This window comes from Pongo abelii, chromosome 3 (genome assembly GCF_028885655.2).
Source record: "Pongo abelii isolate AG06213 chromosome 3, NHGRI_mPonAbe1-v2.0_pri, whole genome shotgun sequence".
Classification (NCBI taxonomy): domain Eukaryota; kingdom Metazoa; phylum Chordata; class Mammalia; order Primates; family Hominidae; genus Pongo; species Pongo abelii.
In genome coordinates this window covers 118813390-119948120 of record NC_071988.2, presented here as the reverse complement: position 1 = coordinate 119948120, position 1134731 = coordinate 118813390, and the positions used below count along the sequence as shown (strand labels likewise).

General features: G+C 36.2%; 2 protein-coding genes, 1 long non-coding RNA gene and 2 pseudogenes across 24 annotated transcripts; 1 reads left to right on the top strand and 4 right to left on the bottom strand.

Moving 5' to 3' along the window:
* Nucleotides 1-25178: 25178 nt before the first annotated feature.
* Nucleotides 25179-207651, bottom strand: RAP1GDS1 (Rap1 GTPase-GDP dissociation stimulator 1). 14 transcript variants are annotated; one of them, XM_024245972.3, is made up of 15 exons: nt 207340-207568; nt 175422-175529; nt 129600-129722; nt 120217-120342; nt 87616-87762; nt 74789-74917; nt 62217-62342; nt 51811-51954; nt 51202-51333; nt 49912-50046; nt 48587-48712; nt 47332-47471; nt 34669-34795; nt 32002-32130; nt 25179-27032 (listed from the first exon to the last, which is right to left on the bottom strand). In XM_024245972.3, the coding sequence occupies exons 1-15, from the start codon at nt 207341-207343 to the stop codon at nt 26905-26907; spliced, it is 1824 nt and encodes a 607-aa protein (XP_024101740.1). In that variant the 5' UTR covers nt 207344-207568; the 3' UTR covers nt 25179-26904. The 14 variants fall into 14 exon arrangements, with proteins under 14 accessions (XP_024101740.1, XP_024101739.1, XP_054410188.1 ...); XM_024245971.3 differs by having other exon boundaries at nt 175422-175532; nt 207340-207561; XM_054554213.2 differs by having other exon boundaries at nt 47332-47468; nt 207340-207533.
* Nucleotides 117468-117620, bottom strand: LOC112133330 (U2 spliceosomal RNA; annotated as a pseudogene).
* Nucleotides 207652-324892: 117241 nt separating the features above from the next.
* STPG2 (sperm tail PG-rich repeat containing 2) lies at nt 324893-1031179 on the top strand. 9 transcript variants are annotated; one of them, XM_054554201.2, is made up of 14 exons: nt 324894-325354; nt 333950-334062; nt 335810-335968; nt 339802-339966; nt 359005-359117; nt 362272-362383; nt 488606-488713; nt 494296-494455; nt 503170-503330; nt 531598-531708; nt 637298-637457; nt 747804-747919; nt 1012730-1012878; nt 1020068-1031177. In XM_054554201.2, the coding sequence occupies exons 1-13, from the start codon at nt 325246-325248 to the stop codon at nt 1012865-1012867; spliced, it is 1725 nt and encodes a 574-aa protein (XP_054410176.1). In that variant the 5' UTR covers nt 324894-325245; the 3' UTR covers nt 1012868-1012878; nt 1020068-1031177. The 9 variants fall into 9 exon arrangements, with proteins under 9 accessions (XP_054410180.1, XP_063579610.1, XP_054410182.1 ...); XM_054554204.2 differs by lacking the exon at nt 335810-335968; XM_054554203.2 differs by lacking the exon at nt 488606-488713.
* Nucleotides 448431-449243, bottom strand: LOC103890468 (large ribosomal subunit protein uL18-like; annotated as a pseudogene).
* A 38438-nt stretch (nt 1031180-1069617) lies between the features above and the next one.
* Nucleotides 1069618-1091004, bottom strand: LOC129059035 (uncharacterized). Its single transcript, XR_008524648.2, has 4 exons — nt 1090894-1091004; nt 1079352-1079556; nt 1078613-1078795; nt 1069618-1070877 (listed from the first exon to the last, which is right to left on the bottom strand). It is a non-coding gene; the product is annotated as an uncharacterized LOC129059035 (long non-coding RNA).
* Between the last annotated feature and the right edge of the window lie 43727 nt (nt 1091005-1134731).

Genomic DNA, 1134731 nt, shown 5'->3' with positions numbered 1-1134731 from the left:
TCCTGTTTAGACCTCCAATGAAGAACTGGGAAGCCCTCCATAAACGCTGGCCAGCAGGGTTTCATGGCCAGAGTTCTCTCCAGTGAGGCCATGGGGCTGCTTCTAGGTGCTGCCCAATTCTGGAGTGAGAAGCCTAGTCTTTGAGTGAGGAGGAAAATGCAGCATTTGCCTGAGAAATACATTAACATTGGCTTTATCATGATGACACAATAAAATCCATAGAAAATCTACACATGATAACAGACAAGGCAGTCAGATGGGGGTGGGGGGGTGGGTGGGGGCAGGGAGCAGGGCAGAGAAGCCAAACTCTGAACTTGGAGCAAAGCCATCCTTAGACTCACCCGAGCCTTTTTGTTTGGAGGGGTTTGCCACAAAGAGTTTATAAAATTACAGTTTTAGGCCAGACAAGGTGGCTCACACCTGTAATCCCAGCACTTTGGGAGGCCAAAGCAGGAGGATTGCTTGAGGACAGGAGTTCAAGATTAGCCTGGGCAACATAGCAAGACCCTGTGTATTAAAAAAATGAAAAAAAAATTTTTTTTTAATTAGCTGGACCTGGCATCATGCACCTGTACTCCCAGCGACTCTGGAGGCTGGGGCAGGAGGACAGCTTGAGCCCAGGAGTGAAGTATGATCGCACCACTGCACTCCATCCTGGTTGGCAGAGGAAGACCCTGTCTGTAACTTAATAAAATTACAGTCTTTAGGACTTCTGGAGGGATTAAGTACAGCTTGCTTTGGCATTTTCATGCTGAGTGGTTCTCTTGTAAACTTGCCACTAGCGAAAGGAGGCTGATTTAGTCCCTTCCTGTTATCCATTAGCCGGGGCTAAACTCTGGGGACCCGCACTGGCCATTGTGATTTATTTTTCCACTTCTAGGAATTCCCAAGTAAAGTAAATCTAAGGGAAGAGCAGGCGAGTTCACGGGCTTTCATTGTAAATATGCCCCGAAAGGAAAGCAGTATCAGGCTTCCCACGCTCTTGCCCCATACCGAACGCACGCTTGCATTCTCCGTGGGGGAAAGCTACTTTTCAGATATGGAGCGGACCTTCAGGTGCGGTGTCAGCTCTTGCATTTGCAGAGCAACTCGTTTGAACGGGAACGTTTTAATGGCCTGCCCTCTAGTGTCGACCGCGTAAAACCACTCCGGACTGGAGTTGTAATAGTTCAGGGATAAAAACACTGTTATGTTCAGAGGCGCTTGTGCATTGGAGAAACTTGAAGGTACAAAGCTTATGTTGCCTGCTTAGGGCGGGTAGGTGTTTTATTTCCTTTACACGCTCCTGAAAATGGCAAGGCTTGTTTTGGAAAGATAAGAGAACAGGATGTTTTGCTCCCATCACCATCTATCCTGCTTGGGATCTTGCTGCTGGGGGTTTATCACGGCAGGATGGAGCTCGGCCCTGTCCTCCCACCAGTTTTCAAATGCGGTTTCTAGACGACGATGGTGACTGCCTAAAGCTGCTCATCTTCCAGGCAGAGGCACTGTCCTAAAGTTGTCCTCAATGGGGCTGGGAGGACAATGCTCTGCACCCTCCCTCCCAGGGAACACCACCCTCCATTGGAACTTCAGAGGTTTTTGTGACAAAAGGCCCCAGGACCCTGGTTTGCACTTCAATTCCTCTTCAAAATGAGCAACTCTCCAGAAACAAGGAATAGAACATCTTTGTATTTCTTCTAAAACCACCAGTGTGTTACTTCTACACACTATACTTAGAAATACCCACATATATGCATACATACCACCAGTGTGAATCACCTGGATTTTGCTTTGGTCTTGTCAGAAGCGTTTGAACAAGAACAACTCCATTGTGAATAGGACCTGCGTAAAATGAGGCTGAAACCTACAGGGCTATATTCCCAGATGGCTAGGCATTCTAAGTCACAGGATGAGATAGAAGGTTGGCACAAGACACAGGTCATAGACACCTTGCTGATAAAACAGGTTGCAGTAAAGAAGTCCACAAAAACCAAGATGGCGATTAGAGTGACCTCTGGTCGTCCTCACTGCTACACTCCCACCAACACCATGACAGTTTACAAATGCCATGGCAATGTCAGGAAGTCACCCTACACAGTCTAAAAAGGGGAGACATGACTAATCCACCCCTCATTTAGCACATCATCAAAAAATGACCATAAAAATGGGCAATTAGCAACCCTCAGGACTCCTCTGTCTATGGAGTAGCCATTCTTTTATTCCTTTATTTTGTTAATAAATTTGCTTTCACTTTATAGACTCACCCTGAGGATGGTTTGAGCCCAGGAGTTTGAGACCAGCCTGGGCAACATAGTGAGACCGTCTCCCTACAAAAAAAATTTTCTAAGTGGTGGACATGGTGACACGAGCCTGTAATTCCAGCTATGTTGGAGGCTGAGGTGGGAGGATTGCTTGAGCCTAGGAGATGGAGGCTGCAGTGAGCCATGATTGCACTGCTGCATTCCAGCCTGAGCAACAGAGCAAGAACCTGACTCAAACAAAAAAAATATATAAAAAAGAAAACAATCAGCTGGGCGTGGTGGCTCATGCCTGTAATCCCAGCACTTCGGGAGGCCTAGGCGGGAAGATCATGAGGTCAGGAGATCGAGATCATCCTGGCTAATACAGTGAAACCCCGTCTCTACTAAAAATACAGAAAATCAGCCGGATGTGGTGGCGGGCACCTGTAGTTCCAGCTACTCGGGAGTCTGAGGCAGGAGAATGGCGTAAACCTGGGAGGCGGAGCTTGCGGTGAGCCAAGATCACACCACTGCACTCCAGCCTGGGCGACAGAGTGAGACTCCATCTCAAAAAAACAAAAACAAAATAAGAACAATCGACGTTTTGTGGGACATTTTAAACATAAAGAATGCTTTATTATGATTAAGTCATGGTCTGCATTCTGTATTTATTTGAAGTAATTATCTTAAATTCAACTTGTTAGAGTGATTCAAGTTTTATAAAGAAACTAGCCATATTTCCACACTTGTGCTGTCTTTAGTCTTGTTATTTTGCGACTGAATTGGCTCACTAGTTCTCTGGCTCCCTGTTGCAGGCTGGGTACTAGGGGTGAATATATCATCTATCCCTTGAAATAACAGGTCACATTTATTGACTAGAAGTTTACTGTGTTCCAGGCAGTGTGTTATAAGCACACTGCATAAGTTCCTGAGGAAATGTAAACTGATGAAGGGGAAAACCCCACATGTGGAAAATTTCCACTTCATCAAGAGCTAAACTGACATCTCTCAAAATGGTGCCTGGTTGAGATACGGGAAGAACATGGGGGTTAATGGAAGATGGTCTCAAGAAGGAAGAGAGGTTTGGTCTGGGCTCCTGGGGAGTGTGCAAGGGGCCATAATAAAGCCTATGCTGCTGGGGAGGTTGGGAAGACCCCAGAATCTCCAGACAAAAGAGGGGGGAAAAGCTCAGATAAGCAGCAAGGTCCAGTATAGAGAGTCTTGGAATTGTGGCCCAGTCCTTGGCATACACCAGGCACTCGAAAGTTTGCTGAATGACAGCAGTGGTAATTGAGGTGATCAGTAACTACCTCATCCACAATGAGGGTGTGTTAGTCTGTTCGCACGCTGCTAATAAAGACATACCCAAGACTGGGTAATTTATAAAGGAAAGAGGTTTAATGGACTCACAATTCCACATGGCTAAGGAGAACTCGCAATCGTGGCAGAAGGTGAATGAAGAACAAAGTCACATCTTACATAGCAGCAGGCAAAAGAACTTGTGCAGGGGAACTCCCATTTATAAAACCATCAGATCTCATGAGACTTATTCATTACCAGGAGAACAGTGTGGGAGAGACCACCCCCATGATTCAATTATCTCTAGCTGGCCCTGCCCTTGACATATGGGGATTATTACCATTCACGGTGAGATTTCGACGGCGACACAGCCAAACCATATCAGAAGGTGACGTGAAAAGTAGAATTTTTTTGTAAAATTGGACAATGTAGGTACAAGCTCTGCTGTTAGGGTTGAAACCTAATCCTCACCATGATAGTATTAACAGGTGGGGCCTTTAATGATTGCAGAGCCCTCATTAACGGAGTTAGTGCCCTTATAAAAGAGGCTTGTGGGCGCTCGTTTACCCTCTTCCACCATGTGAGGACACAGTGAGAAGGAGACAGTCTGCAACCCAGAAAACAGTTGTCACTGGAATCCAGTTATGCTGATACCCTGATCTTAGACTTCCTAGCCTCCGGAACTGTGAGCATATTTCTATTGTTTATAAATTACCCAGTTTACGGTATTTTGTTATAGTAGCCTGAACAAACTATATTCCCAGCTGTTTTCTCCATCTAGTTCCGCTGTTCCTGTGAAATTCTAGGACCCGGGAACTGGCAGGGAGGTCACTACATGTTGCAGTGGGAGGACATTGTATTAAAGTAGGTAGAGATTGGGGTAACAATCTTGTTCTTTTTTTAGATTCAAGCCAGGCCCCTGCATTAGAGCAGCAGTTTCTCAGCCCTAGGTGCACATTAGAATCACCTGAGAGCATTAGAAAAGACAAAAAATGGCCAGGTATGGTGGCTCACACCTATAATCCCAGCACTTTAGGAGGCCAAGGTGGGTGGATCACTTGAGGTCAGGAGCTGGAGACCAGCCTGGCCAACATGGTGAAACCCCGTCTCTATTAAAAATAGAAACAAAAAATTAGCCGGGCGTGGTGGCACAGGCCTCTGGTCCGAGCTACTAGAGAGGCTGAGGCAGGAGAATCACTTGAACCTGGGAGGCAGTGTTTGAAGTGAGCTGAGATTGTGCCACTGCACTCCAGCCTGGGTGACAGAGCGAGACCCTATTTCCAAAAAAAAAAAGAAAAGACAAAAAACATGTGCTCTCTTTCACACTGTTTCTAAAATTCCCAGGTCATTCTAACGTGCCCCCATGGTTTCTCAAATTCTATTGTGCACACAGATCATCTGGGTCTTAATGTAGGTCCTGATTCTGTAGGTCTCGAGTGAGGCTGAAGAATCAATGGTTCTAGCATGCTCCCAGGTGATACTGATGCTGTGGTCTGCAGACCACACTTTAAGAGGCAAGGACAATCTACAAGTAGGCCTCATTTAGAGCTGTGCAAAACTAATAACTTGTATTGATATTTTTTAGTGATACCTTTCCTAAAGCTACTAAGCTGAAATTTTCAGGTCTGGGAAGGAAAATACAGGTGAGTGTAAACAGACATTAAGTATATGTTTGTTAAATGCGTTTTATTCTGATTACAAAAGAAAAATCTCGGCCAGGCACAGTGGCTCACACCTGTAATCCCAGTACTTTGGGAGGCTGAGGTGAGAGGATCACTTGAGCCCAGGAGTTGGATACCAGCTGTATTAGGGTTCCCTAGAGGGACAGAACTAAGAGGATATAGATATATATGGGGAGTCTATTAAGTATTAACTCATATGATCGCAAGGTCCCACAATAGGCCGTCTGTAGCTGAGGAGCAAGGAGAGCCAGTCCGAGTTCCAAAACTGAAGAACTTGGAGTCTGATGTTCAAGGGCAGGAAGCATCCAGCAGGGCAGAAAGATGTAGGCTGGAAGGTTAGGGCAATCTCTCTTTTCACATTTTTCTGCCTGCTTATATTGTAGCCATGCTGGCAGCTGATCAGATGGTGCCTACCCAGATTGAGGGTGGGTCTGCCTTCCCAGCCCACTGACTCAAATGTTAATCTACTTTGGCAACAGCCTCACAGATACACCCAGGATCAATATTTTGTATCCGTCAATCCAATCAAGTTGACACACAGTATTAACCATCACATTAGCCTAATCGACAAAGCAAGACTCTGTCTCAAAAAAATAAAAATAAAGAAAAATCTCAATGCAGAAAAAAATAACTAGTATTTTCACCATCTGGAGGTATATACTTGTAAAATATTACAGTGTGTCTTTCCATTGCTTTTTAAATTTGTTTTAAATTGTATAATCCTGTTCATACTGTTCAGTGGTCTGCTTTTTTAAAAATCGGGATTTTTCAGTGTCAGTGAATGCTTGATACAACATTTTTTTTGGTGGCATCTTATTCTATTTTATAGATCAAGGGTTTCCCTAAGATGCCAAGAGTTCACAAGGTCAAAACTATTTCTTAATACTAAGACATTATTTCCCATTTTGTTCTTAATTTTGGGTTTGCTGATGTGGTGATGTCATCACTCTGATACCTACATGATGTGATGTCATCACTCTGACAACTAATGGAATGTGTGCTTGTGTATTTCTGTGTCTTAAACTTTTCTCCCTTTTCATTTCTAATATGATAAATATTCACATAGATAACCCACATAAACCAAAGCTCTTCAGGGGGCTCAAACATTCTTAAAAGTGTAATGGAGTCTTGAGACTACAAAGTTTGAGAGCTGCAGGTATAGATAAACCACAATTTTACTAGCCAATTCATCACTGAAATGGTTTGGCTCTGTGTCCCTACCCAAATCTCATCTCGAATTGTAATCCCCACATGTTAGGGGAGGGACCTAACCTAACCCCTAATCACCTAACACCGTGGTTGGATCATGGGGGTGGTTTCCCCATGCTGTTCTCGTGATAGTGAGTTCTCACAAGATCTGATGGCTTAAAACTGTGGCACTTCCCCCCTCACTTGCTCTCTCTCCTGCTGCCTTGTGAAGAAGTTGTTGCTTCTCCTTTGTCTTCTGCCACAATTGTAAGTTTCCTGAGGCCTCCCCAGCCATGTGGAACTGTGAGTCAATTAAACCTCTTTTCTTTATAAATTACCCAGTCTCAGGTAGTTCTTTATAGCAGTGTGAGAATGGACTAATACAATCACTGTTAGAAATTTGGGCTGTCTTGAATCAAATACAGTTGCAATGACCTTTTTTTTTTTTTAATTTAAGTTCTGGAGTACATGTGCAGAACGTGCAGGTTTGTTACATAGTTATACACATGCCATGGTGGTTTGCTGCACCCATTAACCAGTCATTTACATTAGGTATTACTCCTAATGCTACTCCTCCCTAACCCTCGACAGGTCATGGTGTGTGATGTTCCCCTTACTGTGACCATGTGTTCTCGTTGTTCAACTCCCACTTCTGAGTGAGAACATGCAGTGTTTGGTTTTCTGTTCTTTTGTTAGTTTGCTGAGAAGTATGGTTTCCAGCTTCATCCATGTCCCTGCAAAGGACATGAACTCATCCTTTTTTATGGCTGCATAGTATTCCATGGTGTATATGTGCCACATTTTCTTAATCCATTCTATCATTGATGGACATTTGGGTTGGTTCCAAGACTGCTGTTGTGAACAGTGCCTCAAACATATGTGTGCATGTGTCTTTATAGTAGAATGATTTATAATCCTCTGGGTATATACCTGATAATGGGATGGCTGGGTCAAATGGTATTTCTAGTTCTAGATCCTTGAGGAATTGCCACACTGTCTTCCACAGTGATTGAACTAATTTACACTCCCACCAACAGCGTAAAAGTGTTCCTATTTCTCTACATCCTCTCCAGCATCTGTTGTTTCCTGACTTTTAATGATAGCCGTTCTAACTGGCATGAGATGGTATCTCATCATGGTTTTGATTTGCATTTCTCTAATGACTAGTGAGGATGAGCTTTTTTTTCCTGTGTTTCTTGGCCACATAAATGTCTTCATTTGAGAAGTGTCTGTTCATGTCCTTTGCCCACTTTTTGATGGGGTTGTTTGTTTTTTTCTTGTAAATTTAAGTTCTTTGTAGATTCTGGATATTAGCCCTTTGTCAGATAGATAGACTGCAAAAATTTTCTCCCATTCTGTAGTTTGCCTGTTCACTCTGATGCTAGTTTCTTTTGCTGTGCAGAAGCTCTTTAGTTTAATTAGATCCCATTTGTCAATTTTGGCTTTCGTTGCCATTGCTTTTGATGTTTTAGTCATGAAGTCTTTGCCCTTGCCTATGTCCTGAATGGTATTGCCTAGGTTTTCTTCTAGGGTTTTTATGGTTTTAGGTCTTACGTTTAAGTCTTTAGTCCATCTTGAGTTAATTTTTGTATAAGGTGTAAGGAAGGGATCCAGTTTCAGCTTTCTGCATATGGCTAGTCAGTTTTCCCAACACCATTTATTAAATAGGAAATCCTTGCAATGACTTTTCTTATGCATTTCCTATACTTTGCACATAACTCTAGTTATTTCCTTAAGATAGATTGTTAATAATGGAATAACTGGATCAAAGGATTAAAAACATTTAATTTGTGACACCTAGAGTTAAGCCTTATTTAAAGCTGTGCAAAATTAATACTTTATCATTGATACTTAGGTTTTAAGTTGAAAATTGTTAATTTTGAGTCAAGATTTGGTCCTAGATTTAAAAAGGAAAAAACATCATTAATGTCTTTTATCTGTTCCAGATTACCATTTCTGCTAACTTAATAAGACATTAAAATGCCAGTTAAAGACACCAAAACTGTAGTGATGGAGGTATTTAATCACCACTGAGACATTTAGAGCAAGGAAGTACCTCCACCCCAAACCTCCCCCAAAATAACTTGATTAGAGGGAATGAAATAAGAAAATGACTCTTAGCTGGGCGCGGTGGCTCACGCCGGTAATCCCAGCACTTTGGGAGGCTGAGGCAGGTGGATCACAAGGTCAGGAGTTCAAGACCAGCCTGGCCAACATGGTGAATCCCCGTCTGTACTAAAGATACAAAAAATTAGCCAGGTGTGGTGGCATGTACCTGTAGTCCCAGCTACTCAGGAGGCTGAGTCAGGAGAATCGCTTGAACCTGGGAGGCAGAGGCTGCAGTGAGCTGAGATCGCGCCATTGTACTCCAGCCTGGGCAACAGAGCAAGACTCCATCTCAAAAAAAAAAAAAAAAAGAAAAGAAAAGAAAATGACTCTAAAGGGTATGTCAGGGCTTTTTAGGAAAGATCATCTCAAGACTCTGGCTGCAGTTTCTAATTTAATTTCTACTGATGTTTTCATTATTCTGCTTTTTTGAACAATTGCTAGCACTGACTCTCAACACAGGGGTCTCTTGAGCCTCATGTATATCAAACATTCTACTAAGTTCTAGGGTGGGAAAGGGAGGTATTAAATAAGAAGAGACAGAGACCACTCATTTATCTGCAGTGCAGAGGGTGCTTTGACAAGGTGTTGATTCCATTATTGACTCTGTCATGAAAGGAATTAAAGTCAACAGACTGTACATTTGAACATATGCCTTACTTAGTATCTATGAAGGCTCTGGGAGGTTGTTCACTCACTAAGCCTGAAGAATATTGTACAGACTTTACACAGGGAAAAAGCTCCTTTGGTAGCTTTAAGAAAAAAGGAAACCCATTTGTGGTATATGAGGTGAGTATCCCTAATCCAAAACCCCAAATGCTCGAAAATCCAAAGCTTTTTGAATGCTGATAATGATGCTCAAAGGAAATGCTCATTAGAGATGTCAGATTTTGGATTTTCAGATTATGAATGCTCAACGAAATGGTAAGCATAATGCAAATGTTTTTGACCCTTGAATAATGCAGAAGGTAAAGATGCCAACCTCCTTTTTAGCCAAAATTTAGACTCCTCCAAAACGTAACTGCTGTTGACCAGAAGCCTTACCTATAACAGTCAATTAACACACATTTCATGTGATACATATATTTATATATTTATAACATACTACATCTTACAAGGCAGGGCACCAAGGATGGGAAAGATAAAGTAACTTGTCTAAGGCCATGAAGTAAGCAGCAGCCATGCTCTAAGTGTCACTCAGGTCTGACTGGCACACAGATTAGTCTGAGACTTTCTCAGGACCAGAACTATTTTGGATTGTTTTGAATTTTGGAATACAGCTGACCCTTGAACAACATGGGTTTGAAGTGAATGAGTCCATGTGTACATAGATTTTCTTTCTTCTCTGCCATCCCTGAAACAGCAAGATCAATTCTTCCTCTTTCTCCCCTTTCTCAGCTTCCTCTACATGAAAATGAGGAGGATGAAGACCTTTATGATGATCCATCCATTTTTACCTAATGAATCCAGTGTATACTTAAAGTAAGCTAGAGAGAAGAAAATGTTAAGAAAATCATAAGGAACAGGAAAATGCGTTATTCATTAGGTGGAAATGGATCATCATAAACGTCTTCATCCTCCTCATTTTCATGTAGAAGAGGCTGAGGAGGGGGAGAAAGAGGAAGAATTGATCTTGCTGTTTCAGGGATGGCAGAGAAGAAAGAAAATCCATGTACACATGGACTCATTCACTTCAAACCCATTTTGTTCAAGGGTCAGCTGTATTCCAAAATTCAAAATAATCCAAAATAGTTCTGGTCCTAAGAAAGTCTCAGACTAGTCTGTGTGCCAGTTAGACCTGAGTGACACTTAGAGCTTATCCACTGCTTACTTCATGGCCTTAGACAAGTTACCTTTCCCATCCTTGATATCCTCCCTTATAAGATGTAGTGTGTTATAAGGTAGAGATAGTAATATCTATATCATAGGGGTGTTGCTAAGATTAAAAGGGTTGAAATGCTTTTCTCTAAATCTCATTTATTCCTCAGATCTCACCTGAAATGACTTTGAGGGAGGTCCTCTCAGAACTTGGCCCCTCTCCACCCCACTAAGATGTGCTCCTGCAACTTTCTCTTTAGAAGAACTCATCACACCTAAACTAACTTGAATGGCATCTTTTCTGTTAAAATGCAAGCTCCATGGAATTGGCCTGTATTGTTAACCTCTATGTCTCTAGCACCCAGATGTTTGGCAGCACTATGGACTGAATGTTTGTGTCCTCCCTAAAATCATACGTTGAAGCCCCAGTCCCTAATGTGTTGGTATTTGGAGGTGGGACCTTTGGGATGTAATTAGGATTAGATGAAGTCATGAGAGTAGAGCCCTCATGATAGGAGCTCTCTCTCTCTCCTCTGTCTCCTCTCCCTCCTCTCTCTCTCCTCTCTCTCTTCTCTCTCTCTTCTCTCTGTCTTCTCTCTCTCCTCTTGATGTACCCACCAAGGAGGCCATTGAGGTCATAACCAGGAAGAGGGGCCTCATGAAAAACCCAACAATGCTGGCTCCCTAATCTTGGACTTCCCAGCCTCCAGAACCATGAAAAATGTTTCTTGTTTAACCCACCCAGTCTACGGTAATTTGTTATAGCAGCCTGAACTAAGACAGCTAGGCTGTTTCTCTGAGCATGTTACAAGATATTGAGAATAACTTTGTTTTAGATAGTGAGCATATGCCCACCTAAAAGACAGACTTCTATTTTGTAAAATATAACTATTTCTGGCCAAGCATGGTGGCTCACGCCTGCAATCCCAGCAGTTTGGGAGGCCGAGGCAGGCGGATCACGAGGTCAGGAGATCGAGACAATCCTGGCCAACATGGTGAAACCCTATCTCTGTAAAACATACAAAAATTAGCTGGGCGTGGTGGCACATGACTGTAGTCCCAGCTACTCAGGGAGCTGAGGCAGGAGAATTGCTTGAGCCCAGGAGGCAGAGGTTGTAGTGAGCCGAGATTGCACCACTGCACTCCAGCCTGGTGACAGAGTGAGACTGCCTCAAAAAAAAAAAGTAACTATTTCTACCTGCCTGTAAGATGTTTTAGATGTGTGTGTATGTGTGTGTGTGTGTTTTTCTTTTTGTTGTTGTTGTTGTTTTGTTTTTTTGAGATGGAATCTTGCCCTATCACCCAGGCTGGAATGCAGTGGCATGATTTCAGCTCACTGCAACCTCTGCCTCCCAGGTTCAAGCAATTCTCATGCCTCAGCCTCCTGAGTAGCTGGGATTACAAGCGTGTGCCACCACGCCCAGCTAATTTTTGTTGGCCAGGCTGGTCTCAAACTCCTCGGCCTCCCAAAGTGCTGGGATTACAGGGGTGAGCCACTGTGCCTGGCCGCCAAGATGTATTTTTTAAAGCTGAACTGAGCCTGGCATCTGTCAGTCAACACTGGATGAGCTCAGGCCTACATCCTGAGTACAGCAAATGTTTAACCCTCTTATCTGGTTTGGATTTGTGTCCCTACCCAAACCTCATGTCGAATTGGAGGAGGGGACTGGCGGGGGCTGATTTGATCATGGGGGCAGATTTCCCCCTTGCTGTTCCCATGATAGTTCTCATGATGGTTTAAAAGTGTGTGGCACTTGCCCCTTACCTCTCTCTCTCTCTCCTGCCACCATGTGAAGAAGGTGCTCACATCCCCTTCACCTTCTGTCATGATTGTAAGTTTCCGGAGGCCTCCCAGTCATTCTTCCTGTGCAGCCTGTAGAACTGCAAGTCAGTTAAACCTCATTTCTTCATAAATCACCCAGTCTCAGGTAGTTATTTAAAGCAGTGTGAAGACAGACTAATACACCCTCCTAGGGCATCTCCACCTTCCTCCACTCCCTAATTATGTTTAAGCATTAAACAGAAAAAACAAATGTGTGTAGAGATTCAACCTTTGAATAAACTATTTTGCTAATAAATTCTGAGTTTCTCCCAGGCTTGAAGGATTCCTTAAATGACCATATTTTGGAATAGCTATGTTACTAGAAGGGGGATCAAGGTTAAGCTGAGAAAACTCTTATGATATTGCCAATAGAGATTCTTATGAATCTCATTAGTTTAGGTTCAAATTGTAGTAAGAATATGTGTGCTGAACTACATGGCTACCCATCAGGGGCCCTGCAAGGGAAAGGGAGAACAACCTTTTCTTTTTAAAACGTTTATTTTAGGTTTTGGGGTACATGTGAAGGTTTCTTATACAGGTAAACTTGTGTCATGGGGGTTTGTTGTATAGATTATTTTGTCACCCAGGTATTAAACATAGTACGCAATAATTATTTTTCTGCTTCTTTCCCTCCTCCCACCCTCTACTCTCAAGTAGACCCCAGTGTCTATTGTTCCCTTCTGTATTCATGAGTTCTCATCATTTACCTCCCACTTATAAGTAAGAACATGTGGTATTTGGTTTTTTCAGAGAACAACATTTTGTTCATTTTTAAAAATTTCAGTAGGTTTTTAAGGAAGAGGTGGTGTTTGGTTACATGAATAAGTTATATAGTGGTGATTTCTGAGATTTTGGTGCGCCCATCACCCGAGCAGTGTACACTGTACCCAATGTATAGTCTTATCTCTCACCCTGTCCCACCTTTTCCCTCCGAGTCCCCAAAGTCCATTGTATTATTCTTATGCCTTTGCATCCTCATAGCTCAGCTTCCACTTATGAATGAGAATATACAATATTTGGTTTTCCATTCCTGAGTTACTTCACTTAGAATAATGGCCTCCAATTTTATCCAGTTTGCTGCAAATGCCATCATTTCATTCCTTTTTATGGCTGAGTAGTATTTCATGGTGTGTTTGTATACATATGTGTGTATGTGTGTGTGTGTGTGTGTATACACCACATTATCTACTAATTGATGCACATTTGAGCTGGTTCCATATTTTTGCAATTGTGAATTGTGCTGCTATAAACATGCATATGTAAGTATCTTTTTCATATAATGACTTGTTTTCTTCTGGGTAGATACCCAGGAATGGGATGGCTAGATCAAACAGTAGATCTACTTTTAGTTCTTTAAGGAATTTCCATAGTGTTTTCCATAGTGGCACTAGTTTACATTCCCACCAACAGTGTAAAAGTGTTCCCTTTTCACCATATCCATGCCAACATCTATTATTTTTTGATTATGGCCATTCTTGCAGGACTAACATGGTATTGCATTGTGGTTTTGATTTGCGTTTCCCTGATCACAAGTGATGAGCATTTTTTCATATGCTTGTTGGCTATTTATATATCATCTTTTGAGAATTGTCTATTCATGTCCTTAGCTCACTTTTTTATTGGTTTTTTTTTTCTTGCTGATTTGTTTGAGTTCCCTGTAGATTCTGGATATTAGTCCTTTGTCAGATGTATAAATTATAAAGATTTTCTTCCACTCTGTAGGTCATCTGTTTACTAATTATTTCTTTTACTGTGCAGAAGTTTTTTAGTTTAATTAAGTCCCATCTATTTGTCTCTGTTTTTGTTGCATTTGCTTTTGGGTTCTTGGTCATGAAGTCTTTGATACATAAGGACCCAAATAAACTTAAGGTAAAGTGGCAGAAAAAGATGTCCCATGCACACAGACACCAAAAATGAGAAGGAATACCTATCCTTATATCACACGAAACAAACTTTAAAGCAAAAGCAGTTAAAAAAGACAAAGAGGGACATTATATAATGACAAAAGGACTAGTCCCACAGGAAAATATCACAATCCTAGATATATATTCACCTAAAGCTGGAGCTCCCAGATTTAGAAAACAATTCCTATTAGACCTAAGAAATGAGATAGACAGCAGCACAATAATATTGGGGAGCTTCAATACCCCACTGACAGCACCGGACAGGTCATCAAGGCGGAAAGTCAACAAAGAAACAATGGACTTAAACTATACCCTAGAAGAAACAAACTTAACAGATATTTACAGAACATTCTACCCAACAGCTGGAGAATATACATTCTATTCATCAGCACATGGAACATTCTCTAAGATAGACCATATGACAGGCCACTAAACAAGTCTCAACAAATTTAAGAAAATCAGAATTATAACAAGTACTCTCAGGCCACAGTAGAATAAAATTGGAAATCAACTCCAAAAGGAACCCTCAAAACCATGCAAATACATGGGAATTAAATAACCTGCTCCTGAATGACCATGAATGACCAACAATGAAATCAAGATAGAAATCAAAAAATTCTTTGAACTCGGCTGGGTGCGTTGGCTCACGCCTGTAATCCCAGCACTTTGGGAGGCTGAGGTGGGCGGATCATGAGGTCAGGAGATCAAGATCATCCTGGCTAACATGGTGAAACCTTGTCTGTACCAAAAATATAAAATATTAGCCGGGTGTGGTGGTGGGTGCCTGTAGTCCCAGCTACTCGGGAGGCTGAGGCAGGAGAATGGTGTGAACCTGGGAGGCGGAGCTTGCAGTGAGCCAAGATCATGCCACTGCACTCCAGCCTGGGTGACAGAGCGAGACTCCGTCTCAAAAAAAAAAAAAAAATTCTTTGAACTCAATGATAATAGTGACACAACCTATCAAAATCTCTGGGATACAGCAAAGGCGGTGGGTGATAAGAGGAAAGTTCATAGCATTAAATGCCTATGTCAAAACATCTGATAGAGAACAAATAGAAAATCTAAGGTCACATGTCAAGGAGCTAGAGAAACAAGAACAAACCAAACCCCAACTCAGCAGAAGAAAGGAAATAACAAAGAGCGGAACTAAATGAAATTGAAACAAACAAACAAAAAAATACAAAAGGTAAATGAAACAAAAAGCTGATCTTTGAAAAGATGAATAAAGTTGATAGCCCATTAGTGAAATTAACCATGAAGAGAGAAGATCCAAATAAGCTCAATTAGAAATGAAACAGGAGATGTTATAATCCATACCACAGAAATACAAAAGATAATTCACGGCTACTAAGAACACCTTTATGCACATAAACTAGAAAACCTAGAGGAGATGGGTAAATTCCTGGAAATATACAACTCACCTAGATTAAACCAAGAAGAAATAAAAACTCTGAACAGACCAATAGCAAGCAGCAATAAATGGTAATAAAAAGTTACCAAGAAAAAAAAAAGTCCAGGACCATACAGGTTCATAGCTGAATTCTATTAGACATTCAAAGATTTGGTACCAATACTATTGACACTATTCCAAAAGACAGAGAAAGAGGGAATCCTCCCTAGGTCATTCTATGAAGCCAGTGTCACCCCAATACCAAAACCAGGAAAGGACATAACAAAAAAGGAAACTACAGACCAATATCCCTGATAAACGGAGATGTAAAAATCCTCAAGAAAATACTAGCTAACCAAATTCAACAGCATATCAGAAAGATAATCCAACATGATCAAGTGGTTTTCAAACCAGGGATGTATTCTGCATCCCTGCATACTTAACATATGCAAGTCAAAAAGTGTGATACACCACATAAACATAATTAAAAACAAAAATCACATGATCATCTCAATAGATGCAGAGAAAGCATTTGACAAAATCCAGCATCCTTTATGATTAAAACCCTCAGCAAAATTGGCATAGAAGGGAAATACCTTAAGGTAATAAAAGCCATCCATGACAAACCCACAGTCAACGTTATACTGAATGAGAAGAAGTTGAAAGCATTCCCCCTGAGAACTGGGACAAGACAAGGATGCCTACTTCCAGTACTTCTATTCAACATAGTGCTAGAAATCCTAGCCAGAGCAATTAGGCAAGAGAAAGAAATAAAGGGCATCCAAATTGGTAAAGAGGAAGCTACACTGTCGCTGTTTGCTGATGACATGATCATATGGAGAGAAAAGCCTTTTCAAGACAGGAGGAAGTCATGCCAGCACATGGAAGTCCTATGAGGTACACATGGACACTTGGAAAGATAAGGAGAAAGGCTATGAGCTAACCAAGCACACAACCATCCCCTCTGCCTTCTCTAAGAGCTCAAAGTCTCAGACTATCAGCAAAAGACTTTGGAAGTCTGAGAGAACATGGCTTTTCATAAGGATGATGGGGGTACGGGATGGTTGTGTGCAGGGCTATGCCCCATATACTGGGCATGAGGGTATCCTGATGATTAATCCAGAGGATGTGTCAGGCAGGATTCCAGAAAGTTTAGGGGAGCAGAAAAATCTCTGAATCTTTCTGGGATATAATGTCTCCTTTACAGCAACATCTGGGAGCTGAGTGGCTCAGGATATCTGATCTCTTTAAGTATGGTGCTTTACTTGGCAAGTGATGATTAGTCTCTGAGTCAGAACTCAGTGGATGACGTTGAACAAAAATCCTGAACAACGTCCAAAAAGGATGGACGTTGAACAAAAATCCTGGGGTATCAATTCAGGAAATGGCTACCTACTTGACCAAACAAGGTGAGGACTCTTGTTGGCCAGGCCACATTCTGAGGACTTTAAGCAAAGTATCATTTCATTGCCCTTGGTTCTAGCTGGCGTTTTTCTACTCTGGCTGCAGATCAGAATCACCTTTGGAGCTTTAAAAAAATTCAGATACCCAGGCCCCAGCTCCAGAGATTTGATTCCCTAAGTGTTGGGAAAAGCACACTTTTTTTTTTTTTTTTTTTTTTTTAAGACAGGGTCTTGCTCTGTCACCCAGTCCGGAGTACAGTGGCATAACCACGGCTCACTGCAACCTCTGCCTTTCAGGCTCAAACAATCCTCCCACCTCAACCTTTCACATAGCTGTGACTACAGGCACACACCACCATGTCTGACTAATATAAGCAAACTTTTTAAAAAAATGGATCTATTGTTGGTGTTTCCTGGGGACCCTGAGGCAACACAATGATGTGTGAGTTTAGGAAGTGCCAAAGGGAGCACTGAGGCCCGCGGGGCTCAGTTTGTTTATGGAGCATCCCCTGTACTCATGGCTCAGCTGGAATAAGAACGTGTCCACCTGCCTATCTCCTCCTCAAGATCCTCTAGGCATCTCCAACCAAATGTGTCAAAGCCAACTCATTTTACAGGAACCCGCTTTCCTTTCTGTGTTCCTCCTTTTAGTTAACATCACCACCATCTTCTACCCAGTCACCCAACTCAGATACTTCAGAATGATCTTCTTTTCCAATCTCTAGCTCCATAAAAGTATCCCAGACCCTTCCTCTCTAAAAATCCTAGTTTAGGCATCAAAAATTGTGAAGTGTTTCAGATTTTACCCTCCTTGCAAGCTAGCAAGTTAGCCTGCCACAGGTACATAGATGCTGAGAGAAGGCCTGAGACTCCTGGGTCAGACTGAAAGGACTTTATTATGCATGCACCCTTGGTAAAATGAATCTCATGTTTGCAGTAGTTTCTCTTGCTTCCCAAGTTCGACAGGGAACAGTGGCCCAGATGGATACTTCACACACAGTGGGTTTATGCCCCAGCGAAAGAACTGAGTTTAGGAAACCCCAGTCTCATAAAGGGGCCTGCAAGTGATCCTGACCAACCTTTGCCCCCGAGGGAGACCTTATCTTGATTTCTGTACAGTAAAAATAAATCTGCCTGTCCCAGGGAGACACTGTCTCTGTCTTACAAGGCTATTTGGTATATAAACATCCTTGAAAAGGTAGTTAAAAAGAAAAAGCTGAAGCTGTCTTTCACAGAGGTATAGAAATACAAGACACCCATCGAGAATTGTCTCTCAACATCAGGAATTCATCACAATTACCTATTAATTTCCTTTCTGCTAGCCTGCCCCACCCCCATTAGCAATAATTCTGATTCTAGAACAAAACATAAAGCAAATATACCCATCTTTTATGTAGAAACCTTGGTTTTTCCATTATATAATACACAGTTAAAATGGCTAATGTCTACTCCTTGCTCCCCCCATCTCTTCTGCTCTATTTTCCCAGCCTTTTCTTTTGCTCCCACCCTTCCTTCCTATGTACCCTCTGCCCCAAGATGCCCAGAGCACCCAGAGTCACCACTACAGAACCCCGTAACTCTGTTCATGCCTTGGTTAAAGCCCTTACTTGTTTGCTCCATAGTCAGGTTCATGTTTATCTTCTTCCAACACAGTGCCTGACATAGTAAGTGTTTAGTAAATCTTTGGGTAGTGAGGAATGCTGTTGAGTTAGAGAGTCAGGCTTTTTGGGGTATTTTTGAACTTTGAGGGTTAAAACTGGTAGCCCCAGTTGTTTAAATCCTTTGGATTCTGTTGTCATGAGTTCTGTGGCTATGGCCTTTAAGCAGAACAAATTGTCCTGGGGAGATTTTGATACATTAACGATTAGCTTCATGAATCAAGATTTCATTCCATTTGAAATAATGGAAAACCCTGCCTGAGGGATTTCAACGGCAGGTGTGTGTCTCCTGCCATCAGCATGAGGGTTCTCAGCATAGGGCCGCTACTCCAGCTCATTGATGCTCCTGTGGACCCAGGCTCTTTGTACCTTTCTGTTCCACTGTCCTTAAGGTACAGGCCTTCATCCTCAGGTTTCTACCTAATGGTTGCTAAAGGGCTGCATATTTGAGGCAAGAAGGAGGGGAAAAAAAGGAAAAGGTGAAGGGACAAAACAGCATTTGCCCAGCAGGTCTTTTCCTATTTACTAAAGGATGCCATATCCGGGGATTTCTATGGAACTGAAGCACTAGCTTGGAAAGCTGGAAAATTGGACTATTTGAAACTTGGCATACTAGTCTCTGAACAAAATCGGGGTTCTGTGAATAAGGAGAGCTGGATATTGAAGAAATAATTCATATTTGCCACAAATACATTTTTTAACACTTATTGATACTATATTCTTTTTTCAAATATGGTAGGGATGTAGGAGTTCTGGCATGTTTTTGGCTATGGGTTGGCCATCCAGAGCGAATGCAAGGTTTGGCAACTATTCCTCTGCCATTGCCATGCTCTAGCTCCCGGTCTATGTAACCCTTGTTAGCTTAAGGCAAGGAGAATTATCTGGTCTTTATTTGAGCCCACTGGGGCTTACTCACTCTGGGGTATATAGGGAACATACTGTTCTTTGGTACATGCTGTTGTTGAAATATTTAGGAACAGAATGTTTCTTTTCACTGGAATCTTGGCTGGAATGGAGCAGAACTTCTAATTATATGAGCCCTTTAAAATGAGGAGGCTCATTTCTGTGGGGTTGGCTATAAAGAGGAAACTGTGGTTGATCAGGTTAGCCTGGGAGGTTGGCAGGTAGAGTCTGTGTTAGGAATTCTCCAAAGGGAGGCCTCCAAGAGCAGAGTGCAATAAGCTTGGGTGAGCAGGGTTCCATATTGCATAAGATCCCCTGACTCATGGGATAAAGAAGATGGTGAAGATGCCTTTGGCCTCAGGAGAAGGGCTACATTCCTGATCCAGCTAAGGGACTTTCTAAATCCCTGCAGTCCCACAAGCTGCTGCCAGCCCTGTGAGAGGAGAGGGGACAGGAGGGCCAGCACCAGCTCCCTCCTATCAGCAGCATGTGGTGAGTGCAGGCTTGGGCATGGCTTGCAGCTGTTTTCATGTTCCTGCCACTTGTCAGACTGCAGCTGTCACTGACTCTCAGGATGGCAAGTCTTCTCTGGGGGACTAAAGGCAGTGCAAGTTTGCACAGGTCATACAAATGACCTTTGGTCAAATATTTGGATCTTCCTTAAACGTGGCCTTTCCCATAGTGCTGTTCTCTGTCCCTAAAAATCCATTTCCCTTTCTCCTGCTCTGGAAGCAGACAGCCTCCATCCACAGGGTCACAGATGTATAGGCTTCCAGGGGCTATGCAGTTTAGGTGAATGGCCAGGTAGGGATCTAATCCAGTAGAGAGACATATCCTGTCCAAAGGGGGCCCCAGCCACATGCTCTTCTCCTGAAATGTAGAGTCCCTGGTTACCAGATCTCATTTTAAAAGAAAAGCCAGAGAAATGGATTTTTATGCAAAATCACTTACGTTTTAAATGTTTAAAGCTATTCATTTTTTCTCCTTTTCTTCTTCCTTTTTTTTTTTTAAAAAAAATGCCAGGCCGGACGCAGTGACTCACGCCTGTAATCCCAGCACTTTGGGAGGCCAAGGCGGGCGGATCACAAGTTCAGGAGATTGAGACCATCCTGGCTAACACGGTGAAACCATGTCTCTACTAAAAATACAAAAAATTAGCTGGGCGTGGTGGCGGGCGCCTGAGCTACTCAGGAGGCTGAGGCAGGAGAATGGCGTGAACCCTGGAAGCGGAGCTTGCAGCGAGCCGAGATGGCACCATTGCACTCTAGCCTGGGTGACAGAACAAGACTCCATCTCAAAACAAAACAAAACAAACAAAAAACAACAACCATGTGGCCCAAATAACATGTGTGAGGGCCCCTAGTTTGCCGTCCCTAGTCTATAGAGGAAGAAACAGGTTGGCCAGGTGATAGAATCATGAAGAGCATGAAGAGTGTTTAATGATGACTCTTGTGGAAGAAGAGGCCCTCCACTCCTTCCCTCCCCTTTCCATGTGAGTGGTGCCTGGAGAGTGTTTATCAACTTGGAAGAAATCAGAGTGGTGGTTCACAGGTTTGTTTAGAGGTGCAAATATGTTGCTAGCAGTTGATGGCAGTGCTAAGAGGTGATTAGACTCCAATCAGCTAAACATCAGTTCCATAGGTACTTGTAGGTGTGCTCTATACCTCTTCTGATACACTCTGAACCCACTCTGAATACATTTGGTAACGGGGTGGTGGTAGATGTTGCGTGGGTGTAAGTGATGTAACGCTTGGATGCCCAGGAGGAGGTGCTGTTTTGGGTTCCCTCGGGAGAGTGGGGAGGGCTTGGTTGGAGTAGAGTGTTCAAGAGGTGATGAAAAGTAAGGGTACATCAGGAAGGGTTACACAGAGGCTGGGCAGGGCAGCTCTGCCTCACTGAGAAATTGATCACGATCCCTGAGGAAGAAAGGATTAGGGCTTCGATTTAAGAATTAGGGGCAGAAAATAGAGGGACTGGCAAGTCAGTTTTTAGTTGAGGAACTACCCTAGCACCTGAAAACACACACAACCTAGCATTTGGGGTTTGTTTTTTAAAACTCAGAATATATCTTGAATGTCTAGATGCAGGAAAAGGTTAAGTAAGTTTCTGGTACAGCCATATAGTTAAAGAACATGGGGGTATGGTGGCTCATGCCTATAATTCCAGCACTTTGGGAGGATCACTTGAGTCTGGGAATTCAAGGCTAGCCTGGGCAACAAAGCAAGACTTCATCTCTGCAACATTAAAAAAAAAAATAGCCAGGCATAGTAGTGATGCCTGTGGTCCCAGCTACTAGGGAGGCTGAGGTGTATCAGTTGAGCCCAGCAGGTTGTGGCTGTGGTGAGCCAAGATTGCACCACTGCACTCCAGCCTGTGCAAGACCCCATCTCAAAACCACAAAGAACACAACAAAGAACAAAAAATATGCAACCATTAAAAAAGAGGTTTATAAAAACTTGAGTTGTTAGTAATGTGAGAAATTCTTAAGTGGGGGAAAAAAGGATATAGCTACACATGGCACAATGCTTCAACCATGTAAAATACACCCTGGACAACTGCTGTGGGCAAGCATGCCTGAAGGTCATTCTGAAGCTTTGCATCAGACGTTAGGCACACGTATAACAAAGCATGCTTTCTATGAACTGTCAGATCATATTATAACACAAATGTGAGGCTGTTCTCTCATTAACAGGAAATAAATTTTTGTCAGATGGTTTTCTCAGGTCAGTGAACATCTTGTTCTCACTTGTTGTGGCTTAGGGGAAGTCACTGTGTTTCACAATTGTGATAGGGTAACAAGAGGACAAGAAATAGGCGAGTGGGAAGCAAAGGAATTAATAGTTATTACTTTGGGATATGATGAATCTACATGGACACTCTGCTGTGTTACTTCCTCTAACTTCTGCTGGGTACTAGGGGATGAAGCTGTGTGGGTGAAAAGAGCAGAATATGATTCATTAACACCTCTTCTACTTTTCTTACCTACACAAAAAAGGAAGTCATGGTAGGAGAAGCATGGTAGAGAGTGGGTTGCATTCTGGAAACTTGAGAAAAGGGAGGGTGGGGCAACGGAACTGTCTACCTACCGATAGTTGGCTTTAGCTGAAATTAGGAACTGTTTTGGGATCCTCCAAAGATGGGTCTGAAGTCAAAGCTCCTCTGGTTAATATTTCCTCATATCATCTTAGAATTGTATTCAATCATCCCTTCCTTCCTAAGTTCTAAGTGTTGTAGGTATCTGTCCGACATGCCTATGCTAGACATAAAGGACTAAGCACCAAGATGCTGAGCAGAACCTCCCTGAAGGGAGGTCAAGGTCAGAAGTGCTGACCTTCTCCGGTCCTCCTGCTGGTGGACCAGAGAAGACCACCAGACCAAGAGAGCAAAGGTCAGAAGAACTACAGGCAGCAGTACCTACCTGGCTTAAGTTTTGTTTGATAATTTGGTTCCAATATATAAAAATGAATTGTCATCATATTAAGTTCCTGTCTAGTGTTATAAATAGGAGACAGATGTGTATTGTCCATTTCCAAAGTGTTAGGGAGAATCTGTGTGGCTACAGCTAAAAAGCTCGATTTCATTAAAAATTTTATTTTTATTTTGGGACAGAGTCTCACTCTGTCGTCCAGGCTGGAGTGCAGTGGCACGATCTCGGCTCACTGCAACCTCCGCTTTCCAGGTTCAAGCGATTCTCCTGTCCCAGCCTCCCAAGTAGCTGGGATTATAGGCGTGCGCCCTGACGCCTGGTTAATTTTTGTATTTTTAGTGGAGACAGGGTTTCACCATGTTGACCAGGCTGGTCTTGAACTCCTGACCTCAAGTGAACTACACGCCTCAGCCTCCCAAAGTGTTGGGATTACAGGTGTGAGCCGTTTTGTTTCTACATTACAAACGATTAATAGGCATACTGTCTTCTGTTTGGGGGTTGTTTTTTGAATCCTTTTAGTTGGGAATCCTGCAGCAGTGAGAGAGGAGTATATAGGTTAGGCCCTAAGATATCACAATTCCATCTCACCTTGTCTTGAACGTCTAAAAGTTTCAATTGTCGTGAAAATCCTAAGGGAAGTAGGGATTATTAAACTTGTCATATTGAGAAATCAGGCCCAAAGAGTTTAAGTAACTTGGCTATGGTCACACAGCTAGTATGTAACAGACCCAGGATATGACTATAGATTAGACAGTATCCAAAGACCACACTCTTTGCACTATATCACCCTTTTAAAGTACGTAACACTTGAGTCAGACACACCTATAAAACATACGCCTGTAATCCCAACACTTTGGGAGGCCGAGGCGGGTGGATCACTTGAGGTCAGGAGTTCAAGACCAGCCTGGTCAACATGGTGAAACCCTGTCTCCACTAAAAATACAAAAATTAACCAGGTGTCAGAGCACACGCCTGTAATCCCAGCTACTTGGGAGGCTGGGACAGGAGAATAGCTTGAACCTGGAAAGCGGAGGTTGCAGTGAGCCAAGATCGTGCCACTGCACTCCAGCCTGGACGACAGAGCGAAGTTACATGGCATATTATTTATATGTATGTATGTATGTATGTATGTATGTAGGCAAAGTTAGAGATCACACCTGTGAAAAAAGACCTCAGTTTTCCTGGCTACAGCTATAAAGATTCATCCCAAATATTATTACATGCTTTTTAATAGACACTTGTGTAATACAAATGTTATAGTGTCCTAATGTTAAGTGGCTTTTAAGCTTACTGATTCCAGTCACAGCTGGATACAAAGGGTAATGCTCACCTAAATGTCTTAACGTCTAGATATCTTCACCCAGTATGTTCAAGAGAATTAGATAATAAGCCTCCTAATTATACCAAAGAGCATTTCTTTTAGAATTCTTCACATGTAGCATTTTTCAGAACACTTCAGACTAATGCTTGCATATGAGAACTGCATTCTATTCCATTTAAGAAATCATTTTAGATGAAAAAGTTTTCTTCTACGTCTCCATTCTTATCAGACAGTATGCTCAAAACATGTTTTTATTAAGGAAAACACTGGGTTATGGGCTAGTGTTTGCTTTGAGCACAATGAGGTTGCGGTCTAGGTGGGTGGGCTGGCATGACTCCAAGTTGCTAATGGGGTTGGGGGTAAAGGGGTATATTCTAGTGCATTGCACTCAGGCATCTTCTTTGCTTGAATTCCTGCCCTTTTCATCTATGTTCTATTACTGGCTCAAGATTGACAGTTAAAGCTTTGTTGTGCTGTTCTTCCCTCCTGTTGTCTCCCTTAGAATGTACTCTTAGTGGGTAGCAAACTAACTTAATAGAGGCCTCTAGGACTAAGATTTAGTAGCAGGAGATAAGGGAGAGTACAGTCTATAGACTCTCCCATCCACTGCAATGGCACATCAGTGTACCATCTAATTTGGTAGCCCCTGTGTTAAGGGCACAGCCTTCTGGTCTTTCTGTACAATGATGAGTACTTTGAATTGCACTTTATTTTGCTGGAGATGGGAGTTCCTAGCATATTAGCACATTGATGGCTGGCAGCTGGCCTAGATGGTAACTTCTCTCACATTTATGATTTTAGGATGCTTTTGTTAAAATTTTTTCCCTAAAGTCAGACAAACTATCAAATCTCAAACTCTCTATCAATCAGTCAGTCAGTCTATCTTTCTGGAATTAGTTCAGGCAGTCTGGAAACTTCATGGATGCAGCATTCATTCATTCAGTCAACAAATATTTGTTGAACATCAACAGCAAGCTCTATTCTAGGAGCTGGAAATATAGACAAAATATACAAACAAACCAAATGATGCCATTATAGCTTCATATACTATTTATTAAGTTATTAATATGAACAGTTATGCAACATTACAGATGTCTTTCAAAGCCTGTAATAAAATATAGTCCACTATCCAGCCCAGCAGAAAGACAACAAACAGTATCATTCTTATAGTAAGTATAGCATACGTACTCACAATAGTCCCTTATTTGGACATCAAAGAGAACAATCAGTCAAGATTCTTTACCTCCATTAGAATTTAACTTTCTTGGATTATAGCTGTTTTAGAGTCAAAAGTCCAACTTAGATTACCCACAGAGATGTGTAGCATCACATGTTGGAGAGGAAGAAGCTCCTGTCACCTCCATGGCAGCCCTTTCTACTGTCTTGCAGTCCTTCTATATCGAAGCCCATCTTGCCTTTTAGGCCAGTAGTGGTCAAATTTGGGTATGGGGAGAAGGTAGGTGGGTCACAGGGAGGTTTTGATTAATTTACAAAGATCGTGTTTCAAAGCTCTAAAAACCCATTTGGTGGTGGCAGTGGCAGTGAAGGGTACACTATATTTCGCCAAGGGGGTCTTCTCATCTCTTGAGTCTTGGCTTTCTCATATCCTTTAAAATTGCTGCAGTTCTCAGTGGGAAAGTGGAGGTGGCAAACTCTAACAGAGATTGGTATGGGGCCATCTGCAGAATGAACTGGACTGGCTACTATGGCTTTTATAACCTGCTTTCCTTTCTTTAGTCTAGACAAGCTTATTTCTTCATCTTTCCACCTATGTCCTGCTAGTTCTAACATAAGATTTAAAAGGATTATGGAAGATAAAACTTCTCACTTTCTAGCTGAATGATGAAAAACAGAAAAAAAAAAAAATTCATTCTTCAATGAACTGTACTCCATTTCCTCAGCTGAAAACAAACAAGCGCCAAATGACTTTTAAAGACTTGCTGGATAATGCTGATTAACTGGTAGAAGTAGTTCCTGAGTGAAACAGCATATGTATCAGAATCTAAAATATAGGCAAAACTCGAAATGCTCTGTAATAGGGATTGTAATAGCGATTCTTCAACCCCTTAGTTTCACACTGAAAACTACAAATGTTTTCCAATATCAGGCTATTGATAATAGTCAATTAAATATGGAATCAGAAATCTCAGAAAGTCTTGCCAAGTTTGTGGCAGTTTCAATAGTCTACAAAGGAAAAAGGAGAAACCATAGGTTAAAGAGTAAGAGCACTGGAATTTTATTTAACTCTAGGTACCACGGGTTTGACATTAGTAGGAAAGACTAATGAATAAGCAGCCATACAACTTTTTTGGTCACTGTGCTTCCCAAGCACCAAAAAATGGAGCTATTTTTCCAATGCAGTTTCATCTTTAATAAGCTAGACAGATCCTGCTGTATTCTTTGTTTCTAGTTTACCAGTACATCATTATGTAGTTTACTGCATGTGTGGAGCAAGTCATTATGTAGTACCAAGTTTACATCATCATAGGACTACAACATGCACATTCTACTTAATGTAGCTCAAGCAACAGGAATACAAGAGAACAGTTATGGGTGGAGACTTGCCTTTGACAAAGTCATGATCACACTAACTATGGGTTTAGAAATCTTATTAGGGAGGTACCTACAGCGGTTCTTCAATTGGTATTAGAACATCACATGCATGCACAAGTTGTATGGTAGAGAATGAAGCGGAAGAAGCCGCTGGATGGAGGACAGAGGGGAAATTAGAGATGGGATGATGCCGTGTATCGGGCAGTTCTCAGCTTTCCACAGTAAGTCTCTGCTCTGTGAGAGAGGCCTGCTGGGCAACACTTTTGTTCTCATGACTGCGAAGTTTGGATACGACATCTAGAAAAGCCAAATCCTGTACTTCCTTGTGTAGAGATTCTGGAAGACAAAAAAAAAAAATAACAGATATGATTCTGTTAGGTTGTTCTAGTATTATTATACAGTCTACCCAAAACATATACCAAAATGTTTATTTTGACAAGACTAAGCTATAAAACTAGAAACAATTCTGGAAAAAAACATAGCAGTAGCCTAGCAATGTCTTTCTTAGGAATGTATTATAATTTAAAAAAAATCATAAAAACTTCACTTTTTTTTAAATTAAAGGAAAAAATTTTAAAGATGGGGACTTGCTCTGTTGCCCAGGTTTGAGTATAGTGGCATGGTCACAGCTTACTGCAGCCTGAAACTCCTAGCCTCAAGGGATTCATCCTGCTCAGTCTCCCAAGTAGCTGGGATGACAGTCATGAGCCACTGCACAGCTACTTGCCCAATTTTTAAAAAGAAAAATGAGATGTCAAGTTCTACAATGTAAGATTAATTACAATAATGAGTTATAATTAAACACAGCTCACTGTATGATCTCAAGGTTTGGTTACATACAACACTATCACCAGTTCAAATACAAAGTCCAATGACTTACCAAAAAGCTTAGGATATGTTTCAAATTAATTTGGTGGCAAAAGAAAAGTTTATACTTCATATCCTTCAACAAATTTCTGTGACACTGGACTCCCTTTTAGATTTTTTATCCTCTTCTTTCTGACTTGCTTTCTCTATTTAACTTCAATTACAAGAAAATATAGGATTCCTGTTAGGACCAGGGAACTTTTATATGGGAAGAGTGAAGTCTAATAAGCTTAATGTAATCAGTACTACTGAAACTGATGTGTTTATTTTGATATGACTGACAAACCAATGAACCAGTGTTTTTAGTAGTAATAGAAAAATCCATCCTAAAATTCATATGGAATCTCAAGGGACCCTAAATCTCCAAAACAATCTTGAAAATGAACAAAGCTGGAGTTCTCATACCAACTGATTTCAAAACTTACTACAAAGCTACAGTAATCAAAATAGTGGGGTACTGGTACAAACTCCTACAACTTGGGCCAGGCGTGGTGGCTCACGCCTGTTATCCCAGCACTTTGGGAGGCCAAGGTGGGTGGATCACCTGAGGTCAGGAGTTTGAGACCAGCCTGACCAACATGGAGAAACCCCATCTCTACTAAAAATACAAAATTAGCTGGGCGTGGTGGTGCATGCCTGTAATCCCAGCTACTCAGGAGGCTGAGGCAGGAGAATCGCTTGAACCTGGGAGGTGGAGGTTACAGTGAGCCGACATCGCACCATTGCACTCCAGCCTGGGCAACAAGCGCAAAACTCCGTCTCAAAAAAACCAAAACTCTTTACAATTCAACAACGACAACAACAACAACAACAAAACCCTTCAATTCTAAAAAGGGGCAAAGACTTGAATAGACATTTCTCCAAAGAAGATATACAAATGGCCCACAAACACATAAAAAGATTCCCATAGGTAATCATTAGGGAAACGCAAATAAAAACCACAGTAAGATGCCACCTTATACTCATTAGTTTGGCCACTACTAAAACACAGCAAATATTGGTGAGGATGTTGAGAAATGATAATCCATGTGTACTGCTGGTAGAAATGTACAATGGTCCAGCCAGTGTGAAAAAGAGTATGACAGTATTTAATTAGTAAAAACAATATTTAATAAAAAAATTAAACATTGAATGACCATATGACCTAGTAATTCCACTTCTGAGTATATATCAAAAATAATTAAAAGCAGAGACTCAGAGATATTTGCATACCAATGTTCACAGCAGCATTATTCGCAAAAGCCAAAAGGTGGAAATGGCCCAAATGTCCATGGATTGATGAATGGATAAACAAAATGTAATATATACATTGATGGAAAATTATTCAGCTTTAAAAGGAAATGAAATTCTGATGTGCCTACAATGCAGATAAGCCTTAAAGATCTAAGTAAAATAAGCTAGACAAAAAAGGACAAGAGTTTCTTATTCCACATATATGTGGTGCCTAGAGTTGTCAAATGATGGAGACACAAAATAAATGGTGATTGCCAGAGGCTGTGGGGAGGGGTAAATGGGGAGTTATTGATTAATGAGTACAGAGTTTCAGTTTGAGAAAATTGAGGTGGTTCTGGAGATGGATGCTGGTGATGATTGCACAGCAATGTGAATGTCCTTAATGCCATTAAACTGTATACTTAAAAATGGTTAAAACAGTAAATTTTATGTTTTGTATGTTTTACCACAATTCTAAAAATGCCTAAACAAATGGAAGAGACTCAAAGTCTCTGCAAGGAAATAAAAGATATAAAGAAGAAGCAAATGGAAATTTTTAACTAAAATATATAACTGAAATAAAAATAGGTTCAACATCAGAATAGAGGGGAGAAGGGAAATAATCAGAGAACTTCCAAGATAAAACAATACAAATTACTCAGTCTGTACAACAGAAAGAAAATAATCTGTGGGTAAAAAAGAACAAAACCTCAGGGACCTACAAGACTATAATTAAAGATCTCATATTAGTGTCATCAGAGGTCTGGAAAGAGTGGATAGAATGGGGCTGAAAAGTATCTGAAGAAGTAACAGTCAAAACTTCTCAAATTTAGCAAAAGACATAAACCTATCAATTCAAGAAACTGAGCAAACTCAAACAGGATAAACCCAAAGAAATCCACACCAAGACACATCATAGTTAAACTTCTGAATACTAAAGGCAAAGAAAGTCTTGAGAGACAAAAATGACACCTTACCTACAGGGGAATAAAACACATAGGAACACAGTGGATTTCTCATCAGAAACCAGGGAGGCTAGAAAAAAGTGGCACAATAGTTTTCAAATAAAGAAAGAAAAGAACTGTGAATCCAGAATCCTATACCCATTTGCTCTCATTTGAGAATGTCATTTCCCTTTCATTATGAATGAAAAAAAATTTTTTTTTGCTAAAAATCTGTTGCTAGCAGTATGGCTAAAGGAAGTTCTCTAAACAGAAAGGGAATGATTATAACAAAAATAAGAAATCTAAAAATGTGGGTAAATACAATAGACTTCCCCTCTCTTTCAAAGAATTTTCTGAAATATGTTTGGTGGTTGAAAGGAAAGTTGTAACACTGTCTAATGTAATTCTAAATATATGTAGAAGAAATATTTAAGAATGATATACGTGAGAGGCTGGGCGTGGTGGCTCACACCTGTAATCCCAGCACTTTGGGAGGCCATGGCGGGTGGATCACCTGAGGTCAGGAGTTCAAGACCAGCCTGGGTAACATAGTGAAACCCTGCCTCTAATAAAAATACAAAAATTAGCCGGGTGTGATGTGGCAGGCATCTATAATCCCAGCTACTCGGGAGGCTGAGGCATGAGAATCACTTGAACCCTGGAGGCAGAAGTTGCAGTGTGCCAAAATCACGCCACTGCACTCCAGCCTGGGTGACAGGACAAGACTCTGTCTCAAAAAAAATTATATATATATATATATATATATATATATATATATATATGAGGAAGAATAAATGTAAATGACTAAAAAATGTTTAACCCATAGGAAGTCAGAAATAAAGAAGAAATGGGACAAACAGAAAACAAAAATAAGATTGCAGACTTAAGCCATATCAGTCATCCATTAAATGTAAATGGTCTAAATACACAAAAGGGACTGGTAGAGTAGATTAGAAAATGACACAACTTTGCTCTGTATACAGGAAACTCACTTCAAATACAGCAGATTGAAACTAAAAAGAGTGAGAAAAGATCATGTGAATGTTATTCAAAAGAAAGTAAGATGGCTTCTTGTAGTGGCACATGAAAGAAAATAAAATAGTAATAATAAAAAAAAAAGCAGAAGTAGCTATGTTAAAGTCAGATAAAGTTGACGAGAGCAAAGAAAAATACCAGAGAGAGGTACATTATATAATGATAAAAGGGTCAATCCTTCAAGAAAGCACAGCAATCCTAAAGGTGTAGGTACCTAACAACAGAGCTGAAAATTATGTTAAGCAAAAATTGACAGAACTGAAAGGAGAAATAGGTAAATCTACAGTTATAGTGGGAGACTTCAACACCCTTCCTCTCGACAATTGACAGAACAATTAACTGCAAAACCAGCAAGAATACAGGAAACTTGACACTAGTACCAACAGAATCAAATTCACATTTATACAACAGTACCCAGTAACTGCATAATACACACTCTTTTCAAGTATCCATAGAACATATACCAAGATATGCCAATGTCCATAGAAGATATACCAATGATTTGTTGAAAAAAAACCTTTTTTTTTTTGAGACAGAGTCTTGTTCTGTTGCCTAGGCTGGAAGTACAGTGGCACAATCTCTCGGCTACAACCTCTGCCTTCCAGGTTCAAGTGATTGTCTTGCCTCAGCCTTCTGAGTAGCTGGGACTACAGGCGTGTGCCACCACTCCTGGATAATTTTTGTGTTTTTAGTAGAGACAGGGTTTCACCATGTTCGCCAGGCTGGTCTCGAACTCCTGGCCTCAAGTGATCCACCACCTCAGCCTCCCAAAGTGCTGGGATTACAGGCATGAGCCACCGTGCCTGGCCTCCTAAACAAATTCCTTAGTTAATATTATGGCATACAAAATCAGAACCTGTGCCTGCTATAAAATAACATTTTAGGGTTCATGAGACTTACTGATTTTGCAATACTGAATGTTGTCTAGATTCGCTATATGATACTTTCTATTGTAGTGAGAATCTTTTGGGAATGTCTTCAGTGAAAAGTAATTCTATCTATTTTACAGTTGGATGGCTGTACCAACGTAGTGTATATTTCAAGACAGCTAAAAGAGAAGATTTTCAATGTTATCACCATGAAGAAATGGGTGCTTACAGTAACAGGGGAAAAAAGTTATCTTATAACCTCCAAAAAATAATTTCTAATGGCTTTAAAACTCAAAGCCATCATTTACTATTACTCTATATTTAATATTTAATGTGAACCATATGTTTATGGACATCAAATGATAGAAGAATACTTACCAGATCCCATAAGAGCACATATCAGGACCATGGAATTATATTTGATTTCAGGAGCACTTCTCTCATCTGCTAGCAGTCTATGTAAAATCTGTACAAGTTTAGCACTTTCTAGATCTTTCTCAGCAGTGCCTACAAAATAAAACAAAGTATAAGTTATATCTACTGTGTATGAACCCAGTACCCTCAGGATAAACACTGCTTCCTTTTGAAGAAATTGATCATACGAAACCTTCTAAATAGAACTGATAAATAATAATGACCTAGAAAAATAATATTAAATTCAGACCACATGAAAAGAGTAAATAGAATTAGATTTTAGTAGACACTTCAGGTGTTTAAGCTTACTATTTAATACTAACACATTTCTTTTAATGTGAGACAATTAAACTTTTTATTATGGAAAATGTTAAACACATGCAAAATCAGAAAATATGGTATAATAATATACCTTATGCACTTATCACCTTAAAGAATTATGGCCAATCTGTCTCATTCACCTACTCTCATCCATCTCAAATTATTTTGGAGCAAATCCTATAAATCACATAATTTCCTCCACAAATAAAAGATAACGACTCAATGGAATTTCAATCAAAATCCTAGCAAGATTTTCTGTAGAAAATAGACAAGCTTATACTAAAACTTATATGGAAAGCCACAGGCCCTAAAATAGCTAAAACCATCTTGATAAAGAAGAATAAAGTGTGAGGAATTCCTCTATCCAGTATTAAGGCTTACTCTATAGCTACAGTAATCAAGATAGCATGATATTATTGGTGGCAACACAGGCAATTATGTCAAAGGCACTGAATAGAAGACCCAGAAATAGACTCACACATATATGCTCAACTGACTTTTGACAATGGTACAAAATCAGTTCAGTGGAGGAAAGACAGCTTTTCAACAAAAGGTGCTAGTACAATTAGACATCCATGGGACAAAGAAAATGAACCCTAACCTAAACCTCGTACCTTATACCGATATTAACTCAAAATGGATTACAGACTTAAATGTAAAATATAGAACTACAAAATTTTTAGAATATATAAAGAACTCTCAAAACTCAACAGTCAAAAAAAAAATGGTTAAAAGACAAAAATCAGCATTTCACCAAAGAATATATAGTTGACCCTTGAACAATGTAAGTTTGAACTGTGTGGGTCCACTTATACCTGGATTTTCTTCTCTTCTGCCATCCCTGAGAGAGCAAGCCTAAGCCCCTTCTGTTCTTCCCCTTCCTCAGCCTACTCAATGTGAAGACAAGGATTCAAGACCTTCTTGATAATCCACTTCTACTTAATAAATAGTAAATATATTTTCTCTTTCCTACAATTTTCTTAACATTTTCTTTTCTCTGGCTTTATTATAAGAATATAGTATATAATTCATATACAAAATATATGTTCACTGACTGTTACTGGTAAGGCTTCCAGTCAACAACAGACCATTCAAGGAGACAGATATCCTATACACCTTGACTTGATCATTACACACTATGCACATTAAAAAATACTCACATGAGTGTTTCCTCTTCCTGGAATTGGGGCTGGAGGGTCCATTCGCCCCAGTGTGAGAATTATGGACATAAGTCGTCAGTGGGAATTAAGAGGCTATCAGTCCCTACTAAGTGTAAAGTCCTCCTTTGTGTAAAGCAGCCTTAGGCCTTAACCACAGGCCACGTCACTCTATTACACCATCCCTGGATGACTGTCTTGGGTTGGCTCCTAAGCCATCTAGTTTATGCTATTCATAAACTAGATGCCTATGGATTAGCTTCTCGTGATGAATTCTGCCCATTAGAAATGCTATATTAGGGCCGGGCATGGTGGATCACACCTGTAATCCCAGCACTTTGGGAGGGCTGAGGTGGGTGGATCACCTGAGGTCAGGAGTTCAAGACCAGCCTGGCCAACATGGTGAAACCCTGTCTCTACAAAACACAAAAATTAGTCAGGCACAGTGGCGTGCACCTGTAATCCCAGCTACTCAGGAGGCTGAGGCACGAGAATTGCTTGAACCCAGGACGTGGAGGTTGCAGTGAGCTGAGATTGCACCACTGTACTCCAGCCTCCTGGGTGACAAAGCAAGACTGTCTCAAAAAAAAAACAAAACTATGTTAAACTGAAACTAATGAAATTATCTGGCCTATTTAGCCTCTGCTTTGGGAGAGTTCTGAATGCAAAACACACAGAAGGGTAACACAGAAGACAAGACATTAGAGTAAGGCAATAGAAGTCACGGTGATGGAGAAGGAGAACAGCAAGAAAGAATCTGTAGTAGAGAGAACCAGCAGAGATGGAAGAGAAAGTCTGGGTCACTGGGAGAGTAGCAGACTTTTCATATGCTGTCATATTCTAAATATTGTTTGGTTTCTCTGTGAAGCCTGCTGAAAATGTTTTCTCTATTCTCTAAGTGGCTGTAACTTGAGACATTATTTAAAAGTTAAACTTACCTTAATGCATTGCCCTAAAAATGTTACCAAAAACACAGGCAAAGGGGACAGCTGTAACAATCTATATAGAATGATTTTCCATAGATTCAGAGAACGGTACAGACACTAGCAAAACGCTTCCAGTCAAGGTTCTGTCTGACTTCAACTCCACTTCTATACTTCCTTTCATCCAAGATAAAAATAGAAGAAAATAAGTTTGTCACTGGGGTACTTACCCAATTCTAAAGCTGCTATTAATGCCAAAGCAACAAGGGCTTCATTCTGCATTATTACATGTTCACTAGTTGCCATGGTAACTAGATGCTTGATGCCACCACTCTGCACAATGGTTTTAATTACATCCTACAATAAATAAATATCAGAGAATTATAAACTTTAATTTTAAACATAAGGAACATGCATTAAAATCAGTCAACTCATTGTTGAGTGGTTTTGTGACAGTGTCCTGTATGAATCATTTGATTTAATCATAGTTTTTTTCTCCACAGAAGAAAAGGAAAAAGCTTTTAGCTTTAAATACATTCATCAAAAGATGACAACTTAAATTGCCTAAGTAGAAAAGACCACTGCAGTTCATATTAAAAAACAGAAGGCTTAGAAGCTACCAAAGCCAAAGAAGTAAAAATGCCACTGCCTTAAATGTTGACCTACCTTAGGATCAACAAACAAGAATAAAACTTGGAATTTAAAAAAGTTCTCAGCTGGGCACGGTGGCTCAGGACGTAATCCCAGTGCTCTGACAGACCAAAACAGGAGGATCGCTTGAGACCAGCCTGGCAACATAGCGAGACCCCATCTCTACAAAAAATAAAAAAATTAGCCAGTCATGGTGGCACACATCTGCAGTCCCAGCTACTCAGGGTGCTGAGGTGGGAGACTGCTTGAGCCAGGGAGCTCAAGGCTGCAGTGAACTATGATCACGCCACTGCACTCCAGCCTGGGTGACAGAGTGAGAACCTGCCTCTTAAAAAAATAAAAAAAAAGTTACTTTAAAATTTTCATGATAGTGCCAGGTAGTTGTTCTGCAGATGTTCCAGGTAAAGCTTTTATAAAAAAATTTTAAGTACTTTTTATCCCTTGATTTAATCTTACAAATATGAAAACTGAATTACATGCGAAAAGACTGAGCAGAACTTAAAATTCTCCATCTGCCTCAATTTCTCATGGTGCTTAGAGCTCTGTCTTCTTTCCATGGCAGAGGAGACATCAAGCTCTGGATTCAATAAATCCCACTGACTAAGCAAATTATTGAACCTCTCTTACCTCAGTACTATCTCCATGTCACTGGAATGATGTAAGTATATATCTCATAGGTTTTTTTTATTACAAAGTTATTACACAGAAAACATATAAGACCATCTGGCAAAAGTTAGATGAAAAAAAAAATGTTCACCTTTATTTCTAGTACCCATTTTGGTCTTCATTCCACCAAGGGTTCCGTTGTCTTAGAACTCTTGAACCAAATCTGATTTAGTAGGAGGTCTCAATAATAAAATATTTTAAAAATAATTTTCTCTATTTTCACTATTTTTAATAATTTGAAGGTCTGGATATTTTAAAAAGCCTGAGTCAGCTTCAAATTAATGGTAGTTGGAAATATTTTCCAAATTTGCTAAAATATTTTTAAAGGGTTTGCTTTATGCTTCCATTTCATAAAAATTTTTTGAGGAAACTATTTTTAGACAGTATCTTTGGTTTGAGCCCAAACTTGTTTAGTGATCAAACATGCCAAATAGAGTCCAAGAACTAAGTTTTTATGGTAGCTGTGTTCTGGCCTCTAATACATTTTTCCCCATCAATCTGTTTTAGAAAGCTTTTTTCTAACCTCCCCAATTTACTGTTTACTCAGCAACAGTTTATTTGAAACAAATACAGTATTCTTAGTAAAAAATTTTATAAAAATCACAAAAGAGCTTGAGTAAAGAAGACCATAAGAGATGAACAGATACATATGCAATCATTTAGGGAAGATGCTTGAACTGTCATTTTGTCTTCTATGTTTCTAATCACACTTAAAAGACCAGTGTAGTAGAAGGAAGAGTAGGGAATGAACTAAGGAAATGTGCACATCAGAAATGAACAGTGTCCTGTCTTTGGCCAGGTATATCTTCTTTCATCTCACTTTTCCAGAACAGATACCTGAGTATTTCCTTTTTAAAATTTCTGCCCTCCGGGAAACATCACACGCTGGGGCCTGTCGTGGGGTGGGAGGAGCGGGGAGGGATAGCATTAGGAGAAATACCTAATGTAAATGACAAGTTAATGGGTGCAGCACACCAACACGGCACATGTATACCTATGTAACAAACCTGCACGTTGTGCACATGTACCCTAGAACTTAAAGTATAATTAAAAAAAAAATTCCTGCCCTCTCACCAATTACTTCAACAAATGTTTATTGAATAGCTCTATGAAATCATTTTGCCTTATAGAATATGGGATTAAAAAATAGATAAAACATTGTATTCGTCACATGTGACAGAGAATAATATTGACGGCAACCCTTTATGGAACAATAACTACAAGCTGGACATTGTACTGAGTAGCTTACAGATATTAGCAAATTTTTATCCTGCAGAAAATCTCATTAGCTAGATATCATCTCCTGTTCATATAGATGAAGGAACTGAAGCTCAGATTAAGTCATTTGCCCAAGTTCAAACAGTAAGTAAGTGGTAAAGCCAAGGCTAAAACCTAGGCAGTTTGGCTGATTAGTGGGTCTTTGTTCTTAAAAATTCTGGAGATGCTTTATGCAGTCTGAAACAATGTTTTATTTCATAGTTCTATTCTTATAGAAAGCTAAATTTTGGTATATATAAAACCAAGGCAAATTATCCATGCTAACAATTTCATCTATTTAGCATTTAGTCAATTTGCCCTTGATTAGTGAAATCAACCCAGGTTAAGACTGTTGAAAACTGTATCATGTTGATCACAACAGAATATTTTCAGATAGGCTTTGATTTGAGGTAATTTTATAAGATTGCAGGTTGGTATAGCCATTGAGTTGGTGAGCCACTTAAAAATTTTCTTTTTCAAGATTGTATCATCAAAGCCTTTTCAGTATGGATTTAAATAAATGTTTGTTGGATGAATGAGCAAATAACTAAATACATTTGTTTAAACAAGTTTTTAGCCTGGTAACTGATAAAGAATTCTCTACTCTTAAAGGGTAAAGAAAAGTGCTGGCTTTGATAGCAGGGAGTTTTTATATTCCTGGTATAAAGGCAACCTATATTTCTCTTTACATTTTTGATGTCTATAATTGGAAGATCCAGCTAGTTGGTCAGCAGTCCTAGACTAGGGCACACTTTCAAAGAAAGGTGTGACTTTACCTAAGAGCATCAGCACAGGAATACACTGCAAAGGGCTGAGATGACTAAGCAGCACGAAACCTTGTGAGTCAGCGCAAACTTCTGAAGGGCTGAACTCCAAGACAGAATTCAGGGTGGGGTATGATCTTCAAAGTTTAAGAACAACACAAGGAGAGAGCTATGATTCACACAGCTGGCTAAGGATTTACAGGAATGTAATACATTTGAACCTGGTGTTTAATTATTTTAAAAACTTATTCTAGAACAGCATTTTTCCAAAGTACATCCAGTATAATAACAGATGCCACCTGCAAAAAGGATCTATGGTCAAACAGTTTGGGAATCAGTGGATTCAAATAAAATTAAAGAGGTTTCTTTAGTATTAATGTGTGCTGTGAATCTCAAAGGCAAAGAAAAAAATAATTACTATTTCCATAACTAATCTACCTATGCAACTCTTTCTTTGTAGATTTCTTGGGATTATAATTTGATGAAACAAACTTGAACTGCTGCTCAAAAGTAGTCATGTCTACTTTAACGCTGGTTAGGTTCGAAAATAACAGCTCTGACGTGGAACTCATGCAATTAACACACTTTATAGCTCTGCACATTAAAGTGTGAGAATCAAGGCTCCTTGGCTGCTTAGCAGCAGTATACTCTCAATTGTAGGAAAGATATGTAAAGGTATTGAATTGTAATCCTAAAGTAATATGTAACTATAAAGTTACAATCCTATATAATTTCAAGTTGTTTTCTGCTACACACTCCCCCATCCACCTTTTCCTAAAAGGGTACCATGCCACAGTTCTCACCATTCAAAGAACCTGCGTGGTGATGGGTATTTGAACTCCTCTTTTCGGGGATGGGCGAGAAGTGGGAGGTTAGATGAGGGAAAGGGGGATCTATGATAAAATTCACAGAAAAGCCTCAAAATCTTTAAATTTATTAAATATTATAGCATTTAAGTAGTTCTGGCTCCTAAATTCAGATGTTTCTAAGAAGCTGGGATGCATCTTCCTGTGGATATATTTTTGTGTCCGTGAATGGTTTGGTTATGTAATTCTGTTAGTTGATACTGAAGATACTAGATTAATCAAGGTTTCCACGAGCCTTACTACTACATGTAACAGGAATTTATCTGAGAGTTCCAAATTCAGATGCCAGGATCATGTCTGTAAATTAGTTAATACAATTATGGTTTGCCAAAACTCTAAACCAAGCGTGTCCAACCTGTGGCCCAGGATGATTTTGAATGTGGCCCAACACAAATTCGTAGCTTTCTTAAAACATTATGAAATTTTTTTGTGATTTAAAAAAAATTATTTCCATAGGTTATTGGGGAACAGGTGATGTTTGGTTACATAAGTAAGTTCTTTAGTGGTGATTTGCGAGATTTTGGTGGACCCATCACCTGAGCAGTATACACTGCACCATATTTGTAGTCTTTTATCCCTCACCGCCTTCCCACCCTTTACCCCTGAGTCCCCAAAGTCCGTTGTGTCATTCTTATGTCTTTGCATCCTCATAGCTTAGCTCCTACTTAAAAGTAAGAACACATGATGGTTGGGTTTCCACCCCTGAGTTAGAATAATAGTCTCCAATCTCATCCAGGTTGCTGCGAATGCCATTAATTCATTCCTTTTTATGGCTGAGTAGCATTCCATCATATATATATATACACACACCATAGTTTCTTTCTTTTTTTTTTTTTTTTTGAGACAGAGTCTCGCACTGTTACCCAGGCTGGAGTGCAGTGGCGCCATCTCGGCTCACTGCAAGCTCCACCTCCCGGGTTCACGCCATTCTCCTGCCTTAGCCTCCAGCGTAGCTGGGACTACAGGCGCCCGCCACCACGCCTGGCTAATTTTTTGTATTTTTAGTGGAGACAAGGTTTCACCATGTTAGCCAGGATGGTCTTGATCTCCTGACTTCGTGATCTGCCCGCCTCGTTCTCCCAAAGTGTTGGGATTACAGGCGTGAGCCACCATGCCTGGCCCCATAGTTTCTTTATCCACTCGTTGACTGATGGGCATTGGGTTGGTTCCACATTTTTGCAATTGTGAACTGTGCTGCTATAAACATGTGTGCAAGTATATTTTTTGTATAATGGCTTATTTTCTACTGGGCAGATACCCAGTAGTGGGATTGCTGGATCAAATGGTAAATCTACTTTTAGTTCTTCAAGGAATCTCCACACTGTTTTCCATAGTGGTTGTATTAGTTTACATTCCCACCAGCAGTGTAGAAGTGTACTTTATTCACTGCATTCATGCCAACATCTATTATTTTTTTATTTGATTATGGACATTCTTGCAGGGGTAAGGTGTTATGGCATTGTGGTTTTGATTTGCATTTCCCTGATCATTAGTGATGCTGAGCATTTTTTCATACGTTGGCCATTTGTATATCTTCATTTGAGAACTGTCTATTCATGTGCTTAGCCTACTTTCTGATGGGATTATTAGTTTTTTTCTTGCTAATTTGTTTGAGTTTATTGTAGATTCTAGATATTAGTCCTCTGTCAGATGTATAGATTGTGAAGATTTTCTTCCACTCTGTGGGTTGTCTGTTTACTCTGCTGACTGTTCCTTTTGCCATGCAAAAGCTCTTTAGTTAAGTCCCAGCTATTTACCTTTGTTTTTATTGCATTTGCTTTGGGTTCTTGGTCATGAAATCCTTGCCTAAGCAAACATCTAGAAGGGGCTTTTTCTGATATTATCTTCTAGAATTTTTAGTTTCAGGTCTTACATTTAAGTCCTTGAGCCATCTCAAGTTGATTTTTTTTTTTTTTGTATAAGTCAGAAATGAGGCAACAGTTTTATTCTTCTATGCCAATAATCGCAGCACCATTTGTTGAATATGGTGCCCTTTCCCCATTTTGTTTTTGTTTGCTTTGTCAAAGATCAGTTGGCTGTAAGTATTTGGGTTTATTACTTGGTTCTGTATTCTGTTCAATTGGTCTATGTGCCTATTTTTATACCACTACCATGTTGTTTTGATGACTGTGGCCTTATAGTATAGTTTGAAATCAGGTAATGTGATGCCTCCAGATTTGTTTTGTTTAGTCTTGCCTTGGCTATGCAGGCTCTTTCTTGGTTCCATATGAATTTTAGAATTGTTTTTCCTAGATCTGTGAAGAATGATGGTGGTATTTTAATGGGAACTACATTGAATTTGTAGATTGCTTTTGGCAGTATGGTCATTTTCACAATATTGATTCTACCCATCGGTGAGCATTGGACGTGTTTTCATTTGTGTCGTCTATGATTTTCTTCAGCAGTGTTTTGTAGTTTTCCTTGTAAAACTATATCTCCATTGTTAGGAATATTCCTAAGTATTTTATTTTATTTTTTGCAGCTATTGTAAAAGGGCTGAGTTCTTGATTGGATTCTCAGCTTAGTTGCTCTTGGTGATAGGAGAGCTAATTTGTGTACATTAATTTTGTATCTGGAAACTGCTGAATTCTTTTGTCAGTTCTAGGAGCTTTTTGGAGGAGTCTTTAGGGTTTTCTAGGTATACAATCATATCATCAGCAAATAGCAACAGTTTAACTTCCTCTTTACTGATTTGGATGACCTTTATTTCTTTCTCTTGTCTGATTGCTCTGGCTAGGACTTCCAGTCCTGTTGAACAGAAGTGGTGAGAGTGGGCATCCTTATCTTGTTCCAGTTCTCAGAGGGAATGCTTTCAACTTTTTCCCATTCAGTATTATGTTGGCTATGAGTTTGTCATAGATGGCTTTTATTATATTGAGGTATGTCCCTGGTATGTTAATTTTGCTGAGTTTTAATTATAAAGAGATGCTGGACTTTGTGGAATGCTTTTTCTGCATCTATTGAGATGATCATGTGATTTTAGTTTTAATTCTGTTTATGTGGTGTATCACATTTATTGACTTGGGTATGTTAAACCATCCCTGCATCCCTGGCATGAAACCCACTTGATCATGGTGAGTTATCTTTTTGATATGTTGTTGGATTTGGTTAGCTAGTATTTTGTTAAGGATTTTTGTATCTATGTTCATCAGGGATATTGGTCTGTAGTTTTCTTTTTTTGTTATGTCCTTTCCTGGTTTTGGTGTTAGGGTGATATTGGCTTCACAGAATGATTTGGGGAGGATTCCCTCTTTCTCTATCTTTTGGAATCATGTCAATAGGATTGGTACCAATTATTCTTTGAATGTCTGGTGGAATTCAGCTGTGAATCTGTCTGGTCCTGGACTTTTTTTTGTTGGTAATTTTTAAATTACCATTTCAGTCTTGTTGCTTGCTATTGGTCTGTTCAGAGTATCTAATTCTTCCTGATTTAAGCTAGTAAGGTTGTATTTCTCCAGGAATTTATCCATCTCCTCTAGGTTTTCTAGTTTTTGCATGTAAAGGTGTTCATAGTAGCTGTGAATGACCTTTTGTATTTCTGTGGTGTCAGTTGTAATATTTCCCATTTCTTTTCTAATTGAGCTTATCTGAATTTTCTCTCTTCTTTTCTTGGTATGGTCTATCAATCTTACTCATCTTCTTAAAGAATCAGCTTTTTGTTTCATTTATCTTTTGTATTGTCTTTTTTGTTTCAATTTCATTTAATTCTGCTCTGATCTTGGTTATTTCCTTTCTTCTGCTGGGTATGGGTTTGGTTTGTTCTTGTTTCTCTAGTTCCTTGAAATGTGACCTTAGATTGTCTCTTTGTGCTCTTTCAGACTTTTTGATGTAGGCATTTCAGGCTATAAACTTTCCTCTTAGCAATGCCTTTGTTGTATCCCAGAGGTATTGATAGGTTGTATCATTTATTGTTGTTCAGTTCAAAGAATTTTTAAATTCCCATCTTGATTTCGTTGTTGACCCAATGATCATTCAGGAGCAGGTTATTTAATTTCCATGTATTTGCATGGTTTTGAAGGTTCCTTTTGGAGTTGATTTCCAGTTTTATTCCACTGTGGTTTCAGAGAGTACTTGCCATAATTTCAATTTTCTTAAAATTTATTGAGGCTTGTTTTGTGGCCTATTATATGGTCTATCTTGGAGAAAAGTTCCATTTGCTAAGGAATAGAATGTATATTTTGCAGTTTTGGGTAGAATGTTCTGTAAGTATCTGTTAAGTCCATTTGTTCTAGGGTATAGTTTAAATCCGTTGTTTCTTTGTTGACTTTCTGTCTTGATAACTTCTTTAATGCTGTCAGTGGAGTATTGAAGTCTCCCACTATTGTGTTACTGTCTATCTCGTTTCTTAGGTCTATTGGCAATTGGTTTATAAATTTGGAAGCTCCAGTGTTTGGTGCATATATATTTAGGATTGCGATATTTTCCTGTTGGACAAGGCCTTTTATCATTATATAATGTCCCTCTTTGTCTTTTTGAACTGCTGTTTCTTTAAAGTTTGTTTTGCCTGATACAAGAATAGCTATTCCTGCTGACTTTTGGTGTCCATTTGTATGGAATGTCTTTTTCCACCCCTCCACCTTAAGTGAGTCCTTATGTGTCGGGTAAGTCTCTTAAAGGCAGCAGATAGTTAGTGAATTCTTATCTATTCTGCAATTCTGTATCTTTTAGTGGAAGATTTAGGCCATTTACATTCAATCTCAGTATTGAGATGTGAGGTACTATTCCATTCATCATGCTATCTGTTGCCTGTATACCCCCCACTTTTTTTTTAATTGTATTTTTGTTTTGTAGGTCCTGTGAGATTTGTGCTTTAAAGAGGTTCTGTTTTGATGTGTTTCCAGGATTTAAGATTTAGGGCTCCTTTTAGCAGTTCTTATAGTGGTGAATTCTCTCAGTATTTGTTTGTCTGAAACACACTGTATCTTTCCTTCATTTATGAAGCTTAGTTTCACTGGATACAGAATTCTTGGCTGATAATTGCTTTCTTTAAGGAGACTGAAGATAGGGCCCCAATCCTTTCTAGCATGTAGGGATTCTGCTGAGAAATCTGCTGTTAAGTTGATAGGTTTTCCTTTGTAGGTTACCTCATGCTTTTGCCTCACAGCTCTGAAGATTCTTTCCTTTGTCTTAACTTTAGATAACCCGATGACAATATGCCTAGGCAATGATCTTTTTGCAATGAATTTCCCAGGTATTCTTTGAGCTTCTTGTATTTGGATGTCTAGGTCTCTAGCAAGACTGGAGAAGTTTTCCTTGATTATTCCCCCAAATATGTTTTCCAAAAGTTTTTTTTTGTTTTTTTTTTTTTTGAGACAGAGTCTTGGGAGTCTTGCTCTGTCACCCAGGCTGGAGTGCAATGGCACGATCTTGGCTCACTGCAACCTCCGCTTCCCGGGTTCAAGCAATTCTCCTGCCTCAGCCTCCCCAGGAGCTGGGATTACAGGCGCACGCCACCATGCCTGGCTAATTTTTGCATTTTTAGTAGAGATGGGGTTTCACCATGTTGGCCAGGCTGGTCTGGAACTCCTGACCACAATGATCCACCTGCCTTGGCCTCCCAAAGTACTGGGATTACAGGCATGAGCCACCGCACCCAGCTGGTTTTCTAAACTTTTAGATTTCTCTTCTTCTTCAAATGCCACAGGTGTTTGAGGTTTTTTTTTGTGATTTTTGTTTTTTTAAGCTCATCAGCTATTGTTAGTGTTAGTGCATTTTATGTGTGGCCCAAGACAATTCTTTTTCCAATATGGCCCAGGGAAATCCAAATGATTGTATGCCCCTGCAAACCAATGGTGGAGATTCTTTTGGAGTAGAGCAAAAAGATTAAGAGTAATGACTCCAAAGAGCATGGGCGAGTGGGCAAGTTTAGGGAGTGTTAGCTGCACCTCTTCCTATCGTGTTTTATTTTGTTGAATGGCATGATAACCCAATCTGGTGGTAAACCCCAAACTTGGAATTAGCTCTAAAACTACCTCCTCCTTTAATTCTACTGTTCAATCTGTCAATTCTACCACCCATATCTTTCTCAAGTCTGTCTCTTCTTTTCCATTCTCGCTGCTTCTAGTTGAATAACCCATATGAAATTTGTTTGTTTCAAAAATGGCTGAATATCAGCAATTTCAAATTGCTCAACTCAAAACCTTAATTCAGTCCTTTATCAACTCTCATATATATTTTTGCAATAACTGTTCTTTCTACCCCCATTAAACCCTAGAGACATCTTTCTAAATGAAAACTAAATGGCTGGGTGTGGTGGCTCACACCTGTAATCCCAGCACTTTGGGAGGCCAAGGTGGGTGGATCACCTGAGGTCGGGAGTTTGAGACCAGCCTGACCAAAATGGAGAAACCCCATCTCTATTAAAAATACAAAATTAGCCGGGCATGGTGGTGCATGCCTGTGATCCTAGCTACTCAGGAGGCTTAGGCAGGAGAATCACTTGATCCCGGGAGGCGGAGGTTACAATGAGTGGAGATCACGCCATTGCATTCCAGCCCAGGCAACAAGAGCGAAACTCTGTCTCAAAAAAACCCCGAAAAAGCAAAAAAACAAAAAATAAAGAAAACAAAAAAAACCCTCAAATAATGGCAACTTGCTGCTTAAAACCCTTTAAGTGCTCCCGAATTCTCTACAGAATCAAGTCCATATATCTTAACTTGGTATATAATTCACTTAATTCCCAGTTTTCAACCTCTCTGGCCACTGTCTCTTTCTACACTCTATGTTCTAGCAATACTGCTTTATTTGCAGTTTCTTTCAAAAATTATGCTGTTTTACATCTCTGTGCTTTTGTACATCCTGCTGTCTTTGCCTGAAAAGGCCCTTTCCTTCATTCTCTTTCCCTTTCCTCCTGAGATTCCTAGTTAACTCCTAAAATAGCACTCCTTCTACGGCACCATCCCAGATCACCCAGACAGTGTGTTAGTCTTTCTTTCCTCTGTTACACCCGAATAGCATATGTAGCTTTAATGCTGTACTTAAGCTAGCTGTTTTTATTTCTGTCCCCTCAATAGATAGTTAATTCCTTTATAGAAACACTATTTTTTAGTATTTACACTGCAAGAACTCAAATATTAACTGTTAACTGCTCTCTCACGCCCATTTGTTCATTTATGATGGAGAAGGGGTGAAAGGGGTACCAAGGAAGCCATTTTGCTATTCTCTCTTGATAACTTCCACCTTGCCAACACACTACTTGGTCCTGTGTCAGGGAAAATGTATGAGCTTTTAGGGTGGTCTGGGTGAGACAGGTAATAGGAAGGTCCTAGTTAACAGCCGCTTTTCCCCAGGGAAAGTTCTCAAGATTTAGCGTCTGATGGAGAAGAACACTCCTGAGGCTAACCAGCTGGGACAGCTATTATGGTGAAGCCAATTATTTATATGAAAGAGATTTATACAAGAACAGCTTTAGTTTTACGCTTTTTCTCTTGGCATCATCTTCTTATCTGTTCTAAAAATAAATGAAAACAGCTGGTGGATTTGAGTTCTAAACTTTCTCCTCATATATAATCACTACTGAAGTTGTACAAGAGAAATGACTGAAAGGGTCACCTTAGAAAACAGTATTAAAGGCTGGGCATGGTGGCTCATGCCTGTAATCCCAGCACTTTGGGAGGCCGAGGTGGGAGGATCATGAGGTCAGGAGTTCAAGGCCAGCCTGGCCAACATGGTGAAATCCCATCTCTACTAAAAATACAAAAATTAGCCGAGTGTGGTGGTGCCTGCCTGTAATCCCAGCTACTCTGGAGGCTGAGGCAGGAGAATTGCTTGAACCTGGGAGGTGGAGGTTGCAGTGAGCTGAGATTGCACCACTGTACTCCAGCCTGAGCGACAGAGCAAGACTCAGTCTCAAAAAAAGAAAAAGAAAACAGTATTTTTTTTTTTTCGAGACGGAGTCTTAGTCTTGCTCTGTCACCCAGGCTGGAGTGCAGTGGCGCAATCTGCTCACTGTAAGCTCTGCCTCCCGGGTTCACGCCATTCTCCTGCCTCAGCCTCCCGAGTAGCTGGGACTACAGGTGCCGGCCACCACGCCCGGCTAATTTTTTTTTGTATTTTTAGTAGACACGGGGTTTCACTATGTTAGCCAGGATGGTGTTGATCTCCTGACCTCATGATCTGCCCGCCTCAGTCTCCGAAAGTGCTGGGATTACAGGTGTCAGCCACCACGCCCGGCAAGAAAACAGTATTTAAAAAATTTAAAAATCATATAATCTAAATACTAAATCAGCTGCTGAACTGCTGGCCTGGGTACTCACTATTGTGACCTTTAAAATAGCTTATTTGTTCATTTATTGGTTATCTACCATGTGCCAGACAGCGGCACAGCCACAAGAATGGATTTTTTTCTAACTCTGTGAGCTCTGGACATCATATACTATCTAGATACCATTTAATTTCTAAATATCAGTAGCCTGCATGGTCAATGCCTGACACAAAGAAGTGTTTGACACTGATGCTGATAATGGTGGTCGTAAAAGTAATAACAACAATAGCAGCAGCAACAGCAACCCCCATTTACCGAGTGTTTCCTATGTCCCATGTACCAGCTAAGCACATTATATACATGATCTCACTGAATCTTCACAATACTTTCAGGTAAATATTATCCCAGTTGTTAGGACCTACAATGCTGGGTTTCTGAAAAAGACACTCTGAAGTTTTCCAGTGAACAGTTTCCTCTGGAACTTACTTTTGATTTACTGTGTCGTATAAGGGCAGACAGCAGTCTGTTTGACTCCCCCATCACACCAGCATGATCTTTGGCTTCACACCATTCCACCAAACGCTCCACTAACTTAACATTCTTTCCCAGTTGTTCAGCAGCTTCTGCTATAGGAAAGAAGGCAAACCAAGGAATGAATCACTAACAGACAATCAGTTGAAATAATTCGTACAGATTTGAGAGTGTGAAGGATGTCTAAAAAAACACAGCACAACAATTTCATTAAAGCTAGAACTGCAAATATTCCTTATGTGATGGGCTATTTGCCTTCTTCTATAACATTGTGAAATTTTATAGAAAATACAAAAACAAATGACTTCATACTCTTTTGGTTAAGCTTGCTAGTCTGTTAGTGCTCTGGTGGACTATAATGCAGGGTTCTTAGAAGGACTCTATAGTCAATATAGAAAACTCTATAGGAGGACTCTATAGTCAATATAGAAAAGGGTTTAGAATTTAGAAATAAGTAAATAAACATAATTCATTCCTAGGAGTGGTTCTGACTGCTGTTTCTGCAAACAGAAAAATGCTCTCCCTGTCTGCAAGACAAATTTTTAAAATTTTTGACTGTCACAATAATGGAATTCGATTTCAAAGCCAAGGTAAAAATGGGTATAGAATGCCAAAACACAACGCCCCCTGCCGAAACTGATTAATAAAGCAACCTAAAACCAGGACTATAAGTACTAATAAGGAGAGATATGGTATAATTTCTATTTAAAGTCAATTACAGGCTGGGCATGGTGGCTCACACCTGTAATCCCAGCACTTTGGGAGGCTGAAGTGGGTGGATTGCTTGAGGCCAGGAGTTCAAGAGCAGCCTGAGCAACAAGCCCCAGGTCTAGTGAAATTCCAAAAACAATTAGCCAGGAGTTGTGGATCACGCCTGTAATCCTAGCTACTCAGGAGGCTGAGGCAGGAAAACTGCTCGAACCCAGGAGGTGGAAGTTGCAGTGAGCTGAGGTCGCACCACTGCACTCCAGCCTGGGTGACAGAACAAGACTCTGTCTCAAAAATAAATAAATAAATAATATGTGTAAATAAATAATTATAACAAGCACAAAAATTAACAAATGGAGTTCCAAAACCAACTTTTAAATCTTTTATTTGCTATTTTTTATGATTACATAATCCCGAAAGCTAAAAACAAGTCCTTTTTCAACTAGAGGCACATTAAGACTATCATACGAAAAATGCAAGTTGGGGAAAACATTTCTTTTACCTTGTGCATCTATTAACATTCTTAATGTTCCCAGAAGTTTGAACTGAACAGGAGGCATTTCAGATTTAAGAAATTTCAAAACTGCCTCTGTGACCCCAGCTGATAACATCTTTGCTTTATTTATAACTGGAAAAAAAGAGAGACAATGGTTAAAATGGTATTAGCATTCCTGTTGATAAACATTCAATTCAATACAGGTTTATTGAGTATCTTTCAGATCCATGTTTTATTTTTCCATTTAGAAACAATCCTGTCACTTTTTTGTCAATTTTAAGAATGGAATTCAGTTGTTTATATGTGTGTCCGTATCCTATTTGTGTATAAGCGGATAACAGACAATATAATAATTTTTATGACAGTATCATGGCTTTTTAAACCCAATCCAAAACATTTACTTAGACAGTTTGTAAAGGAAATCTGAAAATGTTACCCTCTTACAACAAAAAGCACAATTCCGTTTTTGATCCAACTGTGTTAAATGTTATAGACATTAATAAATGTTACTATCCTATATAAACCAAATGAATTCAAATGGATTGGATCATCATGTAATTGTACTATTTCATCTAACCAGAAATTTATTTTTAGAAAGTAGAATAAAAGAATAGTTTTAACTATCTTTTGTTGTATTTTCCATAATACTGTGATTTCATGACTTCCAAAGGCACATTAAGGCTATTTTAAAAAAATTGTACATCTGCTTATAGAAAAACAACAACTGAAAGTCATTCTTGAGTGGAATCTGTTAATTGATGTCATTATTCCACCTCAACTAAAGATGCTTAGCCTGGTGCAGTAGCTCTCACCTGTAATCCCAGCACTTTAGGAGGCCAAGGTGGGTGGACTGCTTGAGTCCAGGAGTTCAAGACCAGCCTAGGCAACATAGTGAGATCCTGTTTCTACAAAAAGAAAATCAGCTGGGCATGGTGGCACATGCCTGTAGTCCTTGTTACTCAGGAGGCTGAGGTGGGAGGATAACTTGAGCTCAGAAGGTAGAGGCTGTGGTGAGCCAGGATTGCATCACTGCACTCTAGCCTGGCTGACAGAGTGAGACCCCTATCTCACTATACAAGATGAAAATCTAAGAGTTTGCAAAAGGTAACAGGATATCTGAATGAAGGCAAAGATTATTCTTGTACAGTCTCACAAAACTTATTTAACATATGATCTCCATTTATTAGCATGAAAAAATGTGAACAATGTGAAGACTTTTTTTTTTTTAATTTTCTTCATCAGAGCAGGTTCACAAATCACGTACAGTAAATAGCTTCCCCAAATGATGGATTTTATTTTGTACACAGCTGCCTTCTATTCTTAAGTCTTACCTGGAATGGCCAGGTTTCTGAGGGCACTTAGTGCTGCATGCTGTACTGTTACATTTCCATCTTCTACATGTCTGTCCAGTAAATCCATAAGTTTTTCTACAATCCCATTGTCTACCATATGAATACAATTTCCATCTGAAAAAAAAACACACATCTTTTTCTTCCTCTTTAAAATATCTATAAATACTTTATAATACTAATGTCTGGCTATTATCTACATTAGGGAAAATGGAGCTATAAAATAAAATGAATTCCAAATCTTTCTCCCATCAGATTTATAGGTTTTTCTGTTTACTGAGTGAGAAGCATTAAAAAAATTCTTAAACTAGATAAAAGTTTTAAAATCAGAAAATTACCAGAAAAAGCTTTAGTTTAGAGCCAGATAATATACCAGAAGTAGAAACACATGGTTAGAATGTCCAATATTTTTCATTTATTGTGATGTATGCTTGTGTTCTCCCTATGTTACAGTGATAGTACTCTACTTTTTGCTATCATGGCTGATACCTAAATTATTTTTCAAACATTTACAAAGCAGAGAGAATATTATAATGAACCACTATTTACCCCATATCTAGTTTCAATAATTATCCATATTATGCCACTCTTACCTCCATAGTTAGGGAGTCACTCCCAAAAAGGAGGAGTAAAAATGGAGCAAGTAAGCCATTACGATATAATATATACCAACAGTTCATACTGGAAGATGATTAAATTAGAAAGAAAAATAAACTGTATTTCCTAGACATAGTATATTTCATGAGGAACGTAAGAATGAGTTTCTAGACTGTATTTGAGTTTTTTAGTAGTGCCAGATTTCATAAACATAGAAGTCTGGTGCCCCCTGAAACATTATTAAACTAAATTAAACATTCTACACGAAGCCAGGGGATTATTCATACTTAAGTTTTATGGCATAAAAGTATATAAGTTGAGGCACAATAATCCTAGAATGAATACTCAGATAATTAGATCCAAAATAAAATCACTAGGCAAAAGAAAGCAGATGTATACTAAAATGGGATTCAAACTTACTAAGCTCTGAAGTGCCAAGTATTCAAAAGAAGCACTTCATGATCTTTAAACCATTAGAATTTAGTTGAATTGCATAAAATATGTAATTTGTTAGGAATGTCACTAAGTATTTCAGATTTCTGAAAAATTAAGTTAGCGGCATATACACATATTACACAACTTCTAAACTGTTCCAGTTTTAGTATTTGTGATGGCAAAGCAAAAATAAACAAATATAGAGTATTTGACTAACAAAGGAGGAACTAATATGCTTACCATTTCTGGCAAAATTTGCAATTGCCAATGCTCCAGCAAGCTGTAGCTGGTGGTTATTTGATGGAATCCAAGAGAGTACCCTTTGAAATACACTACCTTTTCCTCCTTCAAATAACTTCTGCATGGACTCATCTGGAGGTAAATGAAACAAATAGTTAAGCAAGAGAAAAATAACTAGGAGTAACAAATTCATATTCTTAGGTGAATATTCAACTGGGAAACTCATACCTCACAAACTGTTACATTCATAATGGGAAAAGTAATGATTCTTTTTATAATAAACTTTTAATAGATACTAGACAATAGTCTAGCATTTTTCTAGTCCAAGTCCCAGGGAGCCATCTAGCTTTTCTTTAGTCCCTTGGTGCCAAAGCTATCTCTTCTATGTGACAGCTCCTCAAATATTGGAAGATAGTGAAGACACTTCTTTTTCAGGTTCATTATGTCTGGTTCTATCAATGACATGTTTAAGATGTCAAAATCATCACCTCAACAGCAGGTGAGATAGGAATATGAGAAAATGCCTAGGGTAGTATTTACAGAAGAGACAATAAATTAAAAAAAAAATCTGACAACCACATTCTTTGGCTGGCATAAATTACAACTCACCTCCAAGAAGTAATAAAACCATGAGATCTGAACCAGTTTTGAGCTCAGTAATATCATCTTCTTTGTCACTATCCACTTTTTGCTGAACAATCTCTAGTAGACACTCTACCAGGCCTGCTTCAACCAGCTGTAGTTTAATAGCATCTAAAGAACAATGTGAACAAAATAATCAAACTTTGAGATAAAATAGGAGCTCTGGTATAAGCAATCCATTATAAAGAATTATAAGAAACTAAGAGGGCTGGGCGCGGTGGCTCACGCCTGTAATCCCAGCACTTTGGGAGGCTGAAATGGGCGGATCACAAGGTCAGGAGATTGAGACCATCCTGGCTAACACCGTGAAACCCTGTCTCTACTAAAAAATACAAAAAAAAAAATTAGCCGGGTGCAGTAGCGGGCGCCTGTAGTCCCAGCTACTCAGGAGGCTGAGGCAGGAGAATGGCGTGAACCCGGGAGGCAGAACTTGCAGTGAGCTGAGATTGCGCCACTGCACTCCAGCCTGGGCGATAGAGCAAGACTCCGTCTCAAAAAAATAAATAAATAAAAATAAACTAAGAAAATGCATTATTTAGGTAATACATTTTTGAAACTCAAATCTTCAAAGTAAACTATCTTGACAGTTCAGTTTAAATATACAAAAAACTTTATTTCATGTTTCCATTTGAAATTGTCACATTTTTCATGATGTCTTGCAGCATCTAAACAAACTGATACTCAGCTCTGAAAGCAACTAGTATCACTCCACTATTACTCTAGATCTCATGCTCATGTTTAAAGGGCAAGCTATAAAAAAATACTATAAAATAGGGCTGGGCATGGTGGCTCACACTTGTAATCCCAGTGCTTTGGGAGGCCAAGGAAGGAAGATTGCTTGAAGCCAGCAATTCAAGGTTACAGTAAGCTATAACTGTGCCACTGCACTCCAGTCTGGGCAACAGAGTGAGACCCTGTCTATAAAAATAAATTAAATAAATAAATAAAGTCATGTTTTTAAAAACGGCTTCACATTTTCATTGATTTAAAGCTTTCTTGGGCGATGGGTACATGGTGGTTTACTAAATGCTATTTCTGAATACATTTCAAAATGTTCATAATAAAAGTTAAAAAAAAACCTTGAGCCTTTCTGATGGCTAAACATAAGGTATTTTAGAGACAGAATTTACATCCCATTATATTTTTAAAACTGATCTTCATAAGGAAACTCCACCCCCACATCAACACTTTTTATTATACTTCTAATATCTTTAAGTATTCTTTCATTATAACACTTATTTCATTGAAGAGCTTATATTTGCCTCCACATCTGTCTCCATCTATCTCCTCAGCAGATATATGTTGTGGGAAGTCAGGGACCCCAAATGGAGGGACTAGCTGGAGCTGTGGCAGAAAAACATAAATTGTGAAGATTTCATGACATTTATCAGTTCCCAAATAATACTCATAATTTCTTATGCCTGTCTTTACTTTAATCTCTTAATCCTGTTATCTTTGTAAGCTGAGAAGGTACATCACCTCAGGATCACTATTGTACAAACTGATTGTAGAACATGTGTGCTTGAACAATATGAAATCTGATTGTAAAACATGGGTGTTTGAACAATATGAAATCAGTGCACCTTGAAAACAAACAGAATAACAGCAATTTTACAGAACAAGAGAAGACAACCAAAGGTCTGACTGCCTGCAGGGTCGGGCAGAATAGAGCCATATGTTTCTTCTTGCAGAGAGCCTATAAACGGATGTGCAAGTAGGAGAGATATCGCTGAATTCTTTTCTCAGCAAGGAATATTAATAATACCCTGGGGAAGGAACTGCATTCCTCGGGAGAGGTCTATAAATGGCTGCTCTGGGAGTATCTGTCTTATGCGGTAGAGATAAGGACTGAAATATGCCCTGGTCTCCTGCAGTACCCTCAGGCTTATTAGGGTGCAGAAAAGATCCCGCCCTGGTAAATTTGAGGTCAGACTGGTTCGCTGCTCTCGAACGCTGTTTTCTGTTGTTTAAGAGGTTTATCAAGACAATACGTGCACAGCCAAACACAGACCCTCATCAGTAATTCTAATTTTGCCCTTTGCCTTGTGATCTTTGCTTTGCCCTTGCCTTGTGATCTTTACTGCCCTGTAAAGCATGTGATCTTTGTGACCTACTCCCTGTACACTCCCTCCCCTTTTGAAATCCCTAATAAAAACTTGCTGGTTTTGTGGCTCAGGGGACATCACGGACCTACCGATATGTGATGTCACCCCCGGAGGCCCAGCTGTAAAATTCCTCTCTTTGTACTCTTTCTCTATTTCTCAGATGGGCCGACACTTAGGGAAAATAGAACGTATGTTGAAATACTGGGGGCTGGTTCCCCCAGTAGATATACCTTACTCATCTTTGCATCTTAACCTAAACTGGCCTATTTAAATGCTTTGAGCATACTTGATACTCCTTAAGATAAATGCTAGTCAACTGACCTGAAAAATACATTTGCAACACAGATTTTTTGTTTAAGAGACAGCGTCTCACTCTGTTGCCCAGGCTGGAGTGCAGTGGTATGATCATAGCTCACTGCATCCTTGAACTCTTGGGCTCAAGCAATCCTCCTACCTCAGCCTCCTGAGTAGCTGGGACTAAAAGTGCATGCCACCATGCCTGGCTAATTTTTAAACTTTTTTTGTAGAGACAGGGTCTCACTATGTTGCCTAGGCTGGTCTTGAACTCCTAGCCTCAAGCAATCTTCCTGCCTTGGCCTCCCAAAGTGCTAGGATTACAGGCATGAGCCACTGTACCTGGCCAGAAATTTTTAAATTTAAATTTTATTTTTTTAGTTGGATTTTATTTTAGTCATTGGTTTCCCTAAGCTGTATATGCATCCATATATGGCAATGGCAGCTTCAGCTTATCATTTAGGAAAAATAAAGACTTTTAAAAATAAATACTTAAGACTTTCAGGCAATTTTAATGTGTTAAAATTTGGCTTTTTTGAATCACTAGGATCACTGATCTTCTTTTGAATATTATCTCAGAATACACAGAGTATTCAACCTGGAATATTTCTTTAAAAGGTATACTTGCACTGTGCCATGCTAAAAGTAGGGCGTTTCCTTGGTTACAGAATGCTAGGGCTAGAGATGTGTGGTGGCTAGAATTAAAAACTATGATGAAAAAGCCTTAAAAATACTAAAATCCTTGAACTATACAAATCCCAGTTTCTAATGCTGAAATCACTCTCCTTCGTGTACTGAGAAAGTCAAGGATGATACATGCAAAGAATTAGTTCAAAAACAAGCCTTCAATGGTATCATTCTATCCATTGTGCAATTATAAAACAGATGTGAAGGCAGAGGGGAAAACAGTAATAAATATAAACACATTGTTATTTTGAAATACTGCAAGGAAAGTTATAGGTAATTTTATGGCATAAAATTGACTGGAGGTCATTATAAAGTTTTTACTTTGCCAAAACACCATGAGATAAAAAACAAATTTCTCCCTAAAAAATAGGACCTAAGACATTTAAGAAATTGTAAATATGTCAATATTGTAGTTTTAAAATTTTTAATTAATTATTTTTTTTGAGACAGGGTCTTGCTGTGTTGCCCAGGTTGGTCTTGAACTCCTGGCTCAAGCAATCCTCCTGCCTTGGCCTCTGAAAGTGCTGGAATTACAGGCGTAAGCCATCATGCCCAGCCTAAATGTCTCAATGTTAAAGTTTACAGATAATCTCTTCTCACAATTTGACTGAAATCAAATACCTGAAAGCAAATATATAGGAGGCTTAAACTACCTTAATTAGGATTAGCAAGACATTCTGCCAAAGCAGACAGCCCAGCACATTTACCAAAACCATTCTGTCCAAGGACATGTATCTTTATCACCACTGCTTACACACATATGTATGAATGTACACTTGTATGTATCATGTATGCATCATATATAGGTATTTTAAAACTTTTTTTAAAGAGTGAAAGAAAACCACAAATGCAGAGAAGTGCATAAAATATGCAAGTTAAGTTTAATATATTATTAGAAAGCAAATAACCATGTATCACCTAGATCATGAAATTCATTGCCAACAACTCAGGAAGCCTATCTCTGCATTTCTGTTTCTGATAACAAACCCCTTCCTTCATTCGCCTCAAATCATCCTGATTATTATGGTAATCACTTCTATACTTTCATCGTTTTACCAAGTAAATAATCATTCCTAAAAACTACAGTTTAGTTTTACTTTTTGTTTTTAACTTTATATAAATTGAATCATACAATATGTATTTTTCAGTGTTGGCTTTTTCCTTTCAACATTATGAGATTCATCCACAGTAATGGTTACAGCTATCTTCATTCCTTTTCATAACTCTATATTTTTCCATTATATTAATATCCTATGATTTATTCATTCTACTGTTAATGGATTTTAGTTATTTCCAATTTTTCATTATAAATAATGCTGCTTCGAACATTCCTGTAACAGCTCCTGGTGTACATGTGCACAAGCTTCTGGGTATACTTCTAAGAGCAGAATTGTTGGATCTATTGCTTCAACTTCAATACATACTACTTCCCAATTGTACCAATTTACACTCCCACTGTTCCACACCCTCATCAACAGTTGGTTTATGAGACTTTCCAGTGGGTGTATAGTGGTATTTTATTGTGGTTTTATTTTGTGTTACCTAAGAGTGAACATTTTCATATCTATATTAAGTCTGTTGGACTTAATATAAATTAAATCTTTTGTCAAGTGCTTATTCAAATGTTTTTCACATTTTTCTTAATGATTTTTAAGAGTTTTTATACACTGTATACACAAGCCCTCTGTCAGTTATATGTTATAATTATATTCTCTCATCCAGTCTTGCTTTTCACTCTTAATGGTGTCTTTAAAAAAAGAGTTTTAACTTTTATTTATTTGTTTTTGGTAGAGATGAGGCCTCACTATGTTGCTCAGGCTGGTCTCAAACTCCTGGTCTCAAGTGATCCTCTTGTCTTGTCCTCCCAAAACCATTAGGATTGCAGTCATGAGCCACCAGGCCAGCCAGAAGTTTTTACTTTTAAAGTAACCAATGTATCAATTTTTTCCTTTATGATTAGAGCTTTTTGTGATCTAAGAAAAATATTTCAAGGCCATGATGATATTCTCCTAGCTTACATTTTAAGATAAACTCTCTGAAGTTTTAACTTTCACATTTAGGTCAATCTATCTGGAATTAATTTTTTATATACTTTTTAATAGTCTAGAAGCCTTTTATCTTGAAAACACCTATTATGCTATGAATTCATAGGGAAGAGGTTCCAGCAGCTCAGGCCCCTTCTGTTTGTTCTCACAAAGTGCGCTTCTCTAGGTGGAACAGGCTGTTGCTTCAGTTGAACTCAGGTACTTTTCTCTTTGGCTTCCTTCTTTTTCTTTTCCTATCTTTCCTTCATGTGTTTCGGGGAGGTATCTTGGCTCTTGAGTGCTTAATATGCTCATTATACACATTAGTTATTTTGGCAACAATCTTGCCCTTAACTTGTTTGTTTACAACAATACCAATACCATGCCGGGTAACACCGCAGACTCTTGGTTTTCCATGGTAAAATTTGTGGGGCATTCCCTTTTTGAACAGGATGCATTCCTCTGATGTCTACAATATCACCTTTCCTGTAGATCTGAATGTATGTGGCTAAAGGAACAACTCCGTATTTTCTAAAAGGCCTAGAGAATACATATCAGATGCTTCTCTTTCCCTTTGTGTTCATTATTTTGTTAAATTACTGGAAGGTGGCAGTTCCAGCTAAAAGGGCTATCCAACATATTTTTCACATTTTATTTTCTGTTTTTTCTTTTTTGGTATATAGAAATTCTTGTTTGTTTTTTGGCAGTAACCTAACAAAATTCTGATTTAAAAAAATGATCTATGAAACTGATCTATAGATTGTTTTGAATTAAATATGCATAATCACATCATAAATGAATGAGAGTTTTATTGCTTTATCTTAATTTTTTTTCTTTTATTCTCTTTAATGCACTGGATACTTCTTACAATACAATATTAAATGGAAGTGCGGATGATCCTTCTTGTCCCAATCTCAAAGCAAATGCTTTTTTATTTCACCATTGAATGTGATGTTTTCTTCAGCCTACTCATAGATATCTTTTTCAGACTGAAGACCTTCCTAGTCCTGTTTTCCTAAGAGTTTTTAAAAATAATGAATGAACACTTAATTTTATGAAAAGCTTTTTTTAAAATCTGAGAAGATCATGGTTTCTCCCCTTAAATATTTTAAGGTGATGAATTATACTGGTTGCATTTCAAATATTAAATTGTGTTACACTTTCAGAATAAATGCAATTTGGTGTGATTAACTTTTTAATGTATTACTAGAGTAAATTTGCTAAAATTTTAGGAGGAATTTTGGATCTATGTTCATGGTGAGACTAGCTTTTAATTTTCATTCATGTATTATCTTTGTTGGAATTTGGTGTAAAGGTTTCATTAGCCTCATTAAAATAAATTGGTAAGTATATTTCCTTTTCCTATTCGCTGGAAGAATTTTTAAGGTAAGATTACTCAGCTTTTCTATTCTTGTATCAGTCATACTTTAAAATATATTGGCATCAGGCCAGGCACGGTGGCTCATGCCTGTAATCCCAGTACTTTGGGAGGCCAAGGCAGGTGGATCACCTGAGGTCAGGAGTTTGAGATCAGCCTGGGCAACATGGTGAAACCCCGTGTCTACTAAAAATAAAAATAAAAAAATTAGCCAGGCGTGGTGGGAGGCGCCTGTAATCCCACCTACTTGGGAAGCCGAGGCAAGAGAATTGCTTGAACCTCGGAGGTGGAGATTGCATCCCAGGTGGAGGCTGCAGTGAGCCGAGATGGTGCCACTGCACTCCAGCCTGGGTGACAGAGTGAGACTCCATCCTGGGGGGGAAAAAAACTATATATATATATATATCTGGGCATCAAATTGTTCATAATATCCTCTTAATAGCTGTAAGACCTGTGGTAAGGTCTCCTCCTCTTGCATTCTTAATTTTGGTTAATTATGCTTTCTCTCTCTTTTCATTATTAATCTCACTACGGGTTTACCAATTCCACTGTCTTTTCAGACTCAGCTGTAGCAGTTATATGTTTGTGTTGCACTGTATGTTTTCCATTTTATTTCAGCTCTTTACATTTCCTTCCTTCTGCTTATTATTATTTTTTTTAAATTTCAATAGCTTTAGTGGTACAAGTGGTTTTTGGTTACATGGATGAATTATATAGTGGCAAAGTCTAGAATTTTAGGGCATCTGTCATCTGAATAGTGTACACTGTACCTAATAAGTAGTTTTTTACCCCTCACCCCCTCATCTCACTCCCTCCCTCTGTCTCCAAAGTCCATTCTATCCACTCTCTGTGCCTTTGTGTACACATAGCGTAGCTCCCACTTGTGAGAATAGGTGGCATTTGGTTACTTCACTTAGAATTAATGCCCTCCAGTTCCATTTAAGTTGCTGCAAAAGACATTATTTCATTATTTTTTATAGCTGAGTAGTATTCCATGTTATGCGTGTGTGTGTGTGTGTGTGTGTGTATACACACTCCATTTTCTTTATCCACTCATCCACTGATGGACACTTAGGTTGATACCCTATCTTTTCTTCTGTTTTTTAAAAGAATATATATTACTCGTGGATTTTGTTAACATTGTTGTATTTTATTCCAGTTAACTACTTAAAAAATTTTTTTTTGTAGATTTAGGGAGTACAAGTGCAGATTAACAAAATTAATAGACCACTAGCTAGATTAACAACAAAAAAGAGAAGATTCAAATAAGTACAATCAGAAACAATAAAGGTGACATTATAGCTGCTACCACAGAAATATAAAAGATTATCAGAGACTACTATGAGCATATTCACACAAATTGGAAGGTGAGGGTTGAAAAATTACCTTTTGGTTTTTTGGGTTTATATTTTCTTTCCCCTAAATTCCTGAGATGAATACTGGGCTCATTGATTTTAGTTCTTTTCCTTTTCTAATATAAGCATTTAGAGCAAAAAATTTCCCTCTGAATAGGGCTTTACTTGTAACACGTAAGATTGGAGATACAGCATTTTCATTTTCACTACTAGGAAAATTTCTAATTTCCATTACAATTCTTTTTTGACCTCTGAGGTGTTGGAAGTATATTTCTTACCATGTAAACATACAATGATTTCCTGGTTTTCTTTTTATAATTGGTTACTAGACAACTCACTTAGGTCAAAGAAATACTTAGTATGATGGCAATCTTTTGAAATTTCTTTCTTTCATGACAAGTATACACGTTCTTAAATGTTTCATATGTACTTGAAAGAGCTCTGCAGTTGAAGTGTTCTAAAATAGGCCCATTAAATCAATTGTCTTAATCATTTTCAAATTTTCTATAACCTTATTCTTCTATCTTATTCTATAAATTATTGAAAGAGGTATTAAAATTTCTCACAATATTTGTGGATTTCTCTGTTTCTCTTCATAGTTCTGAATGTTTTTGCTCTGTATGTTTTGGGGTAATGTATAATGGTTATTTTTTTCCTAGGTAAATTGGACCTTTTATTACTAAAGTCACCCTCTTTATCTCTAGCAAGTCTTTTCATCTTAAAATCTATTTTACTTGATATTAATATAACTACCCCAGCCTTCCTTAGGTTTCACTGGTATATTTTTTCTACCCTGTTATTCTCAATCTTTTAAATCTCATATTTAATAAGTATTGCTTAAGTAGTATAGTTGTTTATTTTAAAACACAAGTGACAAATGGTCTTTTAATTAGAGCATTTAGGCCACATTTAACATAATTACTGAAATACTGTGTCTTAAAACTGTATTTTTATGCTTCATTTTTCCTCTATGATTCATGTTTCTTTTTCTTTCCTCTTTTTTCTTGTTTTGCATTACTAGGGTATTAAAAAATCTTTCCACAAGTCCCTTCCATTTGTTCGGTAGCTATACATGATTTTTAAAAATTACTTTAGTAGTCACCTTAAAAGTTAAAGTGACTAAATAACTAGAGTCTTCCAGATAACACAAGTGTCTTAGGACCCTAACTCCTTTTACCTTTCTTCTTATTTATATGCTCAGTTTGTGGTATATTTTAAATCATATAAATGTACATTGTAAACTTCACAATAAGTTTTTTTTTAATATATTCAATGTTCATAAGATTTACCTACATAACTACTGGTTTTTTTGGTCTTTATTCTCCCCTGCATCTATATCATTTTCCTTCTGACAAACCACATTTATAACATCTGGCTTTCCTTGTTGCTGTTGAGGAGGTAGCTGTCAGCCAAACTGTTGTTACTTTGAAGATAATGATTTTCGTTATTGGTTTTCTACGTTTTCAGTATTAGGCATCTAGATGTGGATTTTTGTTTATCATATTTTGGGTTCAAAGGGCTTCTTGGATCTTTCTTTGCATTTTTCATAATTTCTGATAAATTCTCTGCCAAAATTTCTTCAAATATTGCCTCTGCATACTCCCCTCCCCACCTTCTCTACTCTCCTTCTGGGACTCCAAAAAATGCATATGAGAATGTCTCACTATATCCTCTGACCTCTTATTCTCTTTTATATAAATGGGTTCTTCTTTCCTTTTAGTTCATATTGGATTTCTTTCCAACCCATTTTCCAGTTCACTGGTTCTTTAATTCAACAGTATCTATTAAATCTGCTATCAAACCACCCACTGGATTCTTAATTTTGGTTGTATTTTTCAATTCAGAAATTTCCATTTATTTCATTCTTAAATCTGCTATGTCACTTTTTTAAAATAGTTTTTAGTTTCCTTCTAAATTATTTAAGCTTGCTTTTACCTCTTTGAACACAATAAGCACACCTGTTTTGAATCAGTGTCTAATAATTCCAGTATCTGAAGATTTGCTCTTGCTTACAGTATGTTTTGTCTCATGTATTAATATGTGATCCTCTTTGAGTATGTGTTAGACATTATATTTGAAAAATTACTAATATGGAATGGTTTGTTTCTTCTGATTCATTCTTATTTCTATGATGCATCTCTTAAGATTTTTGTGTCCAAAGAAGAGAGTGATTAACCAGTATCTTCACTGTTGGCAGGCCTGAGACTCCAACTTTTATCCCCTTTGCCTTACAAGTGTATAGAAGTAGAGCTCAGCCTCTCAGCTGCCTTTTCCAGAATGGCACAAGAATGTGTTAGCTACAGAAGTATCTTTTCTAAGATTTTAAAATCAAAGGAACCTGGAAAGTTGCTTTGGCCAATGTAGATATAGCTATGGAGTAGATAACATAGCTAAAGTTAGAGATATGCAAAATAAAACATATCACTAATAAAAAATGGTTTGAGTCAAATGGCTGGCAATTAAATAATATTAGGAAAAAAATTTAAAGTATACATGATCAAAAATCCAAAGGTGCATTTAAGTTTCTCACCATTTTCTGCCAATGGAGCAAGAACTTCAAAAATCATTTCTCTCTTATCATGTTCTATTTGTTTCTTGAAGAGTTTTACTAGCTCTTCGGCAATGTTTGTACTGGCAAACTGTTCTTTACTTGACTCTGTAAAATAAAAAAGAAAAACTTAAACCAAATTAAGTCCAGAAACTGTTTTCTAATACTTTCAATACTTAGTTATTTTGTACCATTACTGATAAATATAAATACAAATACTCTTCAAATATGGGAACAATCAAATCCATTTTTAATGTCCCTGAAAAGGAAAAATATCTAAGGCTTTAGAGAAAATGTTCTGACCCAATTATATTTGGGCTATAAAAAAAGGTTCTCTAGCATAACATATAGGTAACCACAGCAACAATAAAATTACTAAGTCATAAATTCATAGTTTTAAGGATTTTAGTCAAAGAAAAATTTCTCATAACATATTCTATATGGATGAATTAAAGGTGACTTATCTTTAATATCATTAAAGTGGCATGTTTTCTACACTGGTCCTGACGTATCTACTATTGAAGACTAATTCTGCATGAGTAATTGGGGTTCCTGCCTCTTAGCATCTCCAACCTCTCCTAGAGCCTCACCATTGATCAGCATTTATATATACTTTGATATTTCTCACATAAAAAAAATTAAAAACAAACATCATCCCCCTAGTCCACCTCTATCAACTACCATTCAATCTCATTTTTGCTTTTACAAACAAGTTTCTGATAACATTGTTTACATATACTGCCTCTACTCTCTCACATGCATTACTAAATCTACTAGTGTTGGCCTACCTGCCTCTACACTTAGCAATCTCCTATAATTGTTCCTCCTTTTCCACAAGACCTGTATAAATTCTTGTTCCTTAGGATTCATCCTTTGCTTTACCTTCTCAGTCCTTATTCTCACCTGAGGCTATCTAATTCTCTTCCATAGCACCAAACAGCATCTCTGTGTTGATATTTATACAACATAAATATTCATAACCCTCTTCTGGACATCAGGCTATTTAACTGCCCATTTCACATCTCTACTTGAGTATCTCTCTAGCATTCTAAACTCAATACCAAAAAGGGGCTTTTGACATACTGTGAAATCTTCCTCCTCCAGGGTTCCTCAACTCAGTGTATGAACACTCCGTCTATCTGCACAGGCAGAAATCTAGCAGTCATTGCTCATTTATTATCACTCAACTTCCACATCTAATCCATCACCAAGGTCTGTCAATCTACCTCCAAAATCCAACCCAAATCCATTCCATTTCTCTCCAATTCTCCTCTTAATGTCTTTGGTTGCATTAAGTATCCTATTAATTTTTCTAGTAGTTTCTTTCAGTGAATTCTGACCTAATCTAATATATACTGGTCTCTCTGGTAGCACAGCTGGCCTCCTGGGTTCTCTTTATCATTATCTCTCCTTCCTGTACTAGATACCCTGTTATCTATGCCTTTTCTCTTTCATTTGTTTGTTTTGATGGCAGCATCCTCCAGCAGCGTCGTGAGAAAGCTACTGTATAATGTGTACGTAGGAGGTAGACATTTTGAAAATACCGATTGCCTGAAAACGCTCTTTCCCACCTAGAGTTGATGCTTCTAGTTTAAATTAGTCCCTTACCTTACTCTATTACTTTCTCATACTAGCAATTATCATAACTTGTAATTATATGTTAGTTTATTTGCAAACTATTTTAAAAATAAATGTCCATCTTACACACTAAACTCCTTGAGGGCAGGGACAGTACATACTGCTTCAACCACCAGAAACATAGTGCACAGAATAGTCCCTGGTATAAAGTAGGTGTCCAAAATGAAGTTATTTATGAGTAACTAAATGAACATGTAAATGAATTATCAGGGTTACATTCTGCTCGCTAGTCTCTGGTAAATCTCTTGTGTTACTATCAAGTAAGAAATATTGCAAATTTAACAGGAGAAACACATTAATATGGTTAAATACAGTTTTGATCAACATTTTATTACACTGCTTTGATGCACATTGTCAATGGATCTATTCCAAAATGATAAAAATCCACTCCAAGACTTTAAGTATGATTCTTCAATGCCACAAAAAACTATGGCTTTAGCTCTTACTTCACACACCAAGCGGGAAAAAAAGTAAGGGTAGAGTGTCTTTTCCAATAAGATACTGAAACCCTCAGAGACCACATTCAGCAAATGTTAGCACACTCCACCCAAAGAGGAGGTTTCATTTAGAGATGAGGCCGGGCATGGTGGCTCATCCCTGCAATCCCAACACTTTTGGAGTCTGGGGCGGGCAGATCCCTTGAGCCCAGGAGTTTGAGACCAGCCTGGCCAACATGGCAAAACTCCGTCTCTACTAAAAATACAAAAATTAGCTGGGTGTGGTGGCATACACCTATAGTCCCAGCTACTCAGGAGGCTGAGGCACAACAATCACTTAAACCTGAGAGGCAGAGGTGCAGTGAGCAGAGATCATGCCACTGCACTCCAGTCTGGGTGACACAGTGAGACTCTGTCCCAAAAAGAAAAAAAATAAATAAAAAATAAGTAGAGATGATTTATCCCTGGAACTTTGTTGGTTATCTCTCTGCTTCAGAGAATTGTCCCAGTGAAATGGATTTCAAAAACATAAAATCATAGGTAAAGTATATAGACATCATCATTCATCTAGTTACATGTTCTTACTCTTCTTTAAAATAATAGTGTTAGCACTCTATTCCTTCCAATGCACATTCTTTTCCTCCAAACACTTAATAAAAGGAAACCAAATAATTGTTGCTATGTAACTCAGGCTCTGTTTGCCAGCACAAGAAATTATGCACCATTATTAATACAGGAATTATAGAACAAAATCTGTACTTAACCTGCAGGTGAACAGAGTGAAAAGACAGCATGAAGTATAATTTGGACATTATATCTATCAATTAAGTGCCATGGATCCTCAACAGGCCTTTGGCAAGAAGCCTCATTTACTAAGGTTTTATTTTTATTTTTATTAAAACTATGAATTTAAAAAGTTAGCCTAATATTATTATTATCAGCAGACTCCAGTTTCCTCTCCTCCATTTCTTCTTCCTCACAAGTACATAAAGCTCTTTTAGCTAATTCATAGTTTACTTACATATCTAAATTACATATTTGTACTGCTACTTTATTTAATTGGCATTTCTGATCAAATTTCTACTATGAAAGATGAAGCACTAATTTTCTTTCTTTCCTGAGTTCATCATACTCTCCATCTTTCTAATTATATGTAATTTTGTTTATATCACTAGTTGTGTTTCAGTAATACACTAATTCATTTTTCCTGGAATGTTTTCCTCATTTGCTTAGCTATGTGCTTGTTATTAATGCAACTCCAAACACTCCATCAGTTGTCTAATCTTAATGCATTCACTTTAGATATTAATCAATTTCATTTCCTGTAAGAACTCTCATAAGCACCATCCCACCAATTTTTTTGACCTAATCCAACCTGTATTGGTTGCTCCTTAAAAGTATGCCACATGGGACGATAACATCACTGTAATACTTGGGATTCCTGTTGGATTTCGTTTTCAGTTCCTATGTAGTTTTTCTTCATTTAAATCCCTTGTTTTGGTGGAACCCAACTTCCAGTGGCTTCCAGAGATAAAGTATTTAAGAAATAAATTTTCTGAGATGTTCATGTGTGACAATATCCTCATTATAATCTCACACTTAACTGACAGTATGACAGAGTATAGGATTCTATGTTGGAAGTCATTTTCCCTCAAAAAATAAAAAAGTTTAATTATTTGACAAATAATAATTGTATATGGGGTACACTGTGATGTTACATATAATGAATAGTGAGCAGATCAGGGTAATTAGCTTATTCATTATCTCAAGTACTTTTCTTTGTGTTGGGAACATTCAATATCCTCTCCCTAGCTATCTGAAACTGTGTAATATATTATTGTTAACTACAGTTATCCTACAGTGGTACAGAACACTAAAGCTTACTCCTCCTATCTAGCTGTTATTTTGTATCTTCTGTATCTAATCCTTCCCTATTATCCCTCTTCCTGCTACCTTTCCCAACCTCTAGTATCCTTTTTTTTTTTTTTTTTACTTCTATAAAAATCAACTTTAAGCTTCCACATGTGTGAGAACATACAGTGTTTAACTTTCCATTCCTAGTTTATTTCACTTAACATAATGTCTTCCAGTTCCATCCATGTTGTTGCAAAACAGGATTTCATTCTTTTTGGTGGCTGAATAGTATTCCATTGGTGTGTGTGTGTGTGTGTGTGTATATATATATATATATATATATATATATATACACATCACATTTTACCTCTTCATGTATTTAGGCATCAAGGTTGATCCCATATCTATTGTGAACAGTGCTGCAGTAAACACGGGCGTGTAATGTTTCTTCAATATACTGACTTCCTTTCCTTTTGATAAATACCCAGTAAGGAAACAGCTGGATCATATAGTAGTTCTATTTGTGTTTTTTTTAAACTGAGATGGAGTCTTGCTCTGTCACCCAAGCTGGAGTGCAGTGGTGTGATCATGGCTCACTGCTACCTGACTCAACATCCTGTGCTGAAGCGATCCTCCCACCCCAGCTTCCCAAGTAGCTGGGACTATACGCCTGTGCCACCATGCCAGGATAATTTATAAATTTTTTGCAGAGATGGTTTCCCTATGTCACCCAGGCTGGTCTCAAACTCCTGGCATCAAGTGATCCTCCCGCCTCAGCCTCCCAAAGTGTTGAGATTACAGGTGTGAGCCACCACATCTGGCCTATTTATGGTTTTTGATGAACCTCCCTAGTGGCTGTACTAGTTGACACTCCCAGTGCTGAGTTCTTTTTTCTCCACATCCTCACCAGGATTTGTTAACTTTTGTCTTTTTAATAATAGCCATGCTAACTGGGGTGAGATAATACGTCATTGTGGTTTTGATTTGCATTTCCCTGAAGATTAGTGATACTGAACATTTTATCATACATTGGTTAGCCATTTTTGTATCTTCTTTTGACATTTATCTGTTCAGATAATTTGCCCATTTTAAAAATGGGACTGGGGCAGACACAGTGGTTCACGCCTATAGTCCCAGCACTTTGGGAGGCTAAGGCAGGTGGACTGCTTGAGCCCAGGAGTTCAAGACCAGCCTGGGAAGCATGGTAAAACCCTGTCTCTACAAAAAATACAAAAACAAATGGGGCATGATGGTGCATGCCTGTAGTCCCAGCTACTTGGGAGGCTAAGGTGGCCACTGCACTCTAGCCTGTGTGACAGAGTGAGACCCTGCTGTTGAGATGTTTGAGTTCCTTGGATATTCTGGAATAAGTCCCCAGTTGGATGAATAATTTGCAAATATTTTCTCCCATTCTGTAGCCTCTCTTTTCACTCTGTTGTTTTCTGTGCTTTGCAAAAGCTTTTTCATTTGATATGATCCTATTTATTTTTGCTTTCATTGCCTGTGCTCTGAAGTCTTAGTCATAAACATTTCTTAGACCAATGTCCTGAAGCATTTCTCTTTTGTTTTTGCCTACTAGTTTTATAGTTTGGGTTTTACATGTGGTTCCATGAAAACTTTAAGCTTTTTTTCTATCTCTATAAAAAAAAAAGTCATTGGTATTTTGACAGGGATTGCATTGAATCTGTAGATTGCTTTGAATAGTATGGCCATTTTAACAATATTAAGTCTTCCAATCCATAAGCATGGGATGTCCTTCTAGTTGCTGGTATTCTCTTCAGTTTTCCTCATCAGTGTTTTGTAGTTTTCCTTGTAGGTCTTTCACCTCCTTGGTTAAGTTTATTCCTATATGTTTTATAGCTATTGTAAATAGGATTGCCTTCTTGATCTCTTTTTCAGCTAGTTTATTGTTAGTGTGTAGAAATGTTACTGATTTTTCCATGTTGATTTTGTATCCTGCAACATTACTGAATTCATTTTTTGGTTCTAAGAGGTTTTTGGTGGAGTCTATAGGTTTTTCTTGATATAAGATCACGTTTGCAGGCACAATTTGACTTCTTCTTTTCCAACTTTGACACCCTTTATTTCTTCCTTGCCTAATTGATCTGGCTTCCCTGAAAATTTTGAAGGCAACATTCTGGCTGCCAATGTTGTTTTGAGACATATGTCCACGGACTCATGATCTTTTGTATTCAACTTTACTTCCCCCATCCTCTCTAGAAGCTTGTAAGATGTTCTTTGTCCTCAGCATTGTAAAATTTCACATTGATGCGCTATGGTCTGGGTGTATTTTCATTCCTTAGGACATTATTTGACAGATATTTGCAATGTAGGAAATTTTGTATTTCAGTTCTGTGATACTTATTTGGCAATCTCCTCCTCTCTGTTAACTTTTCTAATACTCTTGGTCTGATCCTCTTATATTTTCTCTTTTATTTTCTATCTCATTTTTTTTCTTTTGCTTTACTTGTACAACTATTTCTCCAATTTTTGTCTTTCATCTTAGCAACTGTTCTTAATGCTCAAGCTCTTTTCTATTCTCAAGAAAAGTGTACTGTTGCTTTTCTCTATTTATCTTCCATGTTAGAGATTGCCCTCACCTCTTGAGCTGTCTGCCATTGATGAAGTTAGGAACTAAAAATAATAATAATAATAAACTGATTAGGAGCTATAAGTACGAGTAGTCTTGTTGACTGCAAGATTCCCTATAGGGTAATCTGCTGGCCTTTTGTAGAGAACCCTCAATATAAATAACTTTAAGCCTGTGTTCTGGGAGACAAATGGGGCAATAAAACTGTGGTTCTCGGCATTCAGATTTCACTTAATCTGTTTATGGATTGGTACTGTGGTACCTTTTACTTCAATTTAGTGTGATATCCCCCATCAAGAAACCCTCTCTTTTTCATCTATCCTCACAAGAAGCATAGTATTCTCCTTGGATAGGCAAGGGGTAGTCATCACAAGGTGTGAAAGGGGAAAGAGGGTCTAGAAATCTTGATGCCACCAAATCCCAAGCCTTTTGAAGATTGTGAAATGCAAACTGGTTAGTTCTTGGTTTCTTATCCAGGATTTAGATGTCAAAGGTTTGCTATGTAAGTTATTGCCTTTCTTCCCAGGTCCCAAAATATCTCGTACAATCCTCTCTCCTGCTTTTCTTTTTTATTCCCTTCCCTTGAGGTTGTTCTTATTTATTTGCTTTTTGTTTTTAGAGAGTGGGTCGGGGGGAGGTCTCACTATGTTACGCAGGCTGGTCTTGAAATTCCTGCTGCAATCAATCTTCCTGCCTTGGGCTCCCAATCCTTGAGGTCTTAAGCCTTTAAGAAGAAATCTCTTTACCATAGGGTTTTAGTTAGTTTCCAACTAAAATTTTAAAAGAGACAAAGTCTCATTTTGTCTATTCCATGTTAAATAAGAATGCATACTTAAAAACCATATTCATGCTATGATTTTAAGTATGAAAAATTATGTAAACACATTCATTGGGACTCGAAGAGAACAAAAAAAAATTCCATGGTTATATTAAAGAGTGTTGGGTTAAAGGCCAATTTCTCTTTAATATTATGTGTGCATAAATAACAATCAGGAGGAAAACAATCTTTTTTTCATTATTATGGAAAAAAATGAAAACATCTTTAATCCTGTAAAATTTATGAAGCTTAATAAAGCAGAGCTGTATTTTCCTTTCTGTCCCAATTCTGAAATAGATTGCACTTGTTAAATTATTTCCATTTCATCTTTAAGCTATTACATTTCATCACTAACTAGTCAGCAAAAATACACAAATTTGTTATTTAATACTTTTATTAAAAACATTTTGACAAAAAGTAACTGTAGCATTTAGTAATATGTCATATTCAGAAGTATGTGACATGAATTTTAAACGCTTGATATTTCCATGAGTCAATAAAAGTACAGAACTTGTTAACAGGCAAGAAAGCTCACTCTGAAAGGAGAAACATTATTCTGGCGCATACATGTTCCACTCCCGTGTTGATGTATATAACCTAGCTATTACATGGGCATAACAGACTCATGATATAAACTCGAGAAGTCTTAGATAAACATATTTTTCTTTTATCCTTTCTTTTTCCAAATGGGATAGGGCAGTAACCACTGAAATTATAGTTTGAACCTGGGCTGAACTAAATTAGCTGCATATTTATCTTTTAACATAGACTGGGGGAGACTAGGCTGAATAGAGGTGGTCTACACAGCCTCTCAAACAAATCTGCTATCTTAGCACAGCAACTTGTATCAAAGTGTTTTCAATGGCTTATTTTCTCTGTATACCAGAGAAATCAGCAAGGTAGACAAGGTTGTCTTTGCAACTCTTTACTTACCTCTTTTCTCTCCTACTAGGCCAGGGCTCCCTCAGTATACAGTGCTCTGCTTTTGTCCTCAAATTATTTTTCCTTATTTGTCCAATGAAAACTCCCTGATGTGGTTTGGCTGTTTGTCCCTTCCAAATCTCATGTTGAAATGTAATTTCCAGTATTGGAGGTGAGGCCAGGTAGGAGGTAATTAGATCATGGGGGCAGGTCCCTGATGAATGGTTAGTACCATCCCCTTGGTGATAAGTGAGTTAGTTCATGTGAGATCTGGTTGTTTAAGAGTCTGTGACCTCCCCTTTCTCTCTCTGTCTCCCTGTCTCACCATGTGACACGCCTGCTCCCTCTTCACTTTCTGCCATGATTGTAAGCTTCCTGAGTCCCTCACCAGAAGCAGATGCAGGCACCACACTTCCTGTACACTCTGCAGAACCATGAGCCAATTAAACCTCTTTTCTTTATAAATTACCCAGTCTTGGGCATTCCTTTATGGTAGTGCAAACGGATTAATACACTCCCATTTCCCAAGTGTCACTGATATTACAGTATTGATCTGGTCATTCATATTATTATTCATTTAATAATATGTGGCAAGCACTATCCATTGAGATACTCAAAAGAAGCACAAGACTGGAAAGTATAGAGGTGGATGGCTGATAACTTCGGCTATCCTAAAGAGTATTTATGTTTAAAAAGGGTTGGTTAACAGAGTTGACCGACAAAGCTATAGGGCAAATACTTCTGCTTATTTCTGGGGTTTTAGCTTTTGAAAAACCTTTCACTTTTTTCCCAAATGATAAAATGACTGGATTAAATATTAAACCATTCCCTGCCTTTGACTCTTCCAACAATACTTTTGCAGGTATCTCTGAAGTTCACAGGGCTCAGTAAAAACACTGCTTAGTGAGAAAGCACAGGCTGGCATGGTATACATTATGGAAACTTTAAAACATCAGTTAGCAAGTATATATTTATTATGTAAGAAAAACTTTTATAAATACTCAGCAAAGCAAATATAATCACTGAGAATTTCTGACATATCCATTAAAATTTTTAATTGCCTAATGACTTTAAAAGTTGAATAAACCAAATGTTTTGATTAAACTTGAGACAAGCTATGCCTATTATATACATAGTAAAAATAACTATAGATACTAAAATCAGAAATTAAACTATTTGAACTATCACCTAAAGATGCTTTGTGTGAGAATTCAAGTTCTCTTTTAAAAAGAATGTACATCAAGAATTATTTTTCTCTAATACAAAAAACTGCTTTCCAAATTATTTATGAATAATAGAAATCCTATAATACTGTATTTTTCAAAAGCCAGACAGAGATCCACTAAGTCATGTGATCAGTTTAGGATCAGAGTACACTGAATATGTTAAGGACAATAAGTATTGTTTAGTTTCAGGTGTGTAATACAATAAGTGGTGATATGAAGATGTATTTCTTATTATGGGCCATAGTCAAAAAGTTTGAAAACTATTGCCCTAATGTGAACAATTTGGAATCTGGGTTTATGCAAGGCACTTTTGGAGAAATGTTAGTATATTTATATTATTATAATGTCTTAAACACACAGTAAGAGTTATACCAATATTTACATATTGAAGTATCTGGGTTCAAATATGTAAGTTATTTGTCTTAGAACTCTAAAATACTTCAATATTCATGTGTTCGTAACTTAGATAAATGAATTTTCCTCTCACAGAAGCTCTTGACTGTATGTATGATCCTAAATTAGTATTACTAAATAAATCACAGGGTTGGGTTAACTGTAAGTATTAGGCCCAGTTTACTTCATAGGGGTGCTGTAAAGGTGAGTAAGGTTTGATACAGATCCAGGATCTTCTTTTACTGTAAAATATAAGACTCCTTATATGGACATACTACATGGAATAAGTTTCTTAAAGTTTTTAAAAAAAGACTCCTGTAACTCCTATGACTAAACTCAAAGCCCACCCTCTTCCATTACCACAGTTCTTGTTACGCTCTTTTCACAAGAGGCGGTAATAATGACTAATACTTTTCCTTGACTCTCATTTGAGAAGTGGATGATGACTATTTATTGGGGTAACAAACAACAACTCTCTTCTCACGAGGTCAAGCAGGAGTTCTGCACAGTTCCTGATGTTGAAGCATTTACAAGATTTAGACACAAAACCATAAAAGGGATGAAATACTCCTCAGCAAACAACTACAATGATATAAGTTCTTATTCAGCACACCCTATCCAAAGATTACTGTAATTTCTTTACTTGGTACTGACTTTTCTTTAAAGTTAGGTGAGATAAATTTCATTAATCTTTGCTTTCTTCTATGTACTCTCCTAAAACTTCAAAAGGGAGGGCCTTAACAGGGTGGAGGATGATTCTGTTGCAGTTCATTTTCTAGAGCACCACTGTCCAACAGAAATATAATGAGAGCCAAAAATGGAACTATATATATAATTTTAGATTTTCTAGTAAGATGTGCTAAAAAAGTTAAAAAGTAAACATTTTAATATTTTATTCCACCCAATATATTCAAATGATCATGTCAACATGCAAACATATGAAATATTGGTGAGATATTTTATATTTTTCATACATAGTGTTTGAAATCGATTGTGTATTTTATACTGAACACATCTCAATTGAGACTTCATATTTCAATGCCCATTAAGCCACATGGCTGGTAGCTACTGTATTGGACAGTGCTGTTCTAGAAACTGCTCACATTAAAATATAACAGCAAAGGACCTGCACTCTTTGATTTTCATAAAACTGAAGGCAAGTGAAGAAAGATTTGAACCAATCATGTTTCTGTTACACTATCAGTATCGGATTATAACACAAACTCCTACATTCCATTTTAATCACGGAAAAGAATAACTTTGTCAAATACTAAATGAATGTACTTTTATTCTTGGTCTCACTTGAATGACAGAAAAAATGTGTTAATTAGGCTAGTATAAAAAAAAGCAGATGAAGAGAGAAGATGAGAAACATTCACAAATACTAGGATATGACCCACTGAGTAAGAATGACTTTTACTAAATAACTTTAATAATTTCTATTCCCTTTGCTTGGAAGACAAAATAAAAGTAAAATGTTAAAATCAAGAAGAGCTTTCAGTTAGAAAAACCAAGATTAGTGACTTTGTGCTTTTATTTATAAAATGTGCTATGTAACAGAATTGATATATTTATTTGTTGTAACTATGGTATTTAGCTATGACAAAACACCATTTCATTTCACTGTGCCCATAATAATTTATTATTAACATGATTGTGGGGTAGATTCAGACTTAGAGTTGTGAAGGAAGACAAGGGGGGGAGGTGGGGAAGAAGAAAGAAAGGGTAATCCATAACAAAGAGAAAAATGAAAAGAGGTGGAGGTACTGAGGCCATCCTCCTCCTGTGTTATGACTAGGATGTGTTTCCAGCATTGGTCTGGTTTTGTTTGGCTTCTGAATTTCAAGGATTCCACAGATTTTGTTTTCTAATACTATAACACATATATTCATAGAAAAAAGTCCTCTGTCATGTTTTGAGATTTTATGAAAAGAGGATGAAGAACCTTAGTCTAACGTTAGATTCCTCTTTACCCAAGAAGCATGCAATTTATATGAAATGTAATAAATTTTCTTTTCTTGAGACAGGGTCTGGCTCTGCCACCCAGGCTGGAGTGCAGTGGCATGATCTCGGATCACTGCAACCTCTGCCTCCTGGGCTCAAGTCATCCTCCTGCCTTGATCTCCTGAGTAGCTAGGACTACTCGCACAAGCCACCACACCCAGCTAATTTTTGGTAAGGATGGGCCCAGGCTGGTCTCAAATTCCTGAGCTCAAGCAATCCACCCACCTCGGCCTTCCAAAGTGCTGGAACTACAGGCACAAGCCACTGTGCAATACATTTCAATCTTACTTTTACCCGCGGACATACAATTGCCATCCCTCATGTAAAAAGATTAAAGTCAAGTGCAGACAATTGTAAATATTCAACTCTATTACATAATGTACAATGTGAGCTTTAAACATTAATACGTAAAATTATTAGAGAAATAAAATGCTGTCATTATAAACAATGCAATCATAAGATCTAATTGGATTTACTTTTTAAAATATTGATGGAAATATCTCAAATGCTTCAAAAAATTAATACAATCTAAATGGATTTCTAGCTTCTTAATATCTACAGAAAAATTTATTGTAAGCACATTAATAAGTTAATTACATTTGTGGTTCATGACTAAGACTTTTGTAAGCACATTAATAAGTTAATTACATTTGTGGTTCACGACTAAGACTTACCAAGTTCTGCTAAATTACCAAATGCAACAAGACACATTTCTGTAAGAGCTGCATTTTGGCAGTGGATGCCCAGTAATTTCACTAAGGTAGGAATAACACCCATATTGATAAGCTGAGCTTGAAGCGAATCTGTAAAAACAAAAAACAACAACAGAAAAGAAAGTGTTGACATGTCAAATGAACATTATAAGAAGAAAACACCTCTTATTTTCCCTATTGGAAACTCAAAGTTATTTAAATTACAGTAATAGAAAATAAAGTCCATTCATATGATTGTCTTGAACATTTTAAACATTAGTTCAGAAGAGTTTAGTTTTGAATCCTTTGAATAACCAAAAGGCATTTAGAAATAAAAATAGTTTGAAGACTATATCAAATCATTAGTTTTTTAAACGGGGTCTTATACCATTAAAAAGCAGGCTTTTAATAAGTATAAACAAACATTACCATTAGTTTTTGAGTGAAAAAGTTAGAGTAACATTTGCATTACAGGAAATCACAGAATATGAAAAGCATGAGAAAAGTAGCAAGTTTAATAAAGACCAAGAAAGAAAAAAATCTTAGAATCCTTTAAAAACACTTTTCATAATACAAAATTAAAAGTATTTAATAAATATACAAAAATGATTGGTTCTGAATATTTGCAACCAGAGCGTTCTTGATGACTGCTAGGAAGAGATGTACCAGAAAAAAAAAAGTTACCTAAAATATTTTTCTTTTTAAAGTTTTATTTAATTATAGTGGCAGATCATCTCAGTAAGAGAAAGGAAAGTTTGGCTTAGAGAGGTGAAGAGAATGAGATTAACATGGCCTTGTCATCATTACTTGCCTTCATTTTCTAAGAAACTAATTGATTTTGAAGTACTAAACATGCCTTGGATTTCCACAAGAGTTCTTCATGGACAATAATAATAGAATACCTGTAGCAAAGTTGAAGGTAAATGAACCAAAAATGAAAACCAAAAGTACTGCCTCTTAGAATAAGCTAAGAAAGACATACAAAAAATCATATGTTTATGCAAAACACTATAACTGGCCATAACTGGTTCATCCAAAGATACAGAAATGCTCTTCAAAAATTTTTTTCTCTTTAAAATGATATGCCATTTTCAAGCTAATAATTTTCCCCAAATTCTTTTAAGTTATTTCTCTTTGTAATCTAAAGACAAAACTCTTTCTTACAAAAACACATGTTCCTCATAGCTCCAATCCCTTGGCAGGGTTGGCCTGCTAATTTTTTTTATTACTCTTTATAGTCCTTAATCTATAGATAAGGAAGCAGGTGGGTGATTTTCAGAAAAGAACATACAGAGTTGAGCTATCTCACATGCCAGTTCATTATTGCCTGGTGGTCTTTGTTGTTAATTCTTCCTGCTTTTAGAGTGAAGTATGAGGAGATAGTCAACAGAGGCTTAGTGTCCCTGAAAACTGATGACTGGCTAATTACAGACAATTATCTGGTTTGGTTGTGGGAGCCCATCTATAATAGAAAGGGGCCTATTACCAAAATAAGAATAAAAAATAAACATGGAAAAAATGGAAGTTTATGTTTACAGTTCAAATACTCTAATAAAACAATTTCAAATTTTGTAATGAAGTTATGAAATCTAAAAGGAGATAAGAATTAAAATATACTCAACTAAGTAATCTGTATTTATACTTTTGATGTTACTTTTTTTCTGAATATGAAATTTAGCAATAATTCACAACACTTAAAGGTAAAATACTTGCACAATAGTGTTATATCTATATTATATTGGCAGAATAGTTGCATTATGGTTATAGTATTTGTAATAATCATGCACCAAGGAGCTTTCCAAGTTAGAAATTATTTAGGTTACTTACCAATAGATAGGGCTCTTTATTAGAGGGTCACCTCTGAAGATCTTTGTTCTTTAGCAGTATTTTTATTTATATATGTATTCATTTTGACTACTTTGTCAAATACTGCAGAGCTGATGAATCATTAAATTTCAGGTATGTAAGCGTGAGCACTAGCGCATGCATTGAATGTGAGTCAAACTCCACTATATGTCTGCATATATGTAAGCATCACACACCCCCTCAGTTCTGTTGGTACAAACTATAAAAAATCCAACAGTCCAGGGACATAAGAGGAATAACACATTTTATGGAGAAGATAACAGAAGAATACCACTTAGAAGATAATGCTCTTCATGTTCTGCTAACTTGGCATATCTATCACTTTTCTGGACTGCTTTTACAATGTTACAAATTTTGGTTCCAGGTAAAAGAGGGGTGAAAAGTAAAGCAATGTTATAGCGTTTAATACAATCTTTGGCATACAAATTGAAGCAGTAATATTTGAAATTGTGGCAGATTGGGAGAAAAAGTTAGCATAGCCAAATGGCACATTGTAGGTATTGCCATAATTCATGAAAATCATGTTGCTTCATGAAAATGTGTCTAACTACCCAGGAGCCAAATTCATTATATACTCACATACAACACACATACCACACAAAAGAGAAAAATATATAGCCATCCAGTTGGATGAACTCATTGTGGACCAACTGGGTGCTCTCTTTTATATCTACTTCTATGATGCTAACTAAAACAATAATCATACTCAAATAATTCTAAAATTTGTTCACACTGACTGCAGGCCTGCCATTCTACTTGTATAATGAAGGTCCAGGGGAGGAGAGATTAAAAAAAAAAACACTTTTACAGAAACAGGTTGATATAAATTTCCATTTTATGGACAAAGAGGCATCCTAGAATATGGTTCTCAAAGTGTCCCTGGAACCCTTTCAGAGAATCACAAAATCAAAGCTATTTTCATAAAAATGCCAAGATTTTATCTGCTCTTGCCACTGTGTTGCCATTTGTACCAATGGTAGGAAAGCAATGGTAGGTAAAACTGCTGGCACTTTAGCATGAACACCAGCAATGGCACCAAATTGTATTAGTAGCCATTGTTTTGTTCACCATCACAAATAGTAAAACAAACTGCTATTCTTTGCAGCAATTTTTCTGGGAAAATATTTTTCATAAAAATGTTATTTCTGTTAACATATAATAGGTTTGTTATTTTAAAATGAAATACTAAATAATTTAAAATATTTTCTCCATTTAAATTTCTAATTCACTAAATATTGACAGATATAACCCAAATACACAAAAAAAGTCTTCTAGGTCTTCTATAATTTTTAGACATCTAAAATCATAAGACCAAAATTTAAGAACCAGTGTCAAAGGACTACCTAATTAAAAAAAAAATTTTTTTGAGAATAAGTCTCACTCTGTTGCTCAGGCTGGAGTGCGGTGGTGCGATCTCAGCTCACTGCAACCTCTGCCTCCCAGGGTCAAGCACTTCTCTTGCCTCAGCCTCCCGAGTAGCTGGGATTATAGGCCCCTGCCACCACACCTAGCTAATTTTTGTGGTTTTAGTAGAGACAGGGTTTCACCATGTTGGACAGGTTGGTCTTGAACTCCTGACCTCAGATGATCCACCCGCCTCGGCCTCCCAAAGTGCTGGGATTACAGGTGTGAGCCACTGCGCCCGCCGGGCTACCTAATTTTTATAAGAGATTGGGAGGTGAGTGGGAAACATGGTAAATATTCTGAAGTTCAATGATGTGCTTAGCAGAAGTGATAACAGGAAAAAAATAAGATAAAAGCTTGGTAGGAATCCTAGATTTTGGCACTCTGATATTTTCAGAGAAATAACACTAAGAAAGCTCCTAACATCTCATCATGCTTATTTGAAAAGAAACTCTACTTAAGCCTAAGAGATTATTCCAGATTGAGTCTATCTATTTCAATTACTATGTAGATGTTACAATTCAGTAGGTGGCGGTGCTGTTTTTTGAAAAGATTAAGTAGGGGTCCTGTTTGTGTAGGATAAGTTGATATTCTTATTGACATAAACAAATGATTCATTTGATCATCTTTTTTGTTTATTGCCCAAAGAAAACTTGCAAATGTTTTTCAAAGGATAATAGCTGACATCCATGATATCACGAATGTTATCAGGAGTATGACTTTTAAGTGAAAGACAAACAGGAAGAAATTCTGAGAACCAGAAATAGTTCTTGTTCTCTAGATACATTAGGGAGATTAAGTGAAGCAACTCTAAGACTTCTGCCTCCCTCAGTGAATATCAGCAACTCCAGGAGAATGTTATCAGAGCTCAACAAACACAGCAATTCACAAAAATGTAACCCAGGCCCATACATAGCAAACACTTATGTGTGAAAGACAGTCTTTAGACAGCACAATGTCATAAATGTCCGAAGACTCTGTTTTAACTGCTCCTGACACACATCACAGACAAACACTGACCAAATACAGATTTACGAAATTACATAATATCAAAATGACACAGGCCCTACATGATCTATGGGAAGGAAGAGGAAGAAAGGCACTGAGGGGGTGCAATACAGATGCATATACAAAGAGATATAAGGCAATCAACGCATGCGCTGGTGTGAACACTTACCTACCTACATTTGAATTTCAATGGTTCCAAGTTCTTCAGGTCACACTCATGGAAACTCCAAAGAATGGAGATCTGGAGAGAAGATCTCAAGTTGAGGAACCTTTTCCCCCCTGAGTTTTAAGTTTAATGTTTAAAACATTGGTATAACTAGATTATAGGTCCAGAAAAGTATGCTGAGAATTCCAGTAACTCAACTGAAGTTACTAAAAATAAGTTTGTTAAGAAGATTATAACAGGTTTACCTTATTCCTAAGGCTCTTATAGACAATGTTATAAGATTATTAAGCTTTTTGGTAAACAGAATTTAAGAATGAAATTGTAAAAACAAGACAACACACAATTCAAAATACAGTCTCTACATTAGTACGTAGATATATTATTCACAGTATAATGATATGATATTGCCATTTACAGGCTTGCATTAAAAATCCCATCTACAGTCAAATGAGTTGAGCATAGTTGAAACAGTGAAAGCAGCAAATAAAACTCTTGATGAAAAGTTCTAATACAAATTGGCTAAAATCATTTGGGCATAATAAAGACTGAATAAAACTACCTTTGACTTAATGACATCTGTATTTCCAAAAAAGGATAGGAAAATTAAAAATTAGAAATGATACAACAGTGAGGTACAGCTTCAAGTTCCAGCAAGTTTTAGCTCTATTATAACACTGGAAAGTAAACTGACTTAAATATGGCTACCAAGAGGATGATTAGTGGTTAAAAACTTTATATACTCAAATGTTTATAAAGTGGAGAACTTTATTCTAAGCCTAGTGTTGAGGATATAAAACTAGATTGCTTGCATGTGTTTAAAATTCAATTATTTTAAAGCCTTCTTTACATCAAACCTGCATGTGTTTTGCACCCAGATTGTCGCTTTAAGCCCCATTATACATTTCAATGATACATAGAAATTTCAAAAAAAAAAAAGCCAAGATTCATTAATATTGACAATATTGGAGGTTTAAAGCAATACATTTATACATTTCTTCCTAGATGCTAACAAATAAAAAACTAGAAAAGATAATTCTAAAGTTCTGGGTTCTGAAAATAAAAATTGTCTCTACATGGCAAAATTTCCCTTTTGTAAAAGTTTTAAATATAAATGGCAAAATTATATGCGTGAGATTGATGTAAAACAGAAGCAACAACAAAAAAATGCCAAAGCAAAAATCATGAGATAGTAAAAATATTTTATTATTCTTAAGAAACTTTTCATTTACTGTTCTCAATACAATGACAACTAGAGTGATTATGCCTTAATCCAGTAGATAATTTTTTCCCATATTTACTCCAGGTTAATTATTTGTTACAGATCAACTTTTGTTACAATGAATACTGCTACAAAAAAATTCTATAGATATGTTTATTCTGATTAAAGAAAACTCTATGCTTTCATCTCAGAAAAAAACTGGTCTTTTAAGTTAAATGTGCTCTTTTTTTCTTTTTTAAAGAGGACTACTGCCAGCTGTTGCTTAAGTAGCATTTATTAACAGAAACCAATTTAGTCTCTGCTTTTATACAGCACTGCTGAGATAAAGACCACATCTACAGTAAGTATAAATTTAAGCCTGAATTTTTGTACAGCAAGTTAAGCTAATGCCAAATTAATTTATATCCCAACATGTGTATCTTACAAACATATGCTTAAAAACATAGAAATCTCTTCTTTTACAAAAGAATATATTAGCTTAAAAAAAAACTTTTCTAGTTACCATGGGGCATTATTATAATTTAGTTTTTACAGTTTAAAATTGCACAGAAGTTATTTGCAAGGCACAAATTCTGTTAACAAGATACATCTGCATATCCAAAAGCATTTCACTTTCCAGTTTTTCAAGTAGGACTTAAAAATTTTTTAGTAAATAAAACAATATAGGCAGTACAGTGTTAACTGGATTTTACTTATAGTTAAAAAAACAAGATTAATAATCTTTATAAAAGTTAATTTACACATGATACTTTTCTGGTTTCAGCACCTCTCTGAATGGACTTTCTAAGTAGCCTAAATTAGACATGCAAATACAGTTATCTGGCTAAAACCTATTATTTACCTCTGATTTTAGCCTCAGCTTTTGGAAGGCCAAACAGCTCAATGCTTACTTCAACATCATTTCTGGAACCTAAAAATTTGTTCATGATCAATGATTATGTGCCTCATATCATCATATTTCAACTAGTATAGGAACACTTACAGTAAAGACCTGGTCTTTCAGACTTGTTACTATCTGAATATTTATTTTTAAACATAGGTAAGCATTTCATGTAAAGAGAAAATTTGCCTATATGCTTTATATGTTGAAATTCTATCAGTTGAAATGTAAATGCATATTATCATATTAAAATGTACCAATAATTAATGGTGATATACATCTTGTAAGAATGAAATCAAAATCAGAAAACCAACTTTCCCACTTCAAATTTTCACAATGAGAAAAATCTTGAAAATAATATTTGATAATGGCTATGATTAATCCTCAATCCAGACATAAAGCAAATAAAAATGAGAAAACCATATTAGAGAATGACAACTCCAAACATATTTTGCCCCTTCACTGCCCTCAGCTAAGTGGGCATCTATGTGATACTATGATATTAAATGCATTATCATAATCGCAGTAGCAATCTAGAAGCTAACAATGCTGAGAAAGTATTATTCCTGTAATAATATAATGCCAAATATTAAGTATTAGACTACTAAAATTACTGACAAAAAGACTATAATAATTTTATTTTTCTGAGATAAAATTTCAGCTTCTTACATTCAGAGGTTCATTCTCTAATGGCCAAAGCTGAATATAAATGCCAATACTTGACCATGTGGAATTAGACCAAAATGTGCATTTGATACACCTCTACTAAAAATCAAGCTCTCAGCCTGTTCATTAAGTAACAGCATTATTATATTAATAGTCTAGGAAGATTATCACTAAAAGCTAACCTGGTCTAACTGGTCAAATTTAATAGGTTGAATTAGCAAGAGGCACTAGACTAACTAACTGCTCTATTCTTTAGTGAAACAATTTGTTTAAAATAACACTTGTGGTAGAACTTTATGAAAGCAACCTTCTTCAGCAAACTGACTAGAAAGCTGTTGGACAAACAGCAAAAATTCAGAAATTTTTAAAAAAGAGAACAACAGTAAATAAAGAACAACAGTTAGTATAATAAAGAAAGAATAAAAAAGCCTAAGTACTTTTCAGCGGCCCAATAAGTCTTCAACACACTTCACTTAACTCACTGGAGTAAAAAGTGACAAACTGGGCTTCAAAAGATGTGAACTTAAACATACATCTCCCATGTCTTCATAAATACAGGGAAAAATAAAACAGAAAATACATGTAAGGTAGTATGATGGAAAATTAGTTTCATTAAAAAAGACAGTATCAGAACAAGGATCTCTGAGAAAGAAGAAAAACTTTAAAAAAGATAATAAATTGCAAAGATACAATTTTACCTGTTACATTTTGTTTTGTTCTTTTTCCTTAGAGTAAGGCAAAAATAATTTACTATTTAGGAAATATATAAATTATTAATTAGCTTGTAACCACAGTAAGTAAATTTTAAAAACAGTTCTTCACTCATGTGAAGCAAATCATTTTTCTAAACATCTAACATCTAGGAAATGCTATTTTTCACCTGTAATAAAGTATTGTAATACTGAAACATAAGGATAAACATGCAGCTCAGGCCAACATGCTTTTTAGTTTTTAATTACGAACTAAGAAATTGTTGCTATTGACTGAAATGAAAGTAGCAGCCAAGATTAATTACACATTAAATAATCTTTAATATGGGGAGAAGAAGTATAGGCCTTTTTTAAACAAGTGAATTTAAATAATGAGCTTAATATTTAAAATCAGTTGTCATGCTTCAATAATATGCCACAGGTGTTACACTTCCTAAATTACATACATGGCCTCCCTTCAACCATAGCTTAATTATCATCAGCCCATGTGGCAAATAAATATAAGAATTATCACGTAGGTATCTCAGAGAGATTTCAGAAACTACAAAAAAAGAGAAATTAGTTTTTCAATAATGAGGAGTAATTAAAATATTAGAAAAATCGGCTCTATTTGTAGAAATCATATATACACATATCATACATGTATATATAAAATATAGGTCAGATGAAGAAGCCTAGACTGCGTATGTTAATAATTTTAGAAGATACTTTTTCCTTTCCTGATGGCATCTTTCAATTGCCTGTACTTTTCTCTCTTATGGCATAGCTTATGTAAAATAGTAACTTTAGTGTTTAATGCTTATCATTTACCACTTTCTTTAAGAGTTATAATAGAATTTTCCCTCTATTTGTGTCTCTAGCACAACAATACTAAGAGAAAATGTTAAACCCTCAATTACACTTTCCATGAGATATTTATTGATTAATTACATCTACTTACAACAATGGTGACTACCAATAGATTTGTCAACAAGGTGGTGTTCTGGTCTTTAGTGCTTTGCTTTAGATCGCTGGTTTGTTTCTATTCAAACGTGCAATTAATTCAAATGTACAAATGCAGACTCAAGAAGTTTGTGGATCACCTATGGGAAATTTTTAATTACAGATCTGGTACTTGTTACTACCAGTGTGTTTTCAATGCCCCTTTCTGCTGCCACCATGTACCGTATGTAGATAAGGAACATCAACTAACATAGTGGGAGTTTGTAATGCTTCTAACTTATTTAATGAAGCAAATGCATTCCAATAACATGTTTCTCTTCCAAGTATTGAATTTGCTAATGAAAATTTTAGACAATAATAAGTATCCAGAAAAGTCAATCAATGAATATTTTCCAAACTCCTATGTGCTAAAACAGTGTTATATTTCAAAACAGCTGGATGACTGAACAAAATTTTCAGTCATCACTGCAATGTTTTGGCAGTGGGTAACCAAAGCTAGGAAACAGATAACTTAACAAACTAATGAGATTAAAATACCTACAATTAAAGGTTTGAGTTCCTTGGATTATAGAATAACTAAAGTTGTAACAAAATGAAGAAAAAAATAGCAAGTTCAACACATTCCCTCAAACTGAATGTCAAAGTGTCAACAAGCTTTTCTACAGCCATAATTGTCAAATATTCAGGCTATTTTCATGAGCCACAGAATCAAAGAGTGCTTTTTAGCCATGTGAAAAACATGTATATTTTTTTCCAAATGGATAAATTTAAACTGATTTTTACTAAAGTTTTATTTGTGCTATTTAAATATTATTTTATTTATACATTATTGATACAACTTCTTTGGCTAAGCAATTATAACTTTTGCTATTCAGATTTTTCTACACTTACCTGAGTATTAAGTTTTAACTGCTTCACCAATAGGGAAACAAAAGTATATATCCAGCTCATAGCTTAGAAGTATAGAGTCTTGAGCTAGTTTAAAACTTTTGAAACTGATAAAATTATGAATTATATACAGCTTTAGCAAATGGTACAAAAATGACTTTACTGAATATTTTCATAACATATATGACTTGCACGTGTTTAGGAAACTTGTTTTATTCCTTATTTAATGGGTTTAAAAAGTGGATATGCTCTGAGTTTTACTGTATGAACAGGAAGCATCTGAATCAAGACATTCTAAGTTTCAATTTTAGGACTAATAAATAATTTGAAAATATTCTCTTCAGGGAAACTATGTTGGTGGATTTTTGTGACCACTCTCAGTACTTTTTTTTTTTTATAAGCATACTTTAAACATTTTATACATACAGCTAAAGAACAATAACTTCCTAACTACAGATAAGGCTTAAGTTATTGGGTCCAAGGGCAGTTAACTTTTCTGCTACAGCAGGAAAAAGCTATTTGTCACTCAATATTTTACTTATAAATTAGCAGAGTCTTGTATACTGATGTTCTACATAGTAAATACATATAAAAAGAAACTTCACTTATTAGTGCTAATAGAAAGTACCTCCTGAGTTTCAAAAAGCTGTTATTTTTTGTTTCAGGGACTTATCTAGGTACACATGATCAATACCAAACAATCTGAAGTCAGTAAAGATGATGTAATATTTAAGTCTTCAAACATAAATTTTAAGGAAAAGAGAAAGCAAATAATGGACAAAACAATAAAGACGCTTTAATAATTATGCCAAACACACATAAAAGGATATAATTTCAGTGAACCTTAGAAGAAAACGAATCACTTCACAAACTAAGACACTCATGACAAAATGTAAAAAGGAAGTAAAGACGATGATAGTTATAAGTTTCGCAGTTGTTTCTTAAAAATACTCAAGATTATGTCTTTTATTCGATAAGTTTTAAAAGCTGCAAACTGCAGCTTTTGAAATAAAGGAAGAAAAAGACCATTTGTCCAATAATATTCAGAGAAAAGTTAATACAGCTTTCTAAAGTCTCTAAGTTATTTCTTGGAAATACCTGAGCTCTAGAAAAAAGCCTACTCTTTAAAAAATATATATACTATACAGTTAGACTGTGCACTCCACATGCTGTTAATTATAACCTTCTTTCTCAGAACACTTCTCTACACACTGGGATACCCTATAATATTATGGGACTCAATCACTGCTTTGGATTGGAAATAGTGATGCTTTTGAAGACCAGCCATCTGATATATTAATACTTCTATACAGATTTTTTCAGCTTCCTCAAAGAACTAACGGCTAGTTTAGATGCATAACAAGACTAATTCTACTACTTCCAAAACTGGGATAACTTCTTAAAATTTCTTTCATTTATATTTCTAAAACCTTTTCCCATTTAGTGTTCTTCCTACTTTCTCAAATGTCCAAGCCCAAATGCAGTTAAAAGCAAAGAAAACAATATGAAAATCTCACCAATGATTTCTTAATGCAATTCAGATACCTATGTATTATGGTTAAATTTCAATTATTTAGGAAATCTGTATTTATTTTGTGGATTTCTCAGGCTCTGTCCTTTCTGTTTCTCATATTTATATTTAGGGCATTTGTTCTTCAAAATTGATTCCACCAGAAGGGAGGAAAAACAGATGTAACTTATCCTATGAAGACTACCATTTATTATTAGCTCAAGTTTAATAGGTAAGCCATTTGATCAATAAAAACTCTATTATCCTAATTCAAAGGCTTAAAACTGGCAGCCCTTGGACAGGATGAGGCCTGAAGATACTTTCTGTTTAGCTTCTATAGTATTAAAAATATGTAATCCAACATTTAAAACTCAGATGTCATATAACAAACTAGACATTTCAGCTTTCTCCCCCACCTCCCATCCCCAAAATATAAAGATTGGGCAGTATTTGGCCAAACCGTCATACAGAAACAACTGGCTAGAGAAGAGTAGTGGTTTTCCCCTTTCAATAGGACAAGGGCTCTTCAATTTACCACAGTCCCCACCATTCACTGTTGTCACTAACATCAAGGGCCAAATATCAGTAGCCATTTATTGTCAAGGTTTATCTTTTTTTTTTTTTTTTGAATTATTGAGAATATTTCTTTGGACCCACAACTATCAAATGTGGAAAAAAAAAAAAAAAAGTATGCCAAAAGGGCCATGTGTTTCTAGAACACATGAAAGTAAAGAATAATACTGAATGTCTAATATGCAAATAAAATATTTCTCTGCCAAAATATCACAACTTAAAATGCCATTATGAAACAAACCACAGAAAGACCTTATTCGTGTTACATACCAGAAACATACCAAAATTTGAATGTCTGATCCACACAGTGATTCACATAACATGATAAAGAAACAAATGGATATTTTGTGACACAAACGTATTGTGAAGCCTTAATATCACAGATTTATATGCATTTAATTAACCATATAGGCTATCTGAAAATTATTGATACATCACTTGTTTCTAGGGTCTAAAAATGTTTTACAGAGAAAAGAAACTGCTGTTTACAATAATTAAATTTCTAAAATGAGATCTCTGCAGTTGCTCTGAACTTGTTTCTAAAGCCAGATTTTATTAGAGTTTTAAAAAATTATTGAAAGTAAACCTAGCATCTAGATAAAGTAATTTTACTTCTGCAAACAGTGTTCATATTTTAAAGCTACTCCTGGTATATATATAATGAAGATAAAACTATTTTAATATTTTTTATTTTTAAAATGTTCATAGTAAGAATGCTTAAATCATACTATAGGGCTGTGGAGTTTTTGTTTTTGATACTGATCAAAACTGGCAGCCCTTCAAAAATTAGTCCCATTTAGTAAATTAACCATTTTACATTTTTGAAACATTGAAATTTAATGTTGGCTAATTATTAATTTTATATGCCACTTACAAATTCTTTGCTCATCATTTTTCAAATATTTTGTTTTGCACTATAGTAAAGATAATTTTTAATTTTTCCCCCAGAGATAAAGCAAGTTTTCAGTTTTGTTTACCATTCTCATTGCTATAGTTCATCAGCATGCCACAAAAGACAGTCAAGAGCTTCTCATTGGCGGGATCTGTTATACTGCACAGTGACCTTAAATGGTCAATTACAATCTGTGCACCACCTGCTTGGTCAACTGCACTTCTGCCCTCATCTGTAAAACAAAGAGTTAAATTAAAAATAAAAGAAAAAAGAAATGTACCTTACAATTTCAAATACAAAACATAACAGTGTTATTCTTTATTTTGTGAATAAATAGAAAATAAACGTAGGCAGGACATTAAATATGTCTTTTCAGAAAAAAAACAAAAGAAATAAACATGGAAATGGGGGTGGGATGGGGAAAAGAGACAATCACTTTTTAAGCAAATTAAGACTATTCTCATTGGCATCATATAGGAGCTTACAGAACTTCTCTGTGTCCTAGAAGTTTACAATATGACAACTTTCACTCCCTCTTTCACAAATGACAATGCTGTGTAAGAGAAAAAAATAGAAACTAAGTGATATTCTATTGGCATCAGTTTTTGTCCTTCAGGTTGAAAAAATCACTAAATATAACTTTTTATCATTGGTTTTCAAAATCAGCTATTATCGAAGAAAACCATATGGGAACGTTATTATGTCTTTGATAATAGCAATTATTAAAGAAAACCATATGGTGTAACTCTAAATCACAATATATAATTCCTGAATATTAGTACTATGGTCTTTGTTAATGGCATTTCCTATAGTCCAGAAGCATGTTCCCTTTTTTCATTCTTGATTTGTTTCTTTTTTCCTTATTCCCTCTCTTCTAGGGCACACCAATATAATTCAACATTACAAAAAGTGGTCAAGTGATGGTCAAACATAACTTCCAGTATGTGTCCATCTACGTTGCATAAAACAGATGTCACTTAACTGTCAGAACATACAAACAGCTTTAGACTACTTTCTAACTTTTGAACATAAGAATGAAAAGAAATTAAAAGAAGAATATGTGTCATTCTAAATCTGACACCTTAGATAAAATATAACCACCCTCTAGAAGAGGTCCAAGAGAAATGTGTGAGCCATAAATGTGAACCACATGTGTAATTTAAATTTACTAATAGACACATTAAAAAATAACAGCTGAAAATTAATTTTAGTAATATTCAATTCAATATATATCACTCTGATATGCAAATCAATAAATTAACAAAATATTTTGTATTATCATCTTCACAATATATCTTCAAACTCCAAGTGCTTTCTACCCTTACAGTTACATCTCAACTCAGACTAGCCACATTTAAATTGCTCAGTAGCTAAATTTGGCTAGTAGCTACCACACTGTACTATTCAGCTACAGAAGTATAGCACAAATATCAGCAAAAGAAATGACTCACAAAGGAATTACAGCTATGAAGTTAGTTACAATTTGAAAGATTTTCATTTTCCAAATATAAGAACTGAAATTAAGGTCATACCTTTATTACTGTTGCTGAATTGTATTAGATGATACAACTTAAAATATGTAATTTCTTATGGTATAAACACACACACACACACAATTATATAGCAAGACCTCAGAAATACTATGTTCATAATTTTGAAAATTTTTGAGGAAATCCACACTAAAATGAAACAAAACAGTTTTATCCACTTAGTTTTATTGTATTGTTATAAAGATGGAAAACAGGACCGTATGCTAATCAGCTCATCAGATCACAGAAAATTCTTATACTGCCAGAGTAACTAGCTAGATGAACCAGCCAAGAACATTGGTCAAATCTCATTTAGAAATCTAATTTCCAAATTTTTGTTTTCCATAACATAGATGTAAATTATCTAAATTACTGGGCAATTTCTATGTGGATGATGTCTCAGAAAACAGAACATTAGGATTACAAATCTAAATGTTCAGACCTTCAATAATATGAAGGTATAGTACATCCCATCCCTAAATTGCAAAGCTCGAATAGTATTTGATTCTAATTCCTGAGTAAACTGGGCTTTTGAAATATAAATCATGTATGCTTAGAACGTAGAAGAAGACGTCTTAGAGAATAGCTAAACTAAGCCTTGTATTCATATATTAGGAACTTCATATACTAGGAAACTAGGGCTTAGAAACTATGTGGCACCTATTTGCAATGAACTGTGAATGAAAGCTGGCTTCCTATCCACACTAAGCTAGTAAATGTTCAAAAATTCCATAATTCAATAAATTAAAATACAAACTTATTCAACAAATTTCATGCAATAAAAACACAATACAATTCAAAGCAAATTACCTATTTGTGTTTCAGAGCCACAGTGCTTTTCTTCTCCTCCTCTCCTTCCACCCCCCTCCTCTGAATAGTCTATAACACAGCTTTTTACTCATGTGTTATTGAGAATTGTTTGCAAGGCATAAACACAATCTCTATACTAGAAATTATGTTATTACCAAATATGAGAAGAAAAGCAAAGCATGTATTACAATAATAGTGACCTGGGTTCAAAAAATATTCACCACCACTATAGGAATGATTGATTATATAGCTTTTTTCTTTCTTTGGACAAATCAGCCTGAGAAACAAAGTAAAAGCATTTTATTAAAATATTTAATAGAATTTAAGGATTCAAAGGAATAAATGATAATAATGTGTTCCTTTACTCTAGCAAAACCAGTGACATAAGTCATCTTTAGAAGTATCTTACAACTGACTTATTTTTCCAGTAGTATTTAGATAACAGATCATTTTAGATACAACAGCTATCATTGCACAAGTCCATATAAATTGGTTTTCCATAGTTAACTCTATACCTTCATGTTACATTATCATAATGAGTATTATTGTTCACTTAAAAATAATTCTCAAAAGGTTCCCTATCCTAAACTTGTGTATCCCTAAGTGTAAGCTCATCTTTCACTCTTCTCATAAGTAACAGCTAACTTATGAAGCAACCTGAGCTGTCACTTCTAAAAATATAATTTACATCTCAATTTTCCTCATTTAATTATGAAGCATCCAACCACTGAAAAAAGTGCAGCCCACTCTTTAAAGTCCTATTAAATCCTTTAATGATGATCTTTCACACAAAGCAGTTTCTGGCACAAGTATGATCATTCCTCACATTAGCTAAGAGCAGGGCTTTAAATCTAAAGAGTTACTGCACTTCCATTACCCTTCTGTAATCAAAAGCAAGCAGCAATAAAATTTGTGTCATGGTTATCATGTCTCACAAATGAGAAAAAAAAATGTTACCAAGTTAAACACTATTATCAGGTACAAGTTATACACTAAGGGTGAGGAAAAGACATAAAATACAGCCACTGAATCTAACTATTGCAGCATGTCTTACAGTGCATCCTAACTTTGGATTTTACTACGTTTCCTCCTTGTGTATGGCAAATGCCTAGTATATAGTAGGTACTCAATAATTTTTTAATCAATGGGGCCTTTTGACAGATATTGATAAATTACTATTCACCTTGAGGATGGATGATTGTGAGAATGACACACACATACGTTGGAGTTTGTAAATTTCATATTAAAATGTGATTTTTAAAAATTATCACTTGCATCTTTAAATTTATCTGAATTGAAAAGGAATCAAGTATCAAAAATCTTTCTAATATGTTAGTGTATTCTTAGCCTGGCTTTTAATATTCTGTGGTTTAGTATCTTTTTCTATAGGAGATAATGTTACTGATATGAGAGTAATGTTTTTGAGACATAGATGTCATTTCTACTTATTATGGGTTAAATTGTGTGCCCTCCTTCAATCTGTGTTTAAGTTCTAATCCCTAGCACTTCAGAATGTGACCTTATTTGGACACAGGGTCATTGTAGATATAATTAGTTAAGGTGAGGTCCTACTGGAGTAGGGTAGATTTTTAATCCAATATGACTTGTATCCTTATAAGAGGAGGGGGATGCACAGAGGAGAATGCCACGTGAAGACAGAGGCAGGGATTAGAGTTATGCTACCATAAGCTAAAGAACACCTGGGACCACCAGAAGCTACGAAGAGGCAAAAATGTCCTCCTCCCCTATAGGTTTCAGAGAGAGGCATGCCCTGATGAGCACCTTGATTTCAGACTTAAAATCTCTGGAACTGTGTTCATTGTAGATTCTGGATATTAGCCCTTTGTCAGATGAGTACGTTGTGAAAATTTTCTCCCATTTTGTAGGTTGCCTGTTCACTCTGATGGTAGTTTCTTTTGCTGTGCAGAAGCTCTTTAGTTTAATTAGATCCCATTTGTCAATTTTGGCTTTTGTTGCCATTGCTTTTGGTGTTTTAGACATGAAGTCCTTGCCCATGCCTATGTCCTGAATGGTAATGCCTAGGTTTTCTTCTAGGGTTTTTATGGTTTTAGGTCAACGTTTAAGTCTTTAATCCATCTTGAATTAATTTTTGTATAAGGTGTAAGGACGGGATCCAGTTTCAGCTTTCTACATATGGCTAGCCAGTTTTCCCAGCACCATTTATTAAATAGGGAATCCTTTCCCCATTGCTTGTTTTTCTCAGGTTTGTCAAAGATCAGATATTTGTAGATATGTGGCATTATTTCTGAGGGCTCTGTTCTGTTCCATTGATCTATATCTCTGTTTTGGTACCAGTACCATGCTGTTTTGGTTACTGTAGCCTTGTAGTATAGTTTGAAGTCAGGTAGCATGATGCCTCCAGCTTTGCTCTTTTGGCTTAGGATTCACTTGGCGATGCGGGCTCTTTTTTGGTTCCATATGAACTTTAAAGTAGTTTTTTCCAATTCTGTGAAGAAAGTCATTGGTAGCTTGATGGGGATGACATTGAATCTATAAATTACCTTGGGCAGTATGGCCATTTTCACGATCTTGATTCTTCCTACCTATGAGCATGGGATGTTCTTCCATTTGTTTGTATCCTCTTTTATTTCATTGAGCAGTGGTTTGTAGTTCTCCTTGAAGAGGTCCTTCATGTCCCTTGTAAGTTGGATTCCTAAGTATTTTATTCTCTTTGAAGCAATTGTGAATGAGAGTTCACTCATGATTTGGCTCTCTGTTTGTCTGTCATTGGTGTATAAGAATGCAAACAAATTTACAAGAAAAAAACAACCCCATCAAAAAGTGGGCGAAGGATATGAACAGACACTTCTCAAAAGAAGACATTTATGCAGCCAAAAGACACAAGAAAAAATGCTCATCATCACTGGCCATCAGAGAAATGAAAATCAAAACCACAATGAGATACCATCTCACACCAGTTAGAATGGCAATCATTAAAAAGTCAGGAAACAGGTGCTGGAGAGGATGTGGAGAAATAGGAACACTTTTACACTGTTGGTGGGACTGTAAACTAGTTCAACCATTGTGGAAGTCAGTGTGGTGATTCCTCAGGGATCTAGAACTAGAAATACCATTTGACCCAGCCATCCCATTACTGGGTATATACCCAAAGGACTATAAATCATGCTGCTATAAAGACGCATGCACACGTATGTTTACTGCGGCACTATTCACAATAGCAAAGACTTGGAACCAACCTGAATGTCCAACAATGATAGACTGGATTAAAAAAATGTGGCACATATACACCATGGAATACTACACAGCCATAAAAAATGATGAGTTCATGTCCTTTGTAGGGACATGGATGAAATTGGAAATCATCATTCTCAGTAAACTATCGCAAGGACAAAAAACCAAACACCGCATGTTCTCACTCATAGGTGGGAATTGAACAATGAGAACACATGGACACAGGAAGGGGAACATCACACTCTGGGGACTGTTGTGGGGTGGGGGGAGGGAGGAGGGATAGCATTAGGAGATATACCTAATGCTAAATGGCGAGTTAATGGGTGCAGCACACCAGCATGGCACATGTATACATATGTAACTAACCTGCACACTGTGCACACGTACCCTAAAATTTAAAGTATAATAATAAAAAAAAAATCTCTGGAACTGTGAAACAATAAAATTCTCTTATTTTAAGCCACCTAGTTTGTGGTACTTTGTTACAGCAGCCCTAGGAAACTAATACACCACTCCATATAATAGAATATAATACAACACTGTGAAATATTTAAGTTTCTTTTTTTTTTGTGAGTATTGTTTAGAAATGGGATTTTGCTCTACAGGCTAACTGCAATAGTAATGTTCCTTGTTAACAACAATTTACCACTGGGAGAGGAGCAAGAGCACAGAAAAAGCCCACAGTTGTGCGGGAATGGGTCCAAGCCTGAAGGCAAAGCAAGAACACTAAGGAAAGTCCTCCAGCACCCATACTCTAAGCATAAAGTAAGAACAGCCAACTACTAAAGGAATTTGAAGAACATACTGCACTCAAGTAAGGTGAGCAACAACAAAATATGAACCTAGCTCAACTCCTGACTAGACTGGCTTGACCTCTACCCTATGCGAACACCCTAAAACAAAAGGAAGAGCGCTCAATTCCAGAGATTAAATACTGTTAATCTGTTTTCCTACAATAATATCCAGCTGCAATAAAAAGTTGAGATGCATTTTAAGAAAAAAATAACTCACTGTCAAAAAATGAAACCAACAAAACTCACAGGTGATCCAGATGTTAAAACTATCATACACAGACTTTAAAGTAACTATAATGACTATGTTACAGGATCTAGTGGAAAAAGTGAATAATATCCATGAATAGATGTGAAATTTTGGAGAAAATGGAGACTATAAGAAAGAGTTAAATGGAAATGCTAGAAAGGAGCAACATAAAGAATTATTTCAACAGGCTGAATAGCAGACTCAACAAACCAAGAAAAGACTCAACAAACTCATAGATCAATAGAAATTACACAAACTAAAACATGAACAAACTAAACAAGTGGGAGTGGGATAACCCAGAGCACCCAAGAGCTGAAGGAAAGAAAACAGCAAATGGTCTAACCTAAGTGTACAGTAGTCAGCAGTCCCCCTTCATCCATGGTTTGACTTCCTGCAGTTTGTTACCCATGGTCAATGGTAGCACGAAAATAATAAAAAAAATTCCAGAAATAACAAAATAAAGTTTTAAATAGCATGCTGTTCTGAGTAACATAAAATCTTACACCATCCCATTCAAATCATGAACTCCCCCTCTGCCTGGTGTATTCATGCTAGATACACTACCTGCCCATTAGTCACTTAAGTAACTGTCAGATCAGCTGTCATGGTATCGCAGTGCTTGTGTTCAAGTAACGCTTATTTTACTTAATGGCCTCAAAGTGTAAGAGCAGTGATGCTGACATACGGCTATAACTGTTCTATTAGTTATTGTATTAATCTCTTACCATGCCTAATTCATGATTTAACTTTATTACAGGTGTGAAAATATATTAAAAAAGACATGATATAAACAGGTTTGGTACTACCCTTGGTTTCAAGTGTCCACTGAGGGTCTCAGAATGTATCCCTTGTGGATAAGGGGGCACTACTGTACCTGGAATCTCAGAGAATGAAGTGCTAGAGAACAGGGTAGAAAAATATTTTAAGAGTTTATGACTGAAAAATTTTCCAAAAATGAAAGCCATCATGCTACAAATCTATTAAAGCTTAGAGAACCCCAAACAAAGCAAAACAATTAAACATACCTAGACCTATCATAGCCAAGCTGTTGAAAACAAACAAGAGGGAGGAAGGGAGAGAGAGAGAGGGAGGGAGGGAGAGAGAGGGAGGGAGGGAGAGAGAGGGAGGGAGGGAGAGAGAGGGAGGGAGGGAGAGAGAGGGAAAGAGAGAGAATCTCTTAAAGGCAGCCAGAAGGGGGAAAAAAAACAGAAAAAATAAGAAGTAAAGCAGACGTCTCATCAAAAACTATGCAAGCTAAAAGACAATGAAATAACATCTTTAAAGTCCAACCTAGAATTCTACACCCAGTGAAAATATCTTCCAGTAAGTAAGGTTAAGTAAAATTGTTTCAAGCAAATAAAAGAGATAATTCATTGCAATAAACCTGTTACACAAAAAATGTTAGTAAAAGTTTTTCAGTTAGAGGTATACTAGACAAAAATTTGGATCTACCCAAAGAATGTGGTGCACTGAAAATGATAGAAGTATGTTAAGACAGTTTTTCTCCTATTTTTAAAAGATCATTGACTGTCTAAAGTAAAGACAGGCCAGGTACTTTGGCTCATGCCTATAATCTCAGCACTTTGGGAGGCCAAGGCAGGAAGATCTCTTGAGGCCAGGAGGTTGAGATCAGCCCGGGCAACATAGTGAGAACCTGTCTCTACTCAAAAGGAAAAAAAGAAAAGGAAAAAAAGAAATTAGCCAGGCATTGTGGCATGCACTTGTACTCCTAGCTACTCAGGAGGCTGCAGTAAGAGAATCACTTGAGCCTAGAAGTTCAAGGTTACAGTGAGCCATGATTGCACTACTACACACCAGCCTGGGCAACACAGCAAGACCGTGTCTCAAATTTTTAAGTAAAAATAACATCAATATATTTGGGATTTCTAACATATGTAAAAATGAAATAGAAAACAAAAGCATAAAAGATTTAAGGGATGAAGTGGAACTATACAGTAAGGTGATTGATTGATTAAATTAATGTGACATAATGTTTGAAGATAAACTGTGATAAGCTAAGAATAAATATTGCAAGCCACAGGGCAACCACTAAAAACTTACAAAGTGGCATAAGAAGCCAATAATGGGCTGGGCACGAGGGCTCATGTCTGTAATCTCAGCACTTTGACAAGCTAAGGCAGGCGGATCACTTCAGGTCAGGAGTTCGAGGTCAGCCTGGCCAACATGGTGAAACCCCATCTCTATTTAAAAAACATACAAAAATTAGCTGGGCATGGTGGCGTGCACCTATAGTCCCAGCTATTCATGAGGCTGAGGCAGGAGAATTGACTGAACCTAGGAGGCGGAGGCTGCAGTGAGCTGAGATCGTGCTACAGCACGCTAGCCTGGGTAGCAGAGCAAGACTCCACCTCAAAAACAAACAATAAAAAAACACAAGCCAGTAATGGAGCTAAATGTGAAGAATCCAAAAAAAGGTGGTCAAAGAGGGAAAGAGGAACAAAGAACAGTTCAGACAATCAGAAAACAACTAGGTTCAGAAATAAACCCGCCTTTGTGGGAGAAAAAAAGAAACAACTAGGAAGATGGCAGATTTCAAGCCAACCACAGAAAGATCATATTAAATACATATAATCTAAATGTCACTTACTTAAAAGGGAGAGATGGTCAGATTGGGTAAAAAAGCAAGACCCAACCATGCTGTCTATAATTAACCCACTTTAAGAATATCAAATAATATTAAAAGGTTGGTAAAAGATACACCATGCAAACACTGATCAACGGAAAACTGGTGTGTCTACATTGTCAGACATAGTAGACATCACAACAAGCAGTATTGGCCGGGGGTGGAGGCTTGTACCTGTAATCCCAGCACTTTGGGAAGCCAAGGCGGGAGTTTGAGACCAGCCTGGCCAACACAGTGAAACCTCATCTCTACTAAAAATACAAAAATTAGCCAGGCATGGTGGCGTGTGTCTATAATCCCAGCTACTCGGGAGGCTGAGGCATGAGAACCACTTAAACCTGGGAGGTAGAGGTTGCAGTGAGCCAAGATCCCACCACTGCACTCCAGCCTGGGCAACAGAGCAAGACTCCATCTAAAAAAATAAAAAATAAAAAATAAGCAGTATTATCAGGGATAAAGGGGGACATTACATAACAACAAAAGGGTTAATTCAACAAGAAGATATAACAATCCTACACCTGTAATCCCAGGATTTGGGGAGGCTGAGGTGGATCATTTGAAGTCAGGAGTTCAAGACCAGCCTGGCCCGACATGGTGAAACCCCGCCTCTACTAAAAATACAAAAAAAAATTAGCTGGGGATGGTGGTACATGCCTGTAATCCTAGCTACTCAGGAGGCTGAGGCAGGAGAATCACTTGAACCGGGAGATGTAGCCTGCAGTGAGCCGAGATCCTGCTACTACACTCCAGCCTGTGTGACACAGAGAGACTCCATCTCAAAAAAAAAAAAAAAGATATAACAATCCTAAATGATGTATAAATGCCTACAAACAGATCTTCAGAATATATAAAACAAAAACTGATAAAACTAGGGATAAATCCACACATTCACAATCACAGAACAGATGCTTATTAAGTTTTAACTTAGGCTTTGTGTCAGGTACAGTAGATACAAACAGCAATACAAGACTTTGCTTTCAAAGAGTTTCTATTCCAGTGAGGAAGACAGAGTAGTAAACAGAATAAAAACCTCAATACAGCTGGGCGCGATGGCTCACACCTGTAATCCCAGCACTTTGGGAGGCTGGGGCAGGTGGATTACCTGAGGTCAGGAGTTCGAGACCAGCCTGGCCAACATGGCAAAACCCCACCTCTACTAAACATACAAAAATTAGCCAGGTGTGTTGGCACGCGCCTGTAGTCCCAGCTACTCGGGAGGCTGAGGCAGGAGAATCGCTTGAACCCAGGAGGTGGAGGTTGCAATGAGCTGGGAGCAGAGATCGCGCCACTGCACTCCAGCCAGGGTGACAGAGCGAGACTCCATTAAAAAAAAAAAAAAAAAAAAAAAAAAGCTTTAATGCAATTTTTTTACGGTGTGTTATAGAAGCACAGAGAAGAGAATATACCTCTTCTGGAGGAATGAATGGAGAAAAAAGGAGAAAGGGGGTTTATATAAAACTGCAAAGGAATAAAAAGTAATAAAATGTTCATAATAAACATGAATACATTCACCTAATATCTATAAATAATGAATCCACAATAGATAGATTTACATGGTAACATTAACATGTTTTCTCTAGTTCACTTGTAATCTAAGTTAAATCCTATTTAATAGGAGTAAAATTTCCTTATTTTAAATACTGATTAATGAAATGTATTACACAGTCAGTTTCACCAATATATCTCAAAATCTGCAACTAAATTAGCATTCTCTCCCTCCTTTATCACTTTTCTGAATGCTTACTATGTTTCATACATTGAACTAGGTCCTGAGAATAGAAAGACAGATAATTCAGTTTTACTTGGGTGAGGGGAAAAAGAGGGAAGTGTGAGGGAAAACATATAATTTAAGCAGCAAACAAAATTAAGTGTTCAGAGTAAAATGGAAGCACAATTAAGGAAATTACTTTTACCTGGAGGAGTCAGAAAGAGATTCATAGCCATGTTTTCCAGAATGTCTTTCAAGCCCTTACTGCAATTTAATATGTATATAAAAAGAAACAAAAATTGTTTACCTTTTTGTTTAGATTCTAATTGGATTCCCTTCCTTATTAGCTCTACTAAGGAAAAATGTAGGTAAAATAAACTACACAGATTTAAAGTGTGTTTAACTGATGAGTGCTGACAGCTCCACATACCTTAGGAACCATCACCACAATCAACATACTGAGCATTTTCATCACAACCAAAAGAATCCTCAAGTCCTTTCATAAGCCATCTTTCCCTCCACCTCTGGTCCCAGGTAACCACTGTTTTCTGTCAGTATAGATTAGTTTGCATTTTATAGAAATGGCTTCATGCAGTAAGTATTCTTTTATGTGTCTATTTTCACTCAATCTAATGATTTTGAGATTCATCCATGTCATCATGTATATAAGTATTTTTTCATTGCTAAATAGTATTCCATTGTTTGAGTATACCACTATATCTTTTATCCACTCAAATATACTGATTGACATTGGGTTGTTTCTAGTTTTAGGCTACTGTGAATAATGCTGCATTGAACATTCATGCATAAGTCTTTGGGCAAGTATCTAGGAATAAAACAGCTAGATCATATCATAGGTGTGTATTTGTGAGTATATGGTTATTAAGCATTAAAAGAATGATGAGCCACCGAGACATTATATTTAAGTTTTCATATACTGTATGATATGGTCTGGCTGTGTCCCCACCCAAATCTCATCTTGAATTATAGCTCCCACAATCCCCACGTGTCATGGGAGGGACTCAGTTGGAGGTGACTGAATCATGGGGGATTGTTTTTCCTGTGCTGTTCTTGTGACAGTGAGTAAGTCTCATGAGATCAGATGGTTTTATAAAGGGCAGTTCCCCTGCACAAGCTCTCTTGCCTGCCACCATGTAAGCCTTTACTCCTCCTTCACCTTTCACCATTATTGCGAGACCTTCCCAGTCATGTGAAACTGTGAGTCCATTAAACTTCTTTTTCTTTATAAATTACCCAGACTTGGGTATGTCTTGATTAGCATGTGAAACAGACTAATACACTGTAAAAATGAAAAATTCTTAAAAGAATGAGTGTATTCCTGAGTGTATAAGAGGACTTCAGTACATGCATATCAAACTGAAGTGGAACTTTAGCTGATTTATATAGGTACACATAGGGCTTCTCCTTCTCCGAAATCAACAGAGCTACAGAAAAGAATCAGCCCCATTCTGTGAAACAAATCTTAAATGTATAACTTTTCTAATTAATTTAACAATAACATAATCATACAAATCATAAAATGACGAAAAAAGTTCAAGGCTAAAGGAAATAAGGATTGTTAAATACAGATCTTCATGTAAAAATAATGCAATTGATCTCACTCATAAAAAATTAAATATTTTACCTGGAGGCTTGGTTGTTAGTCAATCAATTTTAACATAAAGTCACCTTTAAGAAAACTGCTCATCATCCTCATTTATTTATGACTTCCTGAAATATATACCAATTCAAAACAAATAATCTGGCATATCTCCATTCTTTTCTCTTTTTATTATAAAGCAGTGCATAATATGGATCTCAGTTAACCAAGATGAGGTGATACATACAGCATTAGTTTGTTTTCATGCTGCTGATAAAGACATACACAAGACTAGGCAATTTACAAAAGGAAGAGGTTTAATTGGTCTTATAGTTCCACATGGCAGGGGAAGCCTCACAATCATGGCAGAACACAAGGAGGAGCAAGTCACATCTTACATGGATGGCAGCAGGCAAAGAGAGCTTGTGCAGGAAAACTCCCCCTTACAGTAACTATCAGATCTCATGAGACTTACTATCATGAGAACAGCACAGGAAAGATCTGTCCCCATGATTCAATTACCTCCCACTGGGTCCCTCCCACAACACGTGGGAATTATAAATGAGATTTGGGTGGGGACACAGCCAAATCATATCATTCCACCCCAGCCCTTCCCAAATCTCATGTCCTCACGTTTCAAAACCAATCATGCCTTACCAACATTCCCCCAAATTCTTATTTCAGCATTAACTCAAAAGTCCACAGTCCAAAGTCTCATGTGAGACAAAGCAAATCCCTTCCGCCTATGAACCTGTAAAATCAAAAGCAAGTTAGTTACTTCCTAGATACAATGGGGCTATAGGCATTGGATAAACACAGCCATTCCAAATGGGAGACATTGGCCAAAACAAAGGAGCTATAGGCTGCATGCGAGTCTGAAATCCAGCAGGGCGGTCAAATCTTTAAGCTTCAAAATGATCTCTTTTGACTCCATGTCTCACATCCAAGTCACAGTGATGCAAGAGGTGAGTTCCCATGGTCTTGGGCAGCTCTGCCCTCTTGTTTGCAAGGTATAGCCCCCATCCCGGTTGCTTTCATGGGCTGGCTTTGAGTGTCTGCGGCTTTTCCAGGTGCATGGTGCAAGCTGTTGATGGATCTACCGTCCTGGGGTCTGGAGGATGGTGGCCCTCTTCTCACAGCTCCATTACGTGATGCCCCAGTAGGGACTCTGTGTGGGGGTCCAACCCCACATTTCCCTTCTGCACTGCCTTAGTAGAGGTTCTCCATGAGGGTCCCACCCCAGAAGCAAACTTTTGCCTGGCCAACCAGGTGGTTCCATACATTTCCTGCAACTCAATTCTTGACTAAACTCAATTCTTGACTTCTGTGCACTCGCAGGATCAACACCACATAGAAGCTGCCAAGGCTTGGGGCTTCCACCCTCTGAAGCCACAGCCTGAGCTGTACCTTGGCCCCTGCTCGCCATAGCTGGAGTGGCTGGAAGGCAGAGTACCAAGTCCCTAGGCTGCACAGAGCAAGCAGGCCCTAGGCCCAGCCCACATAACCATCTTTTCTTCCTAGGCCTCCAGGCCTGTGATGGGAAGGGCTGCTGTGAAGACCTCTGACATGCCCTGGAGATGTTTTCCCCACTGTCTTGGGGATTAACATTTGGTTCCTCCTTACTTACACAGATTTCTGCAGCTGGCTTGAAATTCTCCTCAGAAAAATGGAATTTTCTTTTCTGTCACATAGTCAGGCTGCATATTTCCAAACTTTTATGCTCTGTTTTCCTTTTAAAACTGAATGCTTTTAACAGCACCCAAGTCACCTCTTGAATGCTTTGCTGCTTAGAAATTTCTTCCACCAGATACCCTAAATCATCTCTCTCAAGTCCAAAGTTCCACAAATCTCTAGGGCAGGGGCAAAATGCTGCCAGTCTCTTTGCTAAAACATAACAAGGATCACCTTTGCTCCAGTTTCCAACAAGTTTTTCATTTCTATCTGAGACCACCTCAGCCTGCACTTTATTGTCCATATCACTATAAGCATTTTGGGCAAAGCCATTCAAGCCTGTAGGGGTCTAAACTTGCCTACATTTTCCTGTCTTCTTCTGAGCCCTCCAAACTGCTCCAACCTCTGCCTGTTACCCAGTTCCAAAGTCACTTCCACATTTTCGGGTATCTTTTCAACAGTGCCCCACTCCTGGCACCAATTTACTGTATTACTTTGTTTTCATGCTGCTGATAAAGACATACCCAAGACTGGGCAATTTACAAAAGAAAGAGGTGTAATTGGACTTACAGTTCCACGTGGTTGGGGAAGCCTCACAATCAAGGCTTCAAAGGCAAGGAGAAGCAAGTCATGTCTTACACGGATGGCAGCAGGCAAAGAGAGCTTGTGCACGAAAACTCCCCCTTATAATAACCATCAGATCTCATGAGACTTACTATCACGAGAACAGCATGGGAAAGACCTGCCCCCATGATTCAATTACCTCCCACTGGGTCCCTCCCACAATACATGGGAATTCAAGATGAGATTTGGGCGAGGATGTAGCCAAACCATATCACATATATATTAAATACTTATTAACTGACCCATATTGTGTTGAAAAGAGAGTGAGAGAAAGAGAACCACCACTTGTATTTACTTCAAATGACAAACATTCTGAGTAAAGAATATGTTCGTTTCTGTCCTATTACTTGCATCTAACTGTTTATGTTACAGTTTCTCTGGTCACTAAAGACTTCTTTTTTGCTGCTCATGGACATGATAATATGGTTTTGCCACTTTTATCCCTGTTTTATTTCACTTAAAGCACAGAATTAGAACATATTTTGTTAGAGAGCTACTAAACTGAAAAGCTTACTTTGCTGTGCCAATAAATTAGAGATATTTAAAAGGGTATATTAACAATCAGTAAAAATCGAACAAAAGTGATAAAAAGTGACATTTTAAAAAATGTTAGACGTGTATAAATTCCTTATATCACTATTGCAGGAAAAAGTGAATTTATTCAGAACAATTAGAAGGACAGTATTATTTTTTTGAGACAGGGTCTTGCTCTGTTGCCTAGGCTGGAATGCAGTGGCACAATCTCCACTCACTGCAGCCTCGACCTCCCAGGCTCAAGCGATCCTCCCACATCAGCCTCCCAAGTAGCAGGGTCTATAGGTGCATGCCACCACAGCAGGCCAATTATTGTACTTTTTTGCAGAGAGGGGATAGGGGGTCCCACTATGTTGCCCAGGCTGGTTTCAAACTCCTGAGCTCAAAGGATCTGCTCACCTCAGCCTCCCAAAGTGCTGGGATTACAGGTGTGAGCCATGATGCCTGGCCCAATTTTAATTTTTCTTTATACACCTTGTCTGTAAAGAAAACAATACAAAGCAATAGATATTTGTCTGCAAACTTGAAGAACATACCTGTATTTGTCTAGCTGGTTTACTGGGAAGAGTAAAACTCTAAAATTTTTAATTGGGTTTCCTTGGGTATTACTAAGAATCCAATCAAATCTGAACATCCTTTATTCCCAATGAGTTTAAAAGGGAAGTCAGTATTTCACACACTTCTCTACAGAGAAAATGTCAAGAATAAATCAAATATAATAAAGCATGTTTATTCACATACATACATTTTTTTTTTCTTTTTTTGAGACAGGGTCTTCTTGCTCTGTCACCCAGGCTGGAATGCAGTGGCCTGATCAGAGTTCACTGCAGCCTTGACTTTCTGGGCTCAAGTCTCAGCCTCTGGAGTAGCTGGGACTACAGGTGTGTGCCACCACGCCAGGCTAATTCTTTTACTTTTTTGTAGAGGTGGGATCTCCCTATGTTGCTCTGGTGGGTCTCGAACTCCTGGCCTCCAGTGATCCTCCAGCCTTAGCTTCCCCAAAATGCTGGGATTACAGGCGTGAGCCAACACACCCAGCCCTCACATCATAATTTTTTTTTGTTTAAATAAAGCTTTTATACTTGGAAAAACATAAAAGTTTTTCCTCCATCTCTTGGTTCTACTCTATGTTCTTTCAATTAGGTAAATTTTATTTTTGTGTTCTTTAAGTAAATTAAACAAAATGTTGGCTTAAGAACAGCTTTTAGTAAAATCCTTAAAACATATTCCGAAACCTGCATGCTCAGAATTATTCACACTGAAGCATAAATATATTTAATGACGGTGCATTTATGTATTTGACAGTGATAACTTCCTCAGATATATTTACAGAAACAATGAACCTGAGATCTGGTTTTTAGATCAACACTATCACCAATTTAGCTGTTGATTCTGATAAGTCACTTGAATTTTCAGGTCTCAGTTTTTTTATCTGTAAAATTTGGCAGGGGTGGCTGAGATGACTTTTAAATTCCCTCCTACGTAAAAAACTATGATTTCAAGGTAGCTTTATTCATTTAAGCTTTCTAATTTCTCTTGGTTCCCTTAATCTACATATTCCATCTATGAAACAGTTAATAACATTTTGCTAAATGCAGGAGATTATTTTAACTTTTTGAATATTTATTCCCCAAATGTAAAAGAATATAAAGATATAGAAATTGCCTATGTGCCATTTCTTCTTGTGTCTCTATGAAGAATCTCAGAGTTAATAATGCCCGCAGCAAAACAAAATAAAAAGAAGCAGCAATGACGGAAAAACCCAGAAACAAAAAACAACTTCTGTTCTTTCCTACGTCGGCAAATTGCCCCATCTTCTGTCCAGGTACTCAAGTCCTAGAAATCACTCTTGATTTCTCCCTTTCTCACATTCCCAATCCAATCCATCACTCCAAATACTTTCTAAGTTCCTCCTCCTTCCACACTATCATAACTTAATCCAAGTTACCATTATGTTGTGACTGGACAATCACAAAAGTCTTTCAATTAGTCTCAATACTTCCCTTCTTAACTCTTAATTGCCATGCTTCTCAATTCCTTTTCCATGTAGCTCCAAAAGTGATGTTTTTAAAATCCAAATCAGATCATGTAACTTCTTGCCTTCAACAACTTCTCACTACTTCAAGATGATTCATGAGGCTTTCTATCATCAACACTTTTATTTGTTTCTTGAACTTTATCACACAATACTCCCTGTTCACAGTATCTCACATACTCTGGTTTCCTTTCTGAATTTCTACCAAATCCCTTGCCCTCTCAGGGCTTTACAATTACTACACTTTTTTTTTTTTTGAGACAGGGTCTCACTGTTATCTAGGCTGGAGTGCAGTGGTGTGATGGCTCACTGCAGCCTAGAACTCTTGGGCTCAAGTGATCCTCTCACCTCAGCCTCCAGAGTAGCTGGGATTACAGACACGTGCCACCATAATGGCTCATTTTTTATTTTGTAGAGACAGAGTCTCGCTGTGTTGCCCAGGCTGGTCTCAAACTCCTGGCCTCAAGCAGCCCTTGAGCCTTGGCATCCCAAAGTTCTGGGATTACAGATGTGAGCCACCACACTTAGCTCAATTACTATACTTCTATAAGGAATATTCTTCCTCTTCTCTTAGCTGGCTCATTCTCATTTTCCAGACCTCAGCTTAAATAACATCCACAGAGAGAACTTTCTTCACCCTCAAATACACTCCATTATTATACATCACCTTCTTTATTCCCTTGATGTCAATCATCACAATCTATAAATATCTTTTCTGTAGTATTTACTTGTTTATTATCTACCTCTTCCTGTGAAAGCCTCACAAGGATAGAGACTTCTTGCTCATTCTTTCCCCTATAATCCCCATCACAGGCAGTGCCCCCTAAACATAGTTGGTTTAATCAATATTTGTGGATTTAATTGTAGTATGTATACACCAAAGAATACAAAGACACAGAGTGAGAATTTCCTGGCATTTACTCATTATTTCATATCTTCTCAGTACATACAATTTGTAAGTACAATCATTACCATAAAAATATGTGACCTATATCCTCAAAGGGAGAGAATAATTTGTGGTGTTAAAAAGGAAGTTTTCACACTCAAAGAGATTAGAAGTCAGGGATGTAAATCATGAGCAGCAACGTATTTTTCTAAGTCTGAAATACTGGCCATTCTGATCTGCATGATTATGAAGGCTTTTTTTTTCCATTCCTATTAAATATACTGCTTTTAATTTTGCCAAGTTCTATTTTAATTTCCTGGAGCAGGGAAATGGTAATAGACATACCTACATTGTGTTTGTTGTTGTCTGTTTTCAGACAAGGTCTTGCTCTGTCACCCAGGCTGGAGTGTGGTAGCACAATCATGTCTCCCTGCAGCCTTCAACTTCCAGGTTCGTGTCATCCTACCTCAGCCTCCTGAGTAGCAGGACTACAGAAGTGCTCCATCATGCACAGCTAAATTTATTTTTTGTAGAGATGTGATCTTGCTATGTTGCCCAGGCTAATCTTGCACTCCTGGGCTCAAGTGATCCTCTCACCTTAGCCTCTGAAAATGTTAGGATCACAGCTGTGAGCCACCACACGCAGACTCTACATTGTTTTTCAAGATAAAGTTAAAATGTGTTTATGAAGTCTACTAGGAAAGAAAATTAAATTCTAATGCTTACATTTCCCCCTATAATTTTGCCAACAGTGAATTTCTATTATGTACCTTAGACATAATCGAATGTTTTCAGCATTCAAATAAAAAAACTCATGAATATCGTTTCTAAAACTCAAAACGCAATTTATTCACCTTCCAGATTCAGGCAAAATCCCTGAAAGACTAGATATAAAAGGAAAAGCTATAACATATTACATAAGTAAAACTACAAAAATGAGTCATGAAGAAAAAGCCACCATGACTGTTACGTGCACACATATCAAAAGAGAAGCATGCAATTTGTAATTTTGTGACATTATATTCAGGTTTAAAAATCTGCATTTAGGTGGGAAAATTTCAAGGTGTATATACATTTACACTTATAATGACAGATTCACCAAAGTTGAAATGAAGGAAAAAATGTTAAGGGCAGCCAGACAGAAAGGTCGGGTTACCCACAAAGGGAAGCCCATCAGACTAACAGCAGATCTCTCAGCAGAAACTCTACAAGCCAGAAGAGAGTGGGGGCCAATATTCAACATTCTTAAAGAAAAGAATTTTCAACCCAGAATTGCATATCCAGCCAAACTAAGCCTCATAAGTGAAGGAGAAATAAAATACTTTACAGACAAGCAAATGCTGAGAGATTTTGTCACCACCAGGCCTGCCCTACAAGAGCTCCTGAAGGAAGCACTAAACGTGGAAAGGAATAACCGGTACCAGCCGCTACAAAATCACGTCAAAATGTAAAGACCATCGAGACCAGGAAGAAACTGCATCAACTAACGAGCAAAATAACCAGCTAACATCATAATGACAGGATCAAATTCACACATAACAATATTAACTTTAAATGTAAATGGACTAAATGCTCCAATTAAAAGACACAAACTGGCAAATTCGATAAAGAGTCAAGACCCATCAGTGTGCTGTATTCAGGAAACCCATCTCACGTGCAGAGACACACATAGGCTCAAAATGAAAGGATGGAGGAAGATCTATCAAGCAAATGGAAAACAAAAAAAGGCAGGGGTTGCAATCCTAATCTCTGATAAAACAGACTTTAAACCAAGAAAGATCAAAAGAGACAAAGAAGGCCATTACATAATGGTAAAGGGATCAATTCGACAAGAAGAGCTAACTATCCTAAATATATATGCACCCAATACAGGAGCACCCAGATTCATAAAGCAAGTCCTGAGTGACCTACAAAGAGACTTAGACTCCCACACAATAATAATGGGAGACTTTAACACCCCACTGTCAACATTAGACAGATCAACGAGGCAGAAAGTTAACAAGGATACCCAGGAATTGAACTCAGCTCTGCACCAAGTGGACCTAATAGACATCTGCAGAACTCTCCACCCCAAATCAACAGAATATACATTTTTTTCAGCACTACGCCACACCTTTTCCAAAATTGACCACATACTCGGAAGTAAAGCACTCCTCAACAAATGTAAAAGAACAGAAATTATAACAAACTACCTCTCAGACCACAGTGCAATCAAACTAGAACTCAGGATTAAGAAACTCAATCAAAACCGCTCAACTACATGGAAACTGAACAATCTGTTCCTGAATGACTACTGGGTACATAACGAAATGAAGGCAGAAATAAAGACGTTCTTTGAAACCAATGAGAACAAAGACACAACATACCAGAATCTCTGGGACACATTCAAAGCAGTGTGTAGAGGGAAATTTATAGCACTAAATGCCCACAAGAGAAAGCAGGAAAGATCCAAAATTGACACCCTAACATCACAATTAAAAGAACTAGAAAAGCAAGAGCAAACATATTCAAAAGCTAGCAGAAGGCAAGAAATAACTAAAATCAGAGCAGAACTGAAGGAAATAGAGACACAAAAAACCCTTCAAAAAATTAATGAATCCAGGAGCTGGTTTTTTGAAAGGATCAACAAAATTGATAGACCGCTAGCAAGACTAATAAAGAAAAAAAGAGAGAAGAATCAAATAGATGCAATAAAAAATGATAAAGGGGATATCACCACCAATCCCACAGAAATACAAACTACCATCAGAGAATACTACAAACACCTCTACGCAAATAAACTAGAAAATCTAGAAGAAATGGATAAATTCCTGGACACATACACCCTCCCAAGACTAAACCAGGAAGAAGTTGAATCTCTGAATAGACCAATAACAGGAGCTGAAATTGTGGCAATAATCAACAGCTTACCAACCAAAAAGAGTCCAGGACCAGATGGATTCACAGCCAAATTCTACCAGAGGTACAAGGGGGAACTGGTACCATTCCTTCTGAAACTATTCCAATCAATAGAAAAAGAGGGAATCCTCCCTCACTCATTTTATGAGGCCAGCAACATCCTGATACCAAAGCCAGGCAGAGACACAACCAAAAAAGAGAATTTTAGACCAATATCCTTGATGAACATTGATGCAAAAATCCTCAATAAAATACTGGCAAACCGAATCCAGCAGCACATCAAAAAGCTTATCCACCATGATCAAGTGGGCTTCATCCCTGGGATGCAAGGCTGGTTCAATATTCGCAAATCAATAAATGTAATCCAGCATATAAACAGAACCAAAGACAAAAACCACATGATTATCTCAATAGATGCAGAAAAGGCCTTTGACAAAATTCAACAACACTTCATGCTAAAAACTCTCAATAAATTAGGTATTGATGGGACGTATCTCAAAATAATAAGAGCTATCTATGACAAACCCACAGCCAATATCATACTGAATGGGCAAAAACTGGAAGCATTCCCCTTGAAAACTGGCACAAGACAGGGATGCCCTTTCTCACCACTCCTATTCAACATAGTGTTGGAAGTTCTGGCCAGGACAATTAGGCAGGAGAAGGAAATCAAGGGTATTCAATTAGGAAAAGAGGAAGTGAAATTGCCCCTGTTTGCAGACGACATGATTGTATATCTAGAAAACCCCATTGTCTCAGCCCAAAATCTCCTTAAGCTGATAAGCAACTTCAGCAAAGTCTCAGGATACAAAATCAATGTACAAAAATCACAAGCACTCTTATATACAAATAACGACAAACAGAGAGCCAAACATGAGTGAACTCCCATTCACAATTGCTTCAAAGAGAATAAAATACTTAGGAATCCAACTTACAAGGGACGTGAAGGGCCTCTTCAAGGAGAACTACAAACCACTGCTCAATGAAATAAAAGAAGATACAAACAAATGGAAGAACATTCCATGCTCATGGGTAGGAAGAATCAATATCGTGAAAATGGCCATACTGCCCAAGGTAATTTACAGATTCAATGCCATCCCCATCAAGCTACCAATGACTTTCTTCACAGATTTGGAAAAAACTACTTTAAAGTTCATATGGAACCAAAGAAGAGCCCCCATCGCCAAGTCAATCCTAAGCCAAAGGAACAAAGCTGGAGGCATCACACTACCTGACTTCAAACTATACTACAAGGCTACAGTAAACAAAACAGCATGGTACTGGTACCAAAACAGAGATATAGATCAATGGAACAGAACAGAGCCCTCAGAAATAATGCCGCACATCTACAACTATCTGATCTTTGACAAACCTGACAAAAACAAGAAATGGGGAAAGGATTCCCTATTTAATAAATGGTGCTGGGAAAACTGGCTAGCCATATGTACAAAGCTGAAACTGGATCCCTTCCTTGCACCTTATACAAAAATTCATTCAAGATGGATTAAAGACTTAAACGTTAGACCTAAAACCATAAAAACCCTAGAAGAAAACCTAGGCATTACCATTCAGGACATAGGCATGGGCAAGGATTTCATGTCTAAAACACCAAAAGCAATGGCAACAAAAGCCAAAATTGACAAATGGGATCTAATTAAACTAAAGAGCTTCTGCACTGCAAAAGAAACTACCATCAGACTGAACAGGCAACCTACAGAATGGGAGAAAATTTCTGCAATCTACTCATCTGACAAAGGGCTAATATCCAGAATCTACAAAGAACCCTAACAAATTTACAAGAAAAAAACAAACAACCCCATCAAAAACTGGGCAAAGGATATGAACAGACACTTCTCAAAAGAAAACATTTATGCAGCCAACAGACACATGAAAAGATGCTCATCATCACTGGCCATCAGATAAATGCAAATCAAAACCACAATAAGATACAATCTCACACCAGTTAGAATGGTGATCATTAAAAAGTCAGGAAACAACAGGTGCTGGAAAGGCTGTGGAGAAATAGGAACACTTTTACACTGTTGGTGGGACTGTAAACTGGTTCAACCATTGTGGAAGACAGTGTGGCGATTCCTCAAGGATCTGGAACTAGAGATACCATTTGACCCAGCCATCCCATTACCGGGTATTTACCCAAAGGATTATAAATCATGCTGCTATAAAGACACATGCACACGTATGTTTACTGTGGCACTATTCACAATAGCAAAGACTTGGAACCAACCCAAATGTCCAACAATGATAGACTGGATTAAGAAGATGTGGCACATATACACCATGGAATACTATGCAGCCATAAAAAATGATGAGTTCATGTCCTTTGTAGGGACATGGATGAAACTGGAAATCATCATTCTCAGTAAACTATCGCAAGAACAAAAAACCAAACACCGCATATTCTCACTCATAGGTGGGAATTGAACAATGAAAACACATGGACACAGGAAGGGGAACATCACACTCTGGGGACTGTTGTGGGGTGGGGGGAGGGGGAAGGGATAGCACTGGGAGATATACCTAATGCTAGATGACGAGTTAGTGGGTACGGCGCACCAGCATGGCACATGTATACATATGTAACTAACCTGCACATTGTGCACATGTGCCCTAAAACTTAAAGTATAATAATAATAATAATAATAAAGGAAAAGTAAATGAATTAAGTCTTTCATTTCCCAAAGCACTAGTACCAAGGACACAGCATAAAATGAGGTTATGGCCCAGCATTTGATGGACACAGTTTTTGGTGTGCCTGCTGATACTAGTATTAATTTCTGTAGTCCAACGGATTTCTCACATTAGTTAAAATTGTTCAATAATTCTACTTTTTCAAAAACCCTTTATCTAATAAAGGCTCCATAAATGGCAATACATTTCCTAAAGAAATTACTAAAGCTTTCTTTACTCCCTATATTTTTATATTTCTGTATCATTTTATTAGCAAAAGACTGAATATCTTTATAGTTTATAAATTATAAAGTCATTTAACCCAATTATTTCCATAAAAGTTACCTAAAGTGACTTTTACATAGCATTTAGATAATAATGTATGTAATTTATTGTTCCAATTTATTACTCCAATTGTTCAAGATCAAAAGGTTTTATAAATATTTTAAATATAAAAGGTGTTTTTGTACCAAACTATTTCATACTTAAATTATGCTAGAGTACATATATATATATATATATATACACACACACATATATGTGTGTGTGTGTGTGTGAGCAAATGTATATATAGTTATGATTTAGAATTTAATCTGAACTGATGACAGCATAGTTTCTCAAAGGGTAAAAACATTTTACTCAGCAGGAAAAATGTAAATTATTCACTCTTTTTTTTTTTGAGACAGTCTCACTCTGTCACGTAGGCTGGAGTACAGTGCTGTGATCTGAAATCACTGCCTCCTGGGTTCAAGCAATTCTCATGCCCAAGCCTCCCAAAGCTGGAATTATGGGTATATGCCACCATGCCTGGCTAGTTTTGTTTTGTTTTGTTTTCTTTTTAAAAAGTAGAGATGGGGTTTCACCATGTTGACCAGACTGCTCTGGAACTCCTGACCTCAAGTGATCCACCTGCCTCGGCCTCCCAAAATGATGGGATTACAAGCATGAGCCACTATGCCTGGCCCTGAATTATTCACTTTTACGTAGCATTTATTTTTCATATTTCCTCACCGCCAAGGAAAATGCACCCTACTTGTAGCAAGGAAAAGGCTGATTAAAAGTTGAGAAAGTTCTCAGTACTTCAACTTGGTTACAAATAAGAAAATTTTAAAAATGTAAACAAAACCCTATTAAAAAGAGCAGAGGATAATATGTTGATAGGGTTTCAATAAGCAGACTGGAAATCTTATGTTTCACATATCTAAACTTTGACTTTAACAGGTGAAATGAGAGTGGTAAAGGTAAGGGGAAAAAACAGATTTAGACAAAAAATGTTTTTAAACCCCCAACTAGGCCTCTATAATTAGACTTTTCCCACCCTACCTAAGTCCTGTTAACGAGGAAAGGAAAATTCTAAAGCCATTCAGACTTGTGACTCAGAGAATGGGGGTGGGGTGAGGGGGGAAGGCAACCATATATGACTTCTTACTGAACCCGAGAAAAATCATCTAATATTTTTGTCATGTGCAATACTGTCTCACAGGTTGCCTCTACTTTCGTATCTATAAAATTAAGAACAATTACTCGAAATTACTATTTCATGTCTTCCCTAAGACATTAGCTTTTTATAACACAGTATTTGGAAAGTAATCAAGCATGGGGAAAAAAGCAGTAATATGTGTTCTTTGTCCTACAATTTTAAGGTAAACTTTATAGAATCTTGGATTTCCAAACACCATTTAATAAAAGAGGGATTTAAATTTAATACCAAGTACAAAAATGGAAAGAACATAGTTTCTCAAATTGTAAACTATCTGAAGAGATAGAGTACTTTACATTGCTTAAATAAACCTGGCGCAGCGCTATGCAACAACCAGCCAAACTGATAATAAACTATTTGAGTACTGTCTCTCACTTCACATTATAATTTCATTCTCTCTGCCGCAGTCACTATTTACCACACCACACCTGGCCTCCTGTAATGGCTTCCTGATATCTCTGCCTCACATCTCTGTCCATTCCAATTAGACTATATGATGCTGCAAAACTGAAAACATCAATTTCTTCAAGTTACTTTCAGAGGCTCCTTCCTGTCCTCATATCAAAGTCAAAGTAATTCCTTAGCCTACAGACATTTTAAGTGCACACTATACATTAATGGATGCACAATCAAGATCTCTACCACAACATACCTATATTACTATTTGGCTATTTTTAAAAATCGTATCTTCATGATTTACATGTCCCACAGTCCCAATTCTGAACTTTCCCCCAAAACCACAAACTTCCTACCATCATTTTGGTGTTGACTTTTATTAACAGATGAGCTTTACATCTACCTTACTGGGAAGATAGAACTATACCCAGAAATACACTTTTGAGTGCCCTCTTTACTACTTAAAGGTTTTTTTATACTTCATTTATCTTCTGTCTTTTATTCTCTACGGCAGAAATATCCTTTCTCATTTTAATACCAACCTGTTTACTTGAGTTCATAATTTCACTTTTTTTTGGTCTATAATATTTCCCTATCAGTTATTCCCTTTCTAAGAAATTTACTCTGCTTTTGTCCCTAGGTCCTAACCCAAGAAATATGAATTCCCACTCCTTAAATCTTATTTTAGGGCTGTTAGGTTTTTGTTGATTCTTTTCCATAAAAGTCCAATTTGGAGGGACAAAAAATTACAGGCAATTTTGTCTTTTACATTAATTGCACAAACTCATTAAAATTACTGCTGTGAGCTATGCTTTAAAATTTTATGTGTATGCCTGCTGCCCCCACCTCCCACCTCAGGTACTGCTAAAACAACAAGGTCATTTCCCATAGGGAAGAGAATATATATGCTTTCTGGATAGGTGAGGTTTTAAAACTTTTTATTTAGAAGTAATTAGAGGCTCACAAGAAGTTACTTAAAAAAAAAAAAAAGCACAGAAAGGTCTCATGTACCCTTTATCCAGCTTCCTCTAACGGTATGGCATAACCAGGACACTGACATTGCTACAATGTCAGACCTTATTCATATTTCATCAGTTTTTACATGCACTGGTGTATGTGTATGGGCATGTATGGTTCTAAGCAATTCTAACATATGTACAGATTTGTGTACCACAACTAAAGTGGTATTTTAAAATACTCACTTTCATGCTAGTCAGGTTTCCATCAAACTGATAATGGGCTCAAAAATCAGAGATAAACATGGTTTTTGGTCTCAAGAAATAGAACTTGGATATATCACACAACATAGAGAAAAGGATAAAGTACAATGAAGGGAAACCAGAATTGTATTCTGGTTTTAAACTAAACTAGGAAATATATTCAAGTCAAAATTTCTTCAAATTTTTAAACTGAATCCTTTAAGCAAGTTTAACCACCAAAAAACAACACACTCAGGATATACTACCCAAATAAAACTACCTTCTGTAAAGTCTTCAGTATTATTTCCCGGATTCTGTTGAAGATTAGTACAAGAAACAATCACATGGAAAACATCTGGGCAACTTTTGTAGAACAGTCACTAGGTACACTATAATGCCAGTAAATATCCTTACACATTGTAACTAGGTATGTGCACAGAATCATCTAGGGAATTAATGACATCCTGGTAAGTCCCTCCTACTATTTTGTATCAAAAGTTTTTTGTTTGATTAAATAACTAAAATATTCCTTTTTATCATAAAATAAAAATTACAAGGCATATCAAGTTATTTTTTCACATAGGCTGCCAAGAAGCTCAAGTGAAATCAGTGCTGATACACAGTTAAGCATATTATCCCTGCTTCCCACCAGATTTATCTTTGCCTCTCTTTATATGGCTTCTGGCTTTTATATCTTTATGGAAATATCTTTTGTATGTTACTGTATGTATTACATTGAGTCACACACACTTTTTATACTTAATCCACCCAAGCTTACTTTACCAAGGAGGAAACTAAAATCAGAAAAATTAAATGACAACTTAGTGAATGGTAGAGCTGGAAATCACATTCATTTGCAATATCCACTTTCTAGCGGTTATATTAAAATTTTATATATTTATAATTATATTAATTTGTAAACAAATTCTTTTCTAAGCAATGCACTATTTGGTTCATTTCTTAAAAAACAGCTACAGTTAATATTCTTATTTATTTTCATTCTGATAAAAAAACATATTTAGTGTGTGCTCTGTAATTGTCCTCAAGTTGTGTTCCTTTGTTCATTTTATTTTCTCTACCATTTAAAAAGCTCTTTAATGGCATGTGCTTGTTTTTAGAGCTTATGATAGTGTTACAAAACAACACCTACTTCAATCTATATTAGAATGTCTTTATAGTGGAATGCTTTCATGTGATAATAGTCATAACTACTATCTCTAAAAGTAGCAGTAACATATTGTTTATTCTTATATACATGATGTACTTTAATAAACTCATAAAATACAACAGATTGAAAACTGAAGAATCTTATTTTTATGCTACTTATTGACTGATAATTCTATTTTATTCTAAAACTGAATAACACAGAAAATAGGGTAAATACAAAGACTTGCATGAGACTTTAATAACATACCTAATATAACTCATCAAATAACCTAATTGATATCACTGAAATAAACATTTATTTTAAATGTTGGATATAAATAGTTCCCTTTTGAATATAACTGTTGCAAATATACTTTGATTACTTTGGCAATTCAAAGTATGTCTGCATCATATTAATATATACTTTTCTGACCAACTTACATGATAAAATATTGTACAATTATTGGTAACTATTTTTCAGTATTTGCAGTAAGAACTATGATTCCTTCTACACTATTTTTATATAAAGAATTTTTATATAAAAATAAAGCCTTTATATTAAAATAGTGTAGCACAAGAATCGCCAATATACAAACGGATACATGCATATGTTTCAGCATTCTTCCCATTTATACTTGATGTCAATGAATAAACAATATTTCACTTCATAAACACTGGCTTTGGCAAGCCTGATTACTACCTCATTTTAATATTTACCCATCGGCAAGGAAGAATATAGCTTTTTATCTCATGTATGATAGCATATCATATAAGCTTAAGTGTACATATCTTTCCAATAATAGTACCAGTTATATAATAAGCATTCATTTTATTTCTATAAAGAGGTATATTTGTTTAATTTTAAAACATTTTTATTTGATTTGTACATTATTCTTCCTTGGTGTATAAAAAGGCACAAATATTTAATTTCACGTAATCATTTTCTTCCAGCCTCTACTAATATCTCTTAACCAGTAGATCAAGTAACAATTATTTCCTGACCTCAAGCAGTAATATCCACAAACAGAACACTAGTCTCAAATCACCAATTTATCCCCAGGAATTATAAATACAGGATGGGAATTTAACATAAAGCTTTTTAAAACTATAAGGCCATTTAAGTATATCAGCAATTTAAAATGTGTACAGTTATATAAACAAATCAATAAAATGAGGAATGCCACAAAGACAGCTATATAAGAACATAATCCTCTTTTTTATAACACCTTTGAAATGGAAGTGTAAATAGGCCAAAGGCATGCATTTCTGAAATATAATACTACTGCACTTTAAAACCACATTCCCTGGTGTATCCCATCAAATGCACAATTTTGATTATTTCCTTCCAAATTGAAATACAACTTTCCTTTCTTCTCTGATCTGAAAGATGTCAAACTTCTTCTCATAAAAAGAGTTATTTTGGCAAAGTTAAAGGGCAGAAGAATTTTAAAATATTGCTTATATCAGAAGTCTGTTTGGATACTTCGAAAGAGAAATCCATAAATGAAGTGACTTGCAGCTCTCTGGAAGAAAAAAGACCAAGCATTTTAAATGAAAAACGTTCCCAGCCAGTGAGTGATTCTTTCATCTCTATATGCAAGAAGGAGACTGGGATTCGAAAAGTTCATCAGCAACAAAGCTTTACTCCGTCCCATTTAGCGGTATGCCAGTCTGTTACCTCATGTTAGGACTATATAAGGCCGTTTTCTTCCATTAGGAAAAGTTCCTGAAATGGGCACTGTCAAGGCTGGTAAAACTGAAATCTGACCTAGTTTTTCTCCAAAGATTTCCACAGATTTTATGATAATTCTTTCTACAGTTGGAGCTCACCTCCTTTCAAATACACTATGCTAACTGAAATATGCTAGCGAATGCTTTACTTTTCATGTGTCAAAGTAAAAATCTATAGAACATGTATGAATTTCTCAAATTTTTATTTCCAATAGTGAATTCTACACTTGATCTTAGCCAAAAGGCCAAGAAGTCATCCAATAGTGAATTCTTTATACTACTTTCTATTTACATCAACTTTACTATCTACTGTAAGCCTACTGTCATCCTGAATAAACCTATGTTAAGAAAATTATTCATTTGGAGTACAATAATAAAATGGAAATCAACTGATTAGCCCCATAGGTAAGTTAGATAAAACACAAATATATGAACTCCTTAAAACATACTTTATTTGAAAGAAAAAGATCCTTTGTATTGATCACAAAGCTATCATGTAGTTTTCCATACTCCTTTTAAAAATGAAGCATTACATTCCCGAGAATGAAGAAGGTTGATGAATTAAAATAGAAGCCACTAAAAACTTGTTTAAAAAGGAAAAATTTCCAGTTGTCACAAAATAAAATGAGAAATGCATTTCAAGTAAATTCCCAAATCAACCACACAACATCACATTTACAAGGCTTTTACATTATTCTTGTAATTCAAGTATAAACACTGTAATTGTCCTGCAATCATTCTAGAAAAATCACAAAAGTTCACAGAATTTAATTTTGAATAAAAGGGTAAGAAAGCATATAGTCTATGGAAATTATATGCATATGAAAGCATGGCACAATAAATACATTTTCATCACATGATTTATAGTAAGTAATGAATCACTTCTTACATTTATTCACTTGTAAGACTTCAAACTTCATTTTCCTGAACTAAAGTTTAAAAGTATAAAAATATGGGCTGTATTTACTATGCTTTATTAATCATTTAGCTATGACGTCCATTGAACTAAATGAGGATAAATTGGTTATAAATATTCATAATAAAATGAAAAATTAACTTCATAACTTAAAGGATATCCATAGAACTTTATATTGTATATCCCATAAGATAAAGTAAATAGATATGATAAATACTACAATAATGGACTTCAGTTTCATCAAAAGAATAATCTTAACTAGACATTTATTACCCTAACTTCAAGGTTCTTTAGAATACACAGGAAATAAAATTACTCTATGCCCATAAAAACCAAAGCAATATGAGACAAAATATCACTGTGTATATTTCTATTTTATTAATAGGAAAAACTCCAGGACAAAAGTTCTCAAAACAGATAATATTCTCTATGTTCAAACAATGTATAATTCAAGAATAACTAAAATGAACAAGGTTTAAAGAATACTTTTGGTACCCTTAAATTCTAGTAACAAACACAGAAAAGTAAGAATAAAAACAGTAATAATCAGTACTCTCCAAGTACATGCCACAAATCTTTGACTATTACTCAGCTGAGGTCTAATATATATTGCTAAAATTAATCATATAAATATATAATAAACGATTCAGTCTTGAAAGTTGATATTATAAACTATGGTGCTTAATAAAAATCCTAAATATGAAAACACAATATTATAAACATAAAGCAACAGAATTTTGTAAATAAAGCTAATACCCTATGATAAAAACAACTGGATTGAAGGAGAAGATAAGCAGATTTACAGGCTATATTGGGGACTGAAAACTGAAGTTAAAATTCATATTAAGACATCTATGTCCTTAGATTCATTACTGATATTTCAATACTTATGGCTATTGTAGCTCCTGTTTCAGAAAAAGTAAGAAAAGGAGAATAAATGAGGCTAGCTTTACCACTACTGCTATATATGAGTTATAACTACAGTTTCCATCTTTTTTCCTACTTCTTTCTTATATCATAAATGAATATATTTATGTCCTTTCTTTCTGGCTTATATGCATAAATCACTTTTTGAAGGACTGCCTGTCATAAAAGGGCCATATCTTTTGTGTTATAACAAAATATAACTCATCTGAGTTAAACACTCAATGGGGAAAATAAGCATTAAAAGTTATCCTAGTTATAGAAATAAAACTAAATTCCTAGGAGGCATTACAGGTGAATGATAAAATACGTGTTTTGGCTCAGCAAATTAAATTCTAAGGAAAATCAGAATAAGCCTAGTTAAGCTAAATACACTTAAAATTTTTTTCTGTATTTTGTTTATATGTAGAAAGGGGAAGTAGAAATTGTTAACGCTGTTACAATATACCCATACCCCAGTTCTTGCTTTCTTTTTGCCTAGTAGAACAATATATTATAGAATGTGGTGAGGATGACAATGATATAATGACAAATAGGAATGGAGTCATGCAAATGCAATGGGCCAATCTAGCTTTTGAGAAGAGAATGGTTTTTATGACAGGTTTTACTGAACTGCAAGTAATTAAAAATGTATTTGGACAGACGCAGAAACTTTAAAAAACTGTGTCCATAAGCATTCCCATTCAGAGATAATATTTCAATGAAACCTAATTGAGAAGATGCACATATGTATTTTTTCTAAACTTAAAGCCCCAATTTCTTAGAAACTGACTTAATTTCCTCTGAAAATATCATTTGTGATAACAGAGGAAAACATTTCATTTCCTGTGATTTCTTAGATAAGAATACAATGCCCTGAATCTCCATAAATTCTGCTAAATAAGCAGTGCTAAATCATGCTGGCCCATTTTAGTGTTTTAGCCTAGAAAAGTCACTGCTAACACCAAAGCAGATTAGTCTGAATATCATAATTTTTAAAAATGTATGTGTATTATTGAGATGTCAACACTTACGGCTATCGTAACATATGTTTCCTAGAGCCCTGCCCGTTTGAAGCAGCACTTCCTGGTCTTTGCTATTTAGCAGCTGCACCAGTGGTGAAATCAATCCAGCATCCACACATGGAATTCGCATAAACTCTGAAAATAAGAGACATATTTAATTAAAAATCTAACGATTCACAATTTACATAAATCACCTCCCCTAATAAAATAAATACCTACTTTTAATATGTGGTATTTAAAAGCCACCTTGAAAAGGTGGCTGAATATTTGAAGAGTACATTTCTGTACAAAAGTACCCTGTTAACAGCCCTACTAAAAGTTTCAAAAAATACACAAAACTGAGTGGGGTCATATTTTTGTTTGCTGACAGTCTCTGCCCTAAACCAAAGAGATTTTAATTAACTTACATCACAACTAATTTATCACTATCTTCTCGTAATAACGATGTGCTTTGGAAGCAATATGTGTGATGATGGAAACAATGGCGATGTATTTCTATGAGCCTGATAATTAAAGTACTACAGTTACAAACTAAGCCATCATATTGCCTAATTTTTCACTATGTTTTCTAAAAAAGCCTATATATATATAAAAATATAAATATATATCTATAAATATAAATATATATATGTATAAAGGTTTCAGTGGACCATTAAAAAATAGTATGTCCTTTTTGATTGGTAAGAGGTGGTGGAATCATCCTCTTCTTATCTTCACTCCTGTCCTTTATTAAAATCCATTTTATGGCTCACTCATATCTGCTGCTATACCCATACATTTACAGGTCTAAAGAGTCAAATGTTAAGATTTCTTAAATTTCAAACCCATTTTTTCCTTATTTTTATGGTATGCCATTCCCTATGTATTAACTCCCCATGATACCACCACAGTCATGATTGGACATAAACTTTTTTTTTTTTTTCAGCGTCTCATGATGGACCACTACAAAACATAAGGAAGTATGTAAATGATGAAATTTCTCCAATAACCAATAACTGAATTACCTTTTTGGACATCACAACTCACCTTAAGGATGTTCTGGTCAATAAAGTTAATTAACAAAGAACTAATCTATCCATCTATAACCTGTCGTACTAAAAAAATCACTACCTTTTCACTCTATCAAGATGGTCTACCCCTTGGTTTGTTCCACAGGTACCCTCATAAGCAATCCTCCCTCTCTTTCCCCTCATTTTCAAATTCTTAGAGCATACCATATAGGTTATTCTGTCAGCTGTCACCTCTGAGACAACTTCTTTTCCTCCTAAGATAGCTGTAAATCACAGAGGTATTCCTGTCTCCCGAAATAAACGAATTAATTCCTATCATCTCTTTCTTACTTATTACTCTACCACTAAAAATCCCCTGTAATGTAAACTTCTAAGACTCAGATTATCTCCTATCTCAACAACTAACCTTTGAGATTATCATTGATGTTATCAAACTCAGTAGTACTAAGTATCCTACTACTCATGTTAAGAAAATGAATTATGCTGTACATGTTCATGAATTCAATGACCATCTATAGGAGATGACACATCAATCTGCTTATCTACCTCTTTAGTTAATGGTTACTTTAGACCCTTCATAGATTTCAAATCTTTTTCTTCTTGAGACAAGGTGTCACCCTATCACCCAGGCTGGAATGCAGTGGCATGATAATGGCTCACTGTAGCCTCGAACTTCTGAGCTTAAGGGATGCTCCCTGACCTCAGCCTCCTGAATAGCTGGAACTACAGGTGTGTACCACCAACCCTAGATAATTTTATTTATGTATTTATTTTTGAGACGGAGCCTTGCTTTGTCACCCAGGCTGGAGTGCAATGGCGCAGTCTCGGCTCACTGCAACCTCTGCCTCCCGGGTTCAAACGATTCTCCTGCCTCAGCCACCCGAGTAGTTGGGACTACAGGCAAGTGCCACCACACCCAGCTAATTTTTGTATTTTTAGTAGAGACGGGGATTCACTATGTTGTCCAGGCTGGTCTTGAACTCCTGACCTCGTGATCCACCCACCTCGGCCTCCCAAAGTGCTGTGAGCCACCACGCCCGGCCAATTCTTTATTTTTTTTATAGACAGAATTTCACTATGCTGCCCTGGCTGGTGTTGAACTTCTAGGCTCAAGTGATCCTCCCATTGTGGCCTCCCAAAATGCTAGGATTATAGGTGAGAACCACCAGCCCTGGTCTAGATTTCAAATCTTAAATTAACATGCTACCAACTCATATTAAAGACAGATGTTCATTATCCTTTTCACTGAACTATGCCTGGTTCCCAACAGTAAGATGATTTCATTGACTACTAAAACAAGAAATTTAGCAACGGTCTGATTTGCACTCATTCATAAATAAAACTTGTTTATCTTATTATTTTGCTTGTTTTGTTATTGCTATTCAGGCAATGGCAACATTGAAGAATTACTGTGTTTCTTTTATGTTTTGCCTATATGATACCAATCTTTCAAAATTTGGACTCTACAATCAATAGCTTCAAGTATTCTTGGAATAATAGAGAGTAAATAATTATAGAAAAATTGTGGAATCAAAACTCTTTGGAACCATTTTTTACTCAAAAACATATAAAGATAAAAGAAAGCTAATATATTCCTCAGCTTTCAGTCACTGTCAGTCTCTGGATAAAGTAAAAAAGAATTTCTTCTAAAACTCTTTTGCTTTTCAGCTAATTTACTTTTTTAACCAAAGAGTGGTAGTCCTCACTAGCTAATTTTAAAGACATAAAGTTATCATGCTTCAGGCAAATATATTAAAAAAAAAAACCAGGGATGTTTAAGAATATGTTTAAAATGTGCAAAAATCATAAGCATTCTTATACACCAATAACAGACAAACAGAGAGCCAAATCATGAGTGAACTCCCATTCACAATTGCTTCAAAGAGAATAAAATACCTAGGAATCCAACTTACAAGGGATGTGAAGGACCTCTTCAAGGAGAATTACAAACCACTGCTCAACGAAATAAAAGAGGATACAAACAAATGGAAGAACATTCTATGCTCATGGATAGGACAAATCAGTATCATGAAAATGGCCATACTGCCCAAAGTAATTTATAGATTCAATGTCATCCCCATCAAGCTACCAATGACTTTCTTCACAGAATTGGAAAAAACTACTTTAAAGTTCATATTGGAACCAAAAAAGAGCCCGCATTGCCAAGTCAATCCTAAGCCAAAAGAAAAAAGCTGGAGGCATCACACTACCTGACTTCAAACTATACTACAAGGCTACAGTAACCAAAACAGCATGGTACTGGTACCAAAACAGAGAGATAGACCAATGGAACAGAACAGAGGCCTCAGATATAATACCACACATCTACAACCATCTGATCTTTGACAAACCTGACAAAAACAAGAAATGGGGAAAGGATTCCCTATTTAATAAATGGTGCTGGGAAAACTGGCTAGCCAAATATAGAAAGCTGAAACTGGATCCCTTCCTTACACCTTATACAAAAATTCATTCAAGATGGATTAAAGACTTACATGTTAGACCTAAAACCATAAAAACCCTAGAAGAAAACCTAGGCATTACCATTCAGGACATAGGCATGGGCAAAGACTTCATGTCTAAAACACCAAAAGCAATGGTAACAAAAACCAAAATTGACAAATGGGATCTAATTAAACTAAAGAGCTTCTGCACTGCAAAAGAAACTACCATCAGACTGAACAGGCAACCTACAGAATGGGAGAAAATTTCTGCAATCTACTCATCTGACAAAGGGCTAATATCTAGAATCTACAAAGAACTCCAACAAATTTACAAGAAAAAAACAAACAACCCCATCAAAAACTGGGCAAAGGATATGAACAGACACTTCTCAAAAGAAAACATTTATGCAGCCAACAGACACATGAAAAAATGCTCATCATCACTGGCCATCAGATAAATGCAAATCAAAACCACAATAAGATACAATCTCACACCAGTTAGAACAGTGATCATTAAAAAGTCAGGAAACAACAGGTGCTGGAGAGGATGTGGAGAAATAGGAACACTTTTACACTGTTGGTGGGACTGTAAACTGGTTCAACCATTGTGGAAGACAGTGTGGCGATTCCTCAAGGATCTGGAACTAGAGATACCATTTGACCCAGCCATCCCATTACCGGGTATTTACCCAAAGGATTATAAATCATGCTGCTATAAAGACACATGCACACGTATGTTTACTGTGGCACTATTCACAATAGCAAAGACTTGGAACCAACCCAAATGCCCATCAATGACAGACTGGATTAAGAAAATGTGGCACATATACACCATGGACTATTATGCAGCCATGAAAAACGAATAAGTTCATGTCCTTTGTAGGGACATGGATGAAGGTGGAAACCATCATTCTCAGCAAACTATCGCAGGGACAAAAAACCAAACACTGCATGTTCTCACTCACAGGTGGGAATTGAATAATGAGAACACTTGGACATAGGAAGGGGAACATCACACACCAGGGCCTGTTGTGGGGTGGGGGGAGTGGGGAGGGATAGCATTAGGAGATATACCTAATGTAAACAACGAGTTAATGGGTGCAGCATACCAACATGGCACATGTATACATATGTAACAAACCTGCACGTTGTGCACATGTACCCTAGAACTTAAAGTATAATAATAATAATAAAGAATATGTTTAAAATGTTATATATATTATGTTGGAGAGGCTTCAGAATGGCTGACAGTCATCCTTCTTCAAAGGGGTTCCTACTACCTATACCTCTACATTCACACCTGCTATCTTTCACAGCTGCCTGGATTCTGACTCAATAGCCTAAAAGATGGTCTACTTTGAAAGATTTCCTAAAAAGAACAATGGCAATGAACTTAAAAAGAAACGGGCAAAAAATCAGATTCTCTCTCTAGGCAATTTGAACTAGGAGAACTGAAAATTTTGGTTCGGGGAAGGGGGCAGTACTGCAAGGGAAAGAGGCTGAAACCAAGATACATGCAGAATGACAGTGAATAGAAATCAACGTTAGTGGATGCCATGATGCTGTAGAAAGCAGGAGCCATTAAGTGTTTCTGTATATGTGTATTTGCCTACACAACAGAGAATTCACTTTTTTTTCTTTGCAAAACACGTATAGGTTAATGTAGAAATTCAATACAGAGGTTCTAAGGAATAGGTACTGCTCTATTTCAATATCAATAAAAATAAAAAGTTGATTTCCACCTAAGACTAATGTTTTTATGTTTTTCCCTTTGACCGTAGTAATATATTCATTAAATAATTGTTGATTATTTCTATTCTTTTGTAAATTTAGTGTTAACACTTAACTTTCTTGCTTTTACTTTCTCAAACCTACTTGAATTACACATTCATTCAGCAGCATCATAAAGTACAGGCTGTGATGAAAATTATTTTCTTTTTATATATACCAAGATTTATATCCCCCTCACATATCCTCAAATATTAAAAAACCTAATGTCTACTTTTTCCACTTTTACCTACCTGAAGAAACTATTTTATTAAAACTCTTTTAAACCAAAATTTTCAAGCCAAATAAAAACACTGAGTAGTAGAGTCCACCTCAGTGTTTATTAGACTAAATCATAACATATTCATGTTTGAATTTTCTCTAATAACTTCCCTGTATTAACTCTTGGCTTTTTATATTTTTCCTTTGAAAAACAAGGAAAACTATGAGGCATGAATAGAAAAGAATGAGTGACTTTTATATGTGGGTTGTCAAACTGACATTTATAGTTTTCACTCACACTTTGTACTGCCCTTGTTTTTAAAGAAAGTACTGGCCGGGCGCAGTGGTTCACGCCTGTAATCCCAGCACTTTGGGAGACCAAGGCAGGCAGATCACGAGGTCAGGAGTTCGAGACCAGCCTGGCTAACATGGTGAAACCCCGCCTCTACTAAAGATACAAAAAATTAGCCGGGTATGGTGGCGCATGCCTGTAATTCCACCTACTCAGGGGGCTGAGGCAGGAGAATTGCTTGAACCCGGAAGGTGGAGCTTGCAGTGAGCTGAGATCGCGCCATTGCACTCCAGCCTGGGTGACTCCATCTCAAAAAAAAGAAAAAGAAAAAAAAAAGAAAGTACTGATAATCACTCTTACAAAATGATGGAGGTTAAGCTTCCAACACTGAGGTCTCAAGGTATACTTTAAGGTACCTGACAATATAGTGCATTTTTCTGGAGTCTCAACTTTATTCAATGATTTTTCTAAGGCACACATGCATTTCATACTAAAATAAATATGTACTACATGTACCTGTTATGGAATAGAGGGCAAAATTAAAATAAATAAAACAGAACAGGAGACTTCTGTATTTGTGGTTAGTGCTCTCACCAGTTCCTCTTGGGTGTAAATTTTCACTCTTTTGTTGTTAAGAACACTCAGGCAGAAGTTTTGATAAACACTTTGCAATATGATAAAGTACACAGAAGAACAAAAAAGCATAATGTTAATCAAAAGTACTGATTCTGTACTGCTTTATACTGAAACGTGGTTCCCAAGCTTTATACTCATCAGCATTACCTAGAGTACTTGTTAAAACAGATGGTTGGGCCCACTCTTGAGTCCCTGATTCAGTAAGTCTGGGTGAGTGGATCCAAGAATTTGCATCTAACAAGTTCCCGGGTGAGTCTGTTGCTGCTACAGGTCAAAGGCAGGGAACTGCTTTAGAGGAACAGACATAAAGCAGTTCAACTTTTGCTGGTTTTTATACATTTTCACATCAGTTACCAGCCCAATCTTTCAGGTTACATGCTGCTACCCCTGTACTCAGACCACCTCTACACATTCCACTGCCATCATAAATTCTCATTTACTGAAAAGAAATGAAAGGAGAGAAACAAACCAGGGCATAAAATCCAACTATTATCACTTAAGTGTGATGACAGGCAAGATATTTAGCCTCTAGGTTTTCTCATCTGCATAAAATAACCCTATCTCATATGGGATTGAAATAATGTACACAACACTTACATTATGTGAGCACAAAATCATAGCTAGAATTAGGAAGTATTACTATTATTATTAAATACTTTGAGAGTCCAATTCTGAAATATTCAGATATGTCATATCTTGCTTATTTGTCCTTTGCCTCATATCAGTCTTAAGTCTATTATATAAGGGAATAATACATTTAAAAGGTCTAAAAAATCTTTTACTATAATTTATGGTCAAAGCTACCCTCCCACATTAAACTCGCCCACGGAACTTCTTACAAATCCTCTAAATTTTGAATGTCAGCACAAAGGTGTGTTAATTTTTAAATACTCTTTTTGTATGTACAAAAACCTATTTGGGGTTTATCTGAATGGAAGAAGTATATGCTAATATTTCTCCTCTGTGCACAGCAGAGTAAAGATGAACAAATTAACTTCCAACCTCATATTCTCTGGTTCATACAATGTTTTTCATCGTCAATTTCTAACAAGAAATACATGCCCAATCAGTATATACTATGTTGTGTCAGGTTGCATTTCTGAAGTTACGTATTTCTTTTGAAAAGAACACTCAAAGGCCAGAATCAGTGGCTTATGCCTGTAATCCCAGCCCTTTGTGAGGCTGAGGCGGGAGGATCCCTTAAATCCAGGAGTTCGAGACAAGCCTGGGCAACATAGGGGAGACCCTGTCTTTACAAAAAATAATAATAATTTAAAAATTAGCCAGGCATGGTGGCACATGCCTATGGTCCAGCTACTCAGGAGGCTGAGATAGGAGGATTGCTTGACCCTGGGAGGTCAAGGCTGCAGTGAACCGTGATCCTGCCACTACATTTCAGCCTGGGTGACACAGTAAGACCCTGTCTCAAAAACAAACAAACAAACAAAAAACACTCAACAAGACTCTGGTCCACTTTCTCAGCCAATCACTTAAAAATGTAATGTGGTCATGGGGTAATAAACATCATACCAATATATCCTATTTATTTTAACCAGTGGAGGTCAGTGATATGCCCTTTATCAGCCTCTGATTAAAAGTATAAACATTAAAAATTCTATTATGTCTTTAGAACATAGCTGTCATCTACTAGAGTATTACTGTAAGAAACTCTTCAAAGCAGAGTTGTCATGAAATTGTGACAGAGCATTATGAGGAATATTATTAAGTAAGAGAATATAGGAATGGCAATCCATTACACAAAAATCTGTTATCCAAAATTTCTGATTTTACACTACAAGAATGCTTAAGAAAAAGGATTTTAAGATAAAAATTGTGGAGTCTCTACCTTGATTTCTGGAAATCTATACTGTGACTCTAACAAAGTTAAAAATAAAAGACTTGTTCTTAAAAACCAAGATGCTTGGTATCTAAGAAAATTCAGAAAGGGGTTGGTCCAGGTTAACAAGCAATGTCTGGAAAGAATTCATTTTCAAACTAGATCTGCTTCTTAGATGTGACATATAAGAGTGATAAGTGGCCAATTTTCTAACAGCACCAAAAAATGATATACCAATATAGAATCTAACTGGAACTTGAAATGCATTTTGAGAACTTCTACACAAATGACACAGTTTCAAACAATTTTCTTTTTGGCAACGCACCTAAAAATACATTGTTTTACCAGCCCAAACCAACACATACTGGTACTTTACAAAGCCACCTGCCATGATGATTACGCAAATTCCTTCACTTTAAAGAATAATATATGAAACATACTACAATAAAAGGCTAAAAAATAAATGTAAAACTGACAAACTGAGGCAAACTAAAGGTATTATATATAGTATGGCCTTCTCTTATGCTTAAAAATTGCTTTAGGAATTCAGTGTTTTTCTCAAACTGACTGAATTAAAACCACATGCAAATATTTATACTATGATATAATTCATCAAAAGAATCTCTCAGTATATAAATAGTACACAATCTAAACTTTGTTGTCATTATTGTTTTTCCAGACTATTCTTACATGGAAACTTAAGAAATATACGTTTTCCACAAAGGTGAGTGTAGAAAATAGAACGTATATTCCAACTATACTGTTGAAGTGCCAATGTCAGAACAATAGGCAAAACTAAAAAAGAACAGTGAGTTTATGTGGGTATAACACAAACAAACATAAATATTTAAAAATATATTATCTCTTATGGCAATAAAGATGAATGACTCAGTGGCAAGTTCAAGAATCTTATACCCAAAGTAATAAATAACACAGGTATAGCTGAGGGCAGCAGAGCTTTCCCATAATTCTACTGAGAAGGAATGGGTTATCAAATGGGACAGGTATGAATGACTGTAACTATAGCCATTTAAAACAATTACATGAAGAGTCAAACAAAAGATAAATAGAAATTAAAAATGTCTAATCTACAAAATTAAAACATAAATTAATAAAGCATACTGACAAGTAAGATGTAAAACTGAAGATGTTCCCAGCAGAAAAGTTGTTGAGGTAAACCTCACCATTTTTGGCTACTTCTGCTATGATGTTAGCTACTTTGGCTTTGCAGGAAGACTGTGGAGTCAACAGACTTGCAAACAGCTGAAGTATTCCACTTGCTTGGATTTTTTCACTTGTTTCCGTATCTAAAAGAGATACATACAAAGAGCTTCAATGAAAATCTTTAATGCTAACACTGACAACTGTTATCTACAATAAATTCTTCAAGAATTTTTCCCACCCATAATAGAAATTAGTTTCGGTATACATTCAAATATATGTCTTTATACAAAATTACCTTCTGCTCCACAAGCTGCTTTTGAGTTTTAATCTACACAAAACACTTGGTAATATAATATTTTGTTTATTTACAGTCAGACTATAAAGTTCTTTCTGAATACATAATTTGCATACCAAACTTACTCTCAATGTTAGTTCTAACCCTGTCTATTCAGAATATAAATGCTTTTTTTCTACATCTCTCCTGAATTCTAAGAGCTATCACTTTATATAAACTCTATGGTTCCCTATAATGCCATAGCAACTTTAAAAAATGGCAATTAGATAGGCAAAAAACTCACCTCCTATCATTTTATACGGAATGAAAAGTGATAGTCAAGGGATTACATGGTTCCTATGACTCCTATGTTTTTCATACAACTCATTCACAACACCATTAATGAAGAAGGGAAATAGTACACTGCAAAAACCCTTAGTATTCTGAACTCTATTTGGTGATACAGAAATTCAAGAGGCCCCCACTTCTTTCCTTTCCTTCTTTGTTAAAATACAAATAATGGGCCTATAAAAACAAGCTACTTCATGTATGTTATGAAAGAATGACCTATTAAAATATAAGATAAAAATAAAGAAAAGCTCAAAGAAATAAAATTATTATTTGTGAACAACGAAGAGAAATGGCATGTGTTTAAAGCTAGAGGTTATAAGGCTCATCAAAACATTCAATTGAAATCTGTTTCTATTTGTAGCTCCTCTACATCCTTTAGATCCTTGGATATACATACCAATAATAGAGAACCCTAAAAATTTCTTGTTAACTAAATGGCAGCTGATGTGATCAGTAAAGAGGAGGAAAATCATTTTTTATAATTTGAGAAAGTCCACAAAAAAGTACGTAACATATTTCTTCATAATAAGTGCTGATTGTTTAATACAGTTTTTCAAACTGTGGGTCCCAATCCATTATAAGCGCTAAAATCTACTTGGGGAATGAATACTAGAAACTGGTTAAAACGAAAGAATTAACAACATCTACAACAAAAAAGAAGAGAAAAAAATTGCACATGGTAAGGTCAAACATTATGACTGAAATTTTGGTTTGAATTATGTATATGCATATGCATATGTGCCTGTGAGTACATATGTACTATATGTAAAATGTATTTCCAATCATGGGTTTGAGGAAAGTGAAAAACCACTGTTCCATGTACCCCTTGACTACCAGGATTTGGAGTTAAGGAATGATAACACTCCAGTTTATTTTACTGGACTAAAAAGTAAGTTTTTATGGAACCACTTGAAAATGTGACACCTAAGATCCTTTTTTTTTTTTTTTTAAGCAAAAAGCCATAAAGAACTAAACTTAATTTGCCATGTTAAAATCTTTCCTTTTCTGACCATTGCTACCAGAAGAAATATAACCTTAGAACACTGGGTCATACTGCCCCAGGGGTCTAGCCCCACCATCTGCTGGTACTGGGATGACAGCAAGAGTCTGGCATAAGGCATGAATCATGATTAGATATGAAGCCGAAGCATTTGTTATGTGTGGAGGCGAGCAGTTAACTGCAAATCACCCATGCATGTCTCATTTAACTGTAACTAAAAGGCTGGCTTAATATCAGAGTAGAATGTCAGGGGCAAGGGGAAAACAAAGCAAAACAATGCTAACTCTTGCACTCCAATGACACTTTCCACAGATTAAGTCCAGTGAACTGGGAGAATAGCTGTACTAAACAGGAATCCAGAATTTGAAACTAGTATTTTCACTGCTATTACCAAAGAAATAAAAGGGAAAAACATAACCTGGTTTTTCACATAAATCTGATTTACAATTTAGAAAAATCTAACAGGAATTATTTTTACCTGCTAGCATGTAGATTTCTACATAGGTTTAGAATGTAAATGTCTGGGAACTACCATTTTTCTGTGACATAAAAAAGTAAAGAACAAATTTGTACTTTATCACTCAAACACCATTGTACAATAAATAACTACAAAGTGTATTTTTTTATTGTTTAAACTTTTATTTTAGGTTTAGGGTACCTGGGTAGGTTTCTTATATAGGTAAATTGCATGTCATGGGGGTTTGGTGTAAAGATTATTTAGTCACTCAGGTAATAAGCATAGTACTCGATAGGTAGTTTTTCAATACTCATCTTCCTCCCACCCTCCCTCCTCAAGTAGGTCCCAGTGTCTGCTGTTCCCTTCGTTGTATCCATATGTACTTAATGTTTAGCTCCCACTTTTTACATATATATTTACATATATACAGATATATGTATATATATTTTTTTCTTTTTTGAGACGGAGTCTTGCTCTTTCAACTAGGCTGGAGTGAAGTGGTGCAATCTCAGCTCACTGCAACCTCTGCCTCTTGGGTTCAAGTGATTCTCATGCCTCAGCCTCCCAAGCAGCTGAGATTACAGGTGTGCACCCCAATGCCCAGCTAATTTTTGTATTTTTTAGTAGACATGGGGTTTTGCTATGTTGGCCAGGCTGGTCTTGAACTACTGGCCTCAAGTGATCTGCCTCAAGTGATCTACCTTAAGTGCTTCCCCAAGTGCTGGGATTACAAGTGTGAGCCACCATGCCTGGCAGCTCCCACTTAAGTGAGAATGTGTGGTCTTTGATTTTTGTTTCTGTGTTAGTTTGCTTAGGATAATGACCTACAGCTTCATCCATGTTGCTGCAAAGGACGTAATCTCATTTTTATGACTGTGTACCATTCCATGGTGTATATGTACCACATTTTCTTTATCCAGTATACCACTGATGGGCTTAAGTTGATTCCATGTTTTTGTTACTGTGAATAGTGCTGCAATGTGTGTGTGTCTTTATCATAGAATGATTTCTATTCCTTTGGGTACATGACCAATAATACAATTGTTGGGTAGAATGGTAGTTCTAAGTTCTTTGTAAAATGGCCAAGCTAATTTCCACAATGGCTGAACTATTTACATTCCCACCAGCAGTGTATAAGCATTCCCTTTTCTCTGCAAACTCACCACCATCTGTTATTTTTTGACTTTTTAATAACAGCTATTCCAACTTGTAGAATGATTTCTATTCTTTTGGGTACATGCCCAATAATACAACTGTTGGGTAGAATGGCAGTTCTATTTTAAGTTCTTTGTAAAATGGCCAAGCTAATTTCCACAATGGCTGAACTATTTACAGTCCCACCAGCACTGTATAAGCATTCCCTTTTCTCTGCAACCTCACCACCACCTGTTATTTTTTGACTTTTTAATAATAGCTATTCCAACTTGTATAAACTACAAAGTTTTAACTTCATTTCATATATACTTTTTGCACTGGCATTACACTGTATCTCAAAATGTATATTGACCTGTGAACTGAGGATGTTCTCAGATATCTGTGAAAACCCTTGAAACAATTTTAAAACGGCACTAAGGAGCAGTCAGAGGTTGATGTTCGCATGTCCAAATGAATGGCTACTTGTTAAAAAAAAAAAATCAAAAACCATGCACTGTGATCAGGAGTCTTGTTTAAAAAAAAAAGGTAGACTCTTCACTATCTGTAGCCAGACTACTATTGACATTTTAACTACACTTCTTTTTAATGTTTGCAGGAATCAATTCAACATCTTTCTCCTCCTTCACATTTAGATGCAGTCATAAAAATGTTTGAGAATGCCTACAAATTATAGGCAACTGGCAGTTTTTGAATTTTGAAGGACCCATATATGATGGGCAATTGCTACTTTAAAATAGTATCTGTGGGAACTGAGGCAGGAGTCATATCCACCACAATAGCCCTTGAAGTTCTTCCAGCACTCATTCTGGCCCTGAAGCCCTATGTCCTCACTCCATCTGACCTCCTGGTAGCAAGGAGGCAGCTTAGTTATGACACTGCCAGATACAGGAAAGAAAAGGAAAATTGGGCAATCAGGCCAGAGAAACTTGGAAGAAGAGTAAATCAAGAAGCCAGGCTATAATGTCATATGAGCAGAGTTTAAAGCACAACTCACACAAATACTCAAGGTCAATACAAAGTACTACAAAGGAGGGAGTAAGGAGAATGGGAGGGAACTCATAATTTAAGGTTATAGCTTGAGAAAGGCTCAAGTTCCAAACAAAGCTGCCAAGTAAATATATTAAAATAATTGGCTTTACAGTTAAATACCAAGAGGGAATTTCCAGGTATGCTACTACAATAAACTGAATTTATGATGTTATATTATCACATAGGTTTCATGAGGATAAACTAATGAAAAGCAATTGACCAATTTATAGTAAACTCCAAGTTAGAAAAATAAAAATAATGACTGCTATTACTAAGACTCTATTAGGTTAAAAGTGTGTTTGGATTAGATTGGTAATATAGCTTTAGAGTAATAAAAAACATTTTAAGTTTTACTTAGAGTTATGAGAACGATAAAGAAGTGGTAAAATAGTAGCCTAGGGATCCTTATGGCAGATTGTGAGAAGACAGGTTTTCACTGAAGGCTCAGACTTGGGATTAACTACAAGGACCAGAAATATTAATCAAAGGGGGGCCATGGATATCAAGGTTTCTGGGGAATTGTATATTTCTCAAGGGGTAGATTTTAAAAACAGGGTGTAACAAAGAGACTTAGCCCTATGCTGCTTTGGGTGATCTGATCTAAACCCAAGGCTTCATTTACCAAAGAGAAAAGTCCCCAATCCTCTCTCGTTTTATGCAACAGAAAACAAAGCATTTGCACTTGGGTATATGCTAAATACCTCAAATTTAACAAAATCAAAATCAAATTTACCCTCTTTCCTTTAAATTCATTTTGGTCTCTAACTCAGTGAATGGTAGGAAACCCATTCAAGCCAGAAGCCCTAGGAAAATTATAAAATTTTCTTTTAGTAAATAGCTTCCTACCACCCACATTTAATCAGAACATAGGTCCCACAGATTCCATTTCACTATTGTCTTTTGCATCTATCTTTTTCCTTTCTACATTCATGTTACTTCAAGTTCTCAGTTCAGACCCTTGTTAAATGCAATAGCCTCCTCAAGTCTCCCTAACTCCGGTTTGCCTCCCCTGCCCCGTCCGCATCTTTCATCTACAATAGTATAAGAATAAACTTCTGGAAATGCAAAGTTTATGTCATTCCTTTAAATTTTTAAGCAATCCTCCATATCTTTTCATTAAACATTCAAGCACATCCATATTTCCTAATCCCATCTCTTGATACTCTTCCATGGACATCCTACACTCTAGCCATACTAAATTACTTATAGTAATCCATATTAATCATCTTATTTCATAACTCCTTTCTGCACATGATGTTCCCTCTCTGAAATGCCACCCCCCTCACCCTACCATTTTAGCTAATTCCTACTCATTAGACTCACACTGTCCTCATTAAAAGGTACCTGATTGAAAGCTATTCAATCTTTTTAATGTTATCTGACTTCCATAAACACTCTGTGTCTTCATTTTTTATTAAGAGCATTTGTAAAAATTTCAAAGCATTTTCAAACATATTAATCTCTTCATTTAAAAAGTCATCTGAGATAGGGATGACAGGTCATGTTCTTCATATTAAAAATAAGGCCATATAATAAGATTACATTGGAAAAGGAATAAGAAACCAGATTTTGTGATTTCTTCTCCAAAGCTCTTCCTACTACAACTGTCATTTAGAAGCTATATGTTGATGACTATACTTTGACCTGATTTGCCAAATTGTTATGTGAAAAATACTGTTATTTAACACATTTTATAAAAGTAAGAACTAAAGTAAGACAATTGAGTGAGAAAGAGAAGTACAGTATTTTGGGATAGCTAAACTGAGGCAATGATTAAATGAGAGAAAAGCAACTGCATACACAAAGAATGAAGTAGGCTGAAACAGACTGAAGGACGGGTGCAGTGGCTCACACCTGTAATCCCAGCACTTTGGGAGGCCAAGGTGGGCGGATCAGTTGAGGCCAGGAGTTCAAGGCAAGCCTGGCCAACATGGTGAAACCTCATCTCTACTAAAAATACAAAAATTAGCTGGGCATGGTGGTGGATGCCTGTAATCCCAGCTACTCAGGAGGCTGAGGCAGAGAATCGCTTGAACCTAGGAGGCAGAGGTTGCAGTGAGCTGAGATTGTGCCACTGCACTCTAGCCTGGGCAACAAAGTGAGACTCTGCCTCAAGAAAAAACAAAAACAAAACAAAACAAAAAAAACCCAGAATGAAAACACAGAAGAGAAATATGCTGAGTTTAAGTAGCTTAAAGTTAAGGGCCAGACAAATGAGAAATTAATGTTTCTAAAAGAAAATGAAAGTGTTTGAAGTGGGGGTGGCAGAGATGGGAATAAAAAAAAATGGCTATTCTTTCACTGACGACAACTTTCTCCCCCAGTGAAGAAAACTGATTGAGGATCTTAAATAAACAAAAGGAACATGAAATGCAAGAGTTTAAAAAAAGGATATATGAAGTCATGAAAAGAAAGACAGCAGAACAAAAACCCATTTATACCATGATTCACCATCAGAAACAGATCTCACTAAAAAACTAAGTTGTGAGACTCATTTTATAAAATTACAGTAAATGATTTTGATAGTCTTGTACTCATTTCAATTCCAGGGATAATGTAGGATGTGGGAGTGGGAGAACTTATGTGTGTGGAAATCATCACTAGAATAAGCAGGGAGATCTGCTAGTTTGACTATTTTCTTTAAAATTACCACTAAGTAGGTCATAAAGCAGTTGCTAAAAAATTTAAGAGTTACATGATTAAAAAATAAGATATATTTATTGAGAATGTAAACACCATGAGGAAATGTGTTAATGACTGTGGTATAAGCAGAGTATATAACTAGACTGTTCACTAAGAAGTTGAATTACTGAAGATATGAATATTTACCTATAAGAAATACAGATTTCTTACTGCAGACTAAGAGAATGAGGATACAATAAAACATAGTGAAAAAATATTTTCAGCAAAAGATCTATCTCCATTCTATTGTCAGATACCCTGGGGGAAAATATGAAGTAAATAAAGAGATTTGGCATCTGCAAGATTTTTTGAAGTCTTCAATTTGCTAATGTTTACTGTGAGCCAATAGGATTATACACTGTTTATCAAGTAAGTCACTTCTTAATAGGGCATCTAAGAAAATGAGTAGTCCAATGAATCTATTTAAGGAAATACTACTTTATACAAATGTGATATAAAATTTACTCCACATTCCCAGGAAAACAAAACAACAGAAAGGTACATAGAAAAGTTAAAAAAAAAAAAAAAAAAAGGGTAAGAAGTCACTTAAAATCAACATTAATCTTGGCCAAAGGAAAGAGTGAAGTGGCTCACACTATCATCTTAAAAGACAACTACCACTACGGTCTAGCATTCTAAAAGAACATTATATAGTCATTAATAATATCATTTTAAAAGAATATTTAATATGATAAACACTCAAAGATAAGTTTTTTTAAAAAGAAGCTACATTTATGTGAAATAATTCAAATTTGTAAAATAAAAAAAAACTTTTTCATATTTTCCACATTCTATACAATTTGAAAGTTGTCCAAATCAAAATGGAGTCACTGTGTTTAAAAACAAACCAACAAACAACCCTAATAGAGCCAGAAAAGGTCATGAAGAGAGTGTTCTCATGCATAAATCCCTGATAACAAAAACTATCACAGAAGACTGCAAAAACCACAAAGACCATCACAAACTTACAACCTCAGTGAGGACATCTGCCCAGCAACTGCATGACCAACCTCAGACTGGCCTCACTCTTATTATTGATCCTTGTAGCCTGATGGACACAGAATGATTAATTAAAAGCCAGTAGGACAGTCACCAGCACCTAAAACAACAGTCCTGACATACCCTGACAGAATTTATGGGATTTTCTGTACTTTTGAGAGATTAATAAGAAAAGGAATGGAATTCTCAAACATTAAGGCATGTCAGGTTCTAGGGGACTTCAGCAGGCTACATCTTATGGCCTATTCTCATTTTTTAACTGATGGACCAAGTATATCCAGGAAAATCCAGAGCTCATATGGTCATTATTCAAATTCTCTTTTTAAAAAAACAAAAAACCTGCAAACATTAAGCTGACATGTAAAGCCTTCTACCTTCCCTATCTCTTTTTTTTTTTTTTTTTGCCTACTTTGATTCTGCTGATTTTCCTACTGGTGTTGATATAAAACTCACTGCTTATGGAATTCCAGCCAAGATTAAAAAAAAAAAGTCTTAAAGGACTTTCAAATTAATAGCTTTACAAAGTATAACAGCTCAATGACAACTAACAACTTAAGTATCTTTTGGAAATGTAAATTTAGGTTTGTCTGACTACCAATTGCTTAGGGTAAAGAAACAGTTAACTGAAGGATTCATAGTCTAAAAGCAAAAGATCTATACAGTGCTCACAAAAGTTAGAATCTCAGATCAAACACTTGAAAGTCTTGAGCTCAAAGAAACAATATAAAGTATCTCTGTCTAGCATAAAAATTCCTTTTTCTGCCATGCGGGGGCAAAAAACAAAAAACCAAAAATGCACTGAACGATTTCCCTGCTACAACTGACTAGTCAAGCAAATCAGACTGGCAAACAAAAGACAGACTTGTTACCGAAAATTCAATGCCACTTAGAAATTTTGTTTTTCTTATACAATTCAGCCAGCCCTAGCTAAAAATGTAAACATTGAAAATTTAACCCTAAACTCATGTGAAACTGAGTCAAAGGTGGGGGAAGGGTAAAAGAGGTTTTTTTTGTTTGTTTTTTTAAACTGCTATAAAAACTGTTTTACACCAAAATTTTTGTGTGTATGTATATATGCTTAGGAGTGTTTATGCATATGCACATATATTATGTTGTATGTTATGTCTACATAGTAAAATCTGATGTACTTGGCCAGAAATCCCTTAAGGAATTCTATTCAGATTGGCTTAAATAAATGAGCGCTTACATGAAATATATAGTAATTAAGCCAAATGTCTTTTAGTTCACGTGACTTAAAAAAACTTTGATAAATAAGCTGGTTTTAAAACTTAATAAAAATGTATTCAAAATTATCAGCATACATTTTTGCCTAAGTTTACTGGTCAGACAGGATTATACTTGTCTCTGCTAGATGTTTTAAGGCCATAACATTATAAACCCAACCTAAAACAGAATAATCTTTGTTGGTATAATTCTTTGGTAAGACTAATGTAACACTGTTTAGTTTAATAAAAACAGCTGTGTGTTCTGAGTTATTGGCAAAATATCAATATATTTTAGTTTCTTACTTACATGAATGCCTGATATTCAGTCTATATAAATGGTTAAAAGAAAAATAACTTGAAATGATGACTAGTTTTACCCAGTATCGCAACTTTCATAAATAATCTAGGTATAATTGTTAAAGATAAACCAGGTAAATGTAGGCAGGATAAATGTTTACCCATGAACTTTTCAGGCAATCTAAATTCCCAATGTTATGTTAAATTAAGTAACAGATATTCATTAAATGTCTGGGTCTTTCCAATTAAGATTCTTAAAAAACATTAGAACATACATTGCTGAACATAATTGTAAGTTTGCTCTTAAATTCTTAAATTTTATAAAAAGCCTAAATATATTTGGGTCTATTTTTAACATAAAAATTATAGGGAAACATTTTCTGAAATTACAAAATGATTCTTATCTATAAAAATACTGATATGAGACAAACAGTTCAAACTTTCTTGCTTCCTATGTTTTCACTAAAAATGTTACTAAGAATTAAAATTCTAATATATATAATTTTGTAAACAAAGTACACAAAAATGTGTTTTCGATGAAAGCATAAAAATGTATTCACTATTGAGATAATAATTTTGTCTAATTCAGAGGTTAAAGGTTGTTTCAAAATATGATTTAAGAAGGAAATAAGATAGAAAAGGAACCAATAAGTAAAATAAGTTGCAAAGAGAGATATTAAAAAAATTACGGGTATGAAATCGTATTTTTGGTAAGAAAGGTTAAAAAGAAAAAGAGAATAATTTTGTATGAGAAAGAATCTTGTGGTAAATTTTTGTCCTAAAGTAAGATGGTGTGTTATTTAAGAAAGAGGACATATAGGACAAAACAAAAAGTCTAAGCATGTTGTCAAAGGTCTATGCAGCTCATGAAAGGTTTGAGAAAGATGAATTTAGGAAAGAAATTGTGTGTGATCAAGTTGGCTATAATTAGAAGGGAATTATTTACAAGTCTTTCTAAAGATTGAGCTTTGATACTAAAAATACACTGATACAAAACTAAAAATTTGGTCCCCTGTGTTAGAACAAGGTTTTCTTGAAGTACTGAGATTTTGATTTTTAATTCCAAAATCTGTTAGCCATCTTCTAACAGATTCCATCTAATTTCCCTAGTTTCAAGTTGGAAATGCTGTCTTTTTCATTTAGAATGGTAATTTCATTTCTTGAGGTATAGTTTTCCTCTTAAAGCTTCTCATATTCATAGCTCAGAAGTTTAAATTCTGCTGTGTCTCACTGCGCATGATTTGCAGGTCATGCATCATTGCCTTCTGCTCTTTTCCTTTCTCCTCTTGAAAAATACATCTTTTTGTTCAGCTGGGACAATAACTGGGACTCCCTCTTTTTAACTTTTTCATCAGCTCCTTTTTTCTCCAGTTCTAACTCTGTTTTTGTGACCTGAAACTGACATGTTCTGTCTTGAAGGCCTAGAAAAGCAATGTTTCCTAGTAAAACTTGATTCTGCACTCTTGTCTTTTCTTGATGTATCTGAATTATTCCATATAACCAGGAAATTTCTCAGGCTGCTGCTAAGATCCACGTGTTCCCCTGCTCAAGGTACTAATTTTATTGTTCACATTCCTCTATAATATGGTGTAGAGTCATAACCTTAGACACACTTCTCCTTTGTCTGATTAACCTGAAGTACCTTTTTCATCAGGTTCAACTTCCAGGCTATCTAAATGGGTTTACCATAAGAAGAAGCAATTATACTGCAGAAAAATTCTCTTTATCTTTTTGATAACTGGCCAAAGAAACAAAGACTTTGCATTTTATCAAAATAACTTCATGTGGTCTTTATTAGATTTTTGATTGGTTGGGGAAACTGAGCTTTGTAAGGGTTAAGATTTTTAAAATCCATGTAACTTTCTGTATTGCTTTTGAAGTCTTCTGATTATTACTCTGGTTAAAATAAAATAATAATAATAATAAAAAAGACTGATTTCACAGTGACCTGTGCTACTGTTTTGTTCAAGTGTTTTGAAACTTTTGACATCTTTGGCAGGCTTTCTTTCCCAAGCTCAAAATTCTAAATTAAGATTTTTTGACCTAGAATTAACTTTGGGATTTCCCCATTGGGCTCCTAGAGAGCATCAAAGAATGTATCTCTCATCTTGTAGAGATATTAAGTGATTAGGGTTATTGGATAAATTGAATAAAAAACATTGTTAAATGGTAGGTGATACTAGATCTTTCAGTTACATGTATGTGTATGTTACAGATAATGAATGTTCCAAAATTATATAAAATGCAGAAATCTAATCAGTCAGAATTCTAGATAATATGTCATATGCCACAAATATAACTAAATTTTCTTGTCAATTGTTGATAATAAACTTCCATTGGATTTTTAACCATAGCCACTCTTAAGTCTCTGACATCCACAGTTACTGTTTTGAATTTTTCTATAAAAGTATTTATAATCAGATTAACAGAAAAGGCCCTAATGGGCACTTTTTTTTTTTTTTTTTTTTTTGAGATGGAGTCTCACACTGTCGCCTGCGCTGGAATGCAATGGCATGATCCTGGCTCACTGCAACCTCTGCCTCCTGGGTTCACGTGATTCTCCTGCCTCAGCCTCCTGAGTAGTTGGGATTACAGGCGTCTCCCACCATGCCCAGCTAATTTTTTGTATTTTTAGTAGAGATGAGGTTTCACTATGTTGGCCAGGCTGGTCTCAAACTTCTGACCTCGTGATCTGCCTGCCTCAGCCTCCCAAAGTGTTGGGATTACAGGCATGAGCCACCATGCCTTGCCCTAATGGGTACTTTTAAATGCAGGTTTCTAATAACTTTAAGATTAATGGACTAAATCTTTTTTTTCTAGAACTCTAATAAACTGATGGGTTCAAAAGACTGTTAAGATGAAGCAAAAATAAAACAGATGAGATTAAATAAATGATAAAGATAATGTTTCCATGACTTTTATTTGAAACACTATTAGTTCTTTACTTAAATGTTTTGTTTTCCAGATTTAAGGAAACTTTCTCTTTAGGCAATTTAATAAAGTATACTTTTACGAACAAAGGTAGAAGTAGTTGCATTTTCTCCTTATTTGACTGCCCCCCCCATTCAAAAATTATTTGTGAATATTCTTATGGCAATATGGTTAACTGAAAGGTTCAATAAAAATCTATTATCTTTCTATCAAGATACAATAAAATACACTGGTTGTGTTACCAAGGCTTTGACTGAAATATCATATTTGAAAATGTGCATACAATGCTTGCTTTCAAGGGTTCCCAGCCTCATGGTGAGTGAGTAAAAACTGTCACTTCCCACAAGCCCAGGAATCTTAAGAGTGTAGGTAAAATCTAAAATCTGCCTTGGTTTGGCTTTGTAGCCTTAAGAGTTTTTAAATCTGGGAATACCGTGTGATCAAATCACTTCTTACAGGCAATTTTTGATAAAACTTATTTTACAAACAAGTTTGTCTTACTCTGATTATCTTTGATAAAAATCAGGATGACTTGGAGAATCACTTGAACCCAGGAGGTGGAGGTTGCAGTGAGCTCAGATGGCACCACTGCACTCCAGCCTGGGCAACAGAGAGAGACTCTGTCTCAAAAAAATAAATAAATAAATCAGGATGACTATACAGAGAAAGTTATGTTTATTAAAAAAAACTATAAAACACATCCTTATTATTAGATTGTAGCTCTGTGCATTGTTTTAAAACAGTTCTTATCTACCTGTAGACTAGAACGAATCCTAAATTTTCCTAAAGCTTTATAAACTGAAACTAGATGGATCTGAAGGAAGAAGTCCTGGGCCTGATGTACGAGTCACACGGAAAGTTCACCAAACCACCTGATGCTCTAACTAGACACATTCAAACTGCAAACCAAGACAAGGAGTTGACATTTTTACACAGTAGACGGTTTTTCCCAAGGTGTTGGAACAAGACTTTATATAATAATAAGACTCCTACGTACCTCGATGCTACTTTTTTCACTTGATAAGAGAATGCCATAACTGAAATTTCACAATCAGTAGCTTCTGCTGGTAGTCTGAAAGAACGTAACCTAAGAGATCTTTTTGTATCAACTGGTTAAATAAGAAAATGCCTGTGCTATTGCTAATACCACATGCTGTAACTGGATAAATTCCTATGGGAAAGTTGAGACCCCATACACACAAAATAAGAAAACAGGCCACATGGCTACAACAGGTCTCACCAAATTCTCTATGGCCATTGGAATTATTTAATTAGTTGTCTTTACGCTAGGTTTCATGGCTCAAAACCATTAGGCAAACTGGGATTGCCATATTATTATGAATTTTACTTCGTATTTTCCTTTCTTAAACTTTGTATCTGTTACTTGTTAACTTTTTGCAGAAGTACAACTCCTAACAAAATAATACTAGCTCGGCACTTTGAGATGACAGCAAGCACCTACAAAACAGACAAAATTAAACTTAATAATGGTCTCCAGATAGGCTTAGACCAAGAACCACTCACTTTCAATCTCCCTTGTTGCTCAAACGTGGCTAGAAGAATTTTAACACTGATTCCTGGCCACCAATCACCCTCTCCAATGTGGGACCAAACCAGTCCATCCCAGCACCAAGGGACAATCAAAACCTAATTACAGGAAGACTGATCATCAATGCTTTCAGAGAAAGATCTTGATCAAAAGGGAGAAAATGAAAGCTCTTGAAATCAAGAGTCACTTGTGTTAAAAACAAAAACAAAAAAACCCTAACAAGCAGAGTCAGGAAAGGCCATGAAAATAGGGTTCTCATGCATAAATGCCTGACAAAAACTATCACAAAAATTCTTCAAAAACTACAACCTTACACAAAGGCTGTCACAACCTTACACAAAAAATTCTTCTGGAAAGACATCTGCCCAGCAACTGCCTGTCCAACCTCAGACCAGTGTGATCCTTGTAGCCAAGGATAATTATCTCAAAACAATTATGTAATCCTTCTCATTTTTTTCTGTTAAAAACCTGTTTTCCTCTACTTCCTTGAAACACACATAGTTTATCATGGCACATGTATTCCCATGGCAATGCCCTATTCCTAAATATCATTTCTGTTAAGAGAGTCTCTCTCTGTTATTTAGGCTGACCAACAATATGTTTACTGTACTTCAGATTTAAAAAAAAAGTTACAATTTGTATATACCAGTTAGGATATACTGGAAGTAACAGAAACTACTGTACTGTACTCCAGTAGAAGAATTTATCAGCTCAGAGATCACATCACTGTAAAGTCTAGAAGTAGAATGAGCTTCATAAACAGGTTAATAAAGGCTCCTGCTTCATTTCTCTGAGATCTCCTCAACTTTCTCCTCTTCTGCGTGTGGCACTGTCATCAGACTAGCTTGTATCAGAGTAGAAAAATGACCATACTAATTCTAGCTCTTACAGGCACACACCACACAATTCAGAGCAACACAAAAGTCTTTTCTTCCACCTACCCTCCAAAAAAGAAAAAGAGACCAAAATCACCATGGCTCACATGACTAAACTAATTTGTAGGATTAGTATGAATCCTGTAACCTAGTGAGTGGAGCTGAGGGTCATCTCACTCTAATCTTATAACTTCCCCAAAGGAGAACGGTTGTGAAGCGAGAAAAGGAAGGGAAATGGGTGTCGGAGCTGAAGAGGGAAAGAATTTAAGCATTAATAAAGAAAACATAAATAAATGTAGAAACACAGGGCATAAAAGAAACAGAAGTGATTAAGATCTATAGTGAAAAAGAAAGCAAATCCAAATAGAATCATGTTGGCTTAAGTAAAGTCAAAAAGTTTTTAAAGTTTAATGGGAATAAATCACAATTTCCTTTCAAGTATAATCCTAGAAAGAAAAGAAATTCAGCAGTTATCAAATGAGGTTCAAGAAAGGGGTTGAGAATGGGGAAGAAAAAAGGGAGATGTTACTGACCAAGTAGAAATTTGATATTAATTACCCAAAGGTTAAAAGATGGCCTAATGCTGAAATGACAATGAATAATTTTATGTAACTTTTGGTAGAGGTTTTTGATTTATTGGGGAGGATGGCTAAGATACTGGCTGCGTTCACTATGAAATACTTTGAGGAAATTCAATATTTAAAAAGTGTATGTTTGGAAGAGGGAAGAATTAAGTTCTATTCTGAGAAATGAATGAAAGAAATATCAAACCAAAGCACTTAAAAAAAAAGTAATACACAAGACTGTCGAGAAAACTGTGATTGTTACTGAACAGATGAGAAACTTTGAGAAAAGATAAACAATTACTCATTTTCGTTTAAGACATCAGGAGTACTAATAAAGAACCAACTGGCAAACTGCTTCTAATTCCATATAATATATCTAGCACTACAACTACACTGAATCATTCTGAAAAGAGAAAGAGAATCACATAACAGGGACATTTTCAAATAGCTCTTCTTCAGAACTCTGGCTACAAAAAACACAAAACCTATCAACACTAATCTAAAAAGAGAAACATACTTCAGGCCACCAAATCAACCAATAAAATGAGTAAGCATATGTGTTGGATTTAATTATTGCTGATAAAAGAGTAAATAAAGTCGAAAACCCGCATGCATCTTTTGACTCCCCCAAAACTTAACTAATACTCTATTGTTGACCAGAAGCCTTACCCATAACAATTAACACATATTCAGTATGTTATATGTATTACATACTATATTCTTGCAGTAAAGTAAGCTAGAGAAAAACAAATGTTATTAAGAAAATCATACAGAAGACGAAATAGTTTACTATTCATTAAGTGGAAGTGGATCATCATAAAAGTCTTCATCCTCACGGTCTTCGCACTGAGTAGGCTGAGGAGGAAGATGAAGAGGAGGGTTTGGTCTTGCCGCCTCAGAGGTAGCAGGGATGGAAGAGGTCGAGAAGACAAAAGGAGAGGCAGGCACACTTGGTGTAACTTTTATTGAAAAGAATCTGCTTATAAGTGGACGTGTAGTTCAAACCCCAATTTTTCTTTTCTTTCTTTTCTTTCTTTTTTTTTTTTTTTTTTTTTTTGAGACAGTCTCGCTCTGTTGCCCAGGCTGGAGTGCAGTGGCATGATTTCAGCTCACTGAAACCTTCGCCTACCGAGTTCAAGGGATTCTTGTGCCTCAATCTCCCGAGTAGCTGGGATTACAGGTGTGCACCACCATGTTGGGCTGATTTTTGTACTTTTAGTAGAGACAGGGTTTCACCACGTTGGCCAGGCTGGTCTTCAACTCCTGACCTCAAGTGATCTGCTCACCTCAGCCTCCCAAAGTGCTGGGATTACAGGTGTGAGCCACCGTGCCCACCCACAAAACCCAATTTTCCAACAGTCAACTATAATGGCTCTTAAAATACACATGAGACTGAAAAAATATCAGTAAACCAATACATATTACATCATAAAAAGTATGAGGAAACCTATACCATATATCCTGAGAAAATTCCTTGCTTTTTCAAAGAAATATATGCTAATGAGGGAGTATGATATTATCACCATTACACATACATTTTAGTTACACTATTAATTTTGAGAGGTTTGTTAGCCACTCAAAAGAAAGTTACTAGATTCATGCAATGACTCATCATTAAATACTTAAGTTAAGTGCCTAGAACGTGCTAAGCAAATGGCTAACAAGACACAGACTCTGCTCTGAGTTTATAGTTTAGTAAAGGAGACAGATATGTATACAAGCAGTTTTAATATTTTGACAAAAATTCCACAACATACTTAATGTACAGAGGCACCTAATCCATTCTAGGTTTCTATCAGTCTAACATTCATGATGATCAGCCATGGTTCCAGAACCTCATTTCCCCCAGAGAACTACAGCAGTTGCCCCTTTTCTGCAGTTTTACTTTCCATAATTTCATTTCCATGGTTTTGGAAATTTTCACAGTCAACTGTGGTCTGAGAATATTAAATGGAAAGTTCTGGAAATAAACAATTCGTAAGTTTTAAACTGCATGCTGTTCTGAGTCGCATAATGAAATCTCACACTTCCATCTGATTCAGAATGTGACTCATCCCTTTGTCCTTTATCCACACTGTATATGCTACCTGCCCATTAGTCGTTGACACAGACATCAACATTATCTGCTCCTGAACTCCAACCGTCAACATCATCATGGCTCAACAGTCTCAGATCACCTGAAGCAAATGATCTTCGTCCTGACATATCCCCAGAAGGTCAATAGCAGCCTACTGCTAACTCACAATGCTTACGTTATTCATCTCACTTCATCTCATTAAGAAGGTATTTTATCATCTCACATCACAAGACGGTTAAGTACAGTACCATAAGGTATTTTGAGATGGGGAGGAAAGCGAGTACACATTCATGTAACTTTTATTACAGTATATTGTTCTAATAATATTTTATCATTAGTTATTGTTGTTACTCTTTTAACTGTGCCTAATTTAATAATTAAACTTTATCACAAGTATGTATGTACAGGAAAAAACACTGTATACAGAGGGTTCAGAACCACCCACACAGTTTCAGGCATCTACTGTGGGTCTAGGAACGCATCCCCTGAGGATCTCTGTACTCTATCCTTTTGTAGGTCCCATGTTAAAATGAAAGGTATTAAGAGACTAAGCTAGACTAAGCAAGATATTTATCCAGAGTGGCTAGATTCAGTGTTCAAGAATATAGTCAAATATCGCTGGGCGTGGTGGCTCACGCCTGTAATCCTAGCACTTTAGGAAGCCAAGGCGGGCAAATCACTTGAGATCAGGAGTTCGAGATCAGCCTGACCAACATGGCGAAAACCCGTCTCTACTAAAAATACAAAAATTAGCCGAGCGTGGTGGTGTGCACTTGTAATTCCAGCTAGTGAGGAAGCTGAGGCATGAGAATCAGTTGAACCCAGGAGGCAGAGGGTTGCAGTAAGCCAAGATCGCACCACTGCACTCCGGCCTGGGCGACAGAGTAAGATTCTGTCTCAAAAAAGAAAAAAGAATATAGTCAAATATCAGGGCTGAGGTAACAGCACTGAGCATCGCGTCTGTTAACACCACTAGGATGCTCACCAAAAAACTATCTCCCTCTCCATACCCCACACTAAGGCACAACTCCTGTGGCTACTTAAGGTTCCATGATAGCTTAGGGAATAAAGACACTTAGTGTGGCTTGAAGAATCTTGCAGATGTCAAAAACTCTTCCCACGTGCAATATTTCACAATTATTTATCAGTTCAGTCTCATCTTCAAAAACTGCATTTAGTTCCCATGCTTCACTACACTCCCATACTTCCTCCTCCTCCAACCCTATCACCTTAACATGTGATTACCCCATGACAGCAGAAGCCAGACTGGCAATATGACCTTAGCCCCGAATTTGGAGATGTTTGTGTTCTAAAAACATATAATGTTCTTTGTAGACTGTGGGGATACAGTAATACATAGCAGCCTAACATGAGTGCTGAAAGGTTTTCAGATTGATTCTGGATTTACTAAATATCATGGCACTAGAGTAATTGCTTAGATCTCCCTAATACCTAAGACAAATGCTGAAATTATAAAAATCCTACAATTTGGCATGGGGAAAGGCCAAGGCAAGATGTTCTAAGATAAGAGGGAATGCATGGTATCACAAGCTGGCCTTATTTAAATGATAAGGGTAAAAAAGTGTGATGGAGGCCCCTTAACAATACCTAATTCAGGGGAACAAAGAGGGAAATAATATTAGTCAAACCAGAATTCACCCTCCCAAGCAGAGAGGAAAAGAAAAGATTATAATGACAAAATGGATCACAATCTCCCAAACCATACAGAGCAAAACAACTGGGAAAAGATTAACTGCACGACAGCCAATAAAAGACTTTCCCATCCCATAGTGGCATCCTTACACTGGAATTTCCCCCTCAGACCTAGTTTTGAACACTTTTTACTGTACCCTTTGAATCTCTTAAATCCAGACACTCACAAAACTCTAGCTCCTATCTTTCACTTTTAGCTAGATTAATTATTCTCAGGAGACTTCCCTTGAAGTACTCTCATGCAGAACTTCGCAACTCTCTTTTCTTCACTTTCTACCCCAAGACCCAGGCTTGGAGCTGAAGTTGTGTTTTCTTAGCTCAAAAATATCTGAGACATTTTGTCTTCTGGCTTCATTCAAAAACAGCTTCTCTCTTTTCAACCTCTACCATCTGGTAACATCGTATTTTCCCCATTCTCATCATTAGTACCACAACAACCCTCCAGTACACTGGAGCTTACTCCCAGTTTGTCTCTCCCCTTCAACTCCTGCCATCATCCTGAACAACTCTGAATCTACATACAGTGGTTAATAACTTGGCCTCACACTCCCTGACTTTAATAATTTCCATTGCTCTTTAACAATCCACCACAATGTCACACCCAAGGCCTATCATCATAGGTAGAACTACCCTGTGATTGGAAGCTTATATTTGGAAATCACTTTCTGATCAGTCTTCTCTTCTACCATGTCTTTTATACTTATTAAACATTCTTTAAACCTCATTGAAACGTCTATTCTTTCAACTCCTCCTTCTTTCCCTATCAGCCCTCTTTCCATAATTCATGTCATGCTTACCTACACTGGGAAAAAAAAAGACCAATGATTTCAACAACTCTAGTATTACTGCAGTACCCTAAACCCTATCTATTTATTTCACCTTGCTATTAAATCCTAGCACTGGATGAATCTAGCCATATACTTTGCCTGTTCCCTGATTTTAAAACAGTAAATTATGTTATTAAATATGTTAGCTGGTATCACTACAAATTCATAATTTATAATCTTAACTGGACCCTTCAACATTGTTCAGTTATCCTTTCACCCTTAGTCATTTCCCTTTCACATTTCCTAGGCCCTGGAACTCTAAAGATTTATTATTCTCTATGTATGCCATATTCCTATATTGTAACATTTATTACTCTCTCTATATGCCATATTCTCCATCACTGTCAACAGATCACCTTTCCTGGTAATTAGGTGTGCCAACATTTTGTTTCTTTCACACTGTCTCCACACTGATCTTTTTAAAACACCAATCTGATTTTTACTTGCTTTTCAAGTAAAAATCATGTTTAGCATGATATAAAAGTCCTTTCATAATATGATCCCTTATGCCCTTTCCACTTTTCACCTCTTGACCCTTCCTTGCATGTACCCTTTTTGCTAGCCATACCAAGCTTTTCAGTTTCTTAATGGATTAGATTCTTTACTCACCACTATGACTTTGTATATACTCTCCCTTTGCTTAGGATGTTCTTCCCATAATCCTCAGGCCCCCACATTTAGCTGGTTAAAATACATTGTTTTTTCAAAATTCAGCACTCCTTGGTTCTGCTTATCAAACTTACCCCTACTTCAATACTCACACACAGCATTGTAATTGTTTCCAAGTTGTTAGAGCATTTGGTAGTCAAAGACATGGAGTGGATGAGATCATACAAGGAAAGTGTATTTTTACTGAGTCGCTACTATCTTGGGAATATAAAATAAAGAGGACACAAATCATATCCTCAGAGAGCTAACTGTCCAGTAAGAGACAGAGAGAGGTTAATAAATTATCACAATTCAATGTGATTGATACCACTATGGAGGTTATATACAAGTTATAATGAGAAACAATCAAAGATGTATACATATCATGAAGTTTGCAAATAAGATAACATTTGAGCTGAGTTATTAAGGACAATAAAGCATATTCTAAGCCAAAAAGAAAAATACATTCTACAAGGAAGGAATATGTAAAAGCACTACCAGCTGAAACTACAGACACTACATTTCTAAAAGCAACATTCTCTACCACTGAGTAATTTTCTGACCAACAGCTGAAGACTACCAGTATTGAGAAGCTGTAAAAAGTAGATGACTGGTATTATCCAAGATTTGAAGAAAAGCTAGACAGAAGGGAAAAACAATGGTATACCTATAAAATGTCTATTTACCCATCAGGACCCAGATAAAATGTCATCCCCTCTGTGACACTTTGAAAGACACTTAAAAATGTGAGTTGAATCCACATCTCTGTTTCTACAACACTTTGTAATCAGCTCCATTATATAATATATTATACTGTATTAAAACTTACATATTACTTATCTATGTAGACCACTAAACTCTCCAGGGCAAGATTACCAACTAATGCATAGTGGTACACAATTAATGCTAGTTGAATAGAACTGCATCCCTCCTCTTACAGAGTTATAACAGAATAAATGAAAGAGGCTTATACAAACAATGAATACACACTAACGTAAGTTCAACTGGAGGGATGTATAAACTGCTATGGGAATACTAAAGATGAAGCAAGTTACATGTATTGATGTTGTAGTAGTTATAATTACTCCTAAGAGAAAAGAGGATTGAGTTTACAAAGAGATTGTCTTATATTTTAAGATTCTTTCATCAAGAATCTTGATAAGATTCTCTCACCAAGTAATCTTGATTTCTTTTGAAGTTAAGAATAGAAGTTTTTCACATAATTACCAGTCACTAGCTCATGCAGAGACTAAACTTTTCACTTTGCATTAAGCTAATCAGGTCTTGGATTATAGTTTTTTCATAAGCAAATGTATGCAAAAATGTTCTTTAAACTTTCAGAAATCATTGCAGAAAATTACCTTGCCTTTATATTATCCCTCCCACATGCACACATCAGAATGAAAATATGATTAATCCATAACTAAGTTATTACGAGCCAAATAAAAACATTCTGCTTGCTCCTTTAGTACAATGAAAAGATGTATAACACTTAACCATGGAAAAGAAAATTACAAGCATCTAAAATGGACTCACCTCACAGAACATTGTGTGCTAAAATCTAGACTATGAATCCTTATGTCTCTTAAGAAACAAAACAACAACCCAATTTCTCTGCCTTTTGGAGCCTCCTTGTGAGGTTTATTTCAATGAATATTAAAAAGTAGGACATGATCGTGATTCTTACTTTTTCTTGAGACAAAGTCTTGCTCTGTTGCTCAGGCTGGAGTGCAGTGGCATGATCATGGCTTACTACACCCTCGACCTCCTGGGCCCAACTGATCCTCTCACCTCAGCTTCCCAAGTAGATTGGATTACAGGCACCTGCCACCATGCCTGGCCAATGTTTTAAATTCTTTTGTAGCAATGAGGTCTCACTGTGTTGCCCAGGCTGATCTTGAACTCCTGGGCCCAAATGATCCTCCTGGCCTCAGCCTCCCAAAGTGCTGGGATTACAGCTGTGAGCTACCACACCAGGCCCAACTGTAGCTTCTTGTGTGTAAAGTTCTAATGCTAAGGTATTCCTCACTAGCAGTTATCCCAACATATAACTATTGTACAATACAATCCATCTTGATACCTAGAAATGTATATTCCACTTCTGATGGTTAATTTTCTATCAATTAGCTGGGCTACAGTGCCCAGGCATTTGGCCAAACATTATTTTGGATGTCTCTGTCTGTGAAGGTGTTTTTGGATAAGATGCACATTTAAATCAGTAGGTTTTCAGTAAAGCAGATTTGCCCTTTATGTCGGACATTGGGGCAGGCATTGCCCTATTAGTTGAAGAACTGAACAGAATAAACAACACACCTTGCCCAAATAAGAAGAACTTCTGCTAACAGACAGTCTCTAGACTTGAACTGCAGCATCAGCTCTTCCCTAGGTCTCCAACCTGACAACCCACATTGCAGATTTGGACTTGCAGCCCCCATAATTGCATGAGCCAATTTCTTTTTTTTTTTTTTTTTTGAGACAGAGTCTTGCTCTATCACCCAGGCTGGAGTGCAGTGGTGTGATCTCGGCTCACTGCAAGCTCCGCCTCCCAAGTTCACGCCATTCTCCTGCCTCAGTCTCCAGAGTAGCTGGGACTACAGGAGCCTGCCACCTCGCCCGGCTAATTTTTTGTATTTTTACTAAAGACGGGGTTTCCCCATGTTAGTCAGGATGGTCTCGATCTCCTGACCTCGTGATCTACCCGCCTCGGCCTCCCAAAGTGCTCGGATTACAGGCATGAGCCACAGCGCCCAGCCCTTAAATAAATCTCTCTCCCCCTACCCATACCTATCTCTCTCTATATATATATATCTATACGTCTATATATAGCTACACAAACATACACATACACACACGCACACACATATTCTATTGGTTCTATTTCTCTGAAGAACCCTGACTAATATACCACTGCTCCTAGAAAAGAGGATCATCTTAGCCCTCCCAACAAATATTTCCAAGTAAGAACACAAACATACCACACAAATATTAGAAAAAATAGTATCAACCTCTGCCCTACCATCTACTGTCTCCTTGTCATCATATGAGGGCCAACTCAGGAAATAAGGAATATGACAGTTATCACCAAATATAGAGGATTTATTAGGGAGAAAGCACATTGTATGTTTATCCAGGAGCTAGAAATAGGACCAATGAGCAGCAGCTGATGGAAAGATGATTAGGGATCAACATTAACAAGTGTCTTCCAGTCTTAGGGCTATGAAAAAATGAAACAGATCCCCTCATAAAGAATGATGAAAGATTCCCTCTTCATAAACGCTATTTGGTAAGGATGAGACAGAATTATTAGCTGGAGACTGGGTTACTAAGGTGTTCATGAATTGCAAAATTAGATGATACTATTATTAAAATGCTTCCCCTGGCCCTGAGAATAGTGAGCTAAACAGGTCTACAAGTATCATAGTAGAAGAAACCATAAGCCTTGTTCCCCAACTTTAGTAAAATCATCTATCTCCTCACTGCTTTCCATTATTTACCATCCTGTATCTTCTTCCTCCTGTCACTCTGATTTCTTGCTGCCTTATCTTACTCCTCATTCCAATTTCATTGTCCCCTGCCTAATTGTTTTTAAGAACATAAAAATGAAGCTAACTGCAGTGGCTCATGCCTGCTATCCCTACAGTTTGGGAGGCTGAAGCAGAAGGACTGCTTGAGGCCAGAAGTTTGAGACCAGCCTGGACAACATAGTGAGACCTCATGTATACAAAAAGTGAAAATAAATTAGCTGGACATGGTGAGGTATGCCTGCAATCCTAGCTATTCAGGAAGCTGAGGTGGGAGGACTGCTTGAGTGCGGGAGTTCAACGTTGCAGTGAGCATGGATCCCACTACTGCACCAGCCTGGGTGACAAAGCAAAACCCTGTCTCAATTAAAACACATACACACGTGTGCACACACACATAAATATACATATATATTTCTTATCATATGTATCTGTAACAAGAAAATAAGAAAAAGCAAATACCTTAAGTAAAAGATCTCTCTCTCTCCAATGTCACACATAATGGGACTTCATAGGTATGTAAGATTTTTCCTACAGTGTTCTCCCCCTCCTTTGTTTAGAATGTAAGTAAATTCTGTTGTCTTGGAAATGACAAACTAGGTCTTACTTTCCCATTTTACAGAGTTATTTTCTCTTTACAAGAAATAACAACAACAAACACATACTTATTTTAAAAAATACTTAGGGTCTTTGACAAAATTCCACATTTTTTCTTCAGAGGCCTAGCAAAATGCTTACATTTATATTCCTCTAGACAGTATGACAGTATCTTATTTACAGATTAGACCCGATAACAGATTGTGTGAAAACTGGTATTGCTTTTGATTCATCCTAGGCATTCTTTTCAACCCACTGAAAAGATACTGTCTACATTAAAACCTTATGGTTTAAAGTGGCATCCATAAATTAGCATATTGGCATCCTCTAGAAAATTATTAAAAATACAAATTCCTGAGCCCCACCCCAAAACTACTGAATCAGAATCTCTGGCGACAGGGCCTAAGTATTTACGATTTAACAATCTTTCCAAATAATTTTATGCAGCCTAAAATTTGAGAAGCATTTGTGTGAGCCATGGCTGTCCAGGGGAAATATAATGTGAGCCGCACATATAACTTTATATTTTCTAGCAGCAATATTTAAAAAGGTAAAAAGAAACAGATAAAATTAAGTTTTGATCAATATAAAAATTAAATCATTTTATTTTATTTTTTAGCAATAAGTCTTTGAGATTATAGTTTATCTCAATTTCAACTTGCTGCCGTCCAAGTGCTCAATAACCACCTGTGGCTTGCTGGCTACTAGATTGGATGGCATACATCTAGAACTTGTTATTCAAAGACTGGTACATGATCCAAAAACATCAGCATGCATATTATCAGAGTAATTCAGAGTATAATACAATATAAATTAGTTCATTCTGCTTTACATACAGTACTTCTGGTGTCTTCTAAAACAATTTTTTTAAGAATGAATTCAATAAAAAAAGATTTGAACTTTTAATAAGCTGAATTAAGTACTGGAATCAGATCATTTCCTTTTGCTCTTCATTATTTTATGATTATTCCCTTTTGATTTGACATTACAATTTTTACTTTAAGGTCAGTAAATATGTAGTCCCATTAGATACTGAACATACCTCATTGCTTCTCAGCCGTCTGGCTAAGATCTAGTGTAGACACTGAACATTCCCCTATGATAGCACTTATTACGATAAATTATAATTTAACATTTATCTATCAGTCTCTACCCCACAAAAGAAATAAGCTTCTGTCATTATTGTGAGATAGCACAATGTTTGGCACATACTAAATAAATACTAAGTGTAGAATAAATGAATGAATGAGACCTGAAGATGGAGGGGTGTGTAGTCTAAATCTTACCTCATCAAAGCATGATATAACTGTATAAAATGCTCCCAGTCTACGATTAAATGACGTATTTAACATTTATGTTATACGTTAAACTAAGTATTTAACAGCAGTATGACATAGCACAATAGTATGAGCTCAATTCTGTTTGAATACTCACCAAATATTCTAATGAGTCGACCTACATTTAGTAAGTGAACTTCTTTTTTAAAAAGTTAACTCAAATAAAGACTCTTAATTATATAACCCATTATATATATATGTATATACATATATTACCCTAGAAAATTATACCTGAACCCTACCTTACTAAAAACATGAAATATTCACATTTCTTCAATTATTAGAGATTTAAGAGAGAATAAAATGACCATGAACCACACAAAATTAAGAATATGGCATTTTCAAGATATTCTTGTATAGCAAATAGAAAACAATGTAGTATTTTATATTCAATTAAGAAGATATATCTCTGACAACTGTATTTCTTCAACTAGAATCTATATATTTTTAATGTGCTTCTAAAAATTCTTTTTAAATTTGGGATCATTTCCATTTCTTGGCTATCCTTCCCTTACCTTGACTACTTAAAGCCAAGAGCTAATCTTTTACTCTCTATTTTGTATTTAATATTTCCATTATTCTTCCTATTTCAACAGTTTTACATCTGGTCACGCATATTCACATATATTCATAATTCAAAAAGTGAAAATTACAGTACATAAATGAGTAAAAATAAAAAATAACAGATTTATAAATTTGGTACAAAACAAATTCCCATGGTGTAATATCTCTTCCAATTTAACATAATGGATAAATGACAGATTTGTGTGAAATAAGGTTCATACAAAATTCTTCCCAAAGGAGAAGAATTTACCTCAATTACCTCTTTTTCCAGTTAAATGTGTTTCTCTTTTCCTCTAGGGCCACAAAAACAGTCTTCAAGGCCAAGTATTTTAAAATTTTTTTTCTAATTTATTAAAAATTTCTATTCATATATTATTAAATCTTGAAACACCAAAATTCATTTGGCATCACGCACTTAATATGTGAATCTGTGTAAAACTACATTTTTTAAAGTAACTGAAATCATAAGCAATTAAGTTCACATTTTCAGGGCTCAATAATATAAACTAACAAACAAATTAATACTTATTAATTTAAAGGCATAGAGATATACTTTAAAGGCTGATATAATATGACCTTGTAAGTGAAAACAATTTTCTGGTGGCAAAAGCAATGCTTTATTGAATGTAGCTTTGAAAACTTTTGAAACTATACATTACTAGATTAAGAAATCTCCTATGTTTGTCAGATGTTTTAATAGCCATTTTTTCTAAGATATACACATTCATGTTATTAATTCCAACCATTCTTTACATACTAATTCTCATTAGATAAATATTTGTCCCTGAATGCAAAAAGGAGGAAATAAATTATACTGAACTTCACTAGTATACTACATGACCTTGATTCAAAGATTATAAAACTTTGTTGTATTTTCCTTATGAAAAAGTTCCATTATTAATGCTCTCAACAAATAATTTTATTATAAACAAGCTTTATAGCAATAAAATGGTAGAGACTTACTACTTTCAACACTTATTAATTCGGCAAAAAAATTTGTGGTTTAAAATCTTTTTGTTTTTAAAGAATTTTTCTTTAATTATTTTCCTTTCTTTCTGAGACAGGGTCTTGTTCTGTCACCTAGGCTAGAGTGCAGTGGCACAATCATGGCTCATTGCAGCCTCAAACTTCTATGCTTGAGCATCAGCCTTCCATGTAGCTGGGAATACAGCCACACACCACCATGCCTGGCATATATATATACACACACACACATATATATATATACACACACATACATATATATATATATATACGCACACACATACATATATATATGGTGTGTGCGTATATATATGTGTGTGGGTGTGTGTATATATGTATACACACGTGTGTGTATGTGTGTATATACATGCACACATATATGCACATGTATGTATATACCTATATACACACACACATACACATACATACACACACACACACATATATACACACATATATATATTCTTTGATAGAGATGCAGTCTTGCTTTACTACCCAGGCTAGTCTCAAACTCCTCACTTCAAGCAATCCTCCTGCGTGAGCCTCCCAAAATGCGGGGATTACAGACATGAGCCACTGTGCCCGGCCTTATTATTTTCTTAAAATGAAAAAGAACTTTTACATAAAAATCAAGAGATGTTATAGTTAATGGTGAAACATCAGAAGGGCCATACCATCAGTATCGGAAACTAAAATATGGTGCTAACCATATCGCTGTTATTTACTATTTTACTGGAAGCTTAACCCAATACAGTAAGTCAGCTTTAGTTATAAGGGCAAGAGGAAACAAAAGTATCACTTTGTAGATGTTCTGATTGCAAAACCTAAGAGAACTAGCTAAAAATTTATTTTAATGAAGAACAGAAGGTGGCTGAATACATACAAAAATATAAAAATGAAGACATCTTTCACAATAATCTCTAACAATAATCACTCAGAAGTTATATGAAAAAAATCCATATGCAACAACAAAAATGCAAAATACAAAGGAATATTTTTAAAAAGTAATGTATGGAAAGCATATGAACCAAACTACCTAATCTTACTGAGACATAAAAAGAAGACTAGAATAAGAGAAGATACAATCTATGCCCTTAGATTGGCAGACAAAATATTGAGAAGTTTTCAATTCTCCCCAAATTAATTTATGACTTATTACAACTCCAATAGGATTTTTCAGAAATATGACAAAGTATTTATAAAATTTCTGATATAACAAACCCAGAAAAACAATAACAATTTTTCAAAAATAGATTTATAATAGGAAACTTCCTCCATAAAGCTACCATAATTAAAATAGCATGGTAAGGTAACAGCACAATTAGACAAACAGATTAATGGGACAGAAAAAAACTCAGACACTGATGCAATTATATTAAACTAAATGGTTATTCCATGATAGAAATATCTATAAGGAACAGATTAAACAATATATTGTATTAGGAAAATTGATTATCTAAAAAAAATACAATTAGGTCTTCACATGTACCATATGTTAAAATAAATTTTTAAATATAGTACATATAAATTAATTATAATAACAAGAAGACATATATTTTACAAAGAAACTTCCATTATAAAAAAATGATTCACTAAATTTTATTATTTCCAAAAAATGTCTCATTATAGATTCCAATGTATATCTAATGATGAAACCTAATGATGAAATCTTAATCTTCTCTGTTTTACAATGCCAAATGGGTATTCAGAAAATCTGAAAAGTAAGAGGTAAAAATGAAAGCATTTAGACAATGTAAGAAAGCTTTCTAGAGCAAATACAATCCACTTGGACTTTCAAGTACTACTGAAATAAAAAGTAGCATGATACTACCCTTCCCTTTAATTTCAAATTCAAACATCTACAATCACAGTAAAGATAATGAAAACACATTTATCTAATCTATTTATTACTTAAAGCTATTTTCTTTTGTATCAAACTAGCTTTCTGTTGAGAATACATAATTCTTATTCAGATACTAATATTAATTCATTTCCAATTCATTGTATCAATTAAAATGCCAATTTACATGTCTTATATTCTTGAACACATTCAGGACATAGTGGGTGCTGTGGTTTAAATGCTGTGTCCCACCCAAAAGTCATGTATTAAAACTTAATCCCCCATATGACAGTAGCATGAGGTGAGGCCTTTATAATGGATTAATGCCATTATAAAAGAGGCTTCAGAGAGCTGCCTCGCTCTCTCGCTCTCCTTCCCTTCCACCTGGTCATGTGAGAATGCAGTAACAAGGTGCCATCAACAAGGTACCATCAATGAGGTATGGCATGTCACCAGACTCTGAACCTACCAGCACCTTGATCTTGGACTTCTCAGCCTCCATAACAGGGAGAAATAGAAATCTCTACTATTTGTAATTTAGCCGGTGTGTGGTATTCTGTTATAACAGCACAAATGGATGGACACATTGGGTTACTGTTTATACGATTAGAGAGGACAGTTAACTTCAATCAAGTATATGTCCACAGACTACTACCACAGCTGGCTATAGGTGCAGTGACATGGAACCCTGATGAAAAATAATGTTAGAAAGACACAGCAGAACAAATTCATCTCTTCTTCCCCAAGTATAATTTAAAGTATAATCCTTAGTGATAGTAAATCAGTACTGGTACTATAAATACTGAGACTGGCAAATCTTCTTCAGTATGTATTTGGCATACAGCATCATTTCAAATCACATTTCTCTCTTACACATTTTCTCTGTGTTAGGAACATAAAAAGTTTTTCAAATGTAGCAAACTTAAGAAGCAAAAATGGTAACATTCATTAGCTAATGTTAGCAAACCCAGATCTTCTGCCAAGGCTTCAATCACCAACTACAAATACCAATGGAGATTTATATCCTTCTGGCAACTGCACAACAAGAGAGTCCTTTTTTGCCTTTTATAAAGAAAGTATAGTGCTTCAGAGCATATCAGAAGGCAAACAGCACCCAGTATCACTGTTATATATCTTGTTTCTGTTACTAATCTCATGGCTTGTGAGAGATTGATTTTAAGATGGTCTTTCTCACTCTCCCAGATTCAAGCCTTTCCAGGCTCCCTTTTCTGTAAACTCCTAGGTAAGAATATATTTGGATACACACTGTTCTCTCCTTTTAGATTAATCTCTGCTTTTAGATTAAGCACATAGAACATATTTTAGACCCTATATACCGCCTTCTCCTTAGAATGTAACCCTAGAATAATGAACCTAAGGTTCCTTTAAAAATGTTCTCTACCAAATTACAAATGACTGCTCAAGGAAATCAGAGAGGACATAAATGGAAAAACATTGCATGCTCATGGATAGGAAGAATCAATTATCATGAAAATGGCCATACTGCCCAAAATAATTTATAAATTCAATGCTATTCCCATTAAACCACCATTTGACATTCTTCACAGAATTAGAAAAAAACTACTTTAAAATTCATATGGAACCAAAAAAGAGCCTGTATAGCCAAGACAATCCTAAGCAAAAAGAACAAAGCTAGAGGCATCATGCTACCCAACTTCAAACTATACTACAAGGCTACAGTAACCAAAACAGCATGGTACTGGTACAAAAACAGACACACAGACCAATAAGACAGAATAGAGATCTCAGAAATAAGACCACACATCTAGAACCATCTGCTCTTTGACAAGGATTCCCTATTTAATAAATCATGCTGGGAAAACTGGCTAACTATATGCAAAAAATTGAACCTGGACCCCTTCCTTACACCCTATACAAAAATTAACTCAAGACGGAATAAAGACTTAAAAATGTAAAACCCCAAACTATGAAAACCCTAGAAGAAAATCTAGGCAACATCATTCAGAACATAGACAAGCGGAAAGATTTCATAACAAAAACATCAAAAGCAATTGCAACAAAAGAAAAAATTGACAAATGGGATCTAATTAAACTAAAGAGCTTTTGCACAGAAAAAGAAACTACCATCGGAGTGAACCGACAACCTACAGAATCGGAAAACATTTTCACAATCTATCCATCTGACAAAGGTCTAATATCCAGAATTTACAAGGAACTACAAACGAATTTACAAGAAAGAAACAACCTCATTTAAAAGTGGGCAAAGGCCGGCTGCCCTGTCTGGGAAGTGAGGAGCGCCTCTGCCCGGCCGCCCCGTCTGGGAAGTGAGGAGCACCTCTGCCTGGCTGCCACCCCGTCTGGGAGGAAGTGAGGAGCACCTCTGCCCGGCCACCCCATCTGGGAAGTGAGGAGCATCTCTGCCCGGCCGCCCCGTCTGGGAAGTGAGGAGCACCTCTGCCCGGCCGCCCCGTCTGGGAAGTGAGGAGCGCCTCTGCCCGGCCGCCCCATCTGGGAAGTGAGGAGCGCCTCTGCCCAGCAGCCCCGTCTGGGAGGTGAGGAGCGCCTCTGCCTGGCTGCCACCCCGTCTGGGAGGAAGTGAGGAGCGCCTCTGCCCGGCCGCCCCATCTGGGAAGTGAGGAGCGCCTCTGCCCGGCCGCCCTGTCTGGGAGGTGAGGAGCGCCTCTGCCTGGCTGCCACCCCGTCTGGGAGGAAGTGAGGAGCGCCTCTGCCCAGCAGCCCCGTCTGGGAAGTGAGGAGCACCTCTGCCCGGCCGCCCCGTCTGGGAAGTGAGGAGCACCTCTGCCCGGCCGCCCCGTCTGGGAAGTTAGGAGCACCTCTGCCCGGCCGCCCCATCTGGGAGGTGAGGAGCGCCTCTGCCTGGCTGCCACCCCGTCTGGGAGGAAGTGAGGAGCGCCTCTGCCGGGCCACCCCGTCTGGGAAGTAAGGAGTGCCTCTGCCCGGCCGCCCCGTCTGGGAAGTGAGGAGCACCTCTGCCTGGCTGCCACCCCGTCTGGGAGGAAGTGAGGAGCGCCTCTGCCTGGCCGCCCCGTCTGGGAAGTGAGGAGCGTCTCTGCCCGGCCACCCCGTCCGGGAAGTGAGGAGCACCTCTGCCCGGCCGCCCATCTGGGAAGTGAGGAGCGCCTCGGCCCGGCCGCCCCGTCTGGGAGGTGAGGAGCGCCTCTACTCGGCCACCCATCGTCTGGGATGTGAGGAGTGCCTCTGCCCGGCCGCCCTGTCTGGGAGGTGAGGAGCGCCTCTGCCTGGCTGCCACCCCGTCTGGGAGGAAGTGAGGAGCGCCTCTGCCCAGCAGCCCCGTCTGGGAAGTGAGGAGCACCTCTGCCCGGCCGCCCCGTCTGGGAAGTGAGGAGCACCTCTGCCCGGCCGCCCCGTCTGGGAAGTTAGGAGCACCTCTGCCCGGCCGCCCCATCTGGGAGGTGAGGAGCGCCTCTGCCTGGCTGCCACCCCGTCTGGGAGGAAGTGAGGAGCGCCTCTGCCGGGCCACCCCGTCTGGGAAGTGAGGAGCGTCTCTGCCCGGCCACCCCGTCCGGGAAGTGAGGAGCACCTCTGCCCGGCCGCCCATCTGGGAAGTGAGGAGCGCCTCGGCCCGGCCGCCCCGTCTGGGAGGTGAGGAGCGCCTCTACTCGGCCACCCATCGTCTGGGATGTGAGGAGTGCCTCTGCCCGGCCGCCCTGTCTGGGATGTGAGGAGCGCCTCTACCCGGCCACCCATCGTCTGGGATGTGAGGAGCGCCTCTGCCCGGCCGCCCTGTCTGGGATGTGAGGAGTGCCTCTGCCCAGCCGCCCCGTCTGGGAAGTGAGGAGCACCTCTGCCCGGCCGCCCTGTCTGGGAGGTGAGGAGCGCCTCTGCCAGGCCGCCCCGTCTGGGAAGTGAGGAGCGCCTCTGCCAGGCCGCCCCGTCTGGGAAGTGAGGAGCGCCTCTGCCCGGCCTCCCCGTCTGGGAAGTGAGGAGCGCCTCTGCCCGGCCGCCCTGTCTGGGAGGTGAGGAGCGCCTCTGCCCAGCCGCCCTGTCTGGGAGGTGTACCCAACAGCTCCAAAGAGACAGCGACCATCGGGAGCGGGCCATGAGGACGATGGCGGTTTTGTTGAAGAGAAGGGGGGGAAGTGTGGGGAAAGGAAGGAGAGATCAGATTGTTGCTGTGTCTGTGTAGAAAGAGGTGGGCATAGGAGACTCCATTTTGTTCTGACTAGGAGAAATTCTTCTGCCTTGGGATGCTGTTGATCTATGGCCTTTCCCCCAGCCCCCTGCTCTCTGAAACATGTGCTGTGTCAACTCAGGGTTAAATGGATTAAGGGCGGTGCAAGATGTGCTTTGTTAAACAGATGCTTGAAGGCAGCATGCTCTTTAAGAGTCATCACCTCTCCCTAATCTCAAGTACCCAGGGACACAAACACTGCAGAAGGCCGCAGGGACCTCTGCCTAGGAAAACCAGAGACCTCTGTTCATGTGTTTATCTCCTGACCTTCTCTCCACCATTATCCTATGACCCTGCCATATCCCCCTCTCCAAGAAACACCCAAGAATGATCAATAAATACTTAATAAAAAAAATAAAATAAAAATAAAAAGAGTGTTCTGGCCAAGGAGGAATTCCGTTCAGATGGTTGGGGGGGCCTTAGAATTTTATTTTTGGTTTACAGCTCGATTGTCTAGAACAGTGCTTCTTACTCTTGAATGGCATATAAATTACCCAGGATTGTCATAAAAAGCAGATTCTCTCTCAGTAGGTCTGGACACAGTTGAGATTCCGCATTTCTTCCAAGCTCCCAGGCGATGTTTCTGCTGCTGGTTCACAAATACTGGTCCCAGGGACCCAGCACAGTCCGCGGAACTTCCGGTGATGAAGGAAATCTCTACCTGAGGCACTAATCATACGTGACTATGGACCAATTGAAATGTGGCTATTGAAAACTGAAGTTTTCATTGCATTAAAACGAAGTATCAATAACTATGTATGGCAAGTGGCTACCTTACTGGACAACACAGCTCTAGACTCATGCCCAGAAGGTCCAGGTCATGATCTGGATTCTTGTTAGAGTCACAGACCAAGCCATGTTCAGGACCACATATTACATCTTAGATAATAATAAGGACTCAGCAAAAAGGTGTGTACAGCTCTACCCAGACCATCTACATACCCAGAACGTACAGTCAACACATGTGCTCTGATGTCTGTAAATGTCAGTAAAATAACTTTCCTATTTGCAGATAAACTTCCTGGTAGAGCTGTCTGACTGAGTTCCTTCCCTCACCTCTGGACCTGGGGCTAGAACCACTATCATAGTCTGTGTGTTCGTAAAGAAAAAAATAAAAACGAGGTATTTAATTAACAATAAAAAAAAAAAAGTGGGCAAAGGATGTGAACATATACTTCTCAAAAGAAGACACTTATGCAGCCAACAAACAGGAAAAAAAAGCTCAACATCACTGATCATTAGAGAAATGCAAATCAAAACCACAATGAGATACCATTTCACGCCAGTCAGAATGGTGATTACTAAAAAGTCAAGGAACAACAGATGCTGGCAAGGCTGTGGAGAAATAGGAACACTTTTACACTGCTGGTGGGAATGTGAATTAGATCAACCATTGTGGAAGACAGGGTGCTGATTCCTCAAAGATCTGGAACCAGAAATACCATTTGACCCAGCAATCCCATTACTGGGTATATACCCAAAGGAATATAAGTCATTATATTATAAAGATACATGCACATGTATGTTCACTGCAGCACTATTCACAATAGCAAAGACATGGAACCAACCCAAATGCCCATCAATCATAGACTGGAAATGTGGTAGATATACACCATGGAATACTGTGCAGCCATAAAAAGGAATGAGATCATGTCCTTTGTAGGGACATGGATGGAGCTGGAAGCCATTATCCTCCACAAACTATCACAGGAACAGCAGCCCAAATACTGCATGTTCTCACTTATAAGTGGGAGCTGAACAAAGAAAACACATGGACACAGGGAGGGGAACACCACACAATAGGGTCTGTAGAGGGGGTTATGGGGAGGGAGAGCATCAGGATAAACAGCTAATGCATGTGGGGCTTAATACCTAGGTGAAGGGTTGATAGGTGCAGCAAACTACCATGGCACACATTTACCTATGTAACAAACCTGCATGCCCTGCACATGTATTCCAGAACTTAAAGTAATTTTTTTTAAAAGTTCTCTTCCTATACTGAATACCCCAATTATATTATATTATATTATATTATATTATATTATATATTAATTTACTTATTATTTTCTTCTAACCTGCATTTTCCATCATATCACACTGACTGACCCAAGTCTTATAAGCACTTTCATCAGCTATTACCCACAATCCAAGAAATGCTGGCCTATAAAGCTTCAGTAGAAACAAAGCATTTGTAAATATTTCACAAAATTTTTAAAATAAGATTTAATATGTAATCAATATTTCTAAAACTATTAATGACTATTTTACATTTTTTAATTTGTACTAAGTCTTTGAAATTTTGTATGTTTTTTGGATATACAACACATCTCAATTTAGACTAGCTTCATTTCAAATGCTCAACAGCCATGTTGAAGAGTGACTACTGTATTAAACAGTGCAAGTTTAAGAAGATTCTTCTGGAAGGCAAAGAGTACAGTATTCCCTGGATTCTTCTACCTTTAACAGGATTCTTCTACAGCTTTGATTTTTACTGGGCAGCTTGGTTCAATATAAAATTCTTATTCCTTCAGTTACCTGAAAATACTGCACCACTATTGAATTCTGTATTGCTATGTGGACATGTGATGCTAATCTGACTTTCTTTCCTTTTTTTTTTTATTTGAGACTGAGTCTTGCTCTACCGCCCAGGCTAGAGTGCAGTCACGCAATCTCTGCTCACTGCAACCTCCGTCTCCCGGGCTCAAGCAATTCTCATGCCTCAGCCTCCCAGGTAGCTAGGATTACAGGCATGCATGACCAGACTCGGCTAATTTTTGTATTTTTAGTAGAGATGAGGTTTTGCCATATTGGCCAGGCTGGTCTCGAACTCCTGACCTCAAGTGATCTGCCCACCTTGGCTTTCCAAAGTGCTGGGATTACAGGTGTGGGTCACCATGCCTGGCCTTTCTTTTCTTTGTAAATAATATTTTTGCATGGAGGCCTTGAGGATTTTTTCCTCTGTATTTGTTTTTATCTTTAAAGTCTAAAAGTTTTCCTACACTATGTCTTTCAGTTGACTGTTTCAGGTCAATTTTCACAAGTATATGGTGGGCCCTGTCAAAAAACAGATTCTGGTCTTCCTTTACTTTTAGAAACCTTATACTTTTAAATACTATCTCTGTTTCACCATTTTGTTTTCCTTCTTCTGAATTCCAATTGCGTGTATGTTGGATCTTTTTGACTATCTTCTGTACTATAATCTTTTCTCTGATCCTTTGTCTTCTCAGTTGCCTGTTTGCATCTCTTTCCTCAATGCCCCTTATTAAATTTTCAATCACCTCTATTCTTCCTTGGGCACCTTGAAATTTAGTCTTAGTTTTTAAAACAATTTTGTCATTTTCTTCAATTTCTTCTGGTCAACTCTAATTTCACATCTTCCTGGTGTTCACTTTAGTTCTAAGTTTCTGAATTTATAACTTGAAGGTTTCTTCTCTTCATATCTGCAAAGACTTATTTAAGAATATTTAATATAGATCACGGTGTTCTGTTAATGATAACTGCCGCACAGACGGCTTAGATGGAAAATTTTTAATAGCTAAAATGTTTTGATTCTTATTTTCTGCTTTCTTTTTTGTAGCACCTATGTACGTATCTGAAATTTCCTATTCAGTGTATAATTTTTTATTTTCCTTGACTAGTAATAAAAATTGAATGCAGTAGGGGCAACAATTTGGGATAAATATCCAGGATTTTTAGTTCAAATGCTCCTTCTTCTGAACTGAGGCCAAAGTGGGGTGATTCGTATGTCTTCTGATTTTGTGGTTTCCTTATTTCTACAGAACACTTCATTCTCCCTCTTGTTTCTTTCTTTTCATCACCAAGTATATAAAGGTGAACAACTCCATCCCCAAAGTGCTGCTTTCCTGACCTGTCACCTGTAGTCCCATGTACTTTTAAGTAGCCAATGTTAGAATCTAACGTAAGACCAGATCGCACTATTTTCCTACTAGGGTAGGAATTTTTTTCTTTCTAAAGGTAATTTACATTGTGTGCTATTACCCTTGGGCTCCTGGTTCCCCATTTCCCTCTCCTCTTGTCCATGCAGTCTCTGCAGTCTTAACTCTCCCTGCAGTGGTCTCTGAAGCTGAGTAGGCTAGATTTGGATATTTATTTATCTCTGTAATAATTTGAAGTCTGTCTCCTAGTTATGCTGGAGACAAAGAATATTGTTAGTTGGTTTTATTTCTTGTGGATCTGTGTGGACTTTTAAAGAACGCATGGAAAGATACAGATTTAGGAGGCCACCACCATCCTACAGCAATCCAGGAGTCTCAACCCATCAGGAATTGTCAATGTCTTTTTAGTTGACGCTTTAGTTTAGAATCTCCTATATTCTTCAAATGCTTTCTTTATTTGGTAAAAACTGAATCTTTACTAGTTCATAAGGAGCACCAGTGCTAAGCCCTCATGGACAATGAACACAATCACTAAAAGAGGCATACAATATGAAAAAAAGTAAAGGAGGTAAAAAATAATAATAATGAATTCAGCTCGCAAAAGAAATACATCACTTCTGTGGAACATTTGATAACTCTAGATAAAAAGGTAAAAATCTCTTCAAGATACTACTATGAAAGAATAAAATAATAATTTTTCATCTCTACTAAAACAACAGGAGTATGTTCAGAGATTGCAAATACTGAAAAAAAAAAAATTGATAATAAGAACTCTCTTACTTAGGAAGTAACTTTGCTACCTGAAGGTAAGTCTGTTCAAAAATAGTAAATGCATAAAGCTGACTAAAGCAAATGATAACGAAAGTTTTTACTGCTAGACAAGACTCTAGCAGTAATCTAGAATGGAGTAATCTAGATTCACACCTTGTGTCCATAAAGGCATACCTCAGAGATATTGTGGGTTTGGTTCCAAATCACTTCAATAAAGTGAATATCACTATAAAGCAAATCACACCAGTTTTTTGTTTGTTTGTTTTGTTTTTTGGTTTCCCAATAGATATAAATGTTATGTCTACAGGCTGGGCGTGGTGGCTCATGCCTGTAATCCTAGCACTTTGGGAGGTCAAGGCAGATGGATCACCTGAGGTCAGGAGTTTAAGACCAGCCTGGCCAACATGGGAAACCCCATCTCTACTAAAAATACAAAAAATTAGCTAGGTGTGGTGGTTGGCATCTGTAATCCCAGCTACTCAGGAGGCTGAGGCAGGAGAATCATTTGAATATGGGAGGAGGAGGTTGCAGTGAGCCAAGATCATGCCACTGCACTCCAGCCTGCGCGACAGAGCAAGACTCCGTCTCAAAAAATAAAAAAAAGTTCTGTCTATACTATACTGTAGTCTGAGTGTGCAAGAGCATTATGTCTAAAGAAACAATGTACATAGCTTGCTTTAAAAATATTTTATTGCTAAAAGATGCTAGCGATCATCTGAGCCTTCAGTAAGTCATATCTTTTTACTGCTGGAGGATCTTTCCTCAATGCTGAATGTTGCTGACTAACCACCACCTAATCAGGGTGCTGGTTGCTGAAGGTTAGGGTAGCTATGTCAATTTCTTAAAATAAGACAAAGTTTATCATCCTAATTGACTCTTCCTTTCACAAAAGATACCTGTAGCATGCAATGCTGTTCGATAGCATTTCACCTATAGAACTTCTTTAAAACCTGGAGTCAATTCTTTCAAACCCTGTCAATGTTTTATCAACTAAGTTTATGTAATATTCTAAATTCTTTGTGTCATTTCAATGTTCACAGCATCTTCACCAGGAGTAGATTCCATCTCAAAAAACCACTTTCGAGGCCAGGTGCAGTGGCTCATGTCTGTAATCTTAGCACTTTGGGAGGCAGGGGTGGGTGGATCACAAGGTCAGGAGTTCGAGACCAACCTGGCCAATATGGTACTAAAAACACAAAAATTAGCCAGGCGTGGTGGCGCATGCCTGTAGTCCCAGCTGCTCGGGACGCTGAAGCAGAAGAATCGCTTGAACCCGGGAGGTGGAGGTTGCACTGAGCTGAGATCGTGCCACTGCATTCCAGTCTGGGCGACAGAGTGAGACTCTGTCTCAAAAAAAAAAAAAAAAAATTAAAAAAAAACAAAACACTTTCTTTTCTCATCTATAAGAAGTGACTCCTCATCTGCCCAAGTTTTATCGTGAGATTATAGCAATTCGGTCACATCTTGAAGTGCCACTTCTAATTCTAGTTTTCCTGCTATTTCTACCACATCTACAGTTACTTCATCCACTGGTTTTGAACTACTCGAAGTCATCCATAAGAGAGGGAATTAACTTGTTCCAAACTCCTGTTAATGTTGATATTTTCATGCTACTATAAAGACACATGCACACGTATGTTTATTACAGCACTGTTCACAATAGCAAAGATTTGGAACCAACCTGAATGTCCATCAATGATAGACTGGATTAAGAAAATGTGGCACACATACACCATAGGATACTGTGCAGACATAAAAAAGGATGAGTTCATCTCCTTTGCAAGGATATGGATGAAGCTAGAAACCATCATTCTGAGCAAACTATCACAAGGACAGAAAACCAAACATCACATGTTCTCACTCATAGGTGGGAATTGAACAATGAGAACACTTGGACACAGGGCGGGGAACATCACACACCAGGGCCTGTCGTAGGGTAGGGGGCTGGGGGAGGGATAGCATTAGGAGAAATACCTAATGTAAATGACGAGTTAATGGGTGCAGCAAACCAACATGGCACATGTATACCTATGTAACAAACCTGCATGTTGTGCACATGTTCCCTAGAACTTAAAGTATAATAATAAAAAAAAAGTTGATATTTTGACCTTCTCCCATGAATCACGAATATTCTTAATGGCATCTGGAATGGTGAATCCTTTCCAGAAGGTTTCCAATTTAGTTTGCCCAAATCCACCAGAGAAATCACTATCTATGGCAGCTACAGCCTTATGAAATGTATAATAAGGCTTCGAAATTATTCCTTCATCCATGGATGTTGTGTTAACAGGCACAAAAATAACATTTATCTCCATGTACGTCTCTGTCAGAGCTCTTGGATGACCAGGTGCATTGTCAATGAGCAGTAATATTTTGAAAGGGATCTTTTTTTTCTGAGCAGTATGTCTCAACAGTGGGCTTAAAACACTCAGTAAACCATGCTGTAAATAGATGTGCTGTCATCCAGGCTTTGTTTACCATTTTCAGAGAACAGTCAGAGAAATTTAGCATCATTCTGAAGGGCCCCAAAATTTTTAGAATGGTAAATGAACGCTGGCTTCAACTTAAAGTCACCAGCTGCATTAGCCCCTAACAAGAGAGTCAGCCTGTCCTTTGAAGCCAGGCATTGACCTCTCCACCCTAGTTATAAAAGTCCTAGGTGGCATCTCTTCCAATATCAAGCTGTTTCATCTATACTGAAAATCTGTTGTTTAGCAAAGCCTCCTTCATCAATGATCTTAGCTAGATCTTGTGGGTAACTTGCTTCAGCTTCTCCATCAGCAGCTGCTGCTTCATCTTTCACTTTCAGTGTTGTGAAGATAACTTCTTTCTTTAAACCTCATGAACCAACCTCTGCTAGTGTCCAACTTTTCTCAATGCAATCTCCTCACCTCTCAGCCTTCTCAGAACTGAAGACAATCAGAGCCCTGCTCTGGATTAGGACATGGGAATGTTGTGGCTAGTATGATCCTCTAACCAGACCACTCAAAGTTTCTTCCTATCAGCAATAAGGCTGTTTTGATTTCTTACCATTCATGTGTTCAGTGGAGTAGAACTTTTAATTTCCTTCAAGAACTTTTCCTTCGCATTCACAACTTGGCTAACTGGCTCAAAAAGCCTAGCTTTTGGCCTATCTTTGCTTTCAACCTGCCTCTGCTTTCAACATGCTTTCCTCAATAAGCTTAATCATTTCTAGTTTATGATATAAAGTGAGAGAGATGTGACTCTTCCTTTCACTGGAACACTTACAGGCCACTGTAGGATTATTAATTGGTCTAAATTAAACATTGTGTCTCATGGAATAGGGAGGCCTGAGGAGAGGAACAGAGATGGGGAGTAGGGGGTACAGCATAGCTAGTTGGTGGGGCAGCCAGACAGATACAATATTTATCAGTTAAGTTTACCATCATACATGGGCATGGTTCACGGCACAATCACGATAGTAACATCAAAGATCACTGATCACAGATTACCAAAGTAGATATAATAATAATGTCTGAAATGTTGCAAGAATTACCATAATGTGACACAGATACACAAAGTAAGCACATGCTGTTGGAAAAACGGCACCGAAAGACTTGTTCAACTCAGGGTTGCCATAAACCTTCAATTTGTAAAAAACACAGTATTTGTGAAGCTCAATAAAGTAAAGCACAATAAAATGAAGTCTGCCTATAATTACGTATGCTTAGGATTGTAGCCTAGAAGGGAGCCAAAAATCAATACAACAAATGAAATAAAGAACAAGGGCTAGCAAATTACCTTAGGCTAGAAAATAAACCAAGAATTCAACATGTGAGTGAATATTATCATAGAAGGTTAGAGATGTGGAACTATACATTAAATGCTTTTTTTCTTTAAAGACAAGTAAACACGCAGTATCTCACAGAGTTGTTCTATAAAAAATAAACAATTATGTGACTCTCGTATGAAATGGGAATTGCCATCAAACAAGAAACTAAGTTATATACAAAAAAAAAAAGAGAACGAGGCAGGGGAAGACAGCTTACTTCTTCAGGGAGAGAGTTTAAAGCTGTATAGCATCACTTTATGGTCCCCCAGGCAACACAAAATGGTCTTCATCCTCAAAATGGAATAAAATGGATAGAATTTTTATTACAAATAGAATGTTAACTTTTCTTGCCTTTGGGACTTTAATTTAAACTAATAGTTTCTCTTGCAAGGTGATTTAGATGCCACATTCTCCAAAGACAATTCCTGTCTTAATGTTTAGGGATGAAAATAGGTGCCTATTGTTTTACATTTCCAAATAAGCATAAAATAGAGTAACCATACTACAATCAAATAAGCATTTACTGAGAATCTTCTAACTATAATCTGAATCAAAGGAGACCAAAATAAACAGAAGCTGATTTCTTGGCTGGTAGCCTTCACACATTTACTAAAAACATTTTAAAACTGAGATCTGATGTATTTATATGAGTGAATGAATGACTTTATATTAATTTAGATCAGAGATTTATACAAAATGCTTGCTTAAACAAAATGTTTTCATAAAATCTAGTAAGTATTCAAATCTTCTTGTCTCTTAAGATAGACACATATACTATAAACATTACAGACAGAAACACTGCCAATGGTAAAAAAAGAAAACCACTCTAAAGCCATACATCAAAGTAAAAATTCTAATTTCAGATTACAGTCATTTGTAATATGCAATTCAAATGCACTAAATCACACAGTGTAAAAATTTCAAAAGCATTATTTTGTTCCTTTCAGAGATAACCTTTCCAGTAACAGGGTAATAGACTGTAAAATAAAATTTTGTTTATATTTCCATTACATACATTACCATCTTACATTTGTACAGAATGGAGAAATCTTTCTTTCCTGATCAGGTGCAATCATGGTACAAACAGTGTTATTTTTAGTTAAAACACCTGATACTAAGGAAGAATTATGAAACTAGAAGCTCTCTGTGTTTTTGTTGTTGTTGTTGTTTAAAAAGCAAGTACAGACTCTTCTAAGTTAATTGTTTTATAATTTTACATTTAGGAGGACAGACGTAGCAATGGCTCAATCACCTCATTCAAGGAAGAACTGTAGAAAATTAACATCTCACTAATATATTTTACTTTTTCTTGTTAAAAAGGCATATGCTAACTTTATAAAGTGTATCAATAAACGCCTATAAAATACATATATCACTTTATAGTTCAAGAAAAACAGGCTTATCCACTTTAATAAAAATTTGGAACTATTTTTATTAAAGAAAAAACAAAAATTTAAAACACAATGTTAAAACCTAGCTTCTTGGAACGACTTCACATTATATGAACTCAGCAAAAAGCTTCACTTTATTCAGATTACAATTTTTTATTTTGTAAATCAAGAGTTCAAATCCAAACTCTGGCTTCTTCCAGAGCAAGGCAAACAAGTTTATTAATCTGTTACCTCATCCTTTAAATGGTGATAATAATACCTACCTCATGGGACTATAGGAAAGATTAGATAGTGGCTATAATCCCCAGCCCAGTGCTAAATATACAGTAAGTGATCCAATGACACGTGTCAAAGACTGAACATCTGCATGAACTCCTTCTTCCAAAGTCCCATTCTTTTTTGTCAGTAGTCTTAGGCACGAGGGCATTTATAAATTTTGTTTCAGATTGTTAACAAGACATTCCTTTTGTTCCCTTCCTGGGGCATCATTAGTTAAACTGGTGAGAGTTTATTGTTTTAATACCTTGTGGTTACGTGGCCTTAACATTTTGTGATACACAATTTCAAGACCATTTTCAACAAAAGGTACAGTGAATAAGTCCGCAATGGGCTTATTCTAATGTAACCTAATTTAATCTAATAATTATGAACTTCTCAGTGTTTCTAAAATCTGTTCTTTTAAAAGCTATACACTTTTTACTCCCTTTTTTCTTCATTTCCCTTCAACTTCATCTCTTTGTCTTCCAGTCTTTCTAGGAGACAAATGGGCAACCTCTACAGATGACCAAGAATATGATCCTTCATGTCCTTCAGTATCTAAAGCAAATGGTCTGTTTAAAAGTTTACTGTCTAACAGAGAAAAAAAGTGTTGTTGAAAACAGACGACGTTTATAATAAAACAACTGTTCAAAAAAATATACCTGAGATACTCAATTTACTTAGGTTAATTATGTTACTGTGTAAAGCTGCCTATACAGGCACATGTAAAAAAAAATCAGGTCATCGTGTGGTTCTTTCTAGTTTCTATACCAGTGCTATCCATAAGAATTTTCTGTGATCATGGGAATATTTTATATCTGTGATCCCCAAGAGAGTGGTCATCTGCCAAATATAGCTACTGAGAAGTGAGACTAAGGAACTTACTTTTACATTTTATTTACTTGTATTAAATTTAAATAGCCACATGTGCCTACTAAAATGGATAGCAGGCTTAGACGTTCTCCTTTCTTGTCCTTTTTCTTTACCATTTTGAGCCTTATCCGGATGCTCTTATTGAACTCCTTGTTTCAAATCTCTTCCTGTTATCTCTAAGATTAAACAGCTGACAGTTATAATCTCAAAACAATTACTGAAAAATAATTTTAAAAGCTAGCTCTAAAATGTGCTTTTTTGATGAAAAGTACTGCAATCAATTATTTTAGATTTTTCTAATCAAGATTTACTAAAAAATAAAAAACACATATATCAACAAGTGTTGAAACCTTACAATTAAAACCTTAACAATATATACGTTCCCCTCCATTCTTTGTCAGCTACATAATTAGTTTCAGGATAGGACAAGAGCAAATTAAAAACAAGTACAGAACAAACCACAGCACAACCAAGCAGAACTAAGATAATAAATGAAAATCACTCTATACTGATCTACTAATGGTGATAATACAGAAATTAGTGACTAGAAATAGGATAAATAAAATGCAATACAATAGTCAATGAAGAATTGTGCAGTTTCTATCTCTAGCATTATTTATCACATCAAAGATAAAATCCTACCCCAATTTCAAAAGATTTTTGATGACTTCTAATGGTTCCTTCCAAATTTATCTATGCATACATATTATTTTAAGGTATAATTATTTTAAAATATGATAAGATTCCAAAAAAATGTTAAGTGTTTTAAGCTCCCCCTCTGTTTCTCCTTTCTCTCCCTCCAGACTCTCCCCACATATAAAACAATCTATTTTTAAAGCACAGATGTAGGTGCTAAGAAAAACAACTATGATGCTTGACTGTTAGAAATGAAACAATGGCCTCTCTCTGGGACTGGTATTAATGTCATCACCACCCATCAATTCCTCCTTTCTTTGCCCATCAACTTGGCTTTGAGGATCTTGTGGGGGCGTAGAGGGTAAGTAGGAGGGTAGAACATGTAAAACAATCTCAGTATTCAGGGATATGATTCAAAAGAATTCAAGTTATATGAATACAAAGTTATGTGCTTAACTACATACCACTTTCTGAATGACTACTGATTTGATTTTCTTCTTTGGAATTTGAGTAAACATGATGAAACTTACTATTTTGAGCCAGGGCTTGAAGCAGACAATCCAAGCATCCTTCTAAACTATCCTCAGTCTTGTCAACAGCTGTTATCTTCAGCTTCTTCAAGGTATCACTGAGATTATCTGCTTAAGGAAAAAGAAAAATCAGAAACTCAATCTTATGACCACCATATGTTACATGACAAAAGGATAAAGAGTTACCACTAAACTGGAGAGCTTCCTATAATAGCAAATTAACCTCCACATACATTCCAAAATGGCATTAGGCTGTACTATTAAAAAAATTTTAAATGCACTTTGTTCACTTAACTCAGATATGAAATATTCATTCTGCTATGTGTAAGATACCAGGAATATTCCAAAGATTATCAAAGAACATCTTTTTTCCATATTCTTATAACTTATTGAGCTTGTTCAGGAAAGCATCCATGGCTTAGAAAAATTAAATGTTCACAAAAAAATTATATAGTTTTGCAAACATTTTATTTCATTGTTCACTTCCTCTGTAGTACATTAAAGACATAAAAAATGAAGGTTTAGAAAAATTTCAAAATAATATGATTCCAAATAATACAAAGTGTGATAACTACAAAACTTACACTGTCATTTCAAAAATACTTCACATCAAAGTACTGCTTTAAGCCCTAACATGCATATTTTGGATTATAAAGCTATGCTTTCTTCCTAAATTATATGTGAATTCCTCTAGATCACAGATTCTCAAAACCTCTTTACACTATTAAAAGTTATTGAGAATCCCAAAGAGCTTTTGTTTATATTATTGCTATAGACATTTAACACATTACAAAATCAAAACGGAGACTTTTTAAAATTTATTTCGTAATTTACTTAAATGTAACAATTATAAACCTACTGCATATTAACATAATTAGCATTTTAATGAAAAAAATTATTTCCTAACAAAAAAATTTAGCAAGAAGAATAGCATTTTTTTTTCTTTTATTATACTTTAAGTTCTGGCTTACATGTGCAGAACATGCAGTTTTGTTACATAGGTATATATGTGCCATGGTGGTTTGCTGCACCCATCAACCTGTCACTTACATAAGGCATTGTTTTACATTTTTAGAAATTTCATCCAGGCCCAGTGGCTCATGCCTGTAATTCCATCACTTTGGGAGGCCAAGGTGGAAGGATCACTTGAGGCCAGGAGTTCGATACCAGCCTGGGCAACAAAGTGAGTCCTCTTCTCTAAGAAAAATAAAAATAAAAAAATTAACTGCATATGGTGGCACGTGCCAGTATTCCCAGCTACTCAGGAGGCTGCAGTGGGAGGATCACTTAATCCTAAGGAGTTTGAGTCTACAGGGAGCTAGGATTGCTCCACTGCACTCTAACCTGGGTGGCAGAGCAAGACCCTATCTCTTAAAAAAAAAAAAAAAAAAGGAAAAAGAAAAAAAAGAAATCTCCATAACGTGGTTCAACAGAAGATAACTGGACTCTCATATCTACTTCTGTATTCAATCTTGGTTAATGTGCTGTTTTGGTTTGAATAGATGAAGAAAATTTAGTCTCAATATCTACGTAGTCGGAAAACACGTGAGTATTTTAACAGTCTTTTCAGATAATTGCGGATATTCATTGATATGCTAAAACTGGACACCTGGCAGTTCCTTAAAGGTTAGTTTCCCTGCTAAGCCGAAACAATATGAAAGCTTCCATTCTCCAGAAGAGGAAAGATTTATCTGATTTATCTGATTAAGGCTGAGAAGGGCTACTGGACATGTATGGCTCAACCCCTTCTGCATTCCTGTTCTTTTAGAAAGAACAAGAATTTTCTGTTCTACACCTGTGGCTGTCCAGGTGTACCAGTGACAAAATGAATAAATATGTATAATTCAGCAGTAAATTACTAGTAATCCCATTGTGACTCTACAAATAGAGGCCTTAACTCTAGACTTTATCAATTTTAAAGCAGATATTTTAAATTCTAGCAGACGACTCATATGCTTATATCTCCAGTGGTTCTAAACTTGGGTAAGAAACAGAGGATATTATTTTTGTACTCCTTCAAACCACGACAGTAAATTTCAGTAGTAAATCCTTAGCATCCAAATTACTTTTTGTGTAATTCCAGAGAGCTGTATTTTATATTTCCTTAAAAACACTGAAATTGTTCTAATGCAAATTTGTCAGCCTCTGGCTGGTTATGAGGCTGTAAGTAGAGATAGAAATGGAGAAGTATTAACAAATAAAATAAAATTTTTTCTTAAAACAATTTCTTTCCTATATATCAACATATGGTCTAGCTCGTCTTGTGAAATATGTGACATCTTCAAAGGGTTAAAGCAAAGTTGACTTGGTCATTAAAATTCTGAGTCTCCCACTTCTTACCCACTCAATCACTCCTTAAAACCTGATCTAACCGAATCCTCTAAAAGCCTATCAAAATTACTCTGTCAAAGGTTTTAAATGATATCTTGACAAAGCCAATGAATTTTTCTCAATGCTCTTACTTGGTATCTCTGTAGCAATAGACAGTTTTTCCATTTCTGAAACACCTCTTAACTTAGAAACATCAGTCTAAACACTTATTCTTGGTCTTCTTCAATAGATCTTTCTTCTCTATCTGCCCCTTTAATATTAGTGTGACCCCAGTTGTGCACAGAGCCTCTTCTCTTCCTGAATAATATATGCATGCCCTTCAGAATATTAGGATGGTATGCTCTTTCCTTCTGTCCTCCCTTCTTTTATTGAGCTGGACAGACCACTTGCTTTATCTCCCTATCAATATAAAGAATTACCACATTTTAGGCCTTATTATATTTGGATAAAACCTGATGCAACTTCTGGTAACCGTGAACAGCTAACTATCATTCCTCGCATTTCTCAAAAGTCTCTGTTAAAGACAAACAGCTATACTTTCCCACTAAAACCTTCAAACTTTGCCAAGCCTTTTTTTTCTTTTATCTTAGGCACCAGAGGCTCTTTATGCTCCAACCTCTCTTCTATAAACCAGAAACAAATTATTTACTGGTCTGTAAGTACTTGCTGCAATGGAAGAGTTTTCATAAGACCTAAATTTTTAGCTATCAGTTCCTTTCTTAACATCAATCTAAAGAAAAACTAATGAGGAAAGTGATGCTGTTTTAATATTTAAATAATTTGACCATAAAAGTACTTAAGATCATCACCATCATCAAAGAATATATATACTTGACTGTGAAGAAAGGACTGTCCCAAAGAACCAATCTCAAGACAGTGTCATGTTAAACTAGGAAGTCATGAAATTCTTTATGTTATTTGTGGTGGCATTTTTCAGTTTATCTTCCTCACAATATTATTCAGATATGGTAGCTTTATTTTCAAGGTTATTGGATCTAAAACATTATACTTTTAAATGTTAATCAATTCTATCACTTTACTATATGCCAGTAAGTAGATACATAGGTATATAGATACGTGTTTGTTATCTTTGGACAATTATACCATTGTTGATGATAAAACCAACAGGAGACAAGTACACAAGAACTGCTAACTAAGCTTGTAAAAGTTCAAGACATTTTTACCTCACTTCAAATGTCACTCAATTTTTTTCTGTATCTATAATTTTCACATAACTATCTAGTAACAAAGCTTTACTTTAAAAGCATCATTATCCACATCAAATCTAAAAAAAAAAAAATATTTCTGTGCTAATGTGGTTTTCAAGTACCTAGAATACAGCCAATGCATGAATGGAAGAATTTCAAGTTTATCTCAAAATGAATGGCATTAAGTCAATTTGGGGCACCTGGCTTAGCAGCTGGAAATAATAGCAATCTCTCTTGAATATTATGTTTTACTTATCTAAAGGGTTTAGTATCTGACAGAATGAAGCTATTTTTAAAAGCTTCTCTAATGAAGTAGGAATAATAGTTTCTGTTAGCATGTCAAGTGGAAAGGTCTGTGTTTAAAAATTATAATATTTTCAGTTTTACTATGTTGTATTTTCAGTTTCCTACTTTTCTTTTTTTGTTTACCAGAGCTGGTCCTAAACCAATCAGAAACTTTTACAACTCACATTATGCCCTCATCTCCCATTACTTTCTCACACAACATCATGTGTGTCAGTCCCACCACATTATTGGCTTTTTCCCAAGCACACCTTCATTTTTACAATTGTGAGAATTAAATTCTTTTCTAAAATTCCTTTCTGTGCATTTTCCACATCTAGCATGGCTACTTACTTGGCAAAGTCAACTAATATGCCAAGTCTTACATGAAGCTTTCTGTATTCCTGCAGTCAAAGGAAACTTCCTTTTCTAGGCTCCCATATTTTGTTTATACCTTGATAAACATGAAAGTTTCTATTTTTATATAGATTCTTTAATGTTAAATTTATTCCAACAGATTTTAGAATTTTGTCATTGCTGAGAATTAAATAAGTTGTCGCATTTTCATGGGTAGGTGACGTATCTACAGTAAAAAAAGCGCTACCTTGTATAATTATCACATATTCAGTCACCATTCAAATTATCTTACTTCTTAGCAAGCTAAAAAAGTTTAAGTATAAAAATCATGCCTCTTGATCTTGGAACATATCTTCTGTGGATAAAGGGGGACTACTGTACTGTAATCAAATTCTCCAGTTATTCCCCATTTCACTGACTTCTAACGATATGAAAAAAAAAATCATGCTTCTCTTCATTGCTGCTGCGGCTACAGATGCTTGCTGTTAAGATATAAACAGACACTTCTCAAAAGAAGACATTTATGCAGCCAACAGGCACATGAAAAAATGCTTATCATCACCGGCCATCAGAGAAATGCAAATCAAAACCACAATGAGATACCATCTCACACCAGTTAGAATGGCGATCATTAAAAAGTCAGGAAACAACAGGTGCTGGAGAGGATGTGAAGAAATAGGAACACTTTTACACTGTTGGTGGGACTGTAAACTAGTTCAACCACTGTGGAAGTCAGTGTGGCAATTCCTCAGGGATCTAGAACTAGAAATACCATTTGACCCAGCCATCCCATTACTGGGTATATACCCAAAGGATTATAAATCATGCTGCTATAAAGACACATGCACACGTATGTTTATTGCGGCACTATTTACAATAGCAAAGACTTGGAACCAACCCAAATGTCCAACAATGATAGACTGGATTAAGAAAATGTGGCACATATACACCATGGAATACTACGCAGCCATAAAAAAGGATGAGTTCATGTCCTTTGCAGGGACATGGATGAAGCTGGAAACCATCATTCTCAGCAAACTATTGCAAGGACAAAAAACCAAACACCGCATGTTCTCACTCATAGGTGGGAATTGAACACTGAGAACACATTGACACAGGAAGGGGAACATCACACACTGGGGCCTGTTGTGGGGTGGGGGTAGGGGGGAGGGATAGCATTAGGAGATATACCTATTGTTAAATGAGTTAATGGGTACAGCACACCAACATGGCACATGTATACATATGTAACAAACCTGCACGTTGTGCACATGTACCCTAAAACTTAAAAGTATAATTAAAAAAAAGAAAAAAAAATAAGAAAACTGAGAGCTTAGAAAAAGTATTTAAAGTTTAATCATTTATCACTACCTTCATAATTATTACTTGGTCCCAATAAAATTGAAAATTAAAAAGAATATGAAACTAATATGAATGTGCTACTTTGATAAATCAGTTTCCACGATGAAGTTCCACAGATGCAAGATCTAACAGGAATGTACCTAAATACTAAATATGTTTTGTGAACATACATTATGTACACATGATCTGAAAAAGAAATATCTGAGCAAAAAAGTAACTGTTCAGGTGCATGTGTGCAATATTTCAAAGGCAATTCACTCAGTACTTGGATAATTAGAAAAATTTCTAATATTTGAAGAGAAACAAAAGAGCTAAAACTATTCTATTTAATGAAAACTCCAAACTAAATTTCATAAATGTTACACACCTAACTTCTATCTTAATTCATGAATTTATTACTTTAACATGTAGTCATGCCTATTCATATACATGGTCTTTGCTCCCAGTATGACTCTCCAGGTTGCAATGACATTGTAACTCTGTGCCTATTCACCAGTTACGCACACATCTATCCACTAGATACACCTCTTTCATTCCAGGTTAATTACAATTCATTACAAGATTTCATAAAATATAAGGGCTTATATGAATGTAATCAACCTGTCCTATGTGTGAGTCAAGCAGTTTGAACTCTATACCAAGTGGTTAAATCCCAAAACTAAACTTCATCAATAAGTGTGTAATCTATTTATGAGTTTATTTTTGTAGAATTTTATACAGTTCTATTTTTTCTGTATTTTTCATTTTGTTAGTTTTATAGTTCTAGGTACATAAAACCCTGTCTGTATAGTTCTACTATTAGATTGAAAATTCCTCTAGGACAGGAAATTATGCTAGGATACTCATGCTACTCACTATAGTGAAAATTTAGTAAATCCTGAAAACCTACATTACTTTTGAGTTACTTGCACTGGCATGTTTCTTTAGAAATTATGACATAAACTGTCTTGATTAAGAAATATTTTTATTAAAATGGGCTATACTAAAAACAATGACTTTATTTCACTGTAAGTCATCTTCTCTAATTATTTTAGAAATGTGACAAAAATTTTCTAAGCAGTAATTTTTCATTCATTCTTTTTTTTTTTTTTTAAGACAGAGTTTCACTCTCGTTGCACAGGCTGGAGTGCAATGACGTCATCTTGGCTCACTGCAACCTCCATCTCCTGGTTTCAAGGGATTCTCCTGCCTCAGCTTCCCGAGTAGCTGGGATTACAGGCACCCGCCACCACAACCAGCTAATTTTTTGTATTTTTAGTAGAGACGGGGTTTCACCATGTTGACCAGGCTGGTCTTGAACTCCTGACCTCAGGTGATCTGCCCACCTAGGCCTCCCAAAGTGCTAGGATTATAGGCGTAAGCCACCGCACCCGACCTCACTCATTCTTAAATGGAATTAAAAATCTATTTTAGTCTGAAATAGAAACACTCTAGTCTTACTTGTCATGTTTGATTAGAGGGTGAAGAATCTGACAGATGATCTTCACAACTACAATATTAAACTATAATAAATAAGAGCAAAATACAATTTGTAAAATTTTATTTCACACAACGCCTAAAGACCTACTGTCATAAAGTTCAAGAATTATGTCTGTGTATATGTGATTAGGCTCTACACAGAGAGAGCCTAATCACATACATTGTGTCTGGATGCGACAGGCCTACAATACTTTGGCTCCTGGCACTCACGGCAATAATTTTTCTTTCTTTTTTTTTTTTTTTTTTGAGCCAGGGTCTCACTCTGTAACCCAGGCTGGAGTGCAGTGGCACGATAATGGCTCACTGCAACCTCAACTTCCTGGGCTTAAGCAATCCTCCCACCTCAGCAAGCTGACTATATGGGGCCACGGGTACTGACTACCACGCCCAGCTAATTTTATTTTTTTGGACAGAGTCTTTCTCGACCTTCTGAGCTCAAGCCATCCTCCTGCCTCAGCTTCCCAACATGCTAGGATTATAGGCATGAGCCCACCGTGCCCAGCCATGGCAATAATCTTAATAAAAAGTGCCCATTATTATAATTATTATATTATTTTAGGAAATCATAGTATGTACTACATAACAGAAATCCCTTGATAATTTTATGACAGTTATAATTTTACTCAGTGGTGAGCAACCTAGAAAATCCACTGTCTTCTAAGAAGTGACAGGAAACATATGACTCAAAACAACTGCCAAATATACTAGTGATGATGCTAATATTTTACATTAACATTAAAATTAGTATCAGGGATAACAATTTTCAGTTGGAGAGATCAGTACAATATTCCTTTGTTCCTACAAAGTTTTATTAGGCTCCTGTGTTAATAAAAATACTAAATTTTTGTGGAAACTATTCTTATTAAAAGTACTAATTGACATTTTTCATTAGCCAAACTGGTAAAATTTATCATAAAGCTATGTTAAAACCCACAGCACTCTTTAAGCATACATATTTCTTTCCTGGCTGCTAGAACAGTCAATTAATATCTCTTCAAGACATTTAATGTCAGAATAAAGAACAAGTAAAGAAACCAAATTTCTCTAGGCAAACTTCTTTTTAGGCTATCTTCATTTGAAATGAAAGAAAAACTCAGTTAACATTTATTCAGCAGGTAGTTCCTACTTTGAGCAATCTATTGCTCACTGAGAAAATGTATCTTTTAAGTTTTATAACTGTTTCAGTTACTGTTTTTATATAACAAACCACCCCAAATTTACTGGCATAAAACAAAAGCCATTTTATTATGCTCATAGAGTCTGTGAACCAGGAATCACAAAGGGCACATTCAAGATGGCTAGTCTCTACTTCACAAAATCTACAGCCTTGATGCAGAGTCTCAAAGGCTAGGGGTGACTGGGAGTGACTCAGTGGCTGACGCTGGCATGATCTAAATCATCTAACAGTTCATTCACTCACATGGCTGGTGACAGGCATGAAAGGACTGAAAGACTAGGATTTCTGACCTGAAATCTGATACCTGAGACTTGGGACCTTTCTACAAGGCTTAGCTTCCTGACATAGCAGCCTCCAGGTACTCGGATTTCTCAGGGCTCCAAGCAGGCTGGTATTCCAACAATCAGAGCGGAAGCAGCATTGCCTTTTATGACCTAAGCTAGGAAAGTCACATGGCATCCCTTCTGCTGCATTCTACTGGTTACACAAGTGTGCTCAGATTCAATAGGAGAATTAGACCCCAAATCTTAATGAGTGGTAGGAAGTTCTAAAAAAAAAATGTGGGGCAAGAGACATTGTTGTGATTATCTTCCAAAAATATAATCAGCTACCGTAACTTAATATTCACCACATGGTTTGGTTAAAATAGTACAATAAACAGCATTATAGTCTTTGATTAGTTTTAGCTCTGAATACAAGATAAAGTTTTCTAAAAACAATTATATTTTTAGCTTTGGAAATGGAAATTTAAAATTACATGGGGTTGAAAAACTACTGTGTACTATTTAATATGTTCAGTACCTGGGTGATGGGATCATTTGTACCCTAAACCTCAGCATCATGCAATTTATCCAGGTAACAAACTGCATTACGTGCTCCCTGAATCTAAAATAAAAGGGGAAAAAACCCTATAGATAACATTATTTTTAAAAATTATATGGATATCACTTTATGTACTATTTCCAACTCCCTTGTGAAATAGATATTATTATCTGACTGTAATAGATGAGAAAGCTGAATTCAGAAGCTGAATAACTTGCCCAGAATAAGTGCCAAAGTTGGAATAAATCCAGATATACGTGTGTCTGCAAGTACAGGCTCTTCCTTCTGTATAGGTAGTTGAACTTCGCTCAGTTAAATGAAAGTTACACAGATATTGTGCTAATCAGAACTGTGCAAAGGACTGTCTGTACCTTCCTTTACATAGATGTAAGCTCTTCCAAAATGAATTTATAATCCAAACACGTTAGCTAGTTGTACTAGGTAACAACCGTCTATGTATCTGAATTAGTGACTAAAAAAAAAAAAAAAAAAAAAAAAAATTACAATGAAATGTACCAGGAAGCAGTCTGCAACAGTATCTCAAGGGTAGTACAATGCGGAATACACACTTTAGCTTTCAATAAGTGTTTAACTGAATAAATAATAAATTCTAGAAAAAGTTCCAGATCATTTTAAGTAATGAACACTTACATATGTCCAAGAAGCTGTATTAGGGGCTGAAAAAGTAAATATAATCTGTCCTCTTAATTAAATTCTTAGGGGTCTGTGTTTTCTCTTGACAATCTAAATTATGTCCTTTTTTATCACTCATTTTCTATTATTCTTTATCTACTAGAGTTTAAGCATTTCGAAACTAGAAATATGACTACTTGCACTCCTTACTTTGTCACTGTTTATACTGCCTAATATAGTAGTTTTGTGTTGCTGATTTGACTGATGGTGCTTTGTATGCAACACATAAAAGCCAGAAATATAATACACTGGACAAGTTTTATTAGAGCTTACCACCACATCACCATCCCCAGAAATGCATTTCTGCAACTAAAGGAAAATCATTAGCTCATACTATTTTTTTTTGCTCTAACTGTATTTTTGAGACCAAATGTAGCTTATAATGTTAAAAACAAATCAACATTTTTATTTCTCTGAAACACAACTACACCAATGTAAGTTTTGCATTTTTGTAATGATCAGTTTCATCTTTCATGAAGTTACTTGAAGAATCTTCAAAAGGGAATAATTTTCAGAAGAGTTAAAAAATTGTTTTTAAAATCTGATGAATTTCTTGTCAAAAAAAGTCTTTCATGGTATGTGTTTCTCACAGTTTTGAAGGCAATTTTTTTAAAGTTCAATTCCTAGAACAAAAATCACAACAAACTGTCTCTCAGACCACAGTGCAATCAAATTAGAACTCAGGATTAAGAAACTCACTCAAAACCACACAACTACATGGAAACTGAACAACCTGCTCCTGAATGACTACTAGGTAAATAACAAAATGAAGGCAGAAATAAAGATGTTCTTTGAAATCAATGAGAACAAATACACAACATACCAGAATCTCTGGGACACATTTAAAGCAGTGTGTAGAGGGAAATGTACAGCACTAAATGCCCACAAGAGAAAGCAGGAAAGATCTAAAATAGACATTCTAACATCACAATTAAAAGAACTAGAGAAGCAAGAGCAAACAAATTCAAAAGCTAGCAGAAGGCAAGAAATAACTAAGATCAGAGCAGAACTGAAGGAGATAGAGACACAAAAAAATCATTCAAAAAAAAAATCAATGAATCCAGGAGCTGTTTTTTTGAAAAGATCAACAAAATTGATAGACCGCTAGCAAGACTAATAAAGAAGAAAAGAGAGAAGAATCAAATAGATGCAATAAAAAATGATAAAGGGGATATCACCACCGATCCCACAGAAATATAAACTACCATCAGAGAATACTATAAACACCTCTATGCAAATAAACTAGAAAATCTAGAGGAAATGGATAAATTCCTGGACACATACACCCTCCCAAGACTAAACCAGGAAGAAGCTGAATCTCTGAATAGACAAATAACAGGCTCTGAAATTGAGGCAATAATTAATAGCCTACCAACCAAAAAAAGTCCAGGACCAGATGGATTCACAGCCAAATTCCACCAGAGGTACAAAGAGGATCTGGTACCATTCCTTCTGAAACTATTCCAATCAATAGAAAAAGAGGGAATCCTCCCTAACTCATTTTATGAGGCCAGCATCATCCTGATACCAAAGCCTGACAGAGACACAATAAAAAAAGAGAATTTTAGACCAATATCCCTGATGAACATCAATGCAAACATTCTCAATAAAATACTGGCAAACCGAATCCAGCAGCACATCAAAAAGCTTATCCACCACGATCAAGTAGGCTTCATCCCTGGGATGCAAGGCTGGTTCAACATACACAAATCAATAAACGTAATCCATCACATAAACAGAACCAATGACAAAAACCACGATTATCTCAAAAGATGCAGAAAAGGCCTTGGACAAAATTTAACAGCCCTTCATGCTAAAACCTCTCGATAAACTAGGTATTGATGGAAAGTATCTCAAAATAATAAGAGCTATTTATGACAAACCCACAACCAATATCATACTGAATGGACAAAGACTCGAAGCATTCTCTTTCAAAAATGGCACAAGACAGGGATGCCCTCTCTCACCACTCCTATTCAGCATAGTGTTAGAAGCTCTCACCAGGGCAGTCAGGCAACAGAAAGAAATAAAGGGTATTCAATTAGGAAAAGAGGAAGTCAAATTGTCCCTGTTTGCAGATGACATGATTGTATATTTAGAAAACCCCATCGTCTCAGCCCAAAATCTCCTTAAGCTGATAAGCAACTTCAGCAAAGTCTCAGGACACAAAATCAATGTGTAAAAATCACAAGCATTCCTATACACCAATAACAGACAAACAGCCAAATCATGAGTGAACTCCCATTCACAATTGCTTCAAAGAGCAATCCAACTTACAAGGGATGTGAATGACCTCTTCAAGGAGAACTACAAACCGCTGCTCAACGAAATAAAAGAGGACACAAACAAATGGAAGAACATTCTATGCTCATGGATATGATAAATCAATATCGTGAAAATGGCCATACTGCCCAAGGTAATTTATAGATTCAATGCCATCCCCATCAAGCTACCAATGACTTTCTTCACAGAATTGGAAAAAACTACTTTAAAGTTCATATGAAACCAAAAAAGAGCCCACATTGCCAAGACAATCCTAAGCAAAAAGAACAAAGCTGAAGGCATCACGCTACCTGACTTCAAACTATACTACAAGGCTACAGTAACCAAAACAGCATGGTACTGGTACCAAAACAGAGAGCTAGACCAATGGAACAGAACAGAGGCCTCAGAAATAACACCACACGTCTACAACCATCTGATCTTTGACAAACCTGACAAAAACAATAAATGGGGAAAGGATTCTCTATTTAATAAATGGTGCTGGCAAAACTGGCTAGCCATATGTGGAAAGCTGGAACTGGATCCCTTCCTTACACCTTATACAAAAATTAATTCAAGATGGATTAAAGACTTAAATGTTAGACCTAAAACCATAAAAACTCTAGAAGAAAACCTAGAAAATACCATTCAGGACATAGGCACGGGCAAGGACTTCATGAATAAAATACCAAAAGCAATGGCAACAAAAGCCAAAATTGACAAAAGGGATCTAATTAAAGAGCTTCAGCACAGCAAAAGAAACTACCATCAGAGTGAACAGGCAACTTACACAATGGGAGAAAATTTTTGCAATCTACCCATCGGACAAAGGGCTAACATCCAGAATCTACAAAGAACTTAAATTTACAAGAAAAAAACAACCCCATCAAAAAGTGGGCAAAGGATATGAACAGCCACTTCTCAAAAGAAGACATTTATGCAGCCAACAGACACATGAAAAAATGCTCATCATCACTAGTCATCAGAGAAATGCAAATCAAAACCACAATGAGATACCATCTCACAACAGTTAGAATGGCGATCATTAAAAAGTCAGGAAATAACAGATGCTGGAGAGGATGTGGAGAAATAGGAACACTTTTACACTGTTGGTGGGACTGTAAACTAGTTCAACCACTGTGAAAGACAGTGTGGCGATTCCTCAAGGATCTAGAACTAGAAATACCATTTGACCCAGCCATCCCATTACTGGGTATATACCCAAAGGATTATAAATCATGCTACTATAAAGACACATGCACATGTATGTTTATTGCAGCACTATTCACAATAGCAAAGACTTGGAACCAACCCAAATGTCCACCAATGATAGACTAGATTAAGAAAATGTGGCACATATACACCATGGAATACTATGCAGCCATAAAAAAGGATGAGTTCATGCCCTTTGCAGGGATATGGATGAAGCTGGAAACCATCATTCTGAGCAAACTATCACAAGGACAGAAAACCAAACACCGCAAGTTCTCACTCACAGGTGGGAACTGAACAATGAGAACACTTGGACACAGGGCGGGGAACATCACAAACGGGGGCCTGTCATGGGGTGGGGGACAGGGGAAGGGATAGCTTTAGGAGAAATACCTAATGTAAATGATGAGTTGATGGGTGCAGCAAACCAACATGGCACATATATACCCATGTAACAAACCTGCACGTTGTGCACATGTACCCTAGGACTTACAGTACAGAACTTAAAGTTCAGAAAATATTTTATAATGTCAAAAATATAAATTATGCAATATACGTATACATGTAAGTATATATAAATAATTTACATCTCAAAAAAAATTATTCTGGGTCACAAAAAAAAAGTTCAATTCCTGTTTTTTTCCCTATGAAAAAAATTCCAACGATCATTTACTAGTTATCTGAAATTATTTTATATAATTCTTTTTTATATCATTTAAAAAATTTTTAAATGTAATTATTTAAAAATTTTAAAATTATATATCATTTATGTAATTCTTCTGCATATAGTTATTTTAAATAATGTTATAGAACTCTTATATATTATAAAATGCTAAGATATAATAATGTTCCTTAGAAAAAATATAGTGGCCCTATTATTATTATTTTTGTTTGTTTGTTTCTTTGTTTGTTTTTGAGACGGAGTCTTGCTCTGTCGCCCAGGCTGGAGTGCAGTGGTGCGATCTCGGCTCACTGCAAGCTCCGCCTCCCGGGTACACGCCATTCTCCTGCCTCAGCCTCCCCAGTAGCTGGGACTACAGGCACCCACCACCACGCCCAGCTAATTTTTTTTGTATTTTTAGTAGAGACGGGGTTTCACTATGTTAGCCAGGATGGTCTCGATCTCCTGACCTCATGATCCACCCGCCTTGGCCTCCCAAAGTGCTGGGATTACAGGCGTGAGCCACCGTGACCAGCCTAGTGGCCCTATTATTATACTATGATGACTTTTTAAAATGGAATGCCATCATTTTTCCTACAAAATTTATTTAATGCTGCAAGGCCAAAAACAAGGAAAGAAAAAATCCAACAGATCTTGGTTTAGGCTAGTGAAGTCCTTATAAGGTAACTGAGCTTGAAAGTTTCCATATTAAAATTTGTATTATTTCCTTATAAAATAGGCCCCCATTTCCTTCATTTGGAATCTATTCTGTGGTTCTTAATCAATGACAATGATAATATCTTAAGGGTATATATAAAATGAGGATATAAAAGAGCTTAAGCAACTTGCCAAAGGCTATACACAGTTAATGGGAGAGCAGAGAATCTATTCCGTATCTCTATGATTTCTTATGTCATTCTGATCAATTAAAAATTCAGTTTAACCATGATTAGTGACTATACAGATCATAAGTAGTTGTGCTCTTGACTACTTGTATGATTAAATTTTCACAATTAACTTAATTTTAAAATATTAATTTTCAAAAATATAAATTCAACTTTACAATAATTTTGAACATAATTAAATCTTTAGCAATTCAGATCCCTCCAGGAACTAGATAAACAGGAGTTTTAATGAGTGAAATTTGAAGGATATAAGATAATAAGAAGTAATGAAAACTAGGGGGACCTCATACCCTGCCTAAAAGACAACTATAGATGACTGTTTAATGGGAATGCAGCCTAGGGTACTGTACATTTTTTATTTTTTTGAGACGGAGCCTTGCTCTGTCGCCCAGGTTGGAATGCAGTGGCTCTATCTTGGCTCACTACAATCTCCACCTCCCGGGTTCACATGATTCTGGTGCCTCAGCCTCCTGAGTAGCTTGGTTGGACTAAAGGCTAATTTTTGTACTTTTAGTAGCCATGTTGGCCACTCTGGTCTTGAACTCCTGGCCTCAAGTGACACGTCCGCCTTGGCCTCCCAAAGTGCTGAGATTACAGGCGTGAGCCACCACTTGGCTAGAAAGCGTATTTTCATCAGAAATTTGTTGATATTTAAGTGTTAACAGTTAATTCCAATTTCTAAAATTTCCTTAACAAAATCCATCTACATGGTATATTTGGCCCACAGGCTGCTGCCTGACAAACTCTATTACAAAAATTCCTATTATCACTATAGGATACTGTTGTTAAGAGCAGTAGCATGACCTAAATCTGTAGTGACTTTGTAACATCCACAAACAAGTATTTACTGAATGCCAAAAAGAAATATGAAACACTGAGTGAATAGAACTACATCACTGAATGAGATTTGAAATCTAAGTAGTAGTAGGTACCACAGAAATGAGAGGTCAGTGAACTCAGAAGCCATCTTAATGAGTTAGACTATGAAAAATGATTAAGAAGACAAGAAAACAGGCTATTCTAGAAGAAGTAATATAATAACAGGATCAAAGATGTACTGGTGTTATGACGAAGAATACAGGGGAAAGTGAAAGGAAGATGTGTTGCAGAGAGTAATGAGAAATAAGAGGTAGCAAATTTTTGTGGGTCTTGAAAGCTCAGCAGGGTTTAGACTTGATATGATAGGCAATTGAAGCAATATCAGATTCCTGTATAAGAAAGTAATACAATTGATCTAGTGTCTTTTTAAAAATGTTAATCTGGTCATAGTATATAGAAAGCACTGGGGAGAAAGTCTAGTATCTCAGTACTACAGGAATGAGGTGATTAGTGTCTGGATTCTGTTAATGGAAATGTCCAAAAGGGTCAACAGTTTTCCATTAACTCACTTAATTGGATGAATCCTTAGTATTAGCTTGTTCATGTTTGTGTGTGTGTATGTATGTGTGCGCTTGCTTTTTTTCAGTAACAAATTGGAGCTAGTCTGGTATAATAAAAAGAACACTACTATAGGAGCTGAGAGATCAACATTCTAGGCCTGACACTGCCCCTAACTAAAGGCATGAACTCGGACCTGTCTCTTGACAGGTCTTACTGATCCTCAGTCCCTAATCTAGCCAAATAGAGAGAGAACCATAATATCATCATTTGAGTTTCCAGATCTCACAATATTTTTCCATTTCCAAAACCAGCCATCTGAAGATTTCAGACTTAAAAATCTGGTTTCTGACTTCTTTTGAAAAGTCAAAAATGTGACTTCCTTGGGCCCACATTCTTAGGGCAAAACTCGTTGAGGTTGCACAGGGAATCCTCTTCCAGGTTGGGCAAATGCTCTAGTTGCCATAGTCCCAGCATTTCCTTCTGTATCCTTAGAATGATGTCCAGTGTTAGATGCCATTCATCATGTTTTTGCTGCTGTCTTTGTTATAGTAGAGAAATGTATTTCTAAGCTGTTCTTTTTTATTCAAAGTAACAAAATGAAAGACAAAAAGAAAGACATACTTTAAGAAAAATAAGAGTAAGCCATCTTCACGGAAATAAAAAATTTTCTCTTTTACTCAATATGCAAAAAAAAAAGGGGGTATGTCAAAAAGAATCACCATTTAATTACCTTTAATCAGTTACATTTGAGTTTGGGAACCCTGCTCTAGGTAATGGAAAACCATTACAAAATATGTCTAAGGAGTAAAACAATCAGATTTATATTTTAGAAAGAGTACTTGTTATAGATGGAATGTTTGTGTCCCCTAAAAATTCGTATGTTGAAATCCTACTCCCAGTGTGGATGGTATTAGGTGGTAGGGCCTTTGAGAGGTGATTAGGTCATTAGAGTGGAGCCCTTGTGAATGGAATTAGTTCCCTTATAAACTCGACCTCCAGAGAGCTTACTCACTCCTTCTACCATGTGAGGTTACATAGAAAAGATGACCTATAAACCAGGAGGCAGGCCTTGACCAGACACTGAATCTGCCAGCACCTTGATCTTGAACTTCCCAGTCACCAGAACTGTGGGAAAAAAAAAAATCTGTTGTTTATATGCCACCCAATATATAGTATTCTGTTACAGCAGCCCAAATGAACTCAGACAGTACTCTAGCAGCAAGTAAAAATTGGTCAAGAAGAGGGATGCCAGGGGAAAGAACATCTGTTAAAAGAGTAGTGTAGTCTCAAGAAGAGGTAGTAAGGGCCTAAACTTACATGTTTACAGTAAAGAGGCGGGAGGATTAATTCAAAGTACTAGAATTGCTAAAACTTAGGGAACCCAATGATGTTCAAAAAATGACTCCAGATTTTAGGAACGGTTGCACAGATGAATGGTGGTATCATTCACTTAGATAGGGAATTCATAGAGAGAAAAAGTCTTGTGGAAAGGTGAAGTAGCGCAGCATTACTCTATGGCAAGAATTGGCAAACTACAGCCCATTGCCCATGTAAAATTTTTGTACAGTCCACAACCCATACATACTTTTATGTAATGGTGAAAGTAAAAGTAAAGCAAAAATAATGGCTTTTACTTCTATAAATGGTTGAATAAAATTAAGGGAAAAACATATTTCATGAAATGCAAATTATATAAAATTTAAATTTCAGTGTCCATAAAATTTTATTGGAACACAACTCATTCCTTTGTGCACTGCCTATAGCTGTGTTTGCATTATGATAGCAGAACTGAGGGGTTGTAACAGAATGATTCACTTTACACTGTTGCTGGATGCACTACAAATTGCAGTGACAGTTATGACTTGTCAAGTGCTTCAAAAACCATAGTATACTGTTATACCATATTTGATCTTCCTGTCAAAATAAGAGAAGCATGTCACACTTTTAAAGCATTTAAAGTAGTATGTGAATTGTTTTGTTATCGAGTTAGATGGCAAACCATTGTACCATACAATATACATCGATACTACCAGACTAAGCACTCATCACATTCCCAAGACAAAGGAAAGTTATCATCAGAGAAATCAGGAAAATATAAAACAAAGTATCTCATCACAGCAGAATTTCCACACACACAGACACAGACACACACACAGACACACACACACACACACACACAGCTGCAAAGAAATTAAGCTTCCGGGTATCTCATTTATTATCCAAGCAAGAAAATCCAGTTACCCATAGGGAGTTAATTAAGCTTCCATGTATCTCATTTATTATCCAAGCAAGAAAATCCAGTTACCCATAGGGAGTTAATTAAACTGTATTTGGCTGCAGCAACCAATGTTTCCAGAGAAAATAAACTTGTTTAAGAATAACCTTTCAGTGAGAATAACCACTGCAGATGAGGACACTGGGAGCAATACCAACATTCAACTAAAAAACAAGGCAAAAGATTTGTTTTCTTTGGCTTGATAGATAGAGGTTTTCTTTGGCTCTTGATGAGCTGGCAGATATTAATGATACTGCTTAGTTTTTTCTCAAGAAGTCAATTCCAAGCTTGAAATCACAGAAGAGTTAGACTCTATGAAGAGTCTCCATAAAATAATAATAAGCAAGAATATTTCCCAAGTTGAGAAAGCACCAATTCAGTATAACCTGAAGTGGAATCTGTTAAGATGTGATGCAACTGATGGTGACAAAAATAAATGAAGACCAGAAAAAGGTTTAGTTGAACAAATTTACAAAGTTTGTGAAAGCATAGGTATTTAAAGCTATGGTACTTCATTCTATTATTCATCAATAGGGAAAACAATTTATCACGTATCATTGAACCAGTAGGGAAAACATTAATTTACCATGTATCACTGAACCAGTAATGTCACCAGTGAACTTCATTTATTCTCACAGATTTAACCATCATAAGTTCTGTAAATTTTGATCAGAAATGGAAACAAAATCCAGACTTGCCTTATGACACAGAAGTCTAATGGCTTAGTGGTTACAGAGTTTTATTGTGTTTTTTTGAGCTCAAGGACACAAACGAAATTTTCTGAACAAAAAGAAAGGCCTTTAACCACTACTATGGCTTTGGAAATTAAAATTTGCTGCAAATTTGATAGTTTCCTAATGAATCTGACTTAAAAGTCAAGGCAAAGCAGTGCTTACACGAGAAAATACTGCAATAAAGTCATTTTGACAACACTGTTCCAATTACAAGTAATAATGGCTTTATATACTTCCTGTGTTGTCAAATGTTAAAATAAAAAGATCTCCCTCCATACACAAATTTGCAATAGATATGTTTTGCAAGCTCAAACTATAGTTCCTGCAGTGCTTTTCAGACCTCACTGCAAGTGCAAAGGAAATTTCTATATTTCAAAATCCATTTAACCATGCAATTGAGGAGCTCCCACCTAACCTTAAATTGGAAGTGGTTAATCTGCAATGTAATTGTATACTAAATGGCAAATATCAAGAAAAGTCTTGGGAAAAAAAAAACCAAAAACAATGTTTTTTGCCAACAATTACAGCTGTACTGAAAGAATTCTATTAGTGCCTTCCATACAACGAATATGCTCATTAAGATCATATACAATTGGCAGTACTTATTTGTGTGGGGAAAAAAATGCCTCGAAGATGAAATTTGTAAAACTGCATTTACAGGTCTGCATTAACAGATAAACATCTACAATAAATTCTGATAAGAGGATAACTTTGAATCTTAATAAGTGAAATGTTATCCCAAAAGAACTTTAAAACAAAAAATATAAATTAAAAAAAAAGAACTCCAGTCTTTTCATTTTTTATCACAATAAATTGTGTTCAATTAATGTTATCATATTTCAAATGTAGTAAAAAAAATGATGGACATTTATGTTCTCTCATATATATTTTTCCCTTTTCTTTTAGGCTGGTGCAAACATAACTGCAGTTTTTGCATTGTTGAAATTTGCTGTTAGATGCTCGAATACATTCTTAAATAAATGTGGTTATGTTATACATCATTTTAATGCACAGTTCTCTTTAAGAGCGATTTTCTTATTTCTGAGTTCAAAATGGGTTGTAAAGCAGCGGAGACAACTAGCAACTTCAACAATGCACTTGGCCCAGGAACTGCTAACGAACGTACAGTGCAGTGGTGGCTCAAGAAGTTTTGCAAAGGAGACGAGAGCCTAGAAGATGAGGAGTGTAGTGGAAGATGAGAAGTCGACAATGACCAATTGAGAGCAATCATCAAAGCTGATCCTCTTACAACTACACGAGAAGTTGCCGAAGAACTCAATGTCGACCATTCTATGGTAGTTCAGCATTTGCAGCAAATTGGAAAGGTGAAAAAGCTCGATAAGTGGGTGCCTTATGAGCTGAGCGAAAATCAGAAAAAAAATCGTTGTTTTAAAGTGTTGTCTTCTCTCATCCTATGCAACAACAATGAACAATTTCTCGATCAGATTGTGACGTGCAACAAAAAGTGGATTTTATATGGCAACTGAAAAGTGGATTTTATACAACTGGAGATGACCAGTTCAGTGGTTGGACCAAGAAGCTCCAAAGTACTTCCCAAAGCCAAACTTGCACCAAAAAAAGGTCATGATCACTGTCTGGTGGTCTGCTGCTGATCCACTACAGCTTTCTGAATCCCAGTGAAACCATTACATCTGAGAAGTATGCTCAGCAAATTCATGAGATGCACTGAAAACCGTACTGTCTGCAGCCGGCACTGGTCAACAGAAAGGGCCCAATTCTTCTCCATGACAACATCCAACCACAGATCGCACAACCAACGCTTCAAAAGTTGAACGAACTGAGCTATGAAGTTTTGCCTCATCTGCCATATTCACTTGACCTCTCACCAACTGACTACTACTTCTTCAAGCATCTCGGCGACTTTTAGGAGGGAAAATGCTTCCACAACCAACAGGATGCAGAAAATGCTTTCCAAGTGTTCGTCAAATCCCGAAGCATGGATTTTTACGCTACAGGAATAAACTTATTTCCCATTGGCAAAAATGTGTTGATTTTAATGTTCCTATTTTGATTAATAAAGATGTGTTTGCACCTAGTAGTAATTATTTAAAATGCACAGTCTGAAACCACAATTACTTATGCACCAACCTAATATGTAGTACCTTTGATTCCGCCTCATGGCCTACAAAGCCTAAAATATTTATCATCTGATCCTTTATGGAAAAAGCTTGTCAGCCTATGCTTGATGGTGGTGCTGTTCCCAGTGTGGCATCACCTGGGAAGGTCTTGACAATGCAAATTCTCAGCCCACCCCACATCTATTGAATCAGAACTTCTGAAAGTGGGCCCAGTATTTTTTAAAAACAAGCTCTTCAAGTGATTCTATGCAAGCTAAAGTTTGAGAACCATTGCTCTAAATCAGGATGTTGGAGTGTTAGTTGTCCCCTTGGATAAATTATTTAATTCTTTGATTTAGTAAAATGGAGACAGTGTCACCTACTTCATAGAATTGTTGAAAGGATTAAAATTCAGTTTTAAAAATACATAAAGTGTAGCATAACTGACATCAATAATTCTTAATAAATGGTAATTATGAACTCAATGGTATACAGCCCCCTGTACTACTCCATGAGATATAATTATTAAATTTTCAGGATTTTTATGAGGCAGTTATTAAAACAGCCATTATTGAAATTATATAAACATATATGAGTTATACTAAAACAGAAAAATTAACGCTCAAAACCATCACTACTTACTTTACATTTTACTATTATATGTGCTAATGAGATTACGTCTATATGGTGGATGTGGTATATAACAATGTGCTACCTCTTGTCTCTTCTCAACTCTGCATTCAGTGACACTATTTTAGCAGCTTGAAATGAGCCATGGGGGAGTATTTACACCACAGGAAATTGACAGCCATCACAAATCAGGGCTATTTTGGAAAAAGGCGTTTAGTTAAACATTTACCAGCACCCCTCTAATTATCATTATTAAAAATTATAAAATGAGTTTTATTTTGAACTCAATGAGTTTTAATTAACTATGCATGTAGAGATGTCTACTAATCCGCTAAATACAATACAAAGATGTAGCCCAGATATTAATAAATATATTTCAGTACCAATAAGTACCTAAAATCATTTTGTGAACAAAAAGGACTTTGGAATTTACGAGTACTGTTGACCCTTGAACAATGCAGGCACTAGGGGTACCAATCCCCCTCTCCCTCAGTCAAAAATCCACACATAACTTTAACTCCCTAAAACCTTAACTAATAGCCTAATGCTGACCAGAAGCCTTACCAATAACATAAACAGTCAATTAACACATATTTTGTATGTTATATGCATCATATACCATATGCATCAAATACCATATTGTTACAATAAGGTAAGCTAGAGAAAAGAAAATGGAAGGAAGAGAAAATGTATTTACTGTTCATTACATGGGAAGTGGGTCATCATAAAGGTCTTCATCCTTATTATAGTCACACTGAGTAGGCTGAGAAGAGGAGGGGTTCATCTAGCTGTCTCAGGTGTGGCAGAGGTGGAGGAGATGAAAGGGGAGGCAGGAGAGGCGACTCACTTGGTATAGCTTTTATTGAAAAAAAAAAATCCACATGGAAGTGGAACTGCGCCGTTCAAATCCATGTTATTCAAGGGTCAACTGTACGACCAATCGTAGCTAGGAGCTCAATTTAACCACTTCCATTTATCACTAACCTAATCCTTGGTTTTAACTCCTGAAGTGCTTCTAGTTACAAAAGTTGTATAACTAGAAGCACTGAGAGAATTATTTCACCTGCAATTTGAATCCAGCATCCGTATCTTAGCCAGCATGAGAAATGGTTTTTTAGGTCATTTATTTAGACAAAGCTAAAGTTGGTTCGAACCCTTAAGTTGCTATCTCAAGTATACATTACCATTTGAACACTAAAGAAAAACAAGTTATATAGAGATTATATTTAAGATACCAATGATATGGAGTATATTTCAAACTTCAGTTTCAAGGAATCACAGGCTTTTATAACTGAAATAGTCTTTATAACTAGTATGGTTTGAATGTTTCTGTCCCCTCCAAAACTCATGTTGAAACTTAATCCCCAATACAACAGTATTGGAAGGTGGGGCTTAATGGGAGGTGTTCAGGTCATGAGGGCTCTGCCCTCATAAATAGATTAATGGCATTATACGAAGAGCTTACCAGAGTGGATTTTCTCTTTTGCTTTTCTGTTGTGTGAGGGCACAAGGTTTCTCCTCTTTGGAGGACACAGCAACTAGGCCTCATCTTGAAACCAAAGACCAAACCTGCAGGCACTTTGATCTTGTAGTTACCAGACTCCAGAACTCTGAGAGAATAAATTTCTGTTCTTTATAAATTACCCAGTCTGCAGTATTCTGTTATAGCAACACAAAATGGACTGAGACAATAACCTATTCTAATATATTCATTTATTATTTACATCTAGGTAAATACAGGTTGTGTCCCTTATGCAAAATGCTTTAGACCAGAAGTGTTTCAGATTTTGAAATTATTCAGATTTTGGAATACGTGCATGATACTAACTGGTTTAACATCCCTAATCCAAAAATCTGAAACCAAAAATCCAAATGCTGCAATGTGCATTTCCTTTGAGTGTCATGTCAGCATTCAAAAAGTTTCAGATTTTGGAGCATTTCAGATTTTGGATTAGGGATCCTCAACTTGAATTTTTATTTTATTTTAGCTATTGAGTTGTATGAGTTCCTGATTATTTTTACATGTTAACCCCTAATCGGATATATGGTTTGCAAATATTTCCCCTCATTATGTAAGCTGCTTTTTCATTTTGTTGTTTCCTTTGCTATAGAGAAACTTATTAATTTGATGAAGTCCCACTTGTTTATTTTTGCTTTTGTTGCCTGTGCTTTTGATGCCATAAACAAAAAATCATTGCCAACACCAATGTTATGGAGCTTTTCTCCAGTATTTTCTTGTGCACATCTTATGCTTTTCAAATTCAAATCTTTTGTTTAAATCTCTGACCCATTTTGAGCCGATTTTTATATATGGGATGAATAAGGATCCAATGTCATTCTTCAGCATGTGGATATCTAGTTTGGACAACAGTGTTTATTGATGAGATTGTCCTGTCCCCACTGTGTTTCCTTGGCTTTTTTTTTTTTTTTTTTTTTAAAGATCAATTGACTGTAAATTCTTGGGTTTATTTCTGGCCTCTCTATTCTGTTCCATTGATCTATGTGTCTGCTTTTATGCCAGTACCATACTGTTTTGATCACTACAGCTTTGTAACATGACTTGAATCATGTAGTGTGATGCCCCTGGCCTTGTTCTTCTTGCTCAAGATTATTTTGGCTATTCAGATCTTTTGTGGTTCCATACAAATTTTAGAATTGTTTTGCTATTTCTGTGAAAAGTTTCACTGGAATTTTGATAGGGATTACATTGAATCTGTAGATCACTTTCAGTACTATGAACATTGTAACAATATTAATTCTTCCAATTTATGAATATGGGATATCTGTTTATTTAATTTTTCAAATTCTTTCATCAATGTCTTACAGTTTTCAGCATAGAGATCTTTCACCTTCTTGGTTAAATTTATTCCTAAATATTTTATATTTTTGCAGCTACTGTAAATAGGATGGTTTTCTTGATTACATCCTCAGAAAGTTTGCTGTTAGTGTATAGAAATGCTTCTGATTTTTCTATGCTGATTTTGTATCCTGAAACTTTACTGAATTCATTTATTAGGTCTAATAGTTTTTGTCTTTTTTTTCAAGGAGTCTTTAAGGCTTTCTATGTATAAGACCATGCTATCTTTAAACAGATTATTTTACTCTCCAATTTGAATGCTTTTTTATTTCTTTTTCTTGTCTATTTGCTCTGCTAGGACTTCTAGTACTATCTTAAATAGCAGCGGCAAGAGTGGGCATCCTTGTTTTTTTCTCAATCTGAGATAAACCTTTCAGATTTTCACCATTAAGTATGATGTTAGCTATGGGCTTGTCACATAGGACCTTTACTATGTTTAGGCATATTCATTCTACATCAAATTTGTTGAGAGTTTTAAAAATGAAAGTATGTTGAATTTTGTCAAATGCTTTTTCTGCATCAACTGAGATGATCATATGATTTTTGTTCTTCATTCTGTTAATGTGGTGTATCACATTTATTGATTTGTGTATGTTCAACCATTCTTGCATCCCAGGGATAAATCCCACTTGATCATGATGTATGATCCTCTTAATGTGATGAGACTGCAAATCGAACCACAATGAGACACCATTTCACACCAGTCAGAATGGCTATTATTAAAAAGTAAAAACAAACAAACAAACAAAAAAACAGATGCTGTAAGGCTGTGGAGAAAAGAGAATGTTTTTACACCGTTAGTGAAAATATAAATTAGTTCAGACACTGTGGAACGCAATTTGAAGACTTCTCGACGAACTTAAAACAGAACTACCATTTGACCCAGCCATCCCATTACTGGGTATATTTCCAGAGAAAAATAAATCATGCTACCAAAAAGGCACATGCTTTTAGATCTTCATTGCAGCACTATTCACAAAACAAAAACATGAAATCAACCCAGGTTCCTATCAATAGTGGATTGGATAAAGAAAATGTGGCACATATATACCATGGAATACTATGCACCCACAAAAAAGAATGAAATCATGTCCTTTGCAGCAACATGGATGGAGCTGGAGGCCACTATCCTAAGCAAATTAACATAGAAACAAGAAATCCAAATACCACATGTTCTCATTTATAAGTGGAAGCTAAGCACTGGGTGTACATATGGACATAAAGATGGGAACAACAGATACTGGGGACTACTAGAGGGGGACAAATGGAGGGAGGCAAGAGCTGAAAAAGTACCCACTGGGTACTATGCACACTACCTGGGTGATGGGATTATTCATACTCCAAACCCCTGGGTGATGGGATTATTCATACTCCAAAGTGTCACATAATATGCCCATGTAAAAAAACCTGCACATGTACCCTCTGAACCTAAACTAAAAGTTGAAATTATTTTAAAAAAAGAACTAATACCAATCCTCCTCAAACTCTTTCCAAACAATGAAGAAAGGGAAATACTTCCAAACTCATTTAATGAGGCCAGCATTACCCTGATACCAAAGCCAGACAATGATACTACAAGAAAAGAAACTACAAGCTAATATCCTTAATAAACATAAATAGAAAAATCCTCGACAAAATACTGGCAAACTGAACTCAACATCAACATGTATTTTAAATTAAACTTTTTCCTTATCAGTTATCCGAACATTTGGCTATCTAAAATTACATCGGGTTCCCAAAGGACTGAATCTTCCTCCTTCACTCCTCCTGATGTTCATGACTGGATATTAAAATTTAGGTAATTCTGATGGCTGTTGTTAGTGCCACCAATAACTCCAGAATTGCTATGTTCAATCTCAGGTTAAATCAGGAATTTCTGGAGAGCATCCACACTATTTCCCCAAAGTCACCCAGAAATTCCAAGATTCCACTATGAAAGCAAAATCATTTTGGTTCTTAAAAAGAATTAAGGCTATTATAATTTTTCAAATAGTAGTAGTACAGACTTCAGAATATGACTACCAAGAATAGTGAATTCAACCCTTCTCCCATATGAAAAAAAAAAACATATACAAAACAGATATAATGCCAACATAAGAAAAATTTTTAAATTTACCAATCTAGCATCTATGCTTTTTTGAAATCATAAATTTTAGTAATTACCAGCTTTCAAAAATATCTTATCACCCTGCCTAGACTTGCAAAGATCAGGCAAAATTAGTATTTATTATTTAGCTATGAAAACCATTCCTGGACTTGGAAATATAGGCAAAATAAAATGACTATAAGTTTGATACCTATCTACAGAGAAAACTACAACTCCAGGAATTAAAAATATAATTAGAAGCATACCTATAATCTAAAGAAGTCTCAAATTCACAAAGTCTAAGAGTAAAAGTGATAAAACCATTCATCAGTAAAGAGTATTATTTAGGCAAAATGCCATGCAAAATTATAAAATCATTCTAGACTCACTCTGCATGACAGACATTATAAAAATAAAAATTGTACTATACTAAGTCACAAAGACATTAAAAATGAAATGTCAAAGAAATGTGAGGCACTATGGTGAAATTAAAAATTATTCTTAGACAAGAAAACAGCACATGTCCTTCCATGTAAAACGCAACATTAAAATAATTTTTTTAATTTGTAAATTAAAATACATTTAAAATTTTAAAATATTTTCTAAAATGTAATATCTGTCATGCAGAGTGAGTTAAAAATATTTTTAAAAATCTATCTTTTCTCGCAGATCTTTAAACAAGGTGAGAAATACAGCATGACTATACCTAGTGAACTGTTTCCACTTATTATTCACTTAGCCTTTACAACTGACCTCCATATCTACTAAACCTCTTAAAGTGGCTTTTTAGAAAAATATACTGGGTAATATCCTAACCAAAGCACATAGAGCCTGTTCTCAGTCCTTATCACCCTCCTGACTGTTCTGAAAAAACAGACCTTATTGACTATTCACTCTTTCTTAAAACCAACCATATACCAATTCTAGTCTTTCACTCTTCTGTGTTTTTCAGTGTGAAATCATACCATTCCTTTTTCCCTAACTACGGAAAACTTAAGGAACCCCATTCCTCAAGATTCTTACCATGAACAATTTTCCTCTTTTTCTTTGTTGACTCTTGTCCTCTGATCTAACTTCAAATATCACCTCAGGATATTTGTGGATAACTTCCAGATCTCTAATTCAAATTGTACTCTCAAAAGTTAAAATAAATGTTTGTTAACTATTTTTTATCTAGTTTCAGTCAGTCAACACAATTTTTCTACGTAGCTACTATGTGGCAGACACTAGTGTTAGAAATGTATTCAAATCCTAACATGACAACGTCCTTGTTATCAAGGAGCAGAGACTAAAGGACAGACCCAAAAGTCTAATGCAATAGGTCCAAAATTGAGTATTTGTTTCCTCTTCCTGTTAACTGAACATGTATCAGGAGATTCTCATATCCTCATTATCACCCAGGCTAAAACCTGTGACTCTCAATTCCATACTCAATGGGTTGCCAAGTAAATCCTATTCTTTATTTGCAATATTCTATTCCCATTGCCATAACCTGATTCAAGCCATTAAACATTTTCGTCCAAACTCCAACAACAATCTTCTGAAGTGTTCTGTAGTTTCTCATCTAATCCACCCTGCACTCAACTGACAAATTTTCCTATACCACAGATGTGATCCATCACTTAACTGCATAAAAATGTTTAGTGGTCTCTCAATAGGTAAGTCAGGTTAAAATTCTTCAGCTTGGCATTTTAGATCCTGCATTATCTGGTCATTAGCTATTACTGTACTACTTTTTCATGTCTGTTACCCACTATTTCCTTACCTTTTGCTCTAGCCAAACAATGCTGTTTAATCATATCCTGGAAACTCATAAAATGTTTCCTATCTCTCTATCTTTATTTATGTCATTTCTCTTCCAACCCCAGACCAACTCCATTCTGATTAACAGTCTCATTTCTACCTTTAAGAAGTTTAACCGACCTTTGGTTCAAATAACACCATTTCTCTAAAACGTTCTCTCCATTCTCTGAATCTATAATATATGTAAAGGTCTTTTATATAACTTATACCTTTACTTCTATTATAATTTGTGTATGTGTCATATTGTTCCTGCTAAGATTATAAACATGAAACATGAATATCTTTTTATCTTTGTCCTCCCAGTACACTGTAGTACAGTACACTGCACACTGTTGATATCCAACAAACACTAAATGTATGTTGAATCTGAAATATGACATATACATAAAATAGTAGCTATGGCCATAAAGTTATATAGGAATTTTCTTTCACTCTCTTGTGTAGGAAATTATTGCCATGAGAATATCTTTTTTTTTTTTTTTTTTGAGACAGAGTTTCGCTCTTGTTGCCCAGGCTGGAGTGCAGTGGCATGATCTCGGCTCACTGCAACCTCCGCCTCCTGGGTTCAAGTGATTCTCCTGCCTCAGCCTCCCACACAGCTGGGACTACAGGCGTCCGCCACCACGCCCGGCTAATTTTTTTTTTGTATTTTTAGTAGAGACAGAGTTTTACCATGTTAGTCAGGCTGGTCTCCAACTCCTGACCTCAGGTGATCCGCTCACCTCGGCTTCCCGGCTGAGACTACCTTTAAAAATAAACCTTATTTATTTCTTGAGACAAATTAAAAAGCACTTCTCCCTCCCCTCATCATTAACCAGTATACCTTCTACCTTCTTATGTGTACATGAATCGTTATACTAACTTCCTTGGCTCAGATATAAAACTGTTATCCAAAGTTTCAATTTAAAATTATCGTATGTACCTACTGATCATACATGAAACTGCCTTACCATTGAAGAGAGTTTAGAAGGAAATAGATTGCCTGAGGTTGACTCAAAACCTACCTACAGTGTACTGGGAGGCACGGTACAATTATACCTTTCTGTTTTTGCTTATCCCCCAACTAGATAATATGTACCAATCCAAATGTTTGTTCAGATGAAGACTATATCTTCAGGTTCAAAAGTTGAAAATAATAGGTGGCTTTAAGTTCAACAATTTGCCAAAGGTTTACTGAATTTCTATTTGAAAAGCACTGTGGGGAACACAAAAAATAATAAGACACTTTTCATCTGGGACTCATGATTAAATGCACAGCACACACACATAAACAACTCTATTATATGGTAGATTACGTAAGTGCTAAAAAGCTTCTAACAAGGTACAAACAGTGCTTACGAAGAGAGAGATTAACCAAAGAGTATCAGAGATGGCTTCAAAATGAGAGATAGGTTTCTATTTGGCCCTTTTTAAAAATCAAGCAATAGCATTCAAGATTTTGAAGATTATTTTTAAGTAGATAATTTCATTTCTTTTAGGTATTTTTATTCACCAGTGTTGGAATTGGATTTTTTCCACTGAAAAAGTATGGATTTAACATGTAAGTTAAAATGTTAAATGGATTGTTTGAGGCTCACCTGGAAACATGGGAAAATATATTTTGCAAGCCAAACTTGAACTTACAGTCCAATATCAGATAGGGTTATTGGACATACTGTATATTTCCTTTGAACATACACACATTTATCTGTGTATGTATGTTCAAAGGAATTTTATTTCAAAGTGTATTTTATCTGTGTATGTTCAAAGGGAACATACATAAACGTGTGTATGTTCGACGGAAATATACAGCTTGTCCAATAATCTGATACAATACCTATTTAAAAATCTACTTTAAGAGAAAGGGTAGACACGCATAAATGGGCCACCCAATTTTTACAGAAATTTGTTCAGCATATCGAGTACTCACGTTAAAAAGAAAAAACAACTTAACTGAAAATAAAATTCAGAGCCCTAGACCTTTTTGATTCATACCACCTCCTCCGTCAACCCTGGCCTCTTCCAGATATATGGCCAAAGGTCGGGATCAAAGCCTGAAGCATTTGCTGTTCCAGAAGACTCTATGGACACCATTCCCAGGTTTAGATACTTCTTGAAGATTCTGAGTTGCACCACCTAACTCTGAACGTGTTGAGCACTGTATTAACAGATGAAAGGACCACATTCATCTCAAGCTTTAAATAACTCTCACAGAAGGGGTGGGAAAAGTCCCAGCTGACAGATGCCAAGGGAGCAAATTTTAAAAAGAGGAAATTATGACAGACAGCAGTGGAAGCAAACTGGGGAACTTAGTACAAGTCGCTACTATTAAAAGAAACTTTGAGCTCTTAATTACATGACAGCATTCATCAGACGTTTCTGTGATTACTGAATGTAACAGTTAAGCAATAGATGATATAAAAAAATTAGGTTAAATTTATATATCGTTTTATAAAACATATTTGCTCTTAAATATCTCATCCAAGCCAATCTCTTCAGATTAACTATAAATACAAAGGAACTAAAATCAGATTATGCAGATTAGACAGGGGGAAGCTGGGAAAGAATAACTACCATGTAAGTTCGGTAACAACGTTACGGGGCGCAGTTTCCTGCTACAGAAGACGGACGAAGGAATCCAGAAAATAGGCTGGGCACAGGAATATTGCACACTGTAGTCACCCAGCACTAATTTAACAGCTAGCGGCTCTATCCTGCCTCACGTTCCTCGTGGCCTCTGACAAGTCATCCTTTCAACCTATGAGGCTGTACGCTCTCCCCCTTGGAAAATAATTTCCATGCAGGTTGTAAGATCTCCCTCACAAACTTGCTTTCACTTCCCCGCCCGGGATGAGGAGTCTCCACGACGGGGAAAGGTCGCACTGACAGAGAAGGAAGTTACACGAAGTGGTCGTGGTCGGACCCGAGCCTGGAGCTCCGTAGACGCGGGGGAAAAGGAAGCGGGCGGCCTCTGGAGAAACGGGGATGGAGCTGCAGATGCGAGCCCGCGAGGCAGGCTCCGTGGTGCCCGGGCACCGGCAGGAGGAATGGAGGAGGGGAGGCGAGGCTGCGAGGTGCCGGGGAGGCGAGGCTGCGAGGTGCCGGGGAGCCGGGCGGCGGTCCGGCCCGCGGCCGACCCCACCCCAGCCCGCGCTCGGGACCCTCCCAGCCCCGGCACCTGGCGTGCGTTCCGCGTGCGCCGACTCCCCCCGGAGGAACAGCCACCGTCTCACACCCGGGGACTGGAGATACCCGGCAACTTTGCGCGAGAAATGCTTCCCACCCTGCAGCACGCCGAGAAAGAAAAAAATGTCAGGCGATGACGGCGGAGGAAGGATGACTTACCCATGTTGCTCCCCGAGGGTGAGGAACCGGCGGGGCGAGGCGAAGGTCTCCGGTGCGGGCGGCGCGGCTCTGTGTCCTCCCTCTACCTCCGTCTCTCCCGCAGCCAGGGAGGGACCCGCGGGGGGCGGCCGCCGGGGAGGAGCAGCTGGTGCTGCTGCAGGCGGCGCGGCCGCGGCGGGGACGAGCGGTGGGGGGCGGGGCGGGGAGGGGCGGGGCGGGGCTGGCGGGCGCAGCCTGCGGCGGGCGCGGCTCCGAGCGGGCGGGCGGCGGAGGCGCGGGAGCCGGCCTGAAGAGCGCCGGCCCCGACTCGCTGCCCGCGAGCGCCCCGCCCTCCCCACCGAGCATGCTCAGTGCCTCTTCCAACCCTCCCTCTGTGGCGAGCGAGGCTAAGCGTGCGGGTGGGCGTGTGTTTGCAGACCGGCTACAGCTGCGGCGGAGGATCTTCATGGCGGCCGTCTGAGGGGCGGAGGGCGGGCCCGGAGAAAGCAGGGAATGGGGATATTGAGCTCGATCTGCTAGCAGAGGACTCACCGCTGCCTTGCTTTCCCACCCTGACCCACCAACCCTCCGTCCGGGACCCGGGCCTGCCTTCTTTACGGGACGACCGGGCTGCACAGGCCGGAATTAACCGGAGAAGAGGCTGGGCCGCCGCAGAGCCGGGAGGGGTGGTGGGAAGCCAAAGCTGACGCCCCGACACGAAGCTGGAAAGGACGTGTAGGCGACTAGGCCTGCGCCTCTTGGGGACACCTGAGGACGCCGGCTGGGCAGCTGGCTGAGGAGCGGCCGCCGGGAGGGCGCTCGATAGCAGGCGTGTCATTGGGACACTTAAGGCTGCTCTAGCTGTGGCCAGCTTAGAAACAAAGGTCCCGGCAGCGAGGAGAGCGCCCGCCCCAGGATTTCCTCGAAGAGTGTGTCGTTCACCCTCCCGGAGGAGCGCGGCCTTCCGTTCCCCGGAGGGCGCTGGAAAGGCCCTTTAACCGGGGTGCCGTCGGGCTCCATCCTGCTCTCTGTGAAAGCGGAAGGAACTACGTTCCCCAGGCTTGAAAATAAGCGTCCTGCTGGGTTGGCTGCGGCACTGCCAAGCTAACCCAGCAGAGGTCCTGTGATCCCGGGGCCGCCGCCCGCTCCCACCACCACCTCGGCCGCGGGGAGAACCTGAGCAGGGCGCTCCCACTGAGGGCGTCCTCTCGACCGGGCATGCGCGTGAGGCCGGTGCTGTCTTCGGTCCTCTGCCCTGGGGTGGGAGGCTGGAGGAAACCTATTTCTCTGCACCCTAATGTTGCCCTGGCTCTTCCTGAGTGGGGTGAGGAATCTGGTCGCTCTCCGAGGCTGCAGCGACCACAGTCCTTCGGGGGAGAGGGTGCAGTCAGCAGTACAACCTGTGGGAGAAAGATAGCTGAATCGAGGTGTCTTTCCCCTGTCAACTTTCACTCCAATGTTGAGAAAGGGCTTTTTTTGTTTGTTTTTTAATTAGTCGCCTATTCTCACAGTCATCAGTTTCTGCTTGGTGACTAGTATTTCGAGCACACAAATCAGAAGGGACCCTGTAATTTGTTAAGCAAAGAGCAGATTTTATGTGATTTTTCTACAGCAAGAAACGATAATTAAAAAGGTTTGGTAAAACAGGAAAATACAATTTAACTGCTGAAGTCAAATATATGGAACTTTTCTGATGCACGAGACTATCAGGCACCTCACTCTCTTAGGATGCTCTTCTTGTTTGCTTCTCAAAATAATCGCACTGCATTAGTTCCCTAGGGCTGCCGTAACATACCACAAATTGGGTGACTTAAAACAACAAATTATTATCTCACAATTCTGGAGGCCAGAAGTTTGAAATCAAGGTGTAGGCAGGGCTGTACTCCCTCTGAGGGCACTGGGGAAGGATCTCGTCCATGCCTCTCCTAGCTTCTGGTAGTTTCTTGGCATATGGTAGCGTAACTCCAATCTGAACGTGGCTGTTCTCCCAGTGTGCTTGTGCGTTCAAATTTCCCTATTTAATAAGAACAGCAGTCGTAACGGATTAGGGGCGAACCATCCTCCAGTATGACCTCATGAAAATTAATTATATCTGCAATGACCCTATTTCCAAATCAGGTCACATTCTAAGGTACTAGGGGTTAGGACTTCTACATATGAATCAGGCCAGCCTGGCCAACATGACGAAACCCCATCTCTAACTAAAAATACAAAAAATTAGCCAGGGCCAGGCACAGTGGCTCACGCCTATAATCCTAACATTTTGGGAGGCTGAGGAGGGGAGATCACTTAAGTCAGGAGTTGGAGATCAGCCTGGCCAACATGGGAAAACCCCATTTCTACTAAAAAATAAATAAATTAAATAAATAAATTAGCTGGGCATGGTGGCACGTGCCTGTAATCCCAGCTACTTGGGAGGTTGAAGCAGGAGAATCGCATGAACCCGGGAGGTGGAGGTTGCAGTGAGCTGAGATCGCACCACTGCACTCCAGCCGCAGAGCAAGACCCTGTCTCAAAAAAAAAAAAAAAAAAAAAAAGAATCAGGGAGGGGTACACAATTCAACCCATAATACACCAACGCAGACCCCACCCTCAGGGCCCCTCACTGCCCCTACATCTGCCATGTTACACATTCATTTTATTACTCCTCCAGAAGACCAACCTGGGCCTTTGCATTGCTGCTCATCATTTTTTGTTCATCTCTCCTTAACCTTCATTAATCTCTTCCAGATTCTCAAGTTAATTTGCTTTATTTTTCCTACTTCCTTATCTAATTACATATTACAATAATTTCATAGAGTATCTTCTGTCATTTATATGGATGTAAGCGTTGAAATTAGCAAAAGCAGCTGAAGTGGCTTTCTCCCCTCCCATCTGACACTAGTTAAAGTGCCTTTTTTGTTCTACTTCAATCTACAAGCCATCTCCTTAGCCTTCCTGCCAATTAAAACCAAAGAGTTGTTCAGGCTTAGTGCATATACTGAGTCCTAATGCACCGGTGTTGTAACCATAGTGAGAACCAATACTGATTGTTACATGCAGAAGTGAATTACTTCCAGACTGGTATATTGCCTACTCCTTGCATACACAATACCACCTCCCTTCCCCTCTCCTTTCTTGTTCTATTATAAGAATATAATGTTTCTTTCTCATATCTTTACTTTTTTCCTTTAGGTCTTTATTCAAAAGTCACCTTCATGATGTCTTCCCTAGTTATCTAAAATTTCAACACTCCTTCCCATTTCATATCCCCACTTCTATACTTTATTTTTTTCCTTAGTGGTTATCAATAAGATAATATATATTTTGCTTTTGCACTGTCTCCCACATTTAAATGTAAGTTCTCCTAGGGAAATAATTTTTGTCTGCTGTATTTACCATTATAACCCCTGCGCCTAAATAGTGCTAGCACATAGCAAGTGCTTAATAAAAATTTGCTAGGTATGGTGGCTCACGCCTATAATTCCAGCACTTAGGGAGGCTGAGGAGGGAGGATCACTCGAGGTCAGGATTCTGAGAGCAGCCAGTACAAGATAGCAACACCTTATCTCTACATCTCTTGACATCCCTGATGTCAAGAGACTCTTCCAAAATCGATCTACTAATACCCATACTGTAGGTTAGGCAATGGTCAGGATTTTATTAGGCCTGCTACAAAACAAAGGAAGTTCTGGCCCAGTGCAAAGGTTTTCAGCTTCAATCTAGGAAATGTCATATTTATAAAGTATCACAGATTTATTTGAATAACAATTTCTGTTGAAAATTGGTTTATGATTACTAAATAGCTGTTATGGGGGAGTATCAAGGAAAATGTCTTCTAGAAAAGATCAGAAGCAGTACATTTTGGCAAGACTTATAACTTACCTCATTGATGCATGTAAGCTTAAAGAGATTAGAAGGTGATTTAAATTCTTTAGAGGAAATCTATTGGGAGGGGCAACACAACAAGAAGTGGAAAGAGAGGAGAGAATGTTCTTTAAAAGTATAATAGGGAACTGATTGCCTCCTCTTCACCAAGATGTTCTGAAGATCATTTAAGGGAACTTCACTGGAGTAGTTAATTGAACTTTGCGGTGATAGAAAATGATTTGGCAGTGAACAGCCTTCTGCCTAAACTGTTTATTTTTCAGAGACTTCATTGGTGAGATCAAGTTAGTCCAGGTTGAACAACTGAAATGTCTTAACCTCAATGTAACCTCTTTCTCCCCCGCTCTCCATTTATTTAATATTTTAGCCATTTTCTAAATGTTGTAAAATCTAAATTGTTTTCATAGGCTGTCACCTCAAACTAATGTCTACATATTTCAAGCAACTACAGACCTAGATTACATACAGTTTTTAGATGGGACATACCACTTTAAAATCAGTGATGTAGTTATTGAACATTTCTTCTGAGCTCAGCACTGTGCTAGATGCTATAAAAAAAAGCTATAAGGGCCAGGTGCGGTGGCTCATGCCTGTAATCCCAGCACTTTGGGAGGCCGAAGCGGGCAGATCACGAGGTCAGGAGATCGAGACCATCCTGGCTAACATGGTGAAACCCCGTCTCTACTAAAAATACAAAAAGTAAGCCAGGCGTGGTAGCGGGTGCCTGTAGTCCCAGCTACTAGGGAGGCTGAGGCAGCAGAATGGCGTGAACCCGGGAGGCAGAGCTTGCAGTGAGCCGAGATCATACCAGTGCACTCCAGCCTAGGTGACAGAGCGAGACTCCGTCTCAAAAAAAAAAAAAAAAAAGAAAAAGAAATAGCTATAAGTACATATCAAGTCTATAAGTACATATCAAGCTATAAGTACATATCAAGCTATAAGTCCATATCAAGTCAGTGTGGCGATTCCTCAAGGATCTAGAACTAGAAATTCCATTCGACCCAGCCATCCCATTACTGGGTATATACCCAAAGGACTATAAATCATGCTGCTATAAAGACACATGCACACGTATGTTTATTGCGGCATTATTCACAATAGCAAAGACTTGGAACCAACCCAAATGTCCAACAATGATAGACTGGATTAAGAAAATGTGGCACATATACACCATGGAATACTATGCAGCCATAAAAAATGATGAGTTCACGTCCTTTGTAGGGACATGGATGAAATTGGAAATCATCATTCTCAGTAAACTATCGCAAGAACAAAAAACCAAACACCGCATATTCTCACTCATAGGTGGGAACTGAACAATGAGAACACATGGACACAGGAAGGGGAACATCACACTCTGGGGACTGTTGTGGGGTGGGGGGAGGGGGGGAGGGATAGCATTGGGAGATATACCTAATGCTAGATGACGAGTTGGTGGGTGCAGCGCACCAGCATGGCACATGTATACATATGTAACTTACCTGCACATTGCGCACATGTACCATAAAACCTAAAGTATAATAATAATAATAATAATAATAATAAAAAAAAAAGAAAAAAAAAAAGTACATATCATGCAAAACGAGAGTAAGAACAATCTCTCTTAGAAGTCTCTTCCTACTAGTCAAAGATAGCTGTATAAGGAGAACATACCGGAAGAATGGATAGAATTTTTCTGAGAAAGGATGGGAAGAAAAGAATTTACTCCAAGACAGGGAAACAGCACGAGGTAAGACACCTATATGCCATATTCATAAGACCATTAAAAAGGGTACATATTGGCCGGGTGCGGTTGCTCACACCTGTAATCCCAGCACTTTGGGAGGCTGAGGCAGGCGGATCACTTGAAGTCAGGAGTTCAAGACCAGCCTGGCCAACATAGTGAAACCTCATCTCTACTAAAAATACAAAAATTAGCTAGGCCTGGTGGTGCATGCCTGTGGTCCCAGCTACTTGGGAGGCTGAGGCAGGAGAATCACTTTAACCCAGGAGGTGGAGGTTGCAGTGAGCCAAGATCACACCGCTGCACTCCAGCCTGAGTGAGGGAGTGAGACTCTGTCTCAAAAAAAAAAAAACCAACCAAACAAACAAACAAAAAAAACGATGCAGGGGTACTTATTGTGGCATCTAGAGAAATAAGATTAAAAATTTAGTATGAAGAACAGATTGTGAGAGGCTAAAAAAGCCAGCCAGAGGAATTTAAACTTGATAAGTTAGGAAATAAGAAACCATTGAAAGTTTCTTGAGAAATGGAATAGCATGGCGAAAACAGTATTGAAGGAGGAGAAATAGTGCATCAAAGAAAGTAATTTTTATTGTTATTTAATATTATAATTTTAGTAATTATTGTAATTTTTTCTTTTTCTTTTTTTTTTTTTTTTTTTTTTGTTTTGAGACGGAGTTTCACTCTGTTGCCCAGGCTGGAGTGCAGTGGCAATCTTGGCTTACTGCAACCTCCACCTCCTGGGTTCAACCGATTCTTCTGCCTCAGCCTCCTGAGTAGCTGGGGCTACAGGCGCCCAGCACCACGCCCAGCTAATTTTTGTATTTTTAGTAGAGATGGAGTTTCACCATATTGGCCAGGCTGGTCTCAAACTCCTGACCTTGTGACCCGCACGCCTCAGCCTCCCAAAGTGTTGAGATTACAGGTGTGAGCCACCGTGCCCGGCCGTAATTATGGTAATTTAAGTAATATTGAGAGATGCATCATTCTGTCTGGGAATTAGGTACACAGGGTGAATTTTCGGTCCTGAAAGAGTATAGTGATAGAGACAGACAAGTAAATAGTTAAAATATAGTGCTACAACTACCACAATGGAGTAGTGTGGAAGAATATGGATATAACATTTAACTCTTATCATAGAAAGCCTCTTGGAGAAGATGCTATCTGAGCAGAAACCTGAAGAATGAATAGCGTCAACTAGGCAGAGGGCTAAATGTACACAGACCTGGAGGCAAGAGTTTGAATCTTTAAGAAACCTGCAAGCAGTGTTTTCTGGCTAGCATGAAGCATGCAAAGATGTAGGGAAAGAGAGAAGGTCATGCGACAAGAATGGAGAAGTTAGAGGGATCAAATCTTGTAGGGCCTTGACATCTGACTTAAGGTGTTGGACAGTATCCTAAGGGAGTCACGGAGCCATTAGAGGATCTTAAGTTTAAAAGCGACATTGTTAAATTTATATTTTAGTAGTTGCAAAGTAGAAAATGGCTAAGAATGGAGTGTAGACCGGAGACTGAGAGACTATTAAGAGACTCTTGTAATATTCCAGGTGTGAGCTGAACTAAAATAAAAGCAGTGGGGTTACAAAATAATGGACAATCTTGAGAAATATTAAGGAAGTGGTATTGGCTTGATGATTGATTAGAGGTTGTGTGGAATTATTTATGTGTCAGAAATTCTCATATATTACTATTAAATAATATAACAATGCTATATATGAGGTATTATTATGTCAGCTTTACAAATAGTGAAAAATGCTCAGAGGTTAAATAATTCAACTTAGGATCTATAACTAATAAATAAAAAAAGCAGAAGTAAAATCTAAGCCTCTCTGGCTCAGATCCTCACAGCAAAAATAATATGCAGATAAATGTGTTGAGGGAAAATGCCTTATATTTTGTGTGACCTCCACACATTAAAAAATAATACAATGTTATAAAATACTTTTATTTCAATAAAAATGTTCATGCCTTTAAAATATGATTTATTAATATTTGTTCCTACTTCTCTTAAATTTACAGATATAAGAAGAATCTCTGCATTACTATCATACCATTTTATGAATGGATGTTTAACAAAAATACGTTTAAGACGTAGGTTCAGTTATTCTTGAAATAATATTTAGCCTATTTTATAATAATTTAAATTGGCTTTGCCATTCTGCCCACCTCAGTTCTTAAATGATTCTTAAGAGTGATATCCACTCAGAGAAGAATGAGCTCTCATTTTAAAGAAGCCTGACTGAGTTTTCTCACATCATTGTATCTTCTACATTTCATAATAATGAGAAAGTTGCACCAAAGTAAAATAAGAGGTGGCTTAAGAACACCAAGAAACCTGATAGCTGACAACATTACCATAGAAAGAGAGTCCAAGAAATGAGAATGCCGAGTCTCATTCCACCACTAACTACCTCTGATAGTTAATTTTGTCTCTCTGAGCAATTGACTTTGTCTCTGGCTCTCATATTTCCTGTTTGTAAAAATCGTGAATTATAGTATCTGCATGTCAAGGGGAGAAGCCATGAATTGTCTTTCAAATGTAAGAAATATATTTCTCATAGAGTTTGGTTCTAGTAGAGGGATTTAATTCTACCACCAAAAATCATCTCCACTCTCCACCCTCCACCCTACCTACCTACATGTACACATGCTGACAGACTCACTGAAGACATCCTCCACGTCTTAAAGCATTCCATTCTTTCTATCTGGGACTAGCCTAAGGGAAAACTGGGAAGTAACTGAAATTTGTCCTTGATGCTCTTGGAATTATTTGTGTCAGAAACTTTAATATAATACTAACCACATAAGTTAGTTATGTTACAGATAAGGACATGGAGAATCAAAATATTTTAATTCATTTGTCTAATGTCACATGACCAATACAATGTAGAATTGGAATTTGAACAAGGTCTGCTTGATTTCAAAGTCCATGGTCTTTCCATTTCATCACACTACCTTGGGTGAATTTGTTCCTTAACCCTAAGCTCACCTCCACTGTGACATTCCATGAGAAAGAGAAGTCTATATCTTACCTACTTCTCCACACTGGCATGGTTACCTGTCTGGTTCAGTTTCTATCTAGAAGTGCTTTCCTTTCCAGAGTGATAGGAAGCTAATCAAGTAATCTATGCCAATAGGCTTATAACCATGCCATCCAAAGTCTTGTGAAATAGGTATATGTGTTTTAAGAGTGGTCTTTTAGGCAAAAATAAAGTACAATTGACCCTTGAACAACACAAGTTTGAATGTCATGGGTCCACATATACCTGGATGGGTCCACATATACCTGAGATAATTGACTGCTTATGTTATCAGTAATGTCAACAAGTAAGCTATTAGTAGCTAAGTTTTAAGGCAGTCAAATTAAAGTTATATAGTGATTTTTGATGGGGATTTGGGGAACAGTGCTCCTAACTCCTGAATTGTTCAAGGGTCAGCTGTAATTCAAAACGGTGTTTCTGATGAGATTATCTTGCTTCCTTCATATACTTCTATGTAGCTTGAGTTGCCAGTAATTACTCATCCTCCCTTCTCTTAGGGTTTTTCTAGATCCTCTTAAAGTCTCTGCCATCTCCTTTTCAAGGATCCTCTTTTATCTCCTTGAAAGTTCACCTGAAGACTCACTTCCTTTAGGAGACATTTTCTAATTTAATCTCAATCAGTCCTGATTAAGCAATTCTTAGTATTTACAAAAGTTCTATAATAAAAGCTGGCTTATTCAGCCTTCTGAATAGGAAAGCCTCATTAACCAGCATGTCTACTTACCTACAGTTCACTAATAATTGATTCTCACATGATGATCTTGAGGGGCTGCAAGATTCTAAAATACTAAAGGCTGAATAAAGTTTGCTTAATGTAGTTGTGTTAGTTTCTTATGGCTGCCATAACAATTACCCCAGATTTAGTGGCTTCAAACCACACAAATTTATTGTCTTACAATTCTGGAGGTCAGAAGTCCAAAATGGATTTCACTGGGCTAAAATCAAGGTGTGGGCAGGGCTGTATTTCTTTCTGGAGGCTTTAGGAGACAGTCTGTTTCCTTGCCCTTTCAAACTTCTGGATGCTGCCCTCATTCCCTGGTTTGTGGCCCCTGCCAGCCAGCAGTTGCATCACTCAACCTTTGCTGCTGTAATCACATCTTTCATCCTCCTGCCTCTTTCTTTCCCTTATGAAAACCCTTGTGATTATATCCAGTCTGCCCGGATAATCCAGGATAATCTCACGCTTCTTAATTTAATCACATCTCCAAAACCCCTTTTGCCACATAAGGTGCCATATTCACAGGGTCTAGGGATTAGGACATGCATGTGGACATCTTAGGAGAGTGGGGCAGGGCATTCTTTTGCTTATCTCAGTAGTTAATATCAAGTTTATTTTGTTCCAATTTTTTAAAATTAGTAAGAACCTATATGTATAGATAATACATATGTGATATGTATATGTAAATTTATTTAATAAATGTATTAACTTTCTCTAATCATGCTGGAAAATAGACTTTTCTTACTTTTTATTTTATATGTATGCTTTAATAATTTCATTGACATACATTTTTGTCTTTTCAGATGTACCATAAATTTCCTTTTTATGTCCTTTTTTCCCTCCTAAAACTTAATCAAAATTCCATGATGTAATTTCTTTCTCTTTTTTTTTTTTTTTTTTTTGAGGTGGAGTCTCGCTCTGTTGCCCAGGCTGGAGTGCGATGGTGCTATCTCGGCTCACTGCAAGCTCTGCCTCCCGGGTTCACACCATTCTCCTGCCTCAGCCTCCTGAATAGCTGGGACTACAGGCGCCCGCCACCACGCCCGGCTAATTTTTTGTATTTTTAGTAGAGACGGGGTTTCTCCATGTTAGCCAGGATGGTCTCCATCTCCTGACCTCGTGATCTGCCTGCCTCGGCCTCCCAAAGTGCTGGGTTACAGGCGTGAGCTACCGCGCCCGGCCGGTTCCATGATGTAATTTTCAATAAACATCATTAACTTGACCCCTGCATTCTTGAAGTAACATCTCTCTACGGCATCTGCACTTTTGGAACTTGGTTTTTATGGCAAAAAAAGAAACAATTTCTGCTTACGTGGGAGCAAAACAATTACTGAAACATGAAAAATTCACATGGAAATGAATTGAAATAAATACTTCGTAATTATCAAGTCAGAAAACCAGGTATTAATTCTAAATTGCTAGTTCCATGTAATCATTCATTTATTCAACAACTACTTATTACTACCTACTGTGATTTAAGTCCTGAAGATACAATAGTGAACAAGAAAGACCTGTTCCCTCATTGAATATATTTGAGTGAGGAGGACAATCAATAAGCAAATAAACAAACAAACTACACATAAAGATATGATAAATACTGTGAGGAAAGCAGATAAGGAGCCATGATTGACAAAAATGGCAGTGGAGAAACACCTTTATACAACATTTTGTGTGCGAAGGCCACTCTTGGAGCATGATAATTAATTTAAGACCCAAAGATAAGAAAGAGCCAATCATGAAAAAGCCAGAGGAGAAACATTTTAGGTAGCGGGAGCTGCAAGCACAAAGTGCAACAAGAAAACTGTGGCTATGTTTTAGGAAATTAAAGAAGGCCAGAGTAATTGAAGCCTAGTAAATAGGGAAGAATGGCAAAAAATGAAGTTGCAGAGGCAGCGAAAAGTCAAATAATGTGAAAGTTGGCACTTTAGTGGGTGCCAGTAAATAAAAGTCCTCTGTGTTACTCCAGAATTTGGAACCAAGATGGGAGATGAGACTCAAGAGTTACTAGATGAAGATCAAAATGGCAGCTTTATTACTGAGTCTGCTGATTGGAGAATTGCAGCCAAATGGGCTTCCAAATACTCCTCCCACTGTCATCACCCTGAATACATTTACCTCTCTATTGTCCCAGGCAGAGCGGAACTGCAGGCTTTCCTTCCAGGAGCAGGCTAGTAAGTCACTGGCAGAGAATTAAGCCATTTTAAAGGAAAGAACCCAATAAGACACACATGCTCAATTTCTCTTCCCCTCTCACCAATGAGAGGATTCTCTCTTCCCCTCAGGGAGAGAAAGGAGTACTAAGGGATGAGAGATGAGGCAGTTAATGAGAGGGACCAGGAATGTTTCCATAGTCTTCTTCCTGTTGATAGAAAGTTCTCTCCTCTCCATGAAATGTGTGGAGTGGGGATAGATATTATCCTTACCCTCCTATCAGATGGGTCTTTTAGGCCATGATTTGGAATCAGAATTTCATTTTAAATACTAAAAGAAAGCATTGAAAGCATTTTACCCATAAAGCTACATAGACTGACTGACAGACAATTTAGAAAGATCACTCTGGCAGCTATGGAGATAAGTGGAAATAAGGTGAGCTTCCAGGAGGCTGTTGCAGATCAGGGTGAGACATGCAGAGGCTGTACCAGGGCAGTTGTGGTGGAGAAGGAGAAAAACAAACTTTTCTACAGGTAGAAAAGCCGGGGCTTGCTGATGAATTGGATTTAGAAGAGAATATAAAGGAGGAGTTCAGGTTAAATATTAAAGTCCTGGTTTAAGTGATTGGATGAATGATCATGTCATGTACTGAAATGAGGAAACCTAGGAGAGAAATAAGATGGCAACAGAATTATACTCTGGATTTGGCAACGTGAAAATTGTTGGTGAGTCAGCAAGAATAATTTCTGTGAATACTGGGAAGGGAAGCTAGATTTAGAGTTTGAAGAACTAGTAAATGATTGTGTGTGTACACACACTTTTTAAAAGAAGTTCTGCTGTGGAGGTGAGCAGAGAAATGGCATAGTAGGGGAAATATGAGATTTTAAAATATTTTTTGCTGTTGTTTCATACTGAAGGAAATGATCTGATGGTGACACAGATCAGAATAACTAGAGGTACAAAACTTTTGGAGAGGCAAGGGTGGGTGAGGGTCCTGAGAGAAGGACACCCAACGTGAACCTTTGTAACAGAAATGAAGACCATGCATATACAGGGGGGTTGGTAGATTTGATGGCAAGAAGATGGAAAGTCCCAACTGAATAACTTCGATTATATTTATGAAGCAAGTGAAGGGGTCATTAATGGAAGGTAAGAGAAGGGGCATGGGAGATAGAAGATTTGAGGAGAGAAGAGAGCATGAAGCCGTTGTGTCCAAAATTATGATTGCAAACCTAAGGCAGAAATAAAGTAGTATTTTCTGGGCAGTGTTGAATGACCATTTAAGGTTTGGAATCATTGATGAAGAGTTTAGTATGTCAGCCTGGTCGTGTTATTTTCCTCAACAATATTTCATTGTTTATTTGAGGTCCTGATGTGGCCAAGGAATTGTTGCAGTGCAAGTAATAGCACATGTGAACTGAAAGGATAAAATGTTTAAAATTTATATTTCAGAGGTGTTTCAGTGTGTAAGTTTTAGGGTGTGACCATGGGAACCGGTGGTTAAGGAGGAGTAGAGAAAAAATTAAGAAGTCTAGAAACTGAGAGAAAGATTACTAGCTGAGTCATCACGTGGGTGTGATGTATTGGACCTGTAGTAGGTGGGGTGTGAGAGAAAAAGCAGATGTCACTTGAGAGGACTACTGGGTAAAATTTTGTCCTCAAATGGAAAGTTACTTAAAGTCAAAAATTTGAAGGGAAAGTTCCCAGAGGATTGAGTATGTAAGAGAGGGTTTTGTTATGTATTGCTGCCCAATAGACCATGTGAAAACTCAATGTTTTAAAATAACAATTTTATTATCCCTCAAGATACTGTAGGTTGACTGGGCCCAGCTGGGTGATTCTTCTGATTCACATGATGTTAGATGGAGCTGAAATCACTGGAGGGTTTGATAGGGCTGAAACAGCCAAAATGGCTCATTCACATAACTGGTACCTGCTTTAGTGGAGATGGTGGGATAGCTGGGCTCAGGTAGGATGGCTAGTTCTCTCTCTCTCATCTCAAGGTCTCTCTTTCTTCACACGAACCTTCCAGCAGTATAGCTGGACTTTTTACACGGCAGCTCAGGGCTCGCAAAAGTGCAAAGGTAGAAGCTGCTAGGCCTCCTTGAGACTTAGACCCAGAATTGGCACAGCATCATTTCTGCCTTTTTCTTTTGATTAAATTGAAGCACGAGGCCAATCCAGATTCAAGAGAAGGGACTCACAATGATATCAATATCAGGAGATGTGATCCAATGGGAAACATCTGTGGATATTAGCTACAACAGGAAGTTTATCTATCCTAGATCCAGAATTTTTTGAGGGTAGATTGGAAAGGCTGAGGTAGAAGTGATGGTTCAGTTTAGAAGATTACAAAGCAGTATGGGAATGAAAGAGCAAATTGTGGTAGATGACAGAGGGACTTGTACCTCCCAACATAACAGAAGTAAAGAGAAATTTGAGGCATGACGGGAGTAGTTCTACTAAAGCAGTGATTTCCAAATTTCTTTATGATCATGCACCCCTTACTAAAATTTGTGAACACTCCTCAAATATTATAATTACATAATTATTAATTATATATATTTAATAATATTTTGGCCAGGCTTGGTGGCTCATGCCTGTAATCTCAGCACTTTGGGAGGCCAAGGAGTTCAAGGCCAGCCTGGCCAACATGGTGAAACCCTGCTTGTACTAAAAACACAAAAATTAGCTGGGGCATGGTGGCGCATGCCTATAATCCCAGCCACTCGGGAGGCTGAGGCATGAGAATCGCTTGAACCCGGGAGGCAGAGGTTGCAGTGAGCTGTGATAGTGCAACTGCACTCTGGCTTGGGCAACAGAGCAAGACTCTGTCTCAATGAAACAAGCAAACAAATATTTTCCTGTAATATATACTTTGTAAAAGAACCAAAAACAAAAATTAAGAATGGTGAGATACATATTAAATAATATTTTTTAAATTATTTTATATTGCTTATCAATAGTTTAATAACCTTTTTGCCTTTTCTGGTGAGAACAATTTGACTAAAAATGCATCATCAATTAAAAAAATCTTGATTTTATACCTTGTGATATTGTGGCTCAGAAGTCTGGTTCTAAGTTCAGTGTATTCCCATGTTGGTTTTAATAGCTATTTTAGCTGAAAGATCTATCTCACAAAAATAAGTACAGCCAGATGGAAGAAGTGCACCATTAGTTGTGCTTGCTAAATCATGATATTCATTTTTTCAATCCCATCCCCAATTATGCAAAGAGTTTTATTGAAATTCAGCTAGCAAATATATGTCATCCCCAATATCAGTCACTTTTTCTTACAAACTAATGAGAAGTTATTGCATTTTTGTATTTTTAAGAAATGGGTTCAAAACATATTGAAACTACTCATTTGGAAGATCTTTTACGAACAGTTTTTAAAACTCTATTATTTCCAAGTTTTTTAATGTGCAGATATTAAGAGTTTCTACATTTAAATTGTTTCCAGCAATAAAATTAGATAATGTTGGAACATTTTCAAGTTTCTATTTTAAAAATTCTCTCTCCATAGCACAAATGTCTTTTGAACAGCAGCCATTTTCTCCTTCATTATTAAAAATGTCACCTTTACCTTGAAAGAACCGATTAAGAATATTATTTTTAAAAAATCTGACAGTCACTTGTATTCACAGAAAAGGTCAGCATACTAGGAACACTTGTTAAAATGTTTAAAAAATAAGTATTGCTACTCAGCTTTTAGTTGGATAGTCCTTTCTGCAAGATAACTGGTGAACTGGTTACTATGTGGTAAAAAAAATATTCATGATCAGCCCTTGTCTTATTACAAAGTATCACAATGACTCTATTATTATTTCAAAGATCTTACTTTATAAAAAATAACCACATTGACAATGTTCTATGTAGCACATAAGCTGTGGTACAGTATAAACATAAACTGTGGTACAGTGTAGTACATAGAAGAGGAATGAATTTATGATGGTCTTGCTGCCAAGCCCTACTGGGGCTACCTTCTGTACTATATTTGACTTCTGGAACATGTGAGAACAACAGTGTTAGTCATTATGTATTAGAAAAATATAAATCCTTCCATATTTTCTAGATACAAAGTAAAGTGCAAAGTCTGTACTTTATGTGAAATTTATACAAAATAAAGTATAAAGTTTAACTTATAAAATATACGTCTTCTTCTTGCTTCCCATTGTTTTGTTTTGCACAACCCATGTTAGAAACTACATTCTTTGAGGATGAGGAGAGTGGATATTTTGCTCTAGCAACATGGTCCTATTTAAAACAGTAAAACAGCTCAGTAGAGCAGTGACTTGGGTGACTAAAGGTTCCAGTTTCTCAAGACACCTGGTATGATAGAGAATTCATGCCAAAAAGTCTCACTGCAGTACATTTATTAAGTACCAACTACATACAGACAATTGTTTAAACAATGACTTTTTTTTTTTTTTTTTTTTTTTTGAGACGGAGTCTCACTCTGTCACCAGGATGGAGTGCAGTGGCATGATCTCAGCTCACTGCAACCTCCGCCTCCAGGTTCAAGCGATTCTCCTGCCTCAGCCTCCTGAGTAGCTGGGACTACAGGCGCGCACCACCATGCCCAGCTAATTTATGTATTTTTAGTAGAGATGGGGTTTCACCATGTTGGCCAAGATGGTCTCGATCTCTTGGCCTCCCAAAGTGCTGGGATTACAGGCGTGACCCACCGTGCCCAGCCAATGACTTTTACATTGAAGGAAAGGAACTGGACAGGAGAGAGAAGAATGAAGAAATTGATACTGGTGGTTTATTTTTCTCGCACAAAATTTTTAACCACCAAATCAGCAAGAATTAAAACTCTTAGTATTTGACAAGACCTCTGGATGATAAAGAGATCTGCTCTAACTCCTAGTCTTCGGGTGTATATTACATACATTTATTTATTTGTTCACTCATTCACTTAATGTTTGTCCCAGAACTTCTGGCATACATTTTGTTTTTTGTCTTTGTTTTGTTTTTTATATACAGAATGACATTCAAAGCACACATTTTAGAAGTGAGACAAATGTGTTTCAAGGATTCACCAAATTTTACACTAGTAGTGAACAATAAGCTAAGCACCCAGGTTTTCTACCAAAAATGCTTCTTTTAAGAAGTTCTTCAGTTACTGAGATGGAATTTAATCAGGCATAAAATGCTCAAAATAAAACACAGACATCCCCCAAAAACAAAAAAGCACAACAGGACTTGTGCCATCAGGGGAAAAGCATGACATCCAGTTGCTGAAGTCGGATAACAGTATGCCAAGTTCAGAAATGACTGGTGGGTGGCTTACAGCACTAGAAGTATCACTCAAAAGAAGAAAGTTCTTGGAAACGGTTGTCTTCTTAAAACAAATAAGCACATTGGACCAGCATCTTACAGGCAAATCCTAGAATTTCTACATGCAGTAACATAGGAAAAGAAGATCTTTTTGGTTGTTTGGGAGCAATTATAAAATGGGCATTGGATGTAGGAGTCTGCAGCTTAGTGGAGAAGAGTTCATGCTCTGTTTTTTTCTCATAATTCAGAGGCTCCTTTTCCTCTGCTGTCCTCTAAATACTGGTGGCCTCCCTTCCCTTTTTTTCTCTTCTCTTCTCTCTTCTACACACTTTCCCTGAATGTCTCCATTTACTCCCAAGACTGTATGTCATCTCTGATCTTGACACTGAGCTCCAGATGTGTATATCCAATTACCTATAATGATACTTCCTCTTGCGTGTCATAAACAACTCAATTTTTACGTGGTCAAAACAGAAATTTTGATTATCTTCTCACCCTCAATCTGCTCCTTTCCCATTCCTTACCACCTCATTTTATTTAAACCAAAAACCTAGAAGCCAGTTTTTTTTGTTTTGTTTTTTTTTTTTTAGACAGAGTTTTGCTTTTGCTGCCCAGGCTGGAGTGCAGTGGTACCATCTTGTCTCACTGCAACCTCTGCCTCCCGTGTTCAAGTGATTCTCCTGTCTCAGCCTCCTGAGTAGCTGGGATTACAGGCGTGTGCCACCACACCCAGCTAATTTTTGTATTTTTAGCAGAGACGGGGTTCACCATGTTGGCCAGGCTGGTCTTGAATTTCTGACCTCAAGTGATCTGCCTGCCTTGACCTCCTAAAGTGCTGGGATTACAGGCATGAGCCACTGCACCTGGCCTTAGAAGTCACTGTTGATTGTCCTTTTTCTTTCTCTGTTGCCCTCACATTCGATCCATTGAATTTCTCCTTCTTTCAAAACATATTTCGCATCTATCCAATTCTACTGTTATACCACCTTGGTCCAAGCCACCATCTTCTCATGTCTACACTTTTTGAAGAGCCTCCCAGTTAGTCTTCATTCCTTTTATCTTGCCCACTTACAATCTAATCTCCATAGAACAGTCAGAACCATCATTATAAAATATAAATCAGGTCCATCACTCCCAAGTTTAAAACCTTCCGAAAACCTCCTACTTCACTGATGTGGTTTGGATTTGTGTCCTTGACAAATCTCATGTTGAAATGTAATCCCTAGCATTGGAGGTGGGAGATGTTTAGATTGTTGGAGAATATCACTCATGAATGGCTTAGCACTGTCCTCTTGGTGATGAGTGAGTTCACACTAGATCTGGTTGTTTAAAAGTGTGCAACACTTCCCACTCTCTTTCTCTCTTGTTCCTGCTCTGGCTATGTGATGAGCCTACTCCCACTTCACCTTCAGCCATAACTAAAAACTTGCCGAGGCTTCCCTAGAAACTGAGCAGATACAGGAGCTGTACTTGTACAGCCTGCAGAATTGTGAGCCAATTAAACCTCTTTTCTTTATAAATTATCCAGTCTCAGGTATTCCTTTATAGCAACACAAGAACAGACTAATACACTCACTTAAAAGAAAACCCAAATTTTTTACCCTGCTAGTAAGACCTCAAGTGATCTATCCTATGCTTGTATTTTTGTCATCATTCTAAATCTTTTCCCCTTACACTTTGTTTCCCGAACATGCCAAGCACATTTCTACCTTAGATAGTCTCTCAGTAAGGAATGCTCTTTCCTCAGATATTTCTATAACTGCCTCCTTCTTTTCATTCCCATCACAGATCAGGTATTTTGGAAGAATTCAGTTGCCTCATTTTTATAATGTATACAAACAAACAAATCTAAAATAGTCATTCTATCACATCGTCCTATTTTATTGTATTTTAGCCTTATTCTTTTCTGGTATTTTGTTATTTTATTTGCTTGTTTGTTTTTTCTCTGTGCTAGAGTGAGACAACAATGAAAACAAGGATTTTGTCTTTCTTGTTAACTGTCACTGTTAGAACAGTGCCTGGCATGATTTTCTTTTAAACATCAATTGCATGCTCTAACTGATTGCAGTGGAAGAGACAGCTTTAAAGATTAAAGAATTATTAAAGAATTAAAGAATATTATAAGCCTCATTAAAAAGTATCTCAAATCTAATGTTATTTAATGTGAGAATGGACCATATTCAACAACATTTGTTTGGTAGTGGGAGAGATGTCTAATGATATACTGTTTTCTAAAATATCTTCATAGCTTTAGACTTCTGATTCAGAGAATGAATGAATAGGCTCAAGGAGCACTTCTGAGCATGTGCCATGCTGGTGACAATGATAGGATTATATAGGAGATACCATTATGGAATGGAGCCACCTCATTTTTCCAGCTCCTTATATTATAAGGGGTTGAGAGAAAAAGACCACAGAAATAGTACTAAAATAGCAATTGCAGTAGTCCCCCCATTATCCACAGAGGATACATTCCAAGCCCCCCCAGTGGATGCCTGAAACCTCAAATAGTACTGAACTCTGTATATACTGTACTATGTTTTTTCCTGTAAATACATACCTATGATAAAATTTAATTTATAAATTAGGCACAGTAGGAGCTTAACAACTTCTCCTTGGCATATGTTTGGCTTCTCTTTGGCATATCTGAAATGCCAGCAGCATTACTCTTGAACTTTGGTGCCGTTATTAAATAAAATAAGGCTTACTTAAACACAAGCATTTCCATACCGATACCAAAACAGTTGATCTGATAACTGAGACAAGCTGACTAAGGGGCAGGTGGGTAACATCTACAGTGTGGGTACACTGGACAAAGGCATGATTCACATCCCAGGTAGGTTGGAGCAGGAAAATGAGAGAGTTCATCCTGCTACTCAAAATGATGGCAATTTAAAACTAATGAATTGTTTGTTTCTGGAATTGTCCATTTCATATTTTCAGACCACTGTTGACCACAGGTAACTGAAGCCGCGGAAAGTGCAACTGTAGATAAAGGGGAACTATGTACAAGAGAAAAACAGGATAGAGCTGGATAGAATTCAAATCAATTGCATAAACAAAGATCAGTTATTATAAAATATGATTCATGCCTTTAAGGAAATTTTCAATGTAAAAATTGAGGCAAATATAGTTAAAAGGAATCACTTCACGCACACCTTCAGGCCTGGCCAGTAGGTTTTTAGCTCTTAAATAAACCCGACTGTGAGATACTGCTTAGAAATATAGACTCACTACAAGTTTAATGGGAAAACAGAGGAAGGAATGATATAGCAAACAGCATTAAACTGCTGTTTCTGGGAAGTTTTTCTCATATAATTGCCTTATTTCTTTTGGTTCTGGCTCAGAACCTACTCAGCAGCCTTTCTAACCACCTTACTGAGGTCCTCCTTTCCCTTTCCCCCTTCTCAAAATCTAGCCAGCTTGCATACATGTCTTAGCAAGCAAAATCTAATTGCCAGCCAAACTATGACCACCTATTTTTCCTCAAGTGCATTGTAGGATGGTTAGCACAGGGGTGCGGGTGGGGAGTATGACAACTCTTCAGAACATAATATAATAGAAATATATGAACATATTACAGATATGCTCAGAAAATGAAAAATAATCCAGTGCTATTAGAGTTCAAACTTTATGATGGAGATTAGTTGGTAATAAACCTGAAAAGGTAGCTTAGAGCATGATCACCCTTGAATGCCACTCCAAACATTTTGACTTTATAGGTCAAGGAGAATCTTGAAGATTTTTGAAAAGAGATGTTTCATGATCTGATTTGTATTATAGGAAGATAATTCTGGGAACAATATGAAAGATAAGTTAGAGAAATAGCCCAACCAAAACAGGAATACGGTTGCAGCTATTTTGAAGGTATTCAATGGTGAGAGTGTAAAATAAAGTATTGGAAATGACATGGAGGAGAAAATTTCCAGATATATTTTAAACTCAAGAATCTTTAGAATTTTACGTTTGGTTACATGTAGATGGTGAGAGGTTCTCTTATTTCTAGTTTTGGCAACTGGTAGGAGAGCGATGTAATTAACCAAGTTAGAGAACATAGACAATCAACAGCTGTGCTTTTTTTTTTTTTTTTTTTTTGAGACCGAGTCTCGCTCTGTCGCCCAGGCTGGAATGCAGTAGCGGAATCTCAGCTCACTGCAACCTCCACCTCCCAGGTTCGAGCGATTCTCCTGCCTCAGCCTCCCGCGTAGCTGGGACTATAGGTGCGTGCCACCACGCCTGGCTAAGTTTGTGTTTTTAGTAGAGAAGGGGTTTCACCGTGTTAGCCAGGATGGTCTTGATCTCCTGACCTTGTGATTTGCCCAACTTGGCTTCTCGAAGTGCTGGGATTACAGGCGTGTGCCATCACGCCAGGCAGCTGTGCTATTTTTGTGTATGTTTTATGATTTGTTTTTGTGGGCAGAGATAATGATTTAGATGTCAAACCAGACAAATGTGAGTAGGAACACAACATGCCCACATGAAGATCTACAGCATTTGGAAATGCAGGTGTGGGGTTTAAAGTAAAGGTTAAAGTGAATGGAAATTAGCTGTACAGAATGATGGTGAAAGCTGTGGAAAAAGATAAATGATGCATAAGCAGGTATGGAGCTGGAAGAAAATAGTGCTTAGAACACGTATTGCATTTAAGAAATCTGTGGGAAAGGCTGGGCGCAATGGCTCACAATCCCAGCACTTTGGGAGGCCGAGGCGGGCGGATCACAAGGTCAGGAGTTTGAGACCAGTCTGGCTAACAAGGTGAAACCCCGTCTCTACTAAAAATACAAAAAATTAGCCGGGCATGGTGGCGGGCGCCTGTAGTCCCAGCTACTCGGGAGGCTGAGGCAGGAGAATCGCTTGAACCCAGGAGGCGGAGGAGGTTGCAGTGAGCTGAGATCGTGCCACTGCACTCCAGCCTGGCCGACAGAGGAGACTCAGTCTAAAAAAAAAAAGAAAAGAAAAGAAAAGAAATCTGTGGGAAAATAAGAGCAGAGAAACAGGTTGACAAGGAGTGATCAGGAGAAGGATTGTCAATGAAAAGGAAACTATTACTTTTGAAAAAAGAAAGAACAATGTGAGAACTCAAGGAAAAGAACTGGGATAATTTAGAAGTGGTTAGATTTTTAATCACAAATTTTAATTACCATAAACTGTTTACTTTTGATGTAAATATTCCAAAGTATAGAAAAAAATAAATAAACTGTTCACAGTTGTAAGCCTTGATTGTGGTGAAGTGAGGAAGAGGGAGGATAGAGGAAAAGTTTCAGCTCTGAGAGTGAGCTGGATGGAGCAAAAGAATTATCATTTTCAGGGCACTTTTGTGTAGGTCCAGAAATCTAAATCAGACTTCTCTTCTTTCTCCATATCTTTTTTATTAAGGGTCAGTGAACTTTTTCTATAATGGAGCAGGTAGTACATATTTCAGGCTCTTTTTGGGATACACTCTGTCCCCCAGCTACTCAACTGTGTCATTGCAGAACAAATGCAGCCTTAGACAATATATAAACAAGTGGGTATGGCTGTGTTCTAGTCAACTTTTGTTTACCAAAACAGATGATGGGCTGAATTTGTCCCACTGATGACTGTTTTGTGATCCCGGTTCTTGATGAGTAACAGCAGAGAGATTGATATCTGGTTAGGCTGGGACATGTTGATCTTGATTTTTCCTATTTAACTCTCAGTCTTCTACAGAGGAGGTTCAGTTTTGCCCAGCTAAAAATCACTTTTATCTTCAGATTTTGACCTAAGTATGGTAAACATCAATCTGGTGATCTCTGAAGATCCAGAAAGTGTGATAATCTTGTTACATGGACAAGAGAACTTTTGACTTTGTTGAGGTAAAAACCTGTTTGATTAACTAACTATTCACAGGTCTTTGATGTTTCTTGGGATCCTGACAATTACAGGTAGTTTTTGTGACTCCTGCATTATCTTTTTAGTCTTCAATTTAATTGATAAATCAATGTATGTTAACAAATAGACCAATCCCATTGATAAATATTAGTTATATCACAATTACTTGTCTTATTTGTTTGTATTATTAATCAATACATTGCTTATATAATATCTATTGCTGATCACTGCATTAAAATGGGCTCAAAATGCTCAAAATAGGTGACTGTCACTTTTTCACCCTTTGCCAATATTTCCTGTATGCTTTATTCAATTAGTCTCTCTCTTTTCGTCATAGTTAAAAATACAATATGTATTCATTCATTTATTCATTGAAATCTTGAGTGTGATGTGTCAGGCAAAATGCAATGTGCTGGGAGTACAAAGACAGTCCTGCTAAATTTGTGCCCTCAAGATGTTCCCTGTCAATAAATAATAAAGATTCCAGGAGGAAGGAATGGTCAACAGCATCAAATATGGCAGAAAATTTAAACATGGGACGTTAACAGAGACCATTAGATTTAGCAATAAGAAAGTCATAGGTGACCTCAGAGTTAGTTTTAGTAGAATATCAGTGTAAGTGGACATAACTCTTAAATTCTTCATACCCTCACCTATACTACTATGCTCAGATTCCCAACACAGCATGAGAGCAGTCTGTTTTTCAATAGAGGTTGTTTGTTGAACTCTTTCTTTACTTTCCTGGTGGATTGGATCTCAGAGCTGTATCAATAAGAATTCTTAGTTGTAAGCAACAGAAACAAGCTCTGCTAAGAATAAGTAGAAAAGGATTTCGTAAAGGATATTGGCTACCCCCCAGAATCTCTAGAATGGAAGTCGAACCAAGCTTGGAGGTTACACAGATGGAAACCAACTCTGAAGTCTGAAGCCAAGGTAGTCCCATAAAGGCACCACTGCCCAGATGCTGCATCTCAAATAGCTGCCAAAATATAAGAAACACTAACTATGGCTACTATAGAACTGCTACCACTGCAGCTTCTGGATTGGATTCCACACAGTGCCTGCTTCCTTGTGCCACTAACTCCTGAGTCAAAGTGGAGCCTGGGTACATTTTATTCTACCTGCAAAGGAAAGTAGGAAAGAGAGTATCTAGTTTCTACATGGGGCAGGGAGTCTTTGTCTCCCATCAAGATTTATAAGGTAGAGAATTCCCCAAATCCAGAGAAGGACTCCAATGCTGGGCAGTCAAAAGAAATGACAAGTGTCTGCTACAAGAATTCAGAAAGACATATACAGGTATCCTTCACTTCTCTTACTTCAGCCTGAGGCTGAGAGTCAATCTCAAACAATTCGTTCTGTACTTTTTTCCATCCCTGTATCTGTAAAACAACAGCATTCCTCAGTCCGAGAGAAAAAACATAGCCCCAGAATTCCAAAGGTCCAAAAGACCCACAAAGTTCCTTAGCCCCAAAAGGCAAAATCCTGAAAGCTCACAGGCTAAAAGATTTAAAGCCACAAAAGGTGACGGACCAAAAATCCATGACTCCCTCGGCTTCCTTTAATGCTCCTATAAGAGTTTTAATCCAGTCTTTTTACCCAAAGAGATACAGGGAGAAGAAAGGAAAATATCTGTTCTTTGCTCTTCTAGGCAAGGTGTTCTCCCCCAGCTTTTCAGGATGTTTTCCTATTCCTAAGGCTCACCTTTACCATTGTTCCTGGTTTGGGATATTTTATAATGACTCCATACTCCTCTCTCCATACCTTCCTCTACTGAGTGATTTTAATGCCTTCTTCCTTCACCCTTTTCTGAGGTTAATGAAAGGATAGGATGTGGGATGAATAGTGACCACAATATTCATTCAATACAATATTCAGTGAATACCAATTTTTTAGAAAGGTAGGTAGCATTTGTTTTCCCAGATTCTCATCCCCTTATGGTGCCAAGTGAATTATATTGGATTGACAGGATTTTTTTTTTGTTTTATATTGTATATAACTTATCCATAGATGGGAGTTTGTCTTTGCTTTGTGTATGAGGTTCCAAACTGGCATCCCTCAAGTCAAATTCTGCCTGCAGATTTGTTTTGTGCAGCATACGTGGTTTTAAAACATTTTAAAATCTGAATACCTTTTGACTGGTGTAGCCTCTTCAGTTCTCTACAGGCTGCACCACTCTCTGCTGCTTCACACATTTATGTTTTCCGCTTAGATCTTTGAAAGCCTTTGCATAGAGGCCCCTGCTAATGCTAATCTACAGTGATCAGATCTCACTTGCACATTGCGGCAGTTAGCCTCAATTGCCATTAGATATTAGTCTGTAGCTAACTTGATTTTTTAAATTATCCTTCTCATTCTTGGAGTAATTTGCTAATGAGTATATAAAAATGTTATTTTCTTTGGCTTTTTTATTGCCTTTCCATTGGATTCCAACTGTGGCAACTTCAGATTCCAATTGTGGCAACTTTAGATTTTCTAAAAATTATTTTTATTTAGCCACATTGTTTACCTCCTTCTGCAAGATAGATACATTTATCCCTAGATAATTGTGGGTAATGTAGCTGATCGAATGTTATCAACTCCTCCTATGGAGCCAGTAAGAGGTCCAGGCTCAATTTGAACACAGGTCCACCTGCCTTCAGAGCCTGTTCTCCTTCAACACCTCTTTGCTTCTTGTCATCACTTTGTGAGCACTGTGATCACTTCTTCCAGCACCGACAGCTACTTTTAGATTTCCAACCAATTCCTTCCCATTAGCAAGAATCAGATACATTGTTCACAGAGCCTTCAAAAAAGATGGGTAAACTATGGTTATCTCAGTTGATTTCAGAGGAGATATTTTGGAAGTAAATATATTTTGTTTTTGTGAGACATTAAAAAAATAATTTTCTTCTTCTCTCTCCATCTGCCCTAAAAGAGGAGGAGCTTATATATGGGTCAAGGACATAACTTGCCAGGTGTCAAGTTACCCTAAATGCCCTTGGACTGTGACACATGTTCCTGCAGCTCTCTTCTGCATTGTCTTCCCTCTTGGCCCTTCCTTTGTGCTTTGCTTTCTTCCTGTCATGTCACTGGAATAATAAAATGGAGACTGGATGCGTTTTCAGACCTCCCTGACCTTGAAAGGCAATGTAGAACAGAGTGTTGGCCCACCTTTGATGTGAGCCTTAAGATAAAGCACTAAAAGGAGTTTTTGAGGCTTTCACATGAGTCCAGCATACTCCATCAGAGTGAGAGACGAGATCATACACAATAAAGAGTGCCTTTGCCTGAAATGCACCTCAGGATTTGAGCATGGCAGCTGGCTAGGAACAGACTTCAGGATGCTGGCCATATGTCTGTCTTCAGAGATGGATCTAAAAACACATTCCATTTCCTGGACTCTAAATCATGGTTGATTTGCTTTCTATAAAAAACTCATTTTGTCTTATTGTTTTAGATTTTCTACTCTGCATTTTTAATTTCTATTACCAAATAATAAGGTTACTCCACCATAATTCCAATGTGTCCTAATTGTGTTATTGAGCGTAATTTTCTGATTTGCTATGCTGGCATCGCTATAAATTCTCAGAGAGCCATCGAATGTTTCTTTTATTTCCCCTTAATTGCCTCTTACTTACATATTTTTCTTTTCTTTTTTTTAAAGTATAATGGTGAGGCATACTGACTATTTACTTTCATGATAAATTTCTATCTGAAAATTAGACTTCTTTCAATGCAAGTTTTATGTTTTTTATGTTAATCTGTATCTAATAAATTTAGGATAAAATTCCCCTCACTATCTTAATTGACTGCCTATAGTGTGTGAAACAGTTTGGCTTTGGAAATAATTGTTACGTATATATAAAACTAGATTTTTCTTATTGTAGAAGACTCCTGATTTTAATTTCTGTATCTTTCTACTTCAAATTCATCAAAGATAAGTGTCTGAAAAAACTGTAACAGCACTGTCCAGTAGAATTTTCTATAGTGATGGAAATGTTCCATAGCTATGATGTTCAATATGGTAACCACCAGCCATGTGTGGGTATTAAGCAGTTGGATTGTGGCCCATGCAACTAAAAAGCCAAATTTTTAACTTAAAATTTTAACTAATTTAAATTTAAATAGCCATATGTAGCATGATTAGACAGCACTGACTAGAACATGCCTTCTAAAGTTAGTTTTGATGGAAGAAATAAGACCTTGTGTTTGATAGATCAGTAGGGTGACTATACAATAATCTATTTCTAATAATCTATTGTATATGGCAGGATAGCTAGAAGAGAACAATTTGAATGTTTCTGGCGTAATATTTAATATTTAAGGTGATAGATATTCCAATCACACTGATTTGATCATTGGAAATTATGTAAATGTATTCAATTATCACATGTACATCTAATAACCTTATTATTTGGTAATATGTACATCTATTGCATAGTAATGAAAAAAGTTAGTTTTTTAAATGTATGCCTTCTGTTTCACTCCTTCACATTTCAAACTTGATACATCAACAAAATATTAACACTTTATTACCCCTGAGCTTGTGTGCACAATGGAAGTAAAAATGTAAGATTCCTTGACATTAAAGGCTGCAGTCTAAAAGACCAAGTTCAGATCTGAATAGGTTCTTTTGTTTCTCTGTATCCCCAAGAACAACTGAATTTAAAAACATGAATAACTTCATTTCAAAGTTGAGTGATACAATCATGCTTTCAATTTTTCTATCAAACCAGCATTATTTTACTCTTGTGCATGATGTACCAGAAAGAATATTGGCTTAGCATTGTAAGATTCATGTTCCATTTACAGCTCTCTCATCTAGTAACTAGGTGACCTTGGCCAGGTCACTTACCTCAGTTTCAGTTTCCTTATCTATATATAACATGGAGATAATGATCCCTATCCTACCAGACTTAGATGCTTGGTGAACTATCAAATGTTAAATAAATATAAGGTATTATTAATATTGTTTACAATGACTATTGTAATTATTAAATCAATCCGTGTGGGAGCTTTAAGGCTCTTAGGTCAAAGCTACTAGATTTTTTTTTTTTTTTTTGGCTAGTATTTCTCAAACTATCTGTGGGGACAACCAAGTTTTTGAATTTCCAATTAGTTGTGGACCAATACCAACACATTAGAAATGAATTACTTGAAAAATTAAATAAAAAATAATGTTTTTAGATTTAATAGACATAAAACTATTGTCAAATTGCTATAAAAATTGCCAAAGCTGTATTCTGGGTTTTTGAGCTTACTACACCACAACCACTAACAGCTTGTAGATTAGCACCAGTACACAAAACTCACTGTGAGCAGCATCGTTCTAAGCAATCCAGGGCTACATAGTTAATAAAGTATTTAATATAATATATGCATTAACTTACCCATTACATTTAAGCCATCACATTAATTGGTTGGTACAAAAAGTAAGAATTATAGGTGAATTAAGAACTTCTATCCTTAAAAAAAAAGTATTTAGCTCAGAATCTTAATGATTTATTTGTGCGGAATTTGTCATTGAGATGGAGATATATATCCCCATATAATATGAAGAAATGTAAAATCCATAAGATCTGTGGAAGCATGTAGTGATAAATATATAGTCTACTTATTTATCATTTATTTAAAAACACACAATCACACCATATCAAGTAATGTGTTTGTTTACGCAGAAATTAATATGCTTTATCATGTACAATTCAAAAGGTGAGGCAATTGTTTATGTAATAGGGCTTAACACAGTTTCTGTTAGTTTATTAAACAGTCTTACCTCCCCTGCATTTTGTAATCCTTCCAAATCTAAATAAGTACTTTCATGATTAAAATTGGTAGCTGGTTTAAAAGCATACATTTTCACTGATTACAATATAGTAAATTAGACATGTGTATTTGCCAGCTTCTTGATTTCTTATGAAAAAACTCAGTTCTGATGACAGGACTATACAAATCTTTCTTTTTAATTAAAATTTATGAATTGGACCTCATTAGAGAAAACTGTGTATGTGTTTGATTTGAGTAATTGATTTGTCCCCTCTAATTAAGTGATATGGACTGGATACGTTTCTTTTCTTAGATCCTCTTAGTTGTCTACCTCCAATCCTCCTTGCATATAGCCCCTTAAAACAGCTGTCGCTCACCAAAAAGAGATGAAGCCAAGATACAGACTGGGTGGATGTGCTTAGGGCAGTTCAGCCTTCTCAGATTCACTAAGAAGGCTAGGCTATAGCTGTGCTTTAAGGACCTCAGGTGAACTTCAGCATTTTAAAAATACTTAAAATGGGTGGCTGAGTGTGGTGGCCCATGCCTGTAATCCCAGCACTCTGGGATTTCAGAGGCAGGCAGATAACTTGAACCCAGGGGTTCCAGACTAGCCTGGGCAACATGGTTAAACCAAACCCTGTCTCTACAAAATACACCAAAAATTAGCTGAGTATGGTGGTGTGTGCCTGTTGTCCAAGCTACTTGGGAGGCTGAGGTGAACTAAGCCCAGGAGGTTGAGGCTGCAGTGAACCAAGATTGCACCACTGCACTCACAGCCTGGGTGACAGAGTGAAATCCTGTCTCAAAAAAGTGAAAATATGTAAAATGTTTTTAGTATGTACAGTTGATTATTTAGAAAGACTGTAATGCTGGTTTTGTTGATTTAATTATTACAATATATTTGGTAAACACTTAATGTAGATGAAAACTGTATTATATGGCAACTACAACTACTATCTACTTATTTGTTCTTTTGCATATCATTATTCACTTACCAAAGGTACTTAAAGGCTATTTGTTTATTTATAAAATATTTCAAACCTGTGAAAAATAGGATAATGAATACCTTTATCTCCATCACTCAGATTTAAGAAATTCTAACATTTTGTCAGATTTGTATTCATTTTTTAAAAACTTATTTATTTTTCCCTTTAAGCTCTGTTGAACTTGATATTCATTATTTTTTTAAACATCACATTTAAAGCTTTCTATGTAGGCTCCCTCATTTCTTTCCCTTCTCTTCTTTCCTAGAGACAAGAACTCTCATTCCCGTGTCTGCTTTTATATTTTTACTATTGTGGCTGAGACATCTGGTGGGCTCAGCGCCTTATTTACTTCTTCTGTACATTATTTACGCCTTTGGCATGTGGCCACATGAATAAACTGCATTTCCCAGCCTCCCTTGCAACAAGACATGACTAAATTGGGACAATTGCACATAAGTGGAAGTGATGATGCAACTTTAGATAACCTCTTTAAAGATGCTTCCTTTTTCTCACCGGCTGCAAAGTGGTAACTGAAACAGCCTTGGAAGCCACATGTTAAGGCAGAGCCACCCTGCCAGTCAACGTCCTTGGGTAACCTCATGGAGCAAAGTGCCTCTACCTGCCCTGAAAAGACAAATAACCTTTGGTTTAATTAAAGAAACTCAGTTTATGTAAAATTTATATATCCATAGTTATATAATTATATGCATTTTTATTATACATATAGTCCATAAACAATTTTATGTATTTTGCATATTTTAAAACTTTACATAAATGGTCTCTGTAGTATCATTCTGCAACTTCTTTTCACTCAACATTAGATTTTTAAAAGTTACCTATGTTAGTTTATGTGGCTCTAGTTTATTCAATTTAATTGACATGTTATTCTGTTATTTGAATATACGCTTGACTTTTACATTCCTCTGATGAACTATATTGATACTTTTTTTCACATTTTTTACTATTATGAAAAATGCCACAATGGACATCCTTGTACCTGTCTCATTTTTTACTATTATGAAGAATGCTGCAATGGACATTCTTGTACATGTCTCCCTGTGCACATATCTGAGATTTTCTCTAGAGGATATAAATACAAGTGTAATTGATAGGTTTATGCATCTTCAACTTTAGATTTAGCCTGTTCTGCTACCATTCAAGTTTCTGTGATGTGAATTAGATTTATAAATTGGTATATAAAGAAATGATGTCAGTAAAATCGAGTCACATTTTCTCCAATCTTTTAATGTTTGGTGTCATCAAGTAATAGCAGCTGAATGCAAATTACACTGATGCTACTGCACTTACAAACTGTGGGAGAATACAGTGTTGTACACTGTGCTCACCCACTCATATTCTTCCCCTTGGCTTATATACTGGCTGTTATTGGTTTTTAGCTTTCTTATTTTATTGGTTTTATTCTTATTGTGTTGTTTTAATTCTTATGTCTTATTCCTTCTATGTTTTTTTCATTTGAATTACCTACAACTTTTTTCTGCTGAGTTGTTTGTTAAGACATATATGAGTATTTACATATACATATATATGTTTTATATCTATGTATCAAACATTTCCTTCATGGTCTGTAATTTGGCTTTCGATAATCTCTTTCCCTATCCTCTCTCTCTGTTTTATTCTAAGTTTTGCTTTTCATAGTATTCCTTCTTCAACTTAGAACAGATTTTTCTGTATGTTGTGTGATAATTTTAATTTTCCATATGGATAGCAATTGTACCAACAAACTCACTGACGGGCCCATAACTCCCTCACTAGTTTGCAATGCCATTTTTGTCATAATTAAGTTTCCATTTAGGCATGAATCTGCTTCTGTGATCTTTATGCTATTTCATGATCTATCACTGTGTGTATGGCATGCTGTTTAGCATTCATATTCTTAAAAGAAGTTATGCCGGGGGTGGTGGCTCACGCCTGTAATCCCAGCACTTTGGGAGGCCGAGGCGGGCGGATCACGAGGTCAGGAGATCCAGACCATCCTGGCTAACACGGAGAAACCCCGTCTCTACTAAAAATACAAAAAGTTAGCCGGGCGTGGTGGCGGGCGCCTGTAGTCACAGCTACTCGGGAGGCTGAGGCAGGAGAAGGGAGTGAACCCGAGAGGCGGAGCTTGCAGTAAGCCGAGATCGCACAGCTGCACTCCAGCCTGGGAGACAGAGCAGGTCTCCGTCTCAAAAAAAAGAAAAAAAGTTATGCTGTCTGGGAATGTAAGTTTTCCCAATTTGTCCTTCCTGCAAATTATCTTGCTCAATTATGATCCTTTGCTCTCTGTGTGAAATTTTAGATCAGCTCTCAGGGTCCATGAAAAATCCATTTGGATACTTTCATTAGAATTACATTGAATTTATAGATTAATTGGGCGAGGTTGACATCTTAACAACATGAAGTTTCTCTAATATGTGCATAGCATATTTCTCCATTGAATCAGATCTTCTTTGTCATCTTTCTTGGTTGTTTTGTGGTGTTGTTCCCTGAACAATAAGATAGTGAAATTCGTTTATAGTTTTTTAATAATCTTCTGCAATTTCCTCCAAAATTATTCTCTATATATACTGATAGATTTATTCTTATATGTTTTAGGCTAATATGTATTCTTAGGCCCAATATATGTCTTTAGGCTTTTGTGACTACTACATTTTCTAATTTTTTACAGCTATATGGAATGCTATTGATTTTTATATGTTGCTTTAAAATTTTTTTCTTTTATTTTATTAATTCCTGCTGTCATAATTTTATGACTTTTCCTTTTTATTTATTTTTTTTGAGACTTGAGTTTCGCTCTTGTTGCCCAGGCTGGAGTGCAATGGCGCAATCTTGGCTCACCGCAACCTCTGCCTCCAGGGTTCAAGCGGCTCTCCTGCCTCAGCCTCCCAAGTAGCTTGGATTACAGTCATGTAATTACATTACGCCACTACACCCACTAATTTTGTATTTTTAGTAGAGATGGGGTTTCTCCATGTTGGTCAGGCTGATCTTGAACTCCCGACCTCAGGTGATCTGCCTGCCTTGGCCTCCTAAAGTGCTGGGATTAAGGGCGTGAGCCACCGCACCCGGCCTAGTTTTGCTTTTTAAAAAGTTTACGACACTGTTCTTTCCCTAGCTTCCTGAGTCAACTGAAGACATTTAAAATCAGTTTTACTTATTTTGAAATAAACACATTTAAAACTGTGCAATTACTCTACAATTATTGCTTTGGTTGTATGTCACAGGTTTTTTTTTTTTAGTATATTACATTTATTTTCATTTAATTATAAATATTTCATCGTTTCCATTTCTATTTAACTTATGAAGAACTTAGGAATGCATCCTTTAGTTTACAAATGTATATCTATTTTTGCCATTATTGTTGATTTATAATTTAATATACATTGTTATTATTTTGTCACCTAATAGACGCTCAATTTTCGTAAATGTTCTAAGCATGCAAGAAAAGAATATGTAAACCCATAGGGAGCAAGACTCTATACATTACATCATGTTGTTAGCTTTATTGTTCAAATCTTCTATATTCTAAATTTTTTGGCTGTTTGTTGTAGTAGTTTCTGATAAAGAGGCATTGCAATCTTCCATAGTGACTATAGATTTTGTTAATTTTTGCAATTCTATTTTACATGTCTCATGGCTGTTTTGTTATTGTAGCATGATTATCGTAACATCCAGGTGGCTGTTTTCTGTTACTATTTTGTTACCTCATTTTTTTCTATTAATGTTCTATTTTTTATAGCCCTTAATTTATTTTTTATTTATTACATTGCTAAAATAACCTTCCTCTGGTTAATATTTGCATAGGATATCTTTATCTTTTCTTGTTAACTGTGTGTATGGTCTTTATTTTAGTTTAGTATATTATTAGCAGCATAGAGTAAGGTTTTGTTGTTTAATCCAATCTAATAATCTTATTTATTATTATTTCTGAATATTTGTACTGATTTTTACTATCTTATTTTATGCTTTCTCCCTACTTCTTTGTTGTTGCTTTTAAATTTTTTTTCTGTCTTTTCTTGGACCAAAAGTTTTCTATTTTCATACTTTTCCTCTGCCGAGTCATGTATTACTGATTTTATATATGTGTATTACATACAAATTATACTAATTTTATATATGTATTACATACCATACACATATGTATGTTAGTGGTAATCCTTAGTTATTCACATAATATTTAACTATAATTTTTTATATGTTTTAAGTTATTTGCCATTTCTATTCTTCTCCAAACATGAAAATATTCGTAGCATGCTTATTTACTGACTACACTCTCCCATCCTGTTATGATTGTTATTTTATTTTATTTTATTTTATTTTGAGAGTGAGTTTTGCTCTTGTTGCCCAGGCTGGAGTGCAATGGCGCGATCTTGGCTCACTGCAACCTCTGCCTCCGTGTTCAAGTGATTCTCCTGCCCCAGCCTCCCGAGTAGCTGGGATCATAGGTGTCCACCACCATGCCTGGCTAATTTTTTGTATTTTTGGTAGAGATGGGGTTTCAAAAGTACTGTGTTTTTTTTTTTTTTACAGTCAATACTAATATTAATTAACTTTATTTTTATTAATTTTTGAGCATATCATTTAAAAAATATATCTTGCATCCCTGCTGGTTTTATTTTATTTATTGCTGAAGGACATTCTCTGTTAGTTCTTTTAGTGAGAATCCATGGATAAAAATCTTAGTCTTTGTATATTTGAAAATGTACTTTAACCCGAATAATAGTTTAACTGGATATTAAATTTTAGGTTCATAATTATATTTCCTCATTGCTATACAGGTATTACTTCATTGCTTTTTGGCACCTGTTATCACAGAGGAGAGGTCTGCTGGAGGACAAAATGTGTTCCTTTTCTCTCTGGTAGCTTTTAATATTTTCTCTTTATTCTTGTTTTTAAAATTTAAGCTTATTGAGGTATAGTTTATATAGAATGAAATTTACTATTTAATGTGTACAGCTTGATAATGTGATAATATAGAACATTTCCATTAACCCAAAAAATTATTTTATGCTCCCGGTTATTTAATCCCTCTTCTACCTCCGACCTCTTACAATGATCTGATTACAATCTCTATGGATTTACCTTTTCAGAATGTTATATAAATGGAATCATACAGAACTCAGTGTTTGACTTCTGTCTCTTAGCATGATGCTTTGGAGGTTTATCCATGTTCTTACATGTATTGGTACTTTGTGCCATCCTACTGCTGAGTTGTATTTCGTTGTATGAATGTACCACAATTTGTTTACCCATTCATTATTCACTAGTTGATGGACATTTGAGTTTTATCTAGTTTGGAGGCTATAATAAATAGACTCACTACAAACATTCTCCTACAGGAGTTTATGCAGACATATGTTTTTATTTCTCTGGAGCCAGTATTTTGGAATGTGATTGCTGTGTCATACAAGAAATGCTTGTTTTACTGTATAAGAAATTTCAAAGATGTTTTCCAAAGGGGTTGTCCAATTTTACATTGCTATCAATGATGTAGGAGGGTTCTAGTTAGCTATGCTAGTGTGCAGTTGTATTTTATTATATTTATTTATTTATTTGTTTGTTTATTTATTTATTTTTGAGGCAGAGTCTCACTCTGTCGCCCAGGTGGAGTGCAGTGGGGCAATCTTGGCTCTCTGCAACCTCTGCTTCCTGGGCTCAAATGATTCTTCTGTTTCAGCCTCCAAAGTAGCTGGTATTACAGGCATGCATCACCATGCCTGGCTAATTTTTGTATTTTTTTGTAGAGACAGGGTTTCGCAATTTTGGCCAGGCTGGTCTGGAACTCCTGGCCTTAAGTGATCCGCCTGCCCCAGCTTACCAAAATGCTGGGATTATAGGTGTGAGTCACCATGCCCTGGCCTCTATTTTTAATTTTTATAAGTTCTATAATTGTCACATGTATCTATTTCTTCTTTTATTTTTGTATCCTTTATTTTTTCTCTTTTTGTTTAAAATTTTTTATTTTTGAAACTTGACCTTCATGTCAGTTAACTAAGAATTTATTTTAATATCTTTTTTTAGACTGTTTTCTAATTTCATCTGAGATGAGTTCATCTGATCTTTTATTTTATTGGGTGTTGCTGTTGGCTACACACACACACACACACACACACACACACACACAAATATGTATTTTGAAGTTTCACTTTGCATTTCTCTCTTACTCTCTCAACCTCTGTGTTCACATCCGCTTGTCTGGTGGTTGTATGGTTGCCTCTGCTCAGATCCCCTGGCTCCCAGGCCAAAATCAGATATCATCATATGAGTTTGGAGTCTTTGGTACACAAATATTGACTTGTAATATTGCATATTTGTTTATCAAGCCAGCTGGTGGCTTGCTTTGCCTCATATTCAAGGGACTGTGCCTATTGTTCTCTCTGCCTGAGCCTAAAGCGTCAAATGAACTATGAACAAAGCAGCAGATACAATAATGCTTTGTTATTCCCTTTTAGGAGGTGAGTTCCACCTCAGGATTTAGCTTTGGGCAATGGATGTAGTTTCAGTCTTCTATCTTGCATGGTATATTTTCTGGCTCTGTCAGCCTTCAAAAACCAAATTCCAGCCACCAGTGCCTATTCTTGGGTTTAGAATCTAGCAGAGGTTGTGGCACTTCTCTTCTGCTCTTATCCATGGATATTTATCTTGTGTTTGGGTCTGACTAGGTCTTTTTGGTTTTCTTTCTTAATGTTTTTATCTATTACATATACATTTTTGGTGCCGTATGTTGCAATGAACACCTATATTTAGTGTCATCTTAACGATAAATCTCTCAACACTCTTTTAAAACCTAAAACTTCACGCTTTCTCTGCACCAGAAGGATGAGATGAGAAAGGAAGCACACTTAGAAAGATTCTCTGCATAAACTACACTTTCACTTGTATAAGAAGTTCTTCTGTCCAACTTTTGTGTGGAAAGGAAATCATACATTGGGTAGAAAGGTAAGGTTCCATAATCTAGAAAGCTTCATTATTTCTTACAAGCAAAAGTTCATTTTATGGCATTCTAATTGTGGCCATTATTGTGTGGCTCTGGAAATTCTCAAAATGTCAAGTACATCCATACAAATTATACTCTATGTCTGGATGCAGTGGCTCACATCTGTAATCCCAGCACTTTGGGAGGCCGGGGCGGAAGGATCACTTGAGCTCAGAAGTTTGACATCAGCCTGGGCAACATAGAAAGACCTTGTCTCTACTAAAAATTAGAAAGTTAGCTGGGTGTGGTGATGTGTGCCTGTAGTTCCAGCTACTTAAGAAGCTGAGGTAGTAGAATTACTCAAGTCCTGGAGGTCAAGGCTGCAGTAAGCCATGACTGCACCACTGCACTCCAGCCTGGCTGACAGAATTGAGGCCCTGTCCCAAAAAATAAAGTAAATTATACGCTAAAGTTAAAAAACAATATGATTGTCCAGTCCTTAGAGTTATCTGCCATAACTTTCCATAGTACTGTTGAGTGGCATGGTAGTTGCCTTCTATCTTTTAATAGTTTTATTTGTAGTTCACTTCAAATATTTGTCCTATTTTTTTTAAAGTTTTAGCTTTCTCCTTATTCCTTTATTAAATATAAATGTAAATGTTTTAACTGTAAGTACATACGTAAAAGTAAGCAGCCCTCTATATTAAACAAGTTTACTATTAATTAGAAAATTAATGTCACTTTATCTATTTCCCAGTTTGTAAAAGAAGCCACCTTTGTTTTCTATTGCTGCCTCTTCTGCCAGATGCCTATTGACTTCAATATGGATGGCATCGTGTTCGAGATGCCAAAGAGGAGACCTGTAACCAGCAAACGAGACATAGGGCTTACTGAGGGGACTTACATACAGGGAAGTGCAGCGGTGGTGGGCTGGATGGGAGAATTGCAACCAATTGTAAAAAGCATGCAGTTTATATTGCACTTTCACTTAGCACCCTCCCCCTAGCAACCTCCACCAGGCAACCTTCCTTTAACCCAAAACAAAGAGCCTTGATCCTCAGTATGGCCTGTGCTCCATGGAATGGACTGGGGGTTCAGATGTTCTTCATAGAATAAGGAATAAATTTTTCAGGTTGGCCACTCCTGGATTCCTTAGCTTGAAACTTAGAACACACCCTCTTCTTAGATTGTAAGGTCATTCTCAGGGTAGGCTGAAGTTAAGCTATTGTTGACAGGTGCATCTGCCATATATTGCCGTAACAAACTGCCACAGACTTACTGGCTTAAAACAATACAAATTTATTATCTTACAGTTCTGGAAATTAGAAGTCCAAAGTGGGTCCTTTTGGGTTGAAATCAAGGTGTTGGCAGTACTACATGACTTCAGGAGGCTCTGGGGAGAATCTGTTTCCTTGCCTTTTCCAGCTTCTAGAGACTGGCTTCTTTGCTTCTCTCATGACCCTTGCCCCCATATTCAAAGCCAGCACCACAGCATCTTCAGCTCTTTCTCTGACTCTCACCCATTTGCCTCCCTCTTCCACTTTCAAGCACTCTTGTGATTACATTGGGCCCGCCTGGATAATCCAGGATGCGTGCCACATCACAGGTTCATCTGATTAGCAACCTTAATTTTCATTTGCCATGCGACCTAACATATTTACAGGTTTTTGGAGATTAGGATGTGGGCATCTGTGATATATATCTTCTGTCTACTGCAGAAGATATTATCACTTCAAGTGAGAGGAAAAAAGTGATTATAAATGATATTGAAATAAGTGGCTAGACACTTGGAAAATTAGGGCTATCTACCTTATTCTTAACACAGTCCAAATAGCTGGATCAAAAGCTTAAGTTTTACTAAACAAAATTATAAATGTGTAAGAAGAAAATGTGGCTGAATAAGGTAGACTTTTAAAAGAATATCATGAAAATTAGAAGCTACTAAATGAATAATTCTAAAGTTACTATATAAAGATTTGTATGAAAAATAATCTCAAACACAGTAAACAATAATCAGTAAACCACAAACTAGAAAAAAAAATTGCCAAACATCTGCTAAACAAGGGACCAGTATCCGTAATAAACAAAGATCTCTTAAAATCAATAGTAAAAAGGCACCAAAACCAGTAGAAGAATAGAAGTAAATGAAGACAGTTGCAGAAGTGTAAATGAATATCAAACAAACACTTTTTTAAACTTTTGCTTTGAGCATGTTTGATTTTATAATTCAGAAACAAATTTTTAGTGTAGATTTCATAGTGAGTAACTTATAATTGTCCTTCCTGGTCTATCAAGGATTCTAAATTTTATAAGTATTCTATGAGATTCCTATTTGTACCAGCATAAGAAGATAGTATATACCTACTGAATAATGTATAAGAATTTTGACTCCATAAATAATCACAAGTATTTACATCTTGCTAAATTCATATAACTAAATTTTGATTGAATACATTAAAATACAGAAACAAAGTCCAGGCGCAGTGGCTCACGCCTGTAATCCCAGCACTTCGGGAGGCCAAGGCAGGTGGATCATGAGGTCAGGAGATCGAGCCCACGGTGAAATCCCGTCTCTACTAAAAATACAAAAAAAAAAAATTAGCCGGGCGTGGTGGCGGGTGCCTGTAATCCCAGCTACTCGGGAGGCTGAGGCAAGAGAGTGGCATGAACCAGGGAGGCAGAGCTTGCAATGAGCCGAGATCGCGCCACTGCACTCCAGCCTGGGCGACAGAGTGAGCCTCTGTCTCAAAAAAAGAAAAAGAAACAAATATCACCATGATTACTTTCTAATAGTAATTTAGAGGGTAGCCTAATTATCATATATTAACATTTTAAACTGTAAACCAAGATTAGTGTGAGGATTCCTTATACTTTTAGAAAACTACTTAAAATTAAAAAGTTTTTTTCTATCTTAACTAGTCATTGAGAATATTATCACAATGGTTTGGTAGGCATTCAAGAATTACAATTTAGTAAAGTGTTTTTCATTAAATTCTATCTTATTTACAATTTGCTTTATTTTATTGCAGTGGCAAAATACAAATGATTCTCATAGGAACTTTCATATTCAAATTCAAAAATATTCTCAAATCCAGTGGGATTTATTATAAACATTAATTTTTCCTTATTTTTAGGTGGGTGTGGCCAAAGTAGGAGCTATTTATATACTACTATGCATTTATGGGAGTCTTTTGTTTTATTACTCTTATTAAGCCGAATGCTATCATGAAAATGATACTGTTTTTACCCAAGGCAGACAAAAGTTTCATTTCAGATAAGGAATATATTCTTGAAAGGAACTACTACAGTTCCCAAACAGAGAGAATGATTTAAAATGATAATGCAAAATAATTTTACTTTCATAATCCAGTATTGCTCTTTTAGCTTTAACATTTTGGTTTAAATTCTTGAACAAAATTCATTTGATGCACTTGTTATGTAGATGTTCTTTTCCCTGGAGGATTTTTCAGAATATTACATCAGCTTGTGTTCTCTAAGTTCCCATATCTGAGAATTTGAATAGAGGCTCCCAAATAGATTATAGCTAAGTGAGACCTCATTACCGAAATACATTTGATTTGAATTTATGCCCTAGGATTTGAATCTATTTATCATCATTTCTTTTCTGGCCCTAATTATCAAGGTAGCTCAATATTTTCCACAATTATCATTTTTAGCTAACATAAACAATTTTTTAAAAGCACACCTATCATCAGAAATGCAACGAATTCTATCTGCATTAGAACTGTCATTTAAAGAGAATAATTGGTGACTTATACTATCTATGTAATCATATATATATTATACAACATCTTAAAAATACTCAGAATATTTTAGTACATAATTTCCCACAGCTACCGAATTAGACATTCACACAAATTAATTACTCTTCTGTAGATGTTCCATAGACCCTGTCTACGTTACAAAGAGATGCATGTGTCTGTAGTTTTCAAATTATCAAGGATGATAGGAAAACAGCATGTCACAGATGCAAAACTGTCTTCATCTTTAGGAGCACCCCTCTTTAATTAAGTTTCCAAAAACTTCTAATCACCTAGGTTTTCTTAACAGAACTACCATGTGTTTGCAGGGTGGTTGAGAGCTTTATGAATTCGTTGTCTTTTGGTCCTGAGATATTTTTTAAGTGAAGATAGATGTTAAATTTTTATTTCCACTGTAGCCTGGATTATAATTTTTTTTTTTTTTTTTTTTGAGACAGAGTCTTGCTCTGTCGCCCAGGCTGGAGTGCAGTCACATGATCTCGGCTCACTGCAACCTCCCGCTCTCGGATTCAAGCGATTCTCCTGCCTCAGCCTCTCGAGTAGCTGGGATTACAGGCACATGCCACCATGCTCGGCTAATTATTATTATTATTATTTTTTTTTTCTATTTTTAGTAGAAACGGGGTTTTACCGTGTTAGCCAGGCTGGTCTCGAACTCCTGACCTCGGGTGATCCACCTGCCTCAGCCTCCCATAATGCTGGGATTACAGGTGTGAGCCACCGCACCCGGCCTCTTTTTTTTGAGAGGAAGTCTCACTCTGTCACCCAGGCTGGCGTGCACTGGTAAGATCTTCACTCACTGCAACTCTGCCATCCAGGTTCAAGTGATTCTCCTGCCACAACCTCCTGAGTAGCTGGGATTACAGGCGTGCACCATCATGCCCGGCTAATTTTTGTATTTTTAGTAGAGAAAGGGTTTCACCATGTTGGACAGGCTGGTCTCGAACTCCTGACCTCAGGTGATCCACCCGCCTCGGCCTCCCAAAGTGCTGGGATTACAGGCATGAGCCACCACGCCCAGCCGGTTTATAATATTTTAGATTTTTCTATTAAATAAAAGTAGAGTGTATGAGTGTGTGTGTTAACTAGGATTTGCGTCTGGGGCAAAATGCAGAAGTTCACACAAATTTTGGTTTTTCAAACTGTGAGTTAGAAAAGAGTAGTGATTTATTTATTAAAAGTATATTTGAAATATGGTTTTCCAGTGAAAATTGCAAAACATGGAAAATATTTCCCATTTGTCCTAAGTTGATGCTATGACTCCTGGCCAATATTGAGTGATTTGAAGATGCATGTTGTGAACATCATTTGGCCATGTTATAGGAAGAAGAAACTTAATTTATCCATAGATTTTTATAACTCACCAAAGTTCACTTTATGTAACGCCCTCCCTTTTGTTCTGATATTTTTAAAGACTTTATCTTATTCAAAAAATTGCTCCACCAGCTTTTCTTCACAAGGTATGACTGAGGAGGGAAAGATTCCCTTGGGATACAGTCTCCGTTGGGGTATGAGGAGCATTGGGTAATCTCAGCCTTCCTGTGTACTGGTGTGGGCCCTCAGGATTTGGGCTGAGGACCTGCTGATTTTGCTGGAACTGATCTGCAATTTTGTTAGATTAGGTGTTTGCTTTCCTAGTCTTAGAAAGATTGTTGGTCTCATACAATTTTTGAAAGAACCAACATGAGAGGTTTTTTTTTTTTGAAACGAGGTCTTGCTCTGTCACCCAGGCTGGAGTGCAGTGGTGCAATCATGGCACACTGCAGCCTCCACCTTCTGGGCTCAGGTGATCCTTCCATCTCAGCCTCCCCAGTAGCTGGGACCACAGGCATGCACCACCACAGTCAGCTAATCTTTTCTATTTTTTGTAGAGACAGGGTCTCACTATGTTGCCTAGGCTGGTCTCAAACTCCTGGGCTCAAGTGATCCCTCTGCCTTGGCCTCCCAAAGTGTTGGCATTATAGGCATGAACCACCACGCCCAGCAGTACATGAGACTTTTAAAAGACCAGTTACTCTTATGGCCCTGCTAAGAGTTAGGAGTGTTTGGTAATAAAGAGTCTGAATGTACACAGGGAAAAAGGTTTGTTTTATTTTTTTCCCAATGAGTCCAACTGTGGGCATTTTTTATCTATGGAAGATGTAATAGCTCTGTTCTCACATGAAAGCCATGATGGATCATAAAGTTTTCAAGCCTTGCTCAAAGATCACAAGACAGTGGGTGAGGAAATTGGACAATAGGTCATTTCAATAATTTTTTCAACTAGTGTCATATCCTACCAATGCAGAGGGCCATAAAGAAATATGGTTGAGAAACTGGGGAGCATAAAATTTGCTGGTGCCTTCCACTCAAGGATCATCTCTTTACTGCCCAAACATAGATCAGCCTTTCTCTGGATGTCAAACTATTGCACTTATCACAACTTCACTAGCAACAACTATAACTAGAGAATTATGTATATAATTATTGGTAAGTCTTTCTCATTAAATGCTATGTTCCTTGAGGACAGGGAACATGATTGTCTTACTGCCACAGACCCAATACCAGGCAGACAGTCGATAATGCATACTTGTTGAATGAATTAATGATAGTAAATTAGGTGGAAGCAAAATCACCCTGCAGTTCCTTCAAGCTATATGTGCATGAAATTGAATTTAACTTGTCTTCTACCCCCATGTCCTTCAAATCCGTTTTTTTCCTGTATTTATTAACATGATTAATAGCATTATAATTTTTTGATCTTCTAAGTTAGAAAGCTCAGAGCCATACTACATTCCAAGTCTTCCCGAATCTATGTCTAATTGACCTTTAAATATTTTTCATTTTGCTTTAGACTGTCTCTAGATTTGTATTCTTCTCTCTCTTTATAATGCCATGATCTTAATCTAGCTTTTATCATCTATTATCTGAAGCACTGCAACAGCCACTGAATGGAACTGTTAACCATTAATTTCCACCCATTTCAATCTATATGATGCCATTGGTAATATCTTCCAAAACATTTGTGTGTGGACACATTTCTGCTTATCATATTTTCATTGATTCTGTATTAACTAAAACATAGTCTTACATCACTTAAAGAGTAGTCCTCAATGGGAATGATACTGTTCCCTAGGGATATTTGCCAATGTGTAGGGACATTCTTGGTTGTCTCAGAGATTAGAAGTACTACTGGCTTTTATTGGGCAGGGGCTGGGAAAGTTAGATCCTGCAGTGTGTGAAGTCTTTCTCAACAAAATATTGTCCACATCCTGCACAACTTTCAAATGTCTCCCTAGCAATTAATATAGGTGAAAATCTGTTTCAGCATATAAACAAGAATTTTCTAGAAATGGAAGTACTGTGTAGATTAAGGGAAGCATTTACTTTTCTTTGTTCAGAGTTTTACAAAATTTGTTCACCATTTTGGAGAATCTTGCCACTGGTGGTAGATGCTGCTTGGGATATTTGAGTTGCCAAAAATGTACCTGCATTGTGGCTGTCACATTTATGGTATGTAACTATAAATAGATGCAAGCATCTGACTGCTTCATGTTTTTTAGTATAGCTGTGCCTGAGCATTGACATACTGAAATACATACTATTTTATTACAAATTACTTTCCTCTCATTTCTCTTATACAGATATGATGTTAAATATTACATTGATTATTTTTGAAACTATGCATAGGTTAGTTTTATTATCCATGAATTTCATTTCAGGGGAGTAACAGGAGCAGATATTTGTTAATAGTAAGAATCGTTGCATTTAAAATTATATGTGATAAAAGATCTTAGATTTATTCACATTATATTCAGGGGAGCAAAGAAAATGGAATTTCTTTATTTTCTCTAGGGCTGATCCTATATTTCCCATAAGCCTTCACTTGCTGTGTGGTGGGTAAAAAATTTTATTCTAAATCTGTGGACATAATCTAGTAGAACAATTTTAAATATCCCTTTGGATTAATGCATAGTCACTTAAGGTAGCATGCTTAGTCTCTCAGGTTTCTTCTTTCTCCACTATTCCTCTCCAAAGTCTCTAAGATGGGAGGAGAAGGTTTTGCACTCACATAGTCTTTGGCAGTGAGGAAAGAAGTTCCTCGCTCCCTGTGTAGTTGACCTCATCCTAGGTAACGCTTGGCTTTAAATGCCATTTATATGCTGCAGATGACCTGTAGACTGATCTCCCATCTCCAATTCTAAATTCTTCTTCTCTAGACTTGTATATCTTTCTCCTAACTTGATATCTCCTCCTGGATTAATTAGCATCTCAAACTTAACACAGACAAGGCAAAACTCTTGATTCCTCTCTGTCTCAAATTCATTTTCTACCAAGCCTTCCATGGCAGTAAAGGTCACTGTACCCCATTGCCCACGACAATAACGCAAACCCACAGTCTCCAGTCCCCTCTTTTTTTTTTTTATGTGATACGGAGTCTCGCTCTGTCACCCAGGCTGGAGTGCAGTGTTGCCATCGTGGCTCACAGCAACCTCTGCCTGCCGGTCTCAAGCGATTCTCCCGCCTCAACCTCCAGAGTAGCTGAGATTACAAACATGGACCACCATGCTCAGCTAATTTTTGTATTTTTAGTAGAGAAGGGGTTTGCCATGTTGGCCAGGCTGTTCTTGAACTCCTGACCTCGGGTGATCTGCCCGCCTTGGCAAAGCGCTGGGATTACAGGCATGAGCCACCGCACCCGGCCTTGTTTTACTTTCTCTAAGTGCTCTTCCCTCTCATGCCCCACCCTTTACCTCCAATTCCTCTGCGGCCTGAAAGCATGAACTGGAAAGAGAGGGAGACATTACCGATGCCTGCCTTTCTCACTCTGCATGTCTCTTTATTTTCTGCTGTAACCCACGAAGATGCAAAGGGGCAGCTCTCCCAACTTAACCTTTCTGTCTGGATCAGATCTCCCTCATACAAACTATATAGACTGGCTTTTGAAATATTAAGGGGAGAGACCAAGAAATTTAGTAAATCCTTTTCTCTCTCTTACAAAACCTTGCTCTCACTATCCTCTTGTGAAGGTCAGAAAAAGTCTGCTTTGAGACTCAAAGCAAATCAAAAGCCACTTTACAGTATTTCCTCTTCGTTGGTACGATAAATCTCATGAGTTGACTTTGAAATGAGAAGAATACAAAGGAACATGTTTTACAGAGACATTACAATGCATTAATTTAGTATTTGTAAAATATTATCTCTCCTACATGGATAAAGTACATCATAACTTCATCCCAGTCTGCTTTATTATCTTATTCTCATTTCCTAGTATGTTCTGTCTGCTCACAAACTCTCTTCTTTTTTTTTTTTTCTCTTTTATGACTGAGTCTCCCTCTATTACCCGGGCTGGAGTGCATCAGTGCGATCTCGGCTCACTGCAACCTCTGCCTCCTGGGTTCCAGTGATTCTTGTGTCTCAGCCTCCCGAGTAGCTGCAATTATAGGCGTGCACCATCAAACCAGGCTAATTTTTAAATTTTTAGTAGAGATGAGGTTTCACCATGTTGGCCAGGCTGGTCTTGAAGTTCAGCCTCAAGTGATCCACCCACCCCAGCCTCCCAAAGTGCTAGAATTACAGGCATGAGCCACCACGCCTGGCCCAAACCCTATTCTCTAGACCCATAAGTTTCTTACCATTTTCTGAACACTACCTACTCCATGAATTAGCACAGCTGTTTATTTTGCCTAGAATATCCTTATTCAACTTACTCTCCACTTGGCAAAGTCTTATCCTTTCAAATTTAGCTCAAATGTCACCTTCCAGTGAAGCTTTCTCCAACCAACTTGTCTTCCATAATGTCATAGCAATATATAAATATCACTACTATATCACATTACTGATATATTGTAATTTTTTCTCTTTTTTTTTTAGAGACAGGATTTCACTCTGTTGGCCAGGCCACAGTGCAGTGGCACAATCATAACTCACTGCAGCCTCAAACTCCTGAGCTCAAGGGATTCTCTTGCCTCAGCCTCCCAAGTGGCCAGGACTACAGGCATGTGCCATTCCACTTGGCTAATTTTTCTTTTCTTTTTTTTTTTAGACTGAGTTTCGCTCTTGTCTCCCAGGCTAGACTGCAATGGCATGATCTTGGCTCACTGCAACCTCCACCTCCCAGGTTCAAGCGATTCTCCTGCCTCAGCCTCCTGGGTAGCTGGGATTACAGGCATGTGCCACCATGCCTGGCTAATTTTTTGTTGTTGTTGTTGGTTTTGGTTTTTTTTTTTTGAGACCGAGTTTTGCTCTTGTTGCCCAGGCTGGAGTGCAATGGCAAGATCTCGGCTCACCACAACCTCTGCCTCCCAGGTTCAAGCAATTTGCCTGCCTCAGCCTCCCAAGTAGCTGGGATTACAGGCATGTGCCACCACGCTCAGCTAATTTTGTATTTTTAGTAGAGATGGGGTTTCTCCATGTTGGTCAGACTGGTCTCAAACTCCCGACCTCAGGTGATCCACCCGCCTTGGCCCCCCAAAGTGCTGGGATTACAGGCATGAGCCACTGCACCGGGCCTTGGCTAATTTTCCTAAAAGTTTTTTGTAGAGACAGGTGTTGCTATGTTGCCCAGGCTGGTCTCAAACACCTGGCCTCAAGTAATCCTCCCTCCTTGGCCTCCCAAAGTGCTGAGATTACAGGCGTGAGCCACTGCACCCAGCTTATAATTATTTCTTTACCACTAGCTTGTTCAGTCCTTTAATAGCAGGGGCACAGTTTCGCCCATCTCTTTGCCATCAGCCCCTAGTATTCTGGTGAAACGTATCTCCTCTGTTATTATTTAATATAGATAGCAGAACAAATTTAACCTTATTTAGGAAAAGATTACTGAATTCCTGCAATAATGTAATTTTTCCTTTAATTTGCTATGTGAAAATGTGAAAGCAACAAAGAATAATAAGAAAGATAGTTTTATAATATTACCTCTTTCTTATGCAAAGGATAAATAATTCATGTTAGGAAAAAACATCGTGATGAATTTTTAAAAATTCACCATTCTATACAAACTTCAAAAAGAATTATAAACTAATATTTTAAAAGTCTCACATATTCTATTCTATATTAATAAACAATCATAATGTTTTAGATAAAATATTTCTATTATGCTTCAATGAATGAATATACAAAACTAGATTAAGAAAGGAAAAATCAAGATAATAACTAACTGTACAATTTAAACATCAATTAACAACAAAATAAAAGGTTTTTGCTTTATGAAAAGAGTCAGATATCATGCCCATGGAATTGTATCCTATCTTCTTTCCTTAATTTTCTTCTTTCATAATGAAATAAAAGCAGGACTTTATCACAAGTAGGAAAATGTACGTCAAAACAATGAATGTGAAAGTCATTACTCAAGGGAAGGCTATATGTTCTCAAGAGGTTAAAGCAGGAACTTGGAGACGTTGACTTTTCTTTGATGCCCTGTGCTGCTTTGTTCAACCAAAGCATTTTTGCTGTAACCCACCCCCATTGTGGTCTTGAGGCTGTTATTTTTTTAGTTGAGCTTTAGAATCTGAACATATTGCATCTTTACCTTTGTAAAACTCAGCAACTGTAAGAGGTAGCATTTTCTTTAAAAGACTTGAGAGCATGGCCTGCAAAATATTTAGGTTTTTCACATAGATATATGTAGTGGATTAGATAATGTTCCCTCCACATTTGTGTTCACCCAGAACCTCAAAATGTAACTTTATTTGAAAGGGTCTTTGCAGATGTAATTAGTTAAGGATCCCAAGACCAGATCATACTGGATTAGGATGGGTCCTAAATCCGATGATAAGTGATTTTATAAGAAAAGGTGAAGATGCATAAAGACACAGAGAAGAAACTTATGTAAAGAGGAAGGCAGAGATTGGAGTGATGCAGCTACAAGCCAAGGAATGCCATGGATTGCCGAAAGTCACCAGAAGCTGGGAGAGGCAAGCAAGGGTTCTTCCCTAGAACCTCCAGAAAAGACATGGCCTGTTCACACCTTGATTTCGGAATTCTAGCCTCCAAAACTGTAAGAAAATAAATTCATGTTGTTTTAAGCCACCAAGTTTGTAGTAATGTTACAGCAACCCTAGGAAACTAATATAGTAGAGTAGATCATTCTTAGCCCCTCCTTTATCTTAGAAAGCAGAGAGGATCAGGGATTTTGTAGGGAAGAAGAACTCTTCTTTCTATGAACTTTCCCATCACTGTTCACAGCAATATAGTCCTCTTGTTTTTCCTCCTCTTATTGTTATCCGATATATAGATGACTGTCCCTTGTGAATTATAGAGTCTTCAGAAAACATTCCTGAAGTCATCTTGAACTAGACAATATCTGAGGACTGAATAAGTGGGGTTTCCATAAGTTTTGCTCAACTGTTTTCGGGGATATATAGATGCTACAGTCCATGACTACTGTGTATAGTAGGGTAGGTTGTATACTGCACAACTGTAGGTTGTGCTATAATTGACATTTATATCAATGTCAATATGCAGAAGAGTCAAACAGTGCGCAGTGTGAACAAACATATAGCAGATGTTATTTATAAATATATATTCATCTAAAAGCATTATTGAGTTAATAGCAATTATTTGTTAAATATTTTTCTCTATCATTGGATTTTTAAATTACGACTATGATCTTGTAGGTGGCTATGAATTTCTTAAAAAGATGTCCTTACACAAAAAATATCTGTTGACTTTGCTACCCTAATAAGCCCAGAATCAGGGAGTCCTTTTTATCTGTCCCTATCATTTGTTACCCATATCAATCAGTCCCAAAGCTTTGCCCATTCCTTCTTTATAACATTCCTTAAATACTATCTGCCTTCTGCATAATAACCACTTTACTCCAGGTGTTCAGGACCTCTGGCTGGAATAACTATAATCAAATTCCTATATTAATTTTGTTTTCCATCTCTTGACTCCTGTTTATTCATGACAGGGTTGCAGATTAATCTTTGCAAAAATAATTTTTTTATTGTGTCAGTTCTCTGGTCAGAAACTCTCACTGACTTCCTTTTACTTGTAGAATTAAATCCAAGTTTCTTAGTCTTTCATTCAAACCTCTGTTTACTTATTCTGTCTGATCTCTCTTTTTTTGCCAGTTCCTATCACTGTTCTTTTGAAGTTGGTGAATTGACTTCACAATAATGTTAAATAGCAGCAGTGAAATTTTGATTTCCCTCTATTGCTTCCCATTTCCATCTTTTGGCCTGTCATCCCTTCAAAGGAAGTTCTAAAAAGAACATACCTGAGGTAAGAAAGAAGACCTGGCTTAAAATTATTTATTCATTTATAGCTTTAGAGAACCCATTTTATAAAGACATTTGAAAAGAAAAAAATGTAATGAAAGTAATTGTTCTTTGTGAGAGCTGATAATATGATATAGTTATTAAAGAAGCAAAAAATTGACAGTTACATATTTATTAGTCGTAATCAATTATTGTTATTATTATTTTTAGAGACCAGGTCTGGCTCTGTTGCCTAGGCTGCAGTTCAGTGGCACAATCATAGCTCACTCAGCCTCACTGTAGCTGGGATTACACGTATGTGTAACTGTGTCCGGCCACATCAATTATTACATTTGATCACAAAATATAGTGATGACAAAACAATAAATTAAAATTAGATTTCAAGGCCAGGCGCGGTGGCTCACACCTGTAATCTCAGCACTTTGGGAGGCCGAGGCGGGTGTATCACGAGGTCAGGAGATCAAGACCATCCTGGCTAACACGGAGAAACCCCGTCTCTACTAAAAATACAAAAAATTAGCCAGGCGTGGTGGCAGGCACCTAGTCCCAGCTACTTGGGAGGCTGAGGCAGGAGAATGGCATGAACCCGGGAGGCGGAGCTTGCAGTGAGCCAAGATGGCGCCACTGCACTCCAGCCTGGGCGACAGAGCCAGACTCTGTCTCAAAAAAAAGAAAAAAAATTAGATTTCAAGAAACTTCCCATCCAAATTGCATACTGTAGCTTAACTTTAAGAACTTATTTTTAGGCCAGGTGTGATGGCTCATACCTGTAATCCTAGCACTTTGGGAGGCTGAGGTGGGAGGATTGCTTCAATCCAAGAGTTCAAGACCAGGCTAGCCAACATGGTAAAACCCCATCTAAAAAAAATACAGAAATTGGCTGGGTGCGGTGGCTCACACCTGTAATCCCAGCACTTTGGGAGGCCAAGGCCGGAGGATCACGAGGTCAGGAGTTCGAGACCAGCCATGCCAACATGGTGAAATCCTGTCTCTACTAAAAATACAAAAATTAGCCAGGCGCAGTGGTGGACGCCTGTAAACCCAGCTACTTGGGAGACTGAGGCAAGGAGAATTGCTTGAACCTGGGAGGCAGAGGTTATAGTGAGCCGAGATGGCGCCATTGCACTCCAGCCCGAGTGACGGTGAGAGACTCCGTCTCAAAACAAAACAAAACAAAACAAAACAAAATCCACAAAAATTAGCCCGGTGTGATGGCACATACCTGTAGCCCCAGCTACTAGGGAGGCTGAGGTGGGATGATCACCTGAGCCCAGAAAGTTGAGGTTGCAGTGAGCCATGATCATGCCACTGCACTTCAGCTTGGGCAACAGAATGAGAGCCTGTCTAAAAAAAACCCCTTATTTTAAAAACATTAAAAACATTTTGATTTCTCATGTAATCATAATTTTGAAAGCATTATTGTCACTTTCCAATAATCATTATACTAACCAGTAAAATTTCAGTCTTTTCCTTTTACATCTCAGATGAAAACAGGTCTTCACATTAAAAAAATATTTGCAGTCCTTCTAAGGCTAGCTGAAGTTTTTTTTTCTTTTTTTTTTTTTTTTAATCAGGCAGCATCCTGAGCCAGAGTAGGCTCAGAGAGATTCCAGGCTAATTGAGTATTAATTAATATTCTGTTGCTAATAATCCATACTTTCTATATTAATAGTGAGGTTTATTATATATGAAATGTTACTCATAGTAGATATCATTCATTACTTAATAAATGAAACTTCACACTTACAAAATTGACAAAATAGGGAGCTAACACATTATCTGAAGTTAAGATATTTGCTGGAGGAATACAACATGTATTAGTCACCTACCTGTTCAGGTCCATTAACATATTTTATTTTATTTATTATTTTTTAACATTTTTAATTTTTAACATTTAAAAAGTATAAAAGGTAGGAGAATTCTATGAAGAACCTGGACATACTCAGGCAAAACAGGATTCTGCAATAGAAGGAAATAATGAAAGAGCAGATCATGGAGTAGAGAAGGCATTGCTAAGGTCTGCCCAAATGTTCAAAAACCGAAGGCAAATATTGCTGATCACTAGGTGCCTTGCTCATCTGGAATGCTATTATCTGACGATAGCCAGCAAACCACAATAATGATTACCATAGCAATCTTTTCCTTCTTGAAAGCTCTGGACTCAGCCAAATGGAGAATTTGTTTTCCATGGTCATATTTCTCCAATTCTGTAATTAAAATAACAAATATCATTTTGCCAAATTAGCTTTTCAGACAGTTACATAGAATCCCATCTGTCCTTAAAGGGTCGGGTACCTGAATAATCATTTTAATACTGTTTTAATACAATTGCTGGAAAAATAATAATTGTGTTTTGGCTGCAACAATCCACATTTATTAATTGAAGCTGCAATAATACTACTGACATTGGCAGAGTAGGAAAAAAAAAAACCTGTGTATTAGTCAGGCTGGTTCTGAATATCTGTTTTCTTTCCTTGTTAGTGTTTATCCACTTGGAGCTGAATGAAGTATAAAGGCCAAATGAGAATCTGACAGTTATTCAACCAGAAAATGTCAACAAATCAGGAAGTTTTCATCTAGAAAACTTTGCCCAGAAATAGATGTTAGAAATAATGGCAAAAAATAAAGGTTAGAAAAAGCATGAAATGAGTTTGGACATCAAAAATTGACGTGTACAGCTATATACATTGTGGTATTCCTTGTGAAAATGTCAGGAATGTCATCATTTATTATTGGCTACATGTTAACAACTCAGGGTAACCCATCACAGTAGCAGAGATGAAAAGTACTCATGCTAGACTTGGGAGGTGGAAGTAACGGTCAGGAAAGTAGTGTATAAAAATGGTGAGAGAAAACCAACCATGGGAATGAGGGGTGGGTAAGAGACAGATAAGAAACTCTCCCTTGCAAACTACATATGACCCCAAGTCTATGCAAAACAACATTCCCATATATTCTCTGACCAGGGTTTCACCAAAAATGGGCCCATTGAAGACCAGTAAGAAAAAAATTACCAACTTCAGCTACTATTTTGGAATAATGCATGTTATATGGCATAAATCTGAACTAAGCATGCATCTGCTCACACAGCCCTAAAGCATATAAAATCCATAATAATATTACCATTCCACAACAAAAACATGGTCTGGCACAGTGGCTAACACCTGTAATCTTAGCACTTTAGGGCTGAGGTGGGAAGATCTCTTGAACTCAGGAGTTCAAGACCGGCCTGGGCAACAAAGTGAGACCCTGTCTCTACAAAAAAATTAAAAAAATTAACCAGACATGGTGGCATGCACCTGTAATCCCAGCTACACAGGAGGCTGAGGCAGGAGGATCACTTGAGCCCAGGACATCAAGGCTGCAGTTAGCTATGTTTATACTACTGTACTCCAGCCTGGGTGAGAGAACAAGACCCTGTCTCAAAAACCAAAACAAACACAAAAACCAAAACAAAAACCTGACAACTACCACCAATTCTAAATTGGATGTAATGCAGTTATTGAGCATCTTAATGAAGTATATTTCCATAATACATTACAGTAGCATTTCCTGCATGATAGTGTTGCCTGTATTGGGCGGTTTTATGAAAGTTTTATCTTACTCCCTTTTATGGAAGACCAGGTTTGGGTGCTAGTTAAGCAGACAGATGGACTACAGGTTAGATCATGCAATGGTTACCTGAAGTACTAGGAGGAACAGGAGCCAGAGTGAAAGCAAGTGGAGTCTCAGAGAATTGAAAATAAAAACCAAGAAAACCAAATTTGTTACCCTTTTCAAGAGATAATCCTAGGCCAGGAATAGGAGACAGGCCCCAGAGACAAAAGTTCAGGGCTACTAGTGTAGGGATCACTTATCAGATGGCACTGGTATTCAAAGAAGATTCTCTTGTTTTAATTTAAATTATTAATTTTATAGAAAATATGCACATGATAAAAAATTAAATAAGTACATAGAGCTATGAAATGAAATGTGAAGTCCCCCACCCCTGTCTCACTTCTACTTCCACTCTCCAAATCATTGTTACTAGTTTCTTATATATCCTCCCAGGAATTTTCTATCCACATGGAAATATGGAATTTTTACTTTAAAAATTATTATATTTATGATGAAGTTATATTAAAGTGTAAATGTAAGTCAGGTATACCTCAACAAACAAACAAAACAAAAAAAAACCCATGAAAAGTTCCCCAATAAAAACCTACAAAATAAGCATAGTCCTGAGAATCAAAATCCAAACAAAATGGAGCATTCATTACTAATCATTTTTTATTATGGTCAATGAAAATTATAGGGAACAAACCAGTTAATTGAAACCAGATATAAAGACATCGAATATCCTTAAAGCAAACACAGATGTGCCTTTTAAATTCTTTTAAATAGCAATGGAATCATGCTATAAGCTGCTTTTGTACAAAGCTTTATTTTCTTTAACAATATTTTTTTTGGAGAATTCTGTATCAGCCTATATAGATTTATCTTAAAGTTCTTGATTACTGAACCATTTCTATTATATAGATTTGCTGTAATTTCTACGACCAGTTCAGTATTAGTGAACACTGAGCTAATTGCAATTTTTGCTCTCAAACAATGTTGCAATAAATAATTTTATTTTTTTTTGCACATTTGTTTGAGTGTATCTGCATAAGTTCCTTTTAAATGTTAATTACTGCATCAATTTTTTTTTTTTTTAAGACAGGGTCCTGCTCTGTCACCTGGGCTGGAATGCAGTGGCTGGATCTCAGCTCACTGCAACCTCCACTTCCTGGGCTCAAATGATCCTCCTACCTCGGCCTCCCAAAGTGCTGGGATTTCAGGCATGAACTTCTGCGCCCTGCTGGCCTGCTGTGTCCATTTTAACACTTAAAATTTAAAATTCTAACAGGCCAGGTGAGGTGGCTCATGCCTGTAATCTCAACACTTGGGAGGCCAAGGTGGGAGGATTTCTTAAACCCAGGAGTTCAAGACCATCCTAGGCAACATAGTGAGACCCTGTCTCTACAGAAAATAAAAAATTAGCCAGGTATGGTGTTGCATGCCTATGGTCCCAGCTACTCAGGAGGCTAAGGTGGAAGGATTGCTTGAGCCAGGAGGTTGCAGCTGCAGTGAGCCATGATCACACCACTGCATTCCAGCCTGAGCTGGAGTAAGACCCTGTTTCAAAGAAAAAAAAATTGTCTGGGCCTAGGGTGGCTGATGCCATTAATACCAGCACTTTCGGTGGCCAAGGTGCGGGGGATGGTTTGAGGCCAGGAATTTGAGACTAGCCTGGGCATCATAGTGAAACCCTCTCTCTACAAAAAATACAAAAATTAGCCAGGCATGGTGGCACATGACTATAGTTCCAGCTACTTGGGAGCCTGAGGTAGGAGAACCACCTGAACCCAGAGAAGTTGAGGCTGCAGTGAGCCATGATCACACTACTGCACTCCAGCCTTGGTGACAGAGTGAGACCTTGTCAATAACAACAAAAAAACTAGATAGATAGATGATAGATAGATAGATAGATGGATAGATAGATAGAGAGAGAGATAGATAGATAGATATAGATAGATAGATATTGACAACTTGTCCTTCAAAGAAATTGTACCAATTTACATCCATTAATGCAGAGGAATGTGCCTGTTTCCCGAAAGTTTCCCCATGACTGGGTATTTCAACTTCCAATTCTTTGCCAATGTCCTAAGTGAGAAAGGTGGTATATCAATTTTTAAAAGTCTTTCGAATTAATTGCAACTGGTTGATTATTTTTTAATAAGATTCTCAGCTATTTTTATTCCTTTTTTAAAATAGAGGAATAAGATAGACCACATCCATCTTTTCTCAAAACCCTCCTATGATTTTCCATTTTATCCAAAGTAATATTCATAGTTCTTACTGTGTTCTACAAGACCCTAAAAGACTGGCTCCTGGTGTCCTCTCTGACCTTACCTTTCAATCCCACTCCTTTTCCCTCTGCTCCAACTATACTGGTTTTCTCACTGTTCATCAAGCATGTCAGACATGTTCATGTCTCAGGTTCTTTGCTTTTGATGTTCCCTCCACCTGGAATTCTTTTCCCTCTGTAGCAGCGTGGCTCACTCACTTCAGCTCACTGCTCGGGTGCCAACTTTTCAGAGAGCTCTTACCTTACCATCCCACTGAAAGTTGCCTATGCCTCCCTCATTCTGTCTCTTCTCACCCACCTTTATTCTTCTTCATAACACTCTACCTGAAATGTTATCCATGTATCAGTGGTTGTCAACAGGGGAGAGAGGTATTTGGCAATATCTAAAAATATGTTTGGTTTTCACAAGTGGGGAGGGTGATTGCTACTATGGGCGTCTAGTGGGTAGAGACCAGGGATGCTGTTAAACATCCTACAATGCACAGGACAGCCTCTCACACAAAGAATTATCCATTCTTAAATGTCAATACTGCAGAGGTTGAGAAACTCCGCTGTACATTCTTATTGGTTTATTGTCTGCCTACACTCTGCCAGCAGTGATGATACCTAAAATATTTAACAACTAAAAGGGGCGTGGGCATTGATCAATAAGAGTAAGCACAAGTCATAAGCAACTAGTATGGCTATACGAGTGTTCACCAGCTAACTGTTAGCCTTCCTACTAGAATTAAGACTCATGAAGGAGACTTTTTCTGTGCCTGCATCATTTCTTAGTGAAGTAAAGTATTTTAAACTGATCTACAGGTCTATAGACCATGCCATTTATTTTGCCTATTTGATTGGCTTTTTTCTTATTTATTAGCAAGTCTTATTTGTATATTAAAGAAATTAAGATTTTATTGTCATATGTTGCAAATAATGTTTTCTTCAGGTGGTTTGTTGTATTTTGTCTTTGTAGTAAGATTCTCTTTTTCTTACAGGCACTTAGTCTTACAGGAGATCTTAGTTTTCATGCAGTCAAATGTAATCTATTCCTTAATGACTTTGGATTTTCAGTCTTCCTGTTAAAAGCCTCCTAGTCTAAGGTTGTAAAAAAAAATTCTGTTTTTTCTTTTAGTTCTCTTACGATTTTATTTTTACAATCAAGTATTTACATATCTGGGGTTCATGCCCAGTTTTTCAATATTGGTCTGTTGAACAACCGATTTTCTCTCAGTAATTTAAGGAGATATATTTATTAATGCACTGAATTCCTATTTGTTTTTGGGCTTACTTCTGAATGCTTTAGTTTCACAAATCTGCCTGTTCTTTGGCTATTAATAACATTAATTAATATTAAAGCTCTACACATGTTAATACCTGATAGAAATATTTTCCCCATATTAATTTTCTTTTTAAGAAATTTTCTGGCTCTATTCACATATTTATTTTTGTAGGTGAGCTCTAGTATTATTTTTGCAAATCAAAAAATAAAAGAAGACAACTCTTTGGAATTTTGTTAGGGATTACACTGAATCAACTTATTAAACTTTGGGAGAATTTTCATGTTTATAAGATTGGTCTTTCTATACCAGATCAAAGCATATCTCCATTTATTTAAAGTTTTAAAAATTTCCTAATTTTTTCTCCAAGTAGATTCTCAATTTTTTCTCCTAAGTATTTTAATTATGAAATCTGATTTTGTAAATGGGATGCTTTCTTTCATTTTATTTTCCAACACATTTTTGTCCAGAGGGTTTTTTTTTTCTTTTTTTTTAAACTGGGTACCAGGCACATACAAAATAGAAGTGTGAAACATTTAAAAGCACAGAGTTAAGACATCAGTTTAAGTTTCTGGCTATATTTGATTTTTTTTTTTTTTTTTTTTTGGTCTAGATCTTATCCTACTTCCCAGTTCCCCATTCCAAAACTAAGAATGCCTTATCTTACCATTCAGCCAATCTTGTATCTCAGCATCTTTCCCAGTTAGCCAACTTCCTACTGGTCACCTAAATGCTTTGAGATTTGTAAAACAGGCTACATTGTTGTGTTTTGGGTTTTTTTTTTTTTTTTTTTTTTTGAGATGCGGTTTCGCTCTTGTTGCCCACGCTGGAGTGCAATGGCATGATCTTGGCTCAACGCAACCTCCACCTCACAGTTTCAAGCGATTCTCCTGCCTCAGCCTCCCATGTAGCTGGGATTACAGGAATGCGCCACCATGCCCGGCTAATTTTATATTTTTAGTAGAGAGGCGGTTTCTCCGTGTTGGTCAGGCTGGTCTCGAACTCCTGACTTCAGGTGATCTACCCACCTCGGCTTCCCAAAGTGCTGGGATTAGAGGCGTGAGCCACTGCACCTGGCCAAACCGGGCTACATTGTAAATCTACACACTGATTTCTATGTTTACCAATTTATTTTGTTTTCTAATACTTTGAGTTATGTGGATTTTTAAAAAATAAATTAACTATTTTTCTGCTCAATTTTTATGCTCCCATGGAATCAACAGAACTCTTATCTAAGTTTTGCAATATATGCAGCTTATACTCAGAGACACAGGAATACAAGGAGTCTGCTGAAACTCTAAAACTGAGCAGAGCTGGAAATCACAACATTTATTTACCAGTTTGGTCTATATCTATTAGCAATCTCATTCTTGTATTTGCAGAAACATCAATGTCTGCCTACTGTGGCCTCCCCACAAAAAACTATTCATAAAAAGAAATGAAGAGAGAGAACTGAAAATTCTATGAAGGCCTTTAGCGTCAGAGGTTTTCTGTTATTGTACTTGGTTTTTCTACCAAGCACTTGTTCCGCAGTCTAAGGAACGCCTATTTATTACTGCTGCAATGATATCCTATCTTTGTTCAGATCTCTTCAGCACTGTACAGTTATACCATAGTTTGGTTTCAAGTTTATACAGACACACGTTTAGCCTTGGATCTCCAAAACTGACCATGTGCTAGTTTCTTAGGAATTGAAGTAGCTTAGGACTTCCCACTTCTCACATATGCTTTAACCAAAACTGCTTATTCTGGATGGCTAGGTTCGTGAGTTGGATGGATCTTAAGCCCAAAGCACTGAGGGATACTTCTATTTCAAAACCTTTGATGCCATTTTCCAATTAAAAATTGTGAGCAAAACCACCTCAATCTGTCAGAAATTTTCTAACGACGTTAAATCTCAAAAGGGAAGTTAGTTGTTCAGATCTTGACTCATTTTTTTCCCCAAGTGGCTCCTTCATTAGTATGCAAATTTTCCACACCCTACCCTAGAGGCAAGCTCTGCATACCAAGAAATCTTGACAAACATCAGGTTATGAGACTTCCCCCCAAGAGAACAGGTGCCTGAACATCTTTCACAACTAAGAGCAAAAGAGAGAAATCTCCAAGAGGACAGGCTACAGGTACGTAAAGCAGTACATGCTGCCAGCTTGTCACTCAGTGTTCTAAATTCAGCCTCACTTGGAACTCTATTACACATGCAGGCCATCAAAAATCAGAGCAGGCCAGACGGAGATGAGAGTTTCAAGAGAGAAAAATGGAAATGTGTGGAGGTAATTGCCTAAAACTTCTCTTGGTGCTTTCACTTTGTCTTTACGGTGTGTGGGTGGATCAGCCAGGTGTAAAAGATGACAGACAGAAGGGACACTATGAAACTGTAATGGACCTAGTGCGCAAGTTTTTAAAACAGTCCACATAAGTTCTGCTATGGTTAGAATACAAATGCCACCTTTTTTTAGCATTAACATAATTATATTCTAACCCCACATGTTGTTTTAGGCATCTCATTTACCAACATACTTGGACATCAGATAGGCATAAATTAAAGTATATAATTTGTAGTGCATAAAAATCACAGAAATGCTTATTGATTCCTAAATTAGGATACATATTTTCACTGGTGCAGTCTTTTTGTCAATAAATCATAATTGAATTTCCAAGTTAGAGCCTGCAGGGCAAATGTGCTCTAGTTTTTTTAGGTTTCCAGAGACACTGAGCCTAAACATGAATATTCCCTGACTAAATGTAACTGGATCACTTTGCAAGAAAGATGCTTCAATTCTCTTAATTTATTCAAATGAATATCATTTATATATTCTAAGTCCAAGGTTTTCAACTACTCTGTAAATGTAATTAGCTTTTCTTATAAGCTGTATTCCAACCAGTAGAATATTATTGAATATTATTCTTTCTCCTTTAAATGCATTCTCAAATTTCAGTCCTATTTTTAGTACAATCACACATTAAACCTTTACCTGTTTGTTATAAATAAAGTTTCGGTGCCGCAAAAGAAATAGCACTTGAATATAAAATTTTCTTTTAAGTCTCAGCAAGGCAAGTTACTTCTATAGAAGGGTGCACCCTTACAGATGGAGCAATGGTGAGCGCACACTTGGACAAGGGAGGGGAAGGGGTTCTTATGCCTGACTCACATGGCCCCTGCTGCTGTGTCATTCCCCTATTGGCTCGGGTTAGGCCGTACAGGCTAAACTAATTCCGATTGGCTAATTTAAAAAGAGTGATGGGGTGCGTGGTTTGGCGGGAAAAATGGTTATGCAGAGTAGAGAATGAGTTAGGGTGGAGCAGGTAGCAGGTAATGGGAATGAGTCAAGGTGGGGCAGGTGATTGAAATGAGTCAGGGTGGAGCAGGTAATCAAAAAATGTTGCTTTATGTGGAAGTTAAGTTTAAAAGTAGAAGGCAAAGAACTGAACATACTGATATATTGATTCTTTGAAAAGAAATTTAGAACTCATATCTAACATGTGGGATAAACAAAAATTTAAAAAAATTTTAAATGACTATTCCCTTTAGGGAATTTTGCCAACATTTTTTAGAAAATAAAAAACATATGCCAAATACACTAACGGCATAGAAAGCCATTGGAATAATCCCAACATTTAAAAAGTAATATTCAGTATTTTAACATTTTGACTAGAAGAAAACAATGGTTGATGCAGTCACTTTGGAATTTTAGTTTTAAATGCCCCTTTTTATGGGAAATATTCAAGGTTAATATATATAATATTCTTAAAATTGTGCTTCCATTAATATGGTCTATTTTCATTGTATTTCCTCAAAAACAGACCCTGAAACAAGAGCTTAGGTGCAGATGATATATTCAGGAGATAATTCCTCATGGCAGGCAAATTGAGGAAACCAAACTGAGATAGAGAAGCAGGGAAAGCCAATAAAAAGTGCATGAATGAGCAAAGTACAGTAGTGGGCAACTGGGGCTTAATTTTGTTGGGATCCCCAGAGAAACTGTGTATGCCATATATGGAAATAAATGACCAAATGAGAACAGACAAAGCATATATTCACACCTTGATATAGCAAGAGAGTCAGGCATCATCACTTGTGTTTTTGTAGAGCCTCATCACTTGTGTTTGGTAGAGGCAGGCATAGGAGTGGAAAGCTTTATAGTGGAAAAAAGGGAAGGTTTGAGGTATGCCCTGATTTGAAGCTGTTGGCTTAAGAAAGCTATAGGTGGGCTAAACAGATTTGGGGCTTTCTGTGTGATTGATTGGGGTGCATATTTGGCTTTCTCTGGCTGGTCCTAATTTGGAAGCAGGGACAAAAATTAGGGAAGCTGTCAGTTATTAATCAAGTCCTGGCCATTTTGAGCCAATTGTTATGGGGATTATTGTTTGACTTACTGGACTGATTACTGGAGATAGTGGTCTGACTTCCTACAAATGATAATAGCCTGGCTTTCTGTAGCTATGGTATGATTTCCTAGGGTGGTTGCTACAGATTGTAGGTCAGAGTTCTATTTTCATATATGGTCTGGCCATTGTCTATATATCTATATATAGATATATATATAGATATATATATATAGAGAGAGAGAGTCTCTCAAATGCTTTAAAACTATCTTGTGGGAGGCTGGAAAGCCTGGGGCATTTATCCATCTACTTCAAACTCGTATTGATTGTTGTTGCCTTGAGTGACTTGGGTAGAGCAGACTCCCACAGTCAGTCCCAGAAAAAAACCTAAAGCAGAGAAGAGACACACAACATTTGAGGTGGTAAGCTGTCAGCATGTTGAAACTGTCTTCTACAGGTGACCTATTCATAAGTTGATTATGCACAGACCCTATTACCCTATTTTCTTTTTCTTTTCTTTTTTTTTTTTTTTTTTTTTTTAAGACAGAGTCTCACTGTGTCACCCAGGCTGGAGTGCAGGGGCATGATCTCGGCTTACTGCACCCTCTGCCTCCCAGGTTCAAGCAATTCTCCTGCCTCAGCCTCCCAAGCAGCTGGGACTACAGGTGCGCGCCACCACGCCCAGCTAATTTTCTTGTAGTTTTAGTAGAGACAGGGTTTCACCATATTGGCCAGGCTGGTCTCGAACTCCTGACCTCGTGATCCACCTGCCTTGACCTCCCAAAGTGCTGGGATTACAGGCATGAGCCACCGTGCCTGGCCTGACCCTATTTTCAAATAAGGACACATTCTGAAACTCCAGGTAGACATGAATTTTGGGGGAACACTATCCAACCTAGTCCAAGAGGTAAGAATTAACTTGCCCAAATAGGATTCCCCTGTGGCCTCCAAAAAAAGAAAAGGAATTGGCCTTCTACAAAGCTGTATGAAAACTGACCACAGCCAAACATCAAGGCAGTGAATCCTGGTCAACCATAAGACCTGCCCTTAGGCTTCTGATTATGCCAGGTGAAGGGCTCATGTTTGCTGCAAATGTGAAAGCTGAGTTCACAGACTAGGGCTGGAGCCAAAGTTTTGCAATGTCGTCTTGTTATAGTATGCTGGTCCCTGATCGCCTGAGAGTAGGAGCCAATGCTTCCCATCAGGCAAAAGTCTGCACACCAGGGATTAGGGGCCCTATCCCAGCATGTGACATTAGACCATGCTAGCACTCTGTGTTCCACTTTACAATGCAACAGGGGACTGCATGCTTGTTACTGCTCCTGTCTTTATGAATTTTCCGCAGTAAATTTTGCTCTAGCAGATCTGGTATGTGGACTGACTGGCCATTGGTCCTTTTTTGCATAACAATATCTTATTTTGTTTAATTGCAACATCACTCTCTGAGGTAAATATATAGTCATCACTTTTTTTTTTGAGATGGAGTCTCGCTCTGTCTCCCGGGCTGGAGTGCAGTGGCGGGAGCTCGGCTCACTGCAAGCTCCGCCTCCCAGGTTCACGTCGTTCTCCTGCCTCAGCCTCCCGAGTAGCTGGGACTACAGGCGCCTGCCACCACGCCTGGCTAATTTTTTCTATTTTTAGTAGAGATGGGGTTTCACCGTGTTAGCCAGGATGGTCTCGATCTCCTGACCTCGTGATCCACCCACCTCGGCCTCCCAAAGTGCTGGGATTACATCTGTGAGCCACTGCGCCTGGCCTCCTCACTCTTAATATTACTTAACTGAAGCTAATTCTCTTTAGCTGATCAAGCAGAAAAGGGAGTTTTTTAAAAAGACTATTGGTTAGCTCACAGAAGCATTTGGAGGCCTGGAGAGCTAGACTTGAAGTTAAGCTCCTAGGAACAATTCCGAAAATCACATGGCAAAGTTGGTGCGGAGAGGAAACTGCTGCTTCTCTTGCTGTCCCACAGAGCACTAGGGAAGGTGTTGCCAACTCTCAGCTCCCTGCCTGGGCCACATCTGTGCCTGGAACTTGACCTTGAAATCACTGAGAAACTAAACTGCATAGTGTTGTTGCTATCACCACAAGACGGCAGCATTGTTGTCCACCGTACCAGAAAAATGGATTCTGACTGGAGCCTTCTTCTTGTATGCAAGATTTTAAAACAGTCCACATAAATTCCATTACTTACCTGTCAAATTCTTACACGTGTGAATCTCATGGGAGAAGTCAAAGCCACTGTCATCTTCTTAGGCCCAACAGTAAGAGAGGCTGAGAATTCCATTTTCTGCATTCTACCTTTTGGAAGCGGGACTCTAAAGACTGAGGATTTTCCAGTATGGTAAAATTGTTTTCAAAATATGCTGGGTAGTCAGAAAACATGACAAATATCCGTGTCCAATATAGTAAGCAACTTTATTTTACCTGTGAGGAATCTGAAAATCAGGAAATTTCAATAACATGTCTAAAATGTTACACAGCCAGAAAGGGTAGAGTCAGGCTATAAATCCAGGTCCGTCTGACTTTAAATCTCGCATTCTTATTCATTGCTTTTTTGGTCCAAACCAAAAACATATAGACAGGTATACATACTCATACATGGAATTTTCAAATAAGAACAATTCTGTTATTATTACCAAAGAGTATTGACAGTGCTGTTCAAATGGGAATATGTAGTGTGCCTCTGCTTTTTGTGTGGGTTTTTTTTTTTTTTGGGTAAGGGGAGAGGGGAGTCTGCTCATAATCCCTTCTTTATTCTTCTGGTAATAGAAACTCTTCCTTTGGAAAGCTGTCCTTCTCCAAATACATATAGACCCAGTGGGACTGTTGTCACAGCATTCTCATTACATCCTTCAGGAGTGGTCATGCAAATTAGGCTGTCTGACCATCGACATCACCCCCTTGGCCATAGTGATTGTCTTAGGGATGGGCATATTACCCAAGCTGGGCCAATAAGAATTCTTCCTGGTACTTTTGCTAAAGTTAGTGTTCTAAGACACCCTCTGTGGTTGGCTGAATAATTACCTCCCCAAATACGTTGATATCTGAATCCCTAGAACCTGTGAATATGTGAACTTACACCATAAAACAGATTTTTTAGATATGATTAAATTGAGAATCTGGAGATGAACAGATTGTCTTGAATTATCTGTATATTTCATTTGGGGTGTGCTTGATAGAATCACAGGAGTCCTGACAAAAGAGAAATAGGAGATCAGAGTTAGTTGAAGGCAACATGACCATGGAAGCAGAGACAGGAATGATGCTGCCACAAACCAAGAAATGCTGGCAGCCTCTAGACCATGGAGAAGTCAAGAAATAGATTCTCCCCTAGAACCTCTAGAAGAAACCAGCCCTGCCCACATCTCAAGTTTTAGCCCTGTAAAGCTCATTTTGGGCTTCTGACTTCTGGAACTTTAAGAGAATAAATTTTTGCTGTTTTAAGTCACTAAGGTTGTGGTCATTTATTATAGCAGCAACAAGAAAACCAATACATCTTCTTCCCAGAACAATAAGAGAAAGAGGCACAGAGAGAACAATGAGTATGATAATACTGATGGTGATGATACTGTAGTTTGAAACCCTTGATTTAGTTGTGTCTGAGCAAGCACCATCTCTGCACATTGCAGTTAGTTGGCCTATACATTTCTTTTAAGGGACAAATAATTTGTATTTCATTTCCACTACCTAGAACAAAAAGAGTCTTGAAAGCACAAGGTAACTATTTCATTTTCAAAGTTTCCAATTTGTAAAATATAAGGATCATCACCATAAGAGAGGTTGAAAAAAATATGTATATATATGAGGAAAATGAGAGTATAAAGCTATTTTCTTCTCTCCCTTGCACACAAGTAAAATGGATTAATTGAAAAAAGAATGTTTTCTGAATGCATTAGTACATTCAAACTAAGAACATTCAGATGGAGACAGTATTAGAAATGAAAAATGCTAGAAAGATTTCTAAAGGCAAGAGAAAGTAAAGTCAATGTTTCAGTTAGTACTGAATTGAACTTGCTTATTGTATTTGGATAAAAGAACAAGCACTTACCTTGTGAATCATTAAGGATCACTGACTTCAAGAGTGAAGTTGGTATCTTGGCCAAATACAAATTTTGTTTTTGGTTTAGGAGAATTCATTTCCCAGAAACATTTGACTGATGTGGAATTTAAAAAGGAGAGTTACGTAGATCTTTAGGTAGCATGATTGATTGCAGCCCAACACATGGTAAATACAGGATACAGTTTTACATTAATAAGTCACTTTAGATAATACAACTTTTATCTAGTTTGGAAGGCATTTATTACTTTAGTTATATGTGCAAAAGCAATTCAAGCAAAGGAACACAGGTACATATTTACTTTGACAAAAAGACGGTTTATTTCTATGTGGGAAGTTTGCATTTGTTTTTATTTTGGGGGGCAACATATAGAGAAAGAAAGCATTCCAGGTTGAATCAGTTTTGGTAATCAAAAGAATGAAAAATATTACAACTAGATTTACTCTGCCATTTAAACATAGGTAAAAGGTGTTTAAAACTTGAATTCAATAGTGATTTAAATGTTTATATTAATTGTACTTTAATGTAATTTAGCTGGTCTGAAGTTATATAACTTTTCATATTTATTGATAGTTTATTATATGCCAGACACTATGCCAAGAACTTTACACACATTATTTCATTTCATTGTCATAGCAACCCAATGGAATAAGTATTATTTTTATTTTTATTGTATAAATAATACAATTGGAGCTTTGAGAGATTAAGCATCTTCCCCAGTATCACACAACTAGGAAGTAGAAAAGGTAGGTTACAAATGTGGGCAGTAGGATTCTACAGCTGGTACTTCAGAGCCTACTCCCTAAATCAGTAATACCAGACCAACTCCAGCCTGAAATTACGTATATTACCTTTGTTTCATTTATATCCTTCTGGTGTTTCTGCTGTATGTTCTAGATATATACATCTTTGTGGAAATACATGACTAATGACTGTCTTATGGACCTATAAAAATACTAATTTGTTAAACATCATAAAGGACCTAATATCCACAAGTAATTATTTTTCATGGAATAATTTTTAAAAATTGGACTACTTACCATTTTTCTATATAATTAATTGAGATTGATTCTAGACTGATATTTATATACCTCCTTCCTCTTAAATATTTGAGTTTCTCAGAGGAGTGTCCAAGGCTTGTTCTCATATTCTGCTTACAGAACGCTACCTGCATGATTGCATCTGACTTTATAATTTTAACCACCACTTATATTCAGATAACTTACAAATCTGTTTCAGTAGCCCAAATCTCTTCCCCCAATCCAGTTAATGATCATCTCTGCTTAAAGATCCACAGACACCTTAAGCATGATTAAACCAGAATTCATTGTCCCTTCCCCCTTGACCACATCCTTTTTGATTGTGAACCCCTCTTTTTTTTTTTTTTTTTTTTTTTTTTTAGACAGGGTCTTACTCTGTTGCCCAGGTTGGAGTGCAGTAGCCCAGTCTCAGCTCACTGCAGCCTCCACCTCTCAGGCTCAGGGGATACTCCCACCTCAGCCTCCCAAATAGCTGGAATTACAGGCATGTACCACCACCCCTAACTATTTTTTTGTATTTTTTATAGAGACGGGGTCTCACCATGTTGTCCAGGCTGGTCTTGAACTCCTGGGCCCCAGTGGTCCTCTCACCTTGGCCTCCCAAAGTTCTAGGATTACAGGTGTGAGCCACCACACCTGGCCTTGTGACCCTCTTAATCCCTTTTTATTTTCTGCATTCCTTGTTCAGCTAGTGCGGCCACTATCCATCATCTAAGCATCTTTGATTTCTCTCCTCTCTTTCACGTCTTTCTTACATATCCAATCACTAAATTCTAATAATTCTACCTTCCAAATGTGTCTCTTCTTTTTCTTTTTTTTTAAATCTGAAATGGAAGAAAGTTTAGTAGTTCATATTTTCATTATCTCTATAGTAGCTCTTCTTTTCTGGTTTCCTCTCTCTTATTCACAGACATCCTGCACAGAGATAGGTCTAGAGGATTTTTTACTTCTGACCAGGCAGAATCATCTTGTGTTTGTTGTTGTTTTTAATTTTGAAAGGAGAGCTTTATTTCTCATAAAAGATTGTAGAGACTTTTGTTGTGCTGCAATGTTTTTTGTGGTCTCTTTAGCAATTTGTCCTAAAGTGGTCAATAAAATATTTTTTGTCATCTCTATTTGCATAAACTACACAATTGGGAACAATTATACCCAGAAGGCTCTGTCACTGTTGTGAAAAGTAAAAAGTTCCTCTTCAAAGTTTCCCTTTTCGTTAAAGAATAAATAATAAGTGTTAGAAATAATAATTTCTTTTAAAAACTAACTTTCTTCAAGCTTCCTTGCTTTTTGCTAATAACTCTTTGCTAAGCCCTGTGTAGCTGTTAAATATAGTAAGAGAATAAGTACATTCTCTGTCCTTGTACTTTAACCAAGTTATTTATTCTGGCCTATAACCTGCTCAGACATATCTGAACATGCCCAGGCATTTCCTGGCTTACAGCCTATGCCCCTTCCTTATTTGGAAATGTTATTATTCTCCTGGTTTCCCATAAACAACCTTCTTCCTTTCCTTGTTCTCTGTCGCACATTTGCCTATTTAGGAAAGTTTTAAGTTTTTAGCCAATTGGGATCAGTCTAGATTGTGCAGTCCAGCTCCAGCCAATGGAGATAGGACACAGCAGTAAGGACCCAATGGGTCAGGAATAAAAACCTCTGCTTTTCTTTGTTCAGGGTGCTCTTGTGACAATCAGGCTTCCAAAAAGCACCCTTTCTGCAGAAAGTAAAATTGCCTTGCTGAGAAAATTCTTTGAGCGCTAGTTCCTTTTTGGCACCAAGGAACAAGCATTTATTTCTAACACTAGGTATCTTGATATCCTCTTGGTAATTCTCTTTTAAGCAAGTAGACTAGCTTTTATCAGACCTACCCCCAATGTCAACAACAGCTTTAAAAGAAACTGAATGAAATTTTTAAAAACTCGTTTGAAAATATCAGAGAACTAGGCAACTGGGAATTAGGAACCTATCAACCAAGATCTTGGAAAGAAGACACAGAAATTGAGATGATCCTAACAGTCTTTGTTATTTATCCCCTCAAGGAATTTGCTGATTGTGGGTGGTATAGAATGAGGGGATTAGAAATTAAACAGAAAGCCAGGCACGGTGGCTTACGCATGTAATCCTAGCACTTTGGGAGGCTGAGGCAGGCGGATCACCTGAGGTCAGGAGTTCAAGACCAGCCTGACCAACACGGAGAAACCCCGTCTCTACTAAAAATACAAAATTAGCTGGGCATGGTGGTGCATGCCTGTAATCCCAGCTACTCAGGAGGCTGAGGCAGGAGAATCACCTGAACCCTGGAGGTGGAGGTTGCAGTGAGCCGAGATCGCGTCATTGCACTGCAGCCTGGGCAACAAGAGTGAAACTCTGTCTCAAAAAGAAAGAAAGAAAAAAAAGAAATCAAACAGAAAGCATTGACCAAGAGATTCATTAAGCAGAATTTTTATCAGTCTTATGATACTGGGGAGACAAAATTTGGAGTTCAGCATCCATCCGAGGCAAATGACTCTTGTAAAACACTCCAGATTTTTTAGTGAAACCTATGGAAGGATAATCCTAGGAGTGGTGTAAGCTGAAAATACAGAGCCATTGCAAAGACTAAAACTCAGCTGTTAGGCTGGGCATGGTGGCTCATGCCTGTAATCCCAGCACTTTGGGATGTAGAGGCGGGAGGATTGCCTGAGGCCAGGAGCTTGAGACCAGCCTGGGCGACATATCAAGACCATATCTCTACAAAAAAATTAAATTAAGTTTACTTTTTAAAAAGAAACTTAGCTTTGAATCAGTACAATCACAGAATATATTCAGGTGATCTAGCTCTATTTGACTGCCTACCAGAAAAATAAAAAGTAATCTCCAGAGAAAGAAAACATCATTGAAAGCTTCAAGTTATTACTACAACTTTTCATACACAATGCCCAATATTTAGTAGAAAATTGTAGGCATACCAGGACACAGAACAAATGACCACATCACAAGAAAAAAACAAAAACCAGCCAGTTATGATGTCTCATACCTGTAACCCCAGCACTTTGGGGAGCAGAGGCAGGAGGATCATTTGAGGCCAGGAATTCAAGACCAGCCTGGGCAACATAGGAAGACCCCACCTCTGAAAAAAATAAATTAGCTGAGTATGGTGGCACATGTCTGTGGTCTCAAATAAATAAATAAATAAATACATAAAAAGAAACAGGTGGCCAGGCACAGTTGCTCATGCTTGTAATCCCAACACTTGGGGAGGCCAAGGCGGGCAGATCACAAGGTGAGGAGTTCAAGACCAGCCTGACCAACATGGTGAAACCCCGCCTCTACTAAAAATACAAAATTAGCCGAGCATGGTGGTGTGCACCTGTAATCCCAGCTACTCAGGAGGCTGAGGCAGAAGAGTCACTTGAACCCAGGAGGCGGAGGTTGCAGTGAGCCAAGATTGTGCCACTGAGCTCCAGCCTGAGCAACAGAGTGAGATTCTGTATCAAAACAAACAAACAAAAGAAACAGGCAAACAAACACATGGAGATCCACATATTGTGTTTATTGCACATGGGCTTCTTTTATTTTTATTTTTTATTTTTGAGACAAGGTCTTGATCTGTCACACAGGCTGGAGTGCAGTGGTGTGATCATGACTCACTGCAACCTCTACCTCCTGGGCTCAGGTAATCCTACTGTCTCAGCTTTCAGAGTAGCTGAGATTACAGACACTCACCACCACTCCCAGCTAATTTTAATTTTTTTTTTTTTTGTAGAGACAGGGTCCCACTCTGTTACTCAGGCTGGTCTCACACTTCTGGCCTCAAGGGATCCTCTCACCTTGGCCTCTCAAAGTCTTGGGATTACATATGTGAGCAAACGCACCAGGCCCTATGATCTTTAAAATAACTATCAATTAATATGTTCAAGAAAAAAATATGAAAAAATAAGGAATTTCAGTAGAAAACTGGAGTCTATTAAAAATTTTGTGGAAATTCTAGAAGCAAAAATTATAGTAACTCAGATAAGAATTTGGTAAACGGGCTTAATAGCAGATTAAACATGGTTTAAAAGAGAATAAGTGAACTGGAAGAAAGGACAGAAAAGAATATCCAGATTGAATTATGGTGAGAAAAAGTGGTTAGAAATGTGGAAAACAGCACAAGAAAATTGTGGGACATGGTGACACATTCTGATGTACGTGTAATTTGAGTCCCAGAAGAAAAGGAAAGAGAATAAGCAGAAGCAATATTTCGAGAGATGTTGACCCAAATATTCTAAAAGTTATGGAAGATATCAGGTCACAGAATCTAGAAGGGTTATGAACTCCATTCAGGATAAATTCAAAGAAAACCATATCTAGGAGCATTACAGTCAAACTGCTGAAAACCAAACACAGAGAAAAATCTTAGAAGCACCCAAAAGAAAGAAAAAGTCTTTTTAAGGAAGCAACAATATGACTTCTCAACAGAAATAATGGAAATGACAAACACTAGAATAGCTTCTGTAAACAAATGAAAGCAAATGCCTTAGAATTCCAAACTAGTGAAAATGTCCTTCAAAATTAAAAGAAGATGAATCATAGACCTAAATGTGAAAGTTAAATAAGATTTCTAGATTAAGTTATAAGAAACTGTCTTAATGATCTTGGGATAAGCCATTATTTCTTAAACAAAACATAATAACCAGAACAAACAGACTTTGAAAAATTAGAAAGTCTATTTTTTAAAATTACATTTAGGAATTTTAAAATCAGACTTTTTAAAAATTAAGTACTTATGTTCAGCCTAAGACATCATTAAGGAGAAAAAAAAAAGCCAAAGATCAGAAGAATATGTTCACAATACATATCCTCCAAAAGACTATACATCAGAAAAGCTAAGAATAAAAAACCTTACTATCCCAAACTGTTAAGTGACGATGTGGAGAAACTGAAACTCTCATCCATTGCTGATGGGAATGTAAATCGGTACAACAACTTTGGAAATTGTTCAGCAGTATCTATTAAGGAGTTTACCATGTGACCCGGCAATTTTATTCCTAGTATATTGAGTGCTTGTCTTCACCAAATACATGTACAAGAAAGTTCATAGCAGCTTTATTTATGATCACATACATCTGGGAACAATGATATAGCAATATGATACTGGAAAAACCAACTGTGGTGTATTGATACAATGTAATATTATTCAGAAAATTACTGCTACGTGCTACAAAAATGGACAAATTTCATAGACATAGTGCTGTACAAAAGAAACTAGGCACAAAAGGGTACTACAAAAATGGACAAATTTCATAGACATAGCATTGTGCAAAAGAAACTAGGCACAAAAGGTTACTATATAAGCCTGTTTATATGAATGCCAAAAGAAGGCAAAGCTAATTAATGGTTATAGAAGTCCGGATAGTATTCCTTTTGGGGAAGTATTCATTAGAAGCGGCATGAGGGAGCCTTTGATAGTGCTGAAAATATTCCATGATCTGGCTTGTGGGTATGTGAATATGTTCATATGTAAAAATTCACTTAGCTGTAATGAAAGACTTTAAGAAAAACAAAAATTGAGAGAATTAATCAATAGTAGGTATGCAGTAAAAAATAATAAAGGGAATTCTTCAATCAGAAAGAAAATGATTCCAAATGGAAGCATGAAAATTCAGGAAGCAGTAAAGACAGCAACATAAAAAGTCAAATGTAGGTGAATATTAGTGATATAGAACAATATTATTAATGTCAAATGGCATGTATAATTATAGAATTCGAATACTTGAGGTCAGGTATGGTGGTTCATGCCTGTAATCCTAATCCAACTGGGAAACCTAGGTGAGAGGATCTCTTGCGGCCAGGAGCTGGAGATCAGCCTGGGCAGCAAAACGAGACACCCATCTCCACCAAAAAAAAAAAAAAAAAAGTAAAAAGAAAGAAAGAAAAAATTAGCCAGACATGGCACTGTGTCTGTAGTTTTAGCTACTCAGGAGGCTTAAGTGGATTGCTTGAGCCTAGGAGTTTGAGGTTGCAGTGAGCTATGATCACACCACTGCACTCTAGCATGGGTAACAGGGTAAGACTTTGTCTCTGAAAACTACACCAAACCAAACCAAAAATCCCTTGACAACAATAGCACACAAAGAGGAAAGGAATAGTTAACAGAGTTAAAGTGAGGTGTTCTAAAGTTCTGTTTTTTTCAATCATATTAAGTTTTCAAAATCTAGAGCTTTTTACCTTTTATAACATATCTCAATTTATACTAACCACATGTCAAGGTCTCACATGTGACTACTGGCTAATATATTGAACATCCCAGATCCAGAGCAGTGGTTCTCAAGAGAGGACATTTTGTCCCCCAGGGGACATTCATTCATGTCTAATGACATTTTTTATTATTATAATTAGGGGAGGGAGAGTGGTGCTAGTGGTATCTAATGTGAAGAATCCATGAATGCTGCTAAAAATCTTACAATATACACAGAATGGCCCTCCCCAAACCCAAGAAAGAATTATTCGATCCAAAATGTCACTGGCAACATGGTTGGTAAACCCTGCTTTAGCATAATCCATGAAATAAGAAAAAGTATATAACCAATTAAAAAATAGTGGGAAGGGGGAAATAAATAGCAACAATCACTTCATTAATTCCAAAGAGTAAGAGAATGGAAAGAAAAAATAAATATAGAACAGGTGGGACAAATAAAAAATAAATTATAATAATACTGGTAAAATTACATTACATATTAATGGATAAATATTCCAATTACAGACTAAAATTTTTAGATTGAGGCCAGGTGCGGTGGCTTATGCCTGTAGTCTAAGCACTTTAGGAGGCCAAGGTGGGCGGATCACCTGAGGTCAGGAGTTCGAGACCAGCCTGGCCAACATGTGAAACCCTGTCTCTACTAAAAATAAAAAAATTAACCAGGGATGGTGGCGCGTGCCTGTAATCCCAGCTACTCAGGAGGCTGGGGCAGGAGAATCACTTGAACCCGGGAGGCAGAGGTTGCAGTGAGCTGAGATCGTCCCACTGCACTCCAGCCTGTGCGACAGAGCGAGACTCCATCTGAAAAAAACATATATTATTAGATTGAGGAAAAGGTTTCTAACTATTTGCTGCAAAGATGAAGGTAAAATGGTTAAAAAGTCTAGAACATGCAAATTCTAACCAAAACAAAACTGGTAAAGCTATACTATATCAAAAATATTTTAATACAAACTGTACTACTAGAAGCAAAAAAAAAAATCATAATGATGCAAGGGTCTTCCATCAGTATGATAAAAATGATTATTTAAAATGCCATATGACCATATGACTTCACTGATATATATTTTTCAGTGTCTCTCCCATTGACCTTGGATAAGGCTCAAACTACAATATGGCCAACAAGATCCTCTGTGAATCACCTGCTTCATTTCTAACAGCTCATGTCATTTTTTTCCTCAAAATTTATGTTTAGGCGTGTTGAAGAACATGCAATTCCTCAAAATCACTGCATTATTTTATATTCTGTATACTTTTGCTTATATTGGTCCCTCTGCCTGGACTGCTTTTCTTTGTGGAAATTATCTGAAAAAGTTCTATTTATCCTTCAGAGATGTATTCTTCTATACCCTATCTAAAGCTTTTCTGATTGACTCCTGCATATAATCTTTCACTCTTCTGTATACTGCTGTACCTCATAAGCATTTTTTAAAAATAATTTTTTGTAATATATTTGCTTCTATATTCTGCCTTTTCTTCTAGCCAGCAGGAAGTATCAGACAGTCATTAACTTTTACAGAACTCAATTTATTTGTGTTGGTAAATTGCAGTAGCCTTAGAGAGATACTTGCTATAAAATTGTCTGAATTTTTAAACATTGTATTTTGCTGAGGAATATATTTCTTTTAGATTCAGCTAAGATAACTTATAAATGATTTCATTTAGTATTTTTAAAACTAAAACCTCATTATTTTTTATTCTTCTCTCATTTTATTAATTTTATACTTATGAATGAAGTCATGCAAGCAGTTAATACAACTAGTTATGCCAGTACAATAACTGAGAAAGAGTATCTATTTATATTGCTCTTGTGTTATGGATTACTTGACTCTTTTTCATAGCATCGTTAGTTTTCTAGACTGATTTAGCCAAATTGTAATTTAGCCAAATTGTAATTTTTACATGATTTAGCCAAATCATGTAAAAAATGAAAATTTTGCATTTGTATATATTTTTATAAAATGTGTGAATCCATACTATTTGAGAATTTATAAAAATTGTTTAAAGCAGAACTATTAACCAGGGTGCCATCATTAATAAAAGCTGCAATGACAAGGTTTGAATTTTTGGATGTGTTTCGGCTGATTCTACATTTCTTTCTGCTAGACTTGCAAATTAAAATAGCCAAAGTAATTTCTTAGATGAACTGATTTATAAGCAGGCTAATGATTTTTCATGATTTTAAAATAGAGGACTTTCAGATTCGTGTTGTAGGAGATTGGTTAAGGATGAAAAATTTGTGCCAAACTGCCTAGCTCTAAATTTAAGCTTTGCCACATTTTGCCTTATATAATCTTGAACAATTTGCTTAACCTCCCTAAGCCATAGTTTTTTTCCATCTGTGTAATACAGATAATAATTTGTCTATTTCATAGATTATTTTGAGGTTTAAATGACAATATAAGTAAGATATTTAGCATAGTTTCTGTTACATAGTAAATACTCAAAGATGAGCTAATATAACAGATATAGCTAAGTCAATAAAACATATAGTTAATTTAAAGACTATTTTACAACCACCGTGTATCTAAGTACTATTTATTTATTTACTTATGTATGTATGTATGTATGTACGTATGTATGTATGTATGTATTTATTGAGATAGGGTCTTGCTCTGTCGTCCAGGCTGGAGTGCAGTGGTGCGATTACAGGTCACTGCCATCTTGACCTCCTGGGCTCAAGTGATTCTCCCACCTCAGCCTCCTGAGTAGCTAGGACTACAGGTATGTGCCACTACACCTGGCTATTTTTTTTTTTTTTATTTTCAGTGGAGATGAAGTCCCAGTATGTTGCCTCGGCTGGTCGCAAACTCCTGAGCTCAAGTGATCCTGCCACCTCGGCTTCTTAAAGTGTGGGTGGTACAGGTGTGAGCCACTACACTCAATCTTAAGTACTATTAATAAAAGCTACCATATAGTGAGCATTTGTGCTAAATATTTTATATATATTATCTCATTTAAACTTTACAATAACTTTGGGAGTAGTTATAATGTCCTTATTTTATGGACAAGTTAACTGAGGCTCTGAGAGTATATGTCCAAATTTATATATTTGGTAAGAATATTTTGACATGATCATTTGGAGCAGACATTTTAAGGTCAGGGATATTTTGGTGCAGTCTATAGGAAAAAATCTCTAAACTTTCTACTTTCCCCTGCCAAATCAAAATAGCTTTATTATGCTTGTTTCCAAATTTTTTTTTTTTTTAAAGAACATGCATTTTGAAAACAACTCAGGCAATACAATAAGATAAAAGAATCACTTATAATTTCACCACTCAATGGTAGTCACAGTTAATATATTTGGTAAACATAAATTGTAGACACTACTTGCCTATCAAATATCCATTCTCTTTTTATTTCTTAATAACAGATCCAAATTTTTGTTTGGATCTAGCTAAAATACTTACCTCCCCAGACAAGCAATGGCCCTCAGAACCAGTTCTGGCCAAGGAGATGCAAGCAGGAATCACTGAGTATGCGCTATCGGGAAGGCGGCTGACTTGCCTAGCAACCACCTCTTGTCTACATAGTGTGCAAATATGCTAGGAGTGCAGTCATTTTTTTTTGGCCCAAAAGACAAAAATTGCATGCAGTCTGGCATAATGAAGCCTGAGTCCCTCGTGGCATCATGAAGCCCTTTGATCAGTCCTGAACTGCCTACTTTGGAAATTCTTGTTATAAGGAAAAAAACCTTTCTGATTAAGCATTTAAATTTTAATCTGGTTTCTGTTACATGCAACTAAAAGCAATCTTAACTGATACACTATCATTCTGGAGTGCTTTTTCCTATTTAATTACATTAAACATTAAAAGATAACCTTCAAATAATTCCTATTATAAAAGGTAACCTTATTATATAATTATAATTTTGCAAAAAACAATATTTATTTGTATGTCATTCAGGCAGACTCTTGGCTGCCAACCCAGCAACCATTTCTCCTACATTTATGTTAACAGAATTCTAATTTTGTTTAGATAGCATTTTGTTCAGCCCCTGGGATAAATCTTGATTGGTATATATAATAATTATAGCTATCCATTCTCTCTTGACAGTAATTTGTCTAGAAATGACAGTGTAATGCCACTCTGGTCAATGAGACCTAAGAGGAAGTCTATTGGAAGACATCTGGGAAAGATTTACCATCCTGAAAAAAGACGTGTAAGAGGAGCATTTTTTTTCCCTCCTTCAATTTCTTGAGGTTGTATTGTATGAAGACATACTGTTTGGAGCTACAGCAGCCGTCTTGCGAAAATAAAGAGAAATATTATTGGCACTGCAGTGATGACCTAATGTAGACAATCTGTGACACTAACCAGGTTTTCTTGTAACATAAACAATAAGTGGGGCAGGTGCAGTGGCTCATGCCTGTAATCCCGGAACTTTGGGAGGCCAAGGCAGGCAGATCACCTGAGGTTGGGAGTTCAAGACCAGCCTGACCAACATGGAGAAACCCTGTCTCTACTAAAAATACAAAATTAGCCCAACACGGTGGCCCATGCCTGTAATCCAGCTACTTGGGAGGCTGAGGCAGGAGAACTGCTTGAACCCGGGAGTCAGAGGTTGCGGTGAGCCAAGATCGAGCCATTGCACTCCAGTCTGGGCAACAAGAGTGAAACTCTGTCTCAAACAAAAACAAAAACAAAAAACAGTAAGTGTATTTATATGCTTTAACCTTCTGTTAATTTTTTTATTTGTAGACAAAACCATTCCTATTGACATGTTTATACAAAAAACATTTATTATTCATCTTCCATGTGTCAGGAACTATTTCATGTGATGGGAATTTATCAGTAAACATAATCAATTATTTTGCCTTCATACAGCTTACTTTTGAAGGGAAAGTAATATTACATAAATAAATTATATCATAAGTAAGTTATAGTATATATTAGAACCTATATAGAACCTATATGGGCTATATGGGCTATATAGAACAATAGGGGCTACAAAGAACAGGAAGACAGGAAAGATACTTACGGAGTGTGCAAGTGTTGGTTGGTCAGGGCAGGTCCACTGAGAAAATAATATTTGAGGAAAAACTCAGAGTTGGTAAGGGAGTTAGCTTTGTGGATTTCTAGACAAAGAGAGTTTCCAGCAGAGAGAATGGCAACTGCAAAGGAGCTGTGATGGGATGGGAGAGTTCCTGGCACCTTCAAAGAGTACCAAACAGACCCCTATGGCTACAGCGGAATGGGTGAGTATGAACAGAAACTGGCCAAACAGACCTGGGAAGACAAGATTGCCTAGGACCTAGTTAAGACCTTGGCTTTTATTCTGAATAAGCTGAATGGTCATTCAAGAATTTTGCATAGAGAAATAACATGATTCAACTAGAATCATATAAACTACTGTTTTGAGAATAAATACAGGGGAGTGTATTGGGGTCATGGCAGTAGTTATGCTGAAACAAAGAGACCTGCCAAATTACAGAAGCTTGAGTAAGATTTACTTCTTGGGATGTTGGTAGTGTGGTTCTGTTCCATGTGGTCAATCAGGGACCAGATTACATCTGTTTTGTTGTTCCCTATCCTTTCAATCATGTTTTTATCTTGCTTGTGTTCACAGGATCATGACATCTTACAGAAAAGAGGAAGAGAGAATTTCTAGGACAAATGGCTTGTTTTTTACGTTAGAGATGAACCAAAAGTTGCACACTTCACCTCTGCTCACATCCCATCCTTCTTAATCATATAGCCACAACTTGCTTCAAGTGAGACTGAAAATACAGTCCCTAATGGGGGAGGAGGTAATGACCATGTGTACAGCCTAAGTTTTTTTTAAGAAAAAAAAAATGGCCGGGCATGGTAGCTCACACCTGTAATCCCAGCACTTTGGGAGGCCGAGGCGTGCGGATCATGAGGTCAGGAGATCAAGATCATCTTGGCTAACATGGCGAAACCCTGTCTCTACTAAAAATACAAAAAATTAGCTGGGCATGGTGGCATGTGCCTGTAGTCCCAGCTACTCGGGAGGCTGAGGTAGGAGAATGGCTTAAACTTGGGAGGCGGAGGTTGCAGTGAGGCGAGATCGCACCACTGCACTCCAGCCTGGGTGACAGAGTGAGATTCTGCCTCAAAAAAAAAAAAAGAAAAAAGAAAAAAAGAAAAAAATTAAAAAAGAAAAAAAGAGAAACAAATTGGTTGGAGGCCTATAAGTTTATGCTACAAGGACTAAAGATAGAGCCAGAGGGAGCCTTGGACACCATTGCAATAACATCCTAGTACATGACAGTGTCTTGCACCATAGTGGTAGGAAAGGAGATAGGGAGAAGTGGTCAGATTCTGGATACATTTTGAAGGTATATCCACTCGGATTTGCTGATAAATTGCATGTGATATACGAGAAATATAGAGGAATTAGGAACCTGTCTACTGTTTTTAGTCTGAGCGACAAAAATAATGGACTGACTAAAACTGAGATGGAGCAGAGTATGGGTGAAGCTGGTGGCTTAAGGAGGAAAATTATGGGTTTTAGATATAATAAATATATGGCTAATTCAATATATAAATGAAGATGAGAAGTAGAAAGTTGAATATTATATGTTAATGGATATATATAATTTTTTTTTTGAGATGGAGTTTTACTCTTGTTACCCAGGCATGTGTGCAATGGTGCGACCTCAGCTCACTGCAACCTCTGCCACCTGGGTTCAAGCAATTCTCCTGCCTCAGCGTCCCAAGTAGCTGGGATTACAGGCACCTGCCGCCACACCTGGCTAATTTGGTATTTTTTTAATAGGGACGAGGTTTCTCCATGTTGGTCAGGTTGGTCTCGAACTCCTGACCTCAGGTGATCCACCTGCCTTGGCCTGTCAAAGTGCTGGGATTACAGGTGTGAGCCACTGTGCCCGGCCATGAATACATATTTGTGTTCATTTGAGAGAGCTATTTTTTTTTATTTTATGGACATATAATGTGTTATTTAATAAGCACCTATTAATGGAAATATAGTTTTTCCCCAGTTTTTAGAAAAACTAGTATTAAAAGTGCTCTGATTAACATTTTTCAACATTTATTTTTGATATGTGCCTTCCTGAAAATAGTTAATATAATAGGACTGAATTCCTGTCCTTAGAAAGGCCTGCTTGTAAATTTGGCTTTTGGTTGATGTCTGGTAACTTAGATTTTGCAAGGGTTCCTATTATTAACTGATAATAGTAGCTCACTATGCCTAACCTGTTTGTATAAACAATATGGTTTTTACTGAACACCTGTTTTCCTTGTGTGTCTGGAATTTTGGTACATGCCAAGCAAAGGTTGCCTATGTGATCCACCCCCAATAAAAACCGTGGGCATTGAGTATCTCAAGAGCTTCTGTGGTTGGTGTTCCACATAAATTATTGTAACTTGTTGCCGGGGAAATTAAGCATATCCTGTGTGACTCCTCTGGGCGAGGACTTTTGGAAGCTTGTGCCTGGTTTTCCCTGGACATTGCCCCATACACATTTTCCTTTTGCTGATTGTGCTTAGTATTTTTTCACTGTAATAAATTATGAGTATGAGCATATGCTGAGCCCTGTGAGTCCTCTCAGTGAATTACTGAACCTGAAGGTGGTCTTGGGGATTCTCCAACACAATGTCCAGTTATTTCCTTAGGCTACATTCTCAATACTAAAATTGCCACTCATTTAAAATCTGATGTACAATGCTAATCTACTCCTACCAGCAGTGTTGGCATTATCAACCTTTTAAATGATCTATCTAATAGGTGAAAAATGATATTTTTGTTGCTTTAATTTTCATTTTAAATTTCTATTTGAAACCTCTTCTTTGTACCTATTAACTAAATTTTTTCTTTAGCAAAGATATATACTTTTCCTGTTTTAAGCTTCATTTAAAACTCCAATTAATTTTTTTAATCCTATTACTTAGCTTATTATTTTTCTTCAAGGATATTTAGGGCTCAGGAAGAAAGTTAGAAGCCATTAAGTTCTTTAAAAAGTGCTTTTTAGGCCAGACATAGAGGCTCATGCCTGTAATCCCTGCACTTTGGGAGGCCGAGGCGGGCGGATCACCTGAGGTCAGGAGTTAGAGACCAGCCTCGCCAACATGGCAAAACCCTGTCTCTACTAAAAATACAAAAAAATTAGCAGGGCATGGTGGTGTGTGCCTGTAATCCCAGCTACTAGGGAGGCTGAGGCAGGAGAATCGCTTGAACTCAGGAGGCGGAGGTTGCAGTGAGTCGAGATTGCACCACTGCACTCCAGCCTGGGTGACAGAGCAAGATTTTTTCTCAAAAAAAAAAAAAAAGTGCTTTTTATTCCTCCTTTCATCTACTGCTATTTATTCAAGACCTAAATATAAAGATGCAAGACAAAGGGAAGTTAAGAATCTTCTGATTCTTAACTTTGTGTTGAGGAAGGATGCCATAGTTAATTTTGTGCTGCTATAAAAGAGTACCTGAAACTGGGTAAGTTATAACAAACATAAATTTATTTTCTCACAGCTCTGGAGGCTGGGAAGTCTAAGATCAAGGATCTGGCATATGGCAAGGACTCTGCTGCATCATCAAATGGAGGGAGACAAAAGCACAAAGAAGCAAAAGAGGTTCAAATTTGCCTTATTATAATGGCATTAAACCGGCTCGTGTAGGCAGAGCCCTCATGGCCTAATCACATCTCAAAAGTCCCACCTCTTAATACTGTTACAATGGCAATTAAATTTCAACATGAATTTTGAACAGAACAAATATTCAAACCACAGCAAAGGAAAAACTATTCTCTATTTCTATTTCTATTTCTATTGGTATTAGGATGAATTTAAATGATTTTCTGTGCTTCTGGGTAGCTGAGAAGGTAACAGCTATGCTCTTTAGGAATTCCAAGTGAAAGGAGTTAATGAAGGTGCTTCATCATGGAGCAGTTCTCCCAAAACTTTGTTGCTCCAACAGTTGTGAAGTGGAAAGTACTAAATGAAAGTTTGAATTATTGGTCCCAGCTTTTAAACCCTCTGCCCATGATGAGAGTATTAGCCTTCTCATCTGATCTGTTGAGACTCCTCAATTCTCCAACATGCTTACCCTTTCTCAGTTCTCCAAAACAATGGATAAGAATAGGCTGTAAGTTTTTAATGTTTGGTTTTGATAACAACACAGATAACTTAACACTGGACAACTGGCAGGTCTCAAAGTAAGTAGGCTGAAGCCCTTTCCTAAGTATATCCTACTGAGCTTCTTTTTCTGATATACTGGCTTAATACACTGTGGCAGATGTTTGTTTTCTGTCCAGCATCTAATTAGCCTGCTCTAATTCTTCAGAAACAGTTTACTTCTCAACAGAAACCTGCTGCCCCTTTCCAAAGCCAAGTCCCCTAATTTCTGTCTGCCATAAAAGAAAAACCGTTTCCTTTCACCTCTTCTAAGAACCACCATTTTAGTCTTTTCCTTTGTCATGATGGCCTGTTCCCAGGAAAATTAACAATGAGAACATGGTGCAGTAAACCCTACCCTCTGATTTGTGGTCTTATTCTTTGGCTTCCCCAAAATGAGTGCTCTGTGGTGGAGCAGGCAGTACAATTTCCAAATGTGGGTTATTTAGTCTTGAAAAATGACTTGTGTGAGACCACATTACTACATTACATCAGTGTGGGTCAAACCCAATCTAGCTGCTTTACAGTCTTGTTGAAGTGGGAACAAGTCTGCACAAATTTCCAGATCTTGCTTTGTCTTCCTGACTTCTTTTCATTTGAGCAACATAAGCTCTCTCTCTCTCCCACAAACACACACACACACACAAACACACACACACAGAACTAGCAATAATTTATTGTGTACAAGTTTATCTCATTGGAAACAATCTGCTGCAGGCATAGATTTGGCAAAAGATATACGCCATTTACATTACAAACAGAACTCCTAATTTCTCAGGCTGAGGGCTTTTACTTTCCATCTTTTAGTGGGTAGAAACTTATTGCAAACTTTAATGAAGTAATTCTCAAAGGGGACTCTGCTAGAAAGTATTTAGAATTTGTGAGAGATGTTTTTTCATCACAATGATTGGGCGGCACTACTGGCATTTAGTGATTGGGAGCTATGCATCTTAAATATCTTGTGCTGTGAGAAACAGTCTCATTAAACACAAAACTGCTCTGTGTCTTGCACCACTTTTAGATATCTCACTGCATATTTATGACTTGGAAAGCCTGTTTATAATTTTCTGAGCCTAGAATCCAATACCATTCTACCTATGAACAAAATTATGTTCAGAAGATTTTTATATGCTTGAAATTTTTTAGGAATGCAACTATGGGGCAAATCTAGGGAAAATTGTAGCTTTTTTCTTGTAAATCTTGTCAAGAGTTGTTCACCATTTTGGTAAATCCTGTCACTGACATCCAACTCTACCCCTGGTATTTGAATTGCTGGTATAACTTCCTCTGATCAGTTAGCATTTATTGCCCCTCTCATGGTGATTTCAAATGTCAACCAAATATAAAGAAAAGTATCCACAATATTCAGCTGAATATTTTCTTATGTCTTTTAATTGCAAACTATTCATGGTAATAGGTGCAAGAATCGACCTACTTGATAGGTCTTCTTGTTTAGCTGTGCTTGTAAATTTACAATAATAAAATATATTATTTTATTTTAAACTAAATTCCTTTTTTTGTATTATAAACAGAGTACTAAATTGTCTTTTTATAGTGAAATTGTATGCTTCTTCGTCATGCCAACAATGAGTTGCATTTCAGGATAATAAAATGGTTACTTCAAAGCATTTGTTCTAAACAGAGGGTGTTAGGTCTGATAGGCTTAAGAAGCAGTGGTGTGAAAGATGTTTTTTCTCATCTGTAACGGGAATTCTAAATAGTCTTGGTATCCATTCTCAACCTAGAATTATTTCATCACAAATGTAAAACATCTTGAGAGGTTTGCAATCTAGTTGGGAAGGTAAAACAAAGACATGTAACATTAGACAACAATGAGGTACTCATGGCATACTAACCTATGCTTTCTCCAGTTTTGCGTTTTTGTTTTGTTTTGCTTCGTTTCACAACTGTGGGCAGATTTAAATCTTGACAAGATTTCAGAACTAAGCATCGCAAGCACATAGAATTTGCAAAAGTAAATTTGACACATATTTAATCATAATGCATAATTTTTATTGTCCTGAATGATAATTAGGAATCCATGGTAAGACATTTTTTAATAACCGCAACTATATTATTGTTATAAAATCAAACTGTTTTTCTCTCTTTTAAAAAATTAGGTTTCCTGAAATTTTTGAATATAAATGATAAATATTAAGTTTATCTGACCCTATAGACAGTTTAAATTTGATCACACTCATACCAACTAATGCATTTAAAAATCCAAAATATTGGATTTCTACTTTACAGACTTATAAGGATTAAATTGTTCAAGTTCATATTGTTGAAGATGAATTATGTCTCTCAAACTTTTTCTCCTATTTTTGAGCCACGACTCAGGACAGGCAAGACCACACTGCTCCTACCTGTCTCTTCTGCCCTAAGTGACCTCATCATATGAAGAATAAGAGCAGAGTGAACAAAGTGGTTGAAGGGCAAAGTCCAGGGTTAGGGAACAATGCATTTGGTACTTCTATTCGTGTCTTCATTCACAAATATTTGTGTGTCCTTCTTAGTGCTAGCGGACAACGTGCCTGTTCTTTCTTTCCTTAAGGGCCTGTCTGAGAGTACAAGGGAGCACAGATGGGGCTCTGAAGCTATGGATATATGCCCAGACTTGGGATAAAATATTTTCTCAGCTTTTCACGTACTGCAAGTGCTAGCTATTGTTTTTAGTTGTCAAGTACATTAGTCACATCAACTCCCATCCCTTCTTCTAGTGGCAAAGGTTATCTCCTTGGGTGTGTGGCTCAGACCAGGTCAACGAGAATACTTCTCCCTATGGTGAGGTAGGTCATGTGACCCCAGTCAGTATTTTACCAGGAATGTTGTAAATGGAACTAACTTTTGAATACCAGAGTTAGAAATTTATGAAAATAGATGCCAATAGTTTTATTTCTTGGTCTTGTGGAGAATGCCTATTTGCAGTAGGAGATAATAAAACACCAGAAAGGGCATAGATCAAAGGAAAGAGAGAGAGAGACAATGGGGGGGAGAGAGGGAGAAAGAGAGACAATGGGAGAGAGGGGTGGGGGGAGAGAGAGAGAGGGGGAAAAAGAAAGAGACAACGGAAGAGAGAGACAGAGAATGCGTTGAATACCATTTCCAGGTCTGAGGTTCTAAAACCTGACAGTCCTTAGTGTTAGTGTATTAAGGATTCTGGACAGAGGAGGCTGCCTCTTCAACTCAGTATCACACTTCACCATCTGGAGCTCAAAGCAGCACTGTTCATGCCCAGGGCACAGAATGTGTCTTACATAAGCAGTTCCTTCAACCTCTGGTCCCCAGGTCCTTATCCGATACCAGCAATGTCCTCAACTCACATCTCCCAAGAAAGGCAACCATTTTCAGGTTTAGAGGAGTCTTAATCTCAGGAGAGACATTCCTTCAAGGGAACTAAATCTGTGGAAATGCAATTCTTGTCTACCAAGTAAAAAAGCTTTTACATAATTAAACAAAATCCCGTCTTTTTCTAATTCTGCCTTTGCTGTACATTTACATAACAAAACATTCAAGAGGTTTAATCAGAACAAAGTAGCCAGTTGTCTCCGATCTATTTCCATGTTTTTATGAAAAAAAACTGTTGGCAGTTTTGAAATGGCAGTTTTTTCAGCTCCTACTCTTCTAAAGCAAAGTGTCAAGATTCAGTTCAAGCTCCAGCTCAAGGTACCATCATGCACCTTTCTTCCTCTTAGGAGTTTGTGCAAGGAGTTCTTCATAGCTTATGCTCTACAAATGGGAACTGAGCCCATAGGGATGGTAGTGTAGGTGACTTTCTTTTCCATTTTCCTCCAGATATCACTGTAATGTTCCTGGAAAGATGATGAACATCTGAGTGGGGTTATTCTGTGAATAGTTAGGAATGTAATACTGAAATATCATGCAATGCCAAGGTAAGAAAGAGAAATTTAAGAGCAAATCCAGTGGAGATAAGAGTTGAATTAATCTGTCATGTGGTGGATTCAGACTGCTGTGACTTTAAGAATAATTGTGGCACACTTTTGGGGACAGATACAGAAGCCTTTAAATGAGACCAGGTTAGGGCATAATGTAGTTCATTAGTTCTACTTGGTTGGACTTCAAGGCCTCCTAATTCCTTGCCTCACCTCTTCATATCATTGCCAAATAATAGCTGCAATCTTGGTCAGCCCCTTTCAACTTGAGTTCTCACAATAGCCCTCTCCTCTGTCTTTATGTTTTTGCCACTTGCCTGGGTTCCTGAAATGGCCCTACTGCTCTTTCTGCTTTTGCTATTGGCATTAAGAGCATAGAGGAGATTCTGGCATGACATATGACACAACACAGCTTTAATATTACGTTTTTATTTCCTATGATGAAAAGCAATGGGCATTTAAAAGAAAGATGCATAATAACTACAATTAGGTTTATTTTAGGATGTCACTGGAAGGCAAGCTTAAAATAGACTGGATTTCAATTAGAGTGTGAGAATTAATAATGGAATTGACCTCAGTCTTTCTTCATTATCATCTCATTCTTTAGTAAGAGGCTGGGAGCACACACTGAGGTAGATTCAGAGTTGGGTGTGATGCCATAGGTACGTTGCATGGTTAGGAGAATCTAGGGTGTAGAACTTCTGCTAGGGATGGCTGTATTAAATATTGCCATTTTGGAGTTGTGGTGTGTCAGATTCTATATGTTGGCTCCTGTGTTAGGGTTCTCTAGAGGGACAGAACTAATAGGATAGATGTATATATAAAGGGGAATTTATTAAGTAGCATTAACTCACATGATCACAAGGTCCCATGATAGGCCATCTGCAAGCCGAGGAGCAAGGAAGCCAGTCTGAGTCCCAAAGCAGAAGAACTTGGAGTCTGATATTCAAGGGCAGGAAGCATCCAGCACAGGAGAAAGATGTAGGCTGGGAGGCTAAGCCATTCTAGCCTTTCCACATTCTTCTGCCTGCTTTTAATCTGGCCATGCTGGCAGCTGATTAGATGGTGCCCACCCAGATTAAGGGTGAGTCTGCCTTTCCCAGCCCACTGACTCAAATGTTAATCTCCTTTGGCAACACCCTCACAAACACACCCAGGGTCAATACTTTGCATCTTACAATCCAATCAAGTTGACAGTATTAACCATTACAGCTCCCATAATGCCCACTCCACTCCCTCCATTTCCCACCTGCCTTTTTCTTTACTTTATTATGGTGTCTATAAAACCTAAAGACTCAATTGCTCAGCCTTTCTTGAAACTATGGTGGCCATGTGATATGTTTCTAGCCAACGGATTATAAGCAAATGTGATTTGGTGCCATTACTTTCCCTCTCTTCTTTCTGTCTGGTTTGTGGTTTTGAGGCCTAGAGGCACTGATGTCATTTGGTACCATGAGGCAAAGAGTAAAAGAAAAATGGCAGTATGGTAAGGGTGGCAGACCAAAAAGGTAGAGAGTGCATGGGTGCCCAATGGCATTGTAAGTATCAGCCCAGAACTGTCTACCCTGGGACTTGTGTCACCTTGTGGCAGGCCAGGTCTCACTAACACAGGCCTTCATAACAATTGTTTCAGTACTAACTGAGTGGTTAAGTTAAATATTAAAAGCTGATAGAGCCAGTGCCCTTATACAAAGGCTGGAATGTAACAAAAGCCCACTAAGAGTTTTGCCTAGGCCTTTTCTGGGCCTTAAAGCATGGTAAGGTAATGAAGGAATTTCTTAATGGGACCCATTTAGGATTAAACAAGTTATATTGGGGGTCTGAAGAAACTCTCCAGACTTCCACAAACAAGTTTACTGGGGACTAAAGGAACTCCCCAAACCTCCATGGCTTAGCAGTAGACAATATAAGGATAATCACCCCAGGATCTAGACCCATTTAGATTAAGTAAATTTACTGAGGCTCCAGAGGAAGGTCTTCAGGATTCACATCTTAGTTATAGATTATAAGAAGTTAATCACTTTTGTCTTTAGATGAATATATATAAGCTCTGGAAAACTTTGTAATTTTGATTTGGTCTGGTGACAATTTCCAGGCCTTCTCCCTGTAACTGGTTACAGATATAAACTCTCTTCTCTCCCAGTTCATCTGCATCTTGTTATTGGGCCACGAGAATAAGCAGCCTGACCCTCAATTTGGTCTGGGAACAAAATGAGCCAGTAAACTCCTATTTCTTTAGGCAAGTGCTTCTGATCCTTTTCCATGTCTCACTACACATACTCATATGCTACATGTGGGTAGCTAGACAAAGCTGCTTAGCACTGGAGACAATCTGTGCCTCAAGTGACTACCCAAGACTAAATGATCGATATCTCAGCTTACTTTTAACCATTTCCTATTCTCAGAGAATTTTGATTTGAGCCACTTTATTTTTAAAATTTTTACTTATTTATTTTTTCTTCTTAAAATCCAGTCCAATTTAGCAATGGGGGGTTACATACCAACTTTAGTGACACCAGTGTTAATAAATTCTGATAACCCACTACCATCAGACTAGCCTGATTTAAGCCTCTTTTAGTTATGGTTTCTCTTCTCTGAAGCTGAACACATCACAAACACATTGGAATTTGAAGAGGGTGTTGGGAGGCAAGGAGGTATAGGTTAACTTGAGAAAGAGGGAGTGGTTCGGTAACTTGAAGTCATGATGAAGGCAACTACCTAGTTAATCTTTGTGAGGCAAAAGCAGGAAATGTGGCATGTACAAAAGAAATTATCTTAAAGGATAATTTTTAAAGGATTTCTGATTTAAAAAATTCAGGGGTCAGTTATTGTGAAGAGAAAAACAAAGTAAAGGCTCTGCAGGTGCTTGGCTAATGGAATGAGGATGAAGGTCTACAGAGTCAAGAAGGAAAGAAATATGAACTAAAGGAATTGGAGCTGTGAAATTCCCTCAGTATGTAGAGGATATTGGTGTACAGAAAGAATATGCTGTTGAAGGATGAAGGTATCAAAGGAGAAGGAAGAAGATTTTGCTAGAGGAGAACTATAATGCTTTGAAGTGGGAGAAGAGATTTGGACTGAAGACATACATTTCTTTTCTTTTCTTTTCTTTTTTTTTTTTTTTTTTTGAGATGGAGTCTCGCTCTGTCGCCCAGGCTGGAGTGCAGTGGCGAGATCTTGGCTCACTGCAAGCTCCGCCTCCCTGGTTCACGCCATTCTCCTGCCTCAGCCTCCTGAGTAGCTGTGACTACAGGAGCCCGCCACCATGCCCGGCTAATTTTTTTGTATTTTTAGTAGAGACGGGGTTTCGCCCTGTTAGCCAGGATGGTCTCCCATCTCCTGACCTAGTGATCCACCCGCCTTGGCCTCCCAAAGTGCTGGGATTACAGGCTTGAGCCACCGCGCCCAGCCGAAGATACACATTTCAAATGATGAGATTGGAAGGGAGGGTGCTGGCTCTATTGTCTGGAAGTAGCATTGGGAATATAGGAGAAAACCAACCATATATTTCTCCTTTTCCTACCCTTGTTCTCCCAGTTACTCACTTGACCTTTTCTTGCTCTTCCTCTGGTCAATTTAGTTCAGACTGCAGCACTGGAAATAAAATATATGGATGAGTAGATTTCTCTGAACTGTCTTTCCTGATTAGGAGTTAATAACAATTAAAAATAATTATTATAATTATACATATATAATTAATATACACATAATATATACCTATATACCTATAGATAATTTAGGTATTATGGATAATACATTGTTGAACATATAATAGGTGTCTGACACCATTCGAAGTGCTATACGCTCATGTATTAACTCACTTAACCCAATCAACTTTATGTTAAAGTGGCATTGAGCATTACGATTTGGTTTGTGACAAAGAATGCTGGACAATTAAGGGGTTGATTTTATTTGGGCAATTGCAATAGGGAAAACATTTATTAATGAAAAACATTAAAACATCTCAAAGAACAGGGAGAGGCTTGGGGTTTTATAGATGCAGATAAACAAGGTAGCCATATGGGAGTTATGAGGAAGGATGGAGACAGCTTCGAACATGTAAGGCCAGGGTTGTATTTTGTAGTTAGCCATTTCCTCAAACACAAAAGGGTACAAGGATTTCTTTCTTTCTTTTTTTTTTGAGATAGAGCCTTGCTCAGTCACCCAGGCTGGAGTGCAGTGGCACGATCTTGGCTTACTGCAACCTCTGCCTCCTTGGTTCAAGGATTCTCCTGCCTCAGCCTCCTTAGTAGCTGGGACAACAGGTGCCCACCACCATGCCCAGCTAATTTTTGTATTTTTAGTAGAGACAGGGCTTCACCATGTTGGCTAGGATGGTCTCGATCTCCTGACCTCGTGATCCACCTGCCTCAGCCTCCCATGGCCTGGGATTACAGGCGTGAGCCACCGCGCCTGGCCCAGTACAAGGATTTCTTAACAATTGCTCTTAGAACACAGAGCTCAGAACACTATCAGGCAGTGGAAGAATGCAATGAGTGTATGAATGTAGCATACAATTTAATGAAAACTGTCAAACTCTACACCCCTAACTCAAACATTTTGACTTGAATTAAGGGTTATTATTCTACAAGTTAACTAAAATGATCTACTTAGGGTCATCCTCACTGCTACATTTTTTAAAAAGCCAAACAAAATTGAGAAGTGATTATAATACAAAATGACTACTTAAAATTTTTAGCTAGCCTCCCAAATGGTCTATTTTTGGTAATAATGTCAACAGTGAGCGGCACATCAAGAAATTATCAATAAGAAAAATAAGATTGCCTTCTAAGAAAGCTATTCTTAGTGGCTTAAAAACAAAAAACCAGGAACAGTGTCTGTCTAAGTCATCCCCAGACCTAAGCAATAGTTATCCCCAGTTAGGTTATCCCCATACCTAAGCAATAGTTGAGTACCTACACTATGCAAAGCACTATTTGTGTAAATTTGTGACCTTGTAGGAATCGACTTGGAGACTTTGTAGAATTGCAGGACTAAAGAATTTGAGAATACTACAAAATTCCAATCAAAATAACCTGGCTGCAGTCTCAAGAGGCAGGTCTAGAATATGATTAACATTTAATAAGTAAAACCCTAAGCAGTGGTATTATGCCTTATTTGGAGAGACTGTATAAACAAAAAGATAAATTCTATTTGGAGTAGAGAAAATGGAAACCCAAAATGAAAAGCTGCTAATACCCACTCAAGCATTGTCAGGGCAGAGAATGATCAGGCTGATGGAAGTGTCCTGGTGAGGTGAGAGCGCCAAACTTCTTTAACCTGATTCCATTAGCCATTTGAATTCTATAACAATGTTCCTATTCTAATTCCATGCTTATTAAGCAACATTGTAACTCTAATTTGGCTTCCTGTGGCTGTCAGAGCAACAAACCTTGGACTTAGTGAGATTTGTATTGTCTGTACTAACCATGGCAAAATTGAATTGCAACCATGCATTTAGCTATTTCTTTACAGATACTTTATTAACTATTCCACCCTGGCAACTGAGAGACTGAGAAACAGAAGCAGTAAAATGGCTAGAATTATATTTCAGGTATACTGTATATCTCAGGCTGCAGTGTGAAGATGGGATTTAAAAAATACAATACTGTAATCAGGCAGACAAGTTAGAAGTGTGTTGCTGAGATTGTCTAGGCAGGGGATAATGAGGGCCTGAACTAGGTGTGTGTAGGGCTATAGGAATGTGGAGCCAAAACAGGAAATATTTCTCTGCACCTGACCAGTCCTGGATACTATTTTCTAAATCTACTCACTTGATAAGTGAACAATATTTTCTCATTATTTAGATTTTAATCACTCATTACTCATGAAGATGAAGATTTATTACTTGATTGATTATTTTGCTTAACTACTATTTAACTTTTTAAAATTTAATTTTTCTTTCATAAAATTCTTTAGAGTAGGAATGATGAGAGATTCAAACTGTTGAGAATAACCAACAATGGCAATAGGGGCATTTAAACATTGAAAACCAAATAGAACAAATTGAAATGCAAAGCAATCCTATTTTACTTTAATGTAATGCATTAACTTTGGTCTGACCTTCAGCTTTGATTTACACAAAGTTGCCCGGGAGACAGAATTTACTGACTCAGCATAGACCAAAGGGCTTGTGTTGTAAGAATCTAAAGATTTAATTCTAAGGAATAGAATAAATTCCTCCAGAATTCAATCAGTTCAAAAGCTCAGGAAAATAATTTTTAAAATAAGACTAGAAGAGCAATTCATAAGCAAACTCTATCGAAATATTTTTCTTCCTGGTGTTTATTTATTGTACAGCAAGCAAATATAATAGCAACAAAGGACTTACAATTTTTTCCATGGACAAAAGATTTTTATAACCCAAACTCAAATTTGAATGATGTACAACTAGCATCTTTTAATTACCTTACAAATCATTTTTTTCTCATTTTCTTTTCTTTTGTTACTCTCAAATACTTCTTAGTATGAAAGTAACATGTAAGCACTATAGCACTGTGAAAAGGATTCTGAAATCAGATCTGGGCTTTTACAGTAGCCCTGTAACTTATACATCACATGTTCATAGCATTTTTTTGAACTTTAGTTTTCTCTTCCATAAATAAAAAATTACATGATTCTTCTAAGGATTAGATAGGGCCAAATTATAGATTAAGCACACAGTGGATGTAATTCTCTCTTATTCCACAAGTTGTTTTTAAATATGATAATCATTTACACTGAATTTTGAATTGATTTTATGGGTGTGCTCCAAAAGATCAATGCAAAAAAATCCATACTTGGGCCAGGCACAGTGACTCATGCCTGTAATCCCAGCACTTCGAGAGGCTAAGATGGATTGCTTGAGGAGTTCAAGACCAGCTTGGGCAACATAGTGAGAACCCATCTCTACAAAAAATAAAAAATTAGCTGGGCCTGGTGACACACATGCCTATAGTCCCAGCTGCTTGGGTGGTGAGGTGGGAGGATCACTTGAGCCCAGGAAGTTGAGGCTGCAGTGAGCCGTGATCAGACCACTGCACTCCAGCCTGGGCCACAGAACAAAACTCTGTTAAATAAATAAATAAATAAATAAATAAACAAATCCATGCTTACTTCAGCTTTCCTGAGCATATGTGAGGCTGCCCTTTCATTAAAGGCTATAATCTATACCTGAAATATCTTTACCTTTTTGTTCAGTACTGCCTCCAACTCATAGGAATGCTTAATTAACTGCAGACCAAAACCAAAACAATTTAAACCTTATAATAAGCCAAGGGGAATTTAAGAAATTATGAAAATTCTTGAAAACGACAAGTACCAATTATCCCTAAAATTTCTTACAGTCTTCTTATTTGTGTTATCTCTTTTTTGTTTTCCAGCACCATGCTGTGCCTAACACAGTAGGTATGACTTGAAGGAACCCTGTAGGTAGGCAATTTGCTGCCCATCTTGTGGAGGGAAAGGGTGAAGAACATCCAACACTATTTGCAAAAGTAGATTCTCGCAGCCTGAGACGAATTTTGGGTCCCACTGCTGCTGGAACCAATAGAATCCTTAGTCCCTTGCAGACATCCTCTTTTTCTCTCTGAGCACAAACCACAGATGGGCCGCTTCTCAATCCAGGTCAGAATCATACTGGCCCTAGACCTGTGGTCACCTTGTTTTTCTTTTTTGATACATGTTAAGGCTCAGAGCATCTTAAGCTAACACTTGGTCTTAGTATGTCTTCTGTTCTCTTTGATTTGCCTCAGGAATATTCCTTAGCCAGAGGTTTATGTGAGTTTTTTTTTTTTTCAGGTAGAGTTCAGCTATTTGAACAATTGATTTAAACTAGTGTGTGAACCTCTTCTCACTAATGGCCAAATAGCCCATAGTAGCAGCAGGTTCTTCCAAATTTGAAATGTTTGCTTCCTTTAAAATCTCCAGCATAATTCTCATTTTTTGTCTGCAGGGAATGGTTCCTAGAGTTCTCAGCTCAGCTGTCTATCAGAGACAGATGATATACCATGAATTCAAGGAGTCTCTGACTATTGCCTCTTTTAATTATTTCTCTGCAATGGAAAGTAAAAAGTCTATTATTAGGTGACAACTGATTCAGGTAATCAATTGGATGCTAAACTATCCCATATACAACAGGAAACTTACACGGTCTCAACTTATCCAGTCACAAATTACCAATTAATTATAAAAGGAAAACTAGTAACTTTATAGGGGAGCAACCTGGCAGACAGCACCTTAATTGAGTGATCAAAGTTAACATCACCAATAATGGGACTGAGTGGAGAAAACTCAAACGGTTTTTCCTCTGCTTTCACACTACAACAACACAGAATATTTCTGTGACCAGATGTATGGGTTCCCCCTCTCCCTGCCACACCAAGCAGTTCTGTAGCGGACACCAGCTGGATATCCTCTAATTCAATTCAATTCATTTCTGACAGTATCTCCCTGGAGATCCCACGATTGAGGGCTCAGTCTCCAAGACTGCCTCCCACTCCCCACTTCAGATGCCAGTCTCAAGTCCTAGGTTGTTTTACCTGTGCTTCTGACAATTGGTTATAAATTGGGGTCTCATGACCGCCTCCTCAGGTTTGATTAATTTGCTAGAGCAGCTCACATAACTCAGGGAAACATTTACATTTACCAGTTCACTATAAAAGATATTACAAAGGATACAGATGGAGAGATGCCATAGGCTGAGGCATGGGAAGGGGATGTGGATGCCCTCCGCAGGTGAGCCATCCTCCAGGAGCCTCTATGGTTTTGGCTACCTGAAAGCTCTCTGAACCCCGTCCTTTTGGGTTTTTATGGGAGCTTCATAATATAGGCACTGTTGGTTAAATCATTAGCCATTAATGATCAACTTAACTTTCCTCTACCCTCCTCAGACGTGAAAGTCTCAACCTCCTAATCCTGCCTTGGTTTTTGCAGTGACCAGCCCCTATCCTGAAGCTACCTAGAAGCTGCCAAGCGTCAGTCAATCATTAGCATACAAAAAGACTTTGCGGATTCTAAGGATTTTAGTAGTTGTATGGGTTGGAGATCAAATAAAGCATATACTTTATAATATCACAGTGACAAATAGTCATCAAGTGCCTCCTGATGAGAAATACTGCTAAGAACAACATGATGCTTATATAGTATTTCTGCCAAAAATACATAACCTTAAGGAAACCACGAGGAAAGCTCAAACAAATCTAGAGGGAGGGATGGAGCGAAATAGCTGAATAGAATCCTCTACTTATCATTTTCCCAACAGGAACACCAACTTTGACAACTATCAACACAAAAAAAAACACTTTCATAAAAAACAAAAATCAGGCGAGTAACCAATACCTAGTTTTACCTTCATATCGCTGAAAGAGGCACTGAAGGGGGTAGGAAAAACAGTCTTGAATCATTGATATCCCTCCTTCCCAGTCCCCCGGCAGTAGTTTCGTGGCAAGGAGAGAGAATCTGTGCTCTTGGGGGAGGGAGAGCACATTGAATTCAGTGTTGCCCTGTCACAGTAGAAAGCAAAACTGGGCTGAACTCAGCTGAAGCCTACCTACGGAGGGGACATTTAGACCAGCCCTAGCCAGAGGGGAATTGCCCATCCCAGCAGTCAGAACTTGAGTTCCAGCAAGCCCTGCCACTGTTGGCAAAAGTGCTCTGGGACTCTAAATAAACGTGAAGCGCAGTCTGGGTCATTGGGACTGCAGTTCCTAGGCAGGTCATAGTGCTGAGCTGGGCTTGGAGCTAGCAGACCTGGAGGGCATACAACCTACTGGGACACCAGCCAGGGTGGCTAACGGAGTGCTTGCATCTCTCCTCCCCCAACCCCAGGTAGCACAGTTCTCAGCAAATTAAGTAAGTCCGTTCTTCTGCTTGAGGAAAGGAGAAAGAAGAGTAAAGAGGACTTTGTCTTGCATCTTGGACATCAGCTCAGTCATAGCAAAATAGGGCACTGAGCAGAGTTGTGAGGCCCCCATTCTAAGCCCTAGCTCCTGGATGACATTGCTAGATGAGACCCTGGGCCAGAAGGGAAACTTAAGCCTTGAAAAGAAAGACCCAGACCTGGCAGGATTCATCTCCCGCTGACTAAAGAGCCCTTGCACCCTGAATAACCAGCAGTGATAACTAGAGAGTATGCCATGTGCGTTGGGCTCTGAGACATGCTGGCTTCAGTGGTGACCCAGCACATTCCCAGCTGTGGTGGCTGCAGTGAAAGACTCATTCTGTTTGAGAAAAGCAGAAGGAAAAGTAAATTGGACTTTGTCTTGCACCCTAGATACCAGCTCAACCACAAAGGAGTAGAGTAACAAGCAGGCTTTTGGGGTCCCTGCCTCTAGGCCTAGGCTCCTGGACAGCATTTCTGGACCTTCCCTGGGCCAGAGGGGAGCCCACTGACCTAAAGGGTGAGTCCCAGGCCAGGTAGCATTCATCATAAGTTAACCGAAGCTAACCCTTGGGCTTTAAGGGGACATCGGTGGCAGTCTCCTCCAATCAGTTGCAGGCTTTAAGAGAAAAAGACAGAGGTACCTCAAAGAAGAGAGAATTCTGGCAGCAGACTGCCTTTGGACTCCAATTCTTCCTTGCCACTCTTCCCTGAGTCTCTAGCCTGCTTGCCTACCCTGCAGATTTTGGAGGTTATAACCCCCGCAAGTGTGTAGGCCAATGCCTCACAATAAATCTTTCTCTTTCTCGACACAGACACAGACACAGACACACACACACAGACACACACACACACACACCCCTATTGCTTTTGTTTCTGGAGAAACCTGACTTACATAGTTCTCTCAGCAGGAATAGCCTTGCCAGCAAGACAAATGTACACACCCAGTGCTTAGATGGGCTTACCTGGGTGATTCCTCTTTTAGTCTACTTCCATAACCAATCAATGTCTCTCTCTCCTTTTTCTGGATACATTCATTCATCAGCTATATTAATATAGTTAATAAGGAATTGTCAACTCTTGCTTACTTGTCTTGGCAGGAACTCTGTCTTTTGAGTGACTTGGCCTATAAATTGATTATATGTAAGCACATAGTTTACCTCTTTAAGGACAACCTTATTTACCCAATATTCAAATTCTTGTGAGACCATCATTGCAGCACTTTGTACTAACGACAGTAGAAAGTAAATTAATGTTTTGGTATACCAGACATTTCCTAGACATCAATGGCTAGTCCAATTGTGTAAGATGATGTTTGGGAAATCTCTTAAGCATTGTTCTTCCTTGTAATTATTTCACTTGAGCTTAGGTATCCTGCTGTTGTATTATTTCCATGTGCCTGCATTTGCATATTTCCATTGTGATAAACATCTGCACTCATCTTTACTTTCTTTCCTCCTGTCTTAGAAAATGAAGTGTTCCTCCTACTGCTCAACCCACTGCCATTTGCCTTTTGCCTTTTCCCCACCTAAACACTGAAATGATCTTTACTGAAATAATGTATTAAAATTGCCAAATTCATTGGAGTCTTGTCAATCTTTATCTTACCAAATCTCTCTTTATTTCTGATTGTTGAACAAGCACTTCTCAGAACTCTATCCTTTCTGCTCTTGGCTTCCCTGACATTATTTATTCTAATTCTAACCACATATGCCTATAAGCCCTGGACAATTTTATTATTTTCCTTGGTAGGCTCCTCCTCTTTTGCTGCCAAATCATTAATCATGATTTGTTTCTGTCTTCAGGCACTGCTTTTCTCTCTTTGTCTCCTCATGCTGGATGACCACTAACATGGTTTTTATTTATTTATTTACTCTTTTGGGGGGAGACCGTATTATTATGGATTTGAGTTTTATTATTACTCAAATCCGCCTCCCTGAGCGTTTGAGGATAGGCGTTTTTAAGGACAACTTGGTGTGTGACAGGAAGCTAGTGAACCGGGAGTGCTGATTGGTCAGGTCAGAAATGAAATCACAGGAAGCTGAAGCTGTCTTCTTGCATGGAGTCAGTTCCTGGTTGGAGGCCGCAAGATCACATGAGCCAGTTTATCAATCTGGGTGGTACCAGCTGATCCATCAAGTGCAGGGTCTGCAAAATACCTCAAGCACTGATCTTAGGAGCAGTTTAGGGAGGGTCAGAGTCTTGTATCCTCCAGTTGTGTGACTCCTAAACAATAACTTCTAATCTTGTGGCTAAATTTGTTAGTCCTACAAAGGCAGTCTAATCCCCAGGCAAGAAGGGGGTTTGTTTTGGGAAAGGGCTGTTACCATCTTTGTTTTAAACTATAAACTAAATTCCTCCCAAAGTTAGTTCCATCTATGCCCAGGAATGAACAAGGACAGCTTGGAGATTAGAAGCAAGATGGAGTTGGTTGGGTTAGATCTCATTCGCTAAATTATAATTTTGCAATGGCCGTTTCAATCCCTCCCTGTGGGTTTTATAACACTTTAATCTCCAGGAGTTGGCTAAAGAAGATGAAAAACGGGCAGAGACCACCCTAACTTCTTCCTGCTGATCAGGGGCATAGTGGTGGTAGGCGTTGACCTCAAGGTAAGAGGAGTGGAACGTCTTTGCCACTGTCTGAGTGTGCTCACTTAGGCCTGGCTGCAGTTCCAAGGTTTGCATGGCAAAAACGTTAGTATTGTCACCTATAGTTTTAGGACCACATTTAAAGGAAAAGCATACTATAAGATAAACAATGGGTATGAGGGTAAGGAGTGCAATTCCCAGTTTTAAAGTAAAGATTTGAAAACATTAGTTTGGGGACTTGTAGTCCACAAAGAATTTAGGGTTTATTCCAAACTGCAGGGAAAAAACAAACAAACAAACAAACAAACAGAAAACAACCCAAGAACAGCTAAGAATGTATATTATAGTTTTTTTAAGCACAATTTTTCTCTCTCCAGTCCCCATTTTTATTAAAAGCAAGTCATGATAGGATTGATTCATTTGCAAACTAAACTTTAGTCTTATACTTGGCCTGATTATTTGTATAAAGTGCAGCAAGAATAATTATTTTTCACATAGACTCTTTTTAATATTGGCTTTGCTGAAACTTTGTTCTATAAGGAATCTGAGGTTGTACTTTTTTTTTTGAGATGGAGTCTCGCTTTGTCACCCAGGCTGGAGTGCAGTGGCATGATCTCGGCTCACTGTAACCTCTGCCTCCCAGTTTCAAGCGATTCTCCTGTCTCAGCCTCCTGAGTAGCTGGGATTACAGGTGCACGCCACCAAGCCTGGCTAATTTTTGTATTTTTTTTTAGTAGAGACGGGGTTTCACCATATTGGTCAGGCTGGTCTCAAACTCCTGACCTCAGGTGTTCGCCTACCTTGGCCTCGCAAAGTGCTGGGATTACATGCATGAGCCACCATGCCTGACCAAAAAAAAAAAGTACTTTCTAAAAGCCTTGAAGCCCAGCTACAGATTTATCTATGCCTGCAAATGCCTGTGAACTCCTCACTTTAAGGTCCCAAGATAACCTGGGAGTTCTGGGCCTATCAGAAAGTGACATTCCTCACTTATCACAGGTCAGGAACCCTGTACAGGGACTGTGTAGACAAGGCATGAGGCCAATTTTCCTGAGGGGCTTTTATTGGCTCTATAAGTCCACTTTGATTCCTTAAAGAATGAATGACATTTTAGTGAAAGCCTTGCTAAAATAACCAGTTTCTCCAATTGCATCCTGTTAGTAAAGAAGACAGATTCTTATTACACTTATGAAAATAATCATACTGCCATAAGTTGAGAATACTCACAGAAAGTTTCTAAATCCTGAAGAAATCAGATAGAGAGAAAGCAATATGCTCCAAATTTTGTTCCCAGGAGTACACTTTACTCACTTGTTAAAACTTGCAAATAGGTCAAAAGAAATAAGTTCTCTTGAGTCTGAAAACAAGAGGATTAGCAATGTTTAACACATCAGCTCTCCATGAGAGTCCTAGAAGTTCCATTTATTTCCTCTATTCCAATAGCACAATTTTTAAAGTTATCAGAGATCTGCACTTAAGAGTCCTATATCTGGTTATAAACTACCTTTTGAAAAGGACCAAAGCAAGACAAAATGTCTGTGGATGACAAAAGTTTTAGGACAGCCACTATTAAAGCTACAATTGACTAGGAATTTTGGTTACTTTTGTGACATACAACAAATTTACATAACTATAGCTGTTAATAACATACACTAAATCATATCAAAATTATAGAAGTTTCCCATAATTTTGGAACACATTCTAATAACATATTTATACAAATACAGCCCAAAGAAAGCCAAGCACCATTTCATATTTGACAATGCTTCCTGTATGATTTTTATACCAAATAAGTTCATTTTTGAACTTCTGGGGACCTAATGTCTAAAGGATTAATTAGGTCAGAAAATGACACACTATATAATTTGATTTTAGAAAATCTGTCAACTATCAAAGGTTTAAAACACTGAATATCACAAAATAGAGTAACAGGTTATTCATTTATCCAAAGCGGTAACTCAAAAACATTTTTTTAAAAGGCAAAAACCTTTACTCTGCTAGAAGAGACTTAGTTTTCCAAACAAGACCCAATGAAGACAGAATGAGGCCAACTGAATGTGTCTCTTCTCTCTCCTCCCCTTTTTTCTTCTGCCATTTACCCAAAGGGGCAAACAAAAACCTTTCATTATCTTTTAATATTACATAAAAATATTTTTTGAAAGAAAAAACCAGATTTTTTGTTTGCTTTAGTGCATCTTTAATGCTAAAACGAGTTTCCGAATAAAATTTTGTAACTCTATCCAGTTTTAATTAGTTTGACTGCTGGGCACAGTGGCTCATGCCTGTAATCCCAGCACTTTGGGAAGCCAAGGTGGGTGGATCACCTGAGGTCGGAAGTTCCAGACCAGCCTGACCAACATGAAGAAACCCCGTCTCTACTAAAGATACAAAATTAGCCAGGCGTGGTGGTGCATGGCTGTAATCCCAGTTACTCAGGAGGCTGAGACAGGAAAATTGCTTCAACCCAGGAGGCAGAGGTAGTAGTGAGCCGAGATCACGCCACTGCACTCCAGCCTGTTGACAGAGTGAGACTCTGTCTCAAAAACAAAACAAAACAAAACAAAACAAAAAAACTTAGTTTGACCATAAGGTAAGATTTTCATAAAGTTTTTGGAACCCTTTACAATTTTTCTGTTAAACAGTAGAACAATTTTCTAAGAAAGCTTTGTTATTCAGACACATGGGCCCAGATTCTGACCCTGCATTAATGTGCTTGTACTTTAATGTTCAACCTATGGAAAAAAATTAAATAATCCCCTTTAAATCTTGGCCAAATTGCTCATATCCACCAAACTTTCTTTCCAAGACCAATCCTTCACAAACCCTTTTCACCTTGCTTAAACCTTCAGTTTTGTCCCATTACTCTTTTAGGTTAAGACAATCTTTAAAACCCTCTGAACTAGACAAAATTACATTTTAACAAAAGCCACATTCCCATGCCTTCTTATAATCTTTTACCAAAAACACATTTTACTTTCCTTATGCACCTTGTATGTAAAACTGTCTCTTTAGTAGTCTCAATTACATGTTACAATGTTAACTTTAGCAACTTTTATTTTTGGGGAAAACCTGATAAGTAAGCTACTTTAATTATGTACTAGGTGTGGAGCCTAGGATGTCAGACAGAAATGAAGATAAGGTTTGTCTCTTTCCAGCATAGCCAGTGGGCATGGCTAACTCCACATGTTCTCAGGCCTCATCAAGAATCTAATGCTCTAAAGGAGGTAAATGGAACAATTTTCGAAAGGCAAAGAAGCAGTTTATGACCTTAAAGCATTTAGCAAATCTGATATCTGACCTTAATTTAGACCAAATGTCTACATTTGGAAGACATTTTCATTTTGTCAATAATCTTCAAAACTGTCTTTATTTCCAAAAGATTACTAAAGTCACATGAACAAAAAGGCATTAAAGTTTCTATTTTTCTTACAAAATATTTGACTTAAGTGCTTATTTTTCTAAGCCAATTAATCAGAGCTCTTTTTATATAAACACCACACATATAACACATATTAATACATAGACAGAAAGAGAGAAGGTTCAGCACTTGTAAGATTTTTCATTTACCAGTTTCTTTTTCTTTTTTTTTTTTTTTGAGACTGAATTTTGCTCTTGTTGCCCAGGCTGGAGTACAATGGCATGATATTGCCTCATCGCAACCTCCGCCTCCTGGGTTCAAGCGATTCTCCTGCCTCAGCCTCCCGAGTAGCAGGGATTACAGGCATGCACCACCATGTCTGGCTAATTTTGTTTTTAGTAGAGACGGGGTTTCTCCATGTTGGTCAGGCTGGGGGGTCTCGAGCTCCTGACCTCAGATGATCCACCCACCTTGGCCTCCGAAAGTGCTGGGATTACAGGCATGAGTCACTGCACCTCGCCCATTTAGTAGTTTCTTAATTGGATTACTGGCTTCAGGGTGGAGCCCTTGGAGGAACAGGGTCAGGAAATTATGTAGTTTCTAGGGCCCAATAAGCAGGCACAGCTGGAAGGCAAAGACAGATCCCCAAAATTAAGGGTGCCATTTTATACTGGATCCTGGATACCCCAAAAGGAGGGAAATACTATGGGAGAAAATAGTGCAGTGCTTCTACCATGCATTTCATTGCAAGGCAACCCAAATCCAAACAGCCCATTTTGTGATCAGCCCATCCTCCATTGGAGTCTCTTTCAGTGGGGATTGGGGATGTTTCCATATATTTTAGGTGGCTAAGAGCGTGCTTCTCTAATTGAAAAATCAAAGAGCTGAGTATCCCCCCATAAATGCCATTAGCCATCCCCAAAAGTATATTTCCTGCCTAGTTAGTACACACCAAGTTTCCCCTATAATGTGAAGTAATTTCTGATACCCATAAAAGTCAAAAGCATCAGTTAACACAATGCAAAACAGAACAGAGCCTTAGATTTTGAGAGGGATCTATTCTTGTTCAATTCCTGGGCTTCTGTGTGGAAAACAGAGGTTTTTTTCCCAGAATGGGGTCTGTGCTTTTCCCCAGAAGTCCCAGGCTGTTAGAATTTATCTTAGTTTCTCTCATGTGGGTATCAAGAGTGGCAAGAAAACAAAATGGAGAAGAACAATTTAGTTTTCTAAGTAGAAAAAAACTTTTTTTCAGAAAAACATGATTCAAGAAGAAAAGAAAGATAAAGTCCTCTTAAATAGATATAGCTTGGATATTTGTTTTTAATTAAGCTGATATTTACTATAGAGCTTTGTTTCTAAAAAAAAATTATTTTAAATCTCTTATTACCAGACTCTAACCAGGGCAGCCAATATTTCTGGCTTTTGAATTCTACCACAGGTAACTTCCCACATGAAATTAATAAGTTTTAACTAAGGTTATAACTTAACCATGCATGCATAAAGTGTCTCAAAAAAATGGTAAGCAGTTTCTTTTTTTCTACAAGATTTAGAATCTCCCCAAGGGTAGTTTAGAGAAAGGAAAATCCAAGACAGAAAATCAGAAGCTATCCAAGGGGGAAAAACCTTCAACAAATGGCAAAGTTACACAAATAACAAACCAGAAAGGATTCATTCCAGTAGCCAAGAATTGAACCCAGGCCACCATTGTCAAAAGACAAAGGCTTAGCTACTGAGCTACACAGCATGGAGCAGTTTCTATTGCTCTTCCCAGAAGAAGTCTAGAGTGGCCAGTTTCAATCTTGCAAAGGCTCTTAACTACTCAAGACAATTTTTAGGGCTAACTATGACATGAACCCCCAAATTCTTGTCCTCTGGGTGGCAGAAACCAAGAGAAAGTATCCTCATATGGTCACAATGTTAAGCTCTTAAAAACACAAAACTAGACAGAGAAATTTCATTCGGTATTAGTTTCAGGGACCTGGAGAAAAAATTGTAACTGATCACCTTTCTGGGCTGGATGAAAAGCAGGCTTATAGAGGTCCTAAGCACATGTTCTATCCTGTGATACCCCTGTCTCCATTACAGACACATTCTTAGCACAAAGTAAACCAGATTTGCTACAGCCTAAGACTAGTCTCACAAATCCTTTTATTTCTATTAATCAAACCCTTGCAGAGGAGACAAATTATGATGTTTATCATTACACACACACACAGACACACACGAGAGAGAGAGAGAGAAAAAGAGAGAGACTAGAAACTTGGCTGGTAAGAATTTCTTACCCTTTTTGCTGGCACACCAGGTTTCTGGGTTTCCTTTCTCTGCAGTTTCCAGAAGAATGGAGCAAGGTTTTGATGGCCCTGCTTGCTGTGCTCAAGCCACCTTACAAAATGAAATTACCCTTTTCTGTTTTATGAAACCATAGGCAAAAGATTCTCAATTTTGCAAGATGCTGCCCAATGGGCTGCATGGGGCATTGAATTAGCATTTTCCATCCCAGTCAAAGCAAAATGCATATAACAAAACGGACACTAGTCACCTTGTTCAGCACCCAATATGGACTTGGCAAGGCTCATACTTTCTCCTGTTGGTCCCTGTTGCCTTTGATCCACTCCAGGTGGGGAGGGATGATCTCTGACTGGTAATTCAATAGGTGGCCTCTGGGCAAGACGAAGAGCAGATACTTGCCCCAACTCAGGCCTGTCGAACTTTCTTCAGGGCTCACCAAATGTGACTAGACAAGTAAGGAGGGTTCTCTGAGTTAGGTCTGGTGGAGTTCTGTCAGTAATTTCTTCTGAAATCCCCTCCACATATACAAACACACACAAAGACAAAATAGACAAAAGGACTTCCAAATCAAGATCCTTACCCAAGAATTCCAAGAGTATCCCTTCCAAACTATCCTCCTATTCTCCATTTGAGAAATCTCCCTGAAATCTTCCTGACTAAGAACTTTCCCAAGACTCTTACTACTAATTAGAGAGAGCCAGCCAAGACTCCTGAAGGAGTCAAACCGAGACAGACACCCTACCATGGGGGAGCAGAAAAACTGAGACACCTGAAGGGGCCAAAGTGAGACAGACACCCCTGAATGGGGCCATAGACAGACATCTCACCATGGGGCTACAGAAAAACCAAGACCTCTGAGGCAGCCAAACCAACTGGGAGAAGGAAGGAGGCATTGGTAGCACCTAAAATACTCACCAAACCAGACACCGCATAATGGGGCTACAGCTATAAACACTCCGTGACAGGGCTATAGACAGGTACCTTGTGATAGGACTACAGTTACACATACTCCATGGTGGGGCTACAGACAGACACCACACCATGGAGTACAATTATGGGATGTCTCCCAGGACTATTTCTCTATATCAATTAAGTCCATGCACACTGGGTCAGCAGCACCTGCCAGTAGAGGCAGTACCAGAGTCAGCCTTAGTCCAAGAGAACTAGGCCACTTAAGGAATTCACTAGTTGTTCTGAGACTAAAGAGATATCGCATCTTAAAAGGAACCAGTTATGAAGCACCTGCATGCTTCAAGAACTGAGTTGCCAGCTATCTGTATTAGTTTGCTAGGGTTGCTGTAACAAGTAAATACAATCTGGGCAGCTTAAGCAACAGAATTTATTGTTTCACAGTTCTGAAGGACAGAAGTTTAAAATTAAGGTGTCAGCAGGGTTGGTTCCTTCTGAGGGCTGTGAGGGAATAAGTTCCAGGCCTCTGTCCTTGACTGGCAGATGATCTTCTTTTCCCTATGGTTCTTCACATCATCTTCCCTCTATGCACACCCGTGTCTAAATTTCCTCTTTTTATAAATACTCTAATCATATTGGATTAGGGATCACTCTGAATGCCTTATTTTAACTTCAGTACCTCTGTAAAACCCCTCTCTAAGTAAGGTCACATTGTGAGGTACTGGAGTTAGGACTTCAACATATAAATTTGGGAGGACACAATTCAACACATAACACCATCTGAAACACATTCTCTGCCCTCAAGGAGCTTTCAGCCTAATGTGTGATATATACATTTATTCTCTATCTTCTATTTATTCAACTTTGAATTTAAAGAAAAAACACTAAGTTGCTTTTGTAATGATGATAATACGAAGTATTCACATTGCACTAATTGTAGTTTCAGGTGTGTCTGCTATAATACTAAGTTGGCACTTTCTAAAAATAATGATCTTAAACACATGTCTCAATCACTTGAGCTGGCCTCTGGATCCATCACTGGAGGGAGGCTACTGAACCATGGGCAGGTAGCCACAAGGGCAATCCTAGACAAGTCGCCAAATTTGCAACTACCCAGTGGGTTCACCTTGCCTGCTGCCTAGACAGTCGATTTATCAAGATAGGGGAATTGCAGTAAAGAAAGAGTAATTCACATAGAGCTGGCTGTGTGGGAGACTGGAGTTTTATTATTACTCAAATCGGTCTCCAAACATGGTTTTTATTTTTATTTTTTTGAGACAGAGTCTCGCTCTGTGGCCCACGCTGGAGTGCAGGAGGGCAGTCACAGCTCACTGCAGTATCGAATTCCTGGACTCAAGTGACTCTCCCACCTCAGCATCCTGAGTAGCAGTGACTACAGCCATGTGCCACCATGTCTGGCTAACATTTTTTATTTTTTGTAGAGACAGGATCTTGCTATATTGCCCAGGCTGGTCTTGAACTCCTGGGCTCAAATGGTCCTCCTGTCTCGGCCTCCCAAAGTGCTGGGATTACAGGCATGAGCCACTGCACTCAGCTCCTGCTAACGTGGTTTTAAATATATCTTGTGTGCTGACTTCCACATCTATATCTCAACCCTGACCTTTCCTGTATTTATACTTATTTAACTAACTAGATACAAATTCCTGAGTATTGGCAATGTTTTGGCATTTCATACTATGAAAATAAAAATTTACTTTTGTTGACCAGACTTAAATTTTGTAACCATATAAATTGGTATTAGGTAGAATTTTTTCATGTCATTACAGAGATATCTTCCTTATACTCTTTTTTGAATTTGTTCAATTTAATTAGATATGCAGATTTAAAAGGGAAGAAAACTAGATACTTACATGTGTGAGAAATTAAATAAATATATAACTACAGCTGGATATATCAGATTTAAATCAATTCCCCAATATAAAGGAAATAATAATTGAATTCAAGCAAATATTGAGACATGTATTTAAGATAATTATTTTTAGAAAGTATACCAACTTGGTATTATACCAAACACAACTGAAACTACAATTCATGCAATATGAGTACTTCATATTATCATCATTACAAAAGCAACTTAGTGTTTTTTCTTTAAATTCAAAGTTGAATAAATAGAAGATAGAGAATAAATGTATATATCACACATTAGGCTGAAAGCTCCTTGAGGGCAGAGAATGTGTTTCAGATGGTGTTATGTGTTGAATTGTGTCCTCCCAAATTTATATGTTGAAGTCCTAACTCCCAGTACCTCACAATGTGACCTTACTTAGAGAGGGGTTTTACAGAGGTACTGAAGTTAAAATAAGGCATTCAGAGTGGTCCCTAATCCAATATGATTGGGGTATTTATAAAAAGAGGAAATTTAGACATGGGTGTGCATAGAGGGAAGATGATGTGAAGAACCATAGGGAAAAGAGGATCATCTGCCAGTCAAGGACAGAGGCCTGGAACTTATTCCCTTACAGCCCTCAGAAGGAACCAGTCCTGCTGACATCTTAATTTTGGACTTCTATCCTCCAGAAGTGTGAAACAATAAATTCTGTTGCTTAAGCTGCCCAGGTTGTGGTTACTTTGTTACAGCAATCCTAGCAAACTAATATAGATATCTGATGACTCAGTTCTTGAAGCATACAGGTGCTTCATAACTGGTTATTTTTAATTTGAGATATCTCTTTTAATCTGAGAACAACTAGTGAATATTTTAAAATTTAAATCAATCAGATGACATGATGGAACAAAATAGTCAATGTAAATTGGTTACATTAATTGCTTTGGTTGCAAACTGTATTTATGACTTTAAGACAATCTTTTATCTTTCTTTTAACATTAGTATTTGGTTTGTAAAATAGCAAACATATAATATTTTAAAACTGTCTCTTTCTGAAAGTTTTGTATACTTTAATAATAAATCATACCAGATAATAAAACAATAAAATTAGATTACTTGGTTCTCATATTTAACATTCTATGCATTTATCCTTTACCATACCTTTAAGAAAAAAACCTTTTAAAAAAAACTTTTCATTTTTCTTGATTAACTTTTTTCTTCCTGAACAAATTTTCCTCTTTTGCTTTATATATTATTTGGGACAAAGACCCCTTATTGAATAATTATGGTATTTCAGATGCTATGCTACATAACTTCATGTTTTGTATCATATATAATTCTCACAATAACCCAGTGAATTGGGTATTAGTACTTCTGCTTTTTACCTGAGGAAATACAGGATCAGTGAGACTAGGTAACCTGCCCATGGTTATACAGGTAATAAGCGACCACACCACCAGACCATGGTGTTATCTTGCGTCTCATTTCTATGCCCAGTGTTCTTTCACCTAAAACTGTGTTTCTAGATATAATTTGACTAGTTTTATGTCAACAAGCCCATCAGTTAAAATATTTTGTCTGTAAGTAATGGAAACCCTGACTCAAACTCATGTAGACAATAAAGAAATTTATTATCTCACATATTCGCAGCTCCAGGGTTAACCTCTTCAATGGCATGAGGATCTAAAGTTGCCCGATTTCTATTCTGCCTACGTCCTATACATTATTGCCACATAAGGTTTATTCTGTGATTGTAGGGCGATCTAGTTTTCAGGAATTCTATCAACATAATCCTCTACATCAACAAGTCAGCTCTAGACATTAGGTCTAGACAATGCAATATCTAGAGAAAGAAGAGACACCATTTTGTCCTGTGGCTCTTTCTTAGAAATAAGTAAAATAAATACTTAGAAATACTTACTTAGTAAGAAGTAAAATTTCCCTAGAACTCCTAGAAGTCTCTATTTTACAACTCTTTGGCTGCTGTGTTAGCTTTCTACTGCTGTCATAACAAATTACCACACATTTTGTAGCACAAAACCACACTTATTTATTATCTCACAGTGCTGTAGGTCAGAGTCCTGGTGGGCGCAATTGGGTTCTTTATTTAGGGCCTTACAATGCCCAATCCAAAGTGGAGGCTAGGCTGGGCTGGGAGGATTTGAGGAAGAATCTATTTCCAAGCTCACTAACTTCATTGACAAAATCCTGTTCTCTGTGGTTGTAGGATTTTGTCCTTGTTTCCTTGTGGGCTATCAGTTGGGGATTCCTCTCAGTCCCTTGTGGCTCTCTGCATCCCTCATCAGGTGGTTCCCTTGAATCCTTCTCATGCTTCAACTCTCTCTAACTTTCCATTCTGCCATCAGCTGAAGAACCTCTCTGCTTTTAGTGCTTATGTAATTAGATGTGGCCCACCTGGATAATCTCCCTGTTTTTAGGTAAGCTGTGCCTTATAACATAACTTAATCATGAGAGTGCCATCTCATTATATTTGTAGTTTTTAGGAATTTGAATGGGAAATCTCTGAGGAGCCATTTTAGAGTGATGCCTACCACAGCCACAGTTGGGTCATATGTCCTTTTCTGAACTAATCAATGACAAAGGGAATGAATTACCATAATTTGCTCACATAGTCTTCTGGGATGGAATGGAAATGTTGGGGAATAAATCACAATGTCCATTATGTAACCACATTATAATGCTTCTCTTAAAAGTGCTGAATGGTTTCATATATTCTCTATACCATATATTGATATTTTATTTTTACAAAGAATACTATCATCTGGATAGTACTCTTTTCCTCATTATTTTTCATGATGCTTAATACATGGTGGTTAGAATACTGGTTAAAAACTATTTTAGGAGAGACAAAAAAGAGGCTGTGTTAGTACAGTTCTAGTATTCAAGAACAAAAAATTATCCCCGCCCTATCATGGTAAATTATCTTAAAAAGAGAGAGCTGGTCGGGCGCGGTGGCTCACGCCTGTAATCTCAGCACTTTGGGAGGCCGAGGCAGGCGGATCATGAGGTCAGGAGATTGAGACCATCCTGGCTAACACGGTGAAACCCCGTCTCTACTAAAAATACAAAAAATTAGCTGGGCATTGTGGCGGGTGCCTGTAGTCCCAGTTACTCGGGAGGCTGAGGCAGGAGAATGGTTTGAACCAGGGAGGTGGAGGTTGCAGTGAGCAGAGATCGTGCCACTGCACTCCAGCCTGGGCGACAAAGCCAGACTCCGTCTCAAAAAAAAAAAAAAAAAAAAAAAGAGGGAGAGAGAGTTGATTGACTTGTTGAGCTTATAGATAACAGCAGCATTATGGCTATAATTTGGGTTTCTTACAAGTGTTTCTGTAAAACATTTAATAGGATTATGGCAGATATAGAGAGAATATTAGTCCAGCTCTTATAGATAAGCTGCCTTAGATACCTGGGAACAACTTCCTGTAAGAAACCACTGCCCACTTAGTATTACCATTGAAAAACCATTTACAGACACAACCTTCAACAGTCTCTGGTGCTTCTTTAAGAGTCCCTCTGTAGGAATTGTAACTTCTTTTCATTCCCCCTCCCCTCCACATCCACCACCCTGCTCTGTCTAGTTTGTTGCAGTGTAAAAAAATCTAGCTGTATACCATGTCCTTCCATTAATATGTAGAATAACTTGCGACAGTGTATCTAGCAAGGTAGATGTCATCTTCTCTACTCCCTCTTTATATGTGACCTTCTAGAAGCTGTTACTTTTGCCCAAGATGATGACTTTCCTCCTAAGAGAAGAGTTTTTCATCAGGCAAGAATATCTAAGTAGGGGCATTTCTCTCTTAGAACCTCTTTCTACCGCTGTTGATTGCACCACCTAGCAGGAGTGTTTGCCGTCTAATGGCAAAGCAGGACTACTCCAAGAGCCTAAGCCACAGTTGGAAGATGGTCCAAGTGCAGTGTACATTCTGTTTGTTTGGCTGATGTGCTATGTCTTATATGTCAAAATGTAGCTCAAAGACTGATAAGTTTTCTGAACTATAAATAATCCCAGGAAATGAAGTGATAGTAAAAACACTGGACAGATCTGGGACTTTTGTGGTAAATATGGTACTTTAAAGGAATAAGAAGACGACTGAATGCTAAATCAAGTAGACCTGAATCATTTCTGATTGTTTCTAGATCAACTTTTTCATTTTTAGGCTTGAGGAAACTAATGTCTAAGGCAAGCTGTTAGTAAAAATAAATCAGACTTGTGAGCGTTTAGTCTTTCTAGTACCTTATTTTAAGCATTTGTAGTCAATGGAACCACCAGTTCACTTTATTGCTTGATAGAGCTTTATTATATTATCAGTAATACTATAAAATGTACATTTGATATAAATTAATGTTCAATATCTGTAAGGTTTTGGTGCATTTTATTATAGAGTGATACCTATTTGCTTTGGGTAACTTAAATTATTCATGCAGGGTTGGGATGCTGGTTATTCTGTTCATGAATAAGGATACAAAATGTGGTATATTAGAAATATATTTTCAAGAACTTTTATCATTGTTATATAGGTTTTCTGTCAAATTATTTAGGTGTAACTATAAAGTTAAATTATTTTATATGTGAATAAAACGATGAGTGATTTTATTACCATAAATTGGTGGAATTGTGCCATCTAGTGCCCTTTACTAAAAATAAAAAATCTTGTTTTTTTTTTTAAGATTTATTTTTCAGTTCCTAGAATCTCAAAGTTTGAAAATTAAAATAAGTCTAGACATCTATTTGTCTACCCCCTAATATTACAGGTAAGAAATATGATTACAAAAATAAAAACAAAATTAGGACACATGTTACTGGAAGAGTGTTTTTCAGGCACAGGAAAATATTCTAGCTAATCCCTAGGAATTAGTGTGGTCATTCCAAGCATTTCCTAAGATTTGTTTGCTTCATCTAATATAACGTTCTCTGCGGAGTGTACTAGTGAGGAGGAGAGTGAGAAGAGTTGTAAGGAGGCTGAAGACTACTAGATTATGAGATTCTCATTGGAAGGGAGGAAAGAACCCTTGATGGCTGAAGCCTTTTCTTCCCTTCCTTGCCTTTCCCCTGTCCACTGTATTGTTACCCCAGACCCTACTATGAGAACTGGGAGAATCAGGGTTGTGTGTGTGTTTTGATAAGGGCAGGAAAAGAGGAGTTAAAGGTTGCATTATGATAAATAGGGGGAATGTGAGAGAGAAGGTAGAGAAAAAACATTTCATTTTATTATATTGGTAGCTGACACTAATTAGTAGAATGCTTTGTACTTACATATTCCAAGGTTTGAGTTTGCGTGAATTTGAAATTACCTGATTACTTTTGAGACCTAACCTTTATATGTTAAAAAAAAAAAAAAAAGGTGGGGGTGGGAGCAAGTAAGGGTAAATTAGAGTACCATATATAGAAGAGTTGTGCAGAAACCTAATGATGTGTAATGAATATCAATTCTTTTCAACTACAAACAGGTTAGGAAATATTTCTGCAGCTACCTACCCATATACGTAGGACATATGCACATCACTTATATTAGTTATTACACCTGTTAAATTAGGCTAAAGATTTATCTAGTAACCTTCACTTAACTATTAATCATATACTGTGCTGTGACTTCTATTATTTTCTTGACAGTTTTTGTCTCTTGAATTGTCATTTAATTTATGTTTTTGGGACTTGTCTCAACAACTATATATACATATCTACATTTCTATAAAAATGTTATGCGTAACTCTCAATGTCTTGTTCATAGTAGGCAATTAATAAATACTTGTTATTTACTGGGCTTCAATAGAATTTTCCATTACCCTGGAAAAAACATGTTGTCAACAAATCCTTTATATTACAACTGTGAAAATAAAGTATGCTTTATCAAACATCAGAGATTTTACAAGCACTCATGTAACTTAAGGTAATTATTTTTTTATTTTTAATTGTGGCAAAAAACACATAACATAAAATTTACCATGTTAAAATGTGCAGGTGACTAAGGTTATGCACATTTATGTTGTTGTGCAATGGATCTCCAGAATTTTTTCATTTCATAAAACTGAAACTCTATACTCCTCAAACAGCTCCTCATTTCCTCCCCCACACACCCTGTCCCCTGGCAACCATAATTCTACTTTATGTTTCTATGAACTTGACTACTTTAGATACTTCATATAAGTGGAATTACACAGTATTTGTCTTTTGGTGACTAGCTTATTTCACTTCGTGTAGTGTCCTCAAGGTTTATGCATGCTGTATCATGTGACAGGATTTCCTTCCTTTTTAAGGCTGAATATTATTCAAGGTAATTATTTTTAAAGTACTTAGCCTGAAGTCAGGCTATCCTTAGCCTCTAAATCAATGAGAACTACAAATCAATTTAATATGGTTTGTATATATAATAGAAAAATATAGCTACCTATATTTAGTGAAACACTGTACCATGCTGAGACAGAATCCCAACAATTGAGAATCTCCTAAAACTATAATAAACTGCTTTGGGACCATTATGCAAGACGGTAGCTTTTTACAAATGCCATGTAAATATATTCTTAAATTTTGTTGTCAACAATTTATAAGTTGAGCTACATGAGATTTGAACCTCAATATAGAGTTTCCATTTTTAACATACTGAATTAAAAGAATGAGAAGTACCAAATTCATCAATTTTCAGTTTCTAAAAGCACACACCATACTTTAAAAAGACTTTTTATGTATTATTCATTCAACGTTCTTAGAAGGAAAAGTAAAATGCCTTACCATTCCATTCATATTTTTAAAAAGAAAGTACTGCATTTTTTATTGTTTTCCTTATTCTCATACCATTACAAAAATGTTTTTTACATTCTTAGGTGTTTGAAAAGATTTTTTTAAAGAATAATATTTCATGACATGTGAAATCATATGAAATTCAAATTTCATTGCCCATAAAGTTTTATTGGAACATAAACACACACCACACAGACTCACACACGAGCAAATTAACATACATACACTAGAAAACATTTCTGGATTCTTTCTTTAGTTCTTCTGATCTATTTGTCTTTTTCTATGCCAATGCCACATTGATTTGATTATAATGGCTTTATAGCCACTGTATCTTCTGATTCATGGAAATCAGAGTTATTCTTCACCATTCTTTTTTTCATACTCTCTATTCCCCCACATTATTATATCAAAAAATCAGGGGGATTCTAATCGGAATTATATATTAATTTTGGGAGAACTGATATTTTAATATTGTTTTCCTATTTAACTTTGATGTCTTTCCATTTGTTCCTATCTTCTTTGTTTAGATTCTATGCCTTTCCTTTGCATAATTCTGTCATTATTTTTGTCTTTATTGAAAATGATATTTTTTTCCAATTTCCTTTTTAGGTAATTGTTAGGATAGATAAAAAGTACTGTTTTTTATATATTTAACTTTAATATGGTCACTGCACTTAATTCTTTTATAATCCTAGGGTAATTTATTACATTTTCATGTACTGTTTTGGCATCCAATTACATCACAGGCAAAAAGAGATATTTTTATATCTTTCTTTCCAACTAATATCAGTTATTTTACTTAATTTTGTTGTATTCAATGGACACACCATTATTTTAGTATATGTACTGTTGAAGCAAGCATGATACACCATTATTAGATAATAGTAATAATGATACAGGCATTTCTACTTATTTTTTATTTTAATTGAAATAGTTTTAGTATTTGCTGTTTGGGATAATACTTTATTGATTTTAATTTTTAAGGTTTTTTTATTATATTAAAATAGTATTCCTCAATTTCTATTAAATGTTGAATTATCATTACAAATAGCTCTTTAATTTTATCAAATGCTTTTTCTTTTTTTTTTTTCACTGTGGGTGGCCTAGGTAGGAGGATCACTCAACTGTCCTTTCTTCATCTATTGATATGAACATATATTATTTTCTTTGATAATTTATTTATGTAGAAGATTATGTAGTGGTTTTCTAAAACTGAATTATCCAGGCAATTAGAGAATTTACTTATTTGGTCTTAATATATTATCATACAAAAGCATTGCTAGATTCTGTTTGCTATTGTTTCATTTTATTTGTTAGATACATATTTATGGTAGAGATTGATTGTATTATTCTTTTTTGGTGGATTCTTGAACATGTTTTAGTATTAAAGTTATATACATTCATGAATAAAATGGAAGGAATTCTTTATAATATGGAATATTTTAAATAACATTGGAATTATCTCTTTTTTAAGTTATGTAAGACTTAGTTGTAATTTTCATCTGGTATTCATGCCTGTTTTTTAGGTAAAATTTTATTTCAGAAAAGTTTTAGATTTTTAGAAAAATCATAAAGTACAGAGAGAAACCCAATCTATAACCATATAGAGTTTCTGCTATTTGCTCCTACAGCAGGCAGGAGTTTGAGATTACAGTGAACTATAATGGTACCATGGTATTTCAGCCTGAAAGACAAAGCAAGACCCTGTCTTCAAAAAAAGTTTTTTTGTGTGTATTTGCAGATGGAATTAGCAAATAGGAAGAAACAATGAAGCAATATTAATACATTGTTATTAACTAAACTCCATACTTTATTTGGATTTCTTTAGTTTTTACCCAATATGCTTTTTCTCTTCTTCATTGCAGCCAACATATTCAGTATTGAATCAGTTTAATTTCTTGGACCTTATTCTTGTTCAAGCTTCATTTTGAAGTTTATTCTGGTATAAGCCAGCAGGGAGAAATGGAAAGAACCTAAATTTTGAACTCAAATAAATCTTAGCTCAAACAAAGGTTCTATCTATGGAATTACTAATACAGTAAAATGGTTATATAATGTGGTTAATTATCATTAAAACTTTTGTAGGAATTGAGAAATGCTGAACCAAATTACTTCATATTTATATGTAATTATAATTCTGTGTTAACATATTACTTTTTTTAGTATACTAATTCCAGACTATTGAAGAAATATTTACAATGAGAGATAATGAAAAAGATTTATTTTTCTCATTAAAAAATATTTTCCAATCTTGAAATACTGTGTATCATTCTCATTACTGAACCATAAGGAGGAAATAATAGCTGGGAAATATAGAGAGAGTAGCCACAGTCATCAAGGAAATACAAATTTTCATACTATTTGAATTGTTTGAAAAGGAAATTCAAACAATTTTTTTTTTTAAATTATACTTTAAGTTCTAGGGTACATGTGCACAACGTGCAGGTTTGTTACATATGTATACATGTGCTATGTTGGTGTGCTGCACCCATTAACTCGTCATTTACTTTAGGTATATCTCCTAATGCTATCCCTCCCCCCTTCCCCCACCCCACGACAGGCCCCAGTGTGTGATGTTCCCCCTCCTGTGTCCAAGTGTTCTCATAAACAATTTTCTTTTAAGACAGGGTCTTGCTTTGTCTTCCAGGCTGGAGTACGGTGGTACCATCATAGCTTGCTGTAATCTCACATTTCTACTTGGCTAATTTTTAATTAAAAAAAAATTTGTGTGTGTGTGTGCAGGTGGAATCTCCCTGTGTTGCCCAGGCTGGTCTTGAACTTCTGGCCTCAAGCAATCCTCCTGCCTGGGCCTCCCAAAGTGCTAGGATTAAGGATTACAGGCGTGAACCACTGCACCTGGCCTCATAGAAACTTTTAAAAGAAAGATTTTTTTTTGTTAAGAATGCAGAATTTTGAGAGACCAATTATTACCAAATTATGAAGAGTATATAGGTTGCACTTCAGTGTGTAATATTTAGGTAGGATCTGGCCAAAAGACCCACAAACACTGGAGTCCTGCCATTGATCAGCTACCCATCTCTGTGAAGTCCTTGAGGAAAAAGCATTCACTCAGGAGGCAGGCAAGGTAAATAAACAGTGTATTCCTAGCTGGTACTCAGAAACTCTCCCTTAGAGGTCTGCAAATGAGCTAGGAAGGGTGCTACGAAGAACTCCCTTTGTCTAAGTTACGTTATGTTCAATGGCTGAAAATCAAATCATACAGAAAGCATATAAAGCCAGCTTTACCATTTCCATTTCCAATCTCCAAAAATATGTATATCCAAGCAAAGAGTAATGTAGACTACTGCAGACAGAATGGCCAGACAGGGCTTGAAATTCTGCATCAGTGCCTACGGCAACCATGGTCTAGACCTGAGTATGCAGTTTGGGCTGATATCCTTGTTTGGATCATCAAGGGCAAATCATGTCCTTAAGGACACAGTGGGCAAATTTACAAGCACCACTGGATTATCATACACAACACATGAATTTTTCTCTTTCATCTCTGTGACTCTTTCTAATATGTCATAGTAAATAACTAGATCTTCTGAATGGGTATAGATGGCAGCTTGGAAAATAAGGTTAAATCAACGTTGAGAGAATTATGAGGGTTTCTGACAGAATGCAGGGAGTATCGAAGTTGGTGAGATGTTTCCAAAATATTGCAATATTCATTTTCCTACCATTAAAAAAAACCTTTGCCACCTCTCGTTTTGGATTATACGTCTCTTTCCCCATTAGAGAGAGAACACCTGAGGGCAGGGACTTTCTTATGCCTTTGTATCCTCATAACTTAGCAGGGATGGAACCTACAGTATATGCCAATTCATGTTTTTTAAGTGCATAAATAATTTAGCTAGCTATTGAACAGAAAAAAAGGTATTACAGATACATCCTTGAGAAGCATATAGCCTCGCAAGGAGAGGGTTCCGACATATATGGCACAATGAAGTCACAGTAAATGTTGCACAGGATTGAGTGGCAAATCGTGTATGTATTACAGAGTATGAAAACTATAAAAACTTGTAGTAGGAACAAATTAACGTACTGTAGATCATTTGGAGGTGAGGTATGATCAAGGTAGGATTTGTCTAAGCCTTTGAGGATATTTAGAATCTGGACAGAATTCTTGCTAGAAAAAACAGCCTGCGAGAAGCAGAGGTGGATTCTGACATAGATTCCTTAAGCCCCAAGGACAAGCTAGGTTTCTTTGGCCCAAGGTTGAGACCCATTGGTTTGGTGGGGTGGACTGGGCTTTTTCAGTGCCTTCGCTTTGCTTTGTAAATATTGATGAATCAGTATTGTGGTTGCCTGGCATCCCACAAAAGCGGCAGCTTTCAGTCACTTCCACGGCTTCAGTTGGTGAGCTTTTCGCCTCCTTTCCTGGCGTCCTCATTTCTTTTTTTTTTTTTCTTTTTTACCCTTATCTTCTTTGTGATTTTTTTTTCTGAGTTCTCCATTTCTTGTCACCGCCCTGAGCCCTGGGTTTCTCTTAGCAGTTTGGACTATCTACAGGTTAAGATTAGAGGTGCCTTTTCTCTGTGAGTACGAGTGGGACTGCAGTAGAAGCGGGGGAGAGCTTGCGGAACCCCAAGCTCTCTGCTTCATGCTACTGCCTTTTTCTTTCCTAGGTTCTGTTGAGTCGGGAAGCAGATCAAGGTCAAGTTAGTCCTCACCCTTCCTAACGCGTTTTCTAAGGTTCTTCTGCACACTTAAAAGAGTTCGGGACCTAAGTAGTTACCGGGATCCCAAGAGACACGAGGTTTAGTCCTGCCTCCTTCAAGGCGCGCGGGGTTCCGAGTAGAGAGAGCCGGGAAAGGCTCGCGGCTCGGTGCGCATGCTCCGAGGGCTCGGCCCAGGAAGGCACCGCCACCCAGCTCCCTAGAGACTGGGCCCGCCTCCTCCCCAGAGACTGGGCCCGCCTCCTCCCCAGGCTTCCGGGCGGAGAGAAGTGGGCGGAGTCAGGGCCGGAAGCACCGGGGCGAGCGTCTAATCCCTAATGCCCAATTTTGGCGGCGCCCACCTGGCAAACTGATGATTGTGTGGGACGTCTAATCTTTAGTCGCTCACCCCTCTACTTTACCACAGGGCTAGAAATCGATTTGAGGAAATCTGATATCAGTGAGCGGGCGGGGAGACAACCCCACCCCTAATTTCCCTGTTTACGGAAGTTCTGTCCCGGCCTCCTCAGACTGGTGTCGGCTTCCTTTTTCTCCACACCTCTAGCCGCCTTGTTTTTATCGTTGTCGGCACCTGCCCTTCCGCAGCGGCCCCACCTCCCCGAGCACTATGTATGATCGGGCTCCCCGCCTGCTCAAATTGGCTGAAGGTGGCAGCACTGAGGCCCATGTGGGTCCTGGATCCTACCAGGTACCTTTCCTGAAGCAGCAGGCGACAGGTAAGATGTAGGGAGAGGCAGAGCTCCTGTGACAGGCATCCTATCTTCAGCCTGCTCCACTTCTGCGTGTTTGTGAGTTAAACATAGAGCGGAATAGTACCATTTTGTAAACATAACAAAACATGAAGTAGGCAGGGAAAACACTACTTTTATTTTACAGATGAGACTGATAGTATCACTTGTCCCATATCAAAAGGCTGGTGAGCATATGGCTAGGACTTTTGATTCTACAATAGTTGTCTACATCCTACTTTTGATTGTGCAGTTTAGGTCTAGGATTTTGATTTCCTGGCTGTGTTGACATAATATATGAGTCTCCAAATCCTGTGCCCTTACCTCCCGCTGTCTCGTTGCTTTGTAATCCTGCCTGCCTCACATCTTTCCTCCTGTTAACCAGAGACATTTATTTACTAAGATGTAGCTTATATTTCTATTTTGCAGTATTGTTTAAAGATAGTTCCGTTTTTTTTTTCAGACAGATTTTTCTGACCATCCTCATCTTCTCTTTTAACACACTTCAGGGAGCCCCTTTTCTCCACATTCTGTAAAGAAAAATTATATTTTTGACCAGTGGAGTGGGGATGGATAATTTAAATAATATTTGCTCTCCTCGTTTGTTTGCAGTTAGTGACTTAGTCAAAAATAAATACATCAATTTTGCTTTCTACTTTTTCTGTTCTGATGATTTTCTGGAGCTTATTACCGTCCAAATGATAGTTTTTCTTAACCTACATTTTCCCCATACCTACACTATGTATTTTCAAGCAAATGCCAGCATCCATTATTCTGTTACATAACTGATCAGATAAGGAAAGGTTTAGGTTTCTTGGGGTGGAGTACAAATTTGACTTCTGTCATTGTTTCACATGTTGAATTGTACTGCTTCACAGCATCTGGTATCACTATTCTTGCAGCTTATTCTATGTCTTTATTTTAATGGAGTTGGGCATTTATAAGCATTAAGTCCCCTAACAATGGCTAACAATGACCCCCTGTGACACTTTGCAATCCTTAATTTTGACATAACTGACCACTTTCTTCTTGGAAACACTTCTTTCCAAAATGTAACATCATTTTCTCCTGTTTTTTTCCCCCCCCCGCCCCAACTACTGTCTTGGAAGAGTGTCTGGAACATGATTGGGACCTAATAAACATTTGTTAAATGCCGAATCAGGGCATCATCTTCTCCCTCTCTCCAAGCAGTCCTTCATGGCCTTCTTTAAATGTTTTTATGTTTCCTGTTGATGAAGAGAGTCAAACTCTGTAAAATATTTTAAGAGATTTATTCCGAGCCAAATATGAGTGACCATGGCCTGTGACACAGCCCTCAGGAGGTCCTGAGAACATGTGCCCAAGGTGGTTGGGGTACAGCTTGGCTTTATGTATTTCAGGGAGGCATGAGTTATTAATCAAATACACTTAATAAATACATTGGCTTTGTTCAGAAAGGCGGGACAACTCAAAGTGGGGGCTTCCAGGCTATAGGTAAATTTAAACATTTTCTGGGTGACAATTGGTTGAGTCTATCTGAAGACTGGCATCAAAAGAAATGTTCAGGTTAAGATATAGGATTGTGGAGACCAAGTTTTGTTGTGCAGAGGAAACTCTCAGATAGCAGACTTCAGAGAGAGGGAGCAGGTTGTAAAATGCTTCTTAGCAGACCTAAAAGAGTGCCTGGCTCTTAGTTGATTATCTCCTGGATCTGGAAAGGAAGGAAAACGAAGGGGAAAGGGTGTTCTCTATAGAGTGTTGATTTTTCCCACAAGAGGCTTTGCAGGGCAATTTCAAGGTATGGCAAGGAAATATATTTTTAGGTAAAACATTTTGATTTTTTTTCCTTGTCTCATAATGTTATGCCAGAGTCAGATTGGAAAGTAAGCCACTATATATAGGATTAAATAAAATCCATCTAATAAGAATGTATAGTTTGTAGGGCATGACTCCCTAGACCCCTTAGATAGGAATTTGGGCCAAAAAAAAAAAAAAATTCAGAGCTTAGTCCTCATTTGACACATCTTTAAATGTTTATATACTGTACTTTCAATCCTTTGCTTGTTACTTTTCTCATATGTACTTTCTCATTTGCTATCCATATTCTGATTCTGATGACTCCCAGAAGGAAATCTTAAGAGATACAGGTGATTTATGTCTCTAAGGTGAGCTTTCTCCTAATCTTTTGGCTTTCAACACTGCCAATCACTTTTGTTTGTTTTTCTTTTCTTTTTAATTCTTTTTTTGTTGCTGTTGATGTCTTTGAGTCATAACCAGTTACTTTTTTGAACATCTCTACCTAGATGGTCTCCGGTATCTTAAGTTTTAAGTGTCTGAGCTCATTATTTTTTCCAGCAATACTGGTCCCTTTTAAAATTTTTTTCTGGCAATACTGGTCCCTTTTTAAAAATTCCCTATTAGTCTATAATAAACTTTAAGTTTTGGAATTATTCTAGACTCTTTTTCTCCCTGACTACTCCTGTTGATCATTAACACCTAATGATTCTATCTTCTCAGTGCCTTTGATCAGTTCCTCTTTTCCATTTAGCTGTCCTTGACTTAGTTCAAGCTCTCATTATTTCTATTTTGAATTAAACATATAAAATATTACTTGTTTTTCCTTATTTCAGTCTTCAATCCATCTTCTATCTTGTGGCAAGAGTGATCTTTCTAAGATATATTACATTATTGTGAAAAAAAATCCTTTGTAATATCAAGGTTAACGTCTAAACTCCTTAACGTGGTTTATAATGTTCTTCATGTTCTGGGCCGTGACCTCATCTCCCACACCTCCACCTCCACCTCCACCTGACCTACATTTCAGCAATTTCAACTTTACAGTTTTCGTAAGTTCATGCTCACTCACCTCTGTGCCTCTGTATCTGCTGATACATTTGCCCAGTATCAGCAAGTTTTCTTTCTTCACTTGGCTAATTCGTATTTATTCTTTGAGATTCAGCTAAAGTGAAGTTGTTCACTGACTACTCTTTCTCAGGTTTTTCTTCTCTGACTCCTTAATGACTTTTATAGCACTTGGATTCTATATTATAATTAATGTTAACTTATCTGGCAGACCCACTAAAATGTGAGCTGCTTGAGGGCAATAACCATAATCTTTACTCCATTATTCCTAGTTTTTAGCTGAATACCATAACACGTAAGTTAAAAAACAAACAGCAATCTTGAAATAAAATTAAAATATAATGAGCCACATATAGCCTAATTTAAAACTCTTGTAACTTGTAACTTTGCTTAGGGAGAAGTAAGGAGCGTGTGGCAAAACCCTTTTACCGTTTTATAGGATAGTGTCTTGTTGATCTATGAGATAAAGTAGGAAATTCCATGCTGGGGAAATTTGAGCAGCTGCATCCTATACATTTTGTTTTAGCAATACTAAGAGAGAATATGCTGATAATCAATAGAAGGAACAGGTATCTCTTCAGTGATTTCTCTGCTGGATTCTCTGGAAGATAATTTAAAAGTAGCTACCATCTCTTTCCTAGGTACAAACTACCTCACCTACCTTTAGGACCAGTAACACGTTGGACTATGCAGAAGTGTTTAATTATTTCAGCTAAGGGTCAGGTTCATTTTATGGAGTATGATGTGAGAAGAACAGATGTAGGGACTTTATATAACTTACTTGTTATTTTGAATTTCACAAGAGGAAAAGACCTTAGAGCCTTAGATACAGATACTCTTTATTCCCAACCGTTCTCTCCTAACTGCTGCTCTCCCACTGTCCCCTCACTGTAGCCTGCTTGGCCGGGCCAGTCCTTCAGGGTATTGTCTCTACATTTTCCCCAGGAAATTCTTTTTACCTTAATTGAAACTCGATTTCCTTGGCTGTAGGCCAGTTAATCAGGGAGAATCTCTTCTACCCAGGAATTGCAACCTGAAGGGACAGGACTAAGCTGCTTTTCTTTCTGCTTTCATGAGGTGGGAGAGAGTGGATGGCCAAATTCCAGATTAGTGAGAGCTATGCCTGAATTTCTTACGATTACCTGAGAAACAAACATCTCTTATTAAAGTAAATATTCCCCCAGAGACAACCAGCCTAGTATAATGTGATAAAAACATACTCCTTTTACTAATGTGACTACCCCTGGCATTATCGTGCCAAGGAGTATTTCATTGCTTTTTGGCTTATTTATGTAATAAATATCAGCTGTATATCAGTTATATCTATTGGTTCTCTGTTAGTTAGCTAAGCTGGGTGACATCATCTCCTAAAAATATTCTTTCCCAGATTTCTTTTTTGGTGGGGGAGTGGTTAGCTTTATCTGCCACAGAAGGATAAGTTGGCTATGGTCTCATACCTGTGCCTATGTGCTTATGCCAACAATGATAATTTTGTCTTATTAGCCTATCAGAATATAGCTGCATCAGGGAATGCAATCTATCTTTTTTAAAGTTTAGATAATAATATGTATGTGATTGCTGTGTATGTTGTTGTCCTGAAGATGAGTACATGTTTCAAAGATCTAGTCACTGCTTATATGTGAAAAATGCCGTTTTCTTTGTTTTGTGGCTGTAGTTGTGACTATAGAATTGGTCCTTTAATCACATACTGCCCACCTTCTTTCTCAGTGTAGACTGACTTTTATTGCTTCATACCAGTTTGATTTATCTTCTTCTGTTGGTGCCTCAAACTCAATATATCCCGAACTGAACTCATTTCTTTCTTCTCAGATCTCCTCTTCTATACACTTAATTTCTTCTTTCTGTTGGTTTGATTTATAATTTGTAGTTGGCACTTCACTTGTCAATATATCCATACGTCCCATATCAAACTCTACCATCTCTAATTCCCCAGAACACTCTTCTATATTTTATACTTTAATTATTGGCAGTGCTTTTTGTAGCATAATTGTCTATTTGTCAGGCTTACCCACTATTTGAGGGCAGAGTTTTATCTTATTCATTATTGTACCCTCACTGCCTGTCATACATGCGTGTCTCCCATACATAATAAAACATTCACTATTACAGAATGGATGACTAGTGTAGAATATCATTTGTTAATTGGTCACCCTCACTGTAAACATTAGGCACACAGCTATGAATAAATAAACAGGTAAGTTCCTTCTCTCATGGAGTGTATCATTATAAACATTTAAATTTTTTGTAGTTTTACTTGTGCTCAATATTTCTCGTATACTTTTATTGACAAAAGATTCTATATAATTAATTTTGGAAAACTTCAATGAAGATTTTATGAGTATACCAGCTTTCTTGATTCTCTTTATTGCCCAATTATTTCATATATATGTATACTCTACCATTAATAATATTAATAATACATTGAGTACATGGCTAGTGTATTTTTTTTAACTTTTATATGAATTTCAGTACTCTGCAACTAATTTTACATTTGTTTAAGGTAGATTCATTTAGGGGCCCTGCTGTGTTCTGATGCCAACTACCTCAGAAGTAGCCTGGGTTTCACTTTCTTAGTTTTCATATTTATCTCAGATTCCCTTAGTGTTCATATGAACCTAAACTTAAAACCTTTTTATTGTGAGATAGAATACTTACATAGAAAATCACATAAAATATAAATGTAGACCTTAAAAAGAAGATATTCAGTTAAAAAATAGATCTGCCATCAGTGAGTACAGGAAAACAAAAACAAAAAGCAAAAGAAAACAGAAATAGAACATTGCCAAAATTTTCTTTTCGGTCTTTTTTATTTCAATGTTTTCCTTCTCCCCTACAGTTAAACACTATCCTGATTATTATGGTAATAACTTCCTTGCTTTTCTTTATGAATTGTTAAATACTGTTGATGAAATGACCCCTTTATCATTATGAAGTATATCTTTTATCCCTGTATTCCTTGTTCTAAAGCCAGCTTTGTCTGATTTTAATATAGGCACTCCAGCTTTTTGGATTCATGGATGCATGTTATAACTTTTTCCATCCTTTTAATTTCTGTTTTTATGTCTTAAGAGAGTTTCTTATAGACAACATAAAGTTTGTTCTTACTTTTTTATTCAATCTGACAATCTCCGCCTTTTAATTGAGGTGTTTAGAACTTTTATAGTTAATTTCACTATCAATATCTTCGGGTTTTAATATGCTCTTTTGCTATTTGCTTTCCAATTATCTCATCTGTTCTTTTTCATTTTTCCCTACTTTTGTTGCAGGAATAAAGGTTTTTAAGAAATAATTCTTTTTTTATGTCCACTATTGGCTTATTTGCTATACCTCTCTTGTTTTATTTTTAAGTGGTTGCCTAGGGTTTACAATATGTATTTCTAATTTATTACAATCTACCTTCAGATAATATTGTACCACTTCATATATAGTAAATAAGCCTCAGTAAGTATGCTTCCATTTCTCCCAGCTCACCCTTTGTCCTATTGTGGTTGTACGTTTTACTTCTACATCTGCTATAATGCCTCAATAAATTGAGACTATTTTTTGCTTTAAGCAATTGCAGACAGTCCTTTACTTATGATGATTCAACTTACATTTTTTAAAAATTTTGCACAATGGTGTGAAAGTAATATGCATTCAGTAGAAACCAAACTTCCAGTACCCACACAACCATTCTATTTTTCACTTTCAGTACAGTATTCAATAAATTACATAAGATATTCAACATTTTATTATAAAATAGTCTTTATGTTAGGTAATTTTCCCCAACATTAGGCTAATGTAAGTGTTCTGAGCATGTTAAGCTAAACTAATCTATGCTATTATAGGTTACGTATATTACATGCAGTTTCAATTTACAATATTTTCAAATTACAATGATTTTATTGGGAAGTAACTCCATCACAAGTCAAGGAGCATCTGTATTTTTTAAAGGGATTAAGAATTGAGAAAAAATGTATTTTATTAATCCACAAACATTTGTTATTAATTCCATCCAGTGTATTTTTCATTTTGTAAGTTTGATTTGGGTCTTTTTTATATCTTCCCTTTATCTTGTCATCATGTTCATCTTTTTTCTACCTTGTTGAATATATAAAGAATATTTATAATAGATAGTATTCTTGTTTGCTAATTCCACCTTTTCATTTCTTGATCTGTTTCTTTTCATTGATTTTTCTCCTCTTTATGGGTCATATTTTCCTGAGTCTTGAAAGTACACTCTCTGGTAATTTGTATGATTCATTTTATATGTAGTTTGAGTGTGTATGTGTATGTATTTATATGTGTATTTGGAATGAAATCTGGTTCTTGTTCTCTGGCTATTTACCCTGAGTAAATAGAATGTTTCACTGGTGTCCTGAATTTCTCAGCTCTACCAGACAACTGTTGCCTTTTCAAAATCAACCTTGGCTTACTTTTAAGGATTTCTGGTCTTGTGGTCTTTGTAACTTATTTGAAGGTCAGTCTGCCTTCTTTCCTCCCTTTCCCTTACCTTTCCTTACCTTTCCCTCTCCTCTTCCCTTCTCTGATTTGGGATAACCAGCTAAAACCACCAGTCACTAAATTAACACCTTGAATTTTAACATCATCCATGAAGTTTTTCCTGATCATCTCAATGTGAATGAGAACTTCTCTTCTTTCTGAATTTGCGTGTGTCTTCCATTATGGCATTAGAGATGTTTTTCCTTTTTTAAAATTATTTCAATACTTTTCTTAATGCTTCAAGATATTACTTTTTTAGAGGTAAGATCTATATTTTGCTCACCTCTTTTATGTTGCAATACCTAACACAAATAAATAATTCTTGACATTGGTTGCATTTTAATACATGTGGGCCTCAAAAGAAACACATTATTTTATTTTAAATAGAGTATCTTTTATTATTAGTCCAGATTAGCAAGATTTTTTACTATATTAATTATCACCATACATTCTTACAGTAGCACACATTTTCCTTTAGTATACAAGATTTAGTGTAAAAGTTTTGAGTCTTCACTTGCATTCTTTTATTACCTGTTTGAATGTAGCTGCTGCTCTATTCTCTCCCATCTCTTCTTTGATATCCACATTGCTTAAACACTAATAATTTTTCCAATACAGATCTTGAATTTTTTAGAATCAGTTTTTCAGTAGAGTATTCAAGTTTGTATAATCTCATGATTACTTGTTCCAAAGAAATTTGTGTCTTGTATTTGTAAACCTTTGTTTAGGGTCAGCCAATCAAGAAATATTTACTGATAACAACTGTGTGCCTAGGCAAGGAGACATGACCAATTATCTGCTATAAACCCACTTTAAATTATTTCCATCTAGGGTGTCTTTACAAGTTTATATATGATGTTTTCTACAAATAATATATGCTATTTAAAAATATAAAACAGTGGTCTTCTGAGGATGAAAATGTTTTATCAGCTAAATGTAATTGCCATTTTCATTCCCACCAAAAGTGATTAGAAGATAAGAGTGCTTTATTTTCTTTAGTTTTTTTTGTTGTTGTTCAATAAGTCAAGTTCTTTAGGTTCTTATATTTAATATATTAATAAAAATTCTGATCTTATATCAGATTTTAAAAAATGTAATAACTTCTCTGACTAGACATTAGTTCTGAAAATAAAGTCTTAACAATTGAGGATACTCATGATTATATATATTTTGAGTGTTTTTTTCTGAAATCCTTGGACTCCTATCTTATCTGCTGGTCATATGATTTTATTCTTATAGGTAGTTACGCACCATTTCTTTCTTTGACTGCCAGAGAAAGTACTTTTACCATTGCCTCTAGCATTGAGAAAGCTGTTCCAGGTCCAGGACACTATAATGTTTCAGAAGCACAGGTAACTTTATAGTTACTATAATTGACTTAATAAAATCATGTTTTCTTCCCTGAATAGACCAAATGTCATTTGTTGTATTTTATTTTCTGCTCATATTGTCTTCTTTCACTTTCAATTTATATTTTATAATTTGAATAATAGAAAATAAATTTATTCAATGTTGGTTGCATGATTGGGTTGGATGTTTTTCATTATTCTATATATTCTATAAGACACAAAACATTGTTACATGCTGTATGGTCCTTGAGAATGACAGAATAGGACTCTTCAATGAATTATGGCCCATGGAAGTTGTGCAGATAGTAAAAATGCGTAGAAGAGGAATGGCATTAGAGTGAAAGAATTGGTTTTTGTGCCATGCTTTAAAGCTATAGCCATTGCCATTGTCTCATCTGTCTCCTGTTTCTGCACAGTCTCAAGAATCTGTGACCAGATTATCTTCAATGGTTCATTCATGTTTAGAAATAGTAGATATAACTCTGATATCTTCATAGTCATGAGTATCACCTTTTGCCATTTTCACATACATTTTGCATTTATATGTATTGGCTCCTAGCCGATCCCAGCAGACCTTTAACTCATCTGTTGGAGGCCCAGATAAAGTCCTTGTTGAAGTGATCGATATAGATGCAGATTGCAGTTTGATTTGTATGATCATAGAGTCTATGGTAATGACTTTTAAATTATCAAAATTTGGAAAGTTCTTCTCTTTTCACAGGATTTTACTTTTTGTTCCACTTGTTAGTGTTTTTGTAAAATAAATCATTAAAGTTATTTTTATACATCTATTCTTTAAACATAGAAATTCTGATCTTTTTAAAATAGTAATCAAGTAGTGAATTGCCTATTTAAAAATAAAATTTGACTCAGTTTTTAAAAGAAGACGTCCTTGGTATATTTCTTAAAAGCTGAGTGAAGTTTGAATAAGGTGCCTGCTAGAGATAGGCTCTGTGAACAGTGATTGTGAACAACTGGACATGTGAAAAGGGCTATTTGTAGATCAATGACTTAAAACCTTAGCTGATCAATCAAATGCCAGCTGCTGTTATCATAAATCATCTTTTTGAAATGATGGCACTGTAATTGTTTACAGAAATCTTTATGATGTAATTTTACCCAAATTAATTGGATATTAGTCAATTGATAATTTTCAGATTCTGGAGAATCCAGATAGGTAGCATGGAGAGCGCTGGAAGATTCCACTCAAATGTTTGCTCTGTAATAAACAATGTTTAAAATTAATCTGAACATAAAACCAAGCTGTTGCTAATAAGTCTTTATAATTTTTTCTGGAAATGACCAAAATGTTATTCATGAAAATAATTAACACTAAACAACCTTGAAAGGTTTGTTTTTTCCCTGCAATATGAATGCCAATTTTTTTTTTTTTTTTTTTTTTTTTTTTAGTTCATTTCAGGGGTAAAAATTTTTCTAAGGGCCTTTATTCTTGCTCTACAGCTTTAGGAATTCCCATCTCTGATTTCTGTTTTAAAACAGTTTTCTTGCACTCTCTCAAAGTGCTCTAAGTACAGCAAATTTTAGTTTTGAGTTTCAAGTTAAAACTGACAACTATAATTGCTATCTTCTCTATCCCCTTTTACTAGAACTATATCCTCAGTCAATAGTAAACTTTCTTAGCTTGCATTTTAAAAATATTTTCTGATAATGATTAACATTTATCAAGTAGAAATTAATTGTAAAGTGCTTCTTTTATATATCAGAAGGTTTTTTTTTCCCTCCATTTTAGTGTAACATAAAAGGAGGCCATAGTCTACAAAACCGGGAGAAACGTTTTAAGAAGTTTATTTCAGATAATCCAGGACCAGCAAGCTATGATCAGTCTTATCCTAGAACACAAGATATCATGAACAGAAAAGTATTAGAGACCAGAGAGCATCTTCAGTCAGTACGTTTATATTTTAAATTATACTTGTTAATGACATTTTTTTAGTTAAAATAGTAAAGGTTTAATATTTTATGTGATATGAAGTACATTTAAAAGGCCTTCCTATAAAAATTAATTTATTAGTATTTATATTTTAGTTATTTTATAAGTAAATAAACTTTAGTTTTTAACTGTATTCATATCTAACTTCATTTTTTGCTCCTAACAAATCTATAGTCACTTTCAATATCTGTGGTGAATAAAAAGTAAGGGAAATTTTACAAACTACCTGAGTGGTTTACCTATGTATAGAGGAAACTCTGTGTTAAGTACTGTTAATAATATATTTCCTTCCTGGTGGCAAGGAAGGAAAAAAATATAAATAAGTTAAAAATATGATTCCTGAAGTAAAAAAGCTTAAAATTTATGTGAGAGGTAGACAAATAGGTAGCTGCTAATTCAAGACAAAATGTGACAGTTGCTAAATGAATGATCATGTAGTGAAATGCCATAGGAATTTAAAGGTGGACTACTATATTATGTGAAGGCATAATTTATGGAAGATTTATAGAGGAGGTGGGTTTTGACATGGCATTGAAGAATAGAGTTGGAATCTGGATCCCAAACTGGAGTATTACATGAGTGAAGATACAGAAGTGGGATTTTTATGGAAGGTAGTGAGAAGGTTATTTTAACTGAAATGAAGAATTTGTGCAGAATACTAGTATGTGGTATGTTTAGAAAGGTACATTGGGTGCTATATAATTAATAATTTTTACATCAAAGGCTACCTCTTTGAAATAAATGCTATTATTGAGCAGATTTGGTCACTGTTTAGAGTGGTTCCTTCTCTTGTCATAACTTTTTCATGTAGCTCATATTACATTTTAATCAGTTTTTTGCTTAGGAAGATATACTTTAAGGCTAAGTACTTTGTTGAATAATATCAGTGCAATGACAATGAGGTTAAATTTTGTAAGTATATTTACATTGCAGATATTTCATGTGTGGGGACAAAGTAAATGTTCATTTACTTAGTGGGTTTATCAAATATTTTTTGAGTGACTATGTGGCCATACATAATGCTAGATGTTGGTAATACATAGAAAAAATTATTGCTTCCTGAGATGTATAATTTTAACAGGAAAATAACGAATGAAATTCAGTATAATACTGTTAATGAAATGCTATCTTAGAGTCATAATACAGTGTTCACTAGTAGCTCAAAGTAGAGAGTCTTTGGAGAGGGAATGGGGGAAACAAATTGGACCTGATGTTGAAGAAGGATTCACCGACTAGTTAAAAAGAATGGGAAAAAATATTTTTTCCCACTTTACGTGCAGAAAAAAACCACATGAATAAAGACACTGAAGTGTTTGGTAGTATGATATATTCCAGGAAAGAACAAAGTTCTTTGGAATGTTTGGAGTACAGGAGCGAAGGGAGAGTTGTAGGAATAGAGACTGGAGGTAGGGGCTATATTTTGGAAAGTCGTTTTTTGTTTTTTTTTTGTTTTGTTTTTTTTTTTTTGAGACGGAGTCTCGCTCTGTCTTCCAGGCTGGAGTGCAGTGGCGCGATCTCGGCTCACTGCAAGCTCCACCTCCCGGGTTCACGCCATTCTCCTGCCTCAGCTTCCTGAGTAGCTGGGACTACAGGCACTCACCACCATGCCCGGCTAACTTTTTGTATTTTTAGTAGAGACGGGGTTTCACCGTGTTTGCCAGGATGGTCTCAATCTCCCGACCTTGTGATCCACCCGCCTCGGCCTCCCAAAGTGCTGGGATTACAGACGTGAGCCACTGCGCCTGGCCTATTTTGGAAAGTTTTGACATCACACAAATTCTTTTTAAATATACGGAAAGGAGGGAAAGCCGTTCAATGGTTTCTTATTTTAATTTGGTAATTAATCCCATAGGTATTACTGAAACTACTTAATGGTTGTCTTTAATTTGATAAAAAATAAAATTCTGGCTGGGTGTGGTGGCTTACGCCTGTACTCCTAGCACTTTGGGAGGCCAGGGAGGTGGGGGCAGATCACTTGTGGCCAAGAGTTTGAGACTAGCCAGGCCAACATGGTGAAACCCTGTCTCTACTAAAAAAATACAAAAATTAGCTAGGCATGGTGGCACATGCCTGTAATCCCAGCTACTTGGGAGGCTGAGGCACGATAATTGCTTGAACCCAGGAGGCAGAGGTTGCAGTGAGCCAAGATCATGCCACTGTACTCCAGCCTGGGCAACACAGTGAGACTTTGTCCCCTGCCCTCCAAAAATTATATTATAAAAGAAAAACTACTGGGCACGGTGGCTCGTGCCTGTGATCCCAGCAGTTTGGGAGGCTGAGGTGGGTGGATCACCTGAAGTCAGGAGTTCAAGACCAGCTTGGCCAACATGGTGAAACCCCGTCTCTACTAAAAATACAAAAAAATTAGCCGGTGTGGTGGCATGTGCCTGTAATCCCAGCTACTTGGGAGACTGAGGCAGGAGAATCGCTTCAACCCAGGAAGCGGAGGTTGCAGAGAGCAGAGATCATGCCACTGCACTCCAGCCTGGGCAACAAGAGCAAAAACTGTCTCAGAAAAAAAGAAAAAGAAAATTCTGCCAGTGATAGTATGTTTATAACATAATTGTACATGGGCATGTGAACATGCAACTATAGCATTAATTTATTCATGCAGAAACTTCAGGAATAAATATATTCTTAATAATTTCAGTTTGTCAGTAACTAAGTGCTTTAAATGTCAATACTTTTATTTGATATATTTTATATTAATATTTGTAATATATATTACACCTTCATGTTTTTATTTAAATTATAAAATATTTTCCATTAAACCAAATTTTGATAAAAGGATAATCACCCTAAAACTTCTGACTCTAACATTAATTTTCTGTTAATTTTTGTATAGCTTCTTTTGGTATTAAATTATATATGTATGTGACTTTATACATATATATATAATTTCACATAACTTAGCTATATTCATAATTCACTTTTATATTTTGCTATTTCCATTTAGCATTACATCATAGACATTTTTCTGCTATATAGCTTGCATACTTAGGATATTTATACAAGACTCAGGAAATGTGGAAACAAAACTCAGGAGCTGGGAAGGAATGAAACCAGAAAGTATTACTGAAAAATACAAAGTTTGTTTTTGCATAGCAGATAGTATAATAGCATGATTGTTGATGTGAATAGGATTGCCTGTTTTTAGAATTAGTAATGATGGCTTTACTAAGCAAGATAAATAACTGACCCAAATGAGAAAGAATCCTTGCTTCTTATGATGACTTTAATAGTTATCTATTCTGTTTTATTCTAAATTTAATAGAAATACATTCTCTTGGTTTAAAGGTAAAGCAACAGACTTGAATTCACTCCTTTAAGTTACTTTCACAAAACATTTTTGGCCAGGCACAGTGGCTCATGCCTGTAATCCCAGCACTTTGGGAGGCCGAGGCTGGCAGGTCATTTGAGGTCAGGAGTTCGAGACCAGCCTGGCCAACATGGTAAAACCCTGTCTCTACTAAAAATACAAACGTTAGCCAAGCATAGTGGTGCATGCCTGTAGTCCCAGCTACTTGGGAGGCTGAGGTCGAGGGGAGAATCACGTGAACCCAGGAGACAGAGGTTGCAGTGAGCCAAGATTGTACCACGGCACTCCAGCCTAGGTGACAGAGTGAGACCCTATCTCAAAAAAACAATAACAAAACAAACATTTTTGTTTTATATCATGAAACTCATTAAATCAATATTTAATAGTTGCCTGTTAGTAACTTTTAATATTTGGTTCTTCATTCCCCTTCCTCTTGCTTTGGAATAAATAATATAAAATGTTTTCCTTGTAGAAAATTTCAAGATCACCTACACTTACCAGAAGTGTTGATATTCCTTCAATTCCTTCTTGTGGAAAGTCATATGGTTATCATATTAATGATGATGGCAGTATTATAAAATGTTTTCCACCTGCTAGTGACAGTACACTTGGTCCAGCGTACTACAAACCTCAATTTGTAAGTATAATGTATTTCATATTGACAATTGGAAAATTGTTTATGATTTACATATGGGTTTCTTTTTTTCCTGGCTTATATCTCCAAGAAAAAAATGATTACACATTTTAGTTAATGTAACACTAATTGTGGTAACAAATAGAACCCCAAATTTTAGTGGTTTAATACAGTAGAATTATTTTTCCTCATTCACATGGACATTCTTGTTAAGTGACTTCCCTTCATGCTGAGATTCAGGGACACAGGATTATTCCAGTTGTGCTTCTGTCATCCTCTAGGGCCTTGTTGTTATGTGTATCAAGCTGGCAGAAGAGGATGGGGAATTATGCTTGGAAGTTTTTGTAGGCCAGGCTTGGAGCTATAGCCAGTCGCATGGCCATACTTAACTGCCAGGGAGAATGGGAAATATAGTCTGTGTATCTCAGAAGAAGAAGGAATGGGTGTAAATTGTTAGGAGTCTCTGCCACAGTGTATAATCATAAATAATACATAGATATTATTTTTCTGAATTTGAAAAGAAAAAGTAACATTTTATTTTTAAAAGAATTTGAATCTGAGAATGTAAACATCATTTATTCCAGAAATGATTATTAAAAAAATAAGGAGCTTCTCTCTGACTGAAATATCAGTTACAATATAGCTAATTCATTTCATCCAGAGTTTAAATTTCAAACCTGACCAGAGTTGTCAAGATTTCATTGAGACAGTTGAAATGTATGTGTTATCCATGAATACAGACAATGAATATAGATGGTATGTCTGATTTTGCTCAATTATAAGACAGAAATACATAGTACTTCGAACCTATGGTATTTTTATACTTTAATGAGATGTAGAAGAAGTAATTCTAGTGAGGAAAATTCTAAAACTAAGCATATATTTAAGGAAAGGCTGAAGAGACACCTTGGGCAAAGAAAAGGCATTCTCAGTATTTATCTTGATCTTTATTCCCAGTATTCTATAGTTATTTGTTGGTATATGACTCCATCTTTGGGCTTAGACATAAGCACCTTCAAAAACCATTTGGTTTATGGCAGTAGCTACACTGGGAAGTTTTTGGGGTTTTAGATCCTTTGAACCATTAACATCTTTTTTCTTAAAACATTTTAATTGTAACATATTTCAAACACATAGATACTGTGAAAATAGTAATGGATACCTATGTACCCATCACACAGATAAAACACAGGTTAAAATTTCATCACATTGGAATGAGCTTTATTTTAAAAGAAATATGTTATTACGGTGTTTGCCCCATTCTCCTGTCTTCATTCCTCTCCCTTTGCCACAATAAACATTAAACCTTCATTACATATTCATATATGAATAATAATATATATTGTTTTATGATTTTAAAAATTTAAATAACTATTATCTGGTGTATATGTTGCTTGGTTTTTTGCTTACTGTTATATTTTCCAGATTTAACCATATGAGTATATTAGATCTAATTCATTCATTGTTCCCAGTTAGATAAGTTTCTTTTTAAAAAATAATTTAATATTTTGAAATAGTTTCAGACTTATAGAAAAACTTACAATAATAATAATCCTATCCTTCACTCAGATCCTGCAGGTGTTAACATTTTATCACATTTGTTGTATCATTTTTTCTCCCCATATATTTATATTATTATTATTATTAAATCATCTGAGTACATTTTGGACATGATGCCTCTTTACCCCTAAGTAGTTCAGTGTAAGTGTTCTAATAACAAGACGTTAAACACTAGCCGAAGATGGCCAATTAGAAGCAGCTGTGGTCTGTGGCGCTCACTGAGAAGAATGAAAATGGCAAGTGAATTCACCTTCAACTAAGGTATCCAGGTTCTCTCATTGGGACTGACTAGGCGGTTGGTGCAACCCACAGAGAGTGAGGAAAAGCAGAGTGGGGTGATGATGGCCCACCGAGGAGCTGCATGGGGCAAGGGGAGCTCCCTTCCCTAGCCAAAGGAGGCAGTGAGTGATTGTGTTACCCTGTCCAGGAAACTACACTTTTCCCATGGATCTTTGCAACTCATGGACCAGGAGATCCCCTCATGAGCCCACACCACCAGGGCCTTGGATCCCCAAGCACAGAGCTGTGCAGGCTGATGGGGGCCACTCAGGTTGGCAGCCACTCAGGCATGTGGCCACTTGGGCAGGCAGTGAGATGCAGGAGTTGTTTTTCATACTCTGGCCCAGGGAATTCTGGTGAGGCAGGAGATCATCCACTCCTGTAGGAAGGGGGCTGAAGCCAGGGAGCCAAGCAGCATCATTCAGTGGGCCCCACTCCCATGGAACCTCAATAGCTAAGACCCACTGGCTTGGAATCTCTGCTGCCTAGCAGCAGCAGGCTGGAGACTGCCTAAGATGACTGAGTTCCCCAGGGGAGGGGTGGCTGCCATCTCTGCAGCTCCAGTTGGCTGTTTTCTTCTGCCAGTGCCAGAGAGACTGAGTGGTCTGTACTGGGAGGAATTCCCCACACCATGGCACAGTGGGTGTGGCAGACTGTAGCCAGACTGCTTCACGTGGGACCCTGATCCATCCCTCATCACTGGACAGGGCCTCCCCATGGGAATTTCAGCAACTCCAGCCAGGGGTTTATGGACAGGACTCTGATCTCCCTGGGACAGAGGCCCTGGTGGGAAGGGAAGCCACAATCTCTGCAGTACACTGTATTTAGTCTTTCCTGCCAGCTGGCCCTGGAGAGTCTGGACAGTCTAGACAAGGGGGATTCATCCCAGTTCAGCACACCTGCTCTGCCAAGGAGCGGCCAGACTGCTTCTTTAAGCAGGTCCCTGATCTTGTTCCTCCTGTCTGGGTGAGACCTTCCAATAGGGGTTGCCAGACACCTCATACAGGAGTGTTCCAGCTGGCATCAGGTTGGTGCCCCTCTGGGACAGAGCTTCTAGAGGAAAGAGCAGGCTGTCATCTTTGCTGTTTTGCAGCCCCCACTGGTGATGCCTCCAGGTGGGGGAGGGACCTAGGCAAATAGGGTGTGGACCCCCAGAAAACTGCAGCAGCCCTACAGAGGAGGGCCCTGATGTTAAGAGAAAAACAGCAACAACAACAACATCAACAAAAAAGACCCCACAAAAAACCCCATCCAAAGGTCCAGCAGCCTCAAAGATCAAAAGAAGATAAGCCCACAAAGATGAGAAAGAATCAATGCAAAAATGCTGAAAACTCAAAAAGCCATCATACCTTTTCTCCTCCAAATGATTGCAATACCTCTTCAGCAAGTGCACAGAACTGGGCTGAGACTGAGATGGATGAATTGATAGAAGTAGGCTTCAGAAGGTGGGCAATAACGAACTTCACTGAGCGAAAGGAGCATGTTCTAATGCAATGTAAAGAAACTACGAACCATGATAAAACTACAGGAGCTGCTAACCAGAATAACAAGTTTAAAGAGAAACATAAGTGGCCTGATGGAGCTGAAAAACACAACATGAAAACTTCACAGTGCAATCACAAGTGTCAATAGCCAAATAAACCAAGCAGAGAAAAGAATCTCAGAGTTGAAGAGTATCTTGTTGCAATAAGACAGGCAGACATGATTAGAGAAAAAGAAATGGAAAGGAATGAACAAAACCTCTGAAAAATGTGGGATTCTGTAAAAAGACTGAACCTATGACTGACTGGCATACCTGAAAGAGATGGGGAGAATGGAACCAAGTTGGAAAACATACCTCAGGATATCATCCTAGAGAACTTCCCCAAACTAGCAAGGCAGGCTGACGTTCAAATTCAGGAAATCCAGAGAACCCCAGTAAGAGACTCCATGAGATCAACCCAAAGACACATAATCATCAGATTATCCAAGGTCAAAATGAAAGAAAACATGTTAAGGGCAGTCAGAGAGAAAGGCCAAGTCACCTACAAAGGGAAGCCCATCAGAGAAAGAGTGGACCTCTCAGCAGAAACCCTACAAGCTAGAAGAGATTGGGGGCCAATATTCAACATTCTGAAAGAAAAGAATTTCCAACCCAGAATTTCATATTTGGCCAAACTAAGCTTCATAAGTGAAGGAGAAATAAAATCCTTTACAGACAATCAAATGCTGAGGGAATTTGTCACCACCAGGCCTGCCTTATCAGAGCTCCTGAAGGAAGCACTAAATATGGAAAGAAAAAACTGTTACCAGCCACTACACAAACACACTGAAGTTCACAGGCCAATGACACTGTGAAGCAACTACATAAAGGAGTCTGCAAAATGACTGGCTAGCATCATGATGACAGGATCAAATTTATACATAACAATATTAACCTTAAATGTAAATGGACTAAATGCCCCAATAAAAGACACAGAATAGCAGGCAACATAAACAGTCAAGATCCATCGGTGTGCTGTATTCAAGAGACCTATCTCAGGCAGACATACACAGGCTCAAAATAAAGGGATGGAGGAACATTTACCAGGCTAATGGAAAACAGAAAAAGCGGGGTTGTAATCCTAGTTTCTGACAAAACAGACTTTAAACCAACAAAGATCAAAAAAGACAAGGGCATTATATAATGGCAAAGGGTTAAAATCAACAAGAAGAGCTAAGTATTCTAAACATATATGGACCCAATATGGGAAAACCCAGATTCATAAAGCAAGTTCTTAGAGACCTACAAAGAGACTTAGATTCCCACACAATAATAGTGGGAGACTTTGACATCTCACTAGCAATATTAGATCATCAAGACAGAACATTAACAAAGGTATTCAGTACCTGAAGTGAGCTCTAAATCACCTGGACCTGATGGATATCTACAGAACTCTCTACCCCCAAACAACAGAATATACATTCTTCTCGGCACTACATGGCACTTTATCTAAAATTGATCACATAATTGGAAGCAGAACACTCCTGAGCAAATGAAAAGAACTGAAATAATAATGAACAGTCTCTCAGACAACAGCGTAATCAAAATAGAACTAAAGATTTAAAAAGTCACTCAAAACCACACAACTATATGGAAATCGAACAACCTGCTTCTGAATGACTCCTGGGTAAATAATGAAATTAAGGCATAAATCAAGAAGTTCTTTGAAACTAAAGAGAACAAGGAGACAATGTACCAGAATCTCTGAGATGCAGCTAAAGCAGTGTTAAGAGCGAATTTATAGAAATAAATGCCCACATTAAAAAGCTAGAAAGATCTCAAATCTACACTCTAACATTACAACTAAAAGAACAAGAGAATCAAGAGCAAACAAACCCTAAAGCTAGCAGAAGACAAGAAATATTATCAGAATGGTACTGAAGGAGATAGAGACATGAAAAACCCTTCAAAAAATCAATGAACCCAGAAGCTATTTTTTGAAATTAATAAAATAGATAGACTGATAACTAGACTAACAAAGAAGAAAAAAGAATCAAATAGACACAATCAGAAATGATAAAGGAGATATCACCACTGACCCCACAGAAATACAAACAACCATCAGAGGATACTATAAACACCTCTGTGCAAATGAACTACAAAAATCTAGAAGAAATGGATAAATTCCTGGATGCATACACCCTCCCAAGACTGAACCAGGAAGAAGTTGAATTGCTGAATAGTCCAATAATGAGTTCTGAAATTGAAGCAGAAATAACGAGTTCTGAAATCGAGGCCTACCAACCAAAAAAAGCCCAGGACCAGACAGATTTACAGCTAAATTCTAGAGGTACAAAGAGGAGCTGATACTACTTCTTCTGAAACTATTCCAAAAAAATGAAAAGGAGGGACTCCTCCTTAACTCATTTTCTGAGGCCAGCATCATCCTGATACCAAAACCTGGCAGAGATATAACAAAAAAAGAAAACTGTAGGCCAATATCCCTGATGAACATTGATGCAAAAAATCCTCAAAAAATACTGGCAAGCCAAATCCAGCAGCACATCAAAAAGCTTATCCACCATGGTCAAGTTGCAAGGTTGGTTCAACATATGCAAATTAATAAATGTAATTCATCATGTAAACAGAACTAAATACAAAAATCACATGATTATCTTGATAGATGCAGAAAAGGCCTTTGATAAAATTCAACATCCTTTCATGTTAAAAACTCTCAATAAACTACATATTGAAGGAACATACCTCAAAATAATAAGAGCCATATATGACAAACCCACAGCCGATATACTAAATGGGCAAAACCTGGAAGCATTCCTTTTGAAAACTGGCACAAGACAATGATGCCCTCTCTCACCACGGCTATTCAACATAGTATTGGAAGTTGTTTGGCCAGGGAAATCAGGCAAGAGAGAGACATAAAGTGTATTCAAATAAGAAGAGAGGAAGTCAAATTATCTTTGTTTGCAGGTGACGTGATTCTACATCTAGAAAGCCCCATTGTCTCAGCCCAAAAGCTTTTTCAGCCCAAAAGCTTCTTAAGCTGATAAGCAACTTTAGCAAAATCTCAGGATGCAAAATCAACGTGCAAAAATCACGGGCATTTGGTTGAGTGTGGTGGCTCATGCTTGTAGTCCCAGCACTTTGGGAGGCTGATGCGGGTGGATCACGAGGTCAAGAGATCGAGCCCATCCTGGCCAACATGGTGAAACCCTGTCTCTACTAAAAATACAAAAATTAGCTTGGCATGGTGATGCGTGCCTGTAGTCCCAGCTACTTGGGAGGCTGAGGCAGCAGAATTGCTTGAACCCTGGAGGTGGAAGTTGCAGTGAGCTGAGATCATGCCACTGCACTCCAGCCTAGTGACAGAGTCACAGAGTGAGACTGTCACAAAAAAAGAAAAAAAAAAAAATCAAGGCATTCCTATACACCAACAAGAGACAAGCAGAGAGCTAAATCATAAATGAACTCCCTTTCACAATTGCTACCAAAATAATAAAATACCTAGGAATACAGCTAACAGGAAGTGAAGGACCTCTTCAAGTAGAACTACAAACCACTGCTCAAGCAAGCCAGAACAGACACAAAAAAATGAAAAAACATTGCATGTTCATGGATAGGAAGAATCCATATCATGAAAAAGGCCATATTGCCTAAAGTAATTTATAGATTCAATGCTATTTTCTTTAAACTACCATTGACATTCTTCACAGAATTAGTAAAAGCTATTTTAAAATTCATATGGAACCAAAAAAGAGTCTGTATAGCCAAGACAATTCTAAGCAAAAAGAACAAAACTAGAGGCATCACACTAGCTGACTTCAACCTATATTACAAGGCTACATTAACCAAAACAGCTTGGTCCTGGTAGAAAAACAGAAATGTAGACCAATGGAACAGAATATAGAACTCAGAAATAACATTGCATATCTGATCTTCAACAAACCTGACAAAAAACAAGCAATGGGGAAAGGATTCCCTATTTAATAAATTGTGCTGGGAGAACTGGCTAGCCATATGCAGAGAACTGAAACTGGACCCCTTCTTTATGCCTTATACAAAAATTAGCTCAAGATATGGATTAAAGAAATGTAAAATCCAAAACTATAAAAATCCTAGAAGAAAATGTGAGCAATACCATTGAGAACGTAGGCACAGGCAAAAATTTCATGACAGAAATGCTAAAAGCAATTGACACAGAAGCAAAAATTGACAACTGGGATCTAATTAAAGAGCTGCTGCACAGCAAAAGAAACTATCATTAGCACAAACAGACAACCTACAGAATGGGAGAAAATTTTTGCAATCTATCCATTTGACAAAGGTCTAATATCCAAAGTCTATAGGGAACTTAACCAAATTTACAATAAAAAACAACCCCAGTAAAAAGGGGGCAAAGGACATGAACAGACACTCCTCAAAAGAAGATATTTGTGTAGCCAACAAGCATATGCAGAAAAGCTCATCACTGATCATTAGAGGAAAACAAACCAAAACCACAATGAGATACCATCTCACACCAGTCAGAATGGCGATTATTAAAAAGTCAGGAAACAACAGATGCTGGCAAGGTTGCAGAGAAATAGGAATGCCTTTACACTGTTGGTGGAAATGTAAATTAGGTCAATCATTGTGGAAGACAGTGTGGTGATTCCTCAGAGATCTAGAAGCAGAAATACCACTTGCCCCAGCAATCTTATTACTGGGTATATACCCAAAGGAATATAAATCACTCTATTATAAAGATACATGTGGCCGGGCGTGGTGGCTCATGCCTGTAATCCCTGCACTTTGGAAGGCCGAGGCAGGTGGATCATGAAGTCAGGAGTTCAAGACCAGCCTGACCAATATGGTGAAACCCCGTCTCTACTAAAAATAAGCCAGGTGTGGTACCATGCACCTGTAGTTCCAGTTACTTGGGAGGCTGAGGCAGAAGAATCGCTTGAATCCGGGAGGTAGAGGTTGCAGTGAGCCAAGATTGCGCCACTGTACTCCAGCCTGGGTGACAGAGCAAGACTCCATTTCAAACAAAAACAAAAACAAAAAAACATGCATGAATATGTTCATTCCAGCACTATTCACAATAGTAAAGCCATGGAATCAACCCAACTGCCATCAGTGATAGACTGGATAAAGAAAATGTGACACATATGCACCATGGAATACTATACAGCCATAAAAAGGATTGACCATAAAAAGGAACAATGTCATGTCCTTTGCAGGGACATGGATGGAGCTGGAAGGCATTATCCTCAGCAAATAACACAGGAACAGAAGTCCAAACACCACATGTTCTTATAAGTGGGAGCTAAATGATGAGAGCACATGGGCACAAGGAGGGGAACAACACACACTGGGGCCTGTTGGGGGTAGGTTTGGGGGATGGAGAGCATCAGAAAAAAATAGCTAATGCATGTGGGGCTTAATATGCAGCAAACCACCATGGCACATGTTTACCTATGTAACAAACCTGCACATTCTGCTGATATACCCTGAAACTTTGAAAAAAAAAAAGACATTCTTTTTTATAACCACAATGCGGTTATCAAAATCAGGGCATTTCATTCATTATTATGAAAAATATTGCTAATTACCTCAATTGTATCTTTTATAGAAAAAAAGATTTTTGATCCAGAGTTCAATCTGATATTACGTGTTGCATTTAGTTGCATGTCTCTTTAGAATCCCTTAATTTGGAACAGTTCTTCGGTACTTGTCTTCTTTAATCTTTACTTTTTTTTTGAAGAGTACAGGTTATTTATTTTGTAGAATATGCTTCAGTTATGGGTTTGTATATATTATGAATATCTGAAGGTTTGTTTAATATTTTGGTTCTTAAAATATATTTAAGAACCTATAGAAGTGATAGGTTCTTAATACATCATGTTAAGAGTAACAAGGTATTTGTCTCATAAATGATTATGTTAACTTGAGGTGGTGACTTCTAGTTTTAACTCAAGTAAAGTAAATATTTTTTGAGGATTACTTTAAGACTAAATAGATATTTCATTCCTCATCAAACTCTTACCTATTTCTCATCAAACTCTCACTTAATAGTTTTAACATCTATTGATGATTCCTGAACCAGTTTTACCATGATGCTTATCAAATGGTGATTTTCTAACTCTATTTTTTAACCTTTATTTGTTGGCATTTTACTATAAAGAAGAGCTTTATTTTGTCCCCATTTATATATTTATATCAGTATGGATTTATGAATTCCTATTTTACTCAAAGTGCTATAATTTATTTCTTTATTGTTTATTTTGAGGCATTGGTGATTCCAGATTTGACCCTTGGGAGCCTTTTAAGCCACTTCTTGTGTCCTTTTGACATGTTCATATCATTCTTTGAAAATTTTCTTACTTTCTGGCATAAAAAGATATTCCATGTTCATTTTATTCATTTGCTTGCCTGAGCCTTGCAATCAGCCACTTCTTTAAGGAGCCCTACTTCCATAGCAGCAGAATGTATTTCAAAATAAGATCTGTATACTAGGTACATGCATTGTTACTGGGTGTTATGGCTTCTAGGTCATCTCAATGGACAGAGTAAGAAATCTATACTTCTTATTTGTCTGTTAAAACCTGTGAGTTTATACATATACCTCCAATTTCAGTCTAACACTACAGGTTTATTCTAGACTTTCTCTTTCCATATTTGACTCACTGCTTCCACAGTAAGAAACCTAGCTCCCATTATCCTCAATTATGTACCTATTTGCTTAATCCCATAGTACATTGAATGTAGTTTTAGAATTGGTAAACTATCACTGCAAAAAAAAGAGTTGAGAATCTACAAGCTCTTACCTTCGGGTGACCTTGAGGCTCTACACAAGCAGGAAGTGATGGCTAAACACAGATTTGTAAATTGACTGCTTGAGCATTAAAATTATGCCCCAACACATGTACGGAGGGCCTTGGCAAAGGTTGGAGATTTATTGGTTCAAGGCACTTAAGAAAATTTTTGTCCAAACATTACCTGACCACTCAGCTAATTAGGCTGAGATTTCATTGTACAAAGAATACAGAGTTTAGAGAATTAGTCTAGGAAAATCACTAAACAAACTCTCAGGGTAGGAATTCTGATCTTCATAGTTGTCACATTATATCATACAAAATATCTGGTTTCAGCAAAGAATTATGAGACATGCAAATAATAAAAAACAATGGCCCACATACAGAAAAAGAAATTGTTCTTGAGGAAGCCAAGGCATTAGACTTCTTAGATAAAATTTTTAAATTAGCTATTCTAAATATGTTCAAAGAAATAAAGCAAACTATGTCTAAAGAACTAAATGGAAATATAAGAATAGTGCCTTACCAATAGAGAGCATCAATAAAGAGATAGAAATTATAAAAACAAACCGAGTAGAAATCTGGAATTGAAAATTACAATAATGGAAATGAAAAACTTTCTAGAGGAGCCCAAAAGAAAATTTGAATTGGCTGAAGAAAGAATCAGTTAACTTGAAGACATGTCAATTGATGTTATGCAGTCTGATGAACAGAAAGAAAATAGGATGAAGGAAAGTAATCAGAGCCTCAGAGATCTAGGGGACACTATCGAGTATACCAACATACACATAATGGGAATCCCAGAAGGGGAGGAGAAAGAGAAAGGAGAAAAGAGAATATTTGAAGAAATCATGGCTGAAAACATCCCAAATCTGATGAAAAAACATTACAGAAAGAAGAAGCTCAACAAACTCTAAGTAAGATTAATGCAAAGAGATGCACACCTAGACACATCACAGTCAAGCTGTTGAAAGCCAAAGACAAAAAGAAAATCTTGAGGGCAGCAAGAAAAAAGTGACATACCATATAGAAGGAATCCTCCAAAAGGTTAATAGAAATCATGAGGTCAGAGGGAGGGGGATGACTTATTCAAAGTGTTGAAAAAACAGACTGCCGATCAAGAATTCTAGAATCAGCAAAGCTATTCCTTGAAAATAAAGGAGAAATTAAGACATTTTCAGGTAAATGGAAGCTGACAGAATTTGTTGCTGGCACACCCCCTAAAAGAAATACCAAATGGAGTCTTCAGGCTGAAATGAAATGTTATCAGACAATAACTCAAATTCACACAAAGAATTAAAGAACAATGATAAAGGTAAATATATAAGCCAGTATTATTTAATTTGTGATTTGTAAGTTTTTAGAAAAATTCCTATTGATTATGGAACAAACTAGAAATAATACATTTTGTGTTTAAATACAGTAGTAGGCAGATATTTTAAGACTAATGGATTGTTTCATGCTATAAAACTTATGAAGAACCAGATTAATTCTGGTAACATGGAAAGTAAGGATAATATAAGTTACATATTTCCTGTTCTAACCATAAGAATTCCCATTTCTTTCTGGCCATGGGAGTTTTTGTCTCAAGAATATTTCATTCTCTCTCTCTCTGACATACCTGGTCTTCCAGGCCTTGACTGTCCCATCATTCTATTAATAACAATGTGACAATTAATCTTCATTAAGATATTTAAGTATCTTAAATATTTGAGTAAAATATGCTTATCTGAACAATAGGTTCAATTCTGTAAAAACTCCAGTGAAATGGTCTTATGATTTGATATTAGGATATTCTTCCCAAGGTGAAGGACAAGTTATGCAAAGAAGTGTAATGGAGCTAGACTTCCTGGTTATGTGTCCTGACTCTACCACTTAATAGTTATTTGTCCTTGGCCAAGTTACTTAATCTTTGTGCTCAGTTTCCTTACCTAAAATATCCTGGGAAAAATAACTATGGTCTAATATATTGGAATAAGTATTCTTCACAATTAGTCATAGATTCTTGGCTTTAGCTTAATAATTCCCTGATCACTCTTAACTTACATCTCAAAATGTAATTCTTGCTTTAAGCTATTTTTTTTTGTTTCAGAATAATGTATCATCTATTAGAAGGCCACAATAATGCCTCCAAGCTTCCCTGCATGTATAAAATCCTTTCCCCACATGAATAAGCATTACTTTGATGTATAAAACTTGATCACTTCCTGGCTAAATTATTATTTATAGAAATAAGGAAGAAGAAGAAATTTATTTGATGACCTAATTTATTTGATGGCCTAATTTAGTAATTATTGAATCAATACAACTTGTATTTATTGGAATAAAAATCTAGATGTAATTTAAAAACATGTTATATAAAAACATAGTTTTCTATATCAGTTAAAGACATAGTTCATAATATTCAAGAAGATTCAGCAAAGTTCAATACAAACTGAATTGTGATATTTTTTGAAATCCTCATCTTGTATTTGAGAGAACTAGAGATAGCGTGGCAAAGCTCAGTAGCTGAAGGCTTTATTTTCTTCTGTTTCTCCTGCAGAAAAACACCGGTTCTTCACAAACTACTGCCAAGTTGATACTGTAATAATGTTAATTCAAATCTTATCCAAATTTTCGATAATTCTGTGTAACTCTTTGCTTGCTTTTTGAAATAATATTTAATACTATATGTGGGTTTAGTTTCCAGAGGTGCATATTGATAGAAAATTAAGAAAATAATCCAATAGATGGATAATTATTGTGATTCTTTCTTAACTGGTGAATCACATCTGCTGAAGCTGTCTAATAAAGCTTAAATACAGAATTAAGAGTTGTGTAAGACTCTAAGTGACAAATGATAAACTTTAGCTAAATTTAATTTGTAAAGAGAAATTCTACAAGAAAGTTATTTTATGTAACATTTTGAATGATAAAATTTAGCTTCTTTCTTCTTTTAGAAGAGTCCAGGTAACTATTAGAAATCTATTTTTCAGAGGTGGATATCACAAGCAAAGTTTGTGATTGGAATGATGATACTGACATATTTGCTAATGATAACATGCTAGGAACTACCTGTGTGCTACCACACTGGAAAACAGTTCATTAGTGTTTGAATTTATGCACTTTGGGCCTTTTAATTCTTCACAAATTCTATTTCCATATTTAATTATGGAAAGACATGGGGGAAAGTTGCATAGCCCCATCTTCATTTATTTAATTGTCAGTGAGAGTGGCAGTTAGTAATTCTTCTTCAAATCATAGTATAGCATTTACTTAAAATAATTCAGTTCCATGCTGAGTTTGCTTCAATTAAGTCATATTTTATTTGCTAATGATTTTCAAAATTGACAGTGACCTTGAAGTTGGTATTGCCAACACTTCTTGACATAGAAGAAACTGTAATTTAGAGATAAGAGTGCATCAATTTATCCTTTGTTTTCTGTCTGTAGTTTTAAAAGGCTTTTAAATTTCTGATTGAACATCTACCTGAGTACTGCAGAGGTTAATTAGTTAAGTACTTGTCAATTCACGTGGTTTAAATGAATTGGATGTTATTGTAGACACACACACACACACACACACACACACACACACAAATGGATATTATTGTAGGGTCTTAAATTGTGTGTGTGTGCACATGTACACATAAATAATCTTTCCTCCTACTGGATTACCATTAGAATTGTGAAACAATTGAATCATAAAATCTCAATAATGTAAATTCACTTAAAGAAAGCTTCTTCGATAGAATCCTGCTCAAGGTCTTGAATCGTTGCATTAAAAGAGTTAATACAAAACCTTAACATGATTTTAGGCTATAAAAATGTGATGTAAAAGATGACATCAAAATGCTGTATTTTAAAATATTGATTTTTTGACAAATGCTATAGTAAATTAATATATTAGATATGTTCTTGTATAAAATATATACAATGTCTAAAATATCTAGCATGACTTTATTATATTAGAATGTAGTTTCACATTTTGTACTTCACTGTCATGGTCATAATATAGTAGAAAAAAATATGCACAGTTATGATGTTCTGCTTTATTTCTGAGTTAAAAATTAACATAAATTGGAAATTTCATTCTTTCTGCCATCAAAACTGCCTATGTACTTTAAAATCCATGGTTGTATTAGGTAATTGCATTTGAAAGGTGGTCTGGAGCACTTACTTTAGCAAGAGAAAGTGTTGTTCGGCTAGGTTCTCTCTCTTCCTGAAGTTCTGTTTAGCACAGCAGTCTTTGGAATTGCCACTGACCCTATAAGAAGAAGAGTGTTTTCAGCTACTCTAGTGGATGCTAGGGTTTCTCTCAGTGCTCTTTTACTGGCATGTACTGCTGTGCTGGACATGTCAGACTCTGCCACTTTTGTATGTCATTCTGCTAAGTTTTATAGCATTTGTCTCTGCCCCCCTACACCCACCAAACCCAATGCCGTTGGATGGTCTGACTCCCTTATTTCCTTTTGTGTTATACTTAGGAATTGCAAAGTAGTGTATTTATACCCTATGTGTTACAGAGATTTGTGGGATAGCTCTTTCAGTTTTTATTCATAGCTTTGTTCCTTCAAGGGCATGACAAGGGGCTGGGCTTTGGATTGTGTATCAAATTAGAATCCCTACTTGCAATAATAATAATAATGCTGTTAAGAATAATAATATATTACTTTGAGATAGTGCTTTATAAGACTATCACTCATCACTCAGTGTTAAAGCTGAATGTCCATAGTGAAGAAGGGCAAATGCCTTTCTGCTGTTTGTGTTACAATAGAAGGGATTTGCAGATCAATAATTCAAGCCCACTGAGACCATGTACAGTGCTGGAAATATTCCTAGAGGAAATAAGGATTAATCCTTTTTATTTCTATAACACATTTTCTCGGGCTTCATTGGGTTGGAGTTACTAAAGAGAGTTGCAATAATGTTAATAACTTAAATATCATTTTTTTTTGTCTGTAACTATCAATGTAGAGGACATATAGCCTTTTACAAAGTTACTCTACCCACGTATTTCTAGACATCCCCGGGGCTGTCTCAGTTATGCTCCCGAATAAGTCTGTTTCCATTGAGTACAGCTGCTGTTCCACAAGGCACTTCAGCCTCTTGCCATATGGTGCTCTCTGCTGGGCGTTTCCACCAATGTTCTCTTTCACAGCTAAAGCTGCTGGATTAGCTGGGATAAAGTAGGGGGAGGAGGATGATGTCTTTCTTCATGTTATACTCTATTAGAAAGGTTCAAAAGGAGTGCAGATTTTTTTTTTCTTTTAGCCAATATTTTAATGAAATAGTTGTTTTAGTTTTTTTTTTTCATAGTTTCTTCACACTCAAAAGGATATGAGGCATAAAGTCATTGAGGATTGTCTGTGTTAGAACGCATACCCGGTTGACAGAAAATCCCCAGTATTTAGCATTGCCACTCTTTTGACACTAAGATTTTCTTACTAGATGTGGGCCATCATGATTAGCTTCTTCTTCTCATAGGATTAGTTTTTACATTTGCCTTTTGGTTGTTTTGCTTTGTTCACCAGGTATTCCAAAACATGTCTGATTTCTACTTGGACATAGCAGACTACTTCTTGTTTCTCTCTTGTCAGCTCCAATATTCTCTACCACCAAAGAAAGAAACAATCAAGGGGACTTACTAAAATCAAAGCAGGATAACTCTTTAGAAAAACTATAATTTTCTGTACAAGTTTGCATCTATGAAAAAAGAATCAACAAAGGTCTCATTTTACTTCATGCAAACATTAAAGTGCTGTCAGAGGTTGTGTTAGTCTTTGTATTGGGATTCTGCAGAAAACAGAACCAATGCTTACACAGTCATGTGTCAATTAATGATGGGGATATGTCCTAAGAAATGCACTATTAGGTGATTTTGTCATTGTGTGAACATCATAGAGTATATTTACACAAATTTAGATGGTATAGTCTACGACACACCTAAGCTATATGGTATAGCCCATTGTTTCTGTGGTTCAAGCCTGAATAGCATGTTATTGTACTGTCTGGTACAGATTACAAAGATACAGATACACAATGGTATTTGTGTATCTAAATACATCTAAACATTGAAAGGGAACAGTAAATATATGGTGTTATAATCTTATGGGCTCACCGTTGTATATGTGGTCCATTGTCATATATGCAGTCCATCATTGAAACATCATTATGTGGTGCATAACTGTATATGTGAGATGGGGTTTATTCTGGGAATTGGCTCACGTGATTATGGAGGCTGGGAAGTCCCCGGTTATGCTGTCTGCAAGCTGGAGAAGTAAGGGAGCTGGTCGAGTAGCTGAGTTCAAGTCTGAAGGCCTGAGAACCATGGGAGATGATGGTATAACTCTTAGTCCAAGGATAAAAGCCTGAGAACCTGAGGGGCTGCTGGAGAAAGTCCAAGAATCCAAAGGCTAGAAAACCTGGAGTTCTGATATCCGAGGGTAGGAGAAGATGGGCATCTCAGATCCAGAAAAGAGAAGAAATTTACCTTTCTTCTGTCTTTTTATTCTATCTGGGCCCTCAACTGATTGAATGGTGCCCACGACGTTGGGTGAGGATGGTTCACTGATTCAAATGCCTATCTATTCTGGAAACAGCCTCAAATACATACCCAGAAATAACACTTTATCAGCTATGTGAGTATTCCTTAACTCAGTCAAACTGACATCTAAAATTGACCATCACAGTTCGCATTTAATTTTTTCAGGCCAGGCAGATGTAGAAGGGAAAGTTAATTCTATTGTGCTTATATGTTATAATGTGTGGGGGCTAGGTGTTAGTGGTAAGTTCAAGGAATTTTAGTGTGTGCCAGCTTTTTTTTGGATTTTGTTGTGGCACCTCAAAGCTTTCTGGAGTGGTGCCTCTCTAGAAAGTCACTAGGGGCAGGGGAAAGTGCTTTCAATTTAGTTTCAACTACATCTGCCAATAATAAAGTGGAGGTTAGCATTCTCCTCATCACTTAATGTAATGGCACTGGTACACATCTCCAAAGGTGCTAGTAGTTTTGAGAATTGCCCCCTACTAAGAGTTTATCTCCAGTTTCTGTTTTTTGGGGATGTTAAGAGGGTTCAGCTGAGACTCTTTTCAAATGTAATGAGGTCCTTTTCTGGTTCTGGGGATGTTAAGAGGGTTCAGCTGAGACTCTTTTCATAGGTAATGAGGTCCTTTTCTGGTTGTAGTCTTTGCTGTGCTATATCTTCCAGAAAGTCCTTAAAGTTTCTGGCATGTGAAGTTTCTAGCACTTACTTGTGTCTATTTGATATACTTCTTTTGAAATTTTGGAGTCGGGTGGGGCAGGTATGGATTTGATTCACCATTTTGAACTGAAATTATGCTTTTGTCACTAATGTTGCTACTTACTGCATTATTATTGCTTATAATGGTAACTGAGAGAAGTTGGTTCCACTGCTGTAGAATAGTAATAGCCACCTAGAACAACTTAGCGGTTACAAATCCTTATGGGTATGCAGCCAGCTCAGTTCTTGCCTCCTCATAAGAGAGAATTCAATCAAGGGGCATAAGGCAGAGTGAGAGACCGAGGGAAGTTTTAGAGTGGGAGTAAAAATTTATTAAAAAGGAAGTAAAGAACACTTGGAAGAGGGCCAAGCAGGTGATTTGAGAGATCAAGTGCATGGATTGACCTTTTAACTTTGGGTTTTGTATGTTGGCATGCTTCCAGGGTCTTGCATTACTTGTCCCCTGATTCTTTCCTTGGGGTGGTCTGTTCACATGCTCAGTGGCTTTCTAGCACTTGACAGGGGCCACGTGTGCAGTGTGTTTACTGGAGTTGTACACATCCTCACTTGAGGCATTCTTACCTTTCCAGTTGAATGCCTCTAGAGGGTCATATGCTGGTTAAACACGGCCATTTTGCCTTTTAGTGTGCATGTGTGAGCCCATTCGCCCAACTCCTGAGATGTTATCTGGAAGCTGCTGATCACCAGCTTCAGGATTTTTCTCGTGGGAGACTGCCTTTCCCTGGTGCTAGCTGCAATCAATTATTATTTTAGACTGTTAACAACTGCCTGACCATCACCTGATGGTCGCCTGACATTCTTGGTTGGGGGGGCTCTCTCTTACCCTGATCATGTCAGGCTGTCTACCTGCTGTAACAACCTGACACATTGTTAAACTATATGTTATGGAAATTGTAGTAAATACCATTAGCTTAAAAATATGTTTAAAAATATTCTTAAATGATTTCTCAACTAAGAATGTTTTAGGTCAAGAGGATTCCTATTAAAAAAAAAAGCTACTGTTGTGTTATGCTTTATTGTTTTAGTTTCTGGTGAAACAGTGTGCTTAAACTTTTTATGGTTCATGCTTAATTTTAACATTTATTGTAGTGGATATAAAGGAAAGATGATTATTTCTCATGTCACAGATAATTTCTCTGTCATTAAAAGATTGATCCTGTCTTTGAGCATTAGCAATAAAATGAACTAGGGTAGCGTTTAATTTATTGTTAAGTATTTCTAACTCTGTTTAACGGTTATGTTAATATGAAGTTATCTGATGACCGTTGGTGATGTTTGCATTTTTACAATCTGTTTAGTTAAGGTAATTTTTAATAGGTATTTCTATTTCCCAAATAATGTTATCCCCTCTCTCTTTTTTAAATGATGAGGAGCTAATTTTCATTTTTCTTAAGGTTTTAGATTACTGGGTGTACTGCCAAGAGCAAAGCTGTTCATATTGGTTGAGAATATGCTAATGTTAGAGGTACTTTTCTGGGAACCCTAGCTGACTCAGGAGTGGAATGGGAACCAACAGTGACAACTTAGCCCGGGATCTATCCAAGAGCACTTTAGCATTTACCAGTGGAACCCCCTTACTGAGGCTATCCTTGCTTTAGATTTAGACTTAGGTAAAGCCAAACATTGTTTCATGACTTATTTAAACTATGTTTCATCCTCACTTTTTAAAACTTTTTATTTTTTAGGGTGTTTCCAATGCAACTTTGAAATACAAAGGTATACATTTTGGCAACTCTTCAGGAAGACAAGAGTTACCTAAAAAGTCAGGTCCTGGTCCAGGACAGTATGATATAGTCCAGTAAGTAAAAAAATATAGTATACCTTTAATGTAGCTCTTGACTAGAAAAGTATTCTAATAATTCAGACTAGGCTATGCCATAAAGAAAGGAAAAATTAATATGAAAAACTCCAAGAAGTATTACATTTTGGTGTAATGTATATGAAAGTTATTGATTTTTTAAATTATACTTTAAGTTTTGGGATACATGTGCGGAACATGCAGGCTTGTTACATGGGTATACATGTGCCATAGTGTTTTGCTGCACCCATCAACCCATCATCTATATTAGGTATTTCTCCTAATGCTATCTCTCCCCTAGACCCCCATCCCCCAAAGTTAATTGTTTTTTTTAATAAGCCAAATCTTGTGCTATCTACTATATATGCATTAACTCATTTAATCTTCACAGCAAGCTTTGCATAGTTAATATTGTTACATCTATTTTATCAGTAAAAAATGCAAGAGTTAGAGGGGATAAATAACATGTTCAAGATCATGCAGCTATTAAATGGCAGAGCTAAAGCTAAATTGAATCCTGTTTGATTACACAGCGAATGTAGCCATGTACTAAAATATACTGTCCTTAATTATAAAGTAGATAAAAGATCAGAGAAAATGTAAAAGAAGGTGACCCAGAATTTTTCATTTTGTCCCTGGCTCTCATCTTCATTCCTCTGACTACATATGGATTTAGAAGGCATTCTCAGTCAGTGTAAGTCAGAGAATATTTATGAGGAAATACATTTCTGGCAAAATAACTCTATTTTCTCCTACTCCTACAGTGAGGTTTTAGACATGAGTTCATGGAAGGCAAAATTGAGTAACAAATACCATGTTGTCCTCAGAATCTACTACCCTTTCTTATAATTAATTTTTTAAGGGTCCAGCTTATCTGCCTGATTCTTTTTCTTTCATAGCATAAATCTTCTCCCAGGAAGCCCCAGAGTGATTTTGTACTCAGTTAATTTGCTAGACAGATCAGATATATCTGTTTACTAGCAGTGGATATATTTTAGGATCTTGCTTGGACTCCCCTGCTACTGTTCATTCATTGAGTAAACATTGTTTGAATTCTTGCTATGTGCCAGTTCTGAACTTAATAACTGAGAATAACAAGAATAAAACATGGCCTTTGTTTTTGGGAATTTATACTCTAATCCATTATCCTGTTCACTTTTTCACTCTCTTAATACGGAATATATACCTTTGTATTTTTATTCTTTTAGTAGTTACGCTAGAACCTTAACATGCATATTTAGCTTAATTGTCTTTACTTAATATTATTATTATTATTCCAAACGAGACAAGGTCTGTAGAATACTCTAACATATATCATAGTCTTCTTGACATATGCTTTTGTTCTTCACTATTTTAATCCTATCCTTTTCTTCTGCGAGATTGGCTAGTTTGTGCTCATGCTCTCTCTCTCACCGTCTCTCTTTCCCCTCTTCTCAGGTTTACTGAGGTTTAAATAGCATAAATCAAAATTCATCTTTTAAAATGTATATCATTCTATGATGATTGTTTTCATTCCATTTCACTATACTTCTGCCTGAGTACCCCAGGCATACCCGGGACTGTAAGCAGTGTTAACTGATTCTGCTTGGTGGTTTTTCCTACCAGTCTGTTTTACTTCCTCAACCTTGTCCCACTCTCATTCCTCCCCCATTTGTTGTGCTGTTGCTTTATTTGATCTTTGTTATTTCTCCTGTTTTTCCTCTTCTTCCATTTGTGTTTTAACTTTTACCTGAAGAAATGTATGAATATGGATTGCATTCTTGACTGCTTCAGTTACTTCACCATTTTTGTAATTTGTTTGCTCTTTGAGTTAGCTGCTTTCACTGTATCTTTGACTTGTAGTTGTCTTAGTTCCTTCTGGCAGTTGATATTTTCTACTTGTTTTTTTTCTTTCTTGGACTTTTTGTTTTATTTAGTGAGTCAGAATTATTCTGGGAGGCTTGATTCAGTATCAAAGTGGAGATATTTGATTACTCTAAGTGAAATATAAGTGTATAGGTCTCTTTTTGGTAAAGATACAGACTTAAATGATATGTGACATTTCTGGTATTCCACATATAAATTTCTTATCCATAAACCTTTCTGAGGTTTGAAAGCGAGTTTATTTGTTGAGTTTTTAGCAAATAACAATCAGTGAGGAGGTGAGCCTTTAGCAGTGAGCGGGGATGGTAAGTGCATATTAAATCATAGCACTGCTGAACAAAGAAAGTAATAGCAATTACATAACTTTGTATTATATATTTTTTAATCTGCATATGTTTGGTATAGTTTGTTAGAAATGTTGGGTATCAGATTTTTTTTGAAATTATCTTTACAAAATAGAAAAAATAGTAGTGTGGTCTGTATAGCCTGTTTAAATGTGATTCTTGCAATAATAATAGCTAACAGTTACTGTGTGCTTATTATGAGCCATGTATGGCATTAACCACCTTACATATATGGTCTACTTTAATCATTGCAACCTTGAGAATTGGTTATTACTATTTCCAATTACCAGATTCCAGTCACCAGATTCATTGGGTGATGAATCTGAAGCTTAGAGAAGTTAGTTTGCATAAGGTTATATAACCAATAGGTAGCAGTAGGTAGCAATGCTGGGATCTTATTAGGCTGTCTAATTCCAAAGCTGGGGCTCTTGCTCACTGCTTATTTAGTTTCTGATTCTTTCTTGAGGTTGTCTGAATTTCAATGAAAAGAAGCTTCCTTTTTGTTTTCAAAGATCTTTATGCCCCTTTCTGATTATTTTATGATATAAATAGCATAGGGCTATTTTCCTCTTATTTTGATAATAGTTGAAATACCAAGGGATTTGGAATTTTAGAGTTTTAATGGTACATAGACTACACAGGAAACTTTTTTTTAGGGTTAGCTTTTTGTTCAATTCACGATGTAAATACCAGATCTTATTTTCTTTTTGTAATAATTATTCAGATAGGTGTATAATAATGCTCTGAATTGGAAAAAATCATAACTAACCAAGAAAACTAATACATTTTACAAAATTTTGAATATATTGGTCTAATACACCTAGATAATCTTATTATTCCATACTTTAATTGCAGGACATGTTGCTGTAGAAAGAATTTCTTTGCTTACATAAATATTTATAGGTTTAAAATTGAGAACTCTTAATTTCTATTTGAATTTTCTAAAGGAAAAAGACATCATATTATGAAAACGTTAACGTCAAGAGAGATCAACAACAAAATTATTGCTCATTTATCCCACGACTATATGAAATAATAGTATTGCAGGAGAAAAAAAAGGTAAGTTGAAAAGTGGCTAATGCATATATTTTCCCAATTTTAAGATCATTGAATCCTGTTATCACAAGGTTACTGTGCTCTTTGATCTAATGTGCCTGATAGCTAATCGTCATTCAATGAATATTGTAGAAGGAAGTATTTATTATCTCTGTCAAATGGTTGCTGTCTCTGCTTGAAAACTTTCTTGCAAAGAACTCATGACTCCTAAGTTGGTTTTTTAAATGATTTAAATGCAAGAAAAATGAAACAAAGGGTAGAACACAAAAATCCCTGTGAATTTTCAAAAGCCAAATTTTACAATCCCTATATTATTACTATTTACTACTGTTTTTTTTCTGACCCAGTCAGATGTAAGAGGCCTCTAACTGGATCCAAGCCTGTTAATTAAGGGATCAAATCCCATCCTGGACCTAGTCCCATTTCTGTTAAAACTTCCAAACCCAGTTTGGACGAGAAATTTGCTCAAAGAAACTGAGAGAGCTCAAAACACAAATCCTTGGAGCTCTGAACTTGGGAGAGAGAAGTTACCACAACCCTCAGCCGCTCTGAGGAATCAAGGACACATGTGGGTCCTTGCAGGGTCCTTGCAGGGTCCTTTCAGCTACCTTGCTTGTTCACTCAGCACTCCTGGGGTCATTAGAAGCTCTACTTTGGACCCCGCTTCTGACACCATCTGTTAAAAGAAAAACTTTAACCGAATTTAAAGGAGTGTGATTGAGCAATGAATGACTTGTGAATTGGGCAGCCCCCAGAATCACAGTAAATTTAGAGAGACTCCAGGGATGCCTTTTGGTCAGAATAAATTTATAGACCAAAAAAAGGGAAATGACACACAGAAATTGAAAGTGAGATACAGAAACAACTGGATTGGTTATAGCTTGGCATTTGCCTTATTTGAACACAGTTTGAACACTCAGCAGGGTATGAGTGGTTGAAGTATGGCTGCTGGGATTGGCCAAGACTCAGCTATTGTTACAGGTGCGTACTACTAAGTTAGGTTTTCAATCTTGTCTGCCTATTAAGTTAGGTTGCAGTTTGTCCACAAGGACTCAAGTACTGAAGTACAGAGTCCTTTTTGGGCCACATTTAATTTACTTTAACGATGGTAATACTAGATATCTTGGGGTGTTAGGGGAGTAGGTGGGGAAACACGTGAATGTTCTAAAAAGCTGAAGATTTGATTGCTTCTTAGTGTGTTCCTTTCTAGTGAGATCTAATGTACAGTTTAAATTTGACCTTACATAAGGGTAATTTACCTCTAATTACATATATGCTCTGAAATACATAATTCAAAAAATGTGAGCTTACCTAGAGGCTTGTTTATTATTAAATGTAATGTGACTCTTTCTTTTGAAAATCAACTCTGTGAAAACAAGTCTGATAAAATAAGAATTTTGAAGTATCAAAGAGAATTTATAATTAAAGCAGAAATGTGAAAGTATTGTTATTTTTGCATATTTAGTATAATATAAAATAAACACTTTGCTTAAAATTGAAGATTTGTGCAATCACTTTTTCTATCACGGTATCTTAAAACTAGAGAAGTAAAAATCAGAAGAATCACTTTTTATTTCTTTACCTTATACATAGTAAAAAGAATAAGGAATTAAACTGAATGAACTGGTTGAAATATAGGGGCTTTGTTGTATGTAGCATTTTTTCAGTGCTTTATTGTCATAGCAAAGATGTGTTCCTAAGGTGTAAAAAATTTTAATTTAAATTTTCAGGCAATGAGGGAAGATGGAACCTTATTCATTCCCTAAATTCCAGATTTTTTGGCTTATATAATACTAAATGGTAGTTTCTCCTGATTATTTTGACATGGAACCATTAAATTTTCCATTGTTTTGTTATATACACAACTAAATGCTGACTCTGATTGTGCATGTTTGCATGTGTGTGTATAGGCAAGCAAATAGGAAAAGGCAGGGATGATTTAAAAGTGAATTTGGATGACTGTGTCACTAGCAGAGGTGGTCATCACAGAAGCTACTCATTATGATGAGCAGATAATGAGTTCAGCTTCAGACAATTGAATTTGGAGAAAAATTACCAACAGACAGTAGAAATTTGAAAATAGAATTTGTAATAGAAATTATGGGTAGAGATACTGATTTGGCAGTCATACTCATGAAGGTGATAACTGAAGTAATGAGGTTGCTATAGAAGAGAATACAAAGATGAGAAGAAAATTAAGAACAAATCCTGGAGGAACACAGATTTTGGGAGTGAGGCATGATGGAAGACCTAGAGGAGAGATAATTAGTGAAGTAGGAAGTGAGTTAGGGAATTTAGATACCAAGGATAGAGATTCAAAAAGGAAAGATTATAGAAATATTTTTATTTTTATTTTTGTTTATTTTATTTTATTTTATTTTTTTGAGATGGAGTTTTGCTTTTCTTGCCCAGGCTGGAGTGCAATGGTACGATCTCGGCTCACTGCAACCTCCATCTCCTGGGTTCAAGCGATTCTGCTGCCTCAGCCTCCCAAGTAGCTGGGATTACAGGCATGCACCACCATGCCTGGCTAATTTTGTATTTTTAGTAGAGACAGAGTTTCTCTATGTTGGTCAGGCTGGTCTCGAACTCCTGACCTCAGGTGATCCACCCACTTCAGCCTCCCAAAGTGCTAGGATTACAGGTGTGAGTCACCACGCCAAGCCCCGAAATATTTTTATAGAAAGATGGTCATGATAGGTTAGTAAATGAAGAAGCAAATGCATAATGTGATTTTTATTACTATTAATAAGTATATGTACATTTAGTCATAGTAAAATATTTATACTGTTTAACTCAAAGTGGTGAAATTATGGGTGACTTTTATCTTTTCTGCTTAGTTGAATTTTCTATTGTTTTATAATGAACATGTTATTTAAAAAGATAATGAAATTGCAATAACTGTTTAAAAGAAGAGATCATGGAGAGGAATGCAGGATAAGAACAAGGCTTTATATTTAGTTAATGAAAGGTATTGAGAGAGTATGTATTTTAATTATTGTGAGTATTGAGAGAACAGTTTTTGTAGCAGATAAAAGTTAGATTCCACGGAATAAGGGAAATGGGACCAGACAATAGAAACATTGAATATATAATATATAATTATAATTATTTGTTATATATTACATGTTAATATATTACATGATATATTCCATATTAATATACATTATGTTGTATTGTTATATATTATATTAATATGTTATATATATTATGAAAATATTATATATAATATTCAATGCCTCTACCACCTTCTACCACCAGAACTTTGATGGTAAAGGGAAGAAGAAAAATCAGATGGTCGATTGAAAAGATAACAGAATGAGAGACATTTTAATTTTGGGGGGAGCATATTCTTAGAATAGTTGAAGGATCCAGTGGAAATAGAGGAGCTACAGAAATGCATAGAACTGATAATTAATAGAGTTATGTTCAGGAGCAGATGATCAAAGGGACCCAAGGCATAAACAGCTAGTTTATATTAAAGAGGAACAGAAATACCTCTTTTTTTATGAAAAGGAAGAAAGAATGGATGATGAAAGAGATCAGGGATTAGAAAGCTTTTTCTGTAAAGGGGCAGATATTAAATATTTAGAATTCGTGGGTCATATAGTCTCTTCCACAGCTACTCAACTGCTGTTGTAGCACAAAAGGAGCCATGGACAATATATGGATGAATAATATTCCAGTAAAACTTTCATTTGCAAAAGCAGACAGTAGCTGGATGTGGGTTATAGGCCATAGTTTGCAGATCCCTGAAAGACAAATATAGAGGCATATAGGAGATCCAGTAATTTTATTTGGATAACCTATGTTGTTCTGGTGATGTATTCAATGAAGTCCTCTTCAGAGGTGAGGGAGGTAGATATTCAGTAATTGAGAAGAATGGAATATGTATCATAATGAATCATAAGGAATATGACAAATTGTTAAGATAAATAAAATAGTTGCAGGTGGAAGAAAAAGGTCCCATTTTATAGTGGTTAGCACAAGCTCATTATTGACAATATGAGGGCAAGAGTAGAAACCTGTATTGTAGGGCTAAGCGTTGCCAGAGGTTGGAGCTATAAAGATTGTTAAGTGGCAAGGGTTTGAGAGAATCAGAGTTTCTGAGGCCAGTATGGTTAATCCTGGAATCAAGGCTAAGTGGAGGGGGGAGGGGGGGAGATGATGAAATCATAAGGGGATTCATGGCTTGTAAGAACAGGGAAGAATTGAGAATTGAGAGATAAAAATGAGAGTCAACAGAAGCTGGGTAGGAGAGAGGGAACACGAGGTGAAAGGTTAGGAGATTATGGTCACTGAGGGTAAATGTTAGAGTTCAATGTCATGGAGAAGAAATTGTTTCTAGTGGCCACAAATCTTGAGTGTTTTCTGTCTATAGGTAGCTGAATTGGAGATTAAATTTGTGATCAGGTGATAAGGGAACTGTAAAAATTTTTTTTAGTTCTGTTTACAAAGCTCTCACAGGAATTGCTACTCTGCTGCTCTTGCATTGTACTGGGCTATGTTTAAGGTTGGGTAATTCTCATGACTGGCCGGTTTTCTGGCTGCTACCTAGAAAATGAGGCTCAAGCTCTTTTTTTTTTTTTTTTTTTTTTTTCTGGGAATCACAAGCCTGTTTTGGATAGATCACTCCTTCACACTTCTCAACTTAGCACTTAACCTTGGGATGGGCAAGTATAAAACTTAGGGCCCATTCTCAAATTATTATGTTTAAATCTTTTGCTTTTCTTCCAACTCCCTTACTCACGGGATCTTTCTCTAGGCAAGGAGAGAAAATGCATGGGAAAAATGTCTCTCTCATGGTGCTTTCTTCTTTTGCTTTCATGCTTGATTCCTAACTTTTTATGATTTCTGGAAATTGTCTCTTATTCTGTATATCTTTCATAGTCTTAGCTGCCTAGATACAGCTGAACAGAAATGAGAATATGGGAAGGGATTTCAGTGGTAAAGTGCTGCAGAATTTTCAATAGCTGCTATGAACAAAGAAAAAATCTGGTAGGCCAACTGGAGAAATGTCTTAATGTGGGGTCCCAGGGGTGGGAAAAGAGGCAAGAAGAAATAACCAGTTTTAAAGGTCCAAGGAAAATAACACTTTGGAGTACCTCTCCTGCACATTAAGAGCAGCTGAAGGAGGCGGGGTGCAGTGGCTCACGACTGTAATACCAGCACTTTGGGAGGCCAAGGTGGGCAGATTGCTTGAGGTCAGGAGTTTGAGACCAGCCTGGCCAATATGGTGAAACCTCATCTCTACTAAAAATACAAAAATTAGTTCAGCATGGTGGCACGTGCTTGTAATCCCAGATACTCAGGAGGCTGAGGCACGAGAATCACTTGAACCTGGGAGGCGGAGGTTGCAGTGAGCCGAGATTGCACCACTGCACTCCAGCCTGGGTGACAAAGCGAGACTCTGTCTCAAAAACAAAAAAAGAAAGAAAGAAAAAGAAGATATGACTTGGGAAGGTTGGTAAATTTGGTGTGTGATAGGCTTAATAGCTTCACTCCATTTCTTGGCTCTTTAAGTTCAGCAGATGCACCCTTACAATAGATGGTGCATAAAAATGAGTTATAGGTAGTAAGTCCTTGAAATGGTCTTGGAATGCTCTTTGCTTATATTGAACCCATTCCTCTTTCTCTTGTTTCTCAAGATTTCAGATTTCCAGGTTGTATTGGCCCTTAATGCTTAATGGTGTTTTTGTCTGAACTTATGACTAATTTCAATAATATTATTTCTTGTATATGGAATATTTTTTGATATATTTATCTAACATCCTCAATTAAACCATAGTTCTTAGAGGACAAGTATCTTACATTCTCTTTTTAAAACATATGGTGAAGTGAGGTACCTATGTTTAGTAATGCTTTCTGAATGAATTAATTACACATCTGAAAAATGGGCAGTTTTATTTAAAATTTTGAATGTAGAGAAATAATTCTTGGGTTTTTTTTCTTTCTTTGTATTTATCTTATTGCCTAAGCAGTATACGTTTTAAAGTAGTAAAATAGTTTAAAAAGTAAGTGCTATAGTATCATCATTTTTTTGTTTATGTTTTTAATTTAAAATTTTTGTGGGTACATTGGTATATATATTTATAGGTACATGAGCTATTTTGATATAGGTATGCAATGTGTAATAATCATATGGAAAATTGGGTATCCATCTCCTTAAGCATTTATCCTTTGTGTTATAAACAATCCAATTATACTCTTGTAGTTATTTTAAAATGTACAGGTCGGTTGTTATTGACTATAGTCCCCCTGTTGTGCTATCAAATACTAGGTATTTAAAAACATTAAAAAATTTTTTTTAGAATTTATTTTGATTTTTAAACTTTGCAGGTACATAACAGGTATATATATTTTTATGGGGTACATGAGATGTTTTGATACAGGCATGCAATGTGAAATGAGCACATCACAGAGAATGGGTTATCCATCCCCTTAAGCGCATATCCTTTGAGTTACACAATCAAATTATATTCTCTAAGTTATTTTGAAATGTACAATTAAGTTATTATTGACTCTAGTCACCCTATTGTGCTATCAAATAGTAGGCCTTATTCATTCTTTCTATTTATTTTTCGTACCCGGTAACCATTCCCACCTCCCCGTGAGCCTCATCCCCTGGCCATACCAGCATCTGGTAATCATCCTTCTGTGATCTATCTATGTGAGTTCAGTTGCTTTGATTTTTAGATCTCACAAATAAGTGAGAACATGTGATGTTTGTCTTTCTGTGCCTGGCTTATTTCAGTTAACATAATGACCTCCAATTCCATCCATGTTGTTGCAAATGACAGAACCTCATTCTTTTGTATGGCTAAATAATTCTCTGTTGTGAATATGTACCACATTTTCTTTATCCATTCATCTATTGATGGACACTTAAACTGCTCCCAAATCTTGGCTACTGTCAAGAGTGCTGCTGTAAACATGGGAGTGCATATATCTCTTTGATATATTGATTTCATTTATTTTGGCTATATGCCTAGCAGTGGGGTTGCTGGTTCATATGGCACCTCTATTTTTAGTTTTTTTTTTTGAGGAATCTCTAAACTGTTCTTCATAGTGGTTACACTAATTTACATTCCCACCATCAGTGTACAAGGGTTTCCTTTTCTCCACATTGCCACCAGCATTTGACTTTTAGATAAAAGGCATTTTAACTAGGGTGAGATCATATCTCACTGTAGTTTTGATTTGGATTTCTCTGATGATCAATCATGTTGATTACCTTTTCATGTGCTTGTTGCCATTTGTATTTCTTCTTTTGGGAGCTATCTATTGAAATCTTTTGCCCATTTTTAAATTGGATTATTAGATTTTTCCCTGTAGGGTTGTTTGAGCTCCGTATGTGTTCTCGTTATGAATCCCTTGTCAGATGGGTAGTTTGCAAATATTTTCTGTCATTCTGTGGGCTGTCTCTTCACTTTGTTGATTGTTTCCTTTGCTGTGCGGAAATCTTTTTAACTTGATGTGATACCATTTGTCCATTTTTGCTTTGGTTACCTGTGCTTGTGGGGTATCATTCAGGAAATCTTTGCCCAGTCCAATGTCCTGGAGAGTTTCTCCAATGTTTTCTTTTAGTAATTTCATACTTTGGAGTCATAGATTTAAGTCTTCAATCCATTTTGATTTGATTTTTGTGTAAGGCAAGAGAGAGGGGTCTAGTTTCATCCTTCTGGATATGGATGTCCAGTTTTCCTAGCACCACTTATTGAAGAGACTGTTTTTTCCCCAATGTATGTTGTTAGCACCTTAGTCGAAAATGAGTTCATTATAGGTGTGTGGGTTTTTTTTCCGGGTTCTCTATTCTGTTTTGTTAGTCTACATGTCTGTTTTTATGCCAGTACCATGGTGTTTTGGTTACTGTAGCTCTGTAATATTGAGGTTAGGTAATGTGATTCCTCCAGTTTTGCTCTTTTTGCTTAGGATAGCTTTAGTTATTTGGGTCTTTTGTGATTCTACATAAATTTTAGGATGTTTTTTTCTTTTTGTTTCTGTGAAAAATGTCATTGGTATCTTGATAGGGATTGCATTGGCTCTGTAGATTGCTTTGGGTATCATGGGCATTTTAACAGTATTGATTCTTCCAATCCATGAATAAGGAGTATCTTTCTATCTTTTGGTGTCTGCTTCAATTTCTTTCATCAGTGTTTTATAGCTTTCATTGCAGAGGTCTTTCACTTCTTTGGTTAAGTTAATTCCTAGGTATTCAATTTTATTTGTGGCTATTGTAAATGGGATTACTTTTTTTGATTTCTTCTTCAGATTGTTCACTGTTGGCATATAGAAACGCTACTGATTTTTATATGTTGATTTTGTACCTTGCAACTTTACTGAATTTATCAGTTCAAATAATTTTTTTTGTGGAGTCTTTAGGTTTTCCAGAATATAAGATCATATCATCGGCAAACAAGGATAATTTGACTTCTTCCTTTCCAATTCAGGTGCATTTTATTTCTTTCTCTTGTCTGATTTCTCTAGCTAGGACTTCTAGTACTATGTTGAGTAACAGTGGTGAAAGTGGACATCCTTGTCATGTTCCATGTCTTAGAGGAAAGGCTCCCAGTTTTTCCCATTCAGTATGATATTGACTGAGGGTCTGTCATATATGGCTTTTACTGTGTTGAGGTATGTTCCTTCTATACCCAGTTTTTTGAGGGTTTTTATCAGGAAAGTATGTTGAACTTTATCAAATGTTTTTTCAGTGTCAATTGAAATGACCATATAGTTTTTGTCTTTCATTCTGTTGCTATGAGGTATCACATGCATTGATTTGCATATGTTGAACTGTTCTTGCATCCCTAGGATAAATCCCACTTGGTTATGATGAATGATCTTTTAAGTATATTGCTGAATATGGTTTGCTAGTATTTGTTGAAGATTTTTGCATCTATGTTCATCAGGGTTATCGACCATCAGGGATAGTTTTGTGTTTTTTATATGTCCTTGTCTGATTTTGGTATCAGGGTAATACTGACTTCATAGAATGAGTTTGGAAGTAATCTCTTCTTTTCTATTTTTTGGAATAGTTTGAGTAGGATTGATATTAGTTCTTCTTTTAATGTTTGGTAAAATTCAGCAGTGAAGCCATCAGGTCCCAGGCTTTTCTTTACTGAGATACTTTTTATTGTGGCTTTGATCTTGTTACTTGTTATTGTTCTGTTCAGGTTTTGGATTTCTTTGTGGGTTAACCTTGGTAGGTTGTGTGTGTCTAGGAATTTATTCATTTCTTCCGGATTTTCCAATTTACTGGCATATAGTTGCTCATAGTAGCCACTAATGATCCTTTGAATTTCTGCAAATTCATTCCTTTGAATGATCTTTGAATTTTCTTTTTTACCTCTGATTTTATTTATTGGGATCTTCTCTTTTTCATAGTTAGTCTGGCTAAAGGTTTGTCAATTTGTTTATCTTTTCAAAAAACCATTTTTTGTTTCATTAATCTTTTGTATTGTTTTCTTCATTTCAAATTCACTTATTTCTGCTCTGATCTTTATTATTTCTTTTCTTTTACTCATTTTGGGTTTGGTTTGCTCTTGCCATTTTAGTTCTTGAAGATGCACCATTAGATTCTTTATCTGAAATTTTTCTACTTTTTGGTGTAGGTGCTTATTGCTATAAACTTTCCTCTTCTTAATGCTTTTGCTGTATCTCATAGGTTTTGGTATATTTCCATTATCATTTGTTTCAAGATTTTTTTTTTCTTTTTTTGAGACAGGGTTTCACTCCTGTTACACAGGCTGGAATGTAGTGGCATAATCATGGCTCACTGCAGCCTTGACTTCCTGGGCTCAGGTGATCCTCCTACCTCAGCTTCCTGAGCAGCTGGGACTACAGGTGCCTGGCTAATTGTTTTTGTATTTTTGTAGAGATGAAGTCTCCACATGTTGCCCAGGCTGGTCTTAAACTTCTGGGTTCAAGCAATCCTCCCACCTTGGCCTCCCAAAGTGCTGGGATTACAGGTGTGAGCCACTGTGCTCAGCCCATTTCAAGATATTTTTAAACTTTCTTCTTAATTTCTTCATTGACCCACTGATCATTAAGGAGCATATTGCTTAATTTCCATGTGTTTGTATAGTTTCCAAAATTTCTCTTGTTATTTATTTCTAGTTTTATTCCATTGCGGTCAGAGAAGATACTTGATATGATTTCATTTTTTTGAATTTTTAAAGACTTTTTGTGGACTAACATATAGTCTATTCTTGAGAATGATCTATGTGCTGAGGAGAAGAGTGTGTATTCTGCATTGAGTGAAATGTTCTGTAAATATCTCTAGGTCCACTTGTTCTATAGCGCAGATTAAGTTTGATGTTTCTTTGTTGATTTTCTCTTTGGGAGATCTGTCCGGTGCTGAAAGTGGAGTGTTGAAGTCTCCAGCTGTTATTGTATTGGCATATATCTTTTCTTTAGCTCTTATAATATTTGCTTTATATATCTGTGTTCTCCCATGTTGGGTACATATGTATTTATAATCATTTTATCTTCTTGCTAAATTAACCACTTTGTCATTATATAATGACCTTCTTTGTCTCTTCTTACAGTTTTTGTTTTGGAATCCACGTTGACTGATGTAAGCATGGCTACTCTTGCTCTTTTCTGGTTTCTGTTGGCATGGTGTGTCTTTTTCCATCCTTTTACTTTCAGTCTCTGTGCATCTTTATAGGTGAAGTGTGTTTCTTGTCGGCAGCATAGCATTGGGTCTTTAAAAACATCTCTTCCGCTGCTCTATGTCTTTTAATTGGAGAGTTTAGTCCATTTACATTCAATGTTATTATTGATAAGTAAGGACTGACGTCTGCCATTTTGTTATTTGTTTTCTGGTTGTTTTGTGGTCTTCTCTTCCTTTTTTCATGCCTTCCTGTCTTCCTTTTAGTGGAAGTGATTTTCTTTGGTGGAATGCTTTAATATTTTGCTTATATGTTGTATGTTTTTTGATTTGAGGCTACCATGAGGCTTCCAAATACTATCTTAAAACCCATTATTTTAAACTGTTGTAATACTAATTACATAAGCAAAGAACATGCAGAAAGAAACTAATAACACTACACTTTAACTTAATTCTCTGTTTTTTAACTTTTTGTTATTTTTCCTTATGTCCTATTGTACTACCTAGGTCTTGTAGTTGTTATTTTTGATTGGTTCATCATTTGGTCTTTATACTTAGTCAAGTATAAGCTTATTTTATTTTATTTTTATTTTTTTAATTTAATTTTATTATTATTATTATTATACTTTAGGTTTTATGGTACATGTGCGCAATGAGCAGGTAAGTTACATATGTATACATGTGCCATGCTGGTGCGCTGCACCCGCTAACTCGTCATCTAGCATTAGGTATATCTCCCAATGCTATCCCTCCCCCCTCCCCTCACCCCACAACAGTCCCCAAAGTGTGATGTTCCCCTTCCTGTGTCCATGTGTTCTCATTGTTCAATTCCCACCTACGAGTGAGAATATGCGGTGTTTGGTTTTCTGTTCTTGCGATAGTTTACTGAGAATGATGATTTCCAATTTCATCCATGTCCCTACAAAGGACATGAACTCATCACTTTTGATGGCTGCATAGTATTCCATGGTGTATATGTGCCACATTTTCTTAATCCAGTCTATCATTGTTGGACATTTGGGTTGGTTCCAAGTCTTTGCTATTGTGAATAATGCCGCAGTAAACATACGTGTGCATGTGTCTTTATAGCAGCATGATTTATAGTCCTTTGGGTATATACCTAGTAATGGGATGGCTGGGTCGAATGGAATTTCTAGTTCTAGATCCCTGAGGAATCGCCACACTGACTTCCACAATGGTTGAACTAGTTTACAGTCCCACCAACAGTGTAAAAGTGTTCCTATTTCTCCACATCCTCTCCAGCACCTGTTGTTTCCTGACTTTTCAATGATTGCCATTCTAACTGGTGTGAGATGGTATCTCATTGTGGTTTTGATTTGCATTTCTCTGATGGCCAGTGATGGTGAGCATTTTTTCATGTGTTTTTTGGCTGCATAAATGTCTTCTTTTGAGAAGTGTCTGTTCATGTCCTTCGCCCACTTTTTGATGGGGTTGTTTGTTTTTTTCTTGTAAATTTGTTGAAGTTCATTGTAGATTCTGGATATTAGCCCTTTGTCAGATGAGTAGGTTGCAAAAATTTTCTCCCATTTTGTAGGTTGCCTGTTCACTCTGATGGTAGTTTCTTTTGCTGTGCAGAAGCTCTTTAGTTTAATTAGATCCCATTTGTCAATTTTGGCTTTTGTTGCCATTGCTTTTGGTGTTCTAGACATGAAGTCCTTGCCCATGCCTATGTCCTGAATGGTAATGCCTAGGTTTTCTTCTAGGGTTTTTATGGTTTTAGGTCTAACATTTAAGTCTTTAATCCATCTTGAATTGATTTTTGTATAAGGTATAAAGAAGGGATCCAGTTTCAGCTTTCTACATATGGCTAGCCAGTTTTCCCAGCACCATTTATTAAATAGGGAATCCTTTCCCCATTTCTTGTTTTTCTCAGGTTTGTCAAAGATCAGATAGTTGTAGATATGTGGCATTATTTCTGACGGCTCTGTTCTGTTCCATTGATCTATATCTCTGTTTTGGTACCAGTACCATGCTGTTTTGGTTACTGTAGCCTTGCAGTATAGTTTGAAGTCAGGTAGTGTGATGCCTCCAGCTTTGTTCTTTTGGCTTAGGATTGACTTGGCGATGCGGGCTCTTTTTTGGTTCCATATGAACTTTAAAGTAGTTTTTTCCAATTCTGTGAAGAAAGTCATTGGTAGCTTGATGGGGATGGCATTGAATCTGTAAATTACCTTGGGAAGGATGGCCATTTTCACGATATTGATTCTTCCTACCCATGAGCATGGAATGTTCTTCCATTTGTTTGTATCCTCTTTTATTTCCTTGAGCAGTGGTTTGTAGTTCTCCTTGAAGAGGTCCTTCACGTCCCTTGTAAGTTGGATTCCTAGGTATTTTATTCTCTTTGAAGCAATTGTGAATGGGAGTTCACTCATGATTTGGCTCTCTGCTTGTCTGTTATTGATGTATAAGAATGCTTGTGATTTTTGTACATTGATTTTGTATCCTGAGACTTTGCTGAAGTTGCTTATCAGCTTAAGGAGATTTTGGGCTGAGACAGTGGGGTTTTCTAGATATACAATCATGTCGTCTGCAAACAGGGACAATTTGACTTCCTCTTTTCCTAATTGAATACCCTTTATTTCCTTCTCCTGCCTAATTGTCCTGGCCAGAACTTCCAACACTATGTTGAATAGAAGTGGTGAGAGAGGGCATCCCTGTCTTGTGCCAGTTTTCAAAGGGAATGCTTCCAGTTTTTGCCCATTCAGTATGATATTGGCTGTGGGTTTGTCATAGATAGCTCTTATTATTTTGAGATATGTCCCATCAATACCTAATTTATTGAGAGTTTTTAGCATGAAGGGTTGTTGAATTTTGTCAAAGGCCTTTTCTGCATCTATTGAGATATTCATGTGGTTTTTGTCTTTGGTTCTGTTTATATGCTGGATTACATTTATTGATTTGTGTATATTGAACCAGCCTTGCATCCCAGGGATGAAGTCCACATGATCATGGTGGATAAGCTTTTTGATGTGCTGCTGGATTCAGTTTGCCAGTATTTTATTGAGGATTTTTGCATCAATGTTCATCAAGGATATTGGTCTAAAATTCTCTTTTTTTTGTTGTGTCTCTGCCAGGCTTTGGTATCAGGATGATGCTGGCCTCATAAAATGAGTTAGGGAGGATTCCCTCTTTTTCTGTTGATTGGAATAGTTTCAGAAGGAATGGTACCAGTTCCTCCTTGTACCTCTGGTAGAATTCGGCTGTGAATCCATCTGGTCCTGGACTTTTTTTGGTTGGTAAGCTATTGATTATTGCCACAATTTCAGCTCCTGTTATTGGTCTATTCAGAGATTCAACTTCTTCCTGGTTTAGTCTTGGGAGAGTGTATGTGTTGAGGAATTTATCCATTTCTTCAAGATTTTCTAGTTTATTTGCGTAGAGGTGTTTGTAGTATTCTCTGATGGTAGTTTTATTTCTGTGGGATCGGTGGTGATATCCCCTTTATCATTTTTTATTGCATCTATTTGATTCTTCTCTCTTTTTTTCTTTATTAGTCTTGCTAGCGGTCTATCAATTTTGTTGAGCCTTTCAAAAAACCAGCTCCTGGATTCATTAATTTTTTGAAGGGTTTTTTGTGTCTCTATTTCCTTCAGTTCTGCTCTGATTTTAGTTATTTCTTGCCTTCTGCTAGCTTTTGAATGTGTTTGCTCTTGCTTTTCTAGTTCTTTTAATTGTGATGTTAGGGTGTCAATTTTGGATCTTTCCTGCTTTCTCTTGTGGGCATTTAGTGCTATAAATTTCCCTCTACATACTGCTTTGAATGCATCCCAGAGATTCTGGTATGTTGTGTCTTGGTTCTCGTTGGTTTCAAAGAACATCTTTATTTCTGCCTTCATTTCATTATGTACCCAGTAGTCATTCAGGAGCAGGTTGTTCAGTTTCCATGTAGTTGAGCGGTTTTGAGTGAAATTCTTAATCCTGAGTTCTAGCTTGATTGCACTGTGATCTGAGAGATAGTTTGTTATAATTTCTGTTCTTTTACATTTATTGAGGAGAGCTTTACTTCCAAGTATGTGGTCAATTTTGGAATAGGTGTGGTGTGGTGCTGAAAAAAATATATATTCTGTTGATTTGGGGTGGAGAGTTCTGTAGATGTCTATTAGGTCCACTTGGTGCAGAGCTGAGTTCAATTCCTGGGTATCCTTGTTGACTTTCTGTCTCGTTGATCTGTCTAATGTTGACAGTGGGGTGTTAAAGTCTCCCATTATTAATGTGCGGGAGTCTAAGTCTCTTTGTAGGTCACTCAGGACTTGCTTTATGAATCTGGGTGCTCCTGTATTGGGTGCATATATATTTAGGATTGTTAGCTCTTCTTGTTGAATTAAACCCTTTACCATTATGTAATGGCCTTCTTTGTCTCTTTTGATCTTTGTTGGTTTAAAGTCTGTTTTATCAGAGACTAGGATTGCAACCTCTGCCTTTTTTTGTTTTCCATTTGCTTGGTAGATCTTCCTCCATCCTTTTATTTTGAGCCTATGTGTGTCTCTGCACGTGAGATGGGTTTCCTGAATACAGCACACTGATGGGTCTTGAGTCTTTATCCAATTTGCCAGTCTGTGTCTTTTAATTGGAGCATTTAGTCCATTTACATTTAAAGTTAATATTGTTATGTGTGAATTTGATCCTGTCATTATGATGTTAGCTGGTTATTTTGCTCGTTAGTTGATGCAGTCTCTTCCTAGTCTCGATGGTCTTTACATTATGGCATGATTTTGCAGTGGCTGGTACTGATTGTGTCTTTCCATGTTTAGCGCTTCCTTCAGGAGCTCTTTTAGGGCAGGCCTGGTGGTGACAGAATCTCTCAGCATTTGCTTGTCTGTAAAGTATTTTATCTCTCCTTCACTTATGAAGCTTAGTTTGGCTGGATATGAAATTCTGGGTTGAAAATTCTTTTCTTTAAGAATGTTGAATATTGGCCCCCACTCTCTTCTGGCTTGTAGGGTTTCTGCCGAGAGATCCGCTGTTAGTCTGATGGGCTTCCCTTTGATGGTAACCTGACCTTTCTCTCTGGCTGCCCTTAACATTTTTTCCTTCATTTCAACTTTGGTGAATCTGACAATTATGTGTCTTGGAGTTGCTCTTCTCGAGGAGTATCTTTGTGGCGTTCTCTGTATTTCCTGAATCTGAATGTTGGCCTGCCTTGCTAGATTGGGGAAGTTCTCCTGGATAATATCCTGCAGAGTGTTTTCCAACTTGTTTCCATTCTCCCCGTCACTTTCAGGTACACCAATCAGACATAGATTTGGTCTTTTCACATAGTCCCACATTTCTTGGAGGCTTTGCTCATGTCTTTTTATTCTTTTTTCTCTAAACTTCCCTTCTCACTTCATTTCATTCATTTCATCTTCCAGGGCTGATACCCTTTCTTCCATTTGATCGCATCGGCTCCTGAGGCTTCTGCATTCTTCACGTAGTTCTCGAGCCTTGGTTTTCAGCTCCATCAGCTCCTTTAAGCACTTCTCTGTATTGGTTATTCTAGTTATACATTCTTCTATATTTTTTTCCAAGTTTTCAACTTCTTTGCCTTTGGTTTGAATATCCTCCCGTAGCTCGGAGTAATTTGATCGTCTGAAGCCTTCTTCTCTCAGCTCGTCAAAGTCATTCTCTGTCCAGCTTTGTTCCGTTGCTGGTGAGGAACTGCGTTCCTTTGGAGGAGGAGAGGTACTCTGCTTTTTAGAGTTTCCAGTTTTTCTGCTCTGTTTTTTCCCCATCTTTGTGGTTTTATCTACTTTTGGTCTTTGATGATGGTGATGTACAGATGTGTTTTTGGTGTGGATGTCCTTTCTGTTAGTTTTCCTTCTAACAGACAGGACCCTCAGCTTCAGGTCTGTTGGAGTACCTGGCCGGCCGTGTGAGGTGTCAGTCTGCCCCTGCTGGGGGGTGCCTCCCAGTTAGGCTGCTTGGGGGTCAGGGGTCAGGGGCCCACTTGAGGAGGTAGTCTGCCCGTTCTCAGATCTCCAGCTGCGTACTGGGAGAACCACTGCTCTCTTCAAAGCTGTCAGACAGGGACATTTAAGTCTGCAGAGGTTACTGCTGTCTTTTTGTTTGTCTGTGCCCTGCCCCCAGAGGTGGAGCCTACAGAGGCAGGCAGGCCTCCTTGAGCTGTGGTGGGCTCCACGCAGTTCAAGCTTCCGGGCTGCTTTGTTTACCTAAGCGAGCCTGGGCAATGGAGGGCGCCCCTCCCCCAGCCTCGCTGCCGACTTGCTGTTTGATCTCAGACTGCTGTGCTAGCAATCAGCGAGACTCCGTGGGCGTAGGACTCTCTGAGCCAGGTGCGGGCTATGATCTCCTGGGGCACCGTTTCCTAAGCCCGTCGGAAAAGCACAGTATTCGGGTGGGAGTGGCCCGATTTTCCAGGTGCCGTCTGTCACCCCTGGAAAGGGAACTCCCTGACCCCTTGCGCTTCCCGAGTTCCCGAGTGAGGCAATGCCTCGCCCCTGCTTCGGCTGGTGCACGGTGCACTCACCCACTGACCTGCGCCCACTCTCTGGCACTCCCTAGTGAGATGAACAGGGTACCTCAGATGGAAATGCAGAAATCACCTGTCTTCTGCGTCGCTCACACTGGGAGCTGTAGACCGGAGCTGTTCCTATTCGGCCATCTTGGCTCGTATAAGCTTATTTTAACAAGTATGAACAACTATATACTTTGTTAAGTATAACACTGTAATTTAGTGTTTGGGAATTTACCTGATTTTCTATTATACTGTGGCTAAGCTAGCATTCAAACTATAATATGAAGTCCTTCTTGACCTTCACTCCCCTTTCCACAGGCAGAGGAGCCTCTCCCTGTGTCCACTACCACCACTGGTCCACGGGGGGTTGAGGTGGAGGGGTTGTGCTAGGCCACTGCCAATGTTCACTTAAAGCCCAAGGGCTCTTCTGTCAGTTTGTGATGAATGCTGCCTGGGCTGGGACTCACCCTTCAGGTCAGTGGGCTCCCCTCTGACCCAGGGCAGGTCGAGAAATGCTGTCCAAGAGCCTAGGCCCGGACTCGGGGACCCCAAAAGCCTGCTTGTTGCTCTACTCCACTGGTCGAGTTGGTGCGAGACAAAGTCCACTTTACTCTGCTTTTTAAAAACAGAGTGAGTCTTTCACTGTAGCCACCACAGCTGGGAATGTGCTGGGTTATCACTGAAGCCAGCACATTTCAGAACCCAAGGCACAAGGCAAACTCCCTAGTTATCACTGCTGATTACTCAGGGCCCACGGGCTCTTTAGTCAGCAGGTAATGAATCATGCCTTTGCTTCAGGGCAGCAGGTTTCCTTTTGGCCCAGGGTGTGTCTAGAAATATCATTCAGGAGCTAGGGCCTGGAATGGAGGCTTCACAACTCTGCTCAATACTCTATCCAAAGTCCTCTTTTCACTTTAAGCAGAGGGAAGGAGTCACTTTCATTGCTATAAGCTGCACTGCCTGGGATTGTGGGAGGCATGGCACAAGCTCTCCTTTAGCTGCACCAGCTGGTATCTCCCTAGGTCCTGTGCTATCCTAGTTTCCTGGCTCTAAACCCAGTCTACTACTATGAATTGCCTAGAAATTGCAGTCCTTCTGTCCTAGACTGTCTTTCAAGTTTACCTAGGACCCCAGAGCACTTCACTCCATGTAACAAGACTTCCTGAGAAACTCTAGTTCCAACCACTGGGATGGGTGATTCCCGTCTGGCTAGGGCTAGTCCAAATGCTCCTTCTATGCATGGGTGCTGGCTGACCTCAGCATGGCTTTATTCTCCACTCTGACAGGGCAGCACCAAGTTCAATGTAAAGTCCCCCAATTGCTGTGCTTTGCCTCTCTAAAATGTACTGATTCTGTCTCTGTGCTGCATGGCTACAGTCGGGGGATGGGGAAGGAGTGACACAGATGATTCAAGACTATATCCCCTGCCTTCCTCAATGCCTCTTTTAGCGTTATGAAGTCAAAACCAGGTACTGTGATTGCCACCTGGGTTTTGGTGTTTGTGATGGTGCTTTTCTTCATGTAGATAGTTGTTAAAATTTTGTGTTCCAGCAGGTGAGATGAATGGTGTAGGCTTCTATTCCATCATCTTTCTTCCCCTCCTTAGTATCTTTGGATTTAAGCATTTTCTGATATTGCAACAAAATATGTAATAATATGAATATAATATTTTAATCAATGTGAGTTTTTTAAATCATAACTGTCCTTGAATTTACTTAATTTGTACATGTAGTGTTGTTTTAATATATCTTTTGAATATTTATGACATTATAATTTACTGAGAATTCCTGTTAAAAAACACAAATATTAACTTTTATGCAACCTGAATAGTTCACTCAGGAATATCCTGCCTTTGGCAATGAAAAATTTTTTAGTATCTTTCTTAATATTAATAAAGTCTTTAAGATAAATCTTTACTATGCTAAAACATTTGATAATTGTTTCTATTGAAGTTCGTTAATTTGGTAATACAAAATATATGAAGTTGCTGTATTAGCTTTGTATTAGTTCAAATAACTGAGTACAGTTTCACTAGGTGGCGCCAATACTTTGGCTCTTTATTGGCATAACACCTTATTTATTCGTTCATTTCTCAAATTCATTAAAACAAATGCCTAAAAATTATGTGGCAAGATATGAAAATTTGCCTTGAAGTTCATTTGAGGAAATCCTAAACTGGAAATTTTAGTTCTTTTGGCAGTTCTGCCAAATGAAAATACCTTGGAACTATTTAAAAATATTATTTAGATTCTAGCTGCAAACTAAGTTATTTCTATTCATCTATATAAATTTATCAAAATTATTAGACTTTTAAAAGTTATATTAAAAGATGTTATTTATAGACTAGGTTATTCTCTTGATTAGTATAAGGTTACATAAAATAATTTACTAATATTATAGATCTTAAATAGAAAGTTTTAGTTTCAAATAAGTAAAATTATGCTAAACAGGTTAATAATAAGGACATGAAAGGCAGAAATAATTTAAAACTTTCTGTGTTTTTTTCTTTAATGGGTGGATTATTCCATTAATTTTGATGCAATCATTTTTACTTTCTTCCTTATCATTGTTAGTCTTTAATATTTATTAAATTATCTGGTTACTTGGCTTTATAACAGGCACTTGGCAATTTATTACTGTTAGTAATATGTGGTAGTGGCCTTGGTTTTGAGGGTGAACAGAGCCTTAAGAAGACTTGCACATAATTAAACACACTTTTCCCCCCAAACCTAAATTAGTTGTTCATGTTACAGTTACTGTATCTCAAATTCTGATTGCTCACTTTTCCCATTTTCTAAGGAAAGTTTTTCAATTTTTAAATTATGGATTTTAAAGAAGTGAAAAAAGTGTCAATAAAGATGGAAGGGTTGAATTATTAAAAGATAAATGGACAAAATTTTATGTGAGAGAAGGAGTGAGGAAGAGATTGAAAACATTTAGTTATTGCTTAAACAATGATTCAGTATCTTTTGGGAGAGCACCTTATCTCTTCAAGTCATATTGTAAAATAGTTTGTACTACATTGAGTGAGTTTTATATACCAAAGTCATACTCATTCATGGTAAAATTTTAAGATCTGTATAAAATAAATAAAACCTTTTGTATTTATTTATGGTTTAGTGGTAAAGAATTCAGACTTTGGAATCACACTGCATTCAATTTCTTGCTCCATCACATACTAGGTGTGTGATATTTTGCTATTCTAAGCCTCAATATTCTTCCTTTTAAGTCTCTAAAATATGAATAATAATACTCTACAAAAAGGTTATTGTGAGAATCCAACGATATCTGAATATATGTGTATATACACACAATGCTTAACACAGTGTCTGAAATTTGTTAATATTCAGTAAATGATAGTTATTATTATTACTTATTTAATGAACAATTAATTGAACACATTATATGCTGTGGATAGAAAGATGATGGATAGGGCAAAACTTCTTGAATCAAGGATTTCACATTCCTTAATGGAAGATACAAATATCTAAACAATTATACAATGAGATCCAAATAAAGTCAATGAGACTTAAAAGGAGAAATGCGTTGATTTTGCTTGGGGAATGATAGAAATCAAGAAAGGATTCTAAAGTGTGTTTGAGTTATATTTTGAAGGACAAGTAGCTATTTGTCAGACGGAGTACAACATTCCAGGCAGTGAGGATTTGTAAAGCCATGAAGGTGTGAGAAAGCAACTTGTATTTTTATCTGTAGGAGATTTTGGGCCAGTAAACATTTTAAGCAGTTGATTCATGAACAGATTTGTAATCTCAGAAAGTTAGAACAGGTAATTGTTAGGCAAATGGATGGGATCTGAGAGTAGAGAGAGAGAGGGAAATCATGAGGTAATGCATAGTGGTTCATATAGTGAATGCCTGTATTAAAATAGTTAAATGAGACTGATAATGAGGGGAAAGTACAAATACTTAGGTGTTAGCATTGATTTTATCTAGTGATTAATTTGATGTGGGAGGATGAGTGAGAAAGGAGTATTGATGATGACTCTTAGATTTTTTGCTTAGAATATTAGGTGAATGATGATATGGAGATTTTGGACAGAGAGAATATAAGAAGCATGTGACATTTTGTGTGTGTGTATGTATTTGTGTGTGTGTGTAGGTGTGTGTAGTATTGGAGAATCAGATTATTTTTAGCATCTATTATATAGGCATAAGTGTCTTGAAGGCAGTCAGAAAATTGAGAAGCATCTCAACTAGAGATTTAGGAACCAGCCTTTGCATTAAATTACACAATCTATAGGGATTACGGACTTAATCTGGGATATTTAGTGGTAAGTGGAGGAAGGGGGACCTAAGAAAGAAATAAAGAAGAAGGAATAAAAGTGTCAGGATTAATAGATGACACAAACAGATGGAAACATATCCCATGCTGATGGTTGGGGAGAATCAATATTGTGAAAATAACCATGTTGCCCAAAGCAATCTACAGATTCAATGCAATTCCCATCAAAATACCATCATCATTCTTCACAGAACTAAGGTAGACAATTCTGAAATCCATATGGAACAAAAAAAGAGCCTGCATAGCCAAAGCAATACTAAGCAAAAAGAACAAATCTGGAAGTATCACATTACCAGACTTCAAATTATACTACAAGCCTATAGGTACCAAAAATAAAACATGGTACCAGTATAAAAATAGGCATGTGGACCCATGAAACAGAATAGAAAACCCAGAAATAAAGCCAAATACTTAGAGCTAACTAACTAATCTTTGACAAAGCATACAAAAACATAAATTGGGAAAGGACAGTCTATTCTATAAATGGTGCTGGGAAAACTGGAAAGCCACATGTAGAAGAATGAAATTGGATCTCCATCTCTCACCTTATACAAAAATCAACTCAAGATGAATCAACGACTTAAATTCAAGACCTGAAACCATAAAAGTTCTACGAAATAACATCAGAAAAACTGCTCTAGACATCGGCTTAGGCAAATAATTCATAACTAAGACCCCAAAAGCAAAACAAAAACAAAGATAAATAAATGGGACCCAATTAAACTAAAAAGTTTCAGCACAGCAAAAGAAATAATCAGCAGAGTAAATAGAAAACCCACAGAATGGGAGAAAATATTCACAAACTATGTATCTGACAAAGGACTAGTATTCAGATTTTCCAAGGAAGTCAAACAAATAAACAAGAAAAAAATAAATACTCCCATCAAAAGGGGGGCAAAGGACATAAGTAGACATTTATCAAAAGAAGATAGACAAATAACCAACAAACATGAAAAAATGTACATCGCTAATTATCAGGGAAATACGAATTAAAATCACAATGAGATACCACCTTACTCTAGCAAGAATGACCATAATTAGAAAGTAAAAAAAAAAAGATGTTGGCATGGATCTAGTGAAAAGGGAACACTTTTTCACTGCTGGTGGGAATGTAAATTAGTACAACCATTGTGGAAACAGTGTGGATATTCCTTAAAAAGCTAAAAGTAGAACTACCATTCAATCCAGCAATCCCACTACTGGGTATCTACCCAAAGGAAAAGAAGGCATTATATGAAAAAAACACATGCACATGCATTTTTTTGGCAGCACAGTTCGCAATTGCAAAGATATGGAACCAACCTAAGTGCCTATCGACCAACGAGAGGACAAAGAAAATGTGATATATATACACCATGGAATACTACATAGCAACAAAAAGGAACAAATAATGTCTTTTACAGCAACCTGGTTAGAGCTAGAGGCCATTATTCCATGTGAAGTAACACAGGAATGGAAAATCAAATATTGTATGTTCTCACTTATAAGTGGGAGCTAAGCTACGAGGATGCAAAGGTAAAAGAATAATATAATGGACTTTGGGGACTCAGAGGGTAAGGTTGGGAGGGGGGTCATGGATAAAGACTACCTACTGGGTACAGTATACAATACCTGGGAGATGGGTGCTCCAAAATCTCAGAAATCACCACTAAAGAACTTATTCGTGTACACAAAAACATCTGTGCTCCAAAAACTATTGAAATTAAAAAAAAAATGGCAGGATTAGAATGAAGAAGGAGTGATCTCATAGGAGCCAGAGGGGGACTGAATTTCAAGAGAGTTGTTACTACCTGTTTTATATATTAATACCTTGGGTTAGTTAATAAAAGTGAGATCCAAAAGCATCCAATGAACTTTGCAGAATTTCGATATTATTGGTTACTTTAGCAAAGCACTGGACTAGGTTGAAGACAGCAGATAGCAGTGGATAGAAAAATGGATGGATGGAAGAGAAGAATGGTTGGATGGAAGAATGGATGGATGGTAGAGAAGAGAATTCTATGAATATAAACAGCTCACTCTTTCAGGGAGCTTGCCTGAGATGGAAGGCAAAGAATAAGCTCTTGAATGGCTAGAGTTTTTTTTTTTTCTTTTTTTTTTTTCCTCCCCTAAAGGAGAGATTTTATAGTCCTTACCAGTATAATTTTCTACATGTATTATTTACCTTTTGCTAATTTAGGAATACTGCCAAAATAAAATCTAGGTTTATGATTTTAAATAACTTAATAATAATTAAATTATTATTATTTCAATTCAAGAAGCATTTATTGAAGTGAGTATTTTGTTCAGCATTACACTAGTTGCATTAGGGTTTTAGAAGCTAAAAAGAAACTTTGTTTTTATTTGTCACCTAGTTGGAGACATACATCACATACAGGAAACAATTAGAAAAAATACATAGTGTCTCCTTTAAACATTTAGTGAATGAATGACATAAATCTCTAAGGTTTAAAAAGAGCATATATATGAAATATAGGGCTATATTGAGTGAGATAGGCTTTAGTCAGAGAATACTTCTTATCATGAAATACTAAGCTATTGTAATCTGACCCTAATTACCTCCCCAACTTCTTGTTTCACAGTTTTTCTATATGCATCCTATACTTTAGTCACATTGAACTACCTTCAGTTTCCTGAACTTAACATTATTTCCCTCATGCCATCCCTCTCCCTCTGCATAAGCCAGTCTTTGACCTTGAATGCTCCATTTCTTGTCAGGTGGCTGATTCCTGCTTATTCTTTGAGATTCAACTGCTGGTATTCTACATATATTCCAGTCATGGCATTTATGATGTTATATTATCATGGTCTATTCCCATGTCTGTTTCTGCCACCAGATCATTCCATTCTTGGAGTCAGGGGTTAGGGCTTATTAATTTTAAATCCCAAACACAAGATGGATTAAAAGAATTATTGAAGGCCAGGCGCGGTGGCTCACGCCTGTAATCCCAGCACTTTGGGAGGCTGAGGTGGGCGGATCACGAGGTCAGGAGATTGAGACCATCCTGGCAAACACAGTGAAACCCCGTCTCTACTAAAAATACAAAAAATTAGCGGGGCATAGTGGCGGGCACCTGTAGTCCCAGCTACTAGGGAGGCAGAGGCAGGAGAATGGCATGAACCCGGAAGGCGGAGCTTGCAGTGAGCCGAGATTGCGCCACTGCACTCCAACCTGAGCGACAGAGCCAGACTCGGTCTCAAAAAAAAAAAAGAATTATTGAATTAAGGGATACAATTATATTGATCTGAATTTTAAAGGAAATCTTGGATTGATGGAGACAGTGAATGAGGGCATTTTGAGTAGAAGTAGAAAACGTGTAGCTGGCAGACTAATATGGTTGGCTAGTGAGACTGTCTTGGTGAGTACTGAGAACCCTGATTAAATAAATAATGGAGGGCTTTTAATAGAAGCTGGGGATGTACAAATTCTCTATAAATTATATTAGTCATTCTTAAGCAGGAAAACGTGAAGTTTTTAGGTTATTTATTCTGATAGTTGTTCATTTTACAGAACTCTCTTGTTGTTCAAATTTAATGCATTCTTGAAAACATGTTGGATAGCATATTTTTGGGTAGCAGGAACCTGTATTCTATTATCTTAAATGAGACGATAATAATATATCCAGCCCATGCAAGATTCTAGGTTGATTTCTTAAATAAAACGCTCTTATATGTCTGTATAACAATCACCCAAGGATTTCTGAAAGTTATTTAAGACACGTTATTTAATTTTTCAAAAATGTTTATTGAGCTCATTAGTATGTTTGTGTGCTGTTGACAACGATACTGTTCTATATCAGATATTATTTTGTAATTTGCAAAAAAAACTATAGTGTAAGTAAACAACAAAATAGTATGTTATAGATAGTGAAAGTATCTGGATTGTTTGGGTTAGTTGTATCCTTAGTCATTTGGCAGACCAATAAAGTGCTAACCCTGAGGAGCAGGGAAAGAATGGGAGGAGGAAGAAATATGATAAGATGGGTGCAATAATTCACTATACTTTAAACAAAACCGGTGGCAATATCATCAGGACAATGGTTAAGACTGCAAACTGCTTAGATTTGTGCAGGGCACCTTTTTTTTTTTTCTGGCATGCATCTGTAGATTCATTATAACAGGTTTCTATTTGTATATTAAGTTTTGGATGTTTGGCAAATCATTATTTAAATATTTGGATTCAAGTAGTGAGAATTTAGATAGTGATGGAGACCTATATTTAATGATTTTCTTTTAAAAATGAAATGAATTTGTTTTGGTGGAGTTGTAGGTGTTTAAAATTCGCTAAATCTTATTATATGTACATTTATATATATGAAACAGAGAGTGCTTTCTTGCTATTGTGTATTTTTTAAAAATATTTTTCTTCCTCTTTCTTATTTAAAGTCATCAGCACTGAAAAACTATAGCACGGACCTTATGGAAGTCAGATTTCGGTTTGAGTTCTGCTCTAATTTTACCTAGCTGTGGGCCCTTGGGCAAATTACTTAACTTTTATAAGGCTCTTCTGTGAAATGAGGATTATCTTATAGCTTGTGAGAATTAATTTCAACCAGGGCAAATGTGCATACTTTAGTATATATTATAGTGATAATGCTTACTACTTTATTCAATAATTTATATTTTCTACAATTCTGCAAATATAGCAAGTTTAAATTAATGGTACATATAATACTTTTCTTTTGGATTGTACTCCACTGATATGCATTCATTTAACTGAGTCAAGGTGATACATTTAAATTCTGTTTTGGATTTTTTTATGTGTTCATCTGAGCCGTTGCCTACCTTAACACAAAACTGTTTCATCTTTATACTGGAACAAAATATTTATAAAAGGAACATGAGGACTGTGATAACTACTGATAAGGCTTGATCAATATGTATGGATGTGATAAATTTAATACTCTCGAAGAACCCATGTTATAGACTCATTTCCTTGGATTCCTTTTTTAATTTAATGAAATAACATATTATGATTGCTTAGAAAAAAGCTACCAGAACTAATAAGTGAGTACAGGAAGGTCACACAATACGAGATTAACGTAGAAAAATAAATTGATTTCAATATTCTAGTAATGGAAAAATAAAATAAAAACACCATTTAAAGTAGCACCTCAAAACATAAAATACTTAGGAATACATTCATCAAAATATGAGCAATGCCTCTACACAAAAAGTATAAAACATTGCTGAGAGGATTCTGAAAAGATCTAAAAAAGTTGAGGTATATGCCATATGTTTATGGATTGAAAGATGCAATACTATTAAGATGTCAGTTCTTTCCAAATTAATCTACGGATTCAATGTGATAGTATCAACCCAATCAAATTCCTAGCAGAAGTTTTTGCAGAAATAAACTGATTATAATGTTTAGATGGAAAGGTGGCAGATTTATACTACTTGATTTCAAGATTTATAATCAATCAGGTAATCAAGACAGTGTGTTATTAGTATTAGGATAAACATATAGACAGTAAAAATTAGAGAGTACAGAAATAGATGCACACATACAGGTTAATTGATTTTTGACAAAGGTACCAAAATAATTCAAAGAGGATGGAAAGTCTTTGCACAAATGGTGCCAGAACAACTGGATATCCAAAGAAAACAAAACAAAACCAAACCTTAAAACATAATTCATCCCATCCAAAAAAATTAATTCGAAATGGGTCATAGATCTATGAAACTTTTGAAAGGAAAAATATTGGAGAAAATCTGTACAATTTTGGGGTAAGAAAATGTTATTTACATAGGGTACAAAAAGTATGAACCATAAAAGGAAAAGATTGATAAAGTGGACTTCATGAAAATTAAATACTTAGGCTCATTGAGTCATTATTAAGATAATGAAAAGTCTAGCCAAGACTGGGAGACAATATTGCAACATATCTATCTGACAAAATAATTGTATCTGGAATAATAAACAATTCTTATAACTCAATACGAAGACTAAGAACTCATTAAAAATGGGCAAAATATTTGAACTGGCACTTTATAAAAGAAGACATAAGAATGGCAAATAAGCACAATAAAAGTTGCTCTAAACCGTTTGTCATTAGGAACATGCAAACAAAAATGACAGCGACATACCAAGGCACCCCCATTTAAATGGCTAAAGTAAAAGAGACTGGAAATATCAAATACTTATAGCAATATGTAGCAACTAGAACTCTTCATACATCCCTTATGGGAATGTAAAATAATAAACTCACTCTGGAAAAATTTGGACAGTTTCTTATAAAGTTAAAATATACATACTGTGTGGTACCATAATTTCACTCCTATTCATGTAACAGAAATGAAAATATATGTTCACCAAATACTTATACAAATATTTTCATGGCAGCTTTATTTGTTATTATGACTATTTCCCCAAACTGAAAACAACCCAAATGTTAATCAGTAGGGGAATGGATAAACAAATTGTGGGATATTCATACAATGTAATACTATTTAGCACTATAAAAGAACTACCTATAGAATGACTCATTCATAAAACCACATGGCAAATCTCAAAAATATACTCTTGAGCAAAAGAAATCAGACATTAAAAATACTGTATGATTTCATTCATATAAAATTCTAAAATAGACAAATCTATAATAACAGAAAACAGGGCAGGCAGATAGTTCATGCCTGTAATTCAGCAGTTTGGGAGGCTGAGGCAGGAGGATTGCTTGAGCCCAGGAGTTCAAGACCCGGCCTCTGCAAACAAACAAACAAACAACAACAACAAAACTGGGTGGGGTAGCTCATGCCTGTAGTCTCAGCTGCTTGGGAGACTGAGATAGAAGGATTGCTTGAGCCACCCAAGAGCTGGAGGCTGCAGTGAGCTGTGCTCATGCCACTGTATGCCAGTCTGGGCAACAGAGTAAGACTATGTGTTAAAAACAAAAAAGAAAATAGATTAGCTGTGGAAGAATTGTCTGAGAATTGGCACACGGAAACTTTTGAGGTGATATTAACATTCTATATCTTCATTATGGTGATGGTAATAGAAATTATGGATCTGTCAAAACTCATATTGTTTGCAAATTACATTTGTGCTATATATAAATTGTATGATATGTATAGAATATAAATGGTGAGAAGGCATAGATTTTTGTTTTTCATATTTTGTTCACTGTGGTATCCCCTCTTCCTAGAATACTCCAATATTAATAGAATTGTATATTTGAAGAATGAATTGATAAATGTGGTGGAAATTTGGGTTGGATAACCTATAAACACTTGCTTTTTGGCAGTATTTTTATACAGTCTTTTTCTGCTTGTCAATCTTGGGTATTTTCCCCATTATAATCGTGTTTTCATATTTTCCAAGAATTTCTATGTATGAAAGGGTTAAGCTCCACCAAAGATTTGCTTGGCTTATTTATGCTAAAGGAAAATTTATATCAATGTGACATTCTAATTATTTGGAAAAAATTAATTCTGATATACCTAAATTCTTATTTAATAGTGAATTCCAAAGTCATTTTTTCATCAGAATTTAAATTCACAGAAGATTTACCATTTATTTTTCAGGATTTTAGTGTTTAAGCGCCATTATTACATGTGTTAGTTTTCTGAGATGGGACTGATTAAGGTCTTGAGAGAAGGCTAGTGGAAGTGGGGTGAAAGAGAAGAAGTGAAGGAGAAGAATGGTACAGGATGATATTGGGAGGTAGACAGAGGCCAAAATAGGGCTTTATAGGTCTTGATAAGAAGTTTTGATCTTATTCTTAGGACAATAAAGGGTTTTATGTAGAAGAGAAACATGATATTTATACTATAAGGGCACTAGAATGGAGAGATCTAGAGTAGAAGATTATGGCAATAGTGGTAATACAGATGGAGTAGATTTATTTAGAGTACTATTTGGATTGTGGTAGAAGGGCTTTGTGTGCCAATGTAAGGGCTTTGTGCTCTACTGTGTTGGCAAAAGGGAGTCAATGAAGAGTTTATCAAGAGAGTGGCATGATTAGATTTGTTATTTAGGAAATGTTTGATGTATTAAGAGTGGACCAGCTGGGCGCAGTGGCTCACGCCTGTAATCCCACCACTTTGGGAGGCCGAGGCAGGCGGATCACGAGGTCAAGAGATGGAGACCATCCAGGCCAACGTGGTGAAACCCCGTCTCTACTAAAAATACAAAAAAATTATCCGGGTGTAGTGGTGGGCGCCTGTAGTCCCAGCTACTCGGGGGGCTGAGGCAGGAGAATGGCGTGAACCCGGGAGGCAGAGCTTGCAGTGAGCCGAGATTGAGCCACCGTACTCCAGCCTGGGTGACAGAGCGAGACTCCGTCTCAAAAAAAAAAAAAAAAAGTGGACCTGCACATGGGAAAGAGGGGAAGAAAAAGCGACCAGGTACACGTTTCTTTAATAGTCCAGATAAGAAATGCTGCAGCTCTGGGTCTCCTGTCTGTGGCAGTAGTTTTCTCATATTTCCTTTAAAATAAACAAGGTCTTGAGGTGCTCTTTCTGTGTAGGGGTTATAAAGTGGGGTAGGACTAAACCGAGATGTATCCTGGCTTGAGCGCTGTCATAAGGTGAGTGTCTCTTAATGTAGGAAGTGGTTTCAAAATAAAGGCCTAGAGAAATTCCCTGAGGCACTAGAGTAGAACATAGTTGCAGGGGGTTTGCATTGGGTTCAAGTGACCTCGTTGGTGGGTTGGAAGTATATTGGTAAGGATGTCTGACTGTCTTCATAACTTTCTCATAAACTTTCTTCCTCCTATGAGACAATGCTTCTCAGTTCTTAATACTTAATTATTGTATTTCTTGGTAAGGGCTTTTAGTATTTACTGCACTTAAACTTTTATCATAGCCTCTATTGAACTAAACTATTTGTCATGACCCTGCTTATCAGTCTTGGGCTGAACTAATTAATAACTTCTTTTTGCTTCCTTTGCTAAGTTTATAAAGCTCAAGCTTTAATCCCTACTCAGTCTCCTTTATCTTAATGTTATGCATTAGAAGAGTTTGCAGCATTCTAGCCATCGTCAAGATTGAAATGTTTTCAAGGATTGAAAATACTGACTTTTAAGACAGAGAATCTTGTCCTGCTGGCAAAGATATGGGGAACCATGACCCATGAACACAAGTCATGCCTCTAAGCAAAATTAAGAGTTTAGCCACGTCTTTAACTTTCAATAAAATCTGATGCCATGTCAGAATAATAGTTCTTGTAAAGCTGAATCAAAGCTATCCAGAAATTCTCATGGTTATTTCCATTGCTTATTCTGGGATTCTCCAAATAATGGTCTTCCATCAGTTTTTTTAAAAATTTGTTTTGAAGAAAAATTGATAATTTTTTCACGAGAGAACCCCATTAGCTTTTATCTCTCATTTTCCCTTGCCTCCTGCATCTAGAAATGGAAACTCAATGGACAATGACTACCTTGTATTAGGAAAAAATACACCGTATCTTCTGACTTTGAAGGAGTTGTCAGCCTGGGATTACTATCAGGAGGAGGGCTCAACACACACTGATACTCCAAACTGACCTCACAGATAAATCAATATGGTAGTTCCTTAAAAAAGTTGAAGTATTTGCTTTTAATCTAGAACACTTAATTCTGTGTCAACACCCTTGGTTAGCCTCCAGGAGACTTGACCCTCACAGAATACCTTTCATTTCAGTTGATTCTCTTATCTGGAAGTTTTGCAATCATTAATTTTTTCCTGCTCTCAGAGCTGAGGGGACATGGTAGAGGGCAGCAGCTTTGAGAGGCAGGACAAAGACATAAAAGTGGCCAAGGCAGCATCTAAAATTTAGGTAAGGATGGAGGGGAAAGCTCAAAGGTAGAAGCTGATTATTGTGTCTGAGGAATAAGGTTAGATTATTAGTAGGAAAGTGAGGAAATAGTTTAGTATCTAGGAAAATCAATAATTGGTTGGTAAACATAATAAGAAGTGGCTTAGGCAAGGAGTCGGAATGGAGATCATGAATCGTATAAACATGTTGAGTCCCATTTTAATGCACTGCTGGCTGCATGTTTTGAAGATGGGCATTATGGCTTAAAGGCTAGACTATATCACACCACTGAACTTGGCACTTCACCTTTTTTTTTTTTTTTGAAAAGTACAAAGACATCAACTTATTTTTTCAATGTTTCCAATTCCATTTATCATTTGGGATGGGCCTCCCTTGTTGATAGCCTGCTACACATACATGTAGTATATATGTGTGTATGTATGTATATCTGGTGCATGTGTTCACATGAATTGTGACTGTTAATTATTGGCAGGTAATGAAGTTTAGTCATGGGTACCTACTTCAGTAAACTGATTTGCTGTAAGAATAAGTGGTCCACTTGTGACTGAAGCAACAATAGATTATCTTAAGTCTTTATATAGAAAGTGAAACTGGCCAGATGTGGTGAGGCATTCCTGTAGTCCTAGCTACTTGGGTGACTGAGGCAGTTATATTGCTTGAGCCTCAGGAGTTTGAGTACAGCCTGGGCAATGTAGTGAGACCCTGTCTCTAAAAAAAGAAAGGTAAATAAAGTAAAATTTATAACAATATAGTTTATAAACTATAAGAACTTTAAACTTAATTGAAAATTATTTTACATTAAACAATTTTTACATAATTTTCTTTATATGTGAAATGTGCTTTTTATGTTATATTTTTACTTTTGGATTTTATGTATTTACTTTTTATACATACTAATTTTTTTAAGGACCTATTTTAACATTAGATTTTCTTTAAGAGCTTAGGTATAATGTAATACACATTTTATTCTGAAAAGCAACTGCATAAGTTATGATTCTTGAGTATTACCCACAGCATCTTTCAGAAAGTAAAATGACCATATCTATAAATTTTTAATAGATATATAAATTTTTCATAGATTGGTATCTGTAAATGAATATTGTTTTTGGAATCTTGAGTAAAATCATTTTATATTGACATTTAAAAATATTTTAAAAGCAACATTTTAGAGAGATTGATATTGATTATAAAATTACATGTAAATGTACCTAAAGAGTTTTATGACATAGAAAATATTACCTTTTTTGTTTCTCATATGGAATATTGCTATATCACATTATGAAGTTGATATCTGGTGGGTCAGTCAGTGGAGAAATTTTGGAGAAATTAATTTCTCAAAAATGCTAGCAAGGTTATTTTTAAAGACAGAATCTAATAAACAATAGTAATATTGTTTAAGAATTAATAAAGACAAGTAGTAAAGAGTGAGTATGTAAGTGAAAGTGAAAAGAATGTCTTGGTAGGACAAATGAGTACCTGAAATACTCATCTTTGCTTTTCAAATTAAACCGTTTAAGTTATCAGTCAGTCAAAAGTGGCAGGTAGTGACCATTAGGAGGATTCATTAACACCCTGCAGCCAGCTTATACTGGGTGACCCACATTTGTCTTCATTAGAAGTTTTATCATTGCCAGTAGTGAACAGATGGATCATTATTGCCAACACTGCCCTTTGGGCCTACCTGGAGGACATGCAAAGTCATCCTATACAGGATACATATCCACATTTGCCTACTATGGTGTGAGAACAATATTTTTAGTAATGGTGATACATTGTTTATTTTAATCAACAGGCTGCCCATGTAGATTAATATTTGTAAACAGTTTATGCAAAAGTATTATTTTGGCAGAGAGAGAAATTATTTAAATGTATATATATAATATAACTATTGTGAGCATCCAAAAAAGCTAGGATATAATTGAATTGTAAATTAGGCATAGGCCAATCATAAATTTTCATTCAGATAATCTGAATTTAGTAGTATATTGAAAGGCTTTAGTAGAAACATAATATGCAATAATATGGTTATTATTGGTGCTTCTACATCATAAATACAGTATATTTCAAGATTTCCTTCCATTATCTAATAGACTTACAATACCTTTTAACATATGATATTAAATTCCAAATTTAAGATATTTAAAAGCTTAAAGACCTATGTATATATAATCAGTCTAATTGGTTAATATGAAAGGGAAATCATTCTCTTAGCCTTAAAATATGCAATTTTAGCATTGAATTATATCTTTTGAAAGATCGTCTATTTCTTTCTGTGGTAGCAGGCACTTTTGTGAGAGTAGATTAATTACATTTATTGTAACATCCTGGGTGTAAATGATGGGAAGATATCAGCTGTGCACATTTATCTTTGCACTCTTTGCACACCTGCTTTTCTTTTTCCTTTTTTTTTTTTAAAATCTATTGCAAGGCTTTGTTCATTAACGTTCAGGGTCACCACAAGTGCCAGCCACTTGTATATACTTAAAACACTGAAATCATGAAAACTATTCTATGAGATAGTTACTCTTTACATAATACTATAGAATATTGTTTTAAATATAGTATGTTTTATTTAGAAATCTGAAGACTAGGGTCCTGGGAAATTGGAATACTTAGCTATTCAAGGAATTTATTTTTTCCTTAAATGACATCTGCTAACTAGTGGTGGAATTTATGTTTTTTCATATAAGTTTCCGAGAAAAATATATTATGAAAATTCCCAAATTATAATAATAACAAAGGACCAGATTTCCTTTAACAGTATCCATAGGTGAAGATATTTGCCTAAGGAGTTTAATGGGTGTTTAGTGGAAACACAGTTCCCTACTTTTTGTTCAAAAATGTATGTTTTCTTCATGAGCGCTCTCTTTTGCTCTTTTTTTTCTCTCTTTCATTTTGTGGTAATCAACTTGCTTTACAGTTGGAGAGAAACAAACATTTTTTAAGGATCATATTTGAAATGACGTTCAAATTCTGTGTCTGAGATAACATTTATTTTATTTTGGGGAAACTGTCCTTGTATTGACATTCAATTTATCCAGGAACAAAGAGAATGAAAGAATTAAGAATATGTTGGAGGGCACTTGCACAATATATTTTTTCTACCATAGTGATTCTCTCTGAAATAGCTAAGTGTAATAGGAGATCACATCAATAATATGAAAATCTTTAGCACTGTGGGGGTAGGAATTTTAGCATTGGTGAACTTTGCTTTTTAACTTCTATTATATTTGACTGGTATAATTGGACACTTAGGATTTATCAATGCAACAAGTAATAAATTTTTAGCATTTTTATCTTCTGTGATAGTTTTAAAAAGTTCTACATATCTAGTAACATTTCTTTGTTTATCATTTTTCTGTCTAAATTTATCTTTTAGGTTGTGGGGTACTAATTCTCAAACTTTTTGGCTTCAGGATCTTTTTATACTCTTAAAAATATGGAAGGTTGGGCATGGTGGCTCACGTCTGTAATCCCAGCACTTTGGGAGGCCGAGGCAGGCGGATCATCAGGTCAGGAGATCCAGACCATCCTGGCTAACACGGTGAAACCCTGTGTTAAATACAAAAAATTAGGCGGGCGTGGTGGTACGCGCCTGTAGTCCCAGCTACCCGGGAGGCTGAGGCAGGAAAATTGCTTGAACTGGGAGGCAGAGGTTGCAGTGAGTTGAGATCGTGCCACTGCACTCCAGCCTGGGTGACAGAGGGGGACTCTGTCTCAAACAACAACAGCAACAACAACAACAACAAAACTATTGAGGACTCAAAAGAACTTTATGTGGATTGCATCTAGTGTTTCTTATTGTATTAGAAATGGAAAATGAAAAACATTTAAGATACAAGAACATATAAGTGTTTATGAGAGAACAAAAGTCAACTAGGCAAACAAAATCTTAGTATTAATATGAAAATAATTTTGATCTTGAGGATTATCTGAAAGGACATCAGGAATCTCGAGGGGTCACTGGAGATACTTGAGAACCATGATTGTAGGGAGTTTGAAGTTAGAAATAGCATCATTTTGTTTGTTGATTAAATGTCTAGACCAGAAAGTAGTTAATACATATTAGTAATAGTAGCAACAATTCTGTTACTATATTTGTTATAAAGTTGTAGTTTTAATGTATATGTAGGTTTTAATTGAACTGTTTTTTAGTTAAAAATGTAAGATTGTATCCTTTCTTTAAACATATAGTGAAGTTGTAATTTGGAACAAGAATAGCTTTTCTAGCTATACCTGTTAAAAAATTATAGTGACCTTTAGAGATATTGCTGGCATTTGCTACTCTTACATCAAATGTCTTCCAACGTTATACTGTCAGCAGGGAACATGAGGATTGACTAGTTTGAAAAGGCAGTCTTAGGGAAGGATATAAACTTTGAAATATCTATAACTGCTTTTAATGTCAAAAATCACACATGACCAATCTCAACGTTTATTTTAATTCTTCTAAAATCTCTACAAATTTTAGAAAGTATCAGTTTAAAGATTATCTTCTTACTTCATTTCCATCAAATGTTTATGTGGAAACAAACATGTTGATATTTTCAATTGTGAATAAAAATATGAGTCAGAAAGTAGCAAGCTATTTATGAGATTAAAGTTATATCAATTTTAATAAAATTTTGAAAGACTTTTCTCTTACAGATTAATCTGGATTTTTAGTTCTTTCAGTTTTTCATATTGGATTATTTGGATGCTTCACTATTCATTTGCTTCTTTTTTTTTTTTTGAGACAGAGTCTCGCTCTGTTGCCCAGGCTGGAGTGCAGTAGCATGATCTTGGCTCACTGCAAGCTCCGCCTCCCAGATTCATTCCATTCTCCTGCCTCAGCCTCCTGAGTAGCTGGGACTACAGGCACCCGCCACCATGCCTGGCTAATTTTTTGTATTTTTAGTAGAGATGGAGTTTCACCACGTTAGCCAGGATGGTCACGATCTCCTGACCTCGTGATCTGCCTGCCTGGGGCTCCCAAAGTGCTGGGATTACAGGTATGAGCCACCGTGTCCAGCCTCATTTGCTTCTTTAATGCTTTTAAAAATTGTATGGTCTTTTCTTCTCGAAGATTTTAAAGGTGCCCTCAAGGGTTTCAGACTTCATAGTTAAACTCTCTAAAAAATATAACTTTATGTGATATTATGCAGGATAGAGTACTTTTCTTAAACTCCAGAGTATATTCCTATTTTTGAAGCTGTATTTTATTATTATGTAACTATTTTTTTCCTTCTCATTTAATACTATTCAGTCACATACTTAAGTAGCTTAAAAAGAATGGTGAAGGTTTTTGTTTTTGTTGATGTTGGAGTAGCTTGTATCAGACCAAATATCCCATTGAGAACAACTATAGAAGCTGGATAAATTACATGACTACAAAATAGCTGAATGCAGCAGAAGCAAATAAAGGAGATAGGACTTAAGGGATAAAGATTCCAGAGAGGAGGGGACATGCATTGATGTTAACCTGACATTCTCTGAAACTTTTTCTATCAAGGCATCTTTTTATTTCTAAGTGGTATAGGACAAATGGCTAAGATACTAAGCATAAAAGGCTAGTAAAATCTCTCAGCAGTTTCACAAGGTTAGGAAAGCAAAACTTGAAATTTAGTCAATGATTCAGGAACCAAGAGTATTAAGTAAAGGGAAGCACAGAAAAGCAATCCTCACATGCTGTGCTGCTTTTCCCCTTGGGACATCTGTTTATTTCTAAGCTAGGCAGGCAGGAAGTTACAAATCCAAGTAGAAAGAAAGTGGGAGCTAAAAATGTAGGCTAGATTTGGTGGTCTCATGGTGCTCCTGGGAAGACAGAAAACGGGAGGAGGCACTACCCAGAAAGAAGGACCCTGGTAAACACTTCAGATTTTCAGGAATAAGAACAAATGGGAAATACATCAGCAATCACAAAGATTTAAACTCAGTGTCCAAATTTCTCAATCCCTGATGGACCTAAGATGTTCTGCCCCTATTTAACCTCAATACAGACATTAAATCCTCTCTGGAGGAAGATAACATAATTCAGAGTTTATATTTTTTTCTGTATATAATATACAGCACTTAATTATAATCCAGGAAGACACCAGAACCCCTAGTTGATCAAGATATTAAACTTCTCAAACTTTAAGATAATTGTGATTAAGCTGCTGAATAATTAGGAAAGAGATGAAGAATTTAACAGATAACTGAGTTTATAAAAACATCAGACAGATTTTAGTAATTATAATACATAAAACAAAGAATGCCATTGGTGGTTTTAACAAAAGATTAGAACTGGAGACCTCTTTGTCATTTCACTAATCCTAGTGCAAAAGAGAGAATTAGTAAGCTTGGAGACAAGTTCAGTGGAAAGTATTTAGACTGAAAAACTGAGTAAAAGAATAGAAGGTATAGAAATGACTGCAAGAGACATTGGAACATACGTGTAATTAGAATCTCAGAAGGAGAGAAGGGAGAGAATGGGACAGAAGCATGATGTGAAAAGATACGGGATGGTCATACCCCAAAAGGGATGAAAGACATCAACCTTTAGATTCAAGAAGTTCTACAAACTTTAAGCAGGATAAATACAAAATAAACCCCACGAAGGCACAACATATTAAAATTGCTAAAAACCAAATACAAAAAGGAATTCTTAAAAATGATTGGAGAAAAGAGACAGCTGTCTTCAAAGGAGCAAATATAACCTCTAGATGACTATTCAACTGAAATGATGGGAAACCAGAAGACAATGGAATATTATTAAAGTGATGAAACCAGCTTATCATTTTATACCCAGAGATATCATTCAGAAATGAAGATGAAGTAAGGATGTTTCTTTATCATGAATTACATTTCAATAAAGTAATCTAAAGAACTATAACAGGCAAAGTAATTTCAGTAGGAAAGTTATTTTTGTGTCAGTTGTTTTCAGTGGGAACTGAAAGAAAAGAACATATCAAATATATACACACAGATCCTCAGCACCTCTAAATAAAAACAAAAATTATCTAGGGGAGCAAAGATCTGAGGGGAGAGGATTTCTATAGTTTGAAAGAGATTTGCCAGTGATTCTGATATTATTCTCCTTTACTCCTATTTTAGGCGTTGATTTTTTCTCTTATAAGCAGTGATATATATTGTCTCCTTCCAAATTTTACTTAAAATATACTTGCAATGTGCCTATAACAAGGCAATAATGCTTTAAAATATGCAGTGCCAAATTTGTGTTGAATTTTATCCTTAATTTTATTATTATTATTACTATATATATTTTTTGAGATGGAGTTTTGCTCTTGTTGCCCAGGCTGGAGTGCAATGGCACGATCTTGGCTCACTGCAGCCTCTACCTCCCAGGTTCAAGCAATTTTCCTGTCTCAGCCTCCTGAGTAGCTGGGACTACAGGTGCCTTCCACCATGCCCAACTAACTTTTTGTATTTTTAGTAGAGACGAGGTTTCATCACGTTGGCTAGGCTGGTCTTGAACTCCTGACCTCAGGTGATCCACCTGCCTCGGCTTCCCAAAGTGCTGGGATTACAGGCGTGAGCCACCACACCTGGCCAATTTTATAATTTTTTTCTATCATCAAAATTATTTATTGAATTATCAATGTTATGAACACTGCTGTGATATTTTGAGTATTAGACATACATTGATAATACAAAATATGAAAATTCTAGCATAGTGCCTGTCATGTATATATACTATATTCTAACTCAGCTGAGTTAGAATCTGTATATTAGACTCTATGACTGGATTACAAAGGAGTAGGAGAAATAATTTTTAAATATGTGTTTTATGTTAATGTACAAGACAGGACAAGTAGAAAAAATTCTAATACCTCTTTTATCTAGCAGTATTAACTATGTGAAACATAGCAAGATATCTGCAAATAAGTATAAAAAAACTCCTTAAGCATCATGAATGAATGAATAAATAAATAATAATACCTGTAATAACCACCACGTTTTTCAGGCGTTTTAACCACCTGCGTCTCATATATAGCATTCATTCTTCACAGCAGTCTTTTGAGGTATTATTGTATACACGTTACAAATGAGATTACTTGAGATAAAGAGATTAAATAGCTTGCTCAACTTCGCAGGACTGATAAGTGTGGAACTAAGGTCAAGCAATGAAGCAAGTTCAAAGTAGTAGCGTGTTTAGAGCTGCTAGGTAGGCTTGCTACTCTTCCACAGATTTGGCTGATAAGGAGATAATAAGCCCAAATGGATTTAGACAGTTTAATACAGCAATAGTAACATCTTGGCTCTAGTTTCCTGATCTCCTAGCCTAATGGGACAATGTGAATAGGGTCAAATGTTGTCTGCACACACAGTTGGGGATGCATTATAGGAGAGAATTACTGAAATTAGTGGACTCTATTTTTGTTTTATTTTATTTATTTTCCCTTCAACTTTTATTGTAAGTTCTGGGGTACATGTGCAGGATGTGCAGGTTTGTTACATAGGTAAACAAGTGGTTTGCTGCACAGACCAAACCATCGCCTTGGTATTAAGCCCAACATCCATTAGCTGTTATTCTTGATGCTGTCCCTCTCTCCACCCCACAGGCCCTAGTGTGTGTTGTTCCCCGCCATGTGTCCATTTGTTCTCATCATTTAGCTCCCACTTGAAAGTGAGAACATATGGTGTTTGGTATTCTGTTCTTGTGTTAGTTTGCTGAGAATAATGGCTTCCAGCTCCATTCATGTCCCTCAAAGGACATAATCTCATTCCTTTTTATGGCTGTGTAGTATTCTGTGGTATATATGTAACAACGTTTTCTTTATCCAGTCTATCATTGATGGGCATTTGGATTGATTCCATATCTTTGCTATTGTGAATAGTGCTGCAGTGAACATACGTGTGCATGTATCTTTGTAATAGAATGATTTACATTCCTTTGGGTACGTACCCAATAATGGGATTGCTGGGTCAAATGATATTTCTGCCTCTAGATCTTTGAGGAATTGCCACTCTGTTTTCCACAATGGTTGAACTAGTTTATACTCCCACCAACAGTGTATAAGTATTCTTTTCTCTCCACAACCTTGCCAGCATCTGTTGTTTTTTTACTTTTTAATGACTGCCATTCTGACTGGCATGAGATAGTATCTCACTGTGGTTTTGATTTGCATTTCTCTAATGATTAGTGATGTTGAGCTTTTTTTCGTATGTTTGTTGACTACGTGAATGTCTTCCTTTGAGAAGTGTCGCTTTAGATCCTTTGTCGACTTTTTAATGGGGTTGTTTTGTTCCTGTAAATTTAAGTTTCTTGTAGTTGCTGAATATCAGACCTTTGTCAGATCGATAGATTGCAAAATTTTTCTCCCATTCTGTAGGTTGTCTGTTCACTCTGATGATAGTTTCCTTTGCTGTGCAGAAGCTCTGTAGTTTTATTAGATCCCATTTGTCAATTTTTGATTTTGTCTCAATTGCTTTTGGCATTTTCGTCATGAAATCTTTGCCTGTGCCTATGTCCTGAATGGTATTGCCTAGATTTTCTTCTAGGATTTTTATAGTTTTGGGTTTTCATGTAAATCTTTAATCCATCTTGAGTTAATTTTTGTATAAGGTGTAAGGAAGGAGCCCAGTTTCAATTTTCTGCATATGGCTAGCCAGTTCTCCCAGCACCATTTATTAAATAGGGAATCATTTCCCCCATTGCTTGTTTTTGTCAGTTTTGTTGAAGGTCAGATAGTTGTAGGTATGCAGTCTTATTTCTGACTTCTCTGTTACGTTTCATTTGTCTATGAGTCTGTTTTTGTACCGGTAACATGCTGTTTTGGTTATTGTAGTCTTGTAGTATAGTTTGAAGTCAGGTAGCATGATGCCTCCAGCTTTGTTCTTTTTACTTAGAATTTCTTTGGCTATTTGGGCTTTTTTTTGGTTCCATATGAATTTTGAAATAGTTTCTTCTAATTCTCTGAAGAATTAGAAGAACTTCTAGAGTTCATTGTTTGAGTTTGGACCCAGAGAGCCCCTAAACATGTAAATGGTAGTTTAATGGGAATAGCATTGAATCTGTAAATTACTTTGGGTAGTATGGATGTTTTCATGATATTGATTCTTCCTATCCATGAGCATGGAATTTTTTCCATTGGTTTGTGTCATCTCTGATTTCCTTAAGCAGTGGTTTGTAGTTCTCCTTGAAGAGGTCCTTTACTTCTCTTAGCTGTATTCCTAGGTATTTTATTCTTTTTGTAGCAATTGTGATTGGGAGTTCAATCATGATTTGGCTCTCTGCTTGCCTGTTGTTGGTTTCTAGGAATGCTAGTGAATTTTGCACATTGATTTTGTATCCTGAGATTTTGCTGAAGTTGCTTATCAGCTTAAGAAGGTTTTGGGCTGAGACGATGGGTTTTTCTGGATATAGGATTATGTCATCTGCAAAGATAATTTGACATCCTCTCTCTCTATTTGAATACCCTTTATTTCTTTCTCTTGCCAGATATCCCTGACCAGAACTTCTAATACTATGTTGAATAGGAGTGGTGAGAGAGGGCATCATTGTCTTGTGCCAGTTTTCAAGGGGAATCCCTCCAGCTTTTGCCCATTCAGTATATTTGCTATGGGTTTGTCATATATTTCTCTTATTATTTTGAGATATGTTCCTTCAATATGTAGTTTATTGAGAGGCTTTAACATGAAGGATGTTGAATTTTATTGAAGGCCCTTTCTGCGTCCGTCTATTGAGATAATCATGTGGTTTTTGCCTTTAATTCTGTTTGTGTGATAAATCACATTTATTGATTTGTGTATGTTGCACTAGCCTTGCAACCTGAGGATGAAGCCAACTTGATTGTGGTCGATAAGCTTTTTGATGTGCTGCTGGATTTGGTTTGCTAGTATTTTTTTGAGGAATTTTTGCATTGATGTTCATCAAGAATATTATGTTGTATCTCTGCCAGGTTTTCATGTCAGGATGATTGTGGCCTCATAAAATGAGTCAGGTAGGAGTCCCTCCTTTTCAGTTTTTGGAATAGTTTCAGTAGAAATGGTACTAGCTCTTTTTTGTACCTCTGACTCTCGTTTTATATGAGAGCTGCTGGCAAACCTGCCCATCCTTACTTTCAGAGAATGACATGCTATCTTTATTAACCTGGAATGTAGCACTTATACCCTTGGAAGTGGAGGTAGGTATTTCTACTTTCATTACCCTTAAATGCTTTTGGGGGAGGTGGTGTCTCTATATTTACTATATGAGAACATAAATAAATATGTGCCATAAGTTACTGTCTTCATCTTTCTAGGGCCATCTGCTTATACAAATCTTGAAAAGAAAATCCTGGAGCATGTTGACTGTTAATGTCTCGATGTGTATGGAAATGTGAGAGATTCATGGAGAATTGTCTCTCAACAGTTAGAACTCAAACTCTGTTCTGTAAGCAGCAAATGTTTTGGCCTCTATTTTTCATGCTTTTTTAGCTTAAGAGGGGCCGTTAGGACTTACTGCTCTTTAGGCATCTCTCAACAAACTTTCTGATATCCCAGCACACAGACAATTAAAATTGCTGATTAAGGGCACACTAATTGCAACAAATCATGATGACAGATGGGGAAAAGGCAAAACTTTATAAATAATATATACAAAAATTAAAATATAGTTTCCTAGAGTTATTTATTGTGGTGTAAAAGTTTGCATATCAGTCATTTCTAAGATAATTACGACTCGATGTCTAAAAAAACTTAAATAAAAACAATTATTTAAATGATTCTTTTCAATTATGTATAGAATATATGTATGTGGAACACCAAATTCTCCTATGAAGAATAATAAATTAGATAGTACAGTGCAAGTGTTTTACAACTTATGATCAATATATTTATATAGATGATCCATTATACTAAATTGAACAAACATACTCATATCTTTATTTATACATTTTAATACATTTTTAAAAATGTAAAAATGTTTGGTTACTTAAATTCTGAAATTCAGTGTCATAAAGTGGTTGTCACCCTACAGTCTTGTGCTGCATAATGATATTTTGGTTAACAGTGGACTGCACATATGATGGTGGTCTCATAAGATTAAAATACTGTATTTTTACTGTACTTTTTCTATGTTTAGATATGTTCAGATACACAAATACTATTGTGTTACAATTGCCCACAGTATTAAGTACAGTAACCTGCTGTTTAGGATTATAGCCTAGGAGCAATAGGCTATACTGTATAGCCTAGGTGTGTAGTAGGTTATACCATCTTGATTTGTGTAAGTACACTCTATGATGTTTGCACAATGATGAAATCACCTCACAACACATTTCTCAGTAAGTATTCCCATCGTTAAGTGATTCATGATCGTACTTACACTCCTACACACAACTTCTGGACGACATTGTTTGAGTCTGGACCCAGAGAGCCCCTAAACATGTCTAAGGGAAGAAATGGATAATTTTCCTCTCCGGATTTTGGTTCATTTTAATATTATCATGAAACTCAGGAGCCATTCATATTAGTGGTCATTTTTAAATACTTGTGTTTCATTCAGTAATTTATTCAACAGATATTTAATAAGCTTCTAACAAATCCTGAGTACTCTGCTAACCTATGGAGATACAATGGTGAACAAATGTACATGTAGTCTCTGTCCTCAGAGGTTTATTGTCAATCTAGCAAAAAAGCATCACAGAAACAAATGCTAAGAAGGGATACTCTAGGGTTTTTAGAGTTTAAATAAAGGAGTTTGACATAGTCAAAGAAAAGGAAAAGAAAGCTCTTCTTTGGAAGTGGTGTTTGAACTGAGATCTCAAGGAGAACTTGAAATAGAGGAAGAGGTAAGGAAAGTGTGTTCCAGGTAGAGGGAACATCAAAGGCCCTGTGGTGGCAAGGGGGATAGGATAGCCAAGGGAACACAGCCTGGATGTTACTTGATGTTCATACAAAAAGGAGGTATACAAAAGATTATGAATTACTTTGAAAAACCAACAACTTTTTGTGAAATAAAGATTAGGTTTGGACGCCTGGGTCATCTAGGATACACAATCAGGAAAATTTATCAGAGAAGTAAAAAAAAACAACCCTGCTTTTGTTTTCTTCTAACTCAATGATAAGTGACAGATGGGATTTGGGATAATGATAGAAAAATATCTTACTATATAGATTTAAGAACGAGAGGGTTCTTTTTTATAATAACCAATAAAGCATGATATGAGCAAGACTTCAACCACCAAAACTAAGTTTAAAGATACATGTTTATCAGGAAACTGCTTTTGTTTCAGTGCTTATTGTTGAAACCTTTAAAAAACATATCAGCCCTATCCTTCATCTCTTTTAACTTTATGCCTAATAATTTAGTACAAAGAATACATTATCTGGGTGAGAGTTCTTTCAAGATATAAAGTAAGACATTAAACATATTTTTCATATTGATATTGCATTCCTTTCCTGCTCCAAAAACTTTATGAAGCAAATAAATCTTGATATTGTCTGAAAGACTGTTAAGACATTAACTTATTTTAGTACCAGAAGCACAGGCTCTCTGGCTTCTGGCTGTATAATAATCAGCAATACTATTCAAAAGGTTAAATCATTTAAATATTTATTTTTAATAGCTAAATAACCCTGGTTGGCTCATTGGATTGGCATTTTCTTTAAAATTGAATATATAGGAGCTATATCCATATTTCTGCTGTAAGTTTACTTCAAGCTCAAATAATTTTTTTTAGTGTTTACATTGAGGAGTTTCAGGGCTTTATCAATCACTCTTCTAAGGTACAGTTCCAGCATTGCTTTCTGTAAAAAGCCTACCTCTCTCTAATAACCACATATACTTTAATTTTCCATTGTGTAAGTGTTTTCTTATAAAGAGAATGATTGACTCTTAGAGAACTACACTAATTGTTTAGATTCCTAAAAAGGAGAGGGGTGAGAAGGAAACATTTTCTGAATGTGTTGTTTTAGTTGATGAGGCCATGTTTAAATGTTAGAAACATTTTCTCAATGTGTTGTTTTAATTGATGAGGCCATGTTTGAATGCTGTCTTTTGACATCCATAAATGCCAACCTCTTAAAAAGAGAATTGGATTTCTCTATGTTTCTGAATACATATTCTACATTTAATAAAAAGAACCATAACTGATATTGATTGTCAGAAATAATAAGCTTGTAAATAAATAAAGCAGTCACTCAGTTACAGGTAGAGAAAATGAATTAGGCAATTTGTATACATGCAATACACTTAATAGTGAAAGTGATTTATGGATATTACATCTTTTTGACTCATGAACAACAGTAATTGCTCTAGTAGAAGTTTATATTTACTGTCATTTTTGCCATCTTTTTTCAGTGTTCCTACAGATTAAGATATATTTTCTTGTTAGATATGGGTAAGGGAATGTGACATAAGCTCTTTTTTTATTTTATTTTTTTTTAAAGATGGAGTCTCTCTCTATTGCCCGGGCTGGAGTGCAGTGGCACGATCTCAGCTCACTGCAACCTCTGCCTTCCAGGTTCAAGCGATTCTCCTGCCTCAGCCTCCCGAGTAGCTTGGATTATAGGCATGCACCACCATACCCGGCTAATTTTTGTATTTGTACTAGAGACGGAGTTTCACCATGTTGGCCAGGCTGGTATCAAACTTCTGACCTCGGGTGACCCACCCGCCTCGGCCTCCCAAAGTGCTGGGATTACAGTTGTGAGCCACAATGTCTGGCCAAGCTCTTTTCCAAATAGAATAAATATTAAAGTGTGACTTTTCTCCTTATATTTTGACAAATAACTTATGCGTTAATACATACTATATCCCATACTGAATTTTCCTTTTATGAGAGTCAGGTTGGATGACATTTGCTAAATATGTAATTTTGTAAAATTTTTAGCCACTAAAGTACTTTACATACTTAGATAGGTTATATATTTAAATATATTATAAACAATATATTTTTGATATATGAAACAAACTTCTCTCAGCCTTGATAGGTATATATAATATACCTATTTGATATACCTACTTGATAGGTATATCATTAAATTATTAAATTTAATGACGTTAAATTATTAAAATATGTATTTATTTACTTTATTAAAATATGTATTTTCGTACTTAATTTTGAAGCAATTTTGGAAAGTTGTTCCTAGAATATACTTCTCTTGGTAGGTGTATCAAGATATGTGCTTGATAGGTGTATCAGGTGACAGTAAAATGAGCTTAGTCCGTCTTAAATATAAAGGAAATTTATTGGTAAATTTTTGGATAAATTTAGCTCAGGCCCTGTTTCAGGCCCGGAAGAAGTCATCAGGATCTGGGTTTTTCTCTTTCACTTCTGGGAACCTCTTCTGTACTTGTTTTATTCATAGATTGGATTTTTCCTTATGGTGGCAAGGTGGTTGTTGCAGTGATAGCCTCACAGTCTCTATTGGTCAAGTATAGTTGAAAAGAGTGAGTCTGGCTCCTGGTTAATTCAAACAGAAGTCGATTTTGAATAAGTCAATATCTTATTTGTTTGTGATGTTCATTCATCATGTATTAAACTCTAATATACATTAGGATCAGTTTCTGGGCTATTTGAATTGTTCATGCAGTGAATATAGGGCAGGGCTATTGTGGAAGAAATCTATTTTTTATTGTCGTTATAACTTCTAAGTGGCTATAAGTGGTATAGAAAAAAGATTTTATTTTATATAATTATCCAGTTACTGGACCCCTTACAAACTATTTTTTCTTAATTTTAAGAAATATTTAAATTATTATCTTAGCTTTTCTAGATAATCCTGTCATTAAAATGATAATTTGCCTTCCACCCTTGTCAGTATTATGTTTGGTTTCCTATTTTGTTGCCTTGAATAGAAATTATAGCATAGATAATATTAAATAATAATGGTGTTATCTGGTATTTATTCTCTTTTTTATGGAAATGCCTTTAGTTTTTCCCATTAAGCATAAGGTTTGCTTCTTGCTTAAGATAAATATCCTTCCTTTAAAAAATACCTTTTCAAATTAGCTGGTCATAGTGGCATGCACTTCTAGTTCCACCTACCGGGGAGGCTGAGGTGGAAGGAAGGCTTGAGCCCAGGAGTTTCAGGCTGCAGTGAGCTGTGTTTGCACCACTGCACTCCAGTCTGGGTGACAGAGTGAGACCCTGTATCTAAAATAAATAAATAAATAAACTTTTATTACTGATTTTATAAAATTTTTCAATTTGGAATGTATGTTTTGTGTTTTTTTGTTATCTAATAAGGTCATCATGTGTTGAATCATGAATCTCACTAAACCTACCGACAAGACAGATACATTGAGACATTTTCTAACATTAAGCCACTCTTGAATTACTGAATGATGGTAGACAATATACCGCTGAATTTATTTTGCAAGTATGCAACTTTCTTGAAGAAGGTCTCCCAGGTTATTGTTTTCCCAGTAGAGAATGCCTCATGTCTATGAATACCTGAAAGCCATATAATGTATATCCTCTAAACCCAGTATGAAGTTTTAAACAAGATGATGTGCAGGAAAAGGAAATTGTTTGAATATAAGGAATCTGTTTTAACATTTTACATCTTAAATGTAGTTTGTTATATATAGGGTCTTAGTTACTACACAAAAAATGTAGGTTTCAGGTTGATGTATGATGGATTATAATTGTTTTTAGCACAGAACATTTAATTTTTAGGAAAGAATTAATGATGTTATGCAGCTGAAGCCTGTGTTTTATTTGGATTTTTATGCCTGTGATATTAGTCTGTAGTAGCGATAACAAGAATGTCAGACTATGGTATCAAAGTTGTTTATTTCATAAAATAAATTAGGTAACTTCATGAACATTTCAGAGAGCTTCATGGCAAAATTTTCTTACTGAAATCATTTTTGAATTATTTGTTGACTTTTATAATTTAACTTTTACATCTGTTTTTTTGTTTAATCAGATTTTCCTACTTAATTTTGAAGCAATTTTAGAAAGTTGTTCCTAGAATATCCGATTTAATATATTCATTTTTATTAGCATAGCGTTATATAGAGTTAGATGTTTAAAAACTTCCATATCTTTTATTATATCACCTTTCTCATTCCTAATTGTGTTTATTCATGGTTTCTGTTTTCTTCTACTTTTCTTTTCTTTTTTTTTTTTTTTGAGGCAGGGTCTCACTCTGTTACCCATGTGCACACCACCACACCCAGCTAATTAAAAATATATTTTTTGGTAGAAACGTAGTCTCACTGTGTTGCCCAGGCTGGTCGCAAACTCCTAGACTCAAGAGATCCTCCCACCTTGGCCTCCCAAGGTGCTGGGATTACAGGTGTGAACCACTGTTCCTGGGCTTCTTGTCAATTTTTTATTGTTATTTTTGTTATTATTATTTTATTTCGATATAGACTTGTCTACATTTTTCCCCCAAAGAACAAAGTGGTGAATTTACTTACCAATTGCTTAATTTTAGAGACTTATTCTTATCATTTTCTTTTTCCTGCTTTAAACATCTTAACTTGAATGCTTTTTCATTATTTCCATAAAAGTACAATTCTATGATTTAATGTCTTGGAATAGTTTTGGCTACATTGTATAAAATTTGATAGGTTGTGATTTTCTTTTCAGTGTTATTTAAATGTTCTACTTTAGATTGATTTTTTTTTTTTTGAGACGGTGTCTTGCTCTGTCACCAGGCTGGAGTGCAGTGGCGTGATCTCAGCTCACTGCAATCTCCGCCTCCCATGTTCCAGCAATTCTCCTGCCTCAGACTCCCGAGGAGCTGGGACTACAGGCGTGTGCCACCACGCCCAGCTAATTTTTGTAGTTTTAGTAGAGATGGGGTTTCACCGTGTTGGCAAGGATGGTCTTGATCTCTTGACCTTGTGATCCACCCACCGGGGTCTCTCAAAGTGCTGGGATTACAGGTATGAGCCACCGTGCCCAGCCTAGATTAATTTTTTTTTAAACAATAGGAATATATAAGACTTTTTCATTTTCAAAGAGGTTGTATTTTTTGTTATTAAAAAGAAACTTTATTATTTCTGGTTTTACTGTCTTATAATCAGAAGATGAAGCCTGGTGTGCTGGCTCATGCCTGTAATCCTAGCACTTTGGGAGGCTGAGGTGGGAGGATCACTTGAGCTCAGGAGTTTGAGACCAGCCTGGGCAACATGGTAAGACCTAGTCTTAACAACAAATTTTTATAAAATTAAAAAAAGAAGATGATAATTATATAATTACTACTTTAGAGAGTTTAATGAATTCTTCTTTCTGGCTTGAAATAGACTTAATTTAATTAATATCCAATGGATGCTTGAAGTGGTATATTATTAGATTAGTACAAAAGTAATTGCGGTTTTTGCCATTACTTTTAATTATATAGTTACCATCATCTTCTTTTAGTTGAAAGTAATGGCAAAAACTGCAGTTGCTTTTGCACCAATCTAATAATTTAATCTTATTTTTTATATTATAAAATTTCTAAATTGTATCTGTGAAAGGTTGAAAAAGTTGTGGATATCTCCCAAATAATCTTGTATATGTGAATTTTCTTTTGTATTTCCAATAGTTTTTGTGTTACCTATTTTGAAGTTATGTTTTCCCCTGTGAAGGATTCTTGACTATTATATCTTTATTCCAAATACAAGTTTTTTTGTTTTTTTATACAACTTTTATTTTAGGTTCTGGGGTACATGTGAAAGTTTGTTACATCGGTAAACATGTCACGGGCGTTTGTTGCATAGATTATTTCATCACCTAGGAATTAAGCCCAGTACTCAATAGTTGTCTTTTCTGCTCCTTTCCCTCCTCCCACCCTCCACCTACAACTAGACAAACAACAGTGTCTGTTGTTTGCTTCTTTGTGTTCATAAATTCTTATCATTTAGCTCCTACTTATACATGAGAACACATGGTATTTGGTTTTCTGTTCCTGCATTAGTTTGCTGAGGATAATAGCCTCCAACTCCATCGATGTTCCCACAAAAGACACGACCTTGTTCTTTTTTATGGCTGCATAGTATTCCATGGTGTATATGTACCACATTTTCTTTATCCATTCTGTCATTGATGGGCATTTAGGTTAATTCCATGTCTTTGCTATTGTGAATGGTGCTGCAGTGAACATTCACATACATGTGTCTTTATGGTCGAATCATTTATATTCCTCTGGGTATATACTTAGCAATGGGATTGCTGGGTCAAATGGCTGTTCTGCTTTCAGCTCTTTGAGCAATCACCATACTGTTTTCCACAATATTTGAACTAATTTATACTCCCACCAACAGTGTATAAGTGTTCCCTTTTTTCCACAACCTCGCCAACATCTGTTATTTTTTGACTTTTTAATAGTAGCCATTCTGACAGGTGTGAGATTGGTATCTCATTGTGGTTTTGATTTGCATTTCTCTAATGATCAGTGATACTGAGCTTTTTTCACTTGATTGTTGGTTGCATGTATGTCTTCTTTTGAGACTTGTCTGTTCATGAACTTTGCTCACTTTTTAATGCTCTTTTTTTCTTGTAAATTTGTTTAGGTTCTGATATGGTTTGGCTCTGAGTACCCACCCAAATATCATGCTAAATTATAATTCCCAATGTTAGGGGAGAGACTTGGTGGGAGGTGATTGGATCATGGGGGCAGATTTCCCCCTTGCTGTTTTCATGGTAGTTCTCACGAGATCTGGTGGTTTAAAAGTGTGTGGCACTTTCCTCTTCACTCTCTCTCTTCCTCCTGCTCTGCAATGTGATGAAGGTGCATTCTTCCTTTTTGTCTTTCACCATGATTGCAAGTTTTCTGAGGTCTTCTGGCCATGCTTCTGGTACAGCCTGTGAAACTGTGAGTCAATTAAACCTCTTTTCTTCATAAATTACCCAGTCTCAGGTAGTTCTTTATAGCAGTGTGAGAACAAACTAATACAGCATCCTTATAGATGCTAGATATTAGACCTTTGTTAGATGTATAGTATGTAAATATTTTCTCCCATTCTGTAGGTTGTCTGTTTACTCTTTTGATAGTTTCTTGTGTTGTGCAGAGGCTCTTAAGTTTAATTAGATCCCACTTGTCAATTTTTGCTTTTATTGCAATTGCTTTTGGCATCTTTGTCATGGAATCTTTGCCCATTCCAATGTACTGGATGGTATTGTCTAGGTTGTCTTCCAGGGTTTTTATAGTTTTGAATTTTACATTTAAGTCTTTAATCCATCTTGAGTTAGTTTTTGTATATGGCAAAAGGAAGGGGTCCATTTGCAGTCTTCTGTATAAGGCTAGCCAGTTATCTCAGTACCATTAATTGAAAAGGGGAGTCTTTTCCCCATTGCTTGTTTTTGTCAGCTTTGCAGAAGATCAGGTGGTTGTAGGTGGTGCAGTCTGATTTCTGGCCTCTCTATTCTGTTCCATTGGTCTATGTGCCTGTTTTTGTACCAGTACCATGCTGTTTTGGTTACTATAGCCCTGTAGTATAGTTTGAATCTGGGTAGTGTGATGCCTCCAGCTTTGTTCTTTTTGCTTAGGATTGCCTTGGCTATTTGGGTTCTTGTTTGACTCCATACCATTTAAAAATAGTTTTCTCTGTTCTGTGAATAATGTCTTCGGTAGTTTGATAGGAATAGCATTGAATCTGTAAATTGCTTTGGGCAGTATGGCCATTTTAACAATATTGGTTCTCCATATCTGTGAGCATGGGATGTTTTTCCATTTGTTTGTTTGTGTTTTCTCTGATTTCCTTGAGCAGTGTTTGTAGCTCTCATTGTAGAGATCTTTCACCTTCTCGGTTAGCTGTATTCCTAGGTATTTTATTCTTTTTGTGGCAGTTCTGAATGGGATTGACTTTCTGATTTGGCTGTTGGTTTGGCTTTTGTTGTGTATAGGAATGCTAGTGATTTTTGCACATTGATTTTGTATCCTTAAACTTTGCTGAAGTTGTTTACCAGCTGAAGGCAGTTTTGGGCTGAGACTGTGGGGTTTTATAGATATAGAATTATGTCATCTGCAAACAAAGATAGTTTGACTTCCTGTCTTCCTATTTGAAGAGAGGATGCCCTCTATTTCTTTCTTTTGCCTGACTGCTCTGGCTAGGACTTCCAGTAATATGTTGAGTAGGAGTGGTGAGAGAGGTCAACTTTGTCTTGTGCTGGTTTTCAAGGGGAATGTTTCCAGCATTTGCCTATTCAGTATAATATTGGCTGTGGGTTTGTCATAGATGGCTCTTATTTTAGGGATGTTTCTTCAATATCTAGTTTATTGAGAGTTTTTAACACAAAGGGTGTTGAATTTTATCAAAAGCCTTTTCTGTGTCTATTGAGATAATAATATGGTTTTTGTCTTTCATCCTGTTTATGTGATGAATCATATTTATTGATTTGTGTATGTTGAATCAACCTTGCATCCTGGGGATGAAGCCTATTTGATCATGGTAGATTAGCCCTTTGGTGTGCTTCTGGATCCCATTTGCCAGTATTTTGTTGAGGATTTTTTTTTTTGCATTGATATTCATCAAGGATATTGGCCTGAAATTTTCTTTCATTGTTGTGTCTCTTCCAGGTTTTGGTATGAGGATGATATTGGCCTTATAGAATGATTTGGGGGAGGAGTCTCTCCTCAATATTTTGGAATAGTTTCTATAGGAATTGTACCAACTCTTCTTCGTAAATTTGGTAGAATTTGGCTGTGAATCCATCAGGTACTAGGCTTTTTTTATTGGTAGGCTGTTTATTACTGATTCAGTTTTGGAGCTCATTTTCAGTCTGTTCAGGAAATCAGTTTCTTCTTGGAGGAATTTTCTTCTTGGAGAAGAAAACTCCAATTTCTTCTTGGAGAATTTCACCCTCTCTCCAGTGTTGGGAGGGTGTGTATGTCCAGAAATTTATCTGTCTCTTCTAGGTTTTCTAGTTTGTGTGCATAAAGGTGTTCATAGTAGTTTCTGATGTTTACTTTTAATTCTGTGGCATCAGTGGTAACATTGTCTTCATCATTTTTAATTATGTTTATTTGGATCCTCTCTATTTTTTCTTTATTAGTCTAGCTAGCGGCCTATCCATCTTACTAATTTCTTCAAAAAAAAACAAGCCCTGGATTTATTGATCTTTTGAATGGGTTTTCATGTCTTGATTTCCTGCAGTTCAGCTCTGATTTTTTTTTGTCTTCTGCTAGCTTCGTGGTTGATTTGATCTTACTTTTCTAATTCTTTCAGATGTGATTCTTTAGGTTGTTAATTTGAGATCTTAATAAACTTTCTGATGTGGGCATTTAGTGCTATTGGTATGATTTTGGTTTTTCTGAACTTGCTGAGGACTATAAGTTTTATGTCCAATGATATGGTCAATTTTAGAGTATGTGCCATGGAGTGATTAGAAGAATGTATATTCTGTTGTTTCTGGGTGGAGAGTTCTGTAGACATGTACTAGATCCATTTGGTCCAATGTTGAGTTCAGGTCCTGAATGTCTTTGTTAATTTTCTGTTTCAGTGAACTGTCTAATACTGTCAATGGAGTGTAGGAAGTCTCCCACTATTTTTATTTGAGAATGTCTCTGTCTCTTTGTAGGTGTCTGAGAACTTGCTTTATGAATCTGGATGCTTTTGCATTGGGTACCTGTATATATAGGATAGTTAGGTCTTCTTGCTGAATTGAACCCTTTACCATTATGTAATGTCCTTCTTTGTCTTTTTTGATATTTGTTGGTTTGAAGTCTGTTTTGTCTGAAATTAGGATTGCAACCCCTGCTTTCTTCTGTTTTCCATTTGTTTGGTAGATTTTCCTCCATCTGTGTATTTTGAGCCTATGTGTGTCACTGTGTGTGAGATGAGTCTCTTGAAGACAGCATACCAATGGATCTTGCTTTTTTATTTAGCTTGCCACTCTGTGCCTTTAAATTGGGAAATTTAGCCTATTTATATTCAAGGTTAGTTTATGTGTGTAGATTTGATCCTGCCATCATGATGTTAGCTGATTATTTTGAAGACTTGTATATGTATTTTGAAGCCTTGTTTACTTCAGAGTGTCACTGGTCTGTGTACTTCAGCGTGTTTTTGTAGTGGCTGGTAATAGTCTTTCCTTTCCATATTTAATACCAGAGGAGCTCCTTTGGGTACTCTTGTAAGGCAGGTCTGGTGGTAACAAATTCCCTCAGCATTTGCTTGTCTGAAAAGAATATTATTTCTTCTTCACTTTGAAACTTCGTTTGGCTAGATACGAAAATCTGGGTTGGAATTACTTTTCTTTAACAATGTTGAATACTGGCCCCTGATCTCTTATGGATTTTAGAGTTTCAGCTGAGAGGTCTGCTGTTAGTCTGATGGACTTCCCTTTGTAGGTGACCTGACTTTTCTCTCTAGCTGCCTTTAACATTCTTTCTTTTATTTCTACCTTGGAAAATCTGATGATTATGTGTCTTGAGGATGATCTTCTTATGAATATCTTACTGGGGTTCTCTGCATTTCCTAAATTTGAATATTGGCCTCTCTAGCTAGGTTGGGGAAGTTTTCATGGATGATGTCCTATGTTTTCCAAGTTGTTTCCATTCTTCTTTTCTCTTTTGGGGACACCAATCTGTCATATATTTCATTTCTTTACAATATCCCATATTTCCCAGAGGTTTTGTTCATTCCTTTTCATTCCTTTTTTTCTCTATTCTTGTCTGCCTGGCTTATTTTAGAAAGCAAGTCTTCAAGCTCTGAGATTCTTTCCTTCACTTGATCTATTTTCCTATTAATACTTGTGATCGCATTATGACATTTTTGTAGTGTGTTTTTCAGCTCTATCATGTTGGCTATGTTCTTCTCTATACTGGCTATTTTGTCTGTCAGCTCCTGCATTGTTTTATTATGGTTTTTAGCTTCCTTGCATTTGGTTTCAATGTATTCCTGTTGCTCAATAAACTTCATTCCTATCCATATTCTGAATTCTAGTTCTGTCATTTCAGCCATCTTAGCCTCAGCTTGGTTCTGAATCTTTGCTGGAGAGGTGATGTGATTATTTGGAGAAAAGAAGGCACTCTGGCTTTTAGAATTTTCAGCATTCTTGAGCTGATTCTTTCTCATCTTTGTGGGCTTACCTACCTTCAATCTTTGAGGTTGCCTACTGTGTTAGTCCATTCTGCACACTGCTATAAAGAACTACCTGAGACTGGTTAATTTATGAAGAAAAGAGGTTTAACTGACTCAAAGTTCCACAGGCTATCCAGAACACATGGTTGGGGAGGCCTCAGGAGACTTACAATCATGATAGAAGTGTGAAGGGGAAGCAAGCACCTTCTTCACATGGTAGAGCGGGAGAGAGAGTAAAGAGGTAAGTGCTACACACTTTTAAACAACCAAATCTTATGAGAACCTACACACTATCATGAGAACAGCAAGGGGGAAGTCTGCCCCCATGATCCAACCACCTCCTACCAGGCCCCTCCTCCAACACTGAAGATCATAATTCAAGATGAGATTTGGGTGGGCACACAGAGCCAAACTATATCAGTTGCTGACCTTTGGATGTGTTTTTTTTTTTTTTTTTCCTTTTTGATGACCTGGAGGGTTTGAGGGTATAAGGTAGATATGGCTTCATTTATGGGAGATTTTAGGGGGCCAGCACACAGCTCCCAACCTCTGGACGGTGTGCTCTAACTCTGGGGAACTTGTGTTGGTCCCCGACTTTGTTCTCTGGCTTCTTGAGGCTTAGAGTTCACTGCGCTGGGGGCACCAAGGTGCAGCAAAGTGCTAGCTGATGCAGGAGTTCCTTCTTCCTTGTGGGCATTCACCATAGTGGTGGAGGCCTGGCAGCTGGCAGGGAAGCAGGGGGCCTCCACTGGAGGCTGTGTGCTGTTGCACTGGAGGTGGTGTTGGCTTGGGGATGGGTGCTGGCTGGAGAGCTCTGGGTGCCTTCTCTGTCCCCCACAAGCAGGAGTGATCACTCAGGGTGTGGGAGTTCTCTGTGCAGTGTTAGCACTAGGGTGTGGTGCTGGTGGTGGTGGGGCTTGTTGGCTCTGTGCCTGCCAAGGCTTCCTCTGCAATAGCTGTTTATTTGGGGGAGGGCAAAGCAGACTTCACTCACATGTGCTGGTGTTGCAAGTAAAACAAAACCTGCCTATGCAGACAGATACCAGCGAAGTGATGTGGGGAGTTGCCATGGGCTCTGGGGGAAAGCTGCCGTATGGGGAGGGAGTATGTGGGCTGGTGCATGGCTGTAAGGGCTGCCTCTGTGGAGCTATCCAGTGGTCAGGCACGGTCCACCAGTGCAGAAGCTATGGTGTGGGCCCCCAGAGCATTCAAAACTGCCCTGTTAACAGGCATGGCCAGGTTTGGCCCTGAGAGAGGCCAGCAGACCAAGGGTTGCTCAGGTCAGACCAGGCCCGTCTGATTTCCAAGACTGCCCTGAACAGATCAGGTCTGACAGTTCTCCTAGGGCTAAAGTCTCTTATGGGAGCAAATCAAGCCTAGAGGGATGGCTGTCCCTGGCTGTGTTCTACTACAGATGCTCTGGCATCAAACCCTCTGGGCTCTACCTCAGCTGGCTTGCTGCCCCACCACTTCTCTAAGTGGCTCTGTCTGCCACCTCAAGTGTCCATAGTGGTTGAAGGGTCCCCTCCTGCCATGGTTTCAAAGGCCCATGGTGAGAGTGGGTTGCTCCTTGCCAGTTCAACTCACCCATTCCCTTAGTGCTGTTGCGGTTCCAAAATGAGTCCAGTGCTCAGTAGCCCACATGGGGTTCCTAGCTTTCTCCCCGTTCAGCCCAGCTTCTGGGTCTTTCCTCCATATACTTTCAGCACCTTCCCTCTGAAGATCTGTTAAAAACATGCCAGTCATCTCAGTCCCTCCATGGGAGCTGTTTCACTTGTCTGCATCTAGTCGGCCATCTTGCCTTCCCCATGCAAACACTTAATTTAAATCTCCTCCACTGCTGTCTTGAAATTCTTAGTGAGTTTTGAACAAGGAATTCCACATTTTCTTGTTGCACTATGCCCCAAAATTATATTGGCAGTTCTCTTTTGGTTTCCCTCCTATAATCTAGGATTCTCCCATTGGCTGTTTCAGGTCTTCATGATCTAGTCCTCTCCCAGACTTTTTGTGATCCAGCCTAGTCTCAGCTTTCCCTACCTCAGCGTAGCTTCTAGGAACATTCCAGTAGGAGTGCCCTAGCTGTAGACTCTATTTCTGGAGAGTGAAGGGCTAACAGCTGTACATTTTTCTGGAGAGTAAAGGGGTAAGTGCTATACACTTAATGTAGGACATTAGTTTTGTCCTAGCTGTAGACTTCAGAGATTTTTTGACTATAAGACATTTTGCTCATAATTATAATAAAAAATTTTATTAAACATTTAGCATGTTTCAGTCATTTTATGGCTGAACTTATAACTTATTGAAATATTGTGAAAGAAACTCCACCAAAGGAAAATTGCATTGAATCACTGAATAGAATATACACAAGCCTCATTATTTTAATTATTTTCAGAGCTAATGATTTGTTAATATTTTCAATAACAAACTTTCTGGATGGATGCAAGATGGATCTCAGTTATAAGAATTTTATTTTACAGTAAATGTAGAATTTATTAAGATTAAAATTTTTAATAACAATTTTTGAGTTAAAACATTAGCAGATAAAATAAAGATGATTTACCAAAGAATTTTGAGCTCTAAGTATCTAGAGTGGTCACATTTAATAGTCTGTAACAAAACAAGCCTGTTATATTAGTTATTTTTGCTCACAATTATAATCCAATGCAAAAGTTATTTTTCCTCACATTCATAATAATTTAGGGGTGTTCCTTTTGAAGAACAACTGTCCTCATTTGTATTTTGATTCTTTGGAGTAAATTGTAAAAAATGTAAATTGCAAAATTAAACATTATATGGAGTAACACCTGTGCTTTTTGTACCCTGCTGCATGGGGTTATGCATTGTGATTTGATTATTGCTAAATATCAGCTGTTTTGCATGAAAGTTATAAAAACATAGTGATCATAAAGGGATGGTGAAAAATAAAAATTGGAGCATAACCTAAGCTGTTTTTATCTTTACAAATTTATGTTCTGGAACTATGATATTTTCCCCTGTATCATAAAAATTTATTTTATTTGTAAGGAATATGTCTTAAAGAGACCAGAGAAAGATTTAGCCAGAAGTTAGAGGCTTCAGGATAAAACAGATAAGTAGATAATAAATTTGGTTTGAATTATAATTAAAGCTCAAAATGGAACTGCTACAAAATTCAGGACTAATTTAAAAGTCTTTAGTAGTTTATTTATTAGAAGCATATCATCCAACAAATGAATTTGCAGATTAAAGCATCTGAAAAAAATCATATATAACTATCTTTGTTTATTTTGTGAAATGAGATATATACACAGAATTTATGTATCTTTAGCTTTCAGTGAATGAACAATGTATTTACCATAAAATGTTGCCAAAAGAAACCAGTTAATGTTTCCACGATTATGTCTCAAGGCAGTTAATGCAATTCTTGTGAAGGACAAAGATAAAATTATTGGTCATCTAAACTGATGTACAGAAGAAAATGGAAGGAGGAAGTACATTTGAACACAGGCACTAAATAAAAGTCTGAAGTCAGAGAAACTGTGTTTACTTTTACTCCAATTTAGATTTTTTTTTATTATTTGCTTTTATAAGTATTTGGAGATTGATTCTTAAAGGTTTTATATAGCTATAGTTAATGGTTCTAATAGAGTTTGTCTCTGCTGGAAGTGTCTATAGAATCCAGAATATTAAAGGATATGGAATGACTATGCCTATACTCTAAGCAAGGGATTCTGAAAGTATGATTAGCAACAGATGTGTTTACATGAAGGGTTGAGAGTGGATCTCTTGTTGCATGTTTACATTAAGTTCTCATAAAAATCGATTATATTTTTGGGAGACTATTTTGATGTTATTTTGGGGGTTAATGGAGACTAAGTCCTATTAATTATCATATACCTAGATTTTTATACCACTTTAATTATTTTTTCAAATTCTTTTTGATCATTTTGTTGTAAGAAATTGGAAAGGTATGGTATAAATGGGCCTCAGGCCTTCTGTCTGGCCTAACAAACTGTCAGGAAAACTAACCAACTAGCCAGCCATTGATAACTACTGTTGTCTAATGTTTCATAAGTCCTTTTATATTCCCCAAAACTTGAGATGTAAGGTATACCTTGAGGTGCTTTCTTTCTGAGAATAAGCTGTTTTTTCCCTTCCTCAGTGAGGTTAGGGAGGGAAAAGACAGGACTCAGTCACTGAATTTACTATCTCTTTGAAAGCCAGTCAAATTGAGCATTGGGTGGTTGTTACTAGCTATCTTTTAATAGGTGATACTTATTTATGAGTATATAGACATACTATACAGATTCTTCTCCAGAATGGGTCATTGGTTCAATGCCTACTAAGTAAGTGATAGCCACTGTGTTAAGCATTTTAAATATGTGATTTTATTTAATGCTTTCTAGTCATCAAACATTTGCTTCTGTTAATTATCCTAATTACTGCCTAAGGTATATATTTTTAGCCTTTCATATTTTCACATTTATATTGATGTATATTTATTAAAATGGAGTGCTAAATGTGAAGAACATATTATTGAACTTTAAAAAAGTCATCAACAAAACATAAAAACATATTTAATTTAAAACTCTGTCATACCTATGTGTATATCCTTAGACAGAGATCTGAAAGGATGTTGACCAAAATATTAACAGTGGCTAGTTACCACTTGGGGTGGAGCATGAGGCAGGTGTGAGAACTCAATGAACAGATAATATTTTTTAAATGAAAAAAACTAATGAGCTATTTTTATTGTAATACAAGACTAAAGTTAGTGAATATTAGCTTTGACTTGATAAGTTCAAGTATATTCCTCATCTCAAGAGATAAACAGATAAGAGCCGTAAGAAACTTCTTTCCAATAAATGCCTTAAGCAATAAATTACATGGATTGCCAAAAAGAAGGGCTTCTGGGGATAGAGGGTTTCAATCTCTATCGTGTCATTTTTCCCCACTTGAGAAATTTTTGGGAGATAATAGGTTTTATAGTTGAATGTGAATTTGTTTCCTTTTTTTTTTTTTGAGACAGAGTTTTGCTCTCGTGGCCCAGGCTGGAGTGCAAAGATGCAATCTCAGCTCACTTCAACCTCCGCCTCCGGGGTTCAAATGATTCTCCTGCCTCAGCCTCTTGAGTAGTTGGAATTATAGGCATGCACCACCACACCTGGCTAATTTTGTATTTTTAGTAGAGACAGCGTTTCACCATGTTGGTCAGGCTGATCTGGAAATTCTGACCTCAGGGGATCCACCTGTCTCCTGAAGTGAGGCTTGAGCCACTGCGTCCAGCGTGTTTCCTATTTATATATGTATTGGCCAGAGCTTCTGTTCCTCTATGATGCTCTCAAGCAATATGTCCTCTCTTCTTCTCCTTGACAATATGCAGAACCTCCAAAATCTTTGTCTTAAGTTTGTTTCCCATTGCTATACCTGATTATTACAAACTGGGTAACTTATAAAGAAAATAAGTTTATTTGGCTCATGATTCTGGAGACTGGGAAGTCGAAGAGCATAGCACAAGCATCTGGTGAGGTGTTTGTGTTATATCATAATATGGTGGAAAGTATCACATGATGAGAGCAAAGGAGCATGTCAGCTCAGGTCTGCCTTCCTATAAAGCCACTAGTCCTATCATGGGGTTCCCACCTTGATGACTTTATCTAATCCTAATTACCTCCCTAAAGCCCCATTTCCCAATGCCATCAACATATGAATGTGGGGATTAAATTTTCAGCAGAAAAAATTGGAAGGACATATTCAAACCATAAAAACCTTCATTCAGTGATCGTTTTTCTTCTGTGCTAGAAAAAAATTTGGCAAATATTGATAAGGTAGCATCAGTATAGATGATCAGGTAGGTACTTCAGTTTTGTTAGGATCATCTTTAACTTTGATAGAATTAATTTTAACTTTGGCAGATTAGGGAACTAACTTCCTTTGGCATTTCTAGCTAGCTACCTAAGGTGGGATCTCTCATTAGTTAGGCAAAGATGTGAACAGGATTCAGCAATTGTTTGGATTTCTGTTGATGGGGAGTGAAGACAGAGAATTCCTATTCTGCCATCTTGCTGACATCACTTTTTCCCCCCTTTTTTTTTTGAGATGGAGTCTCGCTCTGTCGCCCAGGCTGGAGTGCAGTGGCATGATGTCGGCTCACTGCAAGCTCCGCCTCCCAGGTTCACGCCATTCTCCTGCCTCAGCCTCCCGAGTAGCTGGGACTACAGGTGTCCGTCACCATGCCCGGCTAATTTTTTGTATTTTTAGTAGGGACGGGGTTTCACCGTGTTAGCCAGGATGGTCTTGATCTCCTGACCTCGTGATCCACCCGCCTTGGCCTCCCAAAGTGCTGGGATTACAGGCGTGAGCCACCATGCCCGGCCTCCTTTTTGTTAAAAACATTGGTATGATTTTTCTCTTTTATTAGCCTCACTTTTTTGATGATTGCCTTTTAGCAGATCTAGCTCAAAGTGGAAACCTTAGAGATGAGCTTTTGTAGGAATTCAGGCTCTCCCTTGGATTCAATGTTCCTCAACTCCTCTGAGTATGGTCAGAGGCTGTAATGAGCTCTCTGTCAGATGCCTTCTCACTGAAAAGCAGCCTGGCCAGTATAAGCAAGGATTCAGGAAGAGAGAGGGGCAGAATCCCGTTTTTTTAAAAAAATTAAAAACTTAATGTGAATAATGTAAAACAAACACAAAAGTGGAGAGACTATTGTCATGAATCCTCATGTGCCCATCACTCAGCTTTAATAATTTTCAATTCATGGTCAATCATGTTTTATTCCTACTTTCCTTCTTCAATTATTTTGATGTAAATACCAGATACATATTTTAATCTGTAAACATTTTAATATATATACCCCAAACATAATCACAATGCTAATATCATACTTACAAAATGAAAATAGTTTAATATCCTCAACTAGCTTCTTTGTGTTCAAATTTTCCCAATTGCCTCATATTTTTAATAAATTTTGTTTTAATCAGAATCCAAATAAGATCCATACATTGTAATTGGTTGATATAGTTCTTAATTTGTAAAAATACATATGCTTCCTATCTCTTCATTATATTATATTTATAAAAATAAGTTTATTATTCTCTTGAATTTCCTAGTCTGGCTTTTCTGAGTATTTCCCAATGGTGTCTTTTAGTATGTTTCTTTGTCTTTTGTATTTTCTCTAAATTTGTAGACTAGAGGCATAATCAGATTAATGCTCAATTCTTTCAGCAAGACTGCTTCGTAGATGGTATTGTGTACTAAAAAAATCAGGAGGCACGTAAATGTTTGTTTTCTCTCTCTTTGTAATATTGGTGGCCATTGATGATCAAAATCTAGACCTAATCATTTATTAGGAGTTGAAGAATGGCCATAGCCTATAAATTTTAGTCTTATTAGTTGAAATAAAACTGTTTACTGCTGGAACTGTGGTATAGTACATATAGAAAAGGCAAGATAAATGCTTGATTTTTAAAATTTATTGCTTTTCAAAAGATAAATTGTTGCTTAGCATCCTCCAATGGTGATCATTTATGTTTTAAAAACTATCATTATGGATTCATAGAGTTAAATATATGTGTTTCAATAAGTATTCTTACTGCTGCTCAATATGTTCTATTTTTGATAGTTGGGAGCCTTTGGATTTAGCTCCTGGGTCCTTTTTACATAAACCAAGCAATCTTTGATTCCTTCCTTGCTTTCTGGTATAATAAAATGTTTAGTGTTATCCTTAGTGTTTACTTTTATTCTGAAGCTGAGGAAGCTTAAGCTCATACAGGTGAAGTAATTCAACCAAAGTTTTACAGGTAGTAAACAATGGGCTTGATATTCTGACCCAGCTACATTTTATTCTAAAACTTCAAGTCAAGTGTTCATTAGAGACCCTTCTACCCTACAAATTTAATTCTTATTTAGCATTATTTAACTAATTATAATTTTGACAAATTCTGCTTTAAAGGAAAAAGGAATTAAGTTTTTTTTGTTTTTCTTTTTGAAAAAAACTCTTTACTTTTAAGAAAAAGGTATAATTTTTTCATTTACTATTCTTGGCATAAATTTTGATTTTTTCCAGTGAAACCAAAATCTCCTGAACCCCCTTCAGTATCATCCAAGTCTTGAATATCTCTTTATGTATTAAAAATTCATTCATAAATGAACTGTGCAATCCAATCATTTTTTTGACTTCAAACTTTTCTTTGCCAAAATTAAACAGTATATCACCAAAATTTCCTCTATAGTCTTTATACGACACCAGCTCCTACATCTATAAAGTGTTTTGCAGCGAAGCCAGACTATAGAGCAATTATTCCATAACATCCAGATGCAAGACATATCTGGATGTCTGTTTTCACAAGAACTTGTCCATAGGTAGTATTGTATAATAATAGGCACTGTACAGGTCATAGTCTGTGGTCCCTGTGGATCCCTGAGTTGAGTCTGCGGTGTGCTCAGGGAGCCAGGCAAAGTGGGGCTGCATGCCACTCTCCTCTGCAGGCTGGCCGGCTTCTTGAGGGAAATGGCAGGTGTCTCTTCAGAGCAGGGCACGGTAGAGCCAGAAAGCAAGCAGAGGAGACAGCCCAGGGAACAAGAGAGCACAGAATGAGCACCGCAGCAGGGAACCCACCAGGATCTCTCAAAATTTTTTATGTGTACTTTCTTTTGTTTTCTACATCAAAGAACCTACATACAACATTAACTGCTCTTTCTAATTTAAGATAAACTTTGTTCTTCAGTCAGGATTAGTTGCTTTGCTACTCTCTCTAATTATATGAACTCTAATCCAGGATAGTGTCTTATTATTATTGAAAACCTGGAGTTCTTCTGTAAATTCTTTTTCCTATTTGATCTTATTTTATCTTGCAGATTAAAAGAGAAAGCCAAGAGAATCTGGGGCAGATTATAATACATTGCTTCATCCTTTCCAACCTGGAGAGTTATGCCTTCTGCCCCTTTGGTCTGTACATTCCCCAGGATATTTATGTGCACTAGAATTACACTTAAAAAAACCATACTTTTTTCCCTAGCATCTGAGTCAGTAGGGTTGGTAGTCACTTGTATAGTTTTAGAGTTCTTCTGGTGACCTTAATACTATGTTTAGTTGAGAAATACTGTCTCCAGGCTCTATAATCTCTGTGAGAGTTTTCTTTTTATCAGGGAAAATGTTGTCATCTACATTTATGTATCACATATCCATTTATTTTTTAGCTCATGTTTAATCCATACGTTATTAACATTTTAAAATCTCAGAATAAATTCTTGAAAAGTTTGCAATGCAGAAAAATGTGAAGGATAATATAAAAATTGTTGTATTTAAATACAGAAGTTTCTTTTGTTTATTTCTAAAAATACAAGACCTACCTTTTCCTTGTGGCTGGCTCTAGTAATAAAACCAGGTCTTCAGCTTGTCTTTCAAAGGAGTTTGTTCACATATTGAGTGCTCCAACTTTTATAGCTCCTACATGAGGGATTGGCTTCTAAATCATCTAGCTGTGGGAACTGATAGGCCTCTACACTTGTGAGTCTTCTAGGACCACAGAGAATAAAGATGTGGATTTAAACAGGTGCATGAGCACTTCCAGCAGCTATCCCATGAATTTAATGCAGAGTGAATAGGCAGAAACTCCTAGATCCCAGTTTCTCCCTGGAAGGGATGTGCCTGCACACTTTCCAAGCTGCTGCCTGTGGGTTAGGTTTCTAACTTGCGTGTATCTGGGAGCTGACGAAACAGGTAGACTTCTAGGGAAGTTTAAATGAGTGTATGGGCACTCCTCATGCTTTTTATCCCTGTCCTGCTTCAGTGATAAAATCAGGTCTCCAGCTTCTCCTTGTCAGTTTATCCACACATAAGCATGCAGCTTTTAAAGCTCCTACTTGAGGGACTGGCTACTTGAATCACCTAGCTCTGGAGCTGAATGGTTCTTGGCATTTGGGAGTTCCCTGAGACCACATAGAACGAAGAGGTGGGTTTAAATGGATGTGTGAACATTTCTAGTGGCTACTCCTTCTGGCTCAGTGCAGAGCAAGAAGGCTACAACAGCTAGCTCCCAATTTCTCCCTGGAAGGGGTTTGACTACACACCTAATGTCCTAACATTCCCAGCTGCCACCTGTGGTCGGGCCTTTAATTAGCTCGTGTCTGGCAGCTGATGAAGCAGGCTATTTGTATTTCTCTGGGGGACTAAATGGGTGTGTGGGAAATTTCTGTAGCTCCTCCTTATGGTTCACTCAAGAGATAGAACCAAGACTCCAGCTATTCCACCTGTCTCTGAGAGCAGATGGAAGCCAGGGGTGACAAAAAGCAAAGCAGTAGGTTGAAAGAGTATGTGGTCTGAATGAGAGTGGAGATGTTTGCCACTGATCCTCTCTCCATCTTAGAGCAGAGTGAGTGAGATAAAATTAGCTACCAGTTTCTCCCTGAGGAGGAAAGGAACTGGAACACATGTCTAACTCCTCAACTTTTTTGGCCGCATGTTGAAGTACTTAATTCCATACTGACTTTCTAGGGGCACTGAATGGACTTGGCACACCCTAATCTCCTGGGGGACGGTAAGAGCAAAGATGAGATTTTGGACAAACTCAGTGGTTTCAGAGGCACCCAGAATCTCTGGCCAGGCTGATTGGTTAGGTTCATCTCCTACACATGGCCAGTCTGACGAGACTGGGAGAGTTACAGTCTAATATGCCAAAAGCAAAAAAGAGAGTCAAGGAAGATGAAGAAATAGGGAAATATGTTCCAAATGAAATAACAAAGCTCCAGAAACTGGCCCTCATGAAATTTAGATAAATAATTTATCTAACAAAGAATCCAAAATAATGGCCATAAGGATCCTTACTGAGGTCAGGAGAGCATTGTATGAACAATGTGAGAATTTCAACAGAGATAGGAAAAAGTCAGACAGAAGTGATGGAGCTGAAGAATCCAGCAACTGATTTGAAAAATTCAGTGGAGATGTTCAATAGCAGACTAGAGAGAGCAGAAGAAATGATCAGTGAATTTGAAGACAGGTCATTGGAAATTTTCCAATCAAAGGAGCCAAAAAAAAAAGAATGAAAAAACGATGAAGATCACTTAAGGGACTTATGGATACCGCTCAGCAGAACAATGTATACATTATTTGAATTAAAGAAGGAGAGAAGAGAAAGAGAAAGGGATAGAAAGCTTATTCAAAGAAATAATGGCTGAAAAATTTCCAAACCTAGGGAAGAAAATAGTAATCCAGCTCCAGGAAGCCCAAAGGACACCAAATAAAATGAATGCAAAGAGGCACAACATATACAAGTGGTCAAATGTTAGAGAATTTTGAAAGCAGCTAGAGAAAAGCAACTTGTGTACATGGGAGCTCCATAAGACAATCAGCAGATTTATTAAATTAAATAAATAAATAAATATTTTTTAGCAAAAGTCTTGCAGGTCAGAAGGGAGTAGGGTAATGTACTCAAAGTGCTAAAAGAAAAAAATGGTCACCCCCCCAAATACTATATGAGCAAAGCTATTCTACCAAAATGAAGGGGAGATAAGGACTTTTTCAGGCAAATAAAAGCCAAGGGAGTTTATCACCACTAGACTTGTTTTACAATAAATGCTAAAGGGAATTGTTTTTTCAAGTTTGGTGTTAAGTTTATTCTATTTTCTGTATAACTTTAAGTACATAAAGTTTATTTCCACAGACCTCAGGAAGTGGGTAGAAATCACAGGACAATCTCTCTTCCCACCAAAAAAAGTTGGATATTTTGGTGTTTGTCTTAGAGGGAAAAAACTGAAATTTACATTAGCAGTGCTGTGCAAGATTCTGACATAAATCAAGACCTAAAACCAGCCTGCAGTGGAGGTTTTAGTCCTCTGTTCAGGTACTTGGACAGAAGCCATAAGCTGATGAGCATGACAGGGAAAAGGAGGCAGTAAAGACAGGTGACAGGCACCTAGCAGGGAAGGAGGATTCAGGAATGCCAGACTCCTTGGAATGGGGTGTTGTTTGTCCTTTTTCTTTTTCCTTTTAAAGTCATCTCTGTAGGAAGGTGTGCGGCAGGGATCCCAGAGAAAGAAAGCGTCCAAGGCTCCTTTAACTGCCCTGGATGAAGGGCACTGCTACGCAGCTAGTAACGGAGGCTTTCCTATCTCATGGTGAGGCAGACCTAGGATAGAATAGTGAATAAAAGGAATGCTTATGGGAAACAATTTTGTGTGGAATGCTAGGTGGCCAAGCCTCAGCCTTCGGTCCAGTGCAACCCTTGCCTCACTTGTCAACAGTGAAAAATTAGTTTGATTAGAAGAACCATCTGGAAACATACCAGCTTCTGCTACCATCATGCTCATTGTTAGAAAAAGATTAACCAGTGTGAACATTCTGATCTGTTAATTCCTGGGACTGTTTTCTTCCCAATAGACTGTTTGTTGGTAGAATAACTCCCAAAAACTCAAAGCTAAAATGCATCATCATCAGTCCTGGTCAGCAGTTCCTTAAGAATGGTCTGGCGGCATGGTTGAGCTGATATGGAAAAGCTGCACCTTCCTGCAGAAGATGAACTGACCTGCTCTCCCACCCCAGATCTCTTAGCCTGAGGTATATTTCAGTGAAGGCAGGTAGCTGTGCTTCTCAGAGCAGAAAGGTAAGCGCAGAAAGGTAGAGGAGATCTAGAAAAGAACCGTCTTGATACAGATTTATCCCAAGGTGTGAAGGGAGGGCAAAGAACCCAGTGGCACTTCGCTTATCCAGCAATTTCTGTCACTGTCGTGACCAAATTGCTAAAGAGAATTTTTAAAGTTGAGACGAAAGGATGCTAAACAGAAACACAAGAGTGTAGGAAAGTATGAAACTTGTTGGTAAAGGTAAATACATAGATCAAAAGAAAGTAGTATATTACTATAATAGTGATGAGTAAATCACTTTTAATTCTACTATAAAAGTTAAGTATTAAAGACAATGGTAACTAAATTATGCTAATGTATACATAACAAATATATGTAAAATTTGACATCAATAGCATATATTGTGAGGGGAGGAGAGGTAAATTGTAGCCGGAGGCCATTATCCTTAGCAAACTAATGCAGGAACAGAAAACCAAATTCCGTATGTTCTCACGTATAAGTGGGAGCTAAGTGATGAGAACTCATGAACACAAAGAAGGGAACAACAGACACTGGGGGCGTACTTCAGGGTGGAGGTGGGGAGGAGGGAGAGGAATAGAAAAAATAACCACTGGGTACTAGACTTAGTGCCTGGGTGACAAAAAATAACCTGTACAGCATACTCCCATGACATGAGTTTACCTATATCACACACCTGCACATGTACTCCCAAACCTAAAAGTAAAAAATAAAAATAAGATAATTTCATAAAAGAATTTAGAAAAATAATCCTAATTGTTTTAAGTAATTTTTATTAAAGAAAAAAGATGAAAGTATTAAAGACAATGATAACTAAAGTATGTTAATGCATATGTAATATAAATACATGTAAATTTTACATCAATAGCATATAATATGGGGGAGGAGAGGTAAATTGGAGAGTACTTGAATGCCAGGGAAGTTAAGTTGTTATCAGCCTAAAATAGACTATTATAAAATATTTTATGTAAGCCCCTTGGTAACCACAAGGAAAATACTTATAAAAGTTACACAACAGATAAAGAGAAAGTAATCAAAACTGTCAATACAAAAAAACACAAAAGACAGCAAGAGAAAAAGAGGGACAAAAGAACTACAAGAACTATTAACTACAAATAGTTAATAAATAGCTAAGAAAATAGCAATAGTAAATATTAATAATTATTAAAGATGTATATGAAATAAGCTCTACAATTAAAAAGATAACGGAGTGACGACTAGATTAAAAACAACATCCAACTGCATGCTGTTATAAGAAACTCACTTTAGATTCCAGGATACACATACACTAAAAGTGAAAAGATGGAAAAGGATATTCCATGCAAATTGTAAATGAAATAAAAGAGGAATGGCTGTAGTTATGTTAGAAAAGTACGCTTTGGTAAAAAAACCATCTTTAGAGACAAAAAGGTTACTTCACAATGATGAAAGGGTCAATTCAGTAGGAAGATATAACCATTGTAATATATGCACCCAACATTTGAGTCCTTAAATATATATAGCAAATATTGACAGATCTGAAATGATAAATTGATAGCAATATAATAATAGTAGGACACTTCAATACCCTTCTTACAATTTGATAATAGTGGGGGACTTCAACACCCCACTGACAACACTAGACAGATCATTGACACAGAAAATCAACAAAGAAACGCTGGACTTAAATTGGACTTTAGACCAAATGGACCTAATAGAATATTCTACTCAATAACTGCAGAATATATACATTTTTTCTCATCAGCACATGGAACATTTCGAAGTTAGATTTTATGTCAGGTCAGAGAAGAAGTTTCAATAAATTTTTGAAAATCAAAATTATAACACATATTTTCTTAACCCATATTGAATTAAAAGAGAAGTCAGTAACAATAGGTGCTCTTGAAACTTTACAAATACATGGAGATTAAACAACAGGCTCCTGAAGAATGCAAAATTAAGATAAAAATTAATTTTTTTTGAAATGAATAAAAATGGGGACACAACATACCAGAACCTCTGGGACACAGCAAAAACAGTGTTGAGGGAAGTTTATAGTGTTAAATGCAAACATAAAAAGAAACACCACAAATTAGTAACCTACTGTTACACCTTATGAGTCTAGAGAAACCAGAGCAAACCAAACCCAAAGCTAGCAAAAGGAAAGAAAGAACAAAGATCAGAGTATAACTATATAAAATTGAAGTAAAAAAAGTACAAAAAAATCAATGAAATGAAAAGTTGTGTTTTTGAAAAGACAAAGAAAATTGATAAACCACTCACTAGACTTACCAAAAAAAACAGAGAAAATCCAAATAAAGAATCCGAAATGAAAATAGACACACTTATGAATGATCTCATAAAAATACAAAAGATTATCAGAGACTGCTATGAATGACGATATGTGCACACACTTAGAAAACCTGGAGGAAATGGATAAATTCCTGGAAACATATTGTTTCCAGATTGAACCACGAAGAAACAGAAATCCTAAACAGACCAATAACAAGTAGTGAGATTGAATCAGTAATAAAAAATCTCCTAAGAAAAAAAAGCCTAGGACCGATGGATTCATAGCCAAATTCTACCTACAAATTCTACATACAAAGAAGAACTTGTACCAATTCTGCAGAAATTATTCCCATGTGTTGAAGAGGAGGAAATCCTCTCTAACTCATTTTACAAAGTCAGTGTCACCCTGATAGCAAAGCCAGGCAAGGATATAACACAAAAAGAAAACTACAGAACAGTATCTCTGATGAACACAGATGCAAAAATCTCCCACAAAATACTAGCAAACTGAATCCATGAGCACCTCAAAAATGTAATACACCACAATCAAGTGGGTTTTATTCCAGAAATGCAAGGAGGGTTCAACATATACAAATCAATAAATGTGATTCATTGCATAAACAAAATTAAAAACAAAAAACTATATGATAATCTCAATAGATGCAGAAGCAGCATTTGATAAAATTTAGCATCACTTCATGATAAGAACCCTCAAAAACAAGGCATAGAAGGAACACATACCTCAAAATGATAAAAGCCGTAGGCAACAAACCCACAGCCAACATCATACAGAATGGAGAAAAGTTAAAATATCCTCTCCTCCCACAAGAAGTGGAACAAGACAGGATGTTCAATTTTACCACTCCTGTTCAACATAGTATGGAAAGTTTTAGCCAGAGCAATCAGGCAAGAGACAGAAAGAATACATCCGAATTGGAAAAGAGGATTTCAAATTATCTCTGGTTGTTGATATGAAATCGTGCATAGAAAACCCTAGAGCCTTCTCCAAAAGACTCTTAACATTTGATAAATGAATTCAGTAAAGTTTCAAGACATGAAATCAGTGTACAAAAATCAGTAGCATTTCTATATACCAAAAATAAGCTGAGAACCAAATCAAGAAATCAATCCCATTTACAATAGCTACAAAAATAATAAAATACCTAGGAATATATTTAACCAAGGAAGTGAAAAATAAGGAAAATGGTGAAACACTGATGAAAGAAATCGTAGGTGACACAGACAAATGAGTAAGTATCCCATGCTCATGAAATTGGAAGAATCAATATTGTTGAAATAGATTCTTTTGATTCAATGTTGATTCTTAAAGCAGTCTACAGATTTAATGCAATTCCTGTCAAAATACCAATGTCATTTTTCATAGAAGTAGAAAAAATAATTCTAAAAACTCATATGGAAACAAAAAAGAGCTCGAATATCCAAAGTAATCCTAAGCAAAAGGAACAAAGCAGGAGACATCACATTACTGACTTCAAATTATAGTCTTAATACAAGGCTAAGTAACCAAAATAGCATGGTGCTGGTATAAAAATAGACACATAGATCAATGGAACAGAATAGAGAACCCAGAAATAAACCCACATACCTACAGCCAACTTATCTTTAATAAAGTCAACAAAAACATATAGGGAAAAAGTCCTTAGTCAATAAATGGTCTGGGAAAATTGGCTAGCTATACTAGAAGAGTGAAATTGGACTCATATCTCTCACCATATAAAAAAATCAACCCAAGATGAATTCAAGACTTAAATGTAAGACCTGAAGCTATAAAAATCCTAGAAGAAAACCTAGGAAAAATTTTTCTGGACATTGGCCCAGGCAAAGAATTTATGACTAAGACCTTAAAAACACAAGCAACCAAAACAGAATAGGCAAATGGGACTTAATTAAACTGAAAAGCTTCTGCATAGCAAAATAAATAATCAACAGAGTGAACAGACAACTTGCAGAATGAGGGAAGATATTTTCGAACTATGCATCTGACAAGGGGCTAATATCCATAATCTATAAGTAACTCAAACAAGAACGACAAACCCTAAAAGCCCCAATAAAGAGTGGGCAAAGGACATAAAGAGACATTTTTCAAAAGAAGATATACAAGTGGCCAACAAAGATATGAAAAAATGCTCAATATCACTAATCATCAGAGAAATGCAAATCAAAACTACAATGAGATATTATCTTACACCAGTCAGAATGGCTATTATTAAAAAGTCAAAGAATAACAGATGTTGGCAAGGATGCAGAAACAAGGGAACAGTTATACACTATTGATAGAAATGTAAATTAGTACAGCCTTTGTGGAAAACAATATGGAATCTTCTTAAAGAAATAAAATTAGAATTACCATTTCATCCAGCAATCCCACTACTAGATATCTACCCAAAGGAAAATAAATCACTATATAAAAAAGATTCCTGACTTATATATTTGTCACAGCACTCTTCACAATAGTGAAGTCATGGAATCAACCTAAGTGTCCCTCAGTGGATGATTGGATAAAGAAAATGTGGGATATATATATATATATATCACATATGTAATTTTAAGGGGTGCAATGGCAGTTTTGTTACATGAATATACTGCACAATGGTAAATATCGGGCTTTTAGTGTAACTGTTACCCAAATAATGTGCATTGTACCCATCCCTCATCCCTCTTCCACCCTCTCACTTTTGTGTATACATATATACACAAAATAAATATGGTATATATATATGTATTTCTTGTATACATATATACACAAAAGAAATATGTATATGTACACAGACATTGGACACTCCCAAAAGTGGGAGGGTGGGAGAGGGGTGAGGAATGAGAAATTACTAATGGGTACAATGTACATTTGGGTGACGGTTACACTAAAAACCCCGTCTTCACCATTGTGCAATATATCCATGTAACAAAACTGCCCTTGTACCCCTTAAAATTATACAAATAAAAAAATAATTTAAGATATATCTTCCAGTATACCTTGTACATTTTTACTGGATGGATATTTATTCACAAATGATCTATTTAGAAAGTTAAATAAATGGTCATATTTTAAATATTTTTAAAACGTTTTTTCTCCCACGGGGGTTTATTCACATTCATACAAGTAGGATTGTTTTAATTAGTTTTCCTCCAGTGTAGAATTCTATTGCATGACTAGTACAGTTCATTTATATATATACATACTAATATACATTTAGTTTGATTCTAATTTTTTGCTATTACAAATAATGTTGCACTAACCATCTTTGCCTGTGTCTTTGATACACAAGGGTATATAACCAGTCAGCAATTGCTGGTTTGTAAGGTATGTGCATTTTCAACTTTATTAGCTATTATCAGTTTCTTTCCTAATGTGGTTATACTTATTTATTATTTTAACGTTGGGCAGAGTTCTTGTCTCAGCAATCCTCATCAACACTTAGTATTTTCTGACTTCAGAGTGATGGGTATGTGTATCTCTTAGGTTCTATTTCTCTTTTTACTATGTAAGTTGACATTGTTTCCTATGTTTATTTGCTGTTTCTATTTCCTCTTCTGTGAATTCCTGTTCATATTCTCTGCCCGTTGATTTTTAGGCAGTTGTTATGTATTCCTGATACCAGTCCTAATGTCTTTTAGATGTGTTTAATATTTTCTAATCCTTGGCTATTCGTTTTACTTTGTTCGTGGACTTTCTCTACAGAATTTTTTTTAATATGATCAAATTTATTAATTTTTTTATTCACAGGTTTTGTTTTTTGCTGTCTTTTTTGAGAAATATTTTTCTACCTTGTTGAAATAAGGCTGTTTTATATTTTCTTTTGATCTTCTTGCTGAGATTTTAGATTTATGTGGAACGCTTTTTTTTGTGTGCATGGGATGTGAGATTCTCTTACTTGTGTTTAAAAGCAGTTACCAAAATATGCCTACGTTACACACTCTTTTCTCCACTGATTTGTAATGGTGCTTCTATCATATACATTGCAATAGTAAATGAAATAAAATAAAAAAAATTTGTGTCTACTTCTGAGATTTCTATTTGGTTCTACTGATCTGTTTCTAATCTCAAACCAATACCATACTATTTTTAACTTTACAGTTTAACAAATCTTGTATCAAATGGACTAAGATCCCCTATACTGCCCTCACCTTTAATTCTTCCATATGATATATTTCTTGGCTTTTCATAGACATATGATCTTCCATTATTAATTTTAGAATCTGTTTGTCTCAGTCAAAAAACCAAAAACAAGCCAGGTGCAGTAACATGTGCCTGTAGTCCTAGGTACTTGGGAGGCTGAGGTGGGAAGATAGCTTTAGCCCAGGAGTTCAAGGCTAGCCTGGGCAACATAGCAAGACCCTGTCTTAAAAGAAAAATTAAAAAAAAAAAAGCAAAAGCAAAAAACAAAAGCTTCATTTGGATCATATTTATTATACAATCGTCACATCTAAACCATGCTATATCTCTCTGTTTAGATCTATATTTATCTTCTTTCATGATATTTACTAATTTTTCCACAAAGGTCTTGTACATCTTTGTTAAATTATTTCTAGACACCATGTAGGCTTTTATTTGCTGTTGCAAATTACATCTTTTAAAATTTGTATTTTCTTATGAATTATTGTTGGTATGTAGGAACAATGTTGATTTATATATTTTGTTCTTTGATCCAGCAACTCTTTAACTTGCTTATGGTTTTTCTACAGGAAGAGTTCCTTAAAATAATAACTTTGAATATTCTTTTCTACTTCTTTTGTGTTTTCCTTGAATTGTCTTCCTCTTTGCTTTCTCACTCCCTTACTCCTTTCCTCTTTCCCTTTCTTTTTTTCCTTTCATTACATCCACTAAGACATACTATATTGTGTATCAGTGATAGACATCTTTGTCTTCCTGATAAATAGAAGTGCTTATTAAATTTTACTTATAGGTATGATGCTGTAGGTTTTTGGGACATATCTTTTATTATCTTCTAGCCTTAATTTTGCTGGCTTAAAAAATACTCATTAATGTGTGTTGAAATTTATTAATTTTTTATATACGTTAAGATGTTTATAAGATTTGTCTCCCTTAATTTGTTTGGGTCATAAAGTATGTGAATACATTTTTCTTGATATTAAAGCATCTTGCATTTGTTATATATTACTAGTTTTTAAATTTACTGGTACGTTTGCGCCTGTGTTCATAAGTGGGATTGCTACATGCTTTTCTTGTGTTCTCCATTTTTGGTTTTGATATGAAGATTTTATAAGGCTCCCTCATTTTTTCACTCATTGGAAAAGTTAGCACAAATAGGGAAATTTTCTTCCTTGAAGAATTATTAGAAATTATTTATAAAACTACCTGGGCCTGGGTGTTTCTTCTTGGGAGAGATATTTGTCTATTACTTCAGATTATTTAATCGACATTGATTTATTCAGGTTTACTATTTTTTTAAGTTAATTTTGCTAATTCTAGTTTGCATAAAGTGGTCAATTTTCGCTAACTTGAAAAATTTTGTGGCTTAAAGCATACAATTTTTGTGACTAAGAAAACTATATTTTTAGTTGTGTTGATTTTTTATTCTTAAAATAATTTTTTATATCTTTAATCTTTGTGTCTTCTTTTTTAACTTTTATTTTAAGTTCAGTGATACAAGTGCAGGTTTGTTACATAGGTAAACTTGTGTCAAGGGGGTTTGTTGTACAAACTATTTTATCACCTAGGTATTAAGCCTGGTACCCGTTAGTTGTTTTTTTCTCATCCTCTCCTTCTTCCCACCCTCCACCCTCTGAAAGACCTCGGTATGTGTTGTTCCCCTCGGTGTCCATGTGTTCTCATCATTTAGCTCCCACTTATAAGACAGAACATGTGGTATTTGGTTTTCTGTTCTTATGTTAGTTTGCTGAGAATAATGACCTCCTGCTGCATCCATGTCCCTGCAAAGGACATGATCTTGTTCTTTTTTATTGCTGCATAGTATTTCATGGTATATATGTACCACATTTTCTTTATCTAGTCTATCTTTAATGGTCATTTAGGTTGATTCCATGTCCTTGCTATTGTGAATAGTGTTACAGTGAACATATGCATGCATGTATCTTTATAATAGAGTAATTTATGTTCCTTTGGGTATATACCCAGTAGTGGGATTGCTGGGTTGAATGGTATTCTGTCTTGAAGTCTTTGAGGAATCACCATACTTTCTTCCACAATGGCTGAACTAATTTACAGTCGCACCAACAGTGTATAAGCATTCCTTTATCTCGAAAACTTCACCAGCATCTGTTATTTTTTTGAGTTTTTTTCTCTTTTTTTGAGTATTTTTTTTTAAAATTTATTTATTTTTATTATACTTTAAGTTCTGGGGTATATGTGCAGAACATGCAGGTTTGTTACAGAGGTATACATGTGCCATGGTGGTTTGCTGCACCCATAAACTCATCATCTACGTTAGGTATTTCTCCTAATGCTGTCCCTCCCCTAGCCCCCACCCCTCGACAGGCCCTGGTGTGTGATGTTCCCCTCCCTGTGTCCATGTGTTCTCATTGTTCATCTCCCACTTCTGAGCGAGAACATGCAGTGTTTGGTTTTCTGTTCTTGTGTTAGTTTGCTGAGAATGATGGTTTCTAGCTTCATCCATGTCCCTGTAAAGGACATGAACTCATCCTTTTTTATGGCTGCATAGTATTCCATGGTGTATATGTGCCACATTTTCTTTATCTAGTTTGTCATTGATGGGCATTTGGGTTGGTTCCAAGTCTTTGCTATTGTGAACAATGCCACAATAAACATATGTGGGCATGTGTCTTTATAGTAGAATGATTTATAATCCTTTGGGTATATACCCAGTAACTGAATTGCTGGGTCAAATGGTATTTCTAGTTCTAGATCCTTGAGGAATCACCATACTGTCTTCCACAATGGTTGAACTCATTTACATTCCCACCAACAGTGGAAGAGCATTCCTATTTCTCCACATCCTTTCCAGCATCTGTTTCCTGACTTTTAATGATCGCCTTTCTAACTGGCATGACATGGTATCTCATTGTGGTTTTGATTTGCATTTCTGTAATGACCAGTGATAATAAGCTTTTTTTTCCTGTTTTTTGGCCACATAAATGTCTTCTTTTGAGAAGTGTCTGTTCATATCCTTTGCCCACTTTTTGATGGGGTTGTTTTTTTTCTTGTAAATTTGTTTAAGTTCTTTTGTAGATTCTGGATATTAGCCCTTTTTCAGATGGATAGATTGCAAAATTTTTCTCCCATTCTGTAGGTTGCCTGTTCACTCTGATGATCGTTTCTTTTTCTGTGCAGAAGCTCTTTAGTTTAATTAGATCCCATTTGTCTATTTTGGATTTTGTTGCCATTGCTTTTGGTGTTTTAATCATGAAATCTTTGCCCATGCCTATGTCCTGAATGGTATTGCCTAGGTTTTCTTCTAGAGTTTTTATGGTTTTAGGTCTTACATTTAAGTCTTTAATACATCTTGAGTTAATTTTTGTATAAGGTGTAAGGAAGGGATCCAGTTTCAGCTTTCTGCACATGGCTAGCCAGTTTTCTCAACATTATTTATTAAATAGGGAATCCTTTCCCCATTTCTTGTTTTTGTCAGGTTTGTCAAAGATCAGATGGTTGTAGATGTGTGGTGTTATTTCTGAGGCATCTGTTCTGTTCCATTGGTCTATATATCTGTTTTGGTACAGTAATATGCTGTTTTAGTTACTGTAGGCTTGTAGTATAGTTTAAAGTCAGGTAGCATGATGCCTCCAGCTTTGTTCTTTTTGCTTAGGATTGTCTTGTCTATGAGGGCTCTTTTTTGGTTTCATATGAAATTTAAAGTAGTTTTTTCCAGTTCTGTGAAGAATGTCAATGGTAGCTTGATGGGGATAGCATTGAATCTATGAATTACTTTGGGCAGTATGGCTGTTTTCACAGTATTGATTCTTCCTATCCATGAGCATGGAATGTTCTTCCATTTGTTTGTGTCCTCTCTTATTTTCTTGAGTGGTGGTTTGTAGTTCTCCTTAAAGAGGTCCTTCACATGTCTTTAAGTTGTATTCCTAGGCATTTTATTCTCTTAGTAGCAATTGTGAATGGGAGTTCACTCCTGATTTGTCTCTCTGTCTGTTATTGATGTATAGGAATGCTTGTGATTTTTGCACCTTGATTTTGTATCCTGAGACTTTGCTGAAGTTGCTTATCAGCTTGAGGAGATTTTTGGCTGAGACGATGGGGTTTTCTAAATATACAATCATGTCATCTGCAAACAGAGACAATTTGACATCCTCTTTTCCTAATTGAATACCGTTAATTTTTTTCTCTTACCAAATTGCCCTGGCCAGAACTTTCAGTACTATATTGAACAGGAGTGGTGTGAGAGGGCATTTTTATCTTATGCCGGTTTTCAAAGGGAATGCTTCCAGGTTTTTCCCATTCAGTATGATATCGGCTGTGGGTTTGTCATAAGTAGCTCTTATTATTTTGAGATGCGTTCCATTGATACCTAGTTTATTGAGAGTTTTTAGCATTAAGGGGTGTTGAATTTTGTCAAAGGCCTTTTCTGCATCTATTGAGATAATCATGTGGTTTTTATCGTTGGTTCTGTTTATGTGATGGATTACACTTATTGATTTGCTTATGTTGAATCAGCTTTGCATCCCAGGGATGAAGCTGACTTGATCGTGGTGCATAAGCTTTTTGATGTGCTACTGGATTCGGTTTGCCTGTATTTTATTGAGGATTTCGCATCGATGTTCATCAGGGATATTGGCCTAAATTTTCTTTTTTTGTTGTGTCTCTGCCAGGTTTTGGTATCAGGATTATACTGGCCTCATCAAATGAGTTAGGAAGGAGTCCCTCTTTTTCTATCATTTGGAGTAGTTTTAGAAGGAATGGTACCAGCTCTACTTTGTACCTTTGGTAGAATTCGGCTGTGAATCCATCTGGTCCTGGACTTTTTTTGGTTGGTAGGCTATTAATCACTGCCTCAATTTCAGAACTTGTTATTGGTCTACTTAGGGATTCAACTTCTTCCTGGTTTAGTCTTGGGGGATGTATGTGTCCAGAAATTTATCCATTTCTTCTAGATTTTCTAGTTTATTTGCGTAGAGTTGTTTATAGTATTATCTGATGTTAGTTTGTATTTCTGTGGGATCGGTGGTGATATCCCCTGTATTATTTTTTATTGCATCTATTTGATTCTTCTCTCTTTTCTTTTTTATTAATCTGGCTAGCAGTCTATCTATTTTGTTGATCTTTTCAAAAAACTAGCTCCTGGATTCATTGATTTTTTTGAAGGGATTTTTTGGTGTGTGTGTTTCTATCTTCTTCAGTTCTGCTCTAATCTTAATTATTTCTTGTCTTCTGCTAGCTTTTGAATTTGTTTGCTCTTGTTTCTCTAGTTCTTTTAATTGTGATGTTAGGGTGTTGATTTTAGTTCTTTCCTGCTTTCTCTTGTGAGCATTTAGTACTATAAATTTCCCTCTATACATTGCTTTAAATGTGTCCCAGAGATCTGGGACATGTGTCTTTGTTCTCATTGGTTTCAAATAACATCTTTATTTCTGCCTTCATTTTGTTATTTACCCAGTAGTCATTCAGGAGCAGGTGGTTCAGTTTCCATGTAGTTGCGTGGGTTTGAGTGAGTTTCTTAATCCTGGGTTCTAATTTGATTGCACCGTGGTCTGAGAGAGAGTTTGTTATGATTTCTGTTCTTTTGCATTTGCTGAGGAGTGTTTTACTTCCAATTATGTGGTCAATTTTAGAATAAGTACGTTGTGGTGCTGAAAAAAATGTGTATTCTGTTGATTTGGGGTGGAGAGTTCTGTAGATGTCTATTAGGTCTGCTTGGTCCGGAGGTGAGTTTAAGTCCTGGATATGGTTGTTAATTTTCTGTCTCATTGATCTGTCTAATATTGACAGTTGGGTGTTAAAGTCTCCCACTATTATTGTGTGGGAGTCTCTGTCTCTTCCATTATGACTTGTGTTAGATGGTATCTCGTGATTTAAAAAATTTTTTATTTTTTCATAAGTTATTGGGTTATAGGTGGTGTTTGGTTACATGAGTAAGTTTATATATACCAGAGTTTCTTTTTCCACTCGTTGATTCATAGGCATTTGGGTTGGTTCCATGGTTTTGCAGTTGTGAATTGTACTGCTATAAACATGCATGTGCAAATATCTTCTTTGTATAGTGACTTCTTTTCCTCTGGGTAGATACCGATAATGGGATTGCTGGATCAAATGGTGGATCTGCTTTTAGTTCTTTAAGGAATCTCCACACTGTGTTTCATAGTGGTTGTACCAGTTTACATTCCCACCAGCAGTGTAGAAGTATTCCCTGTTCACCACATCCATGCTAACATCTATTATTTTTTGATTTTTTGATTATGGCCATTATTGTAGGAGTAAAGTGGTACCACATTGTGGTTTTGATTTGCATTTCTCTGATCATCAGTGATGTTGAGCATTTTTTCATGTTTGTTGGCCATTTGTATATCTTCTTTTGATAATTTTCTATTTATGTCCTTAGCTCACTTTTTGATGGGATTATTTGTTTTTTGCTTACTGACTTGTTTGTTTTCTTTGTAGATTCTGGATATTAGTCCTTTGTCAATTGTATAGAGTGTGAAGATTTTCTCCCACTCTCTGGGTTGTCTGTTTACTCTGCTTACTGTTCCTTTTGCCACACAAAAGCTCCTTAGTTTAAGTCCCAGTTATTTACTTTTTTTTTTTTTTTTTTTTTTTTGAGACAGAGTTTTGTTCTTTTTGCCCAGGGTGGAGTGCAGTGGCATGATCTCGGCTCACTGCAACCTCCGCCTTCCAGTTTCAAGTGATTCTCCTGCCTCAGCCTCCCGAGTAGCTGGGACTGTAGGCTGGGACTACAGGCCACTACCCCCAGCTAATTTTTTGTATTTTTAGTAGAGACAGGGTTTCACCATGTTGGCCAGGATGGTCTCCATCTCTTGACCTCATGATCTGCCCATCTCAGCCTCCCAGAGTGCTGGGATTACAGGTGTGAGCCACCGTGCCTGACCTATTTACTTTTTTTAAAATTGCATTTGCTTTTGGGTTCTTGGTTATAAAATCCTTGCCTAAGCCAATATCTAGAAGGGTTCCTCCAATGTTATCTTCTAGAATTTTTAGTTTCAGGTCTTAAATTTAAGTCCTTAATCAATCTTGAGTGGATTTTTGTATAAAGTTAGAGATTGGATCCAATTTCATTCTCTACATATGGCTAGGCAATTATCCTAGCACCATTTGTTGAAAAGGGTGTCCTTTCACCACTTTATGTTTTTGTTTGTTGAATATTAGTTGGCTATAAGTATTTGGGTTTATTTCTGGGTTCTCTATTCTGTTTCATTGGTTTATGTGCCTGTTTTTATACCAGTACCATGCTGTTTTGGTGACTCTGGCCTTAAAGTATAGTTTGAAATCAGGTAGTGTGATGCCTCTAGGTTTGTTCTTTTTGCTTAGTCTTGCTTTGGCTATGCAGGCTCTTTTTTGGTTCCATATGAATTTTAAAATTTAAGTCTTTAATCTATCTTGAGTTAATTTTTGTACATGGTGTAAATAAGGGGCCCAGTTTCAGTCTTCTGCATATGACTAGCCAGTTATCTCAGCACCATTTAATGAATAGAAAATCCTTTCCCCATTGCTTGTTTTTGTCAAGATTGTTGAAGATCAGATAGTTGTAGGTGTTTGGTCCTATTTCTGGGTATTCTATTCTGATCTGTTGGTCTGTGTGACTATTCTTTTGTACCAGTATCATGCTGTTTTGGTTACTGTAGGCCTGGACTATAATTTGAAGTTGGGTAGCATAATGCCTCTAGCTTTTTTCTTTTTGCTTAAGATTGCCTTGGCTTTTCAGGCTCTTTTCTGGTTCCATCTGAATTTTAGTTTTCCCTAGTTCTCTGAAGAATGTCAGTATTACTTTAATAGAAATAGCATTGAGTCTATAAATTTATTTGGGCAGTATGGCCATTTTAACAATATTGTGGAAATTTCTCCCTTGATAATGTATAAAGCCAGATACAATACTGAATTTCTGGGGAATTGCATAGATTATTGCCACCACCAGAGACTTGGAAGACTCAGGAGTAGAGATAGTTATCACATCTCTATGTAATTTGCCTATGTGAGCTGTGCAGAAGTCAGATTAATTTTGGGAGGTGACTGTGGATCATTATAGACTTAATTAGATGGTGGTGATAGAGACTGCAGCTGCTATCTCAGATATAGCATTTTTACTGGTGCAAAACAACATGGTCTGGTATATTGATGGCATTATGCCGATTAGATTTGAATAGCTGTAAGTAGGAAGAATCTTGTAAACCGGATAATGGAAGATAAACCCCATGAAATTTCAGGGGCCTCTTACTGCAGTGAAGTTTCTGGGGTCCAGTGGCCTGGATAATGTCAAAATATCCCCTCCAAGGTGAAAGACAAGTTGCCATTCCTTCCACCATCTACCATGAAAAAGAGTTACAACTCTTGGCAGGTCTTTCTGGGTTTTAGAGATAATATATATTGCATTTGGGTGTGTTACTTTGGCCTTTCTACTGAGATACTGATAAGTGTGCGGTTTTGAGTGGGAACCAGAGGAAGACAAAGCTCTATAGTAGGTTCAGGCTGCATTGCAAGCTACTTTTTCATTCAGGCCTTATGAGTCAGCAGATCAGATAATACTTGAAGTGTTTGTTGCAAACTGGGGTGCTTTAGAAAGCCTCTGGAAAGTACCAATATGAGAATAAGAGCACGCAACCCTAGGATTTTGTAATACTTCTATGTCCTCTTCTGCTGATAACTAATATAAAATATAAAAGCATAATACAACCGTGCTATTTCTAATTAATATACTTTGAATATGTAGATACCCATGGGCTACAAGTAAAAGCATGAAAAGTGATATATCGTGCAAGCATCAGTAAAAATGCTGTAGTGGCTATATTAGTATCAGATAAAATACATATAAGAATAAAGAGTATTACTAGAGATAAAGAGGGATATTTCATAATGAAAAAGAAAGAGATCATTGAGAAGACACTGTAATGCTAAAGGTATATGCATGTATAGAGATTCATATTGCTTGAGGGAACAACTGACAAAACAGAATGGAGAAATAAAGAATTAACAATTATAGCTAGCTATTTCACTACTCTGGTCTCAATAATTGATAGAGCGAGACCTCAGTGAGGTTATAGAAGATTGAACAGGACTATTAGCCAAGTGTGACCTAATAAGCACTTATAGAACATGCCACCCAATGTGTTTAAATATGCATAATACACATATTTCTACATGCACATAGAACATTTACCAAGATAGAACATTTCTATTAATAAAACAAGTTTTAATATATTTAAAGTATTGAAATAATAGAAAATATACTCTCTGATCACAACAGTGTCTACAAAAAATAAATCACAGAAAAATGTCTGGAAAATTATTATAATTTGGAAATTGAGCAGCATACTTCCAAATAAACCATAGGTGAAAGAGGAAATTATGAGGAAAATCAGAAAATATTTAAAGCTATGTGAAAATGAAAACATAGCATATCGACATTTGTAGGATAAAGTCTTGTATTTAGTGGGTAATATATAGAATTAATGCTTATATTAGAAAAGAAAAAAGATGTAAAATCAGCGTACTCAGCTTTCACACTTAGGAAATAGAAAATAAAAAGGGCAAACTAAACTCCAAAGAGGAAGAGAGATAACTGAGTGGAAGTAGGTGAAATAAAATTCTGTAGCTCTGTTCTCCACAAGGAAACAAGGAACTATTAAATGAGGTTCAAAACATCTACTATAAGAAAATAAGACTAATTTATTCATATCTCTAAAAAGTAAATTATCCTAAACAGACTGTTGGTAGAAATATGGACGTTGAAGATGCTTACTGCTAGTGAAGGATCAGAAGAAAATGAGGAAGACATTTGAAACTATGGGAAAGGGGATTCTTGTTATAGAGTGGTAGAAAGTGTAGCTAAATTGTGTCCTACATGATTATGTGGAAACTAGACTTTGTAAGGAATGTCCTTGGATTTGGATAAGGAGACTGCCAAGTGTTGAAGGTGTGCTGAGGTTTCTTCTTTCTGCTTATAGTAAAATGTGAGAGGAAAAGCACAAATTGAAGGAAGAACTGTTAAGCCAAAAGAAACCAGGACTTGATGATGTGGGAAATTTCCAACCTATCCAATTTGAAAAAGACACTCAAATTCGAAGATTCACTTTCAGGAAAGCGAGTTCTGGGGAGAAAGCTGAGGTTGTGGTTGAATTATCTTTTGCTAGTGCCTTGGAAGGATCTAGAGCCAGAGTATTCAGTCACACAGAAGCTCTTTGAAGAAATCAGGTGTATGACTCATGGATCCCTTCAGCCATCTCTGAAGAGGCCAAAAATAGACTGCGTTATCTAGGAAAGACCTGTAGAGGAGCTGCTGTGTGGAGTGAATTCCCATGACAGATGTAGGAGACTCAAAATGTTCATGAGATTTCATATCAATAGCAGCACTGCCAGCTTGGAATGAAAGGGACAGAAAGAAGGATACATGAAAGAAGACTATTGAGACTCTGGAATTCTAAAGGCAGGAAGCAGGCTGATGAAACTACTTACACTGAAAGCAATGCTACTGTTCATGAAAAAGGAAGATTGACTCCAAAGTCAGAGCCATCCTATTCTCTGAGAGTGAAGCTGTGAACCACACAGGTTATTCCTAGGCCTTGAAACTCAATGGAGTTTTCCTTACAGGGTTTTGAGATTGCTTGAGATGGCTGATTTCTTTTTCTTCCCATTTTTTCTTTTTTGAATGGAAATGTTTGTCTGGTGTTCTACACTTATTCCATCTTGTATTTTGACAGCTGTTAACTTGTTTTCTAGTTTTGCAAGTCTACGGATGGAGATGAATTTTGCCCTAGATGGATCATATCCAGAATTTCATCCATATCTGATTTTTATTTTTCAGATGATGTGAATTTGGGTTCTTTGAGCTGATGAGATTTAGATTAGATTTCAGACTTTGAGCTGCTGTTGTAATGAGTTAAGACTCTTGGGAATATTAGGATGGGGTGAATGCATTGAATGTGAGATGAATGAATCTTTGTGGGCTAGACTGCTTACTGTGGTAGAATTATATCCCCCTAACTATGTTCATATCCTAATCCCTGGAACTTGTGCATATGTTATTTGACATGGTAAAAGAGACTTTCCAATGTGATTAAGTTAATAAATGTATGTTATTTTAAGCTACTAAATTTGTGGTATTTGTCAGAAGAGCAATAGAAACAAATACCTCTTGTCTTTGGAATTGTCTTTCCCCTGGGAACATTGGCCATTTTCAAAGGAAGAGCCTTCTGCATTTTACCAGTCTGAGCAGCTGCCTGGTAAGTTTGATAGACTCATGTGGTCCAGAGGGCACAACCTGGTGAATGTTCCTTGTACATCTGATAAGATTCAGTCAAGAGATAGAAAGCACACCAATAATGTGAATGTTGATAATTTAATATTAAAAAATTAGTTAAAAATGGTCAACTACTTATAATGGAAAACTAGACTCTATACTAAAACAGCTTATGTAGGAAGCCTCTACAAATGTACTGTCTTTAGTGGGACTGGGTAAAGAGAATGAGAAACAGAGAGAGAGAAGGGCAAGAAATACACTAAGAACTTGGAAGAATCACCTCCTGCTCCTAAGATTGAGATCTCACTGGAGAGGGTATAGCTATGGTTCACTGGGTGGCAAAGAAGTTCACTGGAGTCAGTGGACCAGAGTTTATCTGTATGTAGTTATCAACTGAAGTAATGGCAGATTGGGGCTTGTCTACAGGAAGCTGTCCTTGAGGGTTCCTGAGAAACTCAATGGGCCTCCAGCATGTCACTAGCAGGCACACCACAGAAGGAAGAAAATACACTAGAATTAGGAAGTGAAACCCCTTCCTTTACCATGACATACAATGTCCATCTGGTGCCCTCTCTTGCCAACTAATATTAGACAAGCTGGGAAAAGAAATTTGTACAGGGTCCAGATCCAGTAAAACCTAGGCCAAGGAGGATAAATGTGGAGGCAGAGGAATAAATCGGTAACTAACATGGTACACTCCATTTTTTTTTCTGTACATACTTTTATTGTCTTTATCTGAAAATCTTCATAGAAAATTGTTTGGTTTAGCTCTCAGCAGCCCGCTCCTGAGCTCTGAGGAAGCTTGCCTTCTTTAGAGCTACCCGATCTTTCTTCTGAGCAAGGGATATTTTGGGATGATTCCACCTCTTCTTTTTAACTTCTTTCTTGGGCTTCTTTTCATAGACTGGATTCTCTCGTATAGCAGCATGAGCTTTCCTATACATCTCCATCATGTCTGGAGTTTACTCTGTTCTTTATGTATTGAGAGAACTGTTTCTTGTAATTATCTTCATCTTACATGTAATCTGCAACATTCTGCAACATTCTGGCCCACAATGTGCTTCCCGTGTAGTTCTACATTAAATTCCTTGCTTTCAGAATCATAACCAGGGAATCATTTGGTACTGTGAGGGATAGACAAGCCTCCATCCACAGCTCCCTTCAGGGTGCCAAAAACTTTATTGCCAGTGGTAGTTCTGGCAAGGCCTGCATCCAAATAGCAGGTAAAGGCACCCAGCTGACCATCAATGCTTTCCACATTTTATTCATCACCAGTCACCTCCACTTGGCCTTCATAGGTCTTGTCCATGCCAAACCTATTGAGTAGCCTGCAGGCCAGCAGCAGGCCAGTACAATACGCTGCAGCATAATTTGTCAGGCCAACCTTCACACCATATTTTGGCAGTTTGTGTGCATATGCTGCACAGACTATTATATCCCTGTCTATACAGGCATAAGCAATCTGACAAATGATATCTCTGTTTGTTACACGAACTATCATCCTGTATTTGGGTGTTTTGTATTTACTTTTATCCTGTATCACTAAGTGTTTCCAAGCATGGTATTCAGTTTTACCCTTTCCTCGTCTTCTAAATTTCACTTGGTATCTCTTAAAGCAGGCCTTATTCTTAACAACTTTAACAAACTGTGGAACAGAGACCTGCAGGCCCAGCAGCACTAGGGGGTGGAAAGGGCCACAGCCAATACACTCCTTTTATTAGTCAGCTTCTGTTTCCTTTTACACAACAACAAAATGACTCTGTTTCCACCTAACAAAGCAAAGCTATTCTTTATACAAGTAAAAAAGGTTTGACACTTTCCATATGAGGCGATATACATTTCCAGTAGGTGTTGTATAAATTATTGCCAGCTGTATTAATTAATCCTTAAATTCACTTGAACTGTAAGTGAATACTCTTAAAGAGTAAACTGAAGTAATCCTTGATAATAAAGGAGAGCCTCTTTGCTATCCTCCCCATTTTTATTCTTATACATTTTGGAATACAGATGGGGGTAATTAAATTTGCAGTAGTCATTTTATGACCATGATATAGCAAAAAGAAAAGATGTTCAAGAGAATCCTAAAGACCTGAGTTTTGACATTGTTGAGTCTTGAATTAATATTTACATAGCCTATTTCTGGACTTCTTGCTTTATAATACAAATAAAACTTTATTTTTAAAAACAATATTGGGTTTGTTGATATTTGTGGCCAAATGCATTTCTTCCAGATATTCTTATAAAACAAACTGAAAAGCCAGTGAAAGTAATTATATTGAGAGAAAGCACAGTGAAAGTAAAATTCTGTCATCAAATGATGCTATCAAATGTTATATAATATCAGTGGCATATGTTTACAATAGCATTTACAAATATGTCAAATATCTGTACAAAAATATGTAGATACTTTGGTTTATTCTTGTATTAAACTACTAATTCAGAGTATAAATGAACCCTTGCTTATGTGTGCTACATATATATGTGGAGATGACTTTGGCAACATTTGGTTATATTTATCATTGAAAACAGAAGCACTGGGAGAAGTAGTGTTTCGTTGATTTAATTTTACAGGACATATGGATTTGAAAACTTTCATTGAGATCAGCAGTGACATATTAATGTTATAGAAGGGTGTTATGTAAATAATAGGTATTCCAGTTGAGTAGCTATCCACAGTCTGCTTTGTTCATGGAAAACATTTGATAATCAGCAGTGAAGCTACTAGACAAGAGGAATGATGATAGCATGATGGGAGAATAGGAGTTTCCAATGCACACCTCTCTGTATTAGTCTGTTTTCACAGTGCTATAAAGATACTACATGAAACTAGGTAATTTATAAAGGAAAGAAGTTGGTAGGGAGCCAAGATGGCCGAATAGGAACAGCTCCAGTCTACAGCTCTCAGCATGAGCGACGCAGAAGATGGGTGATTTCTGCATTTCCATCTGAGGTACCGGGTTCATCTCACTAGGGAGTGTCAGACAGTGGGTGCAGGACAGTGGGTGCAGTGCACTGTGCGCAAGCCGAAGCAGGGCGAGGCATTGCCTCACTGGGGAAGCACAAGGGGTCAGGGAATTCCCTTTCCTAGTCAAAGAAAGGGGTGACAGACGGCACCCGGAAAATCAGGTCACTCCCACCCTAATACTGCGCTTTTCCAACAGGCTTAAAAAACGGCACACCAGGAGATTATATCCCACACTTGGCTTGGAGGGTCCTGTGCCCACGGAGTCTTGCTGATTGCTAGCACAGCAGTCTGAGATCAAACTGCAAGGCGGCAGTGAGGCTGGGGGAGGGGTGCCCGCCATTGCCCAGGCTTGCTTAGGTAAACAAAGCAGCCGGGAAGCTCAAACTGGGTGGAGCCCACCACAGCTCAAGGAGGCCTGCCTGCCTCTGTAGGCTCCACCTCTGGGGGTAGGGCACAGACAATCAAAAAGACAGCAGTAACCTCTGCAGACTCAAATGTCCTTGTCTGACAGCTTTGAAGAGAGTAGTGGTTCCCCCAGCACGCAGCTGGAGAACTGAGAACGGGCAGACTGTCTCCTCAAGTGGTTCCCTGACCCCCGAGCAGCCTAACTGGGAGGCATCCCCCAGTAGGGGCAGACGGACACCTCACACGGCTGGGTACTCCTCTGAGACAAAACTTCCAGAGGACCGATCAGGCAGCAGCATTTGCGGTTCACGAATATCCGCTGTTCTACAGCCACTGCTGTTCTGCAGCCACCGCTGCTGATACCCAGGCAAGCAGGCTCTGGAGTGGACCTCTAGCAAAGTCCAACAGAGCTGCAGCTGAGGTTCCTGTCTGTTAGAAGGAAAACTAACAAACAGAAAGGACATCCACACCAAAAACCCATCTGTACGTCACCATCATCAAAGACCAAAAGTAGATGAAACCACAAAGATGGGGAAAAAACAGAGCAGAAAAACTGGAAACTCTAAAAAGCAGAGCGCCTCTCCTCCTCCGAAGGAACACAGTTCCTCACCAGCAACGGAACAAAGCTGGACGGAGAATGACTTTGACGAGTTGAGAGAAGAAGGCTTCAGACGATCAAACTACTCCAAGCTACAGGAGGACATTCAAACCAAAGGCAAAGAAGTTAAAAACTTTGAAAAAAATTAGACAAATGTATAACTAGAATAACCAATGCAGAGAAGTGCGTAAAGCAGCTGATGGAGCTGAAAGCCAAGGCTGGAGAACTACGTGAAGAATGCAGAAGCCTCAGGAGCTGATGCGATCAACTGGAAGAAAGGGTATCAGTGATGGAAGATGAAATGAATGAAATGAAGCAAGAAGGGAAGTTTAGAGAAAAAAGAATAAAAAGAAACGAACAAAGTCTCCAAGAAATATGGGACTATGTGAAAAGACCAAATCTACATCTGATTGGCGTACCTGAAAGTGACGGGGAGAATGGAACCAAGTTGGAAAACACTCTGCAAGATATTATCCAGGAGAACTTCCCCAATCTAGCAAGGCAGGCCAACATTCAGATTCAGGAAATACAGAGAATGCCACAAAGATACTCCTCGAGAAGAGCAGCTCCAAGACACATAATTGTCAAATTCACCAAAGTTGAAATGAAGGAAAAAATGTTAAGGGCAGCCAGAGAGAAAGGTCGGGTTACCCACAAAGGGAAGCCCATCAGACTAACAGCGGATCTCTCGGCAGAGACTCTACAAGCCAGAAGAGAGTGGGGGCCAATATTCAACGTTCTTAAAGAAAAGAATTTTCAACCCAGAATTTCATATCCAGCCAAACTAAGCTTCATAAGTGAAGGAGAAATAAAATACTTTACAAACAAGCAAATGCTGAGAGATTTTGTCACCACCAGGCCTGCCCTAAAAGAGCTCCTGAAGGAAGCACTAAACATGGAAAGGAACAACCGGTACCAGCCACTGCAGAAACATGCCAAATTGTAAAGACCGTCAAGGCTAGGAAGAAACTGCATCAACTAACGAGCAAAATAACCAGCTAACATCATAATGACAGGATCAAATTCACACGTAACAATATTAACTTTAAATGTAAATGGGCTAAATGCTCCAATTAAAAGGCACAGATTGGCAAATTGGATAAAGACTCAAGACCCATCAGTGTGCTGTATTCAGGAAACCCATCTCACATGCAGAGACACACATAGGCTCAAAATAAAGGGATGGAGGAAGATCTACCAAGCAAATGGAAAACAAAAAAAGGCAGGGGTTGCAATCCTAGTCTCTGATAAAACAGACTTTAAACCAAGAAAGATCAAAAGGGACAAAGAAGGCCATTACATAATGGTAAAGGGATCAATTCGACAAGAAGAGCCAACTATCCTGAATATATATGCACCCAATACAGGAACACCCAGATTCATAAAGCAAGTCCTGAGTGACCTACAAAGAGACTTAGACTCCCACATAATAATAATGGGAGACTTTAACTCCCCACTGTCAACATTAGACAAATCAACGAGACAGAAAGTTAACAAGGATACCCAGGAATTGAACTCAGCTCTGCACCAAGCGGACCTAATAGACATCTACAGAACTCCCCACCCCAAATCAAGAGAATATACATTTTTTTCAGCACCACACCACACCTATTCCAAAATTGACCACATAGTTGGAAGTAAAGCACTCCTCAGCAGATATAAAAGAACAGAAATTATAACAAACTGTCTCTCAAACCACAGTGCAATCAAACTAGAACTCAGGATTAAGAAACTCACTCAAAACCGCTCAACTGCATGGAAACTGAACAACCTGCTCCTGAATGACTACTGGGTACATAATGAAATGAAGGCAGAAATAAAGATGTTCTTTGAAACCAATGAGAACAAAGACACAACATACCAGAATCTCTGGGACACATTCAAAGCAGTGTGTAGAGGGAAATTTATAGCACTAAATGCCCACAAGAGAAAGCAGGAAAGATCCAGAATTGACACCCTAACATCACAATTAAAAGAACTAGAAAAGCAAGAGCAAACACATTCAAAAGCTAGCAGAAGGCAAGAAATAACTAAAATCAGAGCAGAACTGAAGGAAATAGAGACACAAAAAACCCTTCAAAAAATTAATGAATCCAGGAGCTGGTTTTTTGAAAAGATCAACAAAATTAATAGACTGCTAGCAAGACTAATAAAGAAGAAAAGAGAGAAGAATCAAATAGATGCAATAAAAAATGATAAAGGGAATATCACCACCGATCCCACAGAAATGCAAACTACCGTCAGAGAATACTACAAACACCTCTACACAAATAAACTAGAAAATCTTGAAGAAATGGATAAATTCTTCGACACATACACCCTCCCAAGAGTAAACCAGGAAGAAGTTGAATCTCTGAATAGACCAATAACAGGATCTGAAATTGTGGCAATAATCAATAGCTTACCAACCAAAAAGAGTCCAGGACCAGATGGATTCACAGCCGAATTCTACCAGAGGTACAAGGAGGAACTGGTACCATTCCTTCCGAAACTATTCCAATCAATAGAAAAAGAGAGAATCCTCCCTAACTCATTTTAGGAGGCCAGCATCATCCTGATACTAAAGCTGGGCAGAGACACACCCAAAAAAAGAGAATTTTAGACCAATGTCCTTGATGAACATTGATGTAAAAATCCTCTATAAAATACTGGCAAACCAAATCCAGCAGCACATCAAAAAGCTTATCCACCATGATCAAATGGGCTTCATTCCTGGGATGCAAGGCTGGTTCAACATACACAAATCAATAAATGTAATCTAGCATAGAAACAGAACCAAAGACAGAAACCACATGATTATCTCAATAGATGCAGAAAAGGCTTTGACAAAATTCAACAACGCTTCATGCTAAAAACTCTCAATAAATTAGGTATTGATAGGATGTATCTCAAAATTATAAGAGCTATCTATGACAAACCCACAGCCAATATCATACTGAATGGGCAAACCTGGAAGCATACCCTTTGAAAACTGGCACAAGACAGGGATGCCCTCTCTCATCACTGCTATTCAACATAGTGTTGGAAGTTCTGGCCAGGGTAATTAGGCAGGAGAAGGAAATAAAGGGTATTCAATTAGGAAAAGAGGAAGTCAAATTGTCCCTGTTTGCAGACGACATGATTGTATATCTAGAAAACCCCATTGTCTCAGCCCAAAATCTCCTTAAGCTGATAAGCAACTTCAGCAATGTCTCAGGATACAAAATCAATGTACAAAAATCACAAGCATTCTTATACACCAATAACAGACAAACAGAGAGCCAAATCATGAGTGAACTCCCATTCACAATTGCTTCAAAGAGAATAAAATACCTAGGAATCCAACTTACAAGGGACGTGAAGGACCTCTTCAAGGAGAACTACAAACCACTGCTCAAGGAAATAAAAGAGGATACAAAGAAATGGAAGAACATTCCATGCTCATGGATAGGAAGAATCAATATCGTGAAAATGGCCATACTGCCCAAGGTAATTTATAGATTCAATGCCATCCCCATCAAGCTACCAATGACTTTCTTCACAGAATTGGAAAAAACTACTTTAAAGTTCATATGGAACCAAAAAAGAGCCCGCATCGCCAAGTCAATCCTAAGCCAAAAGAACAAAGCTGGAGGCATCAGGCTACCTGACTTCAAACTATACTACAAGGCTACAGTAACCAAAACAGCATGGTACTGGTACCAAAACGGAGATATGGATTAATGGAACAGAACAGAGCCCTCAGAAATCATGCTGCATATCTACAACTACCTGATTTTTGACAAACCTGACAAAGCAAGCAATGGGAAAAGGATTCCCTATTTAATAGATGGTGCTGGGAAAACTAGCTAGCCATATGTAGAAAGCTGAAACTGGATCCCTTCCTTACACCTTATACAAAAATTAATTCAAGATGGATTAAAGACTTAAATGTTAGACCTAAAACCATAAAAACTCTAGAAGAAAACCTAGGCAATACCATTCAGGACATAGGCATGGGCAAGGACTTCACGTCTAAAACACCAAAAGCAACGGCAACAAAAGCCAAAATTGACAAATGGGATCTAATTAAACTAAAGAGCTTCTGCACAGCAAAAGAAACGATCATCAGAGTGAACAGGCAACCTACAAAATGGGAGAAAATTTTTGCAACCTACTCGTCTGACAAAGGGCTAATATCCAGAATCTACAAAGAACTTAAACAAATTTACAAGAAAAAAAACAAACAACCCCATCAAAAAGTGGGCAAAGGATATGAAAAGACACATCTCCAGAGAAGACATTTATGCATCCAAAAAACACATGAAAAAATCCTCATCATCACTGGCCATCAGAGAAATGCAAATCAAAACCACAATGAGATACCATCTCACACCAGTTAGAATGGCGATCATTAAAATGTCAGGAAACAACAGGTGCTGGAGAGGTTGTAGAGAAATAGGAACACTTTTACACTGTTGGTGGGACTGTAAACTAGTTCAACCATTGTTTAAGTCAGTGTGGCGATTCCTCAGGGATCTAGAACTAGAAATACCATTCAACCCAGCCATCCCATTACTGGGTATATACCCAAAGGACTGTAAATCATGCTGGTATAAAGACACATGCACGCGTTATGTTTATTGTGGCACTATTCACAATAGCAAAGACTTGGAACCAACCCAAATGTCCAACAACGATAGACTGGATTAAGAAAATGTGGCACATATACACCATGGAATACTATGCAGCCATAAAAAATGATGAGTTCATGTCCTTTGTAGGTACATGGATGAAACTGGATATCATCATTCTCAGCAAACTATCGCAGGGACAAAAAACCAAAGATCGTATGTTCTCACTCATAGGTGGGAATTGAATAATGAGAACACATGGACACAGGAAGGGGAACATCACACTCTGGGGACTATTGTGGGGTGGGGGAGGGGGGAGGGATAGCATTAGGAGATATACCTAATGCTAAATGACGAGTTAATGGGTGCAGTACACCAACATGGCACATGTATACATATGTAACAAACCTGCACATTGTGCACATGTACCCTAAAACTTAAAGTATAATAATAATAAAAGAAAAGAAAAGAAAAAGAAAAAAAAGGAAAGAAGTTTAATTGACTCACAGTTCCACATGGCTAGGGAGGCCTCAGGAAACTTACAATCATGGCAGAAGTTGGAAGAGAAGCAAGTAGTTTCTTCAGAAGGTAGCAGGAGAAAGAGAGAGAGAATGAATGAATGCAGCCTAAACTGCCACTTTTAAAACCATGAGATCTCATGTGAACTCCCTCGCTATCATGAGAATAGCATGGGGGAAACCACCCTAATGATCCAGTCTCCTCCAACTAGGTCCTCCCTCAACATGTGAGAATTACAATTTGAGATGAGATTTGGGTAGGGACAGAGCCAAACCATATCACCTTCACAGAAACATCAGTTGAAACAACCATCTATGCATAAAAATATGTTCACGAGAGCTAAGGATTCCAGATAAGAAATTACAGTATCTAGCTGGAGCACATAAAAAAGAAAAGATGCATTAAAGAGGGTAGGAAGGACAGTTTCACATTACTGGCATAACCCCTCACCCCAACCTGAGCAGGATAGTGCAGAGAAATGTGTTGGGAAAGGGGGATGAAGTAAGGACCTCACTTTGCCTCAGAATCATGTCACCAGGCCCAACCCAGTGAACCCAAGTGCCAGGATGTACCCAACGAACCTACACTTCAAGCTTGTCTTAGCACCAGGTCACCCTGGCAGATCCAGGCTTCAGGCCAACACCAGTGGGTACAGGCTCCAGTACTGCCCTTACAGGCAAATAACTTTTGTCTGTAGCACTGTCTGTAGCAGTGATGGCTACAGACTCTAGTATGTCCACTGAAGACCCAGGCAAAAAGCTGGTACTTGCAGATCCAGGCTTCAGGCCTGTCCCAACACCAAGCCATCCTCAGTAGACTGAGGTACCAGTCTGGCCCTTACAGATTCAGGCTCCAGGCCCATCAAAGTGCTAGGCCAGCCCCTGCATACTCAGGCTTCAGGCCAACATTTGTGGACACAGGCAACAGGCCCACCTGCCCACTGACTCAGGATCCAGGCCAACCTGACCAAGGATTCAGCAGTAAGCCTACCTGACCTGTGGACCTCACCAATTGGCCTACCAACTGAATATCTTGATGGGCTGAGTAATGATGGATGTTCCCTGCTGAAGCTTGTATGTAAAGACTGGAATAAGAGCCTGTTCCTTCAAATGCACAGACACCAATGAAAGACAGCAATTATGAAAAATCAGGAAAAAGTCATGCCACTAAAAGAATAAAATAAAGCATCAGGAACTAACCCTAATGAAATGGAGATCTGTGAATAGCCTGACAAAGAACCATTGTCTTAAAGAAGCTTAGTGAGCTACAAGAGAACACAGATGGGCAACTAAACAAAATCAGGAAAACAACACATGAAGAAAATGAGAAGTTCAACAAGAAGATAGAATGTATAAAATAAAACCAAACAGAAATTGTGGAGCTGAAGGACACAATGTCTGAACTAAAAAATTCCACAGAGAACTCTAATGGCAGACTTGATCTAGCAGGAGAGAAAAATCAGTGAACTCAAAGACAGGTTATTTGAAATTACCCAGTTAGAGAAACAAAAAGAAAAAATGAAAAAGAGTAAAGAAAGCCTGTGGGATACAATCAAACAGAACAATATATGAGTAATGAAGTTCCAGAGGAGCATAGAAAAAGAATGGGACAGAAAACTATTTAAAAACATAACTACAGAAGAATTCCTGAATTTGGGAAGGAACACAAACATCCAGATCCATGAAGCTCAAATAGCCTAAAATAGATTAAACACAAATGGATAGTCACCAAAAACATTATAATCAAATTCTTTCTTTTTTTAATTGTACTTTAAGTTCTGGGATACATGTGCAGAATGTGCAGGTTTGTTACACAGGTATACATGAGCCATGGTGGTTTGCTGCACCCATCAACCCGTCATCTACATTAGGTATTTCTCCTAATGCTATCCCTCCCCTATCCTTCCACCCCCACACAAGCCCTGTAGTGTGATGTTCCCCTCCCTGTGTCCATGTGTTCTCATTGTTCATCTCCCACTTCTCTGAGTGAAAACATGCGGTGTTTGGTTTTCTGTCCTTGTGTTAGTTTGCTGAGAATAATGGTTTCCAGCGTCATCCATGTCCCTGCAAAGGACATGAACTCATCCTTTTTTATGGCTGCATAGTATTCCATCGTGTATATGTGCCACATTTTCTTTATCCAATATATCATTGAGGGGCATTTGGGTTGGTTCCAAGTCTTTGCTATTGTGAACAATACTGCAATAAACATATGTGTGCATGTGTCTTTATAGCAGAATGATTTATAATCCTTTGAGTGTATACCCAGTAATGGAATTGCTGGGTCCTATGGTATTTCTGGTTCTAGATCTTTGAGGAATTGCCACACTGTCTTCCACAATGGTTGAACTAATTTACACTCCCACCAGCAGTGTAAAATGTTCCTATTTCTCCACATCCTCTCCAGCATCTGTTGTTTCCTGACTTTTTAATGATTGCCATTCTAACTGGCATGAGATGGTATCTCATTGTGGTTTTGATTTGCATTTCTGTAATGACCACTGATAATGAACTTTTTTTCCTATGTTTGTTGGCCGCATAAATGTCTTCTTTTGAGAAGTGTCTGTTCATATCATTTGCCCACTTTTTAATGGGGTTGTTTGTTTTTTTCTTGTAAATTTGTTTAAGTTCTTTGTAGATTCTGGATATTAGCCCTTTTTCAGATGGATATATTGCAAAAATTTTCTCCCATTCTGTAGGCTGCCTGTTCACTCTGATGATAATTTCTTTTGCTGTGCAGAAGCTGTTTAGTTTAATTAGATCCCATTTGTCTATTTTGGGTTTTGTTGCCATTACTTTTGGTGTTTTAATCATGAAGTCTTTGCCAATGCCTATCTCCTGAATGGTATTGCTTAGGTTTTCTTCTTGGGTTTTTATGCTTTTAGGTCTTACCTTTAAGTCTTGTATAATCAAATTCTTAAACGTAAACAACAAAGAGAATTTGAAAGTAGTAAGATAAAAACAACTGATTGCATACTAGGGAACAATCATAACATGGTCAGTGGATTTTTCATCAGAAACTTTGCAGGTCAGGAGACAGTGGGATGATATATTTTAAATGCTGAAAGAAAAAGAAATGTCAACCAAGAATATTATACCTTGCAAAGCTGTCCTTCAGAAATAAAGAAAAGGTAAATAATTTCCCAGGTGAGAAAAAATTATGGGCGTTCATCACCACTATACCTGACTTACAAGAAACACTAGAGGGATTTCATCAAAGAGAAATGAAAGCAATAACTAAAAATATGACAATATGTGTATAACATTCACTATAAGGAATATAGTCAAAGTTAGAATACTTGAATATTATAATGATAGTGCATACATCACTTGTAACTCTAATAATATAGAGGTTAAAAGACAAAAGTATTTAACAATAGCTATAACAATTTGTTAATGATACATAATATAAACAGTTATGTGCACAGGTCCAAGATGGCTGACTAGAAGCAGCAGCGGTAATGGGAGGCTCCCATCCAAAAAAACCAAAACAGCAGGTGAATTTTGCACTGGCAACCGAGGTATCCAGGTTCTGTCATCAGGACTGGCTAGGCAGCTGGCATGACCCATGAAGAGGAAGGAAGAGCAGTGTGTTGCAGCAGCCCACCTGAGAGCCACTGACTCAGGACTGATAATAATAGTCTCTCGGACCACAGTGTAGTCAAATTAGAACTCAGGATTAAGAAACTCACTCAGAACCACACAACTACATGGAAATTGAACAACGTGCTCCTGAATGAGAGTAAATAATGAAGTTAAGGCAGAAATCAAGAAGTTCTTTGAAACTAATGAGAACAAAAGAGACAATGTACCAGAATCTCTGGGACACAGCTAAAGCAGTATTAAGAGGGAAATTTATAGCACTAAATGCCCACAAGGGAAAGATAGAAGGATCTCAAATTGACACCCTCATATCACAATTAAAACAACTAGAGAAGCAAGAGCAAACAAATCCAAAAGCTAGCAGAAGACAAGAAATAACTAAGATCAGAGCAGAACTGAAAGAGAGAGAGATATGAAAAACTCTTCAAAAAAATCAATGAATCCAGGAGCTGTTTGTTTTGAAAAAATTAACAAAATAGATAGACCACTAGCTAGACTAATAAAGAAGAAAAGAGAGAAGAATGAAATAGACACAATAAAAATAATAAAGGGGATATCACCACTGACCCCACAGAAATACAAACAATCATCAGAGAATACTATAAATACCTCTGTGCAAATAAACTAGAAAATCTAGAAAAAATGGATAAATTCCTGGACACATATACCCTCCCAAGACTAAAAATAAAGAAATCATATCCCTGAATAGACCAATAACAAGTTCTGAAATTGAGGTGGTAATTAATAGCCTACCAACCAAAAAAAAAAAAAAAAAAAAAAAGCCTGGGACCAGATGGATTCACAGCCGAATTCTACCAGATGTACAAAGAGGAGCTGGTACTATTCCTTCTGAAACTATTCCAAACAGTTGAAAAGGAGGGACTCCTCCCTTACTCGTTTTATGAGGCCAGCATCACCCTGATACCAAAACCTGGTTGAGACACAACAAAAAAGAAAACTTCAGGCCAATGTCCTTGATGAACATTCATGCGAAAACCCTCAATAAAATGCTGGCAAACTGAATCCAGCAGCACATCAAAAAGCTTATCCACCACAAGTTGGTTTCATCCCTGGGATGCAAGGCTGCTTTAACATATGCAAATGAATAAATGTAATCCATCACATAAACAGAAGCAATGACAAAAACCACATGATTATCTCAATAGATGCAGAAAAGGCATTCAATAAAATCCAATATCCCTTCATGTTAAAAACTCTCAATAAACTAGGTATTGATGGAACATATCTCAAAATAATAAGAGCCATTTATAACAAACCAACAGCCAATATCATACTGAATGGGTAAAACCTGGAAGCATTCCCTTTAAAAACCAGCACGAGACAAAAATGCCCTCTCACATCACTCCTATTCAACGTGGTATTGGAAGTTCTGGCCAGGGCCATTAAGCAAGAGAAAGAAGTAGAGGTATTCAGATAGGAAGAGAAAAAGTCAAATTGTCTCTTTTTGAAGATGACATGCTTGTACATTTAGAAAACCCTATTGTCTCAGCCCCAAAACTCCTTAAGCTGATAAGCAACCTCAGCAAAGTCTTAGGATACAAAATCAGTGTGCAAAAATCACAAGCATTTCTATACACCAACAATAGATAGGCAGAGAGCCAAATCATGAATGAACTCCCATTCACAGTTGCTACAAAGAGAATAAAATACCTAGGAATACAGTTAACAAGGGATGTGAGGGACCACTTCAATGAGAACTACAAACCATCACTCAAGGAAATAAGAGAGGACACAAACAAATGGAAAAACATCCCATCCTCATGGATAGGAAGAATCAATATCATGAAAATGGCCATACTGCCCAAAGTAATTTATAGATTCAATGCTATCCCCATCAAGCTACCATTGACATTCTTCACAGATTTAGAAAAAACTACTTCAAACTCCATGTGGATATAAAAAAGAGCTGGTATAGCCAAGACAATCCTAAGCAAAAAGAACAAAGCTGGAGGCATCATGCTACTTGACTTCACACTGTACTGCAAGGCTACAGAAACCAAAACAGCATGGTACTGGTACCAAAACAGACATGTAGAGTAATGGAACAGAACAGAGACCTCAGAAATTACACCACACATCTACAACCATCTCATCTTTGACAAACCTGACAAAAACAAGCAATGGGGAAAGGATTCCCTATTTAATAAGTGGTGCTGGGAAAACTGGCTAGCCATATGCAGAAAACTGAAATTGGACCCCTTGCTTATGCATTATACAAAAATTAACTCAAGATGGATTAGACACTTAAATGTAAAACTCCAAACCATAAAAGCCATAGAAGAAAATCTAGACAATATCATTCAGGACCTTGGCATGGACAAAGATTTCATGACGAAAATGCCAAAAGCAATTGAAACAAAAGCCAGACAAATGGGATCTAATTAAATTAAAGAGCTTCTGCACAGCAAAATAAACTATCATCAGAGTGAACAGGCGACCTACAGAATGGGAGAAAAATGTTGTAATCTACCCATCTGACAAAGGTCTAATATCCAGAATCTACAAGGAACTTAAACAAATTTACAAGAAAAAGAAACAATCCCATCAAAAAGTGGGCAAAGGATATGAACAGACACTTCTCAAAAGAGGACATTTATGCAGCCAACAAACATATGAAAAAAGCTCAATATCACTGATCATTAGAGAAATGAAAATCAAAACCACAATGAGATACCATCTTATGCCAGTCAGAATGGCGATTATTAAAAAGTCAAGAAACAATAGATGGTGGCGAGGCTGTGGAAAAATAGGAATGCTTTTACACTATTGGTGGGAAAGTAAATCAGTTTAACCATTGTGGGAGACAGTGTGGCAATTCCTCAAGGATGTAGAACCAGAAATACTATTTGACCCAACAATCCCATTACTGGCTATATATTGAAAGGCATATAAATCATCCTATTATAAAGACATATGCATACATATATTTACTGCAGCAGTATTTACAATAGCAAAGACATGGAACCAACACAAATGCCAATCAATTATAGACTGGATAAAGAAAATGTGGCACATATACACCATGGAATACTATGCAGCCTTAAAAAGGAATGAGAACATGACCTTTGCTGGGACTTGGATGAAGCTGGTAGCCATCATCTTCATTAAACTAACACAGGAACAGAAAACAAAACACCTCATGTTCTCACTCATAAACAGGAGTTGAATAATGAGAACTCATGGACATAGGGAGGGGAAAAACGCACACCAGGGCCTGTCTGGGGCTAGAGCACATGGGGAGGGAGAGAGTCAGGACAAATAGCTAATGCATGTGGGGCTTTAAAACTAGATGATGGGTTGATCGGTGCAGCAAACCACTAAGGCATGTATCAAACCTGCACGTTCTGCACATGTATCCCAGAACTTAAAGTCAAATAAAAAAATTACGAAGTTATATAACATCAATAATATAAAATGTGGGGGTAGGATAACTTAAAATATTGAATTTTTATATGCAGTTGAAGTTATGTTCTTATTAGCTTAAAATAAACTGTTATAACTTAAGACATTTTATGTAAGCCTCATGATAACTACAAAGGTAAACAGATGTACACAATATAAAGCAAACGGATTCGAAGCATAGCACTACAAAAAATCATCAAATCAAAAAGAAAGACAGCAAGAGAGAAAGAAACAATGGAGCAGAAAAAAATCAGCAAAATAGCAATAGTATATTCTTACCTATCAATGATTACTTTAAATGTAAGAGCATTAAATTCTTCAACCAAAACACATATAGTGGCTGAATGATTGAAACAAAAAACCACAAACCAAGATCCAAGTATATGCTGCCTACTAGAGGCACACTTTAGGTTTAAGGACACACATACATTGAGTGGGAAGGGTTGCAAAGTATAATCCATGCAAATACTAAACAAAGTAGAGCAAGAGTGCTTCTCTTTATATCAGGCAAAACAGACATTAAGTAAAAAACTGTCACAAGAGATAAAGAAGGTCATTATATAATGATAAAAGGGCCAGGTCAATGAAGAAATTAAGAAGGCAATTAAAACGTTTCTTGAAACAAATGAAAATGGAAATACAGCATACTAAAATCTATGGGATACAGTGAAAGCAGTGTCAAGAGGGAATTTTATATCAATAAATACCTACATCAAAATAGTAGAATGACTTAAATAACATAAAAATGAAGCTCAGGGATCTAGAAAATTAAGGAAAAAAAAAGTTAGTAGGAAAGAAATTATGGAGATCAGAGGAGAAATAAATGAAATCATGACTAAGAAAATGCAGAAGATCAATGAAATGAAATGAAAAGTTGGATTTTTGAAAAGATAAAATCAACACACATTTAGCCAGACTAACTAAGAAAAAATGATAGGAGACTCAAATAAATATAATCAGAAATGAAAAAGACATAACAACTGAGACCACAGAAATCCAAAGAATCATTAGAGGTTATTATGAATAACTATATGCCAACAAATTGAAAAACCTAGAAGAAATAGATAAATTCCTGCACACATACAACCCTGAGATTGAACTATGAATGATAAAGGGGCCAACTCATCGAAAGGATGTGATAATAGTAAAATTATCTGCACTCAACATTGGAGCACATAATTTGATATTAACAGATATCAAGGGAGAAATAGGCAGCAATACAGTAATAGTAAGGGACTTCAATACCACACTTTCAACAATGGATATATCATTCAGTCAGAAATTCAGTAAGGAAACATTGGATTTGAACTGTACTTTAGGCCAAATGGACCTAACAGACATATACAGAACATTCCGTTCAACAGCAGCAGAGTACATATTTGTCACAAGCACACATGGATAATTTTCCAGAATTGATCATATGTTGGACTACAAAACAAGTCTTAAAAAATTAAGGAAGAGTGAAACTATATTAAGTATCTTTTTGAATCATAATGGTATGAAAGTAGACATCAATGACTGGAGGAAAACTGGAAAATTCACAGATATATGAAAATTGAATGACACACTTCTGAACAACTAACAGGCCAAAGAAGAAATTAAAAGGGAAATCAAAAGATATCTTGAGATAAAAAAATGAAAAAAACCCAACATATCAAAATTTATAAGATGCAGTGAATGCAATTCTAAGAGGAAAGTTTATAGCAATAAATGCCTACATCAAAAAAGAAGGATCTGAAATAAACAAATTAAGCCCAAAGTTAACAAAGAAAGAGAAATAAAGATCAGAACAGAACATTGAAATAGAGACTAGAAAATTAATAGAAAGGATAAATGAAAATAAAAGTTGGGTTTTTAAAAAAAAGATAAAGAAAATTGACAAACCCTGGGCTACACTGAGAAACAGAATATACTCAAATAAAATTACAAATGAAAGAGCAGACACTATAACTGATACCATAGAAATTCAAAGGATCACAAGACACTATTGTGAACAATTGTATACCAACAAATTGGATAACCTAGAACAGATAGATAGCTTCCTGGAATATACAACTTACTAAGACTGAATAATGAAGAAATAGGTAATTGAACAGACCAATAATGAGTAAGCAGCACACAGTTGGTTCATGCTTTTTTAATTCACTCCACCAATTTAAGTGGAGAATTTAGTATATTTATATTCAAGGTTAAAATTGATATGTGAGGCTTTATTCCTGTCATAATGTTGTTACCTAGTTGTTTTGTGGATTCTTTTTTTTTTCTTGTTTATCTTTGTGGTTTGGAGGAGTTCTGTCATGTTATAATTTGATTTGTTTATCTTTCTCCTTTGTCTAGTTGTTTTATAAAACCTGCGAGTTTTTATAAAACTATTTATAAAACCTGCGAGTTTTTATAAAACTATTTATAAAACCTGTGACTTTTTATACTTCTGTTTGTTTTTATGATGGTGAGTATTGACTTTTTGTTTTCATGTTTAGAACTCCTTTGAGCATTTCTTGTAGGACCAATCTAGTGGGGACTAGTTCCCTCAACATTTGCTTCTCTGGGAAGGACTTTTTTTCTCCTTCATTTGTGAAGGTTATTCTGACAGGCTATAAAATTTATGGTTGATAGCTTTTTTTTTAAATTTCAGAATTCTGAAAATAAGTTCCCAATCTCTTTTAGCTTGTAAGGTTTCTGCTGAGAAGTCTGCTGTTAGTTTGATGGGATTTCCTTCATATGTGACTAGATGCTTTTCTCTTGCTGATTTTAGGGATTTTTTCTCCACAGTGACAGCCTGATAACTGTATGGCATGATGAAGTTCAACTTGTAATTTAATTACTGGTGTTCTTTGGGCCTCTTCTATCTGGATGTTCACATATCTTGGAAGTCTAGGGAAGTTTCATCAATTATTTTTTAAATAGATTTTCCAAACATTTTGCTTTATTTCTCCCTTGGAAATACCAAGGATTCTTAAGTTTAGACACTTTATTTAGTCCTATACTTCTCAAAGGCTTTGTTTATTGTTTTTATTTTTGTCTGACTGGATTAATTCAAAAGACCTGTCTTCAAGTTCTGAAATTCTCTTCTGCTTGATTTAGCCTATTATGGAAGTTTTCAACTATATCTTATAATTTTTTAAATGCATTTTTTATTTCCAGAAGTTTCATTTTTTTTCCTTAAAGGATATCTATCTGTTTGGTAAATTTCTCATTCATATTCTGAATTGATTTTATGATTTCTTTGTATTGATTTTAAGATTATTCTTGGATCTCATTGAGTTTCATTAACATCAATACTTTGAATTCTTTATCTTGCATTTCACAAATTTTATTTCAGTTAGGATCCATTGCTAGAGAGTTAGTGTAATCCTTTGGGGTGCGTCATAACACTCTGCTTTTTCATATTCCAGTATTTTTATGCTGATTACTTCTCCTCTAGAGAAACAGTCACTTCTTATTTTTGAATTCACTTCCATTGTGACAGGACTTTGTTTCCTTTAGGGTGTGTTTATAATGTATGCTGAGTAGGGGTGTTTGGCTTTGCTTCTGGGTATGTTTGGTGGTGAAGAATCTATGAATTTTTTGATTATAGGTAGACTTAGTGTGATGGCTTTCTCAAATATTGGTTGTAGTGGTGGTGTACCAGGAGGGTGAGCAGGCTCACAGCTTCCTGAGAAGCTGGAGTGCTCTAGAGGTCAGTGTATACATTGACCTCCAGGACAGTAGGTCACACTTGCAGGTAAGATCTGGCTGCAGTGGTGCAACAGGTTTTATGTTTGATCTTTGTTTATCAGAAAAAGCGCTCTGGTGTCCCAGGCATAGGCTTGGCTGTGGAACACTCAGTGTTTGGGTTTTACATTCAGCCTTGGAGCAGGGGGTGAAGCTGTACAGAGCTGGACCAGGCAAATCCATACTCGAGTTCCCCAGTGGCAGCTGAGGGAATTGGCTCTGACAGGGATCTGGGGGGCAGTTGCCAGATGCCTGGAGATAAGCCTAGGTGAGGACTGGAGAAACTGCTTCTGCACCAATTTCTTTGCACAGGAAGGGAAGGATGGCCCAAATGCATGGTCCATGTGAACAGGTGTGGGACCCACCTTTTTCTCACACTTCGGAACTGGTTGGGCTCAGTTCCCAGTCCTGACCAAGGGAGTGAGTTGGGAAGCTCAGTAGAGTCATACACAGTCTGGCTTTAGATCACAAAGCTATCCTTGGCCTCAAATCTTGCTACCTAGGTAAAATCAGAGCTTGTCAGCAAATCTCTTCCTGTTCTTGTCCTGTGAAGTGGTAGAGTCCAATTATAGTGTCACAGCTGGAATCCATACTCATCTCTCAGTTCTGAGTGTGGAGTCCTCTCCCCTGCTCCAGAACCAGCACTCCAGTCTCCAGCCTGAGACTCTAATGCCAGTGGCAGTTGCTGCTGCTAGGTTGCTAAATTCTGCCCAGCTTGATATGAGGCTAGATTGAGAATGATTTCTTCCTATAAGTTTCTAGGTCTGGGAACATGCATAGGGAACCTCCTAGTGCCTTCACTTCTCACAGTCTCTCACAGCCTTTACTTCTCACAGCCTCTCCTCATGTTAGCTTTAGGGATTGGGAGAGACAATGTGCTTTCCCGTGGCCTGGGTTGCACTGTTCCCCAGTGGAAGGGTGAATCACAGAGGGACACTCTCTTCCTCTTTCCTCTTTGGAACTTTACTCACAGTTCTCAGCCATATCCTGTTGTGCAGGCTGTCTGACCAGCTTCTCTTCCCCGTGATGTGAAGTGTCCTTTACTTTTTGGTTGAATTCCCATGATCCTTCATGAATAAAGTTTCACAGTATGAATCACTACTCTACCAGGTGGGTGAAGCATGCTGGAGAGCCTTCTAATCTGCCATCTTGGAAGAAAAACAATATTGAGTAAGGAAATTGAATAATTGATTAAAAAGCTCTCAACAAAGAAAAGCGCAGGACCTGATGGTTTAATTGGTGAATGCTAGTAAACATTTAAAGAGTTAACACCAATCCTTCTTAAACTCTTTCAAAAAATGGAAAAGGAGGGAACCATTTTCAACTCATTTTGTTAGCCCAGAATTATCCTGATAGCAAAGCCAGACAAGGACACTATAAAAAATAATGTTACAGGCTAACATTTCTGATGAACAGAGATATAAAACTTCTCAACAATATACTCTCAAGTCAAATTAAATAACACACCAAATGAATTATTCACAGTGAACAAGTGGGATTTATTTTGGATGCAAGGATGGTTCAACATATTCAAATTAATAAATGGGATATATCACATTATAAGAATAAAGGAAAAAAGCCACAGTATCTCAATAGATGCATAAAAAGCATTTGACAAAATTCAGCAAAAGTCTCAGCAAATTAAGTGTAGAAGGAATGTACTTCAACATAAGAAAGGCTATATATGACAAACTCACAGCTAACATTATAGTCAATAGTGAAAAACTGAAAACGTTTTTTCAAGATCCAGAACTAGGCAAAGATATTCATTATCATGACTTCTATTTAATGTAGTATTGGAAGTCCTATTCAGAGCTGTTTGTTCTTTAGAGCATGTGATGATTAATACTAAGTGTCAACTTGATTGGATTGAAGGATGCAAAGTATTGTTCCTGGGTGTGTCTGTGAGGGTGTTGCCAAAGGAGATTAACATTTGAGTCACTGGACTAGGAGAGGCAGACCCACCCCTAATCTGGGTGGGCATCATCTAATCAGCTGCCAGTGTGGCTAGAATAAAGGAGGCAGAAGAAGTTGGAAGGATTTGACTTGCTGAGTCTTCTGGCCTTCTTCTTTCTCACGTGCTGGACGCTTCCTGCCCTTGAACGTCAGACTGAAAGTTCTTCAGGTTATTGACCTTGGTCTGGGCAATAATTTTTTTTAGCTATTATCCCCTAAACATGAGCAAACAAAACCAAAAATAAACAAATGGCATTGCAGTAAACTAAAAAGCTTTTTTTTTTTAGTCAGCAGAGCGAAGGGACAACCTACAAAATAGGAAAAATATTTTTAAACCATACATCTGTTAAGGGCTTAATATCCAAAATATAGAAAGAACTCAAATTGATGGCAACAAAACAAATAACCTGATTTTTAAAATGGGCAAATAACCTGAATAGACTTTTCTCAAAAGAAGAAATACAAATAGCCAACAGTTATATGAAAAAATGCTTAACATCACTAATCATCAGTGACATGGAAATCAAAAGCAAAATGAGATATCAGCTCCCACCTCTTAGAAAAGCTATTATCAAAAAGTCAAATGACAGCAGGTGTTGGGAAGGATGTTGAAAAAAGAGAATGCTTATATGTTGTTGGTAGGAACATAAATTGGTACAGCCATTATGGGAAACAATATGGAAGTTTTTTAAAATATAAAAATCGAACTACCATATGATCTGGAAGTCCCACTTCTGAGTATATAGCCAAAGGAGATGAAATCAGTATGTTGAAGACATATCTGTACTCCCATGTTCATTGCAATATGATTCACAATAGTCAAGATATGGAATCAACCTAATGTTCATCAATGGATGACTGGATAAAGAAAGTGTGACACACATACACACACAGAGGAATATTATTCAGACTTAAAAAAGAAGGAAATCCTATTATTTGTGATAACATGGATGAAGATGGAGGACATTATGCTAAGTGAAATAAGACACACAGAAAGATGCATGATCTCACTTATGTGAAATATTAAAAAGTTCAAGAAGCAGAGAGTAGAATAGTGGTTGCTAGGGGCTGGGAGGTGGAGAATATGGGTCAAAGGGTACAACATTATAGTTATGCAAGATGAATAAGTTCTGAAGATCTAATGTTATAGCATAGTAACTCTATTAATACAGTTTACACCTGAAAGTTGCTAAAAGAATAGCTCTTAATTGTTCTCACCACACACAGACATACACACACACACACGTAGTTATGTGAAGTGATGTACATGTTGATTAGCTTGAATATTATCATCATTTCACAATGTTTTCATACATCAAAACATCACATTGTACACCTTAAATGTACAGAATTTTAAATTTGTCTATTATACTTCAATAAAGATAGAAAAAATAATAAAAACTCCAAACCTATATGCCTTCTGATTTTAAAAATTGAATTTGAAACAAAAAGTGAAAAGTATGAATACATTCAAATTGCATTCAGTATGTTGGAGTTTTAAAGTATGGATAATGAATAAATGAATAATTGATACAACCATTTGACCACATTGAAGTAAGAATGTTGTCCAGAAAACACAGAATCATATGAGATTTTGAAATGAAATATAAATCTAATGCCAGTGAAGAAGATTATGATTTCATGTAGTCTTTTTAAGTGACATATATTATTATCCTGAGTGGCCTGAACTCATTACCTCCAAGCCAAAATATTGTGCTTTTTAATGTTGAGAATATTTTCTCAGGATTTTTTAAAACAATCAAACTCTAATACAAATAGCTTCAGTCTGGAATTTGGACTTTTTCCCAGCTCAATGTGTTTTTTTCGTCTTTGGAGAAAAAAAAAAAAACTGATGATGTATTATTTAGCTAATTTGTAAGCCAATTCCAAATGTTCCAACAGAGCATGAGCAACTAATTTCCAGGACTGAAAACCACTTAAGAGTGGATTAGAAATGTACTCAGTGTTGTCTTCCAAGTTGAAACACCCAACCTTCCAGCTTCTGCCTGTAAAATGTTACAACTTTTCATCTGTTAGAGTGCTGACAGTAGTCTTTGAGCCAGCACGCCATAATTTCTGGGCCATTTATGTTTAATATGAATGTCCAGACTTATCAGACAGCCATTAAACTGTTGGCACTATTTATAATGATCAATGATTGTGAATTCAAAATTTTCTAATTAAGTAGAAGCTAGCAAGAGAAATGAACTGCAAATATAACCTAAATTATAAATTAAGCTGTCCACCATTGAGTTGCATATAGCTGCCTTGGTGAAAGACTGCAAACAATATTATCCTTCTCATTGAAATAAAACTTATTTTTATGCTAATTTAAAAATGTATGGCTGGCTTTTATTATCAAAATTAAGAAACATTTTTAAAAACTTACCTAAATTGATGATCTTCATGTGCACTAATTACCCATTAATGAGTGTGCAGTTATAAAACTTTAAAAAACACTGTTATTAAAGACATAAGCAAAGAATTTCCTTCATCTTCAGTTTTAATTGTCTTGTTGTTTGTCTTAATGTTCTTAGGTAATTACAAGTAGTCTCAATTTAGGGAATGAGAGTTTCTCCATCATTTTCTTGACCCTACATCCATATGAAATCCATATTGACATTCCACCACACAGAGTCAGAGAAAGTTCTTATTCTGGTACTTTTATTACTTGATGACCTCATCTTCATTTTAATAAGATGAATAAGATGACCTTATTCATCTGCTTGAGGGGTCTATACATCTGGCCAGCTGAGCTACTTTCCTACTTCTTTTTCTGATTGCCATTGCCAATCCTCCATATACTTCTTTGAGCAGAGGATATGGGAAATTCTAATTTATTATGTTCACTAACTTGTGAATATAATAGGAAGTTAGATATTATGTTTTATAACAATGAGAATTGCAAAGACAAAATCAGTCTTTTTATGCTATCAGGTATTATTTGATGTCACTCAGTAGTCTTATTACCACATAATAATTTACTTAAATAAATACGAGTAATTGGGCCCTTTTCCTATACAGCACTTCAGAGATTTCTTCAGACCAATGCAATCCTAGTTTCCGAGCTATCAGTGTGTGTAAAGATCATGAAACCCTGCTACTACTTATAAACATGGACATTATAATTTCATCATGATAATACTATAACTAGGCTTAGAAAATGCCAACTCATTGATCAAACCTCTTTTTAGACTTTGATTTCACTAGATCTGGAGTTATGTGCAGGAATTTATATATGGAGTAATACGTATTTTTTTGTCAGCCCTTATGTCATCCAGGTAGAAGAATATTTTTAAATATATTTATACTCTAAGATACTAAAGAGCTAATTGGGGAATCTAGTGGCTTATGGGCTGAATTTAATCCATAGGTGTATTTTTATAGTTATTTCATAGTTGCTAAAAATTGAGTTAGTTGCTAATGTTTGTAACTTGTGAAATTTCACATACAAATCCAGACTTTCAGTATGACTTAAAAGTGAACAAAAGAATCTAATAATAGCCAGTTGGGGCTGATTAAATGCTGCTCCTGAGGATAAGCATGAGTGATTTCCTGTACGCCATTTTCCATTTAGCACTTATTTGCCTGCCTTGCCCTAGCAGGCATTTGAATTCTCTATCTTTGCAAGTGTAATAATAGTTAATCTTATATGGGTACTTTAGCTTCATTTGAGATTTATAACCCTTAACATTATTTCATTTGGATGTGTTTAATTGTCTGTGTATTATTCATTAAGTGATAATGTTTCTTTTCCTTTTAAAAAGAGGAATTTGGACTTGTAAAGAACAGGAAGACTATACTGACATTAAGTAACTCTGTGGAAGTTCACGTTGCATTGCATAGTAATAAATGTTAATGAACTCTGAACATTTACATAGCACCAATTTACCAAAATAGACATTATAAATCTTGACTGCTACTAGATAATGTACCACATAGGGTATAGTAATTACAGGAAACCTATACAAACTATTTGTATAGATTTCCTCTTGGTGAAAAAATTTTGAGTACAAAAGCCTTGTATAATTCTTGATTATTGTGGTGAGATTTTCAGGATGGCCACATTTACTCATATTTACTTTACTTCACAACTTGGGAGTGTAGCTTCAGATTTACGATATTAAATTTTTGACTCAGCTGAATTACTAATACCAGTGTTGACACGAACTGTTACTCAGCAGATGTAATATGGAATCAAAGTGGCTTTTCATCAGTTTTACTCAATTTCATGTTTGGTTAAAACTGCATAAGACAACCATCAACTCCAAAGCAATACTAATATACAGTCAAACCTAGCAGCTTACATTTAAATTCTGCCTTTCTTGATTTACTTGCCTAAATTTATATGGAAAAGCTACTTTTGGTTTCCATTTCTGTTACTGAACATATAGTCAGCTAACTAGTATATGATTTATCCTGCAAAACATGTCCTGTCACCAATTAAATTTTTCTCATTTGAATGGCATATAACCTAAGTGCTGCATCTGAGACCCAGTGACACTTGCAATGGTATTATTGATTAATACAAAGTTAATTTTCAAATTATTTATTTTTACTTATAGTTTTCCATACCATGTTTATGTGATTTTGTTTAAATTTAATCAGTTTAAAAGGAACCACATAGAGCATGTTTGTTTACTGAGAACAGAAACAAAGAATGCATTATACTTTCTAAATTAACCAAAATTTGTGTTGCAATTATGCAAACAATTGTAATAGATTATGTTCTTTTCTACAGTTTCCAGTCAAATTTATATATTTCTGTATTCAATCAATCATGAGGATTAGATTACTTAAAGAGTTAACTGTATCTAGGACATACTTTTAAAATATAGTCCATTTAAAATAAAAGAACTATTTTCTTTTGTTAAGACAGTGTCAAGTATAATCATATAGCAAAAATTAGGTTGATAGAAGTAGCCTGAAAATATTGTAAGTCGCAAACTTTCATTTTAAGTTGCTTATAAGTTTGTTTTTCCTTATTATAAGATGACATAACAGAAAGAAGATGCTGAATATTATCTTGTTTTTAGGAATTAAAATTGATATGTTTTCGTTAGCTCTGGAAAATGGAATAGTTATCAGTCTGATGAAAATATTCAATCTAGATGTTAGCTGGAAAATATAGTAAATGATATCAAAATTATGTTAGAATAGAGTCGAAAGATTAGAATGATCCACAGGTTCATGTGGGCCGTTATAAAGAGATTAGTGATATTAACAATATAGTATTAAAATGGATATAATACTGAGAACCACATAAATATTACATAATATTATTAGCCATTTTCACTTTTTTCTCCACAGAAATTCTCTGGACACCACATTTAATTTCATGGCGTCAGGTGCCATGTATATACAATAATCACTTCCAAATATACGGATCACTTCCAATGTGTATTTACAGCCCTGACCTCTCCACTGAGCTCCAGACCTCCATGAATTATTGTCTATATGACACCTGCCCCTTGGTTTACAGGAACTACAAAACTAACATTTCAAAATTAAATTAGTTTTTCTCCCAACCTTGCCCTGGTTTCTTTTTTGTTTTCTGAGACAGAGTCTCGCTCCGTCACTTAGGCTGGAGAGTAGTGGCATGATCTCAGCTCACTGCCACTTCTGCCTCCTGGGTTCAAGCGATTCTCATGCCTCAGCCTCCCGAGTAACTGGAATTACAAGCACATGCCACCACGGCTAACTTTTGTATTTTTAGTAGAGATGGGGTTTTGCCATGTTGGCTAGGCTGGTCTCCAATTCCTGACCTCAAATGATCTGCCCACCTCGGCCTCCCAAACTGCTGGGATTACAGGCATGAGCCACCGCGCCTGGCCTTGCCCTGGTTTCTCTTTTCTCTATCTGATAATTGCTTACATTCATTAGCCATGAGTGTGTCATAGTCACCTCTATGTGAAAGATGGCTAGGAAAAGGGAAGTTGGTAACTAGGATTGTGCTAGAAACCAATAATATCTGTCCCAACCACTTGCAAGCTATATTGTTTTTGAAATAATTTCTTTGTAGCACAGTTTTTAAAAATCTGTGAATTGAAATGTGCCTGGCAAATAGTATGTTCTTGGTAAATATTGTTTGAGTTATTTGTTTCTGCATAGCCAGTCACTCCAAAATGTAGTGCCTTAAAACAAATTGTTATTTTCCATGATTGCCCCAATAATGTCAGACAGGGTTCGATTACTAAAGCAAAATGACAATGCTTAAATCTATAGTTTATTACAGAAAAAAAAAATACAAATAGAAACAGCATTAAAGTTAAGAATATTCTTTATAGTCAAAGACCGTAGGGTTTCAGAGAGGCCAGAGTGAACTTTTTCTCCCCTCTCTAAGGCCATAACAGGACATGCTTTCTGTCTTGGATCAGGAACCACTGACATGTGCATGGAACACCACAGAATCAGGGAGCACAAAATGGAGTCTTGCCACGGTTTTTTACACTCTGCTGGACATTTAGGCATATTATTACATAACTAGCACCAACAGTAGAGCCCTCTATGGGTCTCACTGAGACCAGGTACAAATAATCACTTTTACTGTTATTGATTAGCAGTGCTCACAAGCTGATGCAAATCACTCCAAAACTCATAGGACCCATAATTACAAAACAATAATATTAATTAGTAGTTTCATATTTTGACCAGGGATCAGTGCCTTTTAGGTACTTTAGCAAAATGGCTCATGCTGATTCCAAACTTACTGGAGTTAACCTTCTCAGTAGAATGCTTCTCTGGGTTCACTGGGCTTAGGTAGTTTTTCTGATGCATGTGGTATTTCTGGTCCATGTCCTATCAGCTGGGGTGATTCATTTGGCTGCATTCATTTGGTGCTGGGGCTGGAATATCCAAGATATTTACATGTATGACACCTCAGAGGGGTTGGCTGTAATAACTGGGAGTTGGCTCGGCCTCATTTTTTGTCTGGGTAGTTAGACTACTTGTAAGGACGCTCTCGGCTCTGAGAGTGCAAATGTGGAACATACGCATATTCAGGCCTAGGCTCAGAAGTGGTGCTACATAATTTTCACTGTGCCAGTCGGATTCAAGGTGAGGGAAATGGATTCCATCTTCTAATGGAAGCATGGGATTACAGGGATAAGAGGCATTTTTGGTGACCACCTTTGTAGACCATCTATCATGACTCATTATTGTTCTAATTATTATATTATCATCACCCAACTATTTTCTAGTGAAAGAAGATATTGTCTCTTGACCGCATTTTTGAAATAGCCTTTTTACTGGTATCTCCGCTTCTATTCGCACTCCGTTCTTTAATATCTTCTTCATAGGCAGTCGGATTTATCTTTCTAAAAAATCTTTCATTTTAGGTTCAGGGGTACCTGGGCAGGTTTGTTATTTAGGTAAATTGCGTTTCACAGGGATTTGATGCAAGTAGACCCCAGTGTCTTTTGTTGCCTTTTTTGTGTCCATATGTATTCAATGTTTACCTCTCACTTACAAGTGAGAACATCTAGTATTTGGTTTTCTGTTCCTGTGTTAGTTCATTTAGGATAATGACCTCCAGCTCCATCTATGTTGCTGCAGAGGACATGATCTCATTCTTGTATTGTATGGCTGTATAGTATTCCATGGTGTATATGTACCACATTTTCTTTGTCCAGTGATATAGTTTTGATACGCATTATCACCCAAATCTCATATTGAAATGTAATTTCCAGTGTTGGAAAGTGGGACTTGGTGGGAGGTGATTGAATCATAAGGAAAGATTTCTCGTGAATAGTTTAGCACCACCCCCTTGGTACTGTCCTCATGACAGTGGGTGAGTTCTTGTGAGATCTGGCCATTTAAAAGTAACACCTTCCCCATTGCTCTTTTGCTCCCTTCTTTTGCCATGTAAAGTGCCTACTCCCCCTTTGCCTCCTGCCATAATTGTAGGCTTCCAGAGTCCTCCTTAAAAGCAGATGCTGCTGCTATGCTTCCTGTATAGCCTGCAGAACTGTGAGCCAATTAAATCTCTTTTCTTATAAATTACTCAAGAATTTCATTATAGCAATGTGAGAATGGACTAATACATCCAGTCCACTACTGATGGGCATTCAGGTTGATTCCATGCCTTTGCTATTGTGTATAGTGCTGCAATGATCATACCCATGCATGTGTCTTCATGGTAGAATGATTTATATTCCTTTGAATAGATACCCAGTAATGGGATTGCTTGGTCAAATGATAATTCTGTTTTAAGTTCTTTGAGAAATTGCCAAACTGCTTTCCAGCAACGGCTGAACTAATTTACATTCCCGCCAGCAGTGTATAAATATTCCTTTTTCTCTGCCACCTTGCCTGCATCTGTTATTTTTTGACTTTTTAGTAATAGCCATCCTGACCAGTGTGGAATGGTACCTGATTGTCATTTTGATTTGCATTTCTCTAATGATTAGTGATGTTGAGCATTTTTTTCATATGCTTGTTGGCTGTGTTGTATGTCTTCTTTTGAAAAATGTCTGTTCATGTCTTTTAACTACTTTTTAATGGGGTTGTTTGTTCTTTGCTTGTTAATTTGTTTAGGTAGCTTCCTTATAGATTCTGGATGTTAGACCTTTGTCAGATACATAGTTTCCAAATTTTTCTGTCATTCTATAGGTTGTCTGTTTACTCTGTCAACAGTTTCTTTTGCTGCACAGAACTCTTTAGTTTATTAGGTCCCATTTATTAATCTTTGTTTTTGTTGCAGTTGGTTTTGGCACTTTGTCATGAAATCTTTGCCAAGTCCTATGTCCAAAAGGGTATTTCCTGAGTTATCTTTCAGGAATTTATAGTTTTAGATTTCACAGTTAAGTCTTTAATCCACCTTGAGTTGATTTGGTGTAAGAAAGGGATCCAGTTTAAGGAAGGGATCCAGTTTCAATCCTCTGCATGTGGCTAGTTATCCTAGAATCATCTATTAAATAAGGAGTTCTTTCACCATTGCTTGTTTTTGTTGACTTTGTTGAAGATCAGATGGTCCAGATGGTAGTAGGTGCATAGCATTCTTTCTGGGCTCTCTATTCTGCTCTATTGGTCTATTTGTCTGCTTCTGTACCAGTACCATGCTGTTTTGGTTATTGTAGCCTTGTAGTATAGTTTGAAGTCAGGTAGTGTGATGTCTCCAGCTTTGTTCTTTTTGCTTAGAATTACTCTGACAATTCAGGCTCTTTTTTGGTTCAACATAAATTTTAAAATAGCTTTTTTTTCTAATTCTCTGAAGAATGTCATTGGTAGTTTAATAGGAATAGTACTGAATCTATAAATTGCTTTGGGCAGTATGGCTATTTTAACAATATTGATTCTTACTATCTCAGAGCATGGAATATTTTTTCGTCTGTTTGTGTCATCTCTGATTTGTTTCAGCAGGGTTTTGTAGTTCTGATTGCAGAGAAAGAAATCTGCCTCCATGATCCAGTTACCTCCCATCATGCCTTCCTTCAACAAGTGGGGTTTACAATTCAACATGAGATTTGGGTGGGGACATAGCCAAACCATATCTGGTGGGTTCAGTTGACTAGCCTCATTTCTGTTTTCTAGGAGTCACTGGGGACCAGAAATGAGTCCTTGTGTGTGGTAACCCCATGCAGGGTTCCCAGCTTACTCCCACTTTAGCTCAACATCTATATTCTCTATCTGTCCATTTTTAGTGCCTTCCCTTTGAACATCTACTCAGGGTGTGCTAGTCTCTTCCCAATGTCCTGGTTTCTCCATGGCAGATGTTCTTCTTGGCTGTGTCTAGTCAGCCATCTTAGTTTCCTATCAATTTATCTTTTCAAAATGTAATCTGACTTAAAAAAGACAACCTAAAAGGAAAATGGTGGATAGGAAGCAGGACTAACTTGCAGCTTCCACTTGGACAGACAGAGCAGTGTGGGGAGACCCACATTGTATACTTTTCCTCCAAGAACTACCACAGAAACATACCGGGAAAGCCATGAGAATTCACAGACACATTGAAGGAGGTGATTGCCACTGCAGGCTTTGTAGGACAGCCAAGGGACTGTGAGTCAGCTTGCTTCCTCAGCTGGGAGGCTTGTAGCCTTGGGCAAGTTCTCAGCCCTGTTCACTGGCTTCCTGGAAATACACTCAGTGCTATTGCAGGGGGTGGGGGTGGTGGTGGGGCAATGGTGGGAGTGAGACTGGCCTTTCGGGGTACAGGCAGCATGGGGGAGTAAGGTGAGACCTGTGGATGCCGGCTTTCTGCCACTTTCCTGATGACCTGTGTGACACAGCAAAGACAACCATAATCCCTCTGGGAACATGACTCCATTGGCCTGGGAACCACATCCCTATTACCTCACAGCAGCCACAGCAAGTCCTACCCAAGGAGAGGTTGAGCTCAGACATGCCTAACTCTGCCCCAACCTGATGATCTTTCTCTACCTGCCCTTGTAGCTGAAGACAAAGGACATAATCTCTTGGGAGCTCTATGGCTGCATCCACTGCCTGATCCTCCCTATACAACTGCAGCTAATGTGCTCTTGAAAGCGCCACCCCCTAGGTTGGGGCCAACCAACACAAAACCAGTACACTTAACAAAAATACAATCAAGGACCCTCACAGAGTCCACTTCACTCCCCTGCTACCTCCACCAGAGTAGGTGCTGGTATTCATGGCTGAGAGACCTGAAGATGGGTCACATCTCTTTGCAGATACTCCCCTGTACCAGCCTGGAGTTCAGTATCTCTGCCAGGTGGCTAGATCTGGAAGAGAAACAATAATCACTGCAGCTCAGGTCTCAGGAAGCCACATCCCTAGGGGATAGGGGAGGCAATAGACTTAAACTATACCCTACAATGAATGGACTTAACAGATATTTACAGAGCATTCTACCCAACAACTGCAGAATATACATTCTATTCATCAACGCATGAAACATTCTCCAAGGTAGGCCATATGATAGGCCACAAAACAAGTCTCAACAAATTAAAACAAAATGAAAATATTGCAAGTACTCTCTCAGACCACAGTGGAATAAAATTGGAAATCAATTCCAAAGGGATCCCTCAAAACCATGCAAATACATGGAAATTAAATAACCTGCTCCTGAATGAACGTTGGGTTAACAATGAAATAAAGTTGGAAATTAAAAAAATCTTTGAACTGAATGGTAAGAATGATACAACGTCTCAAACCTGTGTAATATAGAAGTAGAAGAAAAGAAGTAACAAAAATCAGGGCAGAACTAAATGAAACAACAACAACAACAAAACAATACAAAAGATAAATGAAACAAAAAGCTGGTTATTTGAAAAGATAAATAAAATTAATAGATCATTAGTGAGATTAATGAAGAAATGAAGAGAGAAGATCCAAATAAGCTCAATTAGAAATGAAACAGGAACTATTAAAACTGATACCACAGAAATACAAAAGATCATTCAAGGCTATTTTCAACACCTTTACACACATAACCTAGAAGACCCAGAGGAGATGGATAAATTCCTGGAAATAGGCAACCCTTTTAGATTAAACCAGGAAGAAAGAGAAACTCTGAACAGACCAATAACAAGCAGCAAGATTGAAATGGTAATTAAAAAGCTACCAACAATAAAAAGTCCAAGACCAGATGGATTCACAGCTGAGTTCTGTCAGACATTCAAAGAAGAATTGGTACCAATTCTATTGATAGTTTCCCACAAGATAGAGAGGGAATCCTCCATCAGTTATTCTATGAAGCCAGTATCACCCTAATGCTAAAACCAGGAAAGGACATAACAAAAAAAAAAGAAAAGAAAACTAAAGACCAATATCCCTGATGAACACGGATGCAAAAATCCTCAACAAAATACCAGCTAACAGAATCCAACAGCATATACAAAAGATAATCCACTATGATCAAGTGGGTTTCATACCAGGGATGCAGGGATGGTTTGACATCTGCAAGTCAATAAATGTGATATACTACATAAATAGAATTAAAAATCACTTGATCATCTCAATAGACACAGAAAAAGCATTTGACAAAATCCAGCATTCCTTTAGGATTAAATCCTCAGCAAAACTGGCATAGAAAGGACACACCTTAAGGTAATAAAAGTCATCTATGATAAACCCACAGGCAACATTATACTAAACAGGAAAAAGTTGAAAGCATTCTCCCTGAGAACTGGAGTAAGACCAGGATGCTCACTTTCATGACTTCTACTCAACATAGTACTGGAAATCCTAGCCAGAGCAATCAGACAAGAGAAAGAAATAAAGCATATCCAAATTGGTAAAGAGGAAGTCAGACTATTGCTATTTGCCGATGACATTATCATATACCTGAAGACCCGAAAGATTCATCCAAAAAGCTCCTAGAATTGGTAAATTAATTCAGCAAAGTTTCAGGATACAAAATTAATGTACACAAATCAGTAGCTCTGCTTATACCAACAGTGATTAAGCTGAGAATCAAATCAAGACTCAACCCTTTTACAATAGCTTAAAAAAATACTTAGGTATATACTTAATCAAGGAGGTGAAAGGCCTCTCAAAGGAAAACTACACTGCTGAAAGAAATCATAGATGGCACAAATAAATGGAAACACATCCCATGCTCTTGGATGGGTAGAATCAGTCTTGTAAAAATGACCATATTGCCAAAGCAATCTACAGATTCAATGCAATTCTCATTAAAATACCACCATAATTCTTCACAGAACTAGGAAAAACAATCCTAAAATTCATACGGAACCAAAAAAGACCCACATAGCCAAAGAAAGACTAAGCAAAAAGAACAAATCTGAAGGCATTACATTACTTGACTTGAAACTATACTACAAGGCTATAGTCACGAAAATAGCATGGTGCTGATACAGAAATAGGCACACAGACCAGTGGAACAGAATAGAGAACCTAGAAATAAACCCAAAAACTTAAAGTCAACTGATCTTTGACAAAGAAAACAAAAACATAAAGTGGGGAAAGGACACCCTATTCAACAAATGGTGCTAGGATAATTGGCAAGCCACATGTGAATGAATGAAACTGCATCCTCATCTCTCATTGTATACAAAAATCAGCTCAAGATGCATCAAAGACTTAAATCTAATACTTGAAACCCTAAAAATCCTAGAAGATAACATTGGAAAAACCCTTCTAGACGTTAGCCTAGGCAAAGACTTCATGACCAAGAACCCAATAGCAAACGCAACAGAAACAAAGATAAATGGGTGGGATTTAATTAAACTAAAAAGCTTCTGCATGGCAAAAGTAATAATCAGCAGGGTAAACAGACAACCCATAGAGTGGGAGAAAATCTTCACAATCTATACATCTGAGAAAGGACTAATATTCAGAATTTATAAGAAACTCTAATTAGCAAGAAAGAAAACAAACAATTTCATAAAAAGTGGGCAAAGGACATGAATAGACAATTCTCAAAAGGAGATATACAAATGGCCAACAAACATATGAAAAAATGCTGAACATCAGTAATTGTTGGGGAAATGCAAATAAAAATCACAATGTGACACCACCTTGCTCCTGCAAGAATGGCCATAATAAAAAAATTTAAAAAAATTAGATGTTGGCATGGATGTGGTGAAAAGGGAACAGTTTTCCACTGTTTGGTGGGAATGTAAACTATTAAAACCACTATGGAAAACAGTGTGGAAATTCCTTAAAAAACTAAAAGTAGATCTACCATTTGATCCAGCAATCCCACTACTGGGTATCTACCCAGAGGAAAATCAGTCACTGTACGAAAAAGATACTTGCACACACATGTTTATAGCAGCACAATTTGCAATTGCAAAAGTATGGAAGGAGCCCAAATGCCCATCAGTCAATGAGTGGATAAAGAAAATGTGGTTATATACATATATATATATATACACACACATATATATACACATATGTGTATATATATGTGTGTGTGTATATATACACGCATATATGCGTATATACACATATATACACATATATGCGTGTATATATACACATGTATACATGTATACATATATACACATGTATACATGTATACATATATACACATGTATACATGTATACATATATACACATGTATACATGTATACATATATACACATGTATACATGTATACGTTTATATACACATGTATACATGTATACGTTTATATACACATGTATACATGCATGCGTATATATACACATGTATACATGCATGCGTATATATACACATGTATACATGCCTGTGCATATATATACACATGTATACATGCCTGTGCATATATATACACATGTATACATGCCTGTGCATATATATACACATGTATACATGCCTGTGCATATATATACACGTATACATGCCTGTGCATATATATACACATGTATACATGCCTGTGCATATATATACACATGTATACATGCCTGTGCATATATATACACATGTATACATGCCTGTGCATATATACGCGTATACATGCCTGTGCATATATATACACATGTATACATGCATGTGCATATATATACACATGTACACATGCATGTGTATATATACACGTACACATGCATGTGTATATATACGCATGTATACATGTATGTGTATATATACACGCATGTATACATGTATGTGTATATATACACGCATGTATACATGTATGTGTATATATACACGCATGTATACATGTATGTGTATATATACACGCATGTATACATGTATGTGTGTATATACACGCATGTATACATGTATGTGTATATACACGCATGTATACATGTATGTGTATATATACACGCATGTATACATGTATGTGTATATATACACGCATGTATACATGTATGTGTATATATACACGCATGTATACATGTATGTGTATATATACACGCATGTATACATATATATGTGTATATATACACGCATATATGTGTATATATGCGTGTATATATACACCATGGAATACTACTCAGCCATAAAAAGGAACGAAATAATGGCATTCACAGCAACCTGGATGGAATTGGAGACCATTAATCTAAGTGAAGTAACCCAAGAATGGAAATCCAGTCTCACTCATAAGTGGGAGCTAAACTATGAGGACTCAAAGGCATAAGAATGATACAATGGGCTTTGGGGACTCGAGGGAAAGGGTGGGATGGAGGTGAAGGATAAAAGAATACACTTTGGGTACAGTGTACACTGCCTGGGTGATGGGTGCTCCAAAATCTCAGAAATCACCACTAAAGAATTTATTCATGTAACCAAATAACATCTGTTTCCCAAAAACCTGTTGAAAGAAAAAAATGATAGTAGTAATCATTACTGATTATGGTATAGGAATAAAGTTTAAACTGTATGTTTTTTCCCCAGTTTTCCAATCCTTGCACATAATGTGATCAAATGGAAGATTATACTTCAGTTTTTAAAGAAAGAAAATCATTTTTTGTTCAGTTACAGATGAAAAGATGCCATACATAACCTGTTTCAATAAATTTTAAGCTTTGTTTCCACGGCAGTATACTTTCAAGGTCTGGGTCTTCTTCCTTAGAATAGATGTGATTAGTAAAAGATGCTATGGTAGTGATTCATTTTGTGCTAGTCTGGGGTTCTTTACTGTGCTTGAGAATCATCTGTGGGGCTTGTTAAAAAGTAGATTCCCATACTCAACAAGATTCTGATTCATTAGGTCTAAGATGGGAACTGGGGGGCTATGTATTTAATAGGTTGATATTAATGCAGGTTGTCTTTTGGTCACAATTTGGAAAACAGGATGAACATCACAGCATTTTCAACCTTTGCCTACGGTTGGTCTCCTCAAAGTGTTTTTTCCTTCTTTATAACGTCATAAGTGGAAACCTGCCCTTTAGTGGTCAGTTCTCACAGACTTATTTTGGAGCTTATTTCTAAGTGGCTTATTAAATCCGAAACTTAGCTTTTTAGAAGCAAGGACCTCATTTGATTGTTCTATGTTATTTTAGTGAAGGAAAGTTTGGTAACATTAGGATCTTTACAAAAAAGCAGAAGAAAAGAAAAAGTAAGTATTTCTTGAAGGATTCAAGATTTCATTTGTCCTTTTATGCAAAAAATTCTTCTTAAGTTGAAGTATATTCATTTATAATTCACATGTAATCTTTTCCCTATGACCCCTAGTAGTGACCACTTACACAACTGTTGAAAATAGTAGAAAAGTAATTCTGGTTTGTTAGTAGCTGATTATTTTGATCATGTTGGCCTATATAGCACTCTCCCTTTATCTGCACCTTCACCGCCTGTGGTTTTAGTTATTTGTGGTCAACCACAGTCTGAAAATATTAAATGGAAAATTCCAGAAGTAAACAATTTGGTTTAAAATTGCACACCATTCTGTGTAGTGTGATGAAATCTCTCAACTTCTTGCTTTGTCCCACCTGGTAGGTGAAGCCCATTAGTCACTTAGTAGCTGTTTTGGTTATCAGATTGACTGTTGGAGTATCCCAGTGCTTGTGTTGAAAGAACCCTTATTTTAACTAATAATGGCTCCAAAGTGCAAGAATAGTGATGCTAGCAAGTTGGATATGCCAAAGAGAAGTTGTAAAGTGCTTCCTTTGGAAAGGTGAAAGTTATTGACAATAAGGAAAGAAAAAAATTATATTTTGAGGTTGCTAAGATCTGCAGTAAGTATGAATCTTCTATCTGTGAAATTGTGAACAATATTTATTATAATTGTTCTATTTTATTATTAATTATTGTTATTAATCTTTCTGTGTCTAAAATATAAGTTAAACTTTATCATAGATATATATGTATAGAAAAAAAACATAGTGTATATAGGGTTTCATACTATCCTCAGTTTCAGGCATTCTCTGGGAGACTTGGAACCTATCCCTTCTGGATAAGGAAGGAGTACTGTATAGGGAGAAGAAGAATACGGCATATTTGTATAGCTTCAGAAAATAGGCTAACGCTATGTATTTGAATTTATGCTCCCCATATTTCTATATTTATTGCATATTTTGCAGTTTTATGTAGCCACAGAATTGTGTAGAAGTTTCTTTTCTTCTGAACTTAACTTACTACAAGTTGATAGATAAAAAAAATCTTACATATCACTGCTGAGGTGTCTCTTTTCTACCAGCCGGCAAATAATGGCAAGAATCTGCTCATTTGAGCCAAGGTGTCATGCACTTTTCGATAACTTTTTAGAATCTAACCTATTTAAAATAAAAGATACTTCTGTGTTAGTTTCTTGTAAATTTTTAGTTTCTCCTAAATTTTTTTTCAAATTATTATCAGTTTAAAAAATACATAGGATTTACATATTTTATCATAATTAGAAATGGCTGGCCAGGCACAGTGGCTCATGCCTGTAATCCCAGAAATTTAGGAGGCCAAGGTGGGCAGATCACTTGAGCTCGGTTCAAGACCAGCCTGGGGAACCCAAGACCAACATGGCAAAACCCCATCTCTACCAAAAATACAAAAATTAGCCGGGCCTGGTGGCACATGCCTGTGGTTCCAGCTACTCAGGAGGCTGGGGTGGAGGACTGCTTGAGCACGGGAGGCGGAGGTTGCAGTGAGGTGAGATTGGGCCACTGCACTCCAGCCTGGGTAACAGAGTGAGACCCCATATCAAAAAACAAAAAACAAAAACAACAAAAAATAAGAATTAGAAATGGCTAATGCACTTATTTGGAGCCTCAGTATTTTCAATAGGAACCCATCATCAAATTCATAATGTAGTCAGTGAAAATGTAGGATTCAATTCATGTACCCATCCATTCTTCTTGCAAATATTAACTGAACCCTACTGTGTTTCAGGTACTTTCTATACTCTAGAGATATAGCAGTGAGCAAAACAGAAAAAGAAAATGACTTGGCCTTTCTGGAGCTTAGAGTATAGCAGAAAATCTTATTTTGGATAGTAATAAATAATAAGGTTAAAAAAAGCAGAGAAGGAGACATAAATTGTTTGGAGGTGGTAATGAAATTTTAGATTAGGTGGCCTGGAAATGACTCATTGAGAAGGTGACATTGTGTAGTGACCTGATTTTAATGAAGGAGTAATCTGAAGAGAACATTTGAAGCAGACAGACTGCCAAATGCCAAGGTCCTGAAGCAGATATATGCCTGATCTGTTTGAGGAAGATATGTAGCAAAGTGAATGAGGGGAGAGGGTAGTAGGAGATGAGGTTAGAGAGGTAATGTGTGTGTGTGTGTGTGTGTGTGTGTGTGTGTGAGATTCAGACCATATTAAGGATTTGACTTGTGTTCTGAGATTGGCAACCACTGGGTGGGTTTGAGAAGCGGAGTGATACAATCTGATTCAGATTGTGGGACAGCTGCTTCACTGGCTGCTATGTCAGTATATTGAAGATGGACAAGGATGGGAGCAGGGGACAGTTAGGGGACTTTTACAATAATTCAGGTAAGAGATGGTAGTGGCTTTGATCAGAGTGGTAGTTGTGGAGGTGGAGAGAAGTGGTTGAGTTTGGAAATATTATAAAGATAGAAATGACAGGATATAATGATAGAACTTCCTTATACATCTAATTTATAAGCCAGTTATTCAATTTGTAAATCAAGGAGTAATTCTTTCAGACAAAGAAAAATAGTTTAGATATGTATGAAGCAGAAGATTTGAATCTAACTTTATTTTTGTAGTATAAAAGGTACTTTATCAATGTAATTAAAATATTTGATGATGAAAAAATAGTACTTCTTAATATTTATTTATATGACTAAGAAAGTAAAAAACTCAACCTCAGAACTTACTGAATTAATTCTTATCTGTTATAAAGTATCTAGTTAAAAGCTTAATTTCTTACAATTAACATATGTAGTTAAACTATTTCCTAAAGCCTATTTGTTGGAAAAAACACATTGATTTACATACATTTAAAAAGACAGTACAAAATTTTTTAGAGACAAGCTAGCTGTATACTTTTAAATGGAAGAACTAGAGAAGTCATTTTTCATTTTTCTTTCTTCGTTTTAGTATTTAATCATGTGAAGAGCTGGATATTTTTTTCTGAGCTTTATCAGTAGAGGGCAGCAAAGTTTCAGCAAAGTGTGTTTTCAGGGTCAAGGGCTGCTTTGCTAAGGAAATTTTTTTTGCTGCTCTTAAGTTTGTTCCAGCTTGCCTTTTAATGAAGTGCTTTGGTAATATTATATAGGAATTCACTTAAAAACTCTGTGGCTGTGGTTCAGATATTTAGCCAACTCTTCCCTTAAGTGCTATAGATCCTTTCTTAATGAGAACATGTATTTCTTTTTGTGATTTAGGGAGTACCAGGGCCTGGAAAATATGACATTAAAAGTCAATTTCAGAAGATAGAAAGTATGACACCAAATGCAAATGATGCATCTCCTGCTTTTCTTTCTCAATCCCAGGTAATTGTCTACAGCCATTTTCATATATAGAGTCTAATAGGCATAGTGTGAGGCCAGCAACACATTCAATGATGTTTAAAGGTTATAAGAAGAAAAGTGATATTTAAGCAAATTGGAAATAGACATGGTCTAGGAAAAATATATTGCCAAAACATATGGGTAAAATGAAGTGAAATAAAATTAGAAATACACAGATGAATATTTGAATAGAACCATCTATTAAACATTTTCTATTAAGCAAATTTGCATATATGAATGTTCAATTCAGTTTATAAGAAATGTCTTCTTTAGTCTGTTTTAAAATATGCTTTGCCAATGAATGTGTGGAGTGTTAACATGTAAGCTATATAGGCTTGTATCTCTTTCTGAAAAGGTTCTGAAGGCATTCTGTGGAGCCTGGCCATAGGTCATTTCTACAACTGCTACTGGGACCTTCACTAGTGATACAACAGTCATAGAATATATTTTGCAGTAACCATTTCACATACTCCCAGGAATATACTAAGAGGAACTGAAGGTATCTAACATATTTGTAAGGCAAGACAATTATAATACTAGCAAACTTTTATTATGTGGCAGCCTCCAGACCAAAGTGATTGTGATATTTATCCACCTATGGTATGTATGGCTCTGATTATCTTATTTAACTTGGGAAGATTATTAACCTTCAGGTGACTATAGATGACTACTTTCATTTTATTGTACTTAAGAGACACCTCCTTGGAGACAAGTAGATAGATTGCAAGTATATTTGGAGATAAAATTAACATGATTTTTAATGGGCTAGATAATGTTATGAGGGACTGGGAGGAATCAAGAATGAATACTAGATTTCTGCATCAAGCAGCTTAATGATGCTTAAGGTGTTACAAGAGATGGATGTAGGGAAGACAGGATATTTTCTGTGTGTGTGTGTGTGTGTGTTTGTGTGTGCTCACGTGCGCTTGCGGGTGTGCCTGTGCATGCATGTGCGTGTATGTGTGCCCTTGATTTTTTAAAAATACGATTTTTACAAATAAAATCTCAGGTTTCATACTATTTCTGTTAATCTGATATATAGCCCTAACCTTACATCACTTGACGCCAATCATATTTTAAAATATATTTTTAGAAATAGAAAAGAATATGATATCAATTTGGTTTAAGGGGATAATGGGGAAAAGAATAATGGTTCTGCAGTAAAAGATATGGAAGAGTTAAAACTAAACAGGATAACCTGCTAGGGGTAATGTTAATGTTTATTTGAATATGAATAGATATATTTAAGTGATTATGGTAGAAAAAGAAATAACACAGTTAACAAAGTAGACTTAGAACATAGAATTTCTGGTTTGTAGGTATAAAGACATACGTTTCTGAGATGCTTATTTTAGTCATTGATTTAGGAGTTGTCGGGCATTTTATCTAAATGCATTGAATTGCCTTATGTCTTCAATTATTAATTTTAAATACATAATATTTCCCTTATGGCAATGGCTGTTACCCCTGGATGCACATTAAAAACATCTGAGGAATGTAAATACATTCTGATACCCAAGTGCCAACATGCCCTTTGCTCTTCCTTCCAGAGATTGATTCAGTTGGTTCAGAATAGGGCCTAAACAGCAATATATATATATTTTAATTCCTCAAGTAATTCTAATAAGCAGCCATGGTTGAAAACTATCATTTTATAAACATTATACTTAGCATCTAAAATAATAAGATAGTATTTAGGAAAATAAGTTTGAGAGTCCTTTTAGTACTTCCAATAATAAATTATTATTTTAGTAGTGTTAATATTTACCTACTTTATACAACTCAGAAGAACATATATGTTGTACTATATTTTTGTCTAAAAAAGATAGGAAAATAGGAAAACATACACATAACTACTCGGCTATATAAACATGATGAAGATAAACCAGAAAACAATGATGTTAGTTATCTACAAGGGATGGTGAGGAGGTAAAGCGCAAGCGCTGGTATGCTGCTGTTTATTTGTACTGGCTTGCAAGACCCAATTGTTAAGTTTCCAGGAATTTTGCAAACTGGCTGACATTATGTTGGTAGTGTGAAATTAGCCACTGCTGTGGGTGTATTTACACCATGGAAATCAGCAAATGTTGCAAATTGAGACTTTTCTGTCCCAAGTGGCACAGCATATCCCCAACAGGGGGCATAACACTTCTTTGGCTACACTTCAAAAAATATGTGTTTATCTTTTGGAAAGATTTCAGTGTTTCATATATTCCAAAATAAAAATAAATCAGAACGGGAAAAGTTAAAAACTAAACTGAAAACAAATGGAAACAAATGAGCAGTTTTATTTCAAATGAATGCCCTTAACTACACTGAAGGGAAAAAAAGAAGTAATAATCCAGGTAACCATAGTATTTGACTATATCAGTCTTCGATGAGGGCTGGAATTGGAGGGTGAGTGGGTAGTGAATGTAAGAATTGGAAACAGGGCAGGTGCGGTGGCTCATGCTTGTAATCCCAAGACTTTGGGAGGCTGAGGCGGGTGGGTTACTTGAGGTCAGCAGTTTGAGACGAGCCTGGCCAACATGGCAAAATCCAGTCTCTACTAAAAATACAAAAATTAGCTGGGCATTGTGGCATGCGCTTGTAATTCCAGCTACTCAGGAGGCTGAGGCACGAGAATCCTCTGAACCCAAGAGGTGGAGGTTCCGGTGAGTCGAGATTGCACCTGTGTGATGGAATGAGACTCTGTCTCAGAAAAAAAGAAAAAAAAAAAAAGAATTGGAAACAAATTCTTAATTATTTTTAGTAGGTTGGTTTATTGGGATGGTATGGGTAAAGCAATTATAAAACTATCTTAGATATATCACAAGTTTGAGCAAAAAAGTTGATATTCTGAGGTATGGTTTTCATTGTTAAGGAAGGTGCATACAAATATGGATTGGAGGAGGTGAAAGAGGACTTTGTGGGATGGATTTGAATTGAAGGCTTTTATGTGAACTCATGATTTTTAATATATATTTATATGTATGAATATATGCATATAGATGTGCACATGTAAATGTATATATGTTCTTGTGTCTATGTATGAGTGTATATATGTATGTGTGTGTTTCTCCCTCTCATTCTCTGTGAATGAGTGTATGTCCTAGCTCTGTCTGCTAAATGAACTAAGAAGCAAAGATACCCCAGTAGCAAGGGACACATCTAGTGCCCAGATCTTGGTCTCTAATTCTATTCCTACTGAAAGAAAAAGGATTCCTCAGAGAAATAACTGATTCCAGGGTAGGTGGAAGAGGAAAGTGTAACATTTTATGTCAGAAAGTAAGTTCTAAACGAAATAATGATGAGAGCATATCACAGGGACATAGGAAACAACATGAAGGGCCCCCCACTGGCTCAGTAATGAATTATAAATCGTTAACATTGGCATTCATGAGTCAATATGGATAATAAATAGATAACTAAGTACGATTGACCTCTGAACAATGTAGAGATTAGGGATGCCAACCCTCCAAGAGTTTGAAAATCTGCATATGACTTTTGACTCCTCCCAAACTTAGCTACAAATTGGCTATTGTTAACCAGAAGCCTTACCAATAACATAGTCAAGTAACACATATTTTGTATGTTATATGTGTTATGTACTGTATACTTACAATAAAGTAAGCTAGAAAAAAGGAAATGTTATTAAAAAATCATAAGGAAGAGAAAATATATTTACTATTTATTAAATGGAAGTAAATTACTATAAAGCTCTTGTCATTACATTCAATAGACTAGGAGGAGGAAGAAGAAGAGGAAGGGTTGGTCTTTCTATCTCAAGGGTGGCAGAGACCTAAGAAAATTTGTGTATAAGTGGAACCACATTGTTCAAACCCGTGTTGTTCAAGGGTCGACTATAGTTAGGTAAGTAGATAGCTAATGAAATAAATAATTGAAGGAGAAGGGAGAGCACTTGCTTACAGTAGAATGCTAAGTACTTATTATAAATATAGAGGCAGTGTTGAATTTGATCAAAATTAAATTACCAGTGAAGACCAGCAGACATCATATCTCCAGATATGATATCCTGGGAAAGCCACACATCACCTACCTAGTAGTATGTCCAGAAATGTATAACCTGGATATAATTATGGGGAAATATCAGGTAAACCTCAAGTAAGTAAGGTTCTATTATACAAAAGGGTGATTCTCCCAAAATGTTAAAAACACAAAACACAAAGGAAGGCTGTAGAAATGTTCCTACATTGAAGGACAAAAAAGAGACATGATGACTAAAGCAATATGTGACTGTAAACTAGATTATGTACTGAAGGGGAAAAATGCAATAGAGGCCTTATTAGATCAGCTGACGAATTTGGAATATGAATCCTAGATTACGTGAAAGCATTAGATCATTGATACATTTACTGAAGTTGATAACTGTACTGTGGCTATGTAAGAAAATATCTGCATTTTTTTTGTAAATACATACTGAAGTATTTGTGGGTGAAGAGCCATGACATATGTAACTTTCAAAATCTGTGTGTGTGTGTGTGTGTGTGTGTGTAGAGTTAGAGAGACAGAGAGAGGAAGAGAAGGACAAACAGACAAAACAGAGGTAGAATTGGCAAAGAAAAAAAGGCAAATGAGGTAACATGATAATTAGAGGAATCTGGGTAAAGGTTATACACTTATTTTCTGTATTATTCTTATTCATGCATCTTCTCTGTAAATTTGAAATTATTTTCAAATGAAAAGTTAAAAAGATTATACAATGCTAGCTCACACCTGTAATCCCAGCACTTTGGGAGGCTGAGACAGGCAGATCACAAGGTCAGGAGATCGAGACCATCCTGGCTAACACGGTGAAACCCTGTTTCTACTAAAAATACAAAAAAATAGCTGGGCATGGTGGCAGGTGCCTGTAGTCCCAGCTACGTGGGAGGCTGAGGCAGGGTAATGGTGTGAACCCGGGAGGTGGAGCTTGCAGTGAGCCGAGATTGTGCCACTGCACTCCAGCCTGGGCAACAGAGCAAGACTCCATCTCAAAAAAAAAAAGAGAAAAAAAGATTATACAGTGCTATAACTCATGAGTTTATAGTTATATATATATATATATATAACATTTTATATATATAATGTTAATAAGTTTAAAAGTTAAACTGAATTGATAAACCACTGAATCTAAGATTTTTTTTGAGATATCTAATGATACTGTTGAGTTAATTGAATATACATGTCAAGGAACTTTTTCAATAAATATAATTTGATCACATAAAATAAAGTGTTAGATCATATAGTTTTTTATTTATATTAACTGGCAGAATATTTTAAGTATGATCATTATCCCTACACTATCATCTAGAGTCTCATGTTGAGATTATTTTCTTCTAAAAGTCTGTCTGCCTTAGTAAGGCACATAATACATTACTATATTAGTATACAGGTGATTTTACTAAAAGCTATATATTTTATGTTTTGATGGGTACAAGATCTTAATTCATCTACATTTTCTTCACTCCATTAAGAAATAAATTAACTCCAGATGTTATATTACTCAAAAGGCAGCTTTTAACTCATGAAGTATCAAAATGTACTGTAGTTTCTTATTGGCATATTTTCCTGTTCTTCACTAGAGATTTTTACCTATGAAATCAATCACCCCAGCTCCTGGCACATATAATGAACCTCGAACTGCTCTCAAGTCCTTGAAGAAAACATCAGGACTGAAAAATATTCCATTTGGTCAAAGTGCTGTTCGATTCACACAGGACATCAGGACAGAGGAAATGCCAGGTTAGCAATTTATCTATATATGTCTACTCTTTGGCTTTAGAAAGTAATTTAATGTTCTTAACAAGATGGATACACCAGAGAGTATGTTTTCTTTTTTGTCCTATGGTTGGTGTTATTTTACGTCAACATTTTTTAAAGCATTCACTATACATTAAACACAGATAAATCAAAATAATATACAGTTTTAGTAAGATTTCAGTTTAACATTCTGCACATCCTAATTATAATTTTCTATTGTTTTTCTTTATTTGGTAAATTTTCTGATTTTTTTTCTTGGCAGATGAACAACATAATATATCAACTATGTGGTCACCATTAGTAATATAATTTATGATGTTCAGTTTTGTTAAACTTTTTTATTTCAGAGGTTTTCAATCATGTATTCTGGTATTCTCAGTGGATATTTTAGTGTTCAGAGCTAAGAATATAGAACCAAAATAAATTATAAAATTGCTGACATACAGTTCTGGGCATCTATTGGTGTTCAACAATCTTAGTGGCTTAAAACAACAGGTTTTCTATTATATCTCATTATTTTGTGGGATGGCTAGAAGGCAAGGCTCCGATGGCTCTATTATTCAAAGGATGTACTTAGCTCCAGCATGGCTGCCTCAGGGCAGCCTGACATCTATCATGGTGGCCCAGGGTTCCATGAGACCTGACCAGATGCTGCAAGATTTTTTATGACCCAGCCACAGAACTCGCAGGATATCACGTCTTCTGCATTCTATTAGTTAATTAAGTCACTTAGGGTAGCACATATTGATTGGAAGGACATGAAACTTTATCTCTCAGTGAGAAGAGTAGCAAAGAATTGATGGCCAATTTTAATCTACTATATGATCAATTCCCTGGCTACAAAAATATTTACATTTTTCCTGCATGCACCTACTCCTTCTCAAGGACGCAAAAGTTTCATGTAATCATGTCATAATTTCAAAGTCCAGGATCATTTTTAAAAAAATTTTTTGAGGCATGATCTCTCTCTCTCTGTCATCCAGGCTGGAGTGCAGTGGCATGATCATAGTTCACTGCAGCCTCCAACTCCTGGCTCAAAGGATCCTCCTGCTTCAGCCTTCTGAGTAGCTGGGACTACAGGTGCGTGCTACAATGCCTGGCTATTTAAAAAAAATTTTGGCCGGGCACAGTGGCTCACACCTTTAATCCCATAGCTTGGGGAGGCTGAGGCGGGTAGATCACGAGGTCAGGGGATCGAGACCATCCTGGCCAACCTGGTGAAACTCCATCTATACTAAAATACAAAAAATTAGTCAGGCGTGGTGGTGCGCATCTGTAGTCCCAGCTATTGGGGAGGCTGAGGCAGAGGAATTACTTGAACCTGGGAGGTGGAGGTTGCAGTGAGCTGAGATCGTGCCACTGCACCCCAGCCTGGCAACAGAGCAAGACTCTGTTTCAAAAAAAAAAAAAAAAAATTGTGGAAATGAGGCCTCATTTTGTTGCCCAGGCTGGTCTTTAACTCCTAACCTTAAATGATCTTTCCATCTCGGCTCTCAAAGTATTGGGATTACAAGCATAAGCCACAACTCCTAGCCCCGGGTCTTGTCATCTAAGTCAGGTATAAGTGCAGATGAGGATTCTTGTGTGTGGTTCTTAAGATACAGCTCCTTCTCTATAAGCAGAGCTGTGAACCAAGGAGAGCGTGGTTTCATCTACCATACAGTGGTGGGAGAGATATAGGATAATCAGATCAACACTCCTGTTCAAGAAGAGGGAAAACTGGAGGCCCACAACAGTCACAGTACCATAGCAATTCTGAAAATCAGCTGGCACATGTTAGCATTTCCTTGATGAGGATCCAGTAAGGCTCTCTGGGGGGAATGGTTTTCTGTGGTTCTTTGTTCTGCCTTTTAGGCTCTTGGTTCTGCTCTGAGTCATCCTTTTTCTCTATGAAATAGGCTGTGTTTGCTGCTGTAGCTTTCTCAGCCTGCTTCTATCAGCTTCTTTTCCTTTTTACTCTCATTGTCCCTTTTATCCCAAGATGATACGATTCTTATAAAACCTTTGAGTTTCTTATTGTTTTAATTTATAATCAAATCCACTAGACAAAAGCCACAGTTACATTTTCTTAGAAAAACTTTTTTAAATCACCTGTGAGGCTGTTACATGTTTTGTGTCACCTTTGTCTATTTTGTATCACCTTTGAGGCTATTATGTTTTTAACACCCTTAAGTTGTTAGGACACCATTGTCTAAGTGAAAAGTGCCTAGGATAAAGACCTTAAGATTCTTAAGGCCCCTTTTTGAGAGGTTTTATGAGGGATTACCATAAATATTTCTAAAGGTCTTACAGCCAAATCCTGCTTTACATCTTTTCCTTTAAGCCACTTCTTATTTTGAGAGATTTTTGTTGTCTGGATAGACTGGAGATGAAAAACAGTTTATTTTCAAATCTAGGAAATTCTAGTTCCTTTTTATTTCCTATACATTCTCCTTGAAAAGTTAATACTGTATTACTTTTTATTTATTTATTTTTAACTTTTATTTTAAGTTCAGGGGCTCATGTGTGGGATTGTCATATAGGTAAATTTGTGTCATGGGGGTTTCTTGTACAGACCATTTCATCACCAGATATTAATCCTAGTACCCATTAGTTATTTTTCCTGATTCTCTCCCTCCTCCCACCCTCCACCACTGGTAGGCCCCATTGTCTGTGGTTCCTCTCTGTGTGTCCATGTGTTCTCATTATTTTGCTCCCACTTATAAGTGCAAACATGTGGTATTTGGTTTTATGTTTCTGTGTTAGTTTGCTAAGGATAATGGCTTGTAGCTCCATTCATGTTTCTGCAAAGGACTTTATCTCATTCTTTTTTATTGCTGTGTAGTATTTCATGGTGTATATGTACCACATTTTCTTTATCGAGTCTACCATTGATAGGCATTTAGGCTGATTCTATGTCTTTGCTGTTGTGAATGGTGTCTCAATGAACATACACATGCATGTGTCTTTGTAATAGAACAGTTTATATTCCTTTGGGTATATACCCAGTAATGGAATTGCTGGGTCAAATGGTAGTTCTAGAAAACTGAACACTTTATAAACTCTTTTCCTTCTCTCTGTCTATACCTTCTCACACATGGATAAAAGGAACTATTGGCACTTTGAAATTCAGCCTGGAAATTTCCTTAGTTAGAATCCAGCAGTTCATTAGGTATTTTCTTCATTACTTCAAGTATTAGTGTTGCTAAAATTTCTGCCATTGCATAATACCAGTTATCATTTCTCCATCCTCTAATAACATTTTCCTCACTGTCTTTCAAGTCATCACCAACAGTCTCCTCAAGGCCTTTATTCTAACTCATCAGGTTGCTCTAGTTTCTGACCGATTGCCTGATTCCAAAGTTGCTGCCACAGATTTTAGAGTTTGGTTATAGTAATACACTTGGTATAATTGTTTGTTACTCATTCCATGGAGAGATTGAGTCTCACTCTTCTCCCCTTCAGTCTTGACTAGCCCTGGTGCTTTCTTGACCAATGCATGGAGTGGAAGTGATATTCTAGCACTTCTCAGATAAAACCATATGCTTTACAGATCGATCTGGGCCTCTTGAAACAGTTGGTCTTGGAGCCCTGAGGCTCTATGTTGAAGTATGACTACTTTAAGAATGCCATTTGAGGCTAGCTCAGTAGTATTTATCATTGTAAACTTGAAATAATCAAAAGGGTCAGAATCCAGTTTAAGAGAGTTTATTCAAGTGCAAAGGCTAGAATAGCTATTCAAGTAACACAGACTCCAAAGGAATGGGGTCAGTGCTCCAAAGGTGAAAAGGTCTTGCTCTTATAGTCAGAAAATAAAGAAATTTAATAGGATTATAACATTTTTTTTAAAAAGCTGGTTTATGAGTTATAGCAATTTGATTAGTTATAGCAGTTTAGCTATAGCCATTTTCCTTTTCCAATTTAAAAGAGTGCATTTAATATTCCATCTTAGACAATGTGATAGTCATGAGATGTTTGTGTCAGAGAAGTAAAAGGGAAGTTAAGCTATAATGAAGATCAATAATGGAGAGGCAAGGGGTCTTCTCTGGCACTTTTTAGTCTTTTACAGTATTTTAGAAAACAATGTGGATAAAGAAAAGGTGAATCTATAATCAGAGGAACAAAAGTTACAGCTGCCTGTCATGTGATTCAGGTTGCATAAGCACAATCCTTTAAGGCTCAAAATAATTTAAAGTTCCAACAGCTTTGATTTTGAGTTGCTTATTTATATATCATGAATCTGAAATCCAAATTATTTCTAAATATTAACTTATTGAGTGGTCTTACTGTCAGTTTGATGGTCTAGTATATTACAAATAAAAGATTATACATCCTTCAAAGTTACTTTATTTATAAAGGGCAAGTTAAATTAAGAATGACCTCTAAAATGTAATCTAGAATCTTACATGTTTTAAGGATTAGTAAGAATGGTCGTCATGGAAATTTGATTTCTTTTCATGTAATTATTAGAGTAGAGTAAAGAATTGGACTTGTAAAGCAGTCATAGAGAAGATTTGACCACCTAATGTGGAGCTCCAAAATGTTTGCAAGTTACTGTTATAAGGCACCCCTAAACCTTTTAACTCTCCCATAGCAGATCTGATCTGGGGTTCCTGGGCATTTCTATACTTAATGACTCTAAGATAAATATAAGAAAGTTCTAATGTGAGTGAACCATATGATCAGAACGGCTTTGCAAGTCAGATTAAGGTAGTACCTGAGATGTGTATGTCTGAGGTCCCTAGCCCTGAGGATGCTATATTAAGTACTTAAGTTTACCTGCAAAGTGCTATGTTATGCTCTTGAGCCAGAAGGGAGATAGATTTGACATAGTTACTTGTTATTTATATATGTTAAGTGGTGGCTCAAATAGTTTTCATTATACTTTGTGTTATCTTTTTCCTAAACATTACCACTGGAAGAATGTTGAACAGCAGCAGGAATAATATATATTAGCACTTACGTTTTCTGAGAGTTGGCACAACAGAATTTTCATAGATATTTTTAGGGAATAGACTAGAACTGGAATATTTGAAAAATTGGGAAGAGTTTGTTTACAGTTAGAGAGAAATCTTATATGTGTCAGAAGTATGAAGGATATTTCTATGCAGAAAGATTTAATCACTTTTAGATCTGGAATGAACCAAAGTAACATCTAACCTAGTACTACCCAGTGATACTCTTTTGTTAACTGTTTCTTGCCTATGATGAGAAAAGAGATTCTACCAGAACATAAATCAACACAACCCTCTCTTCATTCAGGACTAGTTACAAAATGCTTAGTGAAATAGTCAATTTACATTTAGTTGTAAACCCCTTATCTTGTAGATTGTTCTTGGACAAACACTGATCTAATCGATTCCTATTATTTTTAGATGAGGAACTTGAAGCCCAGGAAAACAGATGAGATTTAAGTGAAGTTTCATATCTATTTAGTGGCAGGACTAATTTAGTCGAATGCAGATAATATGAGTACAACCAAGTTAAGTGTTCTTTAAGTATATCATATTGAGTCTGATGGATATTGCTGCTCACTAGAATTGATTTTTTAAACAACATACTCAAATATTTGTTTTAAGTATTTGACTGTCTTGATAAAAGCTTTTCAACAGCATAGAAAGTTGTATTATTTTGAATGAAAAATATATGAACCTAAATTCACTCAGAACTATCACTGTGGAAAATATTCCAGGTTATGAATATGCATGGAAAAATAAAAGACAAAAATTAAAATAACTTTTGTGACAGGGAGGTCAAATGATAGGATATATTAATTTTTTTGTCAAATTTATTTTATTGCTGCTGTATTATTTGAAAACTTTTTAGTGTTGAGATTTATTTATTTATTTCTGCTCTATTGAGGTATCCCTCATACATAATAAATATTACTCATTTAAGTGTACAATTTGATGAGTTTTGGTAGATGTATGTAGTCAGGCAATCACAATTACAGTAATGTTTTGGAGCACTTTAATCATTCCTAAAAAGTTTCTTTATATTCCTTTGCAGTTAATCTGTATTCCCACTTCTGGCCCTAGGAACTGTTTCTGCTGCTATGATTTTATCTTTTCTAAATTTACATATAAATGGAATTATACATTATTCAAGCTTTTGAGTCTGCCTTTTTTTACTTATGATATTTTAGAGAAACATTTATATTGTTGTGTTTGTCTTTCTTTTTTATTGCTGAGTAGTATGCCATGGTTTGGGTGTAGCACATTTTGTTTACTTATTCATCAGCTGATAGACACTTGGGTTCTTTTCATTTCTTTTGGGAAAATACCTAGAAATAGAATATCTGGTCATATGGCAAGCGTATTAGCCCATGGTCATGCTGCTGATAAAGACGTACCCGAGACTGGGCAATTTACAAAAGAAAGAGGTTTAACGGACTTACAGTTCCACATGGCTGGGGATGCCTCACAATCATGGTGGAAGGTGAAAGGCACATCTCACATGGAAGCAGACAAGAGAAGGGAGCTTGTGCAGGGAAACTCCTGTTTTTAAAACCATCAGATCTTGTGAGACTTACTCACCATCATGAGAACAACACGGGAAAGACCCACCCCCATGATTCAATTACCTCCCACCAGGTTCCTCCCAAGACACATAAGAATTGTGGGAGCTGCAGTTCAAGATGAAATTTGGGTGAGGACAGAGCCAAACCATATCATTCTACCCTGGGCCCCTCCCAAATCTTATGTCCTCACATTTCTAAACAAATCATGCCTTCCCAACAGTCCCCAAAAGTCTTAACTCATTCAGCATTAATTCAGAAGTCCACAGTCCAAAGTATCATCTGAGACAAGGCAAGTCCCTTCCACCTATGAGCCAGTAAAATCAAAAGCAAGTTAGTTACTTCCTAGATACAATGAGGGTACAGGCCTTGGGTAAACACAACCATTCCAAGTGGGAGAAATTGACTGAAACAAAGGGGCTACAGGCCCCATGTAAGTCTGAAATCCAGCAGGGTAGTCAAATCTTAAAGCTCCAAAATAATCTCCTTTGACTCCATGTCTCACATCCAGGTCATGCTGATGCAAGAGGTAGGTTCCCACAGTCTTGGGCATCTCCATCCCTGAGGCTTTGCAGGATACAGCCTCCCTCCCGGCTGCTTTCATGGGCTGGTGTTTTGTCTGTAGCTTTTCCAGGCACATGGTGCAAGCTGTCAGTGGATCTACAGTTCTGGGGTTTGGAATAGGGTGGCCCTCTTCTCATAGCTCCACTAGGTGGTGCCCCAAAAGGGACTCTGTGTGGTGGCTCTGACTGCACCTTTTCCTTCTGCAATGCCCTGGCAGAGGTTCTCCATAAAGGCCCCACCCCTGCAGCAAACTTCTGCCTGAATATCCAGGAATTTCCATATGTAGCTGCCAAGGCTTGGGGCTTGCACCCTCTGAAGCCATGGCCTGAGCTCTATGTTGACTCCTTTCAGCAACGGCTGGAGTGGCTGGGATGCAGGGCACCAAGTCCTTAGGATGCACATAGCACCAGGACCCTGGGCCTGGCCCACAAAATCACTTTTCCCTCCTAGGCCTCCAGGCCTGTGATGGGAGGGGCTGTCATGAAGACCTCTGACATGCCCTGGAGACATTTTCCCCATTGTCTTGGGGATTAACATTCAACTCCTCATTACTTATGCAAATTTCTGCAGCCAGCTTGAATTTCTCCTCAGAAAATGGGTTTTTGTTTTTCTATCACATTGTCAAATTTTGTGAACTTTTATGCTCTGCTTTCCTTATAAAACTGAATGCCTTTAACAGCACCCATGTCACCTCTTGAATGCTTTGCTGCTTAGAAATTTCTTCTGCCAGATACCCTAAATCATGTCTCTCCAGTTCAAAGTTCCACAGATCTCTAAGACAGGGGCAAAATGCCACCAGTCTGTTTGCCAAAACCTAACAAAAGTCACCTTTGCTCCAGTTCCCAACAAGTTCCTCATCTCCATCTGAGGCCACCTCAGCCTGGACTTTATTGTGCATATCACTATCGGCATTTTGGTCAAAGCCACTCAACAAGTCTCTAAGAAGTTCAAAACTTTCCCACATTTTTCTGTCTTCTTCTGAGCCCTCTAAACTGTTCCAACCCATGCCTGTTACCCAGTTCCAAAGTTGCTTCAACATTTTCGGGTATCTACAGCAGTGCCCAACTTTACTGGTACCAATTTACTGTATTAGTCTGTTTTCATTCTGCTAAAAAAGACATACCCAAGACTGGGCAATATGCAAAAGAGAGGTTTAATGGACTTATGGTTCCACATAGTTGGGAAGGCCTCACAATCATGGCAGAAGGTGAAAGGCATGTCTCACATGGCAGCAGACACGGGAAGAGAGGTTGTACAGGGAAACTCTTATTATTAAAACCATCATATCTCGTGATACTTATTCACTATTACAAGAGCAGCATGGGAAAGATCCACCCCCTTGATTCAATTACCTCCCACTAGGTTCCTCCCATGACAGTTCCTTCCATGGAATTGTGGGAATTACAATTCAAGCTGAGATTTGGGTGGGGACACAGCAAAACCATATCAGCAAGTATATGTTAACTGTGTAAAAATTTGACCAAATTTTAAAATGCAACTATGCCATTTTACATTTATGCCAGAAATATGTGAGGGTTTTTTATTTAGAAAAAACCCTTAATTAAAAATTACTCAGTTCAAAAGGTGCATATAAAAGCATGCTTATTCTTATATATGATACTTTTAATAATTTTAGGTCCTGGATTTTATAATATCTTGAACAATACTATAATTGCCAGTGTTAGAAACATCTGCTCAAAGAAACAGAAGAAAAGTGCATTTGGTTCTTCTGTTCCTCGGACTTTCTTCTGGGTTCAGAAAGAAGCTTGTGCTACCCCTGGACCTGCTGATTATCAGGTAATACATTCATACCAAAATAATATTCTTTATGTTGATATCAAGCTCTTAGGGTTCTCTTGAAATTACATGTTATAATATAATTAATAGAAAAGGATGTAAAATAGTTTTTATAACCATGTTCCATATGTTAAGGAAAGTAGGAGAAATATTGAACATATTACATAATAGAGAAATGGCAGAAATAAAAAACACAAATTGAATTTCTAGAGATGAAAAACATAGCGTTTGAAAAAATATGCTCTGGGGATGTGTTCATGGGATGGTGATCAGAATGGTGAAGGCACATAAGTTTAAACCATGTAGCACAAAGAACATTTGAAAAAAATGAAGATGCTTAATATAGAGAAGTAAAGACTTAGGGAGAATAAACCAGACAATTTGTTTTAAAATGGAAAACTTCTAATATGGAGAAAGTTCTGTGTGACATATGGGATTCTATTTTTTAAATTATGATTTTATTTTATTTTGTTTATTTTTTTTCGTTATACTTTAGGTTCTAGGGTACGTGTGCAGAACGTGCAGGTTTGTTACATAGGTATACATGTTCCATGTTGGTTTCCTGCACCCATCAACTCATCATTTACATTAGGTATTTCTGCTAATGCTATCCCTCCCCCAGGCTGCCACCCCACGACAGGCTCCAGTGTGTGATGTTCCCTGCCCTGTGTCCCAGTGTTCTCATTGTTTAATTCCCACCTATGAGTGACAACATGCGATGTTTGGTTTCCTGTCCTTGTGTTAGTTTGCTGAGAATGATGGTTTTCAGCTTCATATCCCTATAAAGGACATGAACTCATCCTTTTTTATGGCTGCATAGTATTCCATGGTGTATATGTGCCACATTTTCTTAATCCAGTCTATCATTGATGGACATTTGGATTGGTTCCAAGGCTTTGCTATTGTGAATAGTGCTGCAATAAACATACGTGTGCGTGTGTCTTTATAGTAGCATGATTTATAATCCCTTGAGTATATACCCAATAATGGGATTGCTGGGTCAAATGGTATTTCTAGTTCCAGATCCTTGAGGAATCGCCACACTGTCTTCCACAACTATTAACTAATTTACACTCCCACTAACAGTGTAAAAGTGTTCCTATTTCTCCACATCCTCTCCAGCATCTGCTGTTTTCTGACTTTTTAATGATCGCCATTCTAACTGGTGTGAGATGGTATCTCATTGTGGCTTTGATTTGCATTTCTCTGATGACCAGTGATGATGAGCAATTTTTGTGTCTGTTGGCTGCATAACTGTCTTCTTTTGAGAAGTGTCTGTTCATATCCTTTGCCCACTTTTTGATGGGGTTGTTTTCTTCTTGTAAATTTGTTTAGGTTCTTTGTAGATTCTGGATATTAGCCCTTTGTCAGATGGGTAGATTGCAAAAATTTTCTCCCATTGTGTAAGTTGCCTGTTCACTCTGATGATAGTTTCTTTTGCCATGTGAAGCTCTTTTGTTTAATTAGATCCCATTTGTCAATTTTGGCTTTTATTGCCATTGCTTTTGGCGTTTTAGACATGAAGTCCTTGCCCATGCCTATGTCCTGAATGGTATTGCCTAGGTTTTCTTCTAGGGATTTTATGGTTTTAGGTCTAACATTTAAGCCTTTAATCCATCTTGAATTATTTTTTTTATAAGGTGTAAGGAAGGGATCCAGTTTCAGCTTTCTACATATGGCTAGCCAGTTTTCCCAACATCATTTATGAAATAGGGAATCCTTTCCCCATTTCTTGTTTTTCTCAGGGTTGTCAAAGTTCAGATGGTTGTAGATGTGTGGTGTTATTTCTGAGGGCTCTGTTCTGTTCCATTGGTCTATATTTCTGTTTTGGTACCAGTACCACGCTGATTTGGTTACTATAGCCTTGTAGTATAGTTTAAAGTCAGGTAGCATGATGCCTCCAGCTTTGTTCTTTTTGCTTAGGATTGTCTTGGCAATGTGGGCTCTTTTTTGGTTTCATATGAGCTTTAAAGTAGTTTTTTCCAATTCTGTGAAGAAAGTCATTGGTAACTTGATGGGGATGGCATTGAGTCTATAAATTACCTTGGGCAGTATGGCCATTTTCATGATATTGATCTTCCTACCCATGAGCATGGAATGTTCTTCCATTCGTTTGTGTTCTCCTTTATTTCGTTGAGCAGTGGTTTGTAGTTCTCCTTGAAGAGGTCCTACACATCCCTGTAAGTTGGATTCCTAGGTATTTTATTCTCTTTGAAGCAATTGTGAATGGGAGTTCACTCATGATTTGGCTCTCTGTTTGTCTGTTATTGGTGTATAAGAATGCTTGTGATTTTTGCACATTGATTTTGTATCCTGAGACTTTGCTGAAGTTGCTTATCAGCTTAAGGAGATTTTGGGCTGAGATGATGGGGTTTTCTAAATATACAATCATGTCATCTGCTAACAGGGACAATTTGACTTGCTGCTTTCCTAATTGAATACCCTTTATTTCTTTCTCCTGCCTGATTGCCCTGGCCACAACTTCCAACACTATGTTGAATAGGAGTGGTGAGAGAGGGCATTCCTGTCTTGTGCCAGTTTTCAAAGGGAATGCTTCCAGTTTTTGCCTATTCAGTATGATACTGGCTGTGTTTTTGTCATAAGTAGGTCTTATTATTTTAAGATATGTGCCATCAATACCTAGTTTATTGAGAGTTTTTAACATGAATATTGTGGGATCTGGCTAGCAGCCTGCAATGAAATGGGACTGTCTCTTTGTTCCCAGGTGAATCGGCAGGTCGAGAAATAAAAGACACACACAAAATAGTGAAAGCTGGGTCCAGGAGGGTCACTGTCTTTTGGTCCTGCAATGCTGCCAATGCACTGGATGTGCCAGCATTTATTATTAAGTTTAGTGAGGGCAGGGGTAGGTTAGTGAGAGATTTAGGGTCGTTTGATTATGAGGTGAGATGGTCACATGGGGATGAAGTAATTCTTTAATATAACATCTGTATGCAGAAGTACAGTATACAGAAATAAGAATTTACAATATAGTGTGTGCATCAGCAATTCCTAACAGAGCCTTAAAAGAGAAACACAGCCTTTCCATAACCTATGATTAGCAAGATATTAATCAGCAGTAACAGTTGCAGCAAAAGCTGATTACGAACAATCCGTAGAAGCAGGACCTGAAACTAGACAACTGGTTAGAGCGGAAATTCTCAGAGGGGAGTATGTCTAAACCCTAAAAAGGCCTAGAAGAGCCATGGCAAGATGAGGGTGTTTATAGCCCTATCTTATCCATATGAACAGGTGCCCTTCATGCGTCCGTTTATAGGCTCTCCATAAGGGTCGCATTCCATTCCCAGAGCTATGAACATCTGCTTTTCTGGGATAGGAATCTTGGTGATGTGAAACCTCCCTGACTGCACATCTGTTCATAGGCTCTTTGCAGGGGGAAGTACATCACACACTGTTGGCTCATTCTGGCAGCCCAACCTGGCATTTTCTTTACACAATCCTGCATGCAATTTTGTATTTACAATAATCAGGAGCATTTCATCTTTTATTCCATAGCAAGAATTTCAGGGGGTCTCCCTACATGTGAAGGGCTGTTGAATTTTGTTGAAGGCCTTTTCTTCATCTGTTGAGATAATCATGTGGTTTTTGTCATTGGTTATGTTTATGTGATGGATTACGTTTACTGATTTACATATGTTGAACCAGCCTTTCATCTCAGGGATGAAGCCAACTTGATCTTGGTGGATAAGCTTTTTGGTGTGCTGCTGGATTTGGTTTGCCAGTATTTTATTGATGATTTTCCCATTGATGTTCATCAGGGATATTGGTCTAAAATTCTCTTTTTTTGTTGTGTCTTTGCCAGGCTTTGGTATCAGGATAATGCTGGCCTCATAAAATGAGTTGGGAAGGATTCCCTCTTCTTCTATTGATTGGAAGTTTCAGAAGGAATGGTACCATCTTCTCTTTTTACCTCTGGTAGAATTCGGCTGTGAATCCTTCTTGTCCTGGAAATTTTTTGGTTGGTAGGCCATTAATTATTGCCTCAATTTCAGAACCTGTTATTGGTCAATTCAGCAATTCAAAATTCGTGTAGAGGTGTTTATAGTATTCTCTGATGGTAGTTTGTATTTCTGTGGTTCGTTGGTGATATCCCTTTTATCATTTTTTTATTGCGTCTATTTGATTCTTCTCTCTTTTCTTCTTTATTAATCTTGCTAGCGGTCTATCAATTTTGTTGATCTTTTCAAAAAACCAGCTCCTGGATTCATTGATTTTTTGAAGGTTTTTTTGTGTCTCTCTCTCCTTCAGTTCTGCCCTGATCTTAGTTATTTCTTGCCTTCTGCTAGCTTTTGAATGTGTTTGCTCTTGCTTCTCTAGTTCTTTTAATTGTGATGTTAGGGTGTTGATTTTAGATCTTTTCTACTTTCTCTTGTGGGCATTTAGTGCTGTAAATTTTCCTCTACACCCTGCTTTAAATGTGTCCCAGAGATTCTGGTATGTTGTGTCTTTGTTATCATTTTTTTCAAAGAACATCTTTATTTCTGCCTTCATTTTGTTATGTACCCAGTAGTCATTCAGGAGCAGGTTGTTCAGTTTCCATGTAGTTGTGCGGTTTTGAGTGAGTTTCTTAATCCTGAGTTCTAATTTGATCGCACTGTGATCTGAGAGACAGTTTTTTGTGATTTCTATTCTTTTGCATTTGCTGAGGCGTGTTTTACTTCCAACTATGTGGTCAATTTTGGAATAGGTGCAGTGTGGTGCTGAGGAGAATGTATATTCTGTTGATTTGGGGTGGAGAGTTCTGTAGATGTCTATTAGGTCTGCTTGGTGCAGAGCTGAGTTCAAGTCCTGGATATCCTTGTTAACCTTCTGTCTCGTTGATCTGTCTACTATTGATGGTGGGGTGTTAAAGTCTCCCATTATTATTGTGTGGGAGTCTAATTTAGGTCTCTAAGGACTTGCTTTATGAATCTGGATGCTCCTGTATTGGGTGCATATGTATTTAGGGTAGCTATCTCTTTTTGTTGAATTGATCCCTTTACCATTATGTAATGGCCTTCTTTGTCTCTTTCGATCTTTGCTCATTTAAAGTCTGTTTTTATCAGCAACTAGGATTGCAATCACTGCTTTTTTTTTTTTTTTTTTTTTTTTTTGCTTTCCATTTGCTTGGTAAATCTTCCTCCATCCCTTTATTTTGAGCCTATGTGTGTCTCTGCATGTGAGATGGATGTCCTGAATACAACACACTGGTAGGTCTTGACTCTTCATCCAATTTGCCCGTCTATGTCTTTTAATTGGGGCATTCAGCCCATTTACATTTAAGGTTACTATTGTTATGTGTGAATTTGATCCTGTCATTATGATGTTAGCTGGTTATTTTGCCCATTAGTTGATGCAGTTTCTTCCTAGCATTGATGGTCTTTACAATTTGGCATTTTATTGCAGTGTCTGGTACTGGTTATTTGTTTCCATGGTTAGTGCTTCCTTCAGGAGCTCTTATAAGACTCTTATAATCTCTCAGCATTTGCTTGTCTGTTAAGGATTTTATTTCTCCTTCACTTATGAAGCTTAGTTTGGCTGGATATGAAATTGTGGGTTGAAAATTCTTTTTCAGAATATTGAATATTGTCCCCCAGTCTCTTCTGGCTTGTAGGGTTTCTGCTGAGAGATCTGCTGTTAGTCTGATGGGCTTCCCTTTGTGGGTAACCCGACCTTTCTCTCTGGCTGCCCTTAACATTTTTTCTTCATTTCAACCTTGGTGAATCTGACAATTATGTGTCTTGGGGTTGCTCTTCTGAAGAAGTATCTTTGTTGTGTTCTCTGTATTTCCTGAATTTGAATGTTGGCCTGCCTTGCTAGGTTCGGGAAGTTCTCCTGGATAATATCCTGAAGAGTGTTTTCCAGCTTGGTTCCATTCTCCTCATCACTTTCTGGTACACCAATCAAAGGTAGATTTATTCTTTCCACATAGTCCCATATTTCTTAGAGGTTTTGTTTGTTTCTTTTTACTCTAAACTTGTCTTCTCACTTTATTTCATTAATTTGATCTTCAATCACTGATACCCTTTCAATTGAATCAGCTTTTGAAGCTTGTGCATGCATCATGAAGTTCTTGTGCCATGGTTTTCAGCTCTGTCAGGTCATTTAAGGTCTTCTCTACACTGTTTATTCTAGTTAGCCATTCGTCTAACCTTTTTTCAAGGTTTTTAGCTAGCTTGCTTGTGATGGGCTCAAACATGCTCCTTTAGCTCAGAGAAGCTTATTAATGATTCTTATTACTGATCTTCTGAAGCCTACTTCTGTCAACTGGTGAAAGTCATTCTCCGCCCAGCTTTGTTTTGTTGCTGGCAAGGAGCTGCAATCCTTTGGAGGAGAAGAGGCATTCTGGTTTTTAGAATTTTCAGCTTTTCTCCTCTGGTTTCTCCCCATCTTTGTGGTTTTATCTACCTTTGGTCTTTGATGTTGGTGACCTACAGATAGGGTTTTGGCATAGATGTCCTCTTTGTTGATGTTGATGCTATTCCTTTTTGTTTGTTAGTTTTCCTTTTAACAGTCAGGTCCCTCGGCTGCAGGTTTGTTGGAGTTTGCTGGAGGTCCACTCCAGACCCTGTTTGCCTGGGTATCTATCACCAGCAGAGACTGCAGAACAGCAAATATTGCAGAATAGCAAATATTGCTGCTTTATCCTTTTTCTGGAAGCTTCATCCCAGAGGGGCACCTGCCTGTATGAGGTGTCTGTCAGCCCCTACTGGGAAGTGTCTCCCAGTTCGTCTACATGGGGGTCAGGGCCCCATTTGTGGAGGCAGTCTGTCCGTTCTCAGAGTTCAAATGCCATGCTGGAAGAACCACTGCTCTCTTCAGAGCTGTCAGACAGGGACGTTTAAGTCCGCAGAAGCTGTCTGCTGTCTTTTGTTTCACTATGCCCTGCCCACCGAGGTGGAGTCTATAGAGGCAGTAGGCCCTGCTGAGCTGCGGTGGGCTGTGCCCAGTTTGAGCTTCGCGGCCACTTTGTTTACCTACTCAAACCTCAGCAATGGCGGACACCCCTCCCACTGGCTGGCTGCAGCCTGGCAGGTAGATCTCAGATTTCTGCACTAGCAGTGAGCAAGGCTCTGTGGGTATGGGACCTGCCGAGCCAGGCACGGGAGATAATCTACTGGTCTGTCGGTTGCTAAGACTATGGGAAAAGCACAGTATTTGGGCTGGAGTGAAGCAATTTTCCAGGTACAGTCTGTCACGGCTTCCCTTGGCTAGGAAAGGGAAATCCCTCAACCTATTGCGCTTCCTGGGTGAAGTGATGCCCTGCCCTGCTTCAGCTTGCCCTCTGTGGGCTGCATCCACTGTCCAACAAGTCCCAGTGAGATGAACCAGGTACCTCAGTTGGAAATGCAGAAATCACCTGCCTTCTGCCTCAATCACACTGGGAGCTGCAGACCAGAGCTGTTCCTATTCGGCCATCTTGGAATGGCACTACATATGGGATTCTGTCAAGACCAATAGGTGAAAACTGTAGAGATTCATATTTCAATTCAGTACAAGTAATAACTGAATTTTGTGTAGTACAGTTTTAAGATGTATAGTGTGATTTTAAGAGAACAACAATAGCAGGAACAATGAAAAGCAAACCAGAAAAAATATGTGTAACAATTTAAAGGTAAGAATTGTTATATAACTACTTTGAAATCTGTTACCCTTAATTGCTGATACATGAATTGTTATTTATTTTATTATACATAAAATTTATATTTGTGGGATTAATTCTTATAATTTAGATATTAATTTTTTTCAGGTTTTTAATGTTTATTAAAACTTATTTTTCTGAGGGTTTTCTGTGTAAGTGTGCTCAAATAAGTTTATATTCTGTGTAAACATCTATTTTTATTCTTTTTTTTATCATTAAGAGACAATTCTCTGTGTGTTTTGTGTTTCTACACACCTTTGCTTGCACCTTCTTTTTAAGGATGATTGTACAGCAAACAGCCTTCAAAGATACAATGTCTCCCTCCTCAGCAAAAGGTGTGCTTACTGCTCATTATAAAAGATCCACGTTCCCAGAACTCACAGTTTTTCTCCCATTTTGTGTGCTGGTATTTATTTTGCCCCATCTGCCTTGTCCCCAATAAGACTTTAGGGCAAGGAGGACTGATGCAAGTGTGCTGTTCTCATGCTGTTTGTTATGCCATGAGGAATAAAGTCCTTTGTCTCTGACTCAGGAGTTTTGCATTTTTCTGTGAAACTGTGGCAGGTCACCTTTGTAACTTTAACTTGTAGTAGGGCAAAATTTCAGACCCATCATAGTCCTTCCTATTCACGTATCATTAACTTACACACATTTTTCTTTTATTATATTTTGCTCCCACAGGTCCCAGTAGTGTATCTGATAGCCTCCTCAAAATAGCTCTCTAGTTTCTGTCAATTTAATTTATTTTTCATTAAATTTAAGAACATTAAATATAAAAACAAGTTTAACATACCTACATGTACTCTAAATTAATTTTTTTAGATTGCTAGATTTCTAGACTTTCAGTTTGAGTTTCTATCTGTCATCAACCTTTGATATTTGTCTTTAATTTCTATTGTTCATTTAGTCTGATATAAGTATAAATAAATATGTGTGTATATATATTTCAAATACATATATGTGTGTGTATATATATTTCAAATACATATATATGTGTGTGTGTACATATATATGTATACACATATATGTATTTGAAATAGGGTCTCACTCTGTTGCCCAGGCTGGAGTGCAATGGTACAGGTATGGCTCACTGCACCCTTGCCCTACTGGGTTCAAGTGATCCTCCTGCTTCAGCCTTCTGTGTGGCTAGGACCACAGCCATGGGCCATTATACCTGGCTATTTTAAAAAAATTTTTCGTAGAGACAAGGTCTCACTTTGTTGCCCAGGTTGATCTTGAACTCCTGGCGCAAGTGATCCCCCTGCCTCTGCCTCCCAAAGCATTGGGGTTACAGGGGTGAGCCACCATGCCCAGTATATATTTTTAATTGTGGTAAAAAACATAATATTAAATTTATCATCTTAACTATTTTAAGTGCTGATATAAGTATATTTTAAATCCATCATGAATGTTAATAGTTTTTAGAATATTTCTGCTATATTTTGTTTAAAATGTACTAACAGTTCATTATTCTTAGTAACCTGACATTTAGATAAAAATAATTATAGGTTTTTTTTTTTTTTTTTTTTTTTTTTTTGAGATGGAGTGTTGCTGTGTCGCCCAGGCTGGAGTACAATGGTGCGATCTCTGCTCACTGCAACCTCCGCCTCCTGGGTTCAAGCAATTCTCCTTCCTCAACCTCCTGAGTAGCTGGGATTACAGGTGCGCACCACCATGCCTGGCTAATTTTTGTATTTTTAGTAGAGATGGGGTTTCACCATGTTGGTCTGGCTGATCTCGAACTCCTGACCTCATGATCCACCTGCCTCAGCTTCCTAAAGTGCTGGGATTACAGGCATGAGCCACCACACCCAGTCAGAATTATAGTATTTATTCTTCACTGTAGATATTGAGAAGCCTAGCACAGTGATTATTAGCATGATCTCTGGACTCAGAGTGTTTGAATATCCTTTTTTGCTCTGCCACTGATCTTGTGCAAGTTATTTAAACTCTTTGTGCTTAGTAAAATGAAGATCATAATAGTACATACCTAAAAGTGTTGTTGCAAGTATTAAGTGAATCAAAAAACACTTTGAATATCTTCTGGCACACAGTAAGGACTCAGTAAATTTGCTATTCTTGTTGACAATTTAAAACTACCTATAGGTATAACTAAGACTCAGTTTATAGAATATTTGACAAAATCTAAAATCAAGAGTGAAATATAAACCCTAAACATGTCTGATTTTTAAAAATTCAGTCTGGTAAACCTTGTGTTTAATTGTAGTATCAATTGATTTATGTTTAATTTGATTATCAACATATTTGTGTGTATTTATTACACTATTTTATGTATTGTATTGGTCCATTTGTTTTGCCACTTAATTTTTTTTTTAATTTCCATAGGTTATTGGGGACCAGGTAGTGTTTGGTCACATGAATAAATTCTTTAGTGGTGATTTGTGAGATTTGGTGCATCCATCGTCCCAGCAATATACATTGCACCCAATTTGTAGTCTTTTATTCCTCTTCCCCTTCCGCCCATTCCCCCTGAGTCTTCAAAGTTCATTGTGTCATTCTTATGCCTTTGCTACCTCATAGCATAGGTCCCACATATGAGTGAGAACATAACTTGTTTGGTTTTCCATTCCTGAGTTACTTCACTAAGAATAATAGTCTCCAGTCTCAACCAGGTTTCTGTGAATGCCATTAATTCATTCCTTTTTATTGCTGAGTAGTATTTCATTGTAGACATGTACCACAGTTTCTTTATCCACTCATTGATTGATGGGCATTTGGGTTGGTTCCACATTTTTACAATTGTGAATTATGCTGCTATAAACATGCGTGTGCAAGTATCTTTTTCGTGTAATGACTTCTTTTCCTATGGGTAGATAACCAGTAGTGGGATTGCTGGATCAAATGGTAGTTCTACTTTAAGTTTTTAATGAAATCTCACTAATGTTTTCCATAGTGGTTGTACTAGTTTACATTCTGACCATCAGTATAAAAGTGTTCCCTGTTCAGTGCATCCACACCAACATCTATTATTTTTTGATTTTTTTGATTATGGCCATTTTTGCAGGAGTAAGGTGGTATCACATTGTAGTTTTGATTTGCATTTACCTGATCATTAGTGATGCTGAGCATTTTTTCATATGTTTGTTGGCTATTTGTATATCTTCATTTGAGAATTTTCTCTTTATGTCCTTAGCCCACTTTTGGATGGGATTGTTTGTTTTCTTGCTAATTTGGTTGAGTTTGTTGTAGATTCTGGATATTAGTCCTTTGTCAGATGTATAGATTATGATGATTTTCTCCCACTCCATGGGTTGTCTGTTTACTCTGCTGACTGTTCCTTTTGCCATACAAAAGCTCTTTAGTTTAATTAAGTCCCAGCTATTTATCTTTGCTTTTATTGCATTTGCATTTGTTTTTGGGTTCTCGGTCATGAAATCTTTGCCTAAGCCAATGTCTAGAAGGTTTTTTCTGATGTTATCTTCTAGAATTTTTATGGTTTGAGATCTTAGATTTAAGTTCTTGACCCATCTTGAGTTGATTTCTGTATAAGGTGAGAGATGAGGATTCAGTTTCATTCTCCTACATTTGGCTTGCCAATTATCCCAGCACGTTTGTTGAATAGGGTGTTTTTTTTTTTTCCATTTTATGTTTTTGTTTGCTTTGTCGAAGATCAGTTGACTGTAAGTATTTAGGTTTATTTCCGAGTTCTCTATTCTGTTCCATTGGTTTATGCACCTGTGTTTATACCAGTACCATGCTGTTTTAGTGACTATGGCCTTGTAGTGTAGTTTGAATTCAGGAAATGTGATGCCTCCACATTTGTTCTTTTCACTTACTCTTGCCTTGGCTATGTGGGCTTTTCTTTGATTCTGTATCAATTTTAGGATTTTTTTTTTCTAGTTCTGTGAGGGTGATGTTGGTATTTTGATGGGAATTGCACTGAATTTGTAGATTGCTTTTGGCAGTATGGTCATTTTCACGATATTGATTCTACCCATCCATGAGTATGGGATGTGCTTCTATTGGTTTTTGTTGTCTATGATTTCTTTCAGCAGTGTTTTGTAGTTTTCCTTGTAGAGGTCTTTCACATCCTTGATTAGGTATATTCCTAAGTATTTTATTTTTCTTGAAGCTATTGTAAAAAGTTTGAGTTCTTGATTTGATTCTTAGCTTGTCACTGTTGGTATATAGAAGAGCTACTGATTTGTGTACATTAATTTTGTATTTGGAAACTCTGCTGAATTCTTTTATCAGTTCTAGGAGCTTTTTGGAGGAGTCTTTAGGGTTTTCTAGGTATACAATCACATCATCAGCAAACAGTGACAGTTTTACTTTCTCTTTACCAATTTGCATGCCCTTTATTTCTTTCTCTTGTTTGATTGCTCTGGCTAGTACTTCCGGTACTATGTTGAATAGAAGTGGTGAGAGTAGGCATCTTTGTCTTGTTCCAGTTCTCAGAGGGGGAATGCTTTCAACTTTTCCCCATTCAGTATTATGTTGGTTGTGGTTTCTCATAGATGGCTTTTATTACATTGAGATATGTCCCTTGTATGCTGATTTTGCTGAGAATTTTCATCATAAAGTGATGCTGGATTTTGTCAAATGCTTTTTCTGCATCTATTGAGATGATCATGTGATTTTTCTTTTTAATTCTGTTTATGTGATGTATCACATTTATTGACTTGCGTATATTAAACCTTCCCTGCATCCTTGGTGTGAAACCTACTTGATCATGGTAGATTATCTTTTTGATGTGTCTTTGGATTCAGTGAGCTAGTATTTTGTTAAGGATTTTTACATCTATGTTCATCAGGGATATCCGTTTGTATTCTTTTTTTGTTATGTCCTTTCCATGTTTTGGTATTAGGGTGATACTGGCTTTATAGAATGATTTAGAGAGGTTTCCCTCTTTCTCTATCATTTGGAATAGTGTCAAAAGGATTGGTACCAATTCTTCTTTGAATGTCTGGTAGAATTGAGCTTTGAATCCTTCTGGTCCTGGACTTTTTTTTTTTTGATAAGTTTTTATTACCATTTCAATATCACTACTTGTTATTGGTTTGTTCAGGGTATCTGCTTCTTCCTGATTTAAGCTAGGTTGGTTGTATCTTTCCAGGAATTTATCCATCTCCTCTAGGTTTTCTAGTTTTTATGTATAAAGATGTTCATAGTAGCCTTGAATGATCTTTTGTATTTCTGTTGTGTCAGTTGTAATATCTCCCGTTTTGTTTCTAATTGAGCTTATTTGGATTTTCTCTCTTCTTTTCTTGGTTAATCTTGCTAATGGCCTATCAATTTTATTTATCTTTTTGCTTTTTGTTTCATTTATCTTTTGTATAGTTTCAATTTCATTTATTCTACTCTGATCTTGGTTATTTCCCTTCTTTTACTGGGGTTAGGTTTGGTTTGTTCTTGTTTCTCTAGTTCTTTGAGGTGTGACCTTAGATTGTCTGTTTGTGCTCTTTTAGACTTTTTGGTGTAGGCATTTAGGGCTATGAACTTTCCTCTTAGCACTACCTTTGCTGTATCCCAAAGGTTTTGTTAGGTTGTGTCACTATTGTTGTTCAGTTTGAATAATCTTTTAATTTCCATCTTGATTTCATTGTTGACCCAATGATCATTCAGGAGCAGGTTATTTAATTTCCCTCTATTTGCATGATTTTGAAGGTTCCCTTTAGAGTTGATTTCCTGTTTTATTCCACTGTGGTCTGAAAGAGCGCTTGTAATAATTTCAGTTTTCTTAGATTTATTGAGGCTTGTTTCGTGGCCTATCATATGGTCTATCTTGGAGAACATTCCATGTGCTGATGAATAGAATGTATAGTCTGCAATTGTTGGGTAAAATGTTCTGTAAATATCTGTTAAGTCCATTTGTCCTAGGGCATAGTTTAAATCCATTGTTTCTTTGTTGACTTTCTGTCTTGATGACTTGTCTAGTGCTGTCCGTGAAGTATTGAAGTCCCCCACTGTTATTGTGTTGCTGTCTATCTCATTTCTTACGTCTAGTAGTAATTGTTTTATAAATTTGGGAGCTCCAGTATTAGATGCATATATATTTAGGATTGTGATATTTTCCTGTTGGACAAGGCCTTCTTTGTCTTTTTAAACTGCTGTTGCTTTAAAGTTTGTTTTGTCTGATATAAGAAGAGCTACTTCTCCTAGCTTTGGGTGTTCATTTGCATGGAGTGTCTTTTTCCACCCCTTTACCGTAAGTTTATATGAGTTCTTATGTGTCAGGTGAGTCTCTTGAAGGGAGCAGAGACTGCTAGTTGGTAAATTCTTATTCCTTCTGCAATTCTGTATTTTTTAAGTGGAGCATTTAGGCAATGTACAGTCAATGTTAGTATTGAGATGTGAGGTACTATTCCGTTTATCATGCTATTTGTTGCCTGTATACCTTGGCTTTTTTCTTTACTTTTCTTTTTTTTTTTTTTTTTGAGACACATCCTCACTCTCTCACTCAGGCTGGAGTGCAGTGGCTCAATCTTGGCTGACTGCAATGTCCGCCTCCCAGGTTCAAGCAATTCTTGTGCCTCAGCCTTTCAAGTAGCTGGGATCACAGGCACTCACCATCACATCTGGCTAATTTTTGTATTTTTAGTAGAGACAGAGTTTTGCCATGTTGGCCAGGCTAGGCTCAAACTCCTGACCTCAAGTGATCTGTCCGCCTCTGCCTCCCAAAATACTGGGATTACCGGTGTGAGCTACCGCACTGGGCTTTTTAATTTTTTTTTTAATTGTATTTTTATTTTGTAGGTCTTGTGAGATTTATGGTTTGAAGAAGTTCTGTTTTGATGTGCTTCTGGGATTTGTTTTAAAATTTAGGGTTCCTTTTAGCAGTTCTTGTAGTACTGGCTTGGTAGTGGCAAATTCTCTCAGCATTTGTTTGTCTGAAAAGGTTGTATGTTTCCTTCATTTCTGAAGCTCAGTTTCACTGGATACAAAAGTTTTGGCTGATAGTTGTTTTGTTTAAGGAGGCTGAAGATAGGGCCCCAATCTCTTTTAGCTTGTAGGGTTTCTGCTGAGAAATCTGCTGTTAATCTGATAGGTTTTCCTTTACAGGTTACCTGGTGCTTCTGCCTCACAGCTCTTAAGATTGTTTTTTTCCTCTTAACTTTAGATAACCTGATAACATTGTCCCTAGGCAATGATCTTTTGCAATGAATGATCTTTTGCAAATGAGCTTCTTGTATTTGAATGTCTAGGTCTCTAGCAAGGCTGGGAACGTTTTCCTCACTTATTTCCCCAAGTATGTTTTCCAAACTTCTAGATTTCTCTTCTTTCTCAGGAATGCCAATTACTCTTAGGTTTGGTCGTTTAACATAATCCCAGACTTCTTGGAAGCTTTGTTCATATTTTCCTATTTTTTTCTTTGTCTTTGTTTGATTGGGTTAATTAAAAAACCTTGTCTTCAAGCTTGAAGTTCCTTCTTCTGCTTGTTGCATTCTATTGCTGAGACTTCCCAGAGCATTTTGCATTTCCATTAGTGTGTCCATTGTTTCCTGAAGTTTTGATTGTTTTTTATTTATACTGTTTATTTCATTGAATATTTCTTCCCTCATTTCATATATATATATTTATTTCCTTAAATTGGGCTTTGACTTTCTCTGATGCCTTTTTGATTAGCTTAATAACTTTCCTCTGAATTCTTTTTCAGGTAAATCAGGGATTTCTTCTTGGTTTGGATCCATTGCTGGTGAGCTAATGTGATTTTTTTGAGGATGTTAATGAACCTTATTTTGTCTTATTACCAGGGTTGGGATTTTGGTTCCTTCTCATTTGGGTAGGCTCTGTCAGAGGAAAGGTGTAGGACTCAAGGCTGTTTTCGAGGGAAACAAGATTAATTTTTCCCACGGGGTGTCCCCTTGATGTATTATTCTCCCCCTTTACCTAGGGATGTGGCTTCCTATGAGCCAAGCTGTAGTGATTGTTATGTCTCTTCTGGATCCAGCCACCCAGCAGGTCTATTAGGCTCTGGGCTGCTACTGGGGGTTGTCTGCACAGAGTTCTGTGATGTGAACCATATGTGGATCTCTCAGCCATGGATACCAGCACAGTATTTGGGGTGTCTCCTGGCTCCTGCAGGAGCAATCTGCTTTTTTCAGTGGGTCTGTGTGTTCTCTCAGCTTTCTTGATTTATTTCTGTGGTAGGTCTGGAGCAAAAGTTCATGATCTGAGACTCCACACACTGCTCTGTCCTTCCAAGTGGGATGCCATCTAGTTCTGCCTCCTGTCTGCCATGATTCACATTATCCACTTTTTATTCTCTCTTTCTGTGTGGATTAATCAAATATTATAATCAAATAAAATATTAATCAAATATTTTATTTTATTCCATTTCATCACTCTCTATTACATTTTTAGTTTTTTTACTATTCTTTTAGTTTTTGCCATCAAAATTACAATAAGCATTCATGTATTGCAATCCAATAAGAAGGATGACCTTTACCACTTTCTCCGTAAGACTGACTCAGAACATTTTAACTCCATTTTGTTATCTTGTATTTTGTTTAATTATTGTCACACATTTTAAATCTACATATTTTAAGTTTTTTGAATATTATTATTTTGTTGTGTGGATTACATTTATTTATTTATTTTTCTATTGTGCATCATTCCTTTTTGCATTTGCATTTTTATGAAATGAAAATTCTTCTGTCTGAAAAACTTCCTTTAGCATTTCTTCTGGTCCAGGTCTGCTGCTGAATTATTACAGTTTTTGTTTGTCTGAAATGTATTTTGTTATTTTTGAATGATTTATTTTTGAGTATAGATTTTTAGGTTGGTGATTATTTTCAGCACTTTAATAATATTTTGTTGTTTTAGACTTTCCATCTTTTCCATTGAGAAGTAAGCTGTCCAGCTTATTGTTTCTCCTTCCAGAGATATTGTCTTTGGTTTTTAAGCTTTGATGTGTCTGAAGTGTTGTTTTCTTTTTAATACATTAGCCTGAGGTTTGCAGAACCTTTGAATCTGTGGGTTTATGTCTTTTATCAGTTTTAAATAATTCTTGGCTATTATCTTTTATGTATTTTGTCATATTTTTTCTTGCTGTCTTTCTGAGACTCCCATAAATATATGTGTTAGAACTATTCACCATGCCTCGAACACTCTTAGAATTCTTCTGTATTAGGCCGGGCGCGGTGGCTCACGCCTGTAATCCCAGCACTTTGGGAGGCCGAGGTGGGTGGATCACGAGGTCAGGAGATCGAGACCATCCTGGCTAACACGGTGAAACCCTGTCTCTACTAAAAATACAAAAAAATTAGCCGGGCGTGGTGGCAGGCACCAGTAGTCCCAGCTACTCAGGAGGCTGAGGCAGGAGAATGGCGTGAACCCAGGAGGCGGAGCAAGCAGTGAGCCAAGATTGCGCCACTGCACTCCAGCCTGGGCGACAGAGTGAGACTCTGTCTCAAAAAAAAAATAAATAAAATTCTGTATTACAACTCTTTTTGTTTGTATGCTACAGTTTAGATATTTTCTACGGAGTTATAATTTAATTCACTACTTTTTTTTCAACTGTTTCAACTACCATTAAATCAATCTATTGAGTTCTTAATTTCAGATATTGTATTTTTTAGTTCTAGAATGCCTGTTTAATTCTTTCTTAATGAATTCATTTCTCAGGACAAATTATTTATGATTTCAACTATTTCTTTTCTATTTTTCCATCTGTTTTATTGAACACATTAATCATAGTTTTAAAAAAGTTCTTGTTGGCTAACTCTAATATCTGGATCATCCATTAGTCTGTTATTTTATGTTTTTTTTTCTTTTGATTTTTGATCATGCATTCTGTTTTTTGGCATGCCCCATAATTTTTAATAGCTTGCCAGATACTGTGTATAAAACATTGTAAAGATTCTAAATGATGTTATTTTCTACTAGTGAAATTTCACACTTTGCTCTGCAAGGTAGATACAGGTGGGGATAAAATTACATTAATCCAATTATGAACTGTGCTGATTACATTTTTGCTATTACTTAATTTAACTCTTGGTTGTTTCATTTTCTTAAGTGTAGTACTATGGGGATATCAAATATGAGCCTGATGTTTTTGAGGGTCCTTCTATCAGGTTCTTAACTTTACTCTTTGATGCCTCTGTATTTCAGTTTTTTGGCTTAGATTTTTAGTTTCACACTGCCTTTACTCCTTACAAATATCTTGATCAAGAAATAGGCCATGTGCTTTGAGGCTCCTCAAATGTGCGATTTTGCCATTGTGGCCCAAGAAGACACAGTTGCTTAGCAGCATTTCTCTGCCAGGCTAATCTCAAATTTTTACTCTGTTGCCTTTATCAGAAAATGCCCTGAGGGAGAATGCACCTGCACACCAGTAGCTCACCTCTCAGAGGTCTACCCTCGTCAGAGTCGTAGGCTTCTGGTCTATGGTACTTCTACAATTCAATGAGGTCTTTAAAAATAGGATCTTGTTACATTTTGCCTGAATTTATTTTTAATTATTCATGTAGAAATATGGTCTTTTTTAAACTACTCATTTCCTCTAGAGCCAAAGCCATCCAGTGAGTAATTAATTTCTTGGTAATTTCATTCAAAGTTGGTAACTTTTACCTCCTAAGCACTAAAAACTGCAAAATGTTTTGGAAATTTTTTATGTAATAATTTCTAGTACCATATATATGACAGTAATAAAATTATTGTAGTTTCTTTTTTTCCAAGATGGCAGATTGGAGGCAAGTGTTACAATGCCTATTCTATTTCGAAAGACATAATAGTGTATAGCAATTCTCACTGTGAACTTTTTTTCTGAGAAGCAATGCAGGAACTTAACAGGAAAACTGAAATAAATCACAGACCCTTTGAAAGAAGTGGCAAGCTGTAGCCCACACTGTGAGCCATGTGAAAAACTAAGTCCTCAGAGTGTGAAAGGCCGAGAGAATGCCTCCAGGATACACACCCCAACTGGGGAACCTGGCAATCTGCCCATGGGGGAATGCCTTAACTCTACCCAGTGCTAGAACTGATTTAAGGAGCAATGGGGAATATGAAAGTAGGAGCAGTGTGGGAAGAGCCTTGCAGGCATTTTCGGTCTCCAGTGTGAAACGAGAGAAGCCATTCCTGATTCTGTGTCATGGGGGATCTCGCGAAAATCTGCTAGCTAACTCAGGCAGGGAGCAGGTGGGAAGTGTGCTGCAGCCACAAGTGCAGGAGCTGCACACCCTAGCTTTACAGGCAGACTGGGAGAAGCATGGCCTGAAAGCTGTGGTTGCAGTATCTGTGGGGAAGGCTTATGGCCTGGGGCATTTTGAGTTCTGAGCATTAAGTGCCTAGAACGTAGACAGGTGCTGCTAGCAGGTGTGAGATTTGCTTTGCCAAGTGCATGGGAGCTGGACGGGGTTTACTGCCACCTGCTACTCCTGACTCCCTGTACAAACTCATTTGTACATCAGAGGCAGATATGCTCCTCCATAGAACATTACTCTAGTGGCCAACGAATTCCTCTGATCCTCACTGGGGCCACTGCTGCCCTGCATGGGTAGAGTCAGAGTGTGGAGCTACCTGATGGAGCCCCCATCTGGTTCTGCCCCTGTGCTTGCCCTAATAGCTTAACACGAAGGACAGAAATGTTTGGGAGCTCTATAGCTCTGCCCATCACCTGAGAAACCACAGTATCTCTCCTGGGTAACATAAGGCAAGTACAAATCCCACCACTACTACCACAACTGGGACTCTTTTGCAAGCACCACCTCTTGGCTGGAGGCCAACTGACACAATGCGTTACAGTATCTCCAAGTAGAACAACAATGTGCCCAGGAAGGAGAAAACTTGTGCATGACCTCTGCTATCACTATTGTCTGTATCATTCTGGCTACCAACCTGGCTAACCAGAGGTCCTGAGTCTGTCCATGTGACCAGTTCATTACTACTACCACCAGCATTTGAGAAAGCCAACACACTAAGGCTATTTATAACCAAGGAATCTCACAGAGTCTATGACCCTCTCCTGCCATCCCCATCAGAGATGGTGCTGGTACCTGATGCTGGGAGACTTGAGGAACTGTCACATCAGTGGATCCCTTGCAGACTTTCCCAGCACAAACCTGGAGTGTGGCAACTCCACTGGGTTACTAGACCCAGAGGAACAGCAGCATTCGTAGTGGCCTGGCTCTCAGGGACACCTGGTCCTAGGGGAAAGGAAAGTACGCCACATTAAGGGGACACTCCATGGGACAAAAGAATCCAGCTGGCAGGCCTTGAGTCCCAGCTCTTTTTGCTGTTGGGAAGTTTCTTTCTTCCCGCAGAGGCACAGTTGCAGTACTGGGTTCAGCAGGGAAAGTCTGCAGCTGTACCCCAACAGTCAGGCAGCTCTGGTGCTCTTGAAGGGTCTTGGAGAAGGGAATTCCCAAAGGGGAATTCTTTTTCCTCCCATCCACCACTGCAAGACACAACTGGGTCTTCTCTTACAGGTGCTCAGCATGGGTGCACCTAAAAACAACCTTTTTCAGATATTTCAGGGTGACTGCATCCCCACAGGAGGAGCACCTTTCAGGTTCAGGTGTGGGTGAGAGGTAGAGTCACAACTCCTCTATACTTGGAACATCAACATTCCTGAAGATGAAAATAGGTGCCTGTCTGATGGAATAGCAGGAATACTGGAACACTGGGTCATGAGTGTGTCTGGAATGTGGATTGCTTTCCTGCTGCCCTGACACAGGGGCTGAGGTAGCTCCCACCCTTTCCCCTGATAATAACTCAGTGTACTTCTCTGAGAGCTTCTCCCAACCTTCAGCCAGCTCTGTCAAGGCTGGGACCTCTGCCTACCATTACATATTGCATTTACCCACCTGCTTTAATCACAACCAGTTTCTACCCTGGGACACCTATCCTACTAGCCTGAAGCCTGAGTTGTTCAACCCAGTAAATAAAATACTGGGGAATAAATAAATAAATTAAAAGCACACATCATGGGGGAACAAAGTAGGCTTCAAGAGACCTCTGCTATTCCAACTCCATAGGATACAGTGAAGTTGCTCACACACTGAGCACATTGCTACCGAGAAGCACCTGAGAAGGTTATCATGCAAAGAGTCTCTATAAATAAAGCTCTCACACAGGGTCTTCACTCCTGAATGCACCAATAACTGAATTGGGCTACATTAAACTATAAGCTTTAAAGTCACAGCCTTAAGGGGGGAAAAAGAAATAAAAAAAAACACAGTCAAATAAAACATAATTTCAAGAATAATTAGAAGAAATAGTATACCCAAATGAGAAGGAACCAGAAAAATAATTCTGATAATATGACAAAACAAGGTTCTGCAATATACCCAAAGGTCACACTAGTGTAACCACCCAATGGGTTCTGCTTGCCTGCTGCCTGGAGAGAGCCAATTTATCAAGACAGGGGAACTGCAATAGAGAAAATGTTATTAATGCAGAGCTGGCTGTATGAGAGACCAGAGTTTTATTATTACTCAAATGAGTCTCCCCCAAAACTTGGAAATTGGGGATTTTAAGGACAATTTGGTGGTTAGGGGACAGTGAGTCAGGAGTGTTGATTGGTTGGGTCAGAGATACAATCATAGAGAGTCAAATCTGTCTTCTTGTGCTGAGTCAGTCCCTGGGTGGGGGCCACAAGACCAGATAAACCAGTTAGTTGATCTGGGTGGTGCCAGCTGATCCATCAAGTGCAGGGTCTGCAAAATATCTCAAACATTGATCTTAGGCTTTATAATAGTGATATTATCCCCAGGAGCAATTTGGGGAGGGTCAGAATTGTGTAGAGGTAGCATGAGAGGAGTCCAGCTGCATGACTCCTAAACCATGATTTCTAATCTTGTGGCTAATTTGTTAGTCCTACAAAGGCAATCTAGTCTCCAAACAGGAAGGGGGTTTGTTTTGGAAAAGGGCTGTTATTGTCTTTGTTTCAAAGTTAAACTATAAACTAAGTTTTACCAAAGTTAGTTCAGCTTATGCCCAGGAATGAACATGGACAGCGTGGAGGTCAGAAGAAAGATGAAGTTGGTTAGGTCAGATCTCTTTCACTGCAATAATTTTCTCAGTTATAATTTTGCAATGGCAGCTTCACTAGCTCTCTAGTAACAGATCCAAACCAAGATGAAATCTTGGAGATATCAGAAAACGAATTCAAAAGATTAATTACTAAGGTACTTTAGGAGATACCAGAAAAAGGTGAAAACCAACATAAAGAAATTTTGAAAAAATCAGCATATGAGTGAAGAGATACATATTTTAAAGAGAAAAAAAATCAGAACTTCTGGAAATGAAAGACACATTTAGGGAATTACAAAATGTGGTAGAGGTTTTAACAATAGGCTAGAACAAGTAGAAGAAAGAGTTTCAGTGCTTGAAGACAAGGCTTTTAAGCTAACCCAGTCAGAGAGAAATAAAGAATAAAGAACAGAAATGAACAAAGTCTCCAGGAAATAATGGATTATGTAAAATGGCCAAACTTAATAATAATTGGTGTTTTGAGGGATAAGGGAAAGTAAAATGTTTGGAAAATTTATTTGAGATACCAGAGAAAGGTGAAAATTAACATAAAGAAATTTAAAAAAATTCAGGATATGAATGAAAAAATTTCTAAAGAGATAGATATTTTAAAAAGAAACAAACCAGAACTTCTGGAAATGAAAGACACATTTAGGGAACTACAAAATGCAGTGGAGGTTTTAACAATAGACTAAAATAAGTAGAATAATTTTTTGACGAAATTGAGGAAAACTTCCCTGGCCTTGCTAGTGATTTAGATATCCAAATACAAGAAACTCAAAGAACTCCTGTGAGATTCATTGCAAAAACAAAAAACAAAAAACAAAACACGAAGGCATATAATCATCTAGCTATCTAATGTCAATGTGAATGAAATAATTCTAAGAGCCATGAGGCAAAAGCATCAGGTAACCTGTAAGGGAAAACCTTTCAGACTAACAGCAGACTTCTCAGCAGAACCCTTACAAACCAGAAGGGGCTGGAGTCCTATCTTTAGCCTCCTTAAACAGGATAATCATCGGCCAAAAATTTTGTATCCAGCAAAACTACATCATTTTCAGACAAATAAGCGCTGAGAAAACTTGTTACTACCAGACCAGCCCTACAAGAAATGCTAAAAGGAGTTCTAAATCTTGAAACAAAAGCCCGTTATGCACCAGAATAGAACCTCTTGCAAGCATAAAACTCACACGGCCTATAAAACAATAACACAATGAAGAAAAAAAAGTAGGTAACAATTCACATGATGATTGGAACAGTATCTTGATATTAATGTTGAACGTAAATGGCGTAATGGTCCACTTAAAATATACAGATTGGCAGATTAGATAAAAAAATCACAAACTAGATATCTTTGGTCTTCAAGAGACTCACCTAACATTGAGGGATTTATATAAACTCAAGGTAAAAGGGTGGTAAAAGTTAATCCATGCAAATGGAAACCCAAAGTGACCAGGAGTAGCTATTCTAATATTAGATAAAACAACAACAAACTTTAAAGCAACAGCAGTAAAAAATGACAAAGAAGATCATTATATGATGATAAAAGGATCAGTTCAATAAGAAGATATTATAATTTTAAATGTATAAGCACTTATCCCTGGAGCTCTCAGATTTGTAAAACAATTACTACTTGACTTAAGAGAGGAGATAGAAAGCAACACAAGAATAGTGGGGGACTTCAACACCCCGTTGACAGCACTAGACAGATGACTGAGACAGAAAGTCAACAAAGAAACAACGGTCTTAAACACTCTAGAACAAATGGACTTAACAGATATTTACAGAACATTCTACCTAAGAATTTCAGAATATACATTCTTCTCATCAGCACATGGAACATTTTTCATGATAGACCATATGACATGCCACAAAACAAGTCTCAATAAATGTGAAAAAATAAAAATTATAGCAAGTATCTTCTCAGACCACAGCAGAATACAACTAGAAATCAACTCCAAAAGAAACCCTCAAAACTATACCTATACATAGAAATTAAACAGTCTGTTCCTGAATGATTTTTGTGTTAAAAATGAAATCAAGTTGGAAATTAAACAGTTCTTTGAAATGAATAATAGTGACATGAGTCATCAAAACTTCTGGGATACAGTAAATGCAGTGCTAAGAGGAATGTTTGTAGCACTAAATGCCTACATCAAAGCCTGAAAGACCACAAACTGACAACCTAATGTAACACCTCAAAGAATTAGAGAAACAAGAACAAACTAAGCCCAAATCTAGAAGAAAAGAAGTAACGAAGATTAGAGTAGAACTATGTGTATTTGAACAAAAAATCAATACAAAATATCATTGAAACAAAAAGTTGGTTCTTTGAAAAGGCAAATAAAATTGATAGAACTTTAGCTAGATTAACCAAGAGAAGAAGAGAGGAGATTCAAATAAGTCAATTAGAAATAAAATTGGAGACATTACAACCTACACCACAGAAACACAGAAGATAATTTCAGATAGCCATGAACACAAACTAGAAACACCAACTATGCACACAACCTAGGAAATCTAGAGGAAATGGATAAATTCCTGGAAACATACAACTTTTTTAGATTAAATCAGGAAGAAATAGCAACCCAGACCAGACCAATAACAAGCAGCAATATTAAATCAGTAATTAAAAATTGACAACAAAGAAAAAAAGCCCAGGATCAGATGGGTTCACAGCTGAATTCTACCAGGCATTCAAAGAATTGGTACCAATCCTACTGGTGAAACTATTACAAAAGATTGAGAAAGAGGGAATCCTCCCTAACTCATTCTATTAAGCCAGTGTTACCCTGATACCAGAACCAGGAAAGAACATAATAAAAAAAGAAAACTACAGACCAATATCCCTGATGAACGTAGATGCAAAAATTCTCAACAAAATACCAGATAGCTGAATCTATCAGCACATCAGAAAGATAATACATCATGATCAAGTGGACTTCATTCAAGGGATGCAGGGATGGTTTAACATAAGCATGTCAGTAAATATGATTCATCACATAAACAGAATTAAAAACAAAAACCATATGATTATCTCAATAGCTGCAAAAAAGCATTTGATAAAATCTAGCATCTTTTTATGATTAAAAACCCTCAACAAACTAGGTATAAAAGAGACTTAGTTCAAATTAATAGACACCATCTGTGACAAACCCACAGCCAACATTATATTGAATGAGGAAAAGTTGAAATCATTCCCACTGAGAACTGGAACAAGACAGGGATCCCCACTTTCACCACTTTCCATTCAGTAAAATACCAGAAGTCCTAGCCAGACCAATCAGGCAACAGAAGGAAATACAGTGCATATAGATTGCAAAAAAGGAAGTAAAACTATTGCTGTTCACCAATGATATGATTATATATCATAGAAAACCCTAGAGACTTCTCAAAAGTGTTGACTGGATAAGCCTAGAGATAAGATTAGATTTGATAATCAAATTCAGTAATGTCTCAGGTTACAAAATCAGCGTACACAAATCAGTAACACTGATATACACCAACAATGACCAAACTGAGAATGAAATAAACTCAATCACCTTTGCAATAGCTGCAAAAAAGGTAAAATATCCTGGAATATACTAACCAAGGTGAAAGATCTCTACAAGGAGAACTACAAAACATTGCTGAAAGAAATCATAGATGACACAAACAAATGGAAACACATCCCACTCTCACGGATTGGGAGAATCAATATTGTGAAAATGACCATATGCCCAAAGCAATCTACAGATTCAATGCAATTCCTATCAAAATACCATTATTTTTCACAGAATTAAAAGAAACAATCCTACAATTCATATGGAATCAAAAAAGAGCTTGCTTAGCCAAAGCAATACAAAGCTAAAAGAACAAATCTGGAGGCAGCGCATTACTGGACTTCAAATTGTACTACAAGGCTGTAGTTATCAAAATACATAGTACTTGTATAAAAGCAGACATATAGATCAATGGATCAGAATAGAGAATGCAGAAATAAAGCCAAATATTTACAACCAACTGATCTTTGACAAAGCATAGAACAGCATAAATTGGGGAATGGACACCCTATTCAATAAATGGTGCTGGGAAAACTAAATAGCTACATTTAGAAGAATGAAACTGGATACCTACATCTCATTTTATATAAAAAGCAACTCAAGATGGATTAAAGACAAATCTAATACCTGAAACCATAAAAATTCTAGAAGATAACATAAGAAAAACTCTTCTGGACATTGGCTTAGGCAAAGAATTCATGACTAAGTCCTCCAAAGCAAATGGAACTAAAACAAAAATAAACAAATTAGACCTAATTAAACTACAGAGCTTCTGTATAGCAAAAGAAATAATCACCAGAGTAAACAGACAACCCACAGAATGGGAGAAAATATTGCAAACTATGCATTGAGCAAAGGACTAATATGCAGAATCTGCAAGGAACTCAAACAAACCAGCAAGAAAATAAAACAATTTCATGAAAAAGTGGGCAACTGACATGAATAGACATTTATTAAAAGAAGATATACAAATGGCCAACAAACATATGAAAAAATATTCAACATCACTAGTCATCAGGGAAATGCAAATTAAAACCACAGTGAGATACCACCTTACTCCTGCAAGAATGGCCATTATTTCTATTATTATTTTTTTGAGACAGGTTCTCACTGCCTCACCCAGGCTGGAGTGCAGTAGTGTGATTATGGCTCATTGCAGCCTTGATCTCCCAGGCTCAAGTGATCCTCCTACCTCAGCCTCTCCAATAGCAGGGACCACAGGCATGTGCTACCACACTCAGCTAATTTTTGTGTTTTTTGTAGAGATAGGGTTTCACCATGTTGCTCAGCTGATCATGAACTCTTGGGCTCAAGTGATCTGCCTAATTCGGCCTCCCAAAGTGGTGGGATTACAGGTGTGAACCACTGTACCCATCCAAGAATGGCCAATGTTAAAAAGTAAAGAACAAAAAACAAAAAACAAACCCAAAAAAACAATAGATGTTGGGGTCTTGAAAAGAGAATGCTTATACATTAATGGTAGGAGTGTAAGTTAGTACAATCTCTATGGAAAACAATATGGAGATTTCTTAGATAACTAAAAATAGATCTATGATTTGATCCAGCAATCCCACTACTGGATATTTACCCAATGGAAAATAAGTCAATACATTAAAAAGACACCTGCATGTGTATGTTTATTGTAGCCTAATTCCCATTTGCAAAGATGTGGAACCAATCTTAGTGCCCATTGACCAATGAGTGGATAAAGAAAATGTGGTATATATACACCATGGAATACTACTCAGCCATAAAAAAGAATAACATAATATCTTCTGCAGCAACTTGGATGGAGCTGGAGGCCGTTATTCTAAGTGAAGTAACTCAGGAATGAAAAACCAAGTACTGTATGTTTTCGCTGATAAGTGAGAGCTAAGCCATGGGTACGCAAAGGCACGCAGAGTGATATAATGGACTTTGGAGACTCAGAAAGGGGAGGGTGGGAGGAGAATAGGGATAAAAAACTACTTATTGGGTACAATGTACACTACTTGGGTGATGGGTGCACTAAAATCTAAGAATTCACCACTGTACTATATATCCATGTAAGGAAAAACCACTTGTACCCCAAAAGCTATCGAAATAAAAATTATTATAAAAATAAGTTATTTTTCAGCTTCAAACAATTTAAAAACCACACAAAAATAATAATGCTGGCTTAGATGTTCTATATTCAAAGGCTTTCACATTTTTAAAAGATGTGACTGTGATTGTTCTATTTTTGAAAGTGATAGAAGCTACCTGTATTATCTGGAGTGGATAGGTTGGAATAATATCATGTGGAAAAAAGTGGAGAAGTGCCATCTTCAGCATTTTGGGTAGAGAGGCAGATCATGTCACAGATACATTAGGTGGGTAATGGATGTTTTAGTAAATTAATGTTACCAAAAAATGGGCCAAGAAAGAAATATATCTATTCACTACTATGTGTCAAATTCTCAAATATTAACTGTGAATATCAAATTGTGAAACAAAAACAATAAAATGTGTAAAAAAATGGGAAAATAGATTCTTATCCCTTTTGCATATACAAAGGATGTTGCTGCTGTTTATTCTATTTAATTAAATGAATACAAATAAATTGTATGACAAATTAGAAAGAGTATCACAAAGATTAATTGCTCATTAAAATATTGTATTACTAGATTCCTCTAGCCTATTAATTTAAATCTTCAATGCATAAAAAGAATTATGATATTTAAGACTGTGAGTGGATCATTTTGCTTAGAAAATATATTAACCCAGAATTGCCACATAATTAAATGGTTAAATGTAAATATGTTTTTATTAATAATAAATTGTTAAATAATACTATATAATTGGCTAAATATCTTATACTAATATATTATTGAGACAGGACTTGCTGGTTATGAAATAGAACATAGCTAATATGTTTAAGTAATGTGTGCAGATCCGTTGTACTTACCTAGAGGTTCATATAATCAATTCTTTTTCCATTTTAATATCTCATTGACTTACAGGTTTTTATTTCTGTGTCATATTTTGAAAATTTTATTTTTTTATGAATATGTGTCTTTATTTAATGCCAGATAATATTGAAGACCTTCATTGCAAACTAATTATTTATGGTGCCTCTTGTATTGATAAAAATAAATGATGTACTCTTTTTAACCCCTTCTTTCAACAGGCATTTTGGCATTCACAGGGTGGTGGAATTTCTGATGAATTACCTAACTTGACTAACAAATATGCTGCTTTCTTGTCAAGAGCCGAAAGAACTATGAAAGTACCAGATATGGTAAGAAGACTCCTACAATCAAATATTTTCATTATCTAGAAATCATGGAGGAGGCTGCATAACATAAACATTATATTAGGACCTGAGTGAGGTAACTGGTAGCGTGCTGTAACCTCCTTGGCTAGACTGATACTTTTATATTTTTAAAGTTCAACAAAATTCTTCAAGCTATGCCAAAGTCCAGAATTGCTGTATGAGAGATTATTACATGGAACATCACTTGTAGGGTCAGAGAACGTTCATTCTTAGGACACATATGAAAGCTGAACTTGCTGTGTTGTATATGGAGTAAAAGATTTACTAGGTTCAACTCATTTTACTCATAGTGCAAATGTTTTCTCTTTTCAATGTGAATTCATCTTGAAATTTAAGACTCCTGAGTGATTTGTTTTTATTCCTGTTAACCTGTATGTTAAATGGTAGGGCTATAAATTTTTCTGAATTTCAATTTTTTTAAATAAGTTCCTAATAGTGAGTAAATTGAAAGCAATAAAGCAGATTAAATTAAAAAATGAGTAGTTGAGTAATTCAGATTGAATTTACAAATATATCGAAGTAAAATTTAGAGTTAAAAAGTTGGATCCAGTGATAATGTTGCTAGAGTCTAAATGTTTGTATCCTCTTAAAATTCATATGTTGAAATCCTAACTCCCAAGGTGATGCTATTAGGAGGTGGCACTTTCTGGGAGATGATTATGTCATGAGGGTGGAGACCTCATAAATGAGATTAGTACTCTTTTTTTTTTTTTTTTTTTTTTTTTTCTCTGCTGAGGCATTTCTTTAATAGTCACATGGTGATTTGACATGCATTCAATTTTGTCTGAGCTATATTTGGTGATTTTTTTTTTTTACTTTTAACGTTATTAGAATCTGTAGTATTTCTCTTTAGATGAACAAGTGATTAAAAACAACAATACGAACAACACCTCTTTCCTTTACAGTCACTAACTTGACAGTTTAAAATGAAAAAAAATTTCAGTTATAACCAACACTAACATTCAATTCCAATTTCCATGTAACATTATAGAACCTGCATTTAAACAACCATGGAATGCTTAATTATTTTTTAAAATTTTTTTTATTATTATTATACTTTAAGTTTTGGGTAGTACTCTTATAAAATAGGCCCAGGCAGGCTCGTTTGCCCCTTTTACCATGAGGACTCAGAGAAGGTACTGTCTATGAGGAAGCAGGTCCTCTCCAGATACTGAGTCTTTTTGTGCCTTGATGTTGGACTTTCCAGCCTGCAGACCTGTGAGAAACAAATTTCGTTTACAAGCTACCCAGTTTATGGTATTTTGTTATAGCACCCCAAACAGACAAAGACAAATGTTACAGTGTAGCCTTTTGTGAACAAGGTGTTATTAAAATACATTTTTGTAGAAATTGGCCTATCTTGAGAAGATATTGTTAATAAGAAATTTCAAAACAGGATTATTAAACAAGGTTTAAAATGTAGCTAATCAATGAAAACAGAGTATAGCTTGCTGAAATAAAATTCTGCCACGTGAGATAATGCCAACAGTTGATTTGTAATGTTTTTGATTGTAAAATAACTGGTACAAGATCATGATGAACTAATTTAAGGGAATGACAAATGCAATGCTAGTTAATATAACTCTGAATGTCTTGGAAATCGTAGGAATTAGATTAATTTGGGGAAAGCTGTTCAGGAGTGGACTTATTTTTTTTTCTGAGGCATTGTTGGAATCTGAGATGTAGTCAAAATTAGCATCAGGTTCTATTCTATGAGATTTTTGTAATTATAAATTCAAAAGACAGTTTAAAATCATCTAGCTATATTCTTTACATGTAGTAGATTCTGAGTAATTTTTAACTAATGGTGCTGTTTTAATGGATTATTTCTTCATCTTGAGGAATTTTAGAGTTCAACTGTATTTTTCAAGTGAGTCATTGTTGTACACACCTCAGGATCCATTGTGAAATATGCCATGACTAATTTGTTACTAATATAATGCTTTTATGCTTAGGAATCACTGAATGGATTCAAAGTTATTTCTATCATAATATCACAGGTAGTAGGAAAAAACAATGGAAATTTCTGAAAGCATCCATAGGAAGGCAGTGTGTATGTATATATATATATATGTGTGTACATATATATATATATATATATGTGTGTACATATATATATATATATGTACACACATATATGCATATACATATATATGTACACACATATATGCATATACATATATATGTTATTAAACTTTATGTTTGTAGTGAAAAAAGATGGTGCACATCTGCTCTAAAGGAAGACAAGTTGCTTCACCAATATTTTTGACTCAATTTACATATTTTTCTTTTAACTTTGTCCCTCTTTAGATCTAAAAACTTCTTTTTAGTGTTCTCTTTTCTGGCATGAAACATTTGCAATTAAAATTATTCAGTGGGACTCTGGTTACCCAAGAAGCAGAATAGTTTAGTCACATAGAAAGCTTAGTTTTTAAATCTCTTTTGCAAATGATAATGCACTTCAAACAGGTGGGTGTATAATGTGTATGTAATGAAAAATCCAAATTATTGATCTCAAAATAAAATTGAAATAATATCTCAAATGTATGAAGTAATGGAATTAATTTTATTATTTACTTTAAATAAAAATAAAATTTACCTCCCAGGTATTTTACTTATGGATATGCTGCAGTCTTAAAGGATGATTTGATAGCTTAATTTTCCAAGTTGTATCTTTGCATAAAAAATATAGCTCCCTTCCAGACTTCTGGTTTCATGTGAAAGACTTATTTCTTTTACAACATTCCAGGGAAATATTTTTTATTCTTTTAAAAAAACCATGACATAAGCATTAGATGATTATAAATAGAAAGAAAATATGACAAATGGAGGATGAACATAAACCAAACATGTTTACTGAGCATTCTAGAAGCAGAATGCTGAGACAATAATTATTTGATATAGAAAACAGAAAGTTGTTTCAAGCTGAATAAAAACATAAGTTATTGATTTGAGGAGTTCAATAGAATGCCAAGGAGGATAAATATAAAAATACCTATGTCCTTTTCACTTTTTTTTTCATTTTCAGAAGATCCTAACTAAAGAAAATATCCTTGAAGCTTCCACAGAGTAAAGTCACTGGGTAACCCACAAAGGGATGAGAAATATAACTTATGTCAGGTACTAGCTTAGCAACATTAGCCACATTTCAAGGCTAGAAGATGATGAAGTAATATTTTCTTAAATTTCTCAGGGGAAATGATTTTGGATATAGAGTTCTCCCTCTACCTAAAGTTTCAATTAAATGAATCAAGAAAATAATTTTCTGACATGCAATAGTTCAAAAAGTTTAGTAACTCTATATCTTCATATGTGGAGTTGCTCCAGCGAAATAAAAAAAGGAAACAAAAGAAGGGTGACATAAAGACAAAGATGAATATGAGCCGAGCATTTCCTAGACAAAGTAAAGTGAAAACTAATTAATGAAGAAGTCATTTTAGCTCATGTATGACATATTCTTCAAGAGGCAGGAATTTGATGACATAAAATTTATTACTTGTGTATGGCCACACTACTTGGCTCTGTAGGGAATAATAATGATAATATAAATCCTGCTTTAAAATTGGTTTATTTTAAAATCACAATAAAGTGATACAGGAGCTGAAGGATGAAATAGCTAGTATAAAAAAGAACCTAACAGGTCTAACAGAGGTGAATAACACAATACAAGAATTTCACAATGGAATTGCAAGTATTAATAGCAGAATAAACCAAGCTGTGGAAAGAATCTTAGAATTTGAAGACTGGTTTTCTGAAATAAGACAGTCAGACAAAATCAGAGAAAAAAGAACAAAAAGGAATGAACAAAACCTCCAAGAAGTATGGGATTATTTTGAGAGGCCAAGTCTGTGAATCAGTGGCATCCCTGAAAGGGAAGGGAAAAAAGCAAACAACTTGGAAAACATATTTAAGGATATCATCCATGACTACTTTCTCAATTTTGCTAGAGAGGCCAACAGTCAAATTCAGGAAATACATATAACTTCTGCAAGATGCTACACAAGAAGATCATCCCTGAGACAAAGAATCCTCAGATTTTCCAAGGTTGAAATGAAAGAAAGAATGTTAAACGCACCTAGAGAGAAAGAGCAGGTTACCTACACAGGGATCTCCATGAGGCCAACAGCCGACCTCTCAGCTGAAACCCTATAAACCAAGAGTCTGGGGGCCTATATTCAACTTTCTTAAAGAAAAAAATCTGCAACCAAGAATTTTATATCCAGCTAAGTTAAGATTCCTAAGTGAAGGAGAAATAAGGTTCTTTTCATATAGGTAGATGTTGAGGGAGTTCATTACCAGCAGACCTGCCTTACAAGAGATCTTGAAAGAAGCTCCATGTATAGAAAGGAAACACCACTACCAGCTAATATGAAACACATTTAAACACACAGGACCAGTGTGATTGTAAAATAACCACATGAACAAGCCAACATAATAACCAGCTAACAGCACAATGCCAGGATCAAATCCATACATATCAATACTAACTTTGAATGTAAATGGGCTAAATGTCCCAGTTAAAAGGCACAGAAAGGCAAGCTGGATAAAAAAGCAAGACCCAATTGTATGCTGTTTTCAAGTGACCCATCTCACATGTAATGACTCTCATAGGCTCAAAATAAAGGGATGGAGGAAAATCTACAAAGCAAACAGAAAACAGAAAAAAAGCAGGGGTTGCAATCTTAATTTCAGACAAAACAGATTTCAGACCAACAGAGATCAGAAATGCCAAAGAAGGGCATTACATAATGGTAAAGGTTTCAATTCAACAAGAAGACCTAGCTATTCTAAATATATATGCACCCAACAAAGAGAACTCAGATTTATAAAGCACATTCTTAGAGACCTACAAAGAGACATAGACTCCCACACAGTAAAACTTCAATACCCCACTGACAGTATTAGGCAGATCATTGAGTCAGAAAATTAACAAAGATATTCAGGAGTTAAACGCAACGTTGGACCAAATGGATCTGATAGACCTTTTCAGAACTCTCCACCCCCAAACAAGAGAATATATACTCCTCTTATTGCCACATGGCACATACTCTGAAATTGACCACATCATTGGACATAAAACAATCTTCAACAAATGTAAGAGAACTGAAATCATACCAAACACATCCTTGGACCACAGTGTGATAAAAATAGATGTCAAGACTATAAAAAAGTCACTCAAAATCATGCAATTATATGGAAATTAAACAACATGCTTCTGAATGACTTTTGGGTAAATAATGAAATTAAGGCAGAAATCAAGAAGTTATTTGAAAATAATGAGAACAAAGATAACACATACCAGAACTCTGAGATACAGCTAAGGCAGTGTTAAGAGGAAAATTCATAGTATTGAATTTCTACATCAAAAAGTTGAAAAGGAGGGGCATACCCAAGATGGCCTACTAGAAGCACTGGTGGTCAGAGGCTCCCACTGAGAAGAATCAAAACAGCATGTGAATCCTATACTGGCAACCAAGGTATCAAGGTTCTTTCATCAGGACTGACCAGGTAGTTCGCATGACCAATGGAGAGCAACGAAAAGCAGGGTGGTGTGTCGGCCCACCTGAGAGCCACGTGGGGCAAGGGGCACCTCCAGCACCAGCCAAGGGAGGCAGTGAGTGAGTGTGCCATCCAGCCTGGGAAGCTCTGGTTTTTCCACAGATCTGTGCAACCCACAGTTCAGAAGATCCCACTTGTGAGCCCATGCCACCAGGGCCTTAGGTCACAACCACAGAGCTGAGCAGATTCTCAACAGTCAATTGCCTGGAATCTGGCTAAGAGTTCCTGGGGTGGGGTGGGTGGCCATCATCACTGTGGCTGCCTGCTGTCTAAGCCTTCTGAGCTCCATGGGGGAAAGGCAGTAGCCATCACTGCAGCTGCTGACTGCCTAAGACAATTGAGCTCCCCGAGGGAGGGATAGCCATTATCACTGCAGCTGCCAGCTGCCTAAGACAGCTCAGCTTCCCAGGGGAGGGATGGCAGCCATCACTGTGGCTGCTGGCAGCTTAAGACACTGGACTCTCGGGGGTGCTGGACAGCAGCCATCGCGATAGCTCCAGGCAGCTGTTTTTTTCCCGCTGGTGCCAGGGAGACTAGACTACTTGGTTCCAGGAGATATTCCCCACAGCACAGTATGCTGCCTTCGTAGGTCAGATCCTGACCCATCCCTGCTCTCTGGGTGGGGCCTCCCTGCAGGAACTCCTGCAACTCCAGCCGGGGGCTTAGGGGCAGAACTCTGATTTCCTTGGGTCTGAACCCCTAGGAGAAGGGGTGGCCATGGTCTCTGTGGACCTGCAGACTACGTCTTCCTTCCTGCTAGCTCTGAGGAATCTGGCAGCCCAGATGAGTGGGTTTGCCCCAAGTGCAGTATACCCTCTCAACCAAGCGACAGCCAAAGGGCTTTGTTAAATGGGTCTTGGTTCCTGCACCCACCCCAGTTGGGCAAGAGCCCCCAACAGGGGTCAGCAGACACCCTAAACAGGAGTGTTCCTACTGACATTAGGTTGGTGCCCCTTGAGGTCAGAGATCCCAGAGGAAAGAGCAGGCACCCATCTTTGCTCTTCTCCAGCCTCCTCAGGTGACATCTCCATGTGCAGGAGGGACCCAGATGAATAGAGGCTTAAGTGAACCCTCAGCAAACCACAGCAGCCCTACAGAAGAGGGACCTGACTATTCAAAGGAAAACAAACAAACAGAAAGCAACAATAACAGCATCAACAAAAAAGTTCCTGCAAAAACCTCATCCAAAGGTCAGCAGCCTGAAAGCTTGACACTAGACAAACTCACGAAGATGAGAAAGAATTAACAAAAAACCATGAAAATTCAAAAGGACAGAGTGCCTCTTCTTCTCGAAATGATCATAACACCTCTTTAGCAAGGGCACAGAACTGGACAGAGGATGAGACAGATGAATTACAGAAGTAGCCTTTAGAAAGGTGGATAATAACATACTTTGCTGAGGTAAAGGAGCATGTTCTAAGCCAATGCAAAGAAGCTGAGAACCAAGATAAAAGGTAACAGGAGCTGCTAGCTAGAATGACCAGTTTAGAGAGGAACATAAATGGCCTGATGGAGCTGAAAAACACACCACAAGAACTTTATAATGCAAACACAAGAACTTTATAATGCAAGTATAAATAGCTGAATCGATCAAGCAGAAGAAAGAATATCAGAACTTGAAGACTGTCTTGCTGAAATAAGGCAGGAAAACAAGTTTAGAGAAAAAAGAATTAAAAGGAACAAACAAAACCCCCAAGAACCTTGGGACTATGAAAAAAGACTGAACCTATGACTGATTAGAGTACCTGAAAGAGACAGGGAGAATGATCCAAGTTGAAAAACACACTTCAGGATATCATCCAGGAGAAATTCCCCAACTTAGCAAGACAGGCTGACATTCAAATTCAGGAATCCAGAGAACCCCAATAACATACTCCATGAGAAGATCCACCCCCAAGACACATAATCATCAGATTCTCTAAGGTTGAAATGAAAAACAAAATGTTAAGGGCAGTCAGATATAAAGGCCAGGTCACCTACAAAGGGAAGCCTGTTAGACTAACAGTGAAACTCTCAGCAGAAACACTGCAAGCCAGAAGAGAGTGGGGGCCAATGTTCAACGTTCTTAAAGAAAAGAATTTTCAACCCAGAATTTCATATCTGGCCAAACTAAGCTTTATAAGTGAAGGAGAAATAAAATCATTTTCAGACAAGCAAATGCTGAGAGAATTCATCACCACCAGGCCTGCCTTGCAAGATCTCCTGAAGGAAGCACTGAATAAGGAAAGGTAAAACTGGTACCAGCCACTGTAAAAACACATTGAAGTACAAAGACCAATGAAACTAGGAAGAAACTGCATTAATTTGTGGGCAAAATAACCAGCTAGCATCATGATGACAGGATCGAATTTAATAACATAACAATGTTAACCTTAAATGTAAATGGTCTAAATGCTCCAGTTAAAAAGCACAGACTGGCAAATTGGGTAGTGTCCCAAATCATCAGTGTGCTGTATTCAAGAGACACATCTCATGCAGAAAGACACACTTAGACTAAAAATAAAGGGATGGAGAAAAATTTACCAAGCAAATGGGAAACAGAAAAAAGCAGGGGTTGCAATCCTAGTCTCTGACAAAACAGACTTTAAAGCCAACAAAGATAAAAAGACAAAGAGGTGCATTACATAACAGTAAAGGGATGAATTTAATAAGAAGAATTAACTATCCTAAATATATATGCACCCAATACAGGAGCACCCAGATTCATAAAGCAAGTTCTTAGAGACCTACGAAGAGACTTAGAGTCCCATACAATAATAGTGGGAGACTTTAACACCTCACTGTAAACATTAGACAGATCATTGAGACAGAAAATTAACAAGGATAGTCAGGACTTGTACTCAGCTCTGGATCTAGTGTAACTGATAGATATCTACAGAACTCTCCACCCCAAAACAACAGAATAGACATTCTTCTCAGTGCCACACACAACTTACTCTAAAATCGATCACATAGTTGAAAGTAAAACACTCCTCAGCAAATGCAAAAGAACGGAAATCAGACAAAACAGTCTCTCAGACCACAGAGCAATCAAATTAGAACTCAGGATTAAGAAACTCACTAAAAACCGCACAACTACATCGAAATTGAACATCCTGCTCCTGAATAATTCCTGGGTAAATAATGAAATTAAGGCAGAAATCAAGAAGTTCTTTGAAACCAATGAAAACAAAGAGACAATGTACAAGAATCTCTGGAAAGCAGCTAAAGCAGTGTTACGAGGGAAACTTCTAGCACTAAGTGCCCACATCAGAAAGCTAGAAAGATCTCAAATTGACACCCTAACATTACAAGTAAAACAACTAGAGAAGCAAGAGCAAACAAATCCAAAAGCTAGCAGAAGACAAGAAAGAACTAAGATCAGAGTGGAAGTGAAGGAGATGGAGATGCGAAAAATTCTTCCAAAATTGATGAATCCAGGAGCTGGGTTTTTGAAAAAATTAATGAAACTATGAAGAAACTGCATTAACTTGTGGGCAAAGTTAATTTAGCTAGCGTAATAAAGAAGAAAAAAGAGAAGAATCAAGTGGGCACAATAAAAAATGATAAAAAGGATATCACCATTGACCCCACAGAAATATAACAACCATTAGAGAATACTATAAACACCTCTATGCAAATAAACTAGAAAATCTAGAAGCAATGGATGAATTCCTGGACACATACACCACACCATGCTACAGCAGCAAGAAGTCAAATCCTTGAATAGACCAATAACAAGTTCTGAAATTGAGGCAGTAATAAATAGCCTATCAACCAATAAAAGCCCAGTATCAGATGAATTCACAGACAAATTCTACCAGAGGTACAAAGAGGAGCTGGTACCATTTCTTCTAAAATGATTCCAAACAACTGAAAAGGCGGGGCTTCTCCTTAACTAATTTTATGAGGCCAGCATCATCCTGATACCAAAACTTGTCAGAGACAAAACAAAAAAAGAAAACTTCAGGCCAATATCCCTGATGAACATAGATGCAAAAACCCTCAATAAAATATTGGCAAACTAAAACCAGCACATCAAAAAGCTTATCCACCACGGTCATGTTGGCTTCATCCCTGGGATTCAGGGCTGGTTCAACATACGCAAAATGTTAAGTGTAATTCATCACATAATCAGAACTAATGAAAAAACTATATTATTATTTCAATAAACACAGAAAAGGCCTTCGATAAAATTCAACACCCCTCATGTTAAAAACCCTCAATAAACTAGGTATTGACAGAACATATCTCAAAATAATAAGAGCCATTTATGGCATACCTGCAGCTTATATACTGAATAGGCGAAAGCTGGAAGCATTCTCCTTGAAAACTGGCACAAGATGAGGATGCCCTCTCTCACCACTCCTGTTCAACATAGTATTTGAAGTTCTGGCCAAGACAATCAGGTAAGAGAAAGAAATAAAGGGTATTCAACTAGGAAGAGAGGAAGTCAGATTGTCTCTGTTTGCAGACAATATGATCCTATATCTAGAAAACCCCATTGTCTCAGCCCAAATCTCCTTAAGCTGAAAGAAACTTCAGCAAAGTCTCAGGATACAAAATCAATGTGCAAAAATCGCAAGTATTCCTATACACCAACAATAGACAAGCACAGAGCCAAATCATGAATAACTCCCATTCACACTTGCTACAAAAAAATAAAATACCTGGGAATACAGCTAACAGGGAATGTGAAGGACCACTTTAAGGGGAACTACAAACCACTGCTCAAGAAAATAAGAGAGGACACAAACAAACGGAAATACATTCCATCCTCATGGTTAGGAAGAATCAATGTCATGAAAACAGCCATACTGTCCAAAGTAATTTATAGATTCAATGCTATTCCCATCAAACTACCATTGACATTCTTCACAGAATTAGAAAAAACTACTTTAAACTTTATATCGAACAAAAAAAAAGAGCCCATACAGCCAAGACAATTCCAAGCAAAAAGAGCAAAGCTGGAGGCATCACACTGCCTGACTTCAAACTACACTACAAGGCTACAGTAACCAAAACAGCATAGTACTGGGACTAAAGGAGATGCATAGATCAACGGAACAGAATAGAGATCTCAGAAATAAGACCACATATCTACAACCATCTGGTCTTTGACAAACCTGACAAAAACAAGCAAGGGGGAAAGAATTCCCTATTTAATAAATGGTGCTGGGAAAACTGGCCAGCCATATACAGAAAATTGAAACTGGATCCCTTCCTTACACCTTATACAAAAATTAACTCAAGGTGGATTAAAGACTTAAATGTAAAACCCAAAACCATAAAAACCCTAGGGGAAAATCTAGGCAATAACATTCTGGACATAGGCTTGGGCAAAGATTTTATGATGAAATCACCAAAAGCAGTTTCAACAAAAGAAAAAATTGACAAATGGGATCTAATTAAACTAAAGAGCTTCTGCACACCAAAAGAAATTTTCATCAGAGTGAACAGGCAACCTAGAGAATGGGAGAAAATTTTTTTGATCTACCCGCCTGACAAAGGTCTAATATCCAGAATTTACAAGGAACTTAAACAAATTTACAAGAAAAAACAACCCCATCAAAAAGTGGGCAAAGGACGTGAACCGAGAATTCTCAAAAGAAGACATTTATGTGGCCAAAAAACAAATGAAAAAAAGCTCAACATCACTGACCATTAGAAAAATGCAAATCAAAACCACAATAAGATACCATCTTACGCCAGTCAGAATGGTGATTATTAAAAAGTCAAGAAACAACAGATGCTGGCAAGACTTTGGAGAAATAGGAACACTTTTATGCTGTTGGTGGGAATGTAAATTAGTTCAACCATTGTGGAAGACAGTGTGGCGATTCCTTAATGATCTAGGACCAGAAATACCAATTGATCTGGCAATCCCATTACTGGATATATATCGAAAGGAATATAAATAATTCTATTATAAAGATACATCCACACATATCTTTATTGCAGCAGTATTCACAATAGCAAAGACATGGAATCAACCCAAATACCCATCAATGATAGACTGGGTAAAGAAAATGTATTACATATACACTATGGAATACTATGCAGTCATAAAAAGGAGTGAGATTATGTCCTTTGCAGGGACATGGATGGAGCTGGAAGCCATCATTCTCAGCAAACTAACACAGGAACAGAAAACCAAACACCGCATGTTCTCACTCATAAATGGGAGCTGAAAAATGAGAACACATGGACACAGGGAGGGGAACAACACACACTGGGGCCTGTTTGGGGCCCAGGGGAAGGAGAGCATCAGGAAAAATAGCTAATGCATGTGAGTCTTAATACCTAGGTGATGGGTAGATAGGTGCAGCAAACCAACGTGGCACACTTTTATCTATGTGACAAACTAGCATGTTCTGCAAATGTATCCCAGAACTTAAAATAAAATTCAAAAAAAAAATTGGACAAATCTCAAATTAACAACCTAACTTCACAACTGGAAAAATTAGAGAAGCAAGATAAATCAACCCCAAAACTAGTAGAAGATGAAAAATAACAAAAATCAGATCTAACTGCAAGAAATCAAGACACGAACAAACATTCAAAAGATCAAAGAATCCAGGAGTTGGTTTTTGAAAAAATTAATAAAATACATAGGCCACTAGCTAGACTTATGAAGCAAAGAGAGAAGATTCAAACTAACACAATTAGAAATGACAAAGGGAATGTTACTACAGATCCCACGGAAATAAAATCAGCCATCAGAAACTACTACAAACATCTCTACACACAAAGTACAAAACCTAGAAGAGATGGATAAATTCCTGGACACATACATCCTCCCAAGACTTGATCCAGGAAGAAATTGATTCCCTGCACAGACCAATAAGGAGTTCTGAAATTGAATCAGTAATAAATAGCCTACCAACCAAAAAAAAAAAGACCAAGACCTGATGGATTCACAGCTGAATTCTACCAGATGTACAAAGAAGAGCTGGTACAGTTTCTACAGAAACTATTCAAAAAACTTGAGGAGAAGGGACTACTTCCCAACTCATTCTATGAGATCAGGATTATCTTGATGCCAAAACTTGGCAGAAACACACACACACACACACACACAAGAACAAAACACAAAAAACAAAAACAACAACAACAACAAAAAACAAAAAACCAAAAACAAAAAACTTCAAGCCAACATCTTTAGTGAACATTGATGCAAAAATCCTCAACAAAATACTTGCAAACTGAATCCAGCAGCATATCTAAAAGGTAATCCACCATGATGAAGCAGGATTTATTTCCAGGATTCAAGGTTGTTTCAACATATGTGCAAATTGATAATGTGATTTATCACATAAGCCGAACTAAAGACAAATGATTATTTCAATAGATTCAGAAAGGCTTCTCATTAAATTCAACACCCCTGCATGTTAAAAACTCTCAATAAACTAGGTATTGAAGGAATATTCCTCAAAATAATAAAAGCCATTTAGGACAAATCCACAACCTACCTTATACTGAATGCACAAAAGCTGGAAGTATTCCTTTTGAAAACTGTCACAAGACAAGGATGCTTTCTCTCACCACTTTTATTCAACATAGTATTGGAAGTCCTAGCCAGAGCCATCGGGCAGGAGAAAAAAATAAAAGGCATCCAAATAGGAAGAGAGGAAGCCAAAATATATCTGTTTGCAGATGATATTTAGAAAATCCCATAGTATTGGCCCAAAAGCTCCTTTAGCTAATAGAAAACTTCAGATAAATTTAAGGATATAACATCAATCTACAAATGTCATTAATATTTTCATACACCAACAGTAGTCAAGCTGAGAGCCAAATCACAAATGAACTCGTTCACAAAGGCCACGAAAAGAATAAAATACCTAGAAATACAGCTAACCAGGGAGGTGAAAGGTCTCTAAAATGAGAATTACAAAACACTGCTCAAAGAAATGAGAGAAGACAGAAGACACAAACAAATGGAAAAACATACGATGCTCATGGATAGGAAGAATCAATATTGTTAAAATGGCCATACTTCCCAAAGCAATTTGTGGATTCAATGCTATTTCTATGAAACTACCAATGACATTCTTCCCTGAACTAGAAAAAAACCTTTAAAAATTCATATGGAACCAAACAAGAGCCTTAATAGCCAAGGCAATCCTAAGCAAAAAGAACAAAGTTGGAGGCATCATGTTACCTGATTTCAAACTATACTACCAGGTTGCAGTAACCAAAACAGCATGGTACTGGTGCAAAAACAGGCACATAGACCAGTGGAACAAAAAAGAGAGACCAGACATGAGGCCATGCATCTACAACCATCTGATCTTCAACAAATCTGACAAAAACAAGCAATGGGGAAAAGATTCCCAATTCAATAAATGACACTAGGATAACTGGTTAACCATATGCAGAAGAATGAAGCTGGACCCCCTTTTTATACCATATACAGAAAACAACTGAAGATGATTAAAGACTTACATGTGCAATCCAAAATTCTAAAAACCCTTGAGAACAACAATACTATCTTGGACATAAGAATGGGTAAAGATTTCATGACAAAGACACCAAAAGTAATTGCAGCAAAAGTAAAAATTGGGCTGGGCATAGTGGCTCATGCCTGTAATCCCAGCACTTTAGGAGGCTGAGGTGGGTAGATTGCGAGATCAAGAGATTGAGACCATCCTGGCCGACATGGTGAAACCTTGTCTCTACTAAAAATACAAAAATTAGCTGGGCGTGGTGGTGCGTGCCTGTAGTCCCAGGTATCGGGAGGCTGAGGCAGGAGAATCGCTTGAACCTGGAAGGCAGAGGTTGCAGTGAGCTGAGATCATGCCACTGCACTCCAGCCTGGTGACAGGGTAAAACTCCGTCTCAAAAAAAAAAAAAAATTGAAAAATGGGATTTGATTAAACTTAAGAGCTCCACAGTAAAGGAAACTGTCAAGAGAGTGAGCAGACAGCCTACAGAATGGGAGGGAATTTTTGCAATCTACCCATCTGACAAAGGTCTAATATGCAGCATCTATAAGGAACTTAAACAAATTTACAAGAGTAAAACAAAACCCCATTAAAAAGTGGGTAAAGGACATGAACAGACATTTATCAAAGGAAGACATACATGTGGCCAACAATCAACTGAGAAAAAGTTCAACATCACTGATAATTAGAGAAATTCAAATCAAAACTATAGTAAGATACCATCTGACACCAGTGAGAAAGGCTATTATTAAGAAGTCAAAAAATAACAGATTCTAGTGAGGTTGCAGAGAAAAAAGAATGCTTATAGAGTGTTGGTTGGAGTGTAAACTAGTTCAACCATTGTAGAAGACAGTGTAGCAATTCCTCAAAGATCTAAAAACAGAAATCCCATTCAACCCAGGAATCTTATTACTGGGTATATTCCCAAAGGAATATAAATTATTCTGCCATAAAGACACATGCATGCAAATGTTTATTGCAGTACTATTGACAATAGCAAAGACATGGAATCAACCCAAATGCTCATCAATGACAGATTGGATAAAGAAAATGTAGTACATGTACACCATGGAATACTATGCAACCATAAAAAGAATGAGATCATGTCTTTGTGGGAACATGAATGGAGCTGGATGCTATTATCCTTAGTAAACTAATGCAGGAACAGAAAACCAACTACTACATATTCTCACAAGTGGGAGCTAAACGATAATTACTTATAAACACAAAGGAGGAAACAGTAGACACTGGGTCTACTTGAGGGTGGAGGGTGGGAGAAGGGATAAGAGTAGGAAAGATAACCAATGGGTACTTGGCTTAATACCTGGGTTGTGAAATAATCTGTACAGCAGATCTCTGTGGTACAAGTTTACCTATGTAACAAACCTTCACATGGACCCCCGAACCTAAAATAACAGTTAAAAAAAATAAAATTGGTTTATTTTAAATCAACTACACAAATAAAAGAAGACTTAATTATAAGACAGAATATAAACTTTAGAAACCTTAATATAAAATAATAAAGAGATTGGGAGAGAGTATATGTTCCACATTTCTCATTTCATAATGCAGAGTTAACAGATGTTAAAAATTCACGAATCAGTATTAGGCCTTATATTAAACTTGTAATGGTACATGCAACAAAACTAAACCAAACAAAATAAAAACGAAAACAACCCCACAACAAAAATCCCTTAAAGACCTAATTACTTTAAGGAATTATTTCTTAGAATGGACCCAGGGATAGGTCAAAGGAGGACATTTTTACTGTTTATTTTAGACTCTTGTATGTGATTATATTTTTGTTTATGAAGTGAAGGTATTATTTTAAAATAAAAGTAGAAGTAGTACTCAAATGATTTAATATGCATTTGGAATGGCATTATGATGTACTGGTATCTGTATTGACCCACTCTCTGAAAATAACAAAACTTCTACACAAAAGAAACAAAACATATTAATGAATTTTTCCAAGAGTTAGAAAGTAAGGAGTGCACAATACACAGGCTAAATTAAGGAGTGGCAAGTAAAGTTCTAAAGCTAACTTTCACCATAAGGGCATTTGCCCTACCAGATGAGTTTAGGTTTTAATTTTTATGGCCAAGGAGGACCTCTCAGATGGAAACCAAGTTTAAGACTCTTGTAATGGGTAGTCTCAAAGAAGATTCATTAATACACTAAAACTCTAGTGGTCAACCTATGCAGGTTAAAAGTGAAATGCAAATAAATTTACCCTTTCTACTTACCAGAGGATTGAAAGGAAGATTGCCTGTGTTGAATGTTTTGGTTTTGAGTGTGTGTTAGGGGAATCACCCTGAGAATATGTTATATTTCACCTTCATTTAATGAATTAAATTATTAAAAACCACAAAGCACTGTGTATCACAGACATTGGTGAAATTAATTTTATTAATGAAAATAAGAGCTAATGCTTATATAGTGCTTATTCTATGCCGGGCACCATTCCAAATGCATATTAACTCATTGAGTACTATAGTTATGGTCATCTTTAAAAATGAAGGAATGGAGGCACAGAGTTTAAAGTTTAAGTTGCAGAGCCGGAATTCAAACTGAGGCAATCCAAAAGAAGTCACTCTCTTTAGGGTGATTTCATGGCACTTTCCTCTGGCTTGAAAAATTAGGGTTGACTAAAATGAATATGATAGTATTATAAACTTTTTTTGTGATTTTTAAAAAAGCTATATAAGCGTAAAGATCTCAGATGTTATTATAAGGTATATAACTATTTTTTAAATGTAATCACTATTGTTTAGCATAAACTGAGAGAGGATTCAGCATCATAAACAATACTGTTGAAGTTAAAAGTTTCCTTTAGTTATTGAGAGACTGAAAGTTGACTATTAGGTTAGTGGGAAAGGCAGTAGAAGAGTTCGATATACTTTCTTAGGTCAATTCATGGCTCAGAAAGGGCAATCATTGGCTAGTGACGACTCATAACAAAATATATCACAAAAATTATACCAACATTTTCTAAAAGTTAACAAATGACTTGAAATTTGTTAGAATTATTTAGTGAACAATTTGTGCTGCATTTGTATCACTTATCAGTTATAATACATAGAGTTGAGAATGAAAAGCAATTTAAAAATAAATTTTGATTTATATATTAATTTGTTAATTTGAGTTGTTAAATATTTTGTGTATCATCTCAAACTAGGTTAAAGTTTAACAGCAAAAGCTTTGAAATTAGAAAAATACTTTTTAAATCTCAGCTTCACTGCCTAGTTGCATGAGTTTAGGCAACTTCTGTAAATTTCAGTTTCCTTAACTATTAAATAAGGATAACAAGACATACCTGATAGGGCCATGGTAAGAATTAAGTGTATTACTTACAACATTTATTTCACTGTGTTGCCTATAGTAGGCTATAAGTAAGTTAGCTATAAAAATTGTAAAAATGGTAGAGTTATGTTTCAAAGCTAAGTCAATCTGATGCCTATGGTCTCTTTTCATCATTCTATTAATATAGTATTAATGAAGAACATGTCTCTTTTCATCATTCTATTAATATAATATTAATGAAGAACATGTCTCTTTTCATCATTCTATTAATATAATATTAATGAAGAACATGTTAAAATTTAGTGATGTCTTTTTCTTTTTCACACTTCCTTGAAAGTGAAACTCATCTTTTTAAACCAGAAGCTCCTTTGTCTTGCTGAGGATTAGGATTTCTATGTCAGAAATGCAAAGGCGTGGAAAGAATAAATGTTTTACTTTTGAAACATTTCTTAAAGCTCATTTCAGAGACAACAGTTGTGGGGAGCCATGACTTTATAATGGCTCTTGGGACCAGCAGGATAGCTGGAGCATGTTCTTCTAATGGTGATGGCAGAGATATAAGAGTGTTTCTATGAGAAAGAGAATAGGAAAAGTACAAGATAGGGGAAGTCTCCTGTTAAAATGAAAGAGAGAGCCTTTCCTGGGTGGGAAGGACATGGAAGGATCAAAAAGTAGAAAAGCAAGGGAATTGAGATCTGAATTTGAGGTCTGTTTTATGCTCTCTCACATTGTGGGTGAACCCTGGTAAGACTGGAGTTTGGGAAGTAGTGGTAGGATAATCACAGACTTAGGTCTAGAAATCCCAGGGATGATGAAGTATGAACTTCATTTTCTATCTGAAAGTCTGGAAAGGTGTTAGAGTAACACCCTCCTTGTCTCGTGCAGTAGGTGGCTACTGCAGATCAAAATGCATAAAGATATATTTAGGTAGAGAGGGCTTATAGTCAGTCAGGATCTAGTCAGAGGATAGAACCATACTAGTAGTTTTGAAATAAAATTGTATAAGGAATTACGGATATTGGAAAGCTGAAAAGGCGAAGGAACACTAAGGTATCATGGAGGTAGTGATACCGGAAATGCCACCATCATTAAGCCTTGAGGAATAAAAGGCACAAGTTAGAATTACTAAAATTTGAAAGCTTGCAGAGATCTTATGGAGCTGGGATTCAGAATTCAGACTTCTGAAGAGGTGTCACAGGTCAGCTGGTAAAAGTGTCTCAGGAGCTCAAAATAAAGATCCCCTGGGCCTGGGACACAGATCCTTGGGATCCTGAAGATAGTAAAAATGCATTAGAAATGAATTTCAGCTGAATAAGAATCAAAGTTATTCTGACTAAAAACTATATTTTGTTACTCTCACTTCTTTCTTTTGTTATACTTTCTCACGGAATACGGAAAATTCTTAGATTCTTGGACAGTTTTTAGGGTTTGCTTTGTTGGTTGGTCTGTTGGTATCTTATTACATAACTAACCATTGATGGGAGAGAGCACATTGTAATAAATTTTCTTACTGCAGGCCCATCAGTACAAGTAAAGGATTTTAGATAAATGATTCTGAAACACTGAAGAGTGAATTGGTCATAGTGCACTTATGTAATTCCTGTACTTCCATTACATTTTAAACTTTTTATAAATTTTTTATTTAATTGTCTAACTTCATTAGTTCAGAAAACGGGTTTGATAAGCAAACAGCAGGAATAAGTGCTGATAGTTGCCATCTTCATCAAGGCCGAGAAGGAACAGTGAAGGAAACTGCTGAACATGATGCACTGTGATAAACCAGATTCTAACAACTTGATTCCTGATTGAGTGCTATTGCCTGTCAGTGGTTATATAGATTGTGAAGAGAATGCAATTCAGAACTTCTAGGTTAGTGGTTTAATCTAGAACTTTTAGTTTTGGTTATTTTTATTTGCAGTACATAAATCTCAGAAGTAATAGATTTGCAAAGAAATAATTTTATCTTTACTCTTTGGTTGATAAAAACATTTTCTCATGTGTTTTGAGAATACAGTCTGTTCTAATTTTGAAGGTGCCATATTCATTTAGAATGAACAACAACAAATGATTCATATTCTACGTAATCTCTGAGAATTAAATTCTGCTGCTGCATGTATGGCATCCAACATTTTATATCAACAAGTCATTGTTTTGTAGAAAAAGTGGGAGTTAAAAGAGGGACAATATATTAAAAATGATACAGAGATGATTAGCCAGGACTTTTAACTCCATAATTTAAGGTCCCTGATGCAAACATGACTATATCTACTACCTCTACATATGTTGTAATATGGTATTATTATCATTAAAACCTCTTTATATCAAATTTATGACTAATAAAACATGACATTTAGAAATTGACTTCAAATGTCTAATTGTCTTACTTAAGATGAACATATTCATGAAGAGTAAACCTTATATTAGTATATTTAAACATTTAAGAACTCATATCCCTTTTCAAAATTACCTCCACTAATGAAGAAGGCTGTCATCTTTAATGCTGGATTTACGTATAGAAATATGAGTCACTGATATGCTTAACATAGTTATACTTTGACCAATTCAGAATATTAAAATTTTGAGCATCTGCTCCTAATTATATACAAAAGTATGTACTAATGACCTTCCCATTGGGAGTTTTTAGGGGCAGACAAAAGTCCTATTGTATTACTACAACATGTGTAGAGGAAAAGGCATTTTCCATCACATATGTTTAAAATGTTTTTATTAAGTAACATCATATTATAATCAACACAAGTACATAGGAAGCCAGTGTGGAAAACTAACAGTTTTATATAGTTGAAATGACTTTGGTAGAAAAATAAAATGACATTTGTAGAGAAAAGAGGGGAAAAGGAAAAGGCCAGAGATACAAGGAGGAGTATAAAGAAGGAAAATAATGAGAGAAAGAAATACTCATGTTATAAAGTTTAATAGGGTACATAATGACACAGAGAAAAAAGCAGAAGCATGCTGGAAAAATTGCAAGTGGATTTGGAAAATTGCAATTATGGGAAGGAACTGCTGCTTCCGGAATGTAGAAGCCTATTGAAAAAGGGAAATCCCTTCTTCCCCCAACCTTGCATATGCTGTCTAGCATCTCCTGTTTGCAGGACCCAACAGAGAGCCATCTGGCAAAGGATAAATATGGTTTGCAGATTCCTAGGTTTGGAGCTGAGAGACAGTAGTTTAAAATTTCATACATTTCACCCCATTGGCTATTCAGCATACCTGTGCATTTTTATACATATTTGAACTTCCACACAGTACTACAAACAACTTTTTTTCGTAGTAATAAGACACAAGCATTTTTTGTACAACAAAGGCATTCTCAGTTTCTTCAAAATGAGGAGACACAAGTTTTTAACAGTCATTTTTTTCATCTCTGGCCAAATTTAGTCAGGCCATCTAAATATTCTGTTTCTTAAATGGTGAATTATACATTTTAAATTTATGGTTGTTAACTGTTACATTATTTTTTCGTTTTTTTTCTCCAGCTTTATTAAGGAATAATTAGGAAATAAAAATTATGTATATTTATGACATACAATGTGATGTTTTGATGTATGTATTCCGTGTGAAATGATGTAATAAAACTAATTAACATATTCATCACCACAAATACATTTTTGTGGTTAGAACATTTAAGATCTTAACAATTTTTAAGTATATGACCTATTATTATTAACTTCAGTCATCGTGCAACTTACTCATTAGAACTTATTCTTCCTAACAGAAAGTTGGTAACCATTGGCCTAAATCTCTCCATTTCTTCACCTGCCCTTCAGCCTCTGGAAACCGCCGTTCTACTCTCTGCTTTTATGAGTTAAATTTCCTTACAGTCAACATATAAGTGAAACATGCAGAATTTGTCTTTCTGTATCTGCTTATTTCACTTATCATAATGTCCTCTAGGTTCATTCGTATTGTTGCAAATGACAGGATTTCCTTCTTTTTAAAGGTTGAATAATACATTGCATATATGTGCCACTTTTCTTTATCCATTCATCTGTTGATGAACACTTAGCCTTGTCGATCTGGATGTTCATTTTCTACTCCAGATTTGGGAAGTTTTCTGTCATATTTTTCAGTAACTTTTCTGTCCTTTTTTTTCTCTGCTCCTTCTGGGAAGTACATAATGCATATATTGATTCAGTTGATGATGTCCCATATATCTTGTAGGTTTTTTCCTTTCTTGTTGTTCCTCTGGGTAATTGCAAATAACCTGTCTTCATGCTCACTAATTCTTTCTTCTGCTTGATTTAGTGTACTATTGGAGGTCTCTGTGGAATTTTTCAGTTTGGTCATTGTGTTTAGTTCCAGAATTTCTTTTTGGGTTCTTTTCCATGGCTTCTATCCCTTTATCGAACTTCTAATTTTGTTTCCATGTTGTTTTACTGATATTTGCTTAGTTGTCTGTGTTCTCTTGTAGATCACTGAATTTTCTTAAGACAATTATTTTGACTTGTCAGGACACTTTGGAAACTGGGGTAGGTCTGGACTATGAGTCTGCAGGAATTGAGCTGGATCCTGGGGCTGCTGGAGCAGGATTGGCAGTGGGGTGGGCCTGGAGCCTGAGGCCATTAGTGCCTGCTTGGTCAGGGGTGCATGGCAAAGTTAGGTGATCACTTCACTCTCCTTCCCCCATGAGGAGACTATCTCTGCCCACAGTATGCTGCCTGGGCTTGGGGATGGGGGTGACGCAAATAATGTAAGCCTGTACTTTCTAACCTCAATGCATCTTTTCTTACTTCTGTGCTATACCCAGGTGCTGTAATCTCTCGCCTGAATTCTTTAGCTCTTGTTAAGGTTATCCACAATGTTTTGCTTGTGGACAGTTGTTAAATTGATGTTTCTGTAATGAGATGAATGTTGGAAAGTCCTATTCTGCTATCTTGCAGATGTCATTCTTCATTGTTAGTTTCTTGTAAGACTTTTAGAAAATAAAAAAGGGAGGGATAAGAGGAAAGATGAAAAAAGTTAACACACACACTAGGTAAAAAAGTTAATATGCATAGTTGCCACAGTCCTTATGTGTTAACTGGTCAAAGACTGTAGGTGATATTTCTAACTTCTCACGTCTATGGTCCTGTCTATGTTTCCTTTACCCTCAGCCAGGGTGTCAGCTGTTCAGGGTTCTTTATTTGATGGAATGATCCACACCTTCATTTTTGAAGGATATAAATCCTCTGTGGCACTGCATTTTTTTTTGGTTGATTTACATTTTCATTAACTCTTAATAAGGAGATAAAATTATTAACAGGAACTTCAGAGAATCCACTGACACCTGCCCTCACTATGTAACATCAACCCAATTTCCACTTGTTAATTGTGATAAGTCACCCCAGTCAGTAGAGTGACTTTTACTTTGGTCCAGTGGCATGAGTAGCCCAAAATACTAGTTGGCAGTCTCAACTTTTAGTTTTGTAGAATCAGAGGGTGGAAACATTCCTTCCTTGAGAACCAAGACTTCTAAACAAGTACAGCTCAAAGTTGTAGACACAAGAGGCAAAAATTTTGTGAGTGTGTGATTAGGCAAAATAGAAGAGCTATTTGAACTTCTACTCCTTGGTTGCTGGACTTAGGAGTTCTGGATATGGGGAAAGACAGCACTAGATTGATGTCTGATACAAAGCCTATTTTAAATTCTTGAGGGGGAGGAGCCAAGATGGCCGAATAGGAACAGCTCCGGTCTACAGCTCCCAGCGCGAGCGACGCAGAAGACGGGTGATTTCTGCATTTCCATCTGAGGTACCGTGTTCATCTCACTAGGGAGTGCCAGACAGTGGGCGCAGGTCAGTGGGTGAGCGCACCGTGCGCCAGCCGAAGCAGGGGCGAGGCATTGCCTCACTCGGGAAGCGCAAGGGGTCAGGGAGTTCCCCTTCCAGGGGTGACAGACGGCACCTGGAAAATCGGGCCACTCCCACCCAAATACTGTGCTTTTCCGACGGGCTTAGGAAACGGTGCCCCAGGAGAGTATAGCCCGCACCTGCCTCAGAGGGTCCTACGCCCACGGAGTCTCGCTGATTGCTAGCACAGCAGTCTGAGATCAAACAGCAAGTCGGCAGCGAGGCTGGGGGAGGGGCGCCCGCCATTGCCCAGGCTCGCTTAGGTAAACAAAGCAGCCTGGAAGCTTGAACTGGGTGGAGCCCACCACAGCTCAAGGAGGCCTGCCTGCCTCTGTAGGCTCCACCTCTGGGGGCAGGACACAGACAAACAAAAAGACAGCAGTAACCTGTGCAGACTTAAATGTCCCTGTCTGACAGCTGTGAGGAGAGCAGTGGTTCTCCCAGCAGGCAGCTAGAGATCTGAGAACGGTCTGACTGCCTCCTCAAGTGGGTCCCTGACCCCTGACCCCCGAGCAGCCTAACTGGGAGGCACCCCCCAGCAGGGGCAGACTGACACCTCACAAGGCCGGCCAGGTACTCCAACAGACCTGCAGCGGAGGGTTCTGTCTGTTAGAAGGAAAACTAACAGAAAGGACATCCACACCAAAAACCCATCTGTACATCACCATCATCAAAGACCAAAAGTAGATAAAACCACAAAGATGGGGAAAAAACAGAGCAGAAAAACTGGAAACTCTAAAAACCAGAGTACCTCTCCTCCTCCAAAGGAACGCAGTTCCTCACCAGCAACGGAACAAAGCTGGACGGAGAATGACTTTGACGAGCTGAGAGAAGAAGGCTTCAGACGATCAAATTACTCCGAGCTACGGGAGGATATTCAAACCAAAGGCAAAGAAGTTGAAAACTTTGAAAAAAATTTAGAAGAATGTATAACTAGAATAACCAATACAGAGAAGTGCTTAAAGGAGCTGATGGAGCTGAAAACCAAGGCTCGAGAACTACGTGAAGAATGCAGAAGCCTCAGGAGCCGATGCGATCAAATGGAAGAAAGGGTATCAGCCCTGGAAGATGAAATGAGTGAAATGAAGCGAGAAGGGAAGTTTAGAGAAAAAAGAATAAAAAGAAACGAGCAAAGCCTCCAAGAAATGTGGGACTATGTGAAAAGACCAAATCTACGTCTGATTGGTGTACCTGAAAGTGACGGGGAGAATGGAAACAAGTTGGAAAACACTCTGCAGGATATTATCCAGGAGAACTTCCCCAATCTAGCAAGGCAGGCCAACATTCAGATTCAGGAAATACAGAGAACGCCACAAAGATACTCCTCGAGAAGAGCAACTCCAAGACACATAATTGTCAGATTCACCAAAGTTGAAATGAAGGAAAAAATGTTAAGGGCAGCCAGAGAGAAAGGTCGGGTTACCATCAAAGGGAAGCCCATCAGACTAACAGCGGATCTCTCAGCAGAAACCCTACAAGCCAGAAGAGAGTGGGGGCCAATATTCAACATTCTTAAAGAAAAGAATTTTCAACCCAGAATTTCATATCCTGCCAAACTAAGCTTCATAAGTGAAGGAGAAATAAAATACTTTACAGACAAGCAAATGCTGAGAGATTTTGTCACCACCAGGCCTGCCCTAAAAGAGCTTCTGAAGGAAGCGCTAAACATGGAAAGGCACAACCGGTACCAGCCACTGCAAAATCATACCGAAATGTAAAGACCATTGAGACTAGGAAGAGACTGCATCAACTAACGAGCAAAATATCCAGCTAACATCATAATGACAGGATCAAATTCACACATAACAATATTAACTTTAAATGTAAATGGACTAAATGCTCCAATTAAAAGACACAGACTGGCAAACTGGATAAAGACTCAAGACCCATCAGTGTGCTGTATTCAGGAAACCCATCTCACGTGCAGAGACACACATAGGCTCAAAATAAAAGGATGGAGGAAGATCTACCAAGCAAACGGAAAACAAAAAAAGGCAGGGGTTGCAATCCTAGTCTCTGATAAAACAGACTTTAAACCAACAAAGATCAAAAGAGACAAAGAAGGCCATTACATAATGGTAAAGGGATTAATTCAACAAGAAGAGCTAACTATCCTAAATATATATGCACCCAATACAGGAGCACCCAGATTCATAAAGCAAGTCCTGAGTGACCTACAAAGAGACTTAGACTCCCACACATTAATAATGGGAGACTTTAACACCCCACTATCAACATTAGACAGATCAACGAGACAGAAAGTCAACAAGGATACCCAGGAATTGAACTCAGCTCTGCACCAAGCGGACCTAATAGACATCTACAGAACTCTCCACCCCAAATCAACAGAATATACATTTTTTTCAGCACCACACCACACCTATTCCAAAATTGACCATATACTTGGAAGTAAAGCTCTCCTCAATAAATGTAAAAGAACAGAAATTGTAACAAATTGTCTCTCAGATCACAGTGCAATCAAGCTAGAACTCAGGATTAAGAATCTCACTCAAAACCGCTCAACTACGTGGAAACTGAACAACCTGCTCCTGAATGACTACTGGGTACATAACAAAATGAAGGCAGAAATAAAGATGTTCTTTGAAACCAATGAGAACCAAGACACAACATACCAGAATCTCTGGGATGCATTCAAAGCAGTGTGTAGAGGGAAATTTATAGCACTAAATGCCCACAAAAGAAAGCAGGAAAGATCCAAAATTGACACCCTAACATCACAATTAAAAGAACTAGAAAAGCAAGAGCAAACACATTCAAAAGCTAGCAAAAGGCAAGAAATAACTAAAATCAGAGCAGAACTGAAGGAAATAGAGACACAAAAAACCCTTCAAAAAATAAATGAATCCAGGAGCTGGTTTTTTGAAAGGATCAACAAAATTGATAGACCGCTAGCAAGATTAATAAAGAAAAAAAGAGAGAAGAATCAAATAGATGCAATAAAAAATGATAAAGGGGATATCACCACCGATCCCACAGAAATACAAACTACCATCAGAGAATATTACAAACACCTCTATGCAAATAAACTAGAAAATCTAGAAGAAATGGATAAATTCCTCAACACATACACCCTCCCAAGACTAAACCAGGAAGAAGTTGAATCTCTGAATAGACCAATAACAGGAGCTGAAATTGTGGCAATAATCAATAGCTTACCAACCAAAAAAAGTCCAGGTCCAGATGGATTCACAGCCGAATTCTACCAGAGGTACAAGGAGGAGCTGGTACCATTCCTTCTGAAACTATTCCAATCAATAGAAAAAGAGGGAATCCTCCCTAACTCATTTTATGAGGCCAGCATCATCCTGATACCAAAGCCTGGCAGAGACACAACAAAAAAAGAGAATTTTAGACCAATATCCTTGATGAACATTGATGCAAAAATCCTCAATAAAATACTGGCAAACAGAATCCAGCAGCACATCAAAAAGCTTATCCACCATGATCAAGTGGGCTTCATCCCTGGGATGCAAGGCTGGTTCAATATACGCAAATCAATAAATGTAATCCAGCATATAAACAGAACGAAAGACAAAAACCACATGATTATCTCAATAGATGCAGAAAAGGCCTTTGACAAAATTCAACAACCCTTCATGCTAAAAACTCTCAATAAATTAGGAATTGATGGGACGTATCTCAAAATAATAAGAGCTATTTATGACAAACCCACAGCCAATATCATACTGAATGGGCAAAAACTGGAAGCATTCCCTTTGAAAACTGGCACAAGACAGGGATGCCCTCTCTCACCACTTCTGTTCAACATAGTGTTGGAAGTTCTGGCCAGGGCAATTAGGCAGGAGAAGGAAATCAAGGGTATTCAATTAGGAAAAGAGGAAGTCAAATTGTCCCTGTTTGCAGATGACATGATAGTATATCTAGAAAACCCCATTGTCTCAGCCCAAAATCTCCTTAAGCTGATAAGCAACTTCAGCAAAGTCTCAGGATACAAAATCAATGTGCAAAAATCACAAGCATTCTTATACATCAATAACAGACAAACAGAGAGCCAAATCATGAGTGAACTCCCATTCACAATTGCTTCAAAGAGAATAAAATACCTAGGAATCCAACTTACAAGGGATGTGAAAGACCTCTTCAAGGAGAACTACAAACCACTGCTCAAGGAAATAAAAGAGGATACAAACAAATGGAAGAATATTCCATGCTCATGGGTAGGAAGAATCAATATCATGAAAATGGCCATCCTTCCCAAGGTAATTTACAGATTCAATGCCATCCCCATCAAGCTACCAATGACTTTCTTCACAGAATTGGAAAAAACTACTTTAAAGTTCATATGGAACCAAAAAAGAGCCCGCATCGCCAAGTCAATCCTAAGCCAAAAGAACAAAGCTGGAGGCATCACACTACCTGACTTCAAACTATACTACAAGGCTACAGTAACCAAAACAGCATGGTACTGGTACCAAAACAGAGATATAGATCAATGGAACAGAACAGAGCCGTCAGAAATAATGCCACATATCTACAAGTATCTGATCTTTGACAAACCTGACAAAAACAAGAAATGGGGAAAGGATTCCCTATTTAATAAATGGTGCTGGGAAAACTGGCTAGCCATATGTAGAAAGCTGAAACTGGATCCCTTCCTTACACCTTATACAAAAATCAATTCAAGATGGATTAAAGACTTAAATGTTAGACCTAAAACCATAAAAACCCTAGAAGAAAACCTAGGCATTACCATTCAGGACATAGGCATGGGCAAGGACTTCATGTCTAAAACACCAAAAGCAATGGCAACAAAAGCCAAAATTGACAAATGGGATCTCATTAAACTAAAGAGCTTCTGCACAGCAAAAGAAACTACCATCAGAGTGAACAGGCAACCTACAAAATGGGAGAAAATTTTCGCAACCTACTCATCTGACAAAGGGCTAATATCCAGAATCTACAATGAACTCCAACAAATTTACAAGAAAAAAACAAACAACCCCATCAAAAAGTGGTCGAAGGACATGAACAGACACTTCTCAAAAGAAGACATTTATGCAGCCAAAAAACACATGAAAAAATGCTCACCATCACTGGCCATCAGAGAAATGCAAATCAAAACCACAATGAGATACCATCTCACACCAGTTAGAATGGCAATCATTAAAAAGTCAGGAAACAACAGGTGCTGGAGAGGATGTGGAGAAATAGGAACACTTTTACACTGTTGGTGGGACTGTAAACTTGTTCAACCCTTGTGGAAGTCAGTGTGGCGATTCCTCAGGGATCTAGAACTAGAAATTCCATTCGACCCAGCCATCCCATTACTGGGTATATACCCAAAGGACTATAAATCATGCTGCTATAAAGACACATGCACACGTATGTTTATTGCGGCATTATTCACAATAGCAAAGACTTGGAACCAACCCAAATGTCCAACAATGATAGACTGGATTAAGAAAATGTGGCACATATACACCATGGAATACTATGCAGCCATAAAAAATGATGAGTTCACGTCCTTTGTAGGGACATGGATGAAATTGGAAATCATCATTCTCAGTAAACTATCGCAAGAACAAAAAACCAAACACCGCATATTCTCACTCATAGGTGGGAATTGAACAATGAGAACACATGGACACAGGAAGGGGAACATCACACTCTGGGGACTGTTGTGGGGTGGGGGGAGGGGGGAGGGATAGCATTGGGAGATATACCTAATGCTAGATGACGAGTTGGTGGGTGCAGCGCACCAGCATGGCACATGTATACATATGTAACTTACCTGCACATTGCGCACATGTACCATAAAACCTAAAGTATAATAATAATAATAATAATAATAATAATAAAAGAAAAAAAAAAAAAAAAAAAATATAGATAGATAGATAATAGATAGATAGATAGATAGATAGATAGATGGAGTCTCGCTATGTTGACTAGGCTGGTCTCGAACTCCTGGCCTCAATTGATCCTCCCATCTCAGCCTCCTGAAGGGCTACGATTACAGGCATGCACCACTGCGCCTGGCCTTCTGTTACTTTCAGAGGCATCCATAATTCTTGGACACCTGCTCATATGTTCTGTGTCTAGCTTCACAATTATTGTAGAAGCTTGCCTGAGCGTCACCTATAGAACCTAAGCCATTAGATCATCTGTCCCTAAATGCTAATGCTGGGCTGGTTTCCTGGCTGGGGGTGGCTCTCATTTCCTCCAGAGAGCCTGACAGAAGGAGGACAAGAGCTGATTGGGAGGAGCTGCCCTCCGGGCCACCCAACGCTTGCTTTCACAGTAACGTGCAGATAGTCCCTTGTTCTGGACACAACAGGAGTGGATATTTAGCAAGCAGATGAAATCCAAAGAGCAGAAACTGTCTGAAAGGGCCTGAGGATGCTGTGTGAAGGGAATGAAGCAACCTTATTTTTGCGGATAAATTTCCAGGAAATAAACCTATAGTATTTACAAAAAAAAAAAAAAAAAAAAAAAAAAAAAAAAAAAAATTCTTTAAGCAGAATCCTGTCCTCTCAGTGTTTTGTCTCTTAATTGGCACCATAATTAAGATTTTAGCAGTCCTTTCTGTTCTTTTAGGCCAGCTACTTTTAACTGATGAAGATGTGTTAGACCTAGTAAATTCTATGGACATGAGCCCATTGTTAACATTTCTTTTCCTCTGAAATTGTTCCTTGATGGGAAATAATGTACTGCCTAACATGGCAGTATATAGGCTATTCAAGAAGTTCAAGGAGGGCAGTGTTGGCAAAAGTAAAAAAAAAAATTATGGGCAGGGAATGCAAATGTCCTTTCTTATAATGACCTTTTATAGGTTTTGGGGTCAAGGTTATTCTGGGTTCTTAAAAACAGTATCCCCCTGAATTCATTGGAAGAGTTTTTACTAGTTTTTTTTCAAGATTGAGTTATTCTTCCTTAAATATTTATAAGAATTCACTGTTAAAGTTTTTAGACCTTAGATTTTTCTCCGTGAGAAAGTTTTTGAAAAAAATATTCAATTCCTTTAATAAATATTGAACTATTTCTTCTTTTGTCTACTTTTATTCATTCAATTTTTGAGAAATATATCCATTTTTTCAAATTGCCAAATATATTTGCTTAAAGTTAATCATAACATTCTCTTCTTTTTTTTTTTGTATTTATGAAAACTATAGTTAAGTTCCCTCTTTTCCCTTTGATGTTGGAGATTCGTATTTTCTTTTTTTTCTTTAATTTTTCTGTAATAAGTCTTACTAGGAGTTTATCAATATTTATACCCTTTTTAAAGAAAAACTTTTGACTGTTGATATTCTCTATTATATATTTAATTTCTATTTCTTTATATTTTTTCTTTTGCATTTCTTGTGATTTTCATTTGTTGGTTTTTTCTAGTTTCTTGAACCCTAAATTGATCATTTTCAGCTTCTTTTCTTTTTGATTACGTATATATTTGAAGCAGAAATTTCCTTAATGTGCTACATTAGCTGAATTCTACAAATTTTGTTATGTTGGTTATTTTCACTTAGTGTAAGATGTTCTTTAATTCATATTTGTTTTTCTATTTTGACATATTTAGAAGTGTGTTTAATCCCTATATATTTTTATTTTTCATTATTTGTTATTGATTTCAAGCATACTTCCATGATGGAAGTAGAGCATACTCAATTATTTCAATCTATTAAACCTTGTTTTTAATTTTTAAAAATTATTTCAATAGTTTTTGGGGAACAGGTGGTGTTTGGTTACATAAATAAGCTCTTTAATGGTGATTTCTGAGATTTTGAGGTACCCATCACCCGAGCAGTGTACACTGCACCTAGTGTGTAGTCTTTTTCCCTCACCTGTCTCCCACCCTTCCCCCTGAGTTTCCAGAGTTCATTATATCATTTGTATGCCTTTGTGTTCTCATAGCTTAACTCCCACTTATAAGTGAGAACATACGATGTTTGGTGTTCCATTCCTGAGCTACTTTATTTGGAATAATGGTCTCCACCTCCATCCAGGCTGCTGTGAATGCCATTATTTCATTCCTTTTTTATGGCTTAGTAGTATTCCATGGTGTGTATGTGTGTGTGTGTGTGTATATATATATATGTATATACACATACACATATATATTTATATTTATTTATTTCCTGACGAAAATAAAAAAAAAGCTAGTTTATTATTACACATACACAGCATGGACCTATGGATCAGCATGTGACCAATGTGTGTGTGTTTGTGTGTGTGTGTGTGTGTGTGTATGTGTGTGTGAAAGTAATGACTCATCATCACTTTGTGATATATAGAGCGTTCTCCTTAATGCATAAAAAATTCTTTTTTTATTTTATTATTATTATACTTTAAGTTTTAGGGTACATGTGCACAATGTGCAGGTTAGTTACATATGTATACATGTGCTATGCTGGTGTGCTGCACCCATTAACTCGTCATTTAGCATTAGGTATATCTCCTAATGCTATCCCTCCCCCCTCCCCCAACCCCACAACAGTCCCCAGATTGTGATGTTCCCCTTCCTGTGTCCGTGTGTTCTCATTGTTCAATTCCCACCTATGAGTGAGAACATGCGGTGTTTAGTTTTTTGTCCTTGCGATAGTTTACTGAGAATGATGATTTCCAATTTCATCCATGTCCCTACAAAGGACATGAACTCATCATTTTTTATGGCTGCATAGTTTTCCATGGTGTATATGTGCCACATTTTCTTAATCCAGTCTATCATTGTTGGACATTTGGGTTGGTTCCAAGTCTTTGCTATTGTGAATAGTGCCGCAATAAACATACATGTGCATGTGTCTTTATAGCAGCATGATTCATAGTCCTTTGGGTATATACCCAGTAATGGGATGGCTGGGTAAAATGGTATTTCTAGTTCTACATCCCTGAGGAATCGCCACACTGACTTCCACAATGGTTGAACTAGTTTACAGTCCCACCAACAGTGTAAAAGTGTTCCTATTTCTCCACATCCTCTCCAGCATCTGTTGTTTCCTGTCTTTTTAATGATTGCCATTCTAACTGGTGTGAGATGGTATCTCATTGTGGTTTTGATTTGCATTTCTCTGATGGCCAGTGATGATGAGCATTTTTTTATCTGTTTTTTGGCTGCATAAATGTCTTCATTTGAGAAGTGTCTGTTCATGTCCTTTGCCCACTTTTTGATGGGGTTGTTTGTTTTTTTCTTGTAAATTTGTTTGAATTCATTGTAGATTCTGGATATTAGCCCTTTGTCAGATGAGTAGGTTGCAAAAATTTTCTCCCATTTTGTAGGTTGCCTGTTCACTCTGATGGTAGTTTCTTTTGCTGTGCAGAAGCTCTTTAGTTTAATTAGATCCCATTTGTCAATTTTGGCTTTTGTTGCCATTGCTTTTGGTGTTTTAGAAATGAAGTCCTTGCCCATGCCTATGTCCTGAATGGTAATGCCTAGGTTTTCTTCTAGGGTTTTTATGGTTTTAGGTCTAACGTTTAAGTCTTTAATCCATCTCGAATTAATTTTTGTATAAGGTGTAAGGAAGGGATCCAGTTTCAGCTTTCTACATATGGTTAGCCAGTTTTCCCAGCACCATTTATTAAATAGGGAATCCTTTCCCCATTGCTTGTTTTTCTCAGGTTTGTCAAAGATCAGATAGTTGTAGATATGCGACGTTATTTCTGAGGGCTCTGTTCTGTTCCATTGATCTATATCTCCGTTTTGGTACCAGTACCATGCTGTTTTGGTTACTGTAGCTTTGTAGTATAGGTTGAAGTCAGGTAGCATGATGCCTTCAGCTTTGTTCTTTTGGCTTAGGATTGACTTGGCGATGCAGGCTCTTTTTTGGTTCCATATGAACTTTAAAGTAGTTTTTTCTAATTCTGTGAAGAAAGTCATTGGTAGCTTGATGGGGATGGCATTGAAGCTATAAATTACCTTGGGCAGTATGGCCATTTTCACGATATTGATTCTTCCTATCCATAAGCATGGAATGTTCTTCCATTTGTTTGTATCCTCTTTTATTTCCTTGAGCAGTGGTTTGTAGTTCTCCTTGAAGAGGTCCTTCACGTCCCTTGTAAGTTGGATTCCTAGGCATTTTATTCTCTTTGAAGCAATTGCAAATGGGAGTTCACTCATGATTTGGCTCTCTGTTTGTCTGTTATTGGTGTATAAGAATGCTTGTGATTTTTGTACATTGATTTTGTATCCTGAGACTTTGCTGAAGTTGCTTATCAGCTTAAGGAGATTTTGGGCTGAGACAATGGGGTTTTCTAAAAATACAATTATGTCATCTGCAAACAGGGACAATTTGACTTCCTCTTTTCCTAATTGAATACCCTTTATTTCCTTCTCCTGCCTAATTGCCCTGGCCAGAACTTCCAACACTATGTTGAATAGGAATGGTGAGAGAGGACATCCCTGTCTTGTGCCAGTTTTCAGAGGGAATGCTTCCAGTTTTTGCCCATTCAGTATGATAGTGGCTGTGGGTTTGTCATAGATAGCTCTTATTATTTTGAGATACGTCCCATCAATACCTAATTTATTGAGAGTTTTTAGCATGAAGAGTTGTTGAATTTTGTCAAAGGCCTTTTCTGCATCTATTGAGATAATCATGTGGTTTTTGTCATTGGTTCTGTTTATATGCTGGATTACATTTATTGATTTGTGTATATTGAACCAGCCTTGCATCCCATAGATGAAGCCCACTTGACCATGGTGGATAAGCTTTTTGATGTGCTGCTGGATTCAGTTTGCCAGTATTTTATTGAGGATTTTTGCATCAATGTTCATCAAGGATATTGGTCTAAAATTCTCTTTTTTGGTTGTGTCTCTGCCTGGCTTTGGTATCAGGATGATGCTGGCCTCATAAAATGAGTTAGGGAGGATTCCCTCTTTTTCTATTGCTTGGAATAGTTTCAGAAGGAATGGTACCAGCTCCTCCTTGTACCTCTGGTAGAATTCGGCTGTGAATCCATCTGGTCCTGAACTCTTTTTGGTTGGTAAGCTATTGATTATTGCCACAATTTCAGCTCCTGTTATTGGTATATTCAGAGATTCAACTTCTTCCTGGTTTAGTCTTGGGAGGGTGAATGTGTCGAGGAATTTATCCATTTCTTCTAGATTTTCTAGTTTATTTGTGTAGAGGTGTTTGTAGTATTCTACAATGTATTATTCTCTGATGATAGTTTGTATTTCTGTGGGATCGGTGGTGATATCCCCTTATCATTTTTTATTGTGTCTATTTTAGTCTTCTCTCTTTTTTTCTTTATTAGTCTTGCTAGTGATCTATCAATTTTGTGATCTTTTCAAAAAACCAGCTCCCGGATTCATTATTTTTTTGAAGGGTTTTTTTGTGTCTCTATTTCCTTCAGTTCTGCTCTGATTTTAGTTATTTCTTGCCTTCTGCTAGCTTTTGAATGTGTTTGCTCTTGCTTTTCTAGTTCTTTTAATTGTGATGGTAGGGTGTCAATTTTGGATCTTTCCTGCTTTCTCTTGTGAGCATTTAGTGCTATAAATTTCCCTCTACACACTGCTTTGAATGTGTCCCAGAGATTCTGGTACGTTGTGTCTTTGTTCTCGTTGGTTTCAAAGAACATCTTTATTTCTGCCTTCATTTCGTTATGTACCCAGTAGTCATTCAGGAGCAGGTTTTTCAGTTTCCATGTAGTTGAGCGGTTTTGAGTGAGTATCTTAATCCTGAGTTCTAGTTTGATTGCACTGTGGTCTGAGAGATAGTTTGTTATAATTTCTGTTCTTTTACATTTGCTGAGGAGCGCTTTACTTCCAACTATGTCCTCAATTTTGGAATAAGTATGGTGTGGTGCTGAAGAGAATGTATATTCTGTTGAGTTGGGGTGGAGAGTTCTGTAGATGTCTATTAGGTCCGCTTGGTGCAGAGCTGAGTTCAATTCCTGGGTATCCTTGTTAACTTTCTGTCTCGTTGATCTGTCTAATGTTGACAGTGGGGTGTTAAAGTCTCCCATTATTATTGTGTGGGAGTTTAAGTCTCTTTGTAGGTCACTCAGTACTTGCTTTATGAATCTGGGTGCTCCTGTATTGGGTGTATATATATTTAGGATAGTTTTAATATACACAATTTCATATGCTGGCTTTCTCAGTATTATTACAATATCAATTCAGAATCCTGAATTTATTTGGAACATCTTAGTTATCTCTGACAATTGTTTTCATCTATTATGAAGTCTATTTTTATGAACTAGTTTTTTATTTTCACCAGGAAAGTTACCTTTTGATGGAAAAGATAGGTATAATATAGGAGTTTAGTAATTTTTCTTTCTCAGTCTAATAAGTCTTTTATGAATATAATTACTCAAGAATTTTCACAAATTTACATAGGAACATTTGCCATGAGATTTATTTATTTTTTATCTTCCTTATATACGCCTGCCTTTATTTTAGACAGATTGTTTATTTCTTAAAGGCAGAGTTCTCCATTGCAGTTTTGGTATCATGCTAGGTACATAGTAGGTTCTCAGTACATGCTTTTATATTTAAGGAAGAATGTAAGTCAACAGCCACTCTTTTTTTTTTTTCCTATGAGTAGTATCCTACCTCAATGGTAGGATGGATATAATTATGAAATATTTAATAAGCCAAAAAAGATGAAATTCTTGTCAAATGAGCATATAGTCTAAGAGAAATCCTTCCTCTTGTCTAAAAAAAAAAGTGTCCAGAGAGTGGGTTTTCCTTTCACATTGTATTCTGTACCTACTTTAGTGTGCTTTTGTCCACAGAGTTTATGAGATTAACAGCTCTTTGAGGTTATTTCTATCCTCTGTATCAAGGTAGCTTTTAAGATATATTTTTACCTGAATATATTTTTAAAATCTTAAATTTATTGTATCTATTTGAAATTGCTACTATGTATATTATTTTAAGTTTTAATCATTATGTTTTGAATTTTTTTTAGCCAGGTATAAATTATGTTCTTACATACAAATGAAAAAATATGAAAGTCATTTATTGTTTGCTGGTGTTGAACCTGTATTGAGATCTTCTCAATTTGTTCTCTTATTTTAAAAATCTTTTGCTTGCCCCTTGCTCGGCCTGGCTATGGCAGCAGTGCTCTGTAGGCAGTGCCTCCCTTGGTCGTGGCTCTTCAGGAGAGACAGGCAGGACTGTGGCTGGCACTACTGTGCTGTGATTTGTGCAGAGCTGAAGAAGCCCCTGACCATTGAAGAGGTGGCCCCCCGCCCCGTCAAGCCTCACGAGGTCAGAGTTGATGTCCATTTCTGTGGAGTTAACTTTGCTGATATTTTGGTCTGCCGTGGTCAATATTAGGAAAGGCCCCATCTTCCCTTCACACCTGGAATGGAGTTTTCTGGGACAGTATTGGAGACAGACACAGATGTCAGCACAGTTAAAGAGGGAGATAGAGTTATTGGCATAAGAAACTTTAAATGTATGGCTGAAGAATGTGTCACTGATCAGAAAAACCTGCGGCAGATTCCAGAAAAGTTCTCCCTACAAGAAGCTGCTGTCCTTTCTTTATGTTATGGCACTGCTATTTTTGCTCTTGAGCATTGGGCCTGTACCAAGCCTGGAGAAATTGTTTTAGTGATGGCAGCAGCTCGAGCCACAGGCCTTGCAGTGATAGATGTGGCAACAAATGCCCTTCAGGCCAAGGTAATAGCTGCTGCTGGAAGTGACGAGAAGTGCAAGCTGGTGATGCAGAGGGGCACACAGTTCAGCGTGAACCACAGTCAGAGCAGCCTGAAGGATGCAGTGAGGAAGCTGGTGGGCGAGGGTGGGGTGAATATGGCCATGACGTGGTGGGAGGAGACGTCTTCCTGGAGGCTCTCCACAGCCTGGCATGGGAGGGCTGGATCGCGGTGGTGGGATTTGCTGGAGGAAACATTGTTTCGGTGCCAGCCAACCTTCTGCTCCTGAGGAAGGTCTCTGCCATGGGCCTGTACTATGGTCAATACAAAGAAATGAACTTTCCCGTCTTCTCCAGGAGCCTGTCTTTAGTGCTTCAGTACTGCCAGCAAGGGCACATCCAACTGTATGTTGGAATGGTTTTCAAGCTGGAGGAGGTCAGTGATGCCTTCCTTCATGTGATACAAGGGAAATCCATGGGCAAGGTGCTTCTTGCTCTTAAATAAATCCTCACCTCAGCAGCAAAGTTAACATGTCCAGATCAAAACTCAACATATTTCCCCAAAACCTGATTTCCCTTCTGTGTTTCCAAAGGTGTTACCACTTTCCTTACTAATCCAGGTTTAAAGTCTTGGAGTCACCTTTGATTCCTTTTACTCATTGCTCCTAATTAATATGATAATATAGCTTATTGTCCAAACATGGACCTTTTGGAGAGTAAAAGGGTGCCATTTGTAATTACACTAGGAAAACATATCCCAGGAAAATCAGGATATATTGTTAGCCTACTTGATGCATTATGAAATGCAGTGATTGCCGAGTTCTGTCATTTGCACCTCTAAGATATCTCTCACGTCCATATCCTCTTTTCCATTCTGACTAATTATGCCTCATCTGCTATCACCAGTGACCTTCTAACTGCTTTTCCTACCTTTAAATTACTCTCACCCCATCCATCCTTGCAATGCATTATTGCCATGGTGATCTTCCCGAAGCATAGCTCTGACTATGTCCCATCTCAGAAAACCTACAGTGGCTCACCATTGCCTGATGGTGGAGTTCAGACTCCTTGAGCTAGCATTTCATTATGACCATGATTTTTCCCTGCATCACTTTCCAGCCTTATGGTCCACAATTCCACTGGGCCCTAAGTATGTACTGAACTTTCCTGCCTCCCTCATTTTGCTCTGCTTGTGCAATTTTTCCCACCCTCTATCTCTGTCAAACATAAGCCTTCCTGACCTCTAAGACCTACCTTTGTCATGTGCCTTTACCCTCAGGCAACGGGCAATCTCTTCTCTTCCTCTTCTACCTTCCTGGAGCTTCCCCAGGATTTGTCACATTCTGCCTTGAATCATAGGGAACAACATGTGTAGTGGAATGAACACAGGCCTCTGAATCCAAGATGTGAGTTTAAATCCCAGCTTTGGAGGTGGTTACTTAAGGTCTCAGTGCCTTCATTTTTCTCCCTATGTAAAATGGATATTACAATATCTACTTCACAGAGTCATTGGGAGCTATATATGCAGTGATTGGGTAAAACACTTGTCACATGGCAAGCAATTAGTAAATGCTGGTTACTTCTACTTCCTTTTCTTCTCTTTTCCCAGTGTATCATAAATTCCTTAAGAGCAGGCACCGTATCTTATTTACCCTTGTACTTCCCACAGTACTTCCCATAGTGAGTTACCCTTAGTAACTACTCAGTAAATTGAATTTAATTTAAATTACCTGTAAGTCTTAAACTGTGGGATTAAATTAATAATATGTTGTCCTGGAAACACCCAAATATCTATCACTAGATGAATGGATAAACAAATTGTGGTATACACATAATAGAATATTATTCAACCTGAAAAAGGAATGAAATTCTGACATGCTATAATATGATGAACCTTGAGGACATTATTTGTGAAATAAGCCAGACAGAAAAGGACAAATACTATATGATTCCACTTATATGAAGTACCTAGAGTAGTGAAATTCATAGAAACAGAAAGTACACATTGACATCCCAAATCTGAAATGGGAAACGCTCCAAAATCTGAAACTTTTTGAATGCCGACATGATGCTCAAAGAAAATGCTCATTGGAGCATTTCAGATTTTGGATTTTTGGATTTGGGATGCTCAACTGGCATAATGCGAATACTCTAAACTCCAAAAAATCTGAAGTCCAAAGCACTTCTGGTCTCAAGAATTTTGGATAAAGGATACTTAGTGTGCAACTTGTAGAATGGTGGTTGCAAGTGGGGAGGAGAGAATGGAGAGTTATTGTTCAATGGTACAATCTTTCTGTTTGGGAAGATGGAAAGTTTTGGAGGTGTGTGGTGGTTATGGTTGTGCAACAATGGTAAGGTACTTAGTACTGCTTAACTGTACACTTAAAAATGATAAAAATGATACATTTTATGTGTCTTACGACAATAAAAAAAAGTTAAAAAAAATCTTTTCCTGTATTTTATTTTTCTGGTGTGCTATTTCATCCCTATTTTCTTAAGTTTAGTTCAGTATGCTGATTCTTTTTTACAGTGATGGTGGACCACTATTAACAATGTTTTCAATTGGGCTTCAGAGAATCTTCAGATTAGTTGTGTTTACCTTAAAAGAAATTTCTAGGAATATATGATGAGCAATCAATTTAACTTGAGGTAATAATTTACTTTCAGACAAAGATTACTCTGAAAACAACTTTATAGAGGGAGATTTTCGTGCTTGTTGGTGTCAAGCACTGTGTGTATCCAGTTCAGATAAATCATTTCAAAGGTTTGATTGTATTGCATGTGTAGGTCTATATTTCATAGCTGTTACATATCTTAGAAATTTTACTTTTAGTACCTTTTTCTGAATGTACAGCTTTGATTTGAGCTTGAATATTCTCAGGATTTGCAATTATAATTTTATGTTATTTCTGATTGAAATAAACACTCAAAATCAGGAAGTATCTAAAAATTATATTATTGTAAATGTTAAAATTTTTCTTCAACTTGCTCATTTAAATTTGCTTATTCAATTTAATATATTCACACTTAAATTTCAAATTTAGCATCAGATTATGTAGAACATTTTGGGGTTTATGTATGCACTGGAAAGTTTTAAAATTTGAAACCTATTGATTCTGATATTTGTTTTATTTAGCAACATGATGAAGCCCCTATAAGGAATGAGGATTTTTACTTTTTATTCTGTAATGTGGAGGTGTGTGTTCCACTACTAATGACCCTTGGGAATATTGCCAAACTTGGAATTACCTATCACTGTGCACTGTAATCTTAATTGATAATTTAAAGCTATACTATCATTATTATATGCGCAAGGAGTAGGAGCTGTGCTATAGGATAGGAACCCAATAAGTTATTTATGTCTATAGCCTATCCTCTTCCTTGACTTCAGACATATGCATACTTGTCTCTCTGATGTCTCAACTTGGATTTCTAATTGGTATTTCTAATTTTAATGCATCCAAAACCAATCAGTTTTTGTAACTTCTTTATTTGCTGTAATTCCAAACAAACAGCATGTAAGTATTGGAAAATACAGCTCAAGTGATGGATTAGGCAGATACAGGTTTTGAGGGAAGTAAAATTTGAGCTTGTTCTTAAAGTTAATAAAGTGATTGATAAAGATGAAGAAAAATAGAATCATTTATTAACTTCCCAGGACAGCTTATTTATTCCCCTTCATTGCCTGTTTCTGTCTCTGTCACAACTCTCTGAATTTTCCTTGAAGCTTATGTTATACAAACTACTTTCAGAATAAAGCTGAATTTTAGCACAATTATAAAATACCTATTATGTTGTTAGCATTCTTGGAAGATAGACATCAGTGTAAATTTGTTCTGCTAAAAGAACTTTTTGTTAGAAGCTATCAGGTCCTTCTAAGCTTTATCATAAAGGTATCCCTTTCCTCTTTAGAATTGTATTATTGGGTCATTAGTACAACTAGATGTCTCCATTTTATGGTAGGTCAAAATTATTTGTCACTTATTTAGGCCAGCGTTTCTTGACTCTTAAAAAGCTTCTTAGAATCATCTAGAGAGCTTTACAAAATTCCAGTGCATGGCATCTCCTAGATGATATCCTGCAGTATGCATTCCAACTTGATTCTGTTCTTTCTGTCTCTTTCAGGCACCTCAATCATTCATAGTTTTGGTCTTTTTAAATTATCCCAAATTTCTTGGAGGCTTTGTTCATTCCTTTTCATTCTTTTTTGCTCATTCCTTTTCATTCTTTTCTCTCTATTCTTGTTTGCCTGTCTCATTTCAGAAAGGTCGTCTTCAAGCTCTGAGATTCTTTCCTCCACTTGGTCTATTCTGGTATTGATACTTGTGAGTGCATCGTGAAGTTTTTGTGTTGTATTTCAGCTCCATCAGGTTGGTTATGTTTCTCTCTAAACCGGCTGTTGTGGCTGTCAGCTCCTGTATTGTTTTATCTTGATTGTTAGCTTCTTTGCGTTGGGTTACAACATGTTCCTTTAGCTCAGCCAAGTTAATTATTACCCACCTTTTGAAGTCTACTTCTTTCAGTTCAGCGGTCTCAGCCTCAGCCCAGTTCTGTGCCCTTGCTGGAGAAGCATTGTGATCATTTGAAGAATAGGCACTATAGTTTTTTGAGTTTTCAGTGTTTTTGTGTTGATTTTTTTTCCTCATCTTTGTGGGCTTATCTACCTTCGATTTTTGAGGTTGCTGATCTTTGAATTTTTTTTGTGGGGTATTTTTTTTTCTTTCTGTTTGTTTTTCTTCTAACAGGCCCCTCTTCTGTAAGGCTGCCGCGTGTTTTGGGGGGTCCACTCCAGACCCTAATCGCCTGGGTCCTTCCCACACCTGACGGTATCACCAGTGGAGATTACAACACAGTAAAGATGGCAGCCTGCTCCTTCCTCAGGGAGCTTTGTCCCAGAGGGTACCAACCTGATGCCAGCTCAAATATTCCTGTAGGGGGTGTCTGGAAACTCTTGCTGGAGGTCACCCAGTCGGGAAGAACGGGATTAGGGACCTGCTTAAAGAAGCAGTCTGGGTGCCTCTTGGTGGGGTGACTCCGCTGTGCTGGAGAACCCTTCTCCTGCAGACCGCCCAGACTCTCCATAGCCGGCAGGCAGGAAATGCTACGTCTGCTGAACCGCGAAGACCTTTGTCGCTTCTCCCCACCAGGGGCTCCCTCCCAGGGAGATCAGAGTTCTGTCTGATAAAACCCCTGCTAGAGTTGCTGAAATTCCTCCAGGAAGGACTCGCCTGGTGAGGAGGGATGGATTAGGGTCCCACTTAAAAAAGCAGTCTGGCCACGATTTGCCACAGCAGCTGTGCTGTGTCGTGGGGAATTCATCTCAATCTGGACCACCCAGACTTCCAGGAGCTGCAGGCCAGAATGGCTGACTCCAGCTGCAGAGATGGCAGCTGCCCCTGCCCCCCGAGAACTTGGTAGTCGCAGGCAGTCTCCAACCTGTTGCCACTGGGCGTCTGGAGTTCCAAGCCAGTGGGTCTTAACTTGTGAGGAGCTCTGGGAGTGGGGCCTCCTGAACGACCCTGCTTGGCTCCCTGGCTTCAGCCGCTTTTCTACGGGAATGGACGGATGTCCTGCCTCATTGGAATTCCCAGGCATGGAGTATACAAGAACTCCTGTGTCTCTGTGTGTGGCGGATCAGCCGCTGACAGTCTGCACAGCTCTGTGCTTTTCACCCAACGCCCTGGTGGCCCGGGCTTGAAGGGATCTTATTCGTGGGTTGCAAAGATCTGTGGGAAAAGCCTGGTTTCCCAGGCAGGGTCGCACAATCACTCACCCCTTTTCTTGGCTAGAGCTGGGAGCTCCTCTTGCTCCATGCAGCTTGTGCTTCCAGGTGAGCTATTGCCCCACTCTGCTTTTCCTCGCTCTCCCATGGGTCACGCCGATTGAGTAGTCAGTACCAAGGGGGAACCTGGATACCTCAGTTGAAGGTGTAGAATTCACTTTCCATTTTTGTTCTTCTCTGTGAGAGCCGCCGTTCGCAGCTGCTTCTAATTGGTCAACTTGGCCTGCCCCCTAATTTTTATTTTTTCCAAGAATTTGTAATTGCTTGTTGATACTTTTGTATGATACCTGCTTTAAATGTCTTGTCAGGTGCTTCTAGCATTTGTTCCATCTTGGTGTTGTCATCTGTTGACTGTCTTTTCTCATTTTAGTTGAAAGTTTTTCTTTTTCTTGTTATGATGAGTAATTTTGAAATGAGTTCTATACATCTTCAGTATTGTGTTATGAAATTACAGTTTCTATTTACATCTTCTGTTTTAGTAGAAAGTCAGATTATTTGGGTTTAAAGCATATATCCTGGACCACTTTTGTGGGCTGTGGTTCAGATGTCAATCTGGTGCTTAAAAACGCCACAGTACTTTTCTGTTCTGTTTATATGGTACCCAGTGGACTTTTTGAAACCTGGACAGTATTCCACATGATAATTTAATTTTCAGAGCTTTTGCTTTATTGATTTTAGTTTCACCTATGAGTCTTTTGGGAGTATATGCAGGATTTCATACACAGATTTGAACATTTCCTTTATTTTCCCCGACCTTTCCATAATCTACCATTTCTCAACTATTATCTAGCTGGGAAGAGGCGAGGTGCTGCCTTTTGCTATTTACTTAGTACAGGATGAGTTAGATGACATGGCTCTGCCCAAGAGTTTCTGCAGCACCCGGTGGTGAGTGGGAGGAATGTCACCTTGTTAGTACAGTACATAGAGAGTCAACAGGACTCTGCATCACAATCTCTACAAAACTTGGTGGGGAAGGGGCAGGATGAAGTTCCTTTTGTGGTATTTCTGTGGAGCAGAGAGGGTATAGTAAGTTTTTCTGCAGGGACTTACTTCAGAGTATTTACATACAAAGTCATATAATCTATGGAAAGTGGCTTTACAAATCCTATGAATATTATTATTATTATCATGTTTTAGTGTAGTGGCATTGGCATCATCAGTAGGATGTTGGATAAAACTGGTGCAAGTGAGTATCCTTAGCTTGTTTCTGGGGGAAAGTTTTAATAATTCACTATATTGTATAATATGCTTAGTAATTTAAAAATATTATTTACCATTTAAAGAAGTCTGCTTCTATTTCTAGTTTATCAAGTGTTATATTAGGAATATATTCTAAATTTTATTACGCATTTTTTCACATCTATTGGGTTACTTATGATTTTTTAATTCTCTTATCTGGTAAATTATATTGATTACTTTTTAAATGCAAATTTATTTTTGCATGTATTGAATAAAACATAGCTGTTTTTGATGTATCCTTTTAATATGTCACAGCACTATTTACTAATATTTTATTTAGGACTTTTGTTTCTATGTTTGTGGGATGCAGTGGTCTGTAATTTCCTTTTTAGTAATTTCATTGTTAGGGTTTGATGTCATGGTTATGGTCACCACATAAAGTTGGTAAGTGTTGCCTGTTTTTCCATTTTCTGAAGGAATTTGTGTGAGATTGTTGTCAAATTTACTGGTGTAAACATTTGAGGGTAGATTCTTTATGTAAGATAGCTTTTAATAACATTAAATTTGGTAGATTTGGTAGATTTAGAAATTATTTTTCATTTTTTTCTTCTGCCAATTTCTTTTCATTTTATTTAAATTTTCAAATGTATTTGCATAAAGTTGTTCATAATATGCTTTTATTATTTTTAATGTTTCTAGGATATATAATTAACAATTGCTTCTTAAAATTCCTGATTAGCTTATGCTTTTTCAGTCTTTTTTTGTTAATAAGTCTTACTACATGAGTTTTATTGGTCTTTTAAAATAGCCATCTTGTGGCTTTATTTTTGATTCTATATTTATTGTACTCACTGTCTATTATTTTTCTCCTTTGTTTATTTATTTAATTTGCTGTTTTTTTTTTAGATTCTTAATTGTATGCTTAGATACTTGATTTTTGGCCATTTTTTAATTTTAATTTTTTCCAGCTATATTGAAGTGTAATTGACAAATAAAAATTGTATATATTCAAAGTGTACAATGTGATGTTTTGAGATACACACATATATGCACATACATTGTAGAATAATTGCCACAACTAATCAAATTAACATATCCATTATCTCATATAGTTTCCTTTTTGTGTGTATGTAATTAGAATAATTGAGATCTATTCTCTTGGAAAATTTCAAGTATACAATACACTGTTATTATTACAGTCACTATGCTGTGCGTTAGGTGTCCAGAATATATTCATTTTATAACTTCGAGTATGTACCTTTTGACCACCATCTCATTTTTCTGATATCCTGAATCCTAGTAACCACCCTTCTACTCTGTTTTTATGAGTTTGACTTTTTAAGACTATATATAAGTAAGATCATGCAAACTTTTTCTTTTTAAAGGCTGAATAATATTCATTCATATAAATATATATATATATATCACATTTTCTCTATCTGTTCATCCATTGGTGGCCACTTAGGTTGATTTCATATCTTGGCTCTTGTGAATAATGCTGCAATGAAAATGGAAGTACTGATATCTCTTCAACATACTGATTTTATTTCCTTTGGATGTATAGCCAAAAGTGAAATTGCAGGATCATACAGTAGTTCTATTTTTAATATTTTGAGAAGCCTCTATACTTTTTTCCATAATGACTGTACCAATTTACATCCCCACCAAAATATGTAAGAGCTTTCTTTTCTACACATCCTCAGCTACACTGGTTACCTTTGAGTTTTTTGATGATAATCCTTCTTAAAGATGTGAAGTGATATCTCCTTCTGGTTTTGATTTTCATTTCCCTGATGATTAGTGATGTTGAGCGTTAGTTCATATACCTATTGGCCATACAAATGTCTTCTTTAGAAAAATGTCTTATTCAAGTATTTTGCCAACTGTTAGTTATTTGTTTCTTTTTATTGAGTTTATGAGTTCTTCGTATGTTTTGAAGATTAACCCTTATCAGGTATGTAGTTTGCAAATATTTTTATTCTGTAGGTTGCCTTTTTGTTTTGTTGATTGTCTCCTTTGTAGCGCAGAAGCTTTTAAGTTTTATATAGTCCCACTTGTTTAATTTTGCTTTTGTTGCCTGTGCTTATGGTTTCAGATCCATGAAATTATTTCCAAGACCAGTGTCATAGAGCTTTCCCCCTCTGTTTTCTTCTAGAAATCCTGTGGTTTCAGGTCTGACATTTAAGTTTTTAATTGATTTTGAATTGATCTTTTTGTATGGTGTTAAGGATCTAATTTTATTCTTTTGCTTATGGATACTCAGGTTTCTCAAGACCATTTATTGAAGAGAATATCCTTTTTATATCATTCATTTTTGTTGATTTTGCCAAAGATTTGTTGATAGTATATGTGTGGGTTTATTTCCAGGCTTTCTATTTTGTTCCATTTTTCTATGTATCTGCTATGTCAGTACTATACTGTTTGATTATTATAGCTTTGTAATATATTTGAAATAAGGATCTTTATGCCTGCAACTTTGTCCTTCTTACTCGTGTGCTTTAGTTATTTGGAGTCTTTTGTGGCTCCATATGAATTTTAGGATTTTTTTTTATTTCTGTGAAAAATGTCATTGAAATTTTGATAGGGATTGCATTGAATCTGTATATTACTTTCAGTAATGTTTTGACAGTATTAATTCTTTAGATTCATGAATATAGGATATCTTTTCATTTATTTGTATCTTCTATTTCTTTTATCAATATTTTATAGTTTTCAGCATACAGATCTTTCACCTTCTTGGTTAAATTTATTCCTAAATAAAATTTTGATAGTATAAGAAATGAGATGGTTTTCTTAATGTCTTTAACAAATAGTTTGTTGTTAGTGCACGCACGTGATTTTTGTATGTTAATTTTGTATTCTGCAACATTACTGTATTATTAGTTCTAACTTTTTTTGGGGGGGGCAGTACTCTTTAGAGCTTTCTATATGTAAGAACATGTCATCCTCAAACAGAAACAATTTTGCTTCTTCTTTTCTGAGTTGGATGCTTTTTATTATTTTTTTTCTTGCCCAATTGTTCTGGCTAGAACTTCTAGTACTAGATTGAAGTGGCAAAGTGGGCATCTTTGTCTTGTTCCTGATCTTAAAGGAAAAGCTTTGAACTTTTCCCCATTGAGTATGATGTTAGTTGTGGGCTTGTCATGCATGGCCTTTATTTTCATTTTGAGGTACATTCTGTAGTTATGGGACACAATGATATAAATATGTCAGTTTTCCTAAATTTGTTAATTCTGTTATTCAAGTCTTCCATATACTTATGTAGGTTTTGTTTGTTTATTCAATATGTTACAAGGAAAATTGCATTAAAATCTTGAACTTGCAATGTGGATTTGTTTTTTTCTTTGAGTGTTGCCTGATCTGCAAAATCAAAACAAAATAAGAAAGTTTAAAGATGATTTTCACCTCTTATTTTTTTAAAAAAACTTTTATTTTCAGTTTGAGGATACATATGAAGGTTTGTTACATAGGTAAACTTGTGTCACAGAGGTTTGTTGTAAAGATTATTTCGTTACCCAGGCATTAAGCCCAATACCCAACAGTTATCTTTTCTGCTCCTCTCCTTCCTTCCACCCTCCACCCACAAGTAGACTCCAGTGTCTGCTTTTATCTTTGTGTTCATAAGTTCTCATCATTTAGCTCCCACTTAAAAGAGAGAACATGTGGTATTTGATTTTCTGTTTCTGTGTTAGTTTGCTAAGAATAATGGCCTCCAGATCTATCCATGTTTCTGCAAAAGACATGATCTCCTTCTTTCTTATGGCAGCATGGTATTTCATTGTGTATATACACCACATTTTCTTTATCCAATCTGTCATTAATGGTCACTGAGGTTGATTCCATGCCTTTGGTATTGTGAATAGGGCTGCAGTGATTCGTTCATGTGCATCTGTCTTTGTGGTAGAATGATTTCTATTCCTCTGGGAATATACCCGGTAATGGGATTGCTGGGTTGAATGGTAATTCTGCTTTTAGCTCTTTGAGGAATTGCCATACTGCTTTCCACAATGGTTGAACTAATTTACACTCCCACTGACAGTATATTAGCATTTCTTTTTCTGCAACCTTGTCAGCATCTGTTATTTTTTGACTTTTTAACAATAGCCATTCTGACTGGTGTGAAACACTATCTCATTGTGGTTTTGATTTGCATTTGTATAATCATTAGTGATATTCTGCATTTTTTCCCTAAATGCTTGTTGGCTGCATGTATGTCTTCTTTTGAAAAGTATCTGTTCATGTCCTTTGCTAACTTTTTAGTGGGGTTGTTTTTCTGTTGTAAATTTGTTTAAGTTCCTTATAGATACCTGATATTAGACCGTTGTCAGATGCATAGTTTGGAAAAATTTCCTTCCATTCTGTAGGTTGTCTGTTCACTCTGTTGATAGTTTCCTTTGCTTTTGTTGTGATTGCTTTCAGTATCTTTGTCATGAAATATTTGCCCATTCCTATGTCCAGAATGATATTGCCTAGGTTGTCTTCAAGGGTTTTTATAATTTGGATTTTACATTTAAGTCTTTAATCCATCTTGAGTTGATTTTTGTATATGTTATAAGGAAGGGGTCCAGCTTCAATCTTCTGCATATAGCTGCCAGTTATCCCGGCACCATTTATTGAATAGGGATTATTTTCCCCATTGCATGTTTTTGTCAGGTTTGTTAAAGATCAGATGGTTGTAGATGTGCAGCCTTATTTCTGGGTGCTCTATTCTGTTCTGTTAGTTTATGTGCCTGTTTTTGTACTAGTACCACGCTGTTTTGGTTACTGTAGCCCTGTAGTATAATTTGAATTTGGGTAGTGTAATGCCTCCAGCTTTGTTCTTTTTGCTTAGAATTGCCTTGGCTATTTGGATTCTTTTTTGGTTTCATGTGAATTTTAAAATATTTTTTTCTAGTTCAGTGAAGAAAGTCATTGGTAGTTTGATTGGAAAAGTATTAAATCTGTAAATTGCTTTGGGCAGTATGGCCATTTTAATGATATTGATTCTTCCTATTCATGAGCATGGGATGTTTTTTCATTTGTTTGTGTCTTCTCTGATTTCTATGAGGAGTGTTTTGTAATTCTCATTGTAGAGATATTTCACCTCTCTGGTTAGTTGTATTCCTTGTTATTTTATTCTTTTTGTGGCAATTGTGAATGAGATTACCTTTTTGATTTGGCTCTCAGTTTGCCTGTTGTTGGTGTATAGGAAAGGTAGTGATTTTTGTATATTGATTTAATATCCTGAAAGTTTGGTGTAGTTGTTTATTAGCTGAAGGACCTTTTGGGCTGAGATTATGGGTTTTCTAGATCCAGAATCATGTAATTTGCAAACAGAGATAGTTTGACTTCCCCTCTGTTCCTTTTGGAGGCCCTTTATTTTTTTCTCTTGCCTGATTGCTCTGACTAGGACTTTCAATACTATGTTGAATAGGAGTTCACCTCTTAAAGTTATCCTTTTCAAAATCATTCTCCCATTTCCTTTCATTTTTATGAAATAATAATTGAATTTTTATATGTGTAAAATGTAATTTAATTATAAAAGATATGAATTTTGCTCATCATTTTTCTCTTCCCCATATCCTTTCAGAACTTTAAAATTTTAATTTATCAGCATTTTGATTCTAAATATATGATTATGTCATTGCACTTAAGTTGTTTGTAATCTAATAATTAAAGATTTTAAATTATATGGTAGGCAGTGTCATGTAAAACTAAATGCCTCCTCATGGAGATTATGTTAAACAAGGGCTAGATGATGGTTACTGAGGGTACTTTGAAGTGTTTTATTGTATAGAAACATTCGAGATATTGATATTTTCATTTGTTTTAAGCATTGAAATAACATACCTTTGACATTTTTATAAAGAACATTCACACAGATTTTATGATTAAATATTCAATTACTGGAAAAGAAAAATCTAGAAGTTCAAGTATTAAAATGAAGTGAAGGATTTTTAAGAGTTTCTTATTTTCCACATTTCCAACAATTCTGTAATTGGACAACTTATTGGTAATTAAGATTTTTTAAAATTTATAAGAGTAACACATGATCATTGAAGAAATTTTTGAAGATAGAAAAACGCAAAGGTTACAAAAGCAGACACATATTCCAGCGGAACAACTAGAGAGCCCAGAAAGAAGTCTGGATACCTACAACCATCTGATCTTTGACAAAGCTGACAAAATCAAGCAATGGAGACAGGGCTCACTGTTCAGTAAATGCTGCTGAGATAACTGGCTAGCCATATGCAGAAGATTGAAGCTGGACTTCTTCCTTACGCCATAATCAAAATTTAACTCAGGATGGATTAAAGACTTAAATGTAAAACCCGAGACTATAAAAAACCTTGAAGACAACCTGGACAGTACTATTCTGGAATAAGAGTGGGCAAAGATTTCATGACAAAGATACTGAAAGCAATTACACAAAAGCAAAAATTGACAAGAGGGATCTAATTATACTTAAGAGCTTCTGCATGGCAAAGGAAGCTATCAACAGAGTGAACAGACAACCTACAGAATGGGAGGAAATTTTTGTAAACTATGCATCTGACAAAGGTCTAATATCCAGCATCTATAAGGAACTTAAACAAATTTACAAGAGAAAAACAAAACCCCATTAAAAAATAGACAAAGGATGTGAACAGACACTTTTCAAAAGAAGGCATACATGCAGCTAGCAATCACATGAAACAGAGCTCAACATCAGTGATCATTAGAGAAATGTAACTTGGAACCACAGTGAGATACCATATCACACCAGTCAGAATGGTTGTTATTAAAAAGTCAAAAAATAACAGATGCTGACAAGGTTGCAGAGAAAAAAGAATGCTAACACACTGTTAGTGGGAGTGTAAATTAGTTCAACTATTGTGGAAGACAGGGTGGTGATTTTTCAAAGACGTAAAAACAGAAATACCATTCAACTCAGCGATCCCATTACTGGGTATATATCCAAAGCAATATAAATCATTCCATTATAAAGACACATGTATGCATATGTTCATTGCAGCACTATTCACAATAGCAAAGACATGGAATCATCCTAAATGTCCATCAGTGATAGACTGGATAAAAAATGGGGTACGTATATATACCATGGAATACTATGCAATTATAAAAAAGAATGAGATCATGTCCTTTGTAGGAACATGGATGGAGCTGGAGGCCATTATTCTTAGCAAACTATTGTAGGAACAGAAAACCAAATACTGCATATTTTCACTCAAGTGGGAGCTAAATGATAAGAACACATGGACACATAGAGGTGAACAACACACACTGGGGCTTATTGAAAGGTGGAGGGTGGGAGGAGGGAGAGGATCAAGAATAATAACTAATAGGTACTAGGCTTAATACCTGGGTGATGAAATAATTTGTGCAACAAACCCCCATGACACAGCTTTACCTATATAACAATCCTGCACATGTACCCAGAACTTAAAATAAAAGTTAAAGAAAAGCAGAAGGAAAAAGATAAGTTTATATAGTCTTCCAAACTAATAGTAGCAACTGTTAATGTTTTGGTGAATTTTTCTTTCATTGTAATACTGTGAAAATATCTTTTTTTGTAGTTTTTCTTTAATAAGACTATATCATAAACATTTTATGCTATAAACCATTTTCATTAACATTTAATTTTTACAAAATATAGAAATTATTTATTTGATGTGAAATTTGCATTCATAAAGATGTCCCATAATTCAACTCTCAATTAAATTAATCGTTACTTTTATGTAGGAATAAATAGATTGTGATAGGTGTATTTAAATTCAACAACCATCCATTATAACTTAAGAATAGATTAGTAACATAGATTTTTTAGCCATATCTCTCACAGGTTTAATTTTTTAAATTTTCTATCATCCTTACCTGCTTATGTAATGCTTTTTGCAAATTAAACATCTGCAACAACTGCACTTGTTTACTTTTGACACTGTTTACTTGGGGTTTTTCTCTTATTTTCCGTTTGTGTTCTAAATTATATAGGCATCCTTAAGGGGTAGTTGACATGTTTGCTTCAGTTTGTATGTAATAGGTTTCATTCCTTCTAGACACAAAATTTTATATTAATTCTATGTTTCTTCATTTGGGTTAGTTATGATGATTACCGTAATTCTGTCTCTCTTGCCACAGTGATTAGTTCAGGTGGAATAGGAGCTATGTTGGCCCAGAGAATAACCCCAGATTGTGTTCTATGTTTGGAGAAAAGGCTTGATCTTTTTCTGAATTGTGTAACATATGGATATAAGGCTGCAGCCATTATACTATCATGAGGAAAGCCTTCCTGCAGGAGATGACACTTGGAAGGAAATTGGGCTTAGAGACTCAGAGAAAAATGGAGTTGAAAAACTTTTAAAGTCACACCTGAAGCCTCTTTACTTTCTTCTAAAGCAGAGATGTTTAGCCTTGTGTTCACAGTTGTTGTTATCTGAGAACTTGTGAAATTATATTTTAAAGTACCCAAGACCACTTAAATAATTTCTGGGGAGGATGCCTTGGGATATGGGTAAGGGAATTATTTTATAAACCTCTCCAAGTGATTCCAGCAGACAGGATTGAGAACCATTGCTCTAGGTTTTTCAGTAACATGAGCCCATAACTTACTGTATTATTTAAGTCCATTCATTTCTTCGTCTGTTTTATGCAACCAGAAGAAATCTCACTGATAGACAAGGAAAGGGGATTTTATTAGAAGAACTTAGGAAAGAAAGCATCATTACAGAATTCTTATAACAGCATGTAAAATCTGGGTCTAGGATTTATTAAAAATTCTGATAGCTATTAAGTTCAATTTGTTAGCAAAATTGGAAAAAAAAGGGAATCATGCAAACCATTGCTATGAGATAAGTACATGTCAAGCCATATTTCAGAAGGAATAATTATGACTTTATAAAAGGACTTATTTCATATTGGCTAATTAATGGAGTGTATACAGAATCAACATACATGCGCCATGCTTTTTTCAGTTGCATAGGAGATACTTGGTCATAAATTAGACTATATCTCTTGAAAGTTTATGGAATATCAGTGTCGATTTATAATTTCTTTCTCTTTACGTTATAGACAGAGATTGCCTTTTTGTTTCCTTTGTCATGTTTCAGGTGTAGATTAGGCAGTTTAAAGGTAATATCTTAGCAACAAGCCCTGTTTTTACATTTTACTGGCACAATGGTAGATTTCTTTTATTATTATTATTACTGTGTCATCACTATCATACTTTATTGCAATTGCTTGGTCCTATATCTAGATTGAATTTTCTTTCTGGGTTATACCTTGAGCCCACAATTGTTGTGATTCTTGAAATAAACACAGTATTCTTATGTTCTGTTTGAGCTGTGTGATTTTATTTAACATTTGGTCATATTTATTTAAAAACTTTAGAGAGTGGTTGAAAATCATCAAATTGAGACTGCAAGTGATAGATCAAATATTCTTGCTAATTTTTAAATATTTTTCTTTGCACTGTCACTTGAATAATTTTTAAAACAAATTTAGAAATCCATTTCTTACTCTTTCTCTCAGCTGCTTTTGCTGGCTAGCCTCAGACTGACAGCTATTGTTGAGACCCCAGTCTCTGAATTAGGATACCAGCATTTGGAAATTTGTGCAAGGTTCCTGAACTGACATAAATTTAGATCAAGGAAGATTTCAATTTAGACACGTAAACTAGTAGGGACAGTGACAACTGAAGATCATATTGAGCATTTGAATATGCTCAATATTAAAATAAGGTGACAGCTGAAGAGCATGGTTAAGATTGAGTAGAGCAGTTAATTGGGAATCCTGAGATAAATGAACTGAGGAGAGAAAAGTTGAACCCATCAGAAATGATCATAAGAAATGGGAGTTGCTGGAAGGCAAAGTTACAGCCAAAGTAGACAGAAGGAATTTCTTATCTTAGAAAGGAAATTTTCTTCTATTTTTGAAACTAGGAGGCAGAAGCAGTTGCTTTTGTTTGAATAACCTATATTCAGAGTAGTTACAATGGGAAATTGTACTACATTGTATTTTTTCATAGATGAATGTTGTGAGGAAAATTGTAATATTTTAATGTAGGAATTTAACACCTTAAATTTCATTTGATATAAGGTTATGTATAAATAAATATTAAAGTTATTCATGAGTCACCTATATTACAAAAAAAGCATATGAAAAGTGGATTTCAAAAATGAATTCATATTTAGAACTGGATTCATTCCTACCACAAATCTAAAATATGGTTCATCTTTCATAGTTACATAAGGCCAAACTTTTACACTCTAGATTTCTGCAAAGTACCTTATACTTTTGTTTCTAAACACATAGTCCTTTATACTCTATATAATTGAATAGTTACTTTGTTGTTATTGGCACAGGAAGAAAACATATTTTAATTTTCCTCTCTTACATTCTGTTTCATACCCCATCAACTTTTACCCTTTCTGTTCCTGATACTAGGGTCCATTATCTTTGCTTTCCAAATTTATAAATAATAGATTTTAGGGGACTCAGACAAATGTAACACGGGTGTCTAGAGATTGCCACCTGTCTCCCTCAACATCCATCCTTTCCCTTCTTATTGGCAGAACCTCTGAATCTTCTGTTATAATAATGTGCCATTTGTAACTACATGTAGTTGTAGACTAAGTTTTGGCCGATGAAAGGTAATTTAATTTACTTAGTAACTCTGAATCTGATTTTCTCTTTAGTAAAATAGTCTCCTTCCTTACATTTTCCTGACAGCAGTGAGTTTTTTTACTCTGAGAAATTTCTTGAAAATTGAGGAAGTGATTTTTCTTTTCCATTGTTTAGACAATGAGGACAACGGCCTCATCTAGGGACTGCAAAGCAGTGAGTTGGAAGAGCTTAAATCCCGTACAACTTCTAGGAGTGTTATATCAGCCCTGAATTTCCTACCCTTGGAATTATTTTAAATGAAAGAGAAATAAACTTCTATTTTACTTAAGCCACTGTATTTTGTATTTCTATATTTAATGAAATCTATATTTGATTACCAAATGTTTCAGTGTGAGTCATGTTTTAGTCAAAGTGCTTCAGTCCAAAAATATCATTTTGATCCTTTTTTTGGGTCTTTTTTTTGTGGTTCCAAATGAATAGTCCATTATAATTCTTTATATAATCCCACTCATCCTCCTACTCCCAGAAGAATTCTCTCTTTCACCAACACCCTCCGTATAGCACTTAGGATATAGGCCATGCAGTACCCCTGCTATGTGGAACCTAATGAGGAATGTAGTTAGTTTCCCTCCCTAACTGGAAGAAGCTAAGCAGGTGGTATCTGAATGTTATGGTCAAAGGAGAAGGGTAAGGCTGTGGACTTTCAGACATGAATAATTTGATCCTTCCACCAGTTATCTTTTTAATTTAATTCTCTGTTGAATACTCATCTCTTTCTGTTGTTTTTGGATTGGTTCTGGTTCTTGATTTTGCTGTACAAAAGAATTTGAGAGTGAGTCCAAAGTAGAAGTAGGCAAAGAAGTTTGTTGAAGAGTGAAAGTACACTCTGAGAGGCAGAGTGGACTACGCAAAGCAGGTGACAGCCGCTAGTGCCTTAGGGGGATTCTCTTTATGGGAGCTGTACATACGTATTCATAAAATACTGGTGAGACCAAATATGCAAAGGCAGCCCTGTGGTTGGTGCATGTGCTCAGCATCTACATGCCCTAACGCACATCACAGGTAATCATTAGCATATGAAATTTCCACCTAGGTTTTTTTTTAAACTATTAAATGAGGAAAAGGTCACTATAAGCTAAACCTTAAGCTTAGCTGTGCATGTGGGACCTAGGAGAAGTCCCTAGCTCCCCCAAGATAGGAATTTGTAACTGATAGCTTATATGGTCTTTGGTACTGATTGACTGGAGATTAGGGAAGTGATAACATAAATAAGGCATTTTGTTCTCTTTCCTGGGCCATATAGGGTATTAGGAACTTGTAACTATCTGGCAATAGACTGTTATTCTGTAGGACTTCTTATCTTGCAAAAGAATTAGGTGCTGATGCATGAGAGTGCAAATGATGTGAAAGGAACTCACAGGGCTTCACACAAGGGGACAAGTCAGTATGGACTCCTGACCTTACTTATCTGGCCTCATTTTTTCATCTTCTCAAAAATGGACTTATTGTTCTAAGGGTAACTTGCCCACATTTTTACACTGAGTAAATGACCAAGTCAGAGCTTGAACTTGCATTTATCTGATTCTAAAACCCATGATTATACCTCTATATTTTATTGCACAAAGATTATAATAGGGTGTTATAAGTGCGTTGGTAGAGAAAATTTTAGAGAAAAGTAGATACCTGAGTGGAAGTTATGTAGATGACTTCTGGCAGTGAGGAGCACTGGAGTGGGGTACCATGGGAATAGGAAGGTAGTTCAGGATGGGGAAACCTCTGCTACCTACCAGATAGCCAGCAATGGGGGTTGGCTGATTTACTGAAAAAGATAGACATAATGGTTTCTTACTTCATGGAGTTTAAGCATTTTTTCTGCTTTTGTAATTAAATTTATTGTTCTTTCCATTCAAATGAAATATTGCTGTATTATAGTTAAATTTATTCTTCCTTTAGAGATTTAGGTAATTCCAATCCAGAAAATTCATCCTCTTCTTCGAAAAACAAGACTAGAAATGGAGTGCATGCAAAGTTTTACATTAGTTTTCTATATTTTCTTTAAGTTTTTTTTCTCTTATAGTAAGAAAATGAATAAGAGAAAGATATATTTCTGGCTTTCAGATAGGACTGAAAGAAATACCTAAGCAAATTTAAAAAGGCCCCAAAGAACAATACATTTATAATTTTCATAAAATAACAACATACTATTTATTTATCAATTGTTCTTGCTATTTAGATATGTCATTTTTTTTAGTTACCTGCTTTGGTAAATAAAGCTTTATTTCTTAAACATGCACTCAGGAGAATATGTGAAAAGTGAGAGATATTACTGTTCTCAAGATGTCTGTTACACAAAGGTCTCTCCTAACCTTTATAGCAGTGAGAATTTGGCATGTGTTTTTAGCTTCCAGCTGATTGAGTTTCTCACATTTGTCTTTTATAAAAGTCAATTTATTTATTTACTTATTTTTAATAACTTATGTTCTTATACAGATAAACTTTTAATGATCACAAAGTGAGATTAAGTAATAACTTTTTTGACATTTAAGTAGGTTTTGATTATTAAAAGTTACTCTAGCAAAGTAATGAATGCACATAATTTAGTATGTCTAATAGTTGTACAATGCTTTTTATAAAATCAGGCAACCCCTGTTCTGTTCTCCCTTGACTTTCAATTTTTAGAGACAATAATTTCTAGCACTTTTTGGTTTCAGTTCTCCTACCAATATATTTCTAAATTATATGCCTGTAATACTAATTCTTAATTTTTTTCAAGAGTCAGTGTTGTGTACTGACTTATTTCTATGAAAAATGTGAATTTTGATTATTTTGTTTTTATATATTAATTTGTTTATATAGTTTGTACATGTGCTGATGTATGTTTCATATCTTGTCATAAGTTTTTTCACTCTCAAAAATTGATATGTACTAGTTGTACATATTTTGGGGGCATATGTGCTATTTTGATACCTGCATATAGTGTATAATGATAAAATTAGGGTAACTGGGATAGCTGTCACTTCAGACATTTACCTTTCTTTGTTTGTGGAACATTACAACTCTTCTTTTAGCTATTTTTTGAAATATATAACAAATTATTAATTATAATTCCTTACTGTAGTATTGAATATTAGACTTTATTCCTTCTGTCTAGCTGCATTTTTGTACCCCTTCACCAACTTCTCTTCAGTTTTCTTAACTTTGTATTAAATGTGGGTTGCCTTTTAAGCTAATTTTATCATTTCTATTTGGATTTTTAAATAATAATTAAATAATTTTTTAAAATTTATGCAACATTTAGAAGTTCTGGCCTCCAAAAGAATCATAAGGACTTGTTCTTTTGCTAGCATGCTTTTCAATCTTTTACAAAATAATTTAAAAAAATTTTTTTTTAAATTTGGTGTTGGCAAGTCTTGTGAGTGGTAATGCTCTATTTTGTTTTCTAGTTTTTAGATATGATAACATTTTTACAGGCCCTTTTAAGATACCTTCACCCATCAGTCTCTCTCCTAGTGATCTTGTTATGGTAATCCTGGTAGACCTGATTTTTGCCACATTTCTTTATTTTGTGGGAAACATTCAGGATTATCATGGTAACTCACAGGAACTCTGTGACTAGTTCGTGGTTTGAGAAGCTTAGAAGAAAAGTTAGCTAGAAACAGATTACTCTTTTGAGAATTATGCCACCAATTTGGAAAAATTGATTGCCTTTAATAGCTCCTTATGTCTTTAATTTTCCTTTTATCTTCTAGTATTTCAAATTAATTAGATTTCTGAAAATTTTGTCTTCCAACTCTTTTTGAGGGAGGGCAAGCATTGCTTGAACTACTTTTAAGAATAAAACAACAAATCTCCTATCCTGTAGCTAACTAATGTGTAGTACCTCACATCATTATCATTTTCATACTGAAAAAATGTTGTATGTCACTCTCTTAGGATTTTTCAAGAATAATATATTAACTATAGTCACCATGTTATACAACAGATCTTTTGAACTTTTCCTAGTGTCTAAATGAAATTTTGCAGCATTTGACCAGCACCTCCCCAAAACTCTCTTTCTCCCAAACTTTTTCCCTTACTACCAGCCATTAGTAATCACAGTTCTACTCTCTATTTCTATGAAATCAATTTTTTCAATTCCACATATTAGTAAGATCATGCAGTATTTGTATTTCTGTGCCTGGCTTATTTTGTGTAACATAATGTCTTTGAGATTCATCCATGTTTCTGTGAATAGAAGGATTTACTTTTTATGGCTGAATAGTATTCCATTATGTATATATACTACACTTTCTTTATCTGTTCATCTGCTGATAGATACTTAGGTTTATTCCATATCTTGACTATTGTGAATAATGTGGCAATAGACATGGGAATATAGTTATCTCATCAACATACTGATTTACTTCCCCTTGGGTATATACACAGTAGTAGGACTGATGAGTCATATGTTAGGTTTAATTTTTTGAGGAACCTCTTTACTTTTTTCCATAATTGCTATACTAATTTACATCCCCACCAACAGTGTGCTAGGTTTCCCTTTTCTCTGTATGCTTGCAAACACTTAGTATCTTTTGCCTTTTTGATAATAGGTGTGTATTAGTTTGTTCTGGCATTGCTATAAAGAAATACCTGACACTGGATAATTTATAAAGAAAACAGTATGAATGGGCTCACAGTTCTGCAGGCTGTACAGGAAGCATGATGCTAGCTTCTGTGGAGGCCTCAGGAAACTTACAATGGCTGAAGGTGAAGGGGAAGCAGGCTCATCTTACATGGCTGAAGAAGGAGGAAGGGGTGGAGGGAGGTGCCATACACTTTTAAATAACTGTAACTTGTGAGAACTTTATCATCAGAATAGTACCAAAATGGGAAATGTGCCCCGATGATCCAGTCACCTCCTACCAGGCCCCACCTTCAACATTGGGGGTTGCAATTTGACATGATATTTGGGCAGGGACAAAAATCCAAAGCATTTTATTCCACCTCTGTCCCCTCCCAAGTCTCATGTTCTTCTCACATTGAAAAATACAATAATCTCTTCTTAACAGTTTCCCAAAGTCTTAAATCATTTCAGCATTGACTCAAAAGTACACAGTCCAAAGTCTTATATGAGACAAGGCAGTGTCTTCTGCCTATGAGCCTGTAAAATAAAAAACTAGTTAATTCCAAGATACAATTTTGTTCTAAATCTCCTTTTGTTTTAAAAGGGAGAAATCAGCCAAAAGAAAGGTGCTACAGGCCCTGTACAAATCTGAAACCCAGCAGGACAGTCATTGAATCTTAAAGCTCCAGTATAATCTCACTTGACTCCATGTCTCACCTCCAGAGCACACTAGTGCAAGGGATCTGCTCCCAAAGTCTTGGGCAGCTCCACCCTTTGGGTCTGAAGGGCTCAGCCCCCATGGCTGCTCTCAAGGACTGGCATTGAGTGCCTATAGCTTCTCCAGGCTGAGGGTGTAAGCTGTCGGTAGATCTACCATTCTGGGGTCTGGAGGATGGTGGCCCTCTTATCATGGCTCCCCTAAGCAGTGCCTCAGTGGAACCTGTGTTTGGGGTCTCCAACCCCACTTTTTCCTTCTGCAATGCCCTAGTAGGGGTTCCCTTGGAGGCTCTGCCCCTGCAGCAGGCTTCTGACTGGACACCAGGGCTTTTCCATATATTCTTTGAAATCTAGGTGGAGGTGCCCATGACTTAACTCTTACACTCTGTGCACCAACAGGCTTAATACCATATGGAGGCTGCTAAGGCTTATGACTTAAATCCTCTGAAGCAGTGGCCTGAGCTGTACCTGAACACTTTTGAGCCATGACTGAGGCTGGAGTGGCTGGGATGCAGGGAGCAGTTTCCCAAGGCTACACAGGGCAGTGGGCCCTTGGGCCTGGCTCACAAAACCATTCTGTTCTCCTAGGCTTCTGGTCCTGTGATGGGACGGGCTGCCCCAAATGTCTCTGAAATTCCTTAGAAGTCTTGTTTTCATTGTCTTTACTATTAGTACTTGGATCCTTTTAGCTTATGCAAATTCTGCAGCCTGCTTAATTTTTTCCCCAGAAAATAAACTTTTCTTTTCTTACCACATGATCAGGCTACAAATTTTTCAAACTTTTAAGCTCTGCTTTTCCTTTAAATATAAGTTCCAACTTTAGGTCATTTATTTGCTCTTGTATATGAGTATAGGTTTTTAGAAGCAGACAGGCCACATCTTGAATACTTTGTTGCTTAGAAATTTCTTCTGTTAGATACCCTAAATCATCACTGTTGTGTTCAAACTTCCATAGATCCCTAGGGAAGAGGCACAATGAAACCAGGTTCTTTTCTAAGGCATAACAAAATTGACTGTTACTCCACTTCCCAATAAGTTGCTCATCTGCATCTGAGATCTTGTCAACCTGACCTTCACTGTTCATTTCACTACCAGCATTTTGGTCATAACCATTGAACCAGTCTCTAGTAATTTCTAAGATTTCCCTCATCTTCCTGTCTCCTTCTGAGCCCTTCACACTCTTCCAACCTCTGCTCATTACCCAGTTCCAAAGTTGCTTCCCCATTTTCAGGTATCTTTATATTAATATCCCACTTCTGGTTCCAATTTTCTGTATTGGTCTGTTCTTGCATTGCTATGAAGAAATACCTGAAACTGACTAGTTTATAAAGAAAAGAGGCTTAATTGGCTCACAGTTCCACAGGCTGTACAGGAATCCTAGTGACTTCTGCTCCTAGGGAGGCCTCAGGAAACTTACAATCCTGGTGGAAGGAAAGGGGGAGCAGCTGGCTTACCTTACATGGTGTAGCAGGAGCAAGGGAGAGAACAGAAAGGTGCTGCACACTTCTAAACAATCGTATCTCATTATAATTCACTATCACAAGAACAGCACTGATGGGATGGTGCTAAAGCGTTCACGAGCAACCACCCACATGATTCAATCACCTTCCACCAGACCCCACCTCCAATACTGGGGACTATAATTTGACATGAGATTTGGGCAGTGACGCAGATCCAAACCATATCGATAACCAAATTAGTTGATATGAAAGAAAAGGAAAGTAATTACCTAAAAACCAGATTGATAGTACTTGTTTAATAGTTTGACATGAAGATTAGAAAAAAGAAGGCATAGTCTTTTGCTTAAAATTATTCTTTAGTTTGAGTTCTTCCAGAAACATATATTTACAGGTTTCCATTTGTTCATATGTGGATATATCTCCATTCGTTTTGGCTTTTTGAAGCTTGTTCTTCAGTAGATTTCTTTGAAAGTGCTCACAGGAATTTTATTCCCTTAGTTTTTGCATGTTGACAACACATTTTATTGCCTTTTTACTTTAAAATAATATTGGCTGCATTTAAAATCTTTGGTTCCTGTTTTCTTTTCTTGACTATCTTAAATATGTTAGTCTGTTTTCTACTGGCATAAAGCATTACTGTTGAAAAGTCAAGTAAATGTTTTATTTTTTCCCTTTTAATTGACTTAGCCTTTTTTGCCTCAATGCCTAAATTATTTTTTTTCTATAAAGTTTGGTAATTCTACTAGAATACACTTTGATTTTGCCACTCTAGGAAGATTTTCCCAGATGAGTACTATGCTCTTTACATATGTAGTTATAAATTTTTTTCCTCAAGAAGATTTTCTTGAATTGTAAGTATTAGTATGTATTCTATTCCACTGCTTTATTTATTTTATGCATGCACATTGATCTTTGCCTATTGCATATTTTTGTCATTTCACCTTGAACACTTGATCATTTCTTTTTAATTGTGAAAAATTGATCTCATTTTAATCTTAGAACATTTTATGACATGTTTATTTATCTTTGTGTTTCTTTAAGTTTATTCTTCTCTTCTTAAATAGTTTTTATTTTTGTATTTTTCTTGAGTTTTCTCAAGTTGTTTGTGAGTTTTGCTAATTTTGATTTACAATTGTACCACAATATGCATGGGGGATTGGTTCCAGGGCCTCCTGCGTATACCAAGGTCCATGGATACACAATTCCCACAATTGACCTTCCAGAAACTATGTTTACAAATGCTGGCCCTTTGTATTTGTGGAATTCACATCCATGAATAGTATTTTCAATTTGTGTTTGGTTGAAAAAAATCTGTGTATATGTGAACCTGTGCAGTTCAAACCCATGTTATTCAATGGCCGATGGTATATTGTTCATTTACATATTATGCCATTTTCTTCATCTTTAGCTTGCTTTGAAACACAAGGTATCCTGGATTTAATGTGGTCAACTGAATATCACCAATATTTTCTACTAGGTTGGAAAATACATTTTTCACAATTCTATTTTTTCTTTGTCTTTAGGTAAGAGTTTGACTATGGTATCACATGATATTTAGAAAGTGGGAGTAAAATAGAATTTGTTATTCTGGGGATGTCATGATGCCCAGTTGCAGTGGCATTAGAGATCTTTTCACATACTATTTTATAGTTGTGGTAGCTGGACCCAGCAGTCTCTCACTTTTAAATTCTGTGTTCTCACTGTTCTGAGTTCTGATATCTTCACCAACTCCAGGGTTTCAGGCTGAAGTTGTTAGTTACTATTTCTCCAGTTCACTGACTGGAGTCTTCTAGATGTACACTGTCTAGACTTTCCCACATTGATATAAGCTCTAATTTCTGTGTTAAGCCTTACGTTTCTGTAGTACCTTTAGTAGCTATGTTTTTTAAATCAAACCCAGACATATACTGGGGTACAGTTTTAAATTGTTTTTATAATTATGTCTTTCCTAGAAGGCTATCTTTGTAGGGATGCTTTTCTGCATCTTGTTTTCTTTTGTTTCATAATATCTTTGTGTAGGTTTCTGTAACAGTCTGGTTTTTTTTGGTCATTACGATACCAAATTTGAATTGTGAGAAGGAAAAGGTGGGTCAGAAGAGCTTTTCTAATTTATAACACTAAGGTTCCTCCTCTGGTTGTTTTTTAGAAGTGTTTAAAACTATTCCCTTGTCTTTTCTATAATTTCTTAGCTCTATAACCCTTCTTTTTTCTAGACCCGTCTTTTTTTGGCCCTTACTTTTTCTTTGCTTCTTTTTTTCTTTACCCAATGTAGAGCTATGTCCCAAAATGAAGCTTTGTTTGTGTATTAGTTTGCTAGTGCTGCTTGAACAAATACCACAGAGTAGTTGGTATAAACAAAATAAATTTATTTTCTCACAGTTCTGGAGGCTAGAAGTGCAAGAGCGAAGTGTGGTCATGATTGGTTTCTTCTAAGACCTCTCTTCTTGGCTTTCAATGGTCATCTTTTTCTGGTGTCTTCATATGGTTTTTCTGTAAATTGTTATCTGTGTCCTTTTTCTCTTTTTATAAAAAGAATCTCAATTTGAACTTGTCATATTGGATTAGGGCCTTCCTTTACAACACCACTTTAACTTAATTCCCATTTTAAATGCCTGATCTGCAAATATAGTCACACTTTGAGGTACTGAGGGTTAGGGTTAAGTTCATCATAAAAATTTTGGGAAGACACGTTTCAGCTCATAATAGTTTGTTTGTTTTGAAAAGTTTATTGGACCCAGACTGATTCAGTTGCTTATAACTTATTGTGTACTCCTTGTAATTACCCATGAATGTGCAAAGCAATTCTCCTTTCCTTTTTCCCCCTCTCTTCCCATAATAGTTTGTTTTGAACGAGTTTATTGGGCCTGGACTGATTCAGTCTCCAGAACTTGTTGTGGACTCCTTGCAGTTGCCCATGAGTGTGCAGAGCACTTCTCCCCACCCCTGTAAAAACTTCTTCCCCATCTTTGCCTCTCAGCCACCACATCCTCCGTTCCTATCTGCCTTCCTTTCTTCCTTCCTTTTCCTATTTATCCTGCGTGGTGTTCTCTGAGGTTCTTTGATCATTACTTTTTGAAAATTCTTGGTTATTCTCTCTTAACTATTTCTTCTGAAATATGACGAGAAGCTTCTTTCTCTCTCTTCCTCTTTCTAAGAGGATTTCAATTACATGAGTATTAGAACATTGACTATTGTCCAGCTCTTGGATTCTGTCTAAAACTTTTTTTCTTCTTCTTGTAATTGACTTGGAGTAATTTTTATTGATCCATCTTTAATGCAGTGATTCTTTCCTTGGCTCTGTCGAGTCTAATTATGAATTAATAGGGTGCATTCTTTATCTCTGTTTCTGTTTTTTTCATTTCTAACCCTTGTTTTGTTCATAATTTCATGTTGCTGCTAAAATTCTTCATCTGTCCATTCGTGTTAGCCACATTTTCCACTAAAGCCTTTATCATTGGTTATAGTTATTTTAAATTCCCTGTCTGAAAGTTTCAACATCTGGGTCATAACTGTATCTGAATGCTTTCTCTCTCTCTCTTTTTTTTCTTAAAAATTTTAGACAAGGTCTTGCTCTGTCACTTAGGCTGGAGTGTACTGCCGTAATCACTGCTCATTGCAGCCTTGGCCTCTCAGGCTCAAGCAATCCTCCCACTTCAGCTTCTCGAGTAGCTGGGACTACAGGAGCACACCAACAAGGCTAGTTAATTAAAAAAATATATACATATATATGTGTATATGTATATTTATATACATATATGTATATATGTGTGTATATATATATATATATATATTTTTTTTTTTTTGTAGAGATAAGGTCTCCCTATGTTGCCCATGCTAGTCTCAAACTCCTGGGCTCAAGCGATCCTCCCACCTTAGCCTCCCAAAGTGTGGAGATTACAGTGTGAGCCACCATGACTGGCCTGCTTTCTCTCTTGATAATTTTGTGTGTACTTGTGTGTGTGTGTGTGTGTGTGTGTATGTGGTATGTATGTGTAGATTCTTTACAAAATTTATTTATGTTTTGTAAATTTTGGTTGAAAACTAGACATGGTGTGTAGCAGAGTAGAGAATACAGTACACAATAATTATGCTTTGATTTGCATACCTTTGCCTTACCTTTTCTTCTGATAGGGCTTAACATGGAGGGTTGTGTCAGTCTTGTTCAGGATTTGAGTTGGTTTGGAGGCTTGGCTTGTTGTTGCTGGAATTTACCTCAGTGCATTGCTAGTTTTGTGTTTTTTCATCATTACCTTATGTTTTGGGTGGCTGTTCATTGCCAGAAGGTTTTTCTTCAATATTTCTTTTCCACCCTCAGTTTTAGTCTATGCCTCATATTACTTCTTACTTAGGTCTTGCTAGTGGTGTGAGAGGCATTGGGTAGGTAGTCTACATTGTCCTATCTTAGCCATAGTTTTAGTCAGATCCATGACTTTGGGTATCTGGCTGGATCTTTCACAGTTGTTTTGAACTTCTGCAAAAATGCTGTCATTTCCCAGTCTTCCCTCAGAGGAAAGTTTTCTTTCTCCAAAAGTTACCTTCCCCCAGTCATAAGGGATCTGCACCTGTGCCCTGGAGGCAACATGGTTTACTGCCCTTCTTCCTGTAGGTTGAGTCTTTTGTGTCACGTGGGAGAATGACCTGGGTGGAGTTTTTGCTTGTTTCACAGTGGCAGCTACTTCCCTCCCCAAGGTCTACACCATAAGAAATGCTTTCTCTAGTTTTCTACCCTGTCCCTTAATATTCCTTGTGAGCATACAGTCCATAATGTAGTGCTAATTCTCTTTGTATCTTCAGCTCCCCGGCATTCCATATTGTTGCACTAGCTAGCCCACACTTAAGGAACCCACTGAAAATTTCTCATACCAGCTTATGTGGTGTTTCTCATCATCCTCCTGTACTGCACTACAGATAAACAGGTGCTTGTGACATGGTATTTTTTGTGTGTGTGTGGGGAGGGGGGCACCTGCCTTTCATTAAATTTCAGGCTGATTTATTGCTCTGTGAAATCAGCTCTTTTATAGGTTTGAGAAAAATAAAAGTCAAGTAGATTTCGTTGTTAGCATGGTAGTGACACTCATTCCAACTTTCGATACCCTAAATAGATGCTGAAAATTAGTTTTGACATTAAAAACATTAAGTCTGACTAACCAAGTGTGAACAGATTTGGAGATTATGATGGAGTACTGTTAGGATATTATTTCAATAATCTTTATGTTGGACAATGATGGCTGAAACCAGAGAAATGGGAAAAATATGAAAGTCTGAGGAGTTTTTATGATGTAGCATTTTAAAGTGCACTTAAGTAGGAAATATTTTAGTCTAAATCTTCTCTGATGAAGCCAGTCTTTTAAACCATACAATTTGTTTCTGAATGTTATTTTCCCATGGTAAATGAGGCAGAATATTATTTATGTCATTTCCCAAAGATTCATCTAAGTCATTTTATTTATGACTATAGGAATGTTTTAAACCCTGAGGTATTTTCTTACTTGCCCATTTATGAGTTTGGTTACTTCCTTAAAGAATATTAGCCAAAAGTATAGAAAATGCTTTTGCAAGATCATATTAATGAGTATTTAAGGGAAGAATAACTACTAAAATAACAGCATTTTAGAGATGGAATAGACCTTAGGGAACTTTTAAAGTAACGTTTTTACCTTTTAGAGATGAGAAAATTAAGGGGTGAAAAGGTTAAGTGACTTATGGAATATATTGGAAAAGGATTTCTTGTAAAAAATGAGAGGGTTGGCTTAGATGACCTCTGTTAGAGAAGAAGCTTTCTGTTTTGTCTTTTAATTTTTAAGACTTAATGGCCTCTTCTCAGACTTTATTTCATTCACTTTGCACTCTTTACTAGTTTTTACCAGATCCAGGGGACTAGATCCCATTTTTTTTTCTTTACGTGTGTACCCACTTCCTTTATTTCCTGGGCCTTCTTTGTGACTGAGATCACCTGTTATCTTCTCAGTTTTGCTCTTCTTTTTATTTCTTCAAAATTGGTAAATAAATCCTTCCCTCATTAAGAATAATTTTTATAAGAGAACAGTTTGAGAATAACAGCAATAACAAAGAATATTTTAAGTTCTCATATATTAAAATTATGTTAACAAAAATGCCAGCATCCTTCTGAACTGGTATTGGAAGTCTTGGTGGATGTATACCTCAGTTACTCCTAAGTGTGTGATATATTCAATCCTGCTCTTCAATTTGAGTATATTCCCTTTCTCCTTGAAGGCTCCTCTTACCAGCACGCAAAAATGCAAAAATGCTCAGGAAAAAAAAATGTTCTTTAGCTGAAGTGGGTAATTTGTGTTTCTTAGAAATGACTTCTAGTAATGTCAAGTCTTTATCTACCTCATATATGATCAATTCTTAAAAGACATATTTTATTAACCACCAAGACCATTTTTAATGTAGGATTATCTAATTTGGGGACTTCCCTAGTGTTCCAGTTATATTGTAATGGATCCTGAACTAGAAATCAGGAATTCTGATACCATTCTCAAGGGTTTATTTTCTATACTCTGCTGCTTCTAAATGAAATAGATCTTGCCATTTTTCGTGATGTGTGAAGACAATCTTCTTTCATTCTGTACGACTTCCTATTTAGGCATACTTGCTCTGTCTTTGCCAGTTGCTATTTTGCTTGCTCTGCTTTTTTTTTTTTTTTTATTATTTAAATATCTATGCATGCAAAATGAGAAGCTTCAAACGAACCTGATCCCATTGAAACAAAATGTAAAGGATCTTTTTTAGATTTCACATATAAGTGAGATCATACATTATTTGTCTTTCTGTTTCTGGCTTATCTCACTTAGCATAATATCTTCCAGTTCCATCCGTGTTATAATGAATGACAGAATTTCCTTCATTTAGAAGGCTGTATGGTATTGTATTCTGCATATGTACCCCATTTTCCTTATCCATTTGTTCACTGATGGAGATGTAGGTTGGGTCCATCATTTAGCTATTGTGAATAATGCTGCAAAAAGCATGGGCATGCAGATATTTCTTCAACATAACCATTTCAGTTCCTTTAGATACATACTCAGAAATGGGATTGCTGGATAATATGGTAACTCTATTTTTAGTTTTTTGAGGAACCTCAACATTATTTTTTCATAATGGCTGTACTAATTTATATTCCTGCCAACAGTATACAGGGGTTCCCTTTTCCTCACCTTGATATCATTTGTCTTTCATTTGATTACCATTCTAACAGGTGTGAGATGATACGCTATTGTGTTTTAATATGCATTTTCCTGGTGATTAGAGATGTTGAGAATGTTTACATATATCTGTTGGCTGTGATATGTTTGGCTGTGTCCCCACCCAAATCTTATCTTGAATTGTAGCTCCCATAATTCCCGTGTGTTGCATGGGGAACCTGGTAAGAGACAACTGAATCATGGGGGCAGTTTCCCCCATACTGTTCTCATGGTATAAGAATAAGTCTCATGATATCTGATGGCTTTTGCTTCATTCTCATTCTCTCTTGTCTGCTGCCATGTAAGACATGCCTTTGGCCTTCCAGCATGATTGTGAGGCCTCCCCCAGCCATGTGGAACTGTGAGTCCATTAAACCTCTTTTTCTTTATAAATTACCCAGTCTCAGGTATGTCTTTATCAGCAGCAAAAATGGACTAATACAGTAAATTGGTACCAGTAGAGTGGGGCACTGCTATAAAGATACCTGAAAATGTGGAAGCAACTTTGGAACTGGGTAACAGGCAGAGGTTGGAACAGTTTGAAAGCCTCAGAAGTAGGCAGGAAAATTTGGGAAAGTTTGGAACTTCCTAGAGACTTGTTGAATGGCTTTGGCCAAAATTCTGATAATGATATGCACAGTGAAATGCAGGCTGAAGTGGTCTCAGATGGAGATGAGGAACTTGTTGGGAACTGGAGTAAAGGTGACTCTTGCTATGTTTTAGCAAGGAGACTGGCAGCATTTTGCCTATGCCTAGAGATTTATGGAACTTTGAACTTGAGGGAGATGATTTAGGGTATCTGGCAGAAGAAATTTCTAAGCAGCAAAGCATTCAAGAGGTGACTTTGGTACTTTTAAAAGGATTCAGTTTTAAAATGGAAACAGAGCATAAAAGCTTAGAAAATTTGCAGCCTGAGGATGCAATAGAAAAGAAAAACCCATTTTCTGAGGAGAAATTCGAGTTGGCTGTAGAAATTTGCATAAGTAATGAGGAGCCAAATGTTAATCCTCAAGACAATGCAGGATAATGGGGAAAATGTCTTCAGGGCATGTCAGAGGTCTTCAGAGCAGCCCCTCCCATCACAAACCCAGAGGCCAGGAGGAAATAATGGTTTCTTGGGCCTGACCCAGGGACCTCCTGCTCTGTGTGCCTAGGGACTTACTTGGTGCCCTGTGTCCCAGCTGCTATAGCCATGGCTAAAATGGAGCAAGGTACAGCTTGGGCTGTGGCTTCACAGGGTACATGCTCCAAGCCTTGGCAGCTTCCATATGATGTTGAGCCTATGGGTGCACAAAAGTCAAGAATTGAGGTTTAGGAACCTCTGCCTGGATTTAAGAGGATGTATAGAAATTCCTGAATGTCCAGGCAAGAGTTTGCTGCAGGGGCGGTGCCCTCATGGAGAAACTCTGCTAGGGCAGTGCAGAAGGGAAATGTGGGGTATGAGTCTCCGCACACAGTCCCTGTTGGTACACTGTCTAGTGGAGCTGTGAAAAGAGATGCATTGTACTCCAGACCTCAGAATAGTAGATCCTCCTACAGCTTGCACTGTGCCCCTGGAAAAGCTGGAGACAATGCCAGCAGTGAAAGCACCTGGGAGGGAGGCTGTACCCTGCAAAGCCACAGAGTTGGAGCTGCCCAAGACCATGTGGACCCACCTCTTGTATCAGTGTGACCTGGATGTGAAACATGGAGTCAAAGGAGATCATTTTGGAGTTTAATATTTAACTGCCCTGCTGGATTTCTGACTTGCATGGGGCCTGCAACCCCTTTGTTTTGGCCAATTTTTTCCATTTGGAATGGCTGTATTTACCCAATGCCTGTACCTCTATTTTATCTAGGAAGTAACTAACTTGCTTTTGATTTTACAGGCTCGAAAGTGGAAGGGATTGCCTTGTCTCAGATGAGACTTTGGACTGTGGACTTTTGAGTTAATGCTGAAATGAGTTAAGACTTTTGGGGACCGTTGGGAAGGCATGATTGGTTTTGAAATGTGAAGGCATGAGATTGGGAGGGGCCAGGGGTGGAATGATATAATTTGGCCGTGTCCCCACACAAATCCCATCTTGAATTGTAGCTCCCATAATTCCCCCATGTTGTGGGAGGGACCCAATGGAAGACAGTTGAATCATGGGGGCAGTTTCCCCACACTGTTCTCATGGTAGTGAATAAGTCTCATGAGATCTGATGGTTTTATAATGGGAAGCCCCTTGCACTTCATCCTCATTTTCTCTTGTCTGCCACCATGTAAGACATGCCTTTGCCTTTCACCATAATGATAAGGCATCCCCAGCCACGTGGAACTGTGAGTCCATTAAACTTCTTTTTCTTTATATATTACCCAGTCTCAGGTATGTCTTTATCAGCAGTGTGAAAGTGAGCTAATACATTATTTATGTGTCTTCTTTTGAGAAATGTGTGTTCATGTCCTTTGCCCATTTTTTACCAGGTGATTTGTTTTCTTGCTATTGAGTTGTTTGAGTTCCTTGTAATGAATTTCATAGAAATGAGTAGAGAGGTGGTTACCAGAAGCTAGGGGAAAAGGGAGAGGGATGAGAAAAGGGAAGATGTTGATTAAAGGGTACAAAGTTTCAGTTAGACTGGAGGAACTGCATGGTGACCATAGTTGTAAATGTATATTTCAAAATTGCTAAAGTAATAGATTTTAAATGTTATTACCACAAAAACATGATAAATTGTTAAGGTGATGGATTTGTTAATTAGTTTTATCAATGTTTCTACAATGTATACATAGATCAGAACATCACATTGTACCCCATAAATATACACAATTATTATTTGTCAACTAAAATAAATAAAAATAAATTGAAAATGCACAATATCTTTTATGGAAGATCTTACCTATATTTTAAAATTCTGCTATGACCTGGTCCAAATTTTTTCTATTCTCTCTTGCTTATTTCCAGGCTAAGAAAACATAGAGTCTCTTTGCAGAAAATAAATATATTCAAAATTCTCATCTATATAAAATGCAAACTTTAATGAAATATTGTTTATGTAGTAAATACTAAGAAAAAATGAGATTTATACATTCTATTGTTTCATCTTCTTTTAAATAATTTTAAAAAACTTTTAAAAAAATGTTTTAAAACTTACATAGAGTAGAATATCCTTAGCTTTTTATGTATGTGATGATTAGTATGGAAAAGATGTTCAAAGAAAATAAAGCAGTTCCCTAAACACTAGAAAACAAAGGAAGCAGCATGTAATTTAATGATAAATATCTCTGAGGAGTTTATAATTACCTTCTAATATGGCATTTATATTTAGAAAATTAATTTACTCCTTTTTATGGTCCCACATCCAGTTCTAGAAATATGCTTTTAAGACATCATTGCTTAATTATAAAAGAAGCATTAACATAGTAGACTTTTAAAATCTGAATTTGCACATTTGAGCATTTCCACTAGGGTTTAAGACCTTTTCTAGACCTTTGATTTGCTATATAAAAAATCGTATATTAAACATTTGCCAACAATTTTCTAATGTGCATTGTAAATACATGATTACATCTGTTTCTTCATATGAGTCTCATAGTGCATACTTAAGGGGATTTTCTTCTACTGATATTCAATTGATTTAATTAGGCAAGTTCCACTAATGTCCTAATTGAAGACAGACTTTTTAGCATTCGCTTGAGATTAGATTGCATTCATGGAATCATAATTATTTTGATGTCTTGCCACAGTTCATACAGTAGATGAACTGTGTACTGGCTGAATTTTTAATGAAGTCAACTTTTTACTTTCATTTTCCTGAAATTTTTCTCTTTATTTTGCATAAAAGGTTGTTTCTCAAAGTGCCTGTTGTTGGTTTTATATTTTTTTCAGTGGTAACTCTCTTTCTAATATGTCCCATCACAAACACTTTAATAACATTTTGTTGTATATTTATGACTGTGAAATGAAAAAAAGACAAATCAGTCTTGATCTGAAGACAATGTTGGAAAATAGCAATAAGAAAAATTATATATTAGAGCCCAACTATGGCATAAAACATTTTGTTTTATAAGTTCTTAATATTTTGCATACTAATTATAATTTTTGTCCAATTGTGTCTTATATTAGCTCATCTAAATTTATAATTCTAAAAAACAGTTATGACCTTGCTATGTTCTAATCACTGTGTTAGCACTGGGGATATAAGGATAACTATAATTTTTCCTCTGGAAGAATTTCATCCAAAAGTGGAATTAATGTCTTAAAAAATTCTGTGGAAAATAACTTGTTTTTTTAAATTATTATCTGAAATAATTTCCTTTTTCATTTATATGTATATTCTACCTATAATTTAATGTCATGATGAATTCCCAGTGTGTTTTTTTTCCTTACAAGTCATTAGGCTCTGATCTTTTTTTTTCTTAGCCCAGCATTTCAGAGGTCTTTGGCCTTTAAAAAATATATAAAATGATGTATGTAGTTGCAATATACATAAGTATATAAAGAGACAATTATGTACAGCCACTATGGAAAAACAGGCAGTTTTATTCAAAAGTCCAATAGTTAAAATTTCACCTACCAAAGACCCAGATATTCTACTCCTAAATGTTTATTCAAGGGAAATGAAAGCAAATATCCACAAAACATCTAGGTGAATGTTTATGGCAGTCTTATTAACCAAAGCCATTATTAGTAACCGAAAACTGGGAACAATCTAAATGTTCATTATCTGGTGAATGATCAACAGACTAGCATATCCATATGATGGAATACTAATCAGCAATTAAAATGAATGAAATATAATGTCTTATGTTAGGCTGCTATAACAAATTACCTTCAATTGGGTGGCTTAAATGACAGGCATTTATTTCTCACATTGCTGGAGGCTGGGAAGTTCAAGGTCAAGGAGTTTTCTTGCTGTATCCTCACATGGCAGAGAGAGTCATAACTTTTCTCGTGTCTCTTTTTTTTAAATGATCACTAGTCACAACATAAGGGCTCCACCCTCATGACATAATTACCTTCTAAAGGCCCCATTTCCAAATACTGTGACATTTGGGATTAGGGCTTTAATGTATGAATTTTGGGGGGGCACATTCAGTCAATAGGATATAGATATATACAAGAACATGAGTGAATTTCAGCATCATTATGCTGAGTGAAGGAAACCAGAAACAAAATACCATGAAATATTTGAATCTATTTTTATAAAACTCTAGGAAATGCAAACTTATATATAGCCCTAGAAAGCAGGTCACTGTTTCCACGTGAATGTCTATGGAAGGTGGGATGGATTACAAAGGAACATAAGGAAACTTTTATTAAAAGGGGTGAAAAATTTTTATTCTTTGATTGTTGTGATTGTTTCATGCACGTGACATATGTCAAAACTTAATTGTATATGTAAATATGTGAAGTTTACTGTATGTCAATTATACCTGAGCAAAGTTGCAAAAAAAATTACTTGGGAGGTAAGAGAAGTTGATGTATGTTATAAAAACACAGAGAAAACCACAGCAATGACAAGCAAAAATAAGTTATTAAAATGATAATGAACATGAATAGTCAACCCCAGGAAATAATGGATTCCCTAAAGTGTTTCCAGTGGAGTTTTAAATAACTAATTTTCATTTCAGATGATCAAAGCTTTAAAATTATCCCTTTGTTTTGATTGATAAAATTTACTTTTGATATCTGCCTTTACTATTTTGTTTCTGATGGAAAATTCCTCACTGCAAAAGAGGCTATTTTAATATTTTAAGCTGCTCTTTCATTATGTCCATTCTACTTATCCATTGTTTTATTTTAATTACATAATTAGAGAAAAAAATATAAAGAAAATACTTTGACTGTTTTTTCAAAAATACAATTTTTTTGGCCAGCTTCAGTAATAGAAACTTTAAAAAAAAATAAAAATAAAAAGGCTTTGTGAACTTATTAGAGCTCAAGGCTATTTATTGACTGAAAAGCTTCATGTATTTAATATAATTAATGTGTTAAGTTACTAACTGGAATTTTAATTTTGCAAGAGATGAAAATATCTTCAATTCAAACATGGTAAGGGTGCTGGAGTGGAATGATTTTGTTTTTGTTTCTGTTTCTGCCTCTGGGAAAATCAATTAGTTGTAAGGATACTGAGGATCTTAGTACTAGGATACTTTTGAGTAGTTTGAAATGAAAGAAAAGGCATGACACATTGACATATTGTTTCTTCTATATGATATGATATTTTTAAGGATTGTACAACATTACTTATTAAAAGAGAAGACACATATGAAGGAAAGCTTTCCTGTTCAATAGTGTTTTGTTATTGTAGTATAATTTTTCTATAGTTAAAATATTATTAATAATAACCTAAAACTTTTGAACACTGTTTTCAGACTAAAATAAAAAAGAACTATAAACAAATATTGAACTGTATTTAGAAGGTCTGGTTTTCACAGTGGTTTAGGTTAGCAATTTTAAGCTACTTTCTCTGTGATCTAGGAATAAATGAAAGAGTAAATATTTTGAAAATAATGGAAACTTTCTTATTATTAGAGAAAGGAGTTATAAATGTGGAAAGAAGAAAGAAGGGAAGGAAAGGAGGAAGGAAAAAAGGAAGGAAGGGAGGGAGGGAGAGAGAAAGAAAGAAAACTAGAATTAAATTGGAATTGAAGATATAATTTGGTTGTATGTGTGGGTACGTGGGGATATAGATATATAGGTAATAGGTGTGTACATATGTATATGTATATTATTTTTTCCTAGCTCCGTGTGCTGAAAGGGTACCAGTAGGAATGAACATACCTAGTTCTTAGACTTGGAGTTCTGAAATCTATTCATAACTTAAAAGTTTCCAGAGATCCTTAGAGAAATTACTGCTTTCATTGCAGGAACAGAAATATCTTGCTATGTTAAAAATTAGCACACGTTAGAAAATAATTAGAATATGGCAAAAGGACACAAGAATTAGCTTGAAGGTGCTCCCAACTGACTATATCTGGGGTAATTTGAGCATCAAAATTAAGTAATAATTGTAATGAGTTATAATATAGAAAAAAACAGGAATCTGTGAGTCAACATGTATAGATTCATAAAAATGATTGTTCTGTTTTTATTAAATTTATTAATTAACCTAAGATCTGTCATGTTTATGATGCCCATTCATTTTATACAGATTAAAGATATCTTTCCATATTTTGAAATCTAATTTTACATACTTCAGAAATATTTTAATTTTTGTGTGTGTTTTCCAGATTTTTTGAATACTTATTCTTACCTGTTTTTTCATCTTCTTTGTTGTTATTATAAATAGGGGTTTTCTACTTAGAGTGTCTTCTAATTAATAATTGTTTGTGTATGTGAAGGATATTTGTTTCTGTGTGTTAATTTTCTATCCTTCTACCTTACTAAATTATTTTATTTTCATTGAGTCTTTAGGATTTTTCAGATGTGCTGTTATATAATTTGCAAATAGATATAATGTTACTTCTTTAAAAATGTTTAAGCCTCTAGTGATGTCTTTTGTTTTCCTGCACAGGCTAATACTTTCAGTACAATATTAAATATTATTGGAGGTAACACTTACCTTTTCTCTTCCTGATGTTAGTGAAATACCCCTAGCATTTCCTGATTGTGTGAAATCGGTAATTTTGTAACCAAGCATATATATTTTTATCAATAAAGTATTTTTTATTCTCATTTTATTGGATGCTTTTGTTAAAATTGTGAGTAGGTATTTATCAACCTTTGTTAAAGGTCTTTCTAACATTTATGAGATGATCATATGACTGTTCTTTTTAGAGATATTAATATGGTGTATTATGATCAATTTTATAATCTTAAATAAGCATTATATTCTTAGAATAAGCACCATTTGTTCATGGTTTATTATTTTCTTAATGTTGTATTGAATTCTTTTCACAGTTATTTTATTTAGTATTTTTGCATCATTTTCATAAGTGTGATTGGTTTATAATTTTCTTTTTCATATCACATTTATATGATTTAAGAATCAATATTATATTTCCTTTATGAAAAGAATTTGGAAGTTTGTTCTTCATTTTCTATGCCTTAGAACAATTTATGTAGCTTTGAGACTAGGTTTAACAGTAATAACAACTTTGTAGTTAGAATTCCCCAGTGGAATCTGGGTCTGATGCTTTCTTGATAACTGTTTTATCTTTTTCTACAAAATTTGACGTTTTTTAGCTTTGTATTTCTAACAAAACTGATTTTAGTAAACTGTATTTTCTAAAGAAATTATGCATTTTATCTAAGTTTTCAAATTTATTTAAATCGAGGTCTGAAAAGTAGACTAGTGTGACTTTTTTCATTTCTTCTCATTCAATAATTATTTCCCTGTTTTCAACTGTCAATCCTTATTTTAAAAAAATTATGATGCCCCCCCTTTTTTAAAAAAATTAGATTAGCTACTGGTGTGATTATTTTGTTAATTCTTTCAAAGAACCAGGATTTTGATCTTTTAAAATTAGATTTATTGTTTAAAAAAATTATCTACCTTCAAAATTCCTGCCCTTTTTCTTTATTTCCTTTCTTTGCTTTCTTTTGCTTTATTTGGTTGTTATTTTCCTACATCTTTTATATGAGAATTTAATTTATTTTTATTATTTCCTTTAATTGAGTTTTTAAGACTTTAATCACCACTTTTTGTATTCCATACATTATGATAAGGTAGTGTTTTCATTATCATTATTGTCTTCAGAAATTCTATAATTTGAGTTTGTATTTTCATTTTCACTCAAGCTATTTAGTATTAAGTTCTTTAAATTTTGGATGGAAAGGTCTTTAAGGCTATTTTTTTCTATTTTAAAATTTCTTGTTTATTTCATTATGATCAGGAAGTGTCATTAATATTTCTATTTTATGTACCTTACTATAGGCACATTCTTTGTGACATAAAATCTATGATTTTTGGGGGGTGAATTTTTTATATGTGTTGGAGAAGTTGTATTTTATATTATCAGGCTGTAAAGTTCAACATATATCCTTCAGATTTATGTTATTGGTGTATTGTTTATTTCTACATCTCTGTTTATTTTGGGAACATTTGAACTGTCTTGAACTGAATATTTGAGTTTAATGACTCCTACTAGTGTGCTTCTACCTATTATTCTCAAGTCTCCTGCAATTTTTGTTTTATAATTGTCAATGATACATTATTTGATACCTGAAGTCATACTTTTATATCTTCATAGTAGATTGCCTTTTAGCCCAGAAAATGTTCTTCATTACAATTAATATTTTTTGGATTGAATTCTAATTTTTATAATATTATGATCACAGAGTTTGTATTATAATGTTGATTACATTTGCCTGGTATACCTTCATTTTTGCTTACCCTTTTATTTTTCCCAGACTTTTGAAATCCCTTTGTTTCATATATGTAGTTTTGTTCATATAATTGTATGTTTTTTATTATTTTGTTACCTGTATGAAAATTATTTTATTTTAACAAGTGAGTTAAGTTTATTCACATTTATTTCTGTGAGTAATATATGTAGTCTCTATTCTGTCGTAATATTTTGTTATATTACATTCTCGTGAAAATGTGTAGGAAGGAGTTTTCTTTTTCCTGTCCATACCTTTTGGCTTAGATATCCCTTTAGCTATGAATGTATTATCAAGAACATACATATTGTGTCTTCTGGGAGAAATAATTTTAATCCCTTAGGATATGACATGATTTTAAGAGTGGACAGGGCAGAAGTTATCATATTTGAATAAGACACATCAGATTATTTTGATGATGTTAAATATAAATTAGCACATAAGGAGAAATAATTGTGGGCTGGTTGAAAGAAATACCTGAGCAGAATTTTAAATGAAGGAAAATGTAATTTACAGAGCACTGAATTGCAAGTGGAAGACCCGGGTTCTTGTCCTAATTCTGCCAAACAATGATGTAAGCAAGTCATATTATTGGTGGGAAGTTGACCTACAACTTGTAGACAAATATTTGAGGTTCAAACCATGACTAGATATGAAAAGAAATTAAAAATTATATTATCTGAAATACTCTCAGGAAATTACTGAATACTACTTCATTAGCTTCTTATTGGAGGGCAGGGCAATACTTCTAAAGGTTATGTTTGAGTAATAGTAGATAATGACAGAACTGCTTTCTAAAGTGGCAGGGTCTGGTTGACTACAGTAGCTTGGCTGCTGAGTAGACTTATATAAGTTTAAGGTTACAGATGCATCATTCTAGATGAAAAACAAAGGCTGAACCCTGCTAATCAAGGTTTGTCTTTTCCATTTGTCTCCTATAACTGCATTCAACTCCTAATCTAAATAAATATTTTAAAAAAATCTAAATGTATCAACATACCTAAATGCTGAAAATGTCAAAAGCTTATCTGTTTAAAAATGCACCAAAATATTTACCTTCTTGTATTGCTAAATAATTAGTCTACCTGGGCTCTGTACAACTCTCAGTCTAGTTCTGACCTAGAGCAAGTAACAGAGCCTTTAACTTTTAGTTTTTTCATTAATAAATAAAGATGACATTTTAGAGGGCATTTTGGACCTAATTTTAGTTTTAAAATTGTAAACTAATTGAATATAGATTATTTATTCTATTCTAATTTACTACTTATTAAATTTTTGAAAATAATATTAAGGTGTTTTGTGTATAAACCCAGAGTATTGGGGACTTAGTAACACTTTTGACGTTAAACTCATCAACAAACAATTTAGCAAAATGACTTATGAGCTCTTCAAACTTTCTTTGTTTCTGGTCCTAAGATTTGTTGACCATAGCCATATTTTTCAGAAAAGTCACATGCTCAAGATACAAAACTAATTAACATTGAAAACTATATCAAAAGACTTCTGGTTCTGGCATAATATGAGATAAGATAACTCGAAATTTCTCTTATTACAAAAGCTTTGAAATGCTTGATAAATTATAACAAAAAATGTAAGGATGACCTTTTAAAAGAAAGTGAGGATATTTATCAGGCAACAAAAAAAGGCAATTAAAAATTGGTTTGGTAAACACATGGTTTGACACTGTGTTTATCTTTGTGTTTGGAGTGGGTAGGAGATTTACAGATCTCAGATATACATTCTAACAGCTGTGCAGGAAAAAAAGATGTAGACTTGGAGCTGTCTGAGATGGGGAGTTTTAAATGAGACAGCACAAACCCAGAAAATGTAAAGGAGTACACTCTATGTGAAAAAGCAGACCGGCAAAATTTGCTAGCCAAAACAGAAATTTGACAGGAGAGCCTTTGGTTGGAATCCGAGCTCCAAGAATTAAAAAATAACTTCCCTGAGAATTATAACCGTGGGCCTATGCCTCACACAGGCTTATGATCTTAACTTACGCTACCTCTAATGTCTGGAAATCCGTATGCTAAGAAATTAATATAAAAATTGTCCCTGAAAGGAAGTTCCTGTGATAAAAATATGAAAGTATCCCGAAAAGACATGACCTCAGGCTGGATGCCTAAGATTTCCACAGATGAACCTCTGCCAAAGATGAAGTCACCATCAAAATTACAATATCAATGAGGAAATAATCCACCATAAATTTGATTCAGATGGTACAGTAAAGAGCAGAGATAGATAGAAGAATCAGATAAAAACTATAAAAATATTTTTAAATGGCTAAAGGCATAAATAAAAGAACTGAAATATAAGGCAAGCAAGACACTATGAAAAATGAACAGGGAAATTGAAGAAAAATCAAGTAGACCTTAAGAATTAAAATATATGGAAATTATAGTAATAATGTTTTTAAAAAAGCTCAATGAATATGTGTGGCAGATACTTCAAGTTGCTTTTACAATACCCATTTTCTCTTTCTTTTAAAAAATAAAACCCCTAATTTTGTTTGGGTTGGCAATATAATTATTAAACAAACAGACATTGCATTGCTTGGCATCCTTACAGCAGTGTATCCATGTGATAATATTTTGGTCAAATTGCTATCCATGATTCCTTCCTCTTTGTTACTTTATTCTTATTTCCTGAAAGGCAACAGAAGGAATAAAATGAAGTATCCATTTTGCTATCATAAAGCAATCATGAGAATCAACCACATGTTAAGGTTGGCAGAGTAGAAAACAGAAGAGCTTGGGAACTGATATTACTATGGGACTGCTGCATCAGTCCTGAACTGCCAACTTCCTGTTGTCATGTTGTGTGATAAAAATAAATTCCTGTTTGGTCAATACTGTAATATGGCTTCTGTTATGTGTAGCTTTATAACATCTAATATGGGTAAAACAAAAAGACAAGGAGAAAGTTAATATACTGGAAGATAGATTTGAAGTAAGTTCCCAAAATATACTAGAGATAATCAGTTGTAAAATGTAATGGAGACATTAGGAGAAAAGAATGAGAATTTACAGACTGCATCTGATAAGAATCTCACAAGGAGTTAATTGAAAATTTGGGAGAGATTATATCTGAAGAGGTCATGGCTGACATTTTTCCAATATAAATGAAAATGTGACTTCTCAGATTCAGTGGTGCTGAATCTAGTTCCAACAAAGATAAGTAAAAAATACACATCTAGATGCAGCATAATGAGACAGCAAAATACCAATGGAAAAGGAGATTATCTGTAAAAAAGCAGCCAAAGATAAAAGATTATCATCAGTTGAGGAGAAAATAATACACTCTAGAAGGCTTAAACAGAAAGTTTATTACAGCATATTACAGGCTTGTGTCAGTACTAAATGGATCAATAAACAGATTCTAGGCTGCACTTTCAGGAATGCACCCAAAGCTACTCCTCAGATCTGGACTAGCATGGGAACTGCTTGCTGCTCTTGCACAATTAATTATTTACTTGTCTAACTGAGAGGTTGCCAGTATAGCTGCTGGCCCCCAGACCTAGCTACTGCTGCTTGATCAGGAAGCCAAATCCCCAAGTTTTTTTTACCTTGCTGCAACTGTCAGTTTGAGCCACACTGCCTTTAATCTATTCTCCCCAGCAAAGAAATTCTGATACCCTGCCTCCTCTTTCACATAACTCAGTTCCAAATTCAAGCTTACACAAATGCATTTAAATAGCAAAAAATCTTATTTAGATCACTAGCTATGAAAGTTTCCAGGAAATACAGTTTTCAGCTTTATAGTCTTCAAAATACAGCAGGACAGAGCAGAAGAAAGTTGAAAAAAAAGTTTATGATCCCATCTATATTCTGTATTACACATACCAAAAAGGGATAATTAGCTCAACAACATAATTTGCAGTACCAAAAAACAAGCCAGAAGACAATGAGATAATACCCTCAGAGTGCTGAGAAAACAGATTTTTTTTTCAAAAAGAATTTACCCTAACACACCCTTTCTGAAAGAACTACTAAATAATATACTTCATTAAGAAGGATATCAAACCTAGAGAGGAAGAGAAATATATAAGGATAAATGATTTTCTTTTAAAACATTTTTTAGTTTTTGTGGGTACATAGTATGTGTATGTATTTATGGGGTATATGAGATACTTTGATACAGGCATACAGTGCATAATAATCAAATCCTGGTAAGTGAGGTATTTATCACGTCAAGCATTTATCATTTTTTGTTATGGACAATTCAATTATACTCTTTTAGTTATATTAAAAAGTACAATACATTATTGTTGACTGTAGATACCCTGTTGTACTATCAAATACTATTATAGATCTTATTCATTCTATCTAACCATAGTTTTACCCACTAACCATTCCCCCTTCCCTCCACTCAGAACTACTCTTCTCGGCCTCTGATAACCATTCTTTTACTTAAAATCTCCATGAGTTCAATTGTTTTAATTTTTAGCTCCCACAAATAAGGGAGAACATTCAATATTTGTCTTTCTGTACCTGGCTTCTATCATTTAACATAATGACTTTCCAGTTCCATCCATGTTGTTTCAAATGACAGAATCTCACTTTTTTATGGCTACAGAGTATTCCATTGTATATATGTAACACATTTTCTTTTTTTTAATATATATATATATTTTTATTATACTTTAAGTTCTAGGGTACATGTGCACAACGTGCAGGTTTGTTACATATGTATACATGTGCCATGTTGGTGTGCTGCACCTATTAACTCATCATTTACATTAGGTATACCTCTTAATGCTATCCCTCCCCCTCCCCCTACCTCACAACAGGCCCCGGTGTGTCATGTTCCCCTTCCTGTGCCCAAGTGTTCTCATTGTTCAATTCCCACCTATGAGTGAGAACTTGTGGTGTTTGGTTTTTTGTCCTTGCGATAGTTTGCTGAGAGTGATGGTTTCCAGCTTCATCCGTGTCCCTACAAAGGACATGAACTCATCATTTTTTATGGCTGCATAGTATTCCACAGTGTATATGTGCCACATTTTCTTAATCCAGTCTATCATTGTTGGACATATGGGTTGGTCCCAAGTCTTTGCTGTTGTGAGTAGTGCTGTAATAAACATATGCGTGCATGTGTCTTTATAGCAGCATGATTTATATTCCTTTGAGTATATACCCAGTAATGGGATGGCTGGGTCAAATGGTATTTCTAGTTCTAGATCCCTAAGGAATTGCCACACTGTCTTCCACAATGGTTGAACTAGTTTACAGTCCCACAAACAGTGTAAAAGTGTTCCTATTTCTCCACATCCTCTCCAGCACCTGTTGTTTCCTGACTTTTTAATGATTGCCATTCTAACTGGTGTGAGATGATATTGTGGTATTGATTTGCATTTCTCTGATGGCCAGTGATGATGAGCATTTTTTTATCTGTTTTTTGGCTGCATAAATGTCTTCTTTTGAGTAATGTGTGTTCATATCCTTCGCCCACTTTTTGATGGGGTTGTTTGTTTTTTTCTTGTAAATTTGTTTGAGTTCTTTGTAGGTTCTGGATATTAGCCCTTTGTCAGATGAGTAGATTGCAAAAATTTTCTCCCATTCTGTAGGTTGCCTGTTCACTCTGATGTTAGTTTCTTTTGCTGTGCAGAAGCTCTTTAGTTTAATTAGATCCCATTTGTCAATTTTGGCTTTTGTTGCTTTTGGTGTTTTAGACATAAAGTCCTTGCCCATGCCTATGTCCTGAATGGTATTGCCTAGGTTTTCTTGTAGGGTTTTTAAGGTTTTAGGTCTAACATTGAAGTCTTTAATCCATCTTGAATGAATTTTTGTACAAGGTGTACTGAAGGGATCCAGTTTCAGCTTTCTACATATGGCTAGCCAGTTTTCCCAGCACCATTTGTTAAATAGGGAATCCTTTCCCCATTTCTTGTTTTTGTCAGGTTTATCAAAGATCAGATGGCTGTAGATGTGTGGTATTATTTCTGAGGGCTCTGTTCTGTTCCATTGGTCTATATGTGTGTTTTGGTACCAGTACCATGCTGTTTTGGTTACTGTAGCCTTGTAGTATAGTTTGAAGTCAGGTAGCATGATGCCTCCAGCTTTGTTCTTTTGGCTTAGGATTGTCTTGGCAATGTGGGCTCTTTTTTGGTTCCATATGAACTTGAAAGTAGTTTTTTCTAATTCTGTGAAGAAAGTCATTAGTAGCTTGATGGGGATGGCATTGAATCTATAAATTACCTTGGGCAGTATGGCCATTTTCACGATATTGATTCTTCCTATCCATGAGCATGGAATGTTCTTCCATTTGTTTGTGTCTTCTTTTATTTCCTTGAGCAGTGGTTTGTAGTTCTCTTTGAAGAGGTCCTTCACATCCCTTGTAAGTTGGATTCCTAGGTATTTTATTCTCTTTGAAGCAATTGTGAATGAGAGTTCACTCATGATTTGGCCCTCTGTTTGTCTGTTATTGGTGTATAAGAATGCTTGTGATTTTTGCACATTGATTTTGTATCCTGAGACTTTGCTGAAGTTGCTTATCAGCTTAAAGAGATTTTGGGCTGAGACGATGGGTTTTTCTCGATATACAATCATGTCATCTGCAAGCAGGGACAATTTGACTTCCTCTTTTCCTAATTGAATACCTTTTATTTCTTTCTCCTGCCTGTTTGCCCTGGCCAGAACTTCCAACACTATGTTGAATAGGAGTGGTGAGAAAGGGCATCCCTGTCTTGTGCCAGTTGTCAAAGGGAATGCTTCCAGTTTTTGTCCATGCAGTATGATATGGGCTGTGGGTTTGTCATAAATAGCTCTTATTATTTTTAGATACATCCCATCAATATCTAATTTATTGAGAGTTTTTAGCATGAAGGGCTGTTGAATTTTGTTGAAGGCCTTTTCTGCATCTATTGAGATATCATGTGGTTTTTGTGTGATTCTGTTTATATGCTGGATCATGTTTATTGATTTGTGTATGATGAACCAGCCTGGCATCCCAGGGATGAAGCCCATTTGACCATGGTGGATAAGCTTTTTGATGTGCTGCTGGATTCAGTTTGCCAGTATTTTATTGAGGATTTTTGCATCGATGTTCATCAGGGATATTGGTCTAAAATTCTCTTTTTTTGTTGTGTCTCTGCCAGGCTTTGGTATCAGGATGATGCTGGCCTCATAAAATTAGTTAAGTATTCCCTCTTTTTCTATTGATTGGAATAGCTTCAGAAGGAATGGTACCAGCTCCTCCTTGTACCTCTGGTAGAATTCGGCTGTGAATCCGTCTGGTCCTGGACTTTCTTTTGTTGGTAAGCTATTAATTATTGCCTCAACTTCAGAGCCTGTTATTGGTCTATTCAGGGATTCAACTTCTTCCTGGTTTAGTCTTGGGAGGGTGTATGTGTCGAGGAATTTATCCATTTCTTCTAGATTTTCTAGTTTATTTGCATAGAGGTGTTTATAGTATTCTCTGATGGTAGTTTGTATTTCTGTGGGATTGGTGGTGATATCCCCTTTATCATGTTTTATTGCATGTATTTGATTCTTCTCTCTTTTCTTCTTTATTAGTCTTGCTAGCAGTCTATTAATTTTGTTGATCTTTTCAAAAAACCTGCTCCTGGATTCATTGATTTCTTGAAGGGTTTTTTGTGTCTCTATCTCCTTCAGTTCTGCTCTGATCTTAGTTATTTCTTGCCTTCTGCTAGCTTTTGAATTTGTTTGCTCTTGCTTCTCTAGTTCTTTTAATTGTGATGTTAGGGTGTCAATTTTGGATCTTTCCTACTTTCTCTTGTGGGCATTTAGTGCTATAAATTTCCTTCTACACACTGCTTTAAATGTGTCCCAGAGATTCTGGTATGTTGTGTCTTTCTTCTTGTTAGTTTCAAATAGTGTCTTTATTTCTGCCTCCATTCCGTTATGTACCCAGTAGTCATTCAGGAGCAGGTTGTTCAGTTTCCATGTAGTTGAGTGGTTTTGAGTGCGTTTCTTAATCCTGAGTTCTAGTTTGATTGCACTGTGGTCTGAGAGACAGTTTGTTATAATTTCTGTTCTTTTACATTTGCTGAGGAGTGCTTTACTTCCAACTCTGTGGTCAATTTTGGAATAGGTGTGGTGTGGTGCTGAGAAGAATGTATATTCTGTTGATTTGGGGTGGAGCGTTCTCCAAATGTCTATTAGGTCCGCTTGTTGCAGAGCTGAGTTCAATTCCTGGATATCCTTGTTAACTTTCTGTCTTGTTGATCTGTCTAATGTTGACAGTGGGGTGTTAAAGTCTCCCACTATTATTGTGTGGGAGTCTAAGTCTCTTTGTAGGTCTCTAAGGAATTGTTTATTAATCTGGGTGCTCCTGTATTGGGTGCATATATATTTAGGATAGTTAGTTCTTCTTGTTGAATTGATACCTTTACCATTATGTAATGGCCTTCTTTGTCTCTTTTGATCTTTGTTGGTTCAAAGACTGTTTTATCAGAGACTAGGATTGCAACCTCTGCCTTTTTTTTGTTTTTCATTTGCTTGGTAGATCTTCCTCCGTCCATTTATTTTGAGCCTATGTGTGTCTCTGAACACACACATAGGCACAAAATAAAGTTGAGATGGGTTTCCTGAATATGGCACACTGATGGGTCTTGACTCTTTATCCAATTTGCCAGTCTGTGTCTTTTAATTGGGTAATTTAGCCCATTTACATTTAAGGTTAATATTGTTATGTGTGAATTTGATCCTGTCATTATGATGTTAGCTGGTTATTTTGCTTGTTAGTTGATGCTGTTCCTTCCTAGCCTCAATGGTCTTCACAATTTGGCATGTTTTTGCAGTGGCTGGTATCAGTTGTTCCTTTCCATGTTTAGTGCTTCCTTCAGGAGTCTTCCTGGTGGTGACAAAATCTCTCAGCATTTGCTTGTCTGTAAAGGATTTTATTTCTCCTTCACTTATGAAACTTAGTTTGGCTGGATATGAAATTCTGGGTTGAAAATTCCTTTCTTTAAGAATGTTGAATATTGGCCCCCACTCTCTTCTGGCTTGTAGAGTTTCTGCCAAGAGAGCAGCTGTTAATCTGATGGGCTTCTCTTTGTGGGTAACCTGACCTTTCTCTCTGGCTGCCCTTAACATTTTTTCCTTCATTTCATTTTCTTTATCCATTTGTCTCCTCATGGACACGTAAGTTGCTTCCAGATTTTGGCCTTTGTGAATAGTGCTGCTATAAACATAGGAGTGCAGATATCTCTTTGATATCCTGATTGCTTTTCTTTTGGTTACTTGGGTATACACCTAGCAGTGGGATTACTGGATCATGTGGTAGCTCTGTTTTTTTTCGGGGGGACGGAGTCTCGCTCTGTCACCCAGCCAGGAGTGCAGTGGTGCGATCTCGGCTCACTGCAAGCTCCGTCTCCCAGGTTCCTGCCATTCTCCTGCCTCAGCCTCCCGAGTAGCTGGGACTACAGGTGCCTGCCACCACGCCCAGCCAATTTTTTTGTATTTTTAGTAGAGACGGGGTTTCACCGTGTTAGCCAGGATGGTCTCGATCTCCTGACCTTGTGATCTGCCCGCCTCGGCCTCCCAAAGTGTGGGATTACAGGCGTGGTAGCTCTATTTTTAGTACTTTTTAGGAACCTCCAAACTGTTCTCCATAGTGGTTGTACTAATTTACATTCCCACCAACAGTGGCCAAAGGCTCCCTTTTGTCTACATCATTGCCAGCATTTGTTATTTGCTATCTTTAGGATAAAAGCCATTTTAAGTGGATTGAGATGATATCTCATTATACGTTTTTATTTTCATTTCTTTGATGATCAGTGATGTTGAGCATTTTTTCATATATCTATTTGTATTTGTTTGTCTTCTTTTGAGAAATGTCCTATTCAAGTCTTTTGCCCATTTTCAAATCAGATTATTGTATTTTTCCTATAGAGTTGTTTGAGGTCCTATATCTGGTTATTAATCCCCTAACGGATGGATAGTTTGTAAATATTTTCTGCCATTTTGAGGGTTGTCTCTTCACTTTGTTGATTGTATCCTTTGCTGTGCAGAAGCTTTTTTAACTTGATGTGATCCTATTTGTCCATTTTTGCTTTAGTTGTCTGTGCTTGTAGGGTATTACTCAAGAAATCTCTGCCCATTCCAATATCCCAGAGAGTTTCCCCAAGGAAGCATCTTGTTGAGTGGGGAAAAGCTGAAAGCATTTTCCCTGAGAACTGGAACAAGACAAGGATGCACACTTTTACCACTTCCATTCCACATAGTAGTTGAAATTTTAGCCCGAGAAATCATAGAAGAGAAAGAAATAAAATGCATCTAAATTGATAAAAAGGAGGTTAAACTATCTGTTTGCTGATGATATGGTCGTGTATGTAGAAAACCCCAAAGACTCATCCAAAAAGCACGTAGATCTGATCAATGAATTCAGTAACATTTCAGTATACAAAATCAATGCACACAAATCAGTAGCATGGCTCTACATCAACAATGACCAAGTTGGGAAGCAAATCAAGAACTCAATCCCTTTCACAACAGTTGCAATAAAATAAAATAAAATAAACTTAGGAATATACCTGACCAAGGAGATCAAAGACCTCTACAAGGTAAACTAGAAAACACTGCTGAATAAAATCATAGATGACACAAAGAAATGGAAACATATTCCATGCTCATAGATGAGTAGAATCAATATTCTGAAAATGACCATATTTCCCAAAGCAATCTACAGATTTAATGCAATTCACATAAAAGTACCATCATGATTCTTCATAGAACTAGAAAATACAATTCTAAAATTCATATGGAACAAAAAAAGAGCCTGTGTAGCCAAAAGAAGCCTAAGAAAAAGGAACTAATTTGGAGGCGTCACGTTACCCAACTTTAAACTATACTACAAGGCTATGGTTAACAAGACAGCATGCTACTGGTGTACAAATTGGCACGTAGACCAATGGAACAGAATAGAGAACCCAGAAATAAAGCCAAATTCTTTCAGGCAACTGATCTTTGACAATGCAAACAAGAACATAGAATGGAGAAAGGAACCCTGCTCAACAAATGGTGCCAGAATAATTGGCAAGCCACATGTAGAAGAATGAAACTGGATCTTCATCTCTTACCTTATACAAAAATAAAGTCAAGATGGATCAAATACTTAAATCTGAGACCTGAAACCATAAAAATTCTAAAATCATAAAATCTAAAATCTAAATCTAAATCATAAAATCTAAAATCATAAAAATCAGAAAAACACTTCTCAGCATTGGCTTAGGCCAAGAGTTGATGACCAAGGACTCAAAAGCTAATGCAGGCCGGGCATATAATCACACATATAATCCCAGCACTTTGGGAGGCCAAGGTGGGTGGATCACAAGGTCAGGATTTCGAGACCAGCCTGGCCAACGTGGTGAATCCCCATCTCTACTAAAAATACAAAAATTAGCCAGGCATGATGGCACGTGCCTGTAGTCCCAGCTACTTGGGAGCCTGAGGCAGGAGAATCACTTGAACCTGGGAGGCGGAGGTTGCAGTGAGGTGAGATTGCACCACTGCACTCCATGCTTGGGCGACAGAGTGAGACTCCATCTCAAAAAAAAAAAAAGAAAAGAAAAGAAAGAAAGAAAAAGTTAATGCAACAAAACAAAATAAATTGATGGACCCAATTAAACTAAAAACTTATACACAGCAAAAGAAATAATCAGCAGAGTAAATGTACACCCCACAGAGTGGGAGAAAAGAGAAAATATTTGAAAACCATGCATTCAACAAAGGACCAATATGAAGAATCTACAGGTAACTCAAGCAAATCAGTAAGAAAACAACCCCATGTAATCTCATCAAAAAGTGACCAAAGAACATGAATAGACAACTCTCAAAAGAAGATCTACAAATAGCCAACAAACATATGAAAAAAAAAAAAGATCAACATTACTAATTGTCAGGGAAATGTAGATTAAAATTACAATGAGATACCACCTTACTCCTGCAAGAATGGCCATAATTTAAAAATTTAAAAGTAGAAGTTAGCATGGATGTGGTGAAAAGGAAACACTTTTACACTGCTGTTGGGAATGTAAACTAGTACAAACACTATGGAAAGTAGTATGGAGATTCCTTAGAGAACTAAAAGTAGAACTACCATTTGATTCAGTAATCCCACTACTGGGTATCTACCCAGAGAAAAGAAGTCGTTATATGAAAAAGACATTTGCACACACATGTTATAGCAGCATAATTCACAATTCCAAAAATATGGTATCAGCTTAAATGTCCATTGACCAATGAGTGGATAATCAAAATGTGGTGTATGTACACCATGGAATACTACTCAGTCATGAAAAGGAATGAAATAATGGCATTCACAGCAACCTGGATGGAGTTGGTGACCATTATTCTAGGTGAAGTAACTGAGGAATGGAAACCAAATGTCTGTGTTCTCACTTATAAGTGGAAGCTAAGCTATGAGGACACAAAGGGATAAGAATCATATAATGGACTCTTGGGACTCAGAGAGATGGTAGGAGGGGAGAGAGAGATAAAAGACTATTGGGTACAGTGTACACTGCTCAGGTGACGGGAACACCAAAATCTCAGAAATCACTGCTAAATAACTTTTTGTGTAACTGAAAACCACCTGTTTCTCCAAAACTATTGAAATAAAATAAAATAAAATAATGAATAATATGTCATGCTACTCTTTCCTGGCCTGTAAGGTTTGCACTGAAAATTCTGCTGTCAGACATACTGGAGCTCCATTCTATGTTATTTGTTTCTTTTCTCTTGCTGCTTTTAGGGTTCTTTCTTGATCCTTGACCTTTGGGAATTTGATTATTAAATGACTTGAGGTAGTCTTGTTTGTAGTAAATCTGATTGGCTTTCTGTATCCTTCTTGTAATTGAATGTTGTTATCTCCTCTAGATTTGGAAAGTTCTCTGATATTATCACTTTTATTAAACTGTCTACCCTTGTCTCTTACTCTACCTCCTCTGTATGACCGATAACTCTTAGATTTGCCCGTTTGAAACTATTTTGTAGCTCTTGGAGGTATGCTTTATTGTTTTTTATTAATTTTTTTGTATCATCTAACTGCATATTTTCACATAGCTTTTCTTCAGGCTTACTAATTTTTCCTTCTGCTTGATCAATTCTGATATTAGGAGAGTTTGATGCAATCCTCAGCATTTCAGTTGCATGTTTCAACTCTAGAAAGTCTACTTGATTTTTTAAATTATTATAATCTCTTTGTTAAATTTATCTGATAGAATTCGGATTTCCTTTCCTGTGTTATCTTGAATTTCTTTGAGTTTCCTCAACTCAGCTATTTTGAATTTTCTGTCTGAAAGGTCATATATCTCTGTTTTTCCAGGATTGATCTCTTGTGCCTTGTTTTGTTTATTTGGTGATTTTCTTTTATCAGAGCATAATTGAAGGAGATAGAGACATGAATAACTCTTGAAAAAAAATGAATGAATCCAGGAGATTTTTTTTTGAGAAAATTAATAAAATAGATAGACTGCTAGTTAGACTAATAAAGAAGAAAATAGAGAAGAATCAAATACACCAATTGGAAATAAGGGGATATCACCACTGACCCCACAAAATATAAACAATCATTAGCGAATACTATAAACACCTTTATGACCACAAACTAGAAATTCTAGAAGAAATAGTTAGATTCCTGGAAACATACACCCTCCCAAGACTGAAACAGGAAGAAATGGAATCCCTGAATAGACCAATAGTGAGTTCTGAAATTGAGGCAGTGATAAATAACCTACCAACCTAAAAAAAGCCCAACACCAGATGGATTCACAGCTGAATTCTTCCAGAGCTACAAAGAAGAGCTGGTGACATTTCTACGGAAAACATTACAAAAAGTTGAAAAGAAGAGACTCCTGTCTAACTCATTCTTTGAGGCCAGAACCATCCTGATACCAAAACATAGCAGAGATACAAGAGAAAAAGAAAACTTCAAGTCGGTATCTTTGGTGAACATCGATAACAAAAATCCTTAATGAAATACTGGCAAACTGAATCCAGCAGCACATCAAAAAGCTCATCCACCACTATCAAGTTGTCTTCATTTCTGGGATGCAAGATTTGTTCAACATACACAAATCAATAAATGTGATTCATCACATAAACAGAATAAAGACAAAAACCACATGATTATCTTAATAGATGCAGAAAAGGCCTTTGATAAAACTCAACATCTCTTCATGTTAAAAACAGTCCATAAACTAGGTATTGAAATAATATACTTCAAAATAATGAGGGCCATGTGTGACAAACCCACAGCCAATATTGTACTGAATGAACAAAACCTGGAAGCATTCCCCTTGAAAACCAATCAAGACAAGGATGCCCTCTCTCACTACTTCTAGTGAACATAGTATTGGAAATTCCGGCCAGGGCAATCAAGCAAGAAAAATAAATAAAGCATATTCCGATAGGAAGAGAGGAAGTCAAATTACCTTGTTTGCAGATGACATGATCTATATCTAGAAAATCTCATTGTCTCAGCCCAAAAGCTTCTTAAGCTCATAAACAACTTTAGCAAACTCTCAGGATACAAAATCAATGTGCAAAAATCGCCAGCATTCCTATACAACAACAACAGGTAAGCCGAAAGCCAAATCACGTGTAAGCTCCTATTCACAATTATTACAAAGAGAATAAAATACTTAGGAATACAGCTAACATGGGAAGGGAAGGATCTTTTTAAGGAGAACTACAAATCACTGCTCAAATAAATCAGAGGACACAAACGAATGGAAAAACATTCCATGCTCATGGATAAGAATCAATATCATGAAAATAGCCATTCTGCCCAAAGTAATTTATAGATTCAATGCTATTTCCATTAAACCACCATTGACATTCTCTACAGAATTAGAGAAAACTATTTTAGAATTCATATAGAACTAAAAAAGAGGTCAAATAGCCAAGAAAATCCTAAGCAAAAAGAACATAGCTGGAGGCATCATGCTACCTGACTTCACACTGTAGTCCAGGGCTACAGTAACCAAAACATCATGGTATTGATACAAAAAATGGACACACAGATGAATAGAACAGAATAGAGAACTCAGAAGTAAGACCACACACCTACAGCCATCTGATATTTGACAAACCTGACAAAAACGAGCAATGGAGAAAGGATTTCCTATTTAATAAATGATGCCAAAAGAACTGGCTAGCCATATGCAGCAAATTGAAACTGGACGTTTTTCTTACATGATATTCAAAAATTAGTGGAAGATGGATTAAAGACTTAAATGTAAAACCCGAAAATATAAAAACCCTAGAAGAAAATTTAGGCAATACCATTTAGGACATAGGCATGGACAAAGATTTCATGATAAAAACACTGAAAGCAATTGCAACAAAAGCCAAAATTGACAAATGAGATCTAGTTGAACTAAAGAGCTTCTGCACAGCAAAAGAAACTTTCATCAGAGTGAACAGGCAACCTATAGAATGGGAGAAAATTTTTGCAATCTATCCATCTGACAAAGGACTAATATCCAGAGTCAACAGGAACTTAAATTTACAAGAAAAAAAAAACAACCTTATTAAAAAGTAGGCGAAGGACATGAACAGACACTTCTCAAAAGAAGACATAAATGCAGAAGACAAACATAAGAAAAAACGCTGAACCTCACTGATCATTAGAGAAATGGAAATCAAAACCACAATGAGATAATGTCTGTTGGGGGCAGTATAAATTAGTTCAACTATTGTGGAAGACTGTGGCGATTCTTCAAAGACTTAGAGGCCGAAATACCATTTGACTCAGCAATCTTATTACTGGGAATATACCTAAATGAATATAAATCATTCTTTTATTAAGCAGGGAAATACATTCATGCGTATATTTGTTGCAGCATTATTTACAATAGCAAAGATGTGGAACCAGCCCAAATGCCCCTGAATGATAGACTAGATAAAGAACATGTGGTACATATACACCATGGAGTGCAATGCAGCCATAAAAAGGAATGAGATTATGTCCTTTGCAGGGACATGAATAGAGTTGGAAGCCATTATATTCAGCAATCTACCCCCGGAACAGAAAACTAAATATTGCATGTTCTCACTTATAAGTGGGAGCTGAACGAGGAGAACACATGGACACATGGTGGAGAACAACACACACTAGGGTCTTATTGGAGGCAAGAGGTTGGGGGAGGGAGAGCATCAGGAAGAATAGCTAATGGATACTGGTCTTAATACGTAGGTGATGGGATGATCTGTTCAGCAAACCAAAATTGCACTTGTTTACCTATATAACAAACCTGCACATCCTGCACATGTACCACTTAACTTAAAAGTTGGTGAAAAGAAAAAAAACTAATAAAATTGGTACGTGCCTTTTGTTTGGATTGAATGGACATACATTCACATGTAATGTCATTATTGATATGGTAGAATTGATACCTTGATAGCTGCCATTTTGTATTTTGCTATGTTTCCCATGTCTGTTTTATTCCCTGATCCCCATGTTTTTAAAAATACTTTTAATTGAATGAATATTTGCTAGTATAAAAAAGAACTAAATAAATGGGGTATAATAATTATAAATAATATATAAATTATATATATTATATATGATACATTATATTATATTGTTATTATTTAATAATAACTAAAGTTTAAGTAGTGCTTATCTATGTGCCTTGTGTTATACATATTTTAACTCATTTAATCTTTACAACCCAAGAAGGTAGGAACTATTATTATTATTAGACTCATTTTACAGATGAGAAAATTGAGACATATAATTTGACCATGGTTATATGGTTATATAGCCAGTAAAAAAAGCTGACTCAGGGCTTGACCCTGGCAACACAGCTTCAGAGGCCATGACCTTTACTACTGTTAGACATTAACTCCAGTGCATAGGAAAGACTATAAATGTTTGTTGTTAGGCTGATAGATGGATACTAAAATAGAGTAGCATTTAAGAATAGTGGCTCACGCCTATAATCCCAGCACTTTGGCAAACCAAGGCAAGAGGATCACTTGGGCCCAGGAGTTCAAGACCAGCCTGGGAAACATGACGAGACATTATCTTTAAAAAACAAACAAACAACAACACAAAAAACACACAAAACTCTCCACAGAAAGCCCCAAATTAGTTAGGTATGGTGGCCTGTGCTTGTAGTTCTAGCTACTCAGGAGGCTGAGGTGGGAGGAGCTCTCGAGCCCAGGAGTCTGAGGATGCAGTGAACTGTGATCATGTCACTGCACTCCAGCCTGGGTGAGAGAATGAGACCCAGTTTCTAAATAAAAAAATAAAAACAGTATCACTTCCATAGCATTTTGTTTATACAACAGGGGAAAGAGCCTACCAAATTCTTCAAGAGAAGGGAAGGAAGAAGTAAGGATATTCACAAGTTTTTTCAGATGATCTCTTTTTGATTCTTATGAAGTTAAAAGTATTTTGAATGTTTTTAGATAACTATAGCTTTTAAATGTGTGATGCTGGGAAATAGTAATAGCGCCCTTGGAGCCTTTTTATTGAATGTTTTATTCTTTTTTTGTTTATTTAATCAAGAAACATTTAGTGTCACTAAAAAATGCGCTATTAAATTTGACATGAAATGTAAGCTAACTTGCACAATTCTTTATTTTCAATATTCTTTTAAAATTTTTTTATTTTACTTTAAGTTCTGGGATACGTGTGCAGAACGTGCAGGTTTGTTACATAACTATACATGAACTTTCACAATTTTTTGGTGTCACATAAGCACTATAAATCTGGCAGCAGATGGGAGTACTGAAAATATATTTCATTCATTAGAAAATATATTTATTTGGCCGGGCGCGGTGACTCACGCCTGTAATCCCAGCACTTTGGGAGGCCGAGGCGGGAGGATCACGAGGTCAGGAGATCTAGACCACGGTGAAACCCCGTCTCTACTATAAAAATACAAAAAATTGGCCGGGCGCAATGGCGGGCGCCTGTAGTCCCAGCTACTCAGGAGGATGAGGCAGGGGAATGGCGTGAACCCGCGAGGCGGAGCTTGCAGTGAGCCGAGATCGCGCCACTGCACTCTAGCCTGGGAGACAGAGCGAGACTCCGTCTCAAAAAAAAAAAAAAAAAAAGAAAATACATTAATTTATAGGAACATTAGTGTAGAATAATTAGATTTCCTACAATTCAAACGTGCAATTTGCCTTTTTCTATTGAGATCTACAATCTATGTGTCATAACATGGAAAACATAGTTACCTTGGGAGTATGGTAAATATTATAAGGGATCTATATGTCTCTGTCTAGACAATGTTCCTTTCTTGTTGTTCCATACCTTGTCTTACTCATCTTGATTTTTCTCCTTTCTCTTTACCTTTTGCATAGTGTATTTCTCCGTTATCACCATTATTATTCTCTGTCTAAATATAACTACATAATTGTTTTTGAAATAGGTAATGGGATGCTGAGATATTTATAACTTAGAAAAGCAAGGCTGGATCATCCTGCCCACCATCACCCTTACTATGGTGGAGGCAGCTTCCAAATATGAATAGTTCTACTTTCGTCTCGCTGACAATCTCACAGGATAAAGAATACAGAGAAATGCCTTGTGCACAGTGACCTTCCACATACTTCATGGTGGGGGGTGTAAATGAGCGGGTGAGGTTCTTGAGGGCCTTTTAAAAGTTAGTAATAAGGCTATAAATATAACCCAGCAATTCTGACCTCAAGTTCTGTGGAATTTTAGTAGCACTACCTTAAAATGATTCCTATTTATATACAAGGGATGGTTCTTGCCGCACTGAACCAAAGTAGATGACGTTAAGATTCATTTGATTTTAAAATGTATGGACATAAATTGATTGGAATCTTACTTGTAGACGTTTCTCTAGGGTTAATGAATAATTCTCCTAACTCTGCTATTTAAATTCACACATCTCTCACAACTCATGTTCAAAATTTACTTCAAGTTTATCAAGGTGATTTTTAATGCCATATCCAAATCTGTTCAACTGGTACTAGGAGCAATTATGTCCTTTTTAAAGAATTTCTCTGTCTTTACATTCAACATTACAAAAGAATTAACTTTTAGACTAAAAGTAGAACTCTGAAGAATGGATATTATGTCAATTAGAGCTATTATAATTGGAGATAATCTGCTTATTCTCTGCCTCAGTAGCATTAGCATTTGTCGGAAGAGAAAGGTTATGTAGGCCATTTCTGTTCTTGTATTTTACTGTAATATGCTGAGATACACTTTTTTTTCTATAAAACTACTGTTAAAGGTGGTCATGAAAACTTAAGCATTAAAAGTCAAAGTCTACTTTTTGATAGCAAAGAGAAGCAAATGCATCTCACATTAAATATTAATCAAATTTAACTACCTGGAGACACTCTGTAATGATTTTGTGAAAGTTAGTACTTGATCAAAGTTTTAATGGACATATTTCTACTTCTGTATCATTTCTGAGATTATAAGTTATATCCACCTTTATTAGAAACAGGAACATCTTTAGCAAAAGCAATATTTGGAAAATATTTATACAACACAGGTGAACAAAAGTAAGAGCCAGCTTTGTATTTTTAGGCTTTGCTAATTAAAGAATATAGAACTGATTACATGTGAGGTAAATTTAAGCACTGTATGGGTTGAAAATACTTTCAAGGCATAGTGTCAGCCCTACTGTCATGGAAGAACTCAACAACAAGGCTAAACAAAAAGAAAGCCTCAAGGTAGACAGATACTGTTAGACTCATTCATGCACTTATAACTCACATATTCATTCATTGATTTAAAAATATGTGTCAATCACTTACTGTTTGCAAAGACATTTACCATTCTGGGAGATACAATGGTGTGCAAAATAGAGGCTTTCTGAACACTCAAGGAGCTCTCTCATTCCTATGGTGATGGGTGATATTAAACAAGTAATTAGAGACTTGTTTAATTGCAAATGTAATAACTGCTGCAAACTTAAGAGCTGTGTATTCTGAGAACATATCAGAGCTGAAAGAGCTAATGAATTCAGGGGAGATTTGAGACCCAAAGGATTAACAAGAATTAGAGACTAAAGTGAATGAATAAACCATGGTCAGAAAGCTTTTGACAAAGACAGTTCAATATTACACATAGTTTCTGAAGTGAGTTAATTTTTTACAGTTCTAATGACCTCAAAAACAGAGAGCTATTATGACTGAGATTATTAGTTTCTTACCCAATATTCATTCATTCTTTCTTTCTTGCTAACAGAACCCAATTTTATTTAGATAACAATGTGCCCAAGTAAGGCAACTACTTTTTTGGGGTTCCCTTGCAGCTTGAGGGTGGTTATTTGGCACAGTTTTAACCAATGAAAAGAAAATAGAAGTTACTAGATTAGGCTTTCAGAAAAGACTTCAGAAAAGGCTTTTATAGTTGTTAATTTTTGATTTTTACCCTTTCTCTGCTTTATTTTTGAAATAAAAACATTATGACAGGAGCTGCAGTCAATGTCTTGAGAGAATATAAGGAGGAGGGTCACAACCTAAATATGATGTGGCAAAAAACATGAAAGGACCTAAATAGTTGATGATATTATGGAGCTTGTATACCCCTAGATTCCTACTGTCATTTTTCACTAATTTGAGAGAATAATAGAAAAATTACTCTATAAATTTGAAGGGTAAATTGAATCTTATCTGAGGAAATTTTGTCTTCCTTCTCATCAGACAGCTTTATCTTCTTCTTGCCCTTATGTAAACAAAGTAGTAAATTTCAAATATATATGGTATGTTTGTTCAGTGTGCTATTTATGCAAATAATGAATAATAAAATAATTCAGAGGAGTAAGATATCACTTCTAGCTAGGGTTCTCAAGAATGCTTAATGAAAGAGATTCTACTTGAACTGGCTTTTACAGTTGTAAATTTGCCTTCAAATTGAAAAGAGGCTTCGGATGCTAAGGAGAGTTTCCTGAAATTTTTTCCCATAGGCACTGGGGATCCAGTGAGGGTTTTTAGCGGGTTTATGTCATTTTCAGTACAATAATTTATTGGCTACTAGCATGCAAATAGTTGGGGACTAGAAGACCTAAAGCTGAAATAAGCAGTTAGTACAACTGCCAAGTAATAAGTATTTTGGAGCCCACGCCAGGATCTTTTTGGTAGTAAAGGACAGAAAAGTCTAAGGTGAGAGAGGTTACAATAGATATAACCTTGGTAAAGTCTAAGGTGAGAGAGGTTACAATAGATATAACCTTGGTAACAAAAGTAAAAGCCAGCTTTGTATTTTTAGGCTTGGCTAAATAAAGAATTTTTGTAAGTCAGTGCAGAAAGAACACATCGTTTGATAGTTGCAGGTAAGGGAAGATGATAAGTTTTATTTTAAGGCTATCTGAGGATAATGATGTGCAAATGTCCAGAACACAACTGAAACTTTGTGATTCAAATATGACTGGTATAATGTTATGTTGCAGGAATTAGGTTAAGTCCGTTGTGTTATTCCCTATGTGATTTTGACTATCAGCACTTTTTGTTATTTGTTTACTGAGCTTTGAAATATCATGTTTTCCAGGCAATTCTAATTCCTTTCATAAAACAGCATTGGCCTAAATGGTCTTTTCCAGTGTGCCAGGAGAAGATGGAAATGAAGTCAGTATTTTCCATTTTTACCTATTACTTACAATTAATACCATAGTTTTATATCTATATTAAAATTTTTTCCTATAAAAATAACACATTCCTTTCTAAGTCATGTATTTTACGAGGCATATGTTTACAATGATGAATATTAGAGATGCTTAAAATGGCAAGGATGACATTAGTAATTATAATTTGCAATATGTAAAACAAAGATAATTTGATTATCATCTGAAATGCCTTTCTTTATAGAACCAAATTTAAGTAATTTGGAGAAGCAGACTGGCAAATTGCTTAAACAAAGTTTTCTGAATATTTAGGCAAACATAACTATATTTATAGCCTATAAATTTTTTCACCATATATATTTGATTAGAGATTTTGCTTGAAAGTTTTGATTGAAAGTTTGAAGTCTTCTTAAGTCACTTCAATGATAATGACAAGTTTCATTATAAAAGAAGTTCTATATGACTTAAAATTATGTATTTAAGAATTTGAAATAAAATTTTAGACTAGAATATACTTAACTATGAAATAACAGTTAGAACAAGTTATAAGATATATATGCACAGAAATGGAAGAACATTTATTTCATAACTTGAAAGAGGAAGTAGTTCTGATTTAATTGCTCCGAATTTTAACTCTAGTGTATTGTAAGAATTTCTTTCATATACCTCTTGCTATTAGACCTAGACCTCCTGCATATTGTCGCAGGCCCTTCTCTCCAGTAAGAGTTTGTCTCCTAAGCAAAGACTGAGATTTCACTCTGCCTTTGTGGTCCTGTGCCCTCCATGTTGCCTTCCTGTTTTTTTTTTTTTTTTTTTTTTTTAGGTGGAGTCTCACACTGTTGCCAGGCTGGAGTGCAGTGGCACCATCTCGGCTCACTGCAACCTCTGCCACCCAGGTTCAAGCCATTCTCCTGCCTCAGCCTCCCGAGTAGCTGGGATTACAGGCATATGCCACCAGGCCTGGCTAATTTTTGTATTTTTAGTAGAGATGGGGTTTCACCATGTTGGTCAGGCTGGTCTTTAACTCCTGATCTCGTGATCCAACTGCCTCAGCCTCCCAAAGTGCTGGGATTATAGGCATGAGCCTCCGCACCCGGTGGCCTTCCTGGTTTTATGATTGAGAGTCTGAAGTTCACTTTGCCTTCTTTCCCACATATTCCACCCTTCAGTGTTTTCTACTTTAGCTTTGTATCCCATTTAGATTCAAAATATGGCAACTATCTTGAGTAAGAAACTTGTATTTGTTGTCAGTCATTGCTCTAGTGTGACTTTGTCTCCTAGGCATCACTAGATTACAGGAGATTTTACTCTGTCTTTCCAGTCCAGACCTCTATCCTTTTGCCTGCTTCAGTATTCAATAAATACTTCATAGTAAAGAATCACTGATGATGAGTTCAGGCTCCTCTGAGTTTAGGCTGAGGTTCAGGTTCAGAAGTTCAGGCTGCCTTCTCTCAGCCTTTATTCTCTCATAGTCATGCTATACTATGTGACTTTCAAAAGCCCCACAAAGTCTTTCTTTTTCTTTTAGAATAATCTGTGACAATACCAGTCTTTAGCCCTCGTCCAGACTTAGTAAATGCCTACACGAATGGAACACAGCTTGTAATCTCAATTTACATAGGAAGGTCTCTTCTACATTTGGAATTTAGCACAAAAATCCTCCTATTATTACCAATCTCTGATATCTTTCAAATAATAATTTTAAAATTTTACTGTTTCTGAAATTGAAGGCAGAGGTTTATCAAAACATACTGTTTATCAGTAATAGTTTATCAAAACTTACTCATTGGTGTAGCTGTTTTGATTCCAGATAAAATATGTTAAAACAAAAAGTAATTTAGAAGTAAACGGTCATGGTCGGTCAATATTTTTAAAATGTTTAATTAACCAGAATAATATGATAATTTAAATTTATATACACAGCTCCACATATATGCAAAGCAAATATTGACATAAATAACTTTAAGGAGAAAGAGACAAATTCAAACGTAAAGATCAACCTATTCTATATATTTAGATAGATCTATTCTATCTTAAGAGATCGAATAGAATAAACCACCTTATAATGTTACTTACTAAGAAAAAATGAGAAATGGCTTAAATGACAAACTTCAGAAATGAAAAGAAGGACATCTCTACAGATTCTGAAAGCAAAAAGAAAACAGTTTGCATTATTAACAAATTTGAAATTTGAAAACTTAGGTGAAATGGACAACAAATCTCATTAAAGAAAAAAAATCCAGAGTTGCTATCTTATCTTAAAATGTCCACTTTTCAACCAAAACTTATTAGATATGTAAATATCGCTATTAAATTTTTTTCAAAGAATTAATGGAACTTATGATTAAATAATTAAAGAAAAACATGCTAGCAGTGAGCCAATAGAGAATCTTAATCGATAATAGAAGCAAGCAAAGACACAAACAAAAGAACAAAAATAATTCTAGAGTTGTAAAGTACAAAAACATAAATAAAAAATTTACTAACTTGACTCAGGAGATTTGAGGGGGCAGAAGACATAATTAATTAACTGAAAGGTAGATCAATAGAAATCATTGAATATGAGAAACAGAGAACAACATTGAACAATACAAGTAATTTGAGACCTGTGGGTGAATGTCAAGTATTTTAGCATATGGATAATAAAAGACCCAGAAGGAGAGGTGAGAAAGAAATGAGCAGAAAAAATATTTGAAGATATAATTGCTGAAAACTCTCCAAATGTAATTAAAAAAACACTAATCTATGAATCCAGGAAGTTCAGTGAACTCCAAGGTGAATACATTTAAGGAGAATTCACACTTAGACACATTATAGTCAAACTAGTGAAAGAGAACAAAGGTAACATCTTGAAAGCAACAAGAAAAAGGAAACATATAGTGGAAACTATCACTGATTGTAGGCTTCTCATCAGAATCAGTGGAGGTCAGAAATTAGTGAAATGACATGCAAAAGGCTGAGAGTAAAAAATTTCAAGCAAAAAAAATCTATATTTAGTAAAACTGTTATTCAAAAATGAATATGACATAAAAATATTTCCAGATCTTTTACCATTGCATGGTAAAGGAAAATTTTTTTCTGAGACTAAAACTTGAGGTCAATCTTTATTTGCAATATGCTACAACATGAGAGACAATGTAGGGATTGAATGTTCCATTCCTTTCTGTGGCTGAGGGGTTTACTTGTTGCTGTTTTGTAACCAAAGTTTTTGAAGATCAGAGCCTACATGCGGTTTCACATGTCTGAGATCAGAGAGTATGTGAAATTACATATGTCAAAATAGCAGGGAACATTGAATGAAATTGGAAAAATTCTGAATTTGTATGAAATTAGAAGGTTTCATACCTCCTGAGACCTCTTCATTCTGGAAAAACTCTGAATTTGTATGAAATCAGGAGGTTTTGAAACCTCCTGATTTCATACAAATTCAGAGTTTTTCCAATTTCATTCAGTTGGAAATTCTGAATCCTTTTCATACAAATTCTGAATTGTGTATGAAATCAGACCAAGAAATGTTAATCTCTTGGTCTATGGGGTTACAGGTCAGTCAGGCTTGAGTTTTAAGTGAATTATTGCATGGGTATTGAGCAAGTAGAATTTTATAGGGACTTTGACTTGACAGAAATGAATAAAATCACAAAGTATGTGAAATGGTTTTGCCAAAATACAAACAAGCTGACCCACCTTCCTTTGAAGTAGGTTGAAACTAGTGAATTCTTTTTAAACTTCTTGGAACACTGTCTTTATGTGATTCTCAACAACTTAACTACTTTTGATTTGTTTGTAGCTTAAAATACTAGGGACTTCCCTTTTAATATCCCATTAGCATCTCTCTTCAGGCAAGGGAGATATCACTGAGGGGTTGGTGAGTCCTACACCTAATAAAGATAATAATGCCAATGGCAATGATGATAGCAATGAAAGCCAACACTGGTACTCCTTATGTGTCAGAAAACATTTTAAGAATTTTATGCACATTAATTATACGAATTCAATGCTGCTTTATGTTATTTTAGGATAGGGCTTTGGTTTTCCAGATGAGGAAGTCAGGACACTAAGCCTATGACCAGGATTCATGTTCTAGCTAAAAAATGAGACCAGGAAGATGAGAGCCAGACATTTTTAGCTTTTGTGTTGGGACCCAGATTCTCTGCTGTATAATGTGGAATTTCCCAAATGCAAGAACAGGATTTAAATATTGGCATGAGAAAAAAGTCATGCAATAAGCCAAAAAGAGAAAAAAAAAAAAACAAAAAACCACGAGAAATGTCTATTATATCCATTCTTCATGTCCCTTCTTTATTTTCTGTGATGTATAAAGAATCGCCAACAAATTTGATGATCTCATCTACAAATACTATCTTTCCCTGACAATGGTATTCAGCTCATTTAGGTACTATACAGTATATAGGTGTTGTTTAAATTATTGTTACTAGACAGAGTTTCAGATTTGTCCTATTAATCATCAGCTTGGGATATTTACTTGAAATGTTAATCTCTTGGTCAGATAAAATGAGAATTTAAGATGAATAGGAAGAGGAGGGAACATCAGTAAAGTAGACAAAAAGGGAATAAGTTTCAGAGAAGAATAAATATACATAGGAACAGGTGGTCATGAACAAGGGTAATATACATTGGATTGGTAAGAGAGGCAGTGAATCTACTGGAATTTAAGGAACTAGTTTGACAAACTTTTCCAGGTGTGAACAAACTATTGTTGAAGAACACTGATCACTGATGCAGTTTCTTGTCTTCGCTTCAAGTTGTTAAAAAAAATAGTTTCTGTGTGGCAGTAGCAAAACTTATCAATTATATCCAGTCTAAGCACTGGAAGAAGAAATAGATGGTGACACCAGGTAGGGTGTTATGGGAAATGGGAACAATAATGGCTTCTGATAAGAAAACTAAAGTGTATAGTAGGCACAATCAAGATCTTCGCAAAGCTTTCCTATTTACACTAGGCATATTGTACGCACAGGATCTCTTTGTGCTTTTATAATCTCTTCCAGTTTCTTTTCGCATACCATAGAGGCAGCCCCAAAAGATACACAAATAATCTATGGAAATATTGCCTCTATTGCTTATTTTCAGCCTACCCTTACTGTATATACTCTTGATGCAGGCAAAAAGAAAATGGCGTCCAGCATTTCTTAGATGACTTACGTATCATGACATTTCATGTTTAACATGGGACTCAAACCAGAAGTGGGGGTTTCATGTAAGAATCCCCTACCCTAGTCACGATCTTACCATATTTTGTGATTCTTTGAAAGTGGAAGATAATGTTGTTAGCATATGCTTGAGGGTGATAATATGGATGTAAGGAACAAGAAAAAATATGTTTTCTAAAATATGTCTCCTAGGGGGACTTCAAAAGTATGCTTTCTCAGTATCCAAATTTGTTTGACTTATTTGAAACTTTAAAATACTTCCCTATTAGCTCAAACCCTGATTGGTCAGCCTTTGTTTTTGCATTGAAATTAACTTTTCTAGAATAGTAAGATTCACTTAACCCTTTTACAGAAACAGGTACCAAGCTAAGTACTTTACTCATTTTAAGTAATTTAATCCTCAGAATATTATAAAATAAGTACTATCATTTTTTTCACTTTTCATATGCAAAAACTCAAGATCACAGAGGGTAAGTGGCTTGCTTAAGGTCACATAGCTAGTAAGCAGCAGATATTTGGAACCTAGGAAGTCTAGTGCCAGAGTCCACATGCTTAGCCATAACACTTTCCTGCCTACTGGGAAATCATTAACACTTAAAAAATTTGGGTCTTTATACATAATCTAGGTGGATAGATTTCAAAGGAATATGTTATAATTTGAGGAAAATGAGTTTAAAAAAGTTTTCACTGAGATAATTAGCTAATTGTTTAAGGCATTACTTGTCCAACAAATATATGGCACTTATATTTCATTTAGTTTAGAATTAATTCTTATATTTATTAATATCCATGTGGGTTCGTGTTGATTAAAAATGTTACTATGACTGAAGTTCATATAAAGAACCATAAATGATGAAAGAGGAAGCCTTCTAACTTAATTATAATCTATTAAAGATGAAATAAGCAGTCTCATTTTGTAGAATAAGTAAAGCAATGTTCACTTACAACAATAAAGCAGGAATGGTTCTGCTGCTTAGGAAAACAGGTAATCATTGCTGTCATACTTGTAAGCAATTTGATTTTCAGGATTAAATTGAATATATTTGATCTATATCATGAAAGCTATTTTTTAAAGAATATGATCCTAAAGTTCATACTTGTGTTTATTTTACTTTAATTTTGGCAAGTAAATTTACATTTTTATTAGGCGGGCTAGATTTAAGAATTCTTTTTTAAGTTTCTATTTTTAATGTTTAATAAAAGTTTTAGGATTTTCCTACTCATTGCTTACTGTAACCATCCATCTGGTATCTTCTTGGATATTTTCTATATAAGATATATTTATGCTCATCTATTAAATTTTTTTTCAGGTTATTCCAGCGCCAGGCAGCTATGATGTTCACAAATCATATGAGATGTCCCAAGTTAAGCATAAATATATGCCACCTCGTAGTTTAGTGGCTAAAAGAAAACATGCCTCTTTTCTTAGTGCAACTCCTCGGTGCCTAGAAAAAATGACTGATGGGCCAGGTAAGTCTAGAAGTCCTTATAAAGCTATGAGGAAAAAAATTCTAAGGTTTCTATGTTAAAATAGCTAGAATTATTGATAGGTTCTTGGAGACTGAAAAGTTAAGCAAAATAATGTATAACAAAACCATTTTTCTCATCAGTGCTGTAACAAAATAACATTGAACTAAACAACATTATTTGAGGACCTGCTGTGTTGTACATCATTTTGCTTGAAGTTGCAGTTTCCGAGAACCCATCCATGATGTTATGTGAGGACTTACTGTGATTGTAAACAACATTTGCATTTACCCTGACTCTCTTAAGTGTGTAGGTCAAAAACCAAAAAGGAAAATACTTATTCAGTAAAAGATTTAAGTTAAGTTATTTTTTCAAATGTAAGAAGATTTTTGGGGAGGGTGGGTTATGTCTCTTAATTTTACCAAAGACAATTTTACCACTTTTACTAAAGCTAATAAAGTCATTCAGCATTCTATTAGGGAAAAAAACAGAACTCATAACATGCTAAAGTTGTTAGAGGAGAAAGGCACTTTACCCTGATTTGGAAAATCAGTCATATAGAAGATATACATCAAGACAGTTGTACAGAATTATTTTTATTTTTTTCAAATATAAAGAAAGAAGCTATATTAAAAAGATAAACATTTATTTGAGCATTTACAATCCCAAAAATAATTTTAATTTTTAAAGTTTGGGTGGTCTTAGCTATCAGTAACAGCATTCTTTTTCTAAAGCAGTAACACTCGCTGGAAATGAAAATAAGTCAGTTATTGTGCTATTTTACACAGGAAAACTAGATAGAGAACAGGAACAATCATTTTCAACAGTAAATTACAGGTGTATTCCCACTAAACAACCATACTGTTGTAATGAATTTTTATGAGAATATGGAGAAAAGAATGAAACAGAATGAAAAAACTCTTTTTTCCAAAGTTTTTAATGAAAAACTAGAACAGGAGAATAAAACTTATCCAGCAAATAATACTTGGACAGCCCGAGATCCAGAGGTTTGCTTTGTTTCTCATTGCCTTTTAAGAATCAGGCATATTGCCAGCTTATAGATCCATTTTAAGTTGAAATTTCACTTTTTATTTTCTTTTTCTTCTCTTGAGTTATTACACCATGTTGATTTTGTGAGGTTTTAGCTTTGCTGTGAAGTAGGATTCAAACTCCTGTAGTGTGTCCCTGATTACACTCAAATGTGGTCACCCAGGGAAATAAGTTCTTTGAAGTTTCAGCACCATCACCATCATCAAGCACAATCAATTAAATAAGAAATAATATTAATCTCAGGGTCTCATGAAGTAAATTATGTTGAGTATCATATTTCCTGATATTTTTTGTCTGTCTTCCTTTACTCTCCTCTGCATAAAAATTCTTACCGATGGAATGCAAAATAAGAGTTTCAGTTAAGTGCCAGGATTGACACTATGACTTTTCATTGCTTCAGTATTTAGCATAGGGCAAGTAAATTAGCTAATTGTTTCATTAGTTTCTGTTTTTCACAGTTGAAATATTTGCCACCTACTTGCCTCATGAGAATACAAAAGATTAATGAGAAGTATATTTCAAAGTCATTTTCAGAACCTTTGAAGCTCCTTTGAAGTATAAGACCTTATTATAATATGAAACATGTTTCTTCCTAATGTTAAGCCAACACTAACTTCTAAAAGAATTTGAGAGGTAAGGGAAATATCTTCATTTGGAAGACAGTTATTATTTGGAAGTCAAAGACATAGTGACTGTCAAAGTCACTGTACAACTGCAGAGTAGACAGCTTGTGAAATGAAAAGAGTTTATCGTGTTGGTTAATACGAGTAATTCATGAAGTTTGCTATCCTGCATCTTAAAGTGGCCCATACTTCAAAGGGATAATGACAGAAACCTCACATACCTCTATTATCAACACATTAGAAAAAGCCATATGGACCTCTGAAGCTATTATCTGATACCATGATATATGAAATTTTGTGTCTTCCGACATGTAGATATTGTAGTAATTATGGAATTATCCTTTTAAATTTAATCTGCTACCTTAAGGTATACCATCCAAAATATTGCTCTAAAATAGATGTAGTAGGTGCCCAGGGCCAATTCAATTAATATCATGCTGTATTCTGGTAAATGAAGATTAACTTTCCTTTGTCAAGACTCTGTTACATTGATCTAATCAAGGACAAGATTTAAATGCGATATTATCAAGTCTCTAAATAGGTTCCTAATTTTTAAATAGAGTTTTACTTTGTTTTTTTTTTTGATCAATATGACAAAAAATTGTCTATTCTTTTTAATATTAATATATACATACTAATATTGTTTTTGCTTTAAAATGAAAATAGCCCATTTCTGTTTGTAATTTACACCCTAACTTTTGCAAGGGACAACTAATACATGACATCATTTGATTTTTAAAAAATCGTTGTATAATCAAAAGATTCAGTGATAATAATTCTATTTGTTATATGGTGTGGGTCAATGTTTATCTTATGAATGATGGCCTTTCATATCATAATGTTCTTAGTAACAAAATAAGAAAAGAAGTTTCTTTACCCTATTATTTCTTTTTTAAACATTGGTAATTTTGTTTTGCTTTAATAGCAATGGAAAGACCTTTCTTGGTTGGATGCAAAATTTCTTATACATCAGATAAAATTATTTAGTATTGTTATACGTATATATGTGTGTACACATAAATAAAACTATAACATTGTCTGACTTAATTTGGAGAACATGATATGCATATTTGTTACTTGGGTCATGACATTACTAGAAAGAATGCTGTGCCTCATAGAACTTAGAAAACGCACGTTGTTTTCTTTCTATCTATATAGAGAACTATTGGAAAATTAATATTGATTGCTGGATATCTTACATTTGGAGGTAAAAATGTTAAGAACTGAGGTTGATGCATACATGAATAATTGTAATCTCATGGGATTTATGGAACTTATAAGACATTCAATAACTCATGTTATAGCCATGTATTTATTTCAAATTATTTTACATCTTTATTTAGAAATATGAAAATGGTTTTATTTATAAGTAAAGTTTTTTGGAATATACTTAAGAGGGATAAAACTCGTTTTCATTAGTCTAAATTAAAGAAGGAAATAGTACATCTAGAATCAGTATATTGTATACCCTTTAGTGTTGTGTGACTAATAAAACACATTAGAATTGTCTAATGAAGAAATAATTAAATGAGGCATATCACATAATAAAGCAGTCTTTTCTTATTACACCAAGTTTTAATTCATGGACACGTAATTGATTTTGTGATTGATCCAACTCAGGTAAGTGAAATTGTTAAGTGGAAAAGTATTTAAGCATCAGTTTATCTCTCACATTGACCTGTTTTTATTCATGGGTTGGGGGCAGGGGTATGCTCAACAAATTTAAAAAGAAAATAGATGTAAACATTGTTGAGAGTGTGGAAAATTGAGGACCCTCATACATTGTGTTGAAAGTATAAATTTATATCAGTGTTTCTTAAGGGCAGGTTGCCAAAATGTTTCAAGTATTCATGCCATTTGACCCTAGAATTCTGCTTCTAAGATCATCCTAAGGCAATTATTGATACCAAAACTTAAACATCAAGGACTTCATTAAAAAAGTAATAAAAAGTCCAAAATGTCCTAAATGGAAAGAAAAGTGGAGTTTAGTTAATTTTGATATATCAACTGACTAGAGTCCTATGAAAATATTAGAAATGTTATATGATTTATTAAACATGGGAAGATCTTGGTAACAAGATAGGATTAATCTATTCAATCAATTAACAAATATGTATTGAGACTATCTTATGTATTAAGCACTCTTCCAGGGACTTGTGATACAGTAAATATTCTTGTTTCATAGAGCTTAATATTAATTTTAATTAATAATATAATTTATTAACTAAATATTAATTTATTGTTATTAATTATCAGTTATTAATTAAATATTGTTAATATTAATTACTAATTAATGAATAATATATGCTGTGATACAGTAAATATTCTTGTTTATAGAGCTTCATTTCAGGTATAAGACATTTAATAAATGAAGAGGTAGATTGATAGATTAATAGAGGAAGAAGGAAAATCAAGCATTTTTAAATTCCATGGGGACAAACAAGAGGTAAAAGGATCAAGAGTTTAGAGTGGATGGCGAATCAATTCCAAATAATGTTAAAGGGGAAGGCTTCGCTGAGAAATTAATAAAGGCATACCTTGGCAATATGGCTTGGTTTGGTTACATACCACTGCAGTAAAACTAAGATTGCAATAAAGTGAGTCACATGAGTTTTTTTGATTTCCCAGTACATATAAAATATGTTTAGACTATACTATAGTCTATTAAGTGTGCGATAGCATTATGTCTATATAAAACATAAATGGCTTAATTAAAAATACTGAATTGCTAAAAAAAAAAAAACTGCTAACAATCATTTGAGCTTTCAGTGAGTCTTCTTTTTCCCTGGAAGGTCTTGCTTCGATGTTGGTGGCTACTGAATAGTCAGAATTTTGGTTACTGAAGGTTGGGGTGGCTCTGGAAATTTCTTAAAATAAGACAACAATGAAATTAGCCACACTGATTGACCCTTCCTTTCATGAGATTTCTCTGTGGCATCTGATGTGGCTTGATAGCACTTGACCCACAATAGAACTTCTTTAAAAATGGGGTTAATCCTCCCTAACCCTACCACTGTTTTATCATCTAAGTTTATCTAATATTTGAAATCCCTTGTTGTTATTTCAACAGTGTTCACAGCATCTTCAACAGTAGTAAATCCCATTTCAAGAAACCACTTTCTTTGCTCATCCACAAGAATCAACTCCTCATCCTTTCAAGTTTAATCATGAAATTTAAGCAATTCAGTCATCTTCAGGCCCCACTTCTAATTCTAGTTATTTTGCTGTTTCCACCAGACATGCAGTTACTTCCTCTACTGAAATCTTGAACCCAATTCATGAGGAATGGAATCAACCTTTTTGAAACTTCTGTTTATGTTGATCTTTTGACATCTTCCCATGAATCATGAATGTTCTTAATGATATCTATAATGGTATAGCCTTTCCAGAAGGTTTTAAATTTACTTTGCCCAGATCCCAGAGGAGTCACTCTGTATGGTGGCCATAGCCTTACAAAATGTATTTTAAAACTAAGACTTGAAAGTTGAAATTAGTCTTTGATCCATGGGCTTCAGAATGGATGTTGTATTAGCAGGCATGAAAATAACACTAATTTCCTTGTGCATCTCCATCGGAGCTCTTGGGTGACAGGTGCCTTATCAACAAGTAGTAACATTTTTATTTTGTAAGTGAAAGCAAGTTTATTAAGAAAATAAAGGAATAAAGAATGGCTACTCCATAGACAGAGCAGCCCTAGGGGCTGTTGGTTGTCCATTTTTACAGTTATTTCTTGATAATATACTAAACAAAGGATGGATTATTCATGTATTTTCTGGCATTTCTTAGAACTGAGGATTTCTTCCATTTTTAGACCATATAGGATAACTTTATGACATTGCCATGGCATTTGTAAGCTGTCGTGGCACTGGTGGGAGTGTATCAGTGAGGATGACCAGAGGTCACTCTCGTCACCATCGTGGTTTTGGTGGGATTTAGCTGGCTTCTTTACTGCATGCTGTTTTATCAACAAGGTCTTTATGACCTGTATCTTGTGCTGACCTCCTATCTAATCCTGTGAATTAGAATGAGCAACTTAACTGGGAATGCAGCCCAGCATGTCTCAGCCTTATTTTACCCAACCACTACTTAAGATGGAGGCACTCTGATTCAAATGCCTCTGACATTTTCCCCCTCCCTTTTATAAGAGAACCCTTAATCCTAAGGGTTTGAGAGGGATGAAGATCCATCTTCTGTAACTTCAGGCTGAATAGGGGTGACAATATTGCTGCCTAACTATTGGGTCTCTTGCATTCAGGGTAGAGAGGAGCTCAGTCAGAAAGTTTAGGTATGCTCAGGGCAATACATAACTCTTCAGTACCAACACAAGGTGAGATCCATCCCTCTTGTTTCTTCTGAGCAGCAGCCAGAGATTGCTGGTTGAACACAGGAATAAGCAGGGTTAGTCTAAATTGTACAAAAAACTCAAAAACAACTGATGAGACTAGCATCTAATAACATGTGTACCATATTTCTTGAAACATATTTTTTTCTCTCTCCAGTCTCCCATTTTTAATAAAGACAAATCATAGTATGACCAATTTGCTTTATTATATTTGGCCTGATTATCTGTATAAAGTGCAGTAAGAATAATAATTTTTGATGATACTTTAAGTTCTGGGGTACATGTGCAGAGTGTGCAGGTTTGTTACATAGGTATACATGTGCCCTGCTGGTTTGCAGCATCAATCACCCCTTCATCTACATTAGGTATTTCTGCTAGTGCTATCCCTCCCCTAGCGCCCCACCCCGTGACAGGCCCTGGTGTGTGATGTTCTCCTGCCTGTGTCCATGTGTTCCCATTGTTCACCTCCTACTTATGAGTGAGAACATGCGGTGTTTGGTTTTCAGTTCGTGTGTTAGTTTGCTGAGAATGATGGTTTCCAGCTTCATCCATGTCCCTGCAAAGGACATTAACTCATTCTTTTTTATGGCTGCATAGTATTCCATGGTGTATATGTGCCACATTTTCTTAATCCAGTCTGTCATTGATGGGCATTTGGGCTGGTTCCAAGTCTTTGCTATTGTGAAGAGTGCCGCAATACACATACGTGTTCATGTGTCTTTATAGTAGAATGATTTATAATCCTTTGGGTATATACCCAGTAATGGGATTGCTGGGTCAAATGGTATTTCTTGTGCTAGATACTTGAGTAATCGCCACACTGTCTTCCACAACAGTTGAACTAATTTACACTCCCAACAGTGTAAAAGCATTCCTATTTCTCCACATCCTCTCCAGCATCTGTTTTTTTCCTGACTTTTTAATCATCACCATTCTAACTGGCATGAGATGATATCTCATTGTGGTTTTGATTTGCATTTCTCTAATGACCAGTGATGATGAGCTTTTTTTTTTTCATATGTTTGTTGGCTGCATAAATGTCTTCTTTTGAGAAGTGTCTGTTTATATCCTTCACCCACTTTTTGATGGGGTTATTTGTTTTTTTTTTTCTTGTAAATTTGTTTAAGTTCTTTGTAGATTCTGGATATTAGCCCTTTGTCAGATGGATAGATTACAAAATTATTTTCCCATTCTGTAGGTTGCGTGTTCACTCTGATGATAGTTTCTTTTGCTGTGCAGAAGCCCTTTAGTTTAATTAGATCCCATTTGTCAATTCTGGCTTTTGTTGCCATTGCCTTTGGTGTTTTAATCATAAAGTCTTTCCCCATGCCTATGTCCTGAATGATATTGCCTGGGTTTTCTTCCAGGGTTTTTATGGTTTTAGGTCTTATGTTTAAGTGTTTAATTCATCTTGAGTTAATTTTTGTATAAGGTGTAAGGAAGGGATCCAGTTCCAGCTTTCTACATATGGCTAGCCAGTTTTGCCAGCACCATTTATTAAACAGGGAATCCTTTCCCCATTTATTGTTTTTGTCAGGTTTGTCAAAGATCAGATGGTTGTAGACGTGTGGTGTTATTTCTGAGGCCTCTGTTCTGTTCCATTGGTCTAGCTCTCTGTTTTGGTACCAGTACCATGCTGTTTTGGTTACTGTAGCCTTGTAGTATAGTTTGAAGTCAGGTAGCGTGATGCCTTCAGCTTTGTTCTTTTTGCTTAGGATTGTCTTGGCAATGTGGGCTCTTTTTTGGTTTCATATGAACTTTAAAGTAGTTTTTTCCAATTCTGTGAAGAAAGTCGATGGTAGCTTAATGGGGATAGCATGGAATCTATAAATTACTTTGGGCAGTATGGTCATTTTCACGATACTGATTCTTCCTGTCCATGAGCATGGAATGTATTTCCATTTATTTGTGTCCTCTCTTATTTCCTTGAGCAGTGGTTTGTAGTACTCCTTGAAGAGGTCCTTCACATTTCTTGTCAGTTGTATTCCTAGGTATTTTATTCTCTTTGTGGCAATTATGAATAGGAGTTCACTCATGATTTGGCTCTGTTTGTCTGTTATTGGTGTATAGGAATGCTTGTGATTTTTGCACATTGATTTTGTATCCTGAGACTTTGCTGAAGTTGCTTATCAGCTTCGGGAGATTTTGGGCTGAGACAATGGGGTTTTCTAAATAATCACGTCATCTGCAAACAGATACAATTTGACTTTCTCTTTTCCTATTTGAATACCATTTATATCTTTCTCTTGCCTGATTGCCCTGGCCAGAACTTCCAATACTACATTGAATAGGAGTGGTAAGAGAAGGCATCCTTGCCTTATGCCAGTTTTCAAAGGGAATGCTTCCAGTTTTTGCCCATTCAGCATGATATTGGCTGTGGGTTGGTCATAAAGAGCTCCTATAATTTTGAGGTGCATTCCATCAATACCTAGTTTATGGAGAGTGTTTAGCATGAAGGGTGTTGTCAAAGGCCTTTTCTGCATCTGTTGAGCCAATTATGTGTTTTTTTTTGTCATTGGCTCTGTTTATGTGATAGATTACATTTATTGATTTGCATATGTTGAACCAGCCTTGCATCCCAGGGATGAAGCCAACTTGATCATGGTGGATAAGCTTTTTGATGTGCTGCTGGATTCAGTTTACTAGTATTTTATTGAGGATTTTTGCATCAATGTTTATGAGGGATATTGGCCTGAAATTTTCCTTTTTTGTTGTGTCTCTGCCATGTTTTGGTATCAGGATGATTCTGGCCTCATTAAATGAGTTAGGGAGGATTCCCTCTTTTCTATTGTTTGGAATAGTTTCAGAAGGAATGGTACCAGCTTCTCTTTGTACCTCTGGTAGAATATGGCTGTGAATCCATCTGGTCCTGGATGTTTTTTGGTTGGTAGGCTATTAATTGATGCCTCAATTTCAGAACTTGTTATTGGTCTATTCAGGGATTCAACTTCCTGGTTTAGACTTGGGAAGGTGTATGTGTCCAGGAATTTATCCATTTCTTCTAGATTTTCTTGTTTATTTGCGTAGAGGTGTTTATAGTATTCTCTGATGGTAGTTTGTATTTCTGTGGGATCAGTGGTGATATCCCCTTTATCATTTTTTATTGCGTGTATTTGATCCTTCTCTCTTTTCTTCTTTATTAGTCTGGTTAGTGGTCTATCTATTTTGTTGATCTTTTCAAAAAAGCAGCTCCTGGATTCACTGATTTTTTGAAAGGTTTTTGTGTCTCTGTCTCCTTCATTTCTGCTCTGATCTTAGTTATTTCTTGTCTTCTGCTAGCTCTTGAATTTGTTTGCTGTTGCTTCTCTAGTTCTTTTAATTTTGATGTTAGAGTGTCAATTTTAGATCTTTCCCACTTTCTCTTGTGGCCATTTAGTACTATAAATTTTTCTGTACACACTGCTTTAAATATGTCCCACAGATTCTGTTACATTGTGTCTTTGTTCTCATTGGTTTCAAAGAACATCTTTATTTCTGCCTTCATTTCGTTATTTACCCAGTATTCATTCGGGAGCAGATTGTTCAGTTTCCATGTAGTTGTGCGGTTTTGAGTTAGTTTTTAATCCTGAGTTCTAGTTTGATTGCGCTGTGGTCTGAGAGACTCTTTGTTATGATTTCCATTCTTTTGCGTTTGCTGAAGAGTGTTTTACTTCCAAATATGTGGTCAATTTTAGAATAAGTCAGATGAGGTGCTGAGAAGAATGTATATTCTGTTGATTTGGGGTGGACAGTTCTGTATATGTCTTTTAGGTCTGCTTGGTCCAGAGCTGAATTCAAGTCCTGAATATCCTTGTTAATTTTCTGCGTTGTTGATCTGTGTAATATTGACAGTGGGGTGTTAAAGTCTCCCACTATTATTGTGTGGGAGTCTAAGTCTCTTTGTAGGTCTCTAAGAATTTGCTTTAGGAATCTGGGTGCTCCTGTATTGGGTGCATATATATTTAGGATAATTAGCTCTTCTTGTTGCATTGATCCCTTTACCATTAAATAATGCCCTCTGTGTCTCTTTTGATCTTTGTTGTTTAAAGTTTGTTTTACCAGAGACTAGGATTGCAACCTCTGCTTTTTTTTTTTGCTTTCCATTTGCTTGGTAAATCTTCCTCCATCCCTTTATTTTGAGCCTATGTGTGTCTTTGCACGTGAGATGGGTCTCCTGAATACAGCACACCAATGGATCTTGACTCTTTATCCATTTTGCTAGTCTGTGTGTTTTAATTGGGGCATTTAGCCTGTTTAAATTTAAGGTTAATATTGTTATGTGTGAACTTGATCCTGTCATTATGATGCTAGGTGGTTATTTTGCCATTAGTTGGTGTAGTTTCTTCATAGTGTTGATGGACTTTACAATTTGGTATGTTTTTGCAGTGGCTGGTACTGGTTTTTCCTTTCCATGTTTAGTGCTTCCTTCAGGAGCTCTTATAAGGCAGGCTTGGTGGTAACAAAATCTCTCAGCATTTGATTGTCTTTAATGGATTTTATTTCTCTTTTGCTTATGAAACTTAGTTTGGCTGGATATGAAATTCTGTGTTGAAAATACTTTTCTTTAAGAATGTTGAATATTGGCCCTCACTCTCTTCTTGCTTGTAGGGTTTCTGCAGAGAGATCTGCTGTTAGTCTGATGGGCTTCCCTCTGTGGATAACCCGACTTTTCCCTCTGGCTGCCCTTAACATTTTTTCCTTCATGTCAACCTTGGTGAATCTGAGGATTATGTATCTTGGGGTTTATCTTCTCAAGGAGTATCTTTGTGGTGTTCTCTGTATTTCCTGAATTTGAGTGTTGGCCTGTCTTGCTAGGTTGGGGGTTATCCTGGATAATATCCTGAAGAGTGTTTTCCAACTTGGTTCTATTCTCCCCATCACTTTCAGGTACACCTAACAAACGTAGATTTGTTCTTTTCACATAGTTCCATATTTCTTGGAGGCTTTGTTCATTCATTTTCATTTTTTTCTCCCATTTTCTCTTCTCGCTTAATTTCATTAAGTTGATCTTCAATCTCTGATATCCTTTCTTCCACTTGATTGATTTGGCTATTGATACTTGTATATGCTTCATGAAATTCTCATGCTGTGTTTTTCAGCTCCATCAGGTCATTTATGTTCTTCTCTAAACTGGTTATTGTGGTTAGCAATTCGTCTCACCTTCTTTCAAGGTTTTTAGCTTCCTCGCATTGGGTTAGAACATGCTCCTTTAGCTCAGAGGAGTTTGTTATTGCCCACCTTCTGAAGTCTACTTCCATCAATTCATCAAACTCATTCTCCATCCAGTTTTTTACCTTTCTGGTGAGGAGTTATGATCCTTAGGAGTAGAAGAGGTGTTCTGGTTTTTGGAATTTTCAGCCTTTTTACACTGGTTTCTCCCCATCTTTGTGAATTTATCTACCTTTGCTCTTTGATGTTGGTGACCTTTGGTTGGTCTCTCTGAGTAGACATCCTTTTTGTTGATGTTGATGCTATCCCTTTCTGTTTGTTAGTTTTCTTTCTAACAGGCCCCTCTACTGCAGGTCTGCTGGAGTTTTCTGGAGTTCTACTCCAGACCCTGTTTGCCTGGGTATCACCAGCGGAGGTGGCAGAACAGCAAAGATATTGCTGCCTGTTCCTTCCTCTGGAAGCTTCGTTCCAGAGGGGCACCCACCGGATGCCAGCCAGAGCTCTCCTGTATGAGGTGTCTGTCTGCCCCTACTCGGAGATGTCTCCCAGTCAGGATACACAGGGGTCAGGGACCCAGTTGAGGAGGCAGTCTGACCCTTAGCAGAGACTCAAACACTGTGCTTGGAGATCTGCTGCTCTCAGAGCCATCAGGCAGGGATGTTGAAGTCTGCTGAAGCTGTGCCAATAGCCACCCCTTCCCCCCAGCTGCTCTGTCCCAGGGAGATGAGGGTTTTATCTATAATCCCCTAACCAGGGCAGCTGCCTTTTTTTCTGTTCAGAGAGGAGGAATCTAGAGAGGCAGTCTGGCCACAGCAGCCTTGCTGAGCTGTGGTGGGCTCCGCCCAGTTCAAACTTTGTTTACACTGTGAGGATAAAACTGCCTACTAAAGCCTCAGCAGTAGCAGATGCCCCTCCCCACATCAAGCTCGAGCATCCCAGGTCAACCTCAGACTGCTGTGCTGGCAGCAAGAATTTCAGGCTAGTGGATCTTGGCTTGCTGGGCTCTGTGGGGGTGAGTCCCACCGAGCCAGACCACTTGGCTCCCTGGCTTCATCCGCCTTTCCAGGGGAGTGAATGGTTTTGTCTTGCTGGCATTCCGGTTGTCATTGGGATATGGAAAAAAAAAATCTCCCATAGCTAGCTTGGTGTCTGCCCAACCAGCTGCCCAGTTTTGTGCTTGAAACCCTGGGCCCTGATGGCATAGGCACTGGAGGGAATCTCCTGGTCTGCGGGTTGCGAAGGTCTTAGGTAAAGTGCAGTATCTGGCCCAGAGTGCACCGTTCCTCACAGCACAGTTCCTCATGGCTTCCCTTGAGTTCAGGAGAGAATTCCTCAACCCCTTGCACTTCCTGTGTGAGACGATGCTCCAGCCTGCTTTGGCTTGCAATCCCTGGGCTGCACCCACTATCCACCCAGTCCCAATGAGATGAACTGGGTACCTCAGTTGGAAATGCAGAAATCACCCACCTTCTGCATTGGTCTCACTGGGAGTTGCAGACCAGAGCTGTTCCTATTTGGCCATCTTGCCATCAAATCCAAGAATAATTATTTTATAGAGGCTTTTTAAATTGGCTTTGATGGAACTTTGTTCCATAAAAGAAATATCAGATAAAATGTGTATTTTTCTAAAGCCAAGTCCGGTCATGGGTTTGTACCCTTAAATACCTATAAGTTAGGTAAATTTCTCTCCTCTTGAGGTCCCAGGATAACTTGGGGCTCCTGGGCCTGTCAGAATGTGACATTCTTTACTTACCACAGGTTAGCAACTCTGGATAGAGATTGTGTAGGCAAGGTATGAGGCCATTTTTCTTAAGGGTCTTTTATTGGCTTTATAAGTCAAGTTTGATTCCTTAAAGGAAGTGTGCCATTCCAGTCAAAGCCTTGGTAAAATAACCAGTTTCTCCAATTGTGTCCTGTTACAAAAGAGAAAATATTCTTATTGCACTTATGCAAATAACTATATTGCCATAAGTTAAGAATACCCACAGCTTGTTTTCCAATTTTGGAGAAATCAGGTGGAGAGAAACAAATATGCCTCAAATTTTGTTCACAGGAGTATACTTTACTTGATTGTTAAAAGCTGTCTAGGCCGGGCGCAGTGGCTCATGCCTGTAATCCCAGCACTTTGGCAGGCCGAGGTGGGTGGATCATGAGGTCAGGAGATCGAGACCATCCTGGCTAACACGGTAAAACCCTGTCTCTACTAAAAATACAAAAAAATAGCCAGGCATGGTGGTGGGCGCCTGTAGTCCCAGCTACTCAGGAGGCTGAGGCAGGAGAATGGCTTGAACCTGGGATGAGGAGCTTGCAGTGAGCCGAGATCATGCCACTGCACTCCAGCCTGGGTGACAGAGCAAGACTCCGTCTCAAAAAAAAAAAAAAAAAAAAGCTGTCTATAGCTCAAAAGTTTCCTTAACTCTGAAAAACAGAACAAAGGATCAGCAACATTTTAAGCAAAAAGTCAAAAAGATTACTTTAGACTTGTATCTTAATTTAGTCCATGCAGTTTAATCCCTGTTTGATATTCATGAACATTTCAGCTCTCATGAGATTCCTCTAAGTTTTTTCCTCTATTTTACTGTTACAATCTCCAGTGTTATCAGATCCTGCATTCAGGATCACCTGTCAAATTCCTATAGCTGATTATAAAACCTCCTTTTGAAGGGGACCAAAACAAGACAACAATTGTCTGTGAATGACAAAACGTCTTAGGGCAACTATAGTCAAAAACATGATTGACAAAGAAATTTGGTTACCTCTGTGGCATACAATGATTTTATGTAACAATTACAATTATTACTGATAATATACACTATGTCTTATCAGAATTATAGGAGTTTCACATTATTTTGGAATACATACCAATAACATATTTATACAAATACAGCCCAAAGAAAGCCAAACACCATTTAATATTTGACAGTAGTTCCTGTATCATTTTTATGCCAAATAATACAAATTTCACTTTTGTGTTAGTGCATTATTAATGTCAAATTCAATTCTTAATAAAACTTTGTTGACAAATATATTCAATCTTAATCAGTTTGACTATAAGGTAAGGTTCTTATAAACCTTTTATAACTTTTTACAATTTTTTTAAAGAGCAGATCAGTGCTGTAAGTAACACCTGTTGTGCGTTTATTTGTATGTTCAATTTATGGAAGAACTGAATAATACCCCTTTAACTTTAGCCAATATGTTTACACACAGAATCTCTTTTACAATTCTTTTATAAACCTTCCACAACTTGTTCAAACCTTTATATATTTTTTTCTATGTCACATAAAACAATCCTTTAACCCTCTAAACTTAGGCAAGAAATTCACATTCCCATGTCTTCTTATAATCTTTTACCAAAAGTACATTCTACTTTCCTGATAGGCCTTGCATGTAGAACTGTTTCCTTAGTAGTCTCAAATACATGTTACACTATTAACTCTTAGCAACTTTTTCTTTTGGTGAAAAACCTGGTTAATAGGTGATTGTAATTATGTACCAGGTGTGAAGCCTATGACATCAGACAGAAGTGTAGATAAAAGCTGACTCTTCCCCGAATAGCTAGGGGGCAAGGCTCTCCACATGACCCCAGGCCTTATCTATTATAGAATCTGATGCTCCAAACTAAGTAAATTGAATAATTTAGAAAAGTCAAAGAATCAGTTTATGACCCTAAAGCATTTAACAAACTAATACATCACCTGCCTAGTTTAGACCAAATGTCTAAATTTTGAAGACTTTTACCAATAATCTTTAAAACTTTATTTATTTACCAAAGATAAGTTACATAAAGTAAAAGGCATCACATTTTTTATTTTTCTGATAAAATACTTGATTTAAGCTCTTATTAATTTTAAACCAATGAATCAAAGCTCTTTTATATTTCACACACACAATATATATAAATACCCAGACAGACAAAAGATTCAGTAGTTGTAAGATTTTTCATTTACCAGTTTCTTAATTGGATTCCTGGCTTTAGAGTGGAGCCCTTGGAGGAACAGGGCCAGGAGAGCATACATTTCCATAACTTCTAGGTGTCCGAGAGCATGCTTCTCTGATCAAATGTGCAGAGCTTAGTATTTCCCCATAACTGCCATTAGCTATCCCCAAAAGTAAATTTCCTACCTAGTTATTACACACCAAAGCTCTTTCATAATGTGAAGTAATTTGTGAACTAATTTCTGACACCCCCAAAAGTAAAAGTTGTCAGATAATGCAATGCAAATCAGAACAGAGTCTTAGATTTTGAGTGGGCTCTTATCCACTTCTAATTTCTTGGATTTCATGAGGAAAAGAGAAGTTTTTCCTAAAATGGGGTCTGTGGTGCCTCTTCTGTTTTTTTTACCAAGGAGTCTCAGGCTGGTAGAGCTTGAATATCCACTTTCAATTAAGCTGACTTTTAAACATAGCACTCTTAAAAAAAATGACTTTTAAATTTCTTATTACCTGATTTTAGCCAGGCCAAACAGCCAATATTTCTGGCTTTTGAACCTTACTAAAGGTAACCTCCCATATGCTCAGAGAAAGGACAATTCAACATGGTTTTTGGAGGGGAAGAAAACTAACAAATAGTAAATGTCATGCAGGTATCAACCCAGAAAGGACTCATTCCCTAAGCCAGAAATTGAACCTAGGCTGCCACTGTAAAATGGCAAAACTTTAGCTGCTGAGCTACAGCATTGGGCAGTTTCCAATGCTCTTCCCAGAAGGAGTCTAGAGCAGCCAATTTTGAGCTTGTGAAGTCTTTTAGTAAGACAATTTTTAGGGCTAACTATTTCATGAACCCCCCAAATTTCTATCCTCCAGATAGCAGAGACCGAGAGAAAGTAGTGCCACGTGGTTACAAGGTCAAGCTCCCAAGGACATAACTGACCAGTTTGCTGGGCTGTCTTGAACAGAGGATTTATGGGGCCCTAAGCCCCTGTTCTATCCTAAGGTACCCCTCTTTTTGACAGAAAGATACAGAAAGACAAATTCATACCACAAAGTACAACAGATTTGTTACAGTTTAAGACTAGCCTCACAAATCCTTTTTCCAATTAATCAGAACTTTACAGAGGAGATAAACCGTGATTTTTACCATCCATTCAATTTTGAATGATTTTCAAAGTTCATTCATTCAACTTTGAATGAATGGTAAAAATTACTGTTTATGAGAGAGAGACAAAGGAAGGGAAAGGGAGAAAACCATTGCCTGCAGTGGGATGGAGAAGTCTAGGAGCTCAGGGAGGCCAGAGAAAGACCCTTTCACTGTAGCCACACTGAAAAGTTTGTCACACTGCTTGTCAGTCACACAGGGATTTTTCCCAGCAGTCCCGTCAGTTCTCAAATTTCCCCTTTTAGGGAGAAAAACTCCCCGTGTCCCATGATCCTGTACATGCCTAATTCTGCCATCCATAGCCATCAGCAAAGAGTGAAAGACAGATTAATCCAAAGAGAATAGCAATTAATATCCCATAGTGCCAAACCTGTTGTTAGCCAAGAGGGCCTTTGCCGAATGGGGCCTCTCATCCCCTAAATCTTAGGAAGGACTCTCACCTCCCTAAGTTGGGTCTCAAACCCAGGTTCAGTCAAGTGTCCTTGCCTTTTAGTAAGAGGGGCCTTTAACTCTCTCTGTCTTAGGAGAGACTCTAACTTTCCTAGGTTGGGCCTCGGATCCAGTCCCATCTTTTACCTGGGTAAATGCATCCCACTTACCCGGAGTTAGGCAATTGGTGTTTCACACAGATGATTTTCCTTTGGGTCGGTTGTCTCTTCAGTATCATCCATTCTGTGGTTTGCCAGAAAGATATTACCAGAAAGGGGTCCAAATCCAGACCCCAAGAGAGTGTTCTTGGATCTCACACAAAAAAGAATTCAAGGTGAATCCACAGAGTAAAATGAAAGCAAGTTTATTAAGAAACTAAAGGAATAAAGAATGACTGCTCCATAAGCAGAACAGCTGTCAATGAGTAGTAATACTTGGAAAAGGAATCTTTTTCTAAGTACTAGGTCTCAACAGCAGGCTTAAAATATTTAGTAAACCATGCTGTAATCAGATGTGCATTCACCCGGGGTTTGTTTTTCTATTTCTACAGCACAAGCACAATAGATTTAGCATAATTTTTAAGGATCCTAGGATTTTCAGAATGCTAAATGAGCATTGGCTTCAACCTGAAGTCACCAGCTGCTGCATGAGCTCCAGAGTCAGCCTATCCTTTGAAGCTTTGAAGCCAAGCATTGACTTCTTTCTAGCTCTGAATGTCCTAGATAGCATCTTTTTCTATTATGAGACTGTTTTGTCTACATTGAAAATCTGTTGTATAGTGTAGCTACTTTCATAAATGATGTTAGCTAGATCTTCTGAATAACTTGTTGCAGTTTCTGAATCAGCACTTGCTTCACCTTGTATTTTATGTTATGAAGACAGCTTCTTTCCTTAATCTTTGTGAACCAACCTCTGCTAGCATTCAGCTTTTCTTTTACAGCTTCCCCACCTCTCTTGGCCTTCAAAGAATTAAAGAGAATTAGGGTCTTTCTCTGGGTTATGCTTTGGTTTAAGGAAATGTTGTGGCTGGTTTGTTATTTAATTTAGACCACTCAAACTGTCTCCAGAGATATAATACCCAGTTTTGGAGGTGGTGCCTGGTGGGAAGAGTTTGGGTCACGGGGGTAGAGCCCTCATGGCTTTGTGCCATCCTTGTGATAGTGAGTGATTTATGAGATCTGGTCATTTAAAAGTGTGTGGCACCCTTACCCCCTACTTGCTCCTGTACTCACCACATAATGTGCTTGCTCCTGCTTTGTCTTCTCCCGTAAGTAAAAGCTCCTTGAGACCTCCCCAGAAGCCAAGCAGATACCAGCACTATGCTTGTACAGCCTTCAGAATACTGAGCCAATTAAGCCTTTTTATGTATTGCCGAGTCTTAAGTATTTCTTTATAGCAAGAATAGCCTCACACAGAAAACTGATACTAAGAAGTTGGGCATTGCTATAAAGATAACCTTTAAATGAGGAAGCAGCTTTGGAACTGAGTAACAGACAGAGGCTGGGAGAGTTCGGAGGGCTTAGAAGAAGATAGAAAGATGAGGAAAAGTTTGGAACTTCAACTTAGAGACTGCTTAAATGGTTGTAAACAAATGCTGATAGTGATATGGACAGTGAATTCTGGGCTGACAAGGTCTCAGATGAAAAGGAGAAACTTATTGAGAACTGGAGCAAATGTAACCCATGTTATGCCTTAGCAAATAACTTGTCTGTATTTTAGGGTATCTGGCAGAAAACATTTCTAAGCAGCAAAGCATTTAAGAAATGGCCTGTTTGCTTCTAACAGCCTATGCTCAGAGGCAGGAGCAAAAAAATAACTAAAAATTAATTTGAATTTACATTTAAAGGGGAAGCTGAGCATAAAAGTTTGGAAAATTTGCAGCCTGGCCGTGTAGCAGAGAAAGAAAAAGCATTATTAGGAGATTAATTCAGAGGGGCTATGGAGCAACCACTTGCTGGAGATATTAGCATGGCTAAAAAGAGTCAAGTGCTAATAGCCAAGACAATGGGAAAAAGGCCTCCAAGGCATTTCAGAGATCTTTTTGGCAGCTCCTTTTAGAATGATTTGGGGGACCAGGCCTGGGGCTTGGCTGCCTTGTGCAGCCTTGGGACACTACTCTGGCATTCAGGCCACTCAGGCCAAGCCTCAGCTCATAGGGCCTCAGGTATAGCTCAGGCTGTAGTTCCAGAGGGTGCAAGCTGTAAGTCTGGAAGCTTCCACATGATGTTAAGTCTGTAGGCACACAGAATGCAAGAGTGAGGGAGGCTTGGCGGCCTGTGCCTAGATTTCAGAGGATATATGAGAAAACCTGGGTGCCCAGGCAGAAGCCTGCTATAAGGGTGGAGCCCTCACAGAGAAACTCTACTAGTGCAATGTGGAGGGGAAATGTGGGGTTGAAGGCCCCACACAGATTCCCCACTGGGGCACTGCCTACTGGAAATGTGGGAAGGGGGCCATTGTCCTCCAGATGCCAGAATGATAGATCCACTTGCAGCTTGTACCCTGCACCTGGAAAAGCTGCAGGCACTGAACTCCAACTTGTGAGAGTAGTTGCAGGGGCTGTATCCTGCAGAGACACAGGGGCAGAGTTGCCCAAGGTCTAGAAAGCCCACTCCTTACTGCAGTTTGCCCTGAATTTAGGATATGGGGTAATAAGGGATTATTTTGGAGCCTTAAGATTTTATGACTGTCCTGCTGGGCTTCAGAATTGTGTAGAGGCTGGAGTCCTTTTCTTCTGGCCAGTTTCTCCCTTTTGGAACAGGCATGTTTTCTCAATTCCTGAACCTTCATTGTATCTTTAAAGTAACTACCTGTTTTTGATTTTATAGGCCCATAGGTGGAAGGAATGCATCTCCAGATGAGACTTTGGACTTGGGGCTTGGGACTTTTGAGTGATGCTAAAATGAGTTAAGAGTTTGGGAACCTATTGGAAGGCATGATTGTATTTTGCAATGTGAGAAGAACATGAGATTTGGGGGGCAGAGGGCAAAATGATATAGTTTGGATGTACCCTCCAAATCTTATTTTGGAGGTGGGGCCTGGTGGAAAGTGTTTGAGTCATGAAGGAGGATCCATTCTGGCTTGGGGCTTTCCTTACAGTAGAGAATGAGTTCTCATGAGGTCTGGTTGTTTAAAAGTGGGTGGCAACCTCTCTGTGCCACCTTGTGCTGCTCTCACCATGTGATATGCCTGCTCTTGCTTACCTTCTGCCATGATCTAAAACTCCCTGAGACCTCCCCAAAGTGAAGCAGATGTCAGTGCCATGCTTCTGCAGCTTGCAGAACTGTTAAGCAATTAAGCTTCTTTTCTTTATAAATTACACAGTCTCAGGTATATTTTTATAGCAATGGAAGAATGGCTTAACAACTTTCTTTTGATTTGTGTATTTACTGCAGTAGCATTTTTAATTTTCTTCAAGAACTTTTCTATTGCATTTATACTTGGGTAACTGTTTGGTGCAAGAGGTCTAGCTACTGTCTTATTTTTGCTTTCAACATGCTTTCCTCACTGAACTTAATCACTTATAGCTTTTAATTTAAAGTGAGAGACCCCTGACTGTTCCTTTCACTTGAACACTTACAGGTCATTGTTGGGTTATTAATTAGACTAATTTCAGTACTGTTATGTCTTATGGAATAGAGAGGCCTGAGGAGAGGGAGAGAGAGGGAGAATGGTCAGTGGAGCCATAGGAACACATACCACATTTATAGATTAAGTTTGCCATTTTATATATGCATGGTTTGTGTTGCCCTCAAAGAATTACAATAGTAACATCAAAGATTGCTGATCACAGTTCATCATAACAGATATAATAATAATAGAAAAGTTTGAAATATTGAGAAAATTACCAAAATGTGACTTTGAGACATGAAGGGAGCACATACCGTTAGAAAATTGGCACTGAGAGCTGATAGACTTGATAATGCAGGGTTACCACAAACCTTTAATTAAAAAAAAAAAACAAAAAACAAAAACCAAAACCCAACAGTATCTGTAAAGCACAATAAAGCAAGGCACAATAAAATGAGGTATGCCTGTATTTGAGTAACAGCCTTAGGCTTACTAAAAAGTTATGTTTTGGTTTTTCAATTTTTTCATTGTGCTCTCTATGTGAACAAATACTGCTTTATAGTAAGTCAAAAATATATTTAAAAATTTAAATGTTTTAACAATAAAATTAAATAATTTAATTTAAATAGTTTAAATGGTTTAAATTTTACAGCAAATATTTAAATATTAAAATATTAAATTATTTTCAGATTTTAAATAAATGAAGAAAAGCAGTTGATGTTGACAGCATAATTTTTTATTAGAAACCAAATATTTAAATGAATGATAGACTCAGCAATGCATAGCATATAAGACAACATTTGTAGGCTTAACCTATCAGGTACTGAGACTTACTTTACTCAGTAATGAGTAGATCATTACTCATGAAAATAACATTGTGATTTCCGTATCACATTCCCACAGGATATTATTTTAGGGAACAGGTATAATTTATCTTAGAAGTTAATTGAACATATCTCATGAAGTAGTTTTGTTCACTTTTTCAATAAACATAAATAATACCTTTGACGTAAAAATCACTGTTGTGTAAAAATTAATTATTTATTCTGTTTTCTCAGTGACTTATAATATTCTAGCTTCAGAAGTACTAGAAAGTGTTTCAAAATGCAGTTCGTCGCTCTTGCTGAGTGCTGTTAACCTATTGCAAAAATGTGTAACTTTTTTGGTCATTTTTCTATAGCTGCCAGAAATGCTTCTGAGGTGATAAAATGCAGGATAATTCTGAGTAGTGTGAGCAAAAGCTGGTCAGATCAGTTTTGGGGATTTATGGGTTCTATATCTTTATTCGAAATGATAGAAATTTTATTATTAAAAATGAACTAACTTTATTAATTTTCAACCTCAAATTATTTTTGTTTCTTTGGACACTTTTTATATATAATATATATTTATTTATATAATATATAAATATGTGTATTTATATGAGATACATAAATATATATACAGAGAGAGTAAATTCTCTATACATAATTTGAGAACGATTATATTTGGTAAGAAGCATATATTATAGATAAAATTATTCCATGTATAGTATACAGATTATTAGTTTTCTGATTTAGAATAAAGTAATTCACTTTTTGAGTACTACTAAAGAACTGAAGACTGGGAAGAGCTTCATTTGAGGAGAGATTGAATATGCAAGGTGGAGTGGGGAGGAGAAAACTGATGAAGTGGTATTTTAGAACATAAATTAGGATAATAGAATTAAAGTCTAAAATAGAGTGGTAAGCCTCAAAGCAGAAAGTGGACTTTGTTTATTTATTAAGATGGGAAGTTAAGTGCCAAGAATAATTGAAAATACAGCAGTCTTCTTTTTTTTAATGGTTTCACTTTCCATGGTCTCAGTTACCTGCATCAAGTGCAGTCTGAAAATAGGCGAGTACAGTAAAATAAGATGTTTTGAGAGAGAGAGAGACAGACCATACTCACATAACTTTTATAACAATATGTTGTTGTAATTATTCTATTTTATGATTAGTTACTATTGTCAATCTTACTATGCCTAATTTAGAAATTAAACTTTATTATGGATATGTATATATAGGAGAAAACATAGTATTTATAGGGTTTGATACTATCCTTGATTTCAGGCATACACTGGAGTTCTTGGAACGTATCCCTGTGGATAAGAAGAGACTACTATAAATGGATTTTATATTAGGAGACTACTATAAATAGATTTTATATCTCTCTATATAGATAATATATAGAAGAGAGCTTATCTCAGACATCTGGTGGTGTGGCTTTGCATAATGGAGTGATTTATAAATCAATAAAAGCTCACATAGTTTTAAAAATAATCGTGTCAGCTTGGCCTAAGAGGTACAAACAGTATATAAAATGAAAAGAGGCCTTTGGACTCTCAGATTTCTATAGGAAGAAAATGGCCAAAAAAACTCTTTAGCTGTAAACATGGGCTACTTTTTATGGAAAAGGAAGGATGACTCCGAGGACAGAGTATATATATGCAATTCTGAGTAGATCTGATGCATATAAAAGACAGCTCTTCTACTGGCCTTCAAATCTGAATGAAGCTAGTCAAGTTAAGTCCTAAGAAAAATGTGGGAAAATTAGGAAAAGAAAATTTTAAGAACATATAGGAAATTTTAAATAGGCTTGCCTTTTAATGGAAGAATTGCCTCTAGAGTTAAAAGGCTTCTTATCACTAAAATTATCCAAGTATAAGCTATCTAATTTAATTTTCAGGAATGTTCTGGGATAGATTTTCTGCAGAGGGTGAGAAGCTGAACTTCAGAAACTTTAAGCCCATTTCACCATGTCTAAAGTCTAATAATCCTCTAGATAATGGGGAAGCAGCCAGTGTAAAATGCAACAGTAAAAACTGTGATAGACTATAATGAAGTAGTTTATTCTATTTATAAGGAAAATTTGGATTTATAGAGAACAATTCAAGGGGAAATGGCACCATGTCTAAGCAAGTATTCTAAAGTTAAGAAATGTTTTTGCTAATTCTTACAATTTTATCATGACTTATTTAAAATAATTCAATACCATTTTTATTACTAATATAGTTTATAGTAATAGATTGTGAAGAGTAATCATTATTAGTAAAAACAATAATTTATCAGTTCATAGTGCTGGTAGGATCTTTAAAATAAATTTATATTTATTATATGTATATATCATATATATACACATTAATTTAATCTTCATAACAACTGTATAATTACCATGCTTTATAGAAAAGATAACTGAATCATAGGGAAGTTACATAACTTGCTAGAGTCACACATTTCCAAGGTGGAATGTAACTGAGATTCAAATATAGGCAGTTTGGCATGTGGGCCTGTTCTTTTAACTTCTATTCTTTGTTAAGTACACCCTGTATTTGTCAGAATTCTCCAGAAAAACAGAACCAATAGGAAATATATATATAATAATATATAATATATAAAATATATAATATATATTTTCTACACACATGTGTATAAATGTATATTTATATTTATGTATGTGCATATATGAGAGAAATAAAAAAGAAAAAGAAAGAATGAAAGAGAAAGAGAAAGAAAGAAAGGAAGGAAGGAAGGGAAGGAAGGAAGGAAGAGAGGGTCAGAGAGAGAGAGGAGAGAGGGAGAGAGACAAGGAGAGTGAAAGAAAGAAAAAGAAAAGAAAAGAAAAAGAAAGAAACGGGGAGAAAGAGAGGGAGGGAGGAAGGAAGGAAGGAAGGAGGGAGGGAAAGAAAGGAAGATAGATTGATTCTCCCTTTCTCTGCCTTTTTGTTCTATTTAGGCCCTGAAAGGACTGCATGATGCTCATCCGTGGTGAGGAGGGCAATCTGCTTTACTCAGTCTACCAATTCAAATACTAATCTCTTCAGAAACACTCTCACAGACACATCCAGAAATGATCTTTAAACAGGTCTCTGAAATAGGAATGCTTTTACACTGTTGGTGGGAGTGTAAATTTGTTCAACCATTGTGGAAGACAGTGTGGTGATTCCTCAAGGATATAGATCCAGAAATACCATTTGACCTAGCAATCCCATTACTGGGTATATACCCAAAGGATTATAAATCATGCTACTATAAATACACATGCACACATATGTTTATTGCAGCACTGTTCACAATAGCATAGACTTGGAACCAACCCAAATGACCATCAATGATAGATTGGATAAAGAAAATGTGGCACATATATACCATGGAGTACTATGCAGCCATAAAAAGGATAACTTCATGTCCTTTGCAGGGACATGGATGAAGCTGGAAACCATCATTCTCAGCAAACTAACACATGAACCGAAAACCAAACACTGCATGTTGTCACTAGTAATTGGGAGTTGAACAACGAGAACACATGGACACAGGGCGGGGAGCACCACACACTGGGGCCTGTCAGGGGGTGGGAGGCTAGGGGAAGGGATAGCATTAGGAGAAATACCTAATGTAGTTGATGGGTTGATGGGTGCAACAAACCACCATGGCACATGTATACTGATGTAACAAACCTGCACATTCTGCACATGTATCCCAGAACTTAAAGTACAATAATAATAAAAAACCAGGTATTTGGGAATCCTGTGATCCAGTCAAGTTGACTCATGAAATTAGCTATCACAAGTCTACCTCTTATCAGCTTGGCACTCATATGAATCTACTTAAACCATACTTAATCTCCAAATAAAGATAATAACAAGGTCATACTTCTGCCTAACGTAATACAGCTATCCTGTGTACAACCAAAAATGCACTAACGTTTTCCCAGAAGAGAAGGTAAAGTCCCTGAGTGATATTTACCCTTCTTCCCAACGTCTTGTTACTTAAATGGTATTATGTAAAATTAACAATACTTAAATACCATAATATAAAGTCATTACATCTTATGTTACATGACAAGAGAGTAAGCAAGGAAAGAAAACAAAAGATTTTATATATACAGGTTGAGTATCCTTAATCTAAAAATCCAAAATCCAAAACAAAAAATATTCGGAAAGCTGAAACTTTTTGAGCACTGAATGACACTCAAAGGAAATGCTCATTAGAGAATTTCAGATTTTGAATTTTCTAATTAGGGATGCTAAACCACTAAGTATAATGCAAATATTCCCAAATTTGAAAAATTCTGAAATCCAAAACATTTTCAGTCCCAAGCCTTTTGGATAAGGGATACTCAACCTGTATATAGAAACGTGTGCACATGCATGCACACACATACACTCACACACCAGTAAATGTTTCTGTAACTGGTCACATAGTCATAGCTGGTATTTGTAATTACTTTCTTTCACTACCATTATGTTTTCTCTTTGCCTTTAGCAAAGCTGACTTCAGTTGGTCATAGTTCTTTACCTGGTGATATGACCCATACCTTCGTTTCTGAAAGGTGCCGGACGTTGGTAGTCCTGCTTGAATTGGGTGGTTGTACTTTTGCATTGACCTTAATAACAAGGCATGGTAATACTAAGAAATACCCTTAGGGATCTCTTGTACTCCAGAGATGCTCTTCCTTACCTCCATTGTGGAGTAGTACCTTTGGTAGCCAGCAGAGTAACTTCCTACTTAGCCTGTGGATTCAGAGGGATGAGGAGCCCAAAGTGGTTGGGTGGCAGTTTTACCTTCCAGTTCAATGGAATTGTTATTGTGCCTCCTGGTGGAAGTATTTCTCCTTCCAGAATTAAGACCTCTCAGCCAGCGGAGCATATGGTCTCAGGAATGGAAAAAAAAATTGCTAGGGGTCACTAAGTATAACAGTGAGTGGGGCCACTTCCATTTCTACCCCTTGATTCCTGGACTTGTGAATCCTGGCTATGGGAGAAACAGCACCATATATTTGACACTGATTCAAAGTATATACAGCCTCGTGGAGTACCTTACCTTAGACTTGCAAGGTGTTGCCACCTACTGGCACTGTAACTGAGGCTTCAAAAGGTCATTTCACCATTCTGTCAAACCAACTGTTTTGGGATGGTAAGAGACATGGTAAGACCAGAGAATACCATGTGAATGGGCCTATTGCCACACTTCAATGCTGTGAATTGAGTTCCTTAATCAGAAGCAATGCTGTGTGGAATGTCACAGCAGTGGATAAGACATTTTGTAAGTCCATGGGTGGTAGTTTTGGCAGAAGCATTGCATAAGAAAAGGTAAATCTGTATCCAAAGTCAGCAACTATTTCATTAAGAACAAAACAGTGCCCTTTCTATGATGGAAGCAGTCCAATGTCATTAAACTGTCATGACTTACATGGCTAATCATCTCAGGGATTGGTGTCGGTCTCAGTGTTGGTCTGTGGTTTTGGTCCCAGGGACTTAATGTTAGTCTCTGCTGCCCACCGACTGGGCATTCAGCAGTGGCCATAACCAGATTGGTCTTGGTGAGTAAAATGTATTTTGCTGAGCCCCTATATAACATTCATTCCTGCTACCATGGCTGTTTTGATCATGAGCTCATTGGGTGGCTAGGAGAAAAGTGTGACGGCTGTCTACAGAACAGGTCATCCTATCGACTTAATTACTAAAATCCTTGTTTAATGAGGTGACCCTTTGGTGAGCATTCACATGGGCCAAAAATATCTTCACTTTTCTGCACATTCAGAGAGGTCTATTCATGTATTTCTTCCCTAACTTTCCCTGTCACAAATTTTTTAATTATATTCCTTCCATGTTGCTGACTGTATTCATCAGGGTTCTCTAGAGGGACAGAAGTAATAGGATATATATATAACTATTAGGATATATATATATATATCCTATTTGTTGTACTTTTGCATTGACCTTAATAACGGGGCACAGTAATGCTAAGAAATACTATATTAGTCAGGGTTCTCTAGAGGGACAGAACTAATGGGGTGGGTTTATTAAGTAGTATTAACTCACACGATCACAAGGTCCCACAATAGGCTCTCTGCAAGCTGAAGAGCAAGGAAGTCAGTCCGAGTCCCAAAGCTGAAGCACTTGGAGTCCAATGTTCAAGGGCAGGAAGCATCTAGCACAGGAGAAAGATGTAGGCTGGGAGGCTAAGCCAGTATAGTCTTTTCACGTTTTTCTGCCTGCTTTGTATCCTGTCCATGCTGGCAGCTGATTAGGTGATGCCCACCCAGATTAAGGCTGGGTTTGCCTTTCCCAGCCCACTGACTCAAATGTTAATCTCCTTTGGCAACACCCTCACAGACACACCCAGGATCAATACTTTGCATCCTTCAATCCAATCAAGTTGACACTCAGTATTAACCATCACACTGACCATTTAGCCAACTATTGTCCACAGCCCATACTAAAAATAAAAAAAATTACCCAGGTGTGGTGGCATGTACCTGTAATCTCAGCTACTTGGATGGCTGAGGCAGGAGAATCACTTGAACCTGGGAAGCAGAGGTTGTAGTGAGCCGAGATTGCACCACTGCACTCCAGCCTGGGTGACTGTCTCAAAACAAAAAACAAAACAAAATGTATCTTAGGAAGTCCTAAATTAATAGCCTAAGCATAATGGCTACCAGAATAACCAATTATTTGACATTTTGACATTTAAGGAAGGTATTGTTTTGGTCATTTCATCTTTCATAATAATGTAAGTCACTAAAGTGAAATTAATAAAATATATCTCAACAATACAAACAAAATACATTTGTTATAAATATATCAGTAATGTTATGTCTGTTTGGGGGAACTATTAGATCCTGTTACTGTTTTTGATTTTTCATGATCTCATAGGTATATTATCATTGTAATAATTTAATGGTGTGAGTATATGCAATTCTTTTTAGAGTACATTCTATTGAAAGCAACTTGATATACTGGAATAAAGATGGACTCTGGATTCTAACAGAATGCATTCTAATTGTGACTTTCTGATTACTTGAATGACCTAACCTTAGCTGAATTTTGCTTATTAGCAGGATTCTCAATTTTCAGAGCCATAGTTTCTCAACCCATAAAAGGAAATCATTAGTATTTATTTCATAAAGTTGTAATGCTTAAGTTAAAAATATATTAAATATATTTTAAAAATTTAAATGAAATAAAATTGTGTACATTTTTTATTTATAAAACATGCTTTTTTTTTTTTTTTTTTTTTTTTTTAAGAGACAGGGTCTCGCTATGCTGCCCAAGCTGGACTTGAACTCCTGGGCTCAAGCAATTGTCCTGTTTCAGACTCCTGAGTAGCTGGGAGTATAGGCATGCACCACTGCATCTGACCTAAACAACTTTTGAAATCTGTATACTTCATGGAATGGTTAAGTCAAGCTAATTAACATCTGTGTGACCTCACATATTTATTTTTTATGGTAACAATAAAAATGTATTTAAATCTCCTAGCATAGTACCCATAGAATAGTAAGTGCTCAATAAATGTTACTTTATTTTTTTAAAAAAATATCAGATTTGGGAGTACACCTGCAGCTTTGTTAACAGGTTAATTGCATATTGCTGAAGCTTGTTGCACAAATGATCCTATCACTAAGGTAGTGAGCATAGTACCTGATAGGTAGCCTTCTATTTAAAAAATTTTTTTTTTTACTGTTTTTACTTTGACCCTGCACAGTTATACCTAGCGTTATTCAAGGAAAGATTCTTATAATAAGAGATAGGAGGCTTAAGTGGAAGCAGGGAGACAGATGAGAGACTAGTGCAGAAAAGATAGGATGGTAGTTTGCAAAAAAGCAGTAGTGGTGAAAGAGTTTAAGATTGGGATATTTTTGAAAGTAGAGGTAACAGAACTTGATAGCAGATTGTATGTGTATGGAAATGAGGGAAAGATGACTCCAAGATTTTTGACTTCAGCAACTGGTATTGCCATTTAAGATAGCGACAACTGGTGGGGAGGATGTTTTAAAATGAGATGTAAAAAGAGAAAGATATTCTGTTTTGGACCTGTTACATGTGAAATTCTATTTGAATTGTAAGTAGTTATTTGGATATATAAATACAAAGCTCAAGGAGAATGTCTGGCCTGAAAATAAAAAGTAGGGAATCATTAAATGCAGATGCCATTCTATCCATGAGATTGTAGGTGATCTTCTGTGGGGAGAATATTGATTAGGAGGAAAAGGGGGCCTAGAGCTAAGCTACTGGGGCATTACAACTTTCAGATGTACAGATAGGGAGGAGGAACTAATATAGACTAGACGTGTATTTTGTTCTATAGTTTTTCTTTTAAAACTCTTTTTTAACTTTCAAAATCAAATCAATTAATATTTTAGTGAGCTGGAAAACATATAACTCAACATGTTCAAATTATTTCAATTCATTATACAAAATAAGCATGAAAAACCTCTTAGATATACTGAATTAAAATTACTTTATGATATTCAATTTTAGAAGTAAATGTGGAACAGGTTATAAATGTGACTTACTTTTCAAAAACATTTCTGTGAGTTTGAAGGAAATGCTTAGAGAATAGTCCTAAATCTGTCTGAACACTAGTATAAAATATTCAAGTACAGATAAGAGACTTGAAAATTATGACTCATAATCTAACAGATCATCCGTAATTTTTTGAATCTTAGGCCATTGTAAGTAAGATCTAGTAATATGTAAGAAAGTAAAAAAGTACAGAAAAGATAATTTGATTCAAATTTGCATTCTTAATTATCACTATGTTATGGTTAGAAAGATAAATTAGTATTTATTTTTATCTTTTCACATTGCATTTAACTATTTAGCACTGTGAGGTTTGTTGGTATTGTATTTCTTCAATCTTTGATTAATTTTCTAATTTACTAACTTATATTTACATTTGTCAGTCTCTAAAAAGGCCAGTACTTTTTTTTCTAAAAATATTTTAATGAAAAAGTTATCTTTCTGTAAACATTTTATTATACTACAAATGAAACATCTGAATCCATTACAGAACACTTCTCAATTCTTAAAAACCAGAAAACATACTGAAGTTTTAAAGTAATTTTGAATATTTAGATAGGCTAACAATCCTTCCATTACCCTTGCACACTGGCATGCTTATTCACTAATTTGTGACTTTACTGGAACTCCAAGAGATACTGTCAATTAAGTTTCAATTTGTGACTATTATATACTGGAACTCTTAAAACCAAGCCTATTTCAATTAGTTACTTAACAAATATACTTTATTACCACATATTCTCCTTTAGGACATGAGTATAAATTCAGCTTTTTAGAAGTGTAATATTAGAAGCAGTAACCTACAAATCGGTTTAACAAAATCAGTTAAATCTGCCCCAACCACTTATATAACATTTTTTTTTTACTGCTGCTACAACTTATGAGAATACTGTATTTTTTAGAAATGACAATGGAACTATGTTTAAATAAAATAATTTTATTTCATAAAAAGAAATGAACTAGAAAGAACAATGCCCTTAAAAAATAAAAATGTTTGCTTCACTAAAACCATGTTGTGAAGGAAATTCATCAAAGGCTGTTACTTTATTCAACACGTGTAGATATTGGGTTCTGATATAGATACAGAGCCAACCAGTCATTTTCTGAGACTAAACACTGGCAAACTGCTTTTTCATGTAGGGAACTGATAATTTAGAAACTAGCTTGCATTTTCAGTATTTGTCTCCAACGGATTTTTTTTTTTTTTTAAGTAAACTAACCACCTAAATTGTTAAGCCTTTTTGGGGCAGCAAAAACAGCCCTTATTGCCCATCAACAACCTGTTTGAAAAGTAATTCGTATTCTTTGGGAAAATGTCTTTTTACAAAGGAGCACTAATTGGGCCCCCGCTGCTTAACAGATGAACCAAAACAAAAAAGGAACTAAAAGCCTGTACTTTTAAGAAGTGAACAAAAGAATATATAACCTGATCCTTACCATCATAATTCCTGATGAAAAATTCTTAGGAAAAATGTGTGTTTTATGCCACCATTTACTAATGTTTGTAAAATTTGTTGGTGATTTGTAATGCTTTATAATGGTTTTAAGTACCTGGTTTCTTAAAGCAATAAAATTGCTTGCTTATCCTGTGATAATTTTTGTAAAGAATAGCTTTCTGTAACATTTTATATAAATGTGGAAATAGCATAATGTTCAAATTATGGCCTTTATCACAGTGTATTGTCATTATGAGATGCATGTTTGCTTTCCTATTACACTTTATTTAGAATTCATTAATTTAACGTAGGCTTATTGAGTAACCTGTGCTGTGCCAGGCACTGTGAGTTCCTGGAAGGCAGGATCTCTATGTCTGTTCATCTTTGTGTCCCAGAGCCTGACTCATGGGAAGGCTTTAGGAAATATTAGAGGAGTGATAAGTACATATTCAGATAATTTTTTCCCAATTTTTAAAATGTGAGCATTGCTTTCATTTTTTTTTTTTTTTTTTTTTTGAGACAGAGTCTCACTCTGTTGCCAGGCTGGAGTGCAGTGGTGCAATCTCAGCTCACTGCAACCTCTGCCCCCCAGGTTCAAGCGATTCTCCTGCCTCAGCCTCCTGAGTAGCTGGGACAGGCGCACACCACCACTCTCAGATAATTTTTGTATTTTTAGTAGAGATGGGGTTTCACCACGTTGGCAAAGATGGTCTCGATCTCTTTACCTCGTGATCCGCCTGCCTTGGCCTCCCAGAGTGTTGGGATTATAGGCGTGAGCCACCCTGCCCGGCCTGCTTTCATCCTTTAGGTATTAGGATTTAGTCCATATGTAAATATGGGCAGCAAAAAGAACATTTTTTTGTTAATTTGCCAACTATGATATTTAATTTATGTGTTATTTCTGTTTTTGAGTTTTGAAAATTAGTTTTGTTTGATCTTTAATTATGCTATATGTACAAATATTCATCTTAAGATATATTATTATTCATGACATCTGTGGGTCAAAATATAGCATCGTACATTACTATTGTATTAGTTTTTTTATTTTTTTAAATACTAGTGCATTTTTTTTTATTGCTGTGTAACAAATTGCCACAAATACAGTGGCTTAAACCAACACCCATTTATCAGCTCACAGTTCTATAGATCAGAGGTCTGGGCAGCTCTGTAAGGTTCCCTTCTTTGTCTCTCAAAAGGTTGAAATCAAGATGTTGATCAAACTGGGTTCTTATCTGAAGGTTCTAGGGAAAAGTCAGCTTCCAAGTTCAACTAGATTGCTGGCCAAATTAAGTTCTTTAGGACAGAAATCCATGTTTTCTTTCTGATTGTCAGCCAGTGGGTCTCTCTGAGCTCATAAATGCTGTTTACATTCCTTGAGATACGGCTACCTCCATCCTCAAGCTAGCTAAGGCACATCAAATCCTTCTCATGCTTCAATTTCTGACTTCTTTGTCAAAGGAAAATTATCTGCTTTTAAAGGGTTCACCTAATTGGGTCCAGCTCTTTCAGCTGATCTACATATTTTAAAGTCAAATGGACTGATAATTTAATTATGTCTACAAAAATCATTTCAAAGTAGTAGATAGATAAGTGGTGATGAAAAAAACCAGTGACGGGAATCTTGGGGGGGTTTCTTTAGAATTCTGCCTGTCACAACTAGTTTACTCAGTTTTAGTTAAAATGTGCTGCTCTCTCTGTCACCATTATCCATTCCTATAGTCCTTCCTTTTTACAATGTCTTTTCAATTTCTAGTTTCTGTGTTTATAGGACTTGAGATATTTCTATCTTAGTGCTAGTTAGAACATTTTCATTATTTAATTTTTGTGTTTATTTCCTTCTTCCGTATGTCACTCAACAAGTTTTAAATTTAAATTATCAGTTGTAGATGTTTCTTATTTTCCAATCATGTTGTCTAATCTGCATTTTAAAAACATTCATTGTCTTGTCTTTTCTGTTACTGAGAAAAGTATTTTGAAAACTACTACTTTTTTTGCCCACTTGCCTATTTCCTAGTAATTCAGTCCATTTTTCTTTATATATTTTGAGACTGTTATTAATTATTTTAACTTCCTGGCAAAGGAAGTTTGAATTATCACTTTTTAGTTTTAGCTTTTTTGCTTGAGAGTCTGTGTATGCATGTGTGTTTACATATGTATTCTGGTATCAGTGAAGCTATATAAACTTTCTTTGGTTTAGTGTCTTTTTTGACATTTTTTTCTTCCTTTTACTTTCAACCTTTCTGTATCCTTGTGCTTTTGTTGTTTCTGTGGGGGGTTTTTTTTTTGGTTTTTGTCTTTTTATATCTAATTTAAAAATTTTTATCTTTTAATTAGAACTTTTTAGTAAATTTAATAATTTAAGTGTTATAGTTGGGTTTAAATCTTCCACTGATGAAGTGTTTCCTATTTCATCTTGCCTGCCTATCTTCTATTTCTGCATTTTTATTGCCTTTATGATTTGAGTATTTTTAGGATTTTGAAAAATTATTTTAAAATATTTTTATATTAGCTTGGAAATTATACTGTTTTATTTTTATCATAGTGGATAGTTAGCGATTACCTCTTTTACTTATCAAAGTCAGGTATTAGTTGATGACTTTTATCTTATTCCTCAATAATGCCAGAACACTATAACATTTTAATTTCATTTATCATTTTCCTCAATTTCTGCTATTATTTTCATATATTTTGATTTATTAATACCTTAAAACCAAGAACATTAGTATTGGTTTGTATAGGTAGTCAATTGTCATATAGATTTGCCCATTTATACATTTGTTATTTCATTGCTCTGTTTTCTTTTCATCTAAGATACTACCTGTGTTCATTTACCCTCTGTCTGAGGTATACTCTTTAGTCTTTTAGTATGGTTCTGCTGGTGAAGAATTATCTTTTTCTTTTTATTGTGTCTAAAATATTTAAAAATGCATTTTTGGATTTAGAATTATATGTTGGCAGCCATTATTCAGCACTTTAAAATATTCAATTATATTTGGCTTCCATTGTTTCTGTGGAGAATTCAAAAACACCTAAATACTGTCTGTTTAAATATTGCCTGTTTGATGACAGTATATATTTGTTTTCATGATGCTTCTAAAATTTTCACATTGTCTTTGGTTTTCGAAAATTTTACTATGATGTACCTAGCTATGTTTTTTTTTGTATCCTTATCCTGCTTGATTTACATACTGCTTCTTGAGTCTGTGTCTTGATGTATTCTTTATTTTTCCAGTTTTAGAAAGTTCTTAGTCAGTATATCTCTTCTTTTGCCTCATACTCCTGCCCACTTTTCAATTCCAAATAAACACTTCCTTTTTTTTCCTCTTACAACTTTTTCATTTTCTATTCTTTTGTTCCCCCATGTTTCATTTTGGTATTTTATTGAACTACTCTTCCAGTTCAGCAATTCTGTCTTCTGTGTGTAATCTGCTGTTTGAATAATGCATTAAGTTCTTCATTTTAATTGTTTTATTTTTATTTCCACGATAGGCAGTATATCACAAAATGATCAACATTTTGGGGCAGTCTGTTCAACTGGGAGTCTGTTGTCTGTTCATAATGCTTAGTATAACCACAAGGATTTAAGGATTGTTTTTAGATAGAGTTTGTAGTATGTAAAGGAAGTAAAATAAGCATATTCTTTCTTCTTGAGGAGCTTAAAGGCAAAAACAGAAAATAGGCAGAAGGAAATATTAAAAATGCATAAACAAATTTACATATTTTTTAAATGAGTAAATGAATGTATTAAAGGAATTAAGGCATTTTGAGAATGAAAGTAAGATTGGTGAAAATCTGAATTATATTATTAATATAATATAATTAATATTGACTTAATATTATTCTACTATTACATCAATGGAAGAAAATAAAGTACAATATCATTTACATTATAGAAAAACATTGGAAACAAATTAACATAATAATGGAATATGTAACATAACACAGAAAATCAAGCAACTGGAATATTATTTGATGATAAAAATTGAACAGTTTGTTCTACTGCCATGCTTGCTTCTTTAATGTGAATTAGCTCACCTGTTATTTGAGAAAAGGAGAAAGAAGTCAGTAAGGCTCAGAAGTTGTCTTGGTTCATAGGCAGTTATGTTTTGAGGCAGCAATCTTTGTGATAAACAAAGTTTCTTATGATTAAAGATAAAGGCTTAGCAATTTATGAAGGTGTTAAGAAAAGCATAAAGAAGTGCAAAGATATTTCTTTTTGTATTAAACAAAACAAAACAAAGCAAAACAATGCCTCTCCTCCACAACTACCCATTGATTGATAAAATCTACCTCAAATGATATTTTTTATCATTGATGAACCTAGTTTATATTAGGGGCGAATGCGCTCAGGACCTAGTTCCTGTGAAAGGAGGCATAATTTCCCAGCAGAGGATGGCACGATTGTGATGTCTGTGGAGACTGACTTTTTAAGAGAGCTTTTTATTTATTATTTATTTTCAACTTTCATTTTAGATTCAGGGGGTACATGTGTAGATTTGTTTTATGGGTATATTGTTTGATTCTGAGGTTTGGGGTATGAATGATCCTATCACCCAGGTAGTGAGCATGGTACCCAAGAGATTGTTTTTCAATCCTTGTGCCCTTATTTCCCTCCTTCTAGTAGTCCCCAGTGTCTATTGTTCCCATCTCCATGTCCATGTATGCCCAATGTTTAGCTTCCATTTATAGGCAAGAACATGTGGTATTTGGTTTTCTGCTTCTGAATTAATTAACTTAGGATAATGGCCTCCAGCTGCATTCAAGTTACTACAAAGGACACGATTTCATTCTTTTTTATGGCTGCATAGTATTCCATTGTGTTTATGTACCACATTTTCTTTATCTAATCCACTGTTTATGGGCTTCTAGGTTAATTTCATGTTTTTGTTATTGTGAATAGCGCTGCGTTGAACATACCAGTGCATGTATCTTTTCGGTAGAACAATTTATTTTCCTTTGGGTACATGCCCAGTAATGGTATTGCTGTGTCAAATGGTAGCGCTAATTTTAGTTCTTTGAGAAATCTCCAAACTGCTTTCCACAGTGGCTGAAATAATTTACATTCCTACCAACAATGTATGAGTGTTCCCTTTTCTCTGCAGCTTCGCCAGCATCTTTTTTTTTTTTTTTACTTTTTAATAATAGGAATTCTAACTGGTGTGTGATGGTATCTCATTATGGTTTTGATTTGCATTTCTCTGATGATTAGTAAGCTGCTGTAAAGTGAAAAAAAATTAACAGAGTAAACAGCCTACAGAATGGGAGAAAAGTTTCACAAACTATTCATTCAACAAAGACCTAATATCCAGAATCTATAATGAACTTAACAAATCAACCAGCAAGAAAGGAATAACCCCATTCTTAAGTGGGGAAAGGACATGAACAGACACTTCTCTAAAGAAGACATACAATTGGCCAACAAACATATGAGGCATCTTTTAAATAGATTAGAACAGGCTGGGTGCGGTGGCTCACGCCTGTAATCCCAGCACTTTAGGAGGCTGAGGTGGGCAGATCACTTGGAGTCAGAAGTTTGAGACCAGCCTGGCCAACATGGTGAAACCCCGTCTCTACTAAAAGAAATAGAAAAATTAGCAGGGCGTGGTGGTGCGCACCTGTAATCCCAGCTACTCAGAGGCTGAGGCATGAGAATTGCTTCAACCTGGAAGGTGGGGAGGTTGCAGTGAGGGGAGATCATGCCACTGCCCTCCAGCCTGAGCAACATAGTGAGACTCCGTCTCAAAAAAGGTAAATAAATAAATTAGAAGAGTATTTGTTAGTGTACTGGTTATGAAGTTCTTTTGGTTTTGAGGAGTTCTGTTTCAACCCAATATTTCCCACAAACACTGTTATATTTACTGGAAGACTTTTTAAAATACAGAGATTTTCAGGAACACATAGTCATGTGTTGGTTGTTGATGGAAATATGCTCTGAGAATATGTTATTAGGTAATATTGCCCTTGTATGAACATCATAGACTGTAATTACACAAACCTAGATGGTATATAGCTTACTACACAGCTAAACCATATGGTATAGCCTATAGCTCCTACATTACAAACCTGCACAGCATATCACTGCACTGAATACTATAGGCAACTGTGACACATTGGCAAGTATTACCCCCATAGTGTACCTAAACACAGAAAAGATACTGTAAAAATACAGTATAAAAGATGAAAAAATGGTACACCTGTATAGGGCACTTACTGTGAATGGAGCTTTTAGGACTGGAAGTAGCTTTGGATGAGTGAGTGAGTGCATGTTGAGTGAATGCTGTACCCTTAGGCTACACTATATTTATTAAAATTATTTTCTTCAATAATAAATTAACCTTAGCCTACTCTAACTTTTCTACTCCATAAATTTTCAAATTTTTAAAAACTGTTTTGATTATTTTATAATAACACTTAGTTTAAAGCACAAACACATTGTACTGTGTACAAAAATATTTTCTTTATATCATTCTGTAAGCTCTTTTTCTATTTTTAAACTTTAAAATAGAAAAAAAAGTTTCAACTTTTTTTTGTTGTTGTTGTTAAAAACTAAGACACAAACACACACGTTAGCCAGGGCCTACACAGGGTCAGGATAATCAGTATGTCACTAGGCAACAGGAATTTTTCAGCTCCATTATCATTTTATGGGGCCACTGTTGGATGTGTGGTTCATCATTGACCAAGAAAGACATTGTTTTGCAGCTCACGATTGTGTATGTTACTGTAGCAGAAACACCTAACTTAATAAAATTATTAAAAGCATGTAGATTATGTTAGATTAAAAGAAGGTATAACATTATATTATGATGAGAATTAATTGGGAACTATGTTTTATGCATATGACAAAGACTGGAAAATAAAGGCAGAAATAAAAACATTTGGATTTTCATGTTTAACAGCATCAGTATTGTTATTGTGTCAGAGATAACTGATACAGATAGGAACCTCTTCTGTGGTGCATAGTTGTCTCTGGAAAGCAGCCTCCCAAACAGTGACTGCCTTTTTAAATGTCTTGTTTAGGTGGGGTACTGTGATTTGCTGTTGCCCATAGAATTGAAATAATGTGACATCGGAGATGAATTGATTAAGAAGTCAGTATTCCCAAGAAGTCAGTGTTCTGGCCAGGCGTGGTGGCTCACGCCTGTAATCACAGCACTTTGGGAGGCCTAGGCGGGCAGATCATTTGAGGTCAGGAGTTCAAGACCACCCTGGCCAACATGGTGAAACCCTGTCTCTACTAAAAATACAAAAATTAGCTGGGCATGGTGGCATGCACTTGTAGTCCCAGCTACTCGGGAGGCTGAGGCAGGAGAATCGCTTGAACCCAGGAGGCAGAGGTTGCAGTGAGCCAAGATTGCACTATTACACTTCAACCTGGGTGACAGGGTTAGACTCCGTCTCACCCCAGGAGAACTTGGGAAGTCTCCTGTAGAAGATGGCAAAGCCATTGACACCCTGGGTCCTAAATACCTGCTTGGAATAGATCCTCCCCCACCTCCACCTCCACCCTCACTGACCTGAATCGTGGTAAAAAGTTAATATTTTATTGGGATTTTTAAATTTTTTGGTCAAGAACCTAGTATTTTTCCTTACAGATAAAATCACATTGTTTCTAAAAATATTTAACATCTATTTCTCATTTTGAAATACATGGAGTAACTTGTATCAGTGGAATATCTTTGGTGAACATATTTTAAAGAGAATTTGAAACAAACTTCTTATCAAGTGACTGAAAGAACCCCTCTTCCCCCTCCACATATATTTTGGAGGATGGTGGCCATGGTTACATTAATAGAGCTTTAAATAATAATGGATTTCAAATATTGGGTCTAAGTATTGAGTAGGCCTGGAAGCCAAACTGAAGGTATATTTTTCAATAATAGGCTTATTTCTTATTCCTAGCACAATCTGAAAACAAAAACAAGAGCATTATGTTTTATGGGGTGGTGAGGGCAGGTGAGTCAGATTGTTAGTTGAAAGGAAGTGACACTGTTATATATAACTAAGTACATTGTAATACAGGTGGCTTTGCAAATTATAAAGGAAGTTCATAATATTTGAGTTGATCTTTTTTTACTTCAAATATATTACTGTCACCTAGAATTTATGTTGGTGGTGAAAGTGTGTGTGTGGTCGTGTGCATGTATGTGTCAATATGTATACATGGTTTAATATTTACTTGATAGGGCCGGGCGCAGTGGCTCACGCTTGTATTCCCAGCACTTTGGGAGGCTGAGGCACGTGGACAAACTGAGGTCAGGAGTTTGAGACCAGCCTGGCCAACATGGTGAAACCCCATCTCTACTAAAAATACAAAAACTAGCCGGGTGTGGAGGTGGATGCTATTAATCCCAGCTATTCGGGAGGCTTAGGCAGGAGAATCACTTGAACCTGGGAGATGGAGGTTGCAGTGAGCCCAGATCCCGCCATTGCACTCCAACCCAGGCAACCAGAGTGAAACTCTGCCAAAAATATATATATTTAACTTCATATATATATATATGTATATTTACTTGATAGAAAACTAGAAGGAAAATGAGGAATGTTTATAAATCCTTGTCAGTGTGGAGAAAACACTGAAGGAGACCAGAATGGAGTACTTCTGACATCCTTAGTGTGTGCTTTGAGACTGATGGGAGAATGCCATATACAGTTGTCAAATGTTCTCTAGAATATGTTTTGAAAGTAATTTAGATATGCAGAGATGAATCTGAGGTGAAACCACATCATTCAAAATGTCTCCTAAAGGATAGTGGTTTTGAAGAAGAATGCTGTTATGGAGAGATGTGGGCCTGAGGATAGGGCACAAAATTAGACTAAAACAGTGTTTCTCAAAGTGTGGTTCCTGGAGTAACAGCATCAAAATCACCTGGAACTTTATTAGGGATTCAAATTCTTAGATGCTTACCTGACCTAAAGATTCAGACACTCTAGAGGTGGAGTCCAACCAACCTCTGTTGTAACAAGTCCTCCTGGTGATTCTAATGCATGCTAGTTTGAGAAACACTGAACTAAAGCTTAGTCTTATTTGATATAAAGTTAACGTTTCATTTTTACATTGTAATTCCTGTTATGCCAATCCTTTATTAAAGTTTGAAACATCTGTTCAGTTCTAATTGATGGCATTGCAGAGAATAAAGGGATAGGATAGGAAAGGTGAAGCAAGTGAATAAGAGACTAGTGCAGAACTGAGAGTGGGTCACGGGCTGCTATGCTGTGAAGAAAGTAAAAAAAAGGAATGTGAGACAATCCCCATACTGCCTTCCCCAGTGTATATTATGGGGAAGGAGAAAGAAAAAAAGAAACATTTTTAAAGGGTTTTAATATGAGCTACTTTCTGCTGTAATTTTATTTCCGAACAGCACCCAGCCATGTCATTGGCCAAAATACTGCCCTAGATTTGTGCCTGGTTTGCATACTCACCATAGCTTCTATATTACTGGCAAGAAATCGTTGTGCAAGTTCTTTAAATACCACTTCAAATAGAAAGGTTTTTGTTTTTGAGAATGATGTGATATTAGTATTAGGGTTGATGAAGGGATGTAGAAAGGAAGAAAGGGGAAGTAGGAAGGGAAGGAGATAGATTTTCTTAGGCTGGGTGAATGATAAAAAAGTGTAGAAATGGGGAGGTTCCAAGATGGCTGAACAGCAACAGCTCCAGTCTACAGCTCCCAGCGTGAGTGACACAGAAGATAGGTGATTTCTGCATTTCCAACTGAGGTGCTGGGTTCATCTCACTGCGGCTTGTTGGACAGTGGGTGCAGGACAGTGGGTGCAGCCCACTGAGCATGAGCTGAGGCAGGGCAAGGCATTGCCTCACCCAGGAAGCACAAGGGGTCAGGGAATTCCCTTTCCTAGCCAAGGGAAGCTGTGACAAACGGCACCTGGAAGATTGGGTCACTCTGACCCTAATACTGCACTTTTACAATGGTCTTAGCAAACGGCACGCCAGGAGATTCTCTCCTATGCCTGGCTAGGAGGGTCCCACAGCCACGGAGCCTCGCTCATTGCTAGCACAGCAGTCTGAAATGCAACTGCAACGTGGCAGTGAGGCTGGGGGAGGGGCACCCGCCATTGCTGAGGCTTGAGTAGGTAAATAAAGTGGCCAGGAAGCTCAAACTGGGTGGAGTCCACCTCAGCTCAAGGAGGCCTGCCTGCCTCTGTAGACTCCAACTTTGGGGGCAGGGCATAGCCAAACAAAAGACGGCAGAAACCTTTGCAGACTTAAATGTCCCTGTCTGACAGCTTTGAAGAGAGTAGTGGTTCTCCCAGCATGGAGTTTGAGATCGGAGAATGGACACACTGCCTCCTCAAGTGGATCCCTGAACCCTGAGTAGCCTAACTGGGAGGCACTCCCCATTAGGGGCAGACTGACACCTCACACAGCCGGGTACCACGCTGAGACCCAGCTTCCAGAGGAACGATCAGGCAGCAACAGTTGCTGTTCAGCAATATTCGCTGTTCTGCAGAAAAAGGGTCTGGAGTGGATCTCCAGCAAACTCTAACAGACCTGCAGTCGAGGGTCCTGACTGTTAGAAGGAAAACTAACAAACAGAAAGGATGTCCACACCAAAACCCCATTTGTACGTCACCATCATCAAAGACCAAAGTAGATAAAACCACAAAGCTGGGGAAAGAAACAGAGCAGAGAAACTGAAAATTCTAAAAATCAGAGCACCTCTCCTCCTCCAAAGGAACGCAGCTCCTTGACAGTAATGGAACAAAGCTGGACAGAGAATGACTTTGATGAGTTGAGAGAAGAAGGCTTCAGACGATCAAACTACTCCAAGCTAAAGGAGGAAGTTCAAATCCATCTCAAAGAAGCTAAAAACCTTGAAAAAAGATTAGACGAATGGCTAACTAGAATGATCAGTGTAGAGAAGTCCTTAAATGACCTGATGGAGCTGAAAACCATGGCATGAGAACTACGTGATGAATTCACAAGCTTCAGTAGCCGATTTGATCAACTGGAAGAAAGGGTATCAGTGATTGAAGATCAAATGAATGAAATGAAGTGAGAAGAGAAGTTTAGAGAAAAAAGCATAAAAAGAAATGAACAAAGCCTCTAAGAAATATGGGACTATGTGAAAAGACCAAATCTACGTCTGACTGGTGTACCTGAAAGTGATGGGGAGAATGGAACCAAGTTGGAAAACACTCTGCAGGATATTATCCAGGAAAACTTCCCCAACCTAGCAAGGCAGGCCAACATTCAAATTCAGAAAATACAGAGAATGCCACAAAGATATTTCTCGAGAAGAGCAACTCCAAGACACATAATTGTCAGTTTCACCAAAGTTGAAATGGAGGAAAAAATGTTAAGGGCAGCCAGAGAGAAAAGTCACGTTACCCACAAAGGGAAGCCCGTCAGACTAACAGCTGATCTCTCAGCAGAAACTTTACAAGCCAGAAGAGAGTGGGGGCCAATATTCAACATCCTTAAAGAAAAGAATTTTCAACCCAAAATTTCATATCCAGCCAAACTAAGTTTCATAAGTGAAGGAGAAATAAAATCCTTTACAGACAAGCAAATGCTGAGAGATTTTGTCACTGCCAGGCCTGCCCTAAAACAGCTCCTGAACGAAGCACTAAACATGGAAAGGAACAACCAGTACCAGCCACTGCAAAAACCTGCCAAATTGTAAAGACCATCGATGCTAGGAAGAAACAGCATCAACTAACAAGCAAAATAACCAGCTAACATCATAATGACAGGATCAAATTCACACATAACAATATTAACCTTAAATGTAAATGGGCTAAATGCTCCAATTAAAAGACACAGACTGGCAAATTGGAAAAAGAGTCAAGACCCATCAATGTGCTGTATTCAGGAGACCCATCTCACATGCAGAGACACACATAGGCTCAAAATAAAGGGATGGAGGAAGATCTACAAAGCAAATGGAAAACAAAAAAAGGCAGGGGTTGCAATCCTAGTTTCTGATAAAACAAACTTTAAACCAACAAAGATCAAAAGAGACAAAGAAGGCCATTACATAATGGTAAAGGGATCAATTCAACAAGAAGAGCTAAGTATCTTAAATATATATGCACCCGATACAGGAGCAACCAGATTCATAAAGCAAGTCCTTAGAGACCTATGAAGAGACTTAGACTCCCACACAATAATAGTGGGAGACTTTAACACCCCTCTGTCAACATTAGACAGATCAAGGAGACAGAAAGTTAACAAGGATATCCAGGAATTGAACTCAGCTCTGCAACAAGTGGACCTAATAGACATCTGCAGAATGCTCCACCCCAGATCAACAGAATATACATTCTTCTCAGCACCACATCACACTTATTCCAAAATTGACCACAGAGTTGGAAGTAAAGCACTTCTCAGCAAATGTAAAAGAACGGAAATTATAACAGACTGTCTCTCAGACCACAGTGCAATCAAACTAGAACTCAGGATTAAGAAACGCACTCAAAACCACTCAACTACATGGAAACTGAACAACCTGCTCCTGAATGACTATGGGGTTCATAACAAAATGAAGGTGGAAATAAAGATGTTCTTTGAAACCAAAGAGAACAAAGACAAAACATACCAGAATCTCTGGGACACATTTAAAGCAGGGTGTAGAGGGAAATTTATAGCACTAAATGCCCACAAGAGAAAGTAGGAAAGATCTAAAATTGACACCCTAACATCACAATTAAAAGAACTAGAGAAGCAAGAGCAAACACATTCAAAAGCTAGCAGAAGGCAAGAAATAACTAAGATCAGAGCAGAACTGAAGGAGATAGAGACATAAAAATCCCTTCAAAAAATCGATGAATCCAGGAGCTAGTTTTTTGAAAAGATCAACAAAATTGATAGACCTCTAGCAAGACTAATAAATAAGAAAAGAGAGAAGAATCAAATAGATGCAATAAAAAATGATAAAGGGGATATCACGACCGAACTCACAGAAAAACAAACTACCATCAGAGAATACTATAAACACCTCTATGCAAATAAACTAGAGAACCTAGAAGAAATGGATAAATTCCTGGACACATACAACCTCCCAAGACTAAACTAGGAAGAAGTTGAATCCCTTAATAGACCAATAACAGGCTCTGAAATTGAGGCAATAATTAATAGCCTACCAACCAAAAAAAGTCCAGGACAGGATGGATTCGGAGCCGAATTCTACCAGAGGTACAAGGAGGAGCTGGTACCATTCCTTCTGAAACTATTACAATCAAAAGAAAAAGAAGGAATCCTCCCTAACTCATTTTGTGAGACCAACATCATCCTGATGTTGCAGAGCACATCTCTGCCAGATTTGCCTGGCAGAGACACAACAAAAAAAGAGAATTTTAGACCAATATCCCTGATGAACATCAGTGCAAAAATCATGAGTAATGTACTGGCTAACCAAATCCAGCAGCACATCAAAAAGCTTATCCACTGTGATCAAGTGGGCTTCATCCCTGGGATGCAAGTCTTGCTCAACATAGGCCAATCAATAAATGTAATCCAGCATATAAACAGAACCAAAGACAAAAACCACAGGATTATCTCAATAGATGCAGAAAAGGCCTTTGACAAAATTCAACAGCCCTTCATGCTAAAAACTCTCAAGAAATTAGGTATTGATGGGGCATGTCTCAAAATAATGAGCTATTTATGACAAACCCACAGCCAATATCATACTGAATGGGCAAAAACTGGAAGCATTCCCTTTGAAAACTGGCACAAGACAGAGATGCCCTCTCTCACCACTCCTATTCAACATAGTGTTGGAAGTTCTGGCCAGGGCAATTAGGCAGGAGAAGGAAATAAAGGCTATTCAATTAGGAAAAGAGGAAATCAAATTGTCCCTGTTTGCAGATGACATGATTGTATATTTAGAAAACCCCATTGTCTCAGCCCCAAATCTCCTTAAGCTGATAAGCAACTTCAGCAAAGTCTCAGGATACAAAATCAATGTGCAAAAATCACAAGCATTCTTATACACCAATAACAGAGAGCCAAATCATGAGTGAACTCCCATTCACAATTGCTTCAAAGAGAATAAAATACTTTGGAATCCAACTTACAAGGGATGTGAAGGACCTCTTCAAGGAGAACTACAAACCACTGCTCAACGAAATAAAAGAGGACACAAACAAATGGACGAACATTCCATGCTCATGGATAGGAAGAATCATGAAAATGGCCATACTGCCTAAAGTAATTTATAGATTTAATGCCATCCCCATCAAGCTACCAATGACTTTCTTCACAGAATTGGAAAAAAACTACATTAAAGTTTATATGGAACTAGGAAAGAGCCGGCATTGCCAAGATAATCCTAAGCCAAAAGAACAAAGCTGGAGGCATCATGCTACCTGACTTCAAACTATACTACAAGGCTACAGTAACCAAAACAGCATGGTACTAGTACCAAAACAGAGAGGTAGACCAGTGGAACAGAACAGAGCCCTCAGAAATAATACCACACATCTACAACCATCTGATCTTTGACAAACCTGACAAAAACAAGAAATGGGGAAAGGATTCCCTATTTAATAAATGGTGCTGGGAAAACCGGCTAGCCATAGGTAGAAAGCTGAAATTGGATCCGTTCCATACACCTTATACAAAAATTAATTCAAGATGGATTAAAGATTTCAATGTTAGACCTAAAACCATAAAAAGCCTAGAAGAAAACCTAGGCAATACCATTCAGGACATAGGAATGGGCAAGGACTTCATGTCTAAAACATCGAAAGCAATGGCAACAAAAGCCAAAATTGACAAATGGGATCTAATTAAACTAAAGAGCTTCTGCACAGAAAAAGAAACTACCATCAGAGAGAACAGGCAACCTACAGAATGGGGCAAAATTTTTGCAATCTACTCATCTGACAAAGGGCTAATATCCAGAATCTACAAAGAACTCAAACAAATTTACAAGAAAAAAACAAACAACCCCATGTAAAAGTGGGAGAAGTATATGAGCAGACACTACTCAAAAGAAGACATTTATGCAGCCAAGAAACACATGAAAAAATGCTCATCATCACTGGCCATCAGAGAAATGCAAATCAAAACCACAATGAGATACCATCTCAAACCAGTTAGAATGACGATTATGAAAAAGTCAGGAAACAACAGGTGCTGGAGAGGATTTGGAGAAATAGGAACACTTTTACACTGTTGGTGGCACTGTAAACTAGTTCAACCATTGTGGAAGACAGTGTGGCGATTCCTCAGGGATCTAGAACTAGAAATACCATTTGACCCAGCAATCCCATTACTGGGTATATATCCAAAGGATTATAAATCATGCTGCTTTAAAGACACATGCACACATATGTTTACTGTGGCACTATTCACAATGGCAAAGACTTTGAACCAATCCAAATGTCCATCAATGAATGATAGACTGGATTAAGAAAATGTGGCACAGATACATCATGGAATACTATGAAGCCATAAAAAAGATGAGTTCATGTCCTTTGTAAGGACATGGATGAAGCTGGAAACCATCATTCTCAGCAAACTATCACAAAGACAAAAAACGAAACACTGCATGTTCTCACTCATAGGTGGGAATTGAACAATGAGAACACTTGGAAACCAGAAGGGGAATATCACACACCAGGGCCTGTCGTAGGATGAGGGGAGCTGCGAGGGATAGCATTAGGAGATATACCTAATGTAAATGATGAGTTAATCGGTGCAGCACACCAACATGGCACATGTATACATATGTAACAAACCTGCATGTTGTGCACATGTACCATAGAACTTAAAGTATAATAAATAAAAAAAAGAAAAATTAATAAAGTAGAAACACATGTGTTTTGGAGCAAGGAAGTGCTCTTTTCAATCCTAGAAAATATAATCATAGAAATTCAGAGAATCAAGGAATGAAATGTCATTAACTAAATGACAAAAAGTCATCGTTAAAGAAATAGGGTGAGATACAAAAACTGAAGATTGTCATTATTACAGTGGCTGTATTTTTTTTCTGTGTATTATTACAACCTTTGTGGCCAGAAATTATCATTTTTGCAACCATTCATTTAGTCAAGGAATTACAAAACCTGGTTTCTAATTTAAGTTTGATCATTTCCATGTAGTGCACTGTTGTAGTTGAATTAAACAAAAATATGTTCCAGTTAGATATAATATTCTTTTCAAGCAAGCCATGTCTAATTTTGTAGAGTCAGTCTTTGGAAATATTGCACTATTGTTCTAAAGTGAAATTAAAAATCAAACACTTGGAACACAGAAAGAACTTCTTTTATAGTAGAAGCTATAATAAAGGTTTTAAAATAGTTAAATATAGGATAATTGTTATATAAAGTGCAGCTAGACAATGCTGCACATTTATTAAAACTCAACGTATGGTATGGTAGTTTCATATGGTAGCTTTAGAGAAGGCTCATATTATCCAATTTGTTATACTTATTGGAGCTGCATTTCAATTAAAACACTTCGCAATTTTCTTATTCTTTTTGAAATATTTTAAAACCCATTAGTGTGTCAGTGACTTGGCATTGCACTCTAATTGCAATAGATTTCAAGTGATAAAAATTGATTTTAGTAGCGTACTTTGTAGAGTCAGCATTGGTTACCTGAATACATTACAGTTCTCTATAACTTAAAACATCATTTTGTGTTGTTAGAAGGTTTCATTGTCTGAACTTGAGATTATGTGGGCAGTTTATTCTTGACTAAGAGAGGGATTTGCATTTAGAGGAAATGTAATAAAATGTGAAATTCTAAGAAATGCAAAGATATTGAAAATATATTTTAAAAGTCTTTTTTTTTACACATGAAGACAAATTATATTAACTTAGATTCAATATAGCCATCCCTTAAAGTATAGCATTTGGGGAATGTTATTTTATATGTAACTTTTAATGATAAATATATTACAAAGCAACAACAGAGAAGAGCTCAAATTTTATATTGCTATAAAGCTTTGTGGCTTTACCTATTAATTACAATCAACAACCTCCAAGCCATGCATTTTTTTAAAATAAAAAATTGCATTAAAATATATATGAAAAAGTATATGAATTATTAGTGGATATCTCTTTCTTTTTACTGAAATTATTCAGGTCTTTGCAACAATCCTACATCTCCACCCCTATTTAACCTGTTTGCTTTACTGATTTGGGACGTATATACTCTACTTTTGCTTTTTTAGTAAATACTATTGGTGTTGCTACATGCACACATAATAAAGTTTGTATTTCATCAATATCCATGTTTTTTGACTGAACAGTGCTTTAGCTTTACTTTTACTTGACCTTATAAATTATTTTATATAATATATTGCTGTTTAGATTCATTTATATTTATTTTCTTCATTTATTATTTCTTTTTGCGTTCAGACCTTTCTAGGGTCATTTTCATTCTTGTAGTATATCTTTTAGAAACCCCTTTGGTAAAAGATTTTAGTAATAAGCACTCTTATTCACTCATTCATTCAAAGCAGTACATATTGTGTATGTATGTAAGTGTATATAAATATACACATAGATATATACATATGTAACTTTAATAATTTATATGTATGCTATTTCTCTCTATGTGTGTGTGTGTATGTATATATATATATATATATATATATATATAAAACTTTAATTTTGTATGTATGAATCCCTGCTTTCATAGAGCTAAAATTCTGAGAGGCAAAAAACACAATAAAATACAAAATATATAGTATGTAGTTACATAGTTGTTATACATATATAGTATAGTTACATAGTTGTTAGCAGAAAATATAAAGCAGAAAAATGTGAAAATAAAACAGATAAAATGACGATTTTAGGTAAGGTAGTCGAGGAAGGTCTTACCGCGAAAGTGACTTTTTTTTTGAGATGGCGTCACCCAGTCTGAAGTGCAGTGGCATGATCTTGGCTTACTGCAACCTCTGTCTCCCAGGTTCCAGTGATTCTCCTGCCTCAGCCTCCCAAGTAGCTGGGATTACAGGTGACTCCCCACCAAGCCTGGCTAATTTTTGCATTATTAGTAGAGATGGGGTCTCACCATGTTGGCCAGGCTGGTCTCGAACTCCTGACCTCATGCGATCTGCCAGCCTGGGCCTACCGAAGTGCTGGGATTACAGACGTGAGCCACTGTGCCCAGCCAGGAAAGTGACTTTTGAATGAAGACCAAAAGAATTGAGGGGATATGCAGGTATCTAATGAAAAAGCACTGCAGACAAAGAGAACAGGTATTGCAAGAAGGTCTGGCAAGTTCAAGATAATATAGCAAGGAAGCTAGTAAAGTTACAACAGAAAGGAGATTTGGAGATTAGATGTGCCTAGACATGTAATGTATATCTAGATAATGTATGACTTGGTAGGCCTTGCTTCATTCACAGTGGGATGGAGGGCTTTTAGAGGGTTTTGAGTAGACCATTGATAATATCTGATTTATGTTTTGGCCAAGTCACTCTGGTTGCTATAGATTATAGACTGAGGTGATCAAGAGTAGAAGCAATTAATATAGGCTATTGTCATAACAGTGAGAGATGATGGTGGCTTCAAGTAGAGTGCTGGCAGTGAGAGTGGTGAGAAGTGTTACAGTCTAAGAATTTTTTGAAAGGTTAAGCACGGAGTATATGCCAATGGTTCTGATTAGACTGTGAGAAAAGGGAGAAGTCAAGGATTAATGAAGGTTTTAGTGTTTCACTAGGAGGGGAGATTTGCCATTGTCTGAGATAGAGAAAAACGTTAAGAGGTGCTGATTTTTGAGGGATTATCAGGAGCTTATTTTTGGACAATTTAAATTTGAGATAGCTAGAACTATATAGTATATACTATAGCTTTTTAAACATAAAAATATCTTAATTTCATCCTTATACTTGCAATATGGTTTTGTTGGCTTTATCACTCTATTTAACATTTAAGTTTTCTTAGCACTTTAAAGAGTCATTCCACTGATTTCAGACTTCCATTGTCACTTCCATTGTTACACTTTGTCATCTCTTTACAGGCGATTTGTCTTTTCTCTACCTGTTTTCAAGATCTCTTTGTCTTTCATATTATTTATTTGTCATCTTGCAGCTTATAAGGCCGGTATTGAGCATTCTTCTACCAATGTAATTTTTTTCCTGTTGCTATAATCATTCAGGAAATGTTCTTTGTCCTCAATTTTCATTAACTTGAATAGCTATGGTGGTTTCATCAATGTGCTTTTTTTTTTGTTTATTTGTTATGCTTGGTTCTAGATGCATCATATGTATATTTGCAGAAAAAATAGGCTCCTGTATATTGAGATCATCTTAAAATAGTTTTTATATGATTACTGTGTCATTAACTTCAAAACAGTTCTATATATGTAATCATAATCCTGATAATAGTAGAGGTATTGAAGTTTGCCTAATCTTTGTTAATCAAAATTGAATACAATGAGAAAAAAATAACACTGCTATATTTGTAAAAAATTTGTAAGGAAAACTTATCAGCTTGAGACTTCAATGTGACTTTAATATATAAACTATATTTCACAGGGATTATTTGTATTCTAAAGTATTTTTGACTTTGACGACTTTAAAATTTCATTTAGTGCCAGGCAGAAAAATGATGTTACAAAAAATCATAACATCAGTGTTGTATATGAAGTAGAGATTATAGTCATATTCGTAGCAATTTTATTTCACTATAAATGAAATTCATTGTTCATCATGGCCTCCTGAACTGTGTTTTCCAGTCAAGTTATTTTGTAGAGATTAAATTAAATTCATTGCAGGGTACATGCTTTCAGAGATTGTAACAATTCCTATATGTTTGAACTATACAATATTATTTTTTTAGTGTGGGAAAAAGTTCAAAAAGACAGTTTTCCATCTCATTGCACCTTTTCCAAAAAGCTCTCATACCTTATCCACAAGGTTTTATTAAATACAAATTGAAATGAACCTATGTCAGTAAGAAATAATGAAAACACACCTTCAGAAGTCTGCTTTGCTTTTTCAGAGTAGGGACATAAACTGTACTCCCAGGATTACTTACAGAGTATGCAAAAGTTTGGTAGAATTTGAGTAACTGATGGAATATTAGGAGTGCTGAAAAACTGAATTCTGTAAGCTTTTGGTTTTGTAGAAAGAATGGTCCCCCTCAACCTCCATGTTCATATCCCTGGAATCTGTGAATATGTTAATGTTATGTGGCAAAGGGTTTTACAGATGTAATAAAAAGTTGCTCACCAGCTGTGCTTAAAATAGGGCGATTAACCTGGACTGTTCAGGTGGGCCCAATCTAATCACATGGACACTGAAAATTAGAAGAGGAACGTAGAAGAACAGTGAGAGAGATGCAACAGAAGAGGGAAGTAGAGGAAAGATTGAAAACACAAGAGAAGCTTGATGGCCTCGAGGAGGGGAGTCAAGATCAAAGCAATGAGGGCAGCCTCTAGAAGTTGAGAATGACTGCTGGCCAACAGCTACCAGGGAAATTAGGGCTCCTATGTCTTCATGGAACTCAATCCTGGCAAAAATTTGAATGTCACTCGAAACACATTCTCTTCTAGAATCCAGAAAAGGAACAAAGACCTGCAGACACTTTCATTTAGGCCTTGTGAGACACAGGCAGAGAAACAAGCCGAGATCACCAGATTCTGACTTAAACAACTTTGAGATAATAAATTTGTGTTATTTTAAGCCAGCAAATTTGTGGTAATTTCTTACAGCATCAATAGAACACTCATACAATTGGCAATATTTTATTTTTCAAAGATAAGGGATCTCTGGAAAAGGCAAAAATCTCATCATGCAAAGTAAATAGAAATGACAGGGAAATAATGCACTGAGCACTTTGCTCCAGATGTGCCCTGTTGTTCCAGATGTAATCGTGAGCAAAAGCAGAAAAGATCCCTGCCTACATGGGTTTACAACTAGTGGGAGTTACAGACACTAAGCAAATAGAGACATAAATGCAAAGTCACAAGTTACGGTAAAGGCTGATAATTATTTAAATTTTTTTTGTTGTTTAAACTTTTCATGTAAGGCCTCCTTTCATGGATTAAGTGCCATCATTTAAGTGGAATATTGGTTATTTCTTTTATGATCTGAAATGTTTACATTTTTAGAGGCAAAAGGAGAGAAGACTAAAAAGAAAGAAAATTTGCAAGGAGGTCAGAAAAGATAGCTTGCTGTGTTTGCAAAGTTCAGTATCTTAGCGTAATGGGTACAGGCCTAGCCCATTTTGTACAGTAAATTGGCTGATGTTTTCCACGATGGTCTTTATTAGTAGTTTAGAAGAGAAACATATTAGAGAATTATGACATCTAACAAGCCTTATAAAATGTTTGTAAAAGTTTTCATTCAGTCAGTCTTAAAACTGTGAGACTTAATTTTAGTTTTTATATAAATAGTTCTTATATAATCATCTGTATTTTCAGAATTTGAGAATTAATAAAATTTGAATATAGTAAGTATATGGCACTTACAGTTTATCACTGATAGATGTGATGATTTAAAATGTAGATTGAAGAAAAGAGTATAACAATTATAAAATGATTTTCCCTAGTTAATGGAAACCAAGAGGCAAAAGGAGAGAAGTCTTGAAGTAGACTGAAATTACTCTTAACATTTTTATGTTTGGCTTTAGAAAATGTTATGTTCTAGGTGATGAAACACCTGCATATTGTGAATGCTATATGAGTTGTGATTTCTCTTTCATTATATTTTTATTAGTATAAAAATTAAGAAAATTGATATATGAGTATTTTAGTTTTTGATGTGGCACATTTTATTTGAATACCATAATCAAAATAACAAAGAAGCTAGGTATACCTCTTTTTTTCTCTTAATTTCCCCAACTATCCTATGAGAAGGGTAACATTTTCTCCATTTTATGATGAAGAAAGCAACAAATAGTAACATAGCTATAAACTAGCAATATCAAGCTTGGAACCCAGGTCTGTCTTAACTTCAAAATTAGTGATTTTCCCATGTACCATTCTGTATATCATCAGTTTTTAACATTTGTATTAGAAAAGAAAAAAAAAGTTTGAAACCCAATGGAACAAAAAGTGATACTGAAAAACAAAATGAAAGACTAGTTATTTTTAAGAGTTAGTAAAATTGTTAAATCTTTAGTTAGGTTTATCAAGATAACAAGAAGACACACACTAAAAAGATACAAAGGATATATAGAACAAAACATATCTGTATTTCCGTATAACAATAAATATTTTAAAATTGAATTAACAAAAACTATATAATATCAGGAATTAAAAAGTGGGCATCTTATATATTCTGCACACATTAAAAAAGCAAGAATGCTAGTAAGGATATAGAGAAAAGAGAACCCTTGTACACTGTTGGTGGGAATATAAATTAGTATAGCTACTATTGAGAACAGTTTGGAGGTTCCTGAAAAAACTGAAAATAGAACTACTATATGATCTAGCAATCCCACTGCTGGATATATACCCAAAAGAAAGGAAATCATTATATCAAAGAGATATCTGTACTCCAATGTTTATGGCAGCACTGTTCACAGTAGCCAAGGTTTGGAAGGAACCTATGTGTCCATCAACAGACGAATGGATAAAGACAATGTGGTAGGTGTACCCAGTGGAGTACTACTCAGCCATGAAAAAGAATGAGATCTTGTCATTTGCAACAACATGAATGGAGCTAGAGATCATTATGTTAAGTGAAATAAGCCAGGCAAAGAAAGACAGACTGCATGTTCTCACCTATTTGTGGGAGTTAAACATTAAAACAATTGAATTCATGGAAATAGAGAGTAGAATGGTGGTTCCCAGAGGTTGGGAAGGGTAGTGGGTCATAGGGGAAGTGAGGATGGTTAATGGGTACAGAAATACAGTTAGAAAGAATAATATCTAGTTTTTGATAGCACAACGAGGTGATCACAGTCAACAATAATGTATTGTACACTTTAAAATAACTAAGAGTCTAATTGGATTGTTTGTAACAAAAAGAAAGGATAAATGCTTGAGGTGATGGATACTCCACTTACTCTGATGTGATTATTACACATTGTGTGTTTGCATCAAACTATGTTATGTACCCCGTAAATCTATACACCTACTATGTACCCAGAAAAATTAAAAATATAATTAAAGGGATAAGAATGCATATTATGAATAGCTATATGTCAATATCTAGTTGCCAAAGAATTTGACAGCTTGTATAAAATAGCTAAATTCGTCAAGATACATAAGTTACTGAACTATCTCAAAAAAATTAGAAAATCTGAGTAGTTCAGTTCTATATTTACCAAATAAATTGAATTCTTCATTAAAAGTTATCTGACAAGAACGTGTCAAGCATAAACATTTAAGAAGCAAAAAATAGAGATTCTACTAATTTTTTATAAATGACAAAGAAGAAAATATTACTTAACCTTTTTATGAGGCCAGCATTTCCTAAATAATAAAACCATACAGATAGATTACAATATAAGAAAACTACAAATTAGTATCTCTCACAAACAGACACAAAATCTTTAACAAAATATCAAGTTGAATTTAGCTAAATATAAAAAGGTTAAACATGTTCACATCAAGTCACGGATCCCTGAAATGTGAGGTTGTTTAACATTTGAAAATAAATCAATGCAATTTAACATACTAATGAAGTAAAAGAAAATAAAAACCGTTGAGCATAGGGGCAAAAAAGGCATTTAACAGAAAGCAACCCTGATTAATGTTAAAAATTCTCAGCAAATTAGGAATAGAGGTAGTCTTCCTCAATATGATAAATTGGGAATATGGCAGGAATGCCCACTGTCACCATTTTTATCCGTCATTTTATGTGAGGGTCTAGCCCAGGCACAAAAGAAAAAAAAAAGCATGAAATGTTCACAGGATGATTAAACTGTCTTTATTTGCACATGATATGATTTTGTATATAGTAAATCTCAAGAGATCTAAAAAGAAGCTGCTAGAACTGATTAGTAAATTCCACAAGTTCACAGGATGAAAGGTCAAATAAAACATCGGCATACAGTAGTCTCCTCTAATCCAGGAAGATATGTTCCAAAACCTCCAGTGGATGCCTGAAACCATGGACAGTACTGGAACGTACCTATACTATACTGTGTTTTTTCCCATAGACACATACCTATATATAGTTTAATTTATAAATTTGCATGGTAAGAGATTAACAAAAATAGCTAATAATAAAGTAGAACAATGCTGCCATAGTCGATTTGATAACTGAGATGGTTACTAAGTGACCAACAGGTGAGTGGCATATTAGCCTGTATAGCATGAATGCATTGGACAAAGAGATGGTTACTAAGTGACCAACAGGTGAGTGGCATATTAGCCTGTATAGCATGAATGCATTGGACAAAGAGATGATTCACCTACCCTGGAATGGAGCAGGATGGTATGAGATTTCATGCAGAGTGCTTTAAAATCTTTCACCCTACTCCGAACGGTGTATAATTTAGAATGGATGCATTGTTTATTTCTGAACATTTTCATTTAATATTTTCAGACTACACTTGACTGCAAATAACTGCAACCACAGAAAGTGAAACTGCACTAAGGGAGAGCTACTGCATTTGAACTTGCTAGGAATGCAAAGACTGAAAACTGAAATTTAAAATGTGACTTATGATAACTTCAAAAATGTCGACTCTTTAGAGTAGAACTTAATGAAAAATATACAAAATCTGAACAATAAAAACTAAAGAAGATCACTGAAAAAAATTAAGACAGTAAATTAATTGAGAGATATACCATGTTATACATTGGAAAGCATAATATTATTAAAATGAAAATTCTCTTCCAAATTCAAAGCAATTTGAATCCAAATCCTGGTAAGATTTTTTTTTTTTTAATTGGCAAACTCATGTCTATGGCAGGGAAAGGGTGATTGGCTAGAAAGTGACACAAGGAAACTTTTTTGGGGTGGTAGAAATGTTCTATATCTTGATTGTTATATATAAGCTTGTCAAAACTTATTAAAGTGGTAAATGTTTTATTGTGTGTAAATCATAGCCCAGAGCTGATTTTTAAAAATTGAATATTAGACACCTGTGTTCTTTTTTATTTTATTTTATTATTATTATTTTTAGGGTACATGTGCACAATGTGCAGGTTTGTTACATATGTATACACGTGCCGTATTGGTGTGCTGCACCCATTAACTCGTCATTTATATTAGGTATATCTCCTAATGCTATCCCTCCCCCCTCCCCCCACCCCACAACAGTCCCCAGAGTGTGATGTTCCCCTTCCTGTATCCATGTGTTCTCATTGCTCAATTCCCACCTATGAGTGAGAACATGCGGTGTTTGGTTTTTTGTCCTTGCTATAGTTTACTGAGGATGATGATTTCCAGTTTCATCCATGTCCCTACAAAGGACATGAACTCTTCATTTTTTATGGCTGCATAGTATTCCATGGTGTCTATGTGCCGCATTTTCTTAATCCAGTCTATCGGTGTTGCACATTTGGGTTGGTCCCAAGTCTTTGCTATTATGAATAGTGCTGCAATAAACATACGTGTGCATGTGTCTTTATAGCAGCATGATTTATAATCCTTTGGGTATATACCCAGTAATGGGATGGCTGGGTCAAATGGTATTTCTAGTTCTAGATCCCTGAGGAATCGCCACACCGACTTCCACAATGGTTGAACTAGTTTACAGTCCCACCAACAGTGTAAAAGTGTTCCTATTTCTTCACATCCTCTCCAGCACCTGTTGTTTCCTGACTTTTTAATGATTGCCATTCTAACTGGTGTGAGATGCTATCTCATTGTGGTATTGATTTGCATTTCTCTGATGGCCAGTGATGATGAGCATTTTTTCATGTGTCTTTTGGCTGCATAGATGTCTTCTTTTGAGAAGTGTCTGTTCATATCCTTTGCCCACTTTTTGATGGGGTTGTTTGTTTTTTTCTTGTAAATTTGTTTGAGTTCATTGTAGATTCTGGATATTAGCCCTTTGTCAGATGAGTAGATTGCAAAAATTTTGCCCCATTCTGTAGATTGCCTGTTCACTCTGATGGTAGTTTCTTTTTCTGTGCAGAAGCTCTTTAGTTTGATTAGATCCCATTTGTCAATTTTGGCTTTTGTTGCCATTGCTTTTGGTGTTTTAGACATGAAGTCCTTGCCCATGCCTATGTCCTGAATGGTATTGCCTAGGTTTTCTTCTAGGGTTTTTATGGTTTTAGGTCTAACATTGAAGTCTTTAATCCATCTTGAATTAATTTTTATATAAGGTGTAAGGAAGGGATCCAGTTTCAGCTTTCTACATATGGCTGGCCAATTTTCCCAGCACCATTTCAATATACACAAATCAATAAATGTAATCCAGCATATAAACAGAACCACAGACAAAAACCACATGATTATCTCAATAGATGCAGAAAAGGCCTTTGACAAAATTCAACAACGCTTCATGCTAAAAACTCTCAATAAATTAGGTATTGATGGGACGTATCTCAAAATAATAAGAGCTATCTATGACAAACCCATAGCCAATATCATACTGAATGGGCAAAAACTGGAAGCATTCCCTTTGAAAACTGGCACAAGACAGGGATGCCCTCTCTCACCACTCCTATTCAACATAGTGTTGGAAGTTCTGGCCAGGGCAATTAGGCAGGAGAAGGAAATAAAGGGTATTCAATTAGAAAAAGAGGAAGTCAAACTGTCCCTGTTTGCAGATGACATGATTGTATATCTAGAAAACCGCATTGTCTCAGCCCCAAATCTCCTTAAGCTGATAAGCAACTTCAGCAAAGTCTCAGGATACAAAATCAATGTACAAAAATCACAAGCATTCTTATACACCAATAACAACAAACAGAGAGCCAAACATGAGTGAACTCCCATTCACAATTGCTTCAAAGAGAATATAATACTTAGGAATCCAACTTACAAGGGACGTGAAGGACCTCTTCAAGGAGAACTACAAACCACTGCTCAATGAAATAAAAGAGGATACAAACAAATGGAAGAACATTCCATGCTCATGGGTAGGAAGAATCAATATTGTGAAAATGGCCATACTGCCCAAGGTAATTTATAGCTTCAATGCCATCCCCATCAAGCTACCAATGACTTTCTTCACAGAATTGGAAAAAACTACTTTAAAGTTCATGTGGAACCAAAAAGGAGCCCTCATTGCCAAGTCAATCCTAAGCCAAAAGAACAAAGCTGGAGGCATCACACTACCTGACTTCAAACTATACTACAAGGCTACAGTAACCAAAACAGCATGGTACTGGTACCAAAACAGAGATATAGATCAATGGAACAGAACAGAACCCTCAGAAATAACGCCACCTATCTACAACTATCTGATCTTTGACAAACCTGAGAAAAACAAGCAATGGGGAAAGGATTCCCTATTTAATAAACATTTTTGTTTGGGTGGTTAATAGATCTCTCAAAAACACAAATCAAAATACAGACAAAAAGAAAAAAGAGCTTGTTAAAAATCAACTGCGTGACTCATCCCATCCCTGCCTCTTACATCCTGATCTCTGTCTTCCATGTCTCAATAGTGGCAATTCCATTCTTCATGTTTCTTAGAACCTTCAGTTTTAGTTCCTCTGGTACTCTCAATCACAAATCCCAGTTCATCAGCAAGTGCTGTGGAATCTATCTTCAAAATACATCCAGATTCCAAGAACTTTTTAGCACTTCTAATGTTAACATTTGGTCTAAAGATCTTAGCTGGATTTTTGCAAGCTAACCAGTATACTTGCTTCTTCCCTTGCTTCTACAGTTCATTCTCATGTTAATTTTCTCTCAAAACCTCTAATAGCATGCAATCTTGTTTAGATTAAAAAAACAAAATCCTTATCCTAGCCTGCAGCTGCCTCTCTGAACTCATTTCCTTCTTTTCTCTCCGCTGCTCATTGCACTCTAGGCACATGGCAGTTCCTTGTGCTTGCCGAATGAGCTTCACCCTGTAATGTTCTTCCTCCAAACATCCACCTGACTCAGTTCTTGATTTCCTTCAGGTCTCTGTTCAGATCTCAGCTTACAGTGAAGCCTTTCCTGATAACTCCACACTTAGAACTCACAGTCCCCTTTACCCTACTTTATTTTATCTGTAGTACTGTCATTATGTCTTTTATTTTATTTTATTTTGTTTTTGAGACAGATTATCACTCTGTCGCTTAGGCTGGAGTCCAGTGGCGTGATCTCAGCTCACTGCAACCTCTGCCTCCCAGGTTCAAGCGACTTTCCTGCCTCAGCCTCCTGAGTAGCTGGGATTATAGGCACCCACAACTATGCCCGCATAATTTTTGTATTTTTAGGAGAGATGGGGTTTTGCCATGTTGACCAGGCTGGGCTCAAACTCCTGACCTAAAGTGATCTGCCTGCCTCGGCCTCCCAAAGTGCTGGGATTATAGGCCTGAGTCACCATGCCTGGACTCTTATTTCATATTTTATATTAATTTATTTATTATTAGTATGCCACCCCTAGAATTTCAACTCTATAATGGCAAGACATTGTCTGGTTAGTTCATTTCCATATCCTAAAATGGTGCATGGGATGTGGTAGATGCTGTCTATACATATATATGTATTCATAAATTTGACATATCTATGTATTCACATATATATACAGACATATATATGTTTTCATAAATTTGACATGTTCATATATGCATGAGAAACTTGTATTTTGTATATATATATATAATAAATGAAACTAAGATGATGTTTTAAATAACTTTTTTTTGAGGGTAGGCTCCTTTAGTGCATAAGTATTAGGTCTATTTTATTGTAATTAGGGTACCAGTTGTACTTCAGAATATCCAAAAATTATATCTGATAATCAGAAATTATCTGCTATTTTTTTTTACTTTTACTGCCGAACAAACTAACCTAGAATTTGGGGGCATGTGTTTATTGCCCTTTTGTCTGGGAAAAGCTGGGGGTTGATGAGGAAGTTCAGCTGATCTTGACTGGGCTTGCTGTCATGTCTGGGAATCAGCTGGCTGTTGGCTGATTGAAGCTGCCCATTGCTGCAGCAACTGGAACAACTTATATGTACTCCATGTGGCTCTCATTCTGTACTAGGTTAACCTAAGTGTGTTCTGTCATTGGCAAAAGTGGAAGAGTGAAAGCTACATTGTACATACTATAAACTAAATATAAAACTCTAAGTCCCCCAACTGACTGAACAGACCATCTCTTGGCCATAGAGACCTTACTCTACCTTGGAAACTGAGTTCTCAGCCATGTCAGGATAGGAGGTTGGACACACCTCATTATTCCCCCTCTGCAGCTTTGCTAACTGCTGTTAGGCTTTCTTCTCTAAAGGCTAAACAGAAACTAGTCCATTCAAAAAATGGCACCACTGATGTCAACCAACTGCCTGACACTGCGCTTGCTTTTTTGCCTGATAAGAGACCACCATCGAGACCAGCCTGACTAACATGGTGAAACCCCATGTCTACTTAAAATACAAAAATTAGCTGGGCGTGGTGGCTCATGCCTGTAGTCGTAGCTACTCTGGAGGCTGAGGCAGGGGAATTGCTTGAACCCAGGAGGTGGAGGTTGCAGTGAGCCGAGATCGTGCTACATTCCAGCCTGGGTGACAGAGTAAGACTCCGTCTTGGAAAAAAAAAAAAAAGAGAGACCACCAAACTATGGAGTGGTTCTGGCCAGTCTATGAGAATGTGCAGTAAAGGTTTAATGTCCTTTACTTAACCTTTTGACATCAGAGGGCCAAAAACTACACCTTCCTATTACTGCCAGTTTTGAACATGGAGAAGCATGAAGCACAATTACACGTGTGCACATTTCTCCTTTCCTAAATATTCATGACTCCTCCTATAGCTTATTAACTCCTCCTATAGCTTATGTGGCCACCCCACTCAGCATAAATTCCTGTTCCCTTTGCCCACCACTGTCCCTCAATAAAATATTTGCTTCTGGCTTCTGGCCAGAGGCTATGCTTCCCAGCCTGTCAGAAGGGCCACCTTGCAGGCTGTAACACTATAAGAAATAGTCTCCTTTTCTCTTTTTTCTAAATTTATAAATTGGATTTTATTTAAATTAACAATATCCACCCATTTTAAGTCTTTGCGTTGTGTCTTTAAATTGTCATTGGCCTGGCAAGTCATTTGCATGAACCTAGTATCAAGAGGTTAACTCTATTTTTTTTTTTTTTTTTTTTGAGACGGAGTCTCGCTCTGTTGCCCAGGCTGGAGTGCAGTGGCACGATCTCGGCTCACTGCAAGATCCACCTCCTGGGTTCACGCCATTCTCCTGCCTTAGCATCCCGAGTAGCTGGGACTACAGACGCCCACCACCACGCCCGGCTAATTTTTTTGTGTTTTTAGTAGAGACAGGGTTTCACCATGTTGGCCAGGATGATCTCAATCTCCTGACCTCGTGATCTGCCCGCCTTGGCCTCCCCAAGTGCTGGGATTACAGGCGTGAGCCACCGTGCCTGGCCAACTCTATGTTTTATCTTTATTATTTCTGATTTTCTCTTGTCATCTCTTCACTCTTAACCTCTATTGAGTTTCAGTCAATTTTTGTTTTCTCAAAAATGCCAGATTGTTAGGAAAAGGCCAAATCAAACACTAATTTTTTTGTGGGCTTGTTATATATATAATATGGATAAACTGATTAAAATAACACATTCAAATACTCATTATGTAATGCAATCGTCTAATTTAGAAGATAAAACAAATCATTATTTTTATTAAAAATTGCTTCAAAAATTGCAATTTTATAAATGCCAAATATGAATAACAAACTGCACGGAAACATAAATTATGTAATATTTATTTCCTCCCTTCCCTTTGTAATTAAGTACAGCAAATTGTATTTATATTGTAAAATTTAAACTCTAATAGAAGCCAGTTTATTATTAAAACATGCCGCCATGTTTAATTGTCAGAGCTATTCAGACTCTCTATATTATTGTTTCCTATCAAGTGAAATATATTTTGTTGAGGATAAATGGTAAAAATCTTTAAAAAATTAGCAAGGATGAGGCGAAATGAAATCAAATCTTCCCTGTTTCAGTGACTGCACTTCTTCATGGGGTTGTTATAAATATAAAATGAAGGAGCTGATTAAACAAACACATTGTGTTTGGTATTTAATCAACATTTTGTTAGGAGAGAAAAATAAACATAATTGGTAATGGGATAAACACTATAAAGCTCCTTTCTGAAATTATCAACAACTGAGTTTCATTTGCCTTTTAAGTCATAAAATAAATGTGACTTCTAAATTTGATGCCAAGAAGTTTTCTTATGACTCACCAAAAATTGCTTGTGTTGCTTATGTTGAATATTTTGAAATTTCAGACATATAGAAAATCTTGTTCAAATTTTAAAAATACTGATTCTTTTAGTTATTTTAAATTCGTTATTGGGATTTAATAAATGTTTACTTATTTAGTGGTTGTACACTACCTCCTTGAAAAACTAAATTACAGTGGGTGATAAAATTAAGCGTATGTTGTAATAACTAAAAATTAAATATAATAAAATTAATTAGAAGAGAGAGAGGAAACAGATGTTGGCAGCCACAGTTTGTATGTTAATTTTTAAGATGACATTGAATTTATTTATTTGACAAAAACAGAAGCAAAATAAAACTTATTAAAGAGTTATTTTTCTCATAAAAGCAGCATGAAAATTCTTCTGAGGATGTGATTCATTGATTTTTAATTAAAAGTTGGCTTATCTTGCTATTAAAACTCTTTAGTTTTACAAATCCTATATTGGGTGGAAAAATTAACATTACTCAAATGTCCCATTAGTTGTTATGATAAGGCCTACAAATACACATAGAGTCTAGATAGATAAGTAGAAATTATGTTGGGCTCACATGCAATAGACGATCATTTCTTAAATCTTTGTGTACTCATTAGTATTTTTATTTTTGAATAATGTTTGGGATAAAAGGAATTTTATATTTATTATTCCTTATTTTATTTTAAATGTTTAAATCTTTGGGAATAATATGTTTCTCAATATTTGATTGCTACATCCAGTCTGAGACTTAATTTTTGAAGCCTCTGACTTAAAAAGAAATCCTTTCCTTTGTTTGCCAGTTACTATTCACAATGGTTGAACAAGAACAGAATGAAAGAAGAAAACCAATACATAAAGGACAGTTGGTCTATAGGACATGGGGAAAGTCTTTGGTACTTTGTTATAAATTTTGTGTTCTGTTTTAAATAGAGATCATATTAGTTTATTGACCCAACCAATATTTGAATCCTTTTAAACCATCCCTGACTAAATATATTGAGCTATCAGTACCTCCCAATATCAGTAAACCCTTTAAGCGTCCTAAAACTTCCAATTTTTTCTTTGACCACCTCTGCAAGTTAGAAAGTTCCCTCTAATATTGAGCTCACATAGGTTTCCCTGAAGCTTCCAGTAATTGGGTCCAATTTGACCTGATGAGAATACTCAGAACAGTTCTACTACTCTTATATTTGCCCACTCATTAAATATTTGAAGAGTACTACAGTGTCTCCACATCTGTTATTTGACAAATAGAACATCCCAGTTCCTTCAACTATTCCTAATATGAAGTGGATTCAAAGTCTTTAATTGTTCAGGTTGTCTGACTCTGAATTAGTTTGTTTGTATGCATTAGTCAGTTTTCTCTAAGCATTGCTGTCGTAGTAAAAACCTCATAATCTTAGTGGTTACAACAATATTTATTCTCGTTCACATAACACATCAATTATTGGTTTGTTGAAGTTCTTCTCCATATATCTTCATTTTAGGACTCAGTTGGAAGGAGTACCCCCTAAGTTATGCCAATCTAATAGAAGGAAAAAGAGCAAAATTTGTTCAGGAAGGGCATAAATCACTTTTACATATTTTTTAAGCTAAAGCAAATCACATGTCCAAATCTATCATTGATGGGGTGGGAAAATATAAACCTCCCACTGAGATGCACTGTCACATATCAAGCTAAGACAACTACAAGCCTCTTATAGGGAGGACAGCACATAATTAGGAATAATAATGCAATTTTGTACAGCCTCAAAAACATGCCCTGTCTTTCTCAGTATATCACTTAAAGTGGAGTTTCCTGGATTGAACAGTACACCAAGAGTGTTCTGAGCAGTTCTGAGTAGAATGTGCTTATTATTGTTTTTGTTCTACATTCTGCATTATTCAGTCCAAGATTTTAACATCTTTTCAGCAATTGTATTGAATATATCTGTTACTGATCATGGCTAATCCTCATGACCATTCCAAAAAATATTCCTGTATTATGCACCAGGTAATTTTATGTTAGCTGCATCCTCCATGCTAAGTCAATTGAACACAAACATAGTACCCACTGAGAATTCTAATAGAGTATCAGCACTTATAATATTGATATTAAAACTAACTTCAAAACTATGACGGGGCCCGGCATAGTCATTCTGTATGGAGGAGGTTCTAGCACCCCTTATTCTGGATTCAGCTATGTCTAGGATGCAAAGAAAAATAAAGTAATGCTTTTCCAATGCCATGTCCTTGGTCGCTGGCTGAGACTCCATGGAATTTAGATTCTGTCCATCATATGAATTAAATAACATACTTTTTCTCTTGTGGGGAGAAATAAGGGAAAGGGTAGAAAGAAAAAAAACAGAAATATTTCTTACTATTTTGGTAAAAAAATCCTGTCATCAACTTTTAAATATATATATACTTTTAATTACTCCACCCTCTTCTTGTATAATTGTTTCTTTGGTTTAAACTGAGGAATCTAAAACTTATCTCTGCTGTATTTCATTTGTGATAGGTTACCTCTCTAATCTGTGAAGATTATTTTGAGTACTAATTCTCTCATCTAACATATTCTCATCTTTCCAGCCTTGTATCCTTCAGGAAAACAATTTTTATGCTGCATTTCCTTTGTAATAGACACTATGCTGAGTGTATCAAATACTATAGTGCACAAAATCCATATAGCCCCAACCTAATGTATCTTATAGCTTAAAGGGGAAAACATCAGCTATTATACAAATATTTTCTAATTGCAAACTGAAGTAAGTGCTATAAGTAAAAAACAAGGTGTGCTGTGAGAGTGTATAAGATGGAATCTGTTCTAGTCTTGAGGTTAAGATGGTCCACCCCAGGCAAGTTCCATTTGAGTTGAGGACTCTAAAAGTAAGTTCACTCTGCATGTGCATGTGCGTGTGTGTGTCTGTCTGTCTGTGCCTGTGTGTGTGTGTGTGTGGTGTTGTGGAGGTTGGATGTGAAGAGGGATCCAAGCAGAAGCTCTACCATGTTCTGTGATTCTGAGCATGGAATTCAAATAACTAAAAAAAGGCACGTGTGGCTAAAATAGGGAGGAGTTAGGAAGGTGGTGCAAGATGAGGATAGAGAAATGAACTTGGGCCAAATTTTGTAGGTCTTGAAGACCATATTAAGGATGTTTGATGATCATCATTATGCAATAAAAAATGTGGCTGATGTTATCATCTTAGAGTTAAGAAATGTTGAACCCAGCAATGTCAAGAAAAATCAATAGAAATATTCATACTGATTGCTATTGATAAGTAATCAGCAACATTTGCATAATATCACATGGAATGAATTCCCCTTGCTGGCAGGGCTGATCATAGTTTTCCTCCATGGAGCTGGAGTCTCAGGAGGGAATGCCTCTCTCTAGAATGCCAGAAATGTCTGTATTAGGGGAACAAGACCCCAGAATAAATTGTGAAGCTGTGTTCTGTTGATGATGCCCAGACAATAGGCATAAAATAAGACTATCCTGGCCAAACTGGAATATTTGGTCCCTACTTGTAGGTTCTCTATTTGCCTTAGTTACATGTCACCTATCATAGAAATTTGTGCTGAAATCCAGTAAACTAAATACCAGAAACATGTTGGATGAATTGATATTTAAATATGCTAACAAACTTTAAAATCCTTCCTGCTGGGTTTAAATTGTTTCTTGTTTTGTAGACTTCTAGCTTATTTTTGTATATAAAATGATTAGTCTCTTGTTTTTTAGAATCCGAGGTGCAAGGTTAGGGCAGCATGCTTAAATTGACTGCTTACCACCTTTATGCTACACAAGTAACTAACAGTATATAGATAACTGTATGCTGGGCTTTATTTCATACTGATCATGGCTAATCCTCATGACCATTCCAAAAAATATTCCTGTATTATGCACCAGGTAATTATATGTTAGCTGCATCCTCCATGCTAAGTCAATTGAACACAAACATAGTACCCACTGAGAATTATAGTAGAGTATCAGCACTTATAATACAAAACAAATTTGTCTTGTTTTAAGCCACTATATTTGTGATAGTTTGTTACAGCAAGAATGGGAAATGGAGGTATGCTAAGATTTGTGTCCAAAATATAATGTAGATTATTTTATATTCTGAAGGTCAAATTGAAAGAACATTAGAGAAGATATAATCAGGAAGCTTTAAATATCAGAGAAAGGAGATATAGTGACATTTATGCAAACAGTATAACTCGTTATTCCTCTTTTTTAGCCATATAATTTTAGGAATAATATCTTTTCATAATCTGATAGTAATATCTCAGGAAATGAAAATATTTCACAAGAAATCAAAGCATTCTTGAATGACTTATTTTATTGTTTTGAAGCTTTTTTTGCTTCTAATTTGGAATACTTGAAGTTAGTGTGGAATACTTTCCAAATAGCAGAGAGGCAATAGCTTTGATTTTCTTTTCCATTGCTGTTGTAAAATAAGATTTTCTCTCTATATGTTTTCCCCTGAGGCATTTTTAGCTACATGTGTCCCATAATTGAAGTGAATGTGCATATTTGTTAATGGTGTGCACATCTCTAAGGCAAACGGGATTCTTTTCATAGGGAGAAAGCATCCTGTTAGGTCAAAAGCTCTCATTCTTTTAACCGTCCCCATGCACATTCTCCTGTCCCTTCTGTTATCAGCTACTAAGCTGTGTGGGCAGAACAGGTCTGAGTCTAATGTTCCCGTAAAGATTGGTCACTAGGGAACAGCACAGAGTGTGCCTTATCTCAAAAGACAAATGTGTTAATCCTGCTCTATTAAGAAAGGAAAAAGATAAATCTGACAGAACAAAAAGATGGAAAATGAGTCATTTTGCTTTTGTGAGGTTAAAAGATCTTTGGAAATATATATTTCTTTCAAAATAAGGAAAAGCAAAGAACTCCTGCTACTTTTAAAAGTATTGTTAGACATTAGCTTCACTGAATACAAATTTAGAGATGACTTTAAAACCTCCAAAAATAGAAAGCAGAACCTTTCTTCTTTTCCTTTCTGAAAACTCAAGGACACTGAGCTGGCATAGATTTTTTTTGCCAGTTCACTTAGGCTCTGCCATAGTGACTAGTCTTTGCTTCAGCTATGAATTTTCCATTTAAATCCCATGTTTGCCTAAACTGAACTTAAAATATCCACACATATGAGGTAAGCACTTAACGTAATAGTAAATCAGCAAAAAAAGCTGTGGTTGAAAATTGATGCTAAGTGATCTGGAATACTTAATAGAAGTTCCAGGAAGATAAAAGCCTCAGGACAGTATGTAAATTAAAAGGAAAAAAGATCATCATTTCCATTTCGTCAGAAAGAGATTTATCTTGTTCCTTCTTAATTAGAGGGCAAAAGTCCTCTATTTTTATCACTTCCCCCACTGACTATGGCAGGCAGAAGAATAGCTTCCCATGATATCCGTGTCCTAATCCTCAGAACCTGGGAATATGTCATGTTATATGGTGTATTGCTTTGCCAGGGCTGCCATAACTAAGTACCATAAACTGGGTGACTTAAATCAACAGAAATTTATTGTCTCACAATTCAGGAGGCAAGAGGTCTTCAGTCAAGGTATTGGCAAAGCTTTGGTCACTCTGAAACCTATAGGAAAGAATCCTTCCTTTCTTCTTCTAGCTTCTGTTGTTTATTGGTTATCCTTGGTGTTTCTAGATGCATCAATCTCATCTCTGCCTCCATCATCACATGGCCATCTTCCCTCTGTATGTTTGTGTCTTCCTTTCTCTGTGTCTTCTTTTATTGTAAGAACACCAGTCATATTGGATTAAGGGCCTGTCTTACCCCACTGTAAGCTCATCTTAACTAATAACATGTGCAATAAATCTATTTCCAAATAAGGTTACATTCTAAAGTATTGTGAGTTGGAATTTCAAGGTATCTTTTTGGGGGGCACAATTCAACCTGTAATATAAGGCAAGGGATAATTAAAGTTGCAGGTTGCTAATTGGTTGACTATGAGATGGGGAGATTATCTTCAACTGTTGGAGTGAGTTTGATGTAGTCTCATGGGTTTTTATAAGTGAAAGAGGAAAGAAGCAGAGTCAGAGCCAGAGTGATGCATTGTGAGAAAGACTCAACCTGCCACTGCTGGCTTTGAAGACTGATGGGGGCCAGTAGCCCAGGAATGTGGGTGATTTCTAGAAGCTGGAAAAGGCATGACATGGATGCTGTCCTAGAGCCTCCTGAAAGAAATGCAGCCTTGCAGCCACTCAGATTTTAGCCCATTAAGACCCATTTCCATTTCTGACCTCCAAAGCTGTAAGATAACAAATTTGTCTTGTTTTAAGCCACTATATTTGTGTTAGTTTGTTACAGCAGCAATGGGAAACTAGCATGCTGACCCTTGCTAAGAGGTATGCACATAGACAGTAAGGATTTGAGTTAGAGTATCTTCTCTTCCAAGGTGACCTTCTTTAGATGCTTCGTATTGTATTTCCTTTCTGATTCTCATCTGTTTCCATTTCTAACTTATTAACCATAGAATTATTGACTTGTAGGGTTAGATGGAATTTTAAAGACTATATATTTTAACCTGTTTTAAGCTTGTGGCCTCTCTTTATAATCCTTGAGAGATTATCATATTTCAACATGTATATTGTATAAACTGAAATTTACCTTTTCATGAGAATTATGTATATCCAGATATGATCTTGCCTTGGCTCATTTACCTACCAGAATAAAGGTACTTATAGCACTGTGGTTCATTTATTTAAAAACATTTACTGAACATATACCTAGAGCTAGATTCTGGGAAGGGCATGGAAGGTAGGGTGGATATGTAAAATTTAAACCACAGTTCTTGTCCTTGATCTTTTAGTCCATTGGGGAAATCTGAACTTCAGCAGCTGGAGCTATTGTGATAAATTTGCTGATAAAATAAATTGTGAAAAAAGCTTTAGGAGTAGTACATTCTATTTAGATGTGCAAAAATCAATAGATTAACATGAAAGAATTTTCCTGTTTGAGCGATAGCCCATAATATAATATGGTAAGTGGTGGTGAGAGTGGCAGAAGATTATACTATAACTATATTGGCTTAAATCATGAATGATCTTGGTGTGCCATGAGAGGCTGTAAATTAGGAAGTGACACAATCAGATTCATACTTGAGGAAACTTATGTTAATGTTGAGAATAGATTGGAAAGAGGAACAGTGGAAGCAAATTGATAGTTAGGAAGCTCTTGCAGTAGTTCAGTTGCCTATAATTCCTAGAGTCTCCAAAACTGGCATCTCTAAAACTCTCTGGCTTATTATAGGTAGAAAAAGGAATGCCGCCTCCTTCCTTAGGGTGCACTTTTAGACTGCACCTGAAACTCCAGCAAACAAGTATTTTGCTGGCCATCTTAAATATTTTTATATTTCCTATGAGTACCTAATTTTTTTAGTTTTATGTGAATTCCCCAAATATTACCACCTGGGAATTGCTAAATCCTCCAACCTTCTTTTCTACATACATTGAAACATCCAACTCCTTACTTCCTGACCTTGCAATATTGCTAAAAGTTCTTGATGGCTTACATTCTTTCTGACCACCTCTTGTTTTAATTTCCTCTTTCTGTTCAATTGTTAATATCTCACCACCTGGATTATTTTTTCTTCCCTCTATTAAATCGGTTAAACCATAGAATTTAACTCTCTTTTCCTTCAGTTCTCTCAAAGTACTTTATACAGCAGAATTTACTAAAGGTGGATGGTAAAAAGAAGGGGGATTATTTCAGAGACAAGTGACAATGTTAATTTTTTTTTCTGAGCCCTGTGTTGTGGGAAAGCAGTGAAAGTTAAGATGTCCCCCCAATTTTTGTGTTCAGAATAAAGGCTAATGGCAAAGTACCACCACACTGCCCTCACATACTCTAACACCAGTCTCCATTCTTTCTCATGACTCCCGTAAGACTTGTGGATGACTTTGTTTGCCTGCCTCTATAAAACTTCTGGCACCCTTCCTTTTCTTTGAGACTTTCCTCACTAATGACATCATCTCTGTAATAACTTGAATAAAACATCTCATTATTTGTTCAGTGCATTTTGTCTTTTTCATCAGCAAGAATTTAATATAAATATTATATATTCATTTTTTTCTGTCTTTTGCAGGGCTTGCCTGGCATCTTTATTATCCTTAGCTTCCTGCCATCTTGCTAAATTCTTTTTTTCTGTTTTTCTATCTAAAATTTCCTTGTCTCTTTAATTATTGGGTTCTTTACCCTTTTCATATCTGAAATGCCAGAGCAAAATAAAACCAAATGTCTGTCATTTTTTTTTTTTATTTTACTTTAAGTTCTGGGATGCATGTGCAGAATGTGCTGGTTTGTTACATAGGTTTACATGTGCCATGGTGGTTTGCTGCACCTGTCAACCCATCATCTAGGTTTTAAGCCCCACATGGATTAGGTATTTGTCCTAATGCTCTCTGTCACCTCTCCTCCCACCTCCCCGACAGGCTGTGGTGTGTGATATTCCCCTCCCTGTGTCCATTGGTTTTCATTGTTCAGCTCCCACTTATGAGTGAGAACATGTGGTGCTTGGTTTTCTATTCCTGTGTTAGTTTGCTGAGGATAATGGTTTCCAGCTTCATCCATGTCCCTGCAAAGAACATGAACTGATTCTTTTTTATGACTGCATAGTATTCCATGGTGTATATGTGCCACATTTTCTTCATCCAGCCTATCATTGATGGGCATTTGGGTTGGTTCCAAGTCTTTGCTATTGTAAATAGTGCTGCATTAAACAGACATGTGCATGTGTCTTTATAGTAGAATGATTTTTATAAATGTCTGTTATTTTATGAGTCCTTTTACTCTTCCCTCTTCCCCTTTCCCTTTTACATGTTCCTTGCAGAATGCCCTCTAGGGCCTATCTATTCTTACAGAAATGGCCCCTTAAGGCACTTTAATAAACAAAAATTATTTTTCCTGAAATACCTGTCACTACCTCTTAATATACCATTTTTATTCCAATTAAAAGACTGTAGGCAAGTAATTCAGAACCCCTAGAGCCTAGACTAACACCTTCAAATTATGTAGGAAAATAATAACCATAATAATTTTAATTAAAATTGTTTAGTATTCTACAATTTATGTCATTTAGCAACATTTACAAACAACTTTGTAAAGCAGAAATTTTATTCATTGTAGGCGGCTAAGTTTCAGAAAGCTTAAGTGTCTTTCTCTAATTTTGTATGGTAAATTGGGGCTAGTATAAGACCAATGACATAGTCACACATTTTAACCTCACAACTTATTCAAGGTATTGTCTTCTATCTACAAGTCTATTAAATATGTACAAGAAAATGACAAAGAGAACATACACCATACAGAAACGGGATGAACTTACTGACCATTAATAATGCATGAATACATTTGTTTGGAAACTTGATATTTTTGAGCTAGTGGAGGTTTTAGTGTATTTGTATATCAGAGGTGCTTAATATTAATCAGAAGAAGATCTATTGTTTTGTGTTAGGGATATATGTTCAGATTAGGCGTAAAAATAGAAAGTGTTAATTCATTGAATTCTGGAACGCATTGAGTGACCTAAAGAAGATTTCAAAGACTTTGCAAAGTGTTTATACTTTCTTGTGACCACAAACCTGAGTTAAGACCATATTGCACTTGAGACTCAATCTCATGGAACAGAGAGTTCACCTAATTGTTAATCACAGTACCTCATATTGGTGTTACTGATAATAAAATGAGAAAACACATTTGTGGTTGAAGTAAGCTTAATTAGAAGAGCTACTCGTGATCTAATTAACTTTATATGGAGGGAAGGTCTGGGAGGCATTTGCAAAGGGTTTTGGTTATAAAGAAAAGATGAAAAGGATGAGATAATGAGGAGATGGACTTGAATTGTAAATAAGAGGGACTGTACCAAATTTTCAACTTCATGGGCAATACACATAATATGGCTGTCATCAGTGTAAATACAGAAAATATCTATGAATTCATATTTCTCATATCTTTCACCTGGTGTTTTTACTGCTTGGAGGGAAGTCCAGGGGGCTTTAAATGATAGGGTGCCTTCTTACAGTGGCTCTTACACATGATTGGTGTAGGGTACAATCTACAGTTGTAGCTTGCTGCCTTGATTATTTTTCTGCAACTTGCTGATAGCAAAGAGGGGTGCATCTACCAAAAGAGAATAAGATAACAAAAGAGAGAGTCAAAGTGATGAGCACATAGAAATTTAAGCAGATATATGTGAAATGTGAAACATTCTTAAATATGTTTTACCTTTTTTTCTGGTGGCCTGCAATCAGTTTTTTTTTTTTTTTTTTCCATTGAAATAAAAAGGAAGAAAATAGAAATAGTAGAAATGCTCCTATGCTTCTTGGAATGATAGGAGGGGACAAGTAATTGAGGGAGTTCTTGCTAAAAGACACTAATTTCCCCCTTGAAGTAGCAGGCAAAATCATTTGTTGAAACTACAGGGAGGCCGGGCACGGTGTCTCACGCCTGTAATAGCAGCACTTTGGAAGGCCGAGGCAGGTGGATCACCTGAGGTCAGGAGTTCGAGACCAGCCTGGCCAACATGGTGCAACCCCATCTCTACTAAAAAAATACAAAAAATTAGCTGGGCATGGTGGCGGGCACCTGTAATCCCAGCTACTCGGGAGGCTTAGACAGGAGAATCGCTTGAACCCAGGAGGTGGAGGTTGCAGTGAGCCTAGTTTGTGCCATTGCACTCCAGCGTGGGCAACAAGAGCAAGACTCCATCTCAAAAAACAAAACAAAACAAATAAAACAAAAACAAAACAAAACTACAGGGAATTGGGATAATTTATTAAGAAACACAATCTCCTTTTTTCTCTTTCAATATTTTATCTAATGGTTTCTCAACAACAAAACATCATAATGCACCAAGGCAGAAGATGTCATTGAGTGACTCATTGATGTCCTTCAACAAGTAGAAAAATTTGGAATAATTCTAGTTGGGGGCAGGAACAAGAGAAAAAGAGGAAAACAACAGAGAGAGAGAGAGAGAGAAAAGAAGGGAGAGGGGAGAGTTAGAAACAATCAGAAAGATAGGCAATTTTGATTGGTCCAAAAGGAAGCATAAAACCTGAATTTGAAGGGCTTATCTATGTCATGGTGCCAGCTTTTTGTCACTCCTGTGACCTATGCTAGTGCCATGAATATTTATTCTAACTATTTAGAGAATTTTTCATCAGGCTGTCTTTCCTAAGACTTCTTTCCAAGGACTTTTTAAAATTCAAAACCAAAGAGCATGGAATAGATACAGGAACCCATAAAATAACATGAATTTTGCAAATCTTCCATAGAGGGTCATTTTCTAAGAAAATAAACTTAGAGAGAGCTTTTGATCAGTCTGTAGCCTATTCAGGGAGCCCAATAAATACAACTTAATATAAAGGTTTAGCTCATTTCTTTAAGAAAGTATTGGTCAAATTTAGGTATGCACGCAATTGACAGTCTATTCTTGAGAGCCAGATAGTTTATAAGCATGTCATATAAAGTTGAAGAGAAATGAAGGCAGTATGAAGTACATCTTTGCTTTTTTTCTTAAAGAAATTGGCAATTTATAGTCCTAGAGATAAGAAAATGAAGGATGTCTGTGGAAAATAGGCGTATGTCAGTGTAATTAAAGATAACTCAGTTGCAGAACATGGATGAATTCTTACATTCTATTTCTTACAATAGAAAATAATACTAGAACTTGCAAAAGAGCACAGTTTTCCGTCTTTGAACCAGGGTTACTTTCTATGAATGAGTAATTCAGGTTGAATGTTTTTCAGAGTTTTATATGTTAGACTCTGCTTGCAGTTACAAGTATATTGTTAGTGGGCATGCTTGAATTTCTGATAGACATGGCTAACCATTCTCTGCTAGATTTTGAAATATTTTGTATCTGCGAAAATATAATTAAAGATGCCTGTTTATTAGTTATTTATTAGAGAAATGAAGTTGATAAATTCGAGAAAGTATGCTCTTACCTCCTCCAAACTTACCACAAAAGGATTTTTTTGAAGTTTGAAGATAAGCAGAAAACTTGATTTAAGTTTATTTTCTGTTTTTGTTGTTTCCTTTATTTGACCTCGCTAACCTTAGTCATCCATTCACCAGAGTGGTGTTTTAAAAACTTTAGTCAGCAAAATTAGCCAGAATTTATTTCTGTGTCATGGTTGTGGTTCGTAGGTTTCTAGGATGGTCTCAATGATTTCCACCTCCTGATATTTAAGGCCTTGTATAATCCCTTATTCTTAACTGTGAATATGAGGTATGTGCAGATGCTGGTAGTTGGGCAGATGGCAGTGGAAGTCTGTAGAAATCTCCTCAGATTGCCTTAATTTTTTTTGACAAGATAAGAAGTACTGTAATTGGCTGAGAGTGGTGATTTATGGGGTGAGAAGAGAGAAATTGTGAAATAGTCATTTAGGAGAGTGGGCATCTACATAGACCAGACAGATATGTATAATTGACTAACAACATTTGGAGTTCATAGAAGTGGGAGTTAGCTACCTGAGTATGGGGATTCAGACTGTCATGCAAAATTTAACTCAAAGGCTGCTAAAACACATAATTGTAACAAATTTAGTTCAAATACCTTAATAGACTTTTATTTGCAATTCTAGAATCCAGCAACATCTCATTCTATAAAATAGAATGAGTGTTCTGATGAGCTGAGCATAGGAGCATGGCTTTATAGACAGAAAAAGGCTGAGGAAAGCAGCAACAAAAAACAAAAGCGGATTGGGCATTACAGAGTTTTCCTTGGAAAGATTATAGCAGAGTGGACTTTCTTAGCATTCCAGCTAAAACAGGGACTGTTTGAGGATTTGGCTGTTATCTCTTTCTCTCAATTTCTTGGAAGGTCAGATAAACCACTCAGTTTTAGCTTGGTGGTGTGGAACTTCTGCATGAGAAACTCCATTTTGGTTTGGTTTATTGAACCTAGTGCCAGAGCTCAGTCCAAACCAATGGCCTCCTATAAAACTTATTCAAGACCTAAACTTAGCTAAAAAATATAAAATTATTAGAAGAAAACGCTATGGGAAATCTTGATTGCATTGGCAGTGATTCCATGGATATGACATCAAAAGTGCAAACAAGGAAAAAACTGATAAATGACCTTCATTAAAAGGCAATCTACTGAATGGGAGAAAATATTTGTAAATCATATATCTGATAAAGAATTAATATCCAAAAGATATAAAGAACTCTTTAAACTCAAAAACAACAACAACAATAACAACAACAACAAAAACAACCCAATTTAAGAAAATGGGCAGGAGACATAAATAGATATTTCTTCCAAGTAGATATACAAATGGTTAACAAACACATGAAAAGATCCTGACCATCATTAGTTTACGGAAACACACAATGAGATAACCACTTCACACCTACCAGGATGGCTATGATACAAAAAATGGAAAATAAGTTCTGGCTAGGAGGTAAAGAAATTGAAACCCTTGTGCATTACTGGTGGGAATAGAAGATAGTTAAACGTAGAACTACCATATGTCTCAGCAATTCCACTCCTAGGCTTATATCCAATAAAATTGAAAGCAGGAACTCAAATAGATATTTGTATACCAATGTTCATAGCCAAAAGATGAAAACAATTTAAGTGTCCATCAATACATGAGTGGATAAGCAAAATAAATTATACACATTCAGTGAAATGCAATTCATCTGTAAAAGGGAGAGAAATTTTGATATATGCTACAACATGGATAGAGCTTGAAAATATGATGCTTAATGAAATAAGCCAGACACAGAAGGACAAATATTGTACAGTTCCACTTGCATGAGGTACCTAGAATAGGCAAATTCATAGAGTCAGAAAGCAAAATGCAGGTTACCAGGGTCTGGGGAGGGGAGAAAAGGTAGGTTATTATTTAATGGGTGTATAATTTTTATTGGGCATAATGAAAAAGTTTTGGGAAGTGGTGGTGGTGATGGTGATAACACAACATTTTGAATGAATTTGATGCCCTTGAATTGTGCATTTACAATTGGTTAAAATTATTAATATTATGCTATGTATATTTTACCACAATGAAAAATAAGAACCCATCTGAGGTTTTTATTTATGAATTTGAAGTGAGTCTAGTCAGTATAGTTGAATATTTTATTTGCATCGCATTTGCAGAGGAGATTGACATGGCAATGAATAATTGAGATAGTTTACATCTGATGGGAAGACACTCTACTATTCATATGGAAAAAGCCTTTATGAATTTAGAGAACTAAGAGTATAGAGTGAGTTATGGTGGTTGGAAAAGGCTTTATGAAGGATGTAGAATCTGAATAGAGCCCTGAAGGGTTTTAGTATTTGGACATATAAGAGAAGAGGAAATTAAATCTTGGCGAGGGAAACAAGATATGTAAGTCTTGGATTCTGTAATTAGCATACTATATTCCAGGGTAATGGTATGGGCTAAGTATAAGCAAATAATTAATGTAAAGTGGTATGGGATTAGGACATGGAAAGTGATGTAAAGCTGATTTGTAAAAAGACCTTGAATACTAGGGTGAAGACTTTGGACATTTTCTTCTATGCAGTTGGGTGCCTGTGTTCTAAAGCAGAGAGGTGATATGATACATTCAATGTTTTAGGACAGTTATATGAGTGGCACTATGCAGGGTGGATTAAAGTGAAGTAATAAAATATTAAATAAGAACTTTAGAGAAATTGTTTCTCTTCCTAAATCTAACAAAACTAACTCTGTGACTTTGGAGAAGTCACTTAACCTGTTTAAGCTTCAGATTTCTCATCTGTAAAATTAAGGGATTGAATGCTTCATTATGACAGAATATTATAAAGTCATTTAAAGGTTATACCTTTAAAGCATATTTAGCATTCACTGGTAATATGCTTATAGTAAATATTAATTTAAGGAAACTGTACACTAAAATTTCTGTAGAGGAGTCCCATTAAAAATTAAAACTGCTTGTAAGTGTATGTGTAATTATGAATATTTTCACTTTAAAAGGGATGTAAGTAAATGCAGCAAAATCATAAGGGTTTTGTATAAGAAGTGATTTCTTCATTATATTTAATGTTTTTAGTTTTTCTAAATATAATGAGTATGCACTATTTTTTAATTAGAAAAAGTAGTGTTTTTATTGTAGATTAGAACTTGGGAGTCCAGAACATTATCATATTATTGTCAAGGTGTGGTAGGGACCCAATGTGGGAAGATGGTTATATGTATGCCTAGAAAGAGACCTGAAGAAACATCTGAGGGCTATTGGCAGTAATTAGAAGTCCTAATTAGTAATTAAGTGAGAATTAAAAGTCCTCTCACAATCTGCTTTCCTTTCCTTTAGTTCCTTTACTGAAGAAGACTTCTGGAGAAATTTCCATTTACTGAGCATATCTGACTCATTACAAATTGATTCTCATAAATCCAATTGGGCTCTGACCACTATTTGGCAATTCAGTTATGTTTGTCTATTTGACACAGTGAATACTCTTCACACTGTCTATTCCAAAGTTTTGGCTCTCTCCTTAAGATACCTAATTATCTACTAAATTCTTTTGTCTTTATTTTCACTTAAGATAAAAATTTCCTGGTAAAAATATGTTCAATTTGAACCTTAATCTCCTCCTTATATTGCATGTAACTATTAATAGTGCCTCATTTCACTCTGAAGAGTACATACAGTTTGGAAAATGAGTTGCATGTCACCATAACTTTAGGAAACATATAAAACTATTTTGTAGTTGTATTGGGGGTTCCCAAGAGCAATTTCAATACTGGTGATTCACTAGAAGGACTCCTATGCCTCAGAAAAACTATTACACTCAGTTACAAAATTATTCATTTATTACAACAACAGGATATCGACTAAAATCAGCAAAAAGGAAAAGGGAAATGGGGCAAAATCCAGGAGGAACTAGGCACAAGGTTCCAGGTGCTCTCTCCTAGTGGAGTTTCCTAGATGTACTAATTTCCCAGTAATCATGTGTGACAAGGGAAGTGTTGTTAAACAAGGAAGCTTACTTGAACCTTGATATTCAGAGTTTTTATTTGGGATCAGTCACATTAGATAGGTCTCTGTTGGGAATGTGCAGGGTTTGAGCAACTCAGGCCTGCTGTGTGAAACACTTTTCTGCATGATACTTTCTGTAAGAATTCAGTTTTCTAAAGTTCTAACCTTGTAGCATCTTAAAGTATTTGTATTATTTTCTCATGGAGGAAGGAAAGGCATGGTGAAAGTAACTGTGATTATTAAGTGTCCACAAAGCACCATGCTTAGAGTTTGCATGAGTCATTTTATTTAATTTTTACAATAATTCCATTAATGAAGTGTTGCCTGCTTCAAGAGATTATCCTATGTCTCTCTTTTCTTTTCCCTCTGCTTCTTTTCTGCTAATTTCTTCAAATTAATACATTATATATTTTTCAGGGATCAACACCTAAAATATTGTTCTGAAATTACTTTCCTAAGTTCCTAGCAGTCATTTATATGAAGCTAATGTTCTTTTTCTCACCTTTTATCTTTCTTGTTACTGCTGCAACAGGTGGTTGATCAGGTAATTCTTGGAAATCTCTCCTCCCTTAACATCAATTACATTCACTATTTAGGCTTTCTTCTTACCTCTCCAACTTGTCCTTTGCTAGTTTTGTGCTTTTCTTTCCCATTTTTATTCCATTTGATTCCTGGAAATACAGGAGATTAGATCATTTGAAACTCCTCACACTATAAAAATGCTAAATAATATATGGCAAGCATCCTTTGAAATGAAGAGATGAGTTTTCTAGAAAGCAAGAACTTTCTAGAGGTGTCCTCTCTTGAGGGCTAAGTAGTTGTTAATGCTTTGTCTTGTGGAATGTAGACTGTTTGGGTTTTGACAACCATGTCAGCTAGATGCTGGTGAGTAGAAACTGATGCCTATATATAAAGCAAAGATTTTCTAGGGGCTCTATCAGTGAAAGGACAGGTTGGCGGAAAAAATCCCATGCACCAGCAAAGAAAAACTGCAAGAAAGCATTCTATTTTGGCCTGGATTTAAAATATAATTCTTTTCTGATAACTCATAATAATAAATCTGCACTTATGCAAGTAGCATTTGTATTATATTCATGGTTTTGGAAGACTTTAACCTGAGAAAATAACATATAAAGTAGTTTTATGCTGGTACCATCCCTAGGATGCTTGGCAGAAGCAAAACCTGTCTGGAAGGGAACTGCCCTCAACCAAGCCCTCACAAGATTCTCAGAAATAAAACCTACTGAATGTGAAATCACACTCCATAATTCAAAATTTCACAAGTAAATAGCATTTCTGCAGAAAGAACAAACATCAGAATTAGGCTCTTCTAAAAACTTTAGAAAATAGAATGATCCGATAGACACTACAAAATAGTCTCTTATGTTTCCTAAAATTACAACCACCATACAATTTGTTCTCCATGTGCATGTGCTTTTCAGAATGAAATGAGGCACTTATTAATAACTGTACACAGGACAAGTGTTCTAATTTGGCATTGTTCCGGGCCAACTGAGATCTATGGTTACTCTAAAATAAATCACTCAAATATTTTTTTACTTTGGCCTACTTATACATTGATAAAATAATGAAGTATATTCACTTAAATTATTCTGTTTCATTTATAATGTTCATTAATTCAGGTTGAGATGTTTCTTAAGTTGGTAAGTTCTTACTATCTTGCTATTACTTCTTTGGCATACATATTTTTCTTAAGATGACTAGATAGCCAAATATACAGAATAAAACAGTGAATAATGGGTGAGCGAAGCCACTCTTATGGTGATATCAAATAATAAAAAGTAGTGGCAACTTATACTCTATAGTGTTAGTATGACAAAGATATAAAGGGTGAAGGTGCTTGCCTCTTTTGCTTTATTTTGGCTAAAAGTTTCCAAATTTTTAGGTTTAAGAAAAGCAAGATACAATTAGTAGTGATAAGAAGAATGGAGGATTCTTGAGTTTTTTCCATGTAACTATGAATCATTTTATTTATTTTGTCCGTGGACATGGTTTTATGCACACACTAATTTGAAGTCCCTTGTAATGAATCCTCTAGTAACTGATTGGGAACATCTGCTTTATATAAGAGCTTTCCCTAGAGAACAGACACCCAAAACAGATTTCTCCAAAGCCAAGGGTGTATATGAAATTAGATTTATTTTCATGGTAGTGGGGAAATAGATGAAAACAAATTGGACTATAAGAATTATTTTTCTTTCTCCAGGAGTTGGCAAACTCTAAAGGCTGCAAAACAAATCCATTTTTGTACAAATATATTTTTGTACAACTCAGGAACTTAACATGGTTTTGAAGTTTTAGATGTTTGAAAAAGAACAAATCAAAATTAGAATACTATTTTGTGTCAAATTGTATGAAATTCAAATCTTAGTGTCCATAAATAAAAGTTCTATTGGAATATAGCCATGCTCATTCATTTATAATTGTCTATGGTTGCTTTTGTGATACAATATCAGAGTTGAATGCTTGCAACAGAGACTATATAGTCTGCAAAACCTAAAATACTTACTATCTGACCCTTTGTAGCAAATGCTTGTTGGTCCCTGATACATTTAGTCAGGAAAATGATATGTTCCCTTTCTCTTTTTGTTCTATGACTTTTATAATCAGAAATTTTCACAAATCTGAAGTGAAGTTAGTCTTGTGAGAAAGCTTTGGGTTAGTGTTATAAGTCAGTGAGCTATTCAATTTTCTTTCAATGCACTAACCTTTCTGTTCTTTCTAACTTATAGTTCTAATATCTGGCATCTGAAGTACATTTTAATAAGATTTTCTCTTCACTAAATTGTTTAAATAGTGACAAAATAGTAATATTCACATGAAAACTATGAGACACATCTTAACATTTGTATTTATGAGTTTATCTTCCTCATAGCAGTAATACTCTAAGTTTGTGCTTCCAGTTTCACATGATTTCGCAGTAAGAATAAAGGAGGCAGGTGCTTTCCTTCTTTCGATCTGTCAACCTCAGAGGATTGAATTATGTCCTGAGGCCTTTTACTTCATGGTAGCAAGGAACAGAAGCAGCTCATTTTCAGTTCTCACTTGAAAATGAACAAATGTAGAAATGGGGAGGACTTAATTCGTGTAACTCTTTTATGAAGGGTAAGACTTGCTCAAATCATCCTAGAAGATTTCCCCTTATGTCTTACTAGCCATGGTTTTAAAAATGACTATATCTAAATGATCCACTGGGAAATATTAAACAGAACACATCAAAGGTCATCCACTTGGATATTCAAACATCTGAATAAAACCAAGAATTTCTAAGCAAAGATGAGAAACCAGCAATGATTGTTGAAGAAGAAATCAAGAGTATCTGCCCTAACTTTTAAATTTATATTCCTATTTCAGTAAATTTCCATGTAAAAATGCACTCTTTGTCTTGAAGTAGAAGTAGAAATCATGTACATTAATAAAATATGAGCTTTATGAAATCCTAAAAGAGGTAAAATCTCATGAGTAAAAAGGTACTCCCAATAATGTACAAATATGAAACTGATCCCAATAAAAAAGAAAAGGAAAAGGAATGTTAACATATTTGTATGGCCAGAGAATTGGCAAAGAACGGTCCTTAAATTTGTAAAAAGTTCAAGTAAAAGGATGTAAAGGAAGGCACACAACCAAAAAAATTGGGAGAGAAATTAAATTGTATGACTTGTGCTGACCTCTTTGATTCTCTTAAAAAATGAGTGTAGTCGTTGAGAGTAGATAGGAGTTTGACCACATAGATTAAGCTCCGTTGCCACTATTCATAATTGTGAGGCCTGAGAGAAGTTGCTTAATAATCTTAATTTTTGAGTTACTCATTCAATAAATGGGTGTAATAAAAATAACTAATATGAAGTTTTGAAACTTAGCTGAAATAATAGATTGCAGTGCATGGAAGTTTCTGTTGGTTGGTTGACATGATACTTGTTTCCAATGTGTCTTATCCGTTGCTCTCTCCACTATATAGATTAGAGAAGCTAAATACTCTATTTTCCATCCTTTCTTACAGGTAAGGTTGGTTCTATAACTCTACTTTGACTACGAAACCTAAAGAGGAGACTTTTGGGGATATTACTGTAAAAAAATTTTTTTTTTTGTATAAAAACAGATTGCACATGCTATCCTTCCCACACTTTTCCTGACTTCAGAATAGATTCATTTATGCATTTAGCATATATTTACTGAGTGCCTACTATTAGAAAGGCACTGTTCTACATACCTGGAACACGGTATATAGCAATAGACACTGTAATCAGAAGATGCAGAGGGATATTTTAGCTTATGAGTTTCTCATTGCTGTGGTTATTTCTGGGATACTTTAGAGGTGCACAGAGAGCTGAATCTGCTGTTCCCTTTGCCATATTTAGGTAAAGAAAGTTAAATAAGATGGCAACAGTGCTGTCAGTATAATTAGTTTAAACCTCTTAAACCCCTCCTTTCTTTTATCCCACTGCTAGTCATTAATACCTTTGTGATTTAGCTGACTAGATTTTGGATATACGCTCATCTCATGATTATATGCACTCTCTACTAAATCCTGACACAACTGTGACCCAGGACTTTGTCTTTTGTATGTACTCCATGGCTGAATTAAAGCTACTTCTCAGTATTATTCTTTAATGAAAAAGTTTTGTCCCTTCTGTTTCTGCCAATCAGAGACATTGTTGGAGACGTTCAACTGTTAAGTCAGATAATCACAGTGTGAGTATGTTGCAGAGGCAGTCTCAGTGGCACTGAGGAACAGAGGAGCAAATAATTTTTCAGTACTTTTAGCTTTAAAATTCATGGATTTAAATATGAATATCATTCCAGCAAAGTTATATATAGCTGTGTTTTTAATTTATTTAATAGTGTCTTTTAATTTAGTGAGTTAAAGATACACATTTATAGCAGCATGATTGCAGCACACCAGCATGGCACATGTATACACATGTAACTAATGTGCACATTGTGCACATGTACCCTAAAACTTCAAATATAATAATAATAAAAAAAAGAAAAAAAAGATACACATTTATATGTTCTATGTGTATACAAGGTAATAGAATATATAGAAGGCTTAGCAATAAAGTAATTATACTGTCTGTAATTCTTATGAATCTGGGTGTTTCATAAGTTTTTATTCAGACATGCTTCATCTATCATTATCAAATGACCATCTGTGGAGAGAAAAATAAACCTGATGTAAAGGTTATAACGTTACACAGAAATCAGCTATTGAAACATCTAAAAACTTTTAGAGAAAAAGATGAGATACTTAAGCCCGAAAGATAAATGAGCTCAAACAACTCTCGTCTTCCATTACTACATCTTAGGTAGAAAACTATAAATCCAGATGTTAAGATTAACTCTTTATTTTTCTACAAGTATTGAAATGCAATGACATTTGAGAACTTTTATTTTGTTAGTCTTCTAGCTGCTTTTTAATTGACTCAGAGAAATGTTTCATGAAGATAAAATCATAAGCACATATGGTATGAGCTTTCCTCAAGTTTTCTCAACTGAATTTTAATCTAGATTCATTGAAAAATATAGTCCTATGTAAATCAGCATACCACTGTTTTATTCACCCAAGGTTTTACTAAACTCTAATAGAACACAGAATGTTTTCTTATAAATTAAGAGAACAGTTTTTTAGACATTTTATTCATGACTATTAATTTTACTAAAGCTCTTTCATGATAAAAATGTTTATCTTAATGGAATATATGAAGCTGTGATATTTCATAATTATAGCATAGTTTAAAGTCCTTGTGAATGAATATAAAACATGATTTTCTAAAATCAATAGACTAAGGGGGAAATGAAGAGGAAAAAGTATCTTTAGTTTTTAAGGCTATCTTCTGTAGGGAGATTAACACAGAATTTTATAGATTGATTTAAAATGGAATAAAATTAAATATGTCATAATTGCTTTTTACTGATTTGAATTTGATTTATTGGACCAATTAAGGGCACTTTTCTGCAGTTTTTTTTTTTTTTTTTTTAGTTTTGTGCCATGGTTTCTGAAAGAAAGGTAATAATGACTTAAATTTGACTGAAAGTAGTTCTGGCCTAGACTCATGTTTTGAAGTATCAATACAAGTTCATAATTTATACCATATTATAGGCAAATGTTTTGATCTCTTCTTACAACATTGGTGGCCTAGTTTTAGATTGACCAAATAGGCAATTTTATAAGAAACTACTTTTGGAAGTACCACTCAGTATAACCAAGAAAAATGAACATCTCGTTAGTAACTGGAGTAACACTTTTTAAAGCATTGCAGTGTTGTTTTATGTGAAGAGCAGATGATAAAGAAGAGAAAGAAATTTACTGGAGCCTTCCATTTGAGCCTTGTAATTTGATTTAATTTTCTGGATACAGTAGTCCTTCCTTAACCACGCTTTCACTCTTTGTGGGTTTCCATTACTTGTGGCCAACAGCAATCTGAAAATATTACAGTATATTTATACAGAGAGACAGACAACATTCACATAGCTTTTATACAGCATAGTGTTATCATTGTTGTATTTTATTATTAGTTATTGTTGTTAATTTCCTGCTGTGCCAATTTATAAATTAAACATTATCATAGCTATGTATCTATAGGAAAAATCACAGTATGTACAGGGTTCTGTAGCATCCACAGTTTCAGGCATCCACTGGGGGTCTTGAAGATAATGGGGGGACTAATATATAATAATAAGAATCTAATGGTAAGCACAACCAATTAAAACTATTATTAAAGTTAAAAAATTATATTGCCGAATGTTTAATAGAATTAAACACCTTTATTTAAATATTTATTGGAATTGGATACACATGAGTAATGGGACACTTCCATTCCTCAGCTCCTCCCTACTTCCTCCCAACAATTAAAAAGCCATTTCACATCAAGATAAGACCACACAATAATTACCTAGGGGCTTATTTTCATCACAACTTATTCTACATTACTCAAAATACTACATATTATATATTATGAGTAATATAAATGAAATTATTTTTATAGGAAATAATGTTACAGAAGAAGAAAAGAATATTGTCATCTGAGAAACCATTTTTTCATTATTCTCATATATATGTGGAAAGACGAGTGATTTAAGAGTCTTCTAAAACACAGCTCTGATCATGCCATTCCCTAGCTCACCAGCATCTCAAGGCTCACTATTGACTATTATATAAATTCAAAGGCTTCGACTTATGTATTATAGCATCTAACTTTCCTTTTCAGTCCTATTATTTTTTATTCTTCATTCCCTGTGTATTCTAATCCTCTACTGTATCCTCTACATGCCTTATGCTTTGCTATGTAAGAACTTCACTTATGCTCCTTCTTTCACCTATGCTCTTTCTTTCACCTATGAATACTTGCACCTATTTAGCAAAATCCTACTAGCTTTTCTACTCCTATCTAAAATGTCCTCTTTTGGGAAGATTCTTCCCATTCCTCCAAGCAGATGAACTTTCTCACTATTTAGAGCCCCATGTAACTAATGGTACTAATCTTCTATCTTGCATTACAGGCATATATGTGCATTTGTCTCATTTCTACTTTCCATTCCATTGAAATTTCTTTGAGGTAGAACTTGAATATTTTTCCTCTTTGTATCCCCTCTAGCACAAAGATGCTAAATAAGTTATGCTTTATTGAACAAATGATATGAGATATGGCATTTTCTTTAACTTGTTTCCTCAGATTAGTCCTCCAGAATGTAAAATGAAAGATCAACTATTGACAGGTGATTCAATTTGGACCAAAATTATTACATCTTTGGTTTATCATACTCTTCCAGAAGAACAATGACTTAAAATTCAGATTTCTTTGGTTGTGTAAATAACAGTAAATCTATGTAAGTGAAAGAATGATCAAAATGTAAACATTTCCCTAAAACCTGGAGCTGAGTGTATTTAATGTAATATATCATCCCTTTGCTTACTCTGATAATATTAAAAAGCAACTACTCTGAACAAAGGCACAGTGCTAGGTGTGGAGAATAATAAACTAACCTACTGGGCAACATCACTCTCAAAAATGACTTGTTCACAGTACAACCAAAATCTTCCAGATCTTTGCTCTTGACACTCTGTGATGCATACCTTAAGAGGAAACAAAATAAGAGAAAAATAGAATTGCTTTTCTTACTATCTCACTGTATACCTGAAACAAAAGGCACTTTATGTTTTTATGACATAATAGCTTTTTTACTTTTAATATATTTCTATTATATATATTTAAGGTATACAACATGAATTTTTATATGCACATACATAGTGAAATGATTATTACAGTGAAGCCAATTAACATCTCCCTCATTTTACATATTATTTTTGTGTGCTATAAGAACCACTAAAATCTACCCTCAGCAAATTTCCAGTATACAAGGCAATATTATTAACTATCATCCTCATGCTGTACTTGAGATCTCTAGAAGTATTCATCCTATATCACTGAAACTTTGTACCTTTTTACCTACATATCTCCATCTGTACCCATATCTCAGGTAACCAACTGTTTTACTCTGTTTTTGTTTTTTTTAAATATTCCACACATAAGCAAAATCATGCAGTATTTGCTTTTCTGTGACCAGATAATATTATTTGGAATAATGTCTTTCAGTTTCATCCATGTTGTCGCAAAAGGTAAGATCTTTTTAAAGACCTGATAGTATTCCATACACACACACACACACACACACACACACACACACACACACACCACAGTTTATTCATTCATCCATTGATGGACAATTAGGTTGTTCCCATATCTTGGCTATTGTGAATGATGCCAAAATGAACACGGCAGTGCAGCTATCTCTAAGAGGTACTGATTTTATTTTCTTTGGGTGTATATTCAGAAGAGGAATTGCTGGGTCATATGATAGTTCTATTTTTAGTTTCTGAGGAATTGACATTTTACTTTTCATAAGGGCTGTACCAATCTATATTTCCACCAACAGTGTATAAGGGTTCTCCTTTCTCCACACCCTCACTAACACATACCTTTTATCTTTTTGGTATTTGCCATCCTAACAAGTGTGAGGTGATATTTCATTGTGGTTTTGATTTACATTTCCCTGATGATTTGTGATGTTGTGCATTTCTTATATATCCGTTGGCCATTTGCATGTCGCCTTTTGAGAAATATCTACTTAGGTCCTTTGCCCACTTTTAAATTGAGTTATTTGTGTTTTTGCTATTGAGTTGTATGTGTTCCTTATATATTTAGGACATTAACCCTGTGACTATATATAAGGTTAATATACATACACACACATATATACGGATATACATGTATCCTTATATATTGTAAGGATATACATGTATCCTTATATATTGTAAGGATATACACGTATCCTTATATATTGTAAGGATATACACGCATCCTTATATATTGTAAGAATATACACATCTATAGATGTGTGTGTGTGTGTGTATGTGTGTATATATATATTTTCACCCAATCCATATTCTGCCTTTTTGTTACAGGGATGAATTATATAGCAGTGAATTCTGAGATTTTACTGCATCTGCTCACCTGAGTAGTGTACATTGTACCTAATGTGTAGTTTTTGATCCTATTTCCCTCCCAACCTCTCCCTTCTGAGTCTCTAAAGTACATTATATCACTCTATTTGACTTTGCATACTCATAGCTTAGCTCCCACTTATAAGTGAGAACATATGGTTTTTGGTTTTCCACTTCTGTGTTATTTCACTTTGTGTATGTATATATATACATACACACCTATTATATCTGTATATATACACATCTATATATCTATATATATAACCCTGCATATATGTATATGTATATAGAAGTATATATATGAACTATATATAAATATGTAGTTCACAAATATTTTCACCCAATCCATATTCTGCGTTTTCTTTTTATTGATTGTTTCCTTTGTTGTGCAGAAACTTTTTTTTTTTTTGAGACAATGTCTCACACTCTTGCCCATGCTGTAGTGTAGTGGCGCCATCTCGGCTCACTGCAAGCTCCACCTCCTGGGTTCATGCCATTCTCCTGCCTCAGCCTCCTGAGTAGCTGGGACTACAGGCGCCCGCCACCACGCCCAGCTAATTTTTTTGTATTTTTAGTAGAGACGGGGTTTCACCATGTTAGCCAGGATGGTCTCGATCTCCTGACCTTGTGATCTACCCGCCTCAGCCTCCCAAAGTGCTAGGATTACAGGCATGAGCCACCGCGCCTGGCCATGCAGAAACTTTTTAGTTTGATGTTGTCCTACTTGTTTATGTTTGCTTTTATTGCCTCTTCTTTTGGTGTCCTATTCAAAAAGATCATTGCCAAGGCCATTTTCTTAACTTTTTTTTCCTGCACGACATTTGATCCGAGATTTATCCTTGGGATGCACAAATGGTTCAATAAACACAAATTAATCAATGTGATATACCATATTAACCGAATAAAGGATAAGAAATATATGATCATCTCAACAGAATCATATGGTCATCTCAATAGAAAAAGTATGTTCTCAATAAGTGGGAGCTAAATGATGAGAACACATGGACACATAGAGGGGAACACCACATTCTGAGGCCCATTGGAGAGTGGAGGTTGGGAGGAGGGAGAGAATCAGGAAAATTGCTAATGGGTACCCGGCTTAATACCTGAGTGACAAAATAATCTGTGTAACAAACACTCATAACACAAGTTTAGCTATGTAACAAACCTGCAACTGTACTCCTGAATTTGAAATAAAAGTTAAAAAAATTAGCTAAGTGATAAAAAATAAAGCCTACAAGAAAATTAAATATCCTTTTATAATTAAAAATTCTCAACAAATTAGGTATAGGAGGAATATTCCTTAATACAGTAAAGGCCATATAACTCAAGTACACAGGTAACATTATACTCAATGGTGAAATGCTGAAAGCTTTTCATTTAAGATCAGGAACAAGACAAGGATGCCCACTTTTGGCACTTTTAATCAATATAGTGCTGGAAATTTTGCCCAGAGCAATTAGGCAAGAAAAATAAATAAAATGCACCCAAATCAGAAAGGAAGAAGGGAAAATATCTGCTTTCAGATGGCATGATTTTGTTTATAGAAAACTCTAGAAGATGATCAACTAGACATAGCCAGGAACTGCCTCTCCCACTGAGAGAAACCAAAATATCGAGTAAACTGTCACACTTCAAACAGATCCTTTGAGAGCAAACATTCAAAGTGGATAGAGAAGTGATGCTGACCCTGAGGTAGAGGAGGGAGGGAGGGAGCTGGGAACCCTGCATGGAGTTGCTGAGCAACCGGACCAGCACCTGGCCCTGAATAAGTTCTAGGGAAGGGGTGAGTGAAGGAACTGCAGGACAACACACTCTCACCATGGGCCTCTGTAATCCTAGCTACAAGAGCTTCCATGACCTCCATAGACATTTTGTTAAGTTAATTTTTTTTAATAGCTTTTGGGGTACAAGTGTTTTTTTTTGTTACACGAATAAATTATATAGTAGTGAATTTGCAATTTTAATTTATCTGTCACCTGAGTAATGTACATTGTACCTAATGTGTAGTTTTTGATCCCTATTCCCCTCCCACCCTCCCCTTCTACATTCTAAAGTGCATTATGTCACTCTGTATGACTTCGCATACTCGTAGCTTAGCTCCTACTTATAAGTGAGAATATATGATTTTTGGTTTTCCACTCCTGTGTTATTTCACTTAGAGTAATTGCCTCTAGCTCCATCCAAGTTTCTGCAAAAGACATTATTTCATTCCTATTAATGGCTGAGTAGTTTTCCATGGTGTATATACACCACATTTTCTTTAGCTGCTCATTAGTTGATGCGCACTTAACATTGGTTCCACATCTTTGCAACTGTGAATTATGTGGCTATAAATATACATGTGCAAGTGTCTTTTAATATAATTATTTTTTTTTCCTTTGGATAGATACCCAGTAGTGGGATTGCTGGATTGAATGGTAGATCTACTTTTAACTCTTTAAGGAATCTCGATACTGTTTTCCTTAGAGGTTGTGCTGATTTACATTCCCAAGAAGCAGTGTATAAGCATTCCCTTTTCCTCACATACAGGTCAACATCTATGGTTTTTGTTACTTTTTAATAATAAGCATTCTTACAGGAGCAAAGTAGTATCTCATTGTGGTTTTAAATTGCATTTCCCTGATGATTAGTGATTTTAGCATTTTTTCATGTTTGTTGGCCATTTTTATATCTTCTTTGGTGAAATGTCTATTCATGTCCTTCACTCACTTTTTAATGTGATTATTTGCTTTTTTCTTGCTGATTTGTTTGAATTCCTTGTAGATTCTGGATATCAGTCCTTTGTCAGATGCATAGCTTGCAAATATTTTCTCCCATCCATAGTTTCCAAATATTTTCTTGTGGGTTGTCTGTTTACTCTGCTAATTATTTCTTTTTCTGTGCAGAAGCTTTTAACGAGGTCCTACTTATTTGTTTTTCTTTTTGTTGCATTTTTTTGGGGGGTCTTAGTCTTGAATTCTTTATGTAAGCCAAATATATATAGCCAAATGATCTTTGATGAAGCATACAAAAACATACATTGGGGAATGGACACCCTATTTAATAAATGGTGCTGGGAAAACTGACAAGCCATATGAAGAAGAATGAAACTGGATCGCTATCTCTCACCTTATAAAAATATCGATTGAAGATGGATCAATGACTTAAATATAAGACCTGAAACTATAAACATTCTGGAAGACAACACTGGAAAAAACCCATAGAAATTTGAATGGGCAGTGGGAGCTTCCCAGAGAGGAGACAGAGGGAGAGCTCCAGCCTGTGCCAAGCCCAGAAGATTTTGTGAATGGGGCAACTGCGGCAAAATGCGACCATAGGTGCCTATCCCTCGAGGCTCTCCATCTTGCTCTGAGCAGCTCTGGCCCCTACTAACTGCAGGGCTGAGAGAGAGCAGGGCTGTCTTTCCTATGGGACTGGGGCCCATCTAATCTTCATGCTTACCTGTCTGTGGGCCCCTCCCAAGGACCCTGCCTGGCTGCCCTTGTAAGAGCATGCACAACCTCCACTGCCCTGCCTTAGTGCTATGCTGAGGCATGGGAGCATTTTGGCCCCCAAGCACAGCTTGGGGGCCAAAGGACAAAGGGACCAGAGGACAAAGGGGCCAAAGGACAAAGCTGCAGGCCTGGTCCCAAACCCCCAGGTTCATGCACACAGATCAGGAGTATCTAGCTGAGATCTGTAGATGCAGCTTAAGTGGGGAAGGAGCCCCTATCCTCAGAACACTGAGAAAAGTGAGTCCCAGGTTTCATGGACTGGTGTTGGAGCTGGACGTGCCCCTCTTCTCAAAAGCAGTCTACAAAAGGTGAACCCTCTTTGCCAACTGCAGCCTCTGCCTGAGGGAACCCCGCAGAACACCTAACAGCCCAGGCATCTGGGCACAGAAGGCTTGGGACAAAACTAGATGTTCAGGCCAGCTTCTGGGGCAGACACCAGAAGGAGACCTGGTTGGGGAAGCATGAGCTTCCTAGGCTTCATCTCTAGGCTTCCCAACCTTCCTCTCTAGGCTTCCCAACTCTCACCCAGGAGCATGCTGAGAACGCACTGAAATGCAGAAGAGGCACATGGCTAAAAATCTGTCTGTTGGCCCTTACTCTTAAGTGTAATAAACTGGAGGTAGCCTAAATGACACCACCGAACAAAAATTCTTTGAGGACGCATCACCTGTGAAACCCAATGCAGAAATCTAGCCACAAATGAAGATCCTATACAGAGGTTTGGCCCTCTGAAGCACCCAGAAATGAAGCCAATTGACTATACTCAACGTACACCACAGTCAAACCCTCAAGGGAATTAAAGAATATAAAAACAAAAAGCTTCATCTCAATGACAACAACATGAAAATGATAGAGGAACACTAGCCCTCTCAGATGAGAAAGAATCAGTGAAAGAACTCTGGCAACTGATAAAGTCAGAGTGCCTCCAAACAGTCACATTGGCTCCCAGCAATGGTTCCTAACCATATTGAAGTGGCTGAAATGACAAATACAGAATTCAGAATCTGGATGGCACGAAAGCTCAAGTTTCAGGAAAAAGTTGAAATCCAATCCAAGGAAGCTAATAAAATGATCCAAGAGTTGAAAGATAACATAGCCATTTTAAGAAAGCAGCAAACTGAACTTCTGGAGTTGAAAAATTCACTACAGGGATTTCATAATGAAGTTGGAAGTATTAATAACAGATTAGAACAAGCTGAGGAAAGAATCTCAGAGTTTGAAGACTGATCCTTTGAATCAATCCAGTCAGAAAAAAAGATTTTAAAAAAATGAACAAAACCTTTCAAAACTATGTGATTTTGTAAAGAGACCAAACCAACGACTCATTGGCATTTCTGAGAGAGGAGACAAAGTAAGCAATTTGGAAAACATATGTAAGGATATATGGCCACTATGGAGAGCAGTTTGGAGATTCCTCAAGGAACTAAGAGTTGAACTACTATTTAACCCAGCAATCCCATTACTGGGTATTTACTCAAAGGAAAACAAATTATTCCACCAAAAAGACACATGCATCCATATGTTCATCACAGCGCTATTCACAACAGCAAAAACATGGAGTCAATCTAGGCATCCATTAATGGTGTATTGGAGAAAGAAAATGTCGTACATATATACCATGGCATACTACACAGCCATAAAAAGAATGAAATCATGTCCTTTGCAGCAACATGGATGCAACTGAAGGCCATTGTCCTAACCTAAGTAATGCAGAAACAGAAAACCAAATTCCTCATGTTCTCACTTGTATGAGGGATCTAAACATTGGGTACAGGTGGACATAAAGATGGGTCAGTAGACACTGGGGCAGTGAGGGAGGGAGGCAAGAGTTAAAAAACTGCGTAGTGCTTACTATGCACTATACCTGAGTTATGGGTTCAGTCACACTCCAAACCTCAGCATCACACAACATATCCATGTAACATCTGCATATGTACCCCTGAATCTAAAATAAAAGTTGAAAAAAAAAGCCCTGAAGACTTCACCAAGGAACTCTGGGAACTAATAAATGAATTCAGTATAGTTGCAAGATACAAAATATACATACAAAAATCAGTAGTTTTTCTAGGCAATAACAGCAAACTGACTGAAAAAGAAATCAAGCAAAAAATCCCATTTACAATAGCAGGAAAAAAAGGCACTTTAAAATAAATTGGCTTTATGAAGTCTATGCTTCTAAGCACTTGTGACAAATTGTATTGCTCTTGTCTGGGTCCTTTAGTATTTTTCCTATGGCCTTTTACCTTAATTCCTTGTTACTCTTGTTAGGAGGGTTTATGATGTTGGATGCAGCCTGGCTTTGAATCTTTTATCTTTGGGCTAGTTCCAATCCCCTTTACTCACCTTGTACAGTTTCAAATTCCTGATAGTATAATAGGGGAAAGAACTCCTCCCTCAAAATTCAGAGTCTGCAGAGACAGCATTATCAAAGAAACATACCAAATTCAGTTTCTAATATATTTCTATTTTGATAACCGTTGACAAAATTAATCTGATTCCAAAGTTCTGACTAAATCACTCATGTAGGTGTCTTCACCAAAATAAAAGAAACTGTGACGTAAGTTATTAGATTGATGCAAAAGTAATTGTGGTTTTTGCGCTTGCTTTTATTCATGGGAATTAAAGAATGGCAAAAACCATGATTACTTTTCCACCAACCAAATACATTCTATTCTCCAAATCTGAAAGATAGCAAAAATCATATATTCTTCCCTAAAGTCTACCAGTGTCACTCAAAGCTCCTCCAAAAGTTGATAATAGATGCTTTTTTTTTTCAACAGAAATTAGATGAGGGCATGAGTCTTAGAAATTGGATGAGGATTTTAAGATCTAGAGTTGTGACTCTTTTCTCTTTCCTCAGTTAGCCCTGAAAGAGAGAGAGAGAGAGAGAGAGAGAGAGAGAGAAATTCTTGGGGCCTTGTCATCAGTGGAATGAAAAGCCATTTTTTTCCTCTGTCTTTGTCTCTGTCTTTTTCTTTCTCCCACTCTGCTTCTTTCTCTCTGTCTCTCTTTATTTGTCTCTCTGTATCTTTCTTTCTCTCTCTCTCTTTCTCACACACACACACATATGCATGCACACACACACAAACACACAGATTTCATTGATAAAAAATATTTCTGGAGATATTTGTAGGGATAAGTTAGTTTTTCTTTGCTTGTTTGTACTTTAGATAATATTTTCTGTAGCCTGATGTGGATGTAGTATTTCTATAGGATCTGCTGAGTGATTTGATCATGTTAGGTAGGTTGTATGACTCCAACTGAGCATTCTCCTTATGAAACTTTTTTTTTTCCTCAGCTCTGGGTCAGACACTTCAACAGGTATGCTCAGATTTGAAAGTGACTCTCTTTCTGGGCAAAATAAGGCTTTCACCAAGGTTGGATCCTAAATTTTCTTCTGTTTGTGATGATCAGGAATAAATTACTCTGGTCATACAAGAGAGGAAGTAAATACGTTGTCAAGAAAACAACAACTTGAAAATAATTCTACATATAGATTTCTTCAATCTAAAGGAAATAATTTCCACCGAGTTACATAATATTTTTTGCCTCATAGGAAATTTTAAAAATACTATTAAAGGTAAATACTGTCATTAGTAAAATGGAAGGTCTTTTTACTAATACTTAGAAATAAGTGAACTTCTTGACATCAAAATTATCTCATTTCTTTGGTTATCAATATTTGCTTTTATTGTGTAATTCTGTCATACGTGTTTCAGACTTAGCCACTATGCTGCTGAGATTTTTTTTTTGATTAGAGGAGAAAGAGGTTGAAGATAATATAAATGAATAAGTTTCTTGCAGCTGTGGCCAATTATAGACAATACCATTCCCTACTGACAGAATTCTTTGGTTCATACTTTATGGCCATCTGAAGTTATTACATGCTGAACTGATGAAGCTATTGTCTGATTAGATAATATGCATTTGCTAAAGATGACAGATTATGCAAACTAGGAGAGCACAGTTCTATAATATCCAAAACCAAAGATGATATAAATGGCTTTTTGATGTAAACTATTTAACTATAATTTACTTGGAAATTTTTTAATAACAGTAGAAAAAAGTCTTTATAATGATTCTATCTCTGCTTTCATTTGTGCTTCTTAACTAGAATCATAGCTAAAATTTAAATTATAATTATAGAATTAGTATGTTGAAAACACTAGTGTGGCTATCCTGGAAATAAAAAAATTTTTAAATTAATTTACACAAACACTAGTTTTATAAGAAAATTGTGAAAAAAAAAAGGAATCCATGATCATGCATGTTGGAAATGCACAAGCTGTATTTTTTCTTTATGTGTGAATTAGCATACCACCGGCTCTGATATGACCTGTAATAAACCTGTTTGAACCTTGTTTAATCTAACCTTCCCCAAATTTGTCCACAGAATGCTTTATAGTGTGTTATATCAGCTAACATTCTGTGAAAACTTTCATTCTGCATAAAAAACCTGGGGGTATATTGCTTCAGTGCTTAGAAAAGCTAGTTTCTGTTTTTTGTGTATGGCTGATAAAATAAACATTGTCATCTTTACCTGTTTTATCCTATTCATATAGTAAACATATCAACTTTTCACTGATATACAACAAGACCCATGATGGAAAATTAGGTATAGATAATCACACTCATAAAAAAGGTGGTTTATTTTAATTTCTAGATGGTTTTATTAAGGAAAATAAATATTAGAAAGATAAATATAAAACTAATATGGAACCATGAGATAGACACATTATTAATTTATAAATATATTTACATATACACATTATATGCCTAATATATTTATTTACATAATTCTATGTTTTCAATGACATTTTACTGTAGAAGCCAAACTATGAGTAATTATGTATCTAATTTTCACCTATTCCTTCTGATGATTTTGTGAATTTCAGAATACACTTAAAAACTCAGATATTTCAGAATGAAGTATAATTCCCTTCTTTTCAAAACCTTGTTTCTATCTCTACAGAACATATAGTTTTAGAAAAAGAAGCTATAGCGATAGAATAATGCTTAACAATAATTTCATTTTCAATGAAATATCACAGCAGATGGAATGAAAAGAATCAGTTGGAGGAGTCCTCTTGCCAACATAGGTATATTCTCTGTGTGTGTGTGTGTGTGTGTGTGTGTGTATGTTTGTATTGTGTGTATGTGTGATACATGCACATAGTACCAAACCAACTTGTATAGAAGAGCTTAGAGAAAAGCAATAAACTTTTCCTTATTCCTTCAAAATCCCAGAAACAAAATTTAAAAATTACTCAATGATGAGTGAAGTAGAATGCAAGGATTTTCTTTCTGTGGCACCAAAGCCATAATCTTTAATTTTCTCAAAGTAGAATATTTTGGCATAAGAATCACTTGGATTTCCTCTTCTGCATGTCATTAGTTGCTTAAATTTTGTCACTTTTTAATTTAGTTTCAGATCTAGATCATTACTTTCTTACACAGTTATCTGGAATTTTATCTTGTTAAAAACTGTAGCAAAATAGATGTAAGAGAAAATTTACCATCTTAATCATTTTAAAGTGTACACAGTGGCAGGCATTAAGTACATTCACATTGTGTGCTGTCATCACCACCATCTGTCCACAGAACTCTTTTCATTTTGCAAACTTGAAACTCTTCTCATTAAACAATAACTTCCTCTCTAGCCCCTGACCACTACCATTCTGCTTTCTGTCTCTATGAATTTGACTACTTTAGCCATCTCGTATGAGTACAATATCATACAAATTGTCTACTTTTTTCTTGAGTTGATTCTTATTTTATCCAAAGTTTCAACCCCTCTGGAGACCTCTTTTCTGGAGCCCATTAATCTGTTTTTGTTTGGATTGATTTTTCTCTAGGCCTGATTTGTATTAAACCTGGGTTTTCATTTTATAGAGGTGGTGGCAGGACTTTATATTTCAAGGTATCTTCATTTTGATCTTACTTTTTTTTCTTTTGCTTCATTGTCTTCTAGAATCTGGTTTTGCTGATGCCAATACGATCAGAAGGCATTTTGATTTTTTTTTTCCTTTGTGGGGGACTTAAGACCTTCCTTTTTTTGGAAACATTTAGAGTTTTAAAAAATTCTTAATGTTCTACAATTTCACAGTAATATATCTATGGCAGAATATCTTTCAATGCCTGGACTCAGGTCATTTATGTTTTATAGTGTCCTTTTACATTTGAAGAATTCTATCTTTTTTAAGCAATCTGTATTTTGTAATTTATTTTCAGCATTTTAATTTTGTCTTTCTGGAAACATGGATTTTGGCTCCGATAGAATTTATTTTTTTAAATATCTTTTTATCTTTTATATTTTTTCTCTCTCTCTGCCTTTTTACTCTAAATTCTGTAAGGGTTTTTGTAAGCTATTTTTCTTATAATATTCTATACCAACAGTTATGTGCTCCTGGAGTACATTGTTCTAAGAATGCTCTTTGTTTTATAGATGCAATATTATTGTGAATATATTTTATCATACTATTCAATTTTGAAAGTTATATATTTTCTATATTTTCCTGAACTATTTTTTTTTCTTCAGGGTCAGTTTTTCTATTTATTTTGGTCTTTGTCTTTCATGTGGCTATTTCTTATCCTTTACTAAGTAAATTTTGGTGTGTTCATATTTAAGGAAACAAAGACTAAATATTTATCTAGTTTGGGTGCTTTTTGGGTGCACTAAAAAAAAGTGGTACTATTCTCTTCTTGGTCTCCCTTTCAGCAACAGTTCTGACTTGCAACTCTGTGCAGGTTAGCAGAGGAAGGGATGTATGTATTATTGGACTTCAGGATGAATTTGTTAGTGGACTTTAGGATGAATAAGTAGAACACCCGACTGCCTTCCCACTATCATACCTTATCCTCATTTGCACATGCTGTTTTCTCGTAATAGCAAGTATTAAGCATATTAGGGGGAGACAGGCAAAAATACATTGCATTCTAAACTGCCTAGTCACCTAAAAGCAAAGATAAATCAACAGGATTTGAGTCAAGAAGAGTTCTGGGAGTAGTGTTTGCTAGGGTATTCTCATATTTCTGTACTGTACTCTTTCAAGAAGTACTTGAATAAAGACCTGCATAAGCAATTTTTTAATTAAATATACCTATTGTGATTTAAAAATCTCAGAAAGCTATGAATATAAGTAACTTTCTTAACTTGATAAAGGCTATAATCCTAAGACATTATTCTTAAAGGACGACAAGGATACCTACTATTACCACACCTTCTTAACAAAGTAGGTGGTTCACATCAATACCTAAGGATGGAATACCTAATAACACAAAAAGAAGGAAGTATTGGAAGAAAAGATATAAACCTACTTTAAATTGCAGATTATAGCATCATATAGCAAATTTTAAAAATATCCAGAAACTGCTAGAACTGATAAGAAAATTCACCACACTTGCTGGATAGAGAATGACTTACACAGCCAGTAACAGTTCTCAATACCAGCAGTGATCATTTTCAAAAGAGTAATGAAATAATGTACAACTCACAGTAAAAATAACGTTCCTAGGATTAAATAAGAAAAAACAATTTCATAAAGAGAATTTTTAAACTAATAATAGACATAGATAGTGGTCTGAGTAAATGAAGAGCTATTCTAGGCACTTGAATGTGATGACTTTATATAATCAAGATATCAGTTTTACTTTTCTTAATGTATAAATGTAACCTCACTTAAGATTCCAGTTGGATATTTTGAAGAAATTAATGATCACATATAAATGTGTGTAAAAATAAAGGTATATGAAGAGCTTAAAAAAAGGAATAGAGAAGGGGAGAAATTCCAATACCATTTATTAAGACACACTGCAAATCTATATTAATAAAAACTTTGTGGTTTTGGCACAAAAGCAAGACAAATGGATAAGGAAACAGAAAATTCAGAGACAGATTAATGTATATGTGAAGACAATTTATTGTAAAGATGTCACTGCAACTCAATAGGTAAACAAAAATTATTTAGTTGACATACTAGGAAAACTGACAAACTTACTGATACGGTTTGGCTCTGTGTCCCCACCCAAATCTCATCTCAAATTGTAATCACCACGTGTTGAGGGAGGGACCTGGTTGGAGGTGATTGGATCATGGGAACAGTTTCCCTTATGCCGTTCTCATGATAGTGTTATCACAAGATCTGATGGTTTAAAAGTGGCACTTCCCTCTTCACGCTTTCTCTCCTACTGCCTTGTGAAGAAGTGCCTGCTTCCCCTTCCCCTTCCACCATGCCTGTACATTTCCTGAGGCCTCCCTAGCCACATGGAAATGTGAGTCAATTAAACCTTTTCTGCTTATAAATTACCCAGTCTCAGGCAGTTCTTTATAGCAGTGTGAAAATGGACCAATACATTTACCAGAGAAAATAAGATTAGATCCTTATAAAATACCATGCACAAAAATGGAATCTATATGGATTAAAGACCTAAATGGAAAGGTAAAACTACAAAATTATTTGAAGAAAATATCAGTGAATACTGATTTTTTAATTAAAAATAAATCAGATTCAGTGGGTACACTTGCATGTTTGCTGCATGAATATATTGCATAATGGTGGGGTTTGGGCTTCCATTGAATCCGTCATCCCAGTAGTGAACACAGTATCCAATAGGTAGATTTTTAACCCTTAACCCCTCCCTCCCTCCCACCTTTTGGAGTCCTCAGTGTCTAAGAGAATACTGTTACAACCTAGAAAGTGGGGAAATACTTCTTACTAAAAACTCCAAAAGTAACAACTATTAAAAAAAAAAAAATCTGAGCTTAACTATTTTAAAATGAAGGATTTCTCTTCAACATTGGGCATTCTAGGAAAAGCTCAGTAGATGACAGAAAGAAGAAATATCTGCGATATTTAAAATTGGCAGAGACTCGGCCGGGTGCGGTGGCTCACTCCTGTAATCCCAGCACTTTAGGAGGCCGAGGCGGGTGGATCAAGAGGTCAGGAGATCGAGACCATCCTGGCTAACGTGGTGAAACCCCGTCTCCACTAAAAATGCACACACACACACACACACAAAATTAGCCTGGTGTGGTGGTGGGCACCTGTAGTCCCAGCTACTCAGGAGGCTGAGGCAGGAGAATGGCGTGAACCTGGGCGGCGAAACTTTCAGTGAGCCGAGATCGCACCACTGCACTCCAGCCTGGGCGACAGAGCAAGGCTCCGTCTAAAAAAAAAAAAAAAAAAAAAAAAATTGGCAGAGACTCAAATATGGACTAAACAAGAAATTTATGATGTAAAGGAGAACAAAGCAAGATATCCCAAAAGAAAATGAAAAAAGTTTACAAAAGTATTTTATAGGTCTATTAATTATTGCTTATTTTATTATTTTCAATAGAAATTCAACTTATTCCAGAAAGACTCATGTTCCCTCTTAAGACTCATCTATTTGTTCATTTTTATATGTAGAATATAAAAATGAATATATGTAGAATATAAAAATGAATGTTAACATTTTAAACCCTAAAGAATGACAATTATTCTAACAGACACAAAATAAAACCCCTCAAAAAGTGTGGTAATTATGTGACAATCACATAAGGCTCTGATTTTAATGATGAAGTTCTCTAAAAAGACTCACTGGAGTTAGAATTATCAAGTCATTTTTAAGGAAAGGATAAATTCATTTTATAAAACAAATTGGCATGGGAAATAATGTAGTATCAGATTTCATCTAAGTGTAGAACTCACCATTTCCCCTCAAGGCTTAAGCAAATATTACATGAGTGAGGGCTCTTGTAAAATGTTATGTTTTGAAATAGATTTCATTAATGGCTTCTAGTGATAATTTATGTCTCATTTATACACAAGTCTTTTCTCATACTAATCATGGATAGCTTATTTGCATATAAATAGATGTCAGTATTTGCTGAAGCAAAGACCAAATATGCTTCTTTTTTTTTTTTCCCCTCCTGGACATTGTTAAAAAGAAAAAAAAAGGAGGGGAGGGGTACATTGTAATCATTAGCAATCAGGATATATAATAACTTTCTTTTTAAAAAATTTTCGTAGGCAACATTTTTTGGTGTTTTTATTGATATATTTCATGTCAAAGGTTGACCTCTATTAAAATTATAAAGATAAACAATCTGCACAGTTTTTGCAGTGATATATGTTTTAAAAAGAGTATTTTGATATTGGTTGTTTAAATGTTTACTCTGAGTCTCTGGATACCTTCTCCTAATTAGGTTTTACAGTTTCTGATGTGTAGCATGTTCTGTTTTAGAGAAGGTAAATGTAATTTTTGTAACTATATTACTTAGCTAAATAAATTCTTTACTTCTGAGCTATAACAAGTCATATGTTTATTGTATAAATATGTTTTGTTTATTTCAGTTAATAGTGTACAAATACTAAGCTTTCAGTCATCATATAGTTAAAAATACCAAAATCTTAATTTTTTTTATTATAGAGTATACTTCCTTTCAAAATAAGTCTTATAATAAGAAGACCTTTTGAGTCTACTTTTATTTCAACTAACAATGGACATTAGTGAAGAAATAACAATTAACTCAATGTTTGTAAAAGATATCCATTTGATATTTGCTTCTTGACTTTCAGTATTTGAAATAGGATATGTTCCTGTATTGCACTGTAAGTGAATAACCAACTTCCTCTTATGACACACAATATATCTGAGTAATTACTTGGGGAAATTGAGATAACAGCTGCTTTCTGGTAGATATGATGTCCATTAATATGTGTCTTTCTGACCAGCAGAGGTCACTCAGTGTAAAGTGAATAATGACTTCAGCTTTCAAAAAAGACAGCAAACATGACTGTTCTTTTTGAACAATTTGTTTTTACTTGATTTCTGTTACTAGCAAAAAATGCTGTTTTCATCTCTTGCTATACCTGCTTGCCTAAATGAGTGAGGCTGTTCTTTGTGGTTCAAAGATTTTTCTAAACATGAAGGCAAACATATAATCCTGAAAGAAATGGTTAAGGCACTGTATTTAAATCTTTATGTTTTTGAATATTATACAGATGATTTCTAGTTAAAAATATGAGGGAGAAGATTGTCTCTTAGGGAAGACATCACATTGCATTCTACCACAGAGAGGCAGCCTTCACCCAAAGATAGGATGTAGTGCTATTGGATTCTAGAAAAATAGCATTTAACTCTAGAATTTGTTTTATTGTTGTTTATAACAGGCTTTTAAAGTAGCAGTGTGTGGCAGCCTTGACAGCTAGCAGTGTGGTAATATGGAGATTTGAAGACAACTTGATTTTTAGAATTGTGATATTTGTGCTTTCCTTAAATGTGTTTATACTTACAACTTTTAAAATATATGGGTAAAACAAAAATGACCTCTATTTTTGGTATGCTAGTGAATTAGTAATTAATTCAAGAAAAAAATTCCCTAAATTTATCAACTATGCTTATTTATTCCATCTCCTAGACCCAATTCACCTTTTAGAGATTGTCATGCTGCGGTAAAAGCATAACATTGTCATTTGATTAATATGATATTTGTTTGGCAAATTTGATGGTTTTGGAGGTGCTGAGACATCTAATGGAGATTAAGAAGGCAGCATGAAGTAGTAAAAAGAGCTGTTAAAACCATAAAGTGAAGCCACAGCTCTGCTATTTAACTCTGTTTCCTGTGAAGTTTAAATAATAATTTTCCCCTTTCTACCCTCTCAGGGATATTCCAAGGATGAAAAGCAGGTACTCTGATCCTTACTCATTTTATAACTTACGAAAGTTGTTTAACTTCTCTGAGCTGTTTTTTTTTCATTTCTATTACAAAAGAGAAGACTAAAGGTGAGCATGATTTAGAGAATTAATCAAGGTCACATGGCTATCGAAAGCTTGAATTTCAATTTAGGTTTAAGATTTATTCTAGAAATAATAGGCTAAAATCACATAGAGATGAAAATATACTTGCAAGCATTGCCTCTTCAGTTATCATGAAATAAGTTTGCCAATTTGGTCCAAGATTAAAATAGTATGACATCCACATAACAGAATTCATACTGTAGTGAAGGATGTATACTGAAAAGAAAGTCTTTTTCCTATCTTAATACTGCCAGTCTCATGTTAATCTCTTTCCTCCCAGGTAACAATTGCTCTAACATATTTACAAATATTTATGTGATGTATCATCTAAATGCTATTTGCATATTATAAATAGAAACGTGACTTCAATCCATCTATTTCTTTTCATGGACAATTACTAAAAAGAAAGTAAAATGACAAGAAAATGGTTAAAATGCTTAAAGTCACAGAAGTAGATTCTAGGTAGCTCATAAATTGATTCTTCCTTTCTTGATTCAGTTCAGTTCAGCTCAATAAGCATTTATAGAGGCTCTACCGTAGGCAGGCACATAAGATTCAGATATATTTCAGAGAAAATTATAGTCTCATCCAGAACTTCAGAAGGTTTATTCTTTGTCTGGATCACTGGTTACCAAGATTATTTGAGAGAAAACTGACTTAAAGTATAAATATTTTTTAAGAACAAGAACACACTAAATTGTAGTTTAGAGGTCAAAACCAATGGGTTTTGTTGAAATTGTTTTCTTGGTCCCACTTTCAGAGAATATGATTTATTATTGTGGGATGAATCCAAGGAATCTTCATTTTTACACTAATTGGGATGATTCTGATGTCTGTGGTCCATGAACAACATAAAATATATGATGCTGCATATGATTCTTTTTGTTTTTTAGTCTGATATGTCATGCCCTACAACAAGTTCAGCCAGAGACCAGTGGAGTAACATTTCTAAAGCTATAGAAGGGTAGTGAATAAACCCTGTGAGCTGTAGGTACTAAAGCCAGATGAGGAATCCCTTAATTATTTGGAAGTAGACATTATTAATGTAAAAAATTCCACTGTTACTAGTCTTGGTTATAATTATCCAGTGGTATGTCTTATCCAAAATGATTGGGACCAGAAGTGTTTCAGATTTCAAAGTTTTTGGATCTTAGATTTACATTACTTATACTCAACAGTTCAGCATCCCTAATCTGAAAATCCAAAATCTGAAATGTATCAATGAGTGTTTTCTTTGAGCATCATGTTGATGCTTGAAAAGTTTCAGATTTTGGAGTACTTTGGATTTCAGATTTTTGGATTAGGAATATTCAACCTTAGTTGATGAGAAGCTTTGAAAGGGAAGAATGCTGCTGAATTCTCACAGTAGTCTGCTGTCTCTTATTCTAGTAGGACATAGGAACAAGGTTAGAGAATATTTACATTACATGATTACAGGATCATAGTGACCAAAGAATACTGTAAGGATAAAGAAAAGCATCCTTATTTAGATTTAAATCTATATATAGATTTTGGTTCACTAAAAAGGAGGACAAAAGTTACTGAAATATTCAATCGTTAATCTAATAGTTCTTGTTTAATATCCAATGAATGTAAAATAATTTTGATGGCATCAAAGCATGAAAAGTATTGTATCATTCCTTTCATCTATAACATATATTTGCTTTAGGATAGAGAAGTTATTCATTTAAGTTGTAAATGAAATATTAATCTTTGCTTAATTGGCTTCTCACTAAATAAATAATGTAGGCTCCTCTTTCTGGAAAGTCTAAACTCTTTGACTCTAGCTTTTTCCTAGCAGACCTATACAGGTAAAGATGTTAGCAGCAGATTCAAATCCAAACATATTTAGAAACCTTACAATTTTTAACAAGTTGAGAAAATGGCAAATAGTCACAATTTAAATGGTATAAATTAGTGATTTTCTTTAATGTTTGTGAAGAATTTAGTTTATTTAAATCAAGTGTTTTAATTATGTTTAAAATAAAGTTGGTATTTTATTTAAAGGACTTTATGTAACTTCATCTGTGATGTGACATGTTTTAGCATTATCCTGATTTGTACATATGATATTCCCAGAGATAAGTATCAGTCTTGACAGAGGGAATGCCTTGCTAAATAGAGTGGTGCTGATTTAGACCTGATAATGGTGATCTAAGGGAACTTCAAATATATGTTGAGACTTATTCTACTTTTTTGCCTTGATAATATTCTTGGCAATATGGCTCCAAACCTTTATGTAAGAACTGTGAAGTATAAAACCAAAATTTAATTATGAGAATTTGCCACTAATATTTCAGGACAATTGTGAAGTATTCTGTTTACCTCGAAGACAACTTCGTATTTTATTATTTGGTAATTCTGTTCATTCTTAAAAATAATTCATGTGTTACATATTTATGTACTGCCTACTCAAAGTGGTTTTAGGTGAAGGGTGATTATCCTTCCTTCCAGTTGGTTCCTGTAATTCACACAGAAACTGTATTACACCCACATTTATGACTGGTGAAAGTCATTCAAATTTACCTACAATGTACTTACGTTATCACAGAGTGAAAGTATCTTTTTTATAGCAGCAGTTGAAAGACTTCACTTGACAGGGCTTATGGATATACATTTTGATAAGTATGTATTAGAGGTACACAGGTAAACAGACATTGCTGTCTGAAGAGATATTTCAGTCAAGCCAAATCCATATGATTTTGTATTTATATGTCATAACAGTGACAGCCCTATAGCTTAATCAGTGCTAGGAACACATGTTTTAACAGGTGCATGCTTTAGGTAGATGCCAGGAGATGAATTTCTCAGTCTACTTAGTTTGGAGTGAGTTAAAATAATTCATTTCTTAGGGGCTTTGTACACAATAACTTCCAGATACTCTACAATAACTTTAAGATATCCTTGAATATGTAAAATCTTATTTCTTAAAATATGTAATACCCTTTTTGTTTTTGAACAGATAATTTAAAGGGATGGCAAAAATAAACATGGACATTTTGTTTAAAATTCGTGTAGTATTGGGACTCTTTTTTCTCTTGTTACCTATAGCTCAATTTAATAGACTGTGCAGTTCTATGGTCATAATCTGAAGTGCCATTTAATCAAATCTAGTCTTAGAGGTAGTGGAAGAGCATTAAACCTAAATGTGTCTCTGGCATTGATGATGATACTTCTTTGTGTACTAGTCTTTTCTCTTTGCTATTACTTCATTTGTAAAGCTGAAGAATAAAATCAGCATGAGAAAATGTGTTCCATAAATGTATAAACTTTCTAAATGACATTTTAAAACCATGAAATTTCAATGGACAATTTCCTAACTGATTTTTAACCCCTTTTTAAAAATTGTACTTTAAGGTCTGGGATACATGTGCAGAACATGCAGGTTTGTTTCAGTATACACGTGCCATGGTGGTTTGCTGCACCCATCAACCTGTCACCTACATTAGATATTTCTCCTAATGTTATTATCCCTCTCCTAGCCTTCCACCCCCCACTCCCACAGCCTCCAGTGTGTGATGTTCCCCTCCCTGTGTCCATGTGTTCTCATTGTTCATCTCCCACTTCTGAGTGAAAACATGTGGTGTTTGGTTTTCTGTTCCTGTGTTAGTTTGCTGAGAATAATGGTTTCCAGCTTCATCCATGTCCCTGCAAAGGACATGAACTCATCCTTTTTTTATACCTGCTTAGTATTCCATGGTGTATATGTGCCACATTTTCTTTATCCAGTCTATCATTGATGGGCATTTGGGTTGGTTCCAAGTCTTTGCTATTGTGAACAGTGCTGCAATAAACATACGTGTACATGTGTCTATATAGCAGAATGATTAATAGTCCTTTGAGTATATACTCAGTAATGGGATTGCTGGGTCAAATGGTATTTCTGGTTCTAGATCCTTGAGGAATTGCCACACTGTCTTCCACAATGGTTGAACTAATTTACGCTCCCACCAACAACGTAAAAGCATTCCTGTTTCTCCACATCTTCTCCAGCATCTGTTATTTCCTGATTTTTTTAATGATCACCATTCTAACTGGCATGAGATGGAGATGGTATCTCATTGTGGTTTTGATTTGCATTTTTCTAATGACCAGTGATGATGAGCTTTTTTTCATATGTTTGTTGGCCGCATAAATGTCTTCTTTTGAGAAGTGTCGGTTCATATCCTTCGCCAACCTTTTGGCGGGGTTATTTTTTTCTTGTAAATTTGTTTGAATTCTTTGTAAATTCTGGATATTAGCCCTTTGTCAGATGGGTAGATTGCAAAAATTTTCTCCCATTCTGTAGGTTGCCTGTTCCCTCTGATGATAGTTACTTTTGCTGTGCAGAAGCTCTTTAGTTTAATTAGATCCTATTTGTCAGTTTTGGATTTTGTTGCCATTGCTTTTGGTGTTTTAGTCATGAAATCTTTGCCCATGCCTTTTCTTGAATGGTATTGCCTAGGTTTTCTTCCAGGGTTTTAGTATGCTCATATATGGGATATTTAATTTTTAGTAGATTTGTGTCACCTTCACATAAAAAAAGTATTCATAGTAAGAATGATTACATTATTTATACTTTTAGCTCATTATAAAGCAAACAACTTATGAAATCTGAGATTTTGTAGCTTTATTTATAGAAGTTGTTTTTTTCTGAGGCCACTCTAATGTACCAAGGTGTTCATATTGAAGGGACAGAAACATAGGTTTTTATTTTAAATTACTCACTGTTCCTGTTATGTTCCATTTTTGCCCTGTAGCATTGGTTGACATTTCATAGAGACTGAGTTGGCACAGGGCTGGAAAATATGCAATTATAAGAATCACCTACTCTTGAATTTCCCATTATATGCTAGCCATGATTCAGGCAGACTTTTCATAGGTGTTTGATTTGGAATGAGAAGTTGTCTACCTTATTACCTGTGATTAAAATGTGACATTTTGGTATCTAAAAAGAAGATAGTTTCTGCATAATCTAGCTATGAATGAGAGCTGATGAAACAATGTAAGTCTTTGACCTGTATCATATAAACAATAGCATATGTAATTGAAAATGTATTTTAAGACTAAGTATGTTAAACCTTTGTTTTATTTAAAAAATATTCTGTAGCTTAAAGCAGGCTAAGTGCTAAAATGGAGCAAGATGCATATTGAGAAGTTTTGCCTCACTTAGTGTTCCTCAAAGGAATTCCAATAAAAAGAAACCTACAATTACATTTGAATAATTTCTTTTCTTTTAATGAGTTATAGCTGTGAATGTAAATATTTATCAGATACTGTAGCCTGATGGTAAGGGTAGAGAATATACTATATTTCTTCATAATTGAAAATGAAAGTTACAGTTACAATAGTGTTTGGATAATAGCCTTACCTGTTGCATTAACGTTTATAAATCTTTATGGTTAAAACTACAATTTTCAATTAACTGACTATGGAATTATGATGTACCCAGCTTCTGATGATGGTTTGTGTTTTTTGAATTCTGAATACTATGGTCGATGATATATTTTCCCTTACATAGTTTGTGTATGAATGTCTGTCAGTAAAGATGTTATGTATGTATATGTGCATTATTCCTCTGCACTATAAATATAAATTATATTATTCCAAAGTTGTGCATGCTATTGTTTTATACTAAGATGGCATTTGCAAAAACACTTTCCTTATCACTTGGTATAGCAAAACACATTAGCTTCCCACAAGGAACTTTAGATAGCTATATCTTAATTGAGCTAATATTAAAATGACTGGGCTAGAGCCTGGATGTCCTCCTTTATTTTAAATACCAACTTTTCACTTGATATATCAAAACACATTAGCTTCCCACAAGGAACTTTAGATACCTATGTCTTAATTGAGCTGATATTAGAATGATTGGGCTAGAGCCTAGATGTCCCTCTTTGTCTTAAATTTCGAAATGTCCTATATTAATGAAGCTAAAAACATTAAAAATGTTTCATACTAACCTATTAATTTAAAAATATTTTAGATTTTAAAGCATCAACAAGAATGTATTTGCCAAAGTAGGTAGATTGAATTGCATGCTTATTAGGGAAATATAGAGAAATTAATTTTGTATTTTATTAATATCATTATATCTACTCTTCTATTTCACTGTTTATATTTATTGTGAATATTCTGTGGCCAAAGGTTTTATTTTCTCTCCCCATACATTGCCTCTCTGATGCCCCCTAATCTAATTTCATTCACTACCATTCTTCTGAAATTATATTCCACATATTCTACAGTGTCCTTCCTAAGTCTTCTCTCCTCTTGAAACATTTGATATAGTAGACCTCTAACATTCTCTTGAAACACAAGGTTTGGCATGTGATAGACACTCAATATTATTGTTTAAAATATGAATGAAGAAAAAAAATTACCTCTCCCTATCTTCTCTCTGTGAAGTTGTACTAGCCAGGTTCCATTCACTAGACCACAGGTCCCGTATCCCTGGGCCAAGGACCTGTACCTGTCAATGGCCTGTTAGGAATCAGACTGCCCAGCAGGAGGTGAGCAGAGGGCAAGTGAGTATTACTGCCTGAGCTCCACCTCCTGTCAGATTAGCCTGACATTAGATTCTCTTAGGAGCTCGAACCCTATCCTGAACTGCACATGCAAGGGATCTTGGTTGTACACTCTTCACGAGAATCAAGAATCTGCCAGAATTTACTTTCTAAACTACCACTTTTCATGACTATTTAATCTAAAGCTTTTAAGACCTACCCATTGTCTATGAAAGTGGTTCTCAAAAGTTTTTAGAGATGTTGTGAATAAAAATAATTCAAACCTTTTCTGCTTGGGCTTTACCTACAAATTATCCTCTGGTCACTTCTGTAAGAATTTGGGGGCATTGAAGAATACAAGTTGGAACCCATTGGCTTAAGTACAAAAATCCTTAATTAGGATTAGGCCTTGTTTCATGCAAACCATCTGTTTACTACATTTGATTGCTCCATGTACATTCCATCTTTGCGTCTTGATTTCCGTAATGTTTACTGCCCAGAATGCTATTCAAGCACCTTTCTGCTTCTTTAAATCCCATTTGTATTTCCAAATGCAGCTCAAGCCCTAACTCCCCACTGAACATGTGAATGAATATTTAGGATATAAGAGTTAAGCATCTTCATTCATGATGTAAAAGTATATTGAGGGAGTACTGTTTTCTCTTTTTTGGAAATTATTGCTGTAATATATTTAATTATTAGGTAAACAGATGCCACTATCTTATGCTTATCATATTTCAAAGACATAAACCAAATGATTTTAAGCATTCAAAAACAATGGGTTCAAGACTGTTTCATGCTAATTTTATACATTAAGAGCACAAACCTAATATTCATATGACCAAAATTAATAATTTTAAAATATACTTTATCATAATTTTTACATTTGTTGTCTCTCAGGTCCTGCAGCATACAATCCTGTTTTAAGGAAATCTTGCCCCATACCCTTGTTTGTGAAAGCATCAAAGCGCTTTGAAGAGTCCAAAGAGATTACTCCAGGCCCAGCAACATATGAGGTTTGTCAATATTTCCTTCTTGTCAGTGACACAAGAATAGAATCAATTTCCAGAAAGTACTACAAATGTATATATTAAAGTCCTTTCCATATATTTTATTCACATTGCTGATTAATGAAAATATTCTGACTAAGGAGATTTTTGAAGATGTAGTCTGACATTTAAAAATAATTATTTAAGAATTTAAGAGTCATTTAAACAACTTTTCTATCTCTAAATATGCTTTGCGGTATTCATATATATAATTTATTTATATTCCTACAAATTTTAAAGTTCACTTGTTTACATACTTGTTTGTATTCATACATTGAAATCTCTTAGTATTTATTGAAATAATTATCAGAGAGCTCACAAGAAAGCCCTGTGGATCAAATAAAATTGTGTGTTGCTCTTTTATTTTCTTTTAATGAACATGGATGCTGTATTTAAGTTCATAATAAATAAAGGTGTCTTTTAAGCTATGGACCTTCTGATCATAACCTGAAAGATTTTAGAAACTGTGTTCACAATAGCCCTTTATTGCCCTTTAGAGAATTAGAATGAAATAGGTCCCCCATTCCTACCCTACTAACTATTGAAAGTAAAATATTTTATAGTGATTTGTAACAATTAATTTAAGAGTTAATTCTGAGTGCAAACCAAAATGAATGTTCTTTTTGGGGCTAATGACAAGTTTATTTATATTGAATACATGTTTTTCTCCTTACTTAAAATGTCACAATCTAAGGCCAGGCACAGTGTCTCATGCCTGTAATCCCAGCACTTTGGGAAGCTGAGGTGGGCAGATACTTGAGGTCAGGAGTTTGAGAGCAGCCTGGCCAACATGATGAAACCCTGTCTCTACTAAAAATATAAAAATAAGCCAGGCATGGTGCCATGCACCTGTAGCCCCAGCTACTCTGGAGGCTGGGGCAGGATAATCACTTGGATCTGGGAGGCAGAGGTTGCAGTGAGCCAAAATTGCACCACTGCACTCCAGCCTGGGCGACACAGCGAGACTCCTTCTCAAAAAAAAAAAAAAAAAGTAAGTAAATAAAAATAAAACGTCACAATCTAAATACTTTTCAGCATTCCATCAAAGGAGAAAATAAAACAAATGAAAATGAGTAATCAAAGAATTGTTATCTTGTTGGCTGTTGATTCCTCCAAAAGACAAAGACTAATGCCTGCTGGTTAAGCAAAGCTAATTTTATTAGACTTAACTTCAGAAAGGGAGAATCTCTTGAGAGTATCAGTACTATTTTCGAAGGTGGAAGTCAAGGGAAGGTATTTATATGGTTTTAGGATCTATGCTAGGTGACTTAAGCCAAGTCTTGTAAGTGGGGAACTGATTAGGACTGGGCAAAGTTTATGACGTTTGTTTACTTTAGATTGATGAGCATAGTGAGGGAAGGTCTTTAAGTATTGATTAATAAGGTACTGGTCTTGATAAGTTGGGTACTTTAGTTGTTCATAGTTTGATAATATTAAATCATATTACATCTTTAGTTGAGCAATTTCTCTCCTTTAAAAAACTCATTTTAATGGTATCCACAAATAATAAACGTCAGCCAATCTAATGGTATCCTTTTTCATTTTGCGATGCATTCTTCGTAAAGGATGTTCCCACTAGTCTTTCTAGTATTTAAGAAATTCTTGCTTTTTCTTTCTTAAGATTTTATAAGTTTAATATTATATTTTTATACTTTGTGATAGATGTTTATTATGCAAGATTATTTCCCATGTCAGAGAAAACATTTATGGGTTTTATATTGTTGTTTGTTAAGATATTCTTGAAATTTCAAACTATTACATCCTATATTTACTGAACTTCAGGGTAACTTTTCTGTTGAGAACTGAGTCTGTAATTTTTTTTTGTCTTCTCAATACCAATTTATTTCCTTGAATAATTAAAAACCTTTTTCAATAAATACTTTTTTCATAATTTTCCTTCTTTAAAGAAGTTACTTTTAAGTTGATGGGTTGGTGAATTACTAGGTCTCTTTATTATTAACTTGTTCTTTTATTTTAATTTGATACTCTCTCATGACTTTAATAAGTTTAAGTTGGTGACTCTTGAGAACATATTTGCCATAAACATTTTACTTTTTTTAATAGAAAAAGATAATTCTAGAAATGCATGATATTGATTTAGAATTGCAATTCAGTTATACTTGAAAATTACTTAACTGTATGATCTGCCATTGAGATAGTTATACATTTTTAATGTCTTATGTCCACAAAGGATCCCCAACTGTCCAATGCTGGTGGTCCATACAATTATATTTGCAAAAATCTGGAGGCTTCTTAAATTGTACACCCACATTTGTAATGTCTGCTTCTATTTTCATTTTTTTGTAAATTCTCTCTTGAGTTCCCCAGGTAGATTTAGTTCTCTCCCCATTTTTGATGGGTGGAGGAAGGTCAGAGTTGCTTTTGGAATATATCTTACTTTGCCCATCTTATTTCAATTACTAGCTAAGCTGTTTGTCTTTGCTCCTTTTAGTTATTGATATTTATTGGATTACTATCATTGACCTTTTTGAAGATCTAATAAAAGCTAGGGAGAAAATGTGTGTATACTCATAAAAAAATGTGCATACAATTTTAGAAAGTTTATTAATCTATACAAGTTCACTTATAATTTCAACTGAGAACTCTCAATATTACATTATGAGCTTCATGAAGGCAATGATTTATTTAATTGCATATTATTCAGCTTCCAACCACAGAATCTGGCACCTAATAGTATATTAATAAATGTTTATTGAATAAATTAGCAAAATGGAAAATCAGGATTTTCTTTTCATAAATCACTAATTTTTATCTAGACAAATTTTTCCTCATTGACTTAGTTCTCAGTGAAAAGAATATGTATATATTCTTTTAAAATAACAGTAAATTTTATTGATTCATTCACATTCTCTTGTTGAATCAGTCTCTTGACCAAAAAAAATTTTTTTAAGGTTTAGATAAGGCTTCAAATACAGTGATCGAGTCAAATATACTGATTTTTTATTTGCTTCAAATATACTGATTTTCTGAAATTTAAATTAGACAGTGACTATGTGAGAATATTTTAAAAAGCTAAATAGAAGAAACTTCAATGAATTTAACATTATAAAATCCTTTAAATATTAGAAAAGATTTAAATATATGTCTTAAAAAAGCAAAAATTCTGCTGAAATTAATTGAAGCTCAATAACACAATTCATTTTATGAGTATAATTTTTAATTTTTGCAGGTTACATAATTGCTTGAAAAATCTCAATTAGAGATTAGTTTCAGAGTGAATTTTTAATAGCAGAATTGGGTAGGACAATATAAGTGAGATAAAATATTAACATGTATAAATCCAGAACATGTTGAGAATTGGAATCACACTGTAGGTTTAGTTTATTACTTATTTTCAGTTATAAATTTAAAAATTGAGATTCTTATTATTACTATAGATTAACACCTTTTTGTTAAAGTCAACTGTATTTTAGAAAAACACTTATTTGGCTATGATTTTATAAACTAGAAGTTGATGCATGTGTATGATAGTACTAATTAATTCAATTGAGTCATTTACTTTCTATTACTTTGAAATTCTTTTGATGAAAATTGTGCACTTAGAAGTTTGAATTCAGACTTCACATCACATTTTAGATTGATAAATATCCCATGAATATGAAAATTTAGAAATGGCACAAGAGAACAATCTGTAGTGCAATTAGTTTCATTTAAACATCTATTCAAGTAGTACAGAAATTAACAAAGATATTTTTATGAAAAGAAAATTTTACTCAAATGAAAAAGTTATAAAGGAATTTATTTAGGAAATCCTTTTGTTAGCAGATTACCCACATGTCTAAAACCCTCATTCTGGGTAATTTTAAAGAAGGAATTAGTAGGTATTTTTTTTGTTTTTTAATTATGGGATAGAATAGTTTTATACTATAGAAATGAGAAAATGCATTAACATATATGTAATTTAATTATATTTTCACCAAAAATAGAAAAAAGTATTTTCTCTATTGCATATTCTCAGAAAAATAATGTTAAATGGCAGAAAGATATTTTATTGGGAGTATAGCAAGAGATCTTTAAAAAGCTTTCATTTTTTCTATTATTATGAATAGCCCTATAAAGATGGTTTTATACCTGATCTTTGTTCCTACCTTTGATTATTTCTTAAGAAAAAATTCTTAGAATCACTGGCAAACAATGCCTGCTTCCTATTTAAGCCTAATACCTCTAATTAGATGCTAGAAGTCATTTACTTCATCTGCTCAAAGAGTGGTGCCAGCCATATTTCCCTTTACTTCATTGGTTTGGATATTATAAGGCATTTAATACGTATCTGTAATTTTTTTAGAAATTATTTTTAGTATGGTAATCTTTTAATATCTTTTCGTATTTCTTAAATAATTATTGGTCAATTTATGTTGTTTTCTTTGCCAGGTGAATTTTTATAAATTTTATTTTTCAAAAAACCATTTGATTATGAAAAGTGGTAATATTTAAAAAAAAAACATTCCCATATTGCTTTAGTTGTGTTTTTGTCCCTTTCACATCATTAGCTTTAGATGAGTTGCACTTTCATATTTGTTTTTGCCATGTATGGAAGACATCAATCTTGGAATACCCTTTATGTCATTAGCTTAGAGTATACATTTAAGAGAGTAGAAAGTCAGACCAAAGTACTTGTATTTGAATTTCAACATAATCACTCATTTGCTGTATAGTAATGGTTACTAACTTATCTAAGAAATTTTACCATGTTTTGCATGCTTATTTGGTAAAATCTATTAAAAATTGTCTTTACTTTTAAAAATCATTTTGTTAGGCTTAGTGTTTCTTCATACCTAAGTTAATTTATTTAATGCCTTTGTATTTTCTTTTGGTTTGGATATGGTTTTTATTTTTGTCTTCGATTCTATGCTACCTTATATTTTTACTTTGGTATTAGGTTTGACACATCAATCTTTCTTTCCTTCCTTTCACTTATAATTTGGACTATCATCTTTATTATTCATCCAATTACTATTCAGAAGGCCCTTATTGATGCCCACCAGTCATAATATTTCTTTCTATTGCAGTTATTCTCACACTCTCATAGGTAACTCTTTCATACCTTCTGTGTTCTAAAATCTCTAGTACTTCCCCCCACCCTCCATCCTCTTATTTATTGAAATTATTTTCATTTTTTTGAGACAGGGTCTCACTCTGTTGCCCAGGTTGGAGTGCAGTGGTACAATCACAGTTCACTGCAGCTTTGACCTCCTAGGCTCAAGTAATTCTCCCACCTCAGCCTCCCAGGTAGCTGGAACTACAAGCACGCACCACCATACCTGGCTAATTGTTTGTATTTTTTGTAGAGTTGGGGTTTTGCCCTGTTGCCCAGGCTGGTCTTGGACTTCTGGAAGCAATCCAACTGCCTTTGCCTCCCAAAGTGCTGCGATTATAGGCATTAAGCCACTGCGCCCAGCTCTCTCATTCTCTTTTAGTTAATGCCTTCAGACATTTTACTTAACATTTCCACACAGTCCTATCAGCACATCACTTTCCCCAACAGCATTTCTACATATTTACTCCACTTGTCCTCCTGAAGTTGAACTGTCTTGCCTCCTACTTAAGCCTAATACCTTTAATTACCTGCTAGATCTCATTTGCTTCATCTGCTCAGTGATGTTGTACCAGCAATTTCTCCCTTTACTTCATTTTTTCCTCTCTGCCAAATCATTCATGTAAACATACAACCATTTTGCCTATCATCCCATCTAAAAATATCTCTCAGCCTCACTTTTTCTTAAATTAAATCCCTGTTTCTATATTTTCTTCTTTAAAAAGCTACTCAAAGTACTATCATACATTCATCATTTCCATTTTCTCTTTTCTTATTCTCTTTTAATTTGACACTTGTAAGGCTTTCTCCCCAACTACTCCACAGAAATGGCTCATCAATGACTTCCATAAATCTTTTGCCCAATCCTGTGGTAGATCCTGTGTTGAATCTCCTTATTTTACTTAGCCTAGAAGCAGCATTTAATATAGTGGATTATTCTTCTTGGAAATGTTCATCCTGCCCCAAGTTGGGTTTTCAGACTACCATTCTCTCTATGTCTGAGTTGGTTTTGGCTGCTTTAACAAACTAACAGAGACTGAGTGGTTTATAAACAACAAAAATTTATTTCTCATAGCTCTGAACACTGGAAAGTCCTAGATAAAATTTAGTGTTTTGTGAGGGCCTTCTTCCTGATTCACAGACAGCTGTCTTCTTGCTGTGTCCTCACATGGCAGAAGGGCAAAGGAACTCTCTTTTATAAGGGCCTAATTCCATTCACGAGGGCTCTACCTCAGGACCTAATCACCTACAAATGCCAACTTTCTAATACTATCACACTAGGGGTTAGGGTTTCAACATATGGATTGACAGTAAGTAGAGATGGAAACAAATTTTTTAGGGCATTAGTCTCTATATTGGTCCCTACAAGCTACTCACAGAGGATAAGGGGGTGCTGAGTATATGTGTGTAGTCCTCCGTTATCTGCTTTTTTCAGAAGGGCTACATTTCCTATGTTTTATATATTATATATGTTAGAAAAAGAGTTCCACTGCTTATGAATAAAAAGAAAAATTCAAAGCTACAGTTATAAGGAAAAGGTAGATTCACTGGATCAAGAGAAAATAGTATAAATCGCACTTTGATCACTTGATAGCTCAGATACAAGGATAAAAACTGCTATAAATGTAGTACAAACCTATACTGAAAAAAGCATGTATTACAGTACTTGATATACAGTGGGACCCTATGTTATAGTTATTATATATTATATATATTATATATGTTATTGTTACTGTTACCTTTGTTTCATGGCTATATTCATTTATTTCTAGTTTATAAATGTGATCCTAGTCTGGTATAGGCTCTGAGTCCAAAATGGAAAATCTCTATTCTCAACTATATAGCAATCTAGTAAGGAGAAACTATATATAAACATTTTAATTATAATAAAATAATTATTGTTTGTTAATAGGTGAAAGGTACCAATATGATAAAGAATTTCTGGGCTGGGTGCAATGGCTCATGCCTGTAATCCCAGCACTTTAAGAATTTCTGGGCTTGGTACAGCAGCTCACACCTGTAATCCTAGAACTTTGGGAGGCTGAGGTGGGCAGCTCACCTGAGGTCCAGAGTTCAAGACCAGCCTGGTCAACATGGTAAAACCCCATCTCGACTAAAGATACAAAAATTAGCAAGGTGTGGTGGTGTGCACCTGTTGTCCCAGCTGCTTAGGTGGCAGAGACATGAGAATCGCTTGAACTTGGGAGGTGGAGGTTGCAATGAAGCCGAGATAACACCACTGCACTCCAGCCTGGGTGACAGAGTGATACTCCTTCTCAGAAAAAAAAAAAAAAGAATTTCTAAGTTAGACAAAGGGAGTAAGACTTCAGAAAGTATTTTATATGAAATATAAAAGAGAATGGGAGTTTTTTACTTAGACAAGCCAATGGGACTTATTCTAGGCAAAGGAAACAGTATATGCAAAGTCAAAGAAGCACTGGAGAATAGAATATCCTTGTCAAGCTTATTGTTAGTATTACTAAAATATAAAATGAATAGAATGATATTAGATATGTAGATAGTATTAGATCACAAAGAGTATCAAAATATGCAGTTTTAATTTTCTCCTCTGAGACACCAAAGATTTCTGAGTAGAATTATAATGTTATATATTAATACAAATCAAGCAACATCCAGTGTTTTATTTTTTAATATTTTAAGATATTTTTTCCATATTTTTTCTTGATAAATTGCTTATAAGGAATGATAAAGCATGATTTAAATTGTATATGCTTTTTAATATTGAATGACAGTTTCTAAGTTTATTTCTAATGTTCATATTATCTTTGTAGAACATTTTCAATTGTAGCTATGAAATATATTTTAGAATGTGACCTAAACTTCTCCTTTTACAAACTCAGTTTTATACTGTAGTTTTAATGTTTATGGGACAGTATTTTATATTATTTGAAAATGTGATTTAAACTTTTGGTTTTAGAAATTGGTTTTGCACTTCAAATGTAAAGGTCATGGCACATTACTTAATACCCCAAAGTGAATGTTTAAAAGCTACCTGTCATTTGCCATTCTAAAAAGGTCTTTGACTCTCCATGGACTACAACCTTGCTTTAATTCTTTTTCTTCATTTCTTCTGACAGAACTCTTGATATTCCTTTGAACTTCCTAAGTCATTAAATTTTAGGAGACATATTATGTTCTGTCTAGGAAGATCTATTTTCAGCCTATGCTATTAGGCCTTGGGATATCTGTCAGAGGTATGATCTTCTCTGGGTTGTGTTGAGAGGAATCCAGACATATTATGTAAGTATTTCTTGTATGGGAATAGAGAAAGGTCTTTGTATCTTAAGGAGAGCTTTCAGCCCAGAAAGATCATTTGGATGATTATATGTTATGGATAATTTACATGGAGTTCATAAACTCTTTCATTGTGTGATGGTTAATACTGAGTGTCAACTTAATTGGATTGAAGGATACAGAGTATTCAAAATACTGATCCTGGGTGTGTCTGTTAGGGTGTTGCCAAAGGAGATTAACATTTGAGTCAGTGGGCTGGAAAAGGCAGACCCACCCTTAATCTGGGTGGGCACCATCTAATCAGCTGTCAGCACAGCTAGAATATAAAGCAGGCAGAAAAATGTGAAAGGGTAAGACCAGCCTAGCCTCACAGCCTGTATCTTTCTCTCATGCTGGATGCTTTTTGCCCTCAAACTTCAGACCCCAAGTTCTTCAGTTTTGGGACTCAGACTGGCTCTCCTTGCTCCTCAGTTTGCAGACAGCCTATTGTGGGACCTTGTGATCATGTAAGTTAATACTTAATAAATCCCCCTGTATATACATATATATATATGCACATATACACACACACAGACACACACAAATATACTGTGCTAATGTACTATATATATACTATAATATACTATATATACTAAATATAATAGCATATATAGTATATTATAGTGTATAGACTATATATAGTATATACTATATACTGTATATACTATATACTGTATATACTATATACTGTATATACTATATACTGTATATACTATATACTGTATATACTATATACTGTATATACTATATATATACTATATACTACTATATATAGTGTGTGTATGTATAGTATATATCATAATATATAGTATATATAATAGGATATATATATATATGTATACATATATATATATATATATATCCTATTAGTTCTGACCCTCTAGAGAACCCTGACTAATACAGATTTTGGTAACACAAGTGGTTCTAGAAGAACAATATTAAGGATCGAGTTCTTTTGCTGGTTTTGGGGTTCTGGAGTTGGCTGCTTAATACGATTAGATCCCAAAATGCTAAGACTCTACTTCTAATAATATGGAGAACACTGATAGTCCTTGGCATGAACTGTTTAGAGAGCTATGCAAAATAAATGCATTTGACACTCCTGATTCACTGCTCGTGAGAAGCAAGGAGTCTAGTCACTCTATACCTAATACTTTTGACCATATGTGGAGAACCAAGGAACATAATGAAGCTGGATGGTTGCTCCAAACTTCAGTGAACAAAGTAATGAAAGAAACAAAGAAATGAAAGAAAATGATGAATCTAAGGATTCTAACTCCCAGCTTCAGAAGCAGATACTGAGCCTCAAATCTGCTAAGATTGCCCTGAGTGAGAGTCTTACCTCCTGTAGAGAAAGACCTGAAATTGTGGAAAAATAGACACAAGCTCTTATCATGCAAGTGGCTGACGTGCAACAAAAGGTGCAGGCACAGCCTCACCAGGTGTCTACTGTTAATGTGAGGGCATTGATTGGAAAAGAATGGAACCCTACAACTTTGAATGGGGATGTGTGGGAGGATCCTGATGAAGCTGGGGACACTGAGCTTGTAAACTCTGATGAAGCTTTTTTGCCAGAACAAACAGCTTCACCATCCCCAGTAGTGGCAATATCTCCTTCTTGACCCATGCTGCCATCAGCCATTCCACCTTTGTCTGAGGAGATAAACCCTGCACTACCTGAGGCAACAGTGATTGCCTCTGGTGAGGCAGTTGCCAGGCAAGATAATGTTGATTCTCTTCAGGAGCCACCCCTAATGCCCCCATTTGCTTCTAAACCTATAACTAAAGTCCCAGGGGGTCCCTAGAGGTGAGGCTGAGGGTTTGACCCACGACAAGGTGTGTTACACTTGAAAAAACTGCTTGAATTTTTAACTTATATAAACAGAAATCTGGAGAACAGGCATGGGAATGGATATTAAGGGTGTGGGATAATGTTGGAAGGAACATAGAGTTGGATCAAGCTGAATTTATTTATTTGGGCCCACTAAGTGGGGACTCTGCATTTAATGTTGCAGCTCAGGGAGTTAAAAAAGGTTCTAATAGCTTATTTGCATGGTTAGCTGAAATATGGATTAAAAGATGGCCCACTGTAAGTGAGCTGGAAATGCATGGTATCCCTTGGTTTGATGTAGAGGAAGGGATCCAAATGCTTAGAGAGATTGGGAAGGTGGAATGGATTAGTCACTTTAGACCTACTCGTCCCAGCTGGGAGGATCCAGAAGACATCCCTTGAACAATGCGTTGTGAAACAGATTTGTGAGGGTAGCACCTGCATCTTTGAAGAGCTCTGTAATTGCTCTTCTCTGTATGTCACATCTAACAATGGGAACCACCGTCACTCAACTACAAAATTTAAATATAATGGGAGTAATTGGATCCCAAGGTGGCAGGGGCCAAGTGGTGGCACTCAACTGTCAAAGGCAGAGTGGATGTAGCTACTGTGATGGACAGCAGAGACAAAGCAGCAGTCAGAATAGTCTGACTTGTGTAGAGCTATGGGATTGGCTAATTAATCATGGTTTTCCTAGAAGTGAAATTGACAGGAAGCCTACTGCATTCCTACTTAATTTATATAAGCAGAAACCTTCTGGGTTGAATGGACAAAAGACTAATTTGAATTATAAAATCAGAATCACGGCCCCTCAATCAATTTCCAGACTTGAGCAGGTTTACAGACCCAGAACCCCTTGAATGATGGGGAGGCTGGGTCCCCTTGAGGTAGGACCCCACTACACTACCAACAATTTATGCTGTTAATCTTTTTTCCATCCTGCCCCATGGAGACCTCTGGTTAACTGTGCATTGGAGAAAGGGAAATTATCAGACATTTTGAGGACTACTGAACACTGGCTCTGAGCTGACATTGATTCCAGGGGATCCAATATGTCATCGTGGTCCTCCAGTTAAAGTAGAGGCTTATGGAGGTCAGATAATTAAAGGGGTTTTAGCTCAGGTCTGACTTACAGTGGGTCCAGTGGGTCCCTGGACTCATCTTGTGATCATTTTCCCAGTGCCAGGATGCATAACTGGCATAGACATACTTAGCAGCTGGCAGGACCCCAACGTTGGCTCCCTGAATGGTAGGGTGAGGGCTACTATAGTGGGAAAGGCCAAATAAAAGGCATTAAGAGCCGCCTCTACCTAGAAAAATGGTAAATCAAAAACAATATTGCATCCCTGGAGGGATTGCCGAGATTAGTGCCACTATCAAGGATATGAAAGATGCAGGGATGGTGATTCCCACCACATCCCCATTCACCTCTCCCATTTGGCCTGTGAGGAAGACAGATGGATCGTGGAGAATGACAGTGGATTCTTATAAGCTTAATCAAGTGGTGACTCCAATTTCAGCTGCTGTACCAAATGTGGTTTCATTGATTTGAGCAAATTAACACATTTCCTGGTACTTGCTATGCAGCCATTGACTCAGGAGATGCGTTTTTCTCCCTTCCTGTCCATAAGGCCCATCAGAAGCAATCTGGCTTTAGCTGGCAAAGCCAGCATTATACCTTTACAGTCCTACCTCAGGGGTATATCAACTTCTGGCTTTGTGTCATAATCTTATTTGGAGAAACCCTGATCACTTTTCACTTCCACAAGATATCACACTGGTCTATTACGCTGAAGACATTATGCTGATTAGATCCAGTGAGCAAGAAGTAGGAAACACACTGGACTTATTGGTGAGACACTTGCATGCCAGAAAATGGAAATAAATCCAACTAAAATTCAGGGACCTTCTCCCTCAGTAAAATTTCTAGGGGTCCAGTGGTGTGGGGCCTGTTGAGATATTCCTTCTAAGGTGAAGTATAAGTTGCTGCATTTGACCCCTTCTACAACCAAGAAAGTGGCAGAATGCCTACTGGGCCTATTGGGATTTTGGAGACAACACATTCCTCATTTGTGTGTATTGCTCTGGCCCATTTGTCGAGTGACCCAAAAGGCTGTTATTTTGGAGTGGAGTCCAGTACAGGAGAAGGCTCTGTAACAGGTCCAGGCTACTGTACAAGCTGCTCTGCCACTGGGGCCATATGACTCAGCAGATCCAATTGGTTGTGGTATCAGTGGCAGATAGGGATGGTGACTGGAGCCTTTGGCAGTCCCCCATAGGTGAATCCCAGCGGAGGCCTCTAGGATTTTGAAGCAAGGCCCTGCCATCTGTGGATAACTACTCTCCTTTTGAGAGACAGCTCTTGGCCTGTTACTGGGCTTTGGTGGAAACTGAACGTTTGACTATGGGTCATCAAGTCACCACATGACCTCAACTGCCTATCATTAACTGGGTGCTTTCTGACCCATCTATCCATAAAGTGGGTCATGCACAGCAGCATTCCCTCATCAAATGAAAGTGGCATATAAGTGATCAGGCTCAAGCAGGTCCTGAAAGCCCAAGTAAGTTACATGAGGAAGTGCTCAAATGCCCATGGTTTCCACTGATGCCACACTGCCTCATCTCCTCCAGCCTGCACCGATGGCCTCATGGGGAGTTCCTTATGATTAGTTGACAGAGAAAGAGAAGACTAGGGCCTGGTTCATAGATGGTTGTGCATCATAAGCAGGCACCACCCAAAAGTGAACAGCTGCAGCACTACAGCCTCTTTCTAGGACATCCTTGAAGGACAGCAGTGAAGGGAACTCTTCTCAGTGGGCAGAACTTTGAGCAGTGCACCTGGTTATGCACTTTGCATGGAAGGAGAAATGGCCAGATGTGTGATTATATACTCATTCATGGACTGTAACCAATGGTTTGGCTGGATGGTCAGGGACTTGGAAGAAGCATAAGAAAATTGGTGATAAAGAAATTTAGGGAAGAGGTATGTGGATAGACCTCTCTGAGTGGTCAAAAATTGTGAAGATATTTGTATCCCATGTGAGTGCTCACCAATGGGTGACCTCAACAGAGGATCATTTTAGTAATCAATTGGATAGTATGACCCATTCTGTGGACACCACTCAGCCTCTTTCCCCAGCCACCTCAGTTATTGCCCAATGGGCCCATGAACAAAGTGGCCATGGTGGCAGTGATGGAGGTTATGCATGGCCTCAACAACATGGATTTCCACTCACCAAGGCAGACCTGGCTCCAGCCACTGTCGAGTGCCCAATTTGCCAGCAGCAGAGACTGACACTGAGCCCTCAGTATAGCCACTGTCCTCAGGGTGATCAGCCAACTACCTGGTGGCGGGTTGATTGTATTGGACCTCTTCTGAAAGGGCAGATGTTTGTCTTCACTGTAATAGACATTTACTCTGGATATGTGTTTGCCTATCTTGTATGCAATGCTTCTGCCAAGACTATCATCAGTGGACTCACAGAACACCTTATCCACTGTCATGGTATTCCACACAGCATTGCCTCTGACCAAGGCACTCACTTTATGGCTAAAGAAGTGTGGCAGTGGGCTCATGCTCATGGAATTCACTAGTCTTACCATGTTCCCCATCATCCTGAAGCAGCTGGATTGATAGAATAGTGGAATGGCCTTTTGAAGTCACAATTACAATGCCAACTAGGTGACAATACTTTGCCGGGCTCTGGCAAAGTATTCCAGAAGGCCATGAATGCTGTGAATCAGCCTCCAATATATGGTATTGTTTCTCCCATAGCCAGGGTTCATGGGGCCAGGAATCAAGGGGTGGAAGTGGAAGTGGCATCACTCATCATCAACCTTAGTGATCCACTAGCAACATTTTTGCTTCCTGTTCTCATGGCATTACATTTTGCTAGCCTAGAGGTCTTAGTTCCAGAGGGAAGAATGCTGCCACCAGGAGACACAACAATGAATCCATTAAATTGGAAGTTAAGATTGCCACCTGGACACTTTGTGCTCCTCCTACCTTTAAGTCAACAGGCTAAGAATGGAGTTACAGTGTTCACTGGGGTTATTGACACAGATTATCAAGATGAAATCAGTCTACTACTCCACAACGGTGGTAAGGAAGAGTATGGATGGAATACAGGAGATCCATTAGGGCATCTCTTAGTATTGCCATGCCCTGTGATTAAGCTTAATGGGAAACTCCAACAGTTCTGCCAATCCAGGCAGAAATACAAATGGCCCAGACCCTTTAGGAATGAAGGTTTGAGTCACTCCACCAAGAAAATAACCACAACCTGCTGAGGTTCTTGCTGAAGGCAAAGGGATACTGCTGAGACAAAATCGGTCATGGAGACCCTAACCCAGTGGTACTAGAGGAATTAAAGATACACACAAAGAAATATAGAGTGTGGAGTGGGAAATCAGGGGGCTGACAGCCTTCAGAGCTGAGAGCCATGAACAGAGTTTTACCCATGTATTTATTGACAGTAAGCCAGTGATAAGCATTGTTTCTATAGATTATAGATTAACTAAAAGCATTCCTCACGAGAAAAAAAGGGATGAGCCGAAACAAAGGGATGGGTTCTGGCTAGTTATTTGCAGCAGGAACATGTCCTTAAGGCACAGATCACTCATGCAATTGCTTGTGGTTTAGGAACGCCTTAAGTGGTTTTCCACCCTGGGTGGGCCAGGTGTTACTTGCCCTCATTTTGGTAAACTAACAGCCTTCAGTGTGGGTGTCATAGCCATCACGAGCATATCACAGTGCTGCAGGGATTTTGTTTATGGCCAGTTTTGTGGCCAGTTTATAGCCAGATTTGGGGGCCTGTTCCCAACAAGTTCCCCCTTTTTGTTTTTGCAAGAAAATAAAAGCAAAGTCGGCTTTATCACAGTGAGCTACTTCTCACAGGAATCGGGATCCGCATCTGCAGACTACACAAAGACAAACAACACAGATTAAAAGCACAATCAGCATTGAAATCACAGAGACTCCAAGTGTTTTTATCCATTGTAATGGGTTACTAGCTGCTAATCCATCTGCAGCTCCTTCAAGCACTCTAGTTCCTGGCATTAAGGTCAGGGGTGCCTGGGATGCTTTTAATATTTGTTCTTTTAATTTTGCAACATCCAAAGACAAGTTTGTAGAGTGTCCTTTTAGATGCTTTTTAATTCTTTCCCAAATTTTGATCTTATTAAGAGCCATTAATAGTTATCACAAATCCTTATATTTAGCTCCCACAGCGGGCCATGTTATTTGAGGTTGAGGTGCCACTATACCACCATGTTTCCAGATAATAGGAACTCTTGCTGTACTTCTTACGATTTCTACCATCTGACCATTTTGTTTAGACCAGCTGAACATAGTGTGGCTGTGGCATGCAGACTGAGAGGTGCAATTCAAGCTAAACATTCCCTTAGGGGACCAATCAATAATGATTCCATAGGAATCCTTGCACAGCACCTCTGCCTGTTCTGCAATGCAATCTTCCCAAACAAGTGTGTTCATTTTTTCTGGCCAGGTCCAATCCTATTTACAAATGGTTTTTTGAGAGTGGTATGCCTCAATTATAGGAGCAGAAAATTGATTTTTTTGATTATGGGCATTCTTGCAGGAGAAGATGGTATTACATTGTGGGTTTGATTTGGATTTCCCTGATAATTAGTGATGTTGAACATTATTTAATGTCTGTTGGCTATTTGTATTTGTATATCTTCTCTTGAGAATTGTCTACTCTTGTCCTTTGCCCACTTTTTGATGGGATTGTTTTCTTTTGTCTTGCTGACTTGTTTTAAGTTCCTTGTAGATTCTGAATACTAGTCCATTGTCAGATGTATAGATTGGGAAGATTTTCTGCCACTCTGTGGGTTGTGTGTTTACTCTGCTGATTATTTCTTTTGCTGTGTAGAAACTTTTTAGTTTAATTAAGTCTCATCTATTTATCTCTATTTTTATTGTGTTTGCTTTTCTGTTCTTGGTCGTGAAGTCTTGGCCTAAGCCAGTGTCTAAAAGGGTTTTTCCAATGCTATCTTCTGGAATTTGTATGGTTTCAGGTCTTAGACTCAAGACTTTGATCCATTTTGAGTTTATTTTTCTATAAGGTAAGAGATGAAGATTCAGTTTTCTTCTGTGTGTGGCTTGCCAATTTATTACAGGACCATTTGTTGAATAGGGTGACCTCTCCACACTTTATGTTTTTGTTTGCTTTGTCAAAGATCAATTGACTGTAAGTATTTGGCTCTATTTCTGGGTTCTCAATTATGTTTCATTTGTCTGTGTGCCTATTTTTATGCCAGTAACATGCTGTTTTGGTGACTATGGCCTTATAGTATAGTTTGAAGTTGGGTAATGTAATGCCTCCAGATTTGTTCTCTTTGCTTAGTCTTGCTTTGGCAATGTGGGCTCTTTTTTTGGTTTCATATGAAATTTAGGATTTTTTTTCTAGTTCTATAAAGAATGATGGAGTCTCCACTCACAATGCAGTTTGATGGGAACTGCATTGAATTTGTAGATTGCTTTGGCAGTGTGGTCATTTTCACAATGTTGGTTCTATGTATCTGTGGGCATGGAATGTGTTTCCATTTGTGATGTCTTTGATTACTTTCAGCAGTGTTTCATAGTTTTCCTTGCAGAAGTCTTTCACTTCCTTGGTTTGGTTAGATATATTCCTAAGTAGTTTCTTTTTTTTTTTTTCCATCTATTTTAAAAGGGGTTGTGTTCTTGATTTGACTCAGCTTGATCAGTGTTGGTGTCTAGCAGACTACTGATTTGTGTACACTAATGTAGTATCCTGAAACTTTGCTTAATTCATTTTTCAGTTCTAGGAGCTTTTTGGATGAATTTTTAGGGTTTTCTAGGTATACTGTCATATCATCAGCGAACAGCAACAATTTGACTTCCTCTTTACCAGTTTGGATGAAGAAATAAATTTCCTACTCTTATCTAATTACTCTGACTAGGACTTCCAGCACTATGTTGAATAGAAGTGGTGAAAGTGCTCATCCTTGTCTTGTTCCAGTTCTCAGGAAGAATGCTTACAACTTTTCCCCATTCAGTATAATGTTGGCTGTGGGTTTGTCATAAATGGCTTTTATTACCTTAAGGTATGTTCCTTCTATGCCGATTTTGCTGAGTGTTTTAATCATAAAGGGATGCTGGATTTTGTCAAGTGATTTTCTGTATCTATTGAGATGATCATCTGATTTTTGTTTTTAATTCTGTTTATGTGGTATATCACACATATTGACTTGCAGATATTAAACCATTCCTGCATCCCTGATATGAAACCCACTTGATCATGGTGGATTATCTTTTTTATATGCTTTTGGGTTTGGCTAGCTAGTATTTATTTTATTTTTTTTTTTTGAGGATTTTTGTGTCTATGTTCATCAGGGACACAGGTCTATAGTTTTCTTTTTTTTGTTATGTCCTTTCATGGTTTTGTTATTAGGATGACATTGGCTTCATGGAATGATTTAGGAAGGATTCCCTCTTTCTCTGTCTTTTGCAATAGTGTCAATAAGATTGGTACTAATTCTTATTTGAATGTCTCATAGAATTCAGCTGTGAATCTGTCTGCCTCTGGACTTTTTTTGTTGCTAACTTTTTTTTTTTTTTGGTGACAGAGTCTTGCTCTGTCACCCAGGCTGAAGTACAGTGACACAATCTCGGCTCACTGCAAGCTCTGCCTCCCGGGTTCACGCCATTCTCCTGCCTCAGCCTCCCAAGTAGCTGGGACTACAGGCGCCCGCCACCACACCTGGCTAACTTTTTGTATTTTTTTTTTAATAGAGACGGGTTTCACCGTGTTATCCAGGATGGTATATTTCTCCTGACCTCATGATCCGCCTGCCTCGGCCTCCCAAAGTGCTGGGATTACAGGCGTGAGCCACCGCGCCCGGCCTGTTGGTAACTTTCAAGTACCATTTTAATCTCGCCGCTTGTTACTGATCTGTTCACCATTTCCGTTTTTTTTTTTTTTTTCTGTTTTAATCTAGGAGGGTCTTATATTTCCAGGAATTTATCCGTGTCCTCTTTATGCATGTAAAGTTGTTCATAGCAGCCTTGAATGATTTTTTTGTATTTCTGTAGTATTGGCTGTAATGTCTCCCATTTCATTTCTAATTGAGCTTATTTGGATCCTCTCTCTTCTTGATTAATCTCACCAATGGTTTATCAATTATATTTATCTTTTCAAAGAACTGGCCTTTTGTTTGATTTATCTTTTGTTTTTAGTTTGTTTGTTTCAGTTTCATTCAGTTCTGCTCTAATTTTGTTCTTTCGTTTCTTCTGCTGGCTTTGGGTTTTGTTTGTTCTTACTTCTCTAGTTCCTTGAGGTGTGACCTTAGATTGTCTATTTGTGTCTTTAAGACTTTTTGATGTAGGCGTTTGATGCTATGAACTTCCTTTTCAGCACCACTTTTGCTGTATCCCAGATGTTTTGATAGGTTGTGTCACTATTATCATTCAGTTCAGAGTCTTTTAATTTCCGTCTTGATTTCATTGTTGACTCAATGATCATTCAGGAGCAGGTTATTTAATTTCCATATATTTGCATGGTTTTGAGGGTTGCTTTTGGAATGTATTTCCAATTTTGTTCCACTGTTGTCTGAGAGAGTACTTGCTATAATTTGATTTTCTTGAATTTTTTTGAAACTTGTTTTGTATTCTATCATATGGTCTGTCTTTGAGAATGTTCCATGTGCTGATGAATAGAATGTATATTTTGCAATTGTTGGGTAGAATGTTGTATAAATATCTGTTAAGTTCATTTGATGTATGGTACAGTTTAAGTCCATCTGTCTTGATGACCTGTCTAGTGCTGTCAGTGGAGTATTGAAGTCTCCCACTATTATTGTATTGCCATCTATCTCATTTCTTGGTCTAGTAGTAATTGTTTTATAAATTTAGGAGCTCCAGTGTTAGTGCATATATATTTAGGATTGTGACATTTTCCTTTTAGAGTAGTCCTTTTATCATTATACAATTTCAGTATATGTCTTTTTTAACTGTGTTTCTTTAAGGTTTGTTTTGTCTGATATAAGAATAGCTATTCCTGCTTGTTTTGGTGTTGATTTGCATGGAATACCTTTTTCTACCCTTTTACCTTAAGTTTATGTGAGTCCTTATACTCACAAGCAGATACTTGGTTGGTGAATTCTTATTCATTCTGCCATTCTGTATCTTTTAAGTGGAGCATTTAGGCCATTTACATTCAATGTTAGTATTGACATGTGAGGTACTATTCTATTCATCATGCTATTTATTGTCTGAATACCTTTCTTTTTTTTATCATTGTTATTGTTTTATTGGTTATGTGAGATTTATGCTTTAAGGAAATTCTATTTTGGTGTATTTTAAGTTATTTCAAGGTTTAGAACTCCTTGTATCAGTTCTTATAGTGCTGCTTAGTAGTGGCAAATTCTCTCAGCATCTGTTTGTCCGAAAAAGATTGTATCTTTCCTTCATTTATGAAGCTTAGTTTCACTGGATACAAAATTCTTGGCTGATAATTGTTTTGTTTAAGGAGGCTACAGATAGGACACCAATCCCTCCTCGCTTGTAGGATTTCTGCTTAGAAATCTCCTGTTAATATGATAGGTTTTCCTTTTTAGGTTACCTGATGCTTTTGCCTCACAGCTCTTTAAATTTTTACTTTTGTCTTGACTTTAGATAACCTGATGAACTATGTGCCTAGGCAATGATCATTTTGCAATAAATTTCCTAGATGTTCTTTTAACTTCTTGTAGTTGAGTGTCTAGATCTCTAGCAAGGCTGCAGAAGATTTCCTTGATTATTCCCTCAAATATCTTTTCTAAACTTTTAGATTTCTCTTCTTCCTCAGGAATACTAATTATTGTTAGATTTGGTTGTTTAACATAATCCCAAACTTCTTGGAGGCTTTGTACATTTTTTTAAATTAATTTTTTCTTTGTCATTTTTAGATTGGGTTAATTTGAAAGCCTTGTCTTTGAATGCCTGAATTTCTTTCTTTTTCTTATTTGATTCTGTTGCTGAGACTTTCCAGTGCATTTTGCAATTCTCTATGTGTGTCCTTCATTTCCAGAAGCTGTGATTGGTTTTTATTTATGCTATTTCACTTAAGGTTTTTTTTTTTTTTTCATATCCTGTATCATGATTTCTTTAAGCTGGGCTTCCCCTTTCTCTGATGCCTTCTTGATTAGCTTAATGGTCAACTTTCTGAATTCTTTTTCTGGCAATTCAGAAATTTCATCTTGGTTTTGATCCACTGCTGGTGAGCTAGTGTGATCTTTTGGGAGTGTTAAAGAACCTTGTTTTGTCATATTACTGGAGTTGTTTTTCTGGTTCCTTCTCATTTTGGTAGACTATATCAGAGGGAAAATCTGGGACTTGAGGGCTGCTGTTCAGATTGTCTTTTTGTCCCATAGGGTGCTCCTTTCATGCAGTGCTCTTTCCTTTCCCCAGGGATGGGGCTTTCCGAGAGCATGTTATTTCTCTTCTGGATCTAGCCACACAGTCAAGCTACCAAGCTCTGGGCTGGTAATGGGGATGTCTGCAAAGAGTCTTGTGATATGATTCATCTTCATGTCTGTCAGCCATGGATAGCAACACCTACTCCCAGTGGAGGTAGCCAGGAAGTGAAGTGGACACAGGCAGGGTCCTTAAACCTTGTTAGGTGGACTGGTTTTGTATCATTTTGCCTCCAGCCAGGAGTTGGTGATTTCAAGAGCATATCAGCTTTGGTTGTATAGGGAGGATTCAAGCTTGCCCTAGGGTTAGGTGGTGGCTAGGGCCATAGAACTTTCAAGGGATTAAGTCTTTTTCTTGTGCTACCAGGGCAGGTAGAGAAAGATCATCAGGTGGGGACAGGGTTAGGTGTGGCTGAGCTTAGACTCTCCTTGGGCAGGGCTTGCTGGGTCTGCTGTGAGAAGTGGAGTTGTGTTTCCCAGTACAATAGAGTTATGTTCCCAGGGGGATTATGGCTGCCTCTGCTACATCATACAGGTCACCAAGGAAGTGGGGGAAAGCCAACAGCCACAGGCCTCATCCAGCTCCCACACAGCCTGTACCCTGAAAGGCTGGTATTACTTTCATCATGCCCCCACACAGCACAGTTGATTTCCAGGCAGCCAGTGAACGGGGCTTAAAACTTGCCCCAGGCTGTAAAACTCCCACCTGAGAAAGCAAACTGACTTACTGTCCCATGGGACAGTTCCTCAGCTGTCCCATGGAGCCTGCAGTGGCAATCCATCTCCTTCAAAGGGTCTGTGGATTCTCTCGGTTTTCCTGATATCTTCCTGTAGTAGTTCTTGGAGAAAAAGTTCATAATGTAGGTTTCCACATGCTGCTCTGTCCATCCAAGTGGGAGCTGCAAGTTAGTCCTGCTTCCTAACTGCCATTTCAAAAGTCACACTAATTACGTTCTTACAGGATATTGACACTCGGGTGCAATAATGTTTCATCTTCATGGATTCTGTCATTGATACTGACCTAGTCATTTCTGAGAGGATTGATTCAACCTGTTTAAGTGCATGGTTAACAATTCTACTCTTGAAGAACAGTGGATATGGCAACAAAATAATATGTTCTTCTGCTCACAGTTTTTCAGTCCCAAGTTTTGCTATTTGCCTTTCTCTTTCTTTCTTTTTTTAACGCAGCTTTCTTTCTTAGCTTTAGAGGAAGTTGAAAGAAAGAAATATCAGTGGAATCATGTAAATTAACAGCCACAGATCTAAACGAATACCGCCTATATTCAACCAGCGTTGCTTAAACAAGCTTGAACACCTAAACTCTCTCTGTCTCCCGAGTGAGCTGTTTGCTAGATATGTTATGGAGAGAGATGTTAGGTGATTGCTTTTCTCAGTACTGGTTAAGAATATTGGACCTTGGAGCAGATTGTCCCTATCAGTTTGTATAATCATTATACATCAGGAATGGTCCTCGGTTTATATACATAGGACCTATTGCCTACTCTTGGTGGTACTATATTAGTACTGATTTGCCCATATAGATTTCTGGTTTTGCCCTGAGGACTAAAAGTGTCTACCTTCTGGCTACCTCCTGTTGTCAGTGGCCTACAGTTTTGTAACATAGTTCATGTTGTGTCCTGGAAAACATTAATTTCTTGATAATTGACTCTGATATGATAGCTTGAACTTAATTATCATGAGTCTGAAATATATAAATCATTTTGAGTAGCTGTTGTCAGTAAAATGTAAAAAAAAAATCAATTACTCTAATTTACTGAGAAAAAAGATGATGACAGTTTTCACCTTGTAAAAGTAAAGTGCTACTTTTGTATCTTTAATTATTGGAAGCTGTATTTAAAAAGTGCTGGCCTAGATAAAGTGATATTGCTTCAGTAACTGCTTTATTGATTTAAATATGCTTAAAGTGTAAAATTAGTTTTCAGTCCCCTGAACTCTGAAATATTAGTGAGGAGTTTAGAGAAATTATTTCCAATTATAATACAAAAGAAAAATGGAAAATTCCTTTTGAGTATGATTTTATGCAACATAAAATTATGGTGAGAGAAGATATATATTGTTTTAGAGATTTCTATGCTTGTAAAATTTTAAGGTAAAAAAATTGACAATCTTAATTATCTTTCTAATTTGTTTTTATGAAAACTGAAGAATTTTCAAGTTAAGACTTCCTTTTGAGAGACTTGTGTCTTAAATAGTACTAAATGATTAAAAACTAAATATGGTTCTTAAAGGTTATTATGAACAGTTTATTTAGAACATTTCTACAATTAGAATTATGATATCATTCATTCTCTTTATTGTGCCTTGTGTTATTATTAAATTTTCATTAACATTTGTTTTCTTCCAAAGAGGAGAAAAAACTTTTCTAGCAAATGCACTATTTAATAGTCATATAAAATGTCAATCGATTTCCCTATTTGAAAGTTAGTAGTAATTGTTTTTGTATACAAAATCGCAAGTATCACAATCCTGATCAATTATTGCAACATTTTCCCCTTGTAATTAAGATAAACTGTTAAGAGAGAGTAAGAGAGAGAGAAGTAAATCTCCTAAATATACTTCCTGTATATATGACAGTTTTAAATATCACTTTTATCTACATGTGACACATGCTGCTTTATATTTAGTCAAAATATTTATTTTGTTTATTATAAAAAATAAACAGCAAAATATTTACTATGTTTATTAGTTTCTTGATGAGAAGGAAGATAAGGATAAATAGCTTTTTATAAATACAAAAAGTTTTACATCATTTCTTTTAAAACCTTAAGTGCTTTGCTCTCAGTCTTGTATTATTTTCTTTTTTGTGTCCAAAAAGTTGACTAGACAAGTAAAACCACCTCAGACAGCACATTCAGTTGTATGTAAAGGTTATTTAGCCTCTTTTGTGAGAAAGTATAGTGCTCAGTACTGAAGTAACAAATAGGGTTTAAAATTATTTTATTTCTATAGCAGAAAATAGGTTAGTTGCAAAGATTAGTGTTTTAGTTTATTTTTAAATTAATTTCTAAAAATGCTATGTATATATCTTTCTGATCTCTTTCCAGAGTGAAGGAAAGACCTTAAATTGGTAGATTTATTATACCAGAAAATAATTTTTTAATTATTATTTGGTGAATGAATACATTTGCTGTCAGTTTATCCTGTAATAGTAAATCTTTATTTTCATCATTATTCTATAAGATTCTTACTATATTCATTTCTGTACATCCACTAATTTCATTTGACTGCTGAAAGATCAGAGAAATATGTGACCTGAACTTTTGACATAATCTGATACCTATTGGACATAAGTAAGACCTAAGATCTTATTAAAAACTTTGGCATGTGGATCACAAGGTCAGGAGATTGAGACCATCCTGGCTAACATGGTGAAACCCCATCTCTACTAAAAATACAAAAAAATTAGCTGGGCATGGTGGCGGGTGCGTGTAGTCCCAGCTACTCGGGAGGCTGAGGCAGGAGAATGGTGTGAACCCGGGAGGTGGAGCTTCCAGTGAGCCGAGATTGCACCACTGTACTCCAGCCTCGGTGATAGAGCCAGACTCTGTCTCAAAACAAAACAAAACAAAAAAACCTTGGCATCATTGTCATTTTCAAAAAACTCTGAATTGTTTTCTTAAGAATCTAATGTTTTTGTATTTATACATTTATTTTCTTTAATGTGAATTTGCCCTAATTGAACTTTATTATATTTAAGATATTTGATGAATATTTATAATTCCACCTATATATAGGCTACTCAATAACTTGGTAGAAGTAGTACATTTAAAAAAAGCAGATTTTCAGATTTCTTAATTTTCTAGCTAAACTCACTTTTAGAAATTTACTAGGTTTTCATCATTTGGGTTTTAAATAAATATTTGTTCAAACTATATCCTAGTGTTTGAATAAATGTTAAAAGTTAAACTCAGAAGTACTGGATATTAAGATTGAACAACTTCTTGGTTATATACATTTATGAAGATTGTGTTTAAGTCATAAAATTTGGGAGTTTAAGGATACTTAATTTTATCCTTTAATATACTCTCTAATTTTATTCTTTTATTGAACATATATGGCATGCAGAAGACTAAACTAGCACTGTAAAGGAAGTGCTACCAAAAATTAATTTAGAACATATACAGGTTCTTTTCCTTTTATGTTATATATAAATTATAATATATTCTGAAGTTCCCTTTTTAGTTCTAATTTTGTCCAGCTAATTTTTTAAGAAGTAAATTCATCCTCAAATCTCTCTCATTTCACACAGTCAGGTGGAATAAAAAGGCTGAGAATCTTAAGATTCAATGCATGGAGCTGGGTGTGGTGGCTCATGCCTGTAATCCCAGCACTTTGGGAGGCCAAGGCTGGTGGATCACCTGGGGTCAGGAGTTCAAGACCAGCTTGGCCAATGTGGTGAAACCCTGTCTCTACTAAAAATACAAAAATTAGCTGGGCGTGTTGGCATGCGCCTGTAATCCCAGCTACTCTGGAAGCTGAGACAGGAGACTTGCTTGAACCCAGGAGGCAGAGGGTGCAGTGAGCCGAGGTTGCAGTGAGATGAGATTGCACTACTGCACTCCAGCCTAGGTGACAGAGTAAGACTCTGTCTCAAAAAAAAGAAAAAAAAAAAAATTCAGTGCATACACTTTTACTTATTCTATTCGTTCTGAACTTAAATCAGAGAGCTTATTAAAATGTTAGGGCCGGGCACGGTGGCTCACGCCTGTAATCCCAGCACTTTGGGAGGCTGAGGTGGGTGGATCACGAGGTCGGGAGATCGAGACGATCCTGGCTAACACAGTGAAACCCCATTTCTACTAAGAAAAATAAAATAAAAAAAAAAATTAGCCAGGTATGGTGGCCAGTGCCTGTAGTCCCAGCTACTCAGGAGGCTGAGGCAGGAGAATGGCGTGAACCCGGGAGGCGGAGCTTGCGGTGAGCCTAGATCGCGCCACTGCACTCCAGCCTGGGCGACAGAGCGAGACTTTGTCTCAAAAAAAAAAAAAATAAAATAAAAATAATAATAATGATAATAAAATAAAATAAAATAAAATGTTAGCTATGTCATTTGAGAGAAAATGAAAATTTACTCTTGGGAAATTAGTTATAAAAAATAATAATTTTAGAGAAAATGTAAATATTAATTCATAACACTAAGTGCAGTGGATTTACTACCCTGATATGTTTTATCAAATGGGGTTTCAGAATCCTTAGCTAATGAAAAAATGATTTTAAATTATGATTTTAAAATCACCCAGGAAATAAAAGTATTATTTGTGAACAAATAAGTTTAACATTGTCAAAATTTAAAGGGGAGGAGTCATGTTTCAAAAATTGGGGAGTAAGTGAACGAATACTCATTACAACTTGAGAATACCAGCCTTCTCCCAGTTTGCCTCTGGAAGGCTGGCATTACAGGATTCTAACCTCCAGCAGAAGAACGGAAAATTCTTCTCTGAGGAAGTGAACAGCCCTAATTAAAACAAGAAGCAAAAACAAACTGTAAGGTGTTAACATTGAGGTTTTTGCTAATGAAATGGCTGAGCCACAATATCCAGGATTAGGCTGAGAAGGCTTAGCCATGCCCAGAGAGTTTCTAATCAACTTTTAGTTTCCTAAGGGTGTGGGGCAAAAAATCAAATGAGCCCTCCAGGATCAACAGACAGTTTAGTCCAATATGAAAGACAGAGAGAGAGAGAGAGAGAAAGAGGAAAAGAAAAAGAAAAAGGAAAGGAGCATCTTGGAAGACATACATCTTGAAAGGAGAAGAAAACTTTAATTCAACATTAATAATTTTCAGACAGGACACCGTGTTCATGACATGAGAACATTTAGTGGATTTCCATTTTATAAGGAGTGCATGTGAAGACTGAGTGATGTTACCTGAAATAAGTAATATGCTTTTTCTTCCATTCTTGCTCCTAAACAATCCACATTCTCTGACCTCATCTACAATTCAATTATACAAATCATATGACATTATGAATTTTGAGGGTCAACCACGTTAAATATTGACAATTTAATATAGTCTGACCTAATACTATTCTCTATTCTTTGTGTTACATACTGTATCAGTCAGACTGTTCTCTTTGCCTTTTTACAAAAATGGACATTATTTTTAGAGCAGTTTTAGGTTTACAGAAAAATTTTGCTGAAAGCACAGTCTTCATATTATAACCCCCAGGTTCTGCTGTTATTAAATTCTTGCAGTAGTGTGATAGTTTTGTTACAACTGATTAACAATATTGAAACATTATTATTAAATAAATTCCATAATTTACATTAGTATTTACTCTGTGTTGTAGAGTTCTATGGGTTTCTACAAATACATAATGTCCTGTATCTCCCATACAGTATCATACCTAGTAGTTTTACTGCCTTAAAAAAGCTCTATGCTCTACCTATTCATGCCTCCATCCCTTCCTCTGAACACTTGGCAATCATGATCTTTTTACTGTCTCTGTAATTTTGCTATTTCAAGAATATCATACAGTCACACAGTATATGGCTTTTTCAGACTGGCTTTTTTCACTTCATATGCTTGTTCCCCCGTGTCTTCCCATAGCTTGATAATGCATTTATTTTATCACTGAATAACACTCCATTGTATGGATGTTCCATAGTTTATCCATTCACCTATTGAAGGACATCTTGGTTGTTTCCAATTTTGACAATTATGAATAACGTTCTTATAAACATTCATGTGCAGGTTTTTTGTCTATATAAATTTTCAACTTATTTGGGTAAATACATGTGGGATTTTTGCATCATGTGATAAGACTATATTAGCTTCGTAAGACACTGCCAGGATTGTCTTCTAAAGTGGCTGTACCTTTTGCATTTCCATCAGCAATGAAAGGATCCCTGTTGATTCACATCCTCATCAATAATCTTTATTATCAGTGTTTTGGATTTTAGCCATTCTGATAGGTATTTAGTGATATTTTATTATTGTTTTAAAATTGCAATTCCCTGATGGCATATAAGTTTGGACATCTTTTCATATGCTTATTTGCTATCTGTATATCTTCTTTAGTGAGGTGTCTGTTCATATCTTTTTCCCATTTTATAATTTTAAAAAAATTGTATGTTTTGGATAAAAGTCCTTTATTTAAAATATATGTTTTGAAAATGTATTCTTCCAGTTTTTGGCTTGTCTCTTCATTCTCTTAATAGTGTTTCTCTCAGAGCAGAAGTTTTTAATTTTAATGAAGAGCAACTTATCAAATTTTTGCTCATGTGTGTTGTTTTTAGTGTTGTATCTAATATTCATTGCAAACGCAAAAATTTGCTCCTAGACTTTCTCCTATATTATTATCTAAACGTTGTATGGTTTTGTATTTTATATTTAGGTCTATGATCCATTTTGAGTTACTTTTTGTAAAAGATGTAAGGTCTGTGTCTAGGTTCTTACCTATTATTTTTTGTGTGTGAATATCCACTTTTTCCGGAACCATTTTTCTTTGTTGAAAAGATTATCCTGTCTCCACTGAAATGTTTGCTCCCTTGCCAAAAATCAGTTGACTGTACTTGTGTTGGTCTATTTCTGGGCTCCCTATTCTGTTCCATTAATCTATTTAGCTGATACCACACTGCCTTGATCACTGTAGCTTTATACTTCATAGTTAGACTTGAAGTAGGGTAGTGTTAGTCCTCTGACTACTTCTTTAGTATTATGTTGACTATTCTCGATCTTTTTCCTTTCTATACAAACTTTAGAATGTTTATTGATATCCACCAGGTAACTTTCTGAGATTTTGACTGGGAATGCATTGTATCTATAGATCAAATTGGGAAGAATTGGCATCTTAATAAAGCGTTTTTACTCATGAACTTGAAATATTTCTTTGTTTATATCTTTGATTTGTTTCATAAATGTGTCATAGTTTCCCTCATATATCTCTTGTACCTATTTTGTCAAGTTTAAATGTAAATGTTTCTATTTTTGCAAGCTAATATAAATGGCATTGTGTTTTAATTTCTAAATTCAATTGTTTATTGCTGTTGTATAGGAAAGCAACTGACTTTTGTGTATGTTTTGTATCCTGCAACTCTGCTATAGATGCTTATTAGTTCCAGAAAGATCTTGTTTCTTTGAAATTTTCTACATAGACAACATATAATTTTCCAACAAAGAAAATTGTATTTATTCCTTCCCAATTTGTACACTTTTATTTAGTTTTCTTTTTTATTGTATTAACTAGGACTTATACTATTATATAGAATACTAGTGGTGAGAAGAGACATTCATTTCTTGTTTCTGATCTTACGAGAAAAGCATCTTGTGTCTCAACATCAAGTATGAGGCTATCTATAGATTTTTTGTAGATGTTATTTTTCTTTTTTTTAATTTTATTATTATTATTATTATACTTTAGGTTTTATGGTACATGTGCGCAATGTGCAGGTAAGTTACATATGTATACATGTGCCATGCTGGTGCGCTGCACCCACTAACTCGTCATCTAGCATTAGGTATATCTCCAAAGCTATCCCTCCCCCCTCCCCCCACCCCACAACAGTCCCCAAAGTGTGATGTTCCCCTTCCTGTGTCCATGTGTTCTCATTGTTCAATTCCCACCTATGAGTGAGAATATGCGGTGTTTGGTTTTTTGTTCTTGCGATAGTTTACTGAGAATGATGATTTCCAATTTCATCCATGTCCCTACAAAGGACGTGAACTCATCATTTTTGATGGCTGCATAGTATTCCATGGTGTATATGTGCCACATTTTCTTAATCCAGTCTATCATTGTTGGACATTTGGGTTGGTTCCAAATCTTTGCTATTGTGAATAATGCCGCAATAAACATACATGTGCATGTGTCTTTATAGCAGCATGATTTATAGTCCTTTGGGTATATACCCAGTAATGGGATGGCTGGGTTGAATGGAATTTCTAGTTCTAGATCCCTGAGGAATCGCCACACTGACTTCCACAAGGGTTGAACTGGTTTACAGTCCCACCAACAGTGTAAAAGTGTTCCTATTTCTCCACATCCTCTCCAGCATCTGTTGTTTCCTGACTTTTTAATGATTGCCATTCTAACTGGTGTGAGATGGTATCTCATTGTGGTTTTGATTTGCATTTCTCTGATGGCCAGTGATGGTGAGCATTTTTTCATGTGTTTTTTGGCTGCATAAATGTCTTCCTTTGAGAAGTGTCTGTTCATGTCCTTCGCCCACTTTTTGATGGGGTTGTTTGTTTTTTTCTTGTAAATTTGTTGGAGTTCATTGTAGATTCTGGATATTAGCCCTTTGTCAGATGAGTAGGTTGCAGAAATTTTCTCCCATTTTGTAGGTTGCCTGTTCACTCTAATGGTAGTTTCTTTTTCTGTGCAGAAGCTCTTTAGTTTAATTAGATCCCATTTGTCAATTTTGGCTTTTGTGGCCATTGCTTTTGGTGTTTTAGACATGAAGTCCTTCCCCATGCCTATGTCCTGAATGGTAATGCCTAGGTTTTCTTCTAGGGTTTTTATGGTTTTAGGTCTAACGTTTAAGTCTTTAATCCATCTTGAATTGATTTTTGTATAAGGTGTAAGGAAGGGATCCAGTTTCAGCTTTCTACAGATGGCTAGCCAGTTTTCCCAGCACCATTTATTAAATAGGGAATCCTTTCCCCATTGCTTGTTTTTCTCAGGTTTGTCAAAGATCAGATAGTTGTAGATATGTGGCATTATTTCTGACGGCTCTGTTCTGTTCCATTGATCTATATCTCTGTTTTGGTACCAGTACCATGCTGTTTTGGTTACTGTAGCCTTTTAGTATAGTTTGAAGTCAGGTCATGTGATGCCTCCAGCTTTGTTCTTTTGGCTTAGGATTGACTTGGCGATGCGGGCTCTTTTTTGGTTCCATATGAACTTTAAAGTAGTTTTTTCCAATTATGTGAAGAAAGTCATTGGTAGCTTGATGGGGATGGCATTGAATCTGTAAATTACCTTGGGAAGGATGGCCATTTTCACGATATTGATTCTTCCTACCCATGAGAATGGAATGTTCTTCCATTTGTTTGTATCCTCTTTTATTTCCTTGAGCAGTGGTTTGTAGTTCTCCTTGAAGAGGTCCTTCACATCCCTTGTAAGTTGGATTCCTAGGTATTTTATACTCTTTGAAGCAATTGTGAATGGGAGTTCACTCATGATTTGGCTCTCTGTTTGTCTGTTATTGTTGTATAAGAATGCTCGTGATTTTTGTACATTGATTTTGTATCCTGAGACTTTGCTGAAGTTGCTTATCAGCTTAAGGAGATTTTGGGCTGAGACAATGGGGTTTTCTAGATATACAATCATGTCATCTGCAAACAGGGACAATTTGACTTCCTCTTTTCCTAATTGAATACCCTTGATTTCCTTCTCCTGCCTAATTGCCCTGGCCAGAACTTCCAACACTATGTTGAATAGAAGTGGCGAGAGAGGGCATCCCTGTCTTGTGCCAGTTTTCAGAGGGAATGCTTCCAGTTTTTGCCCATTCAGTATGATATTGGCTGTGGGTTTGTCATAGATAGCTCTTATTATTTTGAGATACGTCCCATCAATACCTAATTTATTGAGAGTTTTTAGCATGAAGGGTTGTTGAATTTTGTCAAAGGCCTTTTCTGCATCTATTGAGATAATCATGTGGTTTTTGTCTTTGGTTCTGTTTATATGCTGGATTACATTTATTGATTTGCGTATATTGAACCAGCCTTGCATCCCAGGAATGAAGCCCACTTGATCATGGTGGATAAGCTTTTTGATGTGCTGCTGGATTCAGTTTGCCAGTATTTTATTGAGGATTTTTGCATCAATGTTCATCAAGGATATTGGTCTAAAATTCTCTTTTTTTGTTGTGTCTCTGCCAGGCTTTGGTATCAGGATGATGCTGGCCTCATAAAATGAGTGAGGGAGGATTCCCTCTTTTTCTATTGATTGGAATAGTTTCAGAAGGAATGGTACCAGCTCCTCCTTGTACCTCTGGTAGAATTTGGCTGTGAACCCATCTGGTCCTGGACTTTTTTTGGTTGGTAAGCTATTGATTATTGCCACAATTTCAGCTCCTGTTATTGGTCTATTCAGAGATTCAACTTCTTCCTGGTTTAGTCTTGGGAGGGTGTATGTGTTGAGGTATTCATCCATTTCTTCTAGATTTTCTAGTTTATTTGCGTAGAGGTGTTTGTAGTATTCTCTGATGGGAGTTTGTATTTCTGTGGGATCGGTGGTGATATCCCCTTTATCATTTTTTATTGCATCTATTTGATTCTTCTCTCTTTTTTTCTTTATTAATCTTGCTAGCGGTCTATCAATTTTGTTGATCCTTTCAAAAAACCAGCTCCTGGATTCATTAATTTTTTGAAGCGTTTTTTGTGTCTCTATTTCCTTCAGTTCTGCTCTGATTTTAGTTATTTCTTGCCTTCTGCTAGCTTCTGAATGTGTTTGCTCTTGCTTTTCTAGTTCTTTTAATTGTGATGTTAGGGTGTCAATTTTGGATCTTTCCTGCTTTCTCTTGTGGGCATTTAGTGCTATAAATTTCCCTCTACACACTGCTTTGAATGCATCCCAGAGATTCTGGTATGTTGTGTCTTGGTTCTCGTTGGTTTCAAAGAACATCTTTATTTCTGCCTTCATTTCGTTATGTACCCAGTAGTCATTCAGGAGCAGGTTGTTCAGTTTCCATGTAGTTGAGCAGTTTTGAGTGAGATTCTTAATCCTGAGTTCTAGCTTGATTGCACTGTGATCTGAGAGATAGTTTGTTATAATTTCTGTTCTTTTACATTTATTGAGGAGAGATTTACTTGCAACTATGTGGTCAATTTTGGAATAGGTGTGGTGTGGTGCTGAAAAAAATGTATATTCTGTTGATTTGGGGTGGAGAGTTCTGTAGATGTCTATTAGGTCCACTTGGTGCAGAGCTGAGTTCAATTCCTGGGTATCCTTGTTGACTTTCTGTCTTGTTGATCTGTCTAATGTTGACAGTGGGGTGTTAAAGTCTCCCATTATTAATGTGTGGGAGTCTAAGTCTCTTTGTAGGTCACTCAGGACTTGCTTTATGAATCTGGGTGCTCCTGTATTGGGTGCATATATATTTAGGATAGTTAGCTCTTCTTGTTGAATTGATCCGTTTACCATTATGTAATGGCCTTCTTTGTCTCTTTTGATCTTTGTTGGTTTAAAGTCTGTTTTATCAGAGACTAGGATTGCAACCCCTGCCTTTTTTTGTTTTCCATTTGCTTGGTAGATCTTCCTCCATCCTTTTATTTTGAGCCTATGTGTGTCTCTGCACGTGAGATGGGTTTCCTGAATACAGCACACTGATGGGTCTTGAGTCTTTATCCAATTTGCCAGTCTGTGTCTTTTAATTGGAACATTTAGTCCATTTACATTTAAAGTTAATATTGTTATGTGTGAATTTGATCCTGTCATTATGATGTTAGCTGGTTATTTTGCTCGTTAGTTGATGCAGTCTCTTCCTAGTCTCGATGGTCTTTACATTTTGGCATGATTTTGCAGTGGCTGGTACTGGTTGTGCCTTTCCATGTTTAGCGCTTCCTTCAGGAGCTCTTGTAGGGCAGGCCTGGTGGTGACAAAATCTCTCAGCATTTGCTTGTCTGTAAAGTATTTTATTTCTCCTTCACTTCTGAAGCTTAGTTTGGCTAGATATGAAATTCTGGGTTGAAAATTCTTTTCTTTAAGAATGTTGAATATTGGCCCCCACTCTCTTCTGGCTTGTAGGGTCTCTGCCAAGAGGTCCGCTGTTAGTCTGATGGGCTTCCCTTTGATGGTAATCCGACCTTTCTCTCTGGCGGCCCTTAACATTTTTTCCTTCATTTCAACTTTGGTGAATCTGACAATTATGTGTCTTGGAGTTGCTCTTCTCGAGGAGTATCTTTGTGGCGTTCTCTGTATTTCCTGAATCTGAATGTTGGCCTGCCTTGCTAGATTGGGGAAGTTCTCCTGGATAATATCCTGCAGAGTGTTTTCCAACTTGTTTCCATTATCCCCATCACTTTCAGGTACACCAATCAGACGTAGATTTGGTCTTTTCACATAGTCCCACATTTCTTGGAGGCTTTGCTCGTTTCTTTTTATTCTTTTTTCTCTAAACTTCCCTTCTCGCTTCATTTCATTCATTTCATCTTCCAGGGCTGATACCCTTTCTTCCATTTGATCGCATCGGCTCCTGAGGCTTCTGCATTCTTCACGTAGTTCTCGAGCCTTGGTTTTCAGCTCCATCAGCTCCTTTAAGCACTTCTCTGTATTGGTTATTCTAGTTATACATTATTCTAAATTTTTTCAAAGTTTTCAACTTCTTTGCCTTTGGTTTGGATATCCTCCCGTAGCTCGGAGTAATTTGATCGTCTGAAGCCTGACCCCTTGTGCTTCCCGAGTGAGGCAATGCCTCGCCCCTGCTTCGACTGGCGCACGGTGCGCTCACCCACTGACCTGTGCCCACTGTCTGGCACTCCCTAGTGAGATGAACACGGTACCTCAGATGGAAATGCAGAAATCACCCGTCTTCTGCGTCGCTCATGCTGGGAGCTGTAGACCGGAGCTGTTCCTATTCGGCCATCTTGGCTCCTCCCCCCTGTAGATGTTATTTTTCAAGTTGAGGAGCTTCCCATTTGTTCCTAGTTTTCAGAAAGCTTTTGTTATAAATGGATATGGGTTTTGTCAAATGTTTTTCTGAATATATTGAAATGATCATATGATTTTTTTCCTGATCCAAACTCTTTATAAATATGTTAATGATAGATATCATTGTAATCACAGTAGTGGTATTTACTAGGGACAGAGTCCTTTTCTATGTAATGCTTTTATAGCAGAATGTACTGTAGCTCTTTGTCATTGTTGCTAATTGTAAATAAATCTGAAATTATTGATTTATGAAGCATGACTCTCTGGAAATGTCACTTAATTGATGCAATTAGAGGAGTATAGAATGCAAAGCTTTAATGACTGAATAGCTTCCTTTTGTGTATGTAATTCTGTGTATGCATCATTTATAAATCACTTACTTTAAATCTGGGCAAGGGTTCATTGTAATGTGACAAGAAAAGAGAACTGATAGAAATATACTTTTGACCATACTGCTTGCTGTGCTTTGGGTTAGAAAGTTAATTTGTATCTGACCCAGGAATCTCTTTTTCTTTTTGCCAGTACCTTTGCCAGTACGATGAAATAGTAACCAGCTAACTTACTAGCTTATAGTTAGGGTAAAAATGAAATCCTGACCCAATACATTTCTACAGTACAATACAATACAGTGCAATACAATGCAGTTGGCTGGAACTGCATAGCATCTGCTTCTTTCAGTGAATCGTATAGTCTCCAGTTTCCCATGGTCCTACTACTGTGGACCACTGTCAGTTACTTTTCTTTTCTAATTGAGTTTTTATTTTCTTATTGTAAAATTAAGAGGGACGATAGAGTAATGGTTAGCACCAAGGACTTAAACTATGATGCCCGTGTTCAAATCTGAATTTCACTACATAAACCTGTATGACTTTAGACAAGTTACTTAAGGTTTATATGGCTCTGTTTCCCCATCTGATAATGGTGATGGATATAATAATAGTGCTTTCTTTATAATTACTGTTAAAATTTACCAAGTCAATATGCATAAGTACTAAGGATAGTGCTGGACATATATTACAGTAATTGTTAGCTGTTACTATTATAAATTATGTCCCTATTAAAAATGAGAAAGTAAAAGAGAAATATTTGGGTCAAAAACTGCAAATAGGATATTATTCATGGCATAGTTCTGTGTGCTTATGCAAAGTGTATCTGTATTGGAGAATTAGTTTAGTAATATTCCAGATGGTTACAGGAAGCTAGAAACATAACATTATATGGTTGTCTTTGTGATGTAATTTTTGTAATTATTTTTAGGTTTCATGGAAGTTGGCAATAGAAACCTTAATTCTGAAGAAACTTAAAGTAACAGAAACTTAGGTGTAATCTCAGCAATGAGAAAGGACCATCTTATAGAATATTCTAAGCTTTCACAGTGTGTTATCTTGACTCTCTTGGGTGTGTTCTTTTTTAAATGACATATTTTTTGAAGTTAATAAATCTTTTGTATGCCTAGTAGAGAGTTTACTGTGACCTATATAATTCATTAGATTTGGTAACATATAACTTTCTGCTTTTAACATTAAGCTGTGGGAAAAAATACACAGAGTAGACAAATATCAAGCAGAAACAAGTCTATATTACAAAGATACTGGGGATTTGATCCTAAACATTTTCAATAATATTGCTTATTATTAATAATCATTTAGAACAATTGTAATTGATATAAATGTTTCTTCCTCAATGATTGCTTGATTCAGATTGGATAGTTGATTATATCAGCAGAACTAACACTGTAAATGCTAAACTGGTAACAGTGCTGTGTGCAGATCATTATGTGATTGTATTGTTACATCACAGAAGAAAAAGACAGACATCAACAGGACATAAAAATACATTAAATAAACAATAATGAATAATATTAGAGCAACTCTGCCGCACCTAGAAAATCTATTTGAAATAATCTTCACATAATGCTATTTTAACACATAGGTTGGGTTTCTAAAATGAATATGATAACTGCCAATTTGATTAAAAACAAAAGTCATGCCTTTTGTAAAATGCTGAGTTGCTCATACAATTAGTTCCAATTGAGAAGAAGCAGTTTCCCCTGTCGTGCTTTTACCATAAAAATGGAGAATTAAAAAATTAAATTCTGAATGTAGAGTGCCAATTAACGAATATATAGATAATCTAGTGACATCTGTTACAGCTTAATTAAAAAATTTTTTTCTATATTTTAGGCAGTGAAAATGGCTATAAAATCAGGCTTCACTGATATCTACCATAGCACAGAATTTTTCCCATAAATGCTGTTTTTTTGTACTAACTAGAGCACATCCTGAAATATTTTAATAAATTTCTTTTTCTTGTTCTATATGGAACATAAAATGAACCTCTTCACCTCTGAGGTCAGAGTTATTACTCATTTCAACACTCAACATCATTCAAAATTTGTATTTTATAGTTAAGAATAATTATTTTCTTAGACCTTTCACTTTTAAAAAAATTTTCATCATCACTAATGGGTTTCTTTTTACATCTGTATTTCACCAGGAAATTCAGTTTTAATAATTACTGTGTTACTACATATGCAGTTTGAATTGAAATGCAGATGCCAACAGGTTAAAAATGAGTAATACAAATATATGCTTGAATAAAATCACAAATAACATAAATAAAAACTCATAGATTTTTATAAATTTTCAAAGTAATTAGAACTTTATATGGTAAATTCATTAAAGTCAAATTCCTACTTTAGTTGTTTCTTCCTTTCTGTTATTAGCTGAGTAGGATATGATCTTGGAGGTGAAGAAGGCATAAATAAATACAACACATTTTATATATTGTTATTATTCAGGTCTTCATGGGTAACATAGCTTAATGGTTAAAAATTTACGTTTTCTGATAAGACGGACAAAGGAGGTCCACCTGGCTATTCCATTTCTTCTTACTTTACTCATATCCAGACAATTTGAGAACTGAGCTCCAGATTCCTCCCCTTTAAAATGGGCATGATAATAATGTCTATTCCTGTGACACTATGGGTTATGAAAAAAGTATCTAGGCTGCATCGTGCATGGGAAGTGCTGATTACATTGTTTAATACTTTTCTTTTTATAATCAGTAGGTACCTTTTTAAAAAAGAAGACATTTGAATATGTCTACCCTAAACTATTAATAAATAATTTGAATTTGATTGTACTTACATATGAATAGTTTTTAAATGTTTTGTTTCTGTGCTAATTTTATTCTTACTAAGTGGATCCTTCTTTAGTTTCTCTTCTATGTTAGTAGAGAAATCTGTAATTTAATGTACATCTATTAATTAGCTGTGTGTGCTCATTACTGGCCTGATTTCATAGTGATCCCAAATAGAAAACTGAAAAAAAACCTCTAAGTGTAAATTCTAAATCATGTGTTGAAATACATATGATTAAAATGAACTTGGATATTTTTGTTGAAGCATGTATTTCCTTTTAGCAATTTTGTTTATTTTTTTTTCTACTGGTATGTTCACACATATAATTACTAACATCTACAAAACATTTAAAGAAACAATTATATAGCTTTTTTCCCCAAAGAACAGTATTTAATGATGTATATATAGGTTTTTCATAATTTTTTAAAACAATTTATACATGCAATTTGAATGAGAACTACAACAATCTCCTAAACTTAAAAATACCTATGCTGAATAAGAGTAGGCTCAGTTGCATATAAAATCAAGATAAAAGTAACTATAGAAATGTCTTCTTCTTTGTAACAAGAAGTAGGGAGCTTAAGGCTCATATGGAGGCTCCATGAAGTCACCAGCATCATGGGCTTCAGCCAGCTCACCGTTTAGGAAGCCTGGCCATGTGTCTTCACCCTTCCAGTTCAAGATGGTTGTTCCAGACATAACATCTAAGTTCTATATGCCAGGAGGGAGAGAAAGGAAAGGGTAGCTCTTGTCCTTTTGAAGGAAATAATCTCAAATTTGCCATAAAAATTATTTTTGTAATTGGATAATGATTTTCTTTACTTGCTAATGGCCAGTACTTAGAGAGCCATAGCCACTGTCCAGCTGTAAAGGGCCCAGTTAAAAGCTGGAATATTAAAATTAGCAGTCTCTGCCATATATGTTTTGGAGAATACAGGTACACATTCAAAAGTGTTGCAGACATCTATTAAATCTGGCTTTATAAACTATCGGAAATTGGTCAGACTATTACAACCCAGTCATCATTTTTTTCATGATTAAATTGTTATAATAGCTATAATTGGTTCTGCATCATCTGCTAAGAAAATGGTAGAGCTATTAAAAAACAGTAAATGCCATGTCATATTACTCAATTGTTCAATACATCAAACCATTTTAGAGTTGTTTTAAAGTGTTTTTACTGAATAGGTAACAATCTTCAGTTTCAAAGAACATTTTATGGTTTATGAGCAGATAGTGCCTGACTGTCCATTAGGAGTATTGCTTTAGAATAATATTTATACTGAGTAAAATGCTTCAGTAATTGACTTTAATTTTTTTTACCTCATACTTTTAATTTTGAAAAAACAAAAAATAAAAACTACTAATATAAATTTGTTAAGGCTTTAAATTGGCATAGCTATGTAATTCAGAAAATTGTTCATATGAGTTAGTGTCTGCCTCTTCTTACTCTCTGATAAAAGTACTAAGATATGGGAGAAGTCATCAGAGAGTTTAAAAATGCAGATTTTTGTCTGTTCTGGTTATAAGTGAAACAAGTCATTTGCCTTGAGATTCAAGAACCTTGTGGCAGTGCAGCTAATGATTTAAATTTAATTAATTTATCAAGGCATAGAATTTTAGAATTCATGGAAACCATTGAGAATACATCCTCCAATGTTGTCATTTTATAGTTGAGGCACTGAGGTCTGGAAAGTTTAAGTGACTTGGTAAGGTCATATTAATGAGTTAGTGGCAGTACTGAAACCAGGGCAAGGGTTTTACTGCCTTTTAATCTAATACAGTCTTGCCCATCCCGCACCCCCCTCCTTTCCTTCCTTCCTTTCTTCCTTCCTTCCTTCCTTCCTTCCTTCCTTCCAACTCTATTTTCTGCATTTTAGTAGTATTAGCATAAAAATAGTTGTGTATCACACAGGTTTCAGATGCAGAAAAAGAAAATCAATTTGGGCAAAAATTAATTTAATACAGGGAATAAGGTGCTTATTGTCTTGTTGGAATTGATGTAGGGAACTCCAGGATGGATTTTCAGAAATAACTTGCAAAACACCATGATATAGTCCATCAGAGGAGCTGAGGCTGCTGCTACACATTTTCACATTTTTAAAACTAGTGACTGGAATCTGAAATAGATGGTAGGTAAGCTACTCTCACTAACTTCATAGCTGTCGTTTGACATGCATAAAGCTTCTGAATAGTCTCGAATCATACAGCAGAAAACTCCATGTATCAACTATGTGTGCCAGTAGAGCTAAGCAAAAAAATATAGATATATACTACATATATATAGTATATCTTTAGTATATACTATATACTATAGTATATCATCTTTAGTATATACTATATACTATAGTGTATCATCTTTAGTATATACTATATACTATAGTGTATCATCTTTAGTATATACTATATACTATAGTGTATCATCTTTAGTATATACTATAGTGTATCATCTTTAGTATATACTATATACTATAGTGTATCATCTTTAGTATATACTATATACTATAGTGTATCATCTTTAGTATATACTATATACTATAGTGTATCATCTTTAGTATATACTATATACTATAGTGTATCATCTTTAGTATATACTATATACTATAGTGTATCATCTTTAGTATATACTATATACTATAGTATATCTTTAGTATATATATATTTTAGTAATTATATATACTAAATTTATAATAAATTTAGTAACATATATAGTATATATATATTTTGTATATATAGTATATTGTCTATATATAGTATACAATATATACTATATATATAGCATATACATATATATACACACTATATATATATACACGCACTATATATATATATACACACACCCATACTATATATACAATAATGGCCTGTATTTCAACGTTACTACTCTCCCACATGTGTACATTTAATTGTTGGGACCCTATTCCAGAACTCCAACTATAGGAAAGTCTGATAAATGCTGTCTTTAAGTTTGTGGCCACTATAGTGCAAAGTCAACCCAGGAGGGAAAGTGGCTTCATATATAAAGCACACGCACACACACACACACACACACACACACAAATGCACCCACACATGGAAACAAAACAGAACAAAGAAGAAAATAGAGCTGCAATTTCAGCTGGAGAGCCTTCTCTTATTCTTGGCACACTCAAGGAATACCATTTTAAAAACAGTGCAGGACGCCGCATTCAAATTTGGAATATGTTGCTTCAAAGTTCAAAGAGGCCTGTCAAGCTGTGTATGATAGGAAATACAGTGTTTTTTTCTTTTCTTTTCCTTTTGGACTTTGCCCCAGGTCAGTGGATTTCCAGGGCTTTCATAAAGGTAGCAGGCCTTGAATTTTTATGAAGTTTCAGGCTTGCAAATATAATTAATTCATATAATCATAGAAACTTATACTTCATAAAAATCTTGGAGAATGTATACTTCAGGCCAGGCGCGGTGACTCACGCCTGTAATCCCAGCACTTTGGGAGGCCGAGGCGGGTGGATCACCTGAGGTCAGGAGTTCGAGACCAGCTTGACCGACATGGAGAAACCGCATCTCTACTAAAAATACACAATTAGCTGGGCATGGTGGTGCATGCTTGTAATCCCAGCTACTCGGGAGGCTGAGGCAGGAGAATCGCTTGAACCCAGGAGGTAGAGGATGCGGTCAGCTGAGATTGCACCATTGCACTCCATCCTGGGCAACAAGAGCAAAACTTCGTCTCAAAAATAAAAAAAAGAGAATGTACACTTCAAAATTATCAATATATACTTGGTACAGTTGAGGTCAAAAGAGATTGCATGGCTTTACCTTAGGTAATAACAGTTAGTAAGAGGCACTATAGAGGGTAAAACTAAAGATTTCTTCCCTCAAATGCTTTTTTATTGTACCGTTTCCCCTACATGTATTGTAATTATTAATATGGTGAGAATTTTATGTAACATTTTAATTTTAGGACTTAGATCAAAGTTATTTGAAAATACATATTTTGAATATGAATAATGAATACTTGCTTTGGTTAATCTCTTTAAAACTGGCAATAATGTCATCAATAGTAATGCAATGCTTCGTGGTTTTAGGCAACTAGTGTTGAAAGGATTGATTGTTTGAATCTAGGGAAATTTGAGTGTTCATGCATTCTAGAACTCTGAAAATATTTTAAGGGTTTGATTGCAGAGGATTCAGCACCATCTTTTTTTATCATGCTATTCTGTTTAACAGTGAGGAAAAATTCAGTTTGAGCTCCAGAAAATTATACATGGAATAAACACCCACATGACCATTGCTTTAGCACTTTGGATTATTTTGACCAGTTTACTGCTCTTTTGTATCAGGTTTCCAAATACCACCTAGATTTCTACTTCCTCTTATTCTGAATATTATTAATCACATTTAAAATTTACAATATCCCTGAAATAATACATTTTCCAATTTTCTGCTTTTGTTTCTTCTCTTTTTCTTCTCTTTTTTCAGTATCATCAATGACTCAAAAAATGTGTGAACGTCTGTTATGTGAAAGACCTATTACTCTCACTCTTGCCCTCAAAAAAGCTTTGATCTGATTAGAGGGACCACACATACACTAGCACAGAGTAGTTAAGAGGAAAAAAGAAGGCTTGAATGGTAAGTAGTAGAGAAGATCAGAGAAGGGAGAGATCACTAGTGAGTGCCTAAGGCAGGTAACAAATTTCACAGAATATTTCAGTCTAGACTTGAAGGATACATTATAATATGCATAGTTTGTGTTAAACCCTTTAAGTCAATATTAGATCCCAATGGCCATTTTAAGTAAATTTGTGATAAACTGCTTGACATTTTTAATTTATGGTGATATAAATCATCTCTTAAAGAAAAATTAAATTTAAAACATAAAATGAGAAATTTCATTGCAATGATATAAACCACTTACAAAAAGATACACTTAGAATACATACATATATATAGCAAAATGCCAGAAATATTTTATACACCAGAGTAAAGATATAAGATGTGATAGAAAAATCACATATGTTTCTGAATTTTTATTCTTTTCATATTTAATTATGGGACATTGCCAATGCAGGAAAAAAAAACAATATAAAGCCTCATATTCTTTAATTTAATCCTGGTAGAAAATATAACTGAAGCCAGAGGCTACAAGCCTCAGTTGACAATTTAATGAAGACTTTTGAAAGAAGGGGAGACTCTGGGTGCTTTGGGAAGACAAGCCCTGAGTGAATAATTACATCAGTTTAGACAAAGAAAAGGTCAACAAATACTTATACATTGGTTACTAAAATATTTGTTAAATATATGTTTATTTTTTATCTAATTGTGATGAATTTGAATTTTTCCTTAAATCCATTTGCTGTGAAGGCAAAAGATCTTTTCAGTAATAATTGAAACATTTATTTTTTAAAGTTCTAATGGCTGTTGACTTGTTACCATGAACCCATAAATATTCTCTATAGATGACAAAAATGTTTTTTGTGGAATACCTACTTTTTGTTTAAAATTGTTAAATGCTGTTGTTCATTGGATGCAAATTTTACCCACCACACTTGTAACATCAACTGTAAAATCACTGACGTTGTTTCCCGTAATTTTCTTAGTATATATGTGGCTTGAGTTGGCTTGTTAGCAGTTTGCATCAGGTTTTTCTCCCTACAGGCTTATTTATAAAAATGTAATGCTTCTAATGCATTCACTTCTGGAAAAGCAACACAAGTGTACTTTTTTCTCAGACATTAGGATGTGTTGTACACAATGTAGGTCATTACTCAGATTCAGGACAAGAATCTGCTGCTAACATAAAGGGAACTGGGGAAGTTCTAAAAGCCAGTGATTTCCTGATTTTAAAAACAGCACATAGAAGGAAGTAACAAGAAGCCTCCAACTGACTTTTCTTTTGGATTTTAATGTGAATTTTACATTCTGTTGTCATCTTACAGTCAGCATTATCACGTGCCTTCATGTGACAAGAGAAGATAATGCTCTCCTTCCCCCTGGCAGTTAAATGCATACTGATCTCTTTAGAATAAACTCAGTCATGTTCTCCCGAGATGCACCCCTAAAAGTCCTTTCCTTTGACCCTATATATCTCAATACCTCTGGAAAGTTTCATTGTATTCCTATCTTATGTCATAGCTATTTGTGGATATATACCCACATAACTCTCCTTATTATATTGGAAGGTTTTTTGTTAGTAAATAGCTTGCATTAATTTTTACATCCCCTGGAGTTCTTAATACTGATGTAAAGAAAATACTTTAGAATTACTAGTTTGTGACCAGGCACGGTGGCTCATGCCTGTAATCCCAGTACTTTGGGAGGCTGAGGTGGGCAGATCACCTGAGTTTGGGAGTTGGAGACCAGCCTGACTAACATGGAGAAACCCTGTCTCTACTAAAAAAATTACAAAAATTAGCTGGGTGTGGTGGTGCATGCTTGTAATCCTAGCTACTCAGGAGACCGAGGCAGGAGAATCGCTTGAATCCGGGAGGCAGAGGTTGCAGTGAGCCAAGATGGTGCCATTGCACTCCAGCCAGGGCAACAAGAGTGAAACTCCATCTCAAAAAAAAAAAAAAAAAAAAATTTACCAGTTTATGTGAAAAATTTAACTTTTTTGAGACAGTTTTTTACCATGTAAAATGGAAATGAAAACCTACTGTTTAATTTTTTTTGTGACAATCAAAATAATTGAAAATACCTTATAGTGCCTGGCATGTAGTATAGCAGGAGAAGCAGCAGCAACAGAAATAATAATAATGACAATAATAGTAGTAGTACCAGCAGCAGCAACAGCAATAGCTACTGGATAGAGTTTTTATTTTTTAATGTTTTAAAGAATATATTTTCACACTTTAGTTTTTAGGAATATAGCAATAATAAAAAAAATTGTTCAGGGTTTTCTTTGTGTGAGGCCACTGGTCTAGGTTCTCCTCATAACAATCCTAAGAGATGGATGTTGTTACCATGCCCACTTACAGAGTTGAACTTGAAGCACAGAGAATTTTAGTAATTTTTTCAAGTCCATGTAGGTGACAAAGTAACAAAGCAAGGATTCATCCTCCTTTAGCCCAACTCCTCCAGAGGCCATTTGACACTAAATGGGTACTCAGTAAGTATTCATTGAATGATTGATGTCTGCATGTTTTCAAATTATGTATTTGACTTTACTCTTCTAATTTCTTTGTATATGGGTTCATTTACAGTCTTACACTATACATTTAGTTGTTTTGTGGAGAATAACTTGTGCAACACAAAAACAAGATGCATAGTTTGTTGCTAAAAGGCATTATTGCTTTATTGCTGGGAAGCACTGTTATTACACAATACAAAATTTAAAAAATGTTATTGGTAAATACGAGGCCTACATATATAAGTTTATAAGCATGTAGCCATATATTGCCGTTGCTTGTATAATCCACCCAAGAATAACAGTCTCATTGCTTTTCAGTCACATTTCCTATCTAAATATTGGTAGATGTGTATGACATGAACTAGGAGAGCAAAATATGTGAGATGTTACAAAAATATTATTTGCTTTTCTAGTGGAATCCTTTGATCCTTTTTTAAAATCTCAATTGAGTCCGTTTTTAGAAAAGCTGAAAATAAGAGGTTGGGGTATTGTATCTATTGTTTGGTCTTATTACAGTCATTAACTATAGTCAAGGTGCCTTTCAGGATGAAAGGATGATAGATAGGCCACATTCTCACGATCACATTCACTGTCATGGAGAACAAAAGTCAGGGAGGTGGGAGGTAGCAGAAGACAGAGTGCAGTGGGATACAGGTGCACCTTTTCCAGAGAAGAACAAGATGAATGTTCCCATTGTCACAGCTCCCTGCATTTCCTTAGTCATTAGTGTGACAGGTCTGTTATTGATGACATGACATGGGACCTGTTGTGAAGCTTCATTCCCCTTCTTTGAAGCTATTCCTGTGTCCTTTAAACAGTATATGGTTATCTAATGTGTCAGTACATCTGCCTTCATATCCCAATCTAAGCTATCTTGGTAATGACAGAAAATCACACCACTTGTAAAAAGGGAAGATGATATTAAAGTTTCATAGCTGTGTTAACTGCAATTCTTGGCAGTGGTTTCTTATGTAATAATAGGCAAGGTCAAGAATAAATTTATCTGAGTAAGAGAAAATAGCATAATTTGAGTTCTCAATCTGCTGCAAAAGAATGCTTTGTAGTCTAAAGCTCATCATTTTACTTATATGCTTTCTCCAGTTGCACTATTGAGATTAAGAAAGAGTTTCAAAGTTCTGTTTCAATAAATACTGCATGATATAGATCATTTGAATGGATTATTTAAATTAACTACTTGAGAAAAATAACTGAATGTCCAAATCATGACCAACCACTATTGATTCCATTTTAACAATTATTTGAAAATTATGGAATCTTTTGGGAACTGCTAGGAAATATATTTGATTTTAATTATATATTTAGGCTTATTTTATAATCACTTATTAGATAATCAATATTGTCCCACTGAGAATGTATGGGGAAAATCACTCTGAGAAACCACAGAGGTGAAGCATATATACCATTACAGGAAACACATGTTAATAATTTCTGATTTGAATCCTTAAGATTGAAACTTTATTGCTCATCAAAAAATGTTATCAACAATTTAATGAAGTTTATTTTTCTTGGATAGGGTTTTTTTTAAATTATACTTAAAATTTTTTTTTAAAAAGGATACCTTTTTACCTTTGTTAGGAATATAGCAATAATAAAAAAAATGTGCTTTTCAGAGCAATTATCTATAATGAGAAGCCCTTCACATTGGGAATAAATCCAATTTGTTATATATTAAATTTGGCTACTGCACATGCAGAGTTGCTTTACTATAACTCTTTTAATATGTATAACCTAATTAGCATGATAATGACTTCATGCTGAAACTTGATGCAATAAACTTTCAAAGAAAAAGTTAAAATAAAAATAAAAATAGAACAGAACATCAGTGGTGATGCAAGTCAAAGCTACATTTTGTCAGTACATTACTGGTTTCCTTATTATTCTCCAAACTAAACCTCCATGTTTGATTCTACAAGATTGTGTCTTCAATAGAAGCATTATTAGTCAATTCCTTCATATATATGCCTAACTTTTAATATACTGGGTATGAGACTATAACATATAACATCCATATAACATCCAGGTGACCTTTAGGAGTCCCAAAATATACATGAGAATATATATTTTTGCAGACGAATTAGGTCAGAGTTTGTAAAGTATTACCTTAATAAAAATAAACTCGGCCATCAGAATGTTTGAAAAGATCCTTAAAATACATTTGGCTAGTCTCTTCTCCATTTGCCAAGTATACATTTTCTCTCCTTTGTTTCTGAAACACGACTTCTTCCTGATTTTTTTTTTTTAACCTCTCTGGATCATTGTTCATGTCCTCTGTAATATATCTTTCTTCTTTACCTGCTGCTTAAATGCCAGCCTATAGCTGTTCCTCAAAATTCTGCCCTGTCCTATTTTCTTCTCAAGTGCTATACCTTTATTATCAGTTTTATACCACTTAATCCAAACAAATTTTTATATAATTTCATTTTTCTTATGAGGATTGGATGTTTCTAGTCTACTAAGATCAGCTTCAGAATGACCCGCTGATAATGTAAACTCTGCTTCCCCCATTAAATCTACTCTATCTTCCCATACATTATTTCAAATTAGAAATCTTGATATCAACTTTAATTTCTTTCTTTTTTCTTTTCTTTTCTTTTGTTTTTCTTGTCTTCTTTCTTCCTCCTTGCCTCCCTCCCTTCTTTCCTTCCTCCTTCCTTCCTTCCTTCCTTTATTCTTTGACCATGTTCTCATTTCTGTTGACCACTAAGCCCTGTGAATTCAGTCTTTACAGCTATTCTTGAATACATGCTATTCTTTCTATTCTCACAGTCATTTTTAATCTTTTACCTGGGTTACTGCACAGGCTTCTCATTCTGTTACAGATTTCTCCATCTGACAGTCGCAGTTATCTTCCTAAGCCATAGATCTGATCATTTCACTGTTCATTGAAATGACATTTGTATTTCTTTAGTTCAAATATAGTTAATCCCAAATTCCTTAGCATAGCCATCACGATGTTTCACAGTCTGGCCACTTGTCTATCTTTCCAGTCTCATTTCCTAACAATTTCCTATGGAGGACTGCTGGCTAATTCCAGAATATGGTATCTGTCTCTGTGCCTATCTTCCTTTATTTTGGCTTTGACTGTTGCCTTGAATACCTTACCCACTTTTTCACCTGACACTCTTCTTATTCTTAAGTGCAGTCTTTAAATACTCATTATATATTGCTTTTTAATATATTTAATTAGTTATGTGAATTGACTCACACTATAAATAAACTTTTGCAGTTGGCTCTTTTGAGGCAATATTTTTGAGATATAGTCATGTAAAACATGTAGATTTTATTAATTTAAATTACTGATAATATCCTGTTATATAAATAAATCACTGTTTTCCACTCTACTGGGGACAAATAGATTATTTTAACTTTTTTCTTTTGTGTAAAAAATGCTGCAATGAGCAATCTTGCCATTGTATCTTTGAACATATGTGCACAATTCATTAAGTAATTAATGAATTAGTTTCAAATGACTAACCTGGGAACTTTTGCAGAGTAATGAGAGAATGGCAAAATGTAGACACCTGCCATCATTTTCCAAATTTTCTTACTTGAAATGTCCTTATGTGAAGTATGATAGTATCAAAATACCCAGGTTATGCTTGGTTTGGCATGTAGTTATATGATGCAAATAAATGTAAGGAAGGAAGAGTTTGAAAAAAATCTCAATATAAGTTTTTTTATTTTAAAGTATGAGATACCATCTTACCCAACTGTCATTAACATGCCTTACCTGCAGGTAAAAATACAAAATTTGGAAAGTAAATCCATAGCTTTCTTTGTTCTAAATTATGGAGATAAATTAGTACTTTGGATATCATTCCTTCCTTACAAATCAAATTGTTTTAACCTCAAGTCTTAGTGTATACTTGCTTGAAAACTGCACTAGGTCCTACTGTTCCAACTGCCACAAAATACAAAAAAGTGAGCAATTGCATCTGTACTTAAAGTAGTAAGTTTATTCTTCTTTGTTTATGTTTTTATAGCCTTAAAAATGTTTGTTGAAGTATTTTAGTTATTGAAATACACTGAATTAAATTGAAGCACTATTATATATTGTCGTGGTCCTTTCACTTTACTTTGTATAAGAATTGCCTGAGGAATGTGTTAAAGTTTATATTTCTAGTTTCCACTGTGGATGATTCTGATTCAGTAGTTTAGGGATATTTATTTTTAATTTTTAACTTCCTTTATTTACCACAACTACCACCACCAAAGTGTGCACCGGAAACTGACTGCTTTAGAAACATAGGTTGGGGGCAAGAAGTGGGATGGTGGTAGTGATGATGGTGGTGGTGGTGGTGATAGTGGAGGTGGTCGCAATGATGTCAGTGATGGTGATAATGGTGGTGGTAGTGGTAACTGTAAAGGTGGTTGGAGTAATGGTGATTTAGGAGGTGGTGGATCTGGTGGTGGATGAAATGAGCTGACATAGTTCAGGTCTTTGGAATCAAATAGTCTTGAGTTAGAATCCCAGCTCTAATAATATCTTTATGATCTTGGTCAGATTAGTTAACATCTTTAAACTTTAGCCTTCTTGCTTGTATAACAGATATAATAATTTACCAAGTTCACAAGGCTTAGCACAATACCTGCCCTCTAGTAAGTACACAATAAATGTCAATTGTTATATATCCTAAAGTGGCTTTATTCTTTTCTCTGATTTTGTAAACAACAGTTTGAGGATGGATTATCTATGGAAGAATGGAAATACGTTTGGAACTCAGGGTCTCTGAAACTCATAAACAAAAGCCAAGAAATATTTGGGCATCTTCTTATCCTAATTTCTGTATGTATTACTTATTGATCCTTTAACATCAGAAAATCTAAAAGGCATTTCTTAAAGAAGTATTATTTATTAGGTGTCTGTTTTTTGTCCTGAATCAATGAAAGAGTTGCCTGGTAACATTGCATGTTCTGGGAAATGAATTTCATCTTCTCTTGCCACTCTATAACTGATGGCAGTGGCGGGTATCCCATCTAGAGAGGCCACTGCCATGATGCTGGCTGTGGTGTGGGAGGAGTGGCAGGGGCTGCATGCTTCATGGAGCCAATGGGAGCCAGGAACAGGTGGAAACTCTGACCCCTTCTGAATTTGCAGGGTTGGAATCTTATGCTCCCTGGGTGCAGCTGCAGCCACCTAAGCTGTGGCTGTGGATCTGGGCATTCCTGTGCTCTTGGGGGCTGGGAGCAAGCAGAGGCCCTGCCCTCTGGGTACAACTGCAGCCACCCATGCCATTGCTGCAGACACAGGCATCTCTGCACTCTTGGGAGCCCAGGAATGCCTCCCTTACACCCATAGGCTTGTAAGTGCCTGCTTCTGCTGCTTGGCCTCTCCCTACTCCCAGTATGTACCTGCTTCAATCTTGGAGCAAAGTTGAGGCTGAGCCTGGGCACTGTCTCAATCCAGCTGGGAGTGTGTGTGCTCAGGGCAGTGATAACAGGCCAAACCCCTGCCACCTCAGCCCCTTCGGGACTTTGGGCACCAATAAGCATGGGAGGGAAGCTGACGGAGTGCTGAGGGTAGCTTGGTGCTGGTCTGCAGGTACCCCTCAGCATGAACAGCCTGGGCACCATGAACAGTGCCAGGAGGCAGATAGGCCGTGGCTGGAAAAGGGTGGGTCCCTGGTGGTCTAGCCTGAAGCCTAGGGGCCAGGATTCCAGCCTTGTGGACTGGAGTAGGAACTTACAGTACTTTTTCTGGGCCTGCCCATGGCTGTCCATGGACCGATAGCATGTAATTCCTCTCCTCTGATGCCCATAAAAACCTTGGACTCAGCCAGACTCAAAAAGATGACGGGACAACCAGCTGCAGAGGGGAGCTACCCACCCCAGGGTCTCCTCTCTGCTGAGAGCTGAACGCTTGTTGGGACATCCTCGCTGCAGAAAGGAGCTACCCACTGTTGGTCTCCTCTGAGCTGTTCTATTGCTCAAAAAGTTTCTCTTCACCTTGTCTACCCTCCACTTGTCCCTGTACCTCATTCTTCCTGAGTGTGAGACAAGAACTCAGGAACCGCTAAATGGTGAGGCTGAAAGAGCTGTAACACAAACAGAGTTGAAATACTTCTGTTGCTTGCCATTTTTCAGGCAACAAGAAGAGAAGAGCTGCAAACCTTTGGGGAGCCCAGACCTAGAAGCTCCTCAAGCCAGCACTGTGACACCCTCTTTGGGGCTCTGCAGTTTCTGGCATCTCCAAGCTTCTGGGCACCACCGCATTCTCTGATGCCAGCTGTGAAAGCTGCTTACAGTATACCTGGTCCAGCCACAGCCTCACAGGGAGCCAGCACTCATGCAGGCACCTGGTGATATCCACCCTGCCGCAGCCAGCCTCCCTGCCTGTGTGCAGTGGCTGGACCCCACGCTTGCTCACTCACACCCCTCGCCACTCTGCTTGCCCTTGGCAGGCATGGGATCCAGGCCAGTAGCACAAGCCAAATACAGCCTGCCCAGCCGAGTGGCCCAGCAGACCTGAGCAAAACTTGGGCAAAGGTGCCACTGGCCACAGAGGTTTCTGGCTGGTGAAGCATCACCCCAAGGATCCCATGACATAACTATCCTGCTTTATCATAGGAGATACTGAGTTGAAAAAATAGAAAGCTTCTTATCAGAAACACACACATACACAATTGAAAACTGTGGAGTACCTCACAAGGAAACTTCTTAAAAATGCCTTGCCTAAGATGTATCAAACCTATAATCTGGAATTAAAGCTGAAAATCTGACCCTTTAAATGGTGTCTGGTAACTTTGAGATGGGTAGTCCATTGGCTATACTGTAATAAACACTGAGGAAACAGAGAAAGAACTCTGGAGCTTTAGCACTTACAAGTAACTTAACCTCTGTGAATTTCTTCATCTTTGAAAATGAGAAAGTATGTGAAGTGCCTGGCTTATATTAGACTGTGATTAATTGTATTCTCCTTGTGAAAGGCAATATGCTTAGTGGTTAAAAGCATGAGCTTTGGAATCAGACAGAATCAAGCTTAAATTGTATTGCTGCCACTGCTGATGTCAGTGACTTTAAGCAATACTTAAGCTCTATATGTGTAGGTTTCTTATTTGTGAAATGCAAGTAATAATTGCATCTACATTTTTGGGGTTTTGTGAAGATTAAATGAGATAAAGGATAGAAAACACTTGGAAAACAAGGACTGCTATATAGTAATGCTTAATAAGTTATACATATCTAAGAATCATAAAAATTACTATCATTTTCTATTTTACCATATGAATATCTACGCCATGTGTATATATACCTATTGTCACATCAAGCATACCCATGCATATAAATAACTTTAATTCATGGTATACTATTTTAATAATAACTTCAGGAAATTTTGCATGTAGGGTGCATTATATCATCAGTTATTTAAACTAAGTATTAACATAATGCTTTTGATTATTAACTATAGAATTTGTGTCAAATTTTAAGATTACAAATTCATCATTTGGCAAGGAATTTCTTATTGTTTTAGTTTCATCGCCTTTGCTGGCCGTTTGAGATAGCACAGCAGGCCTACAGATAAAAGACTAACTTCAGATGAAACAGCTCTCAGATATAGTGAAAAGTTTCCAGAAAAAGTCCAATGACACAGAACTGCCTTTGGCATTGGCAATGATTTGTATCTGTTTGTGATGATTATTATTTTCAATATTAGAGTTAAATATGTCTTGAGCTTTTCTATATGTTATTTTCAGAAGTTTTTAATTCAGCTATAAAAGATTGGTTTGACAATAGTTAGAGAAGAAATAAATTCAGAAGCCCTTATAAGCAAGAAAAATTTACTTTTTTGTTATAAAAATGCAACATTTAAAATTGTAACACAACTGTTGGCTATTTTCTCTTATAAACAAATTTTAGGATATTTGTTGAATTGAACTAATGATTGCAATATTTTGAATTAGTTTTTGGTATCTGTAATTATTTGTTTTTTAAATTTTATTTTAGTTTTGAAAAATTCCTTTTTCTTTTTGTTGTACCAACTCAGATTTTAAAACCTGGGTTTATATTTCCAGCACAAGCTCATATTAACAATAGCAGTTATGATAATAGTGACCTACATATAGTGAGTATTAAATATGCTTGGGCATTAAGCTAGGACTTCACCAACTTTTTCAGTTTATCATCTCAATAATACTATGAGATAGATTATAATTATGATCCCATTTGGTATGATTTACAGTGACAGAACATTTATATGATTGCATTATTTAAAATGACAACATGGAATGTTAGTAGTTGGTAAATCATAAAAGACAAATTTTTCTTGAAGATTTGCATATTAGTTCTAGCGTTTTATTTATTTTTAAAATAATTTCAACTTTTATATTTGGGGGTACATGTGCAGGTTTGTTACATGGATATATTGTGTGATGTTGAGGTTTGGGGTACAGATCCTGTCACCCAGGTGGTAAGCATAATACCCAATAGGTAGTTTTTCAACCCACAGTCCCCACTTCCTCCCCACTCTAGTAGTCCACAGTGTCTCTTGTTGCCATCTTTATGTCTGTATGTAGTCAATGTTTAGCTCCCACTGATAAATGAAAACATGCAATATTTACTTTGCTGTTCCTGCATTAATTTGTAGTATTCCATGATGTATATTACCACATTTTTAAAATCCAATCCACTATTAATGGGGACCTAGGTTGATTCCATGTCTTTGCTATTGTGAATAGCATCGCAGTGAACATACGGGTACATGTGTCTTTTTGGTAGAATGATTTATTTTTCTTTGGGTATATACCAATAATCAGATTGCTGGGTTGAATGGTAATTCTCTTTCAATTTCTTTGAGAGATCTCCAAACTGCTTTCCAGAGTGGCTGAACTAACCCACATTATATAAGCATTCCTTTTTTGCAACCTCGCCAGCATTTTTTATGTTTGACTTTTTAGTAATGGCCATTTTGACTCATGTGAGATGGTATCTTATTGTAGTTTTGATTTGCATTTATCTGATGGTTAGTGATGTAGAGCATTTTTTTCATGTTTGTTGGCTGCTTGTGTGTCTTCTTTTGAGAAGTGTTTATTCATGTCCTTTGCCCACTTTTTAGTGGTGTTATTTGCTCTTTGTTTATTGATTTGTTTAATTTCTTATAGGGTCTGGATATTAGACCTTTGACAGATGCATAGTTTGAAAATATTGCATTCTGTAGGTTGTCTGTTTACTCCATTGATAATTTATTTTGCCATGAAAACACTTTTTAGTTTAATTAAGTCCTACGTGTCAAGGTTCATAGAACTGGTAAATGACTGCAGTAAAGTTTCAGGATACAAAATCACTATACAAAAATCAGTAGAACTTCTGTACCCCAATAATGTTCAAGCTGAGTGAGCCCTCCTTATTCAGTTTTAATTCAAGGTCTTATGATCCACCATTCTTGGCAATGCTTGCCAAAGCTCTGTGGAGACAACTAATACTTGTTCTTGATAGATCAGGCCTAGGAAAAGTAGCATTGGATTGGGAAAAGTAAAATATGGAACATAAGTCTAGAGTGGAGAAGTTCTTTTTTTTTTCTTTTCTGTATCCGTGGCCTTTTCTCCCCTATTAATATGACTTTTCTTTTCACTTAAAGTACTTATGGAGAGCATTCCCCTTTTAGGAATTAAGATTATAAGGAGTATAGAGAATTTCAGCTATACACTTTTTATCCCCATTTGTAGAGATACTATTGATGGCCAATATCCTGTATCTTCTAATTCAGTGTTCGCAAATTTTTTGAAATCCTAGGTTGTTCTTCAAACTTTCAGCCCCAGACAGTATAGCATTGTTTTGATATGATTTATTTTAGGAAATGATATGATGGATATGGATTGTGGAGGACTGGCCATGTCACAAAGGCCTTGGGACAGAACTATTAATCCTAAAACAATCATGCAGTTCAAATACTGGGATCCTCATTTTATTGATAATGTAATGGGCTCAGAAAGGTTAATTAACTTGCCCAAATGTATTCATCTCAAAAACAGCAAAGCCAGGTATCTCTAGTTCAAAGCCTATTTTTGTGTTTCTTTTGTTTTGCTTTTTTACTATATGTAACTTTTTCTCTTGTTATAAATTGTTTTCCTAAACTATCAAGGATGATTCTATATTACCCTGGGAATCATTACTGTATTTGTGCTGGCTATAAGTGCATTTTATCTGGGATTTCTTTCATCATTTACTATTAGTTGGCATTTAAGTCATTTGTGCATTGATGGAAACTTTTTTTTTTGTATATCGGTTTTAGAGAATAATCTTTCTATCCCAAAGCATGTTTTTGTTTATTATTAGTGACTTAGCCAAGTGTGCTCATTCATACTAGGACTGTGAACCCCAAATCTGAACAAACCTTACTAGCTAGAATATGGCTAATAAAATAATATATATACTGATTATGAATTTATTGTAATTGAAAACTTCATCAATCTAAGCTCTGTAATTTACTAATTTTGTGACTCAAGGCAATTTATTTAACCTTTTGGAGCCTGCATTTCCTCATCTATAAAACTGGGATAATGACAGTAACCCATTTCTAAAGTTTTTTGGGGATCACCTGAGATAATACATATAAACCACTTTGTACCATCCCTGACCCAGACTAAGTCCTTAATAAATCTTATAACCAGATTTTACTTGCCTTGTGTGTGAATTGAATGATTATAGCAAAAATCCTAGATCTGGAAATATTGCCATTTTTTAGTAGACATATTTCAGTAAAGAGTTATCAAGAAAGAATTCATCTTTTCCCATTCATTCTAGAAAGTGTTTAAGAAGTTTCTAATAAAATGTGTCACATTTCCTCTTTAATTCTGATAGGATTGTTGCAGTATTCTGGTTCTAGTCATTGTATGTGATGAAGCATACAATAATTCTTGTCAAGGCAAGAGGGGTATCTTAGTAGTTCAGTTTCTCAATAACTGCAAGGCAAAACCTAATTTAACAGATCCGTCAATATAATATAAAGATTCATCTACAGGCCGGGCGCGGTGGCTCACACCTGTAATCCCTGCACTTTGGGAAGCCGAGGCTGGCGGATCGTGAGGTCAGGAGATTGAGACCATCTGGCTAATACGGTGAAACCCCATCTCTACTAAAAATACAAAAAATTAGCCGGGCTTGGTGGTGGGCGCCTGTAGTCCTAGCTGCTCAGGAGGCTGAGGCAGGAGAATGGCGTGAACCCGGGAGGCGGAGCTTGCAGTGAGCCGAGATCGCGCCACTGCACTCCAGCCTGGGCGACAGAGCGAGACTCCGTCTCAAAAAACAAATGTCTCTCTCTTTTAGGAGGATCGTGTGCAAACTACTGACCAAAGGCTGGAAGGCACCGTATTGTGATGAATTGTTGTTGAAGTGATAGATGTACTCTGTCCCAAGTTCACAGAACATACACTAGTGGGCTGTAGCTTATTTTTCCAGTTATTTTAAAATATGTGTCCACCAGGTCAGCTAAGCTTTAGCAACTCAACGTTTTCTTGGCCACTTACTATTTATTATGTAACAAAAAGGGAGTTATGTCCAATCTCACAGGCAAACTGTTCAGAAGCCCAAAATAGTCATTATTATATCACTGAACTGGTACTGAAACCTACAAGGATTATGTAGTGTGCCAAAGCACTTTGCTTTTTCTCTCCTTATTGCACAGATAAAGCTTTATCTGAAATAACTACTTCAAAAGTAAAAGGGTCATTTGTTCCCTAGCTTTCCAGCAAGGTTCATGAGCTGACATAAAGTGTGAGAGTGTAAGAACACACTACCATCTGAGAGTCATCTTATAAAAGACTACTTTGCTTCTTTTTATGAAGTAGATCCCTCTCCAGTTCTGTAGGGATCTAAAGTCTATTTTTGTAAATGAAATGACACAACTCCTGAATTAAGCTGTAATTCTATCTTCAGTGCTTTGTAGAAGTTAGTTTACAGCCTGAATATGCTCAATCCAAGCCAAATAATGATTAAAATGTTACACATACACTGAAGTTATTTTGTTTTTTTACATATATAAATGGCTAATGGATTTATATTTCTGAGGTACAGTCTCTACAAATCCTCTTTAGTTTCACCCGAATAAAGATATGGAGTCATCTTGATTCCTGGAGAAGTGATTCCAACAAAAAAAATTTTGTTTTCATGGTCACTTTATACTCTTAAAAGCTATTGAGGACCTCTAACAGCTTTTCTTTACATGGATTATACCTGTTAATATTTACTGTAGGAATCAAAACAGAGAATTTTTTAGTATTAATTAATCATTTTCTCCCCAAAGGAACATGAGATGCCTAACCAAATAAGTAGGAGAGAGGCACCTGGGGTAGAAGAGGATAATAGGGACAGAGAACTGTAGGATTTATATTCTTAAATGATATTTCTATAGCATATGCATTTATTTTTCAATGTTTGTGTATATTTCTTTAATACTCTCACTGGCTACAATAGGCCCTGCTATGTTAGATTTTAAATTTAGTAGGTATGCCCCATATATACGTGTATGTAACTTTTTAAAGAAAATTTGATTTTTTAGAAAAAGCAGTTTTCTACACAGATCAAGTACTCCTTGCAACACAAAGTGTCCCACTCATGTCCACATCCTCTTAGTCTGGCCTGGCACAAAGTCTCTGTTGGCCTCTCTCTTTATGCAGGAAATGTGACTACTGCTAAGATATCCTTTGCTACTTCCAGCTTTTTGAAGAGTCTAAACTCTTTCAACAAAACAGCTGGGATAGTCACTCTACAACTTACCCTACCCTGAGAGTTGAGGGATCTATTTCTAGGTATTGGTCCTTCCACCTATGTCACACTTTCCTGCAGCCTACTAGGCCACGTCTGTCTCTTTACCAAAGTATGACATATTTTCTGCACATTGTTAAAAGCATAAATTATCCTGCTTTATCTTTAAAATGTTTTCAATTGGACTTAATATATTTGGAGCTAGTGTTGTAAAGTTACTAATGATTCATCTACTAGAGGACAATAGCTGAAATTTATTGTACATTTTTCTTTAAGAACACAATTTCAAATTTAAAGATTGCAGGCATATATCATATTTAATCCTGACACAAGAAACAAAGCACATTATAGCAGCTATCTTCAGTTTCTTTATCACTTGAAATATTGACACTCTAATTGTTAGAAAACATACCTGTGAAATGGGAGGAAGGAACTGATAAGATCTGGACATTTTAGAAAAATCCATCATCATAGAATTCTCCATATTGGAATGGAAAAAATTAAACAAATCACATATGTTCTTCTTGTAAAATCTCATCATTTTATGCAAGTCACATTTTCTGAAGAAGGAGCAGTTTTGACCACGTTTCTCACGCAGTCTTCAGCAGTTTACATGGTATCTCTATAAAGTGAAAACTAATAGATGTTCATAGATGTGTTCATGGATGAGGTTTTCATTATTTTAGCAAGTTCATTTTGAAATCATGTCTTTGCATAACATTCTATTTACAAGTGATCTAGTTCACAAGTTTTAGATTTAAATCAGACTCATGGAATACCATAAAAATAAATGACTTGAACTGGATTGGCTGGAGTAATACTTTGAGTTCACATCAAACAATGTTCTAAACCTAAAATCTGTAGGTAAACCACTGCAGTAACCTATTAGTTGAGGAGCAGATATCCGTCGATTCTTGAGCAAGGCAGACTGAGGCAAAGTACCCTAAGGGAGTTCACCATCTGAGACTAGGATCTTCAGGCCCACCCCTGTGTGGGGATTACAAGTGGAGGCTAGTATTCCTTCTTTCTAAATATTTTAAAGTTATACATCAAGCTAGTAAACTTATAAATAAAATATTTTATGTCATCCTGTCTTAATAGATATTCCCTTATACTCACCAAAATAAAGAAGAAATATGTGTAAAGCCATAGTTTTATATTTTAGAGTTGGCATCATAGCAAAGATGATGGAATTTAATTACTCTGCCTATCTGAGTGATGATTGGCCAGTAGTATTTGCGTGAGTAATAAAATAAAGATATACATAATTCACAGTTACTAGAATTAGCAACTCAACTTTTCCTTGGCCACTTACTATTTATTATGTGACAAAAAAGGGAGTTATTTTATTTTTTATTCCATTTATTTTATTCCATTATTGCATTAAATTTATTCCATTAAATTTATTTTTCTTCTTATCATTTTGGCAAATCACTAATTATGTTGTTATAATCAACATCTTTCACATTATTTTGTTCCTTTGACAGTAACAATTTAAACTATGATTAAAAAATAAACTGCAATTGCATTAAAAATATACCAAGTATGGCTATGTTTTCGAAATTTTAAATCATGTGTAACAACTCATTAAAATTATTTTTCATATATATTTTCAAAAAAGTTTCCTTCTAAACTCATTCAAATTATTTATTAAAATTACAGGGCAAATACAACTTGTAGCTAAGTAATATTTACAAATTTAATGAAATCTATAGAGCTGCATTTTCATTTAGTAATCTTAAAATTTAATTAAATCTCATTAAATATTTCCATAAAACTAAAACTATGCACAATACTAGTATTCAATGTCCATCTCGTTGCCAATCTAAAGAGATAATTTCATGCCACGTGCATGTTATGTCATATATTTGTATTTAAGAGTAATGTGAGCTGTTAAGACTCTAAAATGTTCCTGAGCCACCATGCGATGTGAAACTTTGGTGAAGGCCGTGCTAATTTGTGGTACACAAAGAGAAGCAAGAAGGGAATGCTCAGTGATATTGAGCAACAATGCCTTGTTATATAAGACTCTATTGCATTTGTCCTAACGGAGAGAAAAGATTTGAGAGGTAATTAATATGTCTTTTCTCTTACTTAAGTAACTACATTACTCAAATCCTTCCCACACTCTGAAGAACATCTGTGTTCAATGTTGTCAACAGTACATGCCACAAACCTTCTTGGCATTTGAATGGAATCACCTTTTATTTTGAAGACACAGGGAAAGAAATGTGAATGTTTTCCCTTGGGCAAATGATGTTAGTCATGAGTTGGTTTGTGTAGTGTCATAAGTCAGGATGTGGCAACACTGCAACACTGCAACCCAAGTTACTGAGATACCCATGTGTTCTTTAACACATTTATCTTTGTAGACTTGAGAAATTCAAGGCCTCTAAGCATATGGCTTCAGGCAGAGACCCTTCTTGTTTGTGTTTCTATGGGTAGTCCTAAAGATTTGTGTTAATATTACATGGTTGCTGTGACCACTACTTACAGATCCCTGATCTCATAATATGTTTTAAGATATACATTTATGTAGCTCTTGTGATTACTGTCAAATGTGGCATCTTAAAAATATGAAATAACAGTATTACTTAATAATTTAGAACAAAAGGTGTGTCCTAAATTATGTTCTAGCTTTGTATCACTACTTGGTTTTAAAGGGTCTATATTTGTATATATTTACTTATTTTGTTAAAATATGACAAGGCATTAAGAAGCTACATTAATTTGAAGAATTGTATGATTCCCGAATTTAAGAAAAACTAGCTTGTAATAGTGCAGCACGATCAGTCATGGATGTGCTATTAAAACTGAAATAGGAAATAAATAATTCTGCCAGCTCTTTCAAGTGAATACTTCAAATCTCTTGTTTGGTGCTGTAGGCATTATTAAAATATAGTTATAGTGGTTTTATACATTTTTGATCTTGATAAACAGTGGAAATGTTTTCTTGGGCTTTTATTTCATCTCTTCATCCAAAATAGTAATGAAAAAAATTGACATTAATATGAATCAAGACACTAACCAAAGTGAAAAGTTCTACTTTTGTTTAATAGTTCTATCATATCCCTGAAAAGATAAAACACAACAACTTAATTTTAGTGTTATCTACAAAATATACATAAGTAGATCCCACTAGAGAGATTTATTTAGTAAAACTACTTTAGTCCCTTTCCCACCATTTCTGCACCTCTAATATAGAAAGTCTAGGTCACCTAAGAATTCACAAGGTAGTACTATCAGATAATATATACAAACGTTTGGTCATTTTCAAATGTTTTCTCTTTGGCCAATTCACTATGTTCTAAAAGTTTAAGATTCAGCCCTTTAACCACCATAGCTTTTCCATATTAGACTAACCATGTTTTATCAGTGAAAATAGCTTCATAATTCATTATGAGTGTAAAACACATACTATATAAAATGCATAGTAGAAAGTAGTGAAAATCATTTATAATTCTATCAGCCAGAGATAACCAGGGTTAATATTTCTCTGTGTATTATTCCAGGTTTAGACTTATACTAAAACTGTATTTTTTAGCCAAAATTGAGTCATACTGAATATGCTGTTTGTTAAACTGTTCTGGTGACAATGATAAATCATGTACAGTTTTTCATGTCCAATATATAGATTATATCATTTTTAACCTGTACAGTATTTATGTATATTATATATACCACATCATTTGATTATTGTTATTTATGATTTTTTTACTATTGTAAACAACATTAAGATGAACTTTATTTGATCATTTTTTCTGTTGTTGTCTAATGATACATTCAAGAGATTTTATTGACTGCCTATTGTGTTCTAGCTGCTCTTCTCAGTTCTAGGTGGCAGTGAATAAAGTAGACAGAAGTCATTGCTCTTATGTGGCATAGTTCTAGTGAAGATAACTAATAATAAACAAAATAAATGAGTGAACAAACATGTGGTTAGTACATAGTGATGTGTACTGTGGAGAAAAGGATGCATGGAAGGGTAACAGAAGTGTCAAAGGGTAGAGTTGCAATTGTAAATTGTAATCAGGATGGTCAGGAAGTGGAATTGTCGGATTGATGCATATCAAACCTTATGAAACACCTTGGCTTATTATTTCTCGGAAGTCTTTTACCGATTACATTTCCACTAATAATGTATGAGAGTGTGTTTTTCTCACATCATAAAAAATCACTTTAAAAATATAATTTTAATATGCAAAGTCCAAATACTTTAAAATGTGTATTGCTCGGTGATGATGTTCTTTATTTTTTTGTGACTGTTGAACATTTGTGCATTTTTAATGTGTATTACCAGTTCATGTCATCTGCTCCATGTAGCAGATGCTGCAGATACCTTCCGTTTGTCTGGAGGTGTACCATTTTAGTGAGTTCCAGCCAACTTTCAGCATCTCTTTACTTAAAGATATTCTCCAAAGCTACTCTGCCTTCTCACATAGTAAAACACAAGCACCCTGGAATGAACATTCCATAGGGTCTGCTTTGCAGCAATGGCAGGCAGAAGTTGGTGATAAAAACCTGTCTTCCTTAACCCTTGCATTTATAGCTCTGAGGCCAGAGTTCTACACCATTTCCCCAAGCTTCCCTGTGGGATCAAACTGTTACCACCTGCAGTGGTAGCCGATATGATAAAGCTCCCTTTATTAGCAGTCTTTCTTCCCTTCACTATCTCACTTTCCCTCCCCTGCCATTGCTTACAGCACCTCCCACATAAATTACTCACATGTGAATTCTTTTCTTAGGGTCATCTTCTGGACACTAAACACCATTTTCAGACAAGAGTCATTCTTCTTGTCCTTAACTGCTACAAACTTTTTCCATTATCAATAACATAATTTTGTCAGTTTCATAGCTTAAAGATATTTTTCTAGTTTGTCCTTTTTTAAAAGTAGTGTTTTCTTGGAGGGAATTTTTGCATTTTTGTTAGGTCCAATGTATGTAATTGTTTTCTTTATGTTTTCTGGCTTTAGAGTCATTTTTTGAAAGCTCCCATTTCAAACATAAAAAATAAATCCTTTTGATGCCTTTTAGCACTTTATTGTCTTGTTTTATTTTATTTTACTTTCCATATGGAATTTTGGTAGAAGAAGACAGACGTAGAGATTCAAGGTTTTTTTTTTTTTTTCTTCCATATTGATAGCTATTTGTTCCACTACTGTTCATTGAGATGTTACTTTATATAAAGTCAAAACTAGTCTTTGGATATGTTATTAAATAACAAAATTAGACAAATAAGGAAAACTAATTTATCTTTCTTTTCTCATTCTGTGCTGCTACATGGTTCCCTAATACCTGAGTCTACAATGCCTTTAGTACTTGCAATACCTGAGTCCCTAATACATACTACCTGCCTATAGAAGTGAATCTGATATCTGTCTGTCTATCTATCTATCTATCTATCTATCATCTATCAATCATCTATCTACCTAATCACTTTGCTAATTTAGGTTACCTTATTACTAAGGTCTCTACTTTTGTTTACATATTTAAATTTAACTCCTGTTGAAAAAATTTCTATCTCCTACTAAAGGTATATGAGGAATCACTGCATTATATTTGGACAAAAACTCCTCTCTTAGTACCCAGTAACTCATACCAAATGATGATGATTTTAGTCTAAGTTTAAGGGCAACCTTAGTAACATTAGTAAACCGAGTTGTTGCGTAATCTACTTAGCTATGGCTAATCTCATCTTTGAAAATTTTCTTGTCTTTAAAACTTTTCATGTTCTTATGAAACTTCACTTATGTCTATACCATTCATTAAGGTGTTAATGATAGAAGAATTTCTGCTACTTTTTTATGTGTATGTGTATTACTTCTCCTATGACCTACTGGTATCCTTTAGGGCATAATTTCATTTTATTTCTGATTATATCCCCAGTGTACAGTGCTAAGAATGAGGTAGGAAAATTATAATTTTTAGGTAAAAGATGTAAATTTAAAAGATTTAAAATCATGTTTTATAAAATATCATACATCATAATCTAATTAATTTGTGGGTGTCAAATTGTAGTACTTTTTTTTGTAAGAACATATACTAGCAAGTTTCTCTTTATTTTTTAAATCTTGAGGAGAGCACTCAATGGTCAGAGACAAAAAGGACCGATTTTAAAGGTGAAATCTATTAATATAAGGAAAACAAGGTGCTTGATATTGTCCATCGTTTCATCGAATTTTCATTTTTCCCTTAAAGTTGTAAAATAGCTCTAAAACAAAGTGTATTTGTAGGACATGTTAGAGGACATGCTAGCACTTTTAACTGTCTTTTCTATGCTTTGCTTTCTTCGTTACAATGTGTAAATAGAAATATTTTTTATAAACCCCATAAAACTTTTATCATAAGTCATGTTTCAAGGCCTTTAGATAAAAACTCTCCTTTAGGCTTATGCAAATTTTTGATACTAGTATTACTATCAGAGTATCTGTTTAAGATTCTAGAGCTGTTTTTATTATATGTCAGGCAGTGCAGTTACATTAATAGGCATTACCAAAAATTTCACTCAAGATATTTTTGGCATAACTATATTCACAATATGTGAGTATTTTCATATGGCAAGAATAATTTTCTATGAATTTACTAGGAATCATTAAAGACACTTCAAATGTATTTTATATTATGCAACATCCAATGTTTTCGAAAGTGTGGAAAATTCTTTTAAATAATGTGAACTTGTTTTTCATTTCTTGTTCATTTACTTTTCATATTCAAACTTCTATTTTTTAGTTCATACAACCTTCATCAGTTTGCTCTTAACTATTTCTCATCTTTTACTATCCTGTCAACCATCTCCTATCTTCTTTGCTTTTATCATGTTATCTGTAAAGTGATAAAAGAGGGGAAAATGTGCTTTTGTTAGTTGGAAAATAAATAACTTGTAACAAAGTCTGAAATGTAAGTTTATTTGATCAAAGTGTGTTATTCTGATGTTTAAATTTTATTTTCAAACATCTGCATCATTTAGGTATTTATGTTCAATTCAAATTCTACCTTGATGATATTAATTTTTAATGTTCCATATAGCTTAATTAACAATATAAGTTGTAGCAAAATAATTTATTTTGAAATCTCATGATTTTAAGTTTGGAGCTATTTTACACTCAAGATTGATTTTTATAATAACAATTTAACCTGTTGATACTCTGAGGCTGAGCACTGAGCATTTGTCATAATCTTTTTCAACTGTAAGTTTTCTTCATATTTTTGGATTTAGAATTTTTTTTTTCAAATACATACAAACAATAATGTCTGCTTTGTATTGGGAAATTATACTGGTCTGACAGGAAAACTGGTCTAACACAGGTAGTCAAGAAACTTATTGATATGCAGGGTATAAAAATTGAAATGATTTTAAGGGCTCTGTATCTCTACATTTTTAGGAAAAAGTGATGGGAGTGTCTTGTGCCTTTTGTATAGTCTTTTGCATATATTCAGCAAGAATGGATTACTATACTCACTGAAGACTAAGCTCTGATTTTTTTTTTTAAGACTAAGCTCTGATTTTTTAATTAATCTTGCCCAAATTCCTATCTAAGGGGCCTGGGGTGCCATGCCCTACAAACCATAAATTCTCATCAGATGGGCTTCATTTAACAATATATTTGTGACTTACTTTCCAATTTGACTCTGGCATAACATTACTTGACAAAGAAGAAAATCAAAATATTTTACCTGAAAACATGTTTCTTCTCCATATTTTGAAATGGCCCTACAAAGCCATCTTTTGTGGGAGAAAATACGCTTCTGTAAAGCATCTCTATTAACATAGCTGGATCTTATTCTTCTAGGCCCTCCCAATCCTGAAGAGATTAACTGAGAGTCTAGTACCTTTTAAAGGTCTGAATAGGAAACATGTGTCATCTATTGTCTCTAAGGGCAGCCACTATGAGACTTCAAAAAACTTTGGTCTCCACAATCTTTTATCTCAGCCTGAACATTTCCTTTTTATTGATCCCAGGTCTTTAGACAAACTTGACCAATTGTCAACTAGAGAATGTTTAAATATACCCTGGAAGCTCCTGCTTCAAGTTGTCTCGCCTTTCTAGACCAAACCAATGTATTTCTTAAATGTATTTGATTGATGTCTCATGCCTCCCTAAAATGTATAAAACCAAGCTGCACCCTGACCACCTTGAGCAGGTCCATGGTCACTCATATTTGGCTCAGAATAAATCTCTTCAAATAGTTTAGAGTCTTGACTCTTTTCGTCGACATCCGTTTGGTCCTCTAGGATAGGGATCCCCAACTCCTGGGCCACGGACTGGTACTGGTCTCCCTGTTAGGAGACAGGCTGCATAGCAGGAGGTATGTGGCAGGCAAGTGAGCAAAGCTTCATCTGTATTTACAGCCACTCCCCACTGCTTGCCTTACTGCCTGAGTTCTGCCTCCTGTCAGATCAGCGATTGTGTTAGATTCTTGTAGGAGCATGAACCCTATTGTGAACTGTGCATGTGAGGGATCTGGGTTGCATGCTCCTTATGAGAATCTAATGCCTAATGATCTGTCACTGTCTCCCATCACTCCAACATGGGACTGTCTAGTTGTGGGAAAACAAGCTCAGGGCTCCCACTGATTCTACATTATGGTGAGTTGTATAATTATTTCATTATAAATCACAATTTAATAATAATAGAATTAAAGTGGATAATAAATGTAATGTGCTTGAATCATCCTGAAACCATGCCGTCCCCCCTGGTCTGTGGAAAACTTGTCTTCCATGAAACCGGTCCCTGGTGCCAAGAAGGTTGGGTATCGCTGCTCTAGGAGTAGCACACAAATTTAGATACAATTGAACTGGTCGGTTACAACCATTTTCAATTTCAAATGGTTACCTTGGTTAACTTCCTGTCTCAAGACAGTGATCTGAATGTCTGCTCAAAACTATGTACTGAAACATCTTTCAAGCTTCTTCACTCCCCATTGGTGGCGCATCCTCATCTGCAGGCAAAGCCCAGCAAATCCCTCTGCTGTTTTCAGCTTCTACTGGCTAGAGATTAATCTTCCAACTTTGATAATATGTCTCTTTTACATACCTCTAAAGCCATCAATAAAATAAGTTAAAAAATCTTCAAGACTATTTTTTTGCCCTAAAAACAGCCTGTGACAGCTAAGTCCATTTCAAATTAAAGCCAAAACAAGAACTAAAGAGAAAGAAATGTTTCAGAAAGCAGAGTGTTAAAGAATACCTGTTTTTCCCGTTAAATGTTAATATTATTATAGAAACAAAATAACTTTTTCTTGAAGCATTTAACCTGGACTCTGGGTTCACAGGTCTACAAGGTGAAATAATTACCTGACTTATAGAAAAATACTACACATAATTAAGATAATAAATGTTATTGCTCTGTAGTAGCAAGAATGGTTGGGATGCCTGGCAGATCAGCAGGATATACATCAGAAAGCATGTTTTTCCTGCTCCTATTCTTTCCTCAAAGCATTTTCTGACAATTATTGAGGAGTTCTGTAATTACATCTAGATTTCAGTGAAAAAAGAAGTCAAGTACCATGTTCTGAGTTATCATCAGACAATTAGGTTTTGGTTCTATGTATGCAGCAAGTTTATAACCTGGATGTGTAGGATGGAAAGGAAAACCAGAATTTAGCTAATTAAAGTAATGGGAGCTTGACCTGAGTATTAAGACTTGTCTTTTCCAGAAAAGGAGATGCTGACAGTATAATACATTGTATTAATAACATCACCAATAATAATACAATAACAATAACAAGGACTACTTATTTTTTATTTCTAGTTATGAGTTTGTATACATTTCCTTGATCTGTCAACAGCATATAAGGAAGACATTATTACCCTTAATTTTGAGAAAATGAGTCCCATTTTCTCATAGCCTCAGAAAACATAAATTATGTGTCCATGATCACTAAAAATGGTAAGAACAAAAACTGGAATTTGATTTATGATGTATCTGACTTCAAAGCCTATGTTCATTTTAGTAGTAATAAATTTCATTGTTGCTGACAGAATGTTCAGCATACCTCAAGCATAAGATCGATTCAAGTAAACACAAACACTGATAGTAAGTGGTCCAAACCTTCCAGGAAGTTAAGACAGGAAAAGATTTCTTTCTATAGGTACATTTATTCATTCACTTATTCAGCAAATATCTGTTGAGCACCTTCTATTTACCAAGCTATTTTAAAGCCAGGTAGATACCAGCATTACAATTCTTTTTGGTCTGCATATTGCAGCAGATTGCTAGCCCACAACTGAGGGATGGGAGAGTAGTGGAAAGCGCATGCTTCATCTAGATAGGACTGATGTTTAGCCACCACACACTGGGATGGCTTTACCTGTTGTTGAAATATGTCTATATGTGTTGAAAAGTGCCATTGTTGCAAGCTCACTTTACTCCAGGGCCTTTGCCACCCAGCCTTCCCCTAGGACTACTTCAGACCACACCAGCAAATAAAGGGTTAATGCCTATCTTAAGTAGGGAGACTTTAGGACCCTGCTTTTTACCTAAGTTATTATAAGTGGTCAGTCAGTGCCATTGCTGACCAAGCTCTCAGATTAGCTCTTAGGTAACAACATGGGATCTCCCTCCTAGTAATGCCCAAGAGTCTTGCCTATCCCATGTTCCAAGGACCTCAGAGTGAACACCACTTAGACCCACACTGGCCCCTGCCAGCCTGCTGGACTACCAGATGGCGCACTGTAGCTCTTTGACTGGCCCGTTCACACCTGTTTCCCTCTGCCCAGAACAGACCTAAATACCAAAAGGAAAGGTGGTATTCCTACAGACAGTGCTAGCATCTTGGCGGACAAATGCTTAGCGTCATTTTGGCCCCATGAGGTTGTGGCCACCCACCACTGCTTGGCCCTTCCCTTACCATCCTCAAATTGTGCTTGAGTAGACTGTAGCCCCTTTTGGGACCTTGACTCCAAGAAAGCAGGTAGAGAATGGAGCAAACTGGAAGATAGGGGATAATGGGACAGCCTCAGGCAAAGACAAGGGACTGCTGAATCTCCTGGCAGGGTGGGGATTCTAGCAAAGGAGGAAGAAGCAGAGGATGGAGGTAGGCTGCAGTAGTAATATCAGGCCAGGAGGTGTTAGAAGTGCAAATTCTTGCTTTCAGGCTTCTCAGTTAAATATCATCTCTATTTAATTCACTACATGAAAGCAAGTCACAGGCATTAATAGCATTGATATTAACAATAAATCCAGGATCAGACACAATTCTAAGACATTTGAGTCTTGCTCATTCAACAGGAAAGGAAACTGAAGCATTTGAGTGCTTATTTATAACTTAAATGGCAGAGCCAGAACTTTAACTCAAGCAGCCTGGCAACATGCCCATGCTCCCAACAAGCATTTATGCCACTTCTCATCTGACCAGAATGATTCATTTAATCTAATTAAATGTGAGATTCAGATTTATTATTGTTATGTTTTAGTGGGTGATAGAAAATTGAATATATAAGGAACTCAGACTTGGACTAGAAAATATTTAAATGCCATTGCTATTTAGTTGAAGCTGAAAGAAGAGTCAGCACTATGAACAATGTTATTGATCTGAAGAGAAATTCTCTACTTATCCAGACGCCTAATGACTATCCAGATGGCACCTAATAACTGTCAATTTAATGGTAGAAATTTAATGTCAGAAAAGTTTGGTGCAGTTCTCTATGTGAAATCATAGATAGACAGAGGCATTACTTAGTGATGGTCACATCAAACAAAATATTACACCAAATGTTTATAAAAATTAACAAATGATTTTGAAATTATTATAACTTGCACTATAATTTATATCACTAAGCAGTTGAAAACATTTTCTGTTAATTTACAGAATATAAATCAATATACTTTATTAATAAACAGTGTATGTATATATTGGTTCACATAAAGCATCAAAGCTTTTGGAATCTGTGAGTGCTTAGGGTTGAGAGTTAGAAAATGCTGATATGAGTTATATGTATTGATGCATATGGGAATTTCCCAAAGGTCCTAATGTTCCTGGTTTCCATTATAGATCTATGTTCAGTTAACATCAATGTATAATTCACACTTTATATAAAAGACTAATTTTTCAAAGTAATAGGATATATTACATTATTGATTTCCTTCATGAAATGAAAGAAGATATACTAAAAAAGAAAAATATTAAGTGGCCCCTTTGCAACCATAATAAGACTGATAACGAAAAGATAACATGAAACTACATTGATATACAAATGGTGGATAGAGGGCTAGATTTTGTTATAATAAATCCTACTTTCCTGCATATAGCCTTGCACTGTGTGCAAATAAAATTTGTTCCTAAGCAAAACTATAAATTGCTATTTGTCATAGAACTTCAAGGACTCTCACAAATCTTCAAAACCACATATTTTAATTTTTGAAAGCCAAGTTAGGGTCTACTTAAAGCAGCATAGAGCTCGTGATGGATTACACATGGGAAGACTTATAGCCCATGGGCTTCTCTAGGTGGAAAGAATCAGATCATTGAGCCCAATATTTATTTATAAAGATGAAGCAACTGAGTGCTAGTGATCTCTGGGCTCAAGGAGTCTGTTTGTGTCAGAGTTTGGACTGGAATTTATGTATAATGGAGATAACTTTTTGTAGTATACTGTGTTGTCTTTTCACTAAGTTAAATATGGGTGAGAAAACTAAATTATTTACAGTACTAATTTTTATCTCAGTGAAGTTTTAGAGGGAATCTATAAACAACCTATGCAGTTAGAACTAATTAAGTAAAACTGTAACTAATTTAACTACTGCAGAAGCCATGAAGTTGGCCAAAAAGGATTTGAAAGTGTCCTGAAAAGGATGTCTTCCACATTGCAGTTTGGTGGTAGGACATACCATCTGGCTAATTTCTCAGAGTCTGGAATGAAAGCAACAAAGGGTTGCCAACCCCCCATGATCATAAATGAGAATCTCTGACAATGCCTATTAATTATGTCATAAAATTCACTAAACAAGCCACATTCATATGCCACATGGCAAAGGTTAAAAGGCAGCTAGTGAAGTCTAAGATTCTGGATAGAGTATTTGCAACTCTGATAGCCGCAGCCTCTTAGAATCAATGGCAAAATAAAAAGCCTCTTGATACTATTTTATGAACTCTATCTTTAAAATTCCAGCTTCACGTCCTTTATCTGAGGAACACCATAGAGCTTAGCTAATCACATTGCTGTACTGCTGAATTCTTTTTTTTTTTGAGCAAGATACTTTCTGCTCACCCTAGTCAGCAGCTGCCATGTAGCAGAGGCTTTTTGCCTTGTGAGTGGGGATTTTTTTTTTTTTAAACCGTAGCTATAAAAAACAATCGGCCATGCTCAGTTCTCCATCTGTCTTTTATGTCCCTCTGGATTACATAAAAAGGCAACAGTTTATTTATAACTTTCAAGTTATACTCTGAATAATATTTGATTAAGGCTAGTTTTTAAAGTTATCAGAGAAATTTCATAATTGTACCTTTAGAATATGAGAAAAAGCACATAGCAGCTTCCTTTAGCTTTCCCAGTACTGCTGAGCCATGCAATTTGCTTGTGCACTTTATCCAATTTTGAGCATGACATTGTGAAGGAAAAAATAACAGCGTCCAAAATCTAGTGTTGTCACTGGCAAAAGCTTTAATATCTCTTAAATCTGTGTTTGAGAAGAGAGAAGCAAGGTAACTTTACCTATCTTGACCAAAAGTTTAAAGTAAGGAGGCTTTAGAAAACTAGAATACTAAAGGATATGTTACTGGTCTGTTTATTATGCTTTGGTAAATCACTTTGGTTGTTCTTAAAATGAAAGAATATTGAACATCATTGTACCTTTCCCAAGTGAGATCTGCCTAATTGAAAAATAGATCATGTTATGTTTCGGGTTCTCAAACTCCTGAAAATCAAATGTCCCCTAGTAGTTCCCATGAGTGGTTCTTGAATGTGTCTCTTTTTTTCCCACCCCTCCTTTGATTGTATCTGTATCTAAATTTTACTATTTATTCTCTCTGTTTTTTTTGACTTAAACATGTCTTTTGAAACATATCTAAATCTTTAATTTTCAATATGAAAGTTTAACAATTTTGTATGTGTTGTATTTAATATATTATAAATTTTTTGTTCATATTTACTTCTTCATGTTCTTTGCCTTTTGAATATTTTTGTGTTTGTTTGGCTCTTTTATCTTCTAAGTTAGAGTTTTGAATGCCATATATCCTGTTTTTCAATCTACTAGTTTTAACATAAACTATTTGAACATAAAAACACTTGAATCCATATTTGTCAGATTATCAATATCAATATGAAATCATATGATTTATCTCCCTTATTAAAGGTTAAAAATTATTGACTCATTTTAAGTATTTATTAAGTAATTCCTTATTGTAGAGAATATTCACTTTTCTGTACCAATTTTTGGCTTGTAAATTAATTAATCCTTTAAAATTAGGTTATTTTCAAACTTAAAAAATATATATATAATATAGCATCACTTCTTTCAACAATGCATTTTGACTTTGGCATTCAGTTTTGCAATTACAGACATATTTATGATTTCACTTTAAGTAGTTTAAATGCTGATCATTGTTCCTTTGAAACCACAGTTTCAACTCTAGTTCTTCTCTTGGAAGAGTGTTCATTTACTCAGTGAAGTTATTTGGCCAATAAACTTTCTGGGCACATTGTATATAAACATGCCTTTCTACTGGTGTCACATGTCAATGGCAAGCTCATCTTTAGATTTCCTACTAAGCCCATAGTAAACCCTAGATAACCATTTTTTATTTTTACATTATATTTATCTCTTGTACTATATAATTAACATGTTAACAAAAAATGAACCTATCTCATACGATTGCTACAAAATGTTAAATGAGTTACTATATGTGAATATTAGAGCTCCTGGCATAGAATAAAGGCTAAATAGTTATTAACTTCCATTATTATTGTTATCATTATTATTATTTATTGTTATTGTTAGTTTTATTTTTATTATTATCATCATCATATTCCCAAATCGTTCCTTTTGGGAACCAATAATTGATAGGGATTTAAAGATATAGATTATATGTATAATCACTAAACGCATGTTTTCCCACATTCTCTATCACAAAAGAAACCCTTCAAAATTCTGGAAAACTTTGGAATAATTTGCAGTGTTAAATATTATATATTTATAAATGTTTGTATTCCTTTCGACTGTAATATGTAGCTGTGCTTTGTTTAAACCATTTTAATTCATTAAATATCAAAGAATTCTACAATTTTGTCTTAAGACTTTTGAAGTTCTTACGTGAATCAGTTTTATTTTAAATATCTTTATATGTTTCATTTATAAACAAATGAAATTTGAATTAAATTTCATTACTTTATTGAGTATTTTTTTCATTTTTCTCTTGAATTGCCACATTAATATAGGGACATATAATTTTCTTTTGGGAGCTTGTTTGTAGCAAACAATATTCCAACTTTTTAATTTGTATATTTAATTAAGTCAATAAAAATTTAAAAATTAATAAAACGTTAAAGTTTTATATTTAACACTTAGAAGCATCAAAGACTGTCATCCAATGGTAAATCCTTCTATAAGTTTTAGATCAATTCAATTATTATATTATTATAAGAATGTAAATGGCAGAGAAACTAAAAAAACTGATGGGTGTATACATATATGCACATGTACGTATACACATGCATGCATATTGTAACATGGTTGATAATATTTTCTTAAATATTTGGGAGAAATATCTATCTCTGTCTATCTATTGATCTACCTACCTACCCGCCTATCTGTCATCTATCTACCATCTTTCCATCCCCCTTCTAAATATAATTAGAACAGTGCATGGCATATAATAAGCATCCAATTGAATTGTTGTTGAATGAATAATTGATAATTTCTGAGGTCATGTTTAATAACCTTCTAATTATAGGATATAAACTTACCTTATTCTGATCACTTCAACATTTTAGCACCATATTATTGATGGAGAAATTAGTTCTATTTCCACTCCCTTCCTGGTCTCGGTCACATTGAAAATACGTTCTGTATCTCACTGCAGTCTTATATTGTCATTCTTTAGCATGGTGGCTGGTACAGTATTTTTTGTTGGCTCATATTCATTATGAACGTATAAAGCATATTGATATCTGTGAGTCAATAAATGTGTCACATTCTTTTTGAAAACTGAATTTTGTGTATATGTACATTACATTTCAGAGCAAGAACTCAAGATTATAAAAAAAGGTATTTTATTGAAACATGTAAGTCATAAAGCCATTATTAGGTATTAGAATTTCTTCTCACATTATGAGTAGTGATACTAATTGATGATTTTATTAGATTTTTTATTATTATGAACATTAACTGATATTTAGTCTTTATTGCAGCTTGATAGTTTTTCCTTGTAAAACATAGCTGTGATCTATTTTACTTTTCCCATGCCAGTGGGAAACTCAGAAATAAGAAAAAAAAAACAATAAGCATGTTAAAATTTGTGTGAAATTTTAGTAAACCTAAAAACAAAAAAATCTATTATTACTTGTATATTTTAAGTTTGATAGTGATTTTAAGGATGAAAAATGGAGTTTATTATCATAAAAAGGATAACTTACTTTTAACTTTAATTAAACTTTTTTGAAGGTATCAGTAAGGAGAGATTTTATTCTTCCTAAATGCCTAGATTAAGGAGTATTTTAATGTTTATCTCTTTTGAATATAGACTAAATCTATGTGATATACTTTATTAATGTATTCTGATTCAGGAATGTGTTTTTGCATGTGATGGACAAGCATCTATTATTCAAGATAAGCTTTTTCTGATTGTTTCTGTCTTTCATTAAGACATTTAATCTATCTTTTCTTATTTCTATTATAAATTGAGAGATAGAAAAGAAAAAAGTAGTCTACTTTTTGCACAGCACATACACTTGCACTGTCAAAAATGTCACAGGTTAATGGTACTGATCAGCTCCATTTATCTTATTCTGACAACTAAACAACCTAGCACAATCTAACAAAAACATTCTTGCTAGACCAGGTGACATTCTCGGCCTTTGTTCCTTTAATATGGTGGCTGTGAAAGCATTTAGTGTGTAATAACTTTATACAGAAACTTTTTGCTTTAGGTTTCTTCAATATTTTCCATTAAGGGCAAGGGCTTTTAGAATTTCAAATCACTCATCAAATACAAATTCACAGAGTTCTCTTTTACTTTCAGCTAACCTGATGATTATCTAAAACTACAGAGATCTTGAAAATTTGTATCAGCTGAGAGCTATAAAAATTACAGAATATATTCTTAATTCTCAAGCTTTTTGTTTGCATGAACCTAATATTTTTTAATGTTGAAAAAGCTAATTTTAACTTCAGAATTGTTACGAAATCTTGTAAGCATTGTCCAAGTCATTTGGTAAATGAGTCTAAGTGTCTGAGGAATATTTTTGCACTGTGTTGATGGAAATTTAAACAAGTTATGACACTTGAATATTTCTAAACTAATTTCTTTCTTCTGAATTTAATATTGAATAATGTCTTGCCTTCTTTGTCAAGGAAATAATAACATTAAGATAGTGGTTCTGTAATACTTTTCTTCTCTATTTGTAATTGCTTAGACTTGATAGAATCTTTTTCCCAATGTAATAGAAAATCAATTCTTTAAAAAGGAAAGCAATGTCTGGTTTCAGAAACAATATGTACATAAATGTGTGTGTGTGTCTTGTTATCATTTTCAGAGTAGTTTTTAAAATACTTTAAGACTACAGTTCAAGAAGTCTTTGCTTCTTATCTGATCACAGAACCACAAACATTTAATCACTTACTGCATTCATTGCTTTATATAGTCCATTTTATAAATGTTTTCATGTTTTATTTTTCATATGAATCATGTAGTCTATTAACTCTGGAGAAATTGCATTTTTGAATCAGTTATTACATAATATTATTCTTTGTTTTATCTTAAATGATTTTTTAGATTAAAAAACCAAACATGACAAGCCACCTTGAGATTGACTACCTGCTTTAATAGAGCACTCTGTCATATCTATAATATTTTTATAATACACTTAATTTAATTGTTTTGATATTTCTGCTTTCATTCCATTTGTTTTATGGAGAAAGCTAATATTTATTTTTGCTAAAGGAAAAATGTGTTTTTTTAATCTGAATTTCAGATTAATCTTCTGATAAGATGTGTGAGATGCAGTGTGTTTTAAATGTATACATAAATAACAGATGCTAAAGTTATTTTCTACAATTAACAGTAAATATCAGAAGAATATAACATTAAGCTAAGAAGTGGAGTCAGTTTTCAGAATACTTTATAGTAATTTACGTTGTTTAAAAAAATTGATCTGATTTCATCTTTGCTACATTGTATGTAATAGTGCTTTTTAATATAATGGAAGTTGGAAGACAGTAGTTAAAATTGCTTCAAGTATACTTTTAAAACAAAAAGTATATTAAAAATAACCACAATTGTTTTGTTTCAAAATTAATAATAACTCTAGGAAATTAATAAAACAAAGCAAATAGAGCCCTTGGACTTTCATCTTTTTGGTAAATCTAAGCATTATTTTGTAGTTCCACAGCAAAATTTGCATATCCTACTGCATCATCATTTTGTGTTTTTAAAATTAGGCAATGAGTCCCATTATTATTTTGCATTGATAAACTTAATTAGTTTTGTCTGAAAACTGCTCACATATTTATATGGATTATAAACCTAACAGCTGGTGCTTAATACATGGATAATTGTTAATTTATTTCATAACAACTCAGTGTCAGGAAAGATTGATTTCTTGTCTGATTAACAGTTTGATATTGTCTATGGAATAATGGGCATTATCAGTTTCACATAGAGCTTTCCAAGGTTTCTGTGCCTTTGCAAATTCTATTTCACTTACAAAATTTCTGTTATCTTGGCCATGTTAGTGATTATTCCCACCTTGTCTATTTTGCAATCCTAATTTCTAATCCTACTTTCATTCCTTCTATTACCCTAACATATTTCAAGATGCTACTGCTACTCCCAGATTTTACACATGAAATTAGATTGTTGTCAAATATTTTCCTTCTTTTCAAGGTTAGTATTGTAACTTCTACTGTTTCAGACATTCATTCAACCAATAATTATTGAATACCTACTTTGTGAAAGTTAATGTGTTCATGAATTCACTGTATTGGCTCAAATCATTCTTATAATTTTTTTGTTATGTAATATGAGCCCTGTCATTCTTAAAGTGCATGTTCAAGATTCACAACTGAGTAAATGTTGGAACAAAGCCATTCCTTCCTGTTATCTTCATCTTGTTTTGTTTCTAAAGGAATCCACACTTGTCTATCAAAAGTCCTATAGTGCGTGCACGCACATGTGTGTCTGTTTAATCCATTTTTTTATCTTAAGTAGCAAAAGTGATAAATACTTTTTTCTGCATTATTAATAAAAGGCATTGATTGTAAATGCTTTTTTTCTCAGCATTTTTTACTAATACTACCTTCATAAAGTAGTTTGCTTTCTTATATAAAATTTGCATGTTAAAATAATTATTTGGCTCTTTCAACGACATATGATATTGATGGCTTTTCAAGGTCTATTACTATTACTCTTATTATTATTATTGGAAAATTCTGTCTCCAATTTTTTTTATATCTTTGCAACCTATGCTACACAAAACTTATTTAAGGTAGTTAACCTACTGAATTAAAGTTTATGCATATACAAATAAATATGGGAAATCAAAGTCAGATAGCAGTGTGATATTTAAGGATTTAAATATCAAGCTGGAGACAAAATATACTCAAAGTCTTTGCTTTGGAAAGCTTAAATAAGACATTTCCTTTAAAAAATGATGAGCAATTGGGATTGCTACCCCTCAGGTTGTGTATAGATTCCACTTACCAGCACGAAGTTAATCTAGAGTCAAATTGACCATGAGCGAGAATATTGTAAAAATCAATATTATTTTATGTATCAGTAAGAACAAAAATATGCTACCAGTTTAACTCTGGTACTTAGACCGTTTGTTGACTGAGGGGTTTTATTTTTACAGTTATGCCATTAAAAATAGCAGCGATGTTTGTGTGTATACAGGCTGTAATAACTGAATTCTGCTATCTATAAGGTAAATACATATTTAGAAGCATTAAAATATAAACATAAGCTTCTTGCAACTGATGAAATATAGTAACACGTTAATTACTAAGCACAGTGATAAATAAACATTTAATAAATATTAGAGTATTATGATTTTAAAATACAAATCACAAATTGGGAGTGTATTTAGTTTCCATTTCTTCAGACTTTCAAACTTTCAGTTCAGTTTTGGTAATATTTATTGAGAATGTTTGCAAAAATCTAGGCTTGTCAATCAGAACTATGTAGTTTAAATTATTCACTCTGGCACAGCTTTATTTTTGAGGAAGGTAACATGGTTGGTGAAAAATAGACTCATGCAATCAATTTATTATCCACCTTTAAAAGGAGATGTTACAATGTCTTACTCAGTCTCACAGGATTCTTATTGATAATCCTGCTAATATCAGGAGCAATACCTCTTTACACACAGTTTTCCAAGAATACTGTTTGCCTGACTATACTACACACTGAATAGAATGCAAAATTACGATGGCTAATTTTATGTGTCAACTTGACTGGGACATCAGGTGCCCAGATTAAACATTATTTCTGATATGTCTATAATAGTGTTTCTGGCTGAGATTAGCATTCGAACCTGTGGTCTGAGTAAAGCAGTTTGCCCTCCCCAATGTGGGCGGGTCTCATTCAATCCTTTGAAGGTCTGAATAGGACAAAAAGACAGAAGAATAGGGAATTCACTGTCTGCCTGAATGCTTGAGCTCAGACATCAGTCATCTCATACTCCCAACTAAAACTTATCCATCAGCCCCCTATTTCTCAGAATTACATCAACCAGTTTCCTGGGTTTCCATGTTGCAGACAGCAGATCATGGTACTTCTTAGTCACCAGTGTTATGTGAGCTAATTCCTTATAACAAATCATTTTCTATTAGTTTTGTTTCTCTGTAGAACTCAGATTAATACCAAAATTCTCTATGTATCTGTAGATAATTCTATCCTTTAAACATTTTACTATAGAAAATGAGAAGAGAAAGGAAACCCACTTTTGGAAATGTTTGGCTAATCACAGACTGTCTCTCAATATGTATGTATAAGAAAACTATTCAAGATACTCTATATTACATTTTATACTATCTTACATGAGAGCTTCAGAAATGCAAAACACTCCTCAGATCAATACTTTTCTTTCAAATATAGCTTAAGTATGTTAAGTATCCTAGTTTAAATTAATGTGTTAGCATAGAAAAATTACTTTGCAATTTCATTTTTTAAAAACAGTTTTGTAACACCCAGTGACTTACTAAAATAAATATTTTTTATATTTTTAGAATTACATATTGAGCAGCACTAGGCAATGAATCTCAAGGTGATGCAAATATTAACTCTTAGAAGATCAGTGATCTTTTATATGTTTTGACTGAGTAGGGAATGCCTTTAAATGTTCTTAAATTCTCCAAATACGGACTCTTAAATTTACCAGATATCTGTTTTTTAAAACTTTCTTTATAACTTAATAAAGATTGGAACAGAAGGACAGATGGAATTTTAAAGAACAAAAACTGTGACTAACAAAGTTATCAGATGCATTTTAGTATTTGAAAAACAATGTTGGTAGATGTTGGATTTGGTACAGCATGTGAGAAACAGTGATAGAACATAGAAAATTAATAAAATGAAAGAATAAGTCAACAACTGGTATTATTTGAAGATGATGTCGACAACATAGAAAAAAGGAACCTATAGACAATAAAATGTGTAAGAAATTTTGCCAACCTGTAGTCATAAGATCTTTATATAAAAAGCAATTGCATTTCTATATCCCAGTAGTGATTAGGCAATATAAAATTAGTTAAAGGCTACTATGTAAATAGCAAAAAATATGAGGTACATAGAAATAAATCTAACACAAGAATTATAAGTAAAAGTATATGGAAAGACATTAAAATTATCTAAAAATGAAAATGGAAGAGGAGGATAAGGAAAAGAAGAAAAGGAGTAAGAGAAGGAGGAGGAAAACTCCAATATATTTGATTAAAATATCTACATATATTTGAAAATATTGAGACTCCCAATAAATATTAGAATATTTTGGAATATTTCAAATTCCAAAATGAGTGAGACAGACTTTGCCCTGGGGAGAAGTATACTTAAAAAGAAGACTAATTACCAACTTATGACATAGCAGAGTTGTGTACAAAGGGGTGAAGTGTACCAAGAGGTTGAAGATGCTAATTATGTTTAGGTGGAAACAGGAGTTCCTTAAGGAAGACTCCATAAAGGAGATGATAATTTGAGCCTTGAAGAATAAGTAGGTGTTTACCGATAGAGAAGAAGAATATATTTCAGATAAGAAAAAAAGGTGTAAAGTCTGAAAGAGCATTGTGTATACTGGGGACTGCAAGTAAATCAATATTACAGCTACATATGGCCAGGGTCATTATGGTATATCTGGGTCAATTTACTCAAGGATTTCTGGAAAAAGAGTGTTTATGATATTTTTCTTGACAATAAATAAAAATATTATTTTATATTAAGACACATGTAAATATGTTATAGAGTGAATAACATTTATGGGATTTCATGTAAATTGTGTACTTGAAAGTGACTACTTTGCCCATATGATAACTTCAGACCCTGTAAGTAAACATTAACTTTTCACCGCAATTATGGGTAATTTGCCATCCAACTTTAAGAAGCTCAACTGTAGGTGATAAGTCACTTTCCAAGTATTATAAAATCATCATTTGACCCGGGATGAGTAATATCTGTGGACCAGAATTTGGATAACAGTATCTAATGGATGTCCACAAATGGCTTAAAAGCTAATGTTTCAGGCTGGTGGGAGGCTTGGTTCATGGAATCACAGTGGTCATCACTCTAGTCATCTCCACTCCAGCTATAGGAAAGAAGAGAAGAAATCCTTAGTTAGAGATTCTTTCTTGCAGTCATCTGTGTCATTCATATTTCACTGGAGAGAGCATAGACACATGGACCATATTTATTTATCAGGTAGACTGAGAAATACAGTCACAGCCTTGTGCCCAATAAGAAAGGAAGAGGCGGCCAAGCATGGTGGCTCACGCCTGTAATCTCAACACTTCAAGAGGCTGAGGCAGGTGGATCCCAAGGTCAGGAGTTCAAGACCAGCCTGGCTGATATGGTTAAACCCTGTCTCTACTAAAAAGAAAAATACAAAAATTAGCTGGGTGTGGTGGTGCACACCTGTAGTCACAGCTACTCGGGAGGCTGAGGCAGAAGAATTGCTTGAACCCGGGAAGCAGAGGTTGCATGGGCCGAGATTGTGCCACTGCACTCCAGCCTGGGCAACAGAGAGAGATTGGAAGAGGCCAGTTTGCATCTATATACCTCCCAAATGCATTTACTTTAATTATTATAAAGCCCTGTTTATTGCAGCCAAATTCATTCAAGTATATCTGCCAGCATTATAAATGTTTTTCCATATTGAAAAACATAAAGCTGAATTTTCTATGTCTATTACATTAGTCTGTTTGGCCTACCATTACAAAATATCTCAGACTACATGGTTTAAACAATAGAAATTTGTTTTCTCACAGTACTGAAGGCTAGAAGTCCACGATCCACGTTCTTTCCAGTTCAGATTCTGGTGAAGCCTCTATTTCTGCTTTCCATATGGCCACCTTCTACTACATTCAAACATGGCCTTTTCTTTCCTTTTCTTATAAAGGCACCAGTCCTGTTGGATTAGGATCATGACCTCATTCAACCTTAATTATCTGATCTTTGACAAATCTGACAAAAACAAACAATGGGGAAAGGATTCCCTATTTAATAAATGGTGCTGGGAGAACTGGCTAGCCATATACAGAAAATTGAAATGGGACCCTTTCCTTACACTTTATACAAAAATTAAGTCAAGATGGATTAAAGACTTAAATGGAACATCCAAAACTATAAAAGCCCTAGAAGACAATTTAAGCAATACCATTCAGGACATTGTCATGGGCAAAGATTTCAGGATGAATATGTCAAAAGCAATTGCAACAAAAACAAAAATTGACAAATGGGGTGTGATTAAACTAAAGAAATTCTACACAGCTAAAGAAACTATGAAGTGAATAGACAACCTACAGAATGGGAGAAATTTTTTGCAATCTATCCACCTGATAGAGGTCTAATATCCAGAATTTATGAGGAACTTAAACAAATTTACAAGAACAAAACAAACAACCCCATTAAATAGTGGGCAAAAGACATGAACAGATGCTTCTCAAAAGAAGACATTTATGCGGCCAACACACATATGAAAAAAATCTCAACATCACTATCATTAGAGAAATGCAAATAAAAACCACAATGAGATCAGAATGGCAATTATTAAAAAGTCAGGAAACAACAGATACTGGCAAGGCTATGGAGAAATAGGAATGCTTTCACATTGTGGGTGTGAATGTAAATTAGTTCAACCATTGTAGATGACTCCTCAAAGACCTAGAACCAGAAATACCATTTGACTAAGCAATCCTATTACTGGGTATATACCCAAAGGAATATAAATCATTCTATTACAAAGATTCTTCCACATATATGTTCACTGCACCACTATTCACAGCATCAAAGACATGGAATCAACCCAAATGCCCATCAATGATAGACTGGATAAAGAAAATGTGGTACATATATACCATGGAATACTATGCAGCCATAAAAAGGAATGAGATTATGTCCTTTGCAGGGACATGGATGGAGCTGGAAGCCATTATCCTCAGCAAACTAATGCAGAAACAGAAAACCAAACACTTCAGTTCTTACTTATAAGGGGGAGCCAAACAATGAGGACAAATGGATACAGGGAGGGGAAAAACACACACTGGGGACTGTCGGTGGGGGTGTGGGGGGAGGAAGAGCATCAGGAAAAATAGCCTATGCATGCTGGGCTTAATACCTAGGCGATGGGTTGATAAACACAGCAAACCACCATGGCACATTTTTACCTATGTAACAAACCTGCACATCATGCACATGTATCCTGCAACTTAAAATAAAATGAAATTTTAAAAAAATGAGTACCTTTTTCTCCACTACCTCTCCAGCGCTGGTTACTTTTTGACTTTTTAATAATAGCCACTCTGACTGGTGTGAGATGTGTTTATGATTTCCATTTCTTTAATGATTAGTGATATTAAGCATTTTTTTCATATGCTTGTTGGCCACATGTATGTCTTCCTTTGAAAAGTGTATGTTCATGACCTTTGCCCACTTTTTAATTTTTTTTCTGTTGTAAATTTATGGTTCTTATAGAGTCTGAATATTAGAACTTTGTCAGATGCATAGTTTGCAGATATTTTTTTCCATTCTGTAGGTTGTTTTTTTCATGTTGTCCATAGATTATTTTGCTGTGCAGAAGCTCTTTAGTTTAATTAGGTCCCATTTATCTGTTTTTATTTTTGTCACAATTGTTTTTGGTGTCTTCATCACAAAATCTTTGCCAGGTCCTATGTCCAAAAGCATATTTCCTAGGTTATTTTCCAGAGTTTTTATAGTTTAAGCTTTACTTTTAAGTCTTTAATCTATCTTGAGTTGAGTTTTGTATATGCTGTATGAAAGGGTCCAGTTTTAACCTGCATATGGCTAGCCAATTATTCCAGCACCATTTGTTGAATACGGAGTCCTTTCTCTATTGCTTGTTTTTGTCAACTTTGTTGAAGATTAGATGGTTGTAGGTGTGTGGCTTTATTTCTGGGCTCTCTAATCTGTTCCATTTGTCCATGTGTCTGGTTTTGTACCAGTACTGTGCTGTTTTGATTACTATGGGCTTGTATTGTAGTTTGAAGTCAGGTAATGTGATGCCACCAGGTTTATTCTTTTGGCTTAGGATTACTTTGGCTTTTGGGGCTCCTCTATGGTCCCATACAAATTTTAAAATAGTTTTTTTTTTTTAATTCTGTAAACAATGTCATTGGTAGTTTGGTAGGAATAGCATTGAGTCTGTAAATTCCTTTGGGTAGTATGGCCATTTGAACATTATTGATGCTTCCTATCTGAGCATGGAATGTTTTTCCATTTATTTGTGCCATTTCTGATTTCTTTGTGCAGTGTTTTGTAATTCTTGTTGTACTGATCTTTCAACTCCCTTGTTAGCTGTATTCCTAGATATTTTATTCTTCTGTGACTATTGTGAATGGGATTACATTCTTGATTTGGCTGTCAGCTTATATGTTGTGTATAGGAATGCTGTTTTTTGTACACTGATTTTGTATCCTGAAACTCTGCTGAATTTGTTTATCCAATCAAGAAACTTTTGGGCAGAGACTATGGGATTTTCTAGGTGTAGAGTCATATCATTGGTAAACAAGGGTGGTTTGACTTCCTGTCTTCCTATTTGGATGCCTTTTATTTCTTTCTCTTGCCTGATTGCTCTTGCTAGGACTTAGACTACTATGTTGAATAAGAATGGTGAGAAATAACATCCTTGTCTTGTTCCAGTATTCAAGGGGAATGCTTCTAGCTTTTGCCCGCTCAGTATGATGTTGGCTGTGAGTTTGTTGTAGGTGGCTTTTATTATTTTGAAGTATGTTCCTTCAGTGCCTAATTTGTTGAGATGTTCGATGTGAAGGGATATTGAATTCTATTGAAAGTGTTTTCTGCCTCTATTGAGATAAATAATCATGTGGTCTTTTAAAATTCTATTTATGTAATGAATTACATTTCTTGATTTGCATGTGCTGAACCAGATTTGCATCCCAAGGATAAAGCCTACTTGATATGGTGGATTAGTTTTTTGATGCACTGGTGGATTTGGTTTGCTAGTATTTTGTTGAAGGTTTTTGCATGTATGTTCATCAAAGATATTGGCCTGTAGCTTTGTTTTTTTGTTGTGTAGCTACCAGGCCTGGGTATAAGGATAATGAGGATAATGCTGTCCTTATAGAATGAGTTAGAGAGGAGTCCCTCCTTCTTAAATTTTTGGCATTGTTTTAGCAGGAATGGTACCAGCTCTTCTTTATACATTGGTAGAATTTGGCTGTGAATCTGTTTGGCCCTGACCTTTTTTTCACTGCTAGGCTTTTTATTACTGATTTAAATTTGGAACTCATTGTTGGTCTGTTCAAGGATTCAGTTTCTTTTTTGTTTAGTCTTGGTAGGTTACATGTGTCCAGGAATTTATCAGTTTCCTCTGGTTTTCTAATTTGTGTACGTAGAAGTATTCATAGTAATGTCTGAGGGTTGTTGTATGTCTGTGGGGTCATTGATAACATCTCCTTTGTCATTTCTGATTGCATTTATTCGAATCTTCTCTTTATTAGTCTAGCTAGTGGTCTGTCAATCTTAGTAATGTTTTCAAACTACCAACTCTGGATTCATTAATCTTTTTATGTTTTATTACATCTCAATTTCTTTCAGTTCAGTTCTGATTTTAGTTATTTCTTGTCCTCTGCTAGTTTTGGGGTTTATTTGCTCTTGTGTCTCTAGTTCCTCTAGTTGTGATGTTAGATTGTTAATTTTAGATCTTTGTGTCTTTTTGATGTGGGAATTCAGTGCTATAATAAATTGTTCTCTTAACATTGCCTTAGCATGTCCCAGAGATTCTGGTATGTTGTATCTTTTTTCTCCTTAATTTCAAAGAGTTTCTGGATTTCTGTCTTGATTTTATTACTCTCCCCACCCTGGGTCATTCAGGAGCAGGTTGTGTAAAGTCCATGTAATTATATAGTTTTGAGCAATTTTCTTACTATTGATTTCCATTTTTATTACACTGTGGTCTATGAGTATGCTCAGTATGATTTTAGTTTTTTTTTAAATTTGTTGAGGATTGTTTTATGTCCAATTGTGTCGTCAGTTTTTGATTATGTGCCATGTGGTGATGAGAGAATGTATATTCTGTTACTGTTGTGTGAAGAGTTCTGTATGTCAATTATGTCTATTGTTGAGTTCAAGTCCTGAATATGTTTGGTAATATTCTGCCTTGATGATCTGTCTAATATTGTCAGGGGGATGTTGAAGTCTCCCACTGTTACTGTTTGAAAATCTAAGTCTCTTCATAGGTGCCTAAGACCTTGCTTTATGAATCTAGGTACTACTATGTTGGGTGCATATATATTTAGGATGCATATATATTTAGGATACTTAGGTCCTCTTATTGAATTGAACTCTTTACCAATATGTGTTGCCCTTCTTTCTCTTGTGATCTGTGTTTGTTTAAAGTCCCCTTTATCTGAAATTAGACCAGCAATGCTTGATTTGAAAAAAACATTCTTCAAGTCTCAAACTGAGCCAACTAAATAGGGAGAATCTTTGTGGAAATATAATGTGACATCAAAATATTGATGCCTTGTGTTTTCTCACTCATTAAGTTTTTAAAGCACTACATAATTATAGATTAGTGCTCAAAAATAATTTCTTTGTAAAACCAACCAAAATATCACAAAGAAGGGAATTTTCCTGCAACTTTCACAACTCTTTCCAAAATATTTATTAAGACTTTGTTATAGGCCAGTTATTATCCTAAGCATTGATAATATTATTTCAGAACCTACCTTTAAGAAGCTTAAAGTCTAGTGGGTGAAATAGTATGTGAATAAGAAATTATAATAATGTGGCTGGGCGCGGTGGCTCATGCCTGTAATCCCAGCACTTTGGGAGACCGAGACGGGTGGATCACAAGGTCAGGAGATCAAGACCATCCTGGCTTACATGGTGAAACCCCGTCTCTACTAAAAAATACAAAAAATTAGCCGGGCATGGTGGTGGGCGCCTGTAGTCCCAGCTACTCAGGAGGCTGAGGCAGGAGAATGGCGTGAACCTGGGAGGTGGAGCTTGCAGTGAGCCCAGATTGTGCCACTGCACTCCAAACTGGGAGAGAGAGCGAGACTCTGTCTCAAAAAAAAAAAAAAAGAAAAAGAAAAAGAAATTATAATAATGTGATGAAGACTCTGATGTGAAAAGCACAAGGCACTTTAGTAGTACTTAGGAAGGGCAAGAGAGAAGAACTTGAAGGGGTATTCGAAGCTTCTTGGAATGACTAACAGACCGCTTCTGAAGGAAAAATGTTTAGTCTGGAAATTATATTGTGTGAGTGGAGGGCATGGGGTGCATTTTGTGTATTAGGAAAAAGATAACAGGGTACAATTGTTTTTATCAGAGAAACAGCATATGGGAAGGCCCTAGAGGTGCCCAGAGGCGAGAAAAAAAAAAAAAACAAAAAACACTGGAATCATGTCAAAATATTATCTTCCTATCAGCCCTCAAATCAAAACATACAATAGTTCTCTAATGCTTCAAAAATTTAAAACCCGTATTTAGGTTTGCATAAGCTTATGAAGTTGAGCAGGTTACCATAATGATCAAGCTTCCAGATAGAACATGAAAGTAGTGTCCAGGTACTGCTTTTTTATATTTTCTCTTGGACAAAATGAGGTTTTCATTTTAATTTTGAGGTAATCAGATAATAGGCATTAAATACACATATAGATACACACACACACACACACACAACCTTTAAATTTTTTCTTTTATTCCAACCATTGACCACTATTTGAATAGGGATACTTTGACATTTATGCAAAAACAGCTTTTCAGATAGTCTTCAGCACTTACTCTTTTATCCTTAATAGAAGGGGTATATGTAGTTTTAGGGGCGATGAGAAGGAGCATCTGTAATCAGCCTAGGAAATAAGAAAACAAGAACAAATAACTCCCTAGTTAGGTCCTGTGCCAAATTATATGTCACTTTTGAACCGATGTTTGTAAGTTACTTAGTAATAAATCATTGAGCTATGTTATGTATCTCTCATATGTATGAAGATAGAAATTTACACCCCACTTATATCTAACACCACTCTGTTGATGAATGTCAAGTAACAACTCATAACAATAAAAGGCTTACTAGTAACGGGTGCTATTGCTGCTATTCTACTTACCTAACAACAAAAGAGAATATAAAATACACAGCAAAACAGACACCACAGCATGAGTCCTCAAATTGAACCTAGCAAGTAAGCTCCTTGTAGTGAATGAGAACTCTTGATTAACAAGAAAACAGCATTATATTGAGAAACACAGTGCATCATGTATTTATACACAGGTCACTCTTCAGATGATATTAAAATGTTATGGATGAGCTATTTTCTGAACGAGCTAGAACCATAAAAGAACTCATTTATTCAAGGTTTGTCATTTCCTGATCTATTTTATATTCATGATGTGTTAAAAGCACTATGTTTCCATATCTATTACCTACTGCCATGTATTTAACCACTCAAATGTTTTGTGGCTTAAAACATTTTTTTTTAATTTCCCATGATTCTGGGAGTTGACTGGGTTCAGTTGGGAAGTTGGAATTTCCTCCTGTGTTGCAATAAGATGTGAGCTGCAGCTGATATAATCCAAAGACTTGACAGAGTCAAGAAGGATCACTTTCATGACTGGAAGTTGATGCTGCCTTCTCACAACGTAGCAACTGGGTTCCCAGAGGAAGCTTCCCAAAAAGGAACATTCTAAGAGACCTAGGCAGAAGCTGTAGATTTTTTACAGCTTAGCTCTGGAAGTCCCAAAATATCTTGTCTGCAACATTCTATCAGTAAGAGAGGCCAAGAAAGCCACCCTAGATTCAATGGCAGGGGAGTTAAACTCCAACTCAATGGAGGATTGACAAGTTCATATTGCAGAAGAGCATGTTGGATGCTCTTTGGAAAATATATTCTGCTGCAGTTCCTTAGGGTTACTTACTTTGGTTGATAAGTCTAGACTTTTACAATAAAGATTAACTGCCATCAATGCTGATTCAACAAAACTGAATAATAATAGAGAGCTATCTAACCACTATTCTTAAAGACTATGATGTATATCATCACAATGTAGTATAGGGTTTCCCAGTTTCTAGCATATGTATCTCCCTCTATTATTCTGGCACTCTTTCTTAACACTATCTGGACTATATCCGGTGCTGGTATCTAACTCACATTTCTTTCCTGGGCCAACTTGCTAGTGTATCATCACTTTCTTTTTTACTTAAAGAAAGTTCCATTGCTCAGAAAAGGGAAAGGAACAGTCTGTGTATCTTGTTAGCATATCCTTATTCTGTCTGGTTCTTCACTTAGAAAAAAGAGAGGGAGTGCAAAAAATATTTTGGTTCTGGGAGTTGTCTCTGCTTAAACCTTGAATCTCTGTCAAACCTACTAATGCCACCAGAGCATAACATCTTAAAAAAGAAAAAGTGTTTGCAACGCAAGTGGATCTTCCAGGAAAGTGGGAAAGTTCCTGTGTACTTCCCAGCAAATATAGTTCCTTTTACATATTAGGGAAATGTAATTGATTCTAATTCTGAACCTTAAGCTTGGCCACAGAATAAAACATTTCCAATCTGAGAGCTTGTATTTTTCTTACGAGAATTCAGAAAATTGAATCCCAACAATAAAATATGTACTTTTTTTTTTTTAGGCTTGTAATGGGGTTGATGACACTTTTTTCTGCATGTCATTTATTAATGTGTACACCTAATTAATGCCAGGTATTGGGTATACAGCTTTAAACAAAACAGACAGAAATCCTTGCCTTCATGAACAACGGTTTAGATTTACACACACACATACACACACACTTTAAATTATATAGTTAAGTGTCCACATTTTACCCAATTCTTTCTAGCCTTCATTTTCTGCTACAAGAGAAACAAATATAGACTAATTTGGTTAGTAAGCTTTATAAACTAACATACTGAAACAATATACAGTGGCATGCATTTTTAGAATTTGAGAAAATTTGATAGGATAGATTAATTGTATTTATGTTTTTAAACTTCATGAACTTAAGATAATATGCCCCCTTTCTTCGTGAAAACAAAATCATTTTTACCTCTTGCTTATTTTATAATCTGGTAAGGGTCTTTAGAGGCACATATACATTGGCATACATTGGTTAAATTTTGTTAAGAAATAATTCACTAAAATGTAACCTCCATTATTGTACAAATTTCAAGTCATTTTTGGGGAGAGGAAATTTAGATGTAACATATAGTTGAGCCAAAGTTAACCAAGCCATACTGATGTCATCACTAGTGATGTTTTTGACAAACAACAAATTAAATAATCAGTTCTCATGCAATTCTGTGTTCCAGCATAAATGGAGTAGAAACAAACCAATAATGCCAAATAGAAAAAGATAAAAGCAATACTAAAATAAAAGTGATATCCTAGTCTCCAAGAGAATGTTACAAACAATGAAAATGAAACTCTAAAGCCTTCTGTTTCTAGATAGATACAAAATCATGTTATTTTTCAAAATCTGTTGTGAATAGTTACTGTTCTAGTGCTACTTTGCCTACAAAAATTGAAGTATAAAAGTTGAAACCTTGGTAGGAAAGAAATGAAAAGTTAGACAGGAAGTATTGATCCCATTCTTTCCTTGCTAATTAAGGTTACATTGTTTAATATTTTTTCTTCTTGATCTCACTAAAAGCATATAGGAAATAATATGGAATATTTCCAAAAACAAAACATTGGATATTTTAATCATCATGACTTCTTTAGGAACCTTCATATTTCTCTATGGTTTTCCAAATGATCTCATCTTTATATCACCTTCCATGAAAACTGCACTTAACATGACTTTATTTTGTCTTACTATTAAATATATATAAATATATATATATAAATATATATGTGTATATATATATATATACATATATATGTATTTTTTTTTTTTTTTGAGACAGAGTCTTTCTCTGTCACTCAGGCTGGAGTACAGTGGTGTGATCTCAGCTCACTGCAACCTTTACCTCCCAGGTTCAAGTGATTCTTCTCCCTCAGCCTCCTGAGTAACTGGGATTACAGATGTGTGCCACCACACCTGGCTAATTTTTTTGTATTTTCAGTAGAGATCGGGTTTCGCCATGTTAGCCAGGCTGATCTTGAACTCCTGACCTTAAGTGATCACCTTTCTCGGCTTCCCAGTGTTGGGATTAGAGACGTGAGCCACTATCTTTTATTTTTGGTCTGCTCAATGGTACAAAGCTTTTCATTGTATAATGAAATTCATGAACTATTCCAACATTTTTTCAACATCTGGCCACAATCAATTGATATATCGGTAAAAATATACATTATATATTGTATCTATCATATCATGTACCATGGTAAATTTTGGGATTTAAAAAATACCATGATTAAGCCAGATGCAGTAGTCATCCTCGCTACTTAGGAGGCCAACATGGGAGGATCTCATGAGGCTAGGAGTTCAAGGCCAGCCTGAACAATACAGCAAGATTTTGTCTCTAAAAAATTTTTAAAAATGCTATCATTAAAACAGTGAATGGGAAAGATTAGTAAATGAAAAATTTTATTATATCAAAAATGCCAATATATTGTCAAATCAAAGATTAATTCTCCATATATGAGGGGTTTTCAAAAAGTTCATGAAAAATGTGTATTTTGAAAAAACTATGCATGGATTTTTTAAAAAATACATTCAAATAAATTCATGCTAACTTGTTCTATTATGTCTGAACAAGATCTAGTTTGAGGCATTAAAAAAGATAAGTCATCAGTTTAAAAAGAGACCCTTTCAAAGCAACATGCATTCTGCTAAAATTGAAGCAAGAACAAACATCACATTTATGGCGATGCTTGAGTGGAAGAATGGTGAAATCATTAACGCTTTACAAAAGGTTAATGGGGACAGTGCCCCCAAAGAAATCCGCAGTTTACAAATGGAGAACTCTTTTTAAGAAGGAACAAGATTATGTTGAAGATGAAGCCTGTAGTGGCAGAGTATTCACATCAATTTGCAAGGAAAAAAGTTCACCTTGTTTGTACCCTAACTGAAAAGGACTGACAACAACAGGAACAATAGCCAACACCATAGACATTTCAATTGGTTTAGCTTACACAAGTCTGACTGAAAAATTAAAGTTGAGCAAAAACTTTCCATGCTATGGGTATCAAAACCGTTGGACCCTAATCAGCTGCAGACAAAAGCAGAGCTTTCAGTGAAAATTTTCAACAAGTAGGATTCTGAAGCATTTCTTTGAAGAATTGTAACAGGAGATGAAACATGACTTTACCAGTATGATCTTGAAGGTAAAGCACAAAGTGATGACTATGGAGAGGTAGAAGTGGTCCAGTCAAAGCAAAAGTGGATGACTGGTCAAGAGTGAAGAGCATGGCAACAGTTTTTTGGGATACTCAAGACATTTTGCTTGTTGACTTTCTGCAGGGCCAGAGAATGATAACATCTGTGTAATATGAGAGTGTTTCGAGAAAGTTAGCTAAAGCTCTAGCAGAAAAATGACTGGGAAAGCTTTACCAGAGAGTCTTCTCTACCATGACAATGCTCCTGCTCATTCCTTCTGCAAGAATTTCTATGGAAAATCCTTAGCCATTCACCTTATAGTCCTGATTTGGCTCCTTTGACTTCTTTTTGTTTCCTAATCTTAAAAAAAAAAAACCATCTCTTTAGAGGGCACATATTTTTCTTCAGCTAATAATGTAGAGAATACTGCAATGACATGGTTAAATTCACAGGACCCTCAGTTCTTTACGGATGGACTGAATGGCTGGTATTATCACTTTAAAAAGTGAGTTGAACTTTATGGAACTCATATTAATAAATGAATTTTGTATTTTTTATTTTTATCTTTTGACTCCCTTTTTCCATGAACTTTTTGAAATCCCCTGGTATACAAATATATATACATAATACACATTCATTTGAACTAATTATCATTAATGTTATATTTTATTTCACCATAATGAGCAATAAGCCATTATTAGTTGTAGCTGTAGGTGAAGCTAGGCTTGATCCAGATCTTAGTTTCTAAATACCATTTTTTAATAAAATAAGCCAGAGCTCATTGGGAAAATTATTGATTCTAGGACTTGAGCAATACAACATGAATCTAGAGCATCTTACATAGTGCCAGAAAATAAGAAAGTGGTAGAAAAAAACCTGAAAAGGATAGAAGCATCTAAATGGTCAAAACTGGAGAAACTTGAGCAATAAATAATAATATAGATTATATTTTTGTATTGTACTGGAGTATAATCCATAATATGAAATAAATATACATCAGTTCAGACTGACACAAATTAATGATTTAACAAATGAAGCAGAAGAGATAAATTGTCCATAGAGAAAAATTTAAATATTCTATATAGAAACTTCCACCTCCAGGAGGTGGAATGTAAACCATGCCCCCCATTCCCTAATACACACACACGTGCGCGCGCACACACACAGACACACACGGGTGATGACTAGACTTAGTGGCTCACTTCCAAAGAATAAAGTTATCATGTACTTTCTTATACAGTGTGATGATAAGGGCATTTCACCTTTTTATTATTCTTCCTCAAAACCCATAACCCCAGTTTAATTATGAGAACATCACACAATCACACAATCACACACTGAAGGACATTCTGCAAAATACCTGACCAGTACTCTTCAATACTGCCAAAGTCATGATAAGGAAAGACTGACGAACTATGACAGACCAGATGACACTAAAGAAACATGACTAACTGCACTGTTATATTCTGGATTAGATCCTTAAAAAGGAAGAGGACATTAGTGGAAAAACTGTTGAAAAAGAAAATTCTGGAGTTTAATCCATAGTGATGTACCGATGTTAACTTTTTAGTTTTGGTAAATGGTATGTAAGATATTAACATTAGGAGAAGTAATAGATCAAACATAGGAACTCTGTACTATTTTTGCAATTTTTATGTGAATTTAAAGTTATTAAAAAATAAATGTTTATTAAAATTGGCTTGGTAAACATTTCTCAGTATAGATTATTATTATAAAATATATTTTTAATTATCATTATATAAATAGTTGAAATAACTCATTGTCCTAAGGCTCATGACATCATTTATTATCACTTTGGAGTATTGCTCCCTCATTATTTTTTGTTTTGTTTATACTGTAGTGTAGTTGAGTGTATTTGCATTTACACTATCTACACGTGACTACTTATAATTGAGATCCATGGTGTGGCAGATTTTCCTCTGTGTTGACTAAAATCTGTTTGATCCTTTTTCTGGGCACACGCCTGGGCCATATTCCCCAGCCTCCTTTGTAAGTGAGACTACATGACTGCCTTCTGGCCACAGTATGGTCAGAGGTAATAAAATGCCAGTTTTACACCAAGGCCATTGAAACTTCCCATATATGTTCATCATTCTGTCCCCCTCTACAAGATGAAGAGAGAGGACAGCAAAGATTTAGAACTGTTTACTTTGGTACACCTATTTGCAAGAGGATTATAGGGTCAATCGTCTGAGTATTTACAGTGTAATTTACATATATTGCCAATTTGTTTCCTTTTTTTGCCTAATTATTTTCTAGAATGGTTATACTGATTCCTAATAACCAGCAGTAAATGAATCCTTCTGTTTCACAAAATCCACAATGTTGACAATTCTGTTTTCCTTTGTGTGCATGTTGTATGTGTTTTTTTTTTTTTTTTTGTCATTTTACACATTTTACAACAAGAAAATGTATCTTGTTTAAGTGTGTGGTATTGAGAGGTGACAGTGTGCTGGCAGTCCTCACAGCCCTCGCTTGCTCTCCGCGCCTCCTCTGCCTGGGCTCCCACTTTGGCGGCACTTGAGGAGCCCTTCAGCCCACCGCTGCACTGTGGGAGCCCCTTTCTGAGCTGGCCAAGGCCGGAGCCGGCTCTCTCAGCTTGCAGGGAGGTGTGGAGGGAGAGGCAGGAGCGGGAACCAGAGCTGGGCTGCGTGCGGCCCTTGCGGGCCAGCTGGAGTTCGGGGTGGGTGTGGGCTTGGTGGGCCCCGCACTCAGAGCAGCCTGCCGGCCCTGGGCAATGAAGGACTTAAGCACCCGGGCCAGCGGCTGCGGAGGGTGTACTGGGTCCCCCAGCAGTGCCAGCCCACCCGCGCTGTGCTAGATTTCTTGCTGGGCCTTAGCTGCCTTCCAGCGGGGCAGGCCTTGGGACTGCAGCCCGCCATGCCTGAGCCTTCCCCCGCCTCCGTGGACTCCTGTGCAGCCCGAGCCTCCCCAACAAGCGCCGCCCCCTGCTCCATGGCGCCCAGTCCCATCGATCACCTAAGGGCTGAGGAGTGTGAGTGCATGGCGCGGGACTGGCAGGCAGCTCCACCTGCAGCCCTGGTGTGGGATCCACTGGGTGAAGCCAGTTGGGCTCCTGAGTCTGGTGGGGACGTGGAGAACATTTATGTCTAGCTCAGGGATTGTAAATACACCAATGGGCACTCTGTCTCTAGCTCAAGGTTTGTAAACACACCAATCGGCACCCTGTATCTAGCTCAGGGTTTGTGAATGCACCAATCGACACTCTGTAGCTAGCTGCTGTGGTGGGGCCTTGGAGAACCTTTGTGTGGATACTCTGTATCTAACCAATCTGATGGGGAGGTGGAGAACCTTTGTATCTAGCTGAGGGATTGTAAATGCACCAATCAGCACCCTGTCAAAACAGACCACTGGGCTCTACCAATCAGCAGGACGTGGGTGGGGCCAGATAAGAGAATAAAAGCAGGCTGCCCCCAGCCAGCAGTGGCAACCTGCTGGGGTACCTTTCAAAGCTGTGGAAGCTTTGTTCTTTTGCTCTTTGCAGTAAATCTTGCTACTGCTCACTCTTTGGGTCCACGCTGCTTTTATGAGCTGTAACACTCACCGTGAAGGTCTGCAGCTTCACTCCTGAAGCCAGTGAGACCACGAGCCCACTGGGAGGAACGAACAACTCCAGACGCGCTGCCTTAAGAGCTGTAACACTCACCGCGAAGGTGCAGCTTCACTCCTGAGCCAGCGAGACCACGAACCCACCAGAAGGAAGAAACTCTGAACACATCCGAACATCAGAAGGAACAAACTCCAGACGTGCCACCTTAAGAGCTGTGACACTCACCGCGAGGGTCCGCGGCTTCCTTCTTGAAGTCAGTGAGACCAAGAACCCACCAATTCCGGACACAGTATTATGGGATAAATAATGATGATATTCTTAAATATTTATTAACCAATTTTATTTTTTTGTATGTGAAATGTCTAGTCATGTATTAGTGCCATTTTTCAATTATTATAGTCTTTTCTTGATTTTTAAAGACCTTCAGATATATTAAGCAGGTTAAACCATTTGTAATCTTATGTTTTGCAAATATTTTATAACTTACTTGTATTTTATATTGATTTGTAATATATGATTTACATAATTTCAGAGATTCACTCTTTGTGAGTGCTTCTTCTACTTTTGTTCTTACAAAGACCTTTCATAACCTGAAATTCAATATATATTCATTTACATTTTCTCCTCTTTTTAATATTATACTTTTTTTGCATTTAACTATAATCCGTATGAAATTTATTTTAAACTGTGAGGTAATTACTTAATTTTCTTTTTGGTAATAAATAATAGTCTCATAACTAATTATTTACTCATATTTTCCCCACTGATTCATGTCACCTTTGTTGTGGGCTATGTTAGATCTATTTATTTTATATTTTTAAATGCCCAGTTCTTACATTATTACTTTTTGACACCTTATTTTCTGCAAATTCTAGCTAATTCTAGTCATTGCTTTTGCATATTTAGCTTTCGTAAATCTATTTTACTACTTAGCTAAACACATGGTTTGGCCTAAATGTAATATATTTTTTAATATTATACCACGACTTTAATATTGGAATAAACCAAACTTGCTTTTGGTATAGTCTTTTATTATAAAAGCCTAGATATTGTTTACTGGCATTTTTATTTCCCAAATTAGCATCTCTGTTCATAAGTGAGTTTTATCTGTTTTTGTGTGTGTGTGTGTTATCATCATCTGGTTTCCTTTTTTGTGTGTGTGCTCTGAGTCTGTGTTCTCTCCACATACTAGATTTGCAATTTCTGTGAGGATAGGGATCATGGTTTTCTTGACCACCACTTTAATATTAGTGCCTAGCAGCCTATCAGCACCTAGTAGGTAACACAGAATGAATGAATTTGTTAAATTTGTACTTTATGTTATTTGAAAGATTAAAAACACACATGGTTGAAACTCTTATGCGATAAAAGCCTTGTGAAGGCAGAAATTCTATGACATTAAAAAAATTTTTCATAAATGTTTACATTTTATCTGACAATTGATTTTTTCCCAGAAAATATTTTAATTCAAATTTTAAAATATCTTAGTGGATACTTATAAATAGTATTATATTATGAATGGAAAAATATTTCACCTATGTGTTTTCTAAAATTTACTTTTATTTTACTGTAGTTCCAATTACTCAATAAGAATATTTTTATTCTCACAACGCAGTTGCACTATTTTCCTTCATTTATATTATAACTGGCATGTTATTGTTTTTGTTCCTACTGTTTAATGGAAATAGTTGTATTTGCCAGTCATCAAGTATATTGATCTTACTTGCTCTGCCTCACTAATATCCGGTTGTCATTACAATCTTCCTGCCTGATCTGAAACTAAAAGGCTCTGCTACTTAGTCATTACTTCAGTGAGATGTGCTGGACTGGTGCCGGATCTCCTGCTTTCACTTCCTGATCAGCTATGTGACTGTGTAGATTGGAATTAATTTTGGATAATTTGAAGTAATCATGAAAACTATAGCCTAGAAAGTGTGCACTCTTCCCATGGCTACTCTTGCCTTTATTTCCCTCTGCTACTGGCTTCTGTCTAGTAATTTGTTATGTCCAGTACAATTCTGTTTTGAGCCCTGTTAATTATTGGTTTTGTAGTCTCAATTGTAGTAATGGTGGGCAACAGAGAATGGCTTTGAGTTGCACAGAACACTGTTGTTACTCATTAAAACAATGAATCATTTACTTTACTTAGTGATAGTTGCATGTCTCTGAGGTAAGAATATGCATTAAGATTTGATTGACATAATTTATTTCCTTCTTTCTAAAGGATTCCACTTAGTGGCTACATGTAACCTTTAATTATCAGACATTCCCTTTGAAATCAGACAGATGCCTGACCACTCGTCCTAATTTTCACTGCTTTGTTGGTTTTGTTTTCTTTCTTAATTTTTAATATCTTTCTATGGGAAAATTGAGGAAGCAAAATTAGGACTTCCTAGCTAGCCAGCATTTAAGCCTGAACCTCCTCAGGAAAATTATCTGTTTTCAATGGAATATTTGCTTAGTGAACTGTAAGTGGTCCTATTATATGATATTATATATGTATACGCATGTATAATATCAAAAATACATATATAATATATATACATATACATTTTTGCTCAGTTTTTACTGATGATAAATCAAGATAAAAATGTATATATGATCTTTCATATAAACCCACTTAGGGACAGACATTTGAATTTGAAATGAATTCAACATGTACGTAACATTAATTCAAATATAAATTCTTACATGATTTAATCTGAATTATATTTGTGATCCTCTAAATTTTTAGAGATCCCTTGAAGAGAAAAATTTAATTTTAATTTTGAAATATATGGAAATTATAAGTAATTTTATTAGAAGCACTTTTTATAGGGCATTACAAACATCCCCATTAGATTCCATGGACAAGAGAGACCATAAAGCTGCATACAATAAAGTTCTTCCTTTCATCTGTGAGCTGTGGTTCTTTTGAGCCTCTAGTGACTCACTGATATGCTCAGGATGTTATGATGATACTTATCTTAGTGGACATTTGCTATTTCTGTCATCTACCTCTTCCTCCTTTCTTATGACAGCAGAGTCTGTTCTCCTGAATAGGGAAATGATCTATGCTTGGTCAGAGAACTACAATCCCTCGGCCAGAATGATTAAAGTAGGGATGACCAAATGACTTGGGAAGGTTCTGTGAGACACCACGCTGGGAACTTTCTATTTAAGATAGTGGGAATACTATCTACTTCCACTACCAGAGTAGGTAAACTAAGAAGATATACATGTAGCTAACATGCTAAGAAAGCACAATGTGTGGATTTTTGTCTTTTACTGTCCCTTTAAACTTAATCAGCAACAATATTCCCTTGCCTCTAGATTAAAAACTCAAAAAGGTCTGTAAGTTTTTTAGGTATTAAAACTTTGTTTTGAAATTTAGTTAAAATATATTTGTAAACATATAGAATTAAGGATGAAAAATGCTTATTTTAAAATGTAATCAATTCATATTTGCAAACATAAACAGATGGTATAAAATCCATACCATTAAAAATGTTAGTGATGCAGTATTGTGCTCATGGAATATACCTTGCTGTAATTCTAGAGTTTGTTGTCTCCACATTTCAGGGAGCTGAGAATCTGGTACACTGAAATTCATGAGAACGACATGCCAAAGCAGTAATGCAGCATAAAAAACCTTTTAGAACACATATTTAAAAAATACATTTCTACACAAATTGCCTAGATAAAAGGGCAATACAATTTTTTTTTCCTGGCTCAAAATGAATGATATTGCAGCTTAGCATTTTAAATGAAGATTTTAAATACAAAACTGAGAGTGAAACATCACATATATCTCTCCTGTTTAATTTTCTGAAAAACAGACTCCTTAAAGTCCCAGCCCACTCTGGTCAGTGTTCTCAATTACAGCTTTTGTAAAGCCGAGGGAAAGTTGCTTTACCCTGTTTACATTTCAACATTTTAGGCATTTTAAAATACAGGACACTGTTGATTCCAGAAGATACTTTGAACACAACCAAAGAAAACCAAAGGTAGGCAAGAAAGACACGTGCCAGCAGCAAATGTACAGCAAGGATGCAGTGATTCCTCCCTTCTCCTCACACGGGCTCAGCTCACCTATACCTGTGCCACTGTTCATTCCTCTGAGCATTATTACTATGTGGTGGCCAAATTTTTTTTTTAATCAGTTAGGCACCTTCAATTTTATGCTACATTATTAGTAATACAATGGCAAGTACCGGCCCATGAATTTTCTGCCCACCTTTAGAAAACAGGCCATGTTACAATGTAGTCAGTTTATTCTGAAACAAGCCTCCAAAGAGAGATTAAAATGTTCCAGTCCCATTTATAATCCCAAAACTGTGAAATTGACTTGACTGCACTTGTTTTTTCCTTCCTTTCTCCAGCAGTGTGAAGAGGATATTGTGTAGTTGCTATCTCTTTTCCTTTAACTTGAGCTTCTCCTTGCCTCCTTTCCCCCAACCTTTTAGCTGTGGTTTGGACTTTATAGCAATGGGAAGTATGGACAGGGAAAAGAGAATAGTTCCCACGTGTATTGAATAATCAGTTGGCTTTAAGCCCTCTGGGCTGACATGTATAAAACTGAACCTCATGTGTACTTGTGTGGGGTCTAGGGGCTCTTTCCTCAACCTCTATTTTCATCACCCAGGCAGATACCTATTTATTCTCCTCTGCAGCAACTGGGTAACATCTAGCCTCTTTCTGCTGATGTCCACTTGCCACTCTAGATGCTCTATTAGACAACAGTCAACACAATTCTATTATGGTTTTCCATCTTTTCTGACACATACTTGATTTATGAGAAAAACTTGCACATTTCTAGTCTTTAAGGTCTGGCAGTACATGCCAATCCCAATATCCTATCTAGGAATCTAGTTAGTTCAGGCAACGTATTTCCAAAACCTCTAAGTCATTTTCCTAAGGCTCCTTTCTAGACTTGTTAGAAGGATGCACCCCTAACCTTTCTCTAAATGGATGGAGTGAGGGATTTACAGAACAGTGATAGTTCTTTTAACCAATATTTTCTTCCGACCTCTGTGATGCTTTCTACTATCTTTGATTTGGGTGGTGAATCCAAGAGTTATGGAACAAGTTCTTCAACAATGTTCTTGCAAATTCCTTACATCTGCAAGATGGTCCCAGGAAGATCCGCTCCTTATATAAGTCTGGGATCCTAATGAGAGAGAGAGAAATTGAGAGAAACAGTTGCAGAGAAAAAGAGAGGAAGAGAGAGAGAGGAAACACAGCTGAGATAAAATATTTTGAGGCATTGGATTCTGTAGCAGCAGCAGCAGCAGCTGATTTTACCATTTTTGTTGTGACTGCTGCTGCTGCTATTATTGCAGTAATACAAAATTTTAAAATAATGTATATCAAATTGTGGGCAAAATCAATACCTTTTTAAAAGGGAAATCTCAATGAAGTTATTTAGTGAAGGTTTCTTTCTGTTTGAAGGAAAACCAGAAGTATTTCCAAAATTTTTAAGTTATAATTATATCTTAGTTTTATTCTTATTCTTTTATCATGTAGAATGGAGATAACTGTAGTTCCATGTCAGTACATCTGATACGAATTTTAGCTTATAAGTGCCAGTACATTTGAAATTTAATTTAAAATATGTCCAACTGTTTTTCATTTCTCTTAGCACTATCTTTGTAAATTGTATTTATAGAATTATAGGCATTTTTTACATAACAAGAAAGATGGTAAAATGGAAGTACTTAAAAACACATATGTTTAGAGGTAAAAGACAAAATAGCATAAAGAGTCTTAAAGCTAAATAATCACCATCATTAACAATTCATTTGGACTCAATAAAAATGATTACAATATATACAAAATAACAGTACATTGTGATTTAAAGAATATCTTTCACAAAAATTGCTATGCTAGAAATAAAAACAGCCAGTGAATGCCTCAAACTTGTATTACATTTAATTAGTTTTCTTGTTGAAGCACATCTCAGAGAAAATATACACAGAATTTATATGTATCTCTGAACTTGGTCTGTCTCTCTCTATATATATATTTGATTTTTTCCAATAAGATATTTTTACACTTTCTGTATTTTCGGTACAATGCATCTCACTGATAGAGAATACCACTTATAGGATTTGCAGAAAATATGTATTCACAGGACAGCAGGCCTCTTAAAGGCTCATGATTATATTCATATTCAGTAAGGAAACCAGTTAAAGTCTAAAATAAAATAAACAAAATTTACTTAAAAATAGGAATATTTAACAGAGTCTTTATTTAGAAAATAGTGTTTATTTTAAAAAGCATTGCTATGCTTAAGAACACATACAATGATGCAGCCAAAGGTTATGCAATAAAATCACAAAATGCCCCACGTGATGGAAAAAGCAAACATTTAAAAATAGGCATCATCAGCATCCTGTATTTTGAAAGGTCCTAAATCATTTCAAATCATTCTAAAGAAGGTGAATAGAGCTGAGCTGCTGCTTTGAAGTAGTTTGTTTTTCAGTTCTTATCTAGGAATAAAAATTGGAAAAAAATTAGATCTAAAAATTCCATAGCAGGAGGCTTTATGACACCTATAAAACTCACAGCAATTAAATTGCCATGGCTTTGAACTAGTTTTTTAAATAATTTTTTTGTGGAACGTTTTGAGATGAGACTGAGGAACTTGTAGTGGGTTTGTTCTTTGTTTCTAAACACAGATTTTTTTTTTCTTTTTTTGTATTAATGCAAATATTATTGAAATCCCTGATTTGGCTTTGAAAAATGTCTAAATTGTCTGATAGGTATTGAAACTCTCTAAGTTTATAAATACAACCTGATTACAGTATAGGAATCATGATGATTCTAGTATATTTATACATATTGTTATTAATTTCCTATTAGCATCAACAATTTACTGTTAAAAAACAATACCTCTATGCAAAACTTCCAAATCACAGTCATTTCCCAATTATTATTTTAATTATTAAAATGATATTAATAATAAGTGGCAACATATTTTATTCAATCTTCAAAGTGCAGGTCTTAAAACCATGAACTGGATCTTAGTCCCAAATCTATCTATTCGTATTTTTGCAATTTTAGACAACTAGCATAAACTTTTTAGGCTTCCGATATTTCCTTCTTAAATGTTTCATAGACATAGTGTGTGTTTCAAATGCATGAAGGTATATTTTAAACTCTAAATGCTTTCAGCACTACTAAGTATATTGTATATTGAAGTACTTTATGTAAATTTTTCACTAGTTTGGGAAATTTCCTATGCTTTTGGAAATTCTTTACTTTAGAAAAGTACATTTGATATAGAAGTTCACATCCCTATGCTTGTAAAAGCTAAAAAGGTAATGCAATACAGTGTAGAGCTGAATGTCGTTTCGTTTTATCAAGAAAGAAAAGAAGCAAATGGGTATAATTGTCAAACTAAGTAAATGCATACATGATAGAATTAAGCATGGTTCTTTGATGGGTTATTTTCTGTTACTGAAGGCAGTTTAAAGGTTAATACAGGGTCTTAGGCCAATAGGAGCAGCTTTGGTTTATTTTTTAGAGAGTATAGGGATATATTCTAAAGTTCTGTTTTATTTACTTTTCCTTAAGAAGATGAGGGAAAAGGAGAAGATATTTGCTGTCTGTAGTATTTCTTAAAGAATATTAGACAGATTATCTTGCCTTTGAAATGGAGAAGGGAAAGACATATTAAATATGATTATGCTCAGATACTTAGTATATTTGGTTTAGAATGTAAGATAAATCAGAAGCAGCCTTTTTGGCAGCCAGACCTGGCCATTAAAAATATTTCATTTCTCAAGTATTAACAAATTTATCTCTCTTCACATTCTAAAGCCTTATTTCTTTGAATTTTCTAGAAAATAAATGAGTCAACGAAATATGAGCTTTTACACTGGAGAGAACCGGTAAAGATTGGGCTCTTTTCTTATGGGTAGCGGAAGGGTAGAGGAGAACTCTAAGAGGATTAAGCTCATTCAGATGATATTTTGACTCTCAGTCAAATAATTGCTCAAGAGGGGCATCCTGTCATTCAACATCACATCTGTTTTGAGAGAGAATGCTCAGACTGTGCCTTGGAACTAGGTATTGGAAACTAGAAACCTAAACTGTTGGTGCCACTACATCCCTTTTCTCCTTTTTGTTTCAAGGAGCACTCTTCAAATGTCTGTTTAGACATATGCTTCTTTTTTAAATACCAATTATTAAAGAGTTCCCAGTTCAATTCAATGTGGATATACTATAAAATATTTTTGAAATGTCGTCTTCCCTTTTCCAAATTTCTCCCCAAAACTCAGATGACTTGAAAGATATGAGGCTATTCTACAATGTGGATTACTAGATTACTATTTCAAATACAGGGCTGCCCTAGAGTAAAACTGAGTCCAAAATTTAATATAAAAGCATACCCAGATTCCCAGTTTCATGACTAAGTCTTTTCAGCTATGGAAAAGATTTTCCCATGTAAAGTTTTCAGAAATGGTGAGTATATTTTAAGATTAATTTTCACTTTTATTTTCAATTGCAGTGCAATATATATAACATAAAATTTACCCTTTTAACCATTTGTAGTGGTTTAGTAATGTTAAGTACATTGACATTTTTTGTGCAACCAATCTCCAGAACTTTTCATCTTGCAAAACTGAAACTTTATATCCATTAAGCAACTCACCATTTCTCCCTTCAGCCTGCCTGTGGCAATCACCATTCTACTTTCTGTCTCTATTAATTTTACTATTCTAAGTACTTCACATAGGTGAAATCATACAGTATTTGCCTTTTTTGTGACTGACTTATTTTACTTACCATGAGACCCTCACGATTTATCCATGATTTAGCATGTATCAGAATTTCCTTCCTGAATAATATTGCATTTTATATATATAACGATATATATGTGTGTGTATATACACATATGTGTGTATATGTGTGTGTATATACGTGTGTGCGTGTATATCCACGTATGTACATGTATGTATACACATATATGTACATATGTGTGTATACATACATATGTACATATATGTGTATACATACATATATGTATATGTACATATGTGTATACATACATATATGTATATGTACATATGTGTATACATACATATATGTATATGTATATACACATATGTATATATGTATATATACACATATGTATATATGTATATATACACATATGTATATACACATATGTATATGTATATATACACATATGTATATATATACATATGTATATGTATATATACACATATGTATATACACATATGTATATATACACATATGTATATGTATATACACACATATGTATATATACACATATGTATATATACACATATGTATATGTATATATACACATATGTATATATGTATATATACACATATGTATATATATACATATGTATATATGTATATACATATACATATATATACACATATATACGTATATACATATATATACATATCCCTGATGTGTGTGTGTGTGTGTGTGTATATATATATATATATATATATCACATTGTGTTTACCCATTCATGTGTTGATGAGCACTTGGTTTGCTTCCACATTTTAGCTATCATAAATAATGCTACTGTGGAGGTACAGCTATCTTTTTGAGATCCTGCTTTCAATTCTTTTGGATATATACCCAGAAGTATCATTGCTTGATCTTATGGTAATTCTATTTTTAATTTTTTAAGTAACAGCCATACTGTTTACCATAGTAGCTAGACTATTCTACATTCCCAACAGCCGTGTACAACTGTTCCAGTTTCTATACATTCTTGCCAAAATTTGTTGTTTTCTATTTTTTTGATAGTAGCCATCCTGTTGAATGTGATGTGGTATCTCATTTTGGTTTTGAGGTGTATTTCCCTGATATGTAATATTGAGCATGTTTTTGTGTGTTTGTTGGATATTTGTATATCTTCTTTGGAGAAATATCTATTTAAGTTTTTTTGTCTGTTTTTTAAATTGGTTTGTTTGTTTGTTGTTGTTGAGTTTTAAAAGTTTTTATATATTCTGGACACTAACTCCTTATCAGATATATTATTTGCAAATTTTTGTTTCTATTTCATAGGCCATCTTTTCTGTTGATTGTGTTCTTTGAAGCATGCTTTAAAACTAATTTAATATAAACTGTTGAAATTGATAAACCATCCAGAAATGTAACAAAACTACATTGGTTATGTCTAGATGGTGTTATGTATTTCTATTTTGTTTTTTCTCTCCCTATGATTTCCATTTTCTAAAATATAAAAAACTTGCACGTTTTCTGTTATTATGAACATTTTTATAACTTATATACTTATTTTTAATAACTGCATACTAATCACATATATTAATAGAATAGGTATTCTAAATTCATTTAATCATTTCTTATTTTTTAAAATAAACTTTACTGTGTATATTTGAAGTTTACAACATAATGTTATAAAATACATGTAGATAGTAAAATAGTTTCTATAGTGAAGCAGATTGACATATCTATTATCTCTCATAGTTACATTTTTATGATAAGAGCATCTAAAAATCTACTTATTTAACAAAAATTATTAGTAAAATATAATTTTACTAACTGTAATCCTCATGTTTTACATTAGATTTTGAGACGTGCTGATTTTACACATCCTCTTTTTTGTATTTTTTGACCTAAGATATAAAAATATTTCCCTATTTTCTCTCCCACTCTACTTATGGCAACCAATGTTTTATTCCCTATTTTTGTATATTTCGTCCTTTTTAATTTTAGATTCTACATATAAATGAGATCATGCAATATTTTTATTTCTGTACCTGGCTTAATTCATTCAGCATAAAAAATTTCAGGTCCATCCATATTATAGCACATGGCAGGATCACCTTTTTTAAGGCTGAATAATATTCTATATTAATATTTTATTATTCAACCTTAAAAATCATATTTTTTATTCATTCATTATTTGATGGGATACTTAAATTGTTTTTATACTTTGGCTATTTTGAATAATGTTGCAATAAGTATGAGTTATTATAAGATTGTAAGATATCTTATAATGAGATATATTTATGAAGGGGTGATTTCAATTCCTTAGGGTACGTACCCAAAAGAGGAATTGCTGGGCAATATGGTGGTTCTATTTTTAATTTCCTTAGGAATCTTCATACTGTTTTATAAAATGGTTGCACCAATCTGCATTCCTACCTAATCCGTGTATTAGGATTTCCTTTTAACTACATCCCCACCAACATTTTTTATCTCTTGTATTTTTGATAACAGCCATCCAAATGGGTATGAGGTGATACCTCACAGTGATTTTATTTTAATTTGCATTTTTGGTGATTCAAAATGCCTCTGTATTTCTGTTAACATTAGCAATGTTCCTTGTATACACAACTTACGGGCTGAAGTTTTATTTTAATGGGCTAGTCTCTTAAAAGTGGGACTATTGATTCAAAGTGCATGCATGAATTTTAATAGAAATAGCTATATTACCTTCAAAACAAGTTCTATGTTTATATACATCTTCTGCCAATGTGTGAAAGTGCCTGTTTCCCCAGAATAATACCCGTATTAGATATTAACTATCAATTTAAAAATATTGTTCAGTCAAGTAAAAAGTGGAAACCTCTTGCTTTAATTTACAATATTTCTAAAGTTTTGTATCTTTTTTATATGCTACTTGTTTGCATTTTCTCTTCTATAAAGTTACATGAATATCTTTTACCATTTTTATTTCTTTGTTTTCAACTTACATAAATGATAAGGAGCCTATCATATAGTAAAGATATATTATTTTGATTCAACATTGACTAATTCTTTTCTTTATTTTGGTGTCTTTGACATTTGGTATTTTAAAAACTTTATATGTATAATTGTAGATATCTATTACTTAATAGTTCCTGGGTTTTCTTTCTTTAATAAAGCCTCTCATTCTACAAGTAAAAACATATATATATTTTTCTAATTAACGAATTAATAGATTTGTTATATCTTTATAGGAAGTTAATTTTTAGGTGTGGTTTGTGGTAAAAATGTAGGCTGTTATATCAAGAATATTTTTAAGCAGCCATTTTCCCCAATTTTTCATGTTAATTGATTATTTAGTTTAATCTGTTTCTGGAATCTACTCTGTGACACTGAGTTATTTATATTTCTGTACCAAAGTATGCTCAAATCTACTCCTCTTCTCACTCAAATAAGTTTCTTTGAGTAGGACTATGCCCTCCATTATTCCAAATGTGAAAATGAGAGGGGGAGAAGGAGAGGGCAGGGTAATTCAGCTCATCTTCCTTACATTTTTCCTTGGTTTTTCAGATTTGGTAATATATTCACTAACAAGAGGAATGGACACATGTCATTCAACCTTTCATATACTTCAGTGAACATGAGACATGCATTGTTTCTGAAATTGAAGGAAAAAGCAAACAAAAATTGTGAAATGACTGTTTTGAAACCATATTGCTTTTTTCTCCCCCCATTTAATCTTTGCTTGTCCATTTACATCCAGTTTTGTTCCTTTGTCCTTCATGTGTACAGAGCAAAAGCACTCAGTCTTGGTATTCAATTTCTTTGTTGCACAAGAACTTTTTACATAGTGCCTATAACTAGAATTCCCATAAAGAGATTTATGAATATTATAGATACATTTTAATAATGTGACTACTGATATATATATATATTTTATATATATATGTATATATATATAAAATAGAGGTTAGATGATTTCTTTTGGTATTCAAGTTTTGATATTCAAGTCACTCAAATTTTCTTAGGTTAGAATTGTTACTTGTTTGGTCTTTAATAGTCAGAAAGTATCCCTTGTCTTTAGGCCTGTTTAAAGATGAGAGCAAACTACATAGCTGGATTTATATGTATCCAAGTTATAGACAAACTTTGGTTCTGTATTGATGAATGTTACCTAGTAAAGCTCCTTTCCTAAGAATTTCCTAAGCTCCTTTCCTAAGAATTGATTTAATTATTTCATTATCCAAAAACATAAGCTTTTCTCTCAAGTTCTATTCCTGTGCTACAATTGCCTTTGTCTTTATTTTCAGGTCTTTTGGGGGGCTTAATACCCTTAATAAAAAGACATGTAAATGTTGTTATTTTTTTTTTTTTTTGCTTTGACTCTAGAGACCAAAGTCTAAATTGAAATACACAAAAAGTTCATTTTGCATTATTTTACTCTTAGGTACTTATAGTGTTCAGAGAATTTATGCTATTTCAAAGTCATTGCTAAGATAGTTGAAGTTTTTGTTAAGCATTTCTGGGAGCCAAATGCCATTGAATAGTTGAGTTTACTCATTTCAAACATAAGTTTGACTGGTTATGGATATGATAGTATACTGCAACACTTTGATCTCATCTCACCTAATGATGATGTAATAACACATTAGTCATAATTAATAGAGTGGAATGAATCACACTATTCTCATATAAAAATTCTAGAGATAGGAACATCTCATATGCCCTTTTCATTGGCTACCTCTTCAGTCTTTTTTCTTTTTATTGAGGCAGAGTCTTACTCAGTCGCTCAGTGGCTCAATCTCAGTGGCTCAATCTCAGCTCACTGCAACCTCTGCCTCCCATGTTCAAGTGATTCTCATGCCTTAGCCTCCTGAGTAGCTGGGATTACAGATGCCCACCACCATGCCCAGCTAATTTTTGTATTCTTAGTGAAGACACTGTTTCACCATGCTGGCCCAGCTGGTCTCGAACTCCTGACCTCAAGTGACCCTCTTGCCTCAGCCTTCCAAAGTGTTGCGATTACAGATGTCAGCCATCGTGCTGGGCTCTCTTCAGACATTTCTAACAAAGTACCTTACCAGGACAAAAGTCTCTGATATGGTGATCTGATACATACAGTAATAATATTTATATTTCAACTTACGTTGCTTCACACACTTATAATATGTATGCTCTTCCACCCTGAAGCAACAAATGAGTTTGCTTACTGCTGTAAAAGACATATTTTCTTAAAACTTATTTTGTGATTAGAAAAGTAATATGTATTTCATATAGGTATTTTTCAATAAAAGAATAATATAGGAAAAAAGAACAAATCCTCCATTATCTCATCATTCAGAGGCAAGGAATATTTACTTGTATTTCAGTGTATATTCTTCTCTTCTTTATCCCCAAACTATTTTATGAAGTGAAAAGCATATTATTTTAAAAAAATTTTAGGTGATTTATTATTAAAAATTATAACACAAATTTGTTTTGTATTTTTAAGACTTCATGATATGAGGAAACATCTAATTTCTTTCAGTAGAATAGGTAATTATGTCCAAATATTATTAAATAAGCCACATTGGTCCATATTTTTTGAGGTCTTTGATTTACTGACAACATTTTACATTCTGTTAATGTTGAACATTAAATTTGGTACCAATATTTGGTATTAGTAATAACACTGCATTGAATATTTTCGGGCACAAAGCTTTTTCTGTCATTGAGACTGATTCCCTTGTTTGATTTTTAGAATTGTAATAGCTGGCCTAGACACACATTGACAAGTTGACTTTCAAGAAGATTATGTTAATTTGTATTCTCACTCATAGTATGTAAGGCAATACAGTATCAATATGTCTTCTAATGCTTAAAAAAGAATATTTTCTAATTTTAATAATCATATTTATATTCATGTTAAAAATAGCCGTGATGTTAAACTTTTTCCCATATGTTTACTAGTCTCCTATAAATGATCTGTACCTGTAAATTATACATTTGGCTATTAGGATCTTAGTCTTTTGTTATTGCCTTCTCTGAGTCTTTATTATTTTATAAATATTATCTCTGGATTTCTGGTTTAAAATGGCCAAATTGATTATGTGCACTTTAACTTGTCTCAATTCCAAAATTTTACTATACAATAAAGGCATAAAATAATGAATCCCTGTACAGACTAAGATAATGGAGGATTAGAAAATACATTTGTGCATTAATATGTTAGAATAAGAGAAAATCATGCAATAATCTCAGTAGATGCCAAAAAACAATGACAAAAAGTGTCCCATAAAACTCAACATACATTTTTAGTAAAAATTCCTAGGAAATCAGTGTTAGAAGGAATTTTTGTTAATGTAATTAAGAGTATCTATCCAAAAACATAGAGTAAACATTGTATTCAATGTTATAATGTTAGAAGCATTTTATTTAAATTCAGGAAAGAGAAAAAGATGCCTGATATTTTTACTTCTACCTAACAAAGTAATAGAGGCACTATCTTGAGCAGTAAGAAAAAGGGAAAATAAGTGTGTGTGGAGATTGGTATGGAACAGGTCTATACAGATTGGAGCAGAAGGATGGATGGAGTTTTAAAGAACAAAAACTCTCCTTTGACTGACAAGGTCATCAGATGCATTTTAGATTTTGAAAAATAAAATTGATAGCTATTAGATTTGGTGAAATATGGGAAACATTAGTGATAGATACATAGTACATGGATAAAATGAAAAAATAAGTTCAACAACTGACATTATTTGAAGATGATGATGTTGACGACATAGAAAAAAAGTAAAATAATCTATGGTCAAATAATAAAATGTATAAGAGATTTTGGCAATGTTCAGTCATAAGATCATTATATTAAAAGCAATTGCATGTCTATATCCTGGTAGTAATTAGAATATGTAAAATTATTTAAAACCTACTATGTAAATAGCAGGTGTACCTGCCAGTGTACATGGGCAGACGTCACCTCCCCTCCAACAATGGTGTGCACGTGTGTGCACATCCTGCACGACACTGATGCTAGTGTCAGCGCATCCTGTGTCCCGCACCCCTGACCCCAATTCTTGCCTAGATATGCCACCATTGCATGTGAGAATTTGTACATGGATGCCAACAACTCCACCCCCGCATGCCGACACCACCATCACTGCATAGGTGAGCATGGAGTTCAGCAGCCCAACGCCTGTCAGCACCCTGCTGCCACAGTGGGCATAAGCACATGCGGAAATGCTGCAGCCTCAGACCCACTGCTACACCACCACAGCCAATGCCCTTGTATCCCACCACACTGCCACTGATGCTGGAATGCATGAAGGAGCATAGACCCCACTGACACTGCTCTAAGGAAGCCCTTTAGCAAGCACTACACATCAGAGTGCTGTGGCCAGTAGTACAAGAACACCTCAGCCCCTCCAATGCAGAAGGTTCACAACCTTGAGGGGCCAGAGAACAAAACCAGGGGCTAAGTAACAGCCCCCCAGATTTGGAGCATGTAGCCCAGAAATGCTGAGCCGAGCCATGGTGGCTTAAGTTCTTCCAGAAATGAAGCCAGTCAACTGAACCAACAATCAAAACTCCCAAGGACAGCAAAGAAGATAAAAGCATAAAACCCCACCCAAAGGCCAGCAACTTCAAAGACTGAAGGAATGTCAGCCCATACAGATGAGAAAGAGGCAGCACAATAACTCTGGAAATTCAAAAAACCAGTGTCTTCTAACCTCCAAAACTGTACTCGTTCCCCAGCAATGGTTTTTAATGAGGCTGAAATGGCTGAAATGACAGAAATAGAATTCAGAATAAGGATAGGAATGAACATCATCAAGATTCAGAAGAAAGTGAAAACCCAATTCAAGGATTCTAAGGAATACAATACAATGATGCAGGAGATGAAACACAAAATAACCATTTTAAGAAAGAACCAAACTGATCTGATAGAGCTGAAAAACTCATGTCAAGAATTTCAGAATATAATCATAAGTATTAACAGCAGAATCAGCCAAGCTGAGGAAAGAATCTCAGAGCTCAAAGACTAGTTCTCCAAAATAGCCAAACAAAAATAAAGAAAAAAGATTAAAGAAGAAAGAATGAAACCTCTGGCAAATATAGGACTAGGTAAAGAGACCAAATCTACATCTCACTGGCATCCCTGGAAGAGAGGGAGAGAAATCAAGCAAGTTGAAAAACGTATTTCAGAATATCGTTCATGAAAATTTCTCCAACCTCATCAGCAAGGCCAACATTCACATTCAGGAAATCCAGATAAGACTTCTGAGATACTATAAAAAAGAGATTTGATTAAAATTTTCATAATAAAAGTGGGCTGTATATGTGTGAATTAATTACTTGAGCTTGGTGTATTGAGATCTCAAAAAACATATTGGCATGTACCTAGGTATAAAAAAAGTGTATAATCATTTCATTATCATAATACATAAACAATTGTAATGAAGCAAACCTTTTAAGTGAGCATCCTAATATTTTTTGGTTTTCATTTATTAGATTTTAAGAGTGGATTACTATATTCTTTTACATAATAAATAAAAAATGAATATTAGTTTGGGTTCTCCGATCCCAGTATGGTAATTTAAAAATTTTACCAATTTTTATGTTATTATTTAAGTGTTAATTATATGTATTAGGATGGTGATTTTTCTATTGCCCTTTCCAATTACTGTTTCTTCTCAACTTTTGTTAAATGCAGCTTACTTATTAGAAGACTACATGTTAATATATTTCCTTTTTATACAATTCACATGTTTGTAGTTTTAGGCGTATCATTTAATCACAAAAATGATTTTCAGGTACTGGGATATTTTTCTAAATTTTTCAAAGATATACTCTGCACAAGGAATTCATAAAAAGAACATATATGTATACATTCTAGTTAAGAGCATATTTTTTAGCATTTCTTATGAATAACAACAAATTCTACTCTGGAAATCTTAATGTACATCCTCTGAGAACGCATTTTGGGTTAGCTACAAACATCCTGACTGATGACATTCACAGGATTAATGAGAAGGTTAGTGTATGCCTTCTGAGGAAACCATGATTTGGATATTGATACAAGAAGAGAAAACCAATTTGGTTGCAGTGAACCATGGCAGACTGAGGTACAACATTGCTTGAAAGAAATAAAAAAGCACACTGGTCAGAATTTTATCCCTCTATCTCTTATTTCACATCATTTTTCATCTTCAAGTGTGATGATCTGTGGAAGAATCGGGTTATCTAAAAAGGGTACCATTTATTTATAACTACAAAAATTCTCCAAACTGCTAAAACTTCCTTTCCTTTTGCTTCAAAAATCAAGCAAGTCTGCTTATGGAATGACTCACATGGAAATAATATTATATCACTTAGCCTTTATTATTATGTAAACTGATTAGTGTTAAAGAAAATTGAGCTACAAATATTCATCCATTGCTACCAGAGTAAACCCTTATGTTATATATTCAACTATTTTTTTCTGGCCTAATTTCTAATCCAGGATTTACTAATGGAAATTGACTTATAAAATAAAAATGTTAAATTTTTATTTAAATTCATTTTAAGTAATCTGATAAATGGATCTTTTCTCTCTTTAGTTCTAAATTTCTTTATCATCATACAGTTATTAGTTACATGCTTATCATTTCATCAACTAATATTAGTATCATCTGTCTTTGAACTATTTTTACTATTGGTCTGTGAAGAACTTGCAGGGTTATTCTGTATGCTTTTGATATTGAGGTATGCAACTAAAATAAATATTCCAGAAGCAACTTCCATATAATTGTTTAGTGAAGAATTCACTTCTTGGTTTTGATATGAGATGTCTTGTACTTATCTGAAAATAGCAATGGCCTATTTTTCTGATGCCTTTTAATGTAAATCCAGAAAGCAATTAATTTGCTTTATATTTCCATCCCCTCTTTATGCAAAATCTGAGAATAAAGCTGCATCATATTTTCTTCTCTAATTTTTTGTGTTGTAGTAACTTATTTGTACAATATATAGGCATTAATATTATTAATTTCTACATCATTCTAATTTTTACACCTGCATTTATGTTAATACTTGAGTCAGGTATACTTCTTTGTTGGTCCTTTAATGTTTCTGTCTCTCTCTGTGTGTGTGTGTGTGTGTGTGTGTGTGTGTGTGTGTGTGTGTGTCTCTGTGTATGTAGGCCAAAGCAACTCCATCTTGGATACTAATTCACCATATTGACTTCTGAATAACCCTAGTTCAAGAAAGACCTCTAAGATTTCCAGTTTGTCTATCATTCCTTGTGTAAGAGTAGGCACTTACTGTAAATCCTGCCCTTAGGGCAAACAACCTCGATGTTATCATGCTCCAGTTGTCCTACACATACCTTCTAATTTACCCTTTCCCTATAGTATATAAGCCCTGGATCCAAGGAATAATGATACAGGCATCCCCCATCTTGTCTTGCTGCTGACTGAGACACAGGTGATTGCTTCTGTTCGTAAGTCTTTATTAAATGTTTCCAAGAAACTGAATTTGTCAGCTTCTTTCTTCAGCCTTTCAGCTTCCTTGGACTCTTGGGGGTAGGTTGCATAGACCTGCCCATCATGGAACAGTGTCCTCTATGCATATATAAATTATATGAGAATGTTTTCTATATAAGTATATGTATTTATTGTATTTTTAGGCTAAAGACACCTAGACAGACTAAATTTGAGCACCTGTAACAGGAGTTAGCTGACTATGACCCATAGGCTAAATATGATCTGATGCTAAATTTTGTAAATAAAGTATCATCACTTGATGATGAGCAAACATTCTAAGAAATGCATCCCTCTTTAGTCAATTTCACCACTATACAAACACCATAGAGGGTTTAATAAACTTAGATGCTATAGCCTATTGCTCCTAAGCTACAAACTTATATAACATGTTACTGTACTGAATACTACAGGCAATTTTAACACAGTGGTAAGTGTTTGTGTGTCTACATAGAATTAAACATAGGGAAAAGTAGAACTACAGTATAAAAGATTAAAAAATGATACACTTGTATGTGCACTTATTATAAATGAAGCTCGAAGGATCACAGTCACATTTGTGATCCGTCATTGACAGGAACATTCATGATGTGGCACATTACTGTATATTGCCTATGGTGCATTTGCACTACAAAGGCTGAGTTAAATAGTTGTGACCAAGACAATAGGATTTACAGAGGCTAAAATATTTACTATTTATCCCATTGCAGAAAAAGCTTGCCAACTCCTGACCTAGAAAATTGTTGTATGGTTAAGAATTTAATAAATATTTGTTAAGGGAATGAATTATTAAATTAATATATGAATCAATTAATTTAACAATTTTTAGATTAAAAATTACTGATCATGGATTATTAACATTGCTTTTATTACTTTAAAATACAACATTTATATATTTTTTAATTCACAAAACTACAAAGATGTTAATAAAAGTAGGCTATTCCCTACTATATAATGGCTTCCACATATAATGGCTATTGATGTTCTAAATAAAAACAACACACATATATAATGCAAAAACTGGGTAATTGGGTTTTTTTTTTGGTGATTTTTTTCAGAAAATAAACTTCATATATAATTATGTGCACATACAAAAACATACAAGAGAACATACCTTTCACTGCATTTTATCCCTTATTTTTCCTCTTGGAGATTTTTCCATACTAACACATAGATATCTATCTTCTACCTGTTTTTAACTGCGTCGTATTTACTTAAGAGTAGGCACTCTGGAATCAGACTGCAGGGGTTTACATCCCATTTCTACCAATTCAGAGTTGTAGAACACCGGGCAAGAACTTCCCATGTTTGCATTTTTCATCTGCAAAGTAGAGGTAAAATTCCAAAATTTTGTGTGAGTTATGTTAAACTATACAAATTAAATGCTAAGAAGAATAGGTAGCATAGAAAATGCTAAGTGCTAGCTGCTGTTTTTGTTTTTGATAGTATTTTTGGACACTTTAATTGTTCCCAGTATTTTTGTTATTTTTGTTTTGCAAAAGATATCTTTTAAAATATATCTTGGAAAACTTTGATAATCATATTGGTAAAACAAATCCAAGTTGTGGGTTTTCTGAGTCAAAAGGGATATCCCTGTCAATCTTTTAAAAATATTGCCAAATTATTTTTCAGAAATGGTGTTCCAGCTTACATTCTCCCTGATAATATGAGCTTCTTTTTATTGCACTCTTGCCTGCAGTGAATATCATCAGACTTTTTAAATTTGCCAACTGGATTGGTGAAAATGATTCCTTTTTAATTTCCTTTTTATAATAAAGGTAGAATATCTTTTCTACCTTATACTATTTATTATTGATTTGTACATTTTGGTCTGTAAATACCTATTTATATCTCATATTCAATACACACTAAGATAGTTTATCTCCTTCAAATTGGATGTAGAAGCTCTTCATAAATTAAGCAAAATACATCTGCCTTGTGTAATATAAATAAGCTTTCCTTGGACAATGTATTTTTTTCAGTTGCATTTATGGTATTTTTTTTCCTGTACAGGGTATTTAATTTTTTAAATCAAATTTATCAGTCTTTTGGGGAAGCTGGTTCTGATTTATTTCTCTAGAGATGGGGTTCATCATATTGGCCAGGCTGATCTTGAACTCCTGACCTCAAGTGGTCTGCCTGCCTTGGCCTCCCAAAGTGCTGGGATTATAAGCATGAGTCACCATGGTTGGTTCTGATTCACTTCTTACACACATTCTTTTTGTGTCATATTACTATTTGTAATACCATATATTTGATTACCTAAGTTGAGAAAGCAAATTTCAGCCTAATTTGATAAAGCAAATCTCAGGGTTATCTCTTCCTGCTATCACAGCCATGATGAAAACTACCTGAAGATGAATGGGATTCTGAAATTAATTTTTATTTAAGGATCCCTGTAAATACACTGATGCCCACAGCTATCAAGAATTCATTCAGACTTAAGGAGGGTCAGGATTACCCCTAATGTTTAATTCCTAGTTTCTAATTCCTTTAGAAAATAAACACTAATCCATTTTAATATTCTGTAACATGTTGGGGCCAGAGTTATAATAGGGGTAGGGCCTTGAATTGGATGTGAGAACTATGAAACAGAAATTTAAGACATTCTAGGACTACAAAGACTATTCTGTAAAATACTTCCAACCTTCTATAGATCTCAGACAAAGGAATGGAATTGGGCTGCTATTAAGAACACCATAAGTTAAAAATAAGGCCACAGGACTTGTATGATAAGTCCTATGACCCACCTCAACTGTTAATGTTACCTATATTATTAAACTTGAAGGTCCTTATTATTTTTAAAATTTTGGATATTTTTCTCATTTCTGAAATATCCCCATTGTACTTCTTCAGTTACCAAGAAGCTATAAAGCCACATATCCATGGAATATTATTGAATGTTATCTTTAGAATAGTATAACACAAAGAAACCTGTTGGTCCGAAGTAATGTGGGCTACAATGGTACCTAATTATAAACAATATAATTTCTTAGAAAATTACATGTTTAAAAAATGCTTTGCATAATAATTACTTTAATATTTGAAATATTTACCTAGTTATTTAGAGGAAGAGGGAAAATTATGGTAAATAAAAATTTACCCATTTTATTCATCCATTTACTAAATATTTATTAAACACTAATATGTGTTGATCATTCTGAAAAATACAATGGACATATTAGGATGAGTGAATTATGAAGTTAATTCTCTAGATAATTGATGTGTTTTACTAGGAAAGACAAAATAAACATTACCTATATAACCACTTTGATAATTGCCATACATAAGAGTGGCATAAGATCTGAATGATATTTGTTATAATCTTTGTTTTAATCATCAAATGTGATTTATAAAACTCATGAGGAAAAGGAAAGTCTATTGAGTGTATCTGTATTTCTGCTCTGTGGTTTCTTCTTCCTTGCTGATGCTCTAAGATTCTTTTATTATTTCCTTTCTCTTTACAGAACTTCTTTTACCTGATGTTTAATGGTAAGTTGATTAGCACCAAATTCTTTTAGTTTGCCTTCACCTGAGAATATCTTTAGTTCCCTTTCATTCCTGAAGGATAGTTTTTCCAATATAGAATTCATGTTGATGGTGTTTTCCTTTCAGCACTTGAAAAACATTATTCCATTTCTTTCTGGCATCCATTGTTTTATAAGACAAATCTGCTGGCCTTCAAATTGGTGTTTCCCCATAAATAAGATGCCTTTCTCTCTAGGTGCTTTAAAGATTTTTATTTTGTCTTTCATTTTCAAAAGTTTGATTAAGATTTGCTTTGCAGTAATTTCTTTGAGTTTATCCTGTTTGGAGTTTACTAAACTCTTTGAATATGTAATTATGTGTCTTCCATCAAATTTTGGAAGTTTTAAGCCATTAATTATTTGAATATACTTTTAACCTTATTGTCTTTCTCTTTTCCTTCCAGGACTTAGATGATATAAATATTGATTATTATTATATAGTCTCTTGGGTCCTTTAGGCTTTGTGCTTTTTTCAGTACATTTTTCTTATTGCTTAGTGTTACATGAATTGTATTGCTCTGTCCTCAGTTTCACTAATTGTATTGTCTGTCATCTCACTCTATTATTGTGTCTATCCAGGGAGTTTTCTATTACTGAATTTTTGGGTTCTATAATTTCCATTTGTTTCTTTTAAATAATTTATTTGCTGAAATTTTATATTTTTTATTTTTTGTAAGAGAATTTACAATTGATTGTTGAATCATTTTATGATGGGTCTCTTAAAATCCTTACAGATAATTGTGACATCTAATTCTTCTCAGTTTGGCATCAGTCTTTTCTCTTTAGGGTTTTGAACATCTTGGTTTTTGGTATGGTGGGCTATTTTTAATTATATCTTAGACATTTCATCTTTTTTTTTCTATTTTGTCTGGGTTTTATTTAATTTTTTTTTTTATTTTAGCAGACAGTCACTCTGTTTAGGTTCAGCCCACAGTACCTGATCTGTTTTTGAGGGTTAAGGCTCTAATAACAGTTTAATTTTTAGAGGCTTTGCAGTGTTATATTGAGCTTTTTGGTTTATCTGGTATCACTGGATATTCTGCTTGTGCCTTCTGTTTCTAAATGAGAAGATAGGAGCTGATTCCTGCACTAGGCCATGAGCATTCTCCCAGAGTGATAGGGGAACCTCAAACATATGAAAACAGTGAGGCTCCCTTGCTGTGGCACAATTAGCTGTCTGAAAGATCTAGAAAACTTTCCAGTCTGGGTTCTTGCTGTGACAAGATTCTCTTTACCAATACACTTTGGCCACATTTGTTTTTTTTAGATGGGCGAGGGTGGGGAGTGTTAGACCCACAGGATCAAAGAGGCTTCTGTGTCGGGCTTCTTGTTGTGGCTAGATTTTTCTTGCTAATGCTACCTCAGCCACCTTGGTGTTTCTCACTGGATGAGGGAAATTTCAGATCTGGCAGTGAAGGAGAACATTTTCCTGGTTGCTTCATGTTGATAAGGTTCTTGATTGATCCCATTGATGGTGTTCACTGGATATCCTGCATCTATGATTTTTGTTTTTAATTCTGTTCATGTGATGTATCACATTTATTGACTTGCATATGTTAAACCATCCCTGCATCCCTGGTAGAAATCTACTGGATCATGGTGGATTATCTTTTTGATATGCTGTTGGATGTTAACTTGTGTTTTTTTTTTGAGAATATTTTATGTCCTTTCCTGGTTTTAGTATTAGGGGGATTTTTATGTCCTTTCTGGGTTTTAGTATTAGGGGGATACTGGCTTCATGGAATCATTTTTGGAGGATTCCTCTTTCTTTATATTTTGGAATAGTTTCAGTAAGATTGGTACCAATTATTCTCCAAGTGCCTGGAAGAATTCAGCTGTGAATCCATCTGGTTCTGGACTTTTTTTCTTGGCAATTTTTGTTATTACTGTTTTAATCTTGCTACCTGTTATTGGTCTGTTCAGAGTTTCTATTTTTTTCCTGATTTAATCTAGGAGGGTTGTATATTTGGAGGATTTTTTCCATCTCCTCTAGATTTTCTTGTTTGTAAAGGTCTTCATAGTAGCCTTGAATGATCTTTTGTATTTCTTCTGTATTGGTGTAATATCTCCTGTTTCATTTCTAATTGAGCTTATTTGGGTCTTGTCTGTTTTCTTGAGTAATCCTGCTAATGGTCTGTCATTTTTGTTTATCTTTACAAAGAATCCGCTTTTTGTTTCATTTATCTTTTGTATTATTTTGTTTCAGTTTAATTTAGTTCTGTTCTGATCTTTGTTATTTCTTTTCTTTTGCTGGGTTTGGATTTGGTATGTTCTTGTTTCTCTGTTTCCTTGAGGTGTGACCTTAGATTGTCTGTTTGTGCTCTCTCAGACTTTTTGGTGTAGGTATTTAATGCTATGAACTTTCCTCTTTGCACCACTTTTGCTGTATCCCAGAGGTTTTGATAAGTTTTGTCACTATTATCATTCAGTTCTAAGAATTTTTAAATTTCCTTCTTGATTTCAGTGTTGACCCAAAGATCCTTCAGGAGCAGATTATTTAATTTCCATGTATTTGTATAATTTTGAGCGTTCCTTTTGGAGTTAATTACCAGTTTTATTCCACTGTGTTCTGAGAGGGTACTCAATATAATTTTGATTTTCTTGAATTTATTGAGACTTGTTTTGTGGTCTATCATGTGGTATATCTTGGGGAATGTTCCACATGCTAATGAAAATAATGAACATTCTGCAGCTGTTGGGTAGAATGTTCTGTAAATATCTGTTGAGTCCATTTGTTCTAGGGTATAGTTTAAGTCCATTGGTTCTTTGTTGACTCTCTATCTTAATAACCTGTCTATCTAGTGCTGTCAGTGGAGTGCTGAAGCCACAACTACTGTTGTCTTGCTGTGTATCTCATTTCTTATGTCTGGTAATAATTGTTTTATAAATTTGGGAGCTCCCATGTTAGGTGCATATATATTTAGGATTATGATATTTTCCTGTTGGACTGATTCTTTTATCATTATATGATGTTTCTCTTTGTCTTTTTTTAACATTGTTGCTTTAATGTCTGTTTAATCTGATATAAAAATAGCTATACCTGCTCACTTTTGGTTTCCATTTGCACGGAATATCTTTTTACATCTCTTTACCTTAAGTTTATGTGAGTTTGTATGTATTAATTGAGTCCCTGGACAGTGTTTCCTGTCTTTTTCTCCAACCAAATAGTCCTAAATGGCCCATTGCACTGGGAATAATTTTTCCTACACTCTAAGTTGACTATGAGAAGCAGTGATTACACTAGGATGTTTTTCTGTCAGTTCATGTGAAAATAGCAGCAACTCTTGGTTAAGCAAAAATATTTTCCAAATTTGTAAAGTGAAGGCTCAATACTGCTAATTTTTAAAGGTTCTGTTAACTCAATTTCTGTTAATGGCTGCATCATGATGAGACTAGTTCTCTACTTTAGTGTAGCATTGTAAAGGGCCTGCTAGTTAACTGATAAGTGTACAGTTGCTATCCTTTTAATTTGTTCTGAGGGATCCTAAAAACACCTCTTCCATTGCTACTTTAGAAATTTTTGTAGTTGATAATGGGGTGGAGCTGGTAGCTGGCTATTGTGAAAACTAGTGTTTTGGACACTTACCTCTTCTTCTAGTGGTTAGAAATTTCCTATAAGTCTGTTTGCAGTCTTGGCAAGAAACCATGACAGCTGAAATCATCAAATCTACATTTGCTTACAAGTTGACAAATGATAAGGCTTAACAAGTAGCATCACAGTAATAATGTAAAGGGATTTTCATCAGTAATGTCAAGAATTGTATGTTTCTGCAAAAAAATACATTTCCCAGAATGTTTTACCGATAAGCATACTACAGTGTCCAAAAAGATCAGGAAATTGTCACATTCTTGGTAATATTTGGCAGTTTGCAGACCTTTTTTCCTCCCAGCTTATGATAGCATTTCACATAGCACTGACCTCATTTATCTCCATTCTGCAGTGTAAATAACATAGAGCTTGCTAGTGAGTCAGTTAACCTAAAATTTATATTTTGATAGCTTTTAGGATTACTACTGGCATTTGGGTGCATTCAGTAAATACAGCAGTTGAACTTATAATTGTGCCACAAATTTACTTATCATTCTAACCTATATCTTTTGCTCAGTTATGTGGACTATGTTCTGATTTAGGCTTTTTCTTTGCCATATCTCAGAAATACTCTTTCTGAGAAATCATATTTCATATTTGTCAGAGAAATAGATTTATTGATGGTTGACAAAAACATAATCAGGAAAATAAAATTATGAGTATGATTAGCAGATGAAAGAGAAACATTAGAATATAGGCAAACAAATTTTTATTATAATAAAGATAATATCCTCTACTTGTTACTGAACTGACTCACTTTTGTCTTTATTCACTATTGCTTGCCATGACATTTTTACCAAAAAAGTTTTGTTTATATTGCATCATGATGTTTACTATTTTTTTCAAGCTTATCACTCACTTGATTTTCTAATCCACTGACTGATTCAACCAACAATGCGTATTCCACAAATACACTGATTAGGTGTATGCACATTATATAGATACTGGCAGTTTGTTGTTTAGAAAACATTTGCAGAAAGTATTCATTCTAAAGTCAATGTCTGACTTCTTGCATAATGAAGGGGAACCATAGAGCAGAAGTAGGAGGTGGAGTTGGGGCAGAGGGGGTGGTTCCAGGAGCCAGTGTTGAATGTAGCTGCAGATGCTTGGCAAAAAGAAAATTATTTTAAGGTTAAATTTCTATTTAAAACAGTTATAAAATAATAAGACCAAATAAGAAATAATTACAAACTTGCAACAGAGTAAGTGGAATAATTTTTTTCCCATTGTGGACACTGGAAAGATTCCTAGAGCTACTAGATGTAGGAAACAGGAATTTATGGCCAGGCTGGAAAGATAATGTGAAGATTTCAGATCAGATCAGCCAAAATACAATTATAATTCTTTGGAAGTTTAGAACCTTTGACAGATGTTTTATAAAATAATCTCATTTTCTGAATATTTTCTAAGCACGTTATAGCTATTTTGAAAAGAATTTCAAGGATCTGGTTTCAGAGCATACAGTTCTCCTGTGCCATTTGTGTTTGACCATAATATTACAATAATCATTTTTCTCCTGGCTGAACGGCAAGGTGAAATTTAAAAACAATTGATGAGTTAAATGATAAATGTTCTAATAAAATGCTAGATATTTAGACTTTATAGTGTAATTAATAGTTCCAAATTATTTTTGAAAGTAGGCTGAGTCCAGACTTACATGTAACTATCATCATTATTAGTTAAGTATAAATTAATCTAAACTTACACTGCCTAATCTGCTTTTAAATGATTTCTGCATTGTTCTCCATTGCTACAGAGTTAGGCCAAATATAATTTTTAGTAAGTGTTATAAATTTTCCTAAAACTAGTTGGCTAATGGGTGAAAGCAGAGACTCCAGAGATATGCCTGGGTTTGAATCTTGGTTATGTTACTTAAAAGTGCTAACTGCCCAAGCTTGTAATCCTTTCACTCTTTGTGGTGCATCTGGAGTGGCATTGCTCAAAAAAACTTTCTGAGAGAATGGAAATATTTCTTATTACCTGTCAGTTGAGCAACTAGAGTGTGTTTAGTGTGACCAAGGAAATGAATTTGTAATTTATTTTAATATTAATTCATTGAAATGGAAATAGCCACAAATGGCTAGTGGCTACTCTATTGGACATCACAACTCTAGAGTGTAAAAGTAAAAAATTAACCATCATTACAATCACATCCGAATAAATATAAGTAAATAAATGAAAAACTTTAACTTTTAATCAAAATTTATAATTGTATTTTTTCTGATTAAAAAACCCTGAATTTACTCATAGGAAAATGCAAAGGAACACATATTTTTTACAACGCAGGCTTTAAAATGAGCCTTGATGTTTATTTGAAATACCTGTATCTCCATGAAAATTTAATTATATTTCACATAATGAATCAGACTCTTCATCAACATACCTGAAAAATTAGTGAGAATAAAGTATTTTGTTAACTGACCCAACCCACATCAAATGGTGGTTGTCTTGCACTTAAATATTTAGCTAGGATAGAGTAGGATTATAGTCATAAACTTTCCTTTTTCTTTAAAGCAGTTTGTAGTTATTTGGAGGCTGGACGTTTTCTTGATTAGTAATTAAAATAGTATTTATTTGAGGAATTTAAATAATTATCTTTGTGTGTGTGTGTGTGAGAGAGAGAGAGACAGAGACAGAGACAGAGAGACAGAGAGGGTGAAATGTTTACCATGGCTTCTAATAATCTATGTAGGAAACCATTCATGATTGATCCTTCTTAAACAGCCAAGTAAATAAGTAGGAGAATCTTTAAATTTCCTTTAGAGATACATGTACAAAATTTATTCTAAGTAATAGTCTGTCAGATAATCTTTATGTCTTGTTCTATAGCAGTGATAATATTATTATGTCATATAATCATTATAACTTGTATTATATAAATTACATGTGTATGTCACCTGGTGATTCTGATAAGGTATCTTCTAAAATGAGTGAGTTAACACTGTATTATGACTTTATTGCAGAATAAATACGGACAATGAGTGTCTTCATTTTGACTGCTGCTGAAGAGCTACCTAATTCTTATAGTGTAATAACTGGCTATTTGGAATGGTATTATTCTGACTTCAGTTAATTAGTATAGTTTATTACACACCAGTGCATTAAATACCCATTGAAAAAGTTGATATACTTACCAGAGTGATGAAGATCATGAGTAAGCTGTCAATCCAAGCTTTCTTTCATTATTTCTATTTTCTATCAGTTAGATTGGGCATTTATAATTAGTGATAGATAAATAAAGTGTTGATATATAACACTTAATTTTGATGGCTATATGTATAAGTCTACAACTTATGGGGATTAGTGGTTTCAATAAAAGGTTTGGTCAATTGTAAAATATAATTGGTTTTTTAATTGCACAGTTTACCTCAATTAGTCTGCAAAATTTTATAAATCTGATTAAATGAGAGAAAATCAAGCTCCATTATTGGAGACCAGAGCATGAACTTAATGAATATAGATCACCTTAGTGTGGTACACTTTAAAACACAGCCAAAGAGAGATCTATGCAAGTAAATAGATGAATTAAAAGTAAATTAAAAGTTTGTTTCTTTTGTAAAGGTGGCAGAAGTTAAGTCTCAACTTCCAATTTAGAAGATGAAGGGCCAGAATTTTGAAGTTTCACCACCAATATTTAATTTTAATCCATTCTTTACTTTGTGATTATTTTAAAATGGAGTTGAAATATAAATGGACCTCGTAAAATTAAGTAATAAATTTAGCAGCAGAAAATTTTTCAAACAAGATATGTATTTTATTTACTCCAAAACTCCTATTTGGATATATTTCAAATTTTGAGATTAAATTTTTTCTAAGATGCTTAGAAAATTTTTTAAGATGCTTTCCTGAATAGGATAATTAGTCAAAATAGTTAACATTTTAACTCCCATAGACAATGTTTTGTATTTTCAGGGTGTGTATGTATGTGTATTCACATGTATACTATAAAGCTCCTGTGTATCTCAATATGTACTTTTCTACTAATAGGAAAGCAACATTGAACACACTTAGATATCATTTAATAGCCATAACTAATGATTATTATCAACTTATTAAAAATTCATGCAAGTTCTTTGCAGAAGTAGGTGTTTTGTCTAGAAGTCAAGAGATCAAGTCTAGAAGATTGATTATTGTAGATATTTTCTTCTTTTCTCACTTAAACTTGAGTTCTTAGCTGAAAACAGATGAGTGTTTTATTTTTTGGATGCACTGATATTGTTTGTTTGATGCTAAATGAGTAGGAAAGTTTAAAATTCTTAAATCTTAATTAATTCTGCTCCCAGACATTTTTAAATTTTCAGTTCCTAGCCAGCGGAGGCCTTAGTATGCCATAGCTTTGAACCCAATACCTAAGTAACCAGGTGCTTAATATAGGTAAGATCAATTTTAGATTGCTATAAGAAGAACTACTCTCACAATTAGAACTTCTGATTTAGTTAGTAGTTACTGGAACCCCTTCTTTTTCGTTTAAACCTTTGTTGAAAATTGCAGGGAAATTGGCTATTATGTGGATAAAGGGGAAAAAAACCCAACAAACCAAAACTCTTGGTTTTTCTCTCTACTATGTTCATGCCAATAATTCTGGCAAAAAAAAAAAAAAAGGTGGGTTTGTTTTTCACACCAAGTAAGTCTCCAATTCTGTGCAGACATCAACTGGGTGTCCTACAACTCAGTTGAATTCTGACGTTATCTACCTGGAGTTAGCTTTAGATTCCATGGATTAAGGGCTCAGTTCCATAAGACTGCTCCCTTCTTCGGATGCAATTGAAGTATTGGATCCTCAGGCTACCCACTACTTCTGTCTCAGTTGGCTACATATTGAAACTTCCCATGACCTCCTCTTTAGGCCAGATAATTTGATCATAGAAAACAGTAAAACTCTAGTTTCACTCACTAGAAACCCCATATTTACCAAAAATACAAAAATTTAGCTGGGAGTGGTGGCACACATCTGTGGTCCCAGCTACTCGGGAGGTTGAGGTGGGACAATCGCTTGAGCCTGGGAAGTGGATGTTGCAGTGAGCCTTGATCACAGCACTGCACTCCAGTCTGGGTGACAGCATAAGAGACTCCATCTCAAAAAAAAAAAAAAAAAAAAGAAAGAAAGGATAAATTATTTTCCTTTGGTAAACTGAGAGGTTAATTAAATCTAACAGGAGGCGTGTTATATTCGTAATATCTTCTTGCCAGTTTGTAATTCTATAAATTTCTGAAAATGGATATATGTCTGCAAAGATAATAACTTTATTTTTTTAGGACCTTTAGTATATTTGGGATTATAATTTTTGAACATCCATGATCATTATTAACTGTATTGTATACATTACTGACAGTTATTGTTGAAATTAACAATTAACAATTAAAATAGTCTAGTTAAGTACTTTATAATTAGTGTTAAGAGAAATCTGTCCTGGTTAATAGATGTGAAAAGAAAGAAAAAGATGAACTATTTATTTTTATATGTTTGTTTTAGATTCAGGAATACATGTGCAGGTTTGTTATATGGTATATGGTGTGAGGCTGAGGTTTGGGGTATGATCGATCCTGTCACCCATGTACTGAGCATAATACTCAGTAGGTAGTTTTTCAGTCCTTACCGCCTCCCTCACTCCCCTCTCTAATAGTCCCAGTGTCTGTTGTTCCCATGTTTAAGTCCATGTGTACCCAGTGTTTAGCTCCCACAACTGAGAACATGCGGTATTTGGTTTTCTGTTTCTAGGTTAATTCATTTAGGATAATGGCCTCCAGCTGCATCCATGTTGCTGCAAAAAGTGTGATTTTTTTTTATGGCTGTTAGTGTTCCATAGTGTATATGTAACACATTTTATTTGTCCAGTCCTCTACTTATGGATACCTAGGTTGATTCCATAATGTTGCTATTGTGAATAGTGTTGCAATGAACATAAAAGAGCATGTGTCCTTTTCGTAGAATTATTTCTTTTCCTTTGGCTATATACCCAGTAATGGGACTACTGGGTTGAACGGCAGTTCTAATATTAGTTCTTTGAGAAAATGCCAAACCACTTTCCACAGTCGCTGAACAAATTTACATTACCGTCAGCAGTGTATGGATGTTCCCTTTTCTCCTCAGCATTACTAACATCTGTTATTTTTTTACTTTTTAGTAATAGCCATTCTGACTGGTGTAAGATGGTATATCATTGTGGTTTCAATCTGCATTTCTCTGATTATTAGTGATGATGAGCATTTTTCATATGTTTATTGGTAGATCTTCTTTTGAGACTTTTCTGTTCATGCCCTTTACCCAGTTTTTAATGAGGCTATTTGCTTTTTACTTGTTCAATTGTTTAAGTTTTTTATAGATTTTGGACACTAGATCTCTGTGAGATGCCTCATTTGTGAATGTTTTCTCTTGTTCTGTAGGTTGTATATTTTCTATGTTGATAGTCTGTTTTACTGTGCAGAATCTCTTTAATTTAATGAAGTACCACTTGCCAATTATCATTTTTGTTGCAGTTGCTTTGGAGGACTTAGTGACAAATTCTTTGTCAAAGCCAGTGTCCAGTAGGGTATTTTCTAAGTTTTCTTCTAGGATTTTTATAGTTTTAGGTCTTTAATTTAAGTCTTTAATCTATCTTGAGTTAATTTCTTTAGATGATGATATGTAGGGGTCGATTTCATTCTTCTGCATATGGCTAGCAAGTTATCCCAGCACCAATGTATTGAAAAGGGAGTCCTTTTCCCATTGCTTATTTTTGTCAACTTTGTCTAAGTGTGTGGCTTTATTTCTGGGTTCTCTATTCTGTTCCATAAGTCCATGTGCCTGTTTTTGTGCCAGTTGCATGCTGTTTTGGTTACCATAGCCTTGTAGTATGGTTTGTAGTCAGGTAATGTGATGCCTCCAACTTTGTTCTGTTTTGTTAGGATTGCTCTGGCTATTGGGGCTTTTTTTTTTCATTCCATATATATTAGTATAGTTTTTTTTCTAATTCCATGAAAAATGACCTTGGTAGTTTGATAGAAATATCATTGAATCTGTAAATTGCTTTGGGCAGCATGGCCATTTTACCAATATTGATTCTGCCTATTCATGAGCAGGGATTGTTTTTCCATTTGTTTATGTCATCTATGATTACTTTCAGCAGTGTTTTGTAGTTCTCGTTATAGAGATCTTTCACCTCCTTGGTTAGATGTTATTTCTAGATTTTTTTATGCATGTGGCTATGGTAAATAGGATTGCATTCTCGATTTGACTCTCAGCTTAAACATTGTTGCTATACAAAAATGCTAGATTTTTATATATTGATTTTGTGTGCTAGTACTTTACTGAAGTTATTCATCAGTTCTAGGGGCTCTTTGACAGAGCCATTAGGCTTTTTGAGGTATAGAATCATATTGTCAGTGAAAAGAGATAATTTGACATCTTCTTTTCCTGTTTAAATGCCTTTTATTTATCTGTCTTGCCTGATTGCTCTGGCTAGGACTTCTAGTACTATGCCAAATAAGAGTGGTGAGAGTGGGTATCCTTTTCTTGTTTTAGTTCTTAAGGGCAATACTTTCAGCTTTTGCGTGTTTACTATGATGTTGGCTGTGAGTTTGTAATAGATGGCTCTTATATGTTCCTTAGATGTCCCATTTGTTGTGGGTTTTTATCATGAAAGTATGTTAGATTTTTATCAAAAGCTTTTTCTGCATCTATTGAGATGATCATGTGGTTTTTGTTTTTAATTTTGTTTGTGTGGTGAATCACATTTATTGACTTGTATATGTTGGACCAACCTTAAATTTCAGGAATAAAGCCTACTTGACTTTGGTGAATTAACTTTTTGATGTGCTGCTGGATTTGGTTTGCTAGTATTTTGTTGAGGATTTGGATATTGGCCTGTTGTTTTCTTTTTTCATTGTGTCTCTACCAGGTTTTGGGATCAGAATGATGCTGACTTTGTAGAATGAGTTGGGGAGGAATCACTCCTCCTTGATTTTTTCAGAATAGTTTCAGAAGAATTGGTACCAGTTCTTTGTATGTCTGGGAGTATTGGGCTCTGAGTCTATGTGGTCCAGGGCTTTTATTCATTGATAGGTTTTTTGTTTTTTTTTTAATCACTGATTCAATTTTGGAACTCATTAGCAGTCTGTTCAGGGTCTTGATTTCTTCCTGATTCAATCTGGGGAGGTTGTGTGTTTCCAAAAATTAATTTGTTTTTTTCTAAATTGTCTAGTTTGTATTCATAGAAATATTCATAGTAGTCTCTAAGGATCTTTTGTATTTCCGTGTGATTTTTTTGTAATTTCACGTTAGTCATTTCTGATTGTCCTTATTTGGACCTCCTTTTTTCTTTGAAAATTAACTATTAAATAAAATTTTTTACATATACATTGGAAACTTTTTAGAGTTCTTAAAATAGTGATGAAGTGGGATGCAAAAAACACTATCGCAAAATGTGGCATCTTAGCATACTTAATCATTTAACCCGAAAGAAAGTTAAAAATCCACAGAAGCAGAAAGGTCTTTCTGACCTCCTCCCACCACTATTTTCCTGAAAAGGATCATGAAAACTAGAATTCTCCCAGCCCCTTTCACCCTGAAACAAACCATAATACCTGGGAAGGTTACTCTCTGATGTAATCCCTCTCTTCTCCTAAAGGCGTTCATGTGACAAGTGTCTGTCCTATACCCAGAGAGATGGAGTTTGACACAGAGATGCCAAAAAGAATCTGAACAAGCAAGCCTTGCTGAGTTCCCCTCAGTTTATTATCATTAAGTCATACTCTTTTGTCTGCCAATCATACTTTTTTTTTTTTTACAACTGTCTATAAAGATAAATTATTTTCTCTGGGTCTTTTCTATCTTCATTTCTGAAGGTTCCTGTGTCACATAAAACTTATATAAATTTGTATGTTTTCCTCTTGTCAATCTGTTTTTTATTTTAGGGATGTCAGCCATGAACCTTGCAATGGGTGAAGGAAGAAATATTTTCCCTTCTACAATAGTTGTATACTTCGGCTCTCTAGAAGTGACTTTTTTTTTTTTTTTAACAGAGGGTTTCGCAAGTTTTTTAAACACATAATTATTATTTCTTAGAGATTAATAATTATGTTCCTCAACTGCAGTCACATGAAGTACCCTGTGATAGGTAAAATAAAGGCCCCTCAAAACTATCCATGTCCTAATCCCTGGAATTAGTAAATGTGTTACCTTCCATGGCAAATGAAGATTCTTCAGATCCATAATAAAACTTGTTTAATCCGAGAGCGGTCCTGTTAACAATTCCTTCATTATCTTGTCATGCTTCAAGGCCCAGGAAAAGCCTAGGCAAAACTCTTGGTGGGCTTTTGTTACATTCCAGCCTTTGTATAAGGGCACTGGCTCTATCAGCTTTTAATATTTAACTTAACCACTCAGTCAGTGCTGACACATTTGTCGTAGAGGCCTGCCTGTTCAGCTGTTAGTGAGACCTGGCCTGCCACATTAGCTCATAATGCTTTATAATTTCCACTAAGCCATGCTTCCTATAGATGAAGAAAATGATAATTAATATATGTGGATACGTAGATATTGAGGACATTTTAAAATTTATTTATTCATTTATGTTTCAAATATCATTGTTTTAAATTGTGTTTTTCTCCTCATAGAAGAGTGCAGACAATTTCAATTAAAGTTCAAAACTTTAAAATTTGTTTATATTTCCATTTTTTCTTTATATTATAATTTAAAATGATTACTATGTTAATAATAAATATATAATAAAGCCTTGTTTCTACCATGCAGCCTTTATAGCTAACACTGAATTTTTCCTTCTTTTCTCTTCAGATTTCACACATGGTGATTTAAAGCTATCTCTTGTTTTATCTGACTTTAGGCATCTGACAGAATTGCCAGAATTGGTCTGTTACTTGTGCGGTTTGGGTGAATAAATATGCTATTGAGTTGTAGAGCTTATTTAAAACCTTATATTAGCTATAGTTTTTATTTCACAGTACATATAACAATTTTCATTTTATCAAAGTAAATTTTATATAATGTATATAGTTATTTTCCAATTATAAAAACAGTTTGCTATAGAAATTAGGAAGAATTACAGAAAAATAATAAATTCAGAAACTTGAAGTAAAGAAGAAAATTAAAAATTACCCATATAGAAGAATGAAAATGCATATTGTATTTAGGCTTAGAAAATGTCTGAGGCATTTTTATTAAGCCACTGCAGAGGGACAATAACAAACTAGGCTTCTGTCTTAACAACTACAAATTACCCTAAGGATTTTTCTAGTGTTAAAGATCAAATACCTAACTCTAAATGGGATAAAACTAGTTAAAAGCCTATTGAATTCATTTTGCATTCATTTACATATGAATTTGATTAATAGTAGGTAAAATTTATTTAAAAATTATCATCTCTAATATTAACCATGTTTTCTTGTTTCTCCTATTTAAAGTATGTTTCACAAAACCTTGACATCCATATAAACCAGAAATGAATGGAAATTGGGATTCTGTTTTAGTGTTCAGTACTAAATGTACTATTCACCTTCAACTTCAGGTCTCACAGTTTGGAGGATAGAATGGGCAAATGCTGATTCCAATTTATTTCTGACATTCTTGAACTTACCTTTGAGTAGCAGTCATGGGATCATGTGGGTTTACAAAAGCACACTATCATTTGCATAAACAAGGCATGATATTTCCCTTATGTTAATAACCAAAGATTCATTTTCAAATATAAATAAACATACAAGATGTCATTTAGAACGTGCATTATATTTTGAAATTTTGTCATGACCTTAGAGATTTCAGAAACTCTTCTTCTTTTTTTATTATTATACTCTAAGTTTTAGGGTACATGTGTACAATGTGCAGGTTAGTTACATATGTATACATGTGCCATGCTGGTGTGTTACACCCATTAACTCGTCATTTAGTATTAGGTATATCTCCTAAAGCTATCCCTCCTCCCTCCCTCCACCCCACAACAGTCCCCAGAGCGTGATGTTCCCCTTCCTGTGTCCATGTGTTCTCATTGTTCAATTCCCACCTATAAGTGAGAATATGCGGTGTTTGGTTTTTTGTTCTTGTGATAGTTTACTGAGAATGATGATTTCCAATTTCATCCATGTCCCTACAAAGGACATGAACTCATCATTTTTTATGGCTGCATAATATTACATGGTGTATATGTGCCACATTTTCTTAATCCAGTCTATCATTGTTGGACATTTGGGTTGGTTCCAAGTCTTTGCTGTTGTGAATAGTGCCGCAATAAACATACGTGTGCATGTGTCTTTATAGCAGCATGATTTATAGTCCTTTGGGTATATACCCAGTAATGGGATGGCTGGGTCAAATGGAATTTCTAGTTCTAGATCCCTGAGGAATCGCCACACTGACTTCCACAATGGTTGAACTAGTTTACAGTCCCACCAACAGTGTAAAAGTATTCCTATTTCTCCACATCCTCTCCAGCACCTGTTGTTTCCTGTCTTTTTAATGATTGCCATTCTAACTGGTGTGAGATGGTATCTCATTGTGGTTTTGATTTGCATTTCTCTGATGGCCAGGGATGGTGAGCATTTTTTCATGTGTTTTTTGGCTGCATAAATGTCTTCTTTTGAGAAGTGTCTGTTCATGTCCTTCGCCCACTTTTTGATGGGGTTGTTTGTTTTTTTCTTGTAAATTTGTTTGAGTTCATTGTAGATTCTGGATATTAGCCCTTTGTCAGATGAGTAGATTGCGAAAATTTTCTCCCATTTTATAGGTTGCCTGTTCACCCTGATGGTAGTTTCTTTTGCTGTGCAGAAGCTCTTTAGTTTAATTAGATCCCATTTGTCAGTTTTGGCTTTTGTTGCCATTGCTTTTGGTGTTTTAGACATGAAGTCCTTGCCCATGCCTATGTCCTGAATGGTAATGCCTCGGTTTTCTTCTAGGGTTTTTATGGTTTTAGATCTAACGTTTAAGTCTTTAATCCATCTTGAATTAGTTTTTGTATAAGGTGTAAGGAAGGGATCCAGTTTCAGCTTTGTACATATGGCTAGCCAGTTTTCCCAGCACCATTTATTAAATAGGGAATCCTTTCCCCATTGCTTGTTTTTCTCAGGTTTGTCAAAGATCAGATAGTTGTAGATATGTGGCTCTATTTACACCCTAACATCACAATTAAAAGAACTAGAAAAGCAAGAGCAAACACATTCAAAAGCTAGCAGAAGGCAAGAAATAACTAAAATCAGAGCAGGACTGAAGGAAATAGAGACACAAAAAAACCCTTCAAAAAATTAATGAATCCAGGAGCTGGTTTTTTGAAAGGATCAACAAAATTGATAGACCGCTAGCAAGACTAATAAGGAAGAAAAGAGAGAAGAATCAAATATATGCAATAAAAAATGATAAAGGGGATATCACCACTGATCCCACAGAAATACAAAACTACCATCAGAGAATACTACAAACACCTCTACGCAAATAAACTAGAAAATCTAGAAGAAATGGATAAATTCCTCGACACATACACCCTCCCAAGACTAAACCAGGAAGAAGTTGAATCTCTGAATAGACCAATAACAGGCTCTGAAATTGTGGCAATAATCAATAGCTTACCAACCAAAAAGAGTCCAGGACCAGATGGATTCACAGCCGAATTCTACCAGAGGTACAAGGAGGAACTGGTACCATTCCTTCTGAAACTATTCCAATCAATAAAAAAAGAGGGAATCCTCCCTCACTCATTTTATGAGGCCAGCTTCATCCTGATACCAAAGCCGGGCAGAGACACAACCAAAAAAGAGAATTTTTTGGTTCATCAATATCCTTGATGAACATTGATGCAAAAATCCTCAATAAAATACTGGCAAACCGAATCCAGCAGCACATCAAAAAGCTTATCCAGAAACTGTTCTTATATGAGATGTTCAACTTATACAAGATCTTCAACCAAGATATGATAGCTGCTGCATGTAAAAAGGTTACTTGAAAGAAAGAGAAAATCTTAACAAATCTATGATGACAGGAATGAGTAATAAGCAGTGGTTACTAACAGAGAAGATAGTTTGCTGGAAACTGCTGAAGTAACTGAATGGCTGTACCTTGAGAGTACAGGTATTTCTTACATGATACACAGTCCACAGATCCTCCTGCCATTTCACTCCATGGTAATACTGAAAAACTGAATCAAATGAAAACTGAAATGCAGACAAGTGATTGTGTCAACAAGCAAGTGCATGCAAAAGTATTAGAAATAAAATATATAGATGAGACCAATAGTCTGATGAGAACCTTAAAAATGTTCAGAAAGCATTTTATTCAAGCAGTGTACAAAACTTCATTTTGAGGGATTATTTCACTTAATTTGCCACACCATTATGTAGCAAATGGTGAAGTCCAGGAGTTAAAAAGAACATAGATATATACCTTGGATAGTTACTAATCAAGTAATAAGCTTGGTGACAATGTCATACATATACTTGCAGCAAAAGCCAAAAGATATGTCAATGAAAAGAGTCAAACTGTAAAATATTTGAAGAGATGTATTGTGAGCCAAATATGAATGACCATGGCCCATGACACAACCCTCAGGAGGTCCTGAGAACTTGTGCCCAAGGTGATTGGGGCGCAGCTTGGTTTGATACATTTTAGGGAGGCATGACACATCTATCAAATACATTTAAGAAATACATTGGTTTGGTCCAGAAAGGTAGGACAACTCAAGACAAGGACTTCCAGCCTACAGGTAAATTTAAATGTTTTCTGGTTGACAATTGGTTGAGTTTATCCAAAGACCTGGGATCAATAGAAAGGAATGTCTGGGTTGCTATAAGAGGTGGTGGAGACCAAAGTTTTACCAGGTAGATGAAACTTTTAGCTGGCAGACTTCAGAGAGAATAGGTTGTAAAATGTTTCTTATCAGACTTAAAGTCTGTGTTGATATTAGTGCCGTTGAGGTATAATGAGGCATGTTCGACCTCCACTTCCCTTCATGGCCTGAAACAGTCTCTTGTGTTAAATTTTAAGAGCCCTGGCTGTCAGGTGCTGCATTCAGATGGTTGGGGAGCCTTAGAACTTTATTTTTGGTTTACGGATACTAGTCCTTCCACCAACTTCAATCGAAAGCTATCATCTATTGAATTTCACATATATACAGTAACAAAACTAATTATTTTACCTGTACTATAATGTCAAACTTTTAATAATTAATACTTATATTTGGGGAAATAAAAATTTAAAAATAATTAAAATTATTTTAATTACATTTAAATACTATACTCTACCATCCAAGAAGTTCAACTTTAGCTTTATATTAAATGTTTTAACCATTTATTTTGAAATATTTTACAGAAAAATGGCAACAAAAGTAGAAACTTTTTGGAACCAGTTGAGATTAAGTTCTGTAGGGGAAAAATAAACCCCATAGGATTGAAATGAACCCCTGTAACAAAAGACAGATTAACACAAAAAAGACAAACAGAAGTTTATGAATGTGTGTATTTCACAGATATGTGGAAGACACCCAAGGAATGAATAGTTCTCAGATGGCTTTGGATTCCAGTTTAGATAGCATCCTCAACAAAAAATAGCAAATTTTTAGAGAAATGAGAAATCAAAGGAAAAGAACTTTGAGTCTGTAGAGGCAGCAACTTGTGGGAAGGCTAATAAGTGGCAGATAAAGGTTAGTTAGTAAACCTTGTTAATGTAGATTCCTCTGTACCATCTCCATTTCCGTAAGACTTCAAAATTGTCTTCAGTGGTTAACCTTTGTTCCCCCTGGTAGCAGTGGAAGTGGGGGCAGGAAAAAAAAAATCTTTTGTTTTTGCAAATCTAGAATACCTAGAGTGGGCCAGAATAGCTAGAGTAGAGAGTGGTATCTTTTATCTTTGGCCTGCTTTTAGGCAAATTGAGGAAGGGCAAAGAGATTTCCTGTGTCTTCTTCTTAGTTGTCTTCAGCTCAACAATCATTTATATTTTGGGGAAGTAAATCCTGACTTCCCATAGTTGTATACATCATGCCACCCCAATGCCTTAAAATTTTAGTATGCATTTCCAAAGAATAACAATATATGTATTATAAAACCAAGTTTAGCTATCAAATTTAGAAAATGTAACACTGATAGAATAGCTTTAGGTAATTAATAATTCACACTTTAATTTTGTCCATTATCACAATAATGTTCTCTGAAGCATTTTTGGGAAATACAATATTCAATCCAGGATCTTATACTGCATTTAGTTTTCATGTATCTTTAATTTTCTTTAATCTGAAAGAGGCTTTGTCTTTCATGACAGTGACAATCCTTAAAAAATTGAGAAATGTTTCTCAATTTGGGTTTTTCTGGTATTTCCTTATGATTAGCATCAGATTATGTACTTTTTGTTGGAATAATATATAAGTAATGTATGTACTTTTCAGGATATATTACATATGGAGGCACATAATTACTATTTGTCTCTTTTTGATGAGATTAATTTTGATCATTTGGTTAAAATTTTGCTCATTTTCTCCACTGTATAGATATCATTTCCTTTTATAATTAATAATTTATAGGGAGATACTTTGAGACTGTGTAAATATTCTGTTCCTCATTAACCTTTCCTTACCTATATTTAGCATCAATTGATGATTTTTATCCACTCCAATCCTTAATGTAATGGTTGTCAAATAAAATCTTTTCCAACTCTGCCACTGATTTCAATTGTATTATTAGCTATTTACTATAAAGAAGAGCCCTCCCTTCTACTTTATTTGTTAATCTACTATCAATTTAATATCAGTATGAACTAATGGATTTCTGTTATATTCAGTTGATTCTAATCCATCACTGTGTCAGAGGCCTTTGAATAAAGGCAATTCCATCTTGAATGGGGCTGGGTTAAGGCTGAGACCTGGGCTGCATTCCCAGGAGGTTAGGCATTCTTAGTCACAGGTTAAGATAGGAGGTCAGCACAAAGTACAGGTCATAAAGACGTTGCTGATCAAACTGATTGCGGCAAAAGAATCTGGCCAAAACCAAGATGGTGACAAAAGTGATGTCTTATTGTCCTCACTGCTCATAATACACTAATTATAATGCATTGATATGCTAAAACACACTCCCAGGAGCACCATGACAGTTTACAAATGCCATGGCAATGTCAAGAAGTTACCTATATGGTCTTAAAAGGGGAGAAAACTTCAGTTCCAGGAATTGCCCACTCCTTTCCCGGAAAATGCATGAGTAATCCACCACTTGTTTAGCATATAATCAAGAAATAACTACAAGTATACTCAGTTGAGCAGCCCATGTCTCTACTCTGCCTATGGAATAGCCTTTCTTTTATTCCTTTACTTAATAAACTTGCTTTCACTTTATGGACTTGCCTCAAATTCTTTCTTGCACGATGCCCAAGAACCCTTTTTTGGGGTCTGGATTGCTACCCCTTTCCAGTAACAACTGCAAAAAAAAAAAAAAAGAAAGAAAAGAAAAGAAATTAATGTTCATTCACATTTGGCCAGTGCTAACCCCTTCAAACAACTACTAGGATCTGTTGACATGCCTCTACCCATCATTTGTTGTTGTGGTTTGTTATTAGCATTTTTTGGGAATGTAATTTCTGGTACAAGAGAATGTTTGGGATCATTTTGTATCTTCCTTGCTCAAGTTCTGGACTCAGTCATTTGTTTGGGGAGCCTGTTTTTTTTAATTATTATTATTTATTTTTGCTCTTTGTTCCTTTGTTTTTTAGTGGGTAATGGTATTTAGAAATTAAGATCTGGGTGCTAAATGTGCTCATTGCTACTGCAGTATGTATGGTTGTTTCCAGCCCTCTCAGCGGAGTGTGTGTGTGTGAGAGAGAGAAAGAGAGACACACACACATATATACGTCAATACTTGTCTCCATTCACATGATCACCCACTACAGGGCTCTTGTCTTTCTCCTTTCCACTATTACATACTCATAACTTGATTTTTCCAATGTGAGATGTAACATCAACATATTTACTCATTTGCTTAACCATCTCCTGAAATCAACACATTTATTCACTTTATCAACAGTACCATGCACAAAAAAAGTTTCAGAATGGTAATACCCAATATGTCTGTGAAAAAGAAAAAGAAAAAACAACCTACTAAGAAGAGTTCAAAATTTGTTTATGTTTTCTTTTCCTTTGGACTAATTTTTTTTAAAGTATGTTCAAACACTGGGGATTAGTTTTGTTTACGTTTTTGTTTTTCCCTCTCAGTGTGGCTATGTTATTCATTTGAAATGAAAGTTGGTTCATTTGTCACTGTTTGCATCCACTATGTTTCTAATATGAAAAACGCTGATATGCTTCTAAAAGTCGAAACTATGCAACAGTGTATACTTAGAGAAACCTTATTCACTCCAACCTTTTCCACCTGGTTCAATAGGACTCCTACTCTTTGTAGGTAAGTAATTTCTTGATTTCTGGTTTATCATTCTTCAGTTTCTTTTGTTAAATGCACATATACATCTAGATATTCTTTTGCTCCTATTTCCTTACACAAAGGTCACAGAATATACATATACTATACACATATACAACATGCAGTATATCTTTTATTCTTTATTTTATCTACATATAATACACAATGTATCTTTTGTCCTTTGATTTTTTACACATGTTAATGAAGAACCCTCCATATCAATTCATAGAAATCTTCCTTACTCTTCTTACAGCTAAATGGAACTTCAATGTGTAACTCCAGCATAGTTTATTTAACCAGTTTCCTATATTTGGACATCCCAGTATTTTGCAATTGTAAATATTACTGAAATTAATAACCTTGTGCAAATCTCTTTTCTTATTGTTGGCCTAATATGTTCAGGATAAACTCCTGAAAGTCAGATTATGGGGAGAGGGGAGAAAGGGAATATATATATACATATATATATGTGTATATATGTAAAATTATATATATAATATTGTTAGATTTTGCTAAATTCCTCTATTTTGGGATTGCACCAGTTTGCATTCTCACCAGCAATATATGGGAGTGCCTATTTCCACACAGCCTCACCAACAGTATGTACTGTTCAGGTTTTAAAATTTCCCAGTCTGGTAGTTGAGAAATAGTTTCTCAGTACAGTTTTAATTTAACAGATATATAATTTAAAGGGTGTGTGTGTATGTGTGTGTATATGTGTGTATGTGTGTTACAGCTATGACTACCTTAAAGTAAGCTATTGTTTTGGGATATGGGGCAATAAAAATAGTGTAAAATCCAGCCTGATAAACTATGTAAGGATTAGATTAATTTTATGAAATTTTAGGGGCCATTTCTTTCTAATGACAAGAATGAGTCAAACACATTTAATTATAGATTTGCTTTTCTGAGTAGTTCCCCCCTCCCCTCAATTTTACTCATTCATGTTGTCACCTTCTGAGATTACATCTTGGGTAGAGGTCTCTGATCTTCTTTACTGTGTTGTACTGGCTCTTTCAAAATGAATGTTCCATGCTACCAGATGTTGAATCTCTGGATTCATGCTTTCTCATTGTTTTGTTTTACTTTGATTTTTGCCTATGGCTACTTCTCTCTTCTCTGGTAAATGGAGAAAAGGATAATTTAGATCTATGGTTCTAACAGTGGACACTCATCTCCCTCAATCCAGTGTTAAAGAGGAACATATTTTCATTGCTCTAGTGTCTGATAAGCCCTCTCTTTTTAAATATTCCCTTACATTTACAAAGAGTACCTAGTTCTTTCCCTCTCTTAAAGGGCATGGAGTCTCATTAAACAGTCATGTTCTTCACATGAGATTTATTTGCCCTTGTCTAGTACTCCAAGAAGAAAAGGAGTGAGTCTTGTGGCTGTACCCAAAGTTTTACCATGTGATTGATGAGAGAGCACATTAGATTTTCTATTTAGCCAATATTCCTAGTTATGTTTCAGCAGAGAAGGGTACTATTTCATAGTTAGGAAACAGAGTAATTTTCTGAAGATGTCATAACTCCAAAATGTTGGAATAAGAATTTTGACTCAGACTCATCTGCCTCCAAGACCAATTTCCACTGTACTACACTGCTTTGGAGTACAAATTATCCTAAGGGTCAGCATGGGAATCTGTAGTCTGGGAGGATGTCAGATATTAAGGCCTGATCAATGAGAGCAGACACTGTTTAAATATGGTCACCCTACCGTTCAGATTTGTCTGTTAAGTAGAAAAGATTGAGACTTGCGGAGGACAAATGACTTGGATCAGTTGAGGAAGGTTGGAGAAGGAAAAGGCAAGGAAATTAAAGAATTGAAAATGCTTTGCATACAGTAGGCTCTTACTGTATATTTATTAAATATTTGTTATTGAGTAATGAAGTGTTGGTTAAAATATTGTGATCTTTTTGTCAAAAGGACATTAGGAATTGGAAATAGCCTAGAATACTTACAGGTAAAATAACTTAGGCAGGAGCCGAAACTGAATTGGTCAAAACTCCAGAGTAGAAAAGAGAGAATTGAAGGTTAAATATACTGTAGTAATCAGTGCAAAATAACAAATGTTCTGGAAATCAGAAAGTTAGGACAAAGGTCAGTGAGGTCATACTTTAGTCAAAAAAGCAAGGAAATTAATTGAAGCTGAACAGCTTTTGCAAATTTCAGAGGACAAATAAAGAACAAAAGGGATTGTAGAAAGGTTTGACTTGAGACAGTTTCATCTATAAATAGAACCACCAAGTAAGCCATATCCTATTAGGATAGGAATGCCTGACCTTCACTCACTTGATGCTGTTTGCTACATGTGTGGGCCTAGGCAACAGACTATTACAAGGAAATAAGTGCACAACAGACCTACTTGAAGTAAAAAATAAAAGTACTAGACTTAGATGTAAAATTAATATCGATTGTATTCACAACACAATTAATTTTTCAACGAAGTAATACAACAAGCTCTATCGATATAAGTAGATTATATCATTTTATATATTTAACTTCTAATTTTGTAAGAATTGTTATTCTTTGGTAATGTTTAAATAATGAATATTATTTTTCTTTTTGTAAGTAGATGTTTTCCTCTTTTTTTTCTCATTCTTATTAAATGGATATCCCAGGAGAAAAAGAAAGGAAATCTCATTGGTGAAATGGCTGCTGATATAATGTGTTATAAATTTATGGCAAAAACTTAAAAAACAACTTCATGGAAGTCAGTTTATTTCTTAGTCATTTTAACAAAATTTATTCCAAATCTAGGAGTAATAAAAGCATAATTTTCACTTGTTCAGGCATTTGCTCAGGCTTTAGTGACTATATGACACAACCACAGAGAAATAAACCTTGTTAAGGCAAAATTCTTTAAAAAGTCATATTGTATTATTTATCTGTTATTGCTTAACAGTTTGCCCCAACATTTATTGGCTTAAAGTAACATTTATTTTCTCATAGTTTCTTTGGTCTGGGAATTTAGGTGCAGCTTAGCTGTGTCATCAGCCTCAGTCTTTTGCAAGGCTGCAATCTAGGTGTCTCCTAGGCTCAGTCACATGGAGGTTTGGCGGGGGAAGGATGCCACTTCCAGTGGGAAGGATTCACCTCCACACGGGCTGTCAGACTGAAGCTTTAGTTTCTCCTTGGCTGTTGGCTGGAGGTTGTCTTCAGTTCCTTGCCGTGTGGCTCTCTCTATAGAGTAGAATACAATAAGGCAGCTGGCTTCCTTCAGGGAAAGTGAGCAAGAAGAGCCAGAAAAAATTTGAATAAGTGAAGTCAGGCTTTTTTGTAATGTATTCTCAGAAGTGAGATCCTATTCACCTTTTTCCTTAAGGGCGAGTCACCAGGTCCAGCCCACACTCAAGGAGGGGAATATACAAGGTTGTAAATGCAGATGGGAGGAAACTGTCTTAGAAGGCTGCCTACCACCTATGTTTCACTGTTTCCTCCCCATTCTGAGATTTTTTTACTAATTATCAAGTAGGACTTATATAGCCCACAAATCAGTAAGTAACATTTCCCAGACTGGCACATTCATTCTCAACTTTATTAATTAAATATTTGTTGAAAAAACCTGAATCCATACAATGTCACTGTATATGCTACTGTATGTATTTTATCATAAGGGTATGTATGAGAGTATATGGATGTATTAGGCACAGATATATGCAGCCACTCTGAAAGATATACCAGAGGGTTCTTGTGTAAAGTGACAACTATTCCTTGTTAAGAAAATGCAGAAAAGGCTCATTTGGCTTAGAAGTAGTCTGTGTTCTGCTTTAATCTGGATTTCTCATTTGTGTATGTCACTTTGCTCTTGTTTCTATGCCTTTCTTCGTTGGTGTTGATATCTCTTATTTCAGGATCCTTATTCTGTTTGCAAGAAACTCTTAGTATCTGCTAATGCAATTGCTCAAAGGTCATTTTAAGTATAGTCTTTATAAATTGATTTCTGCAGTCTTTGCTTCCTTTGCTCCAATACGCCCTGCAAAATCCTTTCCGCCTGCATTAGTTGTTAACCTCAAGAATAACTTTTGTCTATTTGCTTGGCCCTGTAGCTCTTTCTCTTGCCTGAGAAATCTGTGCCAACCCTTATGTCTTTTCTGCCACCTTATTTCTTTTTGTGATGCTAAAGTTAAGGGTATGTTTTACATTCCATTCATTTTGGCCAGATGAGTCAGTTTTTGGGTGGCTGAGTTGAAATGTGACCCTGTCATGTTTGCAGTACCATGATATCAACGAAAATTCAGGAATAATTTTCTTCACAGTGTTTTATTTTCACTATTTTGTATGCTAAATGAGGATGATAAGATAGAAATGATAGATACTGTACATCTTATTTGAAAAAATTCTGAAAAACTTTTATTGTTTATCATCATGGCAATATCAAGGACTATTTTGACTCCCTTTCTCTCTCTCTCTGATCGCTAACTAGGGAATTACAAATCAAGAGGCCTCCTTTATAACTTTAATTTTCTAAATGAGTAACTGTATCCAGTTTATTCAATTTCGTTTTATGCTGGCACAAACTTCCTAAGAAGGTATGACAGGATTTTTTTTTTTTGGATGGAGTCTCACTGTATCGCCAGGCTGGAGTGCAATGGCATGATCTCAGCTCACTGCAACTTCCGCCTCCCAGGTTCAAGTGATTCTCCTGCCTGAGCCTCCTGAGTAGCTGGGACTATAGGCGTGTGCCACCACACCCTGCTAATTTTTGCATTTGTAGTAGAGACAGGGTTTCACCTTGTTGACCAGGATGGTCTCAAGCTCTTGACCTCTTGATCTGCCTGCCTTGGCTCCCAAAGTGCTGGGATTACAGGCATGAGCCACCACGCCTGGCCAGGGTTATTTTTTAAGGAAAATTAATGTACTCTATTGGTATATAGGTCTTTTCTCTTTGGTCCTCTTATTTAGTAACTTTAATCCTTTTATTCTTTCAGTCTTACAAAAAATAACTATAAAGACAAGGAGAGACTTTTAATTTTATTCCAAATATAGGAGAGAAATGATTATAGTTTTTTATAGTTATTTTTTGTTTCTCAAATAGAGCTAGATGTTTTATCATTCTATTTTAGTTTAATGCAGTAAAATCTTCAAGTTAGTGTTCTGGCTTATTAAATACTTGGGTTTTTTTGTTGAGAGAACAGAATAAAAATATGCAGATTATGTGAATTCAGGTGTGTGATGTTTTCAACAGCCTACAAATCATAAAATGCAATTTTCTCTTTTTAATGCCTGGTTCATGATACTAAATGGCTTAGAAAATTGTATTAGGTAATTTTCTCTAGTGCATTTGATGCACATTGCACTAATATTGTGAAGTGCCTTTGTTTTAACACATTTTCTTGTAAGTTAGATAAATTAAAATTTCTGAAGGATGGAATTGGATCAAGATGATTATGATTAGGAAGATGGCTCATTCCTCTCCAATAACATTAAATATGGTTAATTCCATGCATTACTGATGTAAACCTAAGTAACTTCACCATTTACTCTAATGACCACTTTCTTGCTTATATATTAGTAGATGAAGAGTGCTTTGTCTAATATTTATGCAACAAAGGCTCTTTATTCCTGCAAATGTATGTAGGAGATGTTATCTGTATCTTCCATAAAAATATTTTTATTACTCAAAGTAGCTGTTTTCAGAGACACCTAATAATGACTCCATTCATTTCAGGGGTTTTAAAAATTGTACTCAAATCTAAAGCAAGATAAGATTCTTTTATGCCTTCTAATGCTCAGGTAAATGATATGTGTTATGGTAAAACATTTATGGAGTGTTAAAAACCTTTGTGGAATGATAAATATATGTAGCTGATGGAATGATACAGGCAGACAAGAATGACTTACTCAGAGCAAGAGCTTATCTTTGTGTCTTCTATTTATAAAGATGAGGTTTCTATTGTATTTACCCATTTCTAGTAGATTATTTTCTTCATGCTACTCCCAATCTGTTCTGTACTACCTATTTTGGGTTTCTGTTTAGGTGGGACTTGGCATATATTGAGTGCTTAGCATATAGTAAACACTCAATACATGTTGATTTTACAAATTAATCTATGGAATTATTATGTCCCCTTACTCTTATGGTAGCACAACCATAAATAATTGTTCTGAGTTACCTTTTAGGTTAAAAAATTAGCATTAAGTTATTAATGACAGATAATGTGATGTCTCACCATCATTCTTTCTATAGTAATCTTATTTTACAAGGAAGAAAACTTAACATGGTAATTAATCTTATAGAAATTTCATCCCCTTAGGCAGATTGACGTTTAAGGAGCTCCTTCTGGTATCTTCAGTAGGATCACATTACCTAGTATAGCAGAGGAAAAATAATTTTCTCCTCCCAGTTCTTTGCTGGGACTTCCTGTAACATAAGACAGACTAACAAGGCAAAAACAAATGGTTGAATGGCATGTATACTTCCTGTATACATGGCAAATAACCCAAAGAAATGAGTAAATCTGTAGAGTACATTTCAAAGAATTTACTTATACTTCAGGCTTCACTACCATAGTTCTCTGAAACAAAGAAAGAAGGGTATGGGGAAAGATCTGGTTAAGACAAGCATGCCAGAAAAGCACCATAGAACAAGGGAGAAGTATGTTTTAAAAATTTAAGTTGATGCTTTCTCCTTTGATTAAGAGGCTCTAGTGATTTATTGCTTTAGAGAGACACCATTACAAATGGATATTTACTTTATAGATGTAAATTTTACTTGTAAAAGGGTAACTTTTCAGAGCTTCTTCTGTGTCTGCAGCTTCTCAAAATAACCAGCTCAAAATAATTCTTATTCCATAAAGGCCTATTTCAAGTGACATATTCTGGCCTCTTACAGTCATACTTTGGGGTGGCATATTCTGAGCCCCATCACTAGCCAGTGTCTTCTGTTGAGATGAAATGAAGTTCAAGACAGTTTGCAGCCACACCTATTCAAAGCAAAAGTGACAAAATCATTAAAAACAGATGTTGGGTAGCATAACTATTTATAGTATTAATAGTATTATCATTGGACTTTTATACTCTTTCTTTTCCATTCCTGAAGTTCTAGAACACATAGGCTTAGATATGAATGTTGTTTATAGCTCAAAAAAATTCTATATTGTATCACTTCATTGAAAGAGAATTAGAAAATAAGACAGAGAAGAAGCTGAGATTTAATAGTAGAGAAATGAGAGAGTAACCTAATGGAAAGCCTCCTGCAACTGCGGCGATGGCAAACCAGACTCACCAAAGCCAGAAAGAAGGTTCAGGACACACTTCTGCCAGAATGCCTACCCTGGCACAACATTGTACAATCAGAAAAAGATATCCTACTTTCCAGCCTTTCTCAGAGAAGGGAAGAATTTGGTTTGGAACTCCCCTGAAGACTGGATTCTTTCTTGTCAGGTTTGGGCCTCTGACATGATCGGCACAGTCTAGCTGTCAAGGGGAGAGTACAGATGATGATTTGTACTGGTAGATGCCATAAGTCTTACTCACTGCTCAGCATAGAGTGAGCGGATGAGAAAACCCAGCTCTCACCTTTCTTTTGAGGAGGAAGAAGTTGCTCTGTTGTCCAACACTCCAACTTCTCTGGGGCTGCTCAAAGGATAGAAAAATGAAACTAAAGCAATTGGAAACATAGGTTTGGAAATGGAAACATAGGTCAGAAGTTATTTATAATGACACTTTAGAAGAGTTAAAGATAATGGTAAGAAATTAAATACAGACCTTACAACTGTTAGAAAATAAAGAGTTGAAATTTGAACTTGAATATGTTAAGGTGTCTGTCTGTACGGCAGGACTCAATAAATCAAGCCTTAAAACTGAGATAATGAGATTGAGCCAATACTGAGAAAAATGGCTTATCATTGTCACTCTCATGAGGTTCAGTTTGCAAATACTGTTGAATAGACGTTTCCAAAGATCAAATAGTCCAAACCAAAGAGAGAGCTATACCCGTAGTTAATCAGAGCTGCCTGCTATCGTTAGACAGACTTGGGCTAAGACAAAATAGTCTTACCAAGTTGAGAATGTGTCAAGAGAGGTAGAAGGATTTTCCTAAGATACTGCAGATCTTCAGAAGCAGAGTAAATTTGACCCCAGTTAGGTGACACCCCGTCCTCTGTTCTTTTCAATATGTCTAGAATACTTTTTTTACCTAAAACATAAGCAGATACTGAGGATCTGAAATAGAAAAGGAGACCGATAAATGATGTGTTTAAGTGAAAGCAGTCCTAGGAGACACTGACAGTTGTCACAATTTAGAGCCTACATTCATAAAACTGCTTGCATAACTTATATCTCAGTTTCACAGGAAGAAATGTAGTAATATTTAATAGTGATGAAAAAGGGATGACTTGCCCTCATAGCATCTACAACAGTCTGATGACTGTTTTCCTGAGCTTTGCAGCAACATATTATTATGTAACAAAAATAAAATGGCCATGATATACCAATGTGAAAGCAAGTACAGAAAAACAAAAACAATTTCATTTTCTGCCATAATAGGAATATGTTCAATAAAACCACTCATTGCAGTTTAGCCACTTATCTTCCAGAACCTTGCTATTAACATTCATGTCATAAAGAAATAGAATGTAAGCCATTAACTGCTACCATAATAGAGAAAATTAGAGATGTACTTGAGAACTATAAAGAGGAACATTGCCATCTACTTCTATAATGGAGGTAGATTATTCAGAAAAAAGGATCCATGGAAAAGAGTCTTGTGATTGCAAGTTATTACTCTAATAGAAAGTGATTAAGTGTTAAGACTACCAGTCTGGTTTGATTTGCTTGAAAACAAATAACATGGCTTGATCTTTCTCAGGACTCAGGGCCTAGTATTAGTAATGTCAAATAAAATGATTTCACTGAACTACTAGTATCGTGGAAAATAACTGCTCGTATGCATTGAGAACTTGAAAAAAGTGTTCTTATATTTGCTCCACAGTTAGTATTTGTATCTGGAAACTCAATCTTTCATTTTTTCTTTACATTAGAGTTTGCCTTCAAAAGTATTACACTTCAGTGTATAGTTTTCTTGGATTTTAAAAATTAAAATTCTAAAAATATTTCAAATTTCAACACATATGTTTTGTGTGTCCTCTAGCATATATATTCAATTCATTTTTTAGGCTTACCTTTTCTGAAAAGAATTCAGCAGCAGAAGAATCACATTTTGATAATTGAAAATTATCAAATATGATATGATATCCAGTCCCAAAAAGTATTACTTAGAAATTAGAATTAAACCTGATGAAAATGTGGCAAGGAAGGGACAGAAGTGAGCACCAATTAGCTAGAAAAATTACTTACTGTCCCATGAATTTCTAGACCCATCATGACTCTAATTGCTAATATAATTTTTTATTTTATAAACACTTTTTTGGTGCTTATCCTATTTAAGAACTATTATGTTTTTCATATATTTACTCACTTCTCACAACAACTTTATGTTGTAAGTTCCTTTATTATACATATTTTATAAATAAAAAACTGAGACAAAAAGAGGTGAAATAGTTTGCCCATGTTCTCCCTGATATGATCAGAGATATACCGAATAGAATGAAATACAAATCTGTCTTGATTTGAATATTGGCTATACAGTATGTTTTTTTCTATTTATGTAGGTAAGATTAGATTATCTTTTTGGTCAATTCCAGTATTTTCTTGGCTCTAATAGGACTTGTAGACAATCCAATCTCCAACCGTTTTTGAAGTGAACTGAACTAATTTTGATATGTATTAGGTTTTATTTGTGTTTTTTTAAAAAGCATGTATCTTTATATTTATCCTCATTGAATTTTGCATTATGTGTATCATCTCATTATCTAAGGACCCATAAGCACATAACTAGGATGTGAGACACCCCCCAGTCCTAGGTACCAGCTTGAGTGCTTCCATGAATCTGTGTCTATATACTCAACAATTGTCAAAGAGATCTAGAAAAATATTTTTGTAGCAATAATAAGTGTTATTTTTTCTATGTACATGAGTGAGAGCTCCTCATCTTGATATTATAATTTGCAAAATAATAACTACAGGCATATAGTTATCAATTAGAAAGCAGAGACTAGAATTTAGGTCTCCGTTGATATTCAATAGAGATTAAAATTTCTTTTGTTCTAATTCAACCTGATCAACATAAGATGATGTTGATGAGAAGTAATTATGAAGCCACATTCTCAGAAGAAATTTTAAGTAAAATCTATCAGAAATGGCATAATGTTGTATTTAGTTGTGTGAATGATCTGAGTAAACTGAAAGCCCTATTTCATATAGATAGAGCTTTGTACACATTACTCAGTTTCAAAATATCTTTAGTTACTACTTTTATTTGACAATTACAGAAGTATTTGGATGCTTATTAATTTTCTTTTTTTCTTGGAGGCTTATTAACTTTTAATTATACTGACTTCTCTTTCAGAAATCGTGAGATACTCTATTTTTCTCTGTAGTCTTTATAAGAGGTGAAGCCAGCTGGGCTTCCTGGGTCAGGTGAGGACTTGGAGAACTTTTCTGTCTAGCTAAAGGATTGTAAATGCACCAATCAGTGCTCTGTGTCTAGCTAAAGGTTTGTAAATGCACCAATCAGCACTCTGTAAAAACGGACCAATCAGCGCTCTGTAAAATGGACCAATCAGCAGGATGTGGGCAGAACCAAATAAGGGAATAAAAGCTGGCCACCTGAGCCAGCAGTGGCAACCTGCTCAGGTCTCCTTCCACATGTGGAAGCTTTGTTCTTTTGCTCTTCACAATACATCTTGCTGCTGCTCACTCTTTGGGTCTGCACTACCTTTATGAGCTGTAACACTCACTGTGAAGGTCTACAGCTTCACTCCCGAAGTCAGCAAGACCACGAACCCACCGGGAGGAACAAACAACTCTGGACGCGCCACCTTTAAGAGCTGTAACACTCACTGCGAAGGTCTGTGGCTTCACTCCTGAAGTCAAGCGAGACCACGAACCCACCAGAAGGAAGAAACTCTGAACACATCTGAACATCTGAAGGAACAAACTCCAGACACACCATCTTTAAGAACTGTAACACTCACCACAAGGGTCCGTGGCTTCATTCTTGAAGTCAGCGAGACCAAGAACCAACTGGAAGGAACCAATTCTGGACACAATTATAGTAAATAATAACATAGGTAATTAAAAATAACAGTGTTATAATATTCCATATACGGTAGTAAATATATGTAGAACTAGCATAAGATTTTTCTAAACTAGGCTATTCCATATTATAAGCCCAAACCACTCTTCCCTGTATCCTTTTTCACTCCACACATGCCACTGAATTTACTTATAAGATTATAATGTATTACTCTAAATACTTTTTTGTGTTTCTTTATTCTTTTCTTCACTTATTTCTTAGGCAATTATATCTTTGCCCTACTAGATTACAAACATTAAGACACGATTTTTCTTCATTTATACATATCCTTCTATGCAAAATACTTTTAAGGCCTCATACCACAGATCAGACAACATAATAAATCATTAATACTGAGGAGCACTTCATAGTTAAAAATACTTTTATACACATCTTTTCATTTAAAAATATCATTTAGAAGGGAGATAAACCAAGATAAAAGTATTTTTATATACATCTTTTAACTTTTGAACTATGAAGTGCTACTTTATAGTTAAAAATACTTTAATATGCATCTTTTTATTTAATCGATATTAAATGTGACAGGATATAATTTTATTATTTTATTCAGGATAAAATTGAAGCTCATATAGCTTAGATGGCTTGTTCAAAGTCATAAATATACTGTATTAGTTTCCTAGGGATTCTTTAATAAATTATACCTGAAACGATAGCTTAAAACAACAGAAATATTTTCTTTAACAGTTCTGGAGGCCAAAAGTACAAGATCAAGGTGTCAGCAGGGTCACACTGTCTCTCAGTGCTCCAGAGGAGCTCTGTCTTTTTCCAATTTCTGGTGGCTTCCAGAATTCCTTGATTTATGGAAACATAACTCCAGTCTCTGCTTCCATCTTTACGTGACCTTCTTCTCTGTAGTTGCCCTTCTTCTCTTAATAAGGAACTTATTGTTAGATTCAGAGTCCACCCTAATCAAGTGTCATTTCTTCTTGAAATGCTCACCTTAATTATACCTGCAAAGACCCTTTTTCCAAATAAGGCCGATTTCACAGGTTCTGGGGGAATGTATATTTGGGAAGCCACAGTTCAACTCATCACCCCTGCATATACTAATAAGAGACATCTTAGGACTTGAATCTAGGCATTTGCACTCCAAATCTATTTACAGGCCCCAAAAGCTAATTATGGCAAGGGAAAACATAATATTTTAGAGTGACTATGAAAGTGAAAGACTTAGATATGGTGAAACTAATTTTGAGCAAGTCAGATAAAATTTACATTTTCTTTAAACACTCATTTAGTTTTAACTAGGTCTAGGCAACAGGCTAGAGAATTAAATATATATAAGAAATATTATATTATTTAATTTTCACAACAATGGTGTAATGTATACCCATCCTAACTGCAGGTAGAGACATTGAGATTCAGCTGGGCTAAATAACATTTGAAGGCCACAAGTTGGTAAATAGCACTGATGAAACTGGTACTCTGATCTTGCACCATAAAAGTCATTCAATACCACGTCTGAACTCATTTTATTCCATTTCGTAGCCTGAGTACAATGATATGTTAGATATCTCAGAAGTTCTCAAAGTCAATTTGTCCACAGAGGCAATTGACTGTGGACAAACATAATGTCTTCTAGTGGTTCCTAGCTCACTTTCCCTTCATCTATCCTCCTGTTTTCTGTACTCTAAAGTCTCTTTCAGTTCCTTTGAACACATCATGTACCTCTTGCCACAGGCTCATTTCACATGCTTATTCATCTACCTGACTCTCTTTATTGAATTCTGTTTTTAATAGAGACAGAGGTTTCTCAGAATCCGATAATAGAAGTTGTGTACCATACTAGTATCTCATTCAACATTATTGTGGTGGACATAGTTTAAACTATAATAAAATATCACAATAAAAATGAGTTTTCAGGTATTAAATTGAAATACTTTTTATAATCTGGTATAGTATGGCAATTTTAATACATGGATATTTTAAAATAAAATTGTCAATAGTTAAGTATAGCTCAATGTCAGAAATTGTAAATAAAAATATGAAATTTTCTCTAACGTATCTTGTGTATCTTTCAGTAGTATCATCAGAATTTGCAAAGCATCTTTTTTCTGTTTAGAAACAAAAAGTATTTTCAAATTCTAAACAACTACATAAATAAGTTTCCTTTGCAAAAATTGTACTACTATTATAGTAAGAATTCAAGAACAAAAAAAAAGAATTCAAGAACTAAATCAATTTAAAATATAGACTCCAAATAAATGATTAATTAAATAATGATGATAAGTTTATTATTTCATACTAAGTAAATGCTTACTCTCTTTGGCTTGGTCCCAAGCACTGGGAATGTAGTTGTGAACAAGGCAGACTAAATAACTGACCGATGGAGCTGACATTCTGGTGGAGAGACAATGACTTACTTCACTTCCTGACTCTATAATTGGCAATGCTGATGCTCCATTTTTTCTTTTGTTTTGTTTTTTGTTTCAGCTTTCATGACATCAGTAGCATACTGCTGATTTTTCTTCTATCTATCTGCCTCTTTTTTCTTTGTTTTCTTCTCCACTTCATACTAAAAAAGTTGATATCTCCCAGAGAGCTCTTTTCTAGGCTCCTTACTCTCTTCATTTTCATGAGGAGTCTGTGCAGACTACTCATGTATTTTTGTTTTGTTTTGTTTTGAGACGGAGTTTCACTCTTGTTGCCCAGGCTGGAGCGCAATGGCGTGATCTTGGCTCACCACAATCTCCGCCTCGATGGTTCAAGTGAATCTCCTGCCTCAGCCTCCCGAGTAGCTGGGATTACAGGCATGCGCCACCACGCCCGGCTAATTTTATATTTTTAGTAGAGAAGGGGTTTCTACACATTGGTCAGGCTGGTCGTGAACTCCCGACCTCAGGTGTTCCACCCGCCTCAGCCTCCCAAAGTGCTGGGATTACAGGCGTGAGCGACCGTGCCCGGCTCATGTTTCTCTTTATACAGCTAAATCATTGTGTTCAATAGAGCTCCCTTCCTCGACTTAGAGTAGGACAAATTTAACTGCCTGGACACATCACTTGGAAGGCTTTATCCTCACTACCAACTCTCCTATTCAATCAATTGTTAATCTAGCTAGTAAACATTTCTCTAGTTTGTCTGCTTCTATCTATCCTCAATGTCAACACCTTACCCATAATCACCTACCTGATCTTTACAAACTCCCAGCCTTCAGTCTTTCTCCGCATCACCCACCTTCAGTCTATGTTTCACGTTGCAGGCAGAGTACTTTCTAAAATTAAAGTTTAAAAATATGCATCTACTGATTTAAAGCCATTTAAAAGGCCGGGCGCGGTGGCTCACGCCTGTAATCCCAGCATGCTGGGAGGCCGAGGCGGGTGGATCACAAGGTCAGGAGATCGAGACCATCCTGGCTAACACGGTGAAACCCCGTCTCTACTAAAAATACAAAAAATAGCCAGATGTGGTGGCGGGCTTCTATAGCCTCAGCTACTCAGGAGGCTGAGGCAGGAGAATGGCGTGAACCCAGGAGGCGGAGCTTGCAGTGAGCCGAGATCATGCCACTGCACTCCAGCCCGGGAGACAGAGCGAGACTCTGTCTCAAAAAAAAAAAAAAAAAAAAAAAAAAAAAAAGTTTCTCGTCTTTCTCGCAATAATGTCCAACTCCTTATGGCATGATGACTGGGCCTTGGTTTATCTCTCTAGCCCCTTTACCCTTTTCATTTTTAGTTCGGACGTATTGAACTTCTTTCATTTGTAAGAATTTACCATGCAACTGCTTCTAGCTCTTCTGACTCTTGCCCTTCACTTGAAAAATATATTTTTTAAAAAACCCATATTATTATTATTATTATTATTTTTTATTATTATTATACTTCAGGTTTTAGGGTACATGTGCGCAATGTGCAGGTTAGTTACATATGTATACATGTGCCATGCTGGTGCGCTGCACCCACTAATTCGTCATCTAGCATTAGGTATATCTCCTAATGCTATCCCTCCCACCTCCCCTCACCCCACAACAGTCGCCAGAGTGTGATGTTCCCCTTCCTGTGTCCATGTGTTCTCATTGTTCAATTCCCACCTATGAATGAGAATATGCGGTGTTTGGTTTTTTGTTCTTGGGATAAAAAATAAAAAAAATAAAAACCAAAAAAAAAAAAAAAACCCATATTAGGAATCAGGTATTCCAGAAAGCTTTACATAATGCCCTAAATTTGGATTATATGTCTCTTCTATATTTATTGCATTATATACTCATATGCTTCCTCTGTTGTTTCACTTCTCACATTGTAGTATGACTGCCAGTGAAGTTGGCTTGATGAAGTCAAGAACAAGATCTTTTCTGTTCATCAGTTTAGTTTCAGTATCTAGCACAGTTATTGGCATACAGTATGTATTACTTAATTAGTGATTATCATATCTTGATTTCCGCTTTTCAACGATATCCATTTAATTTTAAATCTATTTCCCTTATAAGATTTGGTTCATGAATTTTTAAGTGTTTTTTAGCAACATTAGATGCAAATAATTAGATCCATTCTGCTTGTCAGGTTGAATACAGCAACGTTTTTCTTTCTCCATTTTCTTTTTCTACTCTATTCTGTGAAGTGTAGTAACAAAGAAAAATTTATCTTCCTACTTCTAACTTATCAGATTACTGAATATACTCTATAGCATCTTCAGCTATCACTATAGGTCATTATTTTGAAACAATGTCTGCCAATCTTATTCTGTCATTTTATTTACCTTGGTAGTATAATACCCCTTACAATGGATTTTTCATAGAAAAGCATTGTTAAGAACCAATATACTCTTTATCTGTAATATTTGTCTACTTTCTAATATAATTGGATTATATTTTTTTCTATTACCAGAAAATGGCCTTTAGAAATGTAGGTAAATTAGAGTGCTCAATTGGTTTTGTCATTAGTATTCATTATTTTATATATCATTACATTTTCTTTTTAATTTTCTCTTTTTCAACTAAATGTGCCCTTCGGTCTTTTTATCATAAAGTATGCCTCATTTTCCTTATGAGTGTAATAGTTCTCATTGCTTTTCTGGTTCTCTATTTTTTTCTATATAGCCTCCTAAAGATGAGATAATGAGATGACTAAGTTGACCACCTTAGTATTATATTTAAGATAAGAAGATATTATTGATTCAAAATTGAGGTATTAAACTATGTGTGTCCTACTTCTGGCTTTTTTTAATATGGCTTAATACCTCATTCCATTTTTATTGCCTCTAGGTAGTGAACAAATGTCTTCACTGAATTGCACAAAGAGATACATAAATCTTATTCCTGAGAAAATTACATTTAGTGCAGAGCTCATCAATGTGTATGAGTAATTTAAATTTATTTTTCAAATGTGCTTTGCCTTTACATATTTTAAATGGATTTTATCAACCTTTGTGTTTCTTAATTACCTCATATTGTTAGGTTTTTTTGGAATTCAGCCAATTTCCCTAATCTCAAGAAAATTAAAATAATTATTTTTTGTAAATTTTGAAACTTCACCTTCTTTTCAGATCATTAACGAAAGTATTGAATAGGAGATACACAGTTCTGGGTCCTAGACTAACCCTGGTAATTAACCTCTTTGCTTTCTGAGGATTTGAAACTTATTTCCACTCCATTTCTACCACTTAACTTATTTTTAATGGCTTAGGGCCATCACCAGGGGGGTTGAGGGACCTGAGCTAATCATTTTGCAATCTCATTGCTTAACATTTTTATTCATATGAAATCCTTTGAAAATTAACATCAAGGGTATTCCTTAAAGTGTAAAGCTCCTGGAACTATGTGTGAAGAAGCTTGTTTATAGTTTGCAAACCCATTTCCAAAGCTTCCTCCCCCTTTTTTATGAGCCAATGCTTCTTTAGTTTTAGAATTCATAGAAAATCACTTTATGTTTAAAATGTAAGTTTTTATGCCCCTCCTTGGATGCACTAAATCAGAATCTATCATGATTTGGTTGACTCACTTTACCTTTTTAAGAAAAAAGCCTAGCTGAATCCTAGTTGTCCAAGCTATACTTCTCAGAACATAGTCCAAGGATCAGAACAATCAGCATCACTCGGGTATTTGTTAGGTATGCAGACTTTCAAGCCTTTGAATCAGAATCTGAATTTTTGACAAGAATCTTATTGATTACTTGCCCATTAAAATTGGAGAAGCACTCTCTAGACCACACGTTGGGAAGCTACAGTGTAAGAAAACAATCACTTATGTCATTCGTAGTACCAGATTTTAATTCTTCCTTAACTCCTTTCTCTCCCTTAGCATTTACCAGTTTACCTAGATCTAGACTTTGAAATATTTATGATGTGTCTGCTTTCTGCTGGGTAATAAGCTATATACTGGAAATAAATAATTCTTGCCTGAAAGAACGTAATATCTAGGACAGCATGTTTAACTTTCTTTTATAATTTCTAAAAGGTTTAAGTAGAGATTAGGCACTATGTCACCTTTATCCTGGTGTTTTATATGTATTTTACCGCCTTTAATATGTTGGGAAATTTTTTAAGCCATGTTAATTTTCTGCTTTCATAATATTCTGGCTACTTGTCTTCATTATTGTAAATATTTTTATATGATTTTGCTTTACTGGATTGCTCTAATTGCTGAAGGCTATTTATATTACACAGTTCCCTTCCGTATAACTTTCTTTAATTTTTCTAGTCCTCTGGAACATTTTATATGGTTTCTGTGTTTCTCTCATGAATGTTCTTTGAGTGTTTGAAGACAACTGTACTATTCCTATGGTCCATTTTTTAAATCACTTAATCCATTTATCCTAAATTTCTTTTAACACATAAATCCCACAATAAACACTATAGCATATACAACATAAATATAATCTGCAAAGCCCACATACTCAGTGGCACCGCTATCTGAATCTGGTCTGTATACTTTTACGGATATCTCTATGGATTGCATTAACTTTGAGATCATGCATTCTGAGATACTTGTAATGTAATTAACTGGAATTGTATCTTTATAATTTTGTATGCGTACAGTTTTCTTTCTTAATTTACTTCCTAATGAAGTGTTTTTGCTTAGTTAAATTTGTTAGGAAGCTATTTTACAAATATGTTTAATTTTAAATTAAACTTCCCATGACCTCTCTGTACAGTTTTCTTTTTGTTGAACCACATTCTATTATGATTAAGGTTTTTCAATATTCATACCTTTTGGAGGTGTTTCTCATTGAAGTATACTAATGTGTGGTAAGTAGATTACATGTGTCAAGAGTCTGCTAATCATGCAAATATTTGAGCTCTACCAGGATCTACTGAAGCTAACCATCTATGAGTTTAATAAGTTCCCCAGGTGATTCTTACCAAAATTTGATGACCTTAATAGCCTTTATTTATGCTCTCAAAAAGACTGGATCAAAATTAAGGGTCATATAATCAATTTATTGTGCTGTAGAATAAAATTATGTAAATCTTAATGTATCTGAAAGCATGAAAAGAATGGTGGTTTTAGTAAATCATACATAATTTTGATTATCACATAAATCTAGGCAGAATATATTTTCTCATCAGAATTTTGCTATCCAGTATAGTGACCTAAATAAAATATATCAAAATATCTGGCAAAATAGAAGCTTGTATAATTGTTTGGCATGTTTCTTCATGTATTAATATTTAGGATTGTATAATTTTTAAAGTTTCTTTAAGCTTAGCATTTTATTTTTTTTCCCACAAGGAAAAAATTAGCATGTTATTATTACATTAAAACTATATTCTCAGAGCTAAAGCAGAAGCTACTTAGGTATGAAAATTGACTCCATAGACTTAAGTGCCTTTCTCTTTTCGTAAGTGTGTTTCTAAACTACAAGTAACCAGTTATTCTCTTTAATAAGTCATAAAAATTTATTTTTTCCCCATGTTTCTGCCATAGGGAGCTTTTTCTTTATAAACGAAATTTTTTTTCCAGGCAACTATGTCTCAAGTGGATATAATAAAGCCCCGGACCATTGATGTAGGATTTATTGGTCTTTATTTTTTTATTATTATTATTATTTTTTTTATTACACCTTAAGTTCTAGGGAACATGTGCACAACGTGCAGGTTTGTTACATATGTATGCGTGTGCCATGTTGGTGTGCTGCACCCATTAACTCGTCATTTACATTAGGTATATCTCCTAATCCTATCCCTCCCCCCTCTCCCAACCCCACAACAGGCCCTGGTGTGTAATGTTCCCCTTCCTGTGTCCAGGTGTTCTCATTGTTCAATTCCCACCTATGAGTGAGAACATGCGGTGTTAGGTTTTTTGTCCTTGTGTCCTTTAGTTTGCTAAGAATGATGGTTTCCAGCTTCATCCATGTCCCTACAAAGGACACGAACTCATCATTTTTTATGGCTGCATAGTATTCCATGGTGTATATTTGCCACATTTTCTTAATCCAGTCTATCACTGTTGGACATTTCGGTTGGTTCCAAGTATTTGCTACTGTGAATAGTGCCGCAATAAACATACGTGTGCATGTGTCTTTATAGCAGCATGATTTATAGTCCTTTGGGTATATACCCAGTAATGGGATGGCTGGGTCAAATGGTATTTCTAGTTCTAGATCCCTGAGGAATCGCCACACTGTCTTCCATAATGGTTGAACTAGTTTACAGTCCCACCAACAGCGTAAAAGTGTTCCTATTTCTCCACATCCTCTCCAGCACCTGTTGTTTCCTGACTTTTTAATGATCACAGTTCTAACTGGTGTGAGATGATTGTCTCATTGTGGTTTTGATTTTCATTTATCTGATGGCCAGTGATGATGAGCATTTTTTCATGTGTCTGTTGGCAGCATAAATGTTTTCTTTTGAGAAGTGTGTGTACATATCCTTTGCCCACTTTTTGATGGGGTTGTTTGTTGCTTTCTTATGAATTTGAGTTCTTTGTAGATTCTGGATGTTAGCCCTTTGTCAGATGAGTAGATTGCAAAAATTTTCTCCCATTCTGTCGGTTGCCTGTTCGCTCTCATGGTAGTTTCTTTTGAGTGCAGAAGCTCTTTAGTTTAATTAGATCCCATTTGTCAATTCTGGGTTTTGTTGCCATTGCTTTTGGTATTTTAGACATGAAGTCCTTGCCCATGCCTATGTCCTGAATGGTATTGCCTAGGTTTTCTTCTAGGGTTTTTATGGTTTTAGGTCTAACATATAAGTCTTTAATCCATCTTGAATTAATTTTTGTATAAGGTGTAAGGAAGGGATCCAGTTTCAGCTTTCTACATATGGCTAGCCAGTTTTCCCAGTACCATTTGTTAAATAGGGAATCCTTTCCCCATTTCTTGTTTTTGTCAGGTTTCTCAAAGATCAGATGGTTGTAGATGTGTGGCATTATTTCTGAGGGCTCTGTTCTGTTCCATTGGTCTATCTGTCTGTTTTGGTACCAGTACCATGCTGTTTTGGTTACTGTAGCCTTGTAGTATAGTTTGAAGTCAGGTAGTGTGATGCCTCCAGCTTTGTTCTCTTGGCTTAGGATTGACTTGGCAATGTGGGCTCTTTTTTGGTTCCATTTGAACTCTAAAGTACGTTTTTCCAATTCTGTGAAGAAAATCATTGGTAGCTTGATGGGAATGGCATTGAATCTATAAATTACTTTGGGCAGTATGGCCATTTTCATGATATTGATTATTCCTATCCATGAGCATGGAATGTTCTTCCATTTATTTGTGCCCTCTTTCATTTCGTTGAGCAGTGGTTTGTAGTTCTCCTTGAAGAGATCCTACACATCCCTTGTAAGTTGGATTCCTAGGTATTTTATTCTCTTTGAAGCAATTGTGAATGGGAATTCACTAATGATTTGGCTCTCTGTTTGTCTATTATTGGTGTATAAGAATGCTTGTGATTTTTGCACATTGATTTGTATCCTGAGACTTTGCTGAAGTTGCTTATCAGCTTAAGGAGATTTGGGGCTGAGACGATGGGGTTTTCTAGATATACAATAATGTCATCTGCAAACAGGGACAATTTGACTTCCTCTTTTCCTAACTGAATACCCTTTATTTCTTTCTCCTGCCTGATTGCCCTGGCCAGAAGTTCCAACGCTATGTTGAATAGGAGTGGTGAGAGAAAGCATCCCTGTCTTGTGCCATTTTTCAAAGGGAATGCTTCCAGTTTTTGCCCATTCAGTATGATATTGGCTGTGAGTTTGTCATAAATACCTCTTATTATTTTGAAATAAGCCCCATCCATAACTAATTTATTGAGAGTTTTTAGCATGAAGGGCTGTTGAAAATTGTCAAAGGCCTTTTCTGCATCTATTGAGATAATCCTGTGGTTTTTGTCTTTGGTTCTGTTTATATGCTGGATTATGTTTATTGATTTGCATATGTTGAACCAGCCTTCCATCCCAGGAATGAAGCCAACTTTATCATGGTGGATAAGCTTTTTGATGTGCTGCTGGATTCAGTTTGCCAGAATTTAGTGAGGATTTTTGCATTGATATTCATCAGGGATATTGGTCTAAAATTCTCTTTTTTTGTTGTGTCTCTGCCAGGCATTGGTATCAGGATGATGCTGGCCTCATAAAATGAGTTAGGGAGGATTCCCTCTTTTCCTATTGATTGGAATAGTTTCAGAAGGAATGGTACGAGCTCCTCCTTGTAACTCTGGTAGAATTCGGCTGTGAATCCATCTGGTCCTGGACTTTTTTTGCTTGGTAAGCTATTAATTATTGCCTCAACTTCAGAGCCTGTTATTGGTCAATTCAGAGATTCGGCTTCTTCCTGGTTTAGTCTTGGGAGGGTGTATGTGTCCAGGAATTTAACCATTTCTTCTAGATTTTCTAGTTTATTTGCATAGAGGTGTTTATAGTATTCTCTGATGGTAGTTTGTATTTCTGTGGAATTGGCGGTGATATCCCCTTTATCATTTTTTATTGCGTCTATTTGATTCTTCTCTGTTTTCTTCTTTATTAGTCTTGCTGGCAGTCTATCAATTTCGTTGATGTTTTCAAAAAACCAGCTCCTGGATTCATTGATTTTTTGAAGGTTTTTTTGTCTCTATCTCCTTCAGTTCTGCTCTGATCTTAGTTATTTCTTGCCTTCTGCTAGCTTTTGAATGTGTTTGCTCTTGCTTCTCTAGTTCTTTTAATTGTGATGTTAGGGTGTCAGTTTTAAATCTTTCCTGCTTTCTCTTGTGGGCATTTAGTGCTATAAATTTTAATCTACACACTGCTTTAAATGTGTCCACGAGATTCTGGTACATTGTATCTTTGTTCTTGTTGGTTTCAAAGAACATCTTTATTTCTGCCTTCACTTCGTTATGTACCCAGTAGTCATCCAGGAGCAGGTTGTTCAGATTCCATGTAGTTGAGTGGTTTTGAGTGAGTTTCTTAATCCTGAGTTCTAGTTTGATTGCACCTTGGTCTGAGAGACAGTTTGTTATAATTTCTGTTCTTTTACATTTGCTGAGGAGTGCTTTACTTCTAATGATGTGGTCAATTTTGGAATAGGTGTGGTGTGTTGCTAAGAAGAATATATATTCTGTTGATTTGTGGTGGAGAGGTCTGTAGATGTCTATTAGGTCCGCTTGTTGCAGAGCTGAGTTCAATTCCTGGATATCCTTGTTAACTTTCTGTCTTGTTGATGTGTCTAATGTTGATAGTGGGGGTGTTAAAGTCTCCCACTATTATTGTGTGGGAGTCTAAGTCTGTTTGTCGGTCTCTAAGGACTTGCTTTATGAATCTGGGTGCTGTTGTATTGGGTGCATATATATTTAGGATAGTTAGCTCTTCTTGTTGAATTGATCCCTTTACCATTATTAATGGCCTTCTTTGTCTCTTTTGGTCTTTATTGGTTTCAAGTCTGTTTTATCAGAGACTAGTATTACAACCCCTGCCTTTTTTTGTTTTCCATTTGCTTCGTAGATCTTCCTCCATCCCTTTATTTTGAGTCTATGTTTGTCTCTGCATTTGAGATGGGTTTCCTGAATACAGCACACTGACGGGTCTTGACTCTTTATCCAGTTTGCCAGTCTGTGTCTTTTAATTGGAACATTTAGCCTATTTACATTTAAGGTTAATATTGTTATGTGTAAATTTGATCCTGTCATTATGATGTTAGCTGGTTATTTTGCTCGTTAGTTGATGCAGTTTCTTCCTAGCATCGATGGTCTTTACAATTTGGCATGTTTTTGCAGTGGCTGGTACCGGTTGTTCCTTTCCATGTTTAGTGCTTCCTTCAGGAGCTCTTGTAGGGCAGGCCTGGTGGTGACAAAATCTCTCAGCATTTGCTTGTGTGTAAAGGATTTTATTTCTCCTTCACTTCTGAAGCTTAGTTTGGCTGGATATGAAATTCTGGGTTGAAAATTCTTTTCTTTAAGAATGTTGAATATCGGCCCCCACTCTCTTCTGGCTTGTAGAGTTTCTACTGAGAGATCAGCTGTTAGTCTGATGTGCTTCCCTTTGTGGGTAGCCCAACCTTTCTCTCTGGCTGCCCTTAACATTTTTTCCTTCATTTCAACTTTGGTGAATCTGACAATTATGTGCCTTGCAGTTGCTCTCCTTGAGGAGTATCTTTATGGTGTTCTCTGTATTTCCTGAATTTGAATTTTGGCCTGCCTTGCTAGGTTGGGGAAGTTCTCCTGGATAATATCCTGTAGAGTGTTTTCCAACTTGGTTCCATTCTCCCCGTCCCTTTCAGGTACACCAAGGAGACATAGATTTGGTCTTTTCACATAGTCCCATATTTCTTGGAGGCTTTGTTCATTTCTTTTTATTCTTTTTTCTCTAAACTTCACTTCTTGCTTCATTTCATCCATTTGATCTTTGATCACTGATACCCTTTCTTCCAGTTGTTCGAATTGGCTACTGAAGCTTGTGCATTTGTCACGTAGTTGTTGTGCCATGGTTTTCAGCTCCATTAGGTCCTTTAAGGACTTCTCTGCATTGGTTATTCCTGTTAGCCATTTGTCTAATCTTTCTTCAAGGTTTTTTAAGTTCTTTGCGATGGATTCGAACTTCCTCCTTTAGCTCGGAGAAGTTTGATCGTCTGAAGCCTTCTTCTGTTAACTCGTCGAAGTCATTCTCCGTCCAGCTTTGTTCCATTGCTGGTGAGGAGCTGCATTCCTTTGGAGGAGGAGAGGCACTCTGATTTTTAGAATTTTCAGTTTTTGTGTTCTGTTTTTTCCCCATCTTTGTAGTTTTTTCTACCTTTGGTCTTTGATGATGGTGACATACAGATGGGCTTTTGGTGTGGATGTCCTTTCTGTTTGTTAGTTTTCCTTTTAACAGTCAGGATCCTCAGCTGCAGGTCTGTTGGAGTTTGCTGGAGGTCCACTCCAGACCCTGTTTGCCTGGGCATCAGCAGTGGAGGCTGCAGAACAGTGAATATTGTTGAACAGCAAATGTTGCTGTCTGGTTGTTCCTCTGGAGGTTTCATCTCAGAGGGGTACCTGGCCGTGTGAGGTGTCAGTCTGCCCCTACTGGGGGGTGCCTCCAAGATAGGCTACTGGGGGGTCAGGGACCCACTTGAAGAGGCAGTCTGTCCATTCTGAGATCTCAAGCTGCATGCTGGGAGAACCACTACTCTCTTCAAAGGTGTCAGACAGGGACATTTAAGTCTGCAGAGGTTTCTGCTGCCTTTTGTTCAGCTATGCCCTGCCCCCAGAGATAGAGTCTACAGAGGCAGGCAGGCCTCCTTGAGCTGAGGTGGGCTCCACCCAGTTTCAGCTTCCCAGCTGCTTTGTTTACCTACTCAAGCCTCAGCTGTGGCGGGCAGTCCTCCACCAGCCTCGCTGCTGCCTTGCAGTTCTATCTCAGACTGCTGTGCTAGCAACGAGCGAGACTCTGTGGGTGTGGGACCCTCCGAGCCAGGCGCAGGATATAATCTCCTGGTGTGCCATTTGCTAAGACTGTTGGAAAAGTGCAATATTAGGGTGGGAGTGATCCAATTTTCCAGGTGCTGTCTGTCACAGCTTTGCTTGGCTATGAAAGGGAATTCCCTGACCCCTTGTGCTTGCCAGGTGAGGCGATGCCTTGCCCTGTTTTGGCTCACACTGGGTGCACTGCACCCACTGTCCAACAAGTCCCAGTGAGATGAGCGCAGTACTTCAGTTGGAAATGCAGAAATCACCAGTCTTCTGCGTCGCTCACACTGGGAGCTGTAGACTGGAGCTATTCCTATTTGGCCATCTTGGAACTGCCCTATTGGTCTTTATTAATAGAGAATTCTAAACCTGAAAACAGTTTTCCATAGTGAACTTCTAGTAAATATATTTACACAAGCTCTTAATGTGACTTCTAGGAAAACAGAGGCTAGAAACCAATGATTATGTATGAAACACTGGAAGTAATGCCCTCAGAAGAGAAGCTGAATAAGGACACCCTTCATTGTTTACAGCAGTGTTATGGGTGGGCAGATAATTCATTCTCAGTTGTGAGATATTTAAGATGTATGAGTTCCATGATGGAGCACCCTTTAGATTATCAGCAGAGAGACTGGCTGTGAAGGGCCAAGCCAGGTCCTTTGATTCAGCCACAGGCCTCTTCCAGCCCATGTTCTTCCTAACAGGAAGCTACAGATTAGAATAAAATGCAAACTTTTTAACATGTCTCTGAAGCCTTTACGTCATCTGACACCCACCTAGTTTGGGACCATTCTCTTCCTTGCTTGGTATGCACTAGCCAGTGATGTTTGAATGTCTTTGTTCTGTAATTCATAAAGGAAAGAGGTTTAATTGACTCAGTTCTGCATGGCTGGGGAGGCCTTAGGAAACTTACAATCATGGCAGAAGATGAAGGAGAAGCAAGTACCTTCTTCACAAGGCATCAGGAGAGAGACAGAGCTCAGGGGAATTTATCACTTTTAATCCATCAGGTCTTTTGAGAACTCCATCACTATAATGAGAACAGCATAGGGAAAACTGCCCCAATGGTCCAGTCACTTCCCACCAGGTCCCTCCCTTGACATGGGATTACAAATTCTGATGAAATCTGGGTAGGGACCCAGAGCCAAACCATATCACCCATAGATCAATGAACTCAAGAAATCGTGTTAAGTACAATGACACTGCAGAAGGAAAGATCAGTGACCTTGAAGATGAAGCAATAAAAATTATTTAATTTTGCAGGCATGGTGGCGTGCACCTATAATCTCAGTTGCTGGGCAGTCTGAGGCAGGAAGATCATTTGAAGTTAGGAGTTCAAAGCTGCAGGGTGCTATGATTACACTGATGAAAACCACTGCACTCTGGCCTGAGAAACATAGCCAGGCCCTGTCTCTAAAGCTAAAAAATTCAAAATTCAAAATAAATTATTCAACTTAAACCTAGAGAGAAAAACACAGATGGTGAAAAATCACAGAGTTCCAGTGACTTGCAGAGCAATATCCAGCAGTCTAACATATATGGAACTATAGCCTCAGATGGAAAAGCAGTGGGGGAATATAAAAATATTAAAATAAATAAACTGAAAATTTCTAATTTTCATGAAATATAAGTGTATAGACCCAAGAAGGTCAACAAATCTGAAGCAGCATAGGCATAAAACACCACCAAGTGCATGATAATAATTGTGATCAATGTAAAAGAGAATATCTGAAATCAGTCAGAGAAAAAGGGTCACACTTTATACATCAGAACAAGAAACAGGTAACTATCAACTTCTGAACAGAAACAATACAAAATAGAGAAAATGGAACTGTGTTTTTACCATGCTAAAAGGAAAAGTCACTCCGGTATTCTGTATAGGGGGATAATACTCTTCAAAAATGGAAATGAAATAAAAGACATTGAAGACAAACAAAAGTTCAGAGAATTCACTGCCAGCAGACTCTAAAAGATAGGCTAAATGAAGTTCTTTAAACTGAAGTTCTTTATAATGATTGTGGATGGAAATTTAGATTTACACAAAGGAAGGAAGACAGCACTACATATCGCATGGACTTGCTTTAATACACAAACAACAAACTTGGTGGTGGTACTGGTGAGAGGTGCAGAGCAACTGGAATATTCATAAATTTTTAGTGGGAATTTACCATAATACAGCCACTTAACAAAAACAGTCGGCAGTATTTTATGAAATTAAATATCTACTTATCATACAAACTAGCAATCCATCCTAGGTATTTACCCAAATGAAATGAAAAGCTATGTTCACAAGAAAACCTTTACATAAATGTTTATGAGCCTTACATAAATGTTGTTCGTAATTTCTCAAACTTGTAAACAACTCAGATTTTCTTCAACCAGTAAATGGATATACAAATTGCATTACATTCATCAAATAGAAAAGTATTCAATAACAAAAATGGATCAATGTTTGAAACATGCAACATCATGGATGGATTTCCAATGAACTGTGGTAAATGAAATAAGCCAAATTAAAAGGGCTACATACCTTATGATTCTATTTATAAAACATCTGGCAAAGGCAAAATTATGAGCACAGGAAGCAGAGTAGTGGTTGTCAGGGCTGCATGTGTACAGAAGAGTTGTTTGTAAAAGGACACATAAGATTTTTTTGGAGGAACAGCTCCGGTCTATAGCTCCCAGCGCGAGCCACGCAGAAGACTGGTGATTTCTGCATTTCCATCTGAGGTACCGTGTTCATCTCACTAGGGAGTGCCAGACAGTGGGCGCAGGTCAGTGGGTGAGCTCACCGTGCGCCAGCCGAAGCAGGGGCGAGGCATTGCCTCACTCGGGAACTCGGGAAGCGCAAGGGGTCAGGGAGTTCCCTTTCCAGGGGTGACAGACGGCACCTGGAAAATCGGGCCACTCCCACCCGAATACTGTGCTTTTCCGACGGGCTTAGGAAACGGTGCCCCAGGAGAGTATAGCCCGCACCTGGCTCAGAGGGTCCTACGCCCACGGAGTCTCGCTGATTGCTAGCACAGCAGTCTGAGATCAAACAGCAAGTCGGCAGCGAGGCTGGGGGAGGGGCGCCCACCATTGCCCAGGCTCGCTTAGGTAAACAAAGCAGCCTGGAAGCTTGAACTGGGTGGAGCCCACCACAGCTCAAGGAGGCCTGCCTGCCTCTCTAGGCTCCACCTCTGGGGGCAGGGCACAGACAAACAAAAAGACAGCAGTAACCTCTGCAGACTTAAATGTCCCTGTCTGACAGCTGTGAGGAGAGCAGTGGTTCTCCCAGCACGCAGCTGGAGATCTGAGAACGGGCTGACTGCCTCCTCAAGTGGGTCCCTGACCCCTGACCCCCGAGCAGCCTAACTGGGAGGCACCCCCCAGCAGGGGCAGACTGACACCTCACACGGCCGGCCAGGTACTGCAACAGACCTGCAGCTGAGGGTTCTGTCTGTTAGAAGGAAAACTAACAGAAAGGACATCCACACCAAAAACCCATCTGTACATCACCATCATCAAAGACCAAAAGTAGATAAAACCACAAAGATGGGGAAAAAACAGAGCAGAAAAACTGGAAACTCTAAAAACCAGAGTACCTCTCCTCCTCCAAAGGAACGCAGTTCCTCACCAGCAACGGAACAAAGCTGGACGGAGAATGACTTTGACGAGCTGAGAGAAGAAGGCTTCAGACGATCAAATTACTCCGAGCTACGGGAGGATATTCAAACCAAAGGCAAAGAAGTTGAAAACTTTGAAAAAAATTTAGAAGAATGTATAACTAGAATAACCAATACAGAGAAGTGCTTAAAGGAGCTGATGGAGCTGAAAACCAAGGCTCTAGAACTACGTGAAGAATGCAGAAGCCTCAGGAGCCGATGCGATCAAATGGAAGAAAGGGTATCAGCCCTGGAAGATGAAATGAATGAAATGAAGCGAGAAGGGAAGTTTAGAGAAAAAAGAATAAAAAGAAACGAGCAAAGCCTCCAAGAAATGTGGGACTATGTGAAAAGACCAAATCTACGTCTGACTGGTGTACCTGAAAGTGATGGCGAGAATGGAAACAAGTTGGAAAACACTCTGCAGGATATTATCCAGGAGAACTTCGCCAATCTAGCAAGGCAGGCCAACATTCAGATTCAGGAAATACAGAGAACGCCACAAAGATACTCCTCGAGAAGAGCAACTCCAAGACACATAATTGTCAGATTCACCAAAGTTGAAATGAAGGAAAAAATGTTAAGGGCAGCCAGAGAGAAAGGTCGGGTTACCATCAAAGGGAAGCCCATCAGACTCACAGCGGATCTCTTGGCAGAAACCCTACAAGCCAGAAGAGAGTGGGGGCCAATATTCAACATTCTTAAAGAAAAGAATTTTCAACCCAGAATTTCATGTCCTGCCAAACTAAGCTTCATAAGTGAAGGAGAAATAAAATACTTTACAGACAAGCAAATGCTGAGAGATTTTGTCACCACCAGGCCTGCCCTAAAAGAGCTCTTGAAGGAAGCGCTAAACATGGAAAGGCACAACCGGTACCAGCCACTGCAAAATCATACTGAAATGTAAAGACCATTGAGACTAGGAAGAGACTGCATCAACTAACGAGCAAAATATCCAGCTAACATCATAATGACAGCATCAAATTCACACATAACAATATTAACTTTAAATGTAAATGGACTAAATGCTCCAATTAAAAGACACAGACTGGCAAATTGGATAAAGACTCAAGACCCATCAGTGTGCTGTATTCAGGAAACCCATCTCACGTGCAGAGACACACATAGGCTCAAAATAAAAGGATGGAGGAAGATCTACCAAGCAAATGGAAAACAAAAAAAGGCAGGGGTTGCAATCCTAGTCTCTGATAAAACAGACTTTAAACCAACAAAGATCAAAAGAGACAAAGAAGGCCATTACATAATGGTAAAGGGATCAATTCAACAAGAAGAGCTAACTATCCTAAATATATATGCACCCAATACAGGAGCACCCAGATTCATAAAGCAAGTCCTGAGTGACGTACAAAGAGACTTAGACTCCCACACATTAATAATGGGAGACTTTAACACCCCACTGTCAACATTAGACAGATCAATGAGACAGAAAGTCAACAAGGACACCCAGGAATTGAACTCAGCTCTGCACCAAGCAGACCTAATAGACATCTACAGAACTCTCCACCCCAAATCAACAGAATACACATTTTTTTCAGCACCACACCACACCTATTCCAAAATTGACCACATACTTGGAAGTAAAGCTCTCCTCAATAAATGTAAAAGAACAAAAATTATAACAAACTGTCTCTCAGATCACAGTGCAATCAAGCTAGAACTCAGGATTAAGAATCTCACTCAAAACCGCTCAACTACGTGGAAACTGAACAACCTGCTCCTGAATGACTACTGGGTGCATAACGAAATGAAGGCAGAAATAAAGATGTTCTTTGAAACCAACGAGAACCAAGACACAACATACCAGAATCTCTGGGATGCATTCAAAGCAGTGTGTAGAGGGAAATTTATAGCACTAAATGCCCACAAGAGAAAGCAGGAAAGATCCAAAACTGACACCCTAACATCACAATTAAAAGAACTAGAAAAGCAAGAGCAAACACATTCAAAAGCTAGCAGAAGGCAAGAAATAACTAAAATCAGAGCAGAACTGAAGGAAATAGAGACACAAAAAACCCTTCAAAAAATAAATGAATCCAGGAGCTGGTTTTTTGAAAGGATCAACAAAATTGATAGACTGCTAGCAAGATTAATAAAGAAAAAGAGAGAGAAGAATCAAATAGATGCAATAAAAAATGATAAAGGGGATATCACCACCGATCCCACAGAAATACAAACTACCATCAGAGAATATTACAAACACCTCTATGCAAATAAACTAGAAAATCTAGAAGAAATGGATAAATTCCTCAACACATACACCCTCCCAAGACTAAACCAAGAAGAAGTTGAATCTCTGAATAGACCAATAACGGGAGCTGAAATTGTGGCGATAATCAATAGCTTACCAACCAAAAAAAGTCCAGGACCAGATGGGTTCACAGCCGAATTCTACCAGAGGTACAAGGAGGAGCTGGTACCATTCCTTCTGAAACTATTCCAATCAATAGAAAAAGAGGGAATCCTCCCTAACTCATTTTATGAGGCCAGCATCATCCTGATACCAAAGCCTAGCAGAGACACACAAAAAAAAGAGAATTTTAGACCAATATCCTTGATGAACATTGATGCAAAAATCCTCAATAAAATACTGGCAAACAGAATCCAGCAGCACATCAAAAAGCTTATCCACCATGATCAAGTGGGCTTCATCCCTGGGATGCAAGGCTGGTTCAATATATGCAAATCAATAAATGTAATCCAGCATATAAACAGAACCAAAGACAAAAACCACATGATTATCTCAATAGATGCAGAAAAGGCCTTTGACAAAATTCAACAACCCTTCATGCTAAAAACTCTCAATAAATTAGGAATTGATGGGACGTATCTCAAAATAATAAGAGCTATTTATGACAAACCCACAGCCAATATCATACTGAATGGGCAAAAACTGGAAGCATTCCCTTTGAAAACTGGCACAAGACAGGGATGCCCTCTCTCGCCACTTCTATTCAACATAGTGTTGGAAGTTCTGGCCAGGGCAATTAGGCAGGAGAAGGAAATCAAGGGTATTCACTTAGGAAAAGAGGAAGTCAAATTGTCCCTGTTTGCAGATGACATGATAGTATATCTAGAAAACCCCATTGTCTCAGCCCAAAATCTCCTTAAGCTGATAAGCAACTTCAGCAAAGTCTCAGGATACAAAATCAATGTGCAAAAATCACAAGCATTCTTATACATCAATAACAGACAAACAGAGAGCCAAATCATGAGTGAACTCCCATTCACAGTTGCTTCAAAGAGAATAAAATACCTAGGAATCCAACTTACAAGGGATGTGAAAGACCTCTTCAAGGAGAACTACAAACCACTGCTCAAGGAAATAAAAGAGGATACAAACAAATGGAAGAACATTCCATGCTCATGGGTAGGAAGAATCAATATCATGAAAATGGGCATCCTTCCCAAGGTAATTTACAGATTCAATGCCATCCCCATCAAGCTACCAATGACTTTCTTCACAGAATTGGAAAAAACTACTTTAAAGTTCATATGGAACCAAAAAAGAGCCCGCATCGCCAAGTCAATCCTAAGCCAAAAGAACAAAGCTGGAGGCATCAGGCTACCTGACTTCAAACTATACTACAAGGCTACAGTAACCAAAACAGCATGGTACTGGTACCAAAACAGAGATATAGATCAATGGAACAGAACAGAGCCGTCAGAAATAATGCCACATATCTACAACCATCTGATCTTTGACAAACCTGAGAAAAACAAGAAATGGGGAAAGGATTCCCTATTTAATAAATGGTGCTGGGAAAACTGGCTAGCCATATGTAGAAAGCTGAAACTGGATCCCTTCCTTACACCTTATACAAAAATCAATTCAAGATGGATTAAAGACTTAAATGTTAGACTTAAAACCATAAAAACCCTAGAAGAAAACCTAGGCAATACCATTCAGGACATAGGCATGGGCAAAGACTTCATGTCTAAAACACCAAAAGCAATGGCAACGAAAGCCAAAATTGACAAATGGGATCTAATTAAACTAAAGAGCTTCTGCACAGCAAAGGAAGCTACCATCAGAGTGAACAGGCAACCTACAAAATGGGAGAAAATTTTTGCAACCTACTCATCTGACAAAGGGCTAATATCCAGAATCTACAATGAACTCCAACAAATTTACAAGAAAATAACAAACAACCCCATCAAAAAGTGGGCGAAGGACATGAACAGACACTTCTCAAAAGAAGACATTTATGCAGCCAAAAAACACATGAAAAAATGCTCACCATCACTGGCCATCAGAGAAATGCAAATCAAAACCACAATGAGATACCATCTCACACCAGTTAGAATGGCAATCATTAAAAAGTCAGGAAACAACAGGTGCTGGAGAGGATGTGGAGAAATAGGAACACTTTTACACTGTTGGTGGGACTGTAAACTAGTTCAACCCTTGTGGAAGTCAGTGTGGCAATTCCTCAGGGATCTAGAACTAGAAATTCCATTTGACCCAGCCATCCCATTACTGGGTATATACCCAAAGGACTATAAATCATGCTGCTATAAAGACACATGCACACGTATGTTTATTGCCGCATTATTCACAATAGCAAAGACTTGGAACCAACCCAAATGTCCAACAACGATAGACTGGATTAAGAAAATGTGGCACATATACACCATGGAATACTATGCAGCCATAAAAAATGATGAGTTCATGTCCTTTGTGGGGACATGGATGAAATTGGAAATCATCATTCTCAGTAAACTATCGCAAGAACAAAAAACCAAACACCGCATATTCTCACTCATGGGTGGGAATTGAACAATGAGAACACATGGACACAGGAAGGGGAACATCACACTTTGGGAACTGTTGTGGGTTGGGGGGAGGGGGGAGGGATAGCATTGGGAGATATACCTAATGTTAGATGACGAGTTAGCGGGTGCAGCGCACCAGCATGGCACATGTATACATATGTAACTTACCTGCACATTGGGCACATGTAACATAAAACCTAAAGTATAATAATAATAATAATAATAATAATAATAATAATAATAATAAAAGAAAAAAAAAAAAGATTTTTTTCGCCAGTAAGACCATTCAATATCTTCATTCTGGTAGTGGTTACATGACTGCATACATTTGTCAAAATTCATAGAATTATGTATAAAGGGTAAAGTTTAATGTATATAAATTATACCTCAATAAAATTAAAATTTTAAAAAGAGAACAGGATACAGTAATAGTCCTATAGTTGATTTGTGCAAATAGTACAAAGGAAATTCCATGGGAAAAAAATGGTCTTTTCAAAAAATGTTGCTGGAGATACTGAATATATATCCATATGGAAGGATATGAACCCAGATCCTTAATTCACACTGTATACTTAATTTAACTTGAAGTGGATTATAAACTTAAATGTAAAAGTTAACAGTATATAACTTCTAGAAGACATAGGAGAAGATTTGTAAGTCTGCATAGGGTAAGATTTCTCCAGACTTGAAAAACTGCATATAATGGAAATATATAGAGAATTCCTGTAATTCAATAACACAGAATTTAATAAAAATTACACGTAATATTTTAACAGATACCTCATGACCATGTATGACCAATAAACAATACAAAAAGTATGACCATAAACAATATGGAATATGAAATGATGCTCAATATATTTAATTGCAGAAACATGCAAATAAAAACCACAATAATATACCATTATATACCCACTTATATGCCTAAAATTTTAAAAAGTAACAAATGAAGTGTTGGTTACAATGTGGAAGAACTGGAACTCTCATATGTTGCTTGTAGGAATGTAAAATAGTTCAACCTCTTTGGAAAATGATTTTTGCAGTTTCTATATAATAAAAAATACTTATTATATAACCTAACAATTGCATTTCAAGTCATTTATCAAAAGAAGGAAAGTATATATTCAAAATATTTATTCATTCATTCTTATTTACAAAAAGACTTGTATACAGATTTTCACACCTTTTTGTTAAGATACCACCAAATTCAAAGTAACCCAAATATATGTCAACAAAAATAGGTATCTTAATAAAATTTTAGTAAGTTCACACAATGGAGGGTTACTCAGCAATAAAAAGAACTTAATGATACATGCTATAATATGGAAAAAATCTCAAAAATTTGACATAATAGTACATATTTTGTGATTTCATGACACTAATCTATAATGCTAATCATCATGATATCAGAAATTTCCTATACCTAGAGGCAGGCAAGAGGAACAGACTGCAAAGGAGTATGAGAGAATATTTTGGCATGAAGGAAATGTTATATATGATTCAAATGATGGTGATACGGATGTTTATATTTGTCAAAACTTATCAAACTATATTTTAAAGGTATTTTATTATATATAAACTACACTTTAATAAAACGAATTAAGAAACAATAATGACAACACACAGAAAAAACGTAATTTGATAAATTTAAAAAAATTCATTCCATAAGGAATTTGATATTTCAGGATAATAGAAATACTAAGTCAAAAATGAGAGTTTATTCTTTCACTAATTATTATTTTTATTTTTTCTCTGAATAGTATTTTGAGTCCCTAACATGTACTTTTCTGACTCTTTATGTAATTATATTTCTAAATTCTGTAAGAAAATATGCTAAGTAGGCTGGGTGCAGTGGCTCATGCCTGTAATCCCAGCACTTTGGGAGGCCGAGGCATGGGGATCATGAGGTCAGAAGATCGAAACCATCCTGGCTAACACAGTGAAACCCCGTCTCTACTAAATACAAAAAATTAGCTGGGCGTGGTGGCGGGCACCTGTAGTTCCAGCTGCTTGAGAGGCTGAGGCAGGAGAATGGCGTGAACCCGGGAGGCGTAGCTTGCAGTAAGCTGGGATTGCACCACTGCGCTCCAGCCTGGGTGACAGAGCAAGATTCCATCTCAAAAGAAAAAAGAAAAGAAAATATGCTAAGTAAAATGGGCATTTCTAAACCGTTGTTGAACTGTGTCAAACATACATTTTTAATGTTATAATGAGTGTTTAAATGTGTATCCTCTCTTTAAAAATTGAATTTGCTTTCTTATCCATTGTTTTAGTAGCATAAGCACATCTATGCATATCTATATCAATCATATCTAAGCAGTATAAGCATATTTTAGTGAAACAAATCATTTCTGTCACCCCATTAAGGCACTTTCCATTTTCCTTCTGAACTGCCATGAGTACAGTTAATTTATATTATAACTCAGGATGTCTTTCAAGAAGCTATCTTTCCACTTGGTTTTCTTAATTTGAGGAAAGCAAATTCTTATTTGGGTTATGTGTCTGATGACATTGCAATTCATTTCATTTTCTTGTGTATGCCACTTTATATCATCAAGTAGAAGAAAACTTTTCTGATTTTTTTGAAAATATACAGTCAAAAAATCCAAGAAAAGAATTTATTTAAAATTAAAAGGAATACAATGCTGATTTAGTTGGTAGCAAAATAAATAAAATGAAATAATATATTTCAAATTCTTTTATAGGTTGTGTGAACATTTTAACTGCAAATATAGATATAGTAAAATTTAAGAAATCTGAAGTATATAAAACATATATTGAACTATGACATTTCATGCCACTAAAATCACTAAATATATTTCTATATGATAAGGTAATTGCATTATTACTACTGGATTAAAAGAACATAAAAGTCTATTTAACCACAGGGCTAGAATTTTCTTATGTCAAACATTACATACAAAATCATTAGAAAACACCTAGATAAATATTTCCTAATGAATTCAAATTGTTTAAATTATTGTTGGGCTTTTTCTTCTTTTTTAACTTTTAATTTGTATTTTTTGTGGGTTCATAGTAGGTGTTTATATTTATGGAGTACATTAGATATTTTGATACAGGCATTTTATGTGTAATAACCACATCATGGAAAATGGGATATCTATCACCTCAAGCATCTATCCTTCTGTTACAAATAATCCAATTATATTCTTTTAGTAATACAATGTATAGCTTTAATGTACAATGAAATTATTCTGACTACAGTCACACTGTTGTGCTATCAAATAGCACATATTACTCCTTTCTATTTTTGTACCCATTGACCATTCCCACATATCCTCCAATCCCCCCATTACCCTTCCCAGCCTCTGGTAACTATACCTCTACTCTCTCCATGTGTTCAATTGATTTAATTTTTAGCTCCCACAAATAAGTGAGAACATGTGATGTTTGTTTTTCCTTGCCTGGCTTATCTCACGTAACATAATGACCTCCATTTCCATCAATGTTGTTGCAAATGACAGGATCTCATTCATTTTTATCACTGAATTGTACTCCATTGTGTCTAAGTACCACATTTGCTTTATCATTTCATCTGGCTGATGGACACTTAGGTTGCATCCAAATCTTGGCTACTGTGAACAGTGCTGCAACAAGTATAGGAGAGCAGATATATCTCTTCAGTATACTAATTTCCTTTCTTTTAGGGATATACACAGCAGTGAGATTATTGGATTGTATAGTAGCTCTATTTTTAGTTTTTTAAGGAAACTCCAAACTGTTCTCCATAGTGGTTGTGCTAATTTACATTCCCACTAACAATGTCCGAGGGTTCCCTTTTCTCCACATCCTCACCAACATTTATTATTGCCTATCTTTTGGATAAAAGCCATTTTAACTGGGATGAGATGATATATCATTGTAGTTTTAATTTGCATTTTTCTGATAATTTCAATGCTGTTGAACATCTTTTCATATACCTGTTTGCCATTTGCGTGTCTTCTTTTGAGAAATATCTATTCAGATCTTTTGTCTATTTTTAAATCAGATTATAAAATTTTGCTAGATTTGTTTGAGCTCCTTATATATTCTGGTTATTAATCCAGCCAATGGAATGGGTGATTCCCCTCTGGCTACTTCTAGCCCAGATGCATCCTCCATGTATGAGCACTGGCTAAGTCCAGCATAGCTTTGCTGTGAGTTCACTGTGAAATCCCCAGTCACCCTGCTCTCCATCCCCAAAGTGCACAAACTCTGCACAGCTCACTGCTGCTGGGAAATGGGGGAGGGGTGCCATTGACAATTCAGCACTGTCTCTCTGACCCTTCTCAATACCTGTTTCAACAACATGAAGTTAAAACCAGGTATTGTGATTGCTCACCTGATTTTTGGTTCTTGTAACAGTGCTTTTCTTTTCAGTGCAGACAGTTGTGAAAATTTGGTGTTCCTGTGAGGGGTATAAATGGTGTGAGCTTCTACTCCACCATCTCACTTTGCCATGCCTTTGATTTTTAAAAAATAATAATCAGTGGATGATATTCACTTTTTTAATCCATCCATTTGAAATACAAACACACACACACACACACACACACACAAACACACACATTTTGGTTTTCAAACAAAATTTGCCTTAAAGATTTAAAATGTTTAGAATGTTTAAGACATTTACCTAAGCATTGGCTTTCAGGTCAGTTTATAGACTCGGTGATATAAAACATATTCATTCCTTTGCACAGTTATTTACGCAGTACAGCATAACCTTTGCTTTCTCAGACTATCACAGATAAAAAAGTAAAAGAATGTGACAAACAATAACAATGTCACAAAATAATCATTTATTTCTGAAACTACTCTGTATTATCACTAGGAGAATTCAACAGAGGATTCCAAGTTCCTAGGGAATGGCAGAGCCACAAGTTGCAAGGAGTCTAGGTCCCTAAATCATCACATGGAAGACCCTCCTACTGACCAGAAATATCACATTGGAATATTGTAAAATCAAGGATTAAATTTTTATTTTGTATAAGACATTATACTATTTGTTTAATTTGGGGATTTATTTCACAGGAGTTAACTAATAAACTTGCTCTCACAAATCTTAAGTACTAGTGAAGGGAGAAGAAAAAAGAAAAATAAATAATAGAAGTAAACAAATAAAAAATTAGTATAAATAAATATTACAGAATGACATAATAGAAGCTACTTCAGATTGAGTTAAATGAAAAGTTCCTTTGAGGAATTGATAGTTGAGACACTAACACTTTAAGGAAACAGCCTGGAAAGATCCTGGGACGAACCTATGAGAGACCAGCTATTGCCAGAACAAAGACACCTCTACTCAGATAAACTAGAAAATCTAGAAGAAATGGATAAATTCTTAGATACATACATGTTTCCAAGACTAAACCAGGAAGAAGTCGAATCCCTGAATAGAACAATAACAAGTTTGGAAATTGAGGCAGTAATTAATAGCCTACCAACCAGAAAAGCCCAGTAGCAGATGGATTCATAGCCGAATTCTACCAGACATGCAAAGAAGAGATGCTACCATTCCTGCTGAAATGATTCCAAACAATAGAAAAAGAGGGACTCCTCCCTAACTCACTTTATGATGCCAGCATCATACTGATACCAAAATATGGCAGAGACACAACAAAAAAAGAAAATTTCAGGCCAACATTCCTGATGAATGTCAATGCAAAAATCCTCAATAAAATACTGGCAAAACGAATCCAGCAGAACATCAAAAAGCTTATCCACCATGATTAAATCAGCTTCATCCCTGAGATGCAAGGCTGGTTCAACATACGCAAATCAATAAATGTAATCCAACACATAAACAGAACCAATGACAAAAATCACATGATTATCTCCATAGATGCAGAAAAGGCATTCGATAAAATTCAACAGCCTTCATGCTAAAATTTCTCAATAAACTAGGTATTGATGGAACGTTTCTCAAAATAATAAGAGCTATTTATGACAAACCCATCACCAATATCGTACTGAATGGGCAAAAGCTGGAAGCATTCCCTTTGAAAACTGGCACAAGACAAGGATGCTGTCTCTCACCACTCTTATTCAACATAGTATTGGAAGTTCTGGCCAGGGCAGTCAGGCAAGAGAAAGAAATAAAGGGTATTCAAATAGGAAGAGAGGAAGTCAGATTGTCTCTCTTTGCAGATGGCACAATTGTATATTTAGAAAACTCCATCGTCTCAGCCCAAAATCTCCTTAAGCTGGTGAGCAGCTTCAGCAATCAATGTGCAAAAATCACAAGCATTCCTATACACCAATAATAGACAAACAGAGAGCCAAATCATGAGTGAACTACTATTCACAATTGCTAGAAAGAGAATAAAATACCTAGGAATACAACTTACAAGGGATGTGAAAGACCTCTTTAAGGAGAACTACAAACCACTGCTCAAGGAAATAAGAGAGGACACAAACAAATGGCAAAACATTCCATGCTCATGGATAGGAAGAATCAATATCATGAAAATGGCCATACTGCCCAAGGTAATTTATAGATTCAATGCTATCCCCGTCAAGGTACCATTGACTTTCTTAACAGAATTGGAAAAAATTACTTTTAATTTCTTATTGAACCAAAAAGAGCCCGTATAGCCAAGACAATCCTAAGGAAAAAGAACAAAATTGGAGGCATCATGCTACTGGACTTCAAACTATACTCCAAAGCTACAATTACCAAAACAGCATGATACTGGTACCAAAACAGATATATAGACCAATGGAACAGAACAGAGGCCTCAGAAATGTTGCCACACATCTACAACCATCTGATCTTTGACAAACCTGACAATAACAAGCAATGGGGAAAAGATTCCCTATTTAATAAATGGTGTTGGGAAAACAGGCTAGCCATATGCAGAAAACTGAAACTGGATCCGTTTCTTACACCTTATACAAAAATTAACTCAAGATGGATTAAAGATTGAAACGTAAGACCAAAAAGCATAAAATCCCTAGAAGAAAACGTAGGGAATACGATTCAGGATATAGACATGCGCAAAGACTTCATGACTAACATGCCAAAAGCAATGGCAACAAAAGCCAAAATTGACAAATGGGACTAATTAAACTAAAGAGCTTCTGCACAACAAAAGAAACTGGCATCAGAGTGAATAGGCAACCTAAAGAATGGGAGAAAAATTTTGAAATCTATCCATCTGACAAAGAGCTAATATCTAGAATCTACAAGAAATGTAAGTAAATTTACAAGAAAAAAACAACCCCATCAAAAAGTGGGCAAAGGATATGAACAGACACTTCTCAAAAGAAGACATTTATGCAGCCAACAAACGTATGAAGAAAAGCTCATCATCACTGGTCATTAGAGAAATGCATATCAAAACCACAATGAAATACCATCTCATACCAGTCAGAATGGTAATCATTAAAAAGTCAGGAAACAGCAGATGCTGGAGAGGATGTGAATAAATAGGAACACTTTTACCCTGTTGATGAGAATGTAAATTAGTTCAACCATTGTGGAAGACAGTGTGGCGGATTCCTCAAGGATCTAGAACCAGAAATACCATTTGATCCAGCAATCCCATTACTGGGTATATACCCAAAGGATATATCATTCTACTGTGAAGACACATGCACATGTATGTTTATTTCAGCCCTGTTTGCAATAGCGAAGACTTGGAACAAACCCAAATGCCCATCAATGATAGACTGGATAAAGAAAATGTGGCACATATACACCATGGAAATACTATGCAGGTATAAGAAAAGGATGAGTTGATGTCCTTTGCAGGGACATGGATGAAGCTGGAAGGTATCATTCTCAGCAAACTAACCCAGAACAGAAAACCAAACCCCACATGTTCTCACTCATAAGTGGGAGTTGAACAATGAGAACACATGGACACAGGGAAGAGAACATCACACACCAACGTCTGTCAGTTGGTGGGGGGCTAGGGGAGGGATAGCCCTAGGAGAAATACCTAATGTTGATGATGGGTTGATGGGTGCAGCGAACCACCATGGCATGTGTATACCTATGTAACAAAGGTGCACGTTCTGCACATGTATCCCAGAACTTAAAATATTAAAAAAAAAAAAACCCTTGCCAGCATCTGTTATTTCCGAACTTTTTAATAATCAGCATTCTGACAAGCAATGGGGAATGGATTCCCTAGTTAATAAATGGTGCTGGGAAACCTGGCTAGGCATATGCAGAAAACTGAAACTCCACCCCTTCCTTACACCTTATATAAAAATTAACTCAAGATGGATTAAAGACTTAAATGTAAGACCTAAAACCGTAAAAGCCCTGAAAGAAAACCTAGGCAATACCATTCAGGACATAGGCATGGGCAAAGACTTCATGACTAAAACACCAAAAGTAATGGCAACAAAAGCCAGAATTGACAAATGGGATCTAATTAAACTAAAGAGCTTCTGCACAGCAAAAGAAACTAGTATCAGAGTGAACAGGCAACCTAGTAGAATGGGAGAAAATTTTTGCTCTCTACCCATCTGACAAAGGTCTAATATCCAGAATCTCGAGGAACTTAAACAAATTTACAAGAAAAAAAGAGCCCCATCAAAAAGTGGGCATAGGATATAAACGGACACTTCTCAAAAACAAACAAAAAGAAACAAAACTCATTTGCTTTATTTTTCTGCTTTATAGTAGGCCTGACAGAAACATACTGAAGCAATCTGGGAGACAACCTGTGGTAGATTTTATGCTAAATGTTAATGTTACCTCTGTTGATTAAAAAAATGTGTTTATATGTCATAGTTGATATATAATACAAACTTTAATGCAGGCTGGAATAAGGAATTTTACAAATTCTCTTTAGAGAAACTAACTCTAAATTTTAGAGTTGAATTGTGCTCTGTTTCAACTCCCTTACCTCTCTAGTTTTCAGTTTATATTAGTTAACTTTTAATAACTTTGAAGGGCCCTGCAAATTAATAATCTACATGAAGTATATTATTAGAGGGAAACTAATCTTACTGCTAAGCAGTGTGTTGTACTACATAGTGAATATTTGTGTTTTAGAATTTAAAAATTATTTAAGGTAATGGTGTTATGAATGGTTTAAGAATGTTTGGTGACTTGCTTATTTTAAGTTAGAAAAAATGTATTTGTAAGTGTTTCTTAAATTGCCTTTTGAACATTTTTAAACAGTGGATTTAAATAATGCATAAAATAAATTGCCATGTTCAAAAAAAAGAAGACATTTATGTGGCCAACAAACATGAAAAAAAGCTCATCATCACTGATCATTAGAGAAATGCAAATCAAAACCACAATGAGATCTATTTACTTTTTTCTTTCTTTTTTTGAATATACTTAACAATTGCTCCTTAAATGTCCTTGTGGGCCAAATTTATCAGCTTAGACACTCTGGGTTCATTTCTATGAACTGATTTCCCTGAGTTATGGATCAGAATTTCCTGCTTATTCACATGTACAATAGTTTTTGTTTGGCTCCTGAGCAGTATGACTATTATGTTGATTAATACCTTGATATTGTTATTTTTCTTCGAACAGTGTAGATGTTTATTCTGTCAAGCAACTAATTTACTTGTAAGTCAGCTTCTTTTGGTTTTTTTTTTTTTTTAAGAGTTTTGAAGCCCTTTTTAAATTACAATAGCCTTTGGTTTACAGTTACTGTTCCTGCTGCTGAGTCACAACCCTTCTGCCTTGTACCAAATATCCTAGTTGTTCAACGAAGTATGTATGCTCTGGCTTGTCTAAATGTAAACTTCTCTTAGTCCTGTGTAAACTCTGGGTACTATTGAGGTTATAGCTGCCCCATAAATTTTCTTTTGTGGGGGTTCTTTGCAATCATAATTTTTAAAATAGCAGTAAAACCTGGATATTTTCAAGTGAAGGTAAATTATATTAAATTAAAAATATTTAGATAAAAATGAATTTAATATTTATGGTTGTACTTTTGAAAGCGTATCACAATACAATTAGAGCAAAATGCTAGAGTGGTCCAAATGTTCATTCTTTCATAAATAACATCTTCAATAATCACTGTGGTATATCAGAGAAAAATGGATCATTTCAATAATGTGAAATATAAGAAGGTCTCTATGAAATATAGTATGTTTTGACTGTTAAATGTTGAATCTTTAAATAATGTGCGGGTTCTATATTAAAACAATTTTATACTTTAAAAGTCAACTTGATGTTTCAATCAGTTTGAGGCACTGAAGTTGAATTCTTGAAGAGAAAAGACAGAAACACAGGCCACTATTTAAGAAGAAAAATTCTCAGTGTGAAGAATCATTCTCAGAATATTAGCTTGCTTCTGCTCAGAAGACCAGTTATTGGTTGTACAAAGCTTTTCCAAAGAGAAACTCAGGACTGGAGACCAGATGACCCTCACTAGGAAGAAATTCAGAAAAATTATTCTCCAAAGAAGAGGATTGCTGTAGGATGAAAGATACGTTAGTCCCTCCGTTAAAAAAAAAAAAAAAAAAATGAACTGGCTTGTTCAAATGCCATAAAAATAAGATGGCTGGGATAAGACTCTTGATGATCCTTTGGGTTTCAATGAAACTGCAAGAAGCAAGGTATCATTAATGTGAATAGAAGGCAATAAGACATTAAGGAGATGAAACAAGCAGCTGTCTGTTTGTTGGGAAAAAGAATCACAATAATAAAACAGCAAATGAATCCTGCTCATCAAATATATTTTAAATTTGCTTTCAAGAAAATTAGCACTATAAATATTTGTACTTTTTTGTTTATTTACTCTGCATTACAAAGTTCAGACCACCAACTAAAAAGAAACAAGTCTGGCCTAACTGTAGTGATAAGTTGAGGGATTTATTGAAATAATTTTACTATAGAGAGATCATATCAGTAAAAATTATAAGTTGGACACATTAAACAGTAGGTAGCCAAGTTTATCTTAATTTCCTTTGCTCCCTATTTTGCTGGCTTTTATATTGTAAGATAGATAGACCTCTTACATATTTTGCTATAGTTCAACTTTCCAGTATTTTGGGATGTGTTTCTGGGGTTTCCATTGTCTACTCCTGTCACGAAACTTTATAACTTTGTTGGATGCCTGATCAGCAAAAGTCTCTTCATTCAGAAATCTTCCATGTCCCTTGAACCCAGGTCTGAGTCCTCTTTCAGAGATTCAGTTATCTGAGGTTTTAATTCTGTACTCATCACTGTGATTATTTTAATCCTGTTTGTGTCTCTCACTTTACTGAAAGTCCTATGCCCTCAGGATCTGTAATAATAGATATTTATTTGGCATTGTTTTGCCAGCATTAAGTGCTGCAGTGACTGCCACATAATAGGTGCTAAATAAATAAATTGTGAATTACCATAATTTGTTGTTGGGTGAAATAATATAGTTATTTCAGCTTACAGGGGACACATTCACTGCCCAGTGTTTTTTCCTTCTGATACTAAGGAATATTTTTCTAACCTTTCCAGTTTTACAGTGGAATCGGGTGGAAAATCAAATAGTTGCATAGAAAACCATATTGTTACCTTATAAACATTTTTTTCTAATAAACACTCATTCCTTGAAGACTGTCAAATCTCATAAACAATTTTTAACTGTTTAATCACCCTTCACTGCTACTAATTTGCTGATAATCACAAATTACATTTTACATATCCTTGCCTTGCAAGGGTTTTGAAAAAATAGTAAAATAAGAGAACTCATATTTATTGAGGATCTATTATGTGCTTGCTAGACCTTTATATAATAATTATTATACTTAATCATTATAACTACCCTAGGATGTGCAGATATGACCTCTCTTTTTATAGATGATAAAAATGAGACTAAGTATTTAAAATATTTATCCAGCTTGTGGGTAGAAGGACTCTATTACAATCCAAATCTATCTGATATCAAAGCTCCTAAATGCTCAGTCCACTCTTATAGCATAGTGCACTAAATTTTTGTTCAAATTATGCTTCTAAGCCATAAAATAGTAGAAAAATGTCAAGTACCATGTGCTATTTATACAGTGGATGAAAATGCTTTGTAATACATTAAAGGTGTAACTTTAAAAATCATGACATTTTAAATTGTTTGACTAGCTGGCTCCTTTCAGGAACTACTTCAGTATAGTGGAAGAAACTCTCCCATTCACATGTGACAAACGTCTTAGGTGGTACAGAAGTACATGACGTTTCAAAAATTAAAATTGTAATATCATAGCTGCGAAAACTTATGAATGATTGTTCTCTCCAAGCCTCTACCTTGAAACATGAATTTGTTTAAGTTATTCAATATAGATGGTGAACCATTGTGCTTAAGTTTAAAACCCCTCCAGGACATGCCGGTATTTCCTTTATTCTTCATCTGCCCAACCAAAACATTTGCCAGTATAATTGAAACCTTTTCCTTGTCCATATGTAAGACAACTTCCTAACATCTCTGTGTGTCTGCTTAAATCAGTAAGACTATTACTTAAGATTAGACAAAGATGCACATACTCTGCAGGTTGGTTTGTCAGATTAACCTAGTAAAATTTGTGTTATTATAAATGACTCAAGTCCCACTAATGACCCTAAAAGTAAGTATATATTAACATATTGAGTTCAAATAGCTAAGTGAGTATTACTTGCATAGTGAAAAAATAATTACTTGCATAGTGAAAAAAAAATTAAGTTTACTAAAATTATTTCATTTCTACCATATTCCATTGTAAAACACTGGGAAAAAGTGTCTAACTAGTTGAAATTATGAGTTTAAAAACCTACAAAATAAACCTTCTAAACTCTACACTACAAGAAAAGTAGTAATGATTATAACAAAATAGCAACATTTTCTTCTTACTCCTCAATGGAAGAAAAACACATGTAAACGCTAATGATAATGCCAGCAATGCTAAGATGTGTTTTAATGCTGACATTCTTTTCCTATTTTAGTAGTAGCATCAAATTATTAAATAAGACTCTAATGTATTGAACCAATCATTTGTATAAATATTATTTAATTAATTTAATATTTGTAATTATCAAGTTTTACTATCTTTTCCACACTCCCATGAATGTAGGTAGAGTCAGGTTTAAGAAAAAATTGTGTATTTGGATTATAGGAAATAGCAAAATTCAGGCTTTATTTTTAAAGCGTATTTACTTTGGCATTTTTGTAGTACTGGTAGCTATCTCATTACCACTAGTATTTTTAATAAGATATACTTGGATTTTTTTTTAAGAGATAGTATCTTGCTATGTTGCCCAGACTAGATATGAACTCCTTGGCCTGGGTGATTCTCCTGCCTCAGCCTTCCCAGTAGCTGATACTACAAGCATGCATCACAGGGCCCAGCTTGAGTATCTTGTTTTTAACCTCCCTATTTTTAATGATAATTAAGTTGGGACGTGGAACATATTTTTCTTTAAACTGAATTTCAATTCATCCTGTTTTTAACTTCAGGATTCTGTTCTATTTTACATATTTTAAGTTGTATATGAACAAATTGCATCATAGGTGTATTTCTGTTGAAGATGAGATTCTTAGTGATTTTTCAAAAGTTCTTCCAAAGAGAGTCAAATAATGTAAAATAAGTAATGGGTCTTCATTATCGTTGTTAGTACCAGTTTCACTGTCATATTCACATCATCTTGTCTAAAGTACATTTCTGAGTATCAGTTTACGCATTTGTCAGTTCTGGGTAATGATCTCGAATGATCTACAGAGGTGTGCTGCTCTGGGCATTGGGAACCTTCTAATACTTGTTTCTTATCCTAGCTCTGTCTCTTAACTACATCAAACTGGACAACTGACTCAACAGAATATGAGTAGTTTCCAATCAATTAAATTAGAGATTGACCCGGCAAATTTCTTAAGTTTCCTTGATTCTTAAATTTCTTTGATCTTCTGCTGTTGATTTGTTGGCCCTGTGTTAAGTCATTCATTATTTGTTTAGGCAAGCATTAAAGATCAGCTCAAGGTAAAAAAAGACTATTTCACATGACACGCTGATCATGGAATATATGAGGAAATGATATATTTTATTCTTTGCAATATGCTGTTTAATAATGTACAATAGTAACAAATAGTGGAGTATTTTTTATCAGAATGTACATATTATAACATCACGTGGAATATTTAAAAAATTTAATAACATAAACATCAAAAGTCTGAACTTAATTTTCAGACTCCTTTGTTTTAAAGAAAAATTTGACCCCACACTTATCTAATCAAACCAAGAATAGTTTTAATATTTTTCTTTTATATTTTCACATACTCTATAACCAAAAAAACCCCCAAACTCTGTTATTTGAAAATACATTTACCCTTTACACTTAAGTACAGCTGAATTATCATTAGCTTTGTATTTTCCATGTAAGATCATTTTTTAAAGAGAAACAATATTTGTGTTTCTTGTGAGTGCCTATAAAGATTAATTTAATTTTATAACAGATCTATGAGGTGGAAATATTGTAATCACTTTTTCTGAAATAGCATCTTCTCTAGAGCACAAAACTAAAACTGTCTTGGCAGGTTGGGTAGCATTCTTTAATATTCTAGACCAGGAACTTAAAAAGATTCTGTAACCAGTATATACACAGAGGAAATTTACAAGAGCCTGACTTAATTACTTGTGACTAAATGTTAGGGTAAAATCTGAACCTTTTTTTATTCTTGTAAGAGGATCCAAAGGTGGTTATTATTTGAGTTTTTCTGACTTGTTCACTTAATCATACAGAGTTCACAAGTAGAGACTGGTACAAGCTATCATACTGTTGACTTGGGGATTGGTCAAGGCTTGTTTACAGTGTACAATTAATAGCCATCATTGACATCTATTTGTTCATGCATTGAATGCATACCTACTTGCACTAGACTTTCTGCATGTAGACTACTGAGGATGTAATGCCAAGTCCTTGTCCTGCCCCTTTAAACTCAGACTCTAAATACTCCATACTTAGCTCATTTTCTCTTCTATACAATTATTTCATTTCCTCCTCTATACAATTATTTCATTTCCACCAACTGTCTTTTACTGTGGCTGGAAATACCATAACCATTCCATTGTCCTTGGCCAGAATGTCCTCTCCACTTACACAAAAGCTTTACTCTTCTTATGGTTTTTCCCCCACTTCATATGTATTGATTCATTTAATTTTCTAGCATCCTGATAGAGTAGGTACTATTTTTATCCCTATTTTACAGATAAGGACACTGAGGTACAGAAAGACTAGGTAACTTACTCAAGGTTACACAACAAATAAGATAAAACAGGGACTTGAAATGGACATTTTGACTCAAGAGCCTGATCCTTCAACTAGTTTATTTCAGGAATTACCTATCCCTTGTCCTTTCTCTTTTTTCTTCATCTCTCCATCTCTTGTTCCCTCTTGCTTCTCTCCTCTTCTCCCCTTTTAATCTTCCCTCATTTTTTTTTTTTTCTGAAATAGTCTAGTTCCCACCAGTGTTGTGTCCTGCCTAGAGATGCAACATGATATTTGTTTAAATGCCATCCTCTATTCAGAGCTATCATTTACCGAGTTAGTACATTCTTGACCAGGATCATCCCTCTATGCTAGAATTTGCAGAGGTGTTTGATCTGTATTTGATCCCACTTTCCTCTACAATGTCCTTCATTATGATAACAAGGGTGCTTCAATATCTGCTGGATCTATGTTTCATTTTTAAAAAATTTTTCTCACAATAGGGGAAATTTGGCAGTCCTTCCATACCTTGCTGGAGTTCTGGGTATCTCAGTGGGCTTGCCTATACTGATCTCTCCACATAGCTGTCTCAATTCTGTTTTCCTGTGACATGAAATTCTGCGGAACTTTCTAGACTTTGATGCCTTCCAGGGCAAGCAGATGGGAAGAGAGCACTGATGTTCTCCACTCTGGATCCTCACACTAATCAGAGATGATAAGCATCCTTCCCACCATCTTTGAAGGTTTCCCTGTGGTGGATAGTGAAAAGCAGGGTACAGAATCTTTATTGACTTCTGTTTCACTTTTCTATCTCTTCTATGCTCAACTTTTTAATTACTTCTCCCATCTGTATTTGCAGCTCTGTAATTATTATTATTTTAAATTATTCGGTCTTAAATCTAAACCACTGTTTTTATTAATTTATTGGCTTTACATTTTTTAAACTTGAGAAAATGTCTCGATTTTTGGTTCTACTGTCCCTTAGAATCTAAAGTTCTACAAATAGTTGGGTCATTCATAGAATAAGAAGAAAGTGAAGGTGAAAAGCACTTCTATGAATAGTTTTGATGAGGGAACATCAAAACTTGTTAATGTTCCCTGGCATTAGCATCAGATTGGAAGTAAAAAAGGATGGTGTTGAACCTGAGCTGGTAGGGAGCCAGGATGGTGAAAATGTTGTTTTAATGTGACAAAATAGATAGTAGGAAGGCATTTATTATTTTTGGCAGAAGTAACATAACAGGTAGTTCATTTGGAGGACTTTGGTTCATTTAACCTGGTATGAAATGGAGAAGGGAGAATAGAGAAAGCAAACTAAATACTTTATTGTCAATAGCCAATTTTTGTCGCCCTGAATGGATCGTATTTACCAATTTACATTAATACGGTATTTTTATTTTTCATAAAAAATTAATGTCTATCTTCCCACCAAAGGTGAAATTATTTTTGAAGGCAATTTCGTTTTTCCCATATTATATACTTCTTAAATGTATACTCATTGCATTTAAAACTGCCAGTAAGTCATAGGGTTTTAGTGGGTGATTTGTGTTATCATGTCATAACTTTTAACCTTGTTTTATAAAAAGAAAATGAATACTTGAATGTACCTGCCCTCATTTCTAATTGACTGTCTCTTTTATTCATGGTTTGTTTCCTCTGATGAGGTTCTCAGCAGATAGTTTTTATCTTGGTGTTTTTATAGTTTCTTAATTATTCACTGTCATTTTTAAATGAATGCTTCAGGAATACTTGAGTATTTACATACTCTTTGTCACCTTGCTTAACTTTGCATGTCTCATAGAAGGGTCTTGATAATTATTGTAATAGAACTAGAGAGAAGTTATGTCAGCCTGCACATACCATTAGTGCATTAACGTGTCAAAATAGCAGTGAATGACACAGCTCTAGGCAGTCTTAAAAGCTACTAATGGCAGACCAACTCTAAGGAATTGATTTGTAAGCAATACTAAAGCTATAAAACTTTCTCCTTGATATATAGTTTTAGAAAGCCTTTATTATTCGCCTTATTTTTAGTAGATGAGTAATAGCTATTTGAATAAGTGAGCAATCCATAAAGACAACATGGTTGATATTCTTTTTGTTAAAGTAGCAATAGAAAATTTCAAATAGGAAAATGAACAAGATAGCAGCATATTAAAATTAATTCAGTTGTTAACATTTAAACTGCAATTTAATCATGGGTTGAGTCTTTTAAGTTATTGTTTTGTGGTTAATAGGAATGGATTTAGTAATGTGGTTTGTCAAATCAATAGCTTTTTGACACCTAGAATAATTGAAGAGAAAAATATTTGAAAAGTGAAGGAAACTTTATAAATAGAAATTTATGATAAATAATGTAATAAATACAATTTGTTGGTTTTAAAAACTGAAAAAAAATTGAAACTAAGAACATACAAAGTTTAAAAGCTAACTGACCTGATATTTTGTATGTGGAATTATAGATAAAAACATACTGGTATTATTCTCCAAATAGCAGTCAGAGATTCTTATGGCACTTTATTGTCCTTAATTGAGCCAAATTGTCTCACTCCCAGACAGCTCTGTTAGATCAGGAGCCATTTCCTTCATGTTTGTCATTGTAGCTTCCTGAATTAACATCAATGTCCAGAACAAATTAGAAGCTCAGTAATTTTTTTGATACGGGGTCTTGCTTTGTTGCCCAGGCTAGTTTTGAACTCCTGGCTCAAGCAATTTTCCTGCCTCAGACTCTCTAGTAGCTGGGATAAGCACGAGACACTGCAATAAAAACAGCCCAATAAATATTTTTAAATGGGCTGGGTGCAGTGGCTCACTCCTGTAATCCCAGCACTTTGGGAGGCCGAGGTGGGCGAATCACTTGAGGTCAGGAGTTCAAGACCATCCTGGCCAACATAGTGAAACCTTGTCTTTAGTAAAAATACAAAAATTAGCCAGGCATAGTGGCACAGGCCTATAATCCCAGCTACTCAGGAGGCTGAGGTAGGAAAATCACTTGAGACTGGGAGGTGGAGGTTGCAGTGAGCAGAGATCGCCCCACTGCATTCCAGCCTTGGCAACAGAGTAAGACTCAGTCTTAAAAAAAAATAATAATAATTAAATGAATGTATGAATATATGCTCTCTCCAGGGCCAGACCATATATATATATATATATTTGTTGTTGTTGTTGAGATGGAGTCTTGCTCTGTCTCCCAGGCTGGAGTGCAGTGACACCAGTGGTGCAATCTTGGCTCACTGCAGCCTCCACCTCCCGTGTTCAAGTGATTCTCCTGCCTCAGCCTCCAGAGTAACTGAGATTACAGGTGTGTGCCACCACACCTGGCTAAATTTTTTTTGTATTTTTAGTAAAGACAGGGTTTTCCCCATGTTGGCCAGACTGGTCTCAAACTCCTGACCTCAGGGGATCCACCAGCCTCGGTCTTCCAAAGTGCTGGGATTACACGTGTGAGCCACAGCACATGGCCTATAATTTTAATAAAAATAATTTCTTATAAGTGTCGCAAGAATGGCACAAAGGATAATGCAAGTAAGAACATATGTTTTGTGTCTCATATTTCCTAAAGCTTGCTCCAGGTGGACAGCTATTGAAAGAACAAGCGACAATGTAGTATGGTACACTGTGCATTACAATTGACATTCAAATTTGCACTTAAAATGAATGGGTTAGACGAGTCTATTTCCAAGGTTACTTTTAACCTTAAAATTTGTGACTCTGATTTAGTTCATGGCCAAAGTTACTGCAAATATATAAAATGAAAATTACTACAAAAATTGATATTTTGAATGAACCTGGAAATAGTTCTTTCAGTGAAAAATGAACTGACCTCAGAATCAGGTAGCTCCGTAGCTCAAGGATTTTATTCCACTGTGAATGACAAGCGAGGGAAAACATAAGGGAGACCCTAAGGAACTTTGAAATTTCCCTGTGTGCACTTAGCGACAATGCTGGACAAAAAAATTATGGGTTGCTTCATTTAATTTTATTTCTTTCCTTAACTACCACTTGCATCTTCTGTTTTCATTAAGTGTTAAAAATATGGTGACTTTTTGAAACAATCTCTTTAATTGGGCTGAAAATATAGTATTACAATGTAAAAACAAAATGTAGAAAATATTCAACATAACATTTAGGTGTCAAGTGTGCTGTGTGTGTGTACATATATACATACCTCTCTCGCTCGCTCTCTCTCTATATATATACACACACACACATACACACATAAATATATGTGTATAAAAGTTTGTCTCTATAAAGGAAACATAGTTTCTAATATGTTCTAGCTGATGGAATTCATAAGGAACTTTATACTCAGTAGTACAAGTACCTTTTTTAAAAGTTAGAAAAAACAATATGGCATAGTTCTAAATTTTTTCACACCTTAAAATTACTTTAAATTTCTTATTCTAACTTTACAAACTGCATTATATCCTAACTTCCCGTTTTAAATTGCTCCCTCAACTTATAATTTACTACTCTGGAGACAGTGGTTGACTTTTTATGGTGTGATTATTTTCCAGTTGTTTCTTATTTCAATTCCCTTTTCTGCTTTCCCCCTCTAAGCACCCACAAACACATGTACATATCTTTTCTCATTTACTTGATATGTGGTCTTTACAATGAGGCTGTCTTTCTGTGAAAATGAAATTTTATATCTTGTTAAAAATTCCAGAATATTGTTTCCCAAATGGGTATACATTTCTGAATACAAGATCCTAAATCTGAAAAGCCAGAAGGAAAAATGACTTACTTGTAATATCCATAACTGCTTATTATAATGCAACCTTATAGATTTACTGAGGTCATAATTTACAAGTGTGCAAATTCTTATAAGTAAGGTTTTCATCTCTGAAAGTGTTTTACATCACAACAAAATAGATTTGTAGCTCACTTAATTATAACTGTATATCTTTATAGCACTTATTAGTCACGTCTCATGTTCATCTTAGGGAGATCATATTCCAGATAAATTTTTTATTTTGTCAAGAGTTCTGATTATTTTGCATTTAGCTTGATTTCACTAACATCTTGGGCTTAAAGACCCATGCACGTTTCAAACAATTCATACTCAGTGTTGTATTTTAATGTTTATATTTATCATATTTTATGAACTTTTAGATAAGATATACCAGTTGGTACCCCCAGGACTTTGCGAGGTAATGTTAAGTTCAGAAGAAGCCAGCTGCAACTGAAGAAATTCAGACTTGACTGTGTATATGAGTTCTGGTGGCAATACAAAAGATAAAAGTACAAAGTAATTGAAGGCTGAAAAAACAAATTGAGCCAACTGGCACAAAGAACTGTGATTTTAACTTTTATTTAAACATCTACAGCTAGTATTTTCAAGTATGTAAAAGCCTATACCCTTGAAGCTAATAAAATATAAGGATACATGTAAATGATTCCGTTGTGTTTACTCTTCATTTAAGTCATACTAAATCATAGGCTTTATGAAAAATACTTTTATTACTAATAAAATGCAATTTACTTTTTCTTCTTCATGAGAAATTGGAAGTCTTAGGAAGAACTTCAATTCCTCCTTTTATAAACATTCTTTGGGCATCTACTTCCTTAGCGAGAAGAAAATCACTCCTTGGGTTTGAGGACAATACTCAACTCAGTCCTCCAGACATGATCCCCCTCCAGGTTCTCACACTTTATCAATCTCCTGTAAATTCTATTTCTTCAGACTCCTTTCTCATTCATCTTCTTTCTCTTATTTCTGTAATCTCTCCAGCTGCTTACTCTCTCTCTTCAGTAATGCAATATATTCATGACTTAGGGACATTTAGAACAAAAACAAAACCTCCTTTCATAGCATATTAGGAACTCTCAACCTCTCTTTCCTCATGGCCAGGCCTTAGAGAATAGGCCAAATTTACTGTCGTTATCTGTTTACCTTCCAAGCTTTCTTAAACCTGTTGTGTCTGTCTTCTACCACTCAGTGACAACTGATTTTGTCAAAGCCAGCAGTGATTCCTAAATGCAAAATCCAAAGACCATGTTTTTGAAGCACTGTTTCTGACTTTATATATTTTGTTTGTTTTATTTTGTTTTTGCAGCACTGGGCACTGTTAATAATTTCCTCAATTCTTTTTTGGGGACTCATTTTGGCCTAGATTTGTGACATTGGCTAGGTAGGCACTACTGCATAGTTTGTTATCATGAAAACTGTCAGAAATATCTGGATTTAGTGCCCTTGTTTTGCTGCTTATGGTCTAGACTACTTTGGTCACATTAATTTAATTTCTCTAAACTCAGTTTCCTTTTCTTTGAAGTGAAGATGATAATCATACCCACTTCATAGGGTTGTTAGAATTAAATTTTTGAAATATTAAAAGGCTTTGAGATATGGTCTATAATAAGTATATATGTATATGTGCGTGTATATATATTTGGCCTTCATCTGGTTCCCTGGCACACAGTAGAACCCTTGGGATCTCTGGAGTGATAGGAGAGTCTTCTGTATGTGAATGAGATGACTAGTGGCTGGGGACCCTAGATAGCTTCAGGATGGGGACTGGTCACTTGAAAGACCAATGCATGATTAGAGGGTTGGGACGTTCAGTCCCATTTCCCAACTTCTGGGAAGCATGGGGAGGATGAAAGTTGAGTTGATCACCAATGACCAATGAAATCAATCAATCATGCCTACGTAATGAAGTCTCCATAAAAACCCCAAAAGACAGAATTTGGAGGAGATTCTGGATAACTGAACGAGTGGCAGTTCCTGGAGGGTGCCATGCCTAGAGAAGGCATGAAAGCTCTCTGCCCCTTCTCCCCTTCTTTACCTTGCCCTGTGCAATTCTTCCCTCTGGTGATTTATCCTTTGTAATATTCTTTATAATAAATGGTTAAATGTAAGTAAATTGTTTCCCTTAGTTCTGTGAGCCGTTCTTGGAAATTAATCAAATCCAAGAAAGGAGTCATGGAAACCCTAATTGATAGCTAGTCAATAATAAGCGCAGGCCACAATCTGTTCCTGCAACTAGCATCTGAAGTAGGGGCAGTCTTGTGGGACTAAGCCCTTAACCTGTGGAATCTGACATACTCTCCAGGTAGATAGTGTCAGAATTGAATTGAACTAGAAGACATCCAGCTGGTGTCTGCTGCAGAATCATCTGCAGAATTGTGTGAGGTGTGTGTGTTGTGGGGAAGCTCCACACATCTGTAGTCACAGAATTATTCTGTATTGTGAGAATATAGTATGAAAAAAAGATTTTAGATTTTCCTGTATCACAGGATTATTTTAATGTGTGGTGCATGCTGAGCCCTCAATAAGTGATAGCTATTACTAATATTTTTAAACCATGAAGATACTCTTTCGTCCCCCTTCCTTCTTCTTCCTCCCACCCCTCTTTTCTTTATTTTTGCTTTCCCTTCTCTTCCATTCATTTTCCTCTTTTCCCTCCCTTTCCCCTTCTCTCCTCTGTTCTCCCTTCTTCTCAGTTTCTTTTCATTAACACTCACATACTTCAAACACAATCCTGGCTTTAGCTACTATGATATCCCAAATCTGTTGATCCAGACCACATCTTTCCCAAGTGCTTCCAAGCTACATATGCATTCCATGCTAAACATTTACAGCCAGGGATTTCATAGGCACCTTAAAGACAGCATGCTCCAAACTGAAGTGAACCCTTCTCACAATTACCCTCACATTTGCTCATTGCCTACCTTTCCTATCTTAGTTTTTGATGCCAATCATGTAGTCCTGGTAGTTCTTTAATTTTACTATGTGTCATCTTTTATATGGCCATTCTTACATCCTCTAGTTTATCATCTCCTTATTTTTCACCTAGATTTTTATAATGGCCTATTATATGGGCTCGCTACCTGTGGTTTTACACACTTTTAATTCAATGTTCAAACTGTTGCCATTTTGAAACTTTCAAAGTGCAAGTCCAATTTTCTTATATGACTTGTTAACTTCTTACATTTTCCTTATACAGTTTCAAGATTATAAGAAAAAAAAAAGTTGAAAAAACAGCAAGGCATACAGGTCCTTTCCTAGTAAAGTCACTGTCTATCCCTCCAGCCTCATCTCTCGCCACCTTCCACATATAATAGCTGCTCTTTAAGGAACTTGCAGCTCTCCAAATATGGCGTGCTTTTCACAGGTATCGCTCTGCACTAGGACTGTTTTTTTTCTTCCTTTTTTTTCCTTGCAAAATCGTACCAGCTCACAAACTTTTTTTATGTAGGAAATTAATTACATTAATTACATAATTGCTCTGTTTTCTATATATTTTTGTTTTGTTTGTTATTATCTATGTATGGTAAGCGATCCTCAAGTAATACATTTTGATAAATGCTTGACATGCTTGAAAATAATTTTTATTCTGCAGGTATTGTGCATAATGATGTTTTATATATACCAATTAAATCAAGTTGGTTAATCATGTTTAAATCTTCAACAGTGTTACTTTTTGTTGTCGTTGTTTATTTCTGTTTATTCTACCAGTTACTGAGAGAGGTATACTAAAATCTCCTACTATGACTGCAAATATATGGATTTCTTCTTACTCCTCTGTTAAAATTTTCTTTATATATTTTGGAGCTTATTATAAGTTACAAAGAAACTCAGGATTGTTTTACTTTCTTATTGAAATTATTATTGTATCATTATGAATTATCTTGCTTTTTATCTTTAGTTTTTTTTGACCATAAAGTCTTCTTAATCAGATATTAACATAACCATACCTCTTGATTTTAATTAGTATTTTGTAGTACAGCTTTTTCTATTCTTTTACTTTCACTTTTCTCTGTCCTCATAATTTAAGCATGTTTCCTGTAAATAGCATGTACTTTGGTCTTACTTTTTAAACCTATTCTGATAGTCTGTCTGTTTTGATTGTAGTTTTTAGTACTTTTTGAATTTACATAATTACTAAAATAGTTGTGTTTAAATCTTACTATACATTTTCTATTTCTTCCATGTACTTTGGCATTTTCACTCCTCCTTTTTCTCTTTCTTTTGGATTAATTGAATATTTTTATTCCAGTTTTTCTCCTTTGTTAGCTATTATTATTATTAGAGATGGGAGTTTGCTCTGTTGCCCAAGCTAGAGTGCAGTGGCATTATCACAGCGATGTACAGCCTCAAACTCCTGGGCTCAAGCTATCCTCCTGCCCCAGCCTCCTGAGTAACTGGGATTACCGGTGTGAGCCACTGTGCCCAGCAGCTTTAATTATATATTGCTATATATTATCATTTCCTCCCTGTATTCCATTTTAGTGTTTATACTTAAGATTTCAACATACAGGGGCACAAACCCTATTGTGAATTGCACATGTGAGGGATCTAGGTTGTGTGCTCCTTGTGAGAATCTAACTAATGCCTGATGATCGAGGTAGAACAGTTTCATCCTGAAACCATCTCTCCCACCCCCAGTCCAAGGAAAAATTGTCTTCTACGAAACTGATCCCTGTTGCCAAAAAGATTGGGGACTGCTGCTCAAGACTATAGAGTTTCTAGGTTCAGTAACCCCAGCATTATATCTGTGATGTATAGAAGGTAAAGTGTACATGTGAATGAATCAATGATTTGCAGTTATCTACACACTACCACACAGATTATTAGATAATTTAGAATCTTATGTTCCACACTTTTACTTCCTTTTCCTTCTATTGTCCTAATGCAAGCCCTTATCAGTTGTTGCTAGAAAAAAATTAAAATGGTTTGTTGTAATGATTTGCTATAAACACTTTCTCCATATCAATGTATAATTTAGGGCCAAAGATGCAATATTGAGCCTGACAAGAATGTATCAACTTACCCTGGTAATGTTAACCCTTCTTCATATCATATCAAAGGAGTAAAACTGTAGAACACAGATTCTAAATTCTCTAATAATCTGTGTGCTAGTGTGTAGATAATTTCAAATCATTGATTCATTCACATGTACACTTCACCTTCTACACATCACAGACATAATCCTGGGGATACCGGCTCTAAAAACTCTATAGTCTAGAGTAGTGGTCCCCAATCTTTTGGCACCAGGGGTCAGTTTCATGGAAGACAATTTTTCCACGGATTGGGGGTGGGAGGGTTGATGGGAGTGCTTAGTAGAGTATTCTGTTCTTACTAGGCACTTAATGGTATATGTAAAGTCATTGCTGAGGTTTCAATGTTCTTAAATTTTTGAAAATTAATTCTAACAATCAATTGAATAACATTTGTTACCTGGATTACCTTATTATGAGATGTTATCTGTAATTCTGAAGCACAAACCACTATTTTTCCCCTTCAAAGTGGCTGCCTTTCATCTCTTTAAAGTGTGGCAAAAATAGAGAAAGCCTTGTCAGTATTTTTTGTTTTCCCTTATATTCCATAATGTTAAAAGTGCATATTTGTCTTTATTTAAAATCAATTTCCGTGAGTAACTTTCTAGTGTTAACACCTAAAAAAAGGCTTTGTTTTTAGATTTTTGTATATTGTATACCACAAATCCTCATTAAGCTATTCTTTATCACACTTTCTTTCTCATTTGTAACTTCTCTATGATTCTCTGAACAATATGCTAATGAAACTTCACTGTTCTTTATGGTTTATGTTAAGGCAAGACATTATTACAATTTCTTGTAAGGTTTTTGTGAACCTAATTGAAATTTAGAACATCAGTTGTCATTTTTATAGATTGAGTGTCTAAAGCTCATAACAATGAATAAAGTTTCATCTTGAAACCTAAAATGGAAACTTGCTGTATTATGTAAATTTCCATCTGAAGTTTCCACACTGACCTCTTAAGAATTCTGGGGGAAAAAAAAAAAGTCAAATTCTTTTCCACCTTTGGGAAGGAGCTACAGACTGTCAGGAGTGCAAAGACAGAAACAGACCAGGTTCAAAATTAAAACCCAGGAGAGACATAAGCCCACAGGAATATGTAGGGGCCAGATTGGGCCTAACGGTGAAGGCGATGCTGTAGAGCAGGAATTTAGCTCTAAGTACATCGGTAACATATTAAAGAACTCAAATACACAACAATAGGAAAATAGGAAAATGGTTAATTAATTACAGTTAATTCACTCAGAAGAACATTATGCAGACCTTAAAAAGACAATGAAAACAGTGTAGCAAAGGGAAGAATTTTTATGATGCAAGAGATGGGTAGTTAGAGTATTTGCTTCTCTACAGAGAATCAGAATACTTTGGCCCTCTAGTATAAAGCACTATTAAAGTATATTTTCTGTGCTGATTATTTTTAATAAGTAAATTTTAGTTCATAATCGTGGATTTATATTTTGTATTTTCATGCTATAATTAATAAAAATTCTTTTTTGTTCAAACAAATCCTACTTATTTTGATAACATCATTATGTCATTATAATTCTAAACATACTTTTTATTAAGTTAATGAAATGGTGAACAATAAACTATTTTGAATAACACAGTAATACTGAATTAATAATTAATATTTGTTGATATAGTATGTTGCATTTTTATTCTCATTCAATCCAAAATTTTATCTAATTTGCATTCTGATTTTTTTACCTGTACGTATATTGAAATGTATGGCTTAATTTCAAAACATTTGAGGAAAAGAGTCTAGTTATTTTTTATTGATTGATTTCTATATTCAAAGATGGTGAATAACCATATTTTGAATAATTTTTGTAGTATGAAATGTGCCATAGATGTGTCATGTGTCCATTATCTGTCATGAACCAATATATGGTAAACTCTGGTGAATGTTCCATGTACACCTGAAAATAGTGTGTATCTTTTTTTAAATAGACTAATTCAGTATTCTCAATATTTCAGTCATGCCTATTTCATAAATTATTTTGTTTGGATTTCCTATACCCTTATGGATGTATTTGCTGTATTGGTTACTGTGCCATAATAAAGAATTTGCCTGGTCTTTGTTCCAGGTTCCTTCATAAACCTCTGGAATTTCCTGAATGATAGAAATAAGGTGACTCATAGTGTGCTCCTATATAGCTTCAAGATGGGGACAGGTCATGACACAGACTAACCACATGGTTAGAAGGTAGGGACTTTTGGCCACAGGACCTCTGGGGTTGGGGATTAGGGGACGGCCAAAGATTGAGCTTAATCATGTGACTGATGATTTAATCAATTGTGCCTATGTAATACAACCCCAATAAAATCTTTGGATGTTGAAGCCCAGTGGAGCTTCCTGATTGGCAAACACTTTGATGTGTGGGAATGGTAACATGCCCTGATTCTTTGTGGGGAAGACATGGAAGTTCTGCATTCAGGACTTTCCTAGACCTTACCCTATGTGTGTCTTTCATAATATTAATGAAACTGTCATCATATGTATAGCACTTTTCTGAGTACTATGAGTCTTTCTAGCCCCTTATCAACCCTGAGTGAATCATGGAAACCCCTGAATTCGTAGCCAATTGGTAAGAGTGCAAGTGGCATGGGGACCCACTAGGGCTTGCAGTTGGCATCTGAAATGAGGGCAGTCTTATGGAGGATTTTGCCCTTAAACCTATGGGATTTGCACCAACTTTGGCTAGTTAGTGCTGGAATTGTATTGCAGTTGAAATTGGATTGTAACACAACTGAAGTGGAGTAGTTACTGAGAAAGCTGTGTTAAGAGCTGCAATCAGTTTTGGATTCATTATTTTCATTTTGTCAATTTGTTCTGTGTATATTTTGAAGCTATGTTAGATATATACCAATGTAGAATTGTTGTATCTTCCTGGGGGGAGTGATTCTTTTATAATTATGAAATATTGCTAGTTGTCTCTAGTAATGATTCTGGTGTTAAAGTTACTTGGATATTTTGGTTTGTGTCCTCATGGTTTAACTTGTTCTAACTTTTTTCTTTCAATTCTTGATGTCCTGTTTGTTTTGTTCTGTTTTTGTTTTTTTAGAGAAGGGATCTCACTATGTTTGACTACTTCAAACTCTTGGGCTCAAGTCATCCTCCTGCCTCAGCCTCCCAAGTAGCTGGGATGATAGGCACATGGTACCACACCCAGCCCTATGTCCTCATCTTTAAAATTTGTCTCTTATTAGCAGGATATAGTTGGATTGTAAAAAAATTTCAAGTCTTATGATTTTCAAGTTTGGATTACATATTATATTATGACAATAGATTTACTGATACATTTGTATTTACATTCTCCTTTGTATTATTTTTAATCTATTGCTCCATCTGTTTTATCTTTGCTTTCCTTTTTTCTTGCTGCATTTGAAATGGTCAAATTTTTTTTAATTCATTCTCTCTCTCTATTAGCTTATTAGTTATACATTTTATACTACTTTGTTAGTGATTTACAGATCATAACATGCATCTTAACTTATTGGAGTCTAATATAACTTAGTCCATTTGCCATTTTCTAGGCAATTCTAAGAGTTTGGAATACTATGGTTCCTTTTATGATTGGTATTACTTTTGTCATGCATTTTAATTCTCCATGTACATCATTATTTATTATAGTCATTATTTATTTAGATTTAACTATATAAAACACTTTCCATTTGTGTTTTCAACTTGGATCGTTGTTTTTTTATTTCTGCCTAAAGAATGCCTTTTAATTTTTCACTTCGTTTATTGGCATCAATTTTTTCAGTTTTTATTTGTCTGGAATTGCCTTTATTCTGCCTTTGTTTTTGAAAGCTATTTTCTTTGCAAGTATAGAAGTTCAGGTTGGCACCTCCAATCTAAACCTCCATGTTCCAGCTGTAAGCCTTGTCTCTAATGTATCTTTGTACTGTTGATCCTATTTCTTGATCAGCCTATTAACTTTTTGTTCATCCAGAGACTGCCCACAAAAGATTGTAGAGTCTCTAGATAACAATTTTCTTTCTTCAGAGAAAATTTACACTATTCTATTGTAGGCAGCTAAAGTAGGACAGATTACCTCAGTCCAGTCAGTGTCTAAGCTGTCTTGAAGTGAGTTTGCAGTTTTTGTAAACATAGGCTATGTTTGGTTCACACTCACTCCTACATTTCCACAGATCTAACACAGAGCCTGAAACCTTTTTTTTTTGGTCTCCTCTTTTCTGGTCCTGAATTCTTGCTGGTCCTCACACCATGAGACTGCTGAAACTATGTAACAATAGTAGCTAGTCAATTTTATATAAAAACCTCTTCGAAATGAAAATACATAGGATAGCCATTGTACAACTAAATATCCATAATAAATAATAATTAATTAGTTGATAAGCCACTAATACATCCACTAATAAGTGGATAAGGCACATGTCAGGACCACCACTTAGGATACAGCATGCCTCCTGGAGTTGCACAATATAGTAGTACTGACCTGTAGTTAGGTTAATTTTACATTTTGAGAAAAGGAATAAAAAATATAAAGTAGTTTATTCAAAATACATGCAACTGTTACACACGACGTGTCAAAATTACATATTCAAAGTAGATAACTCATTATAAGGACAATATCAGTGCACAATTTCAGTGCATAGCAGTCAAAACAATGCCATTGAGAACATAGGACCTTTGCATTCTCCAGCATGCATCCAATTAAATCTGCCTTTGTCATCCTATACTCCTGTTTGTATCTGAGTCCCTCTTTCCTTTTTTTCTCTTTTCTCTCTATTAATTTTTCAATAATCAATATCCCCAGAAATCTTCAGCCAAGGACGATAAACTTCTATTTTCATATTCTGGGTTAGGTAAAGTAAGTTTCTTAACAAGTACATATTTGCTGAAGTTGTTCATTATTGGAACAATAGTAAGCAAACAGCACGTGAGGGTAACCATGATAAAAATGGTACGAATGCCATTTGGGGTGATTTGAGTCATTTTAAATACAAGGATTTTCCAAACTATGAAAAGACAAAAGAAAAAAATGAAAGCATTAGCTCCTTCACATATCTTAGAGGTCATCTTCAGTAAATGCTTTGACCTCAAGTTGGATTGGTATTTGAGTTCAGTCTTATTTTATTAGCTATTTCTAGGCTAAAGATGCTACTTAGATTATCTAAATGAAAAAAAAAATACCACTGTAACAGACAACAATTTGACAACAATTTGTGACTGTCCTTTTGTACCTGGTCTTCAGATTTCTACTTTTTGGTTCTTTCAATTTGGGCAAGGCTGATTCCTACAAATGTTGAGCTTGCCTTGTCTGTACCATGGTGAGAACAATAACTTTTTTTCAGAATTGTAAAAAACAAAACATTTACATCACAGTTGCCATTGAATAGTCCTGGGACATAGTAGGTTTTTCTTTTGACATTCTGGTAAAACAAAAGGATTTCTAAGTAAAATGTCAAGCCCATTTCTTTTTGCTTTGTGTGCATTTTAACAATCCCATAGGAAATTCCTTATAAGCACTTTCCTTACTTTCTGCTGCATTGTGTGTGATTTGGGTTGTTGTTTTCCTATGTTTCAGATGTTATAGATGGAGAAAATAGAACATTCAGCCTTCAGGATTTTAAAGAGTAGAAAGTTTTACAGGAAAATATATTTTTCAACTGAATATAATAATTGGTTATATGGAACACAGCTTAGAATTTAAAAACTACAAGAGATGTTATTTTTCTCACATTATTTCCCATAGGTACTATTTAAATTTTTCTCATTTTCCAATGCTGTTCTTTTCCCCCACATTCTCTCCCTACCACAAGTTCTGTAAAGTTTATTTAAAAATATTTAAATATTCCATAAACTCAGGACAATTTGCACACACTGTTATTTCCATGTAGTGGATTAGCTTATTAAAATGCTACTTAATGTATATTTAAACATAAGGAGATATTTGCATTATAATTTATAGTGTAAAAATCAGAATTACAAATTCCATTTTAACTTTTAAAAACATACATACTAGCCAGGCACGGTGGCTCATGCCTGTAATCCCAGCACTTTGGGAGGCTGAGGTGGGTGGATCACTTGAGGTCAGAAGTTTGAGACCAGCCTGGCCAACATGGTGAAACCGTGTCTCAACAAAAAATACAAAAAAATTAGCTGGCCATGGTGGTGCATACCTATAATCCCAGCTACCTGGGAGGCTTACGCAGGAGAATCGCTTGAACCCAGGAAGGGAGGCAGAGGTTGCAGCGAGCCAAGATGGTGCCACTGCACTCCAGCCTGGGTGACAATGTGAGACTCTGTGTCAAGAAAAAAAAAAACTACTAAACACATATAAGGAAATATACTAGAATATTGGCTGCAGTAAGAATTAGTTGGTACATTTTGAAATATTAAATATATTTTCTTTTTTCTGATATTTTGTTTTCAAATGAGTACTTTTTTAAAAGTAAACATTATTTTAAAATATGTGGTCTTCTCACTGGAAACAAATTTAACTTATTATTCAATATGTTATCCATAAATTCTGTTCATAGCATTTGACTATTTCCATGGTGTAAATGCTTCCACAATGGCTGATTTTAAGCTACCAATGTTTGAATAACTAGCTTATAGAGACTCTGAAAATTTAATAATTGGTCCGTAAGCCAGTATGAGCCATTCTGACACACCATTTCAGGGATCCCATTAGTCATCCTGAAAACTAGGTAAATAAAAGGAAATAATCAAATATTTATAATCCTATTATAATTGAACTATCCCTTGGGTAAGCAAATAGTATATAGGAAGTATCTCTTTATAAATAATTGCTTTATAAATAAAAACAAGATAATAAAATTAAATATCACAAATTTATATCCTCAATGTATTAATGGATCTAGGCTTCGAGCTTCAATGGGAGGAAGTAAGAGAGTGAATGAGAGAGAGAGAGATTGCTATTCACAGCATAATGGGCAAGAAAACAGTGATTAATTAAATGTTTTAAACTATGTGTTTCAATTTAATCTGCATGCAATTATTCCCTGCTCTATAAATTGTATGTTTTACTATTCCTCCTACTTTCCAGTCTGTTCCTATTTTTTTTTTTCAGGGTTTATATTAAAGACTGCCTTGAAACTCTATTTTTTTTCTAGGTGGATTGCTCTAGTTTCCTAAATGAATTCAATATTTACCACCATTTCTTTACTGAGTGTGGCTATTTCATTTTTTAAAATTTTTGAATTCTTGATTTTTGAATCATCTTTTGTTTGTCTGGATTTCAATACTAGTTTGCTTTTTAGCCATCCAAGCACCCATGCATACTCTTTTAAGTTGTCTCCTGTGAATGATTGCCATTTGCCTTTATAGTCGGAAGTCAACTTTCTGGATAACAATTTTCACTCACACATTGTTTTCCCCATCAGAATATTGAAGACAGTGTTTCACTGTATTTTGGAATTGAATGTTGCTGTGATGAAATTTAAGGCCATCTTGAATAATTTCTTTTTGAAGTTGACTTTTTTTTTCTGCCTGTTTGCCTAAGGTAGTTTTTATCAGGGACACACAATAATTTAATTATGATTTGTGTTATTTCTGAATATTCTGTTAAAAGTTTTTTCCTGATATATAATATAACCTCTTCAGATTCAGATCCTCATGTCTTAGAAATGTTACTGTATTATATTCCTTAAATTTTTTATTTCACTCCTGTTTCTAATAGTTTTTCATATATTCAATTATCTTTGTGTGTCTATTTATCATCTCTCAATGAGAATCTATTTCCCTTTTTTCTGAATTTCCTATATTTGCTTTGAATCTTTTCTTTGTGTCACTTATTTGACTTTTTATTTTGTTTATCTTGTTTCTTGCTATTTCTAATCTATCCAATCAATTTGACTATTTTGGTTCTCAATTAATTTTCTTAGTTGTGAAATCGTATATTTCAACTCATTTTTGTTCTCTTTCATCTCATCTCTGTGATCCACTTTATTGACTTCTACTTACTCTTATCAAATTATTTTGTATTTCAAAATGATCTCCAGGGTATGCTTTTAGTCTTTGGATTATGTTTCATGCAGGTAGTTCTTTGTCCTTATTTTGTATATAATGTTATTGTTTACTCTTTCTTTTTTTTTTTTTTTTTTTTATTTGAGACAGGGTCTCACTTTGTCACCCAGGCTGGAATGGAGTGGCATGATCTCAAACTCACTGAAGCCTTGACCTTCTGGGCTCAAGCAATCCTCCTGCCTCAATCTCAATGTAGCTAGGACTACAGGCATGTGCCACCATGCCCAGCTAATTTCTTTTGTGTATTTTTTTTTCCATAAAGGTGTGGTCTCACCATGTTAAGCTCAGGCAATCTGCCCACCTGGACCTCCCAAAGTGCTAGAATTACAGGCATGTGCCACTGTGCCCTGCCATATATAATGCTTTATTTTTTTTTCTCTTCCACCTCTAACCTTATCCTTCTTTTCCTTTTTTTTCTTCCTATTGCGATATGTTTACATAGTTCATGTATGCTATTTCTTTGAATTTTTAAAATGAGCAACTTGGCTCAGATCTTGTATCTGCACTGACTTTCTGTGACTGAATTATCCTAGACACGTTTTCCACCTTTTAAGACGATTTTCTCTACAATACTATATTTAAAGGCTAGGTATTTTGATCTACATATTTTCTCTAACTTGTGTATTTGGTAGTATTCATGAACCTTTCCTGTACGTATCCAAGGTCTCTCTAGTTGTGAACTGGATCAGGTCGCAAAGACATCTTTTCAGCATTTCTCACTGTCCCTCCATCATCAACATTTTCTATCTCTTCTAGATGATCCCAGCAGTAGAAAAACAGGTTCTTACATGCCATAGTTTTGAAAGTGCTTGATTGATCACCTTTCTCTCCAGTCATTGCTGCATACCCGTCTACCTTTACTGCAAACTTCCTTAAAATATTTTCTATATTTAGTTGCCCCAACTCTTTCCCTCTTATTCTCCCTGCATCTCAGTAGGCCTTCACTCTTTACATTACATAGAAACCACTCTTGTCACGGCCAACACTAATCACTGTGTGGCTAAATTCAGTGGTCAATTCTCAGTCCTCATCTTATCTGATTATTAATTAGCAATATTTAACATAGCACTTGACACTCATTCTTACTTGAATCATCTGCTCTTGACATCCAGGACACCATCCTGTCTCACTGACCAGCCATTTTCAGTTTCCTTTTCTGGTTCCTTCTGATCTTCTTAACTTATTAAAGCTGTAATGCTCTTAGGCCCTGCCTTTTAACTTCCTCTTTTCTATTTCTCACAACCTTGGTGAGAGCTTTAAATGCTATCCATATGTTGAGAAGACCTTATATTTTATCTCCAGTCAGGCTCTCTTCACTAAACTCCACACATCAAATCTCCATTTGGATGTCTAATGGGCATTTCAAAATTTACATATCCAGAGCCAAACTCCTGATCTTTTTCACAGTTTCTGCTTCTTTAATATTCTTCCTCATCTCAATTAATGGCTACATTTTTGTTTTCTGCCCCATCTCAATTAATGGCTACATTTTTATTTTCCAGGTATAATTTTGCAGACATACTTGACTCACTTCTTTTACACCCTCATCTAATCAGTCAGAAAATCCTATTAGCTCTACTTTCCAAATACATCCACATTTCAGCCTCTTTTTATAACCTCTTTTGCTACCACTGTCATCATCTTTTCTCTGAATTATTGATATATCTTCCCAATTGGTCCCCTTGCTTCTGTTCTTGCCCCTCCTATTGCCTGTCTTTGAGACCATAGTCAGAATGGCCCAATTAAAATATGTTAGATCAAGAGTATCCTGTGTTTGAAACTCTCCATGGCGTCACTTCTCACTGCATGTAAAACTTAAAATACTCAACAATGATATGAGGCCTATGCAATAGACCTGCCTCCAGGCCCAGCCCAATAACTCTTTTATCCCATCTTCTATTTAATACTAACCTCTGCCTAGCTCATCCCATCTAAGTGGCCCTGTCTAGCTGGCTGTTTCTCATGCCTGCCCTTGCACCAGCTGTTTCTGCTGCCTGGAATCTCCACCTCCATCTATCTACATGGTTCATTCTCTCACTTCCTTCCAGCCTTTGTTCACTTGCCACCTTCTCCCAGAGGCCTTCCCTGACCATCCTATTAAAAATTGGAACCCTTTTCCCCTCAGGACTTTTCTATCTCTTTTTTCTCCTTTAATTTTCTTCATATGATTTAAAATATTCTAATAAGAATATGATATCCTATAAGAATATTGAATATAAAATTTATATTAGAACATGATCAATGCCATGAAGAAAATTAAAGGAAATTTACTTGGTTTGTTTTTAATATCTGTCTCTATTATAGTGTAAATTGCATAAAACTAGAGATTTTTGTCTGATTTGTTCACTCATATTTCCTCAGTGCTTAGAACAGTGCCAGATACATAATAGTTTTCCAATAAAGAATGATTGAATAAACAAATAAATCAATGAAAAAATAAATTGCGGACGGGTGATGCCTTAGCTGCAGCTGAATGTAATTCATGCTATGAGACGTGGGCTTTTTCATATTGTTTCATAAATTGCCATGTTAGGGCATTCTCATCCCATCTAAAAGTCTGACAATCCCTTGGTTTTTTGCTCTTTTATTCAGGCACACTTAGTACAGTGTGCCTGAAGATAGAAACTCTTGATGATACTTTCTCACTGATATTTCCCTGTATTACGTAAGTTGTTTGTAGTTAGACTTATCCTGATTTTCCTAGGGCTCATGAGTCACTCCCTCAGTTAGGTTCACTCAAAACTACAGAGTATTGATGAGAATTTACAGGATTTTTGTGACTCATCATTCCTTAAGTACCGGCTTCTTGAGAGATGGGGCAAGGCATGATGGTGCTGAGATCATCTGTTTTCTTGCTTTGGCATTCTACTTTTTCTGGCTGCATATTCTGTTGTACTCCTTTCAAAATTTGGGTTGTGCTTGTGAGTTTTGTTGTTGTTATTTTTACTTTTTATTTTGTTAAATATTGTGGGAGAGAGATTTTTCACTTCTGTTTTTATCCTATCTTTGCAAGAAATCCAGATATTATTTTTTTAATGAAGCAATAGTTAAAAATAAATCAACAATCCATGCTATTGTTGTATTTTTGTTTCCTGTTTTTTTATTTTAGTTAAAATATGCAACTATTTGTTGCAGATTTCAAGATCATTATGGTTTTTTTTTTTTTTTCAGGTTGCTTTTTACCTTTCCAGCTATAGATTTTACTGTGGAAATTTCTAAGTAACATTTGCCTAAACTGTATAATCATGCACTTTTCTTTGGTTTAAACATGAACATCCTTGTTTTGTGATATATAAAAGCTTTTATAATTAAATAAAAGCAAAATTCAACAGTATTACATATCATCAAGAAAAAAGTAAGTTTTCTCAAATGCTAAAGCAGATCTTTATGAGGAGATTTTTCTAAATCTTAAACTTAATATGAAATTTGTGGAACATGGACTTTTTATTAAAATTCTTTTAACATCTTACATAAAAATGACACATACCTTTAAATATTTCAGCCACTCTAGCAACATGATGCCTCGTTAATAAGTTCTCTGTTTAAAGGTGGTCAGCATGGTTTGCATCCGAAATAAAAACTGATTCATTATATGAGAGCCTACCTGACCCACAGTGGATTCATGGGGACTAGACTACATTTTACTTTCTTGAAATTCTTCAATTTACTAAACAAATGCCCTAATCACACACCCTTGCTTTCAGGAAAGAGAAAAGTTCTTATTGAATTTTCATCTTTCACTAGAGCTCACTTAGTGAGGGCTGTCTATAGCTGCTTGTTCCTGTTTCACTTCCTGCACACAGTAGGGGAACTGGTTCTCAGGCTGTCATCATTAAAATTTGTTAAGCCTCAGCCTTAGTAAGTTATATTGAGGCAATAACATAAGAATGGAATAAATAATAGAAAACCTAGGGATAATGAAAAATGTAGGCATCAGAAGAATGTGTATATAGATATGAAAAGGATGAAAAATGTTAGTGATAACTTGCTAATTTATGTTGTCCTTATTAATATTTTGAAATCATATGCATTTCTCCAGTAGATTCTCTAAAACTGTTGCAAACAGAAGGCAAATAATGGAATGGACACTTACAGTATTACCACCCTTTCTAAAAATTCTAACTCAACATAACAATTTTTAAATCATAGTTTCCAAGTAATTATCTGATATTGAGTGTAGGATAATTGAAATTAATTTTAGCTAACAAAATGAAATGGGCAGAAATGTATGCTTATTTTGACTAAAGATTTTAAATAACAGAAGTATAACTTTCTCTACTAATTGGGAGATTTCTGTTGGTAGATGAGTTCTCAAAATTTGAAAAATAACTTAGAAAACATGATGGGGAGAAAAGTATTGCCTTTTTCTGTCGTACTAGAACTTAACTGAAGCATTTGTATTAAGGTCCCATATTTTGTTTATGTAACATAATCAATAATGTTAAATAATTGACATTTATTAAGTTACTAATTCCCTTACACATAATAATGAAATGATTGTAATTGGGCATGTAGCAAATGATGTATTTAATCAAGAGTTTTGCTAATTATTTTCTAGCTTTTCTTAGATTGAGATGGCAAGTAGTCCTAAGTGTATATGCTGCCTGCTTGTGTTATTTTCTGTTTTGATTTTCTTTAATGCTTGAGAAGTAAAAGGAATAAGTAAATTTTAAAACTATTTCCTCATTTGTATTTTAAAGAATGCTTATTTTTCTTATACAACTCAGCTTTAATAATGCTTCTTTTTTCCTGTGTAAAATGCTCACAGGAACTTCTGCTTTAAAAAAAAAAAAAGAAAAAGAAAAAGATGGAACTAATCAGGAAAATTGATTATTTTTAATAACATTGTAATATGGATATTATTTTCTCTTTTTTAATGGAGTCATGAACTTCTATCTAAAGTATAACAGCAGAAAAACAAACAACTCCTGAAGAAATACTTGGCAGACAAAATGAATGCCCCATGGTGAGTCTTACCTTTCAGCAAAGTCAAAGCATAACCAAAGGTACATTTGTAGGAGATTATTAGATAAGAGAAATGATTCACACACTGCCAGGATACACATATTGCTCTGTGAGAACTTCCTTCTGAGTTAGGATGCTTCTGAGAGAATGGGCTAAGCTGTACAGATGCCTACACAAACATAGGGGGTACGCGTTATGATTTTCCAACAGGAAGATCATTTTATTTTCCAAACATAATGTTTTCTTGCTACCTTCTAGGTTATGCAATCTATTTTGCTGGGTAACCATGGCAGTGCAGTAATTCTCAGGTTAAAGCTTTTCATGAAACAAAGCTTACATTTTTTCTAGCAGCGGGAAACATTTGACTGAAAAGCAAATCACAATCTTTTGAGACTAGATGCATGCTGTGTAATTTTGAGTTCAGCATGTGTCTTGGGGAGTGTGTTTAATAAATTCTTTTCCCTGAGGCAGCTCTATTTTGTCTGCCTAGGGATACAAAGGACATTCTGTTCAACTGTTAGAACTCCATATTGACCTAGGCAAGTACTTATAATTGCTAAAAAGCAAATGAAAAATTGCAAGTTATTTTTGCTATTCTCTTTACGGTATATTCTTATTGAAAATACTTTTGGGGGGGCATATAAATAGGTTATTTTAAGATGTTTTTAGGTTTAAGGCAATACAATAAAATTGCTGAAAATGATATTACTAAATATTTTGCCTTTATTAAAGTGTTAGTCATCTAATTTTTAAGACACATTGGTTGTCATTGATTTTCAACATATTTATGCATGTTTGTGTGTATAAATCATTTTGGAGTATTTGTTTAATGTACTCATGAAACTTGGAAGCACAAAAAACAGTTCTCTCTTTCTTCTCACAATAGTAAAATTTAAGAAAAAAACAGAAAATATTTAGATTCATGTGGATAATACCTACTTACTGATATATACAGATGTTAATAAGCTCAATAAATTAATTCAGCCATTTATTTATTTATTTTATTTTATCTTACCAAACTTCTTATGTAGAATTTCAATGGAAAGTTAAAATTTTAGAATTTGGCTTACTTTGTAGTTCGTTTTTTTTTTTTTTTTTTTTTGTCTTGACCATCCCTTTCCCAAACATTTAAAATTATAATATTTGGGAAAATAAGTTGCTCGACTACCAAGAAACTGAGTTTCCTTTGAACACTGTAAATACAGATAAGTAATATAGAGTTTACCTGCATTTATTTAGTTTTTGAGATCTATTTTTTTCAAACTGAACTGCGTAATATATTACTCCCTTATATTGTCTTATAGAATCTGAACACTAAATGCAATACTAGAAAGCAAATTCAGAAAGAGTAGCTTGTCACATAAAAACGAATACTATACAAAAAGTTTGTGTGGGTGGTTTTAAGGCTAATATTTCATTTCTAATATTTAATTTGATATTTGAGCATTACAAACTGATGTCTTGTGTTTTTAGATATTAGGTTTTATGCTATACTTTAGCTTAGGCAGAAATAGAATTGCATAAATAAAATTTGGTGACTTAAAAAAGAAAATAGGAATAAACTACTAGGAATAATAGGATAAAGGAAAGGAAAAATAAAAGCAGAATAAGAAATATTCTATGTACAAAACTAAAAGGACTCAACCAGAAGAACTATATGTTCTGTCACAATTAATTTGCCTTTTAAAATATTTATTATATATCTATATTCAATATAGATATTCAATTCTTCTCTGAAACACTAAAATATGAGTTCTGAAGATTTATGTTAGAGATTAATGGAAACACTGTCATTTGTTAGCTACATCAGAAACATTTGTTAATTATTTTACATTATCATTTTTTCTTTTTTATCTTATCAGCAATAGGTGTGGTTTAATTTAGGATTTAGGAAGACAGTGTAAGTATGTGGCATATATATTTTCTTAATGTTGCATCATTTCATACATTTAATTATTTTGATGGCAAAATGCTAATGTCACATTGTGTAAAAGTTTGTGGAATAAAAGATATTGTAGCCATCTTTGACCACTGTTTGCTTCCTGGTCATAAATATTCAAATATGTCCCACAGAAAAAAATCCTTACTCCTTCCTCAAAACTCTCATCCCATTACAGCATTTGCTTGAAGTCTATCATCTCATAATTTAAGTCATATCAATTTCTGAAAGATGCTTCCCAGGGCTGGTACCTCAGGATCAGCTACTTGGACGTAGCTTCTCTTAGTCCAAAGGCACACCAGGAAGTTAATTTATTTGCCCTCCATTTATCAAACATATAATGTGGAGACAAAGACAAGATGACTTCCAGACACATGTAAGTAAAAGAGAGCAGAGCTGTGGGCACATAAACATCACAGGTCCACAGCAATTCTAAAATTCAGCCAGGCAAATGAATTTGTGAGTTCTTTGATTAGGGCAATTCTGCTCCCCTGGATTGCTTCTTTGTTGTTCTTCGCTCTTCCCACTAAGTAAATGTTCATTTTCTGTGAGGAAGGCATTTATGAGCAACTGAAAAGCTTCTCAGCATGCTACCTGCCTGAAGGAATATGGAAGCAAAAAGGCAACTTTTTAATTTTAAAATGTCTGTGTCTCTCCAGCTCATGGATATATAAGTTATTTTAAAACCTCGTAGATTTTCTAGATACCAAATTATAAATTTACTCCATTTGACATAATTCATACCCCCAAATCTCTTTGAGATAAGCTTGTCTCTGCTACACTTCAGGGTTCTGTGGGACAATTTTCTTAAAAGTTTTTTGTGTTGAATCAAAGGTGAGTTATTAAGAAATTCCTTAGGACTGATAGAAGCCCATTTGTCTAGCTAAAATGTTCTATAGGGCACCTTGTTAAATCTGTTTAACAACTTATCAGACAAAGGATTTCACAGTAGACCTTTGATTTGATATTTACTACTGAAACATTATGGATTCCATCTTTGCAAAGAGTCCTTTTTCACTAAGGTAGTTGTTTGCTAGGGGGTGACCAAGGAGGAAAAACAATTTCATCTTTGATCTCAGCAAATACTGACTTTTTAATATTTTCACCAAATTCTGCTTGAAAATGGAACAGTATCTCCTTTAGTTCATCTCGTTTCTTATGTACTTTGTCATGGGAATCTCAAATAAGACAGTTGGCACTTACAGCATTTTGTATGAAAATCTTAGCCAGAACTAAGTACATTGGGTACACTTTTAATATTCCGTGTTATTCCTGGCCACACTTCTGCTAATTTTGCTGCGCTAGCAGCATATAATAACTTGTATATCCCTTTTTTTCTATAATTTTATCTGTTGCAGGCAATAGCAGTTTTCTCACTTCCCTTAAAACTCCACTGATATTCTCCTTGAGTAACTTTAGACTTATTCCCACTAACAATTCCCAAAGTCAATGCTACATGTTTTAGGTTTCTATTACAGCAGGATCCTGCTTCCAGATATTAATTATGTTTTAGTTATCCATTGCTGCACTGCAAACTACATCAAAAGTTAGTAACTTCAAACAATAACAATAACCAGTTTATTTGTATACACTTCCTCAATAAGGGCTGGGCTGGGTTCCGTTTTGTTTTGCTTTTTCCTCAGGGTCTTACCAGTGTTATTCTTGTGGCTGCATTTCACTGTTCAGTTTGGAGACTGTAATAACCTACGTTTTACTCTTTCTATACAGACTAAATGTCTCTTGGTCTCTAGGTGGCCTATCCTGCAAAGTAGCTAGACATGTTATAGGATGACTCAGTACTACTGAGAACTGAAAAATGGATGTTTTCAGGCCTTCTTAAGGCCTGGGATCAGAAATCTCAGGACATTACTTTTGCCATGTTCTTTGTCAAAACAGTCCCTGAGGGCATTCTAGATTCAAAGGGAAAAACAGACTCTACCTCTTGACTGGAGAGTGCTAAGGTCACATTTCAGGAGAAGATTAGGAATGGGAGATTTTGGTGTGGCCGTCTTAGAAATACAATCTTCCAAAATATATAGTATAATACATTAGTGTAGATATTTGAACTTCTAACCTCATTGGGTGTTATAATGATATAGTCTCATAAGTTATTCAATTTAGTATCCTATACATTGCAAGAATCTCTTCTTCTGGTGGAAATATGATAAAATATAAAATTTGCCAACCCCCAAATTTCTCCTCACAAGTATAGGAAAAAAAAAACCGTTTTTATCATTGAATGAGCAATCAACTGACTACAATTCACATTCTAGGCAATCCCTAAAGAGATGGCAAAGAACAAAGGAATGTAACTATTTTCTATAGCCAAGCTGATGCAATCCATTACATACATGTTGGATTGTATGTTTAAATGTTTCCATTCAAAGGAAAAATTAAACTTGCATGTTTTCAACAAATAGGAAGTTACATCTTGGAGTCAAATATCCAGGCTTATACTTCTGAAGAGTCAGGGAGAAAGAGTGCTCCTCTCCTTGATGTTTATATTTCAAAAAAGATGTTTTCAGAGGTCCCCATGAAAGACATTCCTGGGATCAAAACTGGCAAGAGGCTCATTGAATTTTAGAAAGATTTGCATATATCTCAAAGAGACAGAAAAAAACATTTACAATTTCCAGTGTTCTAATAGAAGACAAGTAGTTCTTCGATGGGTGGGAAAGGAGTTCTCTTCCCTTTGGCACCAGGGAAAATTTTTAATGTAAATATTTTTTAGATTTATTTCTACCCTATATTCAGCACCATTCTTACCAGATGACCATCTAGGTGTGCACTGAGTGCTTTAAAGAGAAAATTGCTATAGCATTGTAAATCGTACTTTATTGGCTACTAGTCATCATGAAAGTATTCTTTACATGTAATGATAAAGTTGGTACAAATTTTACCCATTTATCCTAGGGCACCATTTATTCTTTTCACTATTCCCTTGCCTTTTAATTGCTTGCTTTCATTATCATTGCCCCATTGAGTTCATCTTTATCACTGCCAGTCAAGAGTTCTTTGCAAATCTGATCATGTTACTTTTCTTCTCAAATTGTCCATTAGGTTTTCTGTGCTTTCAGAATAAATTTCACACTTGTTTTCACATTATACAGAGAGTATTGTAAGCTTTCTTTTGCCTACCTATCTGACTTGCTTCCTTACACTTGCACCACTCTTTAGCTATAAGTTAAAATCTTTAGTTAAGGGCGTCATGCCTTCTTAAGTCTCTGTGCCTTTGCATGTACTCTTGCTTTCATGCTAAGCATCCTCCTATCCCTTCTTCATATAAACTAATATAATGCCTGTTTATTATTCAAAGATTCAGCTGATGCTTTATCTTCTCTGAGAGGCCATTTCTTTCTATGTATAGCTTCTGCCAAGTAACCCTTTTTGATACTCTCTACTATGTCTTCTGCATTTCTGTAACTCTGGCACCAAGTACAAAGCATTTGGTGCCCAAATTTTACCAAATAAATGTTTGATAACTTTAAAAAGGAATAAGTTCTTTGAGGTAGGTAATCTAATGCTGTTGCGGGGGTGAGGTAAGAAGAAACTGGAAATTTATTTAACATCTTTTGGATTTTAAAGAGGAAAATTAAGAAGCTGAGGGCAAGTTGTTTTCTCCTTGGGTAAAAAAGCCCAAGATTGCCAATATGTGGGCTTTCTGTGGAGTAACTTTCTTTTAAAGTTACTCCATCTCTGGGAGTATGGGTTTGGAGTAACTTTAAATGAAAATTTTCTGCCAGAATTTGAAATGGTGGACTTAGGTCTCAGTCAAGATGAGGTTAACACCTCACCAGAGTTAGAATATGTTAAGAAAGACAATAATCCTAAGTATAAAAATTAGGAAAAAATAATCCAAAAAATTGCAAGTTAGTGAGTCAGAAAGAGAATAAAATAATGCATTTGCTGAGTAAACTGAGGTCATATTAACTAAATTCCTTATGCCGTAAATGGGTTTAGCTACATATTTACTTGCCTTTTAATAGGTTTAATTGTGTGCTTTTTGCCAATGACTGGTGTTTAGGAAATGGGAACTTCAACATTAGAAAAGAGAAAGGATATGGGAAGTCCTAAATCTAAGCTCTCTGAAGGAGAGATGTTTAGAGGTGTTAAAGGTTAGGAACACAGAAAAGGGGCAGTGGAAATTGGCATGTTAGTTTTCATATTTCATGCTGCATATGTTGCCTATTTGGTACCAACCTATACATGCAGACAGTACTTTAACTGTGAACTGTTTTGTGTTGTTACTTCATTTATAACGGTGAAACCAGGAGGTACATGGAAGCGAGTACTCCTTCACTGAGATTTTAAAAACAGTTATCCGAGTGTCTCTATAATGTAACCAATTAATTAGTGGGAATGTACAGATAGAGGCTGAGAATGGCTGTCATTTTTGGGAAGGATGGAGGAAGAGAATCTAACAAAGTGGCAAACAGAGTAGTAGAATATAAGTAATGGCATGGAAATTAGGAAGAGAGAGAGGGAATAATTAATATTGCCAATGGCTGAAGAGAGGTTAAGTAGAAAGAAGACTGAAAGAACTCATTGGCTTTGCCAAGTAGGGAACTGTTGGGGGTCTTAGCAAGAACAGGTTATGTAGAATGATGAGGGTGGAAAATGTGGAAATCAGCCTGTCATAAATTAGAATAAATGGGGGGAGGGGTGGGAATATCAATATCAACACTATCATATTTATGTATCCATAACCAATGTGTAATATTGGATTGTATTTTTTTAAAATTTACAAATTATATTTCTAGATAATACTATACTAGCTGCCATTGAAATCTATTCTTTTCTTCTTGAGCCAACACAGAGGTGAGAAAATAAATCTTCCCTGGATTTCTTGGTGTTGCTATGAGGTCTTGACCATCTAAAAGACAGACATTGATACACTATGAACATAACGTTTGCTTTATTTCCCCCAGAAAAAAAAATGTTCTCTTCATATAGTATGGATACTAGATCTGCACTCTTTTGTCTCCTTAATTGTAGTCAGTTGATCCCATCTAGAGATTAAGATTTATCCTAATTAACCCAGAGCGAAACACTTACATTTTGGGGTAGGGACTTTCACCCTCTTCAGAAGGAGACCTTTGAAGGAAATAAGAGAATTATTTCCCTGTATGTTTACATTTCAAATGAAGAGAAAACCCCAAGTGGTAAACTTAGAGATGCTAGTGTTATTTTCCATCTAGAAGCATATTTACATTCAAAGTATAAGAGCTCAAAATTATTTCCCTTTTCTTCCCAAGGTGAATATGCTTACATTAGGAATAAAAGGTTGCCCTCCCTTCATTTAAGAGGGAAGGAGAGACAACTGTCCCTCTACTATATAAGCCCCTAGGTCCATATTTTCAGAGTCTCCCTTCCACAGTACAATCTTGGCATATGTGTGGAACTATCTCTTTGACTATATGTAGCCTCTCATCTGGTCACCTAGGTGGTACTAGCCTTGGGGGACCAGTGCTACGTTACTCTGGCTGCTGTTATTGTAAGAAAATAAACCTCTGATTTCTGACCCAGATGCCTGATATTTCTACTAGTATCGATTTATCTGTCTCTCTGTCTGTCTAATCCATCTGTATTAGTCTGTTTTCACAATGCCAATAAAGACATGCCTGAGACTGGGCAATTTATAAAACAGGTCTAATGGGCTTACAGTTCCAAATGGGTGTGGAGGCCTCACAATCATGCTGGAAGGCAAAGAGGTGCAAGCCACGTTTTACATGGATGGCCCCAGGCAAAGAGAGAGAGCTCGTGCAGGGAAATTCTTGTTTTTAAAACCATCAGATCTCATGAGACTTATTCACTATCATGAGAACAGCATGGGAAAGACCCGCCCCCATGATTCAAAGACCTCCCACTGGGTTCTTCCCATGAACTGTGGGAGTTGTGGGAGTTACAATTCAAGATGAGATTTGGGTGGGGACACAGGCAAACCATGTCACCATCTATCTGTCTATCTATTTGTCAATATATAAATGTGAAAGTAGGGTAACATCTCAGACCCATCACAGTTTCTGACTTACCATCAGCTAGACCATGTTATCTTGACCATCATATAGTTACCGTAGATGAACAACTGAATTCTAGTTATTACAATGTGAGTGGAAATGATGTCTGTCACTTCCAGGCCTGATTCTTAAACATTATTTGTTTTGTCCTCTATGTATTTTCTCTTTCTGTTCAACTGGGATTGCCAGAGATCTTGGAAGCCAGTTTTTGAAAATGGCTGATTTGCTATGAGTCTGGGTTTCTGAAAGACTGCCTACTTACCCACTCCTCTCACGTACTTTACCTTGCTGGCCAGAAACATTGATTCTTCACTACTATTTGAGTGAGACATAAATTTCTATTTTGTCTATTTGTTAGAGCAGTTAAGAACAATACTATGTTTACACATAATAGAGTGGGTAAGAGTTTATTTTAGGGACAGATTGCATGTAAATAAATTACTAACTGATCTTCAGCAAAATACTTAATCTTTCTGTTCCTCATTTTTCTCATCTGTAAACTGGGATAACTCTTAGGACTTTTCTTGAGATTAAATTAATATATTTAAAGTGCTTAGAACAATGTCTAGCACATAGAAAATAGCCTGAAGTACTTCATTATTGTTATTATTATACATTCATTACTTGATTTTTCTCTTAAGGTAAGTTTTCAAGAATAATCTCTGCAGATAATTGCAGATTTGGTTCATTTATCTTGATCATTAGATTGTATTCCATTATATTAAGGCCTATACTTAGTTATTTCTTGACTACAAACTATAAGAACATAAGTGTGAAGAACATGTAACAACTTCAGAATTGTAGTTATTTTTGTGGAAAAAGGAAAGAGGGGAGGGGATGCAATTGTATATCTTTTTCTAAATGGCAATTTTGATAATTATGGGTGATAAATACATAGGTTCCTTTTATATTACACCTGTATTTTCTCTAATTTTGAAATATATAATTAAAATAAATTGCAAATTACTTTTTATGACCTTTTACTAATAAACAATAAATTTTCCTATAAATTGGTGCATTTTACTCATTTATAGCTTTTTTTCTAAGTCATTTATAAGATTTGTGTTTTTATGTACCATTAATGGAATAGTGCAGTTTTGAATATAGCCCAAAGTATTCAATTCTTAAACACGGATGGTATAAACATGACATAGTAAACTTAATCCAACTATTAGTATTGCTATAATTTATTGAATCTAATATACCATCAAGTGTAAAAAGCCTCATTTTACATAGCATTCAGAAAGAAAAATATTCTGATTTTAAGAAACCATGAAGTGTAACATGCATTCTAATTTTAGAGATGTTAAGATGTAAAAAAAATGGTGTGTTGGAAATAATAAAATATATTTTTTCCAATAGCAGTTTTCATTTCTTCAATAGACATAAATATCATCAAAGAATTTAGTTTGTTTCTTAGCTTTATTGAAGTATGTTTTATATAAAATTTTTAAAAGTAAATTTAAAGGTTCAATTTGATTGAATTTTGATAGTTATATTGTGTAATAGATCATTTTCATCACCTCTTTACTATAAGTTTCCTTTCTGTGACCCCTTACCTGTAATAGCCACTTCTGGTTTCTATACTTATATTTTTCCTTTTCTAGAAGTTCATTTAAATGAAATAATACCATATGTAGTCTTCCTGGTCAGGGTTTTTTTTTTTATTCCATAGGTTATTGGGGTATAGACAGGTGGTATTTGGTTATATAAGTTAAGTATACACTGCACCCTATTTGTAGTCTTTTATCCCTCCCCCCACTCCCACTCTTCCTCCCAAGTCCCCAAAGTCCATTGTATCATTCTTATGCCTTTGCATCCTCGTAGCTTAGCTCCCACATGTCAGTGAGAACATATAGTGTTTAGTTTTCCATTCCTGAATTGCTTCACTTAGAATAATAGTCTCCAATCTCATCCAGGTCACATAAAATGCGTTAATTCATTCTTTTTTATGGCTGAGTAGTATTCTATTGTGTGTGTGTGTGTGTGTGTGTGTGTGTGTGTGTATACACCACAGTTTCTTTATCCACTCATTGACTGATGGGCATTTGGGTTGGTTCCATGATTTTGCAATTGCAAATTGTGCTGCTATAAACATGCATGTGCAAGTATCTTTTTCATATAATGACTTATTTTCTTCAGGGTAGATATTCTGTCATGGGATTGCTGGATCAAATGGTAGTTCTACTTTTAGTTCTTTAAGGAATTTCCACACTGTTTTCCATAGTGGCTGTACTAATTTACATTCCCACCAGCAGTGTAGAAGTGTTCCCTGTTCACTGCATCCACGCCAACATCTACTGTTTTTTTATTTTTTGATTATGGTCATTCTTGCAGGAGTAGGTGGTATTGCACTGTGGTTTTGATATGCATTTCCCTGATCATTAGTGATGTTGAACATTTTTTCATTTTTGTTGGTCATTTGTATATCTTGTTTTGGGAATTGTCTATTCATGTTCTTAGCTCATTTTGATGGGATTGGTTTTTTCTTGCTGATTTGTTTGAGTTAATTGTAGACTGGATATTAGTCCTTTGTCAGATGTATAGATTGTGACAATTTTCTCCCACTCTATGGGTTGTCTGTTTACTCTGGTGACTGTTCCTTTTGCCATGCAAAAACTCTTTAGTTTAATGAAGTCCCAGTTATTTACTCTTTTTTTATTGCATTTGCTTTTGGGTTCTTGGTCATAAAATCTTTGCCTAAGCCAATGTCTATTATCTTCTAGAATTTTTTGTTTCAGGTCTTAAATTTAAGTCCTTAATCAATCTTGAGTTGATTTTTATGTAAGGTTAGAGATGAGGATCCATTTTCATTCTCCTACATATGGCTGGGCAATTATCCCAGCACTATTTGTTGAAAAGGGTGTCTTTTCACTACTTTACGTTTTTGTTTGCTTTGTTGAAGACAAGTTGGCTGTAAGTATTTGGGTTTATTTCTGGGTTCTCTATTCTGTTCCATTGGTCTATGTGCCCATTTTTATACCAGTACCATGCTGTTTTGGTGACTATGGCCTTAAAGTATAGTTTGAAATCAGGTAGTGTGATGCCTCCAGGTTTGTTCTTTTTGCTTAGTCTTGCTTTGGCTATGCAGGCTCCATATGAATTTTAATTTTTTTTATAATTCTGTGAAGAATGATGGTGGTATTTTGATGGGGATTGCATTGAATTTGTAGATTGCTTTTGTCAGTATGGTCATTTTTGCAATATTGATTCTATCCATCCATGAGCATGGGATATGTTTCCATTTGTTTGGGTTGTTTATGATTTCTTTCATCAGTGTTCTGCAGTTTTCCTTGTAGAGGTCTTTTGCCTCCTTAGTTAAGTATATTCCTAAGTTTTTTGTTTTCTGTTTTTTGTTTTTTGCAGCTATTGTAAAAGGGGTTGAATTCTTCATTTGATTCTCCACTTGGCTGCTGTTGGTGTATAGAAGAGCTACTGATTTGTGTACATTAATCTTGTATCCAGAAACGTTGTTGAATTCTTTTACGAGTTCTAGGAGCTTTCTGGAGGAGTCTTTAGAGTTTTTGAGGTAAACAATCATATCGTCAGCAAACAGTGACAGTTTGACTTCCTCTTCACTGATTTGGATGCCCTTTATTTCTTTACCTTGTCCGATTGCTCTGGCTAGGACTTTCCAGTACTACATTGAAGTGGAGTGGTGAGAGTGGACATCCTTCTCTTGTTCCAGTTCTCAGAGGGAAGGCTTTCAACTTTTCCCCACTCAATATTATGTTGGCTGTGGCTTTGTAAGAGATGGTTTTTATTAAATTGAGGTATGTCCCTTGTATGCTGATTTTGCTGAGAGTTTTAATCAAGGGATGCTGGATTTTGTCAAATGCTTTTTCTGCATCTAGTGAAATGATCATGTGATTTTTGTTTTTAATTCTGTTTATGTGGTGTATCACATTTATTGACTTGTGTATATCAAACCATCCCTGCATCCCTGGTGTGAAACCCACTTGATCATGGTGGATTATCTTTTTGATGTGTTGTTGGATTTTGTTAGCTAGTATTTTGTAAAGGATTTTAGCATCTATGTTCATCAGGGATATTGGTCTGTAATTTTCTTTTTTTGTTATATCCTTTCCTGGTTGGTATTAAGGTGATGCTGGCCTCATAGAATGAATTAGGTAGGGTTCCCTCTTTCTCTATCTTGTGGAATAGTGTCAAAAGGATTGATACCAGTTCTTCTTTGGATGTCTAGTAGAATTCTGCTGTGAATTCATCTGGTCCTGGACTTTTTTTGTTGGTAATTTTTAAATCAGCATTTCAATCCCACTGCTTGTTATTGGTGTGTTCAGAGTATCTAATTCTTCCTGATTTAAGCTAGGAGAATTGTATTTTTCCAGTAAGTCATTTATCTTTTCTAGGTTTTTTATTTGATGTGCATAAAAGTTTTCATAGTAGCCTTGAATGATCTTTTGTATTTCACTGGTGTCAGTTGTAATATCTCCTGTTTCATTTCTTAATGAGGTTATTTGGATTTTCTCTCTTCTTCATTAATCTTGCTAATGATCTTTCAATTTTATTTATCTTTTCAAAGAACTGGCTTTTTGCTTCATTTATATTTTGTATTTTTTTGTTTCAATTTAATTTATTTCTGCTCTGATTTTCATATTTCCTTTCTTCTGCTGGGTTTGGGTTTGACTTGTTCTTGTTTCTCTAGTTCTTTGATGTATGACCTTAGAATGTCTGTGCTCTTTCAGTCTTTTTAATGGAGGCATTTAGGGCTATGAACTTTCCTCCTAGCACCACCTTTGCTGTATCCCAGAGGTTTTGATAGGTTGTATCATTATTGTCATTCAGTTTGAAGAATGTTTTAATTTCCAACTTGATTTAGTTTTTGATCCAATGCTCATTCAGGAGCAGGTTATTTAATTGCCATGTATTTGCATGGATCTGAAGGTTCCTTTTGGAGCTGATTTCCAGTTTTATTCCACTGTGGTCTGAGAGAGTTCTTGATATAATTTCAAATTTCTTAAATTTAATGAGGCTTGTTTTATGACCTATCATATGATCTATCTTGGAGAAAGTTCCATGCGCTCTTGAATACAAATGTGTATTCTGCAGTTATTGGATGGAAAGTTCTATATATATCTGTTAAGCCCATTTGTTTCATGGTATAGTTAAAACCCATTGTTTCTTTGTTGACTGTATGTCTTCATGACCTGTCTAGTGCTGTCAGTGGAATATCGAAGTCCCCCACTATTATTGTGTTGCTGTCTATCTCATTTCTTAGGTCTAGTAGTATTTGTTTTATAAATTTGGGAGCTCCAGTGTTATGTGCATATATGTTTAGGATTATGATATTTTCCTGTTAGACAAGGCCTTTTTACCATTATATAATGTCCCTCTTTGTCTTTTTAACTGCTGTTGCTTTAAAGTTTGTTTTGTCTTACATAAGAATAGCTACCCCTGCTGGCTTTTAGTGTCCATTTGCAGGAAATGTCTTTTTCTACCCCTTTACTTTAAGTTTATGTGAGTTCTTATGTGTTAGGTGAGTCTCCTGAAGGCAGCAGATAGTTGGTTGGTGAGTTCTTATCCATTCTGCAGTTCTGTACCTTTTAAGTGGAGCATTTATGCCATGTGTATTCAATGTTAGTATTGAGATGTGAGGTACCATTCCATTCATCGTGGTATTTGTTGCCTGTGTACCTTAGTTTTTGGTTTCTGTTTTTGCTTTTCAAATTGTATTTTTGTTTTATAGGTCCTGTCTGATTTATGCTTTAAAGAGGTCCTGTTTTGATGTGTTTCCAGAATTTGTTTCAAGATTTAGAGTTTCTTTTAGCAGTTCTTGTAGTGGTGGCTTGGTGGTGGCAAATCTCTCAGCATTTGTTTGTCTGAAAAAGACTATCTTTTCTTCATATATGATGCTTAGTTTCGCTGGATACAAAATTCTTGGCTAATAATTGTTTTGTTTGAGGAGGCTGAAGATAGGACCCCAATCCCTTCCAGCTTGTAGGGTTTCTGCTGATAAATCTGCTGTTAATCTGATAGGTTTTCTTTCATACATTACCTGGTGTTTCTGTCTCATAGCTCTTAAGATACTTTCCTTTATCTTAACTTTAGATAACCTGATGACAGTGTACCTAGGTGATGATCTTTTTGCAATGAATTCCCCAGAAGTTCTTTGTACTTCTTGCATTTTGTTGTTATCTAGGTCTCTAGCAAGGCCAGAGAAGTTTTCTTTAATTATTCCCCCAAATATGTTTGCCAAACTTTTAGATTTCTCTCCTTCCTCTGGAAAGACAATTATTCTTAGTTTAGTTGTTTAACATATCCCAGACTTCTTGGAGGCTTTGTACATATTTTCTTATTCTTTTTTCTTTGTCTATGTTGGATTGGGTTAATTAGAAGACTTTGTCTTTGAGCTCTGAATTTCTTTATTCTACTCATTCAATTCTATTGCTTAGACATCCCAGAGCATTTTGCATTTCTATAAGTGTGTCCAATGTTTCCTGAAGTTTTTGTTTTTTCTTTATGCTATCTATTTCTTTGACTATTTCTCCCTTCACTTTTTGTATCATTTTTTGCTATTAATTAAAGAAAACTAGAGACCAATATCTTTTTTAACGTAGATCCAAAACTTTTTTTTCAAAAACTGTTTAAATCATATTCAGTAACATGCAAAAGAATAATACATTATGACTAAATGGGATTTGTCCAAGAATGCAAGAATTGTTTAATATTTGAAAAATCACTCAGTGTAACTTACCATAGTCATAGATTAAAAAAGAAAAAAATATATGATTATCTTAAAAGATACCAAAAAAACTGACAAATTTAAATATATTTATGATAAAATTGGCAGCCAACTAGAAATAGAAAGACTCATTTTCAAGCTGATAAATGATTTATATGAAAAGACTACAGACCAATGTATCTATTGATGAAAGACTGAGTGTTTTTGCCCTCAAATGAGAAGCAAGACAAGGATGGCTGTGTTCACATCTCCTATTCAACATAGCACTGGAGTTCCTAGCCACATTAATAAGGCAAGAAAAATATAAGCATACTGATTGGAAAAGAGGTAGTAAAACTGTCTTTTTTTCACAGACAAAAATAAAAGTCTATGTGGAAAAATAAAACAAGCTTACAAAAAAGACACTAGAATTAATAAGTGAATTTTTCAATGTCACAGTTATAAGGTCAATGTTCAAAAATTAATTGTGTTTCTAAATACTCATCAAGAAATGTTGAAATTTGAAGTTGAAATTCTGCCACCAACAATAGCATCAGAACGTATAAAAAACTTAGGGATACATTTAACAAAACATGTTAGACCTGTATGCTGCAAAATACAAAACATTGGTGAGAAAATCTTTAACATTCCTAATAAATCTTTATACTTTATTAATAGATTAGAAGATGCAATGGGAATTCTCTCCAAATTGATCTACAGATGAAACGCAATAGAAAGACCAGCAAGCTTCTTTTTCAGAAATTGCCAAGCTGATTCTAAAATTTGTATGGAAATACAAATTACTCAAAATAGCCAAAACAATTGTGAATAAAATTCCAAAGATTTGGGACTTAATTTCAAGATTATACACTATAATTACAGATATCAAAATAGTTTGAATACACGTAGATAAAGGAAGCAGAATTCAGAGTTCAAAAATTGACTATTGTAGATGGTCTGTTAATTTTCTACATAGATGCTAAAGTTATTCAGTAGAAAATGGGAAATATTTTCCACAAATATTGCTGTAATAACTTTATATTGGTATGCCAAAAAATGTGTTTTTTCTCTATGTCATGCCATGTAAAACAATTAAACTTGAAATAGCTCTGAGATATAAATGTAAGTACTAAAACTATAAAACTTACTGAAAATAAAAACCTAGTAGGAAATCTTTGTGTCTTTAGGCAAAGCCAAAATTTTGAACCACACAATAAAAATTTGATAATTTTGACCACATTGAATTTTTAAAAATTCTCTTCAAAAGAAATCTTAGAGAAAATAATGAAACAAGCCTTATCCTGGGAAAAAAAATGTTTTAAAAACATATACCTTATTCAGATTGTAACCAGAGTATGTTAAAAATACCTATAGCTCAATAATAAGAAGGCAAAAACTAATTAAAGTAAGCTAAATATTTGAATAGGCATTTCACAGAAGGCTATAAGCAACAAATAGGCATATAGAAAGGTATTTAAGGGGGAGGAGCCAAGATGGCCGAATAGGCACACCTCCAGTCTACAGCTCCCAGCGTGAGTGACGCAGAAGATGGGTGATTTCTGCATTTCCATCTGAGGTACCAGGTTCATCTCACTAGGGAGTGCCAGACAGTGGGTGCAGGACAGTGGGTAAAGCGCACCATGTGCCAGCCGAAGCAGGGCGAGGCATTGTCTCACTCGGGAAGCGCAAGGGATCAGGGAGTTCCCTTTCCTGGTCAAGGAAAGGGGTGACAGACGGCACCTGGAAAATCGGGCCACTCCCACCTGAATACTGTGCTTTTCAAACGGGCTTAGGAAACGGTGCACCAGGAGATTATATCCTGTACCTGGCTCAGAGGGTCCTACACCCACAGAGTCTCCCTGATTGCTAGCACAGCAGTCTGAGATCAAACTGCAAAGCGGCAGCAAGGCTGGGGGAGGGGCACCCGCCGTTGCCCAGGCTCCCTTAGGAAAACAAAGCAGCCAGGAAGCTCGAACTAGGTGGAGCCCACCACAGCTCAAGAAGGCCTGCCTGCCTCTCTAGGCTCCACCTCTGGGGGCAGGGCACAGAGAAACAAAAAGACAGCAGTAACCTCTGCAGACTTAAATATCCCTGTCTTACAGCTTTGAGGAGAGCAGTGTTTCTCCCAGCACACAGCTGGAGATCTGAGAACAGGCAGACTGCCTCCTCAAGTGGGTCCCTGACCCCTGACCCCCGAGCAGCCTACCTGGGAGGCACCTCCAGTAGGGGCAGACTGACACCTCACACAGCCGGGTACTCCTCTGAGACAAAACTTCCAGAGGAATGATCAGACAGCAGCATTCGCGGATCACAAAAATCTGTGGTTCTGCAGACACCGCTGCTGATACCCAGGCAAACAGGGTCTGGAATGGACCTCCAGCAAACTCCAGCAGACCTGCAGCTGAGGTTCCTGTCTGTTAGAAGGAAAACTAACAAACAGAAAGGACATCCACACCAAAAACCCATCTGTACATTACCATCATCAAAGACCAAAAGTAGATAAAACCACAAAGATGGGGAAAAAACAGAGCAGAAAAACTGGAAACTCTAAAAAGCAGAGCGCCTCTCCTCCTCCAAAGGAACACAGTTCCTCACCAGCAACGGAACAAAGATGGATGGAGAATGACTTTGACGAGTTGAGAGAAGAAGGCTTCAGACGATCAAACTACTCCGAGCTACAGGAGGAAATTCAAACCAAAGGCAAAGAAGTTGAAAACTTGGAAAAAAATTTAGACGAATGTATAACTAGAACAACCAATACAGAGAAGGGCTTAAAGAGCTGATGGAGCTGAAAGCCAAGGCTTGAGAACTACGTGAAGAATGCAGAAGCCTCAGGAGCCGATCCGATCAACTGGAAGAAAGGGTATCAGTGATGGAAGATGAAATGAATGAAATGAAGCGAGAAGGGAAGTTTAGATAAAAAAGAATAAAAAGAAACGAACAAAGCCTCCAAGAAATATGGGACTATGTGAAAAGACCAAATCTGCGTCTGATTGGTGTGCCTGAAAGTGACAGGGAGAATGGAACCAAGTTGGAAAACACTCTGCAGGATATTATCCAGGAGAACTTCCCCAATCTAGCAAGGCAGGCCAACATTCAGATTCAGGAAATACAGAGAATGCCACAAAGATACTCCTCGAGAAGAGCAACTCCAAGACACATAATTGTCAGATTCACCAAAGTTGAAATGAAGGAAAAAATGTTAAGGGCAGCGAGAGAGAAAGGTCGGGTTACCCTCAAAGGGAAGCCCATCAGACTAACAGTGGATCTCTCGGCAGAAACTCTACAAACCAGAAGAGAGTGGGGGCCAACATTCAACATTCTTAAAGAAAACAATTTTCAACCCAGAATTTCATATCCAGCCAAACTAAGCTTCAGAAGTGAAGGAGAAATAAAACACTTACAGACATGCAAATGCTGAGAGATTTTGTCACCACCAGGCCTGCCCTACAAGAGCTCCTGAAGGAAGCACTAAATAAACATGGAAAGGCACAACCAGTACCAGTCGCTGCAAAATCATGCCAAAATGTAAAGACCATCGAGACTAGGAAGACACTGCATCAACTAACGAGCAAAATAACCAGCTAACATCATAATGACAAGATCAAATTCACACATAGCAATATTAAGTTTCAATGTAAATGGACTAAATGCTCCAATTAAAAGACACAGACTGGCAAATTGGATAAAGAGTCAAGACCCATCAGTGTGCTGTATTCAGGAAACCCATCTCACGTGCAGAGACACACATAGGCTCAAAATAAAAGGATGGAGGAAGATTTACCAAGCAAATGGAAAACAAAAAAAGGCAGGGGTTGCAATCCTAGTCTCTAATAAAACAGACTTTAAACCAACAAAGATCAAAAGAGACAAAGAAGGCCATTACATAATGGTAAAGGGATCAATTCAACAAGAAGAGCTAACTATCCTAAATATATATGCACCCAATACAGGAGCACCCAGATTCATAAAGCAAGTCCTGAGTGACGTACAAAGAGACTTAGACTCCCACACATTAATAATGGGAGACTTTAACACCCCACTGTCAACATTAGACAGATCAACGAGACAGAAAGTTAACAAGGATACCCAGGAATTGAACTCAGCTCTGCACCAAGCAGACCTAATAGACATCTACAGAACTCTCCACTCCAAATCAACAGAATGTACATTTTTTTCAGCACCACACCTATTCCAAAAATGACCACATAGTTGGAAGTAAAGCTCTCCTCAGCAAACGTAGAAGAACAGAAATTATAACAAACTGTCTCTCAGACCACAGTGCAATCAAACTGGAACTCAGGATTAAGAAACTCACTCAAAACTGCTCAACTACATGGAAACTGAACAACCTGCTCCTGAATGACTACTGGGTACATAACGAAATGAAGACAGAAATAAAGATGTTCTTTGAAACCAACGAGAACAAAGACACAACATACCAGAATCTCTGGGACACATTCAAAACAGTGTGTAGAGGGAAATTTATAGCACTAAATGCCTACAAGAGAAAGCAGAAAAGATCCAAAACTGACACCCTAACATCACAATTAAAAGAACTAGAAAAGCAAGAGCAAACACATTCAAAAGCTAGCAGAAGGCAAGAAATAACTAAAATCAGAGCAGAACTGAAGGAAATAGAGACCAAAAAAACCCTTCAAAAAATTAATGAATCCAGGAGCTGGTTTTTTGAAAGGATGAACAAAATTGATAGACCGCTAGCAAGACTAATAAAGAAAAAAAGAGAGAAGAATCAAATAGACGCAATAAAAAATGATAAAGGGGATATCACCCCCGATCCCACAGAAATACAAACTACCATCAGAGAATACTACAAACACCTCTACGCAAATAAACTAGAAAATCTAGAAGAAATGGATAAATTCCTCGACACATACACTCTCCCAAGATTAAACCAGGAAGAAGTTGAATCTCTGAATAGACCAATAACAGGATCTGAAATTGTGGTAATAATCAACAGCTTACCAACCAAAAAAAGTCCAGGACCAGATGGATTCACAGCTGAATTCTACCAGAGGTACAAGGAGGAACTGGTACCATTCTTTCTGAAACTATTCCAATCAATAGAAAAAGAGGGAATCCTCCCTAACTCATTTTATGAGGCCAGCATCATCCTGATACCAAAGCCTGGCAGAGACACAACCAAAAAAGAGAATTTTAGACCAATATCCTTGATGAACATTGATGCAAAAATCCTCAATAAAATACTGGCAAACTGAATCCAGCAGCACATCAAAAAGCTTAACCACCATGATCAAGTGGGTTTCATCCCTGGGATGCAAGGCTGGTTCAATATATGCAAATCAATAAATGTAATCCAGCATATAAACAGAACCAAAGACAAAAACCACATGATTATCTCAATAGATGCAGAAAAGGCCTTTGACAAAATTCAACAACTCTTCATGCTAAAAACTCTCAATAAATTAGGTATTGATAGGATGTATGTCAAAATAATAAGAGCTATCTATGACAAACCCACAGCCAATATCATACTGAATGGGCAAAAACTGGAAGCATTCCCTTTGAAAACTGGCACAAGACAGGGATGCCCTCTCTCATCACTCCTATTCAACAGTGTTGGAAGTTCTGTCCAGGGCAATTAGGCAGGAGAAGGAAATAAAGGGTATTCAATTAGGAAAAGAGGAAGTCAAATTGTCCCTGTTTGCAGATGACATGATTGTATTTTTAGAAAACCCCATTGTCTCAGCCCAAAATCTCCCTAAGCTGATAAGCAACTTCAGCAAAGTCTCAGGATACAAAATCAATGTACAAAAATCACAAGCATTCTTACACAGCAATAACAAACAGAGAGCCAAATCCTGAGTGAACTCCCATTCACAATTGCTTCAAATAGAATAAAATACCTAGGACTTCATCTTACAAGGGATGTGAAGGACCTCTTCAAGGAGACCTACAAACCCCTGCTCAATGAAATAAAAGAGGATACAAACAAATGGAAGAACATCCCATCCTCATGGGTAGGAAGAATCAATATCGTGAAAATGGCCATACTTCCCAAGGTAATTTATAGATTCAATGCCATCGCCATCAAGCTACCAATGACTTTCTTCACAGAATTGGAAAAAACTACTTTAAAGTTCATATGGAACCAAAAAAGAGCCCCGCATTGCCAAGTCAATCCTAAGCCAAAAGAACAAAGCTGGAGGCATCATGCTACCTGACTTCAAATTATACTACAAGGCTACAGTAAACAAAACAGCATGGTACTGGTACCAAAACAGAGATATAGACCAATGGAACAGAACAGAGCTCTCAGAAATAACGCCACATATCTACAACTATCTGATCTTTGACAAACCTGAGAAAAACAAGAAATGGGAAAAGGATTCCCTATTTAATAAATGGTGCTGGGAAAACTGGCTAGCCATATGTGCAAAGCTGAAACTGGATCCTTTCCTTACACCTTATACAAAAATTAATTCAAGATGGATTAAAGACTTAAACATTAGACCTAAAACCATAAAAACCCTAGAAGAAAACCTAGGCATTACCATTCAGGACATAGGCATGGGCAAGGACTTCATGTCTGAAACACCAAAAGCAATGGCAACAAAAGCCAAAATTGACAAATGGGATCTAATTAAACTAAAGAGCTTCTGCACAGCAAAAGAAACTACCATCAGAGTGAACAGGCATCCTACAAAATGGGAGAAAATTTTCGCAACCTACTCATCTGACAAAGGGCTAATATCCAGAATCTACAATGAACTCCAACAAATTTACAAGAAAAAAACAAACAACCCCATCAAAAAAGCGGGCAAAGGATATGAACAGACACTTCTCAAAAGAAGACATTTATGCAGCCAAAAGACACATGAAAAAATGCTCATCATCACTGGCCATCAGAGAAATGCAAATCAAAACCACAGTGAGATAGCATCTCACATCAGTTAGAATGACAATCATTAAAAAGTCAGGAAACAACAGGTGCTGGAGAGGATGTGGAGAAATAGGAACACTTTTACACTGTTTGTGGGACTGTAAACTAGTTGAACCATTGTGGAAGTCAGTGGGACGATTACTCAGGGATCTAGACCTAGAAATACCATTTGACCCAGCCATCCCATTACTGGGTATATACCCAAAGGATTATAAATCATGCTGCTATAAAGACACATGCACACGTATGTTTATTGTGGCACTATTCACAATAGCAAAGACTTAGAACGAACCCAAATGTTCAACAATGATAGACTGGATTAAGAAAAGGTGGCACATATACACCATGGAATACCATGGAGCCATAACAAATGATGAGTTCATGTCCTTTGTGGGGACATGGATGAAATTGGGAATCATCATTCTCAGTTAACTATCGCAAGGACAAAAAACCAAACACCGCATGTTCTCACTCATAGATGGGAAATGAACAGTGAGAACACATGGACACAGGAAGGGGAACATCACACTCTGGGGACTGTTGTGTGGTGAGGGGAGGGAGGAGGGATAGCATTAGGAGATATACCTAATGCTAAATGACGAGTTAATGGGTGCAGCACACCAGCATGGCACATGTATACATATGTAACTAACCTGCACATTGTGCACACGTACCCTAAAACTTAAAGTATAATAATAATAAAAAAAGAAAGGTGTTTAACATTATTAGTCACAGGGAAATGCAAAATTAAAATCACATTACACACCTACCACAACAGCTAAAATTAAAAAGAAAATATCCAGTGTTAATGATTAGTAGTAACTGATACTCTCATACATTTCTACTGGGAATTATAATGTTTTTATAATTAAAGAAAACTAGAGTCCAATATCTTTTTTATAATGTTTTTATCGGTTTTGGTATTGAGATATTACAGGCCTCTTAAAATGAGATAAGGAGATCTGTCTCCTTCACTTTTCTAAAGAGTTTCAGTAGAATTGGCATTATTTTCTATTACACGTCTGATAAAATTCATCACTGAAGCAATCTGTGCCTCCCATTTCATTTTTTGTTTTCTTTTTTTAAATGGGTAAATGGGAAAGACTTTTAAATGATATTCAATTTCTTTAGTAAACTGGGCTATTCATGTTAACTCAGTCATATTGAGTGAACATTGGTGGTTTGTATCTTTCATGGAATTTGTCTATCTTTTATATTTTGTCAAATGTATTAACTTTGCATAATTTTCCCTTATTTGTCTAATATCTATAGATCTGTATTGAGGTTCTCTTGCTTTATATTATTTTTGTCTTTTCTATATTTTTTATCAGTTTGAAGTTTGTCAGTTATACTGATCTTTTCATATAACCAGTTTCATTTAACTTGCTAAGTATATTTTATTACAAGTGTGCAAAATAGTTTTTCAGCCCTATGCTTATTTGTGCAGCTTCCTGGATCTACAGAATTATAGTTTCAGCAAATATGGAAACAAATTATCCGTTACTGCTACAAAAGAATAAGCTGGTTCAATTGTAGGAATCACTTTGTTTCCCTTTTCTTGAGTATCATAGTCCTGTGCCTTCTGTTGTTCAATAGCTGAAGACAATCGTTTCATATATTTTGCCTAGTTTTCTAGGAGTTGAATAAAAGAGAGTAAATTTTGTCTTTGTTATTCTGTCTTGATCTATAATGGAAACCTTAATCTATTTACATTAGTCACAGATATCCAATTCTAAAATCTTCCTGAAGACTCTAAAATCTGGTTAGTGTAAAATCTGTGGAATGTCTTAAGGACTCCATTTGAGAAATCTAGATGCTAATCAATTCTACAGCAATTTCTATTGTGCAATCCACTATTTAATATAGAATGTCAGATTCGAAAGGACATTTATAGTCCACTAAATTATTTATCTTTATGTAGTATTCTTTGAAGACTATTTTAATCAGGGATTTTGGATAGATTTTGAAAGCTTCTTATCTTTTATGCAGAAGAGTTTGTACTTTATACCATTTATAGTCTGGTGCATTTTGGTGAGAATAAGGTTGTCATGCTAAGTGTAATCTGAAGGATATTCAGAATAATCTTTTTCCCTTAACCTTAGAGTTGATAAAAATCAACTATGTGTATACATATATAGACACACACACATATATACGATCAGTGATTTGGCAAATTGGCAATCTCTTTATTTATTTTAAGTATTTTGATTCCTGTTTGAGTAATCATTATCTGTGCCTAAATGTGTGTGTGTGTGTGTGTGTGTGTGTGTGTATACACATGCATAAACACACACATATTCTGCTATATATATCCTTCTAATAGTTTCAAATTTTTTGTTTTTATATTTAAATATTTAATCAATCTAATATTTGTTTGTGTTTGTATGCTGTTGTAGAGATCCAATTATTATTAATGTGGATGAACAATTGTCTTTGCATCCATCATCCAATTACTTATACTGCCTGGTCTTTCACATGTAAAGTCCACACACACACACACGCGCGCACGCGCGCACACACACACACACATATATATATATTTGGCTTGGTTTCTGGGGTTCATTTTGTGTTTATCATTGGGATACTTGTAAATCAATTTAACAAATTAGTAATGTATGGTAAGTCTAGCGATACAGTTGACAAGCCCTTCCTCATTTTTTTTAGTCATTTTGAATTATTAGGCAATTGTGATAGCATAATGAAATTAAAATTTTAGCAAAAGAGAAAACCTAACAAACATATCATAGAGTTAATTTCATTAAAACTAAACTATAACCAAATGAGTACAAAAATAATTAAAAAGTAGCATTTAAAAAGCAATCTACATAATTTAGAGACTATGTTGAAATAATTTAAGATTCAGGACAAACACCGCATATTCTCACTCATAGGTGGGAATTGAACAATGAGAACACATGGACACAGGAAGGGGAACATCACACTTCAGGGACTGTTGTGGGTTGGGGGGAGGGGGGGAGGGATAACATTGGGAGATATACCTAATGCTAGATGACGAGTTGGTGGGTGCAGTGCACCAGCATGGCACATGTATACATATGTAACTTACCTGCACATTGGGCACATGTACCATAAAACCTAAAGTATAATAATAATAATAATAATAATAATTACAATAAAAGAAAAAAAAAAAAAAGATTCAGGACAAAATGGTGTACAAGATAAAAACAAATACTGCCCTACTAATTGGCAGTCATCAAGATTATCATAAGAAAATTACAGTGATCATCTATTATTAATTTTTCCAGTTCACATTTCAAATTGCTGTCCTTTTAATCTATCAGAAATAAAATGATCGGGTCACTGTAAAAAGTAAAAAGTCTTAATTTACTCCTAAGCCCTCCATTTTTCTGATTCCAATGTGCTTTTTAAACATGACTTTCTATTAGTTCGTTTTATATTTATAGTTTTAGCTTAATAAAAGTACTTGTGATTCTCCATACTACTTGACTCAGTATTTCCGCTTTATTTACTTTGTGCATTCTGTTTACTCTGCTTTGTGTATCACTTACCTATCATTTCCAAAATCAATCCATGTTTCAAAACCCAGTTTAAATATTAGTTTGCCTGTCACTCCATGCAGAAATGCCAGCAACCTCATTTGAATCTGTTTAACGTTTTCATCCTTTATATCATAAATGTGTTAGTTTCTACCTTGTATTATTACTTATGCAATAGCTTAATCTCTTTAATTAGACTTCCTGTTCTTCACAAGCCTTACCTGTGCATGATGCATTTTTATTTAGTTAACATGCTAGTTTTTATCACGTAGTAGGTGATTTACAAATATGTGTTGAATTAATGTAAACTAGGGATAAGATTTGTCAAAGGATATAGAGAAGCAATAGTAGATAATGACAAAAACAAGGAAATGAGGAGGTTTTAATCATTTAAAAAGCGAGGCCAGGTGCAGTTCCTCACGTCTGTAATCCCAGCACTTTGGGAGGCCGAGGCAGGTGGATCACAAGGTCAGGAGATTGAGACCATCCTGGCTAACATGGTGAAACCACATCTCTACTAAAAATACAAAAAAAAAAAAAAAAATTAGCTGGGCATGGTGGCGGGCTTCTGTAGTCCCAGCTACTTGGGAGGCTGAGGCAGGAGAATGGCGTGAAGCTGGGAGGCAGAGCTTCCAGTGAGCCGAGATCGTGCCACTGCACTCCTGCCTGGGTGACAGAGCGAGAGTCAGTCTCAAAAAAAAAAGAAGGCAAACTATCATAAAGAACACCTGATGATTGAGGATAGATTAAAATGATATAAAATTTTTCTTTGCATACTTTTCTAGGAGGATAAGGACAAATAAATCCCTAGAACTAATGGCATCCACTCAGGTGATTAGGAGTTCAGAGCTGAAAATTGGAAACTGTTATACGAAATGATAAATTGTTATTATAAATGACCCCTGTGTCAGAGAACAAATGTGACTGGTATAAATTAATAGAAATAATGACAGTTACTATATAAGCTACTGTAAAATAAAATAGTAACACCAAAAAAAATAGTTAATATTTACTGAGGGGTTACATAGCAATATGTGCATGCATGTGCACACACATATACACACACACTCAGAGGACTCTTAATAGAGGAACTGTTCACAACCCAATGACAGGACCTTGAAATTGTTATAGGTTGGTCTACTCCATGCTGGTGATTCCCAAATACTATCTCCAATCTGGCTGTGGTTTTGTCCCCAAACTCCGAAATTAATTATCCAACTGTCTGTTTGATATGTCCATTTGAAGATGTCATTTGGAAAAGTGTCAGGTGTCTACTCATGATCAGTAAATATTTACTGCTTCAGAAAAAGAATAATATTTGCAACCGCTTGGAGTTTATTGTTGGGATGAAAGAAAATATTCCAATGTAACTAATTGTAATAGTAACTTAAATGATAACAACAATGTAATTATTTTAAAGGATGCTGAAAAACTGCTTCCAAAATTCAGGGACCTGTCCTAATAATAAGCTCAACTAAAATATAATTTGATAGCACATTAAAACAATTTAAAGACTATATGGAAAATGTTCATAGCAAGCATAATATTAAATGTTAAAACACTAATCTTATTTCCATTAAAATCTGGATGGAGACAGTGATATCCTCTAGAATCACTATCATTCAATTTTGTTTTAGAGATTCTAAACAATGCAATATGGAAAAATAATCAAATAAGCAGAAAAAATGTTACAATGTGAGATATGAATAACGTGTATATGGCAAAAAGAAAAAAGAAATGATATTAAAACTATTAGCATTAGTAGGAGAATATTGCAAAGTCAGTTGAACAAGCTATATATAGAAAAATTTTTAAAGTTAAAATAACAAATTAGGAAATTTTGATTATGAAAATATAACTAGGCATTATAATGTCCTAAATAAAACTAGGTATATTAGGAAGTAAATTTACTAAGTTACTGGATACATATGAAGAAAACTATAGAAGTTTGTTTTAGGATACCAAATAAAACCTGAACATATATGGAAAACATGCCACAGTGCTGTATAGGAAAACTGAATATTATTCAAGTATTTACCACATTATAAATTAAATACAATATATTAATTCATACATTCATTGATTTAACAAATTTACTAAATGCCCACATGTCTTTAGCACTAGGTATACAGGCATGAGAGAGATGGACAATATTTCTTCCTCCAAGAGCTTACATTCTAATGGTACAGAGAAAAAATAAACATATAAACAAGTTAACTTTTATTTTAGGTAGTAGTAAGTGGCATAAAGAAAAAAGAAACCAAAATCACACAGGAATGAGCCTGATGGTGGTGGTTGGCTGGCCTTTTAGATAAGCGGCCAGGGAAAGTCTCTGTGAAGAGGACCTTTCAGGAGAGGCATCTAAGCAGTCAGGGGTCATTCCGGGCAACAATCTGAAGACAAAGCCTCTGTTCAACAAGATCAACAAGTGCAAAGCTCTAAGGTCAAAGTGTTCATGGTATGTTAGGGGAGAGCAGAGCAATTAACAGTGAAGCAGTGTGAACAAGGGTGATAGTATGACAGAAGATGAATTTTGTGGAATAATGAAAAGAAAACTCATGTAGGACCTGTACACACATACCAACCATACATATGTAATATACAGTACACAATATTTTATGGAATATAACATATGTAGAATATGGTACATATATATTATATACATATTTTACATATATGCATATATTGTATATGTATTATATATAACATATATACATATATGTTAGATTAAGTGAAAACTTTTTGATAAACATTGTATACAATATACATTGTAGTTAAAGAGTGAAGATTTCTAAGAAAAAGTCATAACACACCTAATATACAAATATGCAATTCATTTGGAGGAAGGGTAAATGACCTATAAACATAAGAAATTCAAATTATTTGGCAAAGAAATATTAATCAAAACAATAATATACTGTTTTCAACAAAAGTTTGGCAAAATAAAGAATGAAAACATTCAGTGCTAAAGTATTTTTGGAAAAACTATTTGCCCCCAGCAAAATCTGTGTTTTAGAAACTATCCCTAATAATTAAATTATATATGAGGCTCTATTTTCAAAGATGTTTATTCAATATTTTTATAAGCAACACCGTCTTATCCATAGGCAAGATTTGAATAAATTACAGTGGTATATTTTTAACAAAAATATGCTAATAGAGTGAATGAATAATTAAGAAAATGAATTAATGCTATATGAATTAACTTGTAGAGAACCATATATATCACTAAACAAGCATGTTAAAGAATTATATATACTACATAATGCCATATATTTATATAAGTTAAATCTTTATGTGTATATTTGTTTTAGTAAGAGAAAAGTATGGGTCAACCCACACAAAAAGTTATTTGCTACCTGCTAGGTAAGAATTTTGTATTTGAGGAGAGTTAGTGATTTATTAACTTTTAAAAATACAGCTCTGTGGGGTTTTTTTCTACTGGCTTCAGTGAGCATTCTTTTTTATAATTTTATAAAAATTCAATAAAAGAAATTAAAAAGAAAGTAATGACATTAATGTAGGCTTTTCTCTCTAAAAGTCATAAAGGATTCTGGCTAAACTTCCTCCTTCCCTGTAACCATCTTCCTTGTCCCTCATATATACCAAGGGGTAGTATGGAAAATTTGCCTTACATGCAAGCAATAAGTGAGTATATTGTAGAAAAATTTAAAATTATGTTCAAAGCCACTAAAAGTCAGTTGGACTATTATCACCATGAGCTGGCAATTCTAAGTAATACTAGTGATAAAATGACCATCCCACAGGAATCCTTACTATCTGCCCCCCAACCTCCACCATTATCACTTTTTCATGTTCTCATTTCAGCCTTGACCATTGCTTTTAAGAATGAAATGGAAAATGCAAGAAAGCCAACATTTTTAATGTCTTCTTGTCTTTTTTTTTTTTAGTTAATAGACTTTATTTTCTAGAGCAATTTTACGTTCACAGAAAAATTGAACAAAATGTATGGAGAGTTCTCATAAACTCCAGTTCCCACAAACAGACAACCCTTCAATCAACATCCTAGACCATAGTAGTACATTTGTTATAATCAATAAGCCTACATTGAGACAACAACATGATCATCTAAAGTCCATAGTTTACATTAGGGTTCACTCTTAGTGTACATTCCATGGGTTTTGACAAATGTATAATGACATGTATCCAAAATTGTTGTATAGAATAGTTTCAGGGATCAAAGAAAACCCTCTGTTCTCCACCTCCTTCCTCCCTAACCTCTGGGACCAATTATCAGGGGAAATTCAGCCAGATATCAGGCAAAATTCACCCCCGATATTTCATGTAGGTTCTTTTCTATTTTCCCTAAGCGTCGGCCGGTTTGAGAAATAAAGGGACAGAGTACAAAAGAGAGAAATTTTAAAGCTGGGCATCCGGGGGAGACATCACATGTCAGTAGGTTCCGTGATGCCCCCCGAGCCGTGAAACCAGCAAGTTTTTATTAGTGATTTTCAAAAGGGGAGGGAGTGTATGAATAGGGTGTGGGTCACAGAGATCACGTGCTTCACAAGGTAATAGAATATCACAAGGCAAATGGAGGCAGGGTGAGATCACAGGACCACAGGACCGGGGCGAAATTAAAATTGTTAATGAAGTTTCGGGCACGCATTGTCATTGATAACATCTTATCCGGAGACAGGGTTTGAGAGCAACCGGTCTGACCAAAATTTATTAGGCAGGAATTTCCTCATCCTAATAAGCCTGGCAGCACTGTGGGAGACTGGGGCTGATTTCATCCCTACAGTTTCAACCATAGAAGACGGCCACACCCAAGGGGGCCATTTTAGAGGCCTACCCTCAGGGGCGCATTCTCTTTCTCAGGGATGTTCCTTGCTGAGAAAAAGAATTCAGCAGTATTTCTCCCATTTGCTTTTGAAAGAAGAGAAATATGGCTCTGTTCCACCCGGCTCACCAGCGGTCAGAGTTCAAGGTTATCTGTCTGTTCCCTGAACATTACTGTTATCCTGTTCTTTTTTCAAGGTGCCCAGATTACATATTGTTCAAACACACATGCTCTACAATTTGTGCAGTTAACGCAATCTTCACAGGGTCCTGAGGTGACATACATCCTCCTCAGCTTACGAGATGACAGGATTAAGAGATTAAAGTAAAGACAGGCATAGGAAATCACAAGGGTATTGATTGGGGAAGTGATAAGTGTCCATGAAATCTTCACAATTTATGTTTAGAGACTGCAGTAAAGACAGGCATAAGAAATTATAAAAGTATTAATTTGGAGAACTAATAAATGTCTATGAAATCTTTCACAATCCACATTCTTCTGCCATGGCTTCAGCCCGTCCCTCCGTTCAGGGTCCCTGACTTCCTGCAACAACCAATGATCCTTTTATTGTCTCCATAGTTTTATCTTTTCCAGAATGACATATAGGATGAATCACATGTAGCCTTTCCGTTTGACTTCTTTCACTTAGTAACATGCATTTAGGGCTCCTCCATGTCTTTTCATGGCTTGGTAGCTCATTTAATTTTCTTGCTGAATAGTATTCCATTATCTAGATGTACCACAGTTAATAATTAGGTAATAAAATAATTAATAATTAGTTTATCTACTGAAAGACATCTTGGTTGCTTTCAAGTTTTGGCAATTATGAACAAAGCTGCTATAAACATCTGTGTGCAGGTTTTGTATGGACATATTTTCTTCCCGAGAGCAGGCCTTGCTAAGAACAGAATACTCTCACATGTTGCAAAATGGTTCCTTTTCCCCTTTCCCTGCTGAAAGCACTAGATGTTTCTCCAGTATTCACTGTGAGAACCAAGGCAAGCTCCTGGAGGTGAAACTCACCAAAGTTTGGGGATACCCACTGACTGCATCTCCCTGGAGTTTTTATCTCTTAAACTTGTCCACACTGAGCCTCCAGCAATTCATCAATTACAGTTCAGATTTTCCTACCGTAACACTGGTTCCCACAGAAATTTCAGAATGAATTTCTGCCCCACTAAGTTGTAGTTCACTGTTTCTATTTATCCCTTCAGTTTTCTGGGCAATGGTTTGTCTTGTAACTTCAGTTCTCTGAAGAAACTAAGAAGAGTTGTTGATTTGTTTATTTTTCTAGTTGTTGTTATGATGGAGGAATGATTTATAAGCTTCTTACAAAGTACTATTCACACTCAATATGCACATAAATGTTCTCAAATAAATCAGCCTTCATGTGATTTTGTGTGATGTATATTTAAAACTAATTTGTGAATTTGAAAGAAAGAAAAAATTTTATTTACCATTGGGATGTACCTGCTGTATAAAAACTTGTTTTTGAGTCATACAAAACTGAAGGAATAGCATTACTCAGATAAATCTATAAACACTCAGAAAATGTTTTTTTCAAATTCCATTCATATTGTATTTATAATATTAATTCTTAACTGATATAAACTTCTTCTTGGAATATTAAGTTTTATTTTTCCCAACACTAAAACGTTGTCTTAAAATGAATTTTAAAATAAGAAGTCAATAGGATGAACATACAATTGCAGCTGTTCTGGGGGAAAGTTGGGTGCTGATCTTTTTTCCCACTTCTATTTAGTTCCTCCCCTAAGATGGTCCCTGAGGCACCTTCTCAGAATATCTATGGATCTCCAGAGAAGTATTTCAGTATTTTGCTGCAGAGAAAATATATACTATATACAAGAATCACTTCAATTACTTATTCTAAGATTATTTGCAAAACATTGAATTATTAGCAATAGCATTATTATTCTAATAATATGAATATGACTATTTTTATTGTTTCAACTAGAGATTGTGGCCAGGAAACATTTACTCAGATAACTGACAGTTTAAATTTTGTGATAATCAATATATTGTACATGACATAGTAATATGTAACAATTCTATAAAGATGCACATTTCACCATAAATCAAGTACAGTAGCTCCCCACCCCTTGTCTGTGGTTTCGGTTTCTGCAGTTTTAGTTACTTACCCAAAGCAAACTGTAATCCAAATATACTAAGTGGTAAATTCCAAAAATAAATAATTAGTAAGTTTTAAATTGCCATTCTAAGTAGTGTGATGAAATCTCAGGCTGCCCTGCTCCATTCTGCCCAGGATGTCAGTCATCCCTTTGTCCAGTGTATCTAGCTGTATACACTACCTACTCATTAGTCATTAACATTGACATTGACACTGTCTACTCCTAATACCCAACCATCGATATTGTCATGGCTTGATGATCCAGGATCACCCAAAGCAGATGATCCTCAATCTGACATATCATCAGAAAGTCCATAGTAGCCTAATGCTACAGCGCAATGCCTATGTCATTCACCTCACTTCACCTCATCACAATGCCTATGTCATTCAGCTCACTTCATCTCATCACAATGCCTATGTCAGTCACTCACCTCATCTTATCTCATCTCATTGCATTTTATCATCTCACATTATCACAAGAATTGTGAGTACAGTACAATAAGATATATTGAGAGAAAGAGAAAGACCACATTCATATAACTTTTATTACAGTATTTCATTATAATTGTTTTATTATTATTGTTGTTAATTTCTTATTGTGCCTAATTTATAAGTTAAACTTTATCATAAGAATGTGTATAAAAACAACAACATAGTATATACAGTGTTTGGTATCATCCATGATTTCAGACATCCACTAGGGGTCTTGAAACATATTCCCCACAGATGAAGGGGGACTACTATATATTAAAGATTACATGTTGTATACTATATTTTGAAAGGTAGTAGAATATATTTTGGGAAAAATATATAATGTGCCAAATTCTTCCTTGCAAAATAATTTTCCCCCGACACTGTAAAACACAGAAAATGTTTAGTGAAAAATCTTTGAAAATGTAGTACAAACCAGAAAGGCAAATGTGCCTCCAGTCTCAGTCAGCTGTGTTTTAAAATCACCCAACTGTCATTAAGAGGATTCATCTATCATATTTCTCTAATCTCAATGCCTCCTTACTTTATTTTATTGTTAATTCTCTCTCTCCTGAGGGAGAAGGCTGGAATTAAAAATCAGAAAATAATTGTCCTGAATCTGACTTTCATTTTAGTTTATAAGACGGAAATAAGCATAAACCATCTACAATCATAGCTCATCATATGCAGTGGTTTCAACAGGATTCACTGTTACAGAAGGATATTTTTTACTCATGTAAATTTCTATTTATTTACACATAGCTCCTAGAAATAATACATGCTCAAATTAAAATCTCTTTAATTGTCTGTTCATTTGGTTACTGGTCCTTTGTACTCTCTCCAGTCATTCTCTCACTATGTCCTGACCTGCACATAAAACACAACCTTTTTTTGGCACACATGTTCCCACTTGCCTTTTTGACTTCTTGACATGGAGATTTCTGCCTCTATGTTTTAGTTTCTGTGTCTGTGTCTTTCTGTGGCATTTCTTCAACCTTCCTTTTTGGCTCTATGAGCTTGGTCTTTCTACTTGGTTTTGCTTGGGTCTCTGGTTTTTGTCTTCCTTGAGGTCTTGGGTCAGAAACGACTAATTTTATATCTCATGAATCTTAGATTCAAATGTACGACCTCCGCTCTCTTCCTTATCCTAGCATCCCTCAGACATATCATACTCAGAATGTCCATAACTGAACCTAGTATCTTCCTCTCTGATTCTGCTCTCTCACTGTACTTTCTCTGTTGGCAACATCCTACCAGTTATATTTGGTACCTTCTTCTACATTACTACCATTAATAATGGGGCAACCCAATGTTTCTGTCAAGCCTATCATCAACATTTTCTTCCAGCTGTTACAGATTAGCTTTATCAATATTCCTTCATTTCTGGTTTTGGTTCATTTTATTCCAAAAAAAGTAGAGAATGACTACAGTTATTTCGAATCCAAATTATTTAGCATGAACTCAGTTCTTTAATATATTAACATGCATTTAAAAAAATTATAAATGTCATTGGGTTGTTATTTTAGAAAACTGAGCATTCCCTTTAGCCAAAAAACAGGTGGATTTTAATAGGACTACCTGAATATCATGATGGTGCATGTTTGCCTGAGTTTAAAACAAAATACTTCCAGATATGTGAGAGTATCACCAACCTTTGTTTTTCTCATCCATATTTCATAGAAAAGTGGCAGCTAATTCAATTGTATAGACCAACATACTATAATATTTTGAAGGCAGTAAACTTTGGTTGTATGCGGTTTTTATTTTGGTTCTGTTGTAGTTTTTATATCTATGTGGAAAGAGAAGCCAGATGGTCAAGGGGGGAGAGCTTGTGTTTCTTAGTTATCTGTGAGAAACCTTAAAGTAGCCTGACTAAATAAAACTGCTTTTCTTAGATATCTTTTTCTTCATTCTCCTATTCCACTGCATAGGCCAAGTCACTATGGGGCTATTTGACACATGGAAGAATTTTCTCTGCCTAAGGGGAAGGAAATAGGATTCATCTGAACTGGGAGGGAGTAGATTTGCTGTTCTATAGTGTTTATAGGGCATAGGAAAAAATTTAATAGTCTAGGGATTCTATTTACAATGACCACCTCCAGAAAATCTGCTTGGACTGGTTATTACCACGTTTAACTATCTTTTCTTCTGAAAAGCGAAGGTGCCAGATACAGAGCTTTATAAAGTAGTGCATGCAATACATTTAGGAATGTGAGAAAGAGAAATGGAATAAAGCACAAAAGGAGATGACTGATGCTTGTACGGAGCTCCCATTTAGGTGACGTCAGTTATAGCAACCTGTGCAATTGAGCTCATTTTCGGATAGCACAGAAGGCACTAGAGTTTTCCTTTCTTCTTGATAGTCAATCATAAAAGAAAAGAATGTGCTTATTTTTGATTAATTAAAAAATAAACAAACTTGGTTGGGCATAGATATGGACTTTTAAAACCCAAAGAAATAACTTTCCATCATTGCTTTCAAAGATTAATAAAATGTAATGCACGAGTTTGTCACTGTCACAAATTTTTGAAGAAACCATTACATTGGAAAAAAAGTTTGACAAATATTTTGTGTACTAACTAATCTCTTAGAGTCTTATAAACTTTAATCTAGATATAGAAGCTTTTCTTTTACTTTTTGTTGTTTAAACAAGAAATTAATGACGGACTGTTAAAGTATAATTTAATCACTGGATTAGTGTTTATGAGGATATGTAGCAAAATCTTTAAACATGCTAATGCCTCTCTTTTTCCTGTCAACTTACTCTCTTAGAGATAATACAATGTTTATTCTCTACAGTCTATGTAGTATGCCACATAAGAACCTTACCTAGGAACAAATCCATTCTTAATGCAGTAGGTAGAGCCCTATCCCATCTTAAAAAAAAAAAAAAAAAGCAAAAGCAGCTTTAATAACTCTATCAGCCATATTCTTACTCAAACTATGAGATGACTTATAGAGTACCTGGCAGTGTTCCTTGCTCTCTATCTAATTATTTTGCATTAGCCTACTTTGTGTTTGCGTTTATCTCCTGATCCAGTCAACAAAACAATCTAAACTTTTTAGCCTATTTGCCTACTTTCTCATAATGGTTTTTTCTCCATTTCCATTTTGAGTATAGTCAGTTAACAGACTGGTTTCTTTTTAATAGGCTTTATGAAACACTTTATTATTAATATGCCTTGTGGTTCATATAACATGAATACTGTATGAATGTAAAATGAATTCTTGAACTCATTATATATGTAATTTATTTTAAAGTTGAAAACTTCGTTTGGTGAATCATCATCTGGTTATTCTGTTTTACTCTTGCCATTAGTATTGAGTGATGATGCTTGGGATTTTTTTTTTCTATATGAATAAAGGAAGAAGAGTATTTGATTATGGTAATATATGATTAAGAATTTATGTGCTTTTTACCCAACTTAAAATATTAAAATCATCAAATTAAAATCATATACTTTTAACATTTTAATTTATGAAATGATAAACCTCTTTTATGATTGCCATGAAAATGAAAAATACTCGTTTTGTAAGGTTTTAAATATAATCAGATTTTGATTGTAATAAAGTCAAAGCAATGTCTGGTTAAGGCTTCCCCAAAAGATAGGGTTAAATTCAGTGGCTATGCAATTCTTGTGACCTTTTTCAGATACTGGAGATAACTTAGTCATTTTCCATTTCCCAGCTATAGTATTTCTTTTGAATGTTGTGAACTTTTTAAAAATGTCACTAAAATGTTAACTATTTTTTTTCTTCACACATTTGTCGGTTTTGACTATAGTAGCTTGGGTGCTAAAAAGTCTATTGCAAATATCTTTAACAAACTCTGTAACTATTTCTCAACTTATAGGTAATCCTATTTCACACTTGAATGCATGATATATGGCATCAAATAATCTATGATCTAGTTTTCTGAAATGACGTGGAGAAAGATCACTAGTTTCTTTTTCTAATATTCATTAATTTACTGACTTATTCAAGCAGCTCATTTTTTGTTCTTACATTTCTGCTATGTTTACATATGTTTTGGATGATTTTGTTAAACTCTGGGAAGGTATGAATAATATAACCATAAACGATGGAAGAAACTCACAAAAGAAAAATGTAATAGACTTATTCATCTAAAAAGTTAAAACTTTTATATGAAAAATAAATACTTAAAATCCAAAGAAAGAAGTAGAAACAGAATATTAGTAAATACCACAGATAACTAACAAATGTTGATCAGTTGCTACATCCCAAGCCCTCTTCTAAGAACTGCTCATTCCCATTAGTGGAAAAGGAAGCTGAGCACCTAGTCCCATTCACAAAACTATTAAGAGGCAGTGCTTGACTCTAAATGTAGACAGTATAGTTCAAGAAAGCATACTCATCTTAACCATTATCACTAAGAGTTGACTGATTAGGGCATATCTAGATATTTGGAAACAAAAGTGATGCAGATGTATCCTAACTTCTATTAATTACATACTCAGAAAGGCTTTATAAACACAAAAATTTCTATCTCAGACAAATAAACTCTACGGCCTTGGTGCTACAAGTTGGATATGGCTGGATATTTTGAACAGGAAAAATTCAAATGGTGGGCTTGCATAAATCATAGGTATGGATAGGCTTTTTTATTACCTTTTGGTATTATAATACATAGATATAAAGGATTTATTTAAAACCCTGGAATCTTGTAGAAACAAACACAAAACTTCTCCATAGGGCTATTTTTGGTTTTGAACAAATTTTTCTTTCCTAAACTCTGAAAATGAGTTAACAACAACAACAACAACCAAAAAGTTACAAACCACTGTGAGGAAGAATAAACACATGTAAACAACAGGAGAATTAATATACTCAAGAACATTACAGTTGACCCTGTATCTCTGTGGATTCCTTATCCACAGATTTCACCAACCACGGATCAAAAATATTGGAGAAAAACATCAAAAAGTACAATTCAACAGAAAAAGTGATCCAAATAAAAATATACAGTATAATGACTATTTATATAACATTCACATTGTATTAGGTATTATAAGTTATCTAGAGATGATTTAAAATATATGAGAGGATGTGCATAGGTTATATGCTCATATGATGCCATTTTATATCAGGAACCTGAACATCTGAGGATTTTGATATCCACTGGGGTTCCTGGAACCAATCCCCTATGGATACAAGAGAATACTGTATAAGATAAAAGAATCTGATAAGAGATTATGAAATATATGATTAATATGATTAAACAAATGATATAATAGAACACAGAATGAAAAACCTGGAAAGCATATATACACAAAGAACAGATACATTTTTCAAATATCCAAATAGACTTCTGGATTCCGCTCTAATATATAAAGAGCTTGAAAGTCATCACTCTTGTCTTTACAATAAGAAAAATCTAGACAAAATGAAAAATAATGACTTCATTTGGACCCATCTAAAAACAAGTTGCAGTAACAGCCATGACTTTGAAATCTGGACAGAGACAAATACAGAGTGACACAGCAAATGAGATCAGGAGTTGAAGCCATTGGATCCATCAACTGAGAGGAATAAGTACAATGGTAATTTTGACAAATTGCTGGAGGCTGATCCAGAACTAGCCTGGTAATTAGAAAGCTCCAGGCTTTCTAACCCACATATTCACGTGCTTTCTCTCTAGTAGCTCACCAACAAGTTCTCCTAGCCTGAATCCTGGAAAGTTTCCTTCAAGGGAGAGAAGAGTAACCATTATGAAGTAAGACTGTAACCTTTTCCAAAATAAAGTTATACTCTCCAGGGGAAAGAACTTAACTTAATACAATTCTGAAACTATTCCAGCTGAAGAAAACAGAGGAGCAGAAAAAAATCATGACTTTTTTTAAGGGTGTATATGTTGAGTACTATAATTGAGTGGACATAAATATGATCTTTTATGACTGTTGATATATACCTATGCAAGAATACATTTAGATTTCTTGCAAATATTCTGTTGAAGAATAATTCAATTCACCCACTATTTATCCCTACTATTATATGGTGACATGTACCAGGCAAGTACCAGTGACAGGGTAAATAAGCATGTAAAAATATGAGGAACATTTGGGAGGCCAAGGCAGGCAGATCACCTGAGGTCAGGGGTTGGAGATCTGCCTTGGAAACCTTGTGTCTACTAAAAATAAAAAAATTAGCCAGGCGTGGTGGTGTGCACCTGTAATTCCAGCTACTTGGGAGGCTGAGGTAGGAGAATAGCTTAAACCCAGGAGGAAGAGGTTTTAGTGAGCCAAGATCACACCACTGCACTCCAACCTGGGTGACAGAGCTTGGTGAACTGCTGGTGAGGATGAAGAACAACACTGACTGGAACAGAATTAATTTCAGAATGAACAGTGACACCACTACTAGTTTGGAAGATAGTTTGGCATCTTCCAAAGTATTAAGTAATCTCTAGATTACTTATAATACCTGATGCAATGTAAATGCTATATAAGAAGTTGTTATACTGTGTACTTTCATTTGTGTCATTTTTTTACTGTTGTATTGCATTTTTATGTTTTTCCCCCAAATATTTCACAAACTTTTTATAAAATTTCTTACACAGCTAAATGTAGCTTTACTGTACAATCCAATGATTGTGTTCTTAGGTGTTTACCCAACTGATTGAAAACTCATGCCCATATAAAAAACTTCATGCAAATATTTACAACAGCTTTATGCAAAATTGCCAAAGACTTGAGGAAACCAAGATGTTGTTCAGTAGGTGAATGGAAAATCAAATTTTGGTACATCTATGTAATGGAATACTATACAGCAATAGAAAGGAGGGCGGTATAAAGCCACACAAAGACCTGATCTACTAAATGTAATGTGGTATCGAGATGGGATCTCAGAATAGAAAAAGAACATTCAATGAATGCTAAGGAAATCTGAAAAAGCATATGGTGTTACTAAACAGTAACGTATCAATATTGATTCATTAGTAATAACAAATATACTAATGTAAGATAATAACAATAGGAGAGGCCGAGTGTAGTGGCTCACGCCTGTAATCCTGGCACTTTGGGAGGCCAAGGCAGGCAGATCACCTGAGACCGGGAGTTCAAGACCAGCTTGGCCAACGTGGTGAAACTCCATCTTTACTGAAAATACAAAAATTAGCCAGGCATGGTGGCACATACCTGTAATCCCAGCTAGTTGGGAGGCTGACACAGGAGAATCGCTTGGACCTGAGAGGAAGACGTTGCAGTGAGTCAAGATCACACCATTGCACTCCAGCCTAAGTGACAAGAGTGAAACTCCTTCTCAAAAACAATAAACAAAAAACGATCAAAAAAACAATACAAGAAAGTGGTATAGTATATACAGAAACTCTCTAATATCCTTTCTACTACTTTTCTATAAACCTAAAGCTATATTTAAATAAAATGTTTATTAAAAGCTAATAAAGCATCTGGAATTTATATATAAACATGTACATAAATTCATTTAAATAAAAAAATTGTAGTGGCTAGGCACAACTGAGCAAAGAAGTAAAGGTAAATGTGAGGTGTCGGTTACAATACAATTGGAAAAGATAAAGAGATGAAAAATGTAAAAGACTGCTTGAAAGCGGATAATATTTCAGAAGAGCAAGAGTAACAAAAATAAAACATGAAAAAATTATAATTTACCACATTTGCATACAGAATAATGGTGAAAAATTATGTGATCATCTTAACAGATTCAGAAATAAAAGGATAAAATTTATGCTCATTTATTGTAAATGACTATTAACAAATGAATAGAAGGAAATATATAATCAGATAAAGAAATTTTTAAAAATCATAATGGTGAATTATTTTCTGTCTGTGACTGGGAAGTCATCAGGAATGCCAGTTGTAACCACTGCTATTCAATCCTATACTGGAGTTCTTAGTCCATACAATAAGGAAGAAATAAAATTGCAAACATCTGCTGATAACACATTTTGAAATTTAGGAGTCCAAAATAATCTGTAGGTAAGGTACATGAAAATAAATGAGTTTAGCACAGTCAGTGAACAAAAATAAATTAAAATTTATAGCTATCAGCAACAAATTATTGGAAAATAAAATTTTAAAATGTCATGCCAATGATATAAAAAAAATACCAAAAAGAACTAATAAAAGATGCACAAGACCTCTAAACTGACAACTACCAAAAATTATTGACAAAAACTAGGAATTATACAAATAAATAGAAGAAGGTATTATGATTATACATTCAATATTTTATGGATGCTAGTTTTCCAAAAATTGACCTTTAAATAAATTCAATGTAATCCCAATTAAAAATCTCAGCGGATTGTATGTGTGTGTGAAAATTGACATGCTGATTTAAAAATTTATATGAAAATTTATATAGAATTTGATAATGAAAGCAATTATGAATAAGAAAATAGCTTAGAGGATTTACATACCAAATATTAAGATTTATATAAAACTACTATAAGTAAGACAATATGACATTGACATAAAAATAAAGAGACAAATGGGAGAAAAGAGCACAAGTAACAAATAGAGCCATAAATATGTAGGACAATGGAAAGTTGGTCTTATCAATAACCAGTGCTCATTCAACTGGGTTTCCATATGGAATGAAAAGAATCTTGAGTGCTATCTTACACTACATACAAAATTGATTCCAGATGTATTGTTGATCTAAGAATGAAAAAAAAAATCAAGATTCTAGAAAAGAAGAAGTAGGAGACTATCTTCATGAGATTAAGTTAGTCAAATACTTCTTTGAGAGGACACAAAAAATGCTAACTAATAATAAAACGATGATATATTGAATGACATTCAGTAAAGAGTATCTATTGATTAAAAGGTACCATTAAAATGAATGGAACGGCATGACACAGAGAAGAGTGAAGTTATCTAATTATAGTTATCTAGAAATGAATCTAGAAATGAAGTTCTAAAAATAGATTTAAAAGAGGCAGACAGCCAATAAAAATGGACAAAGACTTGAACAGGCATATTAAAAAGAAAAAAGGATATGCAAATGGCAAGTTAACATATGAAAACGTTCTCAACTTCATTATAAGTGATAAATTAAAACTACAGTGTTTTTGTTAGTCGGTTTGGGCTGCTGTAACAGAATACCATAGACTGGGTGGGTTATAAACAACAGAATTATTTTTCTCTCACAGTTTGCTGGAAATCTGAGATCACCATGCCAGCATGGTTGGGTTCTGGTAAGGGCCCTCTTCTGGGTTGCAGACTACTGACTTCTTGTTTTCTCACATGATGAAAAGAAAGCTAGCTAGCTCTCTGGCCTCTTCATAGAAGGGCACTTATTTCATTCATGAGGGCTCGACCATTGTGATCTAATTACCTCCCAAAGTCACCACCTCCTAATAACATCACATTGCAAGAGGTAGGATTTCAACATATGAATTTTGGGTGAAGCACAAACATTCTGCCCATAGCAGTGTTATACTACTTTATTCCCGTTAGCATGGCTAAAATGCAGAGAGAGAGAGAGAGATAAAGAGAGAGAGAGACAACCAAATGTTGGAAAAGATGTGGAGAAAAATGAAACTCTCATATGCTTTACTTGGTAGATTCTGTAAAACTAAATGTATAAATAGTTTATGATCCAACAGTTACTCTTTTGGGTATATAATGAAATGGGTATATAATGTATATATGTGCACCAAAAGCCATGTGCAATGATGGATAGAAACACTATTTTTAATAGCTAGAATTGGAAACAACCCAGAAATGGTCATCAGAAATAGAGTGGATAAAATACACTGTGGTGTATTTATAAAATGGAATGAAGAGGAGAATTGAGCATGAATGTTATATGCAACCACACGGATCCATATTATAAGCATAATGTTGAATGAATGAAACCAGACTCAAGAGGAAATTTTCTATGTGATTCCATTTATCTAAAGTTCAATATTAGGGAATGGTGATCTAATAATAGTGTTAGAAGTCAAGTTTCTTGTGGCTATTGCAGGCTCAGGAGTGCATATGGGAGTTGTGACTGGGTGTGGGAACATAAGAGCGTTTTGGAGGACTGGTGATACTTTGTTTTTGATTGGGTGCTGGTCACACAGCAGTGTTCATTTTTTGAAAATTCATTAAATTATGCTTGTGCAGTTTTCTATATGTATGTTATGCTTTTAATAAATGTTTCCTTGAAGAAATACATGAAGAATAGTTTAAGAAGGTTAAACATGCCTAATAGCAGTTCCAGGAAAAAAGGAAAGAAAATGGAGAAGAGATGCACAAAATAATCTTAGTTGAGATTGTCCCAAAATAAGTGAAGACCTAAGGTCTCCAGAATTACAAAAAAGAAAAATAAAAAAAAGAAAAATAATTCAAATGTCTGTGTCAAGAATAGATCTAAGTACTATAGAACCAATAGACAAAAACAGCTTCCAGGAAGCTAGATAAGAAGCAAAGCAAAATACAAAATAAAATATATAATATGCATATTGTAATAAATAGAAAAAAATAAAGCAGAGAAGGAAGCTATCACATGTTAGGTCTGAGGAACAATGCTGAAATTTTAAATGGGGCTTCTGGGGAAAACCTTACTGAGTATAAAGGGATATAGTATAGGGGTGGAGATGCAGGAAAGTGGGTGGATGTAGTGGTGGGGGTTGATGGAAGAGGAGAAAGCGGAACTTTCTTCTATAAGCACTGTAGCTAATTCTCTACAGTTAAACTATAATTCAATTACTAATTACCTGATTGTGATGTGAATGGCCTGGTGTTATATAAAGACTCTGTGGAGCTTTAGTAAGTGAAGCATAATGTTGCTTCTACTATCATTCTCTAATTATTTGAAAGAGTGAAATATCAAAGAAACATAGCAAGACTGACAGAGAGGAAACAGAACATGCTTCTCTGTAGTACATGTGGATAGAGTTTATGCACATAAACTCGGTGATTAGAAGGACCCAATCAACACACTAATATAGATTTTACAAAACTCGAAGTGAAAAATAAATCTGAAGCCATCTAAAGTAGAAACTGACCTTGTTAAAAAGAGGCATTCTGGCCGGGCACGGTGGCTCACGCCTGTAATCCCAGCACTTTGGGAGGCCGAGGCGGGTGGATCACGAGGTCAGGAGATCGAGACCATCCTGGCTAACATGGTGAAACCCTGTCTCTCCTAAAAATACAACAAAAATTAGCCAGGCATGGTGGTGGGCAGCTGTAGTCCCAGCTACTGGGGAGGCTGAGGCAGGAGAATGGCGTGAACCCGGGAGGCAGAGCTTGTAGTGAGCCGAGATCACGCCACTGCACTCCAGCCTGGGCGACAGAGCAAGACTCTGTCTCAAAAAAAAAAAAAAAAAAAAAAACAGGCATCCTTTGAATTGCATGATACTGGATTGAGTAGAGGACTTCTGTTTCTAGAGAAGATGAATTGTAACCAGAATATTAGCGAAAGAGAAGTTGACTACTTGAATGTCTAGAAAAGTGACTTCATGTTCACAGTTTAAATTTTGTTTCAACACTTATTTTGAAAAATCCAAATGTTGAAACACTAATTGTTAATATATTGTATCATTTGCACTCTTCCTTTCTGCCTCTTTGTGTGGGTGTCTCTCTCACTCTCACATGTATTTATAAATACACACATATTTATAAATTATTATTATTATTATTGGAGAATATATTCGTAGGAAATTATATATTGTGTAACCGTTTGAATCTACCAGATATAATAATTTTAACTTCAAATACTTTAGCATGTATCCCCTAACAATGAAGATAATCTTCCTATGTAACCACAAAAAATGATCAAATTCAGGAAGTTTTTTATTGTTAGAATATTATTATCTATAATATAGTCTTTATTTTACTTTTGCTAATTGCCCTGATAATATTCTACACCCAGAATCATCCATTGAATTTAGTTATCATGTTCCTTTAATATCCTTTAATCTAGAACACTTCCTCAGTCTTTCTTTGTCTTTCAGGGACATCAACCTTTTTGAAGCTATTTGGTATGATTAGTTACTGTATTTGTTGATTTTCTGTCCTAACATGTGTGTATCTAATCAGAACTACAAAAGTTAACAGGTCATTATCCTCTCATCCTTCTTTGACAGGGAACAATGTAATGATTTTTTAAAAAATTTCCATTGTGCTTTGAAAAGGCATTAATCACTCCAGGGGAAAAATATATTTAGTTACTATTCAATCAAACATATGAATTAAATCACTTTAATAACCTCTTGTGACTGAAATGTTTTAAGCAATGTGTTTTTCTTCACATAATGAATATATACTATATATTTATAATTTCAGTGAGAATTATAAACCATGGAAAATCAGAATATATTCACTTCGCCTTTCATTTCATTATGAGTTTGAGAAAGAAAACATAGCTTTTTAGCATTGTATTGATTTTACCTCAATTATAATTCATATTTCAAACTCATTCATCATAATTTCAATGAAATGACAAATGAATTGTTCTTCAGTTCATATTAATTTTAAACCAATTTTGCATCCATAGAACACAGAATATAAAAATTCTAAGTGGACATTAGGCTACTCTTTGCTGCAGACAAGTACTTTCAGATACTTTTGTATTCTGAAAGCTACAATTTGAACATGGTTTCAATGCAGATCAAATACACTTAGGACCCATCTCGTATTCATTCCTATTTTCAGGTGAAAAATGCTTTGAATACAAAATAACTGTTTTCATCTCTCTAGTAAGAACGCTAGTCTTTTTACTTCTCCCACTTGCACATGATTTAAGAGAAAGTAAGTTGTTAATTGGAAAATGTTTTTGCATAGTTATGAACCTCTGATTATGTGCTGTCATCCATACCACTTTATTTTTTTCACCTATCAGTGCAATGACTGTTAAAGTTTAGCTCTTTCATCACTGGCACCTCTTCATCATGGTTATTTAAGCCGTTAAATTTTTCTCTAGGTTTCTTTTAACATCACCCCATTCCTCAAATGCTCTGCAGTTTAAAATTTCATACTTAAGTTCCAGATTTTTAGTCTTTTCCAAACCCAAGCTGTCTCTTCATATACTTATCATTCTACTTCCACGTATTATTTGCAGCAGTAGTGATTTTAACCCTTTATTTTTTGTTGCAAACTGTTAAAAGACAAACTTAGGCACATTAAAATGTTAGAGGTTTTTTTTGTTGTTTTTTGTTTGTTTTGAGGAAACAGTGATTTGGGAATCGGGCAGCACCACACCAGAAGTGGTTCAGAACTCCACCTAGGGGGTGTGAGGTGAAAACTTATATAAGGTGTTCATGGAAGCATGACAATGAAAATATTTTCTCGGCTAAAGGGGAATGTTCCTAGTTAAATGTTAATTGGTGGCCTATGCCTAGTTAAGCTTCAGTCTTGTTTCACTGTTTACACTGAGTTGGGTTTGATTTGATTACATAGGCACTGGAGTTGCCTCAGCCTAATGGCCTCCTAACTAAGTTTTGGCAATTATGAACAAGATACCTGTAAGCATTCATGTGCAGGTTTTTGAGTAGACATAAGTGTTCATTTCATCTGGTTAAATAACAAAGAGTATGATCACTGGGTCATATGGGAAGAATATGTTTAGTTTCGTTAAAATACTGCCAAAATACTTTCCAAAGTGGCTATGTCATTTTGTATTCCCACCAGCAAGGAATAAGAGTACTTTTGCTTTACATCCTCACCACTATTTGGTATTGTCAATGTTTTGCTTTTTGATCATTCTGATCAGTAGGTAGTGGTATCTCACTGTTGTTTTCATTTGCAATTCCCTAATGACATATGATGTGGAAAATCTTTTAATATGCTTATTTGCCATTAAATAATCTTCTTTGGCAAGGTATCTATCTATTCAGGTACTTTACCCATCTTTTTTTTTTTTAATTTTCTTTTTTTTTTTTTTTGAGACAGAGCACTCTGTCACCCAGGCTAGAGTGCGGTGGCACGATCTCAGCTCACTCTAGCTCCAACTCCTGGGTTCACACCATTCTCCTGCCTCAGCCTCCTGAGTAGCTGGGACTACAGGCCTGCCACCACACCTGGCTAATTTTTTTGTATTTTTTAGTAGAGATGGGGTTTCACCATGTTAGCCAGGATGGTCTTGATCTCCTGACCTCGTGATCCACCCGCCTCAGCCTCCCAAAGTGCTGGGATTACAGGCGTGAGCCACCGCTCCCGGCCCCATCTTTTATTTTCTTATTGTTGAGTTTTAAGACTTCTTCGTATATTTTGTATAACATTCCTTTGTCAGTAATATGGTTTGGCTCTGTGTTCCTACCCAAATCTCATGATGAATTATGATCTTCTGCATTGGAGGAGGGGCTTGGTGCTTGGTGCTTGGTGAGAGGTAACTGGATCACGGGGAGAGGTTTCCTCCTTGCTGTTCTCATGATAGTGAGTGAATTCTCCCAAGATCTGGTTTTTCAAAAGTGCGTGGCACTTTCCCCCTTGGCTCTCTCTCTCTCTCCCCTTCCTGCTGGCCAGTTGAAAATGTGCTTGCTTCCCCTTTGCTTTCCGCCATGATTGTAAGTTTCCTGAGGCCTCCCAGCCATGCTTCCTGTATAGCTGTGGAACTCTGTGCCAATTAAAGCTCTTCATAAATTACCCAGTTTCGGGTAGTTCTTTATAGCAATGTGAGAACAGACTAATATAATCAAATATGTCTTTTACAAATGTTTTCTTGGAGTCTGTAGCTAGTCTTCTTATTTTCTTGACAGTGTCTTTTGCAGAACAAAAGTTTTTAATTTTAGCGAAATACAGTTTGTTTTTTCATGGACCATGCCTTTGATATTGTTGTATGTAAAATGTTGACATGGGAAACATTCCCTTGTTCCCCTCGCAGGGTGTGCAACAGCAGGAGTGGCTCACTTCTTCAGTACCCCACTGCTCAAACCTCTGGGAGGAGAATGTAGATGGGCAGGTTGTGGGGCTCCAACTGCATGGCAGTGTCTGGGGTGAATGCTTAAACCTCCTGAAGCCTCAGTGGGCATGTGTTACAGTGTGCTCTTCAGTTTAGCCATCCATAAGTGGCTTGTGTTTATAAGCTCAATTAGACCCTCTGCCTCATTGCAAGGACAGAGGGCTTTCTGTATCCTGGGCTTCTTGCCTTGGTGTACTGGAAGAATTATATCACATGTGAGCTTGGAGAATGAACGTAAGGTTTTATTGAGTGGAAGTAGTTCTCAGCAGATGGGAGAGCCAGAAGGGGATGTAGTGGGAAGGTGGTTTTCCCCTGGAGTCAGACCGCTCAGCAGCCAGGCTCTACTCTGACCACCCTGGCAAAACTCCATGTTGTTCCATTGGTCGATGGCCTGCCAACATCTGCTGGTGTCTGCTGGTGTGTTCTTCCACTGTTGTGTTCCTCTTGACATCCAGCTGCTTGTGTCTCCTCCCACTAGGGTCTCGGGGTTTTTATAGGCACAGGTTGGAGGCATGGTGGGCCAGGGTGGTCTCGGGAAATGCAACATTTGGGCACAAAAACAAATGCCTGTCTTTACCTAGGTCTGTGGACACAGGGCTGGGAGTGGAACCCTAACATAGGCCCTGTCATTCTCTTCCAAGCACTTCCCTGCCCCACTCCTGTATCAATGTCATTGCCAAACACAAGGTCATCTAGATTTTCTTTTGTGTTATCTCCTAGGAGTTTTCTAGTTTTGCATTTTACACGGAGGTCTGTGATCTCTTTTGAGCTATTTTTTGTGAAGGTTATAAGATCTGTGTCTAGATTTTTTTTTTTTAATCAATCTGTTTGTTTCTTTTTTTCACCAATAACATACTGTCTTGATAACTGTAGCTGTATAATAAGACTTGAAGTGCTGTAGTAGGAATATTTTTGCTAATAAACAGTAGGCATGTTTTAGAACCAAATATACCAGCTTTATATAATGTTTGTTGCAGCATTCTATTTTTTCTATATTAGGAATAATTTCTAAAACATTGTCAGGAATTCTTTCTAGACAGTTTGAAAGACTTTACTGGCTTTCTTATTATATAAAACAACAACATAAATATCATCTCAGATACTTCTTTGTACATAGTCAGGATATATTCCTAAAACAAAATTCTAGGCATGATATTCATTTGTATTTTCTTTTAGTTATTCTAATATTCCAGATTTTTTTTAACATTTAAACATTTAACTTTGCATGGGCACATAACATGAAGATATGCTATATATTTATTTTTACAAATACAAAACTGATTATTCCAGTACTGGCAACTTTTGAATCCCTTTTCTGTTGATTGAAATGCCAGCTTATACACTAAATGCCTATTTTAAGCCTGGCAAGCTTCTTTTTCATTAAATTTACCACCTGTTTTTAAGCTTAAGCCATGTTGTTTTAAATATTATATATTTATATTGTTTTATAATGTGTGGTACTATCTCAGTTTTATAAATCTTTCTAAGAACGATCTTGAGTTTTAGTCTCCTTCAGATGTAGGAGCCTTTGGGGAAGAGCATAGGGAGAATGGCTGCAGGGAATAACTTAGGAAGAGTTTCATTTCTTTCCTCTGCTCTACATAAAGCCTGATACCTCCACCTCTCTTCTAGTTCTCTAGTGCCCAAATTCAGACGTCCTAGTGTCTCCTTTTGGTCTGATTCCTATGTCTGAAACAAAGTTGACTATGCATACTTCTAAGTTTGTGCTGAGCATGATGCCAGGACTGAAACCTGGGACCTCTCAATACTAGTCGGACTCCAGTATATTATTCTCAATGATACCACACTAATTCCTCATTTTTAGAGAATGGCAAACTTTCAACTTCCTGAAGTCAATATTTTTTCTTGGAAGTCATTTGGGGATGGGAAACAGAAGGCCTGAATTGACTCTCTTACCCTCCCTTCAGTCTATTGCTGTCCCTGTTATGTCAAGGAGTAATTCTTTGAAAATTTCAGCAGATCAGTATCCCATTGTCACAGGATCCTTGAGGTCTTGCTTTTCTGACCTGAAACCTCTGGCTGGTGGTGCCTTTGCCCAAGTTTTGCTCAGGCCTGCTGGGCTGGTTCTGCCCACTCAGCCTGGAAGGCTGTGCCCAGCTCACTCTACTGGCCTGGATCCCACGCCTGCCAAGGAAGAGTCAGGCGTGGAGCAGCGAAGGGTGTGTGAGCAAGTGTGGGGTCCAGATACTGCGCAGTCAGACATACTGGCTGCTGTAGCGGGGTGGGCAGCTCCAGTGCCGACATGGATGTCAGCTCTCTGCGAGGCTGCAGCTGGACCAGGTGCACCACAAGCAGCTTCCCCTGCTGGCTCCAGAACATGCAGTGGCACCCAGAAGCTTGGAGATGCCAGGCACTGCAGGACCCAAAAGAAGGAGTCACAGCCCTGGCTCAGGGAGCTCCCAAGTCTGGGATCCCTGAAGGGCTGCAGCTCTTCTCTCCTTCTCTTTGCCCACAAGGTGGTGAGCAAGTTCATGTTTCAACCCTGTTTGTGTTCTGGCTCTTTTAACTCCACCATTCAGTGGGTCCTGAGTTCTTGCCCTGTGACCAGGAAGAATGAGGTACATAGACAAGTGGAAGATGAACAAGATGAAGAGAAGTTATATTGAGCAATAGAACAGCTTGCAGGAGACCCACAGGGGGTAGCTCCTTTCCACAGCCAGGGTGTTCTGATGAGCGTTCAGCTCCTAGCAGAGAGAAGACCCTGGAGTGGGAAGTTCCTCTCTGCAGGCAGGTCATCCCATTGTTTTCCCTGCTCTCAGCAGAGAGGAGACCCTGGAGTGGGTTGCTTCTCTCTGCAGCTGGTAGTCCTGATGTCTCTGCAGGTCTCTGAAGCTCTCAGCAGATAGGCAGTCCTAGAGTGGGTAGCTCCTCTCTGCTGTTGGTCATCTTGACATCTCCTGCTATCAACAATAAAGGTTGCTCCTCTATGTAGTTGGTTGTCCAGTTATCTGCTCAGCTCTGGCTGAGCCTGGGGCTTTTATGGGCCTCAGAGGGGAGGAAGTACCTGCCAATTGGTCCATGGGCAGCCATGGGCAAGCCCAGAAGAGGCACCACAAGTTCCCACTCTGGTTTGTAGGACTGGCTGCCTGGCCCAGCCATCAGGCCATTCCTGGCCTAAAAAAGGTGGGGGCTCTCTGGAGACCTGCCCCATTCCACCCAGGAATCTGTCTGCCTCCACCTGTCCTTCATGGTGCCCAGGCTCCACCTGACTTTGCTCCAAAATTGGAGAAGGTGTGGAGAGCCGGGAGAAGCCAGGCAGCAGGAGCAGGCCTTTCCGAGCCTGTGAGGGCATGAGGGCCTTCCTGGGCCCCCAGGTGTGTAGGGATACCTGAGTCTGCAGCCAGGGTTTGGGTAGCTACAGCTGCAGCTGTGCCGGGGAGGGGGAGGGGAGCAGGGCTCCTGCCTGCTCTATGGAGCAGGAGGACTGGCTCTGCAGCTGCGGTTTGGGTAGCTGCAGTGGCACCCAGGGAGCTCCTGCCTCAACTTAGCAGGGGTAGAGCTCCCGCTTGTCCCCAGCTCCTGCAGGCTCCATGGAGTGTGCAGTCCTGGCTGCACCTCCCTGGTGCAGCATACCTGATGGCAGCCACAGGCTGTCTGGAGCAGATGCTGCCATCACTATCTCTGTTCTTCAACATTAACACATGATTTTCTCTAATTGCATATTTTATTAGTAATTTCTATGGGAATTTGAGTAGGAAGAATTATTGATGGCAGTAATAGAGAAAAACAATAAGATATCAGATGGAGAGTTTCTCAATTCCATTGCATTTTATTCATAATTTATATACATCTGGATTCGTCTTATAATCCTTTGCAACTCTTGGAATAGACCACTCCTTTTCACTAATTACTGATACCTCCAAATATACTTTAGATCTTATTTCCTTCTGTATTTTCTGGCACATTTCACTATAAGTTATTTATCTCTCTTTCTCAAGTACAAGGTGATCCCTGTTGTCTTTAAATAGTTTTGAATCTTTTCTGTTAACAAAAGAAAAATAAAATTATAAAAAAGATCTCTATTTCCTATTTTTGAAACTAAACTTCTTAAAAAGAAGTTCATTGCTGTTCTACCTCCTCTCCTCTCCTCTCCTCTCCTCTCCTCTCCTCTCCTCTCCTCTCCTCTCCTCTCCTCTCCTCTCCTCTCCTCTCCCCTCCTCTCTTCTCCCCTCCTTTTCCCTTCCTTTCTCAATATTCTGCAGTCTGGATTATATGCACTTTAATTTACCTCAACTAAATTAATTAATATCCATTTCTCTTAATATAATGGGCATATTTCTGTCCACTTCGCCACTTTTCAGTAGTACTGAAATCTTGAAACCAGACAGATACATTCACTTCTCTTGGCTTTCCTAACATACCACTCTCTGACATTCTAATCTGTTTTATAGGCTCCTACCCCATATCTGGCTATGAATTTGAGAGTTCATAAAGTCTTGACCCTGGGTCTTTCTCTCATTCTATAATCTCTCAGTAGTCTATTTGTAGATAACCTGCACATTTTCATTTTTAACCCATACTTCCCCCTCTGAACATTGGTCTATAGTGTCTTCCCTGCCTCCAAAAGGTAATTCTAACCTGAAAAACATCTTGATGAGTAATTCTTGTTTAAAAATATATGTAAATAAATATTAATAATTCCCTTTGAAATTAGTAGTACACAATTATTTTAGTAGTTAAATAAGTGCATGTAGGATATTTAATATTTATACAAGAAAAACATTAATGTAAAATATAATAATGTGATTTTCCAAAAAGCAATAATATCTTACCAACTTTGTAATAAACTTTGATGGCCTCTCATTACTTTTGTCATCACCAAAATCCTTAACATGGCCTACTTAGGTCTATGGCACCATCTCTCATGAGGCCTACCTTGCTCCCTGCCATTCCAGGCTTATTAGCCTACTTTCAGTTACTAAAACATGATACAGGATCTTTGCCTGTGTTGATCTCTGAGTCTGGAGTGCCTCCCTTGACCCTATTCCCCACCATTGCCTGATTACATCCTATCTGTACTTCAGATTTCATTTCAATTGTCACATCCTTAATGAACCCTCTGATCTCCTTTACTTGGTCCATTCTTCTTATTTTGTCTCCATGTACCTCTTCTTGGGAGTTCTTATCAATGTTTGATTTTATATGTATTTTATGATTATCTCATTATTGGTAATAGATTTTGTGAGACCTGGGATTATGTATTTTCGGCTGACAATTTTATTATTAGATCTTTGTAGAGCGCCTGATATATAGTAGGCACCTGATGTTCACTCACTGAATAAATAAAATAAGGAGGGAATAAGTGGAAGTTTCCCAGTTTTTCTTCTATAAATCATGAAATATTTTGGATTATGACTAAAGCTTGGGGGTAATTCTATGAATGTTGATTTTTTATTTTTTATTATTTTTCTAAGCGATTGGACTTATATGTATAATTCTCTTTAGTTCAATAGTTATTCAAAAGGCTCTCTTTAGACTTTTTAATGATTGAAGGATTACCCCACAAACTTTATTCAGTTCCAATTTTATATTTTTTCTGAAACTTATTTTTGTTCATATTATAAGTGAGTATTGGTGACTTTTTACAATATATCTTCAAATTAATGTTACTTTCCTTTAGGCTACATTGTTTGCATTGGAATTGTGTTTCTGTTTGTTTATGCTGTTAAAAGAAGACATCTATGCAAAATCAAAACTTCCCAACAATAGGATACGTGGATTGCCCTGGCTGTGTGCTCTCACCGTGATCATGGAAATACTGTTCCTTTTAATTTTATTCTAATGATATGCTAAGATATTCTACCTCAATGAACTTTTACTGTCTTAACAGACTGCTGGACTGAGGGCGAATTCTAACTGCCCTGTTTACCACTTCCCTAATTATAATAATGAAAGTTTATTTTTAACTAATTTGATGCAAATATTTACTCATTGGGAGACATTACACAAGACGATGATGATGAGGAGGATGATAATAGTAATAGACACATATGGTTTTTATAGGACATGCTTGATACACTTTATACATTATTAACAAATTTAATCCTTATAAAAATATCATTATTTTAGCATCTTCACTTTCTAAGTGTAAAGACCAAAGCACCTAGCAGGGTATGGTGGTGCATACCTGTAGTCCCAGCTACTTGGGTGGCAGAGGTGGGAGGATCCCGGGCTCAAGCCTGGGAGGCTGAGGCTGCAGTGAGCTGAGATTGAGCCCCTGCACTCCAGCCTGGGCAACAGAGTGAGACCCTGTCTCAAGAAAAACAACAACACTACAAAACCAAAGCACAGAGATATTAAGTGAGTTGCTTAAGAACACACAGAAAGCAGATGGCAGGAGCGGGGTTTCAACCAATGAAAGGTCCGTGCTTTTAACCACCAAGCTATATTGCCTTCCAAGATAAAGGACTGCTTTCCATACTTTAACTCAATTATTATAACCCCTAAACCTATATAAAGTAGATTACTTTGACTCCATTTGAAAAGTGAGGAAAGTTCAGAAAGGGGAGGTAACATTTCAAAGTCCACAGACATTGAAAATGTCTGAGTCCAAATTTCTACTGAGATATATGAATTATCTTTCTACATGAAGCTGACTTTAAACCTATAACTCTCATTCTATTACATGAAGACAGTCAACGACAAAATATAAATCTACTAAGAATGCAGTATTCTCAACTTGTACTTACTAACTATGCATCTCAATTTCTAACTTTTTAATCTATCCTATTATATGACATTCTTGTGGAGGGGAAGATAAAAAAAGAGGGTCATTGATATAGCTATGTTAGGACTAATACATATCACATAGGAGGCACTCAAATGAATATTGATTGAGTGACTATTCCATTAATTTCGTTCTTCAATCAGCTCCTTTTTGCAAGAAATTTGTTGGACATTCCTCACAGCAATGGAAATCAGAGTTTGTTTTACTTTTAAAAGTTCCTTTGAATTTTTGTCTTTCTTGATGTTTTCATTGGTATGTTGAATGGTGAGTGTAAATTGACTTTATCTTGTTACTGCCTGTTAATAGTAGGAAAATAGGCAGATAATATGCATTTAACAAACATTTGTTGAAAGGATAAATGCTGAGAGAAGGCACATCTGGAAAGTCAATATCTGCTTTCATTGGAAGCAAAATTTATTTTGGGAATAAAAATTATTTGATATTAATACATGCAAAAATGTACATATTGCTTTTTTTAAAAGAAATTTTAGATTTCATCAAAGATTTTTGCTTCTACCAAATATATATGACTTTTAGAAGAATATTTAATATGCATTAAGTTCATGACTTGTAACTTTTATATATTTTATTTTTTGCTTTTGTATAGTTTAAATTACATTTATATATGTAATTTATATTACATAGGAATCCAAACATGTAAGATATCAATAAATGGTGTTGGTAAGTTAGTTTATGTTAATGAGTTCATTATTAATTGAAATAAATTGAAATAAATTGAAATAAAATAATATTTCAAAGTTTATAAATGATACAATTAAAATATGCTATTCTTTTTTTTAATATCCACAGCTCAGTCCATTTTTAAGGCATACTGTTCTGAAGAGAACATTTAATGTAACTCTGCCAAATTCTTTCTTGATTGATAGAGAAATCACTCCTACTCTAGAACAAAAAGCCAAACAAAAACACCAAGGAGGCAAAATATAATCTACTAAATGGTGAGTGTATCAGTTCATTCTCACACTGATATAAAGAAATACACAAGACTGGGTAATTTATAAAGGAAAGAGGTTTAATTGACTCAGTTTCACATGACTGGGGAGGTCTCAGGAAACTTACAATCATGGTGGAAGGCATATGAGAAGCAAGTACCTTCTTCACAAGGTGGGAGAAAAGAGAGAGGGAAGAGGAACTGCCAAACACTTATAAAATCAACAGAAGTCATGAGAACTCAGTCACTATCATAAGAACAGCATGGAGGAAACCACCCCCATGATCCAATTACCTCCCATCAGGTCCCTCCTTTGACATGTGGGGATTACCATTTGAGATGAGATTTGGGTGGGGACACAGAGCCAAACCATATCATTCTGTCCCTGGACCCTCCCAAATCTTATGTCCTTTTTACATTTCAAAACAAATCTTGCCTTCCCAACAGTCACCCAAACACTTACTTCAACATTAGCTCAAAAGCCCATAGTCCAAAGGCTCATTTGAGACAAGGCAAGTCCCTTCCACCTATGAGCTTGTAAAATCAAAAGCAAGTTAGTTACTTCCAAGATACAATATGGGGACAGGTACTGGATAAATGCTCCCATTTCAAATGGGAGAAATTGGCCAAAACCAAGGGGCTATAAGCCCCATGCAAGTCTGAAAGCCAACAGGACAGAGATTAAATCCTAAAGTTCCAAAATAATCTCCTTTGACTCCATGTCTCAAATCCAGAGCATGCTGATGAAATGGGGAGGGGGTTCCCACAGCCTTGGGCAGTTCTTTCACTGGCTGGTGTTGAGTGCCTGCAGCTTTCCCAGCTGCAGAGTGCAAGCTGTCAGTAGACCTACTATTCTTGGGTCTGGAGAAGGGTGGCCTTCTTCTCACAGCTCCACTAGTAGATGCACCAGTGGGGACTCTGTGAGAGGGCTCCAACCCCACATTTCCCTTCCACACTGCTCTAGCAGAGATTCTCTAAAAGGGCTCTGACCCTGCAAAAGACTTCTGCCTGGACATCCAGGCATTTCCATACATCCTCTGAAATCTAGGCAGAGGTTCCCAAACTGCAATTCCTGACTTGTGTGCACCCTCACGCCCAACACTACATGTAAACCACCAAACCTTGGAGCTTGCACCCACTGAAGCAACAGTTTGAACCATACCTTGCCCCTTTTAGCCAAGGCTGGAGCTGAAGCACCTGGGTCACAGGACACCATAAACTGAGGCTTCAGAGAGCAGTGGAAGACCTGGTCCCAGCCCACAGAACCATTTTTCCCTCCTAGGCCTCTAGGCCTGTGATGGGAGGGGCTGCCACTAAGGTCTCTGACATGCCCTGGAGACATTTTGCCAATTTTCTTGGCAATTAACCTTTGGCTCCTTATTACGTATGCAAATTTCTGCAGATGGCTTGAATTTCTCCCCAGAAAATAGATTTTTCTTTTCTACTACATGATAAGGCTGCAAATTTTTCAAACTTTTATGCTCCACGTCCCTTTTAAATGTAAGTTCCAATTTCAGATCATCTCTCTCATGTTCAATGTTCTACAGATTTCCGGGGCACGAGCAAAATTCTGCCAGTCACTTTGCTAAAGCATAGCAAGAGTAATCTTTACTCCAGTTCCCAATAAGTTCCTCATCTCCATCTGAGACCACTTCAGCCTAAACTTCATTATCCACATCACTATCAGCATTTTGGTCAAAACCATTTAACAAGTCTCTAGGAAGTTCCAAACTTTTCTTCATCTTCCTGTCTTCTTCTGAGCCCTCCAAACTGCTCCAACCTCTGCCTGTTACCCAGTTCCAAAGTTGCTTCCACATTTTCATGTTATCTTTATAGCAGTACCCCACTTCTTGTACCAATTTCCTGCCCAGTCTCATGCTGCTATAAAGAAATACCCGAGACTGGGTAGTTTATAAAGGAAAGAGGTTTAACTGATTCACAGTTCAGCATGGCTGGGGAGGCCTTGGGAAACTTACAATCATGGTGGAAGGCGAAGGAGAAGCCAGTACCTTCTTCACAATGTGGCAGAAAAGAGAGAGGGAAGAGGTACTGCCAACACTTATAAAACCATCAGATCTCATGAGAACTTAGTCACTGTCATGAGAACAGCACAGGGGAAACTGTACCCATCATCCAGTCACCTCCCACCAGGTCCCTCCCTTGATACATGGGAATTGCAATTTGAGATGAGATTTGGGTGAGAACACAGAGTCAAACCATATCAGTGAGTATACCTGTCCTCCCTGAGTTATAGGGTTACTACATTTTTATAATCCATAAATTAACTGCCATACACAATCCCTTAGTCAGAATATATTTTTCTGTCCTCAAAGCAATATATTTGTATCGCTCTTCTAGAAACTGGTTGTGTTTATGGCTGCAAGGTGTAATTAACAGATCATAATAGAAGACAATCTGTGTTCCTCTAGAGATAAGTTCTAATCTGGTCAAGAATGGCCAGTACATGATCCTTACATTTTTATAAAGTCTGTTTTTCATTTGCCTTTAATAACAAGATAAAATAGTTACCTTAATCAGGTGAGTTGCTTTTTAATTAAGATATCTTTTTAATACAAATACATTTTTATAATGTTATGCTTTAGTTAGTTGTTGTAGGATTATATCTTATTTTAGCATGTAGACTTTTTTAGTTAAATTGCATTATCAAGCAGTTTTGAATTAAAAGTTGGCATGCTTATATGAAGAGTTAATATATATTGAACTATGGGTTATACACTGAATATATAATAAGGACTGTAACAGTGGCTTAGACTTTGAGGTTTTTGTAAGATAAGACTGGATTTGAAAAATTGGATGTTATTATTTCCCAGAAAAAGATTCCTTTTCTTTTCAGTATCCACACCATTAAATGGCTTTGTATTTCAGGAGGAAACTACTGAGATTATATTAATTCCTAGGGAACTAGATTCTAAACAGAAAATTATTTGCTAAAGTAATAAAATATAAAATTTAATATCTGATATATCATTAACCTGCTTATTAGAGTAGCAGATCAAATTCATATAGATGCCATCAGTTTATTCATGCCATAGACTATTGCTGTCCATGATGGTAGCCACTAGCCACATGTGACTTTTTGGCACTTGGAATATGGCTATTACAAACTGCAATGTGCTGTAAGTCTAAAAAAATACCAGATTTTGAAGACAGTTTTACAAAAAAGTGTAAAATATCTCATTAATAATATTGTGTATTTATTACATGCCAAAATGATAATATTTAAGGTTTACTGGATAAAATAAAATATACTATTAATATTAGTTTTGTCTGTTTATTTTTACTTCTTATGTGGTCATTAGAAAAATAAAATTACTTTTGTGGCTCAAATTATAGTTCTATTAGGCAGTGCTGGTCTAGAACATTCATAATTTAGAATAGTTAATTCATCAGTAGATTGTATAGAAAAACAATGTGTACAATAATGTCAATTTTAATTTCATCTCACAAATTATACTTTTGCTTCTATTATATATCTTGTTATGGCAAAGAGAAATAGTCCATTGACTTTACTTATAATCTTTATTAGTTATCAATATGTAGTACATTCTTTACAAGGCAAAGATTTTTAAATTATTTTATTTAATTTAAAACCACAGCCTCACCTTATTATTTTTATCATTTTCAATTTTGTATCTATTGACTCCAAAATAGATTATTATCATCATTACTTAAGTTATTATTATTATTTGAGACGGAGTCTTGCTCTGTCACCCAGGCTGGAGTGCAGTGGCGCGATCTCCACTCACTGCAAGCTCTGCCTCCTGGGTTCATGCCATTCTCTCGCCTCAGCCTCCCGAGTAGCTGGGGCTACAGGCGCCCACTACCATCCCTGGCTAATTTTGCTAATTTTTGTATTTTTAGTAGAGACGTGGTTTCACCATGTTAGCCAGGATTGTCTCGATCTCTTGACTTCGTGATCCACCCGCCTCCACCTCCCAGAGTGCTGGGATTACAGGTGTGAGCCACTGCACCCAGCCTACTTAAGTTATTTTTATTTTGATTTACCCACATATTTAACTTTTTCATTGTTCTTCTTTCCTGCTTTCATTTCTGTGCTTCTCCTTAGATTATTATTCTGATGTCTAATGAACTCCTTTGAATATGTATGTTTGCCCAGGTTTGCTGTTGATGAGTTTTCTCAGTTGTTTGTCTGAAAACATCTTTATTTCATTTCCCTTTTTGAAGGATATTTTTGCTGAATAAAGAAGTTCAGGTTGGCATATTTTCTTTGAGCATTTACAAAATGTCATTCTATTGTTTCCTGCCCTCCATAGTTTCTAATGAAGTGTCTTTCCTTTGAAGATAATGTCTTTTATTTATCTGACTGCTTTTACAACTTTTTTATGTGTTTAAAAAAGGTCAGTTTTACTCTAATGCTCTTAGATTTTCCTACCTTCTGCCCCAATTCTCCTTGGTGTTTGTTAATACTCTGGATTGTGTGGGTTGATGTCTTTCTATTGGCTCTGAAAGTTTCTCACCTATTATCTTTTCAAATATTGCTTCTTTAACATTTCTCTCTTCTCTTATACAAATGCAATTACAGATATTAAATTGTGTCTCATGTGTCTTGTATGCTCTTTTGTATATTATAGATTCTCTTTTCTTTTTGAACTTCAGTCTGTATATTTTATAATAATCTCTCCTTATTTCAAAAATCCTCTTGAGCTGTTTAAACACATCTATTGCATTCTTAATTTAAATGTTAGCATTTTCAGTTCTGTAATTTCCATTGGGTTATTATTTGTAAATTCCAGTTACATAGTGAGATTCTTGATCTTGCCAATAATTTTGTTAAGCATTTTATTCTTTATTATTTTAAAATCTATGATAGATATCTACAACTCTAATTCACCTTTGGTTCTGCTTATGTTTTAGTTTTCTGTTTTTTGATTATATCTCCTGACATACCTAGAAAATTTGATCAAATGTAGAATATTGCTTATGAAAAATTATAGATATAATTTGATGTTTTGTCTCATATTTTCTTCCTTCAGGGAGGATTTCCTTTAGATTTTTCTCAGGTACCTTAAATATGGGGCAGACCTACTTTTCTAGTGTGGGATTGTGCCTGTCCAGAACTGAGTTTCACATTTTTGTTAAGAGTTGATGTAATTCTTATTATCCACATTTTTAGAGTATAACCTTCTCTTATTCTAATAATAGGAAGTCAGGGATATTAACTAGAGTCCCTTCTCCAATTTTTTCTTCTTCCATCCTGGGAAACTGCCAAATACCCCGTTTTGCTGCCTATACCTTTAGCTGCTACTCTTGATTCCATTTGATATCCTGTTAACCCTATACCAGATAAAATTTAGCAAATGTCTTAAGGAGGAACATGACACGATGCCAGAATTCCCTTATTCTTCTTCCTTTTTCTTTGTAATTTAGTTTCTTGACATCCTGCTTTATTAAACTACAAGTTTTATCTTTAAAGATCCTGATAAGGCCAAAGTCTCAGCTTAGGTTTTTATCCACCTTGTGGCTGTCTTCTTGGTCTTTTGGCCTTGTGCTATTTAGAAACTAAAAGATTCCTCAAGGGAAATGTAAGGCTCACTTCAGTATTACACCTGCCTCACTATTGTCACCAAATTTCTGGCCCTTCAAAACCTGGTTGTCTGTATAGTTTTCCATTCGGTTAAATAGGTTTAAGCCAAAATAAATACTATAGATTTTATTTGTTGCATGGCCTGCAACAAGTTATTCTTTGCCATGTCTGAATTTCTTTACCAGTTTGTCAAGCTCTTTTCCTTTCATCTCTCAATTTATGAAATCCTATATCTTCAATGAATAGTTACAATTAAAAAATAATATCTCCTAGACGTGAGGTATCCTGCCATGTAACTATTTACTCATAATTCTATAAAAAGCACACACCCTTTTTAAGGAAATATATTTATTAAACTTACTTGCAGATTTATTTTTTGAGAATTACCATTGTCACATTAGAAACTAAGAATATGTTATGGTTGTATGTTTCATTATTTAACTATTTTTACATGGTGTCACACAAAAATAAGCCCTTAGAAATGCTTTAATATTCCAGGCATGCTCACTTACATTTGAAGCCCTCTGTTAAATAAGCCTTCAGCAGGCAAAGCCAGACTAGCCCCTGTCTAACTTTGTCATTACAGATGGACACAAAGACCCAATTCTATCTTTTCTGTTTCTACACTCTCATATTATTACCACTGAAGACCCTCAAAAAGCTACCAGAGTTGCATTCAGAATTATTCTGCATTTCAGTAAATATAATGTCATTTGGAGTCTCCCTACTTTAATTAAAAACAATTTTATTCTACAATTAGAGATAAGTTTAATGCTTGGCTGAGCTACTACACCAACTCTAAAGAAAATGAGTGAGTTAACATGTTCAAATAGCTGTTATCAGCTCTAATTATGTTTGCATGAAGAAAGAACAAGCTAGATAATAGAAGAGTATTGGATGATTGAAAATGGGGAAAGAGTAACTATCTGAATTAAAAAAAAAACAAAACATGTCATATAGTAAAAGTGATATAGCCAGAAAAAATTCTGTGCAATTAACAGGTTTGCCCTTGGGTCAAGCCACATTTTCTTCAACTTTTCCTAGTCATAATGGACATCAACATAAAATTTTTTCATATAGGTAGTCTCATGTACCTGAAGCTTAGTAAAAAAAGGCATTTCTGCTAAGATAATATCTAGTAGAGCCTCTAATGTGTTACAAGTTTATTTTATAACTAAATTTGTTATAAAAGATTTTTATTCTCAAAATACTTGTCAGTGGAGAAAATAGTGTATTAAATAATATTGTGAAAGTTTTAACAGCTTATTTGATTTCTATTTCTTTTTTGCTCTGTCAGTAACATTTTATCTTATTAGACTCACTATTATCATGATATAATGTCTAAACAATTGCAGAATATATACTTCTATATATGCCTTTAACTACTCAAATCTTCAGCAGAGTCAAAAGGACAATAAATACAGAAGCCAGAATTATGACATAATATGAACTACTTGATATCAATGAGATTTAGTTAATTTGGTTAGAAAAAAAGAGTATTTTGTGAATTTTTATATCTTTTTTATTAGAAGTAATTTAACTAGAGAAGCCATCTGAAAGAATATTTTGACTTAGGTGGAGAAGTACAATAGAGATACCACTTACTGAAATAGCTTTTCTTTTCCCACAGATACAGTCCAAAGGTAATATCTATTAATATAAAGGTAAGCTGACAGTTCTCTCACAAAGAAGTACTTCCATGTTGATGATATCCTCCATCAGCTGCTCACAGGAGCATAATTTCTCTTCTAACATCTAGAGATAGAAAAATACATTCTTATATGATATTTGTTTTTTTCAGAAAATTTTTCCAATTACAAAAGCAGTATGTATATATATTCATTGCATTCTTTCTAAGTGTATACTACTGATGCATCCATATAAAATATAATGCTGAATAAAGACATCTGATGAAAAGCCTTTCTTTTTTACTTTAGAGTCTCATTCTCTAACCAGAGAATGAAATTACTTTCCAAATACTAGGCATGCTGAAACAAAGTGAATGATGTTATTATGCATATGTGTTATTCCCTTGACTTTTTTCTTACTCTTCATTTCTCTGAAATGCTAAAAGTAGAAAATAAAAATCATAAAAGGAATATTCAATATGTTTTACTTTGTATAACTTTTATGTGCAAATAGGAAAGAAAAGAAAAAATGATTAAATTGTGGCAATATACTGAATTATCTTCAATATCCTACATATTTGAGGAAGATGGGTAAATTTAAATATCATGTCCCAAAACTTTTGGCATTAATGCTCTACTTCTAACATGGTCTTGTAAAACAAATTAGTTGGAGATAAGGATTTATCAATAGTATTTAATGTTTCTAGAGGAGCATATCCTCTTTGAAATTTTAACAAAAGCTATGGAAACTTCAATGATGAAAGTGGATTTATGCAAGCAATCTAAAATTAACATAATTCTAAAAGATTCAAGTACTCCTGAAATTTTCAATGTATTCTGATTTAAGAAAACTGTATCTAAAATATCTCCATTAATGTGCCTAAAATTAATCATTCAAGATTGGAGCAATAAAAGCCCCCAAAATGGCCAATAAATGCTTGCTCTTCCATTGAATTGGATGATTTGAATTGAATTGAATTGAATTGAATTGAATTGAATTGAATTGGGAAAACAGCACAGAACTGGTGGTTGATGGAGAGGAGACTTTGAGCTCATCTCCTAGTTACATAACCCTAAACTAACTAGTTAATCACCTAGTTCTTTGTTCTATGGCTCCAAAATGAAGCAGTTGATGTACTAGATCAGTAGATGTCAAACATAGAGGATGCTTCACAATCACCAAGTGAGGTGGTAGAATAACACAATTTTCCAACATCTAACAACTCTCCACCTAGTACTGCCTGTATTCTGAAATAGGTCCTGAAGCCTGTATTTTTCTATAGGTATTTATGTGATGTAGTTAAGCTCTAGCCACATGATCCCGAAGGTTTCTATCATCCCTATAATATTTCTTTTGGAAATTACCTTTTTATATTCATATAAACCATGCAAAATATAGTTCTGGTTGCAGAAAACTCAGACAACCAGGAGTGTTTGAAGTACATTACATATGTTACAACACCCTTGCATGTATTCTTTTTTTAAAAAAAGAAAAAAAATAAAACCGTATGGGATGATTTTTACTTTCGTATTTTTAATTCTTTTCCTCTATAATATATTACATAATATGCAAAACTTGTTCATGAATAAAGAATAGAAAAATGAAAATTCAGAATGTGGGAGAGAATTGCCAGTCAACTTTTAAGACAATGTTTTAATTATTCAGTAGAATAATTCTTCTGTCTATAATCTTCTTATGTATTAACATATTCTAAACCAGAACTAGTAAAAACGCATAAATTTTCATTCTACTATTATAAAAAAATAATATAAACTTCTTGTCACCTAAAAACAAAGTTTAGAATTCAATATGTGAACACTGCATGGGAAGCATAATTATTTTGATATTTTTGGGAGAGTAAATGATCTTGTTTTTAAAATGATAGCCTTTCTGTAATATTAAATTAATAATTTTAAGAGAACTACAGAAGAGATAAGCAGAAAAAATAAAATAGTAAAATAGAAAAGGCATTATATATATGTATATATACACACACATATATATCTCTTTGGAAAGATGAGTAAAAATATAAATAGAATCAAACAATATGAAAGACTATGAAAAAATTATACATTGTTAAAAATATGAATAAGATAGAGGGTCTTAGAATATTCATTTTTCTCTGAAACAAACTTACCACAAGAAGCAAGAAACTGTTGGAAGAAATCTGCTTGGAGTCAGTGAAGCTTTCAAAAGACATTTCCTCTGTGAAAAAAGAGCAAATAATTCTGAAGTTGGAACATGCTGAGACAAAGAAAACTCAGCTAATCCAACTAAAAATGACATTATTGATAATAGGGAAATTTAACAATTTATAAAATAAAATCGATGATATAGCAGTTCAGCTTTAGTAACAGAATTCACAGGGAAACAAGTAATAAAAATAATGATTAAGTTGGGATGGTTAGGAGATCCCAGGTATGCCCCATTTTGCATTCCTAACTATGTCAGTGTAGACCAGTCACTGGCAATTAACTTTTGTAAAACTGGAAGATTTCCCCTTTTTCAAAGGCTTGGAACCAGAGATCCCAAGGGAGATAATGATTTAACCATTCTCTGAGAATGTATTCTGCAGAACACAGTGATTGCTTCAAATTAGAAAGGTTGAAAGGGATGGCTAATTTCCATAACTTTGACAAAAATGTTAGTAAAAATACTGAACAGCTGCCTTCTTCAGCTCAAAATTCAACACAACTAAAATAGTATTATACTGATCCATTAATATTTTTTATGCCCAGTATGTTAGTCTGTTTTGCATCATTATAAAGGACTATCTGGACTGGATAATTTATAAAGAAAAGGAGGTTTATTTGGCTCATGGTTCTGCAGGCTGTTTAAGAAGTGTTGTGCTAGCATCACCTTCTCGTGAGTCCTCAGGAAGCTTACAATCATGGCAGAAGGCAAACGGGTGAGAGGTGACAGCGTGCTGGCAGCCCTTGCAGCCCTTGCTCACTCTCAGCACCTCCTCAGCCTTGGCGCCCACTCTGGCCACGCTTGAGGAGCCCTTCAGACTACCGCTGCACTTTGGGAGCCCCTTTCTGGGCTGGCCAAGTCTGGAGCTGGCTCTCTCAGCTTGCCGGGAGGTGTGGAGGGAGAGGCACAGACGGGAACTGGGGCTGCGCATGGTGCTTGCGGGCCAGCGCAAGTTCCAGGTGGGTGTGGGCTCAGCTGGCCCTGCACTCGGAGCAGCTGGCAGGCCCCACTGGCCCTGGGCAGTGAGGGGCTTAGCACCAGGACCAGCAGCTGCAGAGGGTGTGCTGGGTCCCCCAGCAGTGCTGGCCCACCGGCACCACGCTTGATTTCTTGCCAGGCCTTAGCTGCCTCCCCATGGGGCAGGGCTCAGGACCTGCAGCCCACCATGCCTGAGCCTCCCCAATCTCCTGCCATGGGCTCCTGCATGGCCCGAGCCTCCCCAGTGAGCGCTGCCCCCTGCTCCACAGTGCCTGGTCCCATCGACTGCCCAAGGGCTGAGGAGTGTGGGTGCATGGCACAGGACTGGCAGGCAGCTCCACCTGTGGCCCCCATGCGGGATCCACTGGGTGAACCCAGCTGGGCTCCTGAGTCTGGTGGGGACATGGAAAATCCTTATGTCTAGCTAAGGGATTGTAAATGCACCAATCAGCACTCTGTCTAGCTCAGGGTTTGTGAATACACCAATCAGCACTCTGTATCTAGCTTATCTGGTGGGGACTTGGAGAACCTTTATGTCTAGCTAAGGGATAGTGAATGCACCAATCAGAACCCTGTGTCTAGCTCAGGGTTTGTGAATGCACCAGTTGGCACTCTGTATCTAGCTCGAGGTTTGTAAATGCACCAATCAGCACTCTGTGTCTAGCTCAGAGTTTGTAAATACACCAATTGACACTCTGTAGCTAGCTAATCTAGTGGGGACATGGAGAACTTTTGTGTCTAGCTCAGGGATTGTAAATGCACCAATCAGCTCCCTGTCAAAACGGACCAATCAGCTCTCTGTAAAACAGACCAATTGGCTCTCTGTAAAATGGACCAATCAGCAGGATGTGGGTGGGGCCAGATAAGAGAATAAAAGCAGGCTGCCCCAGCCAGCAGTGGCAGCCCACTCAGGTTCCCTTCCACCCTGTGGAAGCTTTGTTCTTTTGCTCTTTGCACTAAATCTTGCTGCTGCTCAGTCTTTGGAGCCACACTGCCTTTATGAGCTGTAACACTCACCATGAAGGTCTGCAGCTTCACTCCTGAAACCAGCAAGACCACGAACCCACCGGGAAGAACGAACAACTGCAGACGCGCTGCCTTAAGAGCTATAACACTCACCGCGAAGGTCTGTAACTTCACTCCTGAGCCAGCGAGACCACAAACCCACCAGAAGGAAGAAACTCCGAACACATCCGAACATCAGAAGAAACAAACTCCAGACACGCCACCTTTAAGAACTGTGACACTCACCGCAAGTGTCCGCGGCTTCATTCTTGAAGGCAGTGAGACCAAGAACCCACCAATTCCGGACACACGGGGAGCCAAAAATAACCAGGTCTCCTGTGAACTCTTTACTGAGGAGAAAGCATTAAACTATCCATGAGGCATCCACCCTCATAACCCAACACCTCTCTCTTAGCCCCATCTCCAACACTGGGGGTCACATTTTATCATGAGATTTGGAGGGAACAAATATCCAAATGGTATCACCCAGTTTTCTCAATTATGTCCGGGTACTCACTTTCTCTTTTATACCTATCATAAAGTGACCTGTTGGGTTACTTAACTTGCAAGTAGTTACACGAATGAAGTTTGTGTGTTCTTTGTTTTCAAAGGGAAGGTTATAGCAGTTTGATTATATAGTAAAGTTGTATGACTATGGAAAGTTTTGGTGTCTCCTCATTGAGCAGACTTGCTTTTGTTAACCAAACCAGTTTGCCTTTTCACCTAACAGTTATTTGCAAAATATGATTGAGTTATGGCCAATAAAATATGAGCAGAAATGGCGTATGCCACTTCCAACTTTAGCCTGTAAGCAGCTTCCAATAGTCCATTCTCTTTTTATTCTGTCTTCCAACTTAATGCAAAGGAATTCAGAGGAGTGCACTAATGAAGCACCCAGAAGCCTAAAAATGGAAGGAGGCTGTGTCATGAATGTCCATTTGGATAACATCCTGGACTTTACAAGAATAAGAAATAAACTTAAGCCACTAAGATTTGAGAGATTTATGTGTTGTAGCATGACCTTAACTAATGTGCTCTAGACACTCCCATACATGCATAACAAAATGGGTCTTTACACAGGTAGGACATAAAAGCTCAGATGGTGCCTGTACCTTAAGGAATCAGACATGATAAACCAAGGGACTATATTCAGGGAGAACAGAAACAAGTTAGTCCTCCCTTAGAGCCCTCTTCCTCAGAGCCAGGTGTTGGATTGGAAAATATCTGTTTCAAAGTGCATTATGTATGTTGCAATGCCCTTGCATCTATTCCTTAGAAAAATGATTTACTATTCAAAGTGTACAGGCCATACATCTTCTGTCATTTTCATGATTGAAATTAGCTGTCTGAATATGTCTCCTCTCAGCTTCAAGAGGCAGTTAACTAAAAACAAGCTAGCAACATAATTGTAAAGTAAAATATTCAGAAAATGAAATTTAATTTGTTGACCAAACTGATCATTTTGTGGAATTTTGCTAGTTTCCAATTATACCAACTGCCCTTCATTTTGAACAGCTGAGTAGGTTGGTTACTCTCACATATGTGAATGCTGTCAGCCCTCCCAAAATGAAGCCATTGATTAGAAAATTTCATGGGTGTAGGCCTTTGTATTAGTCCATTTTCATGCTGCTGATAAACATATACCCAAGACTGGATAATTTACAAAAGAAAGAGATTTAATTGGACTGACAGTTCCACGTGGCTGGGGAGGCCTCACAGTCATGGCTGAGGGCAAGGAGGAGCAAGTCACATCTTACATGGATAGCAGCAGGCCAAAAGAGAGCCTGTGCAGGGAAAATCCCGTTTTTAAAACCATCAGATCTCATGAAACTCATTCACTGTCACAAGAACAGCACAGGAAAGACCTGCCCCCATAATTCAATCACCTCCCACTGGGTCCCTCCCACTACATGTAGGAATTGTGGGAGTTACAATTCAAGAAGAGATATGGGTGGGGACACAGCCAAACTGTATCAGCCTTTAAATTATGTTCCAACATTTATTTGTTGTTTGGAGTGGACCTTTATTTTTTTACTGTATTTTAAAATACATTTATATTGGCCAGATGGGGTGGCTCACACCTGTAATCCCAGCACTTAGGGAGGCTGAGATGGGCATATCACCTGAGGTCAGAAGTTCCAGACCAGCCTGGCCAACATGGTAAAACCCTGTATCTACTAAAAATACAAAAATTAGCCAGGCGTGGTGGTGTGTGCCTGTATTCCCAGCTACTCGGGAGGCTGAGGTGGGAAAATCACTTGAACCTGGGAGGTGGAGGTTGCAGTGAGCCAAGATCATGCCATTGCACTCCAGCCTGGGTGACAGAGTGAGACTCCATCTCAAAAAACAAAACAAACAAAAAAAACCCATATTTATATTAATTTTGTTATTTATATACATTTAGATATTTCAAATATATTTACAGTTTATATTTGATTTCTATTATATTTTCCATTATATTTTTGCTCCATAAGTAAAAGTTTGTTATAGCTTGCTTTGGCTATTCAACACATCCTTTCTCTCTCTCTGCCTCCCTCCCTTCTCCCTTCCTTCCTTCCTGCTTGCCTGCCTGGCCCTCTCTCCTTCTCCCTTTCTCTCTCTCAAATAAACACACACACACACAGACAAATATCTGACAGGAGGCTGCCTCTACCACCAATTGATCTTTTCCAGTAATGTCCTCCAGTAAGTCTCCTATTTGCTGCAGCTAGTTTGTTTTCATCTTTTTCAATTGAATTATCACTATCACTTGACATTCAATTTTTTTGAGAAAACGCATCTCTTATTTGATAATTACACAACTCATTTTGATGAAGCAGTTTTATTCCCTAGGAATATTATATATGTTTATTTTTTTCTCTTCTATATTTCCAGCTTTATGGAGGAATAATTGACAAATAAAATTGTGTATATTTTTGGAGTACAATGTGATGTTTTGATGTATGTATACATTATGAAAAGATTACTACAATTAAGCCAGTTAATATATCCATCACTGGCCGGGTGCAGTGGCTCATGCCTGTAATCCCAGCACTTTGGGAGGCTGAGGCAGGTGGATCACGAGGTCAGGAGATCAAGACTATCCTGGCTAACATGGTGAAACCCAGTCTTTACTAAAAATACAAAAAAATTAGCCAGGTGTGGTGGCAGGTGCATGTAGTCCCAGCTACTCAGGAGGCTGAGGCAGGAGATGGCATGAACCTGGGAGGCAGAGGTTGCAGTGAGCTGAGATCATGCCATTGCACTCCAGCCTGGGTGACAAAGCAAGACTCTGTCTCAAAAAAAAAAAAATTATACATATATATCTCCATCACCTCACATAGTTAATGTGTGTATGTGTGTGATGAGAACATTTCAGATCTACTTTCTTAGAAATTGTCAAATATACATTATCATTAACTATAGTCATGATGCTGTGCAGTAGATCTCCAGAACTTATTCATCCTTTCTAACCAAAACTTTAACCAACATCTTCCCCTTCTCCATATCTTCATGATCCACTGAATACCACCTTCTTTTTAAATTAAATTCGTTCATGTTTTTAACTGACAAATAAAATTGTACATATGCATTACCTTACGTATTTATATTTTTGTGGTGAAAACACTTGAGTGTACTCACCTTTGATTTTTAAGAATATAATAAACTGTTATTAACTATAGTTATCATGTACAAATTGATCTCTTGAACTTATCCCTTCTACCTATATGAAATTTTAGATCCTTTGACCATATCTCCAACCTCTCTCTTGCAGCCCATGGTAACCACCATTCTACTTTATTTCTATGAGTATGACTTTTTAATATTCTACATAAAGTGAGATCATGTGATATTTGTCTTTCTGTGCCTGGTTTATTTCACTTAATGTAATATCTTTCAGGTTCATCCATGTTGTTGCAAATGATAGGATTTCCTTGTTTTTTAAGGCTGAGTAGTATTCCATTGTGTATACATAACCCATTTCCTTTATCCATTCATCTGTTAATGCATACTTAGGCTAATTCCATTATCTTGGCTATTGTGAATAATGCTGGAATAAACATGGGGGTGCAGATATCTCTTCCACGTACTGATTTCATTTTCTGTGGATATATACCCACTAGTGTGATTGCTGGGTCATATGGTAGTTCTATTTTTAATTTTTTGAGTAATCTCCATACTGTTTTCCGTAATAATTGTCCTTATTAACACTCCCACTAACAGTGTGCAAGGGTCCCCTTTTTTCTATCCTCACCAACACTTGTTGTCTTTCATCTTTTTAATAATAGCCATTCTAACAGGTATGAGATGATATCTCATTATGGTTTAAAATTGAATTTCCCTAATGATTAATGATAGTGAGCATTTTTTTCATATGCTTGTTGGCCATTTGTATGCTTTATTTTGAGAAATATCTATGCAGGTCCTTTGCCTGTTTTTTTAATTGGATTTGTTTTCTTGCTACTGAATTGAATAGGAATATTTTAAGTCATCTGTGGTCTGTTAGTGTTACTGACCAATTTAGCCTTTGCTTAATCTGTTAATGTTAAGAATACTAAATGTTATTACAAAAGCGATTTCATGAGCAAGATGACTCATTATGTGGGCACTATCAAGATTTATGTCATTACTGTTACAGTGTTAGACTTTTCCTATATTTTCCTGGTTTATAATTAACTTCAGTGATATAAATAAATCCCTTCTCTTACTCACACTAGGGCATGTTATCTAGAGTTCCCCAAGTGAGAAGCAGCTAAATTGCAAACAGGAACTAAAATTTGAATGGTCTTCCCTTGTGACTTCTAACTCTATGTCTGATTTTAAAGATACTTTTTGTTTTGTTTTGTTTTGCTTTAATGGCATATTGCTATAGTATATTTCTCCCAATCAACAGCTATTAACAGTTCTGAAAAATGATTACTTACCTTTTTGAGATGTCTCCAAGATTGCTGAAAGTGTATTTTTATGTGTAAAATTTTCCACTATTTAAAATCAGACCTTCCCAATGAGTATCCCTAAATTTGGCATGGGATTTACTAATAAACCTCCAGAAATGGAAAATGTAACTATGCTAAGAAATTGTAATGGCATTTAATATAGACCATTTATATAAAAATTATATATAGAGATTGACCATATTTATTTATGTGGGTCAAGTATAATCCCTAAAGTTAGTTATACCTAGAATCTCATAAATGTCACACATTAAGAAAATTTTTGAGTCATTTTTTACTCACAATTTTAATATAAGCTACATATAACATAAAATTTGCCATCTTAACCATTTTAAGTGTACACTTCAGTGGGATTAAAGACATTTATAATGCTGTACAACCATAACCACTGTCCATCTTTATAACTTATTTTGTAACCCTGAAAATCTATATCCAGCCTTTAACCGCTGGCAACCAGCATTCTACTTTCTGTCTGTATGAATCTGACTACTTTAGGTACTTCATATAAGTGGAATCATACATTTATTTGTCCTTTTGTGACTGGCTTATATCAAACACAATAACGTCCTCAAAGTTCACCAGTTCTGACATGAAATATGTCAGAATTTCCTTCTCTTATAAGGTGGAATAATTATCCATTGCATGTATATATCATATTTTGCTTATCCATAAATTCATAATGGACATTTGGGCTGCTTCCCCATTTTAGCTATTGTGAATAATGCAGCTATGTATGTGGTTGTACAAATATCTCTTTGAGACCATATTTTCTTTGGAATATATACCCAGAGGTGGATTTGCTGGATCACATAGTAATTTTATTTTTAATTATTTGAGTAACTGCCATACTGTTATCCACAGTGGCTAGACTATTATGCATTTCCATCAGCAGTGCACAAGGCTTGCAATTTCTCCACATCCTTGCCAACACTTGTTATTTTCTGGTTATTTTGATAGTAGCCATACTATTGGGTGTGAGCTGCTATTTCACTGTAGTCTTAATTTGCATTTTCTAATTATTAGTGATGTTAATTATCTTTTCATGTGCTTATTGGTCATTCATATATCTTCTTTGGAGAAATGTATTTAAGTCCTCTGTCCATTTTTGAGTTCGATTGTTTTTTGTTGTTGAATTTTTTTACTTCTCTATATATTCTAGCTATTAATTCCTTATTGGATATATGAATTAGGTTGCTTTTAGTTGTTGTTGAGTTTTAGGAGTTATTTGTATATTCTGGATATTAATTCCTTATCAGATATATGATTTGCAAATATTTTCTCCCATCTTGTGAGTTGCCTTTTTACTCTGATACAGTCTTTAGATGCATACATTTAAAATTTTTATGAAATCGAATTTGTCTGTTTTTTTCTTTTGTTGTCTATGCTTTTGGTTTCATATCCAATAAATCATTGCCCAGTCCAATGTCATGAAGCTTTTGCCCTATGAAAAATCTTGTAGTCTTGTCTACAGAATTACTCATATATATACACACACACCCACACATGCACACACATATGTATATGTGTATATATGTAGAATTTATAGTAGGCTGTCTCCAATTTTTTTTTTTACCTAATTATTGAGAAGATAGGGAGTATGTTTTCTTCATGCTCTGTTGAAAGCAAGGTAATTAATAGAGAACAAAGGATGCAAGTTCGGGGAAATAGCTTTGAGCCAATGATGTTCAGTTGTAGGGGTTCGAAATTTTAAATGATTATGTTGAACACAGTGAATAATAAGTTATTCTGGACAGTATTAAAAGAAAAGCCACATAGAAAATAACATCCATGAACTCATGTTATATCAATTACAACCCATGCTTTTTCACACGGCAGCTTCTGTAATGAGGCAACAGATTAAAATCAAACTGACATCAAGGAAACAAAACTCAGAATGCATATCTTGGTCAGGGCTCCCCTTAAAATGAAATCTCTGTATTATCCACCTGTGTCTAAAAACATATTTTTCTATTTAAAAACAACTGTTATATACCAATGACTATTGAGTTAGGTAAATTTTATTAAACATCTTCTATTAACAGTAAGATGCATAAAAGAGTTAAGAAATGTATTCATTGAAAACAATTAAATATTTTAGTTAATAATATTTACAGCTCAGCTATCTAGATAATTTAGATATCCAGAATGATATATACTCTGAAGATTATAAGGTTATCATCATGTGAGGTAGATCTAAATGATCAACTATATCCACTTTACCTTGGTACTTAAATATATAATTTTCTCTAGAGTCAAATAATAAAATATCTGAAGTTGTATTTAACATCATTCTTAGTGGATGATATCATAGAGGAGATAAGAGTTCAATGCTGAAAATCAATAAATGTAATCCATTATATAAACAGAACCAAAGACAGAAACCACATGATTATCTCAATAGATCCACAAAAGGCCTTCAACAAAATTCAACAGCCCTTAATGCTAAAAACTCAATAAACTAGGTATTGATGGGACATATTTCAAAAGAATAAGAGCTATTTATGACAAAACCACAACCAATATAATACTGAATGGGCAAAAACTGGAAGCATTCCCTTTGAAAACTGGCACAAGACAGGGATGCCCTCTCTCACCACTCCTATTCAACATAGTTTTGGAAGTTCTGGCCAGGGCAATCAGGCAGGAAAAAGAAATAAAGGGTATTCAATTAGGGAAAAAAGGTAGTCAAATTGTCCCTGTTTGCAGATGACATGATTGTGTATTTAGAAAACCCCATCGTCTCAGCCCCAAATCTCTTTAAGCTAATAAGCAACTTCAGCAAAGTCTCAGAATACAAAATCAACATGCAAAAATCACAAGCATTCCTATACACCAATAATAGACAAACAGAGAGCCAAATCATGAGTGAACTCCCATTCACAATTGCTTCAAAGAGAATAAAATACCTAGGAATCCAACTTACAAGGGATGTGTAGGACCTCTTCAAGAAGAACTACAAACCACTGTTCAACGAAATAAAAGAGGACACAAACAAATGGAAGAACATTCCATGCTCATGGATAGGAAGAATCAATATCATGAAAATGGCCATGCTGCCCAAGGTAATGTATAGATTCAATGCCATCCCCATCAAGCTACCAATGACTTTCTTCAAGAATTGGAAAAAACTACCTTTCAAGTTCATATGGAACCAAAAAAGAGCCCACATTGCCAAGACAGTCCTAACCCAAAAGAACAAAGCTGAAGGCATCACACTACCTGACTTCAAACTATACTACAAGGCTACAGTAACCAAAATGGCATGGTACTGGTACCAAAACAGAAATATAGACCAATGGAACAGAACAGATTCCTCAGAAATAATACCACACATCTACAACCATCTGATCTTTGACAAACCTGACAAAAATAAGAAATGGGGAAAGAATTCCCTATTTAATAAATGGTGCTGGGAAACTGGCTAGCCATATGTAGAAATCTGAAACTGGATCCCTTCCTTACACCTTATACAAAAATTAATTCAAGGTGGATTAAAGACTTAAGTGTTAGACCTAAAACCATAAAAACCCTACAAGAAAACCTAGGCAATACCATTCAGGACATAGGCAAGGGCAAAGACTTCATGACTAAAACACCAAAAGCAATGGCAACAAAAGCCAAAATTGACAAATGGGATCTAATTAAACTAAAGAGCTTCTGCACAGCAAAAGAAACTACCATCAGAGTGAACAGGCAACCTACAGAATGGGAGAAAATTTTCGCAACCTACTCATCTGACAAAGGGCTAATATCCAGAATCTACAAAGAACTTAAACAAATTTACAAGAAAAAATCAAACAACCCCACCAAAAAGTGGGCAAAGGATATGAACAGACACTTCTCAAAGAAGACATTTATGCAGCTAACAGACACATGAAAAAATGCTCATCATCACTGGCCATCAGAGAATTGCAAATCAAAACCACAATGAGATAGCATCTCACACAAGTTAGAATGGCGATTATTAAAAAGTCAGGAAACAACAGGTGCTGGAGAGGACGTGGAGAAATAGGAACACTTTTACACTGTTGGTGGGACTGTGAAGTAGTTCAACCATTGTGGAAGTCAGTGTGGTGATTCCTCAAGGATCTAGAACTAGAAATACCATTTGACCCAGCCATCCCATTACTGGGTATATACCCAAAGGACTATAAATCATGCTGCTATAAAGACACATGCACACGTATGTTTATTGTGGCACTATTCACAATAGCAAAGACTTGGAACCAACCCAAATGTCCATCAGTGATAGACTGGATTAAGAAAATGTGGCACATATACACCATGGAATACTGTGCAGCCATAAAAAAGGATGAGTTCATGTCCTTTGTTGGGACATGGATGAAGCTGGAAACCATAATTCTGAGCAAACTATTGCAAGGACAGAAAACCAAACACCGCATGTTCTCACTCATAGGTGGGAATTGAACAATGAGAACACTTGGACACAGAGTGGGGAACATCACACACTGGGGCCTGTTGTGGGGTGGGAGGAGTGGGGAGGGGTAGCTTTAGGAGATATACCTAATGTAAATGATGAGTTAATGGGTGCAGCACACCAACATGGCACATGTATACATATGTAACAAACCTGCACATTGTGCATATGTACTCTAGAACTAAAAGTATAATAAATAAATTAAAGAAATACAAGCAGAGACACTTAGTAAACCTTAAAAAAAGTTCAATGCTGAAATTTATCTTCTTAGGGTTTAAATATGTCTTAAATCTGATAGCAAAATGATTTATAAAAAATACACTATTCCGAAAATAAAAATTATCTTATTTTAAAATTAATCTTGTAGATTGCTTTAGAAGTCAATAGGATCTGTGTAATCTATAGGATTACGCAGAACATGACACAAGCCCGTCTTCTTAGAGAGTGGTTCTTACTTGCCTAAATTATTATTCTTTTTTAAGCAATCGTGAGACAACAAATTGAGCATAGCATTAATCATGCTGTGTTTTATGTAAGAATAATAATGTATTGCATGTTTTTTGGTAAGGGGTCACAGAGCAAATTTTTAGCAGAAAATTACTTATCCAGATTCTATGCCTAAAACTTCACTCTCAACTAAAGCCATGACGTTGATACCTTGGAATAATTTTTCTTGAGTGCCAAATAAATGTAACTGCTGATCTTAGAGCAACAAAGAAGTTTAACAATTTAAAACTTTGTGCACATAGATCATTATTTTATTGTATTTAAACCACAATAAAAAAGTTTTTATTTAGCAGAAAGTTACTTACCCAGATTCTATGGCTAAAACTTCACTCTCTGCTAAAGCCATGAAGTTGATACCTTGGGATAATTTTTCCTGAGTGTCAAATAAATGTAACCGTTGATCTTAGAACAACACAGTAGTTTACCAATTTAAAACTTTGTACAAATAGATTATTATTTTATTTTATTTAAACCACAATAAAGTTTTTAAATTTAATGGTTGATAAGTGCTTTTTCTATTACAGTCCTTCTCAATGTAATTAATGGTATAAATTCGTAGAATTTCAAGATTCAAGAATTTTTACAACTTTAAGCCATCAGAGTACAAATAAATTTTGCAATGATGAGATGTGGGCCAAACTGAAGAACTATGTAACATTCTTCTGAAACTACAGACAGTGAACGTAAATGCCTTTCGTATCTTCGGTGTTTTTTGTTTTTTAAAAAATACGTTTCTTTAGGTTCAGGGGTACATGTGCACGTTTGTTATATAGGTAAACTCGTGTTATGGAGGACTGTTGTACAGATTATTTCATCACTCAGATACTAAGCCGAGTACCCACCAGTTATGTTTTCTGATCGTGTATCTCCTCCCCTCCTCCACCCTCAAGTAGGCCCTAGTGTCTGTTGTTCCTCTTTCTGTGTTCATGAGTTCCAATTATTTAGCTCCCACTTATAAGTGAGAACATGTGGTATTTGGTTTTCTTTTTCTGCATTGGTTTGCTAAGGATAATGGCCTCCAGCTTCATCTATGTTCCTGTGAAGGACACGATTTAATTCTTTTTTATGGCTGCATGGTATCCCATGATGTACATGTACTATATTTTCTTTATCCAATCTGTCATTGATGGGCATTTAGATTGATTCCATGTCTTTGCTATTGTGAATAATGCTGCAATGAACATTCACATGCATGTGTCTTTATGGTGGAGTGATTTATATTCCTTTGGTTATATACTCAGTAATGGGATTGCTGGGTTGAATGGTAGTTCTGTTCTTGCTCTTTAAGGAATCACCACACCACTTTCCACAATAGTCAAACTAATTTACAGTCCCACCAACAGTATATAAGCATTCCTCTTTCTCTGCAGCTTTGCCAGCATTTGTTATTTTTTTACTTTTAATAATAGCCATTCTGACTGGTATGAGATGGCATCTCATTGTGGTTTGATTTACATTTCTCTAATGATCATTGATGTTGAGCTTTTCTTCATATGCTTGTTGGCCATATATATGTCTTCTTTTGAAAAGTGTCTGTTTGCGTCCTTTGGCTATTTTTAAATGAAGTTTATTTTTTTTCTTGTAAATTAAAGTTCCTTATCGATGCTGGATATTAGACTTTTGTCACATACATAGTTTGCAAATTTTTTTTTCATTCTATGGGTTGTCTGTTTACTTTTTTGATAGTTTCTTTGCTGTGCAGAAGCTCCTAAGTTTCATTAGATCCCATTTATCAATTTTTGCTTTTGTTGTGATTGCTTTTTGGTGTCTTCATCATGAAATGTTTGCCCTTTCCTATGTCCAGAATATTGCCAAGGTTATCTTCCAGAATTTTTATGGTTTTGAGTTTTACATTTAAGTCTTTAATCCATCTTGAGTTGATTTTTGTATATGGTGTAAGAAAGGAATCCAGTTTCAATCTTCTGTATATGGCTAGCCGGTTGTCCCAGCACAATTTATTGAATAGGGTGTTCCTTCCCCATCACTTGTTTCTTTCAACTTTGTCAAAGATCAGATAGTTGTAGGTGTGGCATTATTTCTGGGCTCTCTATTCTGTTCCATTGGTCTGTGTGTCTGTTTTTTTTTTTAATCCTTGGTGTTTATATAAACACAATATTATAAAGTCTTCAAAAGGAAAGTCTTCCATTTATATATCTTCATATTACCCAAAATACATAGCAGAATATTTTGCATGTTACAGTCAATCAGTCAATGTATGTTGATATGTTGAGTTAAATTTTCTCATGCCTGGTTATTGGTAACATCAGAAATGCTGCACAACAAAGTAAGATGTTTTCCCTTTTCTTTTGCTGAGGCTAAATATTACAGCAATTTGGATGAAGCCCATCAGAAAAAAATATATATATATACAAATATTATAGCAATGGTATTGGAAATATTAGGCTATTCTCAATGTATATGTTAGTAGAACTTCTTGCAACTTGTACAGATGAAGAAATATTTTCATATATGTTTGCAGATGAGTAAGTTAATATGTGGTCATTAGAGTAGGTCCTAATCCAATATGACTGCATCCTTATAAAAGGGGAAATTTGGATACAGAAACATACACACATGGACAACACCAAGTGAAGATGAAGGCAGAGATCAGGGTGTCTTAGTGTTCCTGAAGACAAGAAACACTGAAGATTGCCAGAAAATGCCAGAAGCTGGGAGAGAGGATGGAACAGATTCTCCTTAACAGCCCTCAAAAGTAACCAACCCTGTCCATATCTTGATCAACTCCTAACCACTAGAACTACTAAACAGTAAATTTCTGTCATTTAAGACACCACCCAGTTTGTCGTACTTTGTTATGGCAGCCCTGGAAAACTACTACAATATGTATGAATCATAAACAAGTTAAAACTTAGATATGGCTACTTAGGCTGTATAAGAATGGATTCCATGTTTAAACTTTACAATGTGCTTCTGAGGCAAGAATACATGTTTGTGATTCAATGTCAACAATAATCTGTAGGCAATGTCTGATTTGGTAAAAGTAGAAGAAAAAAAAAGTCTGTATACAGAACAGGATCAGAAGTGATAATTGAAAAGAACCATGGATGAACTGGTACAGTAAAATGATCATAGAATTTTGCCCTTTCCTTGTTTCATTTTTCCACTTTTTTCCCCTTTTTTCAATTTTATTAGTATTTCTTATTTTATTTGTCAACAATAAAGTGTATATAAATTATAATTTCTTATAGATAGGAGGAGGTAAAAGGAATACCTTTTTTTACTTCCAGTAGTATAATTTAAAAAATTGAAAGGAATATCATTTAGATTATACATATACATTTTTTAAACTACTGTATTTAATTAGCTTGAACCTTAATTCTATACTCCATAATATCTAAGTTCTTCTTTTTTTTTTTCATTTTTCTTCAATCTTCTAGTATCTCTGATGCATTTTCTATAATGCTATGTTGGGCTCTTTGGAAAATAGCCTCTGGTATGCAGTGTAACATGAAGAATGTTTTTAAGAATCTTTGAGATCAACGCTCAGAATGGAGGGGGAGGAAGAAGGATTGAGCAGAAGTTGAGTAGTAATCCAAACTCAACAGCAGGCTCAGTCAATCCTAGGGGGCACTCTGGAGACAGACTGGACCTTCAGAGTTGTTCTAAATTGGGCTAAGATAGGTGGCCTTTATACTTTGCGTAGATCAGTCATTGGATGTGGGCCATCCCCGAATGTGTGTGACATAGTGCAAGGTGGCTCTCTGCAGTTGAGTCAATCTTTTGAAAGCACTGACTGTTCAAAGCTGTCAGTCAACATCACTCTCCAGCAGCTGAGGTTGTAAGTCCTTCATTGAAGGGAACCTCAGGATTGCATTACAATGTCCACTAGATGGAAGAATGAATATCCTCCTGAGTTTATCTCTCCTTACTGTAAAAGATGTTCTAATAATCTATGAAACATTTTTTAACATTGGGATCATTTCAATTACTAGAAGAAGGATGTCATATTTAAAAATTTTGTAAATGAAAAACAATTTCATGAAAGAAATAATCATCCACTAATTTAAATTTTTAGTTTTAAGGTACCCAATCTATTCCCATGTTGACTGTGCTGGAGGCAGAGTTCACCTCTATGTATAAATGTCCTCTGAAATTTTGAGTGCTAAATGATTTTCTACATTGGTGGATATTTACCTGAACTTTCCTTTTTTTTTATACTTTACTTTCTGGGATACATGTGCAGAACGTGCAGGTTTGTTAAATAGGTATACACGTGGCATGGTGGTTTGCTGCATTCATCAACCCATCATCTACATTAGATATTTCTCCTAATGCTATCCCTCCCCTAGGCTCCCACCTCTCAACAGGCCCTGTTGTGTGATGTTCCCCTCCCTGTGTCCTTGTGTTCTCATTATTCAACTCCCACTTCTGAGTGAGAACATGCAGTGTTTGATTTTCTGTTCCTGTGATAGTTTGCTGAGAATGATGGTTTCCAGCTTCAGCTATGTCCCAGAAAAGGACATGAACTTATCCTTTTTTATGGTGACGTATTCTTTATCAAGTATATCATTGATGAGCATTTGGATTGGTTCCAAGTCTTTGCTATTGTGAATAGTGCTGTAGTAAACATACATGTGCATGTGTCTTTACTGTAGTATGATTTATAATCCTTTGGTTATATACCCAGTAATGGGATGGCTGGGTCAAATGGTATTTCTAGTTCTAGATCCTTGAGGAATTGCCACACTGTCTTCCACAATGGTTGAACTAATTTATATTCCCACCAACAGGGTAAAAGTGTTCCTATTTTTCCACATCCTCTCCAGCATCTGTTGTTTCCTGACTTTTTAATGAGCACCATTCTAACTGGCATGAGATGGTATCTCATTGTAGTTTTGATTTGCATTTCTGTAATGACCTGTGATGGTGAGCTTTTTTTCATGTCTGTTGGCCACATAAATGTCTGCTTTTGAGAAATGTCTGTTCATATCCTTCATCTACTTTTTGATGGGGTGGTTTGTTTTTTTCTTGTAAAATTGTTTAAGTTCCTTGTAGATTCTGGATATTAGCCCTTTGTCAGTTGGATAGATTGCAAAAATTTTTTCCCATTCTGTAGGTTGCCTGTTCACTCTGATGACGTTTCTTTTGCTGTGCAGAAGATCTTTAGTTTAATTAGATCCCATTTGTCAATTTTGCCTGTTGTTGCCATTGCTTTTGGTGTTTTGGTCATGAAGTCCTTGCCCATGCCTATGTCCTGAATGGTATTGCCTAGGTTTTCTTCTAGGTATTTTATGGTTTTAGGTCCTACATTTAAGTCTTTAACCATCCTGAGTTAATTTTTGTATAAGGTGTAAAAAAGGGGACCAATTTCAATTTTCTGCAAATGGCTAGCCAGTTTTCCTGACACCATTTATTAAATAGAGAATCATTTCCCCATTTCTTGTTTTTGTCAGATTTGTCAAAATCAGATGGTTGTAGATGTGTGGCATTATTTCTGAGGCCTCTGTTCTGTTCCGTTGGTCTGTATATATGTTTTGGTTCCAGTATCATGCTGTTTTGGTTACTGTAGCTTTGTAGTATAGTTTGAAGTCAGGTAACTTGATGTCTTCAGCTTTGTTCTTTTCGCTTGGGATTGTCTTGGATATTCAGGCTCTTTTCTGGTTCCATATGACATTTAAAGTAGTTTTTTCCAATTCTGTGAAGAACGTCAATGGTTGCTTGATGGGGATATCATTGAATCTATAAATTACTTTGGGCAGTATGGCCATTTTCATGATATTGATTCTTCCTATCCATGAGCATGGAATGGTCTTCCATTTGTTTGTGTCCTGCCTTACTTCCTTGAGCAGTGGTTTATAGTTCTCCTCGAAGAGGTCCTTCACATCCCTTGTAAGTTGTATTCGTAGGTATTTTATTCTCTTTGAAGCAATTGTGAATGGGAGTTCACTAATGATTTGGCTCTCTGTTTGTCTATTATTGGTGTATAGGAATGCTTGTGATTTTTGCACATTAATTTTGTATCCTGAGACTTTGCTGAAATTGCTTATCAGCTTAAGGAGATTTTGGGCTGAGACAATGGGGTTTTCTAAAACTACAATCATGTCATATGCAAACAGAGACAATCTGACTTCCTCTCCTCCAATTTGAATACCGTTTATTTCTCTCTCTTTCCTGATTGCCCTGGCCAGAACTTCCAATACTATGTTGAATAGGAGTGGCAAAAGAGGGCATCCTTTTCTTGTGCCGGTTTTCAAAGGGAATGTTTCCACCTTTTGCCCATTCAGTATGATATTGGCTGTGGATCTGTCATAAATAGCTCTAATTATTTTGAGATAGGTTCTTCCATCAATAACTAGTTTATTGGGAATTTTTAGCATGAAGCGTTGTTGAATTTTATCAAAGGTCTTTTCTGCATCTATTGAGATAATCATGTGTTTTTTGTCATTGGTTCTGTTTATGTGATGGATTACTCTTATTGATTTACATATGTTGAACTAGGCTTGCATCCCAGGGATGAAGCTGACTTGATCCTGGTGGATAAGCTTTTTGATGTGCTGCTGGATTTGGTTTGCCAGTATTTTATTGAGGATTTCGCTGTTCATCAGGGATATAGGCCTGAAATTTTCTTTTATTGTTTTGTCTCTGCCAGGTTTTGGTATCAGGATGATGCTGGCCTCATAAAATGAGTTAGGGAGGAGTCCCTCTTTTTCTACTGTTTGGATAGTTTCAGAAGGAATGGTAGCAGCCCCTCTTTGTACCTCTGGTAGAATTTGGCTGTAAATTCATCTGCTTCTGGGCTTTTTTTGGTTCGTAGGCTATTAATTACTGCCTCAATTTCAGAACTTGTTATTGGTCTGTTCAGGGATTTGACTTCTTCCTGGTTTAGTCTTGGGAGGGTGTAAGTGTCCAGGAGTTTATCCATTTCTTCTAGATTTTCTAGTTTATTCACATAGAGGTGTTTATAGCATCCTTTATGGTACTTTCAAATACTAGTAGATCGGCATGATAAAACAGCTTATAGCAACACCAAAAAACAAAACAAAACAAAAAGCAAACAAACAAAAAAACTAATCTGTCACCTATTACTACTACTATTAAAGGGAACTTAGGCTTAACAAAAAGTTATTTTAAACAACATGCCATTTTTGCCGTAAACTTAATCTTTTTTACTTTCGTTTCTCTACTAAAGTGTTTTACATAGTTACTTCACACTACTGTGTAGGGACATCAGGTACTACCAGTATCATAATTAGGTATGTTATATGTTCACAATTATGTGGTTTAAGCTCCCTATACATCGCTTACTATGTTTATGAAGCTCTTAATTTGAAATCTGGTTCTACTCAGGTTTTTGTCTCCTGTATTTGGCCGTTAACCATCTAGCTCCTTCAGTTTTTCTTTGTGATCAGTCTTATCCCTGAAGCAATCTATTTCTGCCTTCATTCTTTTTCTTTATTGCTAGAGAATTAAATTCTCATTTCCACCCTTTCTAAATCATAAAATTAGCTTTGAGCTAGATTCTTTCTGTGATTTGGCCATTTCTCTCTCATCTCTAAGATTTTAAATGTTTTATAAATAATCTTTGCTTATTGATCAAATTTTCTTAACCCTTTAGGACCTAAATTTCATGTATTTGTTTTCTTTGTAGTGGTAGATTTTCTGGGGCTCTGGTTTTAGCTTGTGTGTAAATACTATAAAGCTTCTACTAATAGATCAGCAGAGAAGGCATACAGCCTGACATGCACCAAAGTGCTTTTTTTTGCACAAGAAATATCTGCAAGTTTTAGAGTGTTAAAATAGGCCTTTATATATTTTTAAAACTGTTCCTTTAATTCAAATATATTTTGCTTAACTCCTAGGTTTTTTTAAAAAAATATTCTTCAATGATTCGTAAGTTTGGTCTGGCGGCTTTATTATTTATCCACCAGACAAACAATGTTTTGTTGACATAAAAAATAGTCATTCTGAAAGCCAGTGTACATTATGATTATTTTGGTCACAGCCAGAGAGTTTGTCTTAAATACAGTTTTATTGTGTGAAAGAGATATATGGTGACAGATATAATATTAATTTAAATGAAAATATAAGAAAATATTTTTTTTAAATATAGTAGTTTTTTTTCTACTAGCCTACTGAACTCAAATTATTAAGCCATTCTCTACTGTGTGTTTGATTAGTTACTATAATATAAAAACTTGATTCATGAAATTAATTCAGCAAAGTTGCAAGACATTAGTTCAACATACAAAAAAAAAGTTGTAATTCTATATACTAGCAATGAACAATCCAAAAAGGAAATTAAGAAAACAATCCCATTTATAATAGCCCAAAAGAATGAAGTGGAAGGAATATATTTAACCACAAAGTTACAAGACTTGTGCATTGGCAACTAAAAAACACTGCTTAAAGATATTAAAGAGGACTAAATAAATGGAAAAATATACTGTGTTCATTGACTTGCAGACTTAATATAGTTAAAATAGTAATATTTTCTAAAACGACATACAGATTTACATAATCCCTTTCAGACTTTCAATGACCTATTTTTTGCAGAAATAGAAGAGCTTATTCTAAAATTCATATGGAATTGCAAGGGACTTCAAATAGCCAAAACAATCTTGAGAAGGAAGAATAAACTTACAGAACTTCATTTGTTAATTTCAAAATTTACTACAAAGCTACAGTAATCAAGAGAGTATGGTATTGACATAAGGACAGACATAGAGACCAATGGAATAGAATTGAGAATCTTTGAACAAACCAATACCTGCTCAATTAATTTTTGACCAGGGTGCCAAGATAATTCAATGGGAAAAAGTAGTCTCTTTAAGAAGAGGCTATTTGGTGTTGGGACAATTGGATACTCTCAAGCAAAAGAATGAAATTGAAGCATTTTTCATACAACATACAAAAGTTAAGCAAAAATGGAACAAAGACCTAAGTGTAAGAGCTAAACCTATAAACTCTTAGAGAAAACAGAAATAAACATTCATGACCTTGGATTTGACAGTCTTAGATATGACACCACAAACACAAGAAACCAAAGAAAAAATAGGTAAATTGGACTTATTCAAAAATTGAAACATTTGTACATTAAAGGACAGTATCAAGAAAGTGAAAAGACAACCTACATAATATGAGAAAATATTTGCAACTCATATATTTATATAGGGTCTAATATCCAAAATATATAAAGAACCCTCACAACTCAACAACAGAAAGACAAATAATCCTATTAAAAATTGGGTGAAGTACTATGTGGGCTCCAGAGTAGGACCAGTACTGCTCTGATAGTGTACTGGCCCTAAAATAGCATGTGGTTTATCTCCCAGGGGACTGGTGGAGAGGGAGCTACATTGTTGCAGGTGTGCATGACACTTTTGTAAAGTGGAGGCCTGGTCAATAGCTGAGGCAGACCTGGCAAACAACCCTTCTATCCACCCCTTGATAGGCAGGCCTGTTTTTACTGTTACCAGTAAAGCAGCAGTTATGGGTTTAACTTGCTGCAAGGCTTGTATACTCCTAGGATCTGTTGCTCAGTTGGGGAATAGTGGATTTTAGCATCCTTCCATAGTTGTGATCAAAATCCTAGGGGAACTTCTTTCCCAATGATGGACTTGTCAGAGGGCCCATCTGGTTCATTCAGGGATAATGATCCCATTTGAAGACATTGATATTCCGAGAAGAGAGGAACATAAGACTTTTTCCTGAGTCACTAGTAAATTAGCCTTCTCAAATGCTTCCTCATGTTTTTTATTCCAGCAGCCGCTAGATCCCTGTTCTACTAGTTGGTATAGAGCTAAATGTAGAATGAAAGCCCACCAGTATCCCAAAAAACCTAGGAAACTTTGTTACTATTTAACTATTTTTGGTATGAAAAATTGTTGTATTTTTTCCGTTACTATGCTTGAGATAAGGCATGTCTTAACCTGACTAAGTGACCCCTAGGAAATTCACAGCTGGTCCTGGTCCATATATCTTTTGTGGTTCAATGGCCCCTCCTCTGGATTAGAGAAGAGTGCACAAGGCATCAAGCTGTTGCTGTAGCAATGACAAGTCTTTGGAGGTTAGCATAATACCAGCAATATAATGAAACTGTTTAACAGCATGTGGCAGTGAACTGCAAGTTAAATCTCTAGCAATTATTCCACAACAAATAGTGGGCAAATATTCCACGATAACCCTGGGGCAACACTTGGAATGGCCATTGATGGCCACTCCAAGGAGAAGCAAATTGGTTCTGTGAGTCAGTGTATAAAGGGATAGTAAAGAAGGCATTAGCTAAATCTACCACAGCACAAGTTAATGTGCATTATGCACCTGTGTCCACTAAAGCTAAGCTTTTCTGCTTGTTTTTGGACTCCAATAGATTTTGGATGCCACATGGGGCCTCCAGTTGCCTCCTACTGCTCACACATGAAGGCAACCTTGGCCCCAACCCTAATCTGTAAGCTGAGGAGGAGTACACCCCTGGAACATAGAGATTGAGGTTATTTTAGGTATAGTTTCTTTTGCTCCTTCTACCTCTTTTTTTTTTGATGGGGCACTAATAAGGAGTTTAAACTGTTCATCAGGAGTTGGATCTTTCCAAAGGCAACTAATACTGCATTTGGTTGGTCTATCATTTCTTTGTCTATCCAGGAAGAAATCAGATGATACCATAATTGTTTACTAGTAATTCTAACTGCACATTTTTGACCTCCCTGTTTTGGTCCAGCAGACTCTATTTCTCTCCTTTTCCCTTTCTCTTTAATGACCAGTTGGACCTTATCTCTTCCTTTTCCCATCTTTCCAAGATCAGCTATGGCTTCTCCCATATTATATTCATGTTGTCCCACAAGAGGCCCCAAGGGATATGAGAGGGTCATGCCACTCCCAGGGAGAATTTTGTAACAATTTGATTTTCTACATGAATGTTAGCAGCAGTATTCATATTCATATTCATATTCAGGCAAAAGATGGAAACAACACAGATGTCAATGAACTGATGAATGGATAAACAAAATGTGGTATATGCATACAATAGAATATTATCCAACCATAAAGTGGAATGAAGCACTGGTACATGCTATAACATGGATGAACCTTGAAAACATTATGCTAAGGAAAAGTTTAAGACAGACACAAAAGGTCACATCTTGTATGATTCAATTTATATGAAACAGCTAGATTAGGCAAATCCATTGAGATAGAAAACAGATGAATGATTTCCAGGGTTTGGGGGTAAGGAGGAAAGAGAAGTGATTACATAATGGGTACAGGATTTATTTTGGGGTGACAAAAGTGTTCTGGAACTGGATAGTGAAAATGGTTGTTCATAGTGAATATACAAAATGCCACTGAGTTGTACACTTTAAAAACGTTAAAATGGTGAATTTAATGTTATTAGTCAACCTTTGAGTCTCAACTGAAATTTTGGGCCTTAGGCTGTAAGGTCAAGGTGGCTGGCCAAACAAAAAAAAAAAAAGAAAAAAAAATTCAAAAAAAAATGCAAAATTGATCATTTACATTCTTTTTAAAGTTGAGTTTCTCCTTAAAGTAGAAGCTTCTTGCCAAACATTTGCAATGGGTGTGATTTTATCTTAAAATCCAAGTAAAAGAACATTTGAGGACTCTTCCCCTTTTATTACATATAATAGCATATGATGGTAATCAATTTGCTTGTTCTTTCAAAAAGTTATTTAGCTCAGTAGATACTAAGAGCTGCCACCAAATAAAAAAAAATTCTATAATTGATTTAAAAGCAGTGATTTGGATCAAACAATTAGGTCTAATTATTGCATTTATTTTATTAAATTGTAAACTTACTAAAATAACATTGGCGTATTCTCTGTCATAGATTTGTGGCAGCTGTTTCCACACTTGTTACTCCCCAAAAAATAATTTCTACTGGTCTTTTTGCCAGTAGAATCCTAGACCTGAATGACATCAATTTAAATAGGTTATCACACTGATTCTAAACTCTTCTCCCTCATTGTAGTAAAAACTGGTCCAACTCAAAGAGGCCACATCTACCCAGCAGCTTGCCTTGAAAGTGCAATCATGCTCTCTAAGCACTGGCAGCACAATCATTGATTTTAGAATCAATGGGACACCAGGGTCACACTGGATGTCTGCTTGGCAGCTGGAAAATGGGTTAGAACATTTTAAACTTTGTAAAATCAAAGCATGTAAACATTAAATTACATAAAGTCATATGTATTTTGGCTGCTTGTATCTTAGAAGTTAGCTGAAAGCAGACATGAAATAGCTAACATTCAACTTCAGGAATTTGAGAACTAGCCAGCATCCCTGACCTTGTAGTCTAATGCCCGATTCCAGTTGAGAGCCAAATGTTGATTTCTGCTAAATAACTCTTTTTTAGATATTTCATTTTGAAATTTTTATCAGTTTTCAAAAACTGGAATCCTGGGTTGCAGGCTGAAATATGAGTGTGTTCCCTCAAAACACTCACAGCAAAAAGCCCAGCATTGTTTTATAAGCAACGACTTGACAAGTGCTGAGTTTATAGCTGTGATAGTAGGTAAAATATGCTTGGTGGAATAAATGCCAAGTGGCAGTTTGATCTCATAATTAAGTGACAAGGTAGATATATTAATTTTTTTCAAATTCATATGGATTTAGGTGAGATTATATTAAGTAACAGAAAATTTGTTCTTTGAATTTTTTCTAAGCAACTCCTAGCCCCCTAATGCCCCTCCATTGATGCTTTTAACTGGATTAACTTGCGAAAATAGTGGCAAAGAGTAAAGAATATTTGCCCTTAGTCTTTGTGATATAGTTTAGGAGAGTCAATGTTAAGTTACAATGTATTTTATTTTACTTTTGTAGACATCTCTAACCCTGAATAGCTAAAATTCTAACACACTGCACACAATTTGTACTTAACTTTCTTTGTGGCTTTAGTTTTTTTTTTACAGATGGCTGCTGCCAAGAATCAGCTTGGGTGGGGAGCTAAAGTTCCAAGAAATGTAAGAATGTGTGTGCATAGCTGATATCCCTTAGGTTTTTTTTCCAGCACTCCAAATGATAAACAGAGACCTGAGCCAGAGCTCCTGCCTTCTGGGATGGCCCTTACCAATGATGGCTTTGTCTCTTGACTGAGTCCCAGGTCCCCAGTCTGTAAATCAGACATAATTTTGTTTGTCATCTCCTTTACTTCACCAAGGGATTTTAAGGATTGCAAAACCACATAGCATTTGACAATACAAAATGCTATGGTAATGGTTAAAATGAAGAATTACCGTGTCCTGCCAATGAGTAATCTACTCTCAGGAAGTAAGTTAAGCATCTGGGATGTGAATTAACTCTCTCCTCCCGTCAGGGCACCATTTTTAGCTGAAGGCTGGAGGGTATAAAAAAGTATATTATTTCTACATGAGGCCAAAAAACTTCTGCCCCTCCCACTATACTAACATTTTATAACTAAAAATTTACAAGGAGATACTAGACAGTCCTGGCAAATTCTAAAAATTAAGTCTAGAAAATTATTATAGCTTAATATGTAATTATTGAAGCAATCTCCAATGTTTATTCCTTTAAAATAAAATAAAATAAAATAAAATACTTTCATTCTTTCAGGTTTTCCTCCCTGAAATTTTCTTCAAAGACTGAAACATGAACAATATATTGCAGTTGTCCTTTGCAGCTCATTATAGCTTTATGATTTATGAATTTATACAACTTATTCTATCAAGTTATTATCACTACAAAGTGATATGTGTTCTTTACATTTACAATATATTTTCTAAGTTAATAATCCATTTATATTTGTTAGCTAAGGCTGCTGTAACAAAATACCACAAACTAAGTGTCTTAAACAACAGAAAGTGTTGTCTCATGATCTAGAGACTAGAAAACCCAGATCAAGTTGCGGACAGAGTTGGTTCCTTCAGAGGCCTGTGAAGGAGGCTTCCTCCAGGCCTCTCTCCTAGCTACTAGTGGTTTGTCTGCAATCTTTGAAGTTCCTGAGTTTCTTCTCTATCACCCTGATCTCAGTCTTCATCTTCACATGGTGTTCTCCCTGTGTGCATGCCTGTGTCCAGATTTCTCCTATATATAAAAACACCCAACATAATGGATTAGGGACCCCCCTTACTCCAATATGACCTCATCTTAAACTAACTAATTACATCTGCAACAACCCTATTTCTAAATAAGGTCACATTCTGAAGTAGTAGAAATTAAGACTTCAACTATGAATTTGGGGAGGGGAGACATAATTCTAATCATGACATAATTTTATTAACTCTAAATTAAATGTATTGATATAACAGGAGACCATAACTGATTACAGTTAAATTTATATTTGAGACTGTGTTTATTTTTTTACAGTCCACATGACTTTTTAGATTTTAATCGTATCTCCTTTCAGATTTCACTTCTCATGTCTTCAGTGTTCTCATTGATTTCACTCAGGTGTCTTAGGAAAGATGCTCTTTTCTATGCCTTTTAGAGTAATTTCTGCATTTTTAGGGTCCATAGTTCCATTACCATTTTGAGGGTTACCACTTAGTACATATGTTATGCATTATCTATTCACTCCAAAATTCATAAATTCTGGAAAGCCAGGCACTTGAAGCCAAGGTTTTAATCTGTCTGGCAGTAGATATAATTCTGGGTAAGTGAGTTTCTGTATCTATAAAGAAATTAATAATGTGTTAATGGAGTTTTGGAGAGGATTAAATAAGATACTGAAAATAAAGTAGGAAACACTCTTAGCATAATGCTTGGGACTTGGCTCAGGTAATTTTCTTGTTTTTATTTCATTATTCAAAATGGCCTGGTGTTATCTGCAAATTGAATGGAAAACTATGCAGCCCTTTTTCCAGGTCATTTAACAAAATTTACATAACATTGTGTCGGTTTTTTTTTTTTCTTCATTAGGTTGCTATACCAAATGATCCCTTCTCAAAATTTCAAATAGCTTTAAAGAAAAAAGACTTTTTTTGTTGTTTTATCGTTTTTTGTTTTCCTTTTGTATTAGCTGTATTTCAGCAGTACTTCAGCTCCTGCCACACATTTTTTCCTTATTCCAGAATCCAGGCTGAAAATGGAGTCTAAAGGCCTTATTGAGAATGTGCTATCTTTGTGACAGAGGAAAGGAGACCAATCCAAAAGCAACAGTGTACCTTGCAGCTTCTGCACACAACTGATATACTATTTCTTCTACTCACATTCTTTTGGTTAGAGCAAATCATTTGAACAAGTATGGTGTAAGAGATTGGGAAGTATGTTCCTTCCATAGAAAGACACTGAAAGTCACATGATAAATGTAGAAATGTTTAATCTTCCAACAGGGGAGGAGGCAGAAAATAATTTGGAACGTAACACAGCCTACCACAAAAACCAATAGCAATTCTGATACCTGAAAAACATCAATATTAGCAATATTCTCTTCATAGGTGTGCCCTTTTATTTCTACTTAGGCTTTTTTTTGTTTTGTTTTTAATCGCTTAGAAAAACATAATCATTGTAGTCTTGAAATGACTAAAATTCATTGCCCTCATGGAAGCCTCTTCAAAAAACATCTGATCAGCATACTTTCATCCACATGCATGATTACTTTCTTCAAACTCCTAAACCAACGTAATGTTTCCTTATATGGAGATTCATATTGACTTTCCTGTAATTTATATCCAAATAATTAGTGGTCTGTTAGACATCTTTTGCTATTGCCTACTTTGGAAAACTTCCTGACTTTTGGTAATAGTGCCCCCTTTAAAAAATTACCCATTAACAAATCCAAACCAAAAATAAAATTCTTAGGATCCCCCAACCATCTGAATGGACTTTCTTCTGGGCCAGGGCACTCTAAAATTTAACCTGAAAGCTGGTTCAGGCCATGATGGGAAATGAGGGGTGTCAGACATGCCACATTTACCCTCCAGCATTAACATCAACACAGACCTTAAATCTGATAAAAAAAAAATATATATATATATATATATTTGCAATCTATTTCTCTGAAGTGTGCTACCTGGAGGCTTCATCTGTGTGATAAAACTTTGGTCTCCACAACCTTTTATCATAACCCAGACATTCCTTTCCATTCCTTTCTATTGACAATAACTCTTTCAACCAATTGCCAATGAGGAAAATTTTGAATCTACCTCTAAGTATAACCTGGAACCCTCCCTCACCCCTATCCTCCCACTTCAACTTGTCCCACCTTTCTAGACTGGATGAATGCACTCAGGATCTCCTGAGCTGTGTCATGGGTCATGGTCACTCATATGTGGCTCAGAATAAATCTCTTCAAATATTTTACAAAGTTTGACTCTTACCATCAACATCATTTTCAGTCTTCGTGTCTCATTTGGGTATTCTGCACTCTAAAGTGTCACAATAATTGGTTCTTAGGCAGATATATGACTCAAATTGAGCTAATCAGAGCAAATAGATGTGAGCCTGACAACTTTTACAGGAACTATGAGGAAAGACTATCTCTCTCAGGGGGTTTATTAACTACTAAGATTCATCCCTGGAACTACTGGTGACCCTCTGGCCACCATGAGAATATAGTTTATGTGAGAATAGTTCATATCAGAGAAATGAATTACTGACAGTGGAAGAAAAAATGAAAAGATTAACAGGTTGTTTAAGCACCTAGATACAACCTTAAATGAAGCTCAACCTCCTTAACTTCGTTTTTTGCTTAAACTGATTAGATTTCTGTCATATGCAACCAAAATGGTCTTGACTCATGTATTCAACTTTCTAGTTTTTTCTGTATTATCAGGGAGATGTGAATATATGCTTCCTGTTTCGTTCCACCCTCCCTTTTCTTCTGTAAGATTTTTGATTTGATCAAAGTCGTATACAACTGTTTTTTATTCTTCACTCATTTGATATCAAATTAGTATAACCAAAAATTATTAAATAAACCTACTTTATGATATGAAAATTTTGTTTCTGATCTTCATGATGGAAATAAATCAAACTAATTTTAACAATAAATGATTTGCTATATATTATATTCAAGCTCTAAGAGAGTGCAGTGGCAGTATGGAATCAAGGAAAAGAATAGAATTTGGAATTGTAAATCAAAGAAAATGACTGAGGTGAGTCTCCATCATTTTAGAGGTTTATTTTGTCAAGATTGAGGATGTGCCCAGGAAAAAAGGAACACAAAACTGCAAGAAACAACTCCGATTCGTGCTTTTTCCAAAGAGGGTTTTGGGATGTATATATTAAAAGGGAAAGGACAAGCAGTAGGAGAAAGAAAAAGGAAAAAAAAGGAAGGGTAGATAAGGTAGATAAAAGGGGCAAACAGTTTCATTTCTTTTAGTCTTTGATCATTTACTGAATCCACATTTTACATGTATAAGGAGGAAGTGGGAAAATAGTTATGCATTTCTCTTGTACTCAGTGAATTTTTACATAAGTCAGCATAGAGCAGAAGAAGCCGTCAAATATGCATTTGTCTCAGGTGAATTGTGCGCAGGGGAGGGTTGACTTGTAAGTCCTGTCCTTTGTCCAGTACTCGTGAAAATAAGCTGTTAACTTACATTGTCAGGGTTAAATTCAACATAACTGTTTTAGGGAAAAGACCTTGGGTCCCACAAGGAGTTGTGAGCAAATTGTGAGACAGGTATGTAGTCTTTTATCTTTGTAGCTATCTACTTTGGAAGAAAATGAGAGACAGTTTTGCATGATGCAGCTCCCAGATTGACTTTTCCCTTTGGCTTAGTGAGTATGGGGTCCCAAGATTTTATTTTCTTCTCACAGAATTAATGGACATGAATTAGAAAACTGGTTCTCCTACTTATTAGCAGTGTGACCATAGAGAATGATTTATACTTCATACATAAAATCTTAATTTTTTTATTGGGGATAAGACTAGAGATTTAACAGCTATTGTAGTGAGCAAATGAAATGGTTTTTGTGACAAATATTATCAAGTTTTATAAAAATTACCACTATTCTTACCACTGGACCAAAGTGTAGTCCTAGGATTAGGAGCATTTACTTCACCCAGGAGCTCATTAAAAATGCAGATTCTCAGATCCCTGTCTTACTGAGTAAGACTTTTATAGTGGTGCTCAGGAATCTATGTTTTAAGCTTTCCATGGAACACTTGTGAGAGTTACGACTGAAAACCATAATGTTAAACTTTCTATATGAATAAAAGAAGTGAGTCACCTGGATTTGCTATGATCTATGTTGGTAAGCAGCATTTAGTGAACTTAAGTCTATGTACCAATAACCTTCTTTCTAGCCACAAAGATAAAATGGACACAGGTCTTAAAAATTCAATGCATAAGATAATGGTAAATGCATGGGAACAATGCACAAAGTGACACCTGCAACCTGGGCTGGAATAGCCTTGGTAATGTGGCATTTAGCTTGCCTACCTCAGCCCAGGAAGGCACGTTGGGAAAAAGTTAGAATAAACTTTGAAGGAACCAATCTACATTATCATCTTCTAATTCCCAGAATTACTGTGAGGATTAGATTCAATTCTCTGTATCAAGCTTTCAGGATGACACAGAATATGCAGGATATAGTAGATGCTCAGGAAGTGGTAGCTTATACAAGATTTTAGGATCACGGTTTTGAATAAAAAGAAAAAAAAGCAATGGAGCCATTTAGAAGACAATTTCTGCAGTTTAGAGTAGAAGAAATAATGACATAGAATGAAAATGAAGGTTGTACACATGAACAAATGAATAGATACTCATGTTATTTCAAAGGCATCATGGACCAGACTCCATGACAGAATGTAACTAGTAGTTGCAAAGTTGATTGTTCAGATTGCTAGTGATTTTCAGTATGAGGCTACTTGTTTTATTTCAAGATGGATGCTGGAAAGGGAACCAAATCAGTTTCAAATGCCACAATTGATTGTCCATAGCCATTTTGTATTCTCAGAACTAAAAATTGTTAGGACAGACATCTGAAGAGTTGGTGTCAATTTGGCATTCTCTCTGAAACAGTAAATCTCAATAAATATGTCCTAGATGGGTCTTTTGTAACCTAAATGGGTCCTAGATGGGTTGTTTGAACATCTAAATAGTGCTTACCTGTAATAAGAAATGAAATCAATACACTTTTTAAATTGTATAAGCTCAAAATATCTCCATTTTAAGGTAGAAGAAGTTAGTAGTAGAAGTGCTTTAGACCTATTTTCTGCAAGGGATTTATTTCCCTGAAACATGACTACTAGCAAGACCAAAAAATGTGCCAAGTCCAAATGCTCAGTAGGACATCCAATTTAACCATGTCATAAAATATTTCAGGAAGCCAGTAATAGAGTTCTCAGTGTTTTCTTACAGTTTACAAGGGAGAAACAATCATTCACTTAGCACCTTTTTCATGTACTTAGTACATGAATAACGGTCCTTTTCTCTGATCGCTAGTAAAGAGTCTTTGGCTATCAATCTTCTGCTGACTTCTATTTAGAGCTTTTTCTTTTTTCCTTTCTTCCATTCACATACAAACAATGCAGGCTAGTTAGCTTAACTAATGTCTTTTACTGATCACTGATTTCTGTCTGCCTCAAGGGTTGTTTAGTTAGTGCAAAGTACACTTAGTGCATCTGGTTACCCTGACTCGTCCGTCCTCTGAAGAATGCTGATTCCTCAGGCATGTCTTCAAGACTTTTATTTGAGATAGTTCTAACCTCTGAACCCCCAAGTATGTGGGCCAGGTTAGAGGAGCATTACATCTTTTCTCTTAAGAGCGTTCATTTTAGAAGCAATGAGAAGTGAATTCTCCATTTCTATACATGTTTTCCTCTTCTATATAGAAAAAAATATAGTCAGAATTAGTTTAATGATGAAAATTTTAGATGTTATGTGAAAGATAAGAAAATGTTTATATTGCATCAATAAGTTATTATTTAATATAGTTATAGAAAAACATAAAACATAATACAAATAAGAAAATTAACATGTATTAAACACTTCCTATGTACCAGGTATCATGTGGACCACTTTACATATATTCTCTCAATTATTCCTTTTAACAATCATGTATGTGAGAGACTATTATCTTCATTTTATAAACAAGCCAACTGTGGATCAGAGATTAAGAAACTAGTCCAGTGTTTCACACATGCAGCTAGGAAGAGCAGTTCAGGTATTCAAATCAGGCAGCCTGATTCCAGTTTCAGGGGAAATGTGTGTGTGTGTGCGTGTGTGTGTGTGTGTGTGTGTGTGTGTGTAATGTGAACTAAGATCTTAATTTCTTAATGCTAATATGAAATTGATTCACTAAGCAGTTTGTCAGGAAAAGCAAATACTAAATGTCACAACAGATGGAGTGCTAGTTTGTTGTCTTATTCTGCCCTTTGGATGTTTCAAACTGCCGTTTCCTACTTCAAAATATTCAAAATATCAGTTAGGAAAGTCAAAGTTACAAAAAGTGAAAGCAAAAGAATAGAACCAATAAAGGGCAAGTCTATCAGAAGAACACATTTAGGACACATTTAGGAGACTCTTCAATAAGGGAATGAAAAAGGAATATTGTTTTTCTCTAAACTCCTTTTTTTTTTTTTTTTTTTGAGTCAGAATCTTGCTCTGTTGGCCAGGCTGGAGTGCAATGGTGCAATCTCGGCTCACTGCAACCTCTGCTTCCCAGGCTCAAGCAGTTCTCCTGCCTCAGACAACTGAGTAGTTTTTTTTTCATACCTCAGTGGCACCAGGAATGCCAGAGAGACAGAACTGCTTACTCCCCTGGTAAGGGGGCTGAAGCCTGGGAGCCAAGTGGTCTGGCTCAGTGCGTCCCACCCCCACAGAGCCCAGCAAGCTAAGATCCACAGGCTTGAAATTCTCCCTGCGAGCACAGCAGTCTGAGCTGGACCTGGGATACTCGAGCTTGGTGGGGGGAGGGGCATCTGCCATTGCTGAGGCTTGGGTAGGTGGTTTTACCCTCACAGTGTAAACAAAGCCCCCAAGAAGTTCTAACTGGACAGAGCCCACTGCAACTCAGCAAGGCCACTGTGGCCAGACTGCCTCTCTAGATAGGTTCCCTCCTTCTGGGCAGGGCATCTCTGGAAGAAAGACAGCAGCCTCAGTTAGGGACTTAGAGATAAAACCTGCACCTCCCTGGGATAAAGCAACTAGGGGAAGGGGTGGTTGTTGACACAGCTTCAGCAGACTTAAACGTCCCTGCCTGGAAGCTCTGAAGAGAGCAGTAGATCTCCCAGCAAGCGTTCAAGCTCTGATAATGGACAGACTGCCTCCTCAAGTGGGTCCCTGACCCCCTTGTATCCTGATGGGGAGACACCTCCCAGTAGCAGCCGACAGACACCTCATACAGGAGAGCTCTGGCTGGCATCTGGCAGGTACCCCTCTGGGACAAAGCTTCCAGAGGAAGTAACAGGCAGCAATCTTTGCTGTTCTGCAGCCTCCACCAGTGATACGCAGGCAAACCGGGTCTGGAGTGGACCTCCAGCAAACTCCAGCAGACCTGCAGTAGAGGGGCCTGACTGTTAGAAGGAAAACTAACAAACAGAAAGGAATAGTATCAACATCAACAAAAAGGATGGCCACTCAGAGCCCCCCTCTGAAGGTCAGCGACTTCAAAGACCAAAGGTAGATAAATCCACGAAGATGGGAGAAACCAGCACAAAAGGCCTGAAAAGTGCAAAAACCAGAATGCCTCTTCTCCTTCAAAGGATCACAACTTCTCACCAGAAAAGGAACAAAACTAGATAGAGAATGAGTTTGACAAATAGACAGACGTAGGCTTCAGAAGGTGGGTAATAACAAACTACTCTGAGCTAAAGGAGCATGTTCTAACCCAATGCAAGAAAGCTAAGAAACTTGGAAAAAGGTTAGAGGAATTGCTAACTAGAATAACCAGTTTAGAGAAGAACGTAAATGACCTGCTGGAGCTGAAAAACGCAGCACAAGAACTTTGTGAAGCATACACAAGTATCAATAGCTGAATCGATCAAGCAGAAGAAAGGATATCAAAGATTGAAGATCAACTCAATGAAACAAAGTGAGAAGACAAGATAAGAGAAAAAAGAGTGAAAAGAAATGAACAAAGCCTCCAAGAAATATGGGACTATGTGAAAAGACCAAATCTACGTTTGATTGGTATACCTGAAAGTGATGGGGAGAATGGAACCCAGTTGGAACACACTCTTCAGGATATTATCAAGGAGAACTTCTCCAACCTAGCAAGGCAGGCCAACATTCAAATTCAGGAAATACAGAGACTACCACAAAGATACTCCTCGAGAACAGCAACCCCAAGACACATAATTGTCAGATTCACTACAGTTGAAATGAAGGAAAAAAATGTTAAGGGCAGTCAGAGAGAAAGGTTGGGTTACCCACAAAGGGAAGCCCATCAGACTAACAGTGGATCTATCTGCAGAAACTCTACAAGCCAGAAGAGAATGGGGGCCAATATTAAACATTCTTAAAGAAAAGAATTTTCAACCCAGAATTTCATATCCAGCCAAACTAAGCTTCACAAGTGAAGGAGAAATAAAATCCTTTACAGACAAGCAAATGCTGAGAGATTTTGTCACCACCAGGCCTGCCTTACAAGAGCTCCTGAAAGAAGCACTATACATAGAAAGGAACAACTGGCACCAGCCACTGCAAAAACATGCCAAATTGCAAAGACCATCAATGCTAGGAAGAAATTGCATCAACTAACAAGCAAAATAACCAGCTAACATCATAATGACAGGAACAAATTCACACATAACAATATTAACCTTAAATGTAAATGGACTGAGTGCCCCAATTAAAAGACACAGACTGGCAAATTGGATAAAGAGTCAAGACCCATTGCTGTGCTGTATTCAGGAGACCCATCTCATGTGCAGAGACACACATAGGCTCAAAATAAAGGTATGGAGGAATATTTACCAAGCAAATGGAAAGCAAAAAAAAAACAAAAAACAAAAGCAATAGTTGCAATCCTAGTCTCTGATAAAATGGACTTTAAACCAACAAAGATCAAAAGAGACAAGGGCATTACATAATTGTAAAGGGATCAACGCAACAAGAAGAGCCAACTATCCTAAATATATATGCACCCAATACAGGAGCACCCAGATTCATAAAGCAAGTTCTTAGAGACCTACAAAGAGACTTAGAATCCCACACAATAATAGTGGGAAAATTTAACACCCCACTGTCAATATTAGACAGATCAATGAGACAGAAAATTAGCAAGAACATCCAGGGCTTTAACTCAGCTCTGGACCAAGTGGAACTAATAGACATCTACAGAACTCCCCACCACAAATCAACAGAATATATGTTCTTCTCAGCACCACATCACACTTATTCTAAAATTGACCACATAATTGGAAGTAAAACACTCCTTAGCAAATGCAAAAGAACAGAAATCATAACAAACAGCCTGTCAGACCACAGTGCAATCAAATTAGAAATCAGGATTAAGAAACTCACTCAAAACCACACAACTACGTGGAAACTGAACAACCTGCTCCTGAATGACTACTGGGTAAATAATGAAATGAAGGCAGAAATAAAGATGTCCTTTGAAACCAATGAAAACAAAGACACAACGTACCAGAATCTCTGGGACACATTTAAAGCAGTGTGTAGAGGGAAATTTATAGCACTAAATGCCCCCAAGAGAAAGCAGGAAAGATCTAAAATCGACACCCTACCATCACAATTAAAAGAACTAGAGAAGCAAGAGCAAACAAATTCAAAAGCTGTCAGAAGGCAAGAAATAACTAAGATCAGAGCAGAACTGAAGGAGATAGAGGCACAAAAAACCCTTCAAAAAATCAACGAATCCAGGAACTGGTTTTTTGAAAGATCAACAAAATAGATAAACCACTAGCCAGACAATAAAGAAGAAAAGAGAGAAGATTCAAATTGATGCAATAAAAAATGATAAAGGGGATGTCACCACCGATCCCTCAGAAATACAAACTACTATTAGAGAATACTATAAACACCTCTATGCAAATAAACTGGAAAATCTAGAAGAAATGGATAAATTCCTTGACACATACACCCTCCCAAGACTAAACCAGGAAGAAGACAAATCCCTGAATAGACCAATAACAAGTTCTGAAATTGAGGTAGCAATTAATAGCCTACCAACCAAAAAAAGTCCAGGACCAGATGGATACACAGCTGAATTCTACCAGAGGTACAAAGAGGAGCTGGTACCATTCCTTCTGAAACTATTCCAAACAATAGAAAAACAGGGAATCCTCCCTAACTCATTTTATGAGGCCAACATCATCCTGATACCATAACCAGGCAGAGACACAACAAAAGAAGAAAATTTCAGGCCAGTATCCCTGCTAAACATCCATGAGAATATCCTGAATAAAATACTGACAAACCAAATCCAGCAGCACATCAAAAAGCTTATCCACCAGGATCAAGTCAGCTTCATCCCTGGGATATAAGGCTGGTTCAACATAAGCAAATCAATAAACATATCCATCACATAAACAGAACCAATGACAAAAACCACATGATTATCTCAATAGATGCAGAAAAGGCCTTTGATAAAATTCAACAGCACTTCATGCTAAACACTCTCAATAAACTAGGTATTGATGGAGCACATCTCAAAATTATAAGAGCTCTTTGTGACCAACCCACAGCCAATATCATGCTGAGTGGGCAAAAACTGGAAGCATTCCCTTTGAAAACCAGCACAAGGCAAGGATGTCCTCTCCCACCACTCCCATTCAACATAGTATTGGAAGTTCTGGCCAGGGCAATCAGGCAAGAGGAAGAAAGATAGGATATTCATCTAGGAAAAGAGGAAGTCAAATTGTCTCTGTTTGCAGATGACGTGATTGTATATTTAGAAAACCCCATCATCAGAGCCCAAAATCTCCTTAAGCTGATGAGCAACTTCAACAAAGCCTCAGGATACAAAATCAATGTGCAAAAATCACCAGCATTTCTATACACCAATAACTGAAAACAGAGAGCCAAATCATGAGTGAACTCCCATTCACAATTGCTACAAAGAGAATAAAATAGCTAGCAATACCAATTACAAGGGATGTGTAGGACCTCTTCAAGAGAACTACAAACCACTGCTCAAGGAAATAAGAGAGGCCACAAACAAATCTAAGACATTCTATGCTCATGGATAGGAAGAATCAATATCCTGAAAATGGCCATACTGCCCAAAGTAATTTATAGATTCAATGCTATCCCCATCAAGTTACCCTTGACTTTCTTCACAGAATTGGAAAAAAACTACTTTAAATTTCGTATGGAACCAAAAAAGAGCACCCATAGCCAAGACAATCCTAAGCAAAAAGAACAAAGCTGGAGGCATCACGCTACCTGACTTCAAACTATATTACAAGGCTACAGTAACAAAAACAGCATTGTACTGGTACCAAAACAGATATATAGACCAGAAATAATGCCACACATCTACAACCATCTGAACTTTGACAAACCTGACAAAAACAAGCAATGGTGAAAGGATTCCCTATTTAATAAGTGGTGTTGGGAACACTGGCTAGCCATATGCAGAAAGCTGAAACTGGATCCCTTCCTTACACCTTATGGAAAAGTTAACCCAAGATAGATTAAAGACTTAAATGTAAGTCCTAAAACCATAAAAACCCTAAAAGAAGACCTAGGCAATACCATTCAGAACACAGGCATGGGCAAAGACTTCGTGACTAAAACACCAAAGCAATGGCAATAAAAGCCAAAATTGATAGAGTGAACAGGCAACCTACAGAATGGGAGAAAAAGTTTGCAATCTATCCATCTGACAAAGGGCTAATATCCAGAATCTACAAAGAACTTAAACAAATTTATAAGAATAAAACAACCCCCTCAAAAAGTGAGCAAAGGGTATGAAGAGACACTTCTCCAAAGAAGACATTTATGTGCCCAACAAACATATGAATAAAAGCTCATCATCACTGGTCATTAGATAAATGCAAATGAAAACCACAATCAGATACCATCTCACACCAGTTAGAATGGTGATCATTAAAATGTCAGGAAACAACACATGCTGGAGAGGATGTGAAGAAATTGGAACACTTTTACACTGTTGGTGGGAATGTAAATTAATTCAACCTTTGTGGAAGACAGTGTGGTGATTCCTCAAAGATCTAGAACTAGAAATACCATTTGACCCAGCAATCCCATTACTGATTATATACCCGAAGGATTATAAATCATTTTACAATAAAGGCACATGCACATGTATGTTTATTGTGGCACTGTTCACAATAGCAAAGACTTGGAACCGACCCAAATGCCCATCAATGATAGACTGGATATACACCATGAAATACTATGCAGCTGTAAAAAAGGATGTGTTCCTGTCCTTTGCAGGGACATGGATGTAGCTGGAAGCCATTATTCTCAGCAAACGAACACAAGAACAGAAAACCAGATACTGCATGTTCTCACTCATAATTGGGAGTTGAACAGTGAGAACACATGGACACAGGGAGGGGAACATCACACAGCGGGGCCTTTCAGGGTTTGGGGGTGCTAGGGGAGGGATAGCATTAGGAGAAATACCTAATGTAGATGATGGGTTGATGGGTGCAGCAAATCACCATGGCACGTATATACCTATGTAACAAACCTGCATGTTCTGCACATGTACCCCAGAATTTAAAGTATAATAATAAAAAGAACAAGAGTTTTAAGGGTAAAAAATTTGTTTATCCCATTCTTTATGCAGAATTTTGTAATTTGTTTATCCCATTCTTTATGCAGAATTTTGTAATAAGTGTTACAATATAATGTAGCATACATTAGCAGCTCCTGCATTTGAAGAATTCAGATACTTAACTATCAGTTCTTTGCTTTTCTTTCCTTATTTCATATTTAATCACAGGTAGTGAGAGAGCAGTAAATTGAGGCCAATGAAATGCCTACTCCAAAACCTCTGGCCAAGCAGAGCAATTTCCAGTATATTCAGCACTCCTAGAATTCATATGGACACTTTAAAACAAAGAGACACATGAGCTACCAGCCAGCATCTTAGGCTTCATTCCACCAACCTATTCTTGTAACTTCTAGTGGTCACTACCAGAGAAGGCATCTATGCAACTTCCCTTTGATTTCTTGCCATTTCCAGGTTTTGCAATAGCTCATGGCAGCTTAGCAAGCTAAAGGCTTTGTCTGATTAAATCCTAGGCTTCTTTTTGTTTCTCTTTGGCCCAACTTATGACAGTGAAGCCAGCTTGAAGGGCCCAGCCTGGCAGGGTACATCCCCAGTGATTTATGCGGTGTCACTTTCTTGATGATTAACCTGAATAAATCATGCTGGTCTTTTCAGCAGTGATATAGCTGCCCTTTATATGCTTATCAATTTTCAGGGCAAGGAGAAATCAGCCCAGTTCTCCCATTGATCTTGTGAAGAAAATTGTACCTCACAGCAAGGATTCTACTGATAAACAATGAACACTGCAAATAACTTACTGGTTTACTTTTTAATTAATAAAGTTCCTCACAATGCATTATTCTAGCAATCGGCCTAAATCACTGTGCCTATAACTGTTGTTTTCAAAACCTTTTAATCTAATTGGAAAATCTTCCTTTGTACTAGTAATAAACACACACTAAACTGTCTGCACCTAATTGATCTATAGTAATTTATGGGTGCTGCCTACTGTTTTTCCCCCCTTTAATCAGAGAGACCACTTTATGTCTTTAACTAATGAATTCTAAGAATCCACCCAGTAGATCTGATCAAATGTCACTAGTGAATAAATCTTCATTAACACTGGCAGGTTCTGAAACTGGTCTCCATCTTGATTTAATTTTTGTCTCACAACTGTACTCTCATCAAGTTTTCTCCATTTCTTCAAATAATGCCTTCATCACCAGATCTACTTGTAAAGCACAACTCCCTGCCATCAAGAGTCTGTGCCAGTCCTAGGAATGAAAGCAGGGCCGACTCACTAGTGTAATCAAGACCACGTCACCCGGTTGTGGACATTGTAATTGCTATTTCAGCTTCCTCTGCATTCTTTTCTGCATCCTTTCACTTTTGCCTGTATAAAAACATGCATGCTTCTATCAATTAATCTGGTAAATTAATTTATGCTACCCCCAATCAGAAAAGTACATACACCAATAAACTGTTAAGAGGAAAACATATATTCACAATAGGTCATTATCTCCGTAGTAAAGTGTTCTTGGGAAATCAGTTTGATGTCATAAATTTGTTTAAGGTCAGAGCAAATGGAGTTAGATGATACTGAGTGTGGTGGGGTGTCACAAAGCTGGCACCTACCAATGACCAGCCAGATTCACTGAAAGGACTCCATCAACTACGTTCATATTAAACTGACAGATCACTTATTTCCCTGAACTGTTTTCAGGAACACTGACTGATGAGGTTTGTTTTGAATGCTCCTTGTTATCCCACCTGCTTGATTTGAAATCATGTCCTCATGCTATCATTTATATTGTCCTCATGCTATCATTTATATAGTTCTAAAAAAGTATGCCATCCACAAATGACTCACATACATTAAATTGAAAAAACAGAAATAGATGCTGACATGCAGGAGAGAGCAACAATATTAGCTATGATAGTCAGTTTAATTGCTAGTTAACAAATATTTATGTAGAATTTACTGCAGGCTAGATACTCTTCTAAACACTTTGCAGTTTTTAATCATCAACACAACCCTAAAAATCTGCTCTTATTTTAAAATCTTATTTCCAAGATGAGAGAACTGAGGCACAGAGAGTTTGAGTGTCTTGCTATAGTCACACAGTTAACAAATGGCAGAACTGGGATTTGAGTCCAGGTAGACATGTTTTGGAAGTAACTGTTTTTTCTCTAAACTATGCTGTTTGCACAACTGAACATTTGACTTGATTCTGAGTTCTAGATTATAGGACAAAAATGGAGCATAATGATAGCTCACGAAATCTTGATATTTAGTCATAAAAATATGTTCTAGCACTTAACCCATGAACCCTGGTCTTTCACAATGATCCTCCAAAAAGAGATTCCATAGTTCAAAAAATTTAGGAAACTTTATCCGTGTTATGACTCCCTTGGACATTCACAAACACATTAGCATGCTAAAGGCTCTGAGAGGATGTTCAATGGAGACACAAGTATAACTAGGTGCAGTCTAGTACTTTCAGACCTACTGGACAGCAAAATAATGTTTTCTGGAAGATTCACTAAAATCTTGCCGATCTAATGACTCATCATGAATCACCATTATGGAAAAGTAATACTAAAGTCTTATTTAATGTGGGTCCTTAGAGGAACATTGAATAATCTTTTCAACATTTTCTTGACACAAATCCATAAAGGAAATGCCAAACTGATTTTTACATGGCATGGCCATCATTCACTCTTTTTTTTTTAAATGAATGTTTAGCACAGAAATAAAATGTGTTAAAGATGGTCCTGAGGGAAGCTAGACTACATATAACCTTCATATGGTCATTAGATGGAATGAAGACAGAATGCCTGAGCTAGCGGCTACAATTTCCAAGATGTTAGCTGATAAAATGTGTTTTAGATTAGTTGCTTCTTAACTGAGATTTTGGAAAACACTTACTACATTATATTTTTAAATGGTACAGCTATTTTATTTCATAGTATAGAAGCTTTTATTTCTTTAAGAGTGGCCATTTTTCTAAGCATTGGGTCAATTGCTGACTTCCAGAAAAATTGTATGTAGCCTCCTTTGTGTTGGGCCTTTAGCTGAATTTTCTATAGTCCCTACAGTATATCTTTGCACAAAATTAGGGAATTTCTTTTCTTGTCCTTTTCTGGTTAGGTATTCTTCAGAAGCTAAGAGTATGAGCATTAGACTAATCAGAATGTAGTTAGAAACTCTAGTTTCCATGTGTTAGCTTTGAGACTCTAGCCAAGTTACTTTTTGTTGATAAGCCTCTGATTCTTTACCTCTGCAATGGGGGTAATGAAAGAATATATTTTGCATGGTTATCATGATGTTTAACTGACATAATGCTTATAAAGCACTTAATATAGTACTTGGCATTATCCAGTAACTTGTGTCTATTCCTAATATCATAGCTTAAATCATTAGTTTGCATCAGATATACTGGATAGCTTAGGCCAGGTGTGGTGGCTCACACCTGAAATCCCAGCTCTTTGGGAGGCCAAGGTGGGCAGATCACTTGAGGTCAAGAGTTCAACACCACCCTGGCAAACACGGTGAAACCTCGTTTCTACTGAAAATACAAAATTAGCCAGGTGTGATGGCAGGAGCCTGTAATCCCAGCTACTCAGGAGGCTGAGGCAGGAGAATCACTTGAACCCAGGAGGCGGAGATTGCAGTGAGCCAAGATTGAGCCACTGCACTCCATCCTAGGTGACAGAGAGAGACTCCATACTCCATCTCAAAAACAAAACAAAACAAAAAGAAATACTGGAGGGCTTGTTAAAACATGGATTTCTGAGACCCACCCCTGACGTTTCTGATTCACTGGATCTGTGGTGGGGCTGGAGAATCTGAATTTCTAATAACTTCCCAGGTGATGCTGATGCTGCTTGTTTGTGGACCACATTTTGAGAATCACTGCCATAGAGTAAGTGACAAATGTTCTATATAAATAGAAGTTGTCAAAAGTGATCAAGTTCTGTGAGGTCATTTTTTTCTGGACACATTTATCAGATGCACATATCAGACACATTTAATCGCTTTTAGCAGAGCAATTATCTTACATAGATCCTGCTGAGTATGTGAGTTGTGAAGAGATATGCAAAATCTTCAACTGTTCTACACTGCTCTTGCATTTGCCTCGGATGATTTCCTTCTTCCAAAGAGTAGTGCATTCATGCTGAACGCTAAGTAGCAATGTTTTGTGTCATTGTTGTTTTGTATCAAATTCCCTTGCTATGACATAATGGCCGTCTGACATATTGGAACCCATTTTCATTCTCGCAGGTCTGTTTTAATGGTACAGTTAGGATAGTTCTCCCCTAAAATTATCCAATGAAAAGTAACACTTATGAGTCACTGAGGGCCTCTGAGTATGCAGCCTGGAATAGAATCATTGAAAAGTTCATCTTTTCACCTTAGAACAGATGGAAATAGTAAGAGTAAATGATAGACAGAAGGAAAACAGATTTCATTAAACTTTCCAAGTTAATATTGACCTGGGAACATACAATAATTTCAAAGTTTGTCTTGATAGCTGAGAAAGACTTCTTAATTGGAGATAATGTCAAAAAGGTAGTTATTTCCCAAATTTCCTGCTCACCTACCATCTGCTACTGATAAAGGTTTGGCAATTAAGGAATGTTAAGAATAATTTCTAATTATCTTCCTTCTCCTGTATCTTGTTCCCTTGATGCTCTTTGATGGCCTTAACTGAAGCCCACATGTGAATCACAGCTTCTGCTGCATGCCCACTCCTTTTACCTAAATATGCAGTTATCATCATACATCCAGAATTGCCCTCTGGTAAGTGTCTGATGTTTAAAAACATAATCTTATACTTCTCTCCATTTTGGTGGCCACTCATCTTATTTTACCTTAATAACTCTGAGTGTGGCATTGATAGCAGTTGTAAATTTAATTTCCCAATAATGGCTGGGAATGATTGGCTTAGTCCACTTTGATAAACATGATGATGTAGAAGTGGCAACCTTTCTCACCAAACTCTGTGTATTGAGATTTGTGAGGTCATATCCTATTGGTAGCAACTCTTCTCTCAAAACTCATAGGAACAAATTTTAGAGTCTCTATTTTCAGTAGGGAAATTTTGCTTCCTGTGCTTTGGGTGCTGCCAGTAGAGAACAGAAAAGAATCACAGCATTATTTTAGAAGTAATTTTTGACTGGAGCCTCTGCTTGTATAGGAATAAGAGTTTCTTTTCCCTCCTACAGCCAGATAAAAACGATGACATTCAGACTCTATGTTGCTATGGTGTTTTTGAGGTGAGAGATTCACCTCACGGCAGTGACCTGGAAAAGTACAAACTGTTTCACTGCGGCCATCATAAATATATCACCACAAGTGTGCCCAGAGTGCACAGAAAACCCCAAAATATCTGAGTTTATAAAATTTATTTATACCCAGCATCTGTTCAATTTCTTCAGTAATTATTTTAGTCAAAACTGGAGAGCCAGATCCTGATAATTTTCCACTTTATTACACAATCCAAAAATGCATGAGAATACAAGAAGTTATTCTTTGTGAAGCACTTATAGGAGCAAAACCATATGTTGTTCTTGTTTGGGATAATTATAAATCTTTAAACATCTAAATGTAGTTGTCTTTAAAACTGATATTAACTCCAAAACAAACAACTTAATGTGAACAGCTCAACACCTAGAATGTCAATGTGCAAAGCAGTTCATTAGGTTTCTGCATGTATCCATGCAAATAGTTACAAATGTCTTTCGTGCACTTGCATGAATAATCAAGGTAGGCTTATAAATTAACACACTTAAAAATATTTTACTAGGACTTGAAGCCATTGACTTTTAGATTTAGGACTACAAAATCATCTAGTTCAGAGGTTCTCAAGCTTGACTGTGTATCAAAAGCTTTAGAGTTAAAAATGCATATACCTGAGCCCCATGTTTGAGATTGTTATTCATAGTGTCTTCAAGATAATCTTGGCATATATATTTTTAGATGTTTTACAGGTCATTCTGATGGGCACCTGTATTCATTTCCTAGAGCCACCATGACAAATTACCACAAACTGAATGGGTTAATAAAACAGAAATGTATTCTCTCACAGTTTTGGAGATGAGAAGTACAAAATCAAGATGTTGACAGAGCTATTCTTCCTCTCAAGGCTCTTTCTTTCTTTTCCTCTTTCTACCTTCTGGTGATTGCTGGCCATCCTTTGTATTCTTTGGCTTTCAGCTGCAACACTTTATTCTTAGCCTTTGTTGTCACATGGGCTTCTTTCCTGTGCGTCTGTGTCTCTGTGTCTCCTTATAAGGACAACAGTTATTGAATTTAGGGCCCACCATTTGGGGGGCTGGGGGAGGGAAGTAACACAATTCAACCCTATATAGCATCCAAGTGAAAAGCAGTGATCTACTTGTTCTAAAACCTACGGACATTATTGAGTTTAACATAGAGAAGTTAAGCAACTTGCACTGGTTGTTACCTATTTCTTCATAAGAAACTATCCCACCAAATTAAAACAATAAAGCTTTATTATTGGTTATTATTATTATTATTATGAGTTTCTGAGGATCAGGAATCTAGAATTTTAGTAGCTTAGAATCTAGAATTCTAGCTCTGAATCTTTCACGAGGTTGTAGCAAGTTACCATCTGGGGATACATTCAGCTGATGGTTTGAAAAGGGCTGGAAGATCCACTTCTGATCTAATTTAGTTTCTCACTGTCTGTTGGCTTTGGGCCTCAGTTCCTTGTCATGTAAGACTTTCCATAGGAATGTTCTCAATGTGGCAGTTAGTCCCACCAGAGTGAGTGATAGAGTAAAAAAGAGAGATCAACCAAGACAGAAGCCAAAGTGTCTTAGGTAACCTAATGCTGGAATTGACATACCATCACTTCTGCCATATCTAATTGATCACACGGACCAATCCAGATACAGTATTGATCTGTGTACAATGCCATCAGGTATGAATCAAAGGGGCCATCTTGGAAGCTAGCTACCATAGTAGGGAGTCAGGAATTATGATATTAGGGCCAGGAGACTAACCCATTGCACATCGAGGTGTAATCCAAGGGTCGGCATCACTTGGAGCTTAGTAGAAATGCTAAATTTCAGGCCTTACCTCAGACATACTGAATTAGAAACTATAGTTTCATAAAATTCCCAGGTGATTTGTATGCACATTAACTTTTGAGAAGCACTAGATGAGAACATATTACTAATTCAGACACGTTGCCCTTTCAAAGTAATTGCCTTGGGTAGTAACCTAGTCCAAAAAGATTGCCATTGCTTGAAATCTGCTATGAACTTTGCTTTGGGCCAAAGCAGAAAACAGTCTAAGAAATCAATATCTTCCCACTGCCGCCACACCACCTTACTGTAATCATACCATTTTATCCTTTAGTCATACTAATTTTATTTAACAGAGTTGACTGAAAGGTTTTTTACTTATTTTTTAGAACACCAAAAATACATTTAAAGAGTAAAAATATATTCTACAGTAAGGATATTAAAATTGTATTGCATCTTCTAAAGACCATCCCTAAATCATATTGCTGTTTTCAGAAACAGTTTCATGCATTTCTAGCCTCTTCTGAGAGAAAGGCCATCATGTTGCCCTGAAATTGAAGCCAGTAGTGACCTAAATCCAACTACAAGTATAACTAAGCTCAGACAAAATGAAATACAGATTACATTAACTTAGGCCCCCATACTGGCAGTCTGACAGAACAGAGATGTGATACGATTTGGCTGTGTCCCCACCCAAATCTCAGGTTGAATTGTAATCCCCATGTGTAGAAGGAGGGGCCTAATGGGAGGTGATTGAATCATGGGGTCGGACTTCCCCCTTCTTGTTCTCATGATAGGATTATCATGAGATCTGCTTGTTTGAAAGTGTATAGCTCTTCCCCTTTGCTCTCTCTCTCCTGCCACCATGTGAAGAAGATGCTTGCCTCCCCTTTTCCTTCCATCATGATTGTGAGTTTTCTGAGGCCTCCTAGACATGTTTCCTGTACAACCTGTGGAACTGTGAATCAATTAAACTTCTTTTCTCCATAATATGCCCAATCTCAGGTAGTTCTTCATAGCAGTGTGAGGACAGAATAACACAAGATGTAAACTTTTCTGGGTGTTAAATAATACTTATTTAGCATTATACTATTTTGTATTTTTTAACACACAATAACTATCACGTGATCCAAACTTCTAAGACAAATAAAACATCAAAAAAATTAGTACATCCTCAGAAGGGAAACAGTTATAAAGTCAGACGCAGAGATGGCTTAGATGTTGGAATTTTCAGGCAAGAGCTTTAAAATAACTATGAGAAATATGTTAAATGCTTTAGAGACGAGGTTAGCAACATTAGGGTACAACAGGAGAGAGATGAAAACTATAGAAAAGAAACAAATGGGATTATTAGAAATAAAAATATACGATAAAAAACCTGAAGAATTTATTTGATCAGTTGATGCAGTCTGGGCACAGACAAGGAAAGAGTCAGTGAACCAGAAATGATGTCAATAGAACTTATAAAATCTGAAATCTATGAACATACACACAAAATTCTTAACAAAACGTTAGCAAATCAAATCACATGACAAAGGAGAAGAATAATGCATCATGATCAGAGTTTATCTCAGAAATGCTTTTTGTTGAGCACTAAAATTTTGACTGATTTAATTCACCATATTAAGAAGAAAATATCATAAAATAACCTCAATAGAACCAGAACATGCATTTGGTAATATTCAGCACTCATTTTAATAAGAACTTTCAGAAAATGAGAAATAGAAACTTTCTCAGTCTAACTTAGGGCATCTATGAAAAACCTACAGCCAACATCACACATGATGAAACATTCATCACTCTCCTTTGAGATTGGAAATAATGCAAGGGTGTCAACTCTGATCACTGTATTTTAACTTACAGCTGTTTTACATATATATTAGGACCAAGGTTTTTACTAAGTAAGCTGAGACATTCTTATCCAGCAGTGTCTTGTCCTCTACTTGCCCCTGCAGCCCTGGGATTTGAGGATAACCCTATACTGTAGTGATAGTCTCAATCCTTGATGTTATTCAACATCTCAATAATTCATTCATTTTATTAATTCAGAGTCCACTATGTGTCAGGAACTGTGCTAGATGAAGTCCTTACAGTTGTTCTTAAGTAACATACAGACAGGTGGAGGAGGAACATAATAAACCAGAATTTAGAATAAAGGTTGACACATGCTGTTACAGAAATAATCACAGACTCCCACTGGCACAAAGAAGAACACATCACCTAGTCTGGGAAAGAGGAGGAAGTAAGGAAAGTCTTCCAGGAGCCCGTGAGTATTACTCCTCAGATTTGACTACTAGCCATTGTTTCTTGCAATTAGGTCCCAAACCACAAACACTAAATCCAGTGCAACCAGAGGAACTTCCCAGAGACCCCATGTGTCTTTGGCCTTCTTTACTATTAATAAGGCAGAGACAGCATAACAGGAAGTACAATCATTTATCCCAACTTGAGAGAAAGGGAGTGTGTCTTCACCCCAATAGTACAGTAAAGACAAGGATCAGTGGTGCAGTAAACTTGCTGTTGGCCCTTTCTTTCAATCTGGCTGTTTGTGTGACCATTTACGGTGATCAGTCCTTCCTGGTCTTGGTACTGCAGCTACTTTTTCTGGAACTATCTGACTTGTCATATAGTTCCAGAATTTTCTGTATCCGCTATTCCCAATGAATGCATGTAGAGAAACTAGATAATGAGCAGATACTGCACCACACTTATATTTCCCTCAAGCCAATGGAGAGCTACTGAAGGAGTTTAAGAAGGGAAAGGTGTCACTGTATGATTCACATTTATTTTAAGAAATATTACTCCAGTGACAATGTGAAAAGTGAACTTAAGGGGGCAAGACAGGAGTCTTGGAAACCATTTAGGAAATTGTTACCATAGTGGACTGCGAAATGATGATGGCATAATTCAAGACGCTGGTGCTAAGGTGGAGAGAAAAGGACAGATACAAGAGAATGAATAAATAGCACTTAGTGGTTAATTGGACTTGAGGAGTGACATAGGATAATTATGTTTTAGCCCTTCCTCCTTCATCATTCATCAAAGGACATTTTTGTAACATTATATATTACCCTCCTGTATTTTATACTTCTTCATGAAAGCATGCATTTCTCAATTACCTTGTTAAAAGCTTGAAAATGTTCATCCATTTATAATTTTTTGTGTCAGCTCCTATGATAGCAAAAATAAAATGTATCTTTGAACAAACTATTATATCACTTTACAGCACAAAACTTTGAACATTATATTCAAGTATACATAAGATAAATACAAGGTGCAATTTCCATCTATCGTGAAATAGCTTTACATGTTTATTTCAGTGGAAACTTTAACTAAAAGAAATCAAAGAGGTATTTCAAGTTGTTTTCTGGTTAACCCTAAATTAACCAAGATTCTCTCTTTATATCAATATCTATTATTGAAAATCTTGTTAGAAATAAACTGTTCATCTCCTACCTCACTAACTACACTGTGCCAAACATAATTCAATTTCTTTCATGAGTTAAAGATGTTTTCATACCCATAAGTCATTATAAACATCAATGTGTTGTCACTCTTGAACTCACTTTATATTTAGTGATCACTTGATCCATTAAGCAAAACAAGGAAAGAATAAGATCAAGTTTCTTTATAAAACTAATAACCTAGTAGAATAAATAACGTAGTTTCAGGGGGGAATTTTAGATTTAACTTTCAGGAACACTATTGAATGCAGACAATGTGCATGTTGTGATAGGGAGCATTTTCATGTATCGGCCTAGAGGGAATAGTAGTGTTCTGAAAGAAGAAGCATGTCTGGTCTTTTCAAAGAATAACAAGGAGGTAAGTATGGCTGGAAATGAGTGAGCAAGAAGTGGGAAATGAGGTCTGAGAAGTGATCAGCTACAGTGGTTTTAAAACATAACTCTCAAGTTCTTTGGCACTCCTCCCATTGAGGAAGAAAGCTTAGACCCCATCCCTTGAATCTAGGCCTAGTGACTGCTTGACCAGTATCGTAAGGCTGATGTAAGGCTGTGCCAGTTTCCAGACCAGACTTTAAGAAAATGGCATCTTCTACTTCCTGTTCCTTGGGATGCTTACTCTTGGAGCACAGCTACTAAACTGTGAGAAGTGCAATCCATATGGAGAGGCTACCTATGGGGGTATGGCTGACAGCCCACTGACAGCAAGCATCAATTGCCACACTTGTAATTGAGAAGGCCTGTCAGATGATTCGAGCCCCTTCCAGTCACCATCAGACTCTGAATGCCTGAGAGGACCTGAGAGAGAACTGCCAAGCTGAGCCAAATTAACCCCAGAAATGTAAGGTATAATAATAAAATGATCACTGTTTTCATTCATTAACTATTGGGGGTGATTTGTTCCACAGCCATGAATAAATAATCAAAACAGAAATGTCCACATCCAGCAAGGATGTTTAGGCCATTACAAGGCTTTCACACTGAGTGAGAGATTGCCAAATTTGAGCTGAAGTTTGCTTTGGTTTGATTTATATTTTAAAAGGATATAAGTGCTGATTTGATAGAACAGTGTGAGGGTCAAGAATGAAAGGAAAGGAAATTAGGTCATTGATGTAACCTAGGTGTGAATTCGTGGGTTTGAACCAAGGTGGTGAGCACTGATCATAATCAGGGTATATTTAAATGTAGGCTTAACAGGATTTCCTGGAAACATTGATGTGAGTGTAGTCCATTTGTATATGTGCATTCTCTCAACAATGATCCTTATTTATAAGCATTTCCTCTTAGCACAGACAGAGTAGGTACACATGTTTCTGGCTTCTGTCAGTCTATTTATTAACACATTTAAAGGGAACATTGTTCAGGCACTTGCTGTTTCTTGTACATTCAGTTTCATCCTATGGAAAATATTTCATTGGTCACTAGTGGCCACTTTTATAGTTTTCTTTAAACTTCCAAAAGTAAGCACTCCTTCTTCCCTCTTTAGTTAAAGTAAGATAAATGAAAAGTAAAACAAACAAACAAAGAAAAACCCACAGCAGACTAGATACTACCTGGAGCCCATCTAGATGTATTTACCTGTTCTCTCTCATTTAAGAGAGAGATTTAGTTGGATGAGTACTGTATTAGTCAGGGTTCTCTAGAAGGAAAGAACTAATGAAAAAAAATATATATATATACACACACATATATAATATATATAAAAAATATATATAAAAAATCATATAATCCAATATATAGTCCATTATGATCATATATATATATGGAAGTTTATTGAGTATTATTAACTCACATGATCACGAGGTCCCACAGTAGACCATCTGCAGGCTGAGGAGTAAAGAGAGCCAGTCCGAGTTCCAAAACTGAATAACTTTGAGTCCAATGTTCGAGGGCAAGAAGCGTCCAGCATGGGAGAATGGCATTGTAATTTTGACTTCAAAAGGCCATTCCACCATTCTATCAATCCGGCTCCTTCAGGATGATGAGGAACATGGTAAGACCAGAGAATTCCATGAGCATGAGCCCACTGCTGCACTTCTTTAGCCATATAGTGAGTGCCTCAGTCAGAGGCAATGCTGTGTGGAATACCATGACGGTGGATAAGGCATTCTGTGTGTCCACGGATGGTAGTTTTGGCAGAAGCATTGCATGCAGGATAGGTAGCCCCATATCCAGAGTAAGTGTCTATTTCCAGTGAGGACAAACCTCTGCCCTTTCCATGATGGAAGAGATCCAATATAATCAACCTGCCACCAGGTAGCTCGCTGATCACCCTGAGGAATGGTGTCATATCGAGGGCTCAGTGTTGGTCTCTGCTGCTGGCAAATTGGGCACTCAGCAGTGGCTGCAGCCAGATCAGCCTTGGTGAGTGGAAGTCCATGTTGCTGAGCCCATGTGTAATCTCTATCTCTGCCACCATGGCCACTTTGTTCATGGGCCCATTGGCCGATGACAGGGGTGGCTGGGGAAAGAGGCTGAGTGCTGTCCACAGAATGGGTCATCCTATCCACTTGTTTATTACAATTCTCCTCTGCTGAGGCCACCCATTGGTGAACACTCACATGGGATACAAATATCTTCACAGATTTTGACCATTCAGAGAGGTCCAACCACATACCTCTTCCCCAAATTTCTTTACCACCAATTTTCCAATCATGCTTCTTCCAAGTCCCTGACCATCCAGCTAAACCATTGACTACAGTCCATGAATGAGTACATAATTGCATATCTGGCCATTTCTCCTTTCATGCAAAGTGCACAACCAGGTGCATTGCTCCTAGTTCTTCCCACTGGGAAGATTTCCCTTCACCACTGTCCTTCATGGATGTCGTAGACAAGGGCTGTAGTGCTGCAGCTGTCCAATTTTGGATGGTGCCTGCTTATCATGTGGAACCATCTGTGAACCAGGCCCTAATCTTCTCTTCCTCTGTCACCTGATCATGGGGACCTCCCCATGAAGCCCTCGGTGCAGGCTGGAGGAAAGAAGGCAGGGTGGCAGGAGTGGAGACCATGGGTGTTGAACCACTTCCTCATGTAACTTACTTGTGCCTTCAAGACGTGCTTGAGCCCGATCACGTATATACCACTTCCATTCGATGATGAAATGCTGCTGTGCATGACCCACTTAATGGCTAGATGGGTCAGAAAGCACCCAGTTCATGATAGACAGTTCAGATCACATGGTGACTTGATGACCCATGGTCAAATGTTCGGTTTCCACCAAAGCCCAGTAACAGACCAAGAGTTGTCTCTCAAAAGGAGAGTAGTTATCTGCAGAAGATGGCAGGGCCTTGTCCCAAAACCCTAGAGGCCTCCATTGTGTTTCACCTATGGGGGCCTGTCAAAGGCTCCAAGCCGCATCCCCATCTGCCACTAACACCTCAAGCACCAATGGATCTGCTGGGTCATATGGCCTAAGTGGCAAAGCAGCTTTCACAGCAGCCTGGACCTGTTGCAGAGATTTCTCCTATTCTGGATCCCACTCAAAATTGGCAGCCTTTTAAGCCACTTGATAAATGGGATGGAGTAAAACACCCAAACGAGGAATGTGGTGCCTCCAAAATCCGGTAAGTGTTATGCCTTTTTCTTGATTGTAGGAGGGGCCAAATGCAGCAACTTATCTTTCACCTTAGAAGGAATATCTCGATGAGCCCCACACCACTGGATCCCTAGAAATTTTACTGAGGTAGAGGTCCCTGAATTTTAGCCAGATGTATTGCCCATCCACTGGCACACAAATGTCTCACCAATAAGTACAGTGTGTTTATTACTGCTTGCTCCCTGGATCCAATCAGCATAAGGTCATCAATGTAATGGACCAGTGGGATATCTCATGGAAGTGAAAAGTGATCAAGATCTCTTCGAATAAGATCATGACACAAAGCCAGAGTGTTGATATATCCCTGAGGTAGAACTGTAAAGGTATGTTGCTGGCCTTGCTAGCTGAAGTCCAATTGCTTCTTATGGAACTTATGGACAGGAATGGAGCAAATGCTAAGTCATTGGCTGCATACCAGTTACCAGGAGATGTGTTAATTTGCTGAAATCAGTGAAACCACATATGGTAAAGCAGCTGCAATTGGAGTCACCACTTCGTTAAGCTTATGATAATCCACTGTCATTCTCCAAGATCCATCTGTCTTCTGCACAGGCCAAATGGTAGACTTGAATGGGGATGTGGTGGGAATCACCACCCCTGCGTCTTTCAAGTCCTTGGTGGTGGCACTCATCTCCGCAATCCCTACAGGGATGTGATATTATTTTTGATTTACTATTTTTCTATGTAGACACAGCTCTAATGGCTTCCATTTGGCCTTTTCCACCATAATAGGCCTCACCCTACCAGTCAGGGAGCCAGTGTGGGGGTTCTGCCAGCTGCTAAGTATGTCTATGGCAATTATGCATTCTGGCACTGGGGAAATGACTGCAGGATGAGTCCAGGGACCCACTGGGCCCACTGTAAGTCAAACCTGAGCTAAAACTCCATTAATTACACAACTACCATAAGCCCCTACTTTAACCGGAGGTCCACGATGACTTTTTGGGTCCCCTAGAATTAGCGTCAGCTCAGAGCCAGTGTCCAGTAGTCCCTGAAATGTCTGATTATTTCTCTTTCCCCAATCCACAATTACCCTGGCAAAAGGACTTAGGTCTCCTTGGGGAAGAATGGGAGAATGATTCACTGCCTAAATTGTTGGTAATATAATGGGGTCTGGCCTCCCCTTTATTCAAGTGTTTCTTGGTCTGTAAACTGGCTCAAGTCTGGAAATTGATTGAGGCTATGATGCTGTTTTTATAATTCAAAGTAGTCTTTTGTCCAATTGACCTAGAAATCTTCTGCTTATATAAATTAAGTAGGAATGCAGTAGGCTTCCTATCAATTTCACCTCTACAAACAGTGTGATTAATTAACCAATGCCAGAGCTCTACATGAGTCAGACTATTCTGATTGCCACTTCGCCTTTGCTGTCCATTATGGTAGCTATGCCCAGCTTGCCTTTGACAGTTGAGTGACACCACTTGGCCCCTGCCACCTTGGGATCTAATTATTCCCATTGTGTTTAAATTTTGTAGTTGAGTGCCTGTGGTTCCCACTGTTAGATCTGACATACAGAGAACAGCAATCACAGAGCTCTTCAAAGATGCAGCTGCTGCCCTCACAAATCTATTTTGCAAGGCATTGGTCAAGGGTATATCTTCTGGACCCTCCCAGCTGGGATGAGTTGTACTAAAGTGACTAATCCACTCCACCATCCCAATCTCCCTAAGCCTTTGGATCCCTTCCTCTACATTAAGCCAAGGGAGATCAGGCATTTCTAGCTCACTCACAGTGGGCCATCTTTTAATCCATATTTCAGCTAACCAAGCAAATAAACTGTTAGAACCTTTTTTAATTCCCTGAGCTGCCACATTAAATGCAGAGTCCCTCCTTAGTGGGTTAAAATCAATAAAGTCAGCCTGATGTAACTTAATGTTCCTTCCACCATTATCCCATACTTTTAATATCCATTCCCATGCCTATTCTCCAGTTTCTGTTTATATAAATTAGGAAACTCAAGAAGTTCTTTTTGAGTGTAGCACAGCTCCTCATGGGTCACACTCTCAACCTCACCTCTATGGGCCCGCTGGGACTTTAGTCTAGTTATAGGTCTAGAAGCAAACAGGGGTGTTGGAGGTGGCTCCTGAGGAGAATCAACATTATTTTGCCTGGCAACTGCTGCAGGGGAAGCCAACACTGTTGCTTCAGGCAGTGCAGGGTTTATCTCCTCAGACAAATGTGGAAAGCTGATGGCAGCATGGGTCATGGAGGGGATATTGCCACTACTGGGGATGGGGAAGCTGTTTCTTCGACAAAAAAGGTTCATCAGAGTTTACAGTGTCTGCAGCTTCATCAGGGCCCCCCCACACATAACCATTCCAAGTGGCAGAGTCTCCATTCTTTTCCAATCAATGCCCTCACATTAACAGTAGACACCTAGTGAGGCTGTGCCTGCACCTTTCATTGCATGTCAGCCACTCGCATGATAAGAGCTTGTGTCTGTTTTTCCACAATTTCAGCTCTTTCTCTACAGGAGATAAGACTCTCACTCAGGTCAATCTTAGCAGATTTGAGGCTCAGTATCTGCTTCTGAAGCTGGGAGATAGAATCCCTGAGTTCATCATTTTCTGTCATCACTTTGTCCACTGAACTTAGGTGCAACCAACCAACTTCATTATGTTCCTTGGTTCTCCACATATGGTCAAATGTATTATGTATGGAGTCACTAAACTTGCTTCTTGTGAGTGATGAATCAGGATTGTCAGTGCACTTATTTCGCATAACTCTCTAAACAGTTCATGACAAGGACTATCAGTGTTCTCCATACTATTAGAAGTAGGATCCTTAGCATTTTGGGGTGTAATCATATAAAGCAGCCAACTCCAGAAACCCCCAAACCAATGAAAGAACTCAATCCTTAATATTCTGTTCCTCTAGAACCACTCCTGGTACCAATATCTGTATTAGTCAGAGTTCTATAGAGGGACAGAACTAATGTAATATACATATGTGTGTGTGTGTGTATATATATGGAAGTTTATTAAGTATTAACTCACACAAGTCACAAGGTCCCACAATAGGCTGTCTGCGTGCTGAGGAGCAAGGAGAGCCAGTCTGAGTTCCAAAATTGAAGAACTTGGAGTCTGATGTTTGATGGCAGGAAGCATCCAGCACAGGAGAAAGATGTAGGCTGGGAGGTTAGGCCAGCCTCTCTTTTTACATTTTTCTGCCTGCTTATATTCTAGCTACACTGGCAGCTGATTAGATTGTGCCCACCAAGATTGAGGGTGGGTCTGCCTTTCCCAGTCCACTGACTGAAATGTTAATCTCCTTTGGCAACACCCTCACAGACACACCCAGGATCAATACTTTGTATCCTTCAATCCAATCAAATTGACACTCAGTATTAACCATCTCAGGTACTGCTTTCACAGTAACACTGTGACAAAGTTTATTGCAGCAGATCACTTTCTTCAATTAAAATAAATATATAATTAAGGCCTATGGAAAACTATGCATACTTGGTAGGGGAGTCTACATTTGTTACATTCTTGTGAAATGACAAGGTGCCAATGCCACTATGCATTAAAATATAGTTTTCCTTTTGTGGATTCTTTGTTCAAAAACTGAGAAAAGAATGAGTAAGAACGAGGGTCCAGGAAATAAAAAATGACAATAGAAAGAATGCAAAAGTAACACAAAAGCATATCCCAGAAAAAGGAAGGAACCCGTGATTCTGGATAAAAGTGTGTTTAGGAAAGAAAAGCTAATAATACCTTGAGTTGTCATAAAAAAGATAAATAAGTCCTTTGAGATCAACAGCTCACAAACTGTCCACTAAGGTTGAAGGGTAAGCATGAGGTTTGGCATATTGTGTCATATCAAATCAGAGTTTGGCTTGTCTCACCCGGGTTGAGGGCCTGAGTCATTTCAACAATCCTCCTCAGAACTTTCAAGTGCAGCTTCTCAAGCAGGAGACTCGCCAGTCTACCAGGTCATGCTTAATTTTGCTGGATGGGATCTCAAAATTCAACCTCTAAGATGCCAAATGGAGAGGGTCCTTTGTAGCTTGGATCTAAAAACATTAATCCTGGAAGTGGGAAAGTAGTATTTTTATTTTGACTTTGCATTTAAAGATAAGATTGACTAAATCAGAATTTCAGTGAAATCCTAAATAAAGGTGAAAGTTGATGCCTGGTTACAACAGCTGCTGGACCGTGTGTAACATCATTTTAGGTGGGGGCATAAGATGTGACGTGTGAAAATATAGTAAAGGCACCATTAGAGAATCACTTGAAGAACCCTTTGAAATTATAACTTAATTAGGCCTCTTGGAAGAGAATGCCTTGCCAAATGCAAGTATTCATTCATCATAATCTGAAATATCATTTTCTTCTCTTTATTATTCTAATGTATTTATTGAGAAGAAGCTGTGTAATTCTTGCTGTCAGTTAAGAAAAAAGGTGAAACACCATATGGTGGAAATAATTAGTAGAATTCTAGACCTTTCTCTGCCATTAAAGTGTAAACCTGGGCAATTCATGATCTGTCCAGTGACAGTTCCCCCATGAATAAAATTTTTCTTTAAATACCCTCCTCTCATATTCCTCCCCAATATCCTGTTTATTCATTTGAGGTTGGCTTACCCTAGACTGCGATCAGGAAATTCAGGTGCTAGTTCTTGGTAGCCTTTGATTTGCGCATGTGCCAAACATCACTGGGTTTCCACTCCTGAAAACACTGATTACCTTCTAGAAACTCCTTCTTTCTGTAGGGTGCAGCATGTTGTCCAGAGAGCTACTGGAGAAATGGAGGCAGATGAAATCCTTCCTCCTTTTTGTCATCTAGGTCCTTCAAATAAAACCAACACCAAAATGTACCGGTCAAAGGAACTGTTTTATTGAAGGACTGGGATGCATTAAAAGGATAATTATTATATAGGAGGGCAAGAGTCAACATTATACATTGAATAATATATATTTTTAAAGTAAGTACTACTCAGGGAGAAAGTACCATTCATGAGTGCATCCTCCTGCTTTATCCTGGCTTCCCAGCTCTCTGGCTCTATAGAAGAGTGGAAGTGGGAACCAGAGAAGTGGCTTTGAGACTTAGGCACCTTCAGCAAGAGTAGAGATGAGTCTTTGAGGTTCTTTCACATTTGTAGTGGTGTAAACTGTAGTCATGTTCATCTCTAGAGCTTTTAATTCTAAATTTTGAATGGTTACATATGTTGAATTATCATACTCACACCTCCCCAAAACAAGTCTCATTTATTCAATTATTAACATGGCAGACAGTAGGTGCTTGTGTAATATTTGATGAATGAATGAATACATGCATGAATGAATGCATATTCATTCATGCATGTATTCATTCATTCATCAAATATTACACAAGCACCTACTGTCTGCCATGTTAATAGTGAAACTGTAAACAAGTCATTTAAGCAAGATAATCTTTGATTGTGATTAGTATTCAAGATATTAAACAGGGAGGGAATTCGAGTTCCACTGAGGGAGTGCTACTTTAGGTAAGATGATCAAGAATGATCTCTCTGAGGAAACAATATTTGAGATAAGATTTTGTGCCATAAGATCAGGATAATAATTTTATCTACCTTGAAGATGTTTGGTGAGGAGTAAATGACATCATGTATGCAAAGTGATTACTATGTGGCTTATAGTTAATACCTAATAACTATTAGCAGTCATTATGTGTATTATTTTTATTATTAATCTTTATGACATCCTGACAAGATAGGTAGAGAATATACTATTGATCTATTTTACAGATGAGGAAACTAACTCAGAGACATTAAAAGATTTTTCGGGGACCACACAGCTAGTAAATGGTAGAACCAGGATTTAAACCCTAATCTTTTGACTACTCCTCCAGTGTGCTTTCAGCATACAACTTCACACCACTTGGAAGCAGCATTTCTTTATCTATGTATCCATCTCTTCATTCACATCCATCCATACATTTACCCATCCATCCATCTATCTACTTACCCATTTACCTGTATTAGTCAGGATTCTCCAGAGAAAAAGATCCAGTAGGATCTTGATCGCTCTCTCTCGGGGAGAGATTTATATTTAAGAATTGGCTCTCACAATTGTGGAGGCTAAAAAGTCTGAAATTTATAAGGCAGTATGGCAGGTAGAAATTTTGGCAAGAATTGATGCTGCAGTCTTAAGTCCAAAGGCAATCTGGAGACAAAAATGCCCTTTTTGTTAGAGAACCTCTCAGTCTTTTCTCTTAAGGCCTGCTGTTGTCTGAATTGTTGTGCCCCTCTAAATTTATACGTTGAAATCTAACTCCCAGTTTGATAGCGTTAGAAGGTGAAGCCTTTGGGGAGGCAGTAGGTCACCAGGGCTCTGCCTCATTAGTCCCCTTGTAAAAGAAGCTCCAGAGAACTAGCTAGTCTTTTTCTCATGTAAGGACATAGCTAGAAGACACCATCAATGGAAAAGAGAGCCCTCATAAGACACAGAACCTGCCAATATCTTGATTTTGAACTTCCTAGCCTCCAAAACTATAAGAAATACATTTTTGTTGTTTATAAGCGACCTAGTCTCAGGTGTTTTGTTATAGCATTTCAAAGGAACTCAGACAAGGCCTTCACCTATTGAATAAAGCCCAATAACATTATATGTGCTTTACTCAGTCTATTGATTTAAATGTTAATCACATCTAAAAAATACCTTCACAGCAACATCTAGACTGATATTTGACCAAACAATTGAGCACCTTAGCCTATTCAATTTGATGCATAAAATTATCATGCTTTCTTTCTCTCTCTTTCTTTCTTTCTCTTTCTTTCTTTCTTTCTTTCTTTCTTTTTTTCTTTCTTTCTTTCTTCTTTTCTTTTCTTTTTCTTATTCTTCTCTCACTCTTTTTCTTTATTTCTTTCTTCCTCTATCTAGGAGTGAATGCTACCATTTGTCATGAAATTTATATTAAGCTATTGAATAAATAGAAGTTCCCTATTAATTTTGACTTTGAGTTTGGGAAGCACAGGCAGACTCAGGTTCCAAGCAAGCATTCTTCCACATACACTCTTTGATAGAATGTGCTTCTGTTCTAAATGCCATTATAAATAATATTTTATTTTAGTTGCCATGCATCACAGTTGATGTGCACCACTGTTTCAAGTATTTACTGTAACTATTTTCCTTCTGTTCCTCATTTGAACTGAACAAACCAAGTGCTTTCACAAAATAATTTCCCACAAATTTCATTTAACATTACAATATTAAAGAGCCCCAACAAGAAAAAAATAGCCTTCAAAAAAAAGTTGGAAGCATATATGGGAATGATGATTCCTTGGTCATTCATTAAAAAATATAAAAGAAATATTTTACAATTTTGATAAAGAAGTTGATGGTCAGGATATGTCAGTTCCGTTCATTGATTCTATAATATAATACCTGTAAATTTATTGTAAGGTAACGATATCCAGTGTAGACAATAATTTATGCACATAAATATTACTTGGAATTATGGAAATGAACACAACTGAATTGTTAATGATAGACAGATGTCTAAATATAGTAGAGTATGTTTTGCAGTCCTTCAAAAGGTTTTATGGGACTTTTTAAAACACATGAAAAACTGGTTATAAATGTATTTAATTAAAGTAAAATTCTCTCTATATATGTCTCTATCTGTAGCATCTCAATTATGTAAAAAGTGCAGACTAGAAGGTTTTTTACTGGAAAAAAATATGGTTATTATCTATAGTAGTTACTATCTTTGGATGGAAGTAGTATGAGTGGTATTTTTCCTATATATTATCTTTATTAAAAATAACTGTTATATAGCCAGGAGTGATGGCACAAGCCTGTAGGCTCAGCTACTCAAGAGGCTGAGGCAGGAATATCACTTGAGCCCAGGAGTTCTAGAATAGAACTTGGCAAAGCAAAACTCTATCTCTAAAAAAATTTAAAATGTGGAGGAAAAAATAAAAATAAAAAATGATGTTTATATTATATGAGTACACTTTTATGATAATTAAAAATAAACACAATTACCCTACAATTTAAAAATAAAAGGAAAGGAAATAAATGTAAGTATCCTAGTTCCATGTGATGAGTTTAAGTACTGTATTTTGTGGCATATAATCTTCCCTTGTTTATACACTAATAAAATAAGGATACAATAGTAAATTAAGGAAAACATGGCAGTATCTTTCAGTCCATCCAATTAGCTACAAAACTCTTGTAGTTTAATTTATGGGATACATTCTGGAAAAAAAATTTCTCAAGTTTCAGATTTTACTTTTAGATCCTCACACCATGAAGCTTCTCTGAAATTGATGAGTAATTTGTGTGACCATCCTTGCATTGTTTGCCTGGAATGCTCTTGCACCTTCTTTCCCATTAACTTTGGTCTGCATTTAAGCTCCTGCACAAGCCTCGAGACTTCCAGGAATTTCTCTCAGATCCTCCAGCCCAGAGCAATCTTTCTTTCACATATTCAGCACATCATGTATTCACATTAACTGTGAGGCTTCACCCTCCCCTAAACTCTTGAATCCATCTCAACTCTTTTCCATTAGTGGTTTTCTGTATCCATTACTCTGTCCTTCACATATGCAAGAGTGTCTTTTTCTGTAATGTGCACACAGGTTCAAGCCTCTCACTGCATGCTTTTCAACAACTTCTGGTCTTTTCAGCCAAGCTGGACTGTGCTGCTTCCATTTACTTCTTCTTCAAGTCATAGGGGCCAAGCTTTAACCCTATGACACAAGCTACCCATAACCTTTAATTCTTAAATGCAATTTACAATTTTCAGTGTTTTTTATGTGACTTTCATGTGGTAATTGACATTGTTAGCTGCCACTTTGGGAAAAGCTTTTCCTTTGCCTGCCACCCCACTTTCTCCTTATTTTCCTTCTACTTTTTAGCTTGTTCTTTATATCAATCTTCTTTGCAGGATTGTCAGTCTATTCCTTCTCATTTGGAGTTAGTGTTTTTCAGGATTATGGATTTGATTTTCTTCTTCATCTTCCATTTATCTAATCTATTTTCTCAGAGTGATTTCCTCTACTCCTAGGCTTCAACTAGAATCAACATAATATTGGCCCTCAACTATTAATAAATAAGTCACAATGTAGTTTTTCTTGTTTCTGAGTTTTATGCTTATCTATTTATTTTATGAAGATGTACACTTGAATTTTCCAGATACCTAAAATACCACATGATAAAACTGAACTAATTATAAGACCACTTTTACCTATGATCGTGTCCATTTGGACTGCTGTAGCAAAATATAAGCTATGATGCTTTTAAACAACAGACTTTTATTTCTCACATTTCTTGAGGCTGGGATGTCCAAGAACAAGGCACTGTCAGATCTACTGTCTGGTGAGGGCCCATTTCCTGGTTCATAGATGGAGACTTCTTACTGTGTCCTTGCAGAAGGAAGGGAGCTTTCTCAGGCACTTTTTATAATGGCACTAATGCCATTCATGAGGACTCCACTGTCATGACCCAATCACCTTCCAAAAGTCCAACCATCTAATACCATCACCTTGAGGGCTAGGATTCCAACACATACATTTTTAGGGAAGAAAAACTTTCAATCTGTAGCCACCACCTCAAGCAACAACAACTTAGTCACCTTTTGGTGTGTGTGTGGGTGTACATGTTTTATGGTTGATACCATCACCTAATCACTGAGAAATAAAATCCTTGTATTATTTTCAATTTCTACCCTTTTCTTCACTGCCATTGGCCTGCTTCCATAAAATCACTTATGGACTCATCATTTAGCAAATTATTGCAATAAACTTCTAACTTGTTTCCCTGCCTCTATTCCACTCCCATCTAATTGTCTTCCACACTGAAGCCAGTCTTTTTCTATTTTTAGCAGTTATTATTGTTCTTGTTAACCCTTTAACCCTTTACTTGGCTTCCTTTATTGAACTTTTCTATAGCTTTATAAAGGTCAATGGGTTTAACTCTTGACTTATGGTCAGTTACTGCCTGATATGGTTTGGCTATGTCCCCACCCAAATCTCACCTTGAATTATAATAATCTCCACGTGTCAAGAGCAGGGCCAGGTGGAGATAATTGAATCATGGGGGCAGTTTCCCCCATACTGTTCTCATGGTAGTGAATAAGTCTTATAAGTTCTGATGGTTTTATAAATGAGAGTTTCCCTGCCATGATGTAAGATGTCCCTTTGCTCTTCCTTCATCTTTCACCATGCTTGTGAGGCCTCCCCCACCATGTGGGACTGTGAGTCCATTAAACCTCTTTTCTTTATAAATTACCCAGTCTCAGGTACGTCTTTATTAGCAGCATGAGAAAAGACTAATACACTGCCCTGCTATTTTCTATAGTTGTCCTAATTTGTCTTTTAATCTGTGCATCTACTACTTCTGTTCTTCAAATATACCATACTTTATTCTGTCTCTCCAAAATATGCATCCTGTCATGATATTCCTATAACATTGCTACATGTTTCTTTCTCAGAAATACCCTTATGTAAAAAGCTTTCCTGAAACATGTATCCAGAAAGAACTAGTGATTTTAAGATGTTTCGGTACTTGTTCATCTTTTTTCACCATCTTTATTAGAATTAATTATAAATTATAAATATAATTATATATAATTCTAACATAATTATAAGATTCCTGAAAATAGTGTGATCCTAATTTTTCCTTTGAATACCCTATAAAATTTAGTACAAGAGTGAAATATGGGTACGGCTCAATGAATATTTAATTCATGAGTTTCACAACTCAGAACTCCCTTTAGTGGACCACATGAGTCTGCTTCACAGTTATTCAGTTCATTTGTCTATAATTCAGCAAGTATCTATAGCAACAAATAAAGGTCATTGTGTTTTACTGTTGGTTTGTGGCTTGAGACTGCCATGCTATTTTCATGTTATCTGTTTTAAGGAGAATAAACATAAGGGGGCTTTTTTATAAAAACAAACAAACAAACAAATATGCATTTCATCTTGTGGGAATTTTGAGACTGGAGATTTTTCTTTCAAAATGTATAGCTAGCCAGAAGAAAAATGATAAAGCTGGTGATTTGCTTTAGGGACACTCCCACTCTACTCTTACAGCATTTTCCCCACCTCTTTACAATCTCATTCTTCCACCTACATCTCCAGAGTACATAATGCCCACCAGGGCTCCTCATGAAACCCTAACTTGGAAAATTGTCTCAGGTTACTATCTTTTCTTGAAACTCCTATTCCTTCACAATGTGATTGTAGGTTGTTTTTACTAATCTAACAGAATAAATAGCATTAGGTATGGGTGATTAAAAACATTTGAAACATTACCAATCATAGGTGCATTTGAATTTTAAAAGACTTCTCCGGAGATATGTGGTTTTTCATTGTATTATTCTAATGGTAGAATTTAAGTTGCTTGTGGTGGGAGAGTGGAGTACTAGGGAAATTCTAGCATATAGATAACCAGTTATCTCCTTTGTCACACATTATTTGAATAGGCACTGGAATTTGTCAAAACTGGAGGGCAAAAGCTATGTATTAGTCTGTTCTCACACTGCTGATGAAGACATACCTGAGACTGGGCACTTTACAAAAGAAAGTGGTTTAAGGGACTTACAGCTCCACATGGCTGAGGAAGCCTCACAATCATGCTGGAAGGCAAGGAGGAGAAAGTCACATCTTACATGGGTGGCAGCAGGTAAAGAGAGAGAGAGAGCTTGTGCAGGGAATCTCCCATTTTTAAAACCATCAGATCTCATGAGACTTATTCACTATCACCAGAACAACATGGGAAAGACCTGCCTCCATGATTCAATTACCTCCCACCAGGTTCCTCCAATGACACATGGGTATTGTGGGAATTACAATTCAAAATGAGATTTTGGTGGGGACAAAGCCAAACAATATCAGGCACGGTTCTCTAAAAGACTGCCCTCACTTCAATTATCAGCTCCATGTTTGGGGTTTCTAGAGCCACTCTCAGTTCTGACCAGCTACCTCAGGGTTTCCCATGACTACCCTTAAGTTCAACAATGTATGGAAAAGACTTACAGAACTTACTGAAAATGCTTCTTATATCATTACAGTTTTATTATAGCAACAGGATACAAATGAGAACAAGAAAAAAGAAGAGATGCATAGAACAGAGTTTGCAAGAGTTCCATTTACAAAGCCTCCATTGTCCAAAGGGATGTCTTACTCTCTCAGTATCAAAGTACAACAATGCTCAAAGAATACTGACAACCAAGGTAGTTCACACAAGCTTCAGTGTCCAGAAGTTTTGTTGACATTTCACTGGGTACACATGATTGTTGAAACATTGGCCATGTGGATAAACTCAATCTTAAAGCCTTCCCCAGAGGAAAGGTTGATGTCACTTGGCTCAAAGCCCAAAATCCTCTAATTATGTGGGTGGTTTTTCTGACATAACTAGTCTCCATCCTGAGTAATCTCATTAGCATAAGCAATCTGAGGGCCTGCCCTGAGTCACCTTATTAGCATACACATCAACTGTGACTGGGGTCCATCATGGATAACAAAGATACCCATATCACTCAAGAAATTCCAAGAGTTAAAAGGTTACCTCCCAGGAAATGGAGATGCCAGACTAATTCTTCATTACACAATGGTAAATACACAAATTTAACAACTTTCTTACAGAGCAGAAAAACATTTAGCTGTTTGGATTTCTGTGTGTGAATTTTGAAATGAAATGAGAAAAAGTTGGATGGCCATAGTTTATAAAATATCTATAATCTTCATTCTCCACTACCTTTATTAAAATAGATAAAACCCAATACCATACTATTCATTTATTAGACTTCTGCTTTTTTAAAAAAGGAGGAATTCCTTTCTGCTGCCAAACCATTAAAATAATGATAATAATGTGAGCAACATATTTTTTGTCTGAATCAAAAGCTTGAAAAATGAAAGCATAAACTATAAGCTTAAGAATCAATGAGAACTCAAAATTGATCAAAGACTTGAATTTAATAGCTAAAACCATAAACTTTTCAGACAAAAACTTAGAGGGATTATCTTCATGACCCTGGATTTGGTAATGGGTTTTCAGATATAATACCAAAAGCACAGGCAACAACAACAAAAGTAGATTAATTGAACTTATTTAAAAATTTTTGTGCATCAAAGATTATTATCAAGAGAGTAAAAAGACAACTCATAGAATGATAGAAAAATTTTGCAAATCATATGTCTAATATTGGTTTAATATTGAGAATAAATGACTCATACCATTCCAAAACAAAAACAAATCAACCCAATTAAAATGGGGAAAGAATGTGAATAGACATTTCTTTAAAGAAGACATGCAAATGACCAACAAACCATTAAAAAGATATTCAAAATCATTCATTGTCTCAGTCCATTCAGGCTGCTATAACAAAATACATTAGACTGGGTAATTTATAAACAACAGAAATTTATGGCTCACAGTTCTAGAGGCTGCAAAGTCCAAGATCAACACACCACCATATTCAGCATCTAATGAGGGCTCTCAGCTTCATAGATGATCTTTTCTATGCGTCCTCATATGACAGAAGGGGTGAACAAGCTTCCTCAGGCCTCTGTTATAAGAGGACTAATCCCATTCATGACAGTAGATGCCTCATGACCTAATCACCTCCCAAAGGCCCACCTCTCAATAATGCTACATTGGTGATTAAGTTTCAACATATGAATTTGGGGGCTGGGAGGTCACAGACATTCAAACCACAGAACTAATCATCCTAATCATTAGGTAAATGCAAATCAAAACTGTGATGAGCTACCACTTCACACCCAGTAGGATACCTACTATTAAAAAAAATAAAATAAAAACCTAAAACAAAAAAACTCAGCAGAAAATAAGTACTTAAGTATTGGGAAGAATGTAGAGAAATTTGAAGCCTTGTGTATTGTTGGTAAGAATGTTGAATAATGTAACCACGATGGAAAACAGTTCCTCAAAATATTAAAAATATAGTTTGCCACATGACCCAGCAATTCCACTTTCGAGTATATACCTGAAAGAGTTGAAAGCAGGATCTCAAAGAGTTATTTGTGTGCCCATGTTTATAACAACATTATTCACAATAGCCAAAAGTGGGAGCAATACCCGTGTCCATCTACAGATGAATGAATAAACAAAATTTGATATACACATAATGGATTGTTATTCAATAATCAAAAGGAATGAGGTTCGGATACATTCTACAACATGGATGGACTTTGAAACATTATGCTAACTGAAATAATCCAGACATAAAAGGAAAACTATTACGTATTTCAACTTACATGAGGTATCCAGAACAGGAAAATTTTTAGGGACAGAAAGTAGAATAGAAGTTACTAAAGGTGGGGTTGGGGAGGGGAAATGGGAGTTTTTGCTCAATGGGTATAGTTTCTATTTCAGATAACAAAAAATGTTATAGAAATAGATAGTGGTGATAGTCACATAACATTGTGCATACATTTTATACCTCTGAATGGTACACTTAAAATGGTTAAAAATTTAAATTTTGTATTACTATGATTTTTTAAATGTCAGTGAACTAAACATTAAGGGTAAAGAGAGAAAAATAGAAGAATGTGTCATTGTTGGACAACTAGCTATTAAAAGCATAAGGTCAAAGCTTTACAAATTTTTGTAACTATAGAGAAACTTTCAGATGGGTCTCTGTATGGGAAAGAGAGAACGTGCTATAAGAAATTTGCTTTTCTGCTTTGTACTTTTTACATTATGTGTAATCAAGATTGTGTGCCCTATTCCAGGCTGATCCAATTAATTGCCCCTAACTTAAAAATGTTTGTGGCTCTATACAACTGTCTGTTACTAAATTATAACTTTATCTAAAGAGTAATATGGTAGACAGAATGCTGACTCCCTAAAATGCCTACTTCCTGATTCCCAGAACCTGTGAATGTATTATGGTTATACGGCAAAAGGGATTTTGCAGATATAATTAAGGTTATAGTACTTGAGATGGGGAGGTTATCCTGGGTTATCCAGGTTTGCTCAATCTAACCACATGAACCCTTAAAAACAGAGAAATTTCTCTGCCTACAGTCAGAGATCCAGCAGAAGAGAAAGGGAGGAGATAGATGAGGCAGAGAAATTTGAAATGTGAGAAGGGCTTGAGTCATTGTTGCTTGCTTTGAAGATGGAGGAAGGTGGCAATGAGCCAAGGAATGTAGTCAGTCTCTAGAAACAGAATGACCTTCATCCAACATCCAGCAAAGTAACAGGAGAGAGCCTCAGTACCTCAGTAGCACAACTCCATGGAACTGAACTCTGTCAAAAGATTGGATTCTGAGTGAGCAGGGAAATGGATTCCCCCCAAGAACCTCCAGAACAAATAAAGCCCTGATGGCACATTGATTTTGGCCTTGTGGGACCCAGAGCAAAGAAACCAGCCAAACCTACTGATTTTTAACCTATAGAACTGGGGAATAATTATGTGTTGTTATAAGGTACTAAGTTTGTGATATTTGTTATGGCAGTGATAAAAACTATACAGACAATATCTGGAAACACTGCAGTGCTTGTCAATGCATCTGGCTAAATTTCTCCCAAATGTTATTCAAAATGTAATAGCAATGAAAAGAATTCCATTACCAAACATATTCACCTTCCTTTCAGGTGACTCTCTGACATTTAATAGTTTCTGAAATTAAGCGACATGACCCCAAAGTCTCTGAAATTCAGTACCTTTTCCCTGAGTATATCTTGACTTTTTATAAAGGGCACTCAAAAAAATCAAGGGACAACAAGAAAAATAAAAGAACATTGTTATTTTTTTTTCCTGGCAAGTTAGCAAAATCTCAATTCAAATATTGCATATTTGATGTTGAATAATAATGACTCAGGAGATGATTTCTCACTTGCAGAATAAAAATACTTTAACTTGAAGAAAGGAAAACTTCTATCTGTACACTTTACAAGATGACACTCTGAACACTATTCGTTTTGGGATTTGCTCCAAGTCTCAAGGTCAAGACAGTTAAGGTAATCCCAGAGGTCTAGAGTATACATTTCAAGAGAGGAGAATTCACACAGATATGATTCAGATGCAAGTGAAATGAAATAAAGATTTTGTTTTACTTTCTGAAATATTGCTGACAATCCAGTTTCACATCCAGAATATTAGTTTTATTCTACTCCATAACAAGTTTCTATAAACTTAGTGGATAAAACAACACACATTTCTTACCTCTTATTGTCCATAAGTCAGGAGTCTCCAGTCACAACTTGGCTGGGTTCTCTGCTAGTTTTTGCAGGGCTACAGCCAGGGTTTCAACCGAGCTGCATTTTCATCTGGAGGCTTAGCTGGGAAAGCATCAGATTTCAAGCTCAATCAGGTTGTTGCAGAATTCATTTCATTGTAGCTGTGAGACTGAAGACCCTGACTTTTTTCTGCCTGTCAGTTTTCAGCTGGAGGCTGCCCTCAGGTCTTACAGGCCACCAGCAGTTCTTTGCCATGTGGATTTTTTCAACATAGTTGCTTACTTCATTGAACCAGCAAGGAGAAGCTCTAAAGCAGTTGACTAGCAAGATTTATATAATGTGATGTAATCATAGGAGTGGCATCCTATCACTTTTTCATATACTATTAGGCACGAGTCACACAGGTGCCACCTACACTCAAGGGGAGGGATTAGGCAAGAGTGTGAATATCAGCAGGTGGGTATTTTACTGGGAGGTCGGAGTCACCTTAGAGTCTGTCTGCTAGTCAAATTTCATGATTGTCTATGCTTAGAAAATTAAAAAAACCAGACCTTTGTTGCTTTTTAAAAGTTTCCTGTACTCATTGAGAGATACATATGGTAAATATTGGTTAAGGGCACTTATATTGGAATATTTGCATAGACCTGGGATCAAATACCAATTCTAATGTGTGATTTTGGGCTAGTTGTTCAGCCGCTGTAAACCTGAACTGACTTTTATGGAAAATGCAGACAAAAATGCCTATTTACTAGTTTTTTTGTGAGAACTAAATGATAGAATACATGTTAACACATTTAGTAAAGTGAGACAAAATTTGAGAAAAAAATGTTATTTATACTTTTTTTGTTTTTATAAAAAACTTTCTTCTGATTCTCAAGCAAGAGTCAAAATGTGTATACTAGGAAAAAACAGTATCTATTTTAAACAGTGCCTGTAGCATAACCCAGTCTGCCTAACAGAGGAAATATATGCTCTATGAAGAGATTTTTCTGACTATACATTTCATTTTAAGTCATTATTATTCCATTAACACTAGTTTTTGAACATTTGAATTTTACAAATTTTTATTTTAAAAAATACCAAATTTAAACTCAAATTTAAAATAATTCTCTCAATTTGAGTTGAACTGGATTGACTGTTTAGTAGATATACAAAAATAACCGAACATCTCAATAATTTTGAGGGGTTTATTTATTGACCCCCGTTTAAGTAATGAGTTTGTCTGCAAGAAGCATAAAACCATCCAAGTACTTAGGATACAAATAAAGTGGCAATGGAGAGTGTTTTGTTATGCCATGTGGGCTGCATTCAGTTTCACATAAATTGTTGAAATATAAAACATGGTTCATGGTATGAGTTCATGTACCAGCTGAATTTATTTTTGTCAATTAACAGCTGCATATGCTGCTGAGATCCTTCGGCTAATATACCACATTACTTTCATATTGCAGGATCCAATACAGATCACACCAGTCCACTGCTGTCTTGCAGAGAATAATTTTATTGTAGTCATTATTGCGATCATGGAATATTTCCTTTAGCTTTTGATTCTTGCATTTCACTCATGGTAGCCAAATAGCTAGATAGGTAGGTAGGTAGGTAGATGATAGATAGACAGATAGATAGATAGATAGATAGATAGATAGAGAGATAGTACCTGTGAGTGATTCATGCCAGATACTTTTGGCAATAGAGCTATATTGAAAGTTCCCTAGTGATAAAATTTATTAAAATGAATGTATATAAACCAGAAAAAGTATATATTAGAATTGGAGAAGAACATGGATTCCTGATTTAATGATTTAAGTCCATTCTTGTCTATGCCTTAACTACTTTTCCTTTGTGATTCTTTGTCCATCACAACTATTATTAAGACAAATAAAATTCAGAAAGGAGATTTAGACTTGTTAAAAGATGTAGGACAGGGTCTACCACTTAACATTTTATTATTTTATGGTAATAATTTAATTCTTTTTAGCTTCAGATTTCTCCCCTGTAAAAATGAGATCGCTAAATTTCTGCGCTGACTACCATACACAGTTGTTAGAATGTTTAGAATAATAAAAACAACATAAGGTTTTCAGTGTGTCTCAATTTCTACCTAAGTATGTCTTGAGGCCTTATGGATGTAAATATATAATACTGAGAGTCTGTGGCTAAATCTGAGTCAGCCACACAAACCACAAAATTTATTTAATTAATTTTTCTATGAAAAATGCATATAACTTTAAAAATTCTACTCCTTAATACATTGCACTACCTTTAATAAAATTTTGTTTTATCCTGATACCAAAACCTGGCAGAGACACAATAAAAAAAGAAAATTTCTGAACAATATCCCTGATGAACATCAATGTGAAAGTCCTCAATAAAATACTGGCAAACCAAATCCAGCAGCACATCAAAAAGCTTATGCACCATGATCAAGTTGTCTTCATCCCTGGGATGAAAGGCTGGTTCAACATATGCAAATCAATAAACATAATCCATCACATAAGCAGAACCAAAGACAAAAACCACATGGTTATCTCAATAGATGCAGAAAAGGCCTTCAACAAAATTCAACAGCCTTTCATGCTAAAAACTTTCAATAAATAGGCATTGATGGAACATATCTCAAAATTCTAAGAGCTATTTATGACAAACCCACAACCAATATCATACTGAATGGGCAAAAGCTGGAAATATTCCCTTTGAAAACTGGCACAAGACCACGATGCCCTTTCTCACCATTCCTATTCAACATAGTATTGGAAGTTCAGGCCAGGGCAATCAGGCAAGAGAAAGAAATAAAGTGTATTGAAATAGGAAGAGAGAAAGTCCAATTGTCTCTGTTTACAGATGACATGATTGTATATTTAGAAAACCATATCATCTCAGCCCAAAACCTCCTTAAGCTGATAAGCAACTTCAGCAAAGTCTCAGGATACAAAATCAATATGCAAAAATCACAAGCATTCCTATACACCAATAACAGATGAACACAGAGCCAAATCATTAGTGAACTCCCATTCACAACTGCTACTAAGAGAATAAAATAGCTAGCAATACAACTTACAAGGGATGTGAAAGACCTCTTCAAGGAGAACTACAAACCACTGCTCAAGGAAATAAGAGAGGACACAAACAAATGGAAAAACGTTCCATGCTCATGGATAGGAAGAATCAATATTGTGAAAGTGGCTATACTCCCCAAAGTAATCTATAGATTCAATGCTATCTCCATCAAGCTACCATTGACTTTCTTCACAGAATTGGAAACAACTACTTTAAAGTTCATATGGAACAACAACAAAAAAACCCTTATGGACAAGATAATTCTAAGCAAAAAGAACAAACCTGGAGGCATCATGCTACCTGACTTCAAACTATACTACAAGGCTACAGTAACCAAAACAGCATGATACTGGTACCAAAACGTATATATAGAGCACTGGAACAGAACAGAGGCTTCAGAAATAATGCCATACATCTACAACCATCTGATCTTTGACAAACCTGACAAAAACAAGCAATGGTGAAAGGATTCCCTATTTAATAAATGGTGTTGGGAAAACTAGATAGCCATACATAGAAAGCTGAAACTGGATCCCTTCCTCACACCTTATAAAAAAATTAACCCAAGATGGATTAAAGACTTAAACATAAGACCTAAAACCATAAAAGCCCTAGAAGACAACCTAGGCAATACCATTCAGGACATAGGCATGGGCAAAGACTTCATGACTAAAACACCAAAAGCAATGGCAACAAAAGCCAAAATAGACAAATGAGATATAATTAAACAAAAGAGCTTCTGCACAACAAAATAATCTTTCTTCAGATGCAGGGGTTCGTCCTGCAGACCCTGGCCCAAAGATGGATGAATAATGTACACTGACACATAGATATTCCACTTTGCCGGTCCAGCTGAGTGATCCGGCCAATTAGTAGCAGCCACGGCCATGGCAAGTCTCTCAATCAGTAAGACTTGCATTTACTTAGTAAAGATTTATTGACAAAAGTCATGAGTAAACATCACTAGAGTGTAATTGACATTGCAGACCTCCTGAGTAGAAAGCAATTAAACACCCACAGTAGATCAAAGGTTAGTCTTAGGACCACATGAGTAAACAAGCTAGTTAGGTAAACTATTCTGCCTTCCTTTGTACTAACTTTAAGCTATTTACTTAAGTTAAGGATCAGGTTGCCTTCAGCTATAACCCTTATTAAAGCTATGCAAACTTCTTGGCCTTCCAAGAAGGTTTGTTGCTATTACTATAATTATCTTTAATATTTTTCCCATCAGCCTGATTGAATGCCCACAAACGGCGTGACCAGGCATCCTACAGAATGAGAGAAAATTTTTGCAATCTATCCATCTGACAAAGGGCTAATATCCAGAATCTACAAAAACTTAAATTTACAAGAAAATAAAAAAACAACCCCACCAAAAACTGTGGGAAGGATATGAACAGACACTTCTCAAAAGACATTTATGCAGCCAGCAAATATATGAAAAAAATCTCATCATCATTGGTCTTTAGAGAAATGCAAATCAAAACCACAATGAGATATCACTCAAGCCAGTTAGAATGGCCATCAATAGAAAGTCAGGAAACAACAGATTCTGGAAAGGATGTGGAGAAATAGGAACGCTTTTACACTGTTGGTGGGAGTGTAAATTAGTTCAACCATTGTGGAAGACAGTGTGGTGATTCCTCAAGGATCTAGAACCAGAAATACCATTTGACGCAGCAATCCAATTACTGGGTATATACCCAAAGGATTATAAATCATTCTACTATAAAGACACATACACATGTATGTTTATTGTGGCACTGTTCACAATAGCAAAGACTTGGAACCAACCAAATGCCCATCAATGATAGACTGGATAAAGAAAATGTGGTACATATACACCATGTAATACTATGCATCCATAAAAAAGGATGAGTTCATGTCCTTTGTGGGGACATAGATGAAGCTGGAAACCATCATTCTCAGCAGACTAACACAAGAACAGAAAACCAAACACTGCGTGTTCTCACTCAGAAGTGGGAGATGAACAATGAGAACACACGGACACAGAAAGGGGAACATCACACACCAGGGCCTGTCGGGGGTGGGGGGCTAGGCGAGGGACAGCATTAGGAGAAATACCTAATGTAGATGATGGGTTGATGGGTGCAGCAATCCACCATGGCACATGTATATCTATGTAACAACCCTGTACATTCTGCACATGTACCCCAGAACTTAAAGTATAATAATAAAAAAATTGTTTTATATTCACTTTTGAGTAAAATTGATGTCCTGAAAAGATTTGGTTTGACTTTAAGAATTTTATGTCATGTAACTGCTTTGTAAATACAACTGCTTTATAAATTGTAAATATTTTACATATCTGTATTCTTATAGATAATAAGGGAGGATAGCATTGAATGTTTCTGTGAAATATGCTAATGATATTTTTATTTTTTTAATAAAATAATATGCATGGATGAGATTCAGGAAGGCTAAAAATATGTGATAGAGAGATAAATAGGAACATTCTGTGATGGTACTCCAAGTAGACAAAGTAGTTATTAGCAACAAACAGAGGAATATCTTAAAAATTATAAATCAGAACCTTATGAAATAAAAGTCTTCTTAGCAAGGTAATGGCAAATGCTTCATGTATCACATTGTGTAATAGCTTAGACATCACCTTATGAAATGCAGTCAGCTTTTTCTCTGATCATGACAAAGTAATTGTCAGGGGCAATTCGGTGGCAATTTAAATAATCTAGTTCTATCAACAGTAATCATGGGTATTTCTAAGACCCATGGATATATTAGCCACCTTAATTTGACACTCAGAATGAGGGATTTGTTCAAGGTACAACATGATTTATTTTATTTGGTAACTCATCGGATTAGCCATGACTTCTACAAGCAGCCCTATGAAATAACTAAGACTCCATTGCTTTCCAAATGTGCATATTTGTCCAGACTTCTTCACCCAAGAAAATCTTAGGTTAGTGAATATTTAAATGTCACCATTTGAATGATCTCCATAGGGCTTATTTGCATTTCAGAAAGATTGAAGAAATCATACAAGGCCATCTGGAACATATATGAGGTCATGTATCCTTAACTTCCTACTCCACATTTACCATAGCTGTAACATAGTGCCAGTTTTATAAAAATGGGTTTCTGAAGAAGCAGAATCATTTGATATATGACACAATAAATAGAGGGGAGAACATAAATATGAAATGGAGAAAATTTACAAGGTGACTATACTCTTTCAATTTTTATGATTCTAGATTATATCATTACAATTCAATTCAGCTGTTCATTCTTTTAAAGTTGGTTAAACTGCTCTATTTAAGGATTTATGTACTAGATTCCTTACAAATATGAAACATAATTACCTATGAATTATATTCTGAATATAGCACTTCTGAATCATTGTCACTTGGGCCTCAGAAATAGAAATGGAAGGTTACATTTATGTTTGCTTGAGCTTACTGCATCTAACAGATGATTTTTATAAAACATGGTCAAAAAATTCTATCCAGTGATCTTCTTGAAATAGAAACTCAGTGTAACATGTGTTTTCTCATTTTCTAATTATTTGTCCCCATCCTTAGCCAATAACTGAAACAGGTAGATACATCAACACTAAATATACAATCTCTTTTCCAAACATATTTCCAACTCAGTTAAAGTAATGCAAATGTAAATGGCTCCAATGATTGCATTTATTCTCTTCAGCAATTTAAATCTCTGTTACATAAATCTGGACATTGGAAAACGTAGCCTGCATGTCCAGATACTGTTAAAGTGTTCCCTTTCTAATTCATGTATTAGCTGGGAGAAGGGGGCTGTGAAAGCAGTTTGGTTGTGACAAGATTGCCAGAAACTCACCAATACAAAACAAGGAGGTTTCTGAAGATATTTTTACAGTGAGACCGGTAGGTAGAGAAAGTGAAACAACAAAAATTGGCCAATAGTGGTTTATTTTCACTATCCATTAATCCATTTGATGGGCAAATTGTAGCTATACTCCCCAGATGTTCTTAAATAAGTATTCTTTTTTTCTTTCTTTATTTCCTTTTTGACTCAGATATCTTCCCAGGTTACTACCATCATTCTATGGGTAATGCATTCATTAATTTAAGAAATATTTGTTGTGTATCAACTATGTGCTGCCCACCTGTGTTAGCTAGGCACTATGTGCAGGCCATCTCTATTAGAATAAAACAGACAAAAATACCTGCCCTCGTGAAGCATATGTGGGTGGAAGTGGGATGCTGGAGAATAAAATAACTAAATAAGTGCTAGGGAGGAAATTAAAGCAGAGAGGGGGATTATGAAATTTCAGTATGGAATGGGGGTTGCAATTTTGGTTAGGGTATCCAGGGAGGTCTCAATGAGAAGGGGACATTTGAGGGGGGATCAAGAGGAGGAATAGGGGGAGCCAGGTGGCCGTGAGGAGAAAGAACCCCAAGGCACAGTATAAATGCCCTCAAGCTAGATCATGCTGCTTCAGTAATGGCAATGAGAGTGATGCATTAGAGCAGAGTGAGCTAGAATGAGGTGAGTAGGAGATGAAGCCCTAGAGGTGATGGGAGAGGGCAAATCACAAAGAGACTTGGGGGCCTTGTGAGGGCTTTGGCTTTCAATCTGAGTGAGGTGGGAAATCAGTGCAGAGTTTTGAACAGTGATGAGGTACTGGATTTAGGTTTGAACAAGATCATTCATGTGTCTTTTGGGGGAAGAGAATAAGAAGAGAGTAAGGACAGAAACTGGAAGACCACGTTTCAGGTAAAAGGTAGGTGATAACAATGGAGGGAGAGGCAAGAGGTTGGATTCTGGACACATTTTAAGAGTAAAGCCAACAGGATTTAGTAACAGATGAGATATGAATATGAAAGAAACAAAAAGAAAAAAAAAAGGTGACTCCCAGGATTTTGGCTGAGCCCCTGGGGAAAATAGAACTAATAAACTGTGAGAGGAACAGATCTAGGAGAAACTCTCTCAGGAGCCCAGTTTTGGACATGAAAGGTTTGAGATATTTACTAGATATCTGAGTAAAGAGAATAAAGAGCTGGTTAGATATATGTCTGGAATTCAAGGGAATGATCTAGACTAGATATAGAAGGCTGGAAGACATGAACTTAAAGATGGTATTTAATCCACTGAACTGTATTGGACTACCTCAAGAGTGAGTGTATAGTGACAAGAAGTCCATGGATGGATTATACTCCCTGTTTGACTTTGGTGTGCTGTCTTTTGTTTCTTGAATTTTTTGCGTCTTTTAGTTTGATTATTTTGGGGATGGGAGGGAATGGTAATATGAGCATGCTTTTTATTACTTATTTTTAGGCTGACAGTGCTAAAATATTATTTGGAAACTGATTGTAACATATCTTATATTGATATTTAATTGGGAGTTATATATATCTATATAAAACTCCCAATTAAATATTTACTTTACTCTCAATTAAATATTTCTCTTTACTCTCTAATGTATAGAAAGAGACAGTACACATTTTAATAACCTAGTAAAAATTCCCATAATACGTATTACTATCATAACTCATAATACATATGATTGTCATGTGTATTCAAGACCTTATATCTTTCCCTGGGGGAAAGGAGAAGAGGAAGGTAGGCAAGGAGGCAGAAACATTTATGTGATAATAAATCTAGTCCCTATCACATATTTCCCTAATCATTTTTTGAAAATGTATGCAGAGAGGCTGATATGGCTTGGTTCTGTGTTCCCACCCAAATCTCATTTTGAATTATACTCCCATAATTCCCACATGTTGTGGAGGGATGTGGTGGGAGATAATTTGAATCATGGGAGTTTTTTCCTCTGTACTGTTCTCGTGGTAGTGAATAAGTCTCACAAGGTCTGATGGGTTTCTCAGGTGTTTCTGCTTTTGCTTCTTCCTTATTTTCTCTTGCTGCCACCATGTAAGACATGCCTTTTGCCTCCCACCATGGTTCTGAGGCCTTCCCAGCTATAAGGAACTGTAAGTCCAATTAAACCTCTTTTTTTTGCCCCAAGTCTCAGGTATGTCTTTATCAGCAGTGTGAAAACAGACTAATACAGTAAATTGGTACCAGTAGGGTAGGGTGTTGCTGAAAAGATACCTGAAAATGTGGAAGCAACTTTCGAACTGGTAACAGGCAGAGGTTGGAAGAATTTGGAGGGCTCAAAAGAAGACAGGAAAATGTGGGAAGGTTTGGAACTTTCTAGAGACTTGTTGAATGGCTTTGACAAAAATGCTGATAGTGATATGAACAATAAGGTCTAGACTGAGGTGGTCTTGGATGGAAATGAGAAGCTTGTTGGGAAATGAAGCAAAGGTGACTCTTGTTATGCTTTAGCAAAGAGACTGGTGGCATTTTGCCCCTGCCCTAGAGATTTGTGGAACTTTGAACTTGAGAGAGATGATTTAGGGTATCTGGCAGAAGAAATTTCTAAGCAGCAAAGCATTCAAGAGGTGACTTGGGTGCTGTTAAAAGCATTCAGTTGTAAAAGGGAAACAGAGCATAAAAGCTTGGAAAATTTGCAGCCTGACAATGTGATAGAAAAGAAAAGCCTATTTTCTGAGGAGAAATTCAAGACAGCTGCAGAAATTTGCAAAAGTAACAATAGCTGCAGAAATTTGCATAAGTAACAAGGAGCCGAATGTTAATCCCCAAGACAATGGGGAAAATGTCTCCAGGGCATGTCAGAGGGCTTCACGACAGCCCCTACCATCACAGGCCCAGAGGCCCAAGAGAAAATGGTTTTCGTGGGCAGGGCCCAGGGTCCCTGTGCTGTGTGCAGTCTAGGGACTTGGTGCCCTGTGTCCCAGCTGCTCCAGCGGTGGCTAAAAGAGGCCAACATAGAGCACAGGTTGTGTCTTCAGAGGGTGCAAGCCCCAAACCTTGGGAGCTTCCATGTGGTGTTGAGCCTGAGAGTACATGGAAGTCAAGAATTGAGGTTTGGGAACCTCCACTTAGATTTCAGAAGATCTGTGGAAATGTCTGAATGCCCAGGCAGAAGTTTGCTGCAGGGGCAGGGCTCTCATGGAGAACCTTGAAGGGAAATGTAGGGTTGGAGCCCCCACACAGAGTCCCTACTGGGGCACCACCTAGTGGAGCTGTGAGAAGAGGGCCACCGTCCTCTGTCCTCCAGACCCCAGAATGGTAGATCTACTGACAGCTTGCACTGTGTACCTAGAAAAGCTGCAGACATTCAATGCCAGCCTATGAAAGCAGCTAGGAGGGAGGCTGTGCCCTGCGAAGCCACAGGAGTGGAGCTGTCCAGGACCATTGGAACCCACCTCTTGTATTGGCATAACCAAGATGTCATACATGGCATCAAAAAAGAACATTTTGGAGCTTTAAGATTTGACTGCCCTGCTGGATCTTAGACTTGCATGGGGCCAGTAGGCCCTTTGTTTTGGCCAACTTCCCCTATTTGGAATGGCTGTATTTATACAATGCCTGTACCCACTGTATCTAGGAAGTAACTAACTTGCTTTTGATTTTACATGCTTATAGGTGGAAGGGACTTGCCTTGTCTCAGATGAGACTTTGGACTGTGGACTTTTGAGTTAATGCTGAAATGAGTTAAGACTTTGGGGGACTGTTGTGAAGGCATGATTGGTTTTGAAATGTGAGGACATGAAATTCAGAGGGGCCAGGGGTGGAATGATATGGTTTGGTTGTGTTCCCACCCAAATCTCATCTTGAATTATACTCCATAAGTCTGACGTGTTGTGGGAGGCACCCAGTGGGAGATAATTTGAATCATGGGGGTGGTTTCCCCCATACTATTCTCATGGTAGTGAATAAGTTTCACGAGATCTGATGGTTTTATCAGGGGTTTCTGCTTTTGCATCTTCCTCATTTTCTCTTGCTGCCACCACATAAAGAAGTGCCTTTCACCTCCTACCATGATTCTGAGACGTCCCCAGCCGTGTGGAACTGTAAGTCCAATTAAACTTTTTTTCTTCCTAGTCCTAGGTATGTCTTTATCAGCAATGTGAAAACGGATTAATACAGAGGCCCAATATTTAATTGTGAATTGTGCCCCTAAAATGCACACACCCTTTTCTTCTGGAGTAAATGTAATTTCATGTGGTCACTTCTGGAAGTGCAGCCAAGCTCGGCTTGCTTGAGGCAAATTCCTTTCTCTGGGACTTCAGAAGTGAATGTCAGATGGGAAGGAAGAGGGACTTTGAGTTATCAGGGTTTGAGTACTAGAGTACTGGAGGGCAACGTATCATCAAAAGTTCCTAATGGCCAAACACAGACACACACAACTTTTGGGGTGTGGATTTGCATCTGCCACATGCCCATTCCTGAGAGTACACCTGTTTTCTAAGCCATATTGCCATGCAGAAAGCAAATGACCAAGCAGAACTATTGAGGGGTGACTCTGAAAACTCCCTATTGAGGTTCCTTTTCTAGCTTTTTTTTTTTTTTTTTTTTTTATGGTGTCTCACTCTGTCGCCAGGCTGTAGTGCAGTGGCACAATCTTGGCCCACTGCAGCCTCCGACTCCATGGTTCAAGTGATTCTCCTGCCTCAGTCTTCCGAGTAGCTGGGACTAAAGGTGTGTGCCACCACACTCAGCTAATTTTTGCATTTTTAGTAGGGATGAGGTTTCACCATGTTTGCCAGGGTGGTTTTGATGTCTTGTGATCTGCCCACCTCAGCCTCCCAAAGTGCTGGGATTACAGGCATGAGCTACCGTGCCTATTCTCCTTTTCTACTTTTTTACCACCCATGGGTACCTCACTTAACAGAAGTACAATTTTTTGTTCCAAGTCTGAACCATCGAGCATCCTGTGTAAGTAGTTTCCTTCACCAATGACTAGAGTTCAGTAAACCACTTGTGGTGAGAAAAACTGGATATAAAATAAAAATCTTGAATTTTTGTTTTTTGTGCTTTATCTACCATAAAAGTTTATCCACTAAAATTATACTCTGGTTAAATTATAGGTGTTTGGACATTGTACATATTAAAATAACTATGTGAGAATTTTTACAGTAGATTTAAGATAATACTAAAAAGAGGCCTGGGGTGTGGAATATTTTATCATAATCTGAGAAGTTAAAAGAAAATTCAGTATTAAAAAAATGAAAATTTTCAGCTAAATGGTAAGCTCAATAGGTTTTGTCCATATTAAGTGACATTAAATGGATTTCCATGGAATTCAATAAATATTACTTTTGTGAACAAATTAATCTCCTATCACAATTTTTAAAATTTCTTTTGGGGATTTACATGAATAAAATAGCCATTTCAGGCATGGTGGCTTATCCCTGCACTTTGGGAGGCAGAGACAGGAGGATCACTTGAGCAGAGGAGTTGAAGACCAGCCTGGGCAACATAGTGAGACCTTGTCTCTATTTGGAAAAAAAAATCCATTTTTTGTGATGAAGAATTTGGTACTCTTTCTCCTGAGAAGGCAAAAAAAAAAAAAAAAAAAAAAAGACACTTATCCTGAAATCTCATTTAGTCTTATGATTTTACGTATAAATTCATTTTTCTTCATTTTTTTAGCATGTCTGAGTAACTTTCTGGGAACAGATGTTGATTTGTCAGGATTTTTGTAAAGTCTCAAAATAATTTGCAAACGATTTCTATTTGCATTCGTTATCAGCTATGAATTTTTCATTTGTTTTTAATGCACAATTTTCTAACAAATAGGTTATTACAGAAGAAGTGATAGTCATGAGTACAGAGAAATAATATGTATTTAACTTGCTGTATCATTGCTCTAAGAATTAATAGTATTTAATATGTCAGGTGTCTCAGAACACTGCCCAGTCATACATACAGCAATGAAAACCTTGCAAGTACTGGATTGATAACCATCCAGGCCCCTCATGAATCAATTACTCCAGTGCCAAGATTTGACACTCAGTGGCTGTTCAATAAACATTTGTTGAAATTAAGTGAATTGATTCAATGAACTTGAATTGAGCCTCTTGTGGGTTGTTCATTTCTCTTCATAATCTGCATTTTATGAAGAAGGCAACAAATTAGCTAAGAAAATTCACAATGTTTCTGAATTCACACATTGTAGCTCAGACAGTCATGATTAAATAGGATGGTATTCTCTTGTATTACATGTTGAGTGTACCTTATCTGAAATGCTTGGGACCAGAGTGTTTCAGATTTTGGATTTTTTCAGATTTTGGAATATTTGCATTCCCAGTTGAGCATCTCTGTTCTGAAAATCCCAAATCTGAAATGCTCCAATGAGCATTTTCTTAGAGCATCTTGTAAGAACTCATAAAATTTTGGATTTGGGGGCATTTCAGATTTCACATCTTTGGATTAGGGATACTCAACCTATATTAAAGTTACACATAACATCTTTTGAAATAAATTCTGATATATGTAAAATATTTTATCTAGGATTCAACAAGTAAGTACAGTCATGTATTGCTTAATGACTGGAATAAGTTCTGAGAAATGTGTTGTTGGGTGATTTCATGTTTGTGTGAGTGTACTAACACAAACCTAGATGATATAGCCTGCTATACTCCTCAACTATGTGGTATAGCCTACTGCTCCTAGGCTACAAACCTGGATAGCATGTTACTGTACTGAATATTGTAGGCAATTACAATTACAATTGCCTACAGCAAGTATTTGTGTTCCTAAACATATTTAAACATAGAAAAGGCACAGTAAAAATACAGTATAAAACGTTCAAAAATGGTATACTTTTATTGGGTACTTAGCATGAATGGATCTTGCAGGACTGAAGGTTGTTCAGTGTGAGTCAGTGAGTGAGTGGTTAGTGAAAGTGAAAGGCTAGGACATTACTGTACACTACTGTAGACTTTATAAACACTGTATACTTAGGATACATTAGGTTTATTTAAAAATAAGTAATTGAGCTACAATATTATGACAGCTATGATGCCTCCATGTGATAAGAATTTTTTAGGTCCATTATAATTTTATTGGCCCACCCTCATATATATGGTTTGTCATTGACCAAAACATCTTTATGAGGCACATGGCTGTATTAGGATAGTTCCATCTTACTTTCCCTATTTCTCTCTACTGTATATGAGTAACGGGAATGCTGTCATTGTAATCTTTTAAAATAATATTCAAATAAAATCTGGTAGCCCAAATTTTATCAGTTGAAAATAAAGGAGAAAATAAAAGAAAAAATACCCTTACATGAGTTCAGAGATATATAGTCCTTTGATTATAATTTTATTATTATTATTTTTCAGTTGTTTATTGCATGTTATTCTCCTGTAGTGATTGAGGAGAAAAGTAATGCAATTAACATTTCTTTCATTATCAGATTTTTTCAATCATTAATAACACTTAGTATTAGATAGCAGTTGACATATTTAGCCATATTTACATTTAGGCTTCAATTCGAGATGTATGCTTAGCAAACAGTTGATATTACATAAATATTTCTTGGATCAATAAAGGGAATAGTGACCTAGCATTGATTGCTGTGCTTCTTGAGTAAAAAATGAGATAGGAAACCTTATCAAAATAAGCAAGATAAATGTTACCCTTTGGAGCTGGATGATGTGTTTTGCAACATTTTTTCAAAAAACAAGGAATATTCAGAATAATTTTTCTCAAATGAGAAGGTAGACCTAGGAAAGGACCTCAGATTTCAAAACATTTTTCTCCATCTTTACAGTAGCTCACCTTACCAACAATGAGGAGAATAGAATATAAGATAAAGAAGTAATTAGGTAAGATTTAATTTACCTGGTAATTTACCTATTATTGTCAAGGGAGTGTATGATCCAGGTAGACAAGCATCAACATGTACCACTTTAAATGGTAAAGTGTGTCATTATTATAATTAAGAAATATATACTTGCCTTCAATTTGGAGTACTTATATAGTGTTCAAAAAGTAAATAAAATACATTTATTATTGAACAATTAAAGGAAGTAATAATAAACCAACTAAAATTTCGCTATCTAGAAATAACAACTGATAAAATTCTTTACATATATTTTTCTGTACTTTAAATAATGCATATGTTTCAAAACTTCTTATAAAATGGTGTCATTGTGTAAGGATCACTTTAAATCTTTTTAAAAATTTAACAACGTATGAAGTCTTTTCATGTAATTAAATCAATCTACTATATTATTGGCAATGAATGTGTTATAGTCCATTATATACATGTACAATGAATTATAGCACTGAATTTTATATGCTTAGGATTAATTTTTGCTAATATTAGACTATTGTATTTTTTTGCTAATAATAGAAACTTTTTAGCTAATAATAGAAACAAATTAGCTAATAATCTTGTGTATATGCTTTTCATCTTTAAAAATTTGTTTATTATGGGGACTACATGTGTAACTACTTGCATTGTTGATTTGTGTTTCCAAGTGTGAGAGTTGATTTTATGTGCCAACTTGACTAGGTTAAGGGATGCCCAGGTAGCTGGTAAAACATGATTTCTGGAAGGGTCTGTGAGAGTGTTTTCAGAAGAAGTTAGGTTTTAAATAAGTAGACAAAATGAAGATCACCATTAATAACATGGGTAGGCATTATTCAATCTGTTGAGGGCTGAAGTACAACAAAAAGATGGAGGAAGGGCAAATTTACTTTCTCTTCTAGAGCAGGAACATCAGTTTTCTCCTGCATTCTGACATTAGAGCTCTTGGTTCTCAAGCCTTTGGACTTGTACTAGGAGTTACACTATTGACTTCTTTGGTTCTCAGGCCTACAGACTTGTAGTGAATTACACCATTGGCTTTCCTGTTTCTCTAGCTAGCAGATGAGATGTTGTGGGACTTCCTGGCTTCCATAACTGCATAAACCAATTCTCATAATAAATCTCCCTATATATATCTATATCTATATGTATCATATTGTTTCTGCTTCTCTGGAGAACCTAACACACCACGTTTCCTTCCAGTTTGGCAATATGATTCAAGCTGGACTTCCACATATCATGAGGTATGTTTATTACTTAAAATCATGCAAACAGTAAATCATATCATTTAAATCTTTACATAATAAATAAAGCTATCTCATTGTTATTTTAATGTTCATTTCTATACTAGCTAGCATTTTTTTGAAATCTTGCCGTATGCCAGCCACCAATGCATTCATTTTGTAATTTTCACAGAACCCTGTAAGGTAAGAACTATTATTGATTTTCTTTTATGAAAAAAGACACTGAGATTTAGAATGCCTTAAGTACCTTGCTGTAGGTCTTTTCCCCTCCTGACCTGGTGTTCCCAACCCTATGCCATTTGGTCTCTCCCACAGAAAATACACATTTAAAAGTTTTATGTCCTGACTGCAGGTATTTTACAAAACCTCATCACTATTTTTAGTTGTTGCCCACTATTTTTTACTTTGATTATCGTTTTATTTTTTTCTTTCTGATTTGGAAGAATTCTTTAAATGTAAGAAAATAACTCTGTCATACCACACTTTGCTTTGCATTTGGATCTTATTTAACTTTGTGCAAGAACTCAGTATATCTAAATAATTCTGCAAGATTCCCGTAGGTTGGAAATTACTGCTTTAGATTGTTCAAAATTTGTGACTTCCAAATGAGTAAAATGCTGCTTGAGTTGACATGGTTTAATACATGAAATCCTTTTGAAGCATCTCTTTCAACTAGGTCCTGGTTTTCAGGACATGCCAAATTACAACCCATACATTAAACAACTCTATTAATTTGTCTTTCACAATTTTTCTTCTATGAATAGTAAAAGTTCTTAGTGGCCTCTTAAATCTTTCCAGATAAAATGCACACTATTCTTTTTCTAAAGTGCTTTAAAAAAAGCACTGGTTAAGAGTTAACACTTCATTCTGAAAAAGTCATTTCAAGCATTCATTTTTAGATCAAGGAATAATCATCATCTTTAAATTCTTTTCCATGAGACTAAAAACATGGATTATTGATATATATTTTAAGCTAGTAAAGAGATCTGCATCATTACCAGATTAGAAGTTGCTTGATGAAATGGCCCAAATGAAGGGAAAATGAGCGACAGTAAGGGCCATAAAAACTGCTTAGCCTTTGCATGAGCTCTTGAAAGCAATTTTTACATTGAATTAAGTTTTTCCTTTATTGAGTGCCACCTTAAATTTATTGGAAAGCTTCCTGAAGTTTTTCAGCAGGAGCTTTATAAAATGTATCTTTAACCCCATTTCTCCTTCTTTTCTCTAATTTAAAAACAGCTTGAGGATACTTGCCCAGTTGGTTGTCATTTTGAGAGGGCCTTTAGCGAACATTTTCTGAGCAGGAACACCCTGGCTCTGTAAGAGACAGCTGGCTCTTATTAACAAACTTTGCATTACAAAACAGGCAGACGGAGCACTCGTGGGGGCTTATGAGCCTATTTTCCTCTCATTCCAGGCAGGTGTTCCTCTCACAAAGGCCAACTCCCAAGCACTTTTATTTTAACTATAGATGAATTATAGGGAACATGTGATCTCCTTTAGAGAGTACTGACTAACCTAGAAGCATAGTTACCCAACTTTAACCACAACGTGGAATGATAGACCCCTGGAGCAGAGACAAAATCAGAATCAAATACTCTTGTGAAAAGGGAAAACAAATAACGAATAAACTGTGTGAAAAAATCCATAATAACACTACAAATACAAGAAACAGTTTATGTGTGTGTGTGTTTGTGTGTGTGTGTGTGTCTTTGCAAAGATTGTTGGTAAGGGTATGTATAGAGAAATTGTCTCCATTTGTATGGCAGAATTTTAATTTAGGGAGTTGACTGAGTGACAACAAAAAGAGAGGCTAATATCATTTTTTAAAAAAAGAATTTATCACTCATATTTCCTGAAAAAAGGGGGGACACCAGGCATATTACATAGGGCCACCTGATGGACATCAGGATGGGGAGGAGGCAGAAGATGAGTGAGGAGAAGGCATAGGACAGAGCCTTTATTGGGATTTCTGTGGAAAGATAAGGCAGGTTTGAATAAGATTAGCTAATTTGAATGATTCTGTCAGGCTTTGAGTGATAGTCCTGCTCTCTAGTTGCCTGATACCTGGCGCTAAAAGGATATAGCGCAGGGGAAATATGGGCTTGGTGTGTGAGAGTTAGATAAGGAGATGGTTGAGGCTGTAGACTCCCCATTGGTTGGTTTGCATATGAAAGACATGCTCGTGAATAAGTTTAAGAATTAGCTAGCCCTGAGAGGAGCAGTCTTTCCCAGATCTATAAGACTCCCAAATACCAGAGAATCAAGAATGTTTAACCAGAGAACCAAGAATGTTTATTGCAACATTGATTATAATAGAAGTAGTTTAAATGTTCATCCATATGGGACTCATGAAATCAGCCAATGCACATCTATACTAGGGCTACGAAGTGCCTAATAAAGAGGAGGAGGTCTTTTGTTATTCTGCTTCTTAGTGAGGTAACCTTCCCTGAGGGGTCAGAAAACAATACCCTAAAGTAAAGGCCTCAGAAGCAAAGTTTCTCTATGACCTTCTCCTGTCCTCCTGTCTCTCACCCCTCAGTCTTCTCCGAGGATAGCCATAGAGATGAGAATTCCTCTTCCCCAAGGTGCATCATAGAAACTGGAACCTCTTTTCCCCCAAGCCAGCCATAAAGCCTAAATATATTACTCTAACCTTCCCCCACCTTTCTGGGTAACTGGCCATAAAGAATTTAAGATCCTCATTCCAGAGGGATCATATCCTATAACCAGGATTGAGGAATGTTGAACAGAGAGGAATCTGAACAGGCCTTGCTGAGTTTCCACATTCAGTCTATTAGCATTAGATCATACCCTTTTTGTCCACTTATATTTCTACATGGCTGTCCATGCATTATCAAACCTAACCATAAAATGGATCATTCACCCTGTATCTTTAGGTCTTCATTCTGAAGCCTGCCATATCTCATAATAGTATGATCAAATAAATTTGCTTTTATCTTGTTAACCTGTCTTTCGTTAGATAGGGCTATCATCTATGACCCTTACGATAAGGAGAAAAGGGGTCATCCCCTTCTGCCTCTACACCTTGGACAATTTACCTCTTTTCACTTGATTTTTCTCACATGTGTATGAGGATAATGATTGTATCTAACACACTAGTTATTGTAAAGATAAAATGAGTTAATTAATGTCAAATATTGAAAAAGATGGCCAACATACAGCTATTATAAGCACCAGAGTTTATTATGTGTAATATATTATAAAATATAACTTCACTGTATTCATGATGTGAATAAATCAGATTACGCACAATATGTATATTTCTCTGTATAGTCATTTATAATTATATGCACACTTAATAAATGTTTTATACACAAACATCCACACGTACATATATCTCCAATTTTGCCTGTGTATATAAACAAATCTGAGGGGATACTACTGACTGTTAAACAGTGATGGTCTCTAGGGTGACTTAAGGAGGAACTTCAATTTCTCCTCCATATATTTCTTCTGTTTAGACATTTCTATATATGATATTTTGAATAATTTCCACGAATTATTTTTTAAAAATAGAACAATAAGGTTATTTTGATTATAGAAACAATCTGAAGAACAATCTGAAGAACAATCTTCTAAATAAGGGAGAAAATTAAATCATGTATGCAAAAATAAGACCAATACTTACTAGTAATTTAAGAGAAAATATTGTGATCTGATATTATTCAGTAGATATAAAGTATTACAATCAGATGTTAACTCTTTTGATTTTTGTGTGCTTTACCAGTTTCCATCAAATATTCTTAAGGAGGTCAAATAAAATAGTTTTATGCACATGAGTTTTATGCAGCTGCACTTATTTATTGAACAATGCATCATAGGCTTTTATACTGTATTACTTGCATAACATCCCAATCTTTGCATTTGTTTGTCTTACTTGATTATAAGATATTTGGTTAATACTAGAGAACTTATTTTTTTTAACTATGCCAACACTCCATTACCTAAATTATGACTGTGAGCATGATTTGACTACATTAATAACATTAATTCCCAGAGTCTAACATTCCCTGTAACTTTTCTGTAATTAGAATGATAACATTTGCATTCTTGATTCCTGGGGAAACTAAATATATTTGCCCCCTCTGACTCCCGCACTACTATAGTACACTGTTTTACTAAGGATAAAGAATAAGACGGGGAATTACAGAGAAATTATAAAAGGATTCTCCAGATACAGCACAGAAATGAGTAGCAGAGTTGATCAAGGCTCCAAGAAGTATTCAATGAACTATCAGTGATCATGAAACATAAAAGAACACTTTTACATCACATTAGAAAGACCAATAATTTCCTTGTGCTATTAAATGAAAGGTTATCAAATGTATAGCTATAGACTGACAACCTTGTTTCCTAACAGCATCTGAAAGTTTGCCAGATTGATCCAGTTCTGCATTTTGACCATGGGCTATTTAAAAAGGTGTTTCTATTTTCACATATTTTGTGATGTTCTTGATAACTTATTATTTGTAATTTTTAATTAATATTATTGTGGTCAGAAACCCTATTTTGTATTATTTTGGTCCTTTGGAATTTATTGAGATATTCTCCCAGCATATTGTCCTTCTTGGTGAATATTCTATGTATGCTTGTAAAAAAAATGTGTGTATCTATAGCTGTTGGGTAAAATGTTCTACAAATATCAATCAGGCTAACTTAGTTGATGGTGTTGTTCAAGTCTTCTATAATGAAACTGATAATTTTATCTACTTTTCATTTTAAAGAAAAGGTTCTTAAAATATCCACTACGTGTAGATTTTGTCTATTTCTTCCTTTAGTATTCAAGTTTCAAGTTTTGCTTCATGTTCTTGAAAGCTTTTTTCTTTTTTTTTTTTTCTGGCTCTATCGCCCAGGCTGGAGTACAGTGGCGCGATCTCTGCTCACTTCAAGCTCAGCCTCCTGGGTTCATGCCATTCTCCTGCCCCAGCCTCCTGAGTAGCTGGGACCACAGGCACCTGCCACCGTGCCCGGATAATTTTTTTGTATTTTTAGTAGAGACAGCGTTTCACCGGTGAGCCAGATGGTCTGGATCTCCTGACCTGGTCATCTGCCCGCCTTGGCCTCTCAAAGTGCTGGGATTACAGGCGTGAGCCACCGCGCCTGGCCCAAAAGCTTTGTTTTTATACATTGTTAAGTCTTTTTGATGAATTCACATTTGTCATTGTGAAATGTCTTTAGTTCTAATGATAATCATTCTCTAGAAATATATTCTGATATTAATGAAGCCACGACATCTTCCCTGTGCTTAGTGTCTGCATAGTATATTTTTCCATGTTTTTATTTTTACCATTTTTGTTAATATTTAAACTGTTTATTGTAAACAACATATAATTGATTTTTTCTTTCTTACCCAGTTTAACAATCTCTGCCTTTTATGTAGAGTGATTATGCTTTTTTTTTTTTTTTGACGGAGTCTTGCTCTGTCTCCAGGCTGGAGTGCAATGGTGCGATCTTGGCTCACTGCAACCTCTGCCTCCTGGGTTCAAGTGATCCTCCTGCCTCAGCCTCCCAAGTAGCTGGGACTACAGGCACACACCACCGTGCCTAGCTAATTTTTGTATTTTTGCTCACGTCTGTAATCCCAGCACTTTGGGAGGCCGAGGCGGGCAGATCACGAGATCAAGAGAGCCAGACCATCCTGGCCAACATGGTGAAACCCCATCTCTACTAAAAATATGCATTTTAAGTAAATATATTTATCAATATGTTTGAGTTTGTCTATCATCTTCATTTGTATTCTTTATTTGTCCTTTGTTTTTTGTATCCTTCTCCTTTTTCTCTGTCTTCTCTTGGGTAAACCAAGTATTTTTTAGTAGGCCATTTTATCACGTTCACTGGTATTATAACCATAACTCCGTATGTTGCAATATGCATCTTTAATTTACTGCAGCATACCTTCAAATATCATATTACTTCATTAACAAGGTAAAAAAGTACAACAGCGTAATTCTCTCTTCTTAGTGTCATATATTTTACTTCTATATGCTAGATGTATATTGCTTTAATAAGTCAACATTCTTTTTAAAACATTTAAAAATACATTTGTATATCTATTTGTAAAAGAAAAACAATCAGGAATTGGTAACATTTGGCAGAAACCAATAAGGGGACCAGATAGGGTAAAAATACATGTAAATATAAAATATATTTTTACTCATATTTCTTAGCATTACATATAATGAATAAATATTCTGAAGAATATTTCATAGCATTACATATAATGCAGGCCTGCTAAGCATGAATTTGCTCAGCATCTAATGGTCTGAAAATATCTTTCTTTTGCCTTGATTTTTGAAGAATATTTTCACTTGATACAGAACTTCAGTTTGACAGTTCTTGTTTCCTTTCTTTCAGCACTTTAAAGATGTCAACCAATCGTACGTGGTACTCACTGTTTCTGGTGAGAGGTCAGCTACAATATTAATTCTATGTAATCATATAATTTTTTTTAGTTCCTTCTAAGATTGTTTTCTTTTATATTTGATTTTCAGCTGTTTGATTATTATGAAACTAGTTATACTTTACCTTACATTTATGCTGCTTGGAGTTTGTTGAGTCTTCTCAGACTATGAGTTGATGTGGTTTATCAGTTTGGAGAAAAACCTCAGTCATAATCTTGTCAAAATAATTCTTCAGGTTCATTTTCTATTTTCTCTCCTTCTGGGACAGCAATTATACGTGTATTATACCATTTGCTATTGTTCAACAGATTTCAGGTGTTCCATTCTTTTTCTTCTTCTCCTCGTCCCTTTGGTTTACACTTTGGATAATTTCTATTGACAATGATCTTCAATTTTACTTATTCTTCTGTTGCATCTGTCTGCTGTTAATTTCATAGAAAAAATCCTGACATTGTATTTTTCATTTCCAGATTTTCCATTTTAATAGTGTCTACCTCTTTGTTAAGATACCTCATTTGTGCATGTAAGTTGTTTACCTTTTCTTCTGGGCATACTTCTCCTAGTTATTTTGAAGTTCCTGTCTGATAGTTCCAGCATCAGAGAAAATTCTAGTTCTGTTTCCATTTATTATTTCCTCACTTCACCAAAGGTAACACTGCTTATTTGTTTCTTTGTGCCTTTATTTGTTTTTTCATGACACTGTATGTAATAGATTAATGTAAATAATATTTATCTCCAGAAAAAGGTGACCCTTCTTTTGTCAGTGATGTAGGTTAAATCAGCCTAATCCTTATTTGACTTCCATCTAGGCATTTGTGCAGTTTTAATTAAATTCAGATCAACACTGACTTAAAACACTTTGAAGAACTGACTTAATATGCCTCCTTTTACCAAGGCTTGGCATCCAATCACTGGCAAGAGTCTGCTGATGTCCTTTATATTTACATCCAGCTTACAGCTTTCTGGGTCATTAGAGAGTTTTAGTCCTATTATTTGGGAGATCTCTTTCTGTCCTGCCACCCACCCTTAGACTTCAGAGGCCTGGTGCTATGTACTTGGTGAAGGGTCAGAATTTCTCAGCAGGATTTCTTTCTGTTCTCCAGCCCGGTCCCCAGCCTTTGGTATTCTACAGTGCAGTTGACAAAAGTCAAATATTATCTTTATGAATTTATCTCATTGCTCTCTCCCCAGACCCACCTTTCAAGGCATAGCTGCTTTGTCCTTGGAAAAGGCCCCAGGCACCTCAGAGAGGATGTCTCTCAGCTATCTTTTCCTGGCCTCAGGCTTAAGTATACCCCATCCTGGGGAATAACTAGGGAAAGACTTGGCAAGTGGCTATGGACTGACTGTAGCTAAAGCTCCAAGGGATTCTCATCAATTATAATAGTCTACATACTGCTGAGAACATTCATTAAAGATTAGTCAATGTTCTATATGCCTTGATCTTATCTCTGGAAAATTCCTCCTCTCATTTCTCTGTCAGGGGTGAAAGTGGCTGTCCAAGCACAGATAACTTTCTGGATCCTTGGTTAATTTTGGTTTATTTGTGTACTCCATTCTCAAATTTAATTTTTCTTAAATGTTTTAATTTGTTTAACTTCCAGGATATATGTGCAGATTGTGCAGGTTTGCTACATAGGGATATGTATGCCATGGTGGTTTGCTGCACCTATCAACCCATCACCTAGGTTTCAAGCCCTGCGTGCTTTAGCTATTTTCCTTGATGCTCTCCCTCCCCACCCTAACCCCGCCACCAACAGGCCCCGGTGTGTGTTGTTCCCCTCCCTGTGTCCGTGTGTTCTCATTGTTCCACTCCCACTTATGAGAGAGAACATGCAATGTTTGGTTTTCTGTTCCTGTGTTAGTGTGCTAAGGACAATGGCTTCCAGCTTCATCCATGTCCTTGAAAAGAACATGATGTCATTCCTTTTTATGGCTGCATAGTATTCCATGGTGTGTATGTGCCAGATTTTTCTTTATCCAGTTTATTATTGGTGGGCATTTGGGTTGGTTCCATGTCTTTGCTATTGTGAATAGTGCTGTAACAAACATACATGTGCACATATTTTTATAGTAGAATGATTTATATTCCTTTGGCTATGTACCCAGCAATGGAATTGCTGGGTCAAATGGTGTTTCTCGTTCTAGATCCTTGAGGAATTGCCACACTGCCTTCCACAATGGTTGGACTAATTTACATTCCCACAAACAATGTAAAAGGATTCTAATTTCTTCACAGCCTTACCAGTATCTGTTGTTTCTTGACTTTTTAATAATCAGCATTCTGGCTGGCGTGAGATGGTATCTCATTGGGGTTTTGATTTGCATTTCTCTAATGTTCAGTGATGTTGAACTTTTTTTCATATGTTTGTTGGCTGCAAAAGTGTCTTCTTTTGAGAAGTGTCTGTTCATATTCTTTGCCCACTTTTAGATGGGTTTTTTTTTTTTCTTGTGAATTTGTTTAAGTTCCTTGTAAGTTTGGATATTAGACCTTTGTCAGATATGTAGATTGCAAAAATTTTCTCCCATTCTGTAGGTTGCCTGTTCACTCTGATAATAGTTTCTTTTGCTGTGCAGAAGCTCTTTAGTTAGATTCCATTTGTCAATTTTAGCTTTTGTTGCAATTTCTTTTGGTGAATTCATCATAAAATATTTGTCCATGCCTATGTCCTGAATGGTATTGCCTAGGTTTTCTTCTAGAGTTTTTATGGTTTTGGGTTTTACTTTTAAAGTCTTTAATCCATCCTGAGTTAATTTTTGTATATGGTGTAAGGAAGGGGTCCAGTTTCAGTTTTCTGCATATAGCTAACCAGTTTTCCCAGCACCATTTATTAAATAGGGAATTATTTCCCCATTGCTTTCTTTGGTCAGGTTTGTTCATAATCAGATGGTTGTAGATATTTGGTCTTATTTCTGATGTCTCTATCGTGTTCCATTCGTCTATTTTGGTACCAGTCTGTCTGTTCTGGTACTAGTGCCATGCTGTTTTGGTTACTGTAGCCTTGTAGTATAGTTTAAAGTCAGACACCCTGATACCTCCAGCCTTGTTCTTTTTGCTTAGGATTGTCTTGGCTATGTAGGCTCTTTTTGGGTTCCATATGAATTTTAAAGTAGCTTTTTTCTAATTCTCTGAAGAAAATCAATGGTAGATTGATGGAAATAGCATTGAATCTATACATTACTTTGGGCAGTATGGCCGTTTTCACAATATTGATTCTTCCTATCCACAAGGATGGAATGTTTTTCCATTTGTTTTTGTCACCTTTTATTTCCTTGAGCAGTGGTTTGTAGTTCTCCTTGAAGAGGTCTTTCATGTCCCTTGTTACTGTATTTTTAGATATTTTATTCACTTTGTAGCAATTGTGAATGGGAGTTCATTCATGATTTGACACTCTGCTTGCCTATTGTTGGTGTAAAGGAATGTTTGTGATTTTTTCACATTGATTTTGTATCCTGAGACTTTGCTGAAGTTGCTTATCAGCTTAAGGAGTTTTTGGGCTGAGGTAACGGGGTTTTCTAAATATAGGATCATGTCATCTGCAAACAGAGACAACTTGACTTCCTCTCTTCCTATTGGAATACCCTTTATTTCTTTCTCTTACCTGATTGCCTTGGCCAGGACTTCCAATACTATGTTGAATAGAAATGGTGAGAGAGGGCACCTTTTTCTTGTGCCGGTTTTCAAAGGAATGCTTTCAGCTTTTGCCCATTCAGTATGATATTGGCTGTGCGTTTGTGATAAATAGCTCTTATTATTTTGAGATATGTTCCATCAATACCTAGTTTATTGAGAGTTTTTAACATGAAGGGTGTTGAATTTTATCAAAGGCCTTTTCTGCATCTTTTGAGATAATCATGTGGTTTTTGTCATTGGTTTGGTGATGGATTACATTTACTGATTTCCGTATGTTGAACCAGACTTGCATCCCAGGGATGAAGCTGACCTGATCATGGTGGATATGTTTTTTGATGTACTGCTGAATTCAGTTTGCTGGTATTTTGTTGAGTTTTTTTGCATTGATGTTCATCAGGGACATTGGCCTGAAATTTTCTTTTTTTGTTGTATCTCTGCCAGGTTTTGGTATCAGGATGATGCTGGCCTCATAAAATGAGTTAGGGAGGAGTCCCTCATTTTCAATTGTTTGGAACAGTTTCAGAAGGAAATGGTATCAGCTTCTCTTTGTACCTCTGGTAGAATTTGGCTGTGAATCTGTCTGGTCCTGGGCTTTTTGTTTGTTAGGTTATTTATTACTGCCTCAATTTTAGAACTTGTTATTGGTCTATTCAGGGATTTGACCTCTTCCTTGTTTAGTCTTCAGTGGGTGTATGTGTCCGGGAACTTATCCATTTCTTCGAGATTTTCTGGTTTACTTGCATAGAGGTGTTTATTGTGTTCTCTGATGGTAGTTTGTATTTCTGTGAGGTCAGTGGAGATATCCACTTTATAATTTTTTATTGTGTCTATTTGATTGTTTTCTCTTTTCATCTCTATTAGTCTATCTAGTGGTCTATCTATTTTATTAATTTTTTTCAAAAAACCAGTTCCACGATTTATTGATTTTTTGAAGGATTTTTTGGTCTGTATCTCCTTCAGTTTTGCCCTGATATTAGTTATTTCTTACCTTCTGCTAGCTTTTTGATTTGTTTGCTCTTGCTTCTCCTGTTCTTTTAATTGTGATATTAACGTGTCAATTTGAGATCTTTCTAACTTTCTGATGTGGGCAGTTAGTGCTATAAATTTCCCTCTTAATACCTCTTTAGCTGTGTCCCAGAGATTCTGGTATGTTGTCTCTTTGTTCTCATTGGTTTTGAAGAACTTCTTGATTTCTGCCTTAATTTCATTATTTACCCAGGAGTCATTCAGGAGCACGTTGTTCAATTTCCATGTAGTTGTGTCGTTTTGAGTGAGTTTCTTAATCCTGAGTTCTAATTTGATGGCACTGTGGTCTGAGAGAGTGTTTGTTTTGATTTCAGTTCTTTTGCATTTGCTAAGCAGTGTTTTACTTTCAATTATGTGGCCGATTTTAGAGGAGTGCCATGTGGCACTGAGAACAATGTATATTCCATTGTTTTGGGGTGGAGAGTTCTATCGATATTTATTGTGTCCACTTGATCCAGAGCAGAGTTCAAGTCCTGAATATCCTTGTTAATTTTCTGTCTCATGGATATGTCTAATACTGACAGTGGGGTGTTAAAGTGTCCCACTATTTTTGTGTGGGAGACTAAGTCTCTTTGTAAGTCTCTAAGAACTTGTTTTTAGAGACTTACTGGTCTGGGTGCTCCTGTATTTGCTGTATATATATTTTGGGTAATTAGCTTTTCTTGTTGAATTGATCCCTTTACCATTATGTAAGGCCCTTCTTTGTCACTTTTGATCTTTGTTGGTTTAAAGTCTGTTTTGTCAGAGACTAGGATTGCAACCCCTGCTTTTTTCTGTTTTCCATTTGCTTGGTAAATTTTCCTCCATCCCTTTATTTTAAGCCTATGTGTACCTTTGCACATGAGATGGGTCTCTTGAATACAGCACACTGATAGGTCTTGACTCTTTATCCAGTTTGTCAGTCTGTCTTCTAATTGGGATATTTAGCCCATTTACATTTAAGGTTAATTTTGTTATGTGTAAATTTTATCCTATCGTTATGATGCTATGTGGTTTTTTTGTACAGTGGGATACCTCTTTTTCATAGTATCATTGGTATTTATATTTTCATTTGTTTTGCAGTAGCTGGTATAGTTTTTCCTTTCCATATTTAGTGTTTCCTTCAGGAGCTCTTGCAAGGCAGGCCTGGTGGTGAAGAATTGCCTCAGCATTTGCTTGTCTGGAGAGGATTTTATTTTTCCTTCACTTACGAAGCTTGTCTGCGTATGAAATTCTGTATTGAAAATTGTTTTCTTTGAGAATGTTGAATATTGACTCCCATTCTCTTCTGGCTCATAGGGTTTCTCCTGGGAGATCTGCTGTTAGTCCTTGTAGGTACCTGGCCTTTCTTTGTAGGTGACCTGGCCCTTTGTAGGTGACCTGGCCTTTCTCTCTGGCTGCCCTTAACATTTTTTCCTTCATTTCAACCATGGATAATCTGACGATTATATGTCTTGGGGTTAATCTTCTCATGGACTATCTGAGTGGGGCTCTCTGTATTTCCTGAATTTGAATGTTGGCCTGTCTTGCTAGGTTGGGGAAGTTCTGGATAATATCCTGAAGTGTATTTTCCAACTTGGTTCCATTCTCCCTGTCTCTTTCAGGTACTCCAATCAGTTGTAAGTTCTGTCTTTTTACATAGTCCCATATTTCTCAGAGGTTTTGTTTGTTCTTTTTTCTCTAATCTTGTCTCCCTTCCTGATTTCAGCAAGATAGTCTTCCATCTCTGATACTTTCTTCTGCTTGATCAATTTGGCTATTGATACTTGTGTATGCTTCACGAAGTTCTCATGCTGTTTTTCAGCTCCATCAGGTCATTTATGTTTCTCTCTTAACTGATTATTCTCTTTAGCAGTTCCTCTGACCTTTTATCAAGGTTCTTAGCTTCTTTGCATTGGGTTAGAACATGCTCCTTTACCTCACTGAAGTTTGTTATTTCTCACCTTCTGAAACTTACTTCTGTCCATTCATCCATCTCATCCTCTGTCCAGTTCTATGCCCTTGCTGGAGAGGTATTGTAATCATTTGGAGGAGAAGAGACACTCAGGCTTTATGGGTTTTCAGCATTTTTTCATTGACTCTTATTAGTCTTCATGAGTTTGTCTAGTTTTGTTCTCTGAGGCTGCTGACTCTTGGATGAAGTTTTTGTGGGGACTTTTGTTGATGCCGTTGTTGCTTTCCGTTTGTTTTTCTTTCAATAATCAAGTCCCTTTTCTGAGGGCTGCTGTGGTTTGCTGTGGGTTCACTTCAGGCCCTTTTCATCTAGGTTGTTCTTGTGCCTGGAGATGTCACTCAAGGAGGCTAGAGAGCCACAAACATGGGTGCCTACTCCTTCCTCTGGGATCTCTGGCCTCAAGGGGCACCAACCTGAGGCCAGTAGGGGTGCTCCTATATAAGATGTCTGACAACCCCTTTTGGGGAGGGTCTCACCCAGTTGGGTGGCACAAGAAGCAGGATCCATTTAACAAGGCACTTTGGCTGTCCCTTGGTGGAGGTGGTGTGCTGCGCTGGGGGAAAACTCACTCATTTGGGGTGCCTGGATTCCTGAGAGCAAGCAAGAGGAAAGACTAAGTCTACTGGTCTGTGGAGACTAAAGCCACCCCTACCCCTAGGGGTTCAGGCCTAGGGAGAGGAGAGTTCTGTCCCTGAGCCCCTGGCTGGAGTTGGAGTTCCTGCTGGGAGGCCCTGCAGCCAGAGTGATGGCTCCTGTCCCTCCTCCATTAAGCTCAGATGGCTTAGACCACAGGCAGCCATAGCATTGGTGATGGCCACACCTCCCCCAAGGAACTCAGCAGGCTTAGGCTGATTCCAGCTGATTAGATGTTGAGAGTCTGCATGGCTCCATTGTTGGGACCCAAGGCCTCAGTGGTGTTGGCTCCCAAGTGGGATCTTCCAATCCGTGGGTTGCACAGTTCTGTGGAAAAAGCATGGTTTCCCAGGTTGGGTAGCACACTCACTCACTGCCTCCCTTGGCTGGGGGTGGGGGCTCCCCTGCCCCGTGTGGCCCTCAGGTGGTCCACCGTACCACACTGCTCTTCAGCTGCCTAGTCAGTCCCAAGGACAGAACCTGGATACCTCACTTGCTGGTGCAGGATTTGCATGCTGTTTTAGATCTTTTCAATGGGACCCTCTGTTTGCCACTGCTTCTAGTTGACCATCTTGGCCCTGCCTCCATTCTCTATTTCTTTTATGCTGTAGTTTTATAGCTTGCCCAGGTTGTTTTAATTGTTTTTATGAAATGACACTCACTCGTAAGTCTCTCTGTCCTAATTGTAGCTAGTGAACTTCTGTGGACAACCTTTAAAAATTAGTAGTACTAATTTGAACTCTGGTGCTCTGGAACACTGAAATTCACAGTCAAACTCAGGAAATTGTAAGGAAAATATTAAGCATGCAAATTTATCTATTTTCAGTCTCTCTGTTTCATACCATGTTTCTTTTCCATACTCAGTGTTTGCCTTTAAAAATTCCAGTTTGTTTCTTTAGTATTTTTCTTTGTGCTGACTTCCTCAACTAATTTGAATTTACAGTTTCTTTCTTTGGGCTAGCTTTTCTTTGTATAAAGACGTGACTTTTCCTGATCTTAAATCTGGGTCTTACAGTAATTCTCTTCTGTTTTAAACCCTTTTCTTGGCAATTCCATGCTATTAGATACTCAGCGCAGTTTCTACTAAGAATGTTTAATAAGATATGTTTCAAATAATACGTGGATCTCTCTTCCCTGTGGATCTCTCATATAAGTATGTTGCTATGATTGATCAACATATATTTTCTCAGATGTCTTTAATTGAATTCCATCAAATCTATTCATCAAGAATAACATAAAAACGTAATCTGCTCTAGGGAGTTTCTACATATCTTATTTTTATATTTTTCTAAATTTTATAACTATGAGATTGAACACTGATTATTTGATTTACAGATTTAAAATTTTTTATTTTCAATTTTATTGAGGTGATTAAAAATCTGATTCAACACTACAAACATAGATGCTCATTTTAATCATTATACATAGTTTAAGTGTGGAATTGTTCAAATGAATGTGAGAAAATGAAGGCTTCTTTTCATCCAAGTTAAAATGTGGTTATGCTGGAGAGTTTACCCCACCATATGGATAGCCCAGATTCTAAAATATTAGAATTAAAAGGATTTAGAGATTACACTGTGCATCATCTAAATATGTGATGCACTTTACACAATGTGAAATGAAAAAATGGGTTTGAATAAGAAAAAATGTCATATAACTTTATTCAATAAAATATCACTTAGCTAATTCTTAATCTAATTAAAGATCAAAATTCAAGTATTCGGTTCTCCCATTTATCCCATTATTACCCATTTTCAGGAAGCATATAATCCAAAAATACTTAAGATTTAAAAAGAATTTAATAAAAATTTGCAATTGTTCTAAATTTTAGATGTTTCAGCCTCACTGATTACTATTCAAATAGGTAATTGAAGGTGTGTATGTGTATGTGTGTATATTTTCTTCACTTCGTAGTTCTGACCTAATCAAAGAATAAGATGTCTACTCGTGATAGCATTTTTTAATTCCTTAGTTTTCAGAAGAGAGGAGACAAATCCTAATCCTCTATATCAAATAAAATATTTTGAAATGAGCAGCTCTTAGTGAAGAATGAAATGAGAGTTCCCATAGATTATTATCTGAGGAAATGTCCTAGCAAGAAAAATAAAAGTTGTTGAAACATCTGGGTTTGATTTTTGGCATAAGCAACCAAACATTGTACTCATGAGAACCAAACCTTCTCCCCAAAATACACAACTGAAGCTGTCTGCCTTTATTAATGTGCCTCACTGGTGAATCTCCAGTGGTGATGTATCACCCTCATTTAAGGAATGATGTGCTGGAAAAATGCATTATTTTCAAGAGTAAGAGAGTGGATTAATGCAAGGGTATGCTAGAGAAAAAATTCAAAACTGTCTCATGATATATGCCAATTTTTGGGTGTTTCCTATTTGCACGGCTATTTAAGCAAGCACTCTAAATGGAAATGCACTTGACATTTTTGCTACTGGATGTGATCAAACAACATTAGAATTTAGCTGATTTCTCAGAAAATGATTAAACCAATTTATTTCTCATTTTCAATCCTTGCATGAGGAAAAAGATGAATGAAAACACACATTTATAAAACAGACCTTCTAAATGAAAAACTGCCAGGGAACAATGTAAAGAGGTATATATATATATATATATATATATACATATTTCTTTTTTCTTTCTTTCCCTTCTGACACAATAGTCCCCGGCTGCATACATCATCAGAGGAGAATGTTGATCACCTGTTTCCAAGCCTTGGCAAGGCAATTCAGGATAAATGTTCCATAAGGTACCTTGAGACTGAATTATGCTTTCCATTAGTGTTTATGTCACAAGGACTTGTTAATACAGAAATATTCTTAAATGCTCTACAATAAATGATTCTGGCCTTGCAGTGCCTCCCTGTAGACAAGTGAGCATTGAATTCTGCCAGGGAGATAAGGGAGAACACTGTAAAAAGACGGTGTCTGCTGCACAAATCACAAGTGCTTATTATATGGCCCAGTACAAGTTAAGGCAGCATATGAAACAGAATGATGACAGTGAATATAATTGTTAGGCCTGGTGATAGCTTTTACCTATAAGAGAATTCCTGCTATTTTATTTAAAGGAAAATGGATCAATTACTGTTTTAGTTATCTAGTGCTGCACAATAAATTGTCACACACTTAGTGGCTTAAAAAACCCACACATTTATTACCTGACCGTTTCTGTGGTCAGGAATCAGGGCATAGGCTACCCTAAAGTATCTACCTTGATGGGGATGGGGTTACATCCAAAGTTTGACTGAGGCAGGATCCTCTTCTAGGCTTACACGGTTGTTGGCAGAATTCAGTTCTTTGCTGGCTGTTAGCTGGAGGTTTCCTTTAGTTTCTTAACATGTGCCCTTTTATATGGCAGTTTGCTTCATCAAAGCCAGCAAGAGAGAGAGAGCCAATAATACAAGTCTACTGTAATATGGAAACCTCAATCTCATGTAATGTAATAATGGAAGTAACATCCATCACCTTTGCTGAATTTTCCTGGCTAAAAGGAAGTCACAGATCCTGCCTAAACTCAAAGGAAGGGGCTTACAAAAGAGTATGAATACCAGGTGGCAGGAAACATGGGAACCCATCTTAGGAGTCTGCCCATCACAATTATTAAGCCCTAAAGTATTTCTATGTTTTTGAATCCAGTTATGTCTAAATAAGGCCATATTCCTGCAAAATTCTGTATAAATATTATAAATATTTCTCTAAAGGAGAATTTGTAGGCTTAAGGAACTCTAAATTATTCTAGACTTAAACAGTCTAGAAATTAAGGAATGTATCTTTTTAATCCTTCCCCAGTTTTTGCCAGCTATATAACATGGAGGTAATTCTAGCCTTCTATGCTTCAGTTTTCTACATGTAAAATAGAAAATTATGGTTATCTTGTTTACTTCACAGATATGGTCTTATAATGAAATGTTATAAACTCCTCCCAAATGCTTTGCACAAATACGTTGTTTATAATATATATGCACAGGTAACCTAAACTTCTCAGGTTTCACTAGGCTGAGACCTCATATAGAATAACTTGAAGTGTTTTGATCCATAGCTTGCAAGTTCACCTCTTGCAAGTTTCCTGAAATATCCCCTCTGAGTTTTTCTGTGAGTTTGCAAAGACCATCTCTCATATTCTCATAAGTATTCTCAGTCAACTGCCAAATGCCATCCACAATTTCTGACTTTCTCTTCTGCTTTGGCCTCTCTCTGTGGGGTCCTGGGAACCTGCCGCTTCCAGTATCTTCTCTGGGAACAATGCCCTGGAGCTTTAAAGGTGATGGACCTGTGAGTTGAGAATTGAAATGGGACCAAGATAGTGCACAATCCTCCTTTTCCCTCAAGCTTAGAGCTCATTAAAAAATGACACAGAAGCTCAATAAATATACACTAAAATATCATCTTTATTGTCAGTGGAAGTGGATTAGCAAACACAGCTTGGGTTTGTGACTGTACATGGAATTTCTAGTAGCCGTTGCCTAAGTTCTGATTTTGGGAAAGTCCTTTTAGGAAGAGTATGCAGGTTGTTTACACAGATAGGCTGCAAGGGAAAATCAGCCTCATACCCACAGAGCTCTGATAGTAGGGGCAAAGAATGAGGTCCCAGGGCATGTGCCTCACTAATCAATTGAGCAACGTGGACAACTGGGTGACAGATCCTCCTCAGCTCACCCATCCAATCAATCAATCCCTTTTCTGTGGAAAGGAGGAACTAAAGGAAGGACAGACAGGCTGGAGGAAGAAACTCATATAAACATGTAATAGTATATTTCCTAATACTTTGTAGTGCTCTGACGCAAATTTGAGGACTAATTAGTGTCTTCCCTTAAAAGGCTGGTCTAAAATTGAAGGTACCAATCAGTGCTACTTTTGTCCTAGTGAAGCATTTGAGAAAAGAGTGTGTCAGCTAGGGCCTAGCTCTGCCAGCCATATGTAGTAGCAACAAAACATTACTGGTATCAATGATGATGTTTACTCCCTGTGAAATGGACTGGGCCCTAGGCTAAAATGAAACCAAATAGAACCAAGATACAGCAACAGCAACAACAACTCCTTATAAATGCAGATTTATTTCTGTTGATTTTGTATGGTCACACACCTTAGTTGAAAGCTGGTGGTCACAGTTAACTGAAAACCTGAAAATAATAATGCATGGTATGGTGCTGTACACTAAAAATAATTTTCATTTTTTATTATGTCTATTGTAAGTGGCTTAACATGGCTCTCAAGAAGTTTTGGAAAATCACAACAGTACTGAAGAACAAGAACTATCGAAAAAGGAGATGGTTTGCAAACTATTTTCAAAAGACCAGGTCTGACTTAGGCAATGAAAAGAAATAACATGTGAACCTGTTTATTAAACAACATATAGAAGAAAATCTACTTCCCCTTGTTCCCGTTAAATAGGCACTGAATGGAAAAATATTTTAAATTTATTTGAAGAGGCAACAAATAAAACCAATCCAGGGAACTCTTATGTCCCACTCTGGTCTGCCTGTGTCTTGTCAAGATCTTAGTAAAGCAGACTGAATGGTTTTAATTTATGAGACATTCCACTTAGCTACATATCCAGTGGGATAATTTTAATGAGTGGCTTTCTTTGCTCTGGCCCTCCAAATAATAAGCATTGGTTAGTGTCTCTAAGTCCGAATTATTTCTAAGGAAATTTTTAGTTTCTCATAAAACTAGGTTTTTCTGCTCTGTAAGTTTCCCAGTTTTCACCAAGAGTATTACCAGCTTACATTCAAGCCAGGACTTCTTTGTACCCCCATTATTTTTCTCCACTTCTCGTAAAAAAAACTTGGAAAGATAATAGTAGAAATGAGACTGAAATAAGCAGTTAGAAATAAAATGTTTTCATTCAACAGTTTTTTTTTTTTTTTGTGGATGGGATTGAGGAAGAACTGATGTTCTGTCTGCTGTTTTGATTAGATCATTTTGCCAAACTTTCTCCCAATATGTAAACAAGTTGGGATTATCAGATGCTAAGAATTTGTCATAATTTGGCTTATTTTCTTCCTATGATGTCTAGCCCCATGTGTTTTGTTAGATGGTTACACAGTCACAAGGGCTCCAAAAAGCTGAAGGTGGAATCTGATACAGCATTTTTCTCTTGTGTAGGGTGATCTTGCATTTGAAATTTAAAATGCATTATATTGCAGGTGTTGACCCCACTCCTTGCAATGCAGAGGAAACTATACCCCATGACAGGAAAGGGAGCTAAATATGTTCCCTGCTGTGCTTATAGCTCTGTCATCACTATCCATTAGTCGTTGTAGATGGTTTTATTGGCTGCTGTGCTCCATAACTCTTCCAATAAGCAGTGCTTATCTCAAAAACAACTCAATCATCCACCTGTCCATCACCCATCATGAGTCCCATTATGTCAGGTCTAGAAGAAAAATTGCTGAGTAAAATACTTCACTTTTAATATAGAACCAAAGCAAGACAACAAAGGCTGTGTTTTGATCTTTCCCCAAAACCAATAGTGCTGATTGCTGATTCTAACCAGTCTCTACAACAGATGCTGTAGCAGCTAAGAATATTTATACTAATATTGGATTGTAGTCCTATTTTGTACCTCTTCCCCAAATGTTGGCAAGGCAATTATGCCAAGAGGAAGGTCATACATGGAGTGAATAGGTTGCTTTGTCTTGGGGTTTCAGAGTTTTCCCTTATTTCTTGTCACCTAAAATCATGCATTCAAATCACTGACGTGGGCTAGGATGGCATAAGCGACTGGGTCTAAGATTATTTCTTATAAAGTCACTCTGTTTATTTGATGGATAAATGTAAATTGGACATTTAAATGAGATTGAAGAAAAAGAAATAAATTTACAAAAATACCTAAAAGTTTTACTTACAAGAAACCAAAAAATCATTCTTATTTCTAATATAGAGCAGAAGTCAAATAATTATATTTATGTGTTATATACCCTCATTTGCAAAGCCTTGTTTTCTGAAAAGGACTCAGATGAAGACAGCAGTCATCAGAGTTGTATAACTTGTTACAGCTCTACTCTCGATTAATTCTGTTAACTTTTAGTCACTGCTGTTCTATTTCATTGGTAATGCATAGAAAGTTGTTGGATATGTTGGATAATGCATTCATGGCATAATTTTGAGTAGTTATAGGTTCTGTGAGGTTATTTATTCAAAATAGAGATAATGCTTAAAATAGGCTTATAAATCCTGGACCACTGTAAATCTTACAATAGATCATATTTATTTTGTTGCCACTGGGTACCTGACACCCCACATTGAGCACCTGAAAAAGCATACGCGTTTTTTAGACTCACCTTAATGTGGTTTTAGTGTGTGTGTGTATGTGTGCTTGTGTTTGCCCCTACCGCACACACACATACTTATATACATGTACATACATGTATATACAAACACATGTATTTTACATGTGCATTTACTAATGTTATAATTAGTAATAATAACTAATTAATTAAAGACTGTGAGACATACGGACAGTTTAACTCAAATTGCCTTCATATTTGGATTAATTTTGTGCTACTGCCACTGTTCAGAATCTCCTGATAGAAGGTACTGATGCTTATTTAGCATGCTAAAAATAGGTCAGCTATTTCTTTGTTTTTTCTTTTTTTCCTCCCCAAATATCATGGGTTTGGTTTTGTTTAATAGATTCTTTCACAAAGGTGGGATCTTGCCCTTGGTTTTTAACAAAGTCTTTTGTTAAAGTCAAGCCCAGTAATTACAAACAATGTAGAAAGTAATGGTGTGTGATAGACATAGTTTGCTCTGCTAAGGATTTCAGTGACACTTCAGTTTTTATATTCAGCAAAAGAGAACGCTTTTAAAATCTCTCATCTGTATATCAAAGTGAGTAAAAAATAGAAAATAGTAGAGCTACAATCACAGAATTTGTAGTAGAAATATAGAGAACAAGAAAGCAATGGTCCATGAAATAAAGATAAATGTGTTTTAAATATTTTTATAGAAAAAAACCTCAGGTTACAATTTGCATCATATATGTTTAGTACAGATAATTTCAAAGCATGTTTGATGGTAGTGTTATCAAAATTAGCCTGTGAGGAAGGGAAGGTAATGATCTGATTGTGCAGACACCCTTTCCTTTCTCATCCTTTTCACTTCCCCACAGCAGGATTGCCAGACACTATGTTTGAAGGTTCCTTCATCCACAGTGCCCGGAAGGACAGGCAGCTCTCTTCAGGTGAGCACCTGGTATTCAGTCACTCTTCCTGACCTAATATTCCTGGGCTCACTGCTGTCACCCTGGATGCTCCCTGAGTCTGTAATCACACACAAGAATATATTGTTGTGCTTAGATTTCAAAGTCCTAATTAAAGTTCCTTAACTTTTTTGTTATCAGTTGCAGATTTTCTTTCTAAGCCACAAAGCTCATTAGAAAATTAGTCACACAAAGAGGATTTTTGCTAACTTAACCTGTTTTTATTCTTCCTCTGAAAACTAAAGAGAAATAAGGGAGGTGAGGGACAGGACAGATAGCCCATTGGCCCCAAAGTTAAAACTTGGAGGTGAAACCTGTTTATCCTTAAATGCTCCACCAGAGGTGGTAGCCACCCAGTTACAAAGTGAGATCACAAAACAATTAGATTATTCTCTTAGATGCAGAGTGCTCAGCACCCAGTGAGGGTCCTGTTGTCTCTATTTTTCTGTTAAACTATATACCCATCTTTCTGTTCTCTGGATTAAAGGAATCCAGAATATTTTACTATGGCATAAAAGTTATTTTGAATTGAACGCATTAGAGTTCCTCAAAATCCCTTATCTATTTAAAAGCAGAAACTCCCCAAAGAACTCAAGATTCAATTGTCATAAATCCCCTCCCAAACAGCAACCAGGGAAGATTGACTCTTATCACCAAAGACAAAAAGAAGTTGGCACCACACCTAAACAGAAATTACCACAGAACTGTCATATCTCCTCTCCATTCTCCTAAGGGCCCATTTATCTTTCCAAAGTCATTTGTTTTCCCATAAGTCTGCCCTTTCTTTCCCTTCCTCACTTCTATGAAGTCATTTTTCCCTCATATGTGACCTTCTCCCTGTCCCCTTCACCTATTAAATTTATAAGCCCTGAATTCTAACCAGTCTTTTTGAGTCATATTTCTTTGTGAACTACCTTAGGTACATACACAATTAAAATCTGTCTTTTATCTTGCTAATCTGTCTTTCATACATTTAATTCACAGACCCTCAGTTAAAGAACCTATTTGGGCAGAGGAAAAGGTTTTCTTCCTGACAGAATTTTATGTTTAACAATTTTAGCAAATTATTCTCTGTCAATTTTTTAGTTGGCTTCCAGTGGTCAATGTATTATATAATTTTATGTGTATACATATCTAATATATATACGTATATATAGATAAAGTCATAACATGTACAGGCATATGTATGCACATATTTAATTTTTATAATTTTTATATGTATTCATATAAAACTATTTTATTTTATATGTATTTGTTCATATAAAACTATTTCTAAGGCACCCTTGAAACAAAAAGATAATCACAAAAAAAATGTGTTTGTTAAAAACAGAGGTCTCTGGTAAGAAGTCAGATTTTCTCCAAATTTTATCAAACTACAGAAACCAGTGATTCAAAAGAAGATTATATTATTACAAATGCACAGAAATACTTTAAAGTCATGTTCATATTATCAAAAAATTTTTCATATGTTGCTTTCCTTCCCTTTGTATTTTTCATTAGTTTGATGCAGAAGGGAAAGAGAAACTCGACCTGTCTTATTTACTTGTTACTTATCATCTGTTTACTTTAGAACCTGGGTAGCTAATTTATGGACGAAGATAAAGGGTATTAGGATAAAAGGAATCAGCGTCATCCTGATGCCAAAATCGGGAAGAGACACAACAAAAAAAGAAAACTTCAGGCCAACATCCATGATGAAAATCGATGTGAAAACCCTCAGTGAAATACTGGCACACTGAATCCAGCAGCACATCAAAAAACGTATCCACCATGATCAAGTCAGCTTCATCCCTGGGATACAAGGCTGGTTCAACATATGCAAATCAATACATGTAACCCATCACATGAATAGAACCAATGACAAAAACCACGTGATTATCTCAATAGATGCAGAAAAGGCCTTCAACAAAATTCAACAGCCTTTCATGTTAAAAACTTTCAATAAACTAGGTATTGAAGGAACATATCTCCAAATAATAAGAACTATTTATGACAAACCCACAGCCAATATCGTATTGAATGGGCAAAAGCTGGAAGCATTCCATTTGAAAACCAGCACAAGACAAGGATGCCCTCTCTCACCACTCCTATTCAACATAGTATTGGAAGTTCTGGCCAGGGCAACCAGGTAAGAGAAAGAAATAAAGGGTATTCAAATAGGAAGAGAGAAATTCAAATTGTCTCTGTTTGCAGATGAGATGATTTTATATTTAGAAAACCTGATCATCTCAGCCCCAAAACTTCTTGAACTGTTAAGCAACTTCAGCAAAGTATCAGGATAAAAAATCAATGTGCAAAAATCACAAGCATTCCTTTACACCAACAATACACAAGCAGAGAGCCAAATCATGAATTAACTGCCATTCACAATTACTACAAAGAGAATAAAATACCTAGGAATACAGCTAACAAGTGAGGTGAAAGACCTATTCAAGGAGAACTACAAACCACCGCTCAAGGAAATCAGAGAGAACACAAACAACTGGAAAAATATTCTATCCTTGTTGATAGGAAGAATCAATATCATGAAAATGGCTCTACTGCCTAAAGTAATGTACAGATTCAATGCTATTTCCATCAATCTACCATTGACATTCTTCACAGAATTAGAAAAAACTACTTTAAAATTCATGTGGGACCAAAAAAGAGCCTACATAGCCAAGACAATCCTAAGCAAAAAGAACAAAGCTGGAGGCATCATGCTACCTGACTTCAAACTATACTGCAAGGGTACAGTAACCAAAACAGCATGGTATTGGTACCAAAACAGACATATAGAACAATGGAGCAGAAAAGAGCCCTCAGAAATAACAACGCACATCTACAACCATCTGATCTTTGACAAATCTCACAAAAACAAGCAATGGGGAAAGGATCTCCTATTCAGTAAATGGTGCTGGGAAAATTGGCTAGCCATATGCAGAAAACTAAAATTGGACCCCTTCCTTTCACCTTATACGAAAATTAACTCAAGATGAATTAATGACTTATATGTAAAACCCAAAACCATAAAAACTCTAGAAGATAACCTAGGCAATGCCATTCAGAACATAGGCATGGGCAAAGACTTCATGACAAAAAGACAAAGACTTCATGACAAAAAGACAAAGACTTCATGACAAGAGGGATCTAATTAAACTAAAGTGCTTCTGTATGGCAAAATAAATTATCATCAGAGTGAACAGGAATCTACAGAATGGGAGAAAATTTTTGCAATCTACCCATTTTACAAAGATCTAAAATTCAGAATTTACAAGGAAATTAAGCATATTTACAAGAAAAAGACCAACAACCCCATCAAAAATTGGACAAAAGATGTGAACAGACACTTCTCAAAGAAGACATTTATGCAGTCAACAAATGTGAAAAAAAGCTTAACATCACTGATGATCAGAGGAATGCAAATCAAAACCACAATGAGATATCATCTCACGCCAGTCAGAATGGTGATTATTAAAAAGTCAGGAAACAATAGATGGACAATTCCTGACAAAGTCAGGAAACAATAGAGGCTGTGGAGAAATAGGAACACTTTTACACTGTTGGTGGGAATGTAAATTAGTTCAGCCATTGTAGGAGAAAACAGTGTGGTGATTCCTCAAGGATCTGGAACCAGAAATACCATTTGGCCCAGCAATCGCATTACGGAGTATATACCCAAAGGAATATAAATCATTCTATTCTAAGGACACATGCACATATATGTTTATTGCAGCACTATTTACAATAGCAAAGACATGGAACCAACCCAAATGCCCATCAGTGATAGACTGGATAAAGAAAATGTTGTACATATACACCATGGAATATTATGCAGCTATCAAAATGAATGAAATCATGTTCATACACACAATCTGATATTGTGTGTATCATCAGGGACGTAGATGAAAGTGGAAGCCATCATCCTCAGCAGACTAACACGGGAACAGAAAACCAAACACCACATGTTGTCACTCATAAGTGGTAGTTGAACATTGAGAACACATGTACACAGAGAGGAGAACACATATACACAGAGAGGGGAACAACATATATACCAGGGCCTGTTGTGGGGTAAGGGTGAGGAGAGGGAACTTAGAGTACAGGTCAATAGGTGCAGCAAACCACCATGGCACACGTGTACCTATGTAACAAGCCTGCACATTCTGTACGTGTATCCCATTTTATTTTATTTTTTTAGAAGAAATAAAGAAAAAAAGTATAATATCCAAGTAACAGCTAGCAAAGGGCATGTGGATATGAATGCATGAAAATCTGAACTTAAAACAAAAAAAAGATTGATATTGTACTATCTGAAGTATTCCTTATTCTTCAATAGTATGCGCTATAGTTGTCTTTTAAAAAAATTTAGCAAAATGTATAACTTCACTCTCTTATAGAATAGTCTTCATAATATTGTCATGTCAGTTAATGTGGTATTCAAGCCTAATTATTTCTTTCCTTCACTCTGTTACAGCTTCATCATAGTTCTATCATTATCTGTTTACTGTTTTCCTCACTAAATTAATATCCCATTAAGACAAGTGCACTTAATGCCTGTACTCCCAGAAACTAACACAAATTTTATCTGTATGCCAGCAACTAACTCTTATGTTTAGCATACAGCAGATACTCAATATATGTGTATTTAATGGACTTGTATCTGGAAGGTCCCCTCTGATCTTTGCACCTGCTTAGGTCTTAGACTTCCATTACTATTAAGTTTAAAATTATCTTTGCAATGCCTTGCCTGGTCTCATAGGCTGAATTAATCAGACGTAAACTATGCTCCCAGGGCACTCTGATGATACCACTCATATCATGTTTAAATGTAGTATTTTAAGTATTAAATATTTGTTTCCATATCTCTCTACAGATAAGAACTAGATTTAATTCATTTTTATTGTTCAGAATCTGATATTGTGTGTATCACAAAAGAGTTGCTGAATAAATGAATGTGCAAGGAATAAAAGTATAACCTCCATGGCAGAACATAGAGGTTTTATTTTCCTAGTGTATAGTAGGTTGAATTGTGTCCCTCAAAATAATATGTTGATATCCTGACTCCTAGGACCTCAGAATATGACCTTATTTCAAAATATGGCTGTTGCAGCTATATTTAATTTCAATGAGTTTATACTGGAGTAGGGTGAGCCCTTAATCCTATATGTCTGGTGTTCTTATAAAGAAAGGAGAGACAGATACAGAGAAATGAAGGCAGAGGCAGGGATTGGGATTATGCTGCTACAAGCCAAGGGATATCTGAGGTTACCAGAAACTGGAAGAGATAAGAAATAGGACTCTAGAGGCTTTGGAGGAGCCTGGCTCTTCCAATACCTGGATTTTGGACTTCTAGCCTCCAGACTGTGACAGGACATATTTCTGTTGTCTAAAGCCACACAATTTGTGGTGCTTTATTATGATGGTGCTATAAAACTAATACATGTAGAATATTTAAACCATCTTATTTTTAATTACTCTGGGTCAGCTCTCAAATGGAGTTAATTTAAGCAAGAGAATAAAAGTGAATGTAACATTTAAGAATTGCCTCTGTTGTGTAGCTCTCTGGTGCTAAGCATCTCCCAACATGGCATTTGACTGGAATGTTAGAGCTCCTTGAGGTGAACAAATGAAGGGAGATTTTATATATTTTTTATATATATATATATATATACACACACGTATATATACATACATATATACACGCATATATACATATATACACACGTATATATACATATATAGTATATATATATACGTGTATATATATACACATATATACATATGTGTATATATATAATGCTATGTTATTTATAACATACATAATGTTATCTTATTTATAACATATATGATGTTATGTTATTTATAACATATATGTTATAAAATGTAATGACTTTTGTTTCCAAATGTCTCAAAATGGGGAACAAACTGTCTTTAGAATTATAAAATTAGTGAAAATATTTTGGTGCATATTTATTTGGATTCTATAGTGGAGAGGAAAACAAAATGGAAGATAA

Bases quoted from the DNA above. Each gene is read 5' to 3' on its own strand.
- STPG2 (XM_054554201.2), top strand. From the start codon at position 325,246: ATGTATGATCGGGCTCCCCGCCTGCTCAAATTGGCTGAAGGTGGCAGC. The intron at 359,118-362,271 runs GTAAGTAAAAAA...AATTTTCTAAAG, and splicing joins GGACAGTATGATATAGTCCA to GAAAAAGACATCATATTATG. The intron at 531,709-637,297 runs GTAAGAAGACTC...ATTTTTTTTCAG, and splicing joins CTATGAAAGTACCAGATATG to GTTATTCCAGCGCCAGGCAG.
- RAP1GDS1 (XM_054554208.2), bottom strand. From the start codon at position 184,076: ATGCCATGTGACTTTCCTAGCTTAGGTCATAAAAGGCAATGCTGCTTC. The intron at 129,723-175,421 runs GTAAGTTTCATC...TATCTCTTTTAG, and splicing joins TCAAGCCCTGGCTCAAAATA to ATACGGAAACAAGTGAAAAA. The intron at 51,334-51,810 runs GTGAGTTGTAAT...ATTTACCTCCAG, and splicing joins GGTTTTATTACTTCTTGGAG to ATGAGTCCATGCAGAAGTTA.